We start from the raw sequence: 1125127 nt of genomic DNA on the forward strand, positions 1-1125127 counted from the left end.
TTGCCGTGGTCCCCTAATCATAAGAGTGATTAAAAAAAGGTCAAAAACTTAGCAAAGAGAGTGCTTTCAGTACAAAAGAAAAGCTAACAAGAATTAAGAATTAATCTAGAAAAAAACAAAAACAGGGGACAGCATATCTTCTCTGCAAAAGAAAGTCTTTGAGAAATATGTCCTGCCCTATATGGCTTTCTATGTGCAGGCAAGGCATCTGGAGCTTATAAGCATATGCAGCCAGAAAGAACACTGCTGACGAACTGATTTTGCCCTCCACATAATGCATGATATATATAAGTCCAGACTTATTTTAAAATTCTGCTGCAATGGAAAATTTGGCAGTCACTGTCAAATCCAGGATTCTGTCGGGATAGGTCAGCGTAACTGTTTAAAACTGCGTTCAGTTGTAGGAAATATATTGGAACAAACTGGACATACTGTAATCCTAGAAGCCCGCTTGCACAACCCTGCCTATGATGATCAGTGGAAATGAATGTGCTAAAGTATCAATGTTTAGACACCAAGGCCTATAGTCAGTTCTTAGGTACAAAGCCTTAGTATAAGGCTTCAAGGTTGTGATGTTTTCTGAGAGCTTTGCTATCTCATGAGAATGAGGAGGCTGGCTTGATAAATTCAGAACCAGGCATGGGAACTGGGTGCGTAGTTCAACGGTGTGACTTTACAATTAGAATATGTTGTAAATATTCTGATTCCATGGAAACATGCACTCTGATTATCTGTATAAATAGACCCTCAGATGTTACAATAAACATAAATACAATAAAAATAATTCTTCTTCCAGAGAAGAGCAACAAAGCTGGTGAGGGGGCTGGAGAACAAGTCTTACAGGGAGCGGCTGAGAGAGCTGGGGTTGTTTAGCCTGGAGAAGAGGAGGCTGAGGGGAGACCTTATTACTCTCTACAACTACCTGAAAGGAGGTTGTGGAGAGGAGGGAGCTGGCCTCTTCTCCCAAGTGACAGGGGACAGGACTAGAGGGAATGGCCTGAAGCTCCATCAGGGGAGGTTCAGGTTGGATATCAGAAAAAAATTCTTCACAGTAAGAGTCATTGGGTACTGGAACAGGCTGCCCAGGGAGGTGGTCGAGTCGCCTTCCCTGGAGGTGTTTAAGGAACGGGTGGATGAAGTGATTCTCTGGGAAGACTCGTTCTTTGACTCCGGGGCTCCCCTCCCCCAACATTCAGTACCCCAAATTCTTTTGGTAGATTCCTCTATTGGAAACACGTATCTTCCCCTCGTTTTGGCTTGCACCTGAAACTCTGACTGGGTTTTTGTCTTGGCAAGAAGATTTTATTATTCCTCTTCTATTTCGCCTTGAACTGAAAGTGGGTTATTTTGACCACTACCTCTACTTGCAAAAAAAGTTAGCAAACTGGCACACATTCTTTATATTTACTACTATATAGAATTTTCTTTTTCTTTGATACACCCACAAATCTATGGGGCTGGATGGGATCCACCCAAGAGTATTGAAAGAGCTGGCAGATGTCCTTTCAAAACCCCTTTCCATCATCTTCCAGTGGTCCTGGCTGACTGGAGAAGTTCCACTAGACTGGAGGCTGGCTAATGTTGTGCCCATCTACAAGAAAGGTTGCAGGGAGGATCCAGGGAACTACAGGCCTGTCAGTCTGACCTCAGTGCTGGGGAAAGTCATGGAACAGGTAATCTTGAGTGCTATCATGAAGCACATGTAGGAGAACCGGGTGATCAGGCCCAGTTAACATGGGTTTACGAAAGGCAGATCTTGCCAAACTAACCTGATCGCCTTCTATGACAAAATCACTCGACTACTGGATGGGGGAAAGGCTGTGGATGTAGTCTTCTTGGACTTCAGTAAAGCCTTTGACACAGTTTCTCACAGCATTCTGCTTAGGAAACTGTCAGCCTCTGGCCTGGACAGGCACATACTCTGCTGCGTTGAAAACTGGTTGGATGGCCGGGCCCAGAGAGTGGTGGTCAATGGAGTTAACTCCAGCTGGAGGCCAGTCACAAGTGGGGTTCCTCAGGTCTCGGTACTGGGTCCAGCCCTGTTCAATGTCTTTATCAATGACCTGGATGAAGGCATTGAGTGCACCCTCAGCAAGTTTGCAGATGACACTAAGCTGGGTGGAAGTGTGGATCTGCTGGAGGGTAGGGAGGCTCTGCAAAGGGATCTGAACAGGCTGGACCGCTGGTCTGAGGCCAGTGGCATGACGTCTAACAAGGCCAAATGCTGGGTCCTACACTTGAAGCACAACCACCCTATGAAGTGCTACAGACTGGGGGAAGAGTGGCTAGAAAGCTGCACAGAAGAGAAGGACCTGGGGGTAATGGTTGACAGCCAACTGAACACGAGCCAGCAGTGTGCCCAGGTGGCCAAGAAGGCCAATGGCATCTTGGCTTGTGCCAGAAACGGTGTGACCAGCAGGTCCAGGGAGGTTATTCTCCCTCTGTACTCGGCACTGCTGAGACCGCACCTTGAGTACTATGTTCAGTTCTGGGTCCCTCACCACAAGAAGGATGTTGAGGCTCTGGAGCGTGTCCAGAGAAGAGCAACGAAGCTGGTGAGGGGGCTGGAGAACAAGTCTTATGAGGAGCGGCTGAGAGAGCTGGCGTTGTTTAGCCTGGAGAAGAGGAGGCTGAGGGGAAACCTTATTACTCTTTACAACTACCTGAAAGGAGGTTGTGGAGAGGAGGGAGCTGGCCTCTTCTCCCAAGTGACAGGGGACAGGACTAGAGGGAATGGCCTGAAGCTCTGCCAGGGGAGGCTCAGGCTCGATATCAGAAAAACATTTTTCATGGAAAGAATCATTGGGCACTGGCACAGGCTCACCAGGAAGGTGGTTGAGTCACCTTCCCTGGAGGTGTTTAGAAGTGCTTAGGGGCATGGTTTAGGGAGTGTTAGGAATGGTTGGACTAGATGATCCGGTGGGTCCTTTCCAAACTGGTGATTCTACGATTCTATGATAATATAAGCGTAGGAACTAATCTATCCACTAATGTTGGGATTCAATTTGAATGTCAAATGAACCGTCTGCTCTCAACTAATTAAAATTATCTAGAGTAATGTTAACAAACAACTTAAGTGCAGCTTTGTTTGTATGGAACTAAAAAGAATAGTACCAAACGTCGTTTGAAAGTATTTTTACTTTGGAGTATAATCAGTAGATTTTAGAGATAGGCTTTTACTGTAAAAGCGCAGCGTTTATCAAAATATTATAAACATCATTGCCTTTATTAATTCTTAGAAATGATACAAATAGACAAATATATTCATATTTGTCAGAAATTCAAGAAGAAAAGAAATATGGATTTTTTTAATAATGGCAGTCATTTAGCATCCTTTGAATTTATTAGACATTAATAGAAATCTTCAAGTTCTTATAAGCAAGGTGTGTCTTTTTTCTGAAAAAATATTAAATATTCAGAGCGGAAGTCTACTTCTATTTTGTGAAGCATTTATGGCAAGTATTCAAGCCTTTACGATTTAGAAGGGCATAGCAGAAAAAAATAAAACAGGTGAGAAAAAGTAAATTCTTCTGGTACTATTATGAAATGTATTTTATAAGTAACATAGGGTCCTTAGACCAGATATATTTGATTCAGATGTATTCAGCTCTAGACTAGAACAAATATTTTGAAATCTTTAGTAAAGAATTGGAGTATTTTACACTTCCTTAGACTTGTCCTATGAAAGTACATACAGATTAATTCTATCTATTTTATTAATGTCACTGAATGTCAAAGAAGAAGAAGAAAAATCTTTAAAGCAATTGTAAACCTGATTTCTTTAATCTCTTTCCTTTAAGGAAAAATTTTGAAATCAGCGTAAAGGTATTGTGATTCTAAGTGAAGGCAATGGAACAAACTCTCCTACCCCTGAATTACAAGGAATGTCCACAAAGCTATTCTGTAGGATTTTGTAGAGTATATTGTAGCTACCACTGTGACTACTTAGCACACAGTTTTATTTGAAGTTCTTCATGTAGGGATGTTCCCAGTCATTAAATATTAAGCAAATGTTTAAAATATGGTCTTCTATGATCAAAATGAATTTATTTCCTCTATAATCTTAATTTATTCTGTCTCTCGAGGTCTTTGCATGTCCTCTGTAGAAGAGAGGTTATGATTTTTTTCTTTTTTCAGTTATTATTCGGCTCTATCTTTGTAACAGCTCAGAATACAGATTATTAGAACAAATGAAGTGGAAGGGATCTTCAGGTGCTGTTCTTCAGGCAACATATCATATTGCTCACTTTTTAAATGTAGTAAGATCCTAAGAATACTTCAGCTTTCTTTGTGTCTCTTCCTCCTGCCTTCCTCTACATGTTTTTTTGTTGCTCTAGTGGCTAGGAATGTTCTCATTTCCAGACTGAAATATTTTAAATACAGTCATGGATTTATTCAGTCCTAGTTCCTATTTTGTCTTTGCATACGTAAAGGGATTTTAATTGTCATCTTTGCAACTGACCAGATTGCTAATTTACAGTCATCATATGGCCATTTACTATGTTAAATATTTCTTTTGCCATTTTTAACTCAAGAGTTTGTAACTGAAGTTTTGTTGTTAATCAAAAAAAGTGAGTTTACACTTATTGCATTAACTTTAGTCACAAACAGAAGAGGGTACAAGGCATTTTTTGACTTGGCATTTTTCCCAAAAGAGACTCAAGCAAAGCTAAGAATGTATAGCATAAATTCTGAATATTGTGGGTTGTTAGCACTGAAGAAACATGGATCTTTCAATGGAGTGTTACTGACAATGCTGCTAAATAATAGGCCAAAAAGCAAAATAACTGTATATGACATAAAGAAGAAGACATACGGACAGAAAAATACTCATGTGATATAATATATTTATAAACAGATATATATGTAGAGTGAAATAACCCAATAATACTCAAAACTGGGGCTTGAATACTGTCTTGGATACGAACAGAATAAATAATAAATAAGAGGTCTTCTGGTGCTGACAAAAGGTTTCAGAAACCGGTTTGAATATTTTGTGTTCAGCCTGGACCTGGCTCTGTTCCCTTTGATCACTGACAGTTTTATGCTCTACACTTACTATGGTTCCCTCGAGTGAGAAATCCACTGTTCAAGTTAGGAAAAGACACCAGAGCAGTAAATAGTATCCCATAGGTGAGCAGTTTGGCTCAGTTATGCCCGTTGATTCAACAGCAAGTGGATTACTGACATTGAGCTACTGGTGGGCTGGAGAGGGCAATGAGAGATGTGGTCCTTAGGCAGTACTTACCAGTCTAGAAACCATTCTCCTCATGGGGTACTTGCAGCTGCTGCTGGCAGCTCCTCCCCATCGAGCCTCTGTAGATTTGCACCCCACTTTCCAGTGCAGCAGTGATGAGACAATGGTTTGCTTGTCTCTGTTTCACACTTTCTCCAATTGCATCCTTTGTTTTACTTTTTTTGTGTATGGGGATTCTCCAGTTCTTTGTGTCCTGTCATGCGCTGATGGTGCTTCTCAGCTCTACATCAGCAGAACGATCAAAACAGTAGTGCCAACGTCACTACCAAAAGTTTTGACCGCAATAAGTAACGGGTCTTATCTCTGAGAATCTTCTTGTGTAACCTTCCTAAAGTCTATCTCTCTCCCTTTCATGCTGCTTGTTTGTATATCTTCTTATCCACATTTTAATTTATCTATTTTCCTCCATATTTCTGGTTGTAATAATTTAGGTTTAAATGTGGTTTTCTATCAGATGCAGATGGTACCAAAATCCAGTTTGAGATTTGCTATGTTTCTTTTGTTCAGGCGATGATTGATGCAAGAGATCAAGCAGATTAGTCTAGCATGTTATATGTAAAGCCTCCATGCATTATATTATGTTATTTTCTATGAATCTGTTCATCTTTTTTTTTCAAAATGTGTTTGAAAATATTTAATGTCTTCTGCTTTTCCCTGCTCCTCTTAATTTTTCATCCTCCAATCACCTACTGGTAACAAGTTACATTCTTTCCAGATTAATTTGTTAATTTTTATTCCTGAAGCATGAGTTATATGCAACAGATGCAAAGTGTTAACTTGGTAGTGATAGTTATACTAATACAATTAATGATTTATTAGTTGGTAATTGAAACACTCTTCAGCAACCACCTTCAATGGTCTCCTCTTAACATTTCTAAGTTACTACATTCTAAAACTCAATTCTACATCCTATTAAAGCATTCATGTGTATTGTCACTGGACTATATTAAATGGGTTGATTTAGAAAAAAGGCTGATAAAAGATGGATTAAAATGTCTTATCCCTTGACTGTTTAGAAAGGAATGATCTGTGGAGGAGAAAGAAGAAACAATGAGTATGTCCATCGTTTTGTCCTTTGACTTAAAATTCTCTTTTAATTTTCTGTAACACCTTAAAACATGCCTATTTCATACGATTTAATTTAATGCCAACATGAAATGCCTAAATGTCAAGTAATTTTCAGAGAATTTGCATTACTCTAACCAGCTCTTCTTGGCCAGCCATATTCAACAACAGGATAACTGGCAACTGGAAGATAACCCTATTTTGGCTTGCTCAGCATAAATATTCATCTGGACAAAATAAATCAGTATCTCAATAGGAAACAAAATACACATGAGTACAGCTGTTTCCCTGGAAAGCAAATAACACAGTCCTGTGACAGAAACATGGAGTGCTTTCAGGACTTAAGTGTGTGGTTTGTGTTGTGTGGAACTTTATTCAATATGTTGAATAGCTGTCTCGGGTGTCTCAGAAAAAAAACATGATTTAAGAGTGATTCTGTTTGCCTCAGGATCAGTAATCTGCATTTGAACAGAAGTAACAGATACTGTTAATAATGTATTTTTCTTAATGTAACTTTCTGGCTTAGCGTGTTCAGATATTTCTTAGACTTTTGCAAGGAACTTTGTGTGTGTCTGAAATTACATCAGTCTAATAGAAGGCTAGTATGAATTCACATGCATCACTTTAGGATAGATGAAAGTTTGATACCTATGCAAAACACTATTTTAAGCAGCGAGGCAGGATACTCCTCTTACTACCCATGGAAACAACTGTGTGCCATTTTATACATCTTCAAGGCAAATCATGATGACAGGAAGGAGTGATACAGCAATTAAGATGCAGAACATTGAAAGATGTTAGTATGGTAGCACTGAAATTACCCCAGTAAAACTGAAGAAAGCAAGGGATAAAGGTTAGCAGATGATCAAGGCCCTATTCTCACAATCCCTACTCACCTTGTTGAAAACAACTGTTTCTGTGGCAGCAGCTCAATGCTGTTAGTGGTGAGGCAAGTTTAAGTGTCCTTAGGAAATCTTGCTGCTCTAAATGGTGCAATTCATCCTTTCACAGCACTGTTACTTGTGTTCTAATCCAGTGTTGCAGATACCTGTCTTTGCACACACTGGATTGTGTTACCTTGCTTGTGTTCTGACGGCATTACGATTATCTAAAGATTGAGCAGAATGACTGTTAAATGCATGCAAAGTAGAATCATAGAATCATAGAATAGTTAGGGTTGGAAGGGACCAAAAAAGATCATCCAGTTCCAAACCCCCTGCCATCGACAGAGACATGTCCCACTAGATCAAGCTGCCCAAGGTCCCATCCAACCTGGCCTTGAACACCTCCAAGGATGGGGCAGCCACAACCTCCCTGGCCAACCTGTGCCAGTGCTTCACCACTCTCATGGTGAAGAAGTTCTTCCTTATGTCTAGTCTAAATCTGCCCCTTTCCAATTTATAGCCATTCCCCCTAGTCCTGTCACCACAAGCCTTAGTAAAAAATCCCTCCCAGCTTTCTTGTAGGCCCCTTTCAGGTACTGGAATGTCACTATAAGGTCTCCTCAGGGCCTTCTCTTCTCCAGGCTGAACAAGCCCAACTCTCTCAGCCTGTCCTTTTATAGGAGGTTCTCCAGCCCTCTGATCACCTTTGTAGCCCTCCTCTGGACCCGTTCCAAGAGCTCCATATCCTTCTTATGTTGAGGATTACAGAACTGGACACAGTATTCCAGGTGGAGGCTCACAAGAGAGGAATAGAGGGGCAGAATCATCTCCCATGACCTGCTGGCCATGCTTCTTTTGATATAGCCCAGGATACGGTTGGCCTTCTGGGCTGCAAGTGCACATTGCCAGCTCATGTCAAACTTCTCATCAACCAGCACTCTCAAGTTGTTCTCCTTATGGCTGCTCTCAATCACATCATCCCCCATCCTGCACTGAAACTGGGGATTGCCTCAATCCAGGTGTAGGACCTTGCACTTGGCCTTGTTGAGATTCACACAGGCTCACTTCTCCAGCTTGTCCAGGTCCCTCTGGATGACATCTCATCATTCTGGTATGGCAACTGCACCACTCAACTTGATATCATCTACAAACTTGCTGAGGGTGCACTGGATCTTGCTGGCTATATCATTGATGGAGATATTAAACAGCACTGGTCCCTGTACGGACCCCTGAGGGACACTACTTGTCACAGATCTCCATTTGGACTTCGAGTATTTCTAGTCTCCTGCTAGCATCAAGCAGCTTTTTTGAGCCAAGAGCAATTCAGTGGAAAAGTCATAATTATTAAAAAATGTTGCTGTTTTCCACTGAAGGCAAAACACAACTGTAAATAAGTTGAATGTCTTTAAATCTAAGATTAAAATTAACAGTACAATGTTACAACTGTTCATGAAAGAACCTTAGATAAGTACTTTCTAGTGGAAACCGTCACTGCTTCTTCTATTCTTTTTATTTTCCTTGCCCTGAGGAACAGCCTTTATAGTTTATTAATATTGTATTTGTAGTGTGTTTTGGGAAAGCCTCACAAGGCTGTTTCATTTCTTTGTGTGTGCATGTTCTCTAAACTTTTTATATTTAGTGACTGAAAACACAGAGTGGAAGTCAAATCTCTTGGAAGGGTAATAGAAATAAAACACACACTGAGCATCTTGGTCTTACCCAAAGACTTCAATGGTGTGTTTTCATCTGTCCAGAACTGGTTGGTTGGAAATGGCTCCCAATATCACACTTCTATTAATGGTAACTATTTCGGTCTTGATAACTCAGACATTATTGCCTGTGACCTTTACACCATTTACTGCCTAATATGACTGTTCATAATTCTCTTTGCTTTAAAGAACTCCAGGGAATCCTAATGTCTTTGCAATTTGGAAGAAAACAATGAATCTCTGAAAGGACAGTCAGGCGCACATTGCATGCTCCTGCTGTTTTCTGAATAAAATAGGTTAGATATACATTTTGCTTCATGCTTTGGAAACTCATGGGTTACACCTGTGTCTACAATTCCCACAGTGTCTTTGTATTTGATTCTTTTTAAAGACAAAATGCTCCTGAAATTTCATGTGAGATCATGATTTTTATGCTTGCCAGTTTGGGATATCTATGAAAATATTAGAATATCTGAACTAAAGAGTGTTAACCAGCGTGCATTTTAATTTCTTCTTAGCAACATAGAATTTATTCCGTCTTCTCCTCAAGAAGACATATTAAATGACGAGTAAAGTCATCCTTAGTCTTATCTTGATCCAGGCAATGTCTGATAAAAATAGGGTTTGTTCCACATGCACGGTGTATTATGTACCACTGTAGACAGCAATATTCTCGTTCTGTAAAGCTGTCAGCCTGTCCCTTGGAGCAATGCTTTAAACTCTCTATTCATTTTCACACTTGTTGTATTTTGTCACATCAGTGTTTTTCTTGGTTTTGTTTTTGCATTTTCTCCTTTAAAACTGTTACATATTTTGGACAACACAGTAAATGTGTAATCACAGCCTAATTTGGTTGCCTTTTTGATGCATTGTATCTGACTTAAAATAATCTCATTTGAGTTCAAATAAGCACTGGCAAAGAAGGTTAACATTTGTGAATTTTAGGGAAAAGTTGTATGTCTCCTAACAGTGCTCTCTTCTTGTGCTGGTTCTGTCTGGAGTAGAGTTAATGGGCTATGTTTTGGATTTGTACTGCATCAAACAGTGTTAGCAACACCGGATGTTTTAGCTGCTGCTGAGTAGTACTTACGCGGTATTACTTTTCTGCCTCTTCACCCCACCCCACCAGTGAGTAGGCTGTGGCGCATAAGAAGCTGGGACGTGACACAGCTGGGACAGATGACTCCTGCTGACTAAAGGAGTATTCTGTACTATATGACGTCACATCCAGCCTACAAATCTGGGGGAAGAACAAGGAAGTGGAGGATGTTCAGAGTTATGGTGTTTGTCTTCCCAAGTAACTGCTAGACATGATGGAGCCTTGTTTTCCTGGAGATGGCTGAAAGCCTGCCTGCCTATAGGAAGTAGTGAATGAATACCTCATTTTGCTCTGCTTGCTTGTGCAGCTTTTGCTTCCCTATTTGTTTATCTCTGTACTTGTAACTGAATCAAGAGATTAGAGTTATGAGTCTGTGCCATTTTTTGAGATTTAGTAGTTTTGAGATTTGGTGGTCTTTTGTATTTAAGCATTGTTGTTTCTAACAACTTGAGATGCAAAGCTTAGACTACTGAAAATGCAGTGGGAAGCAAAAATTGTTTGCTGAAACCGGTATATTTGTAGTGCTTCTGAAGAAAATTTGAAGACAAAGCAGTCTGGGGTCTGTGGCTCCACTGGCCTTTGACTGTAGCTGTTTTTCCAAGGAAGAAGTTGTAATGAAATTATACTAAATAGCTAATGTTCTAAATAGCTAATCTGTTACTAAGCTATTTTCCTTCTTCTGTAGTCAGGAATAGACTGTTCTCATTTGTTTGCTTCATATACAGTCATAGGGTTTCACAACACAATCAGACATCTCTTCAAGCATGAGAATGTACTTTTTTTGAGATGTTACAGAAGAAATTAAAGTTAAGAGAGTCTGGAAGTTTCATAATAGGATTTTGCTTTTTTTTTTTTTTTTTTTTTTTTGTCCTCCTCATTTAAAGAATAAGTGAGAATTTGGCATATATGTAAATCTTAATCGGAGAAAATAGCACTCTCCTGTATAAACAAAGGTTTGATGAAATCGAGGCCCTCTTCCGTAGCTGCATAGATGTATTCCATGCTACCGTTGAATCTGTAGTATCGCTTTTTCACAGATGCCTACTGAGGTGTGTACGAGTGTATTTGAACAAGTGAAAAAACTTTTTTACATTGTATTTATCTCAGTAGTTGTCATAGCTTAGCCCTAGCCCATCCTGATTGACAGTTAGACATGAGGAATTGTGACCCCAGTTCCCTGCCCTACTCTACAGAGAAAGGGGAAAGGGAAGTAAGAGAGACCCTTGTGGGCTGGAAATTAAAATTAAAACAAGTCTAATGAAATAATAATAGTAATCATAATCATTATCAGGAAAATATTATTAATAAGAAAATAATAAAATATATTCAAATACATAGAATTGACCCTTTGACAATGACTATATGTCACCACTGATGCTACAGAACAGACACAGGGAATGTTCCCAGACTGGTCGCTGCAGCAGAAAGGAGCTGGGCTCAGGAACTGGATTCAGGAATGCACTGTTTCATTATCAGGAACAAAAGTACAGATGAGGTCTGTAGTAGGTGCTGGCCATCAAAGAAAACAACTTGTCCCTTGTGATCCCACAATTTTGTACCAAGTATGATGTATATGGAATGAAATATTCTGTTGGTCATTTTTAGGTCACCTGTTCTGTCTGTTTCTCCCTGCAGGTGTGAGACCTTTAGCCTCTTTCACCAGCTCAAGGATGACCTTTGTCTCCACAGGGACGGATGTAAGCAATGGCCTTTCTTCATACCATTACTCTGTTACCTTGGTGATAAATTTTAAGTGTTATCTGTTCTAGAGTCTGGAAACATGTAATTATTTCAGTAAATGAAGTTACTTAGACAAGGTTTCGCTGAAAAGTTAGATTAATTCTGCTTTAGCTCAAACCAGAACGGTGTCTTTCATATCTTCACTAAAGTGAGGGAGCTTTCAGAGTACAGGCTGAAAGGGTTGGGATTGTTCAGTCTGGAGAAGAGAAGGCTCTGGGGAGACCTTATAGTGACCTTCCAGTACCTGAAGGGTGCCTACAGGAAAGTTAGGGAGGGACTTTTTACAAGGACATGTAGTGATCGATAGGACAAGGAGGAGTGGCTTTAAATCAGAAAGGGGAAGATTTAGATTAGATATTAGGAAGACTTTCTTCACAATGAGGTTGGTGAGGCACTGGCATAGGTTGTCCAGGAAACATATGGATCCCCTCTCCCTGGAAGTGTTCAAGGCCAGATTGGATGTAGCCTTGAGCAGCCTGATCTAGTTGGAGGTGTTACTGCCCATGACACTGGCTGGATCTGGATGGGATTTAAGGTCCCTTCCAACCCAAACCATTCTATGATTTTATGATTCTATAATAGTTACCACTCCAGGAAGAGGGTGCAGAACCTGAACCAAAGGACGTGGAGGAAAAAAGTAGTGAGGGAATAATCTGGACAAATGTTTTATAATTATTTTGTGGAATACTTTTAAACTAACACCTTCTCGGGCTATCAGCTTGACAATTTTCATGAGCACTACAAATTGGTACAGCACATTAAATGTTTACTATATTGGGAATGTATTAAGGTTGATTACTATAAGATATTACAATAATACAGGTGGAAATATTTTAGTTATAAATGTTGGAATCTTTGATGATGAACAATTCCCTTGCAGAAGGAAATACTTTTCGTCTTCACTACTCAGTCTAAACTTTTCTGCTTATGTCAACAGCCTTTCCTTATATTATTAATACTGGAATTCCTTGGAATATTTCAGTAATGCTTCTGCAAGTATTTAAAGAAGACCATGCATTTAATATAGTACGCTCCCTTTTGATAACTTTTCCTTAGTATTCAGTAATATTTAGTGAAGATTATCTAAACAGGGTAGTTGCAATTCAATGGACAGTTTCAAACCAAACTTGTTTGTCAGATTTTCACAGACATTCCAAATAAGCATAGGGTTTAGGGAGGTTTCAGCAAGTAGTAGATGTCAGGTTCTGGGGTTGTCAAATTGACAATAAGAGTAGTGTCTAGAGAAATGATTTTTCTTAGATTAATACACTAGACTAGAAAATATTAGATGTCTTATACAAAGGTTAACATACCATGGATGAGGAATCTCCAGACTGTAAGAATACAAACTCTCTTGCCATTGGGTAGCTCTTATAAATTTCAGTGAAGTCAAGGATAGTTTTCTTAGTGTTTTTTTAATGATTTTCTTAGGCTAGGAACCATGTATACTTGTTTTTTATATGTGTTCTGTAGTAACAGAGAAATCTCTTTTTCTTTCACTGAGAACAAAACTTGGAATAAAGAAACGGAACAGAATAAAAACAAACACATGTCAGTGATGTAGAAACCAGAACAACAGATAATAAAATAAAGCTACTCACACCTATAAAAGTGGAAGATATGTGTATATTTTTCAGTTATTCACAGATTATACCAGACTCAAAGGAACAACCAGAGAAAAAAATAGTTATTTGGCTACTGTGCAAATCATACAGAGATGGGAAAAACTGCAGCAAGGTGTTGACATTTCTGCTTAGCCTCAAGCTAGAGCAGCTTTTTATTGTTGGTAAGAGTCAAAGAAGTGTACAGTAGAAGCTGATAAGAAAGCAGAATACTGGAAAAGTTCAAATACTAGTTGACAGTCTACAGTATGGTGTGACAGTAAAAAAATGTGCGTGTTATGTTGCTGGACCTTTATCTTAGCATCCTCACTCCTTTGGTGACCCAGATAAAGTGTTAACAGATCTGCTGGTAAATGTGTGAGAACCAACACTGTATCTATCACTCTCACTGAAAGCAATGCAGGAGGAAATAGGGTGGGCATGAGGGCTACTCTTGGAGACTGGGACTGAAGAATGAGTGAGGCAGTGGCCTTGCTGTGCCATTGGTGTTTGGAATGTTTGTTCCTCAACTTCAGAGAACTTTTACATTCAGAGCAGTGACAGCTAGCTGGCTCAGAATACAGCCCTTACTAAGCTGACATCTACCAACTTGCCAAAAGCTTGTCCTAAAATGCAGTGACTAGGTATAAAAGAGCTAGGAAGAATTTGTTAGAAGAGAGATTGCTCCTGACTCTACATCAGGTATCAGAACAGGACATTTTCAAAGAGTGTTCATACGCCTCCAGAGAAAACATCTGACTCAGATGAACCTGTTGTTAATAGTTGCATGTGCTTTTATAGTCAAAAAATCCAAGGCTAATAATTTTCTTGATAATTGCATAGTCTGCACTATTGGAATATATAGTTTTCCCGTAATTGTCAGCTACAGAAATGGCTAGGTTTTATTAATCTTATTTATTATTTATAGTATAAACAATACTACTGCTGTAAAATATTTGCTTATTGCATGATATTGCAAAATATATGATATACAAGTTTATCAAAGTGTTTTACTTGGACATCTTTTAAAATATGGTAACTCTATATTTTCTCGGCTGTAGTAAAGATTAGCATTGTCTCTGGTAGGACTAATCCTGATTCTGCCTATGAAAACCATAACTTCAAAAATATTCTTTCTGAAGAACTGCTTACACTCAGATAAAACTTTCTTAAACTGAGATTTTAGAATAAATTCCCAGGAATACTGACATCATAACAAACTTCAATAATTGTGAATCCATATTAAATTGAGCAGTTTATGAAGCTGATGCAAATGTGAGCTTACTCCTTCAACAAAGGATGATAATTTTTACCACAGTGCTTTGTCCCATAAGTTCTGCATGATTGTAAAACACCTTGGAGAAAAAGTACGCATAGAGATGTCTGAATCTGACATTTAACATGGAGTTCCTTTTCATGCCCATAGCAGCCAGCTGAGGGAGGTTACTCAGAAGAGCAGACCCAGGGTTTTGCTCCGCATTATTTTACGGATCATAGAGTCATAGAACGGTTTGAATTGGAAGGGACTTTAAAGATCATTTAATTCCAACCCCCCTGCCATCAGCAGGGACACCTCCCACTAGATCAAGCTGCCCAAGGCCCCATTCAACCTGGCCTTGAACACCTCCACGGGTGGGGCAGCCACAACCTTCCTGGCCAACCTGTGCCAGTGTCTCACTACTCTCATTGTGAAGAAATTCCTCCTTGCGTCTAGTCTAAATCTGCCTCTCTCCAATTTATAGCCATTCTCCCTAGTCCTATCACCACAAGCCTTTGTAAAAATCACTCCCAGATTTCTTGTGGGCCCCTTTCAGGTACTGAAATGTCACTATAAGATCTCCTCAGAGCCTTCTCTTCTCCAGGCTGAACAAGCCCAACTATCCCAGCCTGTCCTTTTATGGGAGGTTCTCCAGTCCTCTGATCATCTTTGTAGCCCTCCTCTGGACCCACTCCAACAGTTCAATATCGTTCTTTTGTTGAGGATTCCAGAACTGGACACAATACTCCAGGTGAGGTCTCACAAGAGAGGAATAGAGGGGCAGTATCACCTCCCTCGACCGGCTGGCCACGCTACTTTTGGTGCAGCCCAGGATATGGTTGGCCTTCTGGGCTGCGAGAGCACATTGCCGGCTCATGTCAAGTTTCTCATCAACCAGCATCTCCAAGTCCTTCTCTGCAGGGCTGCTCTCAATCACATCGTCCCCCATCCTGAATTGAAACTGAGGATTGCCCCACCCAGGTGTAGGACCTTCCACTTGACCTTGTTTAACCTCATGAGATTCACACAGGCTCACTTCTCCAGCTTGTCCAGGTCCCTCTGGATGACATCTCATCATTCTGGTATGGCAACTGCACCACTCAGCTTGGTGTCATCTACAAACTTGCTGAGGGTGCACTGGATCCTGCTGTCTATATCATTGATGAAGATATTAAACACCAGTTCCAGTACAGACCCCTGAGGGACACTACTTGTCATGGATCTCCATCTGGACATCACACTGTTGAGACTACTCTCTGAATACAACCATCCAACCAATTTCTTACCCAACTACCAGTCTGCCTACGAAATCCATATCTCTCCAATTTAGAGAAAAGGATGTTGTGGGGGACCATGTCAAAGACTTTACAGAAGTCCAGATAGATCACATTATCAGTTTTCTCATAACCACAGCTGTGGTTACCCCATCATAGAAAGTCACTAGGCTGGTCATACAGGACTTGCCTTTGGTGAAGCCAATTACATTTTTTCCTAGATTTATTTCTTAGATAAGACTAATCTTTCTTACTGACTATGTAGGAAGCCTGCAAAATGTAGCTGTTTCAACAAGGTGCGTAAAATTCAGTGATATAAAACTCCTTGAATAAAAAAGAATAGTGAAAATGCAGTTATACCATGGCAGTCACCACAATAGGTTTCATTATGGAAGTCACAGATAGCAGCTGTTGTAATTTCAAGACACCTAAATATTATTGTATCATTTCTGCTATTCCTCAGTTTAACAAGTGAAAATCTTAAGCAGATCTGTTTCTTAAAGTATACCACAGACATCTCCAAATGTTTGATATAGCAAGAAAAAATAGAAAGGTCGCTAATCTAAGTTAGTTTATTTGAATGGTCATTTAAAATTCTGAATTGTTCATGACTGCTTTTCGAAATAGTCAAGCATAACTCTTCATTCAGTCCTGCAGTGAACTGATATTTTTAAGTTTCCTTTCCCCAAATGAAGAATTAAATAGTACATTTTCTTATGGTAATGAATTATTATTAGTTTGCACTAGTGGTTCTGCAGATATACCTGCAGGAATCCATTTTATTTATATGTCAAGAAAAGTGTTCCGATTTTTCTTATTCTGATTGCTTTTCCTAGCTAGCCCTTGAAGAGTTATGATGTGTTTGCATGTCCTCCTAGAAGAAATGTTTTCTGATTTACAGACAGTGCTCAAGAGCCCTACTGTACTTCTGTTGCTTTCATTCCATCACTGTAGCTAACCTTTTTTATCTTTCCTCTTACTGAAAAATGTATTGAACTGACAATGGCAGTATAAACAAACATTCGTGTATCAGTGTTATGAATCTGTACACAGTTTTGTCAGCTCCAACACAATTCTTAACATTTTTGCTGTCATTTAATTAGCATGCCATTAAAGTAACCCGGGTAGGGAGGCTGAATTCTTTACATCTCATGGACAGTGTGCACAAAACAGTGGATGTCATCAACACTGCAGTCAACAGGGAAAGCAGAGAAAATAGTTGAGACATGCTGCCCTGACCCAAATGACAAGCCAAGCACGGCTAAACTAGCATCATAATTTTTGCCACTAGAGGTCAATAGCAAATTTACTACCTACTCAGATCAAGAGGAAATCTGTAAGGAAATTCCAAACCCACAAATCTTCCCTTGCATTGCTTTCAAGGCAGCACAGCTACATGCAGACAATTTAGAGCAGGTTTGCTACCATAGTCTTAGACTGACCGTGTTGGGAAGAGAAGGAAAAATAGAAAAAAAGTACTTGTCTTCTTTTTCAGAAATAAGTTACCAAATTAAAATGAAGAAAAGAAAAATGTTAATATGTTAACTGTGGCTTTTTTGTACTTTGACCCTCAGTACATGTAAATCTCAAATGATTTTTTTTTGTATGGCTTAAAGGCTCTCTATGTATGTGCCTGAGGCTTTTAGCCATTTTACACTTTAACTGCCCCAGTAGTGGGAATATGTGGAATGTGTGGTTAAAGAAGGGAGGGGTTTGGATTTGTTCTTTGTGAATAGGGGGAAGATCTGCTGAATCATCACTCTATCCAGACTGGAAAGCCTTACTGCATCTGTGTGTCCAAAGGGTTCAACCAGTGGTTAGTATGGAAAGAGGGTCTTTTCAACTGTGAGTGATCCCACAGCCTGGTTGCACTTCCACAACCAGAGGGTTCAAGCAGTGGTTATCCCGTGGAATAGTCCTTTATGTAAACCGCAAGTGACCCCTAAGTCCCTAGACCCAGTCCTGGAGTCTTCCAGAAAAGACTGCTACACCTGCACCATCTCCTGGACTGTCGAAGTAGGGATATTGCATGGGTATGGTAAGATCCCTCTTCTATGTAACAAAGGACAGAATTTTGTCTATAAATAGCTTGTGCCAAAAAGCACACATGCACATACCTATTGCTGTTTGGACTATGACTGAGTTTTAAAGACCACTAGGTGAACCCAGTATTGGATCCTATTTTGGTGCTATTAGTTTTTTTTTTTTTTCCCTGTTATTTTCTCTTTTTCCTCTCTCTCTCTTTGTTCTTACTTTCTCTTCAAAATATACTTCCTCTTGGCACTTTTGGGTGATTCTGCCTGTATTTGAGCAATTGTTACCTTTTGTAAAAATCTTTTGGTAAGTATTTTTGTAAGTTTTTATAACTTTCACTGTGTTGAAAGTTAAGATTGGAATTTTGAGAGAATCTTAAAGTGATTGTGTTCACGTCCTTGCTGCTGCAAAGACTCAAAAGGATCCCCTGATTCTGCAGGGCAGGTAGGTTGGGGTTAAGTTGTTATACTGTGCAACTTGAATAACCCAGAAGTGTAATGGGAGAATTGTTTGAAGGACAGCTTTCTTCATGTCTTTGTGACTGTTTAAGTATAACATCATTTTGACTTTTGAATCTCTCTGATTTTAATACAACCAAATGTAATCAGGTTGTTTCTCTGTAATATTTGGGTTTGAATATTACAGAAATCTAATGCAAAATAGGATCAATCTAGGTCCTTTTAAATTGACTAAAAGTGAAAATAATTAAGTTGCTTTAAAGAAAAACTTTAGGTTCACTCATTTCTCTTCCTTTGTTTTCTTTTATCCCTCCATACCCTTTGGCAGGGCCTGCACTGGATTAATAAATGTTTTCAGTTAACAGAAGCTCAGTATTTCAAAATTAACTTCATTTTTCTTTTGCATTGCACAGTGATCTGGAGTGGAGTTGGTTAACACTGTATCAACTGCATGCCAAAATTTCTATGTGAGTACAAGTCACAAGGCATAGACCTCATAGCTTGAGAAGAAGAGATTAAGTATTTTGTTGGAGCTGAATTCTGAGGTGACCTACCAAACAATCCAGGAGAGTTCTTGAATTTTCTTTACTTGCTCTTAAGGTCAAGTATTTAGGTCTGAGAAGTCTGCCACACCACAGATGCATCACTGGACAAATGAAAGAACTCTGGCATAGGAGATATGCTTGGTATGCTTATAAACTCTAGCTCCTATACAGGATATCAGGCTTGTTTTTCTTTGGCTTTCTTTAAATATTTTTTTTTTTAATGTTCAGTCTTAGTAAACACTTATTGTCTGCCTCACCTTTGATTCCTAAACGCCTGCCTCTCTTTTTGTTTTCCCATGCCAAACAGATTTTAACTGTCAGATGAAAACCACAATAAAAACCCCCATATATTTAAAGTGTGGTGCAGAAATGTGTGATCAATAAACAGAACAACTCATCTGACTTCAGAAATTCAGTGTCTGCACTTCATAAAGTATATACTTCAAAGAAAATTTTGTGCCTTTGGGGAAACTTACTAAAGTCTAGAATTTCCACTTTTACTCTAACTATTACCTAACTTTTCTTTTCCCTTGGTTGATATTTTGGGACAAGCGAATATTATTTAAAATACATATTATAATATCAAACAGAATGTCCTTAAGCAAATATTATTTAGCTTCGAATTTTTCTGTTCCCGTGTGCCCATCAAGACATACAGTATTCAGATTTTCTTTATTAACTTCTGATTCTTTGAAGTTTCACTTTGCAGGGCTGTGAAGATACCTTAATGTGATAATGTTCACAAAGGTGGAACTTTTCCCTGAAACGTGGCAGATCTAGTATTCTGTTGATTACAATGGCAACTCAAAGAGAAATTTTTGCTTGTTTTTACAGCAAAAAGTTACAAGAGTATCAGGTTAGTATAAGTTTACTTATTTTCACACTTATTTGTAATCACCAATGTTAACCAAATTATTGTGTGTTATACCTATACACGTAACTATATCATATTAGCATGCACCTAAGTGATAGGTGATAGGACAAGAGGGAATGGCTTTTAGTTGTGCCAGGGAAGGTTCAGGTTAGACATTAGGAAAAATTTCTTCACCAAAATGGTCATTGGGCACTAGCACAGGCTGCCTGTGCAGGTGGTTCGGTCACCATCTGTGGAGGTATTTAAAAGATGGGTAGATGAAGTGCTTAGGGATATGGTTTAGTAGTGGATAGGTTTGGTTGGACTCAATGATCTCAAAAGTCTTTTCCAACTAAGTGATTCTATGATTCTATTATTTGTCTTGCCTATTGAGCATCATAAAATGAGATGAAATCTTCATTTGAGAGAATGAAGTTACTAACAACAGAAATCTGTGATGATTTCTGAATAAGGTTAATGTCGTCCAAGCTTTTTCAAGGTTCCTTTCCACTGGCTAGTTTACTGAATGATATACCATATAAATTTTTCTTATTTGGCAAGTTGTACATTCATGTGAAGCAGATGTTTTCAACATTTGGAATTATAATTTTGTTTCCTATACAACACTGTAGCATTGTGTAAAATTGTGTAAAAATATCCTGTTGAGTGACTTCTCTTAAAATAATTATTACTTTAATATCTTCACACTTTAATATCTTCTTTAATATCATGCACACGTGCATGCATACATCTATTTTGAACCTGATGAGTGTTTACAGAGCATTCTGGTATTGAGGTCTAAGACATGACTGGTTCTTGTACAGCTGTGTATTTGCTCTTAGGGTAATTTCACCTTTCTAATCAACTTCTTACTAGATATTATATATTTTAAGAACTGAAAAATTCATCTGTATTTTAAGACTGAAAAGTTCAATGTAGTTTAATAATAAAAACATCATTGATTCATAACAGATTCCTCCCTTCAATTATGGCATTTTCTACCTTCCCAACATGAAAGAAGTTTGAAGTTCATAACATTGAGACGTTGCATAAGCGTCTGACAAAGGGTTTATAAGAGTTTGTGTCATAAGAGAGTAAATGAAGTTCAGAGAAGAATGAATATATTTATAAGAAAGGTACTCTACAAACATTTGAAGTTAAGAATTACAGAGCTTGCTGTTGTAGGTGGTCTTCAACCATGTTTCTTAGAGAGGAAATGATGTGTTAAATATTGTTTTTCAAAGAGACTTGAATTACAAATGAAACGTAAAATTGGTTGTGTGTTTATGCAAATTTCAACTGGTAATGTAGGTACATTTCGGGATATCAACATAAATGATACTTAATAGAAAATTTATATGTGTTTTTGCTTACATGAATATTCAGTGCACACTGAAATGCGCTTTTGGTCCTGCTGAATATCACCAGAGTAAAAGCAGAAAATGTTCCTGTGTAAGTTGCCCTCTAATTACTATTTTAAAATTCTAAGCTATACTTTTCTTAGAATGTTCCCGTCTAAAACATACTATTACCTGAAGGAATTTGCTAGCAAAATATATTTCATTTCCCAATTGAAAAAATATTGCTGGTGCTTAAAAATACATATTGACGAATATATTGTTGATTTCTCTGGGTATCAGCATGTAAGGGGTGGGTTTTTTTTGATGTGTATGAATAATTGTACAAAATTTCTGATAGAAATCTCACTATCTTTCAATGAGGTTTAAGTATAATTTAAAAAACATCTGTTGGCATGGATTTAAGTATAATTGATACTGACTTAGGTCAGGAGAAGGCTAGTGCTCTCCTTTAGAAAATGTGCTGTTGAAAACATTCAGAGGAAAGCAGTGAAGAGAATTCTGGCTGTTTGAGTGCCAGTTTTTGCAACTCAGTGCTGTAATGACGTAACAATTCAGATTTTTAAGCAGAATAGCCACATAATTAGAGTTGGCTTTGCCACAATCATCAGAATATGTTGCTTCTAAACCTGATTTGAACAGCTCAATAGCCTGTAGACAAGATATTATTTAAAGTAATTATTTTGGAAACTTGTTCACTTATTTAAACATGTAAATAAGAATCAAACAATTTTAAGACTGTGTGCCAAGAGTGAGATGTTAGCATCTTTTGAAAGGGCTGAGTGGAAGGACAGCTTTTGTTAATGTGTTGCAGCATGAGAACACTCTTTTTCTGAGTCCCTAATATGAGCTAAATAAGTTCTCTATTTCCCGCTGACTTATTTAAAGTCCTTCAGCAATGCACCTACAGATTATCTATTAGGAACTTTTGAGTTTGACAAAGACCTAAATCCAAAAGTGAATAAAAGGTGAAAATTTACAAGGTTAATTATATTGTAGTGAAACATGGCTCTAAGTCTATGCATTTCATAGCTACACATACGTTTTAAGTTGGCAGTTCTGTTGTGGCTGAAGTATCTAAGTGAAAATTTAGTAGAAATGTTTCTAAGTACATATTTGATACAGAGGTAGCATAGAAAATGAGCAATCAGTACATAATAAGTGAAAGAATCTTTGCCAAAGGTAATAAACCTCCAACCCCATCACTGATCCTTTAGAACTGGATATTTTCCATTCTTTTGTGCTTGCTTTCTATTTTTTTAAGGAACAAATTAGCTGACTTCCTCAGAAAGGAAATTAATTCCTTTTCTGGTTTGATAAAATGAGAATAGCAGGAATTATAAAGAAGATTGAATGTGGGAGATGTAAAGTTCTTTTGCTTGTTCAAAAGTTAGAATAGTAAGTAGGCTGTCACTGGTAGGTTTTCTGGGCCATCTGATGGATAGTACTTCTATGCAACTTCTGAAACTGTAAAAGCAAAAACAAGAATGGCTTTTTTTTCTGAGGAAATGTTAACTAGGAATGAATGAAATAGACTTCGATCTCAGCTTTCTAGGAGCTATCTACATGTTGTTTCCTCTAGGCATGTGAGTTTTTTGCATGGAATTATAGCTCCTTCCAAAACATGTATGTAGGTTTTCTCCTTGCACTTACGTCCTCTCAACATTTTTCTCAATGTGTATAGCCTAAAAATGCAAATGCTTCAGATGGACACGCATGTATGTTGTTAAATGCACATCCACACTTCTGAGTTAGGGGTTCTTAAAGTAACTCTCACCGCATTTGTTAACTGATCCAGACTATTCCTAGACCCAAATAAATTGTTAACACTCAAAAAGTCTTATGCCCAGGAGTTCTATGGCTCATCTACATATTGCCTGAAGAATCACCTCCTTTTATTTCGCTTCAATTTGGATCTTATTGAGTTAATACAGTAAGTTCTACTATTAGATGACAAAGAGAAAACCAATCTACCATCTATTGTCTTCTTGTGATTGCTAGTCAATCTACCCTCTGCCACCTCTTTTCTAGGCAGAAAAGTACAGCCCACTTAGCCATTCCTGATGAGAAAATATTCCATATTTTTGATGCCTTGGACTTCTCTGAACTTCTTCTTGTTCTATTGCACAGTTTTTGAGACTATGCAATATGAAACTGAGTGAAGTGTTTAAGAAGCAGATGAAATAAAGATTTATTATAAGGCATAATTACGTTTTTATCCCTCTGCCTTTTGAAATAGCTTTTGATTTGGTGTTTTTTAATAATCCCGAACAGTAAGTTGACATTTCTCATAGAGATCTATATTATAATCATAAAATAACATTTCCAAGCTGATCTCAGAGTGGTTTTTCTGCACAAAGAAAGCATATATTTTTCCCCACACAGTCATTTTTTCATATATGATGACTTTCACTTGAAGTTTTGTTGTCTAGTCATACACTTCATAAATCTCTCACCTCAAGTTGTGCATGCTTGTTCTCATTCTTGCTATTCTGAAAAAAAAAAATAGTAGAAAACTGTCACTCCATTGCTCACCCTGTTTTCCAAGTGTTAAGCAGAACAAACCCAAGTGAAAATCTCCCAGTGACCCTTCTCCTCTCCTGATTTTTGCTTCCCTGTCTCCTAATCAATTATTTATCTGTGCGACGACACTTCTTTTGTCAGACAGCTGTATAGTCCCCTTCAAAAGCTCTGGTGAGCAACTCATGAAGGCTTATTAGAAGTCCAGGTTGATTGTGTGAAATGGATGATCCTTGCTCCTGCAGCTGTTCCCCTATTCAGAGAATTCTAGTAGGTCTGTAAGGGTGACTGCCTTTCACAGAAGTCATATTGAGTCTCCGTTACGGCCATTTTCATAGGACCTTTTAAAGATCTGAGCCAGATGTTGCGTATTGCTCGAGACCAAGTCTATGGTTTAATCTGATCTCTTTAATCTAAATTCTCCCTAAAAAGGTATTGCTGCTATCTAATAACGTGATCTTCTGGTTATGTTTATTATGACATATGATCAGTCTAAATAGGATAATTAAGATTTCTTCTTTATTATTACAGTCACATTGATCTCCCTACAGCAAGAATTACCGCTCTTTTCAGGTGGGCAGTAAAGAATAGTTGATATTGTAGTGTTCCTATTTAAACTCAGAATTTCAGCCCATGTGGATTCTGACCTGCTTGTTGCTTTGTTAGTTTGTTCAATTGATTTCATTCTAACCTCTATTTTAAAATGTAACAATTAAGTTCAACAAATTTCTAATCTTTGTTTAGGCACATAATTTAACCCTGTAGTGCTTAAGTATGTCCTTAAGCAGAGTGTTGATTCAGATCACCAGGGAGACAGCTTAGTATGTGAAGAAGAAAAAAATGGTGATCGTGATGATTATTGCTGCTAATGAGTTTATTATATAATAATTCAGCCATTGCCACATTTGTCTCAGTATGCTGGTTTATCCCCTTTTTATTGGCAGCTAAACAATAGATGGTTTCTCTCTCATACACTTCTTCCCCCAATCCAGCCAGAAAGAGCAATCAGGAAAGATAAGGTGCCTCAAAGGTTGAAATAGAAAAAAATTTAATAATACAATAAACTCCTAGCATTAATGCTAATACTAATAATATAAAATGTACAAAATAAATATTTAAGATTCTCAGAATGTGTGCTACAAACAATGACTGCTAGATGGAGTACATTGCTAGCACAGCAGTTCCAGTTGGCAGATGTTGCAGCCATTATGGAGTGACTTGGAAACCAGAACTGAGCTCAGAGCGGTAGATGGACTCTTAGCAGCATGATGAGCAGGTCCTCAAGGGACAGTGGCCATTGAGAAGAAAGGCCATCCCAGAAAAGTTTCTCGCTTGTACAGGGAATGTGACATTTTTGGTATGGAATAATTCTTTGGTCAGTGACGGTCAGCTGTTCAAGATCTGTTGTTTCTCCCAGTGTTATGCACCTGGGTGCTTTGAAGCTGCAAATGTCCTTGGGCTCCATGGAAACAACATTCCATTGCTGACTGTAAAATTAAAGTATAATGTCTTATCACCTTTATTCCCACACTAAACCTGGTGCTTTTGCTACTTAGAATGCACTAAGAAATGCAATATTCTGAGAAGAAAAATTATTTATATCCCAGATGAAACCAAGACACCCAGAAGATTAGAAAATATTTATTCCTCAGCATATAAAATCCTCAGCTTTTTTTTCTTCTCCAGTTTCACCTATCACCTAAGTAAAATCAATTCTTGAAGCAAAAGTGACATAACTTTACTGCTGAAGCTGTGCTATTATGAGACTGATGAATCCAAACTAAAATTTGTGACCTAGTCACGATTGTTCAGGTTGTTCACCCATCCAAAGTCCTATATTCCAGTGCTCGATTCCAGTACTTACATATATTGCACTTTATTCAGTTGCTGATAAGTACAAAATGTGGAAGCATTCTCTGAAGCCAATGCATTTTCCCTTTTATGTTAGAGATGCTGCCATCAGTGAGCCACAGAGTCGTGTTCTCTGTTGTTTCTCTTCCGTGTGCTTTGAAATCATTGGGGGCACTATCCTTATGCATAGTGTCAAAACCAGTGTTGTCATTATACTCTGATTTTGCTTTGAATACATTTTCTAAACAGGGCTACATGAAGGATTTAGATGGAGGCCTACTTTGTGAAATTTGGATTTTACTTATGCCTAATAAGCTCAGAGCAGTCAAAGTGGCTTGATCTTCAATACATCCACTAGTGCATCTTCAGTTGCTTATGTAATTAATGCAAATAGAGGCACCAATGGTTTTAAAGGCACTTAAGTTTTCAGGTGAGGATTCTGCAGGGTTTTGTTGGGGTTTGGTTTTTTGTTTTTTTTTTCTCCCCTTTGGACATTGTCTAACCCCCTCAATAATATCTGTTGGAACTTGTTCCTGTTATTTATCAATTAAATTTAAGTTAGCCTTCAGTTTCTTCTTGTACTTTTTGAAACCTAAATGTTGTGCTTTGATTCCTCATCTAGAAAATTAGTTTACTGTATAAATGAACAGATTCTTTGCATCTATTTCTTTGCTACTAGTATGTAATGCAAATAATAATGATGCCATTTGTTGTTCTGCACAATACAGAATTTTTTGAGAGGTCAGAATTTTTAATGCATTGTTTTTGCTCTTTAGAGAACAAACAATTTAAGTTATAAGAAATGTGGTTTTTATGAGGTCTGTCCTAAAGGGGCAAAACTGTCATCATATGATTTTGAGGTGGACTTTTTCTTGTCTTGCACTAATGATTTCCTAGAAGAGGTTGCTATTGCAGAATCAAGCACATCTTGTTCCTGTTCAATATCTATGCCAGCCATCTCATATATTTCTATACACACATTTCTAGTGTTCTCTTCTTATCCACCTCTAATTTAAAGCTTTATTCTTACTGATATCCTGAATGGTCCAATGATAATGTTTTGATATTTATCAAATTCATTGTCTCTTACATGACAATTTGCAGAAGAAATTGCTTCAGAAATTGCTTTTAGACGGTACTGATTTTCTTTGTGTCTCCCTGCCTTGGGTGATCAAACATTATAGATGCTGTGAAATAATTTGGTAGTCTGTTGTGTATACAGCTGCAGTAATACTGCAGCGATACTGCAGCATTATTTTAACATTATTTTTCCTGATCACAACATGAATGGAAAAATCCAAATTATTTTAAAAGCTTCAAAAAGGGAGTAGGAATTAAAAAATATATTAGATATTAGGAATCATGAGTTCTTACAAAATTAATGGTCGAAGGTCAAGGAAGTTAAAGTTTGGGATGTAAAAGAGATTTTTTTCCCACGTCAAAAGCACTGAATTAGTCTCCAGATTCTGATTCCAGTTAAATATTTCTGTACAATCTTGAACAATGTGAGCAATAATATATGCAAAATGCAATGCCAGTGATGACAATTAAGACAACTCTGAGTGAGCCAGGCTGTTTGCTAGCCCTTCACCTAGCACATGTGTATTCTGTGCTGCATAGTGCTGCATCAAGAATTCCCTGTCTCATTTTGAATGAGTTTCTACCTCTAGCCCCAGAAACAGGAAGGCATGTTTACAGCAGCCATCCTGCTTCTACCACCTGCATGGTCACGGCCGCTGCTGGGGCATATCTTCATGATGATGCATTGCTGAGTGTCTCCCTGGACGTCATTTCCTTTGTGATATGAATGTTGTTTTCTGGCTTATTACAAATATCACGATCTGTTCTGTTGGGTCTCTCACTCCTTTTGCCTTCTTGTTCTTCCTCCTCACCCCAGCAATTAAGGCAAATGTCGACTTCTTCAGAAGCAGATAAGAAGCAACCAACCCTCCCAAAGACACTATCTTCACCCTTCCAAAGTGAGGATTTGTTTTCATTCAGGTCTTGTCATTGGTTCATCTCTGTCCTGCCTTTAACGGAATACTTTTTAACTGATTATTTGCTTTTAAAGCTTGTATTTTTTCTCAGAATGGCAAGTCACATACCGTGACCTCCTAAGGGCAAAGTTTCTCCAAATATTTACAAAGGCATAAATATGTATGTGCATATATTCTTGTGCTTTTCTGACTAATTGCAGATGAACCAGATTCCCAGAGTATCTCAAATTACAACATAAGTATAGAAGGCAGATCACAGCCACATCAAGATGGAACACAATCCTTCTGTTTTATTTTATATCATCTGTTAGGGTTCCATAATGAGTTATCATCTTCATTGTTCCAAATGCTTTTCAAATTGTTTGAAATGAAAGATATATTTTGGTGACTTTCAACATTCTCTAAACTACAGTGGTTCATTTTAAATGTCTAGATTTCAGATATCTTTTGGTATTTTCTCATATGTTGTAGTATTCTAAATAAGTAAGATGGTTTTGAGACACTATGAGAAAAGACAGAAAAGAAATACACTCTCCAGAAGTATGAATGACTGAATCTGAGTACAGTCTTATTAAGAATGAAAGTGATCAGGAATATATTAATGTGCTTGCTCTGAGGAAATACTTGTTGCCAGTTATCTTTCAAAAGGATTTTTTTTTCACTTATTTGAGAAGAAGGAGGTAAATCTATAGGATCCTTTTCAACAATATCTTCTCTGTACTCTCAGGAATCACATAGAAAATGGACAAGCTTATGCTTTAATGTTTTGCTAAACCTGTGCCAAAATCAAAGCCCGTCTTATATGCACAATCTACCTTTCTTTCCTCACTGGAGACAATAAAAGACTTTATCCATTTTTCCCAGATCTTCCTTGATTCCCAGATTTTCAAAATCATGTTGTAACATCAGCAGGATCTCAAGGCAGCACAATTTCAAGTTTTGTCTATGGCTTGGCTTTTATCAAAGCTGGTAAAATTTAATCTGTCCTTATATATAAGAGAAAAAAATTTATTTACTTCCTCCCTTCTTTTCTGTTTTCCAAATGATAAACTGAAAGAGAAAGATCTTGGCACTTACCCAGCATGACAGCATTTAGAAGTAGTAAAAGATCACTCCTAGTTATTTGATTCTTTTTTTTCCTTGTTTTCTGTTTGGGCTTATAATATTTTCGAACAGTTAGAGAACTGTCCTTCTTTTCTGTTGGAAAAATAGGGAATTTATAGGTTTCCAATGTCTGTTTGTAATTTAACATCTTAGTCTCTTGTGATTTAATCAGCTTTGCCTGCTAATTTAGTTTAGATTTGGTAATAATCTTGCTTTGTCAAATATCCTAGTAGTGTGACCTCTCTCAAATTTTTAATGACAATAACATAATAATGATTTTGTAAACATTCTTGAAATAGAAAATGCAGATGATCTCTTGAAGCTCTAAACAAATTCTCAGTCAATAAAGAGTATTAAAGTTATAATTTGTCTTTCCTGTATCATTCCATAGTATTTTTGTGAGAAATCATAAGCTTTAGGCAGTAAAGATTGCTGTGATGTCACCTAAGGCACCACTGAAAACAGTAATATAACATGTTAGTAGAAGTTGCTGCTCATAATGGCCAAACGAAGGGAGCATTGGTAACTTTTAAATTGGATCTTTGCCAGTTATCTGTCTGCCACAATAATTTAGTTCATACACAGGATGGCTATACTAAATCAGGAATATCATTTGTTGTGAGACATTGTGGAGTAAAGGACTTGCTAAAAGCAATAAATCAACTCATGTCAGGACTTTTAAGATCTGATGTATCTATTTGCTTTAACTACCTTGTCCTCATTAGGACTTAATCAAATCAATATTATTCTACACTTCTAACGGGGGAACATTTCAAATTTTTGAATTTGAACTTTCTTTGTTTTGTTTTGTTTTGTTTTTTTTTTTTTCTCAGAACTGTTCTTGGCAGCTTAAGTAGCTTATTCTTTCCCTTTCAATCCTCATCATTTTTTTTCACCTTGGGTTGTTTGAGATATTTTTTTTTTTAATTTTAGGTGAATAACATAAAAATTGACAGCTTGGAATGGCTTTGATTATTGCTTTTTAAAATAAACTTCCTTTGTACAGCTAGTTCTACATTTCTTTCATAATATATAATATATTGTAAAAAATGTGTTGTGGATTAAAATCTAAAATCACAGGATAAAACAAAATGGGTTTGTGTCTTCTACATAATCCATTGTCCTGCAATATTGTAGATCTTACCCTGGAACTAATTTTGTTCTTGTGAAAACTTTTGAAAAACATGGATTTAGTAAAGTGTTTTAAATAGTTTATATAAGTCCTTCCTTTGTCTTCCCTTCTCTAAACAGCAAGAATTTTATGAAAATAGTGGATTTTTCTCTTTTCAAGGTTTCTGGCTTCTTCTGAGAACTATTTTTAAGTGGAAGTGTAAAGGTAAGTTGTCAGCACGACATTTATCTTACAGTGAATTGACAAAAACATCCACCTGTAATCTTTAAAGGAGATAAAGTTAGTAAAGTTGAAAGTTCAAAAATTTATTTTGTGTTTCCTGATCTTTTGTGAGATAAGAGATAAAATATTTGCACTTAAAAAAAAATTCTTTTTGAGATATAGCTGTTTTATTTACTCACAACCTTTTAACGACTTCTTTTTTACTTAGAAAATTTATTTACAAATTAAATCAATTTAAAATATATCTTTAAAATCTTTTATTATAGATTGTTTCCCCATTCCTCCCAGCTTGAAAGGTCAGTTCTAAAACAAACAAACAAACAAACAAACAAGCTTCTGAAGCTGGAGAAAATAAGGTTCTTAAATCTCTACCAAGGTTCCTATGAGACTTTTTCAGTGAAAACATATCTCAGTCTTTTCTCTATCCTTTTCTTCCATACCATGGTATTATATCTGTGCCTGTAGCCTACTGATGGCCCTTTGTTCTTAATGCAGTTCTGTACAATAGCCTGGACTCAGTTTTTTAACACACATGAATTAATACACTTCTGCTGATTTCAGTGCCTGTTACATAGCGTATGGATATTTTCTTCCATATGTCCATTTATCTCTTCATTTGTTGGTGTTCTTCTTTGTTTCCTTATTTACAATCTGAATATACTGGAAAGATTGAAATGCTGCCAACTGCAAATAAAACCTGACAAAACTGATGTATAATTAATGCTATCAGTAATTCCTCCATTGCATCATAACCATCCTTGTTCACACGTTTTTCAGTTCTCAGAGAACTTCATCTGTTCTCCCAGTCAGAAAACATGTATATAGTGAAGTCCAATCCCTTTCCATTTTATTTCCCCTTGTCTGGTCTCCATGACTTCATCACATTTTATTTTGCCTTGTCATCACATTAGAAAAGAACACTAATCTTGGTTTTTAATATGCTCCCTGGATTTTTTCTATTTGTTCTTTCATGCTTAAAATGACTGCTTTCATTTTTCTCCTATCTTAGAACTTTAGTGTGACACTTGAATCCAGCTTTAAGTCCATCTTTCAAGTATTTCAGCTATGGACAAATACCAGGTATTAGTCCATTGCTGCATTAAGTTTTTTCTTTTATGCTAGAAGACTAAGAATACAAAGATATAATTAGTGCATAATAGGGACTACTTCTGTTTAAAAAAAAAGAGGTAAATGAGCCATTGAGTTACTTCTCCATAAGCTGCTTTAGTATGGACTCAAAAATCTTATCAGTTCTCATTGTCTTTGTTGTTAGTTGTACTCACTGTGTTACATCTTCAACAACTTAATTCCTTTAATTTCTGGTTTTGTACTTCCATTCCCCTTGAACAGCAGGTTATGTCTCATCCTCTGGTCGATTCCTAAAATTGTGGAAAAATCTCTTCCCTCATTTGACTTAGACTTTTCTTTCTCAGTCCTTGCTCCTGTTCACTTTTGTTTGCCATCTTTTATTTATTTATTTTTTTTATCTGAGAGAGTCCAACACATGCTTTTAACTATGTAAAGGGTACAAAGAAATGTTTTATGTATAATGGAGGAACTGAAAAGACCAACAAATTTCCATTAAACAGTGCTTTACTTTTGAATGTGTTAGCTCAGACACCAGTAGCAACATATGTGTGTCTCTAAAATAATGTAGGCACTAACATGTACCAAATAACTTAATGAAATACTCTTGTGGTTGACCAAATTGAATTATGTTGAATACTCTGATTTCATCTCCATTGCTAGTAATTTTTAATAAGTTAAAGTTAGCTTCCATACTAATAATTTGTATTATTGAAAAAGCTAGGGAGAGGTTTTATGGTTTGGTCTAGGCCACTTGGAGAGGCAGGTTAAAGCTCAAGATCAATTCTGAATTTGATCCACATGTGCAAAATTTGAAGTTATTCTCAACTCATTCAGAAATGCTAGAATAATTGAGGCATGAATTATTTCTGTGATACTTAGACATTCTCTAGTGTTATTTTCAGATCAGTTCTCAAGCCTCTAAGAAAAAGCTTGTTCTAACTGTTGATGTGCAGGAGAACAGAGAAACATGAATTCACTGTAACTAAAAAGAATTTAAGAAGACAAGAGTATTGAAAAAAAAGAATATTGAAAATTATCCTGAGATTTCAAAAATAATTTTAGACTCTGTAAGAAGCAATTTCTGGTTCAGGACTTTTCTCCTTGAACTCATTAACTTGGAAGCAAGTGAACCACGGTCTTTGGGAGCGATTATATAAAATTGTAGTGGCTATGAGAAAAAATACACCATGAAGAAGACTGTTTTCTAAAAAGATGTGTCAGGCTCTCAGTATTTGAAGTCAGGTTGGTCTCATTCACTGTGATTACTAGAGACTAGCATCAGAAGAACAGGGATACTTTCATTGATTAAATTCTCTGCAGTTTAAATCATATTATCACAGCATGGAGTGAATTTTTTTCCTGACTGTAGTTTTTGAGATGAAGCAAGTATTTTTGGTTATGTTTTTACTCTAATTTTCCTACATATTACATTTACGTCTAAGTGACTGAGTGGGTGGTTTGTCTTTTCACAGGGACTGTACCTTGGCTATTGCATCAAAGGCGAGTTTTGGTTTTTTGCTTTAGAGTAGAACAAATGCTAATCCTTTCTATATAATTTCTGACTAGTAGAATATCTTATGACAATGACTGTGATAACAGGTCTTATCTATACTCTTATAAAACCTATCTAGAAATACTCTGGGGAAATGAGAGCTAGTGTTGAACCAGAAGAACAGTGATGACAAACAAAATTACAGAAGAAAACTGGCTAATATTTCAGATTTCCTTGCTGTAAGAGCAGTGATAGTCTTGACAGTTTTACAATAAGAAAAATAATTCTAGGAAGCCTGGAGAGCTTTAAAATTTGAGCTTGGATAAAGGGCAGTAGTTTTGCAAAATGATTTTATAAATCAGTCTTGCTGGACCAGATTTCAAAGACCCAGAAGTCTTGAGATACTAAAACCTTGTTTTCCAAACCAACTATCTGGCTAATTATTCTCTTCTTACTAGAGAATTTTTATTAGAACAGCAGTAACATGGAACTGAACAACCCCAAATAAAGGTAAATACTCTTTAAACATTTGGGAGATAAAAAATGAGACCATGAGACCATGTAACATTTTTTTCTTTTTTTTTGTAATCTCAATTTTGCAGCTTACTTTATCTAAATTCTGTTTATAACGCTGTTCTAAGTCACCCCTGAGTGGCACCACTATTACTTTGATAATCATGATTGGCAGTTCTAACAAAATGGCTGGGAGATGCATGCTTAATGAAACTGAACTTTTTCCATCTCTGGACCCTTCAGGTCATGACTGAGACACATTGATGGGCTAGTCTAAGGGAGCTTGCATTATCATTCCTAATATAATATTCATTCTCTGGATTTATTAGTACAGAAGTTCTTCTCCCAGGCTGTCAATCTGACAAGTCTCATTAGTACTAAAGATTTTCTACTATGTATATGAAAAAAAAAACCCTTTATTTTCATTTACTGTCTTGGTAAATATAAGATAGAGCAAGGTAAATACTAAGGACAAGAGTGTCCTTCTAAAAGGTTCTGCATTTCTAATTTTTATTTTTTTTTTTAAATGACCTTTTCTCATATCTGAAAGGTGTATGAATCCTATGGTTTTAGCTATTCGACCAGGTGGCAGTTTTGGCACTTAGAAGACTGAAAGTCATTGGAAGGAATTCCAATGTGTGCAGTTATGAAACAATTTTTAATACAGTGACTAGATCTCTAAATACTTCCTTTTGTACTTGATGATAGGATTAAAAACACAGTTTCATTTCTTTCCATCACCAAAAACTTAGCATATCTTTTGATGATTATTACTGCTAATATTACTCAGAGACTTCTAAAATCTTACCCTGGTCCTTTCTATTGCCAGTTCTGTAGGTACATCCTGGAAGAACTCTTACACATACAGGCAATCTCTTCTCTCTTTTTAATTGTTACAGACCAAGAAATGATCTGGGATGATCTGTTTTTTTCTGTATTAATATGTCCCCAGTCCTGCCCTATCATTCCTTTATTTACCCACCTTCTGCCACTTTAGGATCTCAGTACACATTCCCCACCCACAGGCTTCACAGTCTCAGAACTGGTTTCACACATTTTGTGAAGCACCCATGAATCAATGCATGCTTTAATCAATTTTCAGTTTTCTCAGCATAAGCCTACTCCATGCGAATTTCTTGAAACTGCTCATTGTACATTAATCTGGTTGAGGACAACAGTTTCACCAAAATATTTTGGGACAGTACTTAAAGAGATACAATTTCACTTCTGTTTTTAACATTCATGGTTTCAATTCCTGAAATATCTATAGCAGATAGAATATAATCAGAGAAAAAAAATCCTTTCTTATTTCATAGTTTTTCCATATTAATTTTATCATCCTAGAACTGCTTATGAAGTGGTGAGGATCCACAAGTGTTAATGTCGAAGAAGTCTGAGGAGTCCTCACTGCTGACATCCATAGCAATTTTCTAATTTTCCAATTAGAAAGGTAGAAGAAAATATATTTCACTGATCTCTGAGGCTTCTGCAGTGTTATGAAATGGGTTGACTGTGGTTGCTCTAAATAAGCCTAGCAAACTACTCATCCTCTCAGTACCTGGAGTACTGGAGGAGGTAAAACATGTCAGTGAATTCAGCTAGTGTGACCTGGCAGTCAGTTTTTCTTTGAGAATCAGAGGAAGTACCCTGATGGTAAACAGTACAGTTGCAAATAAGATCTGGGTATCCAAAGAAACACTGGATATTGTTAGAAGGTTAGATTTTGATAAAACCGTGGCAAAAACAAAAGAGAATAAAACATGGTGGAAATCTGATAAGAATATAGAGATGTCAGTGTCAGCTTACAGCTTCATACATTCTGTGCCATGTCTAGATTTCTAGTTGTGCCAGTTAAATAAGTGCTTTATGAACTCAAGAATAGACAGGAATAGTTTCCACTTCTCAACACAGGGAGAAAGTTGAGCAAAGGTAGCCTAAAACCCCATCTGAAAACTAAGAATTGAACTTACCTGTACATCTGTGGATCATGTTGATTAATAAAGATTTCTTTTAACAATATCACTCTATCGTTGGCTGAAAATCAGCAAGTGAAGCAGAGGTAGGAATCCTGAAAGGACAAATATGGAAGAAGATGTTATGAAACTCCATGAACATTTGAATGTCTCCATGAGCACTGGATAACTAAGCTGTCCTGTTAGAGGTGATCTAATTCAAATCCCAGCCCATTCTGTTCTCAGCTCATCTCAGTTCTGGCCATCCCCTTCCCCTACCCTCCAAACCTGTATTTTCCTCATTTCTTGACAGGTTATTTAGATGTACCATGTTTTCTACTGTTTCCTGACTCTTCCTTGCATCCTCCCATCTCTGTTGACATAGGAAAGATTAAGCTTTCTGCATTTTGAGCCAGAATTGAATCATTTTTGTGAACATTCTTTGACATGTTCTCTGCATGTCTAGGTGACAGCTCCCTAGGTGACAGGAGAGGGTCACATACTAAAAATCCCATAGGGTTACAGAATCTGATCATAACTGTTTGGCCATGAATCTCAGTCTTGCTATATCTTGAAACTAAGCTGTATATGTCTAAGAAGTATTCAGTTCCTGCTGTGTTTGTGCAACACATCTGAGCCACAAGAGATGTCTTCACATAATTTATATTGCCGTTGTCATTACCGACATTAAAACTTGATGATTTTATTGTTCAGATAATGATTCTTTTTCATTGTATTTCTTTTTGATATACAGTTTCTGTCATCATGGGTTTAATGTTTTTTAATTAAATAAGCACTTCTCTTTCATCTGCTGTTTCTCGTGTAATTGTGTAGTATATTTGCCTTTGGATCTTTTACTGCAAAAATGTGACAGGTAGTCAAGTATGCCATTTAGGAATATTAAATAATTCACTCCTCTGAAATTTTATCTAACAGTAGTCATCTTGAAACCCATTAGAATGTGCTGCATCAATAAATAAAGAGAACATCAGCCACATTTGCTATTATGCTGAAGTAACAATGTTATATTTAAAACTGTTCAGACATATTTGCTGTCTGAATTTCATGCATCAGAGATCTTCTCCATAATCTAAACTGCATTTTAATTCACTACTTTTCTTAAAAACAGAGCACTTTTCCTTCTCTTTGTCATTGCAGACCCTTTCTTAAATGATAGAACTATTTAGTTCCCACTTCCATATAAGTCTATGCTTTTTATTAAAATTGTTAGTGAAATAAAAAACCAAAAATCAAACAATTGTAAAGCCCCAGGAAAAAGTCCTTTCTTTTTTCACAAGCAAAATGTTTTCACAAATTTTCACTTATGTTTGCTCCATGTATAAATTGTACCCTGAATCTGTAGTGAGGTAAAATTTGAGTTTTCACTAGTCTGTCCTTCTCATCCTCATACACATATCTGCATACAAACACTATTTGTACTAGTGTTAAAAAAAGATTGTAAGAGAACTATAAATATTCTTAATAGGACCACAGGCTGGATGTCTGGAGCCAACAGGGTATGCTGTGGTATGTATGTGTCTTTGTTCAACATGCTTCTCAGAAAGGGAATGGCAGAGTTGGGCATATAGCAGTCCTTGACCCACTCATCATTCATTTTCTCTCTTCTCTGCCTATGAAGGCAATGTAAATTTTAAGAAACTGTCGGTGGGAACCTGAGATAGTATGTTGTCTCCTTTTTTTACAGTGGGAGAAGGTCCAGTCTGGGTTAAGATAGGGTGGCAGTTCTCCTGCATTAGAAGAAAATAAGAAGGTAAGGAGTATGTCACTACTTTTCCTGCGCTGAAATTGTATTGTCACAAATTTAAATACTGTCAGCAGAGGAGAAAATGAAATTAACTGTTGTCTACAGTCAAAAACTTGTCCACTGCATTGTGCTTCACCTGGGGTTGTCTAGGTTATTATTTACATGTATTTTCATCATGAAGCTGTACAACTCAAGGCTGAGCAGAAGCCTCTGCTGAAAGTATAAGTATAAGGCAAACAACAGAAGTAAATCTTAGTCAAAATATCTAACTTCTCTACCCTTTCAAAATGAAATACTGGTCCTTGTGAAGTTTAAGTGCCATTACTTCTTTTCTCAAAAATGGCAGCCCATAAAAATACAACATTCCTTTCAAAACAATAACAATCTTTTGACACCTATGACAGACACTTTTATTACTGCTGCAATACCTAAAAACTGAAATGTGTTGAAAGTCTTTACTTTCCCAAATATTCCAGTAAGTTTCCAGAATCTGGTTTGGATTTTTGGCACCTGGATGTTTTTGTAGAAAATTGATTAACAATTTTAAAACTTTCTAATAGTCTCTTTGAAATAAAGAAACACTCTGCTCATTCTGAATTGATAAGAACAAATTGGGTTGCCAGAGCTTTTATTAGTCTTGCTCCCTGACAACACATCTCATTGACTGTTTGGCAACTTCCAAAATAATTTTGTGCATGATCTGAGACATGAAAAACGATGTCTCCATGTTATTACTGTTCTCTCTCCACTCAGAAGGGTAATATTAAACCAGATGGAATGTGAAAGGCATGCTATGCTTTAGCAGTACTAACACTTGATGTGTCAAATAGTGCAAATTATGTAGTATGAATAAGAGCATGACAACAAAAGGCAGTTCAAAGCACATGCAAGGGAGAGAAGGTTTGTGCATCACTCAGTGAAATCTCATGGGGTTACAGGTGGTTTGCTTCTGTTGAACCACTAAACAGATCAGAACTCAATTGCTCATTTAATGAGGTTTTAAAGTACCAAAATGTAGAGAGCGTTCAGGTTCTTTAATGGAGAAACTCTGGTGTACCTTGGCTATACGTAGATATACATTGTAACTTAAGCCCGAATCATCTCTGTTGCTGTAGATAAAGTGTCTGTTTTTAGACACTTATTGATTTCCTTTTTGGCTAGAGGAGGATGTAAGGAAATAGATTCTTGTGCTACCTTTCCTTTTATAGATGGTATTAGCATTTCCCTCAAAGACTTTGTAATTTTAGTCTCTACTTGTAAAAGTTGGTTACAAGGCGTTGCTTTCCAGATTTTCAGAGAGCTGATTTGCAAACAATATGCAAATTCCTATAATGTGCAGAACATTTTAAAATCGGCCATACTTTACTCCTATACCGAGTTCTGTGTATAGTATTGCTTTTGCCACAGCCCAGCTGTCCTTGTTGTGTTGGTAAATGCCATTAGACAGATACAGCATACACCAAGAAATTTTGCTCTGCTAATGTGGTTTATACCAGCTTTCCCAGTGATATACATTAACCCAAAAAATTGCCTCACTGAAAATCTTATCTCTGTACACATAAGCATGTTTTCCAGATGAAGTCTTGCATGAACTCCTCACATCTGCCATAACTGAATTTCATACCATCAAAACTTCATACTGCAGACAGCACAAATGGTCTTCAAGGAACTTGGTCTCACTCTATCTGATGGGTTGGGGCAGTGAGTCCCAATGCTGCCACTTCTGAACTTATGCAAGGACCAGAAACAGACAGCTTGTGGTCGCATATATTTGCTACAATGAATTTGAACCAGCATTTCAGTAGCTATATTCTTATATGTGAAATTGCAGAGGTTGCATTTTTCTCTTGGTTGAACAGCTTTCACTTGTGAGATTATAATACCAATACTTCTATCAAGAAAGTGTGGGGTTTTGGTTTTTGTTGGTTTTTTTTTCCCTCAATTATTATTGGCAATGGGATGTGTTATATCATTGATTTTTGCATTAATTTTCAAAAGAAAGTTTTGTTAAAATAGATAACATCATACAGCAGAAAAAACCAACTGCAATAAGGATGAAGAAATGGAAATTCAAGGGCATGAAATACTCTGAGTTTTTTTTCCAAATGGAAAGATTTAATTTAACCTAAAAGTATATTTACCAAATAAAAGTCCTATGGATGATAAGTGTAAATGAGAACCTAGTCTAACCTATTAACATGACTTTTTCAGATCAAACTGTTTCCCATTTTGAGATTAGTTTTATCACAGCAAGAAAATTATTGCAGAAATATTATAAACGCAACAGTGACTGCAAATGTTATTGGAGTGTTTACATGTATATTTTTATGGCCTGTTCTTTCTGAATTACTTTCCATATTCCGTTACAGAAACAGCCAGAACAAAATTAAACTTACTTTACTGATTCTTTTGATTAAGAAGTGAATACATCCTTATGTGTTATAGAACTGTAACTAAATCTTTGAAATATAAATTCATTTAATTTCCTGGTCTCTGTAACATACACTAAGTTGATGTGGAAATGTACATGAATTTTCATAAATACTTGTATCCTCTCTGTCTCTCTCTATATATGCCCCAATGGATTCAACAACAGGAAATAGAAAACTGCTTTTATGATTTATCTCATTTCATGTCATATTTGTTTGAAAATCAGTTTGTTCATATTTACTGTGAACATGTACTCCATATAAGAAGAGATTTGTCCAAATTCTCTATTATCTAAACCTTTTCTTTGAGCTATGGAGGTAACTCGCCAAAATACCATCTTCTTCAATCAGAAGAAAACTTGGAAAAAAAATTTTTTTACATTTCAAAAGTTGTTCAGAAAAAAGGATTTACATACTGTAGGTATTAGGCACCCTGATTTTACAAGTCTGACCATACCGAGTTGCTAGCATAAACTTCATCTGCTCAGATATGACATGGCTCCTAGGAAAACAGCAGAGCTGGTCTAAGGGATGGAGTTAGGCACTCTGAATAGCCAATAATGTGAATGGAATCCTACACTGGATAGGTGCTTCACAGTGGGCACATCTTTTCTTTCTTCTATGAGTCTGGTTCATCCAAAATCATCACATTAGTGCATGTTTTCTATGGTTTCCTGCATACAGCTCATCACAACTGCTAGCAGTATGGTAACAGTGAGTACATGGGTTATAGCCTGCTGTAACAAGCAAACATAAAAAGCCTGAAAAGTCATACGTGGTAAAACATAATTCTGTAGTATATGTATTTGTAGATGGTACTTTATAAAACCAAATCACAAGGAAGCAACTGATTCTTAACAATGCATTTTGCAAGCATGCATACAGTCATTTGACTTGCAGTGTATCTTTAACAGATATAAAAAAGTATGTCTTAATTAAACTGCTTTCACATGTTAATTTTCATTTTAGTGTCTGTGTTCCTACTTATCAAATAGAACAATGGATGTTTATTGCACTGCAGTTTTATAGATGTGCCCTTGTACCTCTCTTATCTTCCTATAATTACAATCCTATTACCAGTTCTAACGTAAACTTGTGGTTTATACAAATATTCACTGAACAAAATGTTGCTGACTACTGCACTACCAATTAAAATGAACACAACCTCAGTAAAAGGTGTAATTTACTTCACCAGTTACAAGTGAATTATTCCACGCCTTTTTTCAGTAGTTTGCATAAAGAACAAATAAAGAAGTAGATATCTGTTATTAATATTCTTGTCACAACAGCGCCGGCAGTTTTCATGAGGGTGGAAAATGTTAGATATGTTGTCATACTCTGTTGAGTGAGCTTGCTTGTGACTGAGAAGTATAAACGTCTTTTTTTTCTTTTTTCCAGGAATGCCAAAAGAACAAGAAAATAGTAAGCAGCTACTGACTTGGATCATTCTATTCACTCTATCACTCTTCTTCTTTTCTCATTTACAGCTACTTCTTCATGTTTTCCAACATCTTTCTCTGTTATTGCACACAGATTTTATCCCTTACAGAAATCACTATTAAGGTTTCTGCATTTGAGGAAACCCACAGTGTAGTACTGCTGCGCAATTTTGTCTTTAAAGACCAATGTTTAGAAATTGTTTTTATTGCTCTGACTTCATTAGCTAAAAAGCAGTCAAAATGCTTTATAACTTTGAAGGGGAGTTTGATTTGCCTCAGGATCAGAGTGAAGATAAATATATTTTTCATGTATGAACAATATAAATAACATATTAGTCCATCATATAGAATATAATAGTACACAAAAAAATACATCATATATCATATAATATATACGATATACAATAACTGCATAAAATTTTATATAACAGCTATTTAATGATTATGGTGACACATAAGGTAACAGAAGTTGATATGCAACATATTTTTATGATTTATGTATATTGCATAAGATATAACATAGAATATATGACAAAATCTAAATTGAAAGGTGTTATTCACAAAAACTTGACACATTTTTTTTGTAAGATAGTTAGTATTACAGAGAAAAAAATCCAAAATATTTCAATAGTGGTCTCTACTTGTATTAGTAAGAATTCTAACAGCATATTAGTCCAAAAAATAATATGACTAACTGTATCTCTTAAAAAAAAATCCTCATAGTATTGCACAGGAATAGAAAAAATGTGAGTTTTAGCCAGTATGTAATTAACTACTCAGAAGTTAAATGAAAAAGCTTATTATGCCATAACTCTTCCTATTTCTCTGTGTTTACTGCATTTTCTGCTGTCCTCTGTTGCATATTGTTTACATAGGATACAGTAGCTTGTGACTTTCCTGCTATAGAATGACAAAGAAGTTATTTTGTATTGCAGTGTTGTCCACTGCATCTGCAGGAGGTCCATCTGAGCCACCAGTGCTCTTATTAATGACTTTTATTAGGGCTTCAACATGGCTGATTTCTTTGAAGTCTTTCTGACTGATGGAACTCAGTAATTTTCATCTTTTCCTGTGTGCTGAGCTCTGGACTGTGTTTTCCTGCATTGCTGGATTATCCCTGGCTAATAGTCGAATGTCCACCCAGCCAATTGCTCAGTCCCACTCCTCAGAGGGACACAGACAGAAAACAGGATGAAAAAGCTCATGGGACTAGATAAAGACAGAGAGATATCCTACCAATTACTATCATGGGCAAAACAGACTCCACTTGGGGAGAAAATCAATTTCTTTATTGTCAATTAAAATAGAATAAGAAGGTGAAAAACAAAGATAAAAGCTAAACCACTTCCCCCTTCCCTCCATTTTTGCCCATGCTAAATTTTATTTCTTCATTACCAATTACTCTGCCTCTTTCTCCCCAAGAGGCACAGAGTGATGGGGAAATCACACAGTGGCTGAGACTGGAAGGAACCTTTGGAGGTCAACCAAGTGAATATATCACAAACCTGTGAAGAAGGCAGATCATCACTGAATCTGTGTTTTTTACCTATGAGTCACAAAAAGAGAGTAGTGTGTAACATAAACAGTCCTTATTTTTGTTTGAGGGAGCATTAGATTTTTTGGGGGAATGTCTTTTGTGGGATAGGGTTATAGGGGTTTTGGAGGCTTTTAGCAGCTCTGTTCTTCTATTTGGTATTTTCTTTCTTCTTTCACAGTACTAGCATCATGCTGACTTCAGTGACCATCCAGTGCTTAACGTTCTTGCAAGACATCTGCTTTGCTCTCTGCTGTATGCAGCCACCTGGAACAAGACAACGGAATATTCACAGTAACCAACTAAGAATGTCTTTTAAATTGAATTTTTAGAGGCATAGATGCAGTGAAGTAGAAAAGGAGAGAAACTGAGGGCAGAAAGGGAGACAGTGAAAACGCATGCAATTGAATGTTGAATAAATAGTACAGCTGTAATTAAACATAAAGTAGCTGTGTTTTGCACATATATTGGAGGAAAGGAAGCAATGAAACTAAGAAGACAAAATCTCTAGGCTTTGGTTCTAAAGTGTTTCTGGTGCAGTGGCTTCTGGACATTCAGCAAGAAATTGTTAGTTGTTCTCAAGCCCTCTGATTGTCAAGAACTCAACTTGTACAATGCTGATCCTTCAGTCTCAACCTAGGCTGGGAGTCAGCTGTCAAAGGTTAGAATAGAGATTTCATATCAATTTCTACCCATTGTAATACAGTAAATTATAGAATCAAACAATCATAGAACCATAGAATCATAGAATAATTTGGGTTGGAAGGGATCGTAAAGATCATCTCATCCCAACCCCCCTGCAATGGGCAGGGACATCCCACTAGATCAGGCTGCCCAAGGCCCCATCCAACCCAGCCTTGAACACCTCCAGGGATGGGGCAGCCACACCTTCCCTGGGCAATCTGTTCCAGTGTCTCACCACTCTCATGGTGGAGAAATTCCTTATGTCTAGTCTAAATCTGCCCCTCTCCAGTTTATACCCATTGTCCCTAGCCCTATCACTACAAGCTTTTGTAAAAAATCCCTCTCGGCTTTCTTGTAGGCCCCTTTCAGGTACTGGAAGGTCGCTATAAGATCTTGGAGCCTTCTTTTCTCCAGGCTGAACAAGTCCAACCCTCTCAGCCTGTCCTCATATAGAAGGTGTTCTAGTCCTCTGATCATCTTTGTAGCCCTCCTCTGGACCTGTTCCAGCAGCTCCATATCCTTCTTGTGTTGAGGATTCCAGAACTGGACACTATATTCCAGGTGAGGTCTCACAAGAGAGGAATAGAGGGGCAGAATCACCTCCCTTGACCTGCTGGCCATGCTGCTTTTGTTGCAGCCCTATACAATCTCTTTCACCATGAAAAAATGAGTATAGTCAAGTGAAAAGGCAAGCAGAAATCTGACCCTTCCATTCTCCCTCATCAAACATAATTAATACATCTGTTACTGTGACTGTAAATGCAATCTGGATGTATTCACTATGTATAGTTTCAGAATCCTGTTTTTGCAGTGGATTTTGACTATTCTTTATGAGTCCACTGAAGTGACATAGTGTCATGTCATTCATGTTAACTCTCCCCAAAATCTAGCCCAGTTTCATGCAAGGTATTTGTATATTTTTTCTTGATACTGAATGCACATTTCTTTGGCATGATTCCAAGTAATTTTGTATAATTTTTTTCTATGCTAACTAGTAACAAGTTTTACTTTCCTCTTATCTTAAGTGTTTCCAAGGAGTTTTCACTTACAGGTGAATTTTCCAAGTCACTCATGTAATAATTCACCTGCATGGCATGCATCAGGATGAATAAGTAGAGATCAGTTACATTAAGTCACTCATTTTAGAGGTCATCAAGTGTCGGGGAAGTTTCCTTGAATAATTATCTGTGACAAAGTTGCTCAAATTGTCAATAAATATACTATCAGAAGGTCTTTACATAGAACAGAAAGAAAGAATAAAGAGGTAAGCCCTCTTGGCAGCCCTCTTCTTTTGACCAAGTTGTCTCTTTTGAAGCAAACCTGTTAGATTCCCTGTTCCTTGCTTTCTTTCCTTCTACAAGTGTTCCTCAAACAGACAGAGGGAATCACAGTGCCACCTGCTACATACTGCAGTTTTAGGGGTAGGGAAGACAAATGTATAAAGAGGTAGAAGAACAGGCAAAGTCTTAGATGAGAGAGAGAGAATGGACTAGATATGACATATGAAGGTAAGATTGTCAGGGGCAGAGTGAACAGGCTGATTTCAAGCTGGGTGTAGTGATCATGGCACACACAATTTTCTGTTTTCTTTAAGCACTAGGAACAGAAGAACTTCCCTGCTCTCATTAGCGTTAAAGATTTCCATTTTTAATGAAAATAAATGCAGTAAATAGCTTGAAAGCTAAAGATTGTTATCAACCCCATGTCTACAGTTTGAATAATTGATAAAATGGAAAAAAAAAAGAAATAAGACATTGCTTCTCAAACTAAGGATCCTAAATTCTGTTGTCTTGAGTCTAAATTAGTTGTCTCTATCTGTCTCTGTTTTCAGTAGAGAGAAATGGAGCTATTCCGGAGCATGAGTCATCTTATACTACGCATCTAAGATGTACAAGGTGAAACCTCCTGGAGAAAGCTTTTTTTCTTGAATGTCAGTGAGGAAAGCACTGGCGCAGTCTGACTTAGTCTAACTTTTAAATATTTAAGTGAAGTGAGGTATGACCTACTTCATATTTTCCAAGATAAACAGGGAGACATCAAATTTACTCTCCAGCTGACTGGTTCATGACGTTCATTAAGTCATTTCCCCAGAAGCAAATATTAGTAACACTTTCAAAAAGAATGGATTTTGGAAACAATGGTTTGGAGATGTCTCTGTACAATCTTAAAAGCCTAAGTAAATTAAAAGTAAAAAAAAAAAAAATGATCTCTGGCCAAATGTTCAAGCACACCTGCTACTAGGTACTACTTAGACAGAGAGAGTGGGTACTTAGATCCCTGTTTATGCTTTTACTCAGGATGAGCTCTAATACTTTCGCAAAATAATAGTCACCACCAGGTTTTAATTCTGAGTGATACCAGCCTGTAAGAAATTATTGTTCAACTCCAAAAGAAATGGAAGTGGAAACTTCTTTTTTTTTTTTCCATTCAAGTTAAATGCACCCTAAATTATAAAAATCTAAATTGAGAAATGGAAAAAAACTATGTATGAGTAGTACACCTTCCCATAGTCATTTAAGAGAAGTAGGTATTTAAATACAGCTTTTTTTTTTAATAAATTAGAACTGGAATTGTTTAGTTTAGGTTTTATATATTTGTTACATCATATTTTTAACTAAGTATGAGTTTAATCATCAAAATCACATGACAATATGCCTTTCTTATGAGGAATTATAAAGATTAATTTAGGCCTCTGGTTTTATGTCATATGTTATCTTTACAAAATGCAGAGGTAATTAGAATTGGCAGGATAAGAAAATCTATAAAGCAGTCTCTTTTGTTCTAAGCAAAAAAAATTAGGCAGGTGTCACAGTAGACTGAAAAAAGAAATTCTCATACCTTATAAAACTACTTGCAGGAATAATTCAGATTCGTATCTCTGAAGCCCTAGTAAATCACATACAAAAATAATTGTCTCCTTCACATTGTAGGAATACAGATTTACTGAACTCTTTTAACAGTTGATAAAAATCTCATGCTTTAGTCCATCTGATAATTCTCCCTGTTGATCGTGGCATGTGATATAGTTCTGCTAGGTGGATGACGATAATGAAACGTTCTCTGTTCTTGCTTTTGCTACAATTTTTTTGGTTTATATTCCTAGTATAATACTATTGTACTTGACTCTGAATGATAATGTAAAAATCTAATCTGTGTGACTGAGTTTGTGATTTATAGTTCTATATTGGTTCATCAGATTTATTTTTTCTTGTCATGGATGTTGGTTGACTGTTGCAAGAACTCTTCTTTTTATACAAGAAAGAGTTAGAGGCATAAAATAGAAAAGTCATACACTAAGACACAGCTGAGATGAGATATAACAGAAATAAAACTTGGTTTTGGAACACAACAAAATGACCAGAAATATATTTGTTCTGTGCAGCATGTTGACTTTTTATTCCTGCAAGGTTTCTTTCCCTTTTATTATTTTTTTATCATTTTACATAGAAGGAAATAAGAAATAAATAATCCCCAGAGAACAAGTTTGAAAACTCTAGCAAAGCAGCAAGTGCATGTATTTCATCTGTAATTTTAAACTTGAGTTGAAAGAAAGAAGAAAGATGCAATTTCGCAGTGGTGACTTTTGTTGTAAGCACAACTAGGAGGACTTTCTCAAATGACGTATTTTAGATTAAGGTTGCTACTTTCTTCCTTTGTTTTTAAGCCTGCTGTAGTCTCAAGTATCTTGCACAGCTGAGGCAGCAGACTGAATATATTCTAGACTGTTTACATGTAAAGGACTGTTTACACGATGTCTTGCATTTTGGTTTTTTTTTCCTTAGTTGATATTCCTGCCTCATTTCCCTTCTTCTGAGTATAGATAATTCAATTTCAATATGCATATTCCCTGGCTCTGCTGCTGAAAGGCTAAGTCTCTTTGTTTTGGGAATGCTTGAGTCAACAGGGATATGTGATAGGAAGTTTAAGGAATGCCTCCATTGTGGTTAATAAAATCAAAGCTTTCTGAAATAGATTATGCCCCGTGTACATTTTCAGGCAGCAAATGGAGACTAAATGGCAGTACGATCTGCCAAACTGCAAGCAGCGTCAAATATGAGTGTGAAAAGCAATTAATTTGCTTATCTTAATTTAGCCCCCCAATAGTAATTGTGAACCCCCCTCTGCTGAACGAGGTTGCTAGATCAAACCATGTAACTACAAGAATTGGTCCAAAAAGAAGTCTTTTCTTGCTTGTCTTATATTTCTGTGCAAATTTTTGAGTATTGGATTTAGGCTGTAATTTGGCATGGTGAAACCAGTGGGAATGAACAACTTCCTTCCTATCCGTCCTCCTTAAACTTCTGTTAGCTTTATATTATTTAAGATAGGCCAAGTCTTCTTACATCACTGGCAAAAACTACTACAATTACTGCTGAACTCCACAAAATTTCAGTTATGTTAATTACTAATAGAAGCTTCACTAATTCATTAAAATACTCGTAGAAAGAATTCACTGATCCTGGAATCCAGTCAATAAATAAAAGTTTTTACGGTTATATAGGACTTCTCAGTATTAGCTCATGCCATAATACAGAAGAAAATCAGGATCACATTTCAACTGAGGCTGAAATGAATAACTGTATGTCGAATGTGCACTCATACTTGGACATTTTAAATAATAGTGTTATATTTTCTTAGGAATTTAAGGCTATGTAAGTAGTGATTTTAACACACATAGCGGGGATTTATTTGGGGAAATTTTGATTAATGTTGATGTCAGAAGAGGAGACATTTCTAGAAGAAATGTTTTTGGCCGCTGTATTACACATGTTACCATCAAATTCATGTCAGAAGCCTATCAGCTAGAGAAATGATCCTGAGAGGGTCCACATAAGAAGCAAAATAAACATTGATCTCAGATTTTGTTCAAGGCTTGGGATTCAAGGGAAGGTTTCTGTTGACATAAGAAATGAGAACACAGCTATTCATATGGTTTATGATGAGCAGTAGAATTTTAAGGCTGACTGATAGCCTTGACATAGAGCTAGAGGTTTTAAATTTAAAATCTGTCAAGGAGAAGGTTAAGGCTTATGTTTTATTAGGAGTGAGGACAAAAGGGTCCTGGAAAGTATTATGTGTACAAATAATGGGTCTGTGAACATTTTGTCCATTGAACTTGATTTTCTCTATAACTTTTGCAGGTGTCTAACATCATGCATTAAGGTTAAATAAAATTAATAAGATGTGCCAACTAGTCTTAAAATTAACAACCAGCATAAAAGTTTTCAAAAAGGAACTGAAGTCTGATGAAGTCTATCAGTGATCTACCATTATGCAGCAAACTTTTGAAATTCCGTGTTAATTTTTTAAACACCCACACACTGTGGGTGTTTTGGGGTGTTAATTTAGTTTAGTTTTATTTTGTTTTAAGAGTAATGCAGTGATTTTTTTTCCAGTAGTTATTATTGGGCTGTTGATGTGTAGAAATAAATATGTAAAAAGTGAACCCTCCACATTTTGCTCTTCCCACAATGGCCAACTCAGTGACTTGAACATTCCTAAAAATTATTCTAAGGGCACAGCACATATAATTTTCCATGTCTATAATTCACTCCTTTCTTTATCTCTTCCTCTTCTTTTTTTTTTTTTTTCATAGAATTAGCATTCTTCATTACCTCAATGGCAGGTAGTTGTGCTGAAAACTGCATTTTATTAGAGAAGCAGATAAACTGTCTGAAGCACTCCCTTCATGCAGCTGTTAAATCTGAAAATCTAGTGGAAAGTATTGTTTAATTCTTTCATGTAAAACAAACAAATAAAAGAATTACGTTTGCATAGTCATCTTTACTAATATTTAGATAAACATAGCTAGTTATTTCAATTATAAACCCTTGTTAAACAGTAGGTATTTATTTTATTTCAATAAAATATAAAGGCACACATAGCATGTGATATGACCCTTGGATTTTTTATAATAGTGCATTTATTCATGAGGCACAATGCATATACCAGATGTACGAAATAATGTATCTTCTTTTTTTACATGGATTTCAAAAACTATTTTTAGAAATATAATGCATGCCAATATGGGTTTTTCTTTGGTTTTCATATGTGTGTGTATAAATACAGAATGTGTGGGAGCATTCTAAACACACTTATGTGTGTTTGCTGTCTGTTCATGTGTTTTCAAACTATTGTAATAATAGAGCCCTGTATATATTTAAAGGTTTTATAAATACAGCTTTGAGAGTGGTCAGTTAGACAAATGGTCAACTGCTCTTCAAGCTGATACTTAAAATCATACTTGATTAATATCTTGTATTAAGTGCTCAGAAAAAGCTGTGGCAGTTATTATTTTGTAGTTCTTCCTAAGTGCTTCTGTCTTCTCGTCAGTGGAATGGGACTTCAAGCGTCACGTTATGTATGTAGAGATGATGAAAGCAGTAATTACCTCTATGTGATATCAGCTAGAGGGAAGGGATGAGTAATGGCATCCCAAAGGAGTTGATAGAACAGCAGTCCTTCACCAGCCTACAACTACTGGTAAATGTGTGTAAGTCCCCAGGGGACAGGGAACAAGGAAGGGAAAAAAACATGGAGACACTCCTTTTGGCCCTTCTTGAACCAACTGCTCATATTTCAGAGCAGGGAAACTTCCTGCACTGTCTCCAGTAAGTGAGCTGGAGAGTGGTGAATGAGTACACATACAAAAGCTCACAGAAAACTGCCAAAGGAACAGGTTGGTCACTTTCCCCCTGGGCCCTTCCAAAACTCCCATTACTTTTGTGGAAGATACTTGGGTGCAAATCTCAGTTTCAAATATGGACATGGCCACCCATAGTGGGATAGTGTCAGACAAAAAGAGAATCCTAATCACGGATACTTTTGGTTATTCCCAGCATCAGCCAGTGACACAGGTAAAGTGTTGGCTCCTGGGAGACCATTAGCCAATGGAAAAAGTTATGGTACTGGGCACCCTTCTGACTAAACTCTTGGGGCTGGATCTGTGAAGAGAAAGTCATGGACTGACTCCAAGGGCAGAGAGTGAAAACTCGGGTCCCCTATCACAACAGTGAGGGTCTTACAGGTTGCCTCATTCTTCCCCTCCATCAAAGTTGTAAATGTGAAACTAAATCCTCTGTCATTGGGAGCTAAAGAGGGCATTACACTGGTAATACAAGAACTACAGGAACAGGAGGTGATTATACAAATCCACTCTGCCTACGATTCTCCGGTATGGCCAGTTCATAAACCGAACAGCAAATGGCATATCAAAGTTGATTATCAAAGGTTGAATGTCAATAGTATCCAAATAACAGCGGCTGTGCCTAATACAGCTGAATTGATCTACCATACAAGAGAAGACCCACAAAATTTTAGCTACTATCGATGTGAAAGATAGGGTTTTTATGGTGTCTTTACAGAAAGCTGACCAGGATAAGTTCGTTTTCACATGGCAAAGGATTCAGTATACATTCACCTGCTTACCTCAAGGCCATCAGCACCCTCCTAGTACAGGAATTAGCTAAGATATGCCTAGAAGAAGGAGTCTAGTTGTACCAGTATATTGATGATGTACTGGTAAGTGGACCAGGCACGTGTTAAGTGATTTATTGAATTAAACTTCCTTTGTTAACATCAGTCTGTACATAACTTATTCCCTCCTCCTTTACCAAAAGCCTGCTTTGTAATTATACACATTCCAGTTTTGTAGTGGTACAAGTAATAATAGGGTGGTAATAACAGAAACAAATCTCTCAGATTTTCATTTTATTGTGATATGATTAAATCCAATCGTTTTCAGTAAAATGATCCCATATGATGTAACAAAGGAATAATGAAAAACAGGTAAGCTGTGATATCAAATTCTTTGACATGGAAAAGGTCAATGCTTGTTTTTGTCTCAGAAACTGATTTCCAAAATTGATTTCATTCAAAAGAATTGGTTACAAAAAAAAAATTCTAGCCTCAGATCAGACTGACTATGGGATACAACCTGGATTCCTATTCTTCTTAGCCATGTCTTGGAGGTATCTGACAAACCATTCACTAAGAAAACAAGATACACTGCCATTGTGGAAAACAAGTTATGATCATATATTTTACATTAACTGGCAAGTATTGAGTAGATAAAGTGGCAGATAGATAGGGAATGCTCTTATCTGAAAAGGTAGAGAATAGCTATGGGAAATTTCTGATCTTTAAAATGTGGCAAGTATTTTCCTCTGCAAATTTCTTCAGAGTTGATGAGTGGTGCCAGTGCTTCACTGGAACCTCCATTGACAATATATCTTCAGCACATGCGCAGAATGGTGTGATAAAGTGCAGGGAATTGACACAGTAAATACATACAGCCTGTTGTTTTCATGTCTTATATTGGAATTTCTGGTAGCTGTGATCCAGCAGGTCTTGGATGTGGAAGTATATTTGTACCTTTTTAAAGACAGAAAACATTACTAAGCACATACTTCCATGTTATGAGGAAGAAAGAGAATTAGATATTTTTCTGTCAACACAAATAGCAGCAGCAGTAAAAGCTTTATCTGTGGTAGCTTATCATAGAATCATAGAATCACCAGGTTGGAAAGGACCCACTGGATCATCGAGTCCAACCATTCCTAACTCTCCCTTAAACCATGTCCCTAGGCACTTCATCAACCCGTTCCTTAAACACCTACAGGGAAGGTGACTCGACCACCTCCCTGGGCAGCCTGTTCCAGTGCCCAATGACTCTTTCTGTGAAGAATTTTTTTCTGGTATCCAGCCTGAACCTCCCCTGGCGGAGCTTCAGGCCACTCCTCCTTGTCCATATATAAATATTTTGCTAGCTTATTGCATTATGAGCTTCTAATTGTTGCACAGTCCTCTCCCTGGTAGATGCAGAGTAAAAAGACAAGTGGATATTTCTTGTGCACTTTGTTCCATAATATGGAAGTTTACTTTGACTTGTCACAGTCATTGTTTTCTCTAATGGAAGTTTACAGACTTTACTGTAAGCAGTTATTAGGTGAAGTCAATACTAGTTCATTTTAACTTAAAGCATAAGAGCTAATGTTAGAAGCAATAAAATCCATCAGAAAGCCAGGATATATAGCCGCGAGCATCACCATGAGGAGATTTTCTGAGTACAGAGTATCATACAGTAGTAAGCCTGGGGATTTCTGAGCAGGAATTCTGAATCTACATGCTTGTAGTGTTTGTTAGTATTCAAGGAATCACTTCTCCATTTTTCCTTTACTTCACTCTCCTTTACTCCCCCAAACTCCGTCTTAAGAAGAAAGAGTGCAAAGAGACTATCCTCACCTCTTAATACCTTCTTGTTTATAACGTAGACTGTTCCAGCAATGTGTCAAATAGTAGCTTACTTGTTGATTCAAGAAGTAATAATACTAAAACCACACTTACTTTTAATTAATTTGCCAGGCAGGAAATATCAGGAAATTGGCTTGCAGATAATGAAAGAATTTCTTGTTTGTTTATTTTCAAAGATGTCTGTGATGTTGCTTTCTTTTCTTTCAACCTATCCATTAAACTCCTCATAGTTTGAGCTTTTCAGGTTTCTGGTTTTGTTTTACTTTTTTTTTCTCTACAAAAATGTGGGGCTTTATTTCATTGTTCCATTCTTCGTTTCATAGTAAATGGAAAGTATTATGCAATTATTTAATCCTAAAAATGTTTTCACCAAATACTTCTAGAAGCAGCATTGGAACTATGCTTCCTACCTTAGTACCAGAATTAGGCCATTATAGCAAGTTCTGCAAGAGTGCTGATTGTCTGCAATAAGGTGCTGTTTACCTCATGTGCATAGTTGTGCACATAGCCTGGAAAATTCATGTATTTTTTTTATTTTTTGGATTAAACACAATATTCAGATTTGCAAAACCAAACAGAAAAAAACCAAATTAGTTACTGTGACCTTTTCACTGGTCTGATCTAAGAAGTGTCATTCTCAATCAAGTTATTACTAAACACTCTATGTGAAGAAACCAATACAAAGAAAGGTCTCATTGACATATGACCTTATTTCTATTATATTTTGAAACAAATGCAGTCATGAACTCACTCTTGACTAATGGCTTAAAGTGTTTGTTAACACCCAGTATTATTAATATAGTGCCACATATTTAGTTTGTTCATCACATTGTTTCCGCTGCCATTTTTTTTATCATTCTTAAAGGAATTAAATTGCTTTTCCTTCCTGTATCATCTTAGCTGTCAGTGTAACAATTGTGTATACTTGGATTACTTAGAAATTTTCAAAGAAAGAGACTTTAAATATTTTTACCATTTAGATCTTTTTCTGTGAGTTAAAACATTTTATATAAATTTGAACCAAATTAACATTTTTCATATTAAAGTCACAGCCATGTGCATGTGTTTCTTCGCATCATTTGTCACCACTGAACAATAAAGTTTGCCCTTAAAATGAAAAGCAAATCTTAAAATCTTCATGATAGCATTCTTAAAAGATTAATATTTCAATGTGCTAACTTCTGATACATTAATAGATATTTCGTCTTATATTCTGTAACATTAAGGAGAAAAAATGGAGACACAAGGGCTTAAGGAACTGATGTTTATAACTTTGCTATATCCTCTGTTAATTAATGAAAAAAATGCAACATCCATGAAGAAGAAAATTAATTATTCTCTTGGAGCCAAAGTTCTCTTGAAAATGTATCTCTTTATTGGTTCTAGATATTTTTAGGTTATGAAATAAGCACAAAAGATGAAACAGAATGAGTAAAGTTAAAACAGAGCCACCATATTTTTGTCTATATAATAAAAACACATTTTGTTTGGGTTGTCACCTTCTAGATATACTGGTCATCATAACAGACTTCATGATGTAAAAATAGTAAAAATATTATTACTGCATTTGCATGTTGATGGTTCAGATCACGGGATTTGAGAGCCTTATGACTTTTGGAAGAAGCTACTTCAGAATAAGAAACTGATTTATTCAACTATTTTAATTCTAAGAAAGCTGGTGTGTACACCTTTTTTTTTTTTTAATAAGATCATGCACACAAGAAAATGCCAATCATTCTTGCTCATAGTGATATGTTATTCAACTTTGCCTCAAAGGTAATCCTTTCATATATTTCTTCCTCCTGGATATTTAGATAATTAGTTATGAAGTGATAAAGGACATGAAAGCATTATGTTGTGACTGCCTTAGAGCTTCTTTGTCTGCTAACTATGCCAGCGCTGAGGTCGGTTTTGTTTCGTACCTTTATCAATGATCTCAATGAGGGAATTGAATTCACCCTCAATGAGTTTGCAGACAATACCAAGCTGGGCTGGAATGTCAATCTACTAAGAGATAGAAAGGCTCTACAGAGTGGTCTGGACTTTCTAGATTGATGGCCTGCGGTGCATTGTGTGCGATTCGGTAAGGCTAAATGTTGGGAGCTGCCCTTGGGTCAAAACACCACCATGCAACACTACAGGCTTGGGGAAGAATGTCTGGAAAGCTGCTTGGTGGAAAAGGACCTGGCGGTGCCGGTTGACATTTGAATGATAAATTTTCCTAGATCTTATCCTTGCTTTGTAGTACTTCAGGGTATAATATTAAATACAATAATCATTTAAACTGTTCCTCCTGGAGAAGAAATCTGTGAAACTCTTATTTTATGAATAAACAGTAAGTACACGTTGATATAGGACTTCAACTTTCTTCTAGAAGAAGTATTTTAGGGCACAAATCAGTTGGAAAAAAGTCATCCATACCAATAATTTGACTGAGCTGTTTTGCAGAGGAGAAAATAGAAGAACAAAAGAGTCTTTCCCCTGACTACAGTATTAAATTCATATTGCAAACCTTAAGTTTTTCTTTCCTGGCATGCCTTTTAGAGTAAAGTGTACAGTCTTTACAAAGAAGAATTAATGCAGAGTGTTTAATGACAGATGTATAATACTCTCCTCGGTACATGTAGTCTTTTTCTTTAATTTCAGTAGAAGAGGAAAGGGATGGACTTCGATGATGAAGTGACTAGATCAGTGGACAAGAGAAGAGCTATGAATGTCATTTATGTGGAATTCTGTAAGGCCTCTATACAGTCCTCCATATCATCCTTCTCTCTAAATAGGAGAGGTATGCATTCAATGGGTGGACTATTCAATGGAGAAAGCATTGATTGGATGGTTACATCCAGAGGGTAGTGGTCAACAGCTCAATATTTTGATGGAGATTGGTGTCGCGTGATGTCCTTTAGGGGTCTTTCTCTTTCAGATCTTCATTAATGACTTAGATTGTGGGATTGAGTACACCCTCAGCAAGTTTGCAGATGATACCAATCTGAGTAGTACAGTTGACACTCCTGAGGGCTGGGATGCCAACCAGAGGGACCTGAACAAGTTTGAGGAGTGGTCTCATGTGAAGCTCATGATGTTCAGCAAGGCCAAGTACCTTGGGCCTTCACCTGGGTCAGGACAACAGCCAGTATCAATACAGGCTGAGGGATAAAGGGATTCAGGGTGCTGTGGGTGGAAATGGTGAACGTGAGATGGAAATGTGTGCTCAGCCCAGAAGGCCAACTATGTCCTAGGCTGCATCAAAAGCATGGCCAGCAGGCTAAGGGAGATGGTTCTATTCCTCTACTCCACTCTTGGGAGACACCACCTGCAGTACTGCGTGCATCTCTGGAGCCCTCAGTGCAAGAAAGACATTAACCTGCTTGAGTTGCTCCACTGGAGGAACACAAAAATTATCAGCAGATTGGAACACCCGTCCTATGAAGAAAGGCTGAAAGAGTTGCAGTTGTTTAACCTGGAGAACAGGATGCTTCGGGAAAACCTTATTGTGGCCCCCTATATTTATAGGGACCCTATAAGAAAGATGGGGACAGGCTTTTTAGCAGGGCCTGTTTTGATAGGACAAGGGGTAATGGTTTTAAACTAAAAGAGAGTAGATTTAGGCTAGATATAAGGAAGAAATTTTTTGTGGTGAGAGTAGCGAAACACTGGAACAGTTTGCCCAGGGAAGTGGTAGAAGCCCTATCACCGGAAACATTCAAGATCAGGTTGGACAGGGCTCTGAGCAACCTAATCTAGTTGAAAATGTCCCTTGTCATTGCAGGGTGGTTGGACTAGATGACCTTTAATCTCTTCTTATCCAAACTATTCTGTTGTTCTACAATTCTATGAGTTTTGCTTACAAATTGAGATCTGAATTAAGACATACTGAGTTCAATTTCTACCTGTATTTCAGTATCATTTTAAAGTTATCTAATATTTCCTTTTTGCATTTATTCTGGTTTCCATTTGGTTACCTAATTAGAAACCATGGGCACCACAAAATGAATTTATTTCAGGTCATATCTCATTGTCACCCCAGGAAGGTCTCAGCCAAAGCTAACTATAGCAGCACTAAGGGAGAGATGAGACCCAGCAGGCTTATGCGGAACATGAATAGGCACTTTCTATGCAGATTGAAGAAGTGGCTTTGTATGTGTTCAGAAAACACTCAAAAGTAAGCACTGTCTTGGAAAAGTGACTCTTGCCTGGTGAACTCCTTTTAAGACCTATGTTCTTTTGCCATTATTTAGTAAGAAGCAACTTTATTGAATGGTGTATTGGATTTCTCTTTGACTGGGAATTAAGTGCTTTCCAGAATTTGCTTTCCTGCCAGCAATATGAAGTAATGTTTACTTCCTGCTGGCCTTACTGTTATTTTTTGGACACATGTAGCTGAGTCATAAGCTCAATTTAATCTTTCTCTGTTACTTCAAAATTATAGTGCTCTCACTGACTCGTACCACCCTCCTAGCTAGCTTGACATCTTCCATTTCCACTTTCTCAGCATCCATGTCTTCCAGTTACTTTTTGACACTATTCAGTTTATTACCTCTTGTGCAGAAACTTTCACTCCCAGGGAGAGTTTAGCAGTGTATAATGGCAGTGAACATGTCCCCCTGCTGATAACAAAAAGCCCTCACGGTTAACCCTACAATATTAGAAAGAAGTTTTATTAGCCTGAAGCAATGCTAGCAAGCAGGTTAGCTTGAAGCCACATTAGGTTGTTCTGGAGCATTTCAGAACCCTAAATGCTTTTGACCACAGACAGCGCAAAGGAAGGATAAGAAACATCACCAATGTCAACAAGAGTAAAAAATCAGTTAAATGAGACAGACCTAAATAAAAATATTGGGCAGCTCCAGTATAGCCTTTCAGTGAAAGGTAAAAAAATCTCCATGGTTTAGGCTGATTTAGGTTTAAGGTGCAGAAAAAAATCTTACCTGACCTCAAACATACTTGATCAGGACAGTGTGAGAGATATTACTAAAAGTCTTATGCCTCAGAGCTTACCAAGGTTGATGTGAGATTGCTGCCACTTAAAAGTTTGCAGTAATGAGGGGACTTCCATGATTTCTGGGAAAAGGTCAACATCACATCTTCTTCAAGACAGGCAAAGAGGAAGGCCAAGGAAACTACAAGACAGTAAATTTTTGCACTGGATTCTTTTCAATTCATGTATTACCTGATGCAGGACTAAATGTGTTTCCCAATGGTGATATCTGTGCTATGCAGGTGGTAGGTATGTTTGTGAGAATTAACAGACATGCATATGTTCTTTTTTGCTCTAACACACACTCAAGTAAATTAAGCCTTGTGTGGTCTGCTGAGACTGCACCTGTGCTATAACTACAAGTCTTTTTTTCTGAGTTGTATTTTTTATTGTGCCTCTACTCTTCTTTTGGGACCAGGGGAGCTACAGGGTTGTTGCTAAGCAGCAACTGTCACCAGAGAGCTGTGTGTGTAATGCTGTGGTAGTGGATCAAGTGCCACTGAAGTACATCACTCTTGAAGCCTTTCTGTCTATTATGTTGAAATGATTTACAACCACAGTATTCAGGTCAATGTGTATAAACATTTTCCCCTTTCCACCCATCTTTATTGCCTGTGATGTCTGGTGGGTTTAAGGCTGTCTGTATTTCTCAGTGTTAGAATTCTGAGGAATCCTGGCCTTAGAGTTACAGTGCTGGAGTACCTATAACTGACTTGCTCCTGTCAAATAGGACCCCTAGACCTATCATTAAGGGAGGTGCCTTTTAACAAAAACAAAATTAGCTATATGAGTATCTCCTTAATCCTTGTCTACTTTTCCCATAGGGAATGTCTTTTTTTCCTCATAGACAGAGTAGTTGTGGCTAATTTCCAAAATACTGGTTGCAGAAAACACTTTTGAGAATACTTTTTTCTGCTTGTAAGAATGCTATTTCAATGACTGAGATTTTAATTTCCATTTCTATGGGCACAACTGGACAATGGAATTAAACATTGATGCAAAATATTTGATATTTGAACTGTTTTTAAAAATGTAATTTCTTGCAGAAAGTAAAGAGAAGATCCCAGTAGCTATTTTGCTAAAGCGTGTAAACACAAAGTGTCATTAACTTTCCGTGAGACTGAAGAAATCAGGCTCAGATAAGAGAAAACATCCTTGTCTTTTCTTTATGCTGGCTGGACAGAAGGCAATTTAGATCAAAAAGCCTTTCATTGAAACTGGAATGATGTTTTCTACAAAAACATAAGTCCTCCCTTATAGCAAGTCTGTTTAATTTACCGTAGAGGCCAAACAGTGTTTGCTCCATCTGCACACGTCAGTAAGTCTTTCAAACCCCCTGTAGGTGTTTGGAAACTGTAATTGCTTATCTTCAGTAAAAAAAAATAATTATTTTGCTTTTATTTATTTGTTTGTGCTTCTCCATCTTGAAGTGTTACACACATTTTAAGAAAATATGTTACCTGTGCATTTATAGAGTTGCTATTGTGCTTGGATGTTAATCTGGTTTTGGTCTCTTACTATTCTAGCAGTGCAATTAATGCATATTTGTAGCTTTGGAGATGGAGAAAGGGAAAACAACATCCAAACCAGTATAAAAACCTCTTCTCCCCAGCTCTGATGGTACAGTTCATCCAGTCACTCCTCTAAAAAAAGGTGCCAACTGAGTTCTTTATTGCTACTCAGTCACTTGTCTTTATAATGTAATTGTTGCTTCCTAAAATAACGATCAATAAAACTACAAATACACAGATCTCCATGCTTTGGAAAAAGAAAAATCCTAGCACACAGCTGTTACACTTTTTTGTGGTCTTCTGAAACCTGGTAGGCAGGGGTGCAGTCACCCTGATACTAATTGCTAAGAAAGAAAGTTGTCCAGCAGCTCCCAGCACTGCCAATCTATTAATGCTTATATTCACATAGACTCACCTAGGAGCATAACTGAAGGAAAAAAGAACCCACAAACATAATGAATGTTGTAGTGGTGTTCCAAGTACAATTATTAAATGATAATTTGTTTATTTTTAGAACTTTAAGTTAGGTCTTAGATTTTAATATAAGGTCAAGTGAAAACTGATCAATTGTCATAAATATCAGAGTCAAGAATACACAAAAAAGAGAATTAAAATTATTCCGGCATGAAAAAAAAAGTCAGCTAGTAGTAGCTTACAAAAGCCACAGAAATAAACTAGCTGGAATTCTTTGCACAGTCTCTTCATATTTTATATCGAGTACTCATTTCCATTTGATTTGGTGAAGACAAAGGTCAGTTTGTAAGTAGCACCCTGTGGAATTGCCAAGAATATACCACCAGATAGTGAAAACTGACGTAATGCTGCTGATATTAACAGAAATTGTGATGACTAATTATTTTCAAATTTATTGATTTGACTTCCATCTTAGTTGGTTTAATGTCTTTGCCGACATATCTTTCTTTGAATGCGTGCTTCTGCGATATTTAGCAAATGTTTGCAAATGCAGTTCAATTACCTTAGTTCTCATTCAATTTGAAAATTAGCCTTAGTCATCTCTTCAAAAGAATGTAGTGATATTACTATGCACTTCTACTTTGTCTCACAATTGCAGTGAAACAGTAAAACCAGTGCATAGAGTATGGGACAACAACAGTTTAATGTTAGAGATAATAGATATTGAAGCCAAACAAGATGTTAATAGAGTTTAGACTTAAGTCATCATATGAAATTATGTCTGTAAATGACATATTAGTATTAATTAATGCAGTTCATATTAGACCAGGAATATTAAATTGTATGCAATCTTTAATTATACAAAAGAAGGGAAACTTGATAAATATATTCATAGAATCATAGAATCAATAGATTGGAAAAGACCTCTTGGATCATTGAGTCTAACCATTCCTATCACCACTAAAACATGTCCCTGAGCACCTCATCTACCCGTCTTTTAAATATCTTCAGGGATGGTGACTCAACAGCCTCCCTGGGCAGCTTGTTCCAGTGCCCAAAGACCCTTTCTGTGAATTTTTTTTTTCCGATGTCCAGCCTGAACCTCCCCTGGCTGAGCTTGAGGTCATTCCCCCTTGTCGTGTCCCCTGTCACTTGGGAGAAGAGGCCAGCTCCCTCCTCTCCACAATCTCTTTCAGGTGGTTGTAGAGAGCAATAAGGTCTCCCTTCAGCCTCCTCTTCTCCAGGCTAAACAACCCCAGCTCTCTCAGCCGCTCCTCATACGACTTGTTCTCCAGCCCCTTAACCAGTTTCGTTGCTCTTCTCTGGACACGCTCCAGAGCGTCAACATCCTTCTTGTGGTGAGGGGCCCAGAACTGAACACGGTATTCAAGGTGCGGTCTCACCAGTGCCGAGTACAGAGGCAGAATAACCTCCCTGGCCCTGCTGGTCACACCATTTCTGATACAAGTCAAGGTGCCATTGACCTTCTTGGCCACCTGGGCACACTGCTGGCTCATGTTCAGTCACTGTCAACCAAGACCCCCAGGTCCTTCTCCTCCGGGCAGCTTTCTAGCCACACTTCCTGTGGTCTGTAGCACTGCACAGGGTTGTTGTCCTCTAAGTGCAGGACCTGGCATTTGGCCTTGTCAAAGCTATATTATTTCTTGGAATAAGAGTATAAGGACATGAATCAGATTTACTTTTTTAACCAGAATATGGTATTCTTCCAGCTCAGATAAAGCTAGACAAATCCGATATTATTTTTTTAAGTAATGAAATATGGAATCATAGGATATGTTTCCTTTTCGTATTTGTACTAAAAAACTCTACATGTTTTAAAGCTTATTCCAGTCTCAGAAAAATCTGAAATTCCACGTAAATCCAAATTTTAGCTGACATCATGTAAAGCACCCTCAGAAGATTATCTGGGATGTGAGTTAGAATAAGATATTGAAATGAATGAAACGTTAAATATTTTTGAACCACCAGCTGCAATGAAACTAAACTGCAGCCATTTAAGACCAGTGCACTTACTGAACATTGTTCAAATACAGCTTGTTGAGCAATAATATATGCCATCTGGCTTGAAAACATACTAGTAATTTGACAAATATTATTTGGCAATGTCCTAGCATCAGATATTTGTGTTCAGGTGTATAGAGTTTGAGCCAAGACTGTTTGTTGTAGGACTACAGCTACTACATCATTTTTGCATTATTTCATAAGATTAAAACATCTCTTCAAGAATGGATCACAATTACCTTCAGTTGTACTAAGAGATTAATCTTTTTTAAATGGAAAAGTATCTGTGATTTTCCTTTTCTGAGATGGTTGCAATTGTCCAATGCTCACATCTTATTTACAAGGTAAATGAGAGAGCTGAAAACATTGGATGGTATACAGGGAACTTATCTCTTAGAAATAAACCACCAATGTTTAGTGGAGGAGGATATGCATTCACTGAAGAAAAAGCAAAAAAAAATTTCATCATTTTGATTTTAGAAAATGCTTGTTTGCTTATCCACAGCTTCTCATGAATTACTGTATTTATTAATTTTAAAATTAATAAGTAGAAAGATGCTTTCTTTCTAATAATGACATGGAACTTCTTACAAAGTTTACTAAAAATCCGTTATTCCCCCTGTCTGCATATGAATTTATTAAGCTCAGATCTTCAAGTGCTGTTATTTAGAGTGATGATATCTATCAATGTTTTGGCTTCTATGATCCTAGTTTTGCCTTTGAAAAAGTGGGTCTTCTGGGAGCTGACTTTATTCAACTGTCCAAGCAGGGCAAGAATGTCTTTGCCAACAAGTTGGCCAGACTTATAAGAAGAGCTTTAAACTATACTTGGCAGGAGAAGGGCATGGAATTTTGAGTAGCAGAAAAGAGCCAGGTGCTGCTTACGTATTAGGAACCCACAGAGAATTACCACTGAAACACCTCAAAGGAACTGAGGCTTGTTCCTCTGAAATGGTGACACAATCAATGGCCCAGATGAGTGTCCCTATGCCAATGCATGTAGCATGAGTAACAAACAAGAGCAGCTGGAAGCCACTGTGCAGCTAGAAAGTTATGATCTGATCTTTGTCACTTGAAACTTGCTGCTGTTGATGACTATAGAACGTTCACTAGGGACAAGCAAGGAAGGGGCGTGCCTTTTATGTAAAAATAATTAATTGATTACACGTAGCTGTCTTTCAAAGACGGTAGTAGACAGGTTAAGAGCTTATGGGTGTAAATTAAGAAGCTGAGCTAACAAAGGAAACTTCATGGTTGTTCTTTACTACAGGCCTCTGCCAGGAGCCGAATTAAAATCTGTCTCAAAGATTGTTAGAAGCTGTTGCCAAGCTTTTACACAGTACAGGAAACCACTGAAACCACAAAGCACTCTGACAAGGTGGGGTCCATGTGACCACTAGAGACACTGGGCAGCAATGTGCAAGTGCAGGTGGGTGAAGTAGTGCAGTACATGTTCTGTGTGAAAACTTGGACTGGGGGAAGATATAAAAGGGCCCCAAAAAGACTGTGTGGATGCCTCTGCCCACCACTGACTCTTAGCGGGACCACTGACTCTTCATAGGACCCCCTAGACACCGACCCTTGAAGATGTCATGGGCCCTGTTTGGTGACTATTCTTGCAACCCTATCCTGAATCTTTGCTTAAGTTTCTGTCTTTGTTACTCTTTTTACTGTCGCTGTTTGCCTTTATCTTGCTCTTCATCTACTGACTTTTTGCAATAAAGAAAGATTTTTGATGTAAGGCATTTGACCTCAGTTGCATCTTAATCTCAGGTCAGGGGGTTTCCAAATGAAACTCTCCCAGCTTTGGTCTGGGACTCTTACAGCCACCTAATCATATGAAAGATATTGATAAAGCATTCTTACTTTAGCTACAGTAAGCATCACACTTGCAGGTTCTGCTCCTCCTGAAGGACTTCAGTCAACCAGACATCTGCTGGACAAGCAACACATCAAGCGGTAAGCAGATCAGGAGACTCAAGAAGCATACCAGAAATACTTTTTCAGTCCAGGTGATAGACAGTCCAACAAGAGGAAGGATGTTACTAGACCTGTTGCTTACTAACACGGATGAATTAGAGACGTCAAAAGTGGTGGCAGCCTGGGTTGCAGTGTTCCTATCCTTGTGGGATTCACACTCTCAGCTATATGGGCCAGGAGGGGTACGATGTCAAGACCCTAAACTTTACTAAAGAGACTTTTTACTTTTTTAAGGAATTAGTGGATGGGATCCCCTGGGAAACTGAACTCAGAGATAATGAAACATGAGGGACTTATAATACCATAGGAAATGCCTACTCCAACACATGCATCCTGTTTCAGTCTGTAAACCATCCTGCTTTAATACAAAGATTTACTCAGGATGAGGTATTATGGTGGCTTTGTGAAACACTCTCTTTGTTGGTATACCCGTGTTTTGTCAAAGTTAAGAAATTATGCCTGAGTCTAAAAGAAGATTTTTAGATCACAAAGACTTACAGGCTATGAAAGCTGGTCTTTCTTTTTACTGAACTGAACTTACACAGTTTTTTAATTTCAGCTGTCACTGATATTGGGATAAATCCATGATTTAAATTTGTATTGAAGTCTTAAATAATTTCTCAGGCTAACTAGTTTTAGTTTTGCATTGGGGAGTAGGGGTGAAGTAACATTTTGAAACTTAAAATAGGAAAAAAAGAATTGGACACAGTTCATATAATGGAGAACAAAGTTCATATAAAGAAGACTTTATAAAGTTGAAGTCTTTAGTTAAGACTTCAACTTCATAGTATAGTTGTAATAAAAATGGCTACAGATTTCTATTACTATATATAGGGAGCATAGGAAGACTGGATTAGCGCATGCAAACATGGTAGATTTTCTTCAAAATTACATTTGTATAAGTGAGATTAATATCTATTTTTGCAACATATTATGCATGCGTATAGTACTCTTAGAGTTTACGGCTTAGTTAATGGCTTAATATTTGGATATTTAACTCTGAAGTTGTATAATAGCAAACAGTTTCACCTAGGAAAAAACTCCTTTCACTTTCTTGAAATTCATTACTATCTTGCCTCATTAGGCTGCCTATGATTTTCTTTCTTCAAGTTTTGAGAAAAAAACTTTTCTATGTACATTAGTGTGTAAATGAAAACATTCCAGTTAAATTCATTTCAGTTTTCCAGGCAGCTTCTTTGTCATCTTGACCACTGTAATATTTAGTTGTCCTTGATTAATGAAGTTTGAATATTAAGTCCTTTGAAAAATGGAGCTCTCTTATTGAGTATGTGATGCAGCTGTGATATATCCAGATATTTGTGGAGTGTAAGTCATCTTCTGGTAAGAAAAGTGGGAGTTTCAGGTGTTCGTTGAGACTAGAGGTTGCTAAATTTTGAGATCATCTCTGGCAATTGTATTAAAACAAACCCATTTTTAAAATACAAAATGGTTGGTAGAAGAAAATTAAACGGTTTAGCGTGATGAGGACAAGACCCTTTGATGAGTTAAAGCAGACAAGGGGGGTTGGGAGCATTCATTAGAGCTTGGCGTTGTTCGCCTTGAAGACTTTGGAAGTTGATAACGAAGGAGCCAGCTAGCAGCAGTTTACTGATAAGTGGGCACTGGAATGCAGAAAGCTGCTGCATTTGATTCAGGAGTTTGAAAACAGCCAGAGGAGACTGAGTCTGCGCAAAGTTAAAAAAGAAATATGTTCATCCCGAGGAAGACTTCCTAATTCATCCCTAAGACCCCGGCCCACGACCATCAGGAGGCACTACGCAGGCGCAAGACTGGAGCGAACTTTCCAGATCTAATTATAATACGAAGCGGGGAAAGGGTATGAATTAGGTGCTTATACCTATGCATGTCTTTGCACAATAAGTAGCTGCTTGTTAAGCTATACGGTGTGCAAGCTAGGAGGAGAACCCTCTTGCACCCCAGCGCTGGAAATAAACATACCTGCTTAATAACTCATTTTGGGTTATAGGGTTTGATTCCCCAAAACAATTTGGTGACCCAGGTAGGACATCCTCTCTACCTGGGTGCAGGGTTGTTGGGGAGTGCGACATTCTAAGGCACATCACAGTAAGCTATTTCTCCAGAGAATCTCCCATCTCTACCCGATCGCTGTGGGGGGAGAGACGGCCCATCAGTGGGCAGACCAGGTATGTGATTTATGTATGATAATTTGGATGTACCTGCAGGAGAAAGTGGGGACAAGTCTGTAAATTGTGGATGGGACACCTCACGTGATGATGAAGGGTTAGGGTCACTTTTCCGAGACCCCGTAAGTCTGCGAGGGGGGTATGAATCCTCTACTTAAGCAGGGTGAGAAGGTGGCACTGCCCGCGCCTGGGTGAAATAGTGAATTCACGGCTGTGGTCTGGTATGGGTGCTCCCTGCTGTGATAGCAAAGCAGCAGGTAAAATATAATCCCAAAATTCTTGTTAGACGGAGATGTGGAGTGAGGGATTATGGTATAATCCCAAGATTCTTGTTAGATGGAGATGTGTGGTGAAGGATTATGGTATTATATATGGTATTATAGATAAGATAATATTATAGTATAACATTATTATGAATTAGGTACTCCATGCCGAGGAAGCAGGAGTGCTGCATATGAGATAGCTATCATCTTCTACACCTGTTGCAAATCTTCAGTATCGGTACCGTGTATATTTTAACATCGTTAAGAGCTCATTTTAAACTTCTCATATGTTGTGGAGTATTTGTATGTGAGTGCGTGGGTGCATGAGACACGCAATTGAGCGCGAAGTGAGTGTGGAGTTCTGATCCGTGGTTCTGCTTTCCTGTGAAGGAAGCAGCCGGAGATGAACGAAGTGAGTGATCACTGTTATAAGTTGTGTGTTTTATGTCATAAGTATACTGTGTGAATTGTTTGACGTATAACAGAGTACCAGTGGAATTGAGAGGGATAGATTACCTGGGGACGGTCTTCCTCCACAGAGAGGAGCCAGAGGTAGACTGAGCTCAAAATGTTGAAAGACTTGCAAATTGTTTAGAAGCCCTGTTTGTCTTGATCCTAGGAATGCACCTATGAAGCTTTTTAATTCCAAACATCCATTGATCCAGCAAATGGGTATATTTACCTCAGAACTTTGGAATGGAAGGCTGCAAAGGATGAAATTTTAAAATACCTACCACAGAAGAAGAAAAAAAAAAGGAGAAAAACGGGAGAAGTGGAGAAGCGGCTGAGAGTGCCCCTCCCTTTTCCCCTCTTCCTCCTATGTGAGTTATGTGAGTTAGGTGCTGTGTGTGTGTTAACCCTTCCCCTCCCAGAATGTGAGTAAAGTGTTCTGTGTGACAGAAAAGAATAATTTGAAAGTGTAAAAGCAAAAGGTTTGCGTAGACAGCGGGCTAGAATTCTGCAGGCTGCAGGAATGGATCAGATTTGGTGTTCAGACTATTGTAAAGTTTTATTGTGCTATTCAGGTAGGTTGAGATCACTCTATTTTCCTGAGTGTCTGTAATCTGTAGATGGGAATTGCTGTTACTAGTCTTGTGGGAAGTCCTTGAGAAATTAGAGATAGGATATTTGTAACTGTTTAAATGGTTTGTGGAAGTTGGAGAAAGGTAGAGTCGGAAGGTAGTATAATGGGGGCAAAACTGAGCACAAATTTCCTCGGGCAAGCCCATTAGGATGCATATTACAGCACTGGAAGGAATTGGTGGGGGAGTTGGAGGCTCAATGAGTAAGAAGAGGATTGCAGTACTGTTTTGCAACTAATGTTAAGAGAGGGAAAGTGGAATGAATTGTTTTTCACTCTACGAAACCATCCGTAGTAGCAAAGGGACAGTGGGATTTTGCCACCGCAGGACCCTATGGTACTCGCCCTTGAGCGGGAAAATAACAATTTAAAGGTAAACTGAGGCAGTGCTGAGTGACATGCAGTATTGAGAAAGGGTGCACTAGAATAAATAAAATTCATCAGACAACAGAACAAGATTTATCTGATTTGCTCAAGCCTCCCCCTCGATCACAGGAATGGGATACTAGCTTGGACAGGTCCCCCCGGAATAGCCTGGTATCTTCCTACATCAGGGAAAGGTCTGCTTTGACAGTTTTACAGGCACCTCTCTGGGAAGAACAAGATGATAAAGAAAAAGAAAGAAACAAAGAAACAAAAAAAAAAACCCAAAACCAACAAAAACAACAAGAACAAACAAAACTGATTGTAAAACTGTATGGGATTTGGAGCCAATGTGGGATCCAGACAGATCTAGACACATAGAATAATTACAGGTATACCAGGAGTGAATCTCGAAGGGAATGAAAAGGGCCATTCCCAAACAAGTAAACAAGGTCCCTCTAAATCACCACCTGAATTCCTAAATCAACTGAGGGATATAATGTGCTGCAAAATTGCTGGATCCTGGGTCAAGGGTAGGAATACAACAACTAGGTTTTTGTTTTGGGCCAGTCTAAAAGAGGAATAGTAGCTCATGTGAAGGAAGACTGACGGGGACCTGGGGAATCCACCCTAGAGGATCCACTAGTTATAATGAAGCCAGGGAAAGAGGAGAAGAAAGCAGAATTTTAGTTGACACAGAGGCAACGTATTCAGTTTTGAACCAAGCTTTGATGTCCCTAGGAAATGACTACATCATGGTAAAAATGGCAACCGGCCAAAGTGAAAAGGCGTACTTTTGTGAACTTCTAAGATATAAACTGGCAATACAATTGGGTATCCACAGATTCTTGTATATGCCCAACTCCCTGAAGGCACTTTTGGGGAGAGATTTATTAGAACAATTGTGTGCAATAATCAAATTTGAAAAGGGAGAGATTACTCGGGAGGCAAATGACAAGCGGTATATGCGAAGAATGAGTTCATCCTTAGTCAGTGTTCCCACAGAAGGAAAAATCAGCGAAGAAATCATGAACTAGGTATATCCCGAGGTATGGGCCACCTTGACTGTATCATAGAATCTCAAATGCTGTGGTAAATCTGGGAAACTGAAATTCATTCTATGAGAAATTAAGTACTTAATTAGTACTTATGAAATCCCTTCCTACTTGAAGTGTGGTTTTTTTTTTTATTCCATCTCCATCTTTGCTTTAGGTTTCTGGAATCAGTCCAGTTTTTGGTAGTTCTATTGAGACTATTTTTGCTGCTGCTTTTGAGAGAGAACCTGGGATAAAAAAAAAATCCTTGTTCCACAGTTCTTTTCAAGGAGAGAATATGTTTTGTTGCAGAACCAAACAAAGTGTAAATTGGAACAGTCATAACCGCTTCTGAGTTCATCAGAGCAATATAGTCTGTGTTCAATATTCAGAAACTTGTTTCTACCAAGAAATGCTTATAAATGCAGGAAAAAAAAAGATAATTATATTAGATTTAATTTGAAAACAATAGCAGTGTTACTTCTGGTGTTTTTACACTATGCAAGATATCATTTTAAGATGCTGTATGCTAGCACACAGCACCACCATAGGTCTCTTAATAAAGCACTAAAGAATTCCATTTTTTTTCATGTCAGAAAGATGGTTTAAACTAATACAGACAAACCAACTTCCTTGTTCTGCAAAGTTTCAACTATTGCTGCTGTGATCCTCATTTTCTCCAGGTCTAAAAACTCTTCCAGTTCTTCCAGTAGCCCTGTATACTCTGCTCTGGTGCAGTAGGAACTCAGTTTAAACTTTATGTCTCTTTGTTCAGAGAGAGGCACTTGTTTCTTCTGTGAGACCTGCTGTTAAGCAGCAGTCCTTCAGAGGGAATTCCCTTTTTCTGCTCTCCTCATTGTGTTTTTGTGGACCAGAGTTATTAATATTTTCACCTCCATCTGCTCGTCATGGAAATCTGCAGGCAGAGGTTCATGCACCTTACATGACGTGCTTAGTAATTATACACAGATAGTAATAGACTCAAAGTGTATGGCTTTGAGATCTATAATTCTATCAGAGCTATGCTACTTCATTGATTAAAATTATGTACCTGTTTTCTGCAAAGATTAAGGAATAGTGATTCCTCAGATCACAAGAACTCACATAAGATAAATAAAGGTAATAGAGTGCTTGTAGATTGAGAAGATGACAAGAAGAAATAGGAAAAGCTAATCCATTTATTATCAGAGAAATATCTATGTACAGCTTGTGGCATTTTTACAGTGGGAAGAGCTATGAAGACAACTTTCTACCTCAACTGCAAATAAACAATTCTCCAACTATATGCGGTCACTTGCACTTAGCTAAGATGTTATAAGCCCATTTTTCCAGTCTGGCATATTTCACAGTTAAGTTATCTCCTGCAAAATTGCATAACAGTAATACAAGCTGTGTAGTCCATAATTTGAAATTCAACACTGAAAGAAGGAAATTACTCACTCTGCAATTACATTTTCCACAGATAAAACATTGACACTGTCCTGCTATCCATGCAGTATTTATTCACTCATGACATGAGTATCTAAAGGTGCTGATGTCAGACAGAAAAAATCCCTATTTATCAGATATTCAGCAATACTTTGTATTGGGTGTTTCAATCAGAGTAAGTGAAAGTCTGCCATGAATTTCAAATTCAGCACTACTGGGCAACCGGTAACAGCTAGTGAAAATCCCATCTTAAACTATCTGCAGTTTTGGTCTTTCCCCGGATACTATAATAACTTTATTGAAAGGCATTATTTTTTAAGCATGCATTCCCATGAGGTGTTGTGTACTGACATGTGCTGAAGGATTTTTTTCAACTTCAAACCCTCACCATGGAAATCATCATCATTCTTCCGTTTGGCATTCAGAACAGATTAGGAGATTTGCTTTTCAGAAAGCTTGCAAAAAAAAAAGAGGGAAATTACTGAAGGTAGAAATTGTAGTATTAAGGAAGAACAACACAAAGGGACCTGACAAGGATTAAGAGACTTTATATTGTAACGCTGTTTTATTTCATGTGATTCATGTTTGCAAGTATAAATATATTGAGGACACCCTCTAAAGCACAAATGATAGACATACATAAAAAAAGGAGAAAATAAGGAAAACAGATGGAAAGAGAAGGGAAGGGAAGGGAGAGGTAGGGAGGGGAAAGTGGGTGCAGATTGACTCACCATGCCACTGAACTGGAAACACACTAACAGAAATACAATAAAACATGATGGTTATATTCAACTCTCCATGAGAAGTGGTAAGGAGTAAAGAGAAGCAAATGCTTCTAAACAGTCAGAAAACCCAGAACATAGCTTGAAATATATCTTCTTTGCAAAGGGAATAGCTACTGAATATCTGATTAAAGAGAACACTTTTAAAGGTAACACTAAAATATAGCAGAAATGTTTAAAAGAGAGATCATGTTTAGCAAATATAAAAAGTGTTATACAGAAGTGGTAATGAAACCTGATGTTATACAAATAGAAGATTAAGTATACTGAACCCTGGAAAACCTAGAAATCAAATTATTGTAGAACTGAAAATAAGAATTAACTTCATAATTTAGTACACAGAGAATGGAAAAGTGATAAATGAATACGGTATTATTTATCAAGGACACGGTAAGCACTATATTAATATCTGTGACCTGGAGTATGAAATCACCATCCGTAACTGTACGTATTTCCATAATATGAAGCGTGCGGATTTATATTGGTCAATCTTTGAGAAGTGAACTGGGAAAAAAAGAATATAAAAGCTAAAAACATAAGGATTATAAAATATAATGGGGTACATAGTGGTCTGGAGCAGTCTCATAATAATTTTTATAATATGGTATGGTAGAAGTATTTCATTAATTTCTTGCTATTATGTAAAAAGTGAAAAAAATAAGCACATACTTGTATATTATTTATTACAGAGAATAAAGTTTATGGAAAATAAAATTTAATACTTCAGCTCGTTTGATTCATTCTAGCTGAAAACTTATATTCCGTAGTTGTTGTGAGGCTGATCATATAGTGTTAAATATCCTCCAGCCATGACTAAAATAGCATATGCATGCATATTAATTAATTTGCGTAAGAATTTTCAGATTTTTAAAAACATGTAACATGTTCCTTTTAAATGTTCTGGCTCTTTTCTATAAAGCAGTATAATGCTTGTGTATTTCCTGCAAGATGGGGAGGCCATGAAATCTAAAAAGATGGTGGCGTAACACGCAGAGAGAGTAATTCTTGCAGTGAGCTTAATATTTGTAATTTCCCTCAGTTATGAAAGGAATGTGTGATGAAATAACTTCTATCTTCAAGTGTCTGCAATAAAGCTAGAATCAGAAAGAAAAAAAGACACAACCATTAACAACACTGAAAATAACCCAACCCTCTATCTCGCTCTAAATTTCTGAAACTTCATAAATTATCTAACTGTAGTAGCACTGTGAGAAGAAATTCTACATAGCAAAGCAGTGTATATGTGGGCTTGTCATGTAACACATCTTGATTAACCTTAGACCTGTATCTATCATGGTGATGTTAACCTGGACTACCCAGTCAGAAACTAGCTTCAATATTTTATGTTGCGCGTGCAAAAATAACTGGAGGACATTCAGTTCTTCACATTTGTATATTTTTAAGGGGATGGAAAGGAATCAGCAAAGGGGCCTTTGAATTAATCTTTAGTAGACACAGAATACGTCTGGATACTTTGTATGCCTCACCCAAAATAATTTTGAGCACTTAAAATGAAAATAAAAACTTTCAGGACATCCTATGTTGGTTTTATTTAGAAAATAAAATAATGGAGAAATGAAAGAAGACAACATGGTACAGTGGGATATGTAACATTTTTATCTTTTGTTTGTAAAAGCATTTGCCCAACTAACTTGGTAACAAAAATGCATCTACAAATTTGTTTATATCTCAGGTGTTTTTCAGATTAAAAATAGATGACAAACTTGAAATTTTCCCCAGGACTAGGTGAGGTAAATCCAATATTTAATAAGTGAAGACTAATAATATCCCCTGCACTCTTCTGGTAAGACTTTTTTTTGATGTTGGCAAATCACTCTTTTCTTTCTTCTTTTCACTTATAATTTACAGAACTTTTCACAAAAAGGAATTGCTTAAGGGACAGTTAAAAAGTAGGATAATTACAGTTTAGAGAAAGGAAAATATATTAACTTATTAATGTGATTCACACAATAGAATTACTTGCTTTGTCAGAAACTACAGTTACCGTTAGTACAAATATTCATTAGCAGACATGAGTGAAAGTGAGAACACATAAAAGAATAGTTATTGGGTGATAGACATTAATTTAAACCTCTTCTCATGTGATTGTTTTCATTAGCACTCTCCTGGTTTAGGACACACACTAGTAATGGCAGAATTGAGCTGAAAAAGGAGGAAAGTCTGCGGCTCTTAGAAGTGAAATGGTGATTCATGTGGTAGAAAGGATAATTCTAAGTCCTGTATTCCACTCACACTCCAAAGAATGCAATATGAGAATGTATGAGAATTAGCTGAAATCTGGAGGTAAAACACATAGGAAAAAAATCCGATGTAATAATTAAGATCACTAATAAAACTAAAATGTAAAATTATACTCCAAGAAAATTGAAGTTCTGTTTAAACAAAAACAATGCTTACATAGAAGTACAAAAAGGTATTAGAAACCAACTGTCAAAAAATGAAATTGTTTTTGAGATTTACAAACCATAAAGGAATTATAGAGAGCAAATTAAAGAAAGCTTCAGTCACATTTTGGATGCAGTAGTTTATCTGGAACACCACTACATTCCTTAAATGACAAGATAAGACACAACGTTCCACACAGGATTTTATGAAAAATAAAATGGACTAAAATTAAATAAAATAAAATCTTTCCATAAACAGACAAATTAAGTTCTTTGTGAAAGAAAACCATGGAAATTGTTCTGAAAACACTAGCATAAAATTGACAAAAAATTAAGTGGTAGATTAAGTGTATATGAAGAAACAGAGCATATTAAACTGTTCAGCTAATTTCTGTCAAATTATGATTACTTACCTGTACTCCAGTGATAAGAAAAAAACCTACAACTATTACAAAACTAAAAAAAATTGAAGCTCATTAACTAGATATTTACAGCTTTTACTACTTTACTGTATTGGTACTTTTTTAAACCTAATGGGTCCCATAATTCAGCAATTACATGAGGAACGTTGCTTGTGTTTTTGGTTTTAATAGCCATTTTATTTTTAATGCATTAATACGAGAGAAGAAGGTGTACATGAATACCAAAACAAAAATAACAAGTAGGCAGAAAAATATCTGAAGATAATTATCTGTTTAGAAATGTCATGAAAAGAAGGTGGATAGTAGGCAGTGATTTTGGAAATCTTAAAATTAGCAGTACTCATGACAACTCAGATTTATCTGCAAGCATTCCTGGAAAGCAGTAAACACTGTATTTGAGCTAGAGGGATGGCTTATTGTTCTCCCCATGAACTTGAAAAAAAATACAGACCACAGGATTGGCAAAGTTGTTGTGATGCTTACAATTTTTAACAAATATTAAAAAAAAAAAAAAAAGGAAATTGTTAAATGCTCCTTCACTTTTCCTCCTTTGGCTTCAGGATCACATGAATATTGCTCAGTCTGCATAGTCTCCGGTTCTCATCATGACCAAGTTGGTTTTGCTTACCTTTTTTTCTCTCATCTGACTAAGAAGAGGGCTTTCCTTCTGTAAAATTCCACTCATTTCTGACAGATGATTTCCTTCACTGATTTCAAATACTCATCAGGCAGGACAAGGCTTTTTTTTTTTTTTTTTTTTTTTTTTTTTTTTGTCAAGATGCAGCCCATAAGCCCTTTGGAGTCCAGTTATTGTTTCTCAACTGGATCACAAAAAGTTTGTATGTCTTCTGTCAGCAGTCTGAATTCTTTTAAAGATTCAAAAGCTGAAAATGGTTGAAAACTGCTAGAGACTCTAATTCAAATAAGACAGTAGTGCTTGATTCTTGGTTATGCTTTCATGTGCCATCTGCTAGCGATGCTGATAGTAGCTATTAAAACTCAGAGATGGAAGAAAAAGAGATAATAATGCAAGCTTTAGTTTGATCTAGATTTTCATTAATGTCCTCTGTTGCGTTTACTGATCTGAAGGACATTAACTTCTCTCATTCCGAAAATCAATTTCATAACCAGTGACGTAATACAATTCTGTTGTAAAGTAAGGCACTTTTTTATTTTCAGCAGAAGCTGAGGCTTGTTTTGTTTATTTCCTCAAACCAGAAGAAAAAGCATAACTGCTAAAATCACATTTCAGTTTATTGAATTTGCATCACAAAGCACATCTATTTCAGCAGTTTGTCAGTAACAGTGGTTTATCATTCCTTAAATAGTGTTATGTAGTTTGTTGATTGTACTATCTGGTGGGATTAAAATCTGTCATTCTAATATAAACAGATCTTTCCATAAAAAAGCAAAAGGTAGTGTATTCCGTATTTTATTCTAGTGTTAGATCTGTTACATTCCAGCAGTGCTGCCATCCTCTCAAATTTACATGGTATCATGTTAAAGGCTATTACTTTCAGATGATATTTTAGTTCTTCATTGCAAATTCACTGTCACAATTAAAGGTTTTTTTTTTTAATTTTTCCTTCTTTCCTGAGATCACATTTAGAAATCTGCTTTCTCTCTTGCATCTTTAGAGTGTTTACAGCTTTTACATGACAATATTTTTTGTTTAATTTTAAGGGTTTTAAAATTAATGCAAAATGAACACAGTTCCTTGTTTCTTACTTGCTTTAAGTAGTCTTTTTTTCTCTTCGAGAAAATTTTGTTTTCTTCGTCTGTCTCTGACAGGATTGTATAGCAGGTAGCACTGAACTGTCTTTCTGGTTTTGCCTGTGAAACAGGAAATGCAAGATGAAAATTCACCTTGTGATTTTTCTCTTCCTTTTTTCTTGCTACAACTTTGAGACTGCCTTTCACTGTTGAACTTTTATTAACGAAATATTTCCTAACCTTCCCATAAGGTTCTGAGCCTATGTGTTTTTATTTCCTGTGTTCCATGTAAACCTCGACACAAATACTGTCTTCTGTGTAGGAGCAAAGAAAGAAATGGCAATAATCAATCGGTAAAAGAAGCACTAGGAATTAAATATCTATATATAATTTTTAAATCTTTTTGATTAAGAATATGTTCAGAGATGATCTTGAGTCTCAGAGACACAAAAATTTGGAAAAAAAAAACCCCACCAATCTCCTACTGTATTGTGTCATGTAATCCATTATGTGTTTATTCATTTTAAGTCTCATTCACAAATTCACAACATTAAAATCTATTAGTTGTTGTAAAGATCAATTTCTTTATTTTTACTTTTTGTATGACTTAAACTTTCATTTTGGTGAAACCTGTGTGTGCTTAGGGTTTTAAGCAGTTTGGCAGCAGCACAGGTGAGAGGGAGAGTTGCAGGTGCAGTTTGTGGTTATATTTCTGAACTTCTTATGTAAATTGATTCACTGTATGCAAATAAAAATCTAGCAGAGTTGCCTTCCTTTGTGGTGAGAGTAATATTTTACCTCAACTATAGAGTAACTTCTTTTTTTTTTTTTTTTTGTTTAGTAGTGTACTTGTTACTTATCAGATATGGAAAGCAACATTTATGGTAGAGTAAAAGCATGTTGAAGTACAGGTATAATTTTATTTTATTTTTGCTCCTGTACATCGTTAAATTCTCTTACAGCATTTGCTGAATCTACTCCCAAAACTATGTATAAAAAATCAACAGCTCTAACTTAGATGTTTTCTCTGATAAATGGAAACACTGAAGGATGTTTTCAGATTGCATACTTCTCGCCTAACAAACAGAGCAATTTTTCTAAAAGTCCGGTAGGATCAGTTCAGTAATGCATTTCTGAAATTCTTTTCATTCATTGCTCACAAAGGGAAACAAGCATTGCCATGTTCAGCAACGATCAACAGTTTTCTATCTAAACTGTTTTTATTTAAGATAAGACTGAAGTTTTTGAAAATCTTTTGTAAAAAATGAACCATTTGTTTGAGAAACACTAACATCACACGCACATACATGAATTAAAAATTGTTCCAAATAATCCGTTTGCTTTGAGTTTGGAAGTCAGTTTCTCATTGAGCTCTTTCAGACTTAATCGTGTCAAAAAGTATGTCTTCGATGATCAAGAAATCTTATTCAAATCAATTGAATGTGGAAAGGCATACCCAACATGTCAGTAAGATATGAATAAGTGAGCAGTTTTCCCCATCTCATTGGAAAATAAGATTATCTTAAAATGAATTTTCTATGGAAAAAGATGTCAGCACAGGCAGCAGTTACAAAATAGATAATTCACTATTAGGGTGGGTTTTTTTGCAGTTCCTGTAGTCTTGTGTAAAGTTAAAATAAATTAGTCCCATTATAGACGCATATTCAGAATTAAAGTGGCCTCAATTTCATTTAGTTTAATTCACTTTAAAGTCTGAAGTGGGCTACATTGATTTAAAGCTGCTGAAAATCTGAATGAAAAGATCAATACAGGGCTTTAATTCATTTTAATTAATCCACTTTAAAAGTTACTTCAGATTAACTTTCTTCAGTGTTTCTCCATTGACATATTCAATAGGCCTTGAGTCTTTAGATGGGAGGTTATCATTAATTGTGGAATGATCAGCTCCTTCCTCCACAACCTGAAGAGCTAATGGCATAAGATGTAACTATTCTGCGAGTGAATGGACACAGAATTTGTTGGACCCTGGCAATTCTTTTTCCCTGGTTTTAATCTTAGTTCAATCATAATTTCAATGAAAGCCATTTTCCCCTTATTTTAATATATTTGAAATTCCTCATAATTCAGTTAGAAGGCACAGTTGAACATTTTTGGTAAATTACATGTAAAGCCAATAGTGTAAACATCTTTTTTTCTTAAATCAAAGTATGGCTTCAGAACAATGGTTTCAAGGAATTCAGAGAGCTGTTCTTTGGTTTTCTTTTTTAAACAATTTTTATCTTTATTTGAATCATTCAAAGATTTGCGGTCCAAATTTAGAAAATTCCTTTTTTTCCTTGGGCTACCAAACCTTCTTTTCCACAGTAGCACTGCAGTTTATGTCTTTCACTTTGTTTCTTTATCCTTCTGATATGACTGTGAATTAAATTATCTGTATGAATAACTCAATTATACACAAATTGTGTATTGCATATTACATAGTGCACATATACTAGGATATATACATCTTTTTTTGTCATTTACACCATCATAAATCTATAATGGTTTCTAGGGAAAATTAACAGGATTTCATGACTAATGGAAAATAATGATTTCTGGGGAAAGATAACATTTATTTTTTTTGTTGAAAAGCAATAGTGAATTCTAGAATTAAAGGGACTGGGATCCCAAGAGCAACACAAATACACATTATCTCTGGAAAAGAATAGTGTATGTGACAACACCAACAGGTATATAATGAGGGCTATATTCCATAGATGAATATGACATATCTGGAAGAGAAAACTCATCTCTAAAGTAATTTAAAACAGAAACAGTCAAAGTCCCAGGACAAACTGTTAATGAGAAGTGTTGTGTCTCATATTCCATGAATGCTGTGGTTAGGAGGAACGTTTCAGTAGAGGTAGAAAGTATTAATAGATGAAGAAAGATGTGTTTGTAGATGTCACAGAAATGAAGGAAGCTAGAAAAAATTACTGAGTGATACTACAAAAAAAAAAAAAAAAAGTAAACATACTAACCCTCTGGTTGCTCATTGGTCAACAGGAGAAGGAGTGTAAAAGTAAATAAGAACTTGAAACTAAAGAGAGAAAAATATGGCTAACTGCCAAAAAGGAGTGTTGCAAGAGGTGTATATAATACAGTACTCAGATTTCACCCATACTGGACTAAATATGATTCACATGAAAAAAAAAAATCTTACTCTTTTTTCTCCTTTGGGGACTCTTTGTAAGTTTCTCTCAAAGGACAGATATAGTATTTTCACTCTGCTCAGCTGGAGAGTACAGTTTTCTGCCAGGTGGAAGGCAGTGAGTTCTTTGGTGGGGAAGGAAACAAAGCAAAGGGGAAAAAAGCAGGGTGCTGTGAAGTTTCCCTATATTTTTTTTGGTTTTATTAGGTTCCTTTTTGTAACGGATCGCCAGATTTCTCTACAGGTTGTACCTGAAGAAGCACATTATTTCTCTGAATTGTAGTGTCTGCCCTACTCCACCTAGTTAAAAAACTAATGATACTCTGGCCCTTACTTTACCTGCACAATTGAGAGTTGTTCTTCCCAAACTTTTCTAAAGCCAATCTTGAGAAGATTGGCATGTTTCACTTCTAAGCTGGTAGAAGTGCTCAGTCATTTGTAGCATGCAGAGAAGTCAGTAGTCTGTAACTAGTAAAGATTTTTCAAATACTTAGTAAAAACTCTCAGTATTTTGAGGGAGTTTTTTTGGTACACAGTCTTAGTGATAGGTTGGAAGAATTTAAGCATTTTTCTGTTTCTTTTCTGGTTTCATACTGGTGTGCACAGCTACAGCAGAAGTTCAGTACTCTATTTCTTTTCTGTTGTGCTGTTGTCTCCCGAGCTGGGAATCCTTGCTCTAGAAACATTGTATAGATAATGTAAGCTTGTCCTCATACTATTGGATTCCTTTTCAAAACAAGCAAGAGACAGCAATTGTTACAAGACAAATTCACCATATTTCCATTGTTAGCATAGTGGCATAATTTCTGAATATTGCAGGTCAAAGCTCCCATTTCCCTTTTTCATAGGAACTCTGACACTGATTTGAAAAGCATTTCAATTATGTCTTTAGTTAACTGAATTTGTTATTCAGCCTTTGATTTTAATTTTGAATGTATCATTCCAGCATGTTCTCTATCCACCCCTCATTCTTGCTTTTCAGAGATTTCACTATTGAACATTAGGACTACATAGGTACTACAGGATTTACTCGTGTAAATTACTTGGACAAGTTATTAATTTAAAACGCAGAGACTAAGAGTAACTATCTATCAGAAATAGTCTTCAAAATACAATTTGCAAGGTAGTTAAAGTCCATCAAAGTAGCATGTAATATTCAACATGTATTTTTTTGTCAGAGACCCTTGTGTAAAATCTCTTTGGCTTCCCTTTCTTTATGAAATTTGAAGTAAGTTCTCTCCATTTATGTCTCACCAACATATGTGAGTGTACATATTATAGGTTTATTTCTCATAGTGGTGAGGAATCAGCAACGATAAAATCTGGTTTATTTACATCTAGCAGCACTTCCTCTATGCTGCAGAATGTTGATAGTTACATTTAGCAGAAGTGTCTCAATATTGCTAAATGTTGACAAAAGCCCAGTGGTAGAAGTATGGAACAGAAAGGGTACTATTTTTGTTCTTTGCCTTCTATCTATTTTCCAGTTTTCCTGGTACTTGTAGGAGCTTAAAAGCTTTAAGTATTCAGTAAAAAAAATTACATTTTTTACAGTAACGTCAAAAAGAGCATGAAAGATTCTAGTCGGACCCTGATTTCCTTAGGAAATCAAGGTGAAATTCAAACAAAATACAAGTTTTTATCACGATAAGACCAACTAGTTATTCTCACTAAAACAACGTAGAGCTTAATGACAACGGATGTTTTGCAATGTACATGTGTTATTGTACATTGCTAGCAAAAAGATTTTCAAGAAAAGCATAATGCATAACTCAGTGGAAGGAAAACCTAGAAACAGGAGACACCTAGAATACCAAATCATTTTCTTTTCATCAGTGATACCAAAATAGATCAGCTGTGTTTAACAACTCACATAACAAACACTGATAAAAAAGAGAGGGACTCCTAGTGTAGAATAGAAGGAAAAAACATGATGTAAATCTTAAAAATTATTTAATCAGTCACATGTTTTCAGATTACTTAACGGCAGCAATTATTTTCAGAAAGTCAAGGAAATCAAATGCTAACAGGTAAAAACATGTAAATGCATTGGTTACGTTAAAAAATGAAAAGAAAAAAATGAAAAAAAAACCCCAAGGAATTACAGGCTATTCTGTTGAAGTAAAATTCCTTGAAACATGCGAAAACACTGAAACTATTTATAAGCACTCTCAAAGTAGTAAGTAACTCCTGACGTAGATTTGCCAGGAACATCTTGTTACCAGTCATAAAGATTTGTGGAGAGGAAAAAAGCAGTATCATGGATCTTGAGCTTAAATAGTACTTCTGAAAGTGTCTTATGATGACATCCTTAGAGAAAAGACATTTCCTCTTGATTTGCTTTATAAAACAGATCTTAGACTTGTTGGCAAAGAAATGGATTTCCAGAGGGTTAATATGATTTGCTGCCAAAAGAGAAGGTTTGTAAAATATATTTTCAATGAAAGCACCATTCTGTACTATTCTTTATTAGTGTTAATGACTAGGCTGAAATATGAATGAAATATAAAGTATGCTTTCTAAATCTGTAGTTGAAACGAACTTGAAGAGAGCTGCATGTATGTGAAAGAACAAGATTAGAATTCAAAATTATGTGGATAATTTGGCTGAAAAAACAGGATGAATTTTGAAAGTGACCAGGACAAAGTACTACACACAGGAATAATTAGCTGCAAGGATACAGACAGGAACAATGGCTCGAGGAACTTCTTTTTCCAAAATCAGGAAGTTAAAACATCAGAGGTTGGAAAATGACTGTCAGCAATATTGGAAGTGTTATAAACAGTGTATTAGAATAAACTAAACAGAAAGGTATTCAGCAAGAAATTTGAAATAATTCTCCTGTGAAAGAGCCAGTATGTACAGCCTTTCCTCAGATATTTTCTTCCTTCAGAAAGGCCTACAAAGTTTCCCATTTGCAGTTCTCCCCTCTCATTCAGGCTTCACTGTACATGTAGGCTGTACATATCAAAGAGAGACGGTTAGTGCTGAATACATTGTCTTTTGGTCTGCTCAGAGTTAGTAAGGCTTTCCTGGAAACACTACAGGTACCAGGCAGTGCCTTTTGAGAAAGCAGATAATTGGGCATTAGTTGGAAAACGTTTGATAAGCTTAGTGAAAAGGACCAGAGCTTGAGAAAATGTAAGGGAGGGTTAAATGTGTTACAAGGCTAAAAATACCACAGAGAGGATGCAACAACCTTAAAGCATGTAAAAGGCTGTTGGGAAAGGGAAGGACATTCTCCATGTCTGCAGTAGCTAGAAACAGGAAATCATGGACTTCTGTTGCAGCAAAATAAGGTATTAGAAGAATAAATATTAATGAAACACTTGAAATGTCTTGGTAAGTTGCAGTATCATCTCCATCACAGTAGAGATTTGCATGAAAGCCATCAGGTTACCTCTTCTGTCTCTTTTGAAATCTTTGAAGGAATTCAATAAGCAGACATATCGTTCTAAATCCAAACAGAACACTGATGCATCTTAGGTTTCAGAAGCAGAGATCTGCTTCTTTCCTACTGTGTTCCTCCACCTCTGTTTACTATGCTGTCAGCTTTATTTATGGAATCCTATAGCCATTGATACAATTTGAATTATTTGAATTCATTCTTCATTTACAAAGTGTCAGTCTTTGTAATGATTTTCATAGAATGCTAGAACCATAGAATGGTTTGAGTTGAAAGAGACCTTAAATATCTTCTGGTTCTAACTCACCTGACATAGGCAGGGACATCTTCCGCTCGATCAGGGTGCTCATAGCCTCATCCGACCTGATCTCAAACACCTCAAGGGACGATGCATCCATGACTTCTCTGGGCAACCTCTTCCAATGTCTCACCACCCTCACAATAAAAAAATTTCTTCCTACTGTCCAGTCTGAATATCCCCTCTTTCAGCTTAAAACCATTCCCCCTTGTCCTACCATTGTACTCCTTGTTAAACAGCCCATCCCTAACTTTCCTATAGGTCCGCTTTAAGTACTGGAAGGCTGCTATAAGGTCTCCCCAGAGCCTTCTCTTCTCTATGCTAAACAAGACAAACTCTCAGCCTGTCCTCATATGGGAAGTGCTCTTCCCTCTGATCATCTTCATGGCTCTCCTCTGGACTTGCACTAACAGATCCGTACCCTTCCTATGCTAAGGACTCCAGAACCGAAAGCAATACTCCAGGTGAGGTCTTATCAGAGTAGAGCAAAGGGGTAGAATCACCTCCCTCACCCTGCTGGTTACACTTCAGCCTTACTTACAGCCACATTGTTATGGCTGAAGTTTTTCAAATTATATTACCATTATTATCTTGTGTTTGGATGCCATTCTTTGACTAATGTTTCCCATGTTTAATGTAATTTTTACAAATAACTGAAACATTTTTTACACTAATGGCCTTATTCAAATATTTGTATCCCAAGACCATATCTTATTGAGAAATTGGCTTCAAAGACTAGACAGATAAATTATGATTTTAAATACCTTTGTCTAATACCTTGTCTTTATATAATTATGTAAGTCATAATTTTAAAGATCATTTACTTTTATTAGCATTATTATGATACAGACAATACAAATGTGTTACAAATTAGAACAGGCAGTTATAGATCTCCTGAAATGAGTATAGTTTAATAAAGGACATAAAACAGTGAAGCTGTGTCTGGTAATGTTAAAATGAGTAAGTTCTGTTTCTCCTGATGTTATTCACAAACTCTCTTCTAATGACATAGTGGAGCTCTATTTCTGTATTGAAAAAATGTGTTGGAGCAGAAGATAAGAAATATGCAGTTGTAGGAGAGACTTCTCAATATCTTCACTTCCATTTTAAGATTATTGCGGATAAGTTTAAATAATAATTTGAGTAACAGAAATTTAATCTTTCTTTGTTCTTTTTTTTCTTTCAATACTACACACCATCTCTCCATGAAAAAAAATATCATTTTCCAACAGCTGGAAACCACAATGATATGTAATAAAATTATACATAGAATTTTCCATGCTAGCTTTCAGGAAAAAAAGTGAACCCAAAATCCCAGCCACAACCCAGTAAATAGCAATAGCTAATAAAAATATCAATAACCTCATTGTGCTTGAGCACCCACCTTATTTGCCAGACCCTGTGATTTCTACCTCTTCCCAAAGATGAAATCAAGGAACACATTTATTGTCTTTAGAAGATGTGAAAGAAAAACCAATGGAGATCCTCAACAGTCTTGCAGAAAATTATCTTCGGAATTGCTTTGGACACAGGCAGCATCATTGCAGCTATGTATCAACTCAGAAGTGAACTGAAGGTGGTGGTAGATTATTTTCCTAATTCATAAAATAAAAACAGTTGTAGGCATTGTCTCATTTATTTTATGTTGGATCTCATATCTATATTTTCTCTTTTAAAAATATATTTATATTAAATATATGTATTAATCACTGTGTTGATTTCTTTTTACTTCATCTAACGTTACCTTAATGCTGTCTTACATTTTTCTCTAAACAAAAGTTCTTGTGCAGATAATTCTGAGTTAAAATTTTAGTTTATAATTGTTGCTACTTGACAAATCATCTGTCCCTTTGCATCTCAGCAACATATTGAAACCCAGAAAGCCAAAAAATATCATATATTTATTTGCATGTTTTGTGAATGTACATTGTTACAGATTTCATTAAAATGAATGAGTGATTAAAAAAGGTATTTTAGTACACATGCTATCTTTTGATAAAGATAAGTGAAACATTTTGAGATACGTAAGGAAATCCTTTAATGAATCATTCAAAAGCTGAACTTCTTCTCTTTTTCTATACTAAGACTATACCTCACAAGGGAAAGAGATAATTTATCACTGGCTCAAAACAGAAACTTGGGTGACTTACAAACACCTTCTACATTTTTGCTTGGTTTTTTTTAAATGCATAAAGGAATCTGATCTATTTCTTTATTGGGTTCACCTGCTTTGATATTTCATGTTTTTTCATTTGAACAATTCAAAATCATTTGGAAAAAGACTGATAAGCTCAGGGAAAAGGACCAGGGCTTGAGAAAACGTAAGGAAGGCTTAAATATGCTAGAAAACTAAAAATACCACAGAGAGAATGCAACAACCTTAAAGCATGTAAAAGGCTGTTGGGAAAGGAAAGGACATTCCCATATCTGCAGTAGCTAGAAACAGGAAATCATGGACTTCTGTTGCAGCAAAGTCAAGACAAGTAAGGTATTAGAAAAATAAATATTAATGAAACACTTGAAATGTCTTGGGAAGTTGCAGTATCATCTCCATCACGGTCGAGACTTGCATGAAAGCCAAGTAATCAGTAAGGATCTTAGCGTGTCTCAGTACTAGGTGATGTGTTAGTGTACAGACACAATTCCTGAGCAGCCTTCCACCACATATTTATACATAGTTTTAGTCCATATTGATAGTGTGAAGATATTTTATGACACAGACTTACAATAAAAATGTAACAGAAAAGAATCATTGAATTATTTTGAAGAATTTTCTTTGGGTGAATCTACAAGTAGGCAGGCAAATCTGAGCTTCTACCTACAACGTAAAATAAACAATCCCAGGCCACGTCAGGACTGGGTCTTTCATAAACAAATTAACATTCCACTGTCACTGAGACAGTTGTCTCTTGTCAATGTAGTTGGCTTATTAATGCAGATACAATGCCTTCATTTCAATCTGAGTAACATAAGTCCTGATGACATAACAATAACTTCCCAGTTTATTTTTAACTTTTTAAAGGAAGGGGTTTTTAAGTATAATTAAAAAATCAGCCCTACAATATCTAAATAATCTTTATTTTTTACATACAAAATTAAATAAAAAATATGGTATAAGTTTTTGGGATACCAGAAGTGGGTAGTTGCAGGACAAGAAACCTGCTTTTTAGTGTAGAATTTTTCTAGATTTTGCATAGGCCTTAGAAATATTTAAGAATGTTTATTGTTTGAGAAGTTTATATATTTCTTCTTAGTTCATTTTTATGAATTCCTAAAGATCATCTTTGAAAGATGTTCCATCTAGAAGAATCTTTCTTAAAATCACTCAGATTTCCTTCTTTCCTATTTCCCTTACTGGAATTAATAACTGTGGTTTATTTTCTGGTCAGCTTTCTACAGGAGTTTAGGTGATTTTTGTTATTAAAAATTTAATGAGAATGCTAATGCTGTTACCAATTTCAATTTTTTACCTTGAAAGGGCAAACATGATTTACATTAATTTTACCACTTTGATGACTAATTAGAATCTCAGCCTTGTGGTTAGGCATTTAGGCAGCTCTGCACTTTAATGTGACAGCAAAATACTGTCATTCTCTTGTGTGAAATTTCGTTCCGAATTATTGACATTGTAAGAGTGTCTTACAATCTAAAGACTAATCAGCCTTAACTACAGATTTCAGATTCAGCATGTCTCAAAGCTCTTATTCATTGGTTGGCTGAAAAATATTGTGTCAGTGAGACTTTTTTTCTTCCTCCTTCACAGTGGATGTGTGTTAGGCCAACTATGACTGGTATATTGGTCAAGGATTTTAAAGATTAAAATTATATTTAATAAAGATTAGAAGAAGATTTGTAAAGAAGATCTCTTCTATGAATATAAATATGTGTAGATGATGTAAAGTAGCTTCGGTGGTAATTAACTTTTTGGTTTTCAAATAGCTTCAGTTCTCACAGCATAAATGTGTATTCTAGCAGAAAGTAAAATTATCCTAGATGATCTTAGCTTCTCTACACTTAGCCCATTGAGAATCTGCTACTTCTTGTGAACAGAATTGAAATTATTTAGGAAAAAAAAAACTCACACCATAGGTATGAGTTTAATGATAAAAGTATTATAATGATATCTGTAGAAGGGACTTTTGAGTGGAGCTAAATGGTGATGTGTAATAGGGGAAGGGAGAGGGGTTAAAGGATTAACTCAAGATAGACTGAAACAGAGCAACTGTAAGGAAGCTAGAAATAACATGGTGTATAAGTGATAGAATAGCTGCTGGTATGAAAAGGGAGAAATATTGCCTCTTAGCCCCTCATTCTCCTCTCCTATGTGTGAACTCTTGACCCTGTCCTTTTGGAGCAGTTTGTATATGGGCCTGATATCAAATGCTTCTGCCTAACTAATATTTTTTTTGGTACCAACTCCTGCTTTATCCTCTCCTAGCCAGAGAAGCTGGAAAATGGAGATCTCTGCTTCTGTGGATATTCCTGAGCCCTATTTCCCTTTTTGTGATATAGTCTGAAATTGCAACAGTTGTGATTCATTACTCTTCCATTGACTTATTGTCACCGATCACCTTCACTGACCACTTTCCCTGGGGAGAACTGCAAGCATGGAGTAAATATAACTTTCCCCAGGTGTTAAAGGTTTCCTGAAACTTATGGCTATTGCAATCATTTACTAAGCGGTAGATGGTGACTAGGAATACCTTCCTTTTACACCAAGCTTAGGTAGTTCTACAGAAAAAAATAAACCCAAGTAAGTTTGTGTGAATAACGAGGTAGAGTCTATTGAATTTGACATGTAAGCATCAGTAACGGAGGAAAGACATGGCTGAAATAGGGAAAAAAGGGACTGTTCTCCAGTTACAACAGCATACAGGAACTGAAGTCTTTCAAGCCTACATCTGTTCTCGGGAGGGATATATTGAGCCATTAATGGTCCTCACAGCAGCCTAGCAATCTAAAGAATTCAATCTGTAACTGTAAATCAATGTCACGTACAACTTTGCAACATAACCTAAATTACTAAGAAGGCTGACAGAGTTCATGATTCATGTTTGAATAATTTGTTACCTGTAAAAATTGCATTAAAAACATTATGCACAAGTGTGAAAAAATGAAGTAAGACTAAGGAGCTTTAATAGTATATTCTTTTCTTTTCTATTTCTATTTATTTGCCCCATATATTCTTAAATAAGTATTTTCTATCTCTATACTATTCTTATTTCTGGCCATTTCTACCATTTTTATTTATGTACTTATTTATTTCACTTAAAAGAAGATGGCATTTAAATTCCTTCACCATTTCTCAACCCCTTCTCAGTCCTAAGCTTTATTTCTTTATTATTCCTTAACATTTTGTATTCAGACATTCTCATGACATTCTGTCTTTAATTGCATGTTCTTATTGATGTCATATTTCTGTAGTTTATTTAATCTTTTCTCCGCTCCTGCAAACCTTAGATCCTCTGTTCCCATCTCTGTATTACTCTTGTGATTTCGTGCCTTCTTCCAGCCCCATATACTCTCTTGTTAATGGTCCTTTCATTCTCTTTAATTCCATCCTCCCCCCTTCTACTGCTTTGTGAGTTTTGGGGTTTTTTTCTTTCTTTTTTTTTTTTCTTGGATAACATCTGAATTTTCAGTCACATTTCTTATCAATCTATTTTTAAAGTTTCAACAGACTAAAAAACTTCTGGAGAATGTTGAATGTTTTCTAGCTCTCCTTTTTTGCTTGGTTTTCCTTCAGTATTATTTGCAGTAATTGGTAAGTTCCCTGAGGGAGGAATATTCTCTGGTGCACAGCTTGTATACATATGTCTTGCGTGTATGTCTTGCCAAGTCTATGTCATTGTTTTCATGAAAGGGTAGAATAAAAAGAAAGAGACTAGAAGAAGTCTTCATCTAAAAGTGCTTATGTGGAAGACTACAGAAGTCTAAATGAAGAACATAGTGCAAAAACACAATAGAGTGTATGATGTGCAAAGCGATTTCTTACTTGTGCAAATAATATGGAAGAATATATTGTCCTATTAAAACTTACAGAAAAGGTCTTGATACCTAGATTCACGTGTATAAAATTTAGAGCAAAGTAACGTATTCAATGGAGTTCATGTGTCAAGCTTACAATGAAAACACAATGTGACAAACATTCATAATACTTATCCTCAAAGGAATTGCAGTGCATGCTGTCATTAAAAATTTTGGGTTTTTTTTAACTTAAGGTACTTGATTTAGTATCTGTATACTTCTTGTTATCAATATATATGACTTAGTAAAGAGAACAATTTGTTTAAACTCTGTTAGGTTGTTCTGATGAATGGTTGGTGTCTGGGTTTCTTTTATGTGTTCTTAAAGACACTATTTGATTTATCACTAATTGAAGTGGGCATATGCACACACATAGGAGAAAAATAATTTATTTTTGACAAGGACAAGTAGAAGAAATTAAAGAATAAGAAAAACAGGCATATTTTGAAATATAGCTCTTCTATATATAGAAAATATATTTTCTTCATGAAATAAAATTTAAATCACACTTCTAAGCCAATTAAAAAAAATATGCAGTTACCTATGAAATACACAAATCATAGAACTATTTTTCTGTGGACTGTTTTTCAATCGACCATGAATTCAACAACAACTCAATGTCTGCTCTCTTCTGACTGGTGAAACTGGTGAACTGCCAGTGCTGCAGAAAATATTTGAAGACAAGCAAAAAATATTCTGGTTAAATGGCCATATGCCTTTCTAAGGAAAGATACTTCAGCATTAATAAAAAACAGCTTCACATACAGCAATTTTGTTTGGTGAACAGAATCTACAGCTTTGCTTGGTCATACAAGACAGTTATCCTTCCTTAACATTAGCCTGCACATTCTTCTGATACCTAGCATGAATGAAAACTACAAGAGCTGCTGTTAAGTATCATCTTGCCTACAGACTCTTAATTAGAATGGGTTCTACTATTTAATGAGTTGCACAAATAGTCAACAGTCTGCTTTCTCAGAGCTCAGTTTATTTTTCCACAAAGCTTTGGGTAAACTGGCTTATCATTTCAGCTTGGTTTCTGGATATGCTTGAGATTTATTTTAAAAGTAATCCTAGGCAGCAGATGTACTCTAGACTAAAATGAGGAGGGAAATAGAAAATTATAGTAGTTTAGAGGACTAAATAAAGGATGCATTTCATTCTTGGTTTGTTTTTCTTCTCCACTTGATCAACACCCTATTTACAACAGTATACAAAATGTACTATTCTGCTTCTCAGTCACAGTGAGTCAAACCGAGTACTGTTTCTTCCTTTTTGACTTGCATTTGAACAGAAAACCTATGTCATTACATGGTGGTGTGTACAGTTTTGACAGTTAAAAAAGGAGAACAGTACAACCTGCTGGAAAGAAAAGTTGTTTTGGAAACTAAAACAAATGTTACCAATTCATTGCTTCCAAGTTACAGATCAGATTGTTTGAATTCTCATTGGATATTTATACTCAAAATCTTGTGAGAAAAAATGTTTGTACCAACGTAAACCTAATAATTTATTGTTAGTAGAATGAAAGCTTTACCAGTCTAACCAATGAATTATTATTAGTTCAATTACAGTGATATTAGTACTTCAAGTTCAAATTATGTCAAATTTATGAGACGCACATGAACTTTCAAGTAAATTTCCTTTTCTCTGGTGCCATGCTTATCCTACTTAAATGAAAGCCTTGGTCAGGAGATGTTTACTTAGCATCTGAAGTCCTTTGCTGAGAGAGGTATGATGATGTTGTTGTTGGTTTCTCCTCAATGTAGGGAATGCTTGAGGTCATTTTTATGTTTGCCAACAGTGTTTCTTAGTCTTTCTTCATTGACTTGCAAGTCCATATTATATCCAAAATTACCATCTGTGATGTGTTTTACATGTGCAATCATTGTTACAAAGCTCCCAGAAGTGAGATCCTTCCACCATTCATTAGCTACTGGTGAATTGTTTATAGCCCTGTAGCCACCAGTATCACTCCATGCTTATAAATTCAGGGGCCTGGCTGTCATCTCATGTCAGTTTTCTTCCATGTTGTATTTTACCAGCATCATAGACAGCTATTCCTTCACAGAGTATCTCCTGACATCAAGTAGGCCTGACATCACACAACTGTAGAAATATAAAAAAAATCTAAATTGAAATAATGATGAACTGGTCAACAGATAACTGCTGTTATAGACTAAAACAAATACTCTGACATGCACAGAGAAGTCAGGACAAAGCCTGACAGTTCCTGAGAGGTTTGTGTGAACGTAACACAAAACTTGTGTCCTGTTACAAGCAATAGCCACAAACAAACAAACCAAAAAAAGCCCTCTAAACAAAACAATACGTAAGCCAACCAACAAAATCCACATAGATTTACTTGGCTATGAAACTACAGGTGAGACTTTTAATTTTTTCTTTTTTTAAGTCATCATCATCTACTTCAGTGCACAGTGAACAGGAAATTCACCATTTCCCTACCACAGATTTTGCAGACACCGTCTGAACTTCAAATTGGTCATATCTGGCAGTAGAGCAGAAGACTGTGATGAGTCTTTCATCAATCTGTAGAAACTGTAGCATGTACCTAAATTTAGGGGCAGACTATGCAAGTATGTTGATGAGGGAAGAGCAGTGGGTAACACATTTACCTTAGCTGGGCTTTCAACATGATCTCTCACAATTATTACTATTTTTTAACACCTCAATTTGCACAGTTTGGTCTGGATAGCTAGATAGTAAGAGGTGTTAAAGACTGGACAGATGATTGGGCTCAGAGGGTAGTGGAAAATGGGGTGGTACTCAACTTATATTAGCGACAAGTGGAGGACAACACTGACCTGTCTTGTTTAACAGTTTTATCATTACTTGGAGGCAGTTACAGAGGGCAGACTTATTAAGTTTGCAGGTGAAAAATGCAAAGTGATGCCCCTGTGGTGCACCAGCTCAAGGACATGGGTTGGTGTTTGCCTGTCTGGGAGCAGCACTGTCAGAAGGGACCTGAGTGTCTTGGCAGACAGAAGGTGGCTGTGACATATAGGATCTAGTCACCCTCAGAAAGTTTGCAGATGACACCAACCTAAGTGGTGCGATTCATATGCCTGAGGGATGAGATGCCATTAGGAGGGACCAGAACAAGCTCAGGGAGCAGGCCCATGTGAACCTCATGAGTTTCTGCACCTAGGTCAGGACAACCTCCAGTATCAGTAAAGGCTGGGGGATGAAGGCCATGGGTGTTGTTTACCTTAAATTCAGTAAAGCCTTTGACACCATTCCCATAGCATTTTCTTGGGAGAAGCTAGCAGCTCATGGCTTGGATGGGGTGTAGTCTTTGCTGGGTAAAAAATTGGCTAGATAACTAAGCCCAGAGAGATGATGTGAACAGAGTTAAATCCAGTCAGCAGCCCATCACAAGTGGTGATCCCAAAGGCTCAATGTTTGGGCTAGTTCTTTTCAACATCTTTATCAATTTTCTTAATTAACTGCACCCTCTATAAGTTTGCAGAAGACAAAGCTGAGTAGGAGTGTTGATCTGCTTGAAGGTCTGAAGGCTCTACAGAGGAATCTGGACGGGATAGATTGATGGGCCCGTGTGAATTCTATGAGGATTAACAAGGCCAAGTGCCAGGTCCTATACTTCAGTAACCACAACCCCATGCAATGCTACAAACTTGGGGACAAATGGCTTGAAAGCTGGCTGGCAGAAAACTATCTGGGGTTGCTTGTTGAGAGCTGGCTGAACAGGAAACAGCATTGCATCCAAGTGGCCGAGAAAGCCAACAGTATCCTGGCTTGTATCAGAAACAGTGTAGCCAGCAGGACTAGGGGAGTATTCCCCCTTTGTACTCGGCAGTGTTGAGGCCGCACATCGAATACTGTGTTCAGTTTTGGGTCCCTCAGTACAAGAAGGCAGTTAATGTGTTGGAGCATGTGCAGAGAAGGGCAACAAAGCCGGTGAAGGGTCAAGGGCATGAGTCTTAAAAGCTATGCTGAAGGACATGGAGGATAGGAAGGTGATTAGAGGCAATCAGCATGATTTTACCACGGGCAAGTCCTGTCTGACCAACTTAGGGGCTTTCTATCATGGGGTAACCACAGCAATAGACATGAGAAAACCAGCAAAGGTCATTTGTCTGGACTTCTGTGAAGCCTTTGACAAGGTCTCCCACCACATTCTTCTCTCTAAATTGGAGAGATATGGGTTTAATGAGTGGACTGTTCAGTGGATAAGGAATTCATTGGATAGTTACATTCAGAGAGTAGTGGTTAGTGGCTCGATGTCCAGGTGGAGATCTGTGACAAGTGGTGTCCCTCAGGGGTCCATACTGACCACTGCTGTTTAATAACTTCATCGATGATACAGACAGTGAAATCGAGTGCACCCTCAGGAAGTGTACAGATGACACCAAGCTGAGTGGTGTAGTCATCATAACTGAAGGATGGGATGTCATCCAGAGGGACCTGGACAAGTTGGAGAAGTGGGCCTGTGTGAACCTCATGAGATTCAACAAGGTCAAGTGCAAGGTCCTGCATCTGGGTCAGGGTTATCTGCGGTTTCAATACAGGATGGGTATGACGTGATTGAGAGCAGCCCTGCAGAGAAGGACTTGGGCGTGCTGACTGATGAGAAGTTCAACATAATTTGGCAATGAGTGCTCGTAGCCCAGAATGCCAACTGCATCCTGAGCTGCATCAAAATAAACATGGCCAGCAGGGTGAGGGAGGTGATTCTGGTCCTCTATTCCTCTCTTGTAAGACCCCATCTGGAGTGTTGTGTCCAGTTCTAGAGTCCTCACCAGAAGGATATGTAACTGTTGGAACTGGTCCAGAGGAGGGCTACAAAAATGATCAGAGGGCTGGAACACCTCCCATACGAGGACAGGCTGAGAGAATTGGGGTTGTTCAGCCTGCAGAAGAGAAGGCTTCTGGGGCACCTTTTAACGGCCTTCCAGTACCTGAAGGGGGCATACAAGATATCTGGGGAGGGACTTTTTACAAGTGTATGTATTGGTAGGATGAAGGGGAATGGGTTTAAATTGGAGGGAGGAAGATTCAGACTAGACATTAGCAAGAAATTCTTCACAATGAGGGTGGTGAGACACTGGTGTATGTTGCCCAGGGAAGTTGTGGATGCCTCTCCCCTGGAAGTATTCAAGGCCATGTTGGTGGGGCCTAGAGCATCGTTATCTAATGGGAGTTGGCCCTGACCATGGCATGGGGGGTTGAAACTAGTGATCTTAAAGGTCTTTTTCAACCCAAACCTTTATGTGATTCTATGAACTCATTACATTAAAGAAAAACAAACAGTGGTAGTTTGGTATGACATATGTAATCTCAAAGGGCTCATCTTCTGTTTTCATGGTGGGAAAACTATCCTTTCAGTTCAAATAACGTCTAGATTTTTCTTGCAAAGAGAAGCTCAAAAGAGTAAAAAAAAGTTCAAAAGAATTGCTAGATTTGAAATTATTAATGTACAAGAGCTGGAGTCTCAACACAGATGTAAAACACATGCGTGCTTACAGAGAAAACATTGGTTACATTTGATAGCTCTGCTTGAAAAGTCACCTTGCTAAATTCATTGCAGTTGCTCAAGGCAGCCATGTACATTTAAGTGTGGTGATGGTAGGTTGTGGGTAGGGTGATATTGTCTGTTTAAGGAACGCTAAAATAATCATTCATTTTGAGGTTAAAAAGTGGTATATGCTGCTCATTGAATATGGGGCAGAATACTGTACTCAGTACTTCAGAGCAGCTCTTGTCCAGGAAAAACTTGTTGAGGGACGGAGGCGGTTTTGTGCTGGATGGGAGAACAGCAGGGCTGACCAAGTGTATTTTAATGACTGCTTTTCCTAGCATTACATTTCTGTTGTCTGTGTGATAAAGTATGCAAAATGATGCAGGCTGAAAGAGAGTAATGAGCAGAAACATGAACTGAATTGCAAAGCAAATTTCAGGAAATAACTTCTTTCAAACACAGGCAGAATTGGGTAATCAGTCACAAATGACAAAGGCGATATTGCTTTTCAGAGTATGTACTGCATTGCAGCACATAATTAACAGCTAGCATTACAGAGCTCCGGATGTTATTTTGTAACAGTCAGAGGAAAAAGAAAAAGTGGTGATTTCAGACCTGGTTTATGAATCTGAATTCTGGTAGCATTTCTTGAGTGGAATAAGAACAAAAAGAGAATGAAGAGAACCTCTACCCTCTGTGTGTCAGCTATCCCCCTTTGCGAGTTCCCGTGAAGTCAGGTAGTATTCAGAGTTGTTACTGCAAACTTCCACCAAGTCTTTTGAGATCCTCTCTTACAAGTTGCTATTCAAAGGCTAAGTGTAATCTGTCTTTAAAATTTAAAGGTCATTTAAATAGAAATTTAAAAATGAAGGAAACAATTTTCTTTTGTTTATACTCTGACATGTGCCCAACTATTTATCAACTCTATTCCTTATTCAGTGATATGACCCCTGGAAAGCTTATAGTTTACAAGACCCAAACTTTTGAGAGGTGATTTCCACCCCACTTATAAAAGAAGTGTGCAGCTTCAGAGAAACCAGAATATCTAATTCTAACTCGCACTGCAGCCTAATGGGTAAGGGGTGAACTTCTCTGGCGACTTATTTATTTAACATTTTAAAAGAAAAGTATGCCAGTATCTGTTACATGTAGTTTGCAGTGCTCAAGAATTTGTCTTTGTAAATTTCTCTTAATTACAATTTCTCAAACTTCACACTGCCAAACTCTAAAACTTGAATTTCTCCTGTGTGTGCCATGTTTTTTTCTGCCCAAATGTTTGATGCGTGTGATTTAAATTATAAAATGTGTATGTTTACATGGAAAATTACTCTTAAAAATGCATTTTTTCTCATTTGTTGCAATCAGAATGGAAAAATAATAAAAATGTAGTCATTTGGTGTTATGAGGGCAAGGAACATCTAATCAAGTTCATAGAAAACATATTTAATTATTTACTGAGTCACAGGTGTTAAAAGCTCTCCATCTCTTTTTACGCCAAAATATGCAGTTTAAAAAAATCCACCTCCTTTAACTGCCAAAATATGCAGTTAAAAAAAATCGTATAATGGGAAAGAGTGTTGTTCATGTGTTGAAGGATACATTTTTATTTGCATTTGTCACTAATTTCCCAGTGTAGGAGTTATTAAGTTCTGTAAAAGTATCAGTTTTGAAATAAAAGAGCAATGAGTCCACTGTAAAATATGTTCATCAAAGTTGAGAGACAGATACATTTTCTCAATAGTTTCGTTAAATTAGAATTTCTGTGTAGTACTTTCATGTACACGGTAGATGAAGTTTTACATTCTGTCAGACTTTGAGCACAAAAATTCATAACATTTTTTTCACACTTGGGTTTTTGGAGTTGAGACCATAAGATATTCCAAAGGAAATAATTACATCAAATATTTATCATGTATATCACTTAAGATTTTCAAAAATCACCATGATTTTTAAATTCTACCAATATACAAATAAATTAGAACCCTTTAACCTTCTAATTTTCAGGAATCCCCTGGACAAAGAGTGAAGCCAAGACACAGATCTCAAATAAACAATGTCAGTATGAGTACATATGCCTCAATATATTAAAAAAAAAAAAAAAAAACAAAAAACCAAATATTTGAAATATTGATAAAAGTCATGGGAAAAATCTTGGAAAAAAGATATGTGCCATAACATTCAAATTTGAATTTTTCAACAATAGATCAACAAAAATTTTAAATAAAATCATCTTCAAACTATTTTGAAGTTGCTTATTCTTTCTAATTATCTTTCTTATCAGTTACATCGTTGATACTGAAAACCAGCTTTGTCTTGTTTTCTTAGATGTCATACAACTCTTACTGCTTTAAGTTTTAGTAGAATATCTTTTTTTAAGCAGGTTTATCAGTCAGGGTGAACTATATCTTTGTCATGATATTTGTCCAGGTCTTTGGATGCAAAATGGAAGTTCCATTAAAAAAGCTCTTTCTTTCTACAGCTGTAATTAATTATTTTTCTTGATCTTGTCAGAGTTATTGATGATTGTATCTCTGAAAATGTTTGTGTGCTTTAAGAAGTGAATTACTACCTATTTTGCTTCTGCTGCTTGTACAAATTTAAAGGCGCTGAACAAATATCTAGCATGCAATTTCTGTTGCTAGCATTTTTGTACAACTTTGTTAAATAAAGAAATCATCAATAATCCAATTGTGTAAAATGGAACACCTAAATAAATCTGTCTGGAGTATTCTTAGTTGTCTACTAATCCTCTTTGTGCAGAAAACTGTGAGCTATACCTACAACACTGCAACTCAACCAAGAGTAGAATCTTTTCTCATAGTGCAAAAATGAAAGCCCCCTTGTAAGAGTCAGGAAATAGTAGATGTTAAAGTTTCCTTTACTTCTCCCATTCTCTGTTGGCAGACGGCCTCTGATATCCTCAGAAATACTAGAAATGGTGAAGCAAATGACATGAAAAGAATGCACAAATGAAAAGCACCGATAAGTCATGATGTAGTTACAATATCTGTGATTCTTATGTCATTTATATCAGCTGGAAAGGTGAGATAAATTCTTTATGAAAAGCACATGCACATTGTTTTCAGTACTATTGGATAACCACATAACTGTGGTAAAAAAAATTGTTATCATAAAGATTTATTCCTCATTTACAGTCATTATTTATCTACTGTGAGACATATGGTTTCCATTAGTAAAAATATTTTTATTCTTTCTATTATTTCTAAAGCCACAAAGGCTATTATAAGGACAAAACAATTGTCCCCAAGTCAATCAGACTTGTATGTTTGTTCACTTGTTATCAAGAGCATCTAAATCTGACATAAAAGGTGAAAATGCGATGAGTTTTCTACAGAATATGGGAATTTTGCACATGCTTATAAGACTCATCAGAGTCTACCACTTTCCAGAATCAAGTTCCAGGTAATTGATGAGATTCGTGGTTGCATATCTCCAGAAATTTATGAATTCCAATTCAAATATTTTGGAGTGAATTCCTGTGTTTCCTTGTTTTAGTGCTCCAGCTTTTAATGTGGGACAATCTTTAAACAGTTACATGAAAAAACTCTCTAATTCATCAAATTAATTAGTACACTGCTGTGAGTTAAAGTATATTTTGTTCAAAAGCTGCTGTTGCGAATGTTTTAATTGATGTCATTTTGCTAAGAGTCTGTTGAAAGTCATTTAGTATGTAAAGGAATAGATGAGAAAAGACAAAAGTAATAAAACAAAAGTGAGACTGAAGGAAGAGAAGTTTAATTAGCACTTTTATTCCCTTATTTCTTTATGTTCTGTTATCTTGTTGAAATTGAGAATTTACCTAAAAATAAAGTATTTTTGTTAGGTAGAATGTGAATGTTCTCTGTCATGCACCACTCTCATATTTTGCAGACTTCTAAACAAACTGTGCATTGCTTGGAGCATAAATGCATACATTTGGCATTATGTCACTTACAGATTGATAGTGAGCCCATGGAGCAGCTCTTAAACTGCTCACCACTACATTTTGACAGGCAGGCAAGTTGCTTAAAAAGGTTTTCTGGAATAATCTTGGTAGATGGCTAAGCACCACACAACTGCTCACTCAGTCCCCACCATAGAGAGATGAAGAAGATCAGAAAGGTAAAAGTAAGAAAATTTGTGAATTGACATGAAGGCAATTTAACAGGTAAGGCAAAGCTGCATTTGCAAGCAGAGCAAAATAAGTAGTTCATTCACAGCTTGACGTAGGAAGGAAAATGTCCAGTCACTTTCCTAGAAAACATGGCCTCATCACGTGTAAATGTTACTTGGGAAGACAACTGTCATAACTGTGAACATCCCTTCTTCCTCCTTCTTTCCCTTATCTTTTATTGCTCAGCATGATATTGCATGGTATGTACTATCCATTTAGTCAGTTGGGATCATCTGTCCCGGCTGTACACCCTCCCAACTCCTTTCACACCCTCACCATCAGCAAGGCAGTGTGACAAACAGAAAACCTTGACACTGTGTAAACACTGGTCTACAATAGCTGAAATATGGGCATGTTATCAACATTGTTGTGGTCCACAGCTCTGTATCATCTTTTATGAAGATAATTTACTCCATCCCAGCCAAAACCAGCACAAAAATTCTGCCTTGTGTGATTGTTGGGTTTTGTAGCATCTTGACACAATTTAATCTCCAGATTTTGTGGGTGTTTCTTTTGAATACCTGTTCATTGATTTTATTGTAGCAATTAATTTAATATTAATTTTGGCAGAAATCTGATCACTATAACATTTTGATTTTAAAAAGCTCTAGAAAAAATCAAGTACATTAGTCTAGTTATTGTTGTTTATTTGTAATTATTTCTTTATATCGTATGTATAATCTGGCACCTATCAAATTCTAAAATGAGTCATAATCATTCTGATTAAGATATAATCCAAATGAGAATTTCAAAGATATCCAGGGTTTGATCTTCTTAAAATTTTTGTTAATGTGAAAATACAGTGAACATGATCACTGTAAAATAGGTTATTTTCAATCCTTCTCTTCTGAACATATGAATTAAAATAATATTTCTTCAGTGTCACAATCCTGTCCTCATTTTCTCCTGCCAGGAAGAAAAGAAAGAACCATCCTTTAGTACGTCGTAAGAAAATTCATAATTTTAAGCCTGATTTTATGTGATGTATCTGCTGCTTACTTTCCAGTTATTGCAAATAAATTATAGTTGTATTGTACTTCTGAATGTAGTTCTTCCCTAGGTGTTAAATTAGTGTCATTTCAATTCTATTTATTCACAGAATAAGTTCATTCCACTGTAGTGAAATACAAAATAGTTGATCATATATTTTCATAACTACTTCAGAACTCAGTCTAATTAGCCATATGAGTTCTTGCGAACATTTTATACCCATACCTCAAAGCTTATTCCCCATTGAAATCACATTCATGTTCATGTGCTTAGTTCCTGCCTCTTCAAAGCTGTCTACATGCTTGGCTTTGAAATGCTTTTCCATGAGTTCATAGAATATGAGGGAGGTTCTACTGCTAGAAGAAAAATGGATGCCAGCTAATTATATTAGAGCTCAGGATAATTACAAACATTAGGAAACACTCGAATAAATTCAAACCTCATACATTAAAAAAACAAAAAAACAACAAAATCTGTTCCTACTGGATCAAAGATAAGTTTATTTAAACTTGATACATGTGGAAGATGGTGAGCAATACATTGGCAGTCGTAACATGTAAACTAACGCTAAAATATGCTAGAAATTGGGACGAATATGCCACTTGAATGATGCCTAACATTTTGGAAAATGAACTAGAGCCTCTAGAGTGTAGACCAGAACCATTATATTTTCAGCTAAGAAGGCATTGCTCTCTCATATGAAGATTCATCATGGCTGACTCAAGAATAATTGAGTTATAGATGAATCATGATCTGAAGCATAAAAACCTGTGTTAGGTTGAAATCTAACAAGAATGTAAATATTTTATAGAAACCTAAAAGCATGAATGGTTCTAGCATTTATATTGGCTATCTCATTTCATCTATTTCATTACTTTTGAGATATAGCCCTGAAGTAGATGCCGCAGAAAATAGTGTTTTAAGAATCCAGAATGAGTTGCTTGCATCAGGCTATATAGCTTATAACTTACCAGGCTGATGACATGATTCAGACATTCATCTAGGCGTAGTCCATAAAGAAAACTGGCTGGCAAACCACTTGTGTGCAGCCATACCACAGCTCTGTTAACATTCATGCTGATGCTCTTCTCCCTCCTTTCTCCAGTCCCTCCCCTCTTCCCCACAGAGTCACTCACTCACTCACTCACTCACTCACTCACTCACTCACTCACTTCCTCCCTCCCCCTATAGCAGGATAGGACAGAGAATAATAAGTCAGGAAATGCATGGGTTCAGATAAAGACAGCTCTGTAGGTAAGCCAAGAGCCACATACACAAGCAAAGGAAAATAAGGAATTCAATCACCATTTCCCAATAGCTAGCAGATGTTTAGCCATCTCCAGAAAACTCGCAATGGTCACTTGGGAAGGAAAAATGCCAAAACCCTGAACACGTTCCCCCCTTCCTCTTTCTTCCTTCAACTTTATATACAGAACGTGACATCATATGGAATGGAATATCCTTTTGTTTAGTTGGGGTCAGCTGTCCCAGTTGTGCCCCCTCTGAGCTTCTTTTGCACCCCCAACCTAGTTGCTGGTGGGCTGGAGTTAGTGGCAGAAAAGGCTTTGACTCTGTGTAAGCACTGCTCAGCAGTAGTGAAAACATCCCTGTATTATCAACATTGTTTTCAGCACAAATCCAAATCATAGATGCATACTAAGTATTATGAAGAAAATTAACTATCCCAGCAAAACAAGGACATAAAGATAGAAAGATAGGATTCTTTCCTTGCAATGTGAACTCAAAGACTTTGCAGTAGAGTTAAAAGAAACATATCATTAATTTGTTTTGTTCTTTGCGCTATTAGGTCGTGCTGAGATCCCTTCTAAAGAATCTTCCACATGGATCCTCGCACTCTACCAAAACTACGGGCTGTAGAAGGACTGAAACATTTACATTGGTATTCAAGGGAGAAAGGTTAAAAACTAAGTTAAAACCTGTCTTATAATGTCTAGTCTGGATTAATTTTTATTTATAATCTTGTAGTGGATACATCCCTCACACTAAAGATTAGTCAAGACCTGCTATATTTATAGATTTAATCAAAGGAAATGTTGTTGGGTAAAGTTCAGGATTTTTATTTATTGTTGTATCTGCTTCACACAGGCAATTGCTGCTGTCATGGCCCAAGTTGAAAAAAAATGGCAAAAAAAAATAATGTGACAAGAAGGCCTTCAGGAAAAAGTAGGAAAATCTTGATATTTACTGGATAGCAAGAACTTGGAATCTAGTCATCAGCAAAATTGGGAAGGGAGACAGGAAAGAGAAATGAAGGAGTGAGACTTGTGAGCTGGAAACTAAAACTAAAACAGGTTTAGTGAAAAAATAATAACAATAAAAAGAAGTAAAAAACCAATAAAATATATACAAATATACAAAACCAAAATCAAACTCTTCTTATGATTAATATCACCACAGATGCTGCAGGACATGTATGGGGAAAATACCAAACCGGACTCACTGACAGATGGGAACTGGATTCAGGAAAGTCTGGATTGGGATCAGGAGAAGATGGACAGATGAGATCCTCTCTGGATGTTGGCCATTGAAGAAGAGGGCTTGATCCTCATAATCCCTAAACTTTAAACTGAGCACGACGTATACGAAATAAGTATAAATGATGGCCTTCTAAAAGCCCTGTTACTTTGGTGATAAGTATAAGCATCAGGAGTTATCATTCGAAGAGACAGACGCTGTCTGAAAAGCATGTTAAGTTTCAGAAAATGAAGTTACTTAGGAGATGCTGAGCTGAAAAATTAGATTCTTTGTTCTGCTTTAGCTCAAATTAGAAGAGAGAAAACAACTTTTAGAAATAAACAGAACAAATACGGGGCTGTAGAAGAGGTAGCATATAAAATAAATTTCATCTAGGAAAGTTCTTGAATTTAGCTTGCCCATTTGGATGGACGACTGACGAAATCAGAGAGAAAAAATACTTGAAATGAAATGTACTATTGAAAGAAATAAACTATGACAACTTATTTAAGTGAAACATGAACCTGAACTTGAAGTGATGTCCCACCACATCAGTTGGAATTTGATGCTGTCTGGATTTGTCAAACAAACATGTTCAGTAGTAGGTGCGAAGGAAAAAAGCCAAACTCCAATCCAGATTTACACAGTTGAGTATTAGCAAATCAAGTCATAACAAAAGCTATCAGTTTAGACATAAACAGATTATGCTCAGGTTTAAAATATGCTGTCTTGACTTCCACTGAAAATCAATCAGTGGATGTTTACTGAGCTGGAACATTCTTATAGTTTTCAAGTTTTTGATACTGGAAAACTGAGTTTCTTTTGCCTTCATAAGTTTATAGTTTCTTTCCTGAAAAGTAAGTGTGAAGGAAACTTAAAATGCAGCAGGCTTTGTGAGTACAGCTGAAAATAGCTGACTGCGGTAAAGTGATTCTGTTAGGATGTATTTTACCGCATGAACTACAAGCATATCACAGATCCAGGTATACACTTTAAGTACTAACCCTTGTCAGGGTGGGATCTGAGTATATATTTTCTTCTCAACAATTTAGAGAAGAAAAGGTAGTAGCATGGTGGGGTCAGAATCTCTAACAGGGACTCCTGGGATTATTACAGAGGGAACCTGCCCTGTCTGAACAGCTTTCTTAAAACAGTTGTTAGAACATAATATATAGGTACTCTGTGTGTTCACCCATTCAGTAACTTTATGGTAGCAGTAACATTCAAAATTCTAGTATCTTAACAGCCAATTTACTAAAAGAACATGGGAACTCACTTTAATAATCTCTGATTTGTACATTTGCAAAACTTACAGAAAACAGATTACCTGAAAGAATCAGCAATTGGGTCATCATGTGCTGGTCTTTATATTTTGTCTGCAGCTTTTCAAAGTGACTCAGCAGAGGTCTTGTCTAATGAAGACATTTTTGTAATAACCTTCAAAATGACAACTGAATTTTACATTGCCTAAGATATCTGCTTTTAATTTGAAATGTCTGATGTATTCTTGAGACTTTGCTTTGCTATCCAAATATTTTTAGAGTTCATGGACTTTCAAGACTGTTATCATGTAGACACAATGACCCTATGAGTTTAGGCAGAATTTTCCAGTATTCTTATCTCTGTTCAATGTATCTGTTTGCAAAACCTGCTGCATTGTGTGGTTCACCTATGCAAGGTGCCATATTATTAATGAGAAATTTTTTTATTTCAGTGTGAACTGTTATCATTAATTTTTTGTCATTTACCTTACAGAAATTTTTAATTGTTCAGACATTTTGAATAACAAAATGCAACAGAAGGAATCATTACATTTTCACAGAGATACTGCAGACTAAAGAAAATGCTGTTTGTCAAGTAAATTATTCATTGTGATTTTTTTTTCAACTCTAAAGTTTCCTGCTAGCAAGATATGTTTAATACATTATGAAGTCACAGCTTGCACAGAATTGTAGTGTCAATTCTAGTTTCGTTTGATAAAAGAGTTTTTGTTTGTTTGTCTTACACTCTCCCAGAAATTTTTTTCTTTGATTTTCACAGTAAAGTGTTATAGTTTAATTACAGTGTAAGAATGCTAAAAGTTTAGGAAGGTATTTTTCCTTCCTCTTGTTGATGGCTCATATTCAGGAAGTAATGACTATGTAGTGTGTTCCATACCTACAAGCTGGTTCATTTGGTTCTTCATATAGAGCTACACAGCTGGTTTTATTGATGTTTAGAAGATGATACAATATTGCTTTGTGGGTTTAGTAAATGTGCATTTTTAGTACAGAATATGAATTTCAGGATTTTTTTATCCATGAGTCCAAAGCCACACCTTCCAAAAAGAACTAGCACAAGTAAAGTGTAGAAAATAGTAAATACTATAATTTGATTATTTTTCATTATTCTGTTTTTCCCTTGTAGCAACCATTGAAGTTAGACTGTTCACATGCACCAGTGACAAAGATGTCCAAAACCTGGCTTCGTGAGCTTCAGATTCTGTGTGCACAACTTCAGTAAATAGCAATGTTTTAATTAGCATTTTCTTTAATGAAAACAATTTCTCCAAGTTCTCAGCAGAAGGAAAAAAAAAAATAGGTAAAACACAACAAGAAAATTACAGAGAAAGATAAATTCTGAATGTTCTTAGAAGATTAGCAAAATTCTCTGCAGTGATTAGTTGAGACATGTAGCCTAGCTGGGCTTTTTGCAGTGGAACCAGTTTCAGAGAATGAAAGCAGATATTACTATGTCTTAGTGAGTTAATAAGTTATTTTTTCTTTATATTAGTAAGATGGATGTTGGTCTCTTGGTCTCTTCTCCCAAGTGACAGGCAATGTGATGAGAGGAAATGACCTCAAGCTGTGCCAGGGGAGGTTCAGATGAGACGTCAGTTATCAAACACTGGAACAGGTTGCCCAGAGAGGTGGTTGAGTCACCACCCCTGGAGGTATTTAAAAGACGTGTAGATGAAGTGCTCAGGGTTTAGTAGTGGATAGGTACAGTTGGACTTAATGATCTCAAAGGTATTTTCAACCAAGTGATTCTATGATTCTTCCCAGAAAATTTCTGTCTTGCATAGGTACACATATACATCATTGTCTCATCATTTGAAAGAAAACAATATGTGCCTAGTTCTAACCCATCAGTCTTCTCTGTGCAATTGCACATGAGAAGAAAAAGCTTCAAAAAAGAATAGGCACATCTCCTGCCAACAGGGTTGTTGAAGCATTCATCTGCAAATAGGACCATTTAATGTTTCCTGCAATTGCAAAGAAAGTGGTTTCCCCATCTCCTGTTCGGTTGTTTGCTTTGGAGTATGTCACAACAAACTAAAAATTCTTTTTGGTTAGTGAGGAACAGATGATTTTCAAACACAGAAAAGTACTTGCATAAATATTCACATAAGTAGATGGTATTTATTAAAAAAGAGTTTTGTAAGTTCTTCATTAAGTTCTAATAAGAGTTGTGGATCTTATTTCCCTTTTGCCTTTTCTTGAAAACCTTTCATTCAGTGTTTGGCATCTGCAACACTCAGTATCTACTGTTGATATTGTTAAAGTAAGCATAGCACAAAGTTGGTCTATTTTTAAAGTCACAGAATGTTTTAGCTACCAGAAGTAATCTAGTAACCTTGTAAAAAATGTCATATGGATCCAGAATAAGGAATGGAGAAGACAATTAAACAAAATGTGTGAAAAACATGAAATAATATTAATTCCTATTGAAATATATGAAGATACTAATTCTGAATTTCAATGTACAAGTTTAGTAAAGGTGACTGATGGGTGGTAGAAATTTGAGTTTAAAACAATACAGATTAAAACATATATTTATGCATTATGTTTAGCATTTTACCAAAGCTGAAAACCCCCCATATTTCTATATTACTGTGCCACTTACCAGTTAGTGCACCAGTTTGTGCACTAACTTGTGTAAATTAATAGTTTCTCCCAAGTCTTTCTCTATTTTGTTCTCATTGTCCGACATGATCACAAAATAACCCCACCTGTATGTATCTAACTGTTTTGTCTATAAAGAACTATTTAATATCCTAAGCTAAAACCATTCTTAATTAAAATCAAGTTTAAAAGTTATTTGATGAGAAGTTTATTATAGCTTAATTACAGCTAGAGTTAAGCTAAAAAAATATTTGATATTACATAATATCAAATTATGTAATTTGATATTACATATCAAATTACAAAAAGTAATTTGATATCAAATTACAAAAAGTAATTACAAAAAGTGATCTTTCAACAACTGTCTCCAAGAAATTATATCAGTTTTCAAATTTTAAATAACATTAAAACATTCAATTCCATAAAGCCTTATTTGACAGTAGCTGAAAGCTTCAGTGAGTTTAATTTATTCGATGTTCTGCTTTTACTTTTTTATGAATCTTATTAAAACATCAGTTATTTTAAAATGGGTATGTATGTTCTGATGTAACTTGAATTTGAACTTTTCTTGCAGTGTTGTGCTACACATATTGCTCTAATAAGTACATAGTATTACATTTGTAGGGAAAACAGTTTTATATTTTACATGTCTGGTGTCAATAAGTACACAGAAAAGTGGGAAAATAATTAGAATTATTAAAAGCATATTCAATGTTGTGCTGTAGTCTAAGAAGTAAGTGAAAAAAATTAAAATTTCACTGTGAGTATAAAGGACATTATATTTTGTTGCCTATGGGAAAACTATACAATGAGTAGATAAATATTGCTTCATGTTTTGAAGTTACATTTGTTCTGAAAAATCCTTAGCTCATGTGATGGTCACTAGTGGCTAGTTAGATACTAAATTTATACTTAGAAATGTTTCAATAGTGATATGCTGAGTTTCAGTAGTCACGTGCACATTTAAAGAATAATATATTTTTATAAATATGTTGTGCATATTAACTGTGACTTAAAGATGTCCCTACATTTTTTTCAGCTAATAGTTTTTAAAAGAACACGTTGTGTCTGTCCAGGGCTTGACAGAGTCATGGTGACATCTTGAACACCATCAACTTTCAAAAGTAAATATCAACATAGATTCCAATTTAAATGCCCAATTTAAAATACAGAAATAAAGCAGTTTTTTCTTGAAAATGCTGCACACTTCTCTAAAAAATAAATTCACATTAGAGCTTTCATGTAAAGTAAAAATTTGCAAAGCAGGAATTTGATTCACTGTTGATTAGAGAGTCTGGTATAAAAATTGCACAAAGTTAATATTGACTTTTTACTAGCACTGTGCTGAAATCCCATGTGTAGGTTTGCACTGACTGGTTGATTGCTGTTGCCATCACTGACACTTCTTGTAGTGTACAGAAGAATTCTGAAATATTTCTGTCAAATTTATAAGCAATTTCTTTTGATATAAACAACGGAAGGAAGACAGACTGTACCTGCTTTTTCGTCAGAAATTTCCTCACATTCAGAAATCAAAGGTAGTTAGAAAACTGTTGTTACAATGGAGGTCTGGGTAAATCTTAGCAATGAAGGAATCAGTTTTGTATATATATTTTTATATATACATTTTTTTTGTATACATTTTTAATATATCCTCTTACCCAAGAGGAAGCTGTTTTATCAATGCTTTAAGTTTAGTGTGTTAGCATCTAAATTGCATCACAGGTAGTAATTACCTAGAGATTTCATTAATTTTGTACCCAATTATCTTGCATATTAAAAATTTTAAGCAGACGATTACTATAAACTTTGTGATGCCTCTTTTTGTCTTTTTTGTCTTTTCTTTTTTTTATTTAGATCTTTGCATCTAATTTCAGAGTTTCCTTCACTGCAGCATCTTAATTCTATTCATTCTTTTGACACAAGTCTGCATTACTGGAAGGTCATATTTTAAATTTAGGAGAGATTTTTCTGGCCATAAAATGTAATCTGCCACGTTAAGCAAAGATCATAGCAGATGGTACCGTGTGATTTTTTCTTTTTTTGTTACATTATCAGTTAGTTTTCTGAATTTTAGAGGATTATGTCAGGTTCTCATGGCCCCAATTTAATATTTATCAGTGCACTAAAGGTACATTGAAATTCCTGATACATGAGAAGAATTTATTTAGAATTGATTCCTGCTTTAATGAAAATTCTATGTGGTACTAGTAACCTTATCTTTTGGGTTTAATGAGCCTAAGAATAACTCTTCCACGTTCTTCAAAACCCAAAAGAAATAAACTAAAACAGTGGTTTTCTTAGAGAAATACATTAGGACAGAATTTCCTAATTTCTTCATCATAGAGAAATTATTACCTTTTTATTCTTTTATTAAACTTGAGTGTTTGAGGTTTTAGTGCTGAAGCATTTACTGGACCAAAAGCATGTTTTCACACCTGAGGAAATGGACTATCTGTTAATTTTAAACCGTACCACCTTTTTCTCAATAAAGCAGCAGTCTACAGAGAGATAAGAAGAGCTTTTTTCTTGCCTTTTTTCACCTCACAATATGAAACTGCAGTGTCTGTAGAGGCTATGGGGATTATAACTGAAGTCTTTGCAAATAGCACAATCTCTATTTTAATAATCTTTCGAAACAAGGCTTGCTTGTTCTTCTGCATAAGGAACTCTTTCTTGGAGTTTACTTTTATGTTCTACCCATTCAAAGCTAAACTAACTTCAGCTTTTAGTTTGTGATTTTGGAGTAACTGGAATGGTAACAATGATAACACCATTAAAACTTGATTTTAAGGTGTGTGGGAAGGTCACAGTAGTGAGAGTCAAGAGAAATGAAAGAGAAGTGAGAAGGGAAATTAACTCATGCAGAGATTGTTACCATTTTAAAATTACTAATAACGCAGAATTGTAAGATTTGATTCCTCTATGCATCAGAGCTAAGCTATAGAGGGAGGAAATTCTGTAATACAACTATTATAGGCCATTTAGTCCAATTAGGAAAGAAAGTAAAACCACTTCTTAGACAGCTATCTGCAAAATGCACAGTGGAAAATGACACTTTTACAGGGACTTTTGCTCAAGGGACTTCTCAACATACAATATAAATAACACTTGGGGATTTTAGAACTTAAAAGTGTGATTTTCTAACAAAATGGGTATGTCATTATTCTATAACTGGGACATTGCAGGATGTCAAGGGTCTAGAGGGATCTTCATTAGATTGCATTCAGAGGCAGCAGAAAGAAGAAGGTGTGACCAATAATTTGCTGAAATCCACAGAGGCTTTAGGATGAATGAAGGCACATAGGTGAAATATCTGGTCCAGGCCCATTAAAAAAAAAAATAAATAAATGTTCCAACTTTCCTAAGATTTGAGACCTGTTACATCCCATGTTTCTACTTAAGATCTGGTGTTGTTTCTGATTCTCCAGTTTCCTAAGGAAATGTTCCAGTTGGCATGCAGTTTTGCCAACCTTTAATGGAATATGTGGAATATGTAGAATCTGTCTGGCCCAGCAGACCTAGAGCTAATGCTCCACTTCTATATAGACTTCAGCAGAAACATACAGTGATGTCTACAAAAATTGAGTAGTCATGCAAGATGTTTTTCTTGGATGGAAAGTGTGTGTGAGGATAAAGGGTGGCTAAAATGTACCAAACAGCACCTCTTCTGTTGAAGTTTCCCCATTTTGAACAAAGAATGAAACTAACTGCAGGACAGGCAACTTGTCTCTCTTCACTTTCAATTCAGAGTTCATTCTGTTCTGAGCGTCTTTCATATATTTTCCGACAGGTTCAAAGCCCCAGACAAAGTGATTGTGGTAGTCTTACACAAAAATACACTGTGAACTCATAGTTAAAGGGAAACGAGAACTAAGTTCAAACTTCAGTCCCGGCTCTAAACTACTCATAGACTTTAGCCAATTTCTTCTGCTTTCAACCACGACTCAGGACTTCATTTAGCTCTAGCAGAGCTCTAGCACTACAGTATTTATTAGTAGTAGACCAAACTACTTAACCTTAACGTTAGGAGTGTTGGAATAATTTTTTTCCTTTTTGACACAACACAGGCAAGTTATTTGTGACTTGGGAGGTGTTTCAGGATTCTGCTGTTTTTTGCAGCACTTCTTCCAGTGGATCTCTGGCTATACATGCACTTTTTATTAAAATGACACCAAACAAACTGCATTCTACTTAATAACTGGAAAATTCTGCAGCAGTGACGAGTGGAGTTCTGTGATGCAGCATAATCTTCAATAAGCACTACATCATTCTTTGGTGCACAAATCTGACAAAGCATTCTATAAGGCAGCTCTGCTGAGGTGTTTAAGCAGCTGCTGATACCTGAAGCGTTTGAAGTCACCTGTACCTGTGTATACGTGGACTCTCTTTTGAGGAAATAGCTATACTTAGTAACAACCTTTCAGACATACAGGTAAAAGGATATTTTTGTCTTACCTGCCTTTTCCCTTCTCTTTCCTCAAAAAGAAGCAGTTACAATTTCAAGAGCAGGGTTGGAGAGCTGGGTTGGATCAGAGTATGCCTTCTATATCTACCGTGAACCTCTTTGTCAGTTTAATGTACAAAGCTACAAGTGTATTTATTATAATAATGAACTCATGCACTTCGGAAAATTGTTGCTCTTTTTTTTGGCTAATGAAGATCATCATTTCGAGGGTAGACATTTCTGTAAAAATAGTCTGGGTAGTTCCTGGTGATTTCACGGTGATTTTACAGAAGTAATATAACCAAACTAACTATTCTAAAGTTGAAACAACTGTTAAATACGAAATTGAAGAAATCTGATCATTAATTCCTGTTCATTCTTTCATTCTTCTTCTGGAGCATTTTATCATATTATGTCAAGGTTTCTCGCTTATTAAAAAAATGTGGGAAAAAATCACAACTTCTCCCTCCTAGTTGAAATTCTGTGTGAATAAGCCGTAAATTAAACTGTGAAGTGTTGCTATGCAATTTTAAACTTAGAAAAATTTAATTGACACAGATGAAATAACATTTTTCTGATTGCTTCCTTAGATTGTTTTAATTATTTCTTATATTTTTTTTAATATGATTAAATAATTATGCTGAGATAGCATCTTTCTTCTATTTCAATGCTTGTTTATTAAAATAAGTTCTGATTTGCCAACCATAGCGTTTTTGCTGGAGTGGATCAGTGTTTTAAGTTTTGAATGTCCCAGTTACAGTCCGAAAACATAACACTTAAATGTATAAAATTACAGTGCACATTGAGATAGATGATTTTTACAGTAAGTTTTTTTAATTGCATGCATCCTAATTACTCTACATTATCTTTGAAAAGGTATCTGGGAAGAAAGAAAAAGCTGAAAAAATGACGTTGCTCTTTGCACGCTTATTTAATATGCTATGTATGACAAATATTTGTCTTACAGTTTTGCAAAGATATAGCAACAGTATAGCAAGTATTTATACTGTTTCTATTTTTAAAGTTGTTGTTTAAGATATATTTATCTTATTTATACCCTAGCTTTCTCTTTCAAAATTTTCCTTTCCCCAAATCTGAAACTTTACGATAATTTCCTTTTTCCCTGCTGTTGTGTGCAAAGATGCCATTGCAGCTCTGTTATAAAAAACATCTTTTTGTGGGCAGTCTTGATGTTCATTTACTGCTCATAAGCCAGTGCTATTACTCAGCAACGAAATAACACTGAATAGAGTGGATAAAAAGCTGTAAAGAGAACCTTCCTACGATGACAACATTCCCCAGATCCATCTCAATACTAACAGGCTTCCATAGTAATATATCAACTAGGTAGAAATATTTTGATAACAATTGTGTGAAGAACTTCCTACTCACCTGTCCAATAAGTTAGGAAAGCTATGTATTTCCACTTACAATTACTTTAAAATGTGATTGTAGTGGCATATGTCAATATGTTTACATGGGTGTGCAGCTTCTGATTTGCCTGCAAGTCTTTGCTTTATTAAGCATGGAAACCAAATGTGAAAAGTGGTTTCTTAGAGAATCAAAGGCTTGATTCAGTTTTAGTTCTGAGTAAAGACTGGTATGTTCACTGTTGTGTTTGTACTACATTCAACATTCAAATAGTAATAGGTCTCTTAAATAACTACGAATAAGATATACGAGTTAACTACTTACTAACTCCTTTCCTCAATAAATCTGTCTTCTGCATTGCAAGGTTAACATTTCATAAATGAGTAGCAACTTGGAGAGTGTCAATTTTTCTCTTCTCACATTGCTTTGCCTGATTTCCAGTGAAAATAACCCAAAATATCTTATTCCTTCAAAGGTAAGATTTTTTACTCTGTCTAAATCTCAGCATCTACAAACATAACAACCCAAACAGTTACCAATAACTGAAATTATAATTTTATCATTTTATTGCTTGAAATTACTTTATATTGACTAGCTGAAAGAACTCCTCATAGCTCATCTTCTGCTTTTATTGCTTCTCTGGATAAAAATACCATTATTTTCTTGAGATATAATTTATACCACAGTGTACCAGGAGTATTCTTATAAATATTGAAACTATAAGAAAAATAGTTATGTTTTCTTCTTATAAAGGAATACCACACCTTAAGGTGCTGAGAATTAAATGTGAAAGGAAAAATTGTATTTTTATAAGTAGCAACTGTTTATAAGTTTCAAATGTGTTTTAATATTTTTCAATAGGCAAGACTTAATTTTAGTGGTATTCTTTTTATGTTTTAAAATATTCCTACATACATGAAAACAGATACTTGCACAGAAATTGTATTTCTTTCATTGTGAGAATGTCACAAAGTCATCGCTAAAAACCTTCCACTAGTGCAAGTAAGGCTTTTCTACTAATTTTTACAATCTAACAATTACTAGATATTTTATCATTGAACTTTAGACTATTTAAACTGTGGCTTTATTCTTACTGTTTCTACAGTTATTCAAAGAGTGGAGTTCTGCTAAAAATTCTACCAGTGAAAGTTGATCTTAATCATCACTTAATCAAATTAAAATTTTTCAGCAGTTTGACAAACTCCAGTATTATTAATCATTTTGTTTGCAGTTTTTTTTGAGTTATATGAAGCATTTTCAAATTTTAGTCTCTCAGAAATTTAAAATACTACCAAGTAACTGCAAATTTCATAGAACTTCCAATTAATCCATTGATACAATAAAAGGTAAACAATGAAATAAATACCACAGTCAAAATCTCAATACTTAAAAAGTAAGGAATTATAATACACTTTCTTAAATCTTTCTACCTTAATTCTTTTATTTTTCATCTGGGGAAGACACAAATGTGAACTACAGTGATTAACTGTAAAATGAAGTTACAATTAGCTACTGCATAGAGGGGTCTAGAAGAATTAATTCAACAATATTAATAGGATACTTTCAAATAAAATGATATTAAATAAAAACTTGGAACACCAAATTGTCTGTTCTCTTTTTTGCAACCAGAAAACTGAGTCAATAGTCTGTAGACCTAGAATAAAATAAGTCACCTAAAAACTTATTTCTACATTCCTGGATTTGTCTGTTCCTGCAAAGAAATACCTTGAAAGAGCTCCATTTGTGTAATCTATTAAGAATAAACTACACTTAGCAGTGCAATGATTATTTGTATTATTTGGAGTTAGTTTAGGAGACATAATTACAAGACAACTTGCAGATCCTTATCTGCCTTGCTAGGGCCTTTGAATTCCATGTTGGCTTTCTTTTTCCATATACGGTTAAAAGCAGTATGGTACAGACACGATTCCAACCAATGAATTTAGTGTCAGTGAGCTGAAAACATCGGAAATTAATATTTCATGTATGTTCTGGGGGAGACAGTCAGAAAATATTGTGTTAGATGACATACAGTTTTCCAGAACTAATGCAAGGTAAAAAAAGAAAAAAAAAAAAAAAGATATCATAAAATTCAGCAAGAATTGAATTAGCAAGACTTGGTATTTAGCATTTGTAACATTTTTCATTTCTTTTAAATCTAACACTATCCCAAATTGTGATGGAAGGCTGATGTCCTTATTTTTTTTTAAAAAGTATCTCATAACTCTAGGAAAAAAAATGGGTTTACTCTCTGAAGATTTATATTTTTAGAAAACAAAATACAGTAACGAAATTTTTTAACTAAGGAAAAGGTGCATCTACTTGATGGGAGAGAGGAAAACAATGAGGAGTTTAAAAGCCATCTTTGCTGACTGCTCACAGTGTTCTTGTAGACTGAGCAGTTTTCTGTAGTCTGTGTATTTACTCCTGTTGGTGGTAGCCCCTTAGCATGCTCTCATGCTGTTGACTTCATCCTGCTCTTTCACTTAGTTACCATTCTTCATGCTGGATCCAGAAGCATTTTTATGCCAAGTTTGCTCAGTGTTTCTCATGGAAAGCATATGGTTTCAGCTCTCTAGATTCTAACCCAAAGTCCAGGGGACAGGATGAGGTAATCCGGTAGCTTGCTTTTTCTGTTGCTCAACTAAACCTGGAAGGAGAACAGGAATTTCCTCTCTCGCAACAGATATTGCTTAGGAAAAAAAGACAAAAAAAAAAAAAAAAAGCATTAGACTATATTCTTTAGAGCTTTTGAGTGTTATCATTCACATTGAGCACAACCTGGCAAAGAGTGAAGCTATAAGTAAAGGATATACTTAAATGGATTTTGCACTCACAATTGGAAGTAGGACACCCTGTGTCAAGCCATGCAACAGAGACACATCATCCTCTATTAGCTCACAGCATAACAATTTTCGGTATTGCTGCCTTTCTCCTTTCTCCCTCCATCTATTTGTTGTCTGATTTTACTATTGTTGTAAGAAACTACTGTATTTTTCAATGTATACTTTGTATATCCCAGAAGACAAACCATGTGCTTAACTTGAATGTCAATGTGTTGAAGAAGGATTGCAGCTGATCATATCAATATCTGAAAGAAACAGGGACCAGCACAATATATTTTTTCTTTTAGCTTTATAGCCTTCATAAATTATGAAAATTATATTTTTAAGCAAGAGTACTCTCATCAGTATATTTTTCCCTTTCTGACATTTTTTGTCTTAGTCTGCATCTATGTTTACTATCATCAAATGCTTGAATCTATCTGTAGCCCGGTTTGTTAGGTCTTCCTAAAGAGTTACTTGTAAATTTACTAGATATTATTGTTAAGAGAATAATTTTGTAAGCAAGTAACAAAATTTTCATTAAGCATTAAATTTTACTATACTGTTTCTCTGTGGTACAGTTTATAATATTCAAGTATATAAGCATTCAGACTCGGATATGTTTGCAGTGACTGCTCAGGTTTGCAAGGATGTTGATTATGCTGTTGAACATAAGGCTTGTTAATATGATAGTTTTTCAAACATTCATGAGTATATAATATCTAGTGAGTCATGAGCTCTGATGTTCATGTAAAATAAAATCAGCATATCAGTTTGGGAGAACGACATTTCTAAAGAGGAATCAAATGTTGCAAATGAATCCTAAACTGTATCCTAAAAGTTGCTAGAATAGGATTACGATCTAAATATTCAGTACTAACTGACCGATTTTTCTTGATTTCTTGATTTTTTTTGATCAGAGGAGACATGAATTAAGGAAAGGTAAGTAAAATAATTTTAAAAATTACCTTAAAGTGGGAATACGTTCTGCTTTAATAGAACTTGAGATAGTTTTTAAATAGCTCATTCAACTCTTTCAATTGCTATTCAACATCATAACAATATAATTTCTTATTACACTCTCTTGCACTCTTTTAAGTAAGACTACTGTCCTTCGGGTTAGCATCCCTCAGATACTATCTGACTTCTTGTTTCACTGTAGGCATCAGACAAGGCAGACATGTGGAATTTTCTATTCCCTCCTCACTTTTTTTTTTTTATTTTTTTCATATTTTTCTCTGAATGTCCTGTAGTTTATAAATGTTTACCTGGAAGATAATTTCTTAAACTGAACCCTATTTTCAAAATGTTATTCCACCTGAGATACTGAAAGCCAAGTGCTGCTTTTCTGCTTTATCATGAGATATCTGCATATTCAGTCCTAAATTGGAAAGCAATGGCTTCCCTTTGCTGTCATCTCACTTTGAAAATTCACAATTCATTATCACATGCACAAGTCTTTTGCATTTCTGAGGCTGTCCATCAGGCAAGTCTCTCTATCATATTGATGATTTGTTCTTCACATGAATCCCTTCTGTCACCCTTTATATCTTCCGTGTTTTCGAAGTTGCATCTCATTTTACACTTTTCTTTCAAGAGCCATAATTTGGCAGTGTGGCTGCACAGATCTTGGAATGCATAAAGCATCTTTAGTTGCTACTGATTACTGTATGAACTGAGATATTTCATGCTTCCAAAAGCTTGTCTGGAATTAAAGTCTAACTGATTCTGTTTGTATTTTCACCCTTACTGATGCCATACTTCTCTACCTGTTTTTGTCACACATTTATTCTCTCCTAATAAGACAACTAAGATAACTAGAAGGGTCTGTAATTGCATAATTTTTGTCTATTACAGTCTTTGCTTTAGATTTTAGATGTGCAACCAAATTTTAAACTGTACTTCTAGTAGTCCTTCAGACTGTCTCCAAATTTGACCATATCTGCAGTCAGAGCATTTGGAACAATACGGAGCTTTACCGGAGTGCTGGATCAGAAGCTCACTCAAAATGCACATATCATGTGCATGCTTTCTGTTAACTTTTCATCCATTTATGTACTTTTCTGAGTAACAATATTCATTTCTAAGCCTGCCTTTGCTGAGATGTGCCAATGAAAGGGAAATAACAGGCAAAGAACGTACACAATAAGACTATGGTGTTTATTCAAAATAAACTGACTTATAATGACATTTCTTTTTGTGAAAATATGCTTCCCATTGAATTTGCTTAGTATTTGGAAGCACACAAATACAGTTAGGCACAAAGCAGGGAAAGTAATGTTTAAAATGAGCAGAGTAAAGGTTTTGAAAAAAGCACTGACTTTTATAGATAGCAGGGACCTTCCATGCAGGTCTGAAATGGAACGGACACATATTTAACTTTTTCAAAACCTTCTTTTACTGAGAAATCTCCTTTGCTTTTAACTTTCTTATGCTCTCTCCCAGGATTGTTTCAACATTTTGTCTTTTCTGTACAGTATTACAGAATGCCTATCCGGCAGTCTTAGTGAAGGCTAGAGAGTTTAACAGAAAGCTGTTAATCTCATGTAGTAGTAAGGAAACTACATGGAATAGAGGTTTCCTCTGTCTTTATACAGAAGATGAGATCATGTTCTAGAGGGACTGCAAAAGAAAACAACCCCAAGCTTTGCAAACATACTGCACTGAAACTATATTTTTTTGTACTGAAGATAAATTCTAAATTAATTTTGTTGAAAATATCTGTCTGTAGTTCTTAAGAGCAATTGACTGCTTTGGTGGCAACTATGTATTTCACCTTATTTTGTTAAAACCTAATTCTCAGATCATGTAGTCTCATCCTTGTTTTAAAAGTACTGGACTGTGTTCTCCTGTATTGCAGTGCTGCATTATCCTCCAATTGTTTGGTTATGATTTTGAGTAAGTTCCTCAGTATCATTCCCTAGAGTTTATTTACAATGCACGAGGATGAGAAGGCAGAGTACCAGGGTTAGTTCAAATCTTCTTGGCAGCACAGGCAAATTCAGTGTTGTTATCCAAGTATTTTTAGAATATTCCTGCCAAAGGAAGGGAAGGAGAAGGTAGAGACAAGTGGCTCAGGAAAAGCTAAAGGAAGACTGCTCAGAGGGACCAGGTTTGCTGGGAGGGACCACTACTTTCCATGTTGTTTTGGTGCCTGCTTTTTCAGGCTTTGGCATTGGAAGTAGTGGCAGTGCAGAAGCAACCATTTTGTGGTTTCTGGAAGTCAGATGCCTTAGGCAAATGCTTACCTTGTCTGCACAGAACAATCTCCCTGAATAGCTTCTCAGCCCATAGGAGATGAACTGGCAGGCTAAAATCTGCTTTACCTTTCTGCAAACAATTAAATCATATTTTCTTATAACGCAAATCTACTTTTATATCTGCAGAGTCTTTAGGACTCAGAACTAGAAAGAAAATACAGTGTTCATTTTTCTTAACACTAATGCTGAAACAGTGAAAATGTTTGTTTACTTCTTTTAATACTAGAAATCTGTAAACACTTTTCAGCTTGAAGATTACTGTCTTGGAAGTGATAATTACAGAATCACAGAAACACAGAATCACAGAATCACAGAATCACAAGGTTGGAAAGGACCCATTGGATCATCGAGTCCAACCATTCCTAACACTCCCTAAACCATGTCCCTAAGTACTTCATCCACCCGTTCCTTAAACACCTCCAGGGAAGGCGACTCGACCACCTCCCTGGGCAGCCTGTTCCAGTACCCAATGACTCTTACTGTGAAGAATTTTTTTCTGATATCCAACCTGAACCTCCCCTGACGGAGCTTCAGGCCATTCCCTCTAGTCCTGTCCCCTGTCACTTGGGAGAAGAGGCCAGCTCCCTCCTCTCCACAACCTCCTTTCAGGTAGTTGTAGAGAGTAATAAGGTCTCCCCTCAGCCTCCTCTTCTCCAGGCTAAACAACCCCAGCTCTCTCAGCCGCTCCTCATAAGACTTGTTCTCCAGCCCCCTCACCAGCTTTGTTGCTCTTCTCTGGACACGCTCCAGAGCCTCAACATCCTTCTTGTGGTGAGGGGCCCAGAACTGAACAAAGTAATGTAAAAGTCACATGAGAGAAAAGACTAAAAATAACTGTACATTGGTAAGAGATTGAGGAATAACTTTCTAAAACCTAATTTTTTTCTTTTTTTAAATTATACATTAAGAAAGAGTAGGGCAAAAATAAAATAAGTGAAGAAATAACAATTGTCAGGAATCCCAATACTATGCATCATTTAGTGGCATACCGTAACTGTCAGGTGTAATCATTCACATAGAACACAGTGAATAGCCTGGAACAAAAAAACGCCTAGGGAAAAACTCTGACCTAAGTGCTAGAGAGATCTAAAGAGAAAGCTATTGAGTTGCCTCACTAAACTTGGAAATTTCCCTTGTTAATCTACAAGTTCAAGGTAAGTGAAATTGCTTTCTGATCCGTGGAACTGGAAAAAGGCATCCAATCTCATAGAGTTTTTGGCAAGATAAATTGGATAAGTAAAGATAATAGCTTTTCTTATACCAATTGCTGGCCTTATCACTAGCTAGAAAGGATCTGTAGGTTCCAAAAGTATACAAGCATCAAGCCAAGGGGGGGGGAGGCAGTTGTTCATGTTCTGAAGAAGAGCCACTTTGTGGCTCTGAGTTTCTGTGAAGCAGCAAGCAAGTAAATTAATTTAACAGCATGGAGCCACAAAGCATCTAGGAGTCTCTCACAGAAAAAAAAAGAGGTTTTAACAGATTGCTGAATGTAGACACTGCCCTGATTCAGTTACTTAAGTATAGTTTGACTGTGTTGATTTCTGAGCATACCCTAGTCCCAGAGAAGTAGTTTGCTGCTGCAGTTGTGATGTATAATGAAATTATGATAGAAAACTAGCGATTTTCTGGGACACTTTGTTTAATAGATAAAATACATGAGCCTGGATATCTTGTGTGCAAAACAAAATAATTTTGTCTATTGATATTGAAGAGAAATGCAGAGAAAATTATATTAAATACCAAAGATTTTACAGATTTGCATCTTTTATGATGAAAAGAAAAACAAGGATTATGTAATTGCAAACACAGTTTCAGGCCCATCTGATAACATCAAGAAGGTAATATGCTTAACAGACTTAAATATCACCTCTCCTGGTGCACATGGAACGTATCTAGTAATACTTGACTTGCCCACTGACATATTCTTGATTAACATTTCACTCTGTCATTTTAACTTGGAGCCATTTGTTTTGCATTGGTCAGATATTTTTGTTAGCACCCTAGGTAAAAGAGTTACTTTCGACAGGGGAACTTTCTATGATATTTTACCTAGTATGAAATAATATCCTATTATGGTAAGATATAGCTTTAGCTTGTCATGTTAACAAGATTTTAGAACGCTGTATAGCACAAGCTAAACAGATCTTATTACCAAGTGAAGTTGAAAATTTCAACGTAGATTTTCATTCATTTTGAAAAGAGGATGTTATTTATTGACTTGACTGCTGGGTATGAGTATCAATACTAAGGAGTTTGTGTAAGATTGTCCTATAGACTTCAGGTGACATTTTCTTTGTGGTTTTGGTTTCATCAGTTTTAAAATGAATGCAGTGTAATAATCACATATAAAAGTAAGAGTGAGACTTAATGGATATTTAATGAAATGTTTCCATGGAGAAATAAGTATTATACATCTGGTTTGATTTAAATTAGTTTTGCGTTAGGATGCACAGTTTAACAAATATGTGCAAAAGCTCTGACTTAAATTGGCTCTTGGAATAAGGACAAAAGAAAGATGAATCTTAAACCACCTATTGTATGATCCTATGCTCTTAAAAAATAGGGCTGCAACTTTTATACATGTGAATTATCCTTCTTTAGAAAAATGTACAATCAGCTCTGAACTTCTACTTCCTTACGTATTAACAAGAAAGATTATTTAAATAAACATGAGGATTTGAGCACCTCTGTGTTTCTCTCAGGACTAATGAAAGCTTTTTCTCATTACATTGTTGGTGATCTGACAGCTTTTTTGACTGGTAGATCCCTCATAAAGGCAACTGCAAGGCAAATGGAAAGGTTTAAACATCTCTCTAACAAATAAACAGCTGACAGCATCCCTTGATGGTGTTGTTTATGACATGGACTCACCAAACACTGCCTCTTTTACTTGAAAATGTCAGCAGCTGGAATTGAGAACAAGCTGGTGACTACTAAGTCTGAATTAATTGCATCCATTAATTTTAATTGGCTTAAAAATGTTCTAATTTGGTATACATTTAAATAACTAATTGAGTTCACTCTGTATATATCTCATATGAAGCAATTACTGATAATTCATCTCTGAGAAAAATAACTCAAAAAACAAACAGAAGAAAGCTTATGATTTCCATGTTAAATGGTACACATTTAAATTTGGCATTCCCTTTATTTGTCAGTTGTTAGCGGCATTTTGCAAGGAACGGACTGCTTTTTTCAAAAAAAAAAAATTATTGTTTGAATAAAACCTGTACCTTTATTCAGAAAATGTTTTTCGGAAAACAATTGCTTACATTTTTCAGTACATTACGTAAAAATGCTTAGATGTTTTGGGTTTGGGGCAGGTGCTTCTTATTTGCTTGTTTTTAAAAAGATTTTGCAGAAAGCATGTCTCCTAAGCTGTCTGAAATCATTTAACTCTTTCACTGTTTTGGAAAAATCAGCCATCCAATCATGGAGCAGAGTTCTTTGTAACTTAGATAACTACTCCATAGATCTGAGTAAAAATAAGATGTTCTAAAAAAGGATTGTTTTGTGAAGAGTTCACTGCCTGAATTATGCCTAGAAAAGGATCTGACAAAAATATTTGAATAATAAGTACATAAAAATATGAAATAATAAATAAAATAAGAATGCCAAGGATAGATGTTCTAAGCACTCCAGAGGTATTAGTAACATGTTTTGCCCAAACTCTGTTCACTTACAAGTAATAATACAGTTTACCAATGTAAACAGCTAATCGTATCATACTCTTCTCCCAACAGTACAGAGAAATGGATCAGCTACTTGAAAGAACAAGCAAAAGTAAAGAGATCCAGGTAAAAAAGCATGACGATATCTGGAGATACTGACTAGAAGTAGCAAAATAAAAAGTCTTTCTTTCAATTTCTAATGATTTCCAACTAGTAAAATCTAAGTAATAATCAGATATTCTGTATGACACAGTCCATCATATTACTTTCATATGGGAGTTTTATTTTAAAGTAATATATGTCAGTCAGTCAGTTAATCCTCCTCTTCAATTGCCCACCTGTTCATTTTACTCTATTGAACTAATTTCCTTTTTTTAGAGTTTCTTCTTTTATCTAGCTCAGCTAAAAAAAGTTGGGTCTCAATCCATGCTACAAAGCCAGGAAAGGTCAGATGTTAAAAAGAGAAGTTGTTTTCAAGAGAGTAGTTGAAATTAAAGTATCATTTTTCTGCTTAAAATGTAAGAAAAATGAGCTCTCTCTATCCCCAAGTTATTTAAACAGTTTGGTTTTTTTTTTCACTTTAAGTCTAAATTTACTAGCCACAAGGTTGCAAAAAACTTACAGTTTATCTTCTGATGATAAGCTGCTTACATCTAAGAGTATACTTTTGTTCTCTAGACAATTTTGCTCTCTCTTTTTGCCTGTGATGAATGCTCTAGCTGGAAATTAGACTGTATTCAGCATTTTTATCGACATAGCAGCAAAACTTTCAATGTTGTCACCTCGTAGAAAAGTCTGAAGCAGACAGAGGAGTTTTCACTATTTTAGCTAACAGTACATTTGACTGGTCCATAACTCGGCTTGTACACACAGACATGAGAAACATGCCAAATACCAAACACCTGTTTATTCATCTGTTTATCTGCCTAACCAACCAAGTATCTTTCTGTGATGAGGAGGATAAGGTTCGTGATCACTTAAGAAACCTGAACATACGTAAGTCTATGAGATCTCACAAGATGCATCCTGAAGTCCTGAGAGAATTGGCTGATGTGGTGGCCAGACCACTCTCTGTGATATTTGAAAAGTCATGGCAGCCAGGAGAAGTCCCTGGTGACTGGAAGAAGGGTAATGTTGTGCTCATTTTTAAAAAGGGCAGGAAAGATGAACCTGGGAACTACTGACCTGTCAGCCGCACCTATGTGCCTGTGAGATCCTCCTAGAAGCTATGCTAAAGCACATGGAGGACAGGGAGGTGATTAGAGGCAGCCAGCATGGCTTCACCGGAGGCAAATCCTGTATGACCAACTTAGTGGCTTTCTGTGATGGGGTCATCACAGCAGTGGACATGGGAAAACTAGTGCATGTGACCTATCTGGACTTCTGTAAAGCCTTTGACACAGTCCCTCACAACATCCTTCTCTCTAAATTGGTGAGATATGGGTTTGATGAGTGGACTGTTAGGTGAGTAAGGAATTAGTTGGCGGATAGCATTCAGAGAATACTGGTCAATGGCTGAATGTTCAGATGGAGATCCTTGACAAGTGGTGTCCCTCAGGGGTTCGTACTAGGACCATTGCCGTTTAATATTTTCATTTATGATATTGAGAGCAAGATGGAGTACATCCTCAACAAGTTTGGAGATGACATCAAGCTGAGTAGTGCAGTTGTCACACTAGAAGGATGGGATGTCATCCAGAGGGACCTGGGCAAGCTGGAGAAGAGGGCCTGTGTGAACCTCATGAGGTTCAACAAGGCCAAGTGCAAGGTACTACACCTGGGTTGGGGCAATCCACAGTTTCAATACAGGATAAGGGATGATACGATGAAGAGTAGCTCTACAGAAAAGGACCTGGGGGTGCTGATTGATCAGAAGCTTGACCTGAGCCGGCAATGTACACTCACATCCCTGAAGGCCAACTGTGTCCTGGTTTGCATTAAAAGAAGCATTGCCAGCAGGCTGAGGGAGGTGATTCTGCCCCTCTATTCTGCTCTTGTGACACTCATTTGGAGAATTGTGTATAGTTCTTGAATCCCCAATATAAGAAGGATATGGAACTATTGGAATGGGTCCGAAGGAGTGCTACAAAGATGATCAGAGGACTGGAGCAATCTTCTTGTGAGAAGCTGAATTAAACTAAGACTGTACTATCCAGTATCTTTAAATTAATTTTTACATGTCTACATTTCTTTTCATCCTAGCTTAGAATGAAATTTTTCAAAAATATTAGTAATTTTGGCCAAAAAAATCATTGTAAGAGTTTTAGATTTTTATAATTTTTGCTGAAGACAGTATTTTTCCACACTTGTAGAATATTTTATAAGAATTATAGACTTGAAACTGATGTCATCTTTCTTAATGCTGTTTTCTGAATGTAACTTATGATAGCATCAACTATTTGACTGTCGTGTTTAATCATCCACATAGATCAATGTATACCCTTATTTGCAGAATGGTAAATAAAGTCTTCCATTAAATCCAACACAGCTGAAAATGAAGCTCTAATTAATGATTATGATGTTAACTTTTATAAAATGAAATAGGGGAAATATACTTTGTCTTGGAGGTTTTAAAACTGGAAGTTCAGACCAGCTTATGAATTATTTTTAGGCACAGTGAAATTGAGCTACGCTGAAAGAAAGTGATAGAAACATTTTTTAAAAATATGACCTTAGAATGAAAAATTTTAATTCAGAAATTAATTTCTATTCATAAAACTTCTGTAGCTTAAATCTCCATCAAGTTTTGTCTGTTTAATTCTTACTTCCAAGTCTGGAAGACCCAATGTAAAGTATACCGATTCAGATTACACACAGAATTCAGCATGAGTGTAAATTACACCATATTTCCCGTTTCAAGCTATTTTATCTAATGAACTTTTTATTTAATGCAATTGTTATGGCTTAGTTCTGTATTATGAATTCTTATTTTTTTTATTTTTCATACTATTAGATTTGTGAACCCGTCAGGAATATCATTGTGAACAGGTGAATTCATCTAAGAGCTTTTTATGCAAATCGTGATTGAGGCCACGCTGTCATTCTTTACCTTCAATTAAAGAAAAGGAATATTTTCTTTATCTTAGAGTGCAAGTAATTGGAGAAATAGAAACATAATGTTCCCTGCCCCAAGGGATATGATCAGAAGTATTGGTGGGGTAGGTTTTTTTTGAGTGTTTGTGTGGCAGCCAGAGAAGTGACAACAATGAGGTTTGTATTTTATATCCTTTTACTATGATGATAATAGTGTAAAATTTTCTGTTTTCTACGGATAATTTTAATTAATGAATTGTCTTGGAGGAGCTGTCTCTTTCTTTATTGGAATAACTTCATTTCATTCACAGTACAATGACAGTATATATTTCAAAATTTGTTGATTAATATGTATCAAAGGTTCAATGATCTCTGGCTTTCATTTGATTTTTAGCAGTAATCAGTTGCCTTTGCCTATCTGTAGCATTTCTACAGTCTTTTAAAACATTGGAGAAATAATTTTAATTTATGAAGTATTCTTAGGCACTATAAACCTTTCTTTTTTAGTTAGGTCACATAAATCTATTTAACAAATTAAAGAGGAAAATGATAGCTTTCCTACTGCTGTTAGGAAAGGTTAGATGTCATTTACAGGGTGCTGCAATGCTTCGGTTCAATGAATAAACATGAGTAGATATGAAAATGAATAGGAATATGAATAAACAAAAAAAGAGGGAAATGAACGGTTTACAAAGCTTTTTTTTCACAGGAAGAGAAAATGATTTTGTGACCAAGAGTACATTAAAGTAAATAGAATTTATCAGAATACCTTCTTCTTCTTAAAGTATGCCTGCTAGAAGGGGTACTCTTGAGTTAAAATATGTATAATTGGTGGCAAGGATGCATACCGGCATAGCAGAGGTGCTTGGGTTTTTTTTTAGTAATCACAAAATTATTTTTCCAAGGAATACTAGTATTTTGACTGGTATTTTGAAATTCCAAGTGTCATAACATTCAGGGCAAAAATGATATTGTATCAATGACTGCAGGTTAAGCATTCATAAGTAGGTATTTCTGTATTTGCCTGAAAAGAGCCATGGACAAAAGTATGGTCTGGAACAAGAGGTTTCAAGGAGCCATTTCTATGCATGACTATTCTTATACAGTTGAACTACCCAAGCTAGCTGAAATATCTGAACTATTTTAATGAGTTTTTACACTGAAAAGTGGCAGAAGTGTCTATTTATGGAACTCTTTTTGTATTGAGTGGTCCAACACTCTGCACTGGTAATTATTTCTCTATTGCACTCACACATACTAGAAATAAATGAAAAATAAATGAAATGAAAAATATTATTAGAAACCAGAGGAAAAACAATGTATTATGAATTAATACATCACGGTAACTGCAATAAGATATTCTGGCACAATCATTATGTTAAATCTACTACCATTTATGAACTCCTCAGAATAATGATGGAAGAATCAATAAAAAGAATCTGTATAGGTGCAGAGTACATCAGTAAAAAGGAAAACAAAAACAAACCACAAAAAATACCTAGGAGGAAAACAGAAACTTCTGTGTGTTACACATTGCATCTGATTTAGCTATTGATTAGAATAAATGCAAAATTACATCTTAATGCTTCATACCTAAAATGTCTCTCAGAAAAATAATCTTCTTAGGAATTTACAATACCTTAAGGTAAATTAGACCAAAATTGTGGTATTGATATGAATTAATTCTGTATTCAAATAGTGCCATCCAGACTGAGACTGGATTTTGTTATAATTCCTGTTGTACAGTTAGATGAATTCCATTTAATTGTTGTGTATAAAGCACTTTTTAAGGTTTAATAATCAGAATTTTGAGGATGTGTATGTGCAGTGTTGTGACCTGAACTGGACTGTCCAGGGGTCCCTATAGTTCAGAGATTGTCTGGGGCTAAATTCAGATGAAATGACACCAAACAACTGACTTAAAGGAATTTATTTACACAGGCAAGGTCTTAGGAATAAGATAGGTGTTGACTTGTTATATCTGTAGCAAGGAAAAGGGAAAGAAAAGAAGGATAAAAAGGAAAAATAGAGATAAGAGTGAGATACCACCACCCCTGGTTCCAGCATTGTCTTGCATTTTCTAGGATTCCAGAATATCAGCATGCACATGTAAAATATCTCAAGACTGTTATTTATAGATGAGGGTCCTTTTTTAGTTTCCATGTGTTTTCATGCAAGGCATAGAAGGGAGGAGTTTTGGTGCACTTGCACAGTGCCCCCTCTGGAAGTTTCTGGAAGTTCTGGAAATGATTCTAGTATCTTTGGAGATCTTTGGTGATTGTCTTGCTCCCTCTGGCAGTGGGAACATGGTTAGATGTCATTCCTTGCACAGGCACAGTTGTGCCACATGCAATATAGAGAAGTTGGCACTGTCCTGCCTCCGTGTGACTTGCTTCTTTCTGCAATCTAATGGTTGAAAACATTGGTTTAAGGCATATTGTTTCCATCACAAAATCAGACCATCACAGTGCAGCTTTACTTAACACTACAACATCTAAAGCAAGGTCTAACATTTTATTTTTGGTCAGGCATAGAAATTTAATATTTTGTGTTGTCACATTAGTTTAAATAAATACAATTTCTTTTAATTGAGAACTCCAGTGCTTTTAACTTTAATAAATCTGGACCCAAAACTCTTCATTTCTTGATAAAAAAGTGGAAATGGGTAGCTGTTAAGAACATTTTGTCAGATTTCATCCAGTCATTGAAATAAGCAGTCAAGAGCAATACTGGTCCAGAGAATCCAGATTATTGAGTCAACTTGGCCACTGTCTGAAGTGATCTTGAGAAAGCTACTTGACTACTAAGCCATTAACCCTTGCTGTTGGTGTTTCTGTTTTACTCTACAGGGTGCTGAGAATACTTTTAGTTGAACTGTATGGTCCTTGAATGTTAAGCTACTTAGAAATAGCATTTATTGTATTATATTTCAACCTATATATCAAAAAGCTTTCAGAACTTATATGTAGATATTTTTACTTGCTATGGACAAATGAAAAATATTCTCTCCTGTGTACAAGAGGCCCAATGAGCAGTGCTGCTGAAGTTTTTTAAAAATTTTATGCTGTTCTTCTGTTGTTGTTTTCTTGTGTCTTGTTGAGACTGTGCCTCCAGCAAAGCAAGGGCATGACTAATGATGGGGGAAGGGGAGAACACATGAAATATGGAGACATTAATTTTTTAGTAGTGGGGTATTACTAAGGAATTTGTGTTTGCTTTTGAAAATTGTCATATCAAGATGTGAAATCAAAGGGTACAGTGATTTGACTTACTTAAATAAATCATAGATAACTGGTTATTACACAACTGCTGTTACAGGATAAACCAAAACTTCTGGAAGACCCACTCCCACTCAGATGGGTAGAGAAGCCTGTCATAAAACAAAATCTGTTCCAAGCAACAGCAACAGACAGAGTCACTGGGCTACAAGGCTACAACCTCATTTAGCTCTGTATGCAAATCCCTGCTCTGAAAGCTTTGCTTTTACTTTTCTTTATTTCCCCACTGATTAATCACCTGCCAGATCATCTGTCTTATCTCTCTTTACTCCAGTCCTTTCCCCGAGACTCTGTCCCTGCCAGCTTCCATCTCTGGCACACCTGTGAAAGGATCTTCTTAGCCTTTGAAACCTGGTGACTGGCATGGGAGGCAGAGCTGGTTTTAGGGATGATGCCACTTCTTAAATTTGCCTCTGCCCACCCTTTGGGTGGGCTGATAATTTTCTGCACAAAATTTGACAGAGAGTATCTCTGTTATTGAACAGCAAAACCCACTTCACTTCCACTAGAAACATAGAGATCCCTAGCGCTTATTTATGCAGAAACTAATCTTAATTTCTCCAGCTTTAACTTCTTCAGTCGATGCTTCCAAAACTCTGAGAATGTATTCAATTATTTATGTCCTTCCTTACATCTTTTGGCAGCTTTCTGAGTTCTAATTAACATGTTGAGAAGTAGTTGTTGGATAATAGAAGTAACTCCTTTCATTGCTATTCATTATTTCTCTTTCACTGTCATTCATTACACCACCTTCCTAAAATATGGAGAAAATATAACTATTGCATAAATTGAGAATTTGGTTTAATTTTCATAATATTTGGTTTTCTATACAGACACCTTTTACACCATTATTATTGCCAGAATTTTAAAAGACCTATGATTTTCATTTGAGAAATAATAATTTTAGAAGTCAGCTCACAATAGTTTCATGTATAAAACCATAGTGAGAAGAAGAATCATTCATTAACTTATTTCATAGAGTCATAGGATGACACGATTTGGAAGGGATCCCTAAGGATCATCTAGTCCAGCTCCTGTCCCTGCATAGGACAACTCCATAATTCACACTGTGTGTCAGAGAGCATTATCCAAATGCTTCTTGAATATTGTCAGACTCGGCTCTGTGACTACTACCCTGGGGAGCCTGTTACAGTGTTTCACCATCCACCGTGTGAAGAACCTTTTCCTAATATTCAACCTAAACCTTCCTGCCATCCCCTCAGGTCCTAACATTGATCACTAGAGAGAAGAGATCAGCGTGTGCTCCTCCGTCCCCTGTGAGGAAGCTCTAAACCGTGATGAGGTCTCACCTCGGTCTTCTCAAGGCTGAACAGACCAAGTGGCTTTAGCTGCTCACCATACTACTTCCTTTCTAAACCCTTAGCCAACTTGGTGACACTCCTCTTCACACTCTCCAGCAGTAAACTTCCTGTTTAATTTCTTAACTAATACCAGGATAAAACTAGTAAGAAAAAATGCCAGCAGCTTACAATTCATATGGGTTGAATTTGTGTCAGTTTATTTATCCAGTAATTAACTTTTTGAAGGACTTGTACCCACATATGAGGAACACAGTCTGATCTTGCAATGCATGTTTCACTTCTTCGAGCTAAACAAGATTCACAATATGTGTCATGATCACTACCATCCTGATTAAATTTTAAGTTTAAGTCAGGGATGTACTTAAGGGTTTGAAACCCTTTCAAAATGCAGACATATATCTGAGGATTTGACATGCTTTAGACTACATCCAAGATGGCTGCATTTTATAAAGTGACTGGTGGACCTAAAAAAATGTCAGTCAGATAATGGCCTAATAGTTTGGTTATTTTCAGTTAAGAAAGCAATTTAAATCACCTGAGTATATGCAAACAATTACTAGAAGTCTTGATAGAGTGTTTTTATTTTGATAGGTCTGATTTCTTCACTTTTTTAAAGTTTAATCAATATGCATAATTGTGTATAGAACTTAAAACCTAAACAATTCCTAATTTCATTTTTAAGGAAGTTCAGTGTAGAAGTCTTTCAGTGCAGACTAACTGAATACCTCTCAGGACTGAAAAACGCATGTGGACATATCTTCGAAACTAAGAGAATGAGCAAGTTGACCTACCTTGACCTTTGTGGGGAAATATAAGAAAGTAGATAAACACGAAGCAGGAGAAGTTCAGAAGTATATAAAAGAATATAATAACAGGAATCAAAATTTTGGATTTTAAGTTTAATTTTTCAATTTAGAAAAAAAATAGACTATAAAAAACTAATTCTGTAGTTTTGCTTCACATCTGTAAGCTATTGAAATTCTTGACATTGGAATGAAATTTTTTAAAAAATTAATTTCAAAAATTAATTTTAAAAATATTTCTGAAGTACGTCTGCTATATACACACAAGAATAGTATAATGGCTAATCAGCACTGCAAAAATATTTGACTTAAGACTATCTTCCATGGTCTCAATTAGGATTAAAGCAGAAGGGTTTTATAATAACAATGTCTTCTTCTTGACTGAAATTATATATTATTTTTGTATTAGATTAATGCTAAACATATGAGTGTATTTGATTCATCAGTCAGGTTCTGGTCAGCTAATTAAGGTTAGCTTTGTAACAGAATGCCACACGCTGTTAGTCTGCAGAGCGCTTTGCAGATCCCATGATGTAAATAATTTATATGTGCTGGCAACTTAATTGGTCAACTAATCAAGGCCTAGATTCATATTTTCAGCCAGAGTCCTAATTTCTTTGGATGCTTACCCATCAAATGTGTAGCCATAGACTACTTCTGTCTTGAGTTTTTAACTGCTTGATTTATATGTTTCAGTGATATATTCTTGATTATATACATTTGCCTTTAGAAGCCCCATTAAGGACAGGAGTCCTGTGTTCGAATGTGTTGTTGCATACTTGCTGGATGACACATTTGAAATGAAATCAGGGGACTCAGTTGGTACCCAGCTTTTTCCTAATCTATTCCATCCCACTTTGTACCAAATCTGCTGATTTTCGTCTCCTTTTATAAAGCACACAGAGATCTATGAATAAAAAAAGAGTTCAAGACTTACAATGAAAATTGTCATTCCTTGTTCTTAAGGAATAACCTATCTAGGGACAGTGGTAGAGAGTGGAATGGATATGTTGTAGTGATAAATGCAATATGTCCTTACTCACTCAGTTGCTCATTGGCAAGCAGAGGCAATTTTACCTTCCTCTTGGATTTATCTACAGGAAAGCACACTGTATTTCTCTTTTATGAATTACCTGCTCAGAGTATCTACAGTTTTACCATGCATCCTCAAATAATACTTCAGAAAATAGATGTGTGCCACTAACAGATTACTTCCCAATAGAAAGGAAAATGTACATTTTAAACTGTATACTTTATATTCAGACAAGTATTTTCTGTCCTAGAGAGGAATTTGACATCTAGGAATTATGCAGAGTACTATGAACACTGGAGGCACGCTGTATCTCATGAAAAGTACTTCATATTCTACAGAATTTGACTTTTGTGCCTTCTTTGCTCTGTCAGCCAGCAACGTGTGTCTTCTTTCAGTGATATTTTCCTAGTAGATGTGAAATTCTGTAACATTTCCCAGTGTCTGACATCACTTTGGAATGCACTGTTTATTAGGGTATCGTTACTAGGGTGTTGTATAGATACTTAAGTCAGGGCATCAGTTGTCTTACAGCTCCAGGTCTGCCTCTTGTACTAGGAAATCGCGCCACAGATCCTCATAACATGATGTGTTCTTTATAGGAAGAGAATAAACTTGCTGTTTCCAAATCCTTTGACAATTCTGAACACAGAATATTATCAACTTAAGAAGATTTGTGGGGATGACTGGAAGGTCTTCAAGTATCTGATTTTTTCTTATGCAGTTATCTTTCCTTGAAGAAAATTATTTTTAACTTTCCTTGGCTATCTTGAAGGTTCAGAAGCCCAGTCAATACTAAATCTCACAGATGATTGAATACCTCTGTGTAATCCTGTCATGTCCCAGGATTTTTCCAGTGCCTTTTAATCTTAAGAATTATTTTTTTTATAAGACACTTTTTGTGGTAGACTTGCTTAGTAAGTTCCTGCTCACTAATTTAAGGTGTTAAGATGATTTTTTTATGGTACAGTTGTACCATAAAATGTGGGGGGAATGAGATCCCCAAGCGGCTCCAGAAGCCTCCCTGCTACAGTTAGGGTATTGTGATATCATAAAGCAGTTTCAGCGGTGTGAGACACAGGTGAAGAACTATTCCGAACAAAGGCATGTGGTTGCAAACCATACATTCTGCCTTGTTGATATGAAGAACGGGGTATTGTTTTTGGGTAACACAGTCATTCTTTGTGACCAAACTGCAAAGAGAAGATGGCAGAAAACACAGATTGCTATTGCTTCTTGAGCAGGTAGGATGTAAATCATAGAATCATAGAATCACAGAATGGTTTGGGTTGCAAAGGACCTTAAAGATAATCTAGTTCCAGCCCCCCCGCTATGGGTAGGGACATCTCTCACTAGATCAGGCTGCTCAAGACACCATCTAACCTGGTCTCGAACACGTCTAGGGAGAGGGCACCCACAACTACCCTGGACAACCTGTTTCTGTGTCTCACTAACCTCACCATGAAGAATTTCTTCCTAATGTCTCGTCTAAATCTTCCTCCCTCCAATTTAAAGCTGAATGTGCACTTAAGATGTACTTTCCTCATTATAATATCATTATTATACTAAAACACACCTTCATGCCAAAGGCTACCCACCTCCTCCTCATCTCTGAGGCAAACAACTCCCATAACCACTCCCACTGGGCATACCCAGTTTAGAAGTAAAAGAATGTACCACTAAAGTAACTCAAGCCTCACCCAACTTCTGCCCAAGGGTGTATGTTTTTATAAAAATGGAAAACAGAGGGGAAAGTTTTAGGGAATATTTTATCAAAACTTTCAAGGATGGATCCATGGGCTGAATCTTATCTTTGTCCCCAACTGGGACACCATTGGGCAAGGCCTTTGTGTTATGAGAGATATATTCTAACACCATGCTAGTTATTACTCTCTCTTTATATTTGGTTTCTAATTTCATATTCTTTACCCACACATTGCTTTTTCTATATTTCATGTTTGATTGCATGTTATTTAAGAAGTATTTTCACAAACAATATCTTATCACCAGCCACCATCGAACCCTTATCCTGTCATGAATTGTCATAGTAGAATTGGTTTGTGTGCACATATACAAGTTTCCAAAAACTTTAGTTGCCCAGCCTGATCCTGGTGATGAGGACAAATTGTAAAGGACTTGAAGCGGTCCCCCTTAAAATAAGGGATTTTTCTCTGTGATGTTGCCTGCACAATGTAAGAGATACAAGGGATTTGCCCCAGTGACACTGTTAACGTGATCCTGGCAGGACACTGCCAGCACAGTCCTAACAGTGTGGTCAAATTGCGATTAGCCCAAGGAGGCTCCCCTGCATTTTCCCTTTTTCTCACATAAAACATGGCAATTGTTCAATAAAGAGCTTATCATTTGAGCTGTCTAATGTAAAAACAGAGAAAGTCCAAATATCCTGCCTTGCTCCCTGAGTGGACAATTTCATTTGAAAGGGATGTTTATACACAGAATTGATAGTGGACTGTAAGTTTCTGATTAGGTGACAATTTCTTTTGGTTTTCATTCCAGTTCTACTTTCTCTTTCCTTAAATCTAATGGAGCTGCACTTGTCATATAATATAATTTAAATTTGCTTGCAGTTTTATTTGTTTTGTAGTGGTATTATTAAGATTTATTTTCTTAGAAGTTTCCACTATTTTGGCAGTATAACTCAAAAATAATGATATGGAATACAAAGATGTAGGAAACTTTTTCTACTTAAAATTTCAGTTTGTAAATGCAGGAGATTTTCTTCATACATTACTAAGTAAATAGCTGAAAAACTAATATCAATATATGTCCATCTTTCCTGTCAGATAAAAATAGCATTTTCATCCTTAATACATATTATACAAATTTAAGCTAAGCAAATACTAATGCTATAGAAACAGTCTGTTTAAGGAAAGAAATGTGAACCAAATTTCTCCAGGTCGTCATTTTTCTCTGCAGAAGTGTCTTTAGAAAAATTGGAAACTTGATTTGTTAAAATTTCTAGTTAGGTTGCTGACTTTCCAATAAATTAAAAAGCCGTAGAATTTCTGTTTCTTTAGTAGCCTACTAAAAGAATATGAATGTTGGCACTCTGTGGGGTAATTTTGAATCTAAAAAATCCATATATTTTATTTAAAATATAATCCTGCATAGTTAATCTGCCTTGATTACATATGCAAGACACCTCTAGCAGAAACTTTAGGTAAATAAGTATTTTTCTTTTGGTTTCTGAATAATCTTTTTCTAGCTAGACTTCTACTGGAAATAATGCTTGGTCAGGAAGTGAGCTGAATAAGTAGCTTAAGGTCTAATAAATTTGTTATAAAGGTCTTGACATAAGCAAACAATTTGGTATTTATGTTTTTTGTAATTCCTTAACTGTTAGTTAAGTGAATATATGATGTGAACAAACTTTAATAATTCAGTATGTAGATACTTTACAGAGGGAAAGTCTTTGAAGGATGGATGACAAACTCGGTATAGAGAGCCTGTAAAATTATAGAGAAGAATATCAAGATCTTGAAATACATCCAAACTAGATATTTTGTTCTGATAAGTAATGTAGACATCTTTCAAGAACTAGGCTTTCTAAGCCATGCACATTTAGAGGATAAGATTATCTTTTGGGGAAATATCACTATCTGTTTACTTGTTTCATAAATTCCAGGCATCGGCTCCAGGTCATTACTAGAAAAGGATTGTGGTTTCACTAGAACTTTTCTTTGACCTGTAAGTCCATTCATGGATTCCCAGGACATAATTTCAGACACTATAAAAATCAGAATTGTAATTCATTTTTACCTTTGGAACAATATCAAGGCAGACTGTGCAACACCCATGTGACTGAAAAATTAGATCACTTGTTAAATGACTTTACATTAAGGTCAATGGATTATTTAATATCCTTTGGTTGAACTGAAGATAAAGATTTGTAGCAGGAGGATATGGAACTTATTTTATAAAAGCTGTGTTACTCCTTCTAGATTGAAACAACTTAATGTTTATCAAAAAAAATATTTATTTCAGCAAATCACCATTGACCGTTTTTGAGAAAGAACTTACGCCTTAATGCATTTAGTAGCTTTTAGACTGCATTGTGGTTATTTGTGGAATAAGATATGATAAAATAAAGCTACCATATGAGCATATTTCTAATTATTTCGTAGGAATTCTAAGGGGTTCTTTTTAATTTTTTAACTCTTGGGAAAGCTGAGCCAAAATTTCTCATGGTAGCAAAATCTTTGACATTTTGAGTATTAAGCGAGGCTGAGAGTGGAAGAAGAAATTCAGTCATGCCTAGGTGATCGATTATCAATGATTTTTTTGAGTTTAGATCTGAAGGCTTATTATTAAGCACCTCTTTTTAACTTCATTTTTTTTTTTTATCACAAAAGCCAACTCCTTTGTTCTGATTCTTTCATGGTGTTAAATACTTTCTCTGATTCTGTTGCATTTTAAGCAAGGAGATCAGGAAGGACTTTTTGGACAGATGGTGCTGTTGACTTTGAGTTGTAATTCATATGCAAGCTCTGTCTGGAATTACATTTGTGCCAGATGCACCGGCTTTTACATTCCCTTTGGAAATGGCTTTAAGTGCAGGAACAAACAAGATCTCAAAATATGTCATTTTTCTCCTGACTGTGGTTATATTAAATGCACTTCTGCAAGGTATTAATCGATGAAGTGTCTCTCAAAACTCATGTTACATCTCCATAAGTGTGAGGGCAGCCTCAGCTGCTGAGGACATGTCTTCTAGGAGAAATACTTATGCAAAAGATGGAAATTAACCTATATTAAGGAACGGCATTCAAATGAGATATGTAAATTTTAGTTGATTTTTGGAGTCAGATACACTATATAAATTGTCCTCCAAAAATCTACCTGCCTAAAAAGTAGAATTGAATAGACAGCAGAAATACTTTCCTCTTTACGAGCTACAGTATTAGACTACTTCCTTGTTCACTACCATGCAATATAATAATTTTTCTTATAACAACCCATTATACACAAAACTACGGAAGGAAAAAGGCAAAGCAGTATATTTAGACAGTGAATTTATTCAAAAGGTAAAACTTTAGTTTAACATCAAGGTCAACCAAAGGTAGAGAAAACAGATTAAATTAATTATTATAAACATATAAACAGACTACAGGATACAAGGCACTCACTAACTGATGTAGTCACGAAGAAAATGTTTTTGTGCAGATTACAACATATTTCACCTCTACAGGTGATTTTTTACTTTCCATGAAGCTTAATTGGAGAGGTAAAGCAGGCAGATTAGACCATCAAGTAAGACCTAACCTTAGTCTTAATTTATAAATAATATCAATTGTTTTAGAAGCAAGATGTCATTTACAAGGCTTCTTGTATTTTTTTTGGCCAAATCCTTGACTCTGTCAAAAGAGTATTAGGGAGAACACAGCTGAAAATAAATTTTACAGGTTATTTGGGGATTTCTTTTACAGGTAGGTTTTACATATTATGAATGAACTGTTATGTTATTTTATCACCTTTTTCCTCTAAGGCCTCTAGTAGCAGAGTTATAGCTACAGCATCTCAGGGACAATTAGTTATAAATAATCTGTTTGAATCATATTGTTACAAGAAATGCCTTTTTAATTTTTCAGTCAAAAAAACATAATGATATATTTTTCTTGTTAGGAAAGTTGAAATGATAACTCCTCAGGTGTCTGTTTTATAAGTCTATTTTTCTTCTCTTTTACAGAAAGAAGGTAACAAATTACAGGACAGAAAAACTGGTCAGTATTTGGTTTGTTCCACATTATGCAACCTGTTATCTAGTAGACTTGGACATAGAGAAGCATAAGTCTTTTCTTTAGGTTTCCTGTAATATTCTGACACGCTTTAAACAACGGAAGATACCAAAGTGGTTGTGTCAGAATGTTAGTATTTTCTTGATAACTCTCAGTCTATTTATTTAACAAGGGGAAAAAATAAAGAAAAAAACAAAAATAGTTCAAGCCCTATTTTCAGAAAGAAAATTCTTTAAAATATAGTAATTGGAACTGTAGTGGGATGTCAGGTAGTTTAGACAATGAGGTAAAGATTGTAGAACAACAAATGTCATAAAGATGGTCAGAAGAAAACAAAATAATATTTTTCCTTATTAATTACTGAAACAACACAAATTATTTTCATCTTTTTTTAATAAGCATTTGTTTTTATAAATGGATTTTATTTGCCTCTAAAACCAGAAGAGTAGTATAAAGAAAAATGTTATTTTCTTTTTTTCAATACTGCAGTGTTGAAAAATGTTATTTGCAACTACTTTTATGATAATTTCTACCCCTGCAAAACATAAACCAATTTCGTTTGAATGTGATAAAATAACATGGCCATAAGACATCATTTTTATATAATAGGATGTCTTTCTGGTTTTCAGACTAAGTGTTCCTTTCAGGTCTTGTTGAAGGCAGGCTTTATTCCATCTATAGCATTCATGTGACTAAATATGTGTTCTGTACATGAAAGCAAAAATATTCTGTGTCAACCGCCACATGTAAACTATGTTACTTTTCTGTTCATTGAGTGCTGTGAGAGAGGTACAACTTCTACATTCTGCAGGTTTTTTTATGGGGCAGAGGAGGGAACTTTCAAGACAACAGGCAGTCGTTGAAAATTGTCATTGGTAAAGTTTAATCAGACTGTTAATTCTATTACAGCAATGTTATTTGCTACCTTTTATTAATTATCTGGATCATTAGGAGTTTGGGATTTTGTTACATTTTTTTGTGGTTCTGTGTTTCTTTAGGGGAGTGGTATGTTTGCACATGACTTGGTTTTCTGATTTGTTTTTGTGGGTTTCACACTAAAATGAACACTAAAGACCTTATCTCACCCTGACCAGCCTTATTGAATCTGATTTTCTCTCTTATTAAGTTGACATGCTTGAACTATTGCAAAATCACCCTGATCTTTAATTATTCTATTAGTAATACTAACATTATCCTGAATTTGTGTTGGGGGGGGAGGGGAGGCCTTAATGTTGTCTTTAAATTACTTAAATTAAATGAAGAGAAAATGTATTCTTCTTAATAATATGAACTGCCGGATTCTGTAAAGAAGGCAACATTGAAGGGATAAAACAAAAATACATTACTTCTAGCCAGTCATATTTTGTTACGTAGTTTATCACAAATAACGTGGATTTTGCTAACATTTGTTTACATATATTTTGATTGGACACACTTTTAGCCTTCTTCTTCCTTCTTGGAGAGGGAGAGGAATTTCATAAACTCTGATCTTTGAAGTGAAAGAGTGCTGGAAATCTAAAGGATCAAGGAAAATTAAGCTCTTTTATTAATGAAAAAAATGTCTTAGCAGATTTTTAATATTTTCCCAAGTTAAAACAACAGCAAAATGTGTTCTGCAGCTCTAGGTGTTCTCCAAGTGTGTCTTCATTTTTTATGAATAGAGAATATATACCATTTGTTCTGAAGATTTTCAGTCATATAAATCTGTCTCCATCTGTTCTACTGAAATATAACTGACAAAATCTTGATTTTCATATACAAGAATTGGAGGTCAGTCACCTGCCTGAATAAAAGCAGAGCACCTTGAGCACATGTATTTTATTTACTCTGCATTTCAAAATAAAATTTCACAGACCCACAAGTTTTCAACTAATTTTAAGTAAACTATATTATTGTCAGAAAGCAAGGAGCTGACACAATTTAGAACAGTGAAATTTAGAGTATTTCAAGTGAAGTCAGTGGTACTAACTTCAGTGATAAGTCAGACTTACTCTTATGTATTTCAGATTAGAAAATAAGGATTAATTTATAATTCTAAAAATTAAGGAAGAAAGTGGAGTTTCTTGTATTTTTATGAGGAAGAAGGTATTGAGAAAGAGCAGTGTTGCTTTGTTAGTACATGATTCTTATATAATAGTGAAATTCCAGGAAAATTTCTGCTGCAGTTATCTTGCTGTGAGACATGTTTTAGTGTTTCATCAGCTCTGCCTAGAATGTCTTGTCATCAGTTTTATCATAGATGGATGATTGTCTGAGGAAAGCTGAAAAACTATCTCTAAATTACTGTCAAAAATCCTGGTCATGCAGGACAACTTGCACTCTCAGCTTTTTGTTTCCTCCAGTATAAAACTATTGTCATCCTTTTTTAAAACCTTCAAAATGGCATGTAATTGAGGTAAGAGAAGTTTGTCACTCCTTTCCATATGGCAGGAGGAATGTGGATATCACATAGCTACAGAGTTAATGCGGATAGAGAATGCCTAGCTGGACTCTCCCCTTTGCTGCATGGACCTCTGGTAAACTTGCTTCTAAAATATGCAGAACAGACTTTTTCCCACAGGAGACATTTCAGTAAGTATAAACAGGGACAACTGTTAGTAAAGGTACTGTCTAAAATGATGATGTCTTTAATTTCATAGGTAGAAATGTTCAGGTCGTACAGAATAGTTCTTCCAACTGCCAGGTCTGAGGCTTGCTCCTGATTTTAAAAAATGTTTTTAAGAACCCATGCTCTGTTGCTATTCCTTTTTAAACTAAGCTCTTTGCTGTGCATGTGCTCTTGGTAGTGACATAAGGTAATATACTGATCTTCAGAGAAGGTATCAGGTGTAGGTTATTTTTGGCACATTATGGTCTGAATTTCTTTAGCACTGCAGAAAGGCATTCCAATTATGTTTAAGTAGAGAAGGAATTACTATGTCTACTATTTGTCTTGCTACTACAGAATAAATTCTTTGTTTAAACCAACATATTTTTTACCAACAAAATAAAAGAAAATTTTCTCGTATACACTTAAATCAGCTAGGATTTATAGATTGGAATAGATGGACTATGATAATCCTCAGGAAAAAATGTAACAGGTGATGTGATAGAAATTTTTAATAATGAATAAATATTTTTAATTAATGCGAGTATTTTAGAATTTTGATGTGGAAATGAGGTGAAAGGAAGGACAGCAATGAATAGAAAAAAAGCCAGATGTAGTTAAGTCTGGAAAAGAAAAAAAATTCTAAGGAAATGACTGACTCATTGAAACTAGTCATGTCAAAACATAAGTTTAAATTAAATCTGAAGTCTTGGAACAAATACTAAAGAAACAAAGCTTATTTTGAATTGTTATAGTTTCACATCTCACTCAGGGTTTGAAGTAATTTATTTAAAAAATTTTAGAAATAAATTCGTTTTTTTTCCCCCCAGTAAGCCAGATATTTGGAGATTTCAAATAGTTCTGAGAAAAATGCTTACGTACTGTGAAAAACTCTGGAAGAATAAAACCACATTTCAGAGCTTTATAGAGAAAACATTCACTCTTTACAATCACTTTTGCTAAAATTAGCTACTTCCCTTTACAGACTTGAATCCACTCTTCCCCCTGGCAAACCTGCATTATTCCTCTCACGGAGGGTTAAAAGGTAGAGTCTTTTCTAGTTACAGTGCTGTAACTATATCACCCATATGACCTAACTTCTCTACAAATGGTCATTCAAATATCCACAAGGATAAAAAAAAAACCAACCAACCAATCCTGTTTCCAAAAGCATTTCTGTAGAGATGGGAGAAATTAAAAGATGCTCTAATAGGCCAAATATGTTACCTTTTCCTACTGGTGTTCCTCTAACAGTGGTGTTATTTGTAAATCTACAAATGAATCTTGATCAAGGAAGTACTGAAGCAGCTTCTCCAAAGACTCTTAGAGTCTGGAGGAGGAGTTGAATGGGAGCATCCCTAGATTCCTCTCTGAGGTACCACACACTAGTGGCATACAGCACAAGGAACAAATAGGAGGAATTGGAGATCTGTGTGGTATAGATGCTTTGAGATGAAAGAGGTGTGGTAGGACATGTCACACAAATGGAGTGCTGCCCTGAGCGGGTATAGTTTTTTTAGGAAGGACAGGCAGGGAGAGGAGAAACGGTAGTTGCACTTACATGAAAGAGCAGTAAGAACGCGTGGAGCTTTACCTAGGGCTGGAGGATGAGCCACTAAAGAGGCTGAGATTACCGAGCAGGACAGCTTATCTAGCATTGTGGTGGGTATGTTGATGACAATTAACTGGCAGAGATGATCAAGAAGATTCTGATAAGAGGCGCTCTTCTGGTATTGACACTTACAAAAAATGAAGTACTGGTGGGAAATCAGAAGGTTGTGGCAGCTGTGGCTGCAGTGCTTATGAGATGGTGGAGTTGAAAAGCCAGGGGATACAATGGGAAACACAGGTAAAAAGCAGGATCACAGCCTTGAGCTTTGGAATAGTAGAAGTAGGCTTCTTCAGGGACTTGGAAGAAGTGCTTGGAAGTGTCTCATGGAATACAATAATGGGGAGAAAAGATATCCAGGAGAGCCAGTTGATTTTCAAGGGTCACGTCCTCCAAATTCAAGAACAGTCCATCGTAAGGAAAAGAAAATCAAGCAACGATGGTGCAAAGCTTGCATGGATGAGCGAAGAGTTCCTTAAAATACTCAAATGTGAAAAAGGAAGTGCAGAGAAGCTGGAAGAAATGTCTGGTGACCCGGAAGGAATATAAAATCACTCTCAGAGTCTGAGGGATGGGTTTAGGAAGTCAAAACAAGCACATGTGGAGCTGAATCTGGCAAGGGACATGAAAAGTAACAATAAGGGCTTTTATAGGTATATCAGGAAAGCGATGCCTTCAGGAAATGAGTTACAACATTAATAATTGTTAGATGGTGTTTGACAGAAGTCAATGTCATATGGCATATGACATGCTGTGTTTTTTAACTATTCTGTAGATGTTTTGGTAAAGTAAAGTGAAACTGTTTTCTAGACATTTAATCAAAACATTTTCTAATTTTTTTATTATAAATATGGAAAGAAGACTAAGTTCAAAGATCATGTGAAATCTTAAGAAAAATAATCAAATAGCTAAAAGACGACAGAAAAACTACCTTTTGTTGCTTTCTGTCAAGTTAATAGTTGAATCACTAGTTTTGACTTACTTTCATACATCTTTGGTTAGAAATTATATATCTAATGTTAGCAATGTAATGTTAAATATTCTGTAGAAGAAGAAAAAAGAATTGGTCTTTGTCGAAACGAGGGGCTAATTTATTATATGCAAACAAAATATGCTGTGATAATTCAGTGTGTCAAAGGTATAACTCAATATTCTTTAAGTGGGGTATTTGCTGTTTCATGAATGAACCAGACACTGGTCATGTAAACCATATCTGAAAGAATGATACACACGGCAGTAGTACAGGAAATAGTCAGGAATTGGATCTTTTACAGATCCTCACTATTTTATAGTAGGGAAAGTGTTGGTAAAGTAAAACAAATGGAAGAAGGTCAAATTATCGAAATCTCTGTTCTGAATCCATTGGTGCATGGGCATTCTGTTTTCCAGGAATAAAAAAAAGAATAAGTTGTGAAAACATTAGCTTCATTCATGAACATGTACTCACCAAAAACAGATAATGTAATAAAAGGTACATTCTGTGGCAAGCAATTAGTTTCCCTGTTATGATCAGACATCCTGGGAGTCTGTAGTACTAAAGAGAAAAGGAATGTAAGTTCATAACAAAATGAAGAGTCGAATGTTACTATGTACCACTGTCCTTCCACATAGTAATATTCACAAAAAGCAATGCAGTATTTTCTCTGCTGTTAATCAGACTGACCGTAGGACAGCCGATTTTTGTAATGGCCAAGAAATACAAGCTCACCTCTTCATATGATCCTTGCTTTCAAGTCCTGTTCAAGTTTTCTTTGAAATTGTTATACTGGGTGCCTGACCGTGTCACAAGGTCATTTTTTTTCAGGCCTGAATGAAAGTGAAAGCCAGGACGAGTTTACATATAGGGATGAGATTCCCAATTTTAGCTCTATAGTTTCCCTTGTAATATCCAAATTGTTCTATTGGATAACATACTTGCAGTGAAAGAACTGACACCTCCAGAGAAATATGTAGGCTCTCATTTCAGAAGAGGGAATAAATAGATTTTTACATTGAGAGGGTTCTCTTAATGATGCTGAAAAAGATACCAGTTGTTGAAAATAATGTAGTTGAAGTGTCATTTCAGTCATAGCCCTGAACAAAACTATCTATGTTCCCTGTCAGACAAGAAAGTTCCATGTTAATATTGCTATCTTGTTCTAGTGATCTGCAGGGATTCTATATCCACAGATACAGCATTTTTCCAAACACCTGTGTCAACAAGGTATGAAGATAAAAGATTTGTTGCCTGATAAAAATATAATGTACAGGCTTAAAGTATTATGCATAGAAAACATTACCACACATAATTTAGAGCATCCTGAAGGGGTACATTGCATTGGATTGACTACAGATTTACTACACTAACAATTATGGGCAGGTGCAAAATTTGCCACTAATTGCATGAAAGAATTATCCATATCTTAAATAAACACGCTACAACCACCTGCAGTTTAAATGTTGTAATATAACAGAAAAACAAAAAACAAAAACAAAAAAAACAAACCCAAAAGCCTATAGGTTAATCTTCTAAAGGAAAAGATTAAACTGTCACGCTACAACACATGAAATTTCAGTAATGCTCAGGTGTATAGAGGAAAAGTTGGGGTTTAGATGTTCTTCTTTTTTGTTTTGAAATCATACCTTTCACTGAACAGCTGGTAATTATGACATCTGCATTTAGATGAATATGGAAGATTTTTTTTTGCCTTTTTCCAGCCTTCTACAGAAAAGTGACATTTTCTTATAAGAATGTACTTATTGTCAGACTCACACTGACTTTCCATTGTATTTTTAATTGTTTATTTCACACAAACCTAGAAATAGGCTAAGGACTTCATACGAGGTATAATTAATGTGCAAGAATGGCAAGTATGTTCATTTTAGTATTCAGTGTAAATTGTGCTAAATTCTTCTGTAGACAAATCTTAACACTCTTGGCATTATCGGTTCCACAAAAACTTCAGAAATCCCACAATGTTTTTTTGTTGTAAAAACTGATTACTATTTTAAGTTAAAGAAGGAGTTGCAAGAGACTATTTGTGATGCTGTTAATAATTCCCTGACTTTTCACAGGCAAACCAAGAAGTACGTGTGTGTTGTAATAGATTTTCTTCCCATCCAACAAGCCAAATAAATCACTTGGTGGTGCTTTGCCCAAACATTTTGATGCACATCGAAAAACACCTTCTTTCCTTTTTGGGGGCTATTATCTGATCCAGTGGAACACAGCCTTTGTAAGAAGAATTCCTATTGTGTAGAAGCAGCCACTCAGGGTGCCAAGGCAGCCCCTTGACCTTTCTGAAACTGCTGTATTTGGGAAAGAAAACTCCTTAATTGTTTGAAGGAGAGGACTGGTAATAGGTCATCCTGACCAGACACACTGGGGAAAAGTATCCATCATTAAAACGTAGTGATCTAGAGCACTTGGGCATTCCTCCACTGTTCTTGGGGTCCTGTGTGCCTGGGCAGAGGCCCCACCATCGCCTGAGAAACAGATTGACCATTAATCATTCCTTTCTTGGACACCTAGTACCTGGTTCATGACCCAAGACAGGTGGTCTGATGCAACTAGTGGGAAGTTCCACTAGTCTGACACAGTCCAAGAGCAGCCAAAGTGAATATTAAAACATTAAAATGGATATTCAAATATCTGACAACAGCCAATTATCTCAAAACCCCATAAGTACACAGAAGGCCCTTTGAGCTCTTTTGGATTGCAGCAGGCAAGAAAACTTCCGGATTCCTTAGGATTTGACCATTGCATGTTGGGAATGCTAGTGCGTTACATGTAAGTATTCTCACCAAATTTTCAGGCTCTCTCTGTCTCTTACTCTTTTTCTCTCAACCTGTACTTCTCTTGTGCTTAATTATTGATATAAATTTTTATGCATACATGTTGATCTGTGTCTGACATCACATTGAGTAGTAAAAAGGAGTGAAGCTTGTTATTTTTGAATCTGATTAAGTCACTGATTAGTTTGATTATAACACTTATACTGAATATTTTAATCACTTTGCTCATCAACTGATATTTAATTGTTAATAGCTTTACAGTTTTTCCTTAGTAACTTTTAACTTGGTGATAAACCAAAGTTTTGTAAATTCCTATACATAGCACTGTGACAAACTGTTTTGTATAAATCTCCCAAATATTTTTGCCTTGAATCAGCTAGAGTATTCTAAATATTATGTTCTGTGGTTTAGTTGCTGTGACAATGGGAACTGCATATGAAAACGAAGCTTGACAAAAGTTGAATTTCGTTCCCAGAACTGATTTCCCAAAAATCAGCCAGTCAGAGCAGAGGAGAAGGTGTGCTTGACCAGTCTGTGAATGCTTGACCAAGCTGTGCATGCTTGGCCTAGCATTTTGGAGGTAACTAACACAAGAGCCCCTGATTGACTCTCAGAGACTCATGTCCATCATGCACAGAGAGAAGACATCTCTTGCCTCCAATGCTAGTGAGGAGGAAGGCACATGAAGTAGCACTGCATAAAAGGTGTCTGCCTAGATGACAAGATGTGAGCCCATCTACCACCTTGAGGAACTTAACAACAGAAGGACACCTCAAAGGACCAGAGCTGGAATGCGGGGTACTAAACTCCCTCTCTCTTACCTTTTTTTCCTTTTCTTTCTTTTTTTCTTTTTCTTTGCTCCTTCAAAACCAACACATTTTCCAACAGTCACAACTATAGCCTAAGCCCTCATAAATGTCAAATAAAATCAATTGCTGAAAAGGATTGTTGGTATTTTTATCACGTTAACTTAAATCAAATGGGATTTATAACCTATTAGGACCTTTTAAAGGGACCTAACTGTATCTTAGCGAAAGAATGAATTGAGTCCTAAATGCTTCCACAAAGAGGATCAAAACTAGCTTGTAGCTTAGTGTGGACACAGATGGGAGACAAGTTTTTGTGCTAAATTGTCGAACATCAGGACACTAACTTTTGCTTTGCTGCAAAGAGTATTGATACATAGATGTAAACATTATATTCTAGGATGTAAATTAATCTCCTTGAGTTTTAGTTGAGGGATGTGGTGAAGTGCAAAGTGTTATGTCTGGTTTTGTTTTGATTAATTTTACGAACCAATTTGTAATCTGAATGTTAAAAAAAAAAAAACAAAAAAAACAAAAAAAACCCAAAAAACCAAAAAAAAAAACCAAAAAACAAAAAAAAACCCAAAAAAACAAAACAAGCCAAAAAACTACTTAGGTGTCCATAATAGCAGGGATGCTTTGAATTTCAATTTTATTCTGGAAAATTTGGAGAGGAGGAAAGAATTAAAGCAGTGGCTACTCTTGGATACTATTTATCAAAACAATAAGAAAGAACAGAATTAGTTGTCAGAGACATCTCCATGAAGATAAATTAGTTTCAAGTGCTCTGAGGAGCTGATCTTAGACATTACTCACATCTTCCCTCCGCAATGAAATACTAGTAATTATTTTCATACCTACATCCAATAGGCACAGAAAAATCCCAACATTAGAAAATGCATCTTTTCTGTGGTCATTCAATCATTTCTCTTTTTTGCTAATGTATAATCTTCAATTTGAAGACGACTTCTTGAGGTGTTTATCTGTTTGTGAGATATATCGAGTGGATGAATAAGCATGTTCAAAAATCGCACCTCTCTTTGGGCAAATTAAAAATACATCCTATTATGTAATTAATATGAATTTGAGTCAAATATTCTATACACTACAAAAAAGACCAATTAGCTTCTTCTTCTGTATTATTTATAATAAAACTACTTACCATTTGGATATAATTTTCTGGGAGAGTTAATTAAGTCCAGCTGATGATATATTCCTCAAGAGAACTAACCGTGATGTTCTTGTAAGGTTTTTACTGCTATTAAGTAATTAGGGAGTTTATACACTTAAATATTAGAAAAAATACATCATATTTCCTCAGTTTTTACATCCTCCCACCTGCTAAACCTCTATAACAGTACTGTAGAACAACACAATTCAATGAGAGTAGAAAGGTTCTGAAATATCATGATGAAATTTAGAGGCATACCAGCTTTTTTGTGCACTTGAAAATCACCAAAGGACTGTCTCCAGAAGACACCATGTACTGCTGTGATAAAAGACTAGTTGTATTAGTTACTGGTCGTCTGCAACAGAGAAAGTTAAACAAAATAAACCCTGTTAACGAAGGAAATATGTTCATGCTGCATATCAAAACCAAGACAAATCTATGAAGAAAGCACCAGAAATTTCTGTTTCTTTGTGTAGCTATTTTTTTATTTTTAGAGAAAAAGCGTATGATTATTATGAAAAGTATGGTAAAGAACAGACGGTTTTTCAGTAAAAGATTTCCATCACATACCTGGGAGCCTCTGCAGCACACAGATGCAAGTTGTGAAGGGCCACAGATCACCTGTGTAATGAGATCTGAGCTCTGCAGAATAAACGTGTCATTCAGAAAACTCAACTCTTACCTTGTCCTCAAGAACAGTAGTTGCTGCGTCACAACAGCATGTAGGCACCTTAAAACCCAGGAAATGTTATATAAATCATCAGGGGCTAATAGAGGCAGGACAGCAGCATCATGACACTTTCACCCATCTACCAGCTGAAGACAACTTTGAACATCTTGGTGGTACCTAGATTACTTGCTACTGCAACTCTGACAATGACTTCACTCTCTGACACTTCCAAGGACTCAGAAGCAGGTATCTGCTGAGTTGCTGAGAGCACTTCCTTTGGAGTCAGGACCATGAATCATGAATCAACTTGCATCCTGGATCATGTCAGCTGATAAGGAGCCCTAGCCCTCGTTCATTTGTTTTCCCTTTTGTGGCTTCCTCTTGTGCGTGAGGTCACCATAAACTTATCTTTTTCTAGAGACCCAGTGAGATCATGCCACACTGTTAACATCCAGAATGTGTCTCTTCACAAAGACAACTAATTTTAAATGTGTGGTCTTTTTGGAGCAAAAGTGGTTAGAACAAAAAGTCATGAATGATCAGCAGACTTCATGCAAACGTGATGACCATTGGTTTTTTTACTGGCTAAAGGGGTAAAAGCTTCAGGTACTTTTCATTCCTGAAAACCTTTTGCAGTATGAGGACCCAGAGTATTTCTGAACATGAGCCAGCAGTGTGCCCAAGTGGCCAAGAAGGCCAACGGCATCTTGGCTTGTATCAGAAATGGGGTCACCAGCAGGTCCAGGGAGGTTATTCTCCCTCTGTACTCAGCACTGGTGAGACCGCATCTCGAGTACTGTGTTCAGTTCTGGGCCCCTCACCACAAGAAGGATGTTGAGGCTCTGGAGCGTGTCCAGAGAAGAGCAACGAAGCTGGTGAGGGGGCTGGAGAACAAGTCTTATGAGGAGCGGCTGAGAGAGCTGGGCTTGTTTAGCCTGGAGAAGAGGAGGCTGAGGGGAGATCTTATTACTCTCTACAACTACCTGAAAGGAGGTTGTGGAGAGGAGGGAGCTGGCCTCTTCTCCCGAGTGACAGGGGACAGGACTAGAGGGAATGGCCTGAAGCTCCGTCAGGGGAGGTTCAGGTTGGATATCAGAAAAAAATTCTTCACAGTAAGAGTCATTGGGTACTGGAACAGGCTGCCCAGGGAGGTGGTCGAGTCGCCTTCCCTGGAGGTGTTTAAGGAACGGGTGGATGAAGTACTTAGGGACATGGTTTAGGGAGTGTTAGGAATGGTTGGACTCGATGATCCAATGGGTCCTTTCCAACCTTGTGATTCTGTGATTCTGTGATTCTGTGATGAGTTTAACTTATTCATTAAACATAGGGCTGTGCTGAAGGGTCAGAAAAAGTGCCTTGACAGGAAGATAAAGTTATTCCAAATCCACAGCATGTCAGATTGTTCCCACTATTGCTCTAAATTGAAGTAAATTAGGTTGTCAAAGTAAGATGAGAATCAACTGTATCTTCTTTTTTTTTTTCTTTTATCAACTATTGACTGTACACCAAATAAGTATAGCTTCGGTACATTTAGTAATTAAAATTCCAGAATTACCAGGGAAAGTAATTAATTGGAAGACTTTTAAAATTTTCAAGGTCAACAAAGGATGAGGTTTTAAACATTTGGAAATCAATCATCACTGAAAAATATAGACTGAAATATAGGCCAGATAGTCCAACCTGCTGCTCAGAGCTGGTGAGCTCAGACAAAGTTGCTCAAGGCTTTCAATCTAGCTGTTGAAATCCATTTCTAAAATTCATTCATAAATTTTAAAAATTGAAAAGCAATCAGAATTAAAGACTTTATCAATTCAAGCTGCAGTGTGTTCTAGTGTCATCAAATTTAAATGGCAGACTAGTGCTTCAGGACTCCACCAATGAAGCCCCATGGTCTCTTTATGAAGTGAACAGTGCTCTTTCACAGCTCTTCTCTTCTTGAAGTGCTTCAAAAAAAATCAGGAAGAAATAAGGTGATGTTCACTGAAAACTGTCACAAAAAATATATTCTAGAAAACAAAACAAAACACAACAATAAAGCACGTAGCTATATGTTTCCAGTTTCCACGGATAAAATGAATTTCCTCGTTAACATTCTAACAGATTTTTTTTTTGCAGCAGCAGTGCTGAACATGACTGAACATCTGCTGTGTATAAGTGCACACAGTGTTTAAACACACATACCAGCCGTCATGTTGAACCCACTCTACTGACTTACCTTTGACCAGCTAACTGTTTCTGCATTTAAAATAATACAGTAAATAATTTTATTTTAAATGAATAAAACAGAATTTTAAAAAAAAAGAACAACACTTGATTAATTTAATAGAGGCTTAGTCTAGGAATTCGTGTGGGTTAAAAAAACCTACACTCTTTTTATTACTTTCTTCTGGGTTTGTTGTTGTTTTTTAAGCTGGAAAAGAAAATAAAACAATTGAAATACCCTGGAAGATATCTATAAATACTATTTAATTAATCTTTTTTCACCCACATTATAATTTCTTTTTTATTTTGAACATACTGTAAAAGATCTGCAAAGTACATATATTCTAATAGTGGTCTCTAAGCTGACAAATGGAGAATTTGCTTATTTATACTGGTAGCTTTGCGATACAGGCAGTGGCCATCTGACCAAAAGTATGGTTGAGATGTATAGTTATATGATGTGCAAATAAATGTTATTTCTCAGCAGAAAACCTAAAAATAAATTGATAATATGTATTCACAAAATGGATCCAAAGTCATGTGTCTTCCTGCAATATGCATTTCAATAATTTCTCCATCCATGTATTAAAAGATGACAAGAATATTTAGTAGCTTACTTACCTTTACAGCTCATCAGTGAGAAAAATATGAATGTAACGAACTGCAAACTTAGCCAATATTAAATTAATTTAAAATGTGACCTAGGTAAATGAACTTACCCTTTCATTTACCATTGTTATTATTGATCGTTTCTAAAGTTGTTGCTGAATATCAATTACGTCATCATAACTATCATTTAGATTTTAAATCTTAAAAAAATATACAGCTTTGTGATTAGGAAAGTTTTGCTTATATTTCCAATGAAAAGAATAATGTCTGTTTATACCTTCAGCATGTGTTTGAGACTGAAAATTTCTTCTTCTGAAAATTTTAGTTAAAAAACTGTTATCAAATTATTTTCCTTCTCAATGAAATGGAACAAACCAATAATAAACTAACAACAATCATTTCACAGAAAATTCTGATGTCTGTCTGTAGTGCTTTTTCACAAGAATTTTGAGTTCATGTGTATAATGTAAGATGAATTGTCAAATAACTTATCTGTGTCAACGAGAATCTTCATTAGAGAGCAGAAAGGTGAAAGATGAGAAGATTTTTTTTCCTGTGACACTGTAGTTTTCTACATGTGACTATGAACATCAATAGTGAAGATTCTCTATTATGCCTTTTTGTGTCTGAGCTGATTTATCCATTCTTAAAGTTAATGAACAGACAAGGGCTATCCAATGTAAGACATAAACAACAGACAGCTGATCTCTGTGGGGCATTGGCTTACCTTCTACAACATCAAGCAGTGTATGCCAAACACATAAGGAACAGAAGTAATAGTTCACAAATAATATGAAACTACTAGAAACCAGATAAGGTATTTAACTCTAATTGTTTCAAAAGGCACATCCAGCTCAACAACATGAGTCAGTCTCCAGAGATCAAGGGCAGACTTTTCACTAATTGTGATAGGAGCGGGATAAATTCTATATGGGATCAATTTCATCATGATAGGAACAAAACTTGTAGAGGTAAAGAACATAAGGCAAAGTTGTTATGTCCCTAGCAAGAACAGTTTTGCAGTTGAAAAATAGGAGCTTACTGATGAAATCTTTGCTGTGGAAACTGTGTTGGTTTGAAGACAAGTTCATATTAGCAAGTAAAAAGGTTTTCTGTTAGTCAAAGAAGTTAATATGTTGATTGTTTTCTTAGAAGATAAAGACAGAGGCAGCTTGCCTTTCTAGAGACTGTTGGAAGTTTCCCAGTCTTGCCAGCATATTGATGTTGTTTAGAATGCAAAATGTGGTCACAATTACATTAGCATAAGAGACATCATTGATACCGATGGTATTGTCTGAGTGTTACTGATGTATTTGTATTTTCTGCTGTTTTATTCTAAGATAATGAAAAGTAACTTTAGGTCTCATTGAAATAAAAGGTTGTATGGCGTTAGAATTTTCTCAGCTAGCTAAAAGGCACAATAATTAAGAAATTAAGTCTCTTCTGCCCTTTCAGTTGAGAAAGTGTTAGGGCCCACCCCAATCTGTACACGCAAAGAGGGAAGGTCTTTTGACACCTGCATGGCAAATCAGAGACCGACAGATCTCACAGGGTAGACTCAAATGCAGTATTTATTTTGGACACAGCTAAAATTACACTTGGGTGCGCTCCAAGTGGCAACTTCTTGTAGTTGCAAAACCAGATCCCAATCTGCTCAGATCACAATCTGATACCCTGAACACAGCCAAGGTTGCTAAACAAGCAACAACATGAGGCGGATTCCATCTGGTACACCACGGTGCCAAGAAAAAAGAAGGTTCAGTAAGTTAAGTAAGAAAGAGAGAGAAAGAAGTAACGGGGGGGGAAAGTAAAATAGTGACCTCTCCGGTGAGACATGGCAGTTCCTCAGGAAAATGTGGTCTACACAACAGCAACTCCTCCAGCAGAAATTCTTCAGGAACAAGTGGCACAGTAGATCTTCTTCAGGCCAATCAGGCAATTCTTCCTTGGGCTGGTTCTATGGGATGGTGGGCATGCACTGTGCCTTCTTGACAGGCTCTATTTAAAGGTCAAGTCCATGCCCCATCAGCATTTGAGGGGTGGTCAACAGACTTTGCCAAAATAACCTCTGTGTGAACCCTTTGGGTATGCGTGTGCAGTCAGGTGAGGTGGGCAGCACCTGCTGTTCCACCTCCTTCCCCCAGTCTGTGCCACCCTGCACAGGACAGTGAGTGCATCAGTAGGTGAGGTGGCACAGAAAGCGACGTCTGCCCCTCTCATTGTTAAACAGGAGCTCCAGAAAAGCCCCTCAGGTGCACACAGCCCTGCAATCAGAAAATCTTTAAGAAAAGACAAATACAAGAAGTAGATCTTTACAGAATAAAATGCTGGATGCAGTGTTTCAGAGAAAATAGTTGATATAATTGATAGACCAATAACTATAAGCCAATAAACTTTGAAACAAATGAATGGAAGTCAACAGCTCTTACTATCTGTACTTTGTACGTATGTATGTGTGTTTCTACTACCGAAAAATCCAGCAAATTCATAGTTTTCTAGGAGAGCTCAGTCTTCCTTTTAATTGTACATGATGACGAGCGTTAAACAGGAAACTTCTTTGATACTGATATACTAGATAAGCCATTTTTATATGTTTATGTTTTAATATGCTTATGATGATAGGGTTTTTGGCAAATAAGATTGGATGGTGCATACATTATATGACTTAGAAAACTGTATTCAGAGAAGAAGGAAGTCATGGCCTTCAGATGATTTTAAAGTATTTGCCAGATAGAAGAACATATAAGTAGGATGGATAATAAATAGAGGTGTTTTCAAAAGACTGGCTATTTTTTGGTTGGAAAAGGTTAGGGTTTTGAAAGTTGTCATCCTGAAGTCTATTTAAAATGTAAATAACGGTAGTAATGTAAGTTAATTAAAATTGTGCAATTTTTTTTACATGTTTATAACAACTACATCAAGAACAATGAGTCTGTTATCTAACGTTTCTTTAAATGACATTAACACTCTAGCAGATATTAAAGAACTTTAAAAATTGATAAATGAAAGATAGAATTATTTGGACTTTATGGGAATTTCTGTTAATTTTCTGAATAATTATTAAATGTTCAAATAAGTACAAGAACTTTAAATTTTGACTTAAGCTTTGTGTCTTTCAGTTATATACATTTGTCATGTATAATTAAAGTTATTTTATCATCCAGAATTTATTTTAGAACCAATTCAGGTCATTAATGACAGAAATTGTCTGCTGTCTGTGATCAGCCTTTAGTGAAAGGGTCTGAATGGGCATAATTCCAAATCCTGACTCTCCCGGGAGTTAAATGCAGCTAAGCCAGCATAATCACCTGCTCTTTAAAGATGATTCCCCACTAATACCTCAGATGAGTTGGCGAGGCTGAAAATATTCTGACATTCCCTTTTGTCTTTATCTCTTTTGAAAACAAGTATATGACTTGTCTTCAAGACAAGATTACGTTTTTTCAGGACCACTGAATTCAATGGAAATACAGAAGTAGAGCAGTTCAAGTCATGTACAGTAGTGAAACAAGAAATTTGAATTGAAATTGCTTTTTAAGTGTGCTTTCTTCTTTTTCTAGCGTTTGGAGGAGAATGAGGAGAAAGGCTCTGGGACATGGAAATGATTAATAGAAGAAAATGCTAATTCATAAGCATTATTAGGTAGCATGTTATGAAAGTGATCCGTAATGATATATGTGTATTTTCTGGTAAAGCTGATGACACTCCAGAGAATAATAGATAATACAGATAATAGCTGTATAATATTAACTTCTGTAATAGCCATTCCAAATGCATTGAAGTGGCAGTTGAGTTGGGGGTTGGGGAGAACACAGTTGAAACTGAAAGAGTTGATCTTGGACTAAATGCTGACAGAAGAAGTCATCTTATAGCATGTAAGTCATCTAACTCCTGGAAGAACAATTAAATGGAATTGTATCTGTATGTAAAGCCTAAAGTCATTGACACAACAGGAACATGAAATGTTAGTCTCCATGTCTATGTTTTAATGGGTGGGAAGCAAATGACTGGGATTTAGATTAAAGAGGAACACCAGAAATTTGCTGGAGGGAGACTTTAATAGGACCACCTAGTCTGGAGAACAACACAACTTATTATTTATGTTCAGAAGCAAAGGCAGGATTGGCATGTCACCATGAGTTTCTATGGATTAAATCTTTTAATTTCTGACCAGCAAAAATTGAATACCTCAATAACATACCTTATCCACCCAAAAGTATATCCACCCAAAAGTATATCCACCCAGAAGTATATCCACCCAAGAGTACTGAAGGAGCTGGCAGATGGCCTTTCAAAACCCCTTTCCGTCATCTTCCAGCGGTCCTGGCTGACTGGGGAAGTTCCACTAGACTGGAGGCTGGCTGATGTTGTGCCCATCTACAAGAAGGGTTGCAGGGAGCATCCGGGAAACTACAGTCCTGTCAGTCTGACCTCAGTGCCAGGGAAAGTCATGGAACAGGTAATCTTGAGTGCTATCATGAAGCACATGCAAGAGAACTGGGTGATCAGGCCCAGTCAACATGGATTTACAAAAGACAGATCTTGTCAAACTAACCTGATCGCCTTTTATAACAAAATGACTCGACTACTGGATGGGGGAAAGGCTGTGGATGTAGTCTTCTTGGACTTCAGTAAAGCCTTTGACACAGTTTCTCACAGCATTCTGCTTCAGAAACTGTCAGCCTCTGGCCTGGACAGGCACACACTCTCCTGGGTTGAAAACTGTTTGGATGTCCAGGCCCAGAGAGTGGTGGTAAATGGAGTTAACTCCAGCTGGAGGCCAGTTACAAGTGGGGTTCCCCAGGGCTCGGTACTGGATCCAGCCCTGTTCAATGTCTTTATCAATGACCTGGATGAAGGCATGGAGTGCACCCTCAGCAAGTTTGCAGATGACACTAAGCTGGGTGGAAATGTGGATCTGCTGGAGGGTAGGGAGGCTCTGCAAAGGGATCTGAACAGGCTGGACCACTGGGCTGAGGCCAATGGCATGAGGTTCAACAAGGCCAAATGCCAGGTCCTGCACTTGGGGCACAACAACCCTATGCAGTGCTACAGACTGGGGGAAGAGCGGCTGGAGAGCTGTACAGAGAAGGACCTGGGGGTAATGATTGACAGCCAACTGAACATGAGCCAGCAGTGCGCCCAGGTGGCCAAGAAGGCCAATGGCATCTTGGCTTGTATCAGAAATGATGTGACCAGCAGGTCCAGGGAGGTCATTCTCCCTCTGTACTCGGCACTGGTGAGACCGCACCTTGAGTACTGTGTTCAGTTCTGGACCCCTCACCACAAGAAGGATGTTGAGGCTCTGGAGCGTGTCCAGAGAAGAGCAACGAAGCTGGTGAGGGGGCTGGAGAACAAGTCTTATGAGGAGCGGCTGAGAGAGCTGGGGTTGTTTAGCCTGGAGAAGAGGAGGCTGAGGGGAGACCTTATTGCTCTCTACAACTACCTGAAAGGAGGTTGTGGAGAGGAGGGAGCTGGCCTCTTCTCCCAAGTGGCTGAGGACAGGACAAGGGGGAATGGCCTGAAGCTTCACCAGGGGAGGTTCAGGCTGGATATCAGAAAAGAATTCTTCACAGAAAGACTCATCGGGCACTGGAACAGGCTGCCCAGGAAGGTGGTCGAGTCACCCTCCCTGGAGATGTTTAAGGAACGTGTTGATGAAGTGCTTAGGGACATGGTTTAAGGGAGTGTTAGGAATGGTTGGACTTGATGATCCAGTGGGTTCTTTCCAACCTGGTGATTCTATGATTGTATGAACTATCTGTTTACTAATGCAGTTAGATTACTTTTTATATTTATAAACCTTTGGTTCCAGTCCTGTAGATTAGACTCTGACATTGTCTTGCTGAAAAAATCCTTTGCTTGTTTTACTACTGCACATGTGTTACTGAATACATGATGTATGGCATGATGCTGCATGCTCACAAATATAGTCTTAAGGAAAGGTGAGAATCCAAATAAAGTATCATCTAAGGGAACTCCCAAGAGAACTAAATCTGCAAATATGCTTAGCAAGAGTAGAAGTTCGGAAATAGCTCGTGCCACACTGCAGAGGGTCATTGATGGATGAGAGAAAGATGGTACAACCAAGTTCCTGCATCGGGTAAGAATTCTTTTTTTAAAATGCATTAACTCACACTTTTCCTGCAAAATTAGGTGTCTGTGTAACATTATGCAGTTCAAAGAAAACCCAGAGTGTGACAAGAGTCTATTCCCTATAATAATGAAGCTAGTTATGTATAATAAAATCAAAATTGGGAGCTTTTCAGTTGCCTGAAAAAAAGAGTTAATGTGTAATAGGTCTTATTAAAATAGACTGACTGGATTCTTGCCTTTGAAAATGACTTTATAAAGGACATTCAGGACAATAATGGACTGCAGACTTGTGTCATATTTTTATCTGTAGTTTAACATTGTCCTATCTGATGTTTCATGGAAGCTGCATCTTCTGCGAAATACACTTCCAACTTAGATGCAATTTATTGTTGAACAGGTTAAAAGAAAATAGCATTTTTTTTTAAATAACAAAAATATATTAATAATAATTCCATTAAATTGAATTTCAAAGTGTAGGTGAAATGATGTGGAGCTGAATTAGTAACTGAACATATGAAAGCAACAACAATGAGCAGATTTAGATTGGCAGCCCTGAAAAAACAGAGCTGCCTCTTCACAAAGTAAAGGGTCATTGGCTGTATTTCTTGCCAACATAATTGTTTTGTTCTCTGAGGCAAAAAAGTAGCTTTATTTATGAGTGTGTTTGGCTGCAGTTTTAGTGATATTGCCCATGAACATGATATAATAAAGAGGATTCTGCATGTATATTATTTTCAGATATAAATCCATTTTTCCACAAGTTTTATTTTCCATAATAAAATATTAATAACTGAACATGCTATATCACAGACAAGGGAAAAAAAAAAAAACAAAAAACAATGCTTCCAGCGTTTTCTGTATCCTAGGACAAATTCTGCATTTTGGGTTTCCTATGGCAAATTCCATGAGCATCTTTTGAATACATGTGCTGAGATGTGCAAAACTCCAGGATGCACAAAAGCACACTGAGTGACTCTCCATCGTATCTGAAAATTGATGGCAGTCTGGTGAAGTCCCCAGTGACTGGAGAAAAGGGAATGTTTTACCCATTTTCTAAAAGAATGATAAGGAAGATCCTTATCTTTTTTTGACCAGTCAAACTTTCCTCCGTACAGAGTAACATTATGGAATAGACACTCCTAGGAGACATGTTGAAACATATGGAAGACAAGGAGTGATTAGAGATAGCCAAGATGATTTCACCAAGAACAAATCATGCCTGTCTAATCTAGTGGCTATTTACAATATTTTTTACAATATTTACAAAATTTTTACAATTTACAATGTAGTAAGTCACTATTAGACAAGGGGAGAGATATTGATGTCATCTATCTGGACTTCTGTAAGGTCACTGATTCAGTTCCACAAAACTTTCTTCCCTCTAAATTGGAAATATGGATTTGATGTAAGGACTGTTAGATGAATAAGGAATTGGTCTGATGATGGCATTGAAAAAGTTGCAGTCCATGTCTCAATGTCCAAGTGGAAACCAGTGATGTATGGTTTCCCTCATGGGTGCATACTGGGATCAATACCATTTAATATATTAATCAATATCATCGATAGTTAGATTGAGTGTACCCTCAGCAAGTTTGTAGATGACACGAAGCTGAGTAGTACAGTTGTGGGCAAGGGTGTCATTTAGCAAGACCTTGAGAGGCTTGAGAAGTGGGCCCATTTGAACCTCATGAAGTTCAACAAGGCCAAATGAATGGTCCTGAACCGGGGCCAGGGAAATCCCTGACATCTATACAGACTGAGTGACGAACTGATTGAGAGTAGCCCTGAGAAGGACTTCGGGATATTGGCAGATGAAGAACTATGTATGAGCGGCAAGACGCACTTGTAGCTCAGAAATCCAACTGTATCCCTGTCTGCATCGAGGGAAAGGTGGCTGGCAGGTCGAGGGAGATGACTCTTTCCCTCTACTCCATTCTTGTGAGACCCCACCTGGAGTCCTGCTCTGAAGCCCTCAGCACAAGAAAGACATGAACCTGTTAGTGCAGGTACAAATGAGGTCTGTGAAAATGATCTGAAAACTAGAACACCTCCCCTATGAAGAAAGCCTGAGAGAGTTAGGATTGTTCAGCCTGGAGAAGAGAAGGCTCCAGGGAGGCCTTAATGCAGCCTTTTAATATTTAAAGGGGACCTAGAAGAAAGTGTAGGCCTACAGTGATGGAATAAGGGAGAATAGTTTTAAACTGAAAGAGGGTAAATTTAGATTTAACATAAGAAACAATTTTTTTAATGTGAGTGTGGTGAGACATTGGAACAGGTTGGCCAGTGAAGGAAAATCTTATAATTTAATTGGGCAAAAGCAGATCCCTTTTTTTTTTTTCTCCATCAGAACAGACAGGAAAATTTATTTAATTGACTGTAGAGTCTAGAGACCTCTTGTCACAAAAGGTGATTGTTCACTAAGTGTTTACTCCACTTGAAATATTTTCACGCTTGTTTATTAAATAAGTAAGCAGTAGCTTTACTCCTTAGCAAATGCCATTTCTTAATTAGTAAATTAATTTTATGCAAATTTCTCCCATGATGTATCACTATTTACAACAGGAAAGGTTGAGCATATGATCATTAATTCCTTGTAAACTGGCCGTGTTTCTGACAAAGTTACACTCTGTTTCTCTGGGGTATTTTTAGGATTGTGCAGTTGTGTTTTTTTTAAATTTATTAACAAAATAATAACCTTGATTACTGTCTTTCACAGAGTCAATGTGGTTGTTACTATTCATCATAATTCATAGTTCAATTAAAAAAAAATACCTTTTTATATCTAACTTATCAGGTATTCGCTTTGTCGGTATGTATATGGATGAAAAGCACTTCCGCATAACCTCAATGTCTTTGACTTGAATAGGTGACATGATAAGTGATAGTGCATTCAGTAGGGAACACCGTTTGTTGTTTTAAGCAATTATATAAATTATATAATTAAATTATATAAATTATATAAAATTAAATTATATAAATTAAATTATATAAATTATATAATGTCTTATATGAGTCATTAACTCAGACTGAGACCTGGCTTATCTCCAGCGATTTGAGTACAATTAACCTCATGCTAAATTTGGCCCATTAGCTTCTGTATGGTTTTTGCTACATGCATATCTGTATATTCTGTATTCGAACATTTTATTACCAAGATCAATAGCCTTTCTCCTGTTGCATTAAGAATCCAATAGCATGAGAAAGAATGCCTGGCATAATGCAAAATGCATAAACTTGTTAAAAATAACTAGTTTGACACAGTGGATTTTGCTACTTAGAGACTGATTTTGAATCCTAATCAAGTTTATTACTTGCTCTACAGAAAAAATATCAGAAATTCATGGGATTTCAGACAAACCCACCCAGCTCTCTGCACACTGTCATACCTAGTATCTGTAAATATTATCTGCAGGATATCTTTCTTATCCTAATAAATTCCTGTACATTCTCATTTATGGTATAACAATTAGTATAGAAATATGACTGGATAGCTCCAAAGATTTTTGGAAGGTTGTGAGATACTTAGTTTTTGATGTTCGCCCATATTGATATTTTCTGACTGAGGGTAAGAAAATGTCTGATTTTGAACACATGTAAAATAAAATTTTACAGGCATTCCCAGTTCTGTTTCTGAAGAATAAAATCACTAGTTTTAAACCAGTGCTTTTTAAACTAAGCTTAACTAAAATTCACCCATTGAAACCTCATACACAAATGTTGGTAGATAAGAAAAAAATATATATACACATTTTAATCTATATAGAGGATAAAATAAAAGTGTGTCCCATGAGAAATCTGCTAGGCAGCAACATAGATCCTTCATTGTCTCAAAGAGAACCACTGAGGTAAATGTTTGGACTGCAAACTTGCTTTAACTATTGCAGAGTTAAGCTAAAATATTTTGTTCTTATGCTTAAATAATACCCTCAGCTTCATTGACTCAAGTCTTTCATGTAACATTTCTCATTTAATGAACACTTTAAATATCTTCAAAGTTGAAAAATACAGGAGGAGAACTTGTAGCTTAAGCTTTGTTGCAGAACAGAAAATATGATAATATCAGTTCTTGTGCTTAACAATCTCTTACTTGTGCCAATAAAACCATAACACCTGAGGAAGTGTTCAGGAAAGCATTTTGTGTTACACAAAAGAGGCGAAGGCTGCAATGTTTCAAACCTGAAGTGGTTCAATATCTGCTCTGATCCTTAATCTACTCTGACTGAGAGATATCTCAGTTAATTTTGTATTTTTGCAGATGGTGCTCAACTTTGACACAAGAATGGTGGCTAGGCTTCTGGTCTAGATTCAGTCACCTATTTACTTGATTACAGGACAGACAATTGCATGTGAACTATGGGTCTAAGCTCCTGCTATAGGCCAACAGCATTAGATACTTAATACAATCAATAAAAAACAAAGATAACAATTCAAATATAAGCATCTAATCTAGGGTGAGAGGAACAGTACCTCATAGTCCACTGTTGACTGATCTTTATCCTTTAAAAGCAGCTAGCCTGCTGAAACTTATATCATATGTACCTAAACTTAGGTGTTGGGATATAGAGATGAATTCTGCTCAAGGAGACAGTATTGTAGTTGCAAGGGTGTATGATCTTCTAGTGGTGTATGCTTCAGTCTGTTCTATGTTTGTAGTGTAGTCCTGTGGCTGGTCTGATGAATCATAATTAGAGGAAGAACAATTCCAGATTACAGTCCCTTTTTGAAGGTCTACGTCTCCTATTGCTGTTTAAGTATTAGAAATGAAAAACAAGGCTCTAACAAGTCCATGCCTAAGGACACCACATTTCTTGATCTCAGAAGTTTATAGGTCTGTCAGGACTCAGGCCCTGAGTATGACCTCCTTTTCAGAAGGTGGTCTCTCCTTGGAATGCTGTTGACTCTGTCTTTAGGGGAAGCCCAAAAGGAGATGAACACTGAATATACCTGTTTCCTCTCTTACATGTAGTATTTCTTCCTTGTCTAGGGAACTAAGAAAGCAGCAAACACTTGCACTTTTCGGTCATTTTCAACATAGACACAGACAATAGCAGAACATCATCTATTGAAAAAAAATAAGCCTTTGTTATTAATGTTCTGTTTCTTCTCTAAAGGAAAGGAGTGACAACCTTAACTGTCACAGTCAAGTTTGTGCATAAGTTTTCATGTTATCTGGCTGACTTCGGTGTAGTTCAGCTTAAAACATGAACTTGAATACAATCAAGTCCCATTGGTGTATAAACGTTAGGAAGTGGAACAGAAAAGGGAGAGGCCATGATATTCACAAAATCCCTAAATAGATATAAAATGACAACAGATGAACAATGCCAAAAGTATGTGAATTCTTCTGAAAAAGAGATTCCTGTGAAAATCATGAAATGCAAGAGATACAGAATGGTTAATATTGAAAGAGTATACTTCTGTTATTTAATACTACAAATGGTGCTTAAGACAGAGGGGTTATGAAACAGTATAATTAGCAGCAGAATTTAGAGAAGACAGCAAAAGTTAATAGAGGAAATAATTACATAAATGTTCAAAATGGAGAATAGTTCTTTCTTATAGAATAAGCTTAAACAATCTAAGGGTGTTCATAGCTTTAAGTATGCATGTAGTGGATTTACAGAATTAATATAATGCAGGTTATTCAGTTTACCAGAGCTCTAGTGGGAATAAAACATTACACAGTTGTTGACTTTTCACAGAGAAACTTGAGAATATCAAATTAATTAAAACATCAGAAAAGACTACTATATCTACTAGAAGCTTGACTCATCTCAGTTTTGTGTTGTTGTTATAAAGGCCAAAGAGGAAACAAATGTTTTTATTTTACTAGTGTAATATTACCTTCCAAACATTAGTAGGTTGTTTTCACACAACTCTTATTAAAAAGTACACTTAGAGAATAATTTTCTAATTTTTTTTCCACTGATGTTAGATATGAAATTTTTTCTAGATATGAAAATATTGAATGTATTTAATTGATATGATCTTAAAGATCACAAGAAAGTGAAAATCCACTTTATACAGCAGAGTTGCAATTCAAGAAGAAAAACTCTTCCTTACAGAGACAACTTCGAGAAAATTTGACAAGTATTGCTTATTAATGGTAACTCAGAGACTACACAGTCATGATAAGCAACTTCCAAAGGTGTAGACATTACTAGTTCTAGAATATGTCTATATTTAAATTTTTGATTAAAATACTTTTCAATAAACTCATTCAATCATCACAAAACTTGTTCTGTTTCTTTGTGAAGGGCCAACATCTTTAGTTCCCAAAGATAAAATATTGTTCTCTCACTCCAATGCAATATATGATTCTCTTATATATATTATTAAAATGGACACAGGAAATAGTGACATGAATTTAAACTATTGAACTGAAACTATTAACATAAATTAAGGAATTTTAACCATCCTATTTATATAATAATATAAGATCTCATTTTATTTTTCACTTCACTGGAGTACACTAGAGGAGGGCCCAACATGCCAATCAGTATGTATGCAGGAGCTTCTTTAGACAGTTCAGAATATTGTACCTGTTTGCTGGTCTTTATTTTTTCTCATAAATTGATCAGGGTTGTAGAAATTATACAGAGCACTCCATCAGAGTGTCTCTGTAGTTAATCCAGAGTCACATCATCATAGTTTGATGATGCAGAAAATGCTTCACTTTGTTCTCATATATGTTTGAAAAGGTCAGGATTATCCATTCACTTGTAAGAAACGTGGTCATTTTAATTTATGCTCATAAAGGCCTTTATATTTCCATATTCACAGTCTTATGCCATACAATAAGATTCTCCTAAGTGTGATTTTATTAAGTAATAATTTATGCCTATATACTGTTTTAGCTGTTGACCTTCAGTCTCATACACAGCATGTTAAATCAGAATTACTGCATACTGCTTTGAGGTTTAAAGTGATTTATTCCTTGGCCATAGTGGTATAGATGAAGGAAAGACATAGATAATATTATTAAAGCAAATAACTACTTAGAGGATAAAATAATTGCGTTGTTAAAGTGACTTCTTACCACTTCCTTATGAAATGTTATGCATATAGAGAATATAAGACAAGACTTGTCCCAGTGATGGATGAAAATGTAAATACAATAAAATGATTTTATTTAAAGCTCACATTCCTATTTAGATCACAATTGGGAACTGAATTGTTAACAGTGCTGATATCGCACAGTAAATGGCTTTCATCTTTATTGCTTCATATGCATTAACAACAAAAACATTTTCTTTTCTTTAATAAAGCATATGATCATCTAACATTATCATTTGAGATGCAGCTTCATTCTCACAAAATATTGTCATTTCCACAGTAGCTACAAATATTTATATAACATTACTGGCCTATTAAAAACATCACCACCATCTCCACAGGAATTCTTTCAGTACCAATTCTGGAAAACTGTTTTTCCTGCTATCTTATGTTGAATTATTTTGCTTTATATAGTAACTTTCCTGAAGTGACTGATCTTTTTTATTTATTAACTATATCTCCAAACATGGCTTCCTTCATACCTAGATTTTTTTTATCCTATAAATCCTGTTTATAGGATATAGAATACCTGTGTCTGTTTTTGTACTCTTGTGTGATCTTTGGAAAATTCCCGCTTATGGTCTACATTTCCTCTTTCTGCTTCCCCAGAAAAGCTAGCAACAGCGCCCTGAGATTACCAACAGACTCTGTAGCTGTTTCCCACCATGGATTTAGCCACCCGCACTGTGAGCTGGCTCTGACCTGGAGCAGCTGTGGGACCTGACTGCTGGACAAGAGCTGTGAGAAGAACAGACATGCCTCCATCTCATGGGAGATGTGTGGAAGCTCAAGTACTCATTCTTGCTCTTAAACTGATCTGTGCTGCAACTGTGTATCTTGATTCCCAAGCATCTACCCTGAATACCTGTCCTGCCCTCAAATATGCCTTTTTGCTGCTGCCTCACATGGACGTCACCAAATCACGGCCACTCCTGGCCCTGGTCAGCTGGGCTTGTGGAAGCATGGTGAGATTATGCCCAGCAGGAAAGGGCTTCATTGACCTGTAGGTATTGTGTAGCAATTTGCAGGAGTTAAACCCAAGTCAGCATAGCAGCCAACCTAAATCTGTGAGCTTTAGCCATCTCTATGTTTTTTAGCAGAAGAGGCAAAATGTCACCAACACCTTGTCCCTAACACAGAATGAGCCTTATACATATTTTTGTACATTCAAGGAAATAGAAAACTGAACTATACAAACAACATGCTGATCCTAGAACGCAAACATACCTAGAAGATTCCTGACTACTCTGATTATGGTACTAACAATGGCAAAGCTAATGAGGAAAAACAACGTGCATTGAACAGACTAATTACCAAGCAAATATTCTGTACCCAATCCTGCAAACTGGGAAACTAAAGAAATTTAAGGGAGACTCTAAGGGGAGAGGCTGTGGAAAGAACTCATAATAAAGAATCTAAGAGTCTTTTGGGGGTATCCATTACCTCCACAACTTTGCTCAAGGATTTGGGAGATAGGAAACAGGAGAGGACTCCAAGAAACACGTGACTGCTCACACCATGGCTAGGATTAGACTTTGCAGCCCAGACCCTGAAAATGAACCCCATGGCTGGAAGCACTATGTCAACATATAGGCTTTTCTCCTGGACTGCATCTTCTCTGCTGCAGAACATGGAGGTCATTGTTTGTACAATGGTACATATACTTGTGATTGAAGGGTTTTGATATTCAAATATATTTAATCTCCATAGTGTCATTTGCTTTCAAACTGTGACATACCAACTCCTTTCCCCTCATGGAGGACTCTCCCCTTCTCCCGACAGCTTGGCTGTTTGAATTCTAGGGCAATCTCACTGTTTCTGACACCAGTTTTAACGATACTCAGTGTGATAAGTTCCTGGCGCATGTGAAGACTTTCTTTGGTATTACAAAACAAATATCCCACTGCACTAACTATTCACTGTATTTCCATTTATTTGTCCTATTTATGTCTTCTTTTATTTTACCCTACACAGTCCTGAGAATTTTCCTCTTTGTAAAAGTCCTGTACAGTTGTCATAACGCATGAAAAAAAAGTACTTTTTGCTGTCTAGATGCTACCGTAATTACACAGGCTGTTTTTGCTGCTATGAATCACTGCTTCAGACTGATAATTTTGGTTTGTGTGTACATTTTGTTCTGAATTTTAGAGAGATGTGTTCTACATAATTAGGGGATGGGAGCTAAAATGCATAACTCTTTTTATATGAACAGAAGGAAATAAAGAATTATAATAATGACCTTAAGAGTTATTAAGCTAGTTTCATAGTGCTTTCCATATTTATGCAACCTCATTATTGCTGTGTCTCCCATTCTCATGTAAGTAACTATTCTCCTTCCTTCCCAGTTACATAGAAATTACTAAATGAACATCATCTTTTTCCTTTACTAGTTTAGATTATTAGTGGTTTTAGCCATTGTGTTTCATAAAACTCTCTTATGACAGTGGTCTACCTGAAAATGAAGCAATGCTTCAGGATACCTCTGTAAGCATTTTGCTATCAAATGCTCACTAGTCCTATAATTCTTCCATTCTATATTCTTTTACTGTCCTACACACGAATATACAGCCCTGCCCTGCCCAGCCATGGGCCCTGCCAAGCCAGGCATACCTGCAGACCCCATGTCCCAGCCCAGCCTTGGCCCATCCACAACCTCATTCCCAGAGATGGGATGTCTTGGGCTGGACCTGTCCCATTGCCTCCCAGTTGTCCTGCTCCTGGTTAGGGTGGTAGGATCGGTCCTGACTGCCAGGTCATGCTGTGACCAACTCAAGGGAGGACCTGGCACTCCTGGCCTTGGTGAGCTTGGTGAACACTCTTGGTGCCCTAGTAACTAGTTTCACTGTGCAAGTTCAAAAGCATCCGTGGGTACATCGCCAAAACCAGAAATGTGAATATAGGTGACCAAATATTACCTGGTATAATTCCTGTCATTCATTCTCAACTATAAATGGGATCAGTTAAGTTACTTCATGAAAATCTGTACTTTTTTGTAGAAGTTTACTTTGGCTGACATTAGTTGACATACTGGATAAATGTACTGGTTTTTGAACACCATGAATGAATGTCAAAACATTCTACCCATGGACTTTTATTTTCACTTCGAAAGACAGACATAACTGTAATTCTAGTTTTGATTTTCTTTATCATCTAATACCAGGCTGTGCCTGATGCAGTTCTGCACAATTTTTTTTTCCCTGCAGGAAGCAACAATCTATTCAGCAAAATTCCTTGACTTTACAGCAAGATAGCATAATGTCTGTCATTTTCCTTTTCTTCTTTTTTTTCTTTTCTCTTAATTGGGAAAATCTCTTTCAGTGCTCCCTATGGTACCTTTTGCAACAGAGACACAGCTACTAATGGTTTTGTAATTTTCAATAATTATAAGCTATAAAAACTACTCCATTATTTGTATAATTTCCAAGTTCTTTGGGTTGCTTTGCTAGAGTATTTCAACAGACTAGTGAACAAGCTGATGTGACTGGATCCATCTGAAAGACTTTTACAGGAAACACAACTAATATCAAAGTATAAACTGGGGCAAAATTCTCTTCCTAATCATTTCTTCTGTGTGAAACAAGGAGTAACACCAGACGTGTTATTACTGTGTACAGCAATAATGAAGTTTCAAAGAGTAAAAAAAAATCCAAATTCATCTCAATGAGTTCTCTTACCAAGTAATTTTTACTTAAACAATATAAATAAGGAACAGAAGGTGTTCATTTGTGTCACTCTGCCTCCCTGCTTATAAATGGAGCAGAGGAATAGGAAGCTAAAAGCAATGTCAGTTTAATATTTCCTTCCCTTTCCCTTTCATCTTCGCCTTCTCCTTCCCCCAAAACATTCTACAGATACGCTTAGAATCATAGAATGATTTGGGTTGGAAGTGACCAAAAAGGTCATCTATCCCAAACTCTCTGCAGTGTGCAGAGGCATCTTCTACTCGAATGGGGCTTCTACCACATCTCTGGGCAACCTGCTCAAGGATTTCACCACCCTCATCACAAAAAATTACTTCCTTGTGTCTAGTCTAAATCTACTCTCTTTTAGTTTAAAATCATTACCCCTTGCCTTATCACAGCAGGCCCTGCTAAAAGATTTGTCCCCATCTTTCTTATAAGGTGCTTTACTGAAGGGTAGCAATAAGTTCTTCTGGCAGCCTTGTCTTCTCCAAGCTCAACAACCTTCCTGCATAGGAGAAGTATTCCACCCCTCTGATCATTTTTGTCATTCTGCTCTGGATGTGTTCCAACAGGTTCATGTCTGTCTTGCGCTGTGGTCTCCAGAGTGGTTACAGCACTCCAGGTAGGTTTTCGTGGTAGTAAAACAGATGGGCTGAATCACTTCCATTGACCTGCTGGCCTCACTTCTTTTGATATAGCCTACCATAAAGTTGACCGTAAGGGCTATGAGCACACTTTGCCAGCTTATGTACAGCTTTTCCTCTACCAGTACTTCCAAGTCCTTCTTGGCAGGGCCACTCCCAGTTCCTTCATCCCCCAGCCTATATTGATACTGGAGGTTGCCCTGATTTGGGAGGTTTCCTTTGCACTTGGCCTTGATTAACTTCATGAGGTTTGCACAGACCTACCTCTCAAGGATGTCCAGCTCCCTCCGGTTGTCATCCTGTTCCTCAGGCATGTCAACCACACCATTCAGCTTGGTGTCATCTTCAAACTTGCTGAGGGTACACTTAATCCTGCTATGTTATTGATGTAAGATTTTTAACTGCACTGCTCCCAGTAAGGACCACTGAAGGACACCACTTGTCACCAATCTCCATCAGGACATTGAGTCATTGAATGGCCATTCAAGCAATTCTTTGTCCATCAAACAGTCCACCAGTCAAACCCATCTCTCCAATTTATAGAGAAGGCTGTTGTTGGGGACCATATCAGAGGCCTTACAGAAGTCCAGATAGATTGCATCCATAGCTCTTCCCTTGTCCATTGATGTAGTCATTCCATTACAGAAGGCCACTAGTTTAGTCAGGCAAGACTTGCCCTTAGTGAAGCCACGCTGTCTGTCTTGAATCAACTCCCTGTCCACCATGTGCCTTAGCATAATTTCTGGGAGGATCTATTGCACAGTCTTCCCAGACTCAGAGCTGAGGCTGACAGGTCAGTAGTAGCCAAAGTCTTCCTCTCCAATCTTTTTAAAAATGAGTGCAATGTTTCCATTTTTTGCAGTCACTAGGGACTTCACCTGACTGCCATGACATTTCATGTATCATGTCATGTACATGACAACTACATCAGCCAATTCTCTCAGGACTCTGAGGTGCATCTTGTTGGGTCCCATAGATTTACATATGTTCTAAGTCCTCAGGTGGCCACAAACCCAATCTTCTCTTACAATGAGAGGGACTTCACTTCTCCACCCCCTGCCTTGCACTCCATTCACTTTAGAGTTGTGTGAAGAAAGGTTACAAGAGAAGACTGAGGCAAAAAGTTTTTTGAGTCCCTCAGCCTTTTAAAAGAAGCTGGATCTAAAAATAGTTTCCTACTTGGGGAATTGCTAGCTGCACTGATACCTACTGTGTTCTCTCAATGGCTATACCTGCGAATGGGATGATTGCTCCCTCTGTGGGTAGGTAGAAAGAGGAATGATGAGGCATGTGCCAGATCATCCAGTCTAAGCACCATGCCATTTCTCCAAGTGTTGGATTCAAGAAATGTTGTGAAATTTCTGTGCTATTTCAATATATCTTTCTACCAATGTTCCTGCTATTAAAATGAATAGCCTTTTTAACACTGCATACATGGTTTGGAATATCCTTTATGTTGGAGAAACAGCTGCAAGATCTTTAACATTCTATGCAGATAATTTAGTAACATATGGAATCATGATGCAAGACATAACAATTTAGAAATATCTCATCCCTTGAGTCATATAAAGATATCATTGATTTCTATGTAAATAAGATGCATACTTTTTCCATAAGGTTGCGGCAATTCCAATTCAAATTACTATATGTTAATTTTAAAGCTATTTTTATTTCAAATGATTCCATTAATAATAATTTACCTGAAAGTTTCAGCTGAATTATTTTTATCTTCATATAAATGGTCAAAATTTTAAAAGAATATTTCCAGTTTCACCTTAGTTTTATGAAAGCATCTTTATGAAATATCCTCCTGAAAAATGAATGCCAAAATTAGCTGTCTACAAAATCAGATGGAACCTTTTTGATGGTGCTAGCAAATAAAGGTAGCAACAAACAAGCCTCAGAGAACTACTTACACCATGTTAAGAGATAAAGTTTGTACACACTTAGATTTCTTCTATGAAGGTGAAATACTTTAGGGGCATGAAAATATTCAATCTCAATATTTAATTAAAACTTGTGACCAATTAGTTATTAATTTTTTTAAAAAATAATTTATCAGAAATATCACTCGTCATTTTGAAAGTTATACCAAAATATAGTGGTTTCAACCTCATTGTAAAATGCCACTTCTCACATTATTTTTTAGAAGGGTTTTTAATGAAGCATTTTGTTTTGATTCTGTTGTAAACCTCAGTGAGCCTCTAGTCACATAATGATTCCCCTTTTAGTTACCTGTATTTATATGCTAAGTCTACTTAAGGTATTTGAAAACAAATGCTCTTCTTTTATATGTATATACCACACGTTCTGCCAGGTACATCTACCATAATACATTTTCTCTAATCTTTATGTATTTTGATCATCTCAACTGCATATCGGGAAGGCAGTCCTATTCACTATGTCTCAGTTTAAGCATACCTGAAGCATAAAACAGGGATCCTTAGACCTTGATATACTCTACTGAAACTGAGTCACTGCAGAAAAAAAGAAATGTAGATTTCCTGTCTAATCAGTGAAGAAAGATAGAAAGAATGATTTGGCTTTTACATTAACCAATTTGTGGAAATGTCTTACTAATGAACTACTCAGGAGTATCTCAAGCCTGGGTATGCTGCTTAGGCAAGAACTCCAACAAAATTAAAAAGCACTTCCACTGCTTATAACATATGAAAACCTGTTCCGCCTTGTATCAACCTTACAAAACATGCATTGTCAGCCGGTAAAAATCTGTTGCTTACTTGTTTCTATGGAAATGAATGTCCTTACATTTCAGCTGATACATCTCTGCTCCCGTAAGTTTAAGGAATTAGAAGCCGACCATGATTTGTTTCTCAGATTTTCCCAGGATTTCTCTTTTTGTTGATATTGTGGCTGTTACCAGTCATTGGTTAAAGTATACTCAAAATATTAGTAGTCCTCTTTAATCTTACTGTATTCTATGTATAAATAGGACTTTCAAGTATTTGCTGGTGATTACTGAAGAGATTCGTCCTCCACAGAATAGTAAAATCCTATGGATTAAGATTTTTGCTAGACTTGAGAAACCAGAGCTCTTTTCTCAGTCCTAGGGATAATTTGAATCTGGAGTTTTAACAGTTTTTCTGCAGTACACATAAATGCTTTAATTGCCAAAACACTTCATTGTGAATCTCTACTTTATCTTTTTGTGTAGATTTTCATTGGATCTTAAATAATTTGATGTAAATAGTTGTTATTCTATTCAACAAGGTAGTCTTCCTCCTTTGTACAAGTAATAATTGTTGATGAAACAGTAGACTAACTGCTGCAGGAGAGATTATTGAAGATTCATTCAGTACTCTAACAGTTAAAATAGATGGTTGGGAAGTGAAAGACTAATATTGAAGTCCTGATGAAATCATGAAATCTGAGGTGAGAATGTATGATCTATGATCTGCCAAAATGGGAGGAAAAGAGAATCAGGACAGGATATTGCATATGTCAGTCTACTGCAGCAGTGATAATGAATCATTCTCCACTGCACAATGTGTCTCATGATGATGTGGGAATTGCTGAAGATCAGTAACAAACTGTACAGTGCATTGTAGTAACTGAATATGTTTATGGGAAGAAGGAGTTGGCATATCAGTTAGGAAATTAGAGATTATTGTGATGGGAGCATTCAGAAGATGGATGAATCAGGCCAATATTAAAATTTAAAGTAAATTTTAAAGTAAAACTTAGTAAATGAATTAATCAATGACACTTTTATCGATGAATGTTTAGTTCTTACCCATTATTTATCGTGTACATTATTATGTGCACAGAAATTTGTAGTCAACATTTACATCTTAAATTGATTTAAGTATACAATATTATGGATCATATTGGAAGTCTGATTTATATTTTTCTTCACTAGAGTCCTGTAAAAGTAAAACAAATGAGGTGAAATTGCTTATAATACATAGCAACAATGTCATCTGTTTTCTAGAAGGAACCGGTCATTTGGGAAAATTACTCAGAACCACTATGAGATGGACAACAATTTCAGAGCAATAAGTATTGAAGTTCACAAGGCATTACTTTGTTTCCATTGTTTCTTAAATTGTGTTTCATGCCAGATCATAAGAATTGATATAAGTGTTTAACAAGACGTATTTTGTATGGCAATCAAAGAGGAATACTATAAACAGTATTTGAATCTTCTTTCAGTTACTAAAGCATAAATTGAAAATAATACCATTGGAATATGTAATTGTGTTCCATTAAAACTATCTTCAGATCAAAATTATGTATCGTTATTTTGAAGAATGTATCTTTCATTATTCGTATTTTGTACTGAATAAAGTATGTTTACTCTGTCTGACCTTAAAACACCAGAACAGAGAAATCAGATTGGTGAGAGAAAAAGTGGTGGATAAGAGAATGCTAGAAGTTAGAAGTAGGGATGGCAGAGAGAAAGGACCTATTTACATCCCTGTGAGCAGAGTCTGAGTAGGTGATTCACACAATGAAAGAAGTGTGTTCAGTTTTCCTCAGAGACTAAGCACGAACAGAAACAACTCATATTTTCCTGTGATGATGAAAGAAGCCTATGAAAAACTAGAACAAAGTAAACAACTGGTACGAGATGTGAAACTCTATTAGGGGAATGCTGAAGAAACACTAATACAAAAGATGTACAAAAGATATTGTATGGTTTCCAGTGAAGGCATACAAGAAAGCTTGATTTTCTGTTACTGAAGTAATAAACTATAAGGAATGAATAAAGAACAGCCTGACTAAAACAGTCTGTGGGGAGAAATTGTTTCAGAAGATGATTAAAAAGATGACTAAAAAAGGATAATCCTGAGATTCCTCTCTCTTAGATTTAAATTGGAATGGCTTCAACCAGGTAAATATTTTAAGGTTAACCCTAAAATACATCTTAACATTATGGGTTTTTTTCTAGCTGAAGTCTGAAAATCAATGGAATTTAGATATTCTTATATGTGTTACTTATGTATTTGTTCATAAAGTTTTAGTGTCCTACTGATTACAAAATACAGAGTTGAAAGGAATCTCAAAAGACATCTGCAGTATTGTTCTCTCTTTAATTAAATGCAGTTGTATGTAATCCATACTTCAAAGTTTCCTGCCTAATCAGCTCTTAAACTCTCCAAGATCTCTATAGCTTCAGTAAGGAATTTTGCTGGAATTAAGACAACCTTAAAATAGTAAAATTCTTCTTATTATACCATAAGCCTGTAGTTTCTTGTCATATCCAAAATAAACATGGAAAACTGTCTTCCTTTTTTACTGCAATCATTATATGTACAAAATTTTAATCACATATCCTGTCATACATAATTTTGGCCAGACTCAACAAATCCCACTTATAATTAATTGATCTCGAACATATGGTTTCTCACACTATTGATTATTCTCTTTCTTTTTCTCAGCTTCCTACCGTTTAACAGGAGTGTACGCTGGATCATAATAACACTTCACAGCTGAGGTCTTATCAACATAGAAATACTTCTTTGTCTGTTCTACGCTGCAATTTTCCTCTTAATTCCTCCCAATGTAAAGTTTCTTTTATATGTTAAATAATGTGTTATCTTGTGTTAAATTTGTGAAACACTTTATGCTGCACATCATCTTCAGTGTAGCAGCTGACCTAGCCATTTCACATCCATTTTGACCTAAGCCATTTCACATCCTTTTACTCACTTCCGTAAGTTTGATACTTTTGTCCTTGAATTCACTGAACTGCAATCTAGATGTTTCTGATAATTTCTCCAATTATAATCCTATCCTTCAAAGTTATTTCGTTCCATTTCTGCCTAGTATCATCTGAACATTTCATAAATATCCTATGTATTGTACACCCAGGTAATTAATATACATATGGAATAAAAGAAGAACAAGAAAGCTGCAAAGCATTTCCACACCTGCACACAATTTGGTAAAGATACGAAGAATAACTCAATAGAAATAAGAAATGGGACAGAACAATTTTTTTTGGCAGTTTATTAAGGAAAAAATCTTACTTAATTTATCTGACAATTGTTTCAAAACCTTTTTTTTAGGGAATTTGAAGACTGCATCCTTTGTATGAATACAGATTTAAAGCCAGATGAACTGTCTTTCATTAGAAAGCTTTTTTCCCACTTGTTATAATATAAAATTATTGTAGTCTATTTAGTATTGTCAATAATATGTCTTTATTTACAAATATTTAACTGTTACATTGATGATCAACTAGTCTGGAGTTCTCTAAGGATGTCTGGTCACTTTATTTTCTACTAGCATAATTAAAGGTAAATTAAATATATGCTACCTGCAGATGTTACAGTTTATTAAGTATCCTATTCTCTCTCTTAAAATTGATGTGTTGGGCTTTTTTGTTTGTTCATTTTTAAATATATTTATTGTGTTATGTAATGTAGTAAGGATTAGTAGAAAAGTTAAGATTTAGTCAGTGTTCACCCATCCATCAGTATATCTTTCCAACTGTCCAGTGAGCCACTGTAATAGTTTTTCTAACAGCAGCAATAACTTGTTTTGAATATTTGATCTTCTAATCTATCTGCTGTTCAACCAAATAAATTATTATTATTAGACACTGCTATTTAGTTTAATATTACATCAAGGGCGGTCACAGCTATGACAGTTTCTTCATGGTGAAGTCTGTAACCTCTATATCAGACACATAAAGCAACAATACAAAGACATCAAAGTGCTTACGTATCACTGCACTGATTCTGGCAGTGTATATCCTCACCATAAGAATCTCTATTGACTAAAAGCACTGTACATCATAGAGAGGTGCTCCAGTTTTTATAAGAAGCTCAATCAGAGCTCTGGGAATCTGACAAATGCCTGAAGGGGTATCGAGGTCATTTCAAGATCAGTGTCATCTCTACTACTCTTTCTCCAGCATTGCTATTCTCTTCCTATTGTTCCTTCTGCAATGTTTTAAAAGCCTGTAGCTTCTCACGATTTAGGTGTCACCCAGTTGAGCTTCTGAAATACTTTCTCTTACAAATGAATACTTCCCCTTATAAGCCATTTCCATCACCTACCTGAGCATAAGGATAAGGAAAAAGAGATGCCAGAAGGCTGCAGATGAAGAGACGTGCGCAAAAAAGCATGAATAACTGCTTCAGTGAATGGATATTAGCAATCATGGTAGGAATCTCAAGTTGACAGAGGCATCTACAGATTCTTTTAGCATTATTTTTGGACTCTCATTGTTTAAAAAGTCTTTGATACACAATAGCAACCATATAATTTTGGCACATAGCAAGTAGCTTCTCCTGCAAGCTTGCCTTTCTGTTTCAGCACAAAAACACATGACTGAAAGCACTTCCAACAGTCAAGGAGAGGTCAAAACTGTTCTTGTGAGCTTACACTACCTTTGTTCATCTTAGAAAAAAAGAGAAAATCTTTATGACTCATTACATATAAAACAAAGACAATGCAAGGTCATATTTAAAAACCGTAGATTAATTAAATGGCAACATTACTCAAAATAATCCCTCTTGAAGCTAACCTCAGACATGCAGGATTTTATTTAGGCATAACCTAAATTAGAAGAAAAAGAAGAGCTTTTGATGGTCTCTGTTCTGTCCACAGGACCATCTTTAGTGTATTGATTTTTTTTCTTCCTTTTTACCAAAGAAGATTTAAGTGGATAGAATCACCCTCTCCAAACTGTGCAGACTATTGAACATACAATAATGACAACCAATCATGCTCTTTCACTTATACTTTTCTGAAAAATCTAATCAATACAGCAAAATAGAAAAACAATTGCACACAAAATTATTAGAAGAAAGACATCATTTTGTAAACCATGACTGTATTGCAGACATAGGTTTAATATAAGCAAAATAAGTGACTTTACACTTTCAGACTCACTTTATTGAAGTCTGTTGGATCTCTCATCAAAATCACTCCAAATATGATTATTTCAAATAAGTAGGATTTGAGTACTACTGTGTTTACCTTCTGCACAGAGGAGATTAAGATAAAGAAGTCAAGGGAAAATTACATCTTTTTTTAACTAAAGTAAAACAATAAAAGAGCATGGAAAAACCAAGAGCTGAGTCATACTTAATGGATACTGTTGGCCAGAAGAGCAGGGAGCTAATTTTCTCTTCTGAAGAATCTGGGACAGGAGTACTATCATTCCCCTAAATTATGCACTGATGACACAGAAATGTCACTGCGTTATACTATTCATTTCTTAGTGTCCTTTGAATCCCTAAAATTGCCCATCAATTCTTCCATCTGTTTTGAGGTCACTTAAGTCTAATTAAAGAGATGGAGAGCATAGAAATAGAGACTACAAAGGAAAAGTAGAGAAGATTAATATTTTCTTATGAAATGATGTAGAAACATAGAATGGTTTGAGTTGAAAGGGACCTTAAAGATCACCTAGTTCCAGCATCTCTGCGTGGGCAGGGACACCTCGCACCAGGTCAGGCTGCCTAAGATTCCATACAACCTGGCTTGAACACCTCCAGGGATGGGGCATCCACAACTTTCCTGGGCAACCTGTGCCAGTGTCTCACCACTTTCATTGTGAAGAATTTCCTCCTTATGTCTGGTCTAAATCTGCTCCTCTTCAGTTTATACCCATAGCTCCTAGTCCTGTCACTACAAACCTTGGTAAACAGTCCCTCTCCAGCTTTCTTATACACCTCCTTCAGGCACTAGAAAGTCACTATAAGGTCTCCTCAGATCCTTCTCTTCTCCAGTCTGAACAACCCCAACTCTCTCAGCCTATCTTCATACGGGAAGTGCTCCAGCCCTCTGATCATCTTTGTAGCCTTCCTCTGGACCCATTCCTACATAGGTCTTATGTTGCACATTCCAGAACTGGACACAATACTCCAAGTGAGGTCTTACAATAGCAGAACAAAGACCAGAATCACCTCCCTTGACTTGCTGGCCATGCTTCTTTTGATGCAGCCCAGGATATGGTTGGTCTTCTGGGTTGCTAACGCACATTGCCATCTCATGTCGAGCTCCTCATCAATAAGCACCTCCAAGTCCTTCTCTGCAGGGCTGCTCCCAGTCACATCATCCCTCATCCAGTATTGAAACCATGGATTGTCCCAATCCAGGTGTAGGGCCTTGCACTTGGCCTTGTAAAACCTCTTGAGCTTCAAACAGGACCACTTCTCCAACTTGTCCAGGTCCCTCTGGGCAACATCCCATCCTTCTGGTGTGCCATCTGCAAACTTGCTGAGAGTGCACTCGATCTTGCTCTCTATATGATTGGTGGAGATATTAAACAGCATTCGTTCCAGTACAGATCCCTGAGGGACACCACTTGTCATGGGCATAGATCTGCTGACCACTACTCTCTGTGAATACAACCATCCAACCAATTTCTTATCCACTGAACAGTCCACTCATCAAATCCATATCTCTACAATTTAGAGAAGGATGTTGTGGCAGAGTGTGTCAAAGGCTTTACAGGAGTCTAGATAGATCACATCAGCTGGTTTTCCTGTGTCCACTGCTGTGGTTACTCCATCATAGAAATCCACTCGGTTGGTCAGGCAGGACTTGCCCTTGGTGAAGCCATGCTGGCTGCCACTAGTCACCTCCCCGCCTCCCCATCCTCCATGTGCTTTAACATAGCTATGCTTTAGCATAAAAGCATAAATGACTTTAACTAAGATGTTTTTGTGCCAGTGCATTTTCTTTACTGTACATTCATTAGTACAGAGCAGAAAGTTCTTATTTAATCCAGAAAGTATTTATTTGAGAAAAAAAAAAAAAAGTCTCTTATACAGACATGCACAAACTTAGTCTTGCTATAATGAATACTCTATTTAAATGCAAAAGTCTGCTGACACACTATCTGGGGTTTTATTAAAGCAGCTGCAAGCCGGTCACATTGCAAGATCACTGTCTTCACAGGATCCCCAAAACACAGTCTTTGCATCATGTCAGTAACATTCAAATGTGATTTGATGGTGGCTGGTCAGGTTTCTCCTAGTGATGGCCAAGTTGTTCCAGGTCCTGCGTTATAAACACAGTGAGGATGCAAGATAGTAAATTCTAGTTGGCCTCAGGTCCAGGCTCTTGCTCTCTGGCAAGGTGACAAATACAATTTCTGTATGTCTTAGGAATAAGCAAATAAGTAAATCATTGAGACAGATGGATACTTAGTTGTATATTATCTCTAAAATGTATTCCATTAAGTCTGAGATTATGGGAAGTTTAGCATATATAACTCAAATTCTCAAAAATCAGAAAAGACATAACATGAAAAGGAAAATAGGGAGTGTAGTATTCATTTAGAATTAACCATGTGCTATTTTATAGACTGATTTTAATCTATTAGTAGTATATAGTTGTGAAATAGTATATATATTGTGAAAACATTTTTTGAATGAGACTAAAAAGTTAAAACTAGAAAAATGCATTGTGTCTCCTTTAAAAAAACATGTTTCACAACATCTTTTACCAGAACATGGAAAAGTTGAAATAGCTCTCTAATCGTGGATAATATAAAACTTAACTAGCATCACAAGAATGTCTTTTCGATATTTCAACAGTTCAGTGTTTACACACCAGTCACAAATTAGATTATTTTGATCCTTAATAATGGTAAAGTTTTAATGAAGAATGCATTTTTTTGTTTGTTCACTTTGAAGAAATGCACATGGAAAAGGTGCAAGAGACTGGTTTTTTCTTCCTCAGAAAGTTTATCCTTACAGAGAGGAAAATTTGCATGGTGCTAAGCCATTATTTAGGAATCTTTGGTGCAATTTCTTTCTCAGAAACAAGCTTCCTGTCTAGTTTTGTATGTGTCATGTAAAGATAGCTCAAAATGTCCTCCAGGAACACCTCATTTGGTGGAACAGGACTGATTCCACATTCAATGTAAACACGAATGACAAAAGCCATTTTCTAAAGGGGGTTGTTACTGAAGACAACCATTAAGTAATATTGTCGATCCCTTAAGGTGTCACATACTTAAAGACCGGCAGTTGTGTTAGAAAACTCAGGTTTCAGTGCAGTGCTATTAGGGACCTCTTGGACCCAGTACCATAACCACCACCTTGGGAATTCCAGACTTCAAACTCCAGTTCTCCTCCAGGGAGTCTGAATGGCCAGATAGTCTGTGGCATCACATGGGATTATTAAAGGTTCCCAGAGCCTACCTGTAGTGTAGTGAACTAAATTCCAGTTACAGTTGGGTTCTGTCACTGTCAGTATGTCACTGTCAAATGTCACTGTTCAGTAACTGTAGAATTGGATAACACTAATTTTGTGGTGGTCATATTCAATCAAGAATTCAGTCAGGATTTCCATGGATGCCCTTTCTTGCTTTGGGAGAAGATTTTTTGAAACTGAACCGTTTTGAAGGAACCATTTGGATTTTGAAGAACTGGCAATTCAAAATAAATATTTGTTTTCATTGAGAACATTCTGACCACTTTTGTGCTAGATTTCTCAGGAAATACTGAATTAGTTCTCAACAGGCTCAGAGGCAGAAAACTTTTCTGAGAGATACGTGGGACAGTAATAGAAGATGTGTGCCTTTATCACTTCTTGCTAAACAATTACACCGCTTTACAGCAAGTAATTAATGATGTCCCACTATTGCTTGAAGGCAAATGAAATTAAGTATTACAGTGTTAAGGCAGTGGAGATTTCTGATAAAATAATAACTGTTTCAGTCTATATATTTGAAATGAAGTTACACAACCTCTGAGTAGATACTTTGGGAATCTTAGAATAGAGAATTATCATGTCTATGTTATCACTTAGGTACCTAAATTTTCCAGGACAAAGTGCGTAAAGACACTGAGTGCCTAACTCCATCAGAAGATCTTGTAGTTAGGTTCTCTGAGCTGGAGTAAATCCAATCAGACAAAAACTCCTAATAACATTTATAAATTCAAGGCAGGACTTGAGCAATTTCCTTGAATGTAAAAATTGTAGCAGGAAATGATAAATAACTGCAATGTAAAGTATTAATCAAGATTTGAGGAAATAAAAAAGAACAGTAGATCCTCAGAATAGGAAAGCTACTGTCATGACTGAGGTGATATAGCGGGAGGTTGACAAAAGTTCAGTCACAAGTGGCATATCAAACAGATCTGATAAATAATGGAGAAGAGACAAAGTTCAGGGTTTCAGGTGCCTTGTGATTCTCTGCACTTTTCCTCCCCATCACTTCCTGTGCTACAAAGCTGTCTTTCAAAACACACAACAGAGATCTGAAGAAGGATAGTAAAGTGTACTTACACTATATGCATGATATTTCTTGATGTACTACAGAAAAAAACCTAGTCAAATATTTTGTGCAATCACTTTTTCGGAAACTGAAATGACCTCACAGGTCACTTGTGCAAGAAAGGTATGGAAGATCATACCCTAAAGTGAAAGGCATTAATTTGTGTGTCCTTTATTTGTTTAAAATGCTTCCTATCTCAGTGGTGCCGCCTTATACTCATTTTTGCAGGGGTGTAACAGAATGCCCAGAATTTAATAAGGACATCAGAGACAGAGGCTATGCATGGAAAATTTTCTACGAAAATAGAAGAAACATCACTCTACTGGTAGAGTCGAGGGGAAAAGCAGTTTACTTCAAGGGAGCATACAAACTTAGAAGTTGATCCAAGTTACTTATTACCTATATTTATATGTATGTATATAGTAGGTTTCATTAGTTTGAACTGCATACGAAGTTATTGTCCCATGTCTTGGATTTGCTTGAAATAGTGAAGTGTAAGCCATCTATTACAGCTGCTCTGCAAGAGACTTCTACCCCACATCTGTGAAAGAAGAGCACTTTGGAGTACTGCTGCCTTTCTAATTCAGGCAAAATCAGAAGGATTAGCTCAAACTGTCCCTTGAAATTATTGGTATTAACTTTGCCTGCCTTGGGCTGAGGAAGATCTGGCACCATTCTCATGAAGATATCCAGCTCTTGGGGATGGAAATACCCCAGGAAATGCAGAATAACAATCTAGTGTTGGGTGTTTTCTTAAACCAACACAGCTTTTTGTTAAGGGCATCTGTCAGATCTCAGCTTCTGCGGTCAGAGAATAACTCAGTGGTAGTACTACAGCATTTTATGACTTGTGAAATATTTGCTAACATTTAGAAATGCTTCTTTATTTTCCATATTTATCATCTGAGTAGCCATAACACTGTGTAATCCATGTCACATTCCTAAACCCTATTTCAAGGTGCTGAAAAAACACAGGGTAAGAAGTCTCTCTATAGACCAACACCAATCTGACTTTGGAGTTGTTTGTAACAATGCACAATAAATGAATACTCACAGACAAAAAAGAAAAATAAACAAAAATCTTAACAAAATTTTTATGTTTTCTGGAAGTTGCAATACTTTCGCAGTAGAACTGCTGTACTCCTAATATCATAGAATCATAGACTCATAGAACAGTTTGGGTTGGAAAGAACCTTAAAGATCATCTAGTTCCAACCCCTCTGCCATGGGCAGGGACATTCCATTAGATCAGGTTGCCCAATATCATCTTAATACGTTGCAATTACTATTTCAATATCATAATTGTATAGACCCAGCATGGCTTGGGTTAGTAGCTCAAAGGAAGTGATGCCCCCCAGCCCCCAGTAGCAAGAGCAGATATACTGGAGAGCATGTCTGGACCTGCCTAGTTGGGAGCATGCTAAGCCTGTTACCTGTCCTTCCCACATGATCTGGTGACGAGCACAGACAGAGAGCTTAAAAATCCCCGTGAAAACCTGCAACGTTGTGTCTTGTGTGGTGCGTCTTGTCATCTTGTATTGTGTGTGGACACCCACCATCTTCAGGACTCACTGGACAAAGAAACATGTTGCCATGCACGGAGTCCCTAAGGTGGAGACTATCTTTCATCCTTCCTATTTTTCTTGTAACTACTTCTCTTGCAACTATTTCTCTCTTTTTTTTTTCCTTTCATCTCATTTCTTCTTTCCTCTCTTTTCTCCTTTCCTCTCTTTCCTCTCTTTCTCTCCCTTCTCTCTTTACAATACGTGTGACTGCAGAGGGCTGTAGCTTGGGGATTTGTTTTAATTTTGCGTTAGATTCCAGCAGCACTGGGGCTCTCCGTGCTGATTTTGTGGTTGGGTTAAGCAGATTGTTGCGATGTTGCCAGTCGTTGAGGAGCGATGGGCTGTTCCCCTAACTTCAGCTGCCGAGGTTTTTCCTTTCAATGCTCTGTCGTGTACCTGTTGCTTGATAGTTTGAATCCAGCCTCCTAAGGGCAGGCGCCTTGTTTAGTAAAAAGTATCATTTACACCTTCCTCCTGAGTGCTTTTGGATCGCTGTGCTGCTGTGCCAGGATAAAGACCTCAGTTTTTTTAAAGTGGGCTGTGACAACAATATTTTGACTTGTGAGGCATGTAAGTAGCATGACCCTCTTCTTGCTGGTTGTTGTTTTCCCAGAAAAAAATGTGTTAGGAAAAATAACTTCCAATTGAGCTCATTAAGAGTGGTTCTCTCTCAGCACTGTTCCAGTGCTTGTCATCAAGGTGCATATGCCTGTCAAAAATTTCGTTAGTCTATTAGCCTTGATAAAACAAATTGGTTTCTTATGAAGCTCTGGTGGACTTGGATTAGAAGCTAGATTGCCAAACAAGATTGGTATTTACACCTATTTACAGTCCTCTGTTATCCCTTGAATAGAAATGAGTTTTACATCCTTCTGCAAACAAAAATTTAATTAAGGTGTTCCTATTTAGCAGAATGCCTAAATACTAAAAAAAAAAAGGCTCCCATGGGTTGTAGTATCTCCCACTGCTTCAACAAACACATGCATGTACAGCTCTGGCCACTTAAAAAGTACAAACCGGTTTTATTCTAAAAAGGTTCAAAATCCCAACAGAATCTGATGAAAAGGCTATGCATATAACCCAGGAGCCTCCAAATGTAGTTCCCCAGAAAGCACACACAACAGGTATGAGGTTTTTTTTTCTTATTAACTAACATCTATTTTGTAAATCTGGCCTGGTTTGGATTTTTTTCACTTTTCTATGTGAGAAACTGCAGTTGAATAACTGTGAAATTGAAAGACTGAGTTTATATGAGTATATATGAATTTATATGAATTTGTATGAGTATATGAGTATATGAGTATATGATACCACAAAGATGACTTTCTCAATAACTAACATTTTTTTCACTAGTTTAATTCCCAGATCTCTCAGTAATTTTTCTTACTTTCTTGTTTTAACAAGTGATTTTGTTTGTTGTTCACAGGTCAGAAATGATGTCTTACTCTTTTTTTTTTTTTTTTTGAGTATTACAAGGCAATATTTTGCCTTGAGTAGTATCATATCATTCATTGAAAAACAAAACATTTTAAGCTTTCTTCTTTATTACTCAACAAACATTCAAAACAACATTCCATTCAAAATAACAAAAATACATGATAGCAGATATTTATACATAAAATAGGCAAGCAGTAATATTTGTTCTTGAGTGGTAATCACCCATAGTTGATTACATAGCAAATAATAACTTATTATTTTCAATAGCCAGACACTATTTACTGTGAATACACATTACATTTCATCAGTGTGACTATTATTTGCATCATATAACAAAGATATGTTCATTTAGTGGGTAGAATACAAATGGAACAATTTATTCTTTCCTTGCTTTGTTACAGAGTGATCTTCCAAGGTCCTCCTGTTTGCTATGACTTTTTCCAGTGATATTCTTTGCTGCAGAATTTGAGATGAATAACTGAGGGACAGAGTTAAAGGGAGGAATAACAATTGCCTGAAGAGATTGTCTTCTGAGGAAATACTGAAGCTTCTGAAATGAGTGAAGTTATTCTTTTGTGTTGTATTAAAATTAGTCTTAAAAGACCAGTTTTGGAGCAGGCAACTGCAACTGAATGTATATTGTGGTATATGTAAAACATAGGTGTGACTTTGTGTATCCTGTTTTGCTAAAGTTATGCTCCTGCCGTGGCTTATATCTAAGTAAAGACAAAGAAATTGAATCCCATTCATGCACTATGAACACTGAAGCGGATGGTGTTTGTAAAATTAAAGAAATGTATAAAGTTCAATTGAATTTTGAATATGCACTTTTGATATTCCCCCAGTTCCAGGTACAACAGTGCTGTTAATTAAAACAGTGAGCTGCAGGTACTCAGTGCCACAACTAACAGATGAAAGTGTGATTAGCCTTAAATGAATGCAAATTGAATTAATTCCTCCTGGGATAGTATGTTGTATCCAGCATACACTTCATGGTCCCAAAGCTTAGTGCATTGCCTGTTGCACTGTATGAGACATTCCTGCTATGAGAGAAGGTTTGGCAGAGCACCAGAAAGCCACAAGGGGACTTCTAGATTTAACATTCAAAGAATGACTATGGTGCATGAATTTTTAGCATGCTTACAATTTTTCTTATGCCTATGACAAGAAGTGTGATATTATCCTCCGAAAGATCTGTTCCAAAGGAAAAAATTTAAAGGAGGGAAAATACATAGGTACTAAACCTTTGCAACGGCTCTGTTTAGCCCAGCAGAAAGAAGAGAATTCAATGGGCTGGACATAAACAGTATGTCACTACTCACATCTACTGATCACAGCGGTTTGTATGCTGTTTGAAATGTAGGATAGATCGCATGATTGAGAGTGGAGCTACATCAGGAAGGTATCCACTGAATAAATTGTTGCCTGTGTGAAGAAATGTGGCAAAGTGTTTGGTAAGACTTACACTCTGGTGCCCTGCTGTGTTCTGGATTGTCTCCTTCCTTTGGATTTCTGAGGCATGAGGTAGTCATAGTCTATCTCTAAGCTACTTATGGTTTTAAGTTAGAAAAGCTGGCCACTCAGATGGCCAGTCAGGCTGGTTCATACATTGATCTAACTAGGTCTGAGTCAACAGAAAAGATCTGGAGCTGAATTCCAAGTTGACCCGGCATTACTGGTATAACTTTGCTGAAGCACTGCATTAACAAAGGATAACAGAAAAGCATGAATATCATTGTGTTAGGACTGAAACTTTGGTTAGGTTCTGAAAGCTTTCAAAAAGGATGAATATCATTCTGTCAGGTCTGAAACTTTGGTTGTGTTCTGACAACTTTCAGTATCTTTACTATCAAGAAAGAAAATACAATTATGTAGTAGCAAAAGATTTACAAAGAAAATAGCTTTTAAAAGAAGAGAAGTAATAGTACACCACAAAAAGTAAGCAGTCATGCATTAGTCAATCAATCTATAATGATTATTCAGCATGATAAGTGTTCATTAGTTGTTCTTTTGCTTCTTTCTACAGAAAAAAGGGAAAAGGAAAAAAGAAAAATAGAAAAAAACAGGTTTTGTGTTACTTATATTGTGATAATATCTGAAAATCTCCCTCATGCACACTGGTAGCAGTTGGACAAGCCACATGTCATAACTATGTGAAAATACGTACCTTAGCAAGCACTTAGAATTTCTATACCCGTGGCTGATTTAATTGGGTAATACCTAAGTGATTGAGAAAAGTTTAATTTTTAATTTAATACCTTTCTGCCTCTGGCACCTTGCTCTGAAATTAGAAGGCAGCAAATGTCAAACATATCTACTTGCCTGATCTGTTATCATGAAAGAGAGGTGTGACTCACATTGTTATAATTTTCCCTTTGAGTTTTTCTGAGGTTCTTCTGGCAAATGTGAAAATTAATCAATTATATGACATGCAAATGTAATGGGTTTGATAGTACAATCCTATGTAGTATTAATTTTCTGTTGCTATTCTGACTGTTCCATCTGCTGCTGTTTATTTGCTATTTTATTTCTAGTATATGCTCAGTTTCCATAGGGAATTTTTGATTGGTAAAACTGTATACAAGGCTGCTGAGAGAACTAACTAATATGCTAGGAAGGCTACTTTCTATAATCTTTGAGAGGTTGTTGAAGATCAGAGGACTTCTCAAGGCTAAGGCAAATATTACCCCCATCTTCAAAAAAAGCCAAAAGGATGATCTTTGACTCTTGGGAAAAACATTTCAGAGCACAGACAGAAGAGGAAAGTGACTAAGAACAGTTAGGCTGGATTACTAAGGGCAAATCATGTGTGATCCATAGCCTTCTGTGATTTACCTTGACTTGAGAAGAACTATTACAGTCTGGAGGACTATATAACGAGATGGGTAAAAAGCTTGGTGGATAATTGGTTCCAGAGGGCAGTGGTTAATGGGCTATATTCTACTTGATGTCTTTGACAAGTGGACTACTATTGAAGGTCTAGGCTGGGACATCTCCTATTCAATATCTTTGTCAATTACCTTGCACAGGTTACAGAGGGAATGCCCGCCAAGTTTGCAGATGACACCAGGTTAGGACAATCAGTCCATAGGCCTGTAGGCAGGGCTGCCATACAAAAAGACCTAGAAATGTCAAAGGGAGAAGAAGGCAAATTAAATTCATTGAGAACAACTGCCAAGCGCTGCCCCTGGGCAGGAACGTCTGGTGCAAAGATACAGGCTGGAACCTGCCTGGCTGTAAGCAGTTCTGCAGGAAGGAACCAGGGGGCCTGCTCTGGCTGCAGAGACATCTGGCAGCATTCTGGACTATGGACACAAACTAGTTCTTTTTATAAAGTTACCTTCCTGGGTCACAGAACACACATCCTCCAGGCCTGATGCTATCTATAGTAAGTGTGTCAATGGATTTTAGACTAGTTCTACTGCAAACTATTAAAGCATAGCATCAGACTAATGGGAGGTGTCTCAAGACTCAGAATAAATATATGATAGATCTTGGAAATCTAAATTGGAAATTTTGTTTGTGTTTTCTTTGGCTCAGTATCTTTTTAAAGTCTAATAGTCACATTCATGATTTAGTAGGTTTCAGTGAAGTTAGTTCTGTCATATGGAACACTCTAAAGCATGTAGGTGTGCTTCTTCTGCTCATGTTTATTTGTTAACAGAAAAAAAAAATTCATAGCTCTCAACAAGATGAAATTGGTGTCAGTGTCTGAAATGCCCAGCTGTGAAATGTGTCAATACCTGCACACTACAGAATTTTTTAAATCGGAATATATTTTCCTTCTCTTCTTTTCTTACCTATTGATTAACTTGGAGATAAATCACTTTACAAGTACAGTCTGTTGGTGCAGTGCGGTGAAAATAGAGCTGGTGCAGCTAGCTCCAGACACTACTGAAATAAAAAAGATAAATTAGTTAAATTTTGTTTTCCTTTCTTTTCTGATTTTTCTAGGTTAGAACTACATGAAAGAGCTTCATCAAATAGATGTAATGGAAGGAATATTTTTTCCACCTCCTAAGTTAACAGAAAAAATCAGGAGAGTTATCCTTGCAAAAGGAATTTGAGTTAGGAATTATTGAGGAATAGTCTTTTTTTTTTTTTTCCTAGCTTTGTGTGAAAACTTACAAGACATTGATTATGTGCAGTATTCAAGTACAATTACAGCAGCAACACATTTCACATTTTTTTTTTCTTTTTTTTTGTCCCCCAGGAAATTTTCAGATAGCAAAAAAGACACACTTGTGCTTGAAGAAGGCCTCAACTTAAAGATGATGGAAACATAAACTCTGGGTTTATGTGCATAAGTGCTTGTTGATAGTGTATCATATTCCTTCCACCAAAATAGTCTACAGCTCTTCCGTATGCTTAGTTCCTGTTCTTTCCAGACTGAGCTTGTTCTCTCATATCCGTTTTCTTGAGATAAGATCATTTATTTTCAATTATTAAAAGACTTTCTCACTACTCCAAAGAGTTCTTTTTTTCTTTCAAGTCACGAGCTCTGAACAAAAGCTACCTTAAACATTGCTTTGGTAGTACAGTAATAACCTTGTTGCTCCCTCAGGTCTTTTCCACTGACAAGAAGTTTCTGCCTTCAGTTTGTGGAAGGCAGGTTTTTTTCATTTCTACATCCAACTTCTTCAGTGTCCTAGAGCTGTTCTACAGCAGCACTATTTCCCACTGTTTACTGAATCTGGAAGAAAGATGTTCAAAATACCATTCACCATCCTTCCTTCAGAAGTATGTTTTAGAAGCATTAAGTCAAGATCACAGTTTGCAATAAAGAATATTATATTATCTCTGGAGGTTGTTAATGTCTTCCTTGTTTTTATTAAATATCATTACATCATCTCTAGTTCTTACATGGATAAGGAGGGATAGAAAGGAACCTTTCTTCTTGTTGCCCTGTAAAAATTATAGCAAATGTTACTGTGGCATGCCTACGTATACATTTCATGGTGGTGTTCCCAGCTGCCAGAGTAGAAAAAAACTGTGCTACTTGATCATATTCACCCTTTATTTCAAAGGCATAGCCGGACAGAAAAGAACACTATGCTACTTACCATATAGAATAATATAGAGAAGTTCCTTCCTTATCAAATTAGTTCTGCTTTGGTTTTCATTTAAATTGTTGAAGCACTTACGTCTTCTGTGTCCAATTGCTTACTACTTTTGAAGAAGCAGCCAATGACTATCTGCTAAATACTTACTAGTTTATTGTCATGTCTTCTTACTTTTCTAGCAATAAGATTGTCAACTTCTAATTTTGATACACTGAGATAAGGACTCTCTCTCTTCATCCTTGGCATTGTTATCATTAGGTAAATGGAGTTCAAGGGAGATGGTAAAATTTTTCTTTTTCCCACTTGTGCATCCTGAAATTTCTTCTTTCTCAACAATGCCGATGCACTGATTGAGCATTGGATGCATGTGATCTGACAAGAAATATATTCTTGTCTTTCTAGTAAAATGCACATGTGACAAATCTGAGCTTGCTAGAGAGAAAAAAAAAAAAGAAACATCTGTTTGGACATATGTAGACTAATTTGCTGACCCCTGATGGCTGACTTTTTTGAGTATGAATAAAAATTTACTGAATTGCTGTTACATGAATTACAGAACATTTTTACTCCTCCTTTAGCTGTCTCTAACATTGATTTATTCCTCATAAAAGAACAATACCATTGAATAATCATAAGAAGCTAATATAACTTTAGATGTCTGAGGATGAGAAAAATATCTCCATCAGAATGGCAGAAATGATGCAACATTCCTTGAGACCTGCTTTCTTGTAGAGAGGCGTCTGAAGGCTAGTTGGATATTGTAAGGCTTCACAAATGTCAATAGCTGTCTTTAAGTGCCAGAATCCCACTTAAAAGTTTGACTCTTAAATAATTAAACAACGTGCCAAATATGACTTTAGAAATTCTGTTCACTTAAATTTTGTAGTGGTTAAACTGTAATTCTAGCTGTTGAAAAAGCTAGAAGACCAGCTTTCCTGGGTTTGTGTGTCTGATCCAGCTCCAAGAGTAATTTTCTTTTAGTAGAGTAATAAACTGAGAACATATTTGCTAATCTGCATACATGATTTATACCTCCCATAACAAGGTGTCACGATTTTGGTTAGAATACAAGATACAAGATAATACAAGATAATAAAGGAGTCTTTACCAGTCTGCTTAACCCTTTCTCTGTCAGTCTTGCAAAAACAAAATAAATCATTCAGGTCATTGCGTTGCAGTGAATACTAAGCAATCGTGCCAAGACAATTAACCTTATGCAGCTTGCTTGACACCGCTTTACTTGGGCTCTTATCAGCAGTCCGCTAGAACTCAAATAATCTTGTCTGGCTTGCTGAGTTTGAATCAGAAACTCCGTTTAAATCCCTTTCAGCAGTTAGTAAGATTCCTTGAGACCTGCATATATGCAAACAAGTAAATTTTATCATAACAATTCCATTCTAACAATTCGTGACTGAACGAGGGTTCGATGGTGGCTGTGGATGAGATATTGTTTGCAAAAATGCATTCAACAACAATATATATAGTCAAACACCCGAGCATATATAGGGCAAATATGCAGGTAAGAAATATGTCATTAAAAAAAAAAAATATAGAAAGATATTAGTAGCTAGGATTGAGTTTAGAGTATGGCACAAAGAACACAGAGATCTTACCCAAATGGTGTCTCAGTCAAGAGGGAAAACAGGGGTCAATCTGTTGAATGGTCCAAGAAATGATTTGATGGCAAATTTTCCCTAATGATCCCTCATTATATTGGATTTTTATAATAGTTTGAATCTCAAAGGTGGAGTTTTAGGTGGAGCTTGAGTGACTGAAGTCATCACATCAAACTCCTGATTGGTGGAGAAAAAGTTCTTGCTTCACATGCCAGAACTTGACTGTGCATGCTCAGTGGGACTGATTATGGGAGTGTTTTCCTTCAAAAGCAGGAGGAGATGAGTAACTTTCGATGTGGAGGTGTGTTTTAGTGTTATAATGACAATATAATGAATACAGTTCAGTTGGAGGGCAGGTTTGCATCCATGTTGCCAAAGAACCAACCGCAACTAGTCTCTTTTCAGAGGAAATATGTAGTTATCTTCTCGGATCCTTGTGCACCATGCCTCTTGCTGGCAGCATAGCCTAGCTATGCCACCTCTAGCATTCCAGCCCCCACCACAGCAGGGTAAGACGTAGTGTACAGTCGGGATCTGTTTTTAATCCATGGTGACTACATTCTTTGCTTATGAGCAGTTTACTGCAGATACATGTATATATTGCCTCCCTACTGACCTAGCTTTTTTAAACAGTTTTGTAAGCAGCTATAGTAGGTGGAGGAGGCACTCAGAAAACTTAAGGTTCCTCACTTCTCCCCACATTTGACTTTATTCCCACAGAAGGGAAAAGATTTTTGACCTGAACCATTTTTGTGTAGCTTCAACGTATTTAGTATTTAGTTTTCTTGACATATTACATGACATTTTCATAAACATCAGGAACCTTGTCATAAAATGCTAGCACAATGCCAGTTACTGTACAAATAACAATAGATATTCTTGGTTCCTGCAGAAAGTTCTAGAGGCTACAATTCAGGGTTTTCACTCCATTAGAATACTATGTTGGACTCAGTAGAGCTATGCACTACATGCTTCAAAAGAATTGGAAAATTCTGATCTAAAACGTTGCACGTTGCTTGGATAGGATATACCGATAAACTGTGATATTTCTAATACTTGAAACAGAAATACCACAAAACAGCTTTTCTTAGGGCTAGTAGTACTTCCACACCCATTCACAGTGGGATCCAGGATTTTTAGAAGCAGCTGAGAAATAATTAAATTAAGTTAATGTTAGTTCAAATTTAATGTTTATCTTTTTACTGCCAGTGACAATGCTGTAAAAATTCTGAGTAAAAACCTAGACAGCTGAGGTCAACAGCAGTTTTTAATAGGCCTAGAATTTTTTTTTTCCAGCTAATGTGTTTTATCTATAAGACTATGATTATTATAATCAAAACAGACAGAAATAAATCTCATTTATTCTAACAAAACTTAATTGCTTGCTAGTAGACTGCCATGTGTGTGCCAAAAGAATGCCAGTTTTATGACCTGTAACATAATATGATTTTGCAAGAATGCTGTGTGGTAGATAGTTACTATGTACACATAATAAAATAGTCGTTTATTAATTACAACTACAGTAATGCACTTTATCAGTGTTACAGCAGATCATTTAAACACATTCACCTCCTCTTGAGAGTCTGCAATTCCATTGCTATATTCTACTCTGTCATAGAGGTACAAGTTTTCCATAGCTAATTTTTAAGGAGTTAAATTGATCTGACAAAGAGGATAATATTGTCCAGTATAAGATAAGAATTTTTTCTAATACAAGGCAAATGTTTGAAATTGGTTGAGAATCAGGAAGAGGAATGGGAATAACTGCCGGATAGGAAGGATATCACATTGTTTATTGAGAAGGATAAGTGAAGTTCTAAGAAGGAAAAAAATCTTACAACAACACAATATGACATGAGGAGTGATAACTTAAGAAAACAGCATGTACCCAAATTAGTAATGTAAGACCAAGAATATTCTTGGTTTTCCTCTTTTTTTGAGCATTCTTCTCTATTTTTAAAAAGCAATACAATGGTTTTGCAATAGAGTGGAAGCCTTCTTCAGTGGAGTGAGTTTTAGAAAGGAAATTTTCCATAGAAGACACAAAGAATATGTTGTTATATGACAGGATAAATGGGCAAATATAATTAAAACACTTTTTGTGGAGACTGGCGTTTCAGTAAAATTTTAAAAAAGGCTTTTTTTTAAAATAAGAATCAAAATAAATTAGTTTGGTGAAACATCCAACTCCAATAATATACAGAATGCAAATAAAACTTTCCTTTTCATATACAGTGCTTGGATGGACCTCATAATTTTTTCATATAATGTAAAAAAAAAATCAAAATCTTAATGAAACCCTGTAATTGACATGTAGAAGATCTTCCTTTGAAAATAACATTGAGTTTTATGGTTTTAGTTATAATTAACAAAATCTAGAAGAGATTCTGAAAATCCTGAAACTTGAAATAATTACTCTTTATCACAGTTTTTTTTATGAATATAAAAAGTGTGCTGTTGACATACTAACACATATATAGGATTATTTATTATCTTAATGTGATTCTAATGTTGTACATGGTGATGTCTGCATTGACGAAAGACAGAGAGCAACATTTCTTACTGATACTTCACACTGACAGAACTGTTGTGTCAGTATATCAGTAGAAAATGAGATTGCCAATCAGAAATATATAGTAATTTATACCTAGCAGAACGATATGTAATGAGTAACAAATCAGAATCAAAGGATTACAAGAAATGTAAATTTCCAAACTGAGTAAACAAACTGCTTTTTCTGTGCATATGCCCTGTTTTCTCCCACATCTGCCCATTATGTGAGCATGAATAATTTGAAGATATATTTATAAAGAGTTTTGGGGTATTAGTTGTGTAAACATGGGATTATTCTTTTTTTTGCTTTGCTTATTGAGTAATTTTGATGAACATTTATTATTAAAAACACAGTCAGTGACAGTAGTTGGAAATTACATCATCCGGTTCCCTAGAGACACAGAGAAGGAGTGAATATTACTAAAATCAGCAGAAAAAATAAAACAAAGAAGAAATTACTTCTGCTAAACTTCATAACTAATTTGCTGTCAGGTTCCTTCCCTGTGCAGTTAGAATACATGTGGGTGTAGTCAGGCTATAGGGTTAATAACAGTGATACTTCTGATACACCTCAAGAAACAAACTGTTTCTGTACAGTTAAAGTCAAAATGTTTTATCATGGTTCTCCTCATTAGAAATCTAGTCTGACTAAGAAAACTTGACAAAACTGCTCAGCTTTTGCTACTGTGGACATGTCTAGAAATGGTTCAATTTCAACTTTATTTTGCCATCTCTGAAAATCTTTCTGAAAAGATTATGTGAGAGATATTTGAATCTTTCTGCAGTAACTATTGCAGACATTTGCAACTTTAATTTCCTGTATGTTTCATATTTGAGTTTCTGCTTCAGTCTAATTCTGATTCACTGTACAAAGAAACTTGTGCTTCAATCATTACTGATTTATTTTTTCCTGAAAATTACCACCAAATTTAGTTATAGAGGACATCCTGATCATGTAATACTTTCAGTGTAATATACACTGTTTTCTTCATAACATATACTATGTTGGCTCTTTGGATTTAATGGCCTGATTTAAACCATGCAACTAGGAAATGTTTTCAATCTTAAATTCCAAACTTAGCAAATTTTTTCTGATCCCCACATAAGGGAAGAAAAAGGACAGCATGACAACAGAAACCAAGGTACTCTAAAAAGCAAGTAGAAGTGGAATATATTCTTTTCTGTTTCAGAAAGAGTCTTCATAAAAAAATTCTCTCATCTGTTCAGATTGGCAGCTTTTGGATTTCTGGCATCTAGACTCCAATCATACTTTAATCAGTTGTCACTCTCCTGTTGTCATACAATTGAGCAATTTCATGTCTGATTATCTCAAATGATACTCTTACAAGCAGAAGCTTTGTTCTGAATTACAGAATTAATTCTGGTTACAGAATTAGTGCAAATGAAAACAAAATCCAGAATGGAAAAAACAAATAGAGAGAGAGAGAGAGAGAGAGAGGTGGAGGGGAGGGATTTTTAAAATATTGACTTGGGTGAAACTTTAAATTTTTTTTATGTAGGAGGTGATGGAAACACACTTTAAATCAAAAACGAATAAAGCATGCTGAGAATCCTTCTTAATTCCACTGGTCTAGGACTTTGAGTTCCAGCAAAACAAAGTGCTATAACATTTGTAGCAACACAAAGAAATCTAACTGTCTTTTGAAATTCTGTACTGGTAAATCCACAAAGTTTTAGAAGTACTGAGTAAACCTTACAATACAGTACTTCAATTAGCTTGATAACTCATGTACTGAGTTAATTTGGGAAATTAAAATGACAAGTCAAGGAAAGTTCAGACACAGATCATGCAGATATAAGCAAGCTAGCTTAAGTCTTCAAAGAGATCTAGCTATTAGCAATGTGACTACACATAGGGACTAATTTGTCTTGATAGGAGGATGGAACATTGTCTTAGAATGTTGATACATGTTCAGAAAAGCAAAATAATTTCTCACATTTGTAAATTTTTCTTAATAATACTTTCATTTTAAAATTAAAACCTTAACAAAACTGATTTGGATTAAAAGATTCATAAATCATTCCAGAAACAAAGGTACAGTAACAAGCTTGGTAAAACAAAACCTTCTATTTTCCTACAATATTTTTTTCTGCAGTATGCCAAATTATTGCCATTTCTATGGCATGCACATTTCACATATTTCTGTAGTATGTAATTACTTCATATTGAATTTTATAATAATATGCAAGATGTAGCATATTACAAAAATATAGTGTAAATTTCTGTAATGTTCTGAATTATAACCATCATACTACAAAGCCCATTTCAAATTGGGATTTTAGCGTGTTTTATGGTCATTTATCGTGAATACCTGTCAACTAACAAATGTTAACAGTGTAGAGTGTACTTGCAGTAAATGTGATCTGCAGCACTGCTACATCTATAGTTCACAGAGTTTGTAACAGTCTCATTGAGATAACATCAAAGCAATTTAACATAAAAAATCTGCTAGTAGGTCATGACACTGCTGCTGATGTCTGACATACTATGTTATTACCTCTTTGACCTTTCATAACTGGAAATATTAGAACACATTTAGTAACACAAAATTCTAAGATTTCTTGATCTTGTGACCAGCTTTCACGTGGGGAATTCTCAACATAAGTTCAGTGGCTGAATATCTCCGACACTTATATAGACCTTGCAAAACATAAGCATTTTTTGGTTGCCCAATAGAATTCTACAGCTTCAAGGCCTATTCAAGAGGAATTCTATGTCAGAGAACAAAAGTGTTCAAGTGTCTTGCCTTCTTCCTCCTGTCAATCCCCTGTATACACATATCACTTGAAACTCACATTCCATAGGGCCTGGAAACTTTGTATTATTTCCCTTCTTTATGATTGATTATTAATATGTAGAGATGTTTTAATATGTCCTGATAGAACTATTTTCCCCTCATTTGAGCTGTAGTGATTTTTCAGATTATGTGATGTACTTGAAGTTACATGTGACAGAAGAAAAAAACTGCTAAACTGTCACTGACAAGTCGAATAAAATGCTTTCATATCCTTCTCCTTCCAATGCTTTTGGGTTTTTTCAACAAACGAAAGCTTCCCTCTGAGAACTCAGGGTGGAGATAAAATCTCAAATTCAATGAATACCATATATCTCTATTGGAAGCTGTGGAAACCTTTTTTTTTTTTTTTTTTTTTTTTACCTGACTAAACAAGATTTGCATGATGAAGTGGATATATTTCAGATTTTTAGCAGCTCTGGACATGTTTAAATTTTCTCCAAAAATAATGGAAATGAATCATGATTTCTGACAAATACTAGCATCACTAAAATGGCTCAACATTTGAAGGTCTTTTAAAGGTATTTTTAATGTTTTGATACCAGGACATATTAAGTTGAAAACTCTCTCACTTCATTTCAAGTAAGGCTATTAAAAAAAGCAATGCCTTTTACAAGTTATTTTAATTGTTTATCTAGCATTTACTTTGTGTATCAGTAACTGTTTTCCAGTTTGAGTCATCAAATAAAATATTTATCTATAAAAACAAATCAGCTATTTTCTAATGCAAACTATTGAACTGGTTACATAAGATGCTGTTTATATTACGTGTTTGTTTGGTAGATACAAAAACGTAAAGAAAAAAAATATTGGAGGGAAGTCTTATTATTTACATGTTTTTCTTCTCTGATTATGTGGCATACTATTGCCACATTTGATATCAGATTCAATAGTAATAGTGAACTAAGTAAATATTTGCATTTACTAGCAAAAACTGTAAAATGCGTTCTAATTATACTCTGCCTTTATGAGACCTGTGAAGAATGATAACACATGCAGCTTATATCAGTGTTGTTTTAACAGGAATTTTTCACCATACAACTCAAAGTTAGAGTGAAAAAGGATATCATTCTGTTCATTTTGCATTGGGGGATTTCTTTTGTTTTATTCATGGCAAAGCTAAAATATACTACAAATCCAATTCTGTGCGAGTAGAATGATTCCACAAAGGTGATTGAGCAAATAACAGATTTTGTAGAAAGAGTCACATTTATGAGAATAGAATGTATAAGATAAATTAAAATGCCATGTATGCACGCTATATTCCTGTACACTTCAAGCACACTCATTCGATGCTGTTAATCAATACCTTTTAAGATGCACTCAGTCTTCACACAGTACAGCAGACAATGTTCTTCAGTGGGGTGGTTGTATTACTGCATTGATTTTATTTAATTCATACCAATGTTTACCAGACACTAAAAATAAGACCTGTTTGTACTTTGCATAAGTGCAGTAAATCCTTTCCTGAAATCATAGTAATCACAAGTGGCATTTTTGCATTTTCCATCACAGGAATTAGCACTGGAATCTAACCATTAGCAGCTGTCATCATGGCATACACTCAAAACAAACAAAGTTTTTGATTGTGCTGCCAATGTATTTGTCCATGTTTCATAGATGAGAAGTGAGTAATGCCATGTTGAAATAGGCAACATAAGGCTAACAAACCTATTTTAGATGAAAGGATCCTCTAAGAGTCTGATATTGTGGTAAACGATACTCTTTTGCTTACAGATAGAACAGGATTTACCACTTACTTTTACTTGAGATTGGTTTAGACTAGAATTTGCAGTTAATTATAAGAAAAAAATTACTGACTGCTTTCATTTCAAAGCCCTAAAATGAATTGTACTCATTTGATTCTTAGATTTAAAATTAATCTTAAATTAATTGCAAAATAGCCCATAGCATTCTTGACAGGACAGGTGGAACTATTTAAATTTTGGCTATTTTTTTTCACTGTCTTTTTGTTTGGTTGGGCTTTTTTTATCATATTTAAAGATCAAAACAAATCAATCTATTTTTTAAATTTCTCTTCATAGTCTTCATAACATAACTCTTTGCACCATGTAATGCATAGTTGCTAACAGTTTTCATGTAAGACTGATAGATTTTCCAAAGCGACCTTACAGAGTCAGAGGCTTTGGACTTCTATAATCAGAAACTGAGACAACAATCTTAAAGTGTATACACTCTTTCATTCTTGTATATTAGATGTATGAAGTTATGTATTATACCTTCTATTTAAGAAAAGAAGTTGGAAAAAAGGTGCAAATTCATATTGAGTAATATTTTTATAATACATTGTCTTATGGATTTTTTTTTTGCATTCTATAGTTTTATCTATATTGAAAAATGATGAGAAAAAGGATAGGATTATACAAAAATCCTGAACTATAGAAAAAGTATTTGTATTTCCTGACATGTTAACATCAACCCTATGATGAAGCAAAGGAATGGGGACACACGCAACAGCTATTGTGAACTCTTTGTGATATGTGGCATTTCTAATTCAACAGAAAAGAGCAAATTACATGTGGTAGTCTGAATTATATATTTCTCTTTGTTTTCATCTGATTTTGCAGACAATTGTGAGTGTTTTCAATAAATAATTATGTTTGTTGATGCATAAAACCTACAGAAAACTCATCAGAACATTGAAAATATTTTTGGAGAAATGTTTGTGAACCATGAAGTATCATAGGCCCTCTTTATTGCATAGCAGAGAAGAAAGTAGATAGCTTTAATAATGTAGACATAAGACAAGCACTGTCATAGACAAAAATAACTTACAGAATACTGTATGACTTCAGTCTATAGATTGCACACAACATTAATTTCCCTGTGGAGAGAGAACCATTAAAAGGAAATCTCTAAAGAGACCAATACTTAGATTTGTAAGGCTGTCTTTCTTAGCAGATCAGCAAATGTTTTATTTAATGAGATATTGCTAGAATATCATTCTATTTAAAGAAGGTATGATAATCAAGTGGTCTTGCATTCTGCATATTCTGCCTACTTTAGGTTACTTTGAAAATACAAAGGTGAGTCAACAAAGCATAGGGATTCAATTGTTCTCAAAATGCTTTGATGGTTCATGACATATATCATCCACTTATTTTAATGCTTGTTCACAAGCAAGACTTACCTTGAGTAAATTCTTGGATCCAAATTTTTCTTAAATGGTTGTCATAGTTGCTGACATTCTTGGAGCATTTCTGAAGGAGAATTGATGTATGCTGACTGTGTTTGCTGAAAGATTTAAAGTTTCACTAAGAATATATATATTTAGGTGTACATAAGAGACAGTCGCACACAAATCCTTATCACGCCTAGTAATCCTGTTTGAAAAAGAAGCAGACCTCTGCATGTGTTCCTGCACAAAGAATAAAAATAAGAGTTTTTCAGAAAAACAGAGATACTATTACTGACTTTGCCTTTCATTTTACTGGAATCACCATTGTTAGAAATATCACAAAATGTACCCATTCCGTCATAAAAATATTTAATATTCTATAGGAATAATTGACCTAAAACCAAATAGTTTCCACATCATTCAGTGATGAGTAGTTAAGATGGATGCAAATCCCCATTTGAAGGAGGTTGCCACCGGGTTTTCCTGTGAGCATCCTTCTATTTTACACATGACGGAATCATAGGCTCTTGCCAGCCAATATTGCTAGTTACGGGTAATGTATCAAAACTCACAAATTATAAAGTACTCTTCCATGTTTTTGTTTAAGCCTGTCATTAGCGGGGTACTATAAAGATGCAGTTCCAGATTTTATATTGACTAAGTCAGCTTTAGCTGTCCATTACTGATAAGCTTGATTTTACTCCTTTCACAAGATAAGTTTTGTAAATTTACACAGATATTTGTATTCTGGTAAAGGCAATAAAGGAGTGAGATGAACATCTGCAGTGTCATATCATGATTTATAGATAGGCCCTACAATTTAATTCTTCTAATTATGTTTCAGGCTGCCCTTTTATGTAGCTACCTGTCCTGTGAAAGAAGGAATTGTTTCAATTACAAGCGCCATTCCTTCTAGAAACAATATGGTAGGAAAGTTGAATGCAAATTCTGTATTTACTGAGTTGTTTTCATGCATAATATTATCATCAGAACATATGTTTTAGGATATTATCACTGTTAGGCTTAACAGATCTTTTACTAATACTTGATTCCCATAGCTCTTCAGCATCTAGTATGTATGAAAGCTCTTAAATGCTTTTTTGTTATATTTAACACGTAGAAGGAATAAAACCAGCTAATAGATTGATATGAATAGGAAGAAACATATAAATAATTTAACTGTAGAGAATGCACCTGAAAAAAAAAAAAACACTGAGAAATATTTTCACAGGTTTCCATAGACTGAAATGTCCAACAGCTTGCCCAAAGAGCTTTTAAGTTAGGCAGGAATATGGTATTCTTGTTTCTTACCAGTCATCCAACTACTGGTCAACATCAGTTTTAGTAACAACAAATAGAACAAAGAACAAAGAACAAGTAGCCACCATAAGTAAAGCACTTAACTGAAAGTAAATCAGCATGTGACATGGTCTTATCAACCACTTGTCATGTTTTAAGCCCAGTGAATAACGAAGCACCACACAGCTGCTCCTTCACCTCCCCGCTCCACAGTGGAGAGTGGAGGAAGTGAAAAAGTGTAAAACTTGTGGGTTGAGATGAAGAGAGTTTATTAGGACAGCAAAAGGGAGAGACAATAGTAGTACTAAAGGAATATACAATAGTAGTACTAAAGGAATATAAAAAATGTGATGAACAGTATGATTGCTCACCATGCGGTGACTGATGCCCATCCATCCACAAACAGTGATTTACCCCGAGTCAGCTCCCCAGTTTATGTACTGAGCATGGCATTATATGGTATGGAATATCCCTTTGTCCAGCCTGAGTCAATCACTCTGGTTGTACTACCTGCCTGCTTTTTAGGCACCTACACATAGGCAGAGCATGGAAGCTGCAAAGTCCTTGACTTAATATAACCACTACCGAGCAACAACTGAAACTATCAGAGTGTCAAAAGCATTATTTTCATAGTTAAACCAAAACGTAGCTCTATGTCAGCTGCTAGGAAGGAAATGAACTCTGTCCCAGCCAAAACCAGAACACCAGTGAAGAAAAAGCAAGCTGTAAAATGTATACAAACACGTCCTATCACTACACTTGCTGTACTTTATGTACTGGAATGCTTTCTCTTCTCCAGGTTAAACAAGGCCAGTTCTCTCAGCCCGTCTTCGGATGGCAGGTTCTCCACTCCTCTGGTCATCTTTGTGGCCCTCTGTGGCCCTCAATCTAACAGATCCATGACCTTCCTGTGTTGAGGACACCAGAACTGAATGCAGTACTCCAGGGGAGGTCTCATGAGAGCAGAGCAGAGGGGCAAAGTCACCTCTCTTGACCTGTTGATCACAGTTCTTTTGATGCAGCTTAGGATACACTTAGCTTTCTGGGCTTCAAGCACACATTGCCGACTCATGTTGACCTTCTTATCCACCAGCATCCCCAAGTCTTTGTTTCAGGGCTACTCTCAAACCATTCTCTGCCCAGTCTGTAAGTGTGCTTGAGATTGCCCCAACCCAGGTGAAGAAGCTTGCACTTGGCCTTCTTGAACTTCATGAGCTTCACACAGACCCATCTTTCAAGCCTATCAAGGTCCCTCTAGATGGCATCCCTTTCCTGCAGTGTGATGATCGCGACACACAGCTTAAACTCATCAATAAACTCACTGAGGGTAGCCTCAATCCCACTGTCCATGTCTGTGACAAAGATCTCATATATACTACACCAGTCCAAAAAGCAACCCCTTAAAAATACCACTGAGCCATTGACCGCAACACTTTGAGTGTGACCATCCAGCCAATTCCTTATCCACCAAGCTGTCCATCCATCAAATCCATGTCTCTTCAGTTTAAAGACAAGAATGTTGTGTGAGACAGTGTCAAATGTTTTGCACAAGTCCAGACAGGTGATGTCAGTTACTCTCTTCTTATCCACCAATGCTGTGGCCCCATCATAGAAGGCCACTAAATTAATCAGGAATTATTTGCCCTTAGTGGAATCGTGTTGGCTGTCAGCAATCACCTCCTCAATTTCCGTGTGCCTCAGCAGGAGGATCTGCTTCATGATCTTAGCCAGCGTAGGGGTGAGACTGGTTTGTAGTTCCCTGGGTCTCCCTTTTTCCCTTTTTTAAAAATAAGAGTTGTTTCCCCTTCTCCAGTCAGTGGGAACTTCACTGAACTGCCATGACTTCTCAAATATGATAGATAATGGCTTGGCAACTTCATCAGCCAGCTGCCTCTAGACCCTGAGATGTCTCATAAGTTCCCATGTACTTGTGTATCTTCAGGTTCCTTAGATGGCCTTGAACCTGATCTTCTCCTACAGTGGGTCATTCTTCATGTCCCAGTCCCTGTCTTCTGCAACTCGGGCGCTGTGTCTTAAGCCCTTGCCAGTGAAGACTGAGGGAAAAATGTCACCAAGCACCTCAGCCTTTTCTGTATCCTGAATAACCACTTCTTCTGTTTCCTTCTGGATAGGGCCCACGCTCTCCCTAGTCTTCCTGTAATCACCGATGTAGGTTTGGAAGCTCTTCGTATTGTCCTTGATGTCTTTGGCCAGATTTAATTCTATCAGGGCTTTATCTTTCCTAGCTTGGTCTGTGGCTGCTCATACAATTTCTCTGTATTCCTCCCAGACTACCTGCCCTCTCCTGCAGTCCAGAGTAGTGAGCTTGCTACACACCTTCCTCACTGCTCTAAGGATCTTGAATTCCACCATGTCATGGTCACTGTAACCATGGCTTCCCTTGAGCTTCACATTCCCCACATGCCCTTCCTTGTTGGTGAGAAAAAGGTCCAGTATAGCACCTCTTCTTGATGACTCTTCTACCACTTGGAGAAGGAAGTTGTCATCAACAACTACTATGTCATCTCTCCAATAGATATCAGGGTGATATAAGTCCCCCATGAGGATCAGGGCCTGCAAACACAAGGAGGTGGCTATATGTCTTTATAGGCCCTCATCTACATGCTCTTCCTTGTCTGGTAGCCTGTAGCAGACCTCCCCTATAGCATCACCTGTCCCTGTCTTCTCTTTAAACCTGACTCATAAGCTCTCAGTCAACCCAAATGGATGTGATCTATCTGGACTTCTGCAAAGCTTTTGACACGGTCCCCTACAACATCCTTCTCTCTAAATTGAGAGATATGGATTTGGTGGGTGGACTGTTCCATGGATAAGATATTGGTTGGATGGTCATATTCAGAGAGTAGTGGTTAGGAGCTCAATGTCCAGATGGAGATCCACGACAAGTGGTGTCCCTCAGGGGTCCATACTGGGACCAGTGCTGCTGAATATCTTCATCAATGATATAGAAGGTGAGATTGAGTGTACCTCAGTGAGTTTGCAGATGACACCAAGCTGCAGTTGTCACACCAGAAGGATGGGATGTCATCCAAATGGACCTGGACAAGCTGGAGAATAGGCTTGTGTGACTATCATGAGTTTCAACATGGCCAAGTGTAAGGTTCTACTCCTGGGTTGGAGCAATCCGTGGTTTCAATACAGATTGCAGGATGATGTGATAGAGGGTGGCTCTGCCGAGAAGGACCTGGGGGTGCTAATTGATGAGAAGCTTGACTTGAGCTGGCAATGTGCACTGGCAGCCCAGAAGACCAACCATATCTTGGGGTGCATCAAAAGAAGTATGGCCAGCAGAGCGAGGGTGGTGATTCTGCCCCTCTATTCCTCTCTCATGAGACCTCATCTGGAATATTGTGTCCAGTTATGGAATCCTCAATGTAAGAAGGCTATGGAGCTGTTGGAATGGGCCCAGAGGAGGGCTACAAAGATGATCAGAGGGCTGGAGCACCTCCCATATGAGGACAGGCTGAGAGAGTTGGAGTTGTTCAGGCTGGAGAAGAGAAGGGCGTGATGAGACCTTATAGTGACCTTCCAGATCCTGAAGGGGATGTACAAGAAAGCTGGGGGGGGGGGGACTGTTTTCAAAGGCTTGTAGTGATAGGACTAGGGGGAATGACTATAAATTGAAGAGAAGCAGATTCAGACTAGACAAAAGGAGGAAATTCTTCACAATGAGAGTGGTGAGGCACTGGCACAGGTTGCCGAGGGCAGTTGTGGATGTCCCATCCTCGGAATTTTTCAAGGCCAGGTTGGTCTTTGGCAGCCTGATCTATTGGTAGGTGTCCCTGCCCGTGACAGGGAGACTGGAACTAGGTGATCTTTAATGTTCCAGAGTAACTTAAAATTTTATCTCATTTTGACTATATAGAACAAGAAATAACAATAATATGTAGATAGACTGGTTAAGGTTTTAATTAGACAATACCTTCTTGAATTTATATATATGCCTTAACACTCTCGTTCATAAAAATATAATACATTTAACCTGTAGATATTCAAGAAGCTTTTGTAACTTGGATTCAAGAAAGCTTTGTGTCTTTTGCATGTTAAATTTATATGCGCACATACCAGTTAATGAGATTTCCTGGACACATGAAAATGCTGATATTTAGCTTATGTTGTAATTAGGTCTTTCTGGATAGGTGGCTAAATGCTCAGACTGCCAAGAGATGTTGTTAAGACTTAGTCTCTGTATGATACTCAAAACTGAGCTGGAAACAGGCCTGAGTGACCTGATCTTGTAATTCTGCTCTAAGCAGGGATTTGGTCTAGGTGATATCCAGAAGTGCCTTCATACCATAATGATTCTCCGTTTCTTTGAAAAGCGAATGTCTTGATTTCAAATAGTTAATGAACAGGTTTTTTGTAAATTACCTAAAAAAAATGGATTTTTTTCTTAACAAAAAGTATACTATATGCATATATGCTAAAGAATGCCTGCTAAAGTAAGAATCTCCATTCAAATAGCACTTTGGAATAGTGAGTAATATTCCATGAATGAATTGATTATGACAAGAAACCCAAAGTCCATGAACTTGTATTAGAGAGAAATCTTCAAAAGTAGGAAGTAATGATAGTTTTGATGATCACTTCTCAATGTATATATACAGTCCAAAAGCGGAACTGAAAAATTTGACAGGCAAGTAGGACTTTCCTAAGAGTATATAGTTCCAAACTTAAACCATGATCACCAAATTTAGGAACAAGTTCAATAAATTAAATAACCAACAGTCAAACTTGTGGAAAAATGAAAGTAGCTATTTCAGCTGTTATATAAAAGCTGATGCATAATAAAAAAGAAAAGATGACAAAAGGATATATATATCCAAGTGAGAAATTAGGGAAAGGCACACCAGGACATGCAAAGATAAGGACAGCAAAACGTTTTCAATTAAATTACAAAGGAAATCCTGACTATTATACTGGGTGTCAGAAGAGTTCTACTATTATTGTTTTTCTAAGAAAAGCATTAAAAGGCACTGAAACTTGGAATACACGTAGAATTAAAGGGCTTGTATCTAAATGATAAATCTTACAGGTGGCTCTGAGTCAAGGTTAATCCTTAGCATAACACCAAATTTTTAGACAAGCTGAAGAATAGAGATAGATTTCAATAAATAATGCTAAAAGGGTAAAAGATTACCTTTAACCTTAAAGGTTTGTTTATAATTATAGTAATAATTATTACTATTTTTATATCTTAATACTGTAATTGAGCTACATAAGCAGTGAAATTTTGAAATCTAGGCTGTAAAGTGTCCTCTTAGGGGTTTAATTATCTAATCAATGTTATGAAATATCTCACAAGAGAGATTATATGACTTCAAATGTAGTGTTTTCTGAATTGCCTGATGCTGTTGGAAGAAGTAGTTCAAGTTAGTTACAGGTGTTTTCATCCTGAGATTTCTTTTAATATTGTTATATAACCACAGGTAGTCCTTTACCAGTCTAATCTTTTAAAATTACATTTCTAATTACAGGTGCAGTTTAGTATTGAATTATTGAATGTCTCAGTTGCAGTTATTGTAAATGTTTTTCCACTTTTATACTGTGGTCTGTGTTTCACAGATTTGCAACATTGACAGCCCTCTCTGTGATGTTGTCAAATTAACCATATTTAGTGTTTTATTAATACATTTATTTTCTTTAATTGTTTATTCCAAATTAAATAGTAATGCTTCACTTAATATTCAGCCCAACCACTAAGCAGAATGTTGAACCATCATATTTAAACTTAACAAATGATTATATAATCAAGCTCATAAGTTTTAGGATCATCACAGCTTAAATATACACAGGTCCAAATGAAATTAGACAAGATGAAAAATACACTTTGAAATGGAGTATTAAGCACTGCCTGATTTTCCATGAATTTGAAAGCTTTCTTCAAAGATTAGCACTAGATTAAAAAAAATTGAGGGTTTAACAACAAATTTCTGTGTACTTCAAACTGCAATTTATTGAAGTGAAGACAGGGCTTTTTTATTTAATTTACTTCTTATTTTTATTCTATCTATCTATGAATTTGTCAGAATCCTGTTGTCCTTATTTGTTCACAAATTCACTAGTTTCCTCTGAGGTGCATGTGTATCTTTATATATGTATAAGTAAAACTACAACAAAAAAAAAAAAAAAAAACACCTTTCAACGCCTGTATGTATTCACTTTGGTCGTTTACTTGTGCGGATATCATTCTAACTTTGATAGTGAAATACTTGCTGAATGAACGATGAGAACCACAGTTTGCTGTACAGGGTCCCGACTTAGAGCATCTTGCTCTCGTAGCAGTAAAGTCATAGACTGCATCATTTAAAAGATCAATGTTATTGAGAAAAAAATTGAGTTGTTCTAATACCCGCTGTTCCCTGACAGAAGTGATATTTTTTTGCAGGCTGCCAACTACATTGCTGACTTGCCATCGACCACTCATATTCTCTTCTCTTATATGCAACCAAGAGTAATTGTATAACATAAACCCAGAAGATAATTTTGTGGAGAAATGAATTTGATTTTGTAGTTCTGTTCATCTTCTAAAAGGGACAACTATCAAGATTTATTTTCATTTGAGTTCATCTCAAGACCCAATTCAGGTCTTGAGTTAACTGAAATCTGGGAAGATTCTTTTTTTGCCTCATGTATCCTAGAAAAGTATTCCTCTGTATGCTGTATCCAGGTATGAGAGTAACAAACATATTCCATATTTGAGTTTTGAAACTGAACAGCAATTATCTTGATATATGCTTCATCACACATATGTATGGAAAAGAGAAGCACTTTCATATTCTCTTTTAAAGAGGGAATATCTTGTCACCTTCTAAAATGAAAAATGTAATTAAAGAAACCTGAAAACTGTCTGCTGGGTATATGTTCTTCCAGTCTGATTTACCTTTACAGAGGAGGACTTCCTAAGGTTTTATCTAAAAAGCTGTACTATCTTCCTGAAATTCCTACTGCATAAATTCATGTTAAAGATAAATAAGCTGGGCTGCTCGAGATTTATAGCTTAATCATTACCTTTTTTGATAGTCTTATGTGTAGCAAGTATTTCACATAATATACAGAATAATAAATAACAATTGTTTGGAGACTACAATGAGACTATGGGAAGTAAATTAGTATATAGCATAAATTATAAATATTGCAGATGGTGTAAACCTATTATTAGAATTAGTTTGGTCAAGAGAAAGCTAGATGATCAAGAGTTATCCAAATTATGATCAAGAGAGGAGTTTTGGATTCTCAGATGGAAATGTTGGAGGAAAATGTTAAATGTGAAGTTACCAGAAACTATAATATTTACTTAATTAAGATTGAGATAAGATTATTAATAGAGGTAAAATAATAGAGATCTCTTAAAGCATTTTTCTCTCCTTGATTTTTCGTTTAGAGTTTCCGCCTGTATACACCCTGGCCCTTCTTTAAAGTGAGTTGTTGAATGGTGTGGTGTCCTGGAAGTGGACTTTTCATGAATATTTTTTTAAATTAAACTCTTGGTTTAAAATTCATATTAATTTCGATTAATATTTATTAATAAATAAGCATTATATAAGCTTTTATCTCTTTGGCCCGTAATTATCATTTGCACACACATCATTTTGCTGTAGTACATTTCACATGCCGTCTCGATATCAAGGTATTATTCATCTATTCTTTGTATTGTATAATTAAATTGTTAAATACATTGTTTTATTCTATGAACAGGAAAGCCTCGGTGCAGATTCCTTACACTTTTTCTGGAATAATATTTGGGGCTCAAGATAGACCTCTGACTTAATCTGTTGCATAGAAAGCTCCCTCCACGTTATAAATGAGTATCAGAGGACGCAGGGAAAAATCAGTAATTTCAACTCAACAGTGAACATAGGTCAAACAATGGCACAGTTACACAAACCTCATCTGAATTATTCAGATCCCTGAAAAGCTGAAAATATCAGAAGAAATTAAACTTCTATACCTTTTCCTGTACTTCAGTCCTTTGACTCCCTAGGACCATGCTTACATTCTTCTATTTCTGCACTTATGTTACTGCTTCTTTGCTAGAGAAAAAGAAGGATAATTTATGGGAAAAACTAACTGCAACTAACTACTACAGGTAGTAGCTATAGATCTTTTGAATTATCTGATACTCTTTGTATCTGAAGCTTGGTCTTTTTCTTTGTGTTAACTCTCAATTCAGTCCATTAGAAAGCTTTACATAACAGATATTAAAACCTTCTGTTACAACCCACTGTAAAAAAAGTGAGGTCTTTATCCTGGCATGGCAATGGAGTGACACAAATCACTCAGGAGGAGGGTGTTAATGATACTTTACTAAACAAGGTGCCCACCCTGAGAACACTGGATTCCAACGATCAAACAACCTGTGCGCAACAAAGTACCAACAAGGAAAAACCCACAGCAGGTTGGATGGGGCCTTGGGCAGCCTGATCTAGTGGGAGGTGTCTCTGCCTATGGCAGGGAGGTTGGAATTAGATGATCTTTAAGGTCCTTTCTGACCTAAATCATTCTATGATTGTATGATTTTGTGATTCAATGATCTAGGTATAGATAAATGATATGCGTATAGCTATAGACACAGATAGATATAGATATATAGCTGGAGATAGAGACAGATAAATGCATATGGAAATGCAAATGTAGATGTAGAACTTGGGCTTGTAATTTTTAAATATCTTGTGTACCAAGCAAACCCTTCAACTTGAGAATGCTGACATGCATTACAGCTTCTACAGGTACTGTATCAATTTTCCAGACTCAATGTTATACTATCTTCATCGAAAAGCATTGAGACAATTGTCTTCCTTGTTTATTAGCAAACTAAACCACATTCTCTTGTTTAATTTATAACAACAGGTTAAATCATTAAGTGTTTTATCCAGGTTGTTACATGTCAATTATGATTAGATTTCATTTCCCTTCTGATGATATTTTGAATAAACTAGGGAATTTGTCTGGGCATATATATGTATTATATGCCAAACAAACATGTGGCTAGTTTTTTATTTTAATTGTAATTCAACACATATAATGTGTAAAAATATTTTAGATAATTGCTAAGATAATTTACAAAATAATTAGGAGTAAGCATGTTCACAACTTTGCAGGAGGTAGACAGTTACTATATTTAAATTACTTCAGAACAGATGAGAAGTGCTATTGCTTAGCAACACTTGCCACAAGGTTACTGTGATGTTGAATACTTGTTATTGAAAAAAATAGCAGGGTGACAATGTCTGGATACTGAAGTTGAGATTCCTAAACAAGGATTTTATGTCTTGCAATCACATCTTTGTATGATGCATTCAAAACATTTTAGGTGCCTATAAGTGAAGATGGTATTTTGACAGGTACTTGCAAGAAGTCACTGTTTAAGTGTTTATTAAAAACAGAATTTAAAATCTACCTATCTGTATTTGTTATATACCAATATTTATTTTATTTTATTTCAAGAATAAAGGTAAATAGAATATTAGGATGATATTTCAAAGGTATTACATAAATCAACCTATATTCAGTCCAAATAATCCAGAGAATGATAGTACGGAAACATATACTCCATTGATTTTTAGAATATTTTCTTTTGCAAGCACAAATGACTAAACCTCCTATGCTTCTGGAAATGTTTTATTATCTGCCTTCTTAACTGCTGGCTTTGATAAGACAATGTTCCTCCCTCTCCCCTCTTAGGCTCTTTCTTTGCTTCATCTTCAACATATAATCACACATAATCATAGTATCCTTGCCTTTGAGTCCTTAATGTTTAAGCCTGTCAGATCATTTTGCATCATTAGCCACTTCCTTTGTTTTTCAGCTGTTGATCCCAGCCTTCACTATTCCTCTGATCTGTTTTTCACCAAAACATTCTTGCTTTTCATATGCAGGAAAATCCCAGGCTTTTGCAAACCTCTAGCCTCCTCTAAGGCTCTACAGTTTTGTTCTTTCTATGCCAATAACAATTTACAGTCTTTAAAATAGTACCTTATTTGCCTTAGTGCTTCTTCCTAAATTTACCCTTTTTTTTCTTTAGTAATTTGTTTTGTTGCTTGTTATTACTTTTCTCTTTTCTTACTTGATCTTCCCAGGCAACCTATACTAAATGATACGTTCTACGATATGTGTTTTTCTGCCCAAAGCTTAGTCTTGAGATCTGATTATGGTTATTCACTCTGTCATTGTCCTGTAACAAGTTGTTTGATTTCCTGTTTGCTTAATTGTTTCATAAATTTTTGATCTGCTTCATAATTGTTTTTTCAGAAATAAAATAGAAGTAACTGCCTATCTCAGACCTTTTTCTGTCTTTTGTCTGTAGCCTGTAAACTAAAGTGAAAGAAGTAGCCATTCTCCAACTGCTTTTGTATGTCACTTAGCAAAATGATCTTGAGTCTTAAATAGTTCATGTTCACTTGTATCATTCAGCAAATACTTAACAGTTAAGTCCTGTAATAAAGAAATCCTGTAGGTTTCTTAGGAAAAGGAGCCTTTATTTCACTAGCAAATTTAGATATGTCTAAAGGAACCAGACTCCAATAGGGACATGTAGCTGTTTCCCCTTCCCTAACCAGAAGAGTACAATATTGTTTTTTCTCCTAAGTACTTCTTAGAATAATTTCTCTCTTATATTGTACTCTTACAGGAGAAAGAATCTGTTATAGAGTTTTTATTCCATAAGCAATGAAGGAGAAGCACCATTTAAGTACAGTGCTTAGGCAGCTTCATTCAAACTCTTCTGAAATGGTAATATATCATTTATTTCAATTTTAGATCAAGATAATGGAGAAAGAGAAAAAAAAAAACCCAAATCTTATGAAAAGAAACAAGAAATCAAGTTCATTTAGGTTTGTTCACCATGGCAAAAATGGATTAATTGTGGCACAAAGTTAGAAAAACAGACATAATTTCTGACATAAAAATGTATCATTTATCATAGTCATTATGTTAATATCTAGAAACTAACCAAGTGTACAACCTCATTGTGCTAGATGTTGTAAATCACAGCCCAATAACTTGTCTGTGTAGTAATTTAAAGTGGGCTTGGCCATCAGGTGAAAAATGTTTAGGACTAACTTGAGGCTCATGAATGTTCAGTTCCCTACAATAGGGACCTGAGACTGTCAGGTGAACTGTGGATTTTATTCAGAGTTCCTTCTAAGCTAAGAGACATTTCCACATAAAAGAAAGTACAGGGTGGAGAGGAATTTCTAACTATTCCAAAAAGTAAACCTTAAACTTCTTCTGTATGAGGGGAAAGTCATATGCTAGAACACTGTTGATAGTAGAAGTTAGAAAAGACCTGATGTTTCTATTTTAAGAATACACCTAAACACTGGAAACCAAAACCAGAACAAAACCTAAAAAAAAAAAAAACCAAGAAGACCTTTAAGTTTGTGCTCCTTGTTTCTCTGCTATTTGACCTCATAAAGATTAAATTTCCAGATAGAGAACTAGGGAATTCAATGCGGAAACAAATAATAAACTCCCAAAAGGCTCAGCAGGTTTCCCTAGACTGACTACTTCTTGTCCAAGTAGAGCATGTACAATATTTACAATATGTACAATATGCATATACAATACTAGAGGCATAAATACAAACTTTTGCCCTGGAGAAAGAAAATATAACGTATAATAAAAGACCAAGATTAAACTACAGTTTTCCATTAATAGTAAACACATAAAAAAACCCACATAAAAAGAATGTACAGTAAGTGAAACTTCAGGTGAACAGACCTTAAGGTGAATCATCATGAGCATGTAGAAAAAAAATAACAAAGGCCAAGGCACAAATTAATGTGCAGCTAATTAACATGCAGGCTGTTGGCCAGAAAATGTCAAAATGTATTTACTAAATGAGTAATAGGAAGATAAAAGGAAAGAACTGGTCTACTAAAATTCATAAGAGTTTGCTTAGTGAAAGTCCCAAGAGCAAAGTTTTCCTTTCCTCTTGCCTCTTTCAAAACAACTACACTCAGCTCATGCTATTTTAAAATACATAACAGAACTACACAACATAACCAAAAGTATTTTAGAAAAGATTCTGCCATTTGGATCATCTGCAACAGTACTTTTCTCATTTTACAGCAGGCAATTGTTTGTGGAGTCTGTTTGCGCACCAGAAAGACTAACATTCCTTACAGCTATTCCATTTCCATTGTCTCTTATTTTCATATAATTACAATTGCAGCTTAGGTGCAACTACTACTCTGTTGTGTTTATAAACACCGTGTAAAACGTGATTATATCCAGTATTTTTGTTGGAGTTAAAAGGGTAGAATGAAGACAAGGAAGGCGAAGTAATAACTTAAAATCAACCAACTCGGAAAATATAAGTTTATTCTTACAGTCTGAAAAAAAAAGTAAGCCCAAGGCACACATTTTTAATTTATAAAATGCATTGTGGCAGAAAGACATTCAACATGATTTCTCTCCTGACACCACATAATCTCTAGGTACGCAACTCCCTTCAAACTACAAGTGCCAGGTTGCCTGTGTATGCTGTGTGCCCCAGGCTTGGAAATATCTGAGTAAATTTGGCATCCTCCAGAGGTGAGCTAGTACATCAAGTTAACTGTAAGGTTTCATTATTTAATTGTGCCTGACACATCTTTGCTCAATTACTCCCCAAGCCTGCAGACTTCTTTTCAATTCTCCTAAGCTGGCATATTTAGCTATGGCTTTTTTTTAATCTGTATTTTAATCAGGGAGTGAGGGGGAGAAAGTCATTTTTAGGAATCTACACCTGGTTTCTAATATCCTTAAAAGGCAATATTGGAAAATATTATTGATATGTTACAGTGTGTCTTCTGCCTATGTATAGGAAGGAGCTGAGATGACAAAACATGTGAAAAAAAAAAAATTACAGGCATATTCCTTCCCCGTAAAATGAACTTGGTGTTCATCTGTAGTGTAACAATCCTGCTTAGTGAGGTGCTGAGAACCCTTAAATACAACTACGACCAGCTGGACAGCTTATCAGATACACAACTGAATCACGCCCACATCTGTGAGCAGGAACATACCATTTCAACATTATGTATCTGCTGCCTTTGATTTTTGAGCTGATGATATGTCACTCACATTAGCAGCTGACTGCTAACCAGGACTCTAGAATTCAATCTAGAAGGAACCAAGCTGTTCTGTGATGCTTGCAAGCTCATTTAATAAGTGGCCACAGACAGCACCAATGAGAAAGACTATACAAGGCTGCTTTAGGTTTGCATGGTAACTCTGAGATTAGGGAAAAAACTTTTAAAAATTGTTTAAATATTTGGTGAATTCCTCATTTCACTTTCTATCCTATTCTCCAGGAACTTTTGTAAAAAAATTTTTTTAAAGCTGAAAAAGAGTTAACTGTAAAATAATTACAAAGCAAGATTTTCATGTTTAGGATGCTTAAATTCAGAAAAGTGTCTTTGGTAGATCGATATTAACTTGTTCAAGATTTGACTTAGTCATCTACAGTAGACTTAAACCACTGTCTAACTGAAGCTAGCTTGGACACCTTGACTGTGCTGCAACTACAGACGTCGAAAAGAGTGGATTGCCCTGGACAATGTTTGGTTGAGTTCTCAAGGTTATTTTAACATCAGCACTTAGATTGAGGCCTGTAGATTCTCCAAAGTTTACATGAATTTGCTGATCAAACATATCTTAAGTCTTAAGCCCAAATGTGAACTGAATTTCAGGGCTAGAATTTTATTTTTTTTAAGACCGGTATTAATCCTCATCTTGTAACAAGTTGAGTTGTTTGGATTAACAAGTATCCATCCCTGACCCTCCCTCCACATCCATGACCCTCCCTCAACATCCCTGACCTTTAGAGAAGCTGCATCCTGGAGAGAATTTTGTGAAAGTGTCTTTCCTCTTTAGAACATCCTACATTTCATTTGGAGGGGAGGCAATACTATCCAATATCAACTTTGTGAGAGCAAAGTTATTTTTCGTATTATAACAAGTAATCATGCTTCTATCCTTTTGGCATTGCTAACATTAGTTGGAGGGATAAAAGACTTGGGAGTGCATCATTTTCTACAAGAATATTAAATTATGACATATAGCAAAAACAAAACCCAAGATAATTTATGTAACTAATTATTTTTTTAAAAAAAATCTTTACTGAGGATAATTAAATTTCCTCCTTTATACATACTGTTTTTAAATCTCACACTTTTTGCAAAAAAAAATTAAAATAGGTATGTGTAGAAATGAAATAAGTTTGTATTTGACTGCACAAGCCTACCACCAGCAGGAAATCATCTAGTTTAATTGACCTGCTAATTATATGCAAAAAATTACTTCCTGCATTTGAAATACAAGTTCCCCAAAGTAATCTTCTGGGGCTTAAGCCATTTACAGACACATTAGCACTTGTTCTCAGTCTCGTAAAATGAACATAGAGGGTAAGAAGAAGAAAGAAATAAGAGACAAAGACAACAGTAAAACCAAAGAAGTTTCTCAGCCATGTGTTGGACTTTCACTGCAAAATTATTAATAATTCTCTACCTCCTCCTCCCATTCCTCCCTGTCTTCCTCTAACTGGCAATTATATCTGTAGGAAGTCTAGTGATGACAGAAATTAGTTACAAAATCACCTGGACCTCATGAAGTAGCAGCAAAATTATTACTATGTAATTATCATTATTTCCAACAGAATTGCTGAAAAATGTTTTAAAGTTTCTTCTAAAATATGAGAACTTTTGAGTCTACACACAACTTTAAGGAGGAGGTAATAAAAGAAGCATTTGATAAAAAACAAAAGGTTTACAGAGGTAGAGCAAAATCAAATTTTATTTTAATAATATTAAGTTTTGCTTAACAGTGGTATTTTAGATCAGTTTTTATGTTATTTTAGTTGGTTTTTCAGTTTACAGCTATCACGTCTGTTCAGAAGTACCTATCTTATTGACTTAAGTCAACAGCCTAGAGGACCGTAGACAATGTCTGACAAGAATGCTTCAGTTCTTCTGACACAGTAGCAAATGAGATTCTTATTTGTATCTAAGCAGTAGTTGTACACTTCCAGTACTTTAAATTTAAACAGGCAAGTTATTGTAAACTGATACTTTGCAAATATTGAATTAGAGTTAATTGAAAACCTCAGACATTTATGCTGCTTCAGCATTTTCATTAAGCAAGAACAGTGTGTTACACAAGGATGCTGTTTATTAAATTGTAAGGCATCTGAAACCATTATAAATTAAGATATATTTACTAAAGTAACTTGGTCTACCAAACCGGTTTCTATGTGTTTGGTTTTTTGTGGTTATTTTGGGGGAGGATGGGGTGGTGCTGATGTCAGTTGGTTCCCTCCTGCCCCTCCCCCCCCCCCTTCCCCCCAAATACACGCTTCAGATTTTTCCCTGGCTTTATCCTTGAATAAGCACACACTGATGTAATACTGGATTCAATCACTATCCAATCACTTAAACGTATGTTTGTGAAAGTGATTTGTGAAAGGCTGTGGATAAATGACTGCAAACATGGGGGAGGGGAAATGTTAATAAAGTGTTACAACACGTGTATTTTGATAGTCTGTTCCATATTACCTAAATTCTTCCAGCTTTAGCCAGTACTAAGTGACTTTTCCAAATTTCTGTCTAAGCTGGTCATAGAAACTATACTAATGCAGGTAGACCTGTACTAGGTTTTAACTGTCACCAACAGAAAACTGCCCAAAAAGCCTGGCATACATTAATGACAGAAACCTCCCAGTTTCTCTGGTAAATTTTAATTTCTTTGTTTGTCTGCATGCTGCTACTGCCTGATATATATAATCCAATCACACAAATTTCTGCAGGACATCGCCTGACAATCTTGCTGATGAATGTGTGGTGTGAACGTTCTGGCCAGTGAAATGACATAAGAATTCTTTCTTGTGATTCTCAGTTCCTCTTAAAAGTATGCCAAACATTCCAACTTTATTATAATTATGCAGTCAAAACCTCTTAAGGGATGCTTATGTATTATTAAAAAAACAGAATAAAGAGAATTCCAAAGGTGGTATCTATCTCTGTTGGATATTAAACAATCCAAATTGAACTATTTTCACATAGTTTGATCTCAGTCTTTCAATCCAACACAGCATTTTATTTTCCTTCCTAAGTAAAATGCATTTAAAAGTTAGACCTGCTTAAAGAACAGTTAACTTTAAGCGATTTTTGATGCTCCAAAATTTTTTATTTGTGTAGTAGATGTCTCTATATTTCCATGGTACAAAATCTCGTGTTTCTAAGGAGATAATCCCCAGCTGATTTGCAAAACCAAAACCTGAAGCAGAACCTTATCTTTGCCTCAACCTGGTATATGAAATAAAAATAATAGAACAGAACCACAGTTAAAAAAATGGAAAATGAAATTCAGCATGTGTCACAATACTTCACATGGTAGCGCAGTAGCTGACAACACAGTGTGCAAATAAGTGATTTGCTTTACAAAGGTCTGCAAAAAAGAGATATAACTCAGCTGAAGTTTGAAAGCTCCCTCCATTTTCATCTTTAACAACAGAATAACCTTTGTATTTTGTTTATATGCTGGCATTAAACACCTTTGAAAACATGGTTTTATACCTTTCTCTATTTTGAATCAAAGGTTTTGTAATATAACCTGTTCATCAGCCCTTAAAAAGGAGCAAAAGTTAGTTGCTAGTGTGGGACAGCTTTAATGCTTCCTCAGTCTGGATCTTTCATGAGTGATATCAGTATATGATTTTCAATTGTGTTTCCTCAGATGTTGTGTTGACTGATTCATTCTTACACTGCTCTGCCTGAAAAGTGAAAATTATTCTGTTCTTGTTGGTCTTTTTAAGTCTACTATTTTCAAGTCACAACTGACAGAGCCCACAAGGGTGAGTGTACTCTTATGTAAAGATAGAGAAAAATAAAATAATGTATGGGCAAATTGCTGGGGACGGAATAAGATCTCCCGGAATCCGATATCAGTCTTATCTGAAATCAAGTTCTGTCACTTAAAGGAGACAAAAGTTCCCGTGTTTCATATGTTTTGTTTTCCAGACCCAGAAGAATTGAAAAAGGAACAGCTCGTGTTTGTAGGGTTTCTGCAAGTGAGCACTTCTCTTCAGTGAACATTCAGGGAAGTTAATCAGAATGGCTAGTTTAATGTCATTAACCCCTTATTTGGAAACTTAGTGATTTAATAAAGACAAGTTAAAACCATTTCAATCTTGAATGAATATCTACAAAAAGATGAAGTATAGATAAACAATCAATTTTGAATTCACACCGCAACTTAATCTAAATTGATTTTTCTGAATGTCCCTGGCAATAGCAGACGTGTTATAAAACCTAGCGGAGAACTAGGTCTTCAGTTGAATGACAGAAGAGGTTCAGGCAAAAATCTTGGTGAGATCTGAATGCAGAGATTTTGAGGGTCAGCACTTTCTATCCTGCTTCAAATAAACCCCAACCTTTCTAATTATACAAGAGATAAATTGAAACCACCTGAACATACAGCCTTTTAAAAAAACATATAAAATCAATATCTGCTTTCTTTTAACTCCATAGAACACACATGGATCAGCAAGAAGGTCGAAGGAGAGTAAGTGGGCTGTCAGGAAGCAGTTTCATATCAGGAAAAAAATGTGGGCTATGCCCTTACAAATTATGCCACAGAAATATCAGCTTCAGCTGTAAGTGCATGAATAAGCATTTAATACTTCATCGAATTCAAGAAGCTTTGGAAACGTTACAGAGTTAGAAAAGTGCAAGAGAGACAAAAGAAATGTGATAATCAGCTGCAGCCTTGCAACGTACCTGTTTTTGTACATCTCTACACTTACAGCAAGTTAACAGCAGAAGATATAAACAAACACACTGTTTTTATGTTATTATTAAAAATTAATATATTTGGTCATTTAATCCTCTTGATCAAAAAAAGAAAGCATAGAAATGTTTAAAGAAAACTCAATACAATCTTCACAAATTGTGTGAAGTTAAAGAAAAAGAGAGACTGATTTAGCAAAATATTCTCGTGCAATATTTTTATTTAAATATTTTATTTAAATAAAAGCCAACATAAACATTTAGATATATAAAACAAAAATGCTAATTTATCCAAGTTCAAATTTATATTATTACTTCTGAAGACATTTGGGAAGAATCATAGAAAAGATTATAATGAAATGTGTGAATCCACTGAAAAATTTCTAGTGAAATAAACCTTGAAAATAAAAATGCTTCATCTGAATCTAAGATGGATTTGAGTTGTTATTATTCCAACAGTAGGAGCTTGTAAGAGTCAGGAGTTATTAAGGCTTGAATAAGTGATATTTGCTGATGGAGATGCTTTACAGTTCTGCTATATCTGCTTTTCAACAGAAAACATTTCAGTTTAAAGAGAAGGCTTTGCATTACTTTAGTTTTACTTTACTAAAAGGGCAAAGGTCTCCAAACATTAAAGCAGTAGATAATAAAAAAAGTGCTTTCAGCAAATGCAGTAGTGTTCGGGTAACAGTAATCTTTATGAATTCATAGTCTCTTGAGTTCCAAGTGTGAAATAGGAATTCTATGTAGCCAAACCCTATTCATCTGAGTGGTATATAATCAGTTATAGTATCTGCCATAAACTTTGTATAAAACTACAATGCTTTTAAAAAATGTAAAAGAATATATAAATGCTCTGTAAGTTTCCAAAGCTACTTTTTCATAAAGCTCAGAAGGCATAGAGAACTATCCTAGCCTTGACCACAGAAAGTGTATAAAATTTAAGATGTGTTTGGAGACTAAAAGGAAATGGACAAGAAAATTTTTGCTTGCTCCTCCTTCTTCCTCTAGATTCACTAAGATCATATGCATTGGTACGTAGCTAGTCAGAAGAAATCTGAACAGGTTGATGGTATGTAAACATATTTGTTGAATTTATACCAGTACCCAAGGCACTGATTGCATTGAGTGCTCAGTGTACGGCCTAGCATGCAGTCTAGATTTTGTTGCTGCCTGTCTGCCACTGATCCTCTCAAATTGCCCTGTCGAAAGCCAGTCCTTTTGCACTGCAAGATGAACATCGAGAGACCCTTCAGTTGATCAGCCATCAGCTTCTAAGACAAAACCTTGGCCCTGGAAAAAAGACTCACCATTTGATTCCTCTGCACCATAGTACCCCTACTACTACAACAATTAAAAGTTGCAAAAGCACATGAATTCAGCCCAGACCACAAATTGTTCACATTGTCAGTTTGCAGAAGAATATGGGAATAGAACTGAAATTTCCTCACACCAGGAAGACAATTTTAATCCATGAAGTCTGGATATCATACGAGGGTTAGGGACTCGTAAAACCTCAGAACTTGTAGTGAATGATGATGGTTGATGTGAAAAGTCTCAATAGGGAGAGAATTAATGTCAGTGATGGATTATACTGAGCAGTCCACTGCTATCAAATCCATGCCATCTGGGTTGTGCATCATGTCTTTAGTCTAGAATGATTTCCTCCACTTTATTTGATGAAAAGGATTTATGACTCAACGCTTATTATTTGGGAGGTTAAGAGAATGATTATACCAGCACCCAGGGATGCACCACCATTAAGCCTTGATGTTTGGATTCCTAAAGCTGTTCGTAAGACATCTCACATTGCAAAGTCTTTCTGTTTTATGAAAAACTGCCAAAACCAAAACAAGTGTAATCCACAAAATTGTTGTTGAAAAACTAATGTACCTTTGTTATACTTCTTTGATCTGGCCTCTGTTTTCTGCAGAAGTGTCTCAACATGACCACTGCCCTGCCTGAGGCCTGGTAACACTTCCTCTATAGACTAAGCAAATATGATTGGGCTGCTTACTCTCTATCAACAGAGCCTCTGCCGAGAACTTACAGTCTATCATATCCCTTGACTCCAGAATCAATAGCAAAAGAATATTTTTAAACTGAAAGGAATAAGCTAAAAAATCATGAAAAGGGCAGCATAAGAGTTTTAAGTAGAACTATTCACAGGGTGCTACATTTTACTTACAAACTCTTGTGCTGTCCCACTGAAGGTCAGAGAAACTACCTTCATAAGTAGAAGAAATTGGCACGTGTCCTGAGCTTCAATCCTAATGGAGTTATGACAACCGCCCCTTTTCCATTTGCTCTGAAAATCACTATTCTAAATCCTTTCCCAGAATTTTTGAAGAAATTTCCCCTTGGCTCCAAAAGTCCATGTTCTCTATGAGCACTGAAAAATAGGCTGGAGTGGCCATGGCGGAACATATGTAATGTGAAGTAATAATAAATAGAAGTCAAATGGTTACAGAATGTGTAGAAATTGCCAGCTTTCCTTTTTTTTTCCTTTTTTTTTTCTTTTCTTTTTTTTTTTTTTTTAATTTTTGGAAGTAATGGAATGTGAAGGAATTTGAACATGAGGGGGTTTTTTTATCAAAAACATCCAGGGACCTGATATTTAGAATATTAAGGATTGAAATAACAAAATAAGGGACAAGGGCCTGGAAAATTGGTTTATGGAAGGGCTATTCTGACCAACTGCCAGGAAGCAGGAATACAAAATCTTAAATGTAACTAAGCTATTTGGATAAAACTCAGCTACAATATTATTCATAAATAAATATCGTACAGAAAAAGTGTGTCATGTTGCATTTTCCACAGAGATTTGCAAACTATTCACTTCCTTCAGCTAGACATAGCCTACAGCAAGCTGCTTTTTCACCTGTCTACCATCTATAATAGTAATAGTAATAGTGATTTTGATAGTGATAGTGATAGTGATAGTATTAGTAATAGTAATAGTAATAGTAATAGTAATAGTAATAGTAATAGTATCTTTTAGATGCATTTGGATTTGTTCAGGACTATGCTTAAAAACAAAATATAAGTTTGAAATCAGACTTTGTGTTTCAATACCTCCTTTATTATTCTACATGTAGCTTTTTGGCCTGTCATGCTCGTAAAATGCTACCGATAATCTTTTCCTTAATTCTGCTCAAACACTATTTTGTTTGCCAGCAAAAATGAGGCTTAAATGCTGTCCTGAAAAAAGACTAACAAGATAATTATCCCCACTGTATTCAAGCATTTGAGTCACATGAAAAGGGTCAAGGGGAGTTTTTCTATCTTCTTTCTACTTTTGCCTTTAATTGCAATGAAACTCTGCTCCTTTAAAGATTAGGATTGTATACAAAGACAAATCTGCATCTCTTTTTTGTAGATGAAACATTCTGTGTAAATCAGGTGCTGTGAATCTCTCCCTAGAGAATTTTGTTTCATAGAATGTGGAAAAAAAGAGTACAAAATTCCAAGCGCTCTAGTGATAGTCACTCTAATATCCACCCCAGTAAATTAAGTGCAGAGCAAAATTGAGGAAAACTTCATGAAAATTTTTATGCATGTGAAAATATAATAGCAAACGAAGCTAAGATCTTGCTATGAGTAGCAACATTTCACTCAGTGGGAGCTTTGAAGCTTTAGAATTGGACTGTTCGCCTGATGCAAAGCCATTTTCTGAATAACGAAAACAATGTTTGGTCTTTTCCAATCTGGAAAGAAATAGCAATTGTTTTCTCTGCTTTAGCTTATCTCATTGGATGAGTGCCCTGCATACCTCATTGGAAATAGTTAATTCTGTCTATCAAAGCTGGGTTACACACTGGCCAGATTTTTTCTTTAACTTCCCTTTTCAATTCATCCTTCTTCGCGTTGTATTAAAAGAGCACATGTCTCATACTCTTCTCCCTAAGTATTTGTTTTGCTAAGAGATTATTATAGTCATGACTGCAGTTGGAATTTTTCTGGCATTTGGTAATACTGCTATCTGACTCATGTAAAATAAGAGCAGTTTCTGAGATTGTTTGCTTACTCATGGCATAGCAGCAAGACAATTCTGGATAAATATTCAGAGGAGACAGATAACGAGATATGACTGTATTTCACTCACTCATTTGGAGTGAAACAACAGGTATTTTTAAAAAGTTAAGAGAATAATAATGTACAGGTTGTCTAATGTGGTTTTCTAGGTTTAAGATAGTTTTCAAAACAATAAAATTCTTCTGCGAGACAGGAATGATATGATAAACAAATAATCCCTTCACCGGGGCTTGATTCCATATTTGACTGAAAAACTGACACCTATTCTGAGTAGCTGAAGAGCCACCACATCAATCAAAATGCCAATCTGTATATTTCTGAGAGTTAATTAGAATATAAAGGATATAATGACAAGGAAGAACATACGAATGGTTTACAATGTGAGATATTGAAAAATAAAAAGAACAGAGTGAGAGGTAGTTACGATAATCATATATATCAAAAGATAGTAAGTTAAAAACTTCTTTTGAAGACTGGCAGAGACGAACATAGTTTAAGATTTCAGAAAGATCTGTGCACATTTAAGGTGATATGTTCCAGAAAAATAATTCTGATTTTTTCAACATTTCTGAGATGAAGTGATCCTTAAAATCTGAATTTTCATTTTATCAAATTAGCCAGTCAACTTCATTTAAAAATATATAAAAAAACCCTACTACTTAATGGATGATACAAATGTAAAATTGTTGACTCTTAAGCCATTTATATGTTGTCTGACACAGTTCACACAAAATGATGACTAACAGTTTATGCAAGAGAGGTCTTGAATTCTGCAGTAGCACAAACTGAATTCTGAAACTGTTTTAACAGAATTAAGCAGCTGTGTAAATGCTCATTAAGTCATACATTATCATTCTGAAGCAATCTTAAATGCATTGCAAAAATGAAAGTACAGAATTGTTGCCTTTAATTTGTATAGCAACTAATATTTGAAAGGACTTGCACTCATACCACAATGTACTCATAAACCTTACACGGAAATAAGTTAACAGCAGAAATTTCACATTTCTGTGCATAGATAGCAGAAAAAAGGCTGCTGCTAATTCAGTACAAAGCTCAAGTATCAAGTTTTTATTTCTGTTTTTGTTCATTTAATTGTTTGATTGATTTATTTATTTTTATTTGTTACTACATAGCTTCTGAGTTGCACAGAATTCCTGTACAGTTCATAAGCCCAGTTCCTGAGAGAGGGCTCCTGCATGTCTGGGAGCCCAAATGTCAACTCCCTAGCGGATTTTTCCTTGCAATACTCTCAAAGAATATTTTAGTCCTTTTTGGTTCATTGATGCAATTTAATTCCAGTCACCAGAGACGTCTCATGGCAGTCAGGAGAAGTCCCTGGTGACTGGAAGAAGGGTAACGTTGTGCCCATCTTTAAAAAGGGTAGAAAAGATGACCCTGAGAACTACCACCCTATCAGCCTCACCTCTGTGCGCAGGAAGATCATGGAGCAGATCCTCCTCGAAGCTATGCTAAAGCACATGCAGGACAGGGAGGTGATTAATGGCAGCCAGAATGACTTCACCAGAGGCAAGTCCTGTCTGACCAACTTGTTGGCTTTCTATGATGGGCTAACCACAGCAGTGGACATGGGTAAACCGACCGACGTGATAAAAAGTAGTTTTTATTTCAGAATAATTTGCTGAGCACCTACAAAATTTTTCTTTTTATGAATGAGGATGTAGACATCCTTTGTGGCCTTTAGCTACTCCTATCCTTCTTCATCTGGTGATAATATTAAGGGAAGTGTTTAGGGGAATTCAGTGTGAAGAGAGAAGGCAAAATGATAAGCAGAAAAATTAACTTTATAAAAAAGAAAGTGTTTTTGTTGCTTACTATAGAACTTAATATGTAAACAAAAAGAGTTATCAGAAGACATGCTTGACAACAGACTTCTTACATACATTTTAGGGCAAGCTAAAGATTCAAATATATGTATATTTCCCACTTTCTTTCAGATTTTCTTAAATGATGACCTTTGAGTAAAAGTCACAAGCATGAATATGCAGGTACAAGAAAGAAACATTTTATAAGAAAATAAAGTCGAAACCATACCCAAAGCTAACTTATGTCTAGAAATTAATTATTTCACTGTCTTTAACGAACAAGAACAAGACAGGAAATGCCGCTTCTCTTACTGTTGCTGTTAAATCACTTCATTTTATGATTAAGAAAGTGAACATAATATATAAGTCCTGAAAGACCGAAGAACTCAATACATGTTGAAAAAACATCCTGGGAATCCTAAGCAATGCTTGAGTAAATTGTCCAAAACAAGTTCTGTGCTGCCATGTCCATACTACTCTTGGTATCTAGACCGACTAGTTTAAAACTAACTTGAGGATATTTCTACATTTTCTGCATTGAAATCATATTAGCACTGCTAATAAGTAAAAATAACATGCCTTAATGCTATCTCTTTAGCACATATGAAGAACATTTTTCTAACCACCATGCCCTTTCAGTGTGCCCAAGTATATAAATAATGAACGATTTGGCAAAATATCCATTCTTAGAGAACAGAAAAATATCTGCTGGTTTGTGTTTATTTGACTTTCTTTTAAAAAAATATATTCAATATATTTCTAATAGATAGAACCCATTTTTTTAATACGTAGAAATAGATCCAAAGACCAAATGAAAATGAGGTTTAAGGGATCATGAGTTCTTTTCATTTATGATGGTTTTGTTATTATTTGCTATTTCCCTCTAATATTTTTAAAATATGCTGGCTAACTATAATTAAACCACAGAAAGATAAGCTGAAGAAAGGCATTAATTTTGTGTTAGGTTTGTGTGAACAGACAAGAGAAAAGGTGAAGTCCCAGAGTGCAGAAAAATCTGCTTCAGGAATTTAGCACTGATTATATGTTAAGCAATCCGTAGAGTTTGTCCTTGAAACACAATACCACAGGGGAAAAAAGTTCACGTGGGTTCAGCTGTTCACTTAACCATCTATTTAAATGTTTACTTTGCAGCCTTTTGCAGATCACAGATATTTGCTGTGCAATATGCCGTCCCTTCAAATTATCTTTTTAGATGTTAACTCTTTAGAATAGCATGACTCAGATTTAACTTTCATAATTGCAGTTGTCTGTAGCATTTCACATTTAACTGACTTTTCTTTAATAGCACTATGTTCAGTAACAGATCACAAAGTGGATTGCACTACTGCTTTACCACAAGTTAAACACTGATTAGCCCACAGCTAAAAGTTTTTAATAACACTTACTCATCTCTTTATAGTGTCAGCTTTTAGTTTCAAGAATAAATAAAACGTGTTCTCAACCTAAATATTTGCTGTATTGCAAAACACTTCAGTTTATTTAGAGACAGTAATGTATTAGTTAATTTAAATATTCATAGTAATTATTCTATCAAATGACTAAGAAGGTATTATTACTCCAGAAAAAAAAAGTTGGTGGGATGTATATTTTAAATCCTAATGAGCTTTAACAGTGTTCCTAAGATAATCAAAATTTATGAGCACCATCATGCTAAGCTATGCCACCCATAGGATGTCATTCATGTTAACAATGAGAAAACTGAAAATAATTGTATTCCTAGAAATTAAGAGACCTGCTATTGCTAATTTATACAGGAGATTTTTTGTTGCTCATCTATGCACCTATGCCTGTTTCTGTGATGATAATATTCTAAAAAAACTATTTCTTGTGTGGATGTATTTATGAATGTTAAGATGCAAAGTTTCAACCTTACAAATAAATATGCAACGTTATACATGCATAATAATATGTAGTTTGAAAAGGTTTATTGAGTGCATTCCATATTGCTAATAGAATGAAGACTCAATGGGACCTTAATTGTGGTCCGTGTTTTTAGCACTTAAAGCTCTTGTCCCTTCTGCAAATACAGCTAGTTCAATAAATGTTTCTCTTCTTGGCTTAAAAATTGCCAATTGTTTTATCTAAATATAACCGAGTTGTGACTTTCATGAACAATTACACTGGCTGAAAATTATTGCCTTTTAAAGAAACATACAAGTTTACATTACATATTTATTTCAAAATAGATAGAAGAAGATTCAAACTTCCTTTCCAAAATCAGATTTCCACTGTTCTACATACTATCAATTACTCTTTTTGGGAAGTCACAGCTGTGATTTTTTTAAAAAGAGGGACACATTGCATGCTGAATGCCAATGATATGCATCAACATGGGTATGAATCAAAGTTTTGTTTATTAGAAACTGGGACTCTATCTATGGTAAAAATCCTGAGCTGAGTGATAGTCTATATCAACATGGATGACAATGCTTCCTCACACTTCCCCTGAACACCTCCCTCTCTCAACACTCCTACTTTCTTTTTACTACAACTGATGGACCTGGGGAGCCTCTGACAGTTACGGTGTCAGGGAAACCCAGGAACCATGTAGTGCTCTGAATCTGTCAGTCCTCACAGCACCATGACATTACCATAATGTCTCTACAGCTACAGTATGAGCTCAGTTTTGTCCAAGAAATTGAATACCTAAAAGATTAAAAAAAATATATATGGAATATAAAGGTCTCACACATAATGAAAAAAATGTTTAAGAAATAAGATGCTTGCCACAATATTTTTTAAACTATTCTACATAATAAGATGATGAGAATATCTCTCTTTCTTGGTTTTTGTCTCGAAGTTCTTTAGAAGTCTATAGAAGTTTGTCAAATTCCTCTATATTTATTAGAGTTTTGCTGTAAAATTTGTTTTCATGGACTGTCTTCCTTCTTCAATGTTTTTTAAAGGATGTCAAGACATATTCATTTACAGGTAAGCTTTCAGTTAAAATATTGCACTCAAGATTATTATTTTCAGTTTTTATGAGTCGGTGATTTCAGGGCTAGCTGAAACAGGTTTCATCTGCTGTCAACATCTCTACTTTCTTTCTGTTCTGTGAAGTGAGATAATACTACAAATCACTGAAAGAAGAAAGTTGCTGGTATCCCACAGGCCACATATATGACCTTCCCAATATTTGTTCTTAACAAAAACAGAATTACTGGTAATTTCTTCTGTGTAGAATTTTCTTATTGGAAAGCTGAAAGATAATATTTTGTGTGCACCTAACAACTTAATTACACTCTTCCTAGAAGTGTAACTGTTGTATATGAAGATGTATCTTCGATAGCCTTAATCCAGATAACTCCAGGTACTGAGAGTAATGAAATGACAGCAGCACGACCTTACCATGCCAGCATCCTAACTAGTCTCCTATGCTTGGGAATCACATGATGTGGCAGCCCATTTTCACTCAAGTGCTTAGGAATTAGGACAGGTACCGAGCAAAGATGGAAAATTTGAGGAAGCTTGGTGAACTTGTATTTGAAAATGTATATGAAAATTCTTTAAACACTCATATAGAATAAGTTTATTTATGGGTAATAACATTCTCTTTCCTTTCCCTCCCTTACCCTCTACCCTGACCTAACCCCACGTACCTTTATTTTCCTTGAAAAAAAAAAAAAAAAACAGAAAAGGTAAATGTACTAAAACCTAGGAGAACTTCTACATTCCTAGTAGTTTTACCTAGTCATTGGTAAGGCAGTATAATGTTTATGTGTACATTTCAAGACTGCAATGGACATGAGATCTTTGATTAAATTTCATGACATTCCTGTCATAAACAAAACACTCAGTAATATGTATTGCTACTAGATAGTAACTTTGCAAATGCACTTGAATCCCAACCTTCATTTAGAACTTCTTTGACCTCTTGAAATGCTTAGGCCAAGAAGAAAAGACTTTCTGGCTTAGGTCAGTGGTTACAAAGCTTTTTTTTGAACATGGACAATGCAGTCTTATATGCAAAGACTAAAAGCAGCTCGTGGTGTTCCATGAATCAGAATTTGGCAACCCTCAGTTTAAAGTGAACCATTCTTTACTTTCTTCCTTCAGAGTACATTATTAAGAAGAAAATGGAAGAGTATATGAGTAAGAAGAAAAAGGAAGGACTATGAAAGTAACTTGACCTGCATGACTATGATCTTGTATTCTCATTGTGATCATCCTCTCCCTTTTCTCAACTGCTGAGAGAATGTGTCAGCTGTTCCATAGCCTGTTTTGAAAGCTCTTGGGTTAGAGACCTTTCATGTTGTGTATGCAACACAGGAAAATCCCATTCCTGGCTGGAGGATAGCACTCCATCAACACAAATAATTTGCAAGTAAAACTATTTGAGAAGACACCTCTGGGAGAACATCATTGGAAGTGAAAACCTTATCCTTAGCAGATGAAACTGTCCATTACTCCCCTGTCATGGAGGTTGTTGCAGTTTCTTGGGAAAACTAAATACTGTTTGGCCAATAAGCAGACAAAATTTGAATAAGCTATTTGGTTAAGGACACCTGATATGTTAAAAAAACTAAGTGAACTCCTACATGCTGTGTAATTAAGACTATAATTTCCACTGAACTTGAAATATTCAGCAATAAAAAAGAAGATAATCAGGTATTATTTCTCTGATGTGGTTATACCATTTGGATTTCCACAAGTACTTTCAGGAATGTTTATTGTATCAATATAATGGGGGAAAAGCAGAAATATGGCCACCAAATTTTTATGATGAAGTAAACTTCATAAAAATGACAGAAAATACTGTTCCTGGTGTGTAAATGCTATGTGTTTATGACCATGCAAAAATTAATAAATATAACAAACAAAATCATCCTCTGAGGAGAACATAGGAAAAAACAATAGGAAGTTACACCTGGATAAAATAGGAAGGAAAAGATGAGATACAGAAGTGGTTAAAAAGGTCCAATCGGTTATCAAACTATGAGTTCAGTTTCCAGAGTAATTTGCAAATATTGGCTTAGGTAACTGTTACATAACTCAGAACTATTTAGTTTACAAAAAATGGAATAAGAAAGGACTAAGGGACTGTCAATAAAAACAAAGTAATATAAATTCTACATATCAGAGAGTTATGCATAAATCCAATTATCATAACAGAAGAAAACTCTTGAACTGACAATCATAAGATTGAAATATCTCTCAATATTCTACATTTCATGAAGATAAAGCACATAACGGATTTCTATTACTAAATTAGAACGATAGAGTTCCTAATTCAACAACTATATTTAGTTTGATTAGATATTTATAAAAAACTTTCTGAAAGATACTTCAGTATGTATTTAAAAATCTCATTTGGATATATATAATTTAAAAACAATATTTTAAAACAAAAAAGATTTTAAAACAGGCTAATTTACATTTAATATTTCTATGTGTATCCTTACTGAAGAACCCCTCCTTCTTTCTTAGCAGCACTTATACTAACATGCCAGTGAGGTGTGGAGGCGGTAAGGTCCAGACTCTCAAAACCACTCAGATTTCTACACCACAGTTAAATGTGTTGTCATTTAGATATGGAAAATTTCCGAGGTTTCTATCCAAGTTAATCATCTTAGGCTTTGTTATTGCCAGTGGAAATGGACAGACGCTTCTAGGGCAAGTTCATCTCATTCTAAAGGAAATAGCTAAAATAGGTCAGATGACTTATACCTTAAACAACTTTTTTCCTCTATTGACTGTATTTTTTCCATATATATGTCATAATCACTTGTTTTACTCCCTAATTTATATAATTGTAAAAGTCACAGTGTCCTGTTTAATGATCCCATAGCTATTCATGCTTGGTCTCAGACCAGTAGATACAAGCATTAGCCCAATTGTTAGGAATATTTAGGAAGGCTGAATATGCAATATTTTTCAGAAATTTTTTTTTTCCAGAAATAATAAAAAAAAAAAAAAAGGAAAACTTATTTACAGCTAAGTGAGGTTTACATTTATTAAAATGGAAAGAAAAGAGAAGAAGCTAAACTCAAGCAAAACAACGTGAAATTCCTAGAAGCAAGAGGATTCTGCAGAATAATTAAAAATTTCTCAGGCAGTCTTATATATTTGTAGTACCTTTACTATCACCTTGCTGTTAAGCTTTAGGTTAAAATTTTATTGATTTTAATTTTATAGTTTTCTAATAAAATTAATTTGGTTTTTGAAACCTAAGATCTTTTAAAAACACTGTTATTTGGTGTTGAGGAGCTGTATTGAAATTTTAAATAAGCAATAAACATATGCAATATGTGGATGCTTGTGTGCAAAACTAAAAATGAAATAAGTTTAATGACAAATTGTGATGGTTTTCACTTAATACATTAAGATCTACCTAAAATAGAGAAGAAGAATAAAGGAAATAATTAGTTTAAAATCTAGAATATATCTATACAAGGTACAGGGAACACATACAAACTCATCACTTTTGTGCTCCACGTATTTTTACAAACTTCCCTTTTCCAGGTTTGTTTCCTACCACATATAATTATATCAAAATCTTTAAAAAATAGCAGGTGGGTTCTTTCATCGTTTCTCCTTAAAGGTTCATTGAATCCAGCTTTTCAAGCTTTTCCTGTGACCATGAAGGCTAGAAATGTTTCTTTTTGTTATAATGAAAACTAACATCACAGAAAGGAAAGCAATAAATATTTCTGGTATTGGAAACCCTGTGATACCTGCTGCCACTCTAACAGAAAACAGCTGGAGAAGGGAGACCTGCTAACCATATTGGACTTCTCTCTAGTCAAGGCAAAAGTTCCATTTTCAAAGGGCTTTCTGGGTGTGTATAGACACTGTTTGCACATTGTTAGTGGCTGAGCATATGGTGTGCCCAGGGCTTATTCTCCACTGAGGGATCTCATGATATCTTGTACACTGTTGGTCATAGGCATGAGTTGGGAATCAAAAGATCAAAACATCAGTCCCAGAAATGCCTGGTAGGGATCAATCTTGCTCAACTTTTAAATGTTAAGTCGCCAGGAAGTGAAAACTTTGTTACATACCATTTGTGGTATGCACTTGTGAAATAAAGTTTAAAGGCTAAGAATAAGAAGCAGACCCTGTTGTTATTTTAAGACAAGACCCCAGTTATGAATTATTTATAGGTACCCTGGCACCTGAACTCCACAAGGCAAAATTCTGCTCAACTCTTTCCAGTGCTGTTATGCAGCCTGTAAGAGTTACAGAATTATAACACACACAACACTCAAACCTAAATAACAATCTGTACTTCTTCTTCAAGTACGCATACTTCAAGTTTCTCAGTTGAAGGGTAGGTACTCAAATGCATCCAGAGGAAGGCAACAAAGTTGATGAAAGGGCTGAAAGAAATGTCTTATGAAGAGTGACTAAAGACTTTTGAGTTTGTCTGGTTTGGAGAAAAGGAGGATGAGCAGCAAAACTACAGCTTCCTGAGGAGGGGAAGTGGAGAGAAACGCTGATCTCTTCTCCCTGGGGTCGAGAGATAGGACACATGGAAATAGTTTAAAGCTACACCAGAGGAGGTTTAGACTGGACATTAGGAAGTATTTCTTTTCCTAGAAGGTGATCAAATGATGCCACAGGCTTCCTAGAAAAGTCTGATGCTCCAAGCCTGTCAGTGTTTAAGAGATATTTGGACAATGCCTTTAATAATTTGCTTGTAGTGAGCCATGAATTGGTCAGGCAGTTTGATTAGATCATTGTTACAGGTCTCTTGAAACTAAAATATTCAATTCTATTCTAAACAGTGTGCAGGAATACGATCAAGTCATCCATAGCCACTTATGCTCTGGCATTTTTGACAAGAGGATTCATGTTCATCAATTAAGTTGCTTTAAAATATGTGATACATGTTTAAAAGTTATACAAGATTATGGTTGGTACTCATGTAGGAAAACACTAAATCTTCATCTTAGATTCAAATGCTCTCAATATTCTAGTAGATTTATAAGATTAAAAATAATCTTATTAAGATAATCTAAAACTGTAAAACTATAAGCAGTGTCAGATCTTCATTCTTTGAAATGGTTTTAATATCTGATGTTTCAGAGAGCTAAAGGAATTCTACTGTAATTAGCAGACATTGTAAGAGATTCATTGACTATATGGAAGAAGACATTCATGTGAAGATGTATTGCATAACTAAAAAGAAATTTGATATCAGTGTTCTGAAGTTACTGGAAGAAACATGTTCTTTCTTTCATGAGGGCACTGATTCAGAGATTTTCCCTGAAAGACCATTCAAGAGTTTTCATAAGAATTACACGAAATTATCATGCTTATGACAAAGTGTTCTCTCAGATTTGTCCAGTCAGGTAACAGATTTAAAAAGTATTTGAACTAGATGGACAATTTGAGATATACAGAGTAGTTGCATTACCTTTTACTCTGTAGAAAAACAGGAAAAATATATTTATTATATGCAAACTGAAAAGTTAGCATTTATATTATGATACATTAAGCTTTTATTATTTTGGCTGGACTACTCAGCATAGCAACATAAAGACACATAATATGAACAACTGGTGTCTTGATAACTGCAGTGGGATGCATCACTTCCAGACTGCTCCAAAAGACACAAAGGTGATGTTCTTAGCTCTTGTTACTGTCCATTTGTCACCTTACTAAAAAGTTTCAGCAATACTGTGTTTTGACAATTTCTGTGGTTTTGTATTTATTGCCTTCACCGGGATCTTTTGCCTACTGCCTTCACCGGGATTTTACGATCAATACATGTTTGAGTTTACTTCATTATTTATTTCTTAGGGTCTACTGCAAGCAGGTATATGCAAAACCCTTAGAGACAATCAGAGTTGACTTTGAAAAATAATATCATTTTTTAAAGTATATTTTAAGAATACTTAAAATTTTATTACAAACTTCTAAATAATCATGTTGATGATTATTTAGAAAATACATAGAACTTAGAGTGTATTTGTATTTCCTAAAGTAAATACCTGTCATTTTTCTTACAGGGCTAAATTACATATTTTATAGTGCTCCTTCAAGTAATTTTTTTTCTTGTCATAATCAGAGAGAAAAAAAAGAGAGCAAAATAGTCACCCTCCAAAAGAACCATTATTTATCAGCACATTCCTGCAGGCCTACACTGTGTAGACTATGAAATCTAATCTTATTATACAATATGACAAATGAAAACTGTGAAATGTTAATTCTAGAAAAGATTTTCTATATTATGAGAGTAGGGATGGTGAAGGGAGGAGAATGCAGAGAAAAGATCAGGGTAAAGTTCATTACAGTGTGCAGATGGCCAAGAAAATATCATAAAGAATACTATGAGCTGAAGATACAAATTGTAGTTTTAAAAAAAGGAAATGTACTATCCTTCTCTTTTTCCCCTTTGCTTCTCACTGCTAGCTATAATGAGTCCTGGTTGCATTCCTAATCTGGAAAGAAAAGAAAATGATAAGATTTGCATTCCTAATACGCAAAGAAAAGAAAAGAATTAAAAAAAAATCCCTGAACATATATTGCCCTTCTAAATGAGAGGCTAGGCAATGTTGGAAAGAGAAGTACAGTAATTATGTTAGTGCAAGAGATACATGTTTACCCTGTTGAAAAATCTGTTTACGGAAACATTTGGGAAAAAAGTTAGCAAGTTTGTTACAAATTGGGTTTAGTGAATACTTTTAAATTTATTTCTATATAGTGATCCAACTCTCAAGTTTTACTCAAGTTATCACAATTATTTTATAAAACCACTAGAATCTGTTGCTTTGACTTAAATCTGCAAGGTTCAACTGGCCTTGAAAACAAACTGTAGTATGCTTTGCTTCAACATAAAAAAGATGACTTGCACTACATAAATGGATGAAGTAGGTCACTAAATCGCATCCATGAGCCAAATTTACCTAACCAACAGACAACTGTTCCACCAGCATATGAAAGTAGCCTTCTTTTTGCAAATAAATCAAAGTTTTATTTATTTGACTTACTTCATATGGACATATTTATGAAGTTGATAATGTGTGTATTGATAATAGAAACTGAGGGCATCTAACACTCTAAATATGTATGAAAGACTGCATGTGAAATGACGCCCATTCATTCATATACAGGTATTTTTTTTGATGCAATATGGAGATATGGGAGGAAGTCAGAGGGTCTGGAAAGAACTTGAAATTATTAACTGCAAAGGAGAAGGTAATAGAATAGTAGTGCCAGGGCATTAAGGGAATGCTCATTTTCTTTTCTGAGTCACAAATCAGAAAGATCCGCTTCTTCTTTAGACACACATAGCTGTTGTGAACTTGCCTGACTAACTTCATTTCACATCTCCTCTACAATTACAGTGACCAAGTGTCTGAGAACACAGGTGAGGTTTGTTCCTTAAGTGCCTTTCTGCACCCTTAGAAACCCTTCCGCTTCACGCTACTCAAATTTAATTAAAATATAGTTTCATCCAACTTCAAATGCTGGAACTATTTATATTTTATTAAAACACTGACATTTTTACCTCAAAATTAATTTAAATTTAAGTGCGTTTGTATTTGATTGGACAACAGGCTTGGGAATCTTGGATCATATAAAATGCAGTAAATTGGTATCTGAATAAGTCATTCTGCAAATGCGAGGGCATAAATTGTGTGCTTCCTGCATTTAGTGGACAGTCATCTGAAAGCAGCTCATTGCTTCTAAAGAAAACTACAGGGCTTATCGGGAAGAAAAGATTGTTAAATAATCACATATTTACTGCAAACCCCTTGTGTTTCCTGAGCTAGCTTTCTCTAAATCTACTGACACAGATGCTATGTATTGTGTACTGTGCAAAATATACTGGCCTGCTATGTAATGCGAGCCAGCCAGGACTGTGCACTGAATTATGGTTCCATATTTCCAGCATTCACAGTGTCTCTGAGTCACCTGAACTGCAGCATTATCCGTGAGATGTGATTTTGTTCAGTGCAGTAACCCTGACTAACTGCAATGAAACATCTCAGCACCGGCTTCACAAACTGGTCCAATCTCAACAGCCCGGAGAGTTGAGTCTGAAATTCGGTTTTGACTCTGTGCTAGGTTGTGCAGGCACAGGGGGAGGTGATTCTTCAGACCTGTGATGCCCCCTCCTGTTACACCTGCAACTTTCAGCTCATTGCCAAGCCATTCAGAAGGAAAAAGATTTGGCTTTTAGGCTAAAACATACTTCCCAACCATCTGCTCCAATTTTATCCAGAAAACCAGCAGCCAGGTGGATGCTTATATCTTGCGGATGGGCTGCAACCCTTGATTAACATATTGGGTCCCACTGTAAAAGTACGAGCAAGCTTTTATTTCCCGATACTCTGCAAAATATTCTGGAATTTTCATAAATTAAGAAACAGTGACATTCCTTCTTAATCCAGTCCTCTTTTATTATAATGAAATAAGTACTCAAAAATGAAATAGTAGCCTACCATATTAAGGAGGTATAGGAAGAAAATTCCTGCTAATATCAGAATAAATTCTGATTCCAACCTGTGAGTACTGTGATCAGAAGGACGGTGATGTGTAGGTGAGAGGGGAAGGGAAAAGTAGATAAAAATCTCACAATATTCATGCTCTCTATAATGTTTGTTCCAAACAACTGCTCATGAACAGTCTTGCATATGTAGTCTATGAGAGAGACAAGGGAAAACAATATTGACATTCCAATAAATTTTTAGTTTGTCCATAAATATTTTGAAACCCACCCAACTACATTGAACTTTCTACTGGGTCAACACCTCTGGAAAATGCCCACTTTGCCCATAGTGCTGGATTCACTGTTTTGATTACCAGTGTAATTCTACTTGCCTAAACAGATCTCACAGACACTTCATCAGCTCTTGTGCTGTCCTTCATGTCTGTGTTAAGGCAGTGAAAATTCACAACCACGAGAATGCTTTGCACAGCCCTAACCAGCAGCGTACCAGCGGGCTCCTTCAATTGCCTAACAGGAGTAACGCCCAGCATGATGACAATGAACTGATCTGATACAAATTTCATTTCTCTGTTTCTCTCTCTGTTTCTATGTGGAACTCAGCTCTCCTGCTTTGTGTTTTCAGGTTGCAGTGTGGATGCATTCCCTCTGGACAGGTGAGGCATCCCTGCAAGGCAAAAGGCAAGTATAATAACTCCTCTATACAAGCACAGGCAGCTCTTTCTATATACATGTCAGTAACAGTCAATCTGAAAACTGATCCTTGACAGGGTGGTGTTTTTCTACCCATTGTTTGTAACCTTGCATATAAATTAGAAGTTTAAGGACACAGTTAGTGTTTGCTGATCTAAACAGACTTTATACACACCCTTTATCAGTCTATAAAGAATATTGCTTCAGATTAAGTTTCCTAATTGAAACCCCATGTTTTGGACAGATAAAATGTCATTTCAGCAGCTGGTACGTGACAAAATTTGTTCTGATATATTTCGCAGCCCAAAGCAGATGATGGGAAAAGTAGGAAAATACAACTCAGTCCAGCACAAACACCCTTTGTTTAAAGGTTTATTTCTTAACTCCAACTCTTTATTCTTTGAAGAAATGACAGCAATCAACAGCTTAGCCAAACATCAGTTTATCAGTCTAAATTATTCACAATGTGCATGGGATTTTCACAAATTGAAGTTTGGTATGCAGTGGTGCAATAATCAAAAGAAAACTGCAGAAAAAAAACAGCTCGATCCCACATATGCCCTTCAAACGCTGGCATAGAGGCCAGAAAACACTCCAGCAGTCATATTGCATGACGGTCTCCTATTTCCTGTTTTATACTATTGACAAAGGCTCAGTGTTTTTAATATATTTTTTGCCTGTATTTGTGGGGCTGCAGATTGCTAACAATGTGAGAAATCACATCCAACTGTTCTCTTGCTTAGCAGCAGAATGTATGTTGCTCAGAGTGCAGTGGATTTAGGCAAGCTTCATAACATACCATTAGAACACCTAAAAATACTTCAGCTGGCAGCAAAATGCATTCTTGTCCTTTTTCTGTGTTGGTTGTTCGTGACATTATTTACAAATCTAAACTCGGAAGCTTGCTTTTTGCCTTTATTTTTTTCCATATTTGCTGTATTATTGCAGATTGTTATCTAGTGTAGTACGTCTGCGAGTCCTTTTCGAGTTATTGTTCTGTATTTCATTAACCAGAATATGTTGCTGGCTCTATCTGGAACAGAACTTGCTTTCAGAAATTACTCAAGAGACTGTTGCAGTAGCCTTTTCTTGCTCATACAGATAGGCTGCAGGTGTCTGTTCTGTCACTTCACTGTCACTGACATGCCAGCAAACACATCCAGCCAGTTTTGATATTGCTTTGGCAGGCAGGAGTAAAATCCTGCAAAATAAAAGCAGTTTTGTTTTGGGTTTTGGGGTTTTTTTTTTCCCTTCTTTTTGCTGTCTGCAACACATTGATTATTTCTTTAAATAATAGTAGGGTTTTCCCTTAAAAAAAATGTGTCATGAGAGACACAATCAAAATGGAGAAAGTACAGACAACCACCTAGTATTACCAAAGATACAAATGTTGTCTGATTTTTTTTCCTCCCCAGTCCCACTACCCAGTAAATACATTTGCAGTACCTAGAGGATGAGATACCTTTTTCTTGCTCAGAATAATCCATCGTGCTTTGCTTGGCTGAACCTACCAATTTTTAGGGCTTTCCGTCCTCAAGTACTCCTACCATTCATCCTCTGGGAATTCTGTGCTTAAAAAAAAGTTGTTACATATAACTTTATAAACACATGTTTTTCTCCCTAAAGCTCAGCTTATGCATTTGTTAATAGATAAATAGAAAAGCAACTTTCCTATTCATCCTTGAATATTTCCCTGTATCCCATTAACCTTATTTTGAAGCTAGATCTTGAGACAAATTGTGCCTTTGAATTCCTAAATCAAGTGTTCTACAAATTGACTTGGTTATTCATGATTCTTTTGAATTCATCTGAGAAAATAATTTTGTGTTCTGTATCTCCACGGGATCCTAAAGGACTTAAGCCACATTTATCTCTACCTCTAAATACAAGCTGGATGTATACATTAGAATTCTCTGAAATCTCAAGGCATCAAAAGCTTTCAGAAACAAAATATTAAAGCCAAAAAAAACACCCATAAAACAGAGCTAGCTGTGAAAATATAGTAATATATACGTTCTAATAAAAATTGTGCTTCATTTTATACTTTTAAAATAATGTTACTCAAACATCAATGCATTTCTTCTTGTTAGCTGTTGCATTATTACAAAAAGGAAAACCGTTTTTCTGGAGGAAATGGGAATAAAGACTACTATTAAGAGTTAAAGTAGCCCTTTATTTTGCCAAAGTCGGACCTTATCTTTACTGTATTATACTAGTTCCTAGAACAGTAAAATGCTTTAACATAGAATGAAAAATCTGTGCACATGTCAGGTTGCAGATGATACTCTGTGTCCCTCACAGGTGATGCACAGAATCACATCATGACATCTAAGTGCCTGTGCCTAAGCTTATGGCAACTGTGTGGAATCAAATAAAGCACAGTAAGAAGAGCGACTTGAACTTGAACAATCATTGGATTATCTACTCCCACAACACACTGTGATCTTTTCACAGTACTGTTAAATCCTGAAAATACAATGGTATTTTTAAGCACATTTTTATTATCCTTGCAATGGAATGATGCCACAAAGGAGTTTGGGAGGGAGGGCTTGTAACAAATGAGGTTCCTTTCATCTAACAAATAGCCACAGTCAGGTGAAAGGACACTATACATGATAAAATTGCATGAAGGTTCAAAAGGTGAATCAAACCCGACCAACCAAACAAGATAAACCAACTTAACAAAAACAAAAGGCAAAAAACTCAAGAAAGGATTATTAAACCACTAAGATGTGAATAGGATTCAGGCATTCTCAGGCACAAATCACTAGAGACCAGCAAAGTATAACAGAGAAATATCACTAATGTAACTAAAATGTCACTAGATGGCTGTCCTGTTTCTCCTTCTTCCAGAAAGTGCTCATTCTTCACACATGTCATAAACAGGATGACATGCTAGATGGACATATTCTCTAACTTATTAAATGGCTAGGGCATAAAGAAAAGAGAGGCACAGGTCACAGGTGGCAGTTTAGATGGCAAACTCAGATTATTATTTAAGAAATGAAATCAGTAATAATGAATGCAGTTGGGGATGTGTAGGATTTTTGTCACTGACTTGTGCTGCAAGTTTCAACCTTGTCCAATTCAGATGGGTTACTGGATTTAGTGTAAGAGCTGTCATCCAGCTTTGAAACTGCAATCCAAACTATAGATTATACCCACCCAACCCTTTCACTTTCCCTTGCAGTTTCAATGAAAAATGAAGGGACACATTGCTTTAAAGTATTTGGATGCCATAATAGAAGAAAATTAAAATACAGTTTTATTTTCAGTGTACATATTTGGCAAAAAAAACCAAAACAAAATAAAACAAAAAAAAAAAAGGTTATTTTCAAATAGAATACAGAATATTTTGTAATTTTATTTTATTTTCCTAACTTGAATGCATCAGTTTCCAAAGGCATTTTTGCCTCTGGTGTCTGTAAAACTTTTTTTTTTACCTTCAAAGTAATGCAATACAACAGAATTTGGAAAGAACATCCGGAATAAAGCATTTTTCCCAGAGTTTTACATTCACTGAAAAAACCTTGCTTAATTGTTTAGAAACATTTCTCTCTTTCAAATACAGTTATTTTAACTGAAGGAATTTGTCAGAAGGTAAATGTGGATTTAGAATTTCAGGAAAGTTCAACCAACTTGCTACTTAAACTACGTGCTAAAGCTCCCAACAATCAACATAGTGCTGTTCCCATCAGGTCTGAGTGCAGTCATCTCCCCTTTAGTGCTGCCCTGTGCTACCTGCTTATTCCATTCACGCAGTGCAACCACTATTATAGTTTCCCTAGTCACACAGAATGGTAAGGGAATCTGAAAATGTGTTAATAGTTCAGACTGTGCTTGAGATCTGGTGCAGCTGTTAACTCTGTGCATAATTGTTTCCTGGAGAGAGTATTCCCTGGAGCGTTGTCTTAAAAATAGTTTTAAGCATATATATTATTACAGTGGCTCCTTAAAACTGTTGGTCAGTTAGACCTTCAGCTGAAAGGTTTCCAATGGCATGCACAGATCCAATTCTCTTAAAAGCCTTATTCATGAGGCCAGAGTATTAACTATAGACCCACCAAAATGTCCTTTATTTGCTCTTGCTATAAGGAATGTAACAGAGCACCTCACAGGCCAGAACTTCACTTTCCAGCCTCAGAAAGAGCTGCTGTATTTTTAACCGGAGACCTGAGTGCTCTTACGAGGCCCTAAGTAGCTTTCCTCTGCCTACATTTGCACATCTGCCTTCGGCTTATCAGACCTCACGTATGACAAACACAGTCATATAGTAATGATAATAGCTGAAAACTCTGCTCTGAGCTGAGTATTGCTTTCCATTTTTTTTTCATTAAAAATAGAACTCCTTCTTTCATAATCTTGTCAGCAACTTTAAGCTAGAAAAACTAACTTCTGTGCAGAAGTCTTAGCATGTGGGAAATTATCCATGAGGGCAATGAAAGAGTGATGCAGGTGACTGGGCTGTAGAGATGCAGTAGAAGAATATTGTACAAAATCATCCAGAAAGCATGGGAGATACTACAGTAAAAATAAGTGCAAGTGTTTGATCAAAAGTGAAGAAATGGTAAGTGGGCTGTTGGAGAACCCTTCTACAAATATGTCTTTTTGTGACAAAAGTTTCCCCATGTACATTTATATTTATATATTTATATTACGTCACAACGTCTTTGGAGATGGCTTATTTAATTCATTAATCATCAACATACATAAATCCATATTCTATTTTACAATGTGGTCAGAAGGATCAAATATGTTAATCATTGGTGTAAAACTTTATAGATTTTTAGCAAACCAGATTAATAGTAATTTCCAGCACATTAAAAGGAAATGATCAAAAGGCTTTCCCCCCATCCTCATTAGGAAAAGAAAAAAAACCAAAACATTTATTCATATGTTCCAAGGACATATCATTCTTCTCTGATAAGTCTTTTTTGGATATAATTTCACAGCTGATGTCAAAGCTGCCCAGGTGCGCTCAGGATCCTCTGTTTGTATATGCTTTTTCCTCCCCCCATGTCTTTCACTTATCTTAAAGCTCTTTTGTAGGAACATTTCTTTGTGCATTCATGCACTGAGTGATACTGGAGAAACAGTATCTAGGCTAGCTGCAAAATAACACCTCTATTTGCAGTAATGTTTTTCAACTCTATGAATTCCCTGAACTGTTACATCATTCTGACACAGGACATGGGTTGTTTAAGCTAACACTATAGCAAAAACATACATTAAAATACAGTTTTAGGACCCTAATTCCTTTCTATTTCTAGCTTCAGTATGACTTTATATAGTCAACACACCTGTTCCTGTCCAATTATTAGCACAGTCACTGCAGAAAATTTATGGTGCTAAAAGTGAAGATAACTACAAGATCCTGATAAGTCTTCTTGGGTTATTTTATTCGTTTTGCCTCATATTGCCCTGCATTTATTCCTGTCACATTTCATTGCACTACAATTTATAAAGTTCAGTCAGGATAGTAACTCGTCTGTCTGTAAAATCCTTCAAGATACATCTTTTTTTTTGTTTTTTAAATAATCCAGAGTTAGCAAAGGTATGAATAGATATTTTTATTTATAAAGAATTTATCATGGTAGCAGAAAAACACCTGGAAATCTAAATTTCATAGAAGCCCCTGAACTACAACTGAGCCACACAGAGATTTGGAATAACACTTATTACAAGAGGCGAGCCACTTGACAGATAAAAATTGCAATAAAAGTAAAAATTCAAGAAGTATAATTTATCCTCCATGATTATAACAGACTCTTCTCAACTGTAAAGACATAAGTTCATAGGCCAGGGATCATTAAGGAGCATTTTAGCCAGCTCAATTCCTAAACCAATGCCACTGAAGATAATAATGGGTACTCTCTGCCCAGGTATTGTACAAAGTTTGCTCTCCACAAGGACATGAGTCTTCTCTTGGCCATATCCTCCAGACCTCTGAGGATTTTTCAGATAATCTAGAACACCTAAAATGGCACTAGATATCTGGTTTTCATCAAGATAATTGCTGCCCTCATGTGTATGAAGCATATCACAGATACACTTTTCCAGCAGAAGATAACATCTAATCACAATTGACCGGATTTTTGTTCTTCAGGAGCAGCAACATACACAGCAGCTGTGTTTACAGAGAGTGCAACTCCAATCATGTCTGTCTTAAATATGTTGTATATCCTCAAAAACCTTCAATTTTTTATCCCAGGGCTTATTGTTCAGAGCCTGACTAGAGTTTCCTCAGGAACCTTTACAGTCCCAGATGCATAGGGAACAGTCAGGAGCAAGCTCCTTCCAGATGGCTGTTCCTTTTCTGCCTGCGTCCTCCCTTCCTGCCCTCACAGAAGCTGAGAGGAGGCTAGAGGTTTGGAGGGAAATTAAGTGGTTTGATTGTCCAGTCAGAAGTGCTGAGTGTAAGATGTAGTGGGGTGATGTTGAGAGAAAATATGCTAATGATTAGCATAGTAACATGGTCATCCTACCTGCATATTCTGTGCATTAGTAGATAAATAATTATTATATGCCTTAAATTGTTTGTATCCTGCTGGTAGAATCTGTTTCACAGAATAAAAATCACCTGAACGAAAGCGACCCAGTGAGGGAAGGTCATTCTTCTCTCTGCATGTTTCCATCTTCAATATCACTTTCTTTCTTACAGGTTCCCGTGAAGGGCAGCAGCCTTTTGGAGACTTTCTGTTTTGCAGGAGGCAACACACAGACCTTTTTACATTCCCAGGGATTCTCTTTCATTGTGTTACCTCTGATGCCTTGCTCAGATGTTTTGGTCTTTTTCTGTTCTGTACTGTGCTGTTAAATCAGTGCTGACAGTGTTTCTCACACACTTAATCTCTTCTTTTCATGGATGCCCTACCTTCATGCTCTAGAAAATTCTCTGCACAAATATTTGTCAGTTTTTTTCTCAGAAACAAGTTATTCCTCCTTCATATATTTACAGCTGACTCTGTGCAGCTATCAGGACAGCACAACGACGACATCTTTTCAATGGAACAGAAGTTACTACACATCATAAACCACAAAGATAGAAAGCAAATATTTTCCAATACATTGGTTAAGGATTGGATGAATCCTTATATTTCTGTTGTGGCAACTCTAACCTGAAGTAATTTCTCTCCACATCTGTGTGTTCGTGTATATGTGTCTACATTTATGTTATTGATCAAATAGAGCTTATTGCAAAAGTGTTGTGTATACTCCTCTGCACCATTAAGCTTCCATATCAAGGGATGGCTAAGAGCTAATGGCATCAAAAATGAATATTTGCTTCCATAACAAACTGCTGGTACCTTATTAAATTTTTTCCTGTAGAGAATATTATATTTTGAAACAACTGTTCATTCAATTTGACATTTTCTGTGTTTCATTGTTCCTGGTCATTGCTAAACATGTGAACATAAAAAGAGTTTATTTGCCTTGTGTTCTTTTGCTTCTACTGCCTCATAATCATAACGGAGTATTATCATAACAGAGGCAATAAAGTATATAAACAGCATAGTTAGGAAGCAAAATAAATTTTAAAATCTCTCATACAGTTTCAATTGCTTCTTAGTGTAAAATAATGAAACACAGACTAAGATGGCCATAGAAAAATTATGGGGATGTTCACACTTATTTTTTTGTGCAGCCTTTACTGTTCTGCACCTCACTTCAGAGTCCAAATCACCTAAGGGATTAATTTCCACAGCAGACAACACTGTGGTCCATGCAAGAACCCTACACTTGTGGGAACCATCCTAAGCTGTAGTGTGGATGTGCATCATGTCAGCTGTGTTTTCCCTGCATTCCTGAGCAGAGACCTCCATCTATCTATAAGATACCTCATAGCCTAAGCAGCTTTCTAAAGATAAAACCAGGATGCTTCAGTGGCACAGAATCAGGTCCTGGTATACAGAGGTGACTGTTAATAGAAGAAGTTTGTTAGCTCACTGCTACTAGCTCTGATGCAATCATGTCAAACTGACTCTTCAAATGTGAGAAGATGAACAAATAATAGTCTAGGGCAGCTCATCAAATATTTTTGCAGTCCATAAATCTGGACAAATTTTTTTACCAGAAGAAAGAATGATGTCACGGGTAATATGTGACCATCTGGGCCTTGAAGTGAACCACAAAAGTATGATGGATCTTTAAGAGCCAAAACTCTGAGTCCTAGGCCACTTTTGTCATTAAGAGTTAAAGAAAAAAATGAAAAGACCTTCCTGCAAGAGCGCTACATTGCTACTGAATTATTTTTGCACAGCCAACACCTCTTGTTAATAACAGGCAAATAGTTGCTGCTGGATAGAGGTCAGCTCTATGAATAAGTGGCTAGCTGTAATTACAATTTTCCAAACCCGAAAGCTGGAACAGAAAAGAGAGAGTGGAGATACAGGCCATGGTGACTGGTCATAGACTAGGTGCTGTTCTGTGCTAAGAGAAGCATCATGAGTAACACTGGGAACTGTCCCAGAGCACTCTTTGTTTTACCAGGTGTGACTAAGGATGTGCCCTCAGTTTTAATTTTATTTCAACACTGAAATTGTAGAAATAGAGTGGTTAGAGGTTAAAACACTTCTGTCTCTAGTCCTTGGAAAGTTTTTCTTCTGGCATTAATTACGTACTCTAGCAGAGGAATGAAGATTTACTTTATACCATGAGTATAAATAAGCAACTTGCAGAGTTGTGCAGTTCTACCTACTTCTGCAACACTAGTTGGAGTAAACAACTATTAAATCCACAGCTGCTGATATAGAACAGCACAAACACAAAGTCTCTCCTTAAAAGTGAGTTTTATCCATCCTAAAACAAGAGTTTGAAGGTCTCATTAGATGTGGGAAGAGTTTAATTCCCCTTTTCAGTTAGCCTTTCACTCCAGCCTTTCCATAAAACTATAGAGGTACCAGTAGCTGTACATGTAGTTCAATTTTCCTTAGAAAGAGTAATCAAAGTCTTCTCAGGGAGTCTACTTTAAGTATTTATTGCATGTCATCAACAACAATTTTGCTTTTGAAATAAAACCTTGATTGGCATGAGGTGCAGAGTTGGTAGTTATATAGATACAACACTGTCATGACCAGGTGAATGATAATTTGTTCAAGATACAACACTGGAAACTGAAAAGTTCTCTGCATTTTCCTCTCATGTGATTTATTCTTGTTGATCATTTCAATTTGCAGAGGCTCTTCATCTTGAAAGTGATAAGGAGAGAAAAAGCTAGTAATTTTAATCAAGCAAACTGCAAAAAGGAGAAAGGAAAATTAACTTTTGTTTTTCTTGGCAGATCACATGAGATAACAATAGACCATCAAGTTTCAAGTTATCCTATCATATTATTGTCATCTTCTTTCATTAGACTGTGTGGGGACCCTTCTGAGTAACAGAAGTGAGTGATGGTTCTGTAATTTAACTTTTTTTTCATTCAGACAGTAGCTCATGCTTGCCTTGAATAAATAGTATTGTCCGCTGTTTTTCAGTCTATATAAAAAGCAATAAAATGCATTTTGTTAGAGAAAAAAGAAATCAATTTTTTTCTAATAAAAGTTTCAATAAACATTTTCATTGCCAGACTGATTGGATTTGTCTGAAAGCTTATTTTTATCTGCATACATTTTTCATGTCTGAAGTTAAGAAAGCACTTATGAAAGGGAAAAGGACTGGGGATTTTTTGTGGTTTGGGGTATTTATGTTTGTTTATTTCTTTGTTTTTCTAGGGATAGCTTTATAAACCTATTCATACTGATTTATAGACCATCAAAAGATGATTAACTATAACATAAGAAACTATGACGTAACATTAATCTGATTTGCTTATTTGTTATAATTACATTGAATTAGGATAATGATAATGAATGTAAGGCTAATTTTCTTTCTTGTTCTTGTTCCTAATCATATTTTTCTTCTGTGACTGTCATAACCAGTAAAAGCACAGTCAGTCCATCTCTTGAGTTAGTGTCTTTCCACTTCAGTAAAAATACAAACTATGATAAATTATATAGGACCAAAACATTTTGAGCTATTATTTACAGTCCACCATGTAAAATGTATGTATAAATATGAAATAATTTGTGATGATTTATCAGCCATAATCTGCATTAAAGTGAGGGACTAGATGATCATTATTACCTCACTACCTTAATCTTCCTCACTATCCTCCTGAGTCTGGGTCTGAAATCTCCGAAACAACAGACTTCTTCTCGGACAGGGACAGGGGAAGACTGGGAGAGAGGAAAGTTTTAGTCAGCTCTCCTGAGTGAGTTAAAAGCTGTGTGTAAAGAAAACTTTTCTCACATTTCAGTACTTTCACTTACTCTCATGGCCAGGCACAGCAGGATGAAAAAAAACGAGTACCAGTCAGACTTCTGGGTTGAGCTTTGTTGGATGTGCTTGCACGCTTGAGTTGAAAAAAATCTGTTATAGTAGCTCTGGCAATGCACAACTTCCAACATCAAGTTTACTAACAAATAATCAATTTTGACAACACAGGGTTGTACTGAGTTCAGGTGATCAGGTGTTGGCAGTAGCAGCAGCAGCAGCAGCAGCAGTAGGGAGTTGCAGGAGTGGCTGATGTGAGGAGCATCAGGGTCTGCCCAATGCTGGACACAACTCATTCCAGCTGGCTCAAATAGCCCCACCACGGGTCACAGCTGAGCCTGTCAAGAAAACTTTTAATAGAAACTCATTGATCAAGCTTATAAATAGCCTATTTGATGAGCACTGGTAATCACAGGTAAGATAACTACTCCTGTGATAAGGATGTTATCTGATTGCTTCTTGAACCACATTACAAACTTCTACTAGTCAAACAAGCTTTTACTAGTCAGCTTTTACAGAAGTCCCTGTCAAATTTATCTATCAGGTAGGTTCTTTTTTTCTCATTCTTTAGCATTTAATAAGTTGTATGGTGTGGGGATATCCTTTTGGTTACCTGAGGTCAGCTGTCCTAGCTGTGTCCCCTCCAAGCTCCTTGCGCCTTCCCCAGCCTACTCACTGTTGAGGCAGTGTGGGAAGCAGAAAAGTCCTTGAGTAAGCACTGCTCAGCAATGGATAAAACATTTGTGTGTTATTAACACTATTTGATGCAGTATAAATATAAAACATACCCTCAAAAAAAGCTACCATGTGAAAAATTAGCTCTATCCAAGCCAAAACCAGTACAGGCACAAATTTTCACCTGAATGTGCTATACTGTGGCATGTAAAAAGGTTTTTGGTTTTAAGAGAAAAAGCAAAGCCTGGTCATGTTTAACAGGCAAGGAAATTTAGCACTGTAAGAATTTCAAAACTTAACTCCATCAGTTTTAGGTGCCTAACTTTGAGGCTTCTGTTTTTGTCAGTATATCCCACTTTTCACTAAAAAACTAAAAAGTGCTGGGTTTTGGTGGGTTTTCCTAACAAAATGTAACTTTCTAGTCCTTCAGTAGAAAAAGTAATAATTAAAAAAAATACAAGGAAGATTAAGAAATAGAAAAAAAATATGTATGCATCATTCTGCCTTCCAGGGTCAACTTTGATGTTCCAAGATCAGCTTTGGTATGGCACATTCTCTAGTCAGAGTAATACTTTTCTTATTCTTTGTTCATGCACTATCTTATTTATTTCATTAATCTTCCCTTTGCAAAGTGAGAGTCAAAAATAATGACAGTGTAAATGCGGACTGGTTCGTTACACCTGTTATGAATTTAATGATGATCCATATCAGAACCTATGGCATATCATTTTATTAATTGTTTGTAATTTGCAGTTCACTCATTCACACTAGCTCTGCAATGGCATTGCAAATAAGGCCTCCTCTCCATACCAGAATGGAAATAACGGACTTGAATATATGGAATAAAACATCTTTACCGTGTTTCCCTTGGGAAAAAAAACATCTTGGCTATTTGGTAAAAAGACAGAAATAATTTTTGGGGTTTTTTTTGCAAAATAAATAGTCTAACTTAAATCTGAGAACATAAACACACATTCTCATTGTTCAAAACCTTAACACGCTAAGATCTACTTTAGGTCCTCTTTTAATTAAATGCCTTTAATGCTTCCTGGATTTTTGAACTTATTTAACAATGTGGAACTATATGTGAAGATCCTTAGTAAAAAAATAGTTCTTATTCTAAGGAGAAATATTTACAATATGTATTAAATCAGGGGGTTTATTTCTGTCTCTGAAAGCACAAAGTAGGATTCTGTACTGAAAGTGTTATCTTTCTTATAAATTAGAATGTAACAATTTCTTGTGTGTTTCTGTGGTTGCAAATGAGAAATCATCTGAAGAAAAAACATTTTATGGATCTAGAAATAATTAGAAAAAGAAACCAATCAACCCTTAGCTGCAGCAAGTGTAAACCATTATTCCCAAAATGAAATTCACATATGCCACATTACGTCCTAACTGTATTTCAGTTCCTGAGATAGGAAACCTTAAAACAAGGTTTTGTTACGGTTATGCCAGACACAGTTCTGTTCTGTGCTGCATTAACATGATTAATGTTTAAAGTTATGATTAGTTTGCAAATTGAATATAAAGGTGCATTACTTGTACCTGTGGCAAAACTCCAGTCCATACTCTCCCATACAGAGGGCAGTATTTTTCCTGGGCTCGTGAACAAGACAGATCAGGGCAAGCTAGCTTGAGGCTCTTAGTCTACTTGCATTTCACAAGCTCTAAGAAGACTATGGCATGGGCTGACAATCACAGGCTATACTGGGTTGTGAATGCTTTCTTATCCAAATCCTCAGTAAGAGGAAAAAAAATGAAGTTAATACGTGGAAGCTTTGGAATCAGACTGTCAGATGTATGCTTCAGTAAGCACTTTAGGCCTTGGCTTTCTATCCCTTGCCTCTAAACATATCCCAGAGGTATATTTTACTGAGTACTTCTCTAGAGTACAGATTATATTTTTCTTCAATTATTTGTTCTGTTTTGCATGCAATAAATGGCTAAGTAAGCTTTCGGTATGTGAGGCTGTTAAGCTCCAGAACAGAAGAAAACATACAGGAAGGGATACTTCAGAAAATTAGAGGCATCCATGTGGGCTTCAGAGCAAAATCAAAAACAAAAAGAAAAATCTACACAGCAATATACAAGTGTTGCTTGACTCTAACTTGATTTAAAACCAATCTTTTATTTGCAGATATCAGCTCAGACTCCGCTTCACTGAACTGACAAAATAGTAAGGTTTAGGAGAAAAGCTGTTGTCAAAGGTCTGTTACAATTCATCAGTGTTCAGAATGGATCTCCTGCTCCCTGAAACCAGGCAAAGATTAAGAGAAGTAACTCAGTTTATCCAAGCAGAATCACTATAATTATTATAAGTAATTAGTATAAATTAATATAAATTATTAGTCATAAAAATAATAGCAATAATAAAAAAGACTGATTTTGTTTTTTAAAAACACTCTTCCTTCAGTGCAACATTGCAAAATCAAGCCTTGGATGAAATTTGATGCATTCTATAGGAGTTAAAATATTCAAAGCCCTATATTTGAGGCATTGAACTAAATAGCCAGTTTGACTGCTTAAAGAAAACATGTAGAACATTTTTTATATTGCATTGATTAAATTACAGTTTAGATTATTGAAAAAAAAACCAACCAAAAAAAACAGATAAGAAACATGGCATCTCATAAAGGGCTGAGAAATAAAATTTTTGGAATTCACATTTCAAAGCTGATTTTTGTCACAACTGGAGTGGTTCTTGAACTACCTTTTGTTACAGCTTAATACTTTCCTTATGGGAACCGAAGAGTAAATGATGATTAAAGATGACTGAAAGGTTTTTCAGTTCATTGCTTTCCTCATCAGAAGGTTATCGTAGACAACAGGTTCAGTCCCATGCTAACAGTCATGCCCAAGGTAGAACAGGTGATAATTTTTAAGAATGAATAAAAGCAAAAATGTGTGCATTGACTAAACTACATTGACTACAGGCTTGGCTCACATCTTCTTTGGTATTACCAGTCAATTTATTATAAAGTAGTGATGCTGTATCCTCTGCAGTTCTCCTGAGCAGTTTGACCATATCTCATCAATTAAACTGTCAAAGTATTTTACAAATTCTACATTTTTTCATATGCTTACTCTTCACAACATAGCTGCTAGAACGTTCCTTGTCTCCCATTAAGTTCAAAGAAAATTATGAGGATCACTTCTAAAATCCTTCAAATTATTTACTTCCTGGTAATGAATATTAAATGCCAGCAGACATTAGAAACATAATAGAAATTCCAGGCTGTGAAAAGACTGCAGAAAGCATAATGCATTTTAGAAAAAGATTCTGGTGAGCACCTTTCAATTTGCCTGCTTCTAATGAAAGAACACAGAGACAGATGAAACTGGGGTCTTGTGGGCTTAAATAGTTTGATTAAAGCTATATTTTAATATATATTGTCTCTGTTTGAGCCAAAATAGTGCTTCTCTTTGAAACATAGTAGAAAATAATGTATTCTATTTTTTTCTGAACTAGTATTTGCAATTAAAATTGAACGCAACTTTTTGACAGCATGCTTTATTTGTTTCTGTTTTGGTTTTGAGAGGAAAACTATGTTACTTTAGGCACAGTGCCAGACAAAGTTAATGGCTTCTTGGATGCAACTGATTCACATTCAAACAAGCAGGAAACTCACACCTACCCCTCACCAGTCTGCATAGCTAAGTCAGTCCTTCTCGGCAATAAGCTCTATGTAAGACATCATTTTCAACAGTTACGAAATCTCACGTGCAGCCATCATGGCTGTGGCCACAGTAGAGTAGAAATGCTTCTGTTTCTGCTCACACAAGGGTGGAAACTATACTTTCGCTTCAGAATTGACATTATGGCATCCCTGAGAAAAACACAGCAAAAGACTTTTCTCCTAAATAAACATTTCAGATTAAAAGGGTCCAGGAAACAAAAGAAAACAATAAACCATTAAGAACATTGGAACTAGAAATTGATCTCATGTTATTTTTTATAAGCCTGGTGATCCAGAGTTGTTTTTAAATTACATTCTATCTATTTATCACCTCGTCCATCTGTATCTTCTCATTCTGAAAGTAAAATGAAAACTATATGCTTTTTTTCTCAAAATTATCTTTATTGTCATTAAGTAGCTATAGTTAGATACTGTAGATTTTTTTAATAATTTATTTCAGCTGTCAGCTTACCAGCCTTCTTGTCTGGCATTTAAAAAAGACACATTTGTGTAGTCCAGTTGTCAAAATACACAGAAAGATTCTTTTTTCCCAGTTAATAAATAAATGCCTCTGCATTTGTTCTCTGGGACATGACCAAAACTCTAAAACCAGACCACATTTTCTATAGGAGGTTGTCCTTACTAGGTCTTTTTTCAGTGGCTGAAAATTGGCTTTTTTTTTGCTAAATACAGACTCAGTGGTGAAAAAGGCTCTGGTATCTTATCACAGAAAAGTGAGGGCAAATCAGTTTTAATTTCACCTTGAAATATTTTTTTCCCTGTTATTATGATCTCCATCACTCAGAATTTTAGAGAAGCTTCACATTTTATGCAGTGCCTGAATGCATTTCTTTGATAACTCCCACACTCCTGTTACTGAAGCAGTCTTCCCATTGAAGGGGAAGAATGTGCTAAAAAGCTCCATGAAACTTTATTGTCTTCAACAATGGCCCTTATCTGGCATGCCTTGAGAGCTATTTTTTTCTTGAATGAATACTACAAAGACTATATCATTACACTGAGGATAGCCATATTGCTGCAAACTCAAATACTGATGTTAGGAGGTCTGGTAAATAAAAACCAAGCTTTGGACTATCTTTTTTTTTTTTTTTTTTTTTTTTTTTTGTTATTACTATGATTATTTCCTATTTAATTCAACAGAAAAAGTTCATTGGTTTAACTGAACTATTTAGGTACATCTTTTGCTGAATGGGATAATTGTCAACAATCTGGATGAAGGAAATGACTGTTCCCTCAGTAAGTTTGCAGATGACATCAGAGTGGGTGGGAGTGTTGGTCTTCTTGAGTGTAGGAAGGCTCCACAGAGGGATCTGGACAGGCTGGATTGATCGGACTACATATATTCTATTAGGTTTAACAAGGCCAAGTGCCAGGTCCTGCACTTCAGGCACAATAACGCATGTGATGCCGCAAGCCTGAGGAAGAGTGGCTGGAAAGCTGCCTGGTGGAAAAGGGCCTGTGGGTGCTGGCTGATAGCCAATTGAACATGAGACAGCAGCGTGCCCAGATGGCAAGATAGCCAGCAGCATCCTGGCTTGTATCAGAAATGGTGGGGTCAGCAGCAGTAGGGAAGATGTTGTCCCTTTGTACTTGGCAATGGAGACGCTGTACCTCAAATACTGTATTCAGTTTTGGGCCCCTCAGTACAAGAAGTACATTGAGTTGCTGGACCGTGTCCAAAGAAGGGCTATGAAGTGGGTGAAAGATCAGGAGCACAAGTGTTATAAGGAGCAGCTGTGGGAACTAGAGTTGTTAGTCTGGAGAAGAGGAGGCTGAAGGGAGACCTTATTTCTACCTGAAAGGAGGTTGTAGCAAGATGGATGTTGGTCTCTTCTCTCAAGTAGCAAGCGGCTGGATGAGAGGAAATGGCCTCAAGTTGTGCCAGGGGAGGTTTAGATTGGAAATTATGAAAAATTTATTTACTGAAAGAGTTGCAAAGCATTAGAACAGGCTGAGCAGGGAAGCGGTTAAATCACCGTTCCCAGAGGTATGTAAAAGACACACAGACATGTAGAAAAATTGCTAATGGACATGGCTTAGCAGTGGAATTGTAGCATTAGGTTAACTCATGGTCTCCATGGTCTTAAAGGTCTTTTCCAATATAAATGATTCTATGATAATCCAGACATCAACAGTATATGCTACTTATGGTTTTTTTTTCCAAAGAATGTTACTTTGTCAGTATACTGTTAAAGTTACAATGAGTGTGATTCCACAAGTCATTTTTGTGAAAATCACGAGTCCCCGGTTCAATTACAAAATGTAGTATCTTATAATTTCAATTTTAAAACAGCCAGTACGGAACAATTAAGATGGTATAAAACGAGAGATCCTTCATAAAAATCTGTGTTGGTTATGTGTCTTGAGAGCTGCAAATTTGGAAAATTGTGTAGATACACAGGCTGTGTTTCAAAGACCACTACAGTTTTTAGTTTATAGAATATTGTGTCTATCATGAATTTTTTAAGGCCAACAACCACACAGGTAACTATAGTTTTGCAGGATATTTGAAAATACTAATAGTATGTATCTGTATCTGAAAACAGCTAGCCACTTATATTTAAAAGTTCACATGATCATGTGAGTCTTTAGGAAGTATCAAACTGGTAAGGACTGAAGACGTTGATAGTGGCTGTCATCACACACCAGGAACATAAATAGCTCTTTAGAGCAAAGCAGAAGAGGAGTGACATTAGCAGGGGATGACGTGAGGTGAGAGGAGACCTGTGCTATGGAGTAAAGCACTAAACAAAATGCAGCATGTCCCAGACAGAAATGAGAACAGCTATTTTAACGTGAGTAAATCAACAGTAAAGGAGAAATCAGCAATACCTGCCAAGCTTGGGAGTGATTATTGACAGGGGCAGGGAGAAATGTGATGCCAAAGACTTGTTGATGAGTGTACGAACCTGCCAAGAGTCAGGAAACTGATAAGTCATTTAAAGAACTAGGAGAAAAAATATCAGCTCTGAAAGATGTTAGGACTCTAGGAAACATTTGAAAGTCTCTTCACCCATCACAGATTTTGTATTTCTAAAGATAATGCCACTATGCAAAAAATGTGAAAGAGTCTTCTCTTTTCAAAGAACTTAAATTTGTCACTTGCAACACAGATAGAGTACGTGGCTCTATATGGGAATTATTCACCTTATAGTTCTATTTGTATAATCCATTATTTTTTCTGGTTACTGGATTTCAGTGAATACAAAGCTGTGTCTTTATAAGCTCTCTCTGCTTCCTTTTGTGTTTCAACAAAAGAGAAAATTTATGATCTTGCACATTTTCTGAGGTAAGGTATTTGAAAAAAAGCAAACTTATTTTAAGACATACAGCACAAAGCACAACAGTTAGCAGGTGGTGCCAGCATAGTGAGGATATATATTCACAAAGGTTTAGTAAACAGAGAACTTTATCTTGATCCTTCTATACTTGATCTTAATATAGTCATAAATGGATGTACTTTGTATTGATTTTTATCTTTTCGTTGAGGGTTGCCTCTGTGTAAGGGTTTCCTTTTCTTTTAAATTATGGTAGATATTAGAGTGGCATAATTAATTATAATTTTTCTTCTAAGAAAAATTTCATGCCAACTACTTATTTTCACATTTTTATGTAGTTGTTCTATAGCTGTAAAAAGTGCTTTTATGTATATATGTGTTCTATACTTTTGATTTCCTTTGTAAGTAATGTTGATCAAAAATTAAAGAAAAGAATGAAAACCAATTAACATGAGTAACTTGTCAGTTTTCAAATATTTACATGAAAAAATGCTACTCTTTTTCAGGGAGTTGTTGAAAGTCTACAGATGCCTTTTGGAAGTCGATTTGAGTTTTAATAGGTGTAAGAGATAGATTTGGAAATGCTTCCTAAGGCAGTATAAGTCTAAACAACGTTTGATCACCTCCAATGATCAGTCCACAAGATATCCTTTGTGACAAGATCAGTCCACAAGATATCCTCTGGACTTGCACAACTTGGACTTATGCAACTGGTAGCAAGTATCAGAAATGCCTCATCGAAGTTTTGGGAAGGTGGAAGAGTACTGATCAAAGTCAATCATCTTGGGATCTTATAAGGAAGTTGTCCTATGAAAGGCCCTTTGAGCTCTTCTGGATCACAATGGTTTGTGACCAGGATATCTCCCTTGATCTGGGACATCTTTGAGGACTAGAGCACAGATCATCCACTCACAAAGCCAACAGAACATCTCGGGCAACATCAAGACACAATCATTGCCTGCTGTAGAATGCTGATAAGCATTGTAAGTTTCACTAAACCGAAGAAGAGGGAAATTTTGCCTACAAGCTAACCTCTCTGTTAATGTGTTTAAAGACACACATATGTCTTTGTAGGTGTGGATATCCAAATATTCCACAGTGCATGAATATCCACATATCTTCATATGTGTGTATATCCAACTAGTTCTGTACTTGTATATGTGTGTCTTGGTTTAAGATACAGTGTAGTGAGTTAGTGTGAATCTTGTAATATTTGAATCTGTAATTAAGTTGCTGTTTTGATTATACAAATCTTTCTTGTTCAATATTAGATTGACTAATGACTGATCGCTGCTGAGAACCCTACCTTGTAGTCTCCCTCTAAACTCGTAAAGAATTCTAAATTGCTGATAGATCTTAGCCCTGTAAGAATTCTTTCTGCAACAATGTGATCCTGAATTTGGTGTGGAAAGATTCTTCTCTCTTTCATATATATTAAACAAATTGTTTCCACTTTTCTTCATGATTTCTGCATGATATACTTCATTTATTCAGAGTAAAAAGAATGTGCTATACCTCAGCAACTATAGTAGATCCTATGTCAGGTGTTCTATCAAGTAAGATGATATGGTGTTCTAGGTAACCTGACATCAACATTCAGAAAAATTCTCAGAGCTCATATGTACACTGTCTTGGAATTACAGACAACACAGAAAAAAATCATGACAATTGAACTGCTATCCAGTTACCTTTTCAAATCTGCAAAATGAGCATTATTTATAGGTGCATATTGTTCCTTTTGAATTGGCAGATAGTAATTATGTTGAAAAGATGAAAATAGTATTTTGCTGTATCATTTCAAATAAGAGTGTAAGAAAACTGAGAATGGTCATGAGGCTGGGGGGAATGAACACGTTCCAAAGAGTTTAAAGTAATTTGGCTTTTATTTTATGTGGGATTAACACAACATCCTGCAAATGAGAAAGATGGTTCAAATGCTCAAAAAATGGTTCAAATGCTCCAAAATTCACAACTTGAAGCTAGACATTTTTCATAAAAAGCAAGAAATTGTGCACTACTAAGAATTATGAATATAATCATTTGTTCTGTTTACCTCTTAGAAGACTGACCATGAAAATGTAGGGATGATTTTCACATGATATGCACACAATAATTGTGCAGTTAGACCATCAGCTAATATACTATGTGCCCATTAATACACTAATTAATGGAATGACTACTGCCTAATAATTTCATGGGTATATTAATAAAAAATATTAGTAAGAAAAGAGTCTTTATATGATTAGGTATTTAAAACTGATAAATACTTGCTGAGAATTCTATGGACAGGTGTAGAATTCATGTTTCATTTTCTGATGGGTTTTGGACAGGTTCATGTTTTAGCTTTAGAGAAAAAGATATTATCTTTCTGAATCATGATTATTTAAATATTTCTATGGCATGGAGCATGCAATATCTGAGCCTTACACGCACTGCAAATCGATGTAAAATGTAACCAGCCTGAGAAGACTAGTAAACTTCAAAACATTAGTTTTTATGGCTGTTTTCTTTAGTAGTTATTTTATTATTCATAAGCAACACCGTAACCAAATTTAATTTAAAAAGACCTGGCAATAAAGATGATTTTTAGCCAACTGAAACGCTGAAGAATCTATGAAGTCATCTTTTAGAATCACAGAATCATTGAATGGTTCGAGTCAGAAGAGATCTTAAAGATCTTTTACTTTCGCCCACATTGTCATCGTCAGGGACACCTTGCACTAGATCAGGTGGCTCAAAGCCTCATCCAACCTGACCTTGAACCCTTCCAGGGACAGATCATCCACAACCTCTCTGGACAACTTGTTCTAGTGCTTCACCGCCCTCATAATGAAGAATTTCTTCCTTACATCTAATCTAAAACTACCTCCTCTATGTTTAAAGCCATTACTCCTTATACCATCACTACATGCCCTTGTAAAAAGTCTCTCTCCAGGTTTCTTGTAAGTTTCCTTTAGGCAGTAGAAGGCTGCTACAAGGTGTCCCCCCGAGCCTTCTCATCTACAGGCTAAGTCCAACACTTTCAGCCTTTCTTCATAGGAGAGTTGTTCCAGGCCTCTGATCATCTTTGTGGCCCTCCTCTAGATCTGTTCCATCAGGTCCGTGTCCTTTCTGTGCTGAGGACTTCAGAGCTGAACACAGTACTCCAGACGGGGTTTCATGACAGCAGAGTACAGGGTGGGGGAGTCACCTCCCCTGGCTTGCTGGCCTTGTTTCTTTTGATGCAGCCCAGGATACAGTGGACTTTCTGTGCTGCAAGTGCACATCGCTCAGTCATTTTGAGCTTCTCATCAACCAACAACTCGAAGTCCTTCTTTTCAGGACTGTTTTCAATACATTCTCTACCCAGCCTGTATCTGCACTTGGAATTGCCCAACTCATGCTTATGACTTTCCACTTGGCATTGTTGAACTTCACTAAATTTGCAGTGGCGCACCTCTCAAGCCTGTCCAGGTTCCTTTGGATGGCACTACTTCCCTCCAGTGTGTCAACTGCACCATACAGCTTGGTGTCATCAGCAAATTTGCTGAGGGTACACTCAGTCTCGCTGTCTATTTATCATATTTATTTTGCTTGGTCATTAAATAGACGTTTCTCAGAGGAACTACCTTATTCATATTGCTGAACTGCTTGTTATTCTTGTTATGCATTTCTGTAGAGTTAATAGATACTTGTTTACATGTTTGTATTTATATGTAAGGGGAGGTTATTGTTTTAGACTGGGTTCTGATTGTAAATTACAGTTAATGCATCCTCTTAAATAATCCCTCAAATGAAATCTATCTTTTTAGACTGGATGGAATTTTAGGTGGAGCTTGAATGACTGAAGTCACTACATCAAGCCCTATAGATTGGTGGAGAAAGAATTTTCACTTTGTGTGCCACATCTTCACTGCACGTGCCCAGGAGGCATGGTTTGGGAGTGGTTTCCCTCAGAGGTGGGGAGGAGGCAGGTAGCCTTAGGTTTGAAGATGAGTGTCTTAATGATAGAGCTGGATTATCAGAGCAGCAGCTGCAATCCATTTTAAAATCATTGGACCAGGCAGAGGCCTTGCTGATAGCAGGAGGTGACTGTGCTTGCTCCCCATCTCACCCCCCACTTCAGATATTGAGATGGCCTTGGTGCCTATCCGGTGCTAAGCACGCTTCATTCTTCACTGACTTTGATTTTTAAAGTCTTGTCCCCAGTCCATGAGGGCAGGGGAGAAGGAGAGGGAGCACCCAGTCACATTTCTGCATTTAGCTTTAATCCCAAGCCTCCCTCCCATCTAGAGGTGATTGCCAAGGACCATATCCAGATTATGCTGAGTATCCCCAAGCATGAGAGACTCCACCAGCTCTCTGAGAAGCCTATGTCAGTGGTAGATATTCTCTGAAGATATCCTGAGGAACCCTCTTGTGTTTCTGTCTGTGTTCACTGGAAGTCCCAAACACAAATATACAGAAAATTACTTTTTTTCATCACATTCCTTTCCTGAGTCATCTTTGGCGAGCACTTATATATATGAGTATATGTGTATGTATGTGTGAGTATGTATATTTATGTAACTATATGTATACAATATATGCATATGCTTATGCAAATGTCTGTGTGCATATATGTATATGTGTGTGTTCCAAAATGTCCACAGCACTGTGAGGTTAATGTAAAAGGTCAGATGAATACCAAGATACTGGAATTAGGATTTCAAGGAGAATGTTTTTGTATAAATGATTGATGACTCACCCACATATTATGGAAACCCATTTATGAGAGTGTCAAGTAAATTCGAATGCATTCAATAATATTAAAGTCAGGTAGAAAACTTTGAGTCTAAATTTTTTTCAGGTGGATGATAAAGTAGATGAAGACTCTTTAAAATCCTGTATTCCTGTAAGCAACAATAAAGAATCTGGACCTATTCACAAAGAAAGGCAACCCCCTACCCCTCCCACTGCTAAACTGCACCCCTATTACTGGTTATAAAATTTCTTTAAGCTGTTTATTGATACTTAAATGATCAGAGTATAAATATGTTTTCATACACAACTAAGAAAAAGAAACAATTAGCAACAATTAACGTGAGTTATGTTAAGTGTTGTGCATTGTTTTAACATGCTTACTTGAAGAAATGATCAATAAAAAATTTATGAAATCCATGAAATATGTAAAGGTATATCTTATGATGTAAATGACCATAATTTGGACTGGCCAGTGAAAAAACATAATATATAAAATATACTTTATAATCCATATATCCAAGAAGAAATTAAAAAATCCATAGTAAATATAATTTAGTTGTACTTGGTAAATGAATTTGTCACTGTTCATTGCTCTAGTGGGATCCATGTTTGTTAAAATGTAAACAAGAACCCATGACTATGATCTATGTAAATGAGTAACAATATATCATTCAAACTAACCTGAGATCTCGCTGTTTATTTGTTCAAATATTTTTGCGTTTACTTCTGCTCTAAGTAGCTGTATTTAATGCTCAAAAAGAAAACTTGGTTTTCTTCTATGTTGTTAATGATTTTGTTTTATGTCTTACTGTATATACAATAAATGCCCAATAAACTTCTGTGAAATGTAGTTTCAGTAGGCGCATTAAATAGGAGGCTAAAACAGATCATTAACCTTATCTAATTTTGCCAACTATTTAATTCACACTCTCAATTATTTTCTATTTATGTTTAGTGTCAACCACATGCAAAGTCAAATTGAATCTGTTTTTTTTATGTGGAGTAAATAGAAGTTCATGGTCATCAAGGGATCTGATTACTATTAAAAAGACCTTCATTTGATTCACCATAAGAAAGAGCAAATACACTGAGAAATACTGAGGTGTATTCAGTCTTTGAAGCATATACTAAATTTGACTTTTCTAATCTATCATTAATCCAATTCTATGACATTTTATAACCATTAAATCACTGCATTAGGCTGTTTCACAATAATTGTAATTATGCAAATCATTTAAATGCCCCAAAATAACACAAAAAGCAGATAGCAATATCAGAAATTAAAATCAACATTGGTATTTCTAAGCTTCTGAGCAGAATCTCAGGCATCTTTATTTGGCCTGAATTTTGCTGTGATGTTCTGCAGTCTGAAGATACTTCCCTTCTAAAGATTTGTCTGAAGGCATCAAACTCTTTGTCTACTTCAAACTACTTTAATAATTCCTTACTCTTTAATTTGATGGAGCTTTGTATAATATAAAAAGTTTTTAACAAATTTTTTTTTTTTAAATCATTACTTTAAATGTCACATAAAAATCAGCCATTTTAGAGTTTCTTATTGTACAGGAAAGCCTTGGGTACAACTGAGTCAAGGATACTAATTAAACATGAAGTCTGAAATTTTATTGAGTGTGGTGACACAAATGGAAACAAAGATAATAGAAACAGTAGGTTTAGTGAAACTGAATATTAAAGGAAAATGAGATGAACATTTAAAGCCTTGGTCTAATTCCCAGATGACAATATAAATGTTGTAATGTTAGATTTGCTATAAGATTGGTTAATTTGTTTGTTACCTACAGGTGTAATGATGTAAATTTTGTGGCAACCATTACTCATCCAGCATTATAGCTATGTATGTGAAAACTGAAGATCTAGTTTTGTAAGATGTTTACAGTATCTGACTGCTGTCTGGGAAATCCCTTTTTTTTTGTTTTTTTTTTTTTTTTTAAGTGCACCCTGAGTTGCAAAGTGTTTTGAGGGGCCACTAGATAGCACTGTTCTGACGGGGTTCTAGGGTGTGGAAAGTCACAAGGAACTCAGAAGAATCTCACTTTATAAATGGGGGTGTGGTATTTGCATTTAACATTATTCGGCATTAACATAAACTAGAGTCAACCTTATAGAAACTGCAACAAGCATGAGGAAATGTAAAGAGAGGGCTGTCTGCCCATGGCAGAAGTGAGGAGGCTGCTATTTGAATGGGATAGAGTAGTTCTACATATCATCCAGAAACAGAGAAAGTGACTGGTGAGGGCAGGAAAGTCTTGTGGTAAACAAAACAAGGAAAGTCTTGGCCTAGTGAAATGAAAATGGCAAAAAGGACCAAAGAACCTGTACTCAAAGAAACTCTTTTAGCTTTTGCTTCACATATTTTTAGCAGATGATGAAATAATTTTAATGAAAAACGTGTTCATTGATTAAGAAATGACACATTAAGTAGTTGGTCATTAATGCATCACTGCACTTTAAAATGTCAGTTATGTCAATGTTCAGATAGCTGTGAAGACCTCTTAAGAGCTGGTCCAAGAACAGACTAAGAGCATTCTCAACTACGTACAACCATGCTCAGGCAATAAGTGTTATTTGTGATCTTCCTATCGCATCAGTCACAAAAGTCTGAAATTCATCATACATTTACCTGGCTATAAGCTACTCTCTTGAAAATATGTGGCTATCTGTTCGGGCTTGAATCTCTTTTTATGCTACTTACTGTTATTTCTGAAGCAAGTTCTCCTATAGTCATATGAATGGGAACACACTTTATAGCAGAAACTTGAGGACCCCAGGTAAAATAGTGCTGAAATTGTTTTGAATTTGATGACAGTTTGTTGAGCTTGATTCAAGATTCTCTATAATATACTGCACTATTGAATGACATATGATTGAGAAGTGGCAACCACAACACACAACTTACTTCCAGTTGAACCAATGTAATTTTGTTCACAAACTTAGCAAGGTTAATTTCTGCAATGTTTGAATGTCAGATGTTTTGCACTTACAATTCCAAATTAAGAGCTCTTCCAAAGATTAATTGTTTTATAGATGAAGGAATTCTTACCCCTAGGTTATTTTATTCTATTTTTTTGATAATTTTTTGCTTGCCTAATGTCAATATTGGTCTTTAATGTAAATATTTAATTTTTTCCTTGATAAATCCACTTTGGACAAATTCAGAAAAAAAAAAAAAAGAGGTGTAAAGTTGTCCTATTCATCCAGGCTTTCCTTCACAAGCTCTTTTTAAAATTCACATTTCAGTACAAATCTCAAAAGACTAAAAAAATCCAATGCGCACTGTTAGGAGAAGGAACTAGATAACTTGATAATATGTCATACAGAGGAGACAATATCAGTATTTTCCTTGTTAATCTTCTCCATGGATGCACAACTTGATATATGTTCAATGGAGCAGAAAGTGCTTGTTTACTTGGCTGGTTTTGAAAAGGTGCATACCCTTTATATTTCTGTATATATCCTATATATATGTGTTTTGTTTTTCAGATTTGCCACCTCTTCGTTTTGTCACTATCCATTGTGTTTTCTCACGTTTCAATGTCTATGTGGTTTAGAGATCTTCTGTTCTTTGTGAAAGTATTCATGCTGTTCAGAAACTTCTGAGGCAAGGCACCCTTGTTTCTTTCTTACAAACACTGTTCCATCCAAAGCGAAGTCTGACTTAGCATGGACACCAGGAAATCACTAAAACAGTTGAAACCCATACTTATTTTAATTTGTCTGGAGAGGTGAATTTTAATTGTCTTATAAGTTTAGTTGCTGAACTGTGGAGCGAGAAGTGAGAGGCAGCCTCATTTAACTAATAATTGAGATTATTGAAATGAGTAAAGTATATTGTCACAGTTTAACCCTGTCCAGCAGCACACCCCATCCAGTCACTTGCTCAATCAAGATTCATTCCTGGATTATTCGCAAACAAAAAAACCCAACCAGTACCTTCTTCATAACGAAGTCTGGACTGTCATTACCATCCTTAAACTGTAATTACCACAAAATTTGAGGCAAATATTTTATAAACTCAGTGCAGCTCTGTTGTTGACTACATCTGCTTTCTGAAGCATATAGTCCATGTTTGAATGGCAGCAAGTTTGTTCTTTCAATGACTATGAACAAAATAGCTATTCTTAATTAAATTGGTGATTATTTTTGGAGACGATATGTTGTTAACATATTGCCTTTTCAATCTGAACAGCCTCACAATTCAATTTCAAACCTTATTGTGGAAATTAAAGTAAATAAAAAAATACAGAGCTATGCAGCTTACTGCCTTTCCCTTACTTGACCACCTCCTATGAGATTTCCACGCATTACATGGATTCATTGTTTACATGGAGCAAATACAGAGACTGTTTTCCTTTAGCCTTTGAAAAATAATAAACAAGAGAAACAAACAAAACCCAAAACCTAGATAGTCTGGGGGAGAAAAATGTGCAAGGAGAGACAGGAAAATGTTTTCACTTTTCATTACATCTTGCCAACAAGCAGTCAGACGTTATTTGGGCAGCATGATGCTACTAGAATAATCTTGATCGCTTTCATCAAGTATGATGCTGTTGCAACTGGACTGCTTCTGATATTTAGGTGATGGTGAATATCTTTTTTTTTAAGATCTATGCATAGAGCAGATCTATTTTATCACAGCTTATATATAACCTGAATGTTCACCTGTGTTTCCCACCTGTGTACAAAATGAGAAATAGTTAAACTCTTCATGTAAATAGATATGCACTGTTATTTCTTACTCCTAGAACTGGTTAAATATATTTACCTCAAAAACGTGGAATTATGAGTATAATCAGAATTTGCAGCATATATAAAATGTTTTATTTTTTATAAAATATATTTTTATATATTTTTATATATAAAATTTTTTATTTTATATTTTTATAATATAATTTTACATTATATTATAAACTTTTATATATAATTTTATATAAAATGTTCCTCTGCAGCTGCAGTATATATCCATGACCTCTGAAGGAGTTTCCATGGCTGACAATGAGATTATAAAGCAGCTTTATAATGAAGTGGACACGTGAAGTCTTTCTCCTCTGTTTGCCTCATTTTCAGAAAAAATCTAAACACTGTAACTTTTTCTTTTCCTCAAGAATTTTGTCAATTAATAAAATTGTTGGAGGCAGTTCAGAGGCAGAGAAAATTGTACATACCAGGTAATATCTGCATAAACATAGATGCAAAGAGTCTGTAGTCTAGATCTGAGATCTAGTATCACGAACTACCTTCAAACCTTACTTTTTTACTGTATGGAATGCAGCCCAGAGAGCAACTGCTTTCCAGCATTAACATCAGTTATTTAATATGAACCTTTTTCCTTTCTGCCTACATAGCAAATTGTCCACAAATTACCTACAAATCACTACAAATTTGCTGGACAGTCCCTCTAAAGTACAAGATACATCATACAAACAGATATATCCAAATAAATAAAAACCTTTGAAAGAATAGTCAGTTCAGTTTCTTCAAATAGGACTGAAACTGGCAAGAAAAGTATCTTCTTTCACTGCGTACAGCTGTGCTCAGAAAGGAGGAAAGACTGCTGCAGTGGAAGTGCTTTCTGTCACTATTTTAACTTGCTTTCAGTGAGAATTAGCATAGCCGTAACTATATCCTGAATTGATTTGAATATCTAAAAATTATAATCAGAGGATGTTTCTGCTCTTGTTCAACATTTGAATCTTTAACTGTAAGAGTGCTAAAATAAATGCTGAGAGTTTGGATTTTTTTCAAGATTTGAATCCTGAACACCTTTTTTGCCTGTCAACTTCTGTGTCAACTTCTTTTGAGCACTAGTGCAATATTCTTGGACACTGTTCCATTTAGATGATTTAAGGCACAGTCAAAAGAATTTTTTTTTTGAGATTTTTGTAAGGTGTCGAGGCTATTGAGGACATACACTTGTGAAGCTATAAAAATTCCATTTTATCTTTACTAAAAATAACAAGTTGTCAATGATATCTTTTGTGTAACAAAATCAGTGTTGAAAGATCTTTCCATGTTATCTTGAGTCTTGTGGAATTCTGGATGTTTCAAATAAGTAGGCTCCCCTTTGATTTTCTATTCCAATGTGGCCACATAAGTGGAAAAAATGATAAAACTTTAGGAAACAAAAGCTATTTTGCTATTTCTTATTATAAAATGCAAATACTGTTACTGACACTTTCTAGAGAAGCTCTTCAAACATTCAGAAATTTCTGTGGTGGGAGGGATGCAACACATCTTCCAACAGAAGAAGATGGTCCATTTTCAAAGATGTCTGCATGTTAAGAGAGTTAAAATGAGATTGTGAGAAATCAGGGGCTGATAATTGCCTGGATTCTGAGTGTGTACAGAAGGGTACTTTTGGTCCCAATAATTTTTTTTCATCTTTACCAAAACTTGTTTGCAATGCCTGAATTCAGTTCCATGTACTGCAACTGTCTGACTGAAACACATAGCAAAACCTTGCATAGAACATTAAAATAATTACTTTGTATTTTTGAGCTCTTGTTCCTCACTGGATTTTTTGTTAATAATGAAAAACATGAAGATGAAAGGAAAAATTCAAATGTAAAATCTACTGACAAAAAAATTATACTTGCTTTCTTGCACTGGTTTATTATTGATTTTATTATTAAGAGTAAAAATTATTTCTGATAATATCTGGGAAACAAATAGACCTGGCAGTAAAGTAAACACAGATACATCGATTCCATGGAGTAAGGTATGCTTATTTTTCCTTATCTTTCTTTTATGGAAATGTGAGGGCTTTTTTCCAATACATGTTTAATTTAAGAATACTTCCCTACCTCCCTTAAGTATTCAGAAATGATAATAAAATGCATCATCTGAAACAAATATGTCAGTTCTACTTGAAAATATATTATCAGTTTCTGTAATTATTCTCAATAAATTTTGTATTCCACACATTGCTGTCTACAAAGAATAAATGAAAATATCTGTATACACACAGTCTTCATATTCTATTTAATAATTTGTCTTACAGAAAAACAGAGCCAACCAGGAAATATCCATCTTACCTATTAGCTTGTCACAAATATTTTTAGTATGTCTGTGTCTTGGCTGATTGTTCAACAGTAATAAATTATTTCTTATACCTCCCTGACTTATTGAATGCTGAATTCATGATCTGGCTACAAGACAGTAGGAAGAATTTGTTTAGCACTATTTCAGCACCAGTGAATATTAGGAAAGATTTCTGCATAGGCAGGTACACAAAAACTCATGTTTGTATAGTGCTCATAGGGAAATAACACCTTTTCCTGCTGTAAGGATACTTGGGAACAAAAAGTTCCACTTGTTTGTGAAAACAAACAGTGACAACAAAAGTTTTGTCTACAGCTTTCTCAGTTATGTATTTGAATATCAAATTATTGCTGTCTTCTCAAACCATCCGTAGCAGCAATGAGTTGTTAATGTATTCTGTACTGTATCATGTATTGATGAGATGTTTTTCATTTCCTCCTAGAGAATGTGATTGTGTTTCCCAATTTATTTACAGATGTAGATATTCTCCATGACAAGGACCTGTCTTTTTTCATACTGAGGTCGATAAGTTCCTGTTAGTGAAAATTAGAAATTTCTTCAAATCGATCCTTACATTATAAACCAGAAGACTTTGGCCTATTATTCAAGTAACCTGATGTTTAAGTGGACAGAGTAAGTATTTCCACAGAAGAGTTATATGCTTTTTGCCTTGCTAGACCTGATGTTGTTCTCAATGAGTTGGATTCCATACCTTGGACAAAGTAAGTGTTGCCATATAAGGAGAATTATTAAAGTAAAGAAGCTTTCCAGTGCTCTGAAGGCTGCAGTATTATTTTTAGTGAAAACTGGAGTCACTTGCTCTGTGCAAAATTGCTCTGTGCAAGCTGTTTCAGCAAAATTCTAACTATTGTGAAAAAGTCACAGAGAAAAAGGTATCTGACAACTGTGAAAGTTTGTCTTCAAAAAAAAACATTTTCTGGACTATTTTGGTTTTGGCTTTATTGTTATCACTGCAGCAAATACAGTAGTGAAAAAAAGGATATTTCTTACTTTCACAAAAGGGATTTTATCTTGTTCAATTATTTGGAGAGCTTGTTGAGCTTTTGGGGCTTTAATGATCCAAGTATATAATTTTAGGGCAGACATTGAAATCAGAAAATTAGAGTTCAGCTATCTATTTCATAAAAATCTGAGCTGATCTAAATAAAGCACAATTAATTCTGCCAAACCATACTGTAGTATAATGAATTTAAGTGTTCTGGTTTATACTCCTGCAGTATTCATACTGCATGCTAAGAGACAGTCAGTCTTGACTCTCGGATACATGATCACACCATAGGCTGCAGAATGGATGGCGTGACTGTTCCTCAGCTGCCAGAGCTCACAGTTCAGCATCTTAAGGTAATATGAAAAGAGTGAAGTTCAAGCCAATGTTCTGGATTGTGATTTATTGCTGCTCAAAGTGGATGTTTTGCCTCTTTGGCAAACAGGGACAGCAGTGTCTTGCAGAAGGTGTGCAGGAGGGGAAACTTCCTGCTTAGAAAACCCTTACAAGAATTGCCTGTGGTTGTGATTGAAAACTCTTAATGTGAGAATGTGTTGACATTTGCATTATCACATCACAAGTGCACCCAAGAAAGATTTCTCATCTTAAAAGCAGACTGTTCATCCAGGGATGAAAACAGCCCAGGAAAATCCATACAGTCAGGAACAGTAGTGGTACCTTTGCTGAGCAAGCAGCAAGAATCCTCGGTGTGTAATTCAGTTTCTGTTTAGAGTAGAAATTAGAAGATAACATTATCAAGAGGTTTTGTAATGTTGCAGAAGAGCAACAAAGCTGGTGAGGGGGCTGGAGAACAAGTCTTATGAAGAGCGGCTGAGAGAGCTGGGGTTGTTTAGCCTGGAGAAGAGGAGGCTGAGGGGAGACCTTATTACTCTCTACAACTACCTGAAAGGAGGTTGTGGAGAGGAGGGAGCTGGCCTCTTCTCCCAGGTGACAGGGGACAGGACAAGAGGGAATGGGCTGAAGCTCCGTCAGAGGAGGTTCAGGTTGGATATCAGGAAAAAATTCTTCACAGTAAGAGTCATTGGCTACTGGAACAGGCTGCCCAGGAAGGTGGTCGAGTCGCCTTCCCTGGAGGTGTTTAAGGAACGGGTGGATGAAGTGCTTAGGGACATGGTTTAGGGAGTGTTAGGAATGGTTGGACTCGATGATCCAATGGGTCCTTTCCAACCTTGTGATTCTGTGATTCTGTGATTCTGTGATTCTGTTTACTTATTGTGAACTTGTTGTAATCCCATTGAATAAAACTATAAAGGATCAATAAATATTCAAAAATAATTATGTTATTTATTAAGTAAGTTTAACACAAACCACGTGCAAGAATAAAAGGTGTTTCACAGGTAAGTATGTCTTTGGCTCTTGTTCCTCTTCCTGTGTAGGTTATGCAACATGAAACTAACAATGGCCATTTAACTTCCCATTAGTGATTTAAAACATATTCTTAATAACAAAAAACCTTAAAAAAAGCTATTCTTTTTCTATTTTAACAGCTGTTATTTGAGTTACAATTTGATATTTTAAAGATTGCAATAAGAGAAAAACTTGCAAAACATCAGAAAATACTGTACAAGATGTCTGTAGTGTGGTGGCAAGAAGTTTAAAATGAGATGCTTGGTAGATTCTCTTGTAAAATAAGATGATGTAAAATGTAACTTAAAAAATAAATTTTAAATATGTTCACATTCAGTATGTAGTGCTGCCAGTAAGGGGAGAAGGCTTCACCCTCATTCTGTTCATTCACAGTGCATTAATTGGTCATGGAATGATACTGGAGCCTGTGTCATATTATTACATAGACCTGCATCTTCTGCAACTTTGATATAACAGAATTTGGGTGTATGGTATTAAGGCATATTATCTATTGAATTCTTAAATGAGGGTCTGAGTGCCCCACACACTAAGGAGGAACTGTCTGTAAATGGCAGATGTCTTCTTGGCGCAATTGAATTGAGCTAACAATATGAACCCTAATAAAAAAGAACGTAAACATATATCTATTAACCATGAGCCTTTCCATATAAGGAATTGAATACAGCCTCGACAAGTCCACTAGAGCAAGTACTAACTGGTAAAAAGTGAGCCAAACACAAGAATCCTATCCTGTTTGCCAGACAACCTAAATTATAAACTAAGTGCCACTGATTCCACTCTCCTGGAAACACATCTGCTGAGATGAATTCATGCATGTCCCATGATTTGGTTCTGTGCAAATTATCATTTTACATAGATCTGTAACTGAAATAAATGCATTAAAATCTAGATAATTTTTTAAAAGAAAATATTTATGCACGTGAATACTTCCAATGAATACAGCTTCACGTGCACATAAATATAGAGAAATGCTTGTATATAAAACATACTTGGCCTCTTGACAGTCTATAAATACAGATTTAATGTTATTGTATTCCTAGGTTTATTTCTCATTCCAAACTCTGTCAGCATAGCTTGTAAACGAAGAATAGGCCAACATTACCTGTTGAAGCTCTAAGACTTGCAGTTCATCAGCAGCTAGTGGGAAAATGTTGTTATGTTTTGCTCATACTTTCTTGTCTGAGGGGCACATCTCTCAAACTGATGTCAACAGAGTGGCTTTCAAGTTAATTGAAAAGTAGAGTTAATCTTCTTGGGATCTCCATCACTCATCACAAAGGGAAGAATTGTATTTTACCATGCCCTTGTAGTGTTTATGCATTATGTGTTCTAAACACCATGTCTGGCCTTAGTAAACAGAAAGGTAAGCAAAAAGGAAATACTTGGAAACACTGAAAAAAAACCAGTCCTTACGAAAAGCTTTACTTGCAGTACCTTGGTAGTGCATTGCTAGGATAGAGCCTTTTAAGGCTGTAGTTCAGGAAATTCAGAAGATTTCAGTTGACCTTGATGAAATTATTGTCATTCTCAGACCTTTTTCTAGGTTGCTGTGTAAACAGACTCTGGCAAAGTCACTCATAGTATTAAAATATCTTAATGAACTCTTTAAGTCTGAGAAAGGGGTCCACCTTTATCCTTTGGGGGGAACTTGGCACTGCTGATATATGACTTCTAAGTTCTCTTTTTCAAGTGCAACAGACTTTTGAATGACAGTGAGCAAGTCATCAGATCTAAGTACCTGTTAAGGTACAGTGTAACTCAGTCTAAGGTTGTCTTATGAATAAATATCCTTTCACATCTTTTTTGGAGACCACTTCCTGCAGCTAAGTGCCAAAGAGGGATTTGGTAAAATTTACCTACAAAGCAAAACCACTTAATCATTTTCTGAAGATATATCTTCCCTTTTTACACTTTTTCTCTTGTATTTTACATAATGAAAATTATGAGTGAGGTACTAAATATTGTAATTTGAAATATTTATTTTACAGCCTTTTAATTTTAAGGCTAGTCTACTTTGCTTCTACTAGAGCATGATAGAAAAAAAGTTAATATTACTAGTTCATAACTTATATTTTCTGAACTGCGATTAAAACTCCCTCTCTTGCTGTAGATGTATTCACTATTTAATATCTGTGTCCTTTTTTTTATAAAAAGGAATTTAGCTTTTATAAAACTTCTATGAACGTTTTATGGATACACACAAAGTTCACGCCAGTAAGGCTCCATTTGTGTGACTTAGCCCACTAAATCAAATTCTACAAACTGACAACTTTAATGGTCTTCTTGAAAACAATCAGTGTATCTGATGTTTTCTGTATTTCTTTAATATGAGGCATATATGCAAATAATTTAGCTTTTTCCTTTATTGTTGTTGGCAAAAATATTTAGTCCTCTCAAGATTTTAAATACTCACTCACTGCATAATTGACTTATCTTATTCCTCCCATTATGATATCATGAATGCACTGTATCCGACTCCTGCATGAAAAATAATGTTAGTTTACATAATTTTACAGTGAAGCATGATATCTTTTAGGTCTATTTAAACAATTGGAAACAGCATACAGCATTTCTAGACACTGTTATGTGATATTTTTAAGATTTTGCATTTGCCAACACACATAAGAATGTGAGGAAAATTGTGTCTAAACTACAACCGTAACTATCATGGTGCAAATATATTATCATAAATAAAATAATATATATGGGTCACAAATATATGGCAACAAGAATATGCATGTACAATGGTGAATGAAAGAAAAGACTTATGCATGCGTTCATGGATAGTTTTAAAATCTTGAAAATTGTTTTGAAAAGCATAGATGGCTAAAAAGGATTTGCTGTCTCCTTGTAAAACATAATAGGTGATATCTGCTACCACAATTTTTTTGACTTTCTGACTATTTCAATACAAAGTCTGGATCACTGCTGTTATCATTCTAGGGGAAGAAAAACGTTGCCTTCTGGCTGACTTAAACAATATACTCAAGGCAACAAGCAATAGGCTATGACACAGATTGACAGAGACCATTTTGTCCAGCTAATCAACTGTCCTACTGTTCAAAAATCTTTAAGCAACACAAAACGTTTTATATAACACCAAGATTTGAAATACTGCTTTTGTGTGCCTGAAGATACTGTAATGTTTACTAAAAGAAAATTATTATTTAAAAAAATGAACATAAGAATAGAGTTGTTATTTTGTGTGTGTGTGTGTGTGTGTGTATGTATTCACAACACCTAAGGCAACTGGAAGTGCACTTTCTTGCTTTTATCAAGCTGAGAAGTGGCTTTGTCAGGGTAAAACATGTATTGTCCCCTTACAAGCATTTTTACAAGCGCCTTGTTAACAAGTAGTCCTTACAGATTTTGCTAGCAATGCAGTCTCCTTAGAATGCCTTCAAAGCAAGAGAGAGAGAAATTTAAACAAGAAAAGCCTTACAGGCTTTTGTAAGGCTTTTCCCATGTTCGTGAAAAAAAGCTAAAAAAAAGGAGAGAGAAAACCTGTACTGCAGCAACTCAGTTCTACAGGACTGTAAACTTGTAAAATAAAAACAGGCATGTATCCTGTATGAGGTAAATGATGAACAATGTTAATGTCCTTAGGATTGCATAGTGAATAAGATTCTTGGAATTCAAACAAATCATACTGTGTTTGCAAATAGCTTTCCATGGTACCTCTTTTTGAAATCTTAATTTATAAGTTCTAAAGAAAGGATACTTTTTCCAGACAGACAGGGATTATATTCAGAGATATGTGATATATTATTAGGCATTAAAGACTTTAGAGACTGAAGTCATTAAATATTGTCAGTAGTTAGCCAAAATCTAACATCTTGCTATGTTAATCAATAAGGTTTGGATGCTTGCCATGGTGTCTGATAAATGGAGCTTAATTACAATTGTAAAGTTCCTTGAAAGTTTCCTGTAAATAAATGTAAGACTCACATCTTGGAATGTTAGTGATAATGAAGCAACAATATGAGGGCGTTCCTTGTTAGCCAGTAGGTCATTCATTCTGGAAGATAAGTTGAAGAAAATGAGTTTGTAGAGGAAAAAAAAAAAAAGAGTCTATAGCACAGTGAGTATTCGTTTGGTACACATCAGTTCTTCACACTGAAATCCATGAACGATGATGGATAATGATGAATATGATTTAAGATGAAACCAAGTTCCATTTATTCCGGTGTTCATAGACCTTGTTGTTTTGGAAATAATATTGTTCTAAATATGTTAAATTATGTTTTCAAGATACATTGCCTTGGACTTGCAGAGGAATATATAGTTTGAGCTTAAGTCATATTAGTTGAGATGTTTATAGGTATTGTATATAGGATTTGAAATCCAGGGTCTAGAATGAGAAAATCATGTGAAATTCTCCTTTGGACTTGGGACAGAGCTGAAGTGCACTCAGAAACTAGGAATTCAGCCATTTTGGGCACAATGAACTGTCACAGAAATGTTGTAAGATTGCATAGAAAAATAATTAAGGCTGTCAGTTTGTGCTAGTATTATTCAAACAAAGCTAAATTTGATAAATGCCGTTTTGAGAACCAAATATTAACTGCTACCGTTTTAAATATGTAGAGCCAACCAGCACAAATTCTTCCTCTCAGCTCTTCCAAGTTTCCAGCTTAATTAAAACTTTTTACACATGGTTCTCCAAAAATTCACTTTTCCTGTTGTTAGGATAAATGTGGTTGTCTAAACAGTCTTTAAAAACAGTGTGGTATGGCTACTCAAATCCATGAAGTTAAACCTCAGTCACAACAAACAATCAGCGACTTTATCAATTTGCTGCTGAAGTTCATGTAATTGGTCTCTAATCCTCCAACAGAATAATCTTTATGGTTTTAACTCAGTTTCCTTCCTTGGAAAGCAAAAGTTTTTCCTGATTTATGAAAACACAGTTTCAATATGTTTTTTACAGTCTACATCTACAATTACAAGCTTCTTATGAATAATTGCCCTACTTTTCTTACAGCATTTCTGACCCTCTATAGACCCTTTACAGAACTCCAGTGTCTGAATGCAATAAGGATTTTTTTAAGAACTCACTGATACATGAAATCTTGATATGCATTTCAGTCTTTGTCAGTACTTTTTGGTTTTTTCAATATATTTCAGAATAATAAGTTATTATATAAAGAAAAGAAAACTCCTCATCTTAAATTACTTCTGTAATCCTTTGGTTATGTTGATTCAGAAGGACACTTCAGAATAGTATATTATTTCCCAAATATCCCTTGTAATTCTTGAAGCATGTCTTATGACAGATGGCAATAAAAATTCACATATAAGTTACTTTGAAATTTTTAAGGCAATTCAATGTTAGAAGAAATAATTTACCATCCAGGTAGTATGATCCGTATCCAAAAGGATGGGGCTAATTCAAAACAGCTTCAATAAATTGTTTTTTGCCTCTCATCTAGCAGTGTTTATCTCTAGAGGAAGGGTTGGGACACTAGTGGATAAAATTATTATTGATTGTCCTACATTTAGCTTTCATAACTGCATCCATCATGCATTATAATAATGACAGTTCCAATAGGATTTGATCAAAAATATAAACATTACATTGTTCCAACGAAGCTGGTGCAGGGTCTGGAGAACAAGACTTATGAGGAAAGGCTGAGAGAGCTGAGTTGTTTAACCTGGAGAAGAAGAGGTTGAGGGGAGACCATAGCACTCTCTACAACTACCTGAAAGGAGGTTGTGGAGAGGAGGGAGCTGGGCTCTTCTCCCAAGTGACAGGGGACAGGACAAGGGGGAATGGCCTCAAGCTCCCCCAGGGGAGGTTCAGGCTGGACATCAGGAAAAAAAATTTCACAGAAAGGGCTTTTCGGCACTGGCAGAGGCTGCCCAGGGAGGGAGTGGAGTCACCATCCCTGGAGGTGTTTAAAGGATGGGTGGATGAGGTGCTGAGGGGCATGGTTTAGGGATTGATAGGCATGGTTGGACTCGATGATCCAGTGCGTCCTTTCCAACCTTGTGATTCTATGATTCTATGGTTCTAAAAGAGCTACTACAGTCCTAGTGTTGTTTATTTCAGTCATTGCTTGCATTTTGTCTATTAATCATTTAGCTCAGTAAAACATATTTGGAGGACTATAAAGTAAGAATTTTCATTTTTGACATGTGCTTGCATTGAATACATTTCATTTGGTATCCACTAATTTTGTAGTCATTATTCAAGCATGATTTGTCCTTTTTCTGGATGTACCAGTAAAGTAACTTAAAAGTTCTTCTGGATCAAATGAATGAAACTGAAAAAGAGTTGTCATTTTTGACCTGAAAAATTCTTGGCATTAAGGGATATTTTCTCTGTAGTCTGACTGCTGACTAGAAAGGCAACATTAGGATTGGCAATTCAGGAACTGAGTGGTGAAATTTTAAGAGTATTTCTTAGATGGTTGTCCTGCTAGGAACATAGGACAGCAGAAGCATTGAGAGAGACTGGTATACATTTGCATTTTTGTAACAAGGTATAGTTGCTCTTAAAAAAATACATCAGTATGTCTGCAGTGTACCTGGCATGTAACCATAACAATGAAATATGGCTGACTTAGGAGCATTGCAATGCTCATTGTGAACTTAAACATATTTTTACAAGGCAATCCTATCTGGAGTTTGGAAATTTCAAATAAAAATATAGACAAAGGCTTTATAAAATTTTAACAGTGTGTTTTGTGGTCTTAGGGGAGGAAGAAAGGAGGAGAGTCAAGAAACAAGACCTTGTAAAAAGTTAACGTGGTCCCCTGAGATCTGGGAGATGCACATAAAGGCATCCATTGATAAGTCTATTGGCAGTTGTTGGATGAGTTTCTCTTGTTTCTCTTGCAGTGCTATTCTGAGTCAAATATTCATGACCAGCTTTTATTGTAGTAGGAAAATATATGTAAATAATGCAAGAAATAGATGAGTGGTATGGATAAAAGGATCTCTACAAGACTTGTCTGGCTGGAGTTCCTAAAAAAAGGACTTTCTTATGGACTTATTCCAGAAATGAGTATGAAACTTGTTTTTCTGTCTACTTTAGAAAATGCTCCCATGGTAACTGAGTCTCTTCAAAGCTTTTGTTTTTCTTTCTGTTTTCTTACATATTTTATCTTGTATTTTGCCTTATTCATCGAGCTTTAAACATCTTTTCATTTATTTGCTTAATTTTGTATTGTTTTCTCACTATTTTCCTTTGTTGAATCTTTCCTGCTCTTTTATGCCCACATGTTCTCATGCTGTGCTGCTTCTGCTGTCATTGAGCCAAAACCAAAGGAGAAAAAAAGAAACTAATATCAATGATTCCATTACCCAAGAAATATTACTAAATATAGTTTAAATGTTTTTTAATTGTGTTTAAGATTATCATGGTTCTTCAAAGAATAAACCTCCTTGCCCTCTGCCATGACCCAGTATCCAGAATTTCCTTATCAGTATCGAAGAGGTCTATCAATATATTTTGAATGATAGTTTGAAGCCTCAGTTTTTTTGTGTGTGTTTTTAAGAAAAGGTTCTAGGTCAGTCTGCAGTTAGCCTGGTCTTGACTGCAGCAAATCTAAAATAAGTGTAGGTTTTTCTCAAATAACGCCTATGCCAATCAGGTCTAACTACATTAGATACAAGACAGAGCAGAAATGCAGATGGCTGAGAAAAATATACTCTGCCTGCAGGTCAGGGGTGGAAGATAACTGCTGTTGCAGCTGAATACAGGGACAGCTGACTTGTACAGGTATGGAAGTGCCACCTTTCATTGTTGTTCTTCTGAAATATTCAGAACATCATAGCCTATGTCATCTGCTGAATTATAATTTCCTTGCCAGATGATTGCTTCTGCTTTGCCACCTCAGGTGCTATCTGTAGTCTTCAGGGAACAAACAGCTAGCAAAGGACAGCCTTCTCTTCTCCAGGCTAAATAACCCCAGCTCCCTCAGCCTGTCCTCATAGGATAAGTGCTACAGCCCCCCATCATCTTTGTGGCCCTCCTCTGAATCTCCTTGAGCAGGTCACTGTCTTTCTCAGGTTGGAGGCCCCACAGCTGAACACAGTACTCCTTACAGGCTCCCACCTGAGCGCAGCAGAAGAGAATCACCTCCCTGGATCTGCTAGAAACACTTCATGGTCAACATCAGGTCTTCAACCAATGAAGAATCTGAACTTCTCATATTTTCCTATAGTCTGTCTTGAAAGTAATTTTTGTCATTTTATCATTATTTATGGTATTTCCATATTAACTTCTGTTTTTTCTGCCTTCTGTTTCCTAATCTGAAAAATGAAAAAGTCATTAAGGGCAGACTCACCTTGTTAAAGTTCATAAAGTAAACTCCAACTATCAACATAAATTAGGCGAAGGAGTGCAAAGTTTGAATGTCATTTCTGTTTAATATTTGTTTACAATACATATACACACATACACTCCTATCATTCAGTGGTGGTCTATAAGTTAAACAACAGTTTATCTTAATAAAATTCTTTTCTTTAAAAAGTCTTTTTTTCATTCTTTCTTTCTATTAAATTTATTAAGCTTTATTTAAAGAGCAAACAGAAAGTGAGTGGTGGCAAAGACAAATTAGGAACAAAATGGACGCAGTAGCTAAGCAGTATAAACTTACTGGTAAAGTCAAAACAATTCTGGATTTTGCATACTTGGTTGTAGCTTCTTCCTCTTGCATGCAGAAAATCTTTACACAATTTTAACTAGTTTTAGAGGGCAAGATAATATTTCCTTTTTAATATGTTCTTCTTTTAACTATATTTAATACATAGAAGAAGAGATTTCAAGGAAAATCCCACAAAACTAAAGACAGTAACATATAGAATATAACCATTTATTACTTATATCTCTTTCTAATTTTATCATATATGTAGCATACTCTCCTAGACAGGTGGGAACAAATGTTTTCACTTTAAGATACGAAACATTCAACTTCTTCAATTACTGTTTGCAGTTTCATATTGCCACCATTTTGTTATGTTTACCCTCTTTGGAATGATCTTTCCTTATTATGGAGACAAGAATTTGAATGAATGAATAAATGAATGAATAATTAAATAATGACAACAAGAAAGTAGTGTAATATGCCAGGGTTCCTATAGAGCAAGCAGCTGTCACTCCAGGTATCTATGAAAAAATACATCATATAAACTGTAGAACGCTAATGCAAATTTCGCCTCTGTATTTAAAATGACTTCAGAATACCCAATGCAGTTTCCCGGTGTAGATAGGATATCTGCAATGCAGATCACAGGAATGAAATTCTGATTGCATTTACTATATACACTGATGCATGTTTATGTATTACTTACATGCCTACTTGCAAGAGAGCATCTTCCACGCAAATATAGTATTTTTTTATTATTTTTTTACATCTCTAAACCTGAAAATGGTGATTACTTTGTCACATGCCCACAACTACAAAATCTCTGCTAATAATTTCTGTTCTTAGGGATTAAATGAATGGAAGCAGAAATAGCAACAAAACCTACTCTATAAGGGGAGACAGTCTTTCACAGCTTCCTGTCTTCGCTAGTTATTTTGGTGATAGCTAAATTCTCTCTCTTTCTCTGCCTATCTATCCGTTTATCTATCTGCTTTAGCTTTCATATATTCAGTGGTAGTATATTCAAAACTAATTCTCACTTGCCTTACCATAAGGCTTCAAAGTTAAGGTGCCAGTTTTTTAAGTTCCTTGAATACAGCTATGCAAAACAAATGGCACTAAGCAGATTGGTTTCAGGGTGAATTGAGGTCTAAGTCTGTTTCAGATTCCATTTCAAAACATCCCATTAAAACAATAATTCATATTTCACAAGTTTGTCTTTTTCTCTCCAGACTTGCTGTTCTCTTACAGCAAATTAAGAAAGGAAAGGTTCTTCCTGAACCATTAGACTCATACAAACAAGAGGAAAAAACAGCTTCTAGTTTGGACTGTGCCCAAACTAAAAGCTATAGCACATGATCAGCAATATTTCAAGGTTGCTGAATCAGGCTGTGTTTGTTTGTTCCCAAATTGGATACTGAATGCAGTGGCAGCCTAACAATGCTGTCTTTCAGTGGATAAGAAGTTCAAGTATCTTAATTACTGTACTTTGTGTTTGGGTGAGGCAGCAGATTTCAGGGTTTTTTGGCTGAGCATGGACCTCAGTGGAAATCAGGAAAAGCAACTATTTCTCATAGATGCCACTCTCCAGATATTATGTTTCAGTGATGGACCTCCTTCTTGTCATTTTAAAAGTTGGCCTCATTCAAATTCCTCTGTAGTGTCATGGCATATACACTGACTGCCAGAAGTCCCTGCTAGGTCAATTTCTGACATCTTTTTCACTTTTATATTCAAAAGCATTTAAACATTGTATTAACACATCTCTCATCATTGACTTTTTCTGATCCACTGATCCTATTATTATGACATAGTTAGCAGGGGGAGGTTGTTACATGAAAAGCAGAGATCTTGAAATTAAAATTTTTGTGGAGTGATGTTCTGTAATTCCTAATCATTCATTTCTTCAGTAGCCCCATTCTCTGTCATGTCACTTAAGACTTCTCTTTTCTCTTTTGCACAAAGTTTTCTTACGTTTCACTTTAATGGAAAAAGTGCTGGATTTAGTTCAGAGCTGCAAGTATATTGATTAGGTAAATGTTTACTTAATTCTGGAAGAAATACAGGCCAGAGTTTCAACTGCTTTTCCTTCATTAATGTCTCTCTATTCGGTTACCAATTGTTACTGGATTAATAGTAATAACAAGTATTAGTAAGTAAAACAAGCAATAGTAATAGCAAGTAAAATAAATAATGGAATAACCTTGATAGCTATACTCTTAGCTAAATTTAACTGAAATTATCAACAGGGTTCGAAGTTATTAGGAGACGTTTACAAAAATGCAGATGGAGAGACAGTATAGCTGCATATATCTCATTTCTTCAAAAACTAGGCTAAAAACGTTGCTTTAAACTAATTTGATATCACAGGCAGTGTACAAATCTTAGCTCTAAACCCTGTTCAAGAGACAGTTTGGTAAAAACCTTACTGAAAACAGTGGATCAGAGCAACAATGACATTTGAAATTTATAAACCCATACTGATCTATGAACTCACATCCCCAGTTGAGAAGTGTACCTTGGCCCCTTATTTCTGATGGCATTAAAACTCTTCAGAAAAGGATAAAAGGATCAAAGTATTTTCTCTGTGGTTTATGAGCAGACCTTTTTTCACTTTTCTAGCTAGCTTCATTTACACTCTGTGATTTATTTTTTCTCCCTTAGGGGAAAAGTCACCTTACATGAAATGATCGAACTATTTACAAGAGCTACAGAGGAATGACAAAGATTATAAGAGTTTCCACTTGAGAGAATTACTGAAGAATGAGAGCCCACAAAGTAAAACTCTAAGGTGGACACTTCTGTACCAGAGGTCGTAGTATCACGTGTCATGTTTGGCTCTTAGAGGGGTGAAATTAGCAAAGCTGTGAAGTGATTTACCTATATTATCCATCTTTGAAAAAAAAAAAGAAGAGTTATTTGTGGCATGAATTGATGTAAAGGTGAAACACTGGAACTGATTCACTAATCTATGCAGCTTTTCCCTGCTCTAGGGTTCACTGTTGGAAAAGTAATCATGGCAGTTCTTTAAGTGGCTCCTAAGCAAAAAAAGTCCTGGTAAATATGTGTGAGACTGTTGGTTTGTTTGTTTGTTTAGATGGAAGATAATTAAATCAGTTTTATCATATTGTGTAGGATCAGATTCCTAGTAACCCACAAGTATTGAAAGGTTTAGGAGTACTAGTAAATCTGTTTACAAGTTGGATGTAAAACACGTTTTAAGTGCAGTTATAGAATCAAAGAATCATAGAATCACAGAATTATAGAATAGTTTGGGTTGGAAGGGATCATCTAGATCATCTAGTTCCAACCCCCTGCAATGGGCAGGGACAGCCCACTGCATCAGGCTGCCGAAGGCCCTGTCCAACCTGGCCTTGAACACCTCCAGGGATGGGGCAGCCACAATCTCCCTGGGCAACCTGTGCCAGTGCCTCACCACTCTCATGGTGAAAAAATTGTTCCTTATATCTAGTCTAAATCTGCCCCTCTCCAGTTTATAGCCATTGCCCCCAGTCCTATCACTACAAGCCTTCGTAAAAAGTCTCTCCCCAGCTTTCTTGTAGGCCTCTTCTTATATACAGAATTTTTCATATTCCGAACACATATTATTCAGTGTTCACTGCTTATTATTCAAGTTTGAATATTATATGTAACTTGCATTCTCCCAATAGATTCTTAAAGGAATGGAGGAAACTTCCAGCTTTGTGGTGAGATGTGCTGTTAAAAATAACAACAGAATGTAAATTTACATTTTGTCACTATTTCAAGGCAACAGCTAGATTTAGGTCTTTCTCTGGGAAAAGTGATAAAGGAAATGTGAACAGTCATGTAACAGGCACATATACCAACATTGATCTTTTCTAAATAAATAGCTAACATGGCAGTCAGGTTTTACTTACTGAAATGTATTAATAAAATTCTAACTGTATTTTCAGAATTAGTCAGCAGAGATGACCAATTTTCTTGTTAACCTTTGCATATATTATTCTAAGTGGACCAGCATATGGAAATCACAAAAAAACCTATGGAAAAGTGGCAAGTAGTAATTTAGTTGGTTACTAAAGCTGTGAATATAATAAATCAGATGTTCCCTTACTTGCTGTTATTCTGTACAGGTGCAGAACTAGGTGCAGATCAAGATGCTATTTTGACCTCTACAACTCTACAGGGTAATGAGTTAAACTTGTGAGGAGACACGTCTTTCCCACAGCCCTTCTGATCTGATCTGATCTGATCTGATCTGATCTCCTCTAGTTCAGAATAGCAGAAACAAACAGCTTTGAATAAACAAGAGTAAGCAGCAATTAATATTTCATGTGTCATCATGTGTCTCTCAATTCAAATTGATTCAAATCGGATTCCATTGGACCATACTGTAAATCTGTTTCCGCTAAGAATTTAAAAAGAGGAGAAATTTAGAAAGTATATTTATAAATTTTTTACAGTCTAAAAGTGTAGTGATACTTATTTTAGGGCTAAATTTTCAGTATAACAGCAATATTAATATGCGGCAATAATACACAGATGATATATACTAATGATTTTGTTGATTCTGATAGATCTTACTGCAGCAGTCCCTTTTAATAAAGAAAAATTACCTTCATAGTAATCACACAAGCCTAGTTATTACATTAAAAAAGGAACGCAAATGGTATACCGGGCTTCTATATAAGCCTATATAAGAGAGCAGATTTCATGTGTGAAAAGGTTAATGGAAATCAATAGCATGTCGCTGTAATCAAATAAAAGAAATTGAAGGGAATGAAAGGGTTTGTCAATACTATGCCTAAGATGGTCTTTCTTCACCTTTGAAGAGAAAAAGAGATTTGCTTTGGCTTTGAAATGGGTCGTAGTCTAGTTGTTATCTACGGCTCTAAGAAATAAATAAGCCACAAATTTAAAATGAGGATTCTATGTTCAAGGGACCTAAAAATGCTGATCATTAGATTTTACACTGTAGATTGTTTTCCTAAGGAAATATAACTTATCTATTCATAAAGAATGTATACAAAATGTGTGTTCGTCTGACAGATTTATCCTGATGTATTTTGAACAAACTATCAAGTCACAATAGCAGGAAACAAAGGGGTAAAATTTCTCTAAATCCTGAATGCAAATTGACACCAGGGTAAAATAAAGACATCATTGCAATGCTTCTATGTGGGAACAGCTAAATTGTGACTTCATCTGTAATCTTCATTCATTTGACTGCCAGTACCTAGGCAACCAGGATATATTTACCGCCAAGCAGTTGGAGAGTAGCTTTATATCGTCAAGAATTGCCACTTACTTGACTAGCCACATGGAGAAGGACAAGGAGTAGGAAAACAGCTGGAGTATGTAACTGAAATTGTTGCGCATATGTAAGGGACCAGTGCTTACTGTGGCATGTTTAAGGGTCAGGAAGGTATGTTTCACACAGAAGGTGGGAAGTAAAGACGTGTCTAATGACAATGATATCATGCAGTGAAAAAACTTTAGTACTTATAAATAAATCTGTAGGGGACGAAACCTCATTAGGTCTGCTATTCGGGGGAGCAATTTGTGTTTGGTATTTTAATGAACAGCGGTTGATTTTAAAACTGAAGCATAGATGTGCAAAATCAGTTGGTTTGTTAACTGTCATTATAGCCATCTAAGTATGGAAATGGAGACTGAGCACTATCCTCCCTTCTCAGGGATTTGAGTTACTCTTCTCACTGTTACATTGAATGCAACTGGGAGAAGTACATTGCAATTACCTTATCTGTTATAAGTAGTTTATAGAAAATACATATAAATAAAAAAGAAAATAGACTGGCTGGATTAGTGTTGTCACTATAAACAGCTGAAGGTCCTATTTCATGCCCTGCATGAAGAGTACACCAAAAGTTAAAAATGATCATTTTATGACTCTCACAAAACTGTGAATTTTTGTTTTTAAATATAGCACATGCATGATCTACAAGATAACAAGTTGTTTCTTAAATACTTCTGTAGTTATAACAATATTTGATTATGAAATGCAAAACAAGGGATTTCAATTATTTCAACTATTCAGCAAGGGATTTTCAACTGCTATTTTCCACTGCTTCCACATACTTTATTTACAGTCTCTGTCTCTAAGAAAGATATTTTATATTATCATTTATATTATTTTATATTAACGATCATTAGTTTAACCCCGCATTTAATTACCGGACTCTGTTCAGGCACCAGGAACCTATGCCACATAAAAATTATATTAGATATTAAAAAAAAAACTGAAATACTGAAACTGAAAAGTCGTACTCCATCTGCATATAAAGAAGTTATACGTAACTCTAATCACATGTACAATGTTGCACAGATTTATTTTTCCCTTTGTATCACAAGATATTGATTCATCTTTTATTTTGTGTGAATTAATTATTTTATCTTTGTCTACCCCAAAATTCTATTTTTATTAAAAAGAGAACAAAAGTTTTCTTACTACAAGACTATCTTATGAGATCTAAGCTCTGAATGTTTTCAGTAGACTGTAGTTTCTAAATGCTTTCACCTATTGCATACAGAAAAAAAAAGAACTAATTTATAGCAGAAGTAACTGCTGAATGATTAATATATTTTTTTCTCCATAGTTATATCATCCTAAGAATACTGACTGCAAGCTGTTTAATTAAAGTTGAAATGAAATGTAACTTTATGCCTATTATTATAAATATTCATGCATACCACTTATTTGTATTTGTTTATTTAATTACTTTAGAAAGGCATCTATTGATGTGGCAAATGGGAACCTTGCATTCAATTTGAAAACTTATTTTGCTTCTGAAGGTGCATCTTGTACATAGCAAAATTTGTAATCTAGTGGAATAGATTAAGTTGATTCTTCACTGCAGGAGAGTATTACACAAGAGAAAAGGAGGGAGAGGAAGGGAAGTGATGTAAAATAGTTTGCCTTATAATCCATATCCTGAAAACCAGAACTACGATGAAGAAATGATATCCTGCAGAAGGAAAAAAAAAATCCTCTTTTTTCCCAGCTTTTTGTTTCAGTGCAAGAAAATGTCTACTACAATTAGATGACTGCTTTTACTTCACCCAAAAAGTAAAGATAAATGTCTTTGGTTTGGAATATGTTAAAAATGATGTCATTTCAACTCAGCCAATCTGGTATAACACGTGCAGAGATCAACTTCTTTATTTGTATTTTGTCTGTGTGTCTTAACCAATGTCTAGGTGCAAGGCATCATTGTGTTTGGGGCTTTTTGCAGTTGACAGCAGCAGAAGAGAGACAAGGAGGCGTAAGGAGAGGCACTGCTCTCCCTGCCCTGACGCTTGCAGTTGGGCTCCTACTGCTGAAGAAGCAGGATGCCCTTGACTGCCCATGTGTGCCCAAAGAGTTCATGCAGAGTTTATTTCTGACAAGAGTCTGTCGACCTGCCAATGACCCTTGGAGCTCCCAGCCTCAATTCAAGACCTTTCTTGAAGGAACTTCTGTGCATGCCCCAGCTGGAGAACTTTCCAGACAGAGAAATGGTGCACGCACAGTGAGACAACTCCTCACGTGCTAATAGGGGATGGAGATCCTCTATAAAAAATCTCTGCCAAGAAGCACATATGTGCACACCCTCTATCCCATGGACCATGTTTCCTGAGGAAACTGCAGTTGTATGTCACTGAGGTGCTGACTGTTCTTTTGTTGTATTTCTCTTTTTCCTGCTACTTCTCTTCTTTCTCTCTTGGCCCTATTCTCTCCACATCCTTTCCCCTTATTCTACCACACCATTTTTTTCCCTTGGCACTTTTGAGTTAATTCAGTCATATCCGAGTTCTTGATGTAAACTGTGTGTGACTGTAACCATGTTCAAAGTACAGATTTGGATCTGTTTTGTTACTTTGACTATGCTTAAAGTAAATATTCGATTCTGAGTATACCCCAGTAGTGATCTATCAGCACTCTGAACTCCCATACAAACTTACAAAAGAAACCTACCCTGCCACACATCCTGCTGAGCAGTTCAGTTGGGGCCATGTTGTAACAGTAGGTTTTACAGAAAAGATGTTTTTTAGATATCTGTTAGATGGATACTGTTTGTATCCTGCCACATTCAGGAAGTTAGCTGCCAATTAATGCAGTTATTTTTTGGTCGAGCTACTTCATGAACACTAATCTTAGAACAAACAATTGATTAGAACTCACACATGTTCTAGCTGACCTTCCCCTCTCCCTCAAATTAATTTTAATTAGATGAAATCTACTGGGCTTTACTCTTCACTGCCCAGCATTTTTCATAGCATTTCGATAAAGGAAGAGTAGTTGCCAAGTGAATGAAAAAAAGCTACCTCCCAGTCTAGCAGCAAGTTATGTTGGCTTTTCAGTGGTCAAAGCATTATAACTGCTACATAACAGAAGAGAGTGTTCAACTTTTCTAGAGATGTAATTTCCAAGGTCTGATGACAGGAGTGCCAACCAGCCTCTACAATACAGGCTATCACTTGGTTTACAAAGGAAACTGGAAATCTAGGGAAACTGATTTTGTTGAGACTGTTGGGAAGTGGCCAGGAATGTATGTAACCCAAAAAATAACCAGCAAAAACCTCTCAGAGCACACTGCATCACCCAGCCTCTAGCTGCTTTCCTAACAATACGGAATTCCCACCAGCAAAAGCAGTAAGCGGTAACATATACACCAGTGTTGCAGCAAATCTATTGAAGAAGGTGAAACTATTTTTTTTTATTAGGGTTATCAAGAATTGGAACAGGTTGCACAGGGAAGTGGTTGAGCCACTATCCCTGGAGGTATTTAAAAGATGCATAGATATGGTGCTTAGGGACATGATTTAGTGGTAAACTTCGCAGTGTTAAGTTTACAGTTGATCTTGATGTCTTTAAAGTTTTTTTTCTAAGCCAAACAATTATATGATTCTGTGAAAAAATTGTTGGAATCTGAACTTAAATCAGAAGATTATATTTAGAATATGCCTAGTGACTGAGAAGCATCATTTAACTTTTAACTAATATAGGCTGTTATTGCAGGTTTTATGTAAGCTTTCCGTTAGGGGTTTAGCTACATTTTGTGTCACTATTTATTAATAGCGTAGAAAGACCAAGGGAGAAAACAAAACTATCTAATTAAACAGTAATATTTTAGTAACATTTTCTACCTATCTTTCAAAAAACCCTTTTGTACCAACCAAAGCAAATTGTGCAGAGATTTAGTTAACTACCTCAAGCATCATATATAAATACCCTTTTGACACAAGTGTAAACTATAATGACTATTATCATTATACAGGTACCCAAGGGTTTCTAAAGAGAGTTTTGGTGTCACACTAATTACACATTGGGGATTCTTTCTATACACCTCTGTAAGCAAAGCAAGAGAGAACTTTGTAGTTTTGTTCAAAAGTACAAACAGATGAATGAGGCAATTTGTAATGCCATGTTGAAATTTCCCTGTGGCGCCCCAAAAAAGCCCTGAGTACAGTATATATAATATATATCTGCAAGCAGCAGTTAATACACAAAGAGAGATGCTCCACAATTACCAAAGATTCACATTGCCAGCATGCTTTTCACTGACAATTAACAGCAAGAAATGATACATCAAAAAGTGTCAAGGGGAAAAAGACTTTGATGAAGAGCAAGCTGTTTTTAAAAGAGCGACGGTATTCAAAAGAGTCTTTTTCTTTTCCCATTTTCAACACTATTATATTTTAACACCTTTCTGGTGTGCAGCTGTGTCCTGCCACCTTCAAAGTGCTAAATAAATCTATTACATGCTAAGTACCACAATTCTAAGCTAAAAATATTTCCATCAGAAAAAAATTTCTCATTGCACTTCCCAAACACCAGAAGTTTGCCTTGAGAAGGTAACTTAACTCTTTCCTAAATGTCACTTAGAGACAGAAAAATCTTAACTTTCCTGTCTAAATCTCAGGAACAGGGTACTTAACAGTCGACATTTCAAAATCAGTGTCTTGCCCAGAAAATTTTCTCGCTATGACTGTTCAGCATGAATGTCTTCCAGATTCTAAAATTTTAATTCTGGTCTAATTTCTTAATTTCTTTCTCCAAAAACCAGTGCTGTCTACATATGGAACAACAAATGATGTAAGAATTAGAAGTATAAATAGAACTATATTTCTACTCAGTCCTTAGACATCTTAATTACTACTTACTGTACTTACTACTTACTTTAAGAGTAACTTAATAGAGTAAATTATACTACTAAGTCATCTGTGTGAGATCAGGATAACCTAATTTAAGACAGTTAATCATGCAAATCCTATGGGCAGAAGATATCATAACTCTCTTTGAAAACACAGACCTGCTCTATCTACTCACTTCTATGCAGCTGTGAACCTATAGGCTCATCTGGACTTCACTGTCTAGTATAAAAAGGGTTAATCTTTACAAATACGCAGGACTGCTAAGTTAGAAGAGTAATAAAGGCAAAGAAGGGAAACAATGGCAAGTAAAAAGACAAGTCAAGGGACCTCAATGACATAAGTGTCCCCACCATATAGTATGGTGGCAGTATTCATTCATGTATAACTAAGTGATAACTGTATTTTCTGTCACAGTATCAATCACAAGACATCCTTTAGAACAAAATATCTAGTCTTCAGGACACATAGAGAATCTTACCATGTAAAACAGAAAAACAAGAAAAAAAAAAAGAAAGCAAATGTTGAAGTAAACCTTTAAATGCAGTGTCTAGAAATGACACATACTACCCTATCATGATGTTTACTATTATATCTCCCCTTTAGGAGAAAGGGCCCAAACCTTGGAGCCCACATTTCACAGCATGTTGATTCTGAATATATCGTTGATAGACTGAGTACATTTTAGGGTATTTAATAGAAATGGAAAAGTGTAATTTGCCATGTTCTGAACGTCTTCCTTCTTCACTATTTTTAAAGAACTTTTTACTTTTTCACTTGAATAAGTGGACAAAAACCTATTGTAAAATTTGCCAATATATTGAGAACATATATATTACTTTTTCAGTTTTAATCACATAAGAAAAATTATGATGGGTCTTGCTGATTCATCATCTGTTTTTTTATAGAAGTAATTCCAATTACCATGATCCAGAGCTTAACAAAGCAATAAATCAGTACATCTCCTTTTTCCTTTGGGTTTTAAAGACATATGGACATAATCATGTACGTAATGATAACAGAGTAACATACAATAAAATTTTCATGGCTGCAAATTAAATAAAACTTGTGAAAGAACAGAATGATGAATCTTTTTTCTGCTATACTTTTGAATAAATCATTATTTCACAATGCTTTTTGTAACTTTTATTTTTTAAAAAACATTAGAGATTGGAAAGCTTTTCCACATTTAATGACATGTTTAGATTAAAAAGGAATAATAGGAAAGAAACAAAAAAAAATGTAAGTGTAAAAATGTAAAAGAATATTTATCAAAGAAAATACTCGCAACATATTTTCCCCAGATATTTCTGAAAGGGAAAATGAGAAAAAGGAAAACAGAATCTAATCACATTGATAAAAACAAACAACCAGAACAGGCTACTTGCCCAGTGACAAAAAATTTACTAAAGAATGTTGCATTTTTCCCTGAACAGAAAAAAATACTTTTAGAATTCTTTCTTTTTTTTTTGTTCTGTCAGTGTAGCAGTCAATGGCAATGGAAGAACAAAATCAAATCATAATCACAGGAGAAAAAAATCAGTTTGAATTTAGATAAATATAGTCTGACTAAGCAAATTCTGTGTGTCAGTCCCATTGCTATACTATGAAACTTTCTGCCTGCTAAGAGAATGCAAATGTATTGCTGTGTATATGGTAGCTACAGTAGATAACTGGGCATAATATGTAGAGTTCAGTTTGGAATTAATTTTTAGTTTTCTCTCCAGGATTAACTTATATTGCAGCACAGGATTATGCCTAGACCAAACTAAGAGCCAAGAAGAAATTACCATACTAAGCTACAAGTGAATATGGGGAGGGTCTGTTTTACTTCTTCACCTAGCCACCAAATTTAAGTAAAAAAGAAACTGTATAACAAGGGAGGTGTAAACACTTTTTCCCTGTCTTTAATCTTTTCTCAGTCTGTACGCTGGTCATGATTGGGGGTGTATCTCAAGACTGACTCTAATATTAGAAGGGTTAACAAATTCCATAGTTCAGGAAAAATATCCTTGAAATTTTCATTCAGTCTGATTCTTAATTTACAGAAGGATTATGACTTATAGTAAGTAAAATTTTCCTTTTTCTCTATGCAATAGGATAAGAAATTAAGTCATAGTAATCATATATAAGTAGTTCTGAAATCTCACAACATGAAAATATTTTCTGATTTAGGAGCCAGTGAGTTTGTGAAATCTGTTTTCTAATTTTTAAATCTCGGGGAAAGTTGTTCCGTATGTAAAACTTGATGTATTTGATGAGATTTTTCGTGCCTATATATGGTAAGGATCTTACAATTGTACCTTATGGGAGCACAATTATCAAGGTTTCCTCCCATGCACACTAACACTAACCCCAGGACTTTTAATGGTTTTTTTTTTTTTTCCTTAGCTAATGCCTCCCACTCTGTTTTCTCTTGGGAATTGCTGGGTACTCCCTCTGCAACAAGTCTTCAGCATCTTCAATAACTTATCTTCTCCCTGCATTGCACATCAAGAAGCCTAGTTGTAATGGAGAAATAGAGTCTACACATATGATCAAAGAAGGAAATTCTTATTCCTATGGGTATCAAATGAGAAGTTAGTAGAAGTTACCTTTGACTCCTCTGACCCTGCCTTCTCTTCTGCCTGCTACTCGGGAACATGGTAGCCTGACAACGAGCTTCTCTATCTATGATAAAGCTGCGAACTTCTCTTTCCCAGAACACTTTAAAATGCAATCTGTACCTTTCAAAGTACCTTATCATAGTATCATAGTATCATAGTATCATAGTATCACAGTATCATAGTATCATAGTATAGTTAGGGTTGGAGGGGACTTCCCTAGGAAGGAGGATGTTGCAATTCCTCTATGTACTTTTTTCGGTATATAGCTGTGGTCTTTCAAGCAATACAGACACCAACATGCCAGAAAGTCCAGTTAATTTGTACCTTATAAATGATTTGGTTTTAAAGTCCATAGTCTTGTGCTCTCCGTGCAGGAAATAGTTCAAAACCCAACAGAAGAGTCTTTGTTTTCCAGTGAACAACAACCTAAGCTACAGTAGTTTTTAAACAAATCCATTCTTGAGATCTAGGAACACACTTGCAGTGTCTTAAAATCTAATGATTTTATATGATTTTTAATTCTAATAAGCATTAGGTGCCTGCTACGTGAAAGCATGGTTAAAGGCTGGATAACAGCCATATAAATATCTTCATATGGAAATGTAGCTGCTAGTGAAAAAGGAGCCATGACTTCATGGGTCTTTTAAAGGAACCATCATCATGTCCACAGCCAAAACAGTTTGACAGTTTACAGTGCAGTGAGGTAAATAGAAGACCACCTGTGAATGGAGCACTAGTCATGATACAGGAGATGTAGAAAAAACCGGGATAGAATGGAGTGCAGAGTATACAGTGAATTACATGGGAGACAGCATCAGAGAGAAGTAGCTTGGGAAACAGCTTGTTATTTCAAACGTGGATTTGGTCTGCTGTGTCCAGTTTAGTTAACAACTTGCTTTCAGAAACTTTGAACTGAAATTAAGATTTTACAAATACATTTTGATTTCAGAATCATTTAAAGAAATTCCTGATATTTTCTGAAGATTCAGTTTGAGACTTCAGAATGTGTTGGGTTCATGTTCTGCTAGTAAAATGATAGAAAATGTGAAAATTTAGTGCAAAATAGATTTGACCATTTTTTTTAAAGAAAGGAATATAATGTCTTTTTTTTCCCTGAGTATCTTTGTGCTTTGTAAGCCTATTTTCATCTCCTCCACCAAAGTAGATGTTCTCTGTTCTTTCACTGAGCCCTATAAATATAAAAGGAACATGACACAGTCAAAATTAGGCCTCTTATAATAAGCCAAAATGTATATGAGGTGAATATTACCTGATAAAGAAATGATAGCTTTGTGATAACTTGAACTGCATGAAAATTAATTACATTGATAATTTCTAGAAACAAAGAAAGTATCTGGAATACATAGCCTGTGTGACAATAATTGCTTCCTCACTCCCCTTTAGCCTTATTTTCAGATACCTCAGTAACAACCAAATGGATTTTTATCAAACTTTTTAAGCACTTCACCTCTAGATTGATCACAAGTCTGAGAAATTTCCTTCCAGGAGTTAATGGTTTGGAAAGTTATAAGCAGCAGAAATGAAGCACTTAAAATGGAAATAACATCCTTACCATGTCTATTAAGCGTGTGCCTTTGTCACCTCAAGCTGTGAGTTCAGATCTCAAAACATACGTGGCATCAGGCTGATTCACTGTTCAGAGGAGAGCCCTTTAGGGAACATTCAGGTAGAAATTGAGCAGTTAACAGCATTCCTACTGGGCTGCTAATGAAGTTGCAACCACGCCAGGTGTTTGAAGTTGTCCAAGACAAGACATAGAATTATTGTCTTATCTAACTAGTGATATAATAACTCTGACAGTATGGAAGTGAACCTTGGTGTCCTGGTCCAAGGTCGATTTATATAGTCTCTTTCTGTCATTCTTCAAAATCATTTGGGTATGCCATTTTCTGCTTCTTGCCTTGAAAGTGTACAGTTTATCAACAATAACATTATGCCATCAGGAGCTAGACATCCAGTGATCTTCACTATTATTTTATAACTATGCGGTGGGAGATGACTAATCATAAATGTGTTGCTCTGATCTTGTCTGCATCCCTTGGCAAGCTAGACCAAACAAAGTTTATACCCTGATATGCTTTTAAACGAGGCACTTCATCCTCTCCAACAGTCCATTCTCTTTGACTGAAACAGAAAGGCATCTCTGTTTTCTTTTACAACTCATTTGTTCAATTAAGAGTTAAATTTAAGTACCAGTAAGTAAATGGTAGTGCTGAACTTCAGGCAATCTGTCCAATATCCTTCACCCTATTAAGATTGTACAGAAATATATTCTATTCTCAAATTAATGTTTTGATTTAGTATCTGTACATATCTTTGAAAGTATCAGTTTTTGAGATTTATTATGTATGTTCCACATGTAGAATAGTTGGTAATGTTGGTAGAAACTGCTAGTGATTCCTCTGTCTGAAAATTCAAGCTTTGAATGTTTAATCCTATTGTTTTGCTACTCCAAAGCAGGCATTAGTAAATTCAGTGCAAGTTCAGGTGGAAGCCTTTGTTTTCTTTCCACATGCCTTGTCATTTGTTCCAGCACTGGGTTTTTCTCATTTTTCTGTACATGTTTTGTGTGTCCCCTGGGTGACACTAGTTCAGAACAACATCTCACAGAAGAAAAACTTAATGGCCCCTGTCATGTAGTTTGTTCTGCAGACAGACATACTCTCTTAACGTGAATTAATGCTCATCCTCCTGGTAAAAGTTTTGGCAAGTGTGCCCCTTAAATTCCTAAAGACATTCTTTTACTAAGGCTTTCTGAGGAAAGGAAGCGTGTGCATTTGCATGTTTTCTTCATCTGCCTATCTATCACTATATCCCTACTGCCTACTCATTGTTTAGTTTATTGGCCAGATTCCATCAAATTTGGCAAGAGGAAAAGACATTTCAAACATAGAATTCTGAGATTATTACCATTAGTCAGCGAGCAGAGCTGCAGTTACTGCAGTGAAAGATGAAGTAATTCTTTCCCTCTTCTAGAGAGAGCAAAGAATGCAATTTACACACCCCACAAGGATGTGCATACCCCACCTTCATCTTCTATATGTCCAGCAGTTGGAGAGAGATTGGGTTCACCAGGTCAGTAGCCATATATTTTTGATGGAAAACTACATGCATTTAATTTCAACCTATCCTTTCTTAAGCATTTCTGCTTTTATTCCAAGTTCAATTCTGAGTCATCAGGCTAACAAAAAGTGCACTTTTTTGCCATTTAGTATCCAGCAAAGTCTTATTTTGTATGCCATTTGTTAATGGAAATCTGTGGGATGAAGATGCATTGTTTTAAATCTCCATTAGTATTTCAGACATCATCTATACAATATCATATAGATCATACCTAGAAAATACATAATACACTGGTGGGAGGAGACACAGCTCACCTTATAATGTGTGCCAGGAACAGCCTGTTCCAAAAGGTCAGATTTAGGTGTAGTCAGCTGTTCTGATTTGACCTGAAGTAGAATCAATTTTTTAACTTCAGTGAAGTCTTGTCTAAGTTCATTTTTCTGAAAGTTTACTGCATGTTTTTCAGACAGTGTTTCTCTCTAGAAGAGATGGAAATGGGGCATTGGAATATAGACAGAAGATTGCTTACGCCTATTCCTACGGAAATCTAGGCCACCCTCAAGCTGGTGGAATGCCGTTAAGTGAAAGGGGCCAAACAGGGTCACATCTGCAGGAAGGAGTGAACAGGACTGGTGACCCAAACCTGACCAAAGGAGTATTCTATTGCATTGCATTGCATTGCATTGCATTGCATTGCATTGCATTCCATTCCATTCCATTCCATTCCATTCCATTCCATTCCATATACATCATAATCAGTGTAAAACTGAGAGATCATTAGCATCGAGCTCTCTGATTTTATTGTCGACATCCAGTGAGCACCTTGTCTGTTTTTAACCCTTGTCTCGGTTCCATCTGTTCCTGAATCCAGTTCATGAGTCCAGCTTCCTCCCAGTGTTGAGTCCAGATTGGGACCTTACCCAATCCTGATTGGCAGCATGACTACAGTGATGTAGTCGTTGCTGGGGGAGGGAAGGAGAGGCAATTTAATGAATTCATATATATTTCATTATTTTCTTATTAATAGTATTCTTATTATTATCATTTGTTTCATTTAAGCTATTTTAGTATTAGTGTCCAACCCACAAGCCTTTTTTCTCTCATTTCCCCTTATCCTGGGGAACAGGGTGGAAAAGGAATTGGGATGACAAATGCTATTATTTAAGTTGCAAATTACCTTTAAGATCACCAAGTCCAGCTGCTAATCTAACACCATCAAGTCCATCACCAAACCATGTCCCTGTTCACCACATCTGTATATCCCTTAAATAACTCAAGAGATGGGGACTCAACCATTGACAGCCTGTTCCAGTGCTTGATAAGCTGTTTGTTTGAAGAAATTTTTTGTAAAATGTAATCTAAACCTCCCCTGGCACAACTTGAAGTTCCACCTAGTGCAATGGTCATAAAGCACTGCTTGGCCTTAGAAACTAGAAGATATTTCTTCAGTTATTTAACGTATAATCATAGAGACACAGAATTGCTTGGTTGGAAAATACCTTTGAGATCATCAAATCAAGCTATATCTGTCCACTACTAAACCATATCTCTGAACACCTCGTCTACCCGTCTTTTAATTATCTCCAGGGACTGTGGTCAACCACCACTCTGGGCTGCCTGTTCCAGTATTTGATACCTCTTGAAGTGAATAAATATTTCCTGATATCTAATCTGAACCTCCACTGGTGTAACTTGAGGCTATTTCCTCTCACCCTATCACTTTTTTACTTGGGTGAAGAGATCAATACCCACCTCACATGAAACGGTCATTTCGAACCCTTTTTATTTTTTTTAAAGTGTCTATTAATCTCTGGACAAAGTAGTATCAGAGAAGTCAGATAAATAGTGATATTTTACATATTTGCCATCTTCAAACATACAAACTGATTTAACATTTTGTCGTGCTACTGTAATGATACAGGCATTGGACAATAAAGAATTATCATCTTGTAAATTTATTGCAAGATCTGTTATTTTCCATGACATATGAAGTCTTTCACAAACCTCTACAGTAAACATGAAAAATGAGAAACTTTAAGGATAATTAGATTGTGTTAGTTTTGGAAGATTTTGATTTAGCTCTAAATTGTATTCTAATAATTTTAACAGCATTCATTGAAACAGATATTTACCGTGAACATCTTACTTTTATTCATCAAGAGCACATTCATTTAAAGTGTATATGCATAATTTCTTTTTTCTGTATGCCAAGTCTAAAAAATAAAGTTCAGATCCAGGATGGATTTTTTTTTTTACTACTGAACATGTGAATGAAATAATTGTTCTTTTTTTTTTCAATAATGTTGAAGAAATAAATTATTAATTGAGTAGAAAGAAAAATACTGCAATGCAGTAAGTTTCAACAATATTCATGCTCATCAGCTTCCCACTTTGTTGTTTTGAAATATTTATACATACGTGCAATAGGGACCAAATCATCAGGAGTGAAATACAACATAGTTTTATTGAAATGAATCTGTATTGTCTCTGAGGTTAAGCCAATTTACATACCTACGCAAGAATAGTATTTCAGTTTTACTGAGAAGCTCCCATTCCTGGTTGTAAAGCAAAATACCTTTCCACATGGCAATATGGATAGAGAAGAACCTTTCTCTTTGGATTATTTAACAGCCCAACGAAGTTCTCCTGCAGTCTCTTCTAAGGTACAGCTCTATAACCCAAAGACTCCAGAATAAATGCCTGTAAGAAAGAGTCTGTATCTGCCTAGCAACCTTAATTTAAATCATAAATTTGGAGACGTGTAGCAGGAGTTTAGCTTCCAAACACCATGAACTAGGGACTCTGAACTACAGAGAATCAAATAAAAAATGCCCAACAGTTATTCCTGACTACTGACACAGCAAGACTTTTTCTGATCTGCTTTAGCTGTGCCTTTATTTCACTCACCATCTTCATTATGGCTTTGCTTCTAAAAGGAGCCTCAGCTCTCCCTGACGCAAATGCACAGTTCTAAATAACTTCTAAGACCAAGGTAGACTTTGCCCTGCATACATGGAAACTGCACAGAGAATCATACAGTAAAACTTCTATGCCTTCAGAAGTTATACCTCTAGTGGACACTAGCAGTGTAACTAAGCACTAGTAACCAATGATGACTCCTCCTCTTACATAAAGGATGGAGAATATGACAAATGAGTTTTGGTGCAACTGATTACATGTGCCACTAATGCAAGATTAGGATTCACGATCACACTTCTCTTACCAGTGAAGTTCCTATGGCAAAAATGGTTTATATTCACCCAGCTTCATGGCTGGCTGTATACCCACATGCAAAGAACTGAAGCAATAATCAATTACTACACAAAACACAAACCATTCAACCAACCAAACAAAACCAAACAGAATAAAACCACCAGAGAAATTCAGAAAGATAATCATCACAAACTATTTAGCAAGATCAAACGAAGCACTGTGGTGTCACAGTCATATGCCTGTATGTCACAGCCATATGCTGTATTTTTGCCTGTTCTGAGGAAAAAAGTAGTATAGGGTTCAAACTTCAGAGCTGTTGTTACAAGGATTTTAACTCACCAAATGGTCTCAGCACTTCCTTTCCATCTTCTAAAACCTAAAGGGAAATTTGATCAAATACCGAATTAATTATAAAATTGCTTTTATGACTTATGAAAACATTGCTCAATTTTTGATTCTCTGAGTATATTTATCTTCAGCTCTGTCTCTGCACTCAAAGTATATGCTACTGCTTGAGTAATTGGCCATATTAAATTAAAGGAGTACACATTTGTCTTTGCTATATATACCAACAAAAGCACTGACCTCTGACTGTAGGCTGAAATACTATAACACAGCATAAAGGAAGGAAGGAAGGAAGGAAGGAAGGAAGGAAGGAAGGAAGGAAGGAAGGAAGGACTTGGTACCCAAATCTCCAAAAAAAGTCAGTGGCATTTGTGCAGTACAAGGAAAATTATGACAATATGGACCGCTTGCGAAAGTCTCATCCAAAGAAAATCTAGTTTCAGGACCATTACAACTAGAACTTTCAGACAGAGGTATCCATAGTTATCCAACAAATGTGAAATTTGATTCTCAAAGGACTGGTTTACAGTTAGGTTAATGGTTTATTACTCCCATGCTGTGCAGAGTTCTTTTCTGTATTGATATAAGGTCTTGTGATAATTAGAAACTACTCTTGAAATCTCATCAGTTTCTAAACATCTTCCTGAAAGCAGGCATGCCAGACAGAGAAAATAAAGCTATCCGTAAACATCATAGTCTAAAATGGTAAAGTGCAGTCTATACATCAATAAAATTTACTTAACAGTGCTGTTCCAGGATTAAACAAAAAATCTTTGTGTGTATCATAAACTATCTTTTTCTTGCTATACTTGAGTCAAATGAGTGAAATTCAAGGTATACTCAGGATAATCAGTAAGGCAACTAGAAAGCCTTTGGAAATAGCTACATAGGTACTAAAAGAGACAACAATTACTGTCAGTAAAATTTGATTTGCAGCATGCTGTCAATTTTACAACAATTTCTCAATGTCTTGTCTTATGTAAATGAAATACATAGGGATTTACACACACCCTAGAGCAAAAGTGAATGATGGGGGCAGATGCAGTGTCAAAACTAACACATTCACACAAGAAATTTTAATGGTTGCAGTCTAATAAGCAGTTTGGTGTGGATTCAGATGTGAAGAATAAAATTAGCTGAATGCATTAGTGGTCACCCTAAATGAATATCAAAAAGTCTGTATGTGACTGAAATGAATTATGAGATGAAGAATTCTGGGGGAAAAAAATAAATTGACACTGTGTTCCAATGTAAATATATTTGGTTAAATTAAAGTAAGTACACTAGCTGTCTCCAAAGTAAGTGTAATGTCTGAGTCAAATACATATTTCCACTAATTATGCAGACAATACTTAGGCAATGACAGTGATATTAATGGACCCTGGAACTAAATGCTACATTCCAGTTTTTTTTCCTTCAGAAGTGATAGGCCTCACAATGAATAAAAAAGGTAAACTTTTTTTTTAAAAAAATACTATTGAATTTCTAAATAAACACATTTACTTGTAACTTAGAGGTTGATGCATTGCTGAAAAAAATTTTAGAGGAAAATATTATATAATTTTTACCTCTTTGTTACAGCACACATTTTGAAAAAGGAATTACTTTTTCATTTAATTTAAAACAATTCCATAGAAGTCACTGTCACAAGGAATTTTAAAAGATGTAATCTTAGCATAGATCACCAAGAAGGATTAGAAACCTGTGGAGAAAACTTACAGAACTGCTAGAAATGATGACAATTATGGCATATAAGTATTCGTAATTTCATAGTATCATAGTATAGTTAGGGTTGGAAGGGACCTTAAAGATCATCTAGTTCCAACCCCTCTGCCATAGGCAGGGACATCCCACTGAATCAGGCTGCACAAGGCCCCATCCAACCTGCCCTTGTACACCTCCAGGGATGGGGCATTCACAATCTCCCTGGGCAACCTGTGCCAGTGTCTCACCACTCTCATTGTGAAGAAATTCTTCCTAATGTCCCTTCTAAATCTGCCCCTCTCCAGTTTATACCCATTCCCCCTGGTCTTATCCCCACAAGCCTTTAAGAATAGCCTCTCCCCAGCTTTCCTGTGGGCCCCTTTCAGGTAGTGGAAGATCACTATAAGTTCTCCTCGGAGCCTTCTCTTCTCCAGGCTGAACAGCCCCAAACTCTCTCAGCCTGTCCCTTGTAGGGAAGATGCTCCAGCCCTCCGATCATCTTTACAGCCCTAATTTGAATAAACCTGCACTATAAATGCCAGAAAACTGGGATTAGATGGATATTTCCTCAATGTCAGAATGTTCTATAGCTGCCAGGATGCTGTCTAAAAGGATTCAGTACTGTCTACATCGAAATAAGATATCAGATAGATATCAATTGTATTGATTCACTGTCACTAACTTTTTTAAAATAAGCAAAAGTGATTTCTAGGAAAATACTTTAAATATGAGCTATCAGAGGTGGTCTTGAATTTTTTGTTCTCAGTTCCTGAATGCTAAGTTGTAATACTCAAAGCTAGTTTCACAAGGGCAGTCAATACTGAATGGCAAACAAATTGACTTGAAATTGGAACAATGTATAAAAATCAGTTTTCTGGAAAAGTAAGCCAAGACTTTGAAGCTGAGCAGTCCAATTAGATAACACTTGCAGATGCTGACATCCTTTATGCTTTCCTGTCTTCTCTGCAAAATTGGGATAATTCAGCCATCCAGCCTGATAATTATCACCTTTGATGTTTGTGATTCACTCTACTGTTGGGGTTAGAATATATTAAAATTCTTAAGGAAGAGATTAATTATGTTGTATTTTGGTGATGATAAACAAACATTTTGGACTGCACAGTGAATAAAGAAGATGAAAGAAATATTGAATTCCTTCACTGAATGAATCAATGAGGCTTAATCACACCTATATATTGAGTGTGAATTTAAATGGCACAGCCAGTCTCCATCATAATGCCGGGGTTGCCTGGGAAGGTTATGGAATACTGTGATATTACTGATATGGACACTGAGTTAACCTGCTAGTTGTCAGGTGTCCAACAACCCATGCTCTCACTTCCACTTCTGAGTAGGATAGGGGGAGAAAAAAAAAGGCAAAAAAAGGTCACGGTTTGAGAGAGGACCAGGGACATCACTCACCAGTTACCGTCCCAGTCAAAACAGACTTAACTTCATAAAAATCTTTTTAATTTATTGCAAATAGAAAATAGAGAAATAAATAAAAACTAAAAACCAAAAATGCCTTCCTCCCAACCTCATTTCCTTCCCAGGCTCATTGTCACTCCTGTTTCTTTTGCCACCTCCCTTCACTGAGCAGAACAGGGAAAAAGGGAATGGGAGTTACTGTCAGTTCAAAACACTTCATCTCAGCCACTTTCTCACCTCCTCACATCTTCTTCTTCTTTCCTTCTGCTCCAGTGTAGGTTCCCTCTCAGGCAATATAATCCTTCAAGGACTGATCCATCATGTTTTGTTTTCTTTTTTTTTTTTTCACAGGGTGCAGTGTGAATTCGGAATCATTCTGATCCAGAATGGGTAACCCACTGGTATCAGATCCTGCCAGAAAAACCTGCTCCTGCATGGACTTCTCTGCATGGACTACCCTGCCAGGATCCTGCTCCAGTGTGAGCTCTCCACAGCTTGCAGATTCTTCAAGGCACATCCACCTACTGTGTCCTCTATGGGCTGCAGTGTGGATAGATGCTCCATTGTGATCCTCCATGAGCTACAGGGCTACAACCTGTATCACCATGGTCTTCTCCATAGGCGGTAGGGAAACGTATGTTGCAGCAGAGGGAACAGCTCTTCCCTCTCCTCCACTGACCTTGGTGTTTGCAGGGTTGTTCCTCTCACTCCTCTCTCACTCGTGTTGCACAGATTTTTTACCCTTTCTTAAATATACTCTTATGGAGGCTCCACCAAGTTCACTGATGAGCTCAACTTTGGCCAGCATGCGTGTCTTAGAGCTGGTGACAGCTGTCTCTGCTCACAGAAGCCATCACTGCAGTCCTCTAGCTACCAAGACCTTGACAGGTAAGACCAATACAAATACCCATCATTCAGGTTCTTAAAAAATGTTTTATGAAGAGTACTCATCATCCATCATCCTCATTTATAACACAGACAGATGGCAAAACATTCTTGGCAATGTCCTCTCTCAAGAAGGAAATGTTTCACAGAATGACTTCTAGAAATGGATACAAAACTTCATTTTCACATGAGCAACCTACATAGAGTAGGAGGAGAGACATATTTCACATTGCATCTGCAGAATCCCTCAAGACTGAGGCGACATCAAAGAACAGCAATAAAGGGAAGTATTTATTCAGCCTGGTTGTTCTTCCTTCCTGTATTGGAGGCCAAGGTAGATAAACGCAGTTCTTCCATCTGCCTGGGTCTACAAAGTTTCTTGAAATTGTGGAAGTCTCTATAGGTGACACTATAATGTCTTTTCTCTTTTTACTGTTTCAAAATCAAAGAGACAAATTACTTAGGAGTTCTTGTCACTAAGGTTTACTGCATATTGCTTAAATTGTATTAAGTGGAAGATGACCATAGATATGAAAGGGACTATGAGTTTTGCTCTGTAACAAAGGATGTCCATATGATGCAGTCTTTTTCGTATAGCTGAACTCTTATTAACACTATGACTTTGCTAGTCATAGTCAGTTAACATATGGCAGACTACTTATACAGCCTTCTTTGTAACAAATTGCACCAGAAGCCCCCAAAATGATACTGTACACAGCTATTTTTTAAAGATGGTGAAGGACGACTATGAAAAATTAGTCAGAAATAGAAACAATGTGTAATCTTGTGGGGTGTTAAAACAACAGGGGTTATTATTGAGATGGCTTAATTCCAGGAACACTAAATGCTTTCAAGTTATTCTTAACACTATATGATGCTATTTAGCACTTTTAAATATAGATGTACATTATATTCAGCATTAAGAAAGGGATACAGATTAAGACAATGCAGCATCTAAGATATTAAAACAACTGTTCAGTGTGTTATATTAGTCTCATTAAGTCAGTTATAAGCCCATGAAATTTGCAGGCTTTTTCTAGCACATGAAGGTCTGTCTTACCAGAAAATCAGGACCCCAGTTACATATCATTGAAGCAAATAGTAAATTACTTATTGACTTTGACAGGATTTGTATGAATATTTAAAAATACTGACTTGGAGTTGCAGAAGTTCAACTCTTTTGAATGACACCAAAATCAGTGTTAAGCAATTTTGTCTTGGAGGGAGAGACTATGATTGGATTAACCTTGAAGAACTGGAATCTTCATGATTTCTTACAGCTGAGGGTAAATCAGTGTTATCATTTCTAATCAGAATGAATATTTTCCAATATTCAGATTCTCCTTTGACCTTTTGATGTAAGATTGATGATTGATAATGGATGGCTTAAGAAGTTTTTTTTAGTACTCATCATCCACAATTCCTCAGCTAAATAACATTACCTAAATATGATGTATATTTATCCTTCCAGGAAAATATTTGGAGCACAAGAAGGAACTATATTTACAAAAACACTGAGGATTCCTTTAATATAGGTCAAAAGCACTTAAAAATGCATTAATGTTTCATATCTGATGGTAGTTGTGTTGGCAAAAATAGGCGTGATAACATTTCACATTATTATTTGCAATGTCAGCTCCATTTTTGGGGGTGCAAGATGTGGAGGGAAGGAGACAAAAAGAGCTGTGTAATTTTTGTCAAGCAATACCATAATAGAGGGGAAGGAAGACCACTACTGCTTCCTTAATACAATTCACCTTACCCTTCACTTTAACTTTCAGTATCACAATCCTGCTGAGTTAAACAAAACATGATAAGTGCTAGGCTTTTTACACAAGTAGAAAGGATGGTGATTGTCTCAGAGAATTTACTGCCTACTGTGTTTATTTCCACTGAATTTAAAACTAAATTGATAACAAAATAAAAACTGTCATAATAGCAGAAAGGACGGGAAACATGAATACCAAGCAGAAAACATTCTGAAAATCATGAAGCTATGTGAGGAAAGCAAAGGGAAGTGTAAAAGAAAGAAATAATCAATATGTAAAGAATAATAATGCTGCTGCCCCTAATGACATCAAATGAGACAAACCTACTTTGATTTCTGAATTTTTTGTAATAAGAGACACTGGAGAGCTATTGCGGAAGCAGCATCCTCTGTTGTAGTAAGTGCTGTACTTTCCCTAATTTTTGGTGTTTTCTTCAACAACATGTTGACAAGTAACACATCCCATATCATCTGGGTGCTTTGCAGTTTTCACAAGGCTATCTTACCATCTTGGTGTCAGGAAACAAAGGGCAACAAAGCCTTTGACTATAGCGTCAAAACTTGGAGAAATTTTACTATGGAGAGAGACTGTCATCCTTTAGGCTCAGGGGAACCATCAGGGAAGTATATTTTCAGATCATTGCCCAATGACTTTCTATGCAGATTGAAAAGAGTTAAGTGGGAAAAGGAACAGCAGGCACAGAGGTGTTTGCAGCAGGGTATACAGTAAACCTCGGCTCTTTTATTATCTGTACATCTACTGCCCACATGGGTCTCTTTTGCTGAGTTGTAGACACCTGGATTTTGGCTTTGTTATTTAAAGAAGATCAAGGGCATACCTTACTTTTCAAGTCAGAGAGGAATGTTTGTGAAGTCCTTAGCTCTCTTGAAGCAATGTTCCAGAATATATATGAATTTCTAACTATTCACATTTTGGAGGACAATTTGGACTGGCAGCTTTTGGGAATGAAGGAGAGTCCCTCCTGTTGGGGCCAGAGTGAGAAAATAATGTTCTTGTAAGATACATTTCACTCCATTTTTGTGATTTAGCCTACAAAAGATAAATATATTTATATAAATTACAAAGCTCAGGAAAGCCAGAAAAGCAAACCTCCTCTCTGCAATTCTTCACTTCATTCTTTATGAACTGCTATTGTGCTAGGAAGAGATACCGTGCAATAAGCCACAAAGCAATAACAGTTTCATTTTCCTCTTCCAAAATCTTCACTGTTTGGCAACGAAAGTTATTTCTGAAAAACAAAATCCATTCTGTGATCTTAATAACATATGCTTCTATGCCAGCATCATATTATGAAAATAACTTGCAGTTTCAGTATGAGCTGCAAGCATGCAGCACCTCTGAAAATCCATCTGTTTTCTAATCTTAAAAAGAGAAAGAAAATGCCCACTGCTGAGCTACTGCAAATCAAATATATACCAGTTAATTAATTAGAAATCTATCTTCTTTCAAGTACAAAAATAGGGACTCTGTGCATTCTGAATCAATCACCCCTCTTTTCATATACTAGTCAAAGAGAGAAGCATGAGAGGAGGAAAATGATGAATATTTTTGAGAGAGAAGTCAAAAACTAAGTTGGCTTGCTTATTTTTGATGGAGATGTATTAATTATGCAGTCACTTTAGAATATGATGCAGAATGTAAAGGTTGTGTCTTTAATTTTTTAAGTTGTCAGCAAAAATGCACGCTCCCAGAGAAAATTCAGAGCACCCATGTTAGAAGCCTGAAGTTGTCCATATGAGTACTTGTTCACTTCATCTCCCACTCTTCAACCTCAGCCGGTTTCCAAGGAGGAAGCAACTGAAAATCTAAAACAATTGTCTTTGATGGGAACAGTTCAGTCATCCTTGCTTAATGCTGTATAAATCAAACTATGCATAAACAGATCTTTTGGAATGCCTGGAGTATCTATAAAAAGGTCTCCTGGAATACTTATACAATTGTTGGGAACTATGGCTTTAAAGTACTATCATGTGGTACAAAAAAATGCTGCACTAGACAGTGCCATTTTTTTCAAATTAAAATTCTTTGTTAATGGTAACAAAGGGTTCTCTGTTGTGTTCTGCCTATGGAGCTATTTTTGATAATTCAAGTACACTTCGAATAAAAACCTTAAAAATAATCACCTGAGCTGGAAATCCATTTTAATCTAGGATTCCAATAACCTAGTGAAACAAAAGTTTTCAACATTTTAATTGCTCTTTGCCCTAACATAAAATAACTGCTCCAGTCACTCATACACAAATGACAGCCTCAGAAATCAAAAGTAATGGTCCAGCCCCTTCAAGTAAAAAAAAAAATTTAGAAAGTCAAATTGTTATAGTCCATATTGTGTTTCCATTTAAAATAGCATTGATTGAAAAAAGTAATCTATCACTCCTTAGGAAAAGAAATGATCCAGTCTCTGAATTTAACCCTCAACTTCAGTACTTCGAGAGAAGAAAAATAATGTTTTCGTTGAGTATGTTTTTATAATTGTTTTGGGTTTGTGTGAAAAGGTTTTGCTACTTGGGGACTACAGACTTGGTTGCTGTGAGTAGATGTCAGAAACTGCCTCTGCAACTGTTAAAATCAATGCCAGCAGCTCCAAGACTGACCCACCACTAGTCAAGGCTGAGCCCATCAGCAATAGTGTTATCCTCTGTGATAACATATTTAAGAAGTGAGGTGGGGGGCGAACCTGCACAGCAGCAGTGAGAACAGAGCAGTGAGAATATGTGAGAGAGGCAACTGACAACCCTGCAGACAGAAAGGACAGGGAAGAAGAAGGGTGAGCAGGTGCTCGGGGCATTGCAGAGATTCCCCTGCAGCCTGCGATGAAGACCATGGTGAGGCAGACTGTCCTCCTGCAGCCCACGGAGGCTAGCGGTGGAACAGATATCTGCCTGTAGAGAGAGGTTTTACTGCTGTGATTGACCTAATGTAGGCAGTGTTTGTGTATCTCCTAATTTTAACTTATTTCGGTGTTGGATTTTGGGGGTTTATTAATGTGTCATGCTAATCCACAGTTGGTCTGCCAGATTATTGTTCCTTTATATTAACTTGGAGGCACCAATACTCTGGGGATGATACGAGACTTCACCTTTCATAAAGACTCATATATATTTTCTTGCTGAGGAGTTAAGAACTGTCAATCATAATGGCATATTTAGTATGATGTCAATATCTCAGACCAAGTTTTACATTTGTTGAAGTCAGAGTTTGGTGGTAAGAGAACCTATCACCTTTCTCAAAAGCAGCGAAGCCTTTTCTTACAAATTTTAATTGGCTTAATTGGTGTTACACAAAAGTACTATAGCTGATGACTGGGGAAGTGATTTTTATTATTATTATTTCTGACTGAATTTAAAAATATTCACAAAACACATAATTATGGAGACTTCCATTGATATGAAGGTGTTGCATTTCAGAAATCCACAATTAACACTGGAGATATGATAGAATCTTCGAAAGGTAGACTTGCCATCAATGTAAAAATGTATTTTTACTTTGGAATTTGTCAATATAATAAGACCATTTTTATATTTTTTAATTAAATTAATTTTCTTGGTTTATTTTAACTGTATGAATTTATGTCTTCACTTTGTCAGTAGAAACATTATATGGTTTCTTCCAAGTAATCTAAAATGATAGTGTGGCTTTCCAATTTCAGTTAGAGATTTATTTAAAGAGATTATTTAAAGAATCATTCCGTAATTATAACATTTTAAAATAATCCCCTTGGCAATCTAATTGCCTCTTTTGGGGTCAGTTTTTGAGTTCAAAACATCTGATATGTTTATAGAAGGTTACTTTTAAAGGTAAACATCCAATTTCAAACTCATATAAAAAATGTAATATCTAATCCATATGGGATAAGAAACAATATTATGGTGATTTTATTTGGCCAATTGTGACTAAACATTATAACTTAGACAATTGGAATAAGAACTTGAATTCATTTCAGTCTTCAGTAGTACATTGCAGTGTTCCATAGATTTGGAAACAAGGATGTTAACACCTTGTTAATTTCTCTGCGGTAAATAAACATAGGCCAAAAAAAATATTTTAGGCAATGAGGTATGCATTTTATTATTTGTATTTGTATTTACCAACTACAATAAAAGAAAGTTAGAAGAGAGACAGCATGTTGAAGGTTCCTGCCAGTATGGGAATGTACCTGTTTTTCCAGCAGATTGAGGGAGGTAATTTTCTCTCCTGCAGTCAAACAGTAACCCTCATTAAGAAGTAACACAGTTGCTGATCTGTTAAGAAATTATGAATTAAAGGAAATGAACAAATAATGCAACCAGTCTACTAAATTGTTAAGATTAATATTGAAATTGCTTTTAATGATTAAATAGTATCAAAATATACAAAAAAAAAGACTATGCGATAATACTAAGCAAGATAAACCAAATCAACAGGAATTTAAATTCAACACATCAGCAGACATAAATCATATTGCTTAATTCTGCACTACTCTAAATATAATTGAAAGAAATATTTCTGCTTTCAACATATTTGTAAATATAGAAAGTTAAAAGAAATAAGGTTAAAATCAATCTTTAGTATCATAATGGTATCGTAAAATGCTGTTAATGCAGAGTTATTTAAAAAACTGATGACTAAAAGCAGAATTCTTATATTTCAGCAATACATATATATGGAGGTTTTTAATATATGAATTAAAAAAAGTTACTTGCTGTCTGTTACAAGAGAAATGGGACTAAACTGTCCCTAGCTTTCAAAGTTCCTCCCTCAGTTTTCCAATTCAAATCCAATCTTTACAATACCCTCACTAGTCAAAGAGGTGTGGTCAGAACCATACATAGACAGTTATCAGATCTGAGCTAGTCCAAGCCTGGAGTGAAGATCTATCCCAGGGATTCTTGTAAAAATCATTATACTGTCTGCTGGTCTCTAAGCAGATAATTACTTAGCTCATATGCCCCACATACTATGCCAATGGCATCATGATGTTTGGTTTCTACCAATTTGGAAAAGAAACTGAAAGTACATTAACTACAATCATCCTAGAAGAGCAACCAAATATGACATATTAAAGAAGTAACATGGCCAAAAAAAATGAATGTAAAATCAGACATCATTAGCTGCTTTATTTATAGGTCCATCTTTTTTTGTTGTTTCACAACAAAAAGGGGAAGACAGAGGGGAAAGGGTAAGGGGGCATAAGTGCAAATCACAGTTTTACTTTCTTTGCATATCTACTTATATGCTTTCAAGGAAAGTGAGAAAAAAAATGAATTATAACAGGGAAAGCAAGTGGCATTGCTGAGAGCACTGTTAATTCCAGGAATCAGTACATTTGGTCACCAAAATGTCCAAACAGTCCTAGCAGTCCTCACAGAATCTAAATGAGCAAAATATGCCACTATAACACTTCTAGAATTGTGGTATTAAAAAGTTCTGCTTTATATTCTGAAAAGGAATACCAATATTGCTAGCCTGTTAATGTCCATAGATGTATAGACTATAATAATTATTGCCTTTATAATTTATATATATTAAATGATTCCTGACCTTATGTGACATTTAATTTGTTCAGCATTAAATATTTAAAATCAGTAACTGCATTATAAAGAGAAAATATGCTTCTTGAATAAAAACTAATTCTGTCCTAAACATGACTTTTGACTTAATGTTACATTTTAGTAATGTCATGTCATCTATATTACTCTGCTCCCTGCTTTTTTTTTAATTTTTCATTTATTCAGACTGGATCCAGGATCTGAATAATTGCATGCTTCACCGTGAGCAAGGTAATGATATTGTTCCTTACTATTAGTTTTTGATGAAACTGAAGAAAATACAATGGGGAGAAGTGCATTTTAAAAGAAAGAGGAAAAAACCCACCTTTGTCCTATCACAAAATAATATCCAATAAGATAAGAAACTTTAGAAAACCCAGATTAACATCAATTATAGTTTGTAAATTATACCAAATTGAATAAAACAACAGAAAAAAAAGGACTTAATTTATTTCAGCATTAAAAAAAAAAAGAAAAAAGGTCATTTGCTTCAACTAAATTTTATGTAGCTAACTTGGATCACACTAACAATTCAGCCAAGAGACTATTAGAGCATAGCATAGCTTTCTGAAGATTTACACACGATACTTTACAGATTTTTCATATTACTTAGAGTATTCCACTGCTATAAATTACTATTAATATTCTTTCAGGTAGTTAGCTTAACAGTAAATCAGACTTATCTATATAAGCATAATAACACCTTCAAATTTCATTGCATTCATATCTAAAGTTGAATTATTTCAGACATTGCTATTATTTCCCAAAAAATCTTTCACAGAGCCATCTAGTTCCAAGTAGGAACTATTAGCAGCCTGAGCCTTTACCTTGGCTTAGTAAGCCTGTGGGCTACTGTCGATCTGTATAATTAAGTTCAAGTCCAGCATGTTCCTCTTCCGGGGCAGGTATTCATCAGACTTAGCTGTAAAACAGTGATCCTTTTGGCCGCCTCCCAGTTGAAAATAGCATAGGCTATTTTGTCCACCAGTTTGCTTCAGTGCAGAGCCCTCAAGTAGTTAAAGATCATCTGTTTAACTAAGCTCAACAACACAAATACACATATGGTCAACGCTAGCCCCCTCGGAATTGGTAGCTACCCATGCTATTTTTCAGCTTTGAAGCCTGAATCTCATCTTGCACCTTGTCCAGCAAGAGGGTTAGGCTGAGGTGCTATCAGCACTACCAGACTAGAAGTCAGAGTTTAATCTGTGTAGGCATGACATATCTAGCCTCAAGCTCTAGTTCATGCAAGAATCTGTCTAGCAATATAAACACAACAAACATTGTCTAGTACATGTAATAGTTTCATGCCACATATTTCAATGCTGACTTATGCTGTGGCTCAACTACTGAGACGTCTATATTGAAGAATACACGGAAGATGGGCCACAAGTTTCAGTCTCTTCTGTTTCATAGCACTGCTTGTGTACACACCTAGACTTATGAACATTTTCTTCCTAGGGTCAAGGGTAGCAGTCCACTCAGTCATAACAGACTCCTTTTTCAAGATTTTTTCCTTTCTTTATAGTGAAATAGTAAGGATATTCTCACTGTTTTCTACCTGTTGCCATTACAGAGGGTAATAGTACCACAAGTTTCAGGCTCTGTTTTCAAAATAAACTCGTATAAGATGCCTTGATTTGACTCAAAATTCTTTATCAGACTTAAGCTATGCTGTTTTCAACATTTTTGTTAAAAGTAGTAAAAATCAAGTAACTGTCTCTTAGCTTCAAACAAGTTGCAACAAAATTTCAGTACAAAATTCAGCCCTATTCACTAAAGCTTGGATGTATTGTTGAGAATCTCGGTTATGACTCATGTTCAATACAGAATTTTTCATGACTCACTGACCTTTCAAAAGAACTCAGAATCAAGTGTGATCCTCTTTATATATTTAAATAAAAACATCTACAATTCACCACTTTGCATAGCTTACACATGAACAAAAAGTACACTGTTTCAAACTGTTGTTCAGAGGTTTGTTTTGCTTGTAAGAGTGTAATTATATTCTCTATTCAAAGCAGAACTCTCAGTTTGCAAGTTCACATAGATCATAACTGACAAGGATTTGCACAGACTCTTAGGATGTAGGAGTGCAGAATTTTGCATATCATGTTCACAGGGTGTCACAATGTGACTCATCAGGATTATATGAAGACAACAGGCTTCTCGAACCGCTGCAGCAGCTCTTTAGAAGTGACAGGCTGACTGAGTCATGAAAGTTGCTGAAACCACAGTCTACTTGAAGAAGGGACCTGATATTTGAAACTAATTGGCAGAGGGGGGGGGGGTGTCTTGGTTTTTTATGTTTTTGTGGAGAGCATTGTCTCCTTACATAAGCCAAAGACACTCCATTGCTTTCCTCTCTTTGAGGCTTTTGACTGGAGGGCCCCTACACTGAATCCAGAAGTCAGCTGGACATCAAACAAAAATCCGTTTTGAACTTTTCTTCCTAGACTAAAACCTGAACCTAAACATTATTTTGAGCTTAAGCCACCTAATCATGCGATACATTCCACAAGAAAGATCCATTGTCTGAAGATAAGAATAACTTCCTCTGACCAAGGAATTCCTTTCTATATTCCAGTCCTGGCTAGACATATATGTAAGGGGACCATGTCTACATTATGAAGTAATATGGACCAATAAATGTTCATCTGTGACCTGAACAGCAGGCACTAAGGTCTTGACATTAATACTGTGCATGCTTCAAATGATAAAAGTGTCTTTCAGACTAGGCTAGACTTGGGACCAAAATGACCCATAGAAGTAGAGCCACACTAGGTACATGCCTGGAACTCATTTGCCAGTTTAGATTTTCCTCCATCCTGGTGGAAATCAAAGCCATGGTCTTGAAGTCTGTTTAATGATTTTGCCCAAAGTACTGTTCACAGGGGTAACTGGAATATTTACTTCTCCCAGTCATAACTGTAATGCTACTGTAAGTGCACCCATAACTTGCCAAGTTCTGCTAAATAATCTAGTATTTCAGCTGTTCCCTCTGTTCTCCTTTGGTACTTGATCCATCAGTATTTCCACGTTACCACCATGAATACTCACTTCTGAAACATGAAGTAATGCAGACCTCAGACAATTTGCAAATGTTCATTAAGTGGGAATTGCACCTATCTGAAATAAACTTGAGTTAAATTTTCTTTAAGAAATGGAGAATAGAGGGGAAATAGCAACTACATCTTTAATTCTGACTCTACTGTGTTGGAAACCACAGCATTGCTGCTGGCAACTGGAGCTAGAAAGCACCCATTGCAGCCATTGGCATGTTCTTTTTTCCTGTCTCCCGACTAACAGAGTGTACTGTGATAAATGCCTGCATGTGCCTTTCTGCCCCTTCCTTCAAATGCATGAAGTTTTGGCTGAGGGGGTTTAGAGTAACCTTCCATAGCAGAGTTCAGTGCAATCTTCTCACATTCTCAAAACAGCGTTTTAACTCCTCTGTTACTGTGTCACATGCCTTGCAGATTTGAAAGGAAGGAGAAGTGGTAAGGCAAAGGCACACATACTAGAGCTGCTCCTGCATGAATGCAGAAAACGGGGCCACAGTCTCCTTCCTGGCTGTAATGCCATGCTGATGGACCTTTCCCTTTCTTAATACTTTGTTTGCCAGTATGATTTACATACTGCATTTGATATGACAATAAAATAGACATGGATTTGAATTATTTCTTAGGCATGTTGGTATATACCTGACAGCAATGGAGCTGAGAGAAACAATTTGCTAAATGAAGTGGATGTGAATATTGTTATATATTTAATATTCAGCAGTGTACTTGTTAAAGCACAAAATAGCAGCATGAAATAAAATTTGATGGCACACAATTAATTTTACTTCCTGTAGGCAGTTAATGCAATAAATAAACTAATTCAATTCTTAATAGGACCTTAAATTTACAGTGTTCATTTAGTCCATTTAATTAATACCTAAAAAATAGCCAACAGTGAGGTAAATCACAGCACACCACAGCAATACCAACTGACATTTATTAACTCATCTGCTGATGCTTACTTAACTTCTTTTAAATTATTTTGTTAAAATAACATGGTAAACATAACCATCTCTTCCAGTTGTTCGGATTTATCAAAAATTTTGGCTCAGAGTTTCAATCACATGTCTTCCTATTGGAAACTTCTCATTTCTTCTCTTCTGGCCATTACTAGATTTGGTACCAGCCTTACAAAGTTAAATAAATATTTCAAAATTTTGTAGCAGACATGTTATATTTTACATGATTATTTATTATAATTTCCTAGGGAAATTAGTTTTACATTACCCAACTCTTTTCAAAGAGTATGGAGCTTGACTGGCTTTCAGTTTGCATAATCGTACAATCATAGAACCATAGAATAGTTGAGGTTGGAAGGGACTTTAAACCCTGCTACCATGGGTAGGGACATCCCACTGGATCAGGCTGCACAAGGCCCCATCCAACCTGGCCTTGAAAATCTCCAGGGCTGGGGCATCCACAGCTTCCCTGAACAACCTGTGCCAGTGCCTCACCAGTCTCATAGTGAAGAAATTCTTCCTAATGTCTAGTCTAGATCTGTCCCTCTGCAGTTTATACCCATGACCCCTAGTCCTATCACCACAAACCTTTGTAAACCGTCCCTCTCCATCCTTCTTGTAGCCCCTTTCAGGTACTGGAAGGTTGCTATAAATTCTCCACGGAACCTTCTCTTCTCCAGGCTGAACAACTCCAATTCTCTCTGCCTGTCTTTGCATGGGAGGTGCTCCAGCCCTCTTAATATCCTTGTAGCCCTCCTCTGGACCTGTTCCAACAGCTCCATATCCTCCTTTTATTGAGGATTCCAGAACTGGACACAATACTCCAGACGAAGTCTTCAATTTTCTGTTAAAGAGAGAAAAAAATGATTCTTAAAAAGTATTTATTTTGTTTTCTGTCTTAACACTATTTTTCCATAATGAATTAAAACTCAGCCCACACATTTACACATGACAATTGACTATCTCCTCTCTCTTTCACAGAGACCAGAGTTTCCTGCAACATCATGGCTACATTTATGGCCCAGAAAGCATGTTGCCAGAGATGATGAAAACACGCAAGAAGAAACATCTACTGCCTGTACTGCAAAACCTGCTCTAGTTTAAAAAAAACCCAAACTTTTATATACTTATGGCAAGCAGGAAAGTAATTTGTTCTACTTAAAGTAACAGCAAGTTCAGCATTTAAGCAAGGTTTCTTTTCTTCCTTAACTGATGTACAGTTAATCTTTTCTGACTTAAGGGATGAACAAAGTGTGTGCTTGACTCAGCATATGCATAGCACTTATTAGAGAGAAATGGTAGAAAATGGAAATCTGTTCGTTGGATTTCCCTCCTTCAGCCTAACCCTAGCTATCAGAAGCAGTGTGTTATTATAATGATACAATGCAGAAATCATTACGTCAGTTTTGAGCCAATGTACCCAAGGTAGAGAGCAACATCAACGTATGAAAAATAAAGTTTGGGGACAGTATGTAATATACACAGATCAGTATTCCCAGGCTGAATATCTTAAAAAGTCAAACCTTTATGAATGTGACATTAATTTCGATCACCAAATACCACTAAAGTTCTACATGTTTCTACAGAAACAATCCTATTAGCTGAGGTAAGAAACTTTGTTGTCTCCATTTATCATAAATGTAGACAGTAGAATCAAGCCTTTAATAATTCTTTCTTTCTATATATATCATGGGACTAAGTAGAGTGTATTATTCTGCATGAAATGTGCATATATATATGCATATCTATGTGCATCTATATGTCTATCTCCACAATTGAGAGATTGAGAAACTTGATGGGAAACCCTGGGAACATAATTCAAGAACACACTGTGTCTCGTTTAACAAAAAATGCATTTAAGTGTGCACCTACATTCTTCTCTGCATTAAGCACAAATTTTTTCTTGAACGATGTTTTACCAGCCTTCTTGTGACTTACTTCAATCATCATAGAATAATTTGGATTCATTTAAGCATTTATTTAACTGACTTTTATAGAGTTCTGTGTATACGTAGAGTTTCAAGTACCTTTCACCTTAATTAAGACTTATTTTCTGAGGCTGTCTTGGTGAAATATGGTTTTTATAGTAGAAGCTTAGACAGTTGCACTGCAGGTATTCTACTGAATAGGATAGCTTCAGGATGAAGGTAGATGTTTTCTTTTTCTTCCTTCCCTCCTACCTCCCCCAAACTTGCTCTTTATAAATGCTGGCAAGCTAAAACTATGGGATAAAAAAGCTCTACTAATTCTAGTACTAGTGTACTTAAAAAGTCTCAGTTACTAGTATGATGAATGTTCAAGAGATCTGCTGGAATAGCATGATTTATGGTTAATGGTCTTCTGGAATGGTATGACCTTTTGTTATTAAATGTTCACTGTCTTGAAAGATTTGTGCAAAGGAATATCCAGAAAAATATTACTCTAGTGAGGAAGGTGACAACTTGTGGAGGTGGACATTGTAATGCTATGCAACCCTTTCTTCAGTGTATTCCTGCACCAGCAAAATAACAAGGACATTTCTGTGACTTAGGACAGAGTGAGAATGGGAGCAGAAGGAAAGACTGGGTGTGGTTCCATCCTGATAGTTCTCTGCAGTTCCAGTGCTTCTGCCTTTATACCAGAGTTCTACCCAAAAGAGTCATGATACCACAGTGTCTTTACAGAGGACAAAGTTCAACAGATGAGCAATATGAGTTCATGGAAACTTTAGTGGGAGGCCTATTACCTCCAGCAGAACAAAAAATCACTTATTTTTCGGTCAGTATACGGAAGATGCTTATACAATGAAACATTTCTAGACACACCTTTCAGTTTACCTGTGTTCTCACTTTAGTCAGTGGAAAAATTTCATTTAATTCAGGGGTATGGACGAAACAGACAAATCTAAACCTTTTTCCCTTCCCTCAATCACATCATCTCAGATAAAGATTATCAGTCAAATGGCTGGTTGGTTGTACTTTGTACAGAACAGCCATTTAACAGGAAATCTGTAGCAAGAGAAATGTAGGAAATCAATTTACTATTGAAGCGTTATTTCATATCTCTATTTTTAAATCATTATTTCAAGGTGCCTGTGTTAGAAATGCTACCCTTCATTTTGATAATCCAGTTTGTAGTCGTGTTAATAAAGCCATGTAATTCTGTTCCTCTTTTCCCGATCCCTAGAGCCATTACTTATGTTGACAGAAAGAAGAAAATAATTCACAAATAAGTTAAATTCGAAACACCCAAGATGGATTCATTTCTTGTTTATACATAATATAACATATTGGGTATGCAAATAGAAAATACTTTTCATGCTTAAAGAAATACAGATTATACTAGCATGAAAACATATCTCTAATATTAGTATAAACACTTATCTTTAGTGGCAGATGTGTATTTATTTACTTGATAGTTTTATCTACTGGAATTTCTGTTAGGAAATTAGACATAGGACTATATGGTACAAATAAGCTTTACAAAATACAATATCTTTTTGATAGTTAAGTTGCTAAGCGATTAGAATTGCCTAAACTACATTTTTCACAAAAAAGTCCTTGGCTTACACATTCATAATCTATAACCGAGTCTCAAATTTTAAACTTGTCTTTTTGCAGGTCCAGTTATCAGGAGGCTGTGAAATACTTGAATCCTTCTATCTCATCAATACTGTCAATAAATTGATAAAACGGGGGGAAAAGCATGTTTTCTGCATACATAAATCCTCTGCTGTGAATTTTTAGCTCTCTTCACAGGTCTGCTTCTGCAAATCTTTAAACAACTCTTTACACTGGGAAGATTATGTAGGCTTTTATGAGATCTAAAGTTTGCATAAAGCACGCGAACAGGTTTTGTTACATGGAAAGATAACCATGATCATTCCAGTAAATTAAAAAGATTTTATTGTCTTAATTTACTGTAGTCATCACCATCAGATGACAGACTCCAATTCTGCCTTTAGTTTCAAGCATAAACTTAGTTCTGACATGAGCAATAGAAGCTGGCTGCAGGTCTAAAAGTAAAGATGAACAGAAGTTTCCTGTGCAAACTAGTATGTGGTAAACGTGAGAAGAATGACACTGAATCTGTGGGCAATTTGTATTGTGATAAAATTACCTATGAAGAAGGTCTTTACTTACTTCACTACATTTTGTAATAAATAGACAAGTAGGCTTCTTGGATGCCCTCTCGTCATGAAGAACTGACAAGATCAGCAAACAGGACTTTAAGGAGATAATCGATTTGCCTTTTTCTTTTTCTGACTATTGGACAACTACATGTGATGTCAGAATTTCTAATTTTTATATTTGCAGCAGAGGAAATTCAGCACTTGAAGAGAGTATGATTTGGATAGCAGTACCGGTTTTTGAAATACAACAACTATTTAAAGACAAATAACCACGGATAGGTGGATTTAATGTCTACATTGCTAGAGAAAAATGGAGAAATGGAGAGAAAGGTTTGTGAGCTCTAGAAGATATGCTGAGAAGGAAGTCACAGTAATATACATTTTTTTATATATATGCAAGGGAAGTGTCATGCCTCAATTTATTAAACAGTTTATCCAGCACTATATGGACACATTTTCTGAACTGTTTTACGTATCTAGATTTAAAGATGTGATGCAAGGTGGTGACCAAGGGGAACAGTCCAATTTTCAACAGTAGTTTATCTTAGTAAATGGAACGTATTGACTAAGGAAGTACAATTAATTATCTAAAATATATATGAAATATGCATGTATGTTTAAACACTATATTACAGAAATGTCAATTCAAAATAATGTCAGTAATGGGAAGCATTTTTTCTTGCTAATCTAACACAATTTGAATTTTATTCTAAGAAGGGAAGTATACATGCGTAGTGGGTGGAGAGAATTGCCTGAAGAATTTAGACCCCCAAAGGAAGCAGAAGTTCTATTCGAAGTATTCTGAAGCATAGTGTTTTTCTGCATTTCTCATGCTACTTATTCTCAACTGAGATAGAATTTACAGAAAAACATCAGAAAATCATAATCTGCTGTATTATCGTATGTGTGTTAACAATTCTACCCAGTATATAAATAAAAAACTTATTTGCTGTAAAAAAATCTTGTTAAAAAAAATATTTTAGCCAAGCTTTTAAAATATTTTGCATTTGTCATTTATCTGCTAAGATGATTTATGATATGCTTACACAATACAGAACTCTTGGTTTTGGCACTGAGGCTTGTGACAGTACTTCACTAGGTAACTGCAGTCTAAACCAGCAGACTTTTGACCCTGTATCCCGCATACACGGTCTTAAATGTTTGATAGTCATACTGATTGACAGATCACCATCAAAGATAGCAGTCCCTGTGCTATGCATACCTGCAAATGTCTCCTACTTAAATAGAAAACAACTACAACAACATCCACTAGAGGTCAAAACATATCCTGAAATTGAACTCTGCTACAAATGTATTTTATGAGTAAATTAGGAATGCATTGGAATTCTTCTGATTCACTTCTCCACACCCTTCACTTGATTAAACCACAAGATCATTAATAAGGATAAGCAGGCACCAAGAAATTAAGAATTTGTCAGAGAGGTCTTGGGAAATCTTACTTTTTCACATTTATCCAGGTAACCATGTTGATTTTGAAAAAGTTTAGTGGCAGAGTAAGACATATCAATTCATATAAAAAAGTAGAAAATTTTGTCCAAAAATAGACTTGATTTTTTTTGTTTATGTACTTGTCATGTAAACAAATCAAATAAAACTGTCATAAGAATATTCTTGTATAATAAGACACTTGAATTAAGAATGTCTTCTTTCCCTGACTCCCTTTTGTTGCCATGGAAATCTTTGTTTAGAAAACACTTTTTTTGCTGCTTGACCTTGAAGACAGGCACACTTGAAAAAAGTTATCAAAGTTGCTTTCATGTTTGCTTTATCCATAGCAAATTATCTCCACATTTCAAAACATTAATGGCAATACATTAAAATACTAAATGTTCAAACCACAGGTCCTTTATATGCTTTGCACACATAATAACACACACACATGCGTAAATGATGGCCAGGTTTGCCAAGACAGTACTTCAGTTATTTTAATTCATATTAATGACTCAAAGTAGTTATAGAAGAGATTTCTTCAAGCCAGAAAGGAATAGTAAACCTGGGTTGTCTCTAAAACTGTCTTATTACAGGAATGCAAATAGAAACATTTTGTCATAACTTTTTAAGAAATAAAAATGCTACTTATAAACATTTTCCTGAGGTAAAAGGCAATGTGGGACATCCCACAGGTTGATTGCATTCTTCTGAGGAGATTAGACCAATATATTTAATTGGTATTGTTAAGTGAAGGAGGATGAGAAGAAAGAAACATTGCACATATTCTATTTGTGGTTAATGAAAGCAATTCAACAGAGGTCTAGGAAAACCATTACCAGACCGAACTGACAGCCCTCAAAACAATATTGCATCACCAGATACCCTAGATGGACATTCAAATAATTATATGGCAATTTCAAAACTGAGGAAAAAAAGGGAAGTCTTCCTAGTGTTTCTGCCTCTCCATCCACTTTTCTCCCAAATCCTTCCTTTTAAATACAACTCTTTTGTAGATCAAACTGAAAGAAGTCAGCAAAGAAAACAAAATAAAACAAAAATGGGAAGGGAGGTGAAGATAGGGTACTATCAGAGATCAAATACTGGAAATTTATAAGAAGAAATATAATTTAGAAGAGGGGCGATAAAGTAGAATGTAGTGGAAAATAAAACAGGTGGAAAAATGTATCAAGCCTATTTTTAATGGAAACCTGAATTTTCAACTAAAAAAAGATTACACAAAAAAAATCTATTTTCTGCTGAAAGTTTAGCTTTCCTAATGCAAAGTCAACTCTTTTCAGTTCAAAATTGCTCCAGGATACCTTATGATTATAATTTATTTTCTCAAAATCCATGAAACACAGTTTGCGATAACTGCCGTAACAAACTCTCCTGTCATAGGAAGAGTTGCTGCTGCTTCATAATTTCAACTGTGTTCTAAACCAAACAGAAAAATGGTAGCATATCTCTTTGAAAATTCCGTTGAGACATCAAAGCAGCACTTTCAAATATCATACAATTTTCCTGCTGAAGTTTTATTGAGAAGTTCTTATCTTTGATAAAGGAAATTTTCTGCAGAAAAAACCAAGTATTCATTGTAAGTGTGAGATTAACAAGAAAGGACGGTCAGTGTAGGAAATGCTATAGGTAAAACTGCACTCCTTAAATCTTTCAATATCTTGTTAATACTTATAAAATTACTATTTTACAATAATGGGCTACAATGAACTACACTCACAACAACAAGGAAACTGTACTAAAGGTATTATGTTGCATCCTTACAAGTGATTATGCTACAGACCTTTTCAAGAGAAAACAATAAGTTTCTGTGAAACACTGGAAGGAGAAAAGGAGAGTGAAAATAGATTTTGAACGGGTGAATCTGGAAGATTTTTCAAGATAAAGACACATTCCTGTGCACCAAGAGGACATTGGAATTATTTCAAAGAAAGAAATTTCAGGACTTTACAGCATCATACATCATCAGGGACTTCTTATACTTTCATTGAAAGAATAACACAATTTGGATAGTATTGTTATTGCAACTGAAAAGGTAGGCAGTAAGAAGCATCTAGCAAACTGAGACATTAAAAAGCAAAATGTGTATTTCTTAGAATGTTGGTAGAAACTACTAGGAATCATAAATTGAATTTTATGTTAAATTCTAATTTTTTTTCCACAAAATAAAAAAACTTGTAAGCATATATGTTAAAAAAAGAACATTAACTGGCTACAGGTTCTAAGAAAGCTGACTGCAAAGGGACAGCTGACACAATGATGCTGAGAAGACAACATATTAGTTGCCACTCTTCTTGTAATGTATAGATGATTATTGTTTCCAAAACACCTCCATCTCCTTGTTCTGCTTCATCTTCACAAATATGGCCTGGAAGTCTAACTCCCTAAACTGCTAAGTCCACCTGTGTGTTATGGAATGACTATTTGTCTGAGTACTAGACCAGCAGCAGGTTCTGCTTCAACTGCAGTGCTACTTTCCCAGGCCAGCTGCCCCCCAGCTCCCATGGTTGCTCATAAACAAAGGCTGAATGGCTCATGGAGCAGCTCCTGAATCATTACAGTTTTCTTAAAGATTATGACATTCCAGTAATGATTGATTACTGATAATGAACCAAGCTAAAAACTGTGTTAATTCAGGAACTATTACAAACTTTTCCCTGGTCAATGCCACAAAGCAGTGGAGAAAACATATAAGAGGGCAGACTGTTTAAACTGACATTGTTATTCCCCTCTGTACCTGCATAAGATCTTTCAAATAGCTACTTAAGTAAGCATTTTTAGTGATTTCAGAGTCCAGCAAGGCACAAACTTACGTACCTTGCTATGTTAGCCTACTTATCCACATGTAAATCAGGTGGCTGACAATATTGCTTACACCTTTAAGATGATTTATTCACTGTAATCATTTAGCCTGTTTTCAGAAATATAATATTAATTATTCAACTCTGCAGGTATTTTTAAATTTATTATGAACATCTAAAGATCTTTTCCTCCAGTGTGCAACACCATTGTGGTTTTGTGCATAGTTTCAAGTGGAATAGAGGAAGTAGAAATGAAAAGTAGTACATGTTCTGTGTGTACAACTAGGATTTAAATAGGAACACCAGAAAAAATTTTTGCTGTCTAATATATGGGAAAGTCAGGATTAAAAGTTCTTGTCTTGCTAATAGATTCAGGAAAATGTACAATTAATATTTCATATTATTGAATATTATTTATCAAGTTCTTGGAAGTTTAACATTTTAATGGGTTGTCAGCATTCTGTTTGGGTTTCTACAACTACTGTTTTTAAATTAGGACTTAACTGACATTTAGGTATGATATAATAATGTCAAGCCCCTCTATATATCAATTCCAACAAAAAGTAGCTAACATAATTTAACTGGGGCTCCAGAAATATTTCTTTGGAGCAATCTATATAACTTTTAGTAAAAAAAAAAAAAAAAAATATTATCCTTTGACTGCTGGTAATTTTCACCTGACTAATAGCATATTCCAGAAAGGAAATAATTACTGTTAGTTTCTGTGGTTTTATTACTCTTCTGCTGGCAGTCCCCTACATACAAATGATTATTTATCTCCTCTAGATAATGGCCTAGTGTTATTGTAGATATGATCAGCTTCTGGTTTGCAGTTATACAGTTGCAAAAATGGAAACTGAACCAATTTACCATTATGTTTTTGACTGCAGCACCTTTCCTGATGATATAATCTTTTATTTTATGGTGCTGTTAGTGGAAGCAATATTAATAAAATCTCTGTGCTACAGCAGTTGAGCCTAAAGACAGAGCACTGAGTCCACAAAGTCTTCATAGTGCTGGTTTGGCTGATTACTCTTCTGTAAACACTAACAGCAATAGCACAATTGTTTGTACCAGCTTAAAAAGAGACCAAAGGAGTTTTGATACCTCTGTTATGTTTCACATTTATAACAATCTTCAAATCAGGCATATAAACCAAATTTTGTTTCCTCTCCACTCCTCTCCTGCACTCAAATTTTGCACTTTGCTTTTTCATATTCCAGAAAGCTTGAAAGAGAGAGAGTTTGTTGTGGAAATTTAGCATCTTTTGGAATAGACACGATTGATTACTGGTGCTTCCAATTGCAAGTATCTCATAAATGAATCAGCGCTTATGAGAAACTCCATCTATCAACAGAGAAAGATCTTATTTTCCTGGAAGTGTGCAAGGGGAGAAAAATAGTTTATACCAATGATCAACATAAATTGACTTGACAAAGCCTGCACTTTTATTTCAATCCCAAAGAAAATCATTGTTTCCGTGACTAGCAAATCCTCCTTAAAGTACTTAGGTTCAGATTTTAATTGTGCAGACATTAACAGTTTCAAATCAGCAGTTCTATAGACAAGTAAATGACCTTGCTAGGGAAATGGGATAGGCCGTGTCTGACAAGTCCCCTGCTCTGCCAGCCCAGGGATCCCTTGTGGCTCCCAGACTGTAAAGAATAGCCAGCCCTTGCAACACGTGACACTAAACAAAAAAACTGCTCTTACTATTTCTTTCCAGCTTTTTATTCCCTATTAATATTATAAAATGAAGCATTATTTTCTAGTACAATTTAGAAGGAGTTCAACATCATTTACTTATTCTTTTCAAGGAAGCTCAACTGTGGCAACAGAAACTTGGCCTTAAATTCTTGTCATCTTATTCAAGCAGTCAAATATACCAGGTAAGAAGTAACACTTCAGAGATGTTTAAGAGGGGTTTAGTTTCACAGCTACTACAGGCTTTATCTGCAAGGTGCATGCCCTAACACCTGTTTCAAGTTCTGAACATTTGTCCTTATTCATATTTAGGTTATGGTTTATGCTAAGAGCTCCCATGGTGAATATCCACATAAAATTTCTGTCAGAAGGATATACTCTATTCATTTAACTGGCCATAATTGCATATTTAACATGTGTATTTGTAAACAGGATATGTTTTGTTCATTTACACAGAACCAGCAGAATGTGCAACTGTGGTATGAGGACTGATATAGATTAATCTGTCATATTTTCATTAAGGAATAGATTTTAAAACATCTGAGCACATTGCCTTATTTTTCTTATTTGGTTTTCAAAACTCCAAGTCGTCATCAGCTCAGCCCATAGAAATGTATCTGCACTCTGAAGAGCCTGAACTGCTATCAACATGGTAGGTAGTATTTTCTTGGTAAGAAAAATTATTAGAACGGCTATTGTTCCTCTTAATTCTTTTGCACAGGAACTAAATTGTCAATAATTCATTCTACTTTTTCTAAATCATGTGAACTTTTCTGAATATCAGGTGTCATGGTGCCCATGTTTAGAAGAATATATCTAACCCTACAGAACTCAGCATATTACAGAGTGTAGACCTGTCAGAGAAAATCATATAAATGGATATTATTCTGTTCCATCAATAGTAATGGAATTATTTATTTTTTAGGTAATTAACACCATATTAATCACCCAAGTGTCACACACAAGGGCAACATGGTAAAAATTGAAAACTAATTCATGAAGTTAGTGCTCGTGAAATAAATCATTGTGCCTCAAAGTTATCTATAACAGTGTTCTAAAACAAGCAGTGGGCCTAAATTCAGGGCCCCATGTGTTGTTTGTCTGTAGAGAAAGTGAAAAAATCTGTCATTTCTGATATAATCCCCATTTTAAAAAAATATCTAAAATTCTCTGTCACCTAGGAAGAGGAAACTAAATCTTTGACAACAAGTCCAAGCTCCTTTAAACTTGCCCTTACCAGGTTTTTCATGTCTAAATTTTTTTCCTTTCCAGCTGTACTGGTGGCAATTCAGAAATTTCCGTTGTACTTTTCAAGGTGCTTTGTCTTTCCATTTCATGGAATAGTTACATAAATACTGACTATCAAAAGTTTGGGGTTTTTTTTTCCCCTTTAGATCATTACCTGCACTGTTCTTTGGAACATGATCATCAAGTTCTATTAGTTTCTTACTGTTGTCATAAATGGAGAACAGTAATTCCACTCAATCCATAAGAAGTACCTTAAATCAAGAATATTCGTGCACACCACTAAGGACAAAAACCCACCACAGGGAAAAGTTGTTGGTGCTGCCGTTTTCTTAGACTAAATTTATGCAAATTATTATAATGAAAGATAGATGGAAATATATAAGCATTGATTTTTGTAGTCATCTTTATCAAAATGCCTCTGTTTCACTGAAACAGTTTGCTCTTCTCTTAGCTAGTTGCACGCACACTGTGCCTGCATAATCATTTGACATGGAGGAGAGCGTGACACGTCATTTAACTTACCAATATTCTATAAACCATTCAATAAGAATAAGGGCAGGAATATTTTACCTGACTTACACAACTTACTGGTGTTGTGTAGTCCTATAAGGAGATTGTGCAAAGGAAGAGCAAAGCCACAGATCAATGTACAGAAATAAAGATGGGACTGATTAATGTCAGATTAATTCAGAAGGGAACAAAGGCAAGCTCTGTGTGAAGAAAGAAGAAAAAGTATGTTCATTTTATCTTCACCATTACTTTGTGTCTTACATCAGAACATCTTGACGACTCAGACACTAATGCATTTATCCTCACAAAACCCCAGAGACAGGTAGACAATGCTTTGGAAGCAATACCTCAAATAGGTACAGATATAATACAGAAAGGTTATATCAAAAGCAAACCAGAACTGACATGTTAACTCTCAGTGCAATTCTATAAACATATTTTTCTCATCACATAAAAATAACAAGCAAATAAAGACTGGATTTCTTAAACCATATAGCCTATCTTAACACCTATATTGTATAAATATTAAGCAGAAATTTTTGTTTTCTTTCCAAAACTTTCATTCCCACTGACATTAATTTCAATATCAAAACTTCTCAATTTCTGTTCTTCATTAAAAAGACTACTTCTCTCCATCCCTGTGTACTGCCATATGTTCATTAGAATACATGGAATTGATTATTTGTTTCACAACCAATGGAAAAGTCATTGAACTCATCTGTTGTTTTCCTTGGACAAGTACATAAGCAAACAAATAAGTAAGTGAAAAAGTTTTGAATTATGGAAAACTTTTGGGTTTGTTTGCTTTTTGAGTCATCTATAACAGTTATTATATAAAACAATTTGTACAGGATTTTTTAAAAAGAAATGTTTTGATTGATATATATGAAGTGCTGTTTTAATCTTGAGAAAATATAGAACTACAAATCTTCATGGGTGCCAGTTTCACTGCGAGACTTATTATTGGAAAAATTAGCATTTGAATAGCCTTGTAATATGTAATAATTTATTTCTTCCTTATGAAATTGTTAGGCATTGACAGGATTATCACAGCTCCTGCTTCACAACCACTGGAGACGGATCAGTTAATCAAAGGTGTCCAAACTGTGAATGTTCTCATTTTTCTGTTAGTTGTCAAGTTCAATGTACTCTCCTACTTTTGGAGTTAAACACTATGGAGAAAATATGCACTTGCTGTTTCCAACAGAGACAGTTCACAGAACAAAGACTTGATATAGAGATGGCTATTTACCAATAAAGTGAGGGAAAACTTCTCTGAATCCAAACAATTGCCACCCAATTATTTAACTCTTCTAAAAAATTGTGTTCATGTCCGCCAGTGATTCTATGAACAGCTCTATAAGGAGTACAATATCAGGTCAATTGTTAGAATCATAGAATCATAAGGTTGGAAAAGACCTTTGAGATCATCATTTCCAAACATATTCATAAAGCATCTATGCCATGTGCAATGAAAGTGGTGGAAAAACAAGGAGAAAGCCGGCAGGGACATCCAACACGATACTCCTTAATAAAAAATTTTTAGACTAAAGTACTATTGGGTAAAAACAAGACAGTCCTGTAACCTGTTACTAGATTCTCCCTTCTTAAAGAGCTAAAATTGAGTAACTATATGGGAGGCTTACTTTGCAAGGGAATAAAAAAATAGAATCACAGAATGGTTTGGGTTAGAAGGGACTTTAAAAGTTATCCAGTCCACCCACCTCTGCAGTGAGAGGGGACATTTTAAACTAGATCAGGTTGCTCAGAGCCCCATTCAAACTAGCCTTGTATGTTTTCAGGGATACGGATTCTACCCCCTCACTGGGCAACCTGTTCCAGTGTTTTAATATCCTCATTATAAAATGGTCTACTCTAAATCTACTCTCTTTTAGTTTAAAACCATGTCCTGCTAAAAAGTTTGTCATGATCTTATAGTACTCAAAGGCTCCCTTTAAGTACTGAGTGACCACAATAAATTCTCCTTAGAGCCTTCTCTTCTCTGGTCTGAACAATCCCAACTCTCTCAGTTTTTCTTTATAGGAGAGATGTTCCATCCCTCTGATCATTCTTGTGGCCCTCCTCTGGACCCAGGTTCATACGTCTTTTATGCTGAGGGCTCCAGGTCTGGACACAGTACTGTAGGTAGGATCTCAACAGAGTGAACTAGATGGGCAGAATCACTTCTCTAGACATGCTGGTCATCCCTCTTTTGATGCAACCCAGAGTACAGTCGACCTTCTGGGCTGTGAACCCACACTGCCAGCTCATGTCCAACTTTTCATCCACCAGTACCCCCAAGTTCCTCTTGGGGCTCAGGGCACTCACTAGCACCCTGACCCTTTAAGCTTGGTGTTTCATCCCTCACCCTGGCACAGACGAGACTGATATTCCTATTATTCCCCTCCCTTCCCTCAATGAAGTCTAGTTTAAAGCTCTGTCATTGAGCTCTGCAAGCCCCTGAGCAAAGATCTCTTCACACTTTGAAAAAAGTGAATCCTATCTGAGGCCAGCAAGCCTGGTGCTGTGTAGGCTGTCTCATTATGAAAAAAAATTGTGGTGGTGACACCAGATCCAGAGCCATGTATTAATAGACTGGTTGTGTCTGTGTCGTCCAATGTCACTGCCTGAAACTGGAAAGAGAGAGGAAAAATTAACCTGTGCTCCAGATATCCTTACCAATGGTACCAAGACCCTAAAGCGTATGTTAAACACCCTTGGACTACACATTGTAGCTTCGTCACTATCCATATGGAAGAGTAGTAACTATATGTAATATAATATGGTCCATGTAATATTGTTCAAGGGCCATACCAAGCCAGGAAGTCTCCATGTGATGTCTGTAACCATGGCCCAGGGAGGTAGCACACTTCCCTAAGAGGAGAGTCTGTCTGGCATATCGGACACACTGTTTTCCTCAGCAGCAAGTCACCTACCACTATAACTGATCTTTTATTCCTCAAGTGGGTGGTTATGATATGGGTGGCAGACCTTTCTGATCCTAGCGACTTCTTTGCTGTAGATCGATTGCCACCCTCATCATCCATTGGCTGTCCTCTCAACTCCAGAGCCTCATACTTATTGTACAGAGGCAGCTTGGAAGGTGAGGTGGGAAAGGTTTGCCTGCTGCACCAAGCATAGACTTGCTTCCCTTTAAGATACTGCCTTCAACCTGCTGGGCAAGAGACAGAGGATCCCCTTGTTGGTGTTTTTTTTTCTATTAGTTGTTCCTGTTTCTGTCTCAGGGGTGGCTCCACCACTCTCTCTCTTTCCCAGACTCTCTGATGCTCCTCAACATTTCTACTTCCTCTTTTAGCGCTGCCACCAGGCTGACCAGATTGTCCTCAATCTGGTCACACCTTACACAGCTGTTCTCTCCACTGACATCCATTACCAGTAAAAGGCTCTGGCACTCCCTGCAGCCTGAGACCCAGACAATTGCTTGCTTTCGTGCGAGCTCTGTCTGGGTTGCACATCCATTCTGGTAAGTGCACAGAACAAAACTTTCTGTCTTCTAATATACTATTTCTAAAAATCAGTAAAACAGCACAACAGATTCCCCAACAATGTCTTATCTTGATAAATTCTTTGTCTTGGAATGAACATGAAACAGAAGAAACACCAAAGGTCTCATCATCAGAAAAATACCCACTATCTGAATCCAGCTCAGCTCTCCAGTTTATGTTTTCATTTATGGTCATGTATGCATCTAATAAACTTTAGACACTTTCATATCCTTTCAACATTAGCAGAAGCACTTCATTTGCTTGATGTATGATTTTGAACTCTGAGAATGTTATTTCTTGAAACCAAATATTTGTTTACATAAGCAGAAAATTAAAACAAAGAATGAAGTTAAGAAAGTGAGTTTCTAAAGCTCTTCATTATTTTTGTAGCAAAGGGAACGTAAACCCTCTATAATAATCTCAATACATTCATTTCACTGAACACAAAGAAGAGGTAAAGATACATAAAATATACTATGTGTTTTTTATTTCTATGCTCATTAGTGTTTCAAGCTTAATGCATACTTCATTACACAGAAATTCATGTAATTTTCATTTTAACAGAATCTTATCAGAGTTTGTTCCTGTCCTTTCTCTTCCTATAGTATTCAAAAACTAAGGCAAGGTAATGAAAAAATGTAATATTTTGATAAATCATATTCTGACACACTAAGACCATCAGATGATATGGCATTGATATAGACAATATTTTTACTAATTGACAGGCAATTTTATTCATTTAGAGCATTCATTTAATATTTGTTCTCCTTACAGTATCCCTTACAGGAACACAATTTCTTCTTATCATTTGTACGCAAGCCACAAAGTATGCACAGTAATTACACATTATCTTAAGCATTTTGCACATTTTTACAATAGACCTCAAGAATGCAATCAAATACATTCATTACTATCTGCATTTTAAAACTGGGATACAGAGCAACCTTGCATTTTTTTTAGTTATCATCATTCACATTTCTGCTGAGAGGAAAACTATTAGAAGAAAATGAATGCTTTTAACAGAATTTTAATCTTCTGTACTCTGATTCATTACAAGGTCTTTTCTGTTACTCATATAATATAATATCTACTTTTCCATAACTTCTAAGTCTAGAGTACCCATTTCTAATAATATCCATAATCTGAGTTACAAAAGAAAAAAAAATCTGCAGTTTTTACCTCTGGGCATCAAATTCTATAATTATAAGAGCTATCTCTGTAAGTGATAATTTTTATCTTAAAAGAATCTGAGGGGAATGTACACTGCTATATCAAAAAATATGTGCCATTAATTAAAGAAATATCTTATCTTAGAAGTATGATCACTGTTTCAATCTGATGTCTTCTGTATTATACAGTGATGCTCATTAAAGATATAAATTTATAAAGATGTTAAAGATGGATTTTGATAGAACCAGTACGTCTGTCTTAGCTGTTAAAAAATTATGGTCTTTCTTATCTAGCCATACTCGTTCATGTTAAAGAGACAGCAAGGATTATATATTAGGGGAGTTACTATACTCTTTAAAAAGTTATATTATTTCACTGCTGTGCATTACAGAATCAGTTGATGCTACTTATTACCACCACAAACTTGTCAGTCACATTTTTCATTAAATACTCCTAAATATATATGAAGAAAATTAATCAACATGCAACACTCAAAATGAAGTATACTTTAGGTACTTTATTTTTTTTTAACTATGCTAATGATTTTTTATTTTTCTTTTATATCAAAACAATATTTTGATGACACAATTCACACATTATCTTATGGATCCTTCAACATTTTCCCCTTCCTTAAAGCACACTGCTTTCTAAGCTCTGAAATGAAAGGGGAGTTTTGGGTGAATAATTTGAAAGCAGGGGAGTATCTCCCTTCTTCAAGCAACCAGAGCTTCCAACCTTGTGTCAAATTCCTACCTATTTGACCTCACTTTGAAAAAGAAATCTGTTTCTTTAATCAGACAGAATATTGCACAAAGACAGCATCTTTGTCACCCTGTCAAACTGATGACCAATCCATCTGTAACATACTGAAGGAAATATTAAAGCTACTAAAAAATGGGCAAGTAAAGTGTATATAAACTGTTTATCGGTATGTCTGTTCTGTTTCTTAAATGCAAGTAAGTGTATATAAATCAAGGCTTGAATTTTTCTAGCTTGGCACAGGATACAGAATCTTTACACTCTTAGTTTTGTAAGCATGACAGAATCACTACCTTCATTCTAAAGCACCAACAGTTTATATTTGGTGTTCAGATCTGTGTCATTAACACTGATTCAGTAGTAACTAAAGTTTTCATATTCTTCTTTTTCATGTGCTGGACAGAATATTGAAGTGATGCTTCTGAGAGTTTGCACCACGGCAAAGGTGATTCCTGATATAAAAAAAAAAGTATAATTATTCATATTTTTACTACTATACCAGAAATTTTAAACACTGATGCAAAAAGGAGCAGCTGAAATCTCTCTCACATCTAAACATTAGACTTTGTTGGAGCCTGCCATGAAGTGTGCCAGATTATTACCATTTTTCAAAAGATTTTTTTTCTAAAAATCAATTAATTCACCTGAAATGGAAAATACTGGAAATAGCTTATTTGCAAAGCATTTTGAGTGACAGAATGACCTCTATTCTAAACTGGTTTTAGATAAAATTTGAAAAACCTAAGACCGTAAAACATTTGAGATGCAGAAGAGGTAGCTTGAAGGGGAATAAAAAAGAAAGACTTTTCAGAAAGGCATGAAGACAGTGGGGTGTTGGTAATTTTTAATATCAAGCATCACATCATTCATCAGTTCTTACTATACTTCATGCTAATTTTTATAAGACTAGAATTCATCAATTTTTTATTAATTTTAAAGTGAGTCCTGGTTTTGACTCACTTTAGCTTTGAGTCAGCTTTGAATTGCAGGACTCCGCATAGAAGAAATCCCAAAATAAGAAATAAGCAAAATCACGCAGAAAACAAGGCATGTTATTTTTGAGTTTTTGAGGAGTTTTTGGCAGTAACTTCAAACTGAAATGCTAAATTTTGAATTTTTTATTGTACATTTTGACAGCAGTGAGCATCATTAGAACAATCCACAACATTCAACCTGTTAGTTTCAGAAAATAATTTCTCCAGAAAGCTCAGTTTGACAATGCATACCGCATGGTGTATTATGTCAAAAGCTGTTGAATGCTTGCTCTTCACAGAACTTAAAAGTGAAGAATATTGTCAGATAACTCAGAACAGCTTTCTGAAACTCACAGATAAAAGGATTAAAATATATTTCTTAATGTGGATATTTAATAAGTAAGCAGCATGACTTCTCTGAAGAGCGTTCTATTTCTGTGATAAATGTTCTTGTTAAGAGATATATAGTACTCAAATAATTTTATCATTTTTTAAGTTGTAACATGAAGATCCTGACCACAAGAAAGTTTAAATATGTTTACATAAGTTTAAATCTGAACTTTAAACAGTCTCTCTATAGTATATTACATAATATCATTCTTTTCTGTTTAATATATGATAAACAAATTCATTTACATATATGCTTCTATTTAATAAGAATTCCGATCCCTATATTTCTGCACCAAGCAGGCATGACTTGAAAAGGAACTGACAATACTGTAATGTCTGAGTTTGGTAATTTACCTCAACTATTTATACTTTCACTTATAGCATTTTCTTTTAAAAATAACCAACTAAAAATAAATAAAAACTTGGGCAATGGGACAAGCCATAATTAAAATTTAACACATGAAAAAATTCCAGAAGTTTAATGGCAATAGCTCAGATTAATAAAAAGCATTATGAAATAACAGCTACAGGAAATTACTTTAAATTATTTGATGCAGGACTGCCAATTTAATACAGTGGTCTGTGACAGCAGTTCTCCAGTTTCCAGAGACTCAAAGCCTGATCTTACAAAGTTGTTCAAGAAAAATTAAGACCCCTTTCAGACTGAAAGAAGGATTGAAAATTAGGACTGTGGCTTGCTTTGCTTTCCTGGAGCCTCATTCAGAATTTTTGGTTCCCTTGCTTTCTTAGTTGACTACTTTTCCTGCTGACTGAAAGTGTATGCAGTCTATTAAAGAAACAATTCATGCATGTGAACTTATGCTGTGCACATGAACCAAACCTGTGTAAAGTCCTGCATGACTGTGACAAAGGGGATATTTACCTTTCCAGCTAGATGCATTTAAGGAGGACGTCCATAGCACAGCCAAAAAGCAGTCATGGAGGTCGTTTGAAGGTATGACAGATCAGCGTCACCGGTCAGCATAGCTCTTGGGAGTGTTCTCAGAGACAACAACTGGATTTCCATCTGCCTGTCCCATCCTCCCTTCTAGTGCTCATGAAAAAATCCAGTCTTTCTGTTTAATTGTGATCACTAACTAGAGACTTGTTTCTGAGCCCAGGAGCTACTTCTTACCACCTTTTTTACTGCTTTGTGAGCAAATCTTTGATTCACTCTTCCATGTCTTTCCCTTTCCTTTTTGAGTTGTGCAATCAAAGCAGCAGCTCCCTATTTCAGGTTCAGAACAGGGATTTAACTCTTGATGTTCCTATAACTTAACCAAGTACCCTGAAAGTCTGTCAATAAGTCTATCAACACCTTAGGGGCTGCTTGTTTGGGTTTTTTTTAATTTTTCTTGACATATATTTTTATATTTATATTGACGAGCGAAAGCAGACAAAGGGGGCTGGGAGTATTGGTTAGAGCTTGGCGTTGTTCACCTTGAAGACCTTGGAAGTTGATAATGAAAGAGACAGCTAGCAGAAGTCTACTGATAAGTGGGCACTGAAATGCAGAAAGCTGGAAAACAACCAGAAGAGACTGTGCTTGTACACAGTTCAAGCAAAAAACTGGTTTTCATCCTGAGGGAGACTTCCTACTTCATCCCTAAGACTCCAGCCCACGACCACCAGGAGGCACTACGCAGGTAGTAGTTCCAGAACTAATTATAATACGAAGCGGGGAAAGGTTATGAACATGTAGTAGGCGCTTATAACTATGCATGTCTTTACACTATAAGTAGCTGCTTGTTGGGTGATGCGGTGTGCAAGCTAGGAGGAGAAACCTCTTGCACCCCAGTGCTGGAAATAAACATACCTGCTTTATAACTCATTTTGGGTTATAGGGTTTGATTCCACAAAGCAGTATATATCATCTTACGGATTTTCTCAAAGACAAGACGAATCGACTGCTTATATTTTATAGTCACCTAGGTTTATGAACTTACACAGTGCTGTGACAAGCAACATTTATTTGATTTAACTATGGTTTTGCTTCCCTGTTACTGAGAACAGTTTTGCCAGAGACATAGATCTGGATGCCGCAGTTGTATGTCATAGCAGTGCATAATTTTCTTTATTTTTGAAAGCACCTACATGCTGAATAAATAAATACAAAATTGCATTAAGCTAAATTACTACTGTCAGATGTGGAAACCCAACAAATAGGCAAAATGAGATTTAGCGTTTCCTTACAAATATAAATAAAAAATAAAGTGTATGCCAGAAAGCATGCATTTGAATTGTAAATATAAATTTCTCTGTGAGAGTTTTAGTAGGCATAGGTCACATAATAATTTATAAGTTTTTTTAGGAATATTTGCCCCAAAAGCCTAGAAATATAATCCTTATCTATTTCTTTCTGTGCTATTCAAATAGGAAATTCAAGATTTCCTGACAGCAACTCAGTAAGCTTGAATTTTGCAAATATTCTGATACTCCTATTAAAGTATGGAAATTGCTAAAGAGAAGACTTTGCTTTCTTTTTAGTTTACCTGATTGTTTCTTCAGTCTTCATCTGTCTCTGTGGGAAAGCTGAAAATATGCCAAGGAGCTAAAGCTTGTCATAAAAAACATTAAGGATCATGTGTATGATTTCTCCTCTGTTACTTGCTATACTTCAATGTAAAGTGAAGATGAACGTAAATTGTGTTGCACCACATATGTGTGAGAATAAGATTCTCGAAAATTTTACCCGATCTACTTTCAGGAGATATACTGATATGAACTTTTTTTTTAAAAAAAAATAAAATCTAAAGTTCTAACCCTACTTCTCACATGGTAACATTTTAGTCTCATTAGAAAATATTACCATAAGAGTGCACTACATTTTAGGCACTTTATGATCATCAAGAGAGGATACAGTGTTGACATCCTCTTTCTGCATAATATCAGCAGTAATAAAATAAAACAAAACATTTCACAAAAGCACCTAGCAAGGTTCACAAAATCAAGAACCATATCAACATGTAAAAATATCATTATCCAAAGTACATGCATTCTTTAGATAGTAAAAAGTAGAATGTTTACCTTGAAGTCTACTAGGTGTGTATACCAGAATTTGGGTAAGAACAAAAAGGATAAAACCCCTAATTCTTTATTTCTACAGATAATGCACATACAGTATTTAAGTAACGTGAATGAGCACATACATTGTTTTCCCTTTTAGGATTTGCACTAAAACCTAAATTAAAATCTCAAATCTGTCAAAGCTTGTAGCCTTGTAGTTACATATAAACTTTCTGTGACCTTTCCATAGACAACATTTTTCTTGAAACACATGTGCGTGGCATTTTTTGTAAAAGAAATTGTAAAACTCCTCTTGCTCTCACTACAAATGAGTCAAGCATCTTCAAACATTCTGTAGTAGTTTTCAGGAGAGCACAACAAATATTACAAAGTCAAAACATTGCCTTGCTTCAGATCTTGCCTTGAAATTCAGCTCATGTTATGCCTGCAAAACACTGCAGTAAATGTTCCACTGATTCAGAAGTATTTGTTTAGTATTCCATCCATTTGTCTTGTGTATTTACTACATTAAATTTTCCGTGTTTACCACTGTAAATTTACCAGTGGCCATTGCCCTTAAGTCATTTGTTGCCTACATCAGAAGATCTTTCAATACACATTCCCAAGCTCACTGGAAACCTCATTCTTAACATCTTGACAAGGATTACCAGAGATCAAATAATTATCAGACAGCAACCTATTAAAGTTAATATTTTTTTAAAAGGATACAGCAGTATATAGTCACTATATTCTCCAGAGTTTAAATTTCAAATATTGTCCTCTTATACACAAAAGGAGATTGTTCCCTATTTGCATAAATGTGGGGGAAAAAATCAACCTATTAACACTAGTCCTAATCATACAGAAAAACTACAGTATAAAGAAGCCTTCTTTGCTCAGGCACTAAGAAATTCAGGGGGGTAATTTTTCTTCTGTTGTTTAAGTTGCATTACTGTGTGCGGTATCTTTGTTCTGAATCACTGTTATGACAAATTTTTATTACTAGATGGATGTTTTTGTCCTTTTGATCAATACCAAACACACTGTGTATAAATATATATAATTTCAGATATCAATCTATGTATTTATAAAGATACTTGTTTCCTGTAAGACTCATTTATGAACACGTAATTGAAACTCTTTCCTCTGGCTATATTACTAATCTTGCCTTCCAATAGCTTCACTGAGATTAAGTACATGAGTACTTAAATAAATATGCCTATAAACAAAGGCAGACAAAGGAAATTACGGACTAGGCAGTAAGACTCCTCCGTGCTCACCTCATAAGCACATATACATGAACAGGCATGAATGTGCATGTGTGTGTTAAAAAATGTAACATCCCAACATTATAATAAATGTAGAAAGTAATTGAGATAACTGGAGTATTATTTTCTTCAGTTAAGCCTTGGTGTTTTCGAACATTCAGACCTCTGACAGAACTGCATAAGCACTGAAAATGAAGATACTACCATGTTCAACGAGGTATTGATATATATGTTTTGCTCCTTTATGTAATAACAGATATCATTTGGTTCTTTGGAAAAAAAATGAACTTTATGAAATAAATGTTACATGTGCTAGTGGGAGAGAAGGAAAGTTTTCTAAAATCTTACTGATAATCAGTGGTGGTCATTTATCAGACAAAGGAGGAATGGAGAAAGAAAGGAAACTGTAGAGTTACACACATCCTCCCAATATAAATTGCAACAGAAGATAATATCACCACATGTGATAGTCCAGATGACCTATATGAAACCGATGATCAAATACTATAAGCCACAAAGCAGTAACAGATCACAGGAAAAGACAAAGGCATTAATTCTGCAGGGTTTTGCAGTGTTGAAAGTCTGTCAAGTAATATGTCCATAATTCTCAATGCACAGTTACTTTGATTCTTTCCTTTCCCTAATCACTTTTCATTACACAGAAATCACGATATACATTTGTCTTTATCTCTACACTAGAAAAAAAATCAGTGCTAATTCCTGTGAAGAAATAAATGGTTGCTCCTTTACTGGAGGCAAAGATACTCAGATCAACATCTATTTCCAAAACCTGAATCGCTTGTTTGTTAGATCAGTAGTAGAATTCTACTAGACTAATTTTTTTCTTCCTTTTTCTCATATAATTTTCACAGTATGAGTTAAAAGATTTTAATAAATCCAAAGTACAAAAAGGCTTATAATGAACCTGTCAAGTGGCTTGCTTCTAATTTGCCTGAAAGGATATTATTTCCTGAGAATGTGATTCTGACTTCATATAATTCTTCCTGAGATCATCAACGCAGAACACTGAAAATGGATGTTGATAATTCTGAGTAACATCCACTGGTAGTTGCTATCCTAATATGCTGGCCGAAACGTCTCAGAAAAAAAGATCAAGTATAAATCAACTTCACTTTATTTTTTTCTTAAATCATTATTTGAAAAGGATTTTTAGGTTGAGCCTAGCAATGTATAAATGTGTCTATCTACTTATTTACATGCTTTTAATACAGTTTAACTACTACTGTTCAAGTTAATGCCATTAGATTTTAACTGGGTTTTTTCAGATGTTCATCCCAACAGTAGCACTGGTATAAAATCTGAGTTGAACAAATATTGTGTTCCACAGTTCATTTTACTCAGGCAAGTATTCAACTGGTGTATGAATTGGGAATTATTCTTCACCACCTCATTCAGTGCAATGCTTCATTCAGCACACTTTTCAAAAAAGTTTCTAGAACTGAGAAGACTGGTGCTTCTCCACCAAATAGCCTCTGTAGAGAGCTAGGATAATGGTGAGATGATTTAGTGCAATAATCTTTACATTTGTAAACCCTAGTTTATACTCGGCAAGAAAGAGAACATGGTTGTTTGCCCTTGAAAGCATATCAGGAATGATCCCTCTCTGCTTACCCCTTGTTACAAAAGGAGTTAAATTATACAATACTTGTTTGTTTTTTTTCTGTAGTACTTCCCTCTACCAGACGTGCTTCGTGGTGAGCTTGGTTCTACCTGCCTGGCCCTCCTTGTATCTGAAAATAATGGAAAAATTTGTGTCAGCTCTGTTTCCTGAAGCATTTCTTGACTATGTCCACAACTGCTTTTGGAAGCAGTCTAAACAGCCATTCTAGCACCTTGTAGCCATCCTTTCATGAATGGTCAGATCAAATCTGTATAACACAGACTCATATAATAAAAAGAAAAACTTCTTACCTTTAGTAATGCGATAGACTTGTTTCCCCTTTAAAGCATGTAACATCTGTATTATTAAAGCATAATTTAAAAACATAATTCTTGGAAATCAGGATACATGCTGTTTTGTGAATTTAGACATTAATTGTTCAGGTCTCGGTTTTCTTGACAGTTTTATGACCTTTTTTTTATGGTTTAGTGCCTTTTTTTAAAATCACTACTCCTAAATAATGATCACCTCTTTTTCTGTTCTCTGGACACTGAACAATTCAAAACAATCTAATCTCTAGACTGTAAGTATCCATCGTTATTACAAATGTAACTCTAAGATTTGACTTAGTATCTCATCTGGAATAGCAGAATATGATATTATGAATGCTGACACACGAATAAACAAGCCTCAATTGAGAAATTAAAATTAGAGTGTTGATCTGATCTGGAACAAGATTCTTCAGTATTTGGGAAATAATTTCATCTCATTTTCTTATTCATAAAGGTGTGGAAAATCATAGATACACAGAACATAATATATTGATTTCTGAAATTAAAGTTACTCTGGTATTCATGTTCTACTTTTCCATGTTGTTTGCTAGGCTCCTGGAAGGTTATCCAACAGTAATCATAGTGTATGTGTCCTGACAGAGTGAAATATTTCTAAAGGATATGTTCTCTGCTTACTTTTTTGAGTGTAACATCAAAGGTTTGTCAACCATTGATACAGACCACACAAATCTGTCTGGACATTAATCACTGAGCCTCTGGCAAGGTTATATTCTTTCTTTGCAGGAGCCTTGACAGATCTCTCAGTTCAGACAAAATATCAAACACTATTCATGAATGTTGAACCAACTCTGCTGAGGTCAGAGCATGCCTGAGACTGTTTAGAAAATAGTTTAGAACCTCTATTGTATTTGGAAAACGAATGACTGTATGGAAGAAAATAGGCCTTCTCAGAAGAAATTTTGTAATTTTTTTTTTTTGGCTGTTTACTAGAAGATAAGTAATAGTGCAAGATTATTTCTCAGATACCTTCTTGCAAAATAAATTCACCTGACTAAAAATATGAGTGAACTCCAAAGGGCAATATCATGCTGTGCTTTGATGCAATCTTTGTACTTGGATTTTGTCTCTCAGGTTGCAAGATCTTGAATGAAAACTCGAACAATTAAAATATATTATGAACAAATCCACCTTTCTGTGCAGTATAATTTCTCAGGTAACTGTACCATTTGCTCCATCACGTGCTATTTCTTTCAACACCAAGTCATTCTTCATGAAGGCAAGCTTATAAATCTATTAACTAAATGGTTGATTTCTTTGTTCTCTAGAACAACAGAAACTAACATCTCTCTCTCTTCCCTCCATCCTTTATTCAGCCAGCTGAAGAAAGACGTACTTCCTGACTCTGGCTCTGCTTCAGCTACATAAGCGTTGATCAGAAAAAGTGCCTGACATCCACTTCTGATCTTTTTGTTAATTGCTGCCTTTGGTGGGATAAACTTTGAACAAAGACGGGGAGAGAAGAATCATTCCGTTAGAGGAAGATATGTCATGCCTCATCCAGCAGCATGAGAGATGGGAGGCTGCTGCCTCTCTGTGTCCCAGATCCAACCAGCAGTGACACTGAAGATGTATTCCCAGCAGGCATACACATAAAGCACATGCGTATACTACATATGTGCTATAACTTTTTTTTTGTGACAAAGGTAAGACTGGTACATCATAGTCCATATTCTTAGAAGAAAATTTATCATGTCAGATCCAACAGTCTGAGAGACTTGAGGCTGCTATAGCTCCATGTACCCAGATCTAGCTAGTAATAAGGCTGAAGATGTATTCCCAGTAGATATATACAGGGAACACATATTACACCACATATATACATATATCCATGGCCAGACACATGAGCAGCTGACAGACACTCAAAACACTCATACGAACATGGACAGCACCAACAGTCTCATCCTGCTTCCCTCTTTGGCTAGACAGGGTGGAAGCTCCCTAGTGAGTGCACAATAGAAAGAGACTAAACCTGTAGCTTGGAAACCAAGAATGGGAGGGGAGAGACTAAAAGATGGTTATAAAACATGCTCTAACCCACCTCAGGGAGACAAGGCTCAACTCAATCACTTCACTCAGTATGAGTGGTCGTCTGTTCAAACATAGATGTTTTCTTACCCTCGATCAGAAAATTTTGGTATGTAAGAGTGAACAGTGAGGTAACATCAAGTTGGTTGTGAAACTGAAGAAATACACAACAGAAACTTCAATTATTGATTGAGACTTATGGTGAAGAGATCCCAAAGGAGCTCATTTTTTGTTAGTTAGAAGATGTGAAAGCAAAAACAATGGAGATCCTCAAGAGCCTTTCAGAAAATTATCTGTGGAATTGCTTTGAACATTGGAAGCATTGTATGCAGCTGTGTGTCAAATCAGAGGGAAACTATTTTGAAGGTAATCATAGTTGATTTCCTTATTTTTTTACATAAAGAGAGTTATAGTCTCATTCTTTTTTGTTTGTATGTTAGGCCTCAAATTAGGTATAGGTATAGGTACAGGTAAAAGGCGTATCCCACCGCCAACTGGCCCTACATTGTCTATGCAGTTGCTGGTTCCTGTATCCCAGAATTCCCAGCTGTGCTTGTACTTGGGCAAACAAAATCCCATTCCACTTGCCGGTACAGGCCGTTGTGCACACACAAATAAACACCTGTCTAGACTGATGGGGACTCTCCTGGTCCCACAGACAACTTCCTGCTGTCCCCACCCTTAGAGAAACATACATTGCTCTTATACCCAGAGTAGTGAGTTTTATCATATAACCTAAAACACTGTACCATGCAAAAACTATGAGTACATGAAAATAACAATCTGGTGAAGCACCAAAGAAGGCTCTTAGGGAAACACAGAAAGCACAATGCTAAATAAATGGCAATAAAAAAAATAAAGTGCAGTTACAAATCTAGAAGTTTTAAAAAAAAAAAATGTTGAGACTAGTATTTAAACCGTATTTGCTAAATGTACCTGTGTGTTTAAAAAGGTCTGCAAATCTAGGTTGGTTATCATGTCCCTGACAGTTTATTAATGTGAGATTAGTTCAACAACAGGGCTTTGTGCTGTTACATTATTTCTGTTGTTTTTCATTTTCATTCTGTGATCTTGGAGGTAAAGTGTTGGTCACTTCCATTTGTTTAGTATTCATTATTTTTCTTAAGTCATAGAAATTATTGGTTTATTTCAATAAAGCATCTCCTAATAAAAAGATAATAATTTGACTTTTAAGGTTCAGACCATCCCCAATTATACAACTCAAACTTTAAACCATAATTCTGCTCAAAGTCAAGAAAACTTTGATTTAGTCATTCCTATTCTATATCACCCTTGATTGTCTAAGACAGTAAATTACTACTGAAGTCTCTAGAGAAGACATGCAGGTTGTAGCTTTTCCTTTCACTTTTGTGAGGTGGCCTTTCTCTGAATGTTCGTACACCTTTTAACTGCGACATTCCTAAGAGGCAAGGTTGACACCTGATTTATGTTAGATAGTGTTTCAACTGAATAGAAGTAAATCTTGCAGGATCATTCTGTCCTCTTCTCAAGGCTTTCTTAGAAATTCAAGTGCCTTCTGTAGAAGAATATGCATTCACTATAAGGCAGGATAAATCTTTGTCAGTTGCTTGACGTTATTTAAAGGTTAATTATTTTAATTAAGACTCAGTAATATATACATATATTTAAGTTGTATCCCAAAACATCTCATCTCGCATTTAATTCATCCTGTATTGTAAGTGGACCTTGAAAGTTAGAAGAACTTCATGCATTTAACTTGCATTTTGGGCCAGGTAAGAGCCATCTTGCCATACAGAAGATATGCTTATGCATTAGCATTCAAGTGATGAAAATGTTCAAAGCACGCTGGAATATTCAGCAGGTACTTCTCCTAAGGACTCTGCTTTGTCCAAGTGGATCTTTCACCTGAATATTTGTTACTTCTTGTGACCATGTCAGAAAGGCTGAAAAACAGCCTACAAAAAGCCTGGAAAATCTTAATGTGTGGAGCCACGTGTCTAACAGGTTGAGTTTTTGCAAAAGTTTTGTGAAAATGGTACTATCTCAGAGAATAATACTAAGAGAAATCAGAAGAAATTACATTATTTTGCCTGAGTTACTAATTTTTCTGAAAACTTTTGTGGGAAAAGGCTATTGATATCTATTCAAGTAAAAATTACAACCTCAGTAAACATTAAAAAAAGGACTCTTGAGGCTAGAAATCTAATTTTTCCTCTCAGTCTTGGGCCTGCTTCAACTCAGAGTTTGGTATTTATCATTTTTAATGTTTTTATGGCCCGGTGCTGTAGTTTACAGTGGTTTCAGGATGCTGATCTCAGAGTAGGTATCCATCTTTCCTCTATTGCTAAGGACAGCTTGGGTGGTTAAAGCAGAACACAGCACTAGAGAGGAAAGAAGAAGAGAAATCGTTTTGGATGTGGGTATGGGTTTGAAGGGCAAGGAAGGGCAGGAGTGTTTCACAGGGATTTTATGCAGCAATATTTGTAAAACATTGTCTAGCTCAGGAAAACCCTGAAGAGCTGACTGCCAGAAATAGAGAAAATAAGAAGGATCACTTTAATAAGCCCTTTTGTTGTACTCTTTCTAATTATCCAGTACTGGTTATTCTTCAGCAGCTACAGGAGTGAGATAAGGATTGGTCTGGTAGGGCTTTGTCAGGTTTCTCCTGATCTGGCCCATGGCTGTCCCTGAGACCTTGACCCTGGGCCCTGGTTTCAGCCCAAGCCCTACTTGATTGGTTAGAGCACTCTACCAAGAAGTAAAGGGCATGTTCCTGCCACCTATGGCCACCTGGCACCATTGTCTAGCCCTTAAGGCAAAATGGAATTGTACTTGAAATGGCAGGGGAGAAGCAATTGTGTCCAGCAGAGCATAATTCTGGCCCAAAAATGTCTTACTCCCAATCCTGCTCTTCTTCTGATCACATTCTGTGAAACCTACCAGCAAAGCATTGCTTTTGGTCCTGTTTTTATTCCAGTCTCCATGAAATCTGACCACTTCTGTTTACTGGTAACTTCTTAGGCCAAGTAACAACATTCTGCATGGAGGAAAATGTTATAGCAATGTTAATAATCTGTTAAGTATCAATGCAGTATTACCAAACAAAAATTGTTTTCTCAGTGTCAGTGTTTAGAAAAAGCCTAGGGAATATCACATAAATTGTTAATACTGTTGCATTAAGCACTCAGAAGTTACAAAAACAATTTTTAATCTCCTATGTAATCTTGATTCAGATATGTAGTACATATGCATCTTGATTCAGTCTTAATTATGTGATTGCAAAGTCTGTTCCCCTGTGTTTAATTCTGTGCCCTGGCAGGGTGATGTTTAGTTAGCAAACAGCTGTTTGATATTTTGTTTTGGCCTTGTGCATTGTGTTGTTCTATACTATATGCACTGCACACTTTTCAGTCTATGAACTCAGAGTTGTTTATTTACTTCCGGGTTTTGTATAGCACTTAAGAATTTTCACAACACTCCTGTGAGATGAAGGGATAGTATTTATTATCTCACTGTTATAGATGGGGACAGATAATTTAATCTTAAAACGTCTACGTGTTCCTGGAGACTTGTCCGAGGCAATTTGCACATGAACTCCCAAAGTACTCTTCCTTTTTATAGCACTTTATGCATTCAAAGCATACTTTAACTGACTTCACTTGGGAGCCTTAGGCATTTTTATGACATTCAAGTCAGGCATCTAGAAATGAGGAATTTCTTCCTGTGATTAAAACCAGCTATTTCAAGTAGGTTGCTCAGCAATGCAAAGGAATACTATGGCAGTGATAGGAAAATAATTTAGTTTCTTAGGGTAAGATACCTTAACAAACTTATCTTGCAATAGACTGTTTCTCACTTATTACACCAGCTCACCTTCTGAAAATGGCCTTTCATCACACAGATCCACATTTGTCTCCTGAGAATTTGATTCTATACAGTGAGTAAAACACTTTCTTTCACCACCTCATGGGGGTTAGGAGTGGGTGGATGCATGAAGTTCAATTGTAGCTGTAGGTGCAATTTTAACTCTTTAATTTTAGGATTTGGCTGTTCATTCAGGTGTCTACAATATTCCACTTTTGTTTTCTGATTTTAGTTTGAGAATGTGATATCTACTTATATTTTATATATCTCTATATCTGGAAAGGTACGGATATTTTAGGAAGAAACTAAAACAGTTTCAGGCTGGAGAAACTGACTTGTTATATTATGGATGAGTTCTTGTCATCCAATCTATGAAAGATTTGAAGGTTAAAAGGTAAATTCCATTCCTCAGAGAAGACTCACAGGGGATATTGCTACATGAATTCACTACATGAATTTCAAATGAAGAATTTTTCCAGTGAGTGTGCATGTCCGCATGGAGATGGAAGATATGAAACGGGATTGCTATCACCTGTAAAAGAAGCAAGGGGACAATCACTGCTCTCAAATGCTCAAGAAAACTTTGGTGATGAAGGGCAATCTTGTTGAGGAACTCTGGCTCTCTTGTATTTGGAGAATATCTCGCAGATCTGTCCACCCATCCAGTACCCTGCTGATCCCTTCAGTGGGTTAATTCCTACAGGAACTATAGCAAGAATTGTTTGGCATCCCTAGCTCCCAGGGCCCTAAAATAAGGAATTCCGTCCACAGTATTCTCCCTTCCATCTCCCGTCTCGCTCAAGTCTTACAATCAGAAAGAAGGTCTTGGGTAGGTTATTTAAGCAACTGTCAGTCATTCCATTCCTGTGAGGTACCTGTGAGGTAAACACATTCTTCTTGCTTGGGGCAAAACTTACTCTCCAGTGAGTTAACTTCAGATAGAAAAGCAGGACGGTCAAAGTCACTTGGGTGCCATTGGGTAATAAAAGAAAAAACAGACCCAGGTTTTGGAGAGAGGATTGAAAGATATAAAGCAAAGAGGAGACAAAGAGTAAAGCAAAAAAATTAAAAGCAAAGAATTTCTGACAGTTCTTTAAAAGTACTTTTAACAATATTTAATAGTTTCCTAAGGCAATTTAAAAACACACAGAAGAGAAATAGAGAACAAAAAAAAAAAAAGTGGTAGTGCAAGGATTTCAAGTTCTTATCCAGATGATAGGCCAAATTTATGCAACCAGTGTAGAAATTTCCTGCTGCTGCTTTTGCAATTCTATCCATATGCTGATAAAGTAAGCTTTTGGTGTCTCCAGTTGTTGTCAGGAATGAATTTTACAGAAACAGAAACATAAAGAAAGAGGAAATTCACACATCTGAGTGAATCACATAGATTTTTTTTGTTCATGACAGCTAAGAAGTTAGTGTTTTTGTGACTAATCTCACATCCTTTCTTCACTAGGAGAAAGGAAAGGAGACAAATTTAAAGAATTATGTTTAAGCATGCCACTGAATGAATCACTATGCTAAATTACGGAAGGTGTTCAAGTAGAACATAATGGTGAGGATGCCATTAAGGCCTACTTGAGCATATTTCCCCTAAGCATCACCCTTCATGACAACAAAAAAACTCTTTACACTTTCAGTAAATTCTTAATAAATGAATAATTTGTGGTAAAGTATGATCACCACTGTATCTGATCTTGTTGAAGATTAGAAAAGGTGTTTCATTTTCTCCACTAATGATTATTAACAGTCTTAAAAGCATAGCATTTGTTGACAAATCTAATGGTTGATTAAACTGTTTGGCATTAGTAGTCTACACAGCATAAAGGTTTTCACCTACTCACAACTAAAGATGGTACTATACAACAAGGAAAAACTGAAAGCATTTGGATTCTGTTCCATATTGTCTTCTCATTTGGGTAGTGCCTGAATGTTAGACAAACGTGTAATTGTAATAGTGAAATTGGTAGACAATTGTTAGTAATTCAAGGTTAGCATGTAATTAAGTGTAATTAGAACTGATTTATTTCTTGAGGATCAGTGCCATAAGTAACTATCCTGTCCCAAGAAAAAAACAAAACCATTTTTGTTGTTGTAAATATTTTTCAAATTTGCAAAGATAAAATTGTTCTAGATACATGAAGGATAAGATGCCAGCACATTCAGAAATAACATGGTGCTGTTTGTGGGTTGTATAGGATGTACAAAACTGATTCTCTTGCACTCCATTTTTTTTTTCCTCTTTACAGACTAGAAAAAAGTTAAATTCAGGTGTTCTAGTCTCCATAGATTTACTTGTGTGTATGTCATCTGTGCTGTTTGCAAAAGCCTGTCAAGAGAAAACGATGGTGTTTTATTCTCCCTTTTCACAACCATATATGACTACAGAAAGTGTATTCCATGATGAAACAGTCCTAGTGTATTTGATGTGACAGTATGATCCCACATCCATTCTCTACATATACCCTGTAGGCACTTAGCTCTGTGTTTTTCACATGTCAAGATAAGACACTTATTTCAGGAGAAATTTATATATACCAAATATTAAGCACACATTGCAGCATCTGAGTCCCAGTGCACTCCGGACACTAGCAGTTAATACTAACTAAAGCAGCCTAATATTTCTTGACGGATAACAGGCACTGCATTTTCAGAGAACTGTCAAAATTGCATTTTGGAAAATACATTAAAATTTCAAAAATTACTTAATATTTTCTGACTACTTTAGTAACTCTCATTAACTTAAAATTAATCACTTTGATCCTGATCACATCAAAGTTGTTCAGAATTTCAGAAAACACGACATTATGACATGATGACTTGCCTCCTTTAAGACCCATGCCCCAGCCTTTAAATTTAACTCTGAGAGAAATTTTTCAACTTAAGAATTTTTATAAAAACATATTCATTATGCAAATTGTCATAAAACTAGTTACCTGACTTCTAAAATTGTCTGTTTCCAGTGTAATTTTCTGCAAAAGCATCTATATTAATGGCAGTACCAGTTCTTATAGTAAGTTCTGAAGGCAAATATATACTTCTAACCTTTTAAGAATACTTCAAATTTCACATCACAAAAACTATAGTTGACACATTAATTACCGAGCTGTTTGAAAACTGGGTTATGTTTCTGCCTTTGCCATTTTTTAAGTGCATTAATTTTCTTATCTTCTCTTTCTCTTATGTCTTTTTTTTATTGTGAAACTCCAAATAGAGTAGGATCATAAAAACTCAACTCAACAAGGAGGCTAGTAAGGAGGAGTATTTACTAAAATGAGATAAAGCATTTTATATTACATACAGACATTCATTGTTTAGTTATTTAACCCTTTTCTTTTCCTTTTTTGAAGCTCTCTATAGCTAATTAGAGAATGGCAGACACTACTGTGACCTGATACTCCTCAACTGATAAAAGGCAGGAATTATAACAATAAACTATCAAATACACATTAAATTTTCATTAAATTAAAATAATCATACCTTGAAATGTGACTATATCAGGCTTAGATAAGCTAACATTGACGGATTCCGTCAGCAAGCAAAACTATACGATAACCTTGTTCACTACTGCTTTGTTTTTTTAATAGACTATGCTGCTGGGCATGTTGAGAATGAATCAGGATTAACCAGTTTTAATATGCACCTTACAAAGATGCCATATTCATGTCAGTTATTGCATAAAGCATAGCACAAAAAAGTATCCACTCTGAAATACCTCCATTCTCTAAAAATTTCTGAATTAGAGAGCTATGCACCTCCCTCTATACTCTTCAACTCAAATTCCCTTTCACCAGTAGTAAACAAATACTTAAGGGGTAATGTGACTTGCTGAGAAGCTGTGGGGACTTCAGCAGTGAGGGGTCTATACTCTGATAAAACTGTGTCTGGGGTCCCATGCATCATAACTGTGATTCTTTTGTGGAGCTGCATTTTAGCAGCATGAGTACTGCTGAATACAGGAGATCATTTTTAGAGTAAGCAAACCCATCGGGTGGACTTCAGTACATATCGTCCCACGTGACCTGGAAAGTATACATAGGCTGTAGACGTGGCCATGTTTATAGTCTCAAAACTTGGACAGATGCCAGTCGCATTATCTGGACAGCCTCAGGATATCAACATACCTGAAGATTATGCAAGAGTATGCATTTGAACAGAAAGAGAGCCTGTTATTTGCCTCCTGACAGCAAGAAAAGAAGCTGTGAGATGAAAGTACAGCTAAACTTGTTCAGCAGCTGACAAGGAATTAAAGCCTGCTAGGTGCCAAAAATATTCCTGTTATTAATAACATGTCAGTGATGTGTGCGTTTACCAATGTCCTGGCAAATTCCAATACCAGTGTTGAGAAATGGAAAACAACCTCAGTACTTTCAGAAGCAGTATATTAAGTCATTTGAAAGTTTGCATATTAATCATGTGTAGGAAATAGCAAGCAAGCGTTGCTTTAAGCTATGATTCAGTTCACCTTTTTTAACACTTTGATACAGCTGAGTTTACGTCTGGCCACGCATACTGATAACAGGTGGTTCTGCAGTTGCAGACTCAGCAGCTGGAATATAAAATCTACACAGAGTAAGTGCTTTCAAAGGAAGGTTTCAAAGTTAATAAATTAGCAAGCAGGTGAGAACAAACATGGTACTGCCAAAAGACATAAGGTTTACTATTACGCACCTAGACAAAAATTAAGCAGTAGCATGCCCCATATTAAACTGCCCTTATTGATTTTTGGTATTATTCAGTTTAAAACTTCTCCTGGAAAGATCTATCAGTTGAATGGCTTTCATGCTAAAATGCATCCTGATTAAGTGGAGTGTCTCTCTGAATTTTTGTCTCTTTTATGATCTTATCAATGAAACAGTTTAGCTGAAGCTCTCTTCTCTCTTTCTGTTCATGATAAAACTGACTTGTTTCACTGGAAGGTTTAATTGCTTTTATAGACTTATTAGTGCTTGTAACTTGATTTTTAGCATTCAATGGAAGATAATTTGTTGATATTTTAAACATATAGGGTGCAATTTACTGATAACAATATTGTTGACATTCCCAATGTGTGTATGCTACATTGATGAATATGAGAAAAGCTGCATGATATTTATCTGGGAGTATGTGTCCCTCTTCAGTGACTTTTGACAAAGTAACTTTTCTTACATCTTTTATTTTGGAAATATCACTGGAGTGTATCCAATGTAATTAAAATAGCATGAACATGGCTACTGCTACATGCATTCCCCAAGGCAATAAGAAATCTAGTCACAAAGACTGTCATTAACTGAATTTGTTGATTCACTACATTATCTTCAGGGAGCAGTATAGATCCAAATGCAGGCAAGTGGATTGTGAAAGAAACTAGCTAGAATAGTAAACAGAGATTTCCTGAGGTCTCAAGAGCGCATGAGTGTTTTTGCAGTAATGTTTACCTGCAATAAAGGTCTTCGTTTTGGCTCACACTTCACACAAGGACTGTCTATTGTAGAGCCATTGCTGCAGGGAACATTGGTGTAATTTAAACTGTAATATGGTTGGTACAGGGCAAATTCCCCACAGAATGAACTTCATCTGAATGCTGACTGCACAGATTTGCACTGATCTAATATTTCAGCCAGTATAACACAGAGAGAGATGGAAAAAACAGTCAGAAGAATAACAATAAAAAACTTTCATCAGGTATTATATCAAAATAATCCTTGAAACCAGAGAATGTGTATTTGTATATTCATGCATATGCATATATTATCTATACTATATTAAGAAAAATAGTGATTTGGGGCAGAAACAGACTTGGCCATTTTTGCCAAACAGTTTGACTCTACCAAAAATCATCTCCTTCTTACGATGAGAATAAATTACCATGATGGTTCTTTTTAAGTGCTTTTTTTTTATTACATGAATGTGACCGTGTGACCAAGTGCTTTACAGGAACCACCTGATGAAGCAAAAATGTGAGCTTTTAAGCTTCTGCTTCTGCTGAATAGCTCTGGAGTTCTCTCTTCTTGCAGTTCTCCCCTCTTCCCCGCCGACCCCACTTAGGAAGCAGTAAGGGAGCCTGCTCAGCTTGGAAAAGGGAACTAGAAGCTGAGCTTCAACATGAGGCTGGTGAAACAGGAGCAGTCTCATGGTACCTGAGAAGGGTGACAGAACCAATCTGCTTATAAGTGTTCAGGTTCATCCAAATGTCTAAACCAACAAGCCCATCCATCACAATGTGGCAGCTTTGAGATCTAACTAGGAACCTGAATCAGCAAGTCAGGGTTAGGATGTCTAATTCTAAATGAGCGTGACTTTTCACGTGAGCCGTGGTTAAGCATTACTGCTGCAGCTCTGTCTTCATTTGCCTGTTCTGAATGTCAAGACCAAGCCTCTCAGCTAAAATCAGAAGATGCCAGGGGAAATGAAACAAAAGAATAAATCTTATGTCTACATCAATATAAACTTTTGATAACTTCCTCTGGGGTGCACTTGCCACATCTTCTGTCTAGGTAAATCTCTTTTTTTTCAAGCCTCTGAGCAGAAATCTAAGAACTCTGCAGCTGAAAGGTAGAGAAAAAAGTCTTGAGGATACCTATCTGTTGAGATATTCTCTAGCTTACCATTTTGACACTATTTGTTTATGCCACATTCTTTGTGTTAGCCTGCTCATAAGTCCAAAGGATGGCAGAATAACATTTTGGCCACGGAGTGAGTGCATGGGCAAAATTCTGTACCACTTTTTGTCAGCTGACATTTGCCAAAACAGAGTTCTATCCTTGTTGCTGGAATGCTGTCTTCAACTTCTCTTATTAGGGAAACCTGCAACATGAACCATCAACTGCCTTGCCACTATAAACACATGAATGAGATATAATTAATGTTTTCAATTTTCAATGTGGCTTATGAACTTTTAATAACATTGCTATTACCAGATTTGTTAGTAGGCTCAAGTCTTCTGAGCTGCCAACCACTTTTCAGCCTGGACAAACAACACCAAGTTACACCTAGATGGCCAGTTTGCACATATGCATATGCCTGATATAATTTCATGCTTCAGCATTTGCTGCTCACAGCTTTTGCTCTGCATGACTGAAAAACATTACTTGGACTTTGTTAACTCACTTTTGTTACTAACATCCAAAAAAATAGCGTTAAATGCCAAAGAGATGATGGATGAAACCTGTCACATACACCCAAACCTTAAATTTTACAATGTGAGGAAGAAGTTGGCTGTTCTGCCTTCCAGTTAGCTAGGTCAAGTCTAAGCAGGATCCTAGTGATACCAGCTCCTACCTAAAGCGAATTTATCAAGAAGTCTCATGGCTCACTATTGAACGTTTTTTTTTAGTTCCTCCCCAGTCAAGTTTGACTCCTTTTCCCTGACTTTTTCTGTAGCATTCTGGGAGATAACAGTATGTGCCACACAGTATCTTCTGCATATTACTGAACATAACATCCAAGGGGTTGGGCTGAGCAGCAGGCAGGAATTGCAGCAAGAGGGAAAATATGATGAAGGTCTACTTTAGAAGAGGTGTCATGATGCTCCAGGACACTTCGACCTGAAAGACTCTGGAGTAGGCCAAAGACTCAAAAGTATTCAATGGGAAGGCCAAGTTCAAATTTGTCCTTTAAAATATTTTCCTCAGGCCAAGACTGCTTCAGTACAGGCAGGTTCAGTTACCAGCCACACAAATATGTGAACTGATCAGTCTATTTTCGCAGACCTCTGTGATTGGAAAAATTAAATAATACACTAGCTACTTATTTGTAGAATACCGGATCCATAGAAGTTCACTAAGGTCTAATTCATACCTGATTACAAATATGCTTTAGCAAATCATAGAATATTATTTCATTCTAGTTCAAAGAATATTATTGCATCCTAGATCAAAGGACTTAGGACTCAGTGCTTTATAGCCTGTGGTTAGTATACAAGTTTCATTACTACTATTGAGGGAGAAAACTATGATTTAAAATACAACAGCAGAAAAAATAGAGAAAATGAAAACATTTTTTCCAGAGGTGTGTGATTACACGACAAGTAATCCTTGAGACTGAAATCATATAGTCTTCTAAAGCTTAATTATGTGAAAGTCCAGGTGATAGAAGAAAACCTGACTGTATAAATGATCTTTGTTTTGCACCCTGCAGTGTTAGCCTACAGTTTCTTAAATATTAGCATTCAGTGTTGTTTTGTGTGCTAAAGAGGTGGAAATAGAGACAAACTTTAACAATCTGCCTTCACTTGTGCAAGTTAACTTTATAAAACTTCCATAAATTCAGCTGATTATAGTGTGCAGCCAGTACTTTCCTACCATGATTTATTTTCTTAATAAAACATAACTACTATTCTATATTTTTTATGTGGTAGATTTAAATAACATGGACTGTACAAAAGAGGTGGGCAAAAAAGCGTATTAAAAAGAAGAAAAATTACTTTTCCCTTTAAGTCCTAGAGGTCCATAAGGTTTGCATTTCAATCTCCAGTAGGGAAAATTGACTTCCTATCCCTTAGGGAAACAAGAAAATCCATTATCTTTGCTAAGGAAAAAAAAAAGGATCTGTGTAATCTTTTTCCATTTCAGCCAAGTAGTTCATTCTGATTGCTAAGCAGCACATTGTACAGCCCATTGTTCTCTACTGAAGTTTTCTAGTGAGTCTCCAGTTTTGATATTTCATAGTATCAGAGTCATGTTAGTAACAGTGCATATATTTTCTCATTTGCATCTCAAAATGTTAAACTACTAGATAACAGGGAAGTAGCCACAGTTCTGATGGTATGTCTGACTGATTAGTTTGTTTGGGTTTTGCTTACATTAAAATCCTTATAATTATACAGTCATCTCAATGTACCTTATTTTATTATTATTCTGTAGGGTTTTTTTCTGTTACATTTTTTCACTTATTTAATACCAACCACTGTATCATCCTGTGCCTTTGTTATATACTGAGTATAATATAATTTTAAAAGACTTCTAAAAATACAGACACTAGACCTGTTTTGTTTCTTTTTTCCTTCTGCACAATTTGTGATACTGAGCAAGAGATATGCATGGTTCCAGTGTACGCCAGAGAGTGTTGCATGTCATCAGCAGTCCCTGAAAGACAATTTTGCTTTGCTCAATACTTTTGGTCTGTCCTCTGTCCCCAGCTGAAGCATCTGTAATGGAAAGCTCTTGTGGTATCATTTAGAGGTTTAGAAATGTGTAGAAAAGCAATTGGGGCATTTCAGAGGGTGTCCTAATATACGGCCAGCATTTGTGGTTGAGGAAAATTTTTATGTTCTCTTCACTTAACACAAGACATACATATGTATAAATGCAATATTTTATTAATAGCATCCAAAATAGACACTACCGTTCTAAGTGCTTGTAAAGATAAAGTGACTGAAAAGCTATAATTCATCTAGTTACAATAGTGTCATATATTTAAACTCTTCTCTTGTCTGTAGAATACAGCAGACTTAAAATGTAATTTCTACTTCAACATCATTAGTTTGTTCTTCCAAACTCTTACTCAATTTTCTTTCTATACTTAAAGGGCAGTCTGATCACCCATTTAACTAGTTTAAAGTCATTTCCCTTCAATAGCTATACGAAGTCATTTTGTTACATTTGAAGAAGTCATCTGCTGCACTTTTAACAGCTAGAAAGTAATTATTTGCTTCAATGAAGTTTAATACTCTTGTTCTCTCTTTGGTGCCTGTTTGGCATGTTTTAGTCAGAAAAAAGTTTTTTTTGCTGAACATTTTATGTGAATATGTGTACTAAAGCAAGAGATAATACAAATAACAACATTTTATAATTGTATGCTTGCTATCAGAATTGTTGACTGAGGTGAGACTTGACTGCAATCAACCACTTGGAGTGATAACAGATTTAAGGTGCCAGATCCCAACCTTATGTTTTATTAGAATTTTCTTCTTACGCACACTACAATTATACTTACCACAGCATCTGACTGGAGCAATATTTTATTCATTTACCTAAATAAATGGAATTTGCATCAGAATAGAGAAGATACAAGGAAAAAAACCATCTACTTTCAGAGCACCTGCAGTGAAGTAAGAAGAGGGCAGCAATGTTGGCCTATGGTAAGCCTCTTGCTCAAATTCCTTGCTAGCCAACAACTAAAATTTGGATCTTACTACTAGTCTGCTTCTTCATCACAAGGACTTGGTGATACTCTACAACAAGTACATTTCCCTTACCTGTCTTGTTGGCTACTTAAAGGTAGCCAATCAAGACTTTCAGCCAGTCTCTTAAAGGAAGAAACACTATGTAAAGACATTCAGCCATACATGAGGGAGGATCATTGATTAAATAATCTCTAATGCCTGGTAAAGACAAGCGTATACGAGCACTGTGAACAGATATAGCCAATTATCATAAATGAAGTTCTAAGAAGGAAATTGGATGTATGCCTACAGTGTTACTGTTTGCAATGGTAATATCACACTTTGGCTTTCCAGACAACTCTCTCTATTTGTAATGATGTAGTTTAATTACTGAATATAGATGCTATACTTCCAGGATGAGGCTAAACTCCATTTAAGAAGCAAATATTGTCTTCCATACACATGCACACAGTACCCATACTTTTGTCAGAACTAGTAGTTTCTGAATGAAAGAAATGAATGTATTAATTGAGGTGGAGAAGGAACTCCAAGAAAAAACAGATCAAAAACAGGCCAAGCACAACTACAGAAGTTAACAGTCACCATTATAAAATATTTCCATCCTGTGAAGTTAAAAGCACAGAAGAATGTTAAACACAGTCTTCTTTTCTCTTAGATACATGATATTGCCTAGATGCATGAGGACCAAAGGAAGAGCACATAAATATTAAAACAACACTAATGAAATAAACACTTGCTTTAGAATTTATTGAGAACACATACTTAATTATCTTTTCTTAAAAGTTAAAAATCAATCTTATTTTTTTACCGTTCAGCAGCTTAACCTCCTCATAAATCTCACCCTTTTATATAATTTATCTTTCATTCTTCATTGTTTTATTCTCTGCTCTTTATCTATCATCTAATGCTGACCTTCATTTAAAGTCTGTACTGTGTTAAATCTTTCATTCACAAATAGTGCTGAGAAGTGAAGGGCTTTTCACATTCTCTTGAAGTATCAGATGAAGATCTGCAGGTAGAAGCAGGACACTGAGAAAGGCATCATTGCGTGTTGTTCATTAACTGCTGCTGCTTCACAAGACAAATGTTGGAAAATGGATGCAAAAATACCATAACATTAAGAACTAGATGTAACATGTTTCCTTTCAGAAATAAATTTTTGAAGGCAGTAATAAAGTAAGGAATTTGCAAAAATGTAGATTTGTATGGAGTCATGCTGTCAAAATCCATATACAGTAAAACAGCATCGTTACATCTCTAAAGAAAAATGGAAAAGGATCAAAAGCAGTAGACACATGTCCATGGTCTGAGACTTCCTCAAGATTAAGAGTAAGTGAGATGGTTTGTAGAAACCAGTGGATGTGTCCTGGACACTGTGGCATACTCTCAAGAAACTTTATACCAAAACTTTAGTGTTCAAGTATGTTGTATTCAAGACTGTGAAGAGAAATTCTGTCATAGATGTTTGCCGAGTTCCTGCAAACCACCAAATATCAACAAATACCAAAAGATTTTAAATAAATAATTTGCATCATTCTAGCTATCTTAGACAAAATAATGAATAAGCCTCAGCATCGATGCACGTGCATGTCATTTGCACAGTTAGGACATCTCTGTTTCAAAATACAAAGCGGTTTAAGCAACAGGGCCTGATCAACAAGCCTAAAACAATATACGCAATCCATGGGTGATTTGTACCTGATTGTTATGTGTATTGTTTAATCTGTAACTTCTCGCATTGCTATTATCAGTAGAATTTTGCTGTGCTATTCTTAATACATAACATGTGAGAAAATGCATCTTAATTGCATTATCAGTAGAATTGGGCTTCTCCACCTTAACTGTAGCTTCTCCAGCTGTCTCTGTTCTTGGTCCTTGGCCACTCTCCAAGAGGGGAGGCAATGGGCAGCTGAGACCAGAGATCCTACATTTTTAGAATGATGTAAGTTGTTTATTTTAGAATATAAAAGCTGGATGGTCTTGCAGTGATCTTTGGAGACCTCACCTACGAGTGGACACATTGTGTAGTACCTCCCAGTTGCTGGGATAGGCTGTAGAAATCCTTATTGCAAGCGACTGCAGCTCTGAATGATGACAATAGCGCAATTAGTGGTGTAGCTTTCCAAATTACTATACTTATTCTCTTGTAGGAATGATTAGATTCATTGCCTTTAAAGTTGTTAATGTTAACTTGTTGTTAATCACTACTAATCATTTGTTATATTTCCTGTTTTAATAAGTTAAGTAAAATTTGATCTCACATAGTACTTGAGAGTTTGGGTTTTTTACACTGATCGCACCCTGTGCTTTGCATTCTGTAGTAAAACAGCAATACAATTGAAACTGGTTTGTACTAATAATTTTTATGTTCCTTCTGTAGGATAACATTTCCCAAGATATTCAGACAATTATCCATATAGATGATTTATTTCCATGGAGAGAGAAAGAGAGAACATTAATGTTTTTCATTTTTCTGAAAATGTTTTTTATTCAATTGTTTTTGTTCTGCTGTCAGTTTGTGTTGTCCTTGCTAATATAACAAAACTACATGAGTCTTTTTCTCATCCAGTGGTAACTTTTGTATTTGGCTAAAAAATAGATCACTTTTTTTATTTTCTTCATTGCAACATATGTTTTCCAAGACAGAACATCAGTCTTTCTCTTTGTCTCTCTCATAATCACCTTTAGAGCTAATGAGCTTATTTTGTAAGCAAAGACCAAACTATTCGTACTCAAAGGAAACTGAACTTACTACAGATTCACAGAAATATTTATGAACATACTTCTAGCATTTATTAAAGGTCTAGAGGGAGTTTTCCTTGCTGAATATCCACCTGCCTCCTACATTTCCTTTTTTTTTCTTTTTCTAAATTATTATGTACTAACTCAACTAAGAATACCAAGAGAATGTAGTGATTATCCTTTTCTCATCAAACGACAGGTGTTCCAAATGTTCAACCCACTCCTGCAAGGGTTGGAACTGAGAAAATGCATCTGTTGCAATGCAATCACAGTTAGGCAGCAAAGATGCAGTAGAAATTTGGCAGCAAACAAAAAATCTTGGTCCAATTTCTATGCTTTCATTTTAATACAACTTTTTTTTGCACAACTTGTTTTGTCACTCAAACCAAGTATTTCAGTTGGAACTGTAAGATTTTACTTATACTTGCTTTTGAAATAGAAGACTTAAGAAGTAATTCTATCCATCTTCTTGAGAAAAATTTTTGAGAATGTTTAAGGTAAACAGCATTAGTACCTATAATTTCTGAAAGATGAGCTATTTGCTTATTTCATAAGGAGTTGAACTGTAATGCTATCTTCTTAAATTTCATATTCTGTGGCTTCCCACTGGTAGAATTGTGTCATTAATGAAATTCCAACTCCAGTCGCAGAAGGTATGCAGAGCGTTATTGTAAGTCAAACATGCAGTGTGCCATTTTTGTCACAGAGAAGTGTATTTACCAATTCATGGCCTCAGAAAGAGGCAAAATCCTCTATAGATGTGATGGTTGCTATGTGATCTTTCCCACTAGGACAAAACCACTTATTTATGCTGACCGCTTGATAATTTTTTAGTCAGAGCTCGGACATGAGTCTCATAGTCCTGCCGCAATTTATCATAGCCCTCCATGATGCTAGAATAAAGTTCTCACACTTGGATTGGAAAAGATACGATATAAAGTGACTTGGCTTAGTGCAGGGCAAAGTACCATAGGATATATGCAAAGAATTGCAGCAGCAGGTGTATCTCACAGTTCAGCAAAACCAAGAGTTCCCATATAACTACCTGTATCCAGGCTAGATAGACTTATTTACCAGAACTGTGTGTCAATCACCATGTTTAGGCTCCTTTTGTGGACTCATTGCACTTGCAGAACAATCTAACATAAAACAGTTCCATCCATTACAGGCCATTTGCATGAGAATTATTAGGCTAACGGTTTTAATAGTACATTTACTGGAGCAGTGTAACACAATCAGCTAATTTTTAGAACACCTTTTGGGTCCAGTTTCAATATCTTACTTGGGCAACTCCGATTTTATCCTTATGCACTTTTAATTTGTGATTAATATGAAAATTTGGTACCTTCAATCTGGTATTTGGCTCACAAATTCAGCACATCTTTTAAAGATTCTGCAAAGTAATGGTAAGTACTGCAGCCAGTGAGTTAGAAGTGTCTAACTCATGAATACAGAAATTCCTCTGTCAGACTCTACTACTGGACCAAACAATTGTAATGCAAACCCTGCTTCTTGTCCTTTACTTTTACTGTACCACTGATGGATATAATTGACTTTCAGTATAGCCATGTTTCAGGTAATAGTACATGCCTCAGTAGGTTTACATATGTTGTTGCTCAGAGAGATTTTCACTCAATGTACTTAGTCTTCTGCTGCATATTTTTCCAATGAAGTGTTCTTTAAGGGGAAATATTAATGTTAGAATTCAGTAAAAATATTTAAGTACCTAATTGTTACCATCTCATTATCTACTGCAAGGACAATGTAACATGGCACAAGCAATCCTGGAGTTTTCTGGAGAAATGAACCAATGGATTGTTGATTGCTAGGTCAAGAGGAGGTGCCCCTAGAAGGACTGGTCCTTCATAGATGAAGAAGAATGGAGGGATGTTGTAATAGTTGGTGGCAAAGTAGAGTTTAAGATTCTGAGAGGAGTAAGCCAGGCAAATAGTAAAGTCACAGTCTTGGGCTTCAGGAGACCAGATTTGAGCTTGTTCACAGATCTACTTGGGGAAACCGATAGGACAGGTCCTGGAGGCCGATAGAGTCAGAAGAGCTGATGCCCTTAGAGGACAAGAACAGATCATACTTTGAAATCAGACCTGCCAGGAGAGATTCTGCTCCTGCATCAGTCTATATATGCTTCAGTTTGCATCACATACCCACATCGTAATCCTAGTCTACTTTAACATTTCTTTTCCATCCTAAAACATTCAGTCTTACAGATTTGTTCACCTTTTTTATTTGAAAGAACTGATGTGAAAAAGATCATTTATTTTCAGACTTTTTCCTGTCTCTCAGTCTTCTCCATCCCCCTACCATGACTTTTGCTACACAGTTTACTGAAATATTTCCTATTTATCCCCTCAAGTAATTTTCCATTTTCTTTATTTTGCTCTATATTGCATGCCATCTACACCTTCCAAAAAATCCTTCCACAAAAGAAAAATTTAATCATCACAGTCATTTTAGTTTCAATAAATACAGATTTGATTCAGCACCTGACCAAATCAAAGTAGTGGGAGTTATTATTCTTGATGTCATCATAACAGTCCTCTTCATAAAAACCCATTTTATTTCTGTGACATAAAGTTTATGTGGCCTATTAATTCTTCCCTGATAACTTTGAAGCAACTGTCCAAGTTCTACCACATTTACCATAGAAGTCTCACAGCTCTTAAGTTCCTGCAAATTTCTTGAAAACAGGAAAGGGAGAAGAGAGGTGATTGCCCCTGCTGCAAGATAAAAATTCAGTTTTAACACTGAAGTGTCACCAGGGACATGGAAAATAAGAAATTACCTGGAGGAGGAAAAGAGTTCTGACAGTAATAATGAAAGCTAAGGTGCCAGCGGGCAAGGTTGGAGACGAAGCAGCAACAGTTTGGAACATGGCTAGAAAGGATGTGGAATAAATCCCTGTGAAAACTGACCTTAACAAGTTCTACACTTCATAAAATATCTTGGAGACTGAAGTTTGAAAATTTGGAGCACAAAATGAACATAATATCCAACACAGCCTAAACTTGCAGGATATGTAAGTAACTGGTAAAATAAAAGCGAAATATTCTGTCCTGTCCACAAAGAAATAATTCAGAAACCATTGTCATAGATCTGGGAATGCAGCTTGACACTTGTCTAGTGGAATAAATTAAAACAAACTTGAAATATGTGACTGTTCTGGTTTGAGGTAAAGCAAAGCCAATTTTCTAACTTTTTAACCAAGCCCTGCCTAAGTAACTTCATTTTCTGAGAGTTAGCTATGTTTTTAGACAGTGCCTGACTTCAGAAATGAATGCTTAAAATTTAGGATTATCACCAAAATAACTGGTCATTGGTATGCAGAAAGGCCATTGCTTACCTGTATTCCTGAGGAGATGAAAGTCATCCTTAACCTGGTGAAATGCATTAAGTCAAAGGGGCAAAAAAGAGACACCTGCAGAAAGCAGCAAACAGGACAGGTGACCCAAAACTGACCAACAGAGTATTCTATTTCATATATGCCATTCTTGATATAAAACTGAAGGATCACAAGGGTCAAACTTTTATTTTTTGATGACCAGAGTCTAATATGGTCCTGATCCGTCCTTTTGCCCCATTCCCAGATCTGTCTGTTCCTGAACTTAGTTCCCCAGCTCTTCTGGGGGCTTTCCCTGTGCCTGCTCTGCAACATCAGTGGTGATATATTAAGAGGTTCAATTTAATATATTTGTATATATATTATTATATTCTTGTTAATAGTATTTTCATTATTATTATTATTGTTGAAGTTGTTGCTGTTGTTGTTGCTGCTGTTTTATTAAATCTGTTTTAGTTTTAATTTTCAGCCCACAAGTCTCTCTCATTTCTCCTTCCTCTTTCCCTGGTGGGGGCAGGTGGGACTGGAGTCACAACCGCCCATGTTTAACTGCCAGTCAAGTCAGGGCAGGGCTAAATTGTGGCAGTGATGACTGGAGGATCCCAGTACTGGAAAAGTTGTTGGAAGAAGAAAACATTGTCATAATTATGGGGTCTAAATATGATAAAATTGTGTAGAAGGGAAGTGTTAAGAGTTTTGAGATTAAAATTGCAGAAAACTCTTGTTGAACCAGTATATCTTCTACGAGCCTCTTTTATCTTTGGAGGATATTTTGTTTAATCATGTTATTTCTACTCATAAGAGAGTGAAATACTGATGTATGAAAGAAGTGGAGACACAATGTAAAACTGATGTCTGGGATTACACCTTTTAAGAGGTGTTAGTCTTATACATAAGTGCCCCCAAGACCAAAAAAAAAAAAACCAAAAAAGGTCAGAGTTCTGAAAACATTTATGAATTCTTTTTCCAGCACACAATAGTACATATTTTTCATCCTTCCTGTGCAACACTTTGCTTTACATATTCAAACTCTTTGCTCTGAAGAGAGCTTATTTTCCTGGTTATGGTCTAATAGATATTACTTAATTGCAAATATCAGATTTTTTTCCTTATTAAATGAAAACACAGCTTGATTCAAGAAAACCACAGAAGTCTTTAAGTGCTGTCAATTACAGTATCCTTAGTCCCTGCTAATTTATTCATTGTTTACAATTGGATTTCAACCTGCATTCTTGATTCAGTGGGCAATTTCAGGGTTAAATCTGCATCTTCGGCTTCATTCTGGAAAAATTCCTACCTTTACCGTGCACCCATAATGAAGCATGCTTATTATTCTACATTAGAAACACTGCAGCCAGCAAGATGGGAATAGCAGATGTTTTCCAAAGGGCCTGGGGACCAGTAAAATGAGTAAAACGGAATTAGGGAATTTGAGGCAGGAAAGCAGAAGGGAGATCCTCCATTCCTTAGAGTTTTGTTTCAAACTAAATGCCAAGGCCAGTTCTTAATTAAATACTGCAAGGCTTGCCTACCTATCCTTGTCCAAAGATATTTAACATCATCTTAGCTGATCAGGCCACCATTACTTGTCATAACAAAATATTTGCAATGACGCAAAAGATAAGATCAACACCCGAGAGAACAGAATACTTGATTGCCTTTCATTGAAATGTTCCTAGTTTTCTCCATCTCAAAACTTAACTTTTACTGGTTTGAAGTAGTTCTCTCAACTAATGCTTGAGACAGCACATATGAAAGGGTAGGATATATATTCCGATGGCATAATGGGCCACTATATTTCTTTTAAAGTTCCTCTTCACTGGCCTGGTGCAGGAGTATCAGCTTGTAAAGCTTCAGATGAAATCTCCTAATATGAGGCAACCTGAGAAGCATACTTGTGATATTCTCAAACATTCCCTGCCCACGGCAGGGGGGGGTGGAACTAGAAGATCTTTAAGGTCCCTTCCAATCCAAATCATTCTATGATTCTATGATTATAAGCCTATCATCAGGAATACTACTCTGCCAAACTCAGTCTCTGTCTGCATTAGGAAATTTACACAGCTGCAGTTTCCTTGTTATTGCTACCCAATGAACCTACACTGATATACTTTCAGCATGTTTACCTAAGGCTTTCAGTCTTATTTAGCTCCCTCAGAACAGTATCAGAACAGATTTCCTTAACGATAATAACAATGAAGGCCAACCTAAGCAGAATAAAAGATCAGGAAAAAAATCTCACATGACAAAACCCCCCAAAAATCAGTTGTCTACTAAATGAGGTGCTAAAGCATGTTAATAATTATGCCTTTTTTCTTCATTCGTTCATTTCCAGTATAACCTAGTAAAGGAATATGTTGTCATTTTACAGTAAATGCTGTAATTTTAAATGTCTTGGATACTCTCTTAGAAGAATACATATAGTCAAGTGTCAAAGTAGAGGCAAGGGTGAATCTGATCAGCTCATATGAACTGTTCTATAAAGCGGTATCTTAGTCCCACACATGGGACAGGAACTATCTCAGGTACTGTGAACATGACAACTGTCTCTAGAAGAGAGAGAGCTCTGAGCTGCATGGACACAGTTTCTCCACTTCATTTGGCTTGTGGGCAAGGAAACACTCACTTTGCTGGGCATCTTTTCTAGTGCAGACATAATTTAAGTCTTGGCTGCATTGTAGATGTCTTTTTGGACTGAGATAGCTAACTCAAAAATACTCTTTATGAAATATTGTTGAAGGTATGAAGCATGGATTTTTTTTTACCTTGATATGGTTAGATGAAAATGCAGGATAACACAAATAACTAACTCCAGGGAGATAAACCCAGTTACATTTCCAATAGTCTTTCATATCAAGGTAACTATAACAACAGAAATAAATCATACGTATATTTCCAGTGATTTTATATATATATATATATATATATTTAATTAAATTTAGATTCTGAAGGGCAAAAGTGTGGAAACGCTCTTTAAAAAAAGTATCATAAAGGGAAGTTGTAGGATAGTTGTACAATTCAATACCTTCTCGAAATCTTATGAATAAGAGAGCCATCAGGGAATGTCAGACAAGAAAACCCTTACTGGCAGTTGAATGTATGACCTCTGGGCAATTTTAATGGCAATGCTGAGTTCTAAATATTCCCTTCTTGCTTCATTGTAAAGGTAATTGAATTAGTAGACCAAAACTGTAACAGGTTGGCCCTGAATGACAGAGTGAATGACAAAAAGATTAATTAGCATCTGCAGCAATACTGACAAATGAAAAGTAAATGGCTCTAAGTAAAGTGCATGACTTTCTTCCCCGCAACTTAAGTTGCACATTATAATTGTGTTTGAGTACGATTATGATATATAAACATGTTTCTATGATTTTGCAATATTTCTATGTAAAGCATAACAGACTGAGTCTTACAGAACCATTCAAGAACTGGAAGGAAAATACAATAGTAGTACTCAAAACTTTGTATCACTTTCAAGCACCTAGAGGAAAGAGATTAAGGAAGCAGTCCGCTTACTTTTAATAGCAATTTTTAGAAATTAATAGTATGCAGTTATCACTCTGGAAATCCCACTGCAGGTTGAAAATTTGGAAGCAGCGCTGGTACTGTTAGGCTGATTTTTCTACCCCAGAAAAAGAGTAGCATTTCTTAAAACTTTTTTGAGGTACACTTCTAATTTTCACATGCTTGTTTCCTTTGCTCTGGATGGTCTCATACTTGTCTTGCAAGAGTCTGTTTAGCCCAAGCTTAGTTCCTACTCATTGAAATTACTTACACTGATATTCCCTGCAAAGATAATGCAGATTCTGGTCTCTTTCTTCAGTGAGTAGTACACTAGTGCTGGTTTGGCAACAGATGGAAGGATGTTTCTTGGACAGTTGCCTAGTTGCCATCCCAGGCTTCTTTGCACACTGCACGTATTTAAAGAAGGCCATATTTAACCAGGCTATTTTTCTAAGTGTTTTTTAGGGATGTGAAGTCATGCTGCCTAGATGTTACCTCCTCATTAAAATGCTGGTCTCAATCCAGTTTCATCAGCTGACTGTTGTACTCATCCATAGTTCGTAGCTATATGATGCACTGTTATGCTATACAAGACAAACTACATTTTAATGAAGCCATTGAGGGACTGTGAATCTCCAGGCCAGTCTAGGACATCACTGGAGGGAAAAAATATAAGAAAAAAGTAACATATAAAAAAAAAATCCTACTCTTCACAACACAGATATTAGAAACACTTGCTAAAGAGAGAAACATGAGAAAACAAAACCGTAAAAGTGCATGTTTTATTATTACCAGTATTAATTATTGTGAAAGCTCAGTTAACCCCAGTAGCTGTAAATAATTGAAAATGTCTGCTCATTTCATTTAAATGGGTACATTGAAGTAGGCATAAACAGAATTTTAGATATTTCATATGATCATTTCTTTGATGTTACAGGCAGAAAGTTGTTATGCAACTTATTCTGCAACAAGTAGTTTGCATTTTCTCCTAAGGAACTATACTGGTTCTCCTAAAAAGTACAGTCTGGGTCTTCTTTTTGCCTTCTCATACATGTGAAGTACCCTTAAAGTAAGGGCTTCCTAAAGAAAATGACCTGAAATCATATATTTCAGTTGTTCCACATTTTTCTATCCTAGTTTTGAATTTTAGTTTAGTATTTATAAATTTTCCATTAAAATAATAGATATGATATTCTATAGAGCAGCATATCTAAAAATGCTGCTACGTGCCAAAAGGGTTGTTTCCAAGGCAGCTGGCATGTGTTACCTTCCTGTCATTACAACTACACACAGGGTATCTGCCAATATTGTCAGCAAAACTTTTGACCTTGCTGCTCAGGAGGGTGAAGGTCCAACATACAAAGCACAAGTCTGGCATTAAGTTTTTTTTTTTGCGTGTACCTCTGCAAAGCACTGCATATTTGAAGTTACTTACTCCATAGCATAGAACAATGTTTTGTCCATTCTGGCAGGTAATAGTTATAAATGGAGACACTCGCCCAAAACAAGAGGAATAAGAGGATATTTCCTCTTTCCAAAGGAAATCTTGGTATTTGACCTCTGGTGCCAGAATTGCTATTGCTTCCAGCTGGCTCCCATTTTTTATTATAAAATGTGCTACAAGAAAAATCTCACAGTGCATGGAACCAGTGTTAAGGCAAGAAGGATAAAATAACTGCCCAGGAGTCTCATCAAGAGGAAACCTTGCTGTGATTTTGAGAGCACAGTGAGCTCGCTGTCCAAGTGGGCACAAATGACTCATTTAGCAAGTAATGAAGCATCACATGATGTGATGAAGCTTCTTCTTCCCATCAATTCTGCACAAAGTAAAGAAACCCTGTAAAAGGTTTTGTTTCCCTGATGTCTTTTTTTCTTTTTTAAAACTTTCTTTACTTTTAAACATTGCCTACTAAGCAGCACAAGCAGGTCCTATGTTAGACATGATTATGCTATTCATATAACGAACCTTCTGCAGGCTGCTGCCATAGAAATTATATATTTAGATTTGAAATTACAGCAATTCAGATTTAAAACCACCAGTACCGTGGTTTTAAATCTGACTGAAGATAGACGCATTTTCCTCCTACTCCTCAAAAACAGAATTTGACAGAGAAAAAAAGCTATTTCAGTGGATCACTATAATGCTAAATGAACAGGACAAGTAAGACTTTGTAAATAGCACACTTAATTTCACTTCAAACACTAACTGCAAATGTTGCTTTCTGTGATGGATATCTGTTTCACTCTCAGATAATCTTTTATTTTAGAATAACATCATTGGGCAGAAGAGTGCTCCTGTTTTCCTTGTTCTACCTCCAAACTCCACAGCCAGCAGAAACCCTCTAGGGTGGTAAATGTCTTTGCAGAGTATGCCTTAGACTGCTCAGATAGGTGACTTTCCTGACATACAGAGAAACAGGTAGTGACTGAAAAAGGGCAAAAGAAAGCATAACAGCATAAGAAAGATTCTGGAGAACAGTGGAACTATTAAATAGACAAATGTCAGAAGTGGCAGAGTGAAAAAATTGTTAGAGATCCAGAAACAGTGTAAGGCATTTGCTGACACTCAGAAAATTTCCAAACTGAATGTAGGACTACTAGAAGAGACCTTCCTATGAAGAATGTAGTGAACAGTCTGAATAGTTATTCTCAACTCCTTTTAGTGTTTAGTCTTCCCACCAGTTGACCTTAAGTATCTGTGTTTAGAAAAGTGAAACTCCTCTAGTTCATTTTAATAAAGCCTTTTAGCTCTGAAGATACGGAATCTTTGTGGGGTGTTCAATTTCTGAAAATGTGTATGCAAATTACTTTCAAAATGTTGACACACTTTCACAACCATAAAAATCAATAGAGACCTATACTAAACATGTTTAAGAGATTAATTAATAAGATTATCAGAATCACTTCTTCAAAGGAAAGAGTAGATTAAAAATAGGTCATCCTGTTGTTATCACAGGATGATAACAGGATGATAACAGGATGATATAAATGCACCAGGAATTTTGTTATGCTGGATTAGTCTCCCTGTCTGCTAGAGAAAACAAGTATACAATTCATTGCTTACAATTCATTATCAAAAAAAAAGGTGGTCTTTGGCAGCAATTTGTAGCAGATGACTTTAATACTGTTGCCTTTTATTCAGCTCAAAGGTCATAAGCTTTTAATATGCATCAAAATGTATGAAAAAGTGTTTTATGTAGTTTGCTAGAGTCCTAGCCAGGAGAATTTCTTTTGATAGCAGCTCATAGGTTACCATCTTAACTCTCCAATTCAACCTGAGGAAAATGAATGGTAGGAATCTTGTTTACTGTCTTGTTTCCATATTTGCACTACTAGCTAGAACAAATGGCCAGGCAGTGACACAATATATAGAAAGATATTATGTACAATTTTTTCCATATTTTTTGTGGCTTTAGATCTGCTGAAGTGTAGTCAATTTTCCCCAAAGCAGGCCTCATAATGCTGTGCTTTGCCCTGGTAGCTAGAAAGGTGTTGATAACGCACCAGTGTTTTGGCTACTTGAAGTGGTCACATAGCACCAAGGCTGTTTCTCCGGCATCCCTCTCCTCACTCCCAAAGTTTGAGGGTGGGCAATACCTTGGGAGGTGACATAGCCGGGACAGCAGACCCAAATTGACGAAAGGGATATTCCATAACATATGAACAAAACTAAGAGAAAGGAGGAGGAGGGGGAAGGTCATTCATTATTACAACTTTTGTCCTCCAGAGCAACCACTGCATGTACTGAAGGCCTACTACTCAGTAGGTGGCATGATATTACCTGCTGATAGCAAAATGAATTGAAAATAAAGAAATTTTATTTCATACTATTGCAGCTCATGATATGAGCTCTGAAGGCCTGTCTTTCTGCTTTGTATAAATACAAATTGAAGAAGAGCTTGAAGCAGGCAGGTGAAGGGCAGGTGACAGATTAAACTGATGGCACAAGTGGCTGTGAAACTCTAATCTCTACTTTTCATTTCCATATCTTATTCACTAGACCAGACCTCCATTTCCCCTGTTAGTAACTTTTAATGGAAAGAAACAAAGAAGAATTGCTAGTTGCTGAAGACCTGAAAAAAACTATATATTCTCTTCTAATTTGTCTTTCCAGAGAGTCTTCAGTTACTTCTAGCAATTGGGGAAAAGATAGAAAAGAAATAAATACACAACTACTGAAAACCGGGCATCACAAATGTGACTAATAGCCTGTGTATCTTAAATTTTGTGTGTTATCTTTTTATGCACCACTCAAAACTCAGAGGAAAAACATTTGAAAATTACATAGACTATATCTTTTTAAAAATAACCAGCATGAAACATCCTAAGACATCCAGTTACTTCATCTCTGCAAAGCTAAAGAAAACTTTCTCAAAAACTCTTTGAAGATTTTCTTTGAAAGTGACTTACAGAACATTAAATAGTGATATCCAATTGAACAACATTACAAGAAATTTAATGTTTTTAATTATTAAGTAGTAGACTGTCTTCCAAGGTCTTGGTCTCATACTGATAAAATTCAATGCTACATAAAATATGGGTTCCAGTATAAGATATAATGAAATATAATAGAATAATGAAAATTAATACTACATGCAGATAGATGGGTTTATAAATAAGATCTGAACTGGTTGAAAGAGTGACATATACATTTAAAATTAAACATTTTACTCTGTCATTTTGTACCTTGTATAACCATTTACATACAGTACAAGACAGAGAGAGCAGAACCCAAGACATCAGAAGGATAACTCTGATAATTTTATCAGTTCTTTATGTGTCAATGTACTTGAAGTTGCAGTCCAATGAGACTCTGATTTTGGCAGCATATCCACCTTAAGGCTTTCCCTTTCTTCCTCTACCTGTTTAGACCTACCCTTAAAGTGCCTCTCATTTTGTCAAAACAACTGCCTGAAAGGCACATCTGTAATCCAGACTAAATTGATCTTGGTTAAAAAACAAACTCTGAAGAACAAAGGGTCATGGAGGGTTAATATTACTGTGGTGTGCTCACTGCAATCTTAGTGTTCCCTAGGAATCTCTTTGCCCCATGCCAAGAAAAGGTAGAGGGGAGGCAAACTGCAAAGAAGAGGCAGGAATGAAAAGTAATAAGAAACTCTACAGCACGTGTTCCTGCTGAGGCCAATGGCTCATTGAACTGCACCAGGAGAAGAGAGTCTTGGAATGCTTGTGTTGCACTTTGTGAAGCCCTGAACCAGAGCAACACTGCTGAAATTCAGTATAGTTCACTATGGTCCAGTAACACATATGTTCGTCCAAACAACGCTCAGCTAAGTAGCTTGATCGTTTCAAGTCTGATCCATGATTTATTTTCAGCCAAATATCTGCACTAATAAAACCCCATATCTACAAAGTACTGCCATGTAACCATGACTTACAGAGAGATTACTTTCTTTGCCTCTGTATAGAATAAAACCACCAGTGCAGTAATGCCACATCCATGCATAGAAAGGGAGACCTGTATCACTTATTTGCATTGTGATTCTGTTCAAGTTTCTGACAAGTAATTCAAGGGCTTCAGGATCCTACAACATCTTGACACACAAATAAAGTTCTTCCATCTTGCCTCCAACTGCTTTTTCTGCCCTGTTGATTAGCAAGAATCTACTTCAATGTGGTTTTCTTTGCCCTTCTTTTCTTTTCAATTTAGAACAAGGTTTGATGCATCTGTTCTTAGATTTTTGCCTCCCGTCCTTTGCCTTTCTGCAGCAAATCGGTCTCTGGGAAGATTCTGCCAGTTGTTGCACATGGGACAGTAAATAAATTGGCACTTTACCTGCCTTGGAAGAGGTTATAAGCAGTTAATTTATCAAGATCCCATGCATGTAAGGCACAGCACACATGTAAATTACAGCAACAGAATGGCAAAAAAGAATCAGCAATGAAGAAGCTGCTGAGTAGTGTACAGTTGCTTGTATGCAACAGCTGTTATAATTGAAATTGTCACAAGACTCTGGCATTAATGCAATGATTCTAATAACTGGACATACAAATGAAAGATTATTGAGGAGTTGCCTCTGGTGGGATAAAATGAAACAAAAAACTGCAATTAAGTAACACAAGAAAAATAAAATAAAAATACCACATGCATGGCACTATAAAAAAGCATGTTTGTGCTAGCAGCATTCTAAAACATTAGAGTCCTCCTGTCCTCTGAGATTCAGAGCTCCCTCCTATTCTTATGAATGGGAAGATATTCTCCTCAGTGTTACATTTCTGGTAAAATCGAAAATCATAAGTACAAGAACCCTAACTTCTGGGACTGTTGTCAGAAGAGGCTGCATCATGTGATAGTTATGTGGGTTCACCTAACCACCCCCATCCAAACAGACAGGTGTAGTTCCTTGCTACAAAATATACTCAGTAGGTAACTTCCAGAACACTTATTTTCAATATCTATTTTCTTCACAACTTTGCTATAGTGAGACTTTATATTGAATGAAACATATGAAAGCAGTAACTGAATTATAAGTAAAATTAACTGTACACAAATATAAGATGTGATTTTTAGATTGTACTTCTATACTTCTAAATTAACAAGTTTCTATGGCTTCATGTTAATTGGGACTGTAGCTTTATAACACACACAAAAAAAGAGGAATTCAGTGAAATGAAAATACAGTATCAGTGGAAGTGAATGAGCTGGACTTTCCTACCACAGATAATACTTTAATTGCGGTTAGTTCATAAATATGTTAAGTATCATCTGTCATGGACTTAATAAAAAATGTTTGTGATATTCAGTTGTAATTTTACTTTAGTAAATCTTACTTTATTGCAAGATTTTGCTTTATCTTCAAACAGTATCAACGCGTATACACAAATTATATCTTATATGCTTAAGAGCAAACACCAAACCATAATCTCAGGAAAATATCCCCAAACCAATCAAAAGCAGTTCAAGAGTAGCTTCAATCTAATATTTTATTTCTATTTTTTTTCAGAAGCAATCTGTATTTTTTCACCATTTTCCGTGTAAATATTTTATTAATATTTATACATTAGTGCTAGCTTTGTCACTTCCTCTAGCTGAAAGGTATATAGTCACTACCATAGTGCAGCCTAAGCTGTAGTACTGCTGCTGCACTAAGAGTCCTAGCTAATCCAGATTTCCTCTCCAAAGTGCTGTGTCTGCTATTTATTTTCTCATGACAATACAAATCTCACTGCAGCAAATACATTTTTGATTACCTAGGCAGTTTGCTTGCCAGAGAGTAATTAATACTGTTATCACCTAATCAGTTTTTGTTTAAATGCAGAATGTAAACTATGTCCTTGGCTTTGTTCTAGTGTTGTACACTAGTGAAAACAATAGGCTCTTCAATAAGATTTCCCACAGCTCTGACTCTTGAAAGGTCAGTACACAAAGATTAAAAAGAATTTGAATTTACTCCTTGGCATACCTAGAGAAGTAAACACTTTAGCAGCCCATTTTAGACATTTCTAAACTTGTTTTTTAAGACCTATTTGAGAACATTTTTATTTTTATAAATATTTTAGTTGCTGCTTAAGACTTCAAAAAATGTTAAAATTATTTTATTAGACAACTCAGACACCATTCAGGTCTTGGAAGAAGACTGAAATATCTCTGATACCATGCAGCTAACTATTAGTTCATGCCGTAGTCAATGGACTCTTCTCATTTAACAGAACTTGAATGAGGTCCTGACTGACAGGTGAGCCTTTCCTGCACCTTTTCTAGAGCAAATCTCAGTGCTACACAAAACCATGAGATATGTCACAACTGATAGCATCAGCGTTGCTGGGGAAGCACAGCCCAGACTCTACACTGGGCTTAGCCAATACCTTCCAAGGATCTCAGCTTCAAGCTAAAACAGCATCTATGAACTCTCTGTTCATCTTGCAGGAACACCAGGCTGGTTTTTTTCTGTGGGTAGTGTTCTTGTGCTCATAGTTTTTCTAATTTCTAATGTTCTAATTTCTTTCTTTTTTTTTTTTTTTTATTTTCTAGAGGTAGAAAGACAATATTCTTATATCAAGGACTCCTAGGTGAAATGTGGAAGACCCTGTGGGAAGATCACATTCTGCAGTTCTCCCACTTTTCAGCTGAGTCTCTTATCTATTGGTCAGTTAAAAGTAGGTCATTCTCAGTCTCTCGTGCTAGAAAAAAAAAACAATAATGAAAGCAAGCTCTGTCATCTGAGAAATTCTGCAGCAGAATTTAGACATTCAACAACCACACTGACTAGCATATCTTTATGCCTGACAGAAACTGTCTCTCCCACCTCCATTAATTTCATTCTGTACATTTGAACAAATCTATCGTTATACAGATTGAGTTTAAAAAAACAAACAAACAAACAAACAAACAACCAAACAAAAAAACCCTAGAAATCTTGTATTTTTCCAACCAAGACTTTTGCAGGGGTATACAAGGCAGTGGTCTTTTCATCATCAAACATCCAGACAGTTACTGCTGGAAGCCTTAGATAAGATCTCTACCTGGATTCAGGTACTGGTACCTCATAAGGTCAGCGACCAGCAACAGGGTAAATTTTATTATGCCTGACCATAGCAGATGATAGTAAAACCTCTAAGTGAATAGCACCAAAGCTCATTTGTAAGTGCTTACAGACACTTAAGTAAATTTTTTTAACACCATGTACTTCTTCAGGAAACAGACAGGAGCACTTTTCTGTTTTCCTCCATTACCTCTTTTAAGAGCTTACAGTGAAAAGAGTTTTAATTTAGGTAAATTAGTTAAGTATCTAAAATGAGAAATATAATCCCCATACCTGACTGGGCTTCTGCACAATGCCATGAGGCAAAAAATACTTTTACTTCCCTATCTTTATAAAAGTAAAGAGTAAACTTCAAAACATTAGAAAAATCAGAACAATTCAAGCACTATAGATTCCCACAGCTCAAACAAAGCTGTTAGAATGGCATTGACAAAAAGGTCAGCCTGAATCTTTCCAGAACTCTAGCTGATACAATTTTCAGTGAATTCACTATTTTTATTGTCAGATACATATTTAGGAGAGTTCTTGGTGTTTTCTTATTTTGGATCCTGAAAGAGACAAAGAATTTTAAAGGTGTAATTTATGTATGCAAGTATAAAAGTGTATCTACTTAGATTTCAATTAAAACATTCTAACACAAATATATAGATAGGCTCGTATTTCTGACATTTTTTAGCTTTTCTTGAAGGGCTGTTACGTATTTAGACTTGTTCCTATCACTCCAATCCCTGAAATTGAAAGTAGTTTTTGGTGATTTATTTGTCTTTATGAAGTAGATTTGAATGAACTCTTCCGGTACATTGCATTCCAAAGATGTAAAAAGTCATACTGTTGCCACTGCAGAAGTACCCTCAAAAAAAATTAAAACAGCAACTTTATTTGTTCTATCGCATACAGTAAGTATAATGAACCTAACTGAAAGTGATAGTACAATCTCTAACCTAAATTTGAGAAACAGAGCAACTGACATAGCTATCTCATTAATTAAATTTTAATATACAATGACAAATATGAAAGTAACCAATGCTGCAAAAAAAGCTATTTTTCTTGTGACAGTTATGTCATATATGTGGTTCTGTCTGTGTCCTGGTGGAACTGGATGAATGGGATCTATCTGAATGTCAGTGAAGCAAAACACATTAAATAATTTATTTTTTCACCGAGTCACAGAATAAAAGCTTTCTCCTCTCTCTTCTTTGCCCAGAAGCACAGGCAGTTTCTTTGGGGAGTGGCAAAGTCCCTAGGCAGGCCATAACTCTTCTTGAAACTACTAGAATCACCTGTGAGATATGCAAGCAGGTTACCTGAGAACTGGACACACATGTGACTTTGAGTGATCATCTAACTATCTATCTTTATTTTTTTTTTCCACTCTGATAAATCCTACTTCTTCTTTGTCTAATATAATTGTTCAATGTCACCTCACTGAATCTGTAGTGATATCTCTCAGAATCAGAAAAAGACTGATTGAAACATCCCTCTCTGTTAACATTTATGTTCTTGTTCTTTAATCAAAAAAATCTCAAAAGAACAAAGAAAAAAAACCCCATCCACTCCATCTTTATTTCTTCTTCCACTGTGTTTCTTTTTTCTTATTTTTTCTCTCTCTCTTCCTCCTCCCCTCTCTGCCCTCCCCCTTCTGTTTGTAATATTCTCATTCAGCCTAAAGTTTTGAGGTTTTTATATTAAGCTTCACTGGAATGAGACTCTGGCTTTCGCTACCTATCAATGACAAAGCACTTAATGGGATGTGGAAATATCACCTTTCTAGAATAATCTTCAAACTGTTTCTTGCCAGTGAATTTAGTTTTTTAAAATATATACTACTTTATCTTCATTTTTATTTTTTTATTTTGAGCTCTCATCCAAAGCTTTCCTGGAGCTGAAGAACAGAATAATGATTCTCCAAATCTCTCAGTCAAGACTTTTTTCACTGTTAAATTGATCTTGTAACATGCCAGCAAGTCATTAAACCAAATTATTAATAAATATTAAATCTTGGAATCTAAGATCTAACTTCCTTATTGCGGCATTTGGAAGAAAATAATATTTGTATTGATTCTTCTGAAGATCATTTCTATACCTGCTATTATACAGCAAAATTATATTTTTCATCTGAATAATAAAAAACATAATTTGTTAAGTCTCTTTAATTACTAATTTAACTAGAAATTTTGTAGTTTATACACACTTAACAGCATTTCATCTGCAAGACAGTCTCAGAGACAGAAAAATTAAGAAGGTAACATTCTATCAATTTCTCAAGTAAATATTCAGACCTAGATGTTGCTAGTTGTACAGACCGTTCTTCATAGAAAATATGCCAGAAGTCAGCAGTCATTTTTTTTGTCCAAGCTATCCAGATATCTTACTATGCAAACTGTAGAATATGATATCCTTACATAGAACATTGATCTACACTGTAAGTCCCATTCATTGCACCAAAATAATTTATAAATGAGATATTATTTGATAAAAATCAAATTCTAGTCTTATATTCCTGGTTTCTCATTTTCCCTAAAAAATAAAAATTGCAATCAAACATGTTTCATTGACTATTCTAAGAAATATTTACCTGACTGAGCACCACGGATTTCTCTTACAGCTTTGTCCTTGAATTATAAATGAAAAAGCCCAACCCAAACCAAAGTAAAACCTAACTGATTTTAATACAAAAGTTTCTGCTTAGAACTGGAAATTCCAGTTACAGTACAGGAGTACTATTAATAGTCCTGTAACAAAATAGCTTCAAACATCGTTATTACTCAAGAGTTTTCTGCAGAAAGGACAATCCATTTAAAAACCTGCTTCTTTAAGTTTTTTTTCTGTGTTCTGCATTTTTTTCTGTATAAGCAGTTCTCTATACAAATGTCAGCAATCATCTTCAGCTCTTGAAATTATTTATCTTGCAACAGAGGACATCATGTAATATCAAATCCTCAACATACTTTGTTTTCAAAAGCTTCTCAGTCTTTCCTTAGCAGGGAAAGCTGGTAGCTTTTCTGAGGAACCTAACTTTTTCTGAAGCATACTACTTTCCAAAAGATGTAAAACACAATCTTAAGTTTTATTGTGAAAACTTTGGACTGGGGAGCAAGAGATTCACAGCACAGTACGTCTTCCAGAGGTAAAGTAAGAAACCAGTTTTTTAGATACTAAACTCTTTGACCAATTAGCATATTTTGGCAATACTCTTCTTCCCATTCCATCCCATAAGCAGTCAAAAGCAAGACTATGTAGCTCATTTAAATTTAAAATGCAGGCATTAGTTCTCAATGTCCCTTAACCACTTTTGCCTCAAAGCAAAGAATGTTGTGAAGTTCAGGAATATAAATATATCCTGAAATGGACCAATCACACTCCTGAGGAAAATGGGTGAATAATCATCTCTTAAGAGGGAAAAGGACTGTGGAATTTTTATGTGGGGAGAGCATGAAATGGAAAAAGTGAGGGGAGAAACAGAGGTTCGGTGGATTTTCCTATAACTTAAATTCTCTCTTTCACATTATTCTTAATAAAACTGACTTAGTGTTTCAGACTTATTGGTCTAATTAGCACTATTATTATTCATACAAATACCAATGTAGATTCTTTTCGAATGTTAGAATTTACTTTTAATTATTTGCTTGCAAAGTATTATGAAAGCTGAATTTCACTTCCTAGAAACATCTGAAATAAGGCTTAAGAGATATTTGGTTGTTGATATATTACGTCTGTTCTAGTCTATATATTTCCTCAAGAAAGCTTACAAAGTCAAATTTAACAAGAGCTTAAGTTAATTTGCCCAAAGTAATAATTGCAAACTCTTGAGCAAATATTGCTCTTTGCTACACAGTCACTCACCTAACAAAATGTACTCTTAGAAAATGTTAAAACACTCTTGTTTCATTCCAACAGATAATTTGGGTGTATTTTAACAACACTTTCTGATTTATGAAAAAAATGTGTTAATTATATCTGAAATAATTTCTGTTTATTTAACTGCAACCCTTCCCATCAACGACACTGTAAATGTATATGAAAGTGCTGAAATAAAGAAAAAAACTATCATCTTTTCCCTGTTGTTTGGGATTTTTTCTTTTTCTTTTGTTTTTGTCTTTTTTATTATTATTTTTGTTTTACTTTATTCTTACTGGGTATGCATTATGGAAAAGAAGACATTTGCCCACATCTATATGTGACAGATGAAAAGCCCTGTATGATCAGACCTAAAGTTTCTTCTAGCCTGATTTTCTATCTGTAGAAATAGACAATTACAGTTTGTTAAAGGAAGCCTTATCTTGCTTTAACCTCCTGACTTCTAGTTTAGGGTCTTCTGGAACTTTAAATTGCATTTGGATTTTTATTTTTCAATAGTTACTACTCGATCTCTCCTCCCTGACTGTGTTTAGTAGCTTTTCAAACCTATTTACACTAAACCTCTTAAACTGGAAAAAAAAAAAACTTTACAGGATTTTTTTTATGGTGTACTCATAAATCATTTCTTACTGATCTTCTTTATGATATTACATTTTATTTAATTTTTAATACATTTAATTTAATTAATCTAACAAATAAGCCACATCCGCCTTTCATGCTGAAGAGTCTTAGCCAGTGTAGACTTTCCTCAAAGCAAAATTGCAGAACTTCTTATTAATTCTGTTTCTACTTCCTTTTCCAACCGGAATTACAATGCTTAAGTATGAGCAGGGAATTCACATGCATGTCATCTGTAGCACCTTGATTCTGTAGCTGAATCTGGTCTGAAGCAGGAACTGGTGAAAGGGAACTGATTAATTTGGAGAAAAGGGACTGAGGAGAAACTTTACTGCTCTTTACAACCAACTGAAAGGAAATTGTAGTGAGGTGCATGTTTGATTCTTCTCTCAAGTAACAAGTGATAGGACAAGAGGAAATGGCCTCAAGTTCTGCCACAGGAGATTTAAACTAGATATTAGGGAATATTATTTCACAAAAACATCTGTCAAGAATTGGAACAGGTTGCCCGGGTAAGTGGTTGAGTTGCCATCCCTGGAGGTATTTAAAAGATGCAAAGATGTGGTGCTTAGGGACATGGTTTAGTGGTGGACTTGGCAATCTTATGTTTACGATTGGATGTGAAGATCTTAAAGGTCTTTTCCAATTTAAACTACTCTGATTCTGTAGTTATTATAAATGGATGATTGATTGTTTCTTTCTCTGCCACACTACAACATGCTACTGTGCAGCAGCCCCACAGAGCTGTGTAGGGGCCTGCTATTTCATTGCTGTCTTAATTTGATATTGGTACAGTAGTAGCACCAGAATAGTGACAAGACCTGTCCCTGGAAGAGGATGATTATCTTTCCCCTCAAAGTTTACAAGAAAATGAAAGGAAACAGCAGAATAAATTAAATAGGATAAAATTATATTTGTGATCAACATAAAGAAATGTTAGAAGTCGTAGCTGTTTCTTAATTCCTTAGAAAGGTAAACTAGTGAGCAAGTGGAAGAAGACAAAAAGCTGTCTCTCTTCTTGTGTACTGGGTGGTATGTAGGCAGGTGCAACGGTGTTGTTATAAAAAAATAAAATAAAATAATCTTTAAAAATGTTATGAATAGTGGACCTGACCTTCAATGGAAGTTTGGAACAGAGACGTCACTTCCAAGCTAAACTCTTCTGTGAGCCTACAGAAGATAACTGTTCTACCAAACCTACATTTGCCTGAATTTTTTTCCAGTATTCCCCAAATAAGACAGGAATTTTTTAATTTAGTCAAACACTTGCCAGAACTCTATTCCGAATGAGTAGGAATGCCTAAACTGCGGAGAATACATCTGCATAGCTTTACATGAGATATAAGAGGAATACCATATGTTCTCTCTCCACCAAAATAGTTTTCTCTTAAAATTATCCCATTTTCACAAAAAAAAGATAACCTAGCAGATGTAGGATACAGAATCTCATCAAAGAAAGACTAGGAATCTACCTACAGGAAAAAAAAAAATCAGATAAAAAAGATCATTCAGATCTTTCAGATCTCGTCTTTGTATAAACAGATTAAACATAAATATGATTTTCTTTCATTTCAGTTTACAGTTGTGGTTTTCGATAACTTTTATACTCGGCGGTCCAAAAAAGGTTAAAATGCCAGGCATCCTTGAAATCGTTCAGCACATTCTAGCTGCTGCTTCAGCCTGTGACAAATCCAATCTTTAAGGGTCATACAGAATATCAGCAGTTCAACATTACGTGTGAAAACACAGAAAACTAAGACTATAAAATACTATATGTAGAGAAATAGTCTGGCATGGTGAGAATAACAGCTATCTAAAAGGATAAAATTTGCTAGAGGCTTCTGACTAGACAAAACAGTGATTAAAAAAAATAAGAAGAAAATCAAAAGAAACTGCCAACACAGCTTGGGAATGGAAGTGTTGATAAATGCAATGTTATCAACAAAGACAACATCTTTCAAGGTACTACAGTTAAAATATATTAACTAAAGATATTGCAGATGACTTGAACTCTTTTCTCACATTCAGAACGATGGGACGCAAACCTATTCAGATTTTGAATACGATAAGGCATTTATACTAATATACTTTGCCTCTCAGTAAGATTGTCTTACATTTAATGCCATCCTACATGGCTTTTGAAACTCACACGGACTTTGTTCACACATTTTTGTAACAGAGCATTTGGACATATTCTTACTACACTTCTCTGAAGTAAGCTGCAAAGCAAAAAGAGAAACAGTGTTAACAAAGTGGAAGGCTATGGCAAACAAACAAAAAGGAAGAAAAAGCTAAAGTATGTAATATGCTTGATAAACTATGACAAAATTCCAGACGTAACACAGAAAATTCTTTAATGGGATTACACTGGGATTCCTTTTCCCGTAAGGAACAGCAGCACATGGCACAAAGGAAACTGGACAGGTATACACCACCAGCAGACAGCTAAAGTACAGCTTGCCCACAAAGAGAGCTTCTCTCAATGTCTAATAGCAAAATCTCAGCTTACAAGGCCTGAGTAGTTCTTTGTGTTAACATTTGGAAATTTGTTAAAAAAATTATCTTTTGAAGGTGTACACCCCTAGAAGTGATTATTATCATACAATCAGACAGAGAGCAGCAGAGAGAGTCTTCCCCTGGGATGTAAAAGTTTTCTCCTGTCCTTGTATCCTGGTATCGCCCTGTGTCAAAAGATGAACAGTGCACACCTCTTCCATGTGCTTGCTCCTGCATAAGCCTTTACCACTTCCACTCAATGTGTCATTTGTGCAGTGTTTCTGTTGTACACAGAATAGGAGGACAGTCATGGCCTGGGAAGAGGGCTAATAATGGTACTTTTGGAGAGAAGACATTTTGTTTCTTTGGGTGAAGGAGTGAGTGCTGCAGGCAAGTAGAAAAATTACACAGAAAAGGATGTCAAAAAAAAAGGAGAATGTTGTGGTATCAGAATGACTGGTTAATAGTAGTAGTAGTAGTACGAAAGACCATTAAATTTCACTTGCCCTAGTTGCAGATTATGAGTACTAAGTGCACAAGAACGTCACAGTTTGTTGTACTGAAGTTCACAGTTTGTTGTACTGAAGTTCACAGTACCATTTTTAGAAGGTTACTCAATGTTTTTTACTTGCCTTACAAGGCCATTCTTGTTAAGAGGATATATTCAATGTTAACAGTCAGGAGTTAAATAGTCATGATCTGTGGTATTGGCATGTGGCACTCTGATCTTCAATATTTTTGGTAGCAATATGGACATGTCTTTAGTTTCTCTGCTGTAGAAATTGTGGAAGTGCCTAGTAGGAGAAATTGTGTTATTGTTTCAATGCTTACTAAGAATCTTGTACAAGGATCTAGTGTTACATACCTCCTTCATTCTCAAGCATGTTCCCATACCCATCTCTCCTTTCTTGCACCAAGACTGCCTTGACACATATTTTGCCAAAGCAGAGGCCTGTGGCACCCAAAACAAGTGGTAATCAATACTTGCTCACCTGTCTGAGACAGGCACTAAAATAGTGTAACTGTCAGTAGTGTATTAGCATTTTGTAACTAATAGTATAATTTTTGTAACAATCCTAAGCTTATATATAGATATAATAATCATTGCTGCAAAGGAGCGAATGAAAACTTCTAGTATAGTTAGTTGCACAAACAAGGTAAGGCTTAGTATTAATAAAGAGCAAAATCTGCTAAGAAAGACCTGAGGATATAGAACAAGCTTGAAAAATGTCTCTTTACATAAAAATAAGCCTGCAAACTAGGCAGAAAAGGAGGCTGATGGAACTAGACTACACCTTCAGCCAAGGTAAAAGACGTGCTTGGTGAAATCAGGGCAATCCTCACCTTGAAAATATGTCAGAAGCCAATGAGATCATCTCCTTTTCTTTTAACAAGGATAAGGAACACAAAATACCAATGATGAGTGGAAGAAAAAATGGGAAAGAAGGAAGGCACTCCACTTTATTTCCAACTTCCCTCATCAGAGATCTCCTGGGACTTGTAACCTTGTGACCTTGGTGCCTGAAACTATAAAGGACAATAGAAATAAATGGTAACTAAGGGGCACCTCTTCCTTTCTTTGTGTGCTCACTCTGCATTTGTTTCTACCTCTGGCTATGTGAAGGCTATAGAATCTCATATTGGACCTCGTAATAGAAAAACTATTCAGTCACTATTTTTTATATATATAATATCATTTAGAGACCTCAAAGGTAAAAGAAAAAGGACTTTGACATTAACATGTGATTCATTAAGTTCTGTAAATATGTCTAAAATTAACTACGTATGGTTTTTATTTTTCCTAAGTGGGAAGCATGAGTGTGCATATATAAATGCTATGACTACAATTTTACTGGTGTGTGAAAGACTGGAAGCATTCATAATCTCTATTGTGTTATGTTTAAGGCTATTCTATTATTCTATAATGCCTTGATAAAATTAAATCAGTAAATGACATCTAATAATTACATTCTCCTGATCCCAACATGAATTTATTAATTTTAAGCCATTAGTCAAACTGTAATATTTTTATCTGTAGTAAAGTCTTTTCATATTTCATTGTGAAAGGGAATCACCATGTTTCTATCAAAAATGTGACAGCAATTTACTCTCGATGAAATATCTACGATTTTCAGTTTGATAAAGGTGATCATGATCTTATATAAGCAGAGAAGAGACATTATTTTTCCAGCACCCATCTTTTCTGCTATCTTATCTTTGCAGATCCATGCACACAATGTTGATTTTGGTCACAAAGAATGACTGTTCCACCTGGGAGTAGTATACTGTTCTTCATTCCAGCAAGGCAGAACATAGAGTTTGGCCAGAACAGGCCTTTTCCATGGCAACCACATACCTTTGATATGAGCAGCCACTGCACCTGTGTCTCTCACAGCTGAAATTGCTTTATAATGTCAGAATATGTTTGGGGGTGGGGAAGGGCTTTTGGAGAAAACTAGAGTTCCCATTCCCCCATCTTTCAGTTTTTGCCACACCTACCAGTGCGTTAATTTAAGAATAGCTTATACATGCTCTAGAGATTTTCCTCTCTATCAGATAGATACAGAAGACCAATGAAGCCACATTTACTCTATTGTTGCTTCAACTTTTTAGCAAAACTAGGGGTTTGAATGAGAGTTCTATTGTTTTTCAAATTACATCATAAGCCCAAACCAAACAAGAGAATAACATCTTTTTTTACATTACATGCATAGTACTAGTAGCATAAGCACATTCATTAACACCAATTTTCTTTGTAAGTAATTTCATGGTACAGATATATTTGCTAGCAATGCAAAGACGTAAAACTCCTGGTTTTCAGAACTGTGTGGAATTTCTGGTTGTTCTTTTTGGTTATTACATTTCAAAACAGCAATAGATTTGTGTTATATATATATTATTTCCTTCAGCTCCAGAGATACAAACCTTAACTACCCTGAGTTGAGATTTGAAAGCATTAAACGAAGATGAACATTATGATTTTCAGTGATTGTTATGTCACTGATTTTCCAGTTTCAACAATCATCCCTTAAGCAGTGGACAGCTCAGACAGAAGGTAGCTTTAATTTGTTCCCACTAGAGCTTCAACTGCTGACTACTGTGTGATCCATCTATGGTTAAAGCAGACATCCTTACTCTTTTCCTTCTCATTCCACAAATCACTACCAAAACTGCACGTTTTGTTTTTCATGACACATGTATTTATTGAAGATATCTCTTTTCAGAACTTACAAAAAGTATTACAGTTGGGTTCTTTGCCTTCTTGCACCTTATTTAAGAGTTTTACCATTAATCTATCTTGAATTTCATAGAATAATCTTGACATAAAACTGAGATGAAAAACTGAGAATCCAGACCATTGCTTGTCAGGATTATTTGTAGCAGAGTAAAAGTTCTTAATTGCATAGTTTCATTTTAAAAGATGAATTTATTTATCTGATGTTTCCCCTAGTGGCTTTTTTTAAGGAAATATTTTACAAACACGATCACATAGGAAAACAACACTAAAACAGGAAATATAAATAAAGAACTAAATTGTCAGATAAAGTCATAGTCTCAGGAGGTTAATTTAGATCTGCATAAGTAACAAGAATCTAGCATGAGAAAGCACTTTCTAACCAAGCAGCCTTTTTGTTTGTTTTTTTTTTGTTTGTTTTTTTTTTTTTGCAGTAGTCCCCTGAACTATGTGTTTATTTATCTAACAAGAGGACAGATAGAAAATTCATCACCTACTCACAGCTATTTTTTTATAGCAAGGGCACTGGGCAAAGTTTACCTGGGGATTCCAGCTTCCAGTAGGAAATGCAAAACAGTAAGCTGTCTGTGCTAGACAAGTTGGCAAATTCAGATTTAGATCCAACACAGAAATCTGAATAACTAGGTGGTCTACATACTCATTGACTGCAGAAAGTATTCTGGCTTTCCCCTCTGAAAGACTATGTTGGCTGCAGCTGAAGAGAATGAGATGCAGCTATCCAAGAAAACATTGCTGCTTATTTTAGCATCAGTTGCAAAAATAATATGAAAAAATAATATAAACTTATAATAATTTTACTTTCCATGAATTAAGCTTATGCCTTATCGCTGTCTTCTGTTCTACCCTCCTAAGCAGTAGAGCCCTAATCATGTAAAAGACTTCATCTTGGAGACTTTGTCAACTGTAGAGTGTAACCAATTGGCATCCTCTGTGAGCCACGCAATGCATCTGCTGATGGGCTACCTCTACTCCTTACAGATTATGCAAAATAACATTCAAGAGGAACATTCTGAAAGAGCAGTAAAACATAATCCCAGTAGAGAAAAGAGCCATATTCACATCACACTGAAGAGTCTTCTCTGCCCTTTGAAGGTTTACCATCTTTAAATATCTTTTAAATATATAACAATTCAACTTTCTTGAAGATGGTTCCTCTTACAATACAGCTAAATGACATTTTCTGTGCAGACTAAGCAATCTGCTGCATGAAGGGTAGAATTTCAAGATCCAGGGCCTGGATAAAATGAGCTACCATGACAAAGTTTATAAAGAATAGCATATCACACCAAAAAGACGAGAATACTAAATCAAAATGGCTTTTTTAGGTTTACTTACTTTGAAGACAACTAGTTTCTCCCTTATGCCCTTGCCACCTTTTCTTTCTGACTATATAGATCAGCATAGACAATTACCAAGGAAAAAGGAACACATGAATTATGATCATAGGAAAAGGCTAATGATAGCAATAAAGCTGCTTAAATTAATATTATTTGCTTTAACCTATCTTTCCAATCATAATGCAGCTACTGCTGGAGATTTCCCACTGAACTAACTACACTGAATAAAATATTGTACAGCTTTTTATAGAATCATAGAATCTTAGAATAGTTTGGGTTGCAGGGGACTTCTAAAGGTCATCTAGTAGATTTCTTCATTTCTATGCTTCCAAGTGGTGTGGTAAAGCCCTGTGCCTTCCTCTCTGTCCAGTTATAGTAAAAATAAAGTGGTATGGTTTTGCTGCTTTCTCTTTCAAGACCAAAAGGAGTCATGCATACAGTTCTGCAAATCTACATATTGCACTTCTACTTGGCTGCTATTCACAGGTATATCTTATTTTTGTCTGACCATGAGTCCTGTACAGCAGCAACCGTAACCCGGACTGTAATTACTCAGCCACCTGGAGCTGTGTAGGTGAAAATAAGAAAAACAACACTACTACACAGCACATAATATGGTTGCCCTTGAGTGATGAATAATTCAGTACCTAGAATCAGATATATGAAAAACCGACAGGAAACATAAGTTATGTAAAGCTGAGTCATACGGGTTGGCTTGAGGGTCAGCTCTTTACAAGATGCCTTGTTTAGGAACGCTTGGACTCCTTTCGTCTATGATCCATCAATATCAGTTGATCAAAGATAATACATGAGCGACACTCTAAAATCCTTTAAACTTCCACTAAAAATGCTAGCAATATTAAAAAATAATCTGCTGATTTTTTTATTTGAAATTTTTCTCTGTTCATTCACTGATGCAGTGAACCAGCTCCTTTTCTTACTTCGTGTTAACAGATTTTCTGCTTGCTTTCTAACAGCAGTTTATCTACTGCATAAATTAAAGCATCAGGGAAGCATAACAACCCAACCAATTAATATGTCTAGTGGCAAGTCTGTCTAGGACCCATGTATAAACAAGAGAAAAAGAATAATCTAGTGAATGATTTGGAACACACAACTTTGGCTCCCATCTGAAAATTCTCCCTTGAGGAGTCTCTCTGTCTTTCAGCTGCATACACATGCTAGCCTCCAATTTGAAAGTGCTTAAAACTAGGAGAAACTCCCACATGTTTTAAAGCAATACCTGAAGGGGAAATATTCTGCAGTCTCAACTCTGCATTTCGGTTCCAAGCCTAGTTTTTCTGATTTTTTATTAGTGACTTCCTAGTTTTAAAAATGGGGTAGAGGAGTTGTTTTGAGGAATTTTGTGCAGTAAATTCTGTATTATGGCCTTATGGTTAAGCAATGCTGCTAGGCCTGATAGTAACAAATGTTATTGTTAGTAATACTTTCATGTTAAGTTTTACACAAAACTTCTAGTAGCAAACACTAGATTTCTGTTGGCAATATTTAAAGAGGCAGCTCCAAAACAGAACTCTGTTTCTGTGAGACCTCCATTCATCCACAGACACATAACCCATAATTACCAGAGCTACTTCTAGCGCTCTTAAATGCTTGATGATCTTCAGGTCATGGGTATTGAGCTATTGAAGGACTGTTTTGAGCAGTGACAAAGAAATGCTGCCTTCTTTCTTGATGTATTACAGTCATTCTCTGACCTCAGAAAAAATAAGGTCCACAGAAATATTTACCTGAGCCAGGGAAAAATCATTTTGCTGGCGTAGTGCCAATAGTTTATTTTTTTTACCCATTTCCTTCTCTTACTGTTGTTGATGTCATTGTTTTCTATGCTTTTAGCCTGATCCCCTGATTGTTCTGAATAATTGATTTTGTGGTGTCATATCATCTCAAGTGCATCCTCATGTCCCACTTCCCTGTTTATATACATTCTTATTTTTGTTTTTTTTTCTAAAACATTAAAAATCTTTTGCTTGCTTGTTTTTTTCCTGCTGACTTTAGTAGCAACCAAAGAGCATCACATGTACTGCTCAAGGATTCTCGGTATAGAAAGAAAAAGAATAAAAATGTGGAGTGAAAGGGGAAAAAAATACATTTTAGTTATTTGAGTTCTATAAAATTTTGCTTCCACTACTCACATTTAATGCTCCATGGGCACCTGTGTTTTCTTTCCCCAGGAACTCTAAAAGTGTCTCCACACACACTGAAGCTTCCATCAATCACTCCCTATTGTCTGGTCTTTCCAAACTAGTATGTAAAAAACAATTTCATAAATTAAGTTCATTTTCAACCTAATTGCTTCTTGAACATGTTTTGCAGAGAGAATGAGTGAAAGTGCTATTCCATCACTGTCCACTATGGACTCAGTTTTAGATGTGTCTGGCTCTTACCAACAACAGATAAAGAAAGATAGTGCTGTGCAGTTGTGATTCAGGTTAATTACTTCTACGTGCAATTTTAGCATGTGACAATCATTTAATGTCCCATTGCCTTCACCAGTGCATTAAGCAATGCAAAAAAAGTCTGTCAAGTCTCCCCTCTCAGCCACAAGGGTCTAACAATTAGCATGTTGCATGATGGGGTAAAGTATAGGTTTGATTCTTTTAAAGGAAGTATCTATTTGTGGGGTTTATTTGTTTGTTTGTTTACATTTTGAAGAAAAACCAAAGTGTCTTAAAAATAAATATTTACAATCTTTTAGACTGGCTGGATCTTTCAACCTAGGTTTTATTTACTATATGTTGTCTTTTGCCTTACAGAAGTTCTTTAAGTTAGTCAAGCAGAACAGTTGAACACATTTCTCATCTAATTTTTCAAGATAACATCAGGCTAGGATAAAGAAAACTTACATATAGCTTGCATGTAGAAGTAATTTCAAAGAAAAGTCAATTCAGATAATATTAAGATTGTATTGTTCATCTTTAAGGAAAGAAATGAGACTTTTAGTGGGGTTTTTTTTCATAGAATCATAGAATGATTTGAGCTGGAAGGGACCTTAAAGATCATGCAGTTCCAACTCCCTTGCCATGGCCACTAGGATTGTGAGATGTATTTGAGCAACTAGTATCTTATCCACAGTCATCACCAAGCCCTAATTTAATCAGTAGCTGTTATAATCACTTATTTTTAATCAAATTGGCTTGTTTGTACATATACAAGTCTCAAGAATTTTACTGACTTTTAAGAGGCATTTACTGGGAGTTTCTGAGTTAAACTCAGCAAGTTGAATATTTATTTTCATTCTTGCAAAATTGTTGAAGAAGACAGGATTTTAAGGCAAGGAAAGCAGTGCGGAGAGCAAGCTGGACAAGATCAATTGCCCTTACACGACTGCTCAGTGTTTGCCCTTCTCTGACAAGCTGGACGACTCCTTTTCGCTCTCGTGACTCTGTCCAGGGAAGGGTTAAGCAGACTGCTAAACTATTTCTCTGAAGTCCTTGCTATTTCCAAATTTACTTTGTGACAGACGGTTGGGGGATTTCCACACAATTGCTGTGGCAGGTGGACCCACTGCTGTGGAAGATTCTTATTGAGGTGGATCCACTTCCATTGGCTCCGTGCCGTCGTCTGGTGGATCCACTTCCATCGGCTCCTCGCCATGCTCTGGAGGATCCACCTCCATGGGCTCCACATCATCTTTTGAAGTGTGGTTGTATCTGGGACTCACACCATGTCTCAGCAGAAAGGCAAGACAGGCCGCCGTGCTGTTCCACGGTGTGCTCACCGCCGTGCACCATACAGCTCTTGTTGTGGGAGCACGGGCAGTGCTTCTCATGGCACGAGCCTTGACAATGTGGTCCCTCGCCCTTGGCCGGTTGTCCTTCTTGGGGCTCCTGGGAGGCACTTTCCTTCTGCCCTTGTTTGGGAAGTGACTCCCTTGTGTCGGCAGCAAAGGAGAGCAGCCGCCTTTGTGGCTGCACCGGCTGCACCGTGGCTGGTGAAGACGCTTGGGCTCCGTGCTGTCACCTGGTGGGGCTAAACCCAATGCTTCTCGCTTCAAAGGTGAGCAGCCACTTCCCTGGCTGCTCTGGGAGCTCCCCAGCTGGGAAACCCTCCTGGGATCCATGCTGGTCCATTGTGGTCCTAAGGGCAATGCTGCCTTCTTCCAAGGGGAGCAGCCTCTTGCCTGGCTGCTGTGGAAGTTCCCCGGCTGGCAAGCCCTCTTGAGATCCATGTCGGTCCCTCGTGGTCCTAAAGCTGACACTGTCTGATTCAAAGGTGAGCAGCCACTTGCCTGGCTGCTCCGGCTGCTTGTCCATCCGTGCATGGTTGGCATCCAAAGGCCTCCAAGCTCAGTGACCTGCAGCCCAGCTGCACCGACACAGCTTTGCTAGGTCCCGAGCAACAGCCCATTAGGTGACTTCTGGCAGCACGACACCATTGTGACGTCATAGTGCTTGTGGGTGTGGCCGAGGTGCATTGCCAGCTATGGCAGCTTTGGGCAGGGGAGCTGTATGGTCTGAAAGGCACCCGAAGGTGGGAGAAGAAGGAGGCTGAGGGCCCCTTTCACGGGGCTCATCCCTGCCTGCCGTGCTGCTTGCCTGAGGGAACGGCTGGCCCCTGGGCACAGGGACCGCCTTCCACCTCCTCTCAATCCCCCTCCTCATCCTGTGCCTGGAGTCCCCTCAACGAGATGGCGTCAACAATCTTCTTGGCGGGTCAGAGATCCACAGCGACAGCACCCCCCGCCCCAGCCCCCCAGGGCCCTGCTAGTGGTACGGCCCTCCATGCTCAACAAGGGCTGGGAGGGGGTGAAGCATCCAGAGGTCATGCGGTACAACCCCCCTGCTCAAGCAGGATCAGCTACATCTGTCCGTCCAGGGCCATGTGCAGACAGCTTCCAAATATTTCCGAGAAAGGAGACTCTGCAGCTGCTCTGAGCAATGTCTGGCAGGGCTTGCTCACTGTAACAATCAAAAAGTTGTTCTTGATGTTCACCCAGCATCTCCCGTGTTTCACTTTGTGCCCGTTGCTTCTTGCCCTGTCGCTGGGCACCGCTGAAAAGAGCCTGGCTCCATCTTCTATGCAGCGTTCCTTTGGGGATACGTCGACATACATTGATGACATAGGTCTCCCTGAGCCTTCTCGCCTCCAGGCCAAACAGTCTCAGCTCTCCCAGCCATTCCTCATGGGAGAGGAAAGGTTGGTAAAAGTAGGCAGGGGAAACACACCTGCCAGAGCCAGGCAATCAGAAGTTTCCCAAAAGAGCCTCCTGCTCAAAGGCAGAGATTAGGAGGGGGACACAGGACTGCAGACACCACCACCAAAGTGCCAGTAAGAATAAAAAGGCTTCCATCCTCTCTTTGCTGTTGTTTACTGTCCAGTCGTCAAGGTGCGATGGCTGAGGCAGTGGTTGGGATCTATTTGGGTGCTCCTGCACCACTGTGGGCGCCATCATATGCAAAGGAACCTCTATGGTGCGGGAATAAAACTAAATCATAGAATCATAGAATCATTAGGGTTGGAAGGGACCTTAAAGATCATCTAGTTGCAACCCCCATGCCAAGGGCAGGGACATCCCCCTAAATCAGGCTGCCCAAGGCCCCAACCCATCTGGCCTTGGACACCTCCAAGGATGGCACAACCACAACTCCCCTGGGCAACCTGTGCCAGTGCCTCACCACTCTCATGGTGAAGAAATTCTTCCTAGTGTCTAGTCTAAATCTGCTCCTCTCCATTTATACCCATTGCGTCTCATCCTATCAATACAAACCTTGGTAAACAGTCCCTCTCCAGCTTTCTTGTAACCCGTTTCGGGTACTGGAAGGTCGCTATAAGGTCTTCTTGGGGCATTCTCCTCTCCAAGCTGAACAAACCCAACTATCCCAGCCTGTCCTCGTAGGGGAGGTGCTCCAGCCTTCTGATCATCTTTGTAGCCCTCCTCTGGAGTGGTTCCAACACCTCCATATCCTTCTTATGTTGGAGATTCCAGAACTGGACACAATACTCCAGATGAGGTCTCACAAGGGAGGAACAGAGGGACAAAATTACCTCCCTCGACCTGCTGGCCATGCTTCTTCTGATGCAGCCAGGGGTATGGCTGGCCTTCTGGGCTGTAAATGCACATTGCCGGCTCATGTCGAGATTCTCATCCATAAGCTTCCAACCTATTTGTGGCTATTCTTCAGAGACAGCTCTTAACAATCTATCCATTCCCTCATAGAGAGGGCAACACCTTCTCCCCTTCTTCCTGGTCTGTCACTTCTAAACAGGCCATAGCCATCGATAGCTACACTCCAGTCACGGGATTTACCCCACTGAGTTGCAGTAACTCTTTAAGTTTTGCTGATTTCTGAATAATAGTTTGTTGTGTGTTCATCTGTGTTTTGCCCATAGGAGTTCAGAACATAGCTAATGTTGCCGTAAACCTGAAAGCTCATAGAAAATGCATTGTATTATTTATTTTTCTATTTGTAAAATGGGATGATATCTCTTCAAGAACATGTCATACAGCTCAAGAGACTTTCTTATGCTTTGCATAACTAATGGAGAATAGTCCAAGTGATTCATTAACAAACATGTCACAGGCCAATATTTGCAATTCCAGCTAGGTCCCATCTGCATATTCGGATGCCTTCAGCTACTTAGGCATGTGAAAATTAAACTCAGATCTCTGCATCGGTTACATGTGTTTGTGTAATTTGCCCTAAATATTTTAAAATCTTTTGCATATGAACAGTTGTGGGAGTGCAGAACTGTTATAAAATAAGTATTTTTTTACCTCTTTCGTTAATATTTTAATATATTTATATAGATATATATTTATAAAATAATACTGCATTTCCTTAAAATATAAATACTTCATAAGAATTTTCTGTATTCATTACCTTGCACAGAAGGAATATGTAATTTTGTTGGTAATTGCTTACATTTTCCACTATCCATGACTGGCATTGTGCTAAAATGGTTTTTACATCATTGTTTTTTCTTCTGTATATTAATTAGGATGAGCACAAATGCCATTTAATCATTTGAGAAAAAGTAATATAGTAATCTATTGTTTCTGACAATTTTTTCAGTCTATACACTGAGGTTTTATGTACTCTCTTAAGTGAGAGAGTTGTAATGGTGTTAAAAAATTAAAAATTTTTTTTTCTGTTCAACAGATCTGATTTTCCTGCTTTGGGGAAAGCAATGGGACATGCCGGTATGACACAGGCAGGCTTTTACATTAATTGCAGAATCCCACAAGGTTACTGAGAGAAACATGTAGACAGAAATTACATTAATTTAAACAAGGGGAAAAGTAGTCTATGAATTATCAGAAATGTTCATATGTAATACTTAACTACTAATTTTGGAAGTGAAATATACATACTCACTGAAAGAAAAAGACCCATTAAAGTCTGTAACTAATGAACTTTTCAGTGTCTCAAAATGCTGTGTCCACTGCTGCAGTTACCCCATCATAGAAAGTCCCTAAGTTGGTCAGACAGGAGTTGTTCCTGGCGAAGCCGTGCTGGCTGCCATTAATCACCTCTATGTCTTCCATGTGCTTTAGCATAGCTTCTAGGAGGATCTGTTCCATCGTCTTCCCAGGCACAGAGGGGAGGCTGACAGGTCGGTAGTTCTCAGGGCCATCTTTTCTACCTTTTTTAATACTGGGCACGATGTTACCCTTCTTCCAGTCACCAGGGGCTTCTCCTGACTGCCAGGACTTTTCAAATATCGTGGAGAGTGGCTTGGCAACTACATCTGCCAATTCCCTCAGGAGTCTGGGATGCATCTCCTCAGGTCCCATGGACTTATATATGTTCAGATTCCTCAGGTGTTCGTGAATCTGATCCTCCTCTACTGTGGGAGGGGCTTTACCCCCCTACTCACCATCTTGCTGTCCCATGACCCAGGAGGGGTGAGGAGACAGTTATCAGTGAAGACTGAGGCAAAAAATTGTTAAGTACCTCAGCCTTCTCCTCATCTGTTGACACATGATCCCCATTTCCAATCATCAGTGGGGGTATGTTCTCTTTGATCTTCCTCTTTTGATTGATGTACCTGTAAAGCCCTTCTTGTTAGTCTTTGCTTCCTTTGCCAAGTTCAGCTCCAGCTGCACCTTGGCCTTCCTGATTTCATCCCTACACAACTGGTCAGCATTTCTATACATGTCCCAGGTTCCCTGTCCCTGCTTTCACTGCCTGAGCAGTTCCTTCTTTTTTTTCGGTTTAACCAGCAGGTATCAACTCATCCATGCTGGTCTCTTCCCTTTCCTGCCTGATTTCCTACAGACTGAGCACTCTTGCACCTTGTGGAAAGCTTCCTTAAATATTCTCCCTTGTCTCGGAGGACCTTGTCCAGTGGGGTCCTACTGAGTAATTCCTTGAAGAGCTAGAAGTCTGTTTTCCTGAAATTTAGTATCCTGACTATACTCCTCACCTGTTCTATACCCTTCTGGACCTTGAACTCCACCAGTGCGTGATCACTGCCACCCAGGCTGCCTTTGATCCTAATATCACTGATGAATTCTCTTGTATTGGTGACCATAAGGTCCAGTATTGCTTCTCCTCAGATGGGGGTCTCTATCAGCTGGACTAAGAAATTATCTTCAATGCATTCCAACAGTCTCCTGAATTGCCTACAGCTAGCCATGCTGCTTTTCCAGCACATGTCTGGGTGGTTGAGGTCCCCAAGTAGGATGAGAGCTTGTGAGTGCAAAGCCTCCTGTAGCTGGAGGAAGAAGGCTTCATGAGTTGTTTCTCCTTGATCGGATGGCCTGTAGTATACACCAAACACAAGGTTCCCATTGGTTCTTCCATCTTTAATGTTGACCCACAAGCTTTCAACCTGTTCGTGGCTACTCTTCAACAGCAGCTCTTCACATTCAATCCCTTTCTCGAGATATAGGGCAATGCCTCCACCCTGATCTGCCTCTCCTGAGCAGCCTGTAATAATACAGTGATACTGGTGGTATTATTATATGATACTATATATGACAGAAGTCATTACTGTTCCAGGTAAGATTATACTCACGCAACATAACGATAAGCAAAGTTGCTCATGTAAAATAAAAAGGATGAGAAAAGCAACCACACGATTCAATTATTAACATTTTAGCTCACAGCAACTGCTCTTATCTATGCTTCTTTCTCACTGTTCTGGTCACACATGGCTTCCTCATCACTGCCTGTCTCCCTCAGGTGAGTATAGGGGAATGGTAGCTATGGGAATCTATAACTCAATGAGTTTATTTGTACTTTCTTCTACAGATCCTCTTCACATTTTTCAAATTTTCACATTTGCTTGGGGGTCTTTTTGTACTGATATTTGTCAGTATGATTCTTCCCCATTTGGTCTGCTGTTCTGCATCTTAAAGATGGTTTCCTTATCATTGTTTAGTGGACCTTTAGTATAAATAATACAGGGAGTACTACTATATATGGTATCAATAAACATTGGCTCAAATGATTAAGCATTAGATCAAACAATTTAGTAAAGTAAGTTTGAACATGCACAGAGATTAATAGTAGTGAAAAAGCCTCTAGTTGAGCAACAACCACTATTTGATTTTACTTGTAGACTTAAGCCACCTGACTTCTTCATAGGTAGTGAAATAAACAATTTAAGACAAACCAAGACAAGACCTTGGGCTATGCTTATATCCTGCTGGGCTACAAGGACTACAACAGAGAGAGAGAACAAAATGAAAGAAAAAAGATTTCTCGGTGTGTTCATGACAGAGGGAAAGTACAATGTCTGGGTTCTCCTTTACGTGTCAATACTACTATAAATTCTCCTAATGGAGCAGCAGTAACAGCTTAAATTAATCTAAAATGCAGCCTTAAGTTTTCCATGAATATGTTTGGTGCTTTCTTATGAGAGTGAAGAGTTGCAAGGAAAGGGTACACTTTTAATCCACTTTGCCTGATGTTCCTTTTGTAATACTTGATACTCTGTTCTTAAGATTTAAAACAACTGGCTCAAAATGTGGAAAGAAATCAAGATTTACCCATTGTCTTTGGTGGGAATTAACATTATAAAGGAACCATTAGTATTCTGGAAAGTTTCTGTAAACCTTTCAATTGGGTGTGATGTATTGTCTTCTGTTCTGGACTTTAATAATAATACCATCAAACGAACAGTTTTTTTTTAAAGAGGCCAATACCACCTTGTGATAAATATTGGTTAACACCACAGTGATATTTCTTGTCAAGTGAGCCTTTTCTAAATCAATATCACTTTAGAAGTCCCATCTATTATAGATAACAACCTTTTACTTATTCAGTGTTTTCATTTCCTTAAGTTTGTTCCTACTTTACTTACCAGTTCAGCAAACCTGGTCTGACATTCCTAACATCCTAGCTAGTGCATACATAATGAACAGTAAACAAACAGTGTCAGGAAAATTAATAGTGGCAGTCAAGCCACCAAGATCATTTGCTCATCTCTTTTGCCTATACAAAGCCAGAGATCTTTCTTACAGTCTAACACAGATATAGCATAGTATCCAAGAATCTCATATAATGAGATGTATTTCCAAGCCAAGAAAATATTGAAAGAATTTAATGGAAAATTTGCCTATGCCTTGGATTTATCTACTAATTTAAGTTTTAACTTTCTAAATACATTCTTTGTTGTTCTGGATTTTATATAGGAAGCTGTCTTTTTAAAGATATGCATTTTTAAAATTTGTTTCCAGAAAATCTGAAAAAGTATGGAATTTCCAGTTTGTTTGGTTTTTTTTTTTTTTCTTTTTTATTGAAGGCTCTATCTTTAGTTGAAAAAGCAGTCAAAAGATGGAAGGCAATATGAGGACAAGAAACATTCCCAAAAATCTTAAGCTGTTGTCTAACTGCTTGGAGATTTATTACAGATGTTATAACCCAAGCAAGCTTGATAACAACAGTTCATATGACAAAATGTGTCTGGGCTTTTGGAAAAGTTTTGTGAAATACAAGATGAGAGACCGTTGGTAACCCATGAAGCACCAGGCACCTAGGGCAGATCAGAAAGCAAGTACACTGAAGGCAGAGAATCTGTAAAGGCATGACTTATGAAGAAGCAGAAGTGGGAGTGAGAAGTACAAAAGGGTAAACCACCTTTCTGTTACGGAGCTATCACCTAAGCTTGGATGATTGGAACTTGTCCAAAGGAGGGCTACAAAGATGATCAGAAGGCTGGAGCAACTCCCATATGAGGACAGGCTGAGAGAGTTAGGGTTATTCAGCCTGGAGAAGAGAAGACTCCAGGGGAGACTTCATAGCGGCCTTCTACTACCTGAAGGGGGCATACAAGAAAGCTGGGGACAGACTTTTTACAAAGTGGTGGGTCTAGGGGGAATGGCTTTAAATTGGAGAGGGGAAGACTTAGACTTGACAGGAGGAGGAAATTTGTCACCAAGAGGGTGGTGAGGCACTGGCACAGGTAGCCCAGGGAAGTTGTGGATGTTCCCTCCCTGGAAGTGTTCAAGGCCAGGTTAGATGGGGCCTTGAGCAGCCTGGTGCAGTGGGAGATGTCTCTGCCCATGGCAAGGGGAGTGGTATTAGATGGTCTTTAAGGTCCCTTCGAACTCAAACCATTCTATGATTCTATGATTAGTGTCTAGAGAATGAGTCTTATGAGGAGCAGAAGAGGGAACTGGGGTTGTTGGAGAAAAAAGGAGGCTTAGGGGAAACATTATAACTCTTTCCAACTACATGAAAGGAGGTTGTAGCAAGGTGGGAGTTTGTCTTTTCTCCCGGGTGACAAGTGATAGGATGAAAGGAAATGGCCTCAGGTTGCACTACAGGATGTTTAGATTGGATATAGTTAGCTCAGTGTTACCTCCAGTTCTCCTCAACATCTTTATCAATGACCTGGATGAGGGGATTGAATTTACCCTTAGTAAATTCGCACATGACACTAAAATGGGAGGAAGTGTCGATCTGCTTCAGGGTAGGGAGGCTCTGCAAAGGGATCTGAATAGGCTGGACTGATGGGCTGAGTTGTGCAGGATGGAGGCCAAGTGCAAAGTCCTGCACTTGGGATGCAATAACCCCATGTTGAGCTAAAGGCTTGGAGAAGAGTGGCTGGAAAGCTGCCTGGCAGAGAAGGAGCCATGGGTGTTAGCTGACAGCTGACTGAACACGAGCCAGCAGTGTGCCTAGGTAGCCAACAAGACAATGGCATCTTGGCCTGTAACAGAAACAATGTGGCCAGCAGGTCTGGGGAAATCATTGTGTCCACGTACTCAACACTGGTGAGGCTGCACCTTGAATACCGTGTTCAGTTTTGGGCCCCTCACTACAAGAAAGACATTGAGGTCCTGGAGTGTGTCCAGAGAAGGGCAACAACGTTGGTGAAGGGGCTGGAGAACAAGTCTTATGAGGAGTGGCTAAGGGAACTGGGATTATTTAGCCTAGTGAAGAGGAGGCTGAGAAGAGACCTTATCACTGTCTGCAACCACCTAAAAGGAGGCTGTAGAGAGGTGGGTGTTGGTCTCTTAACCTAAGTGATAGGATGAGAGGGAATGGCCTCAACCTTCACCAGGGGAGGTACAGATTAGACATTAAGAAAAATTTGTTCACTGAAAGGCTTATCAAGCACCGGAACAGGTTGCCCAAGGAGGTGATTGAGTCACCATCCCTGGAGGTATTTAAAAGATGAGTAGATGAAGTGCTTAGGGATATGATTTAGTAATAGACAGGTGCAGATGGACTTGATGATCTAAAAGATCTTTTCCAACCTAGGGATTCTATGATTCGATGATTCTAATTAGTGTGGATTTACTTTCTAAAAAGTCTTCCACATAATACACAGTTTATAGCATGGATATAACATCTACATCATGTATAAATCCTGTGTGAGGCATACTTTACACTTGCATCATTACTTTGGTAGTATTCTAATAAAATATCTCTGGTTAGTGCAGTATATCAGCCACATGCATAGCCTCAAGTGAGTCAATGACATTTAAAAAAATGCACTTAGCATAATACAGGAAGCTTATTACATGGTCTGCATGTTGCAGAATGACTTATTCATTAGAAATTAATGTAAGTCTCTTGAGTTTAAAAAGAAGGGAGGTTATGAAATTGAATGGCAACCAAGTACAACTACTCAGCTCCCAGCTCTGACACAGACCTTAAGTCTGACCAGATGTAAATCCTGCAAAGGTATGTCATGTTGCCCCTATCTGGCTCCTTGGGGAGCAGGTTCAATTAACAATGTTAAATAAGAAACTAAAAAATTGCAGCTTTTGCAGGTACAACTGGTCTGCATTTACCACTTAACATACTGAGGAAACAGAGGACAGTAAAACAATCCATGTCTGGTAACTGCTGAAGCAACAGAAGTGTCCATCAAACAGAAGGAAGTCATGTGAGGAAGGTTAAAGACTGTAAGGGGTTGTACAAATCCTATTACTAAATAATCACATCGCCATCATCCGGTTTCCGGGAGCACCTGTTCTGCACTGTATAAATAGCGTACCTACAAGGAACAGTATTTGAGCCTCTCGTTTGATGATACTCTATGCTGTTTTGTTCAGATAGCTTTTGACCCCTGTTACAAACCTCCATATATGTTTTTTTGGTTCCGAGGAGACTGGAAGTTAGGATGTATGAAAGTTAGGGTTTCTTTGATTCATACAGTCACAGTTATAGATGACATTGTACACAATTTTTTGTTTATTTTTCTACAGATAAGGCCAAAGGCATAATTAAAGTATTAATTAACATCTCTGTCTATCTTTTCCAGCCCTGCTCCTTTTAAAATGAAATAAAATTAAACACAGAAACAGTGGTTGTTTTATACATTTCCTTTGTATTTTACACTTTTAATTAAATGATCACAACTTTTGACGCTACATTTATTTTTTCTGCAAAACATATGATTTTTATGTATTAGTTTTAGAGCTCTTCACATCTGAAAAGATATATGATTACGGTCATTATTTCTACTGACTTCTTTAAATTAACACAGATACCAAAGCCTATTTTCTCTTTATTCAGATGATTTTTGGAGATGTTTCAGATGCATTTAGTCTTACCTTCACAAAGTATTTCAAGAGCCTAATTCAGTGTTCCTGCAAGACATTTGATTATCCACATATTGCAGCTTACTAAATATATGTCTGAGCTTTTTAATCTACGTAACATTCATCCATGCTTAACCGTACAAACATTTTGCAACTGCATTCATGATAGAGACCTGTCCCTTCTCATTTGGGAATATTTTTCTATATAGCTGCTTTTTTGTTCTTTTGGATGTAAATAGAAGTGCCAACAATGCAGCAATGGTGGGATTATTAGATCACTCAATTCTGCCTACGTTCAACCAAGAAGTTCATAGTTTTATGCGTATACCACTTTCCTCATACTGAGAAAGAGAATAGCACTAATATTTGATAGATTTATGACTGCAAAATGCATTTGCATAGATGTTTAATCTGATGTGGAAAGGCACCTTGTAGTAGCAGAGGCACCTTCATGCATTTTTAGCATCAACTAGAAATAGCTAAAAAACCCCAGCCGTATGCCAGGAATAGACCTGGCAACCAATAAAGACTTCAGAAATAATTCTTGGGTTTATAACTCACAAAATTACAGAATCAATAATTCAAAATATAAATATTTGACTTACAGCTTGCCAGCTCGTCTGCTATCTTCAACCTATCAAGTAAACCTCGGCTTTTAATTTAAATTCTGGTTTTGAAGTTTAAAGAAGATTTTATCATTTGCCTTGGAATCAACCACGGTTAAGATTTTCAGCAATGATTGACTAGATTTAGTCCTGTATGTTCAGTCTCTGAGAAAGCATTGACTTTATGGTGTTCTGAACATCCTATCTGTGTAAAAGATGCTGATGTTGCAGATATAAACTAATCTCTTCTAGAAGTAAGGGTAGAAACTGCCTTAGAGGTTTGAAAAATATAAAAAAAACCCCACAATAGATGACAGAGTTACCGTTGAAATTACAAGCAGCATTGGAATAGATTTCTCATCCTCTTTTAACCACGTTTCTTTCCAAGACACCTTAAATATTAATCTGTACCTTAACGAAATTAAAGAATGAATACCTGTCCTACTAAGTCAATGGCCAAAATTCAGCTGATACCTTTTCATAATAAAATAATGCCTTACATCTTGTTAATGTGGTCTAAATATATGACAACTTTATATTGTGAATTGAGTATTAACATAAGTGCTACAGACCTATATGCCTTCTCATTTAATTCCTGTTTTCGGCATCAAAGCATGAAAAATGTAAGAAAAAAAAATTAAAAAGTATCACTCCTTTTGATGCAGTGGTCTAGAGCAATAAGCAGTGAATATGCAGCTGTACAATGAGATCTAGTGCCATGCTCAAGGTACTGGCATACAAATATCTTAATGTAACATAAAATGACACATCATAGGTTATTACTAGCTCATTGACTTAAAGAAAGGAAGAGAGCATATTAATTAAAACTGGTGATGGTTAAGACAGAGGAGAGTTGGGCAGGAAGGGAGAAGCACAGAGATTGATAATGTCCAGAAGAGATCTAGTCTTGAAATTATTCCCTTCTGTCTCTAAAGAGAAAATTTGGTCTGTGACAGTTCATTAACTGATGTCACCTGATTAGGTTTATTAATGCTGCTGGCTGTATTATTAAGACAAATGAGAGGCAGGGAAGCCAAGACTGTACGGGCAAACGGATCCCACCTATGCGAGCGTTCCAGCTTAATTCTTTTAAACTGCATGAGTAAACCAAATGTCAAAGTTCAAGAGAGTGAGTTGAGCAAATTATGGGATTGTAGTTCAAGATGAAAAGATGCGAGAAGGAATGATGAATGTTTTTTTGTCAAAGGAATGATAAATAGATACATTCTTGATAAAGTATTTAATTCTTCTCCCAGTCTCTGGTCATTTAACACATATTTAAGTGGAAAAAAGGAGTATTTGTCAAAATTGTAGTTTTTACTTCATAATTTGAAGTATGTATCAAAACAATTACTAGGTTTATTAAATTTCACTCAGTACAAGAATAAGAATTTTTGTTTTGAAATGAGTTAGAGAAATAAGTGGAGGACAATGCAGTCTGTATTTCTTTGTGATAGGAAAGGAAAGTAGAATCAGAATATAGAAAGGATATTACAGCTATTTTTTTTTAATTAATGAAGCCCAAACTAAAACCAAATGTTCAAAACAATGCAAATATTATGTGAATTTTCATAGCAATTGAATGAGATGCTTTCTTTCTTCTGCTTAGAGACAGAAACTTATAAACCACCAAAGAATAATAAATCACAAAAATCATTGTTGTTCGCTTATTCAACAAAAGTAGGGGAGAAGAATCAGTGTATTAGGTTTATGTTTCAAGATTTTGGTAGCTTGGCAGGGCTGCAGAGGTGATAGCTTTTATGAGAAAAAAAGGGATCTTCTGCCACGTCCGAAAGAGACAGTTCCAGCAGGCTCCAAGACAGACTCAACACTGGCCAAAGCCAAGCCCATCAGTAACACTCTTGGTGCCTTTGTAATAGCATATTTAAGAAAGCCTAAAAAATTTCTGTGCAACAGCTGTAAGAGAGGCAAGTGAGATAAATGTGAGACAAACAACAATGAAGATGAGACAATGAACAATGAGACAAACAAGGTCAATGAAGAAAGATGGAGAGGAAGTACTCTGTGTGCCAGAGCAGAGATTTTCCTGCAGCACATGGAGAGGACCATATTGAAGCAGGTTATCCACTGCAGCCCATGGACTATCCCTCATTGCAGCAGGTGGATGCACCCTGAAGGAAGCTGCAGCCCCTGGAGAGCCCGTGCTGGAGAAGGCTTTTGGCAGGAACTGCAGTCCTTGAGGAGGAGACCACACAGAAGCACGTTTTCTGGCAGAACTTGTGACCCTGCAGGGGACCTATGCTGTAACAGTTGGTTTCTGAAGAAATTTATGCTGTGGAAAGGCCCCATGCTGGAGCAGTTCTTGAAGAACTGCAGCACATGGGAAGGACCCATGTCGGAGCAGTTCATGAAGGACCATATCCCGTGGGAAGGATCCCATGCTAGAAGCAAGGGAACAGCATGAGAAGGAAGGAGCAGCAGAGAGGAACTGTTCTGAACTCTACACCACTTCACTTGGGTTTAAGCCGTTTCCCCAACAATCTTGCTAGAACAAAAATATACGATGCAGCTTGCCTGAATATGGTAAACATTGAGCAACCATGTAAGGACAATTAATATTGTCCAGCTTGCTCAACACTGCTGCATTTGAGCTCTTATCAGCAATCTTATGAAGACAATTAATCTTGTCTAGCTTGCTGAGTTTAAACCAGAAACTCCCTTTAAACTCCCCCTAATGATTAGTAATATTCCTGAGACTTGCATATTTGCTAAGAAGTCAATGTTATTATAACAATTTTATTATTACAATTCGTGACTAAATAAAGGGTTTATGGTGGCTGGAGATAAGATACTGTTTGCCAAAATACATTGAAAGTCAAACACCCGAGCACAGATAGGAGCAATATGCAGGTAAGAAATATGTAGTTAAGGTCAAAGTATAGAGAGATACTAATAATTAGCCTGATATTAAGATATATCTTTAACTTACATAACACAGAGGTGTTACCACGGATGGCATCCCAGTTGGGGGAGGGGAGATGAGGTCATCAGCTGATCCCAAAAGTTTCAACAACATTTCCGCCCAACAACTTTCCCCTTTATTTTCATTTTTATACTAAGTTTCCCCTTTGGGGAGGGGTTTTAGGTGGAGCTTGAGTGACTGAAGTCATTACATTAAACCCTGGTGATTAGTGGAGAAAAACTTCGTGCTTCATATGCCAAAACTTAATTCTGGATGCCCAATAGGAGGAGTTATGGGATTGGTTTGCCTTAGAGGCAGGGAGGAGGTGGGTATCCTTAGGTTTGGAGGTGTGTTTTAGTATCATAGTAATATCAGAATAATGTTATGAGTGCCTGTCAGCTGGAGGACAGGATTGTCACTGCAGCAGCTGCAATTTATCTTCTCAGAAAATAATTTGGACCATGCTCCTTGGTAATAGTGGGGCCTGGCTGCATCCATCTCAGAATGTTGCATCCCCACTTCACAGGGGAAGATGTCCTTCCTGCATTCCTTTCTCATGAAAAGTGTGCTGCATCTCCACTAATGTATACTTAGCCTACTCGGGGGGGTGGGGGGGTGGGGGGTGGTATTGTATACAGAAAACTTAAGGGTTCCCTTTTTTCTCCATATTTAGCTTTATTCTCACATTTAGCTTTATTCTCACATCAGCTGTAACTTTCCATGAGTCTTCTGTGTGTCCACCTAGTATATAACCAATTCACAGAACTAAAGATAAATATAGCAGGAGAGCTATTTTTTCTCAAACTGAGCTGTGCAAATTTGCACAAACAATTATTTTATCATCTGAATTTGACATATTTTTATTCTTTAAATCATTTTTATGAAAATGGCTGTATTTTCCAGAATATGAAATATGACTTTTGTTAGGAAAACTGTCTAAAGAATCAAATGAGATTTAAAGTGCTGTAGGATGTTCATTCATTGTTTTCAAAACAGGACTAGATATAAAATCAAAGCAATTCTTTCTAATCTACTTTTTTTCTTTAAAGCTGTTTTATTTATAGTAGTCTTTTGGAAAGAGATAGTCAAAGTAGCAAAAAAGAACAATTAAATTCACACAAAACTAATTAGACTCACAAAAGCAGCATTTTAAAAGAAATCTTTCTCTCTTTCAGACAGTATATGTACCCTGAAAACATTTATGTTTTGAGTATTAAATTGGTATGGTACTTGAACACTTCAGCAGTAAAGAATATCAATTTTCCCAGCTGCATACACCTAGTTGTCCTAATGTCTTGCTGTTGAATAGGGTTAGATGTCTATTTGCCCAGAGACTGTTCATACACAAAGAATGAGAAAGAAATGAGTGTGAGCACCTTCCTTAAATGCCAAACTGATGTGAACTGACTGCACAATTGCCAGTGTTTTTTCAAGGGAAGTAACAGAACTACCAGTGCCAATGTGGAAAGACCATCCATAATCTGAACAATCATATTCCTTTGACAGTTGCAAGAATACACATAATTTGATGCTAAGTGTATCAGGATGAAATAGGATAAGATCCTGTTGAATTAACGTTAGTTAGACAGAGGAAAATGTGTGTATGATAAATGGATGTATCTAGATGCGATATTGCTGTTTCCCTCAACAATGTTTTGAAAGTGATCTTCTCTGTGGCAATGGGACAACCCTGAGTGATTATATAAAGTACAAAAAACATGCGTGTTTAGTTTCTCTATTCAGCACTACCGCATACTAAAATTGACCTGATCCTGACTGAAATCCTTACAAAACTCAGTAAAGTGGTACATTTTCTTAAATGGAATTCAGAGAACTTAGCTTGAAATCCAAATGTCATCGCTTGTGGAACCATTTAACTACACATCGTTGAGTCTTGACAGTGTTAACATATAAAGATTTTTCCCTTCAGTGCAATACCTGAATTTTATTCAAAGAGGATATTTTTTATTTATGAACCTTGTTCAAGGGGAAAAAACGGACTTTTAATTCAAACCTCAAATGTGCTGCATGACTGCTTAGCTAACACAACACATGGGAATAGTAATCTCCATCAAGTGAAGCAAAAATGACTGAAACTATCTGAAAAGTGTTACAAGAACTTTAGTGAGAGGCTTGATCACTGCTGTGGAAAATGAGAGCTAAAGGAAGCAGTGTTTAAAAAAAAAAAAAGTAAAGAATGGATTTTGAGTTACCTTTAAAAATTCTTTCTAGTTCTCTTGCTCTCTGCATAAAACTACATGGAGTTTTATAGAATATTTTAAGCAACCAGATTTAAAGGCACATGCCTTGCTTTAAATAAAAAGGTACATATTCTTCTGGCAAACACAACCATGAATAATGATGTCAAGTACAAACTTACTCAGGATATGCACTGAGTATATATTATGTAGTATTCCAGATTTTCTCTTTTCCAATACTACTGGAAATCGCACTAGCGGCCAAGCCTTAGGGAGCATTGTTTCAACATAGAAGCATGCGAGTTTTTGTGCCTCATAAAATCTTTTATGATTTTAAGTTAAGTTTACAGGTTCTTCTATCTTCATTCACCATGAGAAATTGATTGCACTTCTGTTTGTGCTTCTTCAGATTCAGTTTGAAGTTTATAGAAGCGGCAAATTCTAGCGGCATGGAGGGAATGCAAAAGGGATTTCAGCTCTGTGATCCTGTTTGGTAACTAGACTTTGTTACCAAGCAGAAAACCAACAAATACATTGTGTGAGCTAGACATATTAAATCACATCAGCAGCTGCCTTCAAGCTCTGTCCAAAGGAATAATAGGGAGAGTTTAGTGTCTGACCACTAAACATTAGGTGATATCTTATGTTTACAGAATACAGTTTGTAGGCAGGACCACTTTATTCAAAAAAACAGTCAAAATGGGCAGTAACACACTTATTGGCTTTTACAGAGGTTAGATCGGAAATCTGAGGTTAGGAGAAGAAAAAAAAAACAAACCACAAATTCTTTTTGAAATCATTCAGGATCCAATGTAAAAGAAAAACCAGTGAGTTGCATTTAAATCATGGAAGAATCACAACTATATGTCGGAATAACATTCTGGAGAAGCTGTAAGGCTCACAGGTGCCCCAGTGCTGCCAGCAGCAGCAGTGGTGTTTGGGGGGGGTGGCCCCCATGCAGAGTGGCCAAGGACTGCCCTGCATGGGCCACAACCAGGTCTACAAGGTGGCTCTAAAGCCCCAGAGCAGGGCACAGCTGAGCCCCTCAGTCACGGACGGGTGCCTGGGTCAGAAAGGGCAAAACAATGCCCCATGTTTGTCTTTGTTTCTTTCCATCCCTTTAACTGGCAATGCATTAAATCAATTTTCCCCAGCTTGAGTCAGTTTTGCAAATGACAGCAACTGGTCGGTGATCTCATTGTCTTTATTTTACCCCACAAGCCTTTCAGTTTTCTTTTTCTCCTCCCTGTCCTGAGCTGGACTAAGAGAGTCCCTGGATGTGTGCCTGACAGCTTGCCATGGTCGACCCACCACAGCAGCCTACTGAGAGCCAAGGACAGATTGGGTAGGAAACCAAATGAAATTAAAGAAGGAACTTGCTAAGCGTATGAAAAGGAATACATGACAAAAGACGGTATTATTAGTAACTCATCCACTGATTTAAAAGGGTTTTTCTCTTAGGGTGCTGAGGACTCCCAAGGTGGGTAACGGCAGGCCTTATCACCCAGGGCACATCCCACCCCCCAGCTAGGATCAAAGCACTCAAGGAGCACTGGAATATCCTCAGCCCCGAGCATCAGGCAGGTCAATGGGGACAGGAAATGACTGAACACTGGATGGGATGTGGGCTTATGAGTGGGCCCAGCTCTGCAGACCCCACAGCCAAGCAGGGCAGAGCTGTGGGGAGCTGGAGGCTGCAGCCCCACTGGGGCAGAGACTAAACCTAGTGTGTGGCTGTCAAATTATATGCACAAGAACACATTAACATAAATCACTACCAAATTGTTTGCCCAAACTTGATAGCAAAAGCTATTCATGAGATTTCTGAAAATATTTTAGTTTCTAATGATTTGGCTTCCACTGACTGAAGAATATAAGAAAACCAGAGAAGTTCAGGAAATATTTTTCTGCTCTATATATCTTACATATTTGCATCTCTGCCATGCCTGAAAGTCAGCTCATAGAAAATGCAATAAGTTTGAATCAAATTTACTTACAAATAAAAATCAAATACTAAAACTAGTCCATGGAATTGCATAAACACAGCCTGGACTTTGTCTTTAGGCCAACATACGAAACCATATCTCGTATTAGACAGAGGTCTAAGTGCTAGTTCCCAGGAGTAGTGATAAGCAAAAGGCTGCTGAAAGCAGAATTCCTTATTCCCTGATGCCTATGTTCCTGCCTTGAAAGATGATAACCCAACACCACTCCAAAGTGTTGCACTGGGCTACTTGTTGTCATACAAAAAATCCTTTTTTTTTGCTGTGTATCTAGTAGCAGCATGAATGCACTGCAGCTGGATGTGTGACTTACAGCAAAAGATTATTTAGAAAGCCCTACTGGAAAGCAGTTTCACTCTAGCCAGCAATATACAAATGATGGTTCATCATGCCCAGCCATACAAAATTTAGGCTTCAGGAATAGCAATATCCTGATACAAGTCAGCCTGGTGCTGTGTTTCTGCAGGACAGAGGGATAAAACCCATTATTACCTATTTCAATACCAGAGCCTTGATTTATTGGCAGTTACCTGCATTTTGACTTATATGGAGAGGTTAGAATAAGAATTTTTTCAATAAAAAGCATTTGAATCTCACACTTCGGTCTTATTTTTCTTATGCATAATATACTATAATGCTCTGTAAGGCTTTTAGGTAGTGTAGGGGTATCAGTCATGGCTAAAATACAGATCAGACCTGTACCTGCCTCAGGCTTTTTGAAACACAAAACCTAATGTTTTTAGCACATACCACCTGCTGTCATCTCTCTCCTAATATGCTCCTGATATCTTGGAATGCAGAGCAATTTTCCCTCAGGAAGACTGTTAGGGTAGTGTCTTTGAACTGAGAGACAATCTCAGCCTGCTTCTAGTGGAACCAGAAGAGCAGGCAAGCCATCCCAGAATGAAGTGGTCCTTTCAGTTTTGCAATTCATGTAAAAATGTTAAAAAACGGAGAGACAGGTAAATATAAATACATCATACAGAAATAGCCTAACTCTATTGATACCTCAGGTGACCAAGAATGAATATCTCACATGGATACCAGAGGTCTTGTTTCATTTGTCTCAACCCTCAATAACTTTCCCACCTTAATGTTTTCTCTGTACCAGCCTATATATCACCAAACAGAAAGATTTTTTTTCTTTTTTTTTTTGTTGTTTTGGTTTTGGTTTGAGTTGTTGTTTTCCCGGGGCACGGTTAGTTTGGTGTAACAACACCCCTTGGTTCTATCAAAGAAACATACTAGTGAAGATGGTGAATTGAAGGTTTTCAGTACAAGGATAAAAGCTCTCTAGTTTTGACAAAAGTGTATGGAATTTGTTGTCCCGCTGTGACATTCTGCATCTCTTTTTAAACTACTGTTTCTCAGCAGTTTAAACCCTTTATTCAAACCAAGTTATTAATTTTACCATATATTTTAGATGTTTAAAGTGAAACTATATCAGGAGTGTGTATGTGATGTGAATCCATGGAAGGTGTGATCTGCTTTACTGTGTAAAATCTGATCTGTAAGCAGAACTTTGTAGTACAAGACTTTTATTTTTCTGCTCTTTCAAGAATGTTCTGGAAAAAAGAGGCAGAGTTTATATGACCAAAATTTTCTATTCCATTTTGTGCAGAAGCACTTCAAATAATCATATCTAATTGGACTATATGACTACTGTGGCTACTATATTGGTAAGAGTTCAGCATAAATAAATAAGCTGTTAACCATGGGTGGTAACTCTCACATTTGGAAATGCCATTGACAGAAGTAATAAAATGTTGTAAGTTAGATATAAGCTTATATATCCTGATGAATCTTAAATACAGGAAGCAAAGGCTTCTCATCAAGTAAGAAGAAACACATAGGTCCCCGCAAAACAGTCAGTCCCCTATAAAATCCCAGTGTATTATCAATAAACTCTAAATATGCATAGAATGCAATCTTTATTCTGCAAAAGGAAAATAAGAATTATAAGCTACAATGTGTTTAATTCTTACGGATGTATAGTTACACGTATGAATACACACACAAAGACCCTCATAGAACCATATACAATCCAAGTACCACATATATTCTATTACAATTAATATGATTTTAACATGTCCTGTTAAATTAAATGTGCGACTTTTTTTTTCTCAGTAAGCAACATTTGGACTTTTTAAATGAAAACCAGTCCATTTTTACATGGACAGTATAAAACATTATCAGGTAATATAGTTTAGAGTAGTTCCTTTAAAAAGTTTAGGTACTGAAAGAAGAAGACAAAGTCTAATAACACCGCTCATTAATTTAAAGGTAAGAAGTAAAAGTGTTTTGGTTATACATGCCCTTCCTTATGCACAATATGAATTTTTAAAATATCGATTTCCTTACTTTCATTTTCTAAATTTACTAAATTATCACATTTATAACTAAGATGTGATTGTTCAGTGCATTCTTCTCAATTATAATTTACAACAATAGATGGATTTTAACAGTTGATTTGGTTTACTTCGAATTTCTTAAATTTTAACACATATAGTTGGAATCTTTAATGTCAAAGTTTTCTTTGAGCTACCCTGACACTGAATAAAGCACATAGCTCAGTTAGTTTCTTACTAAGTATTTGGTCAGCTACAACCTCAAGTATAGTGTGAAAAAAACCCTTGAATGTCAGAGGTGCTATGATTAACAATTGAGGAATTTGATTGTTAACATTTATATTTCTCTTTAAAAATGATTTGCTGAATCTTTTATGTGGTTACTCTGTAATCTCAGCTCTCAGTAATTTAATTAAGTAATGACTAACTTCAGAGCATTTTGAATCTGTGGACAGTATAGGATAAGTGGAGGCCAGCAGTTCCTTTACTTCAGTTTCGTAATTCATTGGACTTTAAATAGACGTAAGGGTTCATTTTCCTGACTGGTATTACCTACAGATGAACCAAGTCAGCTGAAGAAGGTTCATGAACTACATCTGTAACAGGGTGACAGGCAAATTCGAATTACACAGGAGGTTATAGAGGTAAGTATTACAGGATTGGAAATGATTTGATAATTTCTTTGTATCCCAAGACATTAAACATGAAACAATGGAAAAAATAATTTTGTCTCATTTTTTTAGTATCATTTCCCTTTGCCAGAAGCCAGATTTCTTCCATTGCACTAGGTAAAATTTCTTTGGAGTTAAGCAATTTTTAAAAACAATCTCAGGAGGACTGTGCAGGCCAGCAACACTGCTGTCTGTACCTAACAACAAATTGCAGCTGTGTGAGTCCTAAAGCCACATCTGACATATAAAAAAGGCTTTATTATCTCTGTATCCATAACATGACTTTTAATGACATGACAATGAATTTGCATAGCATATGAAAAAGTATCTACTTTTGTTTGTTATAAACCTGTTAACTAAAATTTTATTTTGTGTCTCCTAATATTTCTATTATGAAAAATCACAGTAATTTTCTGTTTATTTCCCATGGGATAGTTCTAATTTTATAGTTTTTATAATTTTTATAATTTATTCAATATTATTCTTATCATTAGTTCCTTTTCCATGTTGAAAAGTTCTAACTTTTGAAATCTCCTGAGAAAAGCTCTATTTGTTACCTTTGCACATCTAAGTGCACTAAATCAGTCAGATTATCCTTATCCAAGGGCTTGTTGGCACCTTCAAGAAACTCTAGTAGATTGACCTTCTACATAACCTAGATCTACTTTTCCCTCACATATCCATGAATTGTCGAGTCCAATTGATTTTGTTGTTTGTGGAAGATTCTAGACACTTTTTAAGAATACTTTAAGAATATAACAGGCAGGTTTTGAATTTTTCTAGTGCTTTCACACCAGGCTTTTAACATGCTTAAAAAAAGAAAAAGAATTTTCAAAGCTGGACATTAAAGTTGAGCTCCTAAATCACCTGGTCTTAAAGTTCCAGATTTTCAGTAGAAATCAGGAACCAGGAACCTTCAGCATCTTTCATTTTATCATTAATATATTTCAGGCAAGCGTATTTGTACAGTTGGGATTAATAAGTTTCTCATTGGAAGAAATAAGAGTGTTACTTGCTAATAGAAATATATTAGAGTATTTACTTAAAGACAGGGAATTAATAATAGTGTCACAGATTTACCCCCAGTTCATCTAAATTTTGGCAGCCAATACACGCAGTTGGACTCCCAAATTGCTTCCCTCCCACCCTCAGGGAAAGGGGAGAGGGAAATGAGAGGAAAAATACTTGTGGGTTGGAAACTAAAACTGCAGCTTTAATGAAGAAAAAAAAAAAGAAGTAACAGTAATTAGAAAGCAATAAAATATATACAAATATAAGAGATTGCATTCTCACCCCTCGATGACTGTATGTCACCACAAATACTGTAGAGTACACACAATGGAATGGGTCCAAGGCTAGGAGGGAGCTGAGCTGAGGAACTGGATTCAGGAATGCATGATCCAGGGTCAGGAGTAATCAGACAGAAGAGGTCCTCACTGGATATCAGCCACTGCAGAAAAGGGCCATATCCTCATTGTCAATTTCTATACCAAGTACGATGCATACAGGACAGAATACTCTGTTGGTCAGTTTAAGGTCACCTGCCCTATTACCTCTCCTTGCAGGTGCAGCTATTTTGTGCTAGCTCAAGGATGGCCTTAGTTGGAATAAGTATAAGCATCAGCATTTTTGCACACCAATACCCTGCATTATCAGTTTGGGAGAAGAGCATTGTCTCAAAAACATGCTTTCAGAGAATAAAGTTACTTAAACCAACATAGTTAGTCACAACACTGACTCTAATTTAGCTCAAACCACAACTCAGAGACAGGAAAAAATTATTTGCTTATGAAGGTATAAACATTTCTTTTTCGTGGAACATAATCTCGATTTTATTATACCAAGCTCAAGGAAAATGTTTTCTTCTATGATTTCTCTTCTTACTAGCAAAATATTTTGTCTTGATTGTACATCATTGTATACAGAGTGCTCTCTTACCACTAAGTGACTACAGTTTTGCATCCATTGTTACTGCAGCCCATATGGTTTCTTGTCTTCCCGGTCTGTATTGTGAAGTGATCCTTTATCACATTTCAGAAAAACTTTATCAAAGACTTCTGCTCACCTGTATGTTTTCCTTTGTAAATATCTAGATATATTATATCACCCTGAAGCATTAAGTTATTTATTCTATTTCTCTCAGAAATTATTCAGTTTTATCTTCCCCTTAGCTAGGCTGTCTCTTGGACTGCAGCTATAAAACATCCTTGATTATCATTTATTTCTATTAATATTATCTCTTTCATTAGCTGGATAACAGCTTTTGTCAGGCTCGTTTATATGCTAAGATCCCTAAAGCAGCAAATCTCACTTGGTGTTTATTCAGTAGTGAGAAGTTCAGGTCCTGATAATCCAGAAATTCTTTAGATGATACTGCAGTATAAATAAACAAATTTCTGGGAATTTCCCATTTAGCAAAGTCACTCTTATTTCTGTCCTTTAGAGTACATAACAGCCCTGTATGCTGAGGGTCCAGTATAGTGATTTACTCATTGTTTTTTCTATGAGAGATCTTTAATAATTCTTTATTACTAGTGGCCATTTGGAGGCCACTGTACACTCCTCTGCTTAATTTATACCATGTATTCCTTATCCCTTACATGGCTGTATTATTGTCAACACATCTTTATATTATTTGGCCATTTTATTTGATTTTTAAATGTGACATTTCTTGGCTCAAGTTCCACTTTAGAAAAGTAGAAACAACTTTGCTAAACTTAATTAGCATGATGAAGGGAGGTGAGAATTTAAACTGTATTTTACGTAAATCAAACCAAACAAAACTAGAGTTACATTCTATACACAGACAGAACATGTTTATTTTGATGGGTTCTGCAGAAAAGTGTTTCAAATTTTGACAGTTGCTGAGACATGACAGTGTCCCATTCCAATCTGGAGACATCACCAGCAATGTAGCAAAGATGGAAACTGGAGATGGAACACATTGCTCACTACATCCATAGGGCTATCACTTGAAAATCTGATAGGTGTGTTTACAGCAATACTTGTCAGAACCTCAAGGTCAAACAAGAAACTCAGAACATAATTAGGAGCAGACAGGAATATGGTGCGCAGACTGTATGACTATTTCTTTGGCACTACCACCATACAAGTTTTCTGAGCTAACACTGAAGTGAGAAACAAACAAATTTCATGTAAACAGTCATTTGGTGCAAATAACGTTTGCATTTCTTGTTTCTATTTAAAATATGAAATAGTCACTTTGAACTGAAATGCTCAGTATTTCATATTAATTTTATTAACCAAATAAATTTACCATCATGCTTTTATTAAAAAGTCTCTCAATAACAGAATGCTCCTTAGAAATAGCAAGGACCATACAGACTGCACCATCAACAGCAAACTGCACAAGATGCAAAGAGACATTTTGGCCATCACAACCTCTCGCATTCAGGATGAATCCCTTCAAGTTGTGGAAATATCTGACATAAAACACCTTGCAAACAAGGAAAAGCTTTTCACTTTCAGAAGGCACAAGTTTTCTTTTCCATGGGAACAAGTCAGAGTAGCATCTTCTTGGCTGTCACAATGATGTAAAACTCTACTACAAGACACCAAATAACCCTATCACACACCTAAATTGAGATGTTTCTATCATCGAACCATTTTTTCACAAAGTGTTTTTTCTTTCTGAAACATAACTTAGCAAAAGGCAGCCTGAGTTCAAGTCTAAACTGTTGTCCAAATCACCTGCTTTTCAATTGACACAGCATCACTGAGTGCACACATTAAAATTATCATTTCATTGATATGACAGTTGAAAATCCAGTGTAGAAGTTGAAGGTCCAAGATAGTGCAAGAGTTTGCCCCTTTTCACTTTCTTCTTGTAGGGAAAAAGCCTAAACAGTAAAATAAATAAAGCTTAAGGTCCACAAATTGTGCACTTATGTTCCATGTTTTGTATGATGTCTGTATTGTTTTGACTTTATTTTTTTCACGCAAGCAAAACAAAATGTGAGAAATGAAATCATAATAAACTCACCTAATCTGAAATTTAATTAGACATGAAAGAGCTGGAAAAGAGTCAGCAGAGGTTTTGATATGTGCATCATGACAGAAGCTTTCTCCAATATCTCAGAGCTCTGCCAGTATTTTGTGTGGATACAAATCGGGCAAAAATTAATAGATACCTGTAAGCAGACATATGACTATTTTCACCTGCAGCCCTCTGTATAGCTATTATCACTGTTCTTGCAATGTGTAACCTTTATCAGAAAAATTAAAATTCTGGTATGGAAGTGAGGAAATCATAGAAGTTTTTCATTATAAAAGTACAGTCTGAAACTTCCCACAGAACAAACTGAGAATTTTCAAAATACATATGTAAAATCAACAAGCCAAAAACCTAAGCATACCAGCAGAAATCTGTGTGTACGTGACTGATCCAACAATATGGATTATTTACAATATCAACAACAGAAATTAACATTAGCTGAACAGTTTAAAGAAATACGAAGACAAATAAATATCTTTAAAATATGTTCTTCTTGTTCTGTAATAGTTTTCTGAATTTCGTAGTCTATCTTCATTATATATCATATATAACTAATATTTTTATTACCTGTAATGGGAATAGTCATAAAATAATGCCATATTAAATTATAAAGCGTTACAACAACAACAACAACAATAATAAGAATACATTACTGAAAAATCTGTCTCATGTATTTTATTGATCATATGACCTCTCTGATCATTTCACTGGTAATTGTATCTGCCTTGTGATGTTTGCCATCTACTTCACTACCCTCCCATTGCTTGTCACACTTTCTACAATCTCCTTCTCTCCCTTAGTAGTCTTTGCTTTGTAACATTGGATTAAAAGACAAGAAACTTTGCCTTCTAAGCCAGATTCTTTTTAGCCAAATAATGTCATTTTCTGTGTGACTTAGGACACTAGGATCTTGGTTAATACAAATGCTCAGTAACCCCAGGATTGTTCAAGTTATCACAGAAGCTGATTTAAATTTCATGTTATTATTCATAGGAAAAAGATAAGGAATTCAGCTGTTATAAATTCCTATTAAAATGTTTGCCCCAGGGTAAAAAAGGAAGATTAGTGCATTTGACAACAGATACCACTGATAAGTATTTTCATTTTCCAGAGAGATGAAGTTTTATCACTAGATTCCCTTGACATTCTTAAGATAAATTATTATGCTACAGTGCTTCAAGCACCCAGCATGTAAAGGGGGTTGGCAGTGGTAGAAAAGAATGACAAAAATGTGAAAAAATAAAGGAGGATATAAGGTGAACAAGCTCATGATTTCAAGATCACTCAGCCCCACAGAGCTTAACAGAAAATAAGAATGTTGATTCACCCAAAAATACACATTAAACAAGCCATAAAAAGACAGTGAGGTTTGTGATGTGGGATAATGAAATGAATAGCTGAACTAGGACATCCCCATCTAACATCCTGCTCTGAAGCCACTGTTCCACATCCATGATAAAGTGCTTTGACCTGTCAATTACGATTAGTCCTTGCAGACTTCGTCAAACAACAGTCCTTCTGATAGACTTTCCATTATATTCAACAGAAATTACTTCTTAATTTTCTGAGGAAATTTCTGAAGAAAATTTGGCAAAAAGATTTTAGTGAGTCCTACTGAAATAGTAAGATATTATTGAAAAAAAACATGATAAAGATACAAGAAATGCTCATTTGGAAAACAAGGACACATCATGAAGTGAGCACTAGAGGTTTGGGTTTTTTTTTTTCCTCATTTTTAAATAACACTATACAGGATAGAATATGCTTATAAGGTGTTGGGTTTAGATCTGCTTAGGAGTCTTCCATAACTCTAAGATTTGAGAGTTTTACTTTGCATTTCATTTCCTTCTCTCTTTCAGAAAACTGGATACTATATTTTCGGTAATGTAACTCAACTAGTTAACACTTAAAGAATACTTTGGTAACTTACATTAAAAAAATTCGCAGTACAAAACTATTTTAAAAACATCTTGGTCTCAGGATAGACAAAACAGAACTAACAGAAACCTCATTCACAGAGATGTTTCCTTTATATGTCAAGTTTTAGAAACATACAATAGAAGAAAGGGCACCACAATTCCTGATTTGATGCTTTATGATAAAAAAGCAAGAAAAAACAAGAGCATTGTTCTTTTTATTATTACCATCATCATATGTAAGTGACTTGCTTTTCAGGGCTGATAATTCAATTTGTTTCATAAAGAAAGACTTTTTCAATTTTAGTCTTTTTTAATAGTTATAACAGCTAGAGATTAAAAAGATTTTAATCTTTGATTCCTTCTCCTCCACATTACCGTTAGCAAACTGAAAAATTATGCAGCACAAAACATTTAAACTAACTTGAAAATACAATTTTGATCAAAAAGAGTAATTTCAAAGAGATTGTAAATAGTAGATTGTGACTCTATTTTTTTTTTTGAGTGATCCTAATGTGTTCTATATGACATAGTCAGGTTGCATATATTTTCATAGACCTTTACACTTCAAGTATAGTTTAAAATCAACAGATCTACACAAAATGTAGTTTACTTAGCAAGAATGAATTTTACTTCTTCTATACTAACAGTATTCGATTTTTGCCCAACCCAAATCCTATTATGAAAAATGGTTGTTAGATATGTTGTACTTGTGAATTCAAAATATGGTTGCATTTTACTTGTAGGTACTTTGTCCTAAAACCAATTCAAATACAGGAAAGAATTACATTTAAACACAGCACATAGATATTAATTCAAATTTTAAATAAACGATGTAAAATCTTCACATTACAGTCAAGAGCAATCTAATTAGTTTCAAAATAGTTAATGTGGCAGGTAAAGGTGTGAGCTAGAACTGCAGCATGCCTCAGAAACGTGTCCACACTGAAAGCCTGGGAAATGCATTAAGACTGATCTATTCCACCTAGGAATCTAGCAGAAAATGTGACAGTTCAGATACTTCAATAGTTCAGTTATTTACATGTACCTTTATGAGGCTTTCCACTGAGCTCACCAGCTATGTGGACATTAAACATGCATGAGAACAAGGTCTGCTATGGACATCCCATGGATTACAATTTTTTTCAGGATTGGCCAGGAATAGAACACCTTTCAAAATCTGTGTGCCTTATGATCCTCTAAGAGTCGCAATCACAATACCCTTTTGCCTTTAACGGTTGCTTTGCTGGATGAGGTTGTCTCTGCAGGGTCTGACTACCCACCAGCTATAATATGCTCTATTGTGTGTTCTTTCAGAACAACCCAAATTTAGAGGCCTCAGTGTGGAAAGAGTTTTTTGGATCATCAGAACTTTCTGGATTAATTAAATATTGAAGTGTGTTGGTGGATTTGTGAGGATTTACACAACACAAAGATCATAGAATCATGGGGTCATAGAATAATAAAATGGTTTGGGCTGGAAGGGATCTTAAAAGTTACCTAGTTCCAAGCCCTCTGCCATGGGACACCTGCTATTAGACCAGGCCCCATCCAATCTGTCCTTGAACACTTCCAGGGAGGAGGCATCCACAACTACCCTGGAAGACCTGTGCTGGTGCCTCACCACCCTCATGAAGCCCACAGAAAAAGTCTAAACTCACAAGCAAAGCCTTATAGCTTTTGAAGACTCTCTGTACCTATAAACAGTATATTTGCTGTATATGGAAGCATATGAAACACCTATGCATATTCAAGGAGCAGCCTTGACTTCAAGCAACCAAAAAATTAATTTAACAATAATACAAGAAGATAATAAGCTTTGTTAGTAAAAAAAAAAAAAAAAGAGTTCCATGAATCTTACATATGAAAGATGATCTAAAGTTTTTATAAAAATCCTGTGGAAAGTTTAAAAACCTCAAAAGAGGATCAAAACTGAAAAACACAAAACCACTAGTTACTCCTCTCAGCTTGCATTCACATTCAGGTTGAGAATATTTGTCTTGCAAATATTATCTTATTATAACAATTATTTTCTGGGCTAGGCTGAGGCACAAGTGGGAATTGCATAGCATATTGGTCCAAAATCTATGTTTACTAAGGTAAATCCTGTTCATTCCTTTGAGAAAGAATATGACTCCTGTACAGTTTCATTGCATGTGCTTGAACTTGATTGCTGTGTATGTTCTTGCCTGTTTCTTCTCTTCTCTTCTCTTCTCTTCTCTTCTCTTCTCTTCTCTTCTCTTCTCTTCTCTTCTCTTCTCTTCTCTTCTCTTCTCTTCTCTTCCTATTCTGTGTCAATTTAGGATGATAACCCTGGCTGTTACCACCAGTCTGGATTCATAGATGTGCAATTCCCTAACTCACTCATGTGGATAATGTGTTCATCCTATAAAGCCGCATTTCGGTTTCAGGACAGTGATGTCTGGAGTGGAATAGTTGTCACAAGTAAAAGTAATGAACCATTTAGCAGTTATACTGCAGTCTGTTGCAAAGTATCTCTTGGTGTCTCTTTTTCTCCCTACCCATCTGTAGTAATTATCATGTCAGGCAGTCTTTGAAACAGTGACACAACTGAGTGACTGTATCAGGCATTAAAGTCTAGCTAAAGTTACCATACCGTTTCTGACATTGACCTCATTAGTACTGCTGTATCACATCTCATTCTTAAAGACAGAGTGCCTATAGATTGTTATATTTCTTTGGTGAGTATGAAAAGCAGGAGTGATGAGAAAATAACCCGTTCCAGTTGTGATGAGGAATACAATAACCCATCACCATAGTAAAGAGCATATCTTTATTTGAAAAATACGAATAAAAGATTTTGTCCCTTTTGTTTATTAAAAGAAAACATAACAATTTCTATCGGTAACACTTGCATAAGGAGGTATACTTTACATTACTCCTTTGTTAAAAAATATATATATATTTTTGGAGACTTTGGAAAAATAAGATGGACCAATACTTGCAACACACTCCTAGTGTTCCTTAGAATGTACTGTGCCATTTATATGTACTGCAAGTACAAGGTCTTAGCACTTTATAATCCACAAATCCCTAGACAGCATAATTTCATGTTCTTTTCTGCATTTATAACATTTCCTTTGTCACCCTTTGTGCGTGTCTATGAGTTTGGTTAACTCCAGATTGGTCCAATATTTAGATTTTCTACAAGATGATTTTACAAAGTCTTAGACCACAGAAATTTTGTGATTCATTTTAAATACCAGTGAGAATATGTTTACATAGACATTTTCTTGTAGTATTCACAACTTAAACAACTGCATCAATTAGAATTCAAACCCAAAAACATTTACAATTATTTTGGTTGTCTAAGAAGAATGCAAAAAATAAAGTGCCTAACAGAGTGAAATTACTTTCAACTTTTACAATCTTCTGTATATGTGTAATAAATGACAATATATTAATAACTGATAAACAAATTAACTTGTTTTCAATGTTTGAATCTTAACCTAATGTCAGCTGAATTCAAGAACTTCCTTGTCTTTAAAGTGTATTAAGTTACATTTTTGACTAGTTTTAGGTTGACAATATATTTTTACCTTTTAAAATACTTATTATATCATTTACTTAGATAATGTGTCAAGATTATAACATACTGAGTGCCTTCATCATTACAAGAAAGGGGGTTAATTTGAAAGAGTGTGAGTAATTAATTTTGTGTACGTGTACTATTAATTGAATAGCTGTTGCAGAAATAAAATTGTAAATTGGAAAGCCCTTAAGCATCACTTGTATGTGCCAGTTAACTTCACTCAGTATCTTCCATTTTAAGTAAAACTGGCAGTTTTCAGTGTTAGTTGTTAAATAACAACAGGATTACTACTCAGGCTAACAGAAAAAATACTGAGAATATGAGTACACAAAAAAACCATGACAGCTTTGAACACAGAGTATACAATCAGACTCAAACATAAACTAGGAGTTTCCCACAACAGTTTCAATAAATGTACATTTTGGTTAAATAAGCAATGCTACAAAATGATTGTGCCCTCCATGGCATACTGTTATTTTTTTTCCAGTTTAATCAGTGTGAACATAAAAATTCTCAAATAGAGCTTAATATTTTTCTAGGACACAAAGGACCAAAGGAAAAGTTGTGGATTCAGGGAGAGAAATCTGTAAACCTGTTCTTTCTGCACTGTGAGGCCTCATTCTGTGGCCCTGAAGATTTAATATTCTGCCATTTGTCATGCAAACAACACGACACTGTGATGTGTGTTTGAGTTTAAAACAGCAAGAATAGCAAGCATGCAGACGTATCATGATAGAAAAGCACATTCTGCGATCACTGTGGATAAGACATACCAAACAGGACACACTGCAACATCACTGAAGCAGCATCTCAACAACCCTGCGGAGTTTTAAAGGATTCAGAACTCCTGGGGCTGTGGGTACAATGCATGTGCTGTTCAGCAGCAGAGAGAGCACTAGGAGTGGTGAAAAGGGGATACTTATTTATCTGAGATATGATCTCCTTCTCTCCTTAACTTAATCAAAACATGAGCATAAGAAACAATTAATTGCTCATGTCATTGCATTGTGCTTCTGTTGGCTTTAAGCCTGAACATTCTGTGATGCAAATGAAAAGAAAATATGGGTGGGAACACTGCGTATAGCACAAAATACAATTTTTTTTCCCTGCTTTGGTGTAGGGCCAGAGGGAACAGACATAAAGATAACTAATACCTGGCTCTCAAAACTATAATACAATGAATGCAGTTTTCATGCAGATGTGGTACAAAGCATTATGGCTCGTGGTACTACTAGTGCTGGAAGATTTTCTTCGTAGCACTCTATTCATATAACATAAAAATATAAATACTAGCATAAAGCAAATGTGACCTAGTAAAAAAAAAAAAAATTCTCCTCATAAAATCCAGCATAACTAATTGCTTCATTTGGGATAAAACTGAAACATATCCTAAACCTACTTCCAAAAAAGACAATACGTAAGCCATTCACAGCTTGAGTATAACTCTTGCTGCATTAAAGCATCCATTTAACCTTACTTTACAAACTCTACAATGAATATGTCTCTTTAAAATCATTTCTAGAAGATTCTGTATGTGATAAAAATTAAAAAAAAATCACAGATTATTAATCTACTTTCAAATCATCAGCAGAACATTTAGGAGTTTTAACTCCAAATTGCCTTGTGGGTTCAGATGTTGATAGAAAGGTAAATAATACAATTTTCAAGTTGCAAACAAAACAGTGCAGTAAAAAATAGTTCTGGCACTACACTAATACTTTTTAGAGTTTGCAGAGTTTCTTACTGAGCTATTTGCTATTTTTTCCAGAAGGCTGGTTTAACAAAAAATAGTCAACATCATCTCAGGAAGGAGATAATTTAGAAACATAAAAAAAATCTTCACAGTAGAACTCTTCCAAAGTTTCAGTCTTATCTAGGACCTACCCAACCATACAGTGAAGAAAGGAAGGATTAATAATGGGGTTCACCAGTGTGGCCCACAGCTGGTCAGCCAGAAATACAGACGCTGCTCTAAGGAGGAAAAGGTACTCTCTCCTCTACCTAGCTGAAAATAAGTGACACCTAAAATACACAGGGAGGAATGTAGTGGAAAGTGCAGATCTGTATCACTCTCCACACTAGACCAGAGAGTAAACAAACAGTACACAGCTTCTGCTCCGGACAGTTTCCCTATCAAATGCAATTGCAAGAAGTCCTCTTCCCTAAGCAGATGTAAATTTTCTTAGAAGCAGAAGACTGTAAGAAATGGTGAGCTTTATTGGTCATAATCTTTCATGGGATATTAGGAACTCCTGGTCCTCTCCCAGCATTATCACATAAAAGACAAACAAAAGGTTAAAGTCTCAAACAAAACAAAGGAAAACAAAAGAACCTGCTGGATTAAGTGCTAAGTAGCCTACAGTGTTAGCCAGAACTCTTAAGCAGTTCTGTAAGGCTAAAAAATTACTAAAGAAAGAAATCAATTTATTTAATCCAGGGGAACCACAATAATGGTACCTTTTTGTTTTTTCTTCCTCCACTGACTCAAAATTTTCCTGTTCCCATGATGCTTGAAACAAGAGGAAAAAACTTGCTCTGCTTAGATGGAAATTGCCCTAAGAGAAACTAAATATGAGTTGCTTGAATTAAAAAGGAAAAAAAAAAACCCATTATATTCTCATTCTCTTTCCTTCATTTTTTTCTATTCCAACGTCTTACTAGCAACTCTATTTTGCTTTTAGTCATACACAGAAATAGAAAGACGTTATGATTAAGAATTCTGTGTTTTATACTGGTTGTTGTAGCTTCATCGATTGACATAACAGGAGCACACTGAAGCAAACAACTGCATAGTTTAATGGTGCTGCCAATGTCTTTATTGTAAGAGCCTATGCTTCATCTGCTTCACTGCATAAAGAGTGCTTTTGATCCATTCCATTTAAATGAATGATATTCCTGTGAAAAGACAAAAATAAAAAGCACAACACTGGAAGCAACAGTTCCTCTAGCATGCAGAAATATAGCAGGTCTGGGGTTACTCACTTAGAGCCATATTTGGGCTAACAACTAATGACACCTTCCCTTTGTTAGCTGGTTATGGATGAAAAGATTATGAAGGACATAATGAAACAATATCATCTCAATGCAACCTGCTTATTCAATAAGATTAAATCATCAAAGGACCATTTATTTTAAGAGGGCAGATGTGGCTTATCCCTTATGTAAAGGACCGTTAACACTTCTCACACTGATAGTAAACCCCACTGGCTACCTCACATTGTGATCACAAGGCCAAGAGCACAGCTAGAAATGCAACATCACAACCACCTGCAAGAGATTTGCTCCTCTGTTAGTTATCTTTCTAAACAGGCGTGACCATTAACTTACTGTAGCTTAGAGATCTTAAGCATATTGCAATAAAAATGTCATTGCTTGGCTTTACTTTAGGTATTGTTACAGATACAGTACCACAGACTTTATTGAGCAATTAAAAAATATACGCAAGGGACAATAGCTTCTTTTTTCTGTATTTTTCAAAATTTGACTTTCTTCCAATTGCAGAACCCAGTTTCAAATAAGAAAAGGGCACTTGTTCTACAGTAACTGCATACAACTTGCTCAGTTCCAAGTACTGTATTCATTTTTTGTGACCGTTGCTGTCATTATATCTTCAGTCGTTTAGGAACCTCTCTTCTGGGTATTACAACTAAGTTGTTCTTTCTGATTCTATTTCCCCATAGAGTTCAGCTAGCTTCTTGAACTCAGGTCCCCAGTCTCCAAGGTAATTATAATCCTGGTCAGAGTGTGTTGTGGCTGAATCCAGAGAGCTGATAGATCCAGCTTCTGATCTCTGACCCTCATAGGCATATGTCTGTAGGGAGTCATATGGGGGCACGCTGGGGTCCAGATCAGCCTCTGCCAGTCTTTGCTTAATGAACTCCTGAACATCTATACTGTCAAAGCTTGAGGAGAGAAGATGCCTGGGTGGAGGCTTCACTTCAGGGCGAACATCCCTCCGATATTTTAGCTCCTCAGCAGCTGATGGATTCCGCAGTGCTGTGATGTCAAATGCTTCTGTGTCTTCTTCTCCACCACCCTCATCATCATATGTCACAACATTTTCCCGGACGTCTTCTTCTGAAATGATTAAAGGTTCCTTCTTGCTACGTCTTAGGGTGATGAAAAGGACCACAATTGCTAAAGAGAAAACTGCAGATATTAGATTAGGTTTAAAGTTCACATCTGAAGTAAGTAGATATAAACTAAAATATAGCAGATACTAAGTCACAAACACAAAGGTATAATAGTTTGAGGTTAATAACGGTATTCAGGATGATTACATCAGGCATGTGCCATAATGGCACATCCACAAAGGATCACCAAATCTGTCCAATGTGGAAAAAGTGTATTTATACTCTTAAGTAACCAATGCCTTTGTTGCGTAAAGTATTACCTAAAGGTAAATTACCATAAACCTGGGAAGTACACACAAAATCCATACTGCCATGTACTGACATAACAATATGTCAAAGCGCAACAGGCTGAGTCCACACAATTAAGGGGAAAAGTGATAACTCTGTACTGAAACTACAAACTCCCAATATAGCCTGGTCTTCCAAAGGGTCAGTAAAGAGCACTCTTGCACTGTACGTTTTCTTTGAGGTAATTGCTGGGGTTTCTTGAGTCAGTAGTGAAATCTACTAGTTAGATGATTAGGGATTTCATAAAGGATTTAAAAAGGTTAACATACTTATAGTTAAATCAGGAATGAGTAGCTAGGGCTGACATTTTTCAGAAGCATTGTTAAGGTTTTCAGTGCTTAATTAAAATATATAATTAGTTTATATATATAATTCAGATGTAAAACTTCTATTTTTTCATATGACTATACAATCAAATATGATAAACTAAATGTATTACTATACATTTTAAAACAGTTCTGATGAAAGCCGTGAGGAAAGTTGTCTATAAAATGTGGAGCTTTTGGAAAAAAAAAATCCTCAAAATCTCCAATTCCCATTCTTTCTTGCTGTCTCTATAGGAATTCAGAAAGGCATGTGAGTTATGCAGAGATCTGTACCCACAAATTACTCCTCTGTCAGGAAAAACATGAAAAAGTACATTAACCAATAGCTAACATTCAAATTGCTCTGGACCAAAAATGTAGTCAAGAGACAATCAAAAGAAAATGCACTTGCCACGACATTCATCTAATGGAATCATTTCGTAGTCTCATATGTCCCTTGCCCTTGTGGATTATGTTGTGCATTGGTATCAGCTTATCCCACAAAGGTAATTAAGAAATGGCTTTTGTACAGTGCTAATGCTGCTTCTTACAGTGTAATGTATTTCAAAAAGCTTTCCTCATCTCTTTTCTATCATTTTTCACACTATTCTAGACACGGAATTAGAGTCAGTGGCTTTTTGAGATCTTTCCAAATTGCAGAAAAAAAGATCAGCAGTGCTAATTATTTGATAACCTCTGAAAAATAATTTCTAGTGGATTCCAGATATTCATGAATGTACTTTAAAATTATTTTTCACTACTAATTTTACCTAAGCCTCCTCCCCTAATCACAGCTGTGTGTTTCTAGTTAACTCCTACTATCAGGAAGCCTCTGGTCCAAAAATATATCGTGTTAAAAATTTCTGCCCTGTTGCATTCAAAGAGGCAGAGGAAGGGTAGCATTGTTTAATATTGAAAATGGCTTACCAAGAAGTATGACAACACAGAGCAGAATCGCGATTAAAGCTCCTGTGCTCAAGCCAGCAGAGGAAAGGAAAGCTTCAGCATGGCAAGTTCTCACTCGTCCATCTCTCTCACAGGCACAAACCCTAATTGTGAGAGTACTGCTGCTGCTGAGAGGGGGCACTCCACCATCAGAAATCAAAACTGGGAGGTAATAGATGTCTTTAGCGGTTCGACTGTATCTTCTTCGTCTTGTTAGGATACTGGCTGTATTATCTACAATATCAAATCCAGAATACCATTTTAATGAAACAAAAAAATAAAACTGTTATTGACTGTTGTATCACATCAAATAGAAGCAAGAGACATCTTAATACAAGACAGTCTTAATCTGTAAAAAGGTACAATCTAGAATTAAAACTAGGCAGGAAGCATTTGTGGCCAACAGAGGAAAAAGAGGAGGCAGAGGAAAATAATTGGTATTGCATAAATAGGTTATTTAAGCTCACGTGCTTGTCCTAGAGTCTAAATGAACTTTGACAAATATTTTGGGTCCAATTTGCACATGTTTTATCCCCTTTATGCTGCTGGTAGTAAAGGGACATTTGGAAAGGTGAATACTTGAAGTTCTGATATCTGTTATGGAATTCATCTACTACATAAAAAACTCTAAGTTTTCAGATAAATGTTAAAAGGTCTTTTGTAAAAGTTAAAATAAGACATTCATTCATGCTCTCCTCTCATACTGCTTGCCCACGATTAAGAGTCACACAGTTTCCAGTTGTGGGGTTGTGGGTTTGGAGTTTTTTAACAAACAACAAAGGAGTAATAAGTGCAAAAATATGTCTGCTTGGTTTCTCTTCCTACTACAAACCACAAAATTTCTTCTTCTTCCTTATCACTGTGGCTACAGCATTAAATGGGTTTATCACAATCTATTAAAAAAACCTAAGTCTGTCGCAGTTTCTGAAAATTTAGCACAATATGTACCGTTAGTGTAGCATATTTTAGCCCACAGGACTGATTGCTTTCCACATGAACATTCGAATGGAGGAGCTAAGTTTTTGTTTAAATTGGATATAAACTGTTTAACAGATGACTGCTCACCATGACACAATACTATCAAGCTCTGTGCCAATTTTTAAAACACTTATTTTAGCTCACTTCTCTCAGCATCTTGGTTTTGCATATCACCCAACAGTGGTACTGAGAAAGACTAGAAGTATAGCTGCACATCAGCATAATATTGTAACATAATATACTTAGTAACAGGTTTCACACAATAAATGCATGTATGAGTTAAGAAGTGATATCCTTGCTGCCCAGCCAAGAACTGAGCATCGGATTCCACTGCACTGAAGTTCATCAGCATCTCTTCTCCACCTTCCCTACTTATCTTCTTGGAAGTTTCTAGTACGGTGAGTTTGTTAGAAACTTGTTAAGTCTTTTTCTTACCATTTGCAGTAATTACAATATTTATTTACTAACTGTAGGCTTAATGTCCTCTTTTACTTTTTTATACCAACTTCCTCTTTAGAGGCATGACACCAGCCACTTACAGTGGCATTTACATTAATTCCATTTACAGAACTCTGTTGCAAGCTGAATAAGATGAACAGATAATTCTTACATGTGAAAAAAATCTGATACAGAGTAAAATCATCATGTCGTGGAAATTATAATTGTACACAGATTCTAAAATAAGTTAGTGGTGGTAAATGGAGGTAATCCAGTTGGAGGGCGGTCACAAGTGGTGTACCCCAGGGCTCAGTGTTGGGTACAGTCCTATTCAGTATCTTTATCAGTGACGTGGATGCAGGGATTGAATGCACCCTTAGCAAGTTTGCGGATGCCACTAAACTAGGAGGAAGTGTTGATCTGCTGGAGGGTAGGGAGGCTCTACAGAGGGTTCTGAACAAGCTGGACCGATGGGCTGAGGCCAATGGGATGAGGTTTAACAAGGCCAAGTGAATAGTCCTGCACTTGGGACACAAAACCTCCATGCAGCGAGTGCTACAGGCTTGGGGAAGAGTGGCTTGAAAGCTGCCTGGCAGAGAAAGACCTGAGAGTGTTGGTCAACAGCTGACTGAACATGAGTCAACAGTGTGCTCAGGTGGCCAAGAAGGCCAATGGCAACTCGGCCTGTATAAGAATACTGCCAGCAGAACTGGAGAAGTGATTCTTTCCCTGTACTGTGCACTAGAGAGGCCACATCTCGAATACTGTGTTCAGTTTGGGATCCCTCACTATAAGAAAGACATTGAGGTCCTGGAGAGTGTCCAGAGAAGAATGATGAAACTGGTGAAGGGGTTGGAAAACAAGTCTTCCAAGGAGTGGCTGAGGGAACTGGGATTGTTTAGCCTGGAGAAGAGGAGGCTGAGGGGAGACCTTATTGTTCTCTATAACTGCCTGAAAGGAGGTTGCAGAGAGGTGGGTGCTGGTCTCTTCTCCCAAGTGATAGGTGATAGGACAAGAGGGAATAGCATAAAGCTGCATCAGGGGAAGTTTAGATTGGACATTATGAAAAATTTCTTCACAGAAAGGGTTATCAAGCACTGGACCAGACTGCCCAGGGAGGTGGTTGATTCACCATCCCTGGAGGTGCTTAAAAGGCAGATTGGTGCTTGATGAGGTGCTTGGGGAAGTTATTTAGTAGTAGACAGGTATGGTTGGAGTTGATAATCTCTATGATCTTTTCCAACATAATGATTCTATGATTCTGTAAAATACCTATGATAAAACATACTATTTTCCTTACAAAGTTGCCAGATACACACACACACACCTCAAAATAAAAAAAAAAAAACAAACGTGTTTTCAGTAACCTGGAGAAGAACTAAAAGATATACAGTAAATCAGTAATTTTTATACAGGATTGTAGAAAGGATTCCAATATACTTATAGCATATGACATGCAGGACTATTTCTTTCATTTTTGTAAAGACTTTTTTAAACATTAGCTTTTCTCCATATTGATTAATTTGGTGTTGTGAAAGTAGTCTTCCACTTTTAATTAAATAACACTCCTAAACCGAGAAAATAATCTTATGGAACACAGATTACGAAGAGGTAGAATGCATTCATGTTTTTTAATTTTTCAGTACACATTGTAGTATATTCAGGGCATTAAGTAAGCAGCTGCTTTATCTTGCTGCTACATAATGTTTCATAAAAACATTTTGCCAATCTCTCCATTAATTTTTTTTACTGTCAGTCCCAACTTCCCTAATACTGCTGGAGGACACAGATAAGAGAGGAGTATTGGGGAAGTAGGATGGACACTCTAGCAAAAAAGAGGACACAAGAGAAATCATCACAGAATATAAAATGACCTTCAGCTGGTGTGCCTGCCAGCTGCCAAAGCAGTGGCAGATTGAGCGCTAGATACAGCCCAAGAGAAGAAATAAACTCACATATCTGTGGTTAGTACAGAATTTTAAACAAATATATATTTCACATAAAAAAGTTAATTCTCAGTATATATATAAGGTGATGACTGCTGCTTCTGCCTTTCTACGCTCAGAAAAAAGCTTCATTGTCATTTCCCCCATATACATGAAAAACTCCACTGACTTTCTAGTTGTTCAGAATTCAGTTTATACTTGTTTCTCCTCCTTGAAATGCAACTTGTTACAGATTATTAGCGGACCTCCTCTCTAAGATTCTCTCTTTAATCTCCTGCAGTTGCTGGGAGCAAGTATGACCCCTGGAACAGTGACTGTTCGTGCTGCTAAATTTTGACACTCTCCCTGGTATGGTCTGGGCGAACTAGACTCTGACACATATCACCCAACCACAGCCAGAGCTAATAGCATATACCAGGACTCTTCCCAGCAGGTAGCATGGGCGAGAGTATACAGATTTTTCTCCTCCCACTTTTACACAGTGCTTTAACAATATTCCAGTGACCTGAGGAGACTTAATAATCTTTAAATAGCCTCATGCTACACACTCTGTAGCACGTGACTGCCTTTTGTGCCATGATAACATTGCTCTGCTGGACTGATATACAGTTTTCACATTATTTCATAAAATCAGAAGAGAATACAAAACACATCGAAACATATTAATGAAATCTAAGCTCCACTGGGTACAGAGGACATACAAGGCCAAGTGCTGTGTAATATACACAGCCCACGTTATTAAGCTTAACTGCAAGAGAATAGTTGCAGTCCTGTTTTACTTTGAAGGTTATTGCTCTTTTTTTTTCCTTCAGCACCAATACCACCACAATAAAGTAAAATCTGAGTGGTCACCTAGAAATCCCACTGAAGTCATTAGGTGCAACAGGCCCATATGTACTTTCTAGTTCATGTACTTATTGACAGAAGAAGAAATTTCAAAGAAGAGACAGTTCTAATGGGTATTACATTTTGAGTCACAACAAATGAGAAGATGACAAATGCACAACAAAATTATCAAAAAATAATACCTTAGAAACCTAAGGATATGTTCAAGGACTCGGCTTGAAATGTAATTCCCTATTGGTAGTAACTGACACTATATCCATGAGCTAAGCATTAATATTAACATCTATCATGTCTCTCATCTCAAAAGAAAATATTCTCAGATCTTATGCTAAATCAAAAAGGTGACAGCAGCTGTTATTACCAATAATAAGAGCAGTCTTTCAATTCTGCTTAATATTCCACCTTATTTCTATTACAGTCTCTACAAGTCCCAAACACTTCAACTCTCTTGTCCATGTAAGTAAGAAAAACAAAATTCTGTCCATGTGAACCTTCCTGGACCTATACCAAAAGAAGGCCTAGTATTCAGGGGAAATCAGGCTTGACTGACCTGATGGCCTTCTATGATGGCATTATTGACTGGATATATGAGGGGAGAACAGTGGATGTTGTATACCTCAACTTTAGCAAGGCTTGTGACACTGTCTCCCACAATATTCTCATAGCTAAACTTAGGGAACGTGAGTTATGTGAATGAGGTGAATTGAGAACTGGCTGGTTGGCACAGCTCAGAGAGCTGGGATCAGAGGTGCAGAGTCTACTTGGAAGCCTGGAGCTAGCTGTGTTCCCCAGGGATAACTGGGGGTTCCAGTACTTGGCCTGGCCTTGTTCAACATGTTCATCAATGACCAGGATGAGGGGACAGAGTGTACCCTCAACAAATTGGCTGATGACACAAAACTAGAGTGACTGGCTGATACACCAAAAGGCTCTGCTGTCATTCAGTGAGACCTGGACAAGCTAGAGAGTTGGATGGATAGGAACATGATGAAGTTCAAAATCGGGAAGTGCAGAGTCCTGCACCTAAGGAGGAATAATACAATACATGAGCACAAGGGAAGAAGAGAAGGATCTTGGAGTCCTGGTAGACAATAAGCTACCAAGGAGCCAGCAATATGTCCCCAAGGCAAAGAGAGCTAATGTCATCCTGCGGTACATGAAGAAAAGTGTGGCTAGCAGATTGTAGGGAGGTAATCCTCCCTCTTTACTCTGTTCTAGCAAAGTCACATCTGAAATATCACGTCCAATTCTGGGTTCCCCAGCTGAAGAATGACAAGGAGCTATGGAGAGAGTCCAATGGAGGGCCACAAAGATGGCTAGGATATTGAAGCATCAGTCTTGTGAGGAAAGGCTGAGAGCCCTGGGTCTGTTTAGCCTGGAGAAGAGAAGACTGACAGGGGTTCTTAGCAGTACTTGTAAATATCTAAAGGATGTATGTCAAGATGATGGGGCCAGATTCTTTCCCATGGGGCCCATCAACAGGACAAAGGACAACAGGCACAAACTGGAACACAGGAAGTTCCACCTGAACGTGAGGGAAAAAATTCCTTACCTTGAGGATGACAGAGTACTGGGACAAGTTGGCCAGGGATGCTATGGAGTCTCCTTCCCTGGACATATTCAAAACCCACCTGGACGGAGTGCTCTACAGCCTGCTCTAAGTTAACCTCTTTTAACATGGGGGGTGGACTAGATGATCTCCAGAGGTCTCTTCCAACCCTACCATTCTGTGCATCTGTGATTAAAATCTGAGCAGGAAAGCATAACGTCCTCCTTCCAACCTCTGGCATAAATGTAGTGAATGATTCAGTATCACTATATATCTAGAGAAGCAGCACTGAAAATGCAGATTGAAAAGAAAAGCATCAGAGATTGAATATAATGAAGAAAACCTGAGAACTTCTGAGAAGGAACCTATCAGTAATGAAAGGATTTAAGCACAGAAGACCAGAAAGATGTAAAAGAAAAAACATTGAGATGTGAGCATGTGTGGGCATTATAAGCGTAAGTATGGGAAGACGGTAGAAAAATCATGAGGAAAATAAATAAAAACTGTGAAAAAAATAAAAAGAGCAAAATGACAAACTGGACAATTCACGTGTTATGGTGAAGAAATCTGAAAAGAGATACAATTAAACCCTGCTTGTCCAGGGGGATGGACTCTCCAAATAAGGGACTGACATTTTAATACAACAAAAACCAAATACAAATTAAAAAAAAATAGACATTTTTCTTTTAATGTTACATTTTTCAACATTAAATTGTTTTTATTGCATTGCTAGCATCATAGAATTAAATATTCATATAAGACACAATTTTAGGCAAAGAGGGTGTCAGACTCAAATATTTTACTAAAAAAATTGCCACAGTGTATTTATGTTGTTTGTATTTTCTTGAGTAACAACTAGATTTCATGAGAAACAGAAATTACATGACCTATACCCAGGAGATTTTGTAACAACATACACAATTATAAGAATTTTCATAGAAACAACATAAAGGTGTTCCTTCAATGCAATTTCACAAATCTCAATAAAAACGAAAAATATGATTGTACTCTTTTGGGCTCTGGCATGGAAATTTTCTGCGCCATACATCATCACTAGTAATAATTCTCACTGATACTTTCACTACTACAGAGTTGAAGAAAGCAACTCTTCGTGCATGCCCATGTGTACATAGAAATAAAATACTGGAAAGTAACTCAGCTCTCAGATACTATTCTTTCTTATTAAATCTTTCAGAATATTTTAGAAATGAGATCTCCAACATTTTTATAGAGAAGGAACCTGTATCTAAGAACTGATTTTCCACAGGTCACTGAGAATCAAGGACAGTAGACAATGACCAAAGCTAATGAAGTTCTTGTAACAGAGAAACCATGTCTCTCATGTTCTAGTCAGAGCTCTGTTCTTGAGGGCAATTGTATGTAAAGTTATACTAACAAAATGAATAAGTTATAAAAGTTTGGCCAAACTGCAGTACCAACTGCATTCTGACAGCTATTCTGTTGTTCTAAGTTTCCATACTTGGTTTACATTCCTTATCAAAATCTATTGGAGGACCCACTGAGAGAAGAGGCAGAAAGACAGCAACTTTTAAGAGAAAAATCTTAGCATAAATAAAAAAAAAAATCTCACAAACCATAAAAGCTACAGACAGCCAAGTACGAAGACAGATGCTGATGAGGGGAAAAAGTTATATCAACTTTTGGGAGGAGGAGGGGCGAAAGTTATATCAACAAAGGTAGTTTGAAGGTGAGGGGCAGGATCATGGATTGAGAAATTCCTTTGATACTAGAAAATTGATACAGCAGATGTACAAGGAAGAAAAGTGTATAGATGACAGCAATGGAATTACAAATCCGATTCTTATAGGCCTGGAAGAAAAGACCTTTTCATATCATTTTATAACTTTAAAATGTGACCTTCACCTATGAGAAATATGATAAGAACCAGGACTCACTGGAGATGAAAGGCTTCAATGCTAAGCGAAATTAACAGCTCCAACACAGGGAAAGAAAGATTTATCTGACTCCTTGTGGTGCACATCGTCCCATTTCATGATCTAAAATCTCATATTTGGGCTGTGCTTTGCAAACATGGCAATTAGAACTTAAGGTACATCGGAAGTGGATTTGAGGTTACACACAGAAAATTCTACATGGCTGTTAATGCAGTATCTCTTCACTCTCTAAAGATGTGGTTGTTTATTAATCCAGACTGCACACAGTATTGAAGCCTGTTATCACATTCTTCTTCCCATTATCTCTGCCTTTTTCCATAGAGCTTCTGAACCAATAAAAGAAAGGAAAGCATAGGAAAATCGAGGCAGCTGAGATAGAATGATAACACCATGGGAGGTGACTAGTGGAGCACTTTGGAGGAGTCTCACTATTCACAATTTGAGAATACCTTTGACACATTATACATTACAGGCAGACACAAGAGAAAAAGAAGTAAAAAAAATAGGGTTAAAGTCTGTTTATAGCTTAAGGTGTGTTTTAATTTTCAGCTCTGCTTATGTCAGCAGTTCAACTTCTATAAATTTCCTGAGAAGTGATAATGAATTCAAACCAAAGAAAATATATTGGAATGATTTACATTTCTTATATTTCTAAAGTTAGGGCACTTAATTTGTTTATGTGGAACTATATTGATAGGTATTTCCATTTCATTTAATTATTAATAACTCTTGTAAATATTTTTTCTAATTTTTTGCTGATTTCAGAGCTATTGCCAATCAGTTTTCTTTCTATTTCAGTAGACAGCAAAACCGAAAAGCTTATAGCAGACATTTTTGGGCCTGAAACATAGTTATTTGCTGATAGGTTGATTGGTGAAACACCAACAGGTAGCAGCACTGAAAAGAAATGCACGAAGAACCTATGCACTAACTTACCTCCCTGGTCAATTTTAAATCCATTTTTTTTTAAATTAAAAAAAAACACAAAACAATGGAATTCACAGGTGTGAGGAAGAAAAACGTCTTCCTTTGTAGTAGCAAGCCCTGTTTTCTTAGCTTTTGTACTCAGGGTGGAATTCCTTTTTTTATTTCCATATGTTGATTCTGTGATAATACTTGCTCATGCATTCATTCTGTTTACAGTACCAGCACTTCTATGAATTGTATTTACAGTCACCATGTACAATTCTAATTTTGTACTTTCTCAGATATCATTTCTCTCAAGTTACAACTTGTCTTCTTTATATGATCATATTTGATGGAAGGGCAGTAGTAACTTGCAATACTACATAACCAGAGTGAGAATGCCACTTTGATATAAAGGAAAACAAGATCTACGTAGCTGTTTCCCGCTTATGATGAGTTGCGAAGCAGGAGTTTCCAACTTTTTTTAATGCTACTTCAGATATTTTAAAGCAACTGAGACATGGGCTGATATCTGTCTGGTATGCTTATTGGCAACTTTAAAGATCGAAAGTCAGTTCGCTGGCCTGCTACAGTTGTCTTGTGCAATATAGATGGAGATAAGAATTTTGACATATCAGAAAAGAAAGATAAACAGAAACTTCTGCAAGGGAATTCATGCTGGGAATGAATTAATTACGCTCTGGAGGAAATTACGCTTTACTTCTAAATATCAGCAAAGCCAAGTAAAACTAATCTTTTTTCTTACTAATTTTTTATCTGTGACACAGGAAATGTTAATTGGCATCATAGGCATGGGTGGGTGAACATATTAGAAATTTAATTTTATACAGATGTCATTGAACTTATGCTCCAGATTTTATAGAAAAGAAGGTCTCTGCTTATGTCTTGTGGCATAACATTAAACAAAAGGAATCTCCAAAGGAATATTATCAGAAAAATGGCGTACCTTTTTTCCAACTCCAGATATTCTCCATCACTGGGCAATTTTCAAAAGGCCAGATCTTTGAGAAAAATGGGCAGAGGGGAAAAATAAAACTGCAAGTATTTTTGTGAAATGAAACCTTTGTCCTGAAGAAATAAAAGGAAAGGAGAAAAAAAAGTGCTAAGAATTCTCTAAGGAATCGTTCTTCCTTAGAAGTAAGGTAAACTTTGTCTAATTTCAGAAGCTGGCAGTCTCAATTTATAAAGTAAGAGAATGTACAAATCCTATTGGTGTTGTTGGTTGGATGTGCACAGTCTCTGCATGAATTCTTATCATCTAGGAAATTTACAGTATTCATTGGAACATCTGTGGCAGAATGTATATCTTATGAAAAAAATATACCACTGGCAAAACGGTGCTTTACAGAGCATAAAATTCATAAATGTTCTCTTGCACTTAACTGAACTGTTCTCTGGGTGTTCAATCTTTTGCCAGCTCCCTGAAAAGCATTGTGTGACTTCTGAAAGAGGTCTCTAATAGGTAACGACATAGGCAGAAAGAGGGAATGAACTTTTTAAACAGAGAGAGAGACTATTCAAATGTATGTGTCTATACATTAATGGTTGGGCATATCATAAAAGTGATAAATGCTCAAATGCATTTTCCATCGAACTAACAAATTTTGACAGATATATCAAATATTCTTTAAGCATCTGGAAAATATTATGATTATTTCAGGATAAAAAATGTACCACTTTAAAATTCAGTACTTAGAAACAGCTCTATTGTGAATAAATTCTTTCATCTTTCCTCTTATTTTCCAAGAGAAGGGGATTTTAGTCTCATACTGCCCTGGCAAAATTTTAAAGGGCCATCAAAAACTGGATATCTCTGACTAGGCAAAAAGTGTAAATTGGAGATATTACACATTAGTGAAAAAAAGCATTAAAAATTATCTATGATAACATCCAAAAAAAACCAAAGTGAGAGGGACACAGACAACAATGAATTTAATTATGTATCATCTGAGCCATAACATAAAAGCACTTCCAGATTAAAAAGCATTTGGTCGCTCAGGTTTTAATAGAAATTGCAACATTCATCTGTACAGAATAAATTGTAAACAGCCCTGTTTTCACTGAAAAGTCTTCATAAGTACAATTCCCAATGAAACAAAAAGTCCTCTTCCCTGAGTTTGCTCTCAAAAATTCCAGGGAATTATTAGAACTTAATGCATTTTCTTTGTATAACAAAGACATTCTGTTGCAGCTCTTGTTCTCTCTTGCTTATATGTGCACAGATAATGCATTATATTGTTGGCTGACCTATTGTTGATACTCTTATGGCTTTACTCTCTCTGCATAGTATTTTGTCAGTATAAGAGAAAACTCAAATAGCAGCAAATAATCTACTATAGCTTTAGAATCTAATCAGTAGGGAAAAAGGTATAATATTATTTTCCTTTTCTTCTTTAAAATGAAAATTATGAACACCAACAGAATCCAGAAGGTGATCTAAGCCACTCTGAGCTTCATCTGGACTGCATGTTTGTTATAGCCTTGTGGCCATCTCCTGATTTACATTTCCCTGAGGGTTATAATCTCTGCATTATGAGAGTGCATATTCAAACATTGAGGATTGTTACTGAGTAAAGGCACTAGTTCAGGTCCAAGAGATAAAAGCTTAACTGGTCATATGATCAAATATCTATACTGATAATTTAATATCTATTCCTCTGCTGATTCCATAGAATATTATTGACCTGAATCATAGACGTGTTGAGATTGTATATTGCTTCATTCTATAAAGGTAGGAGGGGACAAACTACGAAATTTTACACGTGTGCAAGTCCTCTAGATTTCAGTTAAAGTGCATAGATGCATTATTATTTAAAGATCCAGTTCATTGCTGTAGGGTATTTTTGATCTTATAGCTGTACTGATGACAATGGAGTGGGCAAACATGCATGCAATAGTGTATGTATTTGGGCTCAAAAGGTAGAGTTTTGTTGTTCCGGATTATGAAAATAAGGAAAGAAAGCGTCTACTTAGATTCTTGTGAAAGAAAACCTTTGCTAGATAACCAGATATTGTGAATGTACTTTATAAGTTTTTTTACTGATGTTTTACATATGGATTGTGTCACAAAGAGAAGATCTCAATAAGGGCAGTGTTTAAACAGTACAATCAAAGGGTTATATGCTGAGCAAAATAATGACAAAGCTTTACATTTTAAGATAAATTTCATGTTAGGATTTGAGTTACACTGACATTGTATTAATTACACAGGCAAATTGGAAATTGCATCTCTGGAGTCTCTATAATTATAGAAGAACTACATTTCTCTATTCCCTCTAATTGTGGAAGTTTTATGCGAGGTGCTACAGGAAATGCATACTTAATTTTTTATCTCCTCAGGTGAAATAAAAAACATAATAAACAACAGGCTTTTACCTTAAAGGACAAGTTTTTCCATTTCCTTTCCTTACTTTCCCCCTGCCAAATCCAAATTTGGATAGTCTAATCACTGCCTTCTGCTGTTGGTGGAAAAGTCATTACTTGCTGTTCTTAGAGAGGTAACGAACAAGCAACAAACAGTTACTACTACATGCTTATATCCAAAGTATGGCACTGCTGCTTTAGAGATTTATGAGAAGTTCTCACCCTCTTATTAATCTGTATAGGTAAATGACTTGTGTTGGCATGCAGCCCTTAAAGTGTAACACAACATCTCCCACTGGTAATAAATACATACAATATAAACCCCAATTAAAATATGTTAGAAAAGCAGAAAATACCTACTTCATCATTGTTGTGGTTTCAGCTGAAGTAGAATCAGTTTTCTAACTTCAGCTAAGGTTCATTTGGGTAACTTCATTTTCTGAAAGTTAAGTGCATGTTTTTCAGGCAGTGTTTCTCTCTAGAACTGATAACATGGGGCATTGGTATGCAGAAAGGCCATTGCTTATACTTATTTCTAAAGAAACCATGGCCATTCTTGAGCTGGTGGGGTGCCATAAGTAAAAACGGCCAGAAAGGGTCAAAACTGTAGGCATGGGCAGACAGGACAGGTGACTCAAAGCTGGTCAAAAGAGTATTCCATCCCATATAGGTCATACTTGGCGTAAAACTGAGGAATGAGAGGGTCAAGCTCTCTTCTTCAGCAGGTGATATCCAGTGAGGACCTCGTCTGTCTTTTTGCCCTGATCCCAGTTCCATGCATTCCTGAATCCAGTTCCTGAATCCAGCTCCCTTCAGCTGCTGAGTCTAGCCCAGGGCCTTTTCATGCCTACTGTGTAGTATCTGTGGTGATGTAGTCACTGGGGGAAGGGGAAATTTTGTATACTTATATATATTTTATTATTTTCTTATTAATAATAGTTTCTTCATTATTATTATTATTATTATTTCATTAAAGGTGGTTTAGTTCTAGTTTACAACCCATGAGTATTTTTCTCTCCTTTGCCTTTCCTCTTTCCCTGAGAGAGGGGAGAAGAGAATTAGGATGACAATTGCTCCTGTTTCATTGCTGATTAGGTTAGGCCAGGGCTAAACCATGACAATCATGAACCACAATTTTAATAGTGTTATTCAAAAGCAGTTATTCTTGATGTGAGTAACTTGCACTGAAATGAATATGGCCATGGTCTCCCACATGAGATCACAGTCCAATACTCAATGAGTTTATTTGAACCTTAGACTCAAATACAAAAATACACAAGAGTATACATCCTATATTTCAGACCTTCTGGCTTTTCCTTTAATGCTCCATCACAATCTGAGTGGAATTGATACACTAACTTGCAAAAGAAGTGGAGTAATCACTTAAGGAACATTTTTAACATATGAATTAGTCCTTTAAATATTATTAGATTTTTTAATATTGATAGATATTGGGTTGATCTCTTTTGCAACTAGAATGTGAGGGCCATTAAGTGAGTCTGAACAAATAGCATGACTTGATTGTTTTTTCTGGTTTAAGTACAGTTAAACAGTGGACCAGATTCTTTAGGAAGATTATGCAGTCTGCTTCCCTAGAAAGTTTTGAAAAGAGATGAAAAATATCTGTAAAGAACAATTTAAACATCACCATCACCATAGTGCTCTGTGCACCACTGATGGAGTTAATGCTTCTCAGTCATTACAGATGAGTACTGATCTGTAAGACCTCAGAAGGTATCCCATGGCACAACTGCAAAAATATAACTGTAAAATAAAGCCATTCCCCTTCCACGTCCATTCATACACACAAACAAACTCACACAACACACACATACACAAAAGCTCAAGAGGAAAGCTAAAGAAAAGTATTTAAAGTTTACTCTTATTTCCACCAGGCTGCAAAATGGAAACCATGAGACAGTGTTCAACCAACAGTAAGGCTGATTTTGGTTTGGGTTTGTTTGGTTTTTTAAAGACTGGATGGTTTTTTGATTCACCAATTGTTCACAAACACTTGGCTGAGTGAGTGTGAAGGCCCTTCCCCTTGTGGGTCTATCCACTATGAATTTCTGATTGTATTTTAAGGCATATTATTAGAAAGGGCACGATAGACTATCACTCAGGATATATTGAAGGACCTGCTTTTGGTACTATATCCATAAAAGCAAGCATGAATTCAACTTTTTATGCCCCTTAAGTTCTTCTTTTCTTCTTTAAGCAATAACAAGCAATAACCTTAATAGTTTCCACTCAGTGTTATTCACCTAGAACAGACAAAATTGCCAACATATGTTTCATTACTCCACTTTTTAAAAAGATCCCTAAATGTATCAAGTATAAATAAAATAAAATATAAAAATAGAATCTAATATATAATTATTCATATTTTGCAATATGTTTTATACCCAATGTCCTTGTATTAGCCAATTTAGTAATGACAGATTAGTTTTCCCATTCTGTCAAGAAACGCATGGAAATTGTTCCATTCAGTGAGACATCTCAGACAAAACAGAGACCTATTTCTCTGAATTCTGTGTTTGATTTACCTTCATTGTCCCTTAGAGTAAAATTTGGGTTCAAAGAAAGACCTTCTTCAAGAGAAAAATGGAATCTTGCTCCATTTGCAGAGTTGTCTTTGTCAGTTGCAGTGATAGTCTGAATTACCTGAAATAAAAATTGACAGTGAACATGTTGAAATTTGAACTTTACCAAAATTGTACCTGACCAGAGCAAAATGTTCAAACTTAGCTTATTTTAATTTTCTACTTGAGTGCTGCTAAATTCAACCAATGAAATGACTGGGCCATTAGCTTGATATCTGTAGCACAAAATATTTTAGGAACTACACTTCAGAGCCAGATAAAAGCATCTAAAACATCTGTACTTTCTGACACTTTGATATGGTCAGGACCTGGTATATAGATTTTCACCATTTGCATTGCATACCAGTGACTTTCAGAGTCAGTTTCACCTATGCATCTGTTTTCATGCAGCCAAAATTTAGGCTGAACCAGGATGATCTATGCAGAGCATCACCTGCTTGTCATCACAATAATTAGATGGTCCTCAATATTGGTTAGGAAAAAGAATTGTTTAATTGAAACGGCAAGTATATGACACCAGCTCTCCGTTTAAAATTCCTGTTAAGAATCAGCTTTAACTTCTTGCAGAACAAAATAGAAAAAATAGTAGCCAATATTGGTTTTAGTTTGATTTGCCCAAAAGGAGCAGAATTAGAGGCAGCAACAATGTATGAGAGAGGTATATTTGACCTTTGCCTTTGAAAGGCCTAGTGGTTTCAAAAATTTTCTTTCTCCTAAAACCGAACCAAAGCTTTTGCAATGTGTGACCAAGCAATATTTCTACCTCTATCTGGGCCTGGAAGCTCAAGTGCTAAAGAAGAATTTAATAAAAGCTCGTTTTTTTTATTTATGCAGTGAAGCCCACACAGACTGCTGCACAGAGCTGATAGATATCCTGAGGGAGATGTAAAAGGGGGAGGGAAAGCATTCACAAGAATTTTTCGGTTCAGTGTTCAGCTGTAGTCTGTCTGGACTGAACCCGAAACATAAACAGTGTGGGCACCAGTGATTTGGTCTTTTTAAAACTAAAAAGCAGCACACAGTTCTTTAGCTTCATTCACATAAGAGAAGAAAAGCAAATACATTTTAAAGCCAAAGGAGTATAATGATTATTCCATTGACTATACACAATATATTACATTATATTGCTCATACACATTTGAAACAATTAACAGTACCAATGATAATTGCTGAGAATAGTTTAAAAGTCGGTTGTAACATTTTTTTGCTGAGTTGTAACCTAAATAGATCCGTCTGCAATGTCTATAATCATGCAGCGTACCAAAGTCATATTGGTGAATAGTGGCGAAAGTCATATTCGAAATATTGGTGAAAAAGTTTGGCAAATCCTGATTTTTCTCTATTGAATTTTGCAAAGATGTCATAACTGTTATTGAAACAACTACTATGTAAAAACAGAAATATGAAATTATATTAGATATATTTTGTTAATAATGTTGAAATGCTATGAGGAAATTCAAGACAAAAATTTTGATGAGAGAATATTTTCAAGATAATCAGTTTCTACTACAGTCGAAACACTAAAAATACAGTTAAATACTATACATAGCTGTATAAAAAATCAGATAATACCTTAAAAATGATTTTATTAAATATTGGTTATATATCCTCAGCGCTGTTTATCAGCAAAACATGTCATTTTGCCATGTATCTTCAGTTTTTATTTGACAGCTTAGTAGTTATAATTTGTCCTGTTGTCCTCTCTTATACAAGACGTTCAGTGACATTTTACAGAATCTTGCTTCAAGAACATGACAGTTTGCAATAAAAATACCTTTGATCAAGACCTCAGTGCCACAAAACTAGTATATAATTTATTTGCTTGTAAGACTAATTTTAAAACTCAGCAAAATACACTGCCTACATTCCTTGATTCCACACATGGAAATTTAAATATCCTCTGAAATCACCAATAGAAGGAATTAGCTGGATGGTCACACTCAAAAAGTGGTCAACGGCTCAATGTCCAAGTGGAGACTGGTGATGAGTAGCGTTCCTCAAGGATCAGTATTGGGACCGATGCTGTTTAACATCTTTGTTGTAGATATGGAAGGTGGGATTGAATGCACCCTTAGCAAGTTTCCCTATGGCACAAAACTGTGTGGCATGGCTGAAGGGAAAGGGATACCACTCAGAGAAACCTTGACAGACTTCAGAGGTGGGGCTATGCAAACCCCATGAATTTCAACAAGGCCAAGTGCAAGTTCCTGCACCTGGGTTGGGGCAATCCCAAGCACATTTACAGGCTGGGCAGAGAATGAATTAAGAGCAACTCTGAAGAGAAGGACTTGGGGGTGCTGGTGGATGAGAAGATGAACACAATCTGGAAATGCACACTTGCAGCTCAAAAAGCCAACCTCACATACCAGGATAGGCTGAGAGAGTTGGGTTTGTTTAGCCTAGAGAAGAGAAGGCTCCCAAGGATAATATAGCAGCCTTCTAGTGTTTAAAGGGGGCCTACAGGAAAGCCAGGGAAGGGAGTCTTTATGAGGGATTGTGGTTATTGGACCAGTGGTAACTGTTTTAAGCTGTATTACATTTCACCACTATCACATTTTTTTCTATTATTCTTCTGAAAAGCTCCTAGAAAAAATGTTCTCTTTGGAGAGCTATAATAAAAACAAGTAGCAGATCTAGTCATATATTTGAACCAGTTCATACTCTGCCAGGACAAACACTCAACTTGAAAACATTTGGAAAACTGTCAATGCTTCACTCCTTCACTTTTGAGAAAAAAGTAATTAAACTATTTTTTACAATGCTATTTGCCCCCATTGTCTTAGAAATGATAAAACAAGTTGAATATGAAACAAAGAAAAATTACATTTGTAAGTTTACTTAGCGAAGATTGCAAAATTTCATTTTCCTCAGCTTGCTAAATTTCACCATCATTCACAAAATCAGTATGTTCCTAGAAGTCAAAGTTCTCCAATCTGGATACCAGCTAAGATCAAATCACAGCTGCTTTATCTTCTTTAATATATAGTATCTCCCAGGCTTTACCTGGAAGTTATTGGAGATATTTAATTTATTGTCTTAAAAAGATGAATGCTAAGGGAGTAAAGCTGTGCCTTGAGTATGAAAATGATCATGTTCTCACAAGAATTTTCTATTTGAGATGCCTTAGAGGCATTCACTCAAGCACTGAAGTCCTTTAGCACTCATTCAAGCACTTAAGTTCTACTGTATTTTTTTTTTTATGTAAATAAATTGAGCTGTGGAGGGATAAAGAAGACAATGACAGGGGCTGTGCAATTAAACAGTACTGTGATTTCTCTTCATAGAAGTCTCTTCTGATAATAATCAAGCAGACACAAAAAGATTTCCAATGACAAACTGTTGGTTAGTTTATCCTGCACATAGTAAATTAAAAATATATGTGCAGAGCAATTGAAGGCTGGAGCCCAATCTCACAGCATTGTGATAGAATTTGTTCTTTGCTTATGTATATTATGAATAACTATCACAAAATGATGGATAACTCAGAGTAAATACTATATTTTCAGTAATACATAACTACACAGCTGGGTATGCTCTTCAACTTATGGAACACTTCTCTTGTTCTGTAAGCCTTATTTATTTATCCCTCCTTAACATTTGTTGAATAATGTAATTTTCTTTCTTAAATTAGACAGTAAGATCTTCAAAGTAAGAGACGTACATTTGTTTTTTGTTTCGGGTTTTTTTTTTGTGCACTGCAATGCTATCACAATATTTTCTGGAGCATTCTTACACAATGTGAATAAAAATTAGTGCATGTCATGTATGTAATGGAATCCTGTTTAAGAATGCAACCGCATGCTGGTCCAGGCTTCCATGTTAAACTACTGACTGTAGAGTCCTTTGTGGCAGCATTAATCTTGAATGTTAAACTGAAATGCTACAGAGGTCAGGATGCAAACATGCTTGCAACAGAAGCTCAGAGAGAAATACAACACAGACCTAAATCTGGAGCAAATGCTATTCTAGTAAAACTTATTTATCCTTTAAATATCTCTCTCATGAATTTCCATTTGCAAATCTACTATTAGAAGGTTAAAACTCTCCTAATAAGTAACTTTACCTACACACCAGCAGCAAGATAACCTGCAAACAGAGCAGTTCTATGCTAGCTTCACTGCATGCTTTGGCTTATTATAACAATTCCTTAACAAAAAAAAAAAAAAATTAAAAAATCCGAATACATTGAAAGCAATTGCAGTCAATGCTTAAGAGCTATCATCTTTTTTTTCTAAATGAGTATCTTACATGTTTTAATTCTTTCATATTTGGCTTTATATGAGAATTTCAGTACATTAGTTTTACTTTAATAATCATGTTAATAACAACTATTCAGCCAATAGATAGACCTACTTAGATTTTCAAATTCTTTCAGTAAGGTGCCTCAATAAAAGCACTGAACAAAGCTATGCAGTCATGAGATAAGAAGGAAGGTCCCTGCACAAATAATTGCTCAAAAGACTGGAATTAGGATCTCTTCTGTAAATGGTCTCCTTCACACGGAAAGAAAGTCACAGAGATTTCCTGTTCCACACAGATTTATGCTGGCCAATTGTTGCAGCGTAATAATAACTGTCTTACAAAGATAATGAATATTCAGCCCACCAAGTCTACTTATGATACTGAGTTAATCAAAGAAAAGGAAGGGCTGGCACTAAAGATCTTCCAATACTCAGTAGCCAGGCAATACAAATACAGGTGAAATTCATCATGAACAGACAAAAAATCTTAACTTCACATATGTGATGATGAACTCTAAGCCTACCATTACTTGTAATGATATTGGTGTTATGGCAGATAGTTTTTTTGTATTCAGTGCTTACTAGTGGTTAAAAAGCAAAGCCACTGTTAGAAACTGTTAAGAAAGGAATAGAGAACAAAACAGAGATCATCATATACTATGGAGCATAAACTATGACAAGAATTATAAACCACTGCATACCTGCATCTTGAATCTTGATTCCCCATCTCAAGGTGAATATAAAGGAATTGGAGAAAGTTTAGAAGAAGACAAGATGAATGATCAAAAGTCTAGAAAGGATTTATCATGGCTTGTCCAAGTTCAGTCACAAGAGACAACTGAGGGGCAATGTGCTCTAGATTGATGCATGGCACAGAGATAATAAATAGGGATCAGCTGCGCTCTCTCTCTCTCTCCCCCAACACAAGAAGTGGTAGATATTGACTGAAGACAGTACGGGAAGATTAAAATAAAGCAAAAAATAATTTAAAAAAACCCAAAAGGTGGTACATCTTCCTGAAACATGCAATTAAATTGTAAAATTCCTTGCTGCATGAGGTAGCAAAAGTTTGTGTTCATTGCAGAAAAAAATAGATATTCATATATGATGGTTATTAAAGGATTATTATAAACACAGAAACCACACTTGGATCTGGAAATGATCTACAAATGATCTGACACTAAAAGACTACTTGGAGTAAGTATCATACATGCTTGCCATGTTCTTATACTGCTCTTTAGTTGTTTAGTTGTTGCTCTTTTGTCCACTCCTAGAATAAAGGTAACTTTGGTCAGCATATACTCTAATAAAGTGCAGCATATTTATAGTCTCAACATTAAAAACAGAAATATGCCACTATACATTTATGTACACTGCTTTTAAAGATTTAATGAGAAAACTTTTATTACCAATAATATATTCCTCAGGAAAGATATGAGCTCACAATTGCAACTTACAATGTTTGTAATATCATAAAACCAGCAGATAGTTTTGGATAAAAGTTCAATCTATGCAGGAAAGCAAAAATATTTGGTAAAATTTTTCAAACCATGGAATACAATGAAGCGCATCATTCACAGAAGCAGTGGCTGGAATGTGATTCTGCTATTTAGTCTCTGTTCTGATACTCCTCGTGCTCATAGTTGTGGAAAACCTGTTTAACATCTTTTGCATAATAACCCTGCACCGATAAGGGCAATCAACATGAAAAAGTGAGGATGGCAGTCATGTTAACCAGCCGTTCCACTGAACTGTATTTGAAACTTTGCTACCATATGGCACTTTGATGAGAGCTGTTATATCTGCTTCATTTTGTTAGGAAACTGACTTGTCAAATTCAATCACTTATCCGAGTAGTTTCTAGTTTTGCACGTCTTTATTGAAGACAGTTTGGATATTTTTCTTCAGCAACAAGAAAGCTATATTCAACAAATTCCGAAACCTTCTCCCAAATTCTGAAACCTTCTCACATCAGCCTAATACATTTTAAAAAATGAATGACAAATGAAATATGAAAATAAAATTGGAAAGAATTACAACATGTGTTCCTCAAATCAAATTTCTTACATATGTGGCATTAACAAATAAGGTAATTCTTTTTCACTGGGAGAAAGATAACTCTGAGAGTTACCTGACCAGGCTTTGCATTCTCACAGACGACTACATCATAATCTCTGGCGAGCTCTGGAGGGTTGTCATTGACATCCAGAATTCTAACACCAACCGGAACGTGGCTCACTAGCCCAGGATTATCTGCAAAATGCACAAGGGGGTATTAAGCTTTTTGAAATACTCAATATTCAATGACATCCTGAAGTTAAACATAGTTTCTTGACACAATAGCTGGATGTGAACTAGATACAGCTGTAGAAATTTAGGTAGCAAAATACTAAGAGATGGTGTTTACTGTGCTTTATTAACTGTTTTGAGAAATAATTTGGAAAAAAAAGAGTGGAAAGTGTAGTATGACTCTTAAGCCAGCTATATTAATAAAACCACAAGTAACTTGGGAACTGAAGTGGTATAAAGCTGTTCGAGTTATTGCATACTATGTAATGAATGTGGAAGTGTCATCACCGTACTGAACAAAATCTAATACGAAAAATATTAAATACATCTTTTTCTCAATCCCTTAAAGAGGTTGGAAAAAAATGCCAAAATAATAAGAAAATATGAATGCATAAGGACATACAAACTTTTCCCAAACTTCAATTCATCTTCCACATGAGTTATTATACTATTACACAAAGTTGTTTATGAGTCCTGCTTTAGCAGTAACATACCAGTAAGAAAACAATGTTTAAATAATGATGTCCTAGGCTATGATCTGCATTTGTACAAGAGCTTTACACAAAAAGCACAATAAATAGAATCCTTTCAAGGAGAAAGCACTTTCCATGACAAAATGAAAAACAACCCCAATTTTTCAAAATCCATAATTCCCTTGTACTTATTGCTAAGTACTAAAAAAAAAAAATAAATAAATTTTGGAAGAGTTCTGCATTATTTTTTTATAATTAGAAAAAATATGCCTTGTGAAGTCCATATAAATAGTAATCATTTATATGACCAACTTCATTTTAACTTCACAAAATAAATTAAACTGTCAGCAGAACATGGCAAAATCAAACTTTAAAATGCAATGTGATGGAGAATAGGGTCTTACAGATTTACATTTTAAAAGTGTATGTTTCTATCTGTCCCCATAAGAATAAAAAAAAAAAAAAAAATCCTTCTGTGTTTTCATCTGGGATACTAGTCAAAGATCCCGGAATTTAGAAGTTCTCCTCAGATTTTTCACATTCTCTTTTTAACAAATACACTTATGTTCACCTGATGATTTTAATTCACTTTTGAAACTTAGCCAATAATGCCCATAAAATGGGAATAGAAAAGAAATCAAAAAAGTCAACAGACACCTAGGTAATAATGGAACCTCTATTCCCAATTAACACTAGCATTAGAAGTTAGAAGAACACACTCAGAAGATAGTAATAGACTTGCAAATTCCATCTTCTTCCTGAAATTTTCCTTAGCTGTTGGTACTTTCAATTTTACCCTGAAAGTAGGAATATCTTTATAACAGATGAACTAAGGTACTAAAGTAGGCTCTCTTAATTGTGTTCATGCAAGACTGGGGCTTTCCATTGCTATATAGAAAACACTTCTAGTGGAAAACTTGAGGGATGTTAAAATGCTGGGAATATATGAAATGAAGGTGAAGAAGACTGACACTTGGCTGTTCACTAAGCAGCGGGGAGAAAGGAACCATTTATCTACCTTTACTCTTCTCTCCAGGAGACCAGTTGTAATATAAGTATAAATACAAAAGGATGTTTGATTCTTCTCTGGAGGTAGGTCACTAGATTGTGCAGAATAGCACAAGCAGTAATGACTGACTATTTCTTATTGCTCACTGAAATATAGCTGACAAACTCACTTAGGTAAATTTATCTGTCAATGTCATCAGACAATCCATCTACAGAAATTCTGTAAGTACCATTGCAGATTATGATATCTAGCAATAGATGATCCAGAGATGACCTATGACTCAAAGGATCTTTGCTCTTGAGGCTTTGTTCAATATGCTCTTGCACACAGTTTATGAGGTACATGAACTAGAAACTGGTATAAATTAAAGCTGAAAAGGAGAGAGCACACAAGAAAGGAGACAGAAGACAGACATTGCAGTAAAGGGCTGAGGACAAAGAAATGAATTCATGAGTGGATTCATTAACTCTAGCGAAGGAATTGAGAATTCTAATACTAGAGAAATCCCAAAGAAGATTTTGCCAGAAGGAAGAAGTTGTGATTATCAGGTAATCATAGGATCACTGAAAAATTTTAGTTGAAAGGAACTTCTGGATGTCACTAGTCCAGCCTCCAGCTCAAAGTAGGGCCATCTTCAAAGCTCTAAGAGCTAGAGTACACACAGAGGAAAGGAGCCAAAAAGCAGGAAGAGCACAGGCAGTGGGTACTAGAGATACAGAACTCTTGTGTCTGTCTGAAATATTTGGAATAGTTACTGGGAAAGGAAAATCAAACTTTTCAGTCCAATTGTCAAAAAACAGTAAATACTTTTGTTTCAGATTCCATGTAGCAGATGTCTTTGTCCCAACTTTAATGTGTCTTCTTGTATACCTGTCACTACTACCCAGTGCTGTCTTACTCTAGTCTGTTAAATTTCCATTATTTTTACAGATGGAGATTCATAGACAGAGATTCAGGGTTTACCTTTATTTGTTCTGCAGCTGCACTGCAGTACAAAGAATTCATAAATACCCCATCAGTTCAAAAGAGTTCTTAATGCACAAGGCATTATTAATATCCTTCTGGAAGCAGTTACCTCATGGAATCATTGACATTTGTAGCAAATGACCATATTGACAGCCTACTGACTACAAAATGCTAATAGGGAAATTACTAACACCACTTAACAAAACAGTCTTGAAGTTTGTCAGATTCTGTATACTAGATAGATGTGCATGCAAGACAGTAGCACAGTTTGTAACAGTGGGGGGAGAATGACAATGAATTAAGAGTGACCTTATAAACTTCTGATTTGCTTTGTTTTATGTTTGGTTGTGTTGTATTATTACAAAATAAATATAAACTCCAATCTTTTTCAGGTGTACAACTCACCCGCAATCTCCAAAACACTCTAATAACCAGTCATTTTAACAGTACTTTTTTGTTAATTAGACACATCTCTTGCAGCAGTTTGGCAGATTTCCAGTTGTAAGATAATCAGTGCTGACATATATTTCAGAGCTCTGCATTATAAAATAGCCAGCATCATTCTGTGTCCTATTAGCATTATGCCTCGAGAGTACATTTTTCAAAGTGAATGCTCACTGTTCTAAGGGATAACTGAAGCAGAAACATCGCTCTCATTCACCTACGTTAGGGAGTTGGTTTCTTATGCTTGAGATTTTTCCCAGAATAAGTAGTTCTTCTGCCAGAATACTAAATATCTGTAGAGTTAATAAATTTAATTATCAGCCCCTCCACTATGAAGTCCTCTGCAAACTTAGAAAAGTCCCTATCAACAGTCAGTCTTAAGTCTTGAATGTTCTCTTCCATTAATTTCTGTGGGCAATATTTAAAATCCCTGTTTAAGAAGAAATATTATTTTGAATACAACTACTGCTGTCTGATGCTTCCTTTTCAAATTAACAAAATTTCCATGAGCTTTATAAAAATAAATTCTACCTGAATGATACTCAAAATAACAGTCATCACATCAACAGTCTTCTGTGGTTTTACAGTGGTTTTGGTTTGGTTTGGTTTGGTTTGGTTTTGATTGGGGGGGGTTGATTTGGTTAATTTTTGTTTGATTGGTTGGTTTTTTTTTTATTTTTGTTACAGTGGTATAGTTAAACAGTTATCATTAGAAAGCTGAGTGAATAGTTTAACAAAGAAAAAGACTGAACTATTTTGAAAAGGTGAAGTATTTTATAAAAAAATGAATAATTTTACATATTTTCATGATCTAGAACAAAAATCGTCATCTATCTTAGGATTACAATCAATGTCTATGCTTTTGCATTCTCAGTATTACATATTGATATTATTCAGCACAATAACAACTATTTTACTCATTTTGACACCTTATCAAGACCTTATGAGGCAAGCAAATACTTAGGAAGTTCCAACAACTAACTGTTCTGATAGTTGTTTTAAAAAGAAGTAGAAAGCACTCATCACATGTCTCTGTACAATGTTTAGTTTTGCCACATTAGAAGACTACACATAGATCTTGGAAGGATAAAATATACTACAAACCCAGAACTAAAATAATGGAAAACATCTAATGTGTGAGAGCAGTAATATTCAGAAAATATTTGGTTTAATTCAGGATGGCGTATATGTGATTAAATTTTCTGGCAAGGAGAAAACTTTGCAGAATTTAGTAATAAGTGCAATATTCTATTCTGCTATTTTTAAGGTAGAGGGTACTGTTATCTGAAGTTGGCTAGACAATGTTTTATTTATTATTATAACAAAATTTGACTTTTCACTGAAGAATACAAACCTGAAGACACTGAAACTCCCTTGGATCACGCTAGTAGTGGTAGCAGTAGTAGCAATAGGAGTAATGGTAATAATAGCACTGAAGCAGACAGACATTTGGTGCTCTCAAGCTGGCAACTCTCTCTGCCTTAAGTGAAATTCTGGAACTCATACAAAACACTGGTGCCTACCTATGTGGTTTCTATGCTCAGGAACACCACAAATTCATCCCTAAAAGATCAGTGAACTAGTAAATCCAGAAATCTGTTTTACACACTGGTACACTTACCAGCTACCTAAAAGAAACATGAAAAAATACCAATAGAAAGTATCTCCTAAATATCTGAAATTTATGGATCAGCCCTGAAATACGAGCATTTATTTTGCTTTCAAAAAACTATATTTCTTATTGCTATCACAGATGTACTTATTATCCATCTAAACTTCCAATACTTTATGAATCTCGGTAATCTCTTCATGTTAACACTGTTTGAAAGACACATCTATAAGCCAGTTTACTCTGTGTCTACTGGGCAGGTACTGAGCATACTCTGTTCAATTGTTAGAATTAATATCTAAAAGGAGTTTCCTGACACAGTCTTCTTTGCCTGATTTCTAAGCAGAAACTTCTAGTGAAAAATACAATCCTCACCTTGATTGTCAAATCAAGACATTCTCTCATTCCTTGAAACAGAAGTGTTTATTTCTGCCCACAGCCTTTATTCCACAAAGACTGCGAGGATTCTATTATTTGTCCTATTTGCAGCACTTTGAAAGTATATGTTTATTTTTATACCTGACATCGGTTTTGGAACTGGCAGAATTATATTTTGGTGCCGTTTTTGTCTTGCAGGGGTTGTGATTCAGGGTTATGCTGTTATTGTTCCTTTTGCTTTGTTGTCAGCACTACTATATAGTTGAGAGAAACTTTAAATTAATTACCTACAATTATTTTTACAACCACCTATTTTCTTTGAGTATAAAATCATAGAATAATAATACTGTTTGAGTTAGAAGGGACCTTAAACATCATCTAATTCCAACATCCACATTTGAGTGGGCAGGGACATTTTCCACTAGAACAGGTTGCTCAAGGCCCCATCCAACCCATCCTTGAACACTCCACTGGACTTTGTAATGATTTTATACTTATTCACTGGACTTAGTCTAATTGGTCCATGTCTCTCCAGTACTGAGGAGCCCAGATCTGGACCCAGAATTTCATGTCTGACCTCACCTTTGCTGTGCAGAGGGGAAGGATCGCCTCCCTTAACCCACTGGCAACACTCTTCCTCATTCAAAGCAGGATGCAGCTGGCTTTCATTGCAACAAGGTTACATTGCTGTCTCATGTACAACCTGGAGGTTGTACATACTTTTCTGAAGAGCTGCTGTCCCACCAGTTGGCCTTGCATGTGTATTGGTGCATGTGGTTATTTCTCTCGAGTGCTGGACTCTTCATTTCCAATTATTTAACTTCATAACATTCGTGTTCAACCACTTCTCCAGTGTATTGAGATGACAAAATAACCCCCTAATGTACCAGCCATTACTCCAGTTTTGTGCGCTCTGTCCAATCAACCAGGTAATTACTGGAGATTAGACAGTATTGCATCCAGTACTAGCTTAAGCACTAGCTTAAGACAATTTTAAGGCCGCTTCACCACACATTTATCCAGCCCATACATTGATGTGTCTTGTTCTTGCATGAATTTCTCTCAATCCTCTTTTAATTCTTAGCAGCCAGGGAATGTTTTAGGGAATCTGAATCACTCACTATCATTTTGTGCTATCATTACGTAGAATTCTAGCTGGCAGTTCCTACACCAGTACTTAAAATAGCTCAGCTTTTACTCTTTCCTCTCCCAAAGGAACAACCATTCACTATGACTGTATTTCTGTCCTCTAAATCAGTATTTCATCTGCCATAAAATTTTGTGCACTTGCTTTATATTTTCTGATTTCCATTACTCTTGTCAGACTTGGCCAACAGGCTTTAGCAGAGCTACGCAAATTTTATCTCCTTCTTCACCAAATAATTTTTAATAAACTATTTCAGGTAATTCAAATAAGCTAATGGCATGTAAATAATTCTATTTTAAAATCCTACTCCCATAAATCTGTAGTCCTTCCCCCTGCTCCAAACATAGTCTGTAGATCCTTCAATACAAAGTATAGTATTATTTTATCATCATTTTTTATACCCCAATACCACAAGGAGTTTTTGGGAAGTACCAGTCCTGAGACAATTGAAGCAACATCTTCAATGATGTGCCCTGGACACCAAAATCCCACTCTTTCTCACTGTTAAATAATAACAGCACTGTATGGTGCTGTTTAAATAACAGTGCATGTTAAAGAAAAAAAAGGATTGCCTTGAACTGATGTTGTAAATTTGTTTATCTTTCCAGCTCCAACTTTAATACTAAGGAAGGCAATGTAAGGCATAAAAAATAAATAAATTTTCCTGTAACAAGTTGCACGTGGAATGGAGAATTATAAGCAGGCTATCTTAAAAAAATGGCATTATATCCTCATTATTCATGCTATTCTCTTTTAGTAACCATAACCCTTCTCTGTTCTCTGTACCATTCTCTTAGTAAGGTAAGTGTACTACCACTCTTGACCATGCAAAATAAATAGTGTGTGGAAAGTTACATTTAAGTTTAATTCTATTGAGATTAATTTCTTCAAAATCATTACAATTGGATGGTTTCCCAAAAAGGCTAGTAACTACTCCTCTTTTTCAGTATGTACCAATGTGGCTTTTAAATCTCCATTTAAGATATCACTTATTATGCACCTGCTTATGATTGGGCTTAAATTATATTTTATTTCATGCTGCACTGAAATAACACATTATATATGAAGACACTGTTGAGCTCATTGAAGTGTCAGTGCTCAGCTCTTTTAAAGAACTAACCATAAAACTCTTGGTTTTATTATTTACATTAGAATTCTACTTAGTTCAAAATGTCGATTTAGTTGCAAAAGCAAGCACAATAATAACAAACAATTTGTTTTCCTTATAAAATATGTACATGCTGTTAATTCTATAGCATTTGATAGTGCTGTAGTGGCAGAACAGATTCCATCTTAACAGAGACTTGAAACAGACGAAAGCAGAGGGGTCTCAGTAAAGTCAGTGACACCTGTTATAGGTAAAACTTCTATTGTGTCATCTGGAAATGACAGACTACACCAGTAAAAAGGAAATAAAAAACAGGAAAAAGGAATACATATAATAGTAGTTCACAGTTTTGATAAAAATCACTGCTACTGAAAGATGATATCACAAAGAGCACTTAACAGGACTGGATCTACTGATCCAGGCTAGGAGGTTTGGTTTTTTTTTTTTCATATCATTTGTTGAGTTTTTTAACTTTAAAGCTTCAACTGCACAAAAACAAAGACCTTATAGTACAAAAGGTTAACTGCAACGGTTTTTAAACTGTCCTTGCCTCATGTAAAAGTATTTACATAAGACTACTCAGTCAGATTTCTTGACCATTGCACATCTTATCTGACGTGATGAGAATTCATGAGACTTTGATGTCTTTCAAATGCACAGACAAGTATTTATTGTATATTACTTGGCAATTTGCCCATAAAGGCCAGAGGTATATCCTGGTAATCAGCAACTACTAGGCACCTATCAGATATAAATTAATATTGACATATTTAACATATAATTCTCTAAAATAGGTTAATAGCAGATACAAGAAGGAAGGATACTATATAGTGCTGTCTTTTAAGATATATGAAATATGAAACACAAACAGGACAAGATGTTGATTCTAGCACGATGAATGCTTGGAATTGTTCCTGGGTAAACTGGCAGCCTCTATCACATGCACAAAACCATGGTGAATTTATGTAGGTGGAATCACATAGGCACGTGGGGGTTTGTATATTTGTTCTGTGGAATTATGGAATTTACACACACAGAGAAAATTCTCCTTTATCCAAATGGGCTAAAATCCCCATGGTGTTAAAAAGAACACAACAGGTTAAGACAGTGTTTCTTAAAATGTGAAAATTATTATTTTCCTTTCTATTTTTTTTCTTAATAGTATGTACCAAATATGTTATTTACCTGTCTCAGAAGCAGCCACTGTGATGTTGTACCACGGTGTCTCCTCTCTGTCAAAAATCTTGGCAGTCTTAATGGTCCCAGTACTAGCATCAATGGTGAAATACCTATCTTCTTCTGTGTTATGATCAATGAAATATCTATGAAGAAATAAAACAATAAATATACCCTCATTGTAGTATGTATCATCCAAAGTAACAGAAAGTTACATAAGAATATTAGGTTCAAGCTTTTAAATCATAGAAACACTCTCAGAAAAAACATATACTATGGAGACAACCAAAGTAACACCATATTTTATTCCTTTCATAACATTGCATTTATTTGATACATTACAAGATTTCCACTGTAAGTCACAAAGATATAACCTGCTAACAGGTGATATTTTACACAGCAGTATACAATCCTGTCAAAGGTAAGATACACATTTATTTTAACAAAAAAATATCATAAAATGGGAAGGCAGAAAAGAAACAGAAATTGAGATATTCTTCTGCTTAGTTGCTTGCCACTGCAAACCACTGTGCCTGCCCAGTCCTGGTACCTGTTTTGAAACATGTCTCTCTGACATGGAGTTGTGGACATGATGACAGAGGCCATTTTGAACACAACCATTAAAGAGATTAGTAGCAGAAACGACTGATTCCCAGAGCTGCTTTTGACACTAGTCTAGAAGCAGAACTAAGCAGCCCTGCTTAACGCCCTTGGCTTCTGGGCACTTTGCCTGGCAGAGAAAGCAAATTCCTTGAAGTGGGTCATGGAAGCAAAGGCAGGGAATACAAAAGAAGAGATTGATAAGATATTGTTTCTCAAAGCCAGTCATTTAAATTAGCTTTTAACAAATGAAGCAATTCCAGACCCCAATCAAGCCTTCTTCACTAACTGGAGACTTGATGAAAAAAATAAGGAAAAAGATTCTAAGAATTTTTATACCATAATTGTTTTTCCTCATAATTTATCAGCCTTGCTTTCATTCTGTGAAGTTTTTAATACACGGAAGCTATATATAAGTCCTAATTATTTATTTGTCCCATCCAATTGCTCTTACTCCTACATCACCGGAAGTGTAATTGCCAGCTAATAAAAACAGTGGAGTACATAAAGATTGCAAAGCCCAGAAAAATTAAAAATAACCTTATTTCTTCCCAATATGCTTATTTAGATGATTTGTGGAAAGGCAAAACAAACAAACAAGCAAATATTTCATTGAATGATATAGTAAAGTAAGATTTGACGTGAAAAGGCAAACAGAATAAAACACTAGAGGAAGAGGCATGTATTTGAGTGAGTCACCTTAACTGGTTAAATGAAAAAAATGCTTAGTGAAAAAGCCCACTAGGATCTGATGACTTAAACTAGGTACTCCTTGTTGGAGAGAACTAGAACCCCCGCTTGCAACAAGTATTTCACATTTGCCTTAAAATATGCTGGTTTGGCTTCTACCACTCAAGATTTTCTTTTCATGCTTCTAGTATTCTCAGATATTGAAGAACTGTAGGTCAGACACTAAAAATTAAAACAGACAAAACTTGACTGGAAAAGCTTTTTTTCCTTGCCTGTTCTCTATCTTTCCTTTTGACATCGTGAAGAGTGAAACAGACCCATATGACTGTGGGAGCTGTTGGAGAGACAGCAGGCCTCAGTTCTTACCCATCTTGTCTTTCTCTGGAACAAGGATTTACTTTTCTGTCTCCCATGTAAGCTACAGACAGAACTGATGTGCTTGCAGCTCATTAACTACTAACATCTGAGAATACTTCATTCTAAAATACTCCAGAAGTGCTCTATAAAAACACTTTGAATGCGCAAGATAGCAGCTGAATTTTCTTCAAACAACTAACATACTCAAACTGTCTCCATACTGAAAACAGACTGGCAAGATCTTGATCATGTAGGGGATGAGGCAACTGTTTTTAAGAATTTAAGCCAGGAAATATTTGTCAGAGGACATTATTTAATCACTGCATCCCAAGTTTGATGAAAGAAACCAAAACAAGCGAAGCTGAGAGAAAAAGAACAACAACAAAAAAAATTGCTGAATTTCTAATTGCTGTATCACAGTGGACATTGAAGACACACTTGTAAAAGATGGTATACTTCTTAGTGCTCACTGAACTCAGGAGATTAATTAAAAGCAAACTCTTGACCAACATTCATCAGTCACCCATCATAACATGCTGAATGTTACAGCTATCGAAGAAAATTTATGTTGCTTTCAAGGAATATTGAAATCCCCTCAGGACCTGTTATGAAACCAATAAACAAACAGTAAAAGATGACACAGCCATCCTGTTAGCATTTTTAATGTGGTAGTATTTGTCCAGGCTACCCATGCCTTTTTAGGTGGGAATCAGGATTTCCTTTTCAGTTTCAGAACAATTTATTTTTCCACTGTCTCTTCAAGTCTCAGTCTTCCACAAAGTACAGATTTTCAGATTGTCCAAGAGTTTGTCATGGAAGTCTTTTAAAAGATTGTGCCAATATCTGTGGAGAAGTTGTATTGTCTATGCGCACAGCTAGCTTACCTTTAATTAATTTAAAAAGCTTTGCAGACAGACTGGTAGCACCCTCTAAATGTCTATAAAGCTGCCATGCTTGCCACAGAGCTGTGTTGAGATTTGAACTTTGTACAGAAGATGAATGCTTCAACAGGAGAAATCCTTACATGTCTTCTACCTTTTTTCTGGTAGTGTAGGAAACGTGACAAATTGTTGAAACATTTTGACTGTACTACTATTAAGGCAGAAATAATGTGCATTTGGTTGTGTTGGGCAAGAAGGACAGTGCACGTATAAACCAACATCTTTTGCGTGATGAACTGGAATGTTGACAGAGTAAGTATCGGAAGCAAAATTATCCTTCAAATAATTTTCTTGAAGGCCTTAGGTATGAAATGATAAAATTTAATTCCCTGTCTCCTATCATAGTCTTGTTTTTTCTTGACTCCAGGCGTCTCCTGATAATGGCAAAAATTATTTGCTAAAAAAAAATATGCTTCACTGACCTTTTCTTATGGAATATGTACCGCAAATCTGAAACAATTTATAATATAAGGGTCTTGCCCCTGCAAACATTGCAAACATTTATTACTGTGGACATTGTTTACTTATTATCAGCATTGGGCACAGTGACTGCTCTGTGAGTCAGTATTGTGCTGATCACAGAACCATAAAAATGGGGCTGTTGAGTATTAATAGACAGTTGCTTAAAAATAGGCAGAATTTCAAATTGGGCTTAAATGGGAAAAAAACAGCAGTAATAATATTCAGCTGCATTATGAATTATGATTTATGGCTACTTAATGTTTCATTTTCGTAGACAGAATAAAAGATGATATGAACACCTTTTTGTAAATCAGTTATTTAAGTGTATTGTATAGAAGTTCAAATGTCTCAGCTTAAAGAACCCAGTATTGGATGAATAATTTCAGTTGTATTTTCTGTGTTACTGATGGAAATAAAAAAGATCCTGAAGTAACTTATTGTACTAACACTTTTACTTCCAGTGATACTAGAATAATGAAAAATAGTTCTAATTTATCCACAGAAGCAGTTTCCCTTTGTAAGCTAACATTTGCATATAGTTACAGACATATTGGAATATTCACAGCTTGACAGAAGTTTTCTTGACCATGAATAAATAAAGAATGGACTTTTCTTATACTTTCCCATTATTATAATGTTCAATTATCTTCCATTATTCCAGATTCTTCTTTAAAATTGCCTTTTGTATCATATTTAAAGCAGCCATTTGCGCTGCTGTGGTTCCCAACTTTCACGAATTTCTTGTTAAATACGTTACAGAAAATATACCTGCACAGTAGAACAACAAGGAATACTAGTCTCAAGCACTGCTCCCAAGTGTTTTAAAAAAACATTTAAGAGGACATTTAGAACAAGTTTCATTGTATTTACAAAGTAAAGAGACATGGTATATCCATAAAAATAACATACTCCAGAACTAAAGATACTTTACTTAGGATTCTGAATTAATTTCACCTCATAAAAAATTTACTTTCAGCTAGTGGTAACAAAGACAGTCATACTTTTTCCGTCCTACCCTTCCCCCAGCTCTGCTGAGCTGCTTTTCAATGTTTTTCCTAGACCACAAAAAGCTATATTGCAAGTTTTGAATTTCAAAGAGTTACTTTTTTGTAAGTTGAATCATAGAATCATCGCAGAATCATAAAATCATAGAATGCTAGGTTAGAAGGGAACTCAAGTATCATCTTCTACAACTTTTCTTAGTAAAATGCCTAAACAAGATGTCTCAGTGCCCTGTCCAGATGGATCTTAAAAGTGTCTAATGGTAGGGAATCCAGCACTTCCCTGTGGAAGCTATTGCAATGGCTGATTGTTCATACTGTGAAAAATTTTTACTCTTGTGTTCAATCAGAATCTCCCCAGGAGTAACTTGCACCCATTACCCCTCACCTTTTCCATGTGACTCCTTGTAAAAAGGGAGCCTCCATCTTCCTCACAGCCACCCTTTAAATACTGGAACATAGTGATAATGTCTCCTCTAAGCCTTCTTTTCTCAAGGCTGAACAAACCCAGTTCTCTCAGCCTTTCCTTATATGGCAGGCTTCACAGTACTTTGATCATCTTTGTGGTCCAAGTCTGGACCCTCTCCAGGCTGTCCACAACTTTTTTGCATAGAGGAAACCAAAACTGAACACAATATTCCAGGTGTGGCCTGACAAACATTGAGTAGACTGCGATAATGTCTTCTTTTTCTCTGCTGGTGAATCCCTTGTTAATGCGACCCAGCATCCTGTTGGCTTTCTTTGCTCCAGCAGCACTCTGATTGATCATTTTGGTTTTGTTATCCACCAGGACCCTGGAGCCCTTTCCATACAGCTGCTCTCCAGTTGGGTACATCCTTGCTTGTGCTGCACTCTTGGATTTTGTTTTCCCATGTGCAAGACCATGTATTTGTCTTTGTTGAACTTCATAAGGTTCATGTTAGCTCACTTTTCCAGTCTATCTAGGTGTTCCTGCAGGGTAGCTCTCCCTTCTGAAGTTTCATATCACTGGCAAATTTCTTCAGGGCACAATTGATCCCATCGTCCAGATCACTGATGAAGATACTAAACACTGTTGAGCCCAATATTGATCCCTGGGGGACTCCATCCAGTAGGTTGCCAGGTTGAAAAGGAACTATTTACCATCACCCTCTGAGTGCAGCCTTCCAGCCACCTCCCCACCCACCACACAGACTACTGGTCTAGTCCATAACGCGAGTTTTCACCTTAATTCAGGCGACTGCTTTTTCTTACTTAAAATTCATTCATTAAAAAAAAATAATTTATAATATTCATTGCAGATATTTTTTACAGATATTTACAGATGACAATGCTGTGTGAATTAGCATATTTTTAACCATTAAATCAGTACATCTGAGTTGCATGGCACATGTTAATAAACAGACTTAATGACAAGACATGCCTAGCTAAGCAGCTCTCCATAAACTGTTTAAGCCCAAACTAACAACAGAACCAATTTTTAAGAAACTACATTAAAAAAGATCATGAATATAGAAAAAATATTAGTCATGCTATCTGAAGAGAAAAATCTAAAGGAAATTAAATACCAAAACTCAATCCTGCTAGCACTGGGAAAAGCAACGTGTATTGCCTTTTTATTAGGCAGATCACTCAATGAAAGGACATTTCCAGCTTCCAGCTACATAGTTAGTTTTGCTTCTGACTAAAGCAAGCCCCTGGGTCCTGTGACTTCCTTCCTCTCTTCCCAACTCTTAGTGAAGCAGCAGTTCAGCGGTAGCAGAAATTCCCAGCATTTTTATTGAAAACTAAAAGTGTTTGCATGAATTAGGAAATAAAGGCAAATACATATGCAAAATAGGCCTTACACTGAAGAGCACTCTAGATGTATAAATCAGATTGCATTATTAAAGTAGTCAGGCTCTAATAACACAGAGAATGCTTAGAAATGGAAGTTTTCAAAGATGCAAAAGGAGTTTAGGAACATTACTGATTTCCAAGCCTTTTAGGAGTGCTTCTAAAGCTAAAACACATAAGCCTTTTCAGAATCTCTCTTCTTAAATTATTCAGTCTTAAGACAATATTAACATCAGTTTGTCACTTGACAGACATGTTGCGTAGTCTGTTACTATTCCAGGATGTATGTCCATTTATTGTGTTTTAAGAGTAAGTTTGAGTTTTCAAAATAGTTATGAGTTTTTAACTTGTCATGTTTTTTTGGTCTTCAATCAAGTTTTTAGCTCATCCTGTCTTTATGCTATTTTTATTCATTACCCTACTTACTAACTGAGAACAAGAACTCTGTAACAAGTTTCCACTCTGGCTACAAATTTGGCATTCCTAATGAACTTCACAGGTCACAGTACTTCTTTGGACTTTTGTACCCAAACATACGTAAATAAGCAATTCTCTAACAAAAAGTGAAACTGGTTACAAAGAAGCACTTAGAAAAGCTCAAGGAAGGGGTATAGATCCTCTGCCAAATCACCCACTTATTTGATTTCTAATAAATCTATTTAGTTAAAAAAAAATCAAAAAAAAATTGCAGAAAGAGATAGTAAAACTCAAAGTATAAAGGGTTTTTTATTTATTTTCTAAACAAACCTTAGGGAAAAAAGTGCAAGCAATAACCACCCATGGTGAGGGAGGCAGGGAGGTATACCAGGAAGAACAGAGAAAGAACTGATCAACTGCAACTGTCTGTGCTTGACCGGCTGGAGAACCAGAAATGGTCCATGGTAGGACATAACTCTAGTGCATGCCTTTCATCTCTCTGCCTCCTGACAGCAGGACTCTTCATAAGTCTGGGAACCAGCAGCATCCCCTTGAAGCCAAAAGAGGCAGTGGGGAAACATTCTGTTCCCATGACTGTCTTGCACTACACTGCCTCCCTTCCAGGGCCAATCTATTTCCCTGTAGTTCAAACAAACTTCTCCAGGAGAGAAAAGTAATTGTGAAGTGTGCTTCAGAAGTTGGCTGCCAAAACAGCAGGTAAGCAATTGTCTCCCTGCGGTGTGTCTGGTAGATTAAGGAGATATTAGATGTTCAGAGCTCCTCAGCAGAAGACTACTACTGAGAACTACAGCCTTCAACTGCGCTTTTCAGTTGTGAAAATGAAATACATTTGAAGGGAGACTGGATAAGCTAATCTCTCTGTTTACTATTCCTTTGCTTTTTTTTTTTTTTTTTTTTTTTTTTTCAGACAGGCATAGTGTAACTTTGAGAATAATAATGTTCCCCTCAGAGAACTTGCAGGAGCTGTTGATATGCTGTTCCCACTGAGTTAGCTTTGGTGCTGGCTGCCATCTGACATCCATCAACTCAATAGTTATACTTTGTTGCCTTCTCTAGCAAACTCCTGGCTCACCTCTCATGCTGAACTCTCAGCTTAGCAGAAGCAGCAGCCTTCCCTCTCCTTGTCTTGGAGATGTGGGATGGCAGACCCAGGGAAGCACAGGAGAGTTGCAAGTAGTGAACAGCTGCCTCCCAGCAAAGCTTCCAAGATGGAGCCACTAATGGTCTGCATTTCATGCAAAATCATAGAGCTGCCTTCCTGCTTCTGTTCTCAGTCTTATCCCTCGTGCATTGCTGGCACACTGCTTAACTTGGACACTGGAAAATGGGAATGTGTTCATTTGAAGGAAATGAGCCATTTCTTTACACCTATCTTTTCTACCTGACAATTTCTGCCTGCATGTGTTAACCACCAATCATCTTTTCTAGCTAATTCTGCCAGTAAATGTAGGCTAAGAACAGCAGACACCCTTAGAGGCATAATACAGAAATCAAGGCAAGATAAAGGTTTGTCTCCTTTTACTGACTTCACGAGTCTCTTTGGAGGATTACAACTGTCCAGTTGCATTCCAAGTAGATGTATTGTTGCAGAATTGTTATATCAAAGCTACTTTTTATTCAGAGATTAACACTGAGATTCCAATGCTGGTAAGAAATAGAGTGCAGTCAATGTTACGTGTGAATCACTTTTTTTTCTGGAAGGTTTATCAACTATATAATAGTATTCTAATTAAATACTGTCTTTTTTTTTTTCTGCTCATACTAAATCCTAAACCAAATAAGAACAAGACTGATTGATTTAGCCTATCAAAAGACTATACTACAGCGATGTTCAAATATGAAGGCAAACTGCTACAACATAATTTTAAATACTGGAGGCATTGTGAAGTCATTGGAAATTATAGAAACATATGATGTCAAGGCATGAAAAATCAAGCTCTCAGAGTCACCATATGAAGATGATCTGTTAGTTTTTTCTCTCACAGTGCTAAGTAAGGGATAGGGTGGTTCTGGTTGCTGTGAGATTTTGACCATCATCCTGAGCTGGATGCTTCCTAGTCAGAACATCTGTCAGAACAGCTTACCAGAGAGGGACATCTTTGTCAGTGGGAGGTTTGGGACACATAGTTGACAAGACTCAAAACCAGTTTGAGGCCTCAGGGAAAAAATCAACAACAGATCTTCCACCTCAACACTGTAAAGGAATGTTTAAAATGGTTTCTCCTTGTCAAGGCAGACAAAGAATCAGAGAAGAAATTGGACAGAAAATTCCCGCTGTCTCCAGCCATTCAAAATAGGGTGTTCTTTTTTTTTTCTGTTTTGATTTACATTCTCAAAGAATGATAATACTGGAGAAATACAGAGAGCAAACGAATGAAGGAGGTGAGGTGGAGACACAACTCTTCCCTGCTAAGAAACTGTAAGCCATTCACATACCTTGGGAAGATATTTGTGTATCTCTGCAGGTGTTGATCACGGGGTTGTGCTTGAGGGTTTAAGCAGAGTGAAGGACAGATGTCTGCCTTTGCCTTCTCAAGCACAGGGTTGGCCAGATCCGGGGGCATGTTCCCCAACTGGGCATGTGAGGGAGGGATGGTCACTCCATGACAGCAATGATCTCAGCAACCTGTCCTAGGTACAGCTAACAAAGCATGCTGTGCACAGGATGGCAGAAAGAAAATTGACCTTATTCCACTTACACGACATTCAAAGAGCAAGTAAGACAAATTAATACAACTAAATGAAAAGGCTTTTATGTTTTCCAGCAGAGGATCAATCTTATCCCCTCTCCCTACTGGCAGCAGAAACTGATACTGATATCGGAGGACAGGAAGGAAAAAAAATAATAAAAAATACAGTTTTAGCTTTCAGCTGTCCCCCCTCAGCCCCTTTGCACAGCTCTCCTGCACCTCCCTTTGCTTAGCGTGGTAATACTGTATGACCAAAATTGAGTGACTGAATCTGAATCAAAAGTTCAGGTTTTATTCTACCTCTTGTAAATACAAACTTTACATAACAAAAATAGTCTGTAAGCAGAATCCTCCACAACAATTTGTTGTTAGGATTCTCAGAAATAATAATAATAGGAATAAATGAAATTCCATTAGTATATTATGTCATCTATATGCAGGCATTCATCTCAAAATACCATTGACTGAAAATTGATGTGACTTTCGAAAGGCTGATGCGGAAAAGTATTGAACTTATGTCTATATTTTAATAGCAATTGAGCAAAAGTTAAAATAAGTTTCTCTGCCCTATGTATGACTTGAAGAACAATTTCATACACTGCATTAATTGTTATAATCCTATGCACTTGTAATTCATTAATTTTTCAGTGTTCTAGATGAAACAAAGGAAGAGAAAGCTGTCAAATCAAACTAGGGTAACGCAACTGAATTCTTTAGAGCTGGAAAATGAAAACACATATTTTTACACGTTAGAATATAGATGCATCATAACCATTATGATGTATCATCCCTTATAAGGCAATACCATAAGACAATTAGAAAAGTGAGAAGTCAGAATCAGGGGTGAGGCTGTACTTGTATTCTTCACTAGCAGCACAAAACAAACAGTCTGATATACACCAAAAACTTTTTTCTTTTCTACTTTTTTATTGTTTTATTGCTGCTTGGCTGGTTCTGCCTTTTCTGGAAGTAAAAGAATTGTTTTCTAGAAAAGACAGCTATGTGTACCATTATGTTTCAAATTTATTTCTATTGCTGTTCACTGTTACTTTCAGCAGCAGAGTCAAGAACACAGTGAAGAAAGAAGTTTATTTTCTAGTGATATCAGGAAGGCACTAAGACTAGTTCAGTTTCCTATAGCTTATCAATTTCAGTCCTAGAGAATAAAATTAATTATACTGAGGTAGATTACAGACTGGTTGGGGAACACCAAAAAAATATTTGAATTCTAATGTCTTGATAGAACAAAATCTAATCAATCTTCCAATGATCCAACAACATATAAGGTTATTTTTAACCAAGTCATGACAGACATCATTCCGAAAAGGGAAGGTGCTTATGTTCCTTATTATTTGACACTACTGCCACTCACAGAGTGCTGATCAGTACCCATAACCTGTTTGTCAGGAGTATTCTGTTAAATAGCTAAGAAGAGACCATTATTGCCCAGAAATGCAGACAATCTAAGTCAAACATAATAAGTGGGAGTAACAAAGGACCAGAGGGGACAGAGACCCTGTCATTAGTGTTCAAAACAGCGATTTGCATCCTGTACCACCGCATGCCAAAGATTACACAAGAGCAGAAACACTGATGTTACAGTATTTCTATAGTAGCATGATTTATTTCTCAACAGCTACTCTTACCAAGGTACAGTGTTGACAAAGACTTTCAGTTCCACATAGGACAGTATCAGACTGGGATCAAGTTAATATGAGGGAACTTGCCCATGGATGTAATTTTTTTTCACTATTATATCAGAGTTTCAGAAACTATCATAGTATTAGAACTATGCATTTGCTCTTTTCTGTACCTAAGTAACTTTACAGTAACTTGGAGGAGGCTTGGGGAACAGTAGCAACTTTATTTTTGTGAAAACCAGTCCACTGAAACACATTAGATGCAGTGAGAAAGCTCCAAGGCTCATCAAGAGTATGCATTGTGGTTAGACAGACTTAGCACCTAAGTATCACCTACAGGAAGATGGCAGGGTTTCAACAGGACTTACCACAACCCTGCGGCAGTACTAGCAGCCTAAGGCTGCTCCCAATGTACATATGCAACTTAAAGTAAAAGCTGTTTTAGCCCCTAATCTCCACAGAAGTCTTCTGTGTATGCATTCAGGACGAAAAAAAGTAATTTCTAACTAAGTATGGAAAAATATAAAATGAATAATATACTACAATAATATTATAATTAGAACATTTCATAGCCATGCTTTCTTTCATATCATATAGGAAACTTTCAAGACCCACTTGCACACTAAGACATGACTTAACCCGGATCTTTTCAAGCAACAAAAGATTTGGGTATGGAAGCAGACTACCTGAAGCAATGTAATAAAAGGGGATTCATAAATGTTCCAGAAAGACAGTAATCTCTGTGAATTAATTAAAATTTAGGAAGTTTTTAATTGATCCAGAATACTTTATATTAGGAAAATAGCTGTTTTTCAAACCACGCAAAACACCTTTACATTATTAATAGATATTATGGTTATTAATTACTACATAATAGGGTTCTTAATATCTTTTTATATTGTCTCTGATTATATTTGCTTTTTGCATTTCATCAGAGTATTAATCTTTTATTTCAAAACACAGCATTTTTAAAAGTTTCCCTGAAAATGCACCTCCATCTATTCTAAGAAAATAAAATCAACTTAAAAAAAATCTCAACTTTAAAACAGCACAAATTGCCAACCAGATTGTGCCTGAATAAAAGAAATCTTTAATAGCTGTATTATTACAGAGGTCCTTTTGCAGCGGTTCAAAAAGCAAAACACTAGTACAAGCAGTGGCACAAAATAAGTGCCCTCTTAAGACTGTTCAGCTCAGGAACAAGCTGAAATCAGTGTGGTGAAATTGCACTGAGAAAATAAGGACAAAAAAGCCTTCAGCTCCCTCTCTACTGATAACAATAAATGTTGTTATTTATTTTGGAGATTAGCTTAAATAGCTATTTTTTAAAAAGTCTTCTATTCAGCACTGTTAATTACTGCAACTATTCCTCTAGCCATTATTCTGGTTTTATGAATCCTCCCTGCCACCAAAATATACTGCTACTTAATTGGGCAGTGAACAAATCACATCACTGTATCTCTTTTCACAGCTGGACAGCAAGAAAGTGATATGGTTGCAACTGTGTGTGCCTAATACTTTATCAGCCTCACACACAGCAACAGGCATCCTCATAAAGTAGAAAGGACGCACAAGTGGATAAGGAAAACTTGTTAAGCAAGTCACTGTTCCATAGCTTGTCCTGTAGACTTACAACATTTGGAGATGTATCTGAGCCATTTGTCTGAGGAACTGTTACTCCATTGCTCCACATAGATCTGCTGCACCTTATTTGCGAGTATCTGTCCTGGAGATTGTGTGATCTGTGCTTTCTAAAAAAGTTAAATTGAATCTTTCTGATTTTTTTTTTTTTTTTTTTTAACTTGGAATTGTGGGGAAATGAAGGAGAGATGTGATCTCATTGCCCTCAGACTACCTCTCAGACTCACCAGGTTGTTGCTGGTAGAGTTTGAAAAGAAAATGGTCTAGAATATAGGGATGAACTTCTTGCAAACCAGCACAGAAGGACGTAACTGCACTGTGCGCGTGCTTCTAAGAAACACAGCTCGCTGTTTTTCCCGGACCCTTCCTCCAGTGGAATGGCAACTCGGCCTGGCAAGCCTGGTCCACTCCTCAGGTTGTGTGCCACTTTCAACCTGGAGCTTCCTAAGCTGTGACCAAATCTTGAAAGAATATAAAGTCCTTCTTCATCATACGAGTGAGATGGGGCTCAAGGAGAACCTGAGGACACACCAGCTCAGCCTGGTGCCTCTTCAGAGTGCCATGCATCAACGTTTTAGTCCAGCCCTTCAGATCACTGACACCTTCAAGGAAAGCCCACATGCTTGCAAATGATATTCATGTTGGCTCTGTGGAGATGGATGAAGCCTGGCTAGAGAGTGGACCTGGTCACAATTCAATTGCATGTCAAGGATATCCGACTTGCTACTGTCCTTGCTGAACCCCTTTAATGTAACTGAGGCCCAGCTCCTTTCAGAGTTCATGATTCGGTATATTTTGCTAGCATTTTATTTTTTCCCCATTGGAACAGAGAGAGCTAGAAGGAATAATGCAAAAATAAACATCAGTGGGGGGAAAAAATAGGATAGACAAAGGAAACTGTTTCTCCTCAATTATTTGAATAATATGGATATTTAATACTCTGGATACAACTACTGGTTCCAAATTCCTGTTTGTAAAAAAAAAAAAAAAAAAAAAAAAAGTCAATATTTGGAAATATTTTTCCTTCCAATCTCTCTGTCTCCAAGTTATTGCCTGTTTAACGCAGAAGATCTATTTCTGGCCTTTCCAGTCTTTGTACAAAGTGCTTCTGCTTTCCTTTCACCACAGTTGTCTTACTTCTTTGTAGGCAAAACTATTAGGACTATTCACAGACGGTTGAATTATGGAGGAACCAGTGAAATTTGCACTTGCCCTTCCTACTCCCAAATTACCATGACAGCTAATCTGTCCAACTGTGTTAGCTGTTCTTTCAGAGTTAAAGTACTAAAGCTTAAGGCACTTGGCAATTATTTTTAGCATTTTTTTTTATGTTATGTTTCAGACAAAAACACCATACTGGCAATTTTTTTGAAGGCAATAACTTGCCACTAAGAAATGGTATATATTGATTGTCTGACATTAAACGTTTTGAATCCTAGGCTATTAGCACAAGAGAACCATAAAAACCTGATGCTTTCATTGTTCTGCAAAAATCGTTTAATCTTACCAAGACTCTTACGCATACCCAGCAGATTTCAACTCAGTCAAGAGATAAAAATACTCAGTTAGTTTAAGAAAAACTGTTTTCCAAGTACATACTCATATGATTTCCACAAGGGTTATACCATTGTGTCATAAAAAGGAATAACATTAAACATGTAGTTTTGAAGAATACTTTTTCTTAAACATTTTATATCCACCACCACCTTCTAGTCAAACATTCACTTATTGTTCCACAGAATTCTCACACTGTATGTTAGTTTAGAAAGTAACTAACTCATCCCACAAATGAAGCCGGTAGAAGATGTCACTGGATCCTACTAAAGCTGACAACATCATACTGAAAACTATACTCTAAACCAATAATGAACTCAAATCTCAGTACCAGGGCATTCAAGGTTAAATCGAAGTGCTCTTAAATTTAGAAGAAGTCAAATTAATATCCATATGTACATTTTTGGCATCAATGCTTTTTCAAGCTTGCTGTGGGGATAGTTTAGATCCTGACCTATTTCTAAGCCAGTTCTGTTATTACATTGAGTATTCTGGCCAGAGAAGCAATACCACAGATATCTTCTTTCTATTTTTACATTTTTATTTTTATTTTTATTTTTATTTTTATTTTTATTTTTATTATTATTATTTTTTCTTTTTAATAAGAACATTCTTTAAGAATAAATGTAATTATAATAAAAAGTTTATCAAAATCTTTCCTTCCTAGTATGTTAATATTCTTTTTTTTTTTTCAAATTAGGTATATGATACTGTAAACATTTACTTCTCAGTACTTCTCTTTGCCCTAGACCCGGAAACGGGAGATGACATAATACGGCTGTAGCAACACCAATAGGGTGCATTATCACACCCCTTCTGTTCCCTTAATACCCCACTAAAACTGAAGCATATTACAAAATAATGCCTTCCTCCTCAAACATATTTTTGAAAAAATTATACAGCATGTCTGTGAGGAAAGGCATTACCTAAACCAGTTCCAGTCCTGTGCAAGCACCTGGGACAAATACAGTGTGGCGGGTGTGTACAGGGCCAGCACAATATTGACATGACAAGGGAAAATCAACATTATGTTCCTGAACAGATTTACAGCTAGTGGCCGGTTACTAATTGGAAGCAGGTCAGTGAAGTACACCATTTTATATAATGTGGTTACATATATTGGCTTTGTTCACTGGACTGTTCGGAGAGGTGCTGTTACAGGAACTGGTGCACACAGACTTTTGCTAAGACCAAAGGCTAGACGGCAATTTTAGTGCAAACCAACAAAAGGTTGAAGATTACAATATTAAATCTAATCCATACAGACTGATAATGACACTGTTCTGATCTATGTTTAACTTTAGGTACTAATATAAAAGACATGGTTTCATACATCTGAGATCACGTTAACTCTTTAACACCGGAATTCAAACCTGTATAATTTGGACTTACTGTACCTCACTAAACTGTTGGCAGTGTCAGGATCTTGTGCTGTTACTGTGCCAACAACAGTCCCAATCTTCGCATTTTCATAAACTTCCATAACATAGGAAGGCATAGTGAAGAGGGGAGGTTCATCCACATCACCAACAATGACCTTCAACATTGTTACATCTTTGAATGGTCCCAAGTGTGAAAAGCGGAAATCAAGGTGAGTATTTGCTCCTTCTATATTAAGTATGTACGATTTCTTTTTCTCATAGTTCAGCGGCTGTTGGCAGGAAAAAAAAAAGAAATTATCAATAACACTCTGTGCTTCAGTTTAGCCTGCTAGAAAAATAACTACATCCTTCTCATTTAACTTAAACTACACTTCTTCAAGTTACTGGAAACTGGCAATATTCTGTGATATTTTGGCAGCCACTGCCATACCTTGAAATCAGAAGGATATACTTGAAGAAGGATGAATTAAGGTTTCCTCTACAACAGAACTATGGGCAAGATACCAGTTTTGGAAAAACTCAGGATTTAGAACAAGCATCAGATTCTTCTGTGCTACTGTAAACACTCTGGGTTTTATCACCTTTTGATTTTTATTAGTTATTGCTAAATCCTGAAAAATATAGAGACTGATGTATCCCAAATTAAATCAACTTTATATATTTAATTAGCACATTTAATTGACAGTGATAGAGATACTAAAATTCTTCTGGACACCTCTTCTCTTAAACCCTCAACTGAAAAAAAAATCAATCTTTGCAGGAAAACAGTTATCATAAGAGACAGGAACTCAAATGCGTAAGACTAAACTTGTGCCTGTGTGCTTTTCTAATCAGAAAGGATGCATCCCTACATTCTAGACCATTTTCTTTTTAGACTCTTTACCAGCAAAGAGAGAAGCAACTCCACAGCCTGTCTCACCATGTAGTTTTGTGCTGCAACTCGATTATGGAGTCATAAATGGGAAGAAAGTCGGCAGCTGGGGATATGCTTTCTACAGGGTCTAATGTTCCCATAAAACCCAATAAAATGCACATCCCCAGCTGTACCATCCACCAAAAGCGTCACTGCCATCTGAGCATTGCCCTATTATTTAAATCAACAGGAACCCTACCTCTCTACTAGGAAGGAAAAAGCTCAGGTTCTGACTCATACCACACAGCGTGGATAATTCTTGTCTTGGGAGACCAATATCTAGCTTGCTATTTATACAAGTGGAAAATTCATCTTCCTAGTTCAACTGGTTTTCACACTGTTATGAACGAACATTACTGATATTTATTATAACCCTACATTAGTATGCTATTACATTGTCTTATGCAAGATGTAAGATAAGCATGACATACTCAACTCTCAACTCTTCCAGCACCAGTACACAAGTAATGAAGTTCTGTTAGCAGATACAGAATTAAGCAATGTTTTTACTGGAAGCCATGTTAATAGGACCATAACTATTTTGAGTTGGTTTCTTCGATCTCACTATAGTAACTGATTACTTTCAGCCCATAAAGAAGTTAACATGAGAAGGTTTTTTCTTTACATATTGTCTGTGAGTTCTAAGTAATGAAATGGCTTAAAAAAATACCAGTTCAACATAGGTGTGCTAAACATCTTAAGAAACTGATATCAAAACTCCTAATCGATTGCAAAAGATTATTTGCTGTGCTGCAAAAACTCTATTTACTCGAGTTTATAGTCTGAGTTACTACATTTTTTCTTGATTTTGCAGAGAAAAATAAGTGTAAATGAAGAGGCGTTAGTCTCTTCTGAACTCTTTTGCAATCTTACCATGTGCCCACTTCCTAGGCAGAGTCTGAGACAGTCCCTCAGTCAAGAATTGTACCATAATGACTGTAGGGACTGATTGCAATGATTATGACAAGGCCAGTGGGACACAGAAGTATCAAGGAGAAAACCTGTTGCAACTTTTTGAAATTTTATCAGTATCTCTGTGCAATTCCATGAAGTTAGGCAAGTTTCTGGGAAGCAGATAAACCTAAGAGGACATAAGGCACGCAGATCAGTCTTTTATCTGTTTCATGAACATATGCCAGATCATGCAGTCATAAAACAGATTTCAAAGTTTCAGATTGCATTTTTTTTTCTATGTTGAGCAAAAGCAATCTTTCTTGACAATAGACATTTCAATACTTACTGCTTACTAGTTACTGGCTTCAGACAATTTTTAAAGAAGGATAGGTAGGTTAATATTTGTTATTACACTGAGCAAAGCAGGCAGCTTGTACAGATATATATAATAACATTAATTTTCCAACAGCATTGGAACATGGACATAACACAAATATAAGTTGCCTACACATGGAATTCTTTGGCTCATTTGTTTTTTTTTACAATAGAAATTATTATGATATTATGGCATGGCAGAATTTCACTATTACCAGCATCATTCTGTGTGGACCTGACAGTCTGCCTGAACAGAATTCAGTACAATTATACAAGCCTTCAACGAAGGATAAACTGGTACTTCCATATCACTATCCGTATCACTTTCCATATTACTGGAAAAGCAATACTTAAGGCAAGAAATATGAGGGACTTAATGTGTAATTTGTCAATATCAGTATGTATTTTGTAGATAAAATCTACAGTAAATTTGACTGATGATGTATAAAAAATATAGTCAGGATTTATACATGCTATACATTTCTTTGATTTCTCCTCTTTGTGTTGCAGGACAATTAATTCATTCTTTTAATTTTAGCAGTATGAGACATTTTTTTCTTTTGCTTTCTCTGTCTCCTTTTCCTGAATATATAAATAATAAATTTAAAGGCATGAAGACCTACCATAGCCTGATAAATCTATTACTATTAAAAAAAAAAGCTGTGTGCTACTCAAATCAATTCATAAATAAATACATTTAGTAAATTCTAACTCAGATGTTGTTAATTTATGTTGTATTTCTATTATGAGAAAGGAAGTATTAAGTAGTAATTTGCATTGCTCTGCAGCATATTATTATAACAAAGTTTAAAGAGGATTGCAAATTGTAACTATGATTTTTTATTGAAAATTAACTTAAGCTTATACAGATAATGATTGGATTAGGTTGTATAGGAAGATTAATTTCTCCCAGAAAACACATGAGGAATAATACAAAAGTCTTGTTTTCCTTCATTTTGTAGTTATTCAATCAGACAAAGCCAACTTTTTTTTTTTCTAGAAATACAAGAATAATCCGTTCAGATAACCAGAAAAAGCTGACATTTCAACCACAACCAAAGCAGTTTTCTGCTTTCATTTTCTTTTTTTTTCATTTACCCATAGTGTCTCTGAATTAAAGAACCAGATACTGGGACATGAGAGAAAAGGAACTTACATTCTTGCACTGTGATATACAAAGGTAAAAACCCCAACATTATTTTCAACACTGAGCTATGTTTGATAGAAAAGACTATACTAAGGGTTATTATTACCAAAGGTCACAATCAGTAGCATTTTTTTTTTTTTTATTTTCCTTGCTCTCTCCTGGGGAGAAATGAGGATATTTACGAGCAAAGCAAGTCTTGCATATTCCACATCTTTGAACAATGAACAAGTCTATTTGTTACATTGCTTTTCTTTTTACTTTTCATAAGATATTAAAAAACTTAAATCTGATTGCAATTTGAATCTACAGAACTGTATTTTGCTAAGCTTCTTCTTAAACACTGTGTATATGTTAAAATCCATATTTATCTTCACATTCAAAGAACAAATCGAGCCCCCAATTACAGCCTGTTTAATGTTGTGCTAAGAAATTCACTCATAGACTCATTCATTATTTCAGGTAATCTGAGCTGTTAACCAAGAGGAAGTTTTTATTCTCATCTTTTTTAATATGATTTATTAATTATAGCATTAAGCTTAAAATACCTAAAGCACTCTAATTCAGCAAGAGTTTGGGCATAAAAGTGATAATACAAAATAATTTATATTTACAAAGTAAACAGTTCAACTATCTCATCAGATTCACAACAGTTCATTTAGCTCCAAGCAGCCTGACAGAAAGATGTGACTCTCCTTTTTGACCCCTTTCTCTCTCCAAGCGAAGCAAATGCTCAAACAAATTACCTGTAAAGACATTAACTTGTAATGTGTCAAAACTAAGTTTAAATTCTTCCTCATTTAACTCACAGAAAGGCCTTAAATATCAATTGCCTATCTAAGTCATTAGCTGTAGCTCTAAGGTAAGAGGGGCAGCTCTGTCCTGTATCTAGAAATCTAGATGGTGATTTCTAGAACACTGAAGATTATTAAGTCTTATCTGGAAAGAAAAAAAAAAATAATATATTTTAGAGAGACCTAAACAGAATTTTTGTTCCTGTTTCTTATTTTCCCAAAGCACAATGCTTTTCCATGACCATTGCCCACATATCTACCTTCAGTAAATATTCATTGATCATTCTGATTTTCATGCAAAACCCAAAATACTAAATGGAGCTCAAGTGACCAGTCACAGGGCTAACTGTAAAACACTATTGTTCATTATATTGCTGTTTGCATTTCTAATATCAGAGTCTCAAAAAGAATAACAGAGTTTTATGAGAACTAATAGATGATTCCTGAACATTCCCAGTCTCATTATGCAAAATGGAAGAGTCACGGGCTCTTCAGAATATTTTTTTTTTTTCAGAGAAGCCTGAATAACAATTCCTGACTTGACAGGAGTGTTCTTCTTAAAAGGCCGTAATGTGGTGGGAGCATGCTGACCAGTCATTCTCTGAAGGATGCAGACAGTAAAGTCTTTCACTGTGCTATGATGTTTTGGTTGCCTTTAGTCTCCCATTCAAACAAAGAATTGCACGAAGCAAAGGGAAATACTTCATGACAGTTGGCAATCAATCCTTTGTGGGAGAATCTTTGAGACTGAAAGGTGTCTCCACAGGACTTTTCAATAGGGAAGATAATGAAAGTATCAGATGTTTTCGGTCAACACAGGATGAGATTAGAAAAGATTCCTTCCAACACTCACGAGTGTTGACTTTGCATGCCTGTTGATCAGTCTAACATGGAGATGCTGAGAAATTTGATTTTAGCATCAGAACCTCAAACAAATGAAGTTTTAAAAGGGTTGAGGAAGTCTTCAGATCTTCAAACATGATAATATATTTACTTCCAGATTTTCTGATGTGCCTACCATACATTCTTCCAGAAAATCATTAGAAAGAGGACAGACCATTCTACTCTACTCTTATGGAAGGTATTGACATCTAATATATGAAACAAAATAGATTCTGTTCTTAGCAGAGATGATCTTTTTTTGTGTAGGCTATTAGATGAATTCGGCTTCAAACCCAATCTAAATAAACAGTAATTACAAAAAGTAATACAATGATAAAATACTTGTTAAATTGCATATACGATCTGAGTAAAAAAAAAAATAATTAAAAAATGAGATTTCCTTTTTGTACTCTTCAAGGGGATATTATAACTTCTCTGAGGAAATAATGGAGGTATTCCACATAGATTTATCTTTCTCTTTTATCTTTAAGTGCTGAATTTCTGCTCATCTGAAATATAAAATTACCTAAGCAAAATGCATCTCTTCTTGCCTTGATGGATAAACAGTTCGAATCACTGTCATGTGCATGTATAAAAACAGACAACATATGCTTTTGTCAGATTCTAAAAAATAGTGAAAATTTATCTGAAGCTATTTTGTCTGCCAAAACCAATAAGAAATCCACTTGTGTGATTTTACACATTTTATGCATGGACTCTTCCATTTTGTTACAAATTCTTCCTTTCTGCTTCATGTTCTCAATGTGCATAAATGTATTTAATGAAAAATAATTGTGGTGATCTTTTAAGCAGAGAACAATGTTAATTTTGAAGAAGAATTATGGCATTAGCTACATCAAGGCCAGCAGGAAATGACTTCAGAAGTATAAAAGAGAAAGAATTTAAATTATGTAGCTGAAAGAGGTGAATATTACAAAACTTTTATAAAATACACTGAATTAAAGCTTTTTAAGGTACTGGGAGAGATATAAAGTGTTTTTAAATTATTATGAATTACACAAATATAATTTTTTTCAATTAAAAAAAACTTTTTAAGCATATCTATTCAGATGCAAAACCCCAACATCCTTTAAAATGGTCTTTATTTATCTCTTTTCCCACATTTTCTCTTGTTTTCATTCTTCATAGAGTCATAGAATATTTTGGGTTGGAAGGGACCTTAAAGATCATCTAGTTCCAACCTGCATGCCATGGGCAGAGACACCTTTCACTAGATCAGGTTGCTCAAAGCCCCATCTAACCTGGCCTTGAATACCTCCAGGGATGGGGCATCCACTACTCTTCTGGACAACTTGTTCCAGCGCCTCAAGACCCTCACAGTAAAATATTTCTTCCTAATACCTAATCTAAACCTCCCCTCTTTCAGCTTAAAACCTCTTACCCCTCATCCTATCACTACACTCCCTCATAAAAAGCCCCTCTCCATCTTTCCTGTAGACTCCCTTCAAGCATGGGAAGGCTGCTAAAAGGTCTCCCCAAGGCCTTCACTTCTCTAGGCTAAAGAAGCACAACTGTCTTAGCCCATCTTCCTACTATTAATCAGGCCAAGAATACATATTAATGAATACAAATTAACTTTTACTTTTTAGGCTGCACGGATAAAATTGATGCCTACAAGACTCAATAACAACAAATCCACATGAGAGTTGTTAATTGATGTCTGTTAGTCCAAGAGAAAACTGAAATCAATACATTATTTCCCTTTTCTGGAAAGTTGTTTTTTTAAAAAAAATATTACTTAAACATAATAAACCATCTCTCTGGGTTATGATAAAAGTAAATTTAAATCTAGCCATAGAATACTAGCATAAATTGGAGATACTTCAGGGAATGTTCACTATGAATCAGTTCAGAAGTCTCAATATGGAGATGAAATTATCTATGGGATTAGATTTGTGCATGGAATTCAGTTAAGAACGAAATTAAATGTCAAGAATGCTTTATAATTGATAGTATATATCCACTGAGATAAACACAGGAAATTCATATAAATGATGACTGTGTGATAGTTTGATCAGTTATATTTTTAGTCTTTATAAGCAAGTTGGTATTTACATTACACAGTGCACAATGCTTGACACTTTGATGCCAGCTTGAAAGAAAATCAAAGAATAAGAGTCTATGAAAAGTGGATTATACATTCATTGCCACGGATAACGTTTCTATACCAAAATTGATACAGTCTGGGGACAACAATACAATTCTCAGCCTAATTTTACCTCTTTCAAAGAAATTTAATGTGCAAAACTATCATTAAGAAAAATTAAGCTATTTTACTTAAAAATTCAGGAATATTTATTTTATTATGTATGTTAGGTATGACCATTAGAAAAGTACAGAAGATTTAAATAACTGTTTCTTTCCTTGAATTTCTCTTCTCTCTGCCTTCTCTGCAAAGATTTGAAGTGTGTCAGGAAATGATATGGAGAAGCTTACACTAGTGATGTTCCTGTTTCAATAGGTTTACACAGTAAAATACTTTCATCATCCTATCTGCTCATTTATCATTCATTTTTTATTTTAATCAAATACACCAGGGACTTTCAAACTATATTGCTTACCTTTTTCAAGGAAAGAATTCCTTCCCTTGTTTCTTTGTCAGTAGATATGGAGAACACCCCAGAGCCATCACCATTTATAATTGTGTACTTCATGTCTGCGTTTGAACCAGTGTCTGCATCATTTGCTTTGATTTTCCCAACTGCTGATCCAACTTGAGCTGATTCAGGTACATAGAGTTGATAATGCTCTGAGGTGAACAAAAAACCAAATCAAAACAACCAAACACAATAGCTTGGACATTTGATCAATATCAATTAGAGAAATATTAGGTACTCAATACTGAGTAGACGGAAGAGTATTTCATATACAAAACTGAAAAACAAACCTATGAACTTATTTAGATACCTGAAAGAATTCAAAAAGGAATTTTATTTTTCTTGAGATGCCTTTATTCCCTATTCAAAATCCAAATTACCTAATGCAGAATTTTGTTTCTCACAGTTAGTTTTGCTGTTCATCACAAAGCACAGAAATTAACTCTGAAGCTTACTTCACACATGTGTTTCTAAAAGTTTATATTCTCCATAACCAAAATATATTTATCTTCACCAAGTTACCATCAAATGAGTGGTCAAATGAGTACTGTTGAACTGGAGAAAGTTTGTATGTTATAATATCATGATTTTTTTTCTGAAATCCAATCAGTTTCACAACATTTCCTCAACATTTTGCAACATTTAAACAAAGCATATTTTTTTCTACAGAAGAATGTACTAAATCCTAATATTTTGTCATTACCATTTTGTTGTGGTTTTGTTGCAGTATAAAACCATTAATACAAAATTTTTTCTTGGTATCCATAGTAAAGGAGAACAAGCATCATGGATACATAAAAGTATTACACAATTGTGCCCATAAAAATCATCCATAAGAACTATGACCTCCTTTCAATATTTTTATAACCTGTTGGGGTAATCATTGGAAATGAAAGTTTTGTTTGAAAAATAATTTTCTTAACTATCTCTGTCCTTTTGGATCAAATCCTCTAATAGGTACAAAGTTGTGTGAAGGACAGGCAGCTGCCATAAGGAAAAAAAGTGGCAAACAGACACAATGTAATTATATAAACCTCAATTTTAATCTGAAACTAGGCAATAAAGACAGCTCAAAGACATTTTCTCCAAGAACGTTTGTGTTATAACACAGAAGGGATACTGAAACCTACCCAAACTGAGGAGAACACGCGTTAAACAGAAAGTGTGACCATACCAACCCTATCCTAAACAACTTCCAATCCAAATCCCTCCCCAGGTCTGCACAGTTGACATAATAGCTCAACCATCAACACAGAAAAGAGAAAAAATATGACTTCTTTTATTATATATCTTCTGAAACTCTATTGAGTTTCTTATATATTCCTCTTAATCATTGTGCAATAGTGGTCGAAGTAGCGCAGCACTGAGGTGCTGGAAAATGGATCAGAAGATGGTACATATCAAAGCTAACATATTGCTACAGTTTGTTGAGTCTAAAGAGCTAGGATGACTGTAGAGGTAAGCATGCAGAAAGAGACAGATAAAATGTAAAGCTGCATTGTGGAAAAAAACTATTTGTTGGATGGATTGAAGAATACGAATATACACAGGTTTCAGTTCTAGAGGGAATGGATGTTATCACTAAAATACAACTAACTAATTTTAGACATGTAGAAAATAGACAATCCTATTACATATTAGTCTAATTCCTTGCACAATGATTCCTAAAAATATTTATGGTCTCAAATTGGTTTTGTAATACTAGCCTGTAATACTAGCCCGTAGTACTAGTAAACAAACAGAAGTGTGAGAAGGATGGAGAAGCACACTAAACTTGTTAGTACAACTAGAAAGAGATTTCCTAAGGGAAGAAGGGGGGTAAGTTACCATGCACTAGGAAAGAAAGTATCAACACTGATGTAACAGGAAAATTGCTCAGTAGCTGACTCAATTAGAATGCGTAGTTCATTTTTTGATGTAATTCTTTGATAAGCATATAAAATGCCATCTTCATAAATTTTCACATAAATGTTATGGTATGCATTCTTTTGCAGAGCTTTTTGCTTACAGATGATGTCAACTGACACTTTCATATTGTTGGCTGCTTTATTTCAGACAAAATTATAGTGATGAGATGAATTTTGGAATTTACTTATTGCTAAAATAAATGTGAAATGTGGTCTTTCGTCACTTTTGCTCTGGCTAATATATTCCAAACAGGAAAAGGTTGAGGTCATAAAGAATATGTTATATAAAGGCCATAACGCACATGTTATATAATCAAAACAATCCAGGAACTGGAAGTGTTATAACCCATACTACAGGGTGAACCAATTAGACATTTCCAAATAGTCAAGCTAGTTCAAATATATCCACATGACACTACACTCTTCTTTATAAACATACCCGTAATGTTAGCCATCTGTTTCCGAAAATCATTTTAATGATACCAGCTTCAAGCATTCTGGAATACTATAACTTCAAACTAAACAAATATTTGAAATCACTCATTAATTATCTGTCAGTATTTGAAGAACTGAAGTGTTTCCACAGAAATTGACAGAATGAAAACTGTTAGAAAATTAAAACCTCCTAGATCATAAGGTCAAAAATGTCTCCCAACATTTATAATGTATTTAAACATTGCTTCGTAGACAGCCTGAAGTTATCTCATACAGACATGAGTGAAACGGATAATTCCAAACAGTACTATCTACAAATAAGAAACACATAAGAGGCTCAAATTGAGAAACATAAAAGTTAGATAAAATATATTGTAGACATTTATTTAGACTAGCTGTGGAAATTGGAAATGTTCTAAATAAGCACTAAATTGTTGTAAACTTCATTATGGTAAACTAAAGGAACATTCACAATTTGAGGACCTCAGTTAATTTTATATTTACCACCTTTGTTCTGAATATTCTTTTTTTATGATAACATCTTTAGTACAGTTAAAATAAAGAAGAAATTTTTAGGAAGCGTGTTTGGTTTATTCTTCATAAAAAAAAAACTACAACGCTTTTGTACTTTTTAGAACTATTTGAAGTATGAGTGAAGTTATTTGCAAATAATACACTAAAATAGTCTTCCAAATTCAGACTTTTTTTTTGCCTTGAAACTCTGGAGAATATAAAACTTTTGGGTCAATTTAGAAAAAAATATTTTTCTTAGATGCAATATACTCCTTTGGCTGGAAGACTTATGCATGTCTATGCCCCTGATTTTACACCCCAACGCAAATCAGGAACTGTTTGTGATTAAGGTTTCAATCAGTGAAGAGTTCAATTTACACTACATGCAACTTTTCTTTACAGACAGTAACTAGAAATAGCTGAGAAATTTCTGACATTCTCACAAAACAAAAAATTTCTGACTTCTTGCAAAAAGTGTGATGTTCATGCTACTTTTAAAAAAGCAGAAACAGAAAGAAAACTGTAATTTTCTGGATTTTTCAGATTCAGTACTTTCTTCTAGGTATTGAATACACAAATACACATTTTCTATGCAAATGGTGTGGGAAAAAAGACATTTACACTCCAAAAAACCCACTAATGATCAACTTCATGTTTGGATGTGATCTGTAGAAGTCTCTAGAGCTGTCCTGTGTTGAGTATATTCTATGTCATTTACAGGGGGACCATGGCTACATCACACAGCTTGGGTCAGTAGAGAGCTATAGTAACACCTGTAAAAGGAATAAACTCCATTTGGATTGTGTATGGTTTTGTTGTTTGTTTATTTGTTTTCCCTTGCCATTAGCACAGCTAGGATTGTGCTGTCGTTGGGGTTTAGCATCATAAAGCACATGAAAATGAAGGAAGTTCTGAAGAACAACCCTTAAAATGGGTCCTGCTCCCAATACTCCCTCCAGTAAACAAACAAAGCAAATAAACACTATCCTCATTCCCAAAACAATTACTGCCTCATTCAGAACCCTCCCAAGAAGAAAAAAAAATCTTTTCTATCAAGAATATTTCAAAATAATTTTGATATTCATGATATATGTAATGAATAATCTACCTTGTACAAAGAAATCTTCAAAGACAATCCTCAATTAAGTGAAATAAAAACCACTCTTAGACACCATCGTACTGTTAGAACTAGAGTTTATGCATATAACTAGCATCAAAGTTCAGTGTAAAGAAGACATTTTCTACAAGTATTTAGTCAGACTTTGATATAAATATAATTTAGTTCCTCCAAGCTTCCCTTTATATTTGATTCTGTAAACAATTCTGTGAAAAAAAATTATTGTCATGAATTCTTGTTAAGAGAGAGTTTTTAATTCAGATACTTAAATACTCCCGAAAATATTACATTCACTTCTTTTAATTTTTAAGTAAGACAGCTCCTGATTGATTCACTGGATCTCCTATGATGACGTGACCTGCCTAGAGGATGAGGGAAAGCCTGTGGTTGCTATCTACCTGGACTTCAGTAAAGCCTTTGACATTGTTGCCCACAATATTTCCTGGAGAAGCTGGCAGCTTAAAAAAATGGATGGATGATTGAGCCCAGAAAGTTGTGGTGAACAGTGTTAAATGCAGTTGGCAGTCAGTCACAAGCAGTGTCCCTCAGGGCTCAGATTTGAAACCAATTTTGTTTAATATATTTATCAACAATCTGGATGAGGGAATCAAGTGCTCCCTTAATTACTTTGTAGCTGACACCAAACTGGGCGGGAGTGTTGATCTGCTTAAAGGCAGGAAGGGTCTGCTGAGGGATCTGGATAGGCTGGATGGATGGACCCGTGTAAATTCCATGGGGTTTAACAAGGCCAAATGCTGGGTCCTGCACTTTGGTCACAACAACCCCATGCAATGTTATTGGCCTGGGGAAGAGTGGCTGGAAAACTGCCTGGAAGAAAAGGATCTGGAAGTACTGGTTGGCAGCTGAACATGAGCCAGCACTGTACTCAGGTGTCCAAGGTGGCCCCCAGCATCCTGGCTTGTATCAGAAACAGTGTGGCCAGCAGGAGTGGGGAAGTGACTGTTTCCCTTTACTCGGCCCTAGTGAGGCCACACTTTGAATACTGTGTTCAGTTTTGGGCCCCTCAGTGTAAGAAGGACATTGAGGTGCTGGACCATGCTCAGAGAAGGGCAACAAAGCTTAAGAAGGATGTGAATCACAAGTCTTATATGGAGCTGGTGAGAGAACTGGATTGTTTAGTTTGGAGAAAAAGAGGCTGAAAGGAGACCTTATCACTCTCTACAACTACCTAAAAGTAGGCGGTAGTGAGATGACTGTTGGTCTCTTCTCCCACATAACAAGTGATTGGAAGAAAGGAAATGGCCTCAAGTTGCATCAGTGGAGGTTTAGACTGCATACTAGGAAAAATTTGTTTACTGAGATTCTTCAAGCATTGGAACTGGTGGCCAAGGTAAGTAGTGGAGTCACCATCCTGGGAGGTGTTAAAAAATGGGTGTGATTGGACTTGATGATCTCAGAGGTCTTTTTCAACCTTAATCATTCTATGATTCTATTCTATGATTCTATTATCTGATTATGGGAATCACACTTATCCTGCTCAGGAAACAGAATGAGATTTCCTATCTGATTAGATGTTGTTAAATAACTTATGTTATTTATGTTTCAATGATAAATCGAACATTCTGGTAGTTGTAACTTCAAATATTGTGCAAATATGAAAATATACCAATCTTCTTATAAACAAGAAATAACAAGATTAAACAAACTACTTATAAACAAGAATAAACAAGATTAAACAAACTACCTTACACAATATTTGCCCAGTCTACTTAAACAAGTACTCATACATACATAAACTTTATTTCTTATACTATAACTCTTAGCTACTTAATGAACATCATCATCTTTTAAGCAATGTATTCCTCACCTCACAAGTTCATCATAGATTAATGGTTGATTCTAGCATGTTACAAAAATACAATATATGAGAAATTTTAGAATATCACTCAGATCACTGAGGCTTGTCCATTTTAATAGTCTGTTTCCACTGGTGCTAGCTTTATAAACAATCCACTGTCTTTGTGCAGCAGCCCTGTTAGGCAGGCTATTCAAAATACTTCTCTGGAGAATCAAAAAAGCACCATATTTCTCTTATGTTTAAGACTAACAGCTGTATTCTCTTGGCCTGACACACTGAAGTCACACACCTTCACCAGGTAATATAAACATATAACAGCATCTTCCCCTTTTATACGGGCTCCTGGCTGTCAGAATCAGAAAGAAAGTCACATTCTGAAAACTGACAGAAATAGAAGATTACTAGTTCACAGTTTACCTGCCCCACATTCAGTTTCTGATGTGACATTTTCACCATTTTTAAACAAAGAACTATTAAGTTCAAGGGATTTGGAGATTTACTTGGTGTTTCTCTGTAAAGGCGGAAAATCAGCATACTTAACCTCAAGTGTACTCGCAAAGGAAATATCACTCATCAGTCACTCACTTTGGAACTTGAGCACACTCTTTATATACACAATTAATTGAAAAAAAAAGTCCAAGTTTAAGAATATGAGAAGCAAAATAGTCATCAGCACCAGAATTATGCCATCTTACCGAGGGGGGGGAAATCAAATCATATTATCATATTCTGTATTTCCTTACACATCTTGCAACACATATATGACAAAAGTTGATGGAAATATGTAAATTATAATTTTAGAAAACCATATCCTAAATTCTGAACTGCCTATAGAAAAAACCAATTAATATGGTAGTACAAAAAGCTTGTCTATGGAACACAGGAATGAGAAAAATGAAAATAAAATAAAATTTCCTGAACAAAATATTAAGGTAATATGCAAATCTGACATTAAATCAACTTTCTATATGTCTTTCTAACCTGAGTTAAGGTTCTACTGAAAGACATGAGGACCTCTTCAGCCACAACTGATACTTGGAACAATTCAATTCCAGTACATTTAACTTTAGTGTACTATAGCTAGCAGCTATTGGAAACAGTCACAAAGGTAGTAAGAGTTGTAGTGTGAAATATGAAAAACACGTTCCTCTAATTATAATGAAAAAAAAGTCTTATTAAATAAGCAACACTTAAATGTGGATCAATTTCTGAAATGAAGTGCTTCCTAATATTCCTTGGACATTGAGTCATTGCTAGAGTCTTCATGATCATCACATAAACAACACAATGAACAGGCAACTAGATTACCAGGTATGAACAAAATCTAATTGACAATGGTGCAGTTGATCAGATGTCAGCAATCTTAAGCCAAACCACTTGTTAAGGCCTTTTTTTGTTTAGTTTTAAATGTGAGTTTCCTGAGGGCACACAACTTCTTTAACCACCTAAATTCAATAGTTCCCAGTAATTTTTCACCCCCTGTCCAGTTTCAGGCAAAACTAAGAAAAGGGCTGAGACCTCAAAGACATTAGGATTCTACAAGCCTCTTAACACTTACTGCTTCAATAGAGGAGAAAGTCTTGCTAAAAGAAAATCAGAGAAAATTCCTCTTTACTCCTCTAATTTGGCAGACCTCAAGTGGTCCATCAGCAAGAAGATTGCTCGACTAGTCACCACAGGAGGACAGGACAACGCTACAGTGCATGGCAGCGGGGAGTGAGAGGATGATGATGATGGTTATTTATTGGGATCATAAGAACTGGATGTACTGTGTGGAATTGTGGATATGGAAAAGACCCTATTGGAGTACAAATTATAAAAGAAAATGAATAGCAGATACCTTAGCACTTAGTAAGTAATAAGTTATATTAACAAGGCTGGATAGTAGACACCTTATTAGCACAGAACAGAATGTCCAGCCTGGGGTGTGAGTTTAACTTTCCAGAACAAGCTGTAGCATCTTCATACAACATTCGTATTTAAGCGTGGCTATGTACTCTTCATATAAAGACATTGTAAAAAGTGAAGCCAAACTAATTAAGCATGTATATAATCTCACACCATGTCTATATACTGCCATGAAAAAAACAAGCCTTAACAACCAAGATTTATAAAAATGCTTTAAGTGTGACTTGTATTTAAATTCTGCTTTATCCTAAGGAACTCAGCAAGATATGTCAGACAACAAAATCTACAAATGGACTACCAGGAAAATAATTTCCTAGTAAAATTAGACTTTAAACACAATAACTAAAGATCTCCTACACACTCTCCAAACCGCAATTGTTAGCCCTTGATGTAGAAAACACGTCAGTGGAAGCATCTGACTAGTTTGATGATCTTGACACAATCTATATTTAGAACGAATAGATTCAACCTAAACAAAGCAAAAAATGCAGAATCTATTCTTTCTGAACAAGACCGGAGAGAATTAAGGAAAAAAAAGCATACAGAAAATTCTAATGTAACTCAAGGCTGGTAACTGTGTTGTCAGTAGATGGAACATTTTCTATCAGATTACTGAAATAAATTTATGACTATGAAATTAGGGCCCTCGGCCATCAACCAAGTGGATCCATCAGCAGTAAAACTAACAAGAACTGAGAGAAGCTGGTTATTCAAAAGCAAAAATCTTCCCATGCAGAGCATTGCCTGTCAGATTACATTAAATAGACAGTTCATTTACAGCTGGACTCTCTAAAGAAAGGAAGTCTGTGGTAATGAAGAAAAAGAAACCAGTACTATACAAGATGCACTGAAGAAGTTGATAAGCAAAACGTATTTGAGGTTTTAGTTTGTTCTCCTGCTGAATCCACAACCCTTTGCCTACTCCTGAGACATACTGTGTTTTGCAAGAACAGTCTTTTATTTATGTTTCCTATTCCAGAGATATTATTATTATTGCAATGTATTTCAAAACTGCAACCAACAGACTGATAAAATTATACAGTAATATTTCATATTATCCCTCCTAGAATTTTTGATATTTTGGAAAAAATGTAGCTCTTCTGTTAGTAATTTCTTTGAAAGAAAGTCAGCTCTGCTTAGAATAAGTACAGGAAAAAAAAAAAGCTACAAACCAGACTATATTCAGTTAAGCAGATATATTTACAACATCTATTTCTGAATTTGAAAGAGATTTTTGAAGAGTTTCTTTAAAGGTGGGAAAACCCTGCATACTTTACTTCACATGCCTCTCTAATCGAATACTGATCTGCTGAAGCCAGAAAGATAAAATAGTTTAAATATGTACAATAAGTATCTTTCTAAATAAAAAAAAAAAATTAAAAGCATCAGTCATATGAGCTCCCCGTATGTTCTCATGTAAAGTGCTAATACAGCTAGAGTCAGACTCAAAATTCACAATTATGGCAATGGAGGAAATGAAACTAACAAAAAGACAGTCTGCAGATTAGCTGAGGTTCAGCCTGTCCTGACGGTTATATATTTAGTATATGCAGTTTTTGTAACCATTTCCCTTGAATTCAATTCTGAATGTGAGAAGTCTCAGTAAGTCTCATATAGCACTCTCTCTCATAAGGAAGTTGAAGAGAAATTTAACTGAGAATTATAGCATACAAAGAAAGGAGAAGAAAATAAAACAATGAAGTTATTTCTATTTAGTGCAATAGTAGTGTATTTTTCTAACAGTTCATGATGCTAAGATGGCCTGATTTTAGATCACATATACTTTCATTCTGTATTACTAACAATATTCTTTTGCAAAAGGTTTAAATTACACTCGTTGAAAAGGAGTAAAAAAGCATTGCTACAGTCATAACTGTGGTATAGAAATCCTGTGTAAGGAAAGATAAAGAAAATATTGTTACTCTACAAGACTTGTTGTAGAACTAATAATTGCTGTTAAAAATGGTAAATTTTAAATTACATTTTTTACTGTGCTTTGTTAAATAATGAGTTTTCATTAAATATTAAATGTTTTGTAGTTTTTTAACCCAAACCTTTTATATTTCTTACATTTCTGAAAAAATATTGACACAGATAAAGAAATATATGTGCAAACATATAGTTATGCCTGCCAGTCAATTTAATATGTCAAATCTTTCATTAAAAATAAAAGAGGCCAATTCTTGAAACCTGATAAGTACAGATCCTTCTGTCTCTGAATTTGCAGAAAATTTAGGACATTCTTTCCTATAACTATTTTTGATGTTATATTTGTTCAAATATATGCCTTCCTTTTCTCTTTTCCAATAGTTAGGAAGGATTATATAGAGTGATGGATGCTACGACACTTTTGTAGAATGTAAAACCAAATATATTTCTGTGTTTCAATGGCTTTGTGCATTTTTACATGTTTCTGAGGCACAGACAAAAATATTCATTTCTACAACAATTTTAATGAGCCTTCTTACTGCTTGACCGGATTTTACACAATGTGTATTGCTGGGAAGCTTTGCTTTTCCCCAGGGCTTTGTGATCTCCATTATTGTTTATAAATATGATTCTTGTAATTCAAACAGCTTAATGCATTTCCCAGTGGATGTACCTATAGCCACTAGTCCATTTTGTTCTACAAGGGCTCATGCAATGTTTGAATCTAGATTACAATATTCTTATTGGTCTTGAGCCAATCTGCAAAGGAAAGCAGGTTTAGCTATGCAATTACTTTCCATAAGGCTTTTAAATACATTGTTAACTGAATTCAGAATTCATACAAGACTCCAGCTGCTGTGACAGATCAATGTGCACACAATGAACTGGATAGAAATGAACTTCCTATTAGTGGTCATATTAAGATAGTCTAAGAGTATTCTAGCATATATTTTTCCTAAATGCATGTCAGAGCATTCAGTTTGACTTTGACATTGGCAATTCATTTAACTAGGATAAAGGCAGTCTCCAGTGTAGCTTAACAACAGAGAGAAATAGCTTAGGTTTTGACCATCTGTGATGTAAAAAGTGATCTTAAAAGTTCTTATGGGTATACAGAAAGAAACAGAAAAAAAAATGATAGATGTGTATGGCAGCAGTCAAAGGCATGCTGAATTCAGTCATTTAATTTTGTTCAATTTTGTTGTTCTTTTCTACCATAGGAACAACATAATTCACTTGGGGGATTGAAATTGCACAGTTATTGAAGTACATATTCAAAAAAGGACTGGAGAATAGCCCATGTATGGAAAGAGTATTCCTGTGTCATCTATCTAACTTTTACTCAGTATTTAATTGAAAGATACTTTCACTGGTTTCAATATTCTAGCTAGACCATCTCTGTGCTTCATCGGAAAACACTGGAAAACTAAAAAATATTGCTGAATCCAAGCAACTCCCTAGCTGCCATCTCCTCATACATTTGAATACTAACTGGATTTCACTAATAGCTTCTTACTTCACCAAAAATCAACACTATATTTAAATAAATTATGTGCTGAAATTGTACATACTCTGAGGAAACCTGGGTGGATTGTCGTTGACATCAGTGAGTGTGATATTTACAGTTGTTGACCCAGACAGCCCTCCAACTTGCCCAGCCATATCTTTGGCTTGAATGACAACAGAATAATGCTCTCTGGCTTCCCTGTCCATGTTGTGCAAGGCCGTCCTGATGACTCCTGTGAAGGAAAGAAAACAAACAAGAAAAAGAAAGATCAGGATTAGTTTATTCTAGCAAGACAAAAGGATAGGCATAACCTTTCTTTTCAGGAAAAGTGAAACATGGCAATTTTTCTGTAAATGTAAAGTTTTCTGTAATAAAAATAAAGTGCCTTTGGATTTTTTTAATACAAACATACATGCACACACACATAGATACATACATATATTTTATGTATAAAATAATGCCAGTTGATGCTAGACAATCAAATTGCTGCTGGAGGATAAGAAGAAATTAAATTTATATCTGTTAAAACAACTATTATATTAATGAATTACTAGCACAACTTATATAACATTCCTAGCTGAGAAGTACATTGCCAGTACACTCCAGTGTTTTCTCATATAACTGTTTGAATAGCTACTTAACATAAATATTAATGAATGGGAACTCTTATCCCCCTGAATAAGACACAAATTCCTTGTTAAGAAAAGCTAATTTCTGAATTAAAATATGACATATCTCTTAAAACTACCCAAAAGCTAAACTTACTTATTTGAAAAATCTCAAAAAGCTATGCTGTCTTATTTGATACATCAACCATATATATTTTTGTTCATAAATGTGACTTACCTGATAATTGTCTGTAAAGTGAAAGATATTTTTTTTTGTAGTACAGAACAGAAAGAAATCTAAAAATTCAGTGATCCTAAAATTCTATTTATTTTTATTCATTACCATCAGATTTTTTTTTTTATTTTTTTTTTTTAAATTTAGTCTATTACTCATGCAGAAGCAAAGATTACAACAAAGGAGAAACACTCAACTTTGCAGACTCAGTTTCAGTTCTAGGATGTTTTTCACTTGTGATGATACCTGTAAATTAACCTCTGCTAATTTCTTTGATCACAAGCGTACAGAAACTTCATAAAGTTTAATAAAGGAAAATATCAAGTCCTATACCAGAGAACCAATACATGCTGCGGACAGACTAGCTGGGAAGCAGCTTCTGGAAACAGGATATAGGGGGCATCCTTAAGCTGGTCATTGGCCAGCAATGTGCCCTTTCTGCAAACAAGGCCAACAGCATCCCAGGCTGAATTATGAAAAGCATTGCCAGCAGATCAAGGGAGGGGATCCTTATCCTTGGCCCACCACTGGTAAGCCCACATCTGGATTGCTGGGTCCAGTTCTGGGCTCACTGGTACATTAAAGGCAGTGGTAGCCTTCAGTAATTAGCATAGAATTAAATAAATGTGTGAGATGATGAATTTATTAACACTACATTTTCAAAACCCTAAATTTTTTAGTGTAACTTGCTTTTGCACTGTTAAACTGAGTGGCTTTTGTAACTAGGAAGAAAATATACCATAGCATGATCAGATGTTGCTTCTGGGTAAAGTTTAAACATGTAACAGCCATTAACAAAAAACAACTTTAGAAGAGCCTTGCTCTTCCGGACAACATGCTGTACAGAATGATTCTCCAGATTTTTGATTCGCACAGTCTCAGAAAATGCAAAAAGTGATTTCCAACATATTCCTTTCCCTTTAAAATTACTTTCTTTGCATTATTTCAGTAAAACCATTTAGCAATTAGTAGAAAAGAAAAAGAAATTTTCATGCAGCTTACACCATTGTTTCCATTCTTTCCTGCAAACAAATGATACATAAATAGTAGAACTAACCCCAAAGAACAGCATTTTAAAGTATCCATGAAGTTTCAGAGTTATTTTAACATAGTTTTGCACTCTAATTTCCTTTTCATCGGAGGTGTTGATTCTGTACAAGCTGGCTAAAAACAATATACCAGTCCATTTTAGTTCATCAGTGTGTTTTTTTTCCTTTAAATGACACTGTTATAAACAGATCTTTTTTTAACAAATTTCATCTTGATGTACTGAAATTAACCACAATTTATACATAGTATAACTGAAAGGCATGGAGACATTTGGAAAAAAAGAATTGAAACAAGTTAAATATGCAGTTTCACCAAAATCAATATGATTCATGAAACTTGTTACCACTGTTCTGAAATTTCATTTTGCTGAAAAAAATGAAGATATAAAAACATAAAAATTAAAAATTTCCTGCTTTGAAATGTTTCAAATAAATTTCTTCAATTTTTCACTTTGAAACAAAATTTATTGGAACTTTTAATGTATGTACACTGAGGGTATATGGGATATTTGTTTTTAAAAAAACTTGCATTTCAGTTTGAAACATACCAAATTTTACATAGTGGAACACCTGTATTCTGTACAATCCTTATACTAGTCACTTACATTTTTAAACGGATTTCAACAAACATAAATTCCTCTGAATTATGATTACTTTCCTCTTTCTTTTTACTTCAAGGGAAATGGTACTGATTCAGTGCTTGTAGACAGTTAATAAGGATTTGCAGATGACTAATCATTTTATCTTTCTGTCTTGCATCAGTAAGAGTTGCATAACTATCGTGTGGACCCTAACACTCCATCCTTGCCACTAGAAGCTCCACCAGTTGTTCTGGCAGTATAGGACTAAAATGGTACATAATTTCAAACTTTTCTAATGAGCCCAAAAGGTGTAAGGGGAACTTTCTTGGTTGTCTTTTCCAAAGAGATAATTTAAAATGCTCCAGCAGTTCATTTTAAAGTATGAATGAGTGTCTTCAGTATACCTGGCTCCCACACATGCCACAAGAAGACAGAAGGTTCATATTAAGGAAGACATCTCCCTGCCTAAAATGGTGAGGACAACCGAAAAAGAAAAGTCACAGTTTTTTTTTTTTTAAAGTTAAACACAGCCTTAATTTTGCCTCATAAGTGTTAGGCAGTGCTGCCACTCTGTTAACTCTTTTCAGATATGTTTCCAATATTTATTCATTTCTATTAAGTAAGGAAAGATAAAAAAGGAAAAGCAAGATATAGAAATCATTATGCAGATACCTCACCCTGTTTCTGGGATTAAATAGAGAATATTTATAGAAGTTTGACTGCTATGTCACTATGCCAAAAGTTCTGTACATGTGGACTGCTCTGGACCTATGGCCTGCTGAGTTTAGTCATACCTATTTCCATCTTAAAATGATGCAAGACATGTTTCCCCACATGAAAGGCTATCTCAGAACATGCTTTCACTTTTAACTTCTTGTCTAAATGTATTTACCTTTAAATCACACATTTTTTATTTCTGTTTTTGTCTGAAATTTCTACAGTCTTGCTAAGTACATTCTCTAATTTGAATTTATTTATCTTTGAACGTGGATGACCAGAAACCTACCTACATTTCAGAGAAGATTTTATCACCGCCATTTTTAATTACAACTATTTTTTTTTTTTTTCAGATCACATCACAATGGTGATCCATCTAAGATTGATTAAAATACCCAGGACATTCTCTGGCAATGACACTTCCAGATTCATAACACCAGAGTTACTGTAGAATCACAGAATATCTCCAGTTGGAAGGGACCCATAAAGACCATTGAGTCCAACTCCCTTCTCCTCAGATCTAACTTAAACTATGCAACATGACTAAGTGTGTTGTCCAGATAGTCTTATAATTACTCCTTCATCACTGCCTTTGCTATAATACCATTACATTTCTTTATATTTTTTCTTGCCCTAAAGACATAAGCTTCTTCCTCTGTACTAACAACTCCTTACAACTTTTTGAAATCAGGAAATTTCTCGATGACAGTCCAGCATTTATGCTCAGAACATCAGACAAAACTATCAAGAAGAAAATTTAGAAATTGAGCTCTGAAAAAGGATTGGGATGTGTACTACTGTGGATATTTCCTTTTCTTTCCTTTTACCCAATGCCTCTGCATTTGAGAAATCTGTGAAAATAAGGCTTTTACTTCCTACCTTCCTGATACTAAACTGCAGTCAATTACTTTTTTCTTCTTCTCAAGTTTCTCAAGTATTCTTTAAGATACTTCTATACTCTGCATCATTGTACAATGGGTTATGTTGTCTTTCTTAGCATTCTGTGAAGAACAATTTTACTGACATGTAAGAAGAGCTGCAACAGAAGGCTTAATTGTAATTGAGACCGCAAAAATCAAGAATTTTAATTCAAATGCAGCAAAATACTAAGAGAATGTCTGCCACAGCCTAACTATGCAATTACCAAAGTATTTGACTATGTACTTACCTGACAATCTGGCACACTTGAAGTAATTTGTCTTGTTACTTACACAAAATAAAAAAATATTTCAGATCTTTCAGTAAGGATTGCAGACTTTTTGGTTAGCTTTCTCTAACAGCCTACTCCTGCACAATGTGTGAGTGGAACTTACCAAGAATAAACCACAGTTCATTTTAAACATTTTGAGTTCAAAGTTTTTCTATCTAGCGGGGAAAAAAAAAAAACCCAAGCAAACAAAACAATTTCACTTTAATGATAAACCACTTTCTCATGGGTAAATTATTTTTATGGTTTTTTTTTTTTTGTTTGGAAAATTTCCATTCCGTTGTTTGAGCCTGGTCACTAGAGATTTTCTTAAGTCCAAGAGGTCATCCTAGATGCCCTACGTTCTAGTTTCTTATCTGTCTCTCTTCTCGTGATCACTACAACTAAATGGTTCAAATATAATTTTAAATATCTACTTAATAACTAATTAAATGTGTGATTCTACTAATTACTGAGGGAACTAACTGTTGCAGATGGAAATTTCAATAATATTATTTTTCCTTTGTGAATAAGAACTCTATTTTTATTACTACTTTGCTTTAGGATACATGGATAGGTTATTTTATTGTAACTTAATATTCTGAATATATTGTATATATTAGAATACATTTCAAAATCCAGTATTATTCTACTTTAAAAGAACTAGACACATCCTTTTTAAGAGAAAGAAGTGTGAGTTTTGTTTGATTTACATCTTAAGAAAAATACTGAGCAAGTACAAGCCAGAAGATGCATTTTTTCAAATTTAGAACTCCAAATAAACTTTTATTTGGATTTGTATTTTAGTTTGAAACTATAACTGTAAACAAAATGTGCAATACAGAGATATTGGTCTTACCCCATATTCTGAATGATTTTAAAGCATAAAATGTTTTTAATCTAGGCTTGTGTGTCAGATCTACTTTACATAACTGACATAAATTTTGTTCCTTTATAGGGTCATCACTAGACACTTAGTGTCAAAGCGCTACAGAAATGAGAATTAGTGGTCAATTTTCTTCTATTATCATGATTACAGTACTGAAAGGCATTATGCTCTTTCTTAAGAAAAATTATAGTTGAAATAAAATACATGACTCCTAGACTGAAAGACAAATGCTGTAATAAAATAAAAAAAGAAATAACTAAAAGAAAGATAACAAGAAAATAATACATTTTTTAAAATAAGTAAGTCAGAATAGTGTTAATCTGATATTAAAAACGGTGAGTGAGGGTGTTAACCAGACTGATTATATTACAATATATACACCCAGAAAAAAAAATCTAATCACTTTATCATTAGTAAAAATCTCAAAGATCTTGATGAGCAACAGCCTGAATTTACAAAATGAGTGTCTTTTGCCATAGCCTTCTGAATTAAGGAGTTTCAAGAAAGCTTCACTGACTGAGTGGAAAATACACCAAATTACGTGGCAATTGCATGGATGCCAAATGTAATCATAGCACTTTCCGTTGTTGTCATAATGTAAAGAATATTCAAAGCAATTAAATTAAGAATTTGCTGCTATGCTGTCTCCAAGAGAGCAAACAAGACTAATCTGCCATATGCAATTGCTGCAAATCAAAGGAATATCCATTAAAGAAATACCACAGCAAGTAGCCATCGTATTTGTGCGGGAAGCTGTCACTTTTTGTCTTGCAAATAGTTAAAGCACATATATGGATGCTAGGTTTCCCAGGTCTTTTTTAGTTAGTATTGTTCACAGTTTTTTAAAGCACATTCCTCTCAGTTTCTTGCGACCTGGTTTAATCAGCAAGACAGTATTATCATTGATGTTTTTTTCATTGAAGTGTTGTACTTGTCCCATTGTCTTCAGATTTCTGCTACTTCCAAATAATTGTGCTATAGAAGAGATATTTTGTAGATGCAATGGTAATGGATTTTTGGTTTATAGCACTGTGATTGTTGTCATTTCTGTAAACATAAACTCTTCACTTTCAACCATATATCAGCCTCAAACTTTTCAGAAAATTAAGCATTTAAACAAAACTGACTTTTTTTGGTTGCAGATCTCATTATCTAATCATAACCCAAATTTATGTAACAAATCTATGCCAGTGTGGCTCTTTATGACTCTAAAGATACAGGTGTCTTTTCATTTGTTCTGTTGAGTTGTATAGATATAGCTTCACTGTCTGTGGACCTCTGTGCAAGTGGGAACATAAAATTAAGTTGAAATTAAGTTCACACGCACAACTCAAGTGGTACCTAGCAGTCTGTATGGCTGAAAATTGAAGTACTATGTATGAATAATTTTTATCTCTATTGGAAAGTAGCTGAGAAGAGTTAACCATGGTAAGTAAAATAGTTGTTAGATTGTAGCACAGACAGGATGGAAATATATTTTAACATAAATAGTCAGTGGAAATAGAACAGAATGAAGAGCTTCTGTCACAGGAGTAATAAAGTAAAATACACAGTCATTGGATTACCTTGGGTCCTGCAAGATATACAGCATCTTCTTTTGCTATTTTCTAGTCAAAGGAAGCCAGCTTACATAACCATCTACAAGAAACATGCATGAGCTGGACTATAAGAAAAAAAGTGGTCTTCAATTTCCAAAACTATTTTCAGATTCTCTAAGAAAAGTCAGTGGAGGGCAGCCGTCACTCAGCAATATTTTTTCCCAAACACATTACAAGACTTAACACCTAGTTATGTGCAGTGTTTGCAGTCATTCAAATCTTCAACATATAGGCTCTTTTTATAAGTAACAGTCCACACTTTGGAGAGAAATCTAAATATAGCTTAGATTTTCAATATAGTTTACGTAATGTGTTGCATCCACGGTCAAAATAAATAGTTTCAGAATCTAAGGTATTCAAGTTTAATGGTGAATTCTTTCTCTAATGGGTTCACCGTTAAAAGCCAGATGGGACCGCCAGGCCTCTCATACAATTCAAGCCATTAACTGAACTAGCACTGTACTGAACCTGATAGTTTGATTTGGCTGTGGTATGTCTCCTGAAAGCAGGCAATTTTGAAATTAAGTGATCAAGAGTTAGAAAATATCACCTGTTTCCTTGACTGAATACACCATTTGTTAATCATAAAGTCAAAGATCTGCCTAATATTTGGTAATGTGCACTTTCAGTTTCAAACTATTTATTCTCATTCAAACTGCATGTTCTTGGTATTTCTCCTTGTAAAGGTAGTTATACTCTCCTGAAGATAACCTTTCTCATAAAATAAATAGTAAAAAAAATTTCACAGTAAAGCCTTTTATGCCCTCATAGTGTTATTTGCTCTTCTCAGATTTCCAAAATTCTAGAAAAAAAACCCGGAACTATATTAAGATTGATACATCAATAATGGTACAGCCCCTCCTTCAGTAACAACCTCTGATATAAATTTAACTTTTCTAATCTTTTACAATATATATAAGTAATCTAATTAAGGAAGGTATTGGTTTGGGGGCTTTTTCTGTTCTTTGGTTTTTGATTTTTTTTCCCCTCATTACTGCTTTGGGAACCCATTTTGAGCTGCTTTACTCTTCGTTTACATACTTATGTAGTCCCACCCTCCTCATTTCTAATTGTAGGACTTTAGGCTTTGCCTTTATTACATTGAGTGGCACAGAGTATCAAACAATCTGGATCATTTTGACAAAATGCACTTTACTCATCATTCTGCCATTTTTGTGTTATCCAAAAATTTTATCACCAGAAGTCTTATGCTTACTTTTAATCCCTACAGAAAGAAGCTGAATAGTGTTGGTTTTATCCTGATCCCTGTAGAGCCCTGGTGGAGCTCTAAAAGGCTCTAAGTCTCTTCTTTTCATGATGATTCTGCCTTAATGACAATGTTTTTCCATGTCACAGGCAGCCAGTCCATAGTCATTTCTTATGTACTTTGTTACTACTACTTATTGCTATCTACATAACTAGAATGGCATGTGGCATGGCAGTTATCTTTTTTGATATGACTTGCCATTTCATAAAACAAAAAAATAAAGTTCCCTTACCATGACCTATTTTCCAGAAAAAAACACATGGAAATACATTATTGCTACTTCTAATTTTTACTGGCTAAATTCTTTCTCAGCTCTGCTATTTTTTTTTCATTTTTGCCTAAATTTGCTGTGCTAATGTTAATGTTCTCCTTTTGTTTGGCCTTTCAGAAAACTGACTCACATTTGCATTCTGAAAATTTCCTTATTCATGGAGAATAAGGAAATCTATTCTTTATTCTTTTATTCCTTCTTTATTCAAGAAGAAACTATGAAACTGTCACTCTTCCTAGTTTTGGAATTGGCCAATAATTATAATTCTCCATTAATCAAATCCTATTTCTAGAGTAGTCAACATTTCAGAGGGGAAAACAGGAAAATTCTGCCAGTTTCTTTTGATGTGCAGAATCTGAAAAGAGTTCACAAAGGGGCTAATTCCTCCATTTTCAGAAATCTTTTATCAATATGTTAAGTACTGAAAATATGCAAGTTGCTTCTTCTGAAATATAATTTACACGTAAGTTCCTACAAACTTTCAGACAGCAAAATAGTTAAACGTTCTTTCAAGCAAATCCCCTATCTGAATGGTTTTGACCTCTCCTGAAATTGCTTCTCCATTACCGAAAATTTTCTTTTTTTCACACAAAACTATTGGAGATGAGGCTTGGAGGAGCAGAAGAAAGCCTTAAAGACAGACTTGGACTTGAATAAAAATATTCTTGTGTCTAGTAGCAGCATGCCACTATATACTAGTTCTCTGAATAAGTGTGCATGATGAAATAATTCAGTTTATAACAGAAGACACTTCAGTGATTTTGCACTGACTTATGTGATTTCTTTGGAACTGAGTCTGAATTAGTGGCACTTCTATTCTTCTGAAGAAACAGATGGTTAGGAGCAAACAGGGCTAAACGGTCATTCTCCAACTTGAACAATACAGTGGTCAAACTCTGATGTGTTCTTGTTAATGCAGTCAGCATGTGTCTCAGGTAAAGCAGCATGAGGGAAATCTACAGAAGTATGCTGTTGCTGCTGTACCAAAGATTTACTTTTCTTATTTGACAATTCAGTTAAAAATGTATTCAAAAAACAAAGAAGAATCTGTACCTTAATTTAGGGAGGGAGATAGTTGCTCAAATCTAGTAACAAGTGACTGCTAGTTGTATACTGAAATACTTGAACTATTACATTCAAGATAGCTATGAAACATACCGAGGTACAGATACACTTGGCTAACAGATAACTTAATGCTGCTTAGATGTGGAGGACTTCTCCACAACAGAATACTTGCCAGGTAGGCAAACAGAGGGTCCAAGCAAATGATGTGAATGTGAAGATAAGGCAAGTGCAAAGAATGCTGGTAGGGAGGAAATTACTCATTAAGTGTGATATTTTCAGACACTAACTCCTTATAGGTGTATTTAATCCTTCCTGAGAAGGAACAACCTTATGACGTGAAACAAACAAAGCAATTAAGTAAAAAGGGGATGCATTCAGTAACCCCTGAACATAGCAGATGGGAATTAAGTACAGGAATCTTCTCAAAGGAAATCACATTTGACAAGGTAGAGCTTAAAACTACCTGAAAACTAGCAATGAGCATCAAAGTACCCCTCTCTTAACACAGAAGTAGTACTGACTGCCAGCATCAAACACTGTTTCTTGCAATGTCACTTGCTTTCCAGACAGCGTAAAAATGCATTTAATGTATAGTTTGAATGGAAATGGCAAAAATAGTAGACCGCTGAAGGTTATACCTGCTTATACTTCACTCATAATCCAAAGCTCCTTGTTACTTTCTTCATAATGTAAAGAAAAATAAAGATGGAGCCACAGATGTGACTTCATATTTCTCATCCACTATTAGTAAATTAGATTTTTATGCAAATTAAACATTTTGTCTTTAATAAGTACATGATAATATATCTAAATAATTGGAGATAATTAACATAGTTGCCTATTATGTTGAATAATATTGTAGTTTCTTGTCAAAGTAGAACACTTTGATAAGAAGGACAGGAAGAGAGACAATTTTTATAAGCATGACAAAAACCCCTTCAAATAGGGTCAAAATAGTGCCCAACTAATTAAAAAAATGAATGCAACATACAATCTTTTCCAGATTCTGCACTTGGACAAAATTTCATATGCTGACTAATTTAATTACAACTGACTGACAAGATCGGAACATATGATTCAGATTTTCTGTGAGTAAGAAAACTCGCTTAGCAAAGAGACCAAGCATTTACCTGGTAGTTGCATTCTTTTCTCCCTATAATACTTGCTCATTACAAGTCCGTGACCATTCCATTTAATCACAATGCTTCATTGACCCATGCATAAGACGGTAAGAACCTTATAGCAGTATAACATAATTTATAATGGTTATGTCATTTACAGCACAACCTTACTCAGCATTTATGTATACTTATTTGCGAAGTGCAAATGAAATATGAGACTGGTGTCAGTATGGAAATGTGAAACACTTTTTCCATGCATCCCAGGTACTTGGATTACAATTAAGCCATTTCTGCTTGAGGTATCATGATAGAGGCCATGCGGGCTAATGTCTGTTAAAAGTCAAATCATTAAATTTAACATTCAGTAAAATACCATGAGCAAAACCTCTTCATTTTGGAAGATGCTTTAGTGCTAGGGTTAGCAAATCAAAGTGAAAATATATATGTCTATACAGGTTAGAACACCTAGCTTACAAATATGATTGATTGGTTTCCTTACAGATCCTTGAATGAAAAATCCTAGAAACCAAATACGACTGTAATATTTTCTGGATTAAACAAAAAAAAAGATTAGCCAACAAAAACCTACAAATATATTGAATTCTTAGTACTTGGAACAGAACCCCAATCTTTTCTCAGAATGAAAAGTATTAGTGCGTACTCTGCTTAGGAGAAAAACTAAGTCCACACTGTGTAAACCAAACACTGTCTTAAGGAACCATGGTAGATCAAAAATAAATGGTTTTCAATGCTGAAAGTGTGTCTGTGGTAGCATTAAGTGTACCACAGTTTTCATAACTGCCACACACAAAAAGATGATGACGTTATGTAGATAAAACTTAAAGAAATCCTGTAATAAATAATCCTGTCATAAGAGTTCACAAATGTTATTTTCTTTTGTAGACCTAACTCCCACAAAATCTTTGTCTATTAGGTGACATAATTGGTAGCTATTGACTTCTGTTGAGATTCAATCAGTATTTATTGACCTGAGAGTTAGATATTGATCTAGCCATAGAAGAAGATAAATCTCCACCTACAGGTACAATAAATCTTACAGTTGGCTGAAAAAAAGAAGTCTGTGTTGTTTCATTCTTACGGGTGTGCTGCTATCAAGAAAATGACTGCTAAATTAGTGAAGTGGTGTAGCTTCTTGAAAAAGAGGCACCCTCATTCTATAACAAATAAAAATGCATCGCAATAAGGTCACACAAAATGTAAAATATGAACACCCCATGACTGGATGTAATTTTATAATCTTTTTTTCTCTTTTTTATTTATTTGAAGACACTATTTTGCAAGGGAGATAGTCTCTGATGGATGTATCAGTATTGAACACTTTTTCATTTGAAATTGAAGCTTCACTGCATTTGAAATTATTCTGAATTTACACAAAATTCTTACTGGAAAATTACAAAGTCTGACTCTTAAAGGCTCTCACTGAAAGATTTATTTAGGAAGAAATCCAGATATGTTTTGTCATCAGCCTTGGGAAAACCAGGACTTTGTCACAGAACCCACCCACAGTGCGGAAAGTTATACAAGTTCGTGAACTGTCACAAGTGCCAGAATTTTATACATGTTTTTATGATAAACTTCTACACCATACACTGTAAAAACAAAACAAAACAAAAAAATCAAAATAGCATCTTTCCTGTTCCTCTTCCTACCTATCATTCTCATCTACAACCATAAAAAAATGCAAAAATAGCCTTTGTTTTGTACATTCAGGTTTCCAAGTTTCTTTGAGAAATAAGGAAATTTGACTGAAGTTTGCCATTCTGTGTAAATGGGAACTTTCAAACATCTCAAACTTTTTATACAATTCGGTTATGCATTGGCAACATAACATACTGTAGTACTTCAAACCCACATTGAATCAACATCAGCTGTTTAAAGCTACAAAACTTCCACATGGATTTTTTTTACTCACTGGAATGGCATGCCAAAATATTTTAGGATATTATTAAAAAACAATATTTATAAACAGCATAACCATCTTTCTAATACTAATGACAAATAATAATAAAAAAATCAATCCTCTGCTTACACTTAGGAGAAGTAAGAACACTTTTAAAAGTGCACAAAGAAGTAGGATGCCTACTTAAAATTTAGTCCTTCACTTTGTTTAAGTACCTATCCCAAGGCTAAATCATTATTCTTGACTTAATTGTTCTTGAACACTACATCAAAGGCTATAAAAAAGTCCTCCATTTCTACTTCTTATGACAAAATAAAATGGAGATTCACAGCATTATACCAGTTTTTACTCTGAATTTCTTTCACAATTTTTCTTCAACCAAAAGAAACACAGAAACTTATTATTTTCCCAGTGTTTTCTTCTTATTTTATGCCTGTAGAGGAAGATTTTCCTCTAAATTTATTCTACAATAGCAATCATATGTGTAGCTCAGTTTTCTAAATCTCCAGAATGATCCAAGGTAATAAGAAACAGTATACTTAAACTAATTCATATGTGCCTACATATATGGTAACTGATAGGTAAATGAAAAAAGGAGCATTTAATCTCATGTACTAGGCAAGAGCCTATAAAAATCACTGGTATCAAGTCAGCCATAAGGAATTTTAATCAGAGTGGACAGCAGCCTTTACTGTCCAGAAAACACAGCAATTATGGCTTGCCATGTTTGGAGCTATCAAGTGTTTTTCTTGTCTACTCTTCTTAAGATCTTCTTAAAGTACATATATGATGAAGGTGAGCAGGAGGTCACATTGCTTATCTTAGCCTGGTATAAATCCACATACTTCAAACACAGGTAATGAAGCTATGGTGATTTACATTGGTAAAGAATCTTATCTGCTATTTTTAGGCAAAAAGCTTCTTACCATAAGAAGGGCTAAGTTGTCAATCTAGTAATCTAGTTGATGAGTTTTCTCTCTGCAGGTGTTAATTTTGAGAGGAGCTCATATCAGGGAAGACCATCTTATATGAGCAAGGTTGTTGTTACAGCTCCTGAGAATGTGGTCACTAATTACACCTTTGGATACCTTAATATTTCTAAAATCACATCTGAAAAAATAATTATACATTTGTGAATCTGTGTGTTAAGATCGGGAACAGACAACTTAGATTGCATGCTTATTTGAGCCACTCTTCTTAGAAACAGATAATTCAATTCAAATATCTTTACCACTACTTCCAATTCTGCATTTTTTTCTCATGTTTAAATTTTAGACTGTCCAGAGTCTTTTACCACCTTTACTGCTGAAAGCCCAGCATAAAAGTGAAGCCAGCTATCTCCTCCAGGCACAAAGTAGTGATACAATACACAACAAACAATAATTATAATAAGGGACTTTATAAGCAATATATTTCTGTTAATGAAACTCTGGTGGAAAAATTAGAACTCCATCTTCTGAGACAAGCTAAGTAAACCAACAGCAGGAGTGTAACTGGAAGAAAATTTTGACTACCTAAGTTCAGCTATTGTAAATTAAACCAAACACTGAAAATTAAATAGGTCTAAGTCAGGAAATACCTACAAAGAACAATGAATTTCCTGGAACTAGTCTAGTTATTTGCGAAACTTAGTTGTCGTAAATCTCCAGAAAGTAAAAATTAAAATGACACATGCATTTTTTAACTTATTTAATTTTTTAATTGATTATATAACTATTTTCTGCTGTATTTCAGTAGCTCTGTTAGTTATGTTAGACAACATAAGTTGCAATCTATAATTGACCAGAAAGTTACAATGGTGCATAGTAGCTGATTGACCATCAATAGAAGTTGCCTATCTATGTCAACAAAATCATCTTAATTTAGATTAGAACTTCTTGGACACTTGTAAAACTCACTTTTAGTGGGGAAAATTCTCCTGTCTACAGGACAATTGCCAGCTTGACCTATATATGAGAATATACTGTCCTAATAAATTCTTTTTAATACTTTCAAAGACTTAGTGAAAATGTGTATTATGACACAGAGTACCATTATATCTTGACTTCAGAAAAAAAGTGCTACACTTTAAGGTCCAGAGATACACAATATCTTCCCTTGCAAAATCTTTGGGTTTAGCTCTGTGTTTTATGAGTTCTCAATATTTATTTGAGCCTTACTTATCTAACACAGAAAAAACCTTTTTTAAAGTCATCACAATTCCACATAGGTGTCCCTATGTCATTTTTAAATGCTATTTCTAGCAAAGGACTGAAGACATTTCTGTGCATGAAAGTCCTGCACAAACACCATAAATTCTCATAAATATGTCAAAAATGGAATTCTTTATTTTCTGTTGTAAGACTATTGTTAGTATAAAGGCATACAAAGAGACTGACTTGTCAGCATCTGGGATTTAAGAATTAAATCCAGATTCTGTAAAGGCACAAAGAGGGTTTTGGTAATTATTGATCTGTTTACTAGAGTTTAGAGAGTGCAACATTCAAAGGGACGTGATGAGTGAGCAGTAAGGAAATACATAAAGAACTTAACATTCTCTCAAACTCCAAAAAGAGTTTAATTTTTTTTTTCTCTTCCTGCATATAATATCTAAAAAACTGTATTCCAGAGCTTTGATTTAGTCTGTACATGAACAGTGATCCACAGACTGCAGTCCTGTTTCTCTGTGGTTGTATAACAGAGGACTCAAATCTAAAGTAGAGGAACATGTCCTAAATAACTGTTATCAGTTTCCAAAAAAGTTTAAATTACATACACAAAAAATTCTACCAGTACTCTTCCGTAGCCACTATCAAAACCTTCCAGTTCTGTTTTCAGAGGTGTTTCAGAGCCCTAGATATTGTCAGTCTTACATTTCCTGACAACTGTGTTCTGATTGTCTACTGCCAATGCAGAATGTAATAATGTGAAGATATCTGCCTCTTAATATTACTCTTCATGGAAGGACCCTTGTGGTCTCCGACTTTAAACACAAACTTCTTGTGCAAAAGCATGCTAATCTTATAATTTCTTAGTGTGTACTTGTAGAACAAGCGCAATTCCCAACAGCTGGACATCAAAAGAGGATCCCCAACATAAATTACAAAAAATAACACAGATCATTCAGCAAGGATTGTATTGTAAGTATGCATTTTATGTAATTTTATTTTAAAATCTTCAGAACTGCTTGAAACAGTTAGCAAAAACATTGATGACTATGGTAGTCATGCTGTCTGAGAAGGTTTTGTATAGTTGTGCAGGCACTAAATAGCATTAAATGCAAATATTGCACACTTGAAAGCAGAAGGCAAACTGGGATCTGCTTGACAAGTCCTCCATATAGATGCAATCTATTCCTTTGGAAAGGGACATCAGAAAATCTGTATCATAGAACAATGTCAGTGAATTCTATATTGCTTTTCTTTTAGTAAATTGTATATTTTTTAACTGCCAGCTGAAAAGCTATGCAACACTTTTTTTGACTTGTGCCTCATTATTAAGTCTACTTTTCCTCTGTAGGAAACATAATCTGTTTTTAATGCTGCAAAATGGAAAACAAAATAATACATCATTATATTATGCACAACTTTTAATGGGCAGTACCAACCAAATGATTCTGTCTGATGTTCTAGAAGCGCTTATGCAAATGCTTAAGAATTTCTACTAATGTCCTTCAGTTTTACTGTGAGCAATTCTAAATAATAGAGGGTAACCTATGAATGAACAACTCATTTGACTACACAGCACAACTTAAAAAAACCATTGAAATATTCTGAAACACTTTAGTATAGAGTTTTCTTCACATAAGAACTCATATTTAAATTATTTAAATACTACACCTGGTCAATAACAGCAAATATTTCTGCACTGCTAAAATGATTTTTTTTTCTTTTTTTTTCTTGTTTGTTTTCTTTTGTGGTTACATATTTTAGTTTGCAGCTTGGTGATGTTCCCACTTCTCTGCTTACAGCAAGACAACAAGCTTAATACCGTGAGTTTGTTTGAGCAGCAGGAATACTCGGTATAGCATACAATGCAAGATCTATCAGTAACTCATCCAAAAAGGACTCATCCAAAAAAACAAAGATGAAAAGAAAATATAAAAAGGTTATTCCACGGTCCTTTCACACTGTGTACGCACACGCTTGCCTATGTTCAACTCCTTACTCTCTTCTGTTGAATTGTGGAAACTGGGATCATAAAAGGAACACATTTATCATTCTATTTTCTAGCATAAGTGAGACACTTAAACTGAATAAAATGCTGCAAGACTAAGCTAAAATCTTAGAAAAAAACCCCAAATTTCTAATCAGGGCTACCACTGATTCTATTTTTTTATCAGGTATACCTGTTTACAATTTTTTCCAGATATGCTTAAAAATTCTGCGTGTTTTCCAGTTTCACAGCAAATCTAACCAGCTGATGCTTCCAATGAGATAGTCGCTATATCCTGCTTTGGATTTCCTACAGATGAACTTCATACATAATAAGTACTTATGCAGCCTATTTCATACAGTGAGTGAGTAAAGATACCTTCCACTGTACATTACGGCTTTACGTGCTCCATAATTTGATGCGTCTTAAAGTTAGTGAACTTGCTGTCCATGCTTAGAGCAACTACAGTTTGTGTATGCAGGTATCTGACAGAGATGAATATATTTCTCGAAATTTCAGATGCAAACATGAGACCCCTTCCTCCACTGGGTGAACTCTGTTTTTACTGTCTCATAGTGTACTATGTTTTGTTCTTTTGTTTCTCAGCAATCATTCAGAGCATTAATCCAAAGGCAGCTCAGGAGCAAGCATGTTCTTTCTAGACTAGGCTAATCCTGCACTTCAAGAGAATGCTCAACCAGTCATCACAGCAGCTCTATTTTTTCTCTGCTATGTAACAGATTTAAAAAATAAAGGTCTGAATTTCACATTTTTTAAAGAAACAAAATCAATTTCCCAGAAAAAAAAAAAGAAATTAGTTTCCCTTTTCCTATGAGATAAGGAGTGAGTATTCCACTATGAAAATCACTGCGGCAGCAATGAAAATTATATGGTCTCCAATATTCCTTCTCCAACACATTTACCAGTCTAAATTATTCTTCCATCTCTAAGTGAATTCAAGCTAAAAGAACATCAGTTTCAAATACAAAATATTACTGCTAAAAATGTAACAGCCCAAGCATAAAGTAAATAATTACGGAGAAACAAGTCTTCCTGTACTAAGGAAGAACAAAATACGTTCAAAACATTATTGACATATTTATCTAACATGTTTTAAAGTCATCCATTCAGAAAGTTGGCATTTCTTTACCAGGCAACTTATTCTAGTCCTTTAATAATTCCATTATAACTTTCCCTAATTACTAGCCTGAATCTTGGTAGGTACAGTATGAATGAATAGCTTCTTGTTCTGTTGTCCATAAAACTGAAAGTTACTGAGCTAAGGATGGGCTAGAGTACACATCATTAGCTATAAATATATTTCTTTTGCTTTCTTTGTTTATTTATTTTTTCACATAGAGATTCAGTCAGTTCATTTATAATCAGAACCCAAGTTTAAGAAAAATACCTTAATGAGAAATCTCTATATAAACATGTTATCATAGCAAAATACAATATTTTGTAATGTTTTAATGAGAAGAAAGGCTAATTTGATATCTTATTTTGCAGTGTAGCAACTATAACTATATTTCACCCTTTTCACAGTGGTGTTAACTGACAAGAGTTAACTGTACCACATACTACATTCTCACATACAGCTACTGAGTAACACTGAAATCATTTTCCAGACCATTAGGTGCATTCCCCACCTAAAAGACTGAGATGCTGATAATAACGCAGAGATAATCCAAACAAGTACACACAGGTGCAAACCTGTCAAATGGCAAAACACTGCAAGGATAATGGGTTTTCAGTCATCACTTATAATCCTCTACTTGAATGCAATGTTTGTGTTCAGTATATACTTCGCCTCTGCAGCTGGTGTATTATTGCACCACAATGACAGAGTATTTGCAGTGCCAAACAAATGGAGCCAAATTATGGTTAAATAAACTGACTTCAGCAAGGAATTCTGGAGTGAAAGGAAGGAGGAGTCACCAAAATTTTCAAAGCTAAATGATATGGTTTCTCTGGTATAAAACATATGACGATGTTTATATGTATATATGAATAAGGAACTAAAACAACAATAGCAATCATTTTGTTTCATGCACAATTATGGCTTTGTGCCATTATCTTTATTCTCCTCTGAAGTAAAAGAAATACAATATCTTGAGATGTACATTTTTGCATAAAAAAACAGCAGAGCTGTCCAAAATTATGAGTAGTAAGAAATCCCCAAAGCCACAACTCCTTTAGAGTGTTCTCAGAAAAATGCACCTACTCAGGTCTTTAAAACTGGTGAATTACAGATTCCTCCAAATTTCTGGAGACTTTCATAATCCATGTGTAAAATGTCACAATCACTATTTTTCAACAGATACCACAGCCAGTGAAATACTGAAAATGTTATGCAGAAGCTTAGTCTGAGACTTGGGCAGCCTGATCTAGTGGGAGGCGTCCTGCCCATGGCAGGGAGGTTGGAACTGGGTAATTTTTAAGTTCCCTTGCAGCCCAAACCACTCTACGATTCCATGATTCCACGATTCCATGATTCTATGAGTCTAAATCATAAGTTTCTGTTGATAATGGTTGGTTGCAAATCACACTTTTTGGATAAAATATATCATTCCCCAGTGCCAGGTAGTTCCGGATTTCACTCTTTCAAAGAGAAGCTGCAGCTAATTTCAGGTACAGTTTCCAACTTGTTTTGCATTTGAACAGCTGTTCATGTGAAACCTTACATTCCTCAGAAGCTTTTCACAACTGTGACCACAGCTCTTCCTTAGGATCTTAATTCCTGTTCCTTAAACCATCACCACAAAATACAAGTGGAGCTGTCTTCTGTTCTGTCCAATTTCATTATTTTCTCTTCAGTAGAAGAACTAAAATTTGCTCTCAGACATGGAGAAGATTAAATCTACCTTTCTCTTAAAATCTTCAGGTTTGTTCTCAACTATGGAAGTATAGTTACATGATGTCATTAGCTAGGTACATTGAAAGTTGTGAAAACAGACATTGCTAATACATAGTATCATTTTCAGTTAATTATTTCCTATCAGTATTTCAGCTACTGACACTATTCCTTCATAGGGATGGAAGGGACATGGGAAAAAAGTTTCTGACTAAGACTATTGACATTATTTCTGACATATCTCAAATATATTTTAAAATTTTTTTTCTTTCTCTGTAAAAAAGTGAAATAGCAAAATATTTCCCCATTCACAGTCAGGATGAAATTAAAACAACCTCAGGAATCTTTTGAAAAAAAAAAAAAGATTCTAAAGATTGCTAATATTGAGGACATTTATTTTAGTAATGCTAATTTCTTTTATTTTTAATTGAATTCCCACCTATAAATATAAAAATAAGATGCCTTTCAAAGAGCTTTTTTAAAAAAAATAAACCTGACTTTTAGGTATGAATTGTTCTAATTTCATTTGTCCAGGCTTTTACAACAAGAATACATTTTCTGAGACAATCATGGTCAGTTGTCATGGAAAAGTATACATATTCAAGAGCATGAGGGGGGATTTTTTTCAGGCATAAAATCCTTATTTTATATTTTGATGACTTCGTGAGAAACACATGCATGTGCGTAAGTAAAATGCTTGAGTAAGTGCAATTTCCTGCCAGAGGTGACTGTTGGCAGCTTTACAGTAGTTTTTATAGCTACTAAAGAATATAGCATGCTAGCTTGGAAAACTGTTCAATCATCATGCCTGTCTTTCAGGCTGGCTGCCTAGAAGGGGGTTTTAACTTAACTTTATATTGTAAAAGTTATTTTTTGTTAAAAGCCTTTGATAGTATTGCCCTCAGCTATCTGTCAGACTTATTTGAGTCTTGTCCTGGAAAGTGACTATGCTTATATAAACTTGCTCTTTACAGATCATAGCTGAATCTCCTGCTATAAAAACCAGATGATTTTATCTGTGCTGCCAGCCCTATCACTTCCATTTTTACTAATCTTTCCCTATCTTACAATTGTAGTTATTTTCCTTACTGATGACATTACTTTTAATAAGCCTTCTCTGACACTGAAGTGTCCTGATCGCCAGTTTTGTTTGGTTTTAAAACTTCTTAGTAAAGCAGTAAGGATGAGTTGTTAATAACAAAATATTTCCTTACTAGAGATGAAATAAAATAGCAGTTGCATTGGAACACATAATATTGGAGAAATATCAATATATAACCGGATTTTCATTTTGCTGCTAGATCCTATTACTGCCTCTGAAAACAAGTACATTTTAAAGCCAGAAGTCCATGATACAGCTAAAGGCAAAGTTCATGCAATACTCTTCTCAGTGACTCTATCAGGAATAAATCCAGTGTAAGTGCATAGACCTAGAACTATATAAGCCTGGAATGAATAAAACAAACAAAAAAAAAAAAATCAAAGACTGCATAAGATTACTTTGGAAATGGTCATGAAGTGCATTACACATGCAGAAGAAGACCATTTTCTGACCAAGTTAAATACAGACTGTGGAAATTAAGCCACATATGGATATGAAGTGGGAGGAAACAGACTTGCAAAGCCATCTTATCATGATTATTCCATTATAAAATGACTAGTTTCAACAACATTTGACCTTATTTTAACTCTCCTTGCTAATATATGTGCAGTTGGTAGTAACTATTGAGATTTTCTTTTTCTTTTTTCTTCTGGTAGTGATTGCCTCATGTTATTTATTAGAATCTGGAGGAATACTAACAAGGAAATTAGTGGTTTTTTACCCTATCTGTCTTATAAGAACTGTGTCTACAGAATGTGGTTTTTTTCCTTTTGATATAGAGGCAAGGATGAAGGGACTATACATATCAGTTAAATGTCACAACACACAGCAGGAGAAAATGTTCTTTAAACCCAGCTAGGAATCAGCCAGCCCTTCTACCTCAAAGTCACGGCACTGCCCCAGTATAGTACAGTTAACTCTGCATGTTTGTGAAAGAAAAGAAGAAAAGGCAAAGGGAGTTGATGTAGTGAGTTTGTTCATTCCCTGGAAGTGTAAGGCTGGGTTGGATGAGGCTTTGAGCAACTTGATCTGGTAGAAGGTGTCCCTGCCCATGGCAGAGGGGTTGGAACTATATAATATATGAGGTCTCTTTCAACAAAAAACATTCTATCATTCTATGATTTTATGATTCTGTAATTCTCCACTAGACTACCAATTGCTGGGACTGAATTCCTAGACAAGAAAAAATTGGCATTTATTATCAGAATATATAATATCTTAAACATATATGAATTTTTACATGTATTACTTGGATAAAATGTGATATCAGCTATTAGTTGATACACAACGATTACACTAACAGTGCTCAGAAAAGTAACTGGTTTTCATTTTATAACTCTAAGTGCTTGTTTGCAACTAGCTCCTTACACTGAAGAACGTTTTTATTTATTCTTCTCACCTTCTCTCATCTACACACTGCTTTTCCTCTCAGGGCACTAATACACTTACTCTAAAATCTAGCAAGTTAACCGAAGGCATACACTGGCTGATACATTCATCATACTAATTATGTGTTGTGTGGTATATTTCTTCATTCAAGTACCTCCTACATATTTGATATAAACCTTTCAAATAATAAAAAAAAATAAATGAAAACAAGTGTCAAACAAGCTGTGATTGAATCACTTATTCTAGTGTCACTGAAATACAAAATCAATTAATGTCTTCTGTCATCTTCAGAAAGCACTATCTAACATGCAGCCTGCAACAAATTACATCAGATATTCAAAAAAAGCAATTTCTTCTTCCATTTAGAATTAGAATATTGGTAAATTGACCCTTTCTCTACATGTTCACAGTGTAAGGGAACAGGTCACTTCTCTTCTGCAAGCCTTTCAAAAAGATTGCTAGGACAAATCAAGGTGCAATTGAAATTCTGGTTGAGGAGCTTATATATAGGAATATTTAACTGACGTGTAATTTTTATGTAAACTAGCTTTCCCTAGATCCATTAGTTCTTCATATAATTTAAACAGCAGAACTGACCATAGCTGTAAGTGGATTTAAAGAAAAAGTCAACCCATATAGCACCTTTTCAGGTAAACAGGTCTACACAGATATTTTGTTACCATACTCAGTGTCTCTATTTTCTCTGTTTTGGTTTCCTAAATGTGACTAATCATCTTAGCAGCAAACAGGTGTCTGATTTCTTTTTCATAGAATTTTGCCAGGTTGCACAGTCCAGACCACACACTTAACAATAAATCCTTTTCCCTTTCCTCTGTCTGTTTGGAAAAAAAGGTGAAGGTAGTTCTACCTACCTTTCAATTTTATCACAAGGCTTTGTTTCTCACCTGATTCTAAATGGAAAACAAACAGTCCATTTTCATTTATAACTCTTTACAATGTAGGCATCAACCATTATAGAATAACTTGCTTTTATTCACTATTTCAGTTAGCCCAGTGATCTAAGGTAGCCTTTACTAACTTGAATAACCATCTGGAGTTTAAAGCTGGCAGTTTTCAGTAGAAGACTTTTGACTGAAAACTGCATGAACCTGTGAGGAATCAATCTTGCTATGTAAATGGTGTGCCTTAAGCCAATTGTTTCCAGCTGATGGACTGCAGAAAGCCATTCACATCGAGGCACGATCTCCCTATCTTGCAAGGATCATGACTGTGCCTGTGGCAAGGAACAAGGTCACAGCGAAGTTGAGCCAATAGAGGGGGCAAGATGATCACCTAAGACCCCCAAAGACCCCAGACCCATTTTGAGAACTTTGCAGATGGGGCACTGCACAAGTGCACCAAACCTCCTCCCCTGTAAACCTAGCATGTAAATACATGCAAACAGAAAAAGGATCCTCATCTATAAATAACACTCAAGATATCACAAGTGTGCCTGCAATCCTGGCATCCTAGAAGTTGGGAAACAACATTGGAACCTGCGGTGGTGATATCTTACTCTATTCTCTCTCTTTCCTTTTCTTCCCTCTTCTGTCTCCCTTTTCCTTGCTACAGATTTAACAAGCCAATGCTTACCTTATTCATAGGACCTTGCCTGTGTGAATAAATTGCTTTTAAGTCAATGATTTGGTGTTGTTTCATCTTATTTTAGCCTGGAGGAATCTACAACACCTCTGAGATTGTCAACAGGTTTCATTGGTGATGTTCTTCAGCTTTCACTCTATCTTAAATAAACAGAAAGAAAACCACTACTTCATTCCTTATTTTGGTAGTCTGGACAAGAGGTAGAATTATGATCCGTTTCTCTCCCTGGACCCGTAAGTACTCCATTTGGGGCTGGTATTAATGTATGATCCACTCACATTTTATATTTTTAAATTAAAAGCATAATTTCATTATTGAATAAGAAAATAAACCAGTACACCTTTGACTGACTAATTTTAAAAGGACAGTCACCTCACTTGTATTACCAAAACTCTGAACAACAAAGGTACTTCATATCTAAATGTCCTGATATATATAAATATACTGAAAATACATATCATCCAAACAGCTACAAATACAGCAGATAGAAAAAAAACACAGAAAGGACTGTGGATTTCAGGAGCCTGTGCATAATCTTCATTTTGAATATGTGATTTGTACATTTGGTGTAGTTTCCCCCAGTGCAGATGGCACATTACTATCCTAGTAATGGAATATCTTCAGAGCCAAAACATAAATCAAAAAGTCTGGCAATATTAGCTAGTCTTAAAAAATGTCACAGGAGAAAAAAAAAAAACAGTATCCAAAGAAAGTGTAGGTGTGCCTCTTTTGGCTCACTTCAAAAATAAGCAATGGTTTATGGAAGTCTTTAATTTCCCCTTCATTCTCCTTTTTTATCCCAGAGGCACTATATGACTGTGACCAACCTCCCAGCTAAAAGAGCTTGGATACAACTTCAGATCTCTGCCAGAAAAGGATGCTTCTGAATGACACACAGTATTCCAAAGCTCCGAGGACACATTTGGTTTCTCTGAAGTAGTGAATACTTATATAAAGATTTTTTGCTGCAGTGGAACAGGAGGGAGGGAAATACTGCTATGACTTTTCTGTTGGATTTCTGTATTCTTTCAAAAATGATATTTTTTCTGAAAGAAGTAGTAAAACAAATAATGCATTTTGATTTATACTTAAGCTCTTTTCATGCACTTTGGTACCAATTACTCTTGCATGCAAATCCTCTAATTACATTCCATTCTATTTAGAGCCACCGTATCTATTCTTTACATACATATATACCAGCCACAACATACTTTATTTTTTCTTCTTTTTGATGCTTTTAAGAAGTGTCTCTATAAACCTTTACATAAGCATGGAAGTGTGAAACAGTAACTGTGAAAGTTTATAATAGGATTAAAATCCTTACTTTTTTGTGCTTTCTATGTGAACATCTGCAGGTATGCAAAAGAAGGGATATGAAAAGTCTATGTGATTGATCGCTTAACTGTGAAGTAGATGCCACCCACATCAGCAGTTGCCAGTAGTTCTATTCTTAGTGCAAATAGCATGCAAGTCACATTTATGTCAGGCTGTTTCTTGGGTAGACAAGTGCTGTACTGTGTTGATCTTCTTGTTTACAGAGAACCAATGCCACTCAGGATTTTTTTTTGGGGGGGGCTGTTTTTGGCTTTTTTCTAGTTTTCTTTTAATTTTCTAAGCTAGGATAAAATATGAACTGACACAGTGAGAAACTTTATCTTAAAAAAAAAAAAACCTCTTCCAAGTCAGCTGAAGCTCAATCTTTTTCAGGAACTGACTGCTTGACACATTTGTGGTCAGGAATGAGTTCTTTACACACAGTGATGTCCACTTGAAAAATCAGGTAATGTCTGAATATAAATAAACTCCTTCAATGCAAAGGAGCAACAACTAAGGCATCAAAATACTAAGCCCTTCTTTGCTTTTATTTTATTTCTAGCAATGTAGAATCAGAGAATGTTTTAGAGTTGGAAGGGACCTTAAAGATCATGTAATTTCAACCCCCTGCCACGGACAGGGACATCTCCCACTAGATCAGGCTGCTCAAGGCCCCATCCAATCTGGCCTTGAACACTTCCAAGGATGGGGCATCTACAACTTCCCTGGGAAACCTGTTCCAGTGCCTCACCACTCTGAGCGTGAAGAATTTCCTCCTTATGTCTACTCTAAATCTTCCCCACCCAATTTATAGCCATTCCCCCTTGCCCTACCACTACATGCCTTTGTAAACAGCCCCTCCCCAGCTTTCTTGTAGGCCCCCTTCAGGTGCTAGACAGTCACTATAAGGTCTCCTCAGAGCCTACTTTTCTCCAGGTGGAACAATCCCAACTCTCTCAACCCGTCCTTGTATGGGAGGTGCTCCAGCCTTGTAGTTATTTTTGTAGACCTCCTCTGGACCCATTCCAAAAGTTCCATATCCTTCTTGTGTTGAGGATTCCAGAACTGGACACAAAACACCAGATGAGGTGTCACGAGAGTGGGTGGAGTAGAGCAGCACTTAACCTGATGGCCATGTTTCTTTTGACGCAGCCTAGGATATGGTTGGCCTTCTGGGCTGCGAGTTTGCACTGTCGGCTCATGTTGAGCTTCTCATCAACCAGCACTCCCAAGTCCTTCTCCTCAGGGCTGTTCTCAACCACATCATCCCCCATCCTGTATTGAAACTGCAGATTGCCCTGAGCAAAGTATAGGAGTTTGCACTTGGTCTTGCTGAACCTCATGAGATTCACACAGGCCCACTTCTCCAGCTTGTCCTTTTGGATGACATCCCACCCTTCTGGTGTGGTAACTGCACTCCAACCTTGGTGTCATCTGCCTGCTGAGGGTGCATTTAATCTCACTGTCTGTATCATTGATGAAAATATTGAACAGCACTGGTCCCAGTATGGACCCCTGAGGGACACCACTTTTCATGGATCTCCATCTGGACATCGAGCTGTTGACCACCACTCTTTAAATACGACCATCCAACCAATTTCTTATTCACTGAACAGTCAACTCATCAAATCCATGTCTCCAATTTAGAGAAAAGGATGTTGTGGGGGACCATGTCAAAGGCTTTACAGAAGTCCAGATAGATCACATGCATTAGTTTTCCCATGTCCACTGCTGTGGTTACACCATCATAGATACCCACTGGGTTGGCCATACAGGACTTGTCCCTAGTGAAGCCATGCTGGCTACCACTAATCACCTCCCCGTCCTCCATGTGCTTTAGCATAGCTTCTAGGAGGATCTGTTCCATGACCTTCCCAGACACAGAGGTGAGGTTGACAGTCTGGGAGTTCCCAGGGTCATCTTTTCTACCCTTTTTAAAAATGGGCACAATGTTACCCTTCTTCCAGTCACCAGACTTCTCCTGAGTGCCATGACTTTCAAATATCATGGAGAGTGGCTTGGCAACCACATCTGCCAATTCCCTCAGGACTCTGGGATGCATCTCATCAGGTCATCAGGATTTATGTTCAGGTTCCTCAGGTGGTAACGAACATGATCCTCCTCCACAATAGGAGGGGCTTTACCCTGCTGGTCCCCATCTTCTTGTCCATCAACCCAGGAGGGGTGAGTACTTGTCAGTGAAGACTGAGGCAAAAACATTGTTGAGTACCTCAGCCTTCTCCTCGTCTGCTGATATGACACCATTTTCATCCATAAGTGGGGGTACACTTTCTTTAACTTTCTTTTTCCAGCCAATGCACCTGTAGAAGCCCTTCTTGTTAGTCTTCATTTTCCTCACCAAGTTCAGCTCCAGCTGCATTTTGGCCTTCTTGACCCCATCCTTACAGAACTGGGCAGAGTCCCGATACTCTTTCCAGGTTACCTGCCCCTGCTTGCACTGGCTGTGCAGTTCCCTCTTCAATTGGACCAGCAGATGTTGACTCATCCACCCTGGTCTCTTCCTCTCCCTGCCTTATTTGCTATATCTGGGGACTGAGCACTCTTGTGCTTTATAGAAAGTGTCCTTAAATATTTGCCAGCTCTCTTCTGCTCCTTTGTCCCTGAGGACTGTGCCCCAGGGGGTCCTACTAACTCCTTGAAGAGCTGAAAGATTGCTTTTCTGAAATTTAGGGTCCTGACTGTACTACTTACCCGTCCCATATCCTCAGGACCTTGAACTGCACCAATGCGTGGTCACTGCAGCCCAGGCTGCCTCCAGTCTTGATGTTACTGATGAGCTAACGTGTATCGGTGATCATGAGGTTGAATACTGCATCCCCTCAGGTGGGGGTGTCTATTATCTGGGTTAAGAAATTATCTTCAATGCATTCCAGGAATCTCCTAGATTGCCTACAGTTTGTTGTGTTACTTTTCCAGCAGATGTCGGGGTGGTTGAAGTCACCCAGTAGGATGAGAGCTTGCAAGCATGAAGACTCTTACAGCTGGAGAAAGAAGGCTTAATTGGTAGGCTCTCCTTGATCAGGTGGCTTGTAGTATAGACCAACCACGAGGTTCCTTTTGTTGCCTCGGTCTTTTATTCTGACCCACAAGCTTTCAACCTGTTCATGGCAACACTTCAGAGACAGCTCTTGACACTAGAGTGTATTTCCTGATACAGAGGGCAATACCACCACCTCAGTCACCTCTCCTTCCCAGTCTGTCCGTTCTGAACAGCCTCTAGCCATCAATAAACACACTCCAGCCATAGGATTCATAGCTGTTAGCACAGTAGCTCCCAGCTCCTTCTGTTTGTTGCTCATTTCATGTGTTTGCACAGAGGCACTTCAGCTGCACTAGTGGCCGCATTGCCTTCTTAGTGGAAGAAGGTGTTCCTTTAAGGTGTTCTATTGAAGTTTCCTCCCTGGCACCTACTACCTCAAGAGCCTCCACTCATCTCCACAAGACTTCCACTGTGCTGTGACATCCCCAGCATGTCCTAGGGCAACAGGTGGTGGGCCCATACCAACACCCCATCCCTCTAAACATTGTGTGTCCTCCCTCAGCTTGTCATAGGCTAACCCTATTGTCCCTCTCCCCCTTCCCATCTAGTTTAAAGCCCTGTGAGCCCTGCAAGCTCCTCAGCAAAGACCCTCCTCCCTCCTTGACAAAGGTGGCTCCCATCTGATACCTGTAAACCTGGTGCTGTGTAGGCCATCCCATTGTCAAAAACCCCAAAGTTATTACATTGACACCAGTCACAGAGCCCTGTATTAATAGACTGGATCCATCTGTTCCTTACAATGTCACTGCTCATAACTGGAAGGAGGGAGGAAAAACTCACCTGGGCCCCAGATTCCTTCACTAGCCATCCCAAGGCCCTAAAATCTGTTAATCACCCTTGGGCTATGTACCGCAGCTTTGTCACCTCCCACATGGAACAGCAGTAATGGGTAGTAGTCTGATGGACTTTCCAGACTGGAGATATCCTAGCAATATCCCTTATCAGGGCTCCTGGGAGGCAGCAGACTTCCCTGTGAGTGGGGTGTGCTCAACATATTGGACCCTTTGTTCCCCTCAGCAAAGAGTCTCCTACAACTATGACTCGCCTTTTCCTCCTTGTGGTAGTTGTAGTAATATGGAGGGTGTATCGTTCTGGTCTTGGTCCTTCCTCCGATGAGTCATCACCCACATGGTCCTTTGGTCGTCTTCCAGAGCTAGAGCCTCATATCTCCTGTGCAGAAGCACTTGGGGAGGTGTGGGCAAGGAGGGGGTTTGTTTTCTGCCCCATGGGTGGACTCGCTTCCACTCACTATTTCCCGTTAAACCCCTCCCTACATCCCGGTTGGAGGAGGATACCAAATCCCTTTGATCAGGAGCTTTTACTGGTGGCTGTCTCTGTTCCTGTAGCAGTGAGCTCAGGGTGAGGTTCCACCAGCCAATCTCTTGCTCAGACTCATTGATGCTCCTTAGTGGCTCTACTTCTTCTTGGGGCTCTGCCACCAGACTGAGGAGATCCTCCACTTGCTCGCACCTCACACAGGTGTTGCTGTTGCCTCTGCTGCCCTCTGTTTCCAGTGCAAGCTGGTGGCACTCCCTGCAGCCTGAGACCCGGATGGCTGCATGTTTTCCTGAGAGCTCCATCTGAGCTGATGTGTCTCTTCTGGGAGGTGCAGAGGATGCAGCCTCCCGCTGAGTGGATGGCATGGTTGGGCTCTCTCTCACCGAATGAACTCACCTCCTGAGCATGGAGACTGCACTCTCCCTGCATGAACTGCTCTCACAAAGTGCTGAGCCTGCTCTTCTGACCAGGCTCGCCCCTGTTTGCAGCACTCTGGTCGCTGCACTCCTAGGGGGCCATTTAAATCTCATGCGGCTGCTTCTGGGACCTTCCATCCCCATCAGCTGCCACGTGGCAGCTGTTGCTACCAATAGTAAGGAGCCACCTGCCCCCCACTCCCTGTTAAGGGGTTCCTTCACTCCACAGAGCACATTTTCTGCCTTCATCTAGTGCCTGGCTCCAGCACCTACCGTGTCCACCGCCGCCACTCGCTGATATAGACATGTTGGATGTATAAGCTGAAAAAGACAGTACAGCTTACTGATCCTATACTTCTTGGTAATGAAGGTCTGTTCTCTGGTAGATAATCAGCTACTTGGTAATCTTTTGGTGAAAGAGTACTTGATGGATTTTTCATCTTTCCATCATGCTGATGGAAAATTATTTTGTTACAGTGAGCACAAAGCATTACTGAGTAAGCTGAAACAAATATAGATTTATGAACTATTTTAAAACTGTCTATTAATAGAATAATAGTCATACTATAAAACTGAAATAAAAATGTAGTCTATAGAGACATAAACCATCTTAGCTTTCCTCTCTTATCCTGCCTTTACTACTACAGTAAGGTGCATATCATTGCAGGCTGATGGGCTTCAGTGTGTATGCAGTTAGAATCTAGGGCATTTTCCAAATCTTAAAAATACTCCAATGTACAGTGACATCTCTTATACTGTGAATAGCTGAAACACTTATTCACAGTGAATATTCTACACATTTCTTATGACAGTTCAGAAGAGCTTGGAGGAGCCACAGTACTGTGTGGCATTACACATATGAGTAGGCTACTTCTCATTTCTAATAATGCCATTCCATGTGTTACTTCTTTATTGAAAAAAAGCACCTCTATCAACAAGGCTTATGCAAACTGCATGTAACAGATATTGTACATGTTGAATTTATTTAACTCACTACTGTAGTTGCTCTTCTATTATGAGTCGTTTCTTTTAAAAATTTAAAATGTTATTCTGTACTTATTCATTAATGTTGTTCTTAGTCTTGTTTTTCTATTCATGTTGTCATTACTGCCTTATCAGTGATAAATTTAAACACAATTATCCAAATGTCAGTTGAAAAATACTGCCCTTAAAGCCCATGTCCCTTTCTGCACAAGACAAAAACACCTAAGGTCTCTTCATAGTTTTCCCATTGAACGTCTTTTATTTCTCACATTTGTAGCGGAGTGGCTCTCTGCTACTCCTTTACCTCGAGGCACTAGGTGGCTGTCTCTGCTGTTCCCCCACTAGCAACATTCTGAGCTCAGAGTAACAGAGCTCGGAGTAACACTATGCTAGTAGAAAGCCAGTGATCTTGGTCTTCCCAACTGCAGTCTCATGCTCTAGTTCTCTCCCTTTTTCTCCCTCTCTTCCTTGCTCACTAGCTCTCCACACACCACCACACAGCTGCAAGGTCCCCTGTCCTCACATGCAAATTCTCACATCAAGCATTCATACCAAGTTTTGTTTTGTTTTAAATTATTATTCTTGTTTCACTTTTGTTTATTTTATATTTAAATAAAGAACAGCGTTATATGAAATCTATTAATCAACACTTCCATCTGCAACAGACACACAAAACAACTCTTTTCCTTTTGTTTCGGTCCTTTCTTGGACATTTTGTGGACTCATCATTTCTTTTCCCTGTCACTTTTTTTCTTCTGACCAAACATATTAAAACCTGAAAAACTGAAGAAAGTTGAGTTGTACAGGTCTAGAAAAGTCATACAAAAAAAAAAAGAAACTATGATAATTATTTGCTAGAACATAGTTTGTTAACAGCAGCAGTTTATTAAAGAGATTAGTATTATTCATTCCTTTAGATCAATTAAAAAGTAATCTATAAGAAAATAATACATTTAATCTTTTCTTGTTTTTTTGTGCTTTTTATTTTTAAATAAAGCTCATTAAAGACAACTAAAGGAAAAAGTACATAATTATTGCCTAAAGGCTATCTGCAATATTTTCTTTATAAACAGGGTTTGAATCATTCAGGAAATTCTGAAGAAATAAATATTATACATCTGTTATTCAAGTAAAAATACATCTGCTACCTCAACAGTGCATGCTAAAGCCTGTGGTAATAAGTCTTTCCATATTAACTGGACATTCATGCACTCACCTGATTTAACTTTAAATATTTGCAATGACTAAGCTTGCACCAATTGTCTAGATTTTCCTTCTAATCAACTATGAGAGCTAGATACTTCTAGGATACTTTAGACTTTTCAATGCAATAGAAAGTCACAGGAATTCCCATTTCCCTCAACAAACCAGAAGAGGATTTGAGGTTTACTAGCACTGACAGAGAGGTGTTTTTGAACAAATGAATTCCACGCACACCAAGAAGTTTCAATTTCTTGAGGAATTCAGATCCCTTTGTGTCAGGGTCCATCCTCTCCACCATTTCCCAATCAGTTTGTTAATATTAAGTTATATTCAGCAGTGATCACACAATTTCTTCAGTCCATTGATAATTTTTTATTGAAGTACAGCAAGCAGATCATCTAAAGACCCACCACCATAGCCTTAATTACTTGACAATCCTTCTTTTACTATTCTAGCTCCTTGAATAGCTAAGAGAATCTGAAAGGCCAATAGCTGAGTTCTACAGGAATATTGTAGAATAATTTCTCTTCCACAGCAGCAGTGGGCAAAAGTTCTTGCAACTGAGCACAAGATTCTCAGCAAAGAAGGGCACCTAGCTGAGAAAGGGGGATCAAACTTATTTGGTGAGACCTGCCCTGACACTGAAATTGCTTTGTTCTCTTGCAGGATGCTCCAACAACACTCCCACCACTGAAAGGAACTTCAAAGATGGAAAGACAGGTAGATGGCAGTGGAAAGATTTGACTATTAGACAGATCGATAATTAAGTTTGTGACATCTTAGAGAACAAGAACACAGATTAACCTGTATGCTAGGTGTAAAGGTTACACAGGTCTCCTAATATGTCTAGAGAGCTGGGAGATGCAGGGGAGGACTTAGTAAGCATACTTATATGTGATGTAGAAAAGGGCAGGAGATTAAAGTCCAGGATCTCCATGGAAAACTGCCAGGTTCATATATAAAACCTGAACTGCAGGTAGAGATTTACAGCCTCACTAGGTGGATGAGAGTATGGTGTAGTGTGTAGGGATGACAAATTTTGGCAAAGCAGGGAACCTATCAAGACAGAAGAAACCTGGACAGAACTGCCAGGCTACACTTTAACAATAATGGAGTCAGGCCACTAGTACTGAAAACTAAAAAGGTCATAGAAAAGTATTTAAACTAGGCGTGGGAAGAAAGCTGATAGATACAGAAAAGTACTCTGTTCAGTCTGATGCAAGTCACAGCGAAGAAACAGATCATTTATTGTGCCTCTGAAAAGGCCAAAAGGGGTACAATCAGCACAATAGCAATGGATATCAGAAAGAGAACTCAAATCACCTGCAACTTTAAAGTCAGCATGGAATTCTATAAGAAGCTCAAAAAAACTAGCCAGAAATGTCAAAGATGAGCTTTAACATGTAGAAATGTAAGGTACAAGCCTAGGGAAAAACTATGTAAACCCCATCTATTGATACTAGCACTTACAAATGAGGCAAACAAATGCTTTAGTTACCGCTGGCATTTCTAGATCACAGAAACAATGGCAGCCACAAAATCCAACAAAATGTTGTGAACATTGCAAAAGTAATAAGAACAGGACAGAGGAAGACATTGTGCTGGTTATTAAATCTTAATATGCCTACATCTTGAGTACTGAAAGAAGTTCTAGGCTTAGACTGTGAAAACGTGTCTTAAGGATCAAGCAGAATTAAATAAGGTACAAAAATGGATGAGTAAATTGATGATTTCATGCAGGTACTTTAAGAGGAGGGATTACAGAGGCTGACATTTGACTTGTTGATTGAGAACTGCAGGAAAACATGCTCAGGATTTACAGAATCAGGAAATAATCAGGGAGAGGATACAGAAAGTGCCCAGGCTAATGTGTTCCCCCTAAACAGCACCTCTCCACTGATATTGTCAGAGGACACTGGGCTAGAGGGACCATTACTTTGACCCAGAAGCCTTTTATTATATCCTGATTTCTTAAGTTTTTTTTGTTAAATAGTGTTTATTATGTGGATTTTCTATTTTCCATCTTCTCAGTCAAGTCTGAATCATTCATGTCTTCATTCAAGTAAAATCAAATAATATATATATAATAAAATACCAGCTTAGATCTGAAAGGAAAGTTTGGTTCTAAGAAGACAGCAACTTGTGCCCAGGGCAAGAGTTACATAGATTTTGAATTATATTCACTTAGGAATCCAAAGTACTGTGAAGTTTTACAGTAATGTAAATAATATTAACAGGCTATGAGATTATGGACCAGACACACGCACAAAGAGACAACAACTGAATATTTATGTGTCACATGCAGGGAAAAACAGAATACTAGAAATAGAGGACAATATGCAGATCCGATTTGGTCTAACCATTTCCCTTGGGCAGCTACTACTTGTGAAATGATAATCCAGGAACATTGCTTTCCAGAAGCAGCAGCAGCTGGTGCAAGAGTAGTTGAGGATAAAATCACAGCACAAAATTACAATAAACACAGCAGGGTTATTATACAGGACTTAAACACAGCAAAGAGGAATGAATTTTGTTGAATTGATTAGCTTGTTTTGTTCACTTGTATTTAAGTCTTCATCCTGTCAATAATCAACTCAAAGGACAACAACTAGTTTAGTCAGAAAGAAATTAATTTGACTGGAAATGAAAGTCAGCATGTGAAAGCATATTACATTGGAGAAAAATAATTAAATCGTACTATCTCATTTTATCCACTTTTTTTTTTCTGTTTACATGAATTAGTAAAGTAATATCCTATTATTATGGACCGGATTTTCAAAATTATTCTTCCTTAAAGTCATTTCCCTTTGATATTAGGAACAGCTAAAAGCATAAGTTGAAGAAACACTCCATATTTTCATGCAGCAAAATCTTAGGATTCCTCTCATTCTGCAGTTCAGAAAATGGGTTAATGACAGAAGTAAAGAAGTATCGCAAATTGAATATGACAGCTTATGACTGCATTAAAAGGAATAAACACTAGTTTATGACAATTTTGAGTGTTGTAGTTCTTCATAAAAGTAAAAGATATAAGCCTCTATTATGTTTTTAAAATACTATGAGTATTTCTTAAACATGCTACTAAAAGGGCTGTTTTACTCCAAAATTGCAGATATGCTTTCTTCCCTCTATCCCACTGGTTCTTCCAGACAGCCATATCAGATTGGGAGCCAGCTGTTTATGCAGACATCAGTGTAGCTACGCTGATTCACATCATCTGAGTATCTAGGCATTAACATCAACAAGAACTTTCTTTTCCCAGGGAAGACACCAAACATGTTCTCTCTGGATGTATTTACCTGGATTTTTTTCTCCCTTTTCCTTATTGTGCATTTGTTGTACAGCCTGGGCTCTTTATTTCTTCACTCTATAACATAGACGCAACACACAAATACAAAGTATTTGTGTACTGTGGAACTAGCCATCGTAACCACCAAAAAATTGACTCCATACTGCAGGTATGAAATCATTATAAGAGCAAAGCTGACCATTCCTTTATTAAAATGCATACTTACATAAACGTGAACTTAATCTTTTCACAGACTCAGAAATACTTGATTTCACAAAGCTATATGTGAATTACTGCATGTACGTTGTCTTTGAGTTCTCTATTTCATTCAAATCAGTAAACAAACAGCAGTTCTGCAGTGGTACATGTTAAATGCATTATGAAGGTAATGTGAATGGAAATAACCTTGGAGTCCCCTCCTTTTGTTGTATTCTTTATATTCTGTGCCCTGCCTCCTTCCTTTGACTGCCCACAGTTTACTCCTTTTCCTCCAGTAGATTTCATGCCCCAACTTCCCCAAGTGTCTGGTTTTGTTTTATGTGATCTGCCTGAGGAGGGTAACTTTTCAGAAGAAATGTTTTATCTGAAGATGTGTTTTCAAGGAGCAGTAATCTGAAAAGTGACAAGTGTTATCCATTCGACTATGATTTCATTAAGGATACAAAGCAAATGCAGTTCCCAAATAAAAAGAATAACATTTTCGGATGGAAAGCTCTTAAAAAAAAAAAGTAATTTTTCAGTTCCATATCATGGTTTTTTTTTTTTTTTTTAATTTCTTTAAAAATTAAGTTTTCTAATTTGTTGTGTCATTATCATAGTAAGCGTCAAATAAATTATTAACACTTTGCCACTTTTTTCAGTGTTCTTTTCAGTAATTTAAAATATTTCCATCAAACTGTTCATTTTCAATGCAAATATTATCAATTCAATTAATATTAAAAGATTGGCTACTCTTTCTGAATATAAAAATACAGCACGTGCTACTACTACTACCTCTAATAATACCACTACTACTAATAATAACTACAATAAAAGGTTCCAGCATGAGGAGAGGTTTCCTGCTCAACTGTTCTGTGTCTCAGTTATATTTTTTGACATGCATTGGTATAGTCTGAGATACGAGATATAAAAAATATGAAAGCAAGACTGATATTGGCAATATAAAGGATCTTAAAAGAATGTTAATAATATTGGAACCTCCATGTTCAAAAGAGCCATGTAAACTGAACACATGATTATCGCATCAAAGATAATTGTAGTTTCTCAGTTTTTATCATGGAAATATAAGAAAGCTTACACAATAATAAGCAATAGTATTCACATACGATATTGAGCTGCTAGAGCAAGTCCACAGAACGGCAATGAAGCTGGTGAAGGGTCGGGAGAACACCTCTTATGAGGAACAGCTGAGGGAACTGAGGCTGTTTAGTCTCGAGAAGAAGAGGCAGAGGGCTGACCTTATTACTGTCTACAACCACACGAAAAGAGGTTGTAGAGAGGTGGGTGATGGTCTCTTCTCCCAAGTAAAAAGTGACAGTACAAGAGGAAATGGCCTCAAGTTGTGTCAGTGGAGGTTTAGATTGGATATCAGGAAAAAGTCCTTTACTGAAAGAATGGTCAAGCATTGGAATAGGTTGCCTAGGGAAGTGATGGAGTTCCCATCCCTAGAGTGTTCAAAATATGTGTAGATGTGGCACTTTGGAATATGGTTTAGTAAGCATGATGGTGGTGGGCTGACAGTTGGACTTGATGATCTTAGAGGTCCTTTCCATCCCTAGTGATTCTATGATTCTTTGATTCTATTAAGCATCTGAACAAATACAGATGCTTGTAACTGCCTGTGAGAAACAGCCAAATTTGATGCATAAGAAAAGGATATGGCTAGGATTTAAAAATAAAATAAAATAAAATAAAATAAAATAAAATAAAATAAAATAAAATAAAATAAAATGGATAAACCTCAAAATGCCATGCTTCTTCAAACTAATAAATAAGTTTTAAAAAAAAAATTATAAATTCATTTCAGAATAGAGGATTACTTTTTTTCTGAATGTATAAAAATAAAATATTTTATAATATTTAAACCAAAATCTTACACTACAGAAACTTTTCCTTCATTTCTTGACAAAATAATCACTACTGCTTCATTGTTTTTTAAACAGAAAGTGCACCTAAACAATAATAACCTAGCCATATCTCTGGCACTCTTCATGTAGGAAGCACAGGCTCAAACATCCCAATTAAATGAATATATCAAACTGCATGTCCTATATTTTTGAATATTAAATAAAACAAATTAAGAAATCATCACCTTACTCCTGGCAGCTTTGTAACTCTAGTCTTCGATGTCTCATCTTTTTTATTGTGAATGCAGCAAAATTACATGCTTTGTTTTCATCAGCTCTGAACAAAACTACTTGATTTCTTTTTTTTGTTTGATCTTCATTGACAGATGTAATTGAAAAAAAAAATCAGTTTGAGATGATGTTTTGCACCCTTTTCCTACCTAATCTGGCAACCAAACAAGTAAAAAAACCCTGAACTGCCAACACTGAAAGGACTTATCCAAGGTTAGTTGCAATGTCTAGTTTCACTGATACCTACACTCTCTGCTGATATAATTCTGAGGACCTAAACAGAGATGCACAATCTATTTAAGTGCAAAAAACATTTAATTTCTTCCCTTAGAATGAATTGTAATTGATATAATTAAACAAAAATATAGCTAAACTGAAGACATTAAAAATAGTATGCGTTTACTAATGACAGGACAAGAAATATAGCAGCACAAAAATATATAGTTAGTTTAATTTCCACATTATTTTCTGCATCACTTAGTAGTTAAACCACAAAAATTTTACATTATTCAATATATTCACTGTTTTCAATAGAAGGAGGATTTAATCAACTGTGTACCAATATGTAACTTATTTTTCTTGATATTAATGTTATTTTCTCTACAGTGAGTCTGGGATCCAAAACTGACCTTAAATGAACTGAAAATGCAAATATTCTATGTCAAAAGGAAAATTTTAAGTCAAAAAATTATTTCTTAAAGGTAATATTATCTTCCCATTATAGCTTTAGTCTTTCTCTCTGTGTCTTAGTATATATTTGTATATATTTCAGAATATATTTTAGAAGACACACTGTAGTATCTGTGCAAGAATAAAGTTTAAACTACATTTAAGGCTACATGAATACATTTCCCACTAATGTGGAAAGAAAAAAAAGGAAGAAAAACCTTCATTAAGGAAACAGTAATCTAAACCGTGCACGCATCCATTCATCTAGCTACTGGGTAGTGACAAACTATGTTAACACATCTATAGGAACCTGAACTGATATTCTGAACCATTACAGTTTGGTGACCAGTTGGCATGTTTAGAAATATATAAAAGGATAGTACTTCAAAAAGAAGTATTTTTGCTGCCAAATCATTAAATGCCTTTTTTTTTATTTTTTTTTTTTTGGGGGGGGGGAGATTGAAGAACAAAAGGAAAAACCTACAATATTCTTCCCTGCAAAAATCAGTGACATTTTATTTTCAACGCTAATTTTACTTCAAATGGCAAATCCGAAGGAAGTCTTTCATTGTCAACAATGTCTACATAAGTAACATTTTTAACTTTTTTTCCCCACGCATTTCCATAGAACACTTTAAGATGGCTTCATTTTTAGCATACAAACACCACATTCTAAGAAAGGAAAAAAAAAAAAAAAACTGTCTTTGAGTGGTTTACAGATTATGAGCATGAAAAAGTCATATAGGAAAGCACGTGAATTTTTAAGAAGATCTGAGGATTTTTGAAGCTGCAATACTGCCGTAATGATATCTGGCATATCAAAGAGCAAGGAGGCACCGATCCGATCACTGAATACACCTCGCATACTCAAACTGATCTACATATACAAGCACCTGAATGTGCTATACCAAAGACTGGAAAAAAAAAAAACCCAAATTCGTGAGTGCTATTCCACTCTCCAACGGCAAGAGAAAAATCAGTTCTATGGAAAACACCTGAAGCTACAATTCTCTATTTTGTATTTGCATAGGATTTCAAAAGTGGGGTGAGTTCATGGCTGAGAGAAAAAGTTTGATTTGGCTCTGGCACTGGTCCAGTACTTAATATTTAACAAGTAAGCTAGGGGTTTGTCAGTATGACATCTCCCTTCCCACCTCTCCTGTAAGCAAATTCCAGAATAATGAGGTTCCTTTATCAACATCCAATGGTAGCAGAGAAAATTAGTGTGGATCAAAGGGTGCCACAGCACAGAGGGGGTGATTTTCATCCCATTACAGGTATCAATATCAAATGTATTCTTTACTTTGTAAAGATAATTTGGTAAAAGTAAAAGCAAAACAATATTTACAGCTTCACATTAATGAGTAAGAATTAATGAAGAGGCAAGCTAAAAGCACATGTACCTCCACATTAAACTGGAAAAAAAAAAAATCCTGAAAATCTAGGTTGTTCATTATTTTCATTGGTCTCGTTAGATATATAAGACTACCAGACATTCATTACTTTAAAGAAGAGGGCTAAGCCAAAATGACCGGCTATTAACACATAACACGAATGATAAAGATGGTAGCTGACACAAGGATTTCCTGGAACATATGAATAGTTAAGAGCAAATATTGTAAAACCAGAATAGTCAGACTTTGCTTATGATATATTAGCATGACTCCATTACCTTTATTAGTAGTGTGGGTTTTTTTTAATTTGTTCAAGTGAAAAGGAAACCAAATCAACTATTTTTAGTGCATGAATAATAAAACCACTGACACAAAAGAAACCCAAGAAAATGACAGTAAGTGAGAATGATGATGTGAAAATACGTTTTCCAAGAAATTAATAACCAACATTTTTTCAAAACATCATATGAAATCTCTACTGGATTAAGATATAATTTATGTAATTTACAGTATCATCCAACTGTACTGAAACATTTCATGAACCTCTGAAATGTGAAAAAGTATGTAAGTGTTCAGCACCAAAGAGACATTATAGACAAATGAATGTCATGTCTAACTAAGATCACTTCTGGAGATATAACACTTGAATTATTAATAACAGAAGAGGGGAGAATTGATATAACCTCCTCAGCAAAAAATGTACTGGAACTGTGAACAATTACCTTATGTATTACCTTACCTACTGGAATTGTGAACGATTGTGAACAATTCTAGTAGGTAAGGCAACGCATAATGTAAATGTCTACATTAAAATGATCGATGATTTCATGTTATGTAACCAACAAACAGTATCCACTCAGTAGTAATGAAAGAGGAATACATTTTGCCCATATATTTAATGTATTCCCAGTTATCAGAGAATAAGAGTCAGAAAATAAGATACCAGAACATATGGTATGAACAACAACCCTCTTCATGCCCCTAAGTGAGAAAACTCATAAACAGGAACAAGAACTTTTTTGTCTCTAGTGACTTTTTTCTTTTGTACCAGATCTGACAAGCAAGATTTTTGTAAGGGTACACGTGCTGTTTTTTTAAAAAAGATAAGAGAATGCAAATATCAGGGAAAGTCATTGCGTCTTACATGCAGTCCTAACGGAATGTGTCTTTAGCTTCACAGACTGACAAATTACAGCTATTATAATGAAATACTTCAATTCTACTTCAGCTAAGATCTTCATTCATTATTTAATTTTGTCTTGCTTAGACTAATTCAATTATTTCATTCACAGCTTCTTAAAATCCCATTTTTTAAGGCAGACACCAGAAATATACTAGGTTCATATGTATTCCTGAGATAATTCTTATTTTTTTCAACGTCACACTCAAAATAGTTTTTGTTCTCACAATCTTGAAAATAATAGCTTTTTAACCTTCCCGAAAAGCATATTAGTTGTTTTTCATACCTTCCTATTTTCCCAAAACCCCTCATTATTTAATATGGTCATCCTGTACTGGTAACATCCAATGTTCCATCTCTTTTGAATAGATTTTACATGTTTCTGTACCTCACATCTTCTTCATTTTATAAACCCATGCAGAGTGTTTCATCTTCCATTGTAACAAAGAAGGCAGAAAGTTCTAAGTTTGACGTGGAAGAAAATGGTTTTCTTCTTTTCCTGTAAAGATATCAGGACTATGTATATGTATGAAGTGCAGGAGTTCAGATGTTACACTCCAGATTGCATTGGTCAAAATAATCCCACTGCATTATTTTAATCCATTTCTTACATGTCAGGGCATTAGACAAAGTGGACGCACCCATACAACTGTTTACAAGATCAGGGTTTTATCCTGGAATTGAAGAAATTAATATATACAAACAGTAGTAAAATTGAAAAAGCTACATCTACCAATTCAAATAGATCTGGAATACAAAACTCAGTACCTATGATTGTGCATAATGAGTAACCATAGCTATTGTTGAATGCATTTTTTGATGTATTGTATCACGCTAAGTGTAACTGCAAAAGCAAAATCTAATTCGAGACAGTAGCTTCAGACAGGGATTTCGTAGTAGATATTACAATCACATTATATTGCATTGCACAGAATGACTGCAGATCTAAACAGGAACGTTAACTGAAACTGCGATCCAAGTTGTATAACCAAAATATTTCTTTAGATGTTTTAAGATCCCAGTATAAGGGATCTTACATGCCTGTGTGAGATTGTCCTGTGTGCCTTCAGAGGTGCAGTATTTTTTTAACACTGAAAAAAAAAGAATAATTTTCTTGAATGTCTATATGCAGCTCTAGTTCAGATACACAGAGGTAACTGTTATTTTCATTTAACTGCGGACAAACAAAGCATTCTTCTATATGGTAGAAATACTTTCAAAATCAATATGCTGCAGAAAGAACAGTTTCTATTTCACCATCAGCATTATTTATCTTGCTTTGCTGGCATGTAATGAAAAATATGTCCCTCATCTTTTCAGGAATATGGAGAGAGGGAAAGCAGTGTGTGATGTGATTCAGAAGTTCATTATGAGTCAATGAAAAGCATATGACATAAACTTGTAGATATAAGTCAATAGACATATAAAAGTACTGTGTGGAAACAGCTAGTTTTTTTCCATAAATCTCCATTTTTGATCTATCTGTTCTACTATTATAGAAAACACTAGCCAAACCCAGTTAAATAATAGTTTAGATTTTGGAAAAATAAAAAGAAGTCATCTAAATTAGTCTCCTTCCTGGTTTTTGCTCTTTAGCAGTGGCAGGAAAGGATCCTTTGATTATCTTAAGCTTCGAACAAGTTCATTCTGGGCAGTTTGTCAGTCACTTAGATTTATCTCCAAGATTTCCAGAGCTGATCCACTGCAGTTTCTCAGTCACATGATTCATATAGGCCTTCAAGACAAGCCTTTTGTAGATCTGCTCAATAGTCAGGCTCTGGAGACCAAAATTACTAAATGTCTGCAAGAAAATAAAACTGAGACTCACTACTTCCTCCTTCCTAGAAAAAGAAGTGACAGCAATTACTGTAACTCCCTTACACAACTTCAGCACAATGGCTTATCATTTATATTTAGCCATGTTTAACATGCTGGCCCTTCAGAGGCTCAGAACTCTGTCAAATCTTCATGTAATTTTACTATGAAAACCAAAATCTGTCTTTTTTGGACCAGAAATTCCATCCTCCCAGTTGCCACACTCTCACTTCAAAACAGAAATTGTTACAAAATGTGAAAAATGGTACCAAAAATTTTATTTCTTTCACTGGTCAGATTCCTACAAACTGTTTTTGCTGAACTAATAATCACCATATATAACAAAAGTTACTTAATACAACATTCAGATAATAATAAGATGTAGCAAAGTTTATATGCCTTATAATGGAAACTGTTACCCAACTTTAACTACAGACATTGTTATCAGCTCTGTCCACAACACATTAAAAAAAAAAAAAATCAAGCTTCTGAAAACTACTATTTTCTTCCAATTAGACAAGTTTGTGTACTACATAATTAATTCAATGTTATCAGCAGTCTTAACTTACTACCTGTCAATTGCAATTTCTACCTTTTATCATGTAACTTATTATGTTTTGTTCTTGGTACTACACCCACATTTCCAAACAGCAAAACACCAAAACAAGCTTATTACATACTACTTCATAAACATTTACTGAATCACGGAACATAAACTATCAAAATATATGGAAATGGATTGTCTAAACTGATAAGTAGCAAAACCAATACACTCAAAAGACAAAATACGAGTTTGGTTGAAAATTTTCAGTAGAAGTTCTTTTTTAAAGATAAATGCAGTTTCCTGATATACGAGGGGAGGTTGTGTGTTTTTTGTTGGCAGGCTCTAAAAATCTAGTTAGGCTCTTAAATAGAGCTTTAAACTAGATGTGAAGGGGGAAGGGGAGGAGACCAGGCTAGTTGGGAATGAGCCTGGAAGTGGGAAACCGGTGGCTGAGAAATGGTGTGCTGGAGAGGACCACCAGTACACCATAACAGGGCAAGTGAGGGCGAGTACAAGTGGGGACAGTAAGGATGAAACTGGGTCTGTGGAATTAGTTATTCCAAGGACCAGTCAATCGAGAATAAACTCTCTTCCCTTTACGAGGGCTGAAGGTTCATCAGCCCAGCTGAAGTGCATTTACACCAATGCACGCACCATGGGCAATAAGAAGGATGAGCTGGAAGCTGTTGTAGGGCAAGGTGACTATGATGTCATTGCCATCACAGAAACGTGGTGGGATGACTCACATAACTGGACTACAGCTATGTTGGGATATAAACTCTTCAGGCGGGACAGGAAGGGTAGGAAAGGAGGTGGGGTAGCCCTCTATGTTAAAGAGTGCTTTGATACTCTTGAACTGGATTACGGTGAGGATGGGATTGAGTGCCTATGGGTTAAAATCAGAGGAGTCCACAAGAAGGGGGACTTTGTGATAGGGGTCTGTTACAGACCACCCAGCCAAGAAGAAGCAGCTGATGAGCTCTTCTATAAACAGCTGGGGACAGTCTCTAAATCTCTGCCTCTTGTCCTTGTGGGAGACTTTAACTTTCCGGATGTCTGCTGGGAGTACAATACAGCAGAAAGGAAACAGTCTAGGAGGTTTCTGGAGTGCATCGAAGACAACTTCCTTGCACAACTGGTTAGCGAACCAACAAGGGAGGGTGCCTTCCTAGACCTGCTGTTTGTGAATAGAGAAGGTCTTGTTGGGGATTTGACGGTTGGAGGACGCCTGGGATTAAGCGATCATGAGATGATAGGGTTTTCAGTTCTAGGTGGGATTAAGAAAGGGGTTAGCAAAACAGTCACATTAAACTTCCAGAGGGCAGACTTTGGCCTGTTCAGAAGGTTGATTAGCAAAGTCCTGTGGGAAACAGTCCTTCTGGGCAAGGGAGCCCACGAGGGTTGGGCGCTCTTGAAAAATGAAATCCTAGCAGCTCAAGAGCAGGCCATCCCTGTGTTCTGGAAAAGGAGCCGGTGGGGGGAAAAGCCAGCTTGGTGGAGCAGGGAGATCTCAAGATGCGTCAATAATAATAAGAAGTTCTATGTGCTTTGGAGGAAAGGACAGGCATCTTGGGTGGACTACAGGGACGAAGTGAGATCGTGCAGGGAAAAAATCAGGAGGGCCAAGGCCCAACTAGAAATAAAACTCGCTAAGTCTGTGAAAGACAACAAAAAGTCTTTCTACAAGTACATTAACAGGAAAAGGAGGACGAGGGAGAATATCCAGTCTCTATTGGATGCAGAAGGAATAACAGTGACAGGGGATAAGGACAAGGCTGAGGTACTTAATGCCTTCTTCGCCTCAGTCTTTAATAGCAAAGAAAGTTGTTCCTTCTGTTTACAAATCCAAGAGTTAGAGGGGCAGATTGAGGCTCCCGTGATCCAAGAGGAGACGGTTAGAGACTTGCTTACCCAGCTAGACACCCACAAGTCTATGGGGCCGGATGGGATCCACCCAAGAGTATTGAAGGACCTGGCGGATGTCCTTTCCAAACCCCTATCCATCATCTTCCAGAGGCCCTGGCTGACTGGGGAAGTTCCACTAGAGTGGAGGCTGGCTGATGTTGTGCCCATATACAAGAAGGGTTGCAGAGAGGATCCGGGGAACTACAGGCCTGTCAGTCTGACCTCAGTGCCAGGGAAAGTCATGGAACAGGTAATCTTGAGTGCTATCATGAAGCACATGCAAGAGAACCGGGTGATCAGGACCAGTCAACATTGGTTTACAAAAGGCAGATCTTGCCAAACTAACCTGATCACCTTCTATGACAAAATGACTCGACTACTGGATGGGGGAAAGGCTGTGGATGTAGTCTTCTGGGACTTCAGTAAAGCCTTCGACACAGTTTCTCACAGCATTCTGCTGCAGAAACTGTCAGCCTCTGGCCTGGACAGGCGCACACTCTCCTGGGTTGAAAACTGGTTGGATGGCCGGGCCCAGAGAGTGGTGGTCAATGGAGTTAACTCCAGCTGGAGGCCAGTCACAAGTGGAGTTCCTCAGGGCTCAGTACTGGGTCCAGCTCTGTTCAATGTCTTTATCAATGACCTGGATGAAGGCATTGAGTGCACCCTCAGCAAGTTTGCAGATGACACTAAGCTGGGAGGAAGTGTCGATCTGCTGGAGGGTAGGGAGGCTCTGCAAAGGGATCTGAACAGGCTGGACTGCTGGGCCGAGACCAATGGGATGAGGTTTAACAAGGCCAAATGCCAGGTCCTGCACTTGGGGCACAACAACCCTATGCAGCGCTACAGACTGGGGGAAGAATGGCTGGAGAGCTGCACGGAAGAGAAGGACCTGGGGGTGCTGGTTGACAGCCGACTGAACATGAGCCAGCAGTGTGCCCAGGTGGCCAAGAAGGCCAACGGCATCTTGGCTTGTATCAGAAATGGGGTCACCAGCAGGTCCAGGGAGGTGATTCTCCCTCTGTACTCAGCACTGGTGAGACCGCACCTTGAATACTGTGTTCAGTTCTGGACCCCTCACCACAAGAAGGATGTTGAGGCTCTGGAGCGTGTCCAGAGAAGAGCAACAAAGCTGGTGAGGGGGCTGGAGAGCAAGTCTTATGAGGAGTGGCTGAGAGAGCTGTGGTTGTTTAGCCTGGAGAAGAGGAGGCTGAGGGGAGACCTTATTACTCTCTACAACTACCTGAAAGGAGGTTGTGGAGAGGAGGGAGCTGGCCTCTTCTCCCAAGTGACAGGGGACAGGACTAGAGGGAATGGCCTGAAGCTCCGTCAGGGGAGGTTCAGGTTGGATATCAGAAAAAAATTCTTCACAGTAAGAGTCACTGGGCACTGGAACAGGCTGCCCAGGGAGGTGGTCGAGTCACCTTCCCTGGAGGTGTTTAAGGAACGGGTGGATGAAGTGCTTAGGGACATGGTTTAGGGAGTGTTAGGAATGGTTGGACTCGATGATCCAATGGGTCCTTTCCAACCTTGTGATTCTGTGATTCAGGATATGAGGCAGGAAAAGTTCTTCTTCCTCACTTTTTCACTAGACAGGAATCCCTTAATTTGCACTAAACTATCTAAAAAACATTGTGTCCACCAATCTGAACAGTGATTCTTGAAAACCAGAGGTCTGATGTTGAATCATAGGCTCCTTGTTTAATGATTTCCTATTTGAAACTTTATACCTTCTAAAGACATTACTGACAATTTAATCTGGATTCAGAAAAACATTAAAAATATAATTTTTCACCATTTATTGGAAAACAGTTATTCAAAGTATTTTCAGAACTAATAAGTAATTTTCCATTAAAATTGTAAAGATAATAGAAAAATACTCCATAATGACCCTTTAAATATGGTATTTTAAAAGAGACTGGGAAAAAAATTGGAATTTTTAAAAATTCCTCACTACTTCCAGTATAGTTGATTTTTTTTTTTAATCTCTTGGTTCTAATGGGAAAAAGAAAACATCTCGAAACAAAAAAAAATATGCAAAACTTCATATAAACCCATAAAGTACAGATGGATCTTGTGCTGTCATCTTAGTAATATATAATTCAGTACTGAAAGATTAGACTTCAGAACCTTGCTTAAAATTTCTCTGCATAGTAAAAGAAATGAACAGAGTTTAATCAGATTTTCTAGAATTTACTTACATTCACTGAACTAACCCATCTCTGGACAATGAAAAAGTAGCAATGCCACCATACATTCTGAATTGGTTTACAGTATACTCTGCTCCACTAAGGCATTCTCTTAGAACATGGACACAGTTTTATATATATATTGTTCTTGTAAAATTAAATCCCGATGAAACAGGTTTGGAGTGTTAGATCTTAAGCACTTCCTATTAAACCAGTGGACAATATAATGTCACACCGACACCATGATGATTGCAAACAGATAAGAGACCCTTTTTGTTATGAATATGAGGACTGGCAATTCTTGGACAGACTTCCCTGCCATTTGACATATGTTTTCTTCATTGTCCCTGTTATAAGAAACTTTCTAGCACAAGGAAATGCTAATATAAAAACAGAGAATCATAGAATACCAGGTACAGTCTGTGAGCACAGTAGGTCTGCAACAGCCCGCTGCTGCTGGAAACACCAGTTCAGAATCCAGCTGCTTCCTTCATGAGCCTCAGCAAAGTTTGAAATGGCACAGCTGTCCTCAGGCCCTCCTTGCTCCTGGGGACAGGAGCATGTGCATGGTCAAGGGACACTGGTGGGTTAGAATACCCTGGAGTTTCCTTCTATACAAGCAAGTCGAGCAAGGCTCCAGATATAGAGTGAATTGAGCTAACTATGGCACTTCAAAGGTAGGTGCTCTGATATCCTCTTGAGCTGCAGGAGCCTGCAGCACAGCCAGCGTCATGGGCTGGCTTTTGCTAGTTCCACAAAAGCTGCGAGTATCAAAAAAACCTCTGGCTGGATATTCTTCAGAGTCCTAACTCCTGTAATAAACAATAGTTTCCTCTATATGTTTGTGGCAATTATTACTTCAATTCATACGTTCTACAGGAAGGAGTTATCAGCATACAACAAATGGTGCAAAATTCATAACTATACATAAAAATAGATAGTAATGCAGTGAAAAGGTGAGGTAAATTAAAAGATCCTGGCACCTAATATCAGTTTAAAAGCACTGCTCCTTTTTTAGCCATTTCTTCTTACATTCTTCCCATGTGGTGCAGCCCTAGTGAAAATGAAATTCTCACTAATAATTTAGGATTTTTTTAAACAAAATAGCTGACTTGAGCGAAAATGTAAAGGACATTTGGTTTTGATTTGTTATTCTGGTTCTGCCTCAGAATGTGTCAGCAGCCACAGGAAGAATATTTAATTTCAAGGCCTTGAAATTCACCCGGAGGACTCCTGTCAGAAAGAAAGGATCTTCAGAGTCAAAAGAAGGAAATCTTAAAACACAGCAACATTGTGTTTGTCATTTGGCAACAGCTGTTAGTTGTATTATTAATCGAAAGTGAATCAAGAAGAAAAAAAAATCTTATTAGATTTTGACAAGCAGCCTAACGCAGCGTGTGGTGAATGCAGCAGATAGCCCACAACTAAGGTTTGCAGAGGTTAGAGTGTTCCTAATGACTTGTCAATGAGTCTTGATTCAAAGGAAAAGAAGGTTCCTGCAAACTCATTTAAACCACATTCAAATGCAAGATAATTGTAGGTCTTTCACTTCTTTTATGGTTTGCTGAACAAGAAATATAGAGTCAATTCCATTTATTTCAGCGTTTGTTTCCACAGAAGATAGTTGGTAATGGGCATCTGACCTATAAGCCAGTGAAAAATTACTATCTGCAAGGCCACTACTATGAGAAACAAGGAATTAATTGCTCCTTGTATCTGCAAAGAACAATACATACTGAAGGAAGTACATGGATGCTAAATACGCATCACCTTCTCTTTGAGTCGTGCCAAGAAGTCACAGCCTAACCATCTATGCTTAAATTTGTATTATTTAAAGATTTCATTTTGCATTTGCACTACTCTGAAAAGAGCAACTCCAGAAATGGATGTTCCATTTTTAAAAAAAAAAAAATCAAATGTTGATTTTGTGTACATTTTCTTCATTTGTTTCAGCAGTCCACATTAGAAAAAATATAGAAATATCCACTTGCAAGACCCTCATCATGGAAATAATACCAGGGAAAAAGAAGGTTCTACCAGAAGGGAACTCAAACAATAGCATTCACAAGAATGATAAATATCCAAAAGTAAAGTCATGAAATACTATTTTAGAAACAATTACACAAGCCAAATTCAGTTGTTCTACACACATACTTCGTATTACATTCCACTCACTCTTGATTTCCCAGCTTAATACCATATTAGCTGAATAAGGAGATGATATCTCAAAATAAAGTAGACAAATATGCACATTGAATATGAAATTAGTGTATTCTGTACTGTAATGTATAAATAACTATGTTAACATTATTAATAATGGTGTAGTTTAATGGTAATATACCACATTTATAAACAATTGTATTTTTCAAACTTCTTTTTTTTTTTTACTTTTCTCATGTTTTGGGATAGTTTACAGATGAGATTTTTACATTAGAAATTTATGTATTTATAATTAATCCTTTGTCACGGCAGCAATTACACAAAATAATTTGAAGATACACATTATATTATTCTGTAATGCATTGCATTATTTTTATTACCACAGTATACCTTGCAAATGTTGTTTTACCAGAGTATTCTGAAACTCTTGAAGAATAGGTTATAATACAGAAATTTGAGATTGGAAGCAAAAAAAATAGGAGTAATTTCCAAAGAAATGATATAGTACTTTATGATATTTTTGTTCAGAATCAGAAGATGCAATCGTGGACGTATATTGTCAACCTCACTGAGAATTCCTTAACGATAGTACCACATCTGAATCAAATCTAAGCTATTTAATAAAACAGAGGCTTATAAAAATATTCAGCAGGGACATGATGTGTGAGAAAAAAGTTCTTTAAAAATACAATAGGATGATTTTAGTCTGCTTTTCCTAATTTAATGCAGGTTTGGTTTTGTCTTTACTTCTGAAGTACAAAGAAAACTATTTACCATGAAGGCATCCCCTTTGAAAATGGAGGCTTCCTCTCTACAACATAGAAGGGTATGGGATTTAAGTAAACGCAAAAGATTAGACATGTAAACACACCCGTATATTCTTGCAGTGATTCAGTTACTTTTTACAGAACATTATGCCTCTGACGTTTAATCCATTTCATTATGATACTAGTGCTTTGTCAGAACTGATTACAAATGCATTAAAACCAGGACCTGAGAAACGCATTCAAGTGAAAGCACCTGCATTGTGTTACCTTTCTTTGCCATTTCATGCTGAAGACAAAAAACCTAGAGAAAACATCATCAGGAGGAGAGATTTCTCAGCAAGAAACAGCCTTAGCTCATAAATCACTCATTTTATTTTCATTTTCCATTGAAGTCAAGCGAAGCCTAAGTCGTATAGTGGTTAGATATATAGGAAATTATTGCACTTTCTGCCCAAACACTTTTAGATGCAATCTAATGATCTAAAATTTATTTCTTGAAAGAACAGCTTGGGAGAGAGTAAAACCTCATTTAATCTATCCTCTTCCCTTAGGACTGCTCCCATGATGGCTATATCTGCTTCTGGGACTGCAAATGCTTTGCTAAATTCAGGGAAAGATTCTACTCTTCTGCTTTCCCAAATGTTACAGATGGAATTGAATTTTTCCTTGCAAACATCGTAAGCGTGCTCTCAAAATACTACTTAACAGAAATACTGAAAATGTTTATGGATTAGCTAAGGAAAAGGAAAGTGTAAAAGCATCTTTATAATACCTTAATATTGCAATCATGACCAAAAATATTATAAAAATCTTTGTGATTTCTTCATTCTGAGAAAAACAAGATAAAACTATGTGAAAAGAAAACTAAAATGCACTTGGTGGTCTAAGTTAAAGCCTGCAGACTGGGCTGCACTCATTTGCAAGGAGTAGCTAACAGAGCTTCTTTTCTCCCTCTTCTAGTGTGACAATTTTCAGTGACAAAGGCTTCATCTAATGTTTAGAATATTGTGTAGGGTAGACTGTCTGGGAATTTGAAAACTTTTTTTTTGCCTGAGGGATGGGTTTTGCTCATAGGTTTAGAAGTGTGAAGAAAAACATCCATCTTACAGACCTCTGTTTACCACACTTACAATAGTTTGAGAGCAGGTCCCTGGGGCCAGATGCTGGGCGCAGCCAGGGCTTGTCCATTCCCAAACCAGGAGTAAGGCAGCCCAGGGCACAGGGAGGCAGCCCCAGACCCAGGCATCGGGCACTTCCTTGGGAACAGGTACCTGGTTTGGTGGGGCCCATGGCCAGGCTGTGAGGAGCTGGAAACTGGCCCCTTTGTGGCATTGCTAGGGCGGGGGCTGATGACCCAGGGAGCTGGCATGGAGTTCTGTGCCATGGGCAGGGTGGAGGGTCCTGCTAGTGGACTCCAGACCCTGACAAGCAGAATGGAAATTCTATATGGAAATTTTAAAAAAGATTAATACATATAAACTAATACTGAACAGTATCTTCTTCTGGAAGTGAAGTTGCAGAATCTCAGAAAGTCTGTTTATAGTGTTTCCTAAGTTTTAAATTTACAAATATCGTGGTAAATCATAAAGACAGTTACAAAGACAAGAAGTTAATTTGCTAGTTATTGTGTTTTATCAAAGGCTGTCTACAGTGTCAAAGACCTGATAAAACCCACTGCAGTTCTGCTGCTGCTGCTCTTGGGCTTGACACAGTCAGCAACTGAACAAAAATACACTCTAGGGCAAGTTCAGAAAAGATGGACACTACCTACAGGAAACCAGAAAACCTTATTGTCAGGCTTTGTGTTACCTGCTCACACACACAGTGACAGTGTTGTGGCTGCTAGGTCAAATATTGAAGGGAGGACAAAAGGTCATATGCAGACAGAAAAGGTCAAATTTCCTGGACAGATCACAGGTTTGCTGCTGATTTCTGGAGGTGGTTTCTTTTTCTATTACTATTCAAATAAGAACTGAATTATAGAGGTTCCACAAATGTTATCTTTCTTATTATCATATTTTTGAACTGGTGTATAATTCATTTGTAAATAACTGGTTCTCATTTGTTTTTTTAAGTAGATGGTCAATAGATGTAGAGATTGTGTTTTATAAAGTCTTGTTCATTTTTTCTTGGGAAGTTTCTGAATTGTAGTTGAATTGTTTTTGCTGGACAATATTTCTTGAGAAGCATTGTCTTTATATACAATCTTTGGAAAAGCATCATCACCGTACTAGGTTTGTTGTTCTGTATGGGTTATTACAAGAAAAGATGTTATGAGCGACATTTATTCAAACCGTAAATGAAAATATATGCTTAGTTCTAAAAGATGAAAACTGATGGGAAATCAGATGCATGCATATTTATTGATGTAACATAGATTATGCATTAATTCTAAGCGTAGATACATTTTAAATCACAGGATTTGTGTGCATTGTAAAAATCTCCGTGTACAGGCAACTACTAAAGGAAACAGTATCCTCAATCCATTCTATATACCCCATTTCCTTTTCACAAGTCTATCACTAATGGTCTTTTCCTCACCTCCAATGCTAATTAAATGTAATTTCTCAAAATATGAAAGGCAAAATGTGAACTTACTCAAAATTTTTATTAAAGTAAGAGTATTATTAATACAATATATTTAAAAAAAACCTCTTAAAATAGAGACACAAGAAGTCAAACCATTTAATAAATATCTAATCAGCATGTTTCCAACCACAAACAGGAATCTTAGCATTACCAAACTAGCAGATAACATAGCTCCTGGAATAGTACCTCAATATTTCTCCCTCTCATTTCCATTGCTGCTGCAAAGTTTCATTGCCATTCTTTAAATGCATTTCTGAAATTATTATCCTTAACTATACTTATACCCACAACAGCTTGTGAAAAGGAAAATTAAATGGAAAAGGGAAATGTGGATCAATAAGAGCTGTGCATGAATTAAGACATCTCTACAAAGTTAAATTGAATGTTTTCCACTATATCTTCATTTTACTTTCACAGCCAAAAATTTAAGAGGGGGAAGGAGGTGTGGGAAAGAAGATCCAATGTTCCAGTAATTCTTTCTTGTAGAACTAGCAATGCTGATAATCTGTTGTCTAGAAAAAGGACACCTGTTAGCACAAGTAAAGGCAATAAAGTCACTGCTTAGTTCCACGACAATAAAGACTGATCTGTAAAACAATTGCTAACACATGGACTGGTCCTTAGGGGCACAGTCTTTAAAGAGTCTAGTGCATTAATCTTCTGAGTCAGTGTCTTGGCTCTCATCCCAGTTGAGCTAAAAGTTACAGTAATGTATTTGTGGCTTTAGGGTGAAGTCTTATTCGTTCTCTTTCCATGATGCTAAATACATTTTATCACACATATAATTTCCACACTTTGTTTGGGTGGAACATTAGCCTTCCTTATTTAAAAACACAGAACTTAGAATTAATGGTTCGTATACCACAGGTGAAAAGTTAACAGATACAGAGAGAAACACCTGTTCATAGAAGTGATCTATTCTGAGAAAAATGAAATTTTACGAACACTTAAACACCTGCAATGGAATGCTTTTCTCACACCAAGATCTTTCATTTTTGTAGTAAATAGAGAAAAATATCTAAGACTCTCAAGAAACAACACTATCTCTTATCCGTAGTACATATCTAAAAATGTCTAGAAGTATGGAGAGCCACACTTAATAAACATTAACATTGGGAAACATGTACAACGTCCCATAGGAGGTAAAAGCAAAACCTGACAACGGCGAGCAAATAGTATTTTTACACCTAAGAGAAAGGCTGCAAGGGGTGTAGCAACATAATCCAGACTATGCGATCACGTATGTGTCTCATTGCTTTCACATCAGGACCTTAAATCTGGTTGAACAAATAAACACTGTGCTTCACTACTTTACTGGCCTTGGCTCAGACAGAGTTAATTTTCTTCATAGCAACTCACATGGTGCTATGTTTCAGCTTGTGACCAAAAGAGTGTTGATAACACAGGGATGCTTTAGCTATTGCTGAGCAGTGTTTACACAGTCAAGGCCTTTTCTGCTTCTCATACCACCTTGCTGGTGAGTAGTTGGGAAGGGAAACAGCTGGGAGAGCTAAGCCCAGCAAATTAAAGAGACATCCCACATCATACAATGTCACACTCAGCAATAACATCTAGGGGAAGAGGGAGAAAGGGGGAGTGCTCGGAGTTATGGCAGTTTGTCTTCTGAAGCAGCCATTGCAGATAATAGAGTCCTGCTTTCGTGGAGATAGCTGAACACATGCCTGTCGATGCAAAGCATTGAATAAATCCCTTCTTTTGTTTTACTCATGCAGAAGGCTTTTACTTTTCCTATTAAACTATCTTTATCTCAATTCATGAGTCTTCACGCTTTTATTCCTCCCATTCTCTCCCCCATCCTATTCTGGGGGAAGTGAGTGAGCAGCTGTGTGGGTCTCAGCGGCCTACTGTGGTTGGTCTACAATAACCAGGAAATATATCTGTGTATTTACAGAGGGAAATTTAAAAAAATAAAAAAAAGAAAAAGAAAGGTGTCCACCAACAAAAGGAATGCAGTTACCATACTGCAGTAGTCCTCCTGTTTAGAAAGCTAATATGAAAATATCACAGAATCATAGAATATCCTGAGTTGGGAGGGACCCACGAGGATCATCAAGTCTAAGTCCTGACTTTGCATAGGACAACCCCCAAATTCACATCATGTGTCTAATGGTATTGCCAAAATTCTTCTTGAGTATTGTCAGGCTTGGCTCTGTGACTACTTCCCTGGGGAGCCTGTTCCAGGGCTCCACTGCTCTCTGTATGAAGAAACTTTTCCTAATATCCAACCTAAACCTCCCCTGCCATTCGCTGAGGTCCTATCATTGGTTGCCAGAGAGAAGAGATCAATGCGGGCTCCTTCTCCTCCTCTTATGAGGAAGTTGTAGACTGCGATGAAGACTCTCCTCCTTTCAAGGCTGAACAGACCAAGTGACTTTAGTTGTTCCTCATACGGCTTCCTCTCTAAATCCTTCACCTTTGTGGCCCTCCTCTAGACATTCTCCAGTACCTTCCTATCCTTTTTATACTGTAGCACCCAAAACTGCACTCAGTACCCAATGTGGGGCCACACCAGTGTAGTGTAGAGTGGGACAATCGCCTCCCTCGACTGGCTAGCAGTTCAGTGCTTGATCTAATTGCCAATTAGTGGTTATAGAAGCATGTGTCTTAAAATACAGAAACAAACAAGAGCAGAACAATCCATGAACAGTTTCTTCCCTATTTCTCTAATCAATCTCTAATACACATGGTCCATCTCATAGGAGAGGAAAAAAAAATATTAGAATATCAGACAATCTTTTTGCACTTGCTTTTCTGCCTCCTATGCCTGTCCTTATTAACCCTATGACTGATGCCGGAAGACATAGGTAACCAACAAAGAAAGTACAGTGCTAGAACACTTGTCCTGACAAGTAGTGAATCAATCTTGAGCTCCTTAAAGCCCTGATCCAGCAAGCAGCCTACAAAATCTCCTGTGTATGGATGTCAAAAATTGCGTAAGGATATACAGGCAAGAGTATGGCCCAGCAAATGTCACTGTAAGAAACACTGAACTAGGTTCTACAGACCTTTACTCCAAAGCAGTGCTGATGATTTGGTATTACACTTAGTACCCATCTGCAGCACACCATTTTGCACCTTCTCTTTGTAAAATTTTGATTAGCAAGGACCCTTCCACGCAGTTTCCATGCTAGTGGAAAACAAGGCCTAAACAACAAGTTTTCAGTTGTACCAATGCACTCAAAAAATGTTCCACTGTACCAAAACAGAGCTCTTAGAAAACTAAAAGAAACAGTGGATCATTCTCATTCCCATTCTCATGCTCATTCTCATTCTCATATCTCTGCTCGTCTATCTGATGGCTTGAGTTATCATTTGAATAACTCCAGGGAAAACTGTAATAGTTTATCAGTATTTTGAACACACAAGAAAACTGTGAGAATTTAATCCATTGTTCAGAGTTTATCTTAGAAGTGTGAACACTGTAGTAGTAGAAAATCCAATACTTATTTGAAATTGAAAGCAAAGGACATTACAAAGTTTACATTAGTCTTAGCTGAGAGCTGGCAGAATACACTCTCAAACAAGTGATCATGACAACATTTTCAGATGGAGTACATATTTCTGTTCCTTCAGGAATGGAGGATTGCATTGTGTAGTACCTTCTAGAATCAGAAGAATGAGGTAAAGCTTTGAAATTTTAGGTTTGAATATCTAGTCATTCTCATGACAACAAACTGTAGCCTTTGGCAATGATATATGCTAGAAATGTAATTTCTGTTACAACATTTCTGAAAATCCTTGAGGGAAAATAAGCATATGAAAATCTGAATGTAGAGTACAGTCCTTATAACTTTGAGATAAAATTACAGTACACATGCACAAAATGAATTTACTTCCATCCTACACACTGTTAGCGAGAGGTATCACTAACAAAAATAACTCAGCTTTCAAACTGATTCTTCTCTGTAACCTCATCTGACACTAAGTTGAAACAATGACATATAATTAGGTTGGAATTCTTACTTATAGCTATAAATAAGTGGTCTGCAATGCAAACACAAGTGAAGAATTTGAAGGTTCACAATAGATATTTCCTTTCCTAACTCAAACAGAATGTGATTAATGCAATTGCCTTTACTGTTTTTATAAGATTTAATTATTGAACAATAACATTTTAAAAGCCTGTGTGTAAAGGAGGAAGTTAAGTTTAGTTTCAGATCACTACAGGAACCTGGACATCAGCTCGGTGTCCTAGTTGTGGAGGTGGATGGTCTTTATGTGGTATTCCTTTAGAGTAGAAGCATCCAATTTATGTAAGCCACTTCTACAGCCCTGTGGGATCACTAAAATTATATTGGAGCCTCTCAGCATGAAGCAAAGAGATACTTAAATACAGGACTCTCAAGTTTTGGTTCTAAGTTCTAATATGAACAAACGTTCATATCGGCATATCGGCAGGAGATCACTAACCCCAGTAGACATGCTTATTTTAAACAGATGTCACTAAGAAAGGTATTTCAACTAAAATAAATAATAATTTTTAATACAAAAAATAAGGATTGTCATTAAAGTAAGTGTTTTCAGAAATTGCTTCACTAACTGGTGTGGTTAACTATAAAGGGCAGAGTCATAGGGTCATTAAATATCTTACCATTATGCAGTTAGTGCAGTGGATTCTTACCTGGGATACCATGACAAACTGTTCTACTATAGCATGCAAAGGGTGTCCTTCTTTTTTGTACTGGAAAGTGTATGCAAATACTATTTACAAAAATCTAAGTTATTTTCTCTAAAATAAGGAAATAAGGTAGACTTTAATCCATTAAATTCATAACTATATATTTAATAGATTCCATTAACTCACAAAGTTTTTTTTCCAAAGTATTAGCACTTATTTAACAGTATGAAATCTGAATAACTTGATAAACAATATTTTTTCTTATTTTGTAGAGCAATACACATGCAATTTCAAAATTTCACTCTACGTATAATGACACAAAATCTGCCATTCCAATGAACTGTGGCCAAGAACTTCTAGAAAAGCATAAGAACAATAATTACAGATAAGGACAAAAGTCTCGAACTGCAGTGGGTACTCACTTGGTGTTTATGAGGCACCTCTTTATATTTGGAAGCATCTATTCAGCCACTGACCAAGTTTATTATTTGTATTGTGTTCTCAGTCAGGAACCACTAGATAATTAGTGAATAGGTCATTTCTTATAGGGATGCTTGAAGCCATTGTTCACATTATTGTGAAGACAGAAAGCAGAAGGAAGACGACACTCTTCTCACACTTCTTAATTAGTCTGCACTAATTAGCAGTGACATTCTTTCATAAATAGACATACATCTTTCTTTACTATTTAATATCTTCAAGTAAAAAACACTAAACAAGCTGAAACATGTTTAAGAGTTTGTAATATTACTACTGTAACAGCAGATCACTACAAATACAGATAAATACAAATATCTAATTTTTTTTCAGTCATCCAGTTCAATGATAAGTGTGTTTCTCTCCCACCCCCCTAGTGTCTACATTTCAAATCAAAACTGCAATGAATGAAGGATTTATCTCTTATTTCATCACATCTACAACCAGAACAGGTGATCTGAAAGGACAAATGTCCCACCAATTAATTCACTCTACATGTTCTGTTCCAAAAAGACTGATACCTCAGTGAAGACCTGTGTGTAGCTTCAGATCCTCCAGATATGGGTTTACTATTGTAGGCAGTAGAATTGGACTATGGGTTTCACTTTCATTCCTGAAGCATGTAGCAACTACAAGTAGGCTGCCTAGCTTCTAGAAAAAGCATACAGTCTAATTTGAGGTTTCCTTTGGAAAAAATGAGCTTCTGGTATGTTCATGGTGATGTGCAAAAGCAGACAAGGGGGGCTGGGAGCGTTTGTTAGAGCTTGGTGTTGTTCGCCTTGAAGACCTTGGAAGTTGATAATGAAGGAGCCAGCTAGCAGCAGTTTACTTATAAGTAGGCATTGGAATGCAGAAAGCTGGCTGCATTTGGTTCAGGAGTTTGAAAACAGCCAGAGGAGACTGAGTCTGCGCAAAGTTCAAAAAGAAATATATTCATCCCAAGGAAGACTTCCTACTTCATCCCTAAGACCCCGGCCAACGACCATCAGGAGGCACTACGTAGGTGCAACACTGGAGCAAACTTTCCAGATTTAATTATAATATGAAGCGGGGATAGGTTATGAATATGTAGTAGGCACTTATACCTATGCATGTCTTTATACTATAAGTAGCTGCTTGTTAAGCTATACGGTGTGCAAGCTAGGAGGAGAACCCCCTTGAACCCCAGCACTGGAAATAAACATATCTGCTTTATAACTCATTTTGGATTATAGAGTTTGTTTCCGCAAAACAATGGATCATAAGACTTCATGGTTTGGTAAAGGTGGGGCATTACAAAGTAACTCAAACTCAAAGAGTTTTCGTGTATATTTGGGCATTTAAAAAAGGCATTACTACAGGGAAGGAGAAAGAAAGGGAAAGCGTATTGAAATACTATATAGCTATTACTATTGCATTCCATAGCTAATTACTAAAAGTACTAATAAACAGAAATAAAAGTGACTTCCTAGAAAGCCATTCAAATTAAACAGATTTTGAAAATCTTACACTTTATGTTATGCACAGACAGTAGTTCTGCCATTCACAGCCATAACATCATAGTTGCAGCAAATTTCTACACACATACAGAGCTTGAAATTCTTCCTTCCCAGAGGAAACAAAGAACATCTGAAACAAAACACGGGCCCTAGAGCCAATCAACTGAAAAATTAAAGATTTTTGGGAGTTGCCAAATCTGGTAGCCTGATGGAGATGAGGTTGCTGCGGCTCCCTGTTTTTAATCTATGATTTAGAAGCAGTAGTAAGGCCAAGTGTGTGTTCCCAAGAAACACACACGTGGATGCAACACACACATACAGAGGTTGAAACACAGATAGAAAAACTTAGCACACAAACACAAATGGTACAAACAGCCTCAGCCTTCTCCAGTAGGAAGGGCAATTTATAGTTGGAAATGTACGCAGGAACTCAACATGGATTCCTCCTGTTACTTGCTCTAGACTCAGTCTATCTAGTAGCTGGTACCTGGATTCCCAGTCTTCACACTTGCTGGCACCTGGACATACAGGTTTGAGGCCTGCAGCTCCCCTTGAGCTGCAGATACAGATCCCTTTTTATCTCTGACACACTCACACATCCCTACTCCCCCTAGCACACTATAGATCCCCCAGTAACAGCCCTCACACAATGAGCACATCCAGTACCTGACCCTGGACACCCTGGACCCCCAGTGCCCAGAGACACCCTCACATATATATTATGAGGCCCCAGCAGATGGCTTCAGCATCCAGGCTATTCAGGAGCTACATCCTGGCTCCCTAGTCTCCCTTCTTTCACAGACAGATGAAAATAGACCTCTCAGTCAGCCCACAGACCATACAGTCACTCCAGACTGGTCCCAATCTCTTGGCCTCTCCAACAGTTGACTTGTGAACCTTCTGATCTCTCCAGTATCTGGATCAGACATTTGGCCAAGCTGCTCATCCAACTCACTGACTACTCCAGCCTAAGACTCAGCAGTGAGTGATCCCACACTGACATATATATATGGTGCATATGCAATACACACACACTCCGCATTTTCTGTTTGATGGCACAACAGACATACAGGCCCATCTGACCCATGGTTCAGCTCCAGTTTCTGTCACTTAAACCTCCACGCACACCTGCATACAGACACTGAGCCTCTTTACTCAGGAAAATAGTAGGAAATGGAGCACAAGAAGATACAGGACAGATTGTGCATGACCAGACAGTGGTGCTGAGCAAGACGCTGTTTAAACCTGACTGGCACCTTTTAGCTCCTAATGCCTCTATTTTTCTTTCCTTTTTCCTCCCTAATCCATCTCAGTCCCTATCTTTCCCTGACTATGGTCTTTCCTCTAAACATCCAACAATAATTCTAGCACAGTATTGTAAGCTCTTCCCTGCATATCATAATGTGTCCCATGCCCCTGCAGCCAGTAGCTCCCTCAGTCTGAAGAGTAATGAGGGCAGCATCTCCTGTTGACTCCTCATGATGGGTTTCAGCCCCAACCTATGGGGTTGAGGTTTTCCTGGGACAGCCATGGGAGAAGCACAGGCTTGAGTCTTTAATTAAGGCAGGGGCGTTACTCACCCATCACTATACCTCTGCCCCACTTTGGGTGTCTAGAGATGAGGCTTCCATCAGACAAGCTAAGGAAGATTTTCTTCTGCCAAGAACACAGGTTTTTTTTACTTCAAAGTTTGTAATTTATTGCTAACCCACTATTACATTGCAATGCTGCAGGCTTAGGGAAGAGTGGCTGGAAAGCTGCCTGACAAGAAGGACCCAAGGGTGTTGGTTGAAAGCTGGCTGAACATGTGCCAACAGTGTGCCCAGGTGGACAAGAAGGCCAACAGTGTGGCTAGCAGGATCAGGGGAGTGATCGTGCCTCTGTACTCAGCATTGGTGAGGCTGGACCTCAAATACTGTGTTCAGTTTTGGGCCCCCGACTACAAGAAGGTCATTGAGATGCTGGAGTGTGCCCAGAGAAGGGCAGTGAAGCTGGTGAAGGGGCTGGAGAACAAGCTTTATGAGAGGCAGCTGGGGAAACTGGGGCTGTTTAGCTTAGGGAAAAGGAGGCTGAAGGGAGACCTTATCACTGCCTACAGCTACCTAAAAGGAGGTTGTAGAGAAGTGGGTGTTGGTCTCTTCTCCCAAGTAACAAGTGACGGGCAAGAGGAAATGGCCTCAAATTGTACCAGGCAAGGTTCAGATTAGATATAAGGAAAAATTCTACACTGAAAAGGTTATCAGGCACTGGAACTGGCTGCCCAGAGAAGTGGTTGAGTCACCCTCTCTGGAGGTGTTTAAAAGACAGGTGGATGAGAAGCTCAGGGTTATTGTTTAGTAGTGTACGGGTAGAGTTGGACTCAATGATCTCAAAGGTCTTTTACAACCAAATGATTCCATGAGTCTATGATATTTTAGATGTTTACGTTCTAAAATCCTATTTAAATTATTCTAAGCTAGTCTCCTAAAAATCCATAACTTTAAAGTCTTTAGATATTAAATTGTTTAAAACCAAGTTTAGGCAGTATGAAGCTAGAAGATGGACTTTTTGAGATTAGTATTCACACTAGAGCTATGAACAGCTAGATGTCTGCATATGATAGCTCAAAGAAGCTTTACTGATAGCTGTAAAAAGATCCTTAGGCTTCACAAACATTACATTCAGTCATAAATTTTGGGAACTTTTTCTTTCTTTTGGCCCTTCTTTCGGCCCTTCTTTCATGCAAAGGAAGTTTGAGCATGTCAGTGTAAATTCAGAAAACTTGCAGCTAAAATGTAATTACTATGGAAGTGAACAATGGAAACCTTAGGAAAAATAGGTCACAGAAATGCTTGCAAATTCAGAAGAGTGATGATCTTAGAAAATGAGTCTTAAAAATCAGAAATTCAAAGTGAAATGTCATAGAAACACTCTATTCTTCAAGACTTACACACCATTTCCAATATTCTAGTTCCACTGTATCATGCTAAACTAAATTAATTGCTATTCTGCAATTATAAAAAGACAACTTATCAAATAAAAAAGTCCTCTCCATTTTTTTCTCTATTTCACTATCTACTTACCTCATAAATTATTTATTATTTTGCCATTTTAATAGACTAAGGTACTAGAATCATCTCGATATTTTATATGCATATTAAAAAGTTTAAGTTCATAAAGTGTTATTAAAAGCCTGTCAAAGCCTAAGGCTTGGGGAATGAAAATGCATTCCCATCTGCTTTCTTTGTAACTTGCAAACAATATTATTTTCTTTTGTGATACAGACCTGATACGAGAACATCCATTATGATTCTTCACTAACTAAACAGCAGCCCCAGACTACAAGTTCCACAACATTATAAAAAAATATAAAATTATAAGCCATTGCCTCAGAGTGCCAAAACAGAAGTAGAAATGTAGTTGAGTTGTATATCTAAGTAAAACAAACACAGAGAGAGCCTGAGCACTGTACCACTGATTTTCCTTACCTCTTGGTTGCTAACCTGTACCCCAGAGTGGTTTTAGCCTGTGCCAGCCACTACTCTGCCAGACTGTTCTCACAGATGGCTGGGTGAGATGAGTGCCAGCAGTTGTCCCTGAAACACGGTATGCATGAACAGGTCTACATCAAGCTTGCCCTCCAGCACATTATATAGTCTTCCAGCATGATCCTGTCAGGCTTTGTACTCTTAAGACTTTCTAACGTGAACTGACAGATATATAAAATAATTCAGGTTGAGAGAAACTCCTGGGGGTCATCACACCCAGCTTCCTACTCAAAGCAGATCTAACCTCAAAGCTAGATGAGATGACAAACGCACACTTCTTTTGTAATGAAACAAGCATATACCTCCAAGTTTCAAGAGATTAACATGCACAAGGAAAGACACTTAAATATAAAAAAATAGCAATTGATTTTTACCCTATACTTACTTCATTTTAAAAATCATTATCCTTCCCTGCATTTAGATGTAGGGATCACTATATTTCATTCTTTCCCCTCAACATTGATATAGATAGGTTAAAACAGTTACAAATGTCAGATAAAAAAATACTTTCTTAAATTATATTTCATCATTACTAAAAACTAATAATGTGCATTAGGAATATATCAACTTATTAATATTTGAGACAATGCTTTTCAGAAAATCCCAAACTTGTTACAACCCGACCTCAAAAAGAGATTTCTTCTCTCTTTAAAGACACTGATTTTGATTCATTGTACGTAACTTGCACTTTATGGAAAAAGAACAGTGTGATGCATAGTTTAAGCATAAATATTTCAGCTCATTCTACTTCTTGAATCATAGAATAAATTTCCAGTGAAATGGCAATACCGCAATTTTATAAATATGAGAACAATATTAATTTTTATTATATATGTGTTGAAGCACATATTTAATAGTCCTCCCAAGCCTATCTTTCAGGTAAAACAAAGCATATAAAGTCATAATATATTAGTCATGCTTAAATCACTCCCTAAATAGAGGCTTAAACAGGTGAAAAAGTGCCATTCCATTTTCGCTGAATGGCTCACATCATGGCATGATGCAGAATTAATTCCATACACAGTAGTACTCAGCAAAACATAGTAATTCCTAAATTTCACAGTTTTAAAGCAAGAAGCAGGATATAATAGGAATTAAAAAATAATCCCACCCACCTGCATTTTGTAGATGGGATTTCATCTACCGGAGTTAGTGAACTACAACGTATTAGCCAAATCACACTGGTAGAAATATGAAACACTCACCTGTTTTAGGGTCAACAGAGAAATATGGCTGTCCCTGAAGAATGCTGTACACTACTCTGGCACTATTTCCATATGTAGGGTCATCTGCATCTGTGGCTGTCACCTGTAGAACTGATGTACCTGTATATACAGGAAACTATAAGTTAACTGAAGAACAAAAATAACTTTCTGTCAAATACAAATATTCTTGGATACATTTTTTAAATCTTTGCAGTCCTCATATTCTACAATTGAGAGACTAATAACATTTTGTCTATATGTTATTATGCTATCATATTTTTAAGAAAAACTGCTTATACTCATTTAAAAAAAAAACTTTTTACCTTTTTTTCTCTATATGGCTGTGTAACAATTACATATATAAGAATAAATAGTAACTACATAGCTTGCGTATTTAAACATGTTCACAAATACAGGTGCTAAACTAGGATACTGCTTAGACTTCTGAATTACTTATATTCATGGACATCGGGATTATCTTCATCCACAATACAAATTAATGTTGAATGCATACTTAAAATAATTTGCACAACTGCCCCCAAATCAATAAAAGAACAGGCAATCAAAATATCTACCTGTTGTAAGGCATCAGAGATCTGAAAATGAAATAACTACTAGAACCATGTTGGATTTCCAATGATGGATCCAAAATAGAAAGATAAGTCGTTAAAAAGATAAATCTTTGCACATTTTTAATAAATACCAGTAGAAAAAATAAAATCACAGTTTCTAGCATGTCACTAAGTGGGATAACTTCTGAGTAACACTGTAGAAAATAGCACACATAACTACTGCAGAGATAGACTAGAGACAGGTGATTTTACTGTATTTTTCAAGACATTTCATGATACATCTTTTTTGCTACCATTGCCCAAGACATCATATAAGAAATCAGTAAATGAAAGTCTGGCAACTCAATAAAGGTTCAGTCTTCATCCCACTTGTTTATAACTCCTACAGGCACCGGTTTCTACAGACTCCCTTGGCCCAGTATTAAAGTACAGGAACAATAATAACAGAACAGGCTGCACTTATGTAATTCTGCATCTGAAAGTAGTTTCTCAGTTAAATTAAGCACTGAGGCATCACCTCCACTCTGGGGTGTTCAATTTCACATCTTAGTTGTGAGGGGAAATATGCTTTCAAATTGAATCCCTTGATCTCCTCCACTTGTCGTCCTTAGCTTTATCTCATGGAATAGTTTCAGAGCATGTTTACTAGATTCCTTCAGATGAAACTAAACCAGAAGACCTGCTTTAGAAGCACATCTGATTTACTCTGGCTGCTAGCGGACATTTAGGCACAGAGATCAGACAAGAGCTAGTTTGCAAAAGCATGTTGCTCAGATATTGGAGCATCAGTGCCAGCTTTTTAACTTCATAGATTAGTTCCCATTGTACAGGATCGCCTGTTAATGTGAACACCCTCAGGGTACACTGAGAACAGAAACACCTAAAATCATGGAGCTCACTTTGAGTACAGCAAAGCAAGCACATAAGTCTTCACAGATATGCTTTCTTCACTGTTTGAGAAGCTGTTCATTTGTGCACGATAACATAGACACAAGAAGTTTCTTTTTGCATCTATACTGGAGATTTAGTAAAAGGTACAGCAAAGGTGTCTGCATATGTAAATACAGCGTTTTCTGGTTTCTGAATAGCTCAAGTGCATACGGTCTCATAGATAATAGATAATTATAGTCACACAGCAGATATAAGGATACCTTGATGAATTTGAAGTTAAATATTTTATTAAAATCAAGCTCAAGCCAGTAGTCTTTTCATAGCTATTTAGGAGTTACTGGTAAAACTGACTGTATTACTGTACTTGGGTTTATGTGGCAAGGTAAACAAATACAAATTAAAGTTAGTGTAATTTTCCTACAAAGTTCTAGGAACCTATTCAGTAATATTGGTTTGCTATCTAAACATAGAATAAGAATTCCTGCAAATCACGTCAGGTCACTTCAAATGACAGGAAATGTGTTTTCCCCTCTAATCTATAACTTACCTAAATACTGTAATGATATCTTTCTGTAGCCACTTTGGCAATAATTTCTAACTTTAGGTGGAAAATCTGTGACCTTTCTGACTTCTAATTAACCTTGTCATATTCTAGTGTTAAGGCCTGACCATACTAATTTGTTGCTTTACCTTTATTCACGGCTTCATTATTTTATGCTGGAATCTGGTGGAATTAAAGATTAATAGCTTACTGATGCAAAATGATTTTATTTTTTTAATTGCACACAACCAAAACATTCCCATCCAATAGTTGTAGTCAGACACCTACCAGTGTTTTCTACATAGAGTACTTCCAGGAAAACAGGTTGTTTTTTTTTTTTTGTTTTTTTTTGTCCAACATCAAAGAGCAATACAAGCACTTGGATTCTATAATCTACTTTTCAAAATAAGGAGAGGAGAGAAGAAAGTCTCTGAAGAGTTACAAGACCTTGAGATCTTGGTGGTACTTGTATTTTCTTCTTCTGAAATAGTTAATATCTGTTCATACATTCCAAAACTTACCTTGATTTTCTAGAACACTGGGAAAAGATGCAAATGAGAACTCAACCAGTTAGACAGAGAATTCTTATTTTAAACTGTAGAGTATGGAATCCAAGCACTTGTCTTGCTTATAGACATGGTACAAAGAAACAGGGTGAGTGAAAGCCTTCACCTCACGTAAGCAGCTTACAGGTCATGAATAAAAGCATGAATGGAATGCTAGTATACCTTAAAATCCACCGCAGTTGTTTTCTAATACATCCGGATCTCTTTCCTAAGAAATACCTGATAACAGTAATTTGGTATTTAATGGTGGAAAAGTGTTCTCTTTCCACCTAAAAGAACAGTTAGAATAACTGGTTTTAACTCAAACCCCTGACTCACCTCTCATTCAGCGCAAAGCAGCTCATCTAATGCTTAAATTTTTCAATGTATTACACAAGCAAGCTCAGTATCTTTTAAGATATACTCATATTAGCCTTTTGCCTAACTCTTGTCTGATTCGCCGAGCACAGGGAAAAGGCAGCTTGTGAAAGCGGCAGGATAGAATGCCTTGTGAGAAAAAAGGTAAAGGGGTTACCTTTACCTTCCAATTACTCCATTCAAAGTTAGCATCATTCAGCTTATCAACATGACATGCAAATTATGATTCCAAATATATTTGCACTAATCAGATGCAGCTCAGTTTTTCCTGTTGATCTGTATGTAATGAAGGATTAAATGGAAAAGTGTACAGTACAGCTCACTTGCTATTCTGAATATTAGCAATTCCGAAGAAAACAACCTAATCCAAAAAATAATGATCTAATTTCCCTGGAGACCTCAGAACAGATATGGACACTGGACTTAGAGGCATACCTTCCATGCTTTCTTTGCTAACCTAAAGTGCCTGTCAGGAACTCCTCAAAAGTTTGCTATGAAAGCATTTTGACACTCCAGTTAAGCAATAAAAATTACTTTTTTTCCTCAAAGTGGAGGCTCTCCTTATTCAGAGTACAGATATAATTTCACATGATTTCCCGCTACAGTTTAGAGATTACACATTGGGAATTCTGTTTTCTTAGCTAATGCTCTATGCAGAGCTGTAAATATGTCTGCATGCTCTGGAAGCTTTGCCTTTTTCTGTTATCAAAAATAAAGATAATTTCATTTGGGAAATCAAGTTTGAGTTTCATTTCAAAATCTTTTCTTTTGTTTTTCTCTTTTTAAAAATATGTTTACAATAAATTTTGTAAAGTTATATATCAAAGAAAAACTGAAAGGAAATACTTCAATCTGTCTCTCTGAAGACAGATTTTTAATGTTTAATGAAGCAGTTCAGTAAAACATGTCTTTGAGAATGCAAATCTGTATGCATGACTTTCCATAGCTTGCTGCACTGTTAAAATCTCAAATGGATAAATATCGAACAAAAGTTGTAAGAAGTGAAAAAAAGGTGTAGGTTAATGAATGCAGAGATTATCTTTGTAGCTAGAGTAATACTTAAAATTGTCTTAAAACACTAAGAAGTTAACATGTTTTAATTTCATTTTACATTAGAAAACAATGATTTAATCAGGAAATCAACACTTTGAGTCCATTTTGAGTCAGTATATTACTCATCCAAGTCCTCACTTTTTTTTTTTTTTGTCAGCTACCCTCATGAGAAAATAAAAATCAAAAACACAGGGAGACAAATAACTTCTCATACAAATCATATTTACAAACACTATGAATACTGCCTTCCAAATTGTCTGAAATTACAACTGCCTCACATTATAATACCCTGGAAAGGAGTTCAAAGAAGTCCAGTGTGTCTATTAATTTCCTGAGAAGAACGCATTTGGAATATTATTCTTATGCATTACTTCAACACTGGAAAATTTAATATGCGGTATTTCACTCATTTTGTAGTTATTTGAAAATGAGCAGATCTGGAAGGCTTTTACTGACTGAAAAATGTTTTTATTTCCTTTTACATTTAGATAATGATGAGTATTTCATAAACTTTAAACCAGAGCATAGTTATAGCTCTCAATAAAACTGATTTTTTTTACACTGCAGAAGAAATAATTTCAGATATAAACTTCAGTTCTTGAGCCAACTTTTAGGAAGAAGGTTGAGCAGGTGAGGAATAGATGTTTTCTTTTAGCTCTTTTGGCAGAGTACATAAAGCATAAATAATATGTTAATTTTGTGCCACAGTGGACACTGTGATCTAATATATGGCAAATAATTTTATGAAACTTAGCCATGTTTTCTTGTCAGTGACCTAAAAGGAAATGCCATAAAGGTCCTACAGCTTTTACAGGTAGATCAAGAAGGGTTTTGCTTGTGGGCAAAATGCCAGCTGCTGAAACTAAACAGCTTAACGGAGATCAAAAATACCATCTGCCATTGAAAATCCTTTAAATCACCATCTCAAGAAGTGCCAGATATTTTTAAAATACTGAATCATCCTTAGGAATGCATAAAATTTCAACAAGAAGTTCACTTATGTATAGGCTTCACACCTAAATGTAAAAGAACATGCTAATTATAGAACTAATAAAAGTGGTATAAGGATCTCCACTATTTGACAGAAAGAACGTATGATGCAGAAGCAATATAATTAGTCTTCCTGAGACTGCAGACAATCAAATGCTTTCAGTATGCAACAAACAGAAACAAATCAAACAGTGAAAAAGAAAATAATGATCTTAATAAATATAAAAATAAATTAAGCTTAATATGTGCCTATATTAGATTGCCTGTATGGCAGGATATGAAAATTCAGTTTTATTCATGCAACAGGAAATCTTTGTGGAACAGATATATTAATGATTTACCTCAAGTACAAACAGTAAAGCATTTAATTCACAAAAGAGATGCATTTATGCTCTATTTTATATCTAAAACTTCCTTGATCTACTATAATCCACTTTGGTATATAGCCCAAAATTCCATCCCAGACTAACTATTCAAATTGTTCTTTGGAGAACAGTAACTTGTATAATGTCACTCTACCGTAACATTAAGATTCAGACTACTACAGAATTATGACTAACATGTATATAAGAATACTACATTTTGAGATTATGGAAAGAAAAGTTTTATAAATGGAATTAACCAATAAAATCTAATTATATTAGCTGCTTTTGACTTTGAGGATAACATTGATTTCCTTTTCACTGTCTTTCCTCCTATGCAGATAATGCTTCCACAGAGGAAGGAAATAATCAATTGATTAAAACAGTCTCTGTTAAAGACAAAAGAAATTGAAGAAAGAGGAAGACAGTTAGGCATTTTTGGAGACAGTCAATAAAAGAAAATTTTCACACTAAGACAGTCTGTAGCGTGATGAGAGACCACAGAGATAAGAGCTTAGATGCTACTGAAACTCTAATAGCGTAGCTTTGTAATACTTACCACTAAGTGTATTGCTTAAATAATCTTGGTGTTATGACATTACTCACAGAAATACTGCCCTTCTGTACTTCCATAAATTTTGCTTGGAAATTATATTCTCAATAGTATGCTTAGATGGTTTAAACAGGGAATTTTACATTAAAGACGTACTGTTCTATGAACTAGCGTTATTGTGTAGATGGAATGGAGACCTACATGTTTAAAGCTCCCAGAAGTAAAAGATGACATCATAGAACTCAGTATTTAACAGGAAGCTATGGTTTAAGAGAACAATGAACAATTTGCACATTATTTTAAGGAATTTTATTTATTTAAAAATTTATTTGATCTATAATCTGAAACTCTTTATTCGCTAGATACTGACAAAACAAGAATGATTAATACAGATTGTTCTTCTGGCCCAGAAAAGGCTATTAGGAATAAATAGGAATATGTTAATAAATAATTATAATAAAATATGGGAGGAGGAAGAAATGGAAATTGCAAGGAAAGATGAGATAGCGATTCCTGGTTAGAGGGAAACAGAATGTGGAAAGGAGAAAATTCATTAAAGGGAAGTTGAAGTGTAATATGGGAACAATGACTTATGAAAGAATAAGAGAAGAAGAAACAAAAGAAAGGTTTCTCCCTTCATACATTCTTGTGTAAGAGGGACCACAGGAGAAAAAGGCTTGGAGTTTTTAACAGCTGAGAAATCTGAATTAGCACACTGTAGGAGGACTTGGAAAAGAAGAGAAGACTGGAAAGAGAGAAAGGTACTACAAGTACCTACGAAGAAAAAAGTATTAGAACAAGAAAATTATGATACATATTATTTTTCAGAACATGATGAGGAAATTTTAAAAAGAAAATGAAGGAACTATTCCTATGTGCCAGTGTAGTGGCAGTAAGAGAAAGAATGAAGAGGCAGTAATAAAGTCAGGGGAAAAGAAAGAGAACGGGAATTTTTTTTATATCTTTTTAAAATTTGGTATTTAGTAAGCTTGATTGATAGTCTATTTAATACAATATGATTTTGCATGGTAGATACGAAAGGATACTTATTCTTGAAAGAATTCTAGCACAAAAGTCATATTTCTATCTGTTTATCCTAGACTAGTTAGGTAGCTCTGATGTTGTGATATTAGAGTAAAATTACAAACTAAATTCAACACAAGAGAAGCGATAGATAAAGAAAATTGATTGCATAATATGGCACCTCAAAGAATATCTATATCTCTAACAGGAAAAACTTTTTTGAATGTCAGTTCACTTTATAAGAAGCTTAATAAAGGTAAATAAACATATGACACCATAGTCTAAAATAATCTAGAAAATTACCATTCCTTTGTGTTTGTTTAATTCTGTGAATTGCATAGACTACTACATGTAGACATAAGAGAATGCCATAAAGTGTGTAGCTGAATGAGGATATATGAATATGTCTTTTTTCTAGTGTGGAAAGTACCATTTGCACAGGAATATCTGTTAAACAAGAATAAGAATTGCTTTCCTCTAAAGTCAGCATGTGTGTACTAATTTCTTAATATGTATGTTTCAAGTTGCTGCTTGGAACAAGGTTGCAATTAATGTCTTCTTATCATCTCTTCTCAACTGTAATATCTTTCATGTACAATCAACAATACAATAATATGTAATAACTTTGTCAAACACTATGTGACATTTTCACTGTTAAAACATTGCTGAATAAAACAATTAGTTTTCCTTACCCATTTCAGACATCTCTGGCACAGTAACAATGTATGGTCCATCTGTAAATTTGGGTGCATTGTCGTTGATATCCTGCACTTTGATAATAAATTCAGATTCAGGTTCAAGTGGCTTGTTTGTCCGTCTATCGATAGCTTGGGCATGAAGCACGTAGTGTGTCTTCTGCTCTCGATCTAGGCTTTTGGTTGAATGGATGTCTCCAGTCGTATCATCAATAATAAAGATAGTCCCTGCCCCTTCTCCAGTGAGAATATATTTGACCGATCCATCACCTTTGTCGGAATTGGAGTGCAGCTGTAGAATATATACACAAAAAATCACATAAAATGTCATATTAGATTTCATAAAAGGTTATTGCACATAAGATATAAAAATAAGAATATTATTATTAGCACCATTCTACTTATAAATTAACATTTCTACCTCTCAATGTAATTCTTCATGTGCTATTTCTGTCAAATCAATAATTTGTTCAAGGTTATTTCCACCCAGTATAGCTCATTTTTTTAACCTGGGATTACTTGCATACTTGCAATTACTTGTCCATTCTACAAAACTTCCCTAATCGAGAGTATTCTAGTAACTGAAGTGTTTTTTATTTTATTTTGGTTTGGTTTTAGTCCTTTAAGTACTTATCTTATAGCACACACTGAAAGTAGCTCTACGCTAAGCACTAAGCCTGAAAAAGTTACACTGAGGTTTGTTTGCTTCAATGACTGTAGTTCAATCCCACTATCCATGCCATCTTCTGTTGTCCCAAGGACAGCAGCATTTACTGCAAAAGGAAACTGAGTAGTGTAACAGCAACAGATGTCTGTCCAGGATTACTCTCCATCTCAATAAAACACGTACATTTTCTCTGGTTACTTGTTTGTTTTCTATTAGAAAGTCACCTAATTTGCTGGTATTAAATTATTTATAATGAAGTAGTGAACTTTGACTGATACATTCAGTATTTTCGTTCCTAACACATGTTGTGCTGTAAAATACACATTGAGTATACTATAGCCCTCCTTGAGTAGAATAAAGTTTGTATTTATTGAAGGAAAAAAAACCAGACAAGTCAGTCAGCACTGCAGTATGTTAAAATATAACATGAAATAGCTACCCATTAAGTCTCAGTGTTTCTAACTTGACTTTAAAGAATTGCCTGCTTAGACTGAAAATGACCATGTGTTCTCTGAGAAGGAGAAGCGATGTTTTTAATAGCTTGAGAGGCTTTGTGTTTTGTTTTTTTTTTTTTTTCTCTAAATCAACTTTGAGAACAGAATTTTTTATTGAGATGCACAATTAGAACAAAGTGATAAGGCAGAAATGAACAGTCTCAGGTATTATACAGTTATATTGTAATATTAAGTCAGAAGGGAAAGTTTCTAATAACTCTATCACTCTTATCCTTATCCCACTGCCCTGACTAACTCTCAATATATGTGATGTAGCATTACTAAGTTTCTATACAGAATATGAGAAAAGCAGAAGCAGAATGCCAGATATTACTTTAAATTAATGGAACACAAGGTGTCAGTTTCCAGACTTTTTCCTATTCTCTCAGTTCAGAAACTGTTTAGTGTTGGATGGACAGACAAGAAGACTTTTGGATGCACAAATCAGCTTTTTTTTTTTTTTCTTTTCTGATTTAAATCATAAGATATAGCAGTCCTGTTTTTTTCACTCTCTCCTTGTACTTTTTTTTTGCCAAGTCTTTGTCTTGCCTTTGAAATTATCTAGCTTGCTATTTGTAAAAGGAATAAGCATATGGGACTTGATGACATTTTTCATTTCATGTATTAAATCTGTGAAATTATGGTGTCATACATAATTTCTGTCTTGTTCAGTGGGGGTTGGGAGGGTGAGAGGTGGAGTCTAATAAATTTAATATTGCCAGCTCATATGAACTTGATTGTAATTTCAGTCAATGCACCATATATTTATTTAAGCCACAAGAAGACCTAACTGAATAACCAAAATTAGACTGTATCATCACTGTGGGCACTTTTTAAAATTTATTTTTTGAAAATAGAAGCAGCATAGAAAGGGCCTGTTTGCTTGTCTTTGCATTTATAGGACAGCAAGACATTTCCTTTATGATAGTGATGGGCAAAATCCTGGTTATATCTTTCTTATCCTCAGAATAATACTGTATCCTATTAACAAAGGAATAATACTCTCAACAGGTATCCAAACTTCCCATAAAGTCAAAATAGTCTCTGAAGTTCTTTATTCCTAAAGAAAAAGAATAATAGACATTCTGGTATTCTAGCCTTAGTTTGCTGGTATTCTAATTCTTCAGAAACAATCAGAATTGGTTTCCCATTGCTGCAGGTTCCTTTCATGATAAAATAAAAGTGTTCGCATTTGTAAATGTCAATATTTGCCTCAAAAATGACAAATTTGCTGAGTTTATGGAGGAACTGAAGTTAAAACTAACCCAAACTGAAAAAACACTCTCCATCCTTATTATTACCTTTTAACTCTGCATGCATAAATGCATGTAAAAGCACATGCAGGTATACCATATAGAGATCCCTGCAAAAATCACTGTATTCATAATTGGAATTATGAAATGTTGAATCAGTTAAGAAATTGGTTACATAGACAGTTAAGAAATCAACTGAATAAAGAACTTCTGTAGAATTTGAGAAGCAAGCTTCCTTCAAAAAACCCAAATATGTACAGTGTTCCAATACCATACTGCAGAAAGGCACATTCAGAAATTCACTGTGATAGCTCAAAATGTCTGGAACATTTAGAAAAAAACTAATAACATTAGGTATTTTTTGTTGTAAAGAAACAACTACTTCTACTTGTCATCAGTAAAGAACATCCAAGTACATTTTGAGTCAGAGGGTTTTTACATCTAAAAAGTAATAAAAGTTAAGAAACTCTGCAGATTTCCAGCTGATTGCACAACCAATCAATTACATGTTATGCCTGCTAAGCATCATATTACCTAGCAAATTGCAATTCAAAAATACAGGCAGAAATGTCACTAGAAGAAGAATATCAGGGCATTAATAAACACTAAAAGTCTTCAGTGTGCAACTGGGTGTTTTACATTGCAGTTGAAAGGCAACAACTGAAAACAAAGGAAAAATAAAAGGAATACCTTCTTCCCTACCTCCTGATATTTCTTATGTTGTTTGAAGTACAATGCTTTGATTCGTACCTTTTAATTTCTAATGTCAAGATTAATATTCGCATAGGAGGGCTTTACATAGCACTTACACTGCATAACAGACCTTTCCTTTGTAACTTGGTTTATATTTCAGTTTTTCTGTAAAGATTAAATAACTGTTTGTCTTCTTTAATACTTCCATCTCAGTACAAATTGGCCCATGTAGAAAAACATCGGGGCTTCTCTTGAAAGCTTATTTGCAATATGTTTTGTGCTGAAGAAAGCCTCTGGGAATCCCTGCTTAAGACAATGCCAACTAGATTAATGAGACATTTATGTCCCTGAGCATGGCACACTTGTTTCTTTTCCCTGCATACTATGAAATCATCTCCATAACAGGTGGTTTATTCCACAAAAGTATTTCTAATTAGAATAAATGCGGTTCACTGCTTAGGTTGCAAATACATGGTTTGGGAGATGGTATTTCTGCAGCTATGTCTATACAGATACACAAAAGATAGCAAGGAAGTAAAAGCTAGCTGGACATTATTGGACTCTCTCTCTTGGGACTACTGCAATTATTTCTCTTTCAGGTTAATTTGAAAGAGATGGGGATGCTGCTAACCAACGCAGACTCAAGCCAACCCGTGTTCTATTCACCAGTTCAGACCTAACTTGTGTGACCTGGGGTGATCATTTCAACTCAGATGCCTAGAAAGGATGTGGACATTTCACTTGAATGAAATGCCACTACCTCTGCCAATGAGTACTGCAAAAACATGTATACACTAGAAGATGAGACACTCACACAGTGTAGTAATGTGAATAAATAGCTTAGATAAACACAAAATGTGGCGTTGTGCTGTGACAGAAAGTTGGAATGTTGTGCGAGACTCTAAATTTAAAAAGAAATACAAACACACCACAAATTTAAACATGATGACTCATAATTTTGCCATGAGTAAGAAGCATTGAAAAGAAATAAAGGAAATATGCCAAACATCGGAGCACAGCTCTGATTTCTGTAACAGAGATTTTAACTGTGACTGTGAAAACATTACTGAAAATGTCTGTCAGTAGGTCTTATTTTCTATGACACTCCACCTCATCTGATCATTGTATAACATATAGATCTGTGACATTATTTTTTTAATTGCTACTTAAAGAAGTTCTTCTTTTTCTTAAATAATAAAAACTTGCTTCCCTAAGTATTCTCATCCCAGACCCTAAATCTTATTTAAAAACAGCTTTGCAGACCAGTAGTTCTCCCAGTTAATTACTAGGGACTAACACAGCTTGCATTGTATTTGTTAGTCCCCCTTAGCCCTTCAAGGCTCACCCCACCCTGCCCATGGCTCAAGATCTCATTGCAGTCCCTTCCTTCCCCAGTGATACCACGGGAGAGCTAGAAGGGCTACTTTTTCCAAAGGCATGATTTGAAGGGGCATACCAAACATTTGAGTTCATGTGTTTTGTGGGTTTTTTTAATTTTCTTATATTAACTTTGATACTACAAGACCTTAAATACTCATAATATGATGCATAAGTATGTTAACAGCTATAAAACAAATGCATAGATTGCAGGCTTATTGCCCAGCAAATACAGTATTGTTACTGCTAATGACTGCAAAATGATCAGATGGCTAAAGTTATTTGTCTATTATTGATTTAATCGTGGAAACGCTTCCGCCCATTTGCTTCTATTGAACAGTCTGGATACTTGGTGTGTTGTGTTGATGGCAATTTAAATGGACTAGTGATTACTTTTATAATATTTTAATTGATCTACAAATAAATTAATGGATCTGGATATAAGATATGGGGTGTTCTGTTGACCAAAAAAATAATAAGAGATTCCCATACATATGCTAAACTGAAATCTGAGGCTCATTTGAAAAATATCAAGAACTGTGGCACTAACCTGATGAATTTAATCAGAGTAAAAGTGGTTACGTACATACAAGTTTAAATTATTTTGAAATAACTTCAGACTACTATCTTAAAAATTACTGTTGAGAAATATAAAAAAATAAAAATAATATGCACAGAATTCCAAAAGTAAAACCTAATTTCTGGCATTGACACTACCACTATATCTTTTGAATAAATTATTGCCTTCTCTTTGGGGAGCCACACAGTCTTTCAAGAAGCGCAGTAGAACCTCCCCTTCTCAATTCTGTTGTCAGTGCCCATCAGTTTAACCACACAAGAGGGCTGCAGCACAACACTACCACAGCAAAGTCTACCAATGAGTGGCCAGTCTAGAGGAACAATAGAATTATTCCCGAACAACATGACCTGCGAGTTTTAATTCATATTTTTATATTTAAAAATGTATATGTCACTTTGCTTATGTTACGTAGAACTGTTTAATGCTTCACTAAATCCATCAAAATGCAGATATATAAGACTCAGTGGTACAACAGGAAAACACTGAGTAGGAAAAAAAAATAATCTTCTGATAAGAACTGCAGTCATGTTGATTTCCGTTGGTGCTTATGTAGACACAACATGTAAAAGAAATTACACAATAACTTAGTAGCAGTAAAAATTGCATATAAAATTACTCTGAATGGTACACATTGTAAAAACAGAGTCTAGCTGATAATACTGAGATGTTCATTGTGCATATGCAATAAAAGGGTCCCCAGACTTGCCGCAGACTTGCTTCCTTTGGTCTGAGCTATAAAATATGCTTTAATGAAATATACTGCTCTGGGCAATGTCACACCTTTTGATGGAATTCTCAGAGGGAATCATTAGCCCAGGAGATAAGTATATTATCCACAGCAGTGTCCACAAATTGAGAAGAAGCTATTCCACACCCTTGTCAAACAGAGGAAGAAAACAGAGAATTGCAATTGCCCCCATCTGCTGAATGGGTTTTCTGAGATAGAAAAACATAATTGGATTGCAATCATCCAGGAAAAACACAACTGAAATAGTATTAACTTCACAGTATAGCACTATAGCATACAAACATCTGTTCTTGCAAGATGTGCTTATCTGAAGTCTGCTATTTTGTTGCTGCTTTTAGGAAAACTGGGTAATGGCAAAAGCATGCAGGTACATAAGCAACCTCATCTGAAATAGCATTAGGTATACTAAACCTGACACAAGTGGTCAACACTAGCTTCCATTTTCTCTTGGTAATAAAGGACTCCAATGAATGATAAGAAAAATAGAAAATGGACTCCTAAACCAGCATAATAAACATTAGATATCTTAAACTGTTTTTTTCAAAGAACACTATGTATTTTTAAGAAAAATAGAACCAAAAATTGCACCTGCAATGTACTATGCATCTAAAACAATGTAGAAGAAAAATACTTCCGCTCTGCTGAAGTTTTCATTTAAATTCTCTTCACAGAAGTAAAGTTCCACTTCAGATATCTTTTACCTGTGCAAATGCTATGACAGGCACAGAAACTATTCTTTCTTTCGAGGAAGAAGCATTTACACAGCATATTGGCTTAACCAGTTTTAAAGAGCTGTATAGGCATCCTGTTGCAGAACACACTAACTGAAGTTTTCTAAAAATACAGTTATTTAAATATACTTGTTCCCAGGTCCCAGTGCTAAGTGACTGCAGCTCATTAAATCTTTGTTCTAAACCATGTCTGAAAACCAGCTGGTCTTCTTGTTTGAGTCTTATTTTAAAAAAAGATTAATTTTAATATGAAAACAGAAAAAGACTTCTCATTCCCCACTACTGGTCTATACCCAGGAGAGTTTTTTCGGAGTGGAGGCACAGTGCCTTTAACCTATGAAATGCTCATCTGTGGTGATACCTATGCAAAATGGCCATGAGATATTAGTGTAAAATAATGCTTGATTCTGTCATATAACATCACCTTTACTTATGACTCAGTAAGGAAACTCATAAAAGGACTTAGTTATAGACCTTCTATTTTTTTTTTTTTTTAGATCTCTCTGTGTCCTTAAAGGAGAAGTATCATTATCTCTCATTCAAAGAGGAATAATCTGATTTTCACAGACTTGAACCACCAGACTTACCCATAAATAAGAAAATCATCCAGACTTTCAAAATCCCTAAACAGACTCCCATCTATACAGTTGTGAATGCCGGTAAACAATGCTGAACTTATCAATTCCCAAAGAAAGAGGGAGGGGATGGATTTATGAAGCCATAAAAAAATATTAATGAAGAGCTACTGAATTGCAGAACAATTAGAAACTTTTATTTTCCATTCCATCACAAAAACAGCATTAAGGATCCTGGGGCGGGGAAGAAGAAAAGGAAAAAAAGGTAAATTAAACTATGAGAGATCACAGTTAAGACTTTGAATGAATGGTTTATTGTTACGTTCAGGCAATTAACCCTCTAATTCTAGGCCAGATTTCTGCTAGCTTTGCATGGTACTTCACGGCATAGTGCTCTGTCAATATATGTATCCTTTCTTTGCTCTGATGTTGTGACTAAATTGTGCATAAAACTACGTCACTCTCTCTAGACAAATTTAATACATTGGATGGTCTTCAGTTCTCAGCGTCTCATCACCATCACAAAAAAACTCACTTTATAACCAATAAATCTGTAATTGTGGCAATAACTTAGATTCCTAGATCCAAGTAGAAGGACCATGAATTTGACTGAGTTTGAATCCAAATGATGTGATGATAACCCTGTTACTAAAAGAAGCCTGAACACACAACATAATCATTGGAAGAAGCAGGTTTTCTTTTAGTTTGTGTTGTTACTAAACAAAGAGATACAAGAGTTTGGGGTTTGGAAATTCACTGGAGCAGTGAAGAGATATTCTTCTCTAGAAAACCTTTGTGACAACGATAGAGCAAAACCAAAGTTTCTGTTTCCACACACTGTTTCTGCAGACTTTCTACAGATGTTTTTGACCTTCATTTATAGTGGTTGTTCAGTCAAGCTACTCTCACAGTAGTGGTTTTTTTCATTACTATACTTCATGTGCACAAAGAGAAAATAAAATTCTGCTTTTCCTTTCCATTTGCAGTACATATGGAAAAAAAAAAAAAAAAAAGGAACATATTCCATTGTAACAAAATCTTTCAAAAAAGAAAATACATATCTGCCCTTACTGAACAGGAATGCCAACTCAAGGATATTTCCATTTTTTCCAGATGAGAAAGAACTATTAGTTCTATAAAACCCTGGTCAGTGAATTCCACATTATATGAAGGTACGATTTATTTATTTGTCTGTTTTCTAGTTTGTCTGACAGTGCTAGAGCAAATACTGTTTATGAAAGATCTAAAGACAACATATTCATTTTTAAGCTCTGGGGAAAAAAAAAAAAAAAAACAAACAAGAAACTGTGCAGTGTACCTCTGTGACATTCTAAATTACTTCATTCTCCTTTGCTCTTCCTAAATAATATTGTGAAGATAAAAAATAAGCGTGTGATTTTCTGATGGAGTATTTGTGAACCACATAAAATCAAAAAGAGAAAAAATTATGCCAGAGACTCAATTACTTACTCAATTACAGAGCTTTATTAGGATAAAAAAATATTATGTGGAAAAGTTCAAGGAGAGATAATTAATTTACCAACTTCTTTTTATCCCACCTTTCCAAAAATCTTTCACACATTTTTGGTTTTGATGTCTTTGAAGCTAATTTGCTGAGAAATTTATAAGAATATGGAAAGAAAACAGGTTAGCTACTGTCCAATGGCTTCTATTTCAGATGAAAAAGTTGTTTCATCCTGAAGAAATCGAAAAGAATGCACTACCAGGCATTACCAAGAACTACAGACATTGTTTTTTCAAAAGGATTTAATCTCTTTATTTTTGTTGGTTCTTTATCAACTCATATTAATGTACTCTTCTATGCAAAATAAATGCATGTTCTCCGCATTGAGAATGTTTTTTTGTAATTGTATTTGTCAAGAGATCTTTGCTACATACTTTTAAAGTATCAGAAAGTGGTATGACAATCTTAAATATTAAATATTAGAATATTTATTTATTAGGTATTGATTCACTGCTTCTACAGTATTTAACACTTAAAGGCATGTTTTGTTTTTGATCCTGGAATGTCATTTCATCTCTCTCATGTGGTCTATATTTTGCCATCTTATTTGTTGAAAGATTTGTAAAAAAATTGCTCCTGTTTAGAGTTTACAAGTCTCACAAGCAATCACTCTTCTTCTGTACCTCACTTAGAAAAGAATATGACCTTTTTTGTCACAGATACTTTTATTCTTTCCATAATGCAGTACTCTTGCTGTCTGCTAAAAGCAAAAAGTACTACCTGACACAGGAAAAGAGCATCACATCAACCTGATGAGAAAATATTTCTACAAATTTCTTTAAATGGTCACTTGTGCTCTGAAATCCAGTGATAATGGACAATGCTATCTATGCTACTTACATCTTTGTTACATAAGTCAGAAGAAAATTCACGTTCACAGCAGAAGCTTATAACTATCTCCCTCCACAGATATGTCATGTGATGACTGCAATAAAAAAGTAGTCACAACTGTTACAGTGATGACTATGCTTTAACAAGTTGAAATAAAGACCCGAGAATATATCAATCCCAGTAAATGGGAATGTAAACAACTGTCCTTAACTTTAGCACGTTCTTTATGAACTGTTACAAAAGCTGTCTAGTACTCATATGGAGGTAAACAGAATATTCAAGAATCTTTTTTGTATATTTTCCTGCTTCACACATGCATTATCCAGAAGTACAGTTTCTAAGCTTGGGTTTTTTTAATCAAGTAATTCTTACCAATAAGCACGGGTTTTTTTCTCAAAAGGGAAGTGTGTTACTTCTTCTGTAGTCTACCTAGAGTCATCATGATGCCCATCTGTCTGTCCATGAACATCTGCATTGCCATCACTGCAAGGCTTTGATGTTAAGATAGAGTAAACCTCTCATTATCTACATTTCGTTCAGTACAACTTCTGGACAAATAATAATAAAAAAAAAGTTCTTAAAATGTAAACACACTAATTTTATATCCTGAGTTATGGCTGACTGCCATTTGGAGTTACCAGCATTCCTACAGAGGCCCTGTGCTATGTGTAATCTTTTGCTACATTTTCTACGTGACAACATAATTGGATGTCCCGCATGATATTATTTCAGCATAGTACAGTGCATTTCGACCCTTTCATGGACAACAACAATTCTTCATTATGACTGACCAAAAAAAATAATAATGAGGAAAAGAAATTATGTTAGAATTTTGATATAGCAACAAAAAAGATCAAGCCCTCCAAATTTTCCACATTTAAATTTCAGTTATGCTTATTGTTCCTGCATTGAATCCATGAAATATCTGTCTCTAAAAGCAGCTGTGGTATATTTTTGTATAACAGATGTACAAGAATAATCTATGTCTATAAATCGAGCATCAGCAGATGAAGTAGAGGAGTAAAATTGTATGACATGATATTCTAATATTTCTGAGCAATAATTTCTACATTAAGATTCTCCTATATTTAAAAACAATGATGGAAAATGGGCTGAAGTATTTAACTTAGTAGTTTTAGATATATGGATATTTAAAAATTAAATAAAACTTCCTCAAAGTTCTATATTTCTCAATGAAAAAAAAAAATGTTCTTTGCTGTCCACTGTACAGTCACATATGACTGATACTTGAACTTGTTTTCACTTGTCTGCAGGACATATGTATCCTGACCACAGAATTACCTTGAATTTAGCACAAGAAAAAGATAATTGAGAACCACTTTCTTCCAGTTACCCTTTGATGGTGTTCAACAAGTATTTCAACAAAGCAAGTCAGAGCCTCATCTGCTTACTAAAACAAATGGTAATGTATTCTGCATGTTACATGTAACACAAAATTTATGGTTTTAATTAAGCACTGACCTATATTCATGATCATCTGGTTCCAACAGGGAGCACTAATGTTCTCTTTCTGCATATGTAACGAAACCGCTGTTCCATTCCCTCCTATCACTTATTAAAATAAGTGATTAAAAAAAGTCTGTTAAAATTTGACCTTTCTCCAGGACCAGTATTCCAAGTATATTAAATGCCATAAACAAACTACACACACTTTGAGGCAACATATTCCTCTCCATAGTGTTTTTTACATGCATGAAGTGTTTCTTATATACACATGCAAATATCATTTATCATGAACATTTCAGTGATTTTTCTTCCCACTCTCTGACAACTTTTCACCTCTCAAAAATGTTCAGGCAGAATAGAATTACAATTCCTAAACCTACTGGCTACCAAGACAGTTTAAGTGCAAATGATGCTTTAAAACATTATGTGTAAAATGATAGGGAAATTATTATTAATTAAAATATCATATTAATTAATTAAATAAATAGTTTATTTATTAATTAAATGAACAGTTTTTTTCAGGAATAAAAAATGATCATTAATATATCTATTACTAGATATTTTTTGTTTACAAGGAGGTGTTAATGCACAGTACCTATAGTCTCCTTTGGGTGTACAGTTAATTCATTAATACATTTTCCGTAACAGACTCTCCTTTATATTTAGGAAATCCAGAAGGAAGTGCCCATACAGTCTAGCAGAAGACCCAGGGATCTGATTCTGATCTCACAGTGTCTTTTTCTAACCTAATTTCACCAATACTAGGAAGTCCAGCAATGCCTATTCCTTTTCAGTAAAAAAATAAAAGTAAAAATATATAGCTTCGTATTTCAAATACGCACTGAATTCAAGTTTTTAATCAGTCATCCTAAAGCGAGTATATATTACTCATATTACTAAAATCCAATTTATTTCACATAAAAAATGATCTACTAGGTTACTATATTTACTGGTGCAGTATAGCCCTGACATCAGAAATCATGGCAACAAAGCAGATTGCTGGTTAGGCAGCAGAAATACAAATTTTAGTTTCATAACACCTCTACTATTTTTTTTTCTCAAGTGATAATTTTTAACATTATTCAGTCAACTGGAAATATATTTCTTCCAATCCTAACAATTTCACACTCTCAGAACTAAAGAAAATTCAGATTTTTCAGAAATGTTAGAAACGTAGTAAATATCAAATACATTAAATGTGTGCTCAAGAAAACTGTAGAGAAAAACAGAAACCCCATTCTTTCTGTTAATATAAACAAAATCTTACTTCAGACACTTAATGCACACTGTGTGTGAATGAGAAGCAAACCTATAGAATAAGTACGCAGCATAACAACAGATGCTGATGGGAGAAGTTGAACAATTCCTCTGTAAATGTCAATGAGATACATTTTGTCTTTCATAAGAAGGATAAATACCCGAGTTGACCTAACTTGAAGAAAAAAAATAATTTCCATGAGAATTTGGTAACACTAGCACTGAATCATTTTTGGTTTATTTTAGAGTAACTTTTTCTCTGGCTTACAACTACTTCTGAAAGAAGTCATATTAAAAATATTACGTATGTCTTATATCATTTATCACACGTTGTGGGAAATATACTTCAAAACTAAATTTTCTAGCTTTCATTATTTGATGCCTGATAGTTCATGGTTAAAATTAGAAGAAGGGAAAAGTGAGTGGGTTTTAAATATGTTTATTTTTATTTAATCATCAAATGATTGCACAATTTTAAAAAAAAAATACTACTAAGTAGTTACCCTTACAAATATTCTGTGGTCAGAAATTCCACAGGTCTTTATGATTTACATAAGGGAGAAGTACTTATTTCTTGGGCTCAGAAATTGCTATTTATCAAGGAAATCCCTCTGATGACAGTGGACTTTGAATGAGGTCATAAATGCTGGTAGACAAAACTAGAGAAAATATTTATTATTTCAATTACAAGTATTAATTTCAAAGATATTTGTTTTGATTTATAATGCACATAAATATTTCATAAATATATATAATGTATGACAAGACATAAATCTTTAAATAAACATGGGTAACATAATAAAGGAGAAAATTCTAATTTCAGACCTCAGATTTTAAGAACTGAATGGTGACGCTTAAAATCGCGGGAGGTGTGGTGGAGTAATCTATATCTACAGTTAGATTACGTAGAAAAGAGCACTAAATTATTTGATTCTTTGATTATATTTTCAAGAATATGATCATTTTACTCTCTCTGAAATATTTGTAATCTCTGGGAACCAACCATCTCGACATGAGTATCATTAAAATAATAGCAAGCTATCTGGATGCAGATATTAAAAAAATAGTGTTGCTCCCTATTCAAAACAGGGACTAAAAACAAACTGAATGAAAAAGGAACAAAAGCAGATGATGTGTCCTATTCTGAGCATGAAGGCTTACTGAGCTAACAAATGATAAACCTTCAGCTGTCAGCAACATCTGCAGTCATCACAAAGCTGAAGTACTACTTAGGCACTAAGTAGTACAAGTCTCCATAATGTTCACAGTAAGTCATGAATGGTAGGATAAGACAGTTCTGAAAATATTAGGTGGTTATTACATTATTAATTGCTTGCTCAGGCCCAGATGTCTGCATAAACAAGGTCAGAGTGGCAGAAATGACCTCTCAACAAAGCTGAATTCTGAGCTGCAGAGTACTTGGTGGTATGGGAAATCAGAGAGAAGTATTCTGAAGTGAAGAATTCAGACAGAGACTTCAGAGTGGAATTGCATTTTTGTTGTTTTCTTTTATTTTTCCATAAACTGCAGATTATTTGTTGTATTGAACATTCCTTCCAAAAACGCAGAAGTCCCAGTCCTCAACCCAGGATATCACATCCCTTAAGTCCTTCAGAATACCTTACATTCCTATACGTTTCAAAAACTTCTATCATGCTCCTTCACTTTCTTTTGATATTCTCACCTTTACCCTGTGTTCTCCCATGCATCCTAGCCAGTAACACTCATCTGTTTGTACACTCCACATGCGCTACAAATCCTAAAAGCCTACCTCCAACTGAATTCTCATTGAATGCACTGATAAACTGTGACGCCAAGGATACATGAAAATTTAAACATCAGTCTCTGGTGTTTAAAATTTTTTTTCAAAATGACATGGAGAATTTTGGGAGGATGATTGGGTGCAAAACTCTGCATTGACAGAGGATTATTGAAACATAAATGGCAAGAAAAAAATAAAAGGTCTACATTTGCAGCAACATATATATTATATATACAATTATTTATTAGTTCTATAATTATTCATAAATAATTATAACAATTTGTGCACTTATCAGTCTTGTATGATTGTGGTGGATAAGGGAAGAGTAATTGATATCATCTATCTGGACTTGTGCTAAGAATTTGACAACATCCCGCAGAACATTCTGGTGTCTCTATTGAAGAGGTGGATTTGACAGATAGATAATTTGGTAGATAAGGAATTGGCTGGATGTTCATACTCAAAGACTTGTGGTCAACAGTTCAGTGTCCAAGCGGAGACCAGTTATGAATGGTGTTCCTCGGGCTTTGGTATTGGGACTAGTGCAGTTTAACATCTTGATCACAGACATGGACAGTAGGATTGAGTGCAACCTCAGCAAATTTGGCAATGACACTAAAATGCATGGTGCAGCTGACGTGCTCTAGGGAAGGGATGCCCTCCAGAGGGACCTTGACAGACATGAGAGGTGGGCTTGTGCTAACCTCACAAAGTTCAACAACGCCAAGTGCAAGATACCACACCTGGGTCAGGGCAACCCCAAGCACAAATAAAGGCTGGGACAAGAATGAATTGAGAGTAGCCATGAAGAGAAGGACTTGAGATGCTATTGAATGAGAAGTCCAATATGAGCTGGCAATGTGTGCTTGCAGCCCTGAAAGCCAACCATATCTTGGGCTACATCAAAAGAAGCATGGCCAGCATGCCGAGGGAACAATTCTGCCTCTCCACTCTGCTCTCATAAGACCTCACCTGGAGTACTACATTCAGTTCTGGAGTCCACAACACAGGAAGGACACAGCTCTGTTTGAGCAAGTTAAGAGAAGAGCTACGAAGATGATCAGAAGACTGGAGCACCCCCAATCCAAGGACAGGCCAGAAGAGTTGGGGTTGTTTAGCCTAAAGAAGAGAAGGTTCAGGGGAGACCTAGTACTTACAGGGGGCCTACAGGAAAGACAGAGAAGGGCTCTTTATCAGGGAGTGTAATGGAAGGACAAGAGGTAAGAGTTTTAAGATGCTAGAAGGGGAATTTTGATTAGATATTAAGAAGAAATTTTTACTGTGAGAGTGGTGAGGCACTGGAACAAGTTTCCCATGAGAAGCCGTGGATGCCTGTCCCTGGAGGTGTTCAAAATCAAGTTGGATGAGGCTTTGAGCAACCTGATCTAGTGGAAGGTGTCTCTGTCCGTGGCAGAGGGATTGGAACTAGAAGATCTTTAAGGTCCCTCCTGACCCAAACCAGTATATTATTCTATGATTCTATAATTAAACAGGAAAATCTGTAAAAGAAAAGAGCAAAACCAAAACTGTTTGCTTTTAGAATTAAGGTAGCCAAAGTGGAATTTTCATTAAAGTAAATAATTCAAAGTGAAGGAGCCATCTGTGTGGCCAATCTCTCCTAAATAAACCCAAAGGCTCCATGGATAGGCAACAAATGCAATTTCAGTTTAAAAAATCTTCCTGCACCTCCCCACTAAAATATCCCTGTTTAATTCTGTGAAGACACATGCACATCTATTTGCATATACAGCACACATAGAGTCTTGAGACAGTGGAGAAAGACAGCTCAGAAATATTAATATTTTAGAATACCAAACTTCCATTTAATCGTTTCTTTTGAACAGATAATTAAGGCAAATTTCACAATTATACACATATTTCTAACATAAAGAGGAAAGCTTCTGGCAGTCACCTTAGAAAACATGATACGGCAGTGATAACACCTTTGCAGAAAGACAGCAAGGACACAGACACTAAGTAAAGCATGAGTTTGCATGCTATATATTATCTCACTTGAAATGATGCTTTCAGTATCATGATGTTACTCAGAAAATTAACATTTGAAAGGAATACTTGCTTGCTAAATTCTCAGAATGCTCAAGGACAAGTGAAGCCTTGTAAAAGCACAGTTTAATTAATGATAAAAATTCAGAAAATAGTTTCATAGACAACAGTATGTTTGGATTAGCACATGTAGCTACAGATCAATTCTACTTGTGTCTTGCAATAGTAATGTTAAGCTGTGTAATTTTACTTCTTATATTACACACATACCTGTGTTTTGGGAGTTCTGCAGGTTTTTTTCTCCTTATGTAAAATGATTAATTTCAAGTTTAATTTAGTCTTAAAAATGTGTTTGGGAAAAATGAAAGCCTGTGAAATACAATCAAAATACCACCTGACAATAAACAAGCAAGTTTCTTTCTAATGAATATGAATTTTTCATACCTTCCTCTGACTAGCAATTAGCATGACTTACTGTACATGCATACACCCAACAAAAGCTTTTCAGCTAGCTTTCAATTTCAGTTCCAGTACATATTCAAAAATCTTCAGTAGATTCAGTAGAAGATTTTTGACAAATTTGACTGCTCACAAAAAAAACATTTATCTCATTCTTATTCTGGACAACCATCTCCAATAATAATAATGATATTAACATTTTTGTTAATATTATCCAACTGACAACAGCGGGAAGTAGAAAAACTTTTCTGTTCCACTGTTAAAAAGTCAACTTGCTATTGTATTTAACAGTCATGCTAAGCTATATGAACGCTTCTAGCTAATTAAATCTGGATATGATTTTATTTTAGTTTGTGATGATTATAGGTATTTCCCACCAACATCCCCAACTTGTGCATGTTTCAATAGTTACTATGCAAGAAACCCTGATATGGGGACAACTATCTCAGATTAAAAAAAGAAAAATGTGAAACAATGAGAGTGAGGAAGAAAAACAAATGAATGAATTAGATGATGCAAAAGAGTACTGATTAAATGAGACAAGGTAGATGAAAAGCCACTGTGAAAGTTTATTCATAGCTGGTATCGTAGTAGGCTATGGTTATAGAAACTCTCTTGAGGTTTCTTCCTGACCTACAATTCTGTGGCCTTTTAAAAAAAGCATTTTAGCTCTTTCATGTATAAATCATCTCCTTCTAATCTGTGATCTCACCTTCATTAAGGATAGGTAAACTATTTCAATTCTACAAATAAATCAGGCTGTAATGTTCAAAGGTAGCATTTACAAAGGGTCGAAAAAGGGTCTCATTTTTTTTCTGGGAATCATCATTTAATTGTATGTCAACAACACTTAATTTATCTTACAGGCAGAAGTGCTGAAATGCTATGAAAACACATTTTCCTTGAGCCAAACAAAATCTGCAAAAAATCAAAGTTTCTTGTAAGAGAGGTTGTCCTACCTCAAATTTCTTAAGAGTTGTGAGGTTTGACAAATAATAGATTTATCTATTTTCTTATGTTCCTTAAACCAGCTATTTATATTTATATTTATATTTATATTTATATTTATATTTATATTTATATTCAGGATTATTCCTCATACTAATATCATAATACAGAAAAATAATGTGTGATCACACCACTATTTACAGCATTTATTGTGTGCCAATTACTCTTCTTTCTTAATAATGGTATTTATACATATACACATAATAGGGCAATATTTTGCATGTATTCTATACTTTATGAACAACACAAGCTCATGAAAAGAACTTCATTTTTTAAAACAACAGAAGTCTTTACTGCAGCGAGGCTTTATTATGGAGGAACATTTAAAGAAAAGAACATATTTTGAACTCTTAGAGATGCGTATTTGTTATATGTGTCCTTTCACGCCTTACACATTGGTCCAACAGAGCGGTGAGATCTCCCCAGATGCTTGGGGATCCTCCCATTAGAAGGGGTTCCACATTTTCTCATTTTTAAGCAAAGCATGACAAATGTGTCTTCTTTCCCTTTTGCAACTGTTGCGCAGAAAGGAACTATGCTAATGCATTTAGACATTTCTACACTCATGGATACCCTAAAACCAGTATTGATTATTTTTTTTTAAAAGGGCAATATTAAATCTGTGAAAGATAGTGTCACTCAGTGAGATTACTCAACTCATAGATACTATTGGAAATGTAACAGCATGACTTAAGCATTATTGCTTTCCAGTGTTCCAGCAATCTGAAGATCTTAGAAAGGTGACAGAGTAATTTAGATTAGGATCATTGACTCTGGTTCATAATTGTAGCTGGCAAGTAAATGGTGAAGCCAAAACTGATCTGAAGCTTTACCCTCCTTTCACAGTCATCATGCTTCCATTGTCAATACCATCTTATCAAATTCTCTTGCATATAACTGCACCGCTTACTTTCTCCCTGTTTGGGCTAATGACTCAACACTGCTCTATGCTTAGTCCTTCTTGCTGTCCTGAGCTATGAGAGAATGCACCTCTTCCACTGCTCCTCACAGAGGATGAAGACCTAATAGCGTTCAGGAGCAGGCAAAAAAATCAGTTATCAGTGAAGGGAATATCCTGGCTCCACACACTGTCTCTCTTTGCTGCAACCCTGCCCTCAGAACACTATCCAGTTCCTCAAGGGAGAAAATCTCCTTTCCCCTTTTTCAAGAACAAAACTAATAGCCAGTTTAATTTATTTTAATATGATCAGCATTTGTGAAAGTCAAACAGAAAAAAAATAGTAAGCAGCCCCAAATTAAAGACAGTAACACTCAGAATAAAGTAGCTGAACAGAAGATAATATTCAGATCCAATGTAAAAAGTATCATGTGCAAATCTCACCCATAAAAATATTCTTGACATCTTTGGCAAAACAGGGAGTGAAAAGGATCAGTGAAGTGTACACAAAATATAGAATGGTCTTCCTGTTGCACATTTCTAATTAGTTTAAGCTGAGAAGGAAAAACTCTTCTACTAAGAACATTTTATTTTCTAGTCATATAGTTACATTTTCAGTTGAACTGGAATAATATCTTTTCCCTCATCTGGAGGTTTATAAATACGTGCAAAAAAATGTCTCTGGAGCTCAATTTCCTTACTTGTCAGGAAACTAAATTCAGTATTAAAGGCCATAAATTAAGACACTTGCAACTCCCATAATCAACAAGCACGATGCTCAATTAATTAATCAGTTAATTATCAAGTAGTATTTGTTGTACATCTCACACGCATTATTAATTCAGCCTCACAGTTTCTCTGTGTGTGTTTTGTTAGGCATCCCAGCTCTGGAAAACTGGTGAGCATCATCCCTTTACACTCTCTGAAACCCCCTGCGGCTGAATAACACAGATTCTTTTACCCATTACCTCATCCAGGTTCTGCTGCCTCCACATAACCTATCAAACTTGACTTTTGTCAAAACTGACTTTTATCAATTCCAAATTTTGCTTCTGCTTGTCAGCTGAATATTAATAAAACAAAAACCCAAACCCATAAAACAGTGCTGCAAAGCTTAGGAACCTTTCTGAGCTCAAACAGGGTTCTTCAACATTCCCAGGAAGCAGAAATAACGATTATGACAAAGCCCAAGGCCTCTGTAGTTCAATTTCATTTTTCAGAACTACATCTAACATTTCAGATTTGCAACTTTTTTTGTTTTAACTTGAAAGGAAACGAGGAAATAAAAATCTAGTCAAATCTTAATGATCTGCAGATACTGGAACTTCATAAGAATTACAAAAAGGGTTCTGCATAGCCATCAAGGAAAAGTCATCCATTTTATTCTAATAGGTGAGCGTCATAATTTGTTTCAAAATCCAGACATGTCATACAACTAAAGTAAAAGCCAAAAATATCTATATTCTTGCAAGAAGGACAGTAGCTAAAAGGACGAGGCAAATCAAGAAGCCTTTAAATACGCGATTAAGTATCCTGAAGGATGACCAAACATGTTCACTGTAATTTAATGCCCCAGCTCTGGTTGATCTGAGATTAACCTGCACAGACACTGCATAGTGGCCACTTGGATAAGTTCTTTCCACATTTGTACTTTCTCTTGCTATTTTAACCAGTGTTCTGTATTTCCATGCACTTGTGCTCCACACATGGCTTTTTTCCAACTGCTAACAGAAGAGAAACCAAGTTCTTCACATCATCTTATAACCACACGTGCTTCCCATAACAACTTACTATAGAAAGTTGATTCATGATTTCCCCTCTGGGAGAGCTTCACTGACTAAACTCATAACTGGTTTCTGTCAGAAACTCTTCAGAATGTGTATGAAATAAAGAGCAAGTAGAGCACAGACCTCAACATACAATTATGTTGTATACAATTCTCCTTGATTCTTTACAGATGTAGGAAGATCTTCAAATGCAATTCAGAGAAAAAAAAATGATAATTTGCCATTTACATGAGCTGAGAAGCTAGTCTGTGAAATTCAGATTACTGTCACATTACCATGGTGTGCTAGAGTTGTTCAGAAACTCAGTAGAACCCCATAAACATCTTTAATATGTTAATATGATATTAAATGGTATTAATTACCACATGGGATGCTACATCTACTGTCTAGTAAGCTGCAGATCTTCAACACATTAGTGACGATGTTCTGCTAAATCAAGAGAGTAGAGACATGGAGTTCTCTCTGCACACTATCTTCACACAGAAGAAGAAAACAAGAAAATGGTAGGTACAGAGCCCTCTTTTACATTGCATGACTGCCTGTTAATTATAGACTTCAGTGGACTGATGAATATTTAAGAGTACAATACTCCTTGTTAATTCCCTTGTTTTGTGGTCTTGGATTATGCCTTCAGGCATATTTGAGTAGATACTGGTAACAAATCTGCATCTGTCTGATGTAAAAAGCATTTGCCTATTGTGGTGCCAAGAGCCAGTAAAACTGGTTGTGACTCCACATGTAGTCAGGGGGTATATGTTAGGGCAAGAGGTCTGGAAAGATGCAATTCAACTGAATCAAATTTGAGGAATAAACTCAGAAATTAATTCCTTTTAAAAAAATAATGCTGTGATATGAAAAATGGGCTTCTTGTTCTGTGTTCTTTGGGAACCCAGTTTGCTTCTCAGTGTCTCTGTTGAACTCTGCATAAAACTAAGTTTCAGAAGCATGCTTTGAAGATGAATTAACTACTATCTCTCAAGAATCTTTGAACCCTTAACTGCAGAATGTACAACCCAAAATCATTCACGTTTTTCCTATCTTGCTTCCCGTTAGCAGTCTATGTAGTTGCAATATATTAATGTAATATGTAGTCTTAAAACATACATTATATTCCTATTTAGTATGTCTTAGAATGAGAAAGGTATGAAGAAAAGTACATCAAACAGCTTTCACTTAGCTTCTAGTGCTCACATATGTATAATACTCAGTTCACACATTAATATGATCTGTCACCAGTTGCCACAGTATGCTGAGGTAATATGAAGATCAAGTAATCTTTTAGCCTTCAAAGGATCCACAAGGTCAGAGCAAGGTAACCTTTTTGGGTTACATGTACAACAACACAAGGCACAACTAGAAGTAGCTAATACAATCACAAATTGCCGGAATCTGGGAACTGCAATCGTAGAATTTCAACAAGTTAAGGGAATCCTGCTGAATAATGAAAAATGAGGAGAAAACATTTCTGCAGGATCTCAACAGATTAAAAGAGGTTTGTCGCCACTTCCTTAATAGCACTGCTGATGGAAGAGGGATTCAGGTGTTGGAAAACACAGTGATTATTGACTGACTATTGAAAAAATCAGCAAAAAGGAATACAATGAGAAATGAGGAACATTTCAAATGAAGACTATTCAAGGCAAAACAGAAGGACTGACAAACTTGAGCACTCTTGCTCTCCCATCTGTAAACTGACACACTGAGAAGATTCCTTTTCTGCACTTACTTGGTATTCTATAGACTGAAATGTTGCAGACAGTTTATCTTGGAGGAAGAGTATTGTCCTTTAGATGTTTCCAGTTTAACAAACCAATGCTGCACCTACAGATGTACTTAGGGTCACATTGATGAAGACAGCTCCTGAATAGCAGTGAGTTTTAAATTCTCAGGTTTTTTTTGGGGGGGAAGATTTTTGGAGAACAGAAATAGTTCTAGCAATTTTGAAGAAACCTTAAGAAGTGATTTACTACTCAGTAACTACTGAGCCAGAAGGGAAACTTCTACATTCTCCCTAGGATAGCCGTATGGTTTGATACTTGTCTAACATTTCCATCTAGAGATTATTATCATTATAGATTGCTAAAAAAGGCTGCCAGAGGAAAAAAAATTTTCTCCTACAGAAAATAAAATCAACACAAATAAATTTGAATGTCCTGTAAATTAGAACACTTCTGAGACACGGAGCAGAATGCCTATTTACTGTCTAAGTGGTTAGTACAAGCCTTGTGAACTTTAAAACTTAAGTTCTGGTGAAATAGCAGCAACAGAGATACAGATTACTTATATTACTATATGACCTCCTTGGTTCTGTTTTTTTTCAGATAATATATGCAATAACTAGTACATGTCTCTTCTCCAAAAGCTACATCTAAGAGGATCAAAAGAAAAAGTAGCCATAAGTAAGGTTACAGTGTATAAATACTGGCATAGTGTGTTGCTACTTAAATGTATTAGTGAAAGAATCACTTTTTGATTTCCAGGCAAGAACATTTGCATATGCTGCCTATTAAGGTGATGTGCATTCTTTCTGCTACTATTAAGCACTATAATACCTACCAACATCTATAGTGAAGTCAGGGAAGTCATTCTGTTTGAGAGACACGGAAACATCTCCTTAATAAAAACTATTGCTTTCTACAGTGGATTCACCAAGGGGAAAATGATACATAATAGATAGAGGACAGTACAGTTCAAGGTAAAGTGTAATAGCTATGTTAGTAAGAAAGTGGCCCCAGTTAAGAGCAGTTACAAAATTTACCACCTCAAGCAATGCTTTTTTTAAACAAAAATACAGGAGGAAGAGAATGCTGGGTATTGCTGATTTAGAGTTCCTACATTGAGGGTTCTTGGTGAGATACGATTTTCCAAAAATACCAAATATCTTCTCCTTGAAGTCAAAACTGTAAAACAAATTGATCAAGACAAAATCATGATTCATTTTCTAAACACTAGAGTAAATTTGAAGCATTGAGTATCACAAGCCCCTTGTAAGATGGAAGACTTTTTTGGAGGTGGGTGGGTTATTTTTTCCCCACAAACTGGTTAATGTTAAGGCAATACTACTATGCTTATATTTCAGCTTTTACCTGGAACTGAATCCACATCATGAACCTTATGATTGAAGTGTCTTCCAACCCAAACCATTCCATGATACTCTAATTAATGACTTAAATAAAAACAAACCTTGAACAAGTGACTGTAAGATGACAGTTTGCTTTAAATATGAAAACTATTTATAATGAAAGTATTCCTTGTGCTCTGAAAGAAACATGTCACAGTGACTTCATAGAATATAGAGGAAAAATGGAGAAAGTGCTTCCTCCAAATAAATTGTAGAACAAGATTTGCTGAGGCTATTAAAGACAAGTGGAGGAAAAGTTATATAAGAACAGAGGATGGACTGGAAATTCTATGTTCATCAGCAACAGCCTCTGACACAATGAAGCTTGGAATAATAATAATATGACAACAAATCCCTGTGATATAGATGTGTGATGGGTATAAGTGATTTTTGCTGACACTTGAGCTGAAGTTCAGCTATCCCTATTTATGGACATGCAGCTCTGACTTCTTCAATGCATGGATTTTCCATCAAACTGTGGCTTGCTATTAATCTCAATGTGCATCTTTCTCACCTGCTCAATTACCTTAGTTCATTACTGAGAGACTAATTAGGAACACTGGTGTGGCATTAAACATCAAAGTATCCTATACTAAGCAGTTTTACCAATTTCATATGTGAAGAACTGCACTGTTTATTTCTAGTGTGTCATGCTATTTTTTTTTTTATAACATCTTCTGCTTGTAGGAGGGAAGGGAAGGAAAGGAAAATGAAAAGTTATTCCTGATTCATCTTCTTCACACTACTCACACCTGTCTAGGCCACTATCCAAGCCAATTCACTTAATCTCTTTTCAGTCAGAAGAGTCCTCCCCTACTCAGGTATTCCTCTTTCTACTTCCAAAAAAAGCAATGCAATCGCTTTCTCATAAAATTCTGTACCCAGAAAGACAACAGTTGTAAATAAGCATTGCAATTCCAGAACTGAAGTTGTTAATTGAAAATGTGGAATTTCTCAAATAAAACTGTCTGTTTGATGGCCAAATCAGTCACTCTTCATACAGAAACTGTTCTGTACTTTAGATCAGCCAGTTATAGGAGAGCCCCAAAAGACCCCCTTGCCCAGTCACAAGGTTCAGACTGGACTCCCTTGCTTTCTAAACTTCCTCTCAGAAAGGAGTTTAGAAGTAACTGTATCCAGTCTTATGCCCGGTCTATAATGAAGGTTTGGACTGTAGATTCTGACAAAGAGACAGTTTATTTTCAGCCAAGGCTGGCTGCTTCCAGAGAAGCACACTCCAAATGATTAAACCTGTGGGCAACTATACCCTTACAGTGTAAGATCCAACCTCCCTGACATGTGCTCATCACACACTGTCCATGTGGCAGCTGGTCCAATGATATTTCAGGGGTTGGGGTCTCCTTGCTCCTTTTTTTTGGTTTTCCTTCCTGCTTACAGGCACACTGCTTCTTTTCTTACCTCTAAGATTTGTAGCTGGGGTAAGCCCCTTGTCAACTCAGTTAAAACTGTTCAACCCAGCTGCTGCTCATGTGCCCCATTCTCCATTTACTTGTATTGAATTTCAGTCTTGAAAGATCCCTCTGCTGCAGTTCTTTAAGGCTGGTCATTCCCATTTTTAGTTCTCAATAACACTGTATAATTAATAAAATTTGTCACTTGACTATTTACCCTGCTTACCACAAATAGTTTTAAATGGTAAATGGCATTGGTTTTCCCCACATGCTAGTTTTGGGGTTCTTTTGATGTTGGCAGGCTGGGTTTCTTTGTTATTTTAATATCATTGCACACTTTGGTCCTCAGATACCAAAGCAGTTTTAGATAATAATATGCCAAATTTATTGGGCTACGTATTTCCTCTTGGTTTGCTACACCAAGTATATGTGATTAGTTACTGTTCATTTGTTGATTTGTTCCATAGTCTTTTCCACAGTGCCTCAGTTTTAGACTCTCCATAAAATGACTGTGCCGTGTTCCCCAAAGTCTCCTATGATAAAGAGTTTTTTTTAAAAAAATTCTTTTAGCTTTTTTGCAACAAAATTGTTTTGTTCTCATTACATCTTTTTTACCCCAACCGTCTTTTGGCACAACGGGCTCTGGTAGTCTTCTTTACCCTGATGTTTCTAAAGAAGAATTTTTTTTTTTATTCTGAATTATGATTCAGATTTTTCTGGTGGGTTCATGAGCTTTACAGTTAATATGAAAGATTTCGCAGCCCCTTCTATTTCTCTCATTTGGAAACAACAACACTCTACTGTGCCATTTAGTCATTCCAACTTCCTTTAGCCCTTCATGTCTCTCTGGCAGGTGCTTTGTATTTGCTTTAAGCATTACTTAAGAACTAAATCTAAACTTGGTCTTCTTTTGGAGATTTGATGGCTAGATAATTTATGAAGCAGTCATTTATTATGGCTAGAGTCTTTTGATACTTCAATGTAAAACTTCAATGTAAAATTTATGTTGGCTTCCAGAGAATAAGTAAAGTTCCCCATTACTGCTGCATTTTTCCTGCCTTTGAAGCTATCTGAAAATCCTCAACACAACATCAGCAACTTTGTTACTCCAGTCAGCAGGGTAATAACAATGTTCTTGTAGGTTTAATATTACTTTTGAAACATTCCTACAAATATTCTTTGGTTTGTTGAAATGTTGCCATGATTTGATTCAAGACTTTCAGATAGAAAGTATTCAGATACCAAGAGCGTGCAGACTTTGCCCTGTAAAACTTTACCAGGCCTTAAATTACACCTCGTTAGCATACTATAGAATCTTACAGTTAAAAGTTATAATATCAAGTAGTAAAACAAATATAGCAATGCAAGCATATTAAAAATATTAAAAAAAATAAAATGGATCATGCATTCCAAGAGATTATATGTATATTAATTATCAGCATTTCTGTTTGTTTTGTAAACGTACACAGAAACCACTTCCTTAACAGGCTTTCCTAGTTTAAAGAAAGGTCCTGTTTGTGGATAGCACCTCTTTTATTATCAATACTTTCTCAGGAGAACGGCTCGAGTAGGTCCTTTGACTAATATGAAAAGACCTCTTTAGCAAAACTGTAAGTATTGGTATGTCTTTCATACGAGACTTTGAAAAGCTGTATTATTTATAGAGATAACTTAAGTTTTGAGTATGCTAATTCACTGAAGATAACAAAACAAAAAAAATATGTTTTGGTAACTGCTAAGATTACATATATTTGACAAGAAAACAGATAAGGGCATACCAATACCCCATGCCACCCAAATTAATTATACACTAAACCCAAGGTAAAGCCCAAGTGTAAAATCCTGAATACAAACTACTATTCCTGATGATTTTTGTTTGTTTGTAAACTAATGGAAAATTTCAAACTAGTGTAAGAGGAAAAATGAAGATCTGATGCAAATCTTCAACATATAGGACAGCCACACTACTACTCCTGAATAACAGACTGAGAATAAAATCTCTGATGTGCTTATTCCCCAAGCTTTTCAATAGTACCTTTCTGCAGAGAGACATCTTTGCAACTGTCCTATATCCTGCCTTGAACAGCTCCATGTAGTCAACTTGTCTTTTAGAAAACCTTATCTAAATTATGGGGGGAATAGGCACTTCAGTAAATTGACCCAAGATCATAGAAACACATCGACAACTTTGAAAGTATTCTCTAATCCCAAACATACAGATTTAACTCTGCCTGGGTTCTTGACTGTAAGTCACTGAGCATAATATGGATGCAGATATCACCTCTACCCTTTCTTTCCACACAAAGGCATTTGTGTTCTTGTCATTGTTGTTAAAAATATGTTGTTTAAATTGCAGCTGATAAACTTGTGGGAATCACTGTTTAACTGAAAATTAAATGCTTGTCAATAACTAACTAGAGCTAATCCTGGTAAGCATTAAAAAATATGAAGAAAGTCTGAAATAGTGTTTTCATGTCTTTACAGGCTGGCGTTTCCCACTATGATTAGAAAAAATTGTACGTAATTTAGAAATTAAGCATTTACACCAATGTGGAGGTGTTATATCTTTAGAAACAATGGAGAAGTTTTAAACTTAAACCTTAGATTTCCTGCTTTAATTCTCATTGTCTGACAAGTTTTTGTTGTCATTAAAAATGTGCATGTTTTAGAACACAAAGAAATAAAATTTGAGCATTGCACATAATTTTAATACAACAACCGAAAGATGACTTGTAGGCAAAGTACCTAATCAGGCAAAGAAGCTATTCTTGAGAAGTCAATACATTCCAAATCAACTAATATGAATCATTACCTTTAGTGCCATACAGAATACACCACACAAATAACCCTTTGTAAACTTCACTATGAGTCCAGGAATGTTACAGTCTCATACTCACCTCTTTTTTTCAGACATTTTAAGATGAATTAACAAGCTGCTAGACCTGAAATCCCTATTCTTTTACAGCCGTCTTTTCACCTTAGAAAAAGAGGCTGTCTTCCTGCTGAAGCACATTCTGAATGGTTCCATTTGTCACTTCCTCTAGGTGAAAAAAGGAGAAAATACCTAACCGTGGTGATGTGCATCCTATTTGCCTAATTTTCATGCTCTACTTCCCGTATTTTTTAAAATATTTGTAGCTTGATATACAGTAAATAGGATTATTTAATCTAAAGTTTCAATAGTTCAACAGGAGTGTTCCTATCATTGTATAAATAAGATTAGCAAAAGCCTAACATTTCCTTTCATATATACATCTCAAATGAGTTGATAAAATATACTGAATAGTCAAATAAAGCAGCAGCACCTTTAAAAAGACAACAAGGTATGTGGTTTTAGCATGAATGAGGACTTATCTTAAAACAGGGTTGAGAAGGTACTTGAGAAGTTATAGACATGTTAATCCACACTTGAGTTTGTCAGCAAATCTTCTGCTTTATTGCCTATTGATCTAAGATTAGCTGATAAATATCCTTAAAAATAAAGTTACCAGGTTCAAGATTAGAATCATAGAATCCATTAATGAAAAAGGGTGCAGAATTATCTTAATTTACTCATTGCCACATCTCATGGATACATTTGAAGCATCACCTCTTTTGTGCTTGGTTTGGTTTTTTTTTCTAATACAGGAACTAAATTTTTAGTCATTTTCCATAATTTTGGTATAACGTTTGTCGGAAGCTATGCATACAAAATATGGTGTAAGTTAAAGATTCTATTACAGAGAAGGCAAGGTGCATCACATCAGCTTCATGGTGTTAACCTTCCTGGCTGCTGAACAACCAGCCAGCTACTCTCCCACTCCCCCTCCTCAAGAGGACACGGGAGAAAATAAGATCAAAAAAAGTTCATGAGTCAAGATAAAGACAGGGAGATCACTGACCAGCTACCATAACAGATTCAACACAAGAAAAATTAATTTAACTTATTGCTAATTGTAATAGAGTTGGGTGGTCAAAAAAAAAAAAAAAAAAGACAAAAAGCTATAGCATCTTCCCTCTGCACCCTCTGTCTTCCCAAGCTCCATTACTCCTGACTTCTCTACCTCTTCCCCCTGAGAAGCACAGAGAGATGAGGAATAGGGGGCTACAGTAAGCCCATAACAGCTCTTCTCTGCCACTCTTTCCTCCTCACATATTTCCTTGCTTCAGCTTGAGGTCATCCCAGGAACTTCAGGGAAACACCTGTCCCACCTTGGTCTCTCCTGGGATGGCAGGGGAATCTCTCTCTGCCAGGGCACCTGGAACCCCTGCTCCCCTTTTCCTGCTCTCCTCTTAGGGCTTGCAGGTCTGTTTCTCACATGGTTTCCCTCAACCGTGGCTGCCAGGCAGCATTTTGCCCTTTCTGAACCAGGCTTTCCCCAGGGCACCTGGTCATGGCTGAGGGGCTCAGCTGTGCCCTGTGCTGGGGCTGCTGGAGCCAACTGGAACGAGCTGTGTCCAGCACCAGGCAGCCCCAGCCACTCGGCACAGGGACCACCCCTGCAGATGACCTCACCACCAAACCAATGCATGACCAAAAGGAAAAACAGAACAAAGGAAGGAACGAGGCTATGTAGGAATGAAACTGATGTTCCCCACAAAAAGTTACTTTTAAAACATTTAAGTGAGAAATGGAAATGCCACCTAAAAGATGTTGGTTTCATCACTATAGTCATTCAATGTAAAGAACATGTAAAAGCCCCAGAACTGTAGCTGCTGGTGTGCCAAAATCATGCTAGCTTTAGAAGTAAAGAATAAAACAAAAAAAAAAAAACAAAAAAAAAAGAAATCAAGTTTTGTACACACTTTTTCAGTCAATAAGAATCTCAGGGAAGATTAGATCAACTTGAAAAAATTATTTTGAAATATTAATTGAAATAACAGTCTCTACATAGCAAACTCATGTTTTGCAGTATAGAACTGACAAACTGCATAAAAATCCGTCACAAAATCAGTTATTACTTTGACATATTAGATTCAATGTTACTCTTTTGACATAAAAGATCAAGTTTCTTTTTGGTGCAATTCCACATTGACTTAAAAGCAGTTAAACCGGGTAAACACTTTATCCCATGACACTGGACTAGGACTGAACTTCCACACATTCATGCTTTTCTGTTTGTTTGCTTGATCTGTCAAGTAAAACTGCCCTTGTCAGTTTGTATATAGCCACTTTCTGTCAATGGACTGCAATGTAACTACTGTGCTTCATGAAACCTCAGATATGGCTTAACATGCTGGAAGAAAGTCAGGTTGATCAGGCTGATGAAAACACTCTCTTCCCTTGAGATTGAATTTCCCCGAAATAACCTTTCAATGGTTAGAGATTACACTTTAAAAATAATAAATAAAATCTAAAGGTCTATAGCATATTATGACTTGCAGAATTTGAGCAATGGGCCCTCAACTTCTCACAAACCAACCAAATAACAGAGGCTGTATACAGGTAGGGTTACTAACATCACAGAGGTGGCAAAGGGGGCTGTCTGCACCAGCAGAACTCAAAAAAAAAGCAAGTACGTTTCTGTGAATTCTTGTTTTTTAAAAGAGTTTGGATTGGCAACAGTCTTGAGTTAGCTTCTTACAAAATTACAGTAGAAAGTGAGAAGGCTAACACAATATTGGACCATAAAAAATGTGCTTAATATTGACCTCAGATTTGATTACATCAGTTAAGATGAAGAGGGCACATTTTCTCTGCTCCTTTGTAAGGCTGCTCCCTGAGCAAGGGTAGGAGACAGGAGAATAAAGGGAAAAACACTGTCTGGAATGATCAGTGTCAGCTTTCCACCAACTTCAATGGCACTGAATGAAAATTTTAATTAGCAATAGTAAAGGTGACAAGAATTAGGACCTGAGTAATCAGAGAGCAGAAAAACATAAAGATCAAAAAAGATTAAAACAGTACTGTAAAATCTGAGGTTAGTGACCTAATGCAATGAAAATGCTGTAACAGGGAAGGAGACGATTTTGAGTAAATAGAGAGCAGAAAGCTATAAAGACCGAAGTAAATAGAAAGTACTATAAAATCTGAGCTTAATGACCTATGGAGAAACTATAAGAGGGAAGATTTTTTTTTAATTAAAAGGGATCTATTAAAAATACAAACCAATAATTTTTCAGTGCAAACATCAATAATCTCAATCTTTCACGGATTTGCTAAGAGGTCCTTTGGAAGATGATGGATACATCTCAGATTTAAATTGTATTAGAGATGTTGAAGCTAAAATCTTTGCTCAAACATTAGGTGTATTCATTCAATGTTGGCCTTCCCCCTTTCTGAGAGCTCTGGAAGGATTAAAAAGTTAATCTCTTTCATTCTAGACACATGAAATATGTGGTTTACAAGCTTGCCGAGCCAAAACTCCTCTTTTCTTTTTAATTTAATTTCTACATAGATCTATTCTAGTACAAAATTTTAAAGAGGCAGCTAAAGTCCTTAAAAGAATAGAAAAGTCTCTGCTTCCATATTTACGTTGTTATTGCTACCACATTTTCACTAGCTATAGAGGAAAATTACTTTATCTAAATATATTATTTGTGAAACTAGCAACCTGAAAGCTAGAAAATGAGATGTTCCCTTATTCTAGATACTGATTAAGCCACTTGCATGCCTTTTTACTTAGGCAAGAAAATGGCTAACAAAATCTCAAAATTTTTAGACTATAGCATCTACAACTCCATTTTAACGTTATTATAAAAGAAAAAATATTTTCTATCAGAATAAATTTTGGAATCATTTGCTTATGTTTAAAATGCTGAAACATTTTATATGCTTTATTTTATGTAAACCTCTAACAATGAATATAAATATTTTAGTTGTAATACTCCACCTTTATTTCTTCCTTAGCACTTATTCTAAAGTATATATATTTTCCCCTTTCTGTCATTAAATCCAAGATGTGAATTTGTTTTGGTATGATCAAGGAAGTTTACATTCACTGTTCTGTATTAGAGATAACTTATTGCAATGATAGGTCACTACATTATTTCAAAAAGAATTTTGAATGACAGGTCTGTTACACTGTATTCCTGTTTTCAAGAGTAAAATAACAAATTAATAGAAATACTACCTCAAAAATCCAATACAACACCAAAGATTTCTTTCCTAATCTAACTTTCAGTACAATCATTTCAACACATTTTACAAGCTGCTATTTTCCTCTTCCCCTTCCTGTATTCACATTCATTTCTAACTGTTCCATACTTCTTTATCTCCCCCATCAACAGAAATCTGAAAGGGTTTTTGAATTACATGTAAAAATATAAGAACTAAGTAAAGTGTCACTCCTCTTACTCCCTCAATTTGGGAAGAGAAACACAGCTGAAAAAGAACACAGGGTTGAATACCTGAAGAGGCATACTCCTATTTCCCCTTCAGAGAACATCTGAAGTGGATTTAAGAGGTATACATCTGAGTTCAAAGAGAAATCAAGTGTCAGTCTTGTTCATCACATTATTCTGCTGTTACCTCTAACAGCATGACTCACTCAGCCTCAAACCAATACTGATTCTTCCTTTACCACTGCATACTTATTTGTCTCTACACAATAAAAAGGACAGTGAATGTATGGTTATCATCTGCTTCCAGTGCAACTCACTTTTAAGAATTATCAGAAGAACCTTCCAGAGAAAAACAAGTGTGAACTTTCAAAATGAAGGATGTCACAGTTCGGAACATGTACTCTTGTTTGTCTCCTTTCCTAAAATTCTTTGTCATTTGTTTTCCATACCTTGACACATAAATTATCTAACCTGGAAACACACAGAAAATGTGAAAGAACTATATCAGATGTGGAACTGAGAAATGTTAAAGCCTGCAGCCCTATAGCACAAGCTTTTCTAGATTTCCTCAGGAGAATTTTCATTCCTCTTAGCTAGTGCAGTCTGTAGCTGACCCTTTACCAGGCCATGGTGTGTTCACTTTCCTTGCCTTTTCAATGCTCACAGCTATGTTTTTTCGAGAACAGTTATCATCAGAGAGATTCAAAAGACAAGAAGTCTCATGTAGCCAAAAGCTCAGTTTTGTGGATTCAAGTTGCTTATTTGAGACAAAGATATTTGTTCCCGCTTAATCAAATTTCCACAGTTTCTCCATTGCATGCATACACGCAGATACTTGCAGCCACAGATGAGTAGTCTGTCAGAACTAACGTTGTTAAATACTGTTGATTTGTTGGGAAGTTTTCAATAAATGTTCCCCAAATTATTAATCATTTTAGAAAAAGAAGTCACTGTGATTTTAAATTCTTAAAGAAACTATTTAATACTAAACTATTTTTGGAGTTGTTTGTTCAGGAACACATACCCTGAAACATTGAAGACTTATCCCAGGTGCAACACCAGGGAACAAGTCCAATAATCCCAGAATCACAGAAAATATTTAACATCTACAGAAGGATCATTTCTCATTTCTACCACAGCATCATTTTCTCAGGACCTATGTTTTGCCACATTCCTATAAAAATCTTCTGAATATGGCTAATTCAGATTAATTTTATACACATTTCTCATCTCCGAATGACAATTTTTAGAGAAAAGAAACGACTGAGGAATGGGAATATGCTTGATATTAAAATATAATGATGACTTGTTGTTCTAACACTTGCTGTATAACAGATAATGACAGTAAATTAATCCATCCCCTTGACAGTCTTTTCATGATAAGAATGAGAAACCTTACCATTTTCATTGCAGGCCTACCCTATTCTTGTCTTCAGTGTGAATTTCCACTACAATGACTGTAATCATTATAACAACATTGTACATAATGACTCTGCTTTCTGTGATGTTACTCCTAAATTGGGTGTGAAAAATGTGAAAGGACAGATCTCAAATGGCAAAACTCTCACCAGTGTTACTGAGTAGTCTACAGAATTAATAATTGACAGAATTGAAAGCATGCTGCCACTGAACTGAAGCCTGGAATTAAAGGGCACCTCTTACATAGCCTACCTTCATAAACTGCCAGGCTTTGCACGAAAACTTCCCGTCAAACTCAAGGCATTTAGAATGAGACCTTTATGAGGTGTATACAATTAAATGCACCATCAGTAATCAAAACAGAAAGGAACCAATCCACAACGACCACTACTGAAATTTTTCTCGTTACTAATATTACATCAGCCTCAGCCAGGCTTTCCTTTTTTCTGAATTAAAAATATATGCCTGAACTAATATGATTGATCTTTGCAGTAAATCAGGTCATTAGAGCCATCACAACAAAAGGAAAATAAAGTATATATGCTTCTAAGTCCCACAAAGCTTCTGCAAAGTTGAGCTTACTAATGCTGTGAAGTACTCAGAGTAGAAAATGATGAACACCACAGAGAATTCTTTGAGGAAAAGGGCAGAAAAATTGGTAAGTACAGAGGAAGAAACATCCTCGAACAAGTTATGTAGTCCCATTCTGAACACACAGGATTAAAATAAATCCTATTCATTGATGTCTGTAAATGTATCATTTATAGAGCGGCCAGAGAATAAAAGAAAATATATAGTGCTATCCTAGGAACATAAAAATGAAAGGGACTATCCTTTAGCTCATTGAATCCAGGTCTGTGTTCTTGCATGCAATCATATCTAAAAATGCTTTCAGAAAGACAAGCACACTTAGTTTGAAACCTTTTCAGATTTTTATTTCCTCTCTTCTGCTCTAAAAGAGCGGACTCTCTCAGAATCTCACTTATCTTCTTATTTCCATTCTAAATTAACTCATGGCCACCAAAACCTCATTTTATTCAAGTAAAAGCTGAATCAATTTAAATATCTCTTCCCTTTCCCTTGTGATTTCTTCAGAAATGTATTTATAGAATACGTGCTTTCCATTATTATTTGTGGGAGTAATTAAACAAACATATTTTACTCTCCATCAACATCTCATATATTTTATTTTCCAACCATAATATTTTATGTTCTCTCTATAGGCTTGTAAATAAATTTATTTTACTTGAATGAATGTAATCAGAACAGTAAAGAGGCTACCATTATTCTTCACAGCAGCTTCAATACCACTTTATCTCTGTTTTGATTTGCTTAGTTTTTGCAGCTTAATATCATATTTAGCTCCTTTCAGGTATGACAGTGGAGGCCATAATTTATCTGGTGACCAGATCTTCCTGTCATTTACATCTGACAAACAGGTAGTGTACAACAGAAATTCATAATACCATTTAATAAGAGCCTTATCACATTGTGGTCCTGAGGTTTACTCTGTAACTCAATATCCAACAGCTTTTTCATGCTATATAGCTCTTTTCAGACAATATTTTGATTCTCTTACATGGCTTTGCATTAGCAATATGTTTGTAATATGTTTCTTCTATTCCAAAATCATTAATGAAAATGTTAATCAGTCTATGAGGGGGCTGGAAGCATATCTCCTCATTCTCTTACCTGTTTTAATAGCTTCTCTTTCAATGCAACCCACTATCCATTTAGAAAGCTCTTTCCTCAGTTTACATTTCTAGCACAAATCTCCAAAATTTTTAGTATGCAGAAATACTAAATACAGACACTCCACTTGCAATTTTGCTACTTGTCTGTGATTTCAGAAAATACTAGTTTCCTCGAATATTTTTCATACTCTAAGATACAATTATCAAGATTCTTAGTTTGAAGACAAACTACAATCACAGAATTGTAGAATCAGAATCACAGAATGATTTGGGTTGGAAGGGACCTTAAAAATTATCTAGTTCCAACTGCCCTGCCATGGGCAGGGACACTTCCCACTAGATCAGCCTGTCTAAGGCCCCATTCAACCTGGGCTTGATCAATTCCAGAGAGGGGGAATCCACAACAATGAACAAATCCACAAAATGAAATAATTCTTTTTTCTACACCCTCATGCCTATTAAACATCTTTATTCAGCCTTAATATTTAAAGTCTTTCTCCACCCTCCACATTAAGGAAATACTCATCTAGATTATGTAATAAAAAAATCTATCATAATGCTGAAAGACAGTATTCAGAGGCAGAAAAGCCCCACCTGTTATACATCCTGTAATAAAGCCATATACAAGGTCCGTCACAAAAAAATTCCAAGACTAATTCTATAGCTCAGGAACCAAAAGTCAGAGGGGAGAGTCAAAGAGATGGTTATAGAACACGTGTTAACTTGTCACAAGGCTCAACTCAATTATTTCACTCAGTATGAGTGGATGTGTGTTCAAACACACTCGTTTTCTTAGTTGGTCAGAAAATGTCAATGTGCACCAGCCCACAACGCTTTGTGAAGCAGATTTTTGCTCATAATATCACTGTGCTTTAGCACCCACTTTATTCACCAGACGTGGCTCCTTGTGATTTCTACCTCTTTCCAAAGATCAATTTGGTCCTCAAAGGAATCTGGCTTTTGTCAGTAGATGCGAAAGCAAAAATGACAGAGATCCTCTACAGTCTTTTAGAAAACGGTCCATGGAATTGTCTTGAATGTTGGCAGCATTGTATACAGGTGTGTGTCAGCTCTGAAGACAACTATTTTGAAGGTGATTGTAGTTGATTTTCCTAATTTGTTCAATAAAGAGAGTTACAGGCATAGTCTCTCTTTTTTTTTTTTTTTTTTTTTTTGTCAGATCTCTTATACAGTTTTGTGTTATTTTAACACAAAGTTTAAACCCAAGCTAGACAAACAACATTATCCATAAAAGGTTTCAGTTGACCCACTTACAACTGCATCAGCATGAACTTTATGCCTGGAGCTCACTGTATATGTTAACACATAGATGCAGGGCTTGTTCTCACAAGCTTCTGAGGAACTGTAACAAGCAACACACCTCCCGCCTCTTTTTATGAACAGCATCACAGAGGATTTCCCTTTAGAGGAGTCCTTTTCCTCAGAGTGGAGTGAATACCCTATGGACCCTAGATTGTATTTATAATATTCCCTGAAGTGGAACTGAATCTTGTTCTGAAATAGTCTGGAAAAGTCTTTAGTGGTGACATATTTAAGCCCCATCATTTTCTGTTCTGGAATCTGATGTAAGAAGTTCAGCTGCACTCACATCATGTGCAGCTGAACTGAGAAGAAACACTGGTTTATTACATTTTAATGTCTTCATCCTATTTACTTTTAATTATCTTTTTTTCCCTTTTATAATAAACACAGAAGGTATGTATAGAAAACTGGGAAGTTCACTGTGCATGTGTGTAGCACTCGAAGAGGTAACTGATTTTCTTCTATCAACGCCACCCTTCAGGGGATTCAAAAAACAAAACCAAACCAAAATGAAAAAGAAGACAATGACCTTACCTTTCCTACATACTGAGGATCTGGTCCCATATGTTCTTCTAAAACAAAGAACTGATTCCACACCCATCCACGCTTGGGACGATGATGCACTTCTGTTTCGCCTTCTATGTGTTTGGTTTGATTTCTAGTCACCTTGATGGAGCCATGATGAGCAGCTCCATAACATCTCTGCACAAAACAGAGACAAACTAGGACTGGGCAGATACAAGATGTACTTGTAATTCTCATTGTAGGATAAGCTTCCTGTTTCTTTCTCTTGTCTTTTTCAGCTGTAATCCTTTAATAAGTTCCCGAGACAGAAGGTGAAGCCTGGTTCAGAAATACAGTCCAAAATGGGTTTTTCTGCTTGTTCATGGTTTAGCAGCCCATTTGGGAAAGCTCAAATTATATTTACATTATGAAAAGCTGACTGGAAAAAATGATATATCTTCTGAGGTCTTCACAATAGAGTTCCACAGCCGACCATTTTCTATCTAATAGAGAAAGAAAAGAAAGCCACTTACTCATCACTATAGCCAGCAATTTTCAGGTTTCTGACCTTAGATTACACTCACAATTGTACTAACCAGTCTCTCAAAGACTCTAATTTTAACTAAAATTTCTGTGCAATTCTTCCTGTAAGAGTGTTTTCAGATTGTTTTTATTAAAATACCTTAAGAATTAGCATGGTCCTTCCAAGCTATGAGAACATTCACATTATTGAAAAATAGATTATTTGGGACAGTTCCCTTAGCCTTTACCTGCAAATCACTGACTTGATCTAGCAGTAAAATAAAATCATTGCTACGATGTCAACAAATAGGCAGTGATTGGTAATGAATTTCAAATCTGTCCTTGGTCTTCTGTACACCACACAGAAATCCAACATGGTGGGGGAAAAAAAAAAAAAGGCTATGATGGGTTTTGAAAGAAAGCCTCCAAAACCGGGCTTTTAGGATTCTGAATCAGTAGTAGAGCATACAGACAGAAACTTTGAGTCAAAATGTGCACATTTACACCCTGTGCTTTACATAAATTCCATCCAATATCATACTGGAATATCACAAAATTATTTCATACTGACAGAAAGTTCAGCTACTATTGTTTAGATGGTCATTATTATTTTTATGAAAGCATCTGACTTTCTACTAACAATACAAAAAATGTAACCCTTTATACTACAATAATAAAATGTGAACATGTGCATGAAGTTGATGTAGTGCTTAAAGTAAAATACCTTGAAAGGAATAAAATAACTCTTTAACTTCAGAAAGACAGCTATCCTAAGGTAAATATTTGTTCAGTTATCTGAAGATATCAAAGATTAGTCATTTTGGAGTCTCAAAACATACAAATAAAACAACAAAAATTAGAATTATCTTTCAATATTATGTTGCCTTAAGTATCATAAAGCCATTACAAATTATGTAAGCTGAAGCACAATGAAACTAGTTTTGTTTCTAAGTTTCACGGGAACCCATTAAAGTAAATTCAAGATCTCTAAAAAAATATTAAACAAGAAATTAGAAAACTGATAGGAAAATACTGCCATGGAAGGAAACTCACCAACTGCTGTTTGGTTGCAGATTTTTTTCCCTTATGCTTCTTTCAAACCCATAATAACATTAGAAGCCAAACCGTATTTTCTTCTGTATTCACTTAAGTATGATTTCTCATCAGAGTAATGGAAGAATACTTCAAGACTGTTGTATATTAGAAATATACCGAATGAACATGTTTTCCATTACAATTACTCAGTCTAGGACACACCATCTCAGAACAGATTCCTACTACATGATATATTTTTTCCTTCTTTAAGTAAAATGTGATTTAATGGGAAGTTTTCATAGCTAAATGTTGTATGAAGCATAAGTTATACCAGGGTGAGAATCCGGAAATTCCGTGTCTCACATTTGTTTCTAACAATATATTTTTCTTTCTTGTTTTCCTTGCCTTTCTGTATTCTTTCCTGTCTCTTGCTAGAAATCAGTTTTTGCCTTGAGGGATGAAATTTCCTTCAAAAGATTTCTGTATTTACAGATGAGCTATTTAAATAGATTAGTCATTGTTAGACTTCAGATAGACATTAAAACTAAGCAGTCCCTCACAAAATTATAAGGCTGCAGTTTTATCCATTCAAGTATTATTTTTCTTCCCTTTGTTTCCATCTTGGGAAATGCCTGGGAGCAGTTCATAAAACTCTAAGCAGTGCAATGGCATATTTGAAATCATTACTACTGAACTTTCCTTTAGAAAAATGGCGGGGATGATTGTGGTGGAAAATTCTTGCCTTATAAAAAGGTAAATATAAATGATTGCAGAAGATACCAATAAACCAAAATCTACTATACAGAACTTTGTTTCTCCGCTCTCTGAGAAGTCATAACTAGAAAAAAAAAGCAAAAAAACCCAAGGTGAAGCCTGTAAACTGTGTTATTGTGCAGTCTGTCTTATATGTGATTTAAAATAAATAAGAGAAAAAAGAAAATTATGAAGGTCTTAATCTCAAAAATATCTCTTCTTCTTAGACACAGCATTGACTAGAAGGATTAAATTTACATTTTGCCAAAACTACTCCTTTTTAACTAAATTCAGAGATTAACTGAATTTAAACACCCGCAGTCAAAGTTTTAAAATTATTCATTCTGAACCAATATTTTCTAAAATAATAATAATGATGAGAAAGATTACAATATCATCTACTTCCTGTTATAAACATACTGAGAAGTTCAGGCCTCAGGATTTCCCAAATTTTGTGTGAAGCATTGAGAATTGTTTCAACTACAACAAATTCAACAATTAAAAGAGGAAGGGTTTTCAGTAAATACTTTTTGAAGTGTTTTCGCACTGGCGAACATCTTTTAAAACCAAAGTCTAATTAGGTCTCATTCTTACTTAGCACCCTCCTACTAAATGCTTAGCATAAAAAATCCTTAAAAACCTGCCCCACTTCCCCCTAAAAAGCCCTTGACTCTGCCATGAAGACAGCAAAGTTTGTCCACAGGAGGAAGTAGATAGGAAGACTTTGAATGGTTAACGCAGGAGACAGTAAAGCAAAGAATAGATGAATTGAACTACGAGTGACTAAAAAAAGGTCTAAATTTCCTGAAATCACTTAAATTGTTGCCTTAAGCTAACATACTCAGATGCTGACTACTCAGTGCACTTGTGTGCAGTCTCAGATTAAGTGTCCTGCTTTATGGTTTTTGTTATAATGATGTATGTAACTGCAGAGCAGACTTGTGCTATTCCTGTCTCCGGGGAACCCTCATGAAAATGAGTTGTGTATCTCAAGAGACTGTCACAGCAAGTTAAAATTAAAATAAATAATTAAATAACATGAGGTGGGAAAGTTCCACCAGCACTGCAGGAAATCATTACAGTAGAATTGTTACTGCTTAGTGTGGCATCAAGACACTATAATGAATTCCCAAGAAACTTGTATGAGCACAGTGATGTAAAATCTGTATACTTTCACATTGTGAGGAGATGCACCCTTAGTAGTGGAGATTTGCTCTGAATCTCAGTATTTGCTCCCATCCCCTGTAATCAAACTGACCACATATTTGTGTTCATCTGAATGATTCTGTTTTGCAGATGTACATTCAGCACAGCTCTGCACATCTTTTGTCACATCCCTCTGGGACATTTTTAAGTCCCATGGTTATAGAGGGACAATTAGCTATGGAACCTGTAGTAAGTTGTATATCTCTTATACTTTCTGACTTCAGTCTCTGCACTCTGGCCTCTAGACTTCCTCCCTGTCAGAAAAAAATCTTCCATTATCAAAATCTGATCAGCTTCAAATCAACACCATTGTTTAGCCACAAATAATCAGGCAGGAAAATATTTCTTTCTTCCTGTGTTGACTGTGCTTAGTCTACTGCCAATGTTTTATCCTTCAGCATTGCAGAAATAATGATGTATCAACCTGGACACCAAAGACAAAATAATGGGCTTATATCAGAAAGTAAAAATGGATGTTATTTGATATTTAATCCTTCTAAAGAAGAATTTGATAGATTACAAAGAGAATATACAGTACTGCTGTGGACCTCTGCAACTGGCAGATAAATAGTTAAATTTCTAGGTAGGTGAAGGGAAATAGTTCATCTATAGTTGATCTCTATTCTATCTCCAAGGGTTGTAGAGCTAAGCTATGGGAATTTACATGAAAAAATGAGCCACCAACTTCTTCTGACTTCCACATTTTCACACTTAACTCACAGATAAAGTCAATTGATGACAAACAATTCAGAAAAGAAAAATATACAGAATAAAGGGCTATAACAGTATAAGGACACTACATAAGTTTAACAATTACAGGTTGTTAAGCAATGAAAAGCTGTGATATTCTTAAGTTCAATTTACAATCAGAGAAATCCTTTATGTAAAATTAATTACTTAGATGGGTACACCATTCTCGCTGCCCAAATAAAAATCAAGAAAAGGAGAATAAATGGTCCCCAATTTTGCTTCATCTCCCCCTTTACCTCCCAGTTTTCAAAGAAGGGAACAGTTATATCAAAAACTCAGGAAGAAACACAGCCCAGCATCTGTATCCTGGGATATTATTAAGGAAAGAGAAATAATACATTTTTAGGCACTCTAAAACAGAGAAAACAGAACTCTAGGCACAAATCTTTCATTTAAGAAAGAAAACTAGCTGGTCCTCCGGCAAGAAATGTATTATACTACATTACAGAAAGAAAACTTGACAGCACAAGTAAGGGTATTACATGAAACTAGAAAAGGAAGAAGATGAGGCCAGAGACCTTTCATCCAGCATAAACAGACAGATAGTTCTAGTTTCCCTTTTTAGTTCTGACTGTGTTGTGAAAACGGAATAAAGAACTTCAAATCTTTCATTTTAAAATGCTGGCTGCAGCCCTAACAAATAGACAGCATTGGTTTGATTTAAGTTCTAAGTAAAAGTTAATTTTAATTTTTCCTTTACTTTTATCTCGACTATTAAAGCAGTTCAGAATCCATACTCCCTATTAGCTTAACAGGTCTTAAAAAGTTACCTTCCTGGTTGGAATCGGTTGCATTATTTAAACTAGCTGCAGTCGCAGAACAGAATAGACATAGTATTAATAAAAGCTTTTGAGATTATTTATAGAAAAAGCCTCACATGCCTTATAGAAGGAGGCATGTGAACCGGAATTCAGATTTTGTTATGAATAAAGTTGTAAGAAAAGCCTAGCAGCACCTGCAATTAAAAAAGAACAGAAATGCTGAGCTAGCAAGCAGCCCTGTACAGAACTACTTCCTGATAACACCTAGGTTAAAGTAGATTAGCCATGTACTAAATGTAGGTGGGCTTCCCCAGAGAACAAAACCCCACTGGAACCTTACCTAACAGCAACATGAGGATGAACAGAGCGTGAAATGCTGGGAAAGCCTAAGGAAAATAACAGGCACGCAAAACATTCAAAGGTTTTTATGTTGCTTGTGGCAAAAAACCCCTCATGAATAGTTACTGGGCTGGTGCCTGCTTTATCATTCCATTTTTTGAAAAAAAAAAAACAAACAAACCACAAACAAAACAAGACTGTCAAAACTGTTTTGTACTGAGGTCTTAAAATAGCAGCCTTAATAGAAGACAAAGCAATTCATAAAAACCGATGTGGACCAGTGTTCAAGATACTCTCTTCTGGTCCTGTCTGTAGTTTATCACTAAACACAAGCATTAACGGATTTCTTAATGGACAGCATCAACCAAGGCAATTAATCCATTATATGGCAAAGGAGATTGATACTATGTGGACCAAAGAAAGCATTCTAGGCATACTGATGTCCAACATGATAAGAAAATAAAGACAAACTCTTTAACTATTTTTAACAAAATTATTTTCAAGGAGGAATAGTTTGGCTTTAATCGACAACAAAAATCGAGTTTTAAAAAATGACAGTTGTCTAGTCCTTTATATTAAAAAAAATCCATGAGCATACAAACCGCCAACGTCGCATTGCAAAACCCTTCCAACTCTTGATATTCCCATCATAAAAGAGGTTTTATTCACCAGGATACAAACAGGCAGGTCACATAAGATCCTCACCTGGACTATTATGCTGGAAATACACTAGTACTACTATGGAACTTAAGTCTTATTGTCATAACAGGATTTTTTATAGTGTATCTAATTGATTCTTTGATTAGACGATGTACAAGATGAGTGCTTATCTGCTATGCTGCCATCAGGAATAAATGGGTCTAGTGAGTGGTTAACTATAAAGATGTTTTAAAAAACTCTTTGATTTTAGAAAATATGTTGAAGAAGGTTATTAGGAGACATTCTTTTATCATGAATGAGTAGAGGAAACTATTAAACATTTCAAAGCAAAGTATTTGTTACCCTGTGAGCAAAAGGAGTGCAAATGAGTAAAGAAACATATGATCTTCCTTGAACAACGGGAAAGCAGTAAAGTTTGCAAACAAAACAGAAAAAGTACTTAGTTTCCAAAAAGCACTGCATACAGACAGGCAATTAACACTACTATGAACAGTTAATGAAAATACAACATTAAGAAAAGATTAAGGGATTAAATGCCTGACCTCAGTTGGCATGCAAAACTATTATTTGCAGATAAGCAGGAACATAGCAACTTCAGGACAACAGAAGTGCTCTGCCACAATCGATAACTGAAGAAATATTTTTTGCAACTGTATACATATGATTGGCAGAGGGAGTAACTGTCAGAACTGTAACACAGAAACACCATAATTAGTTGGATAAAATCCAGCCACCATTTCTATAATTGCACACACAGTTATGCTAGCCATTACCTGCTGTGAAAGGAACAACCGTGAAACAGAGAGATGACTCATGAATCTGGATCACATCAGTCTAAGCCTCAACTAGAGACCAATCCATCTATATTTATACCTGGAGCCCATGTAGCTAGTCAAGGATAATGCAGAGATGCAAGACAGGACAAAGGTCTTTTTATGTTCTCAAAGTAGCAGAGGCTTTTCCTCTATGCTGTTTCTCTTCCCAATGAACTTGCTAGTAGAATAAAGATTTCAGTGATTTCTTGAGTAATTCCTCCCATTTATAAAGATCAGGTCACGCAATCAGGGAATAAAGCAAATACATGAAACTCTGATGAGCAATTATCCAGTTTAAATAGGAAGAATGCGCAACAGCCCACTTGTGTGCAATGCACAGGTACTGTTTGTCTTAACAAATTATTTCTCAAAAATGAATAGCAAAAGTTCCTTTGAGTGGTATGGTAGCATCCCAAATGACTGATAAAAATAAAGAAAGGAAGTCCAATGTATATATTAGATGCTTAAGAAAGAGATATCTACCTCCCATAGTTTGCTACCAGTTCAGCACTGTACTTAAAACACTCTATATTATGTGCCTTATTTATTATATTATTGTTATAGAAATTTTGGTAATTTATTATATATAGTGTATATATATGTTTTGCTAGGTTAGAAAGGAGATAAGTTATTGTTTACGTAAACTTAAATATCAGTGTTTTAAGGGAAAATATTACATGACCAATCCTTTCAAACAAAACTTACTGTCTATGCTTGAAACTTGAAAAAAGTCCTTTTCCAATGTTTCAAAACCAGTGAGAAAGTATGCCTAATATGTAATACATTTCAATATAGAAAATAGCTAAAATACATTTTTACTGGACAATTTTACCATTCCTTTTGAATCAAGGCATAAATTTTCACCATTGTTTCTGAGATAATTTACTTATTTTTTTATGTACTTCATATCACAGGACGGGGAAAAAAACGTGTCTTTTGTTCTGTTTTAATGCAGCAGCATTACTGAAATAATGAAGGGAAATATAACTGAAACAAAGTGTAGAAGCTATTTCTACTCAATAAAAACAAAATACTTGGTTTAAATAGAATTTTTTAACATTTTAAATCAGCTAATTTTCAAAGCAAAGTCCTTTTTAATTTTAAAACATTTAAATGACACAGGTAAAGACCTATGAATCTTTTTCTCATTTAAACATCCCCTCTATAAAGTTTTGCTTTCACAAATTGAAACACTGCAGTTAAATAATTTCTTGACTGAAAATTCCTAATAAGATTTTCATGTAATGGATACAACATACAGACTTTTTTACTCAGGTAGTAATCACGCTGAATTTTTATTTATCACTGTCCACCACAACTGTGATAGATTTAGGTCATTTTCTGTACACTAGATTCAAATGATAATTCCAATTCCCATTAGGTGAATTGCAAAATTCCAAGTTCATAAAAGATAAGCTTTTACTTAAAGTTCAGTGGCAGTCAGCATCAACTGCTTTCCTCAGGAAGAGAACATGTTGTGTACCTTCAATATTTTTAATCTATATTAATATGGTCTTAAGTTATAAACTTTCTGGGAGCAAAAATCCAAAGTAAAAATATGAAAAAAAAAGAGGCACAAAAAGAGGAATTATGAAAAAAATATTTCAGTGTTCAGAATGACTTTTATGACTTCAGATTTCAAGAAATGAGCATTAAGAGGTCAACGAGTGCCCAACTTTTGGCAGACAAGCTAATAAAAAATGTGAAGATCTTTTTTTCTTGGTCTTTGCAAATAAGAAACAGTAACCTGAATTCTATTTTTTGTTTGAATCGCTGAGCATTATGTGAAACAAAAGCAAATTGCTCCTGGCTTCAGTGAAAGTCATAAAGATTTTATCTCCCTATATTACAACACCGTGACACCGTGTGTGTAATGTCATATATAAAACAGGATGGAAAACTCTTTCAGCATCACCTAGTCCAACACCCTGCTCAAAGCAGGGTCAGCGTCTAGACTGGATGTGACTGTTAGACTGCAGAAAAAGTTGAGGGGAAAAAAGATGCATGTACCTGCCTGGGCTTAAACTAACTCAACAGAATGGTAGAAACCAGCAGATATGACAAAACTTGCTGGACGCAAAGATAACAATATAGGAAGTTAATAGAGCCACGAGGAATGACTGAATTTCACAGAAACTTATGTGAGAAGGGGCTGAACTTCAGAGTCCATTCCAGAAGAATATGAGGACTCTTTTGGAGTGTCAAGTCTTGCAAGGTACTGCCTAGGTAACTATCTCATTAATATTTTTTAAAGTTGAGGCTTCCTAGGAAACTCTACTAGAAATAATGAACTTGAGTGCCCTTGTAGAAAAACTAAGACAAATTAGAGAAAGGTAATTATGATCAACTTATTTGAGAGGGGACAAGAAGATGGTAAAATTGAAGAAGCTGAAAAAGGAAATGACAGGGAATACAAAAGGTAGTAAATCATGAGATCAATGTTATTTGAGAATCTTTGTAGAGCAGGTCTGTGCCTGCGCACTGCCACTTGCAGCAGGGAAACAACCATAGTGTCTGACTTTCTTCTGCAGTCAGAGAGACAGGGCATATCTTCCCTGAAGCTGCTGAGGGAGGCCTAGCAGTTCATCTCCTTGGAATGATGGAGGAACTTCTGGAGGGTATCACCTAGCAGCTTTTCCCTCTCAGGTCTCCTATAGCACACACTAGGGGCTTTCCCTTCATTTTAGACGACCATAGATTCTGTTACAGTTTCTTTGAGCTTAGATTTTTTTTTTATTACAAATATATTTTATGATGCCTATAATTAAGTGGTACCTGTTCAATTAATCCCTACTCATTGTTTCACAGATGTATGAACTGAATCAAGTCCTGGGACAAAGTCATTCCTTAGATCATTATCCTTCAGTTAAATAAAAAAGTAATCATGGAAGTCACAAAAACTCCAATAAAAGAAAATATCTTCAGATGTAAAACTATCATCTAGGAATACAATACTGAAGAAGAGGAATAATTTTAAATGACACAAAGATTAGTAAGAGCTCTGTTCAATAGTCACTGGCAGTTTCAGAATTTCTCTTATGCAACTATAGAAATAAATATCATAAGAGAAAAAGAGACATCCATATATGGTGAGTCTAAATTTGAAGTCTGTATTTAAAAACATGCCTTTTCACACCACACTTTAACTGAGAGCTCCTGAAGTCTTTGATTTCTCCTGTGACATTACTTCTGTCAAACACACTATAATCACTGTCAACCATACAGCATGGCTGCTAGTATGTAGCATGTTGATATCTTACCATTTCCCTAAAACTGTTTTTCTTCCACATATTCCCAATGAAATAAGTCCTTAGCTGCAGTCATCTTTTCATTATGTTTAGCTTTCTCTACTCTCTTGAAATGTACAAACTGAGCATAGCATTTTTTTTTTTTTAAATATTAACTTCCTATCTTCTTTTCTCACTCTTCCAACTCAGATAGTATTAAATCATCAGGTTTCTCAATTTATCCTTTCCATCAATAAATGTATTTCGTTCTGTTTTAGACTGAGTTATTCATAATTATTTAAATGGAATGTCACAGATTCCTCGTAGTATCTATAGCAAAATATGTTATCCATTAAATGCAAACAATATAACTTAGCAACTCCTTTTGCAAAGAATTCACAAGTCAGGACTGATATACAAAACAGCCACATAACTTGCAAAGGCAGCTCTGCCCAGATGGATGAATGAAGGAAACAGATAAATGTGCATATGTTTGTGGGTATGTAAACAGGAAGTGTCTGCCTGTAAATATCAAACAAATAGAAGAGAAAATTATTGCACGTTGGTGTTGGAAAGGCCTATGGATAATTACTGTTACAAATACAGAAATATTTGAGACAGCTACTTTCATTATTGTGGCAAGAAAGAAGTCTCTAATAATTAGAAAAACACCAAATGTCTTACAGAAGGCTGTCTGAACAGAGTAAATGCAATTCTACATGACAGACTTTAAATATTCTTTTACTTTGAAAAATATTACAGCTTTGTTAGTAGTAGAAATGAACACAAACATCAGGCATTTATTTGTACTTTTTGCCCCATGAACTAGCTAGACTAGCAGAATGGATTTTTTGTGAAAGCTTTTTTTTAAAAAAAAAAATAATCTTTCTTATGTTGCAGGATTCCTCAAATCCAGATAACTAGGTTTTCTACCATGGGACATCAACATGAAAATGCAATGATTTCTGCTATGTAAGAAACTATTCCTGCATCTTCCAACCATGCATTCAATACAGATACTGAAAATTTCCACAGTATCCCAAGAAAATGTTAAATGAAAAAGAGCTTGGACTGAATTTTGAAGAGACAGAGAAATTACAGCAGTATTTTACATTTCATAGAATCATAGAATCACCAGGTTGGAAAGGACCCACTGGATCATCGAGTCCAACCATTCCTAACACTCCCTTAAACTCTGTCTCTAAGCACTTCGTCCACCCGTTCCTTAAATACCTCCAGGGAAGGCGACTCCACCACTTCCCTGGGCAGCCTGTTCCAGTGCCCAATGACTCTTTCCATGAAGAATTTTTTTCTGATATCCAGCCTGAGCCTCCGCTGGCAGAGCTTGAGGCCATTCCCCCTTGTCCTCTCCTCTGTCACTTGGAAGAAGAGGCCAACTCCGTCCTCCCCACAACCTCCTTTCAGGTAGTTGTAGAGAGCAATAAGGTCTCCCCTCAGCCTCCTCTTCTCCAGGCTAAACAACCTCAGCTCTCTCAGCTGCTCCTTATAAGACAACATCGTTCTCCAGCCCCCTCGCCAGCTTCATAGGAGAGTGTATTTAAACAGTTAAATATGGCTAGACTAGAAATGCATCACAGACTTCCAATTAATGTATATTATCAAAATTAACCTTTCTGCTATTACAACAGCAGAACATTTTAATGTCTGCTGAGATACTTTGAAGTACTCCTGCCTGTGATCACTCGTTCTTTACTCATTTATAGTAAATCCATCTTATATTTTTCAGAAATTAATACTTAATCGTAATCCAGAATCATATAATCTGTAAGTAAAATATTCTACAAAGCCATGGAAATTAACAGGAAAATAGTGACTTTAAAGAAAAGGCAACTAATTTAGTGCTCCCCACTAATATTTACCTAATTCTAAAATTCTATTTTTTCTAAATAAACATCAAAACCTATAGTCACAGGAAGATCAAAGAAATGTATTTTCATATAAAAAATACTCTGATCATGAAGATTGTGTAAACACACACACACAAAGTCACTATGTATGTGTATGTGTATGTGTATGTGTATGTGTATGTGTATGTGTATGTGTATGTATGAAATCTCTACAAGCTACCATTTGTATGGTTTGTTAAAATTTCTAACTAAAAGTACCCTGATTAGTTCATTTTTGTTCACATTCCTATTATCATTGTTCTCAGTTATGAAAAAACAACCCGATTATTAAAAGCTCTTTATAGGCATGTTTAACAAAATTCAACTGAATCATAGAATCATTGAACCATGGAATGGTTTGGCTTGAAAGAGAACTTAAAGATCATCTAGATCTAACATCCCTGCCATGGGCAAAGGCAGGGGCCATGAGGCAGGGATACCTCCCTGCCGTGGGCAGGGACACTTTCCACTAGACCAGGTTGCTCAAAGTCTCATCCAACTTGCCTTGAACACCATCAGGGATGGGGCATCCACCACAACTTAATCCTTCATTTTTTTCTAACAGAAAGTAAAAATACTCTGATATGCATGCTTATCTTCATTGTGTATTTACATGCATTTTTTTCACCTTTCTTTGAAGGAAGGGAATGGGTATATAGAATGAGTGGAATGTTGTTCTGAGAAAGTTTGTGTATGTATCATTGTATTTGAAAAACAGGCAAATATATAAATAAAAATAACAGAGTACCTTGTTAAATAACTATGATCAACTACCAGTGGAAGTCAATACTGTTGTAAGGAAGATTATAACATGTTCTTTTGTGGCTGAGACTACTGATACCTTTTCCCCTCCCCCCAATAGCTACACGTACTATATCCACTTTCTTTCTTAGGAATGCAAACCAGTAGTTTGTGACAAAAGGACAACAAAACAAAAGAAAAGATCCAATTCTTTTGGTCTTGATGCATGTATTGCTATTTTTGAACATATAGGATTTCATTAATTTAATTCATGAATATAAGCATAAAAAAGTAATTTTTAAAAAATGAATTGTGCACTAATACTAAAACATGAAGTCATCTTCATTCTCATTAATATTTTCAGAACAGGAAGACATATTTCCACATTTTTATTTCAGATTGTTCTTCCCAAGCTTCTTTTCTGAGAGACTCCAATCTTCATTTCAACCAAAGCAGTATTTTATAACTTTTATGCTATTACTCCATTATTTTTGTCTAGATATAAATAACTTCAATGTTCTTCCTTCAAATGTGAATGTATATGGTTTTTAATTAAGTTAAACACAACACCAAACCCTTAGTAATCATCTTAAGATAAATTCAGGTTTTACACAAGCGACAATTTTTGTGTACTAGTTTGCATTAATGTTTAAATATTAACAAGTGTTAAATACACTACCCCCACTGAATTGCCATAGACTTTGTATATACAATTTCATTGCATTCTTGTGAAAATTTTAGCTTCCTTTCTTGTCAAAACTTCTAAGGAGCAGATAAACATGTAGATAAACTGAGATTTAATGTTGAAGCCAAAACACCAGCAAATCCTCTGAAACAGAAGGGGAAGGAGTATCAAGGTTAATCAGTGGATCATGCCTTAAGTTCTGATTGTGCAAACAAAAATACCCACTTACTTAACTTTAGGCCTATTAATGAAAAGCTCATTCACATTATGGGGATTGTCTGCTTAAAACTAAGCTTAAAACTGAACTTCTCAAAGACTGGGTCACTGGTGTTTTAATGGAGGAAGTGGAAGAACAGCTTCTGAAGACAGAAAACATTATGTACTTAAACACATCAGGAAAATTTAAGAATCCAGCAGTCATTTTCAAAATGCATTTGTCTTCCATTAACACATTAATAAGTTTAATGGAGAGTGAAACATTGTAAGATCATCTTCATATTGTTCATAAATAAGAGGTATGTTGCATGATACTAAGCTTTCTAGTGTGGTTTGAAGGTCTTCAAGATATCATTCACAGAATGCTTAACAGAAATTGAAAAAAATCCAAAAACCAACTGATTCCTTGAATCTAAAGCACTCAAACTAGTGTTTTCTAGACTTTAGCTTTGTTTCTGTAAGTGAGCAGGATGAAGGATTTACACTCATCCAGCATCATTAAAAGAGCATCACAGTCAGAACTGAATAGCCAGAAAAATTACACCCTTACTTCAAGAGAGAAAGCATTTCACAGGAATGATCAGTTTCTGAGCAAAAAATTGTATCTCAATCTACTTTCGAGCCATATTTGACAGTGCTGACTACATCGTTCCCAGAGTACTCTATTCAAACAAGTTGCAAAAAGTGGTAGACTGAGGTAATACAATACGTGAGCTGTCTGAACAGGTTGCAATCAGTTATATCTTAAAGCACTCATTCGGTGGAGTTAGTAGAGAAAGCATAATTTAGTGACTAATGGAACAACTAAACAGAAACTTAAAAGTGTAACACCTCCCAGATCTTTCTTATGAGGACTGTTGAAAACAATCAAGAGAAATAGTAACTAAGAATTGTATATCTACCATATAATCTTTAACCAACCAGTCAAAGTGAGATTCAAGCTTGTCACTGATGGTTGTTCTGTCACATTTCAGTGTCTTATGTTTTCTTACTGCTTATCTGCTACTTTTGCTGACAGTAAATTGGTATTTAATTGATAAGAATATATAAATTTCCACATATTCTAGCACAGATCTACTATTACTAGAAAGGGACTGGGCTGCTCTTGAGGCTGCTAACGAGCCCTCATCTTAATAATTAAAAGAAGTACACAGTTATCAAAATGAACTGCCACAAGCTTCACAACAGAACAGCTGTATCAAGAAAAGAAAGTAACCACAATGACTAGAAAAGCTTAAAAAGCGAATAAAAGTTTCAGATCCTGATCTGTTGCTTATATAGTAGCATTAAGGAAGCTTCAGGCCCATTTCTTGGGAATTTGTTTGCAAAGGAGGCAAAGGTAACTTAGCAAATAGGAGTCTAAGGTGCTACTCCCGCAGGTCTGTCATGAACATCCTTAAACCCCAGGTAACGGCCAATGGAATAAGAATTAGTATAGCAATGATGCTCCACCTCAAAACCCACCTGAGACTGACAAATCATAGTGAAAGGTTTTGTTAGTTTGTTTCTTTGAGGGCACTTCTCTCTTAAATAACAGAGTAAAATTGGAGTTTTTTCATGATTATGAAGTCACTTCCTACACATCGTCATACAGCCTGCCGTAATTTTGAAGCTTGAATGTCAGTTGTCTTTCTGAAACTCTGAATTGTGAGGTTCTGATGTTGCTGAAATTGCATGAATATAGTGGTCTTTTAGGAGATTACTGTATTAATGCAGAATTCATATGCATGAAGAGGTAAACAGATATATAAAAGGATGCATATCTATACACAGATGTAAGTTAACAGTAGAGAATGTCACATTCAGTACTCAATCCAGAGTAAATGAAAAATAAAAGATTCTTATAGAGTTAACACAGTTCTGAAACAGCACAGGTGTCTTAATAAAGTAGTAATATTTTATAGTATTTTCCCTAAATGACAGAAAGTAAAAAATTACACTCATCTTTTCCACTTTTCCAGACAATTAAATAATCTTTTTCTCCTCTAGAAAGCCTTCTAATATAAGGCATGAAATTTTGAAAATAGTAAGTTCTCCTTTTTGTAGGATTACTTTAGCTTTTGTGACAATTTACTAACACTTTCTACAGCATTTAATTAAAATAGATATTCTTCTCCCTCAGTTAATAATTAATAGAGAGGAAATAATAAAGAAGTGTTAGGTTGGAATCCAAGATTTAATAAAATTGTGTCACCTGGTTCTTTTTTATAAATTTACTGAATTTATAATTTATATTATAAACCTGAATTTATATTTACTTTAAAAACAAGAAATTGAACAAGGTGTATACAATAAAAGCAGTTTAAAAAAAAAAGAGGAAAAATGTAAAGAGGAACCCCAAATACCTCATACATAGTTGCTTCCTCGATGCTTACATTGCCAATTCTTCTGTCTATAAATGGTGAATACATAGCAGAACAGTTACATTTTGTAAACAGCATCTCTCCAGCTCTGACAGCAAAAGACTCAGCCTGGGCTGCACAACATTACCAGGCAACTGGGTAAAAATGCAAATAGCTGTTTTCACTGTGCTCAGACACTATATGTACACTGATCCAGGTGTAAGCTAATTTTCTTAGATCTCATTTAAGTGCATCTGCAGTATACTGGAAACACTGCCAGTCAGTAGGCCCTACCTTTGTAAAAGAGTTCAAAAGCAGATGAATACAGTATTAAGTGACAGAGTTCAGCCCTATTTATTTCAGCATGTATTTGAACAAATGCCTGAGAAATCTGTCCTGCTATGAAGATACAAGTTTTAATGCACGAACAAGGGCATTTGCTACATAGTTTTCCTATGTAAAATTTGATTATTAAAGGACAAATATGTCAACTTAAGATACCTTAGACAGTAAATGATTCAAATATGCAATCTTTGTATCATACCAAAAGAAGCAATTAATTTACTTTATCTAGTAGATAAAAAAAGATGCAAACCACTGATCCATCTCGATAATAGTTAGTCCATAACACTGTCTAGCCATACTTTCTTCTAGCATACATCCTATTCATTTTTGTCTTGCCCTTTAGGTCTCATGCACACAAAAGAATACTAATTCACTTCTGCCAAAAAGTAAATTTTACCAAAAATAACAGAAAAATCTTGTGAGTTTCCCTAACCTTCATCATTCATCCTTCATTCTTTTTGTTATGTGTACAGTAACTAATCAAAATTAGGTAATCTTGAGTGCTATCATGAAGCACACGCAAGAGAACCGGGTGATCAGGCCCAGTCAACATCGGTTTACAAAAGGCAGATCTTGCCAAACTAACCTGATCACCTTCTATGACAAAATCACTCAACTACTGGATGGGGGAAAGGCTGTGGATGTAGTCTTCTTGGACTTCAGTAAAGCCTTTGACACAGTTTCTCACAGCATTCTGCTTCAGAAACTGTCAGCCTCTGGCCTGGACAGGCGCACACTCTCCTGGGTTGAAAACTGGTTGGATGGCCGGGCCCAGAGAGTGGTGGTCAATGGAGTTAACTCCAGCTGGAGGCCAGTCACAAGTGGAGTTCCTCAGGGCTCAGTACTGGGTCCAGCTCTGTTCAATGTCTTTATCAATGACCTGGATGAAGGCATCGAGTGCACCCTTAGCAAGTTTGCAGATGACACTAAGCTGGGAGGAAGTGTCGACCTGCTGGAGGGTAGGGAGGCTCTGCAAAGGGATCTGAACAGGCTGGACTGCTGGGCCGAGACCAATGGGATGAGGTTTAACAAGGCCAAATGCCGGGTCCTGCACTTGGGGCACAACAACCCTATGCAGCGCTACAGACTGGGGGAAGAATGGCTGGAGAGCTGCACAGAAGAGAAGGACCTGGGGGTGCTGGTTGACAGCCGACTGAACATGAGCCAGCAGTGTGCCCAGGTGGCCAAGAAGGCCAATGGCATCTTGGCTTGTATCAGAAATGGGATGACCAGCAGGTCCAGGGAGGTTATTCTCCCTCTGTACTCAGCACTGGTGAGACCGCATCTCGAGTACTGTGTTCAGTTCTGGGCCCCTCACCACAAGAAGGATGTTGAGGCTTTGGAGCGTGTCCAGAGAAGAGCAACAAAGCTGGTGAGGGGGCTGGAGAACAAGTCTTATGAGGAGCGGCTGAGAGAGCTGGGGTTGTTTAGCCTTGAGAAGAGGAGGCTGAGGGGAGACCTTATTACTCTCTACAACTACCTGAAAGGAGGTTGTGGAGAGGAGGGAGCTGGCCTCTTCTCCCAAGTGACAGGGGACAGGACTAGAGGGAATGGCCTGAAGCTCCGTCAGGGGAGGTTCAGGTTGGATATCAGAAAAAAATTCTTCACAGTAAGAGTCATTGGGTACTGGAACAGGCTGCCCAGGGAGGTGGTCAAGTCGCCTTCCCTGGAGGTGTTTAAGGAACGGGTGGATGAAGTGCTTAGGGACATGGTTTAGGGAGTGTTAGGAATGGTTGGACTCGATGATCCAATGGGTCCTTTCCAACCTTGTGATTCTGTGATTCTGTGAAAATAATATTTTTTATGTGACTACTTACTTGCATTGTTATTCTATACACAAGCATTCTAAATACAGGGGAAATCTCTCTATTTCCGCATTTCTAAAATCCACTTTTTTACTGGATATACATTAACAGCAAAAATAAAAATCATTTCTTCATAACCAAGATCAACTCTAATAATTTAGAATAAGTAAGTCATAGACAGATGGAACTCCAACTCATCTACCATTACTGCTTTAGTAATAGCATTATGAAAGGAACACACCAGACATCACAATTTTTTCTTAATTTTTTGCTGCACTTCCACCAGGGAGTGAGGAAATGGGACTCCACAGGAGCTGACTACACACATTAGTATTAAGACACAGCCCACAAGGCATCAGTCATTTAATATGTACCAAAATGAATGACTGATAGCAAACAATTTATAAGGCAATCATGCTTTTATCTATTTTGATAGTCAAACATAAAATCCAATGTATCAAAAATTTACATGTCAGAATAACAACAACCACAAGAATAACATCAACGCACAATAACAGGAGGTCATCTTCATTCATCAGTATTTCTTAAACAAAACACAGTGACAGCTATATACTGGTAGTGTAAATATACTCCCACTCTGCACAATTACAGACCATCAGAACAAGTGTTCAGCACTGATGTAACGCTCTCAGAAACTATGAATATTCTCATACACATAGACAGCGCCCCACGTAGCTAATGTCAAAGTAATATTTCTTTATCTCTGACGGAAGCTCACTCCAATGTGTTGTGTTTCTGTCATGGAAAAGAGTCTTTCTGGAAACACAGGAGAAACATCCTACAGACCCACAAAACAGGTACTTTCTCCTATTTCTTCCATTAAAGTCATTAAAAAGAGAATAATCAGTGCCAAGCATGTAGAAAAATCATTAAGCAGCAACTCTTCTGATACTGCTGGATTAGGCAGGATTTGTATCACTAATCTAAGACCATAATCTCTATTTCAGATAATAAGGCCATCAGCTATGTTATTGCTCCCAAAATTCAGACAAAGAGTTTAGAAGTCTTACAATCTTCATCATTCTTTCAAATATTTAATTGAAAGCTTTTATTTCTACTTCTGCTGCTCTTATAATTCAAGCAGCAAGATTGCTATCTACCACACAGCCTTGGCATTGATTTCCAATATGGTGGTGCAACTGTATCTCCCTGGCAACTTGTTTTCAGACACCTCCTAAAGCCATGCATCTACCAGACACAGGAGATGTCCTATATTATTACAGTCATTCCTAAACATGTTTTAAACCAAACCCTTAATCTTCCATGATCGGTATACATCCTCATAGTTTGTGTACTTAATCAATTCTCTCACTTTCTCAATTCCTTCCTTCCTTCCTTCCTTCCTTCCTTCCTTCCTTCCTTCCTTCCTTCCTTCCTTCCTTCCTTCCTTCCTTCCTTCCTTCCTTCTAAAAAACCAATATTCATTATTCAGCAGTTGAAGTTAGTTTCCACCCAAAGCCTAAGAAACTGGAAGGAGAAGGTACGTAGTTCTTCAGAGACAGAGATAAGGAATCTAATTTTCATGAACAGAGGAAGTTTGTGGCTTGGTAATGTAGATTATTTCCTCCTGCACTCCGGAGCTATCAAAATATGCAGCCCACTTCCTCTGGTTTCTTTCTCATTCCCCACCATCTCACTTCAATCTGGCCCACTTAATGGACAGAAAAGCCTTCAGCTTTTCAGCTGAGTCAGTCTTTCTGAGGTTATTGTACTGCAACTGGCTTCCCAAGGGAATGAATGAGCATCAGACCTGATGCCACAAAGGAGAGTGGATCACAGCTTGGAGCCATGCATCTGGTAGCAATAAGCATGGTTTGACTGGGTTGAACCTGCAACCCGGTTACATCTGAAAAGAAAATACTCCATGCTTCTCCACTAAAACATTATATTATTCTTTTGCTTCCTAAGCCATCTGTTTGTTGCTCTAAAAGGATCCAGATTCTGTGTATTCAAAAAACTGCAGAGAGCAGCGTGTCGCGGAATAAGGGAGATCTTATGGCATTCTCCTTCCCTGCTCTTGTGCATAGACAAAAGACACTAAAGTATATCAAAGCCATGTTCATAATTCCTAAGCTAATAAAACTACAACCTAGTATTACAAACTTCTGACTCAGCTACTTTCATATTTTCAATTCCAAGAAAAGCAAAAATTTCATGTTTAAGCTAACTTACTGAAGTAATGAAGGTGTTAAAGAAATTGTATATCAGGCACAGAGTTTAAGTATTTTTCTTGTGTGACTGTCCTCAAACAACAGCTTAAGAGTTTAATACACTTGCAAAAAATGTCTAAAAATGTCTAACTCCAAATTTCATACAGTGTTCCAGTTTATCTTCTCACATCCAAATCTACCCTGTAAGATTTGTTATTGCATACTGCTTTCTGCTGCAGAGATATTTTCTCCTGGGGAGAAATAAAAAGCAGTCAACACCTGCACTTAAAAAAAAAAAATTAATCTGACATGATTCAAAAAAGTATTTGAATTAACAGACAAGCTTGCTACAAATAAAGCTGACAGTCATGTATAGTATAAAACAGAGTGGCATTTTTAGTAGCATGCAAATACAGCTGACAGGCATGTCTTTATTCAATTAGTTCCTAGTTTCCAAGGGCAGAGTTGTGTGCATACATCTAAACTGTGCCCTCTAATTTTAGAGACTTTCTATAGTGAATATTTAAAACTACTTAGTATCCAAATCAATTTAACAGACTGTCACTTAACGTACTTCTCAGTTTCGGCTTTCAATAATTCACTCTGTGTACCTCAAAACTGCTCATGACCTGATCCATAATTACATTCAAGCAGATGGATCTCTTGGCCTGTTTTAGAAGTATTTCAGTTTCAGAATAGTTAGACTTCCATGCATGCACATTTTTATATGCTTCCCAGTATTATAAAAGTTTCATACCAATCCATCTGCGTATCCTACTTACTTCTGCAGCTAAAATAGCAGGTAAAACAAGCACTTACTGTTCAGTAGTTAAAGGGCACTTCTCCACTCCTCGTTTTGCAAATGACTTGCTAAATCAAACCTACTGCCTCTTTAGATGCTGAAAAACAGAAACAAAAAAAAAAACCCAACATATATCAGAATTCAAGGAACTGAGTAAGAGGGCATTTCACTAAAAAAAATCTTCAGAGGAAGTAAAAAGTAGTGAAACAGTGATATTTGCATTTAAACCTTTTCTCACAACAGCTAATAAGGATCTCTGAAATCCATTCACAAGAATACTGTGGCAAGGCATACAGATAACGTCTTTAGAAAACAAGGAACTAAAAAAAAAGGAGAAGCATTATTATTAAAAAATATAAATAAATATTAAAAAAGCAAATCCATTGCCTTCACATTAGCTCAAATTTGGTTTTACCATACCATGAACCGTGAATATTTGAACAGTGAATTAATTTTTACTAATGCCTTCTCCATTGGTCTACTGTATTAAAGAAGAATTACCCATGGTTTGTGACTATCATCACTTTAGTATATTACTTTTTTTTCTTTTTTCTAATTTGCAAGTCCAAATACATTGCCCCCCTCAAACGAGAATTAAACTTCTTGGAAGATTTTTTTCTTCTTTTTTAACACAAAAGCTGCAAATTTCCAGCAGAGAAAATGCAACTGAAAAAAAAGACAGTTGTAAGAAACAAATTTTCTTAAGTATAAAATACTTGCTGATTACTTAACATTTTCCAAAGATATCAGTATCAGCAAGCAATGTGGCACTGACACTGGTCATTCAACTGTTATTAGTAATTGCAGTTTTAGCACAAATAGAATGAAACCAAATTATTCCTAGAAACCTGGCATGACGAAGAATCTATAATTTGCAGTAAACCTCATTTACTAGACACCAGATAGCATCTTAGAAAATTAAAGTTTAAACAGTCATTTCAGGCATAATGCATGTTAGAGATGTCACCATATTAAACGGTTGTGTCTCACAACATATGTAAAACTCATCACGACTAAAATGTGGAATAAGAATAGTTGGCTTTTGCAAAGGAAAGTCACCGGCATTTTCATACCACTTGTCAACACTAGGCACAGCTTTTCAATGACCACTGCCAGTTATAAAATTTCTATTTATTGATAGCAGTGGGTGGTAATGCTGAGAGACTACATGAAGAGCCCTCTTGTGCTATGCACGCCTACTCACTCTGCTAGGAGACAGCCTCTGTACTGTATAGGTGAAAATGCATTAAAAATGTATTTTTGAAAATAAATGTTCTCTGAATGAAGACAACCACCATCTCCATCTTAGAGACAGAAAAATGAGGCATGTCAAATGTCATGGGGGAAAATATTACCTGAAAGTAGCACTAAGATAAAATAAGGCTTGAACAAGCCCACTCTACTAGTGTAAGTACACAGAGGAGAGAAACATAGATGAGAAACATAGATGAACTGCTACCAACTTCACATCCTTGCAAGGCCTTGGGGCAGGAATCTAGAAGGCAGTAGCAAGCTGTCTAACAGCCGTTCATTGGCTATAAATATGAAGAAAGTCAAAGAGACTGGCTGGAAGTGATGCAATCAATGAGGCCCCTGCTAACCATCCAGCTGTAAAGTCGTGAACAAAGGGGTAGGAAACCCTGAGTGGGAGGAGTCGAGGGATGAACTTGCAGGAGAGCAAGGCTGCCCAATGGGACTGGGCACCTCTACTGCTGGCACTGAACTGCCTCTTCCCTGAGCCTGTGGTGCCTATGAGCACAGGCACTGTGGCTTCTGTGGGTGCAAACATGTACACTGTACCAAAAATACAGGTGTATCATACCCCCCCACCTGTAAGTACACCCCGCCCCAGTGGTCTTCTGGTTATACACAGGAAATACAGAAATAAAAACTTCTGTCAGTGAATGGATAGGTTCTCTTCTTGCAGTTGACTCACCTCCAGATTCCCCATGACACCAACCAACTGGCGGAAGTACCGCGAGACAGTGGTAGCAGAACATGAAAAAGGTTTTTCTAATATCCAATGCATTCTGAGTACCTTAGCCACCAAATCCCTTCCCAAAGGTTTTTTCTTTATTTCACAGGAAAAAAAAAAATCCTTAGTTTTATTATTAAACTTATCAACATCTCAATTATTTTTTTAATCAAGAAAATATATTTTATTTGTTTCTATTAGGTAGTAATATTTTCTTTAAACATTGTGTTATTATCATTTATATCCTTGCACTACAGGAGACCTCCAGTAGTACCAAAACAATAGGCTTTTTTCTGAAGATAGAGTACTATATCAAGTGTTTAATTTCTCTCCTTTTCTCACCTATGTCAAATTAGTGTATTTTTTTGCATGTCCAGAACAACATCTGCCAGTGTGGCTGCTCCATTATGCATTTCTATGTGTGCTCAAGTCCTGCAGAATGTAAACAGAGTCAGAGTCAGAAGAAGGGGCAGGGGCAGAGGGGCACAAACCAGGAGACCAGCGTGATGGTTCCACTGCTCTGGTTCCCAAGGCTAATCCAGGTAGGAAAAAATATTGCTACTACAAACTTTAAAGAAGAGACCTTAGAAGAAAGGTCAAGGATTAGAAAGGGCAAAACACTTTTCTATTCTCTTTTTTAGAGCTCATGGGGAGATAAAGCAGAAACATTGCAAACCACCAAGAGAAAGGCAGAAAAGGTAAAGCAAGGCCATGGACCTACCAACCAGTTTTGCTATTAGATCACAGGGACAGCCCAAGTGAGAACTGCTATGAGACTCCTTTATTCCACAGAAAAATCAAGTAGTGCCTCAAAAAATCTCAGCAATAAAATTACAAAGTTATAGTTTGAAGTACCGTGAAGTCATGAGCCTTATAGAGCCAGTGCTCTTTCAGCTTTCTGAGAAGTGCATTAATTATAAAAGACATTCCAATCACCTTTTTTCTAGACAGAAAGTGTCAAAACTGTATTTTAATTGCTAGACAATAAAAAGCTAACTACATTTTACTTTGTATGTAAAAAATGTATTTTTCCTGTCAGATTTTATTTCCCTATCCTTTTGCAAAGGGTAGCAACGAAATATCTTTTGGAGAAGAAAAAGTTGTTTCTTATTTAGACCTTACATCCCACAAAACAAACTGTACCAGTGAGTTTTCATCTAAAGGACCATAGGAAAGGTAAATGAGTACATCTGCCAATACTTTAATGAATTAATAATTTTAAATAACTTTCAATAAATAAGAAATCCTTTTTCTAGTTTCTCATTTCTGGATTTCAGTATAACCACTAGACAGAATTCAACGTCATGTACAGTAGTAAGCAGTGTTTTCAAAACCAGTTTATATAAGACTGATCTTATTTTAGTGCTGTCACTTCTCCTTTAAATTATACTGGGGATAAATATTATACAGACTTTTTTCTCACTGATATCCCAATAAGATTCTAGAGGAAATAGTACATAACTGATGCATTGCTATGCAAACTTTGTACTAAAGGTTTCCAGACCTGTCAAAACCTGTAGTTTCAAACAATACTGTTACAGTAACTAAGGCAGAGAACTTGCTCTTACTTCCGTATTTAACAAACTGAGCTTGAACTGTATTGAATAAAAACCTTTCTACAGAAAACTGATGGGCCACAAGAAGTGTCAGTGACTTACTTTGGCATGATAATTGTGGGAGCAACCTCTTAGTGTAAGAAAATGTTTAGCTAAGGAAGCAGTCAGGAAATGAAAAAACGAGTTATTAAGGCGATCAGTAGCAACTGGAGAAATAAGATAGTAAGTGATCTCAATGGATTTAGGAGACCAAGATGAACTGGCTGAATACTAAATTGCAGAATGACAATCTGAAAAGGGTCTCTTGAGCATTTTGGTATTTTCTGCTTGTTTTTTTGTCACTAAATGATGAAAACAGAGCGGGCTAAAACAATCTACCCAATGGTACCAGGCTCTTAGCATTCAATCTGCAGTGGCTGGACCTCATCCACCTACTTAGCCACTACCTTCCATATACTAGTGTTGTGTATCTTTTCAGATACATTCAGGCCCTGCATTAAAAGGGCCTGAATGAATATTTCTAAACAGTTTTTAAACCAAATAACCTGTTTTCCCTTCAGCAGTTCAGTACAGCATACCATAAGAAGTATTTTGACATTTATATTTTACCCACTGATCTAGAATTGGAAAAATAATAATATATATATATATAATGTATTTACCTTTTTGATCTCTGGATTCCTACAGATGTCCTTTATAATGTTACAACTCTGGATAATCCTTAGTGAAGAATATAACTAGTATGAACTAACCATCTACTTTGCTGCTTTGTATTATTATTAATGTTTACCCGAATGTTTTGTAGAAAATTACAGTGCAGCATCACAAATCCAAGTACAATACACATAATGATAATCTATCTTAACAGAATGACTCTAGATGATCTTCTGGAAATCTAAAATATTTTCAAAATGTGAGCAGGGTAAAAATGAATGAATACATTTCAAATAACAGAACTATTTTCTACACTTGCTGAGGAAAGGCTACATATATATTCATCAGTCCTGGCAGAGACTGACAGAAGAAACAGTTAGGAAACAATTTCAGGAAACAACTTCAGGAAATTAAATTAAAGTCTTGAAATGTTGTTTCTGAAATGGTTATTTAAATTATTTCTGAAGTCACCTCTGCCACTGTACAGTAGTTATTATTACCAGGGAAGAACAAACACTGTATATAGTTACTCCTTTCACTTGTGATTAAAGGAAGAAAAAAAAATGTCCTAAACAATTTAGTACTTGTTTTGACAAAGCATTAGACAAAATGGAGAGTGTGTAATCAAAGCCTTGAACTGTGTGAGGCATCATCCTTGCTGTGGCTCCAATAATTGCAGTAGACTTAGAGCAAGAACAGACTACAGCTCATTGTACAAAGAAGAACATCCAGTGCTACATTTTGTAAACTGCAACATATTTCGGACTAGAGCAAGCAGTTATGTTTTAACTCATATTCTAACTATATCAACAGAAAAACTCATGACATATTGGGAAAAGAAGTAAAGTTCAGCACTGCCTTCTATGTCTTCAAGCAAATAAAACACACAGATAGTAATTTAAAATAGTAGGGCCGATATTATCAAGTAAGTTTGAAGTAAGCAGGGATGCACTTTTGCTTTTCTCTTATTCTCGCCTGAGATGCAGCAGAGTAAGTTCACCAAGATCATTTGCCATTAGCAAAGCTTAAGGTTGGAAGCTTTCAAGTCTCTGTTAGGTGCACGTATTCCCCAGTGTGCTGTTCTTGTTTCTATACTTAGCTGGAATCTCACTGAGCAAATTGATTGCATGTGCAAGAGCAGAACAAAATCAGGCTTTTAGCACGACAGCTTTTCTCCCTACACTGGTTGGGGAGAAATACAGAACATTTAAAGTGTACAAGAATAAATATAAATAATTTCAGGGAACTGATTTACTAAGCAAATTTCTAACAGTATTTAGAAAACCATTAACAGAATTCGCGTGTAATTAACATGAATTAAACACTTATGCCACAACATACAATTGGTAAAGTTAAAGATGTAAGGAAAATAAATTAGCTGATAAGTCATTTAACTCTCTTTTCAGTAGTGTTTAGTCACCACAAAAGCAGAGGAAACAAAATTATCTCTCCCTTCCTTCCCAGTCTGCCCCTTCTGAACCGCCTGCAGCATCAATAGCCACACTCCAGTCATGGGATTCGTCCCACCAAGTTTCATTAATGGCAACCGAATCATAGCTTTCTAGCAGCACGGTAGCTTCCAGCTCTTCCTGTTTGTTGCCCTAGATATATGCATTTGTATACAGCCACTTCAGCTGGCTGCATCGCTTTCTTAGTGGAAGACCCCTTATTTCCCTAAAGGCGTTCTGGGGAAGTTTCCTTGCCAGCACCTACTGCCTCTTGGGTCACCTGCTTACCTCTGCAAGATTTTAATTTTGCTGTGACATCCCCAGCACACTCCAGGACAACAGCTGGGGGAGACCATACCAGCACCCCATCCATCTAACCACTGTGTGTCCTCCTGCAGCTTGTCACAGGCTAGCCTGACAGTATCCCCCTCCCCCTTCACATCTAGTTTAAAGCCCTATGAGCCCTGCAAGCTCCTCAGCAAAGACCCACCCCCACCTTTGAAAAAGATGTCTCCCCTCTGATACCTGTAAACCTGGTGCCATGTAGGCTATCCCATTGTCAAACCCCCCAAAGTTATTATGGTGACACCTGCCACAGAGCCATATATTAATAGACTGGGCCTGTCTGATCCTTCCAGAGATGCAGATGATATAAAACTGAGGGTCACGGGGAGTAACTGAGGCACCTGATGAGTGATCTGCCACTCATGGGGACCTCAGCAGGCTGGAGAAATAGGCAGAGAGAGATCTCCAGAATCTGAACAAGAAGAAACACCAAGTCCTCCATCTGAAGAATACGTCCACTCCAATAATAGGTCATTCATGGAAATGAATATATAGAGCCCAAATCATTGAAGCAGAGAAGTATGCATTGCAACTAACTCTGCTAGATACATCCCTTATACAGCCTACTGTTATTTTGAATTCGAAGACAGGCAGACAATCTTGGTTTCTGCTGTTCTTCGGGTTTCTGTTTGTTTTCTGAATTTTTTCAAGTGAACAGAACTCCTTTGGCAACAAATGCTAATGTATATAACTATTCATGTAAACTCATTGCTTATGTTAAAGTTTCAAGAAACAGTGCTGCTAAATTTAGGATCTAAGGGTACGTGCTCTCTTGATACAGAAATTATAAACTAAATGTGCATCCTACCTCCACAGGGAAAAAAAATAATACAGTTTAATACAGTTATACAGTAATCCATACAAAATATTTCAATCTGTCTGTGTAAATTCTTCAGAATCAAGCATCCCAACATTGTTCAGGCAGAAATTCCTAAGTAGTAGTACCAATAAAGATATACAGACTAATAATTTCTTTACAAACTTTTTCACAAATTTTCATGTATCATGAACACTTGCTGCTGTTTCCTGTGTTCTTGTTAGTATACTTTCACATTATATTTAAGAAGGGGAAAAATTATAAATGGATGATCTCAGCATGTTATATGTCTGATCTCAGTCACATGTTTTAAGTTATCATTCAGTTATCTTACAGACAGCTTTGTATCATATAAGTTCAAAGTACAGGTTGCTATAGAATACTAACATCCAATGAAAAACCTTACACAAGAAAATGTGAGAGGCCACATGGGTTCTTCCTAAATAATATTAAAAAATAATATTCCTAAATAATATTCTGAGCAGAAGTAATTTGAAGTTTAAGGCAAGCAAAAAGAGTGCAACGCTGACTGTCGTCTTGACAGCATGGATGTTAAGGCAACTCAGTAAGGGAGGAACAGATAATTTGACAAAAGGCTGATGCAGCAAGGTTAACTGAAATGCCTTTCACTTCATCTATTTAGCCTATAAATATTTTAAATTTCATTATCTATTTTGAGGGCTATATACAAATGATAGTACTTGAATTTTATCTTGATTTTGCTTGAGTTGAGTTTGATTAACTGGATAAGTATTCCTTACCCAAGTGTGTCTAAAATTGATGAACTGGATCTTGGAACAGCTTAACAAGACCCCCAGACACAAATCTCTTGCAGCCTCTCTGCAGACAACAAGGAAAATTTATACTACAGGGCCAGTGGAAGCAGGATCATCTCCTGGTGACTGCTGGTTACCTTGAGTGATCTCAGATACACACTGAAGTCTCTAGCTTTATAAGAACACAACTGTGACAGATATTGCATTGAGATTTGACATTTGGATGTTTTACACTGTATATAATAGAATAAAACTATACAACTTTACAATAATTAGAACAAGCAAAAACTACTGTTTCTTGAGATTTCTGCAGTTATGTGATTCAAAGAAATTTCCATTTAGGGTGTAAAACTTTTTTCGAAGCTCTAATATGCTTCTGTATGAGTTATGCAGTGCACTTTTGCAGAAAGAATTGTTATAATAAGATTCATGCACTAAAAACAAACATCCCTTACACCCTGTATAAATTTTTGAAGTTTTGTTTCCCATATATACAAATGTTTTGTTTGTTCTGAAGATATCTAAATTGAAAACTCAGAGTGAAAACATATTTGCACTTGAAACAGAACATGTTAACTTCAGTGTTGTATAGAGATAACTGAACAAGGTTACACCTTGAAACAACACAATCAGATAAGTTATGACTACTTATTCAACCTGCCTTGCTTTTGTAAGTAATAGGTAAAAGTGCCTATAACCTTAAAACTTGTAAAAATGCATAAATTTTCTTCTAGTATGAATGCTATAATACAATAATATAAGGAATTAGCATGTATATTTTCTTAGAAAGACGAGATTTTTTTTTCTAAGCTGTGATTTTTTGTCTTGCTTATCTTTAAGGAATCTTTAAGTATCTTTAAGAAATGTGATTTACTGCAATAATAACTACTTCAGAAAATCCAAATTTACGTATCCTTGCTAATCTTCTATTTGCATAGCAAACGGATTTTTCTGATGCTGATTCCCACTTATTCTTCCCAAAAAAGCTAATTTACTCCTGTATATAATTTCGGCTAAAAGCTAGTGCTGCAGATTATTAAGTGGATCAAAACATTTTCTTTTATATTCCTCAGAAAATATCTTTCATCAATAATTTTTAAATCTTGCAGGAAACAAGAGAATAATCATTTTAGCAAGACATCTTTAATACATACTCTAAAAATGCCTGTTGCAAACAAGGGTTAGGGATGTATCATGCCTTCAGTCAGAATTGTGAACAAGGATGACTTCATTGACAGTGTCAGAGACATATTAGTTCGAAACCACGATCAAAAACCTTTTTCCATCTTCCTCCAGGGTCACCTCCGTGGATTAGTTTTTTTTGATCAGAGGATGCATATGGAAAGTACACCTAAATCCTTTCCATTCTTCTCCACTCAGTTTTCCACGAATACATGAAGTCTAACTAAACCCAAAGAATGGCATATGAGGCAGATCTGTAAACAAAGTGAGAGCCTAGCAATCATGTAAGGTTGTAAGGGACTCACATATACATGTGACCTAGAAGTGAATTTTTCAGTGTTCTTCTTTAATAAAATATGTAGAAGTGAGGGGTAATCAACATCAGGAAAAGGGAAGGGCTATGCTTTAAAATGTTTAGCTGAAAATTAAAATTCCTCTCTGCAAAAATTTCTGAAGATTCAAAGAAAACAGTTGAAGCAATTTTGACAGAAATGATTATTTTTTCCCTTCCAGCTTTTTCCTGTTATATTGACAAGGATGTGCGAACTGACATGCTATTAGTTAATAATTTTCAAGAACATTTTTGTGTTTGCAGGTACCCTATGGTGCAAAATGCTACCTTTCAAAAAATAATCTTTGGAAGGGTGCAAGTCTCTACTGAAGGCACAATTATTGGGGAGCAGAATTAAGAATAATGGTTTTAAATAGCTCTCTTATTTTAAAATCAATTTATTCACTTCATGCAGATATTTGCTGAGGCATGAAAAGCATTTTTTCTTTTATTGGAACATTCAGTACCATCAGGGAGTTTGGACTTTTCAGATCTGAAAAATTTAAGATTCTCCTGTACACTAAGAAACATCCAAGAAAATTAAAGTAAAAGATGGAGGGAAATAAATAAAAGAATACAACAAAAAGCTTAAGATGCTAGAGATAAAGACAATTCAGATGCAAGAAAACTGTTCTATTTACAAACAGACCTTCTCTCAAAACTCAATCAACTATATCAGTCAATTGCTGGTTGTTTTTTACTAGTCACTACCAACTGGAAAAAACATTCAAGGACAGTGTTTTGTTTTGATTAGAGAGGAAAACTGAGCCGGAAGAATCATATTCTACAGAACTCTCAGTGTAAGCACAAAGTCAGGCAAGTGTGTTTTGCCTTTGGACTACTAGAAGGTGGCAAGATATTTCCTGAACTTCAATTTCTAGAAAAAATATTTTTCAGATTTGGCTAGATTTTTGCCTGTGTAGAACACTTTCAGTGATACAGTTATCATTCAGTCTTTCATTAGACTCAGAATGGTCACTTACTGTACGTAGACAGTGGATAAATTAGAATTTTCAAGAATGCTGAGGCCACTTATTGGAGGAACATAAACCTCTTGGCAACAAGCTGGAGAAGTTGGCCTGTGTGGGTCTAACATGAGGTTAAACAAGGCTAAGTGCAAGGTCCTACACCTGGGTCAGGGCAATCCACAATTTCAGTACATGATGGGGGATGATGTGACCGAGGGCAGCCCTGCAGAGAAGAACTTGGGGGTGCTGATTGATAAGAAGCTCAACATGAGCCAGCAATGTGCACTCGCAGCCCAGAAGGCCAAACATATCCTGGGCTGCATCAAAAGAAGCGTGGCCAGCAGGTCGAGGGAGGTAATTCTGCTCCTCTACTCCGCCCACTCTTGTCAGACCCCACCTGTAGCATTGTTTCCAGTTCTGGAATCCTCAATATAAGGATATGAAACTGTTGGAACAGACCCAGAGGAGGGCTACAAGGATGATCAGAGAGCTGGAGCACCTTTGCTATGAGGACCGACTGAGAAAGTTGGGGCTATTCAGCCTGGAGAAGAGAAGGCTCTGGGAAGACCTTATAGTGGCGTTCCTGTACCTGAAGGGGGCCTACAAGAAAGCAGGACTCTCCTTTTGTACAAGTGCATGTGTTGATAGGACAAGGGAGTATGTCTATAAATTGGAGAGGGGAAGATTTAGACTAGACATTAGAAAGAAATTCTTCACGATGAGGGTGGTGAGACACTGGAACAGGTTTCCTGGAGAAGTTGTGGATGCCCCCTCCCTAGAAGTGCTCAAGTCCATGTTGGATGGTGCCTTGAGCAGCCTGATCTAGTGGGAGGTGTCCCTGTCCATGGCAGGAGGGTTGGAACTGGATGATCTTCAAGGTTCCATCTAATCCAAACCATTCTATGGTTCTAAGGTTCTATGATTCTATGATTTTATTTGCGTCAAACTATAGGTTCTCAAGTCTGTATTTTGATAACTAAAGCTGCAGTTTGCATACGGTTCAGTCAATATCTTTATAAATTACCTGGATGAAGGGATTGAATGTACCCTCAGTAATTTCACATATTACACTAATCTGAGAGGAAGTGTCAATCTGCTTGACAGTAGGAAGGCTTTACAAAAGGATCTGAACAGTCTAGATGCATGAGCTGAGACCAACAGGATGAGGTTTAACAAGGCCAAGTGCCAAGTCTTGCATTTGGGATAAAACAACTCTATGCAGCACTATAGGCTTGGGGAGGAGTCCTTAGAAAGCTGCCTGGTAGAGAAAGACCTGGAGGTGTTGGTTGACAGCTGACTGAACACGAGCCAGCAGTTTATCCAATGCTGGATATCCAACGCAGCAGTTTATGCCAATAGCATATTGGCTTGTATCAGAAGCAGTGTGTCCAGCAGGACCAGCTAAGCGATTTTGTCCCTGTAGTCAGCACTGATGAGGCCACACCTCGTATACTGTATTCAGTTTTGGGCCTCTCTCTCCAAGAATACCATTGAGGTCCTGGAGCATGTCCAGAGAAGAGCCACAAAGCTGGTGAAGGGACTGGAGAACAAGTCTTACAAGAAGCAGCTGAGGGAACTGGGGTTATTTAGCCTAGAGAAGAGGGAGCTGAGGAGAGACCTTATCACTGTCTGCAACCATGTAAAAGGAGGCTGTAGTGAGGTAGGTTTTAGTCTCTTCGCCCATCTGATAGGTGATAGGACGAGAGGGAATGGCTTCAAATTGCACCAGGGGAGGTTCAGATTGGACATCAGGAAATACTTCTTCACCCAAAGGATTATCAAGCACCAGAACAGGCTACCCAGGGAGGTGGTTGAGTCCCTTGAGGTATTTAAAAGATGAGCAGATGAAACGCTCAGGGGTATGATTTAGGAGTGGACAGGTACAGTTGGCCTTGACGATCTCAAAAGTCTTTTCCAATCTAGTGATTCTATGAGTCTATGTTTATCTTTCAGGTGTTATGAACACAGCAGTTCCCAGTGAAATAGCAGAAGACACTCAAAAAATGTGTAAGGATTTATCCATAAACACCCCCAAACCCAACCTTCTTTTAAGAGAACTTTTCTCTCTCATTACAAAACATAAATTCTTCTCCCTCCCATCATTTTGGGAAACATTCGAATAGGGGGGGATAAGGGAAAAAATGTGTTTGTTCCAAAGATTAGATACTACCCTGGGATTTGAAAATTTCTGTTTTCTTCCCACCTCAAGAACAGACTTAGGGGTTTGGTATTTTTTTCCATATGTAATAGCCCTTTCATACCTCAAAGAGCTTTGAACATGATGTTTATAAAAGACTGCGAGTTAATACTAAATGAGTACAATCTAGATGAATAAGCAAATTATTACCAACAAAACAGCACATAGCATTTTGAAGTAAAAGCTATAAAAAGCTAAAGATTCATAACAAAATATGCTTAGGGTTGATCATATATAATGCTAAACTAAAAGTCACTTAAAAACTACTTGCAAATATAAAAAAAGCTATGGCCTGAATAAGGTATTAACAAGGTAACTTCTTTAAATAGCAGCAGAGATTTGACTACATTGTATAGCTTATTTTTTCACTTTAATCAACCTTCTTTAAGACAAAATCTACTTTACTTCAAAGAACTCAGAAAAGATGAGGAAGGTCTTATTAACAGACATAGTTAAATCTGGCTTTATAAACTTCCTCCAATCTCAAATGCACAAACGTTCTGTTGAGAGAAGTATTTTGTATAAAAATGTTGATATGATACCTGAAAATCAAGTATGATCCATTTTGTCTATACAGTAAGAAAAAAATCTTTTTGAAAAAGGCCTTCAACTCCCTGAAGTTTTCAAAGGACTGCTTTGTGTAAATCCACAAACTGTACACCTAAAATATCAGAATTCTCATATTCAAATTCATATACAGACTGCAATGTCAAAAGAAAGGACTATTCATATCAATTCAGATTTGAATTATTAGGGGACAAACTCTGAAATAATTCAAGATTATGTTAATAAAGAATACTTAGAAAATCACTGAATAATGTTTCATAAACAAAAGCTAAATAGTGTTTGCCTATTTACAAGTAAAGAACATCTGCAAGGATAGTTAACTGGCAAGGGTAGTTAACTGGGATAGTTAACTCAACCCAGTTAGCCATTAAAAAGTTTAAGTTTTCTGAGTGATGCTTTTATTTTTATCTTTTTCTTGTTATTTTATACTACTGGCCATTTTTCTGTCAAACTGTAACTTTCATCAATTGTTCAGTGTTTTCCATGTAGTCCTAAAATCATATGGAAATTAAGGATTGGCAAGGGAAGATGGTTCAGTGACTTGATAGTGTTCAATTTCTGCTATAATTCTAATCTCACTAATGTGAAAATGTAGAAGATCTCATTATAGAGTTAGGAAACTGCTATTTTGAAGAAGAGAAGAGATTCTTTATGTATTCACTGTATCACTTCACTTTTCTTTGTGATGGACATACCACATCCTGTTCCGATTTAAACAGTGTACAGGTGAGGAGGAGGAATTGTGACAATGCCTTTCCTTTTTTTCAATTTAGCTGAACATATAGTTGCAAAATGGGATTTCAGTTTGAAACTGCATCCTTGAAAGTTAAGCTATCCTCCCTCCCAGTATGTGTTCTAATGTAGAAACAGTTTTCTGAAAGAGCATATGCATATATTGCTTTTGCTTAAGAGGTTTCCTGAATAATGGCCTTAGTTTTTTATTACATAGGTAATTTATGCCCAATAAGAAAGGATAGAATGTTGACCAAAGTCTGGTGCTGGAAAAAGTACACAAAAAAAGAAAATGGTTACTTTTCCCAATGAAAGTTTTGTGACGCTTAGAAGAGAGTTAACTACACAGGTACCCCCAATAACTAAGATACATTGGTTAAAAAAAAAAAGGAAATAAAAAATAGAAAGTCTACACTGCAAAATATATTCACTTTATAGTTCTTTATATTATGTAGCAATGAACAATTGGTTTGTTGATTTACAAATTACAGGGAGGACTGTCCTTTCTTTTTAGAGCCTTGAAACTCTACCAACGTCTTACCCCCAAGCCTGAACAAAATGAAACCCACAGAGCTTGATCCAGCTTCTCTTGCAGTCTGGGTAAGTCTTTCTATAAAGATCATCATATATTCTGTGTCAAGTCTCAGGGTTTAGCCTTATGGCTCAATGGAATAAACAAACTTTAATCTAACTTTCCCACATGGGGCAGATTCTAAAGGCATTCTCTGTTTCCACTGGAAATGTAATTCACTCTGATCCCAAAACTTATTCCATTCCCCCAGCTTACATCCATGTCATACCCAGGTATATCCATCTCTCAATACAACTGAAGGATAATTGCCCTGGATTTGTATAGGTGGATTTTTGCATGTCTGACAGAAATTGCTCAGCAGAAGAACTTCACATTCTTGTTGAAAACTTGGAGGTTACCAATTCACACAGGATGAAACCAATTTAGCACAAGAAAATCAACTGACGAGCTCAAAATTCATCCAACAATCAACTTACTCTCCCTAGCCGCTGATGATTACTGCAGAGTAGTTGAGTCAATCAATCAATCAAATTTGATATTTGTGAAATAACAAGTTTATAAGAAGTTATTAGAGGATTCTCAGGTACACAACACCCTGTTGGTTATGTCTGAAAGTTATACACTTGCAAATGCTTTAAACAAAATAGTGCAAACTAAAAAATGCAGAATATGAAAGAATTAAAAAGTAAAAAATAATCATCACATGCTGCTTATTGTTAGACTAGTCCTTTAATATGCATAATTGCAAGACTATTTCTTGTTTCATCTGTGTTTTAATTATATTCATCCCACTGAGGTATGTTCCAAGAAAAATTCCATTCACTCATGGAACTAAGTTTCATGGGCTTCAAAGTATTTATTTCCTCTCCACATGTCATTACTTTCATGTAACTGTCAACTAAATATGTTCAAATATGTAATTCTATGCCCTTTGATAAAGAAATATGCGAGTAAGGTATCTTCCCTATAGCTTTTTCAGCTGAGAGTGAATAGGAAGTAAAATTAGAGCTACAGTCTAATCCTCTGTCCTGCAACAAGTCTTAAAATAAATCTCACGGAAATGTCACCTCCTTCAGTCCATCTCTAGGTAGAAAATAACAGCAACACAGCTTTCAACGTGTCCCTGGCTATAATATTCATAAAATCATCGAACAGGCTGGTTTGGAAGGGACCTTAAAGATCATGCAGTTCCAAGCCCCCTGCCACGGATAGGGACACCTTCCACTAGGTCAGGTTGCTCAAAGCCTCATCCAACCTGGTCTTGAACACTTTCAGGGATGAGACATTCACAACTGTTCTGGACAACCTGTTCCAGTGCCTCACCACCATCACAGTAAAATATTTCTTCTAATATCCAATCTGAGTCTCCCCTCTTTCATCTTAAAATTGTTACCCATTGTCCTACCGCTACCACATATTCTCTGATAAAGAGCCCCTCCCCATCTTTCCTATAGGCCCTCTTTAAATGTTGGAAGGTGCTACAAGATCTCCCCAGAGCCTTCTCTTCTCCAGGCTAAACAGTCCAAACTCTCAACTTGTCCTTGTTTGGGAGGTGATCCAGCCCTCACATCATCTTTGTGGCCCTCCTCTGGACTAGCTCAAATAGATCCAAGCCTTTCCTGTGCTGAGGACTCCAGAACTGAATGCTATACTCCAGCTGAGGTCTCTTGAGAGTGGAGTGGAGGGGCAAAATAATTTCTCTGAACCTGCTACTTACAGTTCTTCTGATGCAGCCCACAATACAGTTGGATTTCTGGGCAGGAAGCGCACACTGCAGGCTCATGATGAGCTTCTCACCTGCCAAAACCCCCAAATCCTTCTCTTCCTGTCTACTCCCAAACTGTATTTGTACTTGGGATTGCTCCAACCCAGGTGCAGGATCTTGCACTTGGTGTTGTTGAACTTCATGAGGCTAGCACAGGCCTACTTCCTGAGCCTGTCAAGATCCCTCTGGATGGCATCCCTTCCCTCCAGTGTGTTGACCACACCACAAAGTTTGGTGTCATCAGAAAACCTGATGAAAGTGCCCTCAATCCCACTGTCCATATCTGTGGCAAAGATGTTAAACAATATCAGTCCCAATACCAACCTCCAAGGAATGCCACTTGTCACCATTTTCCACTTGGACATTGAGCCATTAACCACAACTCTTTGAGTCTGTCCATCCAGCCAATTCCTTATCCACCAAGTCATCCATCAAATCCATGTCTCTCCAGTTTAGAGACAAGAATGTCGGATGGGACAGTTTCACATGCTTTGCACAAGTCCCGGTGAATGCTGTCAGTTACTTTTCCCTTATCCACTGACGCTCTAGCCCCGTCATAGAAGGCCAATGAATTTGTCAGCACAATTTGCCTTTAGTGAAGGCATGTCAGTTGTCAATAATTACTTTCCTTATTTTCCATGTGCCTCAGCACAGTTTCCAGAAGGATCTGCTCCATCACCTTGCCAGAGGTGAGACATAGAGGTGAGACTGCCCGGCCTGCAATTCCCCAAGTCTTCTGTTTTTTTCTTTTTTTAAAATGGGAGTTACGTTTCCCCTTTTCCAGTCAGTGGGAATCTTTTTAACCAAGTGCAGTAACTTCATACCAATCTTCTTTATTCCTGCCTATGCTTCCCAAAATCTCACTATCACAGTGCCTTCAGTTCTCTCTATATTATTCCCTTCTCCCTGCCACACACTCCAGCCTTACCAGCTTTCCATGCCATAAAACCACCTGACTCCAAACCACATTTACTAATTAACCAGAAAATACATGCTCCAAAAGGACACTAGCAAGCCACTGTAAAGAGAACTGCTGAATTCCACTGTAGCCTTTCCTTTTCTGAAGGTATTTGCTGCTACCACACTTACAACTATGTAGAAAAGTTGTCCTTATCACAAAGTTTGTTAAGCCAGCAAGTGTAAAAGTTATAGTAGACTGAGAAACAGACCAAACATTTTCTTTGGAAACCGGAGTAAACAAAAGAATGCAAAAATTAACGAAGCATGGAAAAATGCCTGAATTCAGAGACAACAAGCCTAGAAAAAATGGAGAAGCATCTGAAAAATTGAGAGATATATGAAAGGTTTGAAATCTGACTCAATTTGTCTCAGAAGAGCTTGAGCTCCCAATTAATTCACTGCTGTCAAAAAATACTTAAGTAGCAACAATGACTTCATTATCTTCATAAACCAAGATGGGTAAACCATTTTCTTTCTATCTAGGTGCACAGAACAGTCTTAGTAACTTATATATTAAAAAACAGATACAATTTTCTGTTCCACACTGAACAGAGCTACTTGTGCTCACAGTGATAAGAAAGCTCCACACTAAAAATTATTCCAGATACAGTCAGGGGCTGGTCTTCATCACTAAAACTCATACAAGGGAACATTTAATTTATTGTATATGGATTCTAACCAAAAGAATACACTACAAATAGCAAATGAAATGGCATGTTCATACTCAAGTATAATGGAGGAAGCTATTTAGAAGTTCAAATCTAACATATTTGTCAACAGAAAAATACATCAAATATTAGAATGTATTTTAATTAAGATCAATTTTTATTCTTTTTTGTTGCAGCAGGAGCATCAACTTCACATACTCTTCATGTGAAGATTCCTCTTGGACAGCATTTCCTAAACAGAACACTGGCTTATATTAAAATGAATAAAAATATCTTTATGTAGTTTTTATCTAATTAATAAGCTGTTAACTGAACAAATATTATAAGAAATAACTATTCTAACTGTGTAGAACTTTCAGCCACCTTCAAATAATACTATGACACCTTTATTAAAACAGGTCCTACTGTTTGAATTTCTACACATGAACAGGACAAGTTTAAAGAAGCAATTTAAAAATCTGTTTTTAAAAAGTAGTACTTAAAAAGTCCACATTATACAGATTTCCAAAATACAGTCAAAGTCCTCATGATTTCAAACGTATTTCAGTTTTAATTGGCACGTGGCAAGCCTCCCTCTGAAGAGATTGAGTGTTCTCTCTTCGTTACTTGAAGAAAAATTATCAAAAATACAACTAGCAGGCAAGCTGCTTTAAAGTCATATCTAAGAAATACAAAAAAAAAAGGAGCAGACCACCTAATTACAGACAGAAGATCCAGAGTTTGATCTTTAACAATGGAGAAAAATCTTCAGACATTACAGACTGACGGTCTTCTAGACAACCACAGATAAAGGTGCATTTCACCTCAACATAAACGTCTACTCAAAACAGGCACCCCTGAAAAATGCAACTGAAAAAATATTAAAATGCTTTTGTGGCATAATAAGCAGGAGGTAGACTATGTCTGTATTCAATGTCTTTCTTTTCTTTCTAAAGTTCCCCTCTTTTGATGTCCATTATTTCCTAAAAAAACTGTTGATTGCAATAGTATTTTTTTTTTTTGGCATTGTCATCTAAAGAAGACATACTCTTCCAGGCCCTTAATATCTGACAGGTTTCAAAGAAATCAGAGTTATGTATTTGGTATATACTGTCTTTTGCGACATCATCTGACACAATGCAGTTCAGGTCTGCAGACACCATCCGGTCCAATCCCCCTGTCAAGCAGGATCAGCTAGATCAATCTGTCCAGGACCATGTCCAGACAGCTTCTGAATATCTTCAAGGATGGAGACTCCACAACCTCTCTCAGCAATCTGTTTCGGTACTTGGTCACAGTAAGAGTGAAAAGGACATTCCTGATGTTCAGACAACACCTCCTGTGTTTTACTTTGTGCCCATTGCTTATTGTCCTGTCACTGGGCACAACTGAAAAGAGCCTGACTACATCTGCTTTGCATCTTCCCTTCAGGTATTTATGTACACTGATGACATGCTCCATGAGCCTTATCTTCTCCAGGCCAAGCAGTCCCACCTCTCTCAGACTTTCCTCATAAGAGAGATATTCCAGTGCCTTCATCATCTTCACAGTCCTTCACTGAGCTCTCTCCAGTATGTCCGTGCCTCTCTTGCACTGGGGACCCCAAAACTGGACACAGCACTCCCAGCATGGTCTTACAATGGCAGAATAGAAGGGATGAATCACCTCCCTCAACCTGCTGTTAACACTCCTCCTAATGCAGTCCAGGACACCATTTGACACAAGGGCCCATTTCTGGCTCATGCTCATCAGGGTGTCCAGCAATATCTCCCAGTCCTTTTCTTCCAAGCTGCTTTCCAAGATCCCTACACGTTACTCTTTCGCAATTTCATTTAAACTTTTTAAAATCTTATTTATTTTCTGCATCCTTAAAGAAAATGATTGCACTAAAATGTCCAATTTGGTTAGAAAAACACCAGCCATTACCCACTGTCTGGTAAAAGCTTAGGAGCCAAAGGGAAGATCAATGTTTCTTTACAAAGAAAGTGTCAAGTATCTGATTTAATAGCCAAACAATAGTTTTGAAACTACTTTCCTGAATAGTAACTCTCCTGCTTTAGCTCAGTTGGTGAGACAAGCACATCTCTGACTTCGGACTACTATTTACCTTCAATAGGAAGCTAAATTTGGAGTGCAAATGGGAATTAATAGTCATTATCTTCGTCATCAGGGACATAGGACTAAAGACTTTCCCAATTAAAATGGATTTGGAAGGAGATAGAACTAACTGACAAAACATATTTAGGGACAGTTGATATCTTTTCATCTTACAACACTAATAATGAAACTTGCTGCTAAGGGCAAAGCATTTTCTATGAGCTCTACATGTCTGCATGGCTGTGGAATTGACTTCTACCAGACCGGTATGACAGAACAGACCCCTGCCATCTTTCAATTTACTGAAAAATTCTTTCTTAGTGCCCTATGTCAATCACTTAACAGACATGTCAATCAAGTTATAACACAAACAAGTAGCACTTGAAAAGCAAAAAAAAAGCAAAACCAAAATACTTTACTGGTCCTACAAGTCACAACTGGAAATATGTTTTCTCTTGGAAAAGGATTCAAGTCAAACACCTTGGAAAATATTCTACAGCAGCTGCGATCAGAACTCTCTTGGCATGTCTTGTTATCACAGAACTAGAACCGTCATCTGACAGTACTCAAGGGCATCTGCCAGCTATGTTAGTTATTTTACTTAAGTTCTGGAATATTAAAGTATCAGGAACATCTACATTCTATCAATTATTACTTTTTTTCAATGAAGAAAACTAATCTTCCCATTTATAAGGATATCTTAAAAAATAAAAACAGAAAACACATACACAAATATATTAATACTTTGCATATCAACAGTATGAATCTAACAGAGTTCCTAAAACTCAAGAAGTTTTCAGTTTTTTATCACAGGGATATGACCATGGAATTCAATTTACTTCTATAGACAAAATACATTATGATGTAACAACTGAGGATGTAAGATGAAGTGACCTGAAAACACTAGAGTAACTCAAGCTTTGTCAGTGCATCGTTTTGCTTTTCAGAAACTGCTCCTATGTTATCTTTGTTTCACTGTATTTGCATTAGTCTTGAAGTCACACCAAGCAACCTGTTCAACTGCTTACTATTCAGCTTGCTGCCATCCTGAATGGTACAAATTTCCTTATCATGTCCAGTCGACAAGAATCCATCTGAAGCATTGAAGTGCTTGCTAGTGAAACCATTACATCACACAAGGCTAAGTTGAGTTAAACATGGTCTAATTACTGCTGTCAAGCCCGATAAGATTTACCAGGTTGCAGTTAACTGTATAAAATTTTGCCTCCACTACTTTAGCTTCAAGAATTATCAATAAAGCTCTATAAATAATTCTTTCTTTTAGTTGGCATGAATAATGTTTATATTTCTTTACTGGCACAGTGTAAGTACATATCACTGCTCATGTACTTCAGGCATATGAAAAGAAAATAGAGGTTTAATTTGCAAGACCGTAAGGGCCTGGATTCTCAGTGCAGTATTAACACAACAGTTAAACAGATGTATACAAAAGTCACAGTAAGCATTTTGCTCTTCACAGTGATATAAACCTCTGGTTTATATCTACATGTTTCTTTAGAGCCCAGAATATTTGGCAAATTAAAAAAATTGGAATATTTTGTCAAGATGAGAGCACATTTCTCAGTTCAACAGATTTATAAACAAAAACAAACAAAAAAAACCCAAAAAACATCAAAAAGCCCAACCCCTTCTTTAAAATCTGAGTCATCCCTAACTACCACTGCGAGTTTCTTTATTTATATCCTCAGGTATTGAGATAGTTCTACTAAGAGCAGAAATGCTTCTACTGTTAGGAATACTAATAACTAAGAATGCTTACTGCAGGTTTGTTTTCACACTAACCAGGGATGGTTTTTGTGGGGTTTCTCCTTTCTGTTTAAATAGTGTAGTGAAATGACACTGTGATACCAAGGCCTTGGCTCCACTCCAAATAAGGGCATGAATTCTTTTAATAAAAACACAGGAAATTATTTTCACTGAATGATGTCCTTATGTAACAAAAGTATTTGTCATGCAGAAAGCTCTACTAATCTTTTAGCAACCATGTAAAAAAAAACAAAAGAAAGCTCACAAACCCAGAACTGCATGATTTGTCTTGCTCATCATAAATAATGAATAAATCTTGGTTGTTGTTTTGGGGGGATTTTTTGACAGTAGAGTTCAATTCAGGTTAAGTCAGAAGCATATGCAATGCTTATCCACGACACTTTGAATACAGCCCATTTCTGGAAGTCAGAAAGGAAAACATAGGAGCTCCTAACAAGAGCTTTCCCATAGGCCTTTTGCCATTTTTACCAGAAAACTGCCAATGCTGCATTTCAGAGTTCCTATCTACTTGCTCAGAAATACAAAAAAGCTATACATTCAAGCAATAAAGGAAATTTTAAGATTAAAAGTTAAGTACTTTATACTCATGGCACCTTTTTTTTGTTTTTGTTTTTGGGTTGTTTTTTTTTTTTTTAAATCATCTAACTTATCCTAAGCAGTAGTTCTAGAACTGTAGAATTACTTATCCTGGATGGGAACCTCTGCTCAAAGCAGGGACAATCAGATCAGGTTAGTCAGGGACTTGTCCAGTAAAGTTAACATATCTTCAAGGTGGAGATTCCACACCTAGCTGGGAAACCTCTTCCAATATTTGATTATTCTCATCATATTTATTTTTTTTTCATGCTTCACCATGTGCCCATGGCATTTTGCTTTACTCTTATGCACCACTAAGAATCTCTCTTCATCTTCTCTGTACTCCTCTTTCATTAAGCAACTGAAGGCAGCATTACGACCTCTCTGGAGTCTTATCTTCTTAGGACTAAACAAATCCAGCTCTCTCAACCTCTCCTCATACACCATGTACTCCAGAACCTTGATCATCTCAGCCCATCCTCCTTGAGTTTGTTCCAGTACATCAACGTCTTTTCTGTCATGGGTTGCTCAAACTGGACACAATATTCCGTATATGGTCTCAAAAGACCATATAAAGGGGAAAAATAGAGGGGAAAAATTACCATATAGAGGGGAAAAATTACTACCCTCCACCTGCTGTCTACTTTCTTGATAATACACTGAAGAATGCAATTGACTTTCGTCGCACGACTTTCTTAACCAGGACCTGCCAATGGTGTTTTCTGCAAAGATGCATTCAGTCCTGCTGGCATCAAGCCTATACTGTTGCATATCAAATATTCCAACCTAAATGCAAGACAGCATTTGGCTTTGTTGAATTCCATGAAGTTTTTAGCAGCTCAGATGTCCTGTCTTTCAAGGTTCCTCTGCAATCTTCCTGAGTGTGTTGTCCACCCCATTTTCCAGGTCATTGATAAAGACATGCAACTCCTCTAGCTGCAGTCCTTGAAGGACATCTCTAGTCAGTGGATCCCAACAGAATTTATCATCACTGATCATAACCCTCTGATCTTGGTAGTACAGATGGTTTTCACCTTACAGTCAAACTTTGTAGTCTATATCTCAACAAATGTGGCTACAGGAACAATACGGGAGACAGCATTGAAATCATTGCTAAAATCAAGGTAAAGAGCATCTATTCCCTTTGCCTTTGGAGCCATCCATCATAGATCACGATCAAGTTGGTAAGCAATGATTTGCCCTTAGCAAACCTATGTCAGTTGCTCCCAGTCACTTTCTTGTTACACTTGGGTTCTAGAATGCAAAACTTTCTCAGGAAGTGAGGTTAAGCTGACCAACCCCATGTTACCCTGCATCTTCTTGATGATGGATGTGTATTTTTCTTTAGTCATGAATCTTCCCTGATTACCACAACCTTTCAAAGACAAGAGAAAACAGCTTCATTGTGACACTGGTCAACTGCCTCAGCACCCTCAGTCAGATACAGTCTACTTTGCCCCACAGACTTGGATATGTTCAATTGGCTTAAGAATTATCTAGTTCTGTCCATCTCCACAGCTGGTAATACCTGACACTCCAGTATCTGCTGGTAGGCTCAGGAGTCTAAAAGAACAGACCTTAGCAGCAAAAAGCAAGACCAAAAAAGGCACTGGAGTCATGGACCTCTCCATGTCCTTTGTCCTCTGCTCAACTGAGCAGTGGGCACAGTTTCCCTAGGACGCCTTTTGCTGCCAGTGTATTTACAAAAGCACTTGTTTCTTTTACAGCCCTTGACCCAAGTGAGCTCTGGCTTTCCTAGCCTCACCTCACACACTTGGGCAATGTCTCTGTAGGAAGCAAACAGGAAGCCCATCCCAGTTTCCACCTTCAGTGTACTTTCTGATTTTGCTTATCTTCAGTCAAAATTGTCCTGTTCATCCGTGCTAGTCATCTACGATATCTTTGTGGCTATCTGCACAGTGGCATAGCCCACCCTTAACTTTGATGAGGTTGTCCTTGAAAGACAAGCTGCTACCCTGGGCTCTTTTTTTCCTCTAGTGCAGACTCCCATGGAGATTTCTAAACAAGCCAAAGTCTGCTCTCCACAAGTTCAGGTTTATGATTCTATTTGTCTTTGCCACTTTTTTCAGAACTGTAAACTGTAAACAGTCTCATGGTCACTGCAATTAAGTCCACCACTGACCTTCACTTCTTTAGCCACTTCTTTCCTACTTGTGAATTACAGGACTGCAGAGCAATCCCTTACTGCCTTTTGCAGGGGCAGGTCCTTATTGGCTCATTGATCACCTGTGTCAGGAAATTGTCTTCAACACATGGACTGACATCTCCTGGCCTGCTTGCACTCTGCCACGTTATGTTGCCCTTCTAGTAGGTACTAATTTTGTTAAAATCTTCCATGATTTTACCAGTCATGAGGCTTCCTTAAGCTTGTCAGAGACTTAATCTATGTCATCCCTTTGGTCATGCAGTTTGTAGCAGATGTCTACCACAATGTTACTCAGTTTGATGCTCTCTCCTATGATCATCACCAACAGCTCTTTATTGGCTTGTCACCCACACAAAAGCAGCTTTGTGCATTCAAGTCAGTCCTTTTACCAGAATGTTACAGTCGCTTTTGGTTTTGACCACTAACATATACCGCATCAGTGCTCATTATTTATGGAGATAACTATTTCTGCACTAATTAACTTGCTTGCACCCCAAAAAGTGTTCTAGCTTCCAGTACAAAAAAATGAAGCAGTTGATTTTAATTCAAAAGGTCTACGGGAACAACAACCTCAGGGTTTACTTTTTCAGTACTTTGAGATCCACAGATCAAATGCATCATCTAATCACTCATTAGTAATTTCTTTTCCCTTTCAGTGAACAAAAAAAAAATCCCAATTTAAAGCATATTCCACATAAAATGGGACAGCTAACATTTTATTCACAGATGTAATAGAGTTGCATACAAGTGACACATTTATGTCTGCTTCTGTATATAATGTAAAGATCTCTGCTTTGAAGAATCATTCATTTCATCGGAACTGGTTTACTAAATCCTACCAGATACATCACTCATTTGAATGAACTGGCTTTTTAAAATTTATTATACTACTTTATTTTCATTTATTCACTCCCTCGCTTTGAGTAGCATGCAGGTGGTCTGCCACAGAACTGGAAAAAGCTAGTGATTTTATTTTTATTCAGTCTGCAGTTTTCTTTGTTTTTTTAAAGAAAGTATTTTTGAATTTATATATAATTACTACAATTTAAGGAAAGAAATAAAGAAAGATCTGTTCAGTAATAAATAAATGCACCACTGTATCTTCATACTATCTCATATACTTCATATATAGATATTCTCCTGATATCATTTATAAGAAATTTGTATAGATACAATTCTTTCCAACTACTCTTATTTCCTTTAGCTCATTAACTAAAAAAACCCCCGATGTCTTTCATCACAAAAATATGACTTATCAACTTTTGTTTTGGTGCCTCACATTCTAGTAATTCTCACAGAAACTTAACACTGATAAACCTAAGCACTAAATTATCAGAGGTCAGTTTTGAGGGGGAAGGGTAAACAAAATTTAAGAAATTTATATAGTGAATTTTGACTTCCTTTAATTTGCTTTCTGAGTCTGAAGGATATAAGGGGATGATGTTTTAAATCTTTCTTACATCTAAATTAAAACTGGAATTCTAAAATAAATTTATTGATTCCAGAAACTGCAGCTTAAGAAAGCCCAAATAAAATGAAAAAAGGTGTTGATGGAATTCTGTTCTCTCACACACTTTCACAAGAGGCTGACTAGCCTACAGGCCAAATGATCCTTCCAAAAAAGCTGTTTTAAATAATAGCAAGAACAACTGAGCGACAGTATGGAAAAAAGGCTGTCAAAGAGTAAAAAAAAAAAACTCATACGAAATATGTAAACACATCAGAATTGCCCCACATTTAATTTGCTCTTCATTCCTCTGTGCAGGCTGGACCACACAGTTTCTGTCTCTGATATTCGTTTGTATTCTGCCTTAGACAACCAAGACCCCTGCGTATGTATTACTGCCATACAAACTATTGTTCTTTGCAACTGGAGTGAAGATAATGAGTGTAGTTGGTGTTTTAACTGCACTCAAAATACACATTTAAAACAGAAAAATCTACTCTGAATTCTGAATATTTAACATGTGAACTGCATGGAGAACCTCTCTGGGAACCTCCAGTACCTTCAGCTGCATTGTTAGTGGATGAGAAGGATGAAAATCACAACTGAGGAAGCTCGATTGTTTCAGTGGAAAGTGTGAACTAGGGAGAGAAGGATCGCTGCAATTAAAGCTAATACTGTAGCCAAGAATAAAAGAAAACTGCTTTTTCATGTTCATCAGTGCCCTCTTTTTATTGTATTTGCTAAAGACGTGGCCATAAGCAAAGTACCTCAGTCACTTTATTTGCTGTCCATTTACAATGCACATAACTTGTATGACTTACATATGCAGTAGAAAAACTGTGTGACTTGATGCTATATATTATTTTTTTCAAATAATAAGGAAGTTCCTCAAATATGAGATGTAAAGCCTAACAACTATGCAAAGAGGTCAAATTATGTTGGCTTAATCCTCTGTTTCTCTGCTTCTTTGGATTCACACTCAATTGCAGAAATAAAAATGAATACTTTATTGTACCTGTGGTAGAATGCAACACAAAGATTTCTGTTCATCTATTAAACCTGGCTTAAAAAACTGAGCTCAACACTAAAATATTCTCCATTAGATATCCCACTCTTTCTCTACAGCTTTTCTAACATTCATTCAGCATACGTGCCTATAATTTGTTTGAGAGATTTTCACAGTTTAATTCCTCTCAGCTTGACTGGTAGCTAAATATGAGCAGTTGTGTAACCAATCCATCCTCCCAGGGAAAGGGAAATGAGACAGAAACTTGTGGGCTGGAAAATAAATCTAAAACTGCTTTAATGAAGCGATAATACAATAATAATAATGAAAATACTATTAATAAGAAAGCAACAAATTATATTAAAATATACAAAAGCAACTCTCCTCCCCCATGACTATGCACTGCCACTGATGCTGTGGAGCACGCATGGGAAAGGGTCTTAGACTGGACCAGCAGAGAGGAGCTGAGCTTAGGAACTGGATTCAGGAGCACACGGATCAGGGCAATAGGACAGATGAAGTCTGTATTAGATGCTGGCCATCAAAGAAGAGGGCTTTACCTTGGTGATCTCCCAGTTTTATACTGAATATGACATATATGGAATGGAATGGAATGGAATGGAATGGAATGGAATGGAATGGAATGGAATGGAATGGAATACCCTGATGGTCAGTTTTGGGTCACCTGTCCTGTTCTCCCTCCTCTCTAGGTGCAAACTTTTTTTGCCCTTTTGACTTACAGATTCCACCAACTCAAAGATTTCCTTCACTTCCATAGAAACAAATATAAACAATGGCCTTTTTGCATACCAATGCCTCGTTACATGGGTGATAATCATAAAAATAAAGCATTATCACAGACAGACACTTGTCTAAAAAAATATGTAATTAACTTTCAGAAGATGAAGTTACTTAGATGAGGCCTAGCTGAAAAGTTAGAAAACTGGTTCTGCTTTAGCTTAAGCCAGAACACAGCTGCTGTGAAATAGGGTTATTTTAGAATCATGGAATCATAGAATCACTATGGAAAAGACCCACTGGATCATCAAGTCCAACCATTCCTAACACTCCCTTAAACCATGTCCCTCAGTAACTCATCCAACCATCCCTTAAACACCTCCAGGGAAGGTGACTCAACCACCTCCCTGGGCAGCCTGTTCTAGTGCCTAATGACCCTTTCCGTGAAAAATATTTACCTGATGTCCAGCCTGAACCTCCCCTTCAGGCCATTCCCCCTTGTCCTGTCCCCTGTCACTTGGGAGGCCAGCTCCCTCCTCTCTACAGTCTCCTTTCAGGTAGTTGTAGAGAGCAATAAGGTCTCCCCTCAGCCTCCTCTTCTCCAGGCTAAACAACCCCAGCTCTCTCAGACGCTCCTCACAAGGCTTGTTCTCCAGCCCCTTCACCAACTTTCTTGCTCTTCTCTGGACACGCTCCAGAGCCTCAACATCTTTCTTGTGGTGAGGGGCCCAGAACTGAACACAGTACTCAAGGTGCGGTCTCACCAGTGCCGAGTACAGAGGGAGAATCACCTCCCTAGACCTGCTGGTCACACTGTTTCTGATACAAGCCAAGATGCCATTGGTCTTCTTGGCCACCTGGGCACACTGCTGGCTCATGCTCAGTCGGCTGCCAACCAACAACCCCAGGTTCTTCTCCTCCAGGCAGCTTTCTAGCCAGACTTCTACTCTGTAGCACTGCATAGGGTTGTTGTGCCCGAAGTGCAGGACCCGGCATTTGGCCTTGTTGAATCTCATGCCATTGGTCTCGGCCCAGCAGTCCAGCCTGTTCAGATCCCTTTGCAGAGCCTCCCTACCCTCCAGCAGATCCACACTTCCGCCCAGCTTAGTGTCATCTGCAAACTTGCTAAGGGTGCACTCAATGCCTTCATCCAGGTCACTGATAAAGACATTGAACAGGGCTGGACCCAGTACCGAGCCCTGAGGAACCCCACTTGTGACTGGCCTCCAGCTGGAGTTAACTCCATTGACCACCACTCTCTGGGCCCGGCCATCCAATCAGTTTTCAACCCAGGAGAGTGTGTGCCTGTCCAGGCCAGAGGCAGACAGTTTCCTAAGCAGAATGCTGTGAGAAACCGTGTCAAAGGCTTTACTGAAGTCCAAGAAGACTACATCCACAGCCTTTCCCCCATCCAGTAGTTGAGTCACTTTGTCATAGAAGGCGATCAGGTTAGTTTGGCAAGATCTGCCTTTTGTAAACCCATGTTGACTGGGCCTGATCACCCAGTTCTCTTGCATGTGCTTCATGATAGCAGTCAAGATCACCTGTTCCATGACTTTCCCCAGCACTGAGGTCACACTGACAGGCCTGTAGTTGCCTGGATCCTCCCTGCAACCCTTCTTGTAGATGGGCACAACATCAGCCAGCCTCCAGTCTAGTAGAACTTCCCCAGTCAGCCAGAACCGCTGGAAGATGATGGAAAGGGGTTTGAAAAGCGCATCTGCCAGCAACTTCAATACTCTTGCGTTGATCCCATCTGACCCCATAGACTTGTGGGTGTCTAGCTGGGCAAGCAAGTCTCTAACCACCTCCTCTTGGATCATGGGAGCCTCATTCTGCTCCTCTAGCTCCTGGTTTTGTACACAGAGGGAACAATTTCCTTACTATTAAAGACTGAGGCAAAGAAGGTATTAAGTACCTCAACCTTGTCCTCATCCCCTGTCACTGTTATTCCTTCTGCATCCAATAGGGACTGAGTATTCTCCCTAGTCCTCCTTTTCTTGTTAATGTATTTGTAGAAAGATTTTTTATTATCTTTCACACACTTAGCCAATTTGATTTCTAGTTGGGCCTTAGCCCTCCTGATTTTTTCCCTGCACGATCTCACTTCCTTTCTGTAGTCTACCCAAGATACCTGTCTCTTCTTCCATAGCTCATAGATATTCCTCTTCTTGATGCCTCTCAGGATCTCCCTACTCAACCAAGCTGGTTTTTTCCCCTGCCGGCTCCTTTTCCGGAACATGTAGAAATATTTTTAAAAGTGATGCTACAGATGGAGAAGAGGTGGGGGGGTTGGCTGATTTGGACAAAGCAAAGTATCCTGAGCGTGCAATAATATTTCACCAAAGTTACAACACATAAATATGAATAACTGTATTAGTCTGACTTAATGCCTATTACTTGAATGAGCTGAAAGAGTCCTTCAGATGTGACTGTATAGATGAGAACATTAGGTCAGACTAAAATTGGGATCTCTCTAGAAACAATAGCACCTGTCTCCCTGTTGTATGAACACAGAGTTGTGGAAGACATGGAAATGAGAAGAGGTCACAAGAGATGGAAACATTGTATACTTTTAATAAACCAATTATTTACATAAAAATATGCATGAGTTTCCATCTGTCTCTGTTTATATGTGATCTATTCTACATCAGTTTTAATCAGGTTTGGGCTTCCAGCTGTATTTATATTCCTGCCCATAGCATTCTTTTCTATGCGATAGAATATTATTCTCTATAACTCCCTACTACTTCTTCCTTTTCGATAGAACAGACGACTCTGTGTCTGGGTGTATGGCTCACTTACTGGATAAGAAAGCCAATTAGATTTCATAACAAAATGAAATTACATTGCAAAATACACCTTTTCCAGTTAATTCCAATAAATCGTAAAGTGTTTCAGTTGGGACTGCAGCAGTGTGTTTGATCTGCAGTGAATGACATTTGGCTCAGAAGATATCCTGCTCCAGTTTTCACATCAGAAGATACGGGAAAAGGAAGGTTTTTTCTGCTTCTTCCAGGGGCTGAGTCTTATAATCAGAATCCTGGATCAGATGTGGTTCCTTCCACCAGGACCTAAAAACCCATCCTTTGTTACTCATTTCAGGAAGCTGTATGAGCAGCACAAAGCTTTCACCGGCTTCAGCGATGAGCCTTCCTATAAGAGCATATGAGTCCTTAGTACAATAGCAGCATGCTACAACACAGTCTGAGATACAGGAAAAAAGACTTAATACTTAGAGCAGGAAAGTCTTTTCCTGAACACTAATGTTTTTTTCTTCCTCTCCATTAATACAAAACAATTACAGCCATTTTCACTTTGGTTTGAAAAATGTAAAAGCTTTTTAAATACTCTCTATTATTACTGTAAGTTCATTTTTTCTTTTTTTTTTTTTAATGACAATTTTTTTGAGAAATAAAACCTTAGGATCCTTTTTATACAATTATAAATCAAAGTCCAGCAGAAAAGGTCTTACTTTTCCTCAGGACATTCAAACAATCCCTTCATGTGTGAAATGTAAATGAAGTAAACAAATTCCAGTATAGGATCAGTCAGTATCTGACACTGTCCTTACTAAAAAGGGATCAGTATTAACCACTTCCTATAATAACATCTCTGATTGCTTGCTGAGGTTAAGGGTTTGGGTTTTTTGTTTGCTTCTTTAAATACCTAATATAAAATAAAATAAGATCATCACACAAGAAGCAGATCTCTTTTAACTAATCCTTTGGCTTTCACTGTATACAAATACACATGGTAGAGTTTGTCTACCGTCATGTAAATAGCACCATAGGAAGAAGGGATTAAACAGTAACATAATAAGGTTCTGTGAGACTCAGGCTACTACACAAGAACAATAAGCCTCTTCATGCCTCAATATTACCATCATTTCCACAGTGTTCTGGATACAAGTGTGGAACTGCAAGCTGTGGGCAATCAATTAAGTCAAAATAGTGTAAATGTAATTCCTGTGATGGCCTTGTCAAAAGACACAAGCATCTTTTCACTGAAGAGAAAGAGTAATAACAAAGACACGTAAGTAACAGCTGGAGTTTTTATGGCTATAATGCAGGGGAAAAAAGTCCTCTTGGGACAGTTAGTTTAAAGGGTATGTCTATGCTTAAGCATTATTATTAGTATGATTTAGGAAGCATCATCTGTCATCATTTTTATACATCCTGAGAACTCTTAAAGTATTGAAGATGTTTCTATGAATATTACAACAAACAAGAACATGTTATAGAAAGAGAAAAAAAAGAATATATTTAATTTTATGAGTTGATAGAGAAAACCAGGAATAAATGTATGTCAAATTGCAAATATTTTGATTTTTGCTATTGACTTCAGTAACATCAGGTTTACATCCCTGATTGCTGCAAGGTTTGTTGGCTTTGTTTCATTTTTTTCCATCTCAAACAAGTTCTGAAGAAATAGCTCACAGCTTTTTAATAAATGGAGCAGAAAACACACATCAGAATGAAATATGTGACTTAGTTCATAAACTCTTTGCCCAGGTGGCCAAGAAGGCCAATGGCATCTTGGCTTCTATCAGAAACGGTGTGACCAGCAGGTCCAGGGAAGTTATTCTCCCTCTGTACTCGGCACTGGTGAGACCGTACCTTGAGTACTGTGTTCAGTTCTGGGCCCCTCACCACAAGAAGGATGTTGAGGCTCTGGAGTGTGTCCAGAGAAGAGCAAGAAAGTTGGTGAGGGGGCTGGAGAACAAGTCTTGTGAGGAGCGTCTGAGAGAGCTGGGGTTGTTTAGCCTGGAGAAGAGGAGGCTGAGGGAAGACCTTATTACTCTCCACAACTACCTGAAAGGAGGTTGTGGAGAGGAGGGAGCTGGCCTCTTCTCCCAAGTGACAGGGGACAGGACAAGGGGGAATGGCCTGAAGCTCCGTCAGGGGAGGTTCAGTCTGGACATCAGAAAAAAAAAATTCACGGAAAGGGTCATTGGGCACTGGAACAGGCTGCCCAGGGAGGTGATCGAGTCACCTCCCTGGAGGTATTTAAGGAATGGGTGGATGAAGTGCTTAGGGGCGTGGTTTAGGGAGTATTAGGAATGGTTGGACTAGATGATCCCGTGGGTCCTTTCCAACTTGGTGATTCTATGATTAGAGAAAAAGGTATACAGTTAAGGAGGATTCCCATCCCATGTCAGTGTAGTGTCAAAGAAAGTTCTATGAAACTCTGAAATTAAACATTGCATATAGCCTTTGAAGTCCTACACATTTTCTTGTTCAGAGTCAGTTTTTGAGCTTTTGCACTGGCAAAATCTGCCCATCCCCTGAGGGGACTGAAGAGGGTGTAGGATGGGAGGGAGGGAAACCAAGGATAACACCCCTTATTTGCAAAGATTTCCGTGTGACATAAGGTCTCTTGAGATTCTAGGCTAAAGGTAGCTGTGCCTGTGATGCCAGGAATCATAGCTGACTGTCCAGATGTCCCAGCAATTTCAGAAATTACTCTTGGTGGATAAATAAAAGGGACTCATTCTATACATAAAACTCAAAACCCACCACAACCAAATGTTGTCTCCTTACTATCTAGGCTCCTGCCTAGATATTTCTCTTCTAAAATACATCCCACAACTGCTCGCTCACACTACGGCTAATTTAAAAAAACAAAAATGCTCAGTCAAGCTAACACTAATGAGATCAGAACACTCGCATGTAACTGAGCTGAGCAGATGGAATTTCAGTTCTTGGCTGAAGATGGCATTTGAATTCAACTATCCTGTAATCTGAAAATGTTAATTCATAATATTTACTCTTTAGATCCCTGAATTGCAAAGAATGTAACTTAAAACAGAACTGTCTGGTACACATACCGTATATAACAATAATTTCAGAATTTTTTTATTGTATTTCACTTTTTATTTCACACTTATTTGCTTTGCAATATTTCTGATTTAATTTTTAATTAAAAGGCCATATCCAGAAGAGAATCCCAAAACACTGTTCCAACTATAAAATAGAGAACATACAGAGTTTACAAGAAAATAAATGCCTTCTGTTTTCATAACCATTCCTTCAACTGTCTCATTCCTTACTTAAACATTAAGACTACTCTGAAATTAAAGAATATGGTTTCTTAGAAGGAAGGAAAAAAAGCTAGTTAGGAATGCACATGCTTATATCATTGTCTTGAATCTGTGTTATCTTTACAGGATGTTGACATTTACAAGATTCTCTAATAATGAAAGAAAAATACTTTTGGCATTGACCCTTATGGAGACAGTTTAAGACAATTTGGCTTCCACACCTGGGAAGCTCTGCATAATTAAGAGATTTGGCCTGGATTCTGAATTTTGTCAGCTTAACATAGAGGGATTTTATTAAGCATTCATATGGAATACAACAAACATGAATTTTGTTTTATTTAAAAAATCCAGTATTTTTAAGGCTAATACTAGTAATGAGATATTTTTTGTTCCATTGTATAACTCAGGATATTGAGGAAAACCAGCTCAAATAATTATGAAAAATTGTTGCCAAAGGGTGAATTCATGAGTGGGACTCTATGCTTTTTGCTAAGAATAAGAGGAATTCCCAACATCTTCAAAAGAAAATTACTTCAGAGAACTGGACCAAGGTCACACAGCTCTTTCTGTTTCCTACTCACATGGCCACTGGTAAAAATAAATATTTTCCTACAGCTGAATCAGGTTAGAATTTTTTTTGTTGTAGAATCCTAAAAATTCCATAGGAATTTGCTGTTGACTACATCTATATCAGAAAAACAAACATGCTATCTAGTTTTTCTGAAAATATTGTTTTGAAATATTTGAAAGTATATTTTAATATTCATATCGTAAAAAAATTATTTTTTTTGACAATTTCAATTATTTGAAACTACAATTTCAGAAGTTTTAGTTTAATCCCCAAACAGTCTTCTCTCAAGTTTCGAGCATCAGAAGTTAGAAGAAAAAAAAATAATAATACAAGCTCTGGTACTAGACTTCAAAATGAGGAGTACAGCATTGAAAAAATATAACAAAAACAATAAATCAACAATATTAAAAAACAACAAAAAACCTATCTAATATTCTACAAAGTTCAAACCTCCTATGCAGGTGAAACTCTTCCTCGTTGGAGTCTTATAATACCTATTAGCACTTCTGTCACAGACCAGCAGCAAGTTTATATTTATTTACTCAGTAATGCTTGGTAAGGTGCATTATTCTTTGAAACAGTTGCATTCTGTTAGACCACTGGAAGTCAAAGAAGTGAACAAAAGCAATATAATAAAAGAAAGTGGGAAATATATACTCCACTGTAGAAAAAGTTATTGCTGCAAAGTAAAGTTCCCATTATTAAGAGAGAAAGAATTAAATTTAGTCAGTTGGGTGTTTGTGAGAAAAACTTTATGCTGACATATATAAACTTAGAGAAAGAAATCATATTCAAATAATTTTTCCTATCAAAACTTAGCTGTAACATTGTAAGAATGCTACTAATATTACAGTTCTGCTAGGGAAGAAAACTGTCTGCAAAAAACTGATGCATCTCTGGTTTTCAGGCAGGTAATATGAAAAGTCTTGCTTTTTCTATAGGAGACTCTAACATTAATTTTAGGCACCTCTTCTATAATTTGGGATTTTGATAGCAGTCAGAGCACCCTACCAGAACCCACACTGCTCAGTGTCCCAAAACGAACGCTGAGCTGAATAAATGCCGTGAGCTTAGGGATCTGTTTTCTATCTTCATAACTAGTGAAAAGGCATGAATGGAATACTTAAAGGGGTGGAAATGTTCTTAGATTGATTCTTAGTATGCAAAAATCATCCTACTAAATTATCTTCTTGGCTGACACTGTGAAATGTGTGATCTAGCACAAGGTATAGCTCTAGCTCAGCCTAAACAAATGCATTAACTCCCACAGTGTTATCAGAATGGAATTGTAATATCCTGTGATGGCTCTGAAGATAGAGCATGTCAGCGTCATGGTGAATTATTTTACGCATAGGATGCAGAAAAGAGCAAGCCATTTGTTCAAAGTACTCAGTTAATTGCAGAAAAATAGTCTCCAAATAGAACACATACTTTAGTGTGCTCATTGAGGAGCTAGATTAACTTTACTGCTGTGATATATTTCATATTTTCTAGAATAATAGTTATATATGGTGTTATGTCTCTTTTCCCACTCACTCATTTAAACTGGAAAGGAAACATGCATGCACAAAACCTTGCACTTCCTATGACATACTAAAAGTCATAGTAAATAATCAAATCAGCTATGGACAAAAATGTGTTACAAAATGAAGAATTTTCTTACAGTACTAAATGGATACCTCAAATTTTAACTTTGTCTAAATTTTGGAAGAGATGCAAAGCTGGATGTTTGCATAACTCTTCCCAAATAAACATATGAATACAAAGCAAATAGCAAGCCTTCAGGAATTTTGGAGGACATGAACTACTGGGTATTTCCTGAAAAGTGTGTAGTTGAGCAGTCTGATAAAAGTCTGAGAGAATATGATAAAGGTGATAGCTATAAGCCTTTATATTCATAAGAAGGTGCGATGTCTACTATAAAAAAAAATCCACATGAAAAAATTACCTTCCCAAGATCTAGTCTTCACTTAAAAATTTCCACTGTTCCTACAGGATATATCTTGCAGATTCCATTTTGGCCCTAGGGTTAACTTGGCTATTCTTTCTTTCAGCAGAGTATCAGTAAATTGATGGCAAGGGCTCTTCAAAACTTGGTAGAAGTGTTACATACTCAGGCAGAGTATCTGATGAACTTGAAAATTAAGCTAAAGAACTTCTTGTACTTTATTCTACTTGTTCTGCAACGTTTGGTACCATGTTTGGTATAATCCTGGGCCAAGAACATGAACTTTCACTTGAATATTCTTTTCTCTTACCTTCAGAATCAAGAATAATAACTTCTCATAAAAGTAGGAATAATTTTATCTTTCTGCAATGCTAATAATACTACAAAACATGTTCAGGAAATGAACAAAAGTATCTATTTAGGAACACAAATGTAATACTTTGCATATTTTCATGTTTATGTATTGTATAGAAAAAGTTGTTCATAGCTAGTATTTAGAATATCAGAATTTCTCTCACATTTTTTCCTAAATGGGCATTATTGAATTTGACCTTACTTTCAAGTTAAACCTCATGAGTTTCAACTGCCTGTCTTGAAGACAACATACTGCAGTCAAATGTTTGTTTTGATTGGTTGCTATGGAAATTAAGTGGAAGTTTCATTCCATACCGCTTTCTGTTTGTTCTCTTTTTTCTACTTTAATAAGTAACTTGGTTATCACAAACATTCTACTAACTATTTTTCTTTCAGATATATACAGCAAGTGACTGACAGAGAGAGCTTTCCTATTTCCTTTTTTCAATATGTCTCAGGTACTTATCTTGGACAATACAGATGGCATGTCAAGGACCACTGAAATCTATTCATCAGAATACTAATTATCCTTACGTCTCAGATATAAAATCAAACCAGTCTAATACTCATACACATCCTCTGATCATGTTCACTTGATAAATCAGAAGTTTCTATTTACTTCCTTTTTCTCACCCATTAAAACTTCAAAGTAGCTCTCACCAATTTGTCTTTAACATAGTGTGCAAGTACAAATCCAACATACATTTCTTACTTCCCATAAAGTACTAGTCAATCAGATCAAGCATCTCTCAATTCTTTAATAATGGCACAGAGAATAAACTGACAGCTTTATAATAGTTTCAAATGATGGAAAGGGAAAAAAAAAACACCCAAGAATTGCATAAATTACTTTGGTTTCTTAAGAATAAGCACCAGTCTCCTAAGAGCTATGATGGTTAGAGATACATGAATGACTTACAGACGAGGGGAAGAATTTGCTTAAATTTTCTTTCCTGTAACATATAGCAGTCCATTATAAATGTGCACCATGACAAATGGACAGGGTACATGAGATCGTGGTTTAAATAACAGGAGCTAAAACCTTGTGAGGCATCAAATTCAATATTGTAAGCTCAATAAAGTATTTCAAAAGCAGATTCAAATAATAAAAAAAATATTTAACGAGAGCGGGATATCATTCTGAAATAAGAAGTGTGACCAGGAGGTTGAGGGAGGGGATTCTCCTTCTCTACTCTGCTCTCTTCTCTTTTCACCTGGAGTACTGTATTCAGTTCTGGAGTCCTCAGCACAGGAAGGACATGGATCTCTTAGAGCGAGTCTAAAGGAGGGCCACAAAGATGATCAGAGGGCTGGACCCCCACCCAAACATAGACAAGTTGAGAGAGTTGGGATTGTTTAGCCTGGAGAAGAGAAGGCTCCGGGGAGACCTTACAGCAGCCTTCCAGTATTTAAAAAGGGCTTACAGGAAAAATGGAGAGGGGCTCTTTATCAGAGACTATAGTGATAGGATGAGGGATAACAGCTTTAAGATGAACTAGGAAAGATTTAGATTAGATATTAGGAAGAAATTTTTTTACTGTGAGGGTGGTGAGGCACTGGTACAATTTGCTCAGAGAGGTGTGGATGCTCCATCCCTAGAAGTGTTCAAGATCAGGTTTTATGAGGCTTTGAGCAACCTACCTAGTGTGAGGTGTCCCTGCCTATGGCAGGTTGGGTTGGGATATATATCTTTACGGTCCCTTCCAGGCCAAACCATTTTATGATTCTGTGATTGAGAAATCTCACACACATACAAATCCCAAACAGACTCTAATGCCATTTTGTTCATATTTATATGTATATATATGTGAAAGCACAGTCAACAAAACTTTTGTTTCAGACACTGCAACAAAGCAAGCCTAAAATATAATTTACATAAACCCTTGTTCTGTCCTGAGACATAGAATATGTAGATTAAAAGCATGACAATTATATTATCCCTGTATTATTTTTAAATGCCTCAAATGCATTTCTTAAGCACAGCGACAGTGATAATATAAGATTCACAATTATATTTCACTCTTGGGCACCATTCTAGCGCATTGAGAATGAACCCCCCTTTTTGTGGACTAATTGAAGAAATTTGAACTGCAGAGGTATAGCATAAGCTTTCACTTATGCTTGAAATGGAGATTTGAACTTACTTTCTACAGTTAAGTGTGGACCATCCCTATCGAGGACAACTCTGAGGAGTTTGTCCTTTGTTCCTGCAGTTCTGTTGCTGCCCTAGGAGCAGGAGTATAAGATAAGACTGAATGATTTTTCTACTGAGTTCAAAACCCCTTCTGTTGCAGAATACATTTTTTCTTATTTATCTGTGCAGTCTCCGACTTCGCAACCTTGTAGTATCTTTTGGAACAAAGAATTGAATACAAAATTCATAGGCCCTCAACTTATTAAAGCATACTTCCCCTCATCAAGCAGGCTAAAAAGAACATGGAGTGAAAAACCACATGCTTCCTTCTCCACTCAGTATATCAGTGAGTAACTGTACAGAGAACAGCAGAGAAAATAGGCTGAATTATTATTTGAGCCAGAATAAATTACTTGCTCCATATAGCAAAAGAAGGGCAGATGCTCTTTTTAGAGCACAGCAGTGTGCGCTGGTGTGAGCTTAATAAGTCAATCAGACTTTACTGAGATAGATTGAAGATTTCAGTTGTAATGTACCTGCTACCAAGAAATCTGTTTATCTTCTATTCTCCAAATACTTGTATCACGTTTGTCAAGGCTATTTAAATTTAAATCAACTCTTCAGGAACCAGAACCACAACCAGCAAAAATCTATAAATATATGGGCAGCAACAGAATTACACAGCTACCAGCCCAGTATTTGTATATCAAAGTAAAAATAAAAAGCTTAAAAATGGATTTGAACAAACTACTGTTGCTACTTTTTTAGCATGAAGAAAAATGTGGAGCAATACAGAGATCTGCTGAACAAATAAACCTGTGGAAAACCAAGATACTGAAGTGAGCCTGATAGAAAATTAATATATTCTGCCCAATGCTTTCTATATAAAACGCATTGTTCCGTCTATAGCAGATGGTCCCAATTGCAGAGGCTATTCCATCTTGCACAGTGCAATAAGCTCTTAATTTATAATGAGTAGCATTAACAATAAGCAAGAGGCAAAATTTTGAACTACGGTGTCTTTATCTAACCATTTATCTCACAGAAAAAGCTGAAAAATCTGACTGATTGTATTCCAAAAATATAAAATACTCTGCTTGCAAAATGTTTAAGCAAGGGATTTGGGATTTTTGGTTGATGGTAAAGATCAAGATGAGTCAGTAATGTGCGCTGGCAGCCAAAAAGGCCAGCTGTAGCTGGGGTGCATTAAACACAGTATAGCTAACCAGCTGAAAGCAGTGACTGAATATTAGGAAAAACTCTTTTACTGAAAGAGTGGTCAAGCATTGGAACAAGCTGCTCAGAGAAGTGGTGGAGTCCCCATTCCTGGAGGTGTTAAAAAAAATTTGTAGACTTGTCACTTTAGGACATGGTTTAGTAGGCATGGTAGTGTTGGGCTGATGGTTGGATTTCCTGATCTCAGAGGTCTTTTCCAACATTAATGATTCACTGATCCTATGACTGTCCCAATATGCTCAGCATTGGTGCAGCTTCACCTCAAGTACTGTGTGCAGGTTTGGGCTCCACAGAATATGAAGGATATAAAAATACAGAATGTGTCCAAAGGAGGGCAACTAATATGGTGAAAGGCCTAAATATGTGACTTATGAGGAGCAGCTGATGATACCAAGTTCAGTGAAGAGGAGACTAAGGAGTGCCCTCATTGCTGTCTACAACTTCCTCATGAGTGAACAAGAGGGAACTGCTGATCTCTCTGGTATCCAGTGACAGGTTGTGAGGGAATGGCTTAAAGCTGCACTGGCAGAAGTTCAGATTGGATATTCACTGAGAGGATGGTCAAGCACCAAAACAAGCTCCCTAGGGGTTTTTTTTGTCCATATACATTTTTACTAAATACTTTTGAAAAAGGTATTATTTCATGTAAATAGGAAGAACCGTATTTTCATGTGGCAATAACTTTATGTTACAAAAAAATACAAAACTACTTTCACGTTTCACAAATAGAAGCTTTCTCATACCAAAGAGTAGCTGTGCAAAAATTGTTGAAGAGGTTATTTAGAAATATAAACTCTCTAAATTATAGCAAATAGCGTGCCCTAAGCCCAGGCTGAAAAAAAAGGACTTTAGCTTTTAATACATTTAAGCCCATTTTACAATCCAGGTCCAAAAAATCAGTTTGTAATTTTAATTTTGTTTAGGCACTCAGACAACAGGTCAAATTAAACCTTAAGAATTATATTATGTTTGTTCAAGTTGCATCCATCTAGTTATAAAGCAGTAGCTGTGTTATCAGAAGTCTTGCAAAAATAAATATTTCAGTGTTGAATGCATAATTCATTGCTTTTTGGGGTATTAAGAAACATCACAATACTGAAATACATGCAAACAATACTTTTAGCAAGTTGCCTACAAAGAAGCTTACTGGTTTATATAAATTAAGCTCCAAAGGTAATAAGAGAAAAGTCAGTTCATCAGCTAAACAAAGCATTGAAATCAGTGCCACTACAGTGGTTCCTTGATAAATACACAGTTCATTATCACTTTATTCATTTACTGGTTTACAATGCTGATAAGAGTGCAGCCAAAGAGTGCAGTCAAATATATCTCTCAAGCAGTTGACTGCAGAAATTATCTCATGCTTTATGTAAACCTCCTCGTTAGAAACAATCATCCAACAGTAGCTGTTGAAGCACTATCTCAGATGCTAAAATGTTTCACCAGGTGATTTAAAAGGTTTAAATTGTTTATGTACCAACACATACAGTTCAGGGTTAGAAAAGAAACCAGACAACTGTTCCATTTCTATTGAGATTGAATTGATATAACTTTTCAGAGGTCTAGCTGGAGAGAATCCATTAACATTCTAATGAAAAACAACATCCAAAATGTAGAAACAAAATAAGGAGTCACAAGGACATTTTTTTATTCAAGGCTTCTGTTTCCTTGAAAACACAGACCACTTATGATGACTGAAGAAAGAAATAACTGTTGTCAAGTACAGCAAAATCCAAAATGGAAGTTTTCAGGTGCTTACATACAGCATAAGTATCACACTCACCTTCTGGCTCTTAGCAAGTACTTGCTTATTGAAAGTATTTACAGCAGAATCATCATCAACGGGCCATTCACTGAAAAGTTTAAATTTTCATCATAGAGAGTTTCCTGGTTATGCAATTTAAGTACAGAATTAATAAATAATCATGAAAGCTAACATTAAACAGGAAAATTTTCAAAATCTCCCACTAGTGAGAGAAACGAAAAAAAGAAAAACAATGTTACTCTTGGTTAGATCATGTAAATGAAATGGCATGAGATGAGTGGTGGAAAGACCTAGGGCCTTCAGTTGTGTTTTCAAAAGACAAGTAATAAGAGCTTTTTCACTTTAAATTTTCATTTCAACACTTCAATTTTTTTCATGGTCTGACATTCTGCATTGTAAGAATAAATTCAGATTATTGCCTTGCAAATATTTCTTCACTGAAATAATCCTAAATCAATGTTCCTTATAGGGCAGAATTTCAGCTCTTTGAGTCAGGATTTCTTCTATTTTCACCAATAGTTGAGTTCAAGCATAAAAAAAAAGAAAAAAAAAAAAAAAACAAACCATAAATCCACTCCCTACACAAATGCAGACAAAATCTTTTCATTTTTTATCTTATGTCCTGCATGAGCTTGCAGTCAAAGTTTGATTCTGGTAAATGAGTCTTTATTCACTCGGTAGTCTGTGAACCGCAGTCCCCTGGTGTGCACAGTCCTCCATCTTCTTGCTTAAACATCATCTATCACTCTAATGTTGAATGAAATACTATTCAAACTCATCTACCTTTAAGTTTTGGGTCACCCTCATTTGTAAGTGGCTGTGAGACAAAGTCTTTTATAGTGTGTTTTGGTGATCATGCTGTTATGCATGATATTGAGACATCGTAAAGCGACAGAATATTTATAATACACCATACTGAACAGCAACTGCAAAAATATCATCTTTTGTTTGTTTTTAAGAAAAAAAAAATATTAAAATTGTTTAAGTAATACCTCAGAAAGGACTGTATTATAAACACATATTTGACAGTAAACTGGTGCACTACATGATGAAAATGTTGTTTTCCTGACATTATTTTCTACAAGCTTCTAAAATTTCTGTTTTACCATCCATAAATTATCTTTCTTCTGACAGTTTCTTTCTTCTATACTCATATTCCTTAGTATCAGTCCCTTCATCTGATAGTCAAAGTTTACAGCAATTCTACCCTTGCTTAATTTTGAGATTTTTTTTCTATCAGTTAAAGCGTATTTTCTTACTATACTCTTACATTGGGAGGTTCTAGGTACTTCAGATACCTAGAATTATTCTTTACTTATCAGCATTTCATTCAGAATAAGATTTTGCCTAGGCTTCTTGATGATGTTATTTAATTCTGCTTTGCAAATTGCACTTTTAAAAGTTGCTATATAGCAACAAATAGCAGTATCAGCTATTTTTGAAATATAAGCATACTGTAAGAGAACAAGCAAATAGTTAAATTAATTCCCCAGAAGTTTGAAGTAAGTCCATAAAGGAAATTGAAAAAAAAATCTCATTTTAACTTTGAAGGCTGTCCCTTTATGATACAATTAGCACCTTCTTTCGCAACAGTCCTAAAAAGAAACATACTTCATAACACTACATGCTCAGAAATACCTAGCTATATAATAAAAGCAAAACCAGAATAACTAAAGTAGTTTCCTGGTTGTGGGATATTTAGTAGAAGGTGTTATCACACAGAAGTCTTTCCCCCTAGACACAGTACTTATTTTTGTAAAATTTATAGGAAACTACATCTTCGAGACTCGTAACCATCTGTGGAATTTGGCAAGAACTGGCCAATGGTTTAAAAAGTTGTTAGCAGTGGAGGAGGGCAGGATAACAGATACACATACATACACAGACGGTATGTATTATTAGACTAAGTTCCTCTTCTTTTGCATGCTGCAGCAGTGTACTAATGTAAAAGATGCTTAAATATACATTCCAGACTGTTTTCACTCTAAAATTGAAGATTTAGCTAATTGGAATGGAATTCAGAATACAATATACATCATGTATGAACATAGAACACATAATTCAAGTTTAGAAAATTAAATCTAAGCCATGATTAAAGTGTCCTCCTTGTTACAAAAAGAAGTATCTACATATGAGATGCCTTTTTCTATTTTGGAACTTAATTGAAAGAAGTTGTTGTTCCTTCACTAATCAAACATCAAACCAAAGTCAGGTTTCTGAAGAAATATATGAATATATGAAGTCAGCCCATACTCAGAGCTTCCACTGTGTAGAACATGTAAAGAATTTTGTATCTGTTTATTCTAAATGGCAATATGTTCAAATTCAATCTGAAGATGCATCAGCTTTTTCTAAAAAGAGACTAGAAACATAGACATTATGACACTAGGAAGTTGCAAGAGATACTATCTGTTTAAAATTAGTTTTTAGTGGCATATGGAGATAATTCTTAACATACATGCAAAAATTTAAAACAATAAAAGCACTGCTACTACACAAGGTGCATTGTCACTTCCTTACAGAAGAAGCTCAAAGTAAAGGCCACAATAGGAATCTAACTGTATTAATTTATCACAGCTCAGGTATCAACCAAAAACTGATACAAGACTTTTACAGAAGAAATTACTGCAAATGAAATATCTATAATCACATTTGCTTAATCAGAATTAAGATAAGATCTTCTTCCATTTACTGATAAAACATGCTCCAGTATACAGCTAAATACTTTCTAAAAAGTATTAGCAAATATTTTTATATATGTGTTTACAAACAACATGAGTATCACTAAACATAGCAATACTCAATGAGGACCAAGGATGACTAGTACCTAAAACACTGTTACCTATGCAGTAAAAAGTGTGATCGTGATCTTTATTATGCACACGCTTCTTCTAATAAATGACATTTGGAACTAGAAAATCTAGGAAATATGTATTTGAGTCCTTGACAAGAAAAAGGTTCCACCACTAGAAGAATCAATATCTCAAATTGCATTTTAATACTGCAAAAGAGTTGGATAACTGATATTATCAGCTGCTGCACTTTCTTCATTTGCTTGTACAGAGCCCACAAATTTTATACAGCTTTGTAAGCAAACAGTACACACTATTTCAAGTTATAATTATCCACTAGATATTAGAAGTTTACCCATTCCAAGTAATTTAATTGGTTGAATAATGTTGTCTCCTTTCACAGTTAGGACTCACAAAAAATTCACCATAATACCCTAAGAAAAACTCTTTTGTTCTTCAATTTCCAGAATAAATGTAAGAACACAGTGTAAAAGGATTACCATTTTCTTGTTTCCTGGGAGTACCATACAGAAACATACTCTACATACATAGCAGTGTATTACTGACAGCACCTTTGCATACTAAGAGACCAAACATATGCATAAAACTAGAATAATTTAAAAGTTATGAGGGGATACAGGATTTTAAGTTTGTAAGATGCTCCTCATAACTGAAATTTACACAAAGATGTACAATTGAGTGACTTGGCATGCCTACTACAAATTAGCTTGGAGAGTAAGAAAAAGAGGAAGAAGAGCAACCAATACTACATTGTTCACCAGTCAACGCTGAACAGTTCGGGTGCATTACCATAGTACACATGAAGTACCTCTTCACACATTGCTTTAGTCTAATGACATTTTTATAAGCTATGGAACAAGAAAAGCAAAGTTATAAATCAAAATATTTTTAAAGGTGTCGGGATATTTCTACCCCTTAAAATTTCTTTGCATAAAGAAATAATGGATCCCCAGATTCTGCAAGATTTTAGGAAGCAATATTTGTCAGGTATACTGGTTTTAATTAGTATTTGGAAGAAAGATTAAACCTTTCCCTTTCAAAAGCCATATCAACCCTATTTTCTGTCTTCTGTCAGTGAAATAATGTTCTTTGGAACAAACTCTGTACAGAGTCATATCTAAAAATTTGCAGCAATAGCAGTTACTGCAGAGTTCACTTAATAAACAGGGTATTTCTCACACTGTAAATGATTTCAAGTCTACTCTTTTATTTTTCACCTCTGAAAACTGACTTCATTTGCAAACCTCATTGCCAGAGAGCCTGTCTGCATGTCTTTTCATACAACAATATTTGTCATGATCACAAGTTTTTCAACTGAAAAATAAAACCCTGCAGTCTGCGTGACAACAGGATATTTCATGTGGAAAATCTTTTACTAATCACCTCTGTTCTAGATCTGATGGCTCCCCAAACACAACATAAACCCTCCCCCTAAGCATACTGGACAGATCAAATGGAGAAAAGCAACTTTGAAGAAGTGTAAAGATTTTCATTAGGATATACTCTATTATCAGTGGTAGTGCAGGGCTAGACAGTAATATAGCCTCCACATATCATCCAATACAAATTCAATATTTTTTCATAACTCACCAGTCTCAATTCCCAAGTAAGAAGTGATAGGACAGGAGGAGACGGCCACTAATTGTGCCAGGAGAGGTTTAGATTGGATATTAAGAAAAATTTTCCTTTCTTTTCAATTAAAACATCCCTCCTGATGACTCTTTCTCCTCCATTGAGCAGCGCTACATTCAACTTTCATCTTAATATCTGTCTAGGTGCAACATCCATCCTCTATTTGCTGAATTATCAAATAAATTTCTGAACTTCCTCTCACGTCATACTTCACACTCAAAATTTCCCTATAAACTTTATTTTATTCTCCAGTTTAAATCTCTTCTTTACCACCATGGTAAAAACAGAGCCCTTATGTATCTAGCTGACAAACATGTTTTATTTTCTATTACTCCTGATTCCATCAGCAATTATTTGTTGTCCATACCAGCTTTGCTGGTGATTTGTCCTCACTCGTAAAGTCTTTCAAACTCAGAAGAATTAGAATTTTGACTCTCTTGAGCTGTGTGCTAGAATTATGACAATAATATCAAAACCAAATGAAAGCATCCACAAGAGGAAACTTATAAAATTCTAAGTTTTGATTACATTTTATCTTCATCGCAAAAGAAAAGCTATTGAGCGACGCAATGTAGCACACATAAATTAAAGTGTCAAGAAGCCACTCCAAGGCTTTCTATAAGTCATTTTACAAAGGATGTCTTGCAAGTTTTCATAGATCTTATTAGTAGTAATGTGGTTGCTTATGAATAGCGACACCATAAATCATTCATTAATTTCAATGCTAAGAGTGTATGAGATTAAATGAGCTATAAACAACACAGACTGCAAAATTCTACTAGTAATTTCATACAAATTCATTCTAAGTTTCACAGTTTTATAAAAGAAATTATCTTCTTTCTTCACTACATTAAAGCATATTCACTGAGTGATGGTCTCCATAGAATGAAAAACTTAACCAATTGAGTGACTTCAAACCTCTAAACACTGATTTCTGTTGACTTTGAAAACATGATGACATCTATGTGCTGACATTTACAGTTTTTTAATGTTTAAAGTAGGCCTAGTTGAAAAAAAACCCAACATTATGTCACAATACTGACAGTGCTATGTCACTGTGTTGATCCTTCCTCTCTACCGAGTGAGGCCACAGCTGGAGTGCTGGGTCCAGTTCTGGGCTCCCCAATAAAAGAGAGAGGTAAACATTGGAGAGACTCCAACAAAGGGGTGGGAAAATGATTAAAGGACTGGAACATTTCTCCTACAAGGAAAGGCTGAGATGTGGAAGCATTCAGCCTGTAGAACAGATGGCTCAGAGAGGATCTTATCAAATACCTGAAGGGAAAGAATGAGGCTTCTCAGAGTCTTCTGAGTGATGCCCAGTGACAGGACAAGATGCAACAGGAACAAACTGAAACACAGGAAATTCCAAATGAACATGAGGAACTATGTCCTCATAGTGGATAGTCACGTTGTCCAATGAGGTTGTAAAGCCTTCATCTGTGGAAATAGTCAACACTGAATTGGTCAACCTGCTGTAGCTGGCTATGTTTGAGCAGGGGGATCAGACTAGATAATCTCAAGAGGTCCTCCCCAACACACGTGATTCTGTAGCTCTGTAATTTTTAAAAGCTCTTCTACCAAAAATAGATAAAGGCATTGCTAGGCAGCTATACGCACCATACCATGCAAGTTATTATATTTAAATAGCAGATTATGTAACGTTGGACTATAAAGAACCATGAGACACAGCAATTCCAACAGACTTTTTATTTTTAAATCCATTAAGGCAATATCCAGCTCTGTGCATTATCCTAACAATGGTCTGTAGGTGGTGTCATAATGCAAATAATATCTGAAAGATAATATTAATGTCCATAAAGAAAAAAATCTATAAAAATATGTTCATTTTTTGGTCCATTTGCCATCTGCCTTTCAGAGTATGGATGCAAGAGTGCATGAATGCAAGATTTCATGCTTTATTTGTGATTTCTTCTTTCCATACCACACATCTACAGAGCTCTAAGCAATAATGATCTAATTGTAGGAATATGCAACACAGTAAATGAGAAAATAAAATCTTAAAATTTCTTCAACATTATCAGAATCCAGGTGTGATTTCTCTGTTGGCACGTGTAAGAAGTCTTTCAAGCCTCATAGATAAGTTTTTAGAAATGTACTTCTGTGTAATACTTCACTGTACCACAGATAAAGAAAACATGAACAACAGCTCCTCATAGTGAGCTCTAAGTAATTAATTAGATTGTGTCTTTGGTATAATTAGCCCTTTAGAATTTATGGAGCCCTTGAAGATTAATGAATACTACTCCAGCCTAACAGGAAAGGGAAAAAATCATTTTGACCAGCTTGACTTTTCAGAGGAAAAATATTCCTGGAGAAAACTAAAACCTACAGCCTCAAGGAACCTGTACATTTGAGAGTTACAAACTCTCTATGTATGCTATTCCAGTTCCTAGATTCCAGGCTTACATCTGCAGCTCACCCTCTGCTTCTCTAGAGAAAGATCTAGACTGCATTTTTATAAGGTAAATATAAAGTCTGATTTATAATTTGGGCAGTAAGTGCAGGTGATGCAAGAAAAGATGCCAATATGTGAAATGAAGTGGGTGAGCAGTCAACTTGGTGAAAATTGTGGCCAGATACATCTGAAATGTTTTATGACTAAGCAAGCATTTTTTTTAGCATAAAAATGTCCATGTAAATCAACAATTCCATATGAAATTCCATGCAGTTGTTGACATAATCTAACACTCTTATTACTGTACCAAGTAAAAACAGCCAAGATGTTCAGACCTTGATTTAAGATGCCATGAAAACTTTATACTGTTGAACTGGACAAATTCACACATCTCAAAAAATTTTGATCACAAATGTACTCATTTTCAGTTTTGCTAGAGAGGAGGGATAATAAAATTCCACACCATTACCATGAATAATATTTTTAAGCATGTGAATCTATAATAAAAGCTTCACATTGCTGCAGGTTTATTATGAAGCCAGTTCAAAGATGACCAGCTGTTCCTCTTGGGGAAAAAAAAAATTAATCAAGTAAAGAGACAACTTGCTTAAGTTACCACTCACAGGCATACTTGCACAAGTTGCCAATAAATTATAGGAGCGGTGCAAGTTAGGATGTGCTTATTTTCTGTCCTTTTATGTGCACAGAAATACATATCTCAGACATGATTTTGTGGCAAAAACAGATAAAGGATGACATAGAATGTCAACACCCTTCCATATGGTATTTGCCAAAAAAAGATATGCTTTATATATATAGAAAATACATTGCATATACTCAGACTAGATTGTTCTTCAGCAGCAACAATCAATCAGGTTGAGAAAATCTATGCACTTTACAGGTCTGCCATCCTAATCAGTAAAAGACCTTGCTGACAACATGTAAGATAATTAGTCAATGAGAAGACTACAAATTGTGTTTAAAAAAAGATTTAAGGCATACTAAAATCAGTTTCAGAAGCCAAAACATATAAACAAATGTATAGCGATTAATAGAGATGACTGAATGTTGGATACATGACTGCATCATTTTGTACAAACTGGCCTTAAATCACAAAAGTCAAAACTTAGTTTATAAATTTTAATATATTTTTACTGTAAGAAAAACTAAAAATATGAAAATATCTAGCAATTCAAGAGCACACAGAATCTCAAGCCAAAAATATATTATTTGAAGCTTTTAAAAAGCATAGTTTTTAGATATGTGAACACATCATTGCACCTTTGAGAAGACATAGTCAGCTACGAAGCTGGTATATGTTTTACAGGCTAGGTAGCAATGTACTAGCAAACCACAGAAATGGTTAAAAGGCAACAGAATGAGTTTAAGTAGAAAACCATTAAAAATGTTAAATAGTAAGCATCTCGTGATACAAAATGCTTATCACTTTTCAAAACTGAGGGCAAAGTGCAATTTGAAATGTCCTTCTTTGGCTGTGCACTGTGTAATTCAAAAGAATCATATTTATAATTGTCATGGTTCTCACTGGAAAAGAGTTTATTTCCTGGTTTGGGCAAGGAAAAGTTAATTTTCACAAGAAGCTGGAAAGGGACACAGCTGACCCAAAGTGGCCAAAGGATATTCGATATCACACCACCATGCTCAGTATGTACAAGTGGGGCTGGTAGTGCAGTGGGCCGGCATTGTTCCCAGCTCAGTCCCCACTGTGCAGTTTCCGGCTCAGTCCACTCTACACAGTTTGTGGCTTGGCTTACGGATTCTGCATGGGGAGCACAAGGGGTGTTGGTCTATGGGTAGTGAACAATTTGTATTTTGTATCACTTGGTTTTTATATTTTTTCATTATTATTGTTGTATTTTCTTTTCCTTTGCTGCTCTTTTAAATTGTTTGTATCCCAATCCACAGGTTTTACCCTTTCTTTCCCAGTTCCCTCCTCATCCCACCAGAGGGAGACACGAGTGAGCGAGTGGCCACTGTTTAGCTTGAGAGCTAAACCATGACAGTTCTTTTTGGCTCCCAACATATAGACAGCAGATCTGTCCAGAGCATGTCAAAACATAGTTTTTATAAGTATTCATTATGTCATTTTAATAGTTGTTGGTCACAATGTTGTTGTCCTTGCTCACACGGTTGTGTTATCTAAGTCCTCACATGCTTTATATATTCCCTGTGGTGTCGTTTGTCACATACAGGAGAAAGATCTATCATTTTGCTGTACTGTGTAATATCAGCTTACGATATGACACTGTCACTCGCAATGAAGTTTGGCTGGTATTTGCATGCAGCATCGTTGTCATTTTCATACGTCAGGCATCATCTCTATTAATCTGTTAATAATCACACTTAATTTGTGGGCAAAATGGAGGGATACCTTCCTCTGATCTTTCACCTCCCCTTTCTTCTTGAGGCTAGCTACAATAGCTTTTGAAAATTCTTAATATCCTTAGGATATTCAAGCCAGCATGCTCTTACTGCTATGTCTCTGAACTGTCTCTGGTCTGGTTTAGAGTTACAGAAAAAAAAATCTTAAGAATACTCAGACATCTGTCCCAAAGCTGGATAGACATAGGTGACATAGGTGACATAGGTGACATAGTATGGGACAATACGGGCAAGAGAATTTCTCACTGCCAATGGTTTGGAACTTCACTCTTAACAGGACCCTGACAGAGTGATAGAATACCTGAAGGGAAAATGCATTTTGCCTACTGAAGGATGAACCAAGGCCATCATAAGAGTGGGAGGAAGTGGCAGAACCAGAGATAATCCACCACCACTTTTCCTGTCTTTTGATATTGTGGGAATATAATGGAAGATTAGCAAGGAGGATAGTAAACATGATCAAGTGACTTGCAGCCAGGGTGTAGAAAACCATGTATATCATACTAATCATCACTTAGTCTTGTGTGCTTGACAAGTAGAACCTCTGTGTTTAGATAACAAAGGCCTGTGATAGACTCAGAAGCATGCTAGCAAGCATGCTTGACATTCCTGCTTTGCTGTGGTAAAGATCCAAACACAGAGGAAAATCGGACCTTTGTGAATCCTTGATATTCCAGCAAAAACAGCAGGTTCGAAAACACTCTCTAGCAAGGACTGAACTCTGTGCTACCTGTGTTCCTGCTTACATTCCGCTGCCCGGGTGTTTCTTCAAGGATCCCCTGGTTTGTGAAGTAATGGAAGTAAAAAAATTAAATAAGCAAAATTTCTCACAGAGTTTCTGTAATAGTCAACATCTGAAAATGTCTACCTATGTCCTGGTGGAAAAAGAACTATTAGCAACTTTTTTGGATTTAAGATTTACTCTGATTTTACAAAAATTGGCCTTTAAGGTACAGTTTATTGCTAACTCATAATTTGTAATATCATTATAAGCTATACCTTGCCTAGAGAAGTCATGAATGCCCCATCCCTGGAGATGTTCAAGGCTAGGCTATGAATGACCTGGTGCAGTGGAGGATGAACTAGATGAACTGTATTAAATTGCTTTTTTTGCAGTGGTGAGACTACATATTGACGTTCATTTTCTTTCTTTTCTCTGTCTGATAACCTAGTTGCTCTTATTGATACAGTAGAATACATAGTAGATTAATGACCTAAACAGTAAATATTTTCTAGGTTATTAGCTACTTTCAGACTTTTAGAAATATTTTTCTTTCTCAGTCCTCACACAGTATTAGATTTCAGTATTTTGGATAGTTTGAATTTCCTTCAGTGCTAACCTTACTCAAGACTTTTATTTTTCTTCAAAATATCCTGCATCCCAGGAACATTGAGAAGTACCTAGTACAACCTAAGTCCTAGTATATTGAGTCAAAATACTTCTACTTGCCAACTTTGACCAAAAACTATGACTGAAGAACTGAGCATTTGTTAAAGCACTCAAAGCTTCTACAGCACCGCAAAGATTTATTTCTATGTCCTGAATATTCCTGCATGTTGTTGAGTGTTTTGCACTTACAAAAACTTGCACCAGAAGACTTTTTTCCTCTGTTTATATTATCATACAAGCTCTGGTCTTGTCTAAATAAAGCTATTTACCTTTGAAAACTCTAGAGAGCATATTAGAAGTCCTTGTCTGTGGCAACCTCCACTCCCAAACCAGAGCAACATACTCAGCAAATCTAATTTCTTTTCGTGTTTTGCTTTTTTAAATAAAAACACCTTCCCCCAAAAGTGACATTAAAAATAATCATTTACAATGCACTTGTGAAAGAAAACAAACACTTAACCTGTTTACAACAAGGCTAAATCTGAAGTACAACCAGCTGACTTGCTTCAGACTCTTGGTCTATCATTGGTCCCATTTCTCAGACACAGCTCTGTCACTGTGGAGCACTGCTAGTTTTCACAGTCAAACTGTATTTTGGAGTTAGGCTCAACAGACCTAATTTCTTCTCATTTCACTTACACACTCTTGAAAATAACTTTTAACCTATCCAGAAGTTATTTTTGACATCTTGACATTTTACATTCTTTGGCATTAGTTTAAACATTGTTTCACCTCTTCAGATGTTATTTTGTTATACAAGGTTAACCTACAATAGTAATCAGCCACTTCAGGGTCTGTGATAATAGAAAAGGGGAAAAAATCTTCTTTCTAAAGATAAAACAACAAAAAGCTGTCCCTGGGGAAAAAAAAAAAAAAAAGAGATTTTCAAAAAATATTTTTCCTGTGAGTTTTAGTTGCTAAAACACCTACAGCCCAAGAACAACACATTGGAAAATAAAATAATGACTTTCCACTCCACGTATCTTTAATCTTGATCATGTTTTGTGAATACTTTTATAATCTTGCAACTGAACCTTCCCATACCATGTCAAATATGTCACCTACATTGTAAGGAAAGAAATCAGAACATTGAGTCATAGATGCTTTTACAGCCTTTGTCACCTAGTTGCCAGCAGTTTACTCAATACTGATTTTTTGCAGGTTTATACATATGCCCAGCATTACAGACCAAATTGTCCCACCACTGGAACGGACTTAGTAAAAAATATGCAAAATTAAAAATCTATAAAAGTAGAGATCAATGCTTGGATCTTCCACCCTTTACAATTTTCAATAAGGCTGTAACACTAGACAAGCATGCTCAGTAAATACTTTATGATTTTTCTGTATAAAAGTTCTCTGTTAGGGAACTTAACTTGATCTGTATATTAAACTTTCCATGATTACAGTGAATGGAAAATACTTTTGTTGTGAAAAACTATAAACCAAGAGCGAAAATAAGCAATGTTGTAGCTAACTGTGCTGGTTTGGTCTAGGATAGAGTTAATTTTTTTGCATAGTAGCTAGTATGCAGCTGTGGTTTGACTTTGTGCTGAAAACAATGGTGATAATACAGGAATGTTTTAGTAACTGCTGAGCAGTATTTAAACAGCGTCAAGGCCTTTTCTGCCTCTCACAACACCCTGCCAACAATTAGCCTGAAAGTGCTCAAGAAACTGGAAGGGAACACAGCCAGGACAGCTGATGATGAATGACTAAAGGGATATTCCATATCACATGATGTCAAGTGCAGTATATAAAGCTTGGTGAAGAAGAAGGAAGAGGCGGACATTCAAAGTGATGGCATTTGTCACTGTTATACATGACATAGCCCCGCTTTCCTGGACATGGTTGAATACCTGCCTACCAACAGGAAGCAGTGAATGGTTTTCTTATTTTGCTATGTTGGTGTGCACAGCTTTTGCTTGACCTATTAAACTGTCTTTATCTCAACCCAAAACTCTTCCTCACTTTTACCTTTCCTATTCTTTTCCTCATACCACTGGGTGAAAGTGAGTGGTGCTTAGTTAACAGCTGGGGTTAAACCAGAACACTAAGGCACAAAACTGGTCTGATTGAGGAAAGAATCTCCTTTGATTTCATCAGCTCCAAATAGTTACCAGTATCTACTGACAGAATAAATGTAAATGGAACACTCTTTCAAGAGTGCACTATGTAGGCCATAACCTCTTTTTTTTTTTTCCCTTAATAACTAAACTGGTACTTCTAGCAACAAACCCACTTCTATTTTATTGCTTAATGAGTCAACTCTAGGCCCACTACAACATGGGAACTATATATACAAACTTAGTGCTCCTCTGGATATCTGCAGAAAATCACTGAATAAATGATAAATGTAATTTAAAAGGACTCTTGTTATTATTTAAATTTGGTTTTAATAATAAATTATTAAATTAAGTAATATTCTTAATTTTAATAACAAAAATAATAATAGCCCTTTTAAATTACACATATATTTATTGTGGGTGTTTACAAGAAAGTAAGCCTTTGTATGAAAAAAGATGACCACACAGACACATACAAACATACATCCAATACATCCATATAGATTTGTCCTCTTTTTTTTATCTTACTGAATAAGTCTGTATTTGTGAGAGGTATGCCAAAGCACATTTAACCATACTGCCACTACAACAGTATAGGAAACAACTATGAACAATGCATCAAAACTTCCAGGGTAACGTTTGGCAAGAAGTTTTCCAAGGAGAGGAAAAATAAATCTTTAGACTCAACATACATTGCATCAACTGCACTACTTGCAGGTCCAATCATGACCTTTGACAGCAATGATAAAGACCTCCAGGTACCAGGAAATACCTGAAAGAATTCTCAAAATTGCTAAAGAAAGATTTCTACACATTTCTACAGAAACTATTTCTGAATTACAGTCTATGCAATAGTTTTGGCTTTACTGATGCTGCAACAGGCATTAATTAGAAAAAATTCTGGCTCTTTGTCTTCAGATTTAATTTCAATATGCCCTGCTAATTAAGCTGGGTTCATTCCCCAATTCCAACTTGAAATTGTGCATTTAAAATGAAATCTAATCTCATACTGAGACGTTACTGCCCACTTGTTCAAAGGATAAAAATATATTGTTCTGAGGAGTAAAATTTGCATTTGGGGCCAATCAAAACAAGACAAGAAGCAAAGAAGAAAGTCTAGAAAAAATTATTTTTGTCATCAAATCTATGACATATTTTGCTAGTTTTCCACCCATTTTTTCACACTTCTAAAACTACACAGTTGTTACTAGATATCTTTTTAGCTGACAGTGAGTTAAGTGAAAAAGTTACCATCCACGACCTGCCCCAGTTGCTCATTAACATCTTTCTTCTCCGTATGTTGCTGCCTCCTCAGATCTGCCAGCTTAACTGCATGCATAGCCAGTCCTGGTGCCAGCCAAAACGTTTAGTATCAGATTAAACTTTGTTTTAAAATGCAAGTTATTTGACAGAGACAAGTTAAGGAGAGGCTACATATGGAATTCTACTGTCAGACAGGAAGATATAAGAGCATCTGGGAGGATGTGGTGAAGAGCAGTTGAAGTAGGCTCAGAGCTGTAATCTTTCCACAAAGCTAATGTGGAAAGGTTCCACAAAGACCATAGCCTTAAAGAATCAGAGGATAGATGAGAGGAAGAAGTGGCAAAATACCACAGACCCAAAACTCAACTCTATTTGAGATTGGCTATGGCTTTAAGAAAAAAGTCTGTCTTATGGAACCAAAAAAAAAAAAAAAAAAAAAAACAAAAGAAACCCAAAACTTCTTACATTTATGAAACAGCCACAACCAATACAAACATGAGGCTAGGAGGTTTCTCAAAGAGATTCTGAAAGGGCAAGTGAGGCCATTTCGTAAAACTACAGCCTTATTCTAGGACTGGCCCATTCATACAAGTAAAGAGCTGACATGAAACACTTACTGAACCCAGAGGCATTTAAAATTTGCTATGCAACTAAGAGAAAATGTTGTGACTAGAGTCCCTTAAGGAGACAGTCCAAACACTTCTACCTTGGAGATTCCCAATTCTTCCCCTTCTTTGGTCACATGTTAGGGTCACAATTGCTGGCTCCAGTGTTTATGCATTGGGTACATGTGAAGCCTGTCTCTAGAGCCCATTTGTTGCCAAGTCCCATAGACACAATGGTAAAATCAAGCACTGGTTTAGCACCTTTGGATACATATTTAAACAAGATCAATCATTCAATTCAAGTAAATGTTGCCTGCTACACAAGCTGAAAATTGCTGTGCTACAATGAGCAAGGAAGCAGTGAATTCACCTTCTTCTTGGGCTCCAAACCAGTGCTCTAGACAGAAGGCTGTGTTTCTTCTCCCCACTTACTTCAAATAAAATTGATTCTCTGCTCATTCCACAACACCTAAAAATGAAAAAGAGACTCTTACTGAAATAGCATGGGAAATACTATTTTAATTTAGTCCCTGTTCAGCAAATGGATTAAGGGACGTTTGTAGGCCTGGTTCTGTATAGGAGAATATAAATTTCAGAAGGGCCTATGAAAAGAATTTGTGAAGGAATGTTACTGTCATGCTAACTCTGCCTCTTTAACCCTTCAATTCTAAGAAAGCAGGTAGTCACTAATAAACACCAGATATATGCCGTTTTCTTTTTCCACTGTAAACAGATGACACATTGCTTCCATGGAAAAGAAAGAAAAGATAAGAGAGAAGTAGTTACTTTCATAATTTTTATCTGGACAGAACACACTCTGATTCAATTTCTATGCTGGAATTAAAAAAAAGAAAATCTAGATTACCATTTCTCATTCAAAAATAAAGTAGAAAAAAATAGAAGTAGGGGTTTCTAGGAGACATTGCAACAGCAGAAATAAGGCAGTAATGTTGCTGCTTCTAAGAAAGAGAAATATTGGATTATTTTGAAGTAGCTGGCCAGAGCTGGCAGTTGAACTCAATTATAATTCCATCGGGTGCCACCTGATACATTCAGTAGTGTTTGAGAGAAGATGAAATACAGTAGTCCATGCAAATTATAACAGAAAGCAATCTCACCAAGCTGATACCAACCAGTTCCTCACATAAGAATACGTCCCATATTCCAGATAAAGAAAATTTTAAACATGAAAATTAAAGGATGAAATAAACTTTGAAAAATAATTTTAAAATGCTTATGTTTTAAAAACACACAGAACTTAAAGCAGACAAACATATAACATGAAAATATACATATAAAATATATATAACATATATACAAATTCATATATATAACATATATATATAAATATATAAATAACATACAATTTTTTTTTGAAAACCATCACAAATAATGAAAAAGATAGTATTTTGATTAATCCAATGTCCACATTGTTTTCTGTGTTCATCTTCAAGACACCTATTTACTCAGCATTGAATAAATCCTCGGTCCTCCTGGTAATCAGAAAATTTTCTGTGTCTTGGCCCAAGATGTCATAAACATTTTCGTTTGCTTTCATAGGTTCAACTTCTCCTTTGGCCTTAAAGATGTCAAACTCTATAAATCAATTCTGCTCCTGCCATTATGACAAGCAAGCCCTACTTATCCTTCTTGTAATTCTGAGTCTTGAATTTTTCTGTTTAATAATGCTCTTACCTCTTCACAAATACTCTTAAATCTCTAAAAAAATATAAAATTCTGGAAGAATGGGACTTGCTTCATAATCATTGCAGGTAAAAAAGTATCCTCCAAAAGTGAGTCTGTCTGTTATCTGGTTTCTCATGTTACTGAAATCTATGGTGGACACTCACATCCCAGGTGACTAAAAATGAGCACAACCTGTGTTATATTGTCACACTGGGTGCTTCTGTTTTATGATATGACAAATGATTGAATGGCCTAAAATTGCTTTCAGCACTTTACACACCAATCACATTCCAATCTTATTATCCAATTTACTTACATTTCTGTCAAGATTTATCTTAGTTTACTCCTGTACTTTTATTTATACCTCATCATTTCTATTTTAGAATAAAATCCATGCTTGCTTTTTTTTTTTTTGTATCTGAACAGAACTTCATATTGTAATTTACTGCCCCTATTACAGAAATATTCTTGCAAAAATGGCTTTACGGCACATATAGAGCCTTCGAATAAGAAAAAGGATATTTAATAGATGCAATAAGCTTCCATGTCAAGACTATTAAATAAGTATACTGCTAAAGACTTGGAACTGGATTTGATCCCTGTGAAATTGCCACATAATTCTACAGAACTCAGCACATTGTTATTTTTAAAGGAAACCAAATGGTAAAGTAAAATATAAGCTGAAAATAGGACTGCAGACCAGAGAACAAAAGGAAAAAATGTAGATTGAAAGGGGCTTTTGGAAATCATCCAGTGCAAACTCTTTCTCAAGGCAAGGCTAACTTCCAGGTTAGGTTGGGTTGGTTTAGGGACTCATCTAGATGACTTTTAAAAAATGCTGCAACCTGTCTCTGTTCTTAACCTAGCGTACTGTGAAAAGCTGTCTCCTTACATCCAGTGGGAGTTTCCTTCACTGCCACTTGTGGCCACTGCCCCCTGTCCTCTTGCAATGCACCTCCTAGGAGAGCCTGGCTCTGGCTCCTCCACTGCTCCTGCAACCAGTTCCCCTACAGTTCCATCTCTTGTCTCCTGACAAAACAGATTCTCCAATACTTCAGTCACTTCCTACCCAACATTTCGCATTTTCTTGACTTCCTTCTTGTTTTGGAGAACTGCAAACTGGGCACAGCTATCTTGCTGCAGTGGAGGAAGATAATGATCTGCCCCATCCTGCTGACTATATCCAGCCATCACAAAGCCTTTCTTTCTTCAAGGGTGCATAGTTACCTCATCTGTAATTCACTGCCCACCAGATCCTCGTGACATTTTCCATGGGACCAGTGGCAGCCATGCCATAGTGTTGTGCTAGACAATGCTGAACCAGGTGCAGGACTTCTGCTGAGCTGTCTGTGTGACATATATTTATATGGAGTTTTAAGACAGATAGTCCTGTCCGAAGGAACTTAAACCTAAACTAGGTGGGACAAGTGGATGACACAGGATGTAAAATACCTGTTCAAGAAAGGCAAGTCATTAAAAAACAGGCCAGTTAAAAGCTTTAAGCAGGATTTAGAGGGAGCATAAAGACAAATGCAGACTCAGGAGGTTCTGTTCAAGGGTGGGAGGCAGATAATTGAGAGACTAAAATCCAGGCATAATTAAAGCAGTAGTAACAGAGGGTTACCTTGCCATAAGGCAAAAGAATAGAAGAATGATTGAAAGCAAACTGAGATTATGTACAACTTCAGGCACGCAGCTCACCTCTTTATTCAGTTATTTATTTTTTAACTTCTGAGATTCCAATGAGGCAACATCAAAGACACCATGAGCCACTTTAGGTTTAAAAAGGTCTTCAAAAGGAAAAGCAGTACTGCAGCCTGTCAGAGCTACCTGACAAAGAAGAGTTCAATAGTCCTACTGCACTAGAGCAATGAGGAGCGAGGAGTATAACCTTAAAATATAAGTAATGAAAAGAAATAGGTACGTGCCTGTAAGGAAATCTCAAATTCATCATGCCAAGCTTTCAAAGACAAACTTTAAACAAAATGGAAGTAGCTGAAAATACCTATTCACTTTGCTTGTGAGAAAAACGAATCTCTCATGCCTTTAGGCAGTAGAGAATTATGTGGTCTTTCGAACTGAAAAAGTGCAAACTGTAGAGGATCAGACTGAATAAATGTTAAGATATCAAATCTCACAGGGTCTTTGGGAATCTACTCAATAACAATATTTTGAGATGTCTTACACAGCAATGGTGTATTTATTATAGTTATTTACACCTTGCAGAGTAACCTAGTAAAAATAATTAAAAGAATGTATTTATGCATTGAGAAACAGAGACAAAGACAAAGGAAATACCTGCATGAGAATATGTCACAGATATAAACAGACCAATCATTCTAAGGTAAGCTGAAAAGAAAAAAAAAAAAAAAAAAAAAACTGATAGCTTTCAATTAGATTATATTATAAAGAAAAGATTAATGGTTTCCATTTAGCATCTTTCAAGTGTTGAAAAATTAGTCTAGTTAGTAGGGTTCTTTTCCTCAATTTATGCAAAGACTTTAAAAACAGAATTCATTTAGTCTTTGTAGCAAGAAGAAACTTCCTTATCGTAAAAAAGGCAGAGGCAAGCAATTGGATGGAGGAATAGTTTCCTAAATCTTTAAAGATGATTCCAGCACTACTGTTACAGCTGTTGCAGATGGAAAAAGGGTAGTATGCATATATATATACATATATATATATACATATATATATATATGAAGAAGGCTTCTTGAGCAAGGTGTCAACCCTGCTGCAAAGACCTGCTTCCTGAACACAAGCCTTCCATGCATTTCGTTCAGGTTACAATAATGATGGTAACTGGAGAAGACCCTTGGTCAGTACGATGGAAACGTCAATAACAATGACAACCACCTCTATCGCGAAAATTCTGTCTGTGTTGTTGAGTAGGAGTGCAAATAAAAAGCTGAGGCCCTAGGCTGAGGATCTCAGAATATCTTAAGGTTAGAATCCAACTCACTATGCAAATATATTTTGTCTTGCTGAGTCAAAATTAAGTAGAAGATCATTATAATCTTCAATATCTTGTATGTTGTTCATAATATCCTCGAAATAATTTATAAACACTGTTTATTTGGTTTAAGCTTCTATTTCTTTTTAGGAGTAAGATACTTGTTGCATAAATAGCCTATTGAGAAAAAAAAATCAACTTCAATACGTGGCAACCTGTAAAACTAACTGTAGTTCATCTGCTCATGAAAAGAAAAAGATAAGGAAGCATATAGGAGCTGACTCTAATTGACACTTCTACTACAATAATCTGTAACAATACTTCAAGAGGAGTAAAAAAAAGGTTTAGTCATGCCTTTCTTTTCTTATATTCAAGAAAAGGTTTCAATCTCTTTCTTAAATGATGTACTTTTACTTCTTTATTCAATTATTTATTTCATCGTTTTTATCCTTTCCTTTCTACTTTTTTTTTTTTTTAATCAATTGCTAAAATTACTCAGCAGAATTGCTCATCAGGTATACAGCACTTCCTTTCATTATCATGAGATACACGGGAGGCAGGAGCTTAAAAAGCCAGTCATTATGTGCAGCCTATGAGCTAACATTTCCTTGAAGACAAAATATGTTCATAGTTATAGCAGGGATGGGGGGAAATTGGATTTAAACAATCCATTTACAGTTCTTTGTTTCTGCAACTAATCAAATTCCATTTTTGTTTCAAACATAATATTCTCTAACGTCAGGTACATTGAAGACTCCACCAACATGGAGCAAAGAACTTGGACCTCTAATGTATCTGCAGCTAAAATAAAGACAGAAGTGAAAATATATATTGAGTAATAATGAAAAAGTCATGAAAAAGTTCAAAGACACGAAGAAAAAAAGCGGAAATTCGGGAAGAGAATAATTCATCAACGATTACCCCATCCTTGGCAGCAATGGAGGTTCATACTTCCCCACCTGAGTAGTAACTTTGGTGCACAGCAACTGAGCTGGAACCCACATGTGTTGGCAGGCATTATAATGTTCTGCCTAGCAGCAGGTTAGCCTTACCTACCATTTGCGTCAGCCAATAAGAAATTGCTGTATACACATAAATGCCATAAATTCCTGCTGGCAAGTCTGTGTGGATGGTGAAAAATTTTTAAATAAAAGTTACACAGTAGAGGAAGGGTACAGAAAATAAAAGTACATTTTGATTAGAGCTATCTATGGGTTTGAATTTACAAATACTGTAAGGTTTCAAATAAGAAAATAAAGGTGGACTTCGGGTTTCACCAAGAATAAAAAACTTTGCCACATTGGAAAATCAGTTCATATATTTAAGTATGAATGCTGATAGAACAGTATTTTTCAAAGTCTGCTTTGTTTTGAAACTGCTTGCGTGGCAACATCATGAAATGATAGAGAAAAGTGTTTCCCTTTAGGGCAAACACAGTATGTGGACATTACAGGAATGTCATTATCAAAAGCTTTGGTGTCACAGCAAGATCACCAGCAATCTACAAAGATTGACTAGACAGACTGACAGGCTTAAGACCTTGTCTATGGAACAATCTGCATGGCATTCAGTTTCTGGTTCCCCTTTTCCTGGATAAAGTGATGCCAGTATATTAACGAACCTCCAAAGACAAAAGCCGGTTCTATTTTAAAGTACCCCCATTTAGTTTACAGATGCCTTTAACTTACTTAAATGCTTATTAATATTTTTCAAAAGACATAAACCTGAATCTGAAAGCTGTAGATTTGGAGGGGGCTGTGTATTCATCAGCTTTAATTTTAATGAATACATTGAAGACCCGAAAAAAATATTTACAAGCTGTCCTTCAATGCAAGAGTCTTTTAATTAAACCACTCATCTTTCATCTGGTATGAAATACAAATGTTAAGTATAAAAGCACCCATGGTTTTGGATTTCTGCAAAGTTAAGAAATTCCAGACCCTATTTTTCAAGCAAAATTACATCTATATGTTGCAAATTAGTACATGCACACAAGTCCCAAAACGTGCAACACATCCATTTAAATGAGTCACATGTACCAGGTCATTCTTGAGTTTTGCTCTGCAGGGGAATCACAACACTCATTAAAATATAATAAGCTTCACAGTGAATAGAACAAGTGCTCATTATAATGTAATGAGCAGTAATTATCGCACAATAGTCCTGTGGAGTAAACTCATCTCATTCCAAGAATGTTATACCTTTTTTTCTTAAAAAAAAACAACACATAAATGGGAGCTCCTCCCAACTCAGTTTAAAACTAGGAAACATACAGCCATGTTTACATGACATACTATATTAGACCAAACAAACCACCATAATGTAACAACACAAGCCAAATTGACTTCAGTAGCACAGTGGGCATTAATAGCTTTAGGAAATCAGTCCACACCTGACCTTATATAGTCTGAAACAGCTCAAGTTCATTAGCCTTGAAGTCAAAATGCAAGGTTACATAGTCAACAAAGCTCTTCCTGCTGGCTTTGTTTGAGAGGTATTTAGAAACTTCCTGAATAGGTTTCAGTCTAGAAGACTACTTTTCAAAGGGATGTATAAAGGGACATCCCTCAGATCATCTTTTCCATTCTTCTGCCTCATGGCTAAAGAAAGATTATTGAAATAAAGGTGTCCTGTTTTTCTTTCTTTATATCCAGCCTGTTGCTCTCCCCATTTTCACTTCATTAGATCTGGAAGTCGCCAAATCTTCACATAAAAAGACAGCTTTCTAATCTGGCAGAAAATTATCTTCCCCTTCCCCCCTCCCCCAAATTAAAAGAAAACTAACCCTATATTTAAAAAAAAAAACAAAAAAAAAACCAGCAACTTATTGGCTGAGTCATCTTGCATAAATTGTACACAAGCTCCTCAATGCTCTCACAGGCTTGCTTCTCCAGCAATCCAATCCACCTAGTGACTCCTCCTCAAGAGGTCTCCAGCATTGTTTTTCACTTACTGTATAAACCCGTCAGTATTAGTATGATGCAGCTGTTTGAGCTGGATCTGAGAAACAGAAAGGCTTCCTCCAGGACAGTAGCCATTTAACAGGATCACTCCCTGTAAACACTCTAAATCTAAAGTGTCCAATGTACAGCACACAAGGCACATATACCACCAGGCCAACATGTTTATGTCCCTGCAGCAAGTGAGGGACTAATCAATCCGCTGTATCTGACTGGCACTGGGGACCCACTCCTTATCTGTAACTCACTTACAGTCTGCATGCCCATAATGCACCTGGCAAACACCTGGGAAGAGGTTGCTGCAGCTTGAAGGCACTTCTAACAGAAGATCACATCATCTGCTCCAGTAACCACCTTCCCACCATGTTGCTGCCTGAGGAAACTCTGGAGCACCCGCTCTGTTAATGGACTGTGAACCTTACACTTAGGATAGCTGCCCTGAGAGTATACAGAACAACAAATAAATCCAGTTTATTTAGGAAACACTAGACCTTGTATGTATCAATTGTATTGTGCATACTTTGCAGTCTTTACCTGACACTGAAAGAAGCTCAACCAGCTAGAAATATTGAGTACCACTTGAAAACCTATGTTTCCTTGCAGGTTGTCTTACCACTTTCCAAAACCACTCTAGAAGGGTTTCTAGTACAAAGCTACACTGGATTTCAAAGCACTACCTGTGCATTCATTGAAAGTGAATGCATATAAGAGTGAACATTACATTTCCTCACATCTTAAACAGTTCACAATTTAGAAAAAAACAGAAAAAATCCCAGCTTAATACAAAATTCTAAACAAACTGATTGTTTTACACCTTCTGCCATTCAAATACAAGAATATTTAAGATCTCTTGAGGCTGAATAGGCAAGTTAATAACTCCAAGCTCAATTTCCCTAACATGAATGCAAGAATTCGTGCTTTAATGAACATCAAATACATAACAAATTTTCTTCATCAGCAAAGTGTGGGGAAATTGCATGTAATAAATGATGTGTAGCTTTGTTTTTTTATGACTCCAGTAAGAAAGTTTATCATTTATTAGAAAGAACAAAACATAAAACATAAAAGAAATAGTGACTGACGACCGTAATCCAGACATAAATTAGTTTCCCTTTTATTTTTAAATATTGGCAGTTCCCATGGGCAGTTAATAGCTGCCATACTACAGTGCTGCTCATATGCCCTAGTTTTATCTCACCTCTCCTGAAAGCCAAGATTTTACAGTTAGAAGAGTCAGCAGTTCCCAGGTGTTAATACAATATATCAGTGTTAAAAATACCTTCTTACAGTCAAATGAAATCTTTCTCACTACTGAAAGAACTAAAGGAGCCACCTTCCTTTTAGCAACTACTTTTTCCTTCAAATACGCATGGACACAGGCATACACACTCCAACCGCCTTGACATTAATATCAACACTTTTCCTGTCTTGTCACCCTTGCTAAACTATTACAATTTTTACTAATTATGGAATAATTCTCTATGAAGAACCACTCGTACTTTACAAATAGTGCAGGATTCACTGGGACAGGACCTTAAACTTGGTTCTGAATAACCCAAATGCTTGCCCTACTACAAAAGAGATGTTTCTAATTTTTTTACATTATTTATTCTGTCAATTTGAGTACTATCAACACCAGAACATGACAGAAATTTCAATCGAATCCTGCCAGAAATCTGAGCCTGAGAAATTTCACTCCTTACTCCAATTCCAAGAGTGAGCTTAAGCCTCATTCTAACAACTGCCCTATACAGAAATGCTGTTTACAAGAGAAAGACAGATCAAAATTATTTCCTCTAGGCAAGGCGTAATTATTGATAATGAAAGGCACTTCATAGTCTCTTGGACAAAAAGATTTTCATTCACAGCTATCCCACCACTCAATAAGAGTAAAATGTGAATTAAGCAGAATTCAAATATGAATGCATAACTTTGGTATAACAATTTATTAGTCATTCAGTTAAGTGGTCTAATCCCAGAATATTATAGGAAATAAAGCTTTCAATATAATTATGAAAATGCACATCTCCATCTGTGAAAACAAGCAGGTTGAGTCAACAAATAGCTCATTGTATCGCCACACATTTTGATCAGTAACTTTTACATGCTTTTAAAAGTACGAAGCATGATTCTTTTTTAAAAAAGCTGATTTTCAATTTTTTGTACCTTCCCAAGCAATATGTGTTAGTGTGTAACTATATATGCACCCATAATTGTGTCTAGAAGGGTTAATGGCTTTTATTTATGAAAAAATATAATGTATGATGGAGATACTGGAGCAGGTTGTCCAGAGAAACGGTGGATGCCTCATCAGTGGAAGCATTCAGGGTCAGACTGGATGGAGTTTTGAGCAATCTGATCTGGTGAAAGATGTCCCTGCCCTTGGCAAAGGGGTTAGATCAGACGATCTTTAAAGGTCCCTCCAACGCAAACCATTCTGTGATTCTATGGCTTGGAAATCTCAAAACAGGGAGTCAACCAAATATGGAGTTTGTTGTTTTCAACATGAACACTGGACAGGGAAAAGACACGATGAGCAATATTTCTTCTTCAAATAGAAGACCTTACCACAGCTCACCAAAAAAACCCTGAAGCTGGCTGATTTGCAATGCTTGGTTCATCACCCTTGACTGCCAGGGGAAACTGAATAGGACAAACAGTACCCGGTTCCTCCTTCAGCAGATCATTCTAAGGAAAAGCACATCTGTCCTACCACCTCACTGTTCCCATCTGCTAAGTCAAGACACTTCAACTGGTCCCTCTTGTAAAGTACTTCCAGTGTTCAACATTATAGACCATGCAGTACTACAGAGACCAAAAAATCTCACATGCTGCCATAGTCCTTTGGCAGAAATGCAGTCAGTACCTGAGACAGCTTGGATACTTATAATACAACACTTCATCAACACCCTTTTAAATTTGCCCATGCTAGCACTGGACAAATTATATTGAAACCTAGGTAAAGGTGGAGTGGTAATAGGTAAATATATCCATGACCTAAATATTTTACCTTTTGCAAGAATATTTGCTTAAAAGAAGCAAACAGTTTCATAAAGGGTGGAAAGTCAATTTTGTAATTGCAAAATAACACTCTGCATTTTCTATGATAACAAATCCAGCTTCAACTTTTCTCAGGTTTCAAGTACCTCCACAAAAATATAAATGGCAATTGCTATTAATATCATGTAAAATCATGATTCTTCCAGGCCTCAGGCATCTGTTAAATATATTTTCAGCATACAAGAACTGCAGATGTGCGAACGCCACCAAGCTGCTTACCAGTTACTTATCGAATGACACATCTTTGTTGTTCTGATTGTGCTCAATGAGCAAACACATTATATTAAAAAAAACCCAATCTCAAAACAACAACTCCCTTCCATCTGCAAAACCCTACCCCAAAACAGGAGAATAGGTTTATGCATAAGACTTCAGAGATTTGAAGGTGATGTCGTACCTGTAGGAAGTGTAGCAGTACCTCATTCCCTTCAAATCCCTGACTGGTTATATTTAAATTCCTGTTGATTTGCCATCTGTATATTAAGACCAGTCCAAAAAAGCAATGGTACATTATTCAAAGTATTTCAGTATCAATAGTTTGTCTGATAAAGCCTGTTTTTGAAGAAAGAAATCTCATTCTGCCAGTCTTCCTTCTCTTTTACAGTAGGGGACAAGAGTTTTTTGGCTCCCAGTTTAGGGACTTCTTAAAAATTCTACTTCAGTTCTTGGACTGAATTTTCAAATTCCATGTAGCTTCATTTTCTGTTAAGAGACAGCAAAATTATGTTTGTAATCAAAGCTGATTTATAGAGTAATGGAGATATTAAAACTTCAGTATCAAGCTCAGCAATATTTCTTTAAAATGATATTGTACAATATTCGTTCTGTAATTATTATGCAATGTTCATGTCATACATGAAGCTACAGAGTGCTTCAGGGACTTGTCTAAGATCTCCCATCAAGTAAATGGGGAAATTCAAGCACTTATATACTATATACTCTCTTTTAGCTACAACACTGTTGACCAAGGAAAATATGTTTTCTATTACAATTTATGCTAGTGAGATTTACATGCTGGATTCTATAAATCTTTGTATGCAGTTTGGGGAGTTTCATATTATTTCCACTTATGACTTTTGTAAATGCATCTTCCTCTAGGAGAAGATGAACAGAAACTCTTCTACAAATAGATTTGTATTATATTAATTTTGAGGGGTTTTTTTATATATATCTTTGGGTTTTTTCCTCCTTCTCCTTCCTGACATGTCAGTTTTCAGCATTCTTTTATTCATTGCCTACAAAGAAACTGCCCCAATGTGTTATGATGGCTGATTCAGGTTAGGCCCCTATGCAGAACAGGTCTGCCAGAGCTAACTAGCTGTTAACTGTCTGGGCAGGAGTTCATGTTCATCTGCATGGAACAGATGACTCATTGATATTTAGCTGGTTTGATTCAATCCGATAACACTGAAAATTTTCAGCATTACTGGTATAAACAGAAATGCAGCTGTTAAACAGAGCAGAAGCTTCCGGATGTGGAATGGGATTTTTCATACCCTTCAGATACAATTTATCATCTTGAGATGCAGGTTGAAGTGTTCTATACATCCATGTTAACAACAAGCAACTCAATTACATTTTAAATGTGTTTATTTCTACTTATTGATAAATATCCAATCCTTATTAAAGCCAGTGATTAAAGTTAAACTGAGTTCGGAGACAAAATGAGATTTAAAATAAAAATTAGGATCACTTTAAAATACAGATTGTTCCATGAAGGGTATCACATAAATGTTAGCACCACAGAAACTGGTACAATAACAACTGCACATCCCTGGCACACACTCGCTTGCACACACTTATTTTGGATGTTTAAGACATTTATCCCCAGTTGTTTTATAACATTGCATATGTTCACCAGTGCTATTACCGTGAGCTAGTACAGCATGTACCAACAAAGTGGTTGAGTTAGAATGTCTGCATTGCAGGACAAAAACCACTAGACAACAATTTTAACGTAGGTAGTAAAGAATGCAGCTCTCAAATTCAGCTACTTGGGGAATTAAACTGGTCAATATATCAGAACTCCAACTGGCATTTTGTCCTCCTAGTAAGGTCAACACTCCTGTCCTCGTGAAGCCTTATAGGATGATCAGTACCTACAGATGGAAGGAATTTAGTTCTGGATCTCATCTGTAAATGTTTCAGTCAGCAACACAGTGCCCCCTAAGCCATGCTTGTGCACTGGATCTGCTCTTTTTCAATGGAAAGTGCTGTCTGACATACTATTTCTTCTGTCTTTTTTTAAAGGGAGCAGGTAAGGACAAATGGATTAGGTTCTTTGTTTTTTTTTTTTTGGTGGGGGGTAGGGGAGGAGAAGGGTGTCTGTTTGCTTGTCTGTTTTTCTAGGTAGAAATGAAAAATAGTCATCCATCAGAGCCCTTAGCAAGATTATTAGTAATTTTAACTAACTACAAAATAAAACTATTACATTGTTTCCATGGGCCCACACTGAAAAAAAAGAGCCACACCTTTATTTGCATTAGGTGACTATAAGGTACCATGTCTTCTACAGAAAAGTCTGAAATGAAGTCTTTTGTCAAAGGCAATGGAGCAGATCAGGGAAGCCTTTGGGTTATTTCCCTAAATCAGTCTTCTTATTTTCAGAGTTAGGCAAAATGCCAAACGTATGCCAAACTTTTAGATTAATTTAATATTTCCCCTGAAGACAAACATTTACTGTCACCCAGAAGGACAATTATTGCAGAAAGAAGGCTTCAGTGTTTTCACACAACTGTATATGATTGACTGCAGCAGACAAGTATAGCTTTGGAAATGTGGGAGCTATGCTTAGAGTCTTGGAATGAAAAATAAAATCAGTACCTTGAATAGAGTCATTGATTTTATCACCTATGTTTACTGAAGTCACAATCTTAGCTGTGTTTTCCATCATATTTCTTTTGATCATGAAAAATTAACGGGGCATTGGTGCTCGTGACACTGAATTTATTCCAAACCCCAATCTGAATGATGAACTACATTAAAATACAAGAAATGTTCATACTGCTTCACAGAGATTCGCTTAAAGAAATATATGCAGGGGTGTATATCTGCCACATTTCATTGGTTCCTGTACCCTGTATCTTGTCAACAGTGCACACAAACTGGACTCTGTCTTTCATGGGCACACATACACATACATACATAGAGGGGTTCAGAACTACCTTGTTTTCAAAGGTACACATTGGTGAAGTCATTCTGAGGAATTCCTTGCTTGCAAAAAAAAACAAGTTCCAGACCACTGTCAGTGCAGTCGGTGAAAATTTGGTTGAAATAAAGGCACATATTAGTTTTTGTTCATTATGAAGGAAGCCTTGGGGATGGGCTAGGAGGAAATGAAGAGAGGATTTGTTTCTGGCTATGCATTATTAACAGTGCCCTTTCCACAAAGTAAAGTTAGGTCACTGCTTAAACAGTGTTTAAACAAACATCTAAAGGTAAATCTGCAAGAGTTCTACGATTTTTGCTGCAATTTCAATCCTCGGTTATCACATATTGTTACATACATGGGGAAAACCCCCACCAAACTGAAACTCCTATTCAAATACCACCCTTACTGCTCTTCACATACAGTTTCACATGACGTACTTTATGTACGAAAAGGCTCACATCACGCGAGTTGAGCCAAAGAATCTGCCTGCCATCACGATTAAAACGCATCTGCATGTTATTCCCGTAAGTTAAGCAGCAGAACTGTAGGTAATACAAACACAGCCACACACGAACACACACGCAGTGCGCCGCTACCTTTCTATGCCTGTATTTTGCAGGTCCCTTTGCAATTGCCTCGGATAAGCAAACGCGATTCTACTCCATCACAGGGCTTACGTATCAGGGGTAACTTTAAGACAGACAAATTACAGGTTGCGGACCCACTGCGATAGCGTTACCGCGCGAAACATTTTGCACTGCTTAAGAAGGCTGTGTTAGCAGCACCACGGTCCAGAAATACCCACGCTGCCACATATTAAAGTGTCATTTATGGAAGCCTTACCTTGGCTGACTTGCCCTAAACTGGTGACAAGGCACTTTAAATTTATAAGAAGCAAATGGGGACTTTTCGCAGTGCTGGCGGCACAGCCGCTCGCCGTCCTCAGCAGAGGCACCCGGCCCCGGGTGCGCGTCCCCCGGAGCCCCCAGCCCCGCTCCTGCAGCGCCGGCAGCCCGGCCGATTGGCTGCGCCGCCCCGCCTCCGCCCCCGTCCTTCTGCACCCCACGGCTTCTTTTCCCCTTCCCCAGCACTTCAGGGCTGCGAGCAATGGCAGACCCCGGCCAGCCCCGGCTCCGGGAAGGAGCTCGATTCATCCATCCATCCATCCATCCATCCATCCATCCATCTATCCATCCGTACATATATCCATACCGATGTAACCGGTGCATACGGGCGCAGACGCATCTTTGTCGGGCAGCTGCGCGGCTGTGAAAACTCCTCTTTCACGCTGGAGATGCTGAAGAAGGACGGCTCCGGCTCCCTAAATTCGGTGCCGGGAAGGGGGGCCGGGGGACGGGAGGGCTGGGCTGTCGGGTAGGGTGGGAGCGCAGGGAAAGGGGCGCAGCGCCGGGAGCGGGCAGTACAGCGGCGGTGTGGCGAGTCGACAATAAATTCTCCTATTTCTGTGCAAAGTCGTCACAGCCTGCTAAACATTCAACTACCGGCTCGTTCATCAGCCATCCACATGGTCCGGCGGTGGCTGCTGGACTCGGATTGAATGATGCCCTTTAAAGCCTCTTCGCAATCTCGCTCGGGCACCGGAGCTCTCATATTGACCGCCCGGCCCCTCCTGATCAGCCTCACTCCTTCAAAGATTTCCTGCGCTTTAGCACCCCTATATTTATATTACTACACTATAAGCTGTAAGTCGGTAGATAATTTATGTCCTTTCAGGCTGGTCTGGATCAAGCAGGCTGGCTGATGCAGAAGTCGTTCTGAAATCTGGACCTTACACAGTATCTTTACTCCCCAAACACCTTATTTGGAATTGAGATTACTCGCATTCTCCTGATTCAGGGTTTCAGTAACGGGGCAAACGCGTCAGACTGTGCTTATCCAACCTGCTAAGTCAGTGTATTAAAAATGTAATTAATGTATAAGTGAAAGCCCTGGCACGTGCCCTGCTGGCACAGAGGAACCTTGCTTCTAGCCAGCAGGATGAGTGCCCTGGAGTGAGCCGGGAAACCACAGCCTGCTCAGAATCCCAAAGCCAAGGCAGGAAACAGAAGAACAGAAGAAGACAAAGCTACTGGCTACCAGTATTATGGGTCAGAAGCAGCATCCAAAGTATAAATGATAGGCACTTCACGTATAAATGATCTAGTCTGCAGAAGGGGAACTGAAAAGAGTAATTCTACAATTTAATATAACTGGAAGGGAAGCTATTACACCAGATTAGATGGAAAGAACAACACTGCTCACTGAGATCACTGATCAAAGTTGGGATAAAATTCAGTGCTGGATTTCAAGAAGTTTTCAAACAAAATCACTCTGAGCTGCTTAGCAATATACATTAAAATGGTTTTGCAAGCAGAGTATGGAACTGAAGGAAGGAGGCAGCTAGGTGTTTGATTTTGGGAAATGTGAGCTCTTGAAGCAAATGAAATAGAAGTTGTTTCCTTTTACTATTTATATGTCCTCTGGCTTGCAACTGCAGCACATATGAATCAATGCTTTAACACATAGTCTTCAGAATGTTCTCTCTCATGCAACTTCTGTTCAGTTTTGCATAGCTCCAGATTCAGATCTCGTGATCTGGGGGATGGGCTCCTTTTATCCAGATGCTTTCAATATTTTACTGCACTATGGGAGAAGCAACTTTCAAATCTCCCTGTCAGAGAGGTAGTTACATTAGTAACATAGAAATTAACAAAGGAGGGGAAAAAATGGATGGAAAGAGAGTGTTTCATTCTCTGAAGGTCCACACAATTTTACATCAAAAAGGACTCAAACCAACCCACCCTCTAAAGATGCCTTCCTCACTGTTTAAGGTGTAAGAGGTAAAACACAGGGTTATTTTTCACTCTACCAACTGTTGGATGAAATGCTGCTTAGATGAAACAACCCAAGGATTCAGATGAAGACAAAACATTTCATTTTAAAGTCTTTTTTTTTTTTACAGCAGTTTTCAGTGAATAAGGCAGAATTATGAATATTCACCAGATACTCAGAGCATAAGTCATCAACTCATTTGTTTCTGCAGTAAGAAATATGACAAGCAGAGGGAAGTCTTGATGCTCCAGAAAAGTGTTTAGAATTACAGATTTCTTTCATCTTATATATATATATATATTTAATAAATACATACATATATGTTCATATGTACATATTTGGAGACTTCCCTCAGCCAGTAGCAAAGAATATGAGTGTAAAGAGATTATTACCAGTATTGCAGGCTAATTTGGTATAAAATGGGCAAAGATTTTCTAAACAACTGAAACTTACGCCATTGCAAGAAAGAAACTGACAGTTTGAAAAAATTAACCTCAATGAACTCTGACATTTCTTTTAAGCCTACATTTCAAGACTAAATACTGAGATTTGGTAGTTTTGATGTTAGGTCAATTCTTTCATCAGTGTGAATATTTAAAGAATATAAATTTGTCATGGGGAAAAAGATGCTCATGAAAAGAATCTCAAAAAGAAATTATTAGCTGAGACAGTAGTAGTATTGCCAGAGGAATTCCAGGGGAAATTTGGGTATAACCTTTTAAGTCATTGTGTGCACAGGGTTTACTTCAGAAGTCCAGTAGACTTACACAATTCCAGCAATATATCAAAACACAGTACTTTGCAAACTGCATTTGGAGAGTTCCCTTCCAAGATCTGAGAGCTTATGACAAAGATTACAAGGGATGGAAAAAAGAAGGGGCTTTTCTGGTATGTTCTAATTTCTGAACTTTTTATATGTTTAAGAGCAATACTGAAAAGGAAGTAGACTAGTTATGAAGGAACCTATACAGCTGTACCATAAATTAACAAAGTTTTTACAGGTTAGGAAAAAAAAAAAAGTTATTCTTTTGCTGCTATTGAAATTTGCTTTGTTAGGTAACTGTTCCAGTTAATCATTTATAACATATGCCCACAAACCCAGTCTCTCTTTGTTGATGCTAAACATATATTGATCATCTTGCAGGTAACTGATCATTCATTTGACATTCAACCAGTTATAAAAAAGAATAAGGGGTTCATTAATACATAAAAATCCAGATCATTTAGAGATTACAAATTTCCTGTACCCTGGATACCTTAGAAATGGCTCCATTTGTATTGAGAAAAAGATGTTGCCAAGTTCCGTCCAGTTCTTCCTGGTTCTTAGGCACGTGTACTCCAATAGCTGCAGTCAATGAAAATGAGTGCAGTGGCTGCCAAGAACCTCTGCTTACACACTGAGAACAATTATACTGGGATTTTTCACATTCTTGTTCAAAAGCACCAGGGAATACTCCAGTTACCTCCATTCCCAGCAGCAACTTTCCAATCTTATAAACAAATTACAAAACACTTCCCATTTTCCTAGAGTGAAAGGGTAAAATGAAGTGTTCTACCATTGTGTGCCACCAGTTTCACAATGCATGAAAAGGAATAACATCAACTCTGAAAACAAATAGTAGTTAACGCTGGGTGTGTAATTGCTTGTGTTTTCTTTTTTTTTTCAAATAGATTAAATAATTATTTTTGTTCTCAGCTGCAGTGCATAAGAACCAGTCCCAGCAGTATGCCTGAGAACGACAGTCTTTCCAATCACTTTCTCTTCTTATTCAATAAACATTTTTCATTCACACAGTTACTAATGAATACTCTTAAAACTACTAAAATATGCAGAAATTATTTTTTAGCAGTTTGTGTATGCTCTAGTAACAACAGTTCTTTAGAAATTGTTATCTAAAACTATTTTAATAAAAGCAATTAACAGTTAGTCCTAAAGAGTTTAAAAGTAAAAGATATCAGGTAGGATATAAAAATAATGTATGTCATTTGATGATGCGTTACATTTGGACATAATTGACTCACCATATCACTGGTATTTCTATGTAGAAGAGGACCTAAAAGTATTAAAACATAAAAATGTAAATATAAATTTGAAATCAAATGCATTCACAATATTGTTATTTTTCTATCTTTAGATTTCTAGTAGAAAATCAGACCAAAATTGATCACAGCAGTCAACATTTTCATTTGTACCCAAACATTTTCTAATAGAAAATGGTGGGACACAAATTTTTAAGTCTGACTAGTGGATGAGCACACAGTTGAGCCATGTTGAAGCTTCTGGTGAAAACTCTCTGCAGAATTCCCAGAGCTCTCCAAATCTATATTGTATTTTATTTTTTTTAATTTGGTAATGAACACAGATATTCAGAGGGTATATTACTAAGGCAATTTATTTTGCATATGGTCTCTCTGAATATTCTTTAAACCATGTATTTCCTCTAAAAAATTAAAATAGTTGATTAGAAAAAATAAATTTTTAATACAGGTTAGCAAGTTCTACACAATACTAATTGCAAAGGGAATGGCAAAGCTGCTGATACTGCCTTGGCTCCTTCTACACTAAGCATCAATGGAGTATTTTCTAATAAAACAACAACAGCTGTTCCTAAATATATGATGCCAGTAACAGCTGCCAGTCACAGAAAACTTGTGATAATATAGTCACTTGCCTTTAGTATTGTATGAAATGACAGGTAAAACATAACTGACAGGACTTGGAGAAAACAACATAATACCTGGCATTTTGCTACCTGTTCCCATGAAACTCTGAGCTAATCAGTCTCTCGCCAAATGCAGGAAAGCTCAGAAAATATATAAAGGGCAACAAAAGAACAGCATAGTGTTCCAACTTCTCTATCTCTGTGTCACAAACACCAAGGGAAAGACAAGAGAGAAGACTCAGCTAAAGGCAATGAAGTGATTGACTCAGACATCAGTAGATCTTTCTGCCCTTCCTGTAGAATTTCACACTAGTATGTATAATAGGCACTGTTCAATCAAGAAATATGCTTGATTGGGATGTTTCCTAGGAAACCAATATAACCCCATAACTGTATATAGTGCAGTGACCACTGCAAAATGGGATGCTTCCTGGTAACTACATAATGTTTACATGTAATAGGCAATATTTTTGTAAGTTGAATCCTGTTAAGGAAGCTACCCTGACGTTTCTGAAACTAATATCCGCAAAACCACTTTTTTTGTTCATTCACAAGCTGGTATTACATCCTCATAGGTCAAGATTCTTTCTGGATTATTGAAAATGGTTGTTTAAATGCTCTATTTTTATATAATACATTAGTTGATTATAGTAAAGACATCGAATTTCAAATAATGAACATTATGTTTGGTAAAATTCGGTGGCTCTTACAGCTGGTAAAGAGATATAGCTTTCTTCTCCACTGTAACAGGAGCTTAAATACATTTTGGTTAAAGGTAGGTAAATACTAACAGGTAAAAGCTCCTTGGACATTCTAAAGGCAGATTTTAATAATGTTATCTTAAAGGACATTATTTCAGTGGCATACAATGCACTTTTTTATCTTTACTAAGATAAAAAATTGCTTCTCTTAGACTCAGCATTCAGCAGGCTAATAGCAGATCAAAAAAAGAGGACTCTAAAATGTTACTAGATGATGGTGAGATTTCTATTAAAATATCCTTCCACTGAAACCATAATACTGAAACACGCTGAAGTTATGTTAAGAAAAAAATGTGTAGTTTTTCAATGTAGAATCTTCATTGGAACTTAGGAGTCCTCTTTGCCTCCCCCTTACTATCTCTACATGTGCTACCAGCTATTCTTTCTTTACCAGTTCTTACTAATGTTGGGGTGTGTCCACATATTGTTTTTACTCCTTGCAAAAACTATATGTGATGGACAACTTTAAAATGTAAAATTCCTTTCAGAGAATCATTGAGCAGCTGAGATCAGAAGGGACTTCCAGAGACTGTCCATTCCAAACAGCCCCTAGTTAGAGCAGTATTAACTGCTGCAAGTTGCTCAGGGCTGTGGCCAGTCAGACTCTGAATATCTCCACGGAAGGAGGCCCCACATCGTCTCTGAGTAGTCTGTTCAGTATTTGATCATCCTTACAGTGAAAAAGTTTAAATATAGTAATTGTGTCAGTGAGCACCACTGAGAAGAGTCTGGCTTCCTCTTCTTTATTCCTACACCTTCATGAAGTATTTATACGTATCGGTAAGACCTCCCCAGAGCCTTCTCTTCTCCACGCCAAACACTGCCAGCTCTCTGCCTTACCCAATTTGATGGATGCTCTGATCCCTTAATAATCTACATGGCCCTTCTTCAGTACATGCATACGTCTCTTGTACTGATGAGATGAGAACTGGATGCAGAACCCTAGATGGGCCTCACAAGGACTGAGACAATGGATTACCACCCTTGACCTGCTGGTGACATTCCTCTTAATACAACACAGGATGCAGTTGGCCTTCTTTGCTGTGAGGGGACACGTTTGTAGTAGATTTACAGTAGTAATAATTTGTAACTATATTGAGCAGTAACATAGAACTAACATTGAATTCTGAAAATTACTGAACTATTTGAGATCTCAGTTGCTGAAACACCTGCAGCTTGTGGGACGACTATTTAGTAAAGGGTTGTAGAATCAATTAATGACTAATCCTGGTGCTTCTATTACCTGGATTAACCTAGTTCTGATTAGAGCAGAAAAAAGGATAAATCTTAGTTGATTTCTGGAAGGCAAAGAAACTTATAGGAAGTGAAACAAAGGGTAAACTTTAAGAATTGTCAAAGGAGAAAACAAGACTGAAGAACATATAACGTAGTCCACAGGGGCAGCCTTAATGCACTGCAGCCGATAAGGATCCTCCCCCACTAAGGGCCACTGTGTAGGCCTAGCATCCTTCCTATTCTGGAGTGCCAAGCCTGGTGCCAATGTGCCCCTCCTTTAGTGTGCTTAGCGCAAGTGGGATATCATAAGATTTTGCTGAAAGTTTTAAAATTACAGCAAACATAAATCTCTGGTATTATCAAAGTAAAAGCTTCCCTCCACCCCCACCTTGTATTTCTCTAGCCAGGTAATGAGACAACTGAGTTAAAACCCAAATTGATTCTGTTCTACCTGTTTATTCTTGAAGAAACGCTCCAGTTCCACCAGCCAATATGCTGCTATTTAGGAAATTTTATGACTGCCATGTATTTAGATTCTTTTTAAAAACAACACCTACTAGAATGCTTCTCAGGGTGTGATTTTCTTCTGCCGTTTACTTATTACTGCTTGCTAGATTTCTTTAGAATTGATAAAAATGAAGAATACCACTACTATGATCTGTTCCATAGGACAAATAATCAACAAGAAATAACCTCATGCTAGATGATGACAAACAATGAAGAGGAGACATATGTTTGCTCTGTTCCCAAAGCATAAACAGAACACAGAGTTTCCCTGACTAATAAATTTGTTTTCATTTTAGTTAAAACAGAACATTTAGTTACTTTTCCTCTGTTCTCCCAGAGAAATAAATAGATAAATGGCTAGTAGGGGAAAAAATGACATTTTCTTTAGTGCCCCAATTCTTCACATAGTCGATTGCTATCCATCTGTTCACTAAAGTTGTAGGAAAGACACATCATATAAAGCCTTATTCCCATAAAAAGGCTTGTTAAAGTATTTTGCTTTTGATCCTGTATCTTCCAAAATGAAAGAAGTTTTTCACAAAGCAGAATGTAATTTCTCTTTCAGTATAACATTAAATAAACTATCGTTATTGGCTTACTCTTCTGATTCTTTCTACCGTTAAATCAAACGTACTGAAGAATGGTTCCATATGAGAAAAAGATTGCAATGGCAACTCCATAGATTCTAACCAAGAAGGAACAATTAAATAAGACACTAATGTGCCAGACAAAACAAAAGGCTCCACTCTGACTGAGGTTTGATTAATGCATGTGGTTCAGGAAGGAATTAGTTTTGCTTTAAGGTGTTCAAGAAATGGTTTATCAGCTATTTTCCTTGGTAGTTTATTCCAATGGTCAATGCTCCTTTATTTAGTAAACTTCAATTACTGTCTTTCAGAAATTTTTAAGAAAATTCAATCTATTGATAAATGTACCATCCATCCGATCTCTCATTCTTTCAACCTTGTTAGAGATATATGGGTAAACTGTGGAATTACAAAATGGTGCAGGCTGCATCTAGCAGTTCTGAATGGAGTGACTGCCATCACTGCAGAAATATTCCCCGTTATCTATTAAACAAGCAGAGGAATTCCCTAGGAAATGGCAAACCACGTCCGGGAAAAGTATCAAGGAAGATTCATGGAATTACAAGGCTGTTCAGCTTTGCCTGAAGCCCTACCAAATTTATAGAGCAAATCCTCCTAGAAAAGGCTTCTAGGCTCATGAACAGCAATTAGTTGAATTGAGATAGCAAGTATGGATTTACCAAGAGAAAATCCTTCCAAACCAACCTGTCTTCTATGATGAAATGACCAGTTGTAGACCAACAGAGCACGCAAGGCCATGTTATCCTTATAGCCAAACTAACAACTTAGTGTTGGATAGACCATAAGGTACTGGAAATTTGACTGGGTTGTAAGCCTCTGGGAATCACATTTCTCAAGAGCTGATATTGGTCCAGATACTATTTAACATCTTCATTGACAACATTAACAACAGGACAGTATGAAAGTCAACAGATGATACCACATTGCAGGGAATGTTTAATGCACTGTAGGGATGGGATGACATTCAGAGGAACTCCAACAAGCTGAGTAGACTGAGGTGGTTTGGATGCTGGAAAATCTCTTGTACACAGAGAGCCTGCATACGTGTGGTCTATTTTGCTTGAGTCTAATAACAGTCTGCCAGTACCAGAAAAGGAGCAATAGAACCAACGGAGCCCAGCTTTCTTTAGAGGTGCACAGCAACAGGATGGGACAGTAGTCACAAGTGGTAATAGAGGAAACTCTCATTAGATGTAAGGAGACAACTTTTTACAAGGTTAAGCACTGGAATGGATTGCTCAAAAAGATTTGAAGATTTTCAAAACTCAACAGGACAAGATCCTAAGAAATTATGATTAAATTTTGAAGTAAGGCATGTCTTGAGGAGGGCTTTCAATATGTTTTTTTCTTTGAATCTGTAAAACTAAACTAGATATCTTAAAAGCATCAGTCTTTTCTGTTCCATTTCCTATATTCTTCAAGTTAGGCACCTGCAATACTTCTGTACTCAAGAGTCACACAAGGAAGAAGTCAGTGTCTTACTTCTCATGTGGTAATAAATTCTATTCTCAACTGGCTGTACTGAAGTCAAGTCAAATTCTTGGCTCTATAGCGTGAGCAATAAGGAAAGGAAAAAAAGTAGCATAAACTTGCTTTTATCACTAAAAGGGCCAGACACAGCTATATGCATGCACAGAACAGATATATTTGATAAGAAAAGTACTGGGTTTACAATATTATTTTCTGGTATAGCAGAAAAACGTGATGTAAACTCATAGCAATATTTAAAATTTTGATCGATAAGGGTGTATTATATTTGATAAGAAAGAATTATAATTGATAAGAATTAACACAATAATTTTTAAAGAATCTTTAAAATAGAAAAAAAAATTAAAAGCTAGAAGTTTATTTAAACTTTCCTTTCAGTCCTTTATAATATAGAGCTATAGATTACTGATTCTTTCTCATCCTTCTAAGTGCTTCAATAAAAGTGGAAGTTTATTGCTATAAATAAAACCTCAATGCATACTATACATGCATTTGCATATCTAACATTTCAGTTCTTGTGTTTTAACACTTGCAGTATGTGGACTGTTTTATGTTCAGATGATTCAACTTAATACTAATTAATTTCATTTGCTATTCATTTGATTTTGAACTTACTTGCATGCTACATGGTATCACACCTAAAAATATTTTTATCAGTGGTGTTTAATGGAATCAGTACATCATCATAGCCTAAATGAACAGGCAAAAATTGGTCTGCAGCACTGCCCTGTTCTGTCCCAATTCAATATCAGTATTAATACACAGACATTATTAAATTCCAACACACACATTATTAAATTTAGAGCTTTATTTACATGGACAAGACCTAAGTCCTTTAATATGCCTTTTAATTAATCATGTATTTTCTAATTTCATTGCTGGTACTGAAGTGCTTTTTAGTCGTAAAACGTTCATAAATATCACCACATCTGGAAGACAAACATCTGCTTAGCTAATGTTACAGTTATTAACATGCTTCTGTCACTTTTATGGAACAATAAGTCCAAAGAGCCTGTTACAGAATACGCATTTTCAAAAATAGTTAGGAGATAACTCACACTTTTTATCAGGAAACAGCAGAAGAATTTCTCTGAAATACTCATACTGTTAAGGAAAAGGAAGAAGGATCTGGAAACAGAAACACTGCTTGAGAGCAGCTGCCTTCCATAGTAGTCCAAACTCTTTTCCAAGCCTAGAGCACGAAGCCATAGGATGTACCAAGTGTAGCACCTGGCTGCATTGGGATGATCCAAGGGGCACTGCAAGTCTGAGTGTAGCAGGTTACCCAGGAATCAGGCAAACTGCTAGCACTGCGTGCGTTACACCAGCAACCACAGTCTAGCCCAGGAGCAGATATACACAAGCAAAAGAAGCTTGAAGACCCATAATGCATGTCAGGAACTTATACTTGCAACACACATATCTGATAGGGTTTGCTCCAAAATTGATTTGTTACTGTTCACAAAAACCCTCACTGGGTTAGATCTACTCAGTGAGCCCAGCAACGCAGCAGGACTAGGAAACATTCAGCCCTTGGCAAGTCTGAAGCCTGAGCGAGCACTGGGGACTGTTCTGAAGGGGAACAAAACAAAAGGCAAAGCCCTCTGGCTTTCAGATCAGCAAAGGCCAGGTTCAGAACTGACAGATACCTTAGCTTTAAACTGCTGGTAGTACTGATAAACATTGATACAAAAGAGTGAATTTCAAAGTACTGCAAAGAGTCTACAGTCAATTTACAGCCTTAGCAGAACTTTGACAAGAGTTAGGAGAGAGAATTAGAATTAATTTTTGCAAAAAAAAGCCTCATTTCTTTCATTAAACTCTTCTATTCCCTCAAATAAAAACAGTGATATACAATGTAATAAATTTGTAGATAAAACAAAACAAAACACTAGAGGCTGATACAGATAAAATATTTTTTATATTATTTAAGTTACCATCATTTAAGCATTTATGGCATCTTAAATGCAACTAAAGCATAGTAGTAACTGCATAGCAATCATACATAAACAGAAAGATCTGCAAATGGAAAAAAGTGTCGTTTTTAAAAAATGTGTTTGTTTTTTTCCAAAAAAAAAAAAAATGCAGTAATACTTGAAAAACTGGTTTCCTTCTTAGTAATTTTCAAGTTAAATATTAGTTTTGTTCTCTAACTGAAGGAAAGCCAATCATCTGAGTACTGCAACTTTGAATTTTCAGTCTCCTTAATTATCTTCTGTATTTAGTCTTGTATTGTTATAATGCCTTTTATGTTGCATAGCTTATCAAAACAATATTCAATGTCTGTCTTCATTGATGATACTATCTTGTAAGTTATCTAAAATTTTTCTAGAATAAACTATGAAAAACACAAGTGAGAAATGGTGTTTCTTGATGCCTTATATGCCCAAATTTAGGACTATTAAATTGATGTCTCATGTCAGTCCACTGTGATTAAAACTTGTAAAATGGACAGTATTTCAGAATGCCAAGGAAATATAAATAAATAAGCAGCAGTTATGACTGATTATTTTTAGTGACTGAAATCTCTTTAATGCCTCAGAGATACCACCATTTTTTTGTGCGCATGTAAGTGACATCCCATGTGGCTTTTAGGTAAACCCAGAACATTTCTTGAAAGAAATTTCTAGCTTATCTTAAAATAGAGATAATCTCTTTATCAGGTGTTACAAGTTTCAGTACATTTTAAGCACTAGTTTGTCTTTTCAGCTACCACATTTTCTGTGAAGAGTAACATGTTGAACTAATGTTTTGAGTGAGAGGCTCTGGAGACAGAATGATCAAATGCTCTTAATTGACAATATTTAAAAGTAAAAAAAAAATCATCCTGGAATGATTACAGAGATTATACTCCTGGCTTGCCTGGATAAGTTGGATATAAGTTGGATATAATCACCAATACAGAAGTTGAAAAATAAAAAGTTTAGATGGTGTCAAAGACATCATCCTCAAAATTTAAGACACCCTCCCCCAGGTTTTGTAACTGCTAGCAGAAAGATGTACGAACATTAATATGTACTCTTTTGCTCTTTCTTATAGAGGCAGTGCTGATAAATCTATGAAATCTGTTTATTTCTTTTCTTTGATTAAAGAAGAAAGCAAAACCTTATAAAAACTACAATTATGTAATTCCTGTTTACGTAGTTCCTGCAGCTTTTACAACCCTTTATTTCTTTCCCTATTCCAGGTTTGGTGGAATTCTCTGTTGTGTCAGTGTATCTTTGGTATCTACTGATTTCCATTGCTTAATAGCAAATGCATCAAATGCATCAAATCAATATCAAATTGTATAAAGGAGCACATGCTCATGATTTTCATCTCTTTTTATTTTTCTTTTATTTGTTTTGGAAAGAAAACAAATTTCTTTACATTCCACTGATTTCTATACCATCATATACCAAAAAACAGACACAAACTTTTATAAGACTCACGCTTTATGCAGTTTTAGGTTTTGTGATCATAATACCAATCAATTAGTCCCTTGATTCTGCCAAGATTCGTGTGTATCATCTAATACTTCTGCAGTGAGCAGCTTCTATGATTACAGAGTGTCTCCATGTGTTTGTGGGGCCTTTAAAATGTTACTGCTGATCTGCTTGCAGTAGTATACTTTCAGGACAGTTATCCCGTTCAGTTCTCTAACTTTTCTTGTAACGGCTTCTTTTCAACAGAAATAGTAAAACTTTATTTTTAAGCCCTTTGGTCTGCCACTGTCTCTTTCAGTACAGTATAGTACTCCATATGCCCTCATCATTGCAATTCATTCTATATCTTTTAGTTTTGATGCTTTTAATAGGTGTTAAATAAAGTTGAATTTAGAGTTTTCAGGTATTATTTTTATTCATACTACACCGTGTTTGTCTATTTTCTGAGTCACTTTAAAATTATTTCCTTTTTTTGTATATTTTTTCATTCTTTTTTGTTTTATATTTTTCCCCTTGTTCTCAGTATAGGAAATGCAAATTTCAAAACATTTACTGTTTTTTGTTGTGGACACTTCTTTTGTTTTCTCACACATTTTTAAATTCACATAACTTCTTGCACCACATTTGCATTGCTAGTACATGTTTTACCCATTTTTTCCTGCCTGAGTAGGACTGCTACAACATTACCTTATTCCGTGGAGATCAAGAAAAGATCTCTTTTTGCTCTAAGAGCTGTCTCAGAATAAAATGCATATTTTGAGCTTCTTGTATATGTTCTTCCTTTCCAAAGGAATGAGTAGATTAAAAAGTTAAAAGAAAAAGGTTCTGTCTCTTTTCTCTCTTTATTGTGGAATACCAAGATTCTTTAAAGTTGTCTGTACTGAAGAGGGGAAGAATGCGACTGACAGCTTTATTCCTCAAACACAATGGCCGTTTCTACTGCCACAGTACAGCAGATCCTCTGTGGTCCTCGCAGAGCTTTCTCGAGAATTGATGGGGACCATAAAGTGAGCTACTACTTTCATTACATTGCACTTCAAATGCAAGATGTATTTCTTCAGCCTCGTCTTCTCGAATATAAACATAAACCTAAATTTACTTGTGCATTTCTAAACAAAGTAGTATATCACACACATGCTTGCAGGATAATGAGTGACAAAACAGCAAGAAAGACTGCTCTTTTTGGCATAATTTCAGGCTAATACAAACACAAATGCTTGTGAAATTGGTTTAGGGCCATGGGTCTTTGGGAAATGTTTGGACTGTTTCTTATCAGGAAGACAGAAAAAATTCCATGAATTCAAGAAATATGACATAAAATTTTTTAAGGGAAATAACTGACTGATGACGGAAGATTGATATATATTTGTTTTACAAATAATGAAGAAAATTTGTTTAGGATGATCTAAGGAAATAGAAAGAGATTAAATCATCCCATATTAAACTTTCTCTAAGAAAAAAAGAGAAAGATCTGAGCAGCCTCCAACATTGTTTTATTATTTCCATTGCAACTGATCCTGACTGACCACCCAGGCTTGAGTATATGTTGCCTACCTTACACAGATATAACAACAACAACAACAACAAATAAAAAAAAGTTTACAATATAACATACCATTCCTATTTAAATGGAAAGACTGAGAAATGTGACCTTCGATACCATGGCTTACCCTGTTCTTCAGATGAAAGCATGAAAATCAAATGGTTTGGGGTAGTTATTAACTCTTATCTCTGGAGTACATTACTGAAGCTCCTTGCTTGAAATAAATGGGATTTAAGTATTTCTGTAAACTCTTTGTTGAACACTCAGTTATATGTATTTTTTTAAAAATGCAAGGGAAAAAAAGCAGAAAAGAAAAGCAAAAATCATCTACAAGGAGTTTCTGAAAATGAGTGGTAATTCATGACTAGTTATACACCATGACAGGAGCTAGATGAAACAACTAAATGATACAGTGATCAATTAGAAGAAAAAGTTGTATTTTTGGAAGTAGATCCCTTTTTCCATGCTTCCAAAGCACTGGAGCCCAAGACATGTTATCAATGCCTATAAATACCTAAAGAGTAGGTGCAAAGAGGAGAGAATCAGGCTCTTTTCGGTGGTGTCCTGTGACAGGATAAGAGACAATGGTAACAAATGGAAAGACAGGAAGTTCCCTCTGAATATCAGGAAACAGGAAACACTTATTTACTGTAAGGGTGACAGCACTAGAACAAGTTGCCCAGAAAGATGATGAAATTTCCATCCTTGAAATTCAAAAGTTGTCTGAATATGGTCTTGGGGAATTGGATCCAGGTGGCTCTGCTTGAGCAGCGGTTGGACCAGACTACCTCCAGATTACCTCCAGGTCCTTGCCAAATTCAGTCCTTCTACGATACTGCGGCTCTGTTCCTTTGATCTACAATGCATTATTTCTGTTTATCACAAAAATGATCCACTTTGATCGGTCTTCATCTTCTATTTATTTAATGAATTTCAGTCATCGGCACTTTAGAGACTATCCTCTTCTGGAACAGTCTCACCAGGTGCAGTGCGTTATGTGTCTGTTTCCCCTCCTTGTTCTGATACTATCTTCCCTTTTTCCCAAATGTGAGGCAAAAACTTTGGCAAGTATTCCACCAGGTACCAGTAACCTTTACCACTTCCTGACACTCCTCAACTCTTGTATTTTTCACTGTTCCTATCCATTCTTCTTTACTTCTTTTTTTTTTTTTTAAATTCCCCAGTTTCTAGCAGTGCTTACACATCAGTTTCCCTGTAAACCACCATCTTCTCAGGCTACTTGCATATAATGGGAAAACCTGAAATATATTAGAATTAGTGTACAGATTCCCATACTCTAGGAAAAATGCCAATACAGAATTATTTTATAGTGGATATGCGTCAACAGTTCTTGCATGCATTAGTAAGTACTGCACTATTTACTGCACTGGGCTAAGGAGTGAACAGACAAAAAAGTGCTTCCTTACAGCCTTCGTTAAGTGAAACATAAGCTTGAACATTCAATGTTAGAGGTGAAACCCTAATTGTGAGCTTATTCTTCATATTCTCCCCTCTGCCCTACTGACCTGATATTAAGAAATTCCAGCAAAAGTTCCTGAGGAAGAGATATGCTCTCAAAGTTTCAGTTTTGATTCAAGGTGCAGGCATTTTCCAGTCTCTTCTCAGGACTGGTAGTGCCTCCATCGATCAAACTGCCAGTGAAGTTCCCAATTACCTTTTAACCATTAAATATAATCCATAACCTTTTTCATATTTTCTGTATGCAATTTTATTAATTTTAAATATTTTAAGTATAGTTCTGTGGTTACCACCATGTGACAGGATGAGGACAGTATACAAACAATGAAGTTAAACAAGACATAGGGATTTTTTATTCACAAAAGCTCCAATTGCAAACATCCCCTCTCATGGAGCTCTAGAACAATTCATAAGTGTGAATTCCACATGATCTGAAAGGAAACCTGAAATATAGTTACCGTATTTTCTAATGGATGGTTAAAATACTTTAACAAGTAAAAAGCCCTTATATTAGAGAAAGTGCGGAAAAGCAAACAGAACATAGAGCTTTTAGGTACTAGAAAAGTCAACTTTATTTCATATTTTAATCCTGCTGCCGTAATGACTTTAAGTGGAAAAATTGAAACCCACAGGCTCAAGTTTACTGAACAAAGCAGTAGGAAAAATAAACAATTATAACTAGCTCAAAGAGAATTGCATACTCTGAGCATACTACGGCTCTTCTCTAGAACTGTATTGTCACAATGCGATGTGAGTTATTAGATCTTCTAATCTGACCTGCTGTAAACAACAAGCCAGTGAATGTAGGAAAAGCACATGAGACTGGACTCCTGTAAAACAGCAGAAAGTGTAAAAGCCCTCAGCTCTGTCAGGAGCTTGAACAGTTAATGGCAGAAGCAACTGATTAGATATGCTTGGGCAACCCATGAGGGCAACCCATAACCTGGGCTGAAGAACACAACTATTTATCGCTCTATCAAGGCTCCTTACAAAAGATAAGATGAACTAAAATTGATTTTGCTTTCTAGCTGTAAATCTGCTTATTAGCATGATTCTGGCTCTATAAGAAAGATATATCAGTCAGATACATAAATAGAGGATTTTCCACACCACTTCAGAGTACTGGACAAACATTATTCACTGTCCGATTGAATCTAACCTGAATCAGAGAAAGTCTTGGGGAATACAAGTATCTATGCTGAGAAAAAATGTCTTTCATTGCTTCTGGTTTAGAAACTAATCCTCCCTGAACCCAGTAAATAACTGGCTAAAGCCCTGGAGCCTTGACATGTAATTATGGTGTTCTATTCCGATGAGAGTCAGAAGTGTTTTGATGAGCACGTGGAGGCAGAACCATGGAGTGTTCTTGCTTTTGCCTCGGATTTTGAAGAATAATTAGACTAACTCCAATATTGAGGAATTCTAAGGCTAGAAGGATAAACAGCACTACCCAACCCAACCACCTGCGTCATTCAATCTGACAAGGCTTTTCAGAAAAAAAAAGCAAAAAACACAGAAACAAAACAAAAACAAAAACCCAACAAAACCCCAGAAGCCTCTCCTCCCCCAAACCATGAAAAGTCAAAAAAATCTGGATTAAAATATGTTTTGAAACATACATCTTTACATTAGTAATATGCTTTCTATTTTTCCTAAGTTTATTAATTGAGCTTCATTAATTATCCTGACAGCTAGAATACACATGTTAGTAAGATGGTAGTTTTTGACAACTGTCAATCAAGCATATCGTTACCCTTTAGTCATCAAGGCTGAAAAAAACCCTAATTTTCAGCTGTCTTCTCTACCAATGTTGTACCTATATGTAAAGATCACGCTGGAGTAAATTGAACTACTCTTCAACTCTCATTTCAGAAGACTTACTTTTCTTATCTTAAGTAATTCTTTTGTTGGTTTTTTTTAAAAAGTACTCCATAGCTCTCTTCACGTCTTTTTGGCAATAAAACCATCTGAGCTATGCAGAGTATCTTATTAATTAGTGGCATTATTATGCGTGCACAGACATGATCGCTTTCTCTCTTCTTCTCTTTGGTCTCATTCCCGCACATTTAAGGGCCAATTCAGTCTCTTTTTTTGCCATATTAGGGTACTGAAAATTCCTTTTGAGGCAATTTTCTGTGACGATTCATTAGCACTTTCCTGAGAATTTTCTGGATAGGTCTGCCATCATAAGGGAAAACTGGATCATAACAGTACTTAATCTTGCAGTATGAAATTTTCTTCTTTTGAATTGCTCTACTTTCATGAGAAGATAGATTAGAAGATCACTCCACAAGCTGTGTCTTGCCTTCCTCATAATTTAGTATATAACCAATATATATTTCACCTGCATACTGTCCCAGTATTTGTTTGACCTGCAAAATACAAATACAAGACTATGGACAAACCTTAATCATTTAGACTTCTAATAAAAGTTACAAAGTTGCCTTGATTCTTAGGTAGATTTTTTTCTCTTTCCCCTCATGTAATCCTGAAATGACCCCTTTAATGAAAAGGTTCTACTATTTCATTTTTAAATCTACCTACTACGAGACAATAACGCTATATAAAACAAGGTTGCTTGAGCCACAGTATTGCTGGTAAAGCAAAAAATTTAGAGAATTTGAGTAAGTTGCATCAACTCACATGTGCACATGTAATGATCATGCGTTTGGCACGGTTAATAGAAAGTCTTATAGAATCATAGAATTATTTAGGTTGGAAAAGACCCGTAAGACCATTGAGTTGAACACCTAGGCTAACACTGCCAAGTTCATCACTAAACCATGTCCATAAGCACCACATCTGCAAGGCTTTTAAATACCTCCAGGGATGGTGACTCAACCATTTCCCTGAGCAGCCTTTTGAAACTCTTGGTAACCCTTTTGGTGAAGATTTTTTCTTTTTTCTGATATCTAGTCTAAACCACCCCTGGCACAGCTTGAGGCCATTTCTTCTTTTCCTGTCATTTGTTACTCGAGAGAAGAGACTGACACCCACCTTGCTACAACCTTTTTTCACGTAGCTTTGAAGAGCAATTAGATATCCTCTCAGCCTTCATTTCTTCAGGTTAAACAACTTCAGTTCCCTCAGCCACTCCTTGCAAGACTTGTGCTTCAGACCCTTCACCAGCTTTGTTGCTCTTCTTTGCACAGGCTCCAGTGCCTCAATATCTTTCTTGCAGTGAGGCACACAAAACTGAACATAGTATTTGAGGTGTATCCTCACCAGCACCAAGTACATGGGTGATCAGTTCACTTCTACTGCTATCCACGCTATTTCTAATACAAGCCAGGATGCTATTGGCCTTCTTGGCCACCTGGGCACACTGCTGTCTTATATTCAGCCAGCTGTTGACCAACTTTCCCAGGTTCTTTCCCTCTGGGCAGCTTTCCAGCTTTTCATCCCCAGGCCTGTAGCATTGCACGGGATTGTTATGGCCCAAGTGGAAGACTCAACACTTAAACTTGTTGAATTCCACACAGTTGGCCTCAGCCCATTGATCCAGCCTGTATATATCCCTCTGCACAGCCAACTACGGTGGGTTCACACTAATGACATACAGAATTTTCTGAATCATAATATGACACATAAATGATTTCCTGGGATTTGCATCAGACTATACTGATCCTAAAGCTTTATCCCTTTCTACACTCCCCTTTTACTTTCATTTATTCAGTTTTGCTCAAAAAAATAATACTAGCAGTCTAACAACATTCAAAACACATTTTATTTTAACTGTTGTTACTTCAAGTCCTACTTCATTACAGATGAAACTTTTCAGTCATATGAGAAAGAGGAAACCTGTGCTTCTTTTCACATATTTCTGCCTAAAACAAGGAGCAAGGGGAATAGTCTACAGCTGACTACTCAGTCTACCTAAAAATTACGTAATCAGAGCAGAGTCTGGGTTTCTCTTAGTTTGTCCAGTGTCAGTGTAGTAAGGCAAAAATTAATCCTGGCCTTAAGGCAGAGAACCATCTGTCAGTACAGAGAAGAAATAAGCATTTCTAAGTGGGAGTCAGTTCTTCTTCTGTTTGAAGAAGACTGCTATAAAAATATCCTAGTCCAATATATATCTGTTCCAAGAGCACATGGAAGAATTTTTTTTAAAAAGTCATCATATGAAGTTGAGAGTACAGTGTTATACAAATTTAGGTAGATAAGCAAACAATGCAGTTAGCATATACAGTTAGAATAAATTTCATGAATGGCACATCTGTTTTCAAAATGTGTTAATATCTTAAATGTAGAAATTATAATATTGAAATCCTTATACATATAAATGCTATATTTAGGTAAAACATATTCTGATCCAGAATTTACTTTATGGTCTTTCTTCTATAGGCTTGTGAAATTATGTACAAGGTGTGAGAAGAGATGTAAGTTGTTGAAATGAAATTTATTAAATTGAAGAGACTGTCCCCTGTGCTAAAAACAAAAAGCATAATAATTTTTGTACGAAGAATTCTGTCATTTTTTACAGTTGAATTCAATTCAGTCATCAGTCAATTAAATGACAATTAAGGGTAGGCTATGCAATAATTTTAAAATTATCATTAAGTTCCACATAATAAAGATTGTGTGGAAAAATTTTTAAAGAAATTAAGTATGAAAATATGTACTGTACCTACAAAAAGCACCTCAAAAATTGAATATATCTGACTGAACTGTCAGTGTTTCTCTTTTTCCTGTTCAACTCCTATAGGCCAATTTCTGCCTGCAAAACATAAGCAGCCAAATCCAAATGGTGACATATGATGGACATCTCAAGAAGACTGCTGGCTTCCATGCTCCTAAGTACAGGCTCAGCCACTAGAGACACTTGAATTTTTAAAACAAAGACATAAGTACTTGGATTTTAGCCACAGTTTCATTTTATTACAGCACTTCTTAAGACACAGTAGTCCCTTCCCGTAGTTTTTTTCTTGATATTCTCTCACAGTTCAGCTTTATATTTCTTAACTTCACAATTTTCTGTGTCTTGCAGGAATAAATACTTTCAGGCCCATTTGGCTGTATTCAGTTTATTCCACACGGTGAGATTTACACCATCAGTTGGGAGAATGGTCTGAGTTTCTAATGGTGTGAGTGGCTTATGAGATTTCTTTTGGTAGATTCAATTTTGATTTTTACGATCCGCAATGTCTTTACCTTTCACAACTCTTCTGTGCCAGCTTTTTTTTTTTTTTTTTAGAACAGAAAACACAGTTACACTAGATGATTTTTTAGGGCCCTTTAAACCCTGTAGTTTTTCATTGTACCAATCCAGTGGATGAAATGTTTATTATTATTAATGTGAAAAAGCAATAGGGGGCAGACTAATTACCTGTCATTGCAGGTAAAGGTAGTTGTTATATATTGGTAAGTACCAGATGGTAGCTGGCTTTTATGTTTGTAGACAAATGAGAAATTATTAGCAGCCCTGGTTCTCTAGACAGCGCAAGGGCTGTCTATAACTGCAGTGTCTAGCTTCATACAAGCAATGACAGTAGGATTCCAACTTTCCCATCTCTGTAGAGAAGAGAAAAGATATGATCAAATCTCTATAAAGGCTGCAGAACGCTGAATGCAGTTCACTCACTGGTTGTGTCAGGAAGTAGTCACACACCAGAAACCTCCTGACTGTTTCCTCTTTGCTGTATTGTACTTCCAGCAGACATCTGGTAAGTTGAAGTCTCCCACAAGAACAAGGGCTAGTGATCATGAGACTTCTCACAGTTGCTTGTAGAATATCTCATCAGCCTCTTCTTCCTGGCTGGGTAGTCTATAGCAGACTCTCACCATAATACCTGCCTTATTGGGCGCTCTGCTGATTTTTACCCACAGACACTCAACACAATCATCACTATCATTGAGCTCAAGGCTATCAAAACACTCTCTAACAGAGAGGGCTACCCTGCTGCCTCTCCTTCCTCACCTATCCCACCTGAAGCATCTATAGCCAACTGTGGCAGAACTCTAGTTATGAGAGTCATCCCACCACATTTCTGTGATGGCAATTATATCATAGTTTTCTTTCCATACAATAACTTCTAGGTCCTCAGCCTGCTCACCTCCTCCCTGAGTTCTGTCACCAAGTGGAGGATTTTCTCCACTTGAGCACAATGAGTTTACTCCATCTCTTCCTCTCCCAAATTCCAGTACAGTCACTCTTCTGCTATCATGGAAATGCAGAAATGGGGGAAAAGTACGATGCACCATCTCAAAGCAAAAGCTGCTGCTAATATAACATCAGTAAACACACGGTAGTTTGAAAAACGACTTGAGTGTGCTAGTTTTAATATACAACTCTGGATTGATTTGAACTGTGTTCTATGTCAAAAATCTCTAAACAACAGAGCACAGGATCTTCAGTTTTGATCACTTAGTTATTAACATGACAAAGGAAGGGTTTTGTTTGAAAAGAATTTTGATAGCACACTACATTTGCTATTCCCGCTTTCCTCTTATAAAGCAAGATTTTTTCTAATTTCTAACAGCTCAGCAGATACTCTTTTGGAAAAAAATCAAAAGCAAAGCACAGCCAAAGTAAATATAATTTTAAAAATAAATCCAAACAGGAAAATTACCATCTATTATGCATTCATTTAATCAAAAACCAATGCATTATCTAATGCTCATACTATAGAAACTGTAAAGTCTGTGTAAATATTGCACTGGTAGAGACAAAAAAAAAAAAAAAGGAAAAAAAGGAAAAAAAGACCAAAGACTATCAAAGTGCTGAAGCCCAGCTAAACAGCACTAGAACGAAACTAAAGCAAACAATACAGCATACAACACCAGTTATCCAGAGGTCTAGAGGGACACAAAAAAACTTCAGATAATTGGAGAAGCCAGCTGGCGGGCCTTTAAGTCCCTTGATCCCAAACACAGAGTTAACACTCGCTAACAGCCTTTTCTTTCACTAGGTTGCCAAGGCTCAGGAAAAGGACTTGCATTCAGCTCCAGAGTGCCTGCCTTGATAGGCGGATCAAATTCAGAGGCAATGACTTGAGCGCATAAACTTGTCTATGCTCATCTCTTACTAGTCCAGTCTTATGCTCTGGAATAAACCATGAAGAATAGATCTGCCTCCTACAGCTTCTTCACATGCTGAAGATTAGGAATTAGGATAGGTCAGCAGATAAAAGAGTTTAGAAAAGCAAGAGGATGCCAAGGAGTTACAGCCAAAATTATAGTGCTGTGTAAGTTGGTGTCATTTCTGACACAAACTCAAGCAGAATTGAGATTCCAATCGTGGGTAACATGGCCAAAATTGATTAAGTACAATTAGATATTTACACAAATATCTCAATTTGCAGAGGTGCTGAATACTCACTAACATTGAACATATCTGTCTTGATGTGTACATCATCCCTAGTTCCATGAGATATCATCTTTACAGTCCTCTATGTACCTGCATTTGAATAAGACTCCACCAGCAGGTGAAGCTTTGTCTGTTCTGTTTGGTACTTTGGGAGCCAAAAGACAGAGGAGCACAGGAAGGTGAAGCAATTGCCCAAAGGTCAAAAAGAAAACCTAAGAAAAACCTGTTCTATCCATCCTTTGGCTTGCTCACTAGCTGCCAGCTGTCCGGCTTTTTCAGCAGAGACTGCTCAGAACCTCCCAAGACAGATGGCTGCAGAAATGTTGGCTTAGACTTTAACATTTTCTTTAAAAGATAAGCAATCCCAAGCACTAACTTTCTGTTATTTTAGGTAAATGTCCTCTATGTTTCAGCAGCGCCAGGCTCCTGCTAAAGAACAGAACTCTGCAGGCAAATGTTTTTCCCCACCAGGAGGAAAAACGGGGCTTTGGTGTTCCTTAGGTACTACTCAGAGCCGATTTCACGTTAAACTGTCTTGCCCTCTCCCACTGATAACATTTGAATTTTAGCTGAGTTAACTCCTCCCCTCTCCCCCCCAATCTAACAAAACGTGATTAACAGCCACACAGATTATTCATGTCACTAAATTAGGAAGTGCCTTCTAATCCTTATGAATTTATTGAATAAAAACACAAGCATGCCTATCTAAGTTGCTACGTGAACATTCAGTAAATGAAATACCACTGCACACTGATCTGTATGACTCAGTGATGCAAAATGTTGAGTAAAAAAATCCCACCTTCACATGATAAAGATGAAACCCCTATGCTTTGATACACTTATGGTGTAGCCAAAGATGTAGTTTGCATGTGACAGCTGGAATTAAGGATTTGAAAAGGCTGCTGAACTCTGTTTGGAATAAATAGGCTCATAATATTCAACTCAGAGGTAGAAGGTGGAGGATAAAACCTCTGTAGCTCCTTCCTAAATTAACTTGTACAGTAAAATAAACATACAGAACATCAAACAAGAAAATTAAGAATGAAGCTATGTCATAAGCACACTTAAGCAAATCTTTTATATACAATTTTCTGTTCCCTTCCCACATTTTTTTTGCTCAAAGGTACTGAAAACCAAAAATTATGCCTGAATAATATGATTTTGGAAAAAGTTCAAATAAATTAACAGAATTTCCTAAGAATCCAAGTCTGAGAAAATACAAGAATATTCTTCCACCCTCTTGCTATATCCTTATGATTTTTTGAGTTCTGAAGTTGTTAGAAATATCCCATTGGATGTATTAATTGTGAGGCTCCTACCCGGTACACTTAGGCCCAACTCAGAAGTGCCACTGCCAAATAAGTTTCAGACCATAAGAAACAGCATGTGGAAGCTATGATGTCTCTGCTTGCACAGAAACTTCCTTACTAGATTTAGCCTGTTTCTGCTAACTTTGAGGAGAGCTGAAACTTAACCTATGCCAAATACTGAAGAATACTTCAGTTTTTTTAAGGTGAACATCAAATACATTTTGAGATGCAAACTGTCCGAATCAGATTAGAAGCAGCAATCTTTTTCTTCCTACATGACCAGGTTGCTGTCAGTGTTAAGTGAATTAAATGTGTAATTTCTTAGATGATTTCTTTGAACACTGAAATCTGTCAGGATTTAAACAGTTTCAGTTTGCCATCATTATTTTGGAAGGAGATTACACAGATTAATTTTAATTATTTTCTTCCACTTTCTGTTCAACACTGTGCACAGGACCATCTTTACAGCCATCGTTCAACTGCTCTTTGATAAGGGAAATTGACATGTATTTTATTCCCAGAACCTGAAATCCATTTTTTGCAAGCCTTACCTTGGAAGTGCTCAAGGAAAAAGTTCCCAAAACATTTTGTGGGCAGTACGTATTGATTTCCTCACTGATAAGTGGCTACATGTTGAAGACCGGGGTTCAGAATTTATTCTGAACACTTGCTCTGTCTGATTCTTAAAAGCAAATGATGGTCAAAGAGGGTAACTGCAAAGGAACAACTCTTGCAAACAATAGGTTTCACACTAAGCTCTACTGAGACTGACAGCACAATGCACAGAGCTGCAAATCGTTTTGACCTAAACAACTCTTACAAGAGAAATACTGCTCTCACCATTGGCAAGAAAATTAAGACAAATGTTTATTAATAATTTTAACTTCTCACAGTTTACTTTAGTCTTCCTGTCAGGTAGATAGACCCTTGCTGATGCTCGCCCTCATGAAAGCATCTGATTTTCCAGAGAGGACTCCCTGCAGAGTCAGCGTGCTGGGGGCAGAAGCAGGCAAAAGGAAAAGAAAGAAGGGAAACATAATAATTCAATACACTCTCTGGTCTCCCTTTGGGGAGGCACCCAGGAGGGTTGACATTGCCTATCCTTGCTGAAATGCCAGTCTTTCTGCTGTTGGCCTTTGGCCGCCTTATCTGTTAGAAAGCGAAACGATGAGCTCAGATCACTGATTCGCTTTCTAATGTCTAAAAGAAGGCAACAGATTTTTGGTGTTTAATACAGATGGTGAAAACAGGCACCTGGTTTGAACTGAACTCTTAAGTTTTCTTAGTGCAAGCTCTGGCTTTAAAGCCACACCCACCCACACATCATTCTTCCTGAAGAATAATAGGATTCCATTCACATATCAAGATAAAACTATTCTATATAAGAAAATATGTGTGAAGAAGAAACTCAAATGCAAGCTTAATATTGGGTGTAAAACTGACAAAGCTTAGTTTTCCTCAGTATTTTTTAAAAAAAGGACTTAAAAGTTTAAGGAAACCTAGAGCATTGGAAGGAGGACAAAGGGCTGAGGAAGCTGCCATCAGGTGCTGTTCTTCTTTTTGGGGGGCTTGTATACAGCCTTCTTCCATCGCCTAGCAACACTCCTAGCTATGATTATTAATGGGACAGTCATTCCCACAGTCTCAGTCAAAAACTGCATGGAGAATACTGCCGCTTCCAACACCTGCATACTCCTCTGAAGCTCTATAATCCCTCTCAAGTAAACCTCCGATTTCCCAGATGAAGAAGTGAATCAGACAGAGAATCAGTGTGAGCAGTTCTTACTACTGAGGCCATGATAAGCTGTTTTGCCATTTAGGAGAGCTACATATTCTGCCTCTCTTACAAAAAGCCTATCTTTAATGTTTTGTTCTTCCTAATATGATGAGAACACAATCTGAAATTTCTTACTATATTGCTATCATACTCAAAAAAGTTCTACAAGAATTAATGATTAAGAGGAAGTGAAAGAATTCCCTTTATTTTTTTTCCCCAAAAAGATGCAAAGACAATTTATACTGAATTTGGCAGGGTATCTTAAGGTCAAAAGGAATAACTAGAAGTTCATGTTTACCCACTGACAGTCCAAGGCAACATTAAAAATGTGACAGACTATGTTCTTATTAAGCCTCAAAAAAGACAAAACTAACTTTTGTACCCACTATGTAACTCTTTTCTCCTCCACGCCTACCCCTTCATAAACACCAAGACATTATCTAGATTTTTACTGGGAGGGAGGTTTTCTTTCTTTTGATGGTAGCAGGAAAATAAGAATGCAGGATTTCTCTTTCTGTTGCTAAAAAGGGAAATATACAGGACTTTAAAATAGTGTTTAGGAAAAAAAGCCAACAACCTCCACTCTTGAAGGTGAAAGCATCTCAGTTTTATCACAGCTTATCAACCACATAGAAAGAGCAGAACAATATCTCAAGTTGTATTCAGTTGTTTAATAAGTACTCAAATATTTGTGTGTCTGTGTGTGTGTCTTTTAAGTATATACAGTAAAAAAATATTCTCATGAAGTGTTTTTTCTGTTAGGTAAATTGTGACTATCTCCTGTTTAATTGATCTAAAGAAGAATCCTGTCCTCTGACTCCAGTGGGTCAAATTCAAGCATTTTTTTTTTAATGGCTAGAAAAAATAACACTTGATAAGTACATGTATTAATGGCTATGTATAAACTGTTATGTATGAACAGCCGTATATACAAAATGAAATGCCTTCTCTTTCTCCCACAAAATGTAATGGTTTACAGAAGGCTCTATCCAATCTCACCAAGAGCCAAAGAGATGTTTCCTTTTTTGTTGGGTTTTTTTTTTCTTTTTCTGATAAGCAATTCTATGTTTTCAGACGTGGATCTCTTCCACTGTTCTCACGTTTATGTTCTAGATACAGGCAAATGCTAATACAGTGTTTAATTAGAATGGCACTTGTAAAAGGAAGGAGTATTTAAAAGTAGTATTACTTTTAAAGTTAGTGCCTACTATACTCCATAAAATTTGTATCCAAACAGTGTTGCTTTTAATGAAGATTCACTGTACCCTTATTTTGCATTTCTTTGTGAGAAACTGACTGCAGCAGTAATCACATCTTTGCTTCTCTCTTTTGCTCTTTCATGCTGTTCCACTATGTCTTTCTTCTACCTCCTTCACCCTGTAAGTGTAGTATAGTTTTCTAAACCACCAAGCCTGTCATAGTGTTTTTCAAATATAATTAACAATCTTTTGATACTTAGTGAAACTATAGTAGTCTTCTGATATCACCAATAAGAAAATGCATATGGTATTATTCATTACTACTAAAAGATTGTTCCTGAAATAGAGTAACAATTCAGGTATTTTCCGGTTTGAAAAAGGAATGCTGATCCACAATAGACTTTAGATATTAACAGTCTACTTCCAAGATGAATGGGAATATCAAATTGAAAATGAATCCTGTCTACCAGTTTAATTAAGCAAATCACGCCTGCTGACTTTGCTTTCCACTCCAGAGCAGACCACAGTTGTCTTGTTTAATTTCACTACCAGCAGGATACTTACATATCCTGAATAATGCTACTTCAGTAAGATTGTCCTCAGCACGACACATCATGCTCTGATACCAGCTCCACCAAAGAACTTGATAAAGTACAAAATAATTCACCTGCATTTACTGATTCTTTGAAAGTTCCAGATGTGGGAGTATGGGTCCTATCACTCCATCTATTACTACATATTGAGCACATACCTGCCCTCTTCACTTTAGATACACTTTCTTGCATTGCCAATTATAGAAGTCAAACTGTAGTGATGCTTCCAAACACTTGCTTGTGTTTAGTCACAGATCTAGTTCAATGCTGTAGAAACTACTGGGAAAATGGAAACAAAAAAGAAACACAATGGCAGCTGCCACTGACTATTTTAAAATATGTTGAGCCTTAAGGGGGAGATTGTTACTGCTAGCTCCCAGCCCATCCACAGGATTACATTCATTGTCCACTTACATAGCATTGCTGTGACAACTATAATTCTTCATCTAGAAAAGCTATTTTTAGATACTCTTACTGCAGTTAAACAGTGGTAAGCAAGAAACCGCCCCAATGATGCTCTATACAAGTCACGTGTATCTGTGGCCCTTGCATGAGTTTGAGGAAATGCCAGACAAGAAAGCTTTCTTTTCCCATTAGGAACATTCTTGTATGTATTAGGGTAATGTAATAACACTTCACATAATGACCATCTGATTCTTCCTATTATCTTCCTGTTTATTCATCAAATTTACTAACAATAATCTTCCTGTAGATATTTTTCATGCCAAACACATTCATTAAGAACATGGGGGAAAGGATTAAACAGCCTTTCATGAGACCTGCTCATGTCTCAGAAGTTAGCTACAGAAGGCAGTAAAACTGTGGCTGCATGTGGCAACTTTTATTTTGAATGTTTTGAGAATTTAACAGAGCTCTGTATAATCAGAACCTTTAAAAAAATGGTCTGCCAGTATGATTTCCCAGATATCATCTTACAACACATGTTGCTATTACGCTGTAAAGCTGTGCATCATTAACAGTGTTTACACAGACAAAAAAAAAAAAAATACTATTAATCTTGGCAGATATTTGTAGAAAAAGAAGTCTGAAATCTTAGACATTATCCTAAGAATTTGCTGAAGCAGCCTTCCAAATAGTAATTTACCACAAAATTTGCATTATGGATAAATAATAATTAGCAAACTCAATTGTCAAATAGCAGAAAGTCCAACAAATTAGCCATCAGCAATTGGAGTTGAAGGAATTCTTAATAAAATAATTATTGTCTTAATTATTTTAACAATTAAGATATAATTATCCTAACAATTAATGTAGTCTCCCACAAATGATCCCCTAAACTTCATGTGGCATGGCTGCTAGTTGTACATTGACGGCCTGAAAAATTATATTATATAAACACAAAGAAGTTGGCATGTTAAATGATAAAAATACAGAGCAACTGTATCTCCATTCAATAGACCAGTTTAGCTCGTTTAATCACATTTGAGTAAACACATGCAAATTTGACTATCAGTCACAGTTATATTAAAACAGTCAGAAAGAATTACAAGAAACAACAAAATTCAGACAATTACGTGTGTCTAAATCACAGTATGTTTTGCAAAACATCTATTTTTAGAGTATAGACCAGTATCTTCTACATAATATGAACCCTATAGTGGCTTATGAAGATATTACAGAATTAATTTTCCTTTACATCTGTCTCCTTAGGGTATTTATTTAACTAAATAAAAACTTTTTTGATGTTTAAAAATGAGACAGGGAAAAAAAAATCAGTGTATACCCTTTGAGATACGGTAATGTTTTCCTATATCAAGTAAAGCAATAACATTTGCATGACTTTTAATAGACTTTGACTCAATAAACAGCACCATTCTGAATTCTGGATGTGATGCCACAACTGCAAAATTCACTAGATGTGAAATATGCTTTTAAATGGCTCAATATTACACCTATGGAATGTTCTTCAAAGATATCGGAGTGGTGAAGCTGTGCCTAGTGAAATCTGAACTTCAAATAAGAGTTGAGCCATTTCAATTGCTTAGAACTCAAAAGCGGCCCCACATTCTATCCATTTTCAGCTGAGAAAAACCACATGCCTGCCTCAATGTAAGAAAATATGGAAATGAAATAAAAAGCAGCAATTTTGTAATTGAGGTAAAATACATTGATTATCACTCTAAGCTGTCATTTGGCAGGCTAATGTAGATACTCAAGGTTTATAAAAGTCCTCTCTTGAGAGTCAATAATCACATACAGGATTTTTTTTTCTTGCAAGGAAACTCTTATCTTTGGGAGATTTCTGCTGCTGTTGGGCAGTTTCTACTACCCAGTTGTCTCAGTTTTGCATAAGACCCAAGAGACACTATCTGAACTATGGTCACCTACTTTGTGGAAATAATCCAGAAAAAAAGAAAATTGGGGAGTGATAAATTTGAATTTAATTTCAGTTCATAGAATCATATAATAGTTTGGGTTGGAAGGGACCTTAAAGATCATCTAGTTCCAACCCCCCTGCCGTGGGCAGGGACACCTCACTAAATCAGGCTTCCCAAGGCCCTGTCCAACCTGACGTTGGACACCTCCAGGGATGGGGCATCCACAACCTCCCAGGGCAACATGTGCCTGTGCCTCACCACTTTCAGAGTGAAGAAATTCTTCCTAACATCTAGTCTAAATCTGCCCCTCTCCAATTAGTACCTGTTCCCCCTCGTCCTATCACCACAAGCCTTCATGAATAGTCCCTCTTGAGCTTTCCTGTAGGCCCCATTTAGGTACTGGAAGGTGTCTATAAAATCTCCTCTGAGCCTTCACTTCTCCAGGCTGAACAATCCCAACTCTCTCATCTTGTCCTTGTAGGAAGGGTGCTCCAGCCCTCTGATCATCTTTGTCTCCCTCCTCTGGACCCATTCCAACAGTTCCATATCCTTCTTATGTTGAGGATTCCAGAAATGGACACAATACTCTAGATGAGGTCTTGCAAGAGAGGAATAGAGGGGCAGAATCAATTCCCTTGACCTGCTGGCCACACTTCTTTTGATGCAGCCCAGGATACAGTTGGCCTTCTGGGCTGCGAGGGCGCATTGCTGGCTCATGTCGAGCTTCTCATGAGCCAGTAACGTGTGCTCATGGTTCTAATACGTTGTCAGAGGGATATGAATGCCAGCAGTGAGGAAAACAATGCAAGAATGAGTATGAGGTCGGAGAAGAGCAAACCACTCTTTCAACAGAAGATGGAGTTTTACTGTTAGTTTTTCTGTAGAAGTACACTAGAGAATGGTCAAGTACAAAAAGCTACATAAAGAGCAAGTGTTAAGAAGAATTTTCTCATGTTAATTTCCATGCCTTCACTGTTCCATTTTTTCAACATTTTATCATGTATTTATTTCATTTTTATATCACTAGGCTAGTGCATCTTTATATCAGTAATTTAATTTTAGTAATAATTACTAATTTGATTTTAAAAATCACGACGGTATTAAGAACATAACATTATCTGTATTACTCTTTAATTATGTCAGGCTAAGCAAATTTTAACTACTCTGAGTATTGAGGCATGACTAGAACTGGCTGGAAGAAAGTCTTATACTGAGATGTGTAATATAAAGGTAGACATGTCAATACTTAATTTTCCCCTACAAACTGATTAATATGACATAGAAAGCAGAAAAAGAAAAAAAACATGTTAAGGAAGATGAAGCAGCTGCTTTGTGAGGAGAGGATAAACAAGATAGGACTCTTCATCTTGAAAGTACATAAAAGGCCACAATCACAGTTTACTGGCTCCTGGAAATAGTGGGTAAATTAAATGCATACCTGTTACTCATCTCATCCTGACAAACCAAAATTAGGTGGTACCTGACAAAATGGTTGGAGATGGTTTTGTATGAAGGGAAGAACGTACCACTCTACGCAGCAGGCTGAAATTTGAAGGCATGGGCGATCCTGTTAGCAAGTTGTATCGGCAAGCTCAGAAGAGGATGCAGTCCAAAAGAACTGGCAAGTCAAGCCAACAAGTGTTGATGCTAGGAGGGGATTGAGGCACAGGAAGTGGTCAGTTTTATCTGTCTTAGCTTCTTGCCTCCTGAATGCCTTCTTCGATTGTCACTGGGAGAGTGGTGGTACAAGAGAGCACTTTGGCACTTTTGGATGGTCATGGGCCCATCCTCAAGAGGGGGACAAGGGACCACTGGTCTGACACAACACTGTACACATTGCTTTCTCATCCTGTCCTACAGTGCTTATTACAGTACTGAACTACTCTTTAAATGCTATTTTTGCCATAATGCTTGAATGTTTTGAGATGTGAAGAAACAGAGAATAAAGAGAGCACTACACTTATTTTTAAGTAAAAACTGTAATGAAAAATTTTTATTGCAAAGTTGAGAGGCTAGTACAACTGTATGAACACAACCGTGTTCCTATTTGTACTAATTTAAACAATTTCTTATATTCATTAATCAACAAGATGATGCTACATAATAATAAATTATGGACTGTTATAACCTCATAGTCTACACTGCATCGCTATACCCAGAACAGGTATTGTGTGCCACTGCTATAAGATGTAACACTGCTTTTTATAATAAAATACAAACCTAGAATATCATTACTGTTTTCAGACATATAGTTTCTTCATCTTACAAAGTTAATATACATTCTTATACAGTACTAATCATTCACTGGTGGTTTTATATTAGAACATGATATGCTGCAGTATATTTATAGGTTTACAAAATAATTCTCCCTATTTATATCTGTGGGATTTTTCAATGGAAAATGGGTTACATTTCTTTTTTAGGACAATATATACTGTTAAATTCCAAAGGGAGGTAATTTTAAATGACAGATACATATCCCTGATGACTGGAAGAAGGGTAACATTGTCCACATTTTTAAGAAGGGTAGAAAAGATGAGCTTGTGAACTACCAACCTATAGGCCTCACCTCTGTGCCTGGGAAGATCCTGGAACATATCCTCCTAGAAGCTACCCTAAAGCACACGGAGGACGGGGAGGTGATTAATGGCAGCCAGCAAGGACTCAACAGGGGCAACTCCTGTCTGACCAAGTTAGGGGCTTTCTATGGTGGGGTAACCACAGCAGTGAACATGGGAATACCAACAGATACGAACTACCTGGACTTCTGCAAAGCCTTTGACACGGTCCCCTACAATATCTTTTTCTCAAAATTGGAGAGATATAGATTTGATGCGTCGGTTCTTCGGTTGATGAGAAATTGTCTGGATAGTCGTATTCAGAGAGTAGTGGTCGATGGCTCGATGTCCAGATGGAGATCCGTGACAAGTGATGTCCCTCAGCGGTCCATACTGGGACCGGTACTGTTTAAATCTTCATCAATGATATTGACAGTGAGATTGAGTGCACCCTCAGTGATTTTCCAATGACATCAAGCAGAGTGGTGTAGTTGCCACTCCGGAAAGATGAGATCTAATCCAGAGGGACCTGGACAGGCTGGAGAAGTGGACCTATGCAAACCTCATGAGGTTCAACAAGGCCAAGTGCAAGGTTCTACACAAAGATAGGGGCAATGCATGGTTTCAATACAGCATAGGGGATGATGAGATTGAGAGCAGCCTTGCAAAGAAGGACTTGTGGGTGCTGGTTGATGAGAAGTGTGACATGAGCCAGCAATGTGCACTCACACCCCAGAACGCCAACGGTATCCTGGGATGCATCAAAAGAAGTGTGGCCAGCAGGTCAAGGGAGGTGTGCTTCTTCCCCTCTATTTATCTCTCGTGAGACCTCATCTAGAGTATTGTGTCCAGTTCTGGAATCCTCAACATAAGAAGGATACGGAACTGTTTGAACAGGTCCCAAGGAGGGCTACAAGTATAATCAGAGCACTGGAGCACCTCCCATATGAGGACAGGCTGAGAGAGTTGGACTAGTTCAGCCTGCAGAAGGAAAGGTTCAGAGGAGACCTTATAGTGACCTTCCAGTACCTGAAGGGGGCCTACAAGAAAGGTGGAGAAAGACTTTTTACAAAGGCATGCAGTGACAGGACAAGGGGCAATGGGCATAAGCTGGAGAGGGGCAGATTTAGACTATAGATAAGGAGGAATTTCTTCACCGTGAGAGTTGTGAGGCACTGACCAGGTTGCCCAGGGAAGTAGTGGATGCACCATCCCTGGATGTGTTCAAGGCCAGGCTGGATGAGGCCTTGAGCACCCTGATTTAGTGGGATGTCCCTGCCCATAGCAGAGGGGTTGGAACTAGATGATCTTTAAGGTCCTTTCCAAACCAAACTATTCTACGATTCTATGATCCACTGCTAAATTGAAGCTACCTTTGAAACAACTGATTTGGTAAGATTCCTAGCTGAATCATTAGGTAATCCTATTTTGTTAAAAATGAAGTATTTTCTACTTCTAAATTTTGTCCTAAGAATGATTCAACGAGCATACGAGATAATGCTCAATTTCCCATTCCGATGCAAACACATTCTTCAAAATTCCTTCCATCTACAAACACAGAAGTGTCAAGCATTCTTCCCAGAGGATACTTTTACCAGTCTAAAGACTTTCTAAAGACTTAGAAATGTTACAGTGTTTATCTAAGGCATGTTTATTATTGTTCTCACTTAGAATTTATCATGTATCTTTTCTCTTAAAATAAAAAATAGTTATTTACCAAAGTTAAATAGACTATGAAAAGATTAAGCATTACTGAAAATTCCTCTGGAATATGCTTAGAAGGACTTTAATACATAGGGTCTTTTGCTTAGCTTCTCTATGGAATTCTCAGCCAAAACTTCAGGATGACAACATTGTGATTAAAACAACGATCTGCACTGCAAAAGTCACACCAACAAATAATGTTTTGTCTTGACAAAAAGGACAGGGAATGATGAAAGAGATACTATCCATTTGACTAATCATGTTTTTCTTATAAGCCCTAATATCTGAAATACCTGGCACAAAAACTCGCCTACATTTTTATTTCTTAAAAAGAATATCACACATTAATCGTCTGTATGCTTTTTAATTGAAAATATATTACAAAAGCAAAAATCCTGGAACAAGTTTTATTCAGCACAACTGTAGAATTCTAAATTATATTTTCTTGCCATAATTGACTTATATGACAATAATGAAATCTTTAATAGAGTTTTATAGATATTAAGAACACTTAGTTCAGAAATATGGATTTAGCCCAGACAGAATAACCTATAGAAAAGCAAGAACTCCAAGAATGTAGTTTCTTTGTTTTCTGAAGTATCTGTTGAATATGCCCACCAAAAGTCAGATTTTTCCTGTTCCTCTTACCCAGTGATATTTACAGAGACAATCTATCTCCAAATTTGGGTATCTCAAGGACTCTGACACAGATTAAGAATTATTTCTGTACGCAATCCTTGGCACTGTTTCACAGAGTACACTTCTTGCAAGATCTGCAACATGTAAATTTCTAAGAAACCATAGAAACTATGGCAATCAAACTGTGTCATAAGTAGCTCTCAGGAGATCGAAGTCATGACCATAGATAATAGCTGAGCAGCTGAACCATCTTTCTGTATATATTTTCTTCTCCTCTGTCATTGTGCTGCCATAGTATTCCAGTGCTAGACAAAACATTCTGAGAAGCCATGAACAGCAAAGATAAAACCTAGAAGATGCAATTAAAGCAGGCCATATTCTTCTGTATAAGGGTAACCCATATACGAAAATCTGTCTCCACTGCTTTATGTCCCAAGACAACAGCAACATTGAAAACTGCATAGTAGAAAAGGATGCACTCATGTCTTTCTTGCACCTCCATTAATTTGCAGAAGGCAATAAAAAACAAAAGCAAAGAAAAAAATTTTACTAGCTAGTTCAGCAACATCACTGCCTATACAGTAGACATGCTGATTCAATCGCATTGCTTTTCAATGAAAGAAAAAAAAAAGAACAACTGAAAGATACCAATTTATAATCCCATAAGTTTGAAGAAATTCCAGAAACCAGAAGTTCATTTTCAGCACTCTCACTGTGTTTAACATAAAATATGTGCAAATATGAGCAAAAAGATTAAAGTTCAAGAACTGAAACAAATAAGGGCTTTATATCAACAAATTACCTACAAAATTGCCTCAAACCACTCCATACATCTGCTTCTTTCTAAATCATTAACAAAATGCTTGTCAGTGACCTGACACTGTTAACTGGCATAAAAATAAACACTTTCAGAAGTTTTATAACATTTTACTGAACATTTAAATAAAAACAAGAGCACTGACTTCTGATGTACCAGCCAAAATCTGTTCTTGCTGAGCTCTAAAGAGAAGCTATTCCATTTCCATCAATGTATTAACTCTGACTATCATTCATACCAATCTAGGATCAGAAAAAAAATTGTGAATTGCATTTCTTTAAACTTGCATTGATGTAACAGGATTAGAATGTGATCCTAGGGGATATGACTACCTCAGCTGTCTTTCGCAAAAAAAAATCCTACACAATGTAATAAGCATGGATCCAATACAATCTGTTAGGACTGATGTGCATTTTACTCTTCATTTTCTTCCACCTGTCCTGGAAGAAATCACAAATCTGTGATTTTACCTGTCTAAATCACAAATCTGATTATTAAAACATGATACTGAAAGAGGAGCATCTGTGATGATAGCTTTTCTCCTGTGAAGTAATATGAATTATATCAGAAAGCAGCATCCTGCATACTTGAACGTAAAACAATCTGATACTATTGGTGAACTGCGCTGTCTTGTGATCCACTAAGCTTTGTCAGTCCATATCCTGTGATTAAATTACATTTGTAAATCTACAGCTGAGTATGCCAACCCGATCTATATGATTGGTGTACATTTCCCCACCATCCACTTGACATGGGCATCTCAGTGAATCACAGAATCACAGAATCACAAGGTTGGAAAGGACCCACTGGATCATCGAGTCCAACCATTCCTAACACTCCCTAAACCATGTCCCTAAGCACTTCATCCACCCGTTCCTTAAACACCTCCAGGGAAGGCGACTCGACCACCTCCCTGGGCAGCCTGTTCCAGTACCCAATGACTCTTACTGTGAAGAATTTTTTTCTGATATCCAACCTGAACCTCCCCTGACGGAGCTTCAGGCCATTCCCTCTTGTCCTGTCCCCTGTCACTTGGGAGAAGAGGCCAGCTCCCTCCTCTCCACAACCTCCTTTCAGGTAGTTGTAGAGAGCAATAAGGTCTCCCCTCAGCCTCCTCTTCTCCAGGCTAAACAACCCCAGCTCTCTCAGCCGCTCCTCGTAAGACTTGTTCTCCAGCCCCCTCACCAGCTTTGTTGCTCTTCTCTGGACACGCTCCAGAGCCTCAACATCCTTCTTGTGGTGAGGGGCCCAGAACTGAACACAGTACTCGAGGTGCGGTCTCACCAGTGCTGAGTACAGAGGGAGAATAACCTCCCTGGACCTGCAGGTGACCCCATTTCTGATACAAGCCAAGATGCCGTTGGCCTTCTTGGCCACCTGGACACACTGCTGGCTCATGTTCAGTCGGCTGTCAACCAGCACCCCCAGGTCCTTCTCTTCCGTGCAGCTCTCCAGCCATTCTTCCCCCAGTCTGTAGCGCTGCATAGGGTTGTTGTGCCCCAAGTGCAGGACCTGGCATTTGGCCTTGTTAAACCTCATCCCATTGGTCTCAGCCCAGCGGTCCAGCCTGTTCAGATCCCTTTGCAGAGCCTCTCTACCCTCCAGCAGATCGACACTTCCTCCCAGCTTAGTGTCATCTGCAAACTTGCTAAGGGTGCACTCGATGCCTTCATCCAGGTCGTTGATAAAGACATTGAACAGGGCTGGACCCAGTACTGAGCCCTGAGGAACTCCACTTGTGACTGGCCTCCAGCTGGAGTTAACTCCATTGACCACCACTCTCTGGGCCCGGCCATCCAACCAGTTTTCAATCCAGGAGAGTGTGCGCCTGTCCAGGCCAGAGGCTGACAGTTTCTGCAGCAGAATGCTGTGAGAAACTGTGTCAAAGGCTTTACTGAAGTCCAAGAAGACTACATCCACAGCCTTTCCCCCATCCAGTAGTTGAGTGATTTTGTCATAGAAGGTGATCAGGTTAGTTTGGCAAGATCTGCCTTTTGTAAACCCATGTTGACTGGGCCTGATCACCCGGTTCTCTTGCATGTACTTCATGATAGCACTCAAGATTACCTGTTCCATGACTTTCCCCGGCACTGAGGTGAGACTGACAGGCCTGTAGTTCCCCGGATCCTCTCTGCAACCCTTCTTGTATATGGGCACAACATCAGCCAGCCTCCAGTCTAGTGGAACTTCCCCAGTCAGCCAGGACCTCTGGAAGATGATGGATAGGGGTTTGGAAAGGACATCCGCCAGTTCCTTCAATACTCTTGGGTGGATCCCATCCGGCCCCATAGACTTGTGGGCGTCTAGCTGGGCAAGCAAGTCTCTAACCGCCTCCTCTTGGATCATGGGAGCCTCAATCTGCCCCTCTAACTCTTGGATTTGTAAACAGAAGGAACAACTTTCTTTGCTATTAAAGACTGAGGCGAAGAAGGTATTAAGTACCTCAGCCTTGTCCTTATCCCCTGTCACTGTTATTCCTTCTGCATCCACTAGAGACTGGATATTCTCCCTCGTCCTCCTTTTCCTTTTAATGTACCTGTAGAAAGACTTTTTGTTGTCTTTCACAGACTTAGCGAGTTTTAATTCTAGTTGGGCCTCGGCCCTCCTGATTTTTTCCCTGCACGATCTCACTTCGTCCCTGTAGTCCACCCAAGATGCCTGTCCTTTCCTCCAGAGCACATAGAGCTGCTTCTTCTTATTGACGCATCTTGAGATCTCCCTGCTCCACCATGCTGGCTTTTCCCCCCGCCGGCTCCTTTTCCGGAACACAGGGATGGCCTGCTCTTGAGCTGCTAGGATTTCATTTTTCAAGAGCGCCCAACCCTCGTGGGCTCCCTTGCCCTGAAGGACTGTTTCCCACGGGACTTTGCTAATCAACCTTCTGAACAGGCCAAAGTCTGCCCTCTGGAAGTTTAATGTGACTGTTTTGCTAACCCCCTTCTTAATCCCACCTAGAACTGAAAACCCTATCATCTCATGATCACTTAATCCCAGGCGTCCTCCAACTGTCAAATCCCCAACGAGATCTTCTCTATTCACAAACAGCAGGTCTAGGAAGGCACCCTCCCTTGTTGGTTCACTAACCAGTTGTGCAAGGAAGTTGTCTTCGATGCACTCCAGGAACCTCCTAGACTGTTTTCTTTCTGCTGTATTGTACTCCCAGCAGACATCCGGAAAGTTAAAGTCTCCCACAAGGACAAGAGGCAGAGATTTAGAGACTGTCCCCAGCTGTTTATAGAAGAGTTCATCAGCAGCTTCTTCTTGGCTGGGTGGTCTGTAACAGACTCCTATCACAAAGTCCCCTTTCTTGTGGGCTCCTCTGATTTTAACCCATAGGCACTCGATCCCGTTCTCACCGTAATCCAGTTCAAGAGTATCAAAGCACTCTTTGACATAGAGGGCTACCCCGCCTCCTTTCCTACCCTTCCTGTCCCGCCTGAAGAGTTTATATCCCAACATAGCTGTAGTCCAGTTATGTGAGTCATCCCACCACGTTTCTGTGATGGCAATGACATCATAGTCACCTTGCCCTACAACAGCTTCCAGCTCATCCTTCTTATTGCCGCAGTGAAACTGCGGTCTCCATCAGAGGACCAAAATTTTGCATTACGGTAAGAGCAGATACCTATTTTCAGAGCCCTGCAGGCACTAATAGGCCTTAATTACCCCAACCATTCTCACCAGGGAGCTCTATGCATGCACATGTGTCCAGGGGCACCCAGACCTGGCCTGAGCTATGTTGGAGTTGCACCTTTTCCCAGTCCTGCAGGCTGTTCCTGCATTGTCACTGGGATTTCCCAGACTATCCTTAGACCTGACTTTTTACCTCACATTTTACTGGACTGATGACTGCTTGACTATCAGTGGGATCTGCAACCATCCCTGCTCTGCTCGGCCAGGTCTGATGGGTAGTACCAGTAGTACCCCACTGGTGTTGGTCCTGCCCGTCACCACCATCTTCCTGACCCTGGTGGAACAGTCCCAAAGCTCATGTTGGAGCAACATGGAGCTAGTCAGTCTACGAAGCAAATGCCTCACAAGGTATTTTACCTTTGCTGATAGAACCCTTCATGTGCATCACAGTATCAATGTGACTTTTCTTTATTTTTTGCTCCTTATTCACCTTTTTGCTCCTTATTCACCTTTTTGCTCCTTATTCACCTTTTTGGGTAAAAAAAATGTTTCAGATGAGTAAAAGTAGCTGTACGATTTTTTTGAAGTCTTTAATTTGTTAAAATGTACTTTTCCTCCTCACTTTACATAAAATATTGATGAAGTATGACAGTAAATTACCATATTTAAGCTCTTTGAAATTGCTAAAGAGATTTTCAGTTATTTTCACATAAATCCAATAGTAAAAGATATTGTAAGTTATTGATGACCTTGTGCAAATGTGCATTAAAAGGTTTTTCATGTAAACTGCATAGAAGTTACAATGAATTATATCATCACTTAGGATTTTTTTTATAAGTATATGTTCATAGATAGTTTAAGAACATCTATATTCTAACATCTAAACTACTTTATGATAATGAATAAAGTTTCAGTGAAAGAAAGAAAATGCTATTTAAGATTTGTGGAGCTTGAAAACTCTTCATGTCCAACTTTCACATATTAGAACTATTTAATATTATCTTACAGCCAAGGCTAATAAAGATAATACAGTCCATGTAAATATATTTCTAACTAAATGAAGCAAATTTAACTCTTAACAAAACCCACTAATTTAATACAGTTTACCAGAAACTGAAGAAAGCAAAACATGGACATGAGTTCAAGTTTGGTGTCACTGTACTCTGTATGAATATTCCCAACATCCGTGTAGTTCTCTGGGAACTTCTTTGGAAGGGAGAGTGCTGGAATCAATCTTTTGAAGACACCATCTCCAACTTCTCCAGACAATTTCTCAGCACAATCAGCCTCAAGTGAAGAACCCACAGCAGTGGCTATGGACAGGTAGATAATACTTCATAGTAAAAGTAAAACTTCCATATCTGCAGAAAAAATGTATGAGCTAAGTAGGCAAAAGTTACACCATACAATAAATTTATGCACTGTGATGCTTACATTTTTGGGGTGGACAGAAGTGAAGCATCTTCCCTGTCTTTACCCACTAATGAATGACTACATATAAGACTCGGACTAGTATGCTATAGATTGTAAAATTTCAGTAAAATTTAGTGGACACTTTAAAACATCCCGATCAGTCCTTTCAATCATATTTTGCTGTGATGGTAAGGAACTCCTGTGAAACTGCAAACAGCAAGTAGATACCAAGTTCCTATTCATTACGTTTGTAATAAAGAGTATTCTAGAGGAATCAAGAAAGAATATCACCCTGTTAGGCTGCAAAACACCAATTAAGTGATATCCATTACCATTCTATCAAATTTTGGTAGCTTTATCCCTCTTCAATCAGAATTTTAATGATAATTCTTTTGGAATCTCAATTAAAAGTGAGATAAATGGAGATGATCAAAAGTGCTTGAGTAAAGAGAACATCCTTTCTCAGATTGTATGATAGATTCATGCTTTTTCCTTAAAACCCCAAACCACGAGTCTTATGAAGCCATCAGAGGGAGCTGAATCTTGAAGCTCTGAAACAGCAGGAGTGTTTGGAATTCTGCATTTATGGAGAGAAGCATCAGTCCTTTTTACTCTTCTCCTCAGCTTTTGTATTGGTAGTATTCAGTTGAAAGAAAGAAGTTAAGGAAGTACAAGAACTGTCAGTATGACTGGTGAAAAGTAAAAGAAAGTGGAGAAAAAGTACCCTTAGTCACCCCTTCCTTCAAGTTTCACATTTTCTCCGTTTAAATATATATTTTCCTCTCATCATTAGAATTGTTAAGGGATTTTTACAAGAGCTTTCCAATACGAACTCCAAGGGAAAAAGTGACAAACAAAGCGTGCTTTGTTCTGCAAAGTTGTCCTGAATTCGATAGGAAATTAAATTAGTCATAGCACTACAAAGCCTAGAACATTGTTTCTGTTTATAGTCTCCCTAGATTAAAGCATTCTGAAATGACACTGTAAAACAGTAATGAGTAATCAAGAAGAGTTCTTGATGTCTTGATGTTCCAAAGTGATGCTGGCCAGTAAGTGTCAGGAAATGAATTGTCAGTCATTACCATAAATAGCATCCTCAACAACCCATTATCAGTTTCACACTTCTGTCAGTCTGGAAAGCAGAACACGACTTTCATAGAATCACCAGATACAGAAAATCATAAACCAATGCAAGTTGGAAAGGACCTCATCTAGTCCAAGCCCTCAGCTCAAAGGAACACAAAATGGCCTTAATTAGTAATAGAAATAGAGAAAACACAGTATTTAGCCTTGCATTTTGAAAATGTTTTATTCCACAAGAGTAAAACAATAGTAGAAATGTAAAATTCATCTTGCTAATTGAATCCGGCAATAAAACTCCTATCTTTATCTCATTCATTGGTTAACCCTGACTGGAAAAACAGAGAGTGCACTGCAATGTGCATCTTGAGCACATCTGATCATGGAGAGTATATCTAACTCTTCCTTGCAGTACCAGAGCTAGACAGTTAATCCAGCTGAAAATGAGGCTCCTGTTGTCCTATTTATATTTACACATGATTCACCAATCAGACTGCGTCTGATTTCTGATATAGTATCTATTGTTGGTTAATAGAGATTAAATTAAAGTATTATAATGATCAATGGATAATTTATTTTTTTTAAAAAATAGCATTAATTCTTCACTAATAGACAATGTTATGTTGGCTTGTGACTACCAGCACTTTAAAACAGTTTTAAGTGGATGTTTTGAGGCAGTTGATGCTTCAGTTTCTTCATTTTATTTCCATTCATTTGAATTCTGAAATATGGCAAGTGCTAATGCATTGGCTTTACAGCTTGTATCCTTCCAAGCTCATTTCATTTATTGAAGAATTGCCTTCTGTTACTTGATAATGCACTTTAAAGTAAGATCAAAAGTAAATGTAAGTTCCATTTTTTTTAATGAAAATTCTTGAACAAGTTCTGTTAAAAAAAATGGAAGTATTTTAGGGAAAATGTTTAAAATTATAAACATTTATTCAGTGCTAGTTATATTTCTCAGAATAATGAAACTATGAACACAGAAACATTTCAGAGATTTGTTTCTTTAAAATACGTCCAATATCAACTGGATGCAATATCACGGCAAAATTAGGTTGTTTATTTTACAGTAATCTTTCAGTCCTAGTGTCCGCAACAGTTATTGAGAAACTAAAAGGTAAAAACATCAAACCAGCCAACTAAAAAAACCCTGCCCAAATACCCCTTGACATTTTTGTTGTGTGGTAGTGACAGCAGAAATTCAAAATAGAAAATTGAAAAGATTATATTATTCTGTAGCAAATTTATTATTGTCATTTACAGTATAAACTTATGAGTTTCAAAATTACACCAAAATTATGCACTGAAGTCAGCAAAATACAACCAACAGTTATAATAAAAAAAAACCCAGAAAATGTATTTTTTAATTTTAAATTGGAATCTAGACAAAGTATCAACATAGAAATAGTTGAAGGTTTGTTTACAATTATACTTAATGAAGAAGACTAACTGGAGTTATTTGTTGCTGTTCTTGATAAAAACCTTCACTGAGTGATAACATCAGAGTGTCACTGGCTTTAGCACAGCCATACACATCTCTAATTGAGGATCTCAACTGCATTTGTTATCAAGCAGCAGTATCAAAATAAAATTCATCACTGCAAAGAGTTCAATACAAAGAAGAACGTAAGCCTCTTAGATATTCATATTAAATGGATAAAGACATACCCAAATTCTAGAAAAACTTATCTTATTACAATACACTTGCAGAATGTCCACTATCATCAATACATGGTCAAGGCCTACAAAATGTAGCTACCACAAGTGGTTCTTTTATCAAACCCAGTCACTGGCTTGCTGTCAAAGCAGAATGTCTTTCCATAGTCAAACTCCCATACCAGGAAACAGGAATAAAAGTATCTCAAATCACACATATGTTGTGATTATAAAGTACTTTAAGGTCTGTAAATCAGAGTTGTTATCTATAGGAGTTTAGCAATAGCGTGGTTATGGCGGAGGAAAAATATGACTATTTAGGCCAATGAAAATTCATAAATGTTATAAAAGGGAAATGAACAGCCAGCTTTTGATAGTTATGCAACTTCATTTACAGACTTCATGCTAGATTCTTAATTAAGTTCTAAGCCCACTTGTCTGGCAGGTACAATAGCAATAGCTACAGACACTGGCTAGTTTAGAAAGTGGAATAGAAGCAGATCACAGAGTGAAGCTGTAAACATTATGGTCCCTGTAACCAGAGTATAAGCATTTCATGGCATCTACTTCTAATCTGGTCCTATGAATGAAGTGCCGCCTAACAGATGGAAAACACAGGAACATGTTCTGCCAGAGCACATCTTCCAATTTATTCTTCTCTAAGAGAAAATAACATTGAAATTGTTTGGTGATGCAGAACAAAAAGCCACAGTCCTTAACGACAGACCTGCTCCAAATACACTCCCATGAATACTTTGCCAATAACTAACAGGTGAAATTTCAGAACAAACATTGTTAAGATTTATAAAATCTATAAGCAGTTAAGAATATTGCCTTCATCTACTGACTTCTGTATGTCTTTAAAAGGAGCTCAAATGTGTGAAAGTAAGCTGACATCTACCTTGACAAAATTTATCTAAAATTAGAGGACTGAATTCTGACATTTTCTTAAGAAAAAAAATGTCATCCTTATGCTAGAAGTAACAGTTACTATTGCAATAAACAACAAACAGAACTACAAGCCTTCCATTTCTATGGTCCTTCCTCTGAATATGCTTTCTTGTACAATATATTATACCTATATATATTTTACATATATATAAAAAATTTTGAACTTTGGACTTTTAAAATAAGAATGCAAGAGTTTATCACACTTTTCTACATCAAAACATCTAAGGAAGTTTATCATCTGAAAGAGCAGATCAAGGACTACTGAATTATCATATATACTTATATTTAGATATCTGAGGTTGAAACTGCTGAAACATTATTGCAACGATTGTGTCTAGTCTGGTCAATGGCTTGTAGATTTTCTACTCAGCCCCTAAGAAGAATAATACACTATAAAAGTGCTGTCTGTTTATTTAACAAATTCTGGTGAAATATTAAGAAATATTTTACATTATATTCCTATATCCTAGTTTGGCACAGTAATAGACATAGCTTGATTTTCACAAGTGCTTCAGGTATGAAGATTGCCCAAGGTTGGAAATATCTACAGTAGAACATACTCTTTGAAAATACAGTGTATAATTTTTATGATGGAATTTTTTTCAACGATAAGTTAAAATCTACATTAGACTAAGACCTAATTAAAAATTGAAGTGTTCTACGCTACAGGAAATTTCCATGCACTTCAGGACATAAAATTTGCTCTTAAAAAGCTAACCTTAAAAGTGTAGAAACCTGGATGGTATATATGTCAGACGAGCTGTGAAGATTCAGGGAAAAACTACCATCTGAAAGGTAAATTCCAAATTCACACACATTTTTAGAAGCAAGAGAGTAAGTAAAAAAGAACATTAGCTCAGATTTAATCTCCAGTTCCAGATGCATTCAAATTTTTCAACAGTTAATTTGGAGGTATTTTTGCTTGCCTCATGTGTGTGGTCTTGCATCTACATAGTTATCTTTAGGTTTGTCTATAATAAACAAAACTATTCAGCTATGCAAATATCTCATTTTCAGTTTTACAGAAATATAAAACCTTTTGCACTCTCACATCACACTTTTCACTGTTTTTTCACATTTCATCTGTGAAAATGAAATATTTTCATAAATGAAACAGTGCCATCTTGTGTATTATGGACTCTTTCCACTTGACGAAATAAGAATATTCTTCTCTAGGGATGTTCATAGATTTTTCTTTTCCCTCCTCTGATAATGACACAAAGTGACATGGATGGAGTTTGCAAATTACTGATGAAAACAGTTGTTCAAGTCATTCACAAAACCCTGTTAAAATAACTTAATACCTCCATTGAAGCAAACAAACTGAAAACCAGTTTTCAAATGAAACACCATAAGAAAGTTAGATTCAGTTCTCCACAAATACATTTTACTGATGTGGTATAGTAGACTCCAGTCATTCTCTATAATGGTTTATTTTCCATTTTAATTAACAGCTCTAAAATTTAATCTATATAGGCTGACTCTCCATCTGTTTAATGTCCCTGAGTACCTATGTAAGTCCTCATTATACAGTTTTAAAAGCATTGATGACCATCATTAAAATGTACAACATATAGTTAACAAAACTTAATTTTCAGTTTATAGATAATACTCTAAACTATTATTATATTAGACAACCAGAAATAATTAATTGATATTATAGCATTCTAACAGCATATAGAAATGAGCAAGTAACAATTTTAATTAATAGTTCACATTCACATCCTTTTAAGTGCCAAAAAAAAAACGAAGAGAATTTTGTTTAACAAACACTATGCAGATACAGACTAATTAAAAACTCTATAGAAGCTCTCAATAAATGCTTTTGCAATTTGAAAATGATGTGGTGACACGTACTGCCTATAATTTGGGTTAGACACATGCACAAAATGCAGTTGTTTTATCAGCTGATAATTCAATGTTTTTTGCATCCAACCATTATTAATTCCTGCTGACCATAATTTTGCTTGGAAAAGTATGTTGAAGGACATAGCTACTTATAGTACATGAAACTTAGCAACAATGATAAATTGGATGCTCCTGGTCCATTTTTTAAGTAATGTCATCTATTTCTGTAACTTTAAAAATTTCAATATGCTCCAGACTTTTTGAAATTTGGCACAAATATTGTAAAGATTTTAAGACACATGTAGACAATTTTTGAAATCATAGGCAAACACATTGAATTATGCAGCCCCATACTTAAAAATAAACCCTATCAGCTGAGACAAAGATTTCTGGGGAATGAAACAGCAGACAAATGGCAAGATTGAATGTTGAGAATTGATGTGTATCAGAAAGGTAATTATGAACTGAATTATGCTTACATTAGGAAATAAAAATACTATCTATCACACACAATCTCAAGAATACTCCATGTCAGTTCTTCAACTTGCTGTGCTGAAACTGATACAAATGTAACTGTAAGATTACAAGAATATTTATAAAAATCTGTATTTGAGGGCCAAATATAATTTTCTACATTACATAGTAAGGAGTTTTGACGAGATTAAGGAATAAAGAATAGCTAGAAATCCCTGTTTCCTTTGCATTGTATAATGTTTCAGACTTCACTGCTACCTTTAAAAACAATTCCAAACCAATTAAACTAAAGTAAGCAAGACTAATTTTCCTCTCATACTTTATTTTTCAATCACAACCCTTAAGGTGTTCTAAAACTTTCAGACAACAAGTCTATTGTTTCACTAAGGAGAGTAAGCTCTCAAAAGAATTAAATTGATCCTAACAAAATTCAAATTATTAAATTTGTCATGCAGCTGAGCTGCTAGAACTCCTCCTGGTATTGGGAGTACTGGCCCCAGAACTCCTGACAGTGAGACAGAATTTCAAATATTACACCAATTAAGTTAATCATCTCTGGGTAGAGGCTGGCACTAAGACAAAAATATATTGAAGCAAAGTAATGCTGAAATTAATAGCAGTTGTGTTTAATGGGTGGAGGGTACTTCCTGTAGGTAAATAACATTGTTATTATGGAGGATGTGATGGACTTTGGGATAATGAAAGAAAGTGTCTTTATGTGAGAACTTGAATCTTAAACTTCTTATTTCTGCTGAATTTTTATCACCACATTTGACATACACACTATATATTTCTAAATATGTGTATACATGCAAGTACCTACGTGCACATGCACACACATATATATTTATATCTTCTGTGTATATTTAAAACATGCAAGCATATCAATGAACATAAAAATGTAGCAACTTTGAGAGACTGTTTTTAAGCAGAGATCATTCCCTTGGGAAGACAGACACTGATCTTGGGTAGCACACCTGGAATACTGTGTCCAGCCCTGGAGCCCTCAGCACAAGAAAGACATGGACCTGTTGGAGAGGGTCCAGAGGAGGGCCACTAAAATTATCAGAGGGATGGAACACCTGTGAAGAGAGGTTGAGAGAGTTGGGGTTGTTTAGCTGGAGAAGACAAGACTCTGAGGAGATCTTATTGCAGCCTTTCAATACTTAAAGAGCGCATAAAAGAAAGATGGGGAAAAACTTTTTAGCAGGGCCTGTAACAATAGGACAAGGCACAATGGTTTTAAAATAAAGAGGAGAAGTTTAGACAAGATATTAGAAAGAAATTTGTTTTGCTGAGGGTGGTGAAACACTGGCACATGTTGCCCAGAGAGGTGAAAGATGCTCCCTCCCTGGAAATATCCAAGGCCAGGCTGGTTGGGGCAGAGAGAAACCTGATCTCGTTGAAGATGTCCCTGCTCACTGCAGGAATGTTGGACTACATAATCTTCATGTTTTCTTCCAATCCAAACCATTCCATGATTCCATGATTCAAAGCAGTTTGGACAACTTCTCTGGTATTTTATCACATCCCTCTCCTATCTGTGCCTCTGTTTTTCGTATGCAGAAGGGGTTTAATAAGCTTTCTTCGAACAGCTAATGTCCGTGAGGGGTAGTTAATTTTTCTGGCATGTGTGACTCAAACATCCCTGTTGCAGTTACTGTGTACAAGTGTGATGACAAAAATGAACTACAATCATAATGAAAAGGCAAACATGTCCACACAAAGGTTATACAGGAAAGGGAAGAAGTAATTTGAAAAAATTGTTTTGCATATAACTAGACCAAAAAGTGATCACTAAATAACTTATTCATTAACATAAAGAAAACAACACACCCAGAGAAGTTTAGTTTTCTTTTAAAATCACATTCTGACAGCTTTTACAAAGATTATGTAATTGTTAGGATACAAAAATAAATCACTGGGCACTAAAAGCCAAGTAGGTGAAAAACACAGATCATTCTGGCTGTACCGCATGTAGTACATGCTGCACACTCCATGCTAATCTGGTCAAGCTAGTTTACATAAAATCAGAAAAATATGTCTAAATTTTTTAGACTATCCTAATATTATCAAATGGTATGCTTATGTAAATAATTTCAATATTAAATAACATTTTAAATACATGATTACAATATACTTGCTAATTTGCATGCTACTGTTTGGAAGTCACACAAATAAGAGCACAAAATTACAATAAGAACAGTACCCAGTTTTTTATATGCATTTCTTCAATATCTACTCCCCCTCCTCCCCCACCATGGACCACAGAGCACCAAGAAAGAAAGAAAATCTGTCATGAAATTCTTATATGAACTAATACTGATTACTCAGTAGTGATTCTGTCACACCACTCTCAGCTGGTCCCATTTCATTACCCTTCTGTAAAATGCACCACCAGCTTAGATGTTACATACAACCAGCACTTAACTCCTTTACATTTAGCTCATTCATCCAGACTGCAACATTTTTCAAATCAGGTAGTTCTGCCCTCAGCAATGGTTCCCAATATTCATTACTATAGCATTACTAGAACAGAAACTGTGCCTAAGGTGGGAAAAGTTGTACAGACAGTAGTCACATCCTTAGAGTTACTTCAAAACAAAACAAAAAAACCCAAAAGAATGAAACCGATAAATCAGTTGTTAGTAGATATAGCTTAGTTTGAATTTCTGCACTCAAATTTATTGCACTTTCATTTAATAATTTTCCTGCAAGAAAAAAGATGATGTTGCTGCCTTAAGCCCAGTATAATCTTTTTTATCAAAACCAAAATATATAATAAGCTATTTGTCTTTACTATATTATTTATCTATGTAGATGAACTATGTTAAAGTCTAGTGACCATCACAAATGATCACTAGGAAGACTCACTTCAAGAGTTATTAGTCATTGTGATTATTAGAATGTAAGAGGGAAAAGACTGGTAGAAGTTTCAGCGATTTACTTGTGCAGGAACATGAAATGACCTGAATGTGAGCCTACCTGAACGTTAGCCTCCCTAGCAAAAAGTCTCCCAGTTTTGTGCTCTTCTACATGAAGATCCTTCAAAGAAAGAAGAATCTGTACATGAGCTTCATTTTCTCTTTTTATCCGTGTTTTTGCTAACACAATTATCAGCCAATGTTATGGTACACTTGAAGTAGCATTTTAAGGAGATTTTCATGAGATGCAATAGAGATTATACACTGCAGATGATAAATATTACTGAGACAGTATTTCCAATCTCCTCATCTATCATTTGCTGCATATCATGTGGCGCAAACATGACACAATATTATATACGTAAGTGAAATGCCTAGGATCAATTCTGTTAGAACAAACACATACAATTAGAACAAACGTGCTGATTATTTGTAGAGCATCTGGATAAAAAAACAAACCACATGAAATAAAACTAGGTAGTTATGTATTTCAAATATTTTTGGAAGAGGAAATGGAAAACGTATACACAGTAAGCCAGAGGCCAGCTATTGACTTGAAATAAACATCTTGTGCCTCAACCCAGGCTGATGGGTTACCTCATGGAAGGATGTATCACGCTAACTTTGTTTTTTCTAAGGTCTACTGTTTAGACATTATAACAAAGATATCCACGTGCTTGTTTTAGACACAGGATGAAGAATCAAGAACTACAAAATCTTCTTTGTCTCAGGTAAATATACTTGAACTGAACCCAAAGAATTTCTATTCTTACTGCCTAACTTGAGTAAGATCAGTCTAGTTTTTATTACTGACATTCACAATCACTCTCAAAGTACATAGCTTTTGAGGTGCATAGCACAAAGGAAAGGTCACCCCTCTGATATTTCAAACTGCCATCATTATTTTTAAAGATAGGCCTTAATCTCATATGAATTGTAAAATAATACTGATACTTCATATAAGATTTTTTTGAGGAGGGAATAATTAGCTTAAGCATTTTAAAGGTTTTGTAGCATTACTTTTTGGACTCAAAGTCTGATCTTTCTCTTCTCTCACTACATAGCTGGCTACATTTCTGTCATCTCAAGCAATTGCCTTCTTCACAAGTGGAGAATCCAGATTTAATTTAAGCCTCATCACACAACACACAACATTTCCTGAAAAATGATGCCAGAAGAGTATTTTCTAAAAATGTTTTATTTAGCAGAAAGACAGAAACTTGAATCTCGAAACCTTCAGCAAGATGTTAGAGGAGGGGAAAAAAAGGTAAAAAAAACTTTCATATGAGAATGAAAGATACTAACAGCTCCAAAATATAGAGTGCAATTGGAAATAATAGGCGAAGTTACATAAATGATGTAAAGAGCTAGATATTATTCATACTGTCACATTTCAATTACTCTTCTATTACACAATTTTATTCATTAAAAGACAGAAAGCTGATGCTCAAACTGATGTTCAAGTGCATTTCTTAAATGGCATTCATGAAATGTTATTATTATACCAAAAAAAAAGCTATGTACATTATCTTGTGAACATTCCAGATCTGCCTTGCTCCTGAAAGAATGTTTGTGCCACTTTATCATCTTTGCACAGGATGTTTTTTGTGTATCTTAGGGGATAATGTTAATAAAACAGGCTTCTAAAATAACATAAAATTCAAGTTCTGAAATCATACTTGAACAGCTTCAAAAGTACCATAAAGCTTATACTTCCCAAGTAGAAGGGCTTCAACTATTTCTCTTAAATATACTATAGCAGCCCTTGATTTCGGGAACTATGTCTTGATAATCAGCTTTATATCTCCTCTTTCTACAGTGTGTCTCAGTAGTTAATAATAATCTTATCATTTCAATACTCCAAATGACTGCTTATTAACAAGTTGTTATCCAAATGAAACTGCCTAAATTCACCCCTATTTATATCATTCCTTCTTGAGATAAGGGACTACCGGCACTGGAAACACATGGTAGGTACAGTTCTAGTGAAACATGGTACAATAGTCCATCCACTCATTAAAATCACTGAAAAATAATTTTAAAATTCCCGGAGGTCTATCAGCATGTAACAGAATAAAAAATCCACCACACATGATCAATGTGGCTCCTGCAGAAAATTAAGAAAATAAACTTATCATATTCTGAGGTATAGGAGTGGTAAAGATACCACATGCTTCATTATATATGGTTAGGTATAGTAACTAGAGGACAAGCATACTCTGAACAATTTTATGTACTATGTTTTGGAATATTTCATGAAAACTTTTGTACCAATAATTCAAGATCAAGCAGATTTCCAAAGCATAGGCATTATCATCATTTGAGCCATCCATTGCATCTGAGAACTGGTGCTCCAACAGGGGCACAGTCACACACAGACCCTTTGCCATTTCAGTCCCTCCTTCCCCCACGTGGAGATGGACAACTGAGGGTGCCCTGAGCAACACCCATTGATATCACCAAATGGAGTCTTCAGTGATCAATACACCCTAAATACCTGGCAAGGCGGGTGCGGGTGCGTGTATGCAATAAAGAAGGCAGGGAGTGGCTCTTCCCAACCATGCCCAGTGACAGACAAACAGACAATGGGCACAAACTGAAGTACAAGAAATTACATTTTAACCTAAGAAAAAATGTTTCACTCTAGGGGTGACTGAACACCGTAACAGTTTGCAGAAATATTGACATCCTTGAAGATACTCAGAACTCAAATAGACAGAGCTCCAGGCAACCTGTCCTAGTTGACCCTGCTGTACACTTTCTATTACACTTTCTCTTCTTCTTATCCTCTTTATGTTTCATTGTGACTAGTAAAGAGATTTGGGCACTAATAGATGTGCAAAAAAAAAAAAAAAAGAAAAAAAAAAAAAAAGAAGGGAATTCCTTGCATAATGAGAACTCCTGAAACAGTATGTGAACAGTGGCCAACTTCATTACATTACTAGGAGAGACAGTCAAATCAGTGAAATAACGTTTTATCACTTCTTCCAATACCAATTTCTCCAGTGCTGCTACCACATAGTATTTTTCAGAGTGAAGACCTGTAAATTTAGGCCTTGATGACACAATTCTTTGAAAAATCTGACGAGAGCTTGTCAGTTAATATTTGCCTTTAATTGTTCTTATCTTCTTAATACAAAAAATAGAATGTCATTGAGTTTGAACCTGAATTATGGGGTAGTAGGTTTTCGTAGCTTATTAAGAAGGCCATTGCACAAAGACAGGCAGAATACAATTCTATTAATTTTATTTCAGTGAAGACCTTTTTATATTTCTTTTTTTTTTTATGATTCAATAAGTTGTCCCTAATTAAGTGGTATCTCACCTCTGCTTACTGCTGCTTTGAAAACTGGTTAGTATTTAAAAATGTAGATCAGTGAAAAACAGCGATGTATCATGTCAAAAAGAGGTGTCTGGTGAACACTGCTGGGATGAGTGCTAGGTCATGTTTTAATTAAATTCCTCATTAGTGATCTGAAAAAGAATATAAAGAGCATGCTAATGAGATTCACATATCTAAATTGGAAGGTGCCTTACAGTCCAAACAACACAAAGAAGTTTGGAATGTGAGGGAGAGAAAATCTCCTGTCCTTGATTTGGAAAACTTTCCATTATCTGATATTTTTTTTTAAAAAAAATGAAGGACAGAAATGAAATTTGAACTCAGGTACAGCTTGTTTGTTTGTTTGTTTGTTTGCTTGTTTTCAAATGAAAAATAGAAGGCTATCCTAGTGAAAGATATTTTGCAGAAAAGAGTGGTGAACAGAAAGGTAGACAAAATTTTTTCAGTGCCATTACATTAAAAGCTGGACACAGCCCAGAACATGGTAGAGGAAGGAGGGAATGTTCCAGTGCTGGTCACATGCTCTAGCATCATGTAATTGAGACTGTATATACCTTAAGAGAGTGCTACTGCACAGAGATAAACCTCCACAGAATCACAGAGCCATTTAGACTGGAAGGGACATCCAGAACTCCACCTAGTCCAACCTCCAGAGCTCTTTGCCCTCCTTCTCACTCTCTGCCCCCCCAGATCTGCCAAATCATAGTAGCCAAGGAGCAAAAGCACCTATGCACAGGCATATGGACACAAGCACAGTGTTGCAGAACAGATCATCAGGTCAGTTGAAATAACTCAGCAGATCTCTAAGTCCATACTTATTAGTAACGCATACACTTGACAGAGAATTTTTTTTAAAGAAAAATTTGTAAACTCAGCTGATGTAGAAATGATCAAGAAAAAATGGTTAACCAAAGGGTTAACATAACTGAGATATAAGTACAGTATAAAAGAGTGTCCTAGATTTAAGCTGACATTATTGAACAGAGTAAGCTTGTAGCACTTCAAGTGGATCCCTGTTACAGATTTTCAATGTCCTTTTTCACCTTACAGGGGAAGCATGAGATACTTTTAGGTATTAATTGTTTGCCAAAATATATTTGAAAGGGATCACCAGAGGAATACTATGAAAATGGTAAGAAAATACTTGCAAGAGTTAGATGAAAAGCATGTTGCTTTCATGCGGCTGTATCTAAGTATATGTTTAAAGTTGCAGAATCGAACCAAACTCAGCTATCATGAGTCACAGTTCCAGTTTGTGTCTGTAAATATGAGCATGTTAACTTCAAGAGAGTAAGGTGAGACTTTATGTTTCCTTATAATCAGATACTTATACTCCCCATATAGTACTAAAACTGATAGTGAACTTCTAGCTTCACTGAATTTGAAGGGAAAGTTTGCTGGTCCTTTGCTTTATATAACTTCCTGAAAGTGACAGTTTAGATGAAAAATCAGTTAGGGCACTAGAACAACCAAAGGCATCCTGTTTTTCCAGAGAAACTAAGTAAATGTCTCTTAATTCAATTCAGTTTAGGAATTTTAATTTGGAAAGTAGTATTTGAAGTAGCCTAAAGTCCATGACAGTTTCATCAGTATTTGCAATAATATTAATCTTATACCTAATACAACTAAACTAGCAAAAATTTACAAAAGGCATGAAATCTGCATCAATTTTATCAGCTCTACTGATTTAATAAACGTATGTTTGCTTTTGCTTTTGGTGTACATGGATGATGTGTATGAATTTTAAAATTTCTTGTTAATCACAGTTTAAGCAATCTGCTTCAGGTTACAGGAATGTGGTTAAGGCTTAATTTACCTTAAGCAGGAGCTGAATTTCTATAACATTTGCAATTCTGTTAACTTGTTTTCCTAGTCAGGAACCTTAATGAATTTCCTTTTCTACCACTAAATTACACGGATCTGCATTCAATTATGAGAGCACTTACTAAATGAAAAAGAGTGCAAATGAACTTCTATTCAGCCTTAACAGAGCTTGAAAAACATAGATGTCAAAGATGAATAATAAGTGTTCAAAGCTTCAACCTTTTTCCTCCAGAACTGCTAAAGTTAATTTATTAAGAACAAACAGAATGAAACACTGTTAGGATTTGGAAGACTCTGCAAGTGTGACCAAATTATTACTTGTTCTTCTCTGAAAGGTAGATTGTAGGTAATGTAATCTATCAAAACTCAAAACATGCAGGCAATCTATAAATGTCATGTGACAGAATTTTCAGATCACTTGATGAAGATACTGCTGGAGGATAATGTTACTTTGTTCCAAAATGTACCACAAAAAGGAAAGCCTGGACATTATAAGCTAATCAGATATCTCTCTAATAACAGAATAATAGAGAATTTCTAAGAAATAATTTCACCAAGCAGATTTAGCTTTCAGGAGCTTTCCTTGGTACAGGTATATTTTTTGCTTTTTCTTGCCTTTGCAGTACATACTACAGCAAAACACCAGAACTTAAGGAATCCAAAGTACCTCACATGAGATAAAATGAAACAATGATGCTGAGTGCAGGGCCTTCAATTCATTTGACTTGTTTTATGCTTTATAGTGTAATTATTTAACTCTGTATCACTTGCAATGTATAGAAGTTCCTGTCTTAAAGACAAAATCTACTTGAATAGATCATCATAGTTAGCGTCAAATTCCAAAATGAATGACCTTATTAAAGTAAAACTGCCTAAAATACACAAATACTAATAAAAAGTTTTTGATACCACAACTCTGTTGTTTCTCGTCATTAGAAGTTATCTATATATATAGATAATACTCCATAATCAACTAATTTAATATAAACAAATAGGTCACGATATGTTTCCTTCAAACTCTGCTCCCTTCTAAACTAAACGCTCTTTTTCTGCAATTTGCAGGTTGGAGAGTGGGGACTAGGAAGGACTTTGCATTTTGCTTGGAGTACCAACAAGCTGTAAGTTCTCAAACTAAGCTAAAAATCCCAACAGAAAGAAACGGGGACATGGCAAATACCTTACCTATAATACATAGTCACTTAAAAAATGTTATTTGCAAGTTTCTTGGGAACAGTAATTAATACATTATCAAAAGATTTCTGAGATGGATGGATTTTATTTTTTTTCCCTTTAAAATCTCCAGCTGCAATGTTCAGTCAGCTGTCAATTATCAGCTGTCAAGTATTGTTAAAGACATAAGCCAGCTTGATTACAGAAGCAGTGTAAGTATGTTTCTACAGCAAAATTAGTTGTATAGAAAGCCTTGAGTGGGTGCTTGCTTGGGGATGCTTACATTCTACTCTCATTTGAGTCACTGACCTTTCATTTCTCAATTAAATCCTGTACATCAACTCTTAAACATTTAGCAATGTGTTGTTATTGCCCATGCTTTTCACTTTGTCTGTGTAAACCCACTCCCTTATTACCTTTGAAAATTAAGATGGTCAGTCTTCCCAAAAATATGGACTCTCAACCTTTCCCCCAACACAGTCACAATTGTAAGATGATGCATAAATCATCTTGGACAACATATAAAACACATGCACTTCACCTATTGATAAGTTACTTTTTTTTTTTTTTAATTTTACTCTAAACATCCAAAGTAAAAACAATTTTGCATCACATTAGGAATGATCCCAATAACAATTATTTATTGTGGAATTCAGCAACTCCAATTTACATGCAGTATCATATCAGCTGCCAATGATCAGCATAAATCTTTTAACTAGGGATTATATATGCCTATCAATGGTAGAACAGAATCTTAGACCTTTATGCATAATGCATTTTTCTCAAATTTGGATGATGTATGAACCTGCTTTTGAAAACAATCACTTTTGCATAACTGCTTGCACCTCTGTAAACATGAGGTCCAGTTGAATCCAGTGGCACAAAGAAGAGCGACAAGAATTTATGCAATTGGGTCACTGGTTTCTACCTTCCAAATACCAAGAACTACTTCACTGGTGCCACCCAGAATACTGCAAGGCTGAACACAAGGTCTCCCAGTTCAGGCTCCCTGAATTGGGAACTATAACACGATGAGCTAAAATTCTCTATGTACTCTGGAAAAGTCTGATGTAAATGAACACAAGTAGCTCTTCACTACAACTATCCACAAAAAAAAATTAGATCAATGTGTTCATTAAAAGATCACCAGTTTCATTCAATTAAAGAAGGGTATTAAAATGTTCAGTGAATTTTTTCAGCTAAAGAATCTTCATTGGAAATAGGAGAGATAACTTAAGATATATGTAAGAGAACTCTAATGGAAGTACATGTGAAATCAGACGATTACTTCAGAATCTACCCTTACATGGAAAAAATAGAAAAATGAGTTTGAAGAAATAGTCCTAATGATAGCAAAGTGTGCTGTCAGTCAGTGTGTCCAGAAAAGCTATGACCTGCTACGGAGCTAAAACCTCTGTGCTAGGACTTGCACTTTGGACAGCTGCACTGATATCGGCCAGTCAGCAACAAGGACATAATGAAGAAACATTAGTAGAAGGGAGTGAGGGTGGAGTATTGGAAAGAGTCCTCAGAGACAGGGAAAGAAGAAGGGCTAATGAGGAGCCTCGAGTTCAGGAAGGAAGTAGTGAAGATCCTTTTAAAAAGAAGGTTGGGAACAACTGCTATAGAAGGTGGTTAAAAAAGTGACAAGTACTTACAGACAAAGAAACACCTGCATGAGTCTGCAACAAACCTGAAAGTAGCTGACTGCCTCATTTGTTTCCGAAATTCTGGTGCAAGGTCTTCTGAATTAAAAGGTTTGTAACAGAAAAGTAAAACCTTGCCTGAGAAGATACTTACTGGTGGTTGTCAAGGATCAATGATTTCACCATCAACCCACGCATGTTTTTCAAAAGCAAAGGAAGATGAGAGTGTGACATCTTTTAGCCCACAAGTTTTAAACATTTGAGAAAAAACATGTGGGGTTCTTTTTGTTTTATTTTATTTTAAGTTATCCTATATAATCCTGAAAGTCACAGGAGTTGAACTGATAGTGAGCCCTGTCTAGCTCTTCTTGTGAAGGTGACATTTTAGTCAAACACTCCACAATCAGTGTAAAGTAGAAATCTCCAAATATTTATATCAATTTCATTAGACTGCATGAAGTTTGAAGTCTATCTCTGTTTTATCCTTTCAAAATATTGTATAGCTGAAAATTCTGGGCAGTAGCTGTCTTCTCATTCACAACTGAATTTCTGCTCACAATATTGACTCTGGAAGCAAGTAAAAAGAAAGCACCTCTGGCTAATGACCAATTATATGAGTTGTCAAAGGTTGTTTAGTAGTCACTTTTTTTTTTTTTTTTTAATACCAATGATTTATAGACAAACATTGCTCAGAAACACATGCAAATTTAAAAGAAACTATTTCATTAAGCATGAGATTTTTACTCAAATTTGTTTCTGCTTTTTCTCCCTCTACTTGAGGAAGACTACAACTCATGAGATTTGATACATTCAGATTGGTTATTGAGCCACTAGCTCACATAATACAGTCTTACTTTAAAGGTGAGTATGAAAGGAGAGACTCAGGGAAAAATATATTCTGATGAATCCATCCTTAACAATCAAATGAATGCAGCCACTTGTTTTAAATCTCTGAGATACACTTTGCATCTAACTTCTGCTTCTTCAGCTGTAGGATCAGGTGCCACTAAACCGTTCGTTTTGTTCATTACAGCTTCTATAACACTTTGGCTTAGAGCTTGCAGACTTGGATTAAGCCTATTCTTAGTGCTTCTAAATTGAACCAATGTGTTTGATTTTCATTTTATCAGGAATATTACTGTAGCAGAATTTCATAGGACATCCCTGCTATTTCATGAAACAAAACTAACAGTAAGACCTCTCAAAAGAAACAATTTGAAAACTAAAGGAAAGAAAAGCTCTTAAAAGGAAAGTCAGTGCATTGCATGAAGCCTAGAAATTACAAATGGCAAACAGGTATATGAGATGAAAGCCTGTATGAAATAGAATGAAAATACTATTTCCACTCTCTTTCCTAATTTATTTGAAAGCCTATTTGCAACAGTAAACTGACTGCGGATGTGTGTATATCAAAACCATCAAAAACACGAAAAACCTTTTATACATAGCCCACATGAAGGGTTATTAAGCTCTGGAGCAGGCTGCCCAGGGACAGTAGTATAGCCTCCACATATCATCCAATACAAACTCAGTATTTTTTCATAACTCACCAGTCTCAAGTCCCAAGTAAGAAGTGATAGGACAAGAAGAAATGGCCTCTAATTGTGACAGGGGAGGTTTAGATTGGATACTAGGAAAAATTTCTTCACTGAAAGGGTTATGAAGTATGGGAATAGGCTGCTCAGGGAAGTGGTTGAGTCACCATCTCTGGAGGTATTTAAATGATGTGTAGATGTGGCACATAAGACATGGTTTAGTGGTATACTTGGCATTGCCAGGTTAACAATTGGACTCAATGATCTTAAAGATCTTTTCTAATATAAATGAATCTATGCTTCTGGTGTATGAACTATGTACCAGCTCACAACTGTAATAGAAATCTCTGAGGCTTGTCTCTTGCACCAGTGTAATGCACCACAAAATTTAACAAATTTGTTTTGTTCTGTTCTCACAGCCAGACACTTATTGTGTTGCTGCAGCCTGCTCTAACGATCAGCTGCGCACTCTTATAGCCATGTCTGACCTAGTTCCTCATAGTCCTCTGTTAAGTAAAGGTCATCTTATACCAGCCAGCAGTCTCTCTCAAGCACAAATATATCTCAACACACAAGATCAGAAAAATACATATCCTCAGGTTTTCATCCTTTTAATAAACAAATCCTAAAAGTCTCAACAGTAATGTTTTTAAGTATTTCATCTTATAAACTAAAATTCGGCAAATAATATCCCCAACAAGTAAAAGAAAGTCTGAAAAATGGGACGGACTCCCTGACAACAAAATAATAAAAACTACTAACAATGGCATCAAGGTCTTCCAGCGGCACTGTACAGCAACTCAATTGTAAGACATTTTATAAAGATGAGTTAAAAGTTTCTGCTGGGATATATAGTTTCAGAAACAAGCTTTTATGTTCAGTCTGTTGCAGATGTTTTTGAGTTAAGAAGCACCTTTCTAAGCTGTGTCCTTTGCTGCCTTTATGTGCTTTTTATATAGAGAAATATGTATAAGGCACCCTTTTCATTTTTTATTTCCATCTGATAATCTTTCTTTGAATAGCATGTTCTCTGGCCACTCACTGCTCTCCCCTCATGCCATAATCTCCATGCATTTGGTCACGCTTTATAGTAGTTGTCTGCTTGCTTTATGTCAAAGCTTTTGGTAATGTTTTGCCTTACTTTTTCTGCCTATGGATTTGAAATGCATCATCATTTTATTCATGATTGTTCATGTCCAAACCTCGTCCTGTCACTGTTTCTTTAAACAAAATTCCTTCACATACATGGATTGCAAGTATATCTCTGCTCTTTCCACATGCTCTCTATTCTCTTCCTTCCTGTTAGTCTCAATTTCACTCCTGTACTGGTAAATAATTCAGCTAGTGTCAAGTTTATGACTGGTTTAATTAGTTATTTTTCTCTGTCCAGGAAGCAGAATTTTCAATGTATCAAAGTTTTAATCCCTAATAGGGAATGAAGGAGAGGGTGATGTCACCCAGAAAGCTAAGTGCTGATATCAATCAGTCCTGTGACCTAATTACAGACCCATTAAAATTGACACAGAATACAGAACACAGAGACATGCTCTGTGTATCGCACATATTTCCTTCCTGGTTTTCTCCTTCCCTCCTCAAGTTAATTGTGTGCTATCTATAGATGGCTAGGATGTTAACTCAAGAGCAGGGATTGATCAGCTTCATCATTAAAAACCTGATCCATTAAAAAAAAAAAAAAAAGAAGAAAATATTCTACTGTGCATGGGTGAAATCTGAACACAGTAATTTTGGATTATTTGGAAGAAATAAAGCTAGTCTGTATTCCTGTTCAGGCAATTTTAAGGTTAATTTAAGTGTTATTTTGTTTGAACTTGACTATCTTTTAAAACTCAACTAAATTTACTGTAAGAAACAGAAATACCAATTACTCTTTTATGCTGAAGAGTTGTTCTTTCTTAATCTTAATTTTCTTGAGCTATACTGCACTGTTTAGCTGTTTCATGAAGATTCAACACACTAATTATAACCAGAACATACTAAATATAACCAGAAGAAGCAAGAATCAAATATCATGAGCACAATAAAATATTTGTTGGGAAAAATAATTCATATTATAAGCAAATCCTCAGAATTAACAGAACTCATAAAAACGAAATTCAGGGTTAAAAATGATACTTGTATATTTTTAAGTCCTAGTTTTCAAGTGCTGTTAGTGAAATACGTTAACCTGTGCTCCTGTGTGTTCTGAAAGAAAAAAATGCATATGCATTTTTGTTCACTTCCTTGAATGTCACTAGCAGGGGTAAAAACAATAGCCATTTTGATTTATAAAGATCCAGAGAAAACTGGTAACGGAAGCTTGAACTTCAGTGTCTTTTTGGACCTGTTAGATTTTAAATAAGTTCTTATAAACAAAGTCAAACACTGTGTAAATATAAATAGCAGGTTAGCGGGTGCCAGAAATAGCCAATTGTTATGAAAGTCCTGTATACAAAATGATTGACCCCATGCTGCCTAGATCACACCTAATGCATGCTTTGCATGCAAGAAACAAACCCACCTTTCTCTCTGAAGCTGCTTCAAAGGGTATGGTTTCTGCAGCAGTGACCACATCATAGCTGGTGCATTATCACCTCTGCCCCAGTGCAGTGGGACTGTGCTTGCCTGGAAGGAGAGGGAGGGCACGTCTCCCCGGGCTTGTGGGTACCCACTGCCCTGCTGCCCCAGCAAGCACGTATGTCTGCCCTGCACAGGCACGTTGGCAGCTTGGCCATTTTGATTAGGAATCTTAAGTCACTTCCTTCGACTGAAGTGATAAATAAAATTAATTCTTCCCCTTCTTCCAGATTCTTCGTGCCGTTATGTCTCATATGCGATACTCAACTGTAGGTCCACTGCTTTAGTTATAGAGCAGAAAGCACATGCCACTGAATTCACATAGGAAAGCAATCTGGTAAATATCCAACAACTTTCTTTACAACCCCAAAAGGGAGTACACAGGCTTTGTGAAGCTGACATTGACTTAACAAAAGACATAAAAACCACCTTGTACTTTTAAACAAGAACGATTGCACAGATTTTCTCAATATCTTTTCAGTTTCTAAAATTATTTTCAGAGTAGAAAACCTTGAAAAGCTCAGAATATTTGATTTTCATATATCCAAAATTGAAGTTAGCTTTTTTATAAGCTTCAGTCAACTTCTTGCTTTAAAGTTTTTTTATGCGTAACTTGACAAAACACTCAAAACGTTCAGCAATGTTTCTGAATTTTCAGGGAAGTAAAATGTTGATGATTCTCATGGTGCTAAGTGAGGCTAAAATGTACTGTTGACTAAAAGTCCATTTTTTTTTAGGCAATTCATTTATCTCTTTATAACAGTGAGGCCAGCACCCCACAACACCGAATCTCAGTTTTGTATTTCGACCTTGCAAGAAGAGTGAGAGTTTCTTAAGCTCCATCATAAATATATGTCTGCAATAAGGTAGCTCTGAAACTTCTATTTGCATTTACCATTTCAGATTTTCCAACAGACATAAAGAAGGTAATCAAAATTTTGAATGTAATATGCATTTGGTACCATAGCAAAACTATACATCTGCTTTATGCGTGTACAACCTTGTATAAAGACAATACATGCATGGAATCACTGACGAGATCAGATAATTGTTAAAAATTAGAGAAGCACTATTAAATCACTGTGTTTGTTATTTTTTCCATTCTTCACAAGTTCTGCTTTTTACAGTTGTCAGAATATCAAAAACCATCACGCAAAGAGGAGTCTAAGTGTCCAGAGAGTCTCAAAGCTCTACATTTCAGTGCACATCTTATGTTCTTTGACCACCTGGAACTGGCAAATGTAACTTGGAGTATTAGGCATGGAATAAATTAAAATAGATGCATAAGTTACATGTGAAAGTTTCACTCAGGCACAGAATTTCTGCAATCCAACAGTAGTGTATACATCAGGTTAATTAGGAACAAGTATGGTTTAAATGCATTGGCAAGTTTCTATTTATTTATTTCATTCAGAGTTATTAAATAAGTAAGGCAGACTATTCCGAAAGCATAACCATGAACTTTTTTACTAGTTGCTTCCACTGTTTACTAAAGAAGGCTTATATCACTGTGTGAGATTATTGAAGTACATCTTCATATAATCATACAATTATTTTTAAAGTTTAATGTGAAGACTCTGAGGAAAGATAGATGTAGATCTCAGAAGAACAATTCTTGGCTACAAAAATTCTCTCTCCCTTACTTTGGTTATTATATAACATAAAGGTGTTCATATAGGAAAGTCAGAGTCCTCTTTGCCACCAAGGACGGTTTACCGTGAAAACTACCATTACTGAGTAATATGAAGTCACTTGGGCAACCTGACCACAACACCGTTCTTTGAAGTGTCAGAAATGTTGAACTGCAGATTTATAATCCACTTGAAATCCATTTGAAAACACATAGTAACCTGGCCATCACATAACTGAAATTACAGAAATACTTAACTGAACACAATTAAATAATCTGGCAATTTGAATGAGAAAGGGCAGGTATGTTTTGCTTCTTTGTTTTTCCTCATAACACATTGCATTTTGCCTGGTGTTTTACAATTATAAGGGAAAATGAAAACTTTATAAAGGCTTAAAAATTATATAATAATACAAACTGCTTGGGAACATTGATCTATCAGACTAGGCAAAAATATACCCACTTCACAAGTACATATAAAGCTAAAAATATGATTAAATATTATAAATTATTACGCTTGGTGCCTTGCTTTTGCAGACCCAGTAAAATGAGATCCTTTTTTCTTTAAACATTTTTTTCTAATGGCTTAATATAAAAATATTACTTTACCATACTACTCAAGGCTACATGTATTTAACACTGATACTATGAGCTCCTATCCTTACCGTACAAATCAAATACAATCTGCGAGACAAATTGTGCCCTAAGGAACAAGTATGTGTCACAATGGGAGACATGAAAAAGCTATGGAGATTTTTCATTTATCTAAAAATATCATTCTCAGATGTCATTGCCATATGTGTAGACCTTCATCAAAAGTTCAACAGTTTTAAATTCCCTTTTCCCAACATAAAAGTTAAGTGTCTTATCAAGAGAATAATAGGATAAATGTGAAAATATATTTGCTGATTGCTCTATTGTCATTTATCACAGTACTTCAAATTCTACTTCTCCAAGAAACAAGTTTGACAAGAGTGGTTACAAATGCAAGGAGGCAAAAAAAAGATGCTTGGAATATATTCATTGTGGATAATACTATACAAAGATAGTTTACAGAACTCAATTTTTCAACCCCAAAGGCTTCAAACCTGTTATTAAATATCTAAGGAAAACCAAAGAATCTGGGAAGTCAATAGTCTTGGGTAGGTATGTAGTTTTTTTTTTAAAAAAGGTGAAATAAATATAGTCTTTGAGATAAGAGGGAACTGACAGTGTTTGGGTTTTTTGTTTTTTTTAAGCTGAAGATATTTTTTTAAACAAAATATATGTATCACACTATAGATCTGCATAACTTAATAACCTATGAGATGGCTGTAATGTCACTAGTCGAAACATCTATATGGTCTTTCAAGTCAAACATGAGCAAAATTGCACAGATCTGACAAGAAAGTAGAAAAGATAATAGTTTATGCTGGTGGGATACAAAAAAGAAGAGAGTTTCAGATGAGTATTAAAATAATCAAAGACAGTTGAATTTGGGTATTACTGTTGTGAGAATATGCGCCCTCTAAGAGAAAAAAAAAAAAATCTTGTTCTTTGAAACTCAATGTATTGGAGGAAAGGGAAAACTAGAGTTGAATGGAGTTCCAGAAAAGTTCATGTCAACGCAAATATTTCCCAAATATAGTAGAAAAAATGCTTTCTGAGCCCAAATTTTTGACTGTACGAAGGCCATTATTTGCTTTGTTTAAATGATAACTAGATCTAAAAAGAAATAAACATAAACTCCATTTACTGACACACCACAATATTTGCTGGTACATTTATAAAAGTGGAATCCCACTTACTGACTTCAGACAATTGTGGTAATTGAGAATCCGTTAAATAGGCTATTTTTAAACTCGTGGAAAGGCAGTAATCAATTTTCTTAGTGTATCCTCATTACTGACACTTTTTATTGTCTCCCCTACTGAGTTATTTGTAGTTTATTACTATATCATGTTTTTCCATATAAATATTTCTTGCACCTATTAAAAACAAAGCCACCAATATTGCATACAAAATGAAAAATGTTTATGTCATTTTCCAGAACATCCTTATTTGGAAATTTTTCACAGTAACTATGCTACATGAAGAAAGCTGTAATTGTGAAGTCAGAAAGAACATAGATCCTTTGGGTTTTTTAACTTTGTATTTGGGTATATTTCATTCTCTAGAGATAAGGATGGTCTCAGGCAAAACAGAAGCAGATTTAAAACTAATTCTCCATGTTCATCAAAAAAGAGAGGAAATAAAGTATATTTTGGAATTTCATTTCAAACCAAGCCACATCTGAAGATGTGAAAACGTCACTAATGTTCAAAAGCACTCACTACTACTCTTATACACAGCAGCAAAATTAACAAATAATTAACAACATTTCCAAAACATACATACCTCAAAGACATTGGCGTCTTAATTCTTCCAAAGAATTACTACTTCAGCTGCCTTTTTGTCTTCTGGTCTTCAGTTTGTTGTGTAGCCTAGGAAAAATAAATCTCAGCTTACTTTCAAACTGAAAGCATAAGGATAGACCCAAGGAAAAAAACTTAATAGCATTGCAGTTAATTCCTCCATAATCCTACCTCATTATCTTAAGCAAATAAATCTCTGAAAAGGATTACCTTATTAAAAGCAAATTAGAAAACTGAATGTCATCTGTGCAGGGAAACATTCTCTTAAAATGCAGTCAGCAAGGAAGCTCATAAATAGGGCACTATATAAAACCATGCCTTTCAGGCAATCCATGGCAGATTTTCAACAGATGTGTATGCAACTATGATTTCACGAATTCTTAAAATAAAATGTGTCAACATCATTTACCACAAACTTTCAAGAGTCTAAAAAAAAATGTACTCAATTCTAGAGAAAGAATGATATTATAAAGATATGTAAAATGTATTGAGAGTGGCTATTGAATTGTTATACCTCCCACTCTTACATGTCAATATAATGTTTGATTTACTGAGGAAAACTTGGGAAAAAAAGGGTATTATGTTTTAATTTTATTTCTACAACAATGTAAAATGCAGGAGGCATAATGTCAATGTGCTTCTTGACAACCATTATATATTTTTAGAAGTGCACATGGAGTATATAAGCAGTGAAGAAGTAGTGCATGTTATAAAGAGAAATCAGAGAAAAACTCCTGTAGTCACAAGTATTTGTAGAATATTATACATTTTCTCAGAAAATGTTTAACAGTTGTAAGATTTTTTATATATATATTAGTTAGAAATAGAAAACATGAAGTGTCAGTTCCTTGAAAAAAGTAATAAAAAAAAATCAATACTACTACAACAAAGATTTTTTTGATTCAGAAGTGATAACTTTATTATTCACTTAAAAGGAAGCAACATATTTCTAGAGAAACAAATTGCCCTTTGCATTTTTATCTTCATTAGTATTGATTCTCTCATCTTCACTTTAGAATACTTATCTTATAATTCATGTGAGTTAGTCCTTACTTAAAATTATTATAATTTTTATATCTGTACCAACACAATCAAATTATTTTAAAACAAAGCAATACAGACCACATCTTGCTTGAAGAGTATGCAAGAATAAGAAAACTAAGTGAACATAGCTCTAGAAGATGATTGTGTCATATGAAACCTTAATACAATGCAGAAAAAAACATAATGAAGGTGGTATTCCCATGTAAGTGATAAAAGGCAGATAAAACCAAAACAAATGCAGGGCAAGTAGAAAGGAAACTAATCAGAGCTTCATTCATACCCATGAACCAGCAATGTAGCAAGTCAGAAAGAAGTCAGGAAACTAATTTCTGACAAGAGTTACTTCTAAGTTCTTCACATCAGTATTTCTCAAAAACCAATAAAAGTGCATATAATCACACACACATGAGTTAGAACAGATGAAAGCCACTGCATACTGCAGAAACTAAAACAAGGCATCCAGCATTCACCAGAAGATGCAACAAGTGGTATATTAGATTATCATGTAAGATTTTTTAAGAGCTATGAGACTGTGTATTTCAGGTTCACTCAATTAAAATAATCACACTACTATAATTAAGGCCAGATCTCGATTTATAATATTTGTAAGTCAAAGTGGACTTAACTTGAAGATTTTATATTACTTTTTCAAACAGTAATAGGAAGCAGTCTTATATAATTTTTCATATTGCTCATTTTGATAACAGTTTTTGAGACTTGCAAGGTTCAAGCTGAACTGATGTCTCTTCATCCAAGGGCTATTTTCATCCGAGTGCTATAACATTTTCATGGTTCATTGAAAATGAGATAATGGAGTGACAGCAGGAAAAATAACTCTTGCTTGAATGACCTATCTTTTAATCAGTGTTTAGGTGAAAAATGGCAACAAAACAGATCCTTTCTTTCATACTGACATCTTTCTTTTTCTTATTTAGATACATTAAGTAAGTACAAGTCTTCCAACGTTGTTTCATGGAGCAAGAGCACACATTTAAAAGTTGTTTGTAATCTTGCACAAACCATTAAAATGCCTTTGTACTGCAAGATTAGGTGGAATATTTAATAAGATTTATTGATTTTATGGTGTTTGCTGAGACTTGAGAAAATGCCCAATTACCTCAGTCTGCTAAGTTTTTTCCTGGTTCTTTTTCTGCTGATCTTGGTTGGGGTTTGTTGTTTGCTTGTTTGTTTTGGTATATTTGGTATCTTTGTTACTCATGTATTTGTTCATAAACCTGAAATCTGATGTTTTCTTCTAGACAGTGCTTTCAGATCCACAATTTCATTACTGTATGTATCTGTATTTGTTCAGCAGTTTAAGAAAGATATAAGGTATTTATTCTTAATGATCTTAGATTGAAAGAAATCTGTGGATCTAGTCTAGTCCCTCTAGATATTTGAAGGTCCACATTTTCTATAAGAAACACTTTGCACATGCAAACTGACAGTCTTAGGTTTACTTTCCCCTGTCATTTTACTTCCATAGTGCACAAATGTGTATCATAGAATCATGGAATAGTTAGGGTTGAAAGAGACCTTAAAGATCATCTGCTTCCAATCCCCCTGCCATGGGCAGTGACATCCCACTGGACGAGGCTACCCAAGGCCCCATCCAAGCTGACCTTGAACACCTCCAGGGATGGGGCATCCACAACCTCCCTGGACAACCTGTGCCAGTGTCTCACCACTCTCATGGTGAAGAAATTCTTCCTAATGTCCAGTCTAAATCTGCCCCTCTCCAGTTTGTACACATTCCCCCTCATCTTATCACCACAAGCCTTTATGAATAGTCCCTCCCCAGCTTTCTAATAGGCACTCTCCAGGTACTGGAAGGTCGCTATAAGATCTCCTCTGAGCCTTCTCTTCTCCAGGCTGAACAGGCCCAACTCTCTCAGCCTGTCCTCATAGGGAAGGTGCTCCAGCCCTCTGATCATCTTTGTAGCCCTCCTCTGGACCCGTTCCAACAGCTCCATCTCCTTCTTATGTCGAGGATCCCAGAACTGGACACAATACTCCAGATGAGGTCTCAAAAGAGAGGAATAGAGGGACAGAATCACCTCCCTCAACCTGCTGGCCACATTTCTTCTGATGCAGCCCAGGATACGGTTGGCCTTCTGGGCCATGAGCACATGCTGGCTCATGTCGAGCTTCTCATCAACTGGCACCCACAAGTCCTTCTCTGCAGGGCTTCTCTCAAGCACTTCATCGCCCATTGTGTACTGAAATTGCTGGACCTTACACTTGGCCTTGTCGATCCTCATGAGGTTCTCAGAGGCCTACTTCTCCAGCCTGCCCGGGTCCCTTAGGATGACATTTTGTCCTTCTGGTGTGGCAACTACTCCATTCAGCTTGGTGTCATCTGCAAACTTGCTGAGGGTGCACTCAATCTCGCTGTCAATATCATTGATGAAGATATTAAACAGCAGTAGGGACCTCTGAGGGACACCACTCATCACGGCTCTCCGTCTGGACTTTGAGCCATTGACCACTACTCTCTGAATATGATGATCCAACCAGTTCCTTATCCGCTGTATCATCCACCCATCAAATCCGTATCTCTCCAATTTAGAGAGAAGGACATTGTGGGGGATTGTGTCAAAGGCTTTACAGAAGTCCAGGTAGATCACATCTGTTGGTTTACTCGTACCCACTGCTGCGGTTACATCATCATAGAAAGCTACTCAGTTGGTCAGACAGGAATTGCCTCTGGTGAAGCCATGCTGGCTGCCACTAATCACCTCCCTGCCCTCCATGTACTTTAGCATAGCTTTGAGGAGGATCTGTTCCATGATATCCCCAGGCACAGAGGTGAGGCTGACAGGTCTGTAGTTCTGTGCCTGGGAAGATCATGGAACAGATCCTCCTACAAGACCGTGTACAAGGTTGTGAAGAATAACTGACAAATTTGCACCCTAGTATTCAGAGAACTTGAATTTCAGTGGCATCTAGAGCCCTAGCTTCTTTAAGGGAAATCCCTGCCACACAGCCTGTATTAAGAAAAATTATTTTAAGAAAACCCTAAACACCAAACCCATCAACAAAACAGTTTATTAATAACCATTTTTTAATGAAACACAGAACTGGGTCAGTTACATTGTGTTATGAAGTATGGACACATGTAATTTCAACTCTTGTCATTGTGGTAGTGACTGTCTTATTGGAAATCATTTACAGGTTTCAGGAAAAATAGGAAAAAAAAAAAAGAAAAAAACCTTTCCTCGTTTCCTTGCAGGCTCTGCTGTCTTGTGTCACGTGAAATTAAAAGTAAGGGCCCATAAGTTAGAAACATTACCAATTAATACCGATTCAATTAACAGTAAATTTGCTCATAAGTACACAATGAAAAAAAATTCAGAAGATGTTAATAAGAATACAGAACCATATTTAACTACTTTTCTATTATTTTGAAATTGTGAGGACTTACTAGTGTCATCGCTAAGTAGCAACATCCACGTTTTGACTATAGGTCAGGTTGTTTATAATAACTCTAATGTGGAAAAGGATTTCCCCGAGCTAATAACAACCAGAAAAAAAGAAGACATCTTTAAAACCTGGATTTTCCCTTAGAAATAATTCATTTTTGAGGAACAAGGAAATAAATAATTTTGCTCCTAAATACTTTCTTTACAACCACCTGACAAAGGAAAAAAAACTTAAACATCAACACAGAGGAACTGTGTTTGTATAGATGGCATTAGCATGACTTAATCATCTATATAACAAGGAAAAATAAAATGAATCTTATAATGAAAAAAGTCTGGTGTTGTTAAAGAGAAGGCAAAATAATAAAAAGGAATGAAAATCCCATCAAACACCTGTTGATCAAAGCCACGTACTAACCAAGGCAAGGACAGGTAGAGTTGTTAGGCAAATTTACTAAGCCTAGATGAATTATGGTATTATCTCATGAATTACACCCTTTCTTCAAAACACTGGCCTCTGGTTTGTGTAGGATTTTAAGATGAAGTGGTGTGAACAAAACAGCGGCTGACTATAAATGCTCTTTTCCTTAGCTACCTGCTTTACCTACCATCATTTTTCCTTTGTTTCTTATACAGATAATCTACTCAAATTATTATTATTATTTATTATGTAAGAGAAAAAAAGAGTTAATACTAAAATGTTCCATGTGAAAACGAGGCTCAAGGTTCCTCCTATCTATATTTTTTCTGCTATAGGCATAATTTTTCTTCCTCTTATTTTCTATTATAGGTTGCTCTTCATCAAATGCAGGGTTGAACTAGTCACAAAGGACTATAATGCCACTAAAAATCCTTGAGTTTCTAAAGTTCAGGGATGCTACAATTGATTTTTCCTTTTCTGATTCTACTTAAACAAAGAATATCTTGATGTTTCTCATTGAACAACTTCAGGTTTTTAGAAGAACTTAAAGAATATATCAGTTTGCACCCTAGAAAGATATTTTCAGCAAACCTAATGAATACTTTCTTAAAACCAAATGCACAGTGAGGCTCTGGACACCTAAGACCCCAAACAATAACGTTTTCATTATTTAATTTTGTTTGTCATTTTTCAGATGATACTTTCAATTAAATACTCATTATAATGAGATCATGATTCTAGAAGAAAATTTAAAACAGGGTAAAAATATATGGATTACAAATTAGACATTACTTCACTAACTTACATGACAATAACAAAACTTATGAATATAGTTAAACCTAGGAATACTGTTGCAATTATTTCTTACAGCTTTAGTTCCACAGACCATAAGTACTGTAAAGTACTATAAAATATAGCCTTACTCGATATTATCTTTCCTGAGCAAAAGGCCTGCAAGTTAACCTGTGATACATATTTTTTTTTCTTTTTTTTCCTCTAGATTGTGTAATTAAGGACATACACTTCATAAGGGAAATCCCACTTGCCTATCATTTGATCTTTATAAGAAATGAACATCTGTAGTGGCATAAAAGTCTCTAAGACAGAGAACTGCCATTACTCCTATTTCTTGACTGAAAATGGATGCAGCATTCATGATTTTGAACTTCACCAATTAATGAATCCTTAACAGTATTATTTCTTTTCACTGTGAGGAACAAATCAAGAAAAGAAGTAATCTTGTTTCACCCAGCCTAGTATTCTTACTTCTGAACAGGCATTCTTAGAAGTTTATTCTCATATAGATGCTTCTGTAAACAGAGACTCATACGGTCACAGAATGGTTTGAGTTGGAAAGGACCTTAAAGACCATCTAATTCCAACAATCATGCCAAGGGCAGGGACACCTACTAGACCAGGCTGTTCAAGGCCCCATCAACCTGGCCTTGAACACTTCCAGGGAGGGGGCATCCACAGATCCCCTGGGCAACCTGTGCCAGTGCCTCACCACTCTCATTGTGAAGAATATCCTCCTTAAACCTAGCCTAAATCTGCCTCTTTCCAATTTATAGACATTTCCCCTCATCCTGTCATTACAAATCTTTGTAAATAATCCCTCTCCAGCTTTCCTGTAGCCCCTTCAGGAACTGGAAGGTTGCTATAAGGTCTCTCTGGAGCCTTCTATTTTCCTGGTTGAACAACCCCAATTCTCTCAGACTGTCCTCATAGCAGAGGTGCTCCATTACTCTGACCATCTTTGTAACCCTCCTCTGGACCCATTCCAACAGTTTCGTGTCCTTCTTATGTTGAAGATTCCAGAACTGGGCACACTACTCTCAGTGGGGTCTCACCAGAGTGGAGTAGAGGGGCAGAATCACCTCCCTCGACCTGCTGGCCACGCTTCTTTTGCTGCAGCCCAGGATATGGCATCCAAATAAATACAAAAAAAAAAAAAAAAAAAAGAAGATTAGCTATACCACTACAGGAATTAAGCTTTAAGTATGAGTTCAGAGCCACAATCTTGGTGAGTATAAATGACACTATAATACTGAAGTGTATACGAAGTTCAAAGGAGTACAAAAGATTCTTGAAGCCTATGGTAGTCAGCAGTTCAAATGAAAAACAATCTGGAAATCATTTGGACCAACAAGCTAAAAAATGTTTTCTGTAGAAAACAAAGCTATGGAATTATTAAAAAAAATTTGTAGTCTACAGCCTCACATATTTAAGAAATCACTCTTGTTTCATAAATATTAGTTAGGGAAGTACTACACTTTTTCTATAATGTTTTCCAGTTCTTTTGCTATGATTCATATAGCCTTGCTTTCGCTTTCTTCCAATTTCTGATGTTTTTCTTCCCTTATAATGGATTAAAATAAGATGTGAATTACTAGGAACCAGTGTATCACCAGGCAATCTTCCCTGAGTAAGGAGCAATGCAGTTATTCACTGACAGAAAACAAACTCCAGCCGAATTCTGCCACAAATTTGGGCTGCAATTCTGTCTCTGCTACCACTGTGATCGGTGGAGAGGGAAGCTGTATTGATTTTTGTTTTGTTCCCATGCACAGGTTCAAATTTATATTCAGAGGAATGCAAAGCAGAAAGGAACTGGAGGGTCAAGAAAGGAAATGCAAATAAATCTTTAATAAAAGAGCCATTATACATGATTGTTATGTTTTTCTTCTCGGTAAAAGCAGGCAAAACTTGACAGAAGTCTCAGAAGCTTACACTCTTAAGTGCTGAATAGCATTTTACTTTTTATAGATGAATTCTAAACAGTGAATTAAAAACATTAGATATACAGCCATCTGTATTTTAATTTATTCACTTTTCAAATTTTTCATGATTTCAACACCAGAATGAAATATATTACATCCTGTTCTCACTTATACAGTTTACTTAAAAGAAATTCCACTGGCGCTTAAGTTTATACTGTCAAGACAATTCTTAATGATCTGTTCAAACATCCATTAGGAAAAACTGGAAGCATAATGTGGACATGGACAATGGTGTTCAGGTACCTGTAATGATGACACAATTTACCGGAACACTTCTAAGATCATTTGCACTAGTACTTGTTCATGTATATTCATTAGCAAACAACATTTAGAGAACACATTAGTATTCCATTGGAAAAAGTGACCCTTCGCTTACTAAAGTATTACATCCAATTTACAGGGAAGCCATAATAAATTAGTTAGCTAAATCTCTGGCTGAAATAGATCATAGCTGTGTCTTATCAATTAACCTTTAAATGCACAAAACCTCAAATGGTTTCTAGTCATTTAGTTTCCAACTCATTATAAATGAAAAGTGTTCTCATTCACATAGTAATACTCAACTACTGATCACAATTTGTCTTAAAAGGATTTTTTTTAATAAAAAGAGATGGGAAAGAGAAAAATTAAAATACATTTTAATACTTCAAATAAAATTGATTTTCTATTATTTATTCTTATCTAATCAACTGAAGTAGGAGTTCCCAGTAAAAAATATTGGTGGGAGGGGATAATCAAACCATTAGCAATACAAAGTTCTAAATACATGGGAAGTTTATTGGAATGCTTCATTTCAAATTACACTTTCTGTACTTTGTAGATATATGTGAGTTGTCGTTGTAACTACTGTATGGTTTTCCATACATTTTGTGTTTAATAACAAAGTCAGAAAAATGTAAGAACATTCAATATTGCTATTATCAGACCATCACATTTCTTCCCAAAATAAAATTTTATCAGATCCAGTGTAGCTTGCTCTAGCAAGGTTGCACTTTTCGACACACATATACTCTATTAAAATTCCAGATGAGTCTAAGCATGACTTGCTCTCAATTCAGACACACTCTCAGACTTCTGGCTGCAGTGACATTTTAATTTATATTACCAAAGTGATAAATCTAAATGTCTAACACCAAGAGAAAATCAAACTTACTAAAAAGCAAATCTGCAAGAAAGAGGAATACAGTTGTATTAAACAGAAACAGGACAAAACAAAAAGCAAAGAAATAGCTTTAGAGTCACTAGTGCAGTTTCATAAATTTTCTTCAGAGAATAATATTGAAAACAAAAACTGGTATGACCTTATTTTCCTGTCAAACAATCAAGAGTGATAGTAGATATCTTCCTCTGGATATACAGAAGTAAAAGACCTACTTTCCTTCAGACTGTTCGAAGTCTGATGAAGTTCTTCACATAAAAAGAGTCACCCCGAGGTAAATGATGCAAACAATAATTTTAAGTCACCACTTAGAAGACAGTTTCTGAGCTCACACAAGGTTCCACATCATATTCTAAATTGCACACTGGCATACAATCTTTTCTTCATAAAATATAATCATGTCTCAGTCTGTTCAGTTAGGTTACAAAATAATTTTCTCTTTCCCACAAATTGACTTTATGTTGAAAACAATCTGTAACTTGAGGAAGAGAAAAGAACTCAGAATGACTGAAGGCTTTATTGAGTGTACAGTTCTGACTGCAGTTGTCTGTGTATCAAGAGGGCAGAGTAGCCAGCTAGTCTGTCTTAGAAGCAAAAGGGAAGGGATAAGAATACAAAAGTGCTTGCAGCAGGAGAACATCACAAAATTGCTTTGTTTACCTTAAGAGAGTTTTATTTATGACTACAATGTTCTTTAAATTTCAAAAATATAGTAAGTATATATATAAAGAAGAAATGAAAAGACAGGAATGCAATTTTGAGGTGAGAGAACTCACAAATTAATACTCCGATTGATCATTTACTACTCTATTATCATGAGCATTTTATGCACATTATGTTTTAGTTTTCCAATCTATCACATGTGAACAGCAGTATTTCTTTTCCTTTGCCAAGGGTTGTGTAGGGTGATACTAAGGAAGCGCCCTTGGAGTTTCAGCATGCTGCAGTCAGAAATATATTGCAAACAAAGGGTAACTATCTCTTCTACCAGATAAAAAAAACCCTCAACATTATTCAAGGCTTGTATTCTGATTGTTTAATAAAATTGATTAAAATTACTGTTCTCCTTCAATCGTATATATTCAACCATTTTAAAAAAAAAAAAAAAAAAAGATAAGAGCACGAACACGGAGAAGATTTGTGATTAGAAAACAATCCAGTACTGCTGTCAGCTGCTTCCCATATGCCTAAAAATAGAAGCAGTGAGATTTTTGTGTAACCAGTGAGCATGACATCCCACCTGCATTGGGAAGTGCTCTTGTCATATTTGGAAGAAATTAAGGCGAAAGGAAAAAACCTCCAAGAAAGCACAAATTGACTTGCTTCAATTGGGTTTTTTTCAGAATTTTCTTTCTTTTCTTTGTAGCAAAGGAGTTGCACACTATTCAGAAGATCTAAAAGACCCAGGTTTGAACTTCTGAAACTTAGAAATGTCTCCTTCGATAAACCTGGAACAGAGGACTTACTAAAGAAAACAGACTTCTGGGAAGAAAGATTTCTCTGTTCTCCCCTAATACTATAGGGCAGAAGTAATCTTTGTTATTACTCTGGCTGATAAAGGAAAAGAAACCGAGACTCTACCTTTCCTAGCCTAACTTTTCTCTTTGCAGTTTGGGACAGTATAGACCATAGTCTGCAGACACAAGGGCAGTCTTTATTCTGACTAACTTTACAAGAAAATCACAGTAACTGTCAAGGAAGCATCATCAATGCCACTGTAGACATTTTAGAACAGCCTAAGGTAGATGAGGAGAAATACTTACATTTTAGGTTGCTGCTAGTTTGATACCAAAAGAAAAAAGGTGTCCTATACCTAAAACTTTTTTGTGAGAGAAAATGCTATTCATCTTTAAATTTAAGAGAGTTTTGGTTTCGCTGTTGGAGTAACACTTGATTGTTCCATGCCAGATGAACCCAGTCTGCTTGTGTGACCAATGGAATCTTCTGTGTGTTCCTTTCTCCCAGATAAACTTACCTGTTAGTCCTGCATACTATTATCTATTATCTTTATATTGATTTGTATCCATCTGTACACATACCTCTTCACGTTGATCTCATTTGTGTTGTCCAAATTTGTTATGTAGGATACACAATTCAGCTGTAGCAACGCTCCTAATGCAGCCTAAGCCACCATCAGCTTTCTTTGCAATTCACTTTGAGTCCAGCAGGACCCCTTGGTCCTTTCCTGCCAAGCTGCTTTCAAGCTGGTCAGCCCCCATCAAATAGTAGTGCTTGGGTTTGTTCTTCCCCAGGTGTAGGATTTCCTCTTGCTGAACTTTACGCAGTTCCTTTTCTCTTCAACCCAGAGCATGGCAAAGAGGAGCGTGGCAAAGAGGTGCGGGGCACGTTAGTGTAATGGGGCAGTTTGAGTGGCAGCTTGAGCAGGGAGGGTGCAGGAAGGGCCTGGAGGCTGGCCCAGAAGGGACCGTGGACCATGGTGCCTACGTGGCAGAAGACCGTGGTGCCTACTGCTCCGGGTGCTGCCACAAGCAGGATAGATGTTGTCACCCAGACACAGGCTCAGTGGGTCCATGCAGCTCCCCAGACCCTGGGCTGCAGGCAGTGCCCCGCTCCCACACCAGCTCACGCCTCTGGCACTGGCTCCACTTGTGGAAACTGTGCTCACATAGGGGAACTCCTTCGCATGGTGGCAGAGCTGAGGGAGGACATGAATAGACTATGGACCATCAGGGAATGTGAGAGGGACATAGATCACTGGAGCAGCGTCTTCTCACAAAATCAGCAGGCTGCTGGAGTTAGTGTGGCTGAGCAACTCCCACCTGCAAACTGTAAGGTTGGGGGAACAAGGGGAATGGCAGTGAGTTCCTGCCCGGCACAGGAAACCTGCTCACCCCACTCAAACAACAAATCCCAGATCCCTCTGAAGAATAAATATGAAGCACTGCAGGTGGAATCCATCCCCAAGGATGAAGAAGATGGCTCCCACAGCCTAGAAACATTCCCTAGGCTGTGCCATCATCAGACAACCATAAAAACATCCTCCGTAAATAATAAGAGGAGAGTAATTGTCTTAGGGGATTCCCTTCTAAAAGGAACAGAGGGACCCATCTGCAGACCGGACCCTCTCCACAGGGATGTCTGCTGCTTACCGGGGGGCATCAGTGAAGGATGTCACTAGAAAGCTTCCTTCCTTGGTCAAAGAGACAGATTATTACCTTCTGATAGTATTTCAAATTGGCAATGATGACATACAGCGCAGAAAGCTGAAAGCCATTAAGAGAGACTTCAGGACTCTAGGGAGAATGATGGAGGGCTCTGGGGCACAAGTAGTGTTTAGTTCCATTCCAACGCTAAGGAATGAGGAGCAGGAGGTCAAAGAGAAGCACCTGATTAATGCCTGGCTCTGAGCCTGGTTTGAGGAGAAAGACTTTGGGTTGTTTGATCATGGGGTGACCCACTCCCCCAGGCTTTCTTACTAAGGATGGGACATGCTTGTCTCCAAGGGCAACTAAAGTCCTTACTAAAAATCTAGCTAGGCTCGTAAATTGGGCTTTAAACTAGATGTGAAGGGGGAGGGGGATGAGACCAGGCTAGTCGGAAATGAGTCTGGAATTGGGACTCCAGTGACTGAGAGATGGTGTGCTGGAGAGGACCACCAGTATATCACGACAGAGCAAGTGGGGGCGGTTACACCTGGGGACAGTAAGGATGAAACTGGCACTGTGGAGTTAGTTATTCCAAGGACCAGTCAATCGGGAATGAACTCAATTCCCTTTATGAGGGCTGAAACTTCGCCAGCCCAGCTGAAGTGCATTTACACCAATGCATGCAGCATGAATGATAAGAAGGAGGAGTTGGAAGCTGTTGTAGGGCAAGGTGACTACGATGTTGTTGCCATCACAGAAACGTGGTGGGATGACTCATATAACTGGAGTACAGCTATGGGGGAGTATAAACTCTTCAGGCGGGACAGGAAGGGTAGAAAAGGACATGGGGTAGACTTCTATGTTAGAGAGTGCTTTGATACCCTTGAGCTCAATTACGGTGAGGAAGGGACTGAGTGCCTGTGGGTGAAAATCAGAGGAGCCCACAAGAAGGCAGACATTGTGATGGGAGTCTGTTACAGACCACCCAGCCAAGAAGAAGCAGCTGATAAGCTCTTCTATAAACAACTGGGGGAAGTCTCTAGATCGCTACCTCTTGTCCTCATGGGAGACTTCAATCTTCCGGATATCTGCTGGAAGTACAATACAGCAGAAAGGAAACAGTTTAGGAGGTTCCTGGAGCGCGTGGAAGACAACTTCCTCACACAACTGGTTAGTGAGCCGACAAGGGAGGGTGACCTCCTGGACCTGATGTTTGTGAACAGAGAAGGCCTTGTGGTGGATGTGATGGTTGGAGGACGCCTGGGACAATGAGATCATGAGATGATAGGGTTCTCAGTTCTAGGTGAGATGAAGAGGGGGATTAGCAGAACAGTCACATTAAACTTCCAGAGGGCAGACTTCGGACTGTTCAGAAGGTTGGTTGGTTTACAAAGTCCCATGGGAGACAGTCCTTAAGGGCAAGGGAGCCCACGAGTGCTGGGTGCTCTTCAGAAATGAAATCCTAGCAGCTCAGGAGCAAGCCATCCCCATGTTCCAGAAAAGGAGCCGGGGTGGAGAAAACCAGCTTGGTTGAGTAGGGAGATCTTGAGAGTCATCAAAAAGAAGAGGAATGTCTATGAGCTTTGAAAGAAGGGACAGGTATCTTGAGTGGACTACAGGGAGGAAGTGAGATCGTGCAGAGAAAAAAACAGGAGGGCTAAGGCCCAACTAGAAATCAAACTGGCTAAGTCTGTGAAAGATAATAACATATCTTTCTACAAATACATTAACAAGAAAAGGAGGACTAGGGAGAATATTCAGTCCCTATTGGATGCAGAAGGAACAACAGAGAAAGGGGATAAGGACAAGGCTGAGGTACTTAATACCTTCTTTGCCTCAGTCTTCAATAGTAAGGAAAGCTGTTCCCTCTGTGCACAAACCCAGGAGTTAGAGGAACAGAATGAGGCTCCCATGATCCAAGAGGAGGCGGTTAGAGACTTGCTTGCCCAGCTAGACACCCACAAGTCTATGGGGCTGGATGAGATCCACCCAAGAGTATCAAAGGAGCTGGTGGGTGTGCTTTCCAAAGCCCTTTCCATCATCTTCCAGTGGTCCTGGCTGACTGGGGAAGTTCCACTGGATTGGAGGCTGGCTGATGTTGTGCCCATCTACAAGAAGGGTTGCAGGGAGGAGCCAGGGAAGGACATGCCTGTCAGTCTGACCTCAGTGCCAGGGAAAGTCATGGAACAGGTAATCTTGAGTGCTATCATGAAGCACATGCAAGAGAACCGGGTGATCAGGCCCAGTCAACATGGGTTTACAAAAGGCAGATCTTGCCAAACTAACCTGATCACCTTCTATGACAAAATCACTCAACTACTGGATGGGGGAAAGGCTGTGGATGTAGTCTTCTTGGACTTCAGTAAAGCCTTTGACACAGTTTCTCACAGCATTCTCCTTCAGAAACTGTCTGCCTCTGGCCTGGACAGGCGCACACTCTGCTGGGTTGAAAACTGGTTGGATGTCTGGGCCCAGAGAGTGGTGGTCAATGGAGTTAACTCCAGCTGGAGGCCAGTTACAAGTGAGGTTCCCCAGGGCTCGGTACTGGGTCCAGCTCTGTTCAATGTCTTTATCAGTGACCTGGATGAAGGCATTGAGTGCACCCTCAGCAAGTTTGCAGATGACGCTAAGCTGGGTGGAAGTGTGGACCTGCTGGAGGGTAGGGAGGCTCTGCAAAGGAATCTGAACAGGCTGGACTGCTGGGCTGAGACCAATGGCATGAAGTTTAACAAGGCCAAATGCCACTTGGGGCACAACAACCCTATGCAGCGCTACAGACTTGGAGAACTCTGGCTAGAAAGCTGCCTAGAGGAGAAGGACCTGGGGGTGTTGGTTGACAGCTGACTGAACATGAGCCAGCAGTGTGCCCAGGTGGCCAAGAAGGCCAGTGGCATCTTGGCTTCTATCAGAAATGGGGTCACCAGCAGGTCCAAGGAGGTTATTCTCCCTCTGTACTCAGCACTGGTGAGACCGCACCTTGAATACTGTGTTCAGTTCTGAGCCCCTCTCCACAAGAAGGATGTTGAGGCTCTGGAGCGTGTCCAGAGAAGAGCAACAAAGCTGGTGAAGGGGCTGGAGAACAAGTCTTACGAGGAGCGTCTGAGAGAGCTGGGGTTGTTTAGCCTGGAGAAGAGGAGGCTGAGGGGAGACCTTATTGCTCTCTACAACTACCTGAAAGGAGGTTGTGGAGAGGAGGGAGCTGGCCTCTTCTCCCAAGTGACAGGGGACAGGACAAGAGGGAATGGCCTCAAGCTCCACCCGGGGAGGTTCAGGCTGGACATTAGGAAAAAAATTTTCATGGAAAGGGTCATTGGGCACTGGAACAGGCTGCCCCGGGAGGTGGTTGAGTCACCTTCCCTGGAGGTGTTTAAAGGATGGGTGGATGGGGTGCTTAGGGGCATGGTTTAGGGACTGATAAGAATGGTTGGACTCGATGATCCAGTAGGTCCTTTCCAACCTAGTGATTCTATAATTCTATGATTCTATTTCTCCAAGCTGGCCAAATCCGTCTGGATGGCAGCATGATCCTCTGGCCTATCAGCCACTTCTCACTGTTTAGTGTCATTTTCAAAACTGTTTGAGCGTACATTCTTCCCCTTCAACCAGGTTGTTAATGAAAATGTCAAACAGGACTGGACATAGTATTGACCCCTGGGGTATCCTGCTAGTTACTGGCCTCCAACTAGACTTCATGCCACTGAGCACCACGCCCAGTCATTCAGCCAATTTTCATGCCACCTCACTGTCTCCACGAAATTCATACCTTACTAGCTTCTCTATGACTATCTTATTAGAGACAGTGTTAAAAGCCTTGCTGAAGCCCAGGTAACCTTACTGATGTCCACTGTTCTACCCTCATCTACCAAGAGCGTCATTTTCTCATTGAAGGTTACTAGTTTGGTCAAACATGACTTTCCATCAGGGTCCATGGACTTATGAATATCCAGTTTGATTAAGCACTCCCTGGCCTGTTCCTCCTCCACCATGGGCACGCTTTTCTTGCACCAGTATTTCCCGTCTTTCAGGCCTGAGATTCCTGAAGGCTAGACTTGCCTGGAAAGACTAAGAAAGTGTCATTCAGAACCTTTTCTTATGTCCTGTGTCAGCAGGTCCCTTGCTTCATTCAGCAGTGGGCACACATTTTCCCAAGTATTCCTTTTGCTATCTATGCACATATAGAAGCCCTTTCTGTTGTCTTTTGATGTTCCTGGACATATTTGAATTCCATTTGGGCTTTGTCCCACATAACAGCATCTCTGCAGGCTCATAAACCACCTCTATACCCCCCCCAGATCACCTGTCCCTGCTTCCACATTCTGTATGCTTCCATTTTGTGTCTGAATTTTCCCAGATCTCCTTGTTCATCCATGCAGTGCTCCTGGTATTGTTGCTTGATCTTCTGTTTGTAGGGACAGATCAGCAATAATAAAATATAAAACTGTTAAAGTATCTAACAAACCATTGTCTCAGCAGTATAACCCATGAGAGACAAATTCACTAATATATGCATACAAAGAGCGCACTTAATAATGTTTAGGTAAAACTTGTAGGAATTCAACATAGGTAGGAGGTAGACTGCTGATAGATCTGTTCTTGTTCTATTCTAAAATTACTGTCAGAGAAAAAACATTGTAGCTACTAAATAGGTTAGGGGAATATAATTAATCTGTGAAATGGTATTGAAGTGTTGCTTCTTCCATCTTCAAAAGACTTATGGAGTTCCTGTAAGTTGCTTATTTCCAAGAAGTATTAAAAGACTGGTAAGCTTCAACATTTTAAGCTTCAACAACTGTCGTACCACCCTTCTATCAAAATAGCCAAGAGCTTTCAGAGAGTGTGTACAGGAGGAAACCTTTTGCTCTTTATTAGTAATTCACCTTTGCTTAAGTGCCTAACTTACTGCTTTTCAGACTGCAGGTAGTTAGATTAATTCCCGATAAAGTAAGGCTTTATGTACATTCAAGAAGTACTTAAACCAAAGCAACTGATTTAATGCTGCTGTCTGAATCATTAGTTTGCTAGCAGGGGACTCCCGAATCACCGGTTTAAGAACTGCTACTCAGACGCTAAGGAATTTTTCAAAGTGCTGTACCAACACTTGAGGAGCTTCAAAACATTAAAAACTTGTTTTGTACCCAGCTAGTTACTGACACTTCTCAATTCTCGTGATGTTTTACACGCATTTTGCAAAAGTGCAAGAACTGCACAAGGTGGGAAAGAAGTAAAGCATCAAGACTTCAGTAGTCATTTAGTACTGTAATTGCAACAATTGCAGTTACCTGGATTGTTCTGTTGTGAGCTGACTACGTAGCCATTCCTGAGGAATAGAAAGCATTACAGTAAAGGAATGAATTAGTGCCTCAGCCAGGTTCTTAAGTCCATTTTGTGAAGGACAAAATACATGTAAAAGAGGGGCACAGAATGCAACCAACGATTGTCTTCTAGTAGAGAGCTTTTCTTCGATTTTAAGATTTCTCTTCTTGGTGCCCATATGAAATCACATAACAAATATAAGTGAAGTAAGCTGTTATCTGTATAAGTACAATATACTCCCACACAGCATCTTGATAATTTTGAATGACACTGTTATGCTTTTAGCATAAGAAGGAAACAATTCAATTTATTGATTTAGGTGGGTAATATGGGCTTAGCAGCCAACTTTACTAAAAATTGTATTCAATGTATAATTAATGTAAAATTAAAAGAATAAAACTCGGAAAAAGCATGGGAAAAAAATTGGCATCACTACCACCTGCTCCATTGGACAGACTCTCTCCTCCACTTGAAAAATTGATGTCTTGAAATCGGTATTTAAATCAATATTTAGGTTAGTTAACTAACTTTCACATTCTCTTATTAGTTCCAAATTTATCTACCGTTGCTGACATCCAGAATTCTGCTTTAGCAGTGTCCATAAATCCTTTGTACACCCTGGAAGTTGGTCCTATCTTCTCTGAAATAAGAGCATACAACTTCCACTCACAGTAATACCAAATAATTTTGCAGGGAGAATGAATGTAGAGAAAAACATATTTGGGTTTCCCTTTCAGTTAACAGTCTGAGTTGTCATAAGAGACTGCTGCTTAGGATAGGTCCTGTCTTTCTCCTCTTGTTCCTCTGGAATATAGCTAGTTGTTAAGAACAGAAACTAGGTTAGGTATTAAGCACAACTTTCTTGCTGAAGTACTTCTTCATTTTCTATGGAAGAATACAGAATTTAAGGCTGAGAGGCTGCTATTCTTTTCCTTTTTCATTTTCATAATGGAGTAAGAACTTATCAGGGAAGAATAATGCATAGAGAATAATTTCAGCTTGCAGGGGAAAGGAGATGTTTTTCATCTCAAGAACTAATATGATAGTGAACAACATATGAAGCATAGCAAAATATTAGAAATCTCCCTCTTCCCCCAAGAACCCGTAAGGGAACAAAACCTAAAATTTCAAGTACATAGAAATGTAAACAAAATATATGAAATCTCTGTCAAATACTGTGCACCTGTTAAAAAAAGTATGATGACACTCTAGATTAATTCTGCTTCCACTAAGAATGTAGAACTTCCAGGCTACACTACAGTACCTCCTGTTTGTGGGTTAACTTCACATGCTCAGCACCATAAAAACTTGTTACAGTCAGTGGCAGCTGAGTTTTCTCAAAGTTCTCATTGGTATTGAAGTGCCAGAAAAATTCTGTATAAATCTTAACCAAAAATAAATTTGAGTGAATTTATCAGTTTTTCCTAATAAATCATGTCCTTGTCATTGCAGCTCCTACATTTTATAGTGTGTTGATTTCAGTAAAGCACTTTTTTTTAATGTAATCCATATATTAAGTATCTGAATTCACTCATAACATTCTTATTAGCATTAGCACATTCCAAGGGTTTTGAAAATAGAACCCGATAAAGGTTTTGTTACACTCACACTTTCAGTCTCCATGAAGTATCTTAACAGATTGTGGGCGGATTAATCTGCCAAAATGTAGACCTTTAAAATGACTTCCTCAGCTAGTCATTTTGACTCTGTTTAGGGTCAGTGGAGGAAAACAGACATCTGTGCAACTCACCCTAATCTAGACATCTGTAACAGGTCAGAGAATTTACTTACTTCTTTCCATCTATTATAAAGCTATGAATAATCTCACTAGTAAAAATGATTTTCAGTTGAATATTGTGTTCCTCATGATAGTCCCTGAAGACCTCTATAGCATATGCAGCTTAGTTCTACCTCTGCCTTCCAGGAACTTCAGGACAATGTTATACTACAGGTCTGGTACTCTGTGTTGCCTCACAACAGATTAAAAGTGTCCAGAACTGAACAGATGAGATATATTCTACCACAATTACTTTATAGGAGCTGAAGTCAGTCTTGGAAGGTAAACTACACATGGACTAATTACTCCAACAGTATCACATACCTTGCCCTACCTCTAAATGACCCACATTCCTAGAGGTTTTCATGCATGCTGATCCCCTTCTCCAATCTGTGTCTCACTAGCTTTATATTTTGTTTTCTACTTTTTTGTGATATTTAAAGTATAATTAAAATAATGCAAAAAAATCTCATTCTAAAATTCTTGCACATATATTTAGAAAATCTTTCAGAAGAAAAAAATAACTCATCAGTCCATTATTTTTAAATGGGCAGACAAATCTGCTAGGGCAAACCAATTCAATCGGTCAAAAATTACTTGGCCCACTCAATGAAAGCACAGTAGGATTTTCGATACCTGCACATTACCAGTTCCACTAAAAACAGTAAGATCAAGCTGTCCCAAAACCAAATAATAATAATCATCATCATCATCATCATCATCATCATCATCTAATTATTCTTCTTAGAGTTTTGTGTTTGCTCCTGTTTTTATTACAATGACATCAGCTCTCCAACATCCCTATCACAACTCTACTGAACAAAAGTTTGCACATGCTGTGCCTGCAGCCATTTGCACACTGAAAGGAGAGTTAGAACAAATACGATGACTGGTGGATTAGCTGCTACAACAGCATGTATGATGTTCAGGTCCTGGCTTGCCTGTCCTCCCATCAAGGGAACACTAATGCTGTTCTCCCATTCAACCTGTTATCAAGTTTTCACAGAAATAATGCACAAACTGAATGACATTCTACACTTCATCCTTACTTTCACCTTCAACAGAAACTGACAAAGCAACTCAGAAGTCCAGGAGGAGGGACTGGCAGATAGAAGCAGGCAGCCTTGTTAAACCACATATGAAAAGGAAAACAGGCCAAGAACAACCTAAATATGTAATAAAATTACAGAAGAACAATTTTTATGTAAAAGTAGTGAAAAAGTCATCATAAATTAAACTATAGGACAATACGCACTGATGGACTGTAATAGCTAAGTAGATTCTATTCTGCTGCTCTGCAAAGACAGTGTTGATTGACTCAGCTCAGTACAGCACTGTGCATGAGAACTAGCTGCAAAATTGTTCTTAGCATTATGCTTGCCATATGTGTAGAACTTTTGCTTAAATAAGCTATACAAAGGGTCAATACAATTTTAGCATACTTGAAAATGGAATGCAAATCCAAAGCATATGATTGCATTCATAGGACCGTATGGTTATAACAATGGAGTAAATGCAATAAGTAGTCCAAAATTTTTCCAGAACAGCATTAACTTGGAAAATAAATTTAATAATCCATCACTTGTATTTTAATCAATCAATATTATATTAATGAAATAGCACAGGCATAATACAATAAATCAATACAAAGTCCTAAGTAACAGAATAAAACCTAAAAGAACATGTACAAATCTCAGTGTCTCTCAAAGAAAATGTAATAAAGTGCAAAGGTTTTAAAGGAAAAATAAAATCTACTTTTCTAATCATGATTATTCCTTTTATTTTGAAGTGAAGAATCTAAAGTTTATTTTTCCCTATTACAAACATTAGCTGAATTTTATTCCTTCATAAACTTTTTAAGTAAAATTAGTTCTTTCGAATAATGAAAGATTAATATTATGGAACAGCGTTCGGATTTTGTACTTCAACATACAATGTAAGAAAGATATATTAATCAGAAACTGAAAAGGACAGACGAAATGGTGCTTTCACATGGAAGTTTTCAAAGGTGTTGTCTTTATTTAAGGCAACATCAAGGTCACAGTGTTAAGAGACTGCAGCTTTACCTAGTCTGACTTCTTAAAGAATAAATATATGAAGTTTTTATCAATTTTATTCTCTAGCAGTGTGCAGAAAGATGGATCAAATATAAAAAGAGAATTAGAAAATTAAACTATTCAAAAAGTATGTTAATACTTTGGGCCTTTTGCTACAAGAAGGCTCTGCAGTGTGTCCAGAGAAGAGCAACAAAGCTGGTGAGAGGGCTGGAAAACAAGTCTTATGAGGAGCAGCTGAGAGAGCTGGGGTTGTTTAGCCTGGAGAAGAGGAGGCTGAGGGAAGACCTTATTGCTCTCTACAACTACGTGAAAGGAGGTTGTGGAGAGGAGGGAGCTGGCCTCTTCTCCCAAGTGACAGGGGACAGGACAAGGGAGAATGGCTTCAAGCTCTGCCATGGGAGGTTCGGGCTGGAAAATTTTTCACAGAAAGGGTCATTGGGCATTGGCAGAGGCTGCCCAGGGAGGTGGTTGAGTCACCATCCCTGGAGGTATTTAAAAGACAAGTAGATGAGATGCTCAGGGGCATAGTTAAGTAGTTGATAAGAATGGTTTGACTTGATGATCCTGGAGATCTTTTCCAACCTAGTGATTCTGTTTGATTCTGTAATAGTATGCATTAGTGTCTTAATTTAACTGGAAAAGACCATTTTCATCACAACTTTACTTAGAATAAAAAAAAAGTGACACTAAAGAGTTGACTGAGCTGAAACTATGACTGAATTAAAATAGAAATCAAGGAAGAAAAATCATGATTAGTGAAAAGCACATCAGAATGAAACATGCATAGAAGCACAAATGAATTTTCAAGACATTAGAAAATTAAAAAAATCCTTTCCTTCTGTTTTTAAATTAAAAATACTGCTTTCAAGATCAATACAAATATTTTAGTTTTCAGTAATGAGATAAATGCTAATTATCAATAGAATTTGTAAAAAAAGAAAAACAAAAGCAAACAAAACAAACCACCAAACACAGCACCCAAAAAGGCCACCTAGACTTGTGTCTTGAAAACAATCCAGAAAATTTAGAGTAGATTTTTCCCCAGAGACAGACAATTAGAAGGATAATGAATGCAATTAAACCATCTTATTATCCACCTAAGTACTCAATTTTCTAAGATGCGAAACACAGTTGTGCATATTCAAGGGTAGTCAGAACTTTAGATCTGTGGCTCAGGTAAGTAACAGCATACAAGGTGTGGAAAGTATATCCTCAATTATGCTACAAATGATACACAGCTGGCAAAAAAATTAGCAACAACTGCAACTAAACTGGTACCGAATGTGATTTTACTTTGCCTTCGAAATGAATCATGCTTACAATCTAAACAGCTGCAATGGTTGTTGAGCTTCATCAGCAAAGTCTTTATTTTAGATTATACACAAATCTATTTCTGAAGTTTTTAACAAAGTGTGTGTTCCTGTATGTTTTGCTGACATTTATGAGCATTAAATACAAATAATAATTAACTAAGTGAATGCTGCTAGAGTATTAATCCTGATAGCTTGCGTTCTACTTTCTGAAGTCTCATGAAGGGAACATTAGTGTCTCTAAATTGCAAAGGACTGCCCACTATGGGGTAACTCCAAAGTGAGAGACTATCCTCGGTGATACCCTCTACATAGAATGAGGGGAGGTGTTGGTGTTGCACCAGCTGCTGTCGCTGTCACATGAGTTTTCATTAACAGATGAATTTACATGGCTGCTAAACAATGCTTAAAATCAATACAGACTTAATCATTAAAAAAAAACAAAAAAAAAAGAAAAAAAAAAGGAAAATAAAGAAAAAAATGAGAAAATAAACCCAATATAAAATCATAGAGGAAACTGCCTGAAGTTTGCCAGGGGAGGTTCAGATTAGATATCAGGAAAAGCTTTTTCATAGAATCATGGAATGGTTTGGGTTTGAAGGGACCTTAAAGATCATGCAGTCCCAACCCCTCTGCTATGGGCAGGGACATCCCACTAGATCAGGTTGCCCAAGGCCCCATCCAATCTGGCATTGAACACCTCCAGGGATGGGGCATCCACAACTTCCCTGGGCAACCTGTTCCAGTGTCTCACCACTCTCATCATGGAGAAATTCTTCCTTATATCAAGACTAAATCTGCCTCTCTCCAGTTTATACTCATTCCCACTTGTCCTATCACCACAAGCCTTTATGATAAGTCCCTCTCCAGCTTTCCTCTAGGCCCCCTTCAGGTATTGGAAAGTTGCTATAAGATCTACTCAGAGCCTTCTCTCCTCCAGGCTGAACAACTCCAACTCTCTCATCTTGTCCTCATATGCGAGGTGCTCCAGCCCTCTGATCATCTTTGTAACCCCCCTCTGGAGTCATTCTAACAGCTCCATATCCTTCTTAAGTTGGGGATTCAAGAACTGGACACAGTATTCCAGATGAGATCTCACAAGAGAGGAATAGAAGGGCAGAACCACTTCCCTCAACCAGCTGGCCATGTTTCTTTTGATGCAGCCCAGGATACATTTGGCCTTCTAGGCCATGAGGGCACATTGCTGGCTCATGTTGAGCTTCTCATTGACCAGCACCCCCAAGTCTTTCTCTGCAGGGCTGGTCTCAATCATATCATTCTCCATCGCGTACTGAAAACGGGGAATGCCCTGACCCACGTGTAGGACCTTGCACTTGGCCTTATTGAACCTTGTGAGGTTCTCACAGGCCCACTTCTCCAGCCTGTCCAAGTTCCTCTGGATGACATTGCATCCTTCTGGTGTGGCAACTACACCACTCAGCTTGGTGTCATTTGCAAACTTGCTGAGAGTGTCAATCTCGCTGTCAATATCATTGATATAGATATTAAACAGCACCAGTCCCAGTACGGACCCCTGAGGGACATCACTTGTCATAGATCTCCATCTGGACTTTGAGCCATTGACCACTACTCTCTGAATACAACCATCCAAGCAGTTTCTTATCTACTGTACTGTTACTCATATCCCATTCAAAGAATTAAATTATGTAATTGAAGAATAAAATTGAAACAAAAAATACCTAACAGAGACACAACCAAGACTTTTAATAAAGTTATTCAAATATATAAAAAAACCAAACCAAAACCAAACCAAACAAACATTGGCTGCACGACTCTCATTAACTAAATATAGTCATTTACAATCCACATACGGTCATCCTGAGCAAAGAGCAAGATGAAACAAAACAGAACTAAAAGCTTTCCACGTCCTCCTATATACAGCCAACAGAAGTTTCAGATGTGATTATTCAAACACTGCTGAACACTTAAATGTGTATATAAAACACTGTAGAACTCTGTGGAAATGAAAGAACATGCTCGACATTTTTGTGAACTTGTTAATCATATCTCTAGCTGATATATAATATTTTGCTACACTACAAAGTGTCTCTTAAGATCTACAAACAATCTGTTGAAGTCTACTCAAGTTAAGTTGATGTGTTTGATGGTATCATGCTATTGTATACCAGCAGAGAATTAATTTAGTGATCATATTACTAGTTCTGATATGTAATTTCAAATTGTGCAGAAATAAGACCAGTATGCCAAAGCAGAGAGACAAACTGAGACCATTAAGCAGAAACCAACTACCCAATGCAGTTCATTCTTCACTTTCTTCTCCTGATGTGAACTGGCAAAAAATCCTAATGAATATCTAGAGCTGTTTTAAATGACACTGGAGTGATGATGTGGAACTGCTGCCCTGCAGTGCATGAAGAACATTGGGATAATGGTAGGAGCTGGAATCTGCCCAGTGTGATTGTGGCAAGGGAGTAGGCTCTAGGACTGGCCACAAAAGTTAAGGGCACAGATCCACAGAAAGGATGACAGAAAGCCATGTGTCACAACCATCTTCAAGAAGAGCGAAACGAACAGTCCCTGAAACTTACAGGCTGGTGAACCTCACTTTGGTCCCTGGGAAACATCAGAAAGCAAGTCCTCTCACTTCACAGCCCTTCTTCAGCCCTCCAGACTGAGCCTTGGGAGCCCAAAGGGCAGGGAAAAGATGAGAACATCAGATAAAGGATAGATCCTTGGACATAACATATTTATCCCATTTTAACTGAATATGCTGAACTGAGCTACAATTGTTAGCATTATTGTAACAGAATTAATAATAATTTGCTTATGAGACTAAAAATTAGACTATAGCTCAACAAGATTTTGTCTCATAAATTGATGGGAATTCAAACAATCTGATCTCTAACTTGGATGCAACAAATTGGTAACAATTTATACTTATCACTTTCACTTCCAATTCCACTGTCTTCTTTCAGAGATAAAAAAAAATAATTCAAGTAAGTAATAACATTATAATATTGACATATTTTGCCTGTGCCTGAAAACTCCTTTGTCTTGTGTTACTCTCCTAAATCAATGCTATTCTAATGAAGACTCTTCTGATAATCTAAGGACATATTTAATTTATGATAGCTCAAACAAGAAAATAAGTATTTTTTTAAAAGTTGATCATTACTAAATGTCTTATCATATAGTCATTATATATTTGTTCTAAAGGTGCTCCAACTGCTTGGGAACAAATACGTGCTTACACTGGGAGGTGGGGAAAGATATGATTTGGTTTCAAACCTGGCAGAAACTCCTAATTTACACAAGGGAATGATCCTGAACAGCAAAGCCTGAAAACCAGGTAAGGGCATCCACACACTGAAGACTTCAGAAATTTTCAGGATATGTGCTGCCAAGAACAGCTGCCTGACAGAAGCAAGAAGTTCTCAGTGAGGTGACTGGGATACTCAAGGACAACTGTGGTCAGCTGGAGAAGATGTCTTTCCTCAATGTCAGATAACTTTCAGAAAGGTCAGGTTTTGATTCTAGAGTTGTCCCGATTGCTGAATATTATCAAATATTCCTCAAGGAAAGTAATAAAAAGACAGACAGAATTTCCATCATGATTAAAATTTAAAAAAGCAAACCAAAACCCTGGAAAATGGATGATGTGGCCACAGTTCAAACACTGTATATGCACACATACACTATATATACATACACTATATACACATACATAGTGAAGTTACATTTCATCTGTTGTTCTTATTATATTTTAAAAAGACTAATATAGGTGTTCACCGTGTTAAAACTTTTCATGTGGTGGCTAGTATATCTTGCTTAGTTTAGCTCACAACAACATGTAAGTACAAAGTCTCTTCTCCTTTGCTTTCTGAAACAACCAGACTACTACAGAAAAGACAATTTATCTCAGTAAATGCCAGTATTTCTCACTGGGAGAGATTCCTGTATCTTCACACTAATTAAAGAAAAAGCAAAACCAGCTCAGTAATGTCTAACAGCAAAAACACCGAACGCACTGCTCAAATGAACTTATGAAAATACTCATGAATATTCCAAGTGAATTTTAGTGTCAAGGGAAAAGAAGTTCATAAAATTTCACAGCCTGAAGATGTGATTAACTTTTAGAAATAGTTCTCCTTTACTAAAACACAGGAGATTAATTCAGTGCTGCAAAACAAAGAACTTTAAAGTGTGAACTGAGCTTTTCAAATTACAAGATGGTACCCCTTTGAGATCTCTGACAAAAGTGGTTGAAGCCAAAGCAGTGTTATGTCACTAGTTAATCCGTCAGTAATGGCAATTATTGCAAGGCCTTACTGGGTATACAGGTTGTCCAGCTGCACTCCCTACCTCTGTAGAAAGAAAACCCAGATGTTAAGTGGGCATTTACCTACATTCCTCTAAAACAGCATTTACTATTAAAGAGGGAAAATACTTAATGAAACAGAAAATCATCACACCAAGGCAACACTGGACTTCAGGTATGCAAGGCAATATTAAATGTTACCATCTTGAAATAAAATTTAGAATGGTGATGCACCATAGAAACAGGGATATAATGAAGTAGCGGCAACTTGCTCTTTGTAGCAGAGCAACACGGTAGTCCTTGAAATCATAACATGATAAGGAGATTTCTTTCGCTGCCATTAACTCAGAAAAAGCAGTCTTTTTCATTGTAGAATGAAAATTACTGGTTTCCTATGATGGGTATTTTTTTTAAAAAGGTAGTGAAAACCAACTCATATTCTGCTTGTATAGTCTACTCACTGCAAGTCCATAAATCCAAACATCTTCAAAATTGGTACCTCATAATCTGAATGCTTCTTTTTTCCCTTTGATACTGTCTTCTCATTAGAAACTTCAACAAATTTGCCCCTAAGAAGTTGTGGCTCTTTCACATCTGTTGAACTAGGCAGTTTATTTTATCATGTGAACATCTAGGCAGGAGATTTAAAAGCAGTTTCAGATGCAATTTTGATTTTTTCCACCGGTCTGAATGCAAATATATTTCTCCTTTTAAATAGCATACATTTATTTCCTTCCTAGAGATAGTTCTTTCCTCCTTGAGCTGTTCCTTTACCCACTTTAAATAGCTGGTTTCTAAAGTTTAAATTCTTCCTCTGCACCATTTAGCTTGTGTTTGCAATGTACCTAGATAAATCAACCATGATCAAATCCAGACAAATTCTCATGTATTTCTCCTTTTGAAGTACATATTATAGAAAAGGAGATTGTGTTATTGATTGGGTAGTTTATCTTTCCTTTTTAATGTGTTAATATTTTTATTAAAATTATAAATGAAGACATTATCAGTAACTTGTGCAACACAAACAGGTAATTTGTTTCAAGCACAGATATTTGCAGTTTTTACTGGAAAGCAAAAATAAATTTAGTAATTAAAATACCTTATAAGGTTTGCACTAAATTATCCATAGATACGTTTAAATAAGTATTTTACTACCTGCACACTTGCTTTTATTTATTTGGAGATGTTATTTTTAGTATAATTCATGTAAAACATTTGCAGTTATTTTTAACTGCAGCATGCCAAAACAATTTTAATTTTAACTCCTTGTTCAGAACTCTCAGGAATATATGAGAATATGCCAATGAGAGGTAGGTGGAAATGAAATCTTACAGTTTTTTTGTGTTAATCTTTAAAATATTCTATCCTGCCTGAAATGTCATCAGTAATAGGACACTTTCATGGCTAACAGGATTCTTATCATTTTCCATTTATGCTTCCATTGAAATAGTCATCTTCATTTTGTTTTCTGTGATGGAAACAATATTGCTTATTGTATTTTCTATGATCCAGAAAGTAGCCCTTCTCTGGTATGAGTTAGTTCTGAGGAAAGTTCTTTTCTTCATAGTATCTGAATTTAACATAGTATTACAATTAGTATTTTTATTGAAGAATGTTCTATCAACAACTCTTTTTTCATGCTGAAATATAACTGCAGGAGTAAAAAATTAAAAAATGCAAATCATGTGACAAGGAAAAAAACATACTTAATTGATAAAAATCCCACCCGCAGAATTGGCATCCCAGCCATTCAATATGAAGTGGGTATTTATCTACATTCCTCTAGTATTTACTATGGAAGAAGGAAAATACCTATGTAACAGAAAATCGCCACACCAAGCCAATGGTGTGGAGTTTGCAAGGCCTGGTGTTTTAATAAAATGAAAGGTGAAGGACAGCCCAGTTCTGCTGCTGTGTTTGGAAAAGCTCCTTTTTCCTAAACTCTCCTTGACTTATGTTCAAAAAGAATTCCAATCCAATATGTACTGCCAGTACTTATTATACAGAATCACAACTTGTATTTCCACTCCACTGTGCTTAAACTTCCTTTTCAACCTGTAGCAAGAGGGTTTTCATCCTCAACCAACAGGAAGCCAAAGAACCTGATGAGAAGTGGACAAGATATTTTCATTTTGTTACTTATCAACGATTATTCTATTACAGCATTTATCTGCTGTATTTGATCAAATCTTGCCAATACATTATGAAAGTTATTTGAACTTGAATATTAATTTAAAAAAATCTTTTCTTGACTGGGAAAATCCCTAAAATATGCTGTGGTAAAATGAATCTTTTATCTCTACTTGAACCACTTACTCTACTAAGTGGCTTTCCATTTGAAAATGCAATAATCTGTCCTCAAAGCAATAAAATCAGGAATTACTCCAGTGCAATCTACCTTTGTTGCAATATCTAAGAAGAATCACAATCTAACTACAATGAAAACTATGAAGATACATTCCAGGAACACAAAACCCAACCCCACTATGAAACAGGGAGAAACAGATAAACTCAGGTTTGAGCCCAAGTTCCTAAGCATTTTTTTGATAAATTCCTCCCTTAATTGACTAGATGAATTTTTTATTGTTTCTTTGTGTGTGCCTAGGCACTTCACAAGAAGCTCTCAAATCTCTTTTTTTATTCAACAGTTGTGTTTTAGTATTCAAGAAAGATATTTGGGAGAAAACCTTCAAATTATAACAGAAAGGCTAGGTACTAAAGAAGGCATAATTTTATATGCTTTGCTTGGAATTTACAGGAGGCTGTTGTTAAATGCATACATGCATGCTCACACATGCACACATTGATCTTTTATGAAAATGTTCCCTTGTGCAGAGCCCACATGCCACGTTAGGCAGGCTGAACTGTAGTTCTGCTGGTAACACTGATAGCAGATGTTTCAAGAATTAGAGCAGATGCCCTGCTGCCCAGTGAAACTTGCTGTGAAATAAAACTAACCACAGCAGCAGCAGAGAATTTAACCTAAAATACATGTCCCAGACACTTAGGGATGCGTCCATGTATTCTCGGTTTATTTACTTCCCATAAAAATAAGTATACAGCATACAAGAGGAAAACACAACTATTCATAGCTGAGGAAATGCAATTGTGTAAGTTTTCAGTTATGAGATAATAAAAAACCTTCCTGCTTTTTCTCTTCAATATAAAACCTTTAATGAAAGGAAACAGATCCACTTTCATCTGTGTTACTTGCTTCTCTTTTTGCCAAAGTTTATTTTGAGTTGCAAGATCTCCTGTCTAGCAGATTTATTTTTTCATTCAGTAATACCTTTCTAGGTATACTCTGTGGGAATCCTCCAAAACTCTATAGATTTTCCTCCTTTGTTTTACACTTATAGGATATTAATTCCTAAGGAATATTTATCTAAAAGTGAAAGAAGAAAGTGCATACAAATTGTGTAAGGTACTTAGACATTTATGTCAAGAACTAGAAACCGGATTTATGTGTATCTAAAATCCTAATTACTCTGCCTGTTATAAAGCTATCCCCTTACTGTTTTAAAGATTTTTCACCTTCAAAAAATTATTTATTTATGTTTCTGTTTTATTAAATATAAATCCTAAAGAATGGTGCCATTATATGTTCAACCATATGTATCAAATCCTGGAACTTATAAAATGACAATTCGCAAGAATGGATCAGTCTCATAGTAAGTTTATCCAGGTTTTATAAAATGGCAACTGAAATCACTGAAACAATGAAGTCACTCCAGCAGACACAGACCAAACTTGAGATTGCCAATATATGTTTGATTGCCAATATATGTTTGATTGATGTTTTGGAGGCTGAAAATATAAAAAGGTTTGAATTTACAAGGGCAACACTGTCAGTGATTACTAATGTGACAGACCTTTTTCACTGAAATCCAGCAAATTATCACATTACTGCTAGAGATGCAATAGTTGCCTATACATAATGTTACTTTGGCAATGACTGGCAGGTCTTATGTTGTTATCATTCTTCTGTGTGTATGTCATGTTACTTTCTTAAAGATAATATTCAGCAAAATCTTTGTTCTATGCACTCAGTCCACAGTGACGAAACCTACCATTACATTTCAAACAGTATTTCCATGCAAAAGGAAGAGAGGGAGCCCCAAATAATTTTAACTTCACAGATGGGAGTCAAACATAGAGACACTTTCATGCGTGTAAACCAGTTTAGATCTTCCTCAGGTTAATAAATTTGTGTGTCTCTAGTGCTTCAGAGATCTCTGAGGCAAGCTCGTCACACAAGATAGGCATGCTAAAATTATATTTTATCTTTGCAGAGAAGGACATATTCACAAGGAATCAAATTATGATTCAGTCAAGACCTGTTTTGTTTTGTTTTGTTTTGTTTTCTGAAAAACACTTTTCAATGCTTTTCAACAATGTTGAAAAATCAGTCATAATCCAGCTCTATAAAAATAGGATTAGTCCACAATAGTGCTCAGTCTCAGATGTTCTGTGATCAGTAAGTGTTCTCTTTTTAAAAATAAACAGTTTCTAGAATAAATCTACAGATTTTGCAAGTAACACAGAACTGCTATTATTGCTGAAATATTCAATATATATACTTTACAACAGGCACTCAACGACACTGCTAAAATGTAGACAGAAAGTACCAATAATATTTGAGTTACCAGACTATACTGTCAGAGCTGTCAGCAGTTAAAAACAAATTAGATTTGACAATCAGGATTTCAACTGCAAACTGATCTCTGGTAATTAATGTAATTAACAGTCTGAAACACAGAGAACAATGTACTTGCACCACGAACATATTGTTTGCTGAGATGAATCATTTTCACATTGCTGTTTAATTGATGTGACTTCTGCTTCAGATACACTACAATTAGCATGTCATCTTAATGATAGAGTAGGTACAGGAAAAAATTGGCTAAATTGCTGTCATCTTTTTTTAAGGACAAAAGTATAATTAACAGTTATAAAAACTCCCTGCTCAAAACCATGAAGAGCTATGATGTTATTTCAACAGCACTTATGATTCAGGAAAATCTAATATACCTGTATAAGCCCAATTGCAAGGACAAAAAGTTGTTGCTAACTCATTGCTAACCAGTACCCTATCAGCAGTTCACTAACTTAGAAATCTAATGGAATGTCTAATAATGTTTTCCATAATTCCATAACACATTCTTTTTCTTTCCTCAAGAGAGAGAAACAACACAAAGTGTGGCCTAAATCACATGAAGAACATGTAAGATTTTCTTCCATGATAGCCTTTAACAAATTACTTTCAACATATCATGTTTGCAATCACAGAAACATTTGCTCCACAAATCCTCAGCCACTGTGACAATGCACTAAATGTCTACAGTTCAAACTGAAGGAAGTATCTCTGGATATCCAGGCTTTTATCATGAGAGAGGACCAGGAGATAGCGTAATCAAATGCAATAAATTAATTCTGACTCAGAGCTTTTTGCAAGGCAAAGGTCTTTCACAAGAGTGGGCAGTCTGTCAGAAATTCAAAACCCATCAAAGTGTCATTGTTTTATAAGCCTATTGGTACATTGACACATATAGTCCCTAACAACTCTTGACAATACATATCTCTAACACTTGAAACATTCCAGAAGTTGTACGTGGTTCTTTGATAAATATCAAGGTTAGGATTTGAAATAAATGACTGGGCTGAGGGGGGAAACAAAAAAACACCAACCAAAAAAAAAAAATCCTCTGCTGTTCCTTGTATTTTATTCACAAACAAAAGAAGGCAAAATTTTAAAACAGAACAGAAAATCCTTCTCCTGAAATAACAGTCTCTAGTGATGTTGCTTCAGTGGTTTCTGAAAAGCATAAATAATTTTACAAAGCATGGATAAAAAGCAACTTCTATGTCTAGAAGTTGCCTTTTGTTCCTCTCCCTCTTCTTCAGCTACTTTGGATGGCACAGAAAACAGATTTTAGCAAAAAAAACCACTAAATCAAATCCAATAAATACATGATTATCTTTCTTGACCAGGAGCTATGAACACTCTAGGCATTTTTCATTAACTTTCATAGAATACACAACTTTTTTATTCCAAATCCATGTGCACAATGGAAAGTGAGAGTCTCTTCAACCTGGATTATATATGGATTTTTTCAGAAATTCAGGGATTTGTGCTGCTTTGGAAGTGTACGTATGTGGGCTTGAGAGTCTAAACTGTGTAACTTCAACTCAAGAGAACGCTGGCATTTTAAAATAGGATAGTATTGATTTCGTGAAGCCCTGAATTCCACAATGCTTCCCTTTCTAGACATAATCCTGCATACTACTACAGCATATCATTACTCTACCTTTCCAGATGACCTTCACTGTCTTCAAATTCTATTACAATGAACGGGAAACTGAAATTTGTTATACTTTCTTATAGCTCTACATTTTTGAGTGATGTCTCCACAGCCAGCCTGTCCCCTGGTGCTCCTGAAACTGATCACTTGGTCCCCTAGCACCATACAAAATTTCTCCTCATTTCATGCAGGAGGAGCCCACATTTTGCTGGAAACTGCACTGGAGCAACTTACAGATGAATCTTAATTCCTTGCAATAGTCATTCTTTATCACAAACCTCCATGCTACCAACACATTCCACTCTAGTGTTAGTTCCATGTATTTGTGATGATAAGTGTAATTGGCCAGGGGTCCCCCTTGAGTCTCTGTTGTGATGATAAATCTCATTTAGAGATGAAATAAATTGCTGGTCTGAGTGAGAAGGTAAGAAAAGTGCATTTTAGAGCTACTTTGAACTACCTGAATTTAAAAAGCAAGGAACCATTCAGGTGAGGCAGGATAGCAAGTCAGTGATGGCATGAATGATGAAATAGTTGATAGCTGGGACACAATTGGTTTTGGCAACTCCAGTCTGATCATCAATTTCAGAAAGCAAAAATTAAAATAAAAAAGCTTAAATTAAATAGCTTAGAAACAACAACCACCAAACTATTTTTAATTTTCCAGAAAGACTAGGGTTTTGCAGCAACAGCAAGATGAAATACCCAACAGGAATTATAGGGCTGATATACTAAATTGGCTTTCCTCAATGCTGTCAGAAGCTGATTTTCATCTCTTCATTTTGCTGATAAAGAAAGGTTAGAAATGCCTATTGTTTTCCAGCCGAAGCTTGGAAAACAAGGCAATTTTAGACTCTGAACTCAGTGATTTTTCTTCCTATCACAAATGATCTATAAGTTTCATTACTCTATGATCTTTGATTCCTCAGGCAGAAGTTCTGTTATATAACATAAGACCCCTAGAAACTGAAACAAAACCAGGCATGCACAGAATTCCAAGCAAACAAAAACATCTCAACACAAAGCCTCATTTCAGTTTATCTGCTTAACTGTGCTCTGCCTGTAGAGCTACTATTGTCAACTTGCCAGCAGGTGCTGCATTAATTCAATTTCTTCATTTTTAAGAGCAAGTACTTTTCTTTAAAAAACAAAACAGAAAACTCTCTTAAACTCCTCACAGTGAAGAACCAAACAATCCAAACACCTGCCTCTGGCAGCATAAGCCATTTTCTTTTCATTGACTGCCATGCTGAAAGCTGGTTTTCATGCTTCTTACGCTTTTTTTTCCTTGCTGCATTGGAGGACAGGTACAATGACATAACTCACTGAAGACAAAGGTAAAAAGAAGTTCAATATTTTTCCAAAAAACAAAAGCTGCAAAATAAAGCTGCTGGGTTATAAATTTTCATAGAGACCTTATGAGGAACAGATCCCATTGCCCCTAGTAACAGATTAGCTCCATTGGGAAGTATTTGCTGTTCGTTATTGAAGTGTTATCATGAAAAAAATTGGAAGTACGTTGACAACTCAAGATGAGCTGTTTATTACCAAAGACTTTTAATTCACTGTAGCCCCATTCACAAGTTGCTGTCATGATTAGTAAAGCAGCTAATCCTATATTCTTTCCAGCAGTTGTTCTCTGGGGATAAATAATAGAGATCAGTAGTTATAAACACGTAGTGGACAGAAGGATCACAGGTAAGCAGTGATTGCTCCTAAGCTGGTTTTCATTTCATAGCTTTGGTCAAGTAAACTGACCAAGTTAGAGAAGAGTTGCTTTAAAAAATAAGAATGAGAATGTAAATATATTGAGAAGGAAGGGTTCCCATTTATTCAGATTTTAATTTTTAACATGCTTTCGTTACACAATGCAAATACTTCTGTGTATAATATGTCTTCGGAATTCCTGCCTTGATTACTGACTGTTTTAGTGTGGAGGGACTTTCTCTCTACAACCTAGAAAAGTTTCCAAAAAACTCAAATTTTATCTCTTTCATTTTTCATAATACTAAATACCTTTTTCCATCTATTTATTTTATCTGTCTTTTGCCCCACAATATTCTCACTGAATATAGGGGAAATGAAGATAAAAAAAAAAATGTTGAGTATAACCTGAAATAACAACAGTTTGGGGTTTTTTTCAAGCCAATATTTAGACAAGACTTCCTGTATTAAAATACAAGTGTTAATTCCAAATATTGAAGTGTTCATCTAAACAAAACAAAAAAAAACCGATCAACTAAATTTGGTATTACTGACTTTAATATTGCACTGAATGCAAAGAAACAAATGTTGTTGCAGCTGTTACTCTCATAAAAAGTAATTTTTAAATGTTAGTCATCATGGGAAGGTATCTGAATTTAAGACTACACGTTTCCCATTACAAAATATGACAGAAATATTTTATCAAAAATAACACATGAAGCAGTATATGTAATATGAAATAATAATTAAACTGTTCTGTTTCTTCAACAATTTGTTATATAAATGATTCAGTAGCCCTAAGTTATTCCCAGCACTTTCTCATGAAAGAAAAATATTTAATGCACCTTTATAAGACTACTCTATTTAGCCTCACAATACTGAAGCTGGCAGGGAAAGTCAGGTTTGGTGCCATGACCCCAAGAGTGCTGCAAGCACTATCCCTGCTCTCTCCCCTCTTCGCATCCTGCTCACAGCCCAGGACCCCATTTTAGGTGCTGGAGCTGTCAGCCTCTGCCCCAGTTGTGCTGCAGGAGTGCCTGTTCCTGGTCCTGTCTCCTGCAGTTCTGGCTTACCAACCAGATTTCCTGTAAAGACCCTGAACCTCTACTAGGGACAGCTTTGCATCCGACCTTGCCTCCTGCTCTTTACGACCAGATCCTGGCCATAGATCATCAACTTGCCTGCATAGAACTGTCAGAAAGTCCTGTCACTATCTCCAGCCCAGCCCTGCTTGGGTGCTGCAGGACAACACTCTCTTCGTGATGGCCCAGTCAGTGCTCCTGAGCACCCTTGATGTCCTGCTTGTCCTCCTTTGTGGAGTAGCCTTGCTCTTGCTACTCCCAAACACTCAGAATAAGAACTTAAGCACTTAAGAATATGTTATTATATATTTAATTAAACATGACATGAACAATGGACTGAAAAATAAAACTTTGTTACTAAAAGCCATTGATACTACTGATTTCTTTTAGCTTTCTCAAAGTCCTAAGAGTTTAGGAATAGTATGACAAGGTTGACTGTATTATATTTTCTTTTAATTGATATAGAGGAAAGAAAAAGGAACCTGGAAACATATTAATAAATTAGAATTCTGTCTCTGAATTCAGCTTGATCATGAATTCCTCACAGGACTTTTTATCAAGCCTAGAGTTAGCTCTTGATTTTAGCTGACGCTGAAATCAACTGAATTTATGTTTCAGTACTTCTTATTTGAAGGTTGTGTTCCCCTAGTCCTCCGCACAAATTGCATCAGAAGTTTTCTTTTTAAACCTATTATATTTTAGTAGGCAGTAAAAATGTCAATAATAAGTCATAAATATATACAATTATTACACCAATTCCAAATTTCTGATTAAAGACAGAAATTGCTCTTGGTGTCTATTGAAAGCTTATATTCACTTTATCCAGGCTTGCCATGTTCCTTGTGAATATACTTCTTTATTTCTATACAATAAGAATGGCAAGCAAAATCTTTGCATAATTGTCTTTAAATAGTAACATCACAAAATAGTTTTAAAGGCTTGCTTCCATCTTTTAGATTATAGTTATTTGAGGCTCTGAATAAAATCCTTTGACATCTAATGAAGTAAATGTTCCTGGTGTTGCCTTTACTGAACAAAAGCATAGATGAATAAATATTTCTCTTTTTTTTTTGTTCAATTTAATAGAATACAGTTATGCAAAGAAGATACTGGAATAATATTGCATTGCTATGTAGTGAAACACATTTATTATTCAACTTACACCTGGAATATTAATTCACAATATAGCATACTCTCAGAGACATATGATAAAATAGTAAAGGTAACATTTCTGAAGGACAACCTCTAACTTTCCATAGAAGCTTCTATCATAAAAGCCAGTTATATACACACAATGTTTGCTCACACAAATTCAATCATACTTGCAGAGAATTAAAAAAAAAAAAAAAGCCAAGTTAAAAATTTTATTTAAAAAACGCAAATTCACCACATCTTTTCTCTCAAGTCCAAACTTCAGACAGTTGAGTACAACAGTGATGGCGAAGGGAGAATGAGCAAAATAGTGGATTCATCAGAAGACATTATAAGGCCAGCATATCTAGCAAGTTATAGGAGAATACAAATCTCACAACAGTGGAAACCAAGCTGTTCACAGAGCTGCTCCTCTGGAAGACAGTCAAATAGATGTTGAACATCAAACATAAAAAGTAACTGCAGTGGTTACCTTTCTTCTATTTTTTTTTTTAATAATTTCTGAATTATTTACCAACCTATTACTTAATGAAGGAGAAAAATAAGAGATAAAACGATGAAGCTATACACTAATTGATGTCAAAGACAATGATGAAACTAGAAAAAATGGTATTCTTCAGTCTTTGAACTGAAATATTAATAGGTATTGAAACAGACCACATTTTCATCCACAATCTGGTAGTATCTCTCAGACTTTCCATTCCATGACTCTTCAAAGGAAATTTGAGAATTCTGTTGCCTGCCGTAAAGAGAACTACAGTCAAGCCTTATGTACTCATTTCTACCAGGTAGCTCTACACCTCACATACTTTCAGTGCTGCACACTCATGTCCCACGACTCAGCATGTTGGATAGCGATGGCTTAATATCTACAGCCTTGGAATCACCCTGTGCTGGGGCAAGGTGCAAGCAGGTGGCCTCAGAGCTGCACTGCAGCTGTCAGCATGTCAATGAGGCAAGTTGTGGACTGAAAATAGTCCCATAAAAGGAATATTTCTCAACTGCACACTTACGTTTTGGCTTTTTATGTGTCTCAGGACGCAAAATACATACACACAGCTATGCATAGGTCTTGCTGCCCCATGGCTCAAGTGCTTGTCTGTCATGTAGCCATTAACATGGAAGAAGATGTATAGACTGCATTTACTGAATATGTTACAGTTTGTTTTTTCAGCACAGGAAGCAATTAAATTTCAAACTCAATTCTGATCATTAGGGCCACAAAGAAAAAGGGATGCCATAAAAGTTGGAGAGTATAAAAATGTATCCATTACACTATTTATGCCCTTTTCAGCACAACCTGTACCATTAAAAAGAACTAACTAATCAGATGTCTCATAGATCTTTAAGTTAGATAAATTAATGATGGGTAAGGAGCAAATCTTTCCAAAACTTATTCATTACAGAGACATATGTGGTAAATTTATCTGCTGGGCTTTTATAAAGTGTAAATGTCAAATTCACAAAATTTTAATTTAATTTTCAGGAAGTCATCCACTTTGCTAATTTACAACCTTGTGGCACAATGTAAATGCTAGATCTTTTTTAATTCAGGTATCTAACAAACTAAAAAAAAAGAGGAAAAAGTCTGATAAGTGGTATTCTCAAAATGGGAAATGTATCTTCCAATATATGTCCTATGATTTTTCATCTTTAAACTTCTTGTGTTGAAATATCATTCCTAGGTTTTCTGTTGCGATCATCAAATTGTCAGTTACAGAGCAAATAGTTATTATCTTAAAACTATTGACATTCTTTACATCTGTGTAAGACTATAATAAGGAATAATTACCATCAGAAGTGCAAGGTGTCTGGTGTAGGATGTATTTTTTATTTTGTTTATAAGATCCTTGATCTAGTAACAAACAAATGGAGCAACATCTCATTTCATGTAAGAGCCCACGTAGTTCAAACAGTAGCAACACCACTTGTAACATTTTTTTCCATATTTCCACAAAACCTAGCATGTGAGACATGCCATATAGGAAAGATCAATAATATATATAGCACTGTGAAAAGGAATCATGCAGGATGGTTTTGGAAGGTAATGCTTGGGAGGACCCCACAATACATCCAGAAATGACACATAGTACTACATCTGAAATCGCTTCCAAGTAGTAGCAATGAGTTAATTTATCACTTTCTACACAAAGACTGACAGAACTTTTTCTTTTAAGTCATGTAAATGCTCTTACATAAATAACTCTTCTACTTAGAAATTTACTACGTGTTAATACCTATGACAGTGACTCCCACAGCCTATTTTACATACCGCTTAAAGAAATATTTTTGTTCACTTTAAGTGTGATATATTTATTGGAAAGTAACCTATCTGAAAAGTGTAAGCAGAAGGGTTATTTTGTGGGTGTTTTGGGTAATAACTTTTGAAACATAGCTACCACTTCTACTGAAACTCAGAGTACTTAATATTTCAGTAACAATTAAAAAGATAAAGTTTTCCTAATGTTAAAAGTTGAAATAAAAAATAGAGAAGACAATTACTCCATTGCCCAAACAAACTCTGGGCAAGTACCTTTTAATGAACAAATATAACTTCCAATATGTGCAATACATTTTAAGATCCTTTCCACTGCAAACTATAATCACCTTTGGAGGGCATGCCTCATTATTTTCTGACATTCAATTGTGACAGAATGAAATATCTTTTGCAATTCTGAAACCACTTTGGCAGGTGGGGAAAAATAATTGAAAACTTTAGTTACACAGCCTTCAAGATCAAATGATGAGTTACCTCTGTTATATTTCACTTTATTGCGCAGCACAGAAATTGAGCAATTAACTGTAGGCAAATATTCATTATAATTCTCCACTAATTTATATATGGAGCAATTTCTCAGAAAGTCAAACATACCAGTTTGATACTTTGATTGTAAATGTTTTTCATATTTTTTAAATATTGTCCATGATTTCACTCCTGTCTTAAAATTTTTCAGCTATACCACAACACACACGTCTCTAATATTTTGATAATTTTGTGGAAAGCATCAATGACATGAAAGAAAGGCCCACTCTTTTTTTCAGCAAAACCTATCGTAATTTTTCTAACTAAAAGAGGGGCTTATAAGCTGTTGTTAAAACACAAAGGAGTTTGTCCAACATACACCTCCATTAAAAGGTAATTTTTCCATAGGTGAAGGTCAGAAATCAAAATTAATTCTTTTACCACCTTGCTACATGGTGGTAAAACATGAAGTCAGTTTCAGCGACCATGGATCACATCAACATATCTTTTTATTCTGTTTGCAGAGGACAACTTATTCTATGTATTTTAACATTTCTTAGAAACAATCACAGCTTCACCATTTTGCATTTTAAAAGATATATCAGAATTATTTTTATTACCTAATTCCACCTTAGAATCCAAATTCAGTCTTCTTCAGGACAAAACACAGAGGAAGCCTTACAGATGCTAATGTTCTATTAACTGATCTGTGCAAATTGTTTTTTACACTGATCAAAAAAATAGCAAAATTTCCTATTGTAACACTTTAGGGAGTAAAAGTAGGAGGAAGAAAGGGAAGCCATATGGAAAGGAAGATGAGGAGGGAATGGTTCACTTCGAAATGTAACTTAACAAACTTAGATTGAGCAAGCTTTGGGGTCAACATTAGTATAGAATTACAGTGCTGAACATCTTTGGTAGGGTAACATAAAGCATATCGTTTGTCTGTAGTCCATCACACAAATGTTTTGCTGTGCAAAACGTGCAGTATGAAATAAAAAGCCTTATTATAAGAATCCATCCTAATTACTGTTTTTCTAGATGGAATAAGTACCCTGGAATATATACTTCAAATAAATTTTTCATTTCATTTAAGGGCGAAAAACATTTGTCCTTGAAGTTTCTGATGACACAAAAGGAATCTTTTTAAAACTACTTTGTAAGCAGCATTTGAGGTTGAGGATACAAGCTGGTCTAAACATCACCAAGTGATTCTTGGGAAAGAGCAAAGTTCAGATTCATTTGTTCAAAAGTCTTTCAAGAACAGGTGAAAACTTACAGTACTCTCCTCTTTATTCCTAGCTTTTTTGCACCATGAGCTAGCTTTTTCAGTTTACTGGTTTAAGGTATGCATCAATCTCCACCAACTCAGGAGAGAGTCCTTCACTCTTTCTTTGATCTTTGCACCAAGTCCCCATCTTAAGCTTAAAAGAAGTTCACTTCTTTTCCCAATTCTACGACACGGCTTTAACCCCCTCCTGCATTCTCCTCAATGCCTGGAAAATATTCGGATCACATAACAGTGATACAGCGTAGCATCGGTCTTCATTGATATGCTGCTGAGCCTGAAAGAAATTTGCAAAGAACTCTGATAAGACCTTCACCTAGAAAATTCCAGGGTATGGCTGGAAGAGATGACTTGCTACCCACATTTAAAATTCCTCTCACGCACACACTATTCACTGAGGTTGGTGTCTTTATATAGGAAAGTATATGTTGATTACATATGTATTAATAATCTAGAAGTTGTTTTCCTGATATGACATGTCCTTCTGAGGTAAAAAGTGAAAAAAAAGGCACTCAGAGAGAAAAATGTTAGGAGGCAAAGAGTAAAACTTGAAGTCACTGCCGCAATTTTATTTCATATGTAATTTTTTTTTGCTTTTGGAAATGCGATGTAAGAACATTCTCTTTTTTTCTTTGTACTTTGTGAATTACATGTTTTCTTGCAAATAAATTACTTCCAATTATATGCAGAAACCGAGGCTCAAACAATTACAGTGTTCTTTGTCACTCTTCAAAGATTAATCAGTACATCTTTCCCTTATTTGTGTAATGGATGAATTAAGTCAGGATTGTCTTAAAAAATAAAGGACCTATAATAGAATTGAAGGGTTTAATGACCATGTAAGGCAGAACAGAGAATTTTTTACGGCTGGGATGAAAAGAAAATATCAGAATGCATTCCTCAATTCAATAATAGAAAACAAACAATATCACCCAGTGCTTCAGTCTTTACATCTTCTTATATATGAAATATTACACTGATGTTCACAATATATTCCTAGTTAACAGTTCCCACTTTTCCTTCTTCCTAACTCGTCCATCATATTGACAGTTTTTAAAGAGTTCCATACAGTTTCCCAGCTATATCTGATTCTCACAGTTCCTTTTCTGGTGTCAGTCTTGTCCAATATAAATGATATTTTCTTTTCCAAAGGCCAACAGAACAGATAGTCTGACCTTACTATGCTCTGTCTCATTTATGTCCAGTTTTTCTTGGTATTGATTTTGTATTCTTCTGTGTGAGCTAGGACTGTAACAGCTTCTTTCAGAATATCCTTGCTCCTAACAACAAGAACTGACAGCTCAACAGAATGTAACTCTTACAGGGCTGAAATTACGGCAAGAGATTATTTTTCACTGCTCAGTATATTTGAAAGAAACTTGAATACAAAAGGAAAAGTTGCCCCTTTTAAAAGTGTTTACATTCTTTATGAGGTGAAAAATGTTTCAAAGACAGTTGTATTACATTTTATTGCTACTGATACAGTTGTATATGATATTAGTCTCTGCACAGGTGAGTCTGTCAGGACTTTGTTTGCAAAGTGACTTTTCAAACAGACTAGAGTAAAACATTTGTCACATTATGAAAATTAATGTTCTGTAACAGATGACTAGATAATGAAATCTGATTACTTGGTAACAGTAAATATCCTATTCACATTAACACTTAAAGCAACCAAAATTTAAAAAAAAAATTACTCTGCATGTTAAAATATTCATTAAATAACATTTAAAGTAACGGTAGGTTCTTCACAGGAAGAACATTGCTTCACTCAGGAGACTTTCTAGTGGCCCTTAATGGATTGTTCACTATATTTCTTTTAGAAAAATGGACTTCTGACTTCATGTGCTACTCCCTCACAGCCACCCCTAAAGACTGGAAGAGCTATTCTACTCTGTCATCATTAGTACTGATAAGGATTTAAGTGGCTGAGTGAAAGAAGTAACAGTAAGTGGGAAGAAATTAATTACACTTCCTTAGGATATTTAATAAAAAAAGAGAACCAAACACTGACTGTGACAGTCATTAAAGATGTCACAATACCTATAATTTCTGTTTCTCCTCTATGCTTAGCTCTATGCATTCTATACTGCTGATTTTAATTATATTTCAAAGTGTTGACAAAGCTAGAAAATTCAGTCTGGTATTTTTCTATCCTTATGACATGGGATTTTGTTGGCAATAAGACCTCCATCTACTCACTCTCTCACTCTTTCTCAACAGGATGAGAGGAGAAAATATGATAGAAAAAAAATGTGAGCCGAGATAAAGACAAAGCACTCACTGACAAGTCACTGTAACATGCAAGACAGACTCAACTTGGGCAAAAACCATTTAGCATATTGCCAGTTAAAACAGAGTGAGATAGTGAGAAACAAACATAAAAATTAATACATCTTCAAACCCTCTTTTTTTCCATAGGCTCCAGTTCACTATTCTCCTGCTTCTCCTCAAGGAGCACAGGGGGACTGGGAATAGGGGGATGGGGAATGGGGGCCTGTAGTCAGCAGATAGTAATTGTTCTCTGCCACTCTTTCCTCCTGACACCTTTCCCATCTCCAGCCTGGAGTCATTCCAGGAGCTGCAGGGAACACCTGTCCCACTGAGCTCTCTCCCAGGGGTGCAGGGGAACCCCTGTTGGGGCACCTGGAGCCCCTGCTCCCCTCCTCCTGCTCTGCTCTCGGGGCTCGCAGGGCTATTTCTCACACTGTTTCACTCAGCCCTGGCTTCTGGGCAGCAATTTGCCCTTTCTCACCCTGGCTTTCCCCGAGGCTTTCACCCGTGGCCCACCAAAGCAATAATTGCCAGTAAACTGAAAACTTAAGAAATTGGAGATAAGCTTTTTGTGTCCCTTGGTTATTTAATAGAGTACAATAGCCATCAAAGAAGAATTTATTAGCACAAAGATGGTCTTCTCGTAGGAATAAATGCTACACTTTGTTTATACTGAAACTTAACAAGATCATTTGACCAAACCCCAAACCCAACAAATCTCCAAACTCCCAAAGAACTTTTGAATTACAGAAATCTCGTCCTGCTTTTGTGTAAAGGTAGATTCTTTCATGCACATGAAGCCTGAAACCAAATTTTATGGACATCTACGAAAATGCTTCAGGTTTATTCTGCTAAGAGGAGATCTTTTAAAGTAAAATTGACTACTTTATATAGGGTTTTTTATGTTAAATATATGCTAATTTATGAAATTGCATTAGATGTAAATCTGTTTGAGAGAGAAGCAAAGTTAAATAATTCTGTGTTTCATAAAAAAAAGTTCAGATTTTGAATGGTGAATTAGACACAGTTTCTTCCTGCTTTCAGAGAAAACCACGAGATATCAGAAGTCAGTGAGATGTTTTCACAATCTTAAAACATCCCACAGACTCTCAGGTCAGTGACCTAAAACACAACACTCCAGCTTCCAACGACATCTCGTTCTTCTCCAACTATTTCTTAGTGATACTTTCTTTTCAATGAACTTTCCATCTTCTCTTTGTATCAATAATATTTACTACCACAGTTATTAAAGTATTTTTTCAAATGCTAAAGGAAAGCAAGTTCAATATCTTATTTACCTTTAGCTTTATACAGTATTCTTATTACTGTGCTTTGAGATCTTATTTTTAAATGTGTCTGTTTGCTTTATTATGAACGTAGGAATGAAACATGTTTCCAAAAGAACTGTTCAGGTGATCAACTCAATCAAGACACAAAAGCTGGGAGTGACAGCTGGAGTATTTCTGACATCTGCCCATATATGTAGATAACCTTGGAAAAGGTCATCCTCAGACCTCCTGAAAACCAAAGTCTATCCAACTCCGTAATACTCTGACTACAAAGTTGTCACAAAGCCACTGAAAGGCTTCTAAAGTTTTCAAGTTCTTTGGTTTGTATTATTTCTACACATGCACTAGTACTCATAAAATTATATACAGGGTCATGCCTATTGTTTCTATAGACTTAGATGTTAAAACCTCTATACACAGTGGACCAAATGCAGTGGATCTGTTCCACTACATATTGCACATCAATCACTACCTAAAGAATTTTATAATAGAAAATGTATTTAAATTTCATCCAGTGTAACGATACTCTACACCCATAATGACAAAGAAAAATTCTTCAAGTCTATAGTAACAGATGTCTGTTTCTGCTACAGTGATACTTAAGTGAGAGATTTTATTCCCCCAAATATATTGGAAGAAATGCACTGGCAAACTTAAATACTAGATGTTTGAATGAAATAAGACAAAAACAAAATCAGAGTCATTAAGCTAGAGGACACAAAGACTGGTATTTACTGGGCAGCATGGCAGGAAATAGAACCTTTGCTGTCATGAAGCCTGGTCTGTTCTATTGATTACAAACCTATATTTTCAAATTACTTGAGCTATTTTCCTTTATTTTTTTCTATTTAAACTGCTTTAGGATTCTAATCTTAATTTTAAAACTTAGTTTATTCCTTCCCAGTTCAGACTTCTTCCTTACTTTATTTCTTCTCTTTATGCTCAAGATATGAGAGGGGAGCAGTTATTTTGCCCCTTTGTTATCATTTTTCTAGGTTGGATAATTTAAGCCTTAACTGGAAAGGAAGACTTTCTGCTTAACTGATTATCGCCTTTACAAATTCAGCTCTCCTGAATATAGGGCCACAAACACTTTCCTTGGACAGGCAGGTAAGCATTACTTCTCTCCATCTTTATCTGCTGATAAAACTGCCTTTTAAAAAGTGTGATTGCTTCTGATTTCAAAAAGCAGGGCTTGTAATTTTTTTTTTCTGTTTCATTACACTTCAATTGTTTCAAATCTCAAGATCATGACTTTTCAAATGATATCTCAAGCTATATTTCTAGCAAAAATGTTTCAAAATTTTATGTGAGTGTTTATTCACACTTCTTGTTTTGGAGACAAATTTCTTAAATGAAATACTAATAAATTCCTAAATAAGGAAGAATGCTCCAAACTTCTTTCGTGACGTGTATTTCTTCTTAAAATATTGCCTCAGCTTTATCTATTTATTCTATAACATTACACCATTATCCTTTCCTTTTTTTTTTTTCACTGTTTCTGGTTGTGCATACTATCAAATGCACTGCTAAAGTATAGATCTGGAGCTCTAGAACTTCCTTTTGTTAGAAAATAATCAACCTTGTGTAAATCCTTGCTACACTTAACCTGAAATAAGAGTTGTACCAAGCTGCTCACCAAAACTTCACTTTATTGCTCCCAGTTATATCTGATATTTTTATTTATATTCATATTTAGAGATTTTTTTAAAACAACTAAACGTATGAAGGAGGTCTTTCTATGCAGTTTACAACTGATCTTTTCTTCCCAAAGTCCTTAATTTTTTTTTGTCACAGCACACTAAACACTACTGAATGTCAATGAAAATGTTTTCATGTTAAATATACTCTATTTGCAATAAGAAATTTTTACATGAGAGCTTAAGTTATTATGAGACGCTTCATAGCTGGATACAAGCATCTTATAAAGCCTTAAGAAAAAAAAAAATCCTCAGGAATGTGGTTGTTAGTGTAAATTAAAAAATAAAATTCAAGTCCAACTTAAAAGCAAAATTCTTAATTGTATTTACTTATTTCAATCTGTAAGCTAACTTTTTAAGTTTCACATAAAAGCATATTTGGGTTTGACTAGGGACTATCCAATAATGCATTATCAGACAGTAATTGAGTATTGCGTTAAAGCTTGGCACAGCCGCAAAGGACACAGAAAGAGTACAAATTCTGCAGAGATAATAGGTTATTTGTAGGAATATGTATCCATTTGGATTCCCTTAGAAGTTTCCCAGGTGACGGTCAAACCACTGAGTTCAAAACCAACACTTAAATTGGAAGATGAAAGTAAACAAATATAAGCTAATGGATCAAAGTAAAGTGTTGTCTTCAATCAGTTTTACTTGTTATACTTTACAGATTTTGCTGAACAGCAAAAAATATTCTAATTTTTTTTGTAAAAGATAGCATTAAAATATCTTCCACTAGAATTAGAGCTAAATAAACAATTTGAAACAAAGCAAAACAGGATGTGTCCAAAAGTAATTAAATTCTAAAATATGCATGAATTTTGCTGATTTTTCTCAACTGTGAGCAAATGCACGAATAAGCTTTGGCATAACACTGACTCAAGAAAAATTAAGTTACTGTTGTATTAAAAAAAAGTATTAACAAAGAACAGGTATGTTAGTAAGACTTTGTTAACACTGATCACTCCATCACCAGAAAGGCTGACAAAATAATGATAGCTCCTTAAATTAGGCAAAAAGGGGTGTGCGTGTGAAATATACTTCATTGCAGAGGAGCAGCTAATCCATTTGGGTTTTTATTTTAAACATTTCAGCTTAACAGTCAGAACATCTGCACTTACTTGCAAAGGGGCCTAGCAAATTGTCCAGAGCACAAAGCACTAAAATAACCAAATTACTAAAACACAACATGTGAAACCTTTAAAAGAGCACTTTAAGTTTCATAGTTGCTATCTTTTTCAACATAAACTGAAGGTTACACAGTGTGTTTAGGTGGTGAGATATTTGTGCTTATTTTCATCCCACAGTCTCACAAGTACTTGGAAGTCAAGAAGTAAAGAAATCAGCAGAAAACACCAGAGCCAGCATACATATAGTATTGCCACTCAGAGACAGTAGCATTGACAGGACTGATACATGAGATGTCAGAACAGCATTATAAATATTTCAATAAAAATTGGACTCAAGTTTAAAACAAACAAACAAAAACTCTCTAAAGAATAACCACCCAGAAAAACAGGCATTGAATCTGCATCTGACAGATTTGAGAGATGTTTAAAAGAAGACCGAGACTTAATTTACCCTCAATTCTGCCAAAACAAATTCCAGTCAGCTAAGAGTTGGAAAAACTGAAATGGATGGCAATAGAGAAGTATAGTTAACCTCTCTGTCAGTGAGAAGCCCAAACTGTAAAATGATGCAAAGGCTAGAATAAATGCAATGTATATAAATCAAGTGCAAATATTTCAGTACTTTGAGTCACAAATCATTGCAAAATAACAAAATATACACGAATTTTGAATAAGCGAAGACAAATAAATACTTGACTCAAATATAATGGAATGTTATTCACTACCATTGAGTGCATGCAGCTTGGATGTAATTATTTCTTTGTCATAAGAAATTATCTTTCTAGTAGATAATTACAAGCTTGTTCATATACATCACACTGTTAACCAAAAAAAGTTGTAGGGGGCAGAAATTCCATAAGCTGAAGCAATGAAGGTCACATTGCAACAAAGTTCATGTGTCTTAACTGACTGCACGTACTATCTGCACAGTATGATCTTCATGACAGAAAGATTTAACTACAGGAGATTCTAAAGACACTTTTTTTTAAGTCATGGACTTGGTATATCAAGAAACTATTTGGATGTCATGCAGCTTCCCAGAAACCAGACACATCATGTGCCTCATCCTTAAAAGGGAACTGAATGTCTATCCCCCGATACTTGCCTGGAACTGTGAACACTGCAGTGATTGGAAAGGGTCTTGTTATTTCAAATTCTTATTTCAAGTGGTCATGAAAATCTTCCTTTGTACTCCCAATGTACATTTAAGAAATAAGGCTCCAATCACCTTCTCCTATATGTAGAGTCTACTACTGCTTCTATATAACCACAGCTTTTCTAAGCTGTTTGAAAAGCTTATAAAATTGGCCCTATTTGAATTTAGGGCTCTGGCAGTTATAAATGTATCACAGCCTTTATACCATAACTAACCCAATGCAGCCAACACTCCGCTCTATGTTGCAATCTCATCTTGGAACAAAAAGTTCTGTGGACATGACCATCTCCAGTGGCATTGTCTCTTTTTCTGTTTGAAGTTGGGTTTATGTTTGGACATAGATCTTAAAGGAGCTCAATGATGTTAATGGTCTTTTCCAACCTAAATGATTCTGTGATTTTCAGCAATTTTTTTCCTTATGATTACAGACCAATCTTATACTAACAAAAAGATCAACTGATATGGATAGAACTGTGTCTACTGACAAAACACAATTATTGTTAATCTTTGTTTTAAAGACAAAGTAGTATTTTTTTTGTTATTACGTATCTGCAACCTCTAATTATTCATTAGTAATTAATGCAGGTTTTCAAATTTAGACTGTACTGAACACTTAGCTTTTTTCTTCTGAAAACTCCAGAATCATACTGAAATATACTCACCAGCAAGCAATAATGGGCATAATTCAGATAGATGATGAACTAAAAGCAGAAATCACAGAAGACTTCAAAACTAAAAAGGAGGAAAGAATCCTTGAAATCAGAGATGTACCAAAAGCATATTTTATTTTGTTCATTTTTATTATTATAAATTTTTAGAGAGAGAACTTTTGAATAATTAAAGAAAACCAACAGTCTACCTAACAAAATTAGAGCCAATTCATGTAATTCTTGAATATGCATCCATTCATATTTTACCTAAATATAGTATTAGTATTTTTCAACTTCACCCTTCTGATTTTTAACTATCAGCTCTCCACACCACATTGGTATTATTGGCTAATAAAACTGAATTATGACTAAATCCCTCATTCACTTTTGGAAATAGAGAATTTTTAAAATACAATTATGATTGGGCATGGGGCAAAGGAGATGGGTTTTGTGGGTTTTGTTTTGTTTTCAATAAAGTGTATTTTTTAATGTATTTTTTACAAAAAACTAACATGAACAAGACTAAAAACCTGCCTTGTGGATGTTGGTGCAAGCTCCTCACGCAACCTTTGTGCAAGCATGTCTGCTGCTGTAGCTATGAATAAAATCTTTTGACTTTTTCTAAAAGAATGAGTGGAAAAAAAATCCGTTCACAAATTTATTCTTACATGCTTTAATTATTCATAATCATCATATGCAGCTAGAATGGAAGCAATCTATAAACTGGATTTCACTGATACACTGATACCCAAGTAATATTTATTAAAAGAGAAACACCCTGATGAATTTTTTACAGTTTATTTCACCATTGATTTATCATGCAGCTGAACCAATGCATTCTTTTTATAGTAAGTGCATTTCTCTATAATCTTTCTGTCTGGTAACTACACAAACATCTCTGATGATATGAATCAGTGTGATGAGTCACCAGGCATTTTTATGCAAAAAAGAAACACCACAAGGTATCAGGATAACTTGATTCTGTCCATGTGACTATTAGCACTGTAATTTTATTGTGTTATTGGATGAGACCTACTGGATGCTACTAGTACATTTTTTATGTACTTTTCAGGTCTACAGGAATTAAATAAAATGTTCTACACTAAATAAAGTTCTATTTAATTTTGTCAGCGGAAAACTATCTCTGGCAGATGCAGAAATAGCAAAAAGTTACAAAGAAGCAAACAAAAGTTCTGGAAGATGTGCTAGTGGGCAGATTGAAGTTGAAAGTGTTTCAACATGCATAATTATCACAGTTTCTCACAAGACTCTTCAGTTTGTCACCTGACGGATGCTAAATTATGTGATGAGTTTCACGGTCATATGAAAAACTGCACAGATTCTTTGAAAAGCTTAAGCACCATTGAATCGACTGCCAGCTTTGGGAGCAGACTGAAGGACATTTTGAAAACTTTGAATTAATGAGCTATTTAAATCAGGGTAACTTAATTTATAACTGAATCAACAATACAAACCTGTTGTGGACAAGGGGTAATGGTTTTAAACTAAAAGAGGGTAGATTTAGACTAGATAGAAGGAAGACGGGTTTTTTTTACAATGAGGTTGGTGAAACACTGCAACAGGTTGCCCCCAGAGGTGGCAGAAGGTCTATCCCTGAAAACATTCAAGGTCAAGTTGGAAAGGGCTCTGGACAACCTGATCTAGTTGAAGACATCTCTGCTCATTGCAGGGGGTATTGGACTAGATGACTTTTAAGGGTCCCTTCAAACACAAACCATTCTATGATTCTTTTAATTTTAAAGTAGATGGACTGAGATCTTAACAGTCTGATCAACTAAGCATTCCTAGCCCAGATTTCATTATTATTATGAAGAAAAAACTTCTGTTACATAAAAAGTCCTTAAAATAATAACACATTTAAACGTAATATGCACATACTTCTTTCCATTCCATCCCTTAACCTCTAATATTAGGCTTGTCCTTCCCCTTTCTCCTCACTATAGGACCCGCTCAGAATTATTTTTGTGTGACTTCTAACATGCTATACAACTTGATTTCTTCACTGATCTACAATCCTCTATTACATTCAAATGTACACTACAGAACATATTTTACATATACTTGTTACTCGTCCTATGTTCCCTCTCTTATTCCCAGAACTGGTTTTGTCAAGGCCAGCTGGTGGGACCTGGGAACTGTGGTATCACCCTGTGCTTTTAACCAAGGGCTTGTTCTATCATCTTATATCTGTACTCCTTTATCTTGCATTTTTATTTGTAGACGTTTCGTGTGGAATAGCTACTTGTTATTATTATTTATTTACTACAGAAATATACCTAAATTATTAACATTAGTTGTTGCATCATATGATTGTGTAATGCTAAACCAGAAATGAAAAGATTATGTAACATTTATCTGATTGTTAGACAACAGATAACATTGTTAAATCAAGCTTCAAGCAAGCCTAAAACAAGCTTACATCAAGCAAATTTGCAAGTCTTAGTCTGGAGACTTTCAAGAATACAATCACATATTACTTCCTCAATGCTTATCATATTTAAAAATACAATTTGCTACTTATAAAAAACAAATAAAGCCCACATAATCTTAGTGAATTATCAATTTATATTCTCTAACAGCTCCAAAGGTGTTTTAACCAGTAACAATATTATTCCCTCTAAAGTACACAACTCATCTCTAGAAAGGAATAACATTAGTTTTAAGCAATACCTATGCTAGGAAGAATTGCATCACATTCTCACTGCAACGATGTTCTTTTGCAAAAAGATGCAATGAAATTCTAGCACAGTTCTCTGTAAAGCCAGAAATTTATGCTGGCTACTTTTACTAGTGTCATGAAAAATCACTTTAAGCAGGTATTCTTATCATGACGGTAAAGAAACTCCAAACATTCCCCATCCCCAGCCAAAAGCAAAAGAATCACCTCAGACCTGTTTATACCCCTATCTATATCTCTTATATGCCAAAATGTACACAGATCTGAGTTTCAGTTCATCTTGTATCTCATCATTAGAGTGAAAATAAATTGACAAAAACTGTACAATTTCTTCAATGATATTTAATATTTAACTGTATTAATCGACATCCTAATTGTACGATCCACTTTGCAAAAACTTAAGGGGCAAATACTATGCTATATCATTCAACAGATTATTTCAACATTGAACACAACATCCTGTATTTATGTTACACAAGGATGCATGGCTTCCATCTCTTGTGGTTGTTGTTTGGTTCTGACTTTGTGTTTGTTTGGGTTTTACTTTTTATCTGGAATGAATTTTACTCTCCATTGTGTCAATTTATCTCCTCTAGGCACTTCAAGCAAACAAAAGGTGTTTGGTTGCTGCGTTTCTTTCCTCCTAAGATTAAAATAAAGTTTAGATCTGGCAACTGGAGGTTAGAAAGGAATTTCTCTTTCAGTTGCAGTATTTGGTAGAGATGAGTGGATGATTCCCTGATGTTATGCAAGAGACGTATCAACTTTCTTAAGTTAAATCTTTAATATATGTTTGCTGGCAATTGCACTGAAGTCCATTCTGGTTTTAACCTTTCAGTATTATTTACAACTACATGTAGTCTTAGTATATTAAGCTTATCTAAATGCTATTTAAAAAAAAAAGTAATCAAAGAACCCAACTAAATAAGTAATACATACATAAATTAAATAGGTCATTTACATTTTGAAAGTAAAATGTAAGCCTTGTAAGTTCTGTGAAAGTATTAATAACATTTCAGAACAACTGAAAGGGGAATTATCCATGCAGTTCTTAATATTTACAGATATTTATGCTACTAAAGATCGTTTTGCTTTAGAGATGCTATTCAGTGCAAAGTCTAGACTCAAACCAAAGTGCACCACTGAGTAAGCACAACCAAAAGACCATGTATGTTTAGGCAGAGTGGCAAATGCATAAAAATAACCTGTCATCATTTTGTTACTGAGAAGATTTTCTTACTTTAGTTATAGGAAAAAAGGTAAAAGATCCACTGCTTTCCTGAGGCTGATGTAAGCTTTACCCAGAAATGCCAAACTATGATCAACAAGTACAGAATTTTCTGTGCGTAATCTGCATCCCCAGACACAGACTAACATCTATCCTCTCCATAGCAGCATGTTCTACACATTCAAGAATTTTTTCTCCTTTTATGTCTTCCAAGACCTACTATTACTTCATCTTTTCGACAAGAGTTCTAGATAACTTCATTTACTTCAGAACATATTGCTTTAGGTTGAATACACTTGAATTATCAGAGAATCACAGAGTGGCTTGAGTTAGAAGAGACTTTAAAGACCATTTTTACTTAGGTATCTATCTTATTTGTAGTTGCTTTTTGAACAACGGGGCATTACAGGTCAACTCTGCCCCATAGTCTTGTGGTCATATATGTACCTCTACTGTTATAACACTGGAGGTCTGGCTATGTGACTATGATGGGCTGAAATATAAGCTAAGTTCAACAAGGAAATATTACTTTGCTGCTCCTCTTTGAGAGGCTCATACATGAATGAACTGACTAATCCAGCAGGGCTGCTTTCTAGAGAAACAGAGTCTGAAATCAAGAGCAGAAGATAATAGGAAAATGATTCACTGAAAGGAAAAGCTGTAATGAGTAAAGTGGTATTCTTATCCAAATAAAAACAAATACCAACACTGCGAACAAAACTATCTCAGTAATAAATGTAAATTAATTTCCACAGAGGGAGGGCAGGGAAAAACTACTGTCTAATAATTAAAAGGAAGAAGAGTCATCCTTCCACCAGGAAAATGGCTTTGTGGAGCCAGACATAATATAGTGAAAAATACAAGTCTCAACAAATGCATGCCTTTGAGTGTTACCAGAGTCTATAAAAGAGCTAAACAGGTTCAGAAATAGTGGCATGAAACATTTTTGGAAAGCAGGATCAGAACTACAGGTTGGAAGAGATGTTGCTAGGTTCCACTGTTCATCACATAATATCAGCAAATTTGCTTCAAAACGATGAAATTGAAATCACATTGTGTGCAAAATTTTTCCCATCCTCTGTAGATGATGAAAGACAGCACATGCACAACTGGCAAAAATATCTAGCATTTATATATTCCTTATTTAAAAGTAAGCTGCTAACAAAATTCTGGAAGATAGTAGCATTTTCTTGACATCTTTTTAGCCCCCCTCACAAGAATTTTTGTAGGAGGAACAAAAATCCTAAAGCAATTCAGAATCATCCTCTAAAAGGGAAGACATAAGGAAAACACATAGACATGACCTATGCTTCTGTGTAGTACATAAATAAATAAAATACATAAATGAATAAAAAAAAAATAAGAGCATATTACATGTCCAGTGAACACTTTCAGGAGTATAGAAGATATTTTCCTTTATTAGAACTATGTTGTTTTCATTCTTTTTCTGCCACAATACTTGACTCAAATTTTGCATGTAAACTGACTGTCTCTGAATGGCACTTTTTGCCCTCCTTTTAATTTTGTTAAATTTCAATGAATTACAAAATGCGTTAATTAAAATTGTCTAATGTTACTGAGTAGACAATGTAACCTGTTTACCTTCTTAGAAAATTAACTGAATTGCAGCATCTGCTTCATTGAAAATAATTATTGTTTTCAACAGAGGTAAAACACAGAGGCAATACAAAATGATGAATGTAGCATATTTGTGATACCACAGTGTAATTACTCTGCTGAGCAAAAATTACAAGAAGATTTACTTTTTCCTCCTGAATTAGATGTCCAAATGAAGTTATATTTCACTCTAAGTACTTCATTAATTTTCATAATTATTTCCTTTATTGAATTCCTTCAATATTCTTATTTGATTCTGAATGTTCACTAGTGCTTGCTACTTAAACATCACAGTAGTAATAAATCTTAAAGGCCAGCTATGAACCAGAAACAATTAAGACTCCTGAGTGCATTATGCTTCTCATAGACCATAGAGCTCTACATTGTCTTATGTTAGTTATGCTCAGCTAAACATACTTACATTCTGATTATGTTACTTTGACAGGATCCAACAACAAGCCTAGTCCAGTTAATTTAAAGGCCACCACAATAAATGAAGAGCCCTTAGCTTTATCCCATATGACAGTGGACTTCTGTAGAACAAATCTGTCTTCTCCCTCAGATAATAGTAATGATAAAGTATGAAAAGTAGAAAGGCATATAAAAACTTATTGGAAAGGCTGTTATTTATATATGACATCACCCTCAATGCACAATTTTTGATTGTTACAGAAAGTTCCACAAGCTCCATGGTGTTAGGAAAAATAATGAATGACCAATACTTTGCAAAATATAGCAAACAGTAATAAGTTTTACTTTGTTTAGATGACTTGAAGACTATAAGACTCTGGACTACCAATATACTATATTACATAGTGTTTTTAATGTGTTTTGTATCAGAAGTAAACATTGCTGTTCCCAAATTTCATTACTAGAAGCTGACACATTATGAATATCCACAATTTTTTCTCTAGTGTAACTATGAAAATACATTAGTAAACCATGAATGGTGAATGATATGTAACCATGAACATTTATGATTGTTTTGGAATTAACAATGAAAATAAACGCTGTATCAATCCACTCAACTTGATGATTTTAGTATTGCAGTATTCTGAAGAAGTATTGACACTGTACTACAGGTTTTAGCAGTAAAGTACTCTTTCAGACTTGGAAGATACTTCCTGTTCCACCAAAGAGACTAATAACTCCTTTTTCAAGTTTAAAGAGACGATGGCCTCTACCCTCTCCCTCCTGCCCTCTTTTCATCACATTTGCCTTAGTTTCCAAAAAGAAAAGACACGTCCAGCTTTCTTCCAGGTAGGGAAATGGACAAAATTTCATTAATCAACCTCAAGGGGTAAAAAACCAAATTTAACCTACTTGCAAAGTAATTTTCTAGGGTTTCTGCTTCTAAAGCTCAGTGTTAGCTTAAGACTCTGTTTCTAATTGTGGTCTATTAATCTTGGGTAAGGGCCAAACTCCCAGACAGTGACTCACATAATCCCCCTCCTCAGCAGGATAGGGTGAGAAAATAGGATGACAAAGCTCATGGGGCAAGATAGGAAAGGGAAACATGTCTACACACTTATCTGTCTTCTCTTATATATCAAAATATTCGCAGATGCGAGTTCAAGCTGATAATATATCTGATCACTAGAGATCTGATCATTACAGATCAGAATTAATTAATCACCTTTTTTTGTCCTTGTAGGAATAAGCTGGTATTTACCTTTATCTCAGCAGCAACATGAAAACTGTATTAAAGATCATAGCATCACAGAATCATAGAATAGTTTGGGTTGGAAGAGACCTTAAAGATCATCTAGTTCCATCCTGTGATGGGCAGGGACACCTCCCACTGGATCAGGCTGCCCAAGGCCCCATCCAGCCTGACCTTGGACACCTCCAGGGATGGGGCATCCATTACTTCCCTGGGCAACTTGTGCCAGTGCTCACCACTTTCATAGTGAAGAAATTCTTCCCTATATCTAGCCTAAATCTGCCCCTCTCCAGTTTATACCCATTGCCTCTAGCTTTATCACAACAAGCCTTTGTAAACAGTCCTTCTCCAGCTTTCTTGTAGGCCCCCTTCAGATACTGAAACGTTGCTATAAAGTCTGCTCGAAGCCTTCTCTTCTCCAGGCTGAACAACCCCAACTCTCCCAGCCTGTCCTCATAGAGGGGGTGCTCCAGCCTTTTGATCATCCTTGTAGCCCTCCTCTGGACCCGTTCCAACAGTTTCATATCCTCCTTATGCTGAGGATTCCAGAACTGGACATAATATTCCAGATGAGGTCTCAAAAGAGAGAGGGGCAGAATCACCTACCTTGACCTGCTGGCCACATTTCCTTTGATGTAGCCCAAGATATGGTTGGCCTTCTGGGCTGCGAGCACACATTGCCGGCTCATGTCGAGCTTCTCATCAACCAGCACCCAGATCTTCTGTTAAAATGTTTTTGTTAAAATGTTTTTGTTAAAAATGACAATAGACATGATAAATCATGTAGAACATAACTTTGGCCAAAACTTTTTTCATACTGTATTTTCTGAATAACTTCAAGTGCTTGAGAGAGAGAATATATCTGGTTTTGATTACTCAAACATCAAATAAGAATAAAGGAAACAATGCAGGGCATTATCAGGAAATGTATGGGAGAAAAATCCAACATTTTTGTGTGTATTTCAGATTTTGGTATTTTGGTTTAATTACAGGGTGCAATTCTAGTCGGTGTCTGAATAAAGGAGTGAAATTACAGCAGTAAAATTTTCATGCGTGCCGGAGCAGCACAGGAAGGAGAGAGACATTGTGTATTGTATTGTGAAAAAACATTCAGAAGATTGGGACACATCTCTAAACACCATTGCTTTGAAAACAGCTTCAGGCTGATATGAAACATTGTCCAGAAGGTGCATGTTGCAGCTATGAAGAAGAGAGGTTTTGTAGGAATAGTTGATCTGCCACTGTAATTGGTACTGCTGCAGTCAGTATGATAATGAGCTCTAGTGACTAAATATGAATGTAAATATAAATATAAATAAATCAATCTGGACTTGAGCAACAACATTTTTAGGGAACTGAATCATATACCTCAAAGAGACAAAGACAGGAAATTCAATCAGGGTCCTTATGACACTGTTTAGTGGCCATTTTTTGATGGAAGTATAAAGTGGAAAAAAGCCAGTGCTTAATAAGCAGAGGTCACGTTCAGACTTTCTAAAATGAATTTAATCTGCAGTTCTAACAACTTCCATAACATGAGTATCAAGTTGATACTGTAAACAAAATCTATTTAAACTTGTCAATTTAGGCCTAACCAGAGACTATATTAATAGAATTGTAATTAATAAATTGATTATTATATATTTAAGACATTTATAAAAGAAATGTGTATTTGCTTCCTTCATATTTTAGAGTTCTGGAATGCTTCGTATCTAATAAATCCCTCAGTCTTAAGGGAATAGCTCAAGAGAATGAAGCAAATGGAGAAGCACATCTCCAACTGATTTCAAAGGAACAGAGTGTCTGATAGTACTGATAGTAGCAGCACTTTTAAAATAAAATTTACAGATAAAAGAAAAAGAGAAGTAAATTCTCACCTCCGTGCTCTCCACCTTTTCTGCTGAGGGAGGAAAGTATATGCACGTATCTGTGCAGATGTTTTGGAAAGGAAACTTGCTTTCTTCTCAACATAGCAAATTTTGTGGTCACATTCAGTACTACAGCAGCAACAAACTTGACAACTCTATCTCTCCCCGATTCATAGAAACAAGGTTGAAGCCATGTTTAAAAACAACAAAAAAAAAACTATCAAAACACGCATCCCATGTCCTTCTAGTTACTAGGGCATTACCTCTGCCACACAGAAAGCTACTTCCCCTTATCATCAGAAATCCATTCTGTATTTAAACCTTTCACTATGTGGATTTTATTATTCAGCCATATTTTAAAAAACATTTTAGAAAATGTAAGAAAAACCAGGACAACCAATTGTATCACTCTGCAGATGATTTAGAATGATATCACCAGTGCTCTGTCTCATTTATCCTAATGTTTACTTCATGTTGATTTAAGTAATTTCAGTTATTGAATATACTAATTGGTGCTGATTTGAGCACAAATATACCCATTCATCATTTTCTTTAGAACCAATTTTTCTTCCAGACTTCACTGGATACTCAAGCTCTACATCTGCCAGACATTAATTTTCCCTTTCTTTGCAGTTCCTACAAACTAGTTAAAAATTGTCAATGCAAAACTCAGCTGCACAAGAAAAAATGAGAAAAAAGGCTAATCAAAGAAACAACTAAAGATTAATGCAAAAATACTTTTAGCAGAATATTCTTGGCAGATTTCATTTAGCAAATAAAGAAAACTTAGTTCTTAAGAAGTCAGAGAATCTATTTTTTTCTTTTTGGTAAGTTAATTTACACTCTTATACCAAGTTCTCAAGGTGACTGAAATTACCATTAGCATCACACTTTCAATGCACCTTATTATACCATGTAAGGCATTAAAATATAATAGCAGTGCAAAAAATAACAAACTTGAAGTGAAAGTTAATACATTACTTCTCCCTGCCCTCTTCACACTGTTGTTTTTACAGCAGAAGCTTGAAAACAGTAATGAAATAATAGCCATTTTACCTTCAAACGCATAATTTTTACCCTAGAAAATTCGTAAGTGCTTAAACGAAGATAGGTTGTATATTTAGGTATGTATCTCTGTATCATACCACCAACAGCATGAAGTGAACAGGAATCAGTAATGAAACCGTATTTGTTAATAGCATAACCAGTAATGTGAATTTTTCTACATATGAAATTCAGCGATTCCTGCAATTAATTATCATTAAGGAACACGTGAATAGTCAGCACATTGCCGTACAGTTTTTCCAGATCATTGGTCATGTTTAAGGCCTCTAAATGCAGTCTGTCACTCTGCCAGAATTGTACCTTGTATGTGAATTATTAAAGAAACAGAGGCAGGGCTCAGTAGCTGGTCATTATTTTTCTCTTGCTTAAAATCACTGCCCTGTTTCTGTCACAACACTTCAAAAAAAGGTCTGCTTCATGTCGTTATGCTAGGTAGGCGAGGATACCTCAATGAGTAGAGGATGTACACTTCAGCATCACCTATGACCTCACAGCTGTGTACTTCACAGGCCTGCCTTTTCACATGCTTTAACAACGGATCAGCATTTCCCTATGGGTTAATTGAACCAAATGCTTCCTTTTGTAGCTTGTACATTTTCAAGCCCTAAATTTTGATATTTATTTACACTATGTAAGTGAAGTCCAGATAGCACTTATTTTGTCATTTTTTGATGTTTTTCTAACTATACTAAGGACATGAAGAAACCAGCATTTTAAGCAGTAAATAATTAGTCATTGGTGACTCGTTGGAGCCCAAAGAAATGATACTTGGAATGACTTCAGCTCTGCTTTTGAATCTTCATTTAATAGATTTTGATTTAGAATTTTCTTCAATATTTTCAGAATAATGTTTGAGAGTAGACCTCAGAACACTATTAGAAATTTTATGCAAAATCCTCTGTTTTTCAGAATAAAACCAAGGAAAAATATACTACATAGAACCTTAATGACAGGTAATTGTTTTACTATATGCAATATAAAATGGCATAATTCTCTTAAGCCAACAGTCAAAGTGTTGGAAATTAATTTAAACCAAGGAATTGGATTGAACAAAGGAAGACTACATTACAATGCTGACAATAATGAGGATCATAACAACATTTGTGATAAACTAGAGTCTGACTTGATTCATTACTTAGAAGAAAAGGTCAAATAAATATTTCTTAAAAATATAAATTAAGAAACATAAAATTATTTTTTATTCTTTAGCAAACTATTTTCAATTCCAAAAATAGTATTACAACAGAGTGGTTGTTCTATGCTGAGTAGGACAGTTACAATGTATAAGACAGTAACTTACTTAGAAAAGATTTTCATTCATTTTCTCTTGCAGGAGACCACTTAGTGCTGTGGGTATTCTCAAAGGCACTAGCAAAAAGAGGCCCACTAAAAAGTTTAAGGACTTCCAAAGACTAAAAGGAATCCATCAAAGCCTAGTATTGTCCATGAAGCCAAACACATCACAATCCTGCAGTTACTAGTCCTGTAAAGCTAGGATGTTTGGAGAAAACCAACCATAAAAAAAATAACTAAAACAGGAACATACATACCTATCTGTAGGAGTTCTTGAAATATAAAGGGGGCGGGGGTGACGATATTACCAAAAATATAATTTTATCTCACCTGTTGTAATTAAGATTTGTTACTTGTCAAGATAACAAAGGTATGTCAGAATAAATTAGAATAAAAACACTCCTAATTCAAAACAAAATCATTTCTTGTACCCAAGTGCCTGATGCCAGGCATATTAATGTGATAACCACTTTGCATTGTCTAGTGACTGATCTGCAGTGGAGCTGTTCATGAAACCATTGATAAAATACTGTGGCAATGATAGCCAAGAACTTTGTAAAGAGATTTCACAGTGACTATGAAAATAATTAGTTCCATCACATCTGGAAAAACAAAAAAAGATGGATTTTATATTTTGTGAAAAGGAAAACCAGGTAACCTAGATGTTGTTTCTGTTACTAGGCAAAGAAGTGGCAAATGTTTTACAGCCCTTCTATACGCTACATTCCCTATTCTCTTGACCTTACAGCCTCTCTATACACTACATTCCCTGTTCTTTTGACCTTACAGCCTCTCTATACGCTATATTCCCTATTCTCTTGACCGAAGTTTAAGTTCAATGGCAATTTTCTGTAAAAATATATTTTCTAACACAATAAAAACCCTCCACTCTAATTAACATTACACATGTTCCTCATTTCAATATTTATATTCCTTATGAACTCCAACAGCTATGCACCATTCAGTTAGGTATGTGGAGATCGTGTACATAAAGTTGTACAAGAAAGATTTTACTTTCAGTATAATTTATTTCATATAAATAATGTCTTTTACATTCTTATCAGCGCATATTACTATGCTGAAATATTGATTAAAATTTATTTTGATTTGTTTTATCTTGTTACTCAGCTGTCTATTTCACTGAAGTCTCTATTTCAGTGATAAGATACTAAGATTACTTGAAAATACATGTATTTGCTATCACTTTATGAAGCAAACAGAGCATTTATCAAGTTAGTTATGTGGTTGCTTAAAATTAACATTAGAAGCCCCTACTGAAGATTATAAATTATCTTTATTAATAAATGGCCTTACAGGAAAAGTATGAAATGTGTGATGGTCTTTTAAATCTTTTTCACTTGCAGAAGAAAAGAAGGTATTTTGCTTTTTGCATTTTTTTACATCAGAAAATATGCTGACTGCCATAATTTAGTTTTGCTTTCCACATCTGTCTGTGTAGTTATTGTATTCAGGAATTTACTCAGAATTCGGCATAACTGTAATGCTTTACACAGCAATGTTCGAACTTCAGAATCATTTACTCTTAACTCTTACAGTTTTCCTCAAGAGAGGCTTTTTACTTTCTGAATTCCAGTTTCCAGAATTTCAAAGTACCTACTGAGGTCACAGTATTTTACAGTTCATAGAAATGGGGGAAATGGTCATCTTTTATTTCTTCAATATTTTTTGTTCTATGTCAAGGGAATCAACAAAGCTGTGGAGAAAAGTAACATTTCCCACTAACGTGTTTATCCGGGAACTAAAAAAAACTCTATTATTTTGTGTGTTTAACAATTTACTTTGATTCTTCTAATTTTCTGGCCTACACCAGTTCTTTCAAGTAGCTTGTTCAGCAGCTAGGTGCTCTGTCCAAAAAGTAGTAAGTTTGCCTACTTAATCCTTGGATTGCAATAAATAGAAGTTAACATTTTGAAATGCTAAGTAAAAATGATAAATCATCCCATTTTGAAAAAAAAGGTAAATATATAAATGTCTGTGTATGATAGAAAAGTATATAATATCCAGAAATATCTAATGCAGGAGGAGTAAGAAAGACGGAAACAGACTCTTCTTGGTGGTGTCCACTGACAGGCCAAGATGCAATGGGCACAGACTGAAACACAAGAGTTATTCAAAACCTAATGGGAAACAGTCCTGATGAACCTGTTGTAGCTGAATCAGATTTAATGGAGGAAGACGGAGAGGTGATTTCCAGAAGTCCCTTCAACCTCAATAATTCTGTGATTCTTTCAGTTTAAAATAGTTAGCTGGGTTATAATTTGTTTACTGGCAGCTGCAGCAGTTTGATGATTCCTTAGGCATGGAAGACAAATACATTAAAAAACGTAAGAAAAGGTCATGAAGGGGTAGAAACAAAACAGAAGAAAAGATCCTCGAATGCCCTATAGTTGCCTCAAGGAAATGATGGCGGTTTATCATGATGGTATTTTAAATAAAAGTAATTTGTTATTTTTAAAGAAGCTTCCTGGAGTGGGGAGGGAAAGAAAGGATATGACACATTTGGTTGCAATGGAATTAAGAAATGATGCATTTGACAAACGCAAATGCAAACCCACCATTATTATCAATTTCATCAAATGTCCAAAATACCTAAACAATTTTTTTAAGCATACAACATCAACTTCTTAGCATTCTATACAGGGTATACCTGAATTTGTATGTATGAAAAATGATTACATTTTGGAGGATCTGAATTTAAATAGCCAAGACTGAAACATAGTTTTAGACCCAACATCACTAACATACATAATTCTTCAGCCAATAGGTGAATGGATTATTGGTCTTAATGCAAATGCTTCTAAAATCACACTCTAATTCATATTTATTAAACTGACAGCAGTAAACCTGGGGTTTATTACAGTGTTATTTGCTAATATTTTCTTCAACACAAAAGAAAACTGGAATACCTGCTGAGGACTGGTAGTTCTTGACTGCCAGTATAATGAATACTATAGGGGTATGAATGCAGAGTTTCACAATCAGGTTTTTATTTTTTCTGGGAAACAAAAAAATGGGAAGTTCTGTCTTATTAGTAACAGCAAGAAGATTTAACTCTGTCCTATTCCTGTTAAAGTGAAGTGCCTCTCTTGCCTCATCTGCTGTGAGAACTGCTCACAAAGAAAACCTTTTCTTTTCTCTTCCCTGTATGAAGGTCTTTGTTTTGTTTGTTTTCTTTTAATTTAAAAAAAAAAAAAAATCCTGCCAGTTTGTTGTGAGATCCTTAGAGAGAAAGTGACTGAATCTGAAGTGTGTTAGCAGAAACAAACAAAAGCTTCGGAACACCAAAAATATATGAAAAGGCATGAACAACAACAATTAAAACATACTTGAAATTATTTGGTAGATTAAAAATGTTACTGCATCATAAAAATCTGTCTGCTAGTGGAGATCAGCATACACAGTGTTATGTAGATCTCAAGCACACAGTCTCTCCACAATATGTGTTTCTTTTTGTGCATTATATATACAGGAGCCAACTGTGTTCTTGGTTATCTTGTCTCAGAAATCTCAGGAAAAAAAACTAGAGAAAGCACAGACTGCAGAGGTCATCAATATCTGTAACAAAAAATATGGCCTTTATCACTGTCTGGCTATTAGTGGGTTGTTTTAGGAAATCACAGTTCCTGTGAATAAAACAATTACTCTGAGCCAAGATAAGTGCAGGATGCTGTTGAACTAGGCTACTCTCCACCTCTTTCCCCAACCACTACCAAAGTAAAAGATCAATGTGCAGGAATGGCAATTCCCTTATTCAGCTATACAGTGACAGTAGTGCTGGTCAGGAATGAGGCAGAAAAACAGCTGATAGCAGCGAACATCCCCTTCTAGTACCTGTCTGTATTTATTGGCTTATAGTGAAACTAAACTTAGTAACTAACTAAAGATAATTCATTGTAGGCAGTGAAAAGGTAGTCAAAGTTCTGTTTTATCTAGGATGCAATTACTGGTTGTTCGTTCATTTTTGTTAATTGCTATTATTCATCTGGGAAATAACAACATGGGAAATTTTCATTTTAACAGCTTTTGAAAGAATTACCTGTCATTAACTGTTGCGTTGTGCAAAAAAATTGTCAAAAAGAGATCATAGAACTGAATTATAGAAAATTTTAGACCAACGCTCTTCATTGATCCTAGCTAACTAATGAGAAACATACACTGCAGAAAGGTTTCAAAGTGATTTTAGAAGTTATCTTTGCGGGACTTACATAATCCATTTGTAGTTACTCTGCAGTTACTTAGATTTCTTGAAACTGACGTTATTTTACAACAAAAAAATTGTCTCTTCCAAATAACCTGCTACTATTGCTTGTTTAATTGCAGTCATAATTCAATTCAGCATTCGATGCTGACAACTACAAACATTCAGAAATTACAGGATTAATCACGTTTTAATTTTAAATATGAGATTTTAAACAAAGACAACTTTTCCTCAAACCATGGTTTTGTTTTTCTTAACTAGTATTAGTCCATACTTTCAGGCAGCTAGAAGCTCAGTGGTTTTATTTTAAATAAAAGTGAGATGACCCTAGGATCTGAAATTTTTCAACTGTCATGTTGAGTGACTCACACTTAACTCTTGAAAGTTGACCGAAATACCAGAACTACAGTAATAAGAAGTGTATTAGTGTTGCAACAAACAGTAGAAATAATATCCAAGTATTTTCACAAGCAAAAATTGGCTTGCAGTTTTATGTAATGCCTTGGGATGATGAAAAACAGTATAAACATACATGCAGCTGTGAAAAATCAAAGCAAAAGCATTAAAATTAATTGTATAAGAACATGAGCATCTATGTAGCAGTCATTATCCAGTTCACTGCAGATGGCACAAAACAGGGTCAAAAATTATTTTCCCTCCTCTGGAAACCAAGAAACAGGAAAATTTATCCACTGTTCTGTATTGACTGCATGTTTGCAAGACAACCAAGAAATTCTACACAGAAGTTACATGGCTATATTTCATTCGTGTGGCAAGATTTTGGTAGTCTGTTACTGGGATGGCTTCTGTGAGAAGATTCTAGAAGCTTCACCCGTCCAGTAGAGCTAATGGATCTGCCCCTGACCAAGGCTAAGCCAACCAGTGATGGTGGTAGCACCTCCATGATAATGTATTTAAGAAGGGAAAATAATTGCTGTATGACAATAGTGGCATAGAGAAGACTCAGAATATGTGTCAGAAACAACTGCATACACCATCTTCTGGGAATCACGTGGGGAAGAAAGTGTTTCAGGCATTGAGGCAGAGATTCCCTAAAGCCTGTGGTGAAGATCATGGTGAGGCAGGCTGCGTCCCTGCAGCCCAAGGAAGCTAATGGTAGCACAGATACCCACCTTCAGCCCTTGGAGGACTCCACAGCAGAGCAGGTGTATGCATCCAACTGAATATGTGACACCATGGAGCGTCTGCACTGCAGCAGGCTCCTGGCAGGACCTGTGGACCCATAGAGAGAGGAGCCCACACTGGAGCAGATTTGCTGGCAGGACATATGACCCCATGTGGGACTCATGCAGAAGCAGTCTGTACCTGAAGGACTGCACTCCATGGAAGAGACTCACACTGGAGCTGCAGCCTGTAAGAAGGACTCTTGCTGAAGGAATTTGTTGAGGACTATCTCCCATGTGAGGGACTCCATACAGGAGCAGGGGAAGTGGGTGAGGAGAAAGGGAAGAGCAATGTGTGATGAACTGACCATAACCCCCATTCAAAGAAACAAAAGTAGGTGCCACATAGAGAAGAGAATGCTCCCCTGAGACCGTATAGCAGCCTTTCAGCACTCGAAGGGGGAATACAGGAAAGCTGGGTAGGGGGTCTTTATCAGGGAGTGCAGAGATAGGATGGGAGGTAATGGTTTTAAGCTAAAAGTTATCTGATTTAAATCAGATATTAGGAAGAATTTTTTTGCTGTGAGGGTGGTGAGGCACTGGAACAGGTTGCCCCGAGAAGTGGTGGGTGCCCCATTCCTGGTAATGTTCAAGGCCAGTCTGGATGGGGCTTTGAGCAACCTGACTCAGTGGAAGGTATCCCTGTCCATGGCAGGCAGGTTGGAACTAGGTGATCTTTAAGGTCCCTTCCAGCCCAAACCATTCTATGATTCTATGGAGTTCCATTAAAAAATAATAATAAAAAAAAATACTACAGATACACATAAATTACATGGATCCAAAAGGTACGATGGACAAGATCATGGAAGAGAGATCCACTACACTGGTACCACATTCATTATCTAAGAATGGCTAATGAAATGTTAGAAGCTTCAAAGAACATAGAAAATGCCCTCTTTCTATATTTCTTACTGAAGAATCTGCTGATGTTCATGACCTACTTCATGACACGGGATATCAAAGTATTGGAATCTTATGGTGCATGTAGGTGTAAAATCACAATAAATTAAATTAATAAATCCTGTGTCAATATAGGCACATGTAAAATTACTATGAATGTAAAGGGGTGTGTGTTTCTTCGTTTAGGGACTTTTAAGAAAGTAATAAACCCCAAAAAATCTAGTACACTTTGTATCAGGCCCGTTGGATTTTTAAACATTATATTACCATTGTCCTTGACAGTGTTTATAATTTTTTCCGATAAATGAGACCATATCTTGCAAGGCCACTGTGTTGTGTGTAGAGTCACTAAAAGTGTTACAAAGTTATTTGTTGAACATTTTAATAAATGTATAGTCTTATGTGATTAATATTATAATTTTTTTCAAATATTTTTATTCAGGCTACATATCATCTGATGAACTGTAAACATATTTGCAGTTATTATCACCTTTGGATACATGCCAACATTTTGGGGAAAAAAAAAAAAAAGGTGTTCTATTTTGGGTCCATCTAATTCAGAAATTCTATTAGTAGACCCTTTTCCGTTTCACACTGTTCTCTTATCAATGACTAAGGCCTTCCTTAACGTTTTTGAGTAGAAAACATCAGCTAGAAGAAATAGCAGATTTCAGGGAAAAAAAATGTGGTTTTACTCTAAAATATGAACTTAAATTGATCTTAAATTGTATCATTTCAAAGCACTTTCAAACATTAGCTGTGCAAACAGCTCAGGCATGAAAGAGCAGGATGCATGCCAACTCTTAACTCACTGCATGTGAGGAATGATTGATTTCTCAGCCTAATTTTTGTTTTATTTATGTTATTAAGTGAAGTACCTGGATTTTCTGGTCTGAAGCTGATGCCCTATGGGAGAAAGCATGTTTGGGTTTGAACTTCATGAGACAAGACTGTGTCCCTGAATTTGTACAGATTTAAAGATTCCACTATTGTGCGTACGCTGGTGCAGGTGGCCGCTGTGCTGGTATGCCTATAATGTCAACAAGTGAGCGCAGACCAAACAGCCATTGGTCTGAAGCTTGCTAGCTAGTCTGAGGTCCTTGAATCTTTAAGCTGTACTTGTGGGATGGTGGTGAAGTGTGTGAGAAGTGAAGAAGCAGAAAACATAACAAGGAGATAAGGTGTACGTTTCTATCTGTGGTTTGTCTTTATCTCTATGAAGTCATGTAGTGGAATTTTACTGAGGTAGCTGTTAACGAGCTAGATGAGAGGTATAAAAACCCTGTACTTTCACTCACTAAACGATTTCATTTGTACCTCAAATGGAGTCCTTGCCTGATCAATCACCATGATGCCCTGTAGAAATACATAGATGAAATCAATACATTTCCATAGAACACTCTAGCTTTGTCTTATCAGTTATTCATCATTGTAAATATCCAGAACTTTTCCACTCGGTCTTTCTTAAGTTATTCTTAAGTTATCTCTTAAGTTATTACCGGGCAGTGGGTGGATAATTTTTTAAGTACATAATTAAATTACTGAAACAGAATACAAACTAATGTGATCAATTAAAATTCAAGTAAATACTGAAAATAAATATTTACCCAGTCTTACTTCTTCACCTTTTTGGCCATTACATTGATCAGCCTATGGAAAGCCTTTATGCTACAAGAAATGGGCATAGACAGATGCATTAATGTCACTTCATCTTTTAAAGTAAGATAAGAGTTCTTGTGATTCTCCTCTGTAGAAAGTTATTCCAGGCCTTTGGAATGTTAAATAGTTTAATTTTGTTTGGATTTGGAAGTTTTTCTCTTCTTGCAGTATTAACAGGTAACGACATGAAATCTGAAGAAAAACTTATGGCTTTTGGAATTTCCGCAGTCATTTAAAATGAGAAGAGGAAGGAGATGATCACAATACCTTCAGGGTCCCTTTCAACACAAACTATTCTCGATTCTATGATTCACTTCATTATGTAGAAAATAACAACATTTACTCACAAACATTAGTGCTCACTTTTGTATGGTCATATTTTTTTTCTAATATATGAAATGTCTAGTATCCACTGAACATCTCATATTACAGTAATTTGTTCTGTGTGAAATACAGCAGCATAACAAATAGGTCTATGCATTTTACTGTTCATCCAAGGTTTAAAATAATGACAGATAGAGGGATGTGTATTTCCTGCTGTTTCACTGGATATATCCAGTAACATCAATGGATATCAATGATTTCTATATTTGCACTGTTGTTCCTGTAGAAAAGCAGATACTTTACCATCTATGTGCCTACATGCATACCTCTACACACAGTTGTTGTATCTCTTTAATCTAATGTCAGATTTTAATCAATCTGATGAAATCATACATACAGGTACAACTTTCATTTCGTAGGATAATAATATGAAATATGTCTATGGTATTATTACGATTTTTTTAATTAAAATATGAGAAGTCAATTGTAAACTAGAAGTGGAGTACATAATCACACATAGAAAAAAAAAATAATGTTGAAAGATAAGTATAGAAAGATTGTAGTTGCCAACCTGCTTGTTTCCATCCCGTTTCAGATGAAAACAAGTTGCAATGTTTAAATTATTCAATGTGGAGCTCAATAACATTGCATAAACATTTTTACAGGGTCTGGACAGTGTAAAAGAACAACTAACTGGTAGCAGAAGTGAAAAAAGGAGAAGTCAAAACCATAGATGTATTATCACTGATCAAAGATAGTAGCAGGGAACATTGCAAGAGTGACATGTAGATGTGACAGCAAAACATTAGCCCCATTCACACAGCATGAGATCTCATGCATCTTGACATCCTGAGCATCCTGCCTAAATGGTGTTGCAGCTCAGAGCAGTTCCAATGCAAGAACTGTTTTGTGTTTTTTCCTGTTTACAAGTTCTACTTAAATTTATGGTTTAGTGTAGAGAAGACTTTTGAGTATGACTGTCAAATAACAAAAAAAAATATAGTTTTAATATGTATTTAGAACACACAATTAATACCGGTGTTACAGAGGAACAAGCTCTGATATCTTTAGAGATATTATTCCATCATCAGGAAAAATTGTTTTCTTCATACTTGCTTTAACATCATAAGCACTTTCTCATCTGCAGACTTTCAGAAGTTGTTCTTCAGAAAAAGTCACATTTTTGACATAATGCTGCCTATCGCATTCTGTGTCTCCCATCAAACCATATGCAGGTGCTGTGATTGATGGTTAATGTGTTTCTTGTTTGATGTTAGACCTCCACCAAGCACTCCTGTCTGGCAGGCAAAGGATGCATCTTTAAGCTGTGATTGAGATGGTCGTACTTGGCAGGACCCTCTCTCCTATATTCTGGAACACTTGTACAGACATACACACCACACACACCTGTCCCAGCACAGCTAGAAAAGAGTTTCTAGAAGCATGCAATATCAATTCCTTCCTAACATAGTACCTGCTCTTCACATCTTTTTCCCACAAGCCAATGCATGGGAAGTGCTCCTTGGGAGAAGGGAAGTCAGAGGTGAAAATCAACAAGTTCAGGAACATTGCAAAATAACTTTCTAGAACTCCTTATTCATCCTTCTTCTGGTAGAAATTGGCACAACATTTCTCCATTCAGATTTTCTTTAACAGGAGATGATGACTGACCAGTATTGGTGTGGCTTTTCTTGTCTCAGTGGATGCATTTAGAAATCTTTATTAAAGATTTTCCTTACAACTTTTTCCAAATAATCATTTTCTGAACTAAAGCCTTTAAATTCTTTTTTATAAATAAGAATAGAAAAATACTTATCCTTTTTTTTTTTCATGACCAAGACTGAAAGTTGAAGAGTTTGTAAAATGTTTTGTACAGAGAAACTGGAATGAAACATATAAAATTGATGAAATAAAAGTGAACTCAAATTTATAAATAGTTCTCCATTCTTGATATTTAAAATAACTCTCATCTATGCATAACAACAGTCTTTCCTTCTCATTTGTTAATATTGAATTGAATGAGATGAAAGCATTTTATTGCTGTTCCTCTCTTTTTCTCCACCCTTCTTTCAATGAAATTCTAAAATGTCACAATGGATGTTCACACAAAGGTTTTAAATTATAATAAATGACAAGTCAAAGGACATTATGAGCGATATTATTACACATATTTGTGTACAACAACATTGAGTTTCATGGTGTACATTTTGGAGATATGCATAAATTTTATTTTGAAACAAACAGCCATTTACATGCAGAAAATGTATTTGCCACAGAGAAACACTTTGCTACTTTTTGTAGGCAAATATATTTCTTCTAGACAGACACATTTAGACTGAAAATCTGAATAGAAATCAAGGCCCCTCTGTTGTAAACTATTTATGAAATTTACTTCTTTTAAAACAGAGAAAATGTGCATGCTTGACAGATACTGTTCATGTTGGGTTTTTTAACCTGCTCAAACCCCCATCTGTCTTGAAGACAAAGCTCTTGTTCCTTGTAAGACTTGTCACACTTTATCACAACCATTTCAAACTATATCTGATACCCAAGGTTTTAATTAATGCTGAATATTGTATCATAAAATACTTTGGAAGAAAACAGAGGTTATTTCATTAATTAATAAAACTTAATTTTCTGCAGATTGTGTTCCACATCTCCACAGTCCCCTCCCCTTCCCTCAAGCCTGGTCTCCCAGCTCCTTACAAACTTCGCTTTCTCCGCTAACCATGGCTCCCTTGAGGCGGCATGCACATGCTGGGGCAAGGCAGAGACTCTATGCTGGCTAATCAGCTGGTACATGGGTGACAAACCAATCTGCTATCAGGCTGAGTAGAAATGGTAACTGTTACATTCATGTCTCATACCCTCTCTCATCTGGTCTGGTGATAGAATTTCCACAAAACATTCACTAAAGTAAGAATTCCCCAACTGCACGCACTTAACTTGTCCAATTTGCTTCACATTATTTCTGGGGTTTGTCTGTCACGCTAGGGCTTTCAGTTTCTTGCTGGAAGGTATAAGAATGGGGAAATCAGTACTGTTGCAATCACATAAGTATTTTTAGAAAGTTTAGGTAAATGAGACTTAGCTATAGAGTTCAGAAAGAAAACAAAACAAAGATCACAAAATTACACCTATGGAACCAGAAGGGTAAATTCTGTACCAGTAACTTTTGTGAAGTGTATGAATCATAGGATCATGGAAGCATAGAATAGTTAGGGTTGGAAGGACCTTAAAGATCACCTCGTTCCAACCCCCCTTGCCATGGGCAGGGACATCTCTCTAGATCAGGCTGCCCAAGGACCCATCCAGCCTGGCCTTGAACACCTCCAGGGATGGTGCATCCACAACTTCCCTGGGCAACCTGTGCCAGTACCTCACCACTCTCATAGTGAAGAAATTCTTCCTAATCATCGGATGGATGAAAAAAACATTTCTTGGGAAGTAGATATGGGCAGCCATCTGGAATAGTCAGATATTGTTTTCTGCATCCGATGTCTATGAAATCTATATGAATTAGGATTATTGAGAAACATTGAAAATCTGAACACGCTTAGTTTAATTGCACAGCAATTTATCCAGCTTTGCAGAATAAATGAGTGAATAATTTTAAGTAACAGTACTCGTTCATGTTAATGGACAGTAAATCAGATGTCAATTACGATATTTTAAATGTCAACATCATTAACCTTGTTAATTCTTTCACTGTCAAAGGAAGGGTAAAAGTATGTATTATATTAAAAAGAATCACACAAGGTAGTCTTTTAGACTGGTCCTTAAGGACAGCTTTTAAAGTAGATGGTGAGGTTAAAGAAGGAACACCATTTTAATCACCCTAATGCTTAATTTTAGAACAGTTACAAAATATTACTACTGCAGTGGAAGTCAAAATAAATTTGTGTTCCGAATTCTCTTCTGTCTAATTAAAAGTCTTACCAAGTAATCTTTCCACTATAGAAAGACAAAAAACACTTAAAAAAAAATGGTTTAAGGAAAGAAAAAGATAGTAAGAGTCAAGAAACATTTCCTCTTGAGTAAATAACCTCTGCGCTTTCACCAACACCATGTCACTATACACAGACATACTATTCTCAGTGGTGTCCAATGACAGGATGAAAGGTGATGAATACAAATGGAAACACAGGAAATTCTATTTAAACACAAGAAAACACAATTTTTTTTTGTGATGGAGGTCAAGCACTGGAACAGGTTCTCCACAGAGTCTGTGGAGTCTGCGCCTTTGGATACCTGCAAAGCCTAGCTAGTCATGATCCTAGGAAACCTGCTCAAACTGACTCTGTCTCAGCAGGGAGGATTGTATGAGGCAATCTCCTGAGGTCTCCTCGAAGTCCATTCATTCTGTCTTGTTGGGAAAATAGTCGATGAGAAAAGAGCACATCACCCCCTTACAGGAATGAAATGAGCTTTGGGGATGATGAAATTATAATAAAGGTCATTCTTCTATAGGGAATCCAGAAATGGTAACTATGAGTTTTAAGAGAAGACTCTCAGCCAAATAAGCTGTCATACTGAATGGAAAAGAAGGGAAAAGAACTATTTCAGAATAAATAACAAATGGAGTTGAGGTCCAGTTTCATTTTAAATTGGAATATTTTGAGAATCCTACATTTTGTGTGAAAATACCCACATCACTACTGCACCTTAATCTACCTCTAAATTGAAGAGTTGGTAAAAAGTTGTCTACTTGCACTAATACTCTATTTGTCTTGAATCAAAAAGACAAACTGCAACAAAATTAACAGATTTTTTTTAGAGGAAAAGAAAATTTTTAATTAGATCCCAGTCTAGGCCTATTCAAGAGTGCAGCTGCAAAGATTAATCCTCTGCAACACAAGTAGAGAAAACAGCTGCATGTGCCTTTCAGTCTAGAACAGTGAGCTAGCTATGATGCAATAGTGGCATAGTGAAAAATAGAAAAGGCTTGAAAGACTACAGAAGGACAGGATGAAATGATCCCTAGCTTTTCCACAGATGGTACAGACATTGGATAAGACAGGATCCCATTCAATCCCAAAATTCAAGTATGAAACCCCTGAACCCCAGGAAAAGCCTTTCTCTGGATATTGTCTTGGAAAAACATGCAATACTCTGAGTTATTGGCAGACAGACACCAGATAGCAGACGTAATATTGCAATGCTAGACTCAGTAAAATAGTCCATACATTTTTAAGAAACTGGTTGCTTGGGTACAGTTGGAGTAAGGATTATTTTGAACTTTTTGAAAGTAACAGAGCCTGGGAAGATTGGCCTTTTCCTCTGTGAAGAATAAAGTATAGGAATGCTCATATTTTACAAGGGAAAGACAGGAAACTACTCACTGTTCTGCGTATTTGAGAAAAAAAAAAAGAAATTAAACTGTTTTACAAAGTTGTCAACACCCACACAAAACATATCTACCACCTCTATAATATAAGACAACGCATTACTACTGTGTTTTAAAATAGGAAGAAAAGGAAGTAAAGATCACATCACTAACCTCTCAGGAAGTTTATATTCACTGTTATTAAACATATGTTTAAAAACAAATATAAAAACCAAAATCCACACCACACAGGCAACCATAAATACTCTGTCACAGTGTATTCATCTGTTCATAGATATCGTATTAATCTTGAGGTCAGGTTTACTGTAGTCACAGCTATAAATGTAAAAGTCGTTGAGTACTGCAAAAATAAACTTATAAATAAACGTGTCTATCTGTGATTGCAAGCTGCTTGGTTCTGTGTCATTGTGCAGCACTTTTGTCCATTAGCAATCTTCTGTGTCAAGAAGAATCTGTGATTTGGTCTATCTACCTCAGGAAAAAAAACAACAAACCTTTCAGAATTACTGGCAAGAAATATCATACCTAAAAAAAACCCCAAGAAGCAGGAATTTCTTATTCTGATGAGATCCAGAAAAAAACTACAAGTCCTATGAAATCACAACTATTCTCTTTCCAGAAAAAACAATCAACATGCCCTCCCACCCCAAAAAAAAAAAAAAAAGCAAAACAAAACAATAAGCAACCATTGGATAGGTCAAATAAAAAATCTGTGATATTCTTGGAGCAGCAACTGGAATCTAAGCAGCTTGATGAGTAGGTCCTCAAGAGACAGCAGTGATTGAGAGGAACGGCCATCTGAAAACAAATTCCCCTTTTATGTAGACAGCATGATGTTTATGGTATGGAATACATTCTTTGGTTACTTTGGGTCAGCTGTCCAAGATACATTTCTCTCAGTATTATGTATCCGGTACTTTGAAACAAGTACATAAGTACTTGGTTTCCATGGAAATGAAGCTCTATGGCTGATAACAAAACTATAACAGACGGTCTTATTGCTTTTATTCTCACAGAGCTTGAAATACTTTAGCTACTGAAAAGTGTAGTTACTTAGAAATATAACTTTATGAGAAGGAAACTGATTGTGTCCCTGCTGAAACCAGGACAACAATAAATCAAACCTGAATGCACAGAAAAAGAAGGTCATTCATCACCTGTGTGTCATGTTGGAGAATCTGAATATCAAACTGTTGACCAATCAAGGGAGAAAAGGTTTGGATTCACCATCTTACAAACAATCTTTATCTACCTTATTGACACTTCTTAAACTAATGATTATCCACACTGTGAGAATCCTGCTTTCTGTCTGATCTAGTGACAATTAGCAGTATGTGGCTTTCAAAACTATAGTTAACACTGCACACACTGTTCATTAGAATGGGAGTAATAATTAAAGCTTTTGTTTCTCATTACTCTTGGAGTATCATTCAATTTTATTTTTCCCTACATGCTACTTCCACATTTGTTAAAATAATCTGAGATCATTAGAGAGCATACAATTAGTCAAGAGTGTTTTAGCCAAAACATTTTAAAGTTACAAATCCTGAAATATGTTTCTCAACATTTTATCTGGAAAAATCACTCAAGTGAAACTCAATGTGCATCACACTGAAGATGATCCAAGCAGCTTACAAATGAAGTAATCATTCCAACAGCAATCTTTGAGGGGGAGTGAATCTGTTTTGTAGGAATAAAGAACAAGTAGTATTAGAAACTCGAAGACTTAAATTAAGCCAAATCTTTGTTCAGAATTCTTTGACTTAATCAAGTATTACTTGTTTGCTGTCAAAACCAGCCCAGCTATCGAGAAAAAAAAAGTGGGAAGAATCAACTGTGATAATATGTTAATGTTATTTTCCATTTACAGTAACAACATCTGAGTAGAATATACTTCCATTTCAATGATCTGCCCTATTTAAAGAAAAATCTTCCACTTACACCTTAGATTTTTAGTCCGTTTCCATTGCTGAATCATGTGATCACCAAAATTTAACTACAGGAACACAGGAACTTAAATACACGAGTATCAATTTCATGCAAGTAGAAAAGGCTAGTAGAAATCCATACTGTGGATCACAGAGCACAAAGCACCACAAAGAAATCTTACAGATTTTGAAATAGCTATGCTAAACAGGATTCCTCATTGAGAGCAGAATAAAAAAAAAAGGAAAATAAGAAAAGACCCACAAAACAAATATCAGGTAGACAATCCTTCCTTGAATGAATCTGCCAGACTTTCAAAAAATAAATATGAATATAAATTTAGTAAACTTGAGTCCACATTAAGCATTCTTTTCATTAAATAATTTTACATTGTTTATTGTGTACACAAGCTATCACTGACAGGAGATGAATTTCATTTAGCGTCTTCTCAAGACACATGTGCATCAAATCTTAATGGCATTTAATTAAAAGCCTTTAAAAGTATGAAGTGAAGGACTACTTTGTATAACTGAAAAAAACTAAATAAAAATTTGGAACATGATCCAAGGATTTTGACTTCAGTGAGTTTGGGAGTAGTTGTCATACTTCATGCCTTGCTTGTTTTGCAACTAATATGCATAGAAAATAGACATAATAATTAAAAAAAAAATTGTGCTCTTAATAAAAATAAAATGCTCATTTGAAGAGACACCAAATAATTTTTTTTTCCCCTTTGGAAAAGAGAAGAACAAAACCAAGACCGACAGTTAAATAAAGTAGTGAACAGAGTGTAGAAGACAGATAGAAAGCTCTATTCTCAGTGTCTCGTGGCAAAAAAAGACATTTGGTTCCAATTCATAAAAAAATTACTTGTTGGATGACTTATTTTTTTATTTTTTATTATGTATGCATATATGTGCTTTGCCTTTATTACTACAACACAAAAGTATCCATACATGAGAATAATCTGCATTTTTATATCCTAAGAAAATAAACATAGTAATACCAGTTTCAGTTCAGATTATGCACTGCAATTGCCATGTGCGCATGAACAAAAGTCTCAGTAAAGTCTATAATACAAAAAGGAAAAAATATAAAAAAGATATTTGATAGAATATTTCTGATATAATATCACTGAAATTCCAAATATGCTCTGTCTAAAGCTGTGACTGACTTCAAATGCTGAGAAATTAATTCAGAGAAACTATTAATAAGTACACTTCTTCCAATTTACAGATTTTACTTAGCTGGATGATGGATGTACTTGTGATTACAATCCAGAGAGAGCTAACCCTTTGAATTCTTCTCCAGTTACAATACAATTTGTTAGCTCTCACTGGATCATTCTATATGCAGATGTCATAGAGGTAAAATGTTCTGTGTCTTCAAAATAAGCTGAAGATTTAAAGAAAAAGCCACTCTTACTTTGGAATAAGAGCATTATGCATGGAATTAGGCAGAGATATTTAATCAGCAAAAATTCCATATATAATGCAGCCCTTAATATTTGATTATATGGTCTGCTGAAATTGATTTGATCACAGTCTACTGTTTATGTAATTCCTTTTCGATTCACATTGTTTCTTTAAGATTTGGTAGTATATGGTATTAATTTTATCTTTGCTTACACAACAAAAAAAACCAGTTTTTATTCGAACATTCAGACCTATCTTGAAAATTTTCATGTGGTGAAATTGCTTATTCTTTCCTATATCAATACCCATTTATGAAAGTTACTAATTTTAGCTACTCATTATACACATAATAAAATTAGGATACCATCAAAATCATAAAAAAGCAGAAACATTTAATATACAATATAATGTCAACACATTTATGAAAACATCTTTGAAGAATCATAATAGTAAATAATACAGTCAGATAAATATAAGTGACAGAAATGAAGTGTAATAGCAAAACTATGGAAAGGAGGCAAAGAGTCGAAGGAGTAGGCAGAAGAAAAAATAGAAAGAGACTCAAGTAAGAAATTTTAATTTTCCTAATCCAAATTTTCAGAAAAATACATTCCACTTAAGCTGATCTGTTAAATAGATAAATACTCAGCCTTTGATTGCCGGGTAAAAATGCTGATATCTATTCTGTGGAATGGCTCAATCTTCCACCTCTGATCACAACTTCATGATCACAGCTGTACTTAGTAACAATGAATGTCATGATCATAACTGGTTCAGATTAATGACTACATGTCCTAATATTCAGCTTTGCTAACTGTGTGATGATTGCTCCTGTGCCAAAGTAAGTTTAATTTTAGTGACATATTCTTACTACATATGACTGGCTGGGTGATAGCGTAACAAGGCAAGAAGCACTGGACACTACTGCTGTAATCACCCATAGCAGAACCTAGACTTGTGTAAGTGCCTCATTATTTATAGCTTAGTTAAATACAAATCTGTCTGCAAAATCATGATTTGTGGTATGCATTACTACTATTCACTGTTGACTTAATCAAGTATTATTTGACCTTCTACCTTTTGTTAGTACCATGCTTAAAACTCAAGGAATGTTTTCAATTAAAATGAGACTGGCACGAGCCTAGGCTCTCAGATGACTTCTACTGCAATTTGCTACTTCAGATACAGCATCAGTTTTCAGTCTCCCTGTCAAAGTATCACAACAATACATATTCCTGCAGTCCCTTTCATTCTTTCACAGATGAGGGCTTATCCTGATGCTGTAGCACCTAGCAGGAACCACTTATATGCACATTGGTAACTGATTTACATAGATACATGCTTCTTTCTTTATATTTCCTCTGTTATGACTAAGTGGAAGCCACACTACTTCCAAATTATTCCACTGCTAAGTATGATGCATAGATAAACTAAGGTAAGTTAAAGCATGCCTTCCATATATAGGGATTTGTTGTTACCAGTATTCTACCACACCCTTTTAACCAGGAGTTATAGTCCTATTTATAGCTACAAGATACTATTCCTGTACCTGTGGAAATAACAGTGACTACAAATAACAGTGACTACAAATACCTCAGTAAAATCCATCCGGCATTACAGCTTAAGAGTGGGAGATTTACTGAAAACAAAGCTGCTGAAGATGTGAGGTTTGCAAACAAGCAAGCTGCTGAAAAGGACATTCTCCAATAAGACAAATGTTTACTATTCAGGATGAAACCAAGACAAGATATGGTAAAAAACCCAGATTTTGCTGTTAAAAAATTCAAACTTTTGCATCACATATACTTTGTTACTTCTTCTCTACCTCTATTTCCATCCAAGTGGAGATTGCTAATGTAACTTAGTTAAATAGAGGTCTTAATAAGTGAAAGGCAGTTCTACTAGGGATTGAAAAAGCTGAACCAGGCAATTTCTTCTGTACATATGAATACAATATAAACATGTTCCAAGTACTCCAAATATTAAAATTAGTTCCCTTTTTAAGACAGTTACAATATCACAGAATCATTGAGTGGTTGAGATTTTTGAAAGAACCTCTGTAGTTGAACAGTCTGGTCCAATTCTCTGCTCAAGCTGGATCACATGCTCACCACCATGTCTAGCCCAGCTTTTGAATATCTCCAGGGATGGAGAGTCTACAGCCTCTCTGGATAACCTGTGCAAATGTTTAGTCATCCTCATGGTAAGGAAGTTTCTCCTGTGTTCAGACAGAACCTCCAGTGAATAGAAAAGCAGTCATTTGGTACTATGTTTGGTTAGATTGATTTGAATTATTTGCTCCAACAATAAAAAAGACACCGTAAGTTTAATTAATTTACAAATTATCAAGTATTGGGGATTTTTCCCCAGGAGATCCCAGCATGATGGCCAGATCAGATGATAATCTATGTGTATGGTATTCACAAGAGCTTCCGTGCCTATGTTCTACAAACTTGAAATCTAATTAACTATACACAACCCAAAGTTTACTTAACATTTATATGAAATAGAACCGATCTTTCCTCCTGTAAGATTTCTTTCTGGTAAAATTCCCAAATCAATCTCAGACTACCTCATTACACCCACACATTAAATTGTAAGAGTCCATAACTAAAACAGCTTGTAATGGCTCACCTGGCACATGAACAATTGAAGACTGATCACAAACAGTAGTATTGAGTAAAATTCAGAAGCACTAGGATTGTTTTAGCAGATGTCAAGCTTTACTTCCGCGATTAATACGACTGTGCAGAAAGTAACACACAGTGTTCCAGGATAGATCTTCAGTTTTTCACTTGTTATATCCACACATGCTACTTAAGTTTCAAATTTGCTTAAAGAGAATACTAAAAAAAATTGCATGCCAATTTTTTAGCCCCACACATGCAACTGAACAAGAGTGAAGTGTAATGAGAAGAAAATTTATCTTGATCTTTTCATATTTTCAAAAAAGTAGATAAGTAGATGAAGGTTCTTAGAATATTATTTGAGGTTATCACTCCTATTTAAAAAAAAAAAAAGGAATCTTGATCTGCTACTGTAGCTTTTAGCGTTGTGGTATACTTTATTGACACAAAACAAAGAACTATTAAAAAATTAAGTGTAGCTCAAGCATGCTCAGCAAAGCTATAGGATAGAGAAAAGTAAAGGTGAGATAAAATGTAGTTAACTTGTGAACAGTGATGGCTGGCATCTTTGCAGACTGAAACATTTAATTTACTGATAGCAGCAAAAGTTTTTCCATTGACTCTACCAGAGAAGGCTTCACTAACTCTAGTAATATGAATAAACATTTTGGAATATGTGTTACTTGCTTAAGAGTCATTATCTCTCCAAGAGAAATGCTATCCACTAAAATATTCATACTAGTAAGAAGACATCAGCCTGTGCTTAGTATCTGTATAAATGTATTTCACAGGATAATTTCCATATTTCAAGGACACCTATTCCATATCCAATAATCCTGATTAGGAGCACTGAAGTTATTTGAAACTCTGTTACAAAAGAAATCCCAACCTATTAATTACATAAAAAATGACCTTGGTGTTACCGATATACTCACTACCCTCTGTGACATTCAGATAAAGTTGACTGCACTGTATATCAAGCACAATAGTACTCTAAAGTGTAGAGTCATAAATCTGTACCTGTTCATGCATTTACTGACTCATATGCTAGACAAAACCAAGCACTTATTACTTCTAACATAGCCGTGCATAAACATACTCTGATGAGAATGCATTTACAGTGGACTGCATGCAGTTAAGGAGAAGCCTCAAAGGAGAAAAAAAAGATTGCCAAAAATAATCCTGACTGTTCTTGTGGACAACACTTAACAGCATCCTATGCAGACAATGTACTGCCTTATAAATAATTCTGATCGCCAGTAAAAAGAAGTATTTTATATGAAAGTTTTTAAAATCATTCTACAGAAAAAAAACCAAACCTCACAGAATTATATTCCAAGAATATAATTATACAAGTTGTTTTTAAATCTGTATTAAAACTTCACCAGTCTCGACTGAATTGTTCAAAAGCAGAGAAAGAAGCAAGTTCTTGCCTGGGAAAAGGCAAGAACAAGGCATACCTCTGGTAAGATAGTTAGGAAGATATCAAATCTAGAAGACAACTATGACCTTACTAGACAGAGCAGACAGTACAAAGTTCAGAGAAGGAATAGCAGTGTCTAGGTATTAATTTCTTGGAGGAGAATATTTTAATGAAAATTCTCATTTTAATATAGCACATTTACAGTGGCTGCTTCAGAGAAGGTGAGTAGCATTAATACATTCAGCAGAAAACCCACAAAACCCAAATCAGACAATATATGAAAATTGTCACACATATGCATGGGTGAATTATTTCTTTATGTGAAGTTGTAATAGGGCTCCATGGGGCAAGATGAAAATACAAATATCCTACTAGTCTAAAAATCTGTCATAGCTAATATGACTTTTTAATTGAAACGCTCCATGTTCAATATCACTGTGCTCCCTTTCTGATTCTCTTTAGCATGAAAAATGAAAGGAACACTTTCAGTGCAGCTTTCTAGCTTAAGATGCACAAATTAACAAGTTGCAAAATGACATCACCTAAAAGTAGGACCAAGTACAACAAGGATTTATTAAAATTCTACTGAAATTAACAGAGATATCTTCTGACCCAGTAGATCTCTATCAAGCATACAGCAATTACAGTTATTGACATTAGACATGTTGTTCCTTTGAGTAATTGTCTATTTTTAAAGGATTCGGTATCAGGCCTAGATTATAAATCTTATAGCAATAAACTTACAGGAGTTTCACGTGTGTATGTTGGTACACAGTCTTAAAGAGAAGAGACTGAGAATATCATGCCTACATTCCTATCAGTTTAGTGTTGGAAAGCAGGCTCTGGGAAGCAGTAGCATTTTATGATGGGATTTAAGAAACATCTTAGATTACAAAGACATCTTTGGTCTTCCAGCCTTTGTCTTGATTTGTTTTAGCACTATACCACATAGTCTTTTCAACAAACTAATTAAAATTCACCTTAAACCACATACAATTTTTCCCTTATTATTCCAAAAATAAGTAAGGACACACGTGACTGAACGAAATAAAACCGTGGTAAACAAAAAAATGAGTACAACTAAACCCCACCCCCCACAAAATATATATAAATAATATGAACATTTACAGTTGATTTGGACCCAAAGCCTAAACTCCATATGCGTGCATTTACATGCATACATATATATACACACAAACACACACATGCAGCGTATATGCATACAGCAGTAATGTAGAGCTATCTTTTTGTACTATCTGAAACAATCTCAATGCAAGATCCAACCTAGTTTGTATCCTACATCCTACTTCTCAAATATAACCCATACATCTGTTTTCTGGCTATGCTTTGCTATTTTAAGGACATATTCTTATTCTGCATCTTACGAATAAAAACTCCAGTTGCATACATTTGTACCTTTCTTCATGTAGGTATGAATATTTTTTCCTGTATTCTGCTTCTTTAATTCTCTTCCAGTTCTTCTCAGTTCTTCCAATTCTCTCAGTTCTTCTCTTCTACATAGGGTCTTGGGCAACATTAAAGAATACTGCATTTTTTGCATCTGTTTACATGTAATTTTTCATTGCTTCTAGTCAATAACCAGTAACATATTTTCCTACTCTCTGTCATTAAAACCAGTAAGAGGTCCCCTCCTCTTTCTTCCTCTTGCCTTTCCTCTTGTACAGGCTCAAATGCAAATTCCTCTTCTTTCTTCTTTGAATTTGCCAGCTGTTACTCTTTGCTTTTTTAAGGCTTTTGCCTACGTCAGGCAAACTCAGTAAATATTTCTCATATCTTCAGTGATAATACTTCTGCCTATTTGTATCACAGAAACCCTGTAATACAGTGTCTAAACTTTAAGCTACAATCAAATGGAGCATGATCAAAATTGCTTCTGAAGAGAGAGGACTTGTTGCTACTTCCTCAAGGGCCAAGCCCTGACACCTGCAGCTCAGAAATTACTGGCCTAATTAATTAAAAGCATCTGCATATGCATGGCCATTAATGCTGCGGCAGTAAGAATGTATAAAAATAATAAACAATAATAATAAACAAACAAATAAAACCACCCAAGAAACTGTTGCTGAGATGCAAAGTAGCTTGCAAGCCATCGTAGCAGTCACTGGGGAAGCAAAGTTAACTCTTCCTCCAATCGTTTGGATGAGGATTTTTTTACTCACTAGTCTTGTTCTCTGGGTGTATACTGTAAGCAGGGAAATCAAAGCTTAACATCAAAGTTTACGTCCAATATATTCTTACCACTAACTTTGTTTCTGCACTACACAGAAATGATACAAAAATAAAAGTTACCATACCATGTTCCTTTCTTCTTGCTGTACTTGTAAGATATAAGCCTAGCAACTGTTAGGTAGTTTTGTTCCTTGCCATACAGTAAATTATATCTTCCTCTGGCTGTTGAATTATCTGGTCCTTGCAGTGTGGATGATGCTTCTCTGCTATTATGATGCACAATGTAGGGAAGTATTGACAGAAATCTTAGTAAGTGAAAATTTCTATATCAACAAAGTTTATGGCATTTGTTGGGATGGCTGAAAACAGACAGAAATGGGATTTTGCCAGTGTTGAAAATATTGAAGTAGGAAATTTCTGAGATGCCAAAAAAAACAAAAATTCCAATTTACAGCAAACACATGGGGAGATAAGCTAAGTTTCTGGGCCACTTAAAAAATACAATTATACCCTATCAGGAGAACAATTCATTCATTGTCCAATAATGTCACTTTTTTTTTTTTTTTTTACAGCATCCACAAGCCAGTATCACACGTTTATATCGCCAGTTCTGGGAGGGTAATGCAGCAGCAAGATCAGTTTAGTTCCCCTGACACTGTCATTAGGCAGCAGAAGAAAAGAAAATTGAAAGCTTTAGCCTTAAGTATTTCTTTAAATTACAAACAATGTGGATCTTTACCAAAACATGAAAACCAGTTTTCTTGTCAATGTATTGTTTCCTACTAATTGTGAACTCATTAAAAATGCATATGTAACATTCACTATCATATATTTTTTAAAATAAACTCAACGTGTAAGACAGAATATAAAAGTTTTGAAGTATCTCTGAAAGGAATGTCTGGGAAAATTTCTGTTAGCACATTACTGGAAATATTGGTAGTTCAATTACTATGATAAAATTTGTATGTGCACATAGAACAATTCAGCTGAATGAGGTTAAGTTTGCTTTAAATACATTCAAGTATTTAGAAGAGAAATATACTAGAAGGTTTTCTTATATTTATTACCCCAATCGAGCTCTAACAGAAGTCTTACGAGGCAAAACTGTAGCTAGAATATGCTACAGACTTTCTTCATAGGAGATGTGTTCCATCCCTCTGATCATCTCTATGGCCCTACTCTGGATCTGGTCAAACAAATCCAGGTCTTTCTTGTACTGAGGACTCAAGAGCTGGATGCAGTATTCCAGCAGAGTAGAGGGGCAGAATAACCTCCATTGACCTGCTGGCCATATTTCTTTTGATATGGTTGGGGCTGCAAGCATACGTTGCTGGATCACATTCGTTGCTAACTTTTCCTCCATCAGTTCCCCCAAGCCCTTCTCAGCAGGACTGCTCTGAATCTCTTCCCCACCCCAGCCTGTATAGAGATGGGGGTGTTACCTCAACTGCAGTGCACGACCTTGCTCTTGGCCTTGGTGAACCTCATGGAGTTCACATGGGTCCACTTCTCAAACTTATCAAGATCCCTCTGAAAGGCATCCTGTCTCTCAGGTCTGTCAACTGCACCACTCACCTTGGTGTCACTCAGATTAGTTTTCTTCAGGCAAATGTGTTAGCCATTGTTTGTCACTGCATATGCTACACAAACTTCTTACTTTTCCATGTATTGTATACATTTTGCTAACCTTTCATCAAAGCATCATGGTCTAAATTGAATTTAAGTGTGTTATTTGGTAGACGTTCTAGGTTTCTGTCTAGTTTAAAATTTTGTTTTCCCCTATGGTTTTCTCTTTAGTTTATTTTTTCCTTTGTTGGCTGTTTTCCTGTGAAGGTTTCATCATACTACAAGGTCACTGTGGCAGATGACTAATTTGCATCTTTTCTGAACTAAATATTTTATTTTAATAACAGCAGAAAACATATAATCCTAATAACAGCAGAAAACAAAGAAAGTAAACTGAAAAATTAGTAGATTGAAACTGCAATCCCTTGAACTAAACTTTCAACTGCTTCAATGAAAAGAATTTCTCTGTCATTTCTACACCTGTTTTCATCTGCTCTCTGGGGTTTGTCCTGCTGCGAACACCCTAAAGGCTATTTCTCCTCTGAGTACATAGATCTCATTTTAAGCTGCCATCTTATACACTTAACATTCTGCACACTTGAGTGCACTTATCATTTCCTTTTTGCTGCAGCTACAAATAATGTTAAGAAAATGTCTTGATGCCTTATCCACACATATGCAATGGGATCAGCAGGTTTTACAAAATATTTGTCAACATACCATTTGGAGATTTTACTCTGCTCTCTTTTGGAAAAGCAGGTGCTGCTACAAAGGTGTTCTCTAGACAAAGTAGTATTCAATTATTCAAATGACTTTAGGCCATAATAGTGGTACTAAATGTTGTTCATTTTATTAAAATGCTGTTGAATGCTGCCTTAAATAGACATATTTTATTTCATTGTTTAGACAAAGATTTGAGTCATAAATTTCCAAAGGAAATAAGTATTTCTCAAAGTAAACAATATTTGCAAAGTAAACAAGCAGATACATCTAATTTATTAAAACCAATGAAAAAATATACATAACTTGCTAAACTGATAAATTTTTACTTGAATCTAAACAAATCTGTTGTAGTCCAGACTACATGTTGTATAATGTAATCAGATGTTAATGATTCATGTAAAACAAACAAAAAACACCAAACAAAAGAAAACAAAAAAAACCCAAACAATAAAAAAGGAAACTCTGCTACTGGTTTGAAACTATACAATGCAAAAATGCAGAACATGTTACTTGCTATGGTTAAAATGAACACAGAATCATTTGTATGACTCATACAAATAAGTGTTTTCTGTAGGGGGCAAGAAAATGGAATCAGTTCACAGTGTATATTTACTAAAAACAGAAAAATAAAATAAAACTTAAATTTAAGTTTGAAATCCTTGGACCTATACCCTGCCTAAAATTCAACTGCTGTGTACCAGAAACAACATCTCTCACACCAATTAAAACATAGACTGGTTTGGGTTGGAAGGGACCTTAAAGATCATTTAGTTCCAATCACCCTGCCATGGGAAGGGACACCTCTGACTAGGTCAGGCTGCTCAAGGCCACATCTGACCTGGCCTTGAACACTTCCAGTGAGAGGGCATCCAGAGCTTCCCCAAGCACCCTCTTCCAGTGCCTCACCACCCTCATGAGGAAGAATTTCTTCCTAATGTCCAGTCTAAATCTTCCTCCCTCCAATTTAAAGCCATTCCCCATAGTCCCAACAAAACCTGTCTTTGTAAAAAGTTCCTTCCTAGCTTTCGTGCAGCCCCTTTCAGGAACTGGAAGCCCTCTATAAGGTGTCCTCAGAGCTGTCTCTTTTCCAGGCTGAACAACCCTAACTCTCTCAGAATGTCCTCTTATGGGAGGTGCTCCAGCCCTCTGACCATCTTTGTAACCCTCCTCTGCACCTGTTCCAACAGCTCCATCTCCTTCTTACAATGAGGATTCCAGAACTGGACACACTATTCCAGATGAGGTCTCACAAAAGAGGAATAGGAGGGCAGAATCACTTCCCTTGACCTGCTGGCCACACTTATTTTGATGGAGCCCATAATACGGTTGGCCTTCTGGGCTGCAAGCGCACATGGCCGGCTCATGTCGAGCTTCTCATCGACCAGCACACTCACATCCTTCTCTGCAGGGCTGCTCTCAACCACATCGTCCCCCATCGTGTACTGAACACAGGATAGCCCCGACCCAGGTGCCCTGACCCAGGCCAACACTTGGCCTTGTTGAACCTCATGAGGTTTTCACAGGCCAAATTCTTCTGTCTGTCCAGCTCCCTCTGGATGACATCCCATTCTTCTGGTGTGGCAACTACACCACTCTGCTTGGTCTCATCCGCCAACTTGCTGAGGGTGCACTCAATATGGCTGTCAATATCATTGACAAAGATATTGAACAGCACTGGTCCCAGTAGGGACCCCTGAGAGACACCATTCATCACAGGTCTCGATCCGGACTTTGAGCCATTGACCGCTACACTTTCAATACCACCATCCACCCAGTTTCTTTTCCACCGTACCGTCCACCCATCAAATCCATATCTCACCAATTTAGAGAGAAGGATGTTGTGGAGGACAGTGTCAAAGTCTTTACAGAAGTCTAGATAAATCACATCCGTTGGTTTATCCATGTCCTCTGCTGCGGTTACCCCATCACAGAAAGCCATTAAGCCACTAGGATTTGCCCCTGGTGAAGACATGCTGGCTGCCATAAACCACTCCCATCACCACTCCTACTGGGCACGCACAGCTCAGTTTTGGCAAGCTAAGCAAGAACTTTCGCTCTGCCAACTAGCAGAGTTTGACTTCACCTCTTCACTCAACCAAGCTTCACTTAAGATGCTACAAATGATTAGGAAAATCCAAGGCAATGGCGGGGCTCTGGGGGAAGTTTTCCTGGGATCAACTGACCAATGGATCTCTGTTTTCCCTCCCAGTCAGGCATGCCCCCTCGTCTGTATATGTGTGTTGACTTCTGAGCTGACGCTAGCTATCGCTGTCTTTCGGTACCATGACCTTACCCCGATTTCCTACCCGCCTGTTCCTTTCCCTTACGTCTGGGTCTTCTTGCTACACACGTGTCACTGCTAACTGTGTTGTTGGACGCATTTGGGTGTTGGGTCATGTGTAGGGTTGTGGGATGTATTTAAGCGACTAGTACCTTATCCGCAGTCATCACCAAGCCCTAATTCAGTCAGTAGCTGTTATAATGGCTTATTTTTAATAAAATTGGCTTCTTTGTACATATACAGGTCTCAGGAATTTTACTAATTGTTAAGAGGGATTTACAGGGAGTTTCTGATTTAAACTCAGCAAGCTGGACATTTATTTTTGTTCTTGCAAAATTGTGGAAGAAGACGGGGTTTTTAGTTCAAGGAAAGCAGTGCGGAGAGCAAGCTGGACAAGATCAATTGCCCTTGCACGACTGCTCAGTGTTTGCCCTTCTCTGACAAGCTGGATGGCTCCTTTTCACTCTCGTGATGCTGTCCAGGGAAGGGTTAAGCAGACTGCTAAACTACTTCTCTGAAGTCCTTGCTATTTCCAAATTTATTTGTGAAAGGTGGTTGGGGTACGACTGCCACGCGATTGCTGTGGCAGGTGGACCCACTGGCGTGGATGATCCTTATCGAGGTGGATCCACCTCCATTGGCTCCTCGCCATGCTCTGGAGGATCCACCTCCATTGGCTCCTCGCCGTGCTCTGGAGGATCCACCTCCATGGGCTCCACGTCATCTTTTGAAGTGGGCTTGCCCCTGGGCCTCACAGCACGTCTCAGCAGAAAGGCACGCCGGGCCTTCCTGCTGTTGCACGCTCTGCTGACCGCCGCCCACCAGACAGCGCTGGTTGCGGGTGCACGGGCAGTGCTTCTCGTGGCATGAGGCATGACAATGTTGTGCCTCGCCCTTGGCCCATTGTCCTTCTTGAGCCTCCTGGGAGGAGCCTTCCCTCTGCCCTTCTTTGGGAAGCGACTCCCTTGTGATGGCAGCAAAGGAGAGCAGCCACCTTTGTGGCTGCACCGGCTGCCCCGCGCCTGGCAAAGACGCTTGGGCTCCGTGCTCTCACCCGCTGGGGCTAAACCCAACGCTTTGCGCTTCAAAGGTGAGCGGCCACTTGCCTGGCTGCTCCGGCTGCTCGTCTGCCCAAGCATGGTTGGCATCCGAAGGCCTCCAAGCTCAGTGACCTGTGGCCCAGCTGCACTGACACAGCTTTGCTAGGTCCCGAGCAACAGCCCATTAGGTGACTTCTGGCAGCACAACACCATTGTGACGTCATAGTGGTTGTGGGTGTGGCCGAGGCGCGTTGCCAGCTATGGCAGCTTTGGGCAGGGGAGCTGTATGGTCTGAAAGGCACCCAAAGGTGGGAGAAGAAGGGGGCTGAGGGCCCCTTTCACGGGGCTCATCCCTGCCTGCCGTGCTGCTTGCCTGAGGGAACGGCTGGCCCCTGGGCACAGGGACCGCCTTCCACCTCCCCTCAATCCCCCTCCTCATCCTGTGCCTGGAGTCCCCTCAACGAGATGGCGTCAACAACCTTCCTGGAGGGTCAGAGATCCACAGCGACAGCACCCCCCGCCCCAGCCCCCCAGGGCCCTGCTAGTGGTACGGCCCTCCATGCTAAACAAGGGCTGGGAGGGTGTGAAGCATCCAGAGGTCATGCGGTATAACCCCCCTGCTCAAGCAGGATCAGCTACATCTGTCCATCCAGGGCCATGTGTGAAATATTTCCAAGAAAGGAGACTCCACAGCTACTCTGAGCAACGTATGGCAGGGCTTGCTCACTGTAACAATCAAAAAGGTGTTCTTGATGTTCACCCAGCATCTCCTGTGTTTCACTTTGTGCCCGTTGCTTCTTGCCCTGTCGCTGGGCACCGCTGAAAAGAGCCTGGCTCCATCTTCTATGCAGCGTTCCTTCGTCGACATACATTGATGACATAGGTCTCCCTCAGCCTTCTCGTCTCCAGGCCAAAGAGTCTCAGCTCTCCCAGCCATTCCTCATGGGAGAGGAAAGGTTGGTAAAAGTAGGCAGGGGAAACACACCTGCCAGAGCCAGGCAATCAGAAGTTTCCCAAAAGAGCCTCCTGCTCAAAGGCAGAGATTAGGAGGGGACACAGGAATGCAGACGCCATCACCAAAGTGCCAGTAAGAGTAAAAAGGCTTCCATCCTCTCTTTATTGTTGTTTACTGTCCAGCTGTCAAGGCGCGACGGCTGAGGCGCTCTTTGGGATCTGTCTGGGCGCTCCTGCACCACTGTGGGCACCGTCGTACGCAAAGGAGCCCGGATGGCGTGGGAATAAAACTCAACCATAGAATCATAGAATCGTAGAATCATAGAATCGTTAGGGTTGTAAGGGACCTTAAAAATCATTTAGTTGCAACCCCCATGCCACGGGCAGGGACATCCCACTAAATCAGGCTGCCCAAGGCCCCATCCAATCTGGCCTTGAACACCTCCAGGGATGGGGCATCCATAACTTCCCTTGGCAACTTGTTCCAGTCTCTCATCACTTTCATGGTGAAGAAATTCTTCCTAATGTCTAGTCTAAATGTGCCCCGCTCCAGTTTATACCCATTCCCCCTCATTCCATCACCACAAGCCTTTGTGAGCAGCCCCTCCCTAGCTTTCCTGTAGGCCCCCTTCAGGTACTGGAAGGTGTCTATACAATTTCTTCTGAGCCTTCTCTTCTCCAGGCTAAACAAACCCAATTCTCTCAGCCTGTCCTCGTAGGGAAGGTGCTCCAGCCCTCCAATCGTCTTTGTAGCCGTCCTCTGGACCCATTCCAACAGCTTCATCTCCTTATTACATTGAGGATTCCAGAACTGGACACAGGATTCCAGATGAAGTCTCACAAGGGAGGAATAGAGGTGCAGAATCACTTCCCTGTGGCTTGACCACCTCACCAGGCAGTTCTCTTAGGACTCTGGGGTGCATCTCACCAGGTCCCATAGAATTATATATGTTCAGGTTCTTCATAGAATCATAGAATCACTAGGTTGGAAAGGACCCACTGGATCATGGATTCCAACCATTCCTAACACTCCCTTAAACTATGTCCCTAAGCACTTCATCAACCCGTTCCTTAAACAACTCCAGGGAAGGTGACTCGACCACCTCCTTGGGCAGCCTGTTCCAGTGCCTAATGACTCTTTCCGTGAAGAATTTTTTTCTGATATCCAGCCTGAACCTCCCCTGACGGAGCTTCAGGCCATTCCCCCTTGTCCTGTCCCCTGTCACTTGGGAGAAGAGGCCAGCTCCCTCCTCTCCACAACCTCCTTTCAGGTAGTTGTAGAGAGTAATAAGGTCTCCCCTCAGCCTCCTCTTCTCCAGGCTAAACAACCCCAGCTCTCTCAGCCGCTCCTCATAAGACTTGTTCTCCAGCCCCCTCACCAGCTTTGTTGCTCTTCTCTGGACATGTTCCAGAGCCTCAACATCCTTCTTGTGGTGAGGGGCCCAGAACTGAACACAGTACTCAAGGTGCGGTCTCACCAGTGCTGAGTACAGAGGGAGAATCACCTCCCTGTACCTGCTGGCCGTTTCTGATACAAGCCAAGATGCCATTGGCCTTCTTGGCCACCTGGGCACACTGCTGGCTCATGTTCAGTCGGCTTCTTCAGGTGGTTAGGAGCCTGATCCTCTCCTACAGTGGGAGGGGCTCTTCTCCTCCGGTCACCATCTTATTGTCCATTGACCCAGGAGAGTTGAGGAGAGTGGTTGTGAGGAGAGTGGTTGTCAGTGAGGCAAAAAACGTACCTCAGCCTTCTACTCATCTGCTGATACAAAGTGACCATTTTCATTCACCAGTTGGGGTATACTTTCTTTAACTTTCCTTTTCTCATTGATGTATCTGTGGAAGCCCTTCTTGTTAGTCTTCACTTCCCTTGCCAATTTCAGCTCCAGCTGTGCCTTGGCCTTCCAGACACCACCCCTACACAACTGGACATCGTCCCTATACTCTTCCCAGGTTTCATGTCCTTGCTTGTACTGCCTATGCGGTTGCCTCTTTCTTTTCAGTTTGACCAGCAGGTCTCTACTCAGCCACACTGGTCTCTTCCTTTCACAGAATCACAGAATCACAGAATCACAAGGTTGGAAAGGACCCATTGGATCATCGAGTCCAACCGTTCCTAACACTCCCTAAACCATGTCCCTAAGTACTTCATCCACCCGTTCCTTAAACACCTCCAGGGAAGGCGACTCGACCACCTCCCTGGGCAGCCTGTTCCAGTAGCCAATGACTCTTACTGTGAAGAATTTTTTTCTGATATCCAACCTGAACCTCCCCTGACGGAGCTTCAGGCCATTCCCTCTAGTCCTGTCCCCTGTCACTTGGCAGAAGAGGCCAGCTCCCTCCTCTCCACAACCTCCTTTCAGATAGTTGTAGAGAGTAATAAGGTCTCCCCTCAGCCTCCTCTTCTCCAGGCTAAACAACCCCAGCTCTCTCAGCCGCTCCTCATAAGACTTGTTCTGCAGCCCCCTCACCAGCTTTGTTGCTCTTCTCTGGACACGCTCCAGAGCCTCAACATCCTTCTTGTGGTGGGGGGCCCAGAACTGAACACAGTATTCGAGGTGCGGTCTCACCAGTGCCGAGTACAGAGGGAGAATAACCTCCCTGGACCTGCTGGTGACCCCATTTCTGATACAAGCCAAGATGCCATTGGCCTTCTTGGCCACCTGGGCACACTGCTGGCTCATGTTCAGTCGGCTGTCAACCAGCACCCCCAGGTCCTTCTCTTCTGTGCAGCTCTCCAGCCATTCTTCCCCCAGTCTGTAGCGCTGCATAGGGTTGTTGTGCCCCAAGTGCAGGACCCGGCATTTGGTCTTGTTAAACCTCATCCCATTGGTCTCGGCCCAGCGGTCCAGCCTGTTCAGATCCCTTTGCAGAGCCTCCCTACCCTCCAGCAGGTCGACACTTCCTCCCAGCTTAGTGTCATCTGCAAACTTGCTGAGGGTGCACTCAATGCCTTCATCCAGGTCATTGATAAAGACATTGAACAGAGCTGGACCCAGTACTGAGCCCTGAGGAACTCCACTTGTGACTGGCCTCCAGCTGGAGTTAACTCCATTGACCACCACTCTCTGGGCCCGGCCATCCAACCAGTTTTCAACCCAGGAGAGTGTGCGCCTGTCCAGGCCAGAGGCTGACAGTTTCTGAAGCAGAATGCTGTGAGAAACTGTGTCAAAGGCTTTACTGAAGTCCAAGAAGACTACATCCACAGCCTTTCCCCCATCCAGTAGTTGAGTGATTTTGTCATAGAAGGTGATCAGGTTAGTTTGGCAAGATCTGCCTTTTGTAAACCCATGTTGACTGGGCCTGATCACCCGGTTCTCTTGCGTGTGCTTCATGATAGCACTCAAGATTACCTGTTCCATGACTTTCCCTGGCACTGAGGTGAGACTGACAGGCCTGTAGTTCCCCGGATCCTCTCTGCAACCCTTCTTGTATATGGGCACAACATCAGCCAGCCTCCAGTCTAGTGGAACTTCCCCGGTCAGCCAGGACCTCTGGAAGATGATGGATAGGGGTTTGGAAAGGACATCCGCCAGTTCCTTCAATACTCTTGGGTGGATCCCATCCGGCCCCATAGACTTGTGGACGTCTAGCTGGGCAAGCAAGTCTCTAACCGCCTCCTCTTGGATCACGGGAGCCTCATTCTGCCCCTCTAACTCTTGGATTTGTAAACAGAAGGAACAACTTTCTTTGCTATTAAAGACTGAGGCGAAGAAGGCATTAAGTACTTCAGCCTTGTCCTTATCCCCTGTCACTGTTATTCCTTCTGCATCCACTAGAGACTGGATATTCTCCCTCGTCCTCCTTTTCCTGTTAATGTACTTGTAGAAAGACTTTTTGTTGTCTTTCACAGACTTAGCGAGTTTTAATTCTAGTTGGGCCTTGGCCCTCCTGATTTTTTCCCTGCACGATCTCACTTCGTCCCTGTAGTCCACCCAAGATGCCTGTCCTTTCCTCCAGAGCACATAGAGCTTCTTTTTCTTATTGACGCATCTTGAGATCACCCTGCTCCACCAAGCTGGCTTTTCCCCCCGCCGGCTCCTTTTCCGGAACACAGGGATGGCCTGCTCTTGAGCTGATAGGATTTCATTTTTCAAGAGCGCCCAACCCTCATGGGCTCCCTTGCCCTGAAGGACTGTTTCCCACGGGACTTTGCTAATCAACCTTCTGAACAGGCCAAAGTCTGCCCTCTGGAAGTTTAATGTGACTGCTTTGCTAACCCCCTTCTTAATCCCACCTAGAACTGAAAACCCTATCATCTCATGATCACTTAATCCCAGGCGTCCTCCAACCGTCAAATCCCCAACAAGACCTTCCCTATTCACAAACAGCAGGTCTAGGAAGGCACCCTCCCTTGTTGGTTCGCTAACCAGTTGTGCAAGGAAGTTGTCTTCGATGCACTCCAGGAACCTCCTAGACTGTTTCCTTTCTGCTGTATTGTACTCCCAGCAGACATCCGGAAAGTTAAAGTCTCCCACAAGGACAAGAGGCAGAGATTTAGAGACTGTCCCCAGCTGTTTATAGAAGAGTTCATCAGCAGCTTCTTCTTGGCTGGGTGGTCTGTAACAGACTCCTATCACAAAGTCCCCTTTCTTGTGGGCTCCTCTGATTTTAACCCATAGGCACTCGATTCCGTCCTCACCATAATCCAGTTCGAGAGTTTCAAAGCACTCTTTGACATAGAGGGCTACCCCGCCTCCTTTCCTACCCTTCCTGTCCCGCCTGAAGAGTTTATATCCCAACATAGCTGTAGTCCAGTTATGTGAGTCATCCCACCACGTTTCTGTGATGGCAATGACATCATAGTCACCTTGCCCTACAACAGCTTCCAGCTCATCCTTCTTATTGCCCATGCTGCGTGCATTGGTGTAAATGCACTTCAGCTGGGCTGATGAACCTTCAGCCCTCATAAAGGGAAGAGAGTTTATTCTCGATTGACTGGTCCTTGGAATAACTAATTCCACAGACCCAGTTTTATCCTTACTGTCCCCACTTATACTCGCCCTCACTCGCCCTGTTGTGGTGTACTGGTGGTCCTCTCCAGCACACCATTTCTCAGCCACCGGTTTCCCACTTCCAGGCTCATTCCCAACTAGCCTGGTCTCCTCCCCTTCCCCCTTCACATCTAGTTTAAAGCTCTATTTAAGAGCCTAACCAGATTTTTAGAGATAACTTTAGTTCCCCTTCGAGACAAGTATGACCCATCCCTAGTAAGAAAACCTGGGGGTGGGTGGGTCACCCCATGATCAAAGAAGCCAAAGCCTCTCTCCTCACACCAGGTGAGGAGAGGTTCCCTGCCTGATTTCCCACATTTTAGGACTGAGCACTCTTGTGCTTTAAGAAAAGCATCCTTAAATATTTGCCAGTTCTGTTGTAGTCCCTTGTCCCTGAGGATCACATCCCGGGGGGTCTTATTGACTAACCCCTGAAGAGCTGTAAGTTTGGTTTGCTTTCCTAACATTTAGGGTCCTGGCTATAATCCTTGTTTGTCCCGTATCTCTCAGGACTTTGAACTCTACCAGTGCATGATCACTGCATCCCAGGCTGCCTCCGATCTTGATATCGCTGACAAGCTCCCTTGCATTGGTGATCATCGAGTCCAGTATTGCATCCCCTTGGGTAGGGGTGTCTATTTCCTGAGTTAAGAAATTTTCTTCGATGTACTCTAAGAGTTTCCTGTATTGCCTGCAGCTTGCTGTGCTACTTTTCCAGCAGATGCCAGGGTGGCTGAAGTCCCCCAGTAGGATGAGAGCTTGTGAGCATGAAGCTTACCGTAACTGGAAGTAGAAAGCTTCCTTGGTCAAAGAGAGATAGCTCTCGTTGATCAGGTGGCCTGTAGTATACACAAAACACAAGGTTCCTTTTGCGCCCTGGCCTTTTATTCTGCCCCATAAGCTTTCGATCTGTTCATGGCTGTTCTTCAAAGACAGCTTTTCACACTCTATCCATTTTCTGGTACAGAGGGTAATGCCTCCACCCCTCCTTACCAGTCTGTCCCTTCTGAGCAGCCTGTAGCCATCAATAGCCACACTCCAGTCATGGGAGTAGTTCCACCAAGATTCAGTAATGGCAACCAGATCATTGATTACTTTCAGCACGATAGCTTCCACATCTTCCTGTTTGTTGCCCAGTATGTGTGCGTTTGTATTGAGGCACTTCATCTGGGTGGTTGGCCACATCAACTTCTTATTGGAACACCCCTTTTTTGCTTTAGGGTGTCCTGTGTGCATTTTGAGATTCCATACATTATTCTACAAAATTCAAATTATAAACATGTTTTTCAGTGCTGAAGTTCAAATAAAGCAGTGGAAAGCCCTGTCTTAAAGCAAATTATGCATTCTCTAAATTAGTCTAACTTGTTAAGGTACAAGATTTTACCATCTTTGCTCAGAAGATAGTGCCTTATGGCTAGGGACTTGCCTTCTGAAGTCAACCAGCCTCTGCTGATGTGTGTAACAGACACAAAAAACATAACAGTTTTAATCAAATGTTCTGACCAGTCAAATAGGTTTTTGTAATCCAAAAGAAAACCAGTCTGTAGTTTGAACATTTTTTAAAAAAAAAAAAACCTCCCACAGATTACATTTGTTTACACAACAGAATGACCATCTGGTGGAAACCAAGCCTTTTTGGTGTCTCAGTATTGCTACCTGACTGTTGAGATTTCCATTTTCCCAAAAGATGACATTCTCACCTGCATAAATAATAGTGAAGGTCAATAACATTGCACATACAAGAAAGTAGCAGAAACTGCCTCCTTGCCCCAAAGCAAAATATGAGCATCATATTTCCAAGTTTTATTCTCCAGACTTCAATCAAACAAAGGTTTATTGGTCTAATCTTTTGAATAACAGTAATAAATATAATGAAATATGTATTTAAAAATTGCAACAGCTCAATTTGTAAAAGGTCTAAAACACAGCAGAGCTGAATAGTAAAAATCACGTTGTAAAGTATTATTTCTATTACATTGACATTAATAGTAAATGTTTTTCAATAATGATTTAAATAATGTCATAATTGAAATAGTACAGTTTTGACCTTGGTAATATTCCAAGAATAAATTTCAGTTAATCATCCTATCTACACTTTTTATGTGGTTTACAGTATAGGGACACTTGTTCTACTTATAACAACAACAAAAATTCTATACTCATTCAAACACTGTAGTCAGTTTCCATCACTTTTACGTAAGGTTTCCATGATCCACTTCTGATTATTTCACCTGACTAGGATTGCTAGGTAGATTTGATATCTAATTTTACTTCAAATTATACATTCATGTGTAGCTGATAAGAAAAAATGTGCTTCAAGATCAAGTACCTAGAACCTCTGGAACTCTTTGCTGGTTTTATCAACAGACACAATGGTATTGTGAAATAAATGAATGATAAAAGTCTCTCCCATAAGAAACAACAGAGGAACAGTCTCACAATGAAAACTAATGGTGACATTCTGCCAATGTATCTATGTGAGCACATTCCTTTACAGTAGTCTAAAAATGGAAATAAGCACTATAGAATATTATTATGAGACAGTCTTTCAAAACACACACACATGCACACACACACACACAAAAGGATTATCTGGGAAACCAATGAATCCCATTTTCATTTGTTAACTCTATGACTATTTGTGTACAAATACCGACATTAAATTTAAGTAATAATTCATGTTTTGTAAGACGATAATGCTTTCAGCTTATTTAGTCTTATTAAAAAATCCCTATATAAGAATTTTAAAAAGAAATGTTAAAAATACTTGTTAATCTCAGATGCAATAAAACAAAAAACATTTGTTTTATCTTCATAGAAGATTTTTTTATGCAGTCTGAAAAAATGTTATTTCTCAAAACTCAGCATCTTTAGAAGACGATTAATAATAACATATGCTCTTAATCATTTCCACAAAAGTTGTAGATACATGAAATTTTACCCTGGGAAGTCTGCCCTCAGTAAACACATTTAATACATGGTTTTGATCTTCTGTACACTTACACTCATAGCCATCTGCTACGTGGGCACTGTTCCCATTCACAAGCTGACTGGAAATTTTTGTTAGAGTATTCATGGCAAGCAATAAGAACAATAAACTAAGGCTTTCCCCTTCTACCAATATCCCTCTTTTTTTAGCTGTTTATAAACTACTGACACAAATACTTCAGTTAGTAAACTGGAAAAGTATATTTCAGAAAGCAGTATGTGAAAAGTAGAAAAATTTGTAACGAGAAAGAGAAGACCTGCTACCGGCAATTTTTGTTGTAGTGAGCACTGTAGGGAATAGCAATAACCACTTTTTGTGAGAAGAGACATAAATAAGACAGCACCAGTATGATAGGGCATTCTCTGCAAGCAAAATTCTATGACAGAAAGTAGCATTAGAAAACAAAGTTTATTCTAGAGACAAGAGATATTCTCCAAAAAAAGCATCTGATTATCGATGTTTCCATAAATATATTTGCTGTTCTGAATCCCTTCATATCTATGTAGTCTAAAAAAATATTTTTAGAGAAATCTGGTCTCCAACCATCATCTGCTGATACACCATTTTCATTACCTAAAAATTCACACTGCCATTCAATACAGTTACTACTTTGCTGCGTTTTACATTCAAAAGCTACTCAATTCTCAGAGTGCTGAGGAATAAAACATTACTAATGTTAATACTGTGAGAGCTTATATAAATCACTTTTTCCTCCCGGGAGTCAAAACAGGAGCTCGTTAGGTCTGGAGTACGACTGTTTACCAATGACTTTACACCACATGGAACTTTCTGAAGTGAACTACATTGATACAAATAGGAAACAAAAGGCTATCATTCTGATTTAGTACTGCTTTACTCTCTCTTGCTGTGGCATAAATGTCAAAACAAGAGTAAGATAGTAGGGATCCCAGTCTTTAAAATTCACATTTGTATTTTGGCTAATAGTAAAAATGGAAGCACATGGAAGCATTTCATACAGAGCAAGGACATACAAGCAGGGTGGGCTTGCCTTACATGGCATACAGAGGAAAACTAAAAGGACCACCAACTTTCACAGAATCACAGAATCACAAGGTTGGAAAGGACCCATTGGATCATCGAGTCCAACCATTCCTAACACTCCCTAAACCATGTCCCTCAGCATTTCATCCACCCGTTCCTTAAACACCTCCAGGGAAGGCGACTTGACCACCTCCCTGGGCAGCCTGTTCCAGTACCCAATGACTCTTTCCGTGAAGAATTTTTTTCTGATATCCAACCTGAACCTCCCCTGACGGAGCTTCAGGCCATTTCCTCTTGTCCTGTCCCCTGTCACTTGGCAGAAGAGGCCAGCTCCCTCCTCTCCACAACCTCCTTTCACATAGTTGTAGAGAGTAATAAGGTCTCCCCTCAGCCTCCTCTTCTCCAGGTTAAACAACCCCAGCTCTCTCAGATGTTCCTCATAAGACTTGTTCTCCAGCCCCCTCACCAGCTTTGTTGCTCTTCTCTGGACACGCTCCAGAGCCTCAACATCCTTCTTGTGGTGAGGGGTCCAGAACTGAACACAGTATTCGAGGTGCGGTCTCACCAGCGCCGAGTACAGAGGGAGAATAACCTCCCTGGACCTGCTGGTGACCCCATTTCTGATACAAGCCAAGATGTCGTTGGCCTTCTTGGCCACCTGGACACACTGCTGGCTCATGTTAAGTCGGCTGTCAACCAGCACCCCCAGGTCCTTCTCTTCCATGCAGCTCTCCAGCCATTCTTCCCCCAGTCTGTAGCGCTGCATAGGGTTGTTGTGCCCCAAGTGCAGGACCCGGCATTTGGCCTTGTTAAACCTCATGCCATTGGTCTCGGCCCAGCGGTCCAGCCTGTTCAGATCCCTTTGCAGAGCCTCCCTACCCTCCAGCAGATCGACACTCCCTCCCAGCTTAGTGTTATCTGCAAACTTGCTGAGGGTGCACTCAATGCCTTCATCCAGGTCATTGATAAAGACATTGAACAGAGCTGGACCCAGTACTGAGCCCTGAGGAACTCCACTTGTGACTGGCCTCCAGCTGGAGTTAACTCCATTGACCACCACTCTCTGGGCCCAGCCATCCAACCAGTTTTCAACCCAGGAGAGTGTGCGCCTGTCCAGGCCAGAGGCTGACAGTTTCTGAAGCAGAATGCTGTGAGAAACTGTGTCAAAGGCTTTACTGAAGTCCAAGAAGACTACATCCACAGCCTTTCCCCCATCCAGTAGTCGAGTGATTTTGTCATAGAAGGTGATCAGGTTAGTTTGGCAAGATCTGCCTTTTGTAAACCCATGTTGACTGGGCCTGATCACCCGGTTCTCTTGCGTGTGCTTCATGATAGCACTCAAGATTACCTGTTCCATGACTTTCCCTGGCACTGAGGTGAGACTGACAGGCCTGTAGTTCCCCGGATCCTCTCTGCAACCCTTCTTGTATATGGGCACAACATCAGCCAGCCTCCAGTCTAGTGGAACTTCCCCAGTCAGCCAGGACCTCTGGAGGATGATGGATAGGGGTTTGGAAAGGACATCCGCCAGCTCCTTCAATACTCTTGGGTGGATCCCATCCAGCCTCATAGACTTGTGGGCGTCTAGCTGGGCAAGCAAGTCTCTAACCGCCTCCTCTTGGATCACGGGAGCCTCATTCTGCCCCTCTGACTCTTGGATTTGTAAACAGAAGGAACAACTTTCTTTGCTATTAAAGACTGAGGCGAAGAAGGTATTAAGTACCTCAGCCTTGTCCTTATCCCCTGTCACTGTTATTCCTTCTGCATCCAATAGGGACTGGATATTCTCCCTCGTCCTCCTTTTCCTGTTAATGTATTTGTAGAAAGACTTTTTGTTGTCTTTCACAGACTTAGAGAGTTTTATTTCTAGTTGGGCCTTGGCCCTCCTGATTTTTTCCCTGAACAGGCCAAAGTCTGCCCTCTGGAAGTTTAATGTGACTGTTTTGCTAACCCCTTTGCTAACTTTGTATGGTAATCCTTCTAAAATAAAATATGATAAATAGTGTCAAAGAGCCACCTACTCACATCTGTTACTATCTCAAGCCCTACTGCTCAGGATCAATATATTACCATAAAGTATCTCTTGAAGTAATCTACTAAGAACAAGCGAAAAAAGCAATTCTAACATGCATTTGAGAGAAACTAAGTATAGAGCGCTACTGAAAATTTACTGTTTTGAAACAGGTCACAGCCTTAAAATTGTATGTTGCCTTCAAAAGGCGATCTCGGCAGAGAAAAAGAATCTAGATTCTGAAGAAAGGCAGGTATCCAATTAGTTGTCCAAGAGGACTCAATTAGGAAACCTTCACACAAAATGGCTTGTATATGCAACCTGGACTGAGTCTCTTTCTTCGTAAATCTCATTGAATTTCAAAATATCATGTGTAAGGTAAACAAATGTAACTGAAAAGTATATCCATATAATGAAATATCCTGGTACTTCTGTCCACTTGTTCTCTGTCCCATAACTAAACACTCAGTTTCTGACAACAAAAAAAAACTCAGAAAATTACACTAAACACATTTTTTAAATTACTGTCAGCAGAGCAATGCAGTAATACGTACTGCAGTAAGTATTCTAAACCACAATATCTCAAAAATATTTTCAGCAATCATCATAACTAGATAAAATTCAGTAGTCCATCAAGAGTTACTTAACTGTTTTTCAATAATGAGTTCATTATAAAGACTTCACAAAGAATCATAGAAGTTGGAAAAGATCTCCAAGACAATCAAATCCAACCATCAGCCCAGCACCATCATGCCTACTAAATCACGTCCCAAACTGTGATGTCCAGATATTTTTTTGAGCACCTCTGAGGATGATGACTCCACCTACTTTAGTGTTTCACCACTTTTTCAGCCAATATTTTTTTCCTAGTATCCAATCTAAACCTCCTCTGGTGCAACTTCAGGTCATTTCCTCTTGTCCTAGCTAGTCACTTGGGAAGAGAGAACACCACCTCACTGTAACCTCCTTTCAGGTAGCTGTAGAGAGTGATAAGTTCTCACCTCAGTCTTCTCCAGACTAAACAATACCAGTTGCCTCAGTCACTCTTTATAAGACTTGTTCTCCAGACCCTTCAGCGCTATGTGTTGCTCTTCTCTTGACAAGGTCCAGCACCTCAATGTCTTTCTTGTAGTGAGGCACCCAAAATTGAACACAGGAGGGGCAGCCTCAGCAGTGCCAAGTACAGGAGGACAATTACTTCCCCATTCCTGTTGGTAACATCATTTCGGATGCAAGCCAGGATGCTGCTGGCCTTCTTGGCCTCCTGGGCACACTACTGGCTCATGTTCAGCCAGTTGTTGACTGATACCCACAGGTCCTTTTCTGCCAGGCAGCTTTTCAGCCACACTTCCTCAAGCCTATAGCGTTGTATGGGGTTGTTGTGACCAAAGTGCAGGACCTGCCAGTTGGCCTCATTATGCCTCATACAACTGAGCTCACCCATCAACCCATCCTGGGCAGATCCCTCTGCAGAGCCTTCCTACCCTTGAATAGGTTGACACTCCCGATCAGTTTGGTTTCATCTGCAAGCTTACTGATGGTGCACTCAATCCCCTTGTCCAGATCATTGATAAAGACACTAAACTAGACTGGCCCCAACGGTGAGATCTGGGAACAGCACTTGTGACTGTGATGATGTGAGTGAGAGCAGCCCTGCGGAGAAGGACTTCGGGGTTCTGATTGATGAGAAGCTTGACATCAGCCAGCAATACACCAGAAGGCCAACCATATCCTGGGCTGCATCAAAAGAAGCATGGCCAGCAGGTCAAAGGAGGTGAATCTGCCCCTCTATTCCAGTCTTGTGAGACCTCATCTGGATTATTATGTCTAGCTCTGGAATCCTCGTTGTAAGAAGGATATAGAACTGTTGGAAGGGGTCCAGAAGAGGGCTACAAAGATGGTCAGAGGGCAGGAGCATCTCTGCAATGAGGACAGTCTGAGAGAGTTGGGGTTCTTCAGCCTGGAGAAGAGAAAACTCCAGGGAGACCTTATAGTTTATAGAACTTTCCAGTTCCTGCAGGGAATGTATAAGAAAGCTGGGGAGGGACTTTTTACAAAGACATGCAGTGAGAGGACTAGAGGGAATGGCTTTAAATTGGAGGGGGAAAGACTTAGACTAGACATTAGGCAGAAATTTTTCTCAATGAGGATGGTGAGGCACTGGAACAGGTTGTCCAGGGAAGTTGTGGGTGCCCCTTCCCTGTAAGTGTTCAAGGCCAGGTTGGATGGGGCCTTGAGCAGCTTCATCTAGTGGGAGCTGTCCCTTCCCATGGCAGGGAGGTTGCCATTAGGTGATCTTTAAGGTCCCTTCCGACTAAAATCATTCTAAGATTCTATGTTTCGTTAGTAGGTCAATGACTTGAGCAGTCAGTTAAAACATGAAGAACCTAGCTCAATTCCATTCTTCTCTTCTGACTCCTCCTGATGTCCCAGGAGACTCACCATTGGATCAGCAATTGTACTTTGTGCCGGAAGGGGAAATCACAGCCCCTGTCCACCTGAAATTCTCTTAAATTCTGCCCAGAACATAAAGATTTAAAGGGTAATGGAGAGCATGAAAGAGCAAGGATGTAATGCATACTGACTTAAACTCTTGGGTAGTAAACTGAATTTCACTTGAATGTGATTTTTTTTTAAAAACTTGTTTACCAGGTTATTATTGTAAAGTGAGAGCAGAAGGAATAGACAACCCTAGAAACTTAAAGAAAAACACAGTAACAGATCTTGCACCTCATCTCACCTACCTGGCTGCTCTGATTTCCTAAAAATGTAATTTCTCTTATCATTGACATTTGCACAGTCCATGTGTGGAATTCTGGTGCATGCAATGATGATAGACTTATTTTAAACAGATTTCAGGTTTACTTACCTGAGATTTGTAGAAACATAGAGGAAAAAATAAAAACAAAACAAAGCATGATGCATGAAAAAATTGCAGAGAAAAACCTTCATATTCTTCTTCTCTTGAGTATGCGTTCTAACAGGAGCACTGAATTTTTAACCTCAAAGTAAAAAAAATGAGTAAACTACTTGTGGCCTTCTTAGTGAAAAGACAGTATAGTTACCATCCTTTAATAAGCACACAGATTCCTGCTATTGCATTTCTAACAAGCGTTTAAAAATATAGAGTATTCTTCACAGTCCTGTAGGAATACACAGTTCTAGACAGGCTTTTTTTTCCCAGTGAAAACAGAAGGAATATTTTAAATAATCAAAGGGAAATTTCTTCTGAAATACAACACTCTCCCACTCCCAAGACATATTACAAATCAATATTCATTCTGTGTGTTTTTCTTGGCACATCCTCTGCACAGTGTTCAAACAGCTTTTAATGAATCTTGCACTTTATACTTATTCACCACGGCTTTCTTTGCATTTCCACAAAGGGCCACAAGAAAGAAAATTATAGCAGACAAATATATAAGGTGTGCTAGGATGAGATAAGTTACTTTCAGAAAAGTAATTTCAGCTATTACTAACAGTCTGTGCCAATGCTGCTCTGTAGGCTTCAAAGAGTACTTGTAAGAGCAAAGACATTTTTTTCCACTGTTAGCAACTGTAGTCGTGCAGAAATTAGCTGATATGAGCCAGCATAGAGATGAAAATAGTGTTTATACTGGGAGTGTAAAAGAGGATGAGTTACGCTGTTACCTAAATTAGTCAAATTAAATTTTCATCAGCCCTACTGATTATTAATCACTCACATCATTTATCTTCTTACTGAAACCAAAATATTCTCCTGTTCTCATAGATAGCATGTCTACCTCAAATCCCTCTCATACATCTATTTAGAACTGTATAACCTGCATTGAGTTGTTTAAATATAAACACACTAGTCATTCTAAAATTAAGTGGAATGACATGCCAACAGGAAGAGTACAATGTGGTATTTATCATTTTGATTGCCATTCAAACACTCATTTCACATTAGATTCATGCAGGGAAAAACTCCCAGGATGAAATAAATACAAAACTTTACTTTGTTTTGCTTAATTAAAAAAGCAAATAACACTAAACAAACCTGTCAACCCTTCATCTAAACAACTCAAACTTAGTGGTCACATATAAAGTTCACAATAGTTTAGTAGTGCACTTTATGCCTGGGAAATCTGATGAGGTTTTCATGGCTGGTTTTGGGGTTTTTTTTACTACTTTTTTTTACTACTTTTTTGTACTTTTTACTTTTTTTACTACTTTTACTAGCTACTTTTCTTTGTGAGCTCATTTGCTGAAGATATTTTGTAAAATCGACTAATCAGGTCAGGATTGTGCCTAGACCTTGCAGCGTATCACCAGAAAGAAACAAAGCTGAAAATCTCTGTCTGCATCACTTTTAAGTTATCTAGTTTTGCAGTCTAGGCAGGAATGAGTTGTCTTCTGTCATTATTAAATGTATACTTATACTTTCCTAAATTTTGATCACAAATCAGTCAATTAAGTCTTGGCATTTCTGTGAAGTTCCTACATTCTTAAAGATACACATTAATTTCTAGACATATAACTCAACCTCTTTTGTTTTCACATACAACAAGGTGTTGGTTCCTAATCTAGCTCTATGTTACACTTTTGTGGCAAGCTTAATAGAAAACCCACCTCATTCAGTCAGCAAGAATCAGCAGCAGGGACAGTAAATTCTGCAACTGGGCTCTAGATTGAAGCTAGAAGGTGGTTGTCTGAGCGGGGAAAGCCCAGGAAACCCAGCAGGAAGCAAGGGGCAGATGACTCTTGACTCCCAGAAGTGACAGCTGCCATGTGATGGCTGACAAGGTGGAGGCAGTCCTGGAAGGAGCCGTGGGATATTTAGAGGCTTTTAGGGAGTGCCAGCAATCAGAGTGCTGTGAACAGACACAGGCAAACATTTGTGGGGTGCCACAGTTTGTGCTGGCAGTGAAGGTCAAGGGGCTGGAGGACAAATCTTACGAGGAGCGGCTGAGGAAACTGGGGTTGTTTAGCCTAGAGAAGAGAAGGCTGAGGGGAGACCATATCACTGTCTACAACTACCTGAAAGGAGGTTGTGGAGAGGTGGGTGCTGGTCTCTTCACCCAAGCGATATGTGATAGGATGAGAGGAAATGGCCTCAAGCTGTGCCAGGGGAGGTTTAGATTGGATTTTAGGAAAAACTTCTTCGCTGATAGGGTTATTAAGCGCTAGAACTGGGTGCCCAGGGAGGTGATTGAACCACCATCCCTGGAGGTATTTAAAAGATGGGTAGATGAAGTGCTTAGAGATATGGTTTGGTAGTGGACAGGTACAGTTGGACTTGATCTCAAAGGTCTTTCCTAACCTAGAGTTTCTGTGATTTCTACGATTCTATGATTTCACCCTTCCTCATTACTGGAGGTCTTTCAAACAAAGTTGATATAATATTTCTTTCAATTATAATAACTCTTCTGATGTTATTATTAGGTTGGTGCAAAAATAATTGCTGGCTTTGTCATTGCAAACTGTGATGCTTATTTTGGATCAAATTATTATTTAACTGTGTTCATGTCATATACCATTTGAAAGTGAAAATTCACTCCACTTATCTTGCTAATTATTTTAGTTTCACTGCTTATTCTATTTTAGATAATACTGTCAAATTTAAGATGGAATAAAAGCAAATTCAAGGAAATTTGTTGAGTTCAGAAGGGGATGTAAAGCAACAAAACCTGCTACCAGTATCAACCAAGCACTTGCTCAGGTGAATGTCAAACACAGAGCTCAATATTAGCTTAAAAACTCTTCATAAAGGAAATATATCGAGGATAAGGAGTGTTGTGGCCATATTTCTGCAATAGATGACAGCCAGTTGAGGGCCATTATTGAAATGGACACATATAAAACAGCTTGAGGTGTTGCAGAACAACTAAACATTGACCATTTAACAGGTGATCAACATTTGTACAAAATTTGGAAATCAAAAAAAGCTCAACAAATGAGTTCCACATGAGCTAAATAAAAATAAAAAAAGAATCACCATTACTTAATCTGCTTTGCATTTCTTTGGCGCAATAAATCAATCCATTTGATTTGCTGTGACACATGATAAAAAACGGATTCTATATGACAATCAATGATATTTCATACAGTGGCTGGACTGAGGTGGAGAACCAAAACAGGTCCCGAAACTGAAGCTGCATGAAAAGAATGTTATGGTCACTGTTTGGTGCTAAGCAAGTGGAATCATCAACTACAACTTCTTGAATCCTGGTAAAACCTTCACAGCAGAGAAGTATTGCCAGGATATGACAAAATGCATCAAGAACTGCAACATTTATGTTCAACACTGGTCAGCTGAAAAGTATCAGTTCTCCTGACTCCCATGTCTTTCAAATGACTATGCAGAAGCTGTATGGACTGTGCTACTAAACTCTACCTCACCCAACTTACTTTCCAGACCCCTCTCACACCAATTACCACATTTTCAAGCATCTCAGCAACTTTCTACAAGAGAAAATTTTCCTTGATGAAGCAAGCTCAAAACACCTTTGAAGAATTCATGAGTTCCAGGACTTCAGAATTCTATGCTACCAGAATAAATACATTTGTATCTTCTTGGCAAAATGAAAAAAATTTAATGGTTCTTATTTTGATTATTAAATTTTATTCTAAGCTGAGATATACTGCTTTGAAGTTGATGATTACAAATGGCAATTGTTTTTGCACCTACCAACACTATAGAAATGTGTCTAATTACTTCCAATTCGCTTTCAAACGAAAATGACTGAATTCTGGCCAACAGCTACGTTTCCTTTAAACTCATGAGCTTCAAGTCCTGCTATAGTACAGCTGTTTGTTTATTCTTTCATATTTTAGAACAACACGCTACTTTTTGTCAGTGTAGTCTTCTATTTGTATGTAAGAGCACTTTTCTTGAAACAGTAAATGCTTGTGAGAGATGGATTATTTATTTCCTAAAAGCACATGACGTGGGTACTTACTGAGCATGTACAACTCATCTTCATTTCACTCGACCATACCAGGTCATTGAATTCAGTTCTAAAACTAATAATGTTAATAGAAATTTCAACACCTACTCAGACAGAAGTAATTTTGTTCCTTTTGTAAATACCAGTCCAAGGTCTCAAATCCAAATTTTCTAAGTAAAAAAAATGGAAATACAAACCAATGGTAAAATAGTAGTAGTATCAATGAGAAACTAAAAAAACTGTTGTTGAGTGTTCAGGGAACGTTATTGCTTAAAACTATGAATGAAAATTAAGCTACCAAACAGTAAGAAAACTTATGCTGATGACTTATAATTTATTTCCTTACTTCCCCCACATGCCTAAACATAATTCCAGAATGCATAGCACACCATAATAACAATGATCAAGATCTGATTTGCTCAGTAACAATGTATATGAAAGTCAGATAAATGTTATCAAAACAAAACATGTCTCCTGCTGACATAAAAGGGAACTGCACAGCTAAAGTTCTTCAAAGTCTTTGAAAATGCAGACCATTGTAATACTCCTCAAAAAGATCGTGAATCTGTGAGTGTGTCACCTGATGAGTCTTTTATAAATTAATACCTTTATTCCACCTCTCTGTGTCCTACTTTCAGCTACTCAATGACATCATGCACAGTGTCACACCATTCAAACAACAGTGTCTTTTGTTGTGGCTCACTGACATCAACCACTCTCGTGCTTTTATAGGACAGCAGATAAAAACCTGGATTTGGTCCCTATAAGAGCTTTTTTTTGCTTTTGTGTTAATACGATAAAAGAAAGCACAGAAGCAAACCAAAATTATTCAAGAGTTAAGTGTTGAAAAAAAGTCATGACATTCAATGACATTGGAAAAACACCTGTATCATTCCCATGCTGAAAACATCTTTCTTCTCTAAATCAGTAATACATACCTGACATGATGCACACTGTAGTTACTTAGATTTATGTTAACTTTCTGAGCATATGTTGGACAGATCTTTTTTGACTTCTTGTATATGTTTGAAGACAGGAAACATGTAAGAATTTTACCTTACCTTTTGAATGACAGAGATGCACACTCTAATGTAGTAATTTCCACACCTGAAAATTTCATTAACTTACAATAAAACTAGAAAAAATATCCTCCCTGGTATCCAGTGATAGGACATGCAAATGGTTCAAAGCTGAATCAGGGGAGGTTTATACCGGGCATTAGGAAACAATTCTTTTTCAACAGGATGGTCAAGGCTTCCTAGAGAGGCGGTCTATGCCTCAGACCTGCCAGTGTTTAAGAGCCATTTGGACAATGCCCTTAACAATATACTTTAATTTATGATCAGCCCTGAGTCAATCAAGGAGCAGGACTAGATGATTGCTGTAAGTCCCTTCCAAGTGATCCATCCCATCTCATTTCATTCCATTCCAACCCATTCATCTTAAAAATATGTATACATTTCTGAGAGGTCACTGATTTAAACATTTGAATTTCACCATCCTCCCCACCAATACAATCAGTTCAATTAAGTGCTATTTTTGTTAGGTTTAAATTAATAAACAACATTCAAAAAGAGGACATAAATCTTACTCTGTTATTTTCTAAGTTAAACAGTAATGAATGACATGATCAAATTCAGCTATCAAATTCTAAATTAAATACTCTTGACACTTGTTCCCTACAGAGGACTATATCTTTATTTTTGATATTGCTAAGTGATGAATTTAGATTGTATTATTGGACTGACTCATGATAAAAGTCTTCCACTGCTAAAATTGTAATTTCTATTTCTTTAATAGCAAATAAATAAAAAAGCATTGCCAGTTTTCATGGACTGTGATTGTTAAGAATGGAAGAATATTTTGTAAATAAATCCAAATATATATTTCTGAGACATGTTAAAACATGTTGCAGCTTGGACTGAGTTAACTGTTAAATAACTAGGGGAGGTTTTGTTTGTTTGTTTTTGTTGTTTTTTCTTTTTTTAACTGAAAAGTGAAATAACACAAATTCTGGAGGAAAGAAAGTAAAACTCTGAGGTTTGATGGAAAGTGATCTAGAACTTGCATCAATTCTCCTATCTCCTCGAGCATCATTTTCAAAGAGTTACATTTGTTTTCTGAGCAGAATCTGTAAGTAACATTCAAAGGTTGCAGCAAGCTTCTCCTAATTTTGCAGTTTTGTGGGTTTGCTTTTCCCTATAATTTCCCTAGTTCGAATCTTAAACTGCTTGCTTTCCCATTAGTTTTCTTCTTTAGGTTTAGAAACAAAGCAAAAGAACAAGAATAAAAAGAAATTATGCCAGACAACAGAAATAATAAGACCACAGGAACATCTTCAAATTTCTTATAATTTTCCTAAAAAAAATAAGGATGATATTTTTATTAAGAACAAAGTCTGTAAATTAGTAAGTAAAACAAGACAAGCAGGTGGATAATAACAGAACCTATATGTTCAAGTACCATTTAACTGGATTTACAAACTCGAGTAATTGATTGCCAAATACCATTCTTGACCACTTTATTCTTTACTCTATAAGGCTAATGGAGTAATACAGGTCATTAAACAGCACTCTGATAGATGCTGAACACATCTACTAAGAAAATACTCCTTTTTTTTTGCTAGAGCATTCTGAATGTTGACTTAAATATGTTATAGTATTTAAAGGAACACCAGAAATTACAGAAAAATGCTTTTATAGAAAAGAAATAGAAAAGAGTCATTTTAAAATTGTTGTCTACTTCAGCTACTAAAACACGTCATTGGATTTGAATGAAAACTATGAAAATATAAGAAGCTACTTACTACTTGATGAGTAACAAAGAGCTCAGAAATATGTTTTCTGTCAGCCTTGTGAGTCTCCACTGAAGATGCGAGAAGCCTGACAGTTCAGCAGCTTTCACTGAAACAGAACAACAAACTTTTGAATATGTTCAGATAATAGTGTTTTTCTTTGGGTCATACTTAGGTAAACAAACAACAGGATAGGCATTGGACTGTCCTTTGTGAAAGTATATGAAGACATTAAGATCTTTATCATAGCAAGTCAGTGCTTCAGTAACGTAAGAATTTTTGTTTGCAAGCAGTGGCTCAAAATCAAAACTTTACTTGGAATAATTAAATGTACAGCAATGGTAATTTCAAGGCTTGCAAATAGATTGGGATTATTTAATGATTTCATATCTCAAGCTAAATTTAGGAAAATGAGTTAATTTGAAAACATTTTGATTTTAGAACAGTAATTAATTTCTGCCATAGAGAAAAAAGGAAGTATTTATTCTGAAAGAAGCTGATCAGGACACAAGAAAAATACTCAAAAAACAACAAAAAATTCTAGTGTTGATCTTGCACAAATTTAGGACTAGATCTGTTTTTGAGAATATTTTATCTATATACATTAATTCCTCACCAGTCATTCTCAGATATGCAATATATTGAGTTTTTACTTTCCATAATTATTGTCACCTAACTAATCTCACAGTTTAACATGATCTGTGACACTGGAAGTGTATGGCATATATGGGAAACTAATGAGTTAAAGGAAAGCGTATGAGAAACATCATCATTCAGCATACCATAAATTCTACCAGTAAAATATACTTGTATTTGAACTTCATTTACAAAGGCGGTTTGTTAGCTTTCTTAAATGTTCTGTTCATTTTAAACTACTCATGAATCATTCATGAAAAACACGAAAACCACGAGCAAGTCTTGACCTCTGTTCCACACCCAGATAATCTGTTTTTTTTTCCCGTACATATGTCTTTTCGCAAGTCATGAAGCCTTCTTGCATTTGACAGGAAACTCCTCAGATATACCACAAAGTCTTTGAAAAAGTGTTTGGGTCAAGGTATTAGCAGGAGTTGCAAAAATGTCTCCAGAATTATATAATTTTTACTGCTTTCCATTTGCTTCCTTGTAATTTAAATGGTAAGTATCACAGATGTCTAGTCACCCCAGAGGAACTATAAACAGGAACAGACTTCGCTGAAAACAGTAACAATAAACCCAGCACTACAGGTGTTGCACTGTATAGCCAATTACAGATAAAGTGCCAACTGCCCTAGAACCAGGCTTCTGATTCTTGGTTAGCATCAGTGACCTGAGTTTGGCACATAAGCCTGTAGCACTTCCTTATAACAGGAACAGCTTTGTTTACAAATACTATAACACTCGCAGCCCTATCTGTTCTGTTCTGTTTTCACATGATTCTTCAGAATCGGGAAATTTCCTCATTGGTGAATTCTCTGGCTTCATCTTTGTTAACTTTTTCTGGGTCACTTCCACTGATCTTGCCCTTAACAATTCTCCTGCAGTCAGAGAGCAAGAGGATAGATTTGCTTTCAGTATCCCACTGGGATATTTGCTCTCTGTCTGCTCTTGGAGAAACTGTCATGAATCATTATACTGCCAGTAGGAATGACAGCAATGTTGTTCTTCGTATGCATGATTCTGATGTTATGATTATATATGCATGATCATGATATTAAGGTTCTACTTATACAATGAGATTTGTAAAAGTCATGATTACTATTACTGTCATACTAATCCTCAGATGCTGTTGTCACTGTGAATTCATTCTGTCACTTTTTCTGCTTCTGGTTTCAGAGCTTGTTTCCCCTAAGCTAGAGGGTTCACATTTAGCGGAACACAAAAAATATACATTAACCTATTGTATTATTTTTTATTAATTATTTATGTTGGTGTGTTTTCTTAAAGCCCCAGATTTGCCCAGTATTTTTTCTTACTCCTATACACTATCTCTTAGAAACCCAAGATCCAAATTTTCTTCTTGATGAGATGTGTAATTACCTGGTATTGGACTGATTGTGATCTATAACAACCTAGATTTTTCACGGCTTGCAAGTGTTCAGCTCAATGGTGTTAAAAATAATCCCAATATGGATAATAAATTGACAAGTATCATGATAAAGAAAAGCTGTCAGTACATGAGAAACTACAGAGTTTTGCTTGAAAAGACAAAGGGGCATTAGTGGTCAGCCACCATCTTCCTTTAGACAGGGCAAGGAAATGTTGTGGGTAAGATTTGCTAAATATAGGTATCTAATGACATCTAAATGGGACAGTCAGACATAAAACCGGATTCCACAGCAGATCTTCTGAAACAGTCTTCTGGCCAAGGGTAAATATCACAGGACATCTAATATGACATTGAGGCTGCTAAAGCACATTTAAGTATGCCATGATGTTTTCAAATTAGATTTGTGAACAGGCTGCTGAAAAACCAAAACCTTTCTTTAGCATGCATCAGTTGAGATCAATCTCAAGTATGCTAAAACCAGTGAAATGAAATCACTAGAAGAGAAACCGTCCTCTTCAGGGGATGGCTTTATTTAAAAGATGGAGTATCACCAGACTATCTAGTGGGGATTCAGAAATGCGATGAAATACTTCAACAGAAGAACTTGCTGAAAAAATATCCTCAAGGGATATCAGCATAGAAAGCTTGCTTTCCCAAATTGATATCCTTTTGATCACTCAACTGACTAATATGCTCAGCCCTACAGCCAGCTCTGCACTGCCTGTCCAACCTTCCAACTTGGAAAAGAATGCAAATCTCCAACGTTTCCATAAGCTGCACTTGCCCATTCAAGGATATGGCACAGAACAAGAATATCTGAGATATATAAGAATTCAACAAAAGACATGAAACAACTGACAGCCTGAGAGGATATATACAATCATAGACTTTGTGATTACTCCCTTTTCATTTGCTTGGAAGTGATACATACAGATAATTTTGCTCCTCAATTTCTTAATCATAAACAGAGTACCTTACTCTGGAGAAGACATCTTAATTACAGGGAGCTTACATTCCAGGATTGTTCAACATTATTAGTGAGGTAACTGAGATTTAATAGTACACGACACACAATAGTGGGTTTTTTTTTTGTTCTGCCAAATCTGCTAGACTTTTGAAGAAAAAAATTGCTCCAATCTTACCTCTACAAGCAAAGCAACTCTCGTCATCTTGCAAACACGCATCAAGCAATACAATGTAAAGTATTCTAAAATCGCTAGTAAACAGTGTCAGATGCAAATGACACTATTTCTGGTTCAAAATTCCAATTACACATTTCTGTCTGTAAACTTTATTTACTTTTGGTGAGTTTCATCTCTAACCACATGGCACTGTAATGGAGTGCTACCTTTGCTATCTAGAGGCCATAACCTCTCCACAAAGGCTGTGCAGTCTCCATCCCTCAAAGCTTTCAAGACTCAAGTCTTGAAAGACAAAGCACTCAGCCATCTGTTGTCAACCAAGTGCTTTGAGAAACAGGTTGGACTGTATGACCTCCAAATTTCATTGATATTAATACAAGTAATATGAACACATAGACCAGACAATATACTCTCTCCTCTTTTTCCTAATTTCCTTATTAAGTATAATAATAAAACTGTAAATTTATTCCTGTTTCTTGTTTCATGAAACATTATTGCTGAATTATTGATTCCATGAAACTGGATGGCAAAACTCCCAATGACTTCCATGTGGAGAGTTTTTATCTGGTATGTTTTGGACAAAGTCTAGGAGTTACCAATTACAAGTGGAAATCAGTATCCTTGACATATGATCACATGTGTTCACGTGATTTTGAGCAATTGCTTCCATATATACTAAAAGAGATAAGCACAAGCCTGCTCGGAAACACATGGGTGCCTACCATCGGAGACATTTCTGGCATGCTCAGCGTTAGCTACTACTTTCAGCCGTAGATTATTCAGAAGTTTAATGATCAAATATAGACAATATTTAATTAGAAAGCAGAGGAGTTACCTTACTGGTAATATCACAAAATATTTCAAAAATTTCTGGTCTCAGTCCTGTGTCACACATGAAACTGAAAAAGTCAGCAAGGACAAAACCAAAACTTATTGAAAGCTACATCTACTACTGCTTTATTAGGATTTTCATTTCCACCTTCTCAAAAATGAGTCATCTATTAAATCAACATTAGAACTCAGATCTCGGTTAGAGGTCTTTGTTTTATAGCTTAGAATTAAATTGGCCAGAACACAAGCTGCTGTATCTTCAGGGCCCATGAAGGAATTCTCAGTAACTTTCTAGTATTAGTACTGTACAAATAACTTACTGTCATCTTTCAAACCTTCAAAGTTTTACTAAACTAAACACTCTGTAATGGATTTCTACATTCATTACATTTTAACTCTCCTTCAAGATTATTCTTTTATGTGGGCAATACTGTCGACTTGACATCTTAAATAGTGCAGAAATGATGTGGTAGAGAGTGTTAGACAGTTTGACAATCAGAAGAGAACAAAGCAGGAGTGCTCAGGAAGCTTGCTAAAATACTGGGATTGATTTTTTGTTTGTTTTTAGAAGACTTATAAGAACAGAGAAAGATTACCGAAGGAGAGGAAAAAAAGCCCTAAAAATGGAGAAAATGACAAAAGATGGAGCAGAAGCTACCTGCATCTCCAATATATAAATTCTCCTTCAGTGGATAACTGATGAAAATTATTTTGGAATGGAATTGAACCTGATTAGCCTACATACACGACATGTTTATGTCAATCTTACCATGAGAGTGTTTCTCAAATGGTGATCTGAGAATTGAGAAGAAGAGAGGAAAGATTTGTTGTAAGAAGGTGCGGTGAAAAAAGAGCAGTTCCAGAATAAGGAAATCCTGCTTAAAAAGTAGTAATCGGTTAATCTACACAGTAAATCTAGCGGAAGAGGATGTGCTCTACTAAGACTGTGTAAAAATAATTTAAAAACAAATTTTAAAAAAAGGTCTAGGACTGATATAAATTATAAGTGTATTAAGCAGGAAAAAGCTAATAAAAGAATGCCTTAAACTGAAATAGAAGCACAGTAAAATGGTACAACCAATAGTATATTTACATTTTGTAACATTGTGATGGCATAATCACAAAATGTACAAGTATTTTCTGTAAGTGACTAATCTGACCAACAAAGGGAAATCAGATATACGCATGAGCCAACTAAGTAGGGAATCTGCAGGTTTAAGAACTACTAAAATATCCAGGACATCCTGCAAAACACTTACAAGGAACAACTGGAAAAAAACACAGCCAAGGAGCAGTTGAGATCTCCTTTGGAGGGGAACGCAACAAGTAGCATAAAAACATCAGAAGTAAAGAGAAAAGAAGAAGACAGACAAGAAGTTGGCTCAAGTTGAGATTTCTCAAAAGCTTCTCGGGCCTGCTCACCTTGACTGACATCATCAAGCACTGTAGCCTTAACGTCTGTGCTATTCTACACTCACAGCTGATTTACATTGACTTCTAAAGACTATTTTGTGGATGCAGTATTTATGTTTACATAATCATTACAGTACATAAGAACTATCCATTGGCTAAAAAGTGTCATTCCTGACTGAATTTGATAAAGTTTTGTTTTAAAAATTTAAAATCAACTGTGTTCTAAACATTCTTATCAGCAATGTTATGTTCAGTTAAAGCAAATCATACAATCAGTTCCAAGTCATAAGAAAAGGGATTCTTAAAGGAGCAGAGAAAAATACCCCACTTTTCTTAGCATAACAGAATCATAGAATGGTTTGGGTTGGAAAGGACCTTAAGGATCATCTAGTTCCAAGCCCCTTGCCACCATGGGTAGGGGCCTCTCACTAGTCCAGGCTGTGCAAGGCCCCATCCAACCTGGCCTTGAACACGTACAGGGATGAGGCATCCACAATTTCCCTGGGAAACCTGTTCCAGTGCTTCACCACTCTCATGGTGAAGAAATTCTTCCTTACGTGTAGTCTAAGTCTGCAGCTCTCCAGCTTAAACCCATTGCCCCTGATCGTATCACTAGAAGCCTTTGTAAACAGTCCCTCCCCAGCTTTTTAGTAGGCACCCTTCAGGTATTGGAAGGTCGCTATAAGATCTCCTCTGAGCCTTCTCTTCTCCAGGCTGAACGACCCCAACTCTCTCAGCCTGTTCTCATATGAGAGGTGCTCCAACCCTCTGATCATCATTGTAGCTCTCCTCTGGACCTGTTCCAACAGCTGCATATCCTTCTTATCCTTCTGGGGATTCCAAAACTCAAAATAATACTCCAGATGGGGTCTCACAGGAGAGGAATAGAGAGGCAGAATCACTACCCTCAACCTGCTGGCCAGGTTTCTTTTGATGCACCTCAGGATACCATTGGCCTTCAGGGCTGCAAGAGCATATTGCCAGCTCATGCCAAGCTTCCCATCAACCAGCACCCCAAAGTCCTTCTCTGCAGGGCTGCTCTCAATTACATCATCCCCCATCCTGTATTGAAATAAGGGATTGCCCCGACCCAGGTGTAGGACCTTGCACTTGGCCTTGTTGAATCTCATGAGTTTTGCACAGGCCCACTTCTCCAGACTATCCAGATCCCTCTGGATTACATCCTATCCTTCTGGTCTGGTAACTGCATCACTCAGCTTCATGTCATCTGCAAATTTTCTGAGGGTGCACTCAATCTCCCAGTCTATATCACCGATGAAGGTATCAAACAGCACTGGTCCCAGAAATCAAAGATCAATACTTTTACCTAAAGAAGCAGATAAAATAAGTAAAACATGAACTTTGGTGGAATTCTAGTACTTTCTAGGAAAATGAGGCATACAATATAATAAATGAAGAAATGAAATATCATCTAGGGAAGAATACCTAAAATTTGTCAACCAACAAAAAGCAATCACCAGAGAGGACTTAGAATCCACTAAATTGGGACAGTTATCAGTAGTAAGAACATTAAATCAACAGATAAGGGTAAACCTTTTTCCATAGTCTAAAATTATCTGAATATGTAGTTTTAACCACTCAAAGATGAGAAGCAGTTTAACAAGCTTAATCGGAAAAATAATGGATCTAGAACTTCATTAACTGACAACAGTGAGGAAGAAAGTACTAATACCAAAAGAAGGATTTAGGTCAGTTGTACACTTAGAGCACTCAGAAGAAGTGCTGAAGTGAATCTGTCATAAAAAAGAAAAAGAAAAAAAAAAGATATTATTGAGAGAAATAACTAAAGGGTTGTTTATACTATCAGCTTAAACAATACAATGTAGGACCTTGAAATACTAGTGCAGAACACACACAAGGCAAAAAAAGAAGTGGAAAAAAAGATAAGAATAACAATAAAAGCTATGATGAAATGGTAATATCATTACAACATAGTTATAGGACGATAAATAACTTTAGGAAAAGAAGAACATAGGTAACTAATTATTATAAAAATAAGAACAAATCATATGGACTGCGGGGGGGGGTCCAAATCAGTCAATATAGCTTCAGAAGAAACAAAACAAGAGGGAGGCAGGAAAAAACGGGACATTTTACTGGCAGTTGAACTGCTGAGGCCCTGTCTGGCAAACTGCTGCATGGTGCAGTAGGTAGCAGAGTCCCGCATGGATAGAGCCACCTGTTCTGGAGGCTAGCACAGCTGCATAGTGCAGTGTTGCCAAAGTAGGGCCTGAGCATCAGGCTCAGCACTGATTAAGTCACTAGCATAGCTTTACACTCATCTATAGACATTCATAGTTACCTTAAAAATCAACATTATTTGAAATGTTTCAATAAGTGAATATCGATCTTTCCCAGGTTTTGTTTCCTGAAGTACGTCACTGTACAAATGGCAACAGTTCAGATGAACCCCCTATGCTTCTGAAAATGTCAGCTAGCATTTTATTTACCTGGAATTCATGGAATCAATAAGAAATTATTTCATAAACTGTTTTGATGAGGACACTAAAGAAGACTTAGTTACGGAAAATAGTTCCACAGATGTCTTGAGAGCTTGAAGGGCCTAACATTGCCATAAACATAGACCCAATCTACTTACATCTAAACAACACGTACGTACTTGTAGAGAATTATGCTAAATGAATTAAAGCTTAGCTGCATAATTAATCTGAAAAAAATAATTTCTGGTATCAGAAACCATATGTTTAACATAAGCAGTATCAAAACCAGAGATAAATTTTGCAACTAAAATAAAAACAAACATTCTTCCTCCACAAAAATTTAGAGAAAAAAAAATCGAGGCTTATCAATAACTATAGCAGGGTAGAAATTAAAAGACATCTATATGTTCACAAAATGAGATTGCACCTTGTCTGTTTGAATACAGTTAATGAAGCTGACAAAGCAGCAACACGAGTGGCAAGAATTAGCAGGAATCACCATTTTCAAGATTAAAAGAATACCAAATTTATCAAGGCACTCCTATTTCCATTCCAGAATTCTGAAATAAATAGTATACTAACACATCAAGCACAGACTGAATTATTTTATCTTGATAAGCTTTCTTTGATAAGGTAATTGATTTCCTAAATGGAAAAATACCGTTAATCTCGCCTTTCTAGGTTTGGGTGGTTCACATGATATGAGAAGTTGCTACTTAAATGGGAGAATATATGATTAGTGCAAGAATTGAAAATTCGTAAGGAACTAGTAAAAGAAGAGAATACTAGGCTAGTGGCGAAAATGAAGAACAAAGAAAAATTCTTACTAGAGCATCTGAAGGACCTCTATTGGGATTTGTATATTTCATTAACCTTGGCTCAAAATGCAATGCTGTTTTAATGAAAAGTATAAATGATATAATTAGGAGTTACTGTCAGTGGGCTGGAATAACATACCTGCAGACTTTCTTATTCCTTTCATTGTTTTATCTTCAGCTTGAGATTCTTGCAGGAAAACAAAAACTCCAACAACTGGCTTACAACACCTCTCTAAATCCTATCTCCATTTTTGCCACATATCTCTAAGAGGTTACTTGTATTTTGTAGTATCCATATACCAGAACCTATGCTGTTCTTTGTCCAGCAATGAAATGTCTCCGGAAGTATGACATTTAATCCACATTGTTACACAAAATACACGGGTACCTAGATATGTAACATGATAGGTACATTTTCTTGGAGAGATCTGTCAACAGTAGTCTTCACTTCATTTCACATGCCCTTAAACTAAAAAATTAACTTGAAAAAAGACTTCAAAAGGGATGTTATCCGTGCATGACATTACTGTTTTATTAAATATCTTTTGTTGTTGTAGGATAGTGTTTCTTTGGACAACCATATGGTCACTCTTGATGTTTTTATTTAAATATGGTAATGAAATATTTCTGGTAGAATTGCCAGTTATGAATAACAGCAAAGTAAACTCATGATTAATTTTCATTACCAGATTATTTAGCTGCATGCTGCAGAAAATTGTACTTAATTGTATATCTAAAATCAATATTCATCTCAATTAGAAAGGAACAGCAATAAACACCTGCAGCGCATGCTCAAGGACAAATGAGGCAAATGTTGAATGTAATGAATATTTGCCTATCCACCTAATTGCTTTAATATTTCAGATTCAAACTTGTATGAGAAAGCAGTAACATTATTTCTCACCATCAAGATATTTGAAGAGCAAGTACAAGAGTGTCTTCTTAAAAACATATCATATTTTTTTTTTACAGTTCTTGGCCATAGTCACTAAAAATGTAATATAAAATTTATCTCTTACTAAAATCTCCACCTCGTAGTTACTGAACAGTTCAGTAATTTTATTGCTTTTGCTTTTTACCATGAATTCTAGAATATTTTTCAGTATGAAAATCTTGTGATGTCAAAAGAAAGGAAACTTGGGAAACTGAGTTTAAACAGAAGAAAAGAAAGAGCTTAAAATATACTGAGAGTTGGTGTCATCCAAAACCAGAACCACTGTTCTTCTAAAGTATTTTTCATTGTCTAACTTGGACCCTCCTTGACCCTTTCTGTGCACAGTTCACTTCAGAGAGCTCAGCAGCAGCTGTTTCTAGTAAGCAGATGGATAAACCGCAACCCTGTCCTCTCAGAGGGGAAAGATTGTAGTTGTACAGACACAAATGTGTCATGCTGTTTGCTCACAGAATGAAGAAAATGAACTTTAACTTTTTCTTCCACTAATGAAGCACTGCCTTCTCAGGAAGCTCATGGCTGAGTTAAGACAGGCCTTAGCTTTTGTCAGTGCAACCTAGGAAGCTAACTGAATCTGAATGGACCAGCAACCCCCAAACAACAGACCGGTCTTTTACAATCAACAAAATCAAGTTCAAGCAGTTCTGTCCGAGTACAATGACATCCCCCACCTGCAAATCTCCTAGTTTATTCTCACGCTCCTGCAAGCTGTTCTCATTCACAGCTGCTGTAAGGATGTTAGCAGCACATTGTTACCAAAATAATGCCAAAGTTTTTGAGAGGCATTTAGGCTTTATCTTAATACACAAGACAGATAAAGGCCCATGTAACAGCCTTGTTTGCATCTGTAAACCTGAACTCTTCCCCCCTCCAACAAAGTCAGAGAGATGCTGTTCAGACCAACACCTGGTAATGGCCTCTGGCCCATGTTATCCCTTGGCCGTTCCCATGCACTGGCACAACTGTCTCAGAAATATGCTAATTACTAAAACCAGTATGAAAACCCTATGCCACAGGTTAAGTCCAGACCATATTTTGATAAACTCTATAAGCATATTTATTTTTAGTTACTAAACCCACCTATTTTCTGGCAGCATTATAATTAATTTTTAATTTTTTTAATTCTGCCACCTGCCATCTTTATCCTCCATCAAAAATAATTTTCAGTATGACTGGAAAAGTGAAAAAAAAGTCCATTTATTATTTACAGTCTGTTTATTTTTTGTGTAGAACAGTGATCATTGCAAACTTTCTTCGATAATTCACAGACTCTTTTCTTCCATAAGAAGACAATCATAAAAATAGACTAACCTAGGCTGGAGGACATTTAGGGTGGCACTTTCTAAAAATAACACAACATTCCAGTTCACTGGAAACAAGCAAGTAACAGTTGCTGAAATGGAGAGCTGGAAGAAACAGTGCTGTCACTTCATTGTGTTCAAAATACACAGGTACCTAAAAAAAAGTTTTACTCATTAATTCAAAGATTGTGTTTTCTAGAGATGTCATAGCCACAGCACTCATTTTTCAAGGAGAAAACTGAAATAATGAGAGTATGAGCGAACACTCCTTGCTCACGTAATGCTCGCATTAATGCTAAAGTCAAAAGGCTGTAAGAAATAAAGTGATTAATCAGAGTAGGCAAGTAGTTTGAGTGTCCCGTGAATAAATTTCTTATATAATTCACTCATATAGTTTAGAATTTAAACTTAAATTACTAAAAACTGTTAAAGCTCACAGATTTCTTCCAGTTGGAAAAGGTATGGTATTTTCTTGATTTACCATACAAGGAAAATAGTTTTTTTCCTGTGACTTGAAGGAACAGCAGCTTGTTGCCCTCCACATCTTAACACACACTCTAGTGTTTGCTGACCAAGCAATTACCAATTGTGCAGAAAAAATAAAGACATTTTCAATAAATTTACCAAAATACATTTGTTCTTAGTGTTAAGAACACTTCTTCAAGAAAATATCAAGTTTGTTCCATGTCATAGAAAGATGGCTTCATCTGCAGTTCCCTACAACGTTAATTGCAACCATTTACTTTAAATTTTATGGGTGCTGTCAAGTTCTTGGTAGCATCAAAAAAAAGTTGTTATTAATTCATTAAAGCATTCAATAAAGCAAGCCATTAGAATGGTATGTGGAAAATAAAACCAACACAAAGAGGTCCTAATATGTGTAATAGCTCAGATGAAATAATGGAAAAATTTTGCTTTGGCAGTATGGGTTGGTAACTGAGTTCCTCAGTAGGGTTCACTTTCAGTTCAGTGAGATTCTTAACACTGATTTTGGTTCTATGATCATAGCAAAATAGAATATTATAGTTGCAGGGATGACATCATAGAGTACACAATATATATATATATATATATTTTATATCACACACATGTTCTCAAAAAAACTCCAGATCCATAGAAGACCCAAAACCCAAAAAAACCCCACAACCCCCCCAATACTTTTCCATATTGTTACTATTACACAATTAAACTCTTTTAATGAGAAAGTATGTAAATTTTTATTAGGATTCTGTAACATATTAATAACTGAAAACAAACAAACAAACAAACTCCCGTAAACTTAAGTAACAGCCCTCTTTAGACAAAACAGTATTTGTAATACTATTTTTGGCAGTGAATGTAGCTAAAAGACTACAATCCTGTTGTCTCTATTATACACAAATATGTAATTCTTGAAGCAGAAAATGGAGAAATGTTGACTCTTTACATGCCAGTCCTTACATTATTCAAAATACAATATACAAACCTGATTAGGCAAATCAAAAGTAGAATTGATTAAATGTCCATACTCAGTACACTAAAATGACATTTTAAATTACATTGATTAGCACCTCATAGTGCAGAAAGTAACCTGAGTGATCCTACAGTAAAGATACATAGGATGTAAAGAGAGGAAATCTCAGTATTATGTTCCAACACATCTCTTCCCTGCAGTCCAGAAAGAGAGATCTTGTTACTTTGTTTTTTGAGAAATAAAGAAAGCTGGTAGCTGCTAACCAGTGCTAAAAAGTGGAAAGAAAAGGAGTTGATCCCTAGAGTCTCTTTCTGCCTTTGAAGATTCTGTTTTAAACAGAAACAAAAGCAACAATTTCTTTTGTTAGTTATCTTCATAAAAGTATATGATAAAATTTTATGCTCTCAAGAAAGAAATTCCTTAGGTAAAATTGCAAATATATGGCTAAGTAAACTTTATCAAATGACTGTTTAATACATAGAATTTAATTTAAACTGCACCAAGAGTAATGTAAGATCTTGATTTTCCTCATTCCTCCATCCTGGCTATGACAATTAGCTTCAGGAGTTTCAGGTCAAGTACATTTCTAATTGGATTTTCCAAGTTTTAACTAAAACTGCAATTTCCTTTATTATTTCTATTTTCTCTAATCAGTAAGATTTCAGCAACCACTTTTTATCTTACTTAGTAATTCACTGCTACATGCACAGAAATCAGTCCTGTTGTGTAGTAAGCAGACAAGTCCAACAGCACAGTGTATTATAAGCAAAAAGATTAATATGTAGAGGTCAAAATCATTAGAAAATGAGACAAGGAGGTTCTTCTACAGTACTGATTCTGTCCTGATGTCAGAAACTCAATCTCACTTCAGCAGGGACTGTCGTCATACAGCTCCACTTAAAATTGGGCAAAATAAAATTCAATATGGCACCAATTTTAATACAATTTATTATACAATAGTTTAGAAAACATATGTTACACCTTCTTCATAAGGAAAAATGCTAACTGGTCCTCCTTAACAACTGAAGAGCCCTCTGGAAGATCATACTCACACTGTAAACCTGCACATCTGCTGACTGATCCTTCCTTTTATAGATCTGCAGCTGCTTCACAAATGCTGAAGCAGCAGTTTCATCAGAACACAGAAGGTCTCCAGAGGTCTTCGCCTGCTCTAATTTTCATGGCAGGTTTTATTTTAAAGGCTAGAGAGAGCGCTAGCCGGTACCAAAATCTATGTCACCACTCAGTGCTCCTTTCAGACTGTCTTGGCTTTTGCTTTCCATCAGGGCCATCAGGATGGACAGCCTCGCTAGCCTTTCCGCTATGAAGCCATAAAGAAGCCTCATGAGTGCTGGTGCTGTAAGATGCTGATCAAGAAATCTTGTGACCTGCTAACAGTCCTCTTGAAATTACTCTGTTTATTCTCCTCTCTGCATCAGCGTGAACTCTGAAACACAGGATTTATTGAATGCCTGTGCCTCAGTATCAAGTTTATACCATGTATTAAGTGTCCCCAGCTCCAAAACAAAAAAGGAAAAGTAAAGCAAAAGTAACTTATTGACCTGCATACACACGAGGGACATGTTTCAAAGTACATGCTGGCTTTGTTTCCTGCATTTTATATGACAAGAGGAAACACTTGCACACCTGCAGTTTATTTCCTACAAAGTATTTATTTACCCGAGAACACTGTCTTTCACATGTGGCACTCCCAAATGCAGCTAGTGGAAGGCTTGGGTCTGAGACGGAAGGCAAATGAAACTGAAGTGACATCAGAAAGCTTCCCAAATGTAAGGATATTCATAGGTAAGCCATTGCTTCCCAATGTTAACAATTTCACTTTCACTGAGTTAAACAAACAGTGTGGGTACCTCTAGCACATTTATAAGTTTTCTTTTCCAGAAATTAATATAAAGATGCCATTTACAAAATAATTCTCATTCTTTAATGAAAGAAATACTGCAACAGCCAAAGCTCCTATTTTTATAATGGCTAATTACTTTCTCTGTGAAACTCTCATTCACCCTCCAACTCTCTGTTGACTTTTCTCCTTCCTCAAAATCACCTTTATCATTCTTTCTTGTCTAGGATGCTTCATACAGCTCTGCTGACAATATATATTGTGTTTTTATAAAACTGTTCTGAGAAAAACCTGAATATTTACTGACAGGGTCTCTTCACCTGTCATACAAATGTGACATCAAATAAACCCTAAGACAGATGATGTTTCTAAACTGGATAATAAAAGGTCTGTTTATAGTGTGTAGTTTATTGTGATTATTATTATGTAAGTTCACATTTTACACGTCTCTTTCAAGTAGCCATCATTTCAGCTTACAGTAAGTTACTGAATACCAACATTAACATTGGGATTAAAATCTCTTTGGAACAGAAAGATTAAATTTTTAATTGAACATGAAAACCATAATGAACTATTGAAGTGTTATGCATTGGTATAGTACTGATTTGTTTAACAAACTACATTCTGGTATTTTTCCTCTGTTTTACAGGGCACAGATAAAATAACACCTTTACACAATAGTTTGGGGATCCTTTGATACGAAAGTTGCTACTTCAAGAAATGTAATATCCTGAAATTAATTTATTGCACTACATCATATCACAAGCATCCGATTCACTTAAACTGATATTAATCGGCATAGCTGCCCTTCCCTCCTCCAGTCTTAGTCTGAACTTTTCTACGTTTTTAGTGTTTCTTCATTTAAACTGATGTAAATTGGTATGATAAATGCCATAAACTAGACTAGGCAGCTTTCAGGCAAAACTTGGTCTAAAATTAATATGTCAGCCTCTTCTTTAATCTTCCCAATCAACTAAGAAAACAAAAAAGTTTGTCTTTTTATCCCATCAGTCAATCCCAATTAAGTTCACTGAATAGTCATGTGAAATCTTAGATTAACTCAAGAGAGAGAGTAAAAAGGAATAAATCACCATGAGATTAGGAGCATCTCATATCATTATTGCTGCATTAAAGAAAGAGTGAAATAATGGTATCAAAATGAGTTTAGTCTTGAATGGAAAATGGAGAATTTCAAAGATTCATAATAAGCAAGATTATCCCAATTTTCCTCTAGGGAAGGAAGGACTGTATGAAGAATTTAATTGTAAGGTCACTTTCTTGATTTAATGCTAAAAAAACTGACTTGATTTAAAAAGGTAAAATAAAATAAAAAAAATAAAGTTTAGGTGAAGCATTAGTACAGAAGGGAGAATAGTGAGCCTTGGCTGTGGAAGAAAGAGACAATTAGTGGTCATAAAAAATAGACGTAATTAAAAATTTATTTATATTTTGAACATGGAAGGAAAAATAAGGAAAATGCATTAATTTAGTGAAATGAAAAAAGAAAAAATCTAGAGAAAAATAACTATAGATATCTCCTAATAATATAATTTGAAGAGGAATCTATCAGAGACTGCACTATATTGATATCAAATTCCCACAAAAAGTTATAAAATTTAGCATTGAATTCCTAATTCTGATAAAAGTTTTCTAACAATTAAATAATATGATATACTAACACCTACAGAGTTTTGACGAACATCAACCAACATCAAGTAGAACATTTCAAAGACTTACTAAAGACCTTTCCATTTTTGCCAACATCACAAATCTCTGCAATCTTCTTGACCTTATACACAGTTGATGGCTCATTAGTAAAATAACAAATAAATAAACAAATGTCATGAAAGCACATAGAAAACTACGAAATCAAATAAACCTACTTTCTTATTAAACCTACTGTTCATACAAGAAGGTCTTGTGTAAATATGCCTTCACAAAATAGCAAAGCAACAAAGATGTTGCACAATCCAATATCTTTCCAAACATGTATTCTCCTCTTCATTTGATTTATATTAGAGTTATAAGTGACATAACTGAGCTAAAACTGTTGGATATTTTTGGTCATTTTTTCATATTCAGTGTCTTGTTTTCAAAAAAATATTACCTTTTCCTGAAAATGTAAGAAGCAGTCAAGTATTGGTAAATACAACAAACGCAGTCAGGAAATCCAGAAAATTTAACTATCAGTGGGTTATATCCATATCCATATCCCACAATATATTACCATATCCATATTATCGTTATGGTCTGTTAGATCATTCAGTGTACAGTTAATGCCTTTGTACAGAAATCCTGACAAAAATTCAAATGTCCTGTCAAAATATATTTAAAAAAATATTTTAAAATGTAACAAATTAAAGTAAAACAAAATTCATCCTATCTTGCTAAACACTGCACTTTTCTTGCTTCCATGGTTGTACATTTTTACAGAACTGCTCCAAGAAAAGTACAGTTATGTTAGAAGCATAACTTTCCTTCTTTCTTTCTTTCTTAGACACGCACATACACACATGGCTAGGTAATTTTGAATCCTCTTACACAATGAGGAAAGATGTCTTCAATAGACAGAACAAAGAAAATTGGAAGTAATCCTGCAGTTACAGATGATGCGGTGGGCAGATCTCTGAAAAGAGCCTACATTTCACAGTGAACCCAGTGCTCCCAGGTCTGAAAATATACCTTAACAACCAACCCTGAGTCCATGAGATATCAGCAATCCATCTTGGTAATCTGTCACTTTGTTAGCTACAATTGACCTGGCATGAAATTCACAGTGAAGATAATAATTATCCATTTCTGCAGCAAATTGTAGGTATATCAAGTGGACAGATATTCTAATATAACTACTCCAAATACAACAAACCTCAGGGAGATACCCAAGACTCCATTCACTGACTTTGCAGAAACCAAAAGGCAGTTCTGTCAGTTACAATTCTTAACCGTTGCAACGGAAACCAACAACTCCCCTGCGTCCAGCCTCCCCATTACATCTAAATGCTACCAGAAGCATACTATGAGATTATTCTATAAAAGCCTAAGGAGTACCTGGGTTTATAACACACACACACACACACACACAAAACTATTAAAACTATGGCACTAATTAACTGTGTGAGAAGCAGTCTCCAATATTTTTCTTGCAGCCTCCTTTCCTGGTCTACCTTCGAGTCAGAGACCTGCCTGGCATTCCTTGTGTCTGTGGGAAAGACTATTTCCTTACCCGCTCTCGGCATGGAGACCAGCTAAACAGTTCATAATCAGATGTGTCAAGTTTGAAATGTCACAGGACATAAATCCTTAACTATGTTTCTTCTTGATGACATGAATTAGTCCCAGTCACTCCCCTTTTCTGTTTATTATCTTTTATTCTGCAGCATGTGGATATTCCCAACATGACAACTCTTGTAGAGATTTGAAACAAGACACAAGGCTCAGAAAAGGCACATTTAATTACAGGCATAGTGAACATGAAAAATTTCAGCCACAAGATTGTAAGTGGGGACCAAACCATCATGGATACCTGGATAAATGAGAACCGAAGAGAGTAGAAAAGAAGAGACAGTCTATAAAAGCAGTTGAAGCACTAAAGTAAGTAAGGCAATAAAATTATTGGGAGTACAAGTTGGCTCAGAAACAATTATCCCTTGCTGTGAACCATTTAGAAGAAAGTTAAAACTAAGAAAGGTGAAGTAAAAGACAGAAGATCAATTTAATTTCATTTCCAGAATGTGATGCAACATTTTAAATTGCCATAAACTGCTTGTTGTTAATTGCCATTATTGATCAGCTATGCAGGTTTGTTCCAATCTCCTCTCTTACTCAGGTGCAATGAAACATGAGACATGCTTTCATTCATGCTTTCTTACATGGAAACTGAACCACAAATTTTCAACGTCTATGTACTGTGCCTATCCCACAATTCAGATTTTCTTAGACCAGCTCTTTATATACTCTTCACCCAACTTGAGCAAATTTTGCTATTTCTATTTAGAATAGCTCATCAGTGAAAAGAAAAGGAAGATATTCTGTTCTCTCTTTCTCCAGGACACTCTGAAGCACCCTGAAGATTGATGCCTAAAGCAAAACAAGCTGACAAGTCAGTAATGACATTCATTTAAGAACGTTATTTCACATGGAAAATGGCTTTGAAATTTTTTAATTATTTCACTTATTGCTAAACAGTGAGTGAATTGGAGGACCGTAATGCATTTTTCTAATTGATTTCTAGAAAGTCTTGAAGACAGACTCAGAGATGTCAGGAGTACTGCACACTCAGGAAGTTTCTGAGTATGTTAACACACAACTGAGACAGAGCCTGATTTTCAAGATACTTAACAGATCATTCTGACAAACAAGAAGTTACTGAGTAGAAATTCAGATATGTATCCAAAGCAGAAACCTCCAACAGATATGTGGTAAAGCAAACAGAATTTACTGGATTATTATAACTTTGGTAAAATTAACACAAATTATGTTATCATTATACAGAACCTGTTTGTGCAAACAGAGCTCATTGCAGTGTCAGTTATGAAGGCCTTTAAATACATGTTGAGCTACTTGGACAGAAATCCATTCTTGAATTGCAGACAAAAAGCAAAGTTAAAAAAAAAAAAAAAAGCTACTGACATGCTAGCAAGGGAAAGTGCCTAGGTGAGGTGCTCATCCAACTGTTAATCTACCATAGTCAGACAGAAAACATGACATTTAGATCCAATTCAGCAAAATAAGACAATGTCACTTAAGGTAGTACTCAGGACTGCAAATACTGGATATTATTTTTTTCCTGCGCTTGGAGTGGCAAGATGGAAAATGCAAAGGAAATTGGGAAAAAAAAAAAAAAAAAAAAGAAGTTTTTAAAATCTCATTTGAAATACTCAGAATTAGGCTGTACTCCAATTCTAGTATTCCAGAGTACCTAAAGAGCAAAATACAAATACTGATCCAAAGATTGGATTAGGAACCCTTAGCAGGAGAAAAACGTACATTTACTTCTCAAATACTTGAGTAAATATTGTCTCATATTTCTCTAAAGTACAAGAATATGTGCATCTTTCTCACAAATCTAAGTGCGGGGACATTAACGAATAATTTGGGATGGCTTGGCTTCAGGGCAAAGTCAGTTAAGTTTTGATATCTCTTCCCAGAATAATTAAAAATTGTGTTATTCCTAGATACATCTTCTCTCGTGAAATTTCTCACCAACTCATGCTCATGTTGGCATGGCATATCACATGGCTGTTGCACACTTCAATCTGCCTCCAGTAGTAAGTGAATAAAGACTCCAGATTAGCAATAAGGTGCTGGGGTACATATATAGCTTCTGCTTTATGGCTCTACCACATGCAAGATGACTCATCAAGCTGAGACAGTCATAAACTTAAATTGGATATTTCATGCTAAAACCACCAAAGATGATTTGCCATGAGCACCTATACATACTTAAGAGCCCAATGTCTCTTCTCCAGCCTAATCTGAAACATATCATAACTGCAGAATTTCAGCTCATGGCTCCAGAAACAAGAAGAAATGCTCAGAACGCAACACCGTGTGAGAATAGAGAATCAAAACATGAAACCTGATGAAATAACATGCTGTCTTTCTGGTAAAATTTGAATCTTAATTTGAAATATTCTTAATAATTCTACTTGAGTGATACTTGAGTGAAGCATTTTCTTTTCACTTTTAAGGCTTTAACATCAAAGACAACCTGAGTATACGTTCAGGTTGTCTTGATCAGGAATAGAACATGCAGATATATCTTCTCTAACCATGGTCTTTATATGGATTAAGTACCTCAATGCTTGTTTAATAATTTGACCACAGGCTACTATTTCCTTTTCTGCTTTTATGGTGTCACGTAGAAAGCAGTATACGCAGTGAACAGACACACAGCAAATCCAGCATCAATAAACCGGGACAGTAACTTAATTCAGAAACACACTCAATTAACTGAATGACTGCAGATGTCTCCTCAAAGTCATCGGTTTTTTGTTGCTATCTGATAAAAAAAAACTTAATTTAATTTTTATCTATGTAAGAATAAAATCTAATCACTGTATTTACTTTTCCAGAGTGAAGGGAAATGTTGCCATACTACCACTATAACTGAGTAGATATGGTTAGGACATCCCAATTGCTGCAGAAATAAAAGAACTCATTGTGACACAAATATGAGGACCAAATTTGCATGCAAGGGAAAATCATTTTTCAAGCTAGTCAATGCCAAACTGAATTTTGTATTTAGTCATCTAAATACGCTGTTCTTTTAGTGTGTGAATATGTAATAAATGTATGTTTTACTAGTAGCAGTGCATTTCAAAGCTTCTGTTTCAAGGTGTGGTACACCAAATTTGCATGCCTTCCATTTTAAGAGGAAAATGAATTTTCATACATGCTTCATGAATATGAATTTAAAAACATTTTATTTTTAATGAGGGCATATCAATTACCAGAGATAGCACTGTAATCCATGTACTGAGTTGCTCTCTAGTTTCCTGCTGTACTGCAAGTTCTCTTAAGAACTGTTCCATAATATGGAAGAACAAGGTTAAAATTCTCATTAAAGATTAATTCAAATTTAGCTCTTGAATAAAATAATTCTTGATTCTTTAGCAAGTTTTTACAGTGCCCCTGAGATACCACAGCACATTTAAAGTAAAACTAGCACTTATAGATTTATGTGCATATCTATATTAATATATTAAGGTCAAATTACAGTATATCATGTTCTATTAGTAATTAGCTGTGGTCCTTATCCAACTCTCACTCAAGTAAATGCAGGCTTTCACAGGTTTAACCAGGAACTAGAGTGAAGTAGCAAGTTTAGGATTAATGTGCAGCAAAGATGCAAAATAAAGATTATTGTGATTGAAAATCTAACCCTGTATCTATTCAGTGTAGTTACTGACTTCACAGATACTATATAATATTTCCCTAGTATGTTTCATTACTCGAATACAGAAGACTCTGTTTTTATAGTTTCAAATTAAGAACCAGAACTATCCAACAAGAACTATTAAACATACTACAATTATAACTCCCTATTTTAATTCACATCCATTTCCTTGTCTTATTTTTAGCTGCATAACACAGCATAGAGCAACTCTTCTTGTACTCCTTATTTAACACACACTTCTTCTCTATGGGTTCTAGACTGTCCAAATTATGCAACCCATATGATGCATTACAAAGCTTCAACATTCACACTGATATTAAGAGATAAAGACAAGAATAAAGAGAAAAATTATGTATGGATGCATCTGTTTCCTGTCTAGAGACAGAACTGGTGAAATCAATGCATAGTTTTTCCAGTCTGGGTAGTTGTAGGTGTTCAAAAGATGGAGTTTGACACACACCACACACACACCTCTAGTATGATCCTACAGGACATAAACATCAGTTTGGTTTTAAAAATACCCACCAGAATGTATGCACACACTCCACTAAATGAGAAAAAGAAGGAGAAAGCATTGTTAATAATAGATGGAAGATAACAAAAGCCTTTATTGAAAAGGCACAGAAAACACCTGTTTCTTATGCTTATAAAAATAAATAATTTAAAAGATATATATATATGAAAAACTTATTGTTGTCTATTCATGTGTCCGGTTTTCCCTTTCATCTTTCTAATAGTGTAAAAATTATGCATAGCATCTCTTAAGGCCTTATTGTTTAACATAGCTGATTTCAATACAATGATTTCTTGACTATTACAGATGAAACAAGTCACAGTAAATTCCATCAATACCTTTGCATAAATATTACTCACTGCCTTTCAAGCACCCATGCTTTCTAACATCTAGTAAACTGCCTCATATGGACTGTGATATATTCAGACACAGCCTGTGGATGTACTAAATGCAGTGTGTGCTAATCACTTTCTCACTAAATCACAAACAATAGCTGACAAGTGCGAATGCAGCTTGGCGGCAGTTCTGTCTCACTATCATGTAGCAGCAACTCCTACCTCTCTTTTGACACAGAAGATGATGATAAGCCAAAAGGACTGAAGCCAATACCCAGTCACTTTGTAAAATAGTGTTGTAGTCTACTCAGACACGTTCTTTCACAATTATACTTACTACCTATTCTATTTTTACGTCTCTGAGAACATGATAGCATTGCAGCACACAAAGACATGGGTCATGTCAAGTGGCCTCACAGACATCCCAGAAAAAAGGTTAGAAAAGAAAAAATACACTGCATGTATTTTTACAAAACTAACAGTCTCTCAAGTCTGCAATGACTTGGGATGAATGAACTTGACCTCAATATAAATTACTAGACTGCACACTGTATTTTCATTACTGTATTTTCACACTGAGTAATTGTGTATTTCCAATTTTTACATGTTTCCAGAAATGCAAAGATTCTGTTTCTTAATACAGGAAGATTTAAGATCAATTAGAAATTTTAGTGGGTTTATCTTAAATACAGTTTATTTTGAGGTTGTTCTGAGATGTATGTTGAAGATGGAGAAAAATAATCTTTCCACTTTCCAGCCACAAAGACTTTTCCAACAGACTTTAATGTTTGGGTTGTTTTTCAGGTTTTTTTTCGAGGGGTGAGGGTCGGGATGTTGGGTGTTTTGTTGTTGTTTTTTTTTTTTTTTTTTTAATTCATTTTATTGTTTGGTTTTGGTGGGACTTTTTTTTTGTGACAGAGGGAGGTTTAAAAGGGAAAATGGAAAACCCTCAAGAAACAAAAAGGAAACTAGTGACAGGTATAAGATATCACTATTAACAGTACGGTCACTGCTTGCCAAATAGTGATTCATTACTAACAAAGTTACTCTTCATTACTAAGAAATCAGGTAGACTTCTTAATTTTCTTGGAAAGAACTGAATTTATATCTCAGACTATCTTGCTCTTACCAGATTACTAACTGTCATTTTACGGTCATTAGATGAATTAATTTCAAATGGAACCTATTCTTGCTTTGCACTACAACAGATATATATTATAACAAAAGAGTACAAATAAATAACTTTTATGCATGTACAGATACAAAAACTTAAATATATGCTACAAGAAATACTCTTACCATTTTGTAGCTTGGGTTTTGTGCAGTCCTATGTACACAGAGAGAGATGGCTAAATGTTAGATTAGCTACAGACTGGTGGCAGCAATGTGCAGATGTGATTCCTATCCCCTCTCATGGTCCTAAGGGACCAAGGCAGAGAGAACAGTCAGCTGAAGCATCTAGATTGCTTGGGGTGGCAGGGTAGTGTGTTGAAGTCCATCAGGGAGAAAGAACAAATTAGTTTTCCACAGTTTACTGAGATTCTAAATCATAAATTTAAATAAAAATAACTAAAAGTCTTCCTTCCCAGTTTCAGAAGCAGTGAAAACACAATTCTTCATTCTTTCAGTAAAACTCCTAAATTGGAAATGGAAAAAATTACTTCAGCTTTCTTTAGTTTCAATTCAGTGAACATGACAATCAAGAAAAGTAACTGACTTCTACTGAGTTGAAACTCATTTGGTTCTTAAAATAGACCTAGTTATTACTCATATTGAGTAAAGAAGTATAATTAAGCTCATGTTAACACAGAAGGCCTAAAATTAATTCATTATATATTATGGAACAAATATTGCCTTTAATCTGCTAGCAAATTGGCTACAAACATGATTTTTGTTAGTGTCTTCTATCTGCAAGTAATTCTTTTACTAAAACTAAATTTTTGAACACTGACTTTTTAATTCAAGGGCAGTTTGTTTGGATAGAAGTCCACATGGGAAGTCTGTTCTCTGAAAGAATAACGGTAACTCTGAGAATCACAATCCTCATATCTATGTCAATTTAAATATAAGAAACTAATAAGTGGCAAAAGTCTGAATCATTTTTGTGCATTCATTGTGTTAAAAAAGAGGTTAATATATGTAACATATAAGTCAGGTCAAGGAAATGTTATTCTATACAACCATTTTTGGAGGAAATGAGTGACAATTGTCTTAGTAAGGTATAATTTTTTTATACAGTATTTTTTATACAGTTCCTTGAATACCACTATTGTCTTTATAGCATAAACAGAATATTTAATTTAAAAAATAAATTAAAATTTAAAAATTAAATTAAAATAGATTTTTTGTTTTAAACAGCAATTTTTTTTAAAAGGAAAAGAAAAGCTAATATAAATATTAGATGCTTGCTGAATAATTTCTAATCAAAAAGTGATCCAATAAATTACATTTTTTTCTGCTCAACTGTCTGCACATAGATTACTTTTTTTTAAGACATATTGTTCATCTCTAGACTAGAGATTGCTCTCAAAATTCAGATAAAGTTCACACTGAATACCCACATCCATATACCCCTTTAAAACTGTAGCTGAGTTAATACTATAAAACATTCATTGCTAATAGACATTTAACATAATGAGTTAAAAAAATCTAATAAGGCAAAACAATGTGGATTCTGGTGGACAGCAATCATGAAAAATCCCATATCATATATACAGATCAGCTCTGCTTAAGTGACAATTGATATTAGGTATATTATTTCTTTCCCCTCACTTCCTTAGTTGAATTAACAAATTACAGATTTTCTTACACATTTCTTAGTTATACATAGAGGAAATAATGATTCTGCTCAGCTGTGTTGCTTACTACCATTGAAACTGGTCACTTTCTAAGATATTCCTTATCCAAAACACAATGAAAAAAAAAAATCCATGAATTAGAGTTTTTTTCTGGGTGTTACATAAGTGAGCCTTCCTTTTATGTACGATAGATTTGAAATACAATGGATTTGTACTGTATAAACGAAGACCTATCTCTACTTTTCCTTCTTAGACCACTGGGTCTCACTTCCCCAAAATGCTTAACAAATCTTCTGAATGACTTAGCATAAAATAAGATGAAATGTGGTTTCAGTACAGGATGGGGGAATGACGTGATTGAGACCAGGCCTATGGAGGACTTGAGGGTGCTCATTGATGAGAAGCTCGACATGAGCCAGCAATGCACCCTCACAGCCCAGAAGGCCAACCATATTCTAGGCTGTATCAAAAGAAGTGTGTCCAGCAAGAGGGGGGGAGGTGTTCCTCTGTTCCTCTCTTGTGAGACCTCATCTGGAGTGTTGTATCCAGTTCTGGAGACCTCAGCATAAGCAGGATATGGAGCTGTTGGAATGGGTCCAGAGGAGGGCTACAAGGATGATCAGAGGGCTGGAGCACCTCTGCTGTGAGGACAGGCTGAGAGTTGGGGTTGTTCAGCCTGGAGAAGAGAAGGCTGTTCTCTTGTAGTGGAATGCCTTGTAGTGGCATTCCAGTACCTGAAGGGCACCTACAAGAAAGCTGGAGAGGGACTTTTCATAGGGGGATGTACTTTTAGGATGAGGGGGGATGGCTTTAAATTGGTGCAGGGGGGAAGATTTAGTTTATATGTTAGGAAGAAGTTCTTCATGATGAGGCTTGAACAGATTTCCCAGGAAAATTGTGGATGCCCCATCCCTGGAAGTGTTCAAGGCCAGGTTGGATGGGGCCTTGCACAGCCTGGACTAGTGGGAGGCCCCTACCCATGGTGGCAAGGGGCTTGGAACTAGATGATCCTTAAGGTCCTTTCCAACCCAAACCATTCTATGATTCTGTGATTCGTTGATTTTCTTGTATTGCCTTCTCCTTTGTCAAGAAAACATATCAGACTTACTGGTTTTAACTGCTCCTGCATGGCAGAACTTTCTCTTTTTTGCTATAACTGACAGATGACAGTGTGACAGTTCACGCACATTAACCTTCCTGTTATATTATCTACTGACCAAACTCATATATATAAAATAGATATTCTACATCAGGGCACTCATTGCTCATGAAAAATTAAAAACATTGGCTTGGGGTATTACCAGCTAAGCTTTTCTTCATAATCAGAATTAAATTGGGCTTATGCTGTACAGCATACTGCAGTAGAACTTTCTCAATAAGAAATGAGTAGATCATGCACTCACAGTGGAAAAAAAAATCTTATCCTCAGAGAACATGTGTAAACAATTTGAAGCCATTTCCATATGATTTCATTTTAAATTCATTTACATTCTAAATACACCAAGATCATTATAGAGCCAAAGGTGAGGCATAGGCATCTGCTGAAAGCAAATATTATAATGATGGATGTATTACTGTAATGAATTTACAATAATTAAGCTTCTGAATTAAATATAAATGACTACAGCAGTGATGGTGATCCCCTCATAGCAGTACCAGCTTTGGTAGTGATATAGATTTGGACTGGCACAAACATCAATAAATTATACCGTTCCTTAGATAATTTTGGCACCAGTGACCAAAAAGATTAGGCACTGCTGGCCTTTGGACAGAGGAGGTGAATCTGGTTTGGTACTGCACAGGCCTGTTCCTTCCGCAGTAAAATGTTATTTCTAGGTCATTCTGTAATATACAAAGCAGCTAAAGACATTGAGTCTAGTAATGTAATTCTTGTAGAATGTCATTCTATGTGAAAATGTGTCTTTTTCTAAAGATAGTGTAATTCTTCATTTGTAAATATGTTGTTTCCTGTATTTCGGAACAAAACAGTCTGTGAATATTTAAAATGTTGAAGTAAATCACTCTGAAAATATTTTTGCTTAGTTGAGACTTATCAGTCAGAACAAATCATCAATGTAGAACGAGAGCTGCTTAAAAATGTTTTGATAATCATTATCACATATTACCTTTGCCAGTAATGACCAATAATTACCTGTGCTAAATTAAAAGACAATGATATAACGATATCAAACACCAAGGTAAGATCTGCATGTATAAAATAAACTGGAGATCTGTTGCACATATAATCTTACACACTTTAATGGAGTAAAGATAATGTATTGACTAACAGAACAACTACATGAAAACATGGAAATATCTCACCATTATCTGCATTTCATGGGGAGATGTGTTTTTAAGGAATGGAACCCAAAGGGAAAATTAACTGTGCATCTCTTATTGCAGCTTGCACTATATTTAACTGCATTTGCATGTATTGTTTTATTAATCATGATGATCACCATCACGTGTAGCATAAGAAGCTTACACTTACAGGTAAATGTAATGATTATGGAGATAATGGAGTGGCAGGGATCATGTGAATTTATAATACTATAAAATGAACTTTGATAAAGATGGACAGAGTAGTGATGCAAAAAGTCATCATTAGTGTGAATTCTCTATGAACGAGTTCTTATATATTTGGACAGAAAAGCCTTTCTAGGAAAAACACATTCTGAGAAACTACTGCATGAATGCTTCCCGAGGACTGATCTGTTCTGCAGGGTAACAGACCTATTGATTCTGCATGTACTGATAATTTGAGGGCACTGAGAATCTGTTTAATCTCTAGAGGGCCACAGTACACTCAGTGCAACAGGTTGTGTACCTCAGACTCTGTTGAAAATGTTGTTGTCTTCTGTATTCATGTAAAAGTCACAGGTTTATATATACATTTGATGAAATAAAGGACTGACTTAAGGACTCTAGAAGCCACTGCAGGCTTCTAGGTGCAACATAACCTACCTGAGTTGAACCCTTGGCTTCATAATATGCAATTGGGGTTCATCTCCCAAATATTGCCCCGTGGGTTAATGTGTGAGCAAACAGTGTAAGTTACTGCTGTGTAGTAACTATGCTATTAATTACAGTTTGACTCCATGGATGATGACAGCTTTGTCATTATCAAAAGATGTTTATAGGATTATAAATTGTAATCTTCCCTCCCCCAATTCCAACTTTCTAAACCAATTAAGGAAAACAAAATATAGAAACAGAGAAAAATACATATTTTTTAAATATATGTGTATTTATATACCTTGGTATAAGTTCTGTAATGAACTACACGTATGCATCCCATTTCACAGTTAATTTCAATCACAATGACTGTGTGCACACAGTTCAGAGCACATACTACTCCTGCTATCCATGCTCAGGTTTGGAACACTGTTGCTCCCAGTGGCTGCTGTTAGTATAGTTAAGTACTTGTACAGAATAAAAGATGTTGTGTTTTACTCACTTGGGGACTGAACTACCTGCCACAAGAATTAACACATACCTATTTGAGCAGGGATTATTCATTGGCTGTTGCTTGGGAAGTAGGTTAGTCTCTGGAGCACAAAAATGATAATCACATTATTTTTACTCTTGGCTTTAGTGCTATTGTTTTCTTTATATTCATAATATATTTGAATTGCCTTTTTATTTGATAACAATTTGACACACTGATTTCCACATGCAAAGTACAACTGGACTATTTCAAACTTCATTTGATCATGCAAATATGTAAAAAGATAATTAAACCCCATCAGATCAGTTTAAACTGTTGGAATACAGCAGTCTCACTGATGGGAAGAACTGAGTGGTGGGAGGCAGGGAGAAAGGAAAGTAAGGAGAAGATAAAACTAATAGCCTTGCTACATATTCCAGCTTAGCCACACACTAAAAAAAATACATAGGAACAGTACGTTCCACAAAATAAACTGAAGCTATATACACCCTTTCACTATATTAAGGGATAAACTAGAGTCTAATTGGATCAAATATGTTTGCTGTCTACTTTATTTCTGCCCTTTACTCAGAATGATCTGGTGTTAAATACTTTTAGTCATTTACATGACCTTTTCTGCTTCATGACTTGAGCAACTCATAGTAATAAATATATCCCTGCAAAAGAGATCTAAAATTTGGCAGTACTAACAATCATATTTTGCATTTTGAAAATGAGGTTTATACTGTCCCTGCATGGAGACAGAACATAGAGCTGACTTTCAAAGGCCAGATAACAGGCTAATCAGTAGGTCATCCTTCCTCTGTATGTTGATAAATATATGCATCTATAAATGGATAAATATTTAATGACTAGCCTAAAGTATCAGTGAACTCTAGACACTATTAATCTGATTTCACTCTTCTAACCAACTTATGAAGGCCTTAACTCAGTGACAGCCCTCTGAGGATCTTCAGATTTTCATTCCCTTCATTCCAGTTGGCATGCAGGTTAGACACACGTATATATCTTTGCAAAGCATACACAATATGAGCCTTCAAACATGGATATGGCATGTATATTTCACCAGCAGCCAATTTGCTTGCATTACCTGCATTTAACCATCTGTTTCCACTCTGATTAGAAGCAAAAGAAATTGCATCAAGGATGAAAATATTCACAACATTTGATTAGATCTGAAAGGGTTGCTAACCTCCATCAAGCACGTCAGAGACATCTTTCTTTTATCTTTTATGCAAAATGACTTGCAGATAATCACACTCTCTTCAGCTGATATAAAACTATTTTGACTAGAACTACCCATTGTGCCAAGGGTGTCACTCTGACAAATTATGTTTGACAGCAATTCAACATCACTCTGAGAAACCAACTTTAAAAAAAATCCAGAGGTACTGATGGAAAGGCACAGTTAGATATACCCAGTACAAAGCAGCCTACCCTTCAACTATGAATCACATGCTCAGGAGAGTTAAACACGAAATCGATATAAATTTATTCCATTTATAGCTAGTGACAACTTCATATTGACTTCAATGAAAAAAAAGCCAGAATGAAACCAAGCACTCTTCAGCAGCATCTTATTTGTATTGTGCAAGAGTCAGTCCCATGAAATCAAGGGCTGTTACAGAATCAAAAGGAAAGCTCCATCTCAAGCTCTGCTGAGAAAGAGAAGACACAGCATCCAGCCCATGACCCAGTCAATTCTAATACCCAAACTCACCTTTGGGTACCTCGAGGTACTTCCAGGAGGACCCCTGGATGTGAAAGATTACTTGAGCTGAGAATCAGTGATCAGAGCCATTGTGAAATTCCTCCACACTGATTGCTCTCTAGTGCGGTGTTTCAGCAGCACACCATAATGGTATATGCTTTTAAGCCAGCCTAAAGAGTACTGCCCCATAGGCTTATAAATTAGTGACAACTACGATGTAGCTTTTTTTACATATATGCTTATATATCACCTAAACGACACATACCTTCATAGCAAGAATCCTAACAGGTTGAATCAAAGTTCCTTTCAAAGTTTCATGTGTTAAACAGCGCTTATGACACCTTTTTTTTGTGATTCCAGATATTGTAATTTTTTTAAAAAAAAGGTTGTTCACCTCCTCAGGAACAGGTACAACTTTAGTCTTAGCTTCATTTCCAAGAAAGTAGATAACATGACATAGTTTTGTATCATTAAATGTCAATATTGACCAAAAATATTTAACAGATTCATCCTGTGGTTTCTGAGGTCAACAAAGATATCTTTAGTATGAAATAATACACAGGTACTGGGAAACAGCAAAAAGGCTGGGAAGATAACTTTCACAGAAGTGTTCAGGGTTTATTTCCCTCATCTTCGTACTACAGCTTCTGAATTTAATAACCCACACTCTCAACTCCATACTAGAGCATGATAATGATGCAATTTTTTTCTGGCACTCCTGAGAAGAGCAGCAGAAAAGAAGAAAAGACTCATGTGGATTGGGAGAGACAGAATTGGCCAGCACTCTCTGGTCTTTGAAAACAAGACCAGTGCTGGTTTTCCACACAAAATAAACTACAACTTTTATTAGAAGTTTAGTAAACGGTTAAGATTAGTCTTGCAAGAAAGTTAGATTTTCAAATATTTATTAGCCCAGTTAAGTTACAGTGAAAGCCAGCTGAGGTCAATAGAAATACTTTGGCTGATCTCAGTGGTGTTTGGCTCAGATCCGTAGCAATTTTCTTCTTTCAACCATTTCTTGTTATTAAATAAATAAATGAATCTCAGGAGAAAGTGTCATATTTTTCTTCTTTTTATGCAAAGTTTATTTTTTGCTTTTAGTTGCAATGTTTATGTATAAAAAGCCCAATCCATATAAGAGAAATCAGTGTTTTTACTGACAGACTATTAGAAGTTACTAGGTACAACTACTTATCACATAATTGAGTGGTTGCAGACTAACAGTTAATTTATTTAGACATACTGTAAAGCAAATGAAATGGTGAAGAGAAATAGACTGACATATACTGAGATTTTTTTCCATTAAGCTATGAAGCCTCAGCCACTGAATGTCTGTAAAATCGCTCTCAAGTTTCACCTGAAGGCTTGCCCAGAGGTTTTAAATCAAGATACTTTGACATTATGTATGACCAACTACCTCATTAAAATGGAAGCAACAGTGCTTCTGGTTTTACTTTGCCCAACTGCTCCCTCAGCAGACTACTGTTGTATACGTCTTAAGTCTAACACTGACTTTTAACATGTAGTATTGAAAACAATATTTTCTGCTTTTCTATTAGCATGGTAAAGAAGTTTCTAGGTGCACGTGCAGATAAACATCTTGTAATTTTTAAAGAGCCATTCTCACTGCTGTCTAGTCTTCTCAATAAAATTGTGTCCTGCTTCCTTTTACTGACTCATGTGGATTATTAATACCAGGAACAGTAATAGTTCCTTGAAATACATGAAACTAAGCTCAGTTCATTGAGGCTGAAGATTGTTGTGATCTTTGTTAACTAGCTTTAAACTTAACAGATGAGAATACGTCAGAATGTACATCATTCTCATGCAAAAGTGACCTGACTTTGTTTCCCAGCCGCTCAACCCTTCCATTCTTGCCGAATCTCTAAACTACTGTACTGTCAGAGTGCTGGAAAAACATTTGCAGAACTTCCAGCATATAATAACCACCTAGCAAAACAGTAACATTCCTTTCATTTGTTACAGAAAGCACCCATGCAATCAAAGGAAGGGGAAGAGGGGAAAGGGAAAGAAGAAAAGAGGGAAAGTGGATGGGCAGAGGGGAGCAAATCTGCACTGGAATTAGTCATGTCATACCTAGAGTACGAGGTAAATTCTAATCCCCTGCAACAGAAGCAGATCGGAATCTTTTACCGTGAGAGGAAACTGTGGGATTTTTCACGGAAAGGGTCATTGGGCACTGGAACAGGCTGCCCAGGGAGGTGGTTGAGTCACCTTCCCTGGAGGTGTTTAAGGGACCGGTGGATGAAGTGCTGAGGGGCATAATTTAGGGATTGTTAGGAATGGTTGGACTCGATGATCCAGTGGGTCCTTTCCAACCTAGTGATTCTATGATTCTATGATTCTATGCATGTGGCATCCAGCCAATAATAAGAAAAAATTGTTTCTTTCAACAGTCTCTATGCACTGATTCCATGCAGAAATTTCTCAGTAGGTGTACTCCTGCTTTATTAGAAGAAACACTAGGTTCATATAACAACTACTACTGCTTAAATTTATGAGGAAAATTATGCCCTGAAGACAAAAATCTGCAAGGTTTGCAAGAACAGACATATCCATATCTCATACAGCCATAATAAATTTTATCAGTAATTTCTTCCAGAAGCATGTACATAGATAAGTGTTTCTTCTCCATACTTTGCATTCCAGATCCTGCTATACATTTTGATTTTTGTATTTTACAAATGAAATATCATAATTAAATTAGTCCACAATGAGAAAATTTGCACAATTTCTCCTAAAAAATAAAAATCTCATTATTACAGCTTGCAGATTTTTTGGAAGACCATCATCCAACAATTAGTAGCAATCAACACAAAATGCCTTGTAAATTTAGCATGAGGAAGTAAAATAAAGAGTGTATAACCCTTCCAAGCACACTGCACTCTCATGAGTGTAAGTCTGACACGCATCTCCAAATACTTTTCCACTTTTCACAAACCTTTCAAATCCTAGACAAGGAGTAGAGAATGTATTTGTATGCTTGTACACACATCTTTACCATCCCAAACAAGATATACTTGATTCCCCGAGAGTGCCCTGCTCAGTATTAACACAGAGTATAAAATCTGGCAAAACACTATGCAATTTACTTTAGTAGTAGATGAGAATGGACACAATTAATCTACAACATGAAATGCAATCTTAACTTCTTCATAGTAAAAGGAAACCAGATAAAAAAAGACAGAAAGAACAAGAGAATTCTCCCTACATTCAGTTCAGAGTAAAACCATCTACCAACCTTTTACTGAGACAGTAAAAGAACCTGCTTGGATTTTATGTCAGGTACTAAATTCACACCTGATATACACTTGAATAGAAGGGGACAAGAATAACAATGTTTTGTCTTTAGTTTTTAAATTTCGTTTCCACTCTTGTCTATAAAATATGACCAGTTAAAAATACTGTGGCATTACCTAAGGCAGCATATATATAAATTGCCAAGGGGAAATCATCTTTATTTTTACTCAAAATCTCAAGCTTTCCTGGGTTTTAAATGTTCTGTCAGACTGGAGGTTGGCAGAATGCCTGTCCCTTGCATTTTCCTTCACTGCATTGTAATGATAACAAGCTTCTATTTACTACAATCCAGCAGTACTGGATCTTAAAGATTTCTTTCCTAAGAAGGTTTTCTTCTCTGCTACCACAAACATTTTTATAGACTTACTCTGTTCAAGCTAAAAATCTCATCTGTGTTCAATTCCAGCAACATCATATGTGGGTTTTTTGTTTTATGTTACTGCATTCATTACAGAGAGATATGCTTCCTTTTCAAAATTTCCACCCTTTTAACTAGTGAAACATTATTAAGATTGCTTACTAACTGTATGCATCAATGATGCTTAAAATACCACAGCTTGGAAATGTCCCATATTGTAACATCTGACACAAATTCATGACATGCTTTCTATCTGTTGGCTCTAAATACATAAAAAGTTCAAATACTTCCAGAAATTAAAGCTCCATTATTACTGTCTTAGCTTTTGCAGGCTTTGACTTAAGACAGTGATGTCACTAATTTTAAAACCTTCTTTGGGAAAAAATATAATCTATTTTCATTTCCTTCTCTTCCAGGTAAATGAGTAAAAAACTTAAAAGACAAGAACAACAACAACCAGAGAAAAGAAACAAAACCCTTCTTTTCAACAATAACTGTTTAATTCAATGATAATAGAACTCTATTGATATTTTGCTTATGATGGTTATATCTCATCTTGAAAATTTCTTTTCATTCATACATAGTGAATTATCTCAAAGCTTTGAGCAAATATATTCAACAAGTTGACTTTTCTCTCCCATCCAAAAGAATGTCTAATGTTGAGAATCCCCTTTACATATTCTTCGTATGTTAGTGCTGCTTATAAGTTAGCTGGACCAGGTCAGTACAACATCAATACAATTAAAGCTTAGCTTTGGAATCTTGCTGAATTCATATATTTATGTTAGACTTCTTGAACTAAGTCAGTAGAAGTCTGCTAATTGCAGTAATTAACAAGCTGTGACCCTCCTGCTCACAACATACAGTGCAGCTGGGTCTCCAGAGAAGTTAAAGAATGAGAAAAAATGAAAGCAGATTACTATCACACTGACCTCATGTTACTAATAGTTATGTTGATTCAGAAATTACCCCTTAGTGCTGCAGCACCAACTATAAGGCATCGATGAATTGTAAGCACTAACATTTTTACCTATCAAGAAGCATCATATCTTTTGAAGCTGTGATATGAAATTGGCAGCCACTATCTCAAGTCTAGTTCATCGCTAACTTAGATTCTCCTCTCTATTCCTAAAAAGTAGCTAAAATAGAGCTTGGCCTAACATTCAACACAGCACCATTGCTTGCTTTTATCACAAGAGTATCTTATAATTAATCTGCTTTAATTATATTGCTTTAGTCAGAGTGGTGATGACAGATCTCGTTTTGTTATTTATTACATTAATTGTGCCTTCATGCTCTTCCAGGACAACTGCTTCTAAGACAGAGGGGAAAGCCAAGGTCACCCCAAGCATCTGTCTGTTTATTGACCCTGGCTGTCAGACTGTTCCACACCAAAGGACTGGTGATCCACCTAAGTCTTGAGTCAGTCTGTACTGTGCTGCACACACAGCTGCGGCCAGTGCTACATGTGTTGTTGGCTGCAAGATAAACTAAGTCTTTGATAGTAACAGAGAAGCCCGTAGACAGCTCCCACTTGGTTCCAGCAACTATACCACTTGCATGTCCTTAATGTAAAACTGCAGCAAGTTCTCATGTGAACATATTTTTTTCATTTGACAATAGAAATTATTAAAAACATTGTTTTGTTCTCAAAAAAATCCCTTAAGAGCCTGAACAAGTAAAATAATACAACTCTTCCACAGACATAACATACTACACATTGATGGGAAGCTTCTTCAATGTTGCACAAGTTGAGGTAGTATCTAAAGGGACGTAGAACTATCACTGCTGCTATCCTCTCTTTGTATTGTTATCTCCAATAAATGACATTTTAAGCAATACTTTACAGAGTGTGAGTGTCTTTCTCACTTGGGTCATAATGAACCTGTGCTCCTGGTGCAGTGCAACCAGGCACCGTATTTATTCATAAAGCCTACCTTTGTGCATAGCAACACATAGAGGACTGTGCACGAACAGTATGTCTATCAGTTATGGCATCATATGACTGTGTGTAAATGGTTTCACATGGCAGTATGAGGTAGGGGAAAGAAGAGCCAACAATCCTTTTTATTCCTTCCATCCTCTTTTTACAAAAAACCCCCAAGTGTAATAGTGTGAAACTACTCCTTTCAATGATATAATGAGGCATAAAAACAAAAGAAAGAAGTCAGACGTTACTGTCAAATTATTGATCACTCAGAATGAGATGGTGAAATCAGATATAATGGCAGTTTTGGTCTCTTTAATAATAATAGCAATAGAAATAAACACAACATCTTTGAAATAAATGATCATCTTCTCAGCAAAATTCCCATTACTGTTCGTATCACACAAACTCCCTCTCCCCCCCAGGTACAAATTATCCATTTTCATCTCATCTAACCCTTCTCATTACCATTTCTCAGGCAGAAAGCTCAATCTAAGTGCCTCTCCTAGGGACTAGGACCAGCTCTGTTCCTTTCTCAGCAATCTGGTGCAACATCAGTCTGCTGCAGTCAGTCCCTGGGAAGGGACCTGTTTGCCTTCAGGCTTTCACCATGTAGACATAGCTGCTCAGAATTGATTTTTAGTGACTAACACCAATGACCTCTGATGCAATGCTAGTCGTAAGTCTCAAATACTACCATTCATATACTGAATGTGAAGTTAGGAATAAAGTACAATACCAAACCAAAAACTAAACATGAACTTCTACTACTAAGAAAGTGTTGTCAACAAGCCCCCAACATTAGTGTTCCCAGGAATTTACTGGCTATTACACTGCCTAGTATATGCACAGATACTTGCAGAGAAACTTCTGAACTAATTTTCTTGCAAAAAACCAGTAAAGAGTTAAATCTAGGCCTGTAAGACAGAATAAAAGTTGCTATATATGTAGAACTGATTAAAAGGTTCACTAAGAATTATCACACATAGATAAAGGCAAAGTCTGAACATCAAAAAGAAATAAAAGTGTTCATGTTTTTCACTTGGAAGCAGAAAACATAAATAAGTGTCCTTTCTCTGATATTTGGTAAAACTGACAAAATTTTATCATTGTTTTTGTTCAACTACATACATTTTTCTTTCACAAAACCCAGCAAACATTTGCAAATGAGGTATCTGCAAGCACGTAATCCTCAAGGAAATTATTATTTCTACTCAAGAATATAAATATCTCGATATAAGTTAATTCTTCCAAATACATTTAAATGCAAGATTAATGTGAATACTTGTACCAAAGCCTGCTTAGAAGGACACACACTTTGATCTCAAAAGCACACTGATATTCATGGATCCACTAAATATCAGCATGAGCGGAGGTCATCAGATATCCCTGCCTAGTCCCTAGATGCCTAACACAGCCACCAGTTCAGGTCTTAGGTCTGTGAAAAAGCTGCCTTCCCCTTCTCCTAACATGACAGCTAGCCTAGCTTGAAGTTTGCTAGTGACTCACATATTCACCAGACATAACAGAGAACAAGGTCACATAGAAAATAGGCAGGAAAAAATTAGTAAGAAGATAGGAAAACTATGGCAATCAGGCACAGGGCTGAGCCCCACAAGAGTACTGACCAGTTGCTTATATGCTGCTGGCACTTTTTATTCCATCTCCTCTCTGTTGTACCATGCTTGCTCCTCACCAATTTGCCTCAGTCCCTATCATTCTCCAGCTTTGACCTTTCTCCTCAGCAGCCCGTAATAAGTTTTACATGTTCACACAATCGGATCATCCTTTGAGGTTTTACACAATCTCATAACTCCCTTCAAAAATCCCATTAAAAATGTGCTCTTTCTCATGAGGCCCAATAATAACATTATTTCTCCTTCTCAATTACAGACTTCTGGTTGAACTCCTTCAAAGCTCTAAGCACTTCCTTCAGTGGCCCATTAATAGGTGATGAGAGAGAAAGGACCTTTGTTATTTTGTCTGTTATCTCATTTTCTTCAGGGTTTGCATATCTGGGTATCTAATTTACTGCCTCCTAATTTATTATGCTATCCCTTATCTTTGCCTCTTAGGCTGAAGAGCCGTCAACTACATATTCAGACAAAACCCCTACACTTATGTTAGCTTTAATGGACTGTGTTAGTCAGCTTCAAGTCAGACTTGCATTATAAATACCTTTGTAAGATTAAAGATGTATTATCAAGTCTCTCTGACAAAAAAAAATAAAAAAGAAGAAAGTCATAGCAAGCATCACTAAAGTGCAAATCTGTAAGAACCAATTAACTTTTAATTATGTGACTGTAATATACTACTACTTCTTTATGCAGAAGCCTGCAAATGAAAGCTGCAGTCTATCGCTGAAGCAAAACTTTCCTGACATGACTTACTATTGTCACTGCCAAGTGTGACTAAAGATGAAAAACCCAGATCTGAATTCTTGTGCACAATGTTGAAAAAAGGCACAGTGTCCTCCTACTCTCACCTTAGATTCTCAAATAAATTAAATATATAGGATGGTGTTATTATTGTTAAGTTACCAGTAAGTGTTGATTATTCAGGTGATTATCAACATTTTTAAAGGTGAATTTAAATCCCACATTCTGTATGAAAACATACAGTAGCCAAGTATTGAAAAGAGATAAAAATTAATGCCCTTACTGAGGAAAGGTAGGTAAACCACAACAGTTTCATGCTCTTATTAGTATCTGGCTAACAATTCAAGCTACAGCTAGCCATCAGCCTGTCATAAGTACAGGCTTATCTCCAAATAGTTCTTAGTATTGTATCTTTTCCCCATGAGAACATCACAAGACACATAGGTGAACTGGGATTTGCTGCAGCACAGGACAGAGGTGAAATGGAACCAATATGCACCAAAATAAATTCCATTAGTCTTGCAAATCACAGAATTAACCTTCACAATTAATACTCACACTTGGATAAAAATTAGATAAAACCAAAGTTATTGTTTTTTTTTATTTTAAAAAATAAAAACTTCAAAAGCCAAACCAAGCTAAAACAAAGTATTTTTTTTCCTTTACAATTTTGTCAAGGGTTTGTTTGGTTTGGGTTGAGGTGTGTGTCGTTATAAATGGTTAAATCAGTGCAGTGGTTACTGAAAAGTAATCAACCACAAATTATTAAAAGACATAAGCTCAATTTCATCCATTTCATTATCACTCAGCCTCCAGCATTCTAATACACAGAACTGATCACATAACCCAAATGTACACATCTACACAGGCATTCTTCTCTTTTAGGATCATCTACCTCTGATTACAGAAATTGTAGAGAATAACAAGATAACCGTGACTTCTCACCATTACAAATACAGTTGTTTCTCCCCGTATTTGTACTGAGATATGGAACAAGCAATACCAAAATCCACTTATTATGTAGCTAGCACAATAACGAATGCAGTGGCTGGAATCTCTAGCCACTAAAGGAATCAAACTTTAATTTTCCTTTCGTCACCTGGAAAAAAGAAAAAAGGGCTTGCTGCCATGAAATATAAAATTCATTGTCTGATATAATCCAGATTAAAAAAACCAACAAACCAACAACATATTTCATAGCAGCAGCTCTTTGTTCATCAGGAAAATCAGGATTAGAATGCATAATATTTGCTTAAGTACATGCCTTGTTTCTTCTGCTTACAATTGTAAAATGAGATATAGAACTTTTCAGCAAACTTCATTTTCCTGTTTAAACTGCTGATCTACAATGAAATGTAGAGGACTTGAGAATAAAAGGCAAGGGAAGGAAAGTTTGTTGTAAAGAAACAAAGCAGTACAATTTTTTTTAAGTATACCCAATGGAGACACTCAAGGATGAAACCTGGCTACACACTGAAGTTGTCAATAAAACAAAGACATTTGAGATAACACAAGTTATTACATTTCTGCAGTGACATGACTTGAAGCTGTAGGAGACTAAGTTGTATTTTTAAAATGTGCTATGCTAGATTAAGCATCTTTTGAGGGCATGCCAAGAAAATCATATTTTGCAGGAGTATGAGGTACCTGATAATACATATGCTCCTAGCTAATGAGAATAATTTGGTAACGCTCCTATACTTTGGGAATAGGACTTCAAAACATTTTGTTGTGTTGTATCAAGTATACACACATTAAAATTTAATTCAGTACAGAAATGAAAGTAAATTGTTAGTTTTTCAGCACGTTTGTCGGGTGATTGATATTAAGTGATTGCAGCTGTTCTTGCACAGAGCCCAACAGAACTAAATGAACTCCAGATCACCTCAGTTGTTCTGTTCCTCTATACTGATTTATAGCATACAATTATAACGACATAATTTGTAGTTTCATGACATTTCTTTCACCATGCTAACCCCTCTCTCAAGAGGGCTGAGACCCTCTGTAGTGTGATCATCCACACTACATGTGAGATTTCCCTAGCTGGCCTTTCCTAGATAGGCCCTGTATAGTAACAGTGCCTGCCCATTTTAATGAGCAATCTCAACAGGACATATCACAACAAAACAAGCAGAACAATATCTGTAATTCTGTTCCTCAAGCTGTCATAGCACTAGCTCCTCTACCTCACATTTCCTCTCAAATTCCTGCACAAACCTTACGGATAAACTAATTTGACTCTCCACTTATTCATTCCTTCTGGCCAAACCAAGTAAATTCCACAAAGAAGAGGGAGGATTACTGCAGGGTTTATATCCTCAAATGAGCCCCTACTTCCATAATTAAAAAAAAAAATAAAATAAAATAATCATAAATCGTGCACTGCTTTTTTAAATTGCAATTTTTGATAATTCAGCATTTTGCTGTATTTCTCCCTAATATAACCCCAGAAGCTACATTTTATGAGATATTCTTTATAGAACTTAAGTTTGTCAAAAAGATACATAAGAAAAACCTGTTTTCATATATCAGTATTCTCTCTTCTGGAGAGTAAAGTCAATCAGCATTTAAAAAATTTTTAATACAGATAACGAGTCTGAAATGTTTAAGTTTAGGTTTTGTTTCATTTTCCCCTGAGTGACTGCCTATTTTTTAGCAGTTTCATAACACAAAATGACACCTTGTTTTTCTTTTTCACACGTTGCCTATCTCTAGAGAGGCATCTTGTTCAGGCTGGGATCAGATTATTTCCAGACATTGTAGGTTTAGAAATTGGAGATTTTTATTCCTAAACCAGTAAATGAGTAACTTCAAAAGATCAAATTACTGTTAAAAATTCTGTTAATATGTGATTTCTTACACAGAGCTACTACTATGAAGATTATGATGACAGCATTTGTACATTCTAGATCAGTCTTCAATCTGTGGTTTAGGGGCTACTAAAGACTGGTGAAAAAACAGCCTTGAAAAACGTTTTGCACCTGGGAGGTAGGCAAACAGAAAGGACTAAACACCACCACCATGAATTCAACCTTATGAACTTTAATATCTGGTTAGACATTAAAAACATACTTTCATGAATCATAAAAGAGATCATTACAAAATTCTGGCAATGTGTAACAAACAATTTTAATTCATTAACCAAGTGAAATGTAGCAATATGGACTTAAGATAGTATGTGGTCTCTCTCAATAAGGTTTAGAATACCTTTATTTACAACAGTTTGAGAAGTAGTCTTGTAGGCTGGTCTGAAATAAACTTCCTAGTCAACTGATGGCCTGGACTCCATTCCTTGCTCCTCCATTATTCCTCGAAAAAAGACACATCCTTTGCATTATCATGTCAGTGCCAAAACCACATAGGCATTACACTGCTTACCAGAAAACATGGCCACTAGCTATCCAAGACAGTGGTAGCTGTCCTGTTCCTTGAAACAAACTTAACTACATTATACTCTTCTGTAGTTAATCAGAGGTGCTGTCTGTGTAGGAAGCAGAGAAGAAAGTACACAGCAGAAGAAAAATAACTTTGCTTAGCAATTCGCAGCATTGAAAAAGAAAGCTAACGAGGCAGTATAGAAAAGTTTCAGACAAAGCCTTAGTGCTCAGAATAGAAGGTACAAAGTGTCCTCACACTGCTAGCAATTTGTAAGTTACATCTTTCATCATCTCAAATTAGTAACTTCTGAAAATATTAATGTATAACCTGTGAAACATAAAATTATAGAAATGGTAAAATATGTCCTAAACTTGTCACATTTCTAAGTTGGGGGAATTACCACCACATCTTGCAAGTAACCCTTTTTTATTTACCTTCAGTGTCACAGGAGTCCCATTTGCATACTGCTTTATGTTACAAGTCTTAGTCCCTTGGAGTCTCTGTGTAATCCAACACTGTTTTGAGAACATGCAACAGAAAAAGTGTTGTTTTTTGCCATCAGAATAATTTGTGTGGAAATAAAGCAATTTAGTTCTGATCTTTATCTTTCCAAGAGGTCTCTCCAAGGATAAACAAATGGAAAGTGTCTGCAATTACATCCATATATACATATAAACACACATACTGCCATATGTGCTGCCATCCATAAAATAATTCCTCTTGCTCATCATTTATTTCCTATGTTTTCGCAACTGAGACTGAAATGAGGTTAAACTGACCATTCCAGTCACCTTAAGACTGCCTGTTGTGCTGTATTTTTGCTGACAGGTGTTGTAGCTTGGACAGACAACAAAACGACTATGAGGCAGTACCAAAGGAATCCAAGTGATAATGATGTAAGTGATAAGAGATAGAAGTGCCATTACTGAAGTTAAAATTTCAAGGTAACTGCAATCCTGAACACAATGTCCAGTGCAGAACACAGCACTGCTGCAGCAGATTAAGAAAGCTGTCTCCTTAAAAGCACAGCACCTTTGCACAAACGTACTGGGAAGCAGATCCTGTAACAGCAAAAGCAGATTTGTAGTTCAGACATAGCAGTACATAGGTGCTGCAGGCAGCAAGGGAGAGATATATTTACATGAGGAAAGAAAGAATAGCTGTACAGCGACCTGAAACAGAGTATTTCGGCAAATGTCAAGGTGAAGTTTCGGTGAAGTTTCAGTGAAGTAGCAGATGACTGGGCTCAGCAAAGAGGAAAAGATGTGTGGAACATGGAAGAGCAGAAACAGTGCACTCTGTCAAGTTGTGGCATGTTACGCTCAAGTGAGTAGAGTAAGTAGCAGACCATGCTCTGTAACGAAGACTCAGTTCTGGTATTGCTAACTTATCTGCAAGAGAATCTTGCTTAATTTGTAGGCAAATCACAGCTTACTGTTTCACACACCTTTATGAAAAGCATATAAATGGCATATCCCGTGCAGGATAAATCTTGGGGGAAGGGAAGGAGAAAATTTTTCTCTCTTTCTCCCCCCCATCGTAACTACCTTCTTCTGTCTTCTTATTCCATATTTGATTGATGAAAAATCATGAGATTAAACAAATGTGCAGGTAGAAATATTGCATCTGATTAATCTGCACAGTGAGAACATTGTACGGAAATCTGAGCTGGTTTGGAATAAATCCTAAATATTTACATCATACAAAACTGTGAGTAAAATTATTTTGCTATTAAAAGTCTACTGTATCTAAAGTATCTTGTGTACTCCCATGTCGATGTCTTCATATAGTGTTCTGTGCTTTCTGGCATCCTTATCATTAATTGATATTACAGACAGTAAATTACTTTCTCTATAATATAGTTCACTTTCTGCTTGACAATTGTCTTCTGCAAACCTTAGTGGTTTTGAAAGTCTTTTGCATAGTATGCACAGTCGTACATATCCAAAATGCTTAAAACTCACAAATCCAGCCATCTGCAGTCTCTGTTTTTCAAACCACTGCAAATAATTTTAAATATATGTGCCAGCTGTTCTGTATTTATAAAACAGAAATATACCGCATTCAAAACAAAATTTAAAGGAAACAAAACTCATGAAGACCCATACACACTTCTTTTCTGGTCCTAGAACCCATCCTACACGGTGCATTCCAGTAATTTCTGCTTTTATTTCCTCTTTATACCATCAATTAAATAAAAGCAAAAAGTTATTTATCAGTTACTGATTAATTTAAAATACAGGTACATACATAAAAATGTACTTGTTAATATCAGTAAATTAATTATATATTTGAAAGCACAGCTATCTTTATTTCAGCTACATCTAAACATGGATTGTAATAAAACTGACTTTGTAGCTCCTAAAAATTTTAGAAGGCTGCAGAAAGCTTGAAATTGCACAGCTGTTGAATGAGGAAGAAATTAGTCAATCGGAAGAACTCTATTTTACACAGAGAGAAATTTCTATGAAGAGCACACATGTCCTCTGCCATATCCTACAGCCAGCACTGTATGTTTATATTTCTTTTTAAGCCAGAAAAGGCTACCACGTTAGTGTCACACTCATTTTTTTTAAGCTGTCACCAATAAAGTTCAAGGATATTATATATTTTTTGTGTAAAAGTAAGGTATAAAGTTAACTTGAAAAAAAAAAAAAAGACAAAAAGACAAATCACAAAAAAAAAATCCAAAAAAGTGCAGTTGCCAATGATTAGCATTTAACCAAAGTGGAATGAGCAAGTGGTATATCCCACAGTTTTAAAAATTACACTGCTACATTTCACTTTGGGTGAATTTTCTTCCTGGGTGAAACCATTATGAATAAATTCAGCATATTTTTAAACTGCTCACAAACTCTTGCTAATGATACGGGAACAAAAAAAAACAGAATTAACACTAGGTCAAGGAGGGATATTTTATATATGGTCATTTAATAACATGATAAATGATAAATTGGGAAATGAATATATTTTGTGGGAGGATAAGGAGTAATATTACAAGTATTCAGTGCCTATGAATAAAATTTTCATTTGGGAATGGCAGAATATAATGTTGGGAACAAATTAATCCAGTTAAAATTACTGTAAAATCATTACAGTGGCACATGTAAGAGTGAGATGTTCAAATCATAACCCAAAGGATTTAAAGACTTGCAGTGGTGAGCTAAGGCTGCAATAGTGTGTATCTTCTGAAGCTTAAGGATATATCAACTTTGAAATATATCAAGAAGATAAAAAAAGGTTAAAATGTAATAGCCTGGGATTCTTTACCAGTTGGACAATGTTTGAGTAGAAATGTGCTCTACTTTGCAAAGCAGGACTTTTACTGAGTTGTGACAGCCATTCATGCTGATAAACACTATGAAAAATTAGTCCTCCAGAAACAATTGCTGTTTTTCAGAAGAGTTCTCCTGTTCGAGACTATGTGCTTATAAGAATATAAAATACCATTAAATGTTGGGTTTTTTTTCCCTGTTTCACAGACTTTTTAACAAGTGCTCACTAAAAACTGAAGAAGACAGAATTGGGTGGAGAGGTACATAGTCAAACAGATCAGTGAGATGAAGTCCTTTTAGACTTCTCATTACCCTTAAGTAAACATACTGAATACTCCCCATCTAGCAAAAATTACTACCTTTTGCAACTTCACTTGAAGGAATATGTTACTTGGTCAGAACCAGAAACTCCCACTAGTTGCTCCTGTGAGACAATCAGCAATTGCTGAAGTGTTCACAAAAGGCTAAATAATTTTCAAGGAGGATGATTATAGGCAAAAAACATGTTTTTCAAAATTTAATGTTTTAAAGAAGTTCTACTTTTCTCTCCACTTTGAATCCTACTCGAGTGAAGTGGCTTAAAGAAATCACAGTGTATACTTAATTAAAAATTAAATGAGACTTGTAAAGGTGAATGTTTCAGATTCTAAAATCAACAAAAAAATAATCACAACTCTACTCTTTGTTGACTTTGCAGTACGCTATTTAAATACATAGAAAATAACTGAATAACTGATCCATGGGTTTCAATCCTAAAGTAAACAATTTGTTTGACACAAATAATCCCTATTTATCCCAGCTGAAAAAAAAAAAAAAATTTACAAAACTACATTGTATTCTGACATTTCTTTTGATTAAACATGCATATCCTGATTCAATAGTGGATAATTCCTCTCAAGTCATATGTTACCAGCTCAGCAAACGGCCCAACAGGCTGCACAATCAGAGGCATTTTCTAAATCTACATTTTTCCAAACATACAGGGAAAAATGAAGTGGACAGAATGGGAACATGTTTTAAGACTGAGTAGCTTTTCAAAATATTTTTAAAAAGAGCAAAGAATGCTAACTCAACTATGAAGTCATTACAAAGTGAAGAGCTGATCTGCCTAACAAAAACCTAGGACAGTGAATAACCTAATACGAAGATAGTCCTACTAGATAGAAATGGGTTATAGAAGATCAAGTACTGCTTTCTGAAGAAAAAAGGCAAAGCCAGTCTCACCATAAAAGTTAAGATCAGTTTTCTTTCACTGTTGAAACTTATAATTCCCTCTGTCTTCAGGATATATTTATCTTGGAAAAGACTGCGAAAATTACGAAGATCCTTGAAGACAGTTCTTGACTAGGTAGCCTATAGGTATTGTTGATTATTGACATTTACTGTTAGTACATCCTTCCTTTGAAATTTATTCTTGCTTAATTTTAGAAAATATATCTAATTGCACCCATACAGTAATAATTTAATATATTAATACTGCAGGAAATTACAGGATATATATATTATAGAATAATTTACAGCAAAATAGATAGATCTTAAAAAAAATAACAGGTAATATTTTTATTCCATTTCCTTAGGTACTTTAACTGCTACAAAAAATGCAACAGTTGATTCATACCTCAAAAAGCATTCAGCCAAAACTGCAAGAACCTTGCTTCCTGTGGTTTCCTCTCTTATTCACAGATTGATATGAGACATAGCTATGGCCATTGCCTAAAAAAACCTTACTTTCATTTATTAGGCCTTTGCATTATATTAACTCTATTACCAGTGACAACATGCAAGAAGCATGATGTAGCAGGGGAGACACCATGTAAATCAAGTACCTTATAACTAGATACCCTTGAGACCACATGTGTCTTGAAAACCATGAAATGAGCTTTGGCCTTCCAGAATGCCCCCTGAGTTTTCATACTCAGAATTTTTCTAATGGAAAGGTGATGAGGAACAGGGGCTAGAAGTGACTGCTTGTCAGGTCTTTCCTCAACATGCTAGGACAAGGTTAAACTCAGCAACTGGAGACCACTCCCCACTCTCAGAGTCTAGATGTAGTCACATAATCTGGGGATACAGCAATTAAAGTTGTGCTCAAAATTTCTAGAAAAACATCACATGGCCTTCTACAAACTTCTTTGAAAACTGTCATTTTTTATGTAGTAGTTATAAGATTAGGGATCAATTCACAATAAGGGAAAGAAGTGTAATAACCTAACAGCATACCTAAATCTGTCAGGACTTTTTAGTTGTTGTTGTTTTGATAAGAAATTAGTAAGTGTTTAGGTGAAGGAAATACATTTTGTAACAATTTTATTGAGGTGTTCAAATGGTACAAAATAATCTGTATCCAGAGAACACTTTCTGTAATTAATTACCTTTCATGCTGTATCAGACAATGGGCCAAAACAGAATGTGCATAGACAGTGCCTAAGCACAATTGTCTAAGGTGCTTGCTAGGAATATACTCATCTTTAATTTATAGGTAACATGGCTATTCCCTGTGCAATCATATAGCATGCATTTGTCTTGTGCACTTCATTCTAAGTAATTAAATAACAACAGTTATGATTTATTATCTTCCATGTTGCAGAAATTTCAGGGTTTTGGTGGTCTGAAATTTCTTCACTACCTCAAGCTACTTCAAATTCAACTTTTTTTTTAAGGAAGAATCACAGATATGCATAACAATAGCTGCGGTATTTAGATGTACTTGGTTTACTGAGTCACATTGCACTAGTTCCCTATCCTAATTCACCAAGGCAATTACTTGTTTAAAGTAGTCAAGTTATTAATTGCTAAGTATTCAGCTTTCCATGTAATATAAAGTACTCAATTGTACATATTATGTACATATTATACTAACATGGATAAGAGAAGTATCCCAAAAATTTGGCCCTGTTACTGAAGGAAAAGGCTGAGGTACTCCGTTCCAACTCATCCTCCATCAGTTTTTCATCAAGGCTTTCCTTGTGTCCCCCAGGTTTCCACATCAAGAAGTTGAACTGCAAGTGGAGAAGCACTTTGGTGGTATGGGAAGAGCAGGAACCTACATATACAACTCCATGAGACCAGATAGGATACATGCACACCTGAGGACAATGATAAGTCAAGGTAGGGTCACTCTCTACCAGCGTCGAAGGTTCATAACAGTAGGAGAGATCTCCCATCACTCGAAAAATACACACATCAGTCAGCCTATCATCAGGAAAAAAAAGGGAGTGTGGGGTGTGAGGTGAATCCAGGACCAGTAAGGCTCATCTCAGTACCTGTGAAAGTTATGAAGCAAAGCCATTTGTGGGAAGTCATTTTTAGGCAATGGAACAAGAAGGTCATTTGGAACAGCCACACAAATTTACGAAGGCAAATCACTCTTCATCATCCTAACTGCTTTCTTTTTTAAAACCTTGTGGATAAGGGGAGAACACTGGATTTTGTATAATTTAAGTCTAGGAAGATCTTACAGAGATCTTACAGGAGACAGTGTCTCCTGTAGAATCTCAGTATCCATTCTGGGAAGAAATAGACCATATAGAAGGTGGGGTGGAAAACTAGCTAGGCCTCTGAGCATAAAGAATAATGATCAGTGGCTAGAAGTTCAACTGACTGCCAATTACTAGTGGCATTCCTCAGAGGCTGATACTAAATCAAAAAATTCTGTAACATCGCTATTAAAACCTAGACAATGAGATAGAATGGACTCTTATTAAGTTTGTAATTGACACCAAATGTTGGGGAACAGTCTATATATTACAGAGTTCAGAGGAACTTGAACAAGCTGGAGGAAAGGGCAGACAAAAAGCTCATACATACAAAACAGAAAAAATAAAGGTGAAGTTCTACACCTAGGATAAAAGGTTAGGAAAAAGCAAAATGAGAAAAATGACAAACAAAACATGCAGCAAAAGGTAAAGTAACAACCTAGTAGAAAACTATTTGGAGTTCCAGTGGACCATTAATTCAACATAGGTCCCTAGTGTAACCTTGCACCAATGAAGACTACGTACTTGCTGGGCTACATTGACAAAAGCACAATCAGCAGTCAAAGGCAATGATTCTTCTCTTCTACCTGAAACACTTGAAGATATGTGTGGAATATCACACTCATTATCTCCTGGTTTGGGGTTCTCTAGTACAAGAGAAACATCACAAAACTGGAGGGAATCAAATAGAGGGCTAGTAAGGTGGTGGTAGACCTGGAGCACATGAAACAAGAGGAGAGGCTGAAGGAACTCTGATTGGCCTCAAGAAAAGAAGGCTATCTAGGTGTCTAATTGCACTCTTCTGTTCTCTAAAAAAGACCTATAAACAAGAATGAGCCAAACTGTTTTCAGGGGTATTGGTTGTTTTTTTACTAGGCAATGAAAAAGCTTGCCCAGGAAGACTGTGGAATATCACCATCAGTGACAGAGAAAGTTTAACTGAACAAACCCTGAGCAGTCTAGCCAAACTTTGAAGTGGGCCCTACATGGAATAGAATAACTGACCTTCTAAGGTCCTTTTCCACCTAGACTATTCCGTGATTTGAAGGTTCCATCATTATAAGACAGTGGCTTCTAAAGGATACAGCTGAATTGTGAAACCAAATTCATAACAAAATTGGCAACTGCACATATCTCTTCTGTTATAAATGGTCACATTATAAGATGCTGCGGTATTTATTATGAATTAGGAGAGTATCCTTAGTGAAAGAGCTGAGCTTTCATTAATGTCAGTCTGACATTTGCAAAATTGATTTGTTTTGACATTTAGAGCACTTCAGTTGTAGTGTGGAATCATGTCTGACATTAAGCAAACTAAATTACAGAGGTTTTGCTTAAAAGCTTCACATAGAACACTTATTTAGAACATTGTTATTTAACAACGCAGATGACAACTGCTCCAGTAGAAGCAGACATGTTTTAAAAAGCAGAGAGGTATACTGACTTATCTGGAAACAAAATCCTTAAATGAGGAATATGTAAAGTCTTAAATATTCATCACTGAAAAAAAATGCATTCTTACACAGCTTGAGGACTTTAAGTCATAAAACTTGGAATCCAATAACAAGCATGATGAAATATGTCAAGAAGCTTATCCATATTTTTATCTTAAAAATGGCTTGCATGTTAAAAAGAAATAGGAATGACCTGAGCGTGTGCAAGAAAGACTTCCTCAAACATCTAAACTCTTATTTTAGCAGTACTACAGTTCTTTTATTTATCTAGGTTTACATTTGAAATGCATTAATTGATCGCAGAGGTAAAAGAATGTTGTGGCCTCCCCAGTTAACTACAACAGGTTTCTGTTCATTAGGTACCTCTGCAGGCTACACCCTCTATTTTGCATGTTAAGCAGCATACTCTATCCTCATTCTCTGTCAGCACAGCAGATATAGCACTGAGATAAGGCCTTTCATCCCCTTTGCTTTCTGTATTCTCTACTGTATCATAATATCTTGGCTTGTTTGCTGGTTTCCCAGGACTCTGATAGATGGATCTGAAACTGCTTAATTTCCAAGATCAGCTGAAATGAAATCGAAGTGGCCAAGGTGTATGGTTTATATGTGGATGTTGTCTTCACATGTTACTTCCCTAAACTTTCAGCTCAATAGTGTCAACACCACAGAAATCCACAAGGAATGATGCACATTTGGAATGAACTTTGGTCTATTTCTTTCTTTCTCAAGTAAACAGAACAACTGAGTGAGTGTGTGCATTATATTCTTCCACGTTATGATCTTTTCCATGTCTTATAACCTACTCTGTTAAATGATGCACTTATTTTGCATTTCAAAATGGGTTTTGCCATAAACATGGTATTCAAGACAAAGTCCTGTCATCAGGTCTATGACGTGCATTTTCACAGATGCTTTCCAAACTGTTTGGTCTCCATCCTAATATTTCTTGTTTCCTCCTTTACTATACCATCTGCTTTGACATACAGATCATTTGCACCATAATTGCAACTAAATTTTAAGTTAAAACTTGTAATTATATAAAATTAACTGAAATTATTTGTTCTGAAGCAAACTGCACTCCACTTGTCAGTACTATAGATAATGACCATCCAGTTCCCTTTCCTGGATCATCCTTCCCCTTACTCTTTTCCACACCTAAGCAAATTAATGGTTTTGTGAGAACTATGGCTTTTTTCCTCTTAGGATATTCTCATTTTGTATGCTTTCATAAGGGAATATGTAATATTAAGCCTGGGTCAAAACTAAAATATTACAGATTTTATTCTGAGGGACAGCTCTAGAACCTGTATTATCTATAGTCTTTTAGCTTTACTTCTCTCACTAAATGCAACAGAAACATCCTAACAGTATATTTTCCTCTAGCAGACTCACCTTTTTACGTCAGTTTACTTGCAGTAGCGTACATATATTTAAAAAATGTACATTTTTTTAAAAACGTACATATGAGAAAAAAAAAAAAAGAAAATAAAGTGTCTGTCCTATTAAAAAAAATTATCCCACAATTAAATTGTATTTTTCCATTAAGTTTACTTAGGTCTTGCATTAAATAAACAATGTTTTAAGCACTGTTAATTTTAAAATTAAACAAGATAGATCTGATTATTCTTAGATAACTGAGCATTTTTAAAAATACCTTATGGACTATTAAGGAGTTTGTTTATTTTTAAGGATGAAATGAAACAGGTCAAGGGCAGAAATACATTAATTTACTTTTTAATATGCTTCTGCAAATTGATATGTCAAGCCAAAGACATCATAATAAGTTTACTTGGGCAGAGTGAACCTACATTAACTTACGAAATTTCATTTTTAAAGGGAAGCTATATTAGGTACTTTTTATCTGATATTATTTACTGCCAGTGCCACAACTGTAACTGAAGTTTAGGGACAATTAAAATCTAAAGCAACATTATTAAATACTAAGGTAACAATTAAACTGATAATTAACTGTGCCAAGAGGAACTCAACAAAGAAAAACTGCTTAAGATTTTTTTAACTCACTCTTTTCACTGCTCACTAATGAACAAGTAAGAAATCAGTAGTGTCAGCATCACTTCCAACAGCATTAAATCATTGTCCATGAGAAGGCAATTATTATAGTACTTAATATGTGTCTATATTGATCTGAAAGAGCAGTACAACTTATATTTTCTAGTCATGCTAAGAAATCCATAAACACGAAAAATATTCCAAATTATGCACTATTGGTTTCCTTGCCATTTTCATTTTCAGTGACTAATGAACATCAAAAGCTAGGGAATAATTTAAAAGTCCACAGGTAATTACTGGAAAGTGAACTGGATTATTAGTCTATGACTTATAACACACAGAGTAAACAGCTCAGTACATGATTGCCATTGTTATTCAAAACTTGTAGTTGCTTTATCACAGAATCAATAAGTATTTGCAGTCTATCAAGACAGGCAAATTTGGGTACTCTGATAAAATATAAAATGCATAATAATGTTGCAAGTACATATAACACTGTATTTACTGAAGAAGCTTTTACATACTTCAATAAATGGATAATATCTTCAGATTAGTTAAAATATGCTGGATTGTAGTGCTTGATTTCTGTGTTTATTACATATGCATTTGCATTTGTCCTTAAAATTTATATTATAAATTAAATACTTATGCTTTTAGATCTTAAAATTTGTTGTAGTTTTTAAAGTATTTGCCACTCTCTATACTCAACATTTTTAAGAAGTGTCTCAAATCCAAACAATGATGCAAATACATCTGAAGTCAGCTTCACAGTAGGAGACTCAATAGCAACCAGCTTATTATAAATGCACATCTGCAGTTCTTGCAGGAAATAAATAATAAAGCTGTCTTCAGCCTTTGTTTATATTTGCCATCACACTGATATGTATCACAGAATCACCAGGTTGGAAAGGACCCATTGGATCATCGAGTCCAACCATTCCTAACACTCCCTAAACCACGTCCCTCAGCACTTCATCCACCCGTTCCTTAAACACCTCCAGGGAAGGCGACTCGACCACCTCCCTGGGCAGCCTCTGCCAGTGCCCAATGACTCTTTCTGTGAAGAATTTTTTTCTGATATCCAACCTGAACCTCCCCTGACGGAGCTTCAGGCCATTCCCCCTTGTCCTGTCCTCTGTCACTTGGGAGAAGAGGCCAGCTCCCTCCTCACCACAACCTCCTTTTAGGTAGTTGTAGAGAGTAATAATAAGTTGTAGAGAGTAATGTAGATGCATTATGATAAGTGAATAATCCCTGCCTCAGAAGAATACACACAGCAGGCACACAAGTACACACACTCTATTTGAGTTTCTGAATGTCCTTTCAATTTACCTAGAAAAAGGAAGATGCACTGAAGAATCTTCAAGTGAAGAGTCAGATAAGAAAGCAATTGTCCCAAATCACTACCAACACCACTCGTCATAATGTCGTCTCTGGAAATTACTAATAGAACTCTTGGCTCTCCACATCCACTGGTAGGATTCATGGTAATTACTGCTTAACAAAATATTTATGTATTCATAAAATGGCAGCTTGACATCTAAAAGTTCATGGGGTAAATGGAGCTAATTTTGTATCATATAGAAGATCCAAAATTATTATATAGATGACTACACACACACACACAAATAAAGTGAAAAAAAGAGACAAGACTCACATACATTCTCACCATGTTAAACAGGTCACCCAATAAATAAATGTAAAGATAAAGCAAGAATTTTTGGTGGTATAGAAGCTGAATGCAAATTCAGAGAGATGAGTTCTCTCTGTACACATTTTCAAAAATATAAAAATATAATTTATTCTTAATTCTTCTGCTAAAAGCATAAGCAGTAACCTCTTAAGTTTCATGGGAACACCTAATTGCAGAAAAGTAGTGGGATAAGAGGAGATGTGATGCATCAGCAACTGTCTGTACTTCACAATGACCTACCTCGCTCTGTAGTAGAAAATCTAGTCAAGGACTCTAAACATGCAATCAGAGAAATTAAAAAAAAATAAAATAAAAAACACTTTTTTAGCAAAGCCAAATTCTTTTCCATTGTAATTATGTCTTACTAGAAACACAGGCAATGTGTTTTACTTACATCAGAAACATAATAAAACTGTAAGCCTTGAGTCTCGTGTAGTTTCCTCTGACAATCACGTAAATTACTAAAATTGTCATTCAAAAGGCAGGAAGAAAAATTGTCAATTCTGATTACTTTGCTTAATACAAACACTAGACACATATATATGAAGTTATATGGCATAAGAAAGTAGACAGGGAAATCTCCTGGGTTGTTCATATTAAAAGCAGAGACAGCAGCTATTTGTGAGAGGACCGTTCGTTAAGAATATAGCAAGTCCTTCAAAAAAGGAAGGGAGAAGCTGTAGTAGGCATCTTTCTGACAACTTTGCAGGATGTGTAGTGCTAACAGAAAGGAGGTTTGGCTCTTCCCCAACAACATCTTATATTCTTCCCATTGAGGTACTTCTAGGACTTTAAAAAAACAGAGAAACAAAAAAAACCAAACAAGAACGTAACACAACCACCCCCCTCAAGGCAAACAATTCCTGTATATTACAGTACTAACAGAATTCTAGGAAAAGACCAAAATGATTCTTTTGCATTTTGACTCGATCAGATCATTTCTGCTTCCTATTTGGTTTACTGACAAGTGATTTTCAAAATACAACTAAGAATAGCACATGAATGGCAGTCAAAGCCAAGTAATCCTAACTCCAAACAACCAAGTTTCTCCTACTTTGATCTTGAACAACAGTTTAAGGAAATCCAGGACAACAAAGTTAGATATCCATGTCCATTTCATGCTTACTCTCTTTCCTGAAAATGCCTGCTATATGCCAGCTATTGAGAATCTCATACTGAATTGTATCATAAAGGTAAGTTTGTTCTAGAGGGTGTCTTGAGATTGCATATAGGCTGTTTTTTACTTGATGAATTCATATTGAAACTGTTATAGAGAAGAAAGCAAATTCTTTTTTCTAGAAAAAGAGATTAGAAGAAACAATATTTTAGTAAGTAGCACTATTATAATGAATTGAAAGATTTGAATACTTTATTATTGTTAATTCAGCATGAGAACTGACAGTGAAATGCTTTACTGAAAAGGAGGATATAGCTATATGGGCGTAATGTACATTATGTATTTTAATGTTTAAATGCTCCACATTTAAAATATGCCCATCCAGTTTGTAGGAGTTTTGAAAGACAGGTAAAGTAGAAAGTTTGAACATTACTGTCTACATGCAGAATCAAGACACTTGCGTAAAGAAATCTGGTTTAAACCTATGTAGTTTTTCTTCCTACTTTAAAGCAATTTAAGCAAATGCAGTTTATTTAGTACATGATGTTCAAAGATCACTAAAAATACAGGTTACTCTAGCAGAAAAACAATGACGGAAACATTTAACTAAGCAGATAATCCTACTGGTTTAGTATGTATTGATAATAAAATAAAAGAGAGAAGGGGAAAAGATGACACGTATATAGTTATGAGATGTGAGAGACTTGTTCAAAACACAAGAAAATGGAGAAATTACTATTATGGGAATTATTAGTTCCATAAGGAATCCACTCTAAGTGTGATTTTTTTTCTAGTACATTTCCTGAATATATCAGCCTTCTGAAAATAGTCTGGCCTACTGCCACCCGCTTGCTTCATTTGCTGACTTTTCATACTCAGCACTTTACCACTCTGCAATGCCTGTTCATATGACATGAATTTAAAAGGATGAACAGATATTAATGAAGTCACTCGGAATATAATATAGTATTTAATGAAAAGTAAAGTTACTCTCGATTTATTGTAAAATGACTGACACTAGGGGCCAGAGTCAAAGTTCACTGACCCCAAAGCAAAGGTTAGTCTCTTTATGTGTTGCTTTTATTTCTTGAAACCTCAAAATACAGATGTTTCATATTATCAGACTGGATAGCTATGATTATAATCCACTTAATACAATTTAAAAAAAAAATTGTAATGAAGATAAGCAAAGAACAACAAAAAATAACCTTGTTAACATCTTTTTATGTATACAATTTTAAAAATATGTACATCAACAGCTGAAGAATGGAATTTTAGAGACCAAGGAATGGTGCAAAGAACCAAAAGAGGCTCTAGACTTATCTTGTAGTAGCAAGTGAAAGGTTGAGTGACTACTGAGTAAGACAACCACCAAGAATAAATCCTGAGTCCAGCACCCCTTTCAGACCCTTCACAGAGAACAAGAGAGCTCTCTTCTCAGATAGTTTCAAGAATGTTTTTTTCGTTTCCTCTGCCCACGTTCCAAGCTAGCAGAAAAGACACCATCAAACCCTGCTCTAAAAAGAACATACACAAATCTACTGAGGCATCACAGCACAGAAAAATTAGTCCTTTAAGATTTAGTGGCATAACTCCAGTAATATTCCAGATCAGATAGCTGATAACTATTTCAGTAATGATAGTTGCTTCCATTAAGCCAATGGGCACAAATTCCTATTGTATATGAACAGAAAACGTGATGAAGCTAAAATCTCTCTAGGGATCTCTGTCCTAAGCCAGTATATCTTTACTTAGAATTTTACATAGCTAAGTATATAAGAGGTTGGGATTTTGAAAACTCAGCTGATTATAAAGTAAAACTTCCTCACTACAGAAAGCAATGATGCTCTACGTGGAAGGAAACTCCATGGTCTGCTAATAATTAACACAAACCTGCCAAACTTTTGATCATATAAGGAAGTCTTACATTGTTTCTGGTGCTTATTAAACTGAAACTCCTACAGAGAACAAGTCCTGGATGTCTTAGCTTAACTGCAGAGATTTTAACTGTGGTTTCTTCTGAAGTGTCCAAAATTATGTATGACTCTTATTGTTTAAAAAAAACACAAAACAACAAAACCAAAATGCAGTAAGAGCAAAGTCCCCAACCCCCAATAAGTAAACAAATAAAAGCCAAAGATCAAGCAAAACAGAAAATCACTGCAGCCTCAGCAGAAAAAAATTTTCTTTGCCTTGCCTGTATACATCGTGCATTCTCACAGAACAATGGGTGCACTTTGAGCTGCTGGTGTCAGGACACGTTGTTAACCATTGCCAATTATCTCTGTTTCCACTAGAAGGAATGGGAGTTAAAAGCAGCTAGCACTGCAAAAGACTGGAACTTTAAATTAGGCATAAATTGCAGTGCAGTAGACAGAAAATGCTGTCCTAACAGTCTTAATAAATACTGGCATGTATTGAAGTGCCTGCTACCTACTGCCTTTCACAATGCAAACAGCTCGGCACTCCCTGGTTGCCACGGAAACTGCAGGATTGCTCCCATTCCACTGTGCTCCGATTTTAAATTCTGCTGCAGCACTAAAGCATCGTTTCCACTGCACAGCGGTGCACATTTATTACCTGTAGTGATATAATCCCAGCTGGCAACTAAGTACTACGCAGCCACTTGCTCAATTATCCCCCACCCTCAGCGAGATGGGGAGGAGAATGAAAAAAAAGGGGAAAAATTGTGCCTAGATAAAGACAGTTTAATAGGACAGTAAAAGGGAGAGAAAATAATAATGATGATGATGATGATTATAGAATATACAAAACTGATGCACAATATAATTGCTCATCTCCTGATGACAAATGCCCAGCCTGGCCCAGAACAATGACTGCTCTTCCTTCCAAACAACTCCCTACTTATATACTGAGCATGATGTTATATGGTATGGACTATCCCTTTAACCATCTTGGATGAGTTGTTTTGGCTATTCTCCTCAGCTTCTTGTGCACCTCCCCGCCGTGAGAGCACATGAAGCTCAAAAGTCCTTGCCTTAATGTAAATACTACTTAGCAACAACTAAACCCACCAGTGTGTTAACAACATTATTTTCATACAAAATCCCAAACATAGTGCTTATACAAGCTACTAGGAAGAAAATTAAATCTATTTCAGATGAAATCAGAGCATTACTGAAGAGTTCCTCTACTACAACATAAGGCCACAAAAATAAGGAAATTTACAATGCATAAAAATTCTGTGCAATTTTGAAGTGTCTGCCATGTAGATATCAACATTAGAAACAAAGTCCTATGAGCAGAAAAGCGCCACTAACATTCTAGGTGAAAATAAATACATACTACTCCTTATTTGCTTTTCAAAGAGGAAACAAAAGCTAGTGTCAGTTGTCTAATACATAAGATTTTATGATTTTCGATGGTACAGAATGCTTGTATGGTGTCATTCTTGCACACTCAAAAAAACCCAAACAAGCACAGAATAATTGTGAGAAGTTACTAAAACTCGTATTACACAGAAAGAATGTATACTAGCAATATGAGACCCATGAAGCCTAGATATTGATACTATAACAAACATCTCACATATTCAGTGGTCATGAACTGCTGTGCTTGTTAGTGCTCTAATGAAGAAAAGCTGCTGAATGATTGAGCAGCAAGAATAATAAAACCTTAGCATGGCAAAAGAGAGAACAGCTATGGTCAGCATACACCTTGCTATCCATACATCAACTATATAAGAATTTACATGATTTGTTATAGAAAGCTCAGGTCACATCTAATTGAAATCATGATTTGGAATGAAACAAACATGCCTTTCTGTACAAGCATTTCTAATGTGTTATCCATTGCTGTATCTATTCTTACATAAATACAAAAATCCACTTCTGCTAGTAAGAGTTAAAAACCTCCCTTGGTCTTTCACACAAAAACGTGTATGTGTGAAGAACTGACTATAGCACTAACAGGGCTTTAAATACTTGAATAAGTAAACTGCAGTAAGTAGCATGAATGCAAGCTTGGATAACAAAAGCACTGCAGCTGTTTTAAGTACTCCTTAACATTTTTTTTTTCAACACTCTGTAAAATGTAACATTTCAACAGATATACTAGATACATATAATGAGTATTTACTAACTGGTCTCCATGCTACTCCTCCACTCCCAGTGCGACTTCAATCTCCGAAAAGAAGAAAAGATAAATAAACTCAGAACTTCAAGCATTACTAATTTTTACATACTTGATGTGTTTTGCAGTCCCTGTATCTCCAGACATACTTCATGTTTGCTTCTTGAGTTCCTGTGATGTCCCATGTTTAATGACACTATAAATTATGTGTTTTATGACATGCCTCAGAGATTAGGTCAAAATCTAATATTAACTACTTAATAATAATAACTGCCAAAAATACCTCTGTGAAAATTTCAAGAGTCTGATCTTTTATGCTAATGATACAGTATGATAACAAAACCTGAAGGAATAAACACTTAAATTTACCTTTGTTGGTAAATGAACAGAGCAAAATTTCTTAAAACAGCAGTCCAACAAACAAAAAAAAATTAAAAATAAATAAATGGGGATACTGCCTTCAGATTTCTAACAAAGCATGAAGAAAACACTTGAGTCTTAAAACAGTCCCATCTTCAGAATCTTATTCCCACCAAGTTCAGTCTTAAATCATCCATTTGAAATAATTTTGAGGTTTCTGAAAAGACGTTTAAAAATTTAGTCAGAAACTGTTATACAGAGGCTTATAGGCTTATCTAGATTATAAAAATTCCAGATTCAAATCCATCCTTCAAACAACTGATATCCAGGTGCATTCTCTCCCCCCATGTCTGATGGAAGGATTTGAATTTGAACATGATATTTCCTTCAGTGAGGAACCCTTTCTGCCAATTACATGGTTACAGTCATGATTTTTGTTCGCTGTTTTGTTATTTCTCTTCCCCTCAACCCTAATCTCCCTCCCTTCCCTGAGTGCACATCACCAAAACAGTAGGTTTGCATGTCTTTTCCTAACTAATCTATCACCTAATGGCAATTAAAAAAAAAACCAAAAAAGCAAACCAAACTAGATTGAGTGTAAAATATGAAATTAACTAATACCCTCAACTTCCTAGATGCATATCCTAACCAACAGGTTATTATATAAATATAAAGGTATTTCCTCTACCCTACTCCCATCTTTGCTGCTCAGAAGAAATAGTCTGCATTTTACTTACCTTCTTAAGGGAATTTCTTAGGCAATGTTTTTATCCCTCTCTGTATAGGCAAGGGTTAGGGACAAACATGCTCAGACAAGACAGTACTTACAGAAAATAAACTCCTACTGCTTTGAAAAACCTGAACTCAGATGGTGAGACAGCTATTGAAGTACACAGCATCTGACTGTTCAGGATTCTATCACACTTTTTCCACTGTGGAGCTCTGCATCAATCTAAATCAGAAAAGCTTTACTGACAATTTTACTAAATTGGCTAAAATGAAGTCTTATAGTACACAGTCTGCAGTACAGCTAGGGAGCATTACCAGCATTGAATCCATTGAGTGCTCCTTGTCTACACTTTATATTTCCATCCTGTAACTCCAGCCACTGCAGAAATTTGCTAAGGTCCATGCAGATCTCACAGTACAGTTTCCCATTCTCCTCCACATTTCCTCATAAAGTACATTCTTCATAAATGTTGAGTCAATGGCTCTGTGAGAGAAATACTCAGCACTACTTACTAAAGAGAAGTCTTCGCATTCCTAATATTGTTACCAGTCATTCGCACAGCATTAGCTGAAAATTATGACATAATCCAAAGACAGTCGTCATTAAACCACCAATAATTCAAAGCAAGTTATAAGAGAAGCTGGATCTTGCCTATCCCATTTCTAATAAAATCTAAATGCATAAGTGAAAAAAAAAATAAAAAATTCTCCCATAACTCGAGGAGGTGGTCAGTAAGATACAGTGCTCCTTTGCAAAACTAAGTATTGGATTTGCTCTTAATTCCTGCAGTTTACAAGAACTGCTCCAGCTCAATCAAATGCAATCTGATATGTCATTGAAACTCTGTTTTCCCATCAGAGAATGGCTCACCAGGTGCCAAGGCTCTGAAAACTTGCAAGCAAACGGTGCAATCAGCAAAAGGTTAAGTACAAAAATTCTCCTGTAACACACTGCAAGGGAGACAGAATGGTCTCCCAAGCTAACAGCTCCTGTTGTCTTCACTATCCTCTATCTGATACACTTCCAACTATGAACTCTGGACATTTATCAGGCAAGAGTTAAGAAAAAGCTGGTTTTCAGTGTAGAAAAACCTCACTTGTTTCATGTAAAAGATTGAAAACTGTATTGAAAAGCAGTCCATTCTGCAATGGAAGACTGAATACGGAATATATAAAAAACAAGGGTCATTTCTAGTAACACATAACTGAAATAAAAACAAAACAGGGCGTGCGACTTCTAACATTCTCCAGCATCCCTTTTTGATGAATTATAACACCCTTAGGCTACTACATCACTGCTTCACATTAACAAACATGCTAGAACCTGAATCTGTTTTCCAGCAATAATTATGTTCTGATACCAAAGAAAGAGTATTTTCCAGTCACATTCTGCAGTCAAATCAGTAACAAAGATTGAGAAACAGCATGGTGATTTCAAAAGATAAGAAATATCAAAATTACTTTCACCTGAGGCAATAGTAATTGGCAAGAATTTTTTTTCCTTCTTCTTTCCAATATCCTCAACCTTACAGTAGGATTTAAAGAGCACTTTCATCATCACATAACACAGAATAAGTAGCCTTTGCTCTTTTAAAGTCATTCCTTATACAGTTTTCTGTGAGAGAGGGTGAAGGAAGCAACTGAACTGTAGTTTTTCAATTTGCCCTCAGTTTCTCTCTCAAATGAAGAACATGTTTCTGTGAGGGTGCTAGCTACACAGCACAGGTATAGCACAGCAACAGTCCTGCTATGATCATAGGTAACTACGGAAAATGTGAAGCAAAATGGACTGAGAATACTTTTGCTTACGCTGACTGATGACACTCAAAGCCACAACACATCTTGACAGACACAATCAACGGACAGAGTTAATCTGAAGCAAAATTTAAGACCTTACCAGTACTGCAATTTCTCAATTTAAATTCACCCAACCATTTGGTAAAACCTTCCATCAGCCATCAAAACTCAAGGCATAAAATTGCCCACATCTGATCAGCCTCACAGATCCTTTCTGTCTCTGAAGCCTGTGCACACTCTCCAGCTTCATGTAAAACCTTCTCTACTGTCCAGAACAACAGAAGAAATCTAAAGAAGTTTCCAAACTATTTCCTAATAGGCCTGTGACTCCCAGGAGAAACAGATACAAATCAAAATCTAGATATGAGATCTAGCTATGATGATAATGACAGGAAAGAGGTAAGTCTTATTACACAGAATCCTACACAGACCTGGCCTGCCTCTCTTGACGAACTACTGCTTTGTGGGAGCAGTACACAAATTTAACCCAAGTTTTACTCTCACAAAGAAAGAAGGAATCCTTTAGTATCTTCTGTTTCCCAGACAAAAGTTTTCTTCCCTCATCTAGGTAAATCTCATCAAAGTTGGCAACACATGCCACACAGTACCTTAAGGTCTCAACAACATGAAGTCACCTCACACTTGAAGAACTAGTTTAATTTATTCAGAACAAAATTAAGCACTCAATTTTCAAATTAAACTTAAAGATGATGTACATGTAATGTACATTAACAAGGATTAGTATCCAGAAGCCAGAAATTTAAAAATATTGTAGTGAAAATTAGTACATGGAATGAGTGGTATATTATATCATAGGAAGGTAGTTAGTATTAGTTTATTCTTTTATGTGACTTCTTAAATAATCTATCATAAATCAAAAATCTTTTTTCAAGTTGTGTCTCATGTGAATCGGTATGTCACTCAAATATAAGTTAGACCAAATATCCATCTCTCTATTCTTCTTCCTTCTAAAACAGTAATTAACTATAATATGGTTTATACATTTTAAAAGATTTATTAACTACATATTTAAATGTTTTGCATCCTTTTCTAAAAATCACTGTGGTGTATAACACAGTTTGATATGGACCTTATATAAATAAAATAAACAAACTGTATTTTAATATAGATCTTCATGCAGAGTTGTACATAATTACTAAATAATGGTAAATGTTTCTGTTATTTATATAAAATGGCTGAATAATCCCACAAAATAATTAAGTAGGTTAGTTTGGATGACAACACAGCAAAAGTTGCATTATTCATAGCAAAAATAATCCGTGAAGTTCATAAATATTTCAGACATTCCAAGTAACTAAGAAATAATGTAATATTTCTTAATTAAATCACAGAAAACCTAATTTCATAGAGTTTAAATATAGGCTGTAGGGGAAAAATTATTTACACATACTAATGCAATTTAATATTAAGGTTTAAGGTCTGTGTCTTGAAATTATAGCAACACATGCATTGTTGTGGAACTGCAAACAGCAGACTGCTGATGAGACAAGTTTTGGATGCTTTCAACAACAAAACTACATTTCATTTTTGCTTCCATGCTACATCATATGCTGCATAGTAAATGGCTGAATTAGAGGTGAGAATGAGAATCCAGAGATGTGGAAAAAAACATGAAGTTCTTTTCATGATGAAAGAAATTGTGATTACTAGCACTAAGGAAGGAAGGAGACAAAAGAGTGGCAGAATTCAACAATTCTCAATGATAAAAGGTGTGTTGCACTGTAAACTAATATGTTATTCATTCATTCATATACCGTTATTGTTCAGAATATTTTATGCTACAAATGCCAAAGGGACAAACTCGAATATTTAATATTTTTAGTATAATTATTATCTCAATCATATATTTTTGTCTCTCTGATCAGTAAATAGGGAGAGAAGGCCTTACTTGCAATTTTGCACAGTATTAATTTTGTCCAAAACTAGGCTGGGTTATGTAATGACTAAATACATTTTGAAAAATAGCAACAATAACTGGGAGGATGGCTCTAAATATATAAGACATTACAGGTCTGTATTTATGGCAGGCTAACTGATACAGAAGCTCCACTGGTTTTCCAGATTCATCTCCAACATGATAAAACTACAGTACAATCATTTCATTCCAACACAAAATGTATGTAAATGAAAATCACAAACATCCTGAAATTTTAATTGTAGCCTCTTTAAAAGTATCATTGTTTATATGCTATACTTTGCTTAAAATTAAGCATCTAGTCTCCCATTTGCAATATTACAAACTTCTGGAAACGTAATACCAAAGATACATTATAAAACTTCAGCACTTGCTTCTCAAATATGTAAAGAGACATTGTTGACACCCTAGGTAACAAAAAATACAACAGGTAAGAATTGAAATAGGTCCTCATCTATGAAGTGCATAGAAATTTTCATATAGACAGACATTCAGACATTTGAAAGAAATTTCACATTTTCCATAAATATATATTGACTTCTATCTATTATAATGAAAGCTATTAAGTCCTCAAACTGTCCTGTACTTCTTGTCACTGAGAGCAAGAAAGATTTCTCAGTTATCCATCTTTTGCCTTTTTACCTAAATATTGGCTAAGTGTGCAAGTCCAATTATTGTGCATTTATGTGTATAACTAGAATCAGTCTCTATTTAATGATAGAAGTTGCAAGATAACCTGTCTTTACTGGAAGTATTTAAATTGAATGTTTTTGGTTTGGGTTTTTATTTACGAGGTAGCTTTTGGAGGCTTTTTTTTCATTTTTTTACCTCTCACTGAAGAAACAGCAAGCATTATTAAAAACATATCCTATTTAATATCTTGTTTTCCCTTCTTCACCTACAACCTTTCCTCTTGACAGCCATCACATCTGCTGTTCTAATTCTGTTCCTTTTCCAGTGTTTCTCAAGTAAATGATGAAATTGGAAGTAGAACGACCAAATCTGCTAAAGACAGGGAATGAGATGATAATGAGGGGTCCTGCATCACCATTCCCATGCATCAAGACCGTTGATGTAATTTGCGGTATTTCTGCAGGATTAAGCAGTCATCACCTGCTTTCCCTACTGAATATATTGCTGCTTATGCATACTCTGCTGACAGGGCTGATTTAGCCTAAAAGTTACATACAAAATTTATACACATAAGAAAAATCGATAATAAGAAACATAAATCTGTTTAATCCCTACACTTCTATAGCTATCTTTTTTTTTCTACATTCATAGCCCAACATAAAAAAGGGCCTTTTGTTGATTCTTTTTTCTAAACCTATGAAGATTCAACGAATATAGGGGTTTTTTTTAACCTAAATTTACTGGTTCATTTGATTTATTAGCCTCTTGTAACAGACAACAACATAATGATAAACTGCATCATACTTTATCATAACATGGAGAAGTACCTTATTCTTTTGGGAACCATTCACTATCTTAAAATACTGAAAAATAAGAAAACCCAAACAACAGTCTTATTACAGTAATAGTGTAGTGTATTATAGCAGTGTAATGTACTATAGTAGTTTATTGTAATGTAGTTCATCCTTTATCTTAACAAACATACTTCTGAATTATTTTGGGCTACAAAAATATTCACATGTTCAAAACCAAACATCTCTGGACATACATTAAACACAATGCTATGACAGTTATACAGCATCTTCTCTCTGATGCTCTCATTACTAATGCCCATGTGAAACAAGTAATTTTATTATTGCCATCACATTACTTGTTATACAACATCCAAGATCACACAACAGCTGACTAGATGGGATGGAACCCAGAGCCAACCACAAGTTCTGGGAGCTAATCAAAAGATAGTATTCTCTCAAATAATTCAAGTACTCACATTCTTAATATATCAATTAAGGAAAGTTTTGGATTTCAAAAATGAAGAATTACAGAAAAAAATATTAGTGGAAAATAACTGATTTTTAACCCATAATTCAAGTTTCAAGTGTCTTTCCAACTTTTATTTTAAGAAGCAGCAAAACTAGTTTTTGTTTAATTACACCTCAGTTACTCAAAAGAACAGAAAACCACACAAACTCAACAACGTACATTTAATTGAAAAGACCTAAACAAACACTAAAACACAAAAGTTTTTACTTTGAATTACTCAAAGCTTTAACGATGCACTGAGTGGCTTAATGCCACAATGCAGTGACAGAAGACTGGCAGTCTAATGCATCTTCAGGGTCACTCATTTGAAACAGCTAAGCTGATTTCTTATCACTCTTGAAATATTTCATCTTTCTACAGTTCTATTCAGAGTCAAGGGAAAGGAAGGAGGACAGGCTGTTTCCACATTCAGAAAGTTATGCCAAGCATAACACATAGGATTAATTAGAAAACAGGTTTCTACAGGTTTCTACTTTAGGGTTCTGAAGTTTCAAAATGTCGTAAAAACAAAAAACCAGAAACAACACAACACAAAACCCTACGTGTAGATAAGATGGAGACTTACTGGTTTGAAACAATAACTGCAATAATAACAGAATAACATTTGAGAACCCTCTTATAAGCTGTGGGTCATAAAACAACACTGCAGTCATCTTCAAATCACTACCAAGAGCTTTAACATTTTGAACTGTGAAACCTCGTGTATGTTCTTGGTGGTGACTGGTTGACACAATTCAGAATATTCTCACTCAGTTTGATATAGAACACACCCAAGCAAGATATGCATCATCCTCAAATACAGAAGATTTGCACACTACAGTACTCCTTAAGCAAGTGAGATACTATGACTTTATTTTCTACTGGAAAAGGGGTTTCATCAACTTGAAAGCTTCTGAATTTTAAGATATCTTGTATCTCTCCTTCATTTCAGTACTTTAGTCCACTGGACACACCTTTTAGAAATCTAAAGTTTTAACTGGATTTGCCTCTAGCTGCAACACTTCTTAAAAAGTATCTTACTGTTACAACTTTTTATTGTCATTTAGTAACAATTGCAACAATTTATGCTAACAAATGTGTTTTAGTGCATGTTTCATAGTTGTAAGCTATTATTTCCTAAAGGTCTAGTTTAGTAAATTTCACTTCTGTCTAAAATATTACCAGCTTTTTACAGTCTGTAGTGGGGACAAGATTTTCCCTTGGACTCTGGGCTGTAATATTTGACATTAAAACTTCATTTTTAAAAACAATCATAGCGGTTGCTAACATAAATACTCGATTATGTCTCTACAGTGCATACAAGTAGAAGCAAATTCCTTACAGACCTTCTACCCTTCAACTAAATCTTCCAGCTTTAGAATAGATTTCTATAATCCATTTGTTTCTGGTTAGGCAGACTTTTCATTTCAAAATATTCAGAAAAAACCCTCAGACAATGATGACTTGATACATCTAAACCTCGATCTCTATCCAGAGAACTTGTACTTGACAGCATTAGTGAAACCTTGCAACAAAAACAAACCAACCCTCATCTCTGTGCTGAATCAGTGGCTCTTAATGTCTTTCAAACCCATTAGAGAACATTATGATATTTTAATGTTGTAGGGGCTAAAGTAAGTGTTCCCTAAATTTATTTCATTGTACAATGTTGCCCCTGACCTTCTGTGCCTTCTCATATAAATTTTTTATTTTTATTCTATCAAATTTTACAGAGAATGTCTTATCATGTTTGCATTATTAGAACTGCATACTATTAAAATCCTTTGATCATGAACTTAGGCTTTTTATCTTTTATGATCATTAAAAATATATACATTCTTAACACACACATGTACCTATGCAAGGAATCATACGTCCCTCTTTTATTACAATGCCCTAGGAAACGCCTCCAAAAAGTGGAAAAATCTTTTTATTATGTGGAAATTTGCAGTGCACATCAATTATATGGTCACTTTTTTTTTTTCTTCCATTTAGGATTTCACTCTTGAATCTCCATTTTTAAAGCAGTCCAAAAACATTCAAAGTTATCAGTACTGGACTACTCCGTCTATTAAAAAAAATAGAGAAGGACAGAAATCACAGGGGTTCAACTTCCCTGCAAACTGAAAGAAACAGGTTCTGAGAGATCACGACTTACAGCTCACTGTCATATGCAGTATCGTTAAGTGGCAATGGATTATGTATTTGTTGGATCTCTGTTGCGGTGGTCTCATGATGTAGACAAAACATAATCTATCTCCTACATAGATCATGCTTAGTAACTCAGCATCAGACTAACCCCTAACTACAGGGTTAATGCACAACTTTCCTCTTGGGTCATCATATTTTAAAGAAAACTGATCTGAATTAATTTTTCAGTTCTGGCAGACCAGTGGGGTATGCTGGATAGCTGATTGTATGAGGCTTAAACTACTGTTAAAAAAAGTGCAGTTCTCATTTGACTGGGTAAAGGGATAGGTCATAGCTCCAACTGAGAAATTTTGTAAAAGCTTTCAATTGGTCAAAAGAAAACCAAACCCATGAACTACTCTAAACAAACAAAACCATTTCCTGGTCTTTCCTGGATATCCAATCAGCTTCAAAAAGAGCATACCTCTTAAATCTGCTGGTATTCTTAATGTTAAACACCATTATTTTGAACTGAATGTCAATTTGTTTTCATTAAGATCCTATGACTTCATATGGCAGAGTGAAACCACATATGAAAATTCCTTTTTTGAATACAGAGAGTCTCAAGAATAATAAAGGAAACATTGCTTTACTTAGAGACAACAATGAATGCCAAATACAAGCACATTAACCACAACATTCGTTTAATTTAGTAAGAAATTTTAATAAGATGTGCACTGATCTTTACTGAGGAGTACTTAGACAAAACACTTAAAAAAGATTCTTTTTCACTAGCAGGAGGTTGCTAGGACTTCTAGAACAATTCTGTAAAGGAATATCATTTGATCCTTAGTGAAGGTCCATGGAAAGACAGGAATGTGACCAGTGGGGAAAAAGGGCTGGGAGAAGGCAAATCATTCAGAGAGGAACAGATACAAACTAAGGAGAAATTTGCTGCCTAACTCTAATTTCTCAAAGTCTTTTATTTCTTACAAAAAACCAAACCTTTGGAAAGAGGCATCAGTTTTGTACTAGACTATACCTACCAGCTTGAGGTCTCATTGCCAGTCAAAATAAAACCAAGATCTGAAGCTCACTAATGGCACTGTAATCTTGGGGCTGTGCCCCGGTTCATACAGTATACTAATTGCTTAGTTTGTAACTATCCAGGACAGGGGCTTGGATTTCGAAGGACTCATACTCTGGGAAAATGGTGAAGGAAAATCACTTAGACTTATTTTAAATGATCAAAAAAAATGACAGATAGAAATATGGTTTTGTTGCTTTTCTTCCTATGTACAATAATATGAAATAGTGAACTCTTCCAGTATGATATGAATTACATTTCTGTCTTATCTATTAATAATTGCTGCAGTCTACAGTGAAAAGAACAATAATGAGATACAGCCTGGAAACTGAACTATGCAAGGACATTTGCAATCAGTTTTCCTACAAGTCAAGTTTTTTTACGACTTTCTTTTATCCAAGTTAACATTGTCATTACACTTACTATGGCAAAGGGGATACAGAGGAATGAAATAAAACCATGCAGAAGAGTAAAGTGAACATGACAAATGAATTAATTGAAGAAATTTGCTATTCATAACTCACAAGGTCATGATTTGCCTCAGAAGAATGCTAGATTACCATCAATATTACTTTCACATCATTTGGAAATTCTTCATAATAATTGTGAAAAGAGGGAACTAAGTATATGTAAAACGTTATATCTACTGCTGCTCAACAAGGAGAAAAATGTGGTCCACCAGACTGCAGTATGACTACTAACAGTAAAGGCAAAGACAGCATTCTTGAGCAGAACAGTTGTGCATGAGATTTTTTTTCCCTTTCAATATGTGCGTTTATACTGCTCTTAAAAATCCTAACAATGAAACAAATATAAATATTACATTAACACAAATTGACATTCTGCAATGTGGTGTCGGCCATCTGAGTCACAGAAAACAACTCACAGATCCATTAGAAGTCAAAGACAATCTCACAGTTAAGCCTCAAATTAGCTGCATTATACAAGTGTGTAGGTTATACTGGGAAAGACATTAATATTATCCATGATGTATTAGCAGAAAAGTTTCAGAAAAAAAAAAAGGAAAATACAGTCTCCTTGATTCTTCTGAAAATGCTAACTATATTTGTATACTGACTGCCTCCAACTGAGTTAGTAATACCACATGTTATTTCTCAGCATGTGAGTAAATTTAGCTCGAAGGTTGGACTTCTTTTGTTGTGAGGTTGTGTTTTGTTTTTAAATGGTTTGGGTTGGAGGGAAAAGGAGTGTTGTGGAAGGTGGTGATCAAACATCATTACCAGCACAACAGAATTCTAGTCTTTACTAATATATTTAAAGACATACATATTTAATGACCTATAATTTTTCCTCTCTAATATACAGAAAATTGTTTCTTCTAGAAGTTCTGCTACTCACTGATCTAAGTCCCACATGGCAAAATAACTCTTAGGTCAAAGCTTGATACAGTTACATAAAACAAAATAAAAAATTAAGAACTGCAGTCTTTCCAAATGGATGAATAACAAGAGCAGAATGGCTTCATCTAGTCATCTAGTGAAAAGTATAAAATTCTATTATACCTTCAAACTTACACATTACATGCAAAGAATTATTTATGCAATTCAATAATTTACAGCATAATAATGATTTGTAAAACTGAATTATTGATGAAAGAATGCTATTCTTTATAGGAATAATAAATGAGAACATTCACTGCTGCATACAGCAATTTCACCTTATTTACAGAATTCATATTACATACAAGCCTTATCCTTATGAAAGTAATTACCCTAGGAGAAGGCTCTTCTCAATGAATAAGGGACTACTGCTTGCAAAAAAATGTGTACTTACACAATAAAATACATAGTGCACTATCCCTATTTTCTTTATGAAACAGTATTTTTCCTATTCCTCACTGTTCACATCCTTCCATTGTTAGCCTGATGTTTCTTTTTTTCAGATTTTCTCTTTACACTGAAGTGCATGCATAGACAGCTCCTAGTGAAAGCATAATTTACTTTGCTTTAGGAAAAAAAAAATCTTTTGGATTGGTTCAGTTAGTCAGTTCATTACAAGATCACTTACATCTGAAGTAGCAGAATGCAGAAATATGCCCTTGGGAGGAAGACAGAATTTACATGTTGGCATAAATTTGTTGTAGCACCAGACATGGATGGCTTCCAGAGCCTGCTGCTCAATCCCAACAGTTAGTATCAGGAGCATGATAGGAAACTGAAATCCCTGATGGAGTCATAAAAAATCTACCACATGAGATCCATCACTGGGCATGCAAACCAATAGCCAGAGGATGTCATGGGAACATGACTTGAGTGGATCCAAATCTGACTTAGAAGATGCCAACAAGAAGCCAAAGAAACACTTTCAAATTCCTACACCCTGTAGAAGTACTTTACACTTACTCCAAGACATCATTGAGTGAATCCTGTAACTCCAGCTCTACACTGACCATCATTTAGACAGTAAGCTATCTGTCCTACCTCCAGCCTCAAAGCAGCATCAAAGTCCTGATCTGAATAACAACCTCCCTGTTGCAAGGAGTTATGCATACTGCCTTCTCCATGCTGGGCTCTGTATTTCTTGGCAATTTAGTAGCCAAATTAATGTCTTCCCCAATATATCTAAGTTTCTGGCATGCCCAGAGCAGAAAGAATCAGGAAACAGGAGGGCAAGAAAGGTAAAGTCACAGGTGCTAGACTTTGTGGGGTATATATACTACTAGTAAAAATAGCAAGAAAGCAACCATTTAAGCACAACTTAGAGAGGACGATATACTAGAAACTTCTGTCTTTGTAGAGTAAAGTGTCTCAAATCACCTTAATGCTTTTCCCACTACTGTTAAGAACAAAAGGTGACTGGTCCAGGATGTGGTAGGGCAGTCTTATATTTAGTACAGTCATTTTATTTGGTTATCAACAACCCTTGAGAGGCAGCATTAGCAAGGAAACTAGCTTTACTTCATTCATTCAGAAATCTTTTACTCTGTTCTGAACCAGCAAATCAATATAAAAAGAGTTTGAATGCATGCCAGCACCTTGTGCCTTTGCTAACTATGACTTCAATTTCCAAGGACTAAATGACTAATTTGAGGTTTGGTTATAATTAGAAAATTCTTCTTTCTATACTTTTTGTTTCATGCTATTATGTGAAGATATCGTAACTGTGAACTTTACACCAAAATAACGTAAGGCTTTGATTACTTAAGAGCTGGAATTAAATAAAACCATAAATTTAATAAAAAAAACGCTTTTACATATGCCTGAAGTGAAGTTTCAACAGCAAGTAAATCTGCATACCAAAAATAAAAACATTGCCAAGGCCATGGCAACAATATAAACCCAAGTATTTTTTTTAGAAAAGTTGTAGTAATGATTCAGTTTCATTCAAAATATACTTAAAATATTATCAACATAAATGTGATTGTTTTCCTATCATATTTGGAAATACTCCCCACTAAATCAACAGTATAATTGTCTTAGAGAGTGGGAGAAATGTAATTTAAAGGAGTTTATGTTACCAAAAAAAAAAAAAAGTTTAAAACTATAACATATACTTTATAGACACAAAAAGTAATTCAAAATAACCGTTATGTGACAGTGGGTTTTTTTAATCTAAGTACTGTAATTCCCTCTTAAATTGCAGAGTAGCCCAGAAAAATGAAAATTCTGGCTTTAATTAGTTCTATTATTAGATTTATCTTAAGCAACTTGGTCCGCAGAGACAGATATTAATTCGTTCTGGAGGCATACATGCACACTAACATCACAATACTTTATTCCACTTTTAAAGTCTCTGGCCTTCAAACACTAAAAATCATATAGTGTTAATGTGAATGTGTTCCCGAGGTCCCTACGTATATTGTTAAGATGACATTTACCACTGAAATAAGTACTCCTCTGTTGGAAAAACAACAAAAGGGACATGGAAATCAAGTTTGTAGAAGTGTGATGAATTAAAAATAGTGCTGGTTCTATCCGTTATGAGTGAGTTCATCATCACAAATTTCAATTATTCTAACGTTTTACACGTTGAACATCCTTCCAGCACACCTAATGGATCTAATACTAAAATACAGAGCATTACTTGAATATCACATTTCAGCATTTATCCTCTCTCTAGCAATTGCCTGACCTTCAGCATGGTTTGAAACAGCATGGTTTAGCTTCAGCTTCCCTGCTTTTAAGAAATCCTGGAGAGAGATGAAATGTGAAATGGATTTTTTTTTTTTTTTTTCCCAAGGCTCTTTAATATGTCTGAAACCTGGGCAAAGTGATATTCACTGAGATGAATACAGGCAAAACACTTCCTCTAACAAAAAGTGTGTATGACCAGAACATGCACCTGCCTTCTCTGGGAAGTACAGTCTAGGGAGAGGTAATGTGATGAAGCCCAAGAAACATTACCACCATCTGCCAATTAAATTTGTGAGTTATGAACCCCCCATTCAAGTTCACTTGTCACCAAGACACTTAATATAGTATATAGTATCTTCTTTTGACTAGCAGAGTGGCAGATTTCTTCATAAATTTTTATTATTTAAAACTCCAAATCTATTAGAAACCTAAACGCATTCTACTGCACAGTCTTGCATTCTCAAATTTCATCATCTTTCATCGTGTGGCTGCTGTTACTAGTGACTTTTAATCTGCTCTCTATCAGGAGTCAAGCAAACAAACAAATCAAACGAGCCTAAGCATAAGAAGTAAACAGGGTTTGGTTTTGTTTTCTAGCCCTTCTAGGAAACTGATGGAATGAGATGTGATATAAAGAGCTTGTTTAGAGCAAACAAAAACTTTAAAAAAAGTAAGGATGCAACAGTTTCAATAAATAGCATTCCTGCACTTGTTAGCAACTGTAATTATACATGGAATCAATACCCAAAATGAAAATATTAAGGTAATAAAAATGAAAAGCCAATCCTTTCAAAATCACTGCATTTTACAGAACATTTGTCCTCTTTGTCACTTATACTCAGAGGATTATCCCCCATAATTTTATGGGTTTTTTTTCCAAATAAGATTTTATTTTGAAGAAACACATGGTATTTTTAAAAGCAAAATCTAATAAAATGCAATACAACACCAAAGAAAACCATACAATCCCAGGTTTACTTCTATTACAGAGAAAATGCCAGTGATCAACTTCTACTAGAATTGAAGAGTTTAGACTGCTACTCCATAGTTATACTAGAGGAAAATCAGACACAAAGGGAGAAATCTTAACAAAATCACAAGATTTTGTCAGCCAAAAGTGTAAATCTGCCATTAAAAAAATTAAACAGACCAACAAACAAAAAAACCAAAACCTCCCAACCAAAACAAACAAACCACAGCCTCATGCAATGTAGTTTTCTTCTTAAGCTGAAATCCATTTTCAGCTAGAAGTTATTGCTAGATAAGATGTTATAATTTCTTTAGAATAAGTTTGGCAAAGCAATTTATATAAAAATTGTCTGTGTCCTGAAGGTTAACTAATCAAGAACTTCAAGGAAGTAGGTGAGGAACATAAAAATTCTAAATTACCCAAGCAGTTACTTATGTAAATTTTATTACAATTATATTAAATGTCACTAATTTTTAATGAAAAAAACTTGTTGAAGAAAAGATTCAGCAAGAGAACACAGATAACGTTAGCAACAAAAAGAAAGACATATGTGCCAGATCATTTTGGTCAAATGGAATGAAAATGTCATAATTAATTCATTCTGAAATATTTCTAGGTTACTAGAAGAGACAGGAGAGAATCTCTAGCTGACCTGTTCTGAGCTTTGCAACAATAAGACCATAATGCTATTTCTAGGGAGAAGGGAGGAATCTTTTTAAGATACATCAATGTTGTAATATTGACTTTTCTTAAAAATATTTTAAGAGGTTAAAATAGAGAAAACCCAGTGGTATGCCAATATAATTTAATGCTCTATGGTCTTTACTACACTCTGACAACATCCCAGTAAGGGATATTTGTTTACTGATGAGAATTAAGGTGTTCTTTGCCTACTGTTACATTTAGAAGATCATGGATCTATTCAGACAGTGATGCAATCCTGAGAATGGAAGAGACAAGTTCTAATCTTGTGGAAACCATGGTGTAAATTGATGTGGTGGAAATGATGCATGTTGATGTGACTCTCTGCTACAGAGTTGGCTGGGTCTGGTTGCATGCTGTAGGCACAGAAGTTGCGCACAATGTCAGACCGAAGAACCTGAACACTCAGCAAGACCAAGAGCCAGAGACCCAAAGGCATTTTGAGTTTTAATACGTTCATTTAAGTCTGTACAGCAAGACTATTGGACTTACAACAGCTACAAACTGAAATTTCTCATTTGCCACTAGCACAGAAGACACTTAAAAAATGTTCCTTTAAAACAGTTGTAAATATGTTTTAGGAATATTATATCCTTAATAGTAATAAACATAACTGCTTACTAACAAATCTTCCAAATGTAAGTGTTATGTTTTCCATCAGTTCTAGGCTACCTTTCATGTGAGAAAGGAAAAAAAAAAAAAGATTACAAGACTAAAAGCAGCCTTCCCCCACCCATTATTTTATGGAGACATAAACTTGTGTCATGTACTATGTGATTAAAAGTTGTGTTTTGGTAATGTCTAGGTTTGAATTTGGCTTCCCTCCCCTTCACTGCTCACATGAACGTTACCTTGTATAAAGGAACAAATGAAATTACAAATCCTTTTAACAATTAATTTCTTAAGCATTGAGATATTAAGAACAGAACAATGAAGAACAACGCCCTCTCAATTTAACTTGTTCAATTTTTCAGCAACTTTGGCATCACCATTGCATGTGGAGTCTCACAGAAAAGAGCAATTCTCCCACTCTCTTATAAGTATGTGTAAGGAGTTACATAACAAAATGCAAGGATGTGCAATATGGTTCTTGGTTTACTAGGTTTTTAACATTCTAAGAATCAGTGCCATCTTCTGTACTAGAAAATCAGCCCCGCTCCTTTCACCCCATTTTTTCCCTCTCTTGGAAGAGGCAAGAAGGCTAGTAGTGTCCCTTGGTTCTCAGTCCCATGGTGTATGTTGCAAAAGCTGACCGATAAAGTCAAATGCTTTCCTCTATGTCACGGACAAGCTTTCCTTGGCATAGTACTACCAGAACCTCAAAATCAGCAGAATCCCTAGTTGAAATCTTACAAAAATATTTTTTAGTAATTCATAGTAGATGAAGTGTTTCTTCACACTTCCTAAAAGTTATAATACATTTCTTAGATTATACTGAATATGAAAAGCTTGAAGGAATTTCTTCACTGGGATAAATACAAATACTCCATTGTAAAACCAAACCCAAATCTTTAGGTTCAAATACAGGATTCCAAAATCACTCCTAAACTCTTCTATTACTAATACTTTGACCTTAAACTGTGTTACAGCATTCCTGTTTGTGGATTAATATGAGTCAACAAACTCATTTTTAGAAGACAAGAGTTCTCCAGATTCCATGTCCATCCACCATTTTTACACACTCTAATAGTTTTCCACTCAGCAAGTCTAAATTATAGTTATTACAGGTCTTTTAAGTTGAACAAAAAGGGCTTTTTTTCCTTCCCCAAACCAGTAAGGGATAAATATTAAACAAGCGCTGTAAAACAGGAAAACAGGAATCTAGTTTTTAAGGATTGCTTTTGATTGCACTGTCTTTTAAGAAGTTACAAACAAAGTCTGCAAAAAGACAGCCAGGAATTTCATACCTCTGCTTCAGGGAGCGCTTTAATTTCTAGAACACACGAAAAAAATACAAAAAAATCCCTACGTTCACTCAGTCCAACTCAGCTCTGAGCCAGACCAGTTGCTTTGAACAAGGTCAACTGTTTATTTTTGATAAACAGACAAAAAGTAGAAAATATATTCTTAATAGTCCATTTGGTGTGCAAATGCCACCCCACAATTTAAGTTCCCTATACTATACATCTCTCAGTTCATGCATCTGCATCATTCTAGTTCTCCCCTCCCTTCCCTTCTAAGGGATCAGGGACTGCCATAATGAGAGATTGTAATACAGCAAATTCAAGCATGGCAAAATTTCTGGACTTTCAAGGTGAAAAATATAAATAAACTTAATATTTAGTCTACTTCAGCCTAATATGTACTTTGAAAGAATGTGTGTTCAGTTCCCAGACCTTCTATTCTTATTATTCTACCTACCAAATATTTAAGAAGACTCAAAAAGAAGCATAGATTTACTACATAATCACCCATTAGACAACAGAAATCTAGTAAGATCAGATTGAAATATACACAGACTGTATATACTACAGTAGTTAAAAGTTAAGTTCTTTTCTTCTGGTAATCATAGGCAGGTTTAAATATAATACATATTTTATGCTTCATTGAATTAGTTTACCTTGCTGTTGTTTCAAAGAAGTAAATTAAATATAGCACTGCCCCCTCCTTCCCAGTATTTTCTGTAGTCATTAATATCTGACTATTTCAGATAAAAGCCAAGTATTTTCACTTGTACTTTAATTCAATCTCTTAAGCAGGAATAAAGAGCCATCCCTCACTCGATCGAGTGACAAGATTTACAAGGTGTAGTGCAGGACTTTCAAACGCAACTCCTTATCATTCACTCCAAAGTGTAGTATTTGTTCTGGCTTGACCATATTATTCACAAGAAAGAAAACAAACACCTTAGAAACCTGTAATAACTAAGGACATAGGCTTTTTAGTATGTAGGAAGACAGCGCCACTCATGCTTCTGTCTCCACAAGCCACACAGATCATGTCACGCTGTGAAGCTTTAACTGCAGCTGTGGGTCAGATTCTCACACGTTTATGTAAACTTGCAATTTAAGTAAATGTAAGTCATTAACTATTTAGATACAAATGGGCAAATTTCTAATTAGTGGATATTCAGAGAGGAAGACACCTCTTGTTTTCTTTGCCTGGTAAAATTGTTTTTATTTAATGATTTATTGATGAATTGATTGGAAAGGCAGAAAGAAAAAGCAGTATTCAAGGGTTCTCTCTCTGGTCCTGCCTTTGAAACTTATTTCTTTCATTCCTTCTGTAAGCCTTTTCAATAGCTGCATATTAGTTTGGGCCTTTCAGCATATGTCAAGCTTCAAAACTAGCTACTAAAGTCATGGATTATTTTCTGGGCTATTTCGTTGAGGTTTATACTAGTATAATTATAGTTCTGTAACAGCTAATGCAGTGTAATGTAGAACTGGCGCAATATTCAAGAGTGAGAATAACAGTTCTCCAACACCAGGCAGTGAAACAAGAACATCAGAATGACTTGACACAGCACTTAATCCAACCCATTGGCATAGCAATCTCTCTCAGTTCCAGATATGTATATGTTTATATGGATAAGGAAATGATAATGCAATCAGCAGTTGATACAACTCACCACATCCAAGAAATGGAAGGATTCAAACAAAAACCAAACTCTTCAGAACAGGATCTCTGTGTATTTCACCCAACCTGTCCATTCTGTTTCATTTTTGTTTGTGTGTTTGTTTGTTTGTTTGAAGGAAGCTTAGAAAGGTAAACTTAAAGGCAGCATTTGCAGATTTTCCAACACTGTCAAGTCACAAAACAATATATACATGATGCATAAACGATGATGCATCTACTGCTTATGCAAGTTTATTTATCCAAACAGGCTGAGCTCACAATACACTTGTAGAATGACGTTAAGGTGAATTTGCACTGGTCATTTTTCTGAGATTCTGCCTGAAAGCATCTATGTCCTAAAGAAAAGCCAGATGAGGGGGTGTGGAAAAAATCTGCTTAAAACAGCATACAACAAAGGTAAAACTGAAGCCAGGGAGGTGCTAATTAGGGCATTTAGCTTATTATATAGTTAAATAATATTAAATAGGTAGATGGAAGCAAGCAAATGAAATCTGGCCTTCCAGGCATGGGGCATCCACAACTTCCTAGGGCAACCTGTTCCAATACATTAATTTTATCTTTAATATGACTGGGTGAGAATGTTAACTCCAACTCCTGAATTTGATTTTTTTTCTCTTTCAAGGTGTAAAAATCATTGGCAATTGGGCCAGTGGGACATAAACTATTGCTCAGCTCACTAAAGTTCAAACTGCTTTGAAATTTAACATCAAACAGGCCTTAAAAAGGAAGAAGAGTCTTTCAGGAAGCTCTCATTTAGAGTTACTTTTCTTCCACCCCTTCTGTTACTCAGTTCCTACCTGGGAATGAAAAACTGACTCAAAGGAAAATAGAATTTACACTTGAAGAAATAGCTGAGATAGTCTTTATATTAATCATAAACATAATCCCAAATTATTAAAACAGATCACCCCAGCATTGCCCTTTCAAATACTTTTTTTTTTAATCAACCAGATACAGCCACTCCTTTAAAGAGTGAAGTCACGGTTTTCCTTTACGCTTTCACAACTGATTATCCTCTGAAGCGTACATCCCTGAGTGCACTCAGCCCAAGGAACACCACACAACAGCCTATCATCTCATGAAAGCATAAGGGAGCTAATGATTAAACAGTATGCCATCCAACAATACTAGTACATGAAAGAGCAGTATAAACATAGTATTTTCTCTGCCCCAGTGATTTATAATTGGAAGCAAGAGAAAAAGAAGCTTCATTTAGTAGTCATTATTCAGTAGTTTACAGAAGTGTTGCACTACACTGGCAAGTTTAATCTGTGCCTTCCTATGAAAAGACAGTTTCTCTCATAGTTCTGAGCAAGACAATGATACACAGTTTAATGAGGATCAATTATTTGCCTGTACTTCTGGAGGGGCAAATACTCTTCTCCTTTCTAAAACAGTTGTTACCATTCAAAGAATATTCAAAGCATAAATTCATTTTAGATACTGGTTTCACCTTGGAGCTGGAGTGTATACTGGAAATTGCTGCATGTGACATGATCTGTGTGGCTCAAGGAGACAGAAGCGCGTGTGTCACTGTCTTCTTACGTACTAGGAATGCATTGATCTGTTATGTAGTTAAAAAAGCCAAAACAGTAGTACATACAAGAACAGAAACTGTGAGAAAAATCTTTCAAAACTACAACACAAATTGAAATCATGTCCAGATAAATAGCAAAAGGTACTAACCTATATGGAATACATTTGCAGTTTTTCATTGTTTTTAGATAGAAAATGTTTGCACAAAAGAAATAGACAGCTGACACACCTCTGATGGTGTTGTCTGCTATAGTAAATTTAATTAGCATATTGTTTAACAACTAAACATCTACATAGAGAATTAGAGTGTGGGGTTCTTGGGAAAGAAGTAAAAAACTGAAGTCACACAGAAAACTGTCTAATAAAGCACACAGATTACAATTCTGACATTTTACAAGCTATTTTTAAAAAAAATTGTTGTTAAATTTAACGCATGAAATCTGCTCAGACTGATCAACCAGCAAAAAGTTTATAAAGCTAAACATAACAAAACCCCCCAAACTGGCAAATAGGCTTTTTTTTTTTTTTTAACAGCCTTAAATACAGGCTATACATGAAGTGTCTATAAACTTCTTGCTATAATTTCTGACAATGAAGAGTCACAGGCACAAGAGTTTCCAAATATCTGGTAATGTGGGATGTCTTTTTTTTTTTCCTTTTTTTCTCTTTTTTTTTTTCCTTTTTTTCTCCTTTTTTTTTTTTTCTTTTACTTTTAAGAATCTAAATTGAAGAAAGCTTAGCCATTTCAGATTTTGAACACCATCATAGAATCACAGAATGGTTTTGGTTGGAAGAGACCCTAAAGATCACCGAGTTCCAACTTCCCTGCCATGGCCAGGGACACTTGCCACTAAATCAGGCTGCTCAAGATACCATCCAGCCTGACCTTGAACGTTTCCAGGGAGGAAGCATCCACAGCTTCCCTGGGCAACCTGTTCCATGCCTTACCATCCTCATCATGAAGAATTTCTTCCTAATGTCTAAACTAAATCTTCCTCCTTCCAATTTAAAGCCATTCCCCCTCATCCTATCAGTACATGCCCTTGCAAAAAGTCCCTCCCCAGCTTTCTTGTAGGCCCCCTTCCGGTACTGGAAGGCTGCTAGAAGGTCTCCTCAGAGCCTTCTCTTCCTCCAGGCTGAACAACCCCAATTCTCTCAGCCTCTCATAGCAGAAGTACTCCAACCTCCTGATCATCTTCATAGCCCCCCCTCATGACCCGTTGCAATATTCCATGTCTTTCTTACATTTGGCATTCCAGAACTAGACACAATACTCCAGGTAGGGTCTATCAAGAGTGTCGTAGAGGAGCAGAATCACCTCCATTGACCTGCTGGCCATGCTTCTTTTGATAGGGCCTGGAATATGGTTGGCCTTCTGGGCTACGAGTGCACATTGTTGGCTCATGTCAAGCTTCTCATCAATAAGTACCCCCAACTCCTTCTCCACAGGGCTGGTCACAATCACATCACTCCCCTTCCTGTATTGAAACTGTGGATAGCCCCAGCCGAGGTGTAGGCCTTGTTGAACCTCATGAGATTCACACAGGCCCGCTTGTCCAACCTATCCAAGTCACTCTGGATGACATCTTGGTTTTTTTGTCATGTGAACTGCACCACTAGCTTGGTGTCATCTGCAAACTTACTGAGGGTACGCTCGATCTCACAGTCTATATCATTGATGAAAATATTCAACATCTGATACATATTCATATTCATCTGAACATATTCAACAAGGACCCCTGAGGACCTCTCTTGTCACAGATTTCCATCTGGATATTGAGTCATTGGCCACTACTTTCGGAATGTGACCATCCAACCAATTCTTTATCCAATGAACAGTCCACCCATCAAATCCATAGCTCTCCAATTTAGAGAGAAGGATGTTGTGGGGGACCATGTCAAAGGCTTTACAGAAGTCCAGATAGATTACATTTATTGCTTTTCCTGTGTTCACTGATGTGGTTATCCCATCAGAGAAAGCCACCAAAGTTGGTCAGGCAGGATTTGCCCTTGGAGAAGCCATGCTGCTGGTCTCTAATCACCTCCTTGTCCTCTATCTGGTTTAGCACGTCTTCTAGGAGGATCTGCTCCATGATCTTCCCAGGCACTGAGGTGATGCTGACAGTTTGGTAGTACCCATGGTCATCTTTCCTACCCTTTTTAAAAATGGATACAATGTTTCCCTTCTTCCAGTCACCAGGGACTTCCCTACACTGCCATGACTTTCAAATATCATGGAGAGTGGCTTGGCCACCACATCAACTAATTCTTTAAGGACTCTGGGATGCATCTTGTTGATCCTATACATTTATATATGTTCAGGTTCCTCAAGCGGTCATGAACCTGATCCACCCCTACAGTGGGAGGAACTTTACCTCCCTGGTCTGCATCTTGTTGTCCCATGACCAAGGAGGGGTAAAGAGACTAGTTATCGGTGAAGACTGAGGCAAAAATGTTGTTGAGTACCTCAGCCTTCTCCTCATCTGTTAGTATGAGGTCACTGTTTTCAACCATCAGTGGGGGTATGCTCTCCTTAATCTTCCTTTTCTCATTGACATACTTGTAGAAGCTCTTCTTGTTAGTCTTCACTTCCCTTGCCAAGTTCAGCTCCAGCCACGTCTTGGCCTTCCTGACCCCACACCTACACAACGGGGCAGATTCCCTATACTCTTCCCAGGTTTCATGTCCCTGCTTGCACTGGCTGTGCAGTTCCCTCTTGCTCTTCAGTTTGACCAGCAGGTCTCAACTCAGCCACACTAGTCTCTTCCCTTCCCTGCCTGATTTCCTACATATGGGAACTGAGCGATTTTGCACTCTATAGAAAGCATCCTTAAGTATTTGCCAGCTCTGTTCTGCTCCCGTGTCCCTCAGGACCAAATTCCAGGGGGTCCTATTGGCTAACTCCTTGAAGAGCAGGAAATCTGCTTTCCTAACATTTAGGGTCCCGACTATACTCCTTGCCTGTCCCACATTCCTCAGGACTTTGAACTCCACCAATGTGTGATCATTGCAGCCCACGCTGTCTCCGATCTTGACATCACTGATGACTTCCCTTGCATTGGTGGTCAACAGGTCCAGTATTGCATCCCATTGGGTAGGGGTGTCTATTACCTGGGTTAAGAAATTTTCCTTGATGCACTCTCAGAGTCTCCTGTATTGCCTACAGCTTGCCGTATTACTTTTCCAGTAGATGTCAGGGTGGTTGAATCCCCTAGTAGGACGAGAGCTTTCAGATTAGTAAAAACTTCCAATAATTTATCTCTCAACAGACACATTTTTGTCCCTCTACTATTTATGTATTCTAAAAGACATAGTAGTTACATAGACCTTATTTACTTCTCTAGGTTTAGCTGGGAGCTCCGGCTGATTTTAATAACAGAACTGAAGACTAAATGAGCAATTTAATCTCAGTGATTAAGTTTCTTCCCACCTCCTCCACCTTGTAATAAAATCATTTTGCAAGCTCTAATAAAATACTTTTTACAGGCACATTTGCTCAACTCAAACCAGTCAGTTTTCTTACAAAATGTACTGCCTTCTTTCTCTTTTTCACCAGCTCGATGTAGTGGATTAATAGTTTAAAGAGTGTGGTAGATAGCATAAGCATGTCTGTTACCTCATCAACAGAAGGAAAAAAAAATAAAACCTGTACCCATTAATTAATTCCACCACATATTTCACATAACTAGTTACTGCTTTAACAAAACAGAGACCAAGAGATTGTTCTGAATGAAGGAATTACATGATAAAAATAGCACATTCTTCCTTAGACAGGCAAGATGCCAAGAGATTTAAAGGCCTATTAAGTAGTTTTAAAACTTGGGAAATTTAAATGTAATATTTGATGGTTCATTCAGATTCAGGGAATCCCTGGATTATGCACTTCATGTCAAAATAAAGGCCTAATGGAATTAACACCATGCTGAAACACAGCCCAACTGAAAAGATCTCATAAGAGAAAAGCAAGACAAAACTAGAAGGAACTTGTTATGTTTTCTTAGTAGGACTGAGTATTAGAAACTTAGGTTTGTTTGGATGGAGAAGTCAAAACCCATCTTCAATGGCTCTTTTCAGTGATGCCCAAGGACAGCACCAGAGGCAATGGAAGGTTACCACAGGAGATAACCTCTGACCATCTTTTACACCATGAAGGTGACCAACCATTGGCACTGGCTTCCCAGGGAGGTTGTGGAGTCTCCATCCTTGGACATATTCAAAAGTTGTGTGGACACAGCCCTGGACAACTGGCCTAGATGACTCTGATTGAGCAGATGACCTGCAGAGTCCCTTCCAAACTCAACCTTTCTGTGATTCTTTAAGAGGCTACTCAGGCAACCTGGAAATACATTACTGTCCCTTTTCTCATTCTATGCAGCAGTAGCAGGCATACAATAATTGGTACTTTAAGACTCCTGACTCTGAAAGATCAAAGAACTCGGAAGCACTGAAAACTCAGTTATTAAAACATCTTGGCCAGTACCTTTGTTTTCACCGTGGAACAGAAAAAAAAAAATAGTGGGTAAAGAAAGAATTTAATTACGTAACAGTTAATAATCAAAACCCAGCTTTCGAAATAAGTTATCTAAAAGAAATTGTACATAAAATGCAATTTGTATTGATGGGATAACATTTTAATTGATAGCAAATGTCCCAAAATGGAGAACATTAGTAGTAGTAAGTATAATCCAGTCCCTACAATGTTAGTTTGCACTTAATGTTTTTACAACAAGGCTGCTCAGACAACAGACTGAGATACTTTCACACGTTTTTAATTTTAAGTGCACCACCTCTCCTGAGAATCAGAAAGTTTAACCATTAATTCCTTCAATGTTTCAACTTTTTGTCCAGGTTATTCTATCAGACAATAGAGAACAACTTTACAGCACATCTGCTTACAGTGCAAAAGAAAATCAAAATCAAAACAAATTCGCACACAAACATATATACACATACATAAAATCACAACATTGTCAGAAGTAAAGATAAACTGAATGGACTTCCCAAGGTCTTAACTTCATGTTTTAATTGGTACTGAAAGGAAGTATTCAAGATGTTCTATAGGACTTCCAAACATTGAGAACCTCTTGCCATGGAACAGTCAGAGAACTGCCCTGAGATGCCAAGACTACAAGTCACCATCAAAACTGTCAAACACTCCCAAGAGAGTTTTCTTCACCACCCTGTCTTTTGCTTACCAGGCAGCTCTCTACCTAATGTCTATGTGATAGTGTCTTCACTCCACGGAAATGTTAGCTGACTTGTTGCTCCTTCATTTCCTACACACATCTATATCTCCTCTTCAACAATTCAGAATTGAATTTTAGTAGCAAAATGTAGTGAGGCCAACAACTGAACTCTAACTTTGTGTACCTATAACTACTGAAAATCTTAATACTGAATGTTTTAGTATTTGAAATTATAATAAACATTACGCCATAAAAATACGTAACAGCTATTCGTGCAAATGCAAATATTTACATCTACATAATGCACTGAAATCTTGTATTAAACATGAAACAACCTTCAAATGTAGCATAAGCTGCCTGAAAAGGGGAAGAAATTGTGGTAGGCCCCTTATCGATCTCATTTCTAGATATAAGTGACTTGCTTTCTCCTTCAAATTAGTTTGACTTGCTCAAAAACACACCAGGTATTCCAGACGTAAGCTGCAAGACTGAGTTGATACGTTTCAAGGATATATTCTGATTATAGTCCTTAACTATGAAAAAAGATAGTCATTTTGTAACCAATAACAAGCCAAAAGCCTCCATCACCACAGCAGACAAAAGGTCCCGTGGTGCCTCATAAAGCATCCTCTAAATTCATTATTTTCACATTTCATCCATTTCATTTACGATTTGAATCAAGAGAAACAGTTGAACATATATACATGACATATAATTTATTTGACATGTTCTTAATAGAACTATCAAGTTCCTGCAGTTATCTTATTAAACAAAGTCACAGAATCTTTCTGTACAGCCTTTCTCTACAAAACAGACAGCTTCACAATTCAGGATGTACTGAGTTCTACTCTGTCCAAACACCACAAATTTCAATAGCCCAAAGCTGTTGTGAAAATCAGAACTTATAAGCACCCTTGTTTATTTCTCCCCTCATAAGGCAACCATATAACTGTGGCATTCACTGAGTAGTCTTTGATCACAGGATAACAGAAACTACATTCTGTGCAATAAATAAATAAACAAACGAATAAATAAATAAATAAATAAATAAATGCATGAAAACCCACCAGTGTGCCCTTTCCTCTAGCTCTTTGATCATTATGGTAGACTTCAGAATTAGAAAATAAGTGCCTAGAAAATGTAATTACTAACTCCAAATACATTTAACTAATTTCATTAGTCAAATTATGACTGTTTAATGAAATGCATTCAAAAAGTTAACAGTAACAGACAAGAAAGAAAAATTCTAACAAACAAAATCATAGAAGTTTGGAAAGATAAAAACAAATTTATGTTTGTTTGTTGGTTGGTTGGTTTAGGAGGGTTTTCTGTTTGTTTGGTTTAATTTATTCTGTGATTTAATAACTTTATCCTCTAAGAGTATTACAATTCACTTTTTTCTCTTAATAGTTCAATTAGATGAATAAAATGTATCGCTACACATGAAGGAACAGGATTTAACACTACACTAGATCAGTAATTAATACTTTTTTCCACAGAAAGGTTCTTCTTTGTAAGTTTTCTATTATCTGCTTCAAATGGAAAGCCAAACAAAACAAAGAAGATCAGATACTTTGTTCTCTTCAAAGCCAAACTGCAAGAACCCTACTTTTGCCTCTTCCTGCCTGACTGATTTCTGAGCTTTTTCTTTCTCAGCTTCTCTTTTATGAGTGAGCTCAGAGAAACAGATTGCACTTCATGGTCTAAATATGGTTCAAAACTCTACAGAATGCACACTATCTTGTGAAAAATAGTTATTCTTTGCATGATATTTTTTTCTGCTTTTTGTTTCTAGGAGCAGAATATATTCTGCTCCTAGAATATAACTGTTTCTATATAGCAGTTACAGCAGCTGTATTTTGGCTTCTGTATCTGTTCTTGTATTTCCCATACACAAATTAGTACTTGCAGAGTTAGGCTGACAGGCCTGCAGTTCCCTGAATCCCATTTCCAGCCTTTCTTGTAGATGGGCATCATATTGGCAAGCCCCCAGTCACCTGGGACCTCCCTCTTTGACCAGGGCTGCTGATAAATTATGGAGAGTGGCTTAGCAAGCTCTTCTGTCAGCTTCCTCAATACTCTCGGGTGGATTCCAAGATTTACTTGACTTAGTCATTAACGACACAGATACGGATGATAGACCTGTGTGATCTTTTCAACAGTCCACAGTAACAAATCCTCTGTGTTTAGTGAAAGGGTTCAAGGAGCAGAGGAATTGCCAGCAGCACAAGAGGGTCAAGTCAGGGACTATGTGCCTCACAAGTTTGTGGCATCCAATGTGCTGCATCCAAAGATACCAAAATAATTTTTCACAGAAAGATTAATTACACAGTATCAATGAAGAAGTCAGTTAAAATACCCTGACAACTTTCAATATACTTGCAGTTGCTCTATGTATACTGGCCATAATTATATCATACATACACTCATATACATAATAAACAGATACCTGGCTTTATATTCTTGTACATACACAGAGGTGTAATATGTTTGGATCTACCTGTTTTCTACATTGTTAGATGTATGCACGTGCATTTAACATTGAAGCAAAAAATGGAGGAGGGAGGATATTGCCCCTCAAGAAATTTAACAGAAAAATTCAACACACTCTCAATTCATAGTCATTTACCTATTATGCCAATATAACAGCATGACCGTGTTGTATGGGGAAGCTCACATTGACACAGAAGCACAAACGCGCACAAGGTAACTCTAAGTCTTACGAGGACTAACTAGGAGCACATGATTTCTGTTGTTTCTTGACTTACTTTCAAAATAGTATTGTAGTTATGTTGTGATTTTTGGCAGTTAAAGGACTCGGGGAGACTTACAAAAGTGAATTAAAAAAAGGCAGATTACCTGGACATAAAAGATGGAAGTGCAAAAGGGAATGTGTCAAAAGGAATACTTAAAATACTAATTTAAAATTTGGAGTAGTACTAAATATATCAAACCCAAACCAAAACAAAAAAAACTCAATCCCCCCCAAAATCACAAACTATCAAAAAATTCCCCCCAAAAAACCCTTACGTTTGGAACTCTGGGAGGAAGAACAATACGGCTGATGCAATTGTGAGGAAACAAAGAAATGTAAATCAAAGTTTTTATGAGCAAATTCTGTACAGAAATCATGCAGTGGGCCCAAAAGAGGACATTTTCGTGAATCAGAAGAACAAGCTGTACAGTCTGTGCATGCTAAAGGAAACAAAAGAAACCCTGTTAACTGGGAAATCACTAGAGAGCTCAAGTAACAAAACGAGAACAATATGTTCCATTGGAATAATTCAAATGTAGTAATGGTTGGTAAAGACAAATACTACACCACAAATTTTCCCACAGGCAAGAAGTGTTCTTTAACATCATCTACCTCCTAACTTCACCAAAACATGTTGCATTTATGCTGCATGTGATCCAGCCATGCAATAATCACAATTGTCTATTCAGGCAAGTGTGTAACACAGATTAAACACTAGTTTCCTCTGATAAACAACCCAACTAAAACCATGGAAGAAAGAGTTGCAAAATCTGTCATCTTAACTTTATGCTTGAGAAAAAGGGCATTAAACATATCGGCATAAAAAAATGCCAAAAGAATAGACACCTACAGGACACCTTAATGAAATTGAGCCAGTCACAGAAAGGCTGAAAACATTCTGCTCAGAGTAGTTACACTAGTTTGAAACCCAGCTTCCAAGGAGAAGATCAGAAATCACACCCTGCATATACCTTTGTATTTATGATATATCTTGAAAATCACATCTCTTAAATAAGCCAGATATTTTCATGCTTGTCTGAATTGCTGAATGGAAGTTTTTAGTACAGTAAAGTTATACAGAGGTTTCAGTAGAGATATTAGAATTCGCTCTCTTCTTCACTTGCCCCTAAAGAACATTTTTTTTCAACACACTTTCAGACTTTTTATGGCCAAGAAGTGGTATACTTTTTAAAGGCCAAGGAAGAGACAAAAAGTCATCTTTTACATAAACTTTCAATAGTAACACTGAAGATAAATCACCTTAAGAAATCAGTTTAGGGGATATCTTATTGGGGATTTCTGAGACTCAAGGGTAGAGGAAAAATTACAAATCTCAGATCTTCTTGGTACATGAAAATTACTAATGTTAAAAATAGCTTCTTACTCAGAAACATACGTAAGAAACTCTCTTAAAAACACAGCTTAGCGTGAGTTCATCATTCTATTCACACTGTTAACTGATGTTCACCAACACTAATATACAATCCTTGAGATTTTATACCTTTCACACTTCCATTTCAAAACAGGTTTGAAAAAATCACTGAAATATATAGGTATAATCTTAGCAAGCGTCAAATAGTCTTCTGAGTATAAGGCATTGTACACCAAATCTACATGTTCAAGTGCAGAACACCATTTCCTTTGGTTCCTGATTTGCTTTCAAAATTCCCTTATGTAAGTGTCAACTGTCATTCCTAGGTTCAGTGTTAGTCTTCTCAGACAGAAAACAGAAAAACCTGCTGCCATGAATGTCTATTGCCTTTTGCTGGCAATATGGGTGGTCTCTGTGTTTTGATATTTCTTCACTAAGTACTTTTTGTGTAGGGTAAAGCATAAAGATACTCAGATTTACACAATGAAGTTCCATACATAATCATGTAATGGCCTGTAGAAGTAAGCTAGTGTTCGACACTATTCTTTATTTATGACTCCTCTTGAAAGACATTTTTGTAATAAAGTTAAATTTAGCTTTATTATTAGCTCCTACACCACTTGTCACTTATTGTTATTTGTGCTTATTGTGATTTAGGGGTTGGAAAACCAAAGAAAAGACAGTTGGTTTTTTTTCCTGAAAAGACTTTTTTCTTCCTTCATTACATTTTTCTATGACTTGTAATAGAGGGTGAAAAATTACTTCTATTTTAACCAATAATAATAAAAAAATAAGCTTCAGAACTTTAAGTATAGAGCTCATGCACTGAACTCCATTAGTATAACAAAGACTTGGACCAATAGATTATGCATTTTGCAGCATCATGACTGAGTATGTGTCACATTTATTTAATAATATAGTATTAAAGATCAATAAAATACCATATAAAATTAATTCTTTTTTAGTTAATTCAATGGCTTATTCTTTCCATCACAGAAATCACAGGACTAGACAGAGAGAAGACCTTGCCGAATGAATATAGGAGATAGGGAAAGAAATGAAAAAAATTATGAGGAAGACAAAGTTAAAATACGTGACCTTCTTATTTGTGACCTTCATTCTTAAATTTCACCTTTCAGTTTTTAGGTTATTTCAATTTATAAAAGAATATATAGGTGGGATTGATTTGCTTCTCCCATCACATACTAAATAATCGGGTGTAAGCCTAAACATTTTTGTGGGGGTAACATGCTGGTTTCAGTGAAATTTTCACTATGATTAATAAGTCCAAGAGACACAAAGCAGGAGAAATACTTCAGCAAACACCCTGAATACTCAGGACATTCAGATAGCTGACAAAGCTGGTGTTTTTTACATCTCTGACTCTGGTGATGATCAATAATTTTAAACTAAAAAAATCATAGTAATCCCTCACTTTGCCTTTCTTCCCTGAAAAGTTAAATCATCCCAACGGTTTGGAAAATATCTGGAAATTCACAAAAGTTCTTGAAAGGGAAGAATCTACTTCCATCTCAAGACATTCCTATTCATCAAGACCACATCAATTGAGTACACCTAAAAGATGCAAATGGACTTGGAAAGTATAGATATAGCTTTTCTGTGTTATAAATTCTGTGTTATCATGTCCATAGATATACACTGCATCTTTCCTAGCGAATAATTTACCAATTAAAACAAAATCTGAAAAAAAAATGTAAACCAAACAATACCTTCAAGTGACAGCCATTGACTTTCAGCAGTCTAAGGGCTTCGAGTGCTATAAATGATAGCAGCATTTAACTTCATTTCACAAAATAAGAGCAGGCTGAGAGTATTGTAAGCAAACCTGGAAAATTCTGCAATATCAATTTTTTATTTTATATTAAATACTTCATCTTCCCTGCCATGTCTAATCTGTGGGGTGTTATGAATATGAAACCTTTCCCAATCATCACTAGAAACCCTAAATCATCTGCTTTTTTAATCATAAATAATGAGCCAGTTTGCATGATTAATACAGGAAGAAGAGACTTTCTACAACCTGCACAGTTTAATTGAAGCATAAATCATACAAGTGGTTATAACTTATAACTATTATAATAATAAATTATTATATTTTCTCCACTTGTTTTGCATTCTTAATAAAAAACTAAATTAATGCTCATCTGGTTGCCACTACATACCAGTGGCCATAATCTGCTGCAAAGAAGGTATTAATCTAGCTACCATGTGGTTCAGAAAATTGAAGTACCTATGCTTTTTAAAAATAATTGTTAGTGAGAAGCCAAAAAGAACTCCCTTTTAAGCCAATGATTTCAAGTCTATGTTTAGAATTAACCATGAAGGTCATCCTACCATTTCTGCAAAGGATCCGGGCAAGCAATTAACTTCTTCCTTCCATTTGCATAGAACTGCTATTTAATTAGTTGACAACAAAATCACTTTGTTCCGATATTCAGGTTTTAGAATCGGATATATTCTATTCAAATTTTTCTTCTTGATTCAGCAACCACCACAAGGAATATATGTTTCAAAATAGGCCATACTTTCTAATGCAGGTTTATGGTTTTCCTGTAACAATTTAGATAAAAAACCAAAACTATACCAAACTGTCTACTCTGGCAACTGTTACAGAAGGAAGGTTCCTGAAATTTACCTGTAGTTTGAAGTTTCATGTCAGTGCTTAGTCACTTTGGAACTTTTCTTCTAAATGCAGAAACCATGTACAGAGGTGAAATTTCTACAATTACAGAAAGGCAAGTGTGTCCTTTCTGCTAAAGACAAATCAATGAAGTAAAAAAAAAAATAAAAATCACAATTTTTGATAGCTCTTTTCTGCACTTTATAATAGCAGTAATATCATTGTGTAATGCTGAGATAATTTATTGGTCTTCAAAGTGTTCTGGTAGTATCAACCTGTGGAAGAAATCCAAATTTAAAGTCAATCAGAATTTAAAATTAACCCCAGACATGAACGGGTTGTTCCCTCAATTATTTTTAGCAAAGCCTGCCTTAGAGATAAGAACCTCAGCAAATTCCAGCAGTGTATGGAAATCTTTGGATCATCAATTGTAAAAGCTAAGTTAAATCATACTATGGACACTTTCAGAGCAGACCAGTACACAGTTATTGCACAAATATTCCTTTGTTACCTGTGATGATATAGAAAGAATTCAGGGGGATTTCATTTTGTTTCTTCTAACTGCCAAATACACATATGTTTGAGAGAACATTACAAAGTACTATGAGAAAGCAACTGACTGCAAACAATTTCCTATATACAAGACCATGCAATTCCAGATCCATGCAAAAATCGCCCTTAGAAAAATTTTAATATAATTTTTTAATAAAAAATATATTCACGTTTCACAGGAAAAAAAAATCCACCCTACTTCTCTAAAGAAATTCAAATTTTAAAGTATGCTTGCTACTGGTGCTGACTCTAATTTTGAAGTAAAAGTGTTTACATTTCTAATGGAAGCTTTTCTTCAATACTTTATTTTGTTCATAACAATTTGTTTCAAAATAAATAGAAATAACTGTTAAACATTTTCTTTCATCTATCATTCATCAAAACACACATGAAGTACTAGATATTAAAATGTATGTCACACAATTTCAAGTATTACATAACAGGAATTTTACCTACATCAGGCAGGTTAAGATGCTCATTGAAATTGTCACAAATTTGCTTATGAGGAAACTTAGGGAAAGAACGTAAACTAATATTTTGTAATCCTTCTCCAGCTATGTAGTCTACCTAGGCTCTCCTACAATCGAAATATAACAAAAATAAAACACAAGTCTCCAGAACCTTGTTAAAAGAAAATCATCTTTCCCCTCCTATTATGAAGTAACTTACCAGCAAGCTAAGTCACCCTAGTTAAGATGAATTAACTCCCTTGTCTCCCTTTCCTCTCCCTGACAGTCAACATAAGTAATGAAAATTTACTTATAAAATATGTTGTCAATAACATTTTTTCAATAATGCTATCACAGAATCATAGTATGATTTGTGTTGGAAGGGACATTAAATATAATCAATTTCCAACCCTCCTGCTGTAGGCAGGGACATCTCCCACTAGATAAGATTGCTCAAAGCCTCACCAACCTGCCCTTGAACACCTATCGGGAACCCCTGCATACCCCTGCATTAGACAGCAACATGTAAACGAGCTTTAATTATCTTGGTTACAGTGATGCTTGATCAGCTTTTTCCTCACACTGTAACAGGAAGAAGTCTGAATCACCTCAGCAACATCCAGTTAGTAATGGGGTACCAAGAACCTGCTATGTTTTTCAACTAATGTACAGTAAATATGTAGTTTAGTCTGGAATTAGAAGTTATTGTATTTTGGATACAATAATAGGCCGATCTTCATAACTTATCCAATACATTGTGAAAATTCTTTGCACTTGATAACAAATGCCAATATATAACATTAGTAGCTCATAGGTTTCAAGTGGTGTTACATCATTCAATTTTAGCATCTCTTTGTGTAACTGTTGCTAAACAAATCTTATATTTAAATTACCTAAAAGTGAGAAGGCAGTATCTCAAAATGTAGTCTGCATATAACTGTAAGTAGATGGATATAATTGTAGAGTTATTTCTTTTTTATTATCACTTTATTCCCCCTTTCATATTGAATTAATATTTTTAAATAAAGCTAATTCAGCTTTTACATGTTAGCATCTTTATTCAACAGAATAAACGAGAAGTTACACATTCAGCATTAAAACTACATTAGTGAAAAATACATAGCTAAAGGTTAACCATTAGGTTTTTATCAAACCGTATAGAAGAAGACATATATGTTTAATGTAGCATCTTATCCAGAATAATGGCAGAAGAATCACTAGGGTATGAAGCCACAACCTGCAGAGAGTTAATCACAATCATTAATCACTGCACGACTTGTTTTGTTTTGTTCTTTCCAATATGGAAGTGCTGACAAAAATAGACTTCATTTTTTGTTTACTCTATAAATTAAGTTCAAAACACCACCATGCCACGATGCCTTGCTGGTGATATGGAAAGAAAAGTTAAAGTTTTAAAAAAACCCTTCCTTCCCCATTTAAAGACGGAATGTCTAGTGAACCTCGATGATTCACAAGATAAAAGCATTTCTCAACTCAAGGTTTCTGGTTCACAGCCAGATTAGACCAGCTAGCACCCAAATTTATCATTGTTCAGTAAGACTGGTGATAAATATCCAGGTCATAACAAAAAGATGACCTAGTTGAAAAACATAAACTTTAACTTCCCAGATATTCTTATGCTATGTAGCAAAAGAAAAGGAAGAATAAAAATGGAAGTGACCACATTCTCCTTGACAGGGGTGAACTGTCAGTACAGAGACACTAAATTGTCAGCTTTGCTCTCCTGTTTTGTGAATGACAAAAAGAATAACCTGCATATTATCTTCTCATGGAAAAAAAACACTCCAAAACTTGCAAATTCTCACCCCTGCCACCTCCCTCATTCCTGCAATTTAAGGCCAAGAACATGAATTTACTTATCAGGATTTGTGTATAATTCTAAATGGTAAGGAGCTTTGTCATTGTATTATTAAATAGTAAAAAAAAAAAAAATATAATAATGTAAAATTGGCGTAGTTTTAAAAATAAATTTTCTTTTCATTTTAATCTTCAAAAGGTTTTGGTTTATGCAGCATGCAGTGAAACCTACAAAAAAAAGGAGGAGGGGAGATTTTTTTTAAGTGTAGAAAGATTACCCTTAATTAGATTGCAACAAAGGTAACAATTGCAAGCCTCAGACTTGCTGTAAACATTCAAAAAAAGTTTTCCTGGGGAAAATATGGTAGCTATTTATTGTTTGGTTTGGTTCAGTCCTTTTTTTTTTTTCCAACCAATGTAGAGACTCAAACAACTAAATACCAAACCCGATGCATTTCATAAGGTAGGAAAATACTTTTGAATAATGTATTTGCCTAGAAGCATGTCTTCACTCCACAAATGTGCCTATGTTCCAGATAAACTGATCAAATTGATGTCAGGCCTAGGAATGAGTAACACTGCTGTTTATAAGTGAAGAATGAGCTTCTGAAATCCCAGTTAGTCAATTTTTTTTTCCTCTCAAAAGCTCACGAGCGTTTTGCTCTAAAATTTCACTTGCCTTGACAGTGGCTTCTACCTTAATGTTGCTGAAGTTATAGCATACTTGCTTTGTAGATCAACTTCGTAGGACTATTATTTTTTATTACTAAGCATTGCCCTGAAGAGAACAGCCAAAGGAAGATTCAAAATAGTCTTCAAGCATTAAGTTAAGTATTACTCTATCACTTCTATTGACAACTAGCTAGGAAGAAAAAACTCCAGTATTTAGTCGTGCAAAGGAGGACCTAAAGAGTTTGCTTTTTATAAAAGCAGAGTTCTCTGAATTCTGGCAGCAGATATTTATCACTACTTCTGATGTAAAAAAATGGTTTAGTAGCCTTTTAGCACTGCACAACACTTCTTTGTCTCCTGTGAAACAGTTGTTCATGAATTGGCTGAATACTTTTCAGTCCTCTTCTCTTTCTTAGACTTTTGTAAAGGAAAATTGTAAACAGAGGAATGACAAAATGCTTTTTTGATCTATATTTTCTATGGAATTTACGCCATGCAAATCAGTAAAGATTTACACCACTCAGTGTCAAAAGTCATGCATTAATTATGACACCTTAAGCATATTCAGTTTTTTTGCAGTGCTTCTATGATGTCTGAAGAGATGACAATCTTGCAAGCCTATTGAATCTATGGGTAATTTGTCTTTAACTACTTAGAATAAAAGCAGTTTCCTCAAATTCCTTCATCATTACTTCAATTCCCACAATTTCTTTTTCTTTTGCTCTGATTTTCTAGAAAAGATTTAACTTCTCAGCCCCAACACTAACTTTTATTGCTCCAGTTTGGTGTTATTTCAGTAACAGGGAGAGGATAGAGGAAAGGAAGTTTCGTAATGAGGGTAAGAAAAACAAATGAAAAATTCAGAATTCATCTTAAATCACTGAAACCTTAGTCTAATTACTGCAAAAGCAGATGAAACGAAGGCAGTAATGATAAAGATAACTGTTTTCATAAATTCCAAAGGAGGTTCATGGAAAGAGGAAATTCCATAGTATTTAAGAATATACATTTACATTCTCAGCATGGAAATGTTTATGCTGTGAATAGATCCATTGAGCAACAGGCAAATATGAGCTTAACAGAGCTGTTCTATTCTATTTTTGTCATTATTTAAAAAAAAAATACAAAAAAACCCCAAAACCTAGAAGTGTCATCTCTGACATCAAAACATCACACAGCCTGCAAGAAAAAGAATTCTACAACTGGTTTCTAACTACTTTGCAGTAACCACACATGACAAAACATGGACATTGCAGAATAAAAGTTTAGGTTTGCAAGACAGGGTTCAAGTAACAGGTATCAAACACCTTGATTATTTACTCCCTTCTCTCTCAACGGGTTTATAATGGAACAGGCTTTCTGTTTCTTTCAAATCATGCTAAAAATATGGCATAGTCTGGAAAACCGAATAGGTGGGACAGAGGTTCTCATCACACAATCCATCAATAATTTGAGCTCAACATTCTTCCACCCTGCACTCTTCCCAATGCTTTCAAGATCACAGTAGCTAGAAACTAGATGAGGAGAATGTAAGAGCATGCTGCTGCAATAGAAAAATTCAAAAGTTACTTAGGTTTATGCATACATTTTAGATAAATATTTATGATTAGACTTGTCACTAGATTTATCATTGAGAAGGAATACTCTCCCCAAATCTGACAAGCAGTGTGTCGTAAGCATTTTTCATTTTCATCTGTACAATAAGCTTCCTGTAATCATCTGAGAATTTTGTCTAAGACAGGGACATGTTACGCTTGAGCTCTGCTATGAAGTACTAAGAGCTGCCCTTTACAGTATGAGATGAGATGAGATGGCAAGACCGATATGAAGGCAAAAATGTAACCACAACCTTTACAGGGCTAGTTCAGGTAGAAGGAAACAGCGTATTTAGAAAACAGCAAAACTTTGTTTCCCAAGTGAATTAATGCTAAATTCCAGAGAACCACACCCAGTCATTATTTTTTATTATTTGTTATTTTAACATTTGCTACAAGATTTGCTATAACAAGCCAAAGCTTAGATCTAATAAAAATTTCTTTTTTTTCCAGTTACCGCGTAAGAAGAAACTATAGAGTTAAGCTGATATCACCTAGTCATAGTAAGCAAACATTTTAATAAAACCTTGAAGTTAATCAATCAATGAAATTTGAATTTTTGGCACCACACCTGGGGAAAGAGGGCAGAAAGAAGGTTGTTTTCATTCCCATTATACATTTTTGCAAGCAGTAGTTTCACAACATCAGTCCAAATGACATCACTTATGAGTACATTAATTCAGAAACATCTTTTCTGGTAAACCTGGGAACCGGAGGAAATATCTACCTCCAATTCAGATGTAACCTATTTTGAGATCACTATAATAGATTGTGTTCAAGCAGTGAGGAAAAGTTTATCTCTGCAAGTGAGTCCATGCCATGAAGTCATTGTCATTTCATGAACTGTGCATCAATTTTCTACTTTTTTTTCAATAGACTGACAGTGTGAATAAAAAACAATTTTGAAAAAACGAGTACTTCTGCAATAAGGAGGTCACAGATAGTTAACAAAGTGCCATGGGAATCATCTGCAACAGGTCTGGCAGCGACGAATAATAACAGCTTGTTCAAGGGTTGCTCTGGCCACTGTCAATGGGATGGCAAGATTAAGTAAGGTAAAGGTTAGAGACTCTCTCCATCTGCCAGCAGCCTAGCTGAAATAATTCCCAGCATTTGAGTCCCTTAAACATGCAGCACCTGCGTGTCTCTGAGGCTCTCTTCATGTCGTTTCATTACAATTTGCATGCTGAACTGAGCACCTGAAGTTTGAAAAACCTTCACCCTTGCCCTGATCACCAGCAACATAAGAGAGCATCAATCAACAAGATTTAAGATTAGGGTTAAAAAAGGAAAATGAAAGTAAATACAAAACTACACAACCCTAGCTTTCAGAGCTGAATACTTTTTACTTCCTTATCTTACCTTCACACAGGGTATCTACAACATAATGCAGCCCCAAAGCTAAGGATTAACAACATTACCCTATTTTGTAAATACTACCATCAACTACAAAGTCTGGTCCTCTAGTACCCCTGTATCCACATTGTCTCTCATCACCTCCAGGATCTGCCTCTGCCTCCTCCTTATCCTCTTTACTTTCTCCTACACTAGTTCTTTTCTAACAGAAATTCAGCCTTAACAACTTGTATCTCACCTACTACCACCACCTTGCAGCAAACAGGTTCCGTCTGCAGTGCCCAAGGTGACTTTCCCCAAAATTTTACACCCTCTGTGTGCAAAGACCTCGCTCTTGGCCCTTCCAAGCCTTAATGACCGTTCACGGGACGCTGCCAGGACTGTCAGTGCCCTGCTACAACAAACACAACAGAAAACCAAGCTCCTTCTGGACCTAGAGCAGATGACACAAACATAAAGGCTGACTGCAACAGCACAGTGCTCTAAAAAAAGGCCCTTCTACACCTGCTAATTCAAACAAGCTAAGAAGAAAGCATAGAAAGAAAAACAAACAACACACAGCACTTACCCAGCTCCTCACAGAGGAGCTCCTCACCTCTTCATTCTCTCCCCAGCTAAGGCCATCAACTGCTCTTCCAGCCCCATCACCTACAAAAGAATATCTGGCAACCCCTCACCCCTTCACAGGCACACATCCTGCCTCCCACAGAAGGTTCTTTGGGTGGCCCTGCCTTGCCCCACCTGATCCCACCCAGGCAAGTCATTTCCTGTCCCACAGAGGGAGCTTTTGTGGGTTCTAAAATGCTGTTGTTTGTTATCAGCCCAGCAAGAGAACATTTATCAGGGTCCTTTCAAAAGGATCCAGCCTTTAGCTCATCTGCAAGGTATGTTCAGTATGCCTGATGGAAATGTGTGAAATGTCATGCTGGTATTTTATTCTTTGCTTAATCAAGGTAATGGTAATCAGTTTGCCCATCGCTTTGCCACATGTAAGGGAAGTCATATTCCTTGGCTTGAAGTGGCATTGACATCAACTTCTATTATCACTTAACCAATCATGTTATTTATGAGTATATCTATCAGAGTCCTGTAGATTAAAAATTGATACTTCTTGTTGTTACAGTGGATTCAAGTGTAATATATCAGTTTTGAATACACTTCCTCACTTCTTTATAAGGAGTAAAAGTTAGTTACAGAGGCTGGCAGATTTTCTGATGGTTTAGCAAATATTTATGATCAGCAGAACAGCTTTCCTCAGCTACACGAAAACAATAAAGACTAGTTCATCCTATATTCTTCCCAGAAGCTTGATTGTTATAAATTATAAATTATTGACCAACGGTTCTGCTCAGCATCTTTCGCTTCAGTGAACCGAGCAATCAACACATGCTAAATGCAGGTAAGGGAGCCCTTCATAGTGAAATATTACTGCTAAACAAGCATACTGTTTTATCATGATGCACAGTTTGTTTCCATTTCAGTTTTTCTAGTGGATAAATTTTATTTTTGAAAGTCCTGGGCCATTGAGACTTTTCAATTTTGAAATAGATACCTCTGGATCGTGGTTATATGGACAGGGGTTGTATGGTTGCAAATACCAGTATACGCTTTTTTGTATATGTTTACCCATAGATAAATTGTAGCTGAAATTCTCATAGAGGTTGCATCCTAGCATATCAAATGCAATTCTCAGTCTAGATAATACATCATAAAATAAGTTATTTACTCTAGTTATGATTGAATGTAAATCATCCAGTGCAATTCATTATGAGTCACTGAGCCTACGTGCAGTTTCGTGAAACAAAGTATGGGACAAGAGCGTTATGTGTTATAGAGGCAAATTTCACATTCAATATATTTGTTTCATCATTGCAACATTGGAAGAGTGGGAATAGATTTGCTTTTTGTTTCAAATGAACACTTTCAGTTGAGAATTTAAATTAAAGCACCTAGAGAAGTGATTTGAATTCTGTTAAATATTTTTTTCTCACAGTATCTGAAAGTGAATATTTTCTAGGTAACTCTAGTACTGTCCTTGAATCATTAATTCTGTAACTGACAAAGCCACCAATATTCGAAGGAATATTCAACATTCGAAGTCAGTAGAAGGATCTTCTGGTTTTACTCTAGGTAATTTTTAAATTTAACTTGAGAAGCAAATAAGTCATGATGAAAGAGGGCAATGTCTCTGTCTACATGGTTCCAAAGTATCAAATTTAGATTTTGAGTGTTTTGTTAGTTGATTAATCTATAGTTACTTGTGTGTAATGAATCTGGCGTCCCTGATAAAGTATGTACACTAAAAATTGCTTTGCATCTTGACAATTTTAAGCCATTGTAGAACATTTTTAACACTGCTTCTGCACCGTCTGAATTTTAGGAATTACATCGACAAGAATCAGGTTTACAGTTATTCTCCAAAAGCATATACCTCTACAATTATCCTCTTTCTGACACAGGAAGAAAATAACCATTCATACAAAACACTAACATGGAAATTTGTCAGAAAAAGTAACATGATCAGAAAGATGCTGTTGTATTTCTTTGGTCCTTGTCAAGATAAACAGTCTCATGTGTCTGGTTCATGTGAAAGAATTTATTTAACATTTGAGAAATAGTTGTAAGATCAGCAGTAAATATTAGGGCCTTCATTACATCTTTTTTTCCATTTCCTAAAAAAGGAATTCATTCTCACTTGAGGTAGAGATTTTTTTTTATTTGTCAAAAAATTATTCAAAGTCTCTAATGAAATATTTTTGGTTTTTAATATTGTGGACGATAGAGTGTAGTGATAGGCACAAGGAGCGGTACCTGTGTTCATAATAAAAAAGAGAAAATAAAGATACCTCAGCATAGTACAAAACACACATAATGAAGTTACTGGTGGCTTCAGTGTTTTAAAATATGATGGAATAAGCATAATTAAAAGTCATGGAAATTATAATGACAATGTATCATCTGGCATATGGTACATTAGCCAAAATTTATATGCTGCTTTACACCAGAACAGTTTTGCTTACTCAGAGGAAATAATCATCCTGGCTCTCAGAACAAATGACATTTAGAGTCTGATTTTAAAAAAATTAGGCTGTACATTAGAAACATGACTTACTGGAGACATTTAATCAGTGACTATGATTATTCACGATAATATGGGGGGAAAACTGAAATCTCCAGCATACTGCATTTTATCTGAAACAGAAATAACAGTGGTGAGTGTAAGGTTTTTCTGACTGATTGAGATCTTGACAGAAAATTCTGTAGTAGACTCAGTTGTGCATAAATATGCATCTGTAATGGAACAGAGATTTAAAAGAATGTAATATAAAACAACTGCTGTGGGACACTTGGGACACAACAACCCCATGCGGTGCTACAGGCTTGGGGAAGAGCAGCTGGAAAACTGCCTGGCAGAGGAGGACCTGGGGGTGTTGGTTGACAGCCGACTGAACATGAGCCAGCAGTATGCCCAGGTGGCCAAGAAGGCCAGTGGCATCTTGGCTTGTATCAGAAACAGTGTGGCCAGTAGGACCAGGGAAGTGATTGTGCCCCTGTACTCAGCACTGTTGAGGCTGCACCTTGAATACTGTACTCTGTTTTGGGCCCCTCGCTAGAGGAAAGGCATTGAGACCCTGGAGTGTGTCCAGACAAGACCAACAAAGCTGGAGAACAAGTCTTATGAGTGGCTGAGGGAACTGGGGTTGTTTAGCCTGGAGGCTGACGGGGACCTTATCACTGTCTACAACTACCTGAAAGGAGGCTGTGGAGAGGTATGTGTTGGTCTCTTCGCCCAAGTGATAACTGATAGGATGAGAGGAGATGGCCTCCAGTCGCCCCAGGGGAGGTTCAGATTGGACATAAGAAAAAATTCTTCACTGAAAGGGTTATCAAGCCCTGGAACAGGCTGCCCAGGGAGGTTATTGAGTCACCATCCCTGGAGGTATTTAAAAGACAGGTAGATGAAGTGCTTAGGGATGTGATTTAGTAGTGGACAGGTACAGGTGGGCTTGATGATCTTAAAAGTCTTTTCCAACCTAGTGATTCCATGATTATTTACAATCAAGTCAATACTACCAAAAGACAATTATCTGTTAAATACTTGTTTGTTTTGTACATTGTTGTTCTGTTAACCTCCATAACATGGCATGACAACATGTTGGTATTTAGACAAGATGACAACAAAAGATTTAAGTGAGTTTTACAGAGTTGTAGTGGGGATCCTCTCTACTGTTCTCAAAGTTAGAACTGACTCTGAGTAACACAAAGATTATACTGCACTTCTACATCCCTTTTACATTAGTATACTGACAAAAAACATGAGTCATTTACTGAAAAAGTTATAAAGTAATTAAAATTTTAGGGTTTAAGTGGGAATGATAAAGTCCACGTGTATATCTATTTCATTGATGTATAAAGTGGCTAGCAACCAAATTAAAAACCAGCAAACAAAACACCACCCTACACTCAAATAAAAAAAAAAGACAAACCAAAAGAACAAAGCCTTCCACAATTCTTAACCCCAAAATTAAGAAATTCCGTATTGTTACAGACTACAGTGACTAACTACAGTGACTGACCTTCTGTTCTTCTTTTCTTAATAAAACATAGCAATATTTTCCTGCCCTACCCACTTTGCTGCCCCCCCCCCCCAAAATAAAAGGAGATAGAAATTCCTGTCCAAAGAAAATAGAACTTGAAAAAGGTGATGCAAACTTTGTGAAACTACCAGAAAAAATGGAGAAAGGAAACCAAAGTTATATCAGGACTCTGCATCTTTCCAGTCCTGGGTACAGGAGACTTGCAAAGAATTTTTTGTTTTATAATAGGTGTCTACAGCAGAGAACTCTTCCAGCTGGTTTTGCTGTACACCATCCAAAGGCCAGTTGTTTTTCAGCAGAAGTTCTAGTCTTACAACATTGCCTGAAGATCAGTGGCTGGTTTCTTAATATGTAAGTGCAGCCATGTTACACAGGAGAAATGAGCTATCATTGACTCATAAAAGTTTTAAATACCATGCAGGCTAAAATATCTGGTGCTGTTTGTGTCTGGTAATTCCTGACAAACTCATTTTTACCTGTCGTTATGATTTTTGTTCATCATTTCTCCTTTCAGACATAGACATCTGTGTTGCTTGTGATCCTATTGCATATTACACAGCATTTCTCTCTGGATTTTAGTGTAGACCTAAAAATTCTCCAAATATTTTATGTAATTAAAGATGATGAACAGTTAGAGAAGCAGGAAACACTGTAGCGGTATGAATTGGTTTTGTATAAGCAGTAAGATTAGACTTTGAACTACTGTTTGAAAAATTTTCATGGATGAAGTACTCAGTGATTCCTCTTGAGAATGTTAAACAATGACAGGGTTAAAGAAAATATATGAAGGGAAACCAGAGTGGAGAATTACAGTATGTAATTTCTTGATAACTGTCTATATGCATGCTGTTACACCAAGTTTTATACGAAATAATGAAAGATACCTTTCCTTAATGGAAGGTGTTATAACTATTTTGTATGATAAAAGCTTGTGGGTGAGTTAATCCTGACATCCTTTAATTCCTGACATTCACTTCTGATGCTTAGCAGTGTTTATCAACGACAGAGACTGACAGCATTTCTTGCAGCAGGACTTCTCCAAAGTTTAGACAGGAACACTTAGTTCTGAAAACAGATGAAGAGGTTCATGGGGTGTACTTAAACATATATATATAAAATGTATACACTTACATAAATATTTATGAACAAGATAAAGCGGTAGAAATTTAAATGCCTGAAAGAATTATATAACCACCAGTCTAAGAATTTAATAACTTGAGTGGTGGTGGTGCTATTTTATTTTAGATTGATACATAATACAATTAGATAAGATTTTTACATACTCTTTTCTCTCTGCCTGATACAAGTTGATCAAATTGTCTAAGTTATTAAGGAGTTTGGTATGTCCCAGGCATGTTGTATTTGCTGCATTTGGGCAAGACATTGAAAAAAATGAGCTAGAGTAGGGAGGAGGTTGCACCTTATGTCAGGGGTGAGGGAGATGAGAGGTGTGACTTTACTGTGCTATCCTAGAATGAGGTACAACTTCAGTTGGAAAAATTTTCCTCAATAGAAAGAAAGCAACTTGTAAGAAGATACTAATTGTATCTCTGCATCATTTCACTGATGTCATCTTCCTGGTTCTGTGTCAGTTAGTCAGGTCAAATAACTTATAAGCAGTTATCCAAGATCTTAGCTATGTTGTAACTGTCAAACAATACATGGGTACATAACATAAAAGGGACATATCTATACCTAGAGAGTTCTTTCTGATCTTCAAAGTAATATCTGCATGACACATTTACCTGGAGAGGCAGCAATCCAGAAACAATTTCCTTTTTTAATGGACACCGTAGGGCTTTCATGCTTTGCTCCAGCTTTGCTAGCAATAAGCAGCTTCATAACAACTGTAATTCTGGCCACTGATGCTTGTTCTGTTGGCATAAGGTAATAAAGTACATGCTGATTGTACTGCTTTAGGTTTGCTAGTTAAATTCTATAACGCACTACAACAAGCTGTTTGAAAATCAAGAAAGTGCTCGATGTATAGCAGTGCATAGTATTAATCACAAACATCCAAGATTATGAAGATGGTTGGGTTCTACATGGTTGTATTTTTAAAAATTGCATAGCTACTCTAGCAGATGTGTACATCTTTGTGGAATACGGACAGTAAAAGATAAGCTTAAATAAAGGCAGATGTAGAGATATATACACATATATGTGTATATTTAGGTTTGACTGAGGTATTGTATCCAAACATGAGGAAGCTGCAGATTGCTCTTTCAATACAAGTTATACGGCTAAATCCAGCACAAACAGGAGTTGGGAAAGACCCTCTTTTTCTAATTTGTGTTATTTTTTTCAGGTAAAGCAATTAACAGCAAGAGCTCTTTATGTTACATTACTTAGTGTATTTTAGCTTTTGCTGTTACTGTTTGTGTTGGAAATGTTTTGATAATACGTGCAACAATTACTGTTATAAACTTCTCTACTTCTCTACTTCTAGACATATCAATGATTCCCAGCATATATTATTGAAAAGCAGGAAACAGGAAAAAAATCTTAAATATTTCTTATTTCAGTACATGTCTGAGGAATTGCTTTTTATCAATCTTTAAACATTCATCAGAGACAAATGATTTATTCATGCTTAATAGAGCCTAGCAGACTGTAGCAGTTTTCATTAGCTAGATTTTAAGTGACTTCTGTTTGCCATAATAATACTTCACATTTCTACAACAATTTTCATTCAAAAGTATTTCAAAGTGCTTTGCAAAGTGTGTGTATATAAGGGATAAATTAACCAACCAGTAAATTAGAGTTACGTCTGGTGTGAAGCTCTGCAGAAACTTTATGGCAAAAATCCTGTGTAAGTTTGGGGTTTTTTGTTTTTTTTTTTTGTTTTTTGGGGTTTTTTTTTATGAAATTCCATTGATTTCAAGGAAGCAAAGGATATAATTAAACTAAACTCTGTTTTATAGAGGAGAAGAGAATCTTACAGCTAAGGCACTTGACTCCAACAAAGAAGTGGTATCTGTTACTTGTTTCTTCCACAGACCTCATGTCATCTTAATGTATTTACTTAGTCTGTTTTGGACCTTAAATAAAGTCAGGATAACTAATAATTTATACCTGCTCAGCTTTGATGACTATTCATGTACATGCTAAGTTATTTGAAATGTAAGTGAATCATAGTTAACTCCAGCCATCTTTCAGCAATGAAAAAGCCCTCTTCCACTGATGGTAAACTAATTTATATGATGCTGTATTTGCTATGTGCCTGCAATGTAGTTACTGAAGATCATCTGCCATGACTCTGAACCATCAGTTATGTATCTCAGAAATAATAGTTTATTTCTGGTCTTGATAATTTTTATCATATTGCATGAGCTTCAAACTAAGGCTGTTTCCCTGTCTATGAAGCAGTAAAAACAATGTCTTCAGATCCTGGTTAGAATTTCTAGGCTTTATTTAACAGGACAAAGCTCTTCCTTGCATTTCATGAGATAGTTGCTATAAGCATGTGCATTAATTGAGAGAATATTCAGATTTGTAGTAAGACAAATAAGAGACATGATTATTTAGCTTGAAAGCAAAAATAAAATCCAACTTGGCCAGATTATTCTCCTGTGTCTTGAATGTAGAGCACCACAAGTGCTTTTCCTCTTTTTTCTTGGATGGAGCTGGTGGTGTTGGACTCTCTCCAAGCTAAACAAGTAGCAAGTTCATCAGGGTGGATGAAGTCATCCACCAACATGGTGTTGATTCTTTCAGGGTTTGCAGGAATAACAAAATTCTTCAACACTGGAACAGGTGGACAACTATTTTGCATGTCTTTTGATACTCATATTTCTCCTGGCCTCACCTCAGCATGCTGCTGCACTGCTTGTAACCACCTTGGTGTGCTTTACAATGGATCTGCTACTTTTTCTCAATGTGTATTTGGCTAGTTGGTAGTTATTTCACAAGGAACGTGATAAAATTCACCACTAATTTCAGATGTGGTGGTCCAATTAATGTACAGGAACTACTAAAGGCGTAACAGGCAGAACAAAGGCTGTTAGAAATTGGTCCATGGTAACTTCAGTGCAGCTACTCACATGAGTAAATTTTTGCAGAATTGAAACTAACTTCTGGCTTGCTTTGTGCAAAGAAAAGTCATCCAAAAATCCTGGTGACATACTCTGTCTTCCGAAAAAAAGCTGTGTGGGTGAAGAGTATGTCTGTTCCTGTGAATGCAATAAAACAGTACTGAACAGCATAACTTTTTTTTTTCCAGTTCTGGAATAGGTAAACTTAAGCTTTTTGGACATCAATGGTGCTTCATATTCGTTTTGATCACATTGTAAATTTGATTTAGCAACCCCAGAGATTACTTCAAAGTATGTGTTCTGACTGAACACTGTTTCCTGACTCTCCTTTATGAGGCATAAGATGATTTCAAAACATAACCGTATAACTGACAGTGGAATATCTTCTTGTAATTATCTGCATTGACTAAATCCCACCCCTAAAAAACCCCGACAACAAAAACATAAAAAACCCCACCAAATCCCAGTAATACATTAAAAAATACCAACCCAAAAAACCCAGACCAATAAAGATTTGTACTTGCTCTGTTACTAAAATGGTCTACATTCAGAAAAAATTCATTTCATTCAAGCAGCATTCAAGCATTACATTTTTTTAGTAATGAGACTAGTAAACAGGTATATCTGCTTAATACAGCTTGCTCTGTGATATCATAGTAGGAAAGAGCCCCCTAATGGTTTCAAGTTATCTAGGAAAATAAAAATAAATTCCACTTCTCTGAGTTCAATCTGGAAAGCAATACATAATCAATCAGTTCAAAAAACACCAGATTAGTCTTTTTGAGAATAAACATGATACAACTGAATCCATTTAAAGTGTTGTGAAAGGTCAAGATTAACAGTATTATCGACTAAAAAGAAAATGTACAATTTGTAATATGCAACCTCTTAAAACCTTAGCAATTTAAGCTTTTTTCAGCTATTTTTACTAAATCTAACATAAGAATATGCTTGCACTCTCAATCTTTAATCCAGAAATGAATAGCGTATTTCATGAGTAGAAGCTTAGCTATTTGTTTGAGTTTCTGATTTTCTGTTGTGTTTATTTAAAAAAAAAAAAAAAGAAATGTTCAAATGGACTACTCCCTTTGCAAATATAAGTACTTTCTAGATTATTTGGAGTTTCATGGTTAGGATGTAACATAAATACTAACAGATATTAATCTGGAGGGAATCATATGACTATGTTTGAAGTCACAGAACAGGCAGGATTTTAATACTAATAAAAAAAATTATACCATGTACTTAAAAAGCACAGCTATAGTAAACAAGGCTTTTCAGATAGAAAAGTGAGAGATAAATAAGAGTTGTAAGAAAGGTTTTGAGCATATGTAAAGGATTCTTTTTGCAAATCAAACTCCACATGAAATATTTTGAGACAGGCCTTAAGTTTTGTAAGGAGCCAAAGTGAATTAGGCATCCAGTTATTCCAACTCATTTTCAAATTCTGTTTACATTTTGTAGATCTAACTTTAGATACCTAGGTCTTTGTCTTACTGCTGAAATTTTCAACCAGTTAATTAAAATGCAAAGGGTTTCTCTTCATTATTTATGGTCAATTTCTGACACTGACTCCATAGCCAAGGTACCCAATCCTCATGTCTAGCAGTATTTCATGGATTAAAATAGCACTCAATGATAGTTAAGGTGGCAAAATGTTCCCCCAAGTGATTTTCTTCCTACTTGGAAAGAATGTCAAAATGAAACATTGAAATTGCTGACATGAATCAACCGTAAATACAAGAACAACCTTTCATTGTTTAATTCATAAAGAAAATACAAAGAAATATAACAGTAGAAACGCCATAGGTTAAGTAAGCCTCTGATTTCAGTTTATCATTTTGCTTCTTGTTTAGCCAGTGCTTTTTCACATAATACATTATAGAGGATGGTTTTGTAACTGTGGGAATTTCACATCACATTTGGGGGTTTGAGGCAGGTATTTGTATATAGTGCTTTATATGAAGTTGTAAAAAGATATCTGGGTAAGGAAAAAGAACAAAGTGCCTTTCTGTATTTGTGATATTTTTGTCATTGGGTGAAATGGATTATAGTTAGATCTATGGTCCAGCAGCAATCACTTGCTATAAGCAGTTTCTTAACTGGACAAAGCATTAGAGAGTTGTACTTGGCTGGGTGCAAATCTGTTTGAATACTTGAGTTAATAAACCGATGCCTCTACTTCACTCAGGGAGCATTCAGAATAGCTAGTATATGAAAAATTCCTTTCAGTTTGGAGCAAGAAGCAGAGTGCATAAACTGATGAGGAAGGTGGTACAGGTTATCACAGCTGGAAGGAATGTGTCACTAATGAAGTGACAGTGTTGTCTCCTTAGTGTTTCCTTACCTCCTGTGGCCTGTAAACCCTGAGTCAATCACCTTACTGACTTACTACATCACCAGAAACTGGATTATTTCAGTTTCAGCTTATCGCCTTCAAAATCATAGAGAGCTATGACAACCTATCACCTGTCACAGCAAAACCATTTTCACAACAGTCAAAGGACATATGCAGAAAGTTTACACAGAGTAAGGCAGTTAGAAGACAGTGGTATCAATGTCATATCAAAGCAATCAGTCCATAGGATGGCTGCTTCAAACATGCAGCACAGCATAAGAGAACATCCTAGGTTTCATATTTCAGGTCATAAGCCTTGATCTCCGTTTTGCAAGCAGAATGTTAGCAATAACTGCTGTATCTATAAAAAGATGGCAGTCTAATGCCATATTATTTAAGGCAGATCATGTTTGCACAGCAGAAGTAAGCTTGCAGTCAAAAGACTGATACTGTTTCAAACTACTGAAAAGCACTGAGAAATCCTTCAGGTAAATGTTGTCTCTGCCTGGCTTCACAGCATGTACAATAATGAATAAATAATGTGAGAGAGTTTGTGTGCTGTTATTACGCCAGACTACTTAGTATGTGTGGGGCAAGTTACATGAAAAAATTACACAAGTAATTAGAAATCATCTTTTTCTGGCTGCTTCATTCCCATTTACTTGAAGGGTTAAGCATGATAAATACAATGCACTAAGCATGTCCCGTTCTTTATTGTCATCAGGTGTACATAAATACTTGATACATATAATCTATGAGTGAAAGGAATTTAAGTACACTAAATACATTCTATAAACAGATGCCAAAGCTTGTATTTAACATTTAAGATACAAAAAGAATAATTCTTTTTCTTAGCTGCTCAGAAAAGCAAAGGATAATTTCCTTACCTGGAAAATTAAACTCTGTATATCATCAGTACTATGTGAGCTAAGGGGCACAGGATGACTTTTTGTCTTCAGTAATAAGCCTTTCTTCAGAGATGCAGAACATTAAAAGAGGTAATTACAAGTCAAATGAACTATTCCAATGTCCAATCTGTTATCAGCTGCACTGACTTAGAGCTCGCATCCTCTTGCAAATGAAAAAGGTAGCTCAGCAAGTCGTCTACTGAAGGAGCTTGATATCAGTGTTATCAGGCACCAGCAGTCACATACTGATGCTATACTGTGTACAGTCTCCCTCTACAACGTGCTTTCTCTCGCTTGCTCTCCCTCTCTCACTCTGACGTTCACTCAGCTCTGAGTCTGAGCTCCTTCTGCTGCTGTATAATCAATCTAGCCTGTCTGAATCTAATAGGCCTCTATTTAACCAGCCAATCAATAGCACAGATCCTGCTGCTGCTCCCCAGGGTCTTTTCCAGGAGTGGTACAAACAATAAGAGTTTGGCCAGCAATTTAGCGAAGTATTTTTCATTATTTTATCTCCCTTAAAGAAAAAATGTTTCAGAGAGCTCGGGTTCACAGCTATCTTTCTCTCTGTGTTTTTTCATGGGAGTTATATAAACATGCATGTTGTACTGCATTAGCATTCTGAACATTTAGTTTTTTACCCATTCTCTGTGCTATAGAATACATATTAAAAAAAAAAAAAAAGAAAGAAAATACACACATATTCCCTCCACTTCTCAACCTAGAAATAGCAACAAATAGCTGTTGTACTTTAAAGGCATACTGTATCTTCTGCTGTACTGGGTTCCTGAAGTATGAGAGCAAGCAACTAAAACCAAAACTTCAGAATGGATGATGTGCACAGTGAGTATTTTTGTAGCAATAGAGTGACATTTTTTATATTTTATTTTATTTTATTTTATTTTATTTTATTTTATTTTATTTTATTTTAATTTTGGAGCATTAAATCATAAGAACGTTTATTTCCAACATGGGTATTCTGTTTGCCATTCAAAATTATAAATCAACTTTCATGCTGAAGTTAACTGTGGGAAAGTACCTATGATACTACTGAGTCCAGAGGGTAGGTCACAGGTACTTCCATGTTGCAGCATGTCAAAGATATTACATTGCTGTTCTATCATTTGAAAAAGCAATTTTAACTAAAGAACACCATGAACACAATGCACTCAGTAGCTTTCTAGAGAATCTATTGTCCCATTCTTGATCATGTCCTCATACATGCTTCTTGCAGAAATTCATCCGATTGCCAAAGAATCCAGAAACAAAGTAAGAACATCGATTTTCTGTTTCTTCAGTATTTGAATTGTCCATCAATCTAAGGATCTCTCAATACATTCATTGCGTAAAGACTTTGTGCAGGTGATCCTTTCCTGAGAACTGGAACTTGCAGTCCAACTGCTTATTCCATAACTGAAATTGCCTCCTCTGAGAGTTACCATAGGTCAAACCTCTTACTGAAGTGTGAGAACTGTAGTCTAATGTCAGAATCTGACATAAGTACCTAAGCAAATAGATACATTGATAATTAAAATAAGTCTCTTGTGATAGATAGAGGTATCTACTTGACTCACAGAATTTATTGTGTAAGGAATGATCAAAAAAGATTGTTGGTTTTGAATGTCTTTATCAAAACATCCCTGTTAAACACCTTTACAGAGCCCTGCCAGACAGTTTACCGTCTACATAATCTACCCAACAATCCAGACTTCTTGGATAAACACAGGTTAGTTCTACCAAGTCATCAATTTTAAGTTATTACTCTCTTGAAAATTCTATTCAAAGATTTAAAAGGAAAGACAGCAGGAAGAAAAAGACCCACTATTAAACTGTGTTTACAACACAAGAAAGAAATATACAGTATTCATAAACTGTAAGGGATATCTCTAAGCCTGTTCAGAAGTATACAGTTATCTGGAAAATATTTCTGTCTAGTCTGAGTCTTTACACAGGAGTATGTGTAAGGTCATATAATATGGCAGAAAATAATAGTATGTTTATGCACTTGAATCTCTTTTAACATATACACAAAACCAACCAACCAAAGAGGAAACAACCAATGAAGTAACAGTATCCACAGCAAGTTCAGCTCATTCATTCTTATTGTAAAATACAATAGCGTCAAATAATAATCTCTGATTCCTCAGTTGCATATAGAATACCACAGTCTACAAAAGACATGTAAAAGTTTTCTCGAGGGTTCCGAATGGTCTCCATCAGCTAAGTGATGTTCATAGATAGACAAAAATATTTAAAAGCATAAATAAAAATAAGCATGGGTAGAATTGTGGTCATACAACTGTATGAGTGAAGATTGGGTAGTTAAAGTGTGTAAGGCCAGTATAGCCCTATATGTTGGCTAAGGGGCAATTAGGGCAAATGATGTTCTGCCCTTGGGGGAGGGTGGGAGCAGGAAGGAATAGGGCAGTGTAAAGTTCATTCTGGATCTCAGTGAGAAAGGCCCAGAATCACATGCTGTAATAAAATAGTTGTTTTAATAAGAAAGAGTGAAGGGTACTATAAACAGAGAGTAAATCTTCCATCCCACGTATGCTGGCAGCACTTCTTTCATGCAGCATGGAGCATGGGCAGACTTTCCTACACCACACTGTGCAGACCCTAACCATGGAGAGAGTCTTTTCTCCTTCCCGTGCTGTTGTGCTTTTTATTTTTTGTAACAAACAGAATCACTGTATCCTGATAGTATGGGATGTTGTCTCTGCCGTAACACCCACTAGCATAGCAGAGTCTTGCACGGGGCATGGGTTCCTTTAAAGCAGCTGCTTATGCTAACATATGGGCTGCCCAAGCCTTAAGCAGAGGGCCCAGAAAGCAGACATTAGCTTGTTCAGGATCACTAATACTGTGATATATAGTCTTCCACAAGGCTCCCAGTACAGATGGGAGAAACATGGTTGGAGAATTCAGGGTGGAAGGAGCTCACATTCCAAATATACTTGTAAAATTTTTCTTCCCCAGCTTCTTTCTGCATTTAATCTAATTGAGTCTCTGCAAACCAAACAATTGTATGTGAAATAGTATTACAAAATTATACATTGTGCAGCTTGGTATTTTTGTCTTTGTTTTTCGCTTTTCAGGTGAAGGCAGGACTATCAGGATCACAAGTTTAAAAAGAGGATGATTGTGTAAGTCTCAGGAACTGGTCTTTTATACAAACGTCAGTAATGATTGAAAAAATAGCAATTTTAATTGTATTTTGGAAATACAAATGTTGACATGCAGTTGTCTATGGGGGAGCTTTATATGCTACATATGTTGTATGAAATTTGTGTGTATCCAAATGAGTATATATGTGAAAATACCTCTTTCACCTTCATGTCTGCAATGGAGTAAGATAAACTGTCATAAGAATGTGAGGCTACAACATATCACAGTATGACTATCTAGGACTGCAGATTTGTATCTTTAATAGATAATGTAAATAGTGACTACCTAGAATAACAGATGTTTAATATAGCAGTGTTTAATACCAGCCCAGTATTTAAGTTTGAAACACTGAAACATTTTGTTAAACCATCTCAAAATAGTTTTAAATAAAAGATATACTATATGTACTCTTCTAAGAAGGCCTGGATATCTATTTTTCATTTTATTTTGCCTAATCTGGGGGAAAACCAAATGCATTTATGTGATAGGACATCTCTGTTTGTGAGTTATGTGTTTTTATATATTTTTAAGTGTAATTTTCTACAATAAAATGTTTTTCACTATTTCAGATTTAATTAATAGAGAGGAAATATAAATCCTTCCTACTTCACAATCCCAACAATAATCAAGGTAGTTCTGTGGGCGAGTAATCAGAGGAAAGCCAGAATATGCAGCTCTGTAAAACTAAATCTTGTGAACATCTAATGATGGAATAGCAGATGTTGCCTATTCATAGAGGTGCCTTTGATGGGTTCCCTCATGGTAAAGATAAAAATAGAAGTCAGGTTGTACATTTTACACCTTTCCCTGTAAAGAATGAATTAAATGAGCTTAGCACTGGTTCAAAAAAACTGGTTTAAAACAGTTATTTTTTACTGATTTTACTGATATAGGCATCATTCAAATTTCAAGTCCTGCCAAATCTTAACACATTCTTAAAATGCTCAGGATATTCAACCACTTGAAATTCAGTACTGTATACTCAAGTATGCAATGTAGAAACCTAAACCATTATTTATAGTTTTAATGATATTTAGGAAAGGTATTTTTCCACAGATGAGGTACAAAGCTGTATTTAAAATTTGTTTCAAATGCTTGAATATAAATACAAGGATAGTGAAGGCAGTATTTGTCAATTTTATTAATTTTTTTCTTATAAAATATCGCTTTCAGATCCTGAAAGGCATACCTAGGAAAGAAGCCAAGATACAGGCTACAAAAGATAAATAAGATAACAATGCATCTTGTGTTCTGTATAGTATTTCTTATTATTTCTCATAGATTAGGTAAACATATTACAATTTTGCTAGAAAGCTTTCTTTTTATTCCAGTTATAGAGCTAACGCTTCAGTTTTGTAAGTACTTGATTCAGTTTCTGTAAACCTGCTGGTGCTGGAGAATAAGAGAAGGTATATCTCCATTCATTAATAACTTGTACTTTAGCCATGAGAGTTATGTATATGAACCTAATACAGTGGAATACATGCCCGTAAAACACAATATACTTTATTTTCTGTCTGAATGCTTTGGTGAGCTTCAGGATGAACACTGCTACAAAAAAAATGAAAACTAATATAATTGTAATTATTTATTATCATCACTTTACCAGATGATAATACCAGAATTTACCAGATCTACTTTAAATTCATATCTGTCTATAATGCATTCAACACAATAGGAATTGATCTTTATCACAGACTTCAGAACCTCCAAAGAGCCACAATGATGTTAATGAAAGAAACGGCTGTACTAGCCTCAAGGCCAGCTGAAATGGAAAAGCTTACATCTATACAGCTAAACTTTTGTCATCCCCAGAATATCACAGCTGCAAACAAGCTACTTCTTGGAAATCTTTGTGACAATTTCTGAATTTTGCATAAGCCTTGTTTGGAAGAGCTAGCCTACACAAAAACATTTAGACATTTAAAAAAACCCAACAAGTAAATATTGGAATCTTCTATGCAAATTTCCTGAGTCCCGGTATGACACAATTAAACTTCTCTGAGTTCTTCAGTAAAGCATGGAAAAAAGTAATGACTGTATTTAAAATGAATGGGATATTCATGAAAATTCACAGTTGCTATGGAGTCTCTAGCTTCACAAATTAAATATTTGCTTGGACACTTAATTCCCATTGCAAGTAGTTTCTGTTCCCTAAAACACTGGCAGTAATGAAGTCTGAAAATTACTTCAGTAACATATATATATCTCTAAGATATATTTACATACTGAAGCAGTATGATCTTCTGCCACTGACTGCAGGTCCCAGCAAGGACATTGGGGTTTTTGATTATTTTTAAGTTTATTAAGTGCAGAATGTTGTTCAGGGCAGAAAGGACATTTCCTGCCCATGACAGTCTTTGCACCATCTTTTTGCTATTGAAAGCAGCTCTGAGGAGAAGGACTTGGGAGTGCTGGTTGGTGAGAAGCTCGACATGAGCCGGTAGTGTGCACTCACTGCCCAGAAGGCCAACCGTGTCCTGGGTTGCATCAAAAGAAGTGTGTGCAGCAGGTCGAAGGAGGTGATTCTGCCCCTCTATTTCTCTCTTGTGAGACCCCACTTGGAGTATTTCATCCAGTTCTGGAATCCTCAGCATAAGAAGGAGATAGAACTGTTGGAATGGGTCCAGAGGAGGGCTACAAAGATGACCAGAGAGCTGGAGCACCTTCCATACTAGGACAGCCTGAGACAGTTAGGGTTGATCATCCCAGAGAAGAGAAGGCTCTGAGCAGACCTTATGGCGACCTTCCAGTACCTGTAAGGGTGACTACAAGAAAGCTGGGGAGGGATTGTTCACAAAGGCTTGTAGGGATAGGAGGAGGGGCAATAAACTGAAGAGGGGCAGATTTAGACTAGATATAAGAAGAATTTCTCTATTATGAAAGTAGTGAGACACTTGAACAAGTTTCACAAGGAAGTTGTGGATGCTGCATCCCTGGAGGTGTTCAAGGCCAGGTTGGATGCAGCCTTGGGCAGCCTGATCTAGTGGGACGTGTCCCTTCCCATGACAGGGGGGTTGGAACTATGTGATCTTTAAGGTCCCTTTCAACCCAAACTATTCTATGATGCTATGATTCTATCATTCTATGATTCTATGATTCATCTGTTGTCATCCCATGTATAAGTTTTACAGCCTCCTACATCTCCAATTCTCAAAGGTGCTGCTATCATGCCAGGCTATCTTACATCATTATGGTGTGGTCATAAATATCTAATTATAAATATAATAAATATTTGTTGCTACTGTGCTTATAAAACTAAAATTATGCTGTACGAAGATGAGCAACATAAAATTGCCATAGCCACCTGGTTAAAAAAAAACCTGCTGCTATAATTAAACAAGCTAAAATAAGGCTTAGGTTCAGAGAAAACCTGACAAACCTCAGTTCTGAGAAACAGCAACTTTGATACAAAGTCTGAGGCCTGTCACTAGCAAACCCCTACATGATGGAGCTGCAGGTTACAGAAATATTCTTACAGACCATAGCTCCATAGTTTCATTGTTCTTGATACTGAAATCTTGCAAAAGAGAGGTAAATTAGTTGCATTGTCATTGTCTTTAATTTCAGCTCCTAAGCGATACACCAAACAAAAGATCTTTTTTCTAGGGCAAAATGTGCAGCTGATCCAGAGAACTCTATACTTTAGATGAGGAGAAAAGTCTTGTTTTCATTAAGGATCAAAAGATGAAGGCTCCATGGGTGAGGTTAAGCTAAGCAGCATTGCCTTGCAAGGCTTAGAAGATCTGAAGTGGTAACAACATTGAAAGGAGGAACCCACAAGCACAAGTGCTGATTTTGCATGGAATTAAGACAGTTACTTTTCCTGCAGTAGCAGTCACTAGTGGACTCATTTGCCTTCATGGTATCATGAGGTTGGTGCTGTTCACTTGGACACACTCAGTCCTTTCTTATGAAGTGGTGTTGTCCAAGGTTCTCTATCTTGCATGGAGCAAGCCCAGGAAAACCTCACCGTGGATTGCTAATGAATGGCAGAGTTACATTACTGTTGAAAATAGAGCTTAACATGGGAATGGCATCTTCACAGTGAAGTGAAAGATAACTTGCACAGTGGCTCAATGTATTTCCTACTCCAGGACATGATGTGTGATATGTAGTAGAGAAAGCTATGGCCACATGATACAAAAGAAACAGATGGCCATCCTTCATTGCATGTGCCCACTGACTTTTTAATGTCATGGACATACGTTCAGTATACTTCTGGTTTCAGCTAGTTTGTTGAAGTTTTTCTTGGAAGTTTATTAAAAAAAGAAAATAACAATCCAAACATAAAACCCAAACCTAAACCAAATAGAATTTGCTGACCAAAGAAGTGAGGTGATAATGTATTTCAATGCAGTAATAACTACTTACTTAAGATGTATTTAATGCCGAGAAACTTATAAATGTAATGCAAATATTTCTGAACCATTCTGTCACTGAACTTCATATACCATTAATAGGAGTGAAAATAAGATTCATAGAATTTTGCTAAGTAGACTACATTTGAATTTTATTTAATCATCATGCATGTTTATTGTAAAAAAGACTCATTATTACATAATCAAGAATACATAGAATAAAACTGATGCTTGTCCATCAAGAAAAATTATGGAAGCTTAGTAGAGTTTCAAAGCTGCCTACAAGTCTTTCTGGGGTCTAAGACCTAATCAGTTACGGTGGATTTAATTCTTGATGCAATCAGAAACAGAAATGTTTCATATTGTGCAGTGGAAGGCAGAAGTGTAGTGACTTACCTAGAAGTAAATAGGAATAAGACAGCAAATAAGGAGTAATCTTTAATATGTAGGCTTTTTTTGCTTCTATCTTTGAGACTAGGAGAACACTTGAACTTACTTTTGTTCTATAGCTTTGTGGTTTGGAGGTTGTCCCACTGAGTGCTGTTCATCTAGTTGCATCTTTGTCTTCGGTAGGTTATGGTATGTTTTCTAAAAGTTCTTTCCTTCTCTGGAACTCCTAGGAGTTTACCCTGCTGCTTCTAAGGCCAGCTTGCTGAGTGGGAAGAGTTGCTGTGAAGAACTTGAAGAAACCTCAGCAGATACCCCCTTCCACCTCCTTTGCCAGAGACCTGCCTGCAAGCCCCTGGGTAAACTACACCGTGCTTGCATTGGCGCTACATTTGCAGCTTGTTTTATACCTTGTCTTCTTCTGAGATCTTACTGGGTGATTAGTGACCCTGGATGTTATCACAGAAAAATTCTCCTTGCTCAGGCACTGTGGGACTTTGCCCTTGTTGGTGAGGTCATTGCCCTGACAGCTGTGCAGTAGTTCCCAGCTCCTGGCTCACCTTCTTTTGCAGACCATGTTTCTTATTGGTTTTGTGATGGGTAATCCCAGTTGGAGCAAGGAATAAGATCCCAGCTTAAAAGTAGCTCCTAAGAAAAAAAGAAAGAAGGCCCCATTGAGGTTTCTTCTGGCTTTTCACAAAGCTTTTACTGGCAAGCTGACCTTGAGGGCAGCAAGGGAATCTTACGGAAGTGGAAAGTGCACTTCTGGCCCTGGCTGTATGTCAACAGAATTTCCTCAGAGCAGATGCTGGAGACAGAACAGAATAAATATTTTGTGTGCCAAGATTTTTTTTAAATATTCGTGGCTTTCAAAAGGCATATCTTTTGTTGTTTCTTTATTTCTTTATTTCTTTATTTATTTTTCCTAATCAACAGAGATTAGTAAAAGGGTTCTTTTGTTCTCCCAGGTAGGATCACCTTGAAGCTATTAAACTGTCAGCTTTGTTGTTTTTGATGTGGGTTTTGTTCATTTGTTGAGGTTTTTGTTTGTTTCTTTTTACCGAAGTGGGGTAAATAGAAAAACAAGAAAGAAAATCATTGCAACAGCCTTATAGTCTCCTTATTTCCTTCTCATTTCTTCCTCCCCCTGAGGCTTCTCTCCTCCAAGCTGAACAGTTTCATCTCTTTCAGCCTCTCATATGACAGATGTTACAGTCCCTTAATCGTTTTCAGGGCCCTTTGCTGGACATGTTCCAATATATCCATGTCTTTTTTTATACTGAGAAGCCTAGAAGTGAACCCAGCTCTCTAGGTATGACCTCACCCATGCTGAGTTCAGGGGAATGGTCACTTCCTTGACATGCTGGCAGCATTCCTCCTAATGCAGCCTGGGATGCTGTTGGCTTTCTTCGTGCTAGGACACACTGCAGAATCATGTTTGATTTGCCATATTCCAGGGCCCCAGTGTAATATTTGTCAAGGCTGCTTTCCAGACTGTTGCCCCTCCCCCCAGAATGTACTGGTGATAGAGCTTATTCTGAATGGTTGCTCTGAATAGCAGCACAACCATCTGCTGCATGAATAACCCCAACCAGTTTGTATCATCCACAAACTTGATCCTCATCCAGGTCCTGAATGAAGATGTTAAACTTCATTGTCCCCTGCATCAGCCCCTGAGGTACAATGGCTTTCCTAACCTCGTTCTGCAAGCTTTGACAGTTTCTTTATATTCCTCTGAAATCATATGTCCCTGCTTTCACGTCTTGTACACTTCATTGTTTTTCAAAAGCCCCCTATTTATCCATATAGGTATCTTACTTTCTTTGCTTGGCTTCCTGTTCATTGGGATGGACTAGTTCTTGAGACTGTAAAAGATCATTGAAAATGAACCAGATCCTCTGGACCCCTCTTCTACCCCATGGGATTCTTCCAAAGAGTGATTTAAACAGGCCAAAGTCTGCTCTCCTAGAATACAGGATTTTGCTTCTCTTTTTCTTTTTTTAATTTGCTTAGGATCCTTTGTGTCTGCTCATAAAAATGTTGCTGCCTACATCAACTGTGTTTTCTCCAAGCCATTATCACATCCATAACAGCAGCCATCTCAGAGGCTGCGGAGGAAACTCAGCTCCTGTGAGGGAGAGATTGTTCTGTGATTTGCACTTTATTGCATATATACTCTGAGATTAGTGCAAAGCCCACAGTCAGAGTGTCTTCAGTGGGTTGGACAGTGGGGCTGAAATCAAAGTTCTGGCTAGTAGTATGAAGAGAAGTGGAAAAAAGCAGCAGAGATTCAAGAAAGAAAACAAAATGTGCAACTCCTCTCCAGTGCCACATAGCAATATAGGAATAAATGAAGTAAAATTAAATAAAATGTTGCCTTCTATTCATGGAATCACTGCACTGTCCATTGTTTTTGAATTATAATTCAGGTATGTAATATCTGAAATGAGTAATTGAGAATTGTCTGCTGCAATTTTTGAACTGTGTTATCTAATGAGAAATAGTTCACAAATAGCCTTGGATTCTGATTCTCTAGTTCCATTGGGGCAGTACTTCCACTGAAACTAATGAAAGGTTTCCCAGAGTAGATGACAGGATTGGGCATATAATGTATACTGCATTTCTGATTTGGCTCATTGTCTGAGTACATTGTGTTAACACCATGGCTAGTGCAAGAACCAAAACCATCTGCCTGTAGCAGACCAAATATGTAGCTAAAGCAGAGGAAGAAATTTCACATATCTATTGGTCTCCATTGTTTCCCAGGAGTCACGATATACTGAATATTACAAACTGTGATAAGAGAACTTGAGGGAAGTTTGTGGGTTTTTTCTTGTACTTGTTTTTTGGGGTTTTTTTTTATCCCTTTAAAGTAATTCAGAGAGTAAAATTTGCTGGAAGTCTTCCCTAGCAACTACCTCAAAAACAAGGTCATTCACCTCTTGTCCCCACAGATATGTCTGTAACCATCCTTGAGCTATTGCTTCCTAGAGTAATTGTGGAAGCTGAAGCATTCAAAAGATAGTTCTAGCTGAAATCAAACTTCAAGACTGCAGAACTACAGAAAGAAATACATAATAGCTGAGGGAACAGTGAATGCAGCCAGAGTGAGCATAAGGAGAAATTGGCATTTATCAGTGTATATTTTCAGTAAAATAGAAGGAGTATAGCCCACCTATTCCATAATTTCCCCTGTCTTTCAAGGTTTTATGAGACTGTTTGGTATGCTAACCAGTAACTCCAGTAAAAGCCAATTTTCTAAACATGGGCCAGCCCTAAAATAGGTAGGGCTCAGTTGATTTTTTTTTTTTTTTGTGTCATAAATCAATTTTTCCTGGGTGATTTTCAGTCACAGTACAGGAAGCCTTCCCAAAGAGCACTTGGAAGCTATTTGTGGGTAAGAAATAGGAATGATGCTCCCTTTCCTGGTGTGAAAAATCTTGTGTTACAACATGGCTATTCATAATTAACAAATAGTCAAAAAAAATGTTATTGCAAAGGGGTTTTAGATACAATAATAAAAATATTGCCAGGCTAAATTTTGCTTTACTTAAATGTTGCGCAGGTGAAATCTTGCCCTGCCAATTGTGTCTGGCATTTACTCTTAGTTTCTCTTCCAACAGAGATGGTACTGCTAAGAAAGGGGTATTTAACAGTGCTGAAATTCAGTTTATCTTAGCGTGAGGCAATTGATCCCCATAGAAGAGGCAGTATAGTCCTTTCAAGTTCATTAAGGAAGATATGGTGAAAAAACTGAATTTGCTGTCTTGCCTGGAGGCTGGAGATAAAAAGCCAGTTAGTGTCTTTAACATTAAGAAAGGCATAGCAAACTCTGGGGGACGGGGAGGGTGGGGAGGAAGAATGCTTGGAATTCTATTGCAAGAGTAACAATTTCTGCTAAATTCTGAGTTGCAGAACTCTATAAAAAAGGGCTGTTAAGCCCCTCTGACTGATATCCCGGTCCATTAGGCAGAGAAAGAGCCTGTCTGTGATATACATTCAGTCTCCCAGGACAGTCTCTTTTATTTATTGTCAGTGGCTCCTGAATGATTCCCCTTTTTCTTCTCTTGCTGTAAAAAACAAACAGTGAATTTCTTGCCCTTCTCCCAGCCCTGTACTTAGATTTCAAGATGATACACAAAGCAATTTTAACTATCTCCTGTGTGCCCTTTGTGACAGCACAATTTTTCTTTTTTCAGAAGTGGCACCTTTTCAACAGTCTTACAATAAAACATGAAGTGGAGTTAAAAGAAAGAATCAAAGATGATTTTGATTTTAACCAGAGCAGCAATAATATGCAGTTGCTAGTCCAGCTTTAATGCAGATATATTTGTGAAGTGCAAGAACTGGAGGTATATCTGCACTGTGAAAGAATTCTCAGCTGCACTGTACCTGGTTGCTTAACTGTGTACATGCTACCATTCTCCATGGCACAGAAACTAATTCCCTTAGACATGAAGTCTGAGTGCAATTCTAGAGAGGATTCCCTCCTGAACTCTTCTGAGGGAGTTGAAGGAGCTTGGCTTCTTATACACTGTATGTCTTCAACTTTGCCCTAGAATATCTTGGACTATTTCTCTGAAACATCACTCTATGTCATATCAGGTCTTATAATACAGAACCTCAACGTCTTGCCATGAAAAATACTAGCTTGATGGCTAGTGGAGCTCTCTCTTCCTTTTGACAGTTTGGACTAGGGGGATAAAAAAGTATGATGATGGTGATGATGATGATGATGGTGATGATGATGATGATGATGATGATGATGGTGTCTTAGGGGCAGTGATTCCAGTGTCTTACTGTCAGCATGCAGCCAAGGTGCTATACAAGGAACTAGCTGTATGCCATTTGGAAACAAGCCATTCTGTACCAGTTGGCCAGGAAGAACTGTTCCCTTAGGTGAAATACTTCAGCAAACTACTTTTCTAGATTGTTTTCTATATGACATGGAGATGTACTTCTTATGCGCTTACGTACGTGAGCTTAATGAAATTAGTATGCTTTCACATAATAAATACTGTTTGGCGTTTCTGTAAGTCATGTAGAAGCAGGACCTTTGTATGGATGGTATGCACAAAATTGAAACTGTATGTTTCAGAATTATGTATGGCTATGTGTAACTCATGTAATTAATTTCCAATGTAGTGAAAGCACTCTGTAAATTAAAAATATTAACCTTCGGTAACATGTTATGCTTTGAAGTCAACCTATTATGTGGCATTAAAAAATAATTTAATATATTCTTGAAATATTTATTTTTATTCAGAGCACCTGGTCTCATTCAGTGTGGTCCTTACCTCTGCAGGTGTCAGTGGCTTTTGACTGTTGATCTGAAATATTTAGAGCAGCATTACAATAGTTTTTTACGGAAAGTGCTGAAAGATGTATGAGATCAATGAAAACATACAATGAGGTCATGCGAGTAGCTAAGACTGTCACTTGAATTAATTAAACAAGTTGGCTTTGTTGCTCTTCTGTTTCCCAGGATTATCTTCTCTAATATCTTCTTGCTCACTGTAGTGACTTACACATTTGTTAAACTTAAAGCATGTCCAAAATTAACAGTAGGAATGGCAGGGTTACACAGGTATTTGTTTATTGGAAAGGAAGGTTTTAGTTACATAGCAGTGCATACCTACAGGTTGTGGTATACTTTATGCTATAGAAAATTTGATGTTTCCTAAGACATGTCAGGTTACAATATATAGTCTTAAGTGCTAAACAAAGGTTCATTAGTATAAGACCAGAAGATGCAGCATCTCCTTCACATCTTTTACTGAGACTACAGTGAGTAATTTGGCTGTCCAGATCCTTACACTAACACCTTTTCTTGTTAAAGCAGTCATTGGTTACACATTGGTTTCTGTAAAATGAAGTAATAATTGTATAAGAGCTGCACAGAACTACAGACCTATTTTTTTATGTGAGAAAAAGAGCTTCCTTGCAGAAAAAAATATTTCTGAAACAGAATCCCGTTCTGATTCACCTACTGGTGTAGGAGTAAAAATTATTTTGTCCCTTTTATGTGATTTTGTGTGCAATATACATTAATAAGTATGTTACATAGTAAGAAGATGCAAATGAAAAATTATTACAGCAGAATCTATAAACATATACTACAGTACAGTTAATGATGGCAAAGGTTGAGCCTTATTCATCAGAGTTATAGTAACCATTTGGGTGTAATAAACATTTTGCATGTTTACCAAATAGTCTTGTCTGCATTTCCATAGGTCAGATTTTTATCAAAGATCAATTCCTGTGTGGAAATCAAATTTTTTTGTGAGATTGTACTGATATTAACGGGCATGTCAACAGAAAAACTGATGAAAGGAACCTGATGCTATGTTTATCATCTCTCTGTTCTATCTTTTGCCATTTTGCCTGCGTAGAAAATTCTAGCTTTGAGGCTTGAAGACTCTGTCACAGGAGGGCATCTCTTTGGAGGCTCCAGAACTTCTGTTTCTCCATCTTTTAGGCTCTTTCCACAGCCATAGTAATCCCAGATGGAAATTAATTCCCATATTTAATATGCATGTTTTCCGACTTGTCATCTATAAACTTCTAAGTTGGAAAGTGGAATAACTTTGTTTTCTGTTGGAAAACAAACATATTGCAAAGGAGAAATGAAATGTTTACATTCATAAGCCTCTATTGAGCTGTCATCAGTTTGAGTGCAGGTACAAAGCAAGATGGGGTGGATTAAAGACTCAGTCATGGAGGATCAATGTATACATTACTCAGTTATCTTTCCTAACTTTTATCACAATGTCCAGAATGGTTGAGGTTGGAAGATACCTCTGGAAGTCACCTGGTCCAACACCTTATACTAAAGCAGGAACACCTAGACCTGATTGCCCAGAATCGTGTCTAGATAGCTTTTGAATACCTCCAGGAATGGAGACTCCACAACTGCTCTGGACAATCTGTGTCAGTACAAAGGAACTTTTTAGAGGCACAAATTTTTACTCAGATCAGCAAATGTTGAAAAAGACTTCATATGAAAAGATGCATATTTCCAACTCTACAGTGTAAAAATTCCTGTTTCTGAACTCAAAGGAAGGCACAGAAGTATTACATGTCTAAACATGCTAACAGAAAAGAGAAAAAAGGTTATTTCTTCATCAATTACCAAAAGACGAAGAAGTTCTCTTTTGAACACTGTCTTTAAAATATTGAAACATGCTAGAAATAAAGGTTGGGAAAAAAATTGTTTTTCTGTAACATAGCCTTCAGAAATTAGGAAGATACTGCTTCTTTACTGGGATAAGAGACTGAGTGAGAAAGAGGAAAACAGACCAGTTAATTCTGGAATAATGAGAGAATTCCCTACCTGTAATTACACAACAAAGAAAATTCAATCAGAAAAAAGTGATTTATTTGTGCTATTGAGATTATGAGAATAATGTATACTATTACAACAATGGCAGTTTACAATAATTTTATTATGGCTAGACAGGTGCTGTTTCACTTATAATATGAAAGAACCACATGGTATTCAGATTAGGATGCATAGAAATAATAACATATTGCAAGAATATTGCAACTATTTCTGTGATTTTTTATCTCAGAAATTTCTTATTTGGTGTCTCCTACATTATCAGGAAAAAATTCTGTCTATAGAGAGTTCATCTTAAAATTTAATCACAATAACAGCCTTAGAATTAAGCCTTGATAAATATTTGTTTTGCTGTAACACTGACACTATTGACAAGAACTTTCAAAAAAATGTATTTCTATGTGAGTGGTAAGAGGAAAGAAGGAAAAGTGAAAAAGCACAGCAGGGGAATATGCTCTAAAAACTGAGAATAATTTTGCAAATCAATCAATTCTACAGTTTGAATGGTGTGATTAGGATAGTAAGACTTACTATGTTTTTTAAAGTTAATTTAAAGAAGGTCCGTTGGATGAAAATTATGCACATATTTTTATCAGGTAATTTTGGTGCTGCCTACTACAAGCTGAGGGTATAGCAGAGAGTAATGAAAATACCTTGAGGGTATAAAGGATTCTCTATTAAAATAACAGATGGAGAAGACAGACTGCTACTGGTATTCTTCGCTGAAATTAAATTGTTAAAGAACCAGGCACTGTAGAACTTGTACATATCCTCAAAGGTACCTATAGCTTCAGGATCCAGAATTTAAGAATTAGATATGGGGTTTTTAGAAAAAGAATAGAGGGAGTGGGTGTTGGTTTTGTTTAGGAAAAATCAAGCATGTGGAGGTTTACTTAAGGGCTTGTCTAAGAGAATGAATAACACCTAGTGGGGTACTCCAGCCAGCAAAGGAAGAGGTACTTGATCTTTAAAAAAAGCAGCCTCCTCTGCATGAAGAAATTCCCCTTCACTCTTTTAAGACAGAAAAACAACAACAAAAAAAAGACAGATAGAGAAAAGGGTACATAATCACAGAACAAAGATAGCATTTATAAGATTGACTGTATAAACATTATTAGGATTCTGCACTTCTAGTCACTCCTGATTAGATTCAACTTCTTTCTCAGAAACACATGAAGAACAAATATACATAGCTGCCTGAAAAATTGTGGAATATGGACAAATGCTTTTTTAATTCATCTTTTCAGGAACATATTCTCAGCTATTATACTTTCATTTCCTGGACTATCACACCCTCATTAAAATGAGGTTTTCTCGTCCAGTTTTTCTTGAAGACCAAATTAAATATTAACCACCAGAAAAAACACAGTTACACTTTCATGTTCCATCTCCCAGACATTGTCTCTTTCTGATGCACAGGACCTCTTCAGGTCACTGACTTGTAGAAATCATGGACTCCACAATTCCATCAGTCATTTCTTCAAGATACACAAGGATCTTGACAAATTGCACACATTAATTTCCCAAAGCACTGTTTTGTTACTAAAATTATAACAGGTTTCACCATTCTGAAAGTGATTTTGGTTAAATCTACTGAGCTTTCTCTGTCTACAGCTACCTTTTTTCATCATTGCTAATTCCACGTATTGGGGAAGAGGAGAGAAGGAGAGGTGTCTTAGACCACTTGCCATTTTCTTTTCCTTTCTTCTGGTAAAGATTTCTCTATCATTGTGATTCTGTCTGTTCAATATTTAAGGATTTGTACTTTCCTGGTATGTGCTTCTGAACTTTTTAATTTCCTGATTCTTTAACATACAGTCATCAGCAAAGAAACTGGGGAAGCCCAGCTTAGAAAGAGAAATCCATTTTATTCCTCTGTTGTTACCAGATAAAAATTGTTCATGTGCATAATGTTTTACCATTGATATATTTAAGAGTAGATGTTTTGCCTTCATTCTCAGGAATATCAATTCAGGATTGAAAATTAAGGAAAAACCAGTCTTAGATATGCAGATTAAAACAGACCATGGCAGTAAATAGGAGTTTGAAGGTAACAATTACATCTGCCCACTTGCCATATATTGAACATCTCATTTGATACTCTTAACTTTAATGATACTCTTTTCAGTAAGCCAAAAATAACTCAGCTATAAAAATTATTTTGGTTCACAGCATGTGGCAAAGACCATTCAATAAAAATCTGACTTACATATTTGATTAACACAGTGTAAACTGTTCTTGGAATAATATTCAATGTTGAGTTGTGTGAACTATTCAGAATGAACTGTTTAATGTGCCTGTGAAACTTAATATCTCTCTCTGAATTGAAGGTTGAACAGTTTTACTCTTGAATTAATTTATTGTGACTAAGCATCATGAAATATCCTTCACTTAATACTGTCTCATAAAACTTCCTACTTAATTCAGGACCTTAGCAAAGTAGAGGAGTGTCCAAAGTAATCTATCAGCAATTCTGTTTCTTGGAAATATGCTTTTAAACATGCATATATATGCCTCATTTTCAGTAAAACAAAAGGATTTTCAAAGCCTTTTTCATGCATTACATAGATTCTAGACATAGTGTATCCTTTTCGTGGTTCACTGAACTTGAATCAGTCTTCAAACTGTACATCTGTTCTTTGGTGGGACAGTACTGGCACCAGAACTGATTGATAAATAAGTTCATATTGACTGATGGAACTGTGGAGCTGAAAAGAGTAGAGACCTGTTTTCCCAAACATATACTGGAGCAGTCCCTCACGTTCTTTGCTCAAGTGTTGCTTAAAAGTAATATGAAATAGAAACTGGAGGCAAGACAAGTCTTAAACATTCATAATACACTTGTCCTTAGAAAGGCTGCAGGTAGAGCCTCAGCAGTATAAAGCTGGCTGAACTCCAGGGTACAGCCACTGCACTGCAGACACAGAGAGACATGAAGTTCAGCAGTAGCAGAGCCTGAAAAAAATAAATATACGTAAAGACTAAACTACTGAATGCTCCAGAGGTGACAGCAGGTTTGATATGGCAGATATAGCCTTTGCCTTGGAGCTCTGTGGAAAAGGAATGTCTAGAAGGACCATATGCCTTTGCAAGGTGTTCGGAAGGGAGGAGCTGGATGTACAAGTAGCTATTTAGCTAAATTCTCACCTAAATCCAATGGATGGCAGAAAAAATTGCAGTGTGTCCTGCAAATGTGTCAGACCTTGTCTTACAGCATCCAAGAAGGCAAACAGCATCCTGGCTTGTATTTGAACAAGTGTGGCCAGCAGGACTAGGGGAGTGATCACCCCCCCACTGTACTCCACACTGGTGAGGTTGCACATCGAATACTGTGTTCATTTTTGGGCCCCTCACTACAAAAAAGCTATTGAGGTGCTGAAGCATGTGCAAAGGGTCTGGAGCACAAGTCTTATGAGGAGCAGCTGAGGGAACTGGAGCTGTTTAGTCTGGAGAAAAGGAGGCTGAGGGCAACCTTATCACTCTACAACTACCTGGAAGGAAGTGGCAGTGAGGTGGGTGTTGCTCTCTTCTCCTAAATAACAAGTGATAGAACAAGAGGAAATGACTTCAAGTTGTGCCAGGGGAGGTTTAGGTTAGATGTTAGGAAATACCTCTTCCCTGAAAGCGTTGTCAAGCATTGTAACAGGGTGCCCAGGGAAGTGATTCAGTCACCATCGCAGGAGGGATTTAAAAGATGTGACACTTAGGGACATGGTTTAATGCTGAAGTTGGCAGTGATGAGTTCACGGTTGGACTTGATAATCTTAAAAGTCTCTTCCAACCTAAATGGTTCTGTGATTCTGTGAAAATGCACAATCAGTACATCTTGCCAAGACAAAATATCAGAAGCCATCAGAGGGCTAAGAACTCTACTTCCTCAAAGTAAAAACATTGACTTTGAATACAAGTGTTATTTTCATATTTGTGTACTAAGACATTAGTGCCATTTAGTCATTTTCCTGTTTACTTTTTTTCTGGACTACCAAGTACTGTAATGAAACAATGGCTATAGAATTGTGCCATGACAAAACCGTTGAGTTGTTGTGTGATACAAATTTCTGACTGTACAGTGGAAAGATTTATGCTTTCAATTAGATACTATATAAAGACTCACCTATTTTTTCCTCTGAAATTATTACTTATTATTGTTTTGTTAAAATTGTCTCAGTTTTAGTTTCCAACCTACAACTTTCTCTCTCATTTCCCATTCCTTGTTGGGGGGTAATTGTGGTTACAACCACTGTGAGGTTAAACCAGGGCACTAGTTTATGAAGTTTATCAGTTCTTAGCTTTTTAGCTGCCTGGATTTCAAATTAGTACACAACACAAATCAGACCAACATATTACATACAGGAAAAATTAAAAACTCAACAGTATATATTTTAAAACAAAAATCAGAAAGCCAGCAGTCAATTTATAGATCAGTATGCACTCCAGGAAAGACTAATTTACACATACTAATATTGTGGGGGTTTTTCAATTTTTAACCATCTTTAAAATGTAGCATAATTCTTTGTTCAAACCAGAAAAAGTAGTAGGTGTTTGGCATCTGTATAGTATGAATATAATCTTCTAGATAATTTAATCATGAAAGTCTTTCAAGAATACATTCAAAGCCATTAGTTGCACAGCGAGACAACCTGAGTTTTCTTCCCATCTTCTTGAGAGCCAGAGTTCAAATATTGCTGTTAATTTACTGGTCAAATATGATATGATTGCAAAAGACATGCCTTTAAGAGGAAAAAGGGAAGAAAAAATAGTACTTATTCATGTTTACTGCGAGGAACTGAGGACGTGTTTCTTTACGAGTTTCTTACAATGTAAACATCAAAACAGAAGCATGTAAAAATTCAAATAATTCTTTTAGTGTGTGATGGGAAAAAGTAAAGCATGACACTGCCCAGGCTGTTTAAATGTGGTTGTAGACCAAATTTATCAAGGATTTATCTTTCAGCTCAGTACTTGAATCAGAATGACTTTCTTAAAAATTATGATTTTTATGTTTTCTGTAACGATGTAAATCTAAGCAGGTTATTTACCTTTCTTAGACTTTCAGCTCAGAGCAAAATGTTTCACTAGTCTTAAGATCATACTCAATAAGATTTTTTTATGCTTGACATTGAACATGTATTTTAATAATAACCTAAACCTAGTCTGAATTTCTATTTCTGTTTCTGGCAACTGCTAAAATATAATGCGAATTTTAGTGAACATTAGAATATTGATGCAATATCCAGACTGAGTGATTAAAAAAAATGCATTTTAAAGAAATTACTGAACTTGAGTATCTTAAACTTTATGAGTCCTATCTGGTAAAAAAAAAAGGGAAGGATATAATACATTTTTACTTTTCATTTATCAGACTAGATGGCCATCACTTGACTGGAAATGAATCATTTTTTCATCTAGTGAGAGATAAAAATACAAATCATCATCTATTTTCCAGTAGCAGTCTGAGATTCCATATTAATTTTGTAAATATATGCAGACACTCTAAAAAGAAGTAAAAAATATACTTTGACATTTTGGGAATATTTGAAATTGTAGACAGTATATATTTGGTCAATAAGCTTTTCTAGGAAAATTACAATTATCTACGTAAGATTTTTATTTAAAAAAAAATCAATGGCAGAAAATCTTATTGTTTCAGGGTGAAATTACTTTTTTAATTTAAGATCAGAGTGATATGGGAATGCTAACAGTTGTGGAGAATGTTTCTAAGACACCCATTCTATCAACAGTGAATGAAAATTCTGGTCATCTTGTACCCATGCTTTGGGTCCAAACTCATGGAGTCATTTCATTGAAGATTAATTCTAATTTTATCTTTTTAAAATAGTTTGTTGTGAAGAAAAATCTTGAAAAATTACTGTGATAAAACCCAAGCTCTGAGCTTACCAGAGGACAAAGAATCTTTGTCATTACAGCAAAGGCAGCCTGCAGCATCATGGGCTGAATTTAAAAGAATGTTGACAGTAGATGAATGGAGTGACCTTCCCCTCTACTCAGCACTTGTGAGACACACCTAGAGTACTGCTTCGATTTCTGGTCTCCCCAGCACAAAAAAGATGTGGATGTACTGGAGCAAGTCCAGAAAAGGACCATAAAAATGATTAAAGGATAGAAGCATCTCTCAAACTCTGAGAGGCAGAGAGACCTGGGACTGTTCAGCCTGGAGACAAGCAGGTTCTGGAAGGGATGGGTTATCAGTGTGGGTAAACACCTGAAGGTAGGAAGTGAGGAACAGGGAGCCAGACTCTTCCCAGTGTTGTCCCATAATAAAACAAGAGGCACAAATTAAAATACAAGAAATTTCACTTAAATATGATAAGAATCTTTTTTTTGCTGTGAGGATGATACAACATTAGAACAGGTCACCCAGAGTTTGTGAAGTTCTTGGAGATACTCAAATATCAAATGGGCATGGCTCTGAGCAACTTGTTGTAGTTGGTTCTGCTTTGGACAGGGGAGAGGGACTAGGCAACTTCCAGAGGTTTCTTTTGACATTAATGGCTGTGATTCAGGTCTATGAATAATTTAAGCTTTAGTTTGAAAGCATGAATAGACTGATAGCAGAAGGTTCTCTTTTTTTACGTCGCCAGTATGGTGATGTAGCTGCTGACATAAATATCTGCTTTCATTTCCCTGCCATATTTTGCTCCTCCCATAGAAGAGTTTTTGCTGCCATGCCTGGACAGACCAAGGCCTTCTTGGTGCTGTGAAAGTGTGAGGCTATTTTCAGTTGTTCTTCCATTCTTTTTCATTACTGTTCCAAATAATTCATTAATGATTTTTGTTGTTGTTGTTAAAATATTTCTTTAATGCACTTATTTTGTTTGGTTTGTGTTAGCTACCAGTGTGATAACATTATCCCGATTTTTGGTAGCATCTGGAAATAGGTTGTAAGACCCAATTGCTTCATTATTTTTTTTAACCTAGCATTTTGTTTAAACATATTTCCAGTTTAATTTTCACTTAGGTCATTCAGAGCTGCAACTATGGACTGCTAATGGTTTGTTTGTAGCAACATCTAAAGGCTTTACTACTCTCCTTGGCCTTCCATGTTTAAAAGTTACACTCAAAAATGAGTCATATTTCCATTCATAATTTCTTTGGCATGAGGAATATGTTTAACTATGCAAGTTATTTGCTTTCTAACTAAGCTCCAAAACCTCAACATTTCAAAGTAGAGTACATTTCTTGTAATATGAATGCTGCTTTTCTGTTTTAGTTTCTGTACCTGTTGCCCTCCAGTATGTCTTCTGTTAACATAACAGAGTACTGAATAATTCATGCTTACAAGTTCCATGAAAATATGACTATATTTTTGCACAGCTTCTTTTGGAGTATAAGTATGTCCAAGTGTCCTTTTTTTTCAGCTCCTTTATGCTTTTCTTTTTACGCTTGCTCTTTTGGAGTGCATGTTTCCATTCATGACCTACAATACTATTTCTTTAGTGGCACAGCTCATTAAATTTATTTCCTTCTTCTCTCTACAGATCTCTGTCTACGTACTACTCAGTTTTTCATGGGTGAAAGCCAATTACTTTACATTAAATATTGGCAAGATAAAAATTATTTTCTTGGCCTCTGATTCTTTGTCTTTTCTACTGACTCCTGAGTCAATCTTTTCTCACATTTTAAGAACATTGACTGAAATCCTGACTCCATTAAAATCTATGACAAATCTTTCTAAATCTTGAAACACGGCAAGATTTCACAGATATGCTTTAGAACTACATGCCTTGTGAAATGCCACTGCAATATCTTTCACTAATGTCCTGAGCCCTGCTCATGACTGAAGGTGTTCCAAATAGTACTGCAATGTCTTAAATTCTACTTGGAAGTAGAATTTAAATTTCCAATTATATCATTCATTATTTAGCAGCCCTCAAAAGTAGTGGCTCTAGAATTGTACTTGGGTCATTAAAGTGAGGGGGAGGAGGTCTCAAAACTCTACCAAAGTTTCAATGTCTTCCTTTACAAGGAAACATTATCTTTATATAGGAAAGTTTTTAAAAGGTAAAGAATCAAAGAAATAGACTCTGTGATTACTCCTGATTACTCATAAGTGACTGCAGCCTGATAAAATACCTGTTAAATAGTAACTATAAAAGGCTGTATTTTTTTCTTCAGTACAGTGCTTAAATAAATAAATAAATAAAAGCTTTACATTCTGTTGTGCTTTCTAGGGCAACTATTTTACATTCTGTGATTTCATGTGTTGAAATATCATGAATATAGAAAACATAATTAAACACTGAATTTGCAAACTTAAAAGCTAAAGAAACAAATAAATGTGAAATAAAAAGGAAATGCATTATAAATAATATCACATGATTCTAAGTTTCTCACAAATGTGTAAAGCACAAGTTGGATTAGTCCTCAGCTCTTTTTTCACTCGCCCTCTCAATGGGATCAAGAGGCAAAGGGCACAAAGGGCACTGAGAACAGATGACATCAGTTTCTTGCTCTGTACATTTGAACATTTAAGAAGTTTCATATTTCTACTCACATTCATGTTTTTCCCTTACTGCAAAAATGTATTTTCTGTTAGAACTAAGGAGAGATACACATATGCAAGCCCAGTTTGAAACAGGACTATCTGGAAGGCTTATGTGCTAGATCTAGCTCCCTCATGTATTATTCTTGCAGGTGACACTCATACTACTGATTTTCTACCAAATAGGAAATCATTAATGGCTCATTTTCTAATTCATTTCCTGATTTGGATAATTTCTTTCATTTTCATCCACCTCCTGCTTATCTTCTTTGTACTCAAAATGCTAATTTCCCTTTCAAATCAAGTTCTGCTGAAGTTAGCACCAGTCTAAACAAATGGAATTCTTTTAAACAACGTGTTCCCCGTGGAATCAAATCTGATTTTCCTGAAATGTCAAGCAAGTTAATTTCTTTATCTGTGTGTTTTCTAATGCATTTTTCATCTAAAACTTTTGCTTCAATATATTGACAGTATGTTAAGGTCATTGCTAGCCACAAACAAGATTTTTTTTTATCTGTAACTACTCACACATATTTTCCCGTTTAGACTTTCAAAGTTGCTCAAGAGAATCTAAATTAGTATAATTTTTTTTGAGTTTGAATTTCTTTTCTTTGAAGAAGCTTGCTAGTGTAACACTAATTTCTACTAAATCAGAAGTCATAAATGAAATACATTTCATAATGAAAAGAGGAAACGTGCAGACATGCATTTTTTATTTATTTTTTATTTATTTTTTATTTATTTTTTATTTATTTTATATTTAGTAGAAAATTATTTTCATTAAATTGCTAAATGGTATTCGTATTCTGATTTAAAGAAAACAAACAAAAGCCTTTATACAAGCCTTTCTTAAATGTATTAGTCAGCAAAAGTGCTATTTATGGCAAATCTGGACTGTGATACTCTTAAATTGCATTAAGTGGATAGTTCAGATTCCAGGCTTGATCCTGATTTTTTTTTTTTCTATCTCAAAGCTCTATATTTTATTATAAAGAAAAATGAATATGCAGATATTTTTCCAGCATTCTGTTAATAGTTTTACTGAAGGAAAACTATGCAAAAAGATTGTTCCAGATTAATCCTTAAAGAGCCACAGCATTAGAATACCATACCTTACAGTCTTACTTCCTAAATTTAAATGGTCTGCCCTTGGCAAATTCAGGCCTGTGATTTGTCATTTTTGATATACTGACTCCTAATACGACCTTCTAAAATAAGGTTTGCCTACACATAAAACTTGTCCGTATTTGTCTTCATCTGCCAATAGCTATTGCTCCTCAAATTTATGCTTTCATTTTTTTTTGGCATACCGCTCATTCTACGGTCTACAAAATTCTTGTATTATGTTACATTAGGAAGTAATTTCAGCGCCTGTAATTAGCTGTGCATACTTTAAGTTGATTTTCATCTACCAGGTGGTTCAGTTTCTATTAATGATAGATACATGAACACTTGCATATTGTTTTCTGATTTGGATAAACAGCTGCCATTTTCTAAACCTCTCAATACTACTTTTCTTGCAGTCTTTGTTTCTTAGTTTTCACATTGTGGCTTTTGTCTGGAATGTCTTGCAACATTTCACAAGGCAAGTATTTGCTTACTGGCATACCTGAAAACCATACGAATTTGTAGATCATACCTGTTTTTTTTCTCATAAAAATGTCTTATGTTTTTGTAAATTAGATATTCTTTGATTTTTTTGTTCCTCTCTAGTAAGGCAATATATCCCCGACTCCTTGTGGTCCTCATGTCTCCCTCCTCAGATAAAAGGAAAGCCCTCAGAGTATTTTCAAGAGACTAATATATACATTTAGCATTTAGGGTGGATCTAGTATGTATTATATAAACAGTTTAAATTTCTTTGTATTAATTACATTAAGTATTTTATATAATTGCATTTTCATGTTTCAAAAATGCATTTGAACTTCAGCATGAGAAATTTCATCTGCCTTCAAACCATCCCCGCAAGTTGCCCATATCAGACACATTATTGTTGTTGTTATTATTATTGTTGTTGTTGTTGTTGTTATTGTTGCTATTACTATCATCATCATCATCACCACCACCACCCTCATCATGATCATTATCATGGATACTTAATAAATCCAAATCAAATAGTCCTTTCTTGAAAAACTGCTGCAACAAGAACTGTGGGTGAAATACAATACCTGGGTTTTGTTCACCTTCAAAGAAAAAGGCCAGTGTAAAGACCAGACACAGCAACAAAACTGTTAGAAAGGGTATGCGCAGAAGATTACTCTTAATATCTGAAAGGAGAAATAGACCTGAAATATACTCCTGAGATCCAGATTGGAATTTCATCAAAGTTCGAATTTATACCTAAGGTTCACTACAGATACAGAGAATAACTCTGAAGGTTGTCTCTGTGCTAGTACCTTCTGTTTTAATCAGGCATTTTGCCTAGAGATATTATCTTCGGGTTTTTTGGCATTCAAATTATTTCAGCAACAACAAAAAGTTGGTAGGTCTTTCTACAGAGATTTCTCTTTAAGGCTTACTTTTAATTTCCCGTGGATCAATATTTTTTCTCTACCTTCATAAAGAAAATTTAAAAATATCTTTCAAATGCTGCTGCTTACCAGATATGTCAGTCCACTCCTGTTTGAATTCTTCAGAGAAAAAATATGACACTTAATTCAGCTTTGCTCACTCACTGCATATAGTGCACCAAAGACATTTAGCAGAGGAAGATAGTTTCAAGCTTTTCTCCTGAATCCACAGAACTGTCAAAACCAATCATGTACATAATAGGTTGTACTTCAGTAGTTCAAGGCACTAATATTTTTTCCTTGTAACCTGGCATTGATTTTTAAGACATATGCCATTATTTTATTACTTAAAGCAGTGACACTAATAGACTAGTAACAAACGCATCACCAGTTTAAGTGCAGAATTTACTTGACCATGATTCATTAATAAGGTTGTACCAGTTTGCAGTCCTTTTATGTATTTATACTGATCCCATTTCATTGTACTTCAACTTTTTTGTAGTATTCATGAAATAATCCTCACAATACCCACAATGTCAGGAAACAGTTAGAGTGTTATGTAGCAAAAGAGGACCTGAGATGCAAAGAAATTAAGATTCCCAAAAGTCTTTCGAGCCTAAAGTAACAGTAGAAACTATCCTGTTTCTTTCTTTTTTTTTTTTTCCTTTATTTTCTTTTTCTTTCCTCCCTTAAAGTATTGAGGATAGCTAGGGACCTGAATAACCTTCAGATCTGATCAGCACCTTAATCTGTTCCATAACCACAAGACAACAAACACCATCAACATCAATGTCCACTGCAAGCTCACAGTGTACATTTACTTTGTATTCACCTGTATGGAGAAGGAGTCTTTAAAAATGAAGAGCAATGCCTCCCAAAGAACTCCAGAGGGATGAATGCTAAGAAGGAAAGGAGTGCTTTTTCCTGACCTAGATGAGAAATCAGTGAAAAACAGCAGATAGGCATTAGACATGTTCAACTTGCACTGAACATTTGTATTTTCGTGTCACAATTTTATATTTAAAATGTAGACCTTCCACAAAGTACAGGAGAATACTTAGCTGAGACAATATGTAAAAGTCTGAGCAAATAAGTATGTCTAAACACACCTGAAGTGAAAGGCATGCAAACCTGAGGCTTCAGTGTAAAAAACATGGATTCTAGAGCCATCAATTGTGAAAGAAAAAGAGGTGAGTCATTTATGGATTGGTCATTCATGACTCACCTCTTTTTCTCCAGTCCAATCCCCCTGCTGAAGCTGAGACATCTTTAATTAGACCAGGTTGCTCTGAGTCCCATCCAAACTGACACCGAATATTTTGAAGGATGAGGCCTCCATTACCCCCATAAGCAACAGTTCCAGTGTTTCACCACATTCATTGTAAAAAATGTTGTCCTTTTATCCAGTCTAAATCCACCCTTTCTCATTTTAAAACCATTACTCCTCGTCATGTCATAACGGACCTCGCTAAGAAGTGTGTCCCCATCTTTCCTACAGCGCCCTCTCCCAAAGTACTGGCAGGCCACTATAAGATCTCCCTGAGCCTTCTCTTCTCCAGGCTGAACAAGCCCAACTCTGTCAGCCAGTCGTTGTAAGAGAGGTACTCCAGATGTCTCGGATCATTTACATAGCCTTCCTCTGAACCTGTTCCAACAGCTGTGTCCTCCTTGTGCTGAGGGCTCCAGAGCTGGATGCAGTACTTCAGATGAGGTTTCATCAGAGCTGAGTGAAGGGGCAGAATCACCTCCCCTGATCTGCTGGCCACAATTCTTTTCATGCAGCTCAGGATTTGGTTGGCCTTTTGGGCTGCAAGTGCACATTGCTGGCTCATGCCCAGCTTGTCATTTATTGTACCCCCAAGTCCTTCTCTGCAGGGCTGCTCCAATCACATCATCCTCCATCCTGTATTGAAACTGCAGATTGCCCCGACCCAGGTGTAGTACCTTGCAGTTGGCCTTGTTGAACCTCATTAGTTTCACACAGGCCCACTTCTCCAACTTGGCCAAGTCCCTCTGGATGATATCCTGATTTTTTTGGCATGTGAACTCAGCTTGGTGTCACCTGCGACCTTACTGAGTTGTGCTCTCAATGTCACTATGGAAATATTAAACAGCACTGGTTCCAGTACATACCCCTGAGACTTCTCATCAGTCTCCATCTGGACATTGACCTGTTGACCTCTACTTTCTGGCTGCAACCAACCAACCAACCAGTGCTTTTCCACCAAACAGTCCACACATCAAATTCATGTTTCCCTGCTTTAGAGAGAAGGATGTTGTGAGGGACTATGTCAAAGACTTCACAGAATTCCAGATAGATGACATCCATTGCTCTTCCCTTGTCCATTGATCTAGTCACTCCATCACTGAAAGCCACTAGGTTGGTCAGGCAAAGCTGACCATTGCTGCTGCTAATTTAGACTTGGCAGAAGTGTTACAGAATTGTGTAGTTTTCATGCATCCATTTGATGAAATTTTTTTTTTAATGTTATAGCATAGCGGAATTCATAATACTTTAGCTTCCTAATATGACACCTGTACCATTTTAGCCCATCCTGGTTAGATCAGCAGCTAAACAGTGCAGCTGTAACCACAATTACCCCTCACAATGAAAGAGAAATGAGGGAGAGAGACTCGTGAGCTGGAAGCTAAAACTAAAACAGCTTTAATGAAATAATAATATTAAAAAGGAAAAAAATATTAATAAGATAATAATAAAATGCATAGAAGTATTTTAAATCAGACTTCTCCAATGACTATACATCACCACTGACACTGCAGAGCAGGCATGGGGAAAGTCCTAGACTGGACTCAGTGGCAGGTGAGAGCTGGACTCAGAAACTGGACCCAGGAACTGATCCTCAAATGCATGTGTCAGGATCAGGGACAGGCAGATGGATGAGGTCCTCCCTGCACAGCAGCAATCAAAGAAGAGGGCTTGACACTTATGATGCCTAAGCTTTAAATTGAGTATGACATATATGGAATGGAATACTTCATTGGTCAGTTTTGGGTTACCTGTTCCACTCCTCCCTACAAGTATGACCCTTTTTTTCTGCCCTTTAACTTGTGACATTCCACCAGTTCTGGGAGGGCCTTGATTTACATAGGAGTATGAGCAATGGCCTCTCAACATATCAATGCCCCATTACCTTGGTGATAAATATCAGGCATTATCGCTTCTAGAGCTCACCACTGCCTGAAGAACACTGTTGTTAATTTTCAGAAACTGAAGTTACTTAGAAGTGACTCAACTGAAAAGTTAGAAAATTGGTTCTGCTTCAGCTCAAAACAGAATACCATCTAGTATCAGTAACCACTGGACCATCACAAAAGCACATGGAACATATTTTCTTGCAGTGCAAAGACCTGGTAAATGTGTTTTCCCCATGTGTTCAAATGGAGCTAGGCGTACCAGATCTGCCTTCTGTGGTTAAGTCTGTGAGCATAACTATCATTTGATAGACCAGATTATAGTCTAGTGCCAAAATGAGACAATTTTTCCTGGCTCTGTTGCAAACATGCCATGCCTGCAGGGATTAGACAACTGTCTTCGTGATTTATGAGTTGAATTAGTAATGTGTTAAGTTATTACTGTATGCAACCATATATTTTGGACCTTCTGGGATAAGTATGCCAAACCATATTTGTTAGAGAGATACGGACAGCACCTTGCCAGCAGTGCTTCCTAGAACATAAAGACTACACACAGCAAAAACTTGCAAAGTTTTATATGGGGCCTCTCAGAAATTTCTCCACAATCGTTGACTTCTCAAAGGAAGTGGCCAAAAATTGATATTTCCCTGCAGTTTTTGATTTGACTGAGGCCAAATAAATGAATCAATTCATTAAATGAACCAATTTTGTAAACAAATTTTCTCCCTTAGTGTCTCCCTTCTGCTTGTAAGCAATAGAGAAGCAAGTTCTTTGAAATAACTGTCTTGCAAGTCAGCAGCTAGAAAGAAAGTTGCCACATATGTGCAACAAATTGGTAGTCTCAATTAGCTTTGAGCAAAAGCTCTGAGACATATATTCTGAAATGTTAAGTTTCCATCTGTCTAATAACAATTCAGAGTAAATGGCAAGCATGAAAGGAGAAGGCACTGTTTAAATGTGTCATCATCATCATCTCAGTTATTCAATGTATAATAGGTTCCTTTTTAACTCTACCGAAGTTACAATCAGAATTTATTTGTATTCAGTGGTAGAGAAATCTGTGCCTGAATGCAGAGACAGTTGTAAGTTAAAGAAGGATTTCCGAGAGAATAATTCTTTGGCTTTATCGTGTTTTCCTTAACAATCTACCAACAAATGTTTCATCCAATTTGTTATTTCCTTATGGCTGAGTCTAATCTAAGTTGGCATTTAAAGAGGGTTGAGTCTTTTTTGTTTGGTTTGGTTTGGTGTTTTTTTTTTTTTTTTATTTCCCATCACACTTAATTCCATGGAATGAGGTTTCAACACAATTATGGTATTATGTGTAAAAGGTGAAATTTAAAACTGATGAAGTAGTGTCATTGTTAGAGAAGTACAATACAACTATCATACGTTCAGTAAATCCTCTCCAAAGACACTTTAAACCAACCTTGTTTATTGTGTTGTATATTCATCAATATTGTCACAAATATTTCTTCTCCTGAGTGTGAATTTTTTAAATTCATAAAAAGAGACAGAAATTCAGAATATACCTCTCTCCAATATAAGCAAGACTTTTCCTCTGTATTTTCTATGTCTGATTAATTAAGCAACTCGTGCTTCTAAGATGAACAACACCAATACTTCACCTAAAATAGTATGGCAGATCAATGAAGAATGATTAAAAGATTGAATCAAGTAATTCAGAATACAGTTTAATCACTGACTGACATCTATTTCTCTACTCATAATATGGCCACCAACATATTATTTTCTTGAATTTGCTTTTCAAAAACACTTACCAGATGTTTTGTATGAATAATTATTTGACAGGAGCATGTTAACTTGCAGTTTGTTTTGACTACTTAATATGTGAAATTAAGATTGTTGTGACTGAACACTAGAAACCTGAATTAGAAAAGTGTGTTTAATCTTATTCATATGCTTAAATTTTAGGTAAGAAGAATGGAAGCATGACTAAATGTTGTGTTTTCACTGGACAGATAGGAACACTTCTGTGCAGTTTTTTCTTTTAAAAAATTTCTTCCACTGATGATATTTCTCATAAAGAAATATTATGCTGCATTTCCTGAGGGTTTTGCTATGTGATAGGAATGCCACTCTCAATAAAATTGCTGAAATATAGGAATAAAAAGTATCAGAACAACCACTTGCTTCCAAAACTGGGACCATTGTAGGCAGTGACCTGTCAGAAGCACCGTAGTGAATCTCAAGCACACATGAGCACATGTTGGCAACATGAAAACAGATTATTGCACAATTTTCCTAACAAATTAAAAAAAATCAATATAGATTTCCTATGACCTGGCAGAGACAAGTAGCTGGAAACATATTTGGCATTCTTGCTTTAGGTTGTCAGATATTGTGGTTGTGTTTGAGGATGATTGACATAACAACTAATGCACAATGAGGTATATATAATATTTCACTTGACAGCTACTCCACATGTCAGCTCTGAGGTGTACAGTTAAGCACTTCCAGTTCAAACACCACACTTATCTGTTGGTCTTCATGGATTTATATGTTGTTGGTCTCCACAAAATAAAATCTGTTATTATATAAAAAGAGAAATATGAATAGACTGATACAGTTAATCTTCTAAATAGCTTAAACTTATGTATTGCTATTAACTGTGTGGACCTTTACCAGCATACACCATTTGAAGAGCTGGCTTATACAGCTATGTATAGCTTATATTTGTGGTGGTGTTGGTGGGGTGTATTATTTTGAATTGAGTGGGAAATAAAATAAAATATGTACGAAAATATACACCACACACATCAGCAGAGGGAAGCAGCAAAATGATAGCTATCAGGAACTTGCACTGTAGCAACATTTAGCAATAAATTCTAAGCTGGAGTCTTATTTCTTGAACTTGTTATACAATGAACCACTGTCTTGAAAACGGTTACTTACGTGGCCTCAAATCTTATTACAATACCATGTCATGTCCTGTCAGTAGCGTAACAGTTGTGGACACAAAATCACACAAAACATTCTCAGTTCACAGTTTTCTGCTGTGCAATGAAGCTAAGGTACTACAGGCTGAGTATGAGGAGAATAGTGTATATGCAGCCTGGCAAGCCCATTCCTCAGCCAAGAAAAAGGTTCAAGTATTAGTCTTTCAGAATCTTTCTAAGGGCATTGTTTGTATTATCCACAAAATAAATCCACCAAAACCAAACAATATCTATTGACTACTAATATTTTATCGTAAGTATGAAAAGGCAGATTTCTTGTTGGATTCCCTTTACTGTGTTCCAGGTAATCACAACCCTGGTTTGACTCTGTTAACTGCTTAGGGACTGGTGCTTTTACTATGTCAAAGTGTTATACTCTTCTCTGTCTTGTTCTAAGACTCTTTTTCATGTTTTAGGTGGCAGAACACTTTGGTAGCCAATATTTTAAGTTAATAAATACACTATCACTTTTTCCTACCTTTTTCTAATTTTTAAACATGAAAATGGTATAATTTTCAAAAACTCTTTGTCCAGAAAGTATGGTTGATAATGAAAGTGAAACCGGAAATTAATTATTACAAAAAAGTAAAAATACCAAGCAGTAAGTATTCACAAATTGCATATGTGATTGGGAAGCATTTGCTGAATAACCATCTTATCTAATAGCTTTAAGCAAACAATTAAATATTAAACTCTACTTTGGGTAATCTGTAAACATGAACTACTCAGATTATTCTTTACATCTTGCAATCTGCATTATGAACTAGCTGGGAAATGCTATAGAGGTACAGCATACATAGTATACAGTGAAATACAGTTAAATTCTTCACTGGCTTCAAAAGGTTTCATTAAGGATATCAGATATAGAGGTTAGAAGCACACTCACGAAGTCCAACACTGAGAGGCTAGCTGTATCTTTGGATTGCTGCAACATTATTTGTTAAACCAGCATCTATTTTTCGTTAGACAGCTCATCCTCTCATTGTAGTTTTCCTAGAAAGTTCTCATAGAATGGATTTTCAAGATAGTATATAGTTCTGCAGTATTTTGGGCTTCCATTAACTTTAGTAACAGACACACTGATAAAACTATGTTTGCCTACATCTACTGTGTTTGAAGTGTTCTTAAAGGATGTAACAGATATCTGTGTGTGTTTCATTTAAGTTTCAGCATGTGAATATCCTAAGAGAAGGATTAATCATGTGACACACGTGCAGAAAAGCTTCTTTGTCATAATTTCTATATATCATTTTTGCATATGGTTATTTTTACTGAATGGCAGCTATTCATTTGGAGAAATTACGATAAAAATATCTGAATATCCTGGATAAAGGTGATTTAATGAACAAATTACTAAATTCTGGTCAGGATTTGATATTCTGTTTGGAGTTCTACTACAGGCATGATGTTAGGTGATGCAGTTTTAATCTGTGTAAGATATCATTTGCTCTACTACTATTTTAATTGTTTTGCTCATGTTCCTTGTTACTTGTGCAATTTATTTAGCTACACAGTATTTTTCCAACTCATACCATGGTAATGCTCTTCTAATTTCCAATGGACTATTTTTGTCTTGATTTTTCTGTTCTAGTTCTTAAAAACTTTAGAGGTACAATGTTCATGTCAGGAGATAAGATGAGACCTGAATAACATTCTATTTTGTTTTCCATGATTTTTATAAATTTTGTTGTTACAGATATCTTTTTTTTAGCTAGCTGATGATTAAATGAATATTTATGAGCTATGCACACTGACACATTAGAAAAAGACAGAAAGTGACAAATGCTTCAGTCTTTCTAATGCACGAGTAGTTGCATTATTTATTCTATTGTACTTTACAATTCAATATTAAAAAAATGAAGTAGGCATCTGTATTGATCAATCAATAGTATGATTATTCTTACAGAACAGAAAAACATAACTTTCGTCTGCAAAATCCAGCTGTTTGGTGTGTGTTTTACTCTTTTATGTGGTAATTTTAGTTAATTTTATAAGTATCACTGGCTCTAGTACTAAATATTTTGGTATTATCATAGAATCATAGAATTTGGGTTGGGAGGGACCTTAATGATCCACCTCCCACCTCACCAGGCTACTCAAGACCCCATCCAACCTGGCCTTGAACACTTGCTATCCACAACTTCCTTGTGCAATCTGTTCCAGCGTCTAATCACCCTCACTGCAAAAAATTTCTTCCTAATGTCTAATTTAAATCTTCCCCCTTCCAATTTAAAGCCATTCCCCCAGTCCTGTCACTACATGCGCTTGTAAAAAAATCCATTCCTGGCTTTCTTGTAGGTCCCTTTCAGGAACTGGAAGGCCATTATAGGCTGTTCCCAGAACCTTCTCTTCTCCAGGCTGAACAGCCCCAACCTTCTAAGCCTGTTCTCATAGGAGAGGTGCTCCAGCACTCTGATCATCTTTGTGGCCCTACTCTGGACTCAGTTAATCAGTTTCATGTCCTTCTTGTGTTGGGGATTCCTGCATTTGTTTGCCTGCACTTGCTCAATGCACTCCTGGCTGCTCATGCTTCCGAAGGGCAGCTCTTGTGTGGCAGGAGGATTGTCACCCTCACCCTTCACTCTAGCCCTAAAGAGCCAGTGCAGCATGTGAGCTCAACAGGAGCTCATGTTTCACCCATGTGGGACGGGCTGGGGCTGGGGTACCCTCTCTCTCTCTGAGCTTTCCAAAGCCTTTGTGGTTCTGGCCACAGTTTTGTCACTTTCAGGAAGGCTCCCCCAGCACAATCATCCACTCCAGAGCCCTTACAGTCTTACTAATGTTCTTAGGGTTAATTAAAATTATCGAAATATTTTAAACCATTAACAGGCAGTCTTCAAAATTATTCTATTCACTTCAACAGACAGTTAATCAAGTGTCATAAATTTATCTGTGATAACTGAGATCTCTCAGAATCCAAAGGATTAGAGCAATCCTCAGATCACTTACAGTAAGTTAGACCACAGTTGTCTTCACAGAATTTGATTTCCTAAGCTAACCAGACCTGACAGGCTCATAAGACCTGGAACTTATAGTGCTGCAGTACCCTGGTGCTGTTCTGTGACATTTTTCCAAACCTGCTTGTAAATACGTAGTCTTTCAATGAGTGATAATGCTAGTTACAGTTTGATGGATTAGATTCTGCGGCCACATTCATTAAATGACTGCTAAATGCTAATTAAAGTATAACTCACTAAGTTTGTTTACCAAAGCAATAAGGGATTATTTGATGTTTTTTCCACCTTCCTCTTGTATACGGATAATTTTTAGAGCAAATACATTTATAACACTGGTGTTTGAAGACAGCCTGACAGAATATTAAATGCTAATTCTGGTACATAACTAAAGGATCTCTTAAAAGCTTCAACAGCAAAGAACATTCTGAACATCTCGCTTCCTCTCAAATGGGAAATAATTCACTATACCACTAAGACCCTGAGCTTCCCTCAGTGGAAGAAACTGTACTAGAAATCATATAACTTTTGCAATTCTGGGTATTTAAAAAAACCTTTGCCACAAATTGCTTCCAGAAAGAATATTTACTTTAACTAGCTTAACTGAAAATCACAGAAGTTATATTCTGCCTTTTCTCCATCTATCAATTAAAGTGTCACTCTGGATGCAAATATTAAATTTCATGAATTTTTTTCTGGTTTTACTTTTTATATATTTTGTGATAGGTTTTAGCAATAAAAGCTGCATAATCAAAAAATATTTTAAAGGACAAAAAAAAGAAAGTGCATTTTACTCACCTTCATAACTTACCCATGTATAAGCAGAGAAATAAATTGCAGTTATTATTTCTAGAGGCATCAAAATATCACATACAAAATTAAATTCTCCCTGTAAAAATGTACACAATTAGAACAAAAGAAAGTCTCTGCCCAGAAATAGCTTTTCAGTTTAAATGAACAGGAAAGAGCTTTTTGTAGAACTCAAGAGTGAGGAAAGACATCCTATTCTGAAAAATGACTTGTATCTGTATACGTTTCTAACCCTGCAAAGAGGTATACTGCAGACAAGAATTTCAGTTGAACATACCATGTTAGAAGTATTTTCCTGTCTTGGAACTGCTGAGGACATAGTTTAAATTATTTATTTAATTTTACACAGTATCAAAACAATGAATGAGCTCAGGTCTCCTGAACACCTCTTTATAATTTTAATAATTTTTCTCCAAATATATAACTTTTGCTTTGTACATTTTAGATGTAAATTCATAAGCCAAATTCCTTTTAGTGTAAATCACACATAAATTGTAGTTTCTTTTCATTTTCTTTGTTTTAGAAAGATCTCTTAAACGGTGTCCACAGAGAAAATGAAAACCTCACTCTCTTACAGAGAAGTTTCAAGAACATGAAATACAAAAATCTTAATAAACGTCGTTTATGTATCATATTTTACTCCGAAGTTCTTTGTAACTGATCCTTTGTGCAGCATAGGGAGGTCGTCTGTGTTGCTGAGCATGATACCTACCTATAGAGTCTTCAGTGCCAGTAATTTACTGGCCAGATTATGAGAAAGTGATTAATGTAGAGTTCTTTCTAGGTTGATTTTTTTCTTCCAGATTCCCTTTCAGTCAGCTCAACGGGTTCCTCCTAAATTGTAGCAGGCCATGTAGAGCCTTCTCTGATGCCTAGGAATGTCAGCCAAGTCTGGCCATCTGCTGCTGTCTGTAGAAAACTGTGCTTTAGTGGAAGCTCTCAGATCTTCTCCAGCTTTCTTTTTTTTACCAGTTACTGGGCCAAGTGTCTCTTTCTGAAGTTCAGACATGTGATTCCCTCCCTTTAACTTCCAGGTCTTGGAAACCCTAGAAATTTCTCTGCTTTAAATGGATAAATTTGACAGTAGAGAAAGATGTATTTTCCTCTCCTTTCAGAGGTTAATAGTTGGCTTTTGAACCTGATTAATGGTGAAAACAGATGCTGAAATATCTGACTATTTCTAGAAATGTAGATATAATTTCCTGATATTTTTTACACAATATTTTGGCAACATCATTTCTTGTTTTGGACAGAAATAACCAGATATGATGGACACAGAAAGAGAAAACAAGGGCTACCCAAAGAAAAGTATTCACCAGGTAGAACTTGATTTCATTTATAGTAATTAAGTAGCTAAGTACTTACTCCTATGCAACCAAAAAAATCAGATAGAATCATCTGCTGTAAAAATCTACAGCCTAGCTACAGCGAGTGGATAAACAGAGGAAACTGTAAGTTACCTTGGGAAGAGCTGCTGAACTGCATTACCATCATAGTGGGACTAATGTAATGAAGGAGAGTAATTGACTGAGAAAGAAAGAACTTTGCAACTGAGAGTCCATAGATGCAGTCCTTGATTATTGAATAAAAAGACATAGTTGAAACTCAAAGGAAAAGCTGCACCTATATTTTCCCGCATTGTCTTTTCCTGCAGGAATATAAATGAGAGCTCTTCATAGAAGGAGCTAATAACTTATTAACCTACACAGGGAAAAAAAAGCTCTTTAATAGCATACATACCTGCTAAACCTTGCACTTTGACCTGAACTCTGTTGTCCGTAAAGCTGGAAACATAAACTGACTACAGTAACAAAAAAATGGGCAGAGACGAAGGAATATGAAGCCCGATCAAAATGAGTGTTCTTCGGTACCACTATAACCTGATAAAAAAAAAATCCTTTGTAGGTGCTTTCTATGTCTAGAGACTGCCAAACACCCATACATCAAAACAGCAGTCCAGTGCTTTTCAGAGCACTTTACGTGGAGAACAGTTTTATCTGTACTAGAAAGGAAAACTTAACACCACTGAGAGGAATACATGTCAACTGTAAAACACACCACTGATTTAATATTAAAGACTATATTGTTCTATATCAATAAATTGATACATATGTCAGAGACTTCATTCATCACAGATATGGTAAAAAAGGTCTTTCAAACTGTTAAAACTCAGGGTTAGAACAAAAGTGAGCACAAAAGGTAATGACTGAAAAGGGACAAAGAATAGAAAGCTTGGAAAAGGAGCATTAAAGTGACTCAGAAGATAGGAAAAAACACTGACTAAGACTGATAGAATTTAAAGAAAAATAAGTTAGTGGTATTTATTAGTGATTAATGCATGTTCAATCGGAATATTGTAAGAAAAATAACAGGAGTAATTCCTCTTACTGCTGGTAACATTGCTTGTTTTGTTTGGGTTTTTTTTTATAATATGTAGGAAAAAATCTGTAAAGCACAAAGGGAATGGAGTCAAGGCTGCCTGAGGGAGAAGATATTATATTCCTGTTTTTAAAGTATCGATCAAATTCATTAATGCAACTGCTTTTCATTAACTGTATATCTGTTGGTTTTCATAACTCTTAAGGAAGGCTTCCTTAATTTTAACATATATAATAATACATAATAATATATGGGAAAAATAATTACACAACTAAAATTTAGCTAAAAATAAGTAGAAGTTACTGAAAAAATATTGCAATAAAATTAACAGTACTGAAACTTTTCCAAAATAAGGGTGTCTTTTGACAAAAAACAAACAAACAAAACTTCTTTTCATATGGGAAGGAAGGTCAGACAAAGACCTTAAAATGTGGAATAATAAAATTCTCAGAATACGTAGTAAGGATCTGAAACATTCAGGTTTGATCAAGGAGCCTGAAACAAGAAATACAAATCTCCTGCATGCATACAAATTAAGCATCAGGACAATAACTGTGGGGAAAAAGATCTCATTTTTTTCTATCTTTCAGGAAAAAGCAAATTGCAAGGCTCCAAATGGTTGAAATGGAACTTGTATCATACTTAAAAATCTGCTTTGAGCAAGAGGGAGTAATTAGCAGGTACACTCCAGATACTGAAGAAAGAAAACGTTATTTCACATTAATAGAGCTTTGTGTGTTTTGGAAAAACAGCAAGTGAGAGACTACTAGATTCATGCTGAACAGGAGAGGACAGCAGCATATTCTGGCAGTAGGAATGAAATAATGCGCTTTAAAGTTACTAATTCACACACTTATAAACAGAAGTTCAATTTTCTTTCATACGTTACTTCCCTAAGATCTGTTCCACAGAAGCAGAAAAGCATGCCTTCATTAGCCCTCTCTATGTTATTCAGGCAAAAATAAAAGTTAAAATCTCTTAGCAATTTGTTTATGCCTTTTGGGGAAATAAAAGAAGTTAATGCAAATTGGCATTTTAAATGAGTTTGTGTCCTGTCTGACCTTTGCAAAAACCTCTTAATAATATCAACAGGGCTTATTATAAAATAAATTAGATTCATTTAAATACAGTTGCACAGTTTATAGTTCCTTGTAATTGTGAATATAAGATGCATTGCTAGTAGTGACTGGTAGTACTAATGCTTAGTCTAAATCAAATCCTTGGTCTTGGGCAAATATGCACCTTATCAAGAGAGCATTCTTGCCTGAAACTGTTTGCAGACTAAGACCTGATTCCCAGAAACACTTATGCAGAAGATTAACTTCAAGATTCTGAGGAGTCTTCCTGTTCATCTGATCTTATGATCGGTCTCAATGTAATTGGGTACATTTACACACAAGATAAGGGTTCACATAAAAAAGATAAATAAAAAGCAAATGGGAAATAATATTTTCCTCCTCACATAAAGTGAGCTGAGAAATCATGCAAGACATTAGCCTAAGATTTTGGGGGAATCATATTTTCAGTTAATTCTTGGAAATAAGAATTGGGATCCCAATGAAATTAGTGCATGTAATGGCCTGCATCTGGTTTGTATACTCAGGTTCCCTTTCAAGCATGAGGCAGAATAAATGCTCCTTTCTGGCTCTGATACAGATCTGGAACACCACATGACCAAGCACCTGCAATCCAAGGCACTGAGAAAACGTCTGAGTGTGGCAATGCAAATATATCCTCAGGCAGCTAAGGAAAGAAATTGAGTCACAGTCTTACCAAAATTCCTCATTTTTTCTTTGTGTTCTGATGTTTAGACTCTGAAAGTTCAGCGACTCAATTTTATTGTGGAATTGGCAGTACATTAAATACAGTAAAATATCTCTGTGTCTTTTATTGTGAAAATATTTTAAAATATGCAAAAGTTACACAAAAAAATACTCATGTATTAATGATAAACCCTGGAGTTCAGTGAAATGTGAAGCTTCTAATTCAGGCCATGGAAATCAAATGCTGAAATCTTTAGAAAATAATTGAACTTTTACCTAAAGATAAACTTTATTCTCAGACAAGATTAAATATATTTTCTATCCTTCTCCAGACAAGGTGGAATAGCAGGAAGTGGAAACAAAACAAAATCTTTTTATGTCTGTGTTAATTATCTTTAGTGACAGTAGAAGGAGGACTGTGCTGCACATTGAATGGGAATCTGCCTTTGGAAATTAACCTCTTCTGAAAACACACTTTAGAATAGCAACTGTGCTTCTGCTGGGCTCAGGTTTTCTGGAATTACTTAGTAGGACCTGTGGGTGCAGTGATGTTAAACTTAGTGCACACCATCCTGGATTCCACTGGAACAGAGTTAATTTTCTTCCTAGTAGCTGGCATAGTGTTTTGGATTTACAACGAGAATGATGTTGGTAACACACTAACGTTTTAGTTGTTGCTGAGTAGCATTTACTGGCCCTTCTGTCTCCATCTGATCAAGTACATACTCAATGATAAAGAAGAAGAAACAAAGAGAAATATTTTTTCCTTGTTTACTATACATTTGATATTTCTATGGTGTGGTCATTGTGAGATCTGAGGAACTCCACTGAAAAAAAGTGACATATTGAATGCTAAGGATTGAAATAAGCACTTGTGACTAGTTCAGCTAATTTGACCATAACCAAATCTGAATATTGTCTTTACTCCTTTCATTTTTCACTCCTTTTGCAGTATTGTTCTTCAATCTTCAAAAGAATGCCAGTGTTATATACTCTAAATATTCTAATATTATTCTAAAACTAGACTTTGAAATCATACTTCATAGAATGAAAGGGATTGGAAGACACTTGAGTTCAAAGCTGGGCCAATATAGAGAGGTTTTCTCAGGGCCAACTGAGTTTTTACATAACTTTTTTTTTTTTTTTTCAAATTGCCACTACCTCTAGGTCATTCCATTAGAGAGTTTATAGTCTCAGTATATCAAAAGAAACATCAATTTGATATTATTATCAGGACAAAGTAACACGGTAGCTTGCCATAAATGGGGTAAAAAACTGTGCATCATCACTGTGAAAAGGATTATTACAATTCATGACAGTGTTTCTGAGACTTGTACAGAATCTGTCCTTTCTGAGGTGAAATGTGGGAGGATGAGAATGGAATATAATAAAGTTTAAATGAATGCTAAAAATCCTGTTGGATTAACCTGCTGATTTTCTTGTCATTGCAGGATTATTCATTATTCTTTCTATATTCATGCTTTAAATTTAAGATATTGATAGACTTCTTTCTTTTTCTATGGTAAAGATTAAACCTTCTCTCTCAGTAGATTTTTTTTACCTTTTCTTAAATTCATATTATTAAAATTCATCAGTATTTACATACCCCTCTTTCTTCCTGTGTTTCTCAGATGCATCACATAGTAGAAGCAGGAAATTTTTCATAATGTACTAGGGAAAGAGGCGTGAGGAAGTGATTTTGTTTAACTCTTAGTCACACCACTGACTCATATCTTCTTTAAAAATATTTTGCTTTATGTGTAATATTCAAATACATACTTCTTCAGATGGATTTAAATCTTCAACATGATGAAATTCTCTGAATATAGCAGTACCATGACTTTTGCTGACTGCCCGATATTTACCTATGTGGCAAAATGCCTGTTACAACAGTAAAATGTTTTTGTAGAAAATGTGCATTTTGAATGAAAGGAAGCAAGGTATGTCATTAGTTAAGTACTGTATACTGACCTATTGTCATCTGCATAGTTCAGTGACATCATCAAAGAGGATGTAACAGAAAAGCTATCCTTTGCTCTAGAGGAGTAGTAGGTAGTATGACGGGTGTTAAGGAGAAGGTCGATGAATAAGCTTGGTAGATTATCAATACGGCTGTTGTTCCCTTAAATGTAAATTAGAGCAGGAGGTTTCCAGTGATCTCAATGAGCCATCATAGTAGCTGAGAGAGAACAGTATGCAGGTTTTATGTCTCCTAATTCTCCCAGTAGAATAAGCAGTACTTTCTAATCTACCATAGTCTGTGGGCAACCATACTGTAAATATGTCACACTGGATTTAAAACTGTGGTTAGATCCCCTTATTGGCTTTTTTTTTCCTTCTTGTTACTCTTCTGTGGCACTTGAGAGTAACTTGTTGGGGATCCCTTTGGTCTAGAAGTTATTTTTCTTTCTGTGTTGCTGCTAGATTTGTTGAGCTTGATATCTGCGGTCAGTTATGTCTGCTGGAGAGCTACTATGCAGTAGCGGTGCAGTACTAGATTGTAGCTTACAGCCAAATAACAGTGACAAATAATGCCAGATAATAAGCTGTCTCTAAACTCTAAAAGAAAAATCAGTGGAAAGATAAATATATCTGACAAGAAATTAAGGTTTGTTCTCAGCTTCCATACACATTTGTCCTTGTTCCCTCACTAAGATCAACTCTTTGTGCAGCTTTCTGGAAAAAAACCAAAACAACCAAAGGACACAGATACCAGGGATTTGTCAGCATATTGGCAGATTCCCTATTTCTAAACTGTACGATGAATAGAAATGGGCTGTTGGCCAAATAGCAAAATATTACATACGGTCTGTAAGGAACACCTTGAATGATTCTATACTACCCTACTGAGGTGAATCACTCCTGTATTTATTTTAAAATCCATTTCAGATGGAGAAACAAAATTAACTGTTCACCACCCAACAGTAATAATTTAGATCTCTTGCGTGTCACAAATTTTTATGGGATCTGACTATCCTACCATTACCCTACAGAAATCTTGTAGTGAGTGTCTTGGCTTGACCATGGCAAGATGCTAGATGTCCACCAAAGCTGCTTTATTGCTCCTTCTCCTCCACTGAACAGGGGAAAGAAAATAGAATCATAGAATCATAGAATCATTAGGTTGGAAAAGACATAATGGAGATCACCAAACCAAATCATGCCTGTCCACTACCAAATCATATCCCTGAGCACTTCATCTACCCAAATTTTTAATGCCTCCAGGGATGGTAACTCAACCACCTCCCTGGGCAGCCTTTTCCAGTGCCTGACAAACCTTCTGGTGAAGAAATTTTTCCTAATGTCCAATCTGAACCTCCCCTGGAACAGCTTGAGGCCATTTCCTCTCATCCTATGACTCATCACTTGGGTCAAGAGACCAACACTCACCTCTGGGTGGTGAATGAAATGCTTGTGGATCAAGATAAGGACAGGGAACAATCATTCACCAATTACCATTATGGGCAAAACAGACTTGCTTGGGGAAAAACTATTGTATTACCAAAAACGCCAAAGTAGGATAATGAGAAATAAAAAATAAATCTTAGAACACCTTTCCACCACTTCTAGCTTCTTCTTGGTCTCAACTCTCCACTCATGATTTTTTCTACTTCCTCTCCACCATGAGCAGCACAGGTGAGTGGGGATTGCAATCAGTTCATTACACATTTTCTCTGCTGCTTCTTCCTCCTCAGTTGGAGGACTCCTCACACTTTTCCCTTGCTCCAGCATGGTGACCTTCCTGTGGAAGATAGTCCTTCACAAACTTCTCCAACATGAGTCCTTGCCACAGGCTACAGCTCTTCACAAACTGTTCCAGTATGGGTCCCTTCGATGGGATGTAGTCCTTTAGGAACAAATTGCTGTAGCATGGGTCCCCTGGGGTAAAAAATCTTACCAGAAAGCCTCTCTATTGGTCAATAGGTCCTGCCAGGAGCCTTCTCCAGCTTGAGATTCATATAGGGTCACAGTCTCCTTTGGGCATCCATGTGCTCCAGTGTGAGGTCTTTCAAAGGCTGCCCATGTAGATCTACATGGGCTGTAGGGGGACAAATTACTTCACCATGGTCTTCACCACTGGCTACATGGAAATCCCTGCTTTATGACCAAGAACACCTCCTCCTTCTTCCCTGACATTGATGTCTGCAGAATTGTTTCTCTCACATATTCTCAGTCTGCAGCTGACATCTACCTGAGTGGTGCAGTTGTCACACCAGAAGGACAGGATGTCATCCACAGGGAGTTGGAAAAGCTGGAGAAGTGGGCATGTGAGAATCTTATGAAGTTCAACAAAGCCAAGTGCAAGGTCCTACACCTGGGTCAGAGCAATCTGCAGTTTCAATACTGATGTGGTTGAGAGTGGCCCTGCAGAGAAGGACTGGACTTGGGGCTGCTGATTGATGAGAAGCTCAATGAGATGGCAGTGTGCCCTTGCAGCCCAGAAGGCCAACAATATCCTGGGCTGCATCAAAAGAAGCATGGCTAGGAGGTTGAGGGAGATGATTCTCCCCCATCCCTTCTGCTCTTGTGAGACCCCACCTGGAGTACTGTGTCCAGTCCTGGAATCCCCAAGACGAGAAGGATAAGGAACTGGTGAAATGGGTCCACAGAAGGGCCATGAAGATGATCAAAGGAATGGAACAGCTTTGCCATGAGGACAGGCTGAGAGAGTTAGGGTTGTTCACCCTGAAGAAGGGAGGGCTCCAGGGAGACCTTATAACGGCCTTTCAGTACCTGAAAGGGGCCTAGAAGAAAATAGGCAAGGGATTTTTTACAAGGACATATAGTGATTTGGTGAGGGGGCATGGCTTTTAACTGGAAGGAGAAAGATTTGGATTTGACACTAGGAAGAAATTTTTTACAGTGAGGGTGATGAGACACTGGAACAGGTTTCCCAGGGAAGTTGTGGATGCCTCCTCCCTGCAAGTGTTCAAGGCCAGGTTGGATGGGGCCTGGTCTAGTGGGAGGTGTGAGTTCCCATGGCTCGGGGGTTGGAACTAGATGATCTTTGATTCTATGACTGCTGTGGCCCAGGATTTTTTTGCTTCTTTTCAAATACATAACCATAGAGGTTCTACCACTGGCGCTGATTAGCTTGGCTTTGGCCACCAGTGGGTTTGTCTTGCAGCCACCTGGCACTGGCTCTATGAGAAATGGGGGAACCTTTCAGCATCTCCTCACAGAAGCCACACCCGTAGCTCCTCCCCCCCAAAAAACCTTGCCACATAAACCCAGTACAAAGGGCAATATTGTCTGCCTTCTTGGCATTTTAAAGAATCTATTTGGTTTCCCTTTACATGGCTAGATAAGTACAGACTGACACATAAAGTAACGGAGGAGAAGGTGCAAGATTAAAGCCTTACCCAAAATAAAGGCTTTTAAGTATTTCCCACTCTTGCCACCACCAGCTGTCTTTCACTTGTGGCAATACATTTGGGTGTATCCATGCAGGCACTACTTCAGAGAGGATAAAGAGCACTTGCTAAGAAACGTACCTCCAACCTGTAGGGCAAGAAAGGGGATAAAATTGTTTCAAACTCCTGTGCATTCCTTTTACACCTCCAGGAAAGAAAAAGATTTTGTTTTATTCTGAATACTGGTATTATTACATTGGTCCTTTGTGCACATCTAGATAAATTCAGGTTTAACTCCAAGTCTATCATTCTTCCATGTTTAGTGCAAGCAAATGGCTGGACTCCTGGGTATGTTGGAGAGGAACATCAGCCTGTTGAACTATTTAGTATGGGCTGTCAGCAACACAACATCCAGTTTAGCCTTTCATTTGCTATCTGGTTTTGGGGTGTTGATACAAGACCAATGCTTGAGTGACACCATAGTCACATGATTACAAAACAGTTAGAATTTCAAGGGATCCTGGACTTGGTCTTTCCTTCTGGTGTCGTAACTGTGCTACGCCTGATGTTTATTTAACTTGCATCAGCTTGGAAGTGATGGAAGTGTTCAAGGCCAGGTTGGATGGCGCCTTAAGCAGCCTAATCTAGTAGGAGGTGTCCCTGCCCATGGCAGGGGGGTTGGAATTAGATCATCTTTAAGGTCCATTCCAACTCTATGATTTCAGGATTCTATGGACATGTTTGATGTCCTGCAGTTTCTTCTTGACTCCTTCCTGCTGCAGTGGATGTGGTCCAGGAGACCCTTCTCTGAAATCTTGTAATCTAACCTATTTTTTCTCAGAATATTTCACTGGGTATTGATAATTCTTTCAACTTTGAGATAAGAATTGTTTTCAGATTTCTGACCCAAGATCTTTATCTCAGAATTTTTATTTCAAGTCTTTTAATAAATGTAATTATTGTACGTACTTGCTTTTGTGTTTGGCAGTTTTGCAACTGTCTAGCAGTTGTAGCAGCTTCTTAATTATTTTAAGTCAAGCCATCAAAAGCGTCCTCAAACCTCTATATGTTCTGAAAAGCTATAATTATTGCATAATGATCACAGGCTGGCTATTCCCGTTTTTTACCATAACAGTCCAACCTTTGTGTTTGAAGTGATGGCCTAGCAATGGTCCTGTCACTGCTCTGTGTCGAAATAAAATCATACATCAAGAAATACTGATTTCATTGTACAGCTGCCTGATTTCCTGAAGCAGAAATCTGGAGTCCAGATGGAAAATGAATGAAAAACAAATTAAAGTCTAGCATTTCCTTGTTTGGAATAGAAATTGATGGCTCATCTTGTACCCATCTGCATATTTTCTTTAAAATTCTGTTGTAAAAATAATTTGAAAGTTTTCATACATTCATCTTTCACATCAGATCTCTATATTTTATGACAATATATTTACAATGAATTGTTAATAGTACCACATGTTCAGAATGGAGAAGTCATACTGATATAATTTGAAAAACTAACAGAAAACAAAAACTTGACATATTTTACACCAGTTGCAAGGAAGACTGGAAAATCAGCCTAAAAATGCTTAAATTCAGAAAATAAAAATTTAACTAGAATGAAAATTTCTGTAGTGGAATAAACATTGTTTCAGGCATAGCCATGCAAGTGACACTCGAGTCCAATCTATTTCCATATTTCATATTTGGAAACTAACAATTTTCAGTTTTATTGTAAGTGATTATGTACCTGTCACTAATAGGATGATAAGGTAGCTTGACATGTTTCCCTTTCCAGTGGAGAGGAGTCATTCTAATTCCATTGGAATCATTACTTTGATTCCAAAGTGCATGCATCTGTTAGATGCCTTTCTTTTTTCTTCTTCTAAATGTGAATTTCATGCCTAAATTTAAACTTCTGAAATGTCAAGTTGGAAATACTTCCAGTACAGATAGAAGTTTTGAGATATTTATGCCCAGAATGAACCACTTGTTATGCTTATCTCAAAAGAATAGACTTGACCTTTCATTTAAAAATATTTTAATCAAAAAACAATTAGTTTTATTTTATATGAGATCGCTAAAGTGCTTTTCCTTGGATTTTCAGATAATTCTTTTGGGCAGTGGTCAGACAAAATTTCAGCCGAAGATGTTGGTGTTTCAATTAGCTTTGAGCAATGGTAGGTGTTCTCATTGCTCTGATTTGCTTGGCAACAAAAAAACAGAGGTAAAACATCACTAAGTGTGTTAGGTTTTTCAAGTAGTTTATTTTACAGGAGTTCTACTATAATGTTATTTGATTATGCTGATTTTTTACATTTCTATGCTGCTATTTAAAAATTGCTAAACAAGATGTAGTGAAATTTCATGATTATATCTGAGCTTTCTGTTAGGTTTACCTATCCAAACACTCACAAATAAATTTAGGAAGGATGGGGCAGGCAAGTCCTTTCTTCCAAAGAAAATCATGGAGGCATTAGAATTAATAGAGCTGGACTTACGGGCTACGGATGTCCAGGTGAGGTGGTAGCAACGAGGTCAGTGTTGGCTCAGGCCAGGCAGTGGGGTGTAATGTGGCTGGTGTGGCAATGGCAGGGCCAAGGCTGAGGGCACTTTTCTCAGCACTCATTGACAGAGTGTCATCTGCCTGTATCTTACAGATCCAAATTTGACTATTTGATTTTACAGCTCAGAGGAGTAAGAGGTTTTTTGTATGCTCTGATGCAAAGCCATTCAGGTTGGTTTAAGCAACATTTCAGAAGCTGCAAAGGGTTATTATGCCTCACGTTCTCCTACAGTCTTCCAAATATTTAAGTAGAATCACTTTAATTTATATCTATGCATACAACCTCTAAGGCAAAACTTTGCATGCATCAACTGTACCTGAGTCATATTTAAGCCTGGTTCAAATTCCATTAAATTGATTTTGGATTGTTACCTGTTTTTGCTTAATTCAGTATACAGAACAACAAAAAAAAAAGAGAACAGCAAGCTGCAAAGGTAATTATAGAGCAGAGAAACTTTAAACAACATGATAGTCACTGTAGCCCATGATTTAGTCCTTTAATGAACAGCCTACAACTTTTCATGTGAGTAGTTGTGTTTCATTTGAATCATCTAGTCTTGAAACCAGACTACAAAAAGCATATATTGTGCTTTTCCTAGAAGCAGAATTAGGTTTTCTAATTTGAGGCCTGGCATCTATAATTTTTGGGAAGATCATCAAGAACTTGAAGCAACATCGTCACAGTGATGTTTTCTCTTGAGTACTTTACCTGAACTGGAAATACTTGACTGTTCTTCCTGGCACTAAACCCACCTTTCATCTTTGCATTCAGGTTGCATAATGATTAAAGTATAACAGAAATTAAAAAGCTGTCTGCTTCCATGTGAAACATAAATCAGATGAGGAACCCTGCAAAGCCTTTGGCTTTCCAAAACCGGTATATAGATTAATAATATTGAAATTCATAATAACATGTACATTTTGTGCAAGGAGTCTGATCATTTTCACTACATATAACATGGCTGGTAGAATTTTAAAATTATAAAAGCAGATTCCTCAAGTAAATAAAGGCACTGAAAACAATGAAAGTGAATTGTTTATGTGCATTATGGCAAACACACCTGAAAAAGGACTTCAACAATTTCTACGAAACTAGTGATCTCTTAAGGACAGTAAGTCCCTTTCCCAGCCTTGCAGCAAGGGAGAAACTAAAATTCAAAGTAAGAGATACAGAATCTTAATATTTCATAATCCGAAGTTGCCTAAACTGCCCTTTAGACATTACATCTATGTGCTAATTCTTCCTTAGAGCTACAGTTCAGCCCTGCAAAATAAACCACAATGAAAATATTTACATTATTTTTGACTGACTTAAATGAAAAGCATCAGTAAGTCAAGATGTGTATTTACCTAAATATTATATAAATAATAACCTAATATTGCTATTAAAGATTTTTTTTGGTATTAGATTTTTCATTTTAAATATAATTGCTCCTGACTTATAATTTAATTACGCTTTGCATATCGCTATATATTCCCAAATGAGGGTTTCTGTTGTTGCTGTTGAATTCATGCCAGAATACTTAAGAGTACCACTGACTTGAGACCCCAAGTTTTACTTGAAATAAACAATACATCTTATTTCCACAAGTGTATTCATACCTAAGTTGATAAAATAGAATACAAAGTGCTATAAAATTTTAAGAGCAATTGAATTCTGGTTCACATTCATGCTATTAAAATAAAATACCCACATAATGGACTGACAGGTCATAATAGATTGTAATAATGAGAATTAATAATTTCATTATATAGAAGACTCTTTCAAAATAAATTAAATACATGTTACTGTTACACAGTAAGAATTCTTTTGAAGGACTGCAACAATATTCTGAAAACATTCCCAAACACAGAATAGTGCCATCCAACTTGGCAAATGATGCTCAACTACTAGTCAATGAATATGCTGAGATCAATGCATTTTGAAAAGCTGTTTATGATGTACTATACTTGTATATGAGTTCATAGTTTAAACAATTTTGAGTAAATTACTGAGAAATAAAAATAACTCACAAGCTTTCGTAAGCCATCTGACCTTTTAACTGTCCAAGTGCACATGATATCTCTGCTTCTTGTCTCAGAATCTAATTCACAAGATGATTGTTATTCCAGCTAATTCTGGTTTAAAAAGTTGTAAAAGCTTTCAGCTCTTTCTATCACACACTGCTTTATTATCTCATGCTAATATTATTGTTCTTTTGTAGCATTCATTGTGCCATTGCAGTAACTGATTTCTCTTCATGTACATTTATCTAGTCCTTTGGGTATTGTCACTAGCAAACTGGTAGTTGCTTCAGTAGAATAAGCACTCTCCCAATGAATTACTGTAAGTGAGTATGGCAATTTCCCAGTTTTTCTTTGCTAAATAAAACAAACTAAACATATTTTCAACTTTCTCGGAATCTTTTTTATTTTCTTCATAGGTCATTCCTTTTTGCTAATGGTAGTTGGATCATTCTTAGTGATGGTTCTATGCTTAAATAGCAGTTGTTTCTCGTTGCCAGTGTTTTATGCTGAAGAATGCCCTGTATCTGAAATTATTTTGAGTTGTGGGCACAGCAGAACTCTGCAGAACTTGTCAATACAGTACAACAGCAGGCATTATTACAAGACATTTTGCAAATTCTATTTAATTACTTAGATAGTCTACAAAGTACATAAAGACTGGTTTCTGTCATTGGGAAGTCACTGCCTTTGATATTTGCTGGTTAATGACAGTGAAATAATGAAGTCTTTGGACATTCTATGCTTGCTGCAAGTCTACACTGATTTAGTACCACCTACCTGAAAGTTCATTTTCAAATTCATATGACAAAGGAAGTATTATGCTTGCAACATATCTAATAGAGAAACAGTGGCAGTACACTTTATCACAGCATTGTTATAGATTTTTCTCCCCTTTGGGTCTAAAGAATGTTATTCTTAGGCATGGCCTTGTCAAGGTCAATAAAGAAGGATTTCTCATATATTTCAACAAAATGATATTTAGGCTCTTTTTCTTTCCTTCCTGCAATATGGTATGTAGGAGAGATTTTGTTCCAGATATATTGACAATAAGAATTTTTTATCTGTCTTGAAGAGCTGAAAAGGTGAAGTTGGTGGTCAATACAATTTATGATATCACATTTTGAAATAATTTTAGAATGATTTTGCAATAAAAATTAATTTAATTCAGGGCACTTTATTTTAACTCTTTGGGGTTGAATTTGAAATTTCTCTTTGTCAGTCTTTGATGTGATGTGCTAAACATTCTAGCTTTTATTTATTTTTTTTTTCTCTGTGGTTTGGCTATGTAATTGTAACGTGCACTGAAAAATATTCTTGTCCAAATTGTAACATTTTTTTATGCTCTTTCTTTTTATGCTCATCCATAATTTCATTCTATCATCAGATATTTTCAGGTACAGCATGAATACTTTCTTAATTTATTTTACTAGAATCTTTTAGTATGCATTTTTTAATTCAAGTTTTATAGTTTGCTGAAGTAATTGAATCAGTGTCCTGACATAGCTTTTCCATGCAATCTGTGCATCATACATACAGATCTGTGGATGTGCTGCCTCTCTTGTTTTCTGAAAACAACTGCATGACTGGTTCTAAGCCTGAAAACACAATGGAGACATTTAAATACAATAAAGTAAGCAAAACCAGGAAAATAGTACTGTATTTACTATCACCCAATACCACAATTTAGATAGCACCATTCACGTAAGTAAAAAAGCAATGAGATATGTGACCTGAGAAAAGCTTCATTGGTGCTTAATACAGCTTATTCACAAAACTGATGTCAGTCTCTTAGCAGAGCCAGGGTCAAAATTGCAGAGAGAGTTTCCAAAGAAAAAATATGTGTTACTCAGTCCTCATTTTCTGCTTTAATATATGCCAAGAAATCATTTGCCTTACAAAATGACCATTAACTAAAGGGCCAACAACACATCACTTGAAAAAAACATGTTTCCTTTTCTTTTCACTTAAGAAGGAGCTGGATAAAACTCACAATATCTATGAGATAAAGAATTACATTTCAGTCAAAATAATGTCTGAGGGAGTGTCTTTGGAAAAAGGGTACTGTCTAAGTGCTGCGTATCATGTCAACCGTTTCTGTCTGTTCTGCTGTTACTTCTCACCAATGTACACTTCCCTAAATCTATTAATGTTCTGCTGGAATTTCTTTAGATTGCAATAATGTCAAAACCTGGCAACGCTGTTTTTGCTTTCACTTCCTGTTTGCTACTGGGCTACTCCTCTCTTCTACTGTCATCATTTTTAAAGATCGGTTTTCATCCAATACAAATTTATAATTTTAACTTATTATATTTTCTATTTTTTATTTTCAAGTTTTTTTCCTTAGCTTCTTTTGCCTTTTTTCACCATTGCATGAACAGGAGACATTTCTATACTCTAAGCAGATTTGGAATCTGTAGGAATATTTTTTTTTATATATATATATTATATATAAATAGAATTATATATATATGTGATATACATATTATATTTGTTATATGTTTTATTATATATGTTATTATAAAATATTTTTTATTATATCTCTGCGTACGTATAAAGGGGGCCTACAAGAAAGATGGAGAAGGACTCTTTATCAGGGAATATAGCAATAGGACAAGTGGTAACAGTTTGAAGCTGAAAGAAAATAAATTTAGATTGGATGTTAGGAAGGAATTTTTTACTGTGAGGGTGGTAAGGTACTGGAACAGGTTGCCCAGAGAAGTCACACATCACCCATCCCTGGAAGTGTTCAAGGCCAGGCTGGAGGACTCTTTAAGCAAGCTGATCTAGTGGAAGGTATCCCTGCCCATGGCAGGGAGGTTGGATCTAGATGATCTTTAATGTCCCTTCCAGCCTAAACCATTATATGTTCCTGTGGTTCTATGATTTGTAATCATTGCATGTTTTCTATTTGCATTCAAAATCATATACTGAAGCTGTATTCAACGGAACAGAAGTATTTGCATTTCTAATAAATATCAAGCTTATGAATATGTTCCATGGAATGGAGAAGTGACAATTTCGACTTTTTCTCTGAATGGCCAAAACGATGTTCGGGAATTTTTGCAAATGGGAAAAAGTGTTCTTAAGAAAATGGTCAAGGAATTTTCAAAAAAAACATCCGAATTGTATAGAATTTTTCCTTTTGTCTGCAGTGACCATTTCTCTGAAAAAAAAAAAATACAGGAACTATACTGAAAGCCATAGTAACTCTTTCTTCTTGAAGTATTGTAATATTAAATCTGAATATTTTTATAACATATCACCTCTCCAGTGATGTTTTCTATTTTGTTTGAAGGTCTAGCTTTTGGACTTCTCTAAGTACATGTGAGTATTAACCTTTGCTAAAGAAAAACATAATTTTAAAAAATCCTTTTACTAGCAGACAGAGGCATGACCCAAAGCCTTTTAACCAAAGCGAACTTATGTTTCAAAATTTTTAACAGGAAATGCTTTTACTAAAAGAATAAATGATCAGACAGAAAAGTTTGTGGTGGTAAGTTAAGTAAGTTCAATTTAATGAGTATTTAAAAGGCTATGAGTCAAATTTTCTTCCGGAGGTGAGAAGTAGTGCCTCACAGTGAAAAACAATCAGGACTAATGCTTTGATTTGTCAAAGTCTTTCTGACAATAATCTGAAACTAGTTACTATAACAACCCTCTTTCTGTGGTACTCAGGCCCTGAATGGAAAACTCATATTCTTTCCTGGGGATACTCATAGGATTAGTATCAAACAATAAGAATTAACTTGGTTTATTGAGTGCGCTTTCTTAGACAGTAGATGAATGGAACCGAACAGTGGATTCTGAATAATGCTATATTTATTCAGATAACTAATACACCCAAGTGATGAGTGCACTATGCAGATAGAGTATTCTGAAACATATTTAGTCCACATCTGTTTATTTCTAGAGACTTTTAATTAACTTACGGATTTAGCTTCCTTTGGATGTGTTTATTGAGAGTCTCTGAATCCTCTCCTTCTTTTGAGATCAGTAGGTTATTGCTTCTTGTTTAATAATAAGCTTTGGTGAATCCTAAGGAAATCTGATGGGTTATCCTATAGCATGAATAGACAATAAACTACAAAGCTGTGCTTTAAACAGATTGTGTGTTAAGAAAACCATGCCACTTCTTTAATGACTTCCATCCAACTTTACCATGCTTTCATACATGTAATCTAAGGGATTTTTCTACAACAGTCCATAAAGAATCAAATTTTCTGACATAGTGCCCTTTTACTGATAATTGCTATAATACACACAGGCTTTTTTAGATACGACCAACACTGTCCTTACATTCCTTTTTCTGTGTATTACACTGCTGTATTGATGGTTACTACTACTTCCTAATAAAGTAATTGTCCTGGCCATACTAAAAGCAGTATCTTTTAATGTGTCAGCAAATAATAGTAAACATGGAAGGATAATATCTGTTTAGTTGATGAAGAATGAAGTATAGGAAAGACAGAAGCAAAGGACAGAGGGCAGAGGACAGAAGGACAGAGGACAGAGGACAGAGAGATAAATGTGTATGTGTATGCAGAACAAGTTTTCTTTGCCATCAGATTTTTCAGTCCATAGAGAGTAGAATAAGGAGTGTGATGGAATAAAAAGACATATGACAAGGTCCTGTTCCACATAATCACTTTAAGAAATAACAGATGCATGAAACTTGGCACATTCTCTTATAGAGCAAGCTATAGTGGTTTTGGTGGTTCCCAGGCTGCCTTATGTTTTAGCAACATGACATAGTTGGGTGTATCGTGGTTAATACTACAACTTCTAATACTTACAATAAACCTCAGAAGGACTTTAAAGTCATGCTTTTGCTAATATTTGCCTGGTGAGGCCACAAAATGTGTTTTTGTCAGAGCTGGTAGCTCTTGTAGCCATATTTTAGAATCCAGATGTTGTATTAAAAATGTTCATGTTCATGTTCATGTTCATGTAAAAGCTTCCAGTAGGGCAACATAGATATTTTCCCAGAAGTAGACTGGTCTTTGGAAATAAGAGAAATATTCTTCAGTATTACTAGCTTGATGTTGGATCAAACATAAGCATGTAAAAATGGTAAACTACGTCCCAGAGATCATATGAGGAAGTTTGGTATCTTTCAGTTAAAAGTCTCAAAAGTTATACAGAAAGTGCTTTTCTTCAGCCAGGTGATATTTGATATAGAAGCAGAATCACATTCTGTGAACTACACCTCTGCATTGAAATTACCTTCTGGCTAAAGTGAAACTCAAGAGTATCAGAATTTGAAGAAAACTCTGCTGTGATACAGCATTTAGATATAAGTATACCCTACTTTGCCTTCATTCTCAGGCATTTTAAACTGAATTGTATGTGCAACAGAGGAAACTTATTGGATATTTTAGAGGCACTAGCTGTTTAAAGGGAAAAAAAAAAGGACCCTCGGATGTTTGTAGGAAGAGAATGTCTTGTTGCTGTTGTTGAAGTTGGTAATGCATTTGAGGTCTGTCTGGGCTCGTATGAAAAATGACTGTGTGTGCATGTACATGTTTGCATATGGGTATCATTCAGTACAGCATTGCCTTGTAACAAAAAATTTAAAAAAAAAACCAAAAATGAAACCAAAATTAAGCTCTCTTTTACCAATGAGTAGTACATCAGGAAAATAAGTTTTTCCTTGTTTGCTTGTTTAACTTGTGATTCTCCATTATCATAGGATCTTTCTGAGGAATGGAATATTATCTTACTGCTTCAGGGAGCAAATAAATGTTTGGTTAGGTCATTCAAGTCTTGGGAGGTAAAACATGCTGTGATAGATCAATGAACTGTATGCACATAACAGATTAATCCTTTCTCTGTGGAGTATTTTACCCTTATTTCTTTTTTGTTTCTGGATTTTGTGTGTGAGGGAAGGGGGGGCATTGTTTGTTTTCTTTTTTGTTGTAGGTGATAGGGTCAAAAAGAAAAAAAAATAATTGTGGGTTGGGAAGGCATTTAAGTGCCATGATAAAAAACAAGGTAAAGTAAATACTGTTTATCTTGATTTTTTTGTTGTTTGTTTTATGTTTGCTTACAACTATTACGTTTTTCTGAAACACTGAAGGAAAGGGAGTCAATACTTCTAAAAAAACTGTGATAAATACCCAAAACATAGACATATTTTATGAAGCTGGGAGAGAATAATAGACATTTTCCTCTAGAGGACATGGTAGAACATATTTCTACAAGAGCTCTACTCAGTGCTTGTCAGGCTATACCTGGAATACTGTCTTCATTGGTCTCACAATGCAAAAAGACACAGGCAGGTTTGAGGAGGTCCAAAGGAGGGCCACAAAGATGATGAAATGGATGGAGAACCTATTCTGTGAGGAAAGACTGAAGGAGTCTTTTCTTGCTGGAGAGGAAAAGGCTCAAGAAGGACCTCAAGACAATATTCCAGTTCATAAGGGTGGCCACAAAGAAGATGGAGGTTCTCTCTTCTCATGGAACTACATGGAGAAGAAAAAGGGCAATGAGTACAAGTTGAACAGGGAGAGGTTTCATCTTGATGTAAGAAAGACTTTTTTTTTTTACAATGAGAAGAATAATTCACTAGAACAGCCTCACCAGCAACGTGGTAGAAGTCCTGTCACTGGAGGTTTTCAAGACATGACTGGCAAGTCTGTTGGATAATTTCCCTTCCCTTCCCTTCCCTTCCCTTCCCTTCCCTTCCCTTCCCTTCCCTTCCCTTCCCTTCCCTTCCCTTCCCTTCCCTTCCCTTCCCTTCCCTTCCCTTCCCTTCCCTTCCCTTCCCTTCCCTTCCCTTCCCTTCCCTTCCCTTCCCTTCCCTTCCCTTCCCTTCCCTTCCCTTCCCTTCCCTTCCCTTCCCTTCCCTTCCCTTCCCTTCCCTTCCCTTCCCTTCCCTTCCCTTCCCTTCCCTTCCCTTCCCTTCCCTTTTGATCTGATGTTCTGCTTTGAGCTAAAGCAGAATCAATTTTCTAAATTTTCAACTAAGTCTCACCTAATTAACTTGATTCTTTTTGAAAGTTAACTGCATGTTTTTCAGTATTCCTCTCTAGAAGTGATAACATCAGACATTGGTGTGCAGACAGGCCAACGCTTATGTTTATTTCTGTAGCAACCAAGACCATCCTCAAGCTGATGGAGTGCCATAAGTCAAAGAGGCAAAAAGGTGTTGCCCCTGCAGGGAGGGGCAGACAGGACAAGCGTCCTCAAACTGACCAACCGAATACTCCATCCCATATATGTCATACAAGGGTGTGGCTCTTTCCTTCAATGGCCAATGTTTAATGATGACCTCATCTGTCTGTCTCTGATCCCAGATCTCTGTATTCTTGAACATAGTTCCTGAGTCCAATTCTTTTCTAGCCCAGCCCCCTCCCTTTGCATGCTCTGCAGCATTTGTGATGATGTAGTCATCAAGGAGTGGGGGCACAATTTCATATGCTTGTACTTATTATTATTATTATTATTATTATTATTATTATTATTATATTTTGTTAACTCTGTTTTAGTTTAGTTTTCAAACCACAAGTCATTTCCTCTCATATCCCTTTCCCTGGGGTGGGGAGAAGGGAATTGGGAGTCCAGCTGCTTCGTTTTAGCTGCCAAAATTGGCCAGGCTGAGGCTGAACCGTGACATCTGGAAACAAGGTATTGCTTCTGCTGCTATCTTCTGTGTACTTTCTTGAAGAATTATGGGGGAAAAAAATATTGCAACATCAGACATAGATACGTAGATTAACTTTTCTCCTTATTACATTTTTCTGCATTAATGTTACTTGTTAAAAAGGTTTGAACATGGATAGTGTCCTATAATGCAACATTAAAAGATTCAAGTAGAAATTGAGAGAGTTTGTACTAGACAATATCTAAGAGAAAATGTGGTGTAGCTAGAAGTAAAAACAGATTTAGCCCCAAAACTAACATCCAAAGAACAAAATCACAGCACAGTATGTACTGTGAGTTATAAACTCATGTTTCGTCACTTTTTGTTATGAAATGCTAACTACAGATATGAAATTCTGAGTCTAATCGAAACAGGTATTAGTCCTTAAGATCCATGTAATGTATTCAGATTAAGGTTTCAGTAGTAGGGGAGAATATAGGACAAAACCAAGTATTAATAAAAAGAAGAGTTACATTAAAAAATCTAGCGAACAAATAAGATATGCTGCACTTCAGGTGCTTGCTGGTATCACAGGCAAAATAAAAGCAGGAACAAGTAAGGCTGACTAGTCAGATAACACTTGAAATTAATTCCCTTGTGGTTTGAACACATGTAGTTAAACAGGACTAAAGATGATTGTATCCATAACTCTTATATTTCAAGGCACTTGCAAGATGGTACGAAGTTGTTAGACAGGCTTAACATGTATGCATGGAGGCAACAGAAAGACTGAACCTAAGGGAATATTGGTTAAACTTTAATTTCAGTTAGGCTTACTCTGCTTAATTTGGAAAATGGTTATGTAGAACTTAAAGTGATGGTCTGTATTTTAATTTTTCAGGTAATTAGAAAGCTACCAGGATCTGAAAGGGATGCTATCTAGCATTTCCATTCTTGCAGCTTAAAAGAACAACTTCAAGTAAAGCAGTTATGTAAAAACCAAGATAAGAAAATAAGTATCTATTAATATGCAAAGCTATTAATTTTTGGTTTAGGTATTCCACAGCTACAACCAACCATTTACTGATGCATTAGGAAGCCAAAGAAACTTAAACAATTCAGTGACAATAACTTACTAAATAGTTCAGAGGACATTTAGGTGTGGTTTATGAACTTACTGACTTCCACTGACAGGTATAGAGAGGATATCAGCACACCTTCTTTTGATGACCACTGTAAATAGAGCTGAAGAGTCTAGATTCAATCTAAAGTTCTTCAGCTATACTCAGTAGGGATATGAAAATATTAAGGTTGTTTTTATATCATACTACACATATTTGTAGGAAAAGAAAAACATCCTATTATAAATTAGCTGTTTTATTCAAAAGATATTTGCTAATTTTTTTTCAGTTTAACGTAAAAATCTGTGAATTCATATAAATGGATTGTGTGAACAGATGTAGTAGAGACAAGGATAAGCTGTATTATCTAAATTGGTTTAGTAATTATTCAAATTATCTAAAACTAGATACAAAGCAATTTGAATGTAGTTTTTGTTCTTACCCACACTTACTCTCACCCACTTTTTTGCTCACTAAAGTCAAAGTCTGAGATGTTCATCCCTCTTTTAGAACTTGTCTTGACTTGACCCTGGCCAGCAGCTGAGCCCCAGTAGGCCACTCACTGACTCCCCCATGGTGTGACTGGTGAGACAATAGGAAGAGTAGCAGTGAGAATATTTGTGGGTTGAGATAAAGGCAGTTTAATAGAGAGAGTAAAAGCTGTGTGTGGACACAAAGAAATTAATTTACTGTTTCCCATCAGCAGCAATGTATTCAGCCATACCCAGGAAAACAGAGGTCCATCATGTGTAACAGTTACTTGGAAGAATGAACACTGTAATTCTGAGCATCCCCCTCAGCAGTTATTGCCGAACATGCCAGCATATGGTGTGGGATATCCTCTTGTTCAGTTAGGGTCAGTTGACCCCTCCATCTGTATCCCCTCCCAAATTCTTGTGCACCTCCAGCCTACTCTCTCACAGGGCAGTGTGAAACACAGAAAAGGCCCTGATGCTGTGTAAGCTAATAGCTAAAACATCCCTTTGTTTTTAATATTGCTTTGGTCACAAATGTAAAACACAGCACGATAGCAGTGTGCTACAAAGAAAATTAACTCTTATCCCAGACAAAACCAGCACAGAAATTCACTAGGAATAGAGTTTAATTTACACCCTGAGATCAGAAATTCACTAATTTTATAAAAATGTAGTGGCAGATGTTCTGTGAGCCATTTTAAATGCCCTGAAATGAAAGGTGAGCTTAACAAAATTAAAAACAGTTTAACTTATGCATTGTTCTAAACTCAATCCATCAGCACAGAATTTTTCGAAGATTTTCCCAGCTATGCTGAATTATTAATGAAAAAAGCTGAAACAAAAGGCTGCACATGAATGCTATAGAAAATAAAGCCTTGTATTTCAAAAAGAATTAAAGATATTACAGAAGGAAAAATATGTAAAATATATGAGGTGGCCAACTCCAATCAGAACTGAACATCTAACCATACTGACAAATTCATTATATTCCTGAGTTGATCAGTATTTCTTAATAAGATACATTAGGCTGAAATACAAAATGAGAGCTAATAAAAATTATGGTTCATAAGTCCATACTAAGGAGGGGTACACTGGGTGAAAAAGACACATTGAAATACTTTAAAAAATAGTTTTATGAAGTCCAACTAATTCATGCAAATTCTTTTTTTTATATTATAAGACCATTGTCAAATTTTATAGATTTTTAATCTTCAACAAGGTCAGCAGCCTGCCTTCTACTTAGTGTAACTATTCCTTTGTGCTGCATAAAAATTTGCTTCCAAAGAATGTAACGTTAGTGTGGAGCTCCTATTATAAGGCTTTTGAATACATTACTCCTCTGTGTTGTAATTAATCTTTTAATTGCCTGATACTACTTTGGTAGAAAAAGGCAGTCAATTAATGCAGATGCACGTCTGTGTCTACTGGCTGTGCCTGCCAATAGCTTTCCTTTTGAAACTGCATTGCATGTCAACAGTTATAGTCATTCGTTTGTAGGATCTACAGTGGCTCCATCAAAACACTGATATTTTCAGTTGAAAGACTGCTTTAACTTTGTTTTGGTAAAATATGAAGTTTTATTTTGTTTTGCTACTCTGAAATAAGGCAATTTCTCCTTCTGTTCAATTTTTGCTTCTTTCCTATCTCCCCATATATAACATATATTTGACCTGGACACTTCAGGTACTTCTGAGTGCCTGAGGCACTAAAATTAATAAGTGCAGTGCTCACTTCTTGTGACCTATGACACAGAAAAGTTATTTTCTGAGGAATGTTTTGCAACTTGACCAGCAGAAATTATCTTTCCTAAACCCCTAGTGGCTGCATGGACTTAAATTCAGTCTGAAAGGAACACATGTGAATAAAAATAGCAGCAAAAGAAGATATGGCAGTAGGGTGCAGTTTCCACTGAAATGCATAGTTAGGTTTTGTACTAAAAAAATTGTGACTAAAATGCTATGTATACAATCTGAAATCAGCTTCCAGTTCTCTAAAAATCTGCAGAAAGTGACTGAAAGCAAACACAAACCCCTGTGAGTTGAAGTTTTCAAAACTATGGGCTGAAAATGGAGTATTTAAACTCAAACATATAGTATCCCTTCAACTTCATTGTAATTTCAATTTACATATCATTTACGCGAATAAGGTGTGAATTTTCAGTCATCAGTTTGAAATATGCATATAGGTTTTATGCAATGTCAGATTGGAAAAGGAATCCTAAGTTAAATGTTAATCATTAATATTGTTTTCAATAATAGAAGGAATGGAGGAAAAGAGGTGGTAAAAGAGTTCATCAGTTTTCCACCATGGTGCTTGAAAAATTTCATAATCACTGAAACTAAGCAAAAAAAGATATCACCCCTAAAGATACATTTCTTTATTTGTATTTGTTTGTACTTTTTAAACATTTGTCTTGGTGCTAAACTGTATGTGCTTGGGGATTAGGGAGTTTAGTAGCAGCAGAGGAGAGAGAAGGAGCTGCGAGAGGAAGCACTGGCATCCTCACTTCCCCTCCATGCCTGTGGCTGGGCTGCTGGGATTCGTGGGACCATCTGTGCTGTGCTGGCCTGACTGACTGCCAATGCACACCCAAAGGGTTCAAGCAGCGGTTGTTCTAGCCAGGGTCCTTTCAACTGTCAGTGGCCCCTGGAACTTTCCAGAAGGCTCTTACACACATGCTCCAACTTCCAGAACTTTCCAAGATACTGCACAAGTTTGGTGAGACCCATTCCTCTGTAGGCCTTATATGCTAACAGCAGATGGAGATTCTCCGTGAATAATCCATGCTCAAAAGCACACATGCACACTCTCTGCCTCATGGATCACACTTCCTGTTGAAACTGCCATTGGATCCACTGAGGTGGTGACAATGTTTGTTATATTCTCCATTTTCTGCTACCTTTCTTCTTTAACTCTGTCCTTACCATCTTCTCAAATGTACCTCACCTCTTCTCAGCAATTTTGTGTGACATTGGTTGAATCCAAGTTCTTGTAAGCTGTTGTCACTTCGAGCTCAAAGTAAAAAGTTGTAACTCTGACTGCGTTCAAAGTAAAGAATTGATTTTGAGTAGTGAAGTGAAATAATTGTCATTACTTTGTTGCTGCCTTGAAAACCTTTAAAAGACCACCTTCTCCCCTCATTGTGTGAACAGGGCCATTGGGGCTGAGCATTAACACTGTGTAATACAAGTTTTCCGTACAAGAGGAGTAAGTATATGACTTTTGTAATTGCTTATTCAACATTTTGAATTTAAATTATAAAAAATATTGGGAGGAATTTGTGTTCTAACTGGTAAATAATGGTTGTTAAGAGTGAAATAAGTCCATTTTAATCTCATAGACAGCTAAATAAAACCAGAGAATTATGAAAAATTAAAAATCTTGGCCCTCACATCATTTTGTCAAATTTTGCAGTGGTTCCTTCTTACTAAAAAGCTGTTCATAAGGGGAAAAAAAAACCCAAACAAATCTATAAAAAGAATTTTTAGAGCAAATAAGTCTATTTCAGTCAAATCCTAAGCAATTTATGAATTTAAGGGGATCTTAGGAAAACACCTTTCTTCTAACTGAGCTCAACCTAAGGAAACTTTTGATGGCCATTAATCATAACTTGCTATTGGATATAAGACTTATTTTTGTAACAGGCAACTTGAGTATTTCTTATCTGTATGGAGTAGAAACAAACCCCATCACCTTCACCCAGACTTCTCAGGGCCAAGGTTTGCAGATAGTCAAATGGCACTCTTGTGTTCTCCCTGTACATATCAGATTCCACATTACCTGATTTTATACTGAAAACAGACACAATGAAACATCAGAAGAAGCCATAACAAATGAACAAAAAGCACCTCTATTTTCACTTTCCATATTTTAGACAGTCTAGTGTGTAGATTGCTACAATAATGATGCAGCAAAGATGAAAAGAAGAAATTAAGCACCGTCGCAAGTACCATATATTTGGGGTATGATTTATTAATGTATTTTTTTTTACCTACTATAATATTTTCAGTTGTCGTAAATGAATATGACCTGCCAGCAATTCAGTCAGTTTTAGAAACTGTGACATATGGCTGTCACACATACACAGTCCCTTTGTTTCTTAATAAGGTTAACAAAGGTCAAGAAGTCCTGTGCCATCCAGCTCGCATTTACATTTTATGCTTCAAAATCAGGATGAGGCCCTCTAAACAGCTATTGCTGAGTAACACAGTAGATGAATGTGTTACAGATCGTGTATGAGCAGGGTCAAAAGGTCATTTAACTCAGATTTTGGAGTGATTGTCTTCACAGTTACTTAATTTATTATGAAAGAGCTTAAGAGAGCTTAGTTCAACTTCAGAAATGCCTGGTACTTAAAAGACACTCACATATTTTCTTCCAAAATATATGTTCATAGTATTAGTAATTTTACTATAAATTCTTTAATTATTGTTGTAGTTTGAGGTAATTTAGAGTAAGTTTTGTGAGTAACTAAGTTGCTGAAAGTAACTTCATTTCTCTGTAAACTAACTGCGCGTTTCTGAGACAGTGTTCTCTGAAATGATAACACAGGGCTCTGGTATGTAAAAAAGCCAATGCTTATACTTAACCAAGGCCCTTCTTGAGCTGGAGGGAGTGGGCCAACCTGTGAGGAGGGGTGGATAGGGCAGGTGACCCTAAACTGACCAACAGAGTATTCCATTCCAAACATGCCATACTCCGTATAGACTTAAGAAATCATTAGAGTCTCTCTTCTGTGATGGTTGATGTCCAGTGAGGATCTCATTTTTCTGGTTCCTCCTAATCCCAGATCCGCATGTTCCTGAATCCAGTTCCTGAGTCCAGTTCCCTCCCAACCTTGGACCCGCTCCCTCATGTCTGCTCTGCAACATTTTTTTGTGACATATAGTCGTCGAGGGATGAGGGTTTGATCTCATATATTGGTATATATTTATTTATTTTCTAGTTATTTTCATTGTTATCAATATTGTTGTCATTATCATTTCATTAAAACTGTAGTTCTAGTTTCCAGCCCTTAAGCCTGTTTACTCTCATTTCCTTCTGACATTTTGTTGGTGCGAGGGGGGTTGTGGAGGTGGAGAGTGGGGTGGGGATGGGACAATAGGCAGGATTTGGGAAGCTCAACCTCATGGTTTTAACTGCTGAAAATTTGGCCAGGTGGGGCTAAACTATGACATGCACAACTAGGGCTTTCTGACAAATTCATCATTGGCATATTTATATTGGTATGGCTAAAAGCTGTTTTGTCTTCCCTTAGGACATATTTCTCTGCGAAAGACAAAACTAACCTGTGCCAGTTTTCAGCGTATCTGTGTTAAAACTGAAATTCTAGACTTGGAAAGAAAAAAGTAATAAAGTGAAAATATCTTTGCTAAATGTGAATTGGATTGTAACGTATGCTCTTTCTTGTCTTATAGAATCTCGAACACTGAAATAATGAGATCATCTCTGTTCTCAGGCTTATGCACCCACAGGATTTTATGAACTTCTACAATCTCATCAAAATCAATAAGAGTATTCATGTGATGAAAGTTATTTGAATGCTTAGGTCTTTTCAAAGTCAGTGCTGCCTTTATTTGGATTCAGGTTCAAAGTTTTCAGTGACCAACCATATAGATACCTCAGTTAAAGGCCAATAGACTATTTGTGCCTGCCGTGCTGGATTACGAGACAAAATACTTTCATTCCCTTACATTCACTTTCTCTTCTGTGTGCTTTGAAAATATCAGCAATCCAATACACCAAATCAGCAAGACAGTTGCTTATGAAAATTATTTAAGTATTCTTATATCAGCATTCAAAAATAGAGTTATTTATATTATTGTGACGTTGGTTTATAGCATCCGAAGTGAGAAAACACCATAGATTTTATATGTAAATCATGCAAAAGCACAAAAATACATAAAAAGGCTATTGAGATGAAGACATCTAAGTTTCAGAGTACAGAGAGACATTGAGTAAACTCAGTCCAGTGAACAAGAGATGGAGGATGTAGAACAGAGAACATGGCTGTTAACAGGACCATCAGTGACAATGCACAAAACCCACGTGACCCTGACCTTTGCAAAACAGTCAGCAGCAAGATGCTGCAACTCAGTAGATCAAAAGTAGAAACATCTCATTGATCCTTTGTTAGAGAATCAGCACTAACAGAACTATTACGGAAGCACCAGTGAGATAGAACCATCTTTTTTCTATCTTTCTAGAGATCAAAAAAGGCTGACATTCTTATTTATCTATTCTGTAATAAGAACTTGATAACTTAGTACTACTATTTTCTTCATCTAGGAGTTCCAGACGAGATAGAAGGAAGGTAGGAATGACAGTCAGTGTATTTCTTTGAGAACTTACCCTAGTTGAGATATTCCAAGGTTTCAGGTCCACCTCTGACTGATTTTCAATTAAAACATTGTGTGTTATCTTCATTCAGATTAACTAATTCTTTAGATACACCCTGATACCTGCTTTTCGCTCTTACACATGCTCTAAACTATTGCAACATTTTTGATCACTGTAGGTAAAAGGAATGCTCTTGCAAAGGTTTTCTTTGCAATTGCACAGCCATAGACTGGAGCTCCCTGTGACCTGACTCATGCTTAGCATTTTAGTTTCCTATCAGTCACAGAAGCTGTTTTATCATAACTAATAACAGAAATGAAAAAAAACCAGCCCAAAACTATATATATTCTTAAGCTACCTGTATTGAAAAATATCACAAGTTGATAAACAGTATCATCAGACTGTTGCTATTCAAAGTTATTCAATTCCAATTAATTTTGATTTTTTAAACCTTTTTTAAAAAAAAGAAGTGGGCTTACTGTAGACTTTTTCTTGTTTCTAATTATCAACACTAGATACATTGTCTGTGCTGTAATGCTTTTTGTATCCACATCTGTCAATTTGAATGTATTCAGTATTAAAAGAACACAAGCCTGGAAGAGAAAAGGTCTAACTCCATATTATACTGCAGTATTATAAGAGTAGTTATCTCTCAGTGAGGAGCTAGTAGCCAGGCAGATACTTTGAGGTTTAGCAATATAAAGGAATTCAGAGTACTGTTCAGTACTGCCACAGTGCCTTGCAGCTAGCTCCAAAGTGAAGAAGCTGCTACCACTGCTGGCTTATGTGTGGGGGATACATATAGAATATGCATGCTGAAGTGTAAGAAGTTGTCAGGGAGAAAAATATTACACAGGAGGAGGTGAGAGAAGATTACATACCTTGGAGGTGGAGATGGAAAAGGGAGAATGATTTTGTTTCCCTAGAAACCAAAATGTATCTTAAGGGGAGATGACAGCTGAAGTAACATCTAAATATCATTGCATTAGATACCATATGCATATCAACTCAGAAAAGGATACAATTCTGACATCTTCATTTTCAAGGCACTGCTTAGGTATCATAGAATCATGGCATATCTCCAGTTGGAAGGGACTCATAAGGATCATCATCTACAAATCGCTTCTCCCTTATACAGGCAAACTCTACTTAGGAATAGACTCTCACATTCTGAGTGGTTTTGAATAAAGTTGATTGTGATATATAAACTCAATTTTAGTTGTATAGAAGTTTTGAAGCTACACACATTAAAGACTGAGATGCTCAGATATTGTGGTTACTGGAGCAACTGGTACAATATGTAGCTATCAGAAAACAGTAGAATTTTCCTCATTGTTTTCAGTTCATAGAGGTTTGTCCTGACTCTGTTTCATGCAACTGTCACAATGTAGCCTTAAGTATTCTTTCTGTCACTTACTTGAATTCCAGCAACTGCTTGTTAATATTTCCCTTGAACCCAAATCAAGTAATTCTCACATCAAACAGATTGAGAAATATTCTCCTAGCATTTGCATTTCACTACAACATGTAGGTGCACTACAATTATACAGGCAATAAATAAATAGAAAATTTCCTTTCCTCACAAATGGCTAGTATCAACTATAACTTTTTCTTATTTTTCTTATAATCTAGCACAACTGTGCAAAGTCTGCACCCACTTCCAGTCCTGACAGAGAATGAATTTTGCATGGATTCTTCAATGGCTTTTAAAACAATGTCATCTCTGTTCCTAGAGGAGATCCTTTGTTTCTGTTATGCTTTTTTGAATGTACTTCCAGAACTCCACCATGGTTTCTAGACACAAGAAGCACATGCAGTATCTGTCTGATTTGTAAATGCCAGAGACAGACAAGCGTTTCCTGCTGAGAAAACACAGTACAATGACACACCAAGCCTTAGGAAAAAACAAATTGTTAGACTAACTAGACTACCTTGGATTTTTTATGTGACTACCTAGGGAGTAGAAGATCTCTACAGCTATTTCTTCATACTTGAAGGACCCACAACAGTGTTTCCTCTGTCTTCCACTAAAGGAGTACCTATAGTCCCATAGCAAAAAGAAATATATAATTTGAAGAAAAAGCCTTTGAGAAAAGCTGTAGTGCCTCATTCTCCGAGATGTGAGGCAACCATTGAAGGCCATGCAAAGGGTGCAGTTTTTTCTGGAGAGCCATATTTAGTCCAACTGCCTCCAGAAAGGTATTACGGAATTGCATTGTCATAAACTACAAAGTACAAGAGTTTGCTCAGTGTAATTGAGGCCTTATGCTCTTGCCTTTCTCCACAAACAAAGCATGGGATAAGAAATCAACTGACACAGCAGATTAACTGAATTTCTGACATCGCTTGCCAAATCTTTCAAAGAAGTCCAGATAAAAAATAAAAAATCTGTGCAGCCCACAGCTTTGGCCATAGCCAAGTTCTCACCTGAAAATCAAGCAGAATAGCCAAGCATGATACATGACAGTAAAACCCATATTCCTACTTCACACACTTTGATCAAGTGCATGCAATTATGCCTACCTCTCATAGCTGGTTGAAGGACCTGTTGCGACCTATTATTGACTTTGAAATGAAGGAGATGACCTATAGATACAGGTGTAGAAAGTTGCACTTTTGATTTTGACAACTTCCTCTTTGAGACGCTCTTTTGTTTCCTCCAGGAGTGACACTGGCTCAGACAGGAAAAACTTTCTAAGTACATCAAATTCCCATTTTGTTTCATGTTATTCCTTTTTCAGAGGTTCACAGGCCAAATGCTCTTAAGTCTCCCAAATATTATGAATTACAAAACTATAGTCAAGGAATAGAAAAAATACTGTGCAACTTTCCTGAAAAATTACATCTATCCAGACCTGAAATAACCACAGTTCAATATTCTCTGTGAAATATAGTTGGCCAGTTCAAAGATTAAGAGACTTGACAAAATCTTATGTGAATAAAGCTGGGCAATAAATAAAGCAATGGTCTCAGCTAAACTGACACTAGTGCTAGATATATGGGTAGATAGTTGATATATTTAGGAAAAATTAGTTCACTGCAGAAAGAGAGGAAACAAGAAAACTCATAGTCTTGAGTAACCACAAAAAGCACAACTGAGGACAGAATATAGCAGATATAAAACAGATTTGTAGATACTCTTGATTTTGCTTGGGTGCTCATGTTGTCTTTTGAGTGTCTCAGGTCTTATTGAAATTATTTGGTTTTAAGAACATGATTACAATCAGTCTCATAATTAACAGGGGTTTATTAAGATCAATCTAAGCTGGTGTGTGTGTAATCTTTCTAAGAGTCTGCTCAGAAAGCAGAATTAGGTTTGGAAAGGATACTGAATAATATCTAATGATAAAAACAAAAGATATTTTAGTAGGTTGTATAATAGAAAACCTTTTTAAATGAAGTGTCAAGGCCTCTGGCTATCTACAGAAGATACAGAACATTTATTAAGCCACAAACCAAAAAGCAATACTCTTTGTTAGGCATTAATGTTGTAAAACTGCAGAAGAAATCTTGGTACAACCAGACAATTAAAAATTTCTCATATAGCAAAGATTTGGTTGGGAAGTGTAGTATAGAGGGTATATGGCCAGGAAGTGTCTTATTCATACAATCATTGAATTGTTTGTTTGGAAAAGAACTTTGAGACCACTGAGTCCAACCATACGTCTCCAGTACTAAGCTGTATACTTGAGCACCTTGTCTTCCCATCTCTTAAATATGTCCAGGAATGGTGACTCAACTACTTCCTTGGGCAGCCTGTTCCAGTATCTAGCAACCCTTTCAGTGAATAATTTTTTCCTGATATCTAATCTGAACCTCCTCTGGTGAAACTTGAAGTCATTTCCTCTTATTCTGTCACTTGTTACTTGAGAGAAGAGATCAACACCCACATCACTACAACATCATTTCAGGTAGCTGTAGAGAGTGGTCACCTCTCAGCCTCCTTTTCTCTAGGCTAAACAACCCCAACCGCTCCTCATAAGGCTTATGCTCCATTCATTTGCATAGGAACTTTTTGCAGGTACTTGGCTGGGACAAGGAAAAAAGTAACAAGTTAAACTTTTGGAAACTAGAATTGTGCATGACCTGAAACAGGAACAATATCTTAGGTTGCAGCTGTTCAAGAAGAAGAAGCTGTGAATGACAGCAAGACATAAGATCTATTGAAGTCAACATTACCACAATGTTCTATCCAAGACAGGTGCTACACTGGGAAAATAAACCAGACTGTGTATTGTTAAATCCTCAGGTATAATGCTGTTAATATTTCTGAAGGCTCAATTTTGAGGACGATAAATCTGTGTGAAAAGCATCAATAGAATCATATTTCCCTGCACTGCAACTAAGGAAAAGACTGAACCAAGTGTTGTGAGGTGGATGAGGTACTGGAACAGGTTGCCCAGAGAAGTCACATAAGGCTCATCTCTGGTGTTCAAGGGGAAGGTTGGATGAGCAACGTGATCTAGTGGAAGATGTCCCTGCCTGTGGCAGAGGGGTTGGAACTAGATGATCTTTAAGATCCCTTCCAACCCAAACCATTCTTTGATTCTGTGAAGTAGTTTTTCTCAGTGACAGCATTGGTGGACATCTAACAGATATATGATGATAGTACTCAAATAGGTGAAAGGCTGTTGAAAAGAGAAAAAAGAGAAAACACATACTGAATGGACTAAGACAAGTGATACCTACTTGCATGTACTGGTACCCAACAACATCTTTTTATCAAAATACATTAACATTTTTATCAAAATAGATTAACAACTATTTTAGTTATGATACTATAATAAGACTGATATGTTTATATCCATACTGCCAATGATCACGTTTCAGCGCTTATTTCAGCCTTGGCTGGTAATGTTTATATTAGGCTTTTATGCTAGTGTGTTTTCAACAGCATTAATGTCACGCACAAACTGATGTTAGGCCTGCAATATAATTAATAACATTCCTATATGGATTTTGCATTTGTCCCTTTACTGTTAATACAAATGTGACTTACACTTCTAGCAAATGACAAGCCATTGTTCAAAATGATTTTCACATCAAGTGACAGCAGAACAGTGTTATATAGTCTTAAATAATGCAAGCTGCTAGCTGACTGAATAGCATAGCCCATCTCAATAATGTATCCATAATCAAGTTGAAAAAACTCTACCTGTAATATCTAGTATTCCCAAAACCAATTTATCTGTGCACCTACCAGGATACTTGCTCACCTATCTAAAATTTCAGTAGGTCAGAGTATCAGTTTGTCTTCTGTAAGATTTTAAAAGACTATGACACATTGTTTCACTTAGAATGTCTCAAACATTTTCAGTTTCATTTGGTTAGAATGTTCCAGGTGTTCTTCAGACAGGATGTTCAATAATATGGTTGCTGTGACAATGCGAACTGCACCAAAGAACAGAGTGCAATGAAAAAAAGTTGAACTCAGTACCTGGAATTGAGTTCCCAAAAATCAGCCAATCAGAGTAAAGGAAAATCCACACTTCAGTGATCTGTAAATGCTTTGCCAGCATTTTGGGGGTAACCAATACAAAAGATCATCATGACCTCTCAGAGACCCCTGCCTGACATGCAGAGAGAAGCTATGCATACTCTTGCTTTTGATGCTAATGAGAAAGGTGCAATGCCTCATATTGCCTTTGATACTAATGAGGAGGAAAACGTGTCTCCTGGGATGACTGGTTGCCTGCACCCACCACCTTAAGGTGCTTGGCTACAGACAGGTGTCTTAGAGAATTGCTGCCAGAACAATGAGTAGTGTTATTTCTCTTTCTCTTTTTCTCTTCTCTCTCCCTTTCTTTTGTCCCTCACAAATCAACACCTATTTTCCAGTAGCCACAGCCATAACCTAAGACACTATAAATAAATAAAATCAATTGTTGGAAAGGATCACTGGTGTCATTTCACCTTAACTAGAACCAAAAGGGATTTATATACTTTTAAAGGGACACAGCAAACACTTGTAAAAAAGTACAGAATTAGGATGTCAAAGTTAAGTAGCATTCGTTTCCCATTCTTGGTAAATTGTTAGCTTTTCCCAGGAATATAAGATGTTACAAATCAGAAATAAGAGAAACAGTACCCTGAAGACAACAGATAATTTCTCTGGTTTTCTGACTTTTAGAATTAATCCTGAAGAAACAAAAACATGTGATAGAATGGAGCAGAAGTTGTAGAGAAAAGATATGCTATCAGCAGTATTAATACTGTGAAAAACAATAAAAAGAATTATATCGGCTTTGGGGAAAACTAATAAAGTAGCTTAGAAAATAGGTAAATATATGAAACGTATGAAATGAGACCTATAGAGTTTGAAAATCAAAAATATAAGGCCAATCTGAATAGAAGTCTGCCTAGTCATTTAAGGACAGATGTGGTTTTGATGGTGTAACTCTTCATTTTTATTTTTTTTTTCTAACAGAGGAATCATATTTCTAAATGTGAGTATGTACTCTGATTCTAGTCTTCATGCAGAAAGCAAAGATAACCACTCTCCCTGCAAGCCCCAAATGCAGCTTTTTTTTTTTTTTCAGCTGCTTACAATGTATTTTATCTGGTTAACAGAAGAGATGTAGACAATAGCGAAATGAATATATACGAGGGTTCTGAAAAACAGGAGATGTTGTGTAGCCCTGTAGCCCACAAGGGATGTTATTGCCCCTGTTAGTAACAAGCCAAAGCTCTCGTGTCAGGCTCATGTCCCTCAGGTAGGTTCAGGCCTTGCTTGGACTTATCTTGGGCTGTCTGGAGCTACGTGCCAGCTTTTCTAGATGTAACAACAATTATCTAAATATTGCTTGATTATTATACCCCTTTTTATCTCTAGATTTTTCCTAGGTTTTTCAGTTGTGTTATGGTTATTCTTGCACATGTAACTTGTAACAAGTGTTAGAGCAACATCAGTGAGCTAAGGCTCTAACATATCTCCTGAGCACAATGAGCTCTTTCACCAGCAGCCCAATTCAAGATCACACCACAGCACCAAACCCTGGCCCTGAGCCCATACCTCAAAAGCCATGGGATGTGGGGGGAATAATATAATTAATTTGTGTAAAATGAAATATCTACGAGCCTAGGATCAAATGCAAGGTAGAGAAGTACAAGACAAAGAGGCCTAATGGCTACGAACAAGTCATCAATGGTCCTTTCCTGGCCATTAAAGGAATGCAACTGCGGAAGCTGGCAAAAAGCTGTTGTAAGGGTAATAAAACCCCCAAAACTATCCAGTATCTAGACAAGTCATTATAAAGAGTAAAAGTGGAAGTAATGCGGAAATATAAACAAAAGCAGAAAGAATAAAGTATTAGCAAATAGATAAAAATTACCACAAGCAGACAACAGAGTGTGGAAGAAGAAACCTTTAATGTCACTTCTTTCCTGGTAAAGGACTCTGGATGCTGATGGCTTCCTCTAACATCATCACCAGAGTGCAGCTACTGAGTTTTATGTCCTCAGAGGCAGTGTAAGTGGGAAAAGAACACCACAGAAAGAGGGAGATACTAGATTCTGCATATAACATTTTAATTATGTGCAATTTGGATGCTAAGTGCTATCATCATGGCAATTAGACCTTTGATTAGACCTCTAAAATGCTAAGCTACCACTAAATTCTCAACTTCGTATGTAGGATGTATTTCTTTGGCCTCCAGAACACACTAACTGTAATGCCATAAATTGAATGAGCATTTGATCAACCTAGTTTATAAATTGGGTGGTACTCACTGGTTTTAATATGAACATATTCTCCAGCTGCACTTGTGGCAACAGAAAACTCATGACAACTGTAACTAATAAATAACTTGATTTTTTTTCAGAACAGTGCCATGTGAGTATTAATGCCTCTTTATACTGTTGTGGTTTCAAGCAAATATTGTTCCAAAAAAACCCTGAGTTTTCAACTTAAACTAATTCGATTACTTTCATACAGACTGAGGCACTGTTCTACTGAATATTGCTGTAGAGAGTTTATCCTGTGCTGGCATAATCATCTTTACGTGATTTGTTTTAAGGAAAAAGAGGACTATCCCAATGTCAGCCACAAGGTTCGTATCAATAAATATAAGGTTTTTCCTGTGAAATATATAGAATCAGAGATTGTACAAAATGTAGCTGTACAGCAGAGTAGTTCTCTGCTCGTAGACTGTCAAATCAGTCTAATTTCAACTGAATATTGCTCCCACTTCCATCACATTTTACCGCACAGGGAATTCTCCTTATTTGGTATTTACAGTACTTGCACCTTGGAGAAAGTACTAGCAAGATTTTGTTAAAAACCTGGATGAAAACATGACAATATCTAACCTCATCAACTTTTTAGAATAAGCTTGGAGATCGAGGCTTCTGTTTTAGACTGAAGGATGAAATGAGACATTGTAAGTTTCCTCCTGGGATCCAGTAACTGAGAAGTAGCAAAATTTCACTTCCCTCTGTCATACCTCACAGTTTTGAGGGTAAGGCACTGGAAGCCTGAAGTAAAATAGTAGGAATTCCAAATGAAATATGACTGTACAAATATCAATTGTATTAATAGCTCTGTATTGAATATCCACTTGAACAGCTTGTTTTTACACAGCTTTCTAAACTAAAAATTACAAAACCTATGCATAGGGTGCCTGATGTTTTTCTCCTGGGAAAAAAATACAAAGACTCACAAATTAAGTATTCCTTCTTTCTTTAAAAAAATGTTCATGGTCTAAGTGATTCTTTCTCACTCAAACATGAAAACAAGTAGAACATGTCTCTTAGCTGTTACAATAAAGAACAGTTAATCAAAAGTTAATATGTTGCCATTAGCAAAGAGATAGGAAAAGACAGTATAAATATTTGTTTAGTAAATTACTGCACTTGACATAATAAGACATTCAAAACATTGCAGCAGATGTAATTGTGCAAAAGCTGTTATTCATTTAATATTTTGTCTAGTCTACATTCCTCCTCCCAAGAAAGTAACTGTACACTTATTTCCTAGTATTGTTACAAGAATGTGGTAAATTACCTCCAGACAAAATTCTTAATATCACACATTTACAAGTTTGTTCACTGAAACATAATATTTCTGTCTTAGTTATTCTAGTAATCACAGATGTTTGCAATAAGAAAGTAATGTTTGATACAGTGCAAATAAGAAATGGAATATATTATGTGAACAGAAGAATATATTTGTAGCAAATTATTTACTTCATATGAGAGACTGCTAGTGACTGTTTTTCTCTCTATCCAGGTATCTGATACTAAGTTGTTTCCTTTCATCATCATTCTTGGAGTATAAGATTATAAAAAATTCTATCAGATAATCCAATCTTTCCAACGTACCAAGGAAAAACATTTTATGCAAAACCAAATTTTGTATATAGTAAGTAGACAAATGAAGAATAAACTCAGTTCACGTAAGATTTTAAGACAATTTGAAGACTGATAGAAAAGCTACTTTTCTAAGAAAACCATATGTTTTCACCCCATACAGACACTATGGATTGTAGGTTTTAGTTATTACATTAATGTTACTAAAAATTGTAGTTTATAAATATAGTAAATATTCAATGCATTTGATATTGATGAACACCCTAGCTAAAATTTTGTCCCGTTTGTCCAAACAAATTATTGAGGCTAAAAAAAAATCACAAACCCCATAATTTATGAAATAGGTCAGAACCCTTTTCAAATTTCAGCTCTTCAAAACTCTTCCTTGCAAGAATAAGGCTGTTTGTAGATAGCTTCCACTGATAGAGAATCTGTAGCATGTCACATTTCTCCAAGAAAAGGAGAAGAATCAGAGTCCTGCAATTTGGAAGGGACCAGCAGAATTCATGTTGTTCAAGTTATTGCTAAAAGCAGATGCGATCAGAACAAGCTGAACAGGGCAGTGTTCAGTTGAGTTCTCAAGATCTCCAACCTCCTGAGGTACCTGTTCCAGTGTTTGAACATTCTCATGGTAAAAAATAGTTTCTTCACATCAAGCAGGCATTTCCCACATTGCTACCTGTGTTTATGGCCTCTCAGCTTTCTACTGAGAAGCCATAAACCTTCACAAAAGCACCACCAGGTTTTGTGAGTCTTACGTTGTCTTCAACATGTTCTTCCAACGAGTAGCTGTAGTCATTCTTAAAATTTCCTTTCTGCTTACTCTTATTGTAACTGGACAAGCCCATTTACTCTAGCCTCTGCTTTCACGTCATGTGCTCCAGCTCCATAGCAATCTTGATTGCCCTCTGCTACACACATCCAGAACATCACTGTCTTTTGTTGTACTGGAGAGTCCAAAACCAAACACACCACCCAAGATGTCGTGTCACAGGTGAAAGACACGCTGATCTCCTCATGGATGTCCTTTGCAGATTGCTCTGTGAGCAGGGCTTGAGAAAGAGTGGGATCAGGGCCTGCCTTTGCAGAGGGGGAGCAAAGATACAAGCTGAATTACTCAAATAGCCATCCAGCATAGAGGGTTGCCAAGGATAAGATGATAAGACATGAGACAATATTGTAGGGGACTCCTAAGAGGAACACCAGGAGGAAAGATATCTATCCTGTGTCTGTGCATTTCATTAAAACTAGATATTGCTTTCCTTCACTTCCTTTCTCTCCTGTCTCCCAGTCCGCCTTCACCAAACTCCCACTCTATAAATTCCACATTCATTAAAAAAATATTACTCAGGTCTAAAGTAAAAAAAAAAAAAAAAAAATCACTTGTATTTCAGCAGGATTTATTGACTGATTTTTTTTTTTTTCAAAATTTTTATAAAGTTTGATAGGAGGGGGAACACTTTACCCAAAGGAAAAACTCACTACTTGAACAACCACCACCCAAATTCCAATAGCATGATCTGCCTGTAACTCCTGCAGTGGAAGAAGGTTCAGAGAATATAATCAAGGACTATGTGTCCATGTAGCTCAGTCAATAACGTGGGATATGACCAGCTATTGCAAAGAAACTGACTATATGTCAACACAAAGTAGACTGGAGGATGGCTTTTGTTTTGGATAAACAGCTATGAACAGCTGTTCTTCCTTGAGTTCATGAAAGGAGTGTGAACGTCTCCCTGAGTTAGCCAGACCAGTATGGGAGAAGTAAATGCATGGTGCAGGCCACCACAGAGTATAAAAACTAGATGACTAGTAAAATATTTTTTAACAGAGGAACAGGCTTGAGCAGACTTCAACTCACACATTCCTTCCTGGCAACTGGCGATGCCCAGTGTTGTGACAGTGAACTTATGGATCAATGCAGAGTTCAAGTCTTCTCCTGTTGCCATAAGGAACAAAAGTGCAGTCACACAAAGTTGAGTTTCATTGCTACTGTTAGTAAATACCAAAGATACTATCAGTCCCTTTTTATTTCTAGATGACAAACATTTCATCTTCAAAGCTCTTTTTAACTAGACCTTTTTCTTTTTCTTTTTTTTTTTTTCTTTTAAGGGAAGTGGAAGAAGAGGGAAATGTTCTCCCTTTAGCAGCTAAGTCAAACTCAGCTTGAAAAACTGTACCTGTTGTTTCAGTCAAGAGAATTAATTTTCAGTTCACAGGAGAGGAACAACACAGAGTACAATGCCATATTAAGGTTCAAACAATAAAGACAAAAGATTAAAAAAAAATACAAAGCATCTACAAAAGGTTAAGTTTAATGACAAACTTCTGCAACAGAACAATGAGGTGTATCTTTGTAATTGATCTGCCTGAATCTTCTCCTCAAAGGCAACTACCACAATGTAATGAGAAAGCTTGTCGAACTAGGCTCCGCTCTTACTAGAAACTGGAAGAATAACATTTTTTAAAACATATCTCTAGCCTTAGCAGACAGAAAAAAATAAATTGAATGGAAAATCACCCTCCTGTGACCTCAATACTATATTTTGTCTTTTTTTTCCCACAGATCACAGTATTTGCAGAAGAGTCTCCTTTCTTTCCATAGCTTGTCTGTGCCGAGACTGTACTTTTCAGAGTGATCTTTCCCTCACGACGAGTTACATTGTGGGCTCTTGATCAGATCTGCTATCCTGCTCTGCACATAACATATATAAAGTTAAAGCAGTCTGTCCTCATCAATTTGCCTAACGTTAGATCATTCCTTGTTGACACTTGAAACCAAAGCTTGAGTACCAGACCGTGTATAGCAAAGTGTAGCATTATGGAGAAGGAAAGGGAAACTGCCCTTTCGCTGAGCCACAGACTTCTAGTACAATAGAATATTGTAAGCCATAAGACATTGTTTCTGCTTTGTTCTCTAACAACAGATTTAAAGAAACATTTAAGTTGTTTTGGGTTCTTTTTTTTTTTAATAGTTTAAAATAACTTAATTATTTCAAGTAACTTATAATAGAGAATAGAGAGTAAGTCAATAGTTAATAAAAGTGTCTACATTTTTTTCCTGCAAAAAAAGTAATTTTCCACATGTATATATTGTTCAATATTTTATTTCAATAGAAATACATGGAGTAATAGTATCTCTAAGTGTTAGGCAGTCTGAGCAGGCATATTCTTTCTTTGAAGGCACAATTCATTGTAACTGAATAAGCTTGGTTTTCAGTTGCAAAGGTCACTTCTACTCAAGTGAAATCAATGAAATATCACAACTTAGTCTAGGTAAGGAATTCACTTCATATTTTATTTATAATAAGGAAGACTTTTTTAAAAAACTAGATTTTACAGTTACAGTACTTACGCAGTAACAATTACTGAGTAGGACTGATAATCAACCATCACTAAACAATGACTAACTCAAACAAGAAAAAATTGGCCAATAAGTGGATGCTTCCTCCTTTGATATATGTTACATAGTCATTACAAATACAGGTTCACATAAAGAAATTTTGCATATTTTTAATTAACTCTCTCTCAGAAGTTTTATATATAGATATAAGATATAAAGCAAAGCTTTTGACATCATTTCCAGCTGCATTCTCCTGGAGAAACTGGCTGTTTGTACCTTGGATATGCAGACTCTTCCCTGGGTAAAAACTGTCTGGAAGGCCAGGCTCGGAGTGGTGGTGAATGGAGTTAGATCCAGTTAGTAGACAGTCACAAATGGTATTTCCCAGGGCTCAGTATTTGGGCCAGTTACGTTTAATATCTTTATCAATAATCTGGATAAGTATACTAAGTACAGCTTCAGTAAATTTACAGATGACACCGAGTGTGGTGAGAGTGTCGACCTGCTTGAGAGCAGAAAAGCTCTGTAGAGGGGTCTGTAGAGACTGGTTCAAAGGGCTGAGACAAATTGTATTGAATTCAACAAGATTAAGCTCTGAGGCTTGCACTCGTGTCACAACAAGCCCATACAATTCTAAAGACATACGGAAAAGTGGCTGGAAAGCTGACTGGCTGAAAGGGACTTGGGATGTTGTTAGACAGCTGGCTGAATATGAGCCAGCAGTGTGCCGTGGTCGAGAAGGCCAACAGCATCCTGGTTTGTTTCAGAAATAGTGTGGCCAGCAGGACTAGGAAAGTGATCATACGCCATGCTTGTGAGGCTGCACCTTGAATACTGTGAGGTGTTGGAGCATGTCCAAAGAGGAGCAACATCTTATGAGGAGCAGCTGAGAGAACTGGAACTATTTAGTTTGGAGGAAAGGAGGCTGAGTCAAGACCTTATCACTCTCAACCACTACCTGAAAGAGGTTGTAGTAAAGTGGATGTCAGTCACTTTTCCCAGGTTACAAGTGTGACTGCACAGCTCTTAATAGGCACTAATTAATAGTTTGGGGGCTATATCCACTGGATTATCTGGTATTGATTTATACTTCTGACAGGTAAACAGTAATTGAATTACAAGAGCTTTATAACCTCTCACCAAAAAAAGTCATTTTTGAAAAATTGCTAGATTTATTAAATTCTATTGCAGGAGCTGAACTTATCCTGAGCATTGTACCAAAGACCAATGAGACAGAGTAGCTATCAAAATCTTATTTCTAGTCATGGGAGGATTGCTTTGGTTCAGGAGCTAAAGAAAACAGCCACAAGGCTGTCCAGTAATGAGTATCTGAAAATCTGTCTAGAGGCAGAGCTCATGAGCCACTAATATAACTGAGGGTGAAAAAGGTACTGTGATACTCCAGAGGCTTCGCACAGCATATCAGCACACAAGCATGCATGACAGAACAAGTTCCAAGGATTTTCTGATATGTCCCAGGTAGTAAAGTAGCACTGGATTAGAAAATGTGTAATGTAACTTACAGCTTCTTTAGGTATTTGCCTTCAGCTTCAAGGATGTCTTTCTTGATTAGCGCAGCGGCAAGTAATTTAACAGCCCTGCAAGGCAGCATCTGTTGAAAAGCAACTCTACAATATTATAGAAAGCCTTTCTTGGCATTAGTCATTGAACTGCGCTGCCATCATCAATGGGTTAAAAAACCCAAATATTTTTATTTCATTCCATGAAAACCAAGTTACTTGGAATATTTTTAATTTAAATTAGTTAAATTTGAGTTTGCAACAACTAAAACAAGCAAAACAAACAACAGTATAAACATAAGGAGACATATTAAGGAGCAATAGATACTGGTTATCAACAATTTATCTTGCAAAACTACTTGATTAGAAATTAATAGAATAATTGTATTGGGTTTTTTAAAAGTTTTGTTCTTTTCTGTCTTAGAGGTTGTCATTCTACAAAAGTTATATGAACTGTTTCTCATAATGGTGTTCCTCCTCAAAAAACTATTCTTTTTCCTTAGTATAGGTTGTGCTCTCAAAACTAACATAACAGCAGAAGAAATCCAGCGTGGATTCATGGTATGAAGAAAGGTGATGCATGGAAAACAGGGAAAATGTCATGTCTCCTCACACTATTCTGTATTTCAATGAGTTTCAAATCATTTTTTTTTCTGGTGCCAAGATGGAGTGGTATCCTTCTCCAACTTGCCTTGTGGAGTTCACGGTAAGAGTTCACTTGTTACTTTTGCTAATTTGCCCTCTGAATTCCACTTCCAAGGTAGCCAGCTTCAGTAATAAATGATATTGTTCTACATTTTTAATCAGTAAGAAAGACCTTTCCATTCCTTTTATGAGCTGAAACATAATAAAGAACACTTAAGAAAGTATGACATTAGAATGTATGCAACACATACATCACATTTAGTGAGAATTTGACTTCACACTTATTTCTTAGGAGTTGATGTCAGTACGTGTAACTACTGAAAAAATAATTTTAAAAAATAGTCTTCTGGGTATCATAAATTTATTGATTGCAATCCTAAGATTAACAGTGAATCCCAAAAAGAAAAATGAAACCTCAGGGAGCTTGAAACTCAGAAAATGTTATTGAACTTAGTGACTATAAAACAGCTTTTTTTTTGCCTTTAAATAATTTTATTATTATAAATACATTTGAAAAAGTACTTAAATTCTTACTTCCACATAGTATGACTGAAATTAAATGTTCCTCACAGAAATTACAATACATATATTCTGGCTCATTTTTGCAACAGACAAGATTTTAACATTTCCTCACTACCTCCTACTGTCAGAGTTAGTGTCAGACTGCATGGATAAGAATAAAAAAGCAGGAGACTGTTTGTTTTGGTGAATTAATCCAGTATGCATCTATATTTTACTTTGTTCTCCTATATACTTTTCAGACAAATGCATCCCCAAGAAGAGAAAGATTCAGAATCTCCCTTGCAACACTGAAATGCTACATTCTGTGACTAGTGTAAATGCCTCAACAAAGAATAAGTAGCCTTTCTTCTTTCAGGCCTAAAGGAGTGTTCCAAAAATAATATCAGGTTTTATTACTGCAAACACAAAGAAGGTAAGGGTAGATTAATGAAAAGGTCTTATACTGTAACAAAATCCATTGGTGGGGAAAAAAAAAGACAGCCATGAGAGCTGGACTGGACTTACTGAACAAAGAGTCTGGGTATAAAAAAAAATAAGCAAAGAAAATATTTGTTTAATGAGGCCAAAATGAGAAGCACAAAAAGTAGAGAACAAGGACTTTCAGTGAAAAACCAGGTGAGAAATTTTAGAGGAAGTTTGCATAACTCAAGAAAGGAAGTGTGCCCAATACGCAAGTGTTCAAATTAGAATATGTGAGTAAAGAAAAAAATGAACAAGAGGTTGGAGGAGATATCCAAAGTCTGGAAATTAAAGAGTCAAGGAGAATGAGTCTGTAATAAGAACTACAGATGAAAAGAGACAGGTTGGAAACTATTTGGGGAAAATGTACACCAAGGTGAAAAAGGAGGAAATTTTCATCAGCCCATCTTCTCTTATATTTGAAGTAAAAAGCAAACATATAAACAAACAAATAAAACCTAAACAAATGAGTTCCCTTGAAAATGTCTGTAACTTCATTAACTCGAATGGCAGCAGTCTGCACAGTTACTGCCCTGGCTCAGCAGTAGGGTTCCATGTGATGGAGCTTTTGGATAACACAGAGGGAATGACATTGGAAGAACAAACTGGAAACCACCTGTTTTTAAAGACTACATTAAAAAATGATAGAACTAGGATTCTAGGTATATGGCCTAGCCATTTCCCAACTTTCTTTCCAATTTACCGTCACAGTCAGTTTGGAAATAAGTGACTCCGTTCATCTGTGCTATTTTCCCTTCCTAACTGCTTCTGGTAGGTTTCAATGTTCCCATTAAACTTAATGCTTAGTCAGCTGTTCACTACCTTCAGATGACTTCTCTTTACATCCATTTACATCCAAGGTGGCAAAACATAGTTGAAGTACATAGTGCTGATAGAGGCAGTTCCCTTCTTGAACATCCTAACTATGAACATATGGTTTAACATTACTTGCTTGCTACCAAAGTGGCTGAACATAAAAATGATTACAGCTCATTTAGCCTGTATATAAAATGTTGCAACAGAGAATGAAAAAGAAGCTATGTCCTGATTTCTCTCAGTAACAGAAGTTCCAGTTGCTTATACTTTCATAATCAAAGAAATTATTATGAAAATTCAATAGAATATTCCACATTAAGGAGAAAACATTCAACCAGTAACACTTTTTGTAGCTTCTAATTAAGTTAGAATGTATTGCTTACAAGAAAACAAGCGACAGTTTAGATAGATGCTAAGAACCTGAGGAAGGATCACAGGTCAGCAGGAGAGCATCTGAAGGGCAACACAAAGGATTTTCAGTCAGTAAGTCAGCTTCGTTGGGGGCCTAACTTAAATATTTCTATGCAAATGCAATAGCATAAGGTGTAAACAAGAGGAATTAGAGATGTGTGCCTGCCTGCAGGGCTATGATCTCATTTGCATCACAGAGACATGGTGGGATGGATCCTACAGTTGGAGTGTTGGAATGGAGGAATACAGGCTCTTTAGAAAAGACAGACAAAGGAGACAAGGAGAGGATGTCACCTTCTATGTCAGTGACCAGCTGGAGTGCATGGAGCTCCAGCTGGGGATGGATGAGGAGCCAACCAGTAGCTTATGGGTCAGGATTAAGGGGAAGGCAGTGACAGGTGACATTATAGTGGGGGTCTGCTACAAGCCACTGGACCAGGAAGAGCAAGAAGACTAGGCCTGCTATAAACAGATAGGTGCAGCCTTGCATTCACAAGCCCTGGTCCTCATGGGGAACTTCAACTACCCCAATATCTGTTGGAGGGACAATACAGCAGGGAACAAGCTATTCTGCAGGTCCCTGCAGTGTATTGAAGATATCTTCTTCTCCAAGGGATAGAAGAGTTAATGAGGAGAGATGTTATGCTGGACCTTGTTCTTGCCAACAAGGAAGGGCTAGTGGGGAATGTGAAGCTTGAAGACATTCTTGGATGCAGTGACCATGAAAATGGTGGAGTTCATGATCCTTAGGACAACAAGGAGGGTACACAGCAAGCTCACTCCCCTGGATTTTAAGAGAGCAGAAATTAGCCTCTCCAGGGATCTTCTCAGTAAGGTACCATGAGATAAAGCCCTGGAGGGGAGAGAGGCCAAAGAAAGTCTGATAATATTCAATAACCACCTCCTCTGAGCTCAGGAGCAATGCATCCCAACAAAGAGGAAGTCAGGCAAAACTGCCAGGAGGCCTGCATGGATGAATAAATAAATCCTGGACAAATTTAAGCACAAAAAGGAAGCCTGCAGAAGGTTGAAACAAAGGCAGGTAGCCTGGGAGGAGTACAGAGAAACCTTCCGAGCAACCAGGGATCTGGTTAGGAAAGCTAAAACCCTGGTAGAATTAAATCTGGCCAAGGAAGTCAAGGACAATAAGAAATTTTTCTATAATTATTTTGGTGTTAAAAGGAAGACTAGGGAGAATTCAGGCCCTCTGCAGAAAGAAAGGGAGACCTGGTTACCCAGGATATGCAAAGGCTAAGGTACTCAATGACTGTTTTGCCACAGTCTTCACCAACAAGGGCTCAAGGCACACCACCCTAGTCCCTGAAGACTCCAAGGAGATCTAGCAGCCTTCCAGCACTTAAAGAGGCCTACAAGAAAGATGGGGAAGGGCTCTTCGTCATGGACTGTATTGACAGGAAAAGGGGTAACAATTTAAAGCTGAAAGAGGTTAGATCTAGATTAGATACTAGGAAGGAATTTTTTACTATGAGGATCCAAAGGATCTTGCTCCTCTCAAGTGGGAATTTTTGACCCAGATTCTAGTATGTGGATCCATGACTCCACTTTTGGTCTTTGTACAAGGCACTGGTAACAGTCTGGCTTTCATGCTGAAATGAGCTTGTACCACCAGATATTTGGGAAATAAACATGAGAGGGAAAGAAAAAAAAAAAAGAAATAATTGTTCAAACACCTATCCTAGAAGAACCTGTGGGTCTGTCCTAGCTTTTTGTCTGTTAACACATTTATGTTAATCATTCCACTGACTGCTTTCCTGATCCAAAATGGTCTGTTTCTCAAATTACCAGTGAATAAATCTACCTTAAAGAATATGGAAGCATGGTCAGATGATAGTCTTCAGTATATTGATTCTATGATCTTTCTACTTTCATTTTCTTTTTGAGATGAGATGACTTGGCAGCCCAGATTAATACATCATCTCTTAAACTCTTGTTCTCAGCTCCTCCTTTTATAATTCCTAACACTGTTATCTTTCTTAGTGGTTAAGTTAACGTCAGCTAACTAGTCACAGAGGTCTCCTCCTCAGTTACATAAATATAAAGCCCAGTAATAAATTATATGTGGCTTTGTAGGTCTTTCTAGGTGTATGCTGCCTCACATTTTGCTATTTCACAAACTTGTGATTCAGCATTATGACTTTTCCAACCTTTTGCACTTAGCTTTACAAATGACTATAGTGAGTATGGTATTCCTATTATTTATGTGCTTGTTCGAACATGTCTGCATATGCTTAATAACGCAGATCCTAATCTCCCCTACTCATGTCTGTCTTCACATTCAGAGAGTAGCAGTAAATGACTCTATGTACAGATGGAGATCTGTGACAAATGGCGTCCTTCAGGGGTACTTACTGGAACCAGTGATGTTTAATATTTTCATCAATGATATAGACAGCAAGCACCTTCAGCAAGTTTGCAGATGACACCAACCTGAGTAGTACATTTGTCAGATCAGAAAGACAGGATGTCATCCAAAGGGGCCTGGACAAGCTGGAAAAGTGGGCCTGTATGAACCTCATGAGGTTCAACAAGGCCAAGTGCAAGGTTCTACAGCTGGGTCAGGGCAATCTACAGTTCAATACTGGATGGAGGATGACATGATTGGGAACAGCCCTGGAAAGAAGGACTTGTGGGAGCTCATTGATGAGAAGCTTGATGTGATCTAGCAACCCGTGCTCACAGCTGAGAAGGCCAACAGTATCTTGGGCCACCTCAAAAGAAGTGTTACCAGCAGGTCAAGGGAAGTGATTCTTCCCCTCTACTCCTTTCTTGTGAGACCCCCACCTGGAGTATTGTGTCCAATTCTGGAATCCCCAACATAAGAAGGTTATGGAACTGTTGGAATGGGTCCAGCGGAGGGCCCATGAAGATGATCATACAACTGGAGCACCTTTGCTATGAGGACAGGCTGAGAGAGTTGGGGTTGTTCAGGCTGGAGAAGAGAAGGCTCCAGTAAGAACTTATTGCAGACTTCCAGTAGTTTAAGAGGGCCTACGTGAAAGATGGAGGTGAGTTTTTTACAAGGGTGTATAGTGATACAATGAGGGGGAATGGCTATAAGATGGAAGTGGGGTAGAATTATTTTATACGTTTGGAAGAAATTCTTCATTATGAGGGTGGTGAGACACTGTAACTCTTTAAACAGGTTTCTCAGGGAAGTTGTGGATGTCCCGTCCCTGAAGGTGTTCAAGGCCAGGTCGGATGGGGCCTTAATCAGCCTGGTCTGGTGGGAGGTGTCCCTGCCCTTGGCAGGGATGTTGGAACTGGATGACCTTTAAGGTCTCTTCCAACCAAAATCATTCAATGATTCTATGATTCTATATTTTGCTGATGTACTTCCAGATTTAGCCTCGATACAAATCCAACAATCTTGATACAACCTATTGTCACACCTAGTATCCACGAGCTACACACTCATGTCTGGGCCTTCTTTCATCTTAGACAGTGGAAAGAAGATGGTTCATTTGTCTGTGGCTTACAGGAGGCTTTTTCATTCTCAAGGTGAAAAAAGAAAACAAAAACTTATTCTGGCTTCGACAAAAATACAACAAAAAGAAAAGCAAAATAATTGGATGCACAGTCAAGATATGGGAGTCCAACTTCCCAAGGCCACAGGAAACAGATTTTAATCTGTTCAGATTACAATCTGATCTTTGAACACAGCCAAGGTCGCTCAGATTTGTTCTGACACACACTGATGCCAGTTAAAACACAGCAAGGTAAATAAGATATATATAGAGAGAAAGAGTGTGAGGGGAGAAAGGGAGAGACAAGGGAAAAGCAAAGGGTCACCACGTCAATGGGTACCCAGCAGTTCCTTGGGAACTTGTGGCTGCTACAGCAGCAGCTTCTTCCAGGCCCCCTGGTCCAGGCTGGAATGATTGGAGTGATGGGCATGCGTGCTGCGTGAGTCCTTGTGAGTTGTTCTATAAGGCCAGTCCGTGCCCCATCAGCACGTGGGCTGTGGTCTTGCCATGTGTGTGTGTAAGCTCGTTCAGGAGGGTCCAGCCAGGGCAGTCAGGTGGGTGTGAGGGGTGGGGTGACAGTGCCCGCTGCTGCATCTCCTCCCAGAATAGCAGCTGGCTCAAGGTGTTGTGCTTGACCAGGTGAGGATGAGGAGTGGTGCTTAATCCTGCACCTCCTCTCCCATTAAATCCTGTGTCACAGACAAGGCCCTCAGACAATACAAATCTTTAAGACAGACAAAGCAGCAGTCAGTCTTTATACCGACACATCTTATTTCGGTGACTCCTGCGGGGATGACTAACTACTGTGCTCCTGTATTTTTAGTCTAATGATGATTTAAGCAGAGGGCCATTATATGAATCAGTACAGCTTCGCACAGAGAAATGAGAAATTCAGGACAATCAAGTGATTATACTTCTCATTTCTGAGAAGATGGAGGAAAACCTCAAAGGTGGTTGCTAGCCACACTCAGAAAATGCAATTTAGCATATAAGATACTAGAAATGAAATGAAACAAAATGAATGAATGGAATGAATGGAATAGGAAAGAATGAATTGAAAGCCATGGGCTTCCTAGCTGAAATATTTAAAATGTGTCTTTTATTCAAAATCAATTAAAAAAAAAAAAGAGAAAGAGAGCTTTTTGCCTACTAAAGATACATGTGAATAATTTATGGAAAAAGTTATCAGTCATTTGCATGAACTTGTCATTTCAGATTCATTCATCTACATAAACTATTTTCTCTTCAATTCCACAGAAGGTAATAAGGTCCTAGGTACTATAGGCCCATGTTAAGGAAGTACAATTCACATGACAAAGAAAGCAGAGTTAAAAGGAGCAATTTACAGAGAAATTGTTTAATTCAACTGTCTGCATTAAGGTGTTTAGCACAAGCTGAAAATTCTCTAACAAATTAAATTCAATGAAGTTCATGAATTCAGCCTGATTCATTGGGTACTGGAACAGGCTGCCCAGGGAGGTGGTCGAGTCGCCTTCCCTGGAGGTGTTTAAGGAACGGGTGGATGAAGTGCTTAGGGACATGGTTTAGGGAGTGTTAGGAATGGTTGGACTCGATGATCCAATGGGTCCTTTCCAACCTTGTGATTCTGTGATTCTGTGATTCTGTGATTCTTCTTTCCTTCCACTTTCATCCTCAAAGAATGTTTTAATTCACACACTTCTTCAGATAAAAGAAGTATAGAAGAACTTTTACAAAGCTTTATTGACTCAGAAAGACTATAAAAGTGAAAGACACCTCAAAAAGTGACTTTTAGTGTTTTTTTTTTTTTTTATAAAGCAAAGAGATTGTATGTACTGTGAAGGAAGGAATAAATAAGAATCAAATCTTGGCCAGCTTGCAGTTACAAGGAATGTGATTGTAACAGGAGTTTAGCTTGTTTACTAGTTGAAACAAGGAACAAAGGGCAGACCTGAGTTCACCAAGCAGACACAATGAGGAAGGAGATAAGATAAAGACCATCAGAGGCTTCTGGAGACACAAAGAAACTGTGATATGCATACAAGAGTGGGTATGCTAATAAGTTCCCAGAAAAACAATGGACATGTAATATGTGATTCTTTAAACAGTATTTCCCAGAATCTATATGAATATGTATGTTTAACCAGTATAAAACTCATGTAATCAATCTCAATAGTTAGACACATTAGGTGGATTACCCCATGTGTACCCCAGCTTAAAAGGATACCTGCTTAATAATCGAATTGGCATTGATTATTGAATTTGGCTTTTCACTGCATCAGTTGGAAAAAAACACCTTCAGAAAAAAGTGTGAGCAACAAAAAATAACTCTCTTCTCATTTCTCATTCTCCATTCCTAAATGTCTGTTAGATTTTCACTTTGGCTGAACGTTCTTTCACTTTTCCTCTATTAACATTTGATTTTTGCTGCTTAGCCTTCCTATTTTCTACATTTTGTTAGTGTGTCAAATCTGTGAAATGTCAATGATTTCAGATTACATTAAAAAAAAGTCCAAGTCTCTCTGGTTCTCACATAGTACTTATATGAAAGTTTCCTATTTCTATGGAAGAAATGTCTATATAAGCTAGAGCAGCTGGTAGGATATTTGGTAAAATATCATTGAAATTTTATTTTAGAAAAGCAAATTCTAATTAGAAAATCTCTTTCTAACAGAAAAAAAAGTTAACATTTTTGAACCCATGTCATTGCTGAGTTATGAAGGAAAAGAATCAAGGTTTTTCATTTTAAGTGTCCATTTGGTTCACATGAAGGTATTAAGAATTACTGATGTCTTACTAATGGAGTTTGTAGCTGCATAAGCATTAGTCACATATCTCTCAAAAATATTTCTGTTGTGTAACTTACTGTCTCAGAAAAAAATCTTAAGGATCTTTAATGGCTGTTATTAAATTTACTGGGCTGCAAAATGTCATGAATAGTTTCATTTAAGTTGCTAGCATATCTATCCGTATTTGCACTTCAGAAATACAGTTCTACTTGCTTGACATTTGAATTGCTTTGTCAGTCAGAGGAAAACAAATTCACATTTTTAAATAAATAGAAAAGTCAGCTTGTACTTTCATGTTTATCCAAGGGGAAAACATGGAAATGTTCCAACAATAAAACTGCATTTATCATGCCCAACCAGAGCTCAAGTCACCAAAGCAATGTTCTTATTATACTCTATATAAAATATTAAAGTCCACTTACATTATATTAAAACACTATACAAAAATTAAATGTTTACTATTATCAGGAAATATTATATAAGTTTCTAAAAATAAATATGATGGGCTATTGCATGATGCATATGACACGTAAATCTTGAGAGCTGCTGTAGCTTTTCTTTTATAATGTTACATTGCATCTATCATCCTCATCCCATCTTTCATCAAAAGTATTGTAAAGTATCTCTCAGGAAAATAGTTTGATTCTTATATTTCCGGACACTTGCATGTTGTGTTTTAAGGGTAAATGTGATGACACTCTGGAGGACTAAAATTTAAAGATATCTGACTGTTTGGGTTTTTTAAGTTCCTTTGCTGGGATGTTAGATTTCTCAAATTTACTTAATTACATAGAGTTTGTTTTAATAGTTCATTGATACTACTGTTTTCAACAATAGTTCTAGAAAGTTAATTTTCCTCAGTCTAATGTCAATTTATGATAGGTATTCAGTGCTCAAAACCTATATGCTTCTGTAATAAAAATGAAGTATTAAGAACCTTTATGAAGATGCAACGTGTAGAAAAAAAAAAAAAGAAATTATTTAATTATTTTAGAGTCCAGTTTCTGAAGATTGTTACACAACAGTATTAAAATAAAGGCATTTATCTGTAATTATTTATCTAGAAAGACAGAAAAGAAATCAGATTCTCATCCAAAATACTATTATGAAATTAACTAAAAAACCTGCTATATTTCTGTGACAAGTTGGCTTTGGCTGGATATCATGTACCTGCCAAGTCACTCTGTCACTACCCTCCTCATCAGGACAGGGTGGGGAGAAAATAAGATGGAAAAAATGTGTGGATTAAGGACTAAAATAAAGGCAATTTAATAAAATAAAAGCAAATGTCACGTGCAGAAGCAAAGAAAACCAAAATGTTTATTTTCTGCTTCCCGTCAGCAGCTGATGCCCAGCCACTTCCTGGGAAGTAGGGCTTCAACATGCATAGCAATTGCCCCTGGAACACAAACATTGTAATAAACAATGCCCGACCTCCTCCTTTCTCTTAGCTTTTATTTCTGAATAGACATCACATGCTATGGAATATCCCTTTGGTCATTCTGGGTCAGCTGTCCAGGGGGTGAGGGGTAGAGTTTTGGAGAGACAGCCTTGATGCTGAGTAAGCGCTGCTCTGTAGCAGCCAAAACAATAGTGTGGCTTCAACATCTTTCTAGCCCAGTACTGTGAGAGCTGTTACGGGGAAAATTAACTCCATCTCAGCCAGATGAAATATGGTTTCTATAGAGTCCTGGCAAACAGAATGGTGAAAAAGTTGAGAATGTTATCATCGCTTAATGTTAGGGGAGCATATGAAACAAACACAGGGAAATAATAAGAGATCAAACCACATATAGGAAATCTTAAGTCTTACCATTTGATGAACTGTTTAAACCCACTTAAAGATTATGACAATGAAAATGGGATAAGATGATGTCTAGAACACAGTAGGAACAGAAAATATATGCCCCTATCTCATTTGAAAAATTGAAGAAGCTCTACGATACTGTGGCTCCTGAGCAGCTACCTTGGACAGGGACAGAGTTTTGTCTGATGTGTAATTTTTGGTTGAAATCCATGGAAAATGAAGATGTGATTTAGCTATAAATGGTTTCAATAATCAGTAAAATGGATTCCTCTGCAATTTTACAACTACTTGAACCATCAGTTCCCTTCTTCTATGAAGAAAGAAAATGAATTTTCTGTCTATTTTCATAGCTGGTATATTGCTTGGCAGAACCATTTGTATTTCACTGCTGCATCCTTCTTAGAAAGGATATTTTTTCCCCTGAACTGACCGTTCTTTGAAATGTTTTGCCTTGATACAGTAGTTTTATAACAATTTTTATTTAAAGTTTTTTAGAATTTGGAATATGAATTCACAGGTCATAGTATCATAGTATCGTAGCATAGTAAGGATTGGAAGGGACCTTAAAGTTCATCCAGTTCCACCCCCCCCGCTATGGACAGAGACATCCCACTAAATCAGGCTGCCCAACGCCCAATCCAACCTGGCCTTGAACACCTCCAGGGGTGGGGAAGCCACAACCTCCCTGGGCAACCTGTTCCAGTGTCTCACCACATCATAGTAAGGAAATTCTTCCTAATGTCCAGTCTAAATCTGCCCCTTTCCAGTTCGTAGCCATTCTCACAGGTCTTTATGAATAGCTCCTCTCCAGCTTTCCTGTAGGCCCCCTTCAGTTACTGGAAGGTCTCTATAAGATCTCCTCTGAGCCTTCTCTTCTCCAGCCCAAACGATGATCTTTGTAGCCCTCCTCTGGAACCATTCCTAAAGCTCCATCTGCTTCTTATGCTGAGGATTACAGAACTGGACACAGTATTACAGATGAGGTCTCACAAGAGAGGAATAGAGGGGCAGAATCACCTCCCTTGACCTGCTGGCCACACTTCTTTTGATGCAGCCCAGGATACGGTTGGCCTTCTGGACTGCAAGCGCACATTGCCGGCTCCTGTCGAGCTTCTCATCGACCAGCACACGCTTGTCCTTCTCTGCAGGGGCTGCTCTCAAGCACATCATCCCCCATCATGTACTGAAAATGGGGATTGCCCTGACCCAGGTGTAGGACATTACACCTGGCCCTGTTAAACCTCCTGAGGTTCTCAGAGGCCCACTTCTCCAGTCTGTCCAGATCCCTCTGGATGACATCCTGTCCTTCCAGTGTGGCAACTATGCCACTCAGCTTGGTGCCATCTGCCAACTTGCAGAGGATGCACTCAATCTCGCTGTCAATATCATTGATAAAGATATTAAACAGTACCGTTCTCAGTAGGGACCCCTGAGGGACACCACTCGTCATGGATCTCCATCTGGATTTTGAGCCATTGACCACTACTCTCTGAATATGACCATCCAGCCAGTTTCTTATCCATTGTACTGTCCACCCATCAAATCCATCTCTCTCCAATTTACAGAGAAGGATGCTGTGGGGGACCGTGTCAAAGACTTTACAGCAGTCCTGATAGATCACGTTTGTTGGTTTACCCGTGTCCATTGCTGCGGTTACCCCATCATAGAAAGCCACTAACTTGGTCAGACAGGAGTTTCCCCTGGTGAAGCCATACTGGCTGCCATTAATCACCTCTATGTCCTCCATGTGCTTTAGCATAGCTTCGAGGAGGATTTGTTCCAAGATCTTCCCAAGCACAGAGGGGAGACTGACAGGTCGGTAGTTCTCAGGGTTGTCTTTTCTACCCTTTTTAAAAATGGACACAATGTTACCCTTCTTTCAGTCACCAGGGACTTCTCCTGATTGCCCTGACTTTTCAAATATCATGGAGAGTGGCTTGGCAACCACATCTGCCAAGTCCCTCAGGACTCTGGGATGCATCTCATCAGGTCCCATGGACTCATATATGTTCAGGTTCCTCAGGTGTTCACAAACCTGACCTTCCTCCACTGTGCACATCCCAAGTTCCCTCTCCCTGCTTGCACTGCATGTGCAGTTCCTTCTTTTTTATTTTAACCAGCAGGTCTCAACTCAGTCATGCCAGTCTCTTCCCTTTCCTTCCTGATTTTCTGTATATGGGGACTGAGTGCTCTTGCACCCTGTGGAAAGCTTCCTTAAATATTTTCCAGCTCTGTTCTGCTCCCTTGTCTCAGAGAACCATGTCCCAGGTGGTCCTACCTAGTAATTCCTTGAAGAGCTGGAAGTCTACTTTCCTGAAATTTAGTGTCCTGACTATATTCCTCACCTGTCCCATATCCCTCTGGACTTCGAACTCCACCAGTGCATGATCACTGCAGCCCAGACTGCCACCGATCCTAATGTCACTGGTCCTTTAAATGGAAAGCATTTCAGGGAGAATTTTTGGTGGCTTTATAGACTTTCTTTGGCAGTGTAACCTGAAATTCTGTACAGCGCTGAAAAAAAATTGTGACTCGGTATAAATGTAAACTCCCTGTAATGGCAAACTGTGCTGAAGTAACTGTGTTACTTCATTTTGTTCTGTTTCCTTCCATCATCAGTCAGAAATTCTGAAATAACTGTAAGTAAAATGGTTCGTCCTAAGCTCCCTTGTGTTGCTGAAATGTTAGATGGAAGTTGAAAACTGACTAGAGGAGCTTGACATAACCTTGTGTTTGCCAGTCTAGGCTCCTAGATGGCCAAAATAGACACTTACATAGATCTAAGTAATTATGAAAATTTGTATAACTTATTAAATAGTAATTAAATCAAGAAGTTAATGTGTCTCTAGATTCTTGAAGTACCATCACTTTTTTTTTTTTCTGTCCAAAATGATACTTGAAATTTAAAGGTAACACTTCTTATGGTACATCAATTTTAATAATTAGAGTTAAAGGTTTCTCTATCTCAAAATTTTATTTAAAATGTTTTTTCTTTACAATGGAGGAGGAAAATGGTGCAGAAACAACATTCTTAAAATTTTAAGAACTATGAGTTTCAAAATTACGTGTGATTTCCCTGCAAGACTTTGCATGAGCAGCAATACACTTCATTTTGGGCAATATTTCTTCTTCTTGAAGTCAGTCTTCTTCCTCTTTACTGTTTCTTATTTAGGAAGCTTTTGTGAGATAAAGTAAGGAAATGAAAGTTTCATAGAATCATAGAATCACCAGGTTGGAAAAGACCTCTTGGACCATCGAGTCCAACCATTTCTATCTGCCACTAAACCATGTCCCTGAGCACCTCGCCTACCCATCTTTTAAATAACTCCAGGGATGGGGACTCAATCACCTCCCTGGGCAGCCTGTTCCAGTGCCCATTGACCTTTTCTGTGAATTTTTTTTTCTGATATCCAGTCTGAACCTCCCCTGGTGCAGGTTGAGGCCATTCCCTCTTGTCCTGTCCCTTGTCACTTCGGAGAAGAGGCCAGCTCCCTCCTCCCTACAACCTCCTTTCAGGTAGTTGTAGAGAACAATAAGGTCTCTCTTCAATCTCCTCTTCTCAAGGCTAAACAACCCAAATTTCCTCAGCCCTTCCTTGTAAGACTGTACAGACAGCATCTCTGTATGCCCTTTGGATCAAATATGGGTATATGTTGTCCCAGTTTTCCCAGATTCACACTAGAATCTGCAGCTTCCTTGAAACTGAATGGAGAAGAGAGAGCAGAACACAGAGCAACAGGACGCAAGAACTCTACATCAAACCCATTCTGTCTCTAAATGGTATTTACATGCTTCTTGTGTGGACCGTACAGTAATTTTTTGGATATCTGCTCTCATCAAGGACACAAAGTATGTATGTTCTATGGCAAATTACTAGACCTTGACTATGTTTGTGTGGGTGGTTGCTTGGTTTGGTGGCTGAAATTGAAAAAATATTTTTTTTTTACAAGTCACAATATATCTCTGTTGAACCAAATGAAATTTATAAATTGGCAGATATTTTACATCTGTATTTATTCTGTTAGTAAATCGCTGTATTCAGAAACAGTTCAGATGGCTTTCATTTCCACTTTGGGCTAAGAAATTATTAGTCTGGAAACATTCTCCCAATCTTGGTTAACACTGCAAAACATTAAACTCTTGAAGTCCAAGCATACTAAACTTGATTGCTTTGGTTCCTAACTTTTGAGTGATATACAGTCCCTGGCAAACTGCTGGATACAAAGCACAACAGCTCCATTGTTTAGTAAGTGTGGTTACTGTGAATACATGATCAAAGTCCTTTTTACTCTGCTTTGGTGTCCCACGGGGACCCCAATGAGGATTATGACTTAAAGCATTTTATAGGACTAGATAATGCTGTTTCAGACACACGGATAATGTTTTCTCGTCTTCAGGTTAACCCTGATAATCGGTGCAACTTGATGATAGAAGAGTAGAAAATTGCAGAGATATTGTGATGAATGTTAAGTTTGACCTTGCTTCCCTACTGTATATCTTGTCTACATTTTGTTTCACAAAACAGGCTGAGCAAAATATATTCTTAATATATTCTTAATTTGGCTCCTTATATATCCAGTATGTTGTCTGGAAATTCAGACAAGGATTCAGCAATTTTATAATTCGTTGGGATGTCAGATCTATTAGAAAACAAGAGGAATCATCAGCATTCCCTGAGGCTTTTCACACATCAGGTTTCCCTCTCAGTAACCTTTCAATATCAGACAAATGGCCTTATTCTAGATCATACTGCATCTGACCTTTACAAATATGGACACTGGAGAGAATTAAAAAAGAAAAAAGTGTAAAAAGAGATACAATCTTCCATGTAAAAATGTTATCATTTCTGAAAACAGCAGCAATTTCATGAGATTTATAGTTCAAAATTATGCTAAGTTATTTTCCCTTTCACTTTTCATATCTTTTAACCTTGATAATTGTCTATGCTTTTTCATATTAGTTTTTTATTTGCCACACTTAAAATGTTTTTAAAAAATGCAGAATAAATACTTACTTGTAAACTTGAGAGGTTTGCCTTCATGGAAGGAGAATTACATAATATTAGCTAGGGATATGAAGTCCTGGGTGCTGGGTCATCTAATGATATTCTACAGAAAAGAGTGTTTATGTCCAAATGTGTTGAACCACTCTAACTTCCTGCAGTGGGCTGTATGACCTCTTACATACAGGGTTTGTATAGCTTGGCTCTGGTTGATCTGGTCACAGTAATGGAATTCAGTCTTTGTGGTTCTTCAAAACACTGGCTTCCTTAAGCAGAGGGATGTAATAATGTATCATATTTAGAGGATGATTAAAAAGAGAAAAATTGGGCAAATTTTTTGTATATTCTCTGGAATTTCTTCAGTAAAACATGTAAGCTAATTGCTAATTTATACTTTGCCTAAAGTTGCCAAAGTCTTCAAATACATTCCAAACCTCTGATTTCTTCATAGATGATAGTGAGGAATAATTCAAACCAAAGAAAAAGATTTTGTTTTCTCTGTTTCCTACACCACTTCCCCAAAAAACCCTTTCTACTTGACCGGTCTTTGTCATGATGCAGTATGGAAAGTCTTGAATAAATCAGCTGATCTTAAGTACACACATTTTGGATGATGGAAAATAGATTGTGGTTGTTTATTAATCCTGCCTCTGCTAAATAAATAGTAGGTGATACAGGACATCAAGTTTTGTTTCATTAAAAATTTTCTATTAGTCCTTCCTGGACTTCCCTTTATCGTGCTGCAGTCTGTAAGCACTTCCTGTGATAGAAATTTTGCCTGAAAACTCCAGAGGGAGTTCATAAGCAAGGATGCATAGTATTTAAACCCTATTTTATGAAGTATGACAAGGAGGAGAAAAACTGCCATGTTGTTGGATGTACAAAATCAGGAAAGGAAAAGACCAGCACAACTGAGTCGAGACCTGCTGGTCAACATTCATCTCTGTAAATTGCAGAGATATGGATTTGATGGGTGGACAGTAAGGTGGATAAGAAGTTCTTTGGATGGCTGTATTCAAAGCATAGTGGTCGATGGCTTAATGTCTAGATGGAGATCTGTGACAGGTGGTGTCCCTCAGGAGGACTGGTGCTGTTTAATATCTTGATCAATGATATAGACATTGAGATTGAGTGCACCCTCAGCAAGTTTGCAGATGACACCAAGCTGAGTGATGCAATCGCCAGACTGGAAGGACAGGATGTCATCCAGAGGGACCTGGTCAGGCTGGAGAAGAGAAGACTCTGGGGAGACCTTATAGCAGGCTTCCAGTACTTTAAAGGGGCCTACCTGAAAGCTGTGGAGGGACTTTTTATAAAGGCATGTAGTGACAGGATGAAGGGGAATGGCTATAAATTGGAGAGGGGAAGATTTAGACTATATATAAGGAGGAATTTCTTCACAATGAGGGTGGTGAGGCACTGGAACAGGTTTCCCAGGGAAGCTGTGGATTCCCCCATCCTTTGGAGGTGTTCAAGGCCAGGCTGAATGGGGCCTTGGGCAGCCTGAACTAGTGGGAGTTGTCTCTGCCTATGGCAGGGGAGTAGGAATTAGGTGATCTTTAAGGTCCCTTCCAACTCAGACCATTCTATGATTCTATGATTGTTACTGTGCTACTTCCCATACAGTTTATATAGGTAAAGAACCACACATAATATGCGGTTCATATGTTTTGCTTGCATGTGCAGCTTTTGTTTTCTGTATTAAACTGTCTTTATGACAGCCCATGAATTGTTACCCTTCCCATCCTCTCCCCCATCCCACTGAGAGAACATGAGCTAGCAGCTGTTGGGGATGAGCTGCCTGCTGGAGTTAGCCCACAGCATTTGAACAATAATCTACAACACACACCGAAGCTGCTACCATAACTATTCAAAACCGTCAAAACCCGGCTATAATTCTTAGGTGCTATTATGAGCGACTCTGAATCTCCAAGACAAATATGTAGAGGAGGCTGATAAAGAAAATGTTCCTTCAGAATTCGATAGAATTATTTTTTTTTTCCTTATATGAAAAAATATCATTCCCTATATAAAAGAAATATCACTTCTATTTAATATTTTGCTTGGAAAGTAAGGGAGGAACACAGGACAGATGGAGAAAACTGTCATTTTCTTCTGGCTCGATGTTTCCATTTTCAGCAGATTCATCAGCTTTTTGCCTGTTGCCATAGTCAACGTAGTCAACACAACTAGAGAGTAGGCAGGTGAAAACATACCTTCAGACTAATTTCTTGTGAGAGACTTTCTAAACTTCACAGGTCCTTGCTACAGTGTAGTATCTGTCTTTAAAGGTCTCTGTCGCCTTTCAGCTATACTTTTGTTACCTTCTGCTTCATAAAAGAATGAAATTAAGGGAGAAAATGACTGAGTAGGTAGCTAATACTTTGGCTAAAGTCATATCATTATTGCAGTGTTTGTACTAAATAAAAGAAGCTTGTCTTTTTTTCCTGATCTTTTTTTTGGATTTGGTTTTGGGGCTTTTTTATTTTTCTGTTTTGTTTTTTTAACACCCAATTCCTGTCATGAACTCAGGAGTTTGAGTTTCTCCACACATGGACAAAGATTTACTATGTAAATATCTTTCCTCTCTGAACATTTTCTTTCTCCTTTGTATGGAATTTCTGTCATTTTCACCCCCAAATTTTGTACAGATCTCAATGATGAGAAGTGGAAAGAATGGGTGAAAGGTGATCCTCTACATGCAACCTGCATGCCCTGCTACTATGAAATTTTCACTTTAAAGCTCATTTGCAGTATCTTCTATGATTCCTATTGAAGTGATAAATGACGTATGAAATGAAATATTCTGTTGACTGTACTGAGAATTCAGTGAATAAAGTTAAAGTCAACACTGAGGCTTATTTATCTTATTTGCCATAATACTTGATATTGAGATAAACTGTCAAAAGTTTACTTGGATCAAAAGATTTTGAGAACGAGGGCAAGGGGTTTTTAAGGTAAAGAGACTATTCTAAGGAAAAGCAAAAGAAAAGAAAAGCAGTATTGTCACTGAACAACCCAATTGTTATACCTTGTCTTGGAAGTAGGTCACCTTTTCTGAGGAAGGAAGAAATTGCTCTGGAGATGGAGCAATGTAAGGTCAATGCAATGATTCAGGTGTTAAAAATACTTACTAGAAATAAAGTTTGCACCTATTATGAGAAGCAGTGATTAGGGTCTACGAGAGAAATAGAGAATTCAAACCAGATAAAGAGCCTAATATTTGTTTTCTACATGTAAATCAGTGGGTTTTATATTTCCCTTTTCTGTTTCTCTTGGATTAGACACGTAAAAGTTTTTATTTCAAATTCCATAGAGCTATAGGCCCAAAGCAGCCTACTGACAACACGCTAGTTTTAATTCATCAGCTTGTGTGAATAACTAGGACTTAAAGACTTGATGAATGGTTAATTTAAAGTCATTGTTTTGGTGTAGTTTGTTCCACTGTTTTAAATGATAACATAAGAATGACTAACTATTTTCTTTCAAAGCTGTGTGAGCACACAAACATGCAGAAATACTGACATCTGAATTCAAATTTTGTAATATGCTCTGCTTACTTGATCTACTCAGGTTTGCTTTCATCTTCTGTTGTGTTTTGTATTTAGTGTTGCTATTGTGGAATAGTAACATACTGGTCTCACTTGTGTTCTCTATTGCTCTTTTGACCTCCACACTTGAAACTGTCAGCGCAGAGAACTGACAGGTTTTTGCAGAACCTGTCAGACTCCTTTTTCTACTTCCTCACTATAATTATTTCTTCTTACCCTGTCTAAATCAAATATCAGAAAAAGATGCAAAACAAGGTATGGATCAGTGCAATAAACAGCTTATGATACAGCCACACTTTTGTTGTTGTTGCCTTTCTGCAGAGACATTAGCTTTGTTTTATGGGGGAGACTTCTGCTGCATTTAATATAGCAATAGAAGCATTGACCTCTCCATTCTTCCTCCCTCTCCTTCAGACTCTCGGTAAAACCTAGGTGATTTAATCATTGTGTTTTTAAACCAGTCAATATATCTTACCATATTTCAACGATACTTGAGATATATTGTATGGAAATTGCCTGCCTTGTTCTTTGAGTTGACGTCTGATAGCTTTATACGGAAAAATATCTAACTGTAGGAAAGCAAACATTGTAAAATTTAGAAATGTGGGAGTGTTCGGGCTCTTCTTCATAAAGATCATTTTTATTGCATTAGGCATTTTGCAAACTACACATTTCTCATCCCACATACTTTCTGGGGTCCCAGGGGATAAAATAAAATCTATCATGGAGCACATGATAGATTATCCAGAAAACAATTTCCAATTTTTTTTTTTTATTTTATTTTTCACTTTTCACAGTAGAAGTGAAAAAAAACCTTACAGATTGCTTTTCCCAACTCTCGTGGTTCTTACCCAGAATAGTTGGAACTGCTTTATGAATTCTTAGCTGATGAATGGGCTTCTTTTGTAAATAGAAGAATGAAGAACAAATCTTTAAACACAGAAAAAGTGCTCAGCTTTTCAAGTAACCAAGCCATAACATGTAAATTTTTACCAATTTTACTGTGATGAAGACAGTTATTAAGCATCTGAAAAAAAGTATAATGAAAGAAATATTTAGTTTCATTCTTCTTCTTGTCCTAAAGTTTCCACTCCTTTTTTTACTCTTTTAATTTTAACGCATGTTTTTCCTGTTCTTCACTTATTAATAGCTGATACTGTACTCCGATAAACTTTGTCTCATTAAGTGTTAGTGTCTGGTACAGCCCCAGTAGGCCCCAATAAGACTCTTTGGAGGCACAGAGCAGATCGAAAAGCAATTAGCATTCTGGCTTGTGATAATTACCCACAGTATGGGAGGCTTATCCAAGATGTAGTTTCCACTGTGTCTAATAATAGGATTCTTTAAACACTGATATATTTTCATGGACACACCAGTGCTCTCATTTCAATTCTGTCACTTATCTCAGATCGGGGAAATAAACATCCCTCACACATTTTTTTTCCTTCATAAGGTAAAGCATACTGCTGTTCTGACAACTTGTAGCATCACCTAAAAGTCACCTTGAATCATGTTTTAATCAGCTGGAACAAGGCAACATCTCATTTATTTCTGCAGTTTCCTTGCTCTGCAAAGCACTGATTGCCGAGACATAGAAATCCAAATTGAGCTCTGATTAAAATGGAATGAGGATGCAGATGCTGTCGTTGGTTCAGAGGGGCACTCAGCTCAGTGCTAGGAAAGGTCAAGGTGATTCAAGTTCCAATTAAACCAGAAAGATTTGCTACAGTTCGGGTATATGTTGCATTGTAACAAGTTTATGCCGTGACAAGTTGAATAATTTCTGAATCACTTGTCTTTGATCTATTAGTTTTTATTAGCACAAGAGCTTACTTAAAAACAAAGTCAGTACTTTTCACATACTGCAGCAAGACTCAATCCTGTTCTCATAAAAGCGCTCTTTCAGAAGCTGAGAAAACATAGATCACCTCCAAAATGCAGCCAGTATTTTAAAGAAAATAGAGGTTTTGGTGAATTTTGATTTACTGTTGATTTTTAACATCTGGATAAAAAATTATTAGTCCAAATATTCACAGAATCACAGAATTGTTTAGATTGGAAAAGACCTCTAAGATCATCAAGTCCAACCTTAAACCTAACACAGCCAACCGCACCAATAAACCATGTCCCTAAGTGCCACATCTACACATCTTTTAAATGCCTCCATGGATAGTTACTCCACCACAATCCTGGGCAGCCTGTTTCAGTGCTTGACAACCCTTTCAGTGAAGTAATATTTCCTAATATCTAGCCTAAACCTCTCCTGGCACAACTTCAGGCCATTTCTTCTCATCCTATCCCTTGGTGCAGGGAAAAAAGACCAACATCCTCCTCACTACAACCTCTTTTCAGGTAGTTGAAGAGAGTCATAGGGTTGCCCCTAAGTCTTTTTCTCCAGATTAAACAGTCACAGTTCCTTCAGCCATTCTTGATAAGACGTGTTCTCTAGATTCTTAACTAGCTTCCTTGCTCTTTGCACGTGCTCTAACACCTCAATGTCTTTCTTGTTCTGAGGCACCCAAGCCCCTTCGTTTGAGCTGTGGCCTCACCATTGTGGAGTACAATCACTTCTCTGGTCCTGCTAGCCACAATATCTCTGATACAAGCCATGATGCTGTTGGTCACCTTGACCATCTGGGCACACTGCTTGTTCATGTTCAGCTGCTATTTACCAGCATGGCCAGATCCTTTTCTGACAGGCAGCTTTCCAACCACTCTTCCCCAAGCCTGTAGCATTCCATAGGATTGTTTTGGCCCAGCTGCAGGACTCAACTCTTAGCCTTGTTGAACCCCCATACAACTGGCCTCAACTGTTCTTTGATTTAGAACTAAATCTAAAGATACAATGCATAAATCAATGGGTGGTTGTCTAGATGTGCTAGAGATGAGATATGCACGTTTTCTTTAACTCTTGGCTAAACATAGCTAAAGGAGAAATGATTACAATAATAAACCGCACCACATAGAGATTTTAAAAATAGACACTGATGGTTATGTTACCATATACAGAGATCATACATCATTTATACACTTCAGGCTATGTCTGTTACAAGACAACCCATTTATTTGTAATATTTCACAATGCATGGAATTGCCTATTAATTCAATTGTACTCCTGTTAAACAACCCCATGGCCACAAATATGAAAGAAAGAAAGAAAATCATATTATTCTTAGCTGTGGAAACCATGTTTTGAGTTCTGGGGAAGCAGTTATGTCATATTATTGAGGCAGAAAGTGTAATAGTACCATATGATTTTTAAATTTACTTTCTGGAATGTTCCAGAAACACCAGTAGTAGAAAAAGACTGAGGAATGGTCTAAAATAAACCTTGAGAGGAAAAATACAAAATGTGAACACACTGGAAGACCATTGTAGTTGCATCTGGTTTTAATTTTTTATTTTTGCTGAGAACATTGACAATACTAGTAATATTGTGACTACTGTTTTTCTGAATTGGTACTGCACATTCTCCTTAGACTACAACTGATCTGTAGTCCACTACAGTCTCAGTACAGCAGTCTACCCTTACACTACAGGAGGCAACAAGAAAGGGAAGAAAAATACACTTGAAACTGCTTACTAAGTTGTTCGTGAAATTCAGAGTGTGATGACTTATTAATGAGTAAAATGTGACAGCAGCTCCCCATTTTCAGACCAAAACTATGAAAAAAATTAAGCAGCAAATTGTTAGGTGCATAGAAAAGGCCTTGTTGAGCATATGCATGGGGATGGTTTTATGAATGTTATTCCTTACTCACAGTGCAACAGTGACCCAGTTACAGATAACGAGTTCTGAAGGAAGGAGAGTTTGCATGCAGGACCACAGAGAGCCACAGAATATTCTCACAGGCTCTTTTCTCGGGCTGCTCGAGAATCATGTCTCTGTGCCAGCGTGGCAGTGTATCCACAGAGTAGTTCTGTGTGATCCTGTCCTTGAGAGGTGCAGGGAGACTGCTTAGAGGAAGAGCAAATGGAGAGTTATGCTAAGTTTACTTACTGCAAGGATATAGTGCAAAGATTTTCTCCCCTGCTCTATAAGCTCGTTCACTGCTTTCTTTTTAAGAAGCTGCTAGCTCACAGGTTCAGCCTTTCCATGTGGCTTTGCCTGGTCAAGTATCTCAGCTTTTCTAGCCTAGGTGTGGTGATGCCTCTTATTTTGTCTCACCTGTATTTTCAGTTAATGACAGAGACCATTATTGAGAGAAACTAGTACTTACATTATGTTAGAGAATTAAACTGGTCTATCAACCATAATATCCCCATATACAATGTCCTGTTCAAATACTTGAGGATGCTAAATCACATCTTATTTTCTAGATGCTCACATAGGTAAAAACAGATTGCTTGAACATACAGAGTTTAGCAAAGGAAAAGTATGTTCATGCTTTAATCAAAAAATGGTAGTTTCCCAGACCTGTTTTCCAATGTCAATGGAAAATATTTACTACACACATGAATATTAAATATTTCTATCCACACTTGAGTACCACTAAAGAGAAATGAAATGTGCTGAATGCTACCAACAGTGACCAAACCATGTGATACAAAATTTGGCTAGCATAATATCTGATAGTTTTAGGTGCTTTATAGTATTTAGGATCTTTAATTTTGAAGAGGGTTTCATACTTCTTTTGATCCAGTACTTCAGTTTTTCAGCCTTCTTTTTTTAGTAGTTTTCCACTTTACTGAAGCTATAATCCTGTTTGTAAATTAACTTGGCTAGAATTCATTTTCTGGCCCTGACTGCATGTGGCATGCTAGCTTTTTTGCTTGTAACCTTTCCACACTGCATTCCCTGGGATTCTTGTGTGCACCCTCATATATCACTGCATATCAAAGACCTTTCCATTTTAGCAGCTGTCACTGGGGGATGTCTCTGACTTTCCCTCTGTCCTCCTTAGGGACATCACCTCTTCCCCTATCTGTGCAACTTAAATGCTGCTACCCTTTGGATGCATTGAATAATAGGAAACTGTAGCCCTCTGTGATACTAAAATATGCCAGAGTCTTTTTTTTTATATAGAGCTGGCATGCCTTTGAGGAAGAAGTGCAGTAGTGCTAACTGGTTTCTTAAACTACAGTTGGTCTAAGTTAACCCAAAATGTTCCTAATGCAAACATGCATTGACAGCATATAAAACCATAGAGGAGGAAAGAATACCTGGTAGGTGCAGAAAAAGAAAGAAAATATACTTCATCTACTTACACTAAGAAAGGTTTCTCTCCCTCTCATTCAGCTCACTTCTAGTTTTCCAGTCTTAACTGAGGCTGACCTTGGTGCCAGCAAGACTTTTAAGTGTTGATGGGTTTGAGGACTGATTACAAACAACTTCTTTTTCAGGTAAATTATAATGTTGTTCTCATAGTTTAACTCACTCACTTTAAAAAGCAGGTAATCTCCTCCAGAAAGGCTCTGGCAACAGTCCCAGGCCCATTCAGTTCCCCAGTCTGTGTGCAGGTGTTGTATTGGAAGGTGCTAATTGGTATGCTTCTATGCTGAAGAGCAGGCCAACAGTTAGTATGTATGATCATATGCCAACACTTAAGGCTAGGACATGGCCATAGTAATTCAATAGAGTAAATAAAGCCTAAGAGTACAAAAATTTCATTATTGTTTTTTAGCACCCTAAAAAATAGTAGGTTTAGACCTGAAAACTCAAAAACCTTGTGGTGATTGGGTTGTTTTAGTTCTTAAAAACCTTCAAAATTTCTTTTTTAGTAAAAATATTTATCATATTCTGCCTTTGAATTCCTACAGCCTGAAAAAAATATCTGTTTCCCTTCTCTAGAAATTTTTGTTTTCCCAGATATTCAGGCCCAGGGTCTGCATCTTACAGTGTCCTTGTACATTGCTGAAGCAGATGGGCTTCTACCTTGAGATTGTAGAATGAATTTAACCTCAGTTAAAACTCCAAGCACTGTAAATTTTTCTTATTTCCAGTATTTTAAAGTATGACCCTGACTACATTTGTTATAATGAACCTTCCTTGATTCAATGAAAAAGAAATCTAATTGTATATGGAATAGGCTAAGACCTGAATGTGTAGAACGCACTTCTCTACAGAAAATATATGCCTCCTTAATAGACTCCAGTTCCTCAAAAAGATAAAGAATGTCACTTACATACAGAACTAGGTTAGTGTTAAATGCTTTGGAAAATTCGTAAAACATATCTAATTATGCCTTTACTATTGTAAAAAGTTTTCTAAAATTCTTAACTCTTTAATAAGACTTTTAACTGTTAGATCTGCATTTCCAGTACTTCTGCAGAGAAACAGAATTACCTAGGGCCAGAAGGCAGACTGGGAGTTCTAAGGTTTCCTAATTCCCACATAGGGAAAGTTTTGTCAATTATTTTAATTATTTTATTGGCATAGTGTATTTTGGGAAGCTAAATTACGAAGCTCTGCTCTGCTCATAGTTAAAAACTATAAAGGAGTGATATCCTTGGAAGAGTAATTCAGAGGCATATCTCTTTTCATAGTATTTTTAGGATGCCTTTATTCCTAGTAGACTAGACACTTAAAGCAGATAGCATGAAAAAAACATAAATTTTAATACTGACATGAGGAAGAATTGTAGAATATGGAAAATTATGTGCAAGAGACCATAATATGTGTTTCTGTAAGAAGTGCCTTTACTTAAACTTTTGAGTAACTGCAACTGGCATTATGGTATTACTTAATTGATGATTAGATTAAAAAGTGAAAGACATGTCTATAACCATGCTATCATTATTTAAAAAAAATATTGTATTATCAAAACATTAAGATGAATGTAGAGACAGTAATATATATTCTGTACTTACAGCTGAACCTCCAGCTGGGTCAGTATAAAGCCCGTGTACCTTTATAATAATGCTCTAAATTTTTCAGATATTCTGAGTTGTGAATGTACAGGAACCTGTGAAGTTAAAAAAAAAGGTCAAAGACTAAAAATGATTTATTCAATAAGTAAGTGTACAATCCTTGTCAGAATAGAAGTTGCTTGCATGCATTCAGAAAGCAACAGACTCATAACTGTTAACTACTATGTATTCACCAGAAGACAGTTGTTCAGAAATGAACCTAATTGGTTCTGACTTTTAAGAAGGATTTGTTTGAAAATGTGACATGGTTCAGAGTACAGAAATTGAAGTAATTTGTATCTAAAGTTAGACAAAATTTAGGGTCACTCAATAGCATAAAAATAAAAAAAAAAAAAAGAAGAGCTGGCTTAGATGTGCAGAATTTCTAAATTTATAGTGGCTGGTTTCAGTACATCTTTTGTAGTCTAATGTAGCATACAAGAACAATGAATATTTAAAAAAATGGAAAGTAATTTTGAGAATGAGGAGAGGGAGAAGAAAATTTACCTCCTGTAGTCTATAAAATTAGCATTTATTTGAAACATAAGGAAAACAACTTCCACCCCCTCTATTTCTAAGAACAATCTTGATCCAGTCATCACAAAGAAAGCTCTCCTATATCTCTGTGTTTCAAAATTTCGTGTAACACTTGGTAAGACTGACCCCACTGCTGATCAGGTACAGCTGATGAAAGTTTACCTTATAGTACTAGTACTGAGTGCTAAAATGAAAACTTTTTACAAAGAATGAGTTCTTGTGACAATGAACTATTTCATTATAGGCTGCTTTAAAACAATTATGTTTTCTTTGAAAACTAGATGATCTAAGCCACTTAAAATGTAAGCACTGAGGAGGAGGAGTTAAAGAAATGTTTCCAGGCACACAGTCCCACAAGGTGTGGGCTCCCAGCTAATTAGAAATGACCAGAAATCATAATCAACTGTGTATAAATGGATCGCTGCCAGAGGGTAAATTGAGAGGCATTCCTTGGAGACATAGGTCTACAGCTGTGACCCTCCCCTTGGATTGGGATGCCACCCAAAGTAGATTCCCTGAGACTGAGAACCCTCATCTTACAGATGAGTGAGTGATCATGTACATTTTGGGTCATCCATCTAAAGGATTGTTCACGCAGCTTAGGAATGCTGCTGGAATGCTAAGTGAATCCTCATTTTTAGTAACTTCCTGTCTTTTTTGTGGATGCTTTTGTAACAATGATGCAGTACTACTTTGATCTCTTAGGTCAAAGCTGGATTAGTTTCCTTTGTCATTCCGAGTTTTAACTATGGTACAGACAAAGAGGTCTGTCTGAGTATCTCTGTTTATAAATGCCAGATGTCAAGCTCCATTTTTGCCTATATCACACCTTTAGTTGCTGGTAACAGAGAAATGTATTTTAAAATATCTTCAAGTAATGATACATGAATTCAGAGTGACACTTCAGAAATAACCTTTCACAGAAGAAAATTGGATTTTAAACTGAAGCATTGCATAGAAATCATTCTGATCTCCAAACCATTCGATAAATTGTTGATGCTGTTTTGTGAGTCAGTCAATAAATACCAATGCATTGTCGAGAACAGTCACATTTTCTATGTCCTGTCACTTTGCAGCTTATTTTTTTATTTGATATCTTTGCCTCTTGATCAAATTTTTGCCTCATTGTGTGCATCTGAAGAAAGAATCATCTGGTTATCAGCTAAAAACTGAGAAACAGCCATATTTTTTTTTAATCCTTACTACCGTCAAATTAAACTCCCAGTAGAAACACTTCCATCCATTTATTTGTATGTAAGAAAACTAGAAAATGGACAGCACAAGAATTCAGTATTAGTCTTCATGTTCACATTAGGTGTTCAGCTGTGATATATTTATGTATGCATATGTATATGTACACATTTACATATATGTAAATATACCGTATTTACCACAGCACTTGCTATCTCTGTTTTGGTTTTTTTTTCCTCAAAAATTTACAGCATTGATTCATGCCATCTTTAGGCACACAGAACTACTTTTCTTTCTATTTAGGAAATTATAATTAGTGAGAGAAGGCAAGGTATTTTTACCTGACAATACAAATAATTACAGTTTTTTGTACCTTGTCATATGTAAATATCATGTAATATACACCTGAATTAGTGTATACTAACCTGAAGTAGTTACTTAATCTAACTCACCCTCATGGTATTTCTTTGTGACAAAGCCATATCACTGAAAACACGTGAGTTATAAATGATAAAAGAAAGCTGTGTGTAACATTAGAGCAAAAGTATTCCTTTTCTGAGTAGTGAAGGCATATCTAAACGATGCTTTAGTTTTAAACTGAAGGTTCTTTTTCTTTCAGTGTTAGTGTTTTCAATACAATTTAGTACATGCAAGAGCAAGAGAATCCTGTGCTCGTTGAACTGAATAGATAGTCTCACTGAACTTAGTAGAAAATACTGAGTCTAAAACTGATAGAAAAGTCAATTTATGGGAACAAAAGTTTAAGAATATTGGTTTCATGGAATGTAACTGGTGAGCTAATGATCAGTGCAGAAAGAAAATTTCTTTCACTTCAACTTTGCTATTGTTACCAAGTCAACAGTACACAAGTAAGAGAAATAAGTTTAAGAAGGACACTCCAATACCAACTGGCCTATAAATCATTAACTTTTTCTCTGAAAATGGCCTAGTCACAACATAAACTTTTTGACAAGGCAGGCTATAAATTCTTGTGTTTGTTTGTATTAGTCACCTCTGCATATGTTCCTCTGTGTGAAGCGCAGTTGAACAAATTTTCCTAGTTCCAGCTGGGAAGACATCTTGTAAAAAGGCAACTGATATAAAGATCTGCTGATTACTGGAGCTATTTGTCTTTTAGGCTGAATGCAACTGAGACCAGAAAACACTACAGAAAAGAAAGTGAAGTGAAAAGACTTCAGTGGATTTTATAGAGTTCCAGAGGGACTGTTGATCTTCTGATCCTTCTTTCAGTGATATATTAAGACTCTTGATCTAAATAGTTTTTAAGAAGCATTTATAAATGCTTCCTCTGCCAATGAAAAATGGAAGATTTAATGCTAACATGCTTAGATGTTTTGTGGATTTTTTTTTTCCTCTGGAGACACTCTTCTGGTTGTTGGTTTTTGTTTATTATGTCATGAAAATCATAACTAACCAAAACAGCAGATAGTTGGGGTAACAGCGGCAGAAGCTGAATAGTGAGCGGGGATCACCTGAAAGAGTATTTTTTTAAATGAAAGAGAACAACAAAGTCCTACAAAGAATGAAAGCTGTGGTTGTTTTCAAGTAATGTACAATTGAAGAGGATTAAAGACTGCATTGGGATAAATAGGAAAAAAAGGATTCAAATTACTCTTCCTTTTCAGTTCAGGAAAAGTGAGCTCTGAAACATAAGCGTTGCTATCACAGAGGAGATGAATGTTATGTACATGAGCTAGCAATTATTCTCTACTTTCTCTTTTTTGAGTTGAATCAGGGTCTAGATGATTATATGCAGAAAAAAAATGGAAATTCTGCCTTTGGCTTTGATCCCAGTTCCAGATGTTCACAGGAGTTTTTTCAGTTTTCTGTCTACTGAATTTCAAAAGCAACAGCTCATTTTTTTGGCTATGGCATAAAGCAGTATTAAAAATGGCTCTTGTGTTAATATGTGTGTGTATCAGCACATTTCTTTTCCCTACACAGACTGTTTTTACTGCTACTTTCAACTTGGCTGCATGGAAGGAAAATATTTGGGTACAAACAGATGGTATTAGCTAAGTGAGAACTACATTCAAAGGCAATCTAATGTTAACAAGCTGAATGTTTTACTACATTTACATTATAAGATGGAAATTGGATTAAAATTTTGAACACGAACTGTTTAGGCTTGTGTAGCACTTTTGCTGAAGTTTGTGGGAATCCTATTCCTGCCAATCAAGTACCAATTCTCTGTAGGTACGCAGGCATAATTACTTAAATTAAGACAATGACTTGAAGTCTTAACTAAAGATAAAAACCTGTGTTTTATTTTTATCTAATCGTACTCTTAGACATCCACTGCCCTGAGAGCTTACAGCTTTGAAGAGAATGAGAGTCTTCTAGACTGCAGAGGACACAAGAAGTAACAGGGAGTTTGTTTCAAAACAATTACAGATACAAAGCTGTTGTGTAAAGTGGATTTATATTTCAGTTGTGATGGTCACACAAGCTTCATGCATTCCAGTAATGTGTATAGCTCCCACGGGTAGCTTTCATGAAGTCCTTCCAGACAAAAATAGATCAGGGTTTTCTGTCGATCTTGCTTTAGTAGATTATCAGATTTAGATGAATAATTATATTAAGGTCAAAGCTCAACTGAGACCTCCGGCAACATTCAATATCTTGACACTAGAGGTCAGAAGGTGTTCCTGTGAATGCAAAGTCTACCTGAACTCTTCTGGAGAAAGTAGGTCACAGAATCACAAGGTTGGAAAGGACCCATTGGATCATCGAGTCCAACCATTCCTAACACTCCCTAAACCATGTCCCTCAGCACTTCATCTACCCGTTCCTTAAACACCTCCAGGGAAGGCGACTCGACCACCTCCCTGGGCAGCCTGTTCCAGTACCCAATGACTCTTACTGTGAAGAATTTTTTTCTGATATCCAACCTGAACCTCCCCTGACGGAGCTTCAGGCCATTCCCTCTTGTCCTGTCCCCTGTCACTTGGGAGAAGAGGCCAGCTCCCTCCTCTCCACAACCTCCTTTCAGGTAGTTGTAGAGAGTAATAAGGTCTCCCCTCAGCCTCCTCTTCTCCAGGCTAAACAACCCCAGCTCTCTCAGCCACTCCTCATAAGACTTGTTCTCCAGCCCCCTCGCCAGCTTTGTTGCTCTTCTCTGGACACACTCCAGAGCCTCAACATCCTTCTTGTGGTGAGGGGTCCAGAACGGAACACAGTATTCAAGGTGCGGTCTCACCAGTGCCGAGTACAGAGGGAGAATAACCTCCCTGGACCTGCTGGTGACCCCATTTCTGATACAAGCCAAGATGCCGTTGGCCTTCTTGGCCACCTGGGCACACTGCTGGCTCATATTCAGTCGGCTGTCAACCAGCACCCCCAGGTCCTTCTCTTCCATGCAGCTCTCCAGCCATTCTTCCCCCAGTCTGTAGCGCTGCATAGGGTTGTTGTGCCCCAAGTGCAGGACCCGGCATTTGGCCTTGTTAAACCTCATCCCATTGGTCTCGGCCCAGCAGTCCAGCCTGTTCAGATCCGTTTGCAGAGCCTCCCTACCCTCCAGCAGATCCACACTTCCTCCCAGCTTAGTGTCATCTGCAAACTTGCTGAGGATGCACTCAATGCCTTCATCCAGGTCATTGATAAAGACATTGAACAGAGCTGGACCCAGTACTGAGCCCTGAGGAACTCCACTTGTGACTGGCCTTCAGCTGGAGTTAACTCCATTGACCACTAATCTCTGGGCCCGGCCATCCAACCAGTTTTCAACCCAAAAAACAGGTCAAACAGTAAACAGTTACCTAAAGATGCTTGAATTCAGAAAACTTGTTCGGATTGTAACTCACTTCAGGTACTGAATGAAAGAATGGCTCATAGTTATTTTAGAAAGAGTAGGTTGGTTCTCATACAATGCTTGAAGGGTTATACTTGAAGGGTTAAATGCAGAAAGCGAGGAAAGATCATTTGGAAGGCTGAATTTTTGGTTTCAAACAATAGCATGTGTAAGTGCATCGTCAGCACACGTGTAAAAGGGTGCTGGTAGCTCTACTCACTCAGCAGCTGCCAATGTCAGCAAGATTCCTGACAGCAAGCATGAGAAAAAAATATTTTTCCTCTGTGCTGCTGAGGCAATGATGGAGGGCTACATGGCTCTGGAGACTTTGCTGGCATAGGGGACAAAGCAACTATTATCAAGACGCCAATTAGATTCTGTTGTAGTTGGTACTACTGACTCAGTAACAGCAGCAGGAAGACCTCACCAACTGCAGCAATTTACATGTGACCTTATTAGCAAACAATGGTGACAGCAGCACATGGAGATTTCTGTGTTTTGAGTATTTTTTTTTTTCTAGTGTCTGACAAAATCATAATCTCAGTACTGAATTTATCATTTCACTTGATACTAGCCCTATAACCTGTACTGGTCAAATCTCTGAAAATTTATCAGGATACGTGAAATTCTAAGTAAAGAAGGACAGTACGGGACTTCTAAATATTTATATGTATATATACAAATGTCGGTTACAGCAAAAATTGCTTTTAAGCTTTCTGGAAATCAACACACATTCATATATAAAAATGCAAGAAAGAAGAATTGCAGATTTTGTACCACAATGCCAAAGCTTACAAATCAATTTACAACATTAGAAAGATCGAAATTACATTTTTATTTAAAATGAAATTTAATATCTCTATCAAAGGAAAAATTTAATATTTTAAACATTCTCTGTGAATGTCAAAATAGGTTCAGAAAGTTTGAGTTGCTTTGGTTTTTCTTCTGTAGCCTAAAGATAAAGGTAAGCATTTTGGGGCAAAAAGCTTTGGGAAAAACAGAACAGGAGACAAAAATTTATCACATTCTTTGCTGACTGCAACTACCAAGAAGTTTTTTGCGGCTGTAGCTCAGATAGATTATCCAAATTACAGTAGATTTAGCTTTTCAATTATGCAGAGTTGTCTTAATAATATAGACAACTATAAAACAGTAAAATTTTCTAGAAAGTCCGTGATTGGCAATTACTCTGAGATGCTGTCTAGACAGAAAGCAGTATTTCATTACAAATTATTTCTATGTGTGAGAGAGAGTTTGTCTTGAATATTTTTATCCAGAGGAAAGTGAAAGAGTACATATGCCTTCACAGACTACTACAAGATTTGGTCTGGATAAATCTTATGGTGAATTACAGCAAGAATTAGTATTGCTTAAACTGAAAATAAAAAACTTAAACCAGCGTAAGTTCAGGAGTGAGTATAAGAAATGGACAACTCTTTAATCTGCTCTGTGGAAAAAAATGTGGAACATATTCATAACTTATTCATTGCAGGGCTTTACATATTGCTTACTTTGCCTTTCATACTCAAAATCTGTTTGAAGAAGGGTGTTGTGGTTTACCTCCAGCTAGCTATTAAGTGCCACCCAAGTGGCTCACTTGCTTCAACCCTTGGTAGGATGGCAGAGAGAATTGGAAAGGTAAAAGTGAGAAACGTTATGGGTTGAGATAAAACACTTTAATAATGAAAGCAAAAAACATGCAGGCAAGCAAAGTGAAACAAGGCATTAATTCATTCATTCCAAAGGCAGTCAGGTGATCAACTACATCCAGAAAAACAGGGTTCCATCATTTGTGAAGATAAACACCATAACTGAGTATTCCCCCTTCCTCCTTCTTCCCCCAGCTTTATACTGTTGACCATGACATCACATTACATAGAACATCCCCTTTGACAGCTGAGGTTAGCTGTCCCAGTTGTGTCACCTCCCAGCTTCTTGTGCGCCCCAGCCCACTCTCTGGTGGGGTGACATGAGAAGCAGAAAAGGCCTTCACTCTGCGTACGCACTGCTCAGCAGTAGGTAAAACATTCCTGTGCTATCAACACTCTTTCCAGCACAAGTCCAAAACACAGCACCACACAATTATGAAGAAAATTAACTCGATCCCAGCCAAAACCAGAACAAAGAATTATTAGTAACTTCACTTTAAGTCAGCTTTGGGAAAACAGCAGAAAAAAACCCCAACCATATATTAAGTAAGTACTAACTCATGTGCACAGAAAATGTGATTAACTTCTAACAAATATACTTATCACCACAGAAACCCTTAAAATTACAGGAAAGGTACCAGCCTATATGTTCAGTAAAAGACAAACAAAGCCTAAATTAAATTATGTCTAAAAGTAATTTAACTCAGTTGGACCTGTGCTGTTCTTATCTGATGAGACTACTCTAACCGATGCCAAATAAAACTCCTTAAATGAGCACCAAATAGCCATGGGACTGAGGCAAAAATTAAGAAATAACTTACCTACACTTGAGTGAGCTGGTGATTGTTTCAGAAATTAAGGACTAGGACAAAGCTGAACGTAGACCATGCAGTACTTTTCTGCAGGTTTGTTGTTTGGCTTTTTAAAATTCACTTTGATTTTCAATAGCTTTTATTCCTCACCACCTACTAGAAGTCATTTTTAGGCTGCATAGTTATTCAGTTACTTTACATATTGGGTCTTGCTTTTTTATATAAAGGTTTTTTTTTTTTCCTAAAGGTACTTTCAAGTCCTCCTGGTACCTTCCAGAAGCTTCTGCAGGACACAGTCAATGTTAGCTCCTTCTTGATTGATGGGTCCTTCATATCTTAGCTGTTATCTCATTGGTGGTTTGCTGTGTTAAAGGGCCCTGCAGTGTGTGGGTTGGTGAGCATCTGGGTGAAATGGCTGTTTCTGATATCCAGAAATTTCAACAGGGAGCAGTGCCTGAAGGCTGCTCTAGTCTATGTGGGAGTGCAGATGGTGATGCTCCACAGGGTTGTTATCTTGGAGAAGGACAATACCTAGGCATATCAGAGTCTGTGACCCAGATGAAGTTTCTGAGCTCTTTGATTGCTCTTTGAATCTGGAACAGCAGAGACTGCCTCGTGGGGGCAGTGGTAGTCTCTCTTGTGGGAAATGGATGGTGGTGAAAAACCTGAGTTGCTATGTGGAAATTTATCCTGCACTTGGGTCATAACAACCCCAAGAAACATTATAGGTTTGGGGAGGAGTGACTGGAAAGGTACTTGGAGGCAAGTGACCTGGAAGTGTTGACAACCAGAGAAATATGTGCCAGCAGTATGCCCAAGTGGCCAAGAAGCCCTATAACATCCTGAGTCGTATCAAAGATGATGTGGCCAGCAGGACTAGGGAAGTGATCATACATTTGTAACTGGCATTCATGAGGCTGCACCTAAAACACTGTGTTCAGTTTTGGGCCCCTCACTACAAGAAGGACATTGAGGTGCTGGAGCATGTCCGGAGGAGTGCAAAAAAATTTGTGAAGTGTCTGGTGCACAAGTCTTACGAGGAATGTCTGAGGGAACTGGGGAGGTTTATCCAGGAGAAGAGAAAGCTGAGGGGAGGCCTTATTGTAATCTGCCACTAACTGAAAAGAGGCTGTAGTGAGGTGGATGTCAATCTCTTCTAAGAAGTGATAGGATAAGAAGAAACAATCTCAAATTGCATCAAGGAGGGTCTAGATTGGATACTAGAAAACGTTTCTTCACTGAAAGAGCTGTCAAGCATGTGAAGAGGCTGCCCAGGGAAGTGACTGAGTCACCATCCCTGGAGTTATTTACATGATGTGTTGACATGGCATATTGTTTAGTGGTGGGCCTGGCAGCATTAGACCTACAATTTGATTCAATGATCTTCAGAGCCTTTTCCAAACTGAATGGTTCTATGATTCTACAAATTATTACAGGGGGGAGGTAAGCAGGCTGTGTGGTATTAGGGAGGATAAATGGGGAGTTGACTGAGGTTTCATGGAAACTTCACAGAAGGAAGAGACGTGTTCTGTGTTGTAGGGAAGGGAAGATGGAAACATAGAGGCTGTGTTGGAGTTATTGATAGATAGACACCTAAGAAGAGAGAGGCTTGAAACTTTTGATTTTTAGGAGTAGGAGAAAGATTTCTTCTCTGACATCAGATCTGACTGTACAAAAAATGGTACTGTGCTGTAACAGCTAATACAGTGGAACAGGTTCTGTTAAGTAGGACGTGGGAGAAAGATGGTTCTTAACAGAGTGCTGTCACGAAGACGAATATCCCCTTCTGATGGGAATGGAATCATCCAACTGCCAACCAGACATGCTATCACAGAAAGTTTACAGCTTGCCAGGGATTTAAGTCCTGGATTTGTAGTATTGCAAGGATATTGCAAAGGGCCAAGTTAACTCTTATTTTGAGAGGTACTAAGAGTACTGGCTGATGTCATTGTGAGGTTGGTCTCTATTGTCTTTGGATGGTCATGGAGGCCAATGACTGGAGAGAAGCAGAGACAGAAGTCATATTCTTCTTAAAGGGTTATTTGGAATATCAATGGAAATGCAGCTGGAGACTAATCAACCAAAGTTCATTCCCTGGTATTATCATGGTGTGAATAGAAAACATACTGGCTGTGTGAAGGTAAGGGGGAATGGCTAGCATGAATTTAGCAAGGATAAATCAGGCTTAATTAACCTGACTGTCCTTTATAGTTTATGAATGTAGGGAGAGCATTGGCTGTTTTCTGTCATGAATAGGAAAGCTTTTAACCCCGTATACCAGAGCATCGTTGTACACAAAATGGGATGTTATAGTACAGATGGGTTGACTAATAGCTTGATAGAGTGCTGGCTGGATGGCTGAACCCAAAGGAAAGAAGGGAACAGTTCTTACTCCGCGTAGAGGTCAGTTGCAAGTGCAGTTCCTCAGAGGTTTATCTCGAGGGTTATCATGTTCTTTGTTTTGATTAATAAACTTGAGAAGGTGAGAGAATGTACCTTTATCAAGTTGATGGATTGTACCAAACTCAGGTTTACAGTTGGTATGATCCAGGGCAGGGCTTTAAATTACATCTCTGTTTGGATGATCAGTGTTCCAAAACGAGTTGAGGGCAATTTCTGATCACAAGCCTTTATGATCATGGCTTTAAGCATGGTTTGTGGGACATGTATGCTTTGATCTGTATTTCAGCTGCATATGCATTAACACACACAGGTATACGTGCATACGTAAAATGGTGTATCACCATAAATTATACGGATTTAGTGACATCTGCTGTAGTTGCTTTTTTTTTTTTTTAACTGACAAAGCACCTCAGTTCTTCCCAACGTAGTAGTTTACTTATTTTCTTTCTAAATAATGCATAGTGGAAAACTATTTTTAAAAGTCTTTTGTTGTATTTTTAACTTTGAGGGTATACTTCCTGTGTGTTAGTTCACTGTTCACTGTATCAGTATTTACAATTACTCAAGCTGTGTTGACCAGAGTTTTTTTTGATAACTTGAGCTTGTCACCAGAGGACTTGAATATGGCACAAAGCTCTCTGAACTAGCATCCAGTGTGCTGGTATATTTACATGTTGCACGGTAACAATGTGGGCATGAGATTAAATTCCAGAAACAATATAAACATATCAGCATGGCTAAGGATTTCTGCTTATTAGTCTGGACTATCCATGCTGTCCTGAAGTAGCTACATTGCTGACAGTCAGTTTTCCATCACACAAATGTGATGAGCTAAGTATAATAAAGTAAGGCTGAAAATTCTGTACAAAATTCTACAGTGATGTGATTTACATCAGAACACTGCAAAAAACTGGTTGCAGATCTGAGAGTTGGCCTTCAATCATATTAGCACTAGTCAAAATAACTCTGTATAATTGTCTGTGCAGAAAAGAAGGTTTCTGAACAATTAAAAATCTAAGTTAATAGCTATTATGAGGGACTTTTAAAATTGCTTTGCATTGAGCTAAATGAATGTCTCATTACTTTTTCAATGTCACTGTTTACACAAATGTTCTCATAACTAAAACCACTTGCAAAAATGTCAATTGAAAGTTAATACTCTTTGAATTAAACTAAAAAACATGCAACTATTTATAATAAACTGTTGCAGCTACATTTCCAGTCTGGCCAAAGGTTGTTCCAGTTGTAGGATAGGACTTGGCTTATCTTTCCTGAGCATTTATTGCAGATGTGCATTCTGTGGTTCTTAAGACTCAGTTCCTGAACAAGATAGAGTGCTGTGTTGAAAAATGCAACACTTGGGGGACGGAGATAAATTCCTTTGCCCCAATCCCACCGTGGAGAGAGTGAACAAGTGGCTGTGGCGCTTAGCTGCCTGTTGGGTTAATCCATAAAAAAATTGTTATGGTTTGACACCCAAATTAAACATGCATGCCCATGCAATATGAAACATGTGACTGGGGGAGGGTGATCTGATCACAGACCCGCACAAAAGTTTTCGACATCTGTCAAGACCCTGGAGAATATTTAGAATTCACATGCCAGGTTATATCTTCGTTGATGGATGGTTCTTAAAAAAGAGCAAAAATTTAAAATCTGAAACACTTACCTTTAATTACAGATATGAAGCATCTAATCAGATTTGATAAATAAGTATTAATTCTCCTTTTTGACTGCATACAAATTGTAAATTATAAAGAATAATCTCTTTACTAGGGTTCATTTGCTTCATTCTACTATATTTTATCTGGGTTCCTGTTCAGTTGAGAATTATGAGGGATGCTTACATGTGCAACAGCTCCATGAAGATCATTCTACATAGAAACAAGACCATTATAAACATCAAAACAATTTAAGGAAATAAGAATACATGTTTCAAGTAGAATCATAGAATCATAGAGTAATTAGGATTGAAAGGGACCTTAAAGATCATCTAGTTCCAACGCCCCTGCCATGTGCAGGAACATCTCACTAAATAAGGCTGCCTAAGGTCCCATCCAAACTGGCCTTGAACACCTCCAAGGATGGGGCAGCCACAACTTCCCTTGGCACCTTGTTCCAGTGTCTCACCACTCTCATGGTGAAGAAAGTCTTCCTAATGGCCAGTCTGAATCTGTCTCTCTCCAGTTTGTACTCATTCCCCCTAGTCTTATCACCAAAACCCTTTATGAACAGCCCAAATTCAGCTTTCCTGCAGGCCTCCTCCATGTACTGGAAGATTGGTATGAGATCTCCTCTGAGCCCTATCCTATCTAGGCTGAACAAAACCAACTCTCTCAGCCTGTCAGTATATGGAAGGTGCTCCAACCCACTGATCATCTTTGTAGCCCTCCGTTCCAACAGTTCCATCTCTTTTTATGTTCAGAATTCCAGGACTGGACACAGTATTTCAGATGAGGTATCACAAGAGGGACGGAATAACTTCCCTCGACCTGCTGGCCACGCTTCTTTTGATGCAGCCCAGGATACCGTTGGCCTTCTAAGCTGCGAGTGCACATTGCTGGCTCATGCTGTTGTTTACAGTCCAGTTGTCAAGGTGTGATGGTTGAGGTGCTGTTGGGTCTATTTGGGCACTTCTGCAACACTGTGGGACAGTTGTATGCAAAGGAGCATGGATGGCACAGGAATAAAACTAAATCATAGAATCATAGAATTGTTAGAGTTGTAAGGGACCTTAAAGATCTAGTTGCAACCCCCGTGCCATGGGCAGGGACATCCCAATAAATCAGGCTGCCCAAGGCCCCATCCCAATCTGGCCTTGGACACCTCCGGGGATGGCGCAACCACAACTTCCCTGGGCAACCTGTGCCAGAGCCTCACCACTCTCATGGTGAAGAAATTCTTCCTAATTTCTGGTCTAAATCTGCCCCTCTCTGGTTTATACCCGTTAACCCTTGTCCCATGGTAAACAGTCCCTCCCCAGAATTCTCGTAGCCCACTTCAGATCGCTATAAGGTCTCTTCGGGGCATTCTCCTCTACAGGCTGAACAAAGCCAACTCTCCCAGCCTGTCCTCATATGGGAGGTGCTCCAGCCCTCTGATCGTCTTTGTAGCCCTCCTCTGGAGCTGTTCCAATGCCTCCATATACTTCTTATGTTGGGAATTGCAGAACTGAGCACAATACTCCAGATGAGGTCTCATAAGGGAGGAACAGAGGGACAGAATTACGTCCCTCGACCTGCTGGCCACGCTCCTTCTGATGCAGCCCAGGATACAGTTGGCCTTCTGGGCTGCAAGGGCACATTGCTGGCTCCTGTCGAGCTTCTCATCAACCAGCACCCACAAGTCCTTCTCTGCAGGGATTCTCTCCAGCATTTCATCTCCCATCATGGACTGAAAATGGGGGTTGCCCCAGCCCACGTGCAGGACCTTACACTTGGCCCTGTTGAACCTCATGTGGTTCGCACAGGCCCAATTCTTCTGTCTGTCCAGGTCCCTCTGGATAACATCCCATCCTTCCGGTGTGGCAACTGTGCCACTCAGCTTAGTGTCATCTGCCAGCTTGCTGAAGGTGCGCTTAATCTCTCTGTCAATGTCATTGATGAAGATATTAAACAGCACTGGTCCCAGTAGGGACGTCTGAGGGACACCACTCATCACGGCTCTCCGTCTGGACTTTGAGCCACTGAGCACTACACTTTGAATACAACCAGCCAGCCACTTTCTTATCCACTGTACCGTCCACCCATCAAATCCATCTCTCTCCAATTTACAGAGAATGATGCTGTGGGGGACCGTGTCCAAGTCTTTACAGAAGTCGAGATAGATCACATCCGTCAGTTCTCCCGTGTCCACTGCCACAGTTACCCCACCACAGAAAGCCACTCTGTGGCTCAGGCAGGAGTTTACCCTGGTGAAGCCATGATTGCTGACATTAATAAACTCTATGTCTTCCATCTGCTTTAGCATAGCTTCGAAAAGGATCTGCTCCATGATCTTCCCAGGCACAGAAGAGAAGCTGACAGGACGGTACTTCTCAGGGTCGTCTTTTCTACTCTTTTGAAAACGGGGCATGATGTTACCCTTCTTCCAGACACCGGGGATATCTCCTGACTGCCAGCACTTTTCAAACATATTGGACAGTAGCTGGGAATGCAGAAATAGAGCTGAATATGGGGAGAAATGAAAACCCTAAATATTTTCTGAGTGTAAGGCAGAATTCTTTAAATGCAAAGAAAGTGGAGATGTAACACGCACAGGGGCAGCACACTTCTATTCAGAAAGGAATGCAGGGACGACCTCTTGACCTGTGAGGTGAATGAAAGGACATTTGGAGGCAAATGTAGCCAGCCCCTGCTCTCGGTAAGCATCAGCGAGGAGACTGGTCCAACTGCCCAATTATTTGCCAAGAAGATGAATTGTAGCTGCCGCTCTGACCCTCCAGCTCCCCAGGTGATCCCTACTTATCATAACGGCATTGTAAAATCATGGTAATACTAAAGCCCACCTCCACACCTAATGCTACCCGCCACCTCCCCGCCTCTGAGGCAAACCGCTCCCATCAACACTCCTACTGGGCACGCGCAGCTCCGTTTTGGCAAGCTAAGCGAGAACTTTCGCTCTGCCAACTAGCAGAGTTTGACTTCACCCCTTCACTCAACCAAGCTTCACTTAAGATGCCACAAATGATTAGGAAAATCCAAGGCAACGGCGGGGTGCTGGGGGAAGCTTTCCTGGGATCAACTGACCAATGGACCTCTGTTTTCCCTCCCAGTCGGGCATGCCCTCTCGTATGCATATGCGTGTTGACTTCTGAGCTGACGCTAGCTATCGCTGTCTTTCGGTACCTTGACCTTCCCTCCATGTCCTACCCGCCTGTTCCTTTCCCTTACGTCTGGGTCTTCTTGCTACACACGTGTCACTGCTAACTGTGTTGTTGGACGCATTTGGGTGTTGGGTCATGTGTAGGGTCGTGGGATGTATTTAAGCGACTAGTACCTTATCCGCAGTCATCACCAAGCCCTAATTCAGTCAGTAGCTGTTATAATGGCTTACTTTTAATAAAATTGGCTTCTTTGTACATATACAGGTCTCAGGAATTTCACTAATCGTTAAGAGGGATTTACGGGGACTTTCTGATTTAAACTCAGCAAGCTGGACGTTTATTTTCGTTCTTGCAAAATTGTGGAAGAAGACGGGGTTTTAAGTCAAGGAAAGCAGTGCGGAGAGCAAGCTGGACAAGATCAATTGCCCTTGCACGACTGCTCAGTGTTTGCCCTTCTCTGACAAGCTGGACGGCTCCTTTTCGCTCTCGTGACGCTGCCCAGGGAAGGGTTAAGCAGACTGCTAAACTACTTCTCTGAAGTCCTTGCTATTTCCAAATTTATTTCTCAAAGGTGGTTGGGGTACGACTGCCACGCGATTGCTGTGGCAGGTGGACCCACTGGCGTGGATGATCCTTATTGAGGTGGATCCACCTCCATTGGCTCCTCGCCTTGCTCTGGAGGATCCACCTCCATTGGCTCCTCGCCTTGCTCTGGAGGATCCACCTCCATGGGCTCCACGCCATCTTTTGAAGTGGGCTTGCCCCTGGGCCTCACAGCACGTCTCAGCAGAGAGGCACGCCGGGCCTTCCTGCTGTTGCACGCTCTGCTGACCGCCGCCCACCAGACAGCGTTGGTTGCGGGCGCACGGGCAGTGCTTCTCGTGGCACGAGGCACGACAATCTTGTGCCTCGCCCTTGGCCCATTGTCCTTCTTGAGCCTCCTGAGAGGCGCCTTCCCTCTGCCTTTCTTTGGGAAGCGACTCCCTTGTGATGGCAGCAAAGGAGAGCAGCCGCTTTTGTGGCTGCACCGGCTGCCCCGCGCCTGGCAAAGACGCTTGGGCTCCGTGCTCTCACCCGCTGGGGCTAAACCCAACGCTTTGCGCTTCAAAGGTGAGCGGCCACTTGCCTGGCTGCTCCGGCTGCTCGTCTGCCCAAGCATGGTTGGCATCCGAAGGCCTCCAAGCTCAGTGACCTGTGGCTCAGCTGCACCCACACAGCTTTGCTAGGTCCCGAGCAACAGCCCATTAGGTGACTTCTGGCAGCACGACACCATTGTGACGTCATAGTGCTTGTGGGTGTGGCCGAGGCGCGTTGCCAGCTATGGCAGCTTTGGGCAGGGGAGCTGTATGGTCCGAAAGGCACCCAAAGGTGGGAGAAGAAGGGGGCTGACGGCCCCTTTCACGGGGCTCATCCCTGCCTGCCGTGCTGCTTGCCTGAGGGAACGGCTGGCCCCTGGGCACAGGGACCGCCTTCCACCTCCCCTCAATCCCCCTCCTCGTCCTGTGCCTGGAGTCCCCTCAACGAGATGGCGTCAACAACCTTCCTGGCGGGTCAGAGATCCACAGCGACAGCACCCCCCGCCCCAGCCCCCCAGGGCCCTGCTAGTGGTACGGCCCTCCATGCTCAACAACGGCTGGGAGGGGTGAAGCATCCAGAGGTCATGCGGTGCAACCCCCCTGCTCAAGCAGGATCAGCTAAATCAGGCTGCCCAAGGCCCCAGCCAGGCAAATGTAGCCAGCCCCTGCTCTCGGCAAGCATCAGCGAGGAGACTGGTCCAACTGCCCAATTATTTGCCAAGAAGATGAATTGTAGCTGCCGCTCTGACCCTCCAGCTCCCCAGGTGATCCCTACTTATCATAACGGCATTGTAAAATCATGGTAATACTAAAGCCCACCTCCACACCTAATGCTACCCGCCACCTCCCCGCCTCTGAGGCAAACCGCTCCCATCAACACTCCTACTGGGCACGCGCAGCTCCGTTTTGGCAAGCTAAGCGAGAACTTTCGCTCTGCCAACTAGCAGAGTTTGACTTCACCCCTTCACTCAACCAAGCTTCACTTAAGATGCCACAAATGATTAGGAAAATCCAAGGCAACGGCGGGGTGCTGGGGGAAGCTTTCCTGGGATCAACTGACCAATGGATCTCTGTTTTCCCTCCCAGTCGGGCATGCCCTCTCGTATGCATATGCGTGTTGACTTCTGAGCTGACGCTAGCTATCGCTGTCTTTCGGTACCTTGACCTTCCCTCCATGTCCTACCCGCCTGTTCCTTTCCCTTACGTCTGGGTCTTCTTGCTACACACGTGTCACTGCTAACTGTGTTGTTGGACGCATTTGGGTGTTGGGTCATGTGTAGGGTCGTGGGATGTATTTAAGCGACTAGTACCTTATCCGCAGTCATCACCAAGCCCTAATTCAGTCAGTAGCTGTTATAATGGCTTACTTTTAATAAAATTGGCTTCTTTGTACATATACAGGTCTCAGGAATTTCACTAATCGTTAAGAGGTATTTACGGGGACTTTCTGATTTAAACTCAGCAAGCTGGACGTTTATTTTCGTTCTTGCAAAATTGTGGAAGAAGACGGGGTTTTAAGTCAAGGAAAGCAGTGCGGAGAGCAAGCTGGACAAGATCAATTGCCCTTGCACGACTGCTCAGTGTTTGCCCTTCTCTGACAAGCTGGACGGCTCCTTTTCGCTCTCGTGACGCTGCCCAGGGAAGGGTTAAGCAGACTGCTAAACTACTTCTCTGAAGTCCTTGCTATTTCCAAATTTATTTCTCAAAGGTGGTTGGGGTACGACTGCCACGCGATTGCTGTGGCAGGTGGACCCACTGGCGTGGATGATCCTTATTGAGGTGGATCCACCTCCATTGGCTCCTCGCCTTGCTCTGGAGGATCCACCTCCATTGGCTCCTCGCCTTGCTCTGGAGGATCCACCTCCATGGGCTCCACGCCATCTTTTGAAGTGGGCTTGCCCCTGGGCCTCACAGCACGTCTCAGCAGAGAGGCACGCCGGGCCTTCCTGCTGTTGCACGCTCTGCTGACCGCCGCCCACCAGACAGCGCTGGCTGCGGGCGCACGGGCAGTGCTTCTCGTGACACGAGGCACGACAATCTTGTGGCTCGCCCTTGGCCCATTGTCCTTCTTGAGCCTCCTGAGAGGCGCCTTCCCTCTGCCTTTCTTTGGGAAGCGACTCCCTTGTGACGGCAGCAAAGGAGAGCAGCCGCCTTTGTGGCTGCACCGGCTGCCCCGCGCCTGGCAAAGACGCTTGGGCTCCGTGCTCTCACCCACTGGGGCTAAACCCAACGCTTTGCGCTTCAAAGGTGAGCGGCCACTTGCCTGGCTGCTCCGGCTGCTCGTCTGCCCAAGCATGGTTGGCATCCGAAGGCCTCCAAGCTCAGTGACCTGTGGCTCAGCTGCACCCACACAGCTTTGCTAGGTCCCGAGCAACAGCCCATTAGGTGACTTCTGGCAGCACGACACCATTGTGACGTCATAGTGCTTGTGGGTGTGGCCGAGGCGCGTTGCCAGCTATGGCAGCTTTGGGCAGGGGAGCTGTTATGGTCCGAAAGGCACCCAAAGGTGGGAGAAGAAGGGGGCTGAGGGCCCCTTTCACGGGGCTCATCCCTGCCTGCCGTGCTGCTTGCCTGAGGGAACGGCTGGCCCCTGGGCACAGGGACCGCCTTCCACCTCCCCTCAATCCCCCTCCTCGTCCTGTGCCTGGAGTCCCCTCAACGAGATGGCGTCAACAACCTTCCTGGCGGGTCAGAGATCCACAGCGACAGCACCCCCCGCCCCAGCCCCCCAGGGCCCTGCTAGTGGTACGGCCCTCCATGCTCAACAACGGCTGGGAGGGGGTGAAGCATCCAGAGGTCATGCGGTGCAACCCCCCTGCTCAAGCAGGATCAGCTAAATCAGGCTGCCCAAGGCCCCAGCCAGGCAAATGTAGCCAGCCCCTGCTCTCGGCAAGCATCAGCGAGGAGACTGGTCCAACTGCCCAATTATTTGCCAAGAAGATGAATTGTAGCTGCCGCTCTGACCCTCCAGCTCCCCAGGTGATCCCTACTTATCATAACGGCACTGTAAAATCATGGTAATACTAAAGCCCACCTCCACACCTAATGCTACCCGCCACCTCCCCGCCTCTGAGGCAAACCGCTCCCATCAACACTCCTACTGGGCACGCGCAGCTCCGTTTTGGCAAGCTAAGCGAGAACTTTCGCTCTGCCAACTAGCAGAGTTTGACTTCACCCCTTCACTCAACCAAGCTTCACTTAAGATGCCACAAATGATTAGGAAAATCCAAGGCAACGGCGGGGTGCTGGGGGAAGCTTTCCTGGGATCAACTGACCAATGGACCTCTGTTTTCCCTCCCAGTCGGGCATGCCCTCTCGTATGCATATGCGTGTTGACTTCTGAGCTGACGCTAGCTATCGCTGTCTTTCGGTACCTTGACCTTCCCTCCATGTCCTACCCGCCTGTTCCTTTCCCTTACGTCTGGGTCTTCTTGCTACACACGTGTCACTGCTAACTGTGTTGTTGGACGCATTTGGGTGTTGGGTCATGTGTAGGGTCGTGGGATGTATTTAAGCGACTAGTACCTTATCCGCAGTCATCACCAAGCCCTAATTCAGTCAGTAGCTGTTATAATGGCTTACTTTTAATAAAATTGGCTTCTTTGTACATATACAGGTCTCAGGAATTTCACTAATCGTTAAGAGGGATTTACGGGGACTTTCTGATTTAAACTCAGCAAGCTGGACGTTTATTTTCGTTCTTGCAAAACTGTGGAAGAAGACGGGGTTTTAAGTCAAGGAAAGCAGTGCGGAGAGCAAGCTGGACAAGATCAACTGCCCTTGCACGACTGCTCAGTGTTTGCCCTTCTCTGACAAGCTGGACGGCTCCTTTTCGCTCTCGTGACGCTGCCCAGGGAAGGGTTAAGCAGACTGCTAAACTACTTCTCTGAAGTCCTTGCTATTTCCAAATTTATTTCTCAAAGGTGGTTGGGGTACGACTGCCACGCGATTGCTGTGGCAGGTGGACCCACTGGCGTGGATGATCCTTATTGAGGTGGATCCACCTCCATTGGCTCCTCGCCTTGCTCTGGAGGATCCACCTCCATTGGCTCCTCGCCTTGCTCTGGAGGATCCACCTCCATGGGCTCCACGCCATCTTTTGAAGTGGGCTTGCCCCTGGGCCTCACAGCACGTCTCAGCAGAGAGGCACGCCGGGCCTTCCTGCTGTTGCACGCTCTGCTGACCGCCGCCCACCAGACAGCGCTGGTTGCGGGCGCACGGGCAGTGCTTCTCGTGGCACGAGGCACGACAATCTTGTGGCTCGCCCTTGGCCCATTGTCCTTCTTGAGCCTCCTGAGAGGCGCCTTCCCTCTGCCTTTCTTTGGGAAGCGACTCCCTTGTGACGGCAGCAAAGGAGAGCAGCCGCCTTTGTGGCTGCACCGGCTGCCCCGCGCCTGGCAAAGACGCTTGGGCTCCGTGCTCTCACCCGCTGGGGCTAAACCCAACGCTTTGCGCTTCAAAGGTGAGCGGCCCCTTGCCTGGCTGCTCCGGCTGCTCGTCTGCCCAAGCATGGTTGGCATCCGAAGGCCTCCAAGCTCAGTGACCTGTGGCTCAGCTGCACCGACACAGCTTTGCTAGGTCCCGAGCAACAGCCCATTAGGTGACTTCTGGCAGCACGACACCATTGTGACGTCATAGTGCTTGTGGGTGTGGCCGAGGCGCGTTGCCAGCTATGGCAGCTTTGGGCAGGGGAGCTGTTATGGTCCGAAAGGCACCCAAAGGTGGGAGAAGAAGGGGGCTGAGGGCCCCTTTCACGGGGCTCATCCCTGCCTGCCGTGCTGCTTGCCTGAGGGAACGGCTGGCCCCTGGGCACAGGGACCGCCTTCCACCTCCCCTCAATCCCCCTCCTCGTCCTGTGCCTGGAGTCCCCTCAACGAGATGGCGTCAACAACCTTCCTGGCGGGTCAGAGATCCACAGCGACAGCACCCCCCGCCCCAGCCCCCCAGGGCCCTGCTAGTGGTACGGCCCTCCATGCTCAACAACGGCTGGGAGGGGGTGAAGCATCCAGAGGTCATGCGGTGCAACCCCCCTGCTCAAGCAGGATCAGCTAAATCAGGCTGCCCAAGGCCCCAGCCAGGCAAATGTAGCCAGCCCCTGCTCTCGGCAAGCATCAGCGAGGAGACTGGTCCAACTGCCCAATTATTTGCCAAGAAGATGAATTGTAGCTGCCGCTCTGACCCTCCAGCTCCCCAGGTGATCCCTACTTATCATAATGGCATTGTAAAATCATGGTAATACTAAAGCCCACCTCCACACCTAATGCTACCCGCCACCTCCCCGCCTCTGAGGCAAACCGCTCCCATCAACACTCCTACTGGGCACGCGCAGCTCCGTTTTGGCAAGCTAAGCGAGAACTTTCGCTCTGCCAACTAGCAGAGTTTGACTTCACCCCTTCACTCAACCAAGCTTCACTTAAGATGCCACAAATGATTAGGAAAATCCAAGGCAACGGCGGGGTGCTGGGGGAAGCTTTCCTGGGATCAACTGACCAATGGACCTCTGTTTTCCCTCCCAGTCGGGCATGCCCTCTCGTATGCATATGCGTGTTGACTTCTGAGCTGACGCTAGCTATCGCTGTCTTTCGGTACCTTGACCTTCCCTCCATGTCCTACCCGCCTGTTCCTTTCCCTTACGTCTGGGTCTTCTTGCTACACACGTGTCACTGCTAACTGTGTTGTTGGACGCATTTGGGTGTTGGGTCATGTGTAGGGTCGTGGGATGTATTTAAGCGACTAGTACCTTATCCGCAGTCATCACCAAGCCCTAATTCAGTCAGTAGCTGTTATAATGGCTTACTTTTAATAAAATTGGCTTCTTTGTACATATACAGGTCTCAGGAATTTCACTAATCGTTAAGAGGGATTTACGGGGACTTTCTGATTTAAACTCAGCAAGCTGGACGTTTATTTTCATTCTTGCAAAATTGTGGAAGAAGACGGGGTTTTAAGTCAAGGAAAGCAGTGCGGAGAGCAAGCTGGACAAGATCAACTGCCCTTGCACGACTGCTCAGTGTTTGCCCTTCTCTGACAAGCTGGACGGCTCCTTTTCGCTCTCGTGACGCTGCCCAGGGAAGGGTTAAGCAGACTGCTAAACTACTTCTCTGAAGTCCTTGCTATTTCCAAATTTATTTCTCAAAGGTGGTTGGGGTACGACTGCCACGCGATTGCTGTGGCAGGTGGACCCACTGGCGTGGATGATCCTTATTGAGGTGGATCCACCTCCATTGGCTCCTCGCCTTGCTCTGGAGGATCCACCTCCATTGGCTCCTCGCCTTGCTCTGGAGGATCCACCTCCATGGGCTCCACGCCATCTTTTGAAGTGGGCTTGCCCCTGGGCCTCACAGCACGTCTCAGCAGAGAGGCACGCCGGGCCTTCCTGCTGTTGCACGCTCTGCTGACCGCCGCCCACCAGACAGCGCTGGCTGCGGGCGCACGGGCAGTGCTTCTCGTGGCACGAGGCACGACAATCTTGTGGCTCGCCCTTGGCCCATTGTCCTTCTTGAGCCTCCTGAGAGGCGCCTTCCCTCTGCCTTTCTTTGGGAAGCGACTCCCTTGTGACGGCAGCAAAGGAGAGCAGCCGCCTTTGTGGCTGCACCGGCTGCCCCGCGCCTGGCAAAGACGCTTGGGCTCCGTGCTCTCACCCGCTGGGGCTAAACCCAACGCTTTGCGCTTCAAAGGTGAGCGGCCACTTGCCTGGCTGCTCCGGCTGCTCGTCTGCCCAAGCATGGTTGGCATCCGAAGGCCTCCAAGCTCAGTGACCTGTGGCTCAGCTGCACCCACACAGCTTTGCTAGGTCCCGAGCAACAGCCCATTAGGTGACTTCTGGCAGCACGACACCATTGTGACGTCATAGTGCTTGTGGGTGTGGCCGAGGCGCGTTGCCAGCTATGGCAGCTTTGGGCAGGGGAGCTGTATGGTCCGAAAGGCACCCAAAGGTGGGAGAAGAAGGGGGCTGAGGGCCCCTTTCACGGGGCTCATCCCTGCCTGCCGTGCTGCTTGCCTGAGGGAACGGCTGGCCCCTGGGCACAGGGACCGCCTTCCACCTCCCCTCAATCCCCCTCCTCGTCCTGTGCCTGGAGTCCCCTCAACGAGATGGCGTCAACAACCTTCCTGGCGGGTCAGAGATCCACAGCGACAGCACCCCCCGCCCCAGACCCCCAGGGCCCTGCTAGTGGTACGGCCCTCCATGCTCAACAACGGCTGGGAGGGGGTGAAGCATCCAGAGGTCATGCGGTACAACCCCCCTGCTCAAGCAGGATCAGCTAAATCAGGCTGCCCAAGGCCCCAGCCAGGCAAATGTAGCCAGCCCCTGCTCTCGGCAAGCATCAGCGAGGAGACTGGTCCAACTGCCCAATTATTTGCCAAGAAGATGAATTGTAGCTGCCGCTCTGACCCTCCAGCTCCCCAGGTGATCCCTACTTATCATAACGGCATTGTAAAATCATGGTAATACTAAAGCCCACCTCCACACCTAATGCTACCCGCCACCTCCCCGCCTCTGAGGCAAACCGCTCCCGTCAACACTCCTACTGGGCACGCGCAGCTCCGTTTTGGCAAGCTAAGCGAGAACTTTCGCTCTGCCAACTAGCAGAGTTTGACTTCACCCCTTCACTCAACCAAGCTTCACTTAAGATGCCACAAATGATTAGGAAAATCCAAGGCAACGGCGGGGTGCTGGGGGAAGCTTTCCTGGGATCAACTGACCAATGGACCTCTGTTTTCCCTCCCAGTCGGGCATGCCCTCTCGTATGCATATGCGTGTTGACTTCTGAGCTGACGCTAGCTATCGCTGTCTTTCGGTACCTTGACCTTCCCTCCATGTCCTACCCGCCTGTTCCTTTCCCTTACGTCTGGGTCTTCTTGCTACACACGTGTCACTGCTAACTGTGTTGTTGGACGCATTTGGGTGTTGGGTCATGTGTAGGGTCGTGGGATGTATTTAAGCGACTAGTACCTTATCCGCAGTCATCACCAAGCCCTAATTCAGTCAGTAGCTGTTATAATGGCTTACTTTTAATAAAATTGGCTTCTTTGTACATATACAGGTCTCAGGAATTTCACTAATCGTTAAGAGGGATTTACGGGGACTTTCTGATTTAAACTCAGCAAGCTGGACGTTTATTTTCGTTCTTGCAAAACTGTGGAAGAAGACGGGGTTTTAAGTCAAGGAAAGCAGTGCGGAGAGCAAGCTGGACAAGATCAATTGCCCTTGCACGACTGCTCAGTGTTTGCCCTTCTCTGACAAGCTGGACGGCTCCTTTTCGCTCTCGTGACGCTGCCCAGGGAAGGGTTAAGCAGACTGCTAAACTACTTCTCTGAAGTCCTTGCTATTTCCAAATTTATTTCTCAAAGGTGGTTGGGGTACGACTGCCACGCGATTGCTGTGGCAGGTGGACCCACTGGCGTGGATGATCCTTATTGAGGTGGATCCACCTCCATTGGCTCCTCGCCTTGCTCTGGAGGATCCACCTCCATTGGCTCCTCGCCTTGCTCTGGAGGATCCACCTCCATGGGCTCCACGCCATCTTTTGAAGTGGGCTTGCCCCTGGGCCTCACAGCACGTCTCAGCAGAGAGGCACGCCGGGCCTTCCTGCTGTTGCACGCTCTGCTGACCGCCGCCCACCAGACAGCGCTGGCTGCGGGCGCACGGGCAGTGCTTCTCGTGACACGAGGCACGACAATCTTGTGCCTCGCCCTTGGCCCATTGTCCTTCTTGAGCCTCCTGAGAGGCGCCTTCCCTCTGCCTTTCTTTGGGAAGCGACTCCCTTGTGACGGCAGCAAAGGAGAGCAGCCGCCTTTGTGGCTGCACCGGCTGCCCCGCGCCTGGCAAAGACGCTTGGGCTCCGTGCTCTCACCCGCTGGGGCTAAACCCAACGCTTTGCGCTTCAAAGGTGAGCGGCCCCTTGCCTGGCTGCTCCGGCTGCTCGTCTGCCCAAGCATGGTTGGCATCCGAAGGCCTCCAAGCTCAGTGACCTGTGGCTCAGCTGCACCGACACAGCTTTGCTAGGTCGCGAGCAACAGCCCATTAGGTGACTTCTGGCAGCACGACACCATTGTGACGTCATAGTGCTTGTGGGTGTGGCCGAGGCGCGTTGCCAGCTATGGCAGCTTTGGGCAGGGGAGCTGTATGGTCCGAAAGGCACCCAAAGGTGGGAGAAGAAGGGGGCTGACGGCCCCTTTCACGGGGCTCATCCCTGCCTGCCGTGCTGCTTGCCTGAGGGAACGGCTGGCCCCTGGGCACAGGGACCGCCTTCCACCTCCCCTCAATCCCCCTCCTCGTCCTGTGCCTGGAGTCCCCTCAACGAGATGGCGTCAACAACCTTCCTGGCGGGTCAGAGATCCACAGCGACAGCACCCCCCGCCCCAGCCCCCCAGGGCCCTGCTAGTGGTACGGCCCTCCATGCTCAACAACGGCTGGGAGGGGGTGAAGCATCCAGAGGTCATGCGGTGCAACCCCCCTGCTCAAGCAGGATCAGCTAAATCAGGCTGCCCAAGGCCCCAGCCAGGCAAATGTAGCCAGCCCCTGCTCTCGGCAAGCATCAGCGAGGAGACTGGTCCAACTGCCCAATTATTTGCCAAGAAGATGAATTGTAGCTGCCGCTCTGACCCTCCAGCTCCCCAGGTGATCCCTACTTATCATAACGGCATTGTAAAATCATGGTAATACTAAAGCCCACCTCCACACCTAATGCTACCCGCCACCTCCCCGCCTCTGAGGCAAACCGCTCCCATCAACACTCCTACTGGGCACGCGCAGCTCCGTTTTGGCAAGCTAAGCGAGAACTTTCGCTCTGCCAACTAGCAGAGTTTGACTTCACCCCTTCACTCAACCAAGCTTCACTTAAGATGCCACAAATGATTAGGAAAATCCAAGGCAACGGCGGGGTGCTGGGGGAAGCTTTCCTGGGATCAACTGACCAATGGACCTCTGTTTTCCCTCCCAGTCGGGCATGCCCTCTCGTATGCATATGCGTGTTGACTTCTGAGCTGACGCTAGCTATCGCTGTCTTTCGGTACCTTGACCTTCCCTCCATGTCCTACCCGCCTGTTCCTTTCCCTTACGTCTGGGTCTTCTTGCTACACACGTGTCACTGCTAACTGTGTTGTTGGACGCATTTGGGTGTTGGGTCATGTGTAGGGTCGTGGGATGTATTTAAGCGACTAGTACCTTATCCGCAGTCATCACCAAGCCCTAATTCAGTCAGTAGCTGTTATAATGGCTTACTTTTAATAAAACTGGCTTCTTTGTACATATACAGGTCTCAGGAATTTCACTAATCGTTAAGAGGGATTTACGGGGACTTTCTGATTTAAACTCAGCAAGCTGGACGTTTATTTTCGTTCTTGCAAAATTGTGGAAGAAGACGGGGTTTTAAGTCAAGGAAAGCAGTGCGGAGAGCAAGCTGGACAAGATCAATTGCCCTTGCACGACTGCTCAGTGTTTGCCCTTCTCTGACAAGCTGGACGGCTCCTTTTCGCTCTCGTGACGCTGCCCAGGGAAGGGTTAAGCAGACTGCTAAACTACTTCTCTGAAGTCCTTGCTATTTCCAAATTTATTTCTCAAAGGTGGTTGGGGTACGACTGCCACGCGATTGCTGTGGCAGGTGGACCCACTGGCGTGGATGATCCTTATTGAGGTGGATCCACCTCCATTGGCTCCTCGCCTTGCTCTGGAGGATCCACCTCCATTGGCTCCTCGCCTTGCTCTGGAGGATCCACCTCCATGGGCTCCACGCCATCTTTTGAAGTGGGCTTGCCCCTGGGCCTCACAGCACGTCTCAGCAGAGAGGCACGCCGGGCCTTCCTGCTGTTGCACGCTCTGCTGACCGCCGCCCACCAGACAGCGCTGGCTGCGGGCGCACGGGCAGTGCTTCTCGTGACACGAGGCACGACAATCTTGTGGCTCGCCCTTGGCCCATTGTCCTTCTTGAGCCTCCTGAGAGGCGCCTTCCCTCTGCCTTTCTTTGGGAAGCGACTCCCTTGTGACGGCAGCAAAGGAGAGCAGCCGCCTTTGTGGCTGCACCGGCTGCCCCGCGCCTGGCAAAGACGCTTGGGCTCCGTGCTCTCACCCGCTGGGGCTAAACCCAACGCTTTGCGCTTCAAAGGTGAGCGGCCACTTGCCTGGCTGCTCCGGCTGCTCGTCTGCCCAAGCATGGTTGGCATCCGAAGGCCTCCAAGCTCAGTGACCTGTGGCTCAGCTGCACCGACACAGCTTTGCTAGGTCCCGAGCAACAGCCCATTAGGTGACTTCTGGCAGCACGACACCATTGTGACGTCATAGTGCTTGTGGGTGTGGCCGAGGCGCGTTGCCAGCTATGGCAGCTTTGGGCAGGGGAGCTGTATGGTCCGAAAGGCACCCAAAGGTGGGAGAAGAAGGGGGCTGAGGGCCCCTTTCACGGGGCTCATCCCTGCCTGCCGTGCTGCTTGCCTGAGGGAACGGCTGGCCCCTGGGCACAGGGACCGCCTTCCACCTCCCCTCAATCCCCCTCCTCGTCCTGTGCCTGGAGTCCCCTCAACGAGATGGCGTCAACAACCTTCCTGGCGGGTCAGAGATCCACAGCGACAGCACCCCCCGCCCCAGCCCCCCAGGGCCCTGCTAGTGGTACGGCCCTCCATGCTCAACAACGGCTGGGAGGGGGTGAAGCATCCAGAGGTCATGCGGTGCAACCCCCCTGCTCAAGCAGGATCAGCTAAATCAGGCTGCCCAAGGCCCCAGCCAGGCAAATGTAGCCAGCCCCTGCTCTCGGCAAGCATCAGCGAGGAGACTGGTCCAACTGCCCAATTATTTGCCAAGAAGATGAATTGTAGCTGCCGCTCTGACCCTCCAGCTCCCCAGGTGATCCCTACTTATCATAACGGCATTGTAAAATCATGGTAATACTAAAGCCCACCTCCACACCTAATGCTACCCGCCACCTCCCCGCCTCTGAGGCAAACCGCTCCCATCAACACTCCTACTGGGCACGCGCAGCTCCGTTTTGGCAAGCTAAGCGAGAACTTTCGCTCTGCCAACTAGCAGAGTTTGACTTCACCCCTTCACTCAACCAAGCTTCACTTAAGATGCCACAAATGATTAGGAAAATCCAAGGCAACGGCGGGGTGCTGGGGGAAGCTTTCCTGGGATCAACTGACCAATGGACCTCTGTTTTCCCTCCCAGTCGGGCATGCCCTCTCGTATGCATATGCGTGTTGACTTCTGAGCTGACGCTAGCTATCGCTGTCTTTCGGTACCTTGACCTTCCCTCCATGTCCTACCCGCCTGTTCCTTTCCCTTACGTCTGGGTCTTCTTGCTACACACGTGTCACTGCTAACTGTGTTGTTGGACGCATTTGGGTGTTGGGTCATGTGTAGGGTCGTGGGATGTATTTAAGCGACTAGTACCTTATCCGCAGTCATCACCAAGCCCTAATTCAGTCAGTAGCTGTTATAATGGCTTACTTTTAATAAAATTGGCTTCTTTGTACATATACAGGTCTCAGGAATTTCACTAATCGTTAAGAGGGATTTACGGGGACTTTCTGATTTAAACTCAGCAAGCTGGACGTTTATTTTCGTTCTTGCAAAATTGTGGAAGAAGACGGGGTTTTAAGTCAAGGAAAGCAGTGCGGAGAGCAAGCTGGACAAGATCAATTGCCCTTGCACGACTGCTCAGTGTTTGCCCTTCTCTGACAAGCTGGACGGCTCCTTTTCGCTCTCGTGACGCTGCCCAGGGAAGGGTTAAGCAGACTGCTAAACTACTTCTCTGAAGTCCTTGCTATTTCCAAATTTATTTCTCAAAGGTGGTTGGGGTACGACTGCCATGCGATTGCTGTGGCAGGTGGACCCACTGGCGTGGATGATCCTTATTGAGGTGGATCCACCTCCATTGGCTCCTCGCCTTGCTCTGGAGGATCCACCTCCATTGGCTCCTCGCCTTGCTCTGGAGGATCCACCTCCATGGGCTCCACGCCATCTTTTGAAGTGGGCTTGCCCCTGGGCCTCACAGCACGTCTCAGCAGAGAGGCACGCCGGGCCTTCCTGCTGTTGCACGCTCTGCTGACCGCCGCCCACCAGACAGCGCTGGCTGCGGGCGCACGGGCAGTGCTTCTCGTGGCACGAGGCACGACAATCTTGTGCCTCGCCCTTGGCCCATTGTCCTTCTTGAGCCTCCTGAGAGGCGCCTTCCCTCTGCCTTTCTTTGGGAAGCGACTCCCTTGTGACGGCAGCAAAGGAGAGCAGCCGCCTTTGTGGCTGCACCGGCTGCCCCGCGCCTGGCAAAGACGCTTGGGCTCCGTGCTCTCACCCGCTGGGGCTAAACCCAACGCTTTGCGCTTCAAAGGTGAGCGGCCCCTTGCCTGGCTGCTCCGGCTGCTCGTCTGCCCAAGCATGGTTGGCATCCGAAGGCCTCCAAGCTCAGTGACCTGTGGCTCAGCTGCACCGACACAGCTTTGCTAGGTCCCGAGCAACAGCCCATTAGGTGACTTCTGGCAGCACGACACCATTGTGACGTCATAGTGCTTGTGGGTGTGGCCGAGGCGCGTTGCCAGCTATGGCAGCTTTGGGCAGGGGAGCTGTATGGTCCGAAAGGCACCCAAAGGTGGGAGAAGAAGGGGGCTGAGGGCCCCTTTCACGGGGCTCATCCCTGCCTGCCGTGCTGCTTGCCTGAGGGAATGGCTGGCCCCTGGGCACAGGGACCGCCTTCCACCTCCCCTCAATCCCCCTCCTCGTCCTGTGCCTGGAGTCCCCTCAACGAGATGGCGTCAACAACCTTCCTGGCGGGTCAGAGATCCACAGCGACAGCACCCCCCGCCCCAGCCCCCCAGGGCCCTGCTAGTGGTACGGCCCTCCATGCTCAACAACGGCTGGGAGGGGGTGAAGCATCCAGAGGTCATGCGGTGCAACCCCCCTGCTCAAGCAGGATCAGCTAAATCAGGCTGCCCAAGGCCCCAGCCAGGCAAATGTAGCCAGCCCCTGCTCTCGGCAAGCATCAGCGAGGAGACTGGTCCAACTGCCCAATTATTTGCCAAGAAGATGAATTGTAGCTGCCGCTCTGACCCTCCAGCTCCCCAGGTGATCCCTACTTATCATAACGGCATTGTAAAATCATGGTAATACTAAAGCCCACCTCCACACCTAATGCTACCCGCCACCTCCCCGCCTCTGAGGCAAACCGCTCCCATCAACACTCCTACTGGGCACGCGCAGCTCCGTTTTGGCAAGCTAAGCGAGAACTTTCGCTCTGCCAACTAGCAGAGTTTGACTTCACCCCTTCACTCAACCAAGCTTCACTTAAGATGCCACAAATGATTAGGAAAATCCAAGGCAACGGCGGGGTGCTGGGGGAAGCTTTCCTGGGATCAACTGACCAATGGACCTCTGTTTTCCCTCCCAGTCGGGCATGCCCTCTCGTATGCATATGCGTGTTGACTTCTGAGCTGACGCTAGCTATCGCTGTCTTTCGGTACCTTGACCTTCCCTCCATGTCCTACCCGCCTGTTCCTTTCCCTTACGTCTGGGTCTTCTTGCTACACACGTGTCACTGCTAACTGTGTTGTTGGACGCATTTGGGTGTTGGGTCATGTGTAGGGTCGTGGGATGTATTTAAGCGACTAGTACCTTATCCGCAGTCATCACCAAGCCCTAATTCAGTCAGTAGCTGTTATAATGGCTTACTTTTAATAAAATTGGCTTCTTTGTACATATACAGGTCTCAGGAATTTCACTAATCGTTAAGAGGGATTTACGGGGACTTTCTGATTTAAACTCAGCAAGCTGGACGTTTATTTTCGTTCTTGCAAAATTGTGGAAGAAGACGGGGTTTTAAGTCAAGGAAAGCAGTGCGGAGAGCAAGCTGGACAAGATCAATTGCCCTTGCACGACTGCTCAGTGTTTGCCCTTCTCTGACAAGCTGGACGGCTCCTTTTCGCTCTCGTGACGCTGCCCAGGGAAGGGTTAAGCAGACTGCTAAACTACTTCTCTGAAGTCCTTGCTATTTCCAAATTTATTTCTCAAAGGTGGTTGGGGTACGACTGCCACGCGATTGCTGTGGCAGGTGGACCCACTGGCGTGGATGATCCTTATTGAGGTGGATCCACCTCCATTGGCTCCTCGCCTTGCTCTGGAGGATCCACCTCCATGGGCTCCTCGCCTTGCTCTGGAGGATCCACCTCCATGGGCTCCACGCCATCTTTTGAAGTGGGCTTGCCCCTGGGCCTCACAGCACGTCTCAGCAGAGAGGCACGCCGGGCCTTCCTGCTGTTGCACGCTCTGCTGACCGCCGCCCACCAGACAGCGCTGGCTGCGGGCGCACGGGCAGTGCTTCTCGTGGCACGAGGCACGACAATCTTGTGGCTCGCCCTTGGCCCATTGTCCTTCTTGAGCCTCCTGAGAGGCGCCTTCCCTCTGCCTTTCTTTGGGAAGCGACTCCCTTGTGACGGCAGCAAAGGAGAGCAGCCGCCTTTGTGGCTGCACCGGCTGCCCCGCGCCTGGCAAAGACGCTTGGGCTCCGTGCTCTCACCCGCTGGGGCTAAACCCAACGCTTTGCGCTTCAAAGGTGAGCGGCCACTTGCCTGGCTGCTCCGGCTGCTCGTCTGCCCAAGCATGGTTGGCATCCGAAGGCCTCCAAGCTCAGTGACCTGTGGCTCAGCTGCACCCACACAGCTTTGCTAGGTCCCGAGCAACAGCCCATTAGGTGACTTCTGGCAGCACGACACCATTGTGACGTCATAGTGCTTGTGGGTGTGGCCGAGGCGCGTTGCCAGCTATGGCAGCTTTGGGCAGGGGAGCTGTATGGTCCGAAAGGCACCCAAAGGTGGGAGAAGAAGGGGGCTGAGGGCCCCTTTCACGGGGCTCATCCCTGCCTGCCGTGCTGCTTGCCTGAGGGAACGGCTGGCCCCTGGGCACAGGGACCGCCTTCCACCTCCCCTCAATCCCCCTCCTCGTCCTGTGCCTGGAGTCCCCTCAACGAGATGGCGTCAACAACCTTCCTGGCGGGTCAGAGATCCACAGCGACAGCACCCCCCGCCCCAGACCCCCAGGGCCCTGCTAGTGGTACGGCCCTCCATGCTCAACAACGGCTGGGAGGGGGTGAAGCATCCAGAGGTCATGCGGTGCAACCCCCCTGCTCAAGCAGGATCAGCTAAATCAGGCTGCCCAAGGCCCCAGCCAGGCAAATGTAGCCAGCCCCTGCTCTCGGCAAGCATCAGCGAGGAGACTGGTCCAACTGCCCAATTATTTGCCAAGAAGATGAATTGTAGCTGCCGCTCTGACCCTCCAGCTCCCCAGGTGATCCCTACTTATCATAACGGCATTGTAAAATCATGGTAATACTAAAGCCCACCTCCACACCTAATGCTACCCGCCACCTCCCCGCCTCTGAGGCAAACCGCTCCCATCAACACTCCTACTGGGCACGCGCAGCTCCGTTTTGGCAAGCTAAGCGAGAACTTTCGCTCTGCCAACTAGCAGAGTTTGACTTCACCCCTTCACTCAACCAAGCTTCACTTAAGATGCCACAAATGATTAGGAAAATCCAAGGCAACGGCGGGGTGCTGGGGGAAGCTTTCCTGGGATCAACTGACCAATGGACCTCTGTTTTCCCTCCCAGTCGGGCATGCCCTCTCGTATGCATATGCGTGTTGACTTCTGAGCTGACGCTAGCTATCGCTGTCTTTCGGTACCTTGACCTTCCCTCCATGTCCTACCCGCCTGTTCCTTTCCCTTACGTCTGGGTCTTCTTGCTACACACGTGTCACTGCTAACTGTGTTGTTGGACGCATTTGGGTGTTGGGTCATGTGTAGGGTCGTGGGATGTATTTAAGCGACTAGTACCTTATCCGCAGTCATCACCAAGCCCTAATTCAGTCAGTAGCTGTTATAATGGCTTACTTTTAATAAAATTGGCTTCTTTGTACATATACAGGTCTCAGGAATTTCACTAATCGTTAAGAGGGATTTACGGGGACTTTCTGATTTAAACTCAGCAAGCTGGACGTTTATTTTCGTTCTTGCAAAATTGTGGAAGAAGACGGGGTTTTAAGTCAAGGAAAGCAGTGCGGAGAGCAAGCTGGACAAGATCAATTGCCCTTGCACGACTGCTCAGTGTTTGCCCTTCTCTGACAAGCTGGACGGCTCCTTTTCGCTCTCGTGACGCTGCCCAGGGAAGGGTTAAGCAGACTGCTAAACTACTTCTCTGAAGTCCTTGCTATTTCCAAATTTATTTCTCAAAGGTGGTTGGGGTACGACTGCCACGCGATTGCTGTGGCAGGTGGACCCACTGGCGTGGATGATCCTTATTGAGGTGGATCCACCTCCATTGGCTCCTCGCCTTGCTCTGGAGGATCCACCTCCATTGGCTCCTCGCCTTGCTCTGGAGGATCCACCTCCATGGGCTCCACGCCATCTTTTGAAGTGGGCTTGCCCCTGGGCCTCACAGCACGTCTCAGCAGAGAGGCACGCCGGGCCTTCCTGCTGTTGCACGCTCTGCTGACCGCCGCCCACCAGACAGCGCTGGCTGCGGGCGCACGGGCAGTGCTTCTCGTGGCACGAGGCACGACAATCTTGTGGCTCGCCCTTGGCCCATTGTCCTTCTTGAGCCTCCTGAGAGGCGCCTTCCCTCTGCCTTTCTTTGGGAAGCGACTCCCTTGTGACGGCAGCAAAGGAGAGCAGCCGCCTTTGTGGCTGCACCGGCTGCCCCGCGCCTGGCAAAGACGCTTGGGCTCCGTGCTCTCACCGGCTGGGGCTAAAACCCAACGCTTTGCGCTTCAAAGGTGAGCGGGCCCCTTGCCTGGCTGCTCCGGCTGCTCGTCTGCCCAAGCATGGTTGGCATCCAAAGGCCTCCAAGCTCAGTGACCTGTGGCTCAGCTGCACCGACACAGCTTTGCTAGGTCCCGAGCAACAGCCCATTAGGTGACTTCTGGCAGCACGACACCATTGTGACGTCATAGTGCTTGTGGGTGTGGCCGAGGCGCGTTGCCAGCTATGGCAGCTTTGGGCAGGGGAGCTGTATGGTCCGAAAGGCACCCAAAGGTGGGAGAAGAAGGGGGCTGAGGGCCCCTTTCACGGGGCTCATCCCTGCCTGCCGTGCTGCTTGCCTGAGGGAACGGCTGGCCCCTGGGCACAGGGACCGCCTTCCACCTCCCCTCAATCCCCCTCCTCGTCCTGTGCCTGGAGTCCCCTCAACGAGATGGCGTCAACAACCTTCCTGGCGGGTCAGAGATCCACAGCGACAGCACCCCCCGCCCCAGCCCCCCAGGGCCCTGCTAGTGGTACGGCCCTCCATGCTCAACAACGGCTGGGAGGGGGTGAAGCATCCAGAGGTCATGCGGTGCAACCCCCCTGCTCAAGCAGGATCAGCTAAATCAGGCTGCCCAAGGCCCCAGCCAGGCAAATGTAGCCAGCCCCTGCTCTCGGCAAGCATCAGCGAGGAGACTGGTCCAACTGCCCAATTATTTGCCAAGAAGATGAATTGTAGCTGCCGCTCTGACCCTCCAGCTCCCCAGGTGATCCCTACTTATCATAACGGCATTGTAAAATCATGGTAATACTAAAGCCCACCTCCACACCTAATGCTACCCGCCACCTCCCCGCCTCTGAGGCAAACCGCTCCCATCAACACTCCTACTGGGCACGCGCAGCTCCGTTTTGGCAAGCTAAGCGAGAACTTTCGCTCTGCCAACTAGCAGAGTTTGACTTCACCCCTTCACTCAACCAAGCTTCACTTAAGATGCCACAAATGATTAGGAAAATCCAAGGCAACGGCGGGGTGCTGGGGGAAGCTTTCCTGGGATCAACTGACCAATGGACCTCTGTTTTCCCTCCCAGTCGGGCATGCCCTCTCGTATGCATATGCGTGTTGACTTCTGAGCTGACGCTAGCTATCGCTGTCTTTCGGTACCTTGACCTTCCCTCCATGTCCTACCCGCCTGTTCCTTTCCCTTACGTCTGGGTCTTCTTGCTACACACGTGTCACTGCTAACTGTGTTGTTGGACGCATTTGGGTGTTGGGTCATGTGTAGGGTCGTGGGATGTATTTAAGCGACTAGTACCTTATCCGCAGTCATCACCAAGCCCTAATTCAGTCAGTAGCTGTTATAATGGCTTACTTTTAATAAAATTGGCTTCTTTGTACATATACAGGTCTCAGGAATTTCACTAATCGTTAAGAGGGATTTACGGGGACTTTCTGATTTAAACTCAGCAAGCTGGACGTTTATTTTCGTTCTTGCAAAATTGTGGAAGAAGACGGGGTTTTAAGTCAAGGAAAGCAGTGCGGAGAGCAAGCTGGACAAGATCAATTGCCCTTGCACGACTGCTCAGTGTTTGCCCTTCTCTGACAAGCTGGACGGCTCCTTTTCGCTCTCGTGACGCTGCCCAGGGAAGGGTTAAGCAGACTGCTAAACTACTTCTCTGAAGTCCTTGCTATTTCCAAATTTATTTCTCAAAGGTGGTTGGGGTACGACTGCCACGCGATTGCTGTGGCAGGTGGACCCACTGGCGTGGATGATCCTTATTGAGGTGGATCCACCTCCATTGGCTCCTCGCCTTGCTCTGGAGGATCCACCTCCATTGGCTCCTCGCCTTGCTCTGGAGGATCCACCTCCATGGGCTCCACGCCATCTTTTGAAGTGGGCTTGCCCCTGGGCCTCACAGCACGTCTCAGCAGAGAGGCACGCCGGGCCTTCCTGCTGTTGCACGCTCTGCTGACCGCCGCCCACCAGACAGCGCTGGCTGCGGGCGCACGGGCAGTGCTTCTCGTGGCACGAGGCACGACAATCTTGTGCCTCGCCCTTGGCCCATTGTCCTTCTTGAGCCTCCTGAGAGGCGCCTTCCCTCTGCCTTTCTTTGGGAAGCGACTCCCTTGTGACGGCAGCAAAGGAGAGCAGCCGCCTTTGTGGCTGCACCGGCTGCCCCGCGCCTGGCAAAGACGCTTGGGCTCCGTGCTCTCACCCGCTGGGGCTAAACCCAACGCTTTGCGCTTCAAAGGTGAGCGGCCACTTGCCTGGCTGCTCCGGCTGCTCGTCTGCCCAAGCATGGTTGGCATCCGAAGGCCTCCAAGCTCAGTGACCTGTGGCTCAGCTGCACCCACACAGCTTTGCTAGGTCCCGAGCAACAGCCCATTAGGTGACTTCTGGCAGCACGACACCATTGTGACGTCATAGTGCTTGTGGGTGTGGGCCGAGGCGCGTTGCCAGCTATGGCAGCTTTGGGCAGGGGAGCTGTATGGTCCGAAAGGCACCCAAAGGTGGGGAGAAGAAGGGGGCTGACGGCCCCTTTCACGGGGCTCATCCCTGCCTGCCGTGCTGCTTGCCTGAGGGAACGGCTGGCCCCTGGGCACAGGGACCGCCTTCCACCTCCCCTCAATCCCCCTCCTCGTCCTGTGCCTGGAGTCCCCTCAACGAGATGGCGTCAACAACCTTCCTGGCGGGTCAGAGATCCACAGCGACAGCACCCCCCGCCCCAGCCCCCCAGGGCCCTGCTAGTGGTACGGCCCTCCATGCTCAACAACGGCTGGGAGGGGGTGAAGCATCCAGAGGTCATGCGGTGCAACCCCCCTGCTCAAGCAGGATCAGCTAAATCAGGCTGCCCAAGGCCCCAGCCAGGCAAATGTAGCCAGCCCCTGCTCTCGGCAAGCATCAGCGAGGAGACTGGTCCAACTGCCCAATTATTTGCCAAGAAGATGAATTGTAGCTGCCGCTCTGACCCTCCAGCTCCCCAGGTGATCCCTACTTATCATAACGGCATTGTAAAATCATGGTAATACTAAAGCCCACCTCCACACCTAATGCTACCCGCCACCTCCCCGCCTCTGAGGCAAACCGCTCCCATCAACACTCCTACTGGGCACGCGCAGCTTCCGTTTGGCAAGCTAAGCGAGAACTTTCGCTCTGCCAACTAGCAGAGTTTGACTTCACCCCTTCACTCAACCAAGCTTCACTTAAGATGCCACAAATGATTAGGAAAATCCAAGGCAACGGCGGGGTGCTGGGGGAAGCTTTCCTGGGATCAACTGACCAATGGACCTCTGTTTTCCCTCCCAGTCGGGCATTGCCCTCTCGTATGCATATGCGTGTTGACTTCTGAGCTGACGCTAGCTATCGCTGTCTTTCGGTACCTTGACCTTCCCTCCATGTCCTACCCGCCTGTTCCTTTCCCTTACGTCTGGGTCTTCTTGCTACACACGTGTCACTGCTAACTGTGTTGTTGGACGCATTTGGGTGTTGGGTCATGTGTAGGGTCGTGGGATGTATTTAAGCGACTAGTACCTTATCCGCAGTCATCACCAAGCCCTAATTCAGTCAGTAGCTGTTATAATGGCTTACTTTTAATAAAATTGGCTTCTTTGTACATATACAGGTCTCAGGAATTTCACTAATCGTTAAGAGGGATTTACGGGGACTTTCTGATTTAAACTCAGCAAGCTGGACGTTTATTTTCGTTCTTGCAAAATTGTGGAAGAAGACGGGGTTTTAAGTCAAGGAAAGCAGTGCGGAGAGCAAGCTGGACAAGATCAATTGCCCTTGCACGACTGCTCAGTGTTTGCCCTTCTCTGACAAGCTGGACGGCTCCTTTCGCTCTCGTGACGCTGCCCAGGGAAGGGTTAAGCAGACTGCTAAACTACTTCTCTGAAGTCCTTGCTATTTCCAAATTTATTTCTCAAAGGTGGTTGGGGTACGACTGCCACGCGATTGCTGTGGCAGGTGGACCCACTGGCGTGGATGATCCTTATTGAGGTGGATCCACCTCCATTGGCTCCTCGCCTTGCTCTGGAGGATCCACCTCCATTGGCTCCTCGCCTTGCTCTGGAGGATCCACCTCCATGGGCTCCACGCCATCTTTTGAAGTGGGCTTGCCCCTGGGCCTCACAGCACGTCTCAGCAGAGAGGCACGCCGGGCCTTCCTGCTGTTGCACGCTCTGCTGACCGCCGCCCACCAGACAGCGCTGGTTGCGGGCGCACGGGCAGTGCTTCTCGTGGCACGAGGCACGACAATCTTGTGCCTCGCCCTTGGCCCATTGTCCTTCTTGAGCCTCCTGAGAGGCGCCTTCCCTCTGCCTTTCTTTGGGAAGCGACTCCCTTGTGACGGCAGCAAAGGAGAGCAGCCGCCTTTGTGGCTGCACCGGCTGCCCCGCGCCTGGCAAAGACGCTTGGGCTCCGTGCTCTCACCCGCTGGGGCTAAACCCAACGCTTTGCGCTTCAAAGGTGAGCGGCCCCTTGCCTGGCTGCTCCGGCTGCTCGTCTGCCCAAGCATGGTTGGCATCCGAAGGCCTCCAAGCTCAGTGACCTGTGGCTCAGCTGCACCGACACAGCTTTGCTAGGTCCCGAGCAACAGCCCATTAGGTGACTTCTGGCAGCACGACACCATTGTGACGTCATAGTGCTTGTGGGTGTGGCCGAGGCGCGTTGCCAGCTATGGCAGCTTTGGGCAGGGGAGCTGTATGGTCCGAAAGGCACCCAAAGGTGGGAGAAGAAGGGGGCTGAGGGCCCCTTTCACGGGGCTCATCCCTGCCTGCCGTGCTGCTTGCCTGAGGGAACGGCTGGCCCCTGGGCACAGGGACCGCCTTCCACCTCCCCTCAATCCCCCTCCTCGTCCTGTGCCTGGAGTCCCCTCAACGAGATGGCGTCACACAACCTTCCTGGCGGGTCAGAGATCCACAGCGACAGCACCCCCCGCCCCAGCCCCCCAGGGCCCTGCTAGTGGTACGGCCCTCCATGCTCAACAACGGCTGGGAGGGGGTGAAGCATCCAGAGGTCATGCGGTGCAACCCCCCTGCTCAAGCAGGATCAGCTAAATCAGGCTGCCCAAGGCCCCAGCCAGGCAAATGTAGCCAGCCCCTGCTCTCGGCAAGCATCAGCGAGGAGACTGGTCCAACTGCCCAATTATTTGCCAAGAAGATGAATTGTAGCTGCCGCTCTGACCCTCCAGCTCCCCAGGTGATCCCTACTTATCATAACGGCATTGTAAAATCATGGTAATACTAAAGCCCACCTCCACACCTAATGCTACCCGCCACCTCCCCGCCTCTGAGGCAAACCGCTCCCATCAACACTCCTACTGGGCACGCGCAGCTCCGTTTTGGCAAGCTAAGCGAGAACTTTCGCTCTGCCAACTAGCAGAGTTTGACTTCACCCCTTCACTCAACCAAGCTTCACTTAAGATGCCACAAATGATTAGGAAAATCCAAGGCAACGGCGGGGTGCTGGGGGAAGCTTTCCTGGGATCAACTGACCAATGGACCTCTGTTTTCCCTCCCAGTCGGGCATGCCCTCTCGTATGCATATGCGTGTTGACTTCTGAGCTGACGCTAGCTATCGCTGTCTTTCGGTACCTTGACCTTCCCTCCATGTCCTACCCGCCTGTTCCTTTCCCTTACGTCTGGGTCTTCTTGCTACACACGTGTCACTGCTAACTGTGTTGTTGGACGCATTTGGGTGTTGGGTCATGTGTAGGGTCGTGGGATGTATTTAAGCGACTAGTACCTTATCCGCAGTCATCACCAAGCCCTAATTCAGTCAGTAGCTGTTATAATGGCTTACTTTTAATAAAATTGGCTTCTTTGTACATATACAGGTCTCAGGAATTTCACTAATCGTTAAGAGGGATTTACGGGGACTTTCTGATTTAAACTCAGCAAGCTGGACGTTTATTTTCGTTCTTGCAAAATTGTGGAAGAAGACGGGGTTTTAAGTCAAGGAAAGCAGTGCGGAGAGCAAGCTGGACAAGATCAATTGCCCTTGCACGACTGCTCAGTGTTTGCCCTTCTCTGACAAGCTGGACGGCTCCTTTTCGCTCTCGTGACGCTGCCCAGGGAAGGGTTAAGCAGACTGCTAAACTACTTCTCTGAAGTCCTTGCTATTTCCAAATTTATTTCTCAAAGGTGGTTGGGGTACGACTGCCACGCGATTGCTGTGGCAGGTGGACCCACTGGCGTGGATGATCCTTATTGAGGTGGATCCACCTCCATTGGCTCCTCGCCTTGCTCTGGAGGATCCACCTCCCATTGGCTCCTCGCCTTGCTCTGGAGGATCCACCTCCATGGGCTCCACGCCATCTTTTGAAGTGGGCTTGCCCCTGGGCCTCACAGCACGTCTCAGCAGAGAGGCACGCCGGGCCTTCCTGCTGTTGCAACGCTCTGCTGACCGCCGCCCACCAGACAGCGCTGGTTGCGGGCGCTACGGGCAGTGCTTCTCGTGGCACGAGGCACGACAATCTTGTGGCCTCGCCCTTGGCCATTGTCCTTCTTGAGCCTCCTGAGAGGCGCCTTCCCTCTGCCTTTCTTTGGGAAGCGACTCCCTTGTGACGGCAGCAAAGGAGAGCAGCGCCTTTGTGGCTGCACCGGCTGCCCCGCGCCTGGCAAAGACGCTTGGGCTCCGTGCTCTCACCCGCTGGGGCTAAACCCAACGCTTTGCGCTTCAAAGGTGAGCGGCCACTTGCCTGGCTGCTCCGGCTGCTCGTCTGCCCAAGCATGGTTGGCATCCGAAGGCCTCCAAGCTCAGTGACCTGTGGCTCAGCTGCACCGACACAGCTTTGCTAGGTCCCGAGCAACAGCCCATTAGGTGACTTCTGGCAGCACGACACCATTGTGACATCATAGTGCTTGTGGGTGTGGCCGAGGCGCGTTGCCAGCTATGGCAGCTTTGGGCAGGGGAGCTGTATGGTCCGAAAGGCACCCAAAGGTGGGAGAAGAAGGGGGCTGAGGGCCCCTTTCACGGGGCTCATCCCTGCCTGCCGTGCTGCTTGCCTGAGGGAACGGCTGGCCCCTGTGCCCAGGGGCCAGCCTTCCACCTCCCCTCAATCCCCCTCCTCGTCCTGTGCCTGGAGTCCCCTCAACGAGATGGCGTCAACAACCTTCCTGGCGGGTCAGAGATCCACAGCGACAGCACCCCCCGCCCCAGACCCCCAGGGCCCTGCTAGTGGTACGGCCCTCCATGCTCAACAACGGCTGGGAGGGGGGAAGCATCCAGAGGTCATGCGGTGCAACCCCCCTGCTCAAGCAGGATCAGCTAAATCAGGCTGCCCAAGGCCCCAGCCAGGCAAATGTAGCCAGCCCCTGCTCTCGGCAAGCATCAGCGAGGAGACTGGTCCAACTGCCCAATTATTTGCCAAGAAGATGAATTGTAGCTGCCGCTCTGACCCTCCAGCTCCCAGGTGATCCTACTTATCATAACGGCATTGTAAAATCATGGTAATACTAAAGCCCACCTCCACACCTAATGCTACCCGCCACCTCCCCGCCTCTGAGGCAAACCGCTCCCATCAACACTCCTACTGGGCACAGCGCAGCTCCGTTTTGGCAAGCTAAGCGAGAACTTTCGCTCTGGCCAACTAGCAGAGTTTGACTTCAATTCACCCCTTCACTCAACAAGCTTCACTTAAGATGCCACAAATGATTAGGAAAATCCAAGGCAACGGCGGGGTGCTGGGGGAAGCTTTCCTGGGATCAACTGACCAATGGACCTCTGTTTTCCCTCCCAGTCGGGCATGCCCTCTCGTATGCATATGCGTGTTGACTTCTGAGCTGACGCTAGCTATCGCTGTCTTTCGGTACCTTGACCTTCCCTCCATGTCCTACCCGCCTGTTCCTTTCCTTACGTCTGGGTCTTCTTGCTACACACGTGTCACTGCTAACTGTGTTGTTGGACGCATTTGGGTGTTGGGTCATGTGTAGGGTCGTGGATGTATTTAAGCGACTAGTACCTTATCCGCAGTCATCACCAAGCCCTAATTCAGTCAGTAGCTGTTATAATGGCTTACTTTTAATAAAATTGGCTTCTTTGTACATATACAGGTCTCAGGAATTTCACTAATCGTTAAGAGGGATTTACGGGGACTTTCTGATTAAACTCAGCAAGCTGGACGTTTATTTTCGTTCTTGCAAAATTGTGGAAGAAGACGGGTTTTAAGTCAAGGAAGCAGTGCGGAGAGCAAGCTGGACAAGATCAATTGCCCTTGCACGACTGCTCAGTGTTTGCCTTCTCTGACAAGCTGGACGGCTCCTTTTCGCTCTCGTGACGCTGCCAGGGAAGGGTTAAGCAGACTGCTAAACTACTTCTCTGAAGTCCTTGCTATTTCCAAATTTATTTCTCAAAGGTGTTGGGGTACGACTGCCACGCGATTGCTGTGGCAGGTGGACCCACTGGCGTGGATGATCCTTATTGAGGTGGATCCACCTCCATTGGCTCCTCGCCTTGCTCTGGAGGATCCACCTCCATTGGCTCCTCGCCTTGCTCTGGAGGATCCACCTCCATGGGCTCCACGCCATCTTTTGAAGTGGGCTTGCCCCTGGGCCTCACAGCACGTCTCAGCAGAGAGGCACGCCGGGCCTTCCTGCTGTTGCACGCTCTGCTGACCGCCGCCCACCAGACAGCGCTGGCTGCGGGCGCACGGGCAGTGCTTCTCGTGACACGAGGCACGACAATCTTGTGGCTCGCCCTTGGCCCATTGTCCTTCTTGAGCCTCTGAGAGGCGCCTTCCCTCTGCCTTCTTTGGGAAGCGACTCCCTTGTGACGGCAGCAAAGGAGAGCAGCCGCCTTTGTGGCTGCACCGCTGCCCCGCGCCTGGCAAAGACGCTTGGGCTCCGTGCTCTCACCCGCTGGGGCTAAACCCAACGCTTTGCGCTTCAAAGGTGAGCGGCCACTTGCCTGCTGCTCCGGCTGCTCGTCTGCCCAAGCATGGTTGGCATCCGAAGGCCTCCAAGCTCAGTGACCTGTGGCTCAGCTGCACCGACACAGCTTTGCTAGGTCCCGAGCAACAGCCCATTAGGTGACTTCTGCAGCACGACACCATTGTGACGTCATAGTGCTTGTGGGTGTGGCCGAGGCGCGTTGCCAGCTATGGCAGCTTTGGGCAGGGGAGCTGTATGGTCCGAAAGGCACCCAAAGGTGGGAGAAGAAGGGGGCTGAGGGCCCCTTTCACGGGGCTCATCCCTGCCTGCCATGCTGCTTGCCTGAGGGAACGGCTGGCCCCTGGGCACAGGGACCGCCTTCCACCTCCCCTCAATCCCCCTCCTCGTCCTGTGCCTGGAGTCCCCTCAACGAGATGGCGTCAACAACCTTCCTGGCGGGTCGAGATCCACAGCGACAGCACCCCCCGCCCCAGACCCCCAGGGCCCTGCTAGTGGTACGGCCCTCCATGCTCAACAACGGCTGGGAGGGGGGAAGCATCCAGAGGTCATGCGGTGCAACCCCCCTGCTCAAGCAGGATCAGCTAAATCAGGCTGCCCAAGGCCCCAGCCAGGCAATGTAGCCAGCCCCTGCTCTCGGCAAGCATCAGCGAGGAGACTGGTCCAACTGCCCAATTATTTGCCAAGAAGATGAATGTAGCTGCCGCTCTGACCTCCAGCTCCCAGGTGATCCCTACTTATCATAACGGCATTGTAAAATCATGGTAATACTAAAGCCCACCTCCACACCTAATGCTACCCGCCACCTCCCCGCCTCTGAGGCAAACCGCTCCCATCAACACTCCTACTGGGCACGCGCAGCTCCGTTTTGGCAAGCTAAGCGAGAACTTTCGCTCTGCCAACTAGCAGAGTTTGACTTCACCCTTCACTCAACCAAGCTTCACTTAAGATGCCACAAATGATTAGGAAAATCCAAGGCAACGGCGGGGTGCTGGGGGAAGCTTTCCTGGGATCAACTGACCAATGGACCTCTGTTTTCCTCACCAGTCGGGCATGCCCTCTCGTATGCATATGCGTGTTGACTTCTGAGCTGACGCTAGCTATCGCTGTCTTTCGGTACCTTGACCTTCCCTCCATGTCCTACCCGCCTGTTCCTTTCCCTTACGTCTGGTCTTCTTGCTACACACGTGTCACTGCTAACTGTGTTGTTGGACGCATTTGGGTGTTGGGTCATGTGTAGGGTCGTGGGATGTATTTAAGCGACTAGTACCTTATCCGCAGTCATCACCAAGCCCTAATTCAGTCAGTAGCTGTTATAATGGCTTACTTTAATAAATTGGCTTCTTTGTACATATACAGGTCTCAGGAATTTCACTAATCGTTAAGAGGGATTTACGGGGACTTTCTGATTTAAACTCAGCAAGCTGGACGTTTATTTTCGTTCTTGCAAAATTGTGGAGAAGACGGGGTTTTAAGTCAAGGAAAGCAGTGCGGAGAGCAAGCTGGACAAGATCAATTGCCCTTGCACGACTGCTCAGTGTTTGCCCTTCTCTGACAAGCTGGACGGCTCCTTTTCGCTCTCGTGACGCTGCCCAGGGAGGGTTAAGCAGACTGCTAAACTACTTCTCTGAAGTCCTTGCTATTTCCAAATTTATTTCTCAAAGGTGGTTGGGGTACGACTGCCACGCGATTGCTGTGGCAGGTGGACCCACTGGCGTGGATGATCCTTATTGAGGTGGATCCACCTCCATTGGCTCCTCGCCTTGCTCTGGAGGATCCACCTCCATGGGCTCCACGCCATCTTTTGAAGTGGGCTTGCCCCTGGGCCTCACAGCACGTCTCAGCAGAGAGGCACGCCGGGCCTTCCTGCTGTTGCACGCTCTGCTGACCGCCGCCCACCAGACAGCGCTGGCTGCGGGCGCACGGGCAGTGCTTCTCGTGACACGAGGCACGACAATCTTGTGCCCGCCCTTGGCCCATTGTCCTTCTTGAGCCTCCTGAGAGGCGCCTTCCCTCTGCCTTTTCTTTGGGAAGCGACTCCCTTGTGACGGCAGCAAAGGAGAGCAGAGCCGCCTTTGTGGCTGCACCGGCTGCCCCGCGCCTGGCAAAGACGCTTGGGCTCCGTGCTCTCACCCGCTGGGGCTAAACCCAACGCTTTGCGCTTCAAAGGTGAGCGGCCCTTGCCTGGCTGCTCCGGCTGCTCGTCTGCCCAAGCATGGTTTGGCATCCGAAGGCCTCCAAGCTCAGTGACCTGTGGCTCAGCTGCACCGACACAGCTTTGCTAGGTCCGAGCAACAGCCCATTAGGTGACTTCTGGCAGCACGACACCATTGTGACGTCATAGTGCTTGTGGGTGTGGCCGAGGCGCGTTGCCAGCTATGGCAGCTTTGGGCAGGGGAGCTGTTATGGTCCGAAAGGCACCCAAAGGTGAGAAGAAGGGGGCTGAGGGCCCCTTTCACGGGGCTTCATCCCTGCCTGCCGTGCTGCTTGCCTGAGGGAACGGCTGGCCCCTGGGCACAGGGACCGCCTTCCGCCTCCCCTCAATCCCCCTCCTCGTCCTGTGCCTGGAGTCCCCTCAACGAGATGGCGTCAACAACCTTCCTGGCGGGTCAGAGATCCACAGCGACAGCACCCCCGCCCCAGACCCCCGGGCCCTGCTAGTGGTACGGCCCTCCATGCTCAACAACGGCTGGGAGGGGGTGAAGCATCCAGAGGTCATGCGGTGCACCCCCTGCTCAAGCAGGATCAGCTAAATCAGGCTGCCCAAGGCCCAGCCAGGCAAATGTAGCCAGCCCCTGCTCTCGGCAAGCATCAGCGAGGAACTGGTCCAACTGCCAATTATTTGCCAAGAGATGAATTGTAGCTGCCGCTCTGCCCTCCAGCGCCCCAGGTGATCCCTACTTATCATAACGGCATTGTAAAATCATGGTAATACTAAAGCCCACTCTCCACACTAATGCTACCCGCCACCTCCCGCCTCTGAGCAAACCGCTCCATCAACACTCCTACTGGGCACGCGCAGCTCCGTTTTGGCAAGCTAAGCGAGAACTTTCGCTCTGCCAACTAGCAGAGTTTGACTTCACCCCTTCACTCAACCAGCTTCACTTAAGATGCCACAAATGATTAGGAAAATCCAAGGCAACGGCGGGGTGCTGGGGGAAGCTTTCCTGGGATCAACTGACCAATGGACCTCTGTTTTCCTCCCAGTCGGGCATGCCCTCTCGTATGCTATGCGTGTTGACTTCTGAGCTGACGCTAGCTATCGCTGTCTTTCGGTACCTTGACCTTCCCTCCATGTCCTACCCGCCTGTTCCTTCCCTTACGTCTGGGTCTTCTTGCTACACACGTGTCATGCTAACTGTGTTGTTGGCGCATTTGGGTGTTGGGTCATGTGTAGGGTCGTGGGATGTATTTAAGCGACTAGTACCTTATCCGCAGTCATCACCAAGCCCTAATTCAGTCAGTAGCTTTATAATGGCTTACTTTTAATAAAATTGGCTTCTTTGTACATATACAGGTCTCAGGAATTTCACTAATCGTTAAGAGGGATTTACGGGACTTTCTGATTTAAACTCAGCAAGCTGGACGTTTATTTTCGTTCTTGCAAATTGTGGAAGAAGACGGGGTTTAAGTCAGGAAAGCAGTGCGGAGAGCAAGCTGGACAAGATCAATTGCCTTGCACGACTGCTCAGTGTTTGCCCTTCTCTGACAAGCTGGACGGCTCCTTTTCGCTCTCGTGACGCTGCCCAGGGAAGGGTTAAGCAGACTGCTAAACTACTTCTCTGAAGTCCTTGCTATTTCCAAATTTATTTCTCAAAGGTGGTTGGGGTACGACTGCCACGCGATTGCTGTGGCAGGTGGACCCACTGGCGTGGATGATCCTTATTGAGGTGGATCCACCTCCATTGGCTCCTCGCCTTGCTCTGGAGGATCCACCTCCATTGGCTCCTCGCCTTGCTCTGGAGGATCCACCTCCATGGGCTCCACGCCATCTTTTGAAGTGGGCTTGCCCCTGGGCCTCACAGCACGTCTCAGCAGAGAGGCACGCCGGGCCTTCCTGCTGTTGCACGCTCTGCTGACCGCCGCCCACCAGACAGCGCTGGTGCGGGCGCACGGGCAGTGCTTCTCGTGACACGAGGCACGACAATCTGTGGCTCGCCCTTGGCCCATTGTCCTTCTTGAGCCTCCTGAGAGGCGCCTTCCCTCTGCCTTTCTTTGGGAAGCGACTCCCTTGTGACGGCAGCAAAGGAGAGCAGCCGCCTTTGTGGCTGCACCGGCTGCCCCGCGCTGGCAAAGACGCTTGGGCTCCGTGCTCTCACCCGCTGGGGCTAAACCCAACGCTTTGCGCTTCAAAGGTGAGCGGCCACTTGCCTGGCTGCTCCGGCTGCTCGTCTGCCCAAGCATGGTTGGCATCCGAAGGCCTCCAAGCTCAGTGACCTGTGGCTCAGCTGCACCGACACAGCTTTGCTAGGTCCCGAGCAACAGCCCATTAGGTGACTTCTGGCAGCACGACACCATTGTGACGTCATAGTGCTTGTGGGTGTGGCCGAGGCGCGTTGCCAGCTATGGCAGCTTTGGCAGGGGAGCTGTTATGGTCCGAAAGGCACCCAAAGGTGGAGAAGAAGGGGGCTGAGGGCCCCTTTCACGGGGCTCATCCCTGCCTGCCGTGCTGCTTGCCTGAGGGAACGGCTGGCCCCTGGGCACAGGGACCGCCTTCCACCTCCCCTCAATCCCCCTCCTCGTCCTGTGCCTGGAGTCCCCTCAACGAGATGGCGTCAACAACCTTCCTGGCGGTCAGAGATCCACAGCGACAGCACCCCCCGCCCCAGACCCCCAGGGCCCTGCTAGTGGTACGGCCCTCCATGCTCAACAACGGCTGGGAGGGGGGAAGCATCCAGAGGTCATGCGGTGCAACCCCCCTGCTCAAGCAGGATCAGCTAAATCAGGCTGCCCAAGGCCCCAGCCAGGCAAATGTAGCCAGCCCCTGCTCTCGGCAAGCATCAGCGAGGAGACTGGTCCAACTGCCCAATTATTTGCCAAGAAGATGAATTGTAGCTGCCGCTCTGACCCTCCAGCTCCCCAGGTGATCCCTACTTATCATAACGGCATTGTAAAATCATGTAATACTAAAGCCCACCTCCACACTAATGCTACCCCCAGCTCCCCGCCTCTGAGGCAAACCGCTCCCATCAACACTCCTACTGGGCACGCGCAGCTCCGTTTTGGCAAGCTAAGCGAGAACTTTCGCTCTGCCAACTAGCAGAGTTTGACTTCACCCCTTCACTCACCAAGCTTCACTTAAGATGCCACAAATGATTAGGAAAATCCAAGGCAACGGCGGGGTGCTGGGGGAAGCTTTCCTGGGATCAACTGACCAATGGACTCTGTTTTCCCTCCCAGTCGGGCATGCCCTCTCGTATGCATATGCGTGTTGACTTCTGAGCTGACGCTAGCTATCGCTGTCTTTCGGTACCTTGACCTTCCCTCCATGTCCTACCCGCCTGTTCCTTTCCCTTACGTCTGGGTCTTCTTGCTACACACGTGTCACTGCTAACTGTGTTGTTGGACGCATTTGGGTGTTGGGTCATGTGTAGGGTCGTGGGATGTATTAAGCGACTAGTACCTTATCCGCAGTCATCACCAAGCCCTAATTCAGTCAGTAGCTGTTTAATGGCTTACTTTTAATAAATTGGCTTCTTTGTACATATACAGGTCTCAGGAATTTCACTAATCGTTAAGAGGGATTTACGGGGACTTTCTGATTTAAACTCAGCAAGCTGGACGTTTATTTTCGTTCTTGCAAATTGTGGAAGAAGACGGGGTTTTAAGTCAAGGAAAGCAGTGCGGAGAGCAAGCTGGACAAGATCAATTGCCCTTGCACGACTGCTCAGTGTTTGCCCTTCTCTGACAAGCTGGACGGCTCCTTTTCGCTCTCGTGACGCTGCCCAGGGAAGGGTTAAGCAGACTGCTAAACTACTTCTTCTCTGAAGTCCTTGCTATTCCAATTTATTTTCTCAAAGGTGCTTGGGGTACGACTGCCACGCGATTGCTGTGGCAGGTGGACCCACTGGCGATGATCCTTATTGAGGTGGATCCACCTCCATTGGCTCCTCGCCTTGCTCTGGAGGATCCACCTCCATTGGCTCCTCGCCTTGCTCTGGAGGATCCACCTCATGGGCTCCACGCCATCTTTTGAAG

At 37.0% G+C, this 1125127-nt stretch overlaps 1 protein-coding gene and 1 long non-coding RNA gene across 16 annotated transcripts; one reads left to right on the plus strand and one right to left on the minus strand.

The window, feature by feature from the left end:
• The first annotated feature begins 29914 nt into the window (after positions 1-29914).
• LOC128851290 (uncharacterized) lies at positions 29915-45866 on the plus strand. 2 transcript variants are annotated; one of them, XR_008448612.1, is made up of 5 exons: positions 29915-29943; positions 36713-36778; positions 40600-40623; positions 42356-42468; positions 44690-45866. It is a non-coding gene; the product is annotated as an uncharacterized LOC128851290 (long non-coding RNA). The 2 variants fall into 2 exon arrangements; XR_008448613.1 differs by lacking the exon at positions 29915-29943 and adding an exon at positions 30989-31041.
• Positions 45867-412833: 366967 nt separating this feature from the next.
• On the minus strand, positions 412834-970059 carry CDH18 (cadherin 18). Of its 14 annotated transcripts, XM_054059849.1 has the most exons (17): positions 969789-970058; positions 860245-860341; positions 749145-749230; positions 687135-687166; positions 668841-668939; positions 612575-612654; positions 591506-591978; positions 554621-554915; positions 547021-547140; positions 483059-483226; positions 471824-472011; positions 464255-464508; positions 449038-449174; positions 440561-440682; positions 434132-434249; positions 419605-419856; positions 412834-418100 (listed from the first exon to the last, which is right to left on the minus strand). In XM_054059849.1, the coding sequence occupies exons 7-17, from the start codon at positions 591731-591733 to the stop codon at positions 417598-417600; spliced, it is 2385 nt and encodes a 794-aa protein (XP_053915824.1). In that variant the 5' UTR covers positions 591734-591978; positions 612575-612654; positions 668841-668939; positions 687135-687166; positions 749145-749230; positions 860245-860341; positions 969789-970058; the 3' UTR covers positions 412834-417597. The 14 variants fall into 14 exon arrangements, with proteins under 14 accessions (XP_053915824.1, XP_053915827.1, XP_053915823.1 ...); XM_054059852.1 differs by lacking the exon at positions 687135-687166; XM_054059848.1 differs by lacking the exon at positions 668841-668939.
• Positions 970060-1125127: the final 155068 nt, after the last annotated feature.

This window comes from Cuculus canorus, chromosome 2, assembly GCF_017976375.1.
Source record: "Cuculus canorus isolate bCucCan1 chromosome 2, bCucCan1.pri, whole genome shotgun sequence".
NCBI lineage: Eukaryota > Metazoa > Chordata > Aves > Cuculiformes > Cuculidae > Cuculus > Cuculus canorus.

Bases quoted from the DNA above. Each gene is read 5' to 3' on its own strand.
- CDH18 (XM_054059856.1), bottom strand. From the start codon at position 591,733: ATGAGAATTACAAGTACATCTTGTATCTGCCCAGTCCTAGTTTGTCTC. The intron at 464,509-471,823 runs GTAAGCAATATA...TCCTGCCAACAG, and splicing joins GAATTCTTTCCTTGAAAAAG to CCGCTGAACTATGAGAAAAA. The intron at 440,683-449,037 runs GTAAATAACATA...TGCATTTTGCAG, and splicing joins AGTGGCTGCTTCTGAGACAG to ATAATCCTGGGCTAGTGAGC.